Source organism: Podarcis filfolensis (genome assembly GCF_964270895.1).
Source record: "Podarcis filfolensis genome assembly, chromosome: 2".
Lineage (NCBI taxonomy): Eukaryota > Metazoa > Chordata > Lepidosauria > Squamata > Lacertidae > Podarcis > Podarcis filfolensis.
In genome coordinates this window covers 46,739,170-47,738,292 of record NC_139605.1, presented here as the reverse complement: position 1 = coordinate 47,738,292, position 999,123 = coordinate 46,739,170, and the positions used below count along the sequence as shown (strand labels likewise).

General features: G+C 41.5%; 14 protein-coding genes and 6 long non-coding RNA genes across 97 annotated transcripts; 13 read left to right on the top strand and 7 right to left on the bottom strand.

Moving 5' to 3' along the window:
* Window positions 1-115,204: 115,204 nt before the first annotated feature.
* Window positions 115,205-116,888, top strand: LOC310758211. Its single transcript, XR_014545643.1, has 2 exons — window positions 115,205-115,835; window positions 116,681-116,888. It is a non-coding gene; the product is annotated as an uncharacterized lncRNA (long non-coding RNA).
* Window positions 116,889-123,738: 6,850 nt separating this feature from the next.
* On the top strand, window positions 123,739-147,742 carry HRH1 (histamine receptor H1). Of its 6 annotated transcripts, none has more exons than XM_083603449.1 (4): window positions 124,322-124,542; window positions 129,695-129,727; window positions 141,121-141,170; window positions 142,372-147,742. In XM_083603449.1, the coding sequence occupies exon 4, from the start codon at window positions 144,528-144,530 to the stop codon at window positions 145,974-145,976; it is 1,449 nt and encodes a 482-aa protein (XP_083459575.1). In that variant the 5' UTR covers window positions 124,322-124,542; window positions 129,695-129,727; window positions 141,121-141,170; window positions 142,372-144,527; the 3' UTR covers window positions 145,977-147,742. The 6 variants fall into 6 exon arrangements, with proteins under 6 accessions (XP_083459577.1, XP_083459578.1, XP_083459580.1 ...); XM_083603453.1 differs by lacking the exon at window positions 141,121-141,170 and adding an exon at window positions 132,035-132,155 and having other exon boundaries at window positions 144,474-147,742; XM_083603451.1 differs by lacking the exon at window positions 129,695-129,727 and having other exon boundaries at window positions 123,739-124,542; window positions 141,108-141,170; window positions 144,464-147,742.
* A 3,488-nt stretch (window positions 147,743-151,230) lies between these two features.
* On the top strand, window positions 151,231-304,074 carry ATG7 (autophagy related 7). Of its 2 annotated transcripts, none has more exons than XM_083603356.1 (19): window positions 151,231-151,743; window positions 153,487-153,541; window positions 156,249-156,366; window positions 157,511-157,588; window positions 158,225-158,341; window positions 159,073-159,222; window positions 160,451-160,539; window positions 161,260-161,381; window positions 163,028-163,118; window positions 166,472-166,616; window positions 167,560-167,718; window positions 170,822-171,016; window positions 172,648-172,851; window positions 173,128-173,243; window positions 173,383-173,458; window positions 177,463-177,543; window positions 193,897-194,019; window positions 242,331-242,401; window positions 303,915-304,074. In XM_083603356.1, the coding sequence occupies exons 1-18, from the start codon at window positions 151,566-151,568 to the stop codon at window positions 242,361-242,363; spliced, it is 2,130 nt and encodes a 709-aa protein (XP_083459482.1). In that variant the 5' UTR covers window positions 151,231-151,565; the 3' UTR covers window positions 242,364-242,401; window positions 303,915-304,074. The 2 variants fall into 2 exon arrangements, with proteins under 2 accessions (XP_083459482.1, XP_083459481.1); XM_083603355.1 differs by lacking the exon at window positions 303,915-304,074 and adding an exon at window positions 243,118-244,153.
* Window positions 195,505-239,990, bottom strand: LOC310757866. 3 transcript variants are annotated; one of them, XR_014545513.1, is made up of 4 exons: window positions 239,853-239,990; window positions 239,380-239,508; window positions 208,702-208,758; window positions 195,505-196,111 (listed from the first exon to the last, which is right to left on the bottom strand). It is a non-coding gene; the product is annotated as an uncharacterized lncRNA (long non-coding RNA). The 3 variants fall into 3 exon arrangements; XR_014545514.1 differs by lacking the exons at window positions 195,505-196,111; window positions 208,702-208,758 and adding an exon at window positions 238,918-239,229; XR_014545515.1 differs by lacking the exons at window positions 195,505-196,111; window positions 208,702-208,758 and having other exon boundaries at window positions 239,278-239,508.
* Window positions 256,684-353,447, bottom strand: VGLL4 (vestigial like family member 4). 3 transcript variants are annotated; one of them, XM_083603566.1, is made up of 6 exons: window positions 353,109-353,447; window positions 347,308-347,384; window positions 292,441-292,630; window positions 268,803-269,025; window positions 261,187-261,310; window positions 256,684-259,694 (listed from the first exon to the last, which is right to left on the bottom strand). In XM_083603566.1, the coding sequence occupies exons 2-6, from the start codon at window positions 347,369-347,371 to the stop codon at window positions 259,420-259,422; spliced, it is 876 nt and encodes a 291-aa protein (XP_083459692.1). In that variant the 5' UTR covers window positions 347,372-347,384; window positions 353,109-353,447; the 3' UTR covers window positions 256,684-259,419. The 3 variants fall into 3 exon arrangements, with proteins under 3 accessions (XP_083459692.1, XP_083459691.1, XP_083459693.1); XM_083603565.1 differs by lacking the exons at window positions 347,308-347,384; window positions 353,109-353,447 and adding an exon at window positions 319,710-320,330; XM_083603567.1 differs by lacking the exons at window positions 292,441-292,630; window positions 347,308-347,384; window positions 353,109-353,447 and adding an exon at window positions 280,680-280,786.
* A 6,500-nt stretch (window positions 353,448-359,947) lies between these two features.
* Window positions 359,948-367,313, top strand: LOC310757894. Its single transcript, XR_014545548.1, has 2 exons — window positions 359,948-360,520; window positions 360,901-367,313. It is a non-coding gene; the product is annotated as an uncharacterized lncRNA (long non-coding RNA).
* On the bottom strand, window positions 364,362-510,487 carry TAMM41 (TAM41 mitochondrial translocator assembly and maintenance homolog). 10 transcript variants are annotated; one of them, XR_014545484.1, is made up of 11 exons: window positions 509,920-510,487; window positions 496,919-496,980; window positions 427,706-427,903; window positions 400,897-401,076; window positions 400,172-400,264; window positions 388,291-388,441; window positions 381,504-381,649; window positions 379,007-379,172; window positions 377,505-377,567; window positions 369,460-369,861; window positions 364,362-369,406 (listed from the first exon to the last, which is right to left on the bottom strand). XR_014545484.1 is itself a non-coding variant. In XM_083603544.1 (11 exons), exons 5-11 carry the CDS (start codon window positions 401,068-401,070, stop codon window positions 369,788-369,790), a joined length of 867 nt encoding a protein of 288 aa, XP_083459670.1. In that variant the 5' UTR covers window positions 401,071-401,076; window positions 427,706-427,903; window positions 481,209-481,358; window positions 496,919-496,980; window positions 509,314-509,347; the 3' UTR covers window positions 364,362-369,787. The 10 variants fall into 10 exon arrangements, 7 of the variants coding, with proteins under 7 accessions (XP_083459670.1, XP_083459668.1, XP_083459669.1 ...); XM_083603544.1 differs by lacking the exon at window positions 509,920-510,487 and adding exons at window positions 481,209-481,358; window positions 509,314-509,347 and having other exon boundaries at window positions 364,362-369,861; XM_083603542.1 differs by having other exon boundaries at window positions 364,362-369,861; window positions 509,993-510,119.
* Window positions 404,072-479,796, top strand: LOC310757881. The gene is made up of 3 exons (XR_014545536.1): window positions 404,072-404,140; window positions 405,848-405,976; window positions 479,684-479,796. It is a non-coding gene; the product is annotated as an uncharacterized lncRNA (long non-coding RNA).
* An 86-nt stretch (window positions 510,488-510,573) lies between the features above and the next one.
* On the top strand, window positions 510,574-659,143 carry SYN2 (synapsin II; the record flags this gene model as incomplete). Its single annotated transcript, XM_083603412.1, has 13 exons — window positions 510,574-510,962; window positions 580,586-580,643; window positions 582,490-582,581; window positions 585,455-585,611; window positions 591,341-591,430; window positions 624,260-624,322; window positions 626,547-626,689; window positions 632,026-632,100; window positions 634,649-634,751; window positions 639,048-639,197; window positions 649,908-649,968; window positions 654,441-654,681; window positions 658,225-659,143. The coding sequence occupies 13 exons, from the start codon at window positions 510,574-510,576 to the stop codon at window positions 658,358-658,360; spliced, it is 1,758 nt and encodes a 585-aa protein (XP_083459538.1). The 3' UTR covers window positions 658,361-659,143.
* TIMP4 (TIMP metallopeptidase inhibitor 4) lies at window positions 596,409-613,303 on the bottom strand. Its single transcript, XM_083603578.1, has 5 exons — window positions 612,937-613,303; window positions 603,699-603,796; window positions 600,567-600,681; window positions 599,123-599,247; window positions 596,409-597,265 (listed from the first exon to the last, which is right to left on the bottom strand). The coding sequence occupies exons 1-5, from the start codon at window positions 613,064-613,066 to the stop codon at window positions 597,068-597,070; spliced, it is 666 nt and encodes a 221-aa protein (XP_083459704.1). The 5' UTR covers window positions 613,067-613,303; the 3' UTR covers window positions 596,409-597,067.
* Window positions 659,144-707,838: 48,695 nt separating the features above from the next.
* On the top strand, window positions 707,839-770,303 carry PPARG (peroxisome proliferator activated receptor gamma). Of its 4 annotated transcripts, XM_083603463.1 has the most exons (8): window positions 708,097-708,113; window positions 709,270-709,376; window positions 745,305-745,535; window positions 746,219-746,388; window positions 747,413-747,551; window positions 753,406-753,605; window positions 760,163-760,613; window positions 769,721-770,303. In XM_083603463.1, exons 3-8 carry the CDS (start codon window positions 745,313-745,315, stop codon window positions 769,966-769,968), a joined length of 1,431 nt encoding a protein of 476 aa, XP_083459589.1. In that variant the 5' UTR covers window positions 708,097-708,113; window positions 709,270-709,376; window positions 745,305-745,312; the 3' UTR covers window positions 769,969-770,303. The 4 variants fall into 4 exon arrangements, with proteins under 4 accessions (XP_083459586.1, XP_083459588.1, XP_083459589.1 ...); XM_083603460.1 differs by lacking the exons at window positions 708,097-708,113; window positions 709,270-709,376 and adding an exon at window positions 707,839-707,942; XM_083603462.1 differs by lacking the exon at window positions 709,270-709,376 and having other exon boundaries at window positions 707,970-708,113.
* Window positions 755,504-761,405, bottom strand: LOC310757890. The gene is made up of 3 exons (XR_014545544.1): window positions 761,270-761,405; window positions 760,726-760,776; window positions 755,504-755,584 (listed from the first exon to the last, which is right to left on the bottom strand). It is a non-coding gene; the product is annotated as an uncharacterized lncRNA (long non-coding RNA).
* Window positions 770,304-806,964: 36,661 nt separating the features above from the next.
* Window positions 806,965-820,435, top strand: TSEN2 (tRNA splicing endonuclease subunit 2). 8 transcript variants are annotated; one of them, XM_083603482.1, is made up of 13 exons: window positions 806,990-807,111; window positions 808,551-808,663; window positions 808,944-809,165; window positions 809,866-809,947; window positions 810,653-810,689; window positions 811,643-812,090; window positions 812,553-812,630; window positions 813,641-813,691; window positions 815,052-815,190; window positions 817,019-817,055; window positions 817,540-817,651; window positions 819,068-819,157; window positions 820,325-820,435. In XM_083603482.1, exons 3-13 carry the CDS (start codon window positions 808,977-808,979, stop codon window positions 820,382-820,384), a joined length of 1,323 nt encoding a protein of 440 aa, XP_083459608.1. In that variant the 5' UTR covers window positions 806,990-807,111; window positions 808,551-808,663; window positions 808,944-808,976; the 3' UTR covers window positions 820,385-820,435. The 8 variants fall into 8 exon arrangements, 7 of the variants coding, with proteins under 7 accessions (XP_083459611.1, XP_083459607.1, XP_083459612.1 ...); XR_014545474.1 differs by lacking the exon at window positions 808,551-808,663 and having other exon boundaries at window positions 806,965-807,111; window positions 815,052-816,215; XM_083603485.1 differs by lacking the exon at window positions 808,551-808,663 and having other exon boundaries at window positions 806,965-807,111; window positions 808,944-809,120.
* A 774-nt stretch (window positions 820,436-821,209) lies between these two features.
* Window positions 821,210-828,139, bottom strand: MKRN2OS (MKRN2 opposite strand). Its single transcript, XM_083603571.1, has 4 exons — window positions 826,655-828,139; window positions 824,857-824,906; window positions 824,031-824,193; window positions 821,210-821,709 (listed from the first exon to the last, which is right to left on the bottom strand). Exons 1-4 carry the CDS (start codon window positions 826,963-826,965, stop codon window positions 821,487-821,489), a joined length of 747 nt encoding a protein of 248 aa, XP_083459697.1. The 5' UTR covers window positions 826,966-828,139; the 3' UTR covers window positions 821,210-821,486.
* Window positions 828,140-828,513: 374 nt separating this feature from the next.
* On the top strand, window positions 828,514-842,687 carry MKRN2 (makorin ring finger protein 2). Of its 2 annotated transcripts, none has more exons than XM_083603498.1 (8): window positions 828,514-828,845; window positions 830,735-830,863; window positions 831,961-832,139; window positions 832,927-833,237; window positions 835,951-836,165; window positions 837,383-837,493; window positions 840,655-840,799; window positions 842,356-842,687. In XM_083603498.1, the coding sequence occupies exons 1-8, from the start codon at window positions 828,817-828,819 to the stop codon at window positions 842,497-842,499; spliced, it is 1,263 nt and encodes a 420-aa protein (XP_083459624.1). In that variant the 5' UTR covers window positions 828,514-828,816; the 3' UTR covers window positions 842,500-842,687. The 2 variants fall into 2 exon arrangements, with proteins under 2 accessions (XP_083459624.1, XP_083459625.1); XM_083603499.1 differs by lacking the exon at window positions 828,514-828,845 and adding an exon at window positions 828,954-829,124.
* A 4,820-nt stretch (window positions 842,688-847,507) lies between these two features.
* On the bottom strand, window positions 847,508-915,836 carry RAF1 (Raf-1 proto-oncogene, serine/threonine kinase). 41 transcript variants are annotated; one of them, XM_083603394.1, is made up of 22 exons: window positions 891,959-892,060; window positions 885,051-885,087; window positions 879,000-879,090; window positions 876,054-876,180; window positions 870,756-870,985; window positions 868,844-868,956; window positions 867,420-867,522; window positions 865,875-866,032; window positions 865,625-865,723; window positions 864,128-864,281; window positions 861,657-861,716; window positions 859,829-859,856; window positions 859,273-859,397; window positions 858,248-858,365; window positions 856,874-856,958; window positions 855,490-855,666; window positions 855,065-855,111; window positions 854,231-854,349; window positions 852,782-852,913; window positions 851,377-851,424; window positions 850,912-851,046; window positions 847,508-848,650 (listed from the first exon to the last, which is right to left on the bottom strand). In XM_083603394.1, the coding sequence occupies exons 5-22, from the start codon at window positions 870,960-870,962 to the stop codon at window positions 848,510-848,512; spliced, it is 2,049 nt and encodes a 682-aa protein (XP_083459520.1). In that variant the 5' UTR covers window positions 870,963-870,985; window positions 876,054-876,180; window positions 879,000-879,090; window positions 885,051-885,087; window positions 891,959-892,060; the 3' UTR covers window positions 847,508-848,509. The 41 variants fall into 41 exon arrangements, with proteins under 41 accessions (XP_083459520.1, XP_083459498.1, XP_083459509.1 ...); XM_083603372.1 differs by lacking the exon at window positions 885,051-885,087 and adding an exon at window positions 887,614-887,787 and having other exon boundaries at window positions 891,959-891,975; XM_083603383.1 differs by lacking the exons at window positions 885,051-885,087; window positions 891,959-892,060 and adding an exon at window positions 915,664-915,822.
* A 16,597-nt stretch (window positions 915,837-932,433) lies between these two features.
* On the top strand, window positions 932,434-941,070 carry LOC310757892. Its single transcript, XR_014545546.1, has 4 exons — window positions 932,434-933,553; window positions 934,177-935,415; window positions 940,569-940,650; window positions 940,945-941,070. It is a non-coding gene; the product is annotated as an uncharacterized lncRNA (long non-coding RNA).
* Window positions 941,071-947,682: 6,612 nt separating this feature from the next.
* CNBP (CCHC-type zinc finger nucleic acid binding protein) lies at window positions 947,683-954,805 on the top strand. 8 transcript variants are annotated; one of them, XM_083603590.1, is made up of 5 exons: window positions 947,683-947,996; window positions 952,192-952,311; window positions 952,789-952,881; window positions 953,017-953,215; window positions 953,663-954,805. In XM_083603590.1, exons 2-5 carry the CDS (start codon window positions 952,209-952,211, stop codon window positions 953,778-953,780), a joined length of 513 nt encoding a protein of 170 aa, XP_083459716.1. In that variant the 5' UTR covers window positions 947,683-947,996; window positions 952,192-952,208; the 3' UTR covers window positions 953,781-954,805. The 8 variants fall into 8 exon arrangements, with proteins under 8 accessions (XP_083459716.1, XP_083459715.1, XP_083459719.1 ...); XM_083603589.1 differs by having other exon boundaries at window positions 947,729-948,011; XM_083603593.1 differs by having other exon boundaries at window positions 947,775-947,996; window positions 952,976-953,215.
* Window positions 954,806-961,026: 6,221 nt separating this feature from the next.
* ISY1 (ISY1 splicing factor homolog) lies at window positions 961,027-975,085 on the top strand. Its single transcript, XM_083603178.1, has 11 exons — window positions 961,027-961,127; window positions 962,657-962,679; window positions 963,030-963,081; window positions 965,150-965,215; window positions 965,984-966,026; window positions 966,417-966,529; window positions 967,272-967,389; window positions 968,878-969,000; window positions 972,279-972,391; window positions 973,430-973,516; window positions 974,334-975,085. Exons 1-11 carry the CDS (start codon window positions 961,125-961,127, stop codon window positions 974,439-974,441), a joined length of 849 nt encoding a protein of 282 aa, XP_083459304.1. The 5' UTR covers window positions 961,027-961,124; the 3' UTR covers window positions 974,442-975,085.
* Window positions 975,086-977,266: 2,181 nt separating this feature from the next.
* On the top strand, window positions 977,267-994,123 carry LOC310757636 (haloacid dehalogenase-like hydrolase domain-containing 5). The gene is made up of 8 exons (XM_083603090.1): window positions 977,267-977,589; window positions 985,569-985,778; window positions 986,349-986,461; window positions 987,078-987,171; window positions 988,519-988,552; window positions 989,675-989,849; window positions 991,016-991,204; window positions 992,567-994,123. Exons 1-8 carry the CDS (start codon window positions 977,452-977,454, stop codon window positions 992,985-992,987), a joined length of 1,374 nt encoding a protein of 457 aa, XP_083459216.1. The 5' UTR covers window positions 977,267-977,451; the 3' UTR covers window positions 992,988-994,123.
* Window positions 994,124-999,123: the final 5,000 nt, after the last annotated feature.

Here is a 999,123-nt window from a genome sequence, read left to right as displayed (position 1 = left end):
TGAATATTACTGCAGATGCCATTCCCCCACATTAGAGTTCACTAGTGAGTTGTTCTCCTTTGAGGAAACTCAGTCCTGTGTCAATAGCAATATTGCCACAATGTGCACGAGGCACTGCCGTACCTAGCAAAGCAGAGAAGTCCCCCTCAAACCACAAAATATTATCAATAGAAAAAGGAAGCAATACATTTTAGAGTAGAGCCTGCACATGGAAATCTAATAAATCATCATCATTGTCTCTTTCTGTGTGCTTTGCTGAAGATGTCGACTGCGCAAGAAACAGGTGATAAATCCATGGAACTGACTGACATGGGTTATCATTCTCATCACCGCCTTTTCACTTTATTCAGGAACAACTAGAAAAGTTAAAGTGAAACCTCTGCTCTGATGCAATGGCACGGTACTTTATGTTCTGGTCTGTTGGTTGAGTTTATATTCTTTGTCCATTTTCTACTCTTTGTACTATCTCCATTGGCGGAGGCAGTAAGCCTCTGAATACCAGTTGCCGTGAATCACAAGGTTTTGCTTGCAGGCTTCCCAGAGGCATCTGGATAGCCACTATGAAAACAGGACTTTGGTCTGATCCAGCAGGGCTGTTCTTCTATTTTATTTTGGTAAGGCACTTAAGAAACACTGAAATATTTAGAAAACATCTTAACTACCTTAAATCAGATCCAGACTTCTCTTCTGGGCTCACTTCCTTCTAGCTTTAAAATATATTGCCATCTCTTAAACCGAGCTGTAATTATTTTTCTTCTCCAAGAAGCCTTTTTGTAAATTACCAGGAAAGGTCATCAGAAGATGAATACATTAACAGAACTGTCTTTTATTGTCAAAAAGTAAGGATATTTAAATAAATGGATCTTGCTTTGTTGATTTTACATTAATGGTATTGTAATGTGAAGCATTGATTATTATAGCATTACTAGATCATGTATATGTATCTTCCCCCTTTCCTCCCTTTTTTTACCTGCTATAAAAAAGGTAAAGGGACCGCTGACCATTAGATCCAGTCGTGACCGACTCTGGGGTTGTGGTGCTCATCTCGCTTTATTGGCCGAGGGAGCCGGCGTACAGCTTCCAGGTCATGTGGCCAGCATGACTAAGCCGCTTCTGGTGAACCAGAGCAGCACACGGAAACGGCATTTACCTTCCCGCTGGAGTGGTACCTATATATCTACTTGCACTTTGACGTGCTTTTGAACTGCTAGGTTGGCAGGAGCAGGGACCGAGCAACAGGAGCTCAACCCGTCATGGGGATTCAAACCGCTGACCTTCTGATCGGCAAGCCCTAGACTCTGTGGTTTAACCCACAGCACCACCCGTGTCCCCCCCCTTTTTTTAACCTGCTATAGATAACGTTGAATCTCGAAGATAGCTGTGAATGCATTACAAATTGCACAGTGTTTGCAGTGCAAGCAACTATAATAATCTTGCAATGTGTGATTCACATGTTTATTATAATTGGTCTATATCCTGGAAGCAAATTGAATTTGGCCTTTGGTGTTTCACAACTATGATAGGAGCCTGAAAATAGAAGGCTTGTTGCTTTCATTAAATGTAATTTAAATCATGGGCAGGGGAAATGCTCTATTGCTCTGCCTTCAAGAGTTTCAAACCTGGTGTGTGTCAATAATGCAGAAGCAGCCTAGGAGAAAGTGCCATGAGAAAATACAGATCTGTGTATTGTTGAACATCCCAGTCTACTTCTGTACAAATAGCATCCGCCAATGCATGACATTATCAAGATATGAAGCAGCAAGGGAAACATTGTGAAAGCATAATTAAATCAAGGATAATTATCTTAACCTCACTGTGGATAATTATCAACCCTTTGTCAACATATGAGTGGAGAGAAGGTAAATATCATATAGTGCCCGTTTTTCCTTATAGAAGCACCAAAAATGTCACTCTTTTAATTCTATGGTCACTGTTTGGGTGGCCTGTTTGGGTTTCACTGCATGCCTATATTAGAAAGTGTCGTGTAAAATACAGCCATTGTAACAAAATGAATGACAGGGTATGGGATTCAAATGAAAAGTCCTGTTACAAAGGTATGGCCGTTCAGTCAAATTGCATTCTTGGATCATTTATTTTATTGATTTTATTTATTCAATTTATATACCATCCTTTAGTCAAAGATCCCAGGGTGGTGTACAAAATTAAGAATAATAATTTATGCAGCGTAATAATAAAAACATAATTCACAGCATACAGAGCATAATAATAAAATCACTGGCGGAAGAGGAGTGTGGGGGGAGTGCACCAACCCCGGCAGCGCGATCCCGGTGGGGTGCCATCACGCCACACCCCCAGGACGCACCCCAGGGCCCCTCGGTGCCAGAGGATGAAGCTCTGCCACTGAATAAAATAACATAATAAGAGTCCCCACATATACAATAAGAGTCCCCACATAGGCCATAGATTATTTAATTGCCATAGGCCTAGGTAAAGAGAAATGTTTTCACCTGGCACCTAAAGACATGCAACGATGGTGCCAGGTGAGCTTTTCTGGGGAGAGCATTCCACAGATGGGGAGCCACCACAAAAAAGGCCTGTTCCCTTGTTGCCAACTTCCGAACCTCTCAGGGTCCTGAGTCACCCCAGAGCCAATCACCTTGGCATAGATGTTGAAGTCCCCCAGAACCAGCAGTCTGGGGAAATACTGAGACATAAAACCGAGAAAAAAATAAGAAAGGGGGGAAATCAGAGTACATAGTTGAAAAGAAGGTAACAAAACGAACCAAGGTAGGGGTGGAAGTGGAGACAATATCAACTGTGTGTTTTGTATTTGAAGTATTATTGTTTCAAGTGGAAAAATGAAAATGATTTTTTTATTAAAAAATTTTTTTAAAGAACTAGCAGTCTGGAAACCCTGAACACCATCACTGGGGAGGGAGACTGCTGGGTATCAAGACAGGTAATAAGTGACTGGGCATGCAAAACCTGGTTGGTCTGAGAAAGGAAGGAGAGAACAACAAAGGCCTTGTGACACACATATTGCTTGTAAATCTGATGACTGAGAGCAGTTAATTAGGAAAAATGTGTTTCGAATAAATTATACTGGATGACAGGCATTCCTTTTAATGTGTTAATGACTTAAACCGTACATGCTTTTCTTGAAGAAATGGATTAAATAATGTTTTAATCCACATAAATTAAGTTGGGAAGTTAAAAGCAACTTCGCTTACAAACAAACCTCTTTCATTGTTGAACTTATTATAATGTCTAGTGGCCTGTGACATTGCTTTGCCATCAATTTTCCTGCTTTGCTGCTAGAATGGGTGCTAACAGTTAACTGCTTTTCCTTTTAATTAAATGAAAATCTTAGGATTGAACTGCCTATTACAGAAGTCCCATTGTAAATGTAACTTGGCAACCGTCTGGTACCCTTAGAATAAACTATAGCTGCATAGCATACCTGGTCACACATAACACTAAGCCAAGGATTTTAAATAAAAACAAACCATAGCTTATGGCTGTGGTTTGTTTTTAATAAACCATTGCTAAGCTGGCTGAGTTTGGATGATCAAATTAAACCGTGGTTGATGAATTGAGGCTTCGTGTCATGTTTGAACCAGGTCTATGTGTCCAACTGGCCCAGTATATGCTGCCAAGAGACATCGGGAATTGGACCTGAGATCTTCTACGCACAAACTCCCTTCCAGTTATCCTATCAGGTTGTATACCTAAAATGCATTGGCAGTTCAAGATCAATCATCAGACTGGGACTGAACAGGATCAGTGAAATATGGGTTTCTGAAAAGGTGAATCAGAGTCTGCAGGGACCCTACCACTCAACTGAGCAGCAGGATGCAGGAGTTCTCCATTCAAACTTCCATGTCATGTCACTCATCTTCCTTCTCCCATCTGTCTGCTCAGTTTTTTCAGTAGATGCAACCCTGCTCACCAGTTGTGTTTACGTCATCACTTTCATATATGGAGAGTATGATGAACATGCAAAGGACGGCACAATTGCCTAGCCTCCGATCTGCATTTAGGGGAAGGAGAATTTACATTGAGGAAAGGCCACAGGAGAAAATGGATTAAACATCCGCTCCTGCAGTCCTTGATCTGAGTTAGCCCTGCAGAAGTGCTAATTTATAGGCATACACACACGCAGGGTATCACCTTCATCTCTCCCTCTACTGGGGTGCTATTTTGATGAAGGGTGGTATATTAGAGGGGGTGGTCCTGGTGAAACATGTTTCCCAAATCATCTTGCACCTGAGATATTGCTGTTGAAGCTTTCATCTAGTCTATGACAATCTTCAATGCATCTCCCATCAAACCTATTTAGTTCTTCATGTCCTGCTCATTAAATAATGCTTCAGCTTTTGATTGCACCAGCTTTTTCAGACTTGATGCCCTCCATATGTTGTTGGACTACAACATCCATCATCTCGGGTAATTGGCGACACTGGAGTTCAACAACATCTGGAGGGCACCAAGATGGGGGAGATGAGGATACACCTTCTATATGCTGAGTTCTTCCCACTTACAGAGACAATGGAATTTTCCAGTTCCTTTTACGCATCTTTTTGAATAAATAAAAAAACAGTTTCTTGAGTGTAACAATCTCAGCAACCAGAAACTAACAGGAACTATGGCTAAGTACATTCTGGAAACCAATCTGGAAAGGAGGTTATTTATCATAGTGGCCCTTTTCAGAGCTCCATAAACATTTGTTTCGCTCAAAAGTATTTTTAAACTCAGCCGGTAACACAATAATTTATCGCATTAAACTGTCCTTAAAACATCTCACTTTGCCTACCAATCAAGCTAATAGCCATGTCACATGAGCACTGCAGCTGGAACAAATTTGAGAGCTTAGGCACCAGCTGCATATTGAAAAACAAAACACCAGAGATGTGTTTGCTGGAAAAGTGGTTGCTTCACTGCCTAAAGCGTGCTCAGAGTGAGAGACAAAACTCCCATAGATGGTTGCACCAGCATTAGTCCAGTGTTACTGAATAACAGTTGCAAAAATTAACCTTTTCTATGGAAGGACAAGATATTCTCTGACGTTTCTGCCCTGTCTTCCACTTGTTTTGCAGGTGACGAAGGAACTGCCACATGAAATACTGCCAACTCTAATTGCTGGAAATAAAATAACCCACCATTCATCTTTCTCTAATCCTTCTCCAACCACACACACACACAAAATCCGAAGTAAATAATCACATATTTTGGAGGCAGGGAGTGGAACCATGGTCTCGCACTTATCAGGAGTCACACATAGAGGATGTGAATAACCTGGATATTTAGTTTATATGTATTTTAATTTATAATAGATATTTTTTCAGAGTCCAGAAAACCCAAGTGTATTAGAATGCAGTTACTGTAACTGTCATGCAGAGAAACAGATACTAAATAGAGAGCAATTGCAAGAGAGGAGCAATCACACTCACCAATATTAAATGCTCCACACACTCTCTGCATATTCATATCCTTCCTATGGATCACTGCCAAGCATACAAGAACAGCAGACTGTACACATCTCTGTAGTACTAATGGGCTCATGCCCCACACCCAGGACACTATCAATAATTCCCTGTGAGGGAGAGTGGGAGGAGACAGGCATTCAAGCAGCAAACTCTCTCACCCTCTTCAGAGGATAAGCACCAGCAATGAGTTTTATATGCAGGATTATCTAATACTAGATCCAGTTATTTTTGCACACTAAAGCTGAACCAAAGTTGAAATATCACATTTCCCTCTCTCCCATTAGCAAAAAAGGTGTCCTGAACACAGTCAAGGATGACAGGGTGGGGTGGTGGAGCTTACCTGACCTCCTGGCAGCAATCGGGGCAAGAGGCAAGGGAGCAGGGAGTCGGTGCTGTGCAAGTGCACCAGCAGGAACACTTTGCTTTGCAAGTGCATTTGCACAGCACAAGCTCCCTGCAACCTTATTCCCCATAAGCAGCAGCAGCAGCAGCAGCAGCAGCAGCAACTCTGCTACTGGGAGGTTGGATAAGCTCCACTGTCCTACCCTGCTGCCTCCTATTGAGATTCTGGAGATCAAAACTCACCTTTGTCAGTTACTCTTGGGCAAATCACTTTGCTTCAGACCTATGTAACTGACCTCACAGAGTTTAAAGGAATTGAACAAGATTTAAATATGTGTTTAATGAATATGTCCCGCTCTAGAAATGAGCCACAAATGCAAAATGAGTTTTCTGAAGCTAGTTAGGCTGTTTCTTCTCTCACAGCATTACATGAACAGGAACTGAATTTTTTTAAAAAAAATTCAGCATTAGCTTTTAGCTTTAATGCTTGGTTTTCCTGGCAACCCTGTTCCTCAAGCAAGAGAAAAACTAACCAAATGTTTATATTTAAATACTACCCAGTGCCACCCACCTTCTTAGCATAATGAGACCCCAAAAGCTCATAATCAGAAGCTCTGCTGGTTGACTTTCCAGAGGTAAGGACTCTCTACTTAGGCATTTTCTATCAATCATCTACAAGGAAACCTGAAACAACTACAATACAGTGGCACCTCGGGTTAAGTACTTAATTCGTTCCGGAGGTCTGTTCTTAACCTGAAACTGTTCTTAACCTGAAGCACCACTTTAGCTAATGGGGCCTCCTGCTGCTGCTGCGCCGCCGGAGCACTATTTCTGTTCTCATCCTGAAGCAAAGTTCTTAACCTGAGGTAATATTTCTGGGTTAGCGGAGTCTGTAACCTGAAGCGTATGTAACCTGAAGTATATATAACCCGAGGTACCACTGTACCTTCGACACCATAACTGTGAAGCAGGTGAAAATGAACACAAAGGAAGCAGGAAATGAGAGAACAGGATAGGGATTAAAAACATGTGGACATTCAGGTGATGTTGGATTCCCATCATCCCCAGTCAGTGTGGCCAACGGTCATGGATGATGGGACTTGTAGTCCAGTAACATCTGGAGGGTATGCAAACAATGGATAATATCACTGGAGGAAGTGGGTAGGAAATTAATGCTGTTTTAAATAGTTGTTTTTAACTGTTTTTAACTGATAATTTCATTGCCTTGTTCTTTGAAGTTTTATTACAATTTTGTTAAATAAAAAATAAATAAAACATACAGGCAGGAAATATGGGGAAAAGGGGCAGGAAGCCAAACAGAAAGAATAGGAGACATAAAGGAAAGTAAGAGAGCAAAGTATAAAAGAGAAAATGGAGAGAGGGAAGGCTGTTTTGGCCATGGGGGATAATAAAGGAGAACAAAAGCAGAATCATGTAGTGCAGGGACTACAAATTCCCAACACACCTGTTCAGCCTACGGACTCCATTTTGACTCAAAACTAATCTGCCCAGTAGTCCATTTTCTCCCTCCTGCTTAATTTTGCCTATATTTTTTTCTGTATGAAAATTAGAGCAGCTTGAGAGAGGGTAGGTTAGCTCTGCAGAAATGCTAATACTACAGCAATGATTAGCTGTAGCTGACAGAATGCTGACCCAGTCAAAGGTGTCTGCATCCAACAAAATCCGCTGAAGAAACGTCAAAACAGATTAATGCAGCAATGCATTCATCTGCTTTTCCCTACTTCTTTGCCATCATCATAAAATGGAGGTAGAGAAGGTTCAGTCAGCGTTAGAATCTGAATAATGAAGGGCTAAGCTACACATTAATAGTAGTAGTAAGTAGTATCGGGGAAGCTTCAAGAGGGGGAGATTTCCAGCCAAGGCACTCCATGGGACATGTATGATTTTCATTTTCTCCCACCTGCTGCTTCTCACTAAACCCCCACAGCTCTACTTTTTTCCACTGAAAGGTTCAAAACATGAAGCAGGCCCAGGGCTGGAATCTTGTTAGAACTCAAACAAAAGAGCAGCCGGTCCCTTGCTCCAGACCTTAGCCATCCAAAGCCTGGAGTTAAGTGTAGCCGGCTGCCCTCCACTCAGCACAGGCCTGCCATGAGGTATGTGTGATTTTGAGCAGAAAAGCAGCAGGTAGACAAAAGGCGAAGCACTTTTATCAAGATTTTCTGTTCCAAGTTGGCTCCTTCTAAAGTGGCTTTTCCTAGGAAAACAGGCCCAGTGCAAGATGTTTTGCTGCCTGAGGAGAAAGACAGTGTTCCCCCTTCCCTGGTACAGAAGTTGACCAGCTTGGCAGTTGAATTTTACTCAACGCTGGGAATGGGATAATGTCCTCCGTTGCACTAGCGAGCTTAGGGGGTTCAGGGTTGGCCAAGTGGTGCACACAGCAGTTCCCACCAATCCCTCACAGCTTCTCCCACCTCAGGCTTCTGCCTCACTTTGCCTCATGGAAGGGCAGGCCCTGTTGGATAACCAGGTATTTGGTCTTTGTTCCATGTGTACTTAGGTCCTTAATCTGATGGCATATGCAGTAGGAATTGCAACTGTACTGGGGCAACTTTTTTCTTGTTTCTTATCGCTTCCCATTTAATATCAGATGTTATTAGCTTGCCGGTGCCATTTCGGAACTCTGCTTTATGATCCAGAAATCAAGATCCTTTGCTATAAATGAAAACATGGAAAAATGCAAGACTTGGGACTTCTTAGAAAAATCATACTTGATTTGACATTAAGTGACCTGAGAGATGTAGTTCACAGTATTTCAGGTATTAGACAATTACAGGTTTTGATGGCTTTTACTGGAGCCTTTGAAATTACAATTGCCATCACAAGCTCTCCCTAAAACTGGGTTGTACTACTGCCAATAGCAGATTCATTTCCAGTATTTTTTAAATTGAAATATACTGTGAATTTTGATTCATAAGGTCCATATATATCAATATATTGTAATGCAATAGCCATATACTAATATACATATTAAATTTATTGAAGCAGGATTTAAAAAACCTATCTCACATTTTCTGAATATACTTAGATCATGGGTTTCCCAGGAAAAAATGAATGGGAAAGTCAGTTTGGAGTGATTATAAAATGGGGACAAGAGGAAACCTGGCTGAAGTGGTGTTGGGTGGTTAGCAAGCCCTCCCATACATGATGGGATTGGGCAAAAATTATTCCCCCATCTTCTAGCCTTTAATTAGGCCACTGCAGCAAGTTCAATCTGGACTGTGCATTTGCAGATTTAAGCATCCTGATGTACACTGAATTCTAGGGGCAGAATCTAGCCAAAATGAAGCACTTTCAAATTCTCCCTCAATCTCTCCTGCTGAAATCAATTGTAAGTGAAATCCTTAACTTTGGGTGGATCATGCCTTGGGTATTTGTGGCCAAAATTCTGAAATCAACTCCAACACCTAAACTGGTATAGTTTTAAAATGCAGGCAATTCCCACACTAATAATTAAATTAATATGAAGCAACTGTGTGTTGATAATAACTTGCAGTGCATTTATACATGGATTTTGAAGGGGAATGAGTGAGCATCATTGCACATCCAAACCCTGTTTTTTAATCGTTCACTCCTTGTTAATTTCCTCCCTGTTTCTATCTGCTTGTTTGTGTGTGTGATAGTATTCTGCAGGCATTTCTGTTTGGGACTATAAAGCTTCCGTCTGCCATCCCCACCCCCCACCCCAGTTAACATGCTTTTATATTTCTGCATAAGTGCAAAACTCTAAAGGGTAAGAAGTTGTCAGCCCTGCCAGCGGAACTTCCTGCTTAATCCCTAAGAACTGGCAATATGTCTGACTACTGTTGACTCTTGCCCTTTGCCTCCATTTTGTCACCAAGAAGAAAAGGTTGGGGTGGCATGTTCATTGCTCTCCCACCTTTTTCTTAAATAATGGCACAGATACAACTGAGAGCATTTGCAGATCAAAGGCAATTATATTTATTGACTAGCTTGAGGTTCTTAAGCCTCTTTTGAGCTGAGGCCTTTAAAGCGTTCACAGAATAATCACTGATATTTTGCACAGCAGTTCTCAGTTATTATACATAGTCAAAGCTGGTGGGAAATGCTGAGAACAGGCTCGTGTAGGTTAAAAATGTCTAATGGAAGCAGGTTTCCAGAAAAAGAATTTGCTATAATAATTTCCAGTAGGACTCCGCCGACTTTTGTGTGAAAAGAATAGCTGTTCTAATCTTTGGACTAATTTCCATCCCCTTGTGTTCAGCCTTTAGCAGGCTAATAGCCCTGATGCCATCAACTTCTTTTCAAAGCTTTCAGAACTCTTCAGCCAGATCGCCAGCTGTCATTCATATTTGTTCAAATGTTAAGCGCTAGTTTTGCAGCTTCAAGCAGGTAGATTGATCTGCTGAAGATGATGGCCCATTGTGTTGGCCTTTGTCAAGGAATCAACTCCTCCGTTTGCTTCCATGTGCACATCCAGCTGGGTTTTTTAAGTCCCTGTATGCCCCACTAAGAAAACCCTCTTATAAGCTTGGCTTTAGCCCATAAGAAGGTAACAGGGAGGATTTTGCTCATTGGTGGAAGAAACCAAGACCCCCAAATTGGCGTTACACTGAATAGTCAGACAAACTGGGTCAACTCAAGCTAATCAGCATAAGGTTTCAATTCTTTAATCTCCTACCTTCTTGAGGACAGAACAAAAAGCATTTTGCTAGGAAGATGGAAAGGCTGGGGGTTGATTTTCTCTCTCTCTCTCTCTGAGAGAAGCCAAACAGGATGGAATGTTTCACAGAGACTTTGCATATTGATTAATTAATTAACTACCTTACGTATGTCTCGTTGCATTTACAATCAAAACATAACATAACACAATTGTCAGTGGGGCAGCACAGGTCAGGCAAGTTTGTTCACCTGCCTTGAACACCGAGTATCTATGCTGGTTCCTGATTATTATCCATAATATGTTTCATTCAACAAGGTAATGGTTTGCAACATTGAGGTTGACATAATTAAATTGCATGCAGCAGAGTTCTAAGCATGTTTACTTAGAATTCAGTTCAATGGCTTCTTCCACAGTAACTATATTAACAGCACAGTCCTGTGCACAATTATTTAGAAATGAGCTTCAATGAGTTGATTGAATCTGTGACCTGGTCAAAGCATTTGGCTGATTGGGTGGTTTATTAATGTCAAAAATCCTATGTCCTTTTAAAATGTGATGGGGTGTGTTTTTGGGGGGGTGTTATTGGGTGGTTGTTTTTATTTTGATTATGTATTTTGTGGTTTTATCTTTTGATTTTATTCTGTTAACCGCCCTGAGACCTCTGAGTATAGGGCGGTATATAAATTCAATGAATAAAATGAAAATAAATAAGTAAATGAAAATGAAAACAAACTAATAAAATGTGCATGTTTGGTCAGATGTAAGTCTCCTTGTGTTCAGTGGAGCTTACTCCTAAATAAGTGCACAGGATTTCAGCCTTAGATTAATAATATGGCACCGTACTTAAATTTCAGTTTAAGAGGGTCTGATCTGTGAAATGTGCCTGTGTTTAAGCCTTTATGAATAAAATCTTCCGTTGCTCCTGTGTTGTGGATGACCTTGCTGTGTTCTTGAGCTTTGCTGCAGACCCTTTTTTGAATGGCCTGGATGCAAATTGACCAAGAAAATGAAAGGTGTGTTATCTATGATGTCGCCTATATGCCACTGGGCTTGCTAGGTAGCTAGTACATAGGAGAGAAATGTAGATTTTGCAGCATTTGGTTGTGAGCGTTGGATAGTGGCAAGAGCAGCACATTTTAGCTATGCTGTTTGAGGGATGCCTGTGGAGAAGGAAGGCAAAGCAAGCAGGAAGGGAAGAGTCGCGAAAGAAGGATCGAGTTTACATCTGTAGCATTTCTGTTCTGCGTTCAGACAATGAATGATGGAGAGATGCACAAACAGATTGGGTTTGTCATAAAAGACTGACCTGGAGGTGACATGGAAACACATGGTGGACTTTGCTAGCGAACAACACCACTCCCCCTCAAGTCCTCTAGTAAAGACGGTTGGTTAAATCCAGTCAAAGGCGACTATGGGGTTGCGGCGCTCATCTCGCTTTCAGGCAGAGCACCTAGGGGAGGGGAAAGATCTTCCCCACACTTTACAGTGGGCTTTGAAGAAGGAAAGAAACTGGCATTAGTCTCTCTTGATGACTCAACATCTGGAGCAAAGTGAGCTAATCCCAGAGGATCTGGGGGGAAGTAGGGATCTTATGCTCACTACGAAGAGTTTCTTTGAGTTCTCATGGTGAACTTGGTGAGGCAACCTGCATGCTAGGCCTGCAAGTCTGGGGCTTTTGCCAGGCCAGAGTGGGTGGGTTGCCAGCAGTGACCCAGCAATAGGATTTATGGGCTGCTGCCATTCAAACTGTATACCGTATATAACAAAAGTGCAGCACATGTGAAAATGTATTTCAGGCGCATATTATATATGCCAAACTGCTAGTGTTATACACATTATTTACTCATTATTAAATCAAGCAAAAATCCATCCACTTTCCCTGCTCTTCTAAATTCATTGTATGGTAAGGCAACTTTCCTCTGAGAACTTAAATAGCCACCCGCCCAGGAACTTTAGGCTGCACACCTGCACATATTTTTTCCTGAGATTAAGCCCCATTGAACTCAGTGGAACTACTTCAGAGTAGACCCAAAGAGAATTATGGCTAGTTTGACAGCTATAGCCATTCCTGGACCGGGACAGCTTGGCCACAGCAGTTCATGCATTGGTTACTTCCAGTGCTTTTTTCCCCTAGCAAAATATGTGCCGGTACTCACCATGAAGTTGTTACAGTAAGCGCCACACTTTTCAATAATGAAAAAAGGAGTGCTGGTACTGCGTACCCTTGAGGACCCTCTGGGGCGCTGTTTACTTCAAGGCTAGATTATTGCAATGCGCTCTGTGTGGGGCTTTGCTTGCGCTTGATCTGGAAGCTGCAGTTAGTGCAAGAAGGCTGCAGCTCAGTTGCTCAAAGGCGTGAGGCCTTGTCAGCATATAACAACTGCGCTCAGAGATCTGCACTGGTAGCTGACCTGCCAGGCAGAGTTCAAGGTGTTACTAGTATATAAAGCCCTTAAGAACTTGGGACCTGTTTACCTATGAGATTGTACCTCACATATGCCCACCTGACCGCTTCAATCAGCGGAATTGGCACCACTACAGGTGCCACATAATACCCACTCCCCATCTGTAAGAACTCAATTGTGGCAGCAACGAGACTTTGGAACTCCCTGCCTATTGATATCAGGCAGACATGTTCACTGTATTCCTTTCAGCACCTGCTAAAGGCATTCTTATTAAGACATGCCTAATCAGATATTTAGAAAGTTTGCAGGAGTTCTAATTTGTTTTACCCTAATTTATTGTGGTTTTAACCTTCTGCGTGTTTTAAATTACAGTTGTAATTTTGTTATGTACTAAGTTGAATAGGATCCAAAATGCAGCAGTCTGATTGGTCCTAGAACAATAGGATCCAAAATGCAGCCATCTGATTGGTCCTAGAACAATAGGATTCAGAATGCAGCAGTCTGATTGGTCCTAGAACAATGCAGCAGTATGATTGGTCCACAGCAGCCACCCAATCCAGCTCCAGGTGGAAGTGAATCCACAACCTGATTGGCCTACAGGAGAATCCCGGAATTAGCCAATCACATGCAGCCCATTGTGTAAATAATGTATATAAAGCAGATATTGTGGGGGAATGTCCATTCCTCCTCACCACTATGAGCTGAATAAAGAGCATGAAATCCACTCTCGACTCCGAGTATATTTCAAATTTGTTGTGATTTTGTTGTTGTTGTAAACTGGTTTAAGGTTTGTTTTTGTTTTGTTTTTTACAATCAAACAGAATACAAGTTTTATGAAATAAATAAAGAAATAATTTGCGCTGACAGTTTCTGTGTCCATTTGTATGACTTCTTCACTCTGTGTGAGGGTAATTGTCTCCTAGACTTTTCCAGGCCAAAAAAAGGTCACCTGTCTTGCAAAACAACCACAAGTATCATGCATTTTAGATATGCTGTTTAGCAAGGCACTTCCTTGTTTTAATGAAGAAAGCATAACATTGAGGAAATTTTGGCTCAAAGCATCTTAATTCCTCCTTTGCCAGCCTTCGCTTCTCTAAACAGGTCCGTTCACTTCCAGTTGCTAGGAAACATATTTGCTTCACATGATCTGTGTTCTTCTGGAGCACAGACTCCAAGGGCAAAATTATGCTGACAAGAATAGAGCGCATTTTTTCTTTGTGGTGCCCAGTGTCTTTCATACCACATTAAATCTGAGTCCTCTGTACTGAAGCAAGCAGCACTTCTTCAGCTCAACCAGGACATGCTTCTGGCCAGGATCTTAGAAAGAGCATTTTTAAAAGGGGAAATCAACAAACGAACTGAAAAGACTAAATTTTTCTTATGATAGTTTCTTACCCTCCCCCCTTCCGCCACCACCACAAAAAGAGGGTATTGCTGCATTTAAATTGTTCACATGCTGCTGTTATTTGAATTGGTCCATTGAGAGAGATTTGTGTGTTTTGTGCTGGGAATTCATTTACTCAAAGTCACTAAAGTTCCGGATTTTTACTTAACCATTTAGGAAGCAATTTTACCTCAGAATAGCTGAGACCACTCTCCCACAACAGACTTATGAGGAAGAGGCAGTGATAGTGCCCACTACAGTTTATTGGCTTCTCACAGAAGGCTAGAGACCCCTGCTCTAACTTCTACAGCACATAGGCTCTCAAGATTTTCACTGCAAGATGTTCTCTTGCTTCCAGTCTGTGTTCCAGGCACAGTCCTTACATTTCAAGCTCTACATGGCTTGAGACCCAGGTTTCTGAAGAAATGCCTATTCCTTTATCAACCTGTTCAGGTATTGAAATGATCTTTAGCAGTTCCCTTTCAGGTGCCCCTGTCATCTGAGCCATCCATAGACCAGGTGAGCATTGGCAGGTTTGTTGTTGTTGTTGTTTAGTCGTTTAGTCGTGTCCGACTCTTCGTGACCCCATGGACCAGAGCACGCCAGGCACTTCTGTCTTCCACTGCCTCCCGCAGTTTAGTCAGACTCATGTTTGTAGCTTCGAAGACACTATCCAACCATCTCGTCCTCTGTCGTCCCCTTCTCCTTGTGCCCTCCATCTTTCCCAACATCAGGGTCTTTTCCAGGGAGTCTTCTCTTCTCATGAGGTGGCCAAAGTATTGGAGCCTCAGCTTCATGATCTGTCCTTCCAGTGAGCACTCAGGGCTGATTTCCTGAACAATGGATAGGTTTGATCTTCTTGCAGTCCATGGGACTCTTAAGAGTCTCCTCCAGCACCATAATTCAAAAGCATCAATTCTTCGACGATCAGCCTTCTTTATGGTCCAGCTCTCACTTCCATACATCACTACTGGGAAAACCATAGCTTTTACTATACGGACCTTTGTTGGCAAGGTGATGTCTCAGGCTCAAGCAGTATGTGGACCGAGAACTCCCAGAAGTGCAAGCTGGATTTAGAAGAGGCAGAGGAACCAGAGACCAAATTGCAAACATGCGCTGGATTATGGAGAAAGCCAGAGAGTTCCAGAAAGACATCTACTTCTGCTTCATTGACTATGCAAAAGCCTTTGACTGTGTCGACCACAGCAAACTATGGCAAGTTCTTAAAGAAATGGGAGTGCCTGATCACCTCATCTGTCTCCTGAGAAATCTCTATGTGGGACAAGAAGCTACAGTTAGAACTGGATATGGAACAACTGATTGGTTCAAAATTGGGAAAGGAGTACGACAAGGCTGTATATTGTCTCCCTGGTTATTTAACTTATATGCAGAATTCATCATGCGAAAGGCTGGGCTGGATGAATCCCTAGCCGGAATTAAGATTGCTGGAAGAAATATCAACAACCTCAGATACGCAGATGACACAACCTTGATGGCAGAAAGTGAGGAGGAATTAAAGAACCTTTTATTGAGGGTAAAAGAGGAGAGCGCAAAATATGGTCTGAAGCTCAACATCAAAAAAACGAAGATCATGGCCACTGGTCCCATCACCTCCTGGCAAATAGAAGGAGAAGAAATGGAGGCAGTAAGAGATTTTACTTTCTTGGGCTCCATGATCACTGCAGATGGTGACAGCAGCCACGAAATTAAGAGACGCCTGCTTCTTGGGAGGAAAGCAATGACCAACCTAGACAGCATCTTAAAAAGTAGAGCATTGGCAGGTAACAACTACAAAAAATGATTCTCAGTAGTGCCAGCCTTCCCAGCAAATGACAACATCATGCTGAGATTCCTTCATCGCAGGGGGTTGGACTAGATGACCCTTGGAGTCCTTTCCAACTCTTAAGATTCTATCTATGATTGTCTGCCAGTAACAATGTTTTTTCAAGTTCCTGGCTTTTGACATTCTAGCTGTTTTTTGCTGCTACTTTTCGTTAAATATCTGGTTCTGTGGTTTTAATTTGTTTGCATCTTATTATTGTTACTGTTCTCATGTAAACTGCCCTGGTAGCACAGCTGAAGAGAAGCATGTAGAATTTAACAAACAAACAAACAATCTAGAACCTTGTACTGTTATGGACGGGACTGAGATACCACCCTTAGGACTATACCACCCTCCTATCTTCTATTTTCTGCCCAGCAATAAAGCAGGCATGTTTGTTGGCCTGCAATGAAAGTTGAGCAACAGTTCGATTTGTGCTACAAAAGGGAACCTACACAAAAACAGCATGGAAAACCTGACTGTGGCATGTTGAGGGGGGAATGGCATTTGAGTCAGAAAAAGAGGGTGACAGAAGTATACTGGAAATATTAGGCCACTATTTTCTAGCAAATGAAATCACAAATCAGAACAAACAGAAGGCAATTTTCTTCGGCGTTTGTTGGCAATAAAACTATTGGAAGTGAGTCAATTACGTCCAGGGGTCCGGCACACTTCCCTGCGCCTCCTCTGACCCTTCCGAAGACCTTTGACTCAGCAGAGCGTAAAACACAGCGGAAGTAGAAGCTTGAAACGTTCTGTCGTGTGGTGGCAATAACTCAGGCTGACACGCAGCTCTCCTTATCTTAAAGTCTTTATTCTCGCACAGATCAACACATCGTAAATCTTCCCGGTGAGTCGCAACTCATGTTGCTCCTTCCTCCATAGAGCAAACACGCAGACTGAAAGAACACAGAGAAACCACTCCCTTTCCGTGTTCTATGCCCGCCCTCTCAGAATGTGAGGCGTCATCACTCAGAACTCTTAACCCTGTAAGTTCTGACTCTCTCAACACCCCCTCTCGAATCACGTTCTGAGAGGACCTCTGAGTGTTCAACACCTTTCCCATTGCCTTCCGCCCCTTCCTGGCATCGTTGTTAGGCACCTGTTGAACCTCACAAACCTCAGGTTCGCACTGTGCGAAACCAACCCACGCATTTGTGACCTGAAACCTCTCAGGTGGAATTCCCTTTGTTGCCCTTGAAGACCGCCTGGGCACAAACTGGGATTCTTCTCCTGACCCACTGGGGCCAGCATGTGTGTCTTCCTCATCAGACTCCCCCTCTGACTTGACACGTCTGTGAGCTTTCTCCATTATGCGCACAGGAGATGAGGGCTCACTCTTGGACACTCCCTTAACAACCCGTGGAGACGCCCTACTCTGTTCAGGGACCTGGTCTCCACCAGCAGGTTCGGGCTCTGGCTCTCTTTCCTCCTCAGAGTCAGACAGACAATCTGAGTGAACATTAGAGCGCGCTTTGCGCCTTGCCCAACCATCCTGCTCAAAGAACTCAGCCTGTTTACTGACCAGAAGCTTGGTCTGATCACCTTCTGGGTATGCGAACCTCCACCCTTTTGTCGCGGGTTCATACCCACAGAAGATCATTTCCTGGTACCTTGGACCACCTTCTTGCTGCAAACACTTTGGTACAGGCACCATGGCTCTGCAACCAAACGAACGGAAGAAATGCACCAGCGGCTTCTGTCCGTTGAGCAAGAAATATGGGGTGTCACCTACCACTGCATTGTAGCACCTGTTCATCGAGAAATTGGCCGTTTTTACTGCCTCCCCCCAAAAACTGTGAGGCAACCCAGAGTCATCCAGTAGAATCTCGGATGCTCGGACCAGAGCCTTACTCCTCAGCTCTGCCACGCCACTCTTCTGAGGCGAAGTCACCTTGTGACGTATCCCCCTCTGGCGAAAGAAACCCTTTAGAGCAGACCCAGTGACCTCAGAACCACGGTCAAACTGGAAACCTTGCACCTTGGTGGAGAACCTCTGTTCCACCTCCGCAACCCAATCTTTGATCAGTTGCGCTGCCTCCTCCTTAGCTTTCAGCGTGAAAGCCCAGGAGTTCCTAGTAAAATCATCTGTCAGCACCATCAGCCACTTGGCCTTGCCCAGACTTGGCTGTGGCATACCTATAAGGTCTGCGTGCACAAGCTCAAAAGGCCTTGTGGTCACCCTCTCCACTCTGGGATCATCAAATCCCTTGTTTCTGGCTTTCCTGCAAGCCTTGCAATTCAAAGGTTTACCACACTCTTTTACCTTGCAACCTTTGGTGCACTCTGATAACATCTGGACGTCCTCACAGGACCCATGTGACATCCTCTTGTGCCACACGCAAGCACACGACACATGAGTGTGCCCCCCTCCCTCTAGAGGTGATTCCAGAACAAAGAGATTGTTCTGATTTCTCCCAACACGTACGAGCTCCTTCCCATCTCTGGAAATGGTACAAACATTTTTTTCAAAACTCACAGAATATCCCTCCTGTAACAGGCACGGTACAGATAGCAGGCAATGTTTTAACTCAGGGAGAACATAAACCTTCAATTCAGCCTGTAAAAAAGAGACAAACATATTAGAAATATGGGTTACACGGCCCTGTGAACCTGTAGCAAATCTAACTGTTTTCTCAGTTGAAACAGCCTTGCAGTTCCACATTTGTCCATCAGGTGGCGCTGTGACCAGATGGGCATTCGCAGCTGAGTCAACAATCCAACGTAGGACTCTCTCCCCTCTGGAGTTGTCCTTCTTTGTTGCCTTAGCAACTGACTTCCTGCTGCCCCCGACCTTGGAGCTCTCGTTGCAGGTGGTGTTTTCCAGAACCGCCATCGAAGCAGTCAGTTGATAAACTTTCTCACGCCTGCTCCCTCTGCAGGCCCAGTTGCCATGGAAACCCGGCTGGTTCCCATGGGAAATGTCCTTGGGACTTTCCTGCCCTTTGTCTCGCTGTGGACGGCTTCGGCGCAGGTGCTCCGGAGAACCGCAAGCAAAACATCTCCGAGTGGAAAACTTTGCAACTTTGCCTTTGGTCTTTTCTGCCCCCCCAACCTTTCCAGCAGCCCTCCTCCTTGAGGCTTTCCTGCCGTTGGGAAAATGGCTTTTGGCTTCTGCTGTGGTTTCTCTGCAAACCCCTTCCAGCTCCTGCCAAACAGCCTGGGCACTCTCAAGACCCTTGGAATGGCCTTTCTGGCCTGCACCCCCAAACTTAGGTGCACAGCCTGCAGAGGAACAGCTTGCCACTGCTTTCCTCTTTCCAGCTTTCTGCAGCTTCCCAACACACGGCTGCTCATCTCTCTGGCGTGTCAAAGCATCGCAGCAGCTTTCAGACACGGCTTCAGCCCACTTTGGGCTTTCTGGGCATTCCTCAGCCCCTCCTGGACGTCCCTCAGGCTGGTGTCTGGCCCCCTCTGATGTGGCTCCCACTCTTCTCAGTGCCTGCCACTCTCCCCAGGGCTCCTTCCCGTCTGCCTCTTCAAAAGGGACTGAACGCGATTCATGGCTGTCTGCCATCTCTCCCCGGGGCCCAGCTTACTCACGAGTACCTCCGGTCCGGCAGATCTCAGCTCCTCCCAGCACACTCCTGGCTGGCTTCTGGCTGCAGTTTCCCTTTCCCAGCGTCTCATCAGCTGGCCTTTGGCTGCTCCTCAGCCGATTCTCCCTGCAGTTTCACTTCCCAGCGAGCTCCCTTCGCTTCTGCTGGCACCAGCTTCTCCTTAGCTGGCCTTTGGGTGCAGCCCTCTCACACGCACGAACGTTGCTTATCTTTATTGCTGATCTCCATAACCTATTGGAAGTGAGTCAATTACGTCCAGGGGTCCGGCACACTTCCCTGCGCCTCCTCTGACCCTTCCGAAGACCTTTGACTCAGCAGAGCGTAAAACACAGCGGAAGTAGAAGCTTGAAACGTTCTGTCGTGTGGTGGCAATAACTCAGGCTGACACGCAGCTCTCCTTATCTTAAAGTCTTTATTCTCGCACAGATCAACACATCGTAAATCTTCCCGGTGAGTCGCAACTCATGTTGCTCCTTCCTCCATAGAGCAAACACGCAGACTGAAAGAACACAGAGAAACCACTCCCTTTCCGTGTTCTATGCCCGCCCTCTCAGAATGTGAGGCGTCATCACTCAGAACTCTTAACCCTGTAAGTTCTGACTCTCTCAACAAAAACATACCCCCTCTTAAAGGTGCTTGTTGCGACCTCAGAAGCCTGGAGGCAAAAGCTTATCAGACCTGCAAAAGATCTAAATGAAACATCATATATTAAAGTCAAAAATTGTTATAGATTTATTTATTTCTAAAATGTGTACCCTGCCCTTCAATGCTAATAAGCATTCCCATTCTAAATTCTGTAATAGAATGAGGGGATAAAAAGAAGTCTGTATCAGAATATTTTGTTAAGCTAAAAATAAAATAAAATACAACTCATTCAGCAATTGCTGGTGCAAAGAAACCTGACCTGGTCTAAAACTGTAGAATTGGAGTGACCTGTTGTAACAGAAGAACTAGCTCCAGCCCCTCCCACTACCCCACAACACAGTTTCTCATCAGTAACTCTCCTCCAGCAGATAGAAATGAATGACCCATGTACAGTCTCCACCTGGGCTAATTCACAAAGCAAAGCTATGGTACTAAACTTGTCTAGCCCCAGGCAAGGGGCATCACACCTCAATTCTTGCATCGTTTCCAATACACAAAGTGCTGTATGCAACCTTTCTGACAAGAAGCGCAGGCAACTGTTCTTCAGTTACACCTCTCATTTTTAATCTTAAGCACCTATCTCTGTCTAACGGGCAAACACCCCATGCACCTCTTGACTGCTTTCGATCTGATAACTACTCTCCTCCTGCTGCTGCCATTGCCATGTTTGTCAATCTGGAAAATGAAATGAGGTAGATTTAGATGTTACTTGCCTGCCTAAGGATTTCCTGCCTGTGACTGATCCATACACCCCGTTGCACAGAGAAAGATGCTGCCCATCAAGTTAAGTGCCAAAAATCAACTTAGAAATGTGCAACTTAGAAATGTAGAAATCAGTGGGGTATTGTGGTTCATTTTATTTTTAATGCAATATCGCCCACTCTGATCTTTAAATTATTCTTATTATTTAATTTATATACTGCTCATATGCCAAAATGGTCTCTGACTGGGAACTCTGGAGCTGATGAGCATTAACCCTGGCAGAAGATCTGGCTTCCCCCATTCTGGTTTTGCCACTCACCCATGCTTTAAGTTAAGGAGACCTACTGGGGGGTATACCTCCTTGGACTCTGGCTGCCTGTAAAATGTCACGAGTTCACATAGAGGGCTTTTGCAGCTCTCAGACAACTGTAAACGCTGTACATTTTGAATATCTTCTTTGCCCAGTCTTAGGTAGTTTTAAAGCAGGAAGAAGATGTGGAACTACCCAGACGTGACTAGCATAAGTTGGATTCTCCACTGGGCCTCCCTTTAAGGGAGATGGCAGCACGTGGGCCATTGACTACTCAGAAGTAAGTCCCACTGTGTTCAGGGAGGCTTGCTCCCAGCTTCATAGGTCTAACATTGCAGTCTGGGAAGGATTTGCATCTAGAAAACAAGGAATCTGGTATGGACTTCCACCATTGATTTATTTAGCTGTCATCTTAAAATATTCAAGGCTAGTGTAGAAAAATGCAATGGGTTTATAATAAAACCAGCTTCTTTAATACAACAGTAAAACTGAGGCAACAAATGCTGAAACTAAAAAGCAAACTGGGCCAAACAGTTCAAAATGCATGAGGAAATAAAATTGTCTTGACCTAGCACCTAAAGAGGGTTGTGTCGGTACCAGTCAAACTCCCTTACAGAAGATATTCCAAAGGTACGGCCCTCTCATTCTCTCTTCAGGCCTTGGGAGGGTTGTCTTATACATGGGTAGTGCAGAGGGGGGATGGGCGATTGGTTGCATCCACAAGCAGGGTCTAGCGATTGGGTGGGTGAATGGTGTCTGCAGAAAGGGCTGCTTTGGATTGGCTGCTGCTTTGTCAATCGGGTGGATTATTTGTGGATGCATAAAGGGTTTCTTTGGACTGGCTGCTGCTTTGTCAAATGGGCAGGTTATCAGTGGATGCAGCAAGGGCTGCTTTGGATTGGCTGCCGCTTTGGCAATTTTGCTTGTGTCCCCCCATTTTCTTAAATTTGAGCCCCCCAAAATAGGGGGTGTCTTATACATGGGGGTGTCTTATAGATGGAAAAGTATGGTAATTTATAAGCATAAACCATCACCATAACTTAGATGAAGTAAAACACTTACAGTGCAGACCAATGCCAAAAACCTTCCTTGGAGGTTTTTAGACAGAGGTTGGATGGCCATCTGTCATGGATGCTTTAGCTGAGATTTCTTCATTGCAGGGGGTTGGCTGGATGACCCTCAGGGTCCCTTCCACCTCTAAGATTCTATGATTCTATGATTCCCTCTCCAGCAATGGTAAACCTCCTGGAATGAGAAGGGAGTAGGGCTGCCTTTGCCCTGGTGCCAGCTGGAAATGCTTCCTTTTTTGCTTTCATGCCAGCAAAAGCTGTCATATAAATGGTATGTGTCAATTTAGCAGAAGAACTGGGATTCAGCAAGAGGGGCTTTAAGAAAATCAAGCAGGAAATAGCTGGGTTGCATTTATGAAGCTGAATCCACCCAGAAGCAGAGTACTATTGTCTACTCTGACTGACACCAGGATATCTGCAGGATATTGGGGAGAGGGGCTTTTTCCAACTGTACTATGTGAGATCCTTTTAACTATATTTGTATCATACAAGTAGTAAAGAACACGTTCAAACAAAAAACATATCCAGCCTTCAAATCATTTGAGCTGAACAGATACACCAAGGGCATTAATCATAAGTGAAGCTGAAGTTTTCCGAACACTTTAAAGCTGTAATTTAATTTGGCATAAAATTGCTTTCTGGTCACATGGTATATGTGATCAAACAACTGTGTCAGGATTGTTTTCTAGTGTCTTTGTGTGCCTGCAGATAGGATTATTTTAATCTCTTCATTGTTATGCCTGGCAGAGTTAATTTCCAGCACAGCAAGTATCGATTAACACTGACCATATTCCCTTCCTTGCCCCCATGGTATTCCACGGGGTTTGTGCCTGCTTGATTTCCATCCCCACTCAGGTTCAGGACTGATATCCAAATTAGTTCCTGAGAGCATGTTTTCGCCACACACAAAATTCAATCCCAAGAATTATGTGGTGATGTTGCTGAACACCCCCTTGCTGCGCCAAGCAGAATGCCTCCCTTTCATCTTCCCATGGATGTTGCAATGGCTGTGTGAGTTCCTGTGATGTAAACAGATGCCCAAAGGCTGCTTACAAATCTCAGTCTGAATGTTCAAATGCCAGCTCCAAGTATAGCACAGAGTCTTATGAAATGGAAAGAGGGCAAATGGCTTCATTTACTTCGTGAAATAGCATTTGTGGTGATTCTACAGTGCTGTGTGTACTAAAATTGCCCTCTTCTAATGGTTATAACCTCTCTCTTTCTGGTTATAACCTCACTCTGGACATTTCTGTCCTGACAGTGCCATGACAATGTCTCTAAAGAAAAGAAATACAGTGGTACCTCGGGTTACAGACGCTTCAGGTTACAGACGCTTCAGGTTACAGACTCTGCTAATCCAGAAATAGTACCTCGGGTTAAGAACTTTGCTTCAGGATGAAATCATGTGGCGGCGGCGCAGCAGCAGCGGGAAGCCCCATTAGCTAAAGTGGAGGGTCCGGGTAAGAACAGTTTCAGGTTAAGAGCGGACCTCCAGAATGAATTAAGTTCTTAACCCGAGGTACCACTGTAACAGAGTGCAGTTTTGAGTGAAGCAAAGACTGAGAACAACACACAGCTGCAAATAAAATGTTTAAAGTGTGTTTTAAGTGCACTATACAATGTGACACTAGATGGCGAAGGTGAGCCTTATGGAAAATTCAAAGCATTTTCAGAAAGTCATTTATATGTGCGTAGATTCCACCACAGAGAGAGCAGAGTTGAGCTCTGTAAATTCTGTATCTTAGGGTCCTGCCTCCCTTTCTAGAGATCTGATGCAGGAACATTGGTCAGTGTTTCCTCTGATGGAGTTTTGAAACGGTGCCTCTATCTACACTAAACTTGTATGTACGCAAATAAGCTCAAGTATTACAAAATGTTAATTAGTCTCCAGTAACCTTCTTCCATAGGAAGCCAAGCCTCGGTAACCTCTGGGCCTTGGGAGTTCTCAGCCCTCAGAGATGTGGGGTACGTAACAACAAACTGGGCAGTGTATTTACAGTTGCATTATTTATTTCATTTAAGGTGGTTTTTTTAATGTGCCAGTTGCCCTCTGGCTTCTTTTTCTACTGTTCTGTATGTTGCATTGTGTGGTGCTACACGATGGCCTTTCTCTCTAATAAGAACCCAGGAAGCTGATTTCTACTGAGTCAGACACTGGTCCAGGTAGCACATAGTACACACTGAGTGGCAGCAGCTCTCCAGGGCTTCAGACAATGAGTCTCTCCTAGTCCAACTTGGAGATGCCAGGAACTAAACCTCTTACCTTCTGCATGCAAAGTGGTTGCTCCATCGATAAGCTTCCTCCTAAAAAAACACAAACCTCTATACAAGGTAGAATTCAAGACAGTGTTCAATCTATGTATACTGCATAAGTCCTAACCCTTTGCCTCCACTGTGCCGATCTGAAACCCCGGCTGAGTAGCCCTAGAGCAAGCAGGTTTGTGTGATGGATCAGAACCCTTTAGCAAGTGCCTGCTGGGCCTCATCCTGAGAAGAACATGAACATAAGAAGAGCCATGTTAGATCAGACCAGAGGCTAACCAGGAGCCAAACAGGACATGAGGGGCACAGCAAGGGGTGGGGGCATCTATCCATTTTTCTCAGTACAGTGGTACCTCGGGTTACGAACTTAATTCATTCCGGAGGTCCGTTCTTAACCTGAGATATCACTTTAGCTAATGGGGCCGGCACGTGATTTCCGTTCTCATCCTGGGGCAAAGTTCTTAACCCGAGGTACTACTTCCGGGTTAGTGGAGTCTGTAACCTGAAGTGTTTGTAACCCAAAGCATTTGTGTGTTTTTTTTTGAAATGATTTTTATTAGTTTGCATCAAAACAATAAACAAATTAGTTCACATCATTTGTTTCACAGTTTACTCTTTTTCTAGACTTCCTTCAGTTTTTCTGTAAATCATTCGTAGCCATCATTTAAGTTACGCATTTCTTAGTTTTATATTGACATTCTTTATATCTATCAATTTGTTCCCTTTAGACAATATTTCTTAATTTTTCACAGTGCTTCTTTAAATCCCCTTAACGTTATCTGACCATTACTTATACTTTCCAGATATTCCACGAATTTCCCCCAGTCCTCGATGAGATTTTGGTCTCTTAAATATCTGATCTTTCCTGTCAATTTGTCTAACTCAGCATAATCTAACAATTTTGTTCTCCATTCTTCTACAGTCGGTGTTTCCTGTTGTTTCCACTTCTGAGCCATTAACACTCTTTTGTAACCCAAAGCATTTGTAACCCGAGGTACCACTGTATCTCATTTTTCCATTCTCTCTCCCCCCCCCCATTCTTAAGTGCAACTATCTACATTTTCACATTAGTTAGTTAGTTAGTTAGTTAGTTATAAAGAGTAAGTACGAACATTCATCCATGAATTTAACCTTAACAGACACATGTTGGCAAAGCATTTTTGCCTAATATACATATTTGTGTGCAATATATCACACCAGAGAGGACGCTCAGGGGCAACTGTGGGTTTGGGTTTTATATCCCGCCTTTCACTCCCTTTAAGGAGTCTCAAAGCGGCTAACATTCTCCTTTCCCTTCCTCCCCCGCACCAAACACTCTGTGAGGTGAGTGGGGCTGAGAGACTTCAAAGAAGTGTGACTGGCCCAAGGTCACCCAGCAGCTGCATGTGGAGGAGCGGAGACACAAACCCGGTTCCCCAGATTATGAGACTACCGCTCTTAACCACTACACCACACTGGCTGTGTGGATATCCCTCCCTCATCTCACCATCTCAGTCAGAAGTCATCTCTCCAATCTCTCCATCTCTCCAATGGCTTCATGAATTATTTCCTTGTTACAATATTCATGTCAAAATGCACAAAATTGTCCTTTTATGTTCATAACAATGCTTCCCTTGTTTTAAAGTCACCTTTGTGCATGGGGTGGGGTGGGGGTGGCGACGGCTGAACAGGATGGCTGTGTCTCAGCACAGCTCCAATGAGCCCATTGTAAATAAAATGGATAGGTCGTCTTCTCTGCAGTCAACCATTCTTTTTTATTATCTTGACAGAACACATGTAGCTCTAATGATCTAAACTGGGTATATCTGAATAGACGGCAAAATGTTTTGCTGCTTACAATTTATTCATATAAGAGTGCCCCCAGAATGCTACTCAACCAGCCTATAAAAGGAGAGCCTTATGTTTCTGAGGCATGGGAGGATAAAGTCCAAACCAGTCCAAGCATGCATTCATATGACCCTGGTGTGCTCATAGTCCGTTTTGTCTTCTTGAGAAAGCTCAATGAAAGTTTTCCTTTACGAAACTGAAAATCTTATGCAACCAACTTTACACAAAACAGGTTTAAGTGTCTTCCCAAAAGGGTAAGACCACTAGAAAGTGCTTGGCTTCAAATATTGTTGCATGGCAGGTACGCTTCTCAGATTTAAATAATTTCAGCACTTGTACTTTATATGCCAAGACTGTTTCTGCAGAATTTTGTTGCTCCCGGAGTTTTCTCCAGTAACAAAACTCTACTTTGGAAAGTGGGTTCTCCTTTAAATGTAAACCAAATCCAGTAGCTGCTCCACCGCAGTCTGTGCCTGTTGTTTACATTCTTGCTCTGGTGTGGGCTTGTTGTGGGCTTCTGCTGGTGATTGGCTGGGCATGTGCACCTGGTGAGCAGGGTCAGGGGTCGCCGGCAGTGGTGGCGTTGATATGAATGCCATGGAGGTATGTTTGTGGCTTTTGCTGACCTTGGGTCCTTTCTGCCAGCAAGTGCTCTTCCCAGACACCGACAGGGATTTGGTCGAAGCATCTTTAGTTCTGGTGGATTGCAAAAGTGCAGGTTCCTATTTATTTATTATTTATTGAATTTAGATACCGCCCTATACCCAGAGGTCTCAGGGTGGTTCACAGAAAATATCACAATTTATAAAATGAAAATAAAAACAATAACCCAATAACAGCCCCCCCCCAAGAGCCACATTTTCAAAGGGTATAGGTATAGGATGTCAATCAGGTCAATCAAAGGCCTGGTTAAAAAGGAACGTTTTTGCCTGGCGCCTAAAGGCATATAATGAAGGTGCCAGGCGAACTTCCCTGGGGAGAGCATTCCATAGATGGGGAGCCACTGCAGAGAAGGCCCGTTCTCGTGTTGCCACCCTCTGGACCTCTCGAGGAGGAGGTGCATGAAGGAGGGCCTCAGAAGGTGACCTCAGGGTCCAGGTAGGTTCATATGGAAACCTACTCGGGTTCAAATAGATTCATATCCTATAGTCTGGATTGCTCTGATCCCACCACATCCCAGATCATTTTTACTTTCAATATACAAACATGTGAATGATTACATATGTTCTTTCTAAATCAGCAGTCATTATGATGTACAGTGGTACCTCGGGTTAAGAACTTAATTCGTTCTGGAGGTCTGTTCTTAACCTGAAACTGTTCTTAACCTGAGGTACCACTTTAGCTAATGGGGCCTCCTGCTGCCGCCGCGCCACCACCGCGCGATTTCTGTTCTCATCCTGAAGCAAAGTTCTTAACCCGAGGTACTATTTCTGGGTTAGTGAAGTCTGTAACCTGAAGCATCTGTAACCCGAGGTACCACTATAATAAGGAAATGGGGGGGGGAGAAACCCTCTTGAACATGAAGCATCATTTCTCTGGCAATAAATTCCAACATGTTTGCACATGAACTCAGGACCATTGCTAGTTCCAACCCAGCCCTTGTATCACGACAGGATGGGTCATCCTGTCAGCTAAGGCAGATGCTGAGGAGAGCAAAAGGGATTGAAATGAATAAGAGAATGTCTTGCTCAATGTAGATAGAAGTGTTCCAAAGTTATTTATAAGTATGCTCCATTAGAATTGCAGGCAAGTAAATTTAGGAACGAAGCCTCTTTTAATAGACCAAACTTCGCCTTTTTATACCCAAGCCAATCTTTCAAGTGTGTATAGTTGTGAAAGCAAGTTGAGGTAATTATGGAGGAGCTCCTGCTTGAGGCTGAAATCCTACTGCTGAATCTTTCAGGGAAGCTGATTTTCATGCGCTGTGCACTCTTTGCTTTTCCTTTAATGCCTGCCCTCTCGTTCAGATTAGAGCCATCAAACCTGGAATCACCAGTGCATTGCTTAATTACTCTAATGAATCGATTTGTGTCTAAAGTGTCTTGGAAAAAAATATGAAGACAGCTCAAAAACAAAACAAAAATATAGCATCTCAGCTCTCATTTATCACGGCTGGTGGTCAGCGTGCTGATAGGACGAGAATCTGGAATTCTGATATTGCAGATGTAGTTGAGAGGGCTTGATAGATAAATAAGAAATTGACTGTGAAATTGTTCTATGCAAATGTTCTTCCTTGAAAGGAGGTGAATGGCATGTCATCCTGTGGAATGATTTACATGAGCAACAGTGGCAGAGAGCCTCGTGAAACAAGAAAATATAGGCTCAGTTTGTTGGAATGACAATTTTGGTTCTTTGCTATTCTGATGTTTTGCTTTTTTATATTTCTTTTACATTGTTGGTTTTATGATTTTGTATGGATTTGTATATTTTTGATATAGTTACGTAATAGCAGATTTGTAGAAGGCTGGCATGTGTTCTAACCTGGTTTTCAGTTTATTGTTGATTTTAATTATTTCTGAATGTTTTAAACTTTTTTTTGCTGATAATGTCATTGTTTTACATTGTTTACCTTGTTCTCAAACTTAATCCGTTTCGGAAGTCCGTTCCAAAACCAGAGCGTTCCAAAACCAAGGCGCGCTTTCCCATAGAAAGTAATGCAAAATGTATTAATCTGTTCCAGACTTTTAAAAACAACCCCTAAAACAGCAATTTAACATGAATTTTCCTATCTACCAAGACCATTTCTGGGTTAGGGTTAGGCCTAATTTTAGGATTGGGTTAGGGTTAGTGTTAGTGTTAGTGTAAGGATTAGAATTAGAATTAGGGTTAGGGTCAGGGTTGTTTTATGCTTTTTGTGATTTTGATTCATTCGCGGATGGTTTGCTTTTTCCAATTTGTTGTATTGCTGCTTTTTCATGAGTTGCAAGTTTGTTGGCTTTGTGGTTTTCTGGATAGTTTCAGTTTTAATTTGGAATGCTCAGCTGGAGAGTGCTAAGCCTCCACTTCCCAGCTGAGCTGCCCCACCCAGCTCCTACTCCCATGCAAGCAGGAACGGGGGCACTCAAAACGGAAGTGTGGCACTGAAAAAGGAAGTGTAACACTCAAAATGGACACATTCAGATTCCCAAAAAAGTTCACAAACCGGAACGCCTACTTCCGGGTTTGCGTTGTTCAAATTCCAAGTTGTTCGTGAACTAAGCTGTTCAAAAACTGAGGTACCACTGTATTCTTTTTTAAAAAACCACTTTGAAGTTTCTTTTACAATCAAGTGGCATATAAATTTTATGAAATAAAATAATATGAGAAATATGCTGTAGAATGGTCTAATTAATAATAATAATAATCCAAATTTTAAAATAGCACTACTAACTAGGAAGCATATTTTTTTAAATAATTTTTTATTGATTTTCCAACATATATTAAAACACAATACAACTGACAACACATAAACAAACAAACATATAAACACGTATAATTTCATAACCTCTTTTTCTTAAACCTTATTTCAACGACTTCCCCATACCTCCCTTTTCTGCATCCCTGTTTTAAACTTTTCCAGCAACCCCTAATTTCAATTACTTATAATTCACTTTCTTTAATCCTTTTTCTCTTACCCAATTATTTGTCACTGCAATTCTGTTTTACATTACCCATGACATTTTAGCACTCATTAATTTTACAACAGTTCTTAAGATAAACTTTAAATTTCTTCCAATCTTCTTCCACCGTCTCTTTCCCTTGGTCGCGGATTCTGCCAGTCATCTCAGCCAGTCCCATATAGTCTATCACCTTCGTCTGCCACTCTTCCAGCGTGGGTAGTTCTTGTGTCTTCCAATACTTTGCTAAAAGAACTCTTGCTGCTGTTGTAGCATACATAAAAAACGTCCTATCTTTCCTTGGCACCAATTGGCCCACCATGCCCAGGAGAAAGGCCTCTGGTTTCTTATGAAAGGTACACTTAAGTACCTTCTTAATTTCATTATAGATCATTTCCCAGAAGACCTTGATCCTTGGGCACGTCCACCAAAGGTACCTTCAGTTTCATTACATTTCCAGCATTTATTATTGGGCGTATGATAGATTTTTGCAAGCTTGACTGGGGTCATGTACCACCTATAAATCATTTTCATAATGTTCTCTCTTAAGGCATTACATGCCGTAAACTTTATACCGGTGGTCCATAACTGTTCCCAGTCAGCAAACATAATGTCATGACCAATGTCTTGTGTCCATTTAATCATAGCTGATTTAACCATCTCATCCTGTGTATTCCATTTCAACAGCAAGTTATACATTCTTGACAAATTCTTAGTATTGGGTTCCAACAATTCTGTTTCTAATTTTGATCTCTCCACCTGGAAGCCAATTTTCCTGTCCTAACTAGGAAGCATATTGAGACATACACCATTTAGAAATCAAGGAAATATATTTGGTTGCTTCTTTCAAACCTAGAAATTCTCATGAAACTCATCACCCCTTGACTCGGAAATCTTCATTTGATTGTGTTAAATGTTCAGGATATATATATATATATATATATATATATATATGTATATATATATATATAGTGTGTGTGTGTGTGTGTACACACACACACACACACACACACACATTCATTTTAATTCCCCAAATTGTGTTACATATCCTTTATCATAGTTGTATTTGCATCTGCCTAGGAGATTTGACCAGCAGCTTTAACCTTCTCTCCCTCTGGGACACCAAGGCAAATTTTGGAAGAAAATCATTTTGGAAATTAGCTTGGAGATTTGCCCACTGTGTCTATGGGTAATATAAAATGGCAGGTGCAAGAAACGTAATATGGCACCTGGAACTGATATTCCTAATGTAAACTGCTGGGAACCCTAAATGTCACTGGAGCAGCATACATTTTTTAGTACATTTGTGAGGAGAAGTACCTTGTATATGGGGTGGAAGCTTTCGTGTGAAGAAACTCTGTAGGAGAGAGAAACAGACACTTCTCTGAAAGTGATAGCTTTCCTGTTCTGACTGAGCACTGGATAGATAGATCCACAGGACACGGAATGCAAGCCTGGGAATCTGCCTGGCGGTAATATCACAGCAAGTATTTGGGCCCTGGTTTTATGAAAAGGTAGCAGGTTGCCAAGGGAATACATTTCAGAGTCGGAGGCATCAAGACACATTTGGTTCTGACAGCAAAGTGGTAACCAACTTGCACTAAAAACTCTTTAAAATGTGAGCAGTCAGTGTCATGCTGAAGCCATGAACGCAGTCAAGATAATGGTTCTTCTTTCTCTGAAAAGAAAAGTAATTGGGAAGTTTCAAGGAAGAGCAGCTGAGATTCTCTTTTATGAGTGGCACCTTCGGAGAGGATTCTTGGAGAAGGAGGCAGCCTTGAGAAGTTCTGCACAGCAGAACATTCTCAGATTGTCATTCCCCCTGTGCGCCCCCTGAATCAGTTCTAGGGATTCCCTCAGCTTGCTGGAGAAGACCCAGGGAAGGGAAGGGATGTGTGCAGAGGAAGGAAAGGAGGGAAAGGTCCCATGGACCAGGAGAAATCCTTGCAATGATTGAGTACAGTAGCTGAATACTGCCCAATGGGCTTAAGTTATATGGTGATTGATTTTGTTTAAAAGTTAGAAGAAACTTCTTAATAGTAAAAGCAACTTGATAGTGGAACCAGCTATCCAGCGGGGTCATGGGCTCTCCCTCACTACTTCAAGAACAGTCATCTGTTGGGTGGATGTCATGGATGGGCTGGATGCAGAGGAGGGGTGGGAGACACCAATTGGGAAGCCCCCAGAGCTCAGAGCCAGGAGATTGGTGGTGGTCAGATGGAGAAGAGGTAGCAGACCGGGGGGAGGAGCTGTCGGAAGCTGAAGGAGCAACAGGGTTTAGCCTGGGGCAGAATGAGAGGAAGAAGTGGAGGCTGGAGGCAGCAGGCAGAGTTGAGAGTCAGGCTGGTGAAGAAGCCAGGAGGTTTCTCTCTCTCCTGCAGTGATCAGCTGTCCTCCCCCGTGGTCTCCCAGAACCCACAGAAGTAAGAAGAGGGCTGAGCAGAGACAGACAAGGTGTTGGAGTCTTAGATTGCTTAGGAAGGACCTAGAGGAGCCTTAGAGAGAGATGGGAAGGCAGGGCCCTTCAGTCCTCTCAACTGCCTCATTGGGGCAGGATCTACAGGGAAGAGTTGCTGTGCTCACTGAGCTGTTTTGTTTCTTTGAAGAAAGAGTTGGCTTCACAGACACCTTGTGAGTAGTTGCTGACCTGCTCCCAGCAGCCGCCCTGACAATTACTTGCACTGAGCAGGATCTTGGGCCAGATGGTCTACAACGTGCCCTCCAACCCTATGCTTCGGATGTGTATCCCATCGCATTTGGTCTGCTTGCTGATAAATCAAGTCCCTAGAATTAATGCCATGAGTAATTACTTCAGTCAAAACCTACTGCTTTGGGCTTATGAAATTTATGCAGCTGACCTGGCAACCTTGTAACCTTGTAAAAACTCTATTCCTCTGGCCTCTCATCTTTCCTCTCTCCCCCCCCGCCCCGTTCTTAGGTTGAAACAGCGTTGATTGCAAAATTATACTCCTTGACATAAAGAAAGGACTTGATGAGCGAGGCTTTTAGCATTTTTGTTAAAAAGATATTTTCTGACTGGACAGTAATGATGGCAGCATCATCTGTGCCATCAGCAGCTGCATACACTTCCAGTTTGCTAGTGGAAGGAAACTAGAAATGTATGCAAAAAGAATGGTTTGGATTGTCACACACAAAGCTTATTGGATGTCACTTAGGGTCATCTCCCTTCGCAGTCTGTAAAGCAGGGGTAGCAATTGGACTCCATAGCCAATCATTCCTGATGGCTAGGACTGATGGGAGTTGGAGTCCAGCAATATCTAGAGGGCACTGAGCTATAAAGGGCCAAAGTGGCTGACACATGAGTTCAGCCAAGGGCAGTTGTTTTGAAGGCAATAAGGACATTTATGAGTGAAGATTATGGATTTTATTGATTATACAGTAAGTCTTGAGCATAAAAATGTGGGATGTGTTACATCAGTACAGTCAATTACAACATGCTTTACTTCCTAGAGTGGACAGAGATAGGGGGGTATGTAACTTCCTGTTCCTCTTGTAAATTACTCAGCAGATTAGTTTGACTCTATAAAAACCAGAGTCACACAGCCATTTTGTCTTCTGTTCAATTTCAGCTCTGTTCAATTCAGTTAAGTCAAGTCTCTGGCTCTCAGCCAGCAGCATTTAGGCCCATCCTCACATAGGATGTGAGCCACTTTATATGTTTGTAACCTGAAGCTTAAAGCCTGCCTTCTAGGATGTGTACTGTGAACAACTCGTGAATAAACTTACTGTTGTACTTTTAAAGACAGACTCGTGAGTCTTAATTGTATTTTAAGAGGGAGAAAAGGGGACACCAGGATTAATCCATCTGGGCAAGCAGGATTGGATTAGTCATCTTGTAAAGATTCAAACGAATCTAATCAACTAGCTTCCGTGAATATAGAGGGGATTTGCTCTGCTATATCTCCCACTAGAGTGAGTGAAGGAAGGATAATACTTAACAAACATTTTCTTGCCTATTATCCTAAACAACCCCCCAAAAACACATGCATAATCTACACAAAGTATAAAGCAACAAAACCCTTCCTACTCTGGCTCATGCTTCTTCAGCTGTCGGAGAACCCCATAGAAATGACAGCAGACTAAAGCCTCTGGCCTTGAGCTGTTGCAAAGCACCACTCTGGATCTCTGGTCTTATCCTGAGTTTTTGAACAAGGCTCCTGTGGCATATATTTATACTGCTGTGTCTGGGAATATGGGAGACAACCACTGGCATAATCTCAGGTACATCAAAGGCTTGGCCAGCTACCCTCTTCTATTATTAGCAGGGGGATACAAATCACTGTACTTTCCATAGCTTTCATCCTGCAAACCCATGAATCAATCATACATCTTGGCAGTCAGCCCTGATGAACCTCATGTACGGATAATCATCACTGCCTTATCTCCATAGTCTAAAAATAAGATCGCATTCCCTATGACACGTTGAATCTTCATCTACCACATAAAATTACCCCTTAAAGGATGCAGTCTAAAAGGTCAAAATATCACAATGGCTGATTCAAGCTTCCATACAGGCCATAAATAAGGCATCAAGTATATACATTTGGATGCCACTTGCATCCCCCAATACAATACTTTTCCACGTGTTTCCAGTACAACATGTCACCAAAATCAAAATGTCAGCTGTCATGACCTAATTTAGGAAACACTATCTTTCTAAATTCTAGTACAGTTCTGCCTTTCAGCAATTCTCAAAGACAGAAAATGAAAATTGAAAACGTTAACAATACAACAAGCCATAGAAACAGGTAAGGGTTCAGCATTCTCTCTAGTGACATTCTACTAACACATAAAACGACTTCACAGATGGTGAAACAGCAAGTACAGGGGATGCGCACTTCCTGTTTTCACTTTTTTCTTTAACGTTCAAGAAGGGAGATCACACCTCACATCCAGATTAGTTGCACTTGCTTCCAAAACTGGGACAGCACATGCATCTCCTTGGAGGGATGTAAAACACACATTGTGTTCTTTGACATTCCAGAAGAAACATGAGAACAGGAAGGGCCACTCACACTTCAAGTTTCAATGGTACTCATGAAAATGTGTGAAAAATTCATTTGTGCCACTCAGTACTAATGAGGAGGTAATGGCTCTTCTGCTCTATTGTTAGCTCCCAACCTGCTTCAGTAGAATGTGGATCTAGCACTAGGTCCATCTTTTAAAAATAAATAAGAAATTTTATTTTATTTCATGACACTAGGCACATGGTGCATTGGATGACAACTTTAGCTTCCTTGTCATAAATCAGGAGAAATAAACATAATAAGAAGTGTCAGATTTTTTTGGCATTCTTGCTGAACACGAAAATGCCCAGAGAGGAAGTTAACACATCTTATCTTACAAGATGAACTGGAGCTTTTAATACAGGATGGTAAATATGAGCTGGTAGGCATTACTGAAACCTGGAGGGATGAGACTCATGTCTGGAATGTAGGAATTGAGGGGTATAACCTGTTCAAAAGGAATAGACCAAAGAGGGGGTGGGAGGAGCATTATATATAAAGGATGTGTACACTCATGAAGAAATTCATGAAAACTGTAGCTCCATTTGTGTGCTGGTCCTTTAAGAGTTGTAAAGCTGTAAGATTTGGGGGCAGAGATTACGTTCTTTAGCCACTGCACTGAAACAAGAACATTAATGGAATGTGCCTTACTCTGCTATTCTGTACTTCTTGGATTTCAGTTTAAAACATAAAGGATTATGGGTTGCAGGTATCTGACATTAAGACTAAGAAAAAATATAGTCAGGGGTCAGGTTTAGATGAAAGCTAATGCAAATGAATGACCCACACCTTTTCTAATGGCATTGTTTGAAGAATGTGGCATATAATGACTAGGTGGGCATGCTCCGTTCTGTTTTCTGGTCTTTCATGCAGTACTGCCACCCTTTGAAAATTTGCATGCAAACTTGTTTCTTATCTGTCATTATTTAACACATAGTGGAATTTGCTCATCTCAGGCACTTGACCTTAAATGGAAACAACATCCTCAGCCTTATTGAGAATTCAAGAGCAGAGAACAGCATCCCTCTTATCAGTACCCTTGACAGATAAATTGTCTTGTTCATATTGTTCAGAGAGAGAAGGCAATGCTATATTTAGGCCTTGATTGTATTATTCTGTTTCCTTCATTTTTCTTCCTTGCTTGCAAGGTCTCAAAGATTACTGCTTTCTGAGGCCTCTAGATATTTCTTTATGCCTTTTTATGGTATCTATTCCCCTTCCTTCTGTGTTTTCCTTTCATTGCTCCTGATTTGTGGCTTTATTGTGTTGCCTGCTGCTGCTTATACTGTGTTCATTATGCCATCCAATTGTTTTATCTTTTTCATAGCAGTCTTGGAACATTTGTAAAAAGGTGGGACATAAATCCAAAAATAAATAAAGGCGAGCTCAGAGGTAACCACGCTGCGAGCAAAGAGGCAGGAGTGTGGAAAAGAGCCTTGTGAAACAAAAACAGTAAACTGCCCTGTAATTATTGCTGCCCATTTATTATAATCTGTTCATTAGGAATGCCAGTCTTTGGCTCATCCCTGAGATCTGTAAAACACTACAGTAAAACAAGCGGGGCCTCAGCAAGTGGACAGGTTCTTGGGAAGAATTCTAAGTAATCTAAAACCTTATAGCCAGTGCTATTCTTGTTTTGCACATCGTCCCAAGGAGAAGTATATAGAGGTTGGCAGCAGAACCAGCAGTCTTTGTGTTGGCTCTTTAAGGTAAGTGGATTAGAGAGCACACAGAGACAGGAAACCTGCTAGTTTGCATCTCCTTCAGCTGCCCTAAGCCAAGAGTACCTAATTAGCATGAACATCCTTTCATGCCTTCTCTCGCAGCTCCCAACAAATAATCAGCATGAAGGAAAAAGCAAAAGACTAAAATGCTTTCAGCGGAAGGACAGAAAACAATTCCTTCTTTGAGTACTGCTGCAATATGGTCCTCTTTGCACGCCATCTGCGTGCAGAGAGGACCCCCAAGCACCCACCCTTTGGTGGGTCCACAACGGCCTCAAAGTAGACAAGGGGCCAGGAAACTGATAATCACTCTACACGGACATCTATTTCTTTCTTTCTTTCTTTCTTTCTTTCTTTTTCTTTCTTTGAAATGCAGCTCTGGGGAACTGTAAAAGCTGATTGGAGCAGTGGTGGGGAAAAGAGTACTTAATCTCCCCCTCTCCCGAGCATTTTCCCATTCAAAATTGCACCCTACCCCACTGCTTTCTCCCTTCAGGGAAATATTACCTTACATCGTTCCTTCTGTGGGTGGAAAACTCAGCTGCAGAGGCCATTTTGAGTGGAAAATATTAAGACTGAAAGCGTTAGAACCCCCACCCCCACCCCCACCCCACTTACCGCTGCCATAAGCTTTTACTACATTTTTTTTAGTACAGCGAAACAAAATAAACAAGCTGTTGAGAAATTGTTCGTACAGAGCATCTCAGCTAGTCTGGACCCTGGTAGCTTTGGAAGTCTCCTGGTAGATTTTCAAAGTATGGCATCTGCCAGGGAATGCTTCAAATGTCATGTTATGTACTGTCTTGTAGAGAAAGGACATTCTTGACCACATGGTCTGTTAGGGCCTTTCCAACTAGGGTCCCCCACCATTTTCCCTATTAGAAAAGGCTCTGTGCTTTTCAACAAGCGACGCTTTCACCATTGCTGAGGATTGCAAAGGGAAGGGTGGCAGCTTTCATCTTAACAGGGCTAAAGTCCACACGAACTATAGTGAGCGAAATAGCTCTCACTAGAAGCATAAATGTGGACTTCTTCATTAAAATAAAGGTCAGAAAGCTTGCTACTCCCATGCTAAGTTTTATTCCATTGGGGTTTAGCATCTTCATAAGTTAAACAAATAGGGAAAGTGCAGATTGGTTAGACTCTTCATCTGTGTGGTTACTTAAGGATAGGGTTGTCATACGTCTGGGATTTCCCAGACATGTGCATTTGGGGGGGCAGCACTGCCATGCAGGCAGATTTTTGCATTTTGGATTAAATGTGTGTGGTATGGAGGGGTATTTTATATTTTTATGTTTTGGGGTTTTTTTGTGGGGCATGCACAATGCTCGGAAGGCACTGTGCCCTGGAACAGGAACCAGGCATCAAGTGGCCTGGAGCAACCTGTTGGGAGGTCACACTAGGCCTGGTGTAGTTCCTGGCCACCCCCAGGCCTTCCACAGCTTTCCTGGGGGCATGCTAGGCTCCGTGCCAGTCCCGGTGGCTGCCTGGCCTTGCATGACCTTCCCGGGGCTGCTCAGACTCCCATTGTGACCAGGAGGCCAAAGACAGAAAAGGTAAGAGAGGGGAGGGAAGAAGGGGGGAGCAGGAGGGCAAGGAAGGGGTTAGCATCAGGGAGGGGGCGAGCAAGGGAGATGTGGCATGGGGGGTGTCCCAGTGGTGGTGGAGTGTCTGGGTTTTTGATCCCTGGAATGTGGCTAGAAAAGCAGATGTCCTGTGCAGTAAGTCAAACCATCTTCTGATGTCATCTTAGCCTTGGACAGGATGGTGAATTTGAAGCTCATCTATGCTGGCCCTGAAGCAGCATAGACTTCCAATAGATTGTGGGTAGGGGAGTGGGGAGCATATATTTGTCATTTGTTCAGATATTAAAATGTCCAAAGCCACAGCTATGCGATGTGACATATTCTATTTAGCATGACTTTATATATGCAAACTCATGCAAAGCCAGCCATGAAAGCAAGGCATTTGAGAAAATTCAAATTGACAATTCAGAGGGCAGAAGAAATCCACCACTACTCTCCATACATTTCCGTGCCTCTTTCTTTTGTTGTCTTGCAGGAAGGCACAAACTTGATGTTATATGACCTAGTCAGAGCTGAGCAGGAAACATGTTTGTTAACCCTTTCCGCTCTGCATACTTTCAGCTCAAAGTTAGACACCACTTTTTCATTCGCTGTGATAAAGACATGGGACACCTGGCAATAGGCTGGGTGTTTGCAGGCTGCTGCTCTTAGGTGAGGAGCCCAGATGCCTGCATGGCAAGTGTTATTTGCTTCCCTCCTAGCTACTGAACTATGGCATTAGCCATGCTGTTGGTGCTTTTTGGGCAGTGTGCCTCTACAGGGGAGATGAGGCAGAATGAAATTTGTGTCTTCTATTCATGTTGGGGCATTATCAAAACCAACAATGAAATAGGTTGGTGGACACAGAGGCACTTTGTGAATGTTTGTTATTTTGTACTATGTTTACCACATTGATATCATTGTGCTTTTGACACAAAGGTAATAAGAGAGCATAGGATGCCAAATAGGTACATCAATAAAAGCTCTGGGAAATGGTCATTGGTTCTAGGGCACAAGGTTGTTCTGCCTGTGTCTAGTTTAGAAGAGGATCCATTACTAGGTCAAAGCCAAGCAGTCACAGGGGTGTAAAATTTGTTAATTGGCAGGAGAATCCCTGCTGGCAGCTCACAGATCAGTCTATGGATCTATAGTAAGGGTGCCACACTGCAATAGGGATTTAGGTGTCAATTCTATCAGCGAGCAAGGCTTGCTTTGCAAACAAGCTACTCAATGTTGACTCATTGAATCTGCTGAGAATTGCCAAAATAAAATCTTGTTCCCATGAAGGCAAGACACAGTTTTTCAGTCACAGCCTTCTTCTATGCAAAGTGATGGTAACTATTTGTTTAATACCAACCAAATTTACAAGATTTCCATAAGAATTAGTTATTGGGGGGGCAACCCAAGAAAAAATGGACCCCCCTAGTTTTGGAGCATGTGCCTTCACTCCAGTTGCCAGACATTAAATTTTGGTTGGGGGTTTGTATTTGGTTGTGAGGATTGTTTGCATATGCATGCATTGTACATATGTATACTGGACATAGGGGGTATGCTGGGAAGCCGGGAAGCAACGGTGCAGCTATAGGGTTGGCTTGTGCATTCAAAGATCAAATGCCTGCCAATGTCCAGCTCTTGTCTCCCATGTGACCAGCAAGAGGTGCTTTGAAGTTGATCTCTCTCTCTCTTTCTCAGACCAAGGAAAGTCAGCCAGACCCACCTCCATGTGAATGCAGCTTAGGGCTAGTTTGATTCTCAATGGCTGGCACCACTAGTATCAGATAGCAGGATTATCCCCCCACCCCAATGACATTCCCACATGCATTTTCCCATATCAGTGAACAGTTGCCATTTGTTTCAAGCAAAGCTGCCTGCTTATTTCGATATACCTTTGACATAATGGCAAGGCCTGCCATCCACTTTTGACAATGAGATAACAAGCAGTATTTTTGCTGCAGAGCATATGGAGGAATTATTTCGGTAGCTGAGCTGTGGATTAGGAAGGGCACTCCATGTGACAATTTATTGTGGACCGGGTGCTGCTCGGGCATGCAAGTTGTTGTGCAAAGCATCTGCATGGCATTGTCCTTATCAAACTGCTATCTCATGTTTCCCATTTAATCTGAATTCACAATTCCTTCAGAAAATCCAACTTTAAAACAAAACACTGAAATGGTAAATCTGGGTTAAATGCTCAGGCATGTGGGTAGGAACATGAGGACCAGACAACGCTTCAAATAGAGAACTGCATTGATAAAGTGGGGAACATGCCTCCCCGTCCCAGTTTGCATCTTGCCTCAGCTATGAACAAAGTGGGCGTCCTTGGGCAAGTCACTCTTTCTCACCCTCAGCTCCCCCCCCCCAACAAAGAGGCAATGTGAAGAACAATAATACTGAAGTTACACTTAAACCCAGGTGGCCTTGCAATATTCAACCCCTCCTATCCCACAGATTTCATCCACCAAAATGATAGCCATTTTGCTAATATTCAACAATTGCCTCAAAACACGTTTTTTGTTGTTGTTGTTGTTTAGTCGTTTAGTCGTGTCCAACTCTTCGTGACCCCATGGACCAGAGCACGCCAGGCACTTCTGTCTTCCACTGCCTCCCGCAGTTTGGTCAAACTCATGCTGGTAGCTTCAAGAACACTATCCAACCATCTCATCCTCTGTCGTCCCCTTCTCCTTGTGCCCTCCATCTTTCCCAACATCAGGTTCTTTTCCAGGGAGTACTTCAAAACACATACCAAGCAATAAAAAGGTATGTTCTACTTGCATAGAATGTTCTCAAAATGACACTTGGCAAAATGAATTACTGTGTGATTCCCCTATAACTTGTGTTGGTAAACCAGACTTTTTCAGGGCTTAACTGCATTGATGGTTCAGAACCACAAATGCATTGCATTATGTCCTTTTTGAATTCTGGATTGCACCTACCTATTCATACATGTTGCACGGTAATTAGGGTCTGAGTCTTCTTTAAAGGAAGGCTAGTCAGGTAGAGTGAGAGCCTCCACTGCCTAATAATAATAATAATAATAATAATAATAATAATAATAATAATTTTTATTATTTATATCCCACCCGTCCGGCTGTGTTGCCCTAGCCACCCTGGGTGGCTTCCAACACACACAAAAACAAAATAAAACATCAAACATTAAACAGTTTCTGATACAGGGCTGCCTTCAGATGTCTTCTAAAAGTTGTATGGGAGGGTGTTCCACAGGGAGGGTGCCACTACCAAGAAGGCCCTCTGTCTGGTTCCTTGTAACTCCCAAGATGGGAGGATGTAAACACCGACTTGCTTCTGTTTCTTCAGTTTTCAAAGTAAAGTTTTAATGACTATACAAATGAGGAACAGTTGTTGTTCTTAAAAAAGAGAATCATATTCATTTCAAATGAACTAAAAATTATAATTCATTTTTAAAATTTATGTTTTTACTGCACACTACATTAACCATATTTCTATAAAATTTACAGCACTATATTTTTAAAAGAAAAAAGAGCTTAATGAAAATGTAATCAAAAAGCCATTTACAGGGCACTTTGCTGTGCATGAGCATTTGTGTCTGTTTTCCGTCACATTTGTATTGTTTTTACTGGGATGTTGTTTGTTTTTCTACCTTGCTCCTTGGCGGGGGGTGTAACCAGAACAGCATACAAAATCATCATAATCAGCATAGAAAACAGCAGTAAGGAGGAAATACGGTATGTCAATATGTGGAACTATCTATAATATAACAGGGTGTTACACATGAAAAGTCAATCAAAATAAAAGCCTGCCTTCAGTTTTCTACAAAAGAAAGCGTGACAGATTTTGAATGAGAGAGCAGATTTTAATTATTTGTAGCCATGGATGGACCTGCCAATTTCAGTTTCTCATTTGTCCCAGTCTTAAATTCAGTTCTCCACACTTCCATATCAGGTTGCGAATTTCTGTTTTAAATGTCCTCCTGAAATTTCATTAGCATTTTAGTGTGAATTTCTCCTAATACACATTTTTGTAGGCAATTGTGCCTCACAGACATCTATTTGCAAAGCAATTTTCCTTAATACAATGCATTTTTAAATTTTATATGCATTTTTCTGCTGCTGCATACTTTTTACCCTAGTATATGGATCTTTATACACATTGTTGTTTAGTCGTTTAGTTGTGTCTAACTCTTCATGACCCCATGGACCAGACCACGCCAGGCACTCCTGTCTTCCACTATTACCTGACAGAATAATTGCATTGCAGAATTCAGATCAGTGCCCCTTAGGAAGGATGCCTATGTTCCATTTTATGTATCATTGCAGAAAGCGTGTATTAGGTAGGCTCACCTTTAAATGTGGACTGAAGCTAATCTCCCCGGCCCCTCCCTAATTCTTCGTAAAACACACTGAGAACTTGTTAAAGGACTGGCCTATTACTCCCTACAATAAAAATATTTGGCTCTGGAAAGAGGAAGGATAAGAGCAAGAGGTCATAGGGAAGAAATCAGAAAGAACAGACGGCTAATCACTTTGTTCTTCCTTCTCTCTGTGTGTGTGGCCTTGGCTCCTTTTTTATAATGACACCATGGGGACATGAAAGTGTGTGCGAAAGAGGGTCTGTGAAGGGTGACTGAACTACACCATTTAGTAGAAGATGCTACTTTTTATCCTAGCAGCTACTGGAGCCACATTTAACCTACATCAAATGAGGAAACTACTCACTAAGGAATAAATACCATTGAACCAAATGGGACTGACTTCAGCACCACTTTAGGCTGCAGCTAGGGAGATTCCCACAATTGATTTTTTCATAAAAATAAAGATTGGACAAAGAGGTTCTTGCCTCTCTTGCGTCCCACCCTGTGAACCCTCATTTTATCCTGATACATGTTTACCACTCAGTGAGAACTTAGGCATCAAACCACAGACTTTTTGACCACACTATTTATTTATGGGGTGGTGCACAACAACTGCTGTAAGCATCTCTATCTTTCACATGGGTAATAGATTAATGCTGTACAACTTTATAAATGAAGAAAAAAAGGCTTGTGGGATAATCAGATCATTAAACTCTTAATATTTAGCAGCAGGGAGCCTGTTACTGGAAAAACATTTCCTGCTGGTTATTCAGCTTGCAAAAATCTATAATTAGAAATGCTGCAAATTGAATTTATTATAATAATATTGCAGAAATACTTGCATTAATATAGTGGATTAAAACCTAAGTGAAAACATTTGTAATGGTCTTCTTCCCAAAGGGGTGTGTGCGTGTGGGTACGTGTTCAACTCCAGGTTGACAGATTGAAAACCTTGAAAAGTCTCCAGAACGGACACAAGATGACAGAATTTTGCCTGGCAAAATTCTCCCTATCACTACATGACTACTCCTGCTACTGTCACCGTTTTTAAGGACTTTCCAGCCTGCCTTTAATAAGGCATGTATACCTCCCCCAAAGTATGTTACAACAAACCAATAAAGTACAACATTGAAATTTCATGTTTTAAAACAGCAGCAAAGAACAGTTAGCATTCAAATAACAGGGACAGATAAAACAAATGTAAAAAATCATTTAGGGTTTTCCTAAGTAACAACAGAGAAGAAGCCATGTGAATTTTTTTTTGGGGGGGGAAGGGCAGAAGAAGTCTTGTCGCTCTTGCTTCTCAACCTAACTTCTTTCATGTCTGGACCAGAGAGCAGAGCTTCAGATGCTCATCTTACAGATGAGGATAATGTGGGAGGTCTCAGTAGGTAGGACACACCTAAAAAAAAAAATGCTACTAATATCAATATAAAGATAGGTTTGTTAGATGGGAAATCTCCATCAGTTGATGACTGGTCAACCATGAGACCTCTGGGTATAGGGTGGTATATAAATTAAGTAAATAAAATAAATAAATCTGAATCACAGTTTATTCAGACGACACTCTAAAATGAACATTGATTGGCTGGCCTCTGTTCTATGAAGAAACATGTTTGAGAGACTAGATTGCATCCCAGGTGGGTATAAAATCCAAGGTAATTAAGCAGAACCCTCTAGCAATTCATTCCTGCAAATAAGTGGCTATTAAAATATAAAAGTCTATTAAAATATAATAAATGGAACTGTGGACAGTTTCTGAAGGCACTGGTTACCCTGGTGTTTGACACTTGAGGTGTATATTTTTAGGGCCCACCTTATTTCTGAGTTTGTAAGCTATTTAAAACTATTTTTAAAATTGTGTTTTAATAGCTGTAACCCATGCTGGGACCATTGGATGAAAGGTGGAATTACTACTACTACTACTACCAAAAAGAAATGCTCAGCATCGATGCAGTTGGGTTAAAGGTGGACTTGGTGAGTCTGTGCCACATACCTCTTCCGTCTTTTGATTAAAGCAATGCACATCCCTTGTTTTGCATTTGAATCCACAATCCAATGAATTCTGAGGCAAGGTCAACTCTTTCTTAAGCCAATGTAGCCCTGTTCCCTGGTTCGCATAGATGCAATCAGCAATGCTGATTTGGGTTGCACTTCACCTACACAGCAATTTAACTGGTGAGGGTGGGTGGAAAGGAAATTAAAGCTTGTTAGTACAATAGGGCAGCAGAAGGGTATAAAAGGGAGGTGAAGGGTGAAAGTAAAATAAACCATTTAACTGAAAGCAAGTGAGATTTTTTAAAAAAGAAACCAACAGGGTTGTGTTGCTCTTGTAATCTGTATTTAAGAATCTTACTGAGCAAGCCTAAACATGCTTATTCAGAAGTAGGGCCTATTGAGGAGGGTGGTCACAGAGAGGAGTATGTTGGGTTTGAAGGGCTGCCCAGTCCTAGTCCAGTTTAAAGGTGAAGAACCGTAAGGAAGAAGAACAGGAACTTTGAACTTGCGCATCAACATTTAGTACCTGAACAGCTCAACTGGTCAGTCTTCCCCACTATGGTGAAAAGCATTTTTCTTTCTAAATTTTACAGGTGGCATTTAGCTAATTTTTACTCAGAGTAGACCTGTAGATATTAAGGGGCCCAACTCATATTCATTTCAGTGGGTCTTTTCTGAATAAAACTTAGTTGAATACCACTCTACAACTATACATATAAATTAACATATGCAAATAATGTCCTCTCTTTTTGGCAATGGCCAGTCTACCAAAGAGTAACCCCTTTGACCCCAATGGGCTTTTCTCTAAATAAAGTAACTCCTTTGTAGCTTCCTCTGAAAAAAGGGAAATGGTTTAGGATTGCAGCTTTATTACCACAGCTGTCCAACTCCGTGCCCCAAACCCCATCATTTCTATTCATTGGGATTTTTAAAAAAAAAAGTTCAGGAAGTAAATTTTGTACATAAAATGCATCGCAGTTGACAGAATGCAAGGATATTGTGCTTTTTATAGTCTTAAGACTAGATTTGTAAAAACTGGATGATCTCATTCATTATAATGAATCCAGTACATTTTGTTTACAGGCATTTAATGTCAGAGGGGGGAAACAGACTCAAAAGGTTTTGACATGTAATTACATGACGTCTCATGAAGCATCATGTTCAGCATTTCAGATCATTTGAGAAAACAGATATGATGCAGCACAGCATTTTATATAAACTCTAAACCAGCCTAAAATAATCACTGTTTGCACTAAGACATGCCGTGGGAGAATAATGTCCTTGTCCACAGTACAAACAAAGGGGAAAGGGGAAACGGGGAGGCATGGCTGCAACCCTGAGCAGAATACTGCAACCACGTGGCAATATTTTGTTCCAGGGTCTCACTTGTTCTCCTTTCTTCTGATACTCAGGGGTAAATGCCCTTGCTTATGTAACCAAAATAGCACTGCTCTCAACAAGAGGGAACCCCATGGTTTAGCACCATTCATGCAGGCTTTGGGGGGGGACCCTGTGGGTTGCAGAAGTACAAAAAAATCATTAGGAAAAAGCCCTAAGGGGGAAACCCCAAAACAGCTCAAGAAGGACGAGTTCAGTGACCACTGAACTCCGCTGAAGAGCTAAACCGCTGAAAAGCTAAACAGAAAACTGGGTGGGAGAGAGAAGGAAAAGAAGAATGCTGGCTGACTTGAACACTAAACAAAAGTATTCCGTGCTGCAAAACTTAGCTGCAAGGTGTATTCTATTCTACAATACAAGGTGTATTGTATTCTACAATACAAATACAATAAAACAAGGACAAAAGATACCACAAAACATGAGCATGAGGTGAGCAGTAACATGATCAAGTTTTCTGTCAATACTAAACTGTTCAGGGTCATTAAAACAAAAAGAGACGGTGAAGAACTCCAAAAGGACCTCTCCGGACGGAGAGAATGGGTGGTAAAATGGCAAATGCAATTCCTGCTTGTAGGCTTCCCTTAGGCATCTGGCTGGTGACTGTGAGAACAGGATGGTGGACTAGAAAGGCCATTGGCCTGATCCAGCAGGCTATTATGTTCTTTTCTGTGCTCAAGGGCCCCCAGAAACCTGAAGCTGGCCTTTTACTGATTGCCTACTGGCTCTGTTCATCAATAAGAAACTAGCAGAAGAAAATGGCATTGGTGTACTGTAAAGCAACAGAGGAATGTTTGAATGGGAATTATTGGCTAAAGTAACTTTGCTGATAAATGTGGTCTAGCTTTTCACTTTAAAACCACAAAACATTTTTATAAAAATGTTAATGACTTACAACGTTACTAGCACTACCCTAGAGACATACAGTGTGTTAGCATAAAGTCAAATTTTGCTATCACATTTAATTACGGTGTGCTGGATCTCCAGTTAAAAAGGAGGTCTTTACAGAAGCACAGAACTTCCAAATAAAAATGTTCTTTAACCTTGACAGACAAGGCGATTAGAACAAGGATTTGTTACTTGCAAGTATTGTTTTTATATAAAGCTTTCGTTTTCATATACACATTGCAAAATCATGCAAGTACCAGAAGTAAAATACTGAAATTTAGAAGTGTCATTTGTGATGCAAAAATAGCTGTCTGGTTAGGTAACCACTGCTTTTTAACAGCAAATGCAGCATAACTAAGACTTTTATGTTTTGTCACCTATTTCACAATTGCTGTAAGATCCATAAAGTGCTGCAAAACATGAAGGCATTGTGAAAAAGTCCCGAGGGAGAAGCTAAAGAACTGTGACAGCGTTCATCGTTAGAACTTCATTTAAATATTTCCTCTTTAACGTGCAACATCAAGGGTATGATGTGGCTTTGTTTGGTACATGTAGGTTATTACAGCACACATAATCCTGCATTACAGTTCCAGCACAAGGGCAGCACCAGCTAGTGTGCTACATAAAAATAGTGGCAGCCCAGCATGGGGGTAGACAACTTTCAGCATCAGGGGGAAGCAAGAGAGGTGGGAGTGCTGCAACCAACACAGCTGTACATCCACTCAGGGTTCAAATCTGCCCTCAGCCATGAAGTGTCGGGAGCTTGTCCTACACTTGAGTAGGACCCTCGTAGAGACACATGCCTAACTGGCATGTTCTCTCCCTCCTGGTTGGTCGTTCGGGAGCTTCAAAAGCTTTCTTCAGCCCGAAAATCACAGCGACCGATGTCAACAGACATCGACACAGGGATCCGCAGAGTCTTCACAGCTTGCGTAACAGACCTCAGCAACTCAGCATTTTGGCTAATCTACTTTATTTACATATAAACACACACGGAACACTGCAACATGGCTCCCTCTTTCTCTAGCATCAGAGAGCAAAGAGGAAAAAAAGAACAAAGGACAATAGTCCCACTTCACGGAACACAGTAACACAAGCATCCTGTCTCTGTCACTTCCCACACTGTGGCGTCAAAACATACACTGTCATGTGATAGACAAAAACCCCATGACTGCAATCATGGAGCAGGAATTCTAACATAAAGCTTACTGCGTGACCTTGGGCCAGTCCCTGCCTCTCAGGCTAACCTGCAGGCATGCCGCCATTCCGCAGTTCAAACCATGCTCAAGGCAGCTTACAGCATGAAAAAATACATTAACTACAACGTAAGAAAAGTAGTCATAAACAAAAATTTAAACATTTAAAAATACAAAACCAAACTGAACAATTTCCACATAAATCACAACAAAATAAGATACCAAAAAACCCAACAGCAACACCCCGCCCCCAACAAAGCCCCAGCCCAACAGTCTATTCAACACCCTCAGCTCTTGTAGCTGGAGTCAGTCAGGGCCTTGCCGTCCCAGGACAAGTTGAAAATGAAGGGAGCAAGTCTTCCAGAAATCACAGCCAAGATGGTCTCTGGCCTCTCCAGCTACCTCAGCTTTTGTAGCGAGAATCAGCCAGGGCTCCCAGGCCAGATGGAAAAGGGCAGCCAAGATGGTTTATGGCCTCTTCAGTAGCCTCAGCCTAACTTACCCCCTACCATGGCTAGTGACTGTGGGGATTAAATGAGAAGGGGGAGAACCATGTATGCCAGTTTCAGTTCCTTGGAGAAAAAGGTGGGATATAAATGCAGTAAATAAATGATTATGCTTGCATAGTACTGTGACACACATGCCTCCAACACTGCCTCCTGATGCCTAAACAATAAGGATATACAGTCCCATCCTTCTAGCTCCACGTTTTGACTACTGTCAATTTCATGGAGCTGATCATCTCACTGGCTGCCACTCCAGAAGGACACAACCGTTACCCTTGGGGTGGAATTCAGGATGAACTCTTTAGCTGGGGCTTCCCACATCTCAAGCCAACTGTCTTTCTTCAGTCTCCCAGCCCTACATGATTCCTGGTACAAGATCTGTTGCCTCTAATTCCTGACCACCAACAATTATCCCACTGCTTTCCATTTACTGTCAAGAGGCTTAAGGGGTGATAGCCAACAAATAAACAAATTATTGCAACTACAAAAAGTGAACATCTGCTTAGTTTGGGTTCAATGGAAGTGCAGGCACCCAGGGTAAACTAGTGGCCTTTCTCAACCCAAAACCTTGAGGTTTGAGAACAATAGATGTGAGTAAAAAGCCTTTTGTTGTCTTTCTAAGCTTGCCAGCCAATCCTTCCCTGTGTTTAGGATCTCCTGATGGGGATCTTAGCTACATTCTGCTCACCTCTTGCCCACATAAACAAAATGCAAGGAGAAGTATTTGGAAGCAACAAAAGGATGCAGGATACAAGGAGTAATTAGATACATCTGTTGAGAGCTTTCCTCTCTTTTGTGAGTGATAAATAGGAAAACTCCACTTGCCATTTGCAAAGCTGTAGTGCTCTTTCCGTTTTTAATTTTGCCAAGTGAACTTAGAAATTAGAGATTATTGTAGGAACCGATACTTAATGAGTGAGCATCATTTAGAATATTCAGCGTTCCCTTACCCCATCCAGTTTCCAAGCCCTAAAAAATATATATTAAAATGCCACTAATAGGTTCCAGAAATATGTAGGATGCAAAAACAATAGACCTAGGTTACAGCTGTTCCTGCAGCTGCCATAAGCCTCAAATACCCCAGCCATGACAGTGATTGATAGCCAAATTACAGTGCCACTACATTTTTGTGTCAGACTAATTATTACACAATGCATCAGTTGCTCCAGGGAATTTCTCTCATTTAGCTGTACCCGAGATGAATTCCCACTCTCCTCTAGAATAATGTTGAATAAATTAGTGTGTGCAACTCTTTGCCTACGTATGTGTGTGCATGTTCATATACATGCCTGTGGAATACTTTCTGGATGAGCCACAAACTATTAGAAAACAGAATTTTTAAAGACTGTAAGATGAGTCTGCTGAATCAGGCCAATGGCCCGTCTAGGCCAGCATCCTGTTCTCATAGTGGTCAACCAGATGCCTGTGGGAAGCCCAAAAGCAGGTCCTGAACACAACAGCACTCTCCTCTCCTAGGACTCCCAGCAACTGGTATTCAGAGACATACTGCCTTTGACAGTGGAGGTAGAACACAGCCATCATGGCTTGTAGCCTAAAAAATAAATAAATCCAGAGGCATACCATTTTGGGAGTGTACGTGAACAATCGTGGAGCAATGGTTATGTATTGTAAGTTCCAAATATGTCCAACTTTTAAGAAGGATTTTGTTAACAAAGTACCCCAAATATCCCTTGGGCACAAAATTGTTCTGCGTCATACCCTTACGTTTCTCTTCACACAGCAAATTACCATGCTTAATGCTTCTTATTAATTACATAAGAAGGCAAATTCTGCTCTCATGCATGCTGAAGTAAGATTGCTAACTTTGCCAGCGTTTCTGTGAATTCATAAGCTCGGAAGAATCTGTCCCAGGAAGGGGAAGGCTTCTGCTATAATCTCTTCATTCATTGTGTGCCTGAGGGTCTAATGATAACACTTGAAACGTAGTGCATAATAGCTTCAAAATACAGTCTGAAATGAGCCACTAATCCTTAGCAAAGCTTTGTGAGTAAACAGGTTCTATGGACAGAGCGAATAATAACGCCTATATAGTTAAACGGCTCCATTTTCTTGCTTCGCTGTCTGACACTTTTCCTAAATTGTGTGCTTGGGAATAGCTTTTTCCTTTGTTTGTTTGGTAGTGGTGAGTAAAACCTACAATGAAGAGTGGGTATTTTTAGTGTAAACCACTATGTTCCTGAAAATAAAGAAAGCTAAAGCACAAAAATGTCAGGGTAGGGCCAAAAACTAGAAATCTGAAACATGGCCTTGCTATGTTACCATTTCTACCTGTTCACTCTGTGAAGAGTATGCAAATATTGTGCAGAAAGTGCACCGGTGGAAGTTACAAAAGTGTAAGACTGGGACAATAGCTAATTACAACATTGCTATTAAATGATGGGCTTAAAACAGGATTAAATTAAACCCCCTGTAAACGAGACACATCAACTCATGCTGGTACATGAACCAAGGGTTCTTAGAGATATGAGCTTCCTTTTGCTATAAGGGGGTCTTCCAGAGAAATCGTATCCTAGATGGTGATGGTCATAGGAGCAAACTCCTAGGGCCTGAGGGGGCTTCACCTCCTCCCTCAATAATATATTTGAGAGGGCTAGTGTCCCCCAAAGTTGATGGGCCAATGCCCATTCAAATGGTGTGTGTGTACCGCATCATGTGATCAATTATGCGGGGTGGGGCTTACCTGAGCACCCCCAATATTTTATTAAGTTGGCACCCCTGATGATGGTACCTCTTCAAGGTCCTCAACCTGTGGGGTGTCTGGTTCATCCTTAGAGGTGTCTGGTCAGGGCTAAGCATGGCGACAGCAGAGGGTGGTGGGAAAACCAGGTTTGACACATCAGATTTAAATTAAAGGGAATGATAAGTGTGCTGTTTTGTTTTGTTGTTTTGTTTAAGATTGCTGGACATCTGATTCTAAATATTTATTATTTTTTATAAAGATAGAACACTGCTATACACTTTGGAGCATTTTCCTTCTTCTCAGTCACCAAGATCTGCTAACCAGTTTCAGCCATTTCTTCTGACTAACAACATTTGCTCTCCGGTACTTAAGGATATGGTGAACTATTCCCACAAGCAGCTGTCCCATACTCACTGTGGACGAGACCCTTTGTCCTGTGGTACAGCAGCTCCAAGATGGTGGAGGAGGAGGAACTCCTGTCCTTCCTGCTTCTCACAACCCATCAAAAGGAACCTTGGCTGCCAGGCAAACAAACATCCATGTATGACCATTGCCTGGTTGTTGCAGCTGCAGTGCCATCACTGGAGGGGTGCTTGGGCAAGGTAGATGTAATCTGACGACAAGTTAGCAAAGCTGTGGCACACTTTGTGGTTTTCTGGGTTGGCCTAGTGATCTGTCACTCCCTAATCAGGCATGGCCCTGCAGACCTTTTCCCTCAGGTAGTGTCCACCTGTGTAAAATGGGCAACAAAGCCTGGGTGGCAGCCTGTGCTGTGGCCTCTTAGTTTGCTTGCAGTTGTCCTTGGGGTTGATGGGATTTAGGCTGCTTCACTTCTCTCTCTTGTGACAGAAATTACACTGGACAGAATCAAAACAGGAGGGTCCATAGGGGCCTAGCCTTGTCTAGACCCTCACCCCTGACTTGCCCAGTGGGACGATGAGGATTAAAATTTGTATACCACCCTATACCCATAGATCTCAAGGCAGCTCACAACATAAAATGGGATCCTGGATGCCTGGCTTGCCCCACACCAGGGTCCAGACTGGCCAACTCCCCAGGGCACTGGGTGCCTCCCAACCATTCCAACCGCAAGGGCTGATCAGAATAATGAGCCAATCCTTATCCTGCTGCCATGCCAACCCCAGTTACCTGCTGTCCAATCAATAAAGCTGTGGTCCTGTTACACCCAGCACTGTTGCCTATGGTGACTTATTTCCACCGCTCCCACGAACTGCATATCTGTGACTGCCGGACAACAGGGCTACTCTGTAAGCTGCTTGAATAATATGGAAGTGCTAAAAAATTAAGATGCAAGGCAGGAATCTAAGCCCTTGCCTCCCACCCCCACCCCGTTTTGTCATTTAAAGGATGCTCTTTTCTCAGTAAGGAATGGTGCAATAAATTGCAAGAGAAAAACCAGGATCAATGAGTGGCCAAAATAAAAATAAAAAATCATTGCTAACTGGAATTTGAAACAACTGCACTTCAGCTTAGCTTTGCATGCAAAACAGTTAACGATTTACTGCAAAGCATTGTCATGTCAATTCATGTACAATAACTGGGCTGATTTCACGGCAACAGATTTCTACCAGGGCTATACTTATTTTCATTCTTCTCTGAAATGTTCTGCACATGAGCAGATATGAGTGAACCAGTTTCTTTAAAGGGTGGTATTAGCTGCTCAGCCAGAGAACACTTTCCCTTTGCTCTTCATTTCTCTCCCTCTTCTTTTCTGTTTTGCTAGGCCTAGTAGTACCCACTAATATGCCTGAAGCCACATCAGTCCGGTCAAATGAAATGTTCCATTTCAGCATGACACGTGCTCTTGAAGCTTCAAGAGTCACCGCTTCCTTTATTCTAGAGATATTGTTGAAACATGTATATGCCTGCAAGTTATTTGCAGGAGGGCACCAGCAAACCCTCCTCACTACCAAAAAGATCCTCTGTTGGGAATCGGGTATGGAAAATGTCTCCCTCCTCACCGTATGCCCTAGCCGGGCCAAGGGAAGTAGCCCTTCCAGCCCCACCAGCCAGCTGAGAATTTGTGTTTGCACTCTACGGGGATAATTCTTGCCAGTAAGATAGCAGAACCCATGTCCAGATTCTTCTAGTACCACAATATACTTCTGCAAGAGTTGGGGTTCTTTACCGTAAGTAGAGAAAATCCCTTGCCCCGTTCTGCTGTCCCCCTCCCCACCCCACCCACAGTTAAGCACAATGGATGGACAAACCACTTTGCTAATATATAGAAGGGAAGAATTGTGAACTCCCTGTGAAATTTGTAAGGCAGGGACAGGAGGACAAACTGTGGACAGGAAGGAAGATGCTTACACAGATAGAACAGTTACCTTAGGGCAGGCTTCCTCAACCTCAACCCTCCAGATGTTTTTGGCCTACAACTCCCATGATCCCTAGCTAGCAGGACCAGTGGTCAGGGATGATGGGAATTGTAGTCTCAAAACATCTGGAGGTCCGAAGTTGAGGAAGCCTGCCTTAGTGCTACATTGAAAACAGCTCACTGAAAGCACACCATTTTGACTGGCCTAATGAAGGTGTTGCTCTACTATGGATTTTGTAAAATAAACAAATAAATATGGGTCAGCTACCTGCAATTTTTATATTACATCTGGCCCGCTCTGGACAACTGGAAACAACAGGACATGCCTTTTTTCACTGCCAGTACTATACAGATATACGAGCTAGGTTCATCTTGCCTATACTGTACTACATAAATTTCCAGGTTGCACAGAACAACTTTCTACCTCCCTGCTACTTCAAGATGAAAACCTAGATGTTACATACTCAGTTGCTAGATTTTGTGCTACCGTGATGGATATTTGTCGAAGGATAGTTTGCCCCACAAACTAGGCCCAAAATGCAAGGCCTGTGCTCCTTCACGCTCCCTCCCTTATAGTCGCTTTTAACCGTTTGTCCTTGATTCTAACTTTTAAAGTTATGTATGCTATAATTACCTTTTAACTACTAGTTTTTATCCCTTACCTGTTTTAAGTCTTATGTGTTCAGTTTATCTGTATGTTTTATCTTATGCTGGTCTGTGACTGAAATAAAGTTTGATACTGATACTGATACTATATTACAGTGGTACCTCGGGTTAAGAACTTAATTCGTTCTGGAGATCCATTCTTAACCTGAAACTGTTCTTAACCTGAGGTACCACATTAGCTAATGGGGCCTCCCACTGCTGCCGCACCGCCACCACACAATATCTGTTCTCATCCTGAAGCAAAGTTCTTAACCCAAGGTACTATTTCTGGGTTAGAGGAGTCTGTAACCTGAAGCGTCTGTAACTCAAGGTACCACTGTACAGTACATCTATGTATCTCTGTTACCTCTTAGGCAGGCCACTTCCTCTCTATGTTAGAAAAACACTGGGGCCTAATTTGAATAGTAGACTGTCTGACATCTGGTGGGCTCTGGAATTGTGTTGTGCTCTGGAATTGGCTCCTCCCTTCGGTTGTTCAATTAAGTTCAGTTGGAGAGGCCAACTGTCATTCTAGCTTCATTCTTGCCTCAAGATGTTGTTTTAGTTTCTCTCAGACAGGATGTTATTGTATTACAATTTTATTATTATTAAAGCTTTGTTTAACATGCTTGAGCCGCTTACTTTGCTGAAAGAAAAGAAACTCTGCTGAAGAATGGTGGAATATCCTAAACTGGGTGAGTGAGGGGATATTCCCAGTCTGACAGGGGGGTTGATTTTTATTTTTATTTTAATCACCCGGCCCTCCACAACACTCTGGAGTCCATTTTACTCAACCGTGTGTGCCTTCATTCCAAAAGAGAACTTATTTTGTTCACTTGCAAAGTTTTATCAACAACAGTGGTTCGCGACTTTAAAATGATTTGGGTCATTCTATTCACTGTGTGTGTGTGTGTGTGTGTGTGTGTCTGTGTGTGTGTGTGTGTATGTACACGTTCATTTCCTTATAACCACATTTGTTGAAGAGGGCCACCTCCCATGTGCACTTCTTGCACTGTTTTTGCTCTTGACAAGCTGTGTCAGGTTACACCATAACGCCACATCATTTTACTTATTGCATTGTGCCTAGTGCAGCCTAATGCTATTTGACACAGTACACAGGATAGCTGCAAACAAACACATTTTTCTGTCAGCTGTCTTCTGTTTTGAAGAGGAAGAGGCCAAATCAAAGCTATTTTAACACTATAGTGGATAACGGTTAGAAGGAAGTGTGGCAGAAGAAGTAGGGTTTCATATGAAAAGTTTTCAAGGGGAAAGGAAATAGGTCAGGGGGCAGGATCGTTGGGCACCTGCCAAAGCAGAGGGTTCCCCTGGGTCGGTTCCTCCTTCTACTTGTGGTCACTTCCTGTTCATCTATCACCTCTAAGCAAGAGAGCCATGAAGAAAGGAGGAGGCAGAGCACTCACTCACCTTGATCCCTCGCTTTGGCCAGATGTAAAGAGGGGGGCTGATAACATTTTGCTCAATGGCCCCTTAAAATCAGTACTAAAGCAGATTAGTGTTCTGGGGTGAGCAACTTATATCTGAAGGACATTGAACCCTGTAAACTCTAGCCTCCTGTGGAGCACTGTCCTTTTTTAGCTCTTAGAAGCTACCACAGAAGACAGAGAGGTGCTCTCTGAGGAGACTCTGGGAGAGTTGTTCCATAGTTCTGTTTCTCTCTCAGCTCATTGATTGTTGGTAGGGAAGGTAATGTGTACACACACACACACACACACACACACACTCTTTTGAAAATTGAAAGAACCTCAGCCAAAGGTTTTTGGACCTCATAACCTGACTGTGCTCTTAATTTTACTTTTCTGTTCAGTATTCTTTGCTGTGCACTAGTGTTCCCTGATCTTCATGCAGTGCCCATCTGAAAACAACACTGGTCTTGGTGCCTTGTGTTATAGTTGATTCCCTGATTACACCCATCTCCTTTTCCACTCCACCCAAGAAATAGCAGCTGATAGGCTCCTGAGTTCATTTGAAACACTATTCAAAAACTATATCGTTCAAGCAAGACTGATTATAACATGTCCGGAAAGGCAAAACTGTCCGTTCGGATCAAATCAGCACTCAGGGGATTTGTTGCTAAGATTTATTTGAAGAATGTGCCAAGAATTAAGAAAGTGTATAGGCAGAACTTCCTCCTTCATCCTGGAACTATAAACCCCCATTTATGTGTGACCTAATTTATAGTCGTCTATAGTTCACACAGGCCGTGTTTCCTGTATTTCTGCTTTGGAGATCAACTGAGGCAACACTGTTAGGTGACTGGAAATATCAAGACAACAACCCTGTGTGCCTATTGGCTGTATCCAAAATAAACAAGGAACAAAAAAGGCAGAAAATAAACACCAGACAAAAAAGAACCCCCATGGGGATAAAAACAAGTTCTATCCAGCTGATCACGTTCACTAACCACAAAGGTTCAAGGTCTACTATGTGCATATTGCTATTTGGCCTAGATTCTACTACATTTTAAACAACAATTTCAAAAAACTACAAGAAACCTGGCAAACTATTCAAATATTACTTTTGCCAAGAGCAATAGGTAATAACACAAAATCTGAAGTTTGTGATAATCAGTGACATTCAGTTCAAATGAAAGCTGCTCTGCAGATTGGCTCTGGTATCTTTACAGATTCCCATTTTCACAGGGATTAATGTACCCTTGCAGGCCTTACTTATATTTAGAACTGAAAACTGAGACTCTCACAATGCAGCACTGTCAGTGTCAGCTCAGAAGTCCTACTGAGTTCAGTGGGATTTACTCCTAGGTAAGTGTACATCCAGTTGCAATCTCAGGCTCCAAAGAAGTGCCTATGAATCCAATTTAGGACATTTTTGAGCAGACACCAGTGATATCTTCTCTCTCTCTTTATTACTTCCCCTTGTATTTATATTATGCCTTTCTTCGATCATAGAACTCAAAACAGTATACATATGCTTCCCAGGTGGTCACCCATCCAGGCACTAACCAGTGTTTCAGCAAGTAATGGCCTCATTTGTTTTAGACCAGAACCAGGAATCAGGCCCAACACCCAACCTGCTTTTTAACTTTTGGCAAGTAAATGCTTTTAGGTTTCCATGGGGCCACAGTCATCTCTGGATACAAACCGTCTAAGGAGGATAGGAAAGGGTTTAATGGAGGCGGTGTTACTCCGTACACCAAAGAGGACATAAAGTCCAGCCAACTAGAAATCCCCAAAGGGGCAGACTCCTCCATGGAACAGGTGTGAAGTGCAATACTGGGCTGAAATAATAATTTAGTACTGGAGATGTACTATTGTCCACTGACCAAAATACCCAGGGTGATCTTGAGATGGAAAATTAAATCAAGAAGACATCCAAAGGAAGAAATGTAGTTGTAGTGGGTGACATCAATTTCTCTTACAAAGATTGGGTAAATAGATGTTCTGCTTATGACAAAGGGTTCATTACTTTCAAGATACCATAAATGACTGTGGCCCTGGACTCACTCTTCCGCGGTCGCCAAGGCATGGTGCGAGATGTGTTGTTGAGCCAATTGGAAACAGTGACCATGGTACTATCAAAAGTAAGCATACATGTAAGTAGAAGAGGAACTAGGGTTGTGGAAATCTTTCAGTTTCAGTTACTTTCCGTTTCTCTCTGTTTCTCATGTTTATGCACACTTTACCGTAAGTATATGCATTTTTGTACACATTACTTAACTAGAGAACTACACTGCAAAATTTGGAGAAGTGTGCACTTTGAAAGATGGCTGTCTTTCAGTGCTCATGCTATTTTTCAAAAGTGTAAATTTAAGTAAATTTTGCCTTTAAATGTGAACCAAATCAAGTTTCTCCCTCATCCCTAAAAGGAACGAAGACATTCTACGCAGAAGTATAGAAAGGTTTCTTTGGTGGTAGTGGTTGCGGGTGGATGGGGTGGGCTGGCAGGACATACTAGAAAATGTATTAAATCAGATTTATATACTGAGCTTATCACAAGTAGAAGAGGGGGAAAGAAAAGGAAGGACTATGGGCGCAGGTATTGGACAGGATGTGTTGGTGTGTCCCAATGTCAAACAGGTGAGCCTTTTACTTATCGCTCTCAATGTCTTCCCCTTCTTTCTCAGCTTGTGATTTTTACGTGTGAAGCATGAGAGACAGGATTCTAAATGAAGCTCTTACACAATCCTGCAGATAAACACATTTCATGCTGAGCGCAGGCTGGAAAATAAAGGGAGGATTATAGCTCAGGTCCTTTGCTGTTTTGAAGCGTATCACCCCAGGGCAGCAATAGAAAAGAATATAAAACAAAAGTTCATAGTGATTCAGAACAAAATCTTCTGACCCTTCAGAAATGGCAGTACTATTTTCCAGTACTTTGGTCTCTATAATGCAGAAGATTAAATATCTTCACTAAATATGTAAACTAATTTGTTCAAGTGTATCTTGGAAAAGTGAAAACTTACCATTCCTCTATAATCGGGGCACCGATCTCTTCTTCGCTCAGCCACTTGATAGCTACCGGTACTTCTATTTAAATAGACTCTGTACTTCTGAATGTAAACAGTTCCTGTCAATGTGAGCATTCAGCAGCAGATCCTGCCGTTGGGTGGAGCACATTGTGTGGGAAGACAAGCAAGGATCTTCTTGTGATGCCCCATTTCTGCGACTCCCTTCCCTTGGAGGTATGACAGACCCCATGGTTCTTTGACTTCTTCTAGTTATTTCTCTTCATCCAAGCTTTTTAATGAGGCCAAATGTAAATTGATGAGTGTCTGCTTGCTGTATTGTTTAGGCTGCACTCATATCCTGCTTATTATGTGCTTCCCATATGTATCTGGTTGGCCACTGTGAGAATAGGATGCTAAGCTAGATGGACCACTTGCCTGATCCAGCAAGGTTCTTCCTATGTTCTTAACCCAAAAAGTACTGACCACTAACTGATGAACAAACAAAAAAAGTAACTTTATGACCTAGAACAATAACGTCAGCATTCCCCATACTTCAGGCAAACCTTTAACCTCAAACATTAAGAGTTTTATTATCCAGCATTCTTCTTACATTTATGAAAACAAACCATTCCACCTTGAGAATGAAGCTGATCTCAGTTGTTTCATTATGAGCTTGCTTTGAGCCGCTTTTAATATAGTTATGCTTCTTCTTAATTACCTTTTCTCATTCTTCACTATTATTCACAAGTAATTCAAATTTGGCTCTAGTTTGCTTTTGTTAAAATGAAATATATTGTGTTCCTTAGTTGGGGATGTATTCATACAATTACCTATAGCCATTCTTAGCAATTCCAGAAGAATTAAAGCTGGTATAATATCTGTCACAAGGCCATTGGACCATGTAGCTCAGTGTTGTATGCACTAACTGGCAGTGGGTGACACAGAGCATTCCCAACCCAATCTGGAGGTGCCAAAGGTGGAACCTGGGACCTGCATGCAAAAGCAAATACTCTACCACTGCGCTACATCCCCTCCAAGCTTGACTGAATATGGTGTGTACATCCATTCAAGGGGTGTGTTCAAGCTGGCACATCTCCATGCCAGGACAAAAGTGTGGTGGGTCCTTACCTGAGAGATGCTGTTTGCAGATAACAGTGCACTCTGAGGAAGTTCCTCAGAGACTCGTCAACCATTTTGCCCAAGCCGGCAATAAGTTTGGCCTTACCACCAGCCTGATGAAGACCACCTTTCTAGGTCAGGATTTCACCATGCATCAGCATGGTGATCACATGCTTGATGTGGTAGAAAATTTTGTCCACCTGGGTTCCAACATAACCAGTATCTTCTCCATCAATACTGAGCTGGACAAGTGAATTGGCAAGGCAGGTATGATAATGGCTCGTCTCTCCAAAATGGTATGAGAGAATGTGATGCTAACATCCAATACCAAGATAGAGGTCTACCAGGCTTGCATTTTGAGCACACTGCTTTATGAACGTGAGTCATGGGCAACTTATAGCCAGTGCCAGATTAAACCCTGTGGAGGCCCCTAGGCAGTCGAAAACTCGGGGGGGGGGCCTCATGTGTGTGCTCTAGTGGAATAGCATTGCGCTAAGAAAGCTTGACTGTAATTGTTTTCAAGATCAAATCAATATTATTTTGATCTGTTGTTGCAGGGCCCCTAAAAAGCACGGAGCCCATAGGCCTACTCTGCCTATTTGGTAATCCAGCACTACTACTACTACTACTACTACTAATAATAATAATAATAATAACAACTTATTATTTGTACCCCTCCCCCCATCTGGCTGGGTTTCCCCAGCCACTCTGGGCGGCTTCCAACAAAGATGAAAAATACACTAAAATTTCACATATTAAAAACTTCCCTGAACAGGGCTGCCTTCAGATGTCTTCTGAATGTCAGGTAGTTGTTTATCGCTTTGACATCTGATGGGAGGGCGTTCCACAGGGCGGGCGCCACTACCGAGAAGGCCCTCTGCCTGGTTCCCTGTAACTTGGCCTCTCGCAGTGAGGGAACCGCCAGAAGGCCCTCAGAGCTGGACCTCAGTGTCCGGGCAGAACGATGGGGGAGGAGACACTCCTTCAGATATACTGGACCGAGGCTGTTTAGGGCTTTAAAGCTCAGCACTAACACTTTGAATTGTGCTCGGAAACGTGCTGGGAGCCAATGTAGGTCTTTCAAGACCGGTGTTATATGGTCTCGGCGGCCGCTCCCAGTCACCAGTCTAGCTGCCGCATTCTGGATTAGTTGTAGTTTCCGGGTCACCTTCAAAGGTAGTCCCACGTAGAGCACATTGCAGTAGTCCAAGCGGGAGATAACCAGAGCATGTACCACTCTGGCGAGACAGTCTGCAGGCAGATAGGGTCTCAGCCTACGTACCAGATGGAGCTGGTAAACAGCTGCCCTGGACACAGATTTGACCTGTGCCTCCATGGACAGCTGTGAGTCCAAAATGACTCCCAGGCTGCGCACCTGGTCCTTCAGGGGCCAGGGAATCCTCCACACCTGCCCGCCTCCTGTCCCCCAAAAACAGTACTTCTGTCTTTTCAGGATTCAACCTCAATCTGTTAGCCGCCATCCATCCAACCGCCTCCAGACACTCACACAGGACCTTCACCGCCTTCACTGGTTCTGATTTAAAAGAGAGGTAGAGCTGGGTATCATCCGCATACTGATGAACACCCAGCCCAAACCTCCTGATAATCTCTCCCAGTGGCTGCATGTAAATGTTGAAAAGCATGGGGGAGAGGACAGAACCCTGAGGCACCCCACAAGTGAGAGCCCAGGGGTCTGAACACTCATCCCCCACCACCACTTTCTGAACACGGCCCAGGAGGAAGGAGCGGAACCACTGTATGACAGTGCCCCTAGCTCCCAGCCCCTCAAGACGGTCCAGAAGGATGTTATGGTTGATGGTATCAAATGCCGCTGAGAGATCCAGCAGAACTAGGAAACAGCTCTCACCTTTGTCCCTAGCCCGCCAGAAATCCTCAACCAGTGCGACCAAGGCAGTTTCAGTCCCATGATGAGGCCTGAATCCCGACTGGAAGGGATCCAAATGGTCCGCTTCTTCCAGACGTGCCTGGAGTTGTTCAGCAACCACTCTCTCAATCACCTTGCCCAAGAATGGAAGATTTGAGACTGGGTGATAATTGGCCATTGTGGCCGCATCTAAAGATTTTTTTTAAGAAGCAGTTTAATAACCGCCTCTTTCAGCGGGTCTGGGAAGGCTCCCTCACGGAGGGAAGCATTCATCACCCCACGAAGCCCATCGCCCAGTCCTTCCCGACTAGCTTTTATAAGCCAGGATGGGCAAGGATCCAGGAGACAGGTGGTTGGCTTCACTCGTCCAAGCAGCCTGTCCACATCCTCGGAGGTAACAGATTGGAATTGATCCCACACAACTTGACTAGACAGGACTCTAGCACTCTCCCGCCCTGGCCCTGCTCCCACGGTGGAGTCTACTTCTTCCCGAATCTGAGCGATTTTATCTGCAAAAAACTTTGCAAAATCATTGCAGGAGATCATGTGGCCCATACTGGGCCCCGATGTCGCAGGTGGTTCCGCTAAATTGTGAACCACCTGAAAAAGTCTCCTGCTGCTGTTTTCTGCAGATGCAATAGAGGCGGCGAAGAAAGTCTTCTTCACCGTCGCTATCGCCACTTGGTAGGCTCGACGTTGAGCTCTAACCTGTGTCCGGTCAGATTCGGAATGAGTTATCCGCCACCGGCGCTCTAGCCGTCTCAACGATTGTTTCATTGCCCTCAGATCCGTGGAAAACCACGGGGCTGTCCGGGCTCCATGCAATCGGAGAGGGCGCTTCGGAGCCAAACAGTCAATAGCCCTGGTTAACTCCATATTCCAGCGGGCCACCAGGGAATCGGCTGAAAGGCCATCAACATGGGATAAAGCATCCCCTACCACTCTCTGGAAACCATTTGGATCCATTAAGTGGCGGGAGCGGACCATCCAAATCAGTCCCACCTCCCTGCAGAGGGGATGGGTCGCAGAGAAGTCCAGTTGCACCAGGAAGTGATCTGACCATGGCACTTCTTTCGTTTCGCTTTTACTTAGTGTCAGATCACCAACATCCATAGAGGTAAACACAGGTCCAAGGCATGTCTGCGGCTATGGGTTGGGCCAGACTTATTCAGGGACAGCCCCATGGAGGCCATGCTTTCCACGAAGTCCCGAGTGGCCCCTTGTAAGGTTGTGTCGGCATGGATGTTAAAATCCCCTAGGACAACCAAGCTAGGTGTCTCCAGGAGAACATCCGCCACAACCTGAAGCAGCTCGGGCAGGGAATCCTTGGTGCAGCGGGGAGGTCGGTACACCAAAAGGAATCCTGTACTGCCCCTATTGCCCAACTTCCAGAACATGCACTGGGAAAACTGGGTCTTCCCAATAGGACGCCTGGTGCAAACTAATGACTTCCTAAAAATCACTGCAACCCCCCCCTCCCCGCCCACATGACCTGGGTTGCTGTGCGTAAGAGAAACCTGGTGGACAAGCGGCGGCAAGGACAGGCCCATCTGCTTCATCCAACCAAGTCTCTGTTACACATGCCAGGTCAAGTCCTCCATCCATGATCAAGTCATGGATGGCAGTGGTCTTATGAATCATTGACCTGGCATTGCACAGCAGCACCTTCAGGTCATATGGGTATCCCTTGCTGATTCTAGTATCCATCCGGTCAGGACCAGACCCGGGGGCAGGGATAGTCCTCAGACAATGACTAAACCTGCCTCCTTATAACCATCAGGACCAATGCCTCAACACCTTCCACATGCACTGTGTCTGGCAGATTTTGGGTATCACATGGCAGGACATAGTTTCAAATAAAGATGTTCTCTCCCAAGCCCACATTCTTAGCATGTTCACACTCCTGTCTCAGTGACGTCTACACTGGCTTGGTCATGACCACAAAATGGAAGATGGCAGGATCCCCAAGAACTGTTAGAATTCCTACTCCATGATTGCAGTCATGGGGTTTTTGTCTATCACATGACAGTGTATGTTTTGACTCCACAGAGTCAGTGACAGAGTGACAGAGACAGGATGTTTGTGTTACTGTGTTCCGTGAAGTGAGACTATTGTCCTTTGTTCTTTTTATCTTTGCTGTCTGATGCTAGAGAGAGAGGGAGCCATGTTGCAGTGCTCTGTGTGTGTTTATGTGTAAATAAAGTAGATTAGCCAAAATGCTGAGTTGCCATAGCTGTCAACCTTCCCTTTTTTTGCGGGAAATTCCCTTATTACAGCGCCGTTTCCCGCTGCTATCCCTGATTGTTAGATATCCCGTAGACTGTCCCCAGGACAGGTGAGGCTGCTGATCCCTTATTTTTGAGGCTGCTGATTCCTTATTTTCAAATCTGAAAGATGTCAGCTATGTGAGTTGCTGAGATCTGTTACATAAGCTGCGAAGACTCTGAGGATCCCTAAGTGTGCCGATGTCTGTTGACATCAGTCGCTGTGATGTTCGGGCTGAAGAAAACTTTTTAAGCTCCCTAACGATCGACCAGGAGGGAGAGAACATGCCAGTTGGGCATGTGTCTCTGCCAGGGTCCTACTCGAGTTTAGGACAAGCTCCTGACAAGAGCGTGCTCCACAGGGAGCTGGCTTCCAGTACCAGACCTGTTGGCAGACCAGCTCTGTGTTACAATGATGTCGGCAAACGTGATGTGAAGGCTGGCAACGTTAACCCCACCATGTGGGAATCACTTGCACACAACCGCATTGCCTGGAGACAGGCAGTCAAGTCATATATCAGTGACCAGAGGAAAAAATGACCACTGGGAGGAGTGCAGATAGAAGAAATTCCATAGTGCACTTGCAGCAGCACAACCAGATGCCTTCATCTTCCCCAGCTGCAACAAAACATGTCTCACCCATATTGGTCTCTACTGCCGCAGCAGGTGCTGCAACCTTCCAACAGTTTGACTTCACCCCCAAAGGTGCACTCCTCCATTTGTCTCCTGAGACAGACAGATGGGAACAACAACTAACCAAACAAGCTATAGGCGTCAACGTAATTCAAGGAACAGGCATAAAACAATTCATATGCAGGCATGGAAATATTGTTCAGATCCATGTTTATGCACTTAGTCAGCTGCTTGGCTCATACTATTAAGCACCTAGGGAAAATGTTTTGGTCCAAATGTGTCTGTGCTCTTCCTAAACAGGGAAATTCACACGGCATTTTTCACCTCTCATCGCATGAAGGTCACGGTTCCACAACACTTAATCGTTATTAATGCAATCTTTTAATACCGTTTGTGCTGCAGATATTTGCTGCAGGGTTAAACATGGGCTAAATGAATTGTTTGCTGTAGAGATGACTGTGGTGCAGTGAGAGAGTGGGATATTGTTTGTACAGATTGCTGAAGCCAAAAAGAAAACCAGAATGTTCTGCATATATTGTGGGCAGCTTAAAAACCAAACACAATTCGGCTAGATTAAAATAGGAACGCATTGCCCCCATATAATGAGGGACATTATGTAAAGCCCAGAATATGTTTCTGGAATCGCTGCAGATTGCATTTAAGAACATCCTCTCTCCTTGATTTCCTTCTGGTGGCTGAATTGCCACCTAGAGAGCAAGGGGCTGCAACGCCCTGGCAGCCATCATAAAGAAAAAACTATGCATGGAGAAAGGGATCTCAGTTTATTTTCAAAATGTATGTAAACCTGCTATGTTATGGATGTTACTGATTATATAATAGCAGCACTTTGGGAACATAAAGAAACACAGCCTGAGTTGACAGCCCCTGCCTCTTTATTACGTTATGTCATTGTTTAAAGACCCAAATATAGTTCACCTTTTCCAGCAAAGGGTTTCAGTGCGCAACAGAGGGTGCCTGTGCAGTTAAATAGAGAAGAAAGCACTTGTCAAAACGGGTTGCAACTATTGTTAGCAATTGTGAACTCAGCACGGCATGGTTGCCTTTTTTAGATGTGTGTATGTATGTAAATCACCAAGCTCCAAAGGCCTCATTGCCTGCTATGCATATTACATCTCAAGATAACCGGGAGATGGATGTTTATAAATCAGAGTTATCAGTGAAATAAACATAGTAAAGCTATTTTTATTGTGATCACTGAAACATCAAATGCTCAGAGGAAAGGTCATACCTCTTCAAAGAACATAATGTGTATTCATCATAATCTTTCAAAATAAATTAACAATTGGGCTTGTCGTTTTTGAGTAAACAGTGCCATCACATGGCAAGTAAACAAAAATGAATGCAGAGAATGGATCGTTGGGTTTGCTTCCATTTATAGAGGAACAATGTCAAGATGCATCCTTCCTCTAATGTGCTTTTTTATAGCTTTTTCAGCACCCTGTGAATACTTTTTCATTCACCCACATTTTTAACTCAGGCTGCAAATAGTTTTATACTATCTCTGTTGCAAACTTTTTTCCTATCTTTCATTGTTTATTGTTGATTTTAATTATCTTATATTGTATTTTTTAAATTATAATTGGTATAAGCCGTGAGGAAATATTTATTGATGGGTGGCTATAGAAATTTTGGGTCATGTCCCAATCTCTTCCCCCATCCCACACCCCACCTGAGAATAGAGGAACAGAAAAGCATGTTATTTCTTCCTTTCCTTTTACCTAAAGCATCCCTGTACAGGGCAGGGCAGGGCAGGGAGGTTTTCTTTAACCTTGCAGCATGCACCCCCCAATTCTAATCTCCCAGGCATAGTTAGAGACTTGAGCAGGCACATTCTGTCTCCTCCTCCTACCAGTTGCCTTTCCTCCCCACCCCATCAGCATTTTTGTATTCCATACATCCTATAAGCAAACAGGTTTATGTCAGAACATTTGATCCTGCCCCTTTTCTTTTAATTTATAAATGTGTTTCTAAATATATACTCCTGCATACCTAAGGAGTTCACTGTCTTGTTCTGGGGTAGCTCCATTTCACTTCCAAAATGACATCTTCCCAAGTTTGCTATTATTATTTGGGTAGATGGGAAGATGCAATGACATTATGCCAGCGTGATTAATGTGGCAGCAATTAAATTACACTGTCCTAATGTCATTGCATCTTGTACCTCTTACATTCTTGTACCAACAATGTTACCTAACAAGTTCCATTAAAAGGAATACTAAGAAAACGACACAAGCCACTTTTATTTTTAATTGGCTACCACAGTTTTAAAATATCAGGAAAATTGTTAAGTTGTGGGTGAACATATCAAATGACACAGCGATTCTTCAAACAGCTCTTGTTTATTCACAGGCCAGAACAGAACTGAACTGAAGGGTTCAGCCAGCCTGCTTATATAGAGCTCCACTACAACGCAACTGTAACTATTTTCTGTAACTATCCAATCACTGAACGTCACTTTCAATCCCTTATTTGCATATGTGGACCTGAGTGAAAACTATCTACAGTATCCCCCTGCTGGCCCAGGGTGAGAGCTTCAGTACATAACAAAAATGATGCCCCCTAATAATCAGAATGGAAGGAAGTTTACTGGGCCTAATGCAATATTGTGGTTTCTCAGCATTTCTTTCTTCTGTAACAGTCAGAAAGGCTGCCTTTTCATCCTTATAAAGAGGTATCTAATACCTTTCTATTAATTAGAGAAAAGGTGGAAACTGAGAGCAGATACTGACAAGAGATTATCTCCAGCTGTCACTGATCTGTAACAAAGTGCTTTCATTTCAGTGAGTCTCTTTCAAACTTACCATATTTTTCACTCCATAAGACGCACTTTTTTCCTCCTAAAAGGTATGGGGAAATGTCTGTGCATTTTATGGAGCAAATACGTGGTCTGGAGCCGAATTGCCCAGGGGCAAAAAGCAGATCGTGCTTTTTTTTTTTTTAGGAAGAGGGAAGGGGGTGTTGAAACAAAGCCGCTGAGCAGCTGATCAGCAAGCGATCGGGAGGGGAGATAAGGGACTTTAGCAATAAAGGAGGCTGCCGGGGGGGGGGAGTAAAGACATCAAACTTGCAAGGAGAGGAGACAGGAAGATTAAAGCAATGAGGAGAGAAATTAGAAGAAAAGGAGGAGCAAAAAACTGCTCCAGCTAAGGAAAAGACACTAAGGCAAACAACAGGGAAGCGGGTGTTGAAACAAAGCCGCTGAACAGCTGCTCGGCAAGGGATCAGGAGGGAGATAAGGGACTCTAGTGATAAAGGAGGCTGCCTGGGAGGGGAGAGATAAAAGCACATGGATCCTCAGGATTTTTGCATTGGGTCACCCCAAATTCTCCATCAGATCACATAGCATACCCATGGCTACAGCCTGCACCAAAAAAAAAAACACACATCCACTGTTTTGTGGGGCCACAATGGCGCAAAAACATGGTTACAAAGCACGGATCCACATCGATTCTCAGGATTTTTGCATTGAGCTACCCCAAACTCACCATCAAATCACATAACATGTCTGTGGCCATAGCATGAACCACAAAAATCATACATCCACTGTTTCATTCAGAATATTTTTTTCTTGTTTTCCTCCTGTAAAATCTAGGCGCGTCTTATGGTCAGGTACGTCTTATGGACCAAAAAATACGGTGTTTCCCTGAAATAACCGTAAGAGTAAACTCCTTTTCACACTGAGGTGCTAATCTTCCCTCTTAATTTAATCTGAGTGGATAGGAAGTCTTGCTGATATTGCAGTACTGAGAACTTCCTTGCCATTGAGCAGAAAAATCTTATACAGTGGTACCTAGGGTTACAGACGCTTCAGTTACAAGCTCTGCTACCCCAGAAATAGTATCTCGAGTTAAGAACTTTGCTTCAGGATGAGAACAGAAATCGTGTGGTGGTGGCGCGGCAGGAGCGAGAGGCCCCATTAGCTAAAGTGGTGTCTCAGGTTAAGAACAGTTTCAGGTTAAGGACGGACTTCCGGAACAAATTAAGTTCTTAACCTGAGGTACCACTGTACTCGCATTGTGTCAGGACTAGAAATCCAACAACATCCAGCAGACCAGCAACCTCCCTTGGGAGGTTGTAGACCATGGGTAGGCAAACTAAGGCCCGGGGGCCGCATGCGGCCCAATCTGGCCTGTGGACGGTCTGGGAATCAGCGTGTTTTTACATGACTAGAATGTGTCCTTTTACTTAAAATGCATCTCTGGGTTATTTGTAGGGCATAAGAATTCATTCATTATTATTTTTTCAAAATATAGTCCGCCCCTCCCCCCAAGGTCTGAGGGACAGTGGACCGGCCCCCTGCTGAAAAAGTTTGCTGACCCTTGTTGTAGACTCTCATTGTAGGTTTTTAAGCAGAGGTTCAGTGGGCATCCATCATGGATGCTTTAGTTGAGATTCCTGCATTTCAGGGGTTGGACTAGATGACCCTCGGGGTTCCTCCTTCCAACTCTACAATTCTATGAAAATGGCATGGTTCTGTGAAAATGGCATGGTCAGGACAGACACAGTGTTGAACATAGAACATAGTCATTGTGGCTAGCAGGTATGTTTAGGACTTCATGGTCAGGGGCAAGGCTCTTTTTAGATGAGGCAATTCTTCTTTAGATGGTGTAATTCTTCAACTACTTCAAAATGTGGTCGGTCAGCCCTGCCCCATTTGAGAATCCAGGTGCTCATTCTGCCGAGTGGAGTTCTCTGCGTTCTCTGCTCTGATCATGACACCACAGGCAAAGTCTCGCTCACCCTCTCCCCGCAATATTGAGTTAACTCATTATTTTCATTCATGGGGAGTTCCTTGAACGGACACCTGCCTTGATCTATCTCTCTCTCTCTCTCTCTCTCTCTCTCTCTCTCTCTCTCTCTCACTCCCTCCCTCCCTCCCTCCCCACATAGACACACACTGCCATTCCCACACTGCCTCCCCCTCCCCCTGAAGTTTTCTGCTGCTACACCAGGGTAATTCTGCAAGTTATCAGCCCAGACAGCTGGTGTGCAGAAATTTCTTCTCAAGCCTATGGTTTTCTGTGTAGTATCATAGCAAAATTTCAAAATTAAGTATGTTGTTGACAGAAGAAATAAAATTACCATAGCCATTATAGTTTACATTTACATGTACTTTAAAGAAGTCTAAAAACTGCAATCCTAATTTTGGCAGAGGTATTAACAGCAATTTATTTAATAACCAAACTTAATTATCTGGATTATTGGTATTCTAAAGTTTGGCTAATCACCCTTCTGGAAAAGATTTCACACCAACTGACGCTACTGGGGGCTATAGTACTAACCATTGTTCCTTTGCTTTGTGGTATTATTTTATTTCAGATACAAATAGAAGCACATTGCCATTTGCTCCCACCCAATGCATGCAAATGTTTGGATTCTATTATTTCACCCCTTCCATTTAACAGTGTCTTTATTTATTTTTTTCAATCTAAATGGACAATAATGGATGGACACACAAGTTGTGGCATTTCTTTTCTTTTTTGTGTTTATTTAATAGGCTTTGATTAAAGTCTTTGAAGTGGATGAAAGCTTGCTATTCCTGCTGGACTGTATTGTAGTCTTCTTTTCTTTTCACACTGTGGCAATTTTAATTTTATTTCTTTGTGCTTTCCTCACTTCCTGTATTTATGTATGATTGAAAATTCAGTAAAAATATTCAGAGGGGAGGAAAAGAAATAAAATGAAAACGGCAATTCTGGAGAGAGACTTAAAACTCCCTCTCGTGGTTGTTTGAGTTAGGACATCACCATTCCAATTCTTCCATCGTCTGCTTAAAAAGCCTACAGTGGCTGTAGTGAAGGGCCTATGCATTTGTCTCATCCTCCTGCAAGTCTTTGCATATATGTACATATAGAAACACTTGCAGAAGGATGAGACACAAAGGCTGTATTCACACAACATTTTATTCTAGAATGGAGACTGAGTACTTGTGTTTTTTTCTACACTATACGCGCAAAATCTAAATCTACTTCATATCTTTTTGTCCCTGAAAAGTGCTTCTGCATTCTGAAAATAAAAGCTCATTGCAGATTGATTCTGCCTTACCCTGCAGTGTATTCATCTGAAAACAGATATAGGTGGCCTCAGCAAAGCGGAGTGTATCTACACCTGCCCAGTGATGTTTCGGGTGGGTGTGTACCAAAATCACAATGACCACATCCTTCTTCATTCACCAGTGCAGGGGGGAAGGGCACAGGTAACCTAATCAATGAAAGGGTTTTCAAATGTGTTTCAAGTAGCCTCTTTCACTAGGGCCACTATCAAAACTCCAAACATTCACATCAGAATCCACACAATCCATGGTCTCTCTCTACACACAGCTGCAGCAATTTCTCCCCTGGATGCTGTCATCTCATCATCATCATCATCATCATCATCATTATTTTATTTGTATGCCACCTTTCCATAGTTAAAACAATGCTCAAGCCAGCTTACAACATGACAAGATTTACATAATTACCAACATAACAAAAGTAATAAACAATAAACAATAAACAAAACACTCCCATTACCTCTGACCATCAGCCATGCTGACTAGGGCTGATAGGAGCTGGTGTCCAACAACACCATCTCAAGGGCACCATGTTGGCACTCCCTGTTCTTCTATTATTATTATTATTATTATTATTATTATTATTATTATTATTATTATTATATTCTAATTTACCCACCCTCCACCCCAAGGTCCCAGGGTGGGTTGCAACATTAAAACACAATATTAAAAGCAGTTTGAAACAATTTACACGACTTATGGCAAGGAATAGGGAGAATGCCTCTGAGGAAACTATAATCAGTGTTTGTATTCAGTTAGTTTTGAATGTTTTCCCAAGGAAATCTCTACAGTTTCAAATATTTATTTCTTCCCTTAAGCTCATAAACTACTAGAAATTATAACTGCAAATGTTGAGAGTTATAGCAAAATGAAAATTATACTCACAGATGATAGTATCACTAGAAACTGCAATATCCATACTATATCATGTGTGTGGCGACATTAAAAGGAATAACAGCGATGAGGGATGCCCACTGTATTCCATTAATATGTTCTAGTATCAGTTTCTAAGACTGAGTCCATACCAATGCTTTCTAACTGTATTTATATCAGTGCAGTGTTTCATGAACTCGTGTGTTATTCAAAGTTTTGGATTTGGCTCATTCCACATTCTGTATTCTCTTGTGCCATTTGAAGAATTGGTAACTCATCAGGAGGTGGTTCACTACTGGATTTTTCCTGTTGAACTCAGTTTTGACTCTCTGTGTTAGGAAGGACACATCTGGTCTCTGGTTAGGATCAACTCATTGTTCCTGTTGTTAAGTCTCCTGGGTTGCATATTACTTGGCTGGAGAATTGTAGAATATTTTGATTCCATGCAAGAATTTTGTCCTGAAATGCATAGTATAACATCAATGGAAGATGCCTTTGAGCACATGCAAATTTCCTTTCTTTTATTTTATTGAGGACCTGGCCAAGACCCCGCCATGTCTAGAGCAATAGCACGGAAATACCTTTGAAAACAAGGGGTTTCCTTTCCGCTCTAAAGGAGCGGACAGGCTTCATTTTGAAAACTGCACAAAGCATTGCTGAAGGAAATATTGAGAGAATGCCACACACACACACACACACACACACACCCCACACCCCTGCCCTATTTCTCCATTACATCATAGCACCTAGCCAAATGGTAGTCCCCACAGACCCTTTTGCTTATAAACTTTCAGTTTGCACCAACTAACTTGTAGATGTAGACAATGTCACATGGTGATACCATTTTAAATAATTTCTGCTCTGCCACCACACGGTGTCACTGGTGCTTTGCAGCATGAGGAACGCATGAGTTTTAGGAACATAAAATGATCATTCCAAGCAGTACACAGAGGAAGAACATTAATACACAAATCAATGGTTCTCAGGACAGTAACCAAGAGTAGGGAACCTAACCATTTTAACAATAAATAATAAATACATTTTTCGGGTTGGGAAATAGATCCCATTCTACTAAACTGCATGTTCAGAACATACACTAACAATTTCATACACAATAAAATGCCGTTGGTGGCTGTGCTCTCAGTGCATGCAGACCCAGGCTGTGCCTTTCGGCCTTCCTTTCTGCCATTTTGTTTGTAGGGAGCTGAAGAAATATTTGTGAGGCCAGACTGACATGGGTTACAACAGCTATGGTGGAGAAAGAGAGGGAAATACTTCAGATTGTAACCTCCCCAAATTTCCAGTGGTCCCAAGATGATGGACACCCTTTGAATACTGTCATTTAGTATAATGATTAGTGGACATTTCTTTATAGATAAAGATCAGGCAAGTGTCTTCTTTATGTATAGCAATAAAAATTGGGCCACTCTCATGGGCTCTATGGAAAATATTAATCCTGTGAGGAAGAGTTAACTGCAACAGCTGGTCCAGGCAAAGTGAAATGACTGCTTCAGGGGGCAAATGATTAGCATAGTGGTGACAGCCCCCTTGCTGTTTGTTCTAGGGCAGGAGTCGGCAAACTTTTCTGCTGGAGGGCCGGATCACCCGCATGCACGAGTCACTCTTTCCCCGCTGGCTTTCAGAGCCATAACGGGGATGGAGGAGGTGCCTATGGCTTCCTATTGGCTGAAGGAGCTTCCTGCAGCCAATAGGAAGTTGTGGCTGTGTCCCAGAAGTCAGTCCCCGTGTGGTTTAGCTTCGCATGGGGACTGACCGAGTGGGCGGCAAGGACTGGGGGCTGGTTTAACAACCCCTGCAGGCCGTATCCGGCCATCGGACCATAGTTTGCTGACCCCTGTTCTAGGGCCCCTGACCATACATTCAATTGGAGCTATATAGGGTACATCACAGGTGTACAGTAAAAAATAAATTGCCAGTTAATTTCTGTATGTGGAAGAGGAACATCATCTTGTCCTTCATCCCAGACAGCAAAGTGTATTGGGCCAGCCCTGAGGGCATGGCAGGAACTTGCTGGTTCTCTCACCTTGGAAGGTGGTCAACTCTCCTTCATTGGAGGCTTTTAAACAGAGGCTGGATGCCCATCTTTCAGGGATTATTTAGCTGTGGTTTCATCCTTGCAGGGGGTTGGATTATAACAGGCATCCCCAAACTTGGCCCTCCAGATGTTTTGGGACTACAGCTCCCATCATCACTAGCTAACAGGACCAGTGGTCAGGGATGATGGGAATTGTAGTCCTAAAACATCTGGAGGGCCGAGTTTGGGGATGCCTGGATTAGAATAACCTTTGAATCCTCTTCCAGCTATACAGTTTTATGATTCTTCTAGCCACAGAGTGAACGGCTCTTTCAGCATGCCTCTGTATTATGGGCAATGTATTATTTGGGGTAGTGGGTTGACTCCATTTCAGCTCTAATCCTCTCTCCCTCGTCTCCTGCTGTAGCATTTGTTAGCATTAGGCATGGTTCTTCTTGATTACTTTTACATAGGAATTTGTTTTAAAATCCACCCCCTAAACAAATTTTGGATAATTATTTCCTACTCAACATCACGATCAAAATTTAGAGGGACAGCGGCAGACTTTCACATGCACATTGCAGAATGTAAAAATATAGCATGCACAGCCCACATGTAATGGCTCCCAGTCATTACGCATGAAGGCATGCATGGAACTTTACAAAATGCAGGAGGACAGTTCCCTGCTCAGGAAGCTTAAAATCTGACACAGGGGAGAAACAGAGGAGGAGATGGGGGGGAAACAAGCCCTTCACAGGCTTTATTTTCCATGCTCTGATAAGGACACATGAAGGGGAGAGAGGAGCTGTGTAAGTTACCATAGCTATGATCCCAACATGTTCATGACACTCATAGCACTCGGATGTTTCAAGTGTTCTAGAGAGCATGCAGACACTGGAAGTGACCAGAGCGGCAAGGTAATATTGGAAAGATGCCGGGATGCTGTGACCCCCCCCCACTCCCCATGTGCACCCTAAATACAAGGAGGACAGTGTCTGAATAGGACAACCCATTTGCCGTACAGTATGGGAACTAAGAGATTGTTCCCTTTTTTGGAATGGACTAGTCCACAAAACTTAAAATTCTTAAAATTCTACAAGGAAGGCTCAAGCAGTATGTGGACCGAGAACTCCCAGAAGTGCAAGCTGGATTTAGAAGAGGCAGAGGAACCAGAGACCAAATTGCAAACATGCGCTGGATTATGGAGAAAGCCAGAGAGTTCCAGAAAGACATCTACTTCTGCTTCATTGACTATGCAAAAGCCTTTGACTGTGTTGACCACAGCAAACTATGGCAAGTTCTTAAAGAAATGGGAGTGCCTGATCACCTCATCTGTCTCCTGAGAAATCTCTATGTGGGACAAGAAGCTACAGTTAGAACTGGATATGGAACAACTGATTGGTTCAAAATTGGGAAAGGAGTACGACAAGGCTGTATATTGTCTCCCTGGTTATTTAACTTATATGCAGAATTCATCATGCGAAAGGCTGGGCTGGATGAATCCCTAGCCGGAATTAAGATTGCTGGAAGAAATATCAACAACCTCAGATATGCAGATGACACAACCTTGATGGCAGAAAGTGAGGAGGAATTAAAGAACCTTTTATTGAGGGTAAAAGAGGAGAGCGCAAAATATGGTCTGAAGCTCAACATCAAAAAAACGAAGATCATGGCCACTGGTCCCATCACCTCCTGGCAAATAGAAGGAGAAGAAATGGAGGCAGTGAGAGATTTTACTTTATTGGGTTCCATGATCACTGCAGATGGTGACAGCAGCCACGAAATTAAGAGACGCCTGCTTCTTGGGAGGAAAGCAATGACCAACCTAGACAGCATCTTAAAAAGTAGAGACATCACCTTGCCAACAAAGGTCCGTATAGTTAAAGCCATGGTTTTCCCAGTAGTGATGTATGGAAGTGAGAGCTGGACCATAAAGAAGGCTGATCGTCGAAGAATTGATGCTTTTGAATTATGGTGCTGGAGGAGACTCTTGAGAGTCCCATGGACTGCAAGAAGATCAAACCTATCCATTCTTAAGGAAATCAGCCCTGAGTGCTCACTGGAAGGACAGATCGTGAAGCTGAGGCTCCAATACTTTGGCCACCTCATGAGAAGAGAAGACTCCCTGGAAAAGACCCTGATGTTGGGAAAGATGGAGGGCACAAGGAGAAGGGGACGACAGAGGACGAGATGGTTGGATAGTGTCTTCGAAGCTACAAACATGAGTCTGACTAAACTGCGGGAGGCAGTGGAAGACAGAAGTGCCTGGAGTGCTCTGGTCCATGGGGTCACGAAGAGTCGGACACGACTAAACGACTAAACAACAACAGTCCACAAAACCTTATGCCATTATAAGGTATCACCAAGATAATATGGCTATCTTGCCCTTCCCTGTGGAACCAACTACCATCATTAACAGTCATCAACAGTTATAAGGTTGTAGTGACCTCTGCTTCACAGTATCTGAAGAAGTGTGTATACACACAAAAGCTGATACCTAGAAAGCTTAGTTGGTCTTTAAGGTGCTACTGGAACATAAATAAATTTTTTTTTATCTTTCATCATTGTTATTTATGGCTACCTATGAAATTTATTTGGAATTAAGTCTCTCTTTTCTTTTTGTCAACAAGCCTTCTAAGTTCAGATCTTTCCCAGTCTGTATCTGTATTGGAATTGTGTTAAGATATCTTAATTTTTTTATTGTTTTATCACTTGTTTGGGAAGCAGGAAGGGATATAAATGTAATAAATAAAATATTAAGTCCATTGACTTCAGAGCACCCCAATAATCGGACCAACTCTTTTCAAACACTAGCTCTGAGGAATCAGTGACAATAACACTGAACTTGTGAGCCAAGGCAATTTTCTCTCCTGTAGCCCTCTTCAGTAGAAAGTAGTCCTCACCACCAACTGAAAGGTTAAGCAATAACAAACTGAGAGAACTTTCTCTTCACACACTCCTTTTTGTCAAGGAGATAATGTGCCACACTGAACCTGCTGTGATTCAGCACATTATATACTTCAACTCAGAAGCATCTACTGCAGGAACGCATTGTTCCTGGGGAAAGATAATAAAGCAACAACACCCTCAGTGACACCAATCTTCAGAGTCAAATATTGGATTTCCTTAATCAAACATCACTAAAACAGCACAAGTCACTCATGTACACTTTCCTGTTTATGGAAGGAAACCTGAAGCTTTCTATGTTTAATGGAATAGGAACGTGTAGCTGAGTAAGGCATTCTGTTCTGCAGCAAATCGACTATCAGAATGCATAAGGTGATATGCAATGTTCTCCATACTTGGAACAGACCCACCCAGTGAAATCAATGGATTTAAATCTATTAATTTCAAGGAATCTACATTGAGTACAGCCTAGTTGGATATCATCCATAGTTCCCAGAACTGGAGATAGGAACGAAAGGAGTAGACGGTCGCCAGAAATTGTACATGTGGTACAGTTCTTCTTTCCCCAACCTGTCTTTTTAAGACTGCTCAGTCTCCCTAGTACACCATCAACTGTAAATGGAGAAGTGAAAATAAAACAAATTTCCATTTGCAAACATATTTTAAGACGTTCTGGACTTTGACCATCTCTAGACTATTTTCACCAGGGCATTCTCTTGGCTATTTGCCTGCTTTATGACTGGCTGGCCAATGCCAATTACCATTCAAGGCCTAACAGGATCAGGAACACTTTATTTTATTTTTTTCAGATAAATTTTTATTATTTTCTTTATATATTCTTTTTCCAACAATCCTTATCATCACAATATAATCCCTTTGACTCTGCCGAGTCTTGACTTCCCTCCCTCCCTGCCGTTGGTATATACATCACATTCTTATCGCGTGTATTATTCTTATATCTCTACTATTTTACATTGAAGGTATTATTCCAGTCCTGCTAGTGTCTTTAAGTTTTTACAGTTCTCCTTTAGATAGTCAATAAATTTACTCCAGTTGTTGTATCTCTGGTCCTCTTGGTCCCGAATCCTCCCTGTCAATTTGGCAAGTTCCGCAAAATCTGTCATCTTCACCTGCCACTCCTGGATGGTTGGTATGTCTTGTGTTTTCCATTTTTGGGCCAGTAGAGTTCTTGCAGCGACTGTGGCATACATAAACAAATTCTGATCTTTTATCTTAATCTCTCTTCCCACTAGACCTAACAGAAATGCTTCTGGTCTTTTGGGGAAAGTGTACTTGAATATCTTTTTAAGTTCGTTATAGATTAATTCCCAGAATCTTTTAACCTTGTCACAGGTCCACCTGTCCCCATCTACTTCTTTACATTTCCAACATCTTCTTTCTATACATTTTAGCCAGTTTTGTTGGCGTTAAATGCCATCTATACATCATTTTTAATACATTCTCCTTCAAAGCCATACAGGATCAGGAACACTTTAAAGCAGACTGTTGCCATGCGGTCTTTTGTCGATTGCCCGGTGCTGCCTCAATACAGCTGTGCGCTTCCATTGCTGGAAATTGGTTTCCCCATGCAAACCAGGAAGTGACCTCTCCAGGCCACAGAACACCTCTTCTCTTCTTATCTCTGTGGCTGCAATCCTCTGAGTGACTTGGCCACCATTAGGTAGTTGAATGCACATGTGGACTCCATCTGTTTCCCTCCCATCTTGCCTCTGCACAGCTCCAGGCACTAGCAATCCACTCTATGCCACTGTTTAAACCTACCAGTTTTAAGATCAAAGTAAAGGCTATCTCATGTTTGTTCAAACTCTGCGAATCTGTGAAACTGGGAGCTAAGGCAGATGCTTTAACGATGGGAACATGAGAAGAGTAAAACCAGAGAAACTAAATTCTGCTTGACTTCCAGAAGCAGGTTGTACAATGTGTGAAAGGCCATGTAAAACATGAACATTAACAGAGAAGGAAAAGTCCAGAAAAGAGAATAAAGTGCTGTCTGAAGGCAGGCTGGCAATAGCACCTTGTTTCCTGTACTGTGATTATAATTGCTCCTCAGTGGAAGGCAAGCTTGATAACTGCCACTTCTACTGGTCAAGTGAATTGGCCCTAAAAGCAGTAACGTTAATATTTAATGCATACCAATGGCCATTCAACCACCACTTCTATTTCATCACTGTAGCACTATTTTCTTGGGGCCAGGAAAAAAAGATGGAAAATAAAACAAAGTTTCATTTGCAAACATATTTTAAAAACTGTGCAGATGTAAAAACAACAACAACAACAACCACACTACCCTGTTCATTGCACTGAAGAAGTGCAAACTGCAATGGATAATTCTATTTTTATCAGTCTTTTTGCTATTTCCCCCATACATACATTCTTTTTTAGAAACAAAGGTAGCATTTTGATATAATAAATAAATATAATACTCAGAAGTCTGCAAATAGGGTCAGGTGAGAATAATAGTTGAGTGCTGAACACATACTTTGCATGCAAATGGTTCCGGGTTCAATTGCTGACTTCTCTAGTGTAAAGGAGGCAATCTGGAGCTCTGGATGAGATTGTGAAGAGCTGCTGTTGGTCAGAATAATGGGCTAATCAAGGTTGTGGAACCTGTGGCCCTCCAATTCCCATCAGCCCCTATGGTCAGGGGCAATGGGAACCACAGCACAACATTTGGAGAGACACAGGTTCCCCAGCCCTTGGGCTAGATGGACAGATTGTCTAAATTGGCATAAGGCAGTTTTCTATCTTCTCTGATATCGGATGCTGGAGAATATACCACTTTAGCAACCATCAACTTAAATCCGCTATCTGTTGCATCAGATCAATAGTTGCCTCTTCACGCATTTCAGAATGCAATTTCACAGGGACATCTACTACAAAAAGGAGACAAGTGTCACTTTCTGGTGCCCAAACCTGAAAGATGATGCAAGTCACTCTTGGATACTGCAAAGGCTTGAGAGTAACCACCACTCAAACCAGAAGAATAACTGCAATCCATTGGGTTTATACATTGGTATTCGAGGTGAGGGCATTGTTTTTAGAGGGAGTGTGTCCATATATTAGACTAGAGGGCATTCACACTCCACATCAGACAGCAGAATCAATAACAGACCTTGTATTAATAGCTCAGCAGTCTGCCTTTTATATGTTTTATTTCACTTATAAGCTGAAATCCTTCTCTCAGTCAAAATTGCCTAAAACCAAAAACGCCAGACTTGGAAACCCAGTAGGCAAAAGGCTCTTGACATTACTTTTGGATTTCTGGGGAAGAGGGCTGAAGAATTGGTACTTTAGCAAATAATACCCTTCCTGGAAACATGCACTTTTTTAAAGAGCATATTTCACTTACCATAATTTGTGTCACAGGCATCTCACAGATGACATGAGTTTGTTTGTTTTTTAAAGAGTGGGAAATGTGGGTAAGTGATGGCCTACATATTTGACATTATTTTCTTCTTTTAGACTGCAATAATATATATTGTTCTTGTGCAGAGCTGAACTGAGACAACCTAAAGCCCTTATATCACAGCTTGCCATGGAGGAGGTGGAGGAGGAGTTTGGATTTGATATCCCGCTTTATCACTACCCGAAGGAGTCTCAAAGCGGCTAGCATTCTCCTTTCCCTTCCTCCCCCACAACAAACACTCTGTGAGGTGAGGCTGAGAGACTTCAGAGAAGTGCGACTAGCCCAAGATCACCCAGCAGCTGCATGTGGAGGAGCGGAGACGCGAACCCAGTTCCCCAGATTACGAGTCTACCACTCTTAACCACTACACCACACTGGCTGGGGAGGGCAGAGAAAGAAAAACAAAGGGTTCCCCCAGTCTGTGTAACCTAATCACTGGTGGAGGAAGGTGTGTGTGGTGGATGTGGTCTGCCCCAGGTGCCTTCCCCGAGGGGGGGTGACATTACCGTGCCACCCCCTGGGATGCTCGACGCTTGCCCCGCCCCCGGGTGCACAGCATGTACCGGATCAGCTAGCTCCACCTCTGTGTGCTGTGTGCTTTATCTGAAAGAGGCTTTGGGATATAATACAAGTATGCATTGAATGCATAGAATCATACCCTCCAACATTTATCCAATGAAAATAGGGATGTCCCATTCCATAATGAAAATTTTACTATTTATACCCCACACATTTTACTGGCCTACCCCAGCCACTCTGGGCAGCTTCCAACATATTTAAAAACATAATAAAACATTAAACATTAGTGGGGAAAACCTTCCCTATACAGGATTGCCTTCAGATGACTCAGGGGCCAGATAAATCCATACCCTCCAACGTTTTTCCAATGAAAATAGGGACATCCTAAGGAAAAGTGGGACATTCTGGGATCAAATTGGAAACCAGGACAGCTTCTCTAAATCAGGGACATCCCTGGAAAATAGGGACACTTGGAGGGTCTATAGAATTTGCTCATTTCAAGATGCTCTTATCTAGAACACTGTCACAATATTTCTGCCAGGACACACCTAGCAAAGCATTTGTGGGACTCATTGGTAAAGGAAGTCTTATGAGATGACAAAGAAGGACCTCAGATGATACCACAGGAAATGTATGACAAGGCTGATTTTGGGAACACCAGAAGTATTTTTCCAGGAAGCAAGATGTTCACACATACTCCCAGAAGTGTGCAGAAGCAATCTGACAATTTGGCACCTGGTGTTTACAAGATGTGCTAATTATTTCCCCATCACAGATCGCTTTAATTGTATACAAAAGCAAGTCTGTTCTGTACCTGCCTGGCAATCCAAGAGTACTTATTTAAAATGCTCTTCATAATCTGTTTCAGAGCTTCCTCTAATTAATCTGAAAGCATGGAGCATATTCAGCAGACTTAAAGAGCTGGGTGGAGGAAATGCCCCAACAGAAATTAAGAGACAGGTTGAGTTCACATTGTACTGGTCTCCCAAATAGTACATATTTTGTCTCCTTTCTAGTAGAGAGTCCATGTATAAGGTCTTTGCTAGATGTGATGGCACAGGTGGTGAGCTGTGCTATTTATCCAAGAGGAGAAGATGGAAAGATAGAAAAGTGTGTTTGCATGTTACCACAAAATAATATCAGCACGATCCATTCCTCCTTCTGCATGAACTCTGGATAGGGGAGGTGTTCTGCCAAAAGTTTGTTTGCCGAGGCAGTAGTTCTTTTGGATTCTGCTCCTGGAGAACCCTTAGACACAGCAGTGAATGATTCCACCCAGAGCTGGCTGATGCCCAGCAACCTCTCAAGATATTCTGATCTATGCTGGATTCTCCCTGACAGCATCCCCAGCTGTCATATTTATAGTCTGTATCCTGCTGAGTTAGCTAACTGGTCATTACTTAGGCCAATGTGAGAGGCCTCTGGGATTCTCCCATAAGGATCAAAGGGATGGATCATGAGGCTGTAGCTGTAGTCTCATGACCCTGCCTCTCAAGGTCACAGCATGTGACTTCACCCAAGTGGTATCTAAGAAAGAACAATCTATTAATCAGGGGCTGTTTTGTCTACTGTGCATTCACATAATAACTGCTGAGTCTAGTGGAATATAATTAATGTTCTCACGACTCAAGCCCACACTGTTTAACTTCAGGCAAATGCTAAGTCCAGGCCTATGTCAGGCACCTTTGAGGGCATCAAAGGGGGTAATTGCTGCACATCTTTCCTAATTCCTCATAATACAAAGGTCTTCTGGATATGACCCAAAGCAGGATGAGAACCTCACAATGGATCCTTCATTTGAAATCCGTGTTGTCTCTGAGAACTAAATTTAACATACATGTCAGAGAAAAGCATTATGAACAACTTTGTATCCAACTAAATCATTGTGCAAACAGAATGACTTCAACTCACACAACACAACTTCCCCTCCCTCTCCTTCCCTTGGACAACCCTCAAATCTCCTGGGAACTTGTAAGCAGGATTGTAAACAGGGTCGTTTGCAAGAGCGTTTTGAGGGGGAGGCCTGGAATGCTGTCTCCACAAGAGACGGACAGCAAGGGAGCTGCTGCAGTGACTTGCAAGTCCTGTGCCATGCTTGTTTTCTTGCCTAAGAATGTCCAAAGCTACACCTGCAGGAAGTGCAAGCTGGTTGCATTGTTGGAAGAGAACTGGATGCTACTGGGAATGTCTCAATAGAGCCAAGTGGACTGTCCTGGTACAGCAGCACAGGTGGCATGCCCCTGGGGAGGAGGAAGCTCGCCCATTGCAGATGACGAATGCTCGGAGGAACATGACACACATAAGCAGGATTGTCAAGAGCCATGCCATGTCACTGGAGCTGCAAAATTGATTCCATTACCACTTCTTTTATCATGCACCGCTCAGCAGCTGATGCATCTCTCATTAGTCCTACACAAAGGCAGACCTAGCTTTCAAGTGACAAGCAAAGAAGGTAGTTCCAATTACATTTATACCAATCAATGTATCTAATGGCCATTAGGCTGTATTGTAAGCTACTGTAAATGTTTCAGCCGTATATCCCATGGAAGCTGAACATTTTACTTTGCTTTCCTTTAAGCACCCATAAGAAAAAGATAAGAGAGCATTTTAGTGCTGAAAGCCTGATTCATAGCATATTCAATAAGACCATTTCTTACCTCTACAAATTGGTACAAATTGAGTAGAATCAAAGCTGAAAGACTTTTTTAAAATGGAGGGTGTTGTCTTTTCCCCAGTGATCAATCAATAATATTTTTTAAATTCTTAGTAGTCTCAGTAAACACCCATTTGGTGCTGTAAAAAGCTCAAGCCCATTTTTCAGCTCTGGGTGTATTGAGCTGATATCTGCTGCTTTGTTCTATTAAGATTCTCATCATATATTAGCTGTGAGGGAGGCACTTTTCTTCCCCATGTGACTGAGGTACTAGTTAAATTAATAATAAGGCATAGATTACCACAGAGAGGACATAGTAAAGGCACAAAAGCAATTGCTTTAGGATAGATTCAGACGGCTACTAGCTATAAGATGACTTCCTGTGGGGAGTTCTATCATGTAGCTGAACCCTGCAGAAAGGGTTCAGCTACATCACTACCCATCGCTTATGGGTGGTTAATTACAAGCTTACTGGACGAGCAATGTGACCAAGTTCCCCACAGGGAACTAGATTGAGCAGTCAATTCCTGCAAAAACCAGCTGGCTGTCAGGGACTTGGGAAATGCTATGCAAGGGACTTTGACAGGTGGGTGGGATAACCCACCTGTCAATCATCTGATCTCATAATGACACCAGGTGACTGACAGTGGCATGTCCCATCCCATGTTGGATTACTTGGGTAGAGGCTGATAAGGATCTAGCCCAGGCTTCCTCAACCTTGGCCCTCCAGATGTTTTGAGACTACAGTTCCCATCATCCCTGACCACTGGTCCTGCTAGCTAGGGATCATGGGAGTTGTAGGCCAAAAACATCTGGAGTGCCAAGGTTGAGGAAGCCTGATCTAGCCTGTCTGGCCTGAAATGTTCCCCACCCCTGGCCTAGAAGGATGTTATAGTTGATAGTATTGACAGCCATTGAGAGATCATGTGGAATCCAACAAAGGCAGAATCTCCTCTCCCAGCACAGATTTTCCTTCAGACCAGCTGAGTCAGTTTTAGTTCAAAATCCAAGGCAGAATAATGATTGGGATGGAGCTAAATAATTGGTTTCATCCATGACCCTCTGGATCTGTGAGGAGACTGTACATACAGATAGAAAGCATTGCCCAAATACAGAAGATTTGATGCAGCAATTGTTGTTGAGGTCAGCCAGGTCTATGATTGATTTATTCATCAGCGGTTTCACCATAGCTTCTCTAAAAGCTGTGGAAGCCAACTTCTCTGTCAGTGAAACATTGTTTGTCTCCAAAAGCCCTTTGGCCAGTCTGTTTCAGAATCTTTGATTAATCACAGTGAACAATGACTGAGCATAAATGAAGCCAATCTCACTTCTGTAGGGATTCTATACAAAAATATCAACAAACCAAGGAACAACAGAATTTGAGAGACAACTGAATCTTCTTCCGAGTAGATTTCTATATTTCCACTACTAACATTTTTAACTGTTCTCTGTATTCTGAAGAAAAAAGTTTTAAAGAATGAAAACCCTTTCATTATTTAAAGAATGAAAAATAGCAGAAGCTTGAACTTAGCAAAAATGCAGCCAGAAGTACTGATGGTGCACACCAAATACAAATGCTCCCCTCCCACCTTTTTGAACTTCCCCCTTTTGAACTGAAACTGACTAAACCAACGAGCTCATGTAAATGACGCAAAATGTTGCAGAGGAAAAGGGCAACTTGTCCTTTTCCATTACTTCTGCTCAACTGACAAGCGCATCTATGAATTTTGTTCTATTGTGCCATTGAACTATTGACAGGAGAGTTCTGTCATCTCCTTTGGAAGCAGGTGCCACTTGTTCTATACACTTCCGCCTTTTCATATAGTGTTTCTTCGTCATTGTGAAGTTCAGTCTCTCACATGTGTCGCCCCCCCCCGGCCCCGTCGGAGTTGAGAGCTCTGAGAGGGTTGAGAGACACTTAGCCACGAAACCAAAAGCTGTACTGAACAAGAGAGCTCCATAGGTGGAAGCAAAAAGCAGGAAATCTTTTCTATAGGCAAAATTAGTGTGGAGTCAAGGTATCCCTTTTCCTTTTATCTCATTTGCAGGGTATGTTGAGTCATTGGCAGTGTGCATGCCATACATTTAAAGCACATTCTCTCCCCCCCACACACACACACCCTCCCCACTACTTCATGGAGCTAAAATTCCCAGCACCCCTAACAAACTACAGGGTATGAGGTTGGAAGAAGAAAGAGAAGCTCCCAGGTGGGAGGTGGGAGGGTTCACCTTTCTCTGTGTTGGTCAAGTTAAGATTTACCTGTGAAAGAGGACTTTGTATGCTTCTTCTGCTTCTTCGTTTTTCTTTCTGTTTAGATTAGAGCGGTTTTTTATTGTAATTATCAATAACATCTTATAAATAAAAACAGGGGGAAACAGAAACAGCCATCATTAAGAAAGCAATTAAACACCGATAGAATTAAAACTATATATATTCTTAAAAAATAAAATAAAAAATAATACAGTACGGCCTCACCTCAAAAAGGATATTGTAGAGTTCAGAAAAACTGAGAAAAGGGCAACCAAGGGAAGACATGATAGAGCTCTAGAAAATGATGGCTCTCTTATAATACTAAAACTAGGGTACATCCAGCGAAGTTGAATGTCAGAAGATTCTAGACGAACAAAAAATGACTTCCTCACTCAGAACATAGGGAAACTATGTGATTTGCTCCTATAAGAGGTAGTGGTGGGTCTACCTCCACGGTTGGAGGCAGTATGCCTCTGAATACAATTTGCTGAGGATTACAAGTAGGGAGAGTTGCTCTTGCACTCATGCCTGGCTTGCAGGCTCCCCACAGGAATCTATTTGGCCACTGTGAGAACAAGAAGCTAGAATAGTTGAGTATTTGGTATTCCAGCAGGGCTCTTCTTATGCTCTGATATTAACCGCATCTTTTGGTGATTCTTTACTATCTTATCAGATCTTCTGGGTGGTTGAATTATTTTTCTTGAGTGTATTCCCATAAGAGGGGAGAGAGCCATGAAGCGTACAGACACAATACATTCAGCAATTACTTTTTCTTTCCAAATATAGACACTGGAATATTCAGAAGCTCGCTTCTCTTTTTTTGTCTCCTTTTAGGCTCATTCCAAACTGTAAACTAACACGTAGTGATGTGAAATGTTTATCAATCCATCACAAAATAAGATTATAAATGTTTGGATTAAAGAAAACGATAAAACATAATTTCCTTCTCAGCACTTGTTTCAGACATTCCTTCCTTTCAGAAAATGATCTTGAGTTACCAGAAATACTGTGCGTTCATAAATTCAGTTAGAAAATGCTGCCAGACTCATTTCACAATAAGCTAGTGTTGGAATACCAGCTGAATTTCTTTTACTCGCCACTACCTGCAGTGAATTTCAGTGGCTGCTTTATGTGTGTGTGTTTTAATGCAACATGCTGCAACTATTTATTTTACTGGTGAATTTTAAACAAATTATTTTCATTCAACGAATGACGCTAATAAGGCTCAGAGTGCCTCTGAAGAGAGCAGAATGCTTATCAAGAAAAGCTCGTGGTGATTGACATTTGGAGAACTAAGAACCCCCTGGAGAGAGAGGGAACTTTTTTCTCTGAAGCCAAGATGACATGGACTAGAATTGACCAAATTTGGATTACTAGAGGAATGGCACCAAAGATAAAAAAAGTGGAAATCTGCCCTAAAACTTGCTCTGACCATAATGCCGTAAAGATGGAGATGAAGCAAACAACAACCGGCACCTTTAGATGGAGGGTGAATGACGCCCTATTTAGAGATGAAGAAGTATACAGGAAGGCCCAAAAAACTTTGAAAGACTATTTTGAAATAAATATGTCAACAAATGTTGAAAAAAGAGTAATCTGGGATGCAAGTAAAGCTGTGATGAGAGGGTTCTTGATACAACAGAATGCAATAAAGAAGAGAAGTCGAAATGAGAAAAAAGATAAAATTCTGGAGAAAATAAAAGAAGGGGAGAAAAAATTGAGAGTAAAGCCAAAGTCGCAGGAGATTTTGAGAGAAATAAAACTTTATCAAGTACAATATATGGAATTGATGAATCAGGAAATAGAATGGAAAATTAAACAAATGAGACAGAAGACATTTGAATCAGCGAACAAATGTGGGAAATTACTGGCTTGGCAACTGAAAAAAAGACAAAAATTAAATACCATCACAAATTTGGAAGTAGAAGGAAAAGATATACATAATCCAAATGAGATTAGAAATTGCTTCCAGAAGTACTTCAAACAACTATATGCACAAGGGCCACAGAATGAAATGGACATTGACTGCTTTTTGAAAACAAATGGATTACAAAAAATCTCACAAGAAAGTAAACTAATGCTGAATTGTAAAATATCAGACGAGGAGATAGAAGGTGCCATTCAAAATATGCAATTAGGCAAGTCTCTAGGACCGGATGGGCTGACTTCCAGATATTATAGATCCTTGAAAGAGTGGCTACTACAACCTTTGAAGGAAGTCTGCAATGAGATTTTGGAAGGAAAAGGGGTACCAGAATCGTGGAAAGAGGCTTATATTACACTAATACCGAAAACGGAAACTGAAAAGACTCAACTTAAGAACTACCGTCCGATATCCTTATTAAATGTGGATTACAAAATTTTTGCTGACATTTTGGCCAAGAGATTGAAAAAAGTATTGATGGAAGAGATTCATAAGGACCAAACGGGCTTTCTCCCGGGAAGACATTTGTCTGATAATTTGAGGAACGTAATTGATATCTTGGAAAAACTAGAAGTGAATATAAACACTAAAGCAGTTCTGATATTTGTGGACGCGGAGAAAGCTTTTGACAATATTTCTTGGAGTTTTATGAAAAAGAACTTACAGGGTATGGGGGTAGGCCAAGGTTTTGAGAATGGTATAGGTGCAATATATTCTGAACAAAAGGCGAAATTAATTGTAAATAATGTGGTTACGGAACAATTTAAGATAGAGAAAGGGACACGACAGGGATGCCCAATTTCCCCATTGCTCTTTATTTCGGTCCTGGAGGTCCTGCTGAACATGATTAGAAGGGACCGGTTGGTTAAAGGTATACAGGTTGGAGCTAAACAGTATAAACTGAGAGCATTTGCAGATGATCTAGTTTTGACGTTACAGGAGCCAGAATCTAGTACCAAAAGAGTTTTAGAACTAATTCAAGAATTTGGCCAAGTGGCAGAATTTAAATTGAATAAGTCAAAAACTAAGGTTTTAGAGAAAAACTTAACACCGATTGAAAGAGGGAAGTTTCAGAATGAAACAGGTCTAACTGTTGTGAAGAAAGTGAAATACCTGGGGATTAATATGACAGCAAAAAAATGGGAATTTGTTTAAAGATAAGTATGAAAAATTTTGGGCGGAAGTGAAAAAAGATTTAGAAATTTGGACAAATTTGAGGCTTTCCTTGTTGGGTCGAATTGCAGCTATAAAGATGAATGTATAGCCTAGAATGTTGTTTTTGTTTCAAACATTGCAAATTGTGGACAAGATGGACTGTTTCAAGAAGTGGCAGAAAGACATTTCTAAATTCGTCTGGCAGGGCAAGAAGCCAAGAATAAAACTTAAGATATTAACTGATGCAAAAGAAAGGGGTGGATTTGCCCTGCCAGACTTTAAACTTTATTATGAATCAGCAGCGTTCTGCTGGTTGAAAGATTGGCTACTTCTTGAGAATACAGACATTTTGGACTTAGAAGGTTGTAACAATGTTTTTGGGTGGCATGCATATTTGTGGTATGACAAGGTTAAAGCACATAAAGCATTTAAAAACCATATTGTCAGGAAAGCATTGTTTAATGTCTGGATAAGATACAAAGACATTGGAAAATAAAACTCCAAGGTGGTTGTCACCAATGGAAGCAAAAGCTCAGAAAAAGCTTAATATGGAGGCCAAATGGCTGAAATATTGGGAGATTTTGGAACAAGAAGGAGACAGATGGAAACTTCAGAGTTTTGAGAAATTAAAAAACAAAGTGCGAGACTGGCTTCATTATTTTCAGATAATGGAGGCTTATAATTTGGACAAGAAAATTGGCTTCCAGGTGGAAAAATCCAAACTAGAAACAGAACTGTTAGAACCCAAAACTAAGATACTGTCAATAATGTATAACTTGCTGTTGAAATGGAACACTCAGGATGAGTCAGTTAAATCTGCTATGATTAAATGGGCACAAGATGTTGAACAAAACATTATGTTTGCTGACTGGGAACAGTTGTGGACCACAGGTATGAAATTTACAGCATGCAATGCCTTAAAAGAAAATATTATGAAAATGATATACAGGTGGTACATGACCCCAGTCAAGCTTGCAAAAATGTACTATTTGCCCGATAATAAATGTTGGAAATGTAAAGAAAATGAAGGTACATTTTTTCATCTTTGGTGGACGTGCCCTAGGATTAAGGCTTTCTGGGAAATGATTTATAATGAATTGAAAAAGGTATTTAAATATACCTTTGTGAAGAAACCAGAGGCCTTTCTCTTGGGCATGGTCGGCCAATTGGTGTTAAAAAAGGATAGAACTTTCTTTATGTATGCTACAACAGCAGCAAGAATACTCATCGCAAAGTATTGGAAGACGCAAGATCTACCCACTCTGGAAGAATGGCAGACGAAGTTGATTGACTTTATGGGATTGGCAGAAATGACTGGCAGAATCCGTGACCAGGGAGAAGAGTCGGCAGAAGAAGAATGGAAGAAATTCAAGGATTACTTACAAAAACACTGCAATATTAATGAATGTTGAGTGATGTTGGATTGAAATTAAGTGGTTTCTAGCTGTATGGTACAAAAGAATATGAAAAAATGGTTCTTTTTTCTTTGTATATAAGTAAAAGTTTAAGCTACAATAATTTAAGAAGATGGATAGAAAATAAGGGGTTTTTTAGCTGTAATGCTATGAGATAAGGATTTGCTGGATAAACAATTTGAACTGGAATACAAGAAGGGGAGGCATGAGGAGGTCAGGGAAATATGTTATTGAAAAATAAGTTATGAACTTTATGTGTTTTTATTATTTTTTCTTTTTAATTTTTTCTTTGTTTGTATAAAATGGAAAATTCTAATAAATATCTTATAAAAAAAAAAAGCTTGTGGTGAGAATAAGCATCGTTAGTCCACACAGTTCTGTAATGGTGCATCATAGTGATGACCAGATAACTGCATCTGACTCAATATTCTTGTTACATTGTTTTTAGTATTTTGCAGTGTCATTGGCATGTTGCTTTGTTATTGGTGTGTGTTCACAATATTGTCCTGGATGCTGCATCCAGCAATCAGCCATGCTAGACACTAACTGAGGGCCCCAGTGGTTCGGCTGTGCCACCTTACAAGCCTTCTTGTCCGGCCTCCGGATAGCCCTTTTAATGCTGGGCTGGTGGTGGTACCACCTTTGAATGAATGGGAGACAAGCTCAGCTCCCATTCAGTTAATTTGTTTCCAGTAGACCAATATATCTGGGTTCCTGTTTCTACGAATTCTGCAAATTGTCACCTTTATAACAAAAACTAGAAACAAACCTAGTCAACAGACTGAGAAAGTAGTTTAACTTTTGTTAGATCATGCTCATTCTAATAACTTTTGCCAAATCATAGTACAGTGGTACCTCGGGTTACATACGCTTCAGGTTACATACGCTTCAGGTTACAGACTCCGCTAACCCAGAAATAGTACCTTGGGTTAAGAACTTTGCTTCAGGATGAGAACAGAAATCGTGCTCTGGCGGCACGGTGGCAGCAGGAGGCCCCATTAGCTAAAGTGGTGCTTCAGGTTAAGAGCAGTTTCAGTTTAAGAACAGACATCCAGAACGAATTAAGTACTTGACCCGAAGTACCACTGTATCTTCAATACAGACTTCCCCTAATGAGTATCCATTGGTCTTTGTGGATTATTAGCCCAATAACTGGTTCAATAATTCCAACTGAGAAAAAGTAGCCTTCTGTAGTGAGCAATGAGCAACATGAGTCAATTTCCCCACTGCTAATATTTGAATCAGCAGAAGGATTTATCTCAGGACTGCAGCAAGGGAGAAAAGAGTTAAATTCCCTCTCCGTGCCTTCCCAAATCCTGTTGATTATCAGCCTGCCTTCTGGCCCCAAGCTGGTGTAATTTGAATTTTCAAAAAGTCTTCACTAAATGCAAAAAGGTGTCCAGCAGTCCACCTTTACACTTGAGAGACAATTTATCACAGAGGGGTGAATGCTGGCAGAGGAAATGTTATATGTCATGCTATTCATAATTATCCTGATGAGGTATTTGAGAAGGGGAAATCAAAGTGAGCATCCCTGATGAGTCTCCATTTCCTAGACTAGCCTTGCAGCTCAAGAGGAGGAAGCAATTTACAAAAGAGAGTGAGTAAGAAAGCCCTCCCCATTTATAAGACTATGATATAGCCCAAGGATAAAACTTGTTAGCCTGAAAAATCAAAACTAGATTCAAATTTGATGGATGAGAAAAATCAGAGCTGCAAAAAGTAAGCAACAAAATGCTTCAAACCTAAATTCTGAGATCTCATATAAATTTCGTTCTTTGGCTGCATCGATAGATTTTCTGCATATACTGTAGTAATTGTACATCACAGCTATTTTACCCATGCAAACTGCATTATATCTATAGCAGTGGGCTGGGATGGGTGGGTGGATCAATGGACACAGCTGGAGGAAATACAATCAGTGGGCCAACAAGCCAGTGGATTAATGAAAATCTAATGGACTGGGGACTTTTTGGTTTCATTCATAGTTTTATGGAAAGACAGTATGATACAGTTTAATCTCAAACTAAATGGCCCCAGTAACTAGGACCCCCCCCCATGAAAACACACATCCCCATCCCCAGCACCCAGTCATCTTAATAACCAATGGCATCTTCTATTTTACTCTTTGCAATTATTTCTGCTCAGAGGAAAGGACATCTTAATAATTCAGAGCACATACAAAGAAAGACACAAGAACTAGTGTTAATAATTTATTATGACAGAATATTAATACAGAGCTTAATAATAATCATAATAAAGAGGAAGTACAAAATTTGTCAGAGATGTTAGTGTGGTCATCAGAGATCATTTCAAGTTATATTATTCCAAGTGAAAGTCCATACCTATGCATATATACGGACTGGGATTTATAATGATTACTTTTTAGCTTCTTTGGGGGGGTATTCTTATTTATTATCATTTCAAAAGTCAATAAGTAGCAATTCCTCTTCCCTGTTGCCCCTAAGAACCCTCCTTTTAAAATAGTTTCAACCAAGAGCCTCTAGTGTGTGTGTGATTTATAGCTACCATTAATAACATGAGTCTATAACTCTATGACACAATCCTGGATTCCAGCTGCCCACCCTCAGCCTCTTCCAACTGTTGTAGTTCTACTTCTGTGTGGTTCAGCCAAGACTCCTCCCATCCCTTTTCCTTCTAAGTTATAAGAAGTTCTGTAGCCTCAATGCCAACACCTGTGACTCATCCCAGCTGTTTCTTATCTGCCTTATCCAGTCAGTCCTGGGAGGGGGGGGAGCTGCTCATTTGGTCTGTTGGCAAGCCCTGTTGACTGGGGCTCTGGTTCGTCTCTAAGCAGGTGGGAAACACAGGGTGCAGAAGGGCAGACCCTAGAAGTCCTTCACATGTCCTTGCAGATGCCTAGCTTGTACCTGGATTACTGATAATCAGATCTCTATAATCAGATACTATAAGAGATCCCAGGGCATTGCCTGAGAGGACATGGTGCAGCCATCTTTTGAAGCTAAGCGGGAGATGGCCTGGGAACGCAACATTTTTGTGATGCAAAATAGATGAGATGTCATAAATGTACTAAAAAAAATTATTATCAGTTTCATAACTAGGTCTGTATAGAAAATGAGGTGTAAATCAGGGGTGGCCAGCTTGCTGGAGTACCATTTCCATCCTTTCTTATCATTCACTAAGCTGGCTGGGAGTCCAACAGCAACTGAAGGGACACAGGCTCCCCATCCCTGACATAAGTAACTAGCAGGTCCAGCTCAAGATGTGTTTTTAATAACATTTTAAATTAATTTTTCATTTTATACATCTTAAAACAAACATTTTACATAATACCATGTAACAATTGACTTCCCTCCTTCTCCTTTCATGGTTCATTTTACTTATCTATCATTTCTGCATATTTTACTATGGCCAATCTAATCGTTTCTCCATTTTACATCCTTCAAATATTTACCATACTGTTGAATTTATCTAAATGCTACGGGCGTTTTCAATTGTACACAATTATTTTCTAAATATTCAGCCAAAAAATGCCACTCCTCTTTGAATAAAGATTCTTCTTGCTCTCTTATTCTATAAGTTAAACCTGCTGCTTCCACAAATTCTGTCATCTTAAGTTGCCAGTCTTCATTATTAGGGATCTTGCTCACTTTCCATCATGGCGAAGTAGTTGCCTTTGAGAAGCTCACTAGGAAGACATGGTGGCAATAGCTTGCTTCCACTGTTCTTCACCAGCAACTCGTATGTAGTGAGTAAATTGTGTAAAAGAATAAGTGACTTACCCACCTCTTCTTTCTAGGGATGCTTTAATAATTGCCAGCAATATATTGTTATAGGATCTCTATCAGAGTAACGTGAATAGAGCAATCATTGTGGGTGTGCCTTGAAGCAATGTCGGGTCTCAGTTTGGGTTTGAACAAATGAATATTGTGGGCCAAAATGGTTGGCTGATGTCCCTGAACAATCTGTGGGTGTCCATTTATGGGAAATAACGCACTGAGACATATTCACTTGCATTTCATCCTACCATGCAAGGCACACACACACATATCAACATCATTAAAAGCTGAAACACAATCTCGCATACAGATGTTTGTCATCCCCAATTCATGACTTTGGGGCAGAATGTGTTTGTCAGTATCTGCAAAATGTGTAGCCTTTGTTGGCTCCAGAGCTGCAGCTAAACTGGCAAATAGTTACTGATATGATAATATATGACTACATTTGTATATCTTAATGACAAGATTCCAGAAATGATGGGCAGACAAGTTGAGTTCCTTGTTGGGGGTGGGAGTGACTCTCTGTGATGCTATCTATTAAGCCTGTACTGAGCCATATCTGAAAATGTTGCAAGGTATTGTCATTTAGGCTGATGCTAGTGATAAAGAGTTTACCTCTGTCCAGCATAATTTATATACATTATTGATCTCTGTATATTTTTGTTTTACATCTTGGAATACGAGGTTATAAAAATGAAAACAAATTTTTATTATCTGCAACGTTTTCCACTATTAAGTATGGAATTCCTCTCATATTCAGTGCAGTTTGCCTTCCCCCGACCATGGCATCTAATGTGACATTTCTCTGGAAATCTATTGAAATACTATTTCCTGAAATGTGGTGGGGAAATGTCAAGAGCTTTATATCATGGAATTTCGATTACTTGACAGGATGTAGCAATATTTAGCCAACAGATGTGTGCCCGGAATTCTGAAAGACAAAGGACATTCATATTGTAGCTGTGCAGCTAAAACTGACCACCAGGAGATAATATGAAATTTTGGACTGGACCCAGAATGGTACAAAGAGCTAATGAATGGTGTCATTTGAAACTTCCCATTGCTATATTAAACCTAGGATGAGAAGAAAACCAATGAACCAGAAATTAATTGCAATAGGTTAAATGTCAATACGTCAAATAGATTGACTCCCATATATTAGTATTACATATTTACTAGAAGTTACCAAAGCATATCATCAGCTGCCACAGGAAGACTGTATACTAAAAGTTACTTAAGAAAATATAATGTATTACTTGCCTCAGAAATGTGTTTTGGAAAAAGAAATGTATTACCCTTGATACTACATGAGCCTGTTTTCTGAGATCTTCTGGGTAAACCTTTCTCTGTGTCTCATGACTTTGACATACATGGTGAGGACAGAAGTGAAGGCCCTCATGGCTGCTGCTCCCAGATTGTGGAACTCTCTTCCACAGAAGGCTAGGTTTTCCCCTCCTCTGTTTTCATTTTGCCAGCAGGGAAACACTTTTTTGCTCAAGCAGACTTTTGGCCACTAACTTGCACAGGACCAATGCCTAAGCCAATACCTCTCATTCCTGAAATCAATAAAGTTGTGGCCTAATTCGCCTATTAACCTTAACACTTTGTGTCCAGTGTCTTTATTTATCCCTGGTGGGGGGCGGGAACTCACCACGCAACTGGCAATTGTGACAGAGACTTCTGAAGGTAGGTGTTGCTCCAACACTTCTTTTTTTTAGAAAAATAGCACTGGGTTCAGGAACAGAAAAACTTAGCTCTTTTTAAAGTTTCCTGATGGAGCTGTGCTTCAAAATTTTGTGCAAATAAGGAGCTGGTAACTATTAACCAACTTCAGCATCATCAAACTTAAAATATTCTAGGGAATCAGGTTGTTCCCATGGCTCCCCGGAGACAAGCTGCAATTATGCTGATAACCAATCTACATACCATCCAACATTCCTCCGATAAAAATAGGGACATTCTATTCTGCATCAGTGCCCCCCCTCAGCACCCTTATATATGCATGCTGCCAATGGAATATGGGGAAAGCGCGGAGCTGGCCGAGCTGGCCCAGTAGAACTTACTTTTTTAGCAAATATGCATCATTCAAATTCTGCATGGTTCAAACTGTAAGCTCCAGTGTAAGTTCAAATACAACTGTGCTCAAGACTGAAATCTTATACACATGTTGTCCCATTCAAGTCAGTGAGAGAACAGAAAGGGAACTGGGGCCCTCCTGGGGCTGCCCAGGAGGACTCCCCTGCTGTGAGTGCCCTGTTCCTGCCACTCACCACCTGGCCAAGGCGGGGCCTGACAGGCCTCATAAGCACGGTTGCTGCTGTTGCTGCCCAGGAGAACTCAGAACAGTGCAGGGTTCTTTTTAAAATGTTTTTAAATTTTCTTTTTTACCTTTTTAAATTCTTTTTGGTGTGGGGGGTGGGATGGATGTTTAGTCGGGTTTGGGAATTTGTTTAATTTTGGTATGTTTGTAATTTTTACTGTTTTGGGTTTTATTGTGTTGTTGTTGTTTTGTTTGTTTTTATATAGGTTTTATTTTGTTTTTAAGGGGAGGGGTCAGGGCTGCCTGGGAGTGCATAGAGGAGCACTTCATAGTTTGTATAGGAGAGCAAGGTAGAGATTTGGTATCCAAGATACTCTTAAAGGGGTTTCAAGCTAGTGGTAATTTTGCCTATGGCCCCAGCTTAAACTGAGATCTCCTGTGACACAGGAACAAAGTGGGATTGCTTATTCTTTTCCACAGCTAAAAGGGGGCACTTGGAGACTATGTATCTATCCTCCCATCCATTTCTGTATAAGAAGCAGGTATTTACAGTTGAGTTGAGCTGATTTAAAGCGGTTAGCAAGTTACCTTAGAGTTCTGAGTTACTGGCAAGCTTCATTCTTTGCAGTTCCAATTATTAGCTAAAAAAATTACCAAGGCTGGATGATAAGAATAGAATACATCACTTCCACTTTTTTTGTATATCAGCAATAAAGGTAGAAAATATATCACTCTCTGGATAATCAAATGTAATCTGTTCTTCCAAAGGTCAGACATTTGTCAGGGATTTAAATCATCTTCTAGATAACACTGGACAGCATATAATCAAACCAGTGCAATAAGGATGGGGAACTATGGCCCTCCATATGTTGTTGGGTTCCAGTTCCCATCAATCCCCACCAGCATGACCAGTGGGATGGGAGTTGATGATGGGAGTTGGAGTCTGACAACATCAGGAAAGGCCCAGGTTGACCACCCCTGCTCTACAATCTGGGCCTCAGAATAATTTTAACAGAGATGGTGTTCTATAACAATTGTCCACCAAGTTCAATAAATAGGCTACATCTTCAACAAGCACGAATGTTCTTAAGCACACAAAAAGCAATGGAATTTAAGAACAGCATTACAGTGTAAACTTGAGCAGGGCCGGCCTATCCATGAGGTGAACTGAGGCAGCCGCTTGAGCGTCAGTAACTAAGAATTGCCAATGTGGGCACCACTAGTGGAAAAGTAAGGAGAAGCAGCTGCGATGGCAGCTTCTGGATTCCTGCAAGATGTTGCGAGAGCCCCATGGAATCTCACAAGATCTTGTGAGGCGCTCGTGAGATATCAGCAGAAGCCACTGCCACATGACCCAATAAATGAGGCTTTGGCAGCAAGTGGGGCAGCCATGCAGTGCAGTGCTTTCCTGTTTTGTCTCAGGTGGTGAAACAGGATGGGCCACCTCTGAATTTGAGTATTATTTTCCTTGTCCTATAAAAGCTGGTACTGTTTCTTTCTAGTTCCTTTCTGATTCAAAGTGTATGAGAAGCATTCTGCCTTTATGAAGTCTGGCTCTCATCTGTATAGAGCTGACAGAAAATTTATCAGAAGACATTTCCCCCTGCTCCAAATATTCTCTGTGATGCTAGGAATGACACTAGACCTGCAGCACTGTGCCACATGTAAAATGGTGGTCAGGGTGCTAATTTAGTTGCTATTGTTGCCCATGGCAGCAGTAGAAGCAGCAGAAAGGGAAATGATTTAAGGGAGGGAAAAGCTATGCTTCTGCTGTCATGGCAAAAAAGAAACTGCTGATATGTGCTGAGGGCTATGGTTTATTTACTTTCTAAAACACACCAAAAACCTATTCTTTCACTCCCACCCCCCATTTAGTCTGTAAGGATTCACACACACACACACACACACACACACACACACACACACCCCTTAACTCTAGATTCACATGTGCTAATTTCCCCTGATATTTTTCAAAAGCACTTTCCATCTGTTTGTTTATTCAATATCATTTTGTGTGAATTTTACAGACAAAAAGGCAGTTAAGTTACTAATATTAATGCCAACTCGCATAGAGATCATGTTGTTTTAATTAAGAAAATTCTATAAGAGTTAATCTGAAAATAATAATCTAAAACATGCCTTTGGACAGTAAATGAATTTGTGGGCCCACACACAGTGAAGCAGGGATAGTAAATAACAGAGAGGAGCCAGATGTTGAAATAAAAAGGGCTATAACTTTATTGGTTACAGAAGGAACAGGTTAGGTGCTGGCATGGAGCATGTATTCAATAATCGAGAAGCCTATGCGCTGTTCAGCCATGTTGGGGTCTACCACAGTATGAACCACTTCCAGTGGGCTCCCGGGGGCAACCTGGTAGGGGGCATTATGTCCCATCAGCCCCTTAGCAGGACTCCTGGACAGAAAGTGCCATCCTCAAAGATCCTGTGGGAATCACCTCATGGGATGCCCTTCTACTGTCCATCCCTTCTAATGACCCAGCCCAATGCCTCTCCCGCCATAACAAGATGTAGTGGGGAAAACCGAACAGAAGAAAACCATTGCTATGAGGTAGACAAAAGCCCCCTCTCCCAAACCAAATCCTGTAGGTAAAGAAAATCCTCCTTGGACCCAAGAACCAATGACAGACTGGTGTCCATAGCAATGAAATAGGTCGAGATCACCTTCAACACAGAATGCCTCGCCTTTCAAAACCATAGGACAGGTGGGTGGGAAAGCAAGAAGGACTGAGGCGATGAGGGCAGGAGGGATGGCCCCTTTATGCCCTGAGAGCAGACTGGACAGGGTGGATTTTTCAGTCTGCCCCACTCTCAGGTCCCACAGAGAGGAGCCCAGGCACCACAGTAGATTGAGTGCTCCATATAAGGTCCTGCTCCCACACCAAAGCGCTGCAAATTTGGCTCCCTGGTGAGGCAGGGAACCAGAGACATGTCATAAGAACATATTATAGACTTGACAACACAAGGGGATTTTTTTATTTTGTTTAAATCACATGCCTCACATATCTGATAACTGGCAGATCCCTCCTCTTTCTTCTCTTCCATAATTATCAGATACTACCTAGTCATCAGGCCTTTACAACATAAATACAAAATGACAGATATGGGAGAGGAGAAATTATACTTAATTTAAGATCCAAACTACTAATTAAATAATAGGAGGAGGCTGAGATTACTAATTAAACAAATGTTATTTAAAGTTGAATGTGCTACAGTTGTGAGATGCTTCCTTTTAGCTGCAAATGCTTGGATATGTTTCAAGTGTTACAGTCTGAGGGTGTTGACGGGGTGTCTAGACAGATGTGACCAACCACTTGCAGATTTAACCCTTACCCATCCTATCTAATAATATTAGGCTGGGTTGGGTGACTACTGTGCTTGGAAAGTGACAAATCTCTGATTGAGGAAGTGGTGACTGCCGCTTTAAAACAGACAGCTATGAGACTGTTCTTGAAGAAACCGGCTCTGGACTCAAACAGTTTTCCTATAATTGACAAGTCACTAACATCTCCTTTTGATCCAAGGTGCTTAAGCAGGTGGTGGCAGCTCAACTCTAGGCTAGGGGTTCCCAGACTGTGGTCTTGCAAGCTGTATTCAAGTGGTCTGCAGTGTGTCTGCGTACAACAGCAGGAGCAAAAGCTGGCACAGAGCTTTCAATATTCATATTGATTTTTAACTGTGTTTTCACTGCTGTTTTCATTTCTTATATTCTTGGATCAACAATTTTAAAAGAAATATCCTTCATACAGTGATTATTAGCTTTAATTCAAAATAAATAATTCAGCTTAGAGTCCCATAATTATCACGGTTTCCATAACTAATTTTCCTAGCTGCTTTTACCCCACCCTTACATTTCATTCTGCCTCACCACTTTCTTCAGCTCCCTGGAGAAAGCTGTTTACACCCTGGAAATTTAAAAGAAAAATACTGGTGGCTAATTGATTTCAGATTTCATCTTAAGTTGTTCTTGTTTGTATCAGGACAAGGTGGTATTTTTAACATGATTGAACTAGTGAGTCCAGAATGTTTACCTTAGTGTGGCACTGAATTCTTCCCAGAGATTTGATGTTAAACTTTAAGTGACTAACAGCATAAACCTAACCTTGTTGCTGGCATCTATCTGTTTTCATGCCCAAGCCATGTTTTCAAGAGAGCCTTAGTCATCGGTTCTGGATGTCAATGCTCTCATTACTTTTCAAGTGGAGACTTTCATCATGAAAGTAGCTGAAAGCCAGTGTGGTGTAGTGGTTAAGAGCGGTGGACTCGTAATCTGGTGAACCGGGTTCGCTTCCCCACTCCTCCACATGCAGCTGCTGGGTGACCTTGGGCTGGTCAAACTTCTTTGAGGTCTCTCAGCCCCACTCACCTCACAGAGTGTTTGTTGTGGGGGAGGAAGAGAAAAAGAGAATGTTAGCCTCTTTGAGACTCCTTCAGGTAGCGATAAAGCAGGATATCAAAATCCAAAGGATGGGTAAGTAAGCAGAAAGGCTTGAGTACTGTTTGATTATGTGATCATGTTTTCCCCACAACTGACAATGAGGGGAAGTTTGTGTGTGGAGGGGATGCTGGAGGAAAGGGCAATCAGCACCAGAAGAATTTAGAATTGACAAGGGTGTAGCTAAACTTTTCTTGTTAGCATTCATGGACTAAAGAGGGGCTGTTGGCTGGGATGGGCCTGGCAAGGCACCATGATAGGGGGCTTCTGTGAAAACAACAGTATTGAAGATTCAAAATGTCAGGCTCGTCCATTTCAGTAAATCACGAACTGAGGCTCTCTTAACAAACAGCCTGTTTACAAAGCACCTTTGCATTCTTAGGACTCAGCTACATTAGTAAAGAAAAAGCATTTTAAATTCACTATAACACTGTGACCCAAGATGGCACTGTGGAGTTCTGTCTTTCGCCAACCTGATTTCCCATTATGAGGTTTACAACACATTTTCCTGAAACGCTTTTTTCATGTATCTGGATCCAGCCTCAGTCCCTCAAATCTCCACTAGGCCCCGGAACTTCCGGTCAGCGCCGGCGCTTAATGGCGGATCTCAACCGGAGCTCCGGGAGAGATCTGCTTCGTGGGTTCGGGTCCTGTCAGCTACGGCGAAGCGGGGACCCTTAAAAATCACAGGCGCGTTGCCTGTGAACTGGAGACTCGGCGGGCACCTTTGCGCCCCCCCGATGCTGCGAAATAGCCTTTTTAAAGGCTCCGGAGGAGCGGAGGGGTCTTGGAGCGGTGCTGAGAGTCGTCTTCACCCAGCCTGCGAAGCGAAGCCGCGTCGCCATTAGCGGAGAGCGCTGACTTCTTCCCGGGAAATTGGATTAAAAGAACAACTATCCGTGAGTAGGATTGACTGCTAAAATATAACTGGACACTAAAAGTAAAGAAATTGGGCACCGAGACGGACAAGCATTAAAAAGGAAGTCTGCTTTCCGTGCTGTAGCAAGATCAAAGCGAAAGGCACTCTAGCTGTAACTGCTTGAGAGGAAATTTGCGGGATTTAAGAAATCCACCACCAAAGCAAAGAACTCCCCCCCCGAAGGCAGGAGGAGGGGGAAGAAGATTTTAAAAGTGTTTCCCTGCCAATTTAAAAGAATTGGATTAAGTATCGCTGCTCTTTAACCTGGGATCGGACTGCCGGAGAAAAGGAACCGGCTAAGGACTGCTGCCATAAGAGGCTAAAAAATATCTTAAATTGACTTTGGTTACTTTCAATTTGAAACACTGTTTCTGTGGCATTACAAAGTTACTTACAGGACACTATTGACTGGGATCCCCTTGAAAAAGGAAAGAAAAATTGAAAGGGACTATGAAACTTTTATTCCTTCTTTGTTGAAGAGTGTGGGATTACTTTGAGAAGTATAGAACTGACTCTACGCCCCCTAGAGGATCTACAAATTGTTTCAGCAACAAGTGGAGTTTAAAATTTGAGAACTGTGTTTGTGAGTTTCAAAGTCTGGGAATGACCTTGACTAAAAGACTTTGTTATGGCAGATGGTAAAGAGAAAGGGGAGTTACAAGAAACAACCTTGAGATCTGGCAGACAATACAAAATTGACACTTACATGCAAAGAAGGGCTTCTGTAACAGGAGCCTCTGGAACTATAGTGGCTGCAAAGCCAAAAGCGAAAGCAATGTCTACAGAAGAATCATTTGCCAAGGTATTGGAGAAGATAAATGACTCTTTGGAGGAACTAAAAAAGCAAGGTGCGGAGACTAAATTGCAAGTTGCTGAAACTAAAGTACAAGTTGCTGAAACAAATAAAAAAATTGAAGAAATCTCTGGGAAAATTGACCTAAATACTAAAAGTATAACTGACCTAGGGAATAAAGTGAACTCAAATGCAGAAGCAATTGGGAAATTATTGGAAGATTCATCTACAACACGAAAGATAGCCGAGGAAGCTAAAGAAATTGCAACTGCTGCGGAGGAAAAATTTCCACCAGTTTACAAGAAATTGGATGAATATGAACTGGCACTCTCTATGCAGGATATGCAACGCAAGGAGAGGAACCTGAGGATCAGACTTGTGCCCGAAAAGGAAGGAGAGAACTTGGTGGATGATTTGACAAAAGAATTTTCTGACTTTTGGAAGCAGGAGCTGAAGAAAGAAGATTTTAAGATAGAAAGTGCATTTAGATTGGGAATAAGACAGAAGAGAAATCGACCCAGAGATTGTCTTATTACCTTAAGATCAAAGGAGGAGCGAGATAAAATATTGAACCTGCACTACCAAACAGCCCTTCGAATTGAAGACTTTTTTATTGAGATCTTTAAAGACATTCCTAAGAGTATCTTGGACGCAAGAGGACATTATAAAGACCTGGTGACACTGCTGAAGAAGAACTACATACCATTCAGGTGGGAATTTCCCCAAGGCTTGTCTTTTAAATATAAGGGAAAGAAGAGAAGAATAAAGACTGTAAGTGATAAAGACAAGTTCTTGGGAGAACACGAAGAAGACCTACAGAAAGAGACATTTCCAGGACAAGGGCATCCATCACTGGACATGAACACGGTACCACCGACAGACGAGGAACAAAAACAGGGAGCTGTAGGAGGAAGGAGTAAATAATCCCATCATGGCTCTGCAACTTCTAACCTGGAATTGTAATGGCTTAAATATTCCCAGGAAGAGAAAAAATATATTTCATGCCTTAAAGAAAGACCAATTGGACTTGATTTGCCTACAAGAGACCCACGTGACAAGAGCACACAGAAAAATATTAATAAATAAAAGACTGGGACAGGAATTTATATCTTCAGACAGAGTAAAAAAGAGAGGAGTGGTGATCTATGCAAAAGAAAAATTGCAACCGAAACAAATTTTTAAAGATGATCAAGGAAGATATTTGGCAATTGAAATTCAATCTCAAGGAGAGAAGTATTTGATAGTGGGAATCTATGCACCAAACGAAGGGAAAGCTGAATTTTTTAAGAAGTTGCATGAAATTTTGATGGATCATATGGATTACAACTTAATTTTGATGGGAGATATGAATGGAGTGGTTTCAACAAATATGGACAAGGCACAAAGACAGGTAATAACAAAAGATGGAAGACTACCAAAGACTTTTTTTGAAATGACTGACAATATGGACTTGATTGATATTTGGAGAACAAAACACCCATTAGAAAGAGAGGGAACCTTCTTTTCTGAAGCCAAAATGACATGGACAAGGATTGACCAAATCTGGGTGACTAGCAGTATGGCTCCGAATATAAAAAAAGTAGAAATCTGCCCAAAAACTTTCTCCGACCATAATGCTGTAAAGATGGTGATGAGGCAAACAACAACTGGTTCCTTCAGATGGAGAATGAATGACACCTTATTTAGAGACGAGGAGATCTGTAAGAAGGCCCAAAAAACCTTGAAAGACTATTTTGAAATCAACTTAAGGTCTGAAGTAGAAAAAAGAATAGTATGGGACGCAAGCAAAGCCGTGATGAGAGGGTTTTTGATTCAGCAAAATACTTTAAAGAAGAGAAAGCAAAATGAGAAAAAGGAGAGAATTTTGGAAAAGATAAAAGAAGGGGAAAAACAATTAAGATCGAAGCCAAAATCCCAAGAGATTCTAAGAGAAATCAAATTTCATCAAACACAATATATGGAACTGATGAATCAAGAATTAGAGTGGAGAATTAAACAAATGAGACAAAAGACTTTTGAATCTGCTGATAAATGTGGCAAGTTACTGGCTTGGCAAATAAAGAAGAGACAAAAACTCAACACGGTAACAAATATAGAAGTGGAAGGAAAAAACATAAGCAACCCAGCGGAAATTAGGAATTGTTTCCAGAACTACTTTAGACAACTTTACACACAAGGGCCGCAAAAAGAAATGGACATACAACAGTTCCTCGAGGAAAATGGGCTGAAAAAGGTTTCGCATGAAAGTAAGATAATATTGAACCAGGAGATATCAGCACAAGAAATAGAAGATGCCATTCAAGGCATGACGCTGGGCAAATCCCCTGGACCGGATGGACTGACTTCCAAATACTACAAAGTTTTGAAGGAAGGGTTGATACAACCTTTGAAGGAAGTCTGCAATGAGATTATGGAAGGGAAAAGGGCACCCGATACGTGGAGAGAGGCCTACATTACACTTATACCAAAGACAGAGACTGAAAAGACCCAACTTAAAAACTACCGACCCATCTCGTTATTGAATGTGGATTACAAAATCTTTGCTGATATTTTGGCAAAAAGACTGAAGAGAGTTTTGATGGAGGAGATTCACGGGGACCAAGCGGGCTTTCTCCCAAAAAGGCACTTGTCGAACAATGTAAGGAATATAATTGACATTTTGGAAAAGCTGGAAGTGAACATAAACACTAAAGCTGTTTTGATATTTGTGGATGCCAAGAAAGCCTTTGACAACATTTCTTGGAGTTTTATGTTGAAGAACCTCCGGGGGATGGGGGTAGGCCAAGGGTTTGAAAATGGTATAGGTGCAATATACTCTGAACAGAAAGCCAAACTAATTGTAAATAATGTGGTTACAGAAGAGTTCAAGATTGAAAAAGGGACACGTCAGGGGTGCCCTATCTCCCCATTACTTTTTATATCGGTTCTGGAGGTTTTGCTTAATATGATTAGGAGGGACCAGTTGGTTAAAGGGATTCAGGTCGGAGCTAAACAATATAAACTGAGAGCATTTGCAGATGACTTAGTACTTACATTGCAAGAGCCAGAAGCTAGCACGAAAAGAGTTTTGGAAATAATCCAAGAGTTTGGTCAAATGGCAGGATTTAAATTGAATAAGTCTAAGACAAAGGTTTTGGAGAAAAATTTGACACAGATAGAAAAGGAAAGGTTTCAGAACGAGACAGGGTTAACTGTGGTTAAAAAAGTGAAATATTTGGGTATAAATATGACAGCTAAAAATGTGAATTTGTTTAAAGATAATTATGAAAAAACTTGGAGAGAAGTGAAAAAAGATTTGGAGATTTGGTCCAACTTAAAGCTTTCCTTGTTAGGCCGTATTGCAGCTATAAAAATGAATGTATTGCCAAGAATGTTGTTTTTGTTCCAAGCATTGCAAATAATTGATAAAATGGATTGTTTCAAGAGGTGGCAAAAAGACATATCTAAATTTATCTGGCAGGGCAAAAAGCCCAGAATTAAATTTAAGATATTAACGGATTCAAAGGAAAGAGGGGGGTTTGCCCTGCCAGACTTTAAACTTTACTATGAAGCGGCAGCTTTCTGCTGGCTGAAAGAATGGCTACTTCTTGAAAACACAGACATTTTGGATTTGGAAGGTTTTAATAACATTTTTGGGTGGCATGCATATTTGTGGTATGACAAGGTTAAAGCACATAAAAGTTTTAAAAATCATATTGTCAGAAAAGCACTACTAAATGTCTGGGACAGATATAAAGACTTGCTGGAAAATAAAACTCCAAGGTGGCTGTCGCCAATGGAAGCCAAGGCAGTTAAAAAGTTAAATATGGAGTCCAAGTGGCCAAGATACTGGGAAATTTTGGAAAAGGAAGGGGACAAATTGAGATTGCAGAGTTTTGAGAAATTAAAAGGGAAGGTGAGAGACTGGTTCCACTACCATCAAATTAATGAAGCGTTTAAACTGGACAGTAAAATTGGCTTCCAGGTGGAAAAATCAAAATTGGAGACAGAACTGTTAGAACCCAGTACTAAGAATTTGTCTAAAATGTACAATTTGCTGCTGAAATGGAATACACAAGATGAAACGGTTAAATCGGCTATGATTAAATGGGCTCAGGACATTGGTCATAATATTTTGTTTGCTGATTGGGAAAAGTTGTGGACCACCGGGATAAAATTTACGGCATGTAATGCCTTAAGAGAAAACATTATGAAAATGATATATAGGTGGTACATAACCCCAGTCAAGCTTGCAAAGATTTACCATGTGCCTGACAACAAATGTTGGAAATGTAAAGAAACTGAAGGTACATTTTTTCATCTTTGGTGGACCTGCCCGAAGATTAAGGCATTCTGGGAAATGATCTATAATGAACTTAAAAAGGTATTTAAATATACTTTCTCCAAGAAACCAGAGGCCTTTCTCTTGGGTATTGTCGGCCAAGGGGTGTTAAAGACGGATATAACTTTCTTTATGTATGCTACAACAGCAGCTAGAATACTCATTGCGAAGTACTGGAAGACGCAAGAACTACCCACACTGGAAGAATGGCAGATGAAGGTGATAGACTATATGGGCTTGGCAGAAATGACGAGCAGAATCCGAAACCAGGGAAGAGAAGCAGCGCAAGAAGAATGGAAAAAATTCAAGGACTATTTAAAGAAATATCACAAAGTTAATGAAAGTTAGAATGATGTTGGACTGGAAAGTAAATGGTTACTATTAGCAATGGTTAAGACAAGGAAAACAAGGAAGAATAGTCTAAATTTAAATTAAAATAAGGGAAGATTTGCTGAACAATCGATAAGAATTTGGAATACAGAAAGGGGAGGCATGAGGAAGTCGGGGAAGATAGGATATGAAATTAGGATATGAAACGATACATGTTTTTTGTTTTGTTTTTGTTTTTGTATGTTTATGTTTGTTGTATTGTGTTTATATGGAAAAATAAAAATATTTAAAAAAAAAAAAAAAATCTCCACTAGGCCCCTTGTATTGATTTATGCTGCTGTTTCCTCATGGCGCTCCAGGCTAAAAGGAACATTTACCTTCTGTGAAAAAATGGCTTGTATCCTTTTTCAAAAGCTTTATAGATAGTACTGAAATAATATCAGGTTGTTCCAGCGAAATGGGTAGGCATAAAGACTTTTAGGACATTAGATTTCTGTTTGACACTATTATGAGCAAGAGTTGAATAATCTCTACCGCTATCTATATCTTTAATAAAAGCTTGAAAAAATACAGAAAATTGTCCATAATTATTTGAAAGCTGGAAAATACATTATGGATTTACAGTGAGGCGATATTAAGCTGTTCCGTATTCATTGCAACAATATTTGGGCCAGCCACTATAATTAATGACCCATCAATGGGCTTTAGCCATAATATCTAAGAATTAAGTTTCCATAGTCAGAGGCAGTTCGCCCAGGAACAAACAATTGTTCTCTCCATTATGCCCTGCTTCTGAGATTCTAATCCTTCACTAGTATAACATAAGAAGAGTCTGCTAGATGAGACCACCGGCCCTTGTAATCCAACATCCTGTTCTCACAGCTGGAAACCAGATGCCTTTGGGTCACCTAAAAGTAGGACTTCAGTGCAACAACAGTCTCCCTGCTTCTGATTCCTGAAAACTGGTATTCAGAAGCACACTGGCTTTGACAGTGAAGGTGGAACCTTATCCATTGATAGGCTTGTCCTCCATGAATTTGGTTAACTCTTTTGAAGTCATCCAAGTTGATGGCCATCCTTACGTCCTGTGGGAGTGACCACCATAGTTCAACTGTGTGTTGGCTGGAGTATGTTATTTTGCCTGTCATGAATCTTCCAAAATTCAGCTTCTTTGGATATTCCCGAGTTCTAGTGTTATCAAAGATGGAGTAAAAAAACAACAACCTGTCCATTTTCTCCACACCATGCATAATTTTGTACACCTCTATCATGTCTCCTCTATCTTGCCTTTTTTCTAAACTGTTGGAAAAGAGTACTAGACTAGATGGATCTTTGATCTAGATGGCGCCAGGGGTGCCCCATCAGGCCTACCTGAGATGTTAGAGATGTTGACTAGTTCAAAGAAATTCAGTGAACTTCATGACTGACAAGGGATTTGAACCATTCAGTTTATCAACAATCTATCAACTACATCACTTCTCTCAATTTCAGATGTTAGTCAAGGAGATACAGTGGTACCTCAGGTTACATACGCTTCAGGTTACATACACTTCAGGTTACAGACTCCGCTAAGCCAGAAATATTACCTCAGGTTAAGAACTTTGCTTCAGGATGAGAACAGAAATCGTGCAGCGGCAGCGCAGCAGCAGCAGGAGGCCCCATTAGCTAAAGTGGTGCTTCAGGTTAAGAACAGTTTCAGGTTAAGAACAGACCTCTGGAATGAATTAAGTACGTAACCAGAGGTACCACTGTATACCATAAGGACAAGTTGTTACATTTCTGGTAATAATATTGGGACTATATGACAAGATACACATTAAAAATAATAATAAATCTGTAGCCAGAGATTTTAAAAAGTAAGTTTAGAGTCTGTGAGCTGTAATCACCACTTGAGATCTACAGCTAATCTAGAGGTAAGGGGAAAATATAATTCAGTGGGAATTGCAGAATATTATATCATATATGTGCTATATTTCCTTGGCAAGTAAATTAAGCATTAAAACTCTCCTCTATGAAGTTACACAGTGTCCTACACCACCCTTTTGTCTAAGGGCTTTTTTGCACAAGGCTTAAAGTGGCTGCTGCCTCAGTTGTGCTTGCAATGTGATTGAAACATCTACATTGGCTAGAATACCAATTTCCATTAGAAATGCTTCACCTCACCTTCCTCTTTGGAATTAATGGCAATCTGAGTAGCCAGTGCAAAATACAGTAGGAAGGCGCCAAGATAATTAATGCTTACAACAGCCTAGTGCTTTCCTGGCATTGCACTTGCACAGCACAGAACACAGGCCTGGCCCACTGTTATGTACTGAGTTGAATAGGATCCAAACTGCAGCAGTCTGATTGGTCCTAGAACAATAGGATCCAAAAGGCAGCAGTCTGATTGGTCCTAGAACAATAGGATTCAGAATGCAGCAGTCTGATTGGTCCTAGAACAATGCAGCAGTATGATTGGTTGGCAGGAACCACCCAATCATGCTCCAGATAGAAGTGAATCCACAACCTGATTGGCTTACAGTAGAATTCCGGAATTAGCCAATCATGTGCAGCCCATTGTGTAAATAATGTATATAAAGCAGATACTTTGAGGGGACTTTCATTCATTCCTCCTCACCACTATGAGCTGAATAAAGAGCATGAAATCACTTTGCGACTCTGAGTATATTTCACCCACCCAGGTGAGATGACTGCCTCAGGTGAGGTGACCGCAGGATCCACAGGGGCAGTATATCCCAATGTATAGTTTTATTCCCTACTTGTTCCTGTTCTTCACTTTAAAACCTAAGCACTGAGCACATAAAAAAGCTACCCTTGCTCTTAAAACCCCACACTTCCCTCTTTAGCATTGGACCAATGTCCCCCATTGTTGCTACAACCCTTCGTTTACAAAGAGACAATTTAACTCCAATATAATATGATGTGATACAATATAATATAATTTTTGCTGATTCTACCTTCACCTTGAACCAGTACTTAGTTCTGATCGACATTTTCACCTCTGTAAATTTGAGTCAGTCAACAATGAAGCCAAGGAAGTAATACTAACAGAGCAGCAGAGTTACTTGATTAAAAAAAATGTGCCAGATGGAGCTAGGGTGTCACACCTGAACAGATGTGTTGAGGATGCTGACACAGCTTGCTAAACTGCTTGAAAAACATTGGTCACTTAGAACTGTAAAAAGCAAATATATTTAGCATACAATCACAGGCTGCGAAAACAAAACCCTTAGTCAAGGATTAAAAGCAACCTAGGCTCTCCCCAAAAGCAAAACCAACAACAATGCTTTTACAGATGCAGTTGGCATTTGTATCTTGTACACATATCTCTCCCTATTGTGGTACGTGCATATGAAATGCAAATTGTGGCTTCAGTGGGACAATTCAGATCAGAAAAGTGTCAGGGGCCCCAGACTTTGCTTCCATCAGTGGAAAAATCAAAAGCAGACTTCTGCCCAGGAGAGACTCTTCCAGGCAGATGGAGGGGATACAGCTTTTGCTGGGACAGCCCACCCCTAACTGCAGTCCCCCAAATCCAACTCCCAGATTGTTCCACATGGCTGAAGTACCCCTAGAACAGTGTGGGAGATGTTGCTGGAGGCTGCAGTGGAAGGGGGATCAGCAGAGTCCCCTTTCAACAGAATCCTTCCACTGGATCCCTCCATTTTGATCCTGATCAAAACCTTTCCATGAACAGAAGGAACCTTTTCATCTGTGGAAGGTGAAATATTGATCAACTTCTGAGGAATAAAAAATATAAGACACAACAATTGTAGTAATACCAAACAATTTATTTTGAAGAAAAAACAATTTATTCCTGATGTATCACATACTTGGTACTTTCAAATGTAGATTGGGCATTATGCAGACCATTGCATAATAGATGGTGAATATTTATTTTTGCAGGCTCAAAATATAAGCCTCTTAGCAATTAAAAGCATTTGTAAAATCCATTATTGTGCATCCAGAAATTCTACTAAACTTATCAATTAATCTGATTAATTCCAATAGGAATGTTTTAGGTCTACTAGAAAACATCAGCAAATCATCTGCATACAAAGCCAATTTAAATTCCAGTTGCTCATGCACAAAACCATAAATCTTCCTATTCTGTTCCAAACATAGATCAAATATCAATGGAGAAAGAGGGCAGCCCTGTCTTTCTAAATCAAACAAATATGAAAGGATTCTAATCTAAGATGCAATTTAGGGATGAGGTACAAAATTCTAATCCACTTCATAAAATCCTGAGGAAATCAAAAAAATTCCCAAAGTAGCAATAATAAATTGCAAAGAAATATCAAATGCTTTTTCAACAGCAAGAGATATGATTGCAGCTGCATCCATTCTTTACTATGTGAAGCAATCAATTTAGTTACTGGTCTTAAATGACCAGTGAGGTAACAGAAGAAAAAGAAGTTCTTCCGCATTTCACTCTATTGCCACCTCAGCCAGTGCTTGCTTCATGCTATGAAGAATTCTCTGCCTCAGCTGGATTTTGGAATGAATAGAATTGTTCTTCATGTTGAATACAGAATATAGCTGGGAATTTCACACACACAAAATATGATCATGTTCTCCCTCGCCAAATGACAAAGGCTTGTCTCTGCTCAGAAATCTCTCATGTACAATCTGGAGACATCAACACATGATGCTGTCCTACACCCCACCGAGGCTTCCAACTATCTCTGGCATGCTGTAGCAGGAATTCATTAACTGTAAATCACAAAAATCTCATAATGTAAACAGGAGGTCTGCCAGCAGTACATGTAGGAGCTGCAACATGGTGAGCTTGCTCTATATCTAGCTTATAATCTTCCAACAGCCCCAATATTTCATGTAATATGTCATCTATAAATTTAAAAGTTTGTTTTCCTTCAGATCCTTCCAGGGAAACCAGTAATACATAAATAATTTCTATGACTGGTTTTCATATTGATTTATTCTGGCCACTGACACCGCTGTTAAAATTTCTTGTAATGCCACCACTGCGTCATAAACTGCAGACTTCTTTTCCAACTTAGAAATTTTAGATTCTGCCTCTGTGCCAGGAGAAGCAATCATCTCCAAGAGCACTGAAGTTGAATGACAGAATATTGAATCAGCTTTATCAGCTTTAGTTACCTGCCCACCTCTGTAATGATCAACAGAGCATTAGGCTCTTCAGAAACCCTCAATGTATTAGCAGCTGAGGGAAAGGACTGGCTCAGTGACCTAGTGGCAGAAGCACTACGAGTTATCAGAAAGCCATTCTACTTGGATGCTGTTAAAACTCTGAAAAAATACACCCTTCATAATTAATGGGAAGGGGGGGGGGAGATAATCACCTGTTTATCTGGTTTGGTTTGAACAGTTATTAAGAGAAAAAATCAGTGAGCAGTTGAGGCTGAAAGAGCATCCTACTAAGCCACCATATAGAACCAAAAATCCAGCATAGATTTCTTAAGGAGTGGCCTTGCCTTAGGTGGCCTATCATGTAAAGTGTCTTAGGTGGCCTATCATGTAAAGTGGTACTGATCATCTCCCTGGGCCAACTGGCTGCCTCCTCTGTGCCAGTTTTTAGAAGCCAAGCGAAACAAGGATCTGGAGTTCTGAGCTGCACCAGACAAGGCAGCCTCAGCATGAATGCTGACATCTCCCCAAAACATTTCTTTCTTTTTCTTTCTTTCTTTCTTTTTATATGCTGCCCATCTGCCTGGGTTGCCCCAGCCATTCTGGGCAGCTTCCAACAAAATGACAGCAAAACATCAAATAAAAACTTCCCTATACAGGGCTGCCTTCAGATGTCTTCTAGGAGTCAGATAGTTGTTTATTTAATGTTGCTGGGTTAAGTACCAGTGTTGTAACCCTTCATAATTATTTCCATTAACAGTATAACAGAAAGACAAAGCTGCTCCTTTTAAAAGTATATTGGTTCAGCAATCAAAATTCCAACCACATTTTCCCATTTTTTCTGAATTTATCTTTCATCATTCCATCAATATTCAAAGTAATATTGTAAATTTTAATTCATAATCCTTTCCTTTCCTCATGTTCTTGTGATAATTTTTCAAATTGTGTTAAGTTCTATGTCATATTTTTTCCTCATTTGGCGTGATATAACTATGAAACTGCAGCTATTGAAACCATTGTGGTGTGTTATTTCCCAACCTGTAGCTATCCTGAGGGAGCTTTCCTTGGTATTGCAAGAAAGGTTGTGTTCCACCCCCATTCACCGCCAAGTGGTGGCAAAGTTCCAGGAGGTTCCAGGCACTCGCCCAGGGTTGTATTTTTGTTGGGAAACAGAGGCATAGTATAGACTAGTGTATTTAAGAAGGATGTTTATTTTACACATGTTTACACCTAAAGCCTTCATTGGAGGGGGCACAGAACATTACGCCCCAAAAGTGTCTCTCGTTGCTCCCCTCATAGCTTCAGTGACCTTGGGTCCAAAGCAGATGCCAGTCACAGCCCCCAGAGTCTTGGCGCAGCCTCCTGCAGCCAGTCCCACATGGAGTTCCCCCTACTTCCTCCTTGTTGACTTCCAGCACACCTTGCAAATCGCAACACCTCCTCGTGTGTCTGCTCACACACGCACCCCTTCTCCAGACCTCTGTTTTTTAAAAGAACGTTTTTTCCTGTGTGACATCGTGTTCACATTACCCTGGCAACCTGTGTTTCACAGACCCAATAATCTTCCTTTGGTGGGCCGCCAGCATCTTTGTCTTGCTTAACGAATCCGCCCCCCCACTCCACCCACAACGTAGGACATGTATTTTTTACACTGAAAAGCTATCTCTCACCCAGATGAAGTCTCCAAGCATCTAGTAATTCCTTTTCTTCTTCTTCTTTTTTGAGATTTATTTATTTATTAACGTTCTTATGTTACATCGGTAAACATTATCATATTACATCACAAGGCTTATTATAATATAATTTTCAGCATGTATGCAAAGTTTATATACAAAGTTTATATACCTAAAGGAAAAAAACAAGGACAAAAAACTATCCCTAATATTTACTAACCCTAATGATGAGTGCCTTTACACCCATAAACTCTGGTACCCCAAATCTGTAACAGTATGTTTGGTGGAATGTCTTTTTGCTATATACAAGGCCTGAACTGAGATAATCATTCTCAAATTATACTCTGATTTTGTTCAGTTTCCTCACTAAACTCTTATCAGGACTTTTCTGTCTGAACTTTGCACTATCTAAGTAACTTTGCAAACATCCCCCCCCCCCCCGCGCCTCACAACAGTTTCCCCCTTCAACAATAGGGTTTTGACACATCAGGAAATATAACCTATTAAGCCGCTTCTTTCTGAAACACAGACTGGAGATTCATGCCAAGCAAGCCAACACTGATTATGAATCATCATTTCATATGAAAAGCAACAGAACATTTAACAGCATCCAAACGAAGCAGAAGGGAAGACACATGTCTTTGTGTTGCCAGTAAAAGAAATAAAATACAGCCAAGCTATCAGGCAAAGATAATCCAGATCCCAGTTGGGTAGCATGATGATGTGCAGCTGGGACATAAGGTGGGGAACAGGCAAATTGTGGTGCCAGCCTGGAACTGGCACAGTGATGCCATCAAGTGACAGCCGTGGCTTCAGGATCCATATACTTACATGAGGCAACACTCTGTGTTCCTGCAGCACTGCAAACCTCAGTCTAACCAGTGCAGATGATGTATTTTGATAGTGTTTATTTATAAAATTACAGAGAAGAATTTCACCTGCCAGTTGTTTAGCAATCTATTTTGTTTTTGTATCCAACAGTGAAGGTCCCCTATTGGTTCTGCTGCCAAATGTTCCAGTGATTCAGAAATTAAGTCTTCAGACAATGGTTGTGCTCACATATAATAGATTGGTCATTGGCTTTCCCGTATCTCGGGTGGGCCATTCTGGGCATCTCTGATTTAATGTGTTGCTGTGCACGTACCTCTTCTATCCTCTTGATATTTGTTCTACATGCCCGCTAGCTTCAGAAATAGTTTCAAGGCTGCAAAAGGCATGGAGGCTGCTCATGGTAAAAACAGTTTTGTGAGGAAACATATTTTCTATTTTCTCAGTTCAGACAAATCCTCTGAGAGGTATCGGTCCATACTGGGTTTTCTGCAGCTGAATTATTTTGAGGTACAAGAGATTGAATGAACCTTTAATTTTATTGGTTTGGGGAAAAATATTTATATGTAATAAAAGCCCTTGACATTTTAATTCTTTAGCCAACTGTAGAACCAGGAAAAGTACGATCACTATAGTGATGAACTAGCACATTAAATGAGAAGCAATAGATTTTGGTTCATCTTATACTTTTTAAATGCCACAAGGCTCAGGACCAGGAGGCCTCCTTTTATAATGTATTGAGGGGAAATAGCTGTGTTTGGAGTTGTTGGGAAATTTAAGTAAACATTGTCTGCTAAATAAGAGGTAGACAAGGCCTGTTCTTGTCCCAACCTGTCCCAAAGCCTGTACTTTAAGTTAGAGTTATATCTGCTGCCAGTAGAACCATCCATTTGGATATCTAGTTTATGTATGATGGTTCCCTATCCTCCTGCAGGTCAAAGGGTGCTCAATTATTCAAGACATGCCTTTCAGCCATTGATTGATTGGTAATATTTCTGTAACTCCTATCATACATAACAAGGTGGCATAAGAAACAACAACAATAAGATGACATTTAGAATAAACCCGCTGTTATTTTAAAAGAAAAGTTTTATAGAGTAGCTAGTCAGTATGACATGCCTGGCATCAGAGTGCCTATCTATCAGGGCAGTAATGCGGGGGTGGAGGGAATATACATATGCTAGTGTAAAGTGTACATAAAAATGCATAAATTAGAGAAAATAATTTTGTTTTCCCCAAATGTATTTATTAGACAAAACTGTGTATATTAGAATAAATTTGCTGATGAAAATTCATGTGGACTTTTTTTGGAAGAAATGTGGACAAGATGTGGAAATGTGGGGAACTGAACATAAGACTGGGAAAAGAAGAAACGGAGAAACTGAAATTGACAGATTTGTCCATCCCTAGTTCATATGAGCATCTATGAATTGGCTCCACGAGAGCAATTGCACCACAGTGACCTCCTCATCACCTCGTCCCGCCCCTTTCCAGTAAGTAGAAGTGGCTCAGATGTGAACAGGTCAGATGGACTAAACTCACACCATCACTGAATATTGGCCATGTTGGGTGGCGCTAATGGGAGTTGGAATTCAGCAACATTTAAAAGATGTTCCCCACCCATGTGTTAGATGTTACCCAATTTGGCAAGGAAAGAGAGTGCAGATGACTCCTACTCTTGTCGCGTCTTACTAGAATTTCAGCCAGATCTGCAAGTTTTTAGAACAGAGAAGATGGGGGGAATGCCAAATAAGAGAATGCATGAACATTAGGGCCTTCTTCTTTCCTAAAACCATTCAGACAATCAAGTTCCAAAACAACACTGTCATAAGGTCACAGAACAGAATTAGCCCTCATCAAGCCCACAATTGCATCCATCTAACAGTCTAGGGCCTTCACAGCCATTCCCAGTTCAGATATTACAAAGAAATAGAGTTGGGTATCATTAGTGTACTGATGACACCTTCCTCAGAAACTCCTAATGATTGCTCCCGATGGCTTCAAAGTGTGGGTACTAACTTATAAACTCAGTGCTAGATTACTTAAAAGACCACCTTGTCCATTCTGCACCCAATAGATCACGGCAGACGGCAGGCTGGTTTCTCCTGCACGTTTCAAAGGTCTCATAAGCCTCCTCTGTAGCAATTTGAAGCAGGGCTTTTAGTGTGGCCAGCCTGCTATCTGCACTTTCCAGAAATAATTGAGGACATTTTTTGTTCAAACAGGCTTTCCCAGCTGGATAAATGGACTTTTACCACAAGTATCTACTTTACTAGAAGTTTAGCCTTATTTTTAAATGTACTTGCTGTTTTTAATGTTTTTAATTATTTTTAATTAGATCGCCTTGAGACAGTTGTTTAGGTGATTAATAAATGGTGATGGCAATGAAAACAACAACAAAACTATGGGGAAACCAGAAGAAGCATGATGGGAGGAGTGGAGCTAACAGAAGAACAGACACAACCCAAAAACACTTCTTTACTCATGCTGCGCCTTTATGATTACCATGCCTGAATAAGGGGAAACTGATGGTAATTCATGCAAAATCATGTCGACCATCTGTTGGAAAAAGGATTGCTAGAATTTTAGTGAGGATTTTAGCAGTCTTTATTTGGTCAAAAATATGTTTAGAATGGACTACTTGCACATCTGTTTCCAGAACAATGTGCATTTTTTGAATTGTTTTGGAACTGTAATTTATTTACCATGTTTGTATAAAGATTTATAATTTATAAAGCAGTTCACAACATTAAAAGCGGGTACAATCAGTTCAAGGAAATAAATCTTAGCGAAGCTGGAAACAATTCAACAATAACAGCTGCTAGTTTGATCCTCAGTGGCTATCAGTAAGCAGGAGACTTTTGCGTGTCTGTTTTTAAAAGCCTGCAGGATAAACATATTTTTACCTGTCTCCAAAAGTAAGGTATGGCCAAATGAACCTGGATGAGGGCATTCTACAATACAGAAGGCAACAACTGAAAAGGCCCTGCTCCTAGTGAATGGGTTGGAATCTTACAGCCACAAAAGATGGAACCCTGAACAGTGCTTCTCCAATAGATTTAAAAACACTAGGGAGAAATGTTCACAATCGTTTTGCTAGCATTATGTACTACTGAAGGAGCGTCTCCACCCCCATCGCTCAGCCCGGACACTGAGATCCAGCGCCGAGGGCCTTCTGGTGGTTCCCTCATTGCGAGAAGTAAGGTTACAGGGAACCAGACAGAGGGCCTTCTCGGTAGTGGCACCCACCCTGTGGAACACCCTCCCTTCAGATGTGAAGGAAATAAGTAGCTATTCTATCTTTAAAAGACATCTGAAGGCAGCCCTGTTCAGGGAAGTTTTTAATATTTAACGCTGTATCGTTTTTAATACTTGATTGGGAGCCGCCCAGAGTGGCTGGGGAAACTCAGCCAGATGGGTGGGGTATAAATAATAAATAATAAATAATTATTATTATTATAATTATTATTAAAATTCTAAACATCAGGAAGAACGTTCTGACAGTAAGAGCTGCTCAACAGTGAAACAGACTCCCTCAGGAGGAGGTGCACTCTCCTTCTTTTGAGGTTTTTAAGCAGAGGTTGGATGATCATGGGTGCTTTAGCTGAGATTCCTGCATTGCAGGGGGTTGGACTAGATGGCCCTCGGGGTCCCTTCCAAATCTACAATTCTGTGGTTCTATGATTAATACTTCTGTTGTTAAAAGGGAAAGCAGTTGGTCAAATATCTGTTATGTATGAAATACTATTGCAAAACCTTATTAGCCACAGTTTTCATTATAGGAAGGTCAGCACTCCTTAGAAATCAGAAATGTGGTTATAATTCAAATGCAAAATTGGCATATATATAATTCAACATCTTGCATTTCTAAAAGAGAACCAGCTGGATAAACTTTTATAATCATGTTGGTGATCTGTTTCCACTTTAAGCTCACATTGGTATTTAGCGTGAATCTTATAATACAATGTACTAGCTTGCATATACAGTGGTACCTCAGGTTACAGACGCTTCAGGTTACAGACGCTTCAGGTTACAGACTCTGCTAACCCAGAAATAGTACCTCAGGTTAAGAACTTTGCTTCAGGATGAGAACAGAAATTGTGCGGCAGCAGGAGGCCCCATTAGCTAAAGTGGTACCTCAGGTTAAGAACAATTTCAGGTTAAGAATGGACCTCCAAAACGAATTAAGTTCTTAACTCGAGGTACCACTGTAAGTATCTTTCATGTTTAAAGTAAAGTATAAGGAAAATATTGACTGTTTCAAATATAGTTTGGGCATACTAAAGAAAACACACTGAAAGGGACACTAGTTGCTTACATATATTAAGCTACAGTGTATCTCAATTATATATTTTCACACTTGCCAGATCTGAAATCTAGCATCTTCTTTCAATTTCAGTTTTCCAGAAGCAGCTTTATTCTACATCATGAGTTAACTTTGCATTTTCCTCAGCCACAAATCCATGGGCACAAAAAGTCATGCCCCCTCATCTGCATTTTATTAAACATTATTATTAAGATTCCCACAGAACTTCTTTATAGCTTTCGACCCTGTAATTCACAATTATCCCAATCACTCTGGCTCTTCTATAAGTCAAGCATTTCACACCTCCTTGATTGATTGATTAATTAATTAATTAACTAACTAACTAGAGAGGTTCCAGCAATCTTCAACCCAATTATTTTAACTGTTCCATGCTGAGATCTATCAAGAATTCAAAAATCAAGCAGATGGGGGCTAAAAGTGTGTTTGGCTATTTTAAACAAATCTCATGATTTCAAGAGACTTTGAATGTGAGCTAAATGAATGGTCCAATAAATATGGGGTGAAGATATTATTTAGGTTTCATGAATACTTAAACATGTGTACATCAAAGCTATAGAGGCCACTCTCAGTTCCTCAGACATGCCTTTATCTTCATGCATTGAGAATACAGTGGAACCTCGGGTTACATACGCATCAGGTTAGATATGCTTCAGGTTACAGACTCGGCTAACCCAGAAATAGTGCTTCAGGTTAAGAACTTTGCTTCAGGATAAGAACAGAAATCGTGCTCCAGCAGTGCAGCGGCAGCAGGAGGCCCCATTAGCTAAAGTGGTGCTTCAGGTTAAGAACAGTTTCAGGTTATGAACGGACCTCCAGAACGAATTAAGTACTTAGCCCGAGGTACCACTGTATTAGAATGGCAGTTGTCTGCTTACATACACACAACATGGGTTGGAATAGAATTCCTATAGCTGTTAGAAGAAGAGAAACTGTACAGGAACATAGAAAACTACCATAATACCAAGTCAGATCACTTGCCCGTCTATACTGTTGCACACCACCAGTGGTGGCCTTGGGGTCTCAAATTTCAGCGGTACCCTCCATTCTAAATCATACCTGTGGCATCCCCAACAGTGCCCCTGAGGTTCTGCGCCCAGTGCAACTGAATTGGCTGCACTCCCCTAAATCTGCCTCTGATACAACCCCATGGGCATAGCCAAGCGGAGGCAAGGGGGCAGCTGCCCCCCCAATCAAGTAAATCCATAAAAATGCTTACCGAACTGAGGTTCTGCACCCCACAACATGAAGCCTGCCCCCACAACATGAAGCCTGGACATGATAGTGTTGCTACCCCTACAACTTCCAATGGGAAGAGAGAAGATGAGCTGTCTTACCGACAAATCAGAAGACAGAAAGGTTTCAAAACAATTTTAACTCCAGGATGATAGATATGCAGCAGACATCTAACTTGTTAAAGGTTGGTGACTCAAGCTGGCTGTGGGCATAGTTGGACTAGATTAAGGTTCCCAGACGTCCCTGTTTCCCGGGGACAGTCCCTGGATTTACAAATCAGTTCCCATACAAAATCCATTGGAGTTGAAAAGTGTCCCCGGATTCATTGAAAAAAAAAATCTGGTAACCTTAGACTAGATGACCCTCAGTATCCCTTCCAGCTATACAGTTCTATGATTCTATGATCTTTCAGATCAGTCATGACAGGATTATTTCATCCCAAACCATAACAAAATTTAATTCTTTTTGTTGTTGTTGCCTTTATTTAAATTTAAAAAGCTTTGCAAGTTTCAGCCTTCACCATGAAAGACAAGATAGCTCAGGCATGAAGGAATGTATTTCTTAATCAGAGGATAAATCACTCTCATTGCATTGCACAGGTTGCATGCAATTTGAGCCAGCTTATCATTTCCGGGAGCAATGTAATTTGAATTTGTTTTTATTGCATTAACCTTTGTTTCCTTATATGAGATGGCTCCTTACACTAACAAGTTTTGGGGCACAGCAGTAAAGACGAGCATTAATATTGGCTGTGGATGCCCACCCAACCCAATTTATGGCCCTGATTTACTGATCCAGATCATGCCCAATCCAGATCGTGCCCCAGAAAATACAGATCTCCAAAATTCCCATCGATTTCCAGTGGAAAGCCAAAGCAGTCCCAGCTTTCTCATTTTATCACAAATGGAATCTGCAGATATGGTAGCCCCTACAGAGTGGATTAACCGTTCCAAATTTCAGACAGGTAGTTCCAGGTGTTCTCATGTTAATCACCTTTTTTTTTTTGTTTTCAAAGTAAAATGGCCATTTTTATTTTTTATTTCCCCCCACGTAGGGGCATGAGATTTTACAGGCCTGCTAGCCCCTACAACAGGAGATTAAGACTGCCAAATTTCAGAGTTGTAGCTTCAGGGGGTTTTATGCTATCCATCTTCAAAAAAAGGTTCTTTCTTTTTAAAAAAGACTGTTGAGTACTTAATTCTTCTGTGTTTGGCCTTTCACTTCTATGACGGTTTTGAAAAACAGTTCCCTGGAGGCACAACTGTCTCCAGGCAGAAAAAAAACAGATGACACCCTTGCCTGGCAGGCACTGAGATGCGTCTCCTGAGTGATGCAGGGCTGATTTGCAAAGCAGCAAAGTGGGCAGGCATGTAGACAGGCAGAGCAGCAGCAAGCTGAGAGGCATGGCATGGGCAGGCGGCATAGGCAGGCAGATCCTGGTAGGCAGCAGGGGGGAAATAACATGCACACAAAACAACCCGGGACTCTTTTGAGGGGCAGATTGTCACAGCCATGAGAAAAAATAAACCATGGAACCACAAGAAGATGCTGTCACATAGGAGGCAGATTGCCAGCAGCAGGAGCAGTGAGTGAGAAGGGAAATAAAGTATTTTATTTAGTCATTGCCTAAGTGTTCTCCTAAGTTAACTGTTGGGATATAAAACAACAGAGTATTAAGGATTGATTAGGAAAGGATTGGCATAAGCAGTGCTTTTTTCCTATAAAAATACTGTATTGGCCTGAATATATTATATAAGCCGTACACGAATATAAGCCGCACCTTTAAAATTGGAGGGCGGTGGGAAGAAAAAATACCTGAATATAAGCCGCTCCATTCCTTGCTGCTCCTGGCTGAATCCTGGGGTGGGGTGGGGGTGGAGCTGCGCTGCGTTTGCCAGTAGCCTTTCCCCTTCCTCAATCTCTCCCTTCCCGGCCTTGGGGGAAAAGGACAGGGGACTACGTGCAGGGCGGGCACCGCTTTGCCCTGTGCTTATGGCTACATATCGTAAGGTCACGAATATAAGCTGCACTTTAAATTTGGAGAAAAAGTGAGGTTGTTACAGTAAGTGCCATACTTTTTAAGAACAACAAAAGAGGTGCCGGTACTGTGTACCCTTGAGTACCCCCTTGAAAAAAACAGCATTGGGCATAAGGGGGTATAAACCAGGGTGGCCTGCAAGGTGCTTTTTCGGTGGTCCTTGCGAAGTACCAAAGGAGCATCATTATCAGCAATGGGAACTGGAATAACAACATCTGAGATCCATCCCTGCAGTTAATGCCTGGTGGCAGCAGCAATAAATTCCCTGTGCACGCACAAGATGGCACTTTAGGGCAGGCATAGGCAAACTCGGCCCTCCAGATGTTTTGGGACTACAACTCCCATCACCCCTAGCTAACAAGACCAGTGGTCAGGGATGATGGGAGTTGTAGTCCCAAAACATCTGGAGGACCGAGTTTGCCTATGCCTGCTTTAGGGGTTCGGCACTGAGCAAGAGCTACGTTTTCAGAAGTGAAAGAGGAAGGTGAGGTAGGACCGTAGGGAAGTGAGCGGGCCAGCGACAAGATGCCAGAGGCCACATGCATCTTCTTTCTCAAACCACTTTCCAGCTGGGAGCTTCACACTCCTGGAAAAAGGGAACCAAAGGACCTGGACATCCTTGGGCAGCTGCAGCTCTCCCTGTGAAAGGCACCCAGTGAGAGAGGTGGTCATCCAGCAAACTTCATTGCCAAGTGAGGATTTGAACCCTGGTATCATAGGCCTTGAGGGACACAGGTGGCACTGTGGGCTAAACCACTGGGCCTCTTGGGCTTGCCGATCAAAAAGTTGGCGGTTCGAATCCCTGTGACGGGGTAAGCTCTCGTTGCTTGGTCCCTGCTCCTGCCAACCTAGCAGTTCGAAAGCATGAAGTGCAAGTAGATAAATAGGCACCACTCTGGCGGGAAGGTAAATGGCGTTTCCGTGCGCTGCTCTGGTTCACCAGAAGCGGCTTAGTCATGCTGGCCACATGACCTGGAAGCTGTACACCGGCTCCCTTGGCCAATAAAGCGAGATGAGTGCCACAACCCCAGTTGTCCGCAACTGGACCTAACGGTCAGAGGTTCCTTTACCTTTATCCTAGGCCTTAGCCCAACTCCTAATTATTAGAGCAGGGGTAGGCAACCTAAGGCCCGGGGACCGGATGCGGCCCAATCGCCTTCTCAATCCGGCCCACGGACGGTCTGGGAATCAGCATGTTTTTACATGAGTAGAATGTGTCCTTTTATTTAAAATGCATCTCTGGGTTATTTGTGGGGCACAGGTATTCATTCATTATTATTATTTTTTCAAAATATAGTCTGGCCCACCACATGGTCTGAGGGATGGTGGACCGGCCGACGGCTGAAAAAGGATGCTGACCCCTGTATTAAGAGTCTAATTTCTACACTTGAACTGCGACACCCCAATGGCTACACTGGTATTTTCCACAGCAAAATGTGTCAAGTAGAGAAGGAAAACGTCCATGTACAGGAGTCTTATCTGTGCCTATGTTGTATTTTTGCCCAGTTTTCCCTGAGGAATTACATGGTCTTTCGTTGCCCCAATCCCCCGACGACCCACAGGAAGCTTGGCGTGCGCTTCCTGCTCCTTCGCCAAGGGAGCCCCTGTGTTTATGCCACAGATTCCCCAACGGTAAAAATGCAGCAAGTCCTCGTGCTCGACAACGGGAGGAAGCCTTCAACAGGTGCCGTGAGGGAAACTTGGTCTCAGAGCCTGGCCATGGAAACTCTTCCTTTCTCATCAAACACCGAGCCCAGGCAGGCTGTCTTGCAGTCAGAGCGGGCGCGCAAAACACACGCGTGAATCCTCTGGAAAGGCGCCATCGAGCTCCCAAAAGGTTGCTCAAAAGGAAATCACCTCAGAAAAAGACGCGGGGCCTGCATGGTCCTTTGGGGCGGGGATGTTTGGCGTAGGCATGAAAATATATCTGCATGCTAGGGATCCCCCTGAAGCCCCAAAGAGCGCGCATGGCTTCAATCCTTTAACCCTGCGCGCGAGAGAGGTGAGAAAAGTGCGGCGCGGGCGGCAGGCGCGAGAAGGAAGGAGGCGCTGTGAAGCTCGAGCCAGTCAGCTCAGGCGGCGAGGAAGGATCCCCCCGGAGAGTGGGAGTGAGTTGGCCAGCCGCCGGCGGCGATATAGGCGCCCCCTCCTCTGCTCCAGGCAGCCACTTACGAGCGGCTCACTTGAGCGGCGCTTCGAGCTCGCGCGGGGCGGGAAAGAAGCCGGACTTCTTTCCGAAGAGCATAGAGCTGGCCCGGTCCCAAGCCTTTGAGGTCCAGCCAAAGGCTCTTTTGCATTTCTGGGGAAACGGCTCCCCGCCCACCCGCTCGGCGCAAAATTGAAGCGCGAGGCGAGCAGCCTCCGCGGGAGTGACTGAGTTCAGACGTAACCAACAGAGGAGGGTGAGGTTGCTCGCGCTTGGAGCGGTGGGACTTTCTCCCTCTGCTCTCCGAGCCCGCCGGAATAGGACCAGCAGCGACAAGAAGCTGTGGCGCCTTCTCCGGCTTGCAGACCGGCTGAAGCCTCGGGAAGTTCTCGGCGCCCATTTGTCAAGAGAAGGGCAACTTTCGCGTCAGTTCTTCTCTGCCTCAGTTCCACGTCGGTGAGTAAGTGAAACGCGGGAGGATGGCGGAGCGTTGAGATGACATCCACGGGGGACGTCTGGCTTTCCTCGGGGGTTGTTACCATCTTTTTCTACCCTACTGAGGGAATAGTCTGGAAAGCATTTGGTAGTGAGGGAGAAAAGAAACTGATGTTTGGGACAACAAAGCCTCTGACTTGTAGACTGCAGTCCAAAAGAGTTGCAGAAAGGGGCAGCGGGGTTGGGAGCGAGGGGGCAGAAGGAGCAGGATAAACATTTATTTGGTTCATAAAAACAGTGAGGGCTGGTCCCATAAGGGCCCATGGGGCACTACTGCCCCACCGGCTTCAGTCTGCCCTCAGGCAGCCCAGAAGGTGCCACTGCCTGTCACGTTTCCCTGCAGGGAATTAGATTCATTAGTTCTGCCTGTCTGTCTTAGCCTCTGCCTGATGTTTGCTTCCCTGCCTCCTGCTCTACCACTCTCACTGGGCAGAAGCTGTAAGGAACAAAATGGTCCAGGCTGCAATTATAAAAAGATTTATCATGGAATACCATCATCATTATATTTTTTTAATTTGTATACCGTCTTTCTATCTTACAATACTCAAGGCGGTTTACAAGCTGAAGAAACAAAAAATGTACATCTTATAACAATCTAATGCAATACAAAAATGTGATAATAAAACATAACTTTAAAATAGGCAACCTACATCAAAAAGTAACATTCAACAATAAAATAATAATACCAACATATAAAAGTTAAACAGAAATCCACTCAACAGTTACAATAAATATCTAAAATATAATCAATAAAACAACGGCAATATGCCCCATTAAGCTCGGTGAGACTTCTGAGTAAACCTACCAAGGCTTGCGCTTTTGGTTTGTCTTCTATGGGGCTTTTTGAGAATCAATAGTGATCTCTTGCATTGGCTTTCAATGACTCCTGCCCCAGTTAGGACCCAACTAAATTATATGGGAAATGTATGGTTATGTTTTCCCTGTCTGTGGTGTGTGGGATCTTAAAAAATCAAATCAATAACAGCAGCAGGCACCCTCAGATCAGGAACTGAGAGAGAAAGGGAGAAAGGTGGCTGAAACCCACTCCATTATTGCCCAAATTAACACACACCCCAGTTGGCATTTATCCCCAGAGTGAAGTTCCTTTTGTGCCAACCCTAACCATAGAGCCTTCTTTCCAACCACACAAATCTTTAAAATGATGCCATGCTTTCAACATGCTTCCCACATAACAGCTTTTTAGAGAGTGGTGATAGATTACTTCGATTTGGAAGACACCAGCTTACGTTATTGGATGCTGGAAATCCTTACATTTCAATAACCTGGGTGGTCTCAAATTTTCCTGTGGGCTGTGATGGCGACTAAAAGCAATGACACCAGAATTTTATCCCCCACCCCAAAAGTGAGGGGCAAGGCCCTTCCTTGTTTGCCTCCTCCGAGAGAGGTCTGGAGAGTAGCAACACAAGAACCATTTTTGCAGAGCCTCTCTTGTTTATGGAATGCTCTCCCCAGGGAGGTTCAGCTGGTGCCTTCATTATACACCCGACCTTTGCCTGATCAACATCCTATATACCATATTTATGCAAATCTAATGTGCCACCGAATCTGATGCACACCTCAGTTTTCAAAACCTTGAAATCAAAAAGTATTTGCTGGGGAATTTAAATGTGCCATAAAACTAATGTGCATCCTAATTTTTGTGACAAAATTTGGCCAAAAAAGTGTGCATGACATTCATGTAAATATGGTACATTTTGTTTGTGGGCTTTTTTGTTTGTTTTTGTTTTTATTATGTACAGTGGTACCTCAGATTACAGACGCTTCAGGTTACAGACGCTTCAGGTTACACGGCGGCAGCAGTGGGAGGCCCCATTAGCTAAAGTAGTACCTCAGGTTAAGAACAGTTTCAGGTTAAGAACAGACCTCCAGAACGAATTAAGTTCTTAACCCGAGGTACCACTGTATTTTCTGTTTTTAGCTTGTATTTTTATGCTGGGAACTGCCCTAAGATTTGCAGATAGAGCAGTATATAAATTTAATAAATAAATATTTTTTAAAACAAACAAACTATATTCTCATAGCTTGCCCTAATTCAGGCAGCATCATAGCAAGGCAGTTCTGCAAATATTTCTTCACAGGTATAAGGAAGTGCAGTTTAGAATACTGCTGCTCCGTCTATTTGGTGTTGTAATGAATTATTTTCTGCATTTGATGAAGTAGTCAAATAGCTTCTTGCCTTCAGGCACGCTAGAATCAAAGATTATATAGAGCAGGGCTGGAGAACAGAGTCACCCATCCACCCATGTTGTTAAATTCTAATGCACATCATCCCCAACCAGTGAGGTAGTAGTCAAGGGAAACAGATATTAAGAACATAAGAACACCTTGCTGGATCAAGCTAACTGCCCATCTAGCTCAGTATCCTGTTCTCACAGTGGCCAACCAGATGCCTGTGGGAAACCAGGGATTAAACATGAGCACAAGAGCACTCTCCTCTCCTGTGGCTTCCAGCAACTAACAATCAGAAGAATTGCTGCATCCAATTGTGGAGGTAGAATGTAGATCATAGCCATCATGGCTAGTAGCCATTGATAGTCCTGTTCTCCATGAATTTGTCTAATCGTTTTTTAAAGCTATCCAAATTGGTGCCCATGCTGGGGGAGCGAGTTCCATAGTTTGACTATGTGATGCATTAAGAAGTACTTTCTTTTCTCTGTTCTAACAACATCAGGAGGCCCACTCTGATGTACAGCATCATCCCAAAAGTGTTGGGCCTCATGGAAAAGTTTTAGGTGAAATCAGCTCTAAGAAGGTTACTGGAAATATGTCCTCTCTCTGGTTTTTGAGCAAGTGTCCAAAATCATAGGCAACATAAGAGTTGACAAAAGTTGAAGCTTACTCAGTACTAATTTTTCAGCTAGTGTGCATTGTGAGTATACACAATATACATCAGGGATGGTGAATTCCTGGCCTGCAGGCAGAGTCAGTGAAATAAAGCTTAGTTTCGCCCCTGCCTGCAGGCCTTATACAGCCTGCCAAGCCTTTTAAATAGGCTTGCCCAACCCTCAACTGGATATGCCAGTGGCAACAGCATCAGTCGTATCACCAGCGGCACTGAAGAGTGCTGAGGAACCGGCTGGAGTTAGGAAATGAGAATGTGTCTTCTAGTCTGTGCCAATATTTCATGAATGCTGTTGATGGCCAAATACTCAGGAAACATTTAACAATTTTTATTTAACAAAAAAATTATATTGTTTGATTGTAAGAAACCCTCTAAGCGGAGCAGTTCCAAGCACTCTTTCCTTTCCCCCCGAGTGTTCTGATCTGCTCCGCAGTGACTCTTAATGACCAGGGGAAGGCAACCTAAGGCCCGGGGGCCGAATGCGGCCCAATCGCCTTCTAAATCCGGCCCGCAGACAGTCCAGGAATCAGCGTGTTTTTACATGAGTAGAATGTGTTCTTTTATTTAAACTGCATCTCTGGATTATTTGTGGGGCATAAGAATTCATTCATTTCTCCCTCCAAAATATAGTCCGGCCCACCACATGGTCTGAGGGATGGTGGACTGGCCCACAGCTGAAAAAGGTTGCTGACCCCTGCTTAATGACAGTGGTATGGCACCAGAGCAGAGAGAACGAAAATCATGTCATCCCTGGCACAGTTGAAAGGACAACATCAAAGTGCAAATTCCAAATCGCTATGGGCCAAGAACGGGGAAAGGCCCTGAGACACAGAGAATGTAAAATCAGATGGTGGAATTGAGCAGATCTTCACAACTTGCATTTGCAGGGGAGCTTAGCCAAAAGTTTCCCTCATCCCACCTATCAATGAGCCTGAAATAAAATACTCGGTTGTAGTAAACTAATATTTATTCAGAGTAGTCCCATTGAAATGAATGGATCTAATATCATTAATATCAATGGGTCTACTCTGAGTAAACATTAGTTGGCTTCAATCTATTGTGTGCATGTGCTCTCGTGTGGGTGCCCACATTCTTGGAGAGCGGCATACAGCCCAAGAAGTAGGTTTCCAGAAGGCAGTGTGTCCCTTTGGCTGAAATTCACTAACCCCGAAAAACATTAATATATACTGTAGATTTGTTGCAGATTTGCAATCCTAGAAGAGTTAAACTCCTAGTGCTAATCTTGATGTTCTTTCACAGTCCAACCTGTCTGGTAATAACAGGAAGTAGAGAAAATTAGTTCCGAATTAGTTGATGTATTTATTCCATGCAAAATTTAACTTTGCAATGATAATTCACTACAGAGGAAATAATGGTAATAACTCTGTGAGCAAGCATAATTACTCTCTGCATTTTTTAAATCACGCAAATCCCTAATTGTGTTTGTTCAGAAAATAATCCACAGTTGAATTGCATCATTGGTTCCCACTCACTTCTGCTGCCACTAAAAAAGAAAATATAAGTACTTCCTTGCTGTCTACCACATCTCCCCTACAGATTGAGTCACCATTTTTCCTGCCATGGCTTTGACTCAGAAAAGCAGTAATTGGGCATCGTAGACACAATGGCTGCAAAAATGTAGACTGAAAAAAAGTGTCATCTTCCATATGCAATTGTAATTTGCTATGAAATCTCATATGTGTACACACGCTCCACATGTATATTAAAAATGTAGAAGAAGCAGGACTCCACCCTGATATTCCCAGCCCTGACGTAACCCCAAATATCTGTGCATTGAATAGAATGTGTATAAAAGAGTGGTTATGTATGCACAGTTGTATACATACAGTTCCACATGATTCAGACCCCTGTGCAAATGAGGTTCCTAGTCTTATAAAATGCCTATACAGGTAGCTCCTTTTTACTTGTTCCTCTAAACAGGCAAATGTTTGCGATGCAAGATGCATGGCAGCATCAAGTTTGGGGGCAGCCAGTGGTGAATGATCCAAATCCCATCCACATATTTAGTGACTATGTCAAGCACATGTGAGTAGAGCAGGGGTAGTCAATGAGGCACCTTCTAGAAGTTGTTAAACTGCAACTCCTATTATCCCTTCCCACTGGCCATGTTGGCTGGGGCTGGCAGGAGTTTGTGTCCAGCAACATCTGAAGGGCACAATGTTTGTCTATCCCTAAAACAATTCCAAAACTCATCATAAAGTTTTAGGAAGTTGCCACTATTTTGGACAGGATTACTATGAAACCACAGCAGTTGAATTTAAGGTGATGTTTTTGTTGTACTGCACACTACTTAATTTCTCGAGTTTTCAAAAGAGCTTTGCATGCCACCTCCTTTCTGCTATTTATCTCCATGGCTATTGCTTCTGCTATTTCTTGGACCCACTGGTCCTCCCACACTGGAAGTTCACGTTGGCGGAAAGACAGAGGTTTTACTGGCTCTCGCCCAACACATGCAAAAAGGGCTCTTACTTGGAAGTTCAAAAGAGATTTCAGGCAAGTAACAATACAAGCCCAGCAGAAGATAAAGGGCTCAGGAGTCATGGTTCAGGAGTAGGGCAAGAAGCTCAGAACTGGATGGAAGCAATTGAGATGTCCAACAAGCTATCCATTGTTCTGCAGCCTCTGACCTGCTTCTCTGTGGGGTCTGGCTTTGGATCAGGCCACAACATGAAAGTTACACCATGGTTTGACTAACTGTTATGTGTGAAACTGGGCTCATAAGTTTATTTCCCTCAAGCAAACAATGAGTTGTAAGCCAAGAACGAACCTTATGATTTGCTTGGAGAGAGAAAAAGCATGAGCCTGGGCTCAGACATAATGCTAAGCCACACCAGGGCTTGACTCCTGGTACTCTACCAGTAGCAGAAGCTTGAGAAAGGTGAAGCAGTCATGGTCTCCTCTCTGTACATCATCATGCCTGTTCATTTGCACTTAGCCATGGCTTGGCTTAACATTATGTCTGAACCAGACCAGTGTCTAGCTGAATGACTGCCATGATGGGTGGTATATGTGGATGGGGCTTGTATGTTGGAAGGATTCAGGACGGGTATGTTGCACTTTCTTGTGAGATCTCTGTTGACAGGAGATGGGACATCCAATATCAGGGATCCCTAGGTTTTGGATTACTTTTCCACATAGAACTGAAGTGCAGTTATTCCAAATTACACTTCGAAGGTAGTACACTTGTTTCATATTTTGTCTAAGTGTGTCTATGTTTAAACTCAGATTAGATCATTAATAATTATTCAGACATTGCCCTGTTAAAAAAGTATCACTCTTTCAACTCCAGTCCTGTATTCTTCTAGTTACTACTTATTTTGTTTGTGACTAGGGGCAACACATTCCAGCTAAAGTGCTTACTAATTTAGACAATGAACAATTTGTGAGCTGGAAGAGCCGGATCTAATAAACTAGTTGTTTATGTTCTGTGGACAATCTGAGACCTTTTTGGTATTTGAATAATGCATTAAAAACAACAACCCAACCATGTCCTTCAAACCATGTCCTGCTGCAGAAAAGTGGAGACAAATCACAATTAAAATGAACTTCATTTTCTGTGGAAACTGTATTGGTAAAGTACAATAATCACATGAAGCCCCATGGATATGGATGAAGGACTAGAAAATAAAGTATCAGAAATGTACAAGATTTGGCATTTGTGTGTTTACCGTGCTGAAGACAGATGGAAAACATTTTTGTTGAATTGCATCTTTGTTGTTGATAATATTTTATACAACTTTTCTTGATACTAAGTCTTTTTCTTGCACTAATGGTGTATCTGAAGCCACTGGTCCCTTCTACTATATAATAGCTTGTTTTTTGTGATTTAGATACAGTATCTTCAACCTTTTCAGACCCACTTTTAACCCAAACATGCATTTGGGGACCCATTTCTTAATCTTTTATCATATATTTGCATGGTGGTAGTGCTCCTGTTGAGACCCACCAGTGGTCCCGATCCACCAGTGATCTAGATGATTATGGTGAGTGTGGAATATCCTGTTTGAAGAGCCTGTAACTGTGGCATGCAGCATTTGGGGAAGACCCATAGCCCCTCAGTAATAGAGCACATGTTGCTGGAATCTCAGGTAGAGCTGGGAAGGATTCCGGTCTCAAACAGTATACAGTACTGAGCTAGATGCACCAATGATTTGACTCAGTTGAAGGCAGCTTCCTGTGTTTCTAACGTTCCCAGCATGCCACGTAGGCATGGATCCAGAGTTGTCCTTCTTTGAACAGAAGGTTCTTTCCATTCATGGAAGGACATCCATCCTTCCACTGGCACAAGGAAGGGAGGCAATTTTTGTTGATTCTCCCATCCCCTTGCCAGTGCCATCCCCCATGTTGTTTTGAACCACCCCCACACAAGCCTTCCATAGATGATTTGTGGGGAGGGGAGCAAAGTGGGGTGCAGGTAGAAGGGTGAATCTGCAGAAATAATATCCTCCCTTCTGCCAATGGGAGCATGCTACAGGCATTTTTTTTTAAATGATCCATTTTTCTTTCAACATTCTTCCAAAAAGTATAATGTTGTACAATAATTAGATCAACTTACTTCTACTCTCCTAGCCTGAGCTAATGATACCATGTGGAATTCAGACTGGATGATTTAGTGAAAGAAAACACACATGGAGAAAGACATCTGCAGATGGAAGATATTAAAAACAAAGATGGAAAGCACAAAAAAGGTGTTGTCTTCCAAAAGCTGGATGGATGGAAAATGAAAAATAGCATTATCCTTATCAAATAAAAACAGTAAAGGAATAGTTCTCAGCAGTGCATTTTCAGTGCGCTCTCTCTCTCTCTCTCTCTCTCTCTCTCTCTCTCTCTCACTCTCTCTCACACACACACACACACACACACACACACTCACAGACACTCACACATTCACACTCACTCACTTGTACATATAACCAGCAGCTCCCAAACTTCTCCCCACAGACAACTTGGAAATTGCTGGTGGTCTTGGCAGACTGCATAATGATTTTTCTGCTGGTTGTAGCTATTTTAATTTTACATTGCTGGCAATTTATGTATTTTAAAACTAGCTTTCTCTAAGACATTGTGAAATCCATTGTGGAGCTTCATAGTGCTAGTGATAAAGATAAGAAATAAGCAATGTCAGATTGCCCTTCAAGAAACTGGTTACTTGTGTGTTGTAGTCATAACATGCTTCTTTTATATACCAATTTTTTTTATTGCAGCCATTAAATCTTCATGAGTTCAAGTAAGGTATTTAAGCTTTTGTAGTATATTGAGGGTTCAGAGAAAACAATCATAAATTCTTCGAATTCATTTCTGTCCTGCTGAATGTCTCTGTCAAAGGGAGCTGATAATTAAGTGATTTGAAATAGGGAGCAGGCTTTCCATGGTTGCAAAAGAAGTGGAACATTTCAAAAGTTAACAAGGAAAATATGAATGTTTTCAAAACAGTAGCTGGGAAATATTTGGGGATTTTGTGTACCGACTAAATAAACTTATATATTCTCATAAATCTAAATAAATTACAGTCTTGTGTGCTCTGTTTTTAGACACAAATACAAATTCTGAGGCTGATTATCCTCTGGCCACATGAATAATTTCCAAGCTCTATTCTTTTTCTATACAGTTTTTGTTATTTGTGCTGTCTTAAGATAAAATAATTTTGCTTTGATGTAGCATTTTGCATTTAGCAAGAGTCTTTCTCTGTTGATTTCTGTTCCTATTGATGTTTTTACACCAGAGCCACTTGGACAATAAGTACCATGTAAAATGAAACCAAAAAGGTTTACCATAATTCTAATAATAAGCACTAATTAATTTGGGGGAAATACTAATTAATGGAGAGAAGGGCCATAGTTCAGTGGTAGACAGAATATCTGCTTTGGTTGCAGAAGAGCCCAGGTAGGGCTGGGAGAGTTCTCTGCCTAAAACCCTATACAGCACTGCTAATTAGTTTAGACAATACTGAGTGAGATGGACTGAATATAAGGCAGCTTCCTAAGTTCTGCTAATTATCTTTTGGAAGAGGGGTCAGCAAACTTTTTCAGCAGGGGGCCGGTCCACTGTCCCTCAGACCTTGGGGGTGGTGGTGGACTATATTTTGAGGGAAAAATGTGAACGAATTCCTATGCCCCACAAATAACTCAGAGATGCATTTTAAATAAAAGCACGCATTCTACTCATGTAAAAACACCAGGCAGGCCCCACAAATAACCGAGAGATACATTTTAAATAAAAGGACACATTCTACTCATGTAAAAATATGCTGCTTCCTGGACCATCTGTGGGCCGGATTTAGAAGGCAATTGGGCCACATCAGGCCCCTGGGCCTTAGTTTGCCTACCCATGTTTTGGAACCTATAACCATGAGTACTATTTTGCCACTCTTCCCGTTCAGGGACTGAAAGACTCAAAGGGACTGAATGTTGTCAGGTCTAGCTGAATGTCCCCCAACTTCCTACTTGGCGACTTCTTTATGGACAAATGCATTCAGAAGCAACAATATACTGATATGTAAAAACACATATATGCCACCAAAGGGCTATCCACATTTCCATTTGCCCCGTGCTTTCTAGCCGTGGTTCTGAGGGGCTTTTCGTTTGCCCCACCGCTGTCCCCAAGAAAACCCAATGTTTACCACTGAATTGTAGCAAAGCTCAATCGAGTTTTCTGCAGGTTAGCGTTTGTTCCAATTCATGTCCTCTCATCAGGACATGTGGAAGTGTGGAACAAGTCCATAGTGGATCCAGTCCTTCTCAGTAGTTTTCAATCATGGACTTAGGAAACCTGCCTGAACATTTATTACAAGTTGTCTACTGAAGTGGTGTGGTGCATGGTAAACTGGGGCTAACCATGGTCATATATTTGGCCATTCTGAAACTTCTGCAAGATTTTTAATAGCCTGCTCCAGGCTTAGTCTGGTCCCTCTCAGACTCTCCCTTAATGGTCTTTGAAATTGCTGTAGCTCCTAAATTCAATGCAAGTGTTAGGCTTACAGCTCTTACATTAGTGACCGGCAAATTCCCCCAGGCTTCATTTGCATGCGTACATAAAGTATAATGCTTGAAACGGGGTGTTTTGTTTGACTACAACTACTTCTGACTTGGTAAGATTCTCAACTGCTGATTGGCCTGATCAATTAGTAGGACTGATACCTTGTTGGGGTAACATACCATCTATTTGCTTAGATTATTAGAACAGGCTGTATGTATTGAAGGGAAATAATGCTTATAAGTATTTGATTAATCAATATAGGAGTGAATAAAGCATTAAAAATGAACTTTTTGTTCCTTTCTGTTGGGTCTATGAAAAGGGCATCCTTGTGGTGACTGGCAGCTGGACAGCATCCCCTTTCAGTGCAATCAGTTACTCCAGTAATAACATTACAAAAACTAGAAAAATCAATAACTGGTGCCCAATAGCCTGACTAGCTAACAGTGCCATCAGTAGTGCTGGTGGTCCTGTTCCTATTTGTGGGCTGTACTTGTAGCTTGTCCAACAGTTTATAAACAGAAGATGATAATCCCCTTAAAAACAACAACAAAAATAATAATAATATAATAATACTACAGGCCCACACATTTCTAATTCAAGCTACATAGCTTTATTCTAAATTATTTTGATAGTTGCACATTGTGATGAAAGCATTTTAAAAATGGTGCCAGCAATGCAAATGTATGCATGCAATATCACATTGTTATGTAAATTGGCAGCAATGTAAAAAGGCAACAACAACTTGCCTAGTTTCATCCGGCCCCTTTGCTGCCTTCAAGGAAGACATTTTTATTCCTCTGTGTGCACTCACAATGTAGCCTTTTTTGTGTTTTATTATTTCTTCCTGTGTTATTTTTATTGTTTCAATGTCTTTGTAATGCACTGAATGCACTTGTTACAGAATGACAGAGTAGAAATCCTTGTCATAAATATAAATAAATCCCCAAATAGATGTGGGCTGTGTTGATACACAGAACTGTCTTTTCATAACTAGCAACTGAGACATCAAGCCACAGGTGTTATACATTAAGACTATCTGGTGACCTGACAAATGGGCCGAGGTGTTCCTAGTAAAATTACTTCTAGTTTATCTTCGCCTTACAAATCTTTATGGAGAACCTAGCAGAAGGTTTCCACTAACAGTTTCACACTTGATATAAAACATATCAGGACCATTTAATCTTATTTAGAAACAGAAGCAAGAGGGGGGTAAAATGCCAGTATATATTTAGGTGATGAAGCACTATATCACTTTTCAATACATGTGGCATTCTCACACATTTTGAGTGTAGAACCTGTAAGAAAATTCTCAGTCTGAAATATTGTTTAGTGAAAGATGTGGTTATTACAGAAAGTTCTGTAATAACATTACTAATATAAAATGTCTCCCTTCCGCCTTCAAATTTAATAAACTGGTGGGCAAAACTTCCACTTCTGAATACTTATGCAAGTTAATCACAGTGTCTCAGTGCTTAATTGGATCTAAATTTGCGTGTTTTTGTGCCTATAGAGGGATGTTTCATCTGATCAAAATGTCGTATCCCAACTCTTGTATTGTAGCAGTAATTAATTTCATAGAGCCCAAATAGAGGTACAGTAGTTAGTCCACTGGGATTTCTCTAAAGGATAGCCTCAGTATACTGTCATTGTTTCAGAGTTACCATAATGTGAACTGAGAAATTTCTAGAGCAATTAGACCCATTATTTGGAGTGCTAAAGAACTAATAATTGTTTGAAGCCTTTTACTGTGTGCATGATTTGAATATAAATGAAATTGCTGATAGCAAAATGCTCAGTCTGAAGCAATTGATACCTATCTATTTTTACATCTTGCACTTTGATTAAGATAGGGTTGCCATACGTCCAGAATTTCCCAGACAAAACTGGAATATGGCAGTAGGAAACAGTGTCCGGGAGGAAATCACTGAAATGTTTGGGGAAATCCGGAAGTATGGCTACCCATGTCAGAAATCTGCATTTTAGCAGATTCCCTTAAAATTAGCTCAAAACCTTTTCTCTTTCTTTTTTGGAAATTTTTCAAAAACTTGACAACTTTGGCCAAAACAGAAAATAAAAGAAAATCTCAACAACTTTTGTATCCGGATTTTCACTTTTTGTAAAATGGCAGTCCTAGTTAAGAGCTGCCCTAAATAAAGCTACTGGCCATCTTGGACAATATCTCTCCTCTGGTTAAAAAGTTGGAACCTATACCTATTTGTCCCCTCTAGGTGGCCTATGATTTATCCAAAGAGCTATGTGGCTGATGCAATTTGACCCATTTTTCATAGTCTTTAGATATGGTTTGAAGTTGCTTAATATTTAATCGGCCAATAATGTGTATCAGTAGTTCAGACTCTGAATTTAATGGTCTTGCATACCCCTAAACTTAATGGTCTTATATAACTTAATGCAGTTTTGGATAAATTTTCTCAGTCCTTCGTCTTATTTAAATATGCATGGGTCTGTGTGACAGGCGCCTTCATTACTTATCTTTGGGCGCCAGGCGAAAACATTCCTCTTCTCGCACACCTTTGGCTAATGAAACAATCTATTGCCTTTTAAACTTTGTATGAGGGGGGAGGGTTATTGTTTCTGTTTGTTGCTGTGTTATGTATGTTTGTGTTTTTATGCTGTAAACCACCCAGTGATCTGATGAAGGGCAGTATAGAAATTTAATTAATAATAGTAATAATATAGGGGCCCTTTTCAGAAGGTGATATGCATTACTTCATTTATTCCACATCATGGGAAGTAGTCTGCTGTGTTTGAAAGCCTTCCTGATTATTCTGCTGAGTCCTGCTCTGCTGAGTCCTCCGAGTTTAGCACCTGTAAACAGCATATAAATCAAATCAACCTCCCCTGCTCAGACTTCAGTTTTGTTAAGACTTTGCTTATGTTTTTCAGAACAGGTTTTGTTTTCTTTTGAACTTTTACATTCAAAGTGAAACCTCATGCAACAATTGAAATGTTGCTGTATCCAAAATATGATATTGCCCTATAGTGTGTCATGACTATTCTTTTCTGTCCCAACTATTTTCCTTGTTATGTTCAGCTCCATCAAAGCTTGATAATCTGACTGAACTATTAAATGTATTGGCAGTGAAGATCTAATGCAATCTCTTCAAACATCAACTACTTAAGACACTTCTAAATTGTACTTTTTGTGCCATTTAGGAAAAGGGCATTGCATGTGAAAGATTCAAGCATATGTAGTCAGAGACCTCTAAAAATAATATCAACACTGAACCAGCAATTCCTTTTCTTGTCCATATAAGTACAGCAACACCACAAAAGAAATCCTTATCTCTTTGTTAAACTCAGCAATACTTACTATCTATTTTGCATATGTTGTGTTCATTTCTGGGGTTTTTAGGCAAAGCTAACATTGTGATTAGAGGAGTCCACTTATCTTTACAATATTATGCTTTATAATGGTTGGTAAACATAACCAATCTTCATTTGTGTTTTTCACACATTAAAGAAATATCTTCAAAGCCTTGTAAATTAAAGGATACAAATTACTTGGAGAATACATTAATGTATAATTAAACACAATGAAGTAATATTAACAATATTATATTAAAAGCATGCACACAGCAAAATGACATTGCTTACCAATTAACAGAAAGTTCTATGTTTCCTTTTCTCAAATAGCGCTAACAAATTCTGTCTAGCATCTTCCTTTGGACCCAGTGGACCACAAATAGAACTCTGCTTGTGTAGCGGGGCTTGTTTTGCATCTCCTTCCCATCCCGCCCTTTTGCATCCACTTAAAACACCACTTTTGAGGAGGCTGCAGCAGCGCAGGGAAGTGGCCAGGGCTCACATAGGCTGTGTTCCATGAGCAGAAGTGCCTTTCTGTTGGCAGAAGACATGTTTGAATTAAAGTCACTTACTTCCAAACTATCTTTAAAAGCACCTGCTCTCCTAAACTGGACTCCAACTACAATTGTTGGAGTAACAATTCATTATCAGATTTCGAAGAACCAAATTGCTATCCATTTTTTAAAATAAGCAGTTATACCTCTTTGTCTTATCCAAAACTGCTTCTTACTGATCATGTAGATAGAAGATACATGGTTTTCGATATGTTGCTTTTTATTTTACTAGACTCCCTTCTAGGTGACCAAGGCTTCTATCAGAGTACTACTCTGAGGACAAGAAGAGTGTAGTAAATAAGATAGTACTGATTCAGACTGCCCGCCCATTTTTATAATATCTGAGAACTTTCCTCCACAGAGCCCAATGAAAACCTTAATAACTTTAATGCTATATATTTGTGTTGATAGACTGACTTCAGGGAACAAAATGTACTTATTGGTTTGTATGTCATTACTTTTTCTTCAGCATTGTCACACTGATTGATGCAGGACTGCACAAGCTGGTTGCTCTTCTGGATCATTCTTTAATATGTGACTCAATCACTGCCATTGCTTAATCTGTCAAAGCCTGCTGGTGTAATATGTGTCCTTTCATTACCCCCCCCCCCCATACCTGTAGTCATACAAATGAAAACATCACAGTGAATCAATATTCTCATTTGATTGTCAGCCACAGCAGTTGTTTGTAGGTGTTAATTCACAAACCAACTTTTGCACCTGCTGTTTTTTTCCTGTGGATATCCTAAGAATGATTCATTCGATCTCTACCAGTAGTATAATATATATTGTTGTGATTTTACTGTGTGCACGCTATGAATGAACTTGTTTTATTGGGCCACAGGCACAGCCCTATCTTAAGGATGGGGCGGGGAGTAGATTCTACAGTTTATAGTTAGAAAACTGCCGACCTTCTGATCAGCAAGCCCTAAGCTCTGTGGTTTAACCCACAACGCCACCCGTGTCCCAAGTTTCAGGATAATTTGTGGCAAATTTGGGGTAGAAAACATAAGAAATGGCACACGTTCAGGGTGAACCTTATGTGAGAGAAGGTTAAGTGGAGGGGAGTTGCATGAAAAACTGTAAATCAGTTTTCCATCATCTGGCCAGTTTGGGCCAGTAATTATAACATCAGTACTTCTGATTTCAACGGGGAAACAGTCGTGGGCATAGCCAAGGGGGGCAGGGGGCAGCTGTTTCTCTCCCCCCCCCCCCGGTAGCTCAAGTAAAACAATAGAAATACTTAACTAACTGACCAATCACATAGGTTTTACGCCCCCTAATAAAAGTCCTGCCCCCCCCAAACAAAAATCCTGGCTACGCCCATGAAAACAGTTAGATCTGGTTTCCAAGTTCAGTCTTTTCCCTCACCTTACATTGTCAAGACAGAGAGATCACAGGAGTATGTAGATTACGGTTGGAGGATGGATGGTGGCTAACGAATTGAGGTTGAATCCTGACAAGACAGAAGTACTGTTCTTAGGGGACAGGGGGCAGGCTGGTGTGGAGGACTCCCTGATCCTGAATGGGGTAACTGTGCCCCTGAAGGACCAGGTGCGCAGTCTGGGAGTCATTTTGGACTCACAGCTGTCCATGGAGGCGCAGGTTAATTCTTTGTCCAGGGCAGATGTCCACCAGCTCCATCTGGTACGCAGGCTGAGACCCTACCTGCCCACAGACTGTCTTGCCAGAGTGGTGCATGCTCTAGTTATCTCCCACTTGGACTACTGCAATGCGCTCTATGTGGGGCTACCTTTGAAGGGGACTCGGAAATTGCAATTAATCCAGAATTCATCCCCTTTGAAAATCTCTCAGATAGTTCCTTAAGTAATATGATAAATCACCTTACCTATATGATGAAACGAGAGGTATGAATCTTAACTGTCATTTACTGTGATACTACTGCAACTAGGATGTGGGAATAATTTATAAGGATAATTGTTCTTTGAATATGCTCATATTTTTCTTGCTTGATAGTGCTTCCCCCTTTTTTCTGACATCACAAAGTACAGTGAAGTTATATATTCAGTTTTTATGTTGGACTTTCTGTATTCAGAGTTTTTGTCTGCAGTAAAATGGCTAATTTGCCTGTATCTTTTAAAAATTCTGTAGGTTACTGAGACCTAGCTATATTAATGCCTGGGGTATGGATCATTTCCCTTCTTTTTAATGGAACAGAGCACCAAAGCCTATACAGTATTTTAGGGGGGGCTTCATGTACTTACAATTTTTGCTCTGTTATATTGTGTCTTTATCTTTCCTTTTCCCACTGCAGTAGTTTGGACATTATTTTTTAAATCATAGCAATTTTTCTATTCATACCTACCTTCTGATTGAGATACCACTTGCCACATGCTGTTTTGAATCTAAATCTGTTGTCATGAGATTCCATTTCCCTATTCTTTCAAACATGTAGCTACATGAATAAAGGAATAAAGCAGAAATTCTTATTCTAGATATCAAATTCTCTCAAGCTTATGGTCATAGAGTTGTATCCAGATTTACAACTCAGTCCTAACCAAGTCTGTTCAGAATTAAATTCAGTGGGGCTTGCTCCCAGGTTAGTGTGGTTAGGATTGTCTGAACAAAACCTTTATTACTTGTTCACTCTCTGCTCCAAATAAAAACATTTCTGTTCATTTGTTTTGCTGCTACCCACCACCCCCTCATTCTGTCACCATATATCTGTAGCACTTTAATATTCCGCTAACATTCTATTAGCTAACTATTTTTGCCATGTAAACTCTGCTGTGCTGAAAGTTTGGTTTCCACCCCACCCTAAACTTTAGGTTTCATCTGCAGTGGCTAGAAAACTGAATGGAAGTCAGATAGACATGCTGGGTTGAAACCAGGTAAGCAGATGAAGGGAAATGAAAGGGCTAGGAAGGAGAGGGTTTAAACAAATTGGTTTACCTATATTTAGTATGTCACAGACATAAAAGTAATTATAGTATGTATAGAAAATCTGGGATAGTGCATGAAAGCTTCAGTGATCCCAGTGAACTAGAATATTCTATGAGAAAGCTTGGGTCTCGCCATGCAGTTCTCACCATTTTCACCATGATGCTGCCATCCCTCTTTTTGTGTTTTTAATTTTAAATTTGCATTGTTCATTGTAAGATTTTGCATTGTAAAAATCCTATGGGGAACTGTTCATACTAAGAGCTTTCTATGCATAGCAGCCTACACATCGCCAACCACACTGCCTTAATACAGATTATTTGAACATACACAGGATAGAGAAGTTCCCCTGTTGCCGTGTTGATTGAAATTATTTTTTGACTATCCTAAAGTTATATATTAGAGTGCATAATAAAGCAAAAACATCACATTTGCTCAGAAAATTCTTAGTTTGCAGCCTTTTAAAAACACAACAGTATTTCAGGTCAGTAGAAAAACGGGCTGTTATCTATTACATAGTTTCAGCGAGTTGGAAGGTTGGCATTGCTGCCTTTCAGCTGGATAGTGCTGGGGTGGGGGCAGGACTTCAGTAAGTTCAGAGCTGTGTCATGCACCTACAGAGCTAATCCAGTACTCCCACCAGCAGGTTTGCATAGCTGTGACCTCACCACTGTCATGCACTAGTAGGTGCTGCAGCGATGCTAGTGTTGGGGCTGCGAGGGCACCCTTATTCCTCCTACCCTTGTTCCCAATGTAGATGATTATTTTCCCCTCCCCTTGTTTCTTACTCACCTTTTCCCCCTGGTGTGAGGAACCACTTTTTTGTGGTTTGCCTCAGGTGCCAAGATGACTTGGGCCATTCCTGGTATCTACACATGAGGCTAAACAGTGCCTCTTGCTGAGGCTAAACAGTGAACAGGTGTGAGACTGAGAACCTCAAGGATGCTGCCTTGAGTTCTTGTATTGTCTTTTACGTGATTGAGCTCTCTGAAACTAGCATTCCAATTTTGAAACCAGTATTTCATTTTTGATAGCAACACAGCACATTCAAATGCATAATCTGAGCATAACATGTGTTTTCCCCCACATGCAATTGTTATATGATCCTCTATATACTATCCATCCATGTGCTCTTCACATTTTTTTCTACAGTGTTTTTGAAACTGTTGATATTAACCCCGATACAGTGACGAGGATTCAATGAATGAATGACAAGCCCCTCTCCATCTCTGACAGATGCCAAATAAGTGGTTGCCAACAAGCCCAAACTACTACAAGGCATGCACCTGGTAGTATGGTATCCATTCAAGTACTGATTAATCCGCATAATCAAATAACTATTGTTACCATTTTAAATGCATTGAGGCTGATGAAAGCAGGATAGATTCTGTCACTGGTGTTCATCAATTTAAGGAGTTTTACTTCTGCTGACATTAATTTTGGCTGCTCTTATTCCAGTTAAGTTTATGAACAAATGTGCTTAAAGAAGAAAGGATCTCCAAACAAGTCCATCAACTACAAGAGTTTGCCTACTTGTTTAATGGAAATCTTTTTTTTCTAAAGAGGACAATAGCCTTTTCTTTCACCTGAATTCTGAATCATGGTTCTGAATCATGGTTCTGAATCATGGTTCTGAATCATGGTTAATGAAGTTGCAGAAAAACATGGTTATGCTGATAATTATTCAGAAGTCATACATTCATTTATTTTAGTTTTATAAGAAACTTAAAACACCTGGTCCCAACATCAACAAAATGTTTTGCAATGCATAAAAAGTAAACATAGAACTTTGCACCCTTTTTTTGCAGGTTATCATCTTTCTCAAGAGTGAGTGGCATGTGAAGGTCTGGTTAAAACAGTTTCCTCAGTTGTCCCTTGGTTCATATGAGGAATTGTTGATGAATGAATATGTAATTCTTTGGCAAAGACAAACTGCCAGCAAAAAATCAGAGGCCAATCAAAATGCACTTTCAGATTTTTTCCAGTTTTCAGAACTTTTATTTGCTGTTTTACACTACTATTGAATGGAAACCTGACCGAGATTAAAAGCTGAAATATGCTGACTGCTAACTGTTCAAAAATCAGCTCCCCATTCTTTGCTTTCTAATAAAAAAGGACAGAGGAGGAAGTCAAGAGGCACCCTCCATATCATTCAATGATCATTTCCACTAACAGCAAACCAGAATGACTTGGTTGGGAGAGTTACTAAGTTAGAGAATGTGATTAAATATATGAGTGGATGATGAAGGGGTGCATCACTGATTTCACTCCTTTAGGAGAATCACACTGCAGGATATCAAAAGGCTGCCCTTGGGAAGAACGGTGGGGTATACATTTACCATATTAGTATTTGCCACAAATCAAAAATCTCTCAGCCTCTAAGAGTTCAGCAAGGAATTTTGGTTCAGCTTCCTGCTATTAGTTGCTGACCATTTTATGTATTTTTGACAGCCATTCTTTCCAGTGACTGTACTGTAATGAGAACCTTGCAGAAGCAGCAATGTTGGACTGTTATTAATTTATTTGCTGACAAGTTATATATCTGAAAGTGCGTTTATACTACTTCTCATATAACTAATAGGAAGCAATGGATCAGGCACTTTCCCTAAACAGTCCAAAGCACATATAAAGTGTGCAGTATTTGGATTACAATTTATGGTTTTGTAGTGCAGGGGTAGCCATTGCAGTGCCTTCCAGATGTTTTAGACTAAAGCACCTATTCTTCCCAGCCAGCATAGCTGATGGTCAGGGATGATGGGAGCTGTAGTTCAGCAATGTTTGCAGGAGACTACATTGCCTGTCCTTGTAGAGCAGACTGGTGGGCAACAAGGGGTGTGAGGAGAGGGAAGAAAAGTCCTATTGCACATGCAGAAGTCCTTGCACTAATGGGACTTCATTGGATGCAACCCCATCTGCCCTGTAGTTCATATAACTGCCATAATTGAATTTTGTGCCATTACTCCTTTTAACTTTTTCTGAGAGAAGATAATTGGCACATAAAGATACACATAAAGATATATACAGATAAATATGTATAATATGAATTGTAATTGTTTAAAAGGCCTTTAATGATACAGCACAAGAGATGTGGACCGGAAATCCAGGCGCTTTTGCAAATTTTTGCAGTATAGTTTCTTTGTAATCTTTTTTACCTCAGTCAACTCATCCCTTGCTTCTTATATCTGTCAATATTGTTGGAAAATTTAGCCTGTTGTTGGAACATTATTTTTTTTTTCATTTACAGATTCACGAAGGCAGGGAGAAAACAACTGACCAACTGATTATTTTCTTCTAACTTTAGTGAAGAGATGTGTGTGATTGACAGAACCACAAACAAGAATTCTACAGAGGCCCAACCTGTTCTAGGACTGGTCTTGGGTAGCATCTCCCTGACCACAGTTGTCATGAATATTTTGGTCCTGTACGCAGTGAGAACAGAAAAGAAACTGCAGACTGTTGGCAATCTTTATATTGTCAGTCTTTCATGTGCTGATGTTATAGTTGGTGCAGCTGTCATGCCACTAAACATTGTGTACTTGCTGAAGGATAAATGGATCTGGAATAGAAATGCTTGCCTGTTTTGGCTGTCAATGGATTATGTTGCTAGCACAGCCTCCATATTCAGTCTCTTCATACTTTGCATAGATCGTTACCGTTCTGTCCAGCAGCCACTAAAATATCTCAGGTACCGGACCAAAACTAGAGCCTCTGTTATGATATCAGTAGCTTGGCTGCTCTCTTGTATGTGGGTAATCCCAATCCTTGGCTGGCGTAATTTTTATAAGGACAGCAACACAACTGTTAACGATGGGGCTGATAATGGAAATATATGTGAAACAGATTTTTGCAATATCGTGTGGTTTAAAGTTTTGACAGCCATGATAAACTTTTATGTGCCGTCACTGCTGATGCTTTGGTTCTATGCAAAAATATACAAGGCTGTCCAGAGGCATTATCAGCACCGGGAGCACATAAATGGGTCTTTTATATCATCCTCGGAAAAATCAGGTATGTACAGTGGAAGGCTGCAAGAAGTGCATAAGATTTGTTTTGGAAGCGCAAGTAAAGATATTGGACACATCTCAAACGAGAACAGCTGTGACCAGAACAAAAGAACGGCAGCCAAATACCCAGCAAGCAGTTTTGTTGACGTCCCAAAGGATTTTCGTTGCAGTAACCATGAAGTAGTGAAGCTTAGCTGTTTTCCTCTAGCCCTTGCACAGAGTGACATGAAAGCAGGCATGAGGTATGACTGTGTCAATAAAAGCACTCAGAATACAGAGAGCCTTTGCCTCCAAGACTTTGAGTTAAACAAGACTTTGGATGAGAAGATTTACGCAGAGCAGCCTCCCTGCAGAAATTACTCTGATTTCACTCTAGAGGATCATCCTTATATCGAAGGGTGTTTCCCTCAGTATACCAACAAAAAAGACAGCACAAGTCTCCGTCAGTTGAAAAAGACATGGGAGAAGCTCCGCAGCCATTCCATGAGTGTTAATCAAGGGTTGCGTATGAACAGAGACAGAAAGGCAGCCAAACAATTGGGATTCATAATGGCGGCATTTATGCTGTGCTGGAGTCCATATTTTGTTTTCTTCATGGTCATGGCCTATTGTGAAAGCTGCTACAATCGGCCAGTTCATATGTTTACTATTTGGCTTGGCTATATAAATTCTACTTTAAATCCATTTATATATCCACTCTGTAATGAGAACTTCAAAAAGGCTTTCAAGAAGATATTTCATATGAAACCCTAACTTCTTTTTTGGAATATTCTGGGGTGGACTGAGGCAGGGGATCCTCAGTATCATGGTGGAAGGAAAAATTGACTTTCTGGTACTATAAAGAATAATTGCAAACGCAGCAAATTCTTTTAGAACATCCTTGGGAACTGAAGAAATTGAAAAGAGTGAAAAATGAAAAGGAGAGATTTGGACAATTTAAGTAAAATATTGTGCTTTTATTAATTAAACACTCCCAAGTTTCAGCGTCAGGATTGTTTTTGTTTTGAAAATATTTTCACTGTATTTTTATTTTCCAGTTCTATTCTTTGTAAAACTGAGACAAAATTAAGTATGTTAGCACTTAACCTAGTTTCTAAAGCTGAAACAGATGTTTCTTCACTTCAGTGGTCAGTTTGCTATTGTCACTTGTCTCTTGATATTATTATATGCTCCCTGATTCCCAGAGCAATGAGAATGATTTGATGGATATAGCAATCAGTTTTACCGCACACAATATTGGTTGTAACATGTGTCAGATACTTAGTGGTTGGTATACCTGCCTCTGTTGAACTGCAGATTGTAAACTCCTTGGGGCTGAGACTTGTCCTTCTACACTTGATAAAGCACCGTGCACACTGCTGGTGTGTGTGTGAGAGAGGGAGGGAGGGAGGGAGGGAGGGAGATACATACGCACACACTCACACTCACATACAGGTCAGTGTTAAGGCAATGCTTACATTCACAATGTAGTTCTCGCAGTAAATCAGTGTCACTTGCCCAGAAACTACAAGTGACTACAATTGATACATTGCTGCCTTCTCTCTTCAGCTCTCTGTAAACATCACTTTTTATAAATATCAGAGCAGCATTCCATAAAACACCAGTTGCAAAAGAAAATCATTGGAGTCTTATTAAATAAATTAGACAGCAATGCTTCTGAATGCCAGTTTCTGGAAACCACAGGAAGAAAGAGTGTTCTTGTGCTTGGTTTCTGCTTGCAAGTTTCCCACATTCATCTGTTTGGCCACGAGAACAGGACAGTGGCAGACTTGGGTATTATGGCACCCTGTGTTAGGCCAGCATCCCCCCACCCCGGCCTCACACTGCCAGGAAATTACTAATTAGGGAAGAAGTACTGGGTAGATTTACAGACTCTTGCATGATGGAAATATATGGAAGCATTCCATGAAATTTGCTGCAGTGGTACTGCTAAAAGAATTTTTAAAATGTCTAGTTCCACCTCAAGCAGTTGTTTGAGATGTAAAGGCAAATATACTGACTTTTTAATATATTAAAAATTGTGTAAAGGTATTTCAAGTATTGCAACTTCTTGAATGTTATTGAAGAAATTATGAGAGATGTGCCTGTTTACATTATATTATTAAATGATTTGAAAAACAGTGTGAAAAGGAAACATAGGACTCAAGTGGACAGTTAGTTAGCAGGTGCAAATCATCCTTGTGAAGAACTGGAAAAGTAATAGGAAACAATAAACTGCCAAATGGTTTAGGAAAGTATGAATGAATTGATCATGTGCAAGCAGCTCTTACCAAGGTCCTTCTGAGTAGTAATAGAACTGTGACTAACTTTTTTGAAGGGTAGGAAAAAGTTAGTAAGACTGGACTGAAAATTAGAGAAAAGACAAGTGAAACCATGTAAAGAACTATGTTTGTGTTATAGACCACAGGAATAAATGGTTTGTCTTCTGTATATTTTAATATATTAATGTGAGATTGTAAATGGTTTTAATGTTGAACTCCTAAAAAAATTAAAAGTAGCTAGCAAATGTTCTTGAACAATATTTTACTGTGCATCCAAACACCCAGCAAGAGCAACTCCCCCTCAACTTGCGTCTAATGTGGTGAAACACTTAATTCCTGATATGCAAACCTCTCAGCTCCCTAATTATTATTTAAATATAGGGTCACAGAACTAGAGGGTGCTTTTGTCTCAAAGGGTTATTTCTCAATTTTATGAATTAGCATCAGTTCTTTTTCAATAAGACTCTTACTTTGCCTATGGTGACATCTGGCTAAATATTTTTGATGAAGCCTATTCTTATTCTTCATATTCTGAATGCTTTCCGCAATCCTGTAATATGGCAAGATTCCAGAAATCAAAAATCTTTTCACCCGTGCTGCTTCGCTCATACAAAATGTTGTATATTGCCTCCTAACTCTCATTTCTGAGGTTACAATGATATATTTAATTAGGAAAACACATCAAATAACATTTCAGAGACTGTGATCATCATATTCATAAAGTAATTGGCAGGACCCACTACTGCAAGCCTAGGAGCAAATTCATTCTACGTTTCCACTAAATGCCCTAAAACACTGTTTGCTGTCACTTTTCCTGGGAAATGCAAGTTCCTAAATTGTACAAGTTCACACAGGTAAAGTATTTTGAAAAATAAGTTTAAATGCACGGATAATTTATTTGAATCCAGGTACGCAGTATGCTGTGCCATTGGCAGCTGTGTGCCCCAGGACTGCAGGGAAACAGGAAGAGCATGTTTCCCCTTCTTCAACTCTGCTATGCACTTTTAAAATATCTGGCCTTAGGAAGAATTCTGTGTAAAATGAAAGCTCACTTATGCCATACATATTGTAAACACTGGTTGATTCTAATGAAGGTATTGGGTTACTGTCCCTGTGATTTCCCTGACCCTAGTCCCCAGCTAGACCATAACTTCTGTTATATTTCCAAAATAAGCAATCGAAACATGGCATCTAGTGAACTTTTTTGAGATAAATGACTAAAGGGAATTTTTTCCGCTCCCCAAAGCCTGGGGATTAATGTTTTTGTAAGATAAGGATGTAGCAAGTACATCTGTCTTCTGAGTGCTTTCCATTTTCAAAGCTGGATAGCATGCTGACTGCTATTTTTAAAATGTTGCTTTTCAGTGTGAAGTAATCTGATAAAGTGTCAAGGAAAAGTTAAGCCGTAAATGCAAAGGGGCTTCAATCTGTATTTGAATTACTGTATTTGAACTGTGACTCCAAAAGCTCCACCAACATACAGAAGTCCCTGACAGTTTGCTAAAACCGTAGAACCAAAACATTGAATAAAGCTGACATTATTAAACAGGCTACCTAGTATTTATGTACATCTAAATCCCATCTTTCCTTGCAGTACCTCAGGTATGAGATGCTACTAGCATCTTTGTGGGCTTAGCTAGTCTCACAATACTTGCCCCAACCCACCACCCTGCACAATTTATTCCTTCTGGTATGACACACAGTCCCTTGAGGGACAGGTAGGAAAAATGCTATATGGTAGAACTTTGTTTTTGTTAAACCAAGAGCTAAAACAGATAGTCTTATTTGGCATTTAGGTGGGCACAGAGATATACTACGGGTTTCATGACATGGCACTAGCTAGGCCATATTGTGCGAAGCACACTAACCAGGGGTGGGCAGAAGGTGGATCAGGGTCTACTACCAAATGCTGATCATCAAGAGTTTGTGACTCTCAGTGGTTTAACAATAAAAACAAAATGATTCCCCCCCACCTCCTAATTAGGCTGCTGAAATTTAGAAAGTGTGGGAAAACAGGAATAGAAAGGATTTATGTCTGAGTGCTTGTTTTGGTACTGAACACACCTTTCTGGGCTCAGCATGTGCTTAGAGGCAAACTTGTCCTGCAATTGTGTCTGCCTTCCTGAGCCACTATTTTACACCTGGCTTCAGCTGGTGGACCTGGGGTTGTAGATCTTACAGGGAAGTCTGTTTACCTCTGCACTAGAGTATGTTCCAAGCAAATGCCTCTACAGCTTCATTCACTTTGAACGTAACATTTTCCTTTGTCAGTAGCCACAGTCTCATTAATTCCAAAGGTCTTAAAAGCCAATTGTTTTAAAAATAAAATAGGAAGAAAGCAAACAGATGAATGCTTTCACCCAGACACTAAGCTACGGCCATATGGTAGAGATCAAATGTCTGGATTCTTAGAGAAAGGCTGGAGTGTATTTTTAAAATGTGGACACTCAAGCAACACATGTATGTGACGCACTCAGAGTTGGAATGACATTCAGGAGTGAAACCACCTGCACCATCTGTTTCAAAGAGAAGAAGAGATCTGTGGTCCATTATGCCACGGGAGCAAAGAGAGTAGCACTGCTTGCATTTGCAACTGTTTATTGAAAGGGCTACATGAATGCTACTAACGCATGGGTAGTACAAAAGTAGGGGCGGTAACATTCAGCTTCTAAACAATCCAACATTTAAACGGTACAGAACTTAGAAGAGGTACTGATGAGAAGCTGTGTCACTTATTGTTGCAGGTGTCACAGCAGGCACAACCTGGCAGGCACCTGTGACCCATGAGTGACATAGTTATGGAATGCGAAGTAGCACAGGGGTCCATCACAATCCCAGCAAACAGAGCTCCATGAAACAAGGTGAAGCGCAGCTTTTGTTAAGTAAATAGCAGCTGCAAGGAAGGGCGGGGGCAATTACCAACTTTCCCTCCCTGTCAACATCCTGACAAAAGTCTCCTCAAAAGTTCCTTACACTTCAAGGGGAGTCTCCCCTGATCCCAATGAGAGATTTCCTTCCAGTGCAGCTTCTCAGAAAATATTTGGGGGGGGGGAGGGGGAGACATCTATCACAGTCCTACGGTCAAATTCATCGTACTGGGATCCCACGGGTGATTTACTTGTATGGTCAAATACAAGTGCGTCGTGCCTTCTCCTTCTTTTGGTCTGGAGGGTGCCTATTCCAAGTTCCCACGGCGTCGTTTCTGCCGGAGCTGGTGTGTGTCTGCTTATGAAAACCCTGAGTGGAAGAAAGCGGGTGGTTTGCTGAGTTTCGGGGTTGCGTTACTACGAATTTGTCTTTGGGTCACTTAGAAACCCGCAATGTGGTTGTTGTGGTAAATGGAGGCACAGACTACAATCACACGAAGAAATAAGGAAAAAACACTTTCGGAGGAACCGCCCGACAGGTTCCTCCAGAATTTCCCAGCGCACTACTGGCTGCGGCGCCAGCAAAAACCTTCCCGCAGGTGGAAGGCAGCCTCCCTGCGGAGGTAACTGGTGGCTATGCAAGCTGCAGCCACTGCTCGACAAACCTTGCGAAGGGGAGGCTAACGTGAAGCCGAGCTCGACTATACACAGCAGAGAGAGGCGCCTCGGCTTGAAAATGCCGCGCAGCGCCCTCCCCCGCCTCCTTACGGGGAAGCTCCCCTTCCCTCTCTATATCAGCCGCCCTCAAGCGGCGGCTTCCAAACGGAACCGGAAGTGGGGGAAGGAGCGTAACTAGCATTCGGTTGCCCTATCTCTATGTTGTTCTGCGCTGGCGGGCGCCCCGCGTTCATAGAGATAAAGAAAGCTCCCTCACGGCCTTTCCGCTTCAAAGGTTCTAAACTTCCGTGGCCCTGCGCGCATGTCACGAGGCGGGACGAAGATGGCGGCGCTCTGCGGCGACGGCGGCGGCTTCCGGTGTCCGGCGATCCGTTGAATGGGCGAAGCGAGGAAGTTAGTTCCGGAGGAAGGCTGCTCCCGCGGGTGAGAAGTTAGCCCTGTTTCTTGGCTTGCGCAGCTCTCGAACCCTGTGCTGTTCACTCTTGCGCGGTGAGTTCCAGAGACGTCGCTGAAGCAGAAGCAGCAGCAGCAGCAGAATGACGAGCGAGGGTAACGAAACGCGGAACCCGGCGGAAGGTGGACCCCCCAAACTGCAGTTTGTCCCCTTCAGCAGCGCCTTGGATGCTGGCTTTTGGCATGAGCTGACCCAGAAGAAGCTCAATGAGTACAAGCTCGACGAGACCCCCAAGGCGATCAGAGGCTATTACTATAATGGCAAGTACACCGTGGGCCGTTTCTCTTCTCCGGGGGTGGGTGGGAGGGATTGTTGACCCCAGTAATAGTGGTTCATGCTGCTGGATCACGCCCTGCGCAGGTTAAAGGCAGATTCTCACGATGCCGAGGACGTGTATGCTGGCAAAATGAAGCAATTATAGCATTGCTTCACCACGCGAAGTGTAACCTGCTCCTCCTGCGCATGTTTACTCTCGAATTCCGCGGCATAGGATATTATAGCCAACCCCACACATTTCATTCGGAGTAAGACCCACTGAACTGAGCGGCTTTTAACTTTTGAGCCAAACGTGCATAGGATCTCGGGGATTTCAGTTGATGCGGGTGCTTTGTGGCCCCCCCTGCAGAGGCTTCAACTTCAATGTCCATGTCACTGAAAAAAATGTACTCATTTATATTTGTATACCGTTTAATCATCAATACTTCTAAGCAGTTTATATAAAGCAGTATAAAATATACATCAAAATACTGGTAACATCAAATGTTAAAAACAAGCTCCCCTATGTTTTCCCCAAAATACAGTGGTATCTCGGTTTAAGAACAGCCCTGTTTATGAACTATTCGGTTTATGAACTCCACAGAACCGGAAGTAGTGTCCTAGTTTGTGAATTTTACCTCGGTCTAAGAATGGAAGCTGAATTGTGGAAGGGCACTGGCAGCGGGAGGCCTCATTAGGGAAAGTGCACCTCGGTTTAAGAACGGTTTCGGTTTAAGAACGGACTTCGGGAACGGATTAAGTTCGTAAACTGAGGTACCACTGTATAAGTAAAACTGGCGGTATGAAAATATACAAAATAAAATGGTATGTTGAAATTCATGCAGTAATTAACAAAGCTTTTAGAAGGCACCAGAAGCAACAAACGTGTTTGACTAATATCAATGGGCAGGGAGTTCCAGACTGTAGCGGTTGCCACATTGTTCCTTGGAAGCATGGAGCAAACATGACGTGGCCCTTGTAAAACTGTCTGTTCTGCAGATTGAAGCAGTCTGTTGGGCATATAGGGAGAGTAAAGCGATCCTTCAAATAAACTGACCCTAAACACTTGAGAACTTATCCTACATAGCAGTGCCATGTCCCTGCACTGCAACAACACAGTCCCAAGTCAAGTCTGTGGAAGTCTTTTTGCACTCAAACTTAAGCCCCTTATGTTTTATCTAAGCTTAGGAGCCTAGCTTGCTCTGGATGACAGGAGTCTGTGGGTACTGATAGACAAATTTATTTCTGTTTCTCCTATCTGGAACAGAGAAATAGGAAGTACTTCATAGTTATTCTCTGTTAACTCCTTTCCTCTTTTTTGAACAGCTGGTGTTTCACTCTTCCTCCATTAATATGTGTGAAGGAGCCCACTGACTGTGTACCACTGCCTCTTCAAATTGACCAAGGAAAAATTACAACCCCTAATTATTTATCTAGGCTATCTACTTTACCTTATAGTGGTGGGTGGGTGGAGGATGGGGGAAGGAAGCAGAAATACGTCCTTTTCAATCACATTGTCCTTCATACAATACTTCTGTAAAATGGGGAACCAGTTATGAAACCACCATATGAGGAAAGAGTATCTTGTGAGGAAAGCACATATATACTCAGTCATTAAGCAATCTTATGAGGGCGTATATTAAGATTGTTCCTTGTCTAGCACACAATGTTGCTTCCCTTATGGGAAAAATGTACCATCAAACCCATAGATACAGCCATTCTAAAAAACTTTTTTTTTGTTCTTCTAGGAGATCCTGCTGGTATGCCAGCTCGTTTAACCCTGGAATTTAGTGCTTTTGATATGTAAGTAACTTAAATGGTTCCTATGTTATCTTTATTTCTCTACTTTATTTCTCCACTTGCAAGCAGCCACTATGGCTTGACATATGTTTTCATATGTAACAATATCTGTGCTGTACTTTTTAGATTTTTTCCATTCTGGATCCTCACAATGCTGACATTGCATTAGAGCTATTCCATTTCTCCCACACCATCCTACTTTGCCTCCTAGTACCCAAAAAATCAAGACTTCTTTTTTTTAAAAAAAAAACTAGAATGGCCCTGCAAAACGTTTATGTAAGAATGCTTTTTTGCACACCATTCCTCATTAACTGGTTTTAATGACGCTTAGGTGTTGTCCTTTTCACTTTTACTACACCCCATCCTATCATTTGGTAGCATGGTGGGAAAATGTTTCTCAGCACTGGAATTCTGAATGAAATTTTAATATATAAACATAAAACAAAGGACTGTCAGTACCTTTTCACATGCACATGAAGGTAGAATGAATTTGTGGAGAGGAGAGGAAGTGTGACATGACAAGTGTTCCATAAAACTGGGGTCCCTGAATTACCGTATTTTTCCCTCTATAACACGCAGATTTTTTCTCCTAAAAAGGAAGGGGAAATGTCTGTGCGTGTTATTGAGCGAATGTGTGGTCCCTGGAGCCAAATGGCAAAAAAAATCAGGCAAAAATCAAATCGCGCGTCTCGGAGAAGGGAAACCTGAAAAGAGGAAGTGGCTGCTTTCCTGCATTCTGCCTCAGGGTCTTACTGCCCACCCTCCTCTGTTTCCTTGCTGTGTTTGCTCAAACGGAACAAAGAGCAGGGAAAGCCCCTCCCCTCCAGGCAAGCAGAGGGGAAAGCAGAGTGTCTCTGTGCTCCGGTGCTGCTGAAAACATGCAGGAGGGAGAGAGAGAGAGAGAGAGAGAGAGAGAGAGAGAGAGAGCGCTGGCTGGCTTGGGTGGGTAGGTGAGGGAAAACTTTTGCCTTCCTTTCCTCCCTCCCGTTATACCCCTCTCCTGCATTCTTAGCCAGCTGCTTCTCTGCACACCCCTCTCGTGCTCCTTGTCCATTCTGTATTTTTCCTTCCTTCCCCACTTAAAATGTGGTTAAAAAGCATGGATCCACATGGATCCTCAGGATCTTTGCATTGGGTCACCCCAAATTCACCATCAGATCACATAGCATGTCCATGGCTACAGCCTGCCCCCCAAAAACCACACACGCACTGTTGCCTGGGGCTGCAATGGTGCAAAAATGTGGTTAAAAAGCATGGATCCACATGGATCCTCAGGATCTTTGCATTGGGTCACCCCAAATTCACCATCAGATCACATAGCATGTCCATGGCTACAGCCTGCCCCCCCCCCAAATCACGCACCCACTGTTGCCTGGGGCTGCAATGGTGCAAAAACGTGGTTACAAAACATGGATCCTCAGGATCTTTGCATTGGGTCACCCCAAATTCACCATCAGAGCACATAGCATGTCCATGGCTACAGCCTGCCCCCCCCCAAAATCACACACCCACTGTTGCCTGGGGCTGCAATGGTGCAAAAACGTGGTTACAAAGCATGGATCCACAGGGATTCTCAGGATTTTTGCATTGGGTCACCCCAAATTCACCATCAGATCACATGTCTGTGGCCACAGCATGAAGCACAAAAATGATACATCCACTGTTTCATTCAGAATGTTTTTTCCCTTGTTTTCCTCCTCTAAAAACGATGTGCGTGTTATGGTCAGGTGCGTGTTATCGAGCGAAAAATACGGTAAATGCATGGTTCCTGCTAGATACAAGCTGTGCATCCAAGTGATGGGGGACTTCAGTGATCAGACAGGGATATAAAGGAACAGGTGTCCTTGAGGTATCATGGACCCAGATTGTTAAGAGCCCTGTAAACTCAAGCAAGATCCTTGAACACTGTCAGAGGAGCAGGGGAAATCACTTCAAATGGTCAGTAGGAAAACAGAAATGTTTGATGAGCAATACTATGTAAAGAGTGTGGCATTCTAGAGATAAAATGATCTATGGATTTTGTGACTTCCAGTAGATTAGCATGAACTTTGAATGCATGCCTTTTAATATGTCAGATGTGGTTTTTAAAGCCCCATCCCAGCTGTAAAAAGAGGACATGCATCTCTATTTGTGAAAGATGATCCATGGTCCTATTCCTCTTTTCGACAACCAGGTGGAGATTCTGTAAAACTGAAGAACAGTGGCCTTAGGCATAACTGTTTGCATTCTGTTTCTGGTTGGAAATGTGCCTCACTCAGTTTCTGGTTCTTCTCCCATAGCTATATTTTTATGAGACATCTAATCCAACTTCTGTTCCTTTTCCCTCTGCGGCTGAGATCCATGCAAATAAATGTTAGATGAGTTTGAAATTGTTCTGGTTTGGATATGCAATGTATATTGATCGGTGTGGGGGAACCTGTGGTCCTCCAGATATTGTGGAACACACAGTTGCCATCAGCTTCTGCCAGTATGGCCAGTGATCAGGGATGATGGGAGTTGTAGTTCAACAGCATCTGAGTGGTCCATGGGTTTTCCACCACCCACCCCTACGTAGCAGCCTTGCAAAACTGAATAAAATATCCAGTTTTTCATAGTTTATTTCCAGATGTTTGGGGGGGGGAAATGTGCAGAGTACCAATAGCTCTGGTTTGTGTTAACACCATAACAAATACTGGAATATAGTTGGAAGAGTTTTTGTCTTTTTCCTTAGGAATGCCCCAACACCAGCACATTGCTGTCCTGCTATTGGAACATTGTATAACACCAATACTTTGGAAGCATTCAAGTCCTGTGATAAGAAGCTTCTTCTTGAGCAAGCCGCAAATAAGGCAAGATAAAAGTGTTACTACTGGAAGCCGCTTTTAAAAACAGCATCGAAACTGTGGCAGTGGTGAAAAGGACCTATGAAGTTGTGATCCTGTTTTGGGAAGCAATTTACAATGTGATCCTGTACATGCTTATTTTGAGGAGAGCTCCACTGAGTTCCAGAATACTTACTCTCAAGTTGAGTGTGTGCAGGATTTCATTATTTGTTTCTCAGGCTCACTTCAGGAATGAGATTAAGCAACTTCAATGCCATATATTGCCAGAAAATTGTATGTCGTGTGGTATTGGCTTTGGTGACCTGTTTTGATGCTATCCAAGGAGTAGGAAAATAAAGGTTAAGATGACAAATCTCAACACAGATTGCTTTATTGAGTTTATTGCCCTCTGTCATCCTATATGGCAGATGTTATACCATTGGGAACCAAATACATTAACCAATATACCCACTATTTCAAGGAACTCCTTTTATTTAAGCATTTAGTGCCTTCCCACTTTCATTGGGCTCAATCAAGGATTGTGGCCTAATTGATGCAAATGTTATGCCTGTACTGTACTCATAAGTTGGTTTAATTCTGAAGTTTTTTTTCTGAAATAACTTTATCATTTGTAGCTTTGTGAGAATGCTGAGAATTCTAATGGCAATATTGGAATGAAACCTTGACTGTTAATGTTGTTTAAAGTTGCAGTGTAGGAATGCCCTTCATGTATTTGACCTTGTAAAGAATGTAGATTACTGTTACACGGTTTTCGAAATACCTTTTATATTTCTAGCATATGCTGTTGGGAGAGATCAGGGGTCTCTCTAGGCCTTTGCATTTGAAATAAATTTCAGATACAGCATGAAAGTGAAAGCTCTCCAATGGAAAAAATTCAGATACCCAAAGAAGAAAAGAGAGCAGTCCACAGAATTACATGTGTTCTCCCCATCCGAATTGAATTCTTCTTTCCCTGTTCAGCATTATGTATGATTATCGTTCACCTGCATGCTCTGACTAAGCTAACATTAGTCCATTTATTTAAGTAAGTCTATTCTGACTTGGTGGCATAAAACATATAAGAACAGTATATATTAATATTGTTGCAATGATGAGACAAATTCTAATACTTTCCTTTACTGATGATTTTCTTCTTCTTTTCTACTGTTAGATATGGGACGCAATAACATCAGGGACTGCTGTTGAGAATCCTGTCTTACTGAACAGATTTATCCTCTTAACATTTGCTGTGAGTAAATGGTGTTTTTTATTTTTGAGAAATTCTAGATGATTCACAGCTAAAAACAAAGCATTTGCCTAATAGTCAACAAAGACTAGCTGATGGGTCATGAATCTAATGCGCCCAGGCTGAAATGTCAGGTTTACACTGCAATCTTCTGTGATTCCTGAAAAGGAATCTTCTGTGTCTGGAAATATCCCTTGCTATCCCTGACATATAGAAAAATGAGAGCAAGTGGTACTTTCTAATTTATTAAGGACCTAGTTTTGTACTGTATAAGAAAATGTTGTGCGTCACTGTAAAAGCGATGCCACAGTGAAAGTGATGGCTCCTAATTTTACAGAATTTGGTTCCTAGAATTCTATTCCTAATTGGCATTTTGTAGCCTATGATGGCCTAAAAGTTTTATATGCTTCCCCTCTGCTATTCTCTCTGTGCATGTCAGTGAAGTGTAGTTTATGGCAGTACCCAGTTGTCTGACATTGCATGGGTACATTGGGAATGCTGCATTATGCAATCGCTAAATGGCCAATTTGAATAGTAATCATTGGATCAAACAACTCTTTCCAAGCTATTACATTTTGCAGTTATTTCATTATTGTAGTTTTAAAATGTTCTAACGTGTTTATACAATTTCCTCCTTAGGATTTGAAGAGATATCGTTTCTATTACTGGTTTTGTTACCCTGCACTTTGTCTCCCAGAAGGTATCCCTTTGATTCAGCAGCCTGTGTGCCTAGGTACAAAGTTCTCAGCTACTCAGGTATTTTTTAAAAAACAACAACAACAACACTACTAACCTAAAACTTTTAGGACTTTATCGTTGTCAGAATGGTTTATTCATTGTAGCACTAAGTGGGGTATGCATGCGTGGAACAAGGTATATTCATTCAATGGGATTTACCCCCATTCTCCTCCCATGTACCTCCTAAACCTGTTTTGGGTTTCCCTCCAATCCTCCAGAACTGATTTAGAGGCAGGGAAGGGGCATGCAGAGGGAAGTCGGGAAGTCCCACTGCGTGATCAAACCTTGTTCCCTGCACGCGATGGCTTAGTAGAATCCCACTCTTTACTTCTTTATTTATGGAACTCCATTCCTGTATATGGTACTTAAAATGGGTTTCCTAAGGCCACATTCCTTTGCCCCAGGTGATAACCCTCACCAACAATGCCTCATGTCCTTCAGTCCTACTGTTGGGCTGTAACGTATCCTTAAACTGTGAAAATGCCTCTTGTTTTCCTGGATGGAAAGTGGAGAGGGGGATGTCCTCTGCCTTCTGTGTGGTTGCGATGTGTAGAACAGGTGACAATTTTGTTCCTGAGTGCCTTTGTCATTGCTGTTGAGCACATAGGTGGCCTTGGTACACTAGTGACCTGCGTGTGATGAAATGGGTTGGTGGCTAGACCTCAGGCGGTGTGAATCTCAGTCTGAACTAAGTAGCATTTAAGAAACAACACTGAATTGAGTAAGCCTGTGTTCTGTCTTTGTTTTAGATTGAAGCTCTCCAGAATGCATATGATGAACTTTGTCAGAAAGAAGGCCTTACAGCTCTGCCTTTTTTTCTAATCAAGTACCACGATGATTCTGTTCTTGTCTCCTTGCTCAGAAACTGGGACGACTTCTTTTCTGATCACAAGGAGAAGGTAAAACCCATCCTGAACACAAGATTCTCTATTGCAATTCTCATTTACACCTTTGACTCCATTTACTGGCTTCACAGGACATGAAAATAATTCCTAGATCCATAAGCTTTTTCTTGATGAGGGTGGGAGTGGAGAGCAGGTTAGTTGGATATCTGAAAGATGATTTTACGTAGGTTAGTTGGATATCTGAAAGAGGATTTTACATAGGTTAGTTGGATATCTGAAAGAGGATTTTACGTAGGTTAGTTGGATATCTGAAAGAGGATTTTACATAGGGTAGTTTGGTGTCAGACTTTTCTAAGTGCTGGAGGTCACTTACTTTACCTTGCTGTGGTCAGATACTTTATGGCTTTTCTTCAGTCTAGCTCTGATGCCATAAGTCAGGCATGGCCAAACTTGGCCCTCCAGATGTTTTGGGACTACAACTCCCATCATCCCTAGCTACCAGGACCAGTGGTCAGAGATGATGGGAATTGTAGTCCCAAACATCTGGAGGGCCAAGTTTGGCCATGCCTGCCATAGGTGAACCAGCTTCTGGGGTAAAATGGCTCAGAACTGAATGTTGCAAGATAAGAGAAGAGGCTGGATTTTGCTCCTTTCTCTCTTGCACGCTAGGAAGCAGACCTCACTCCCTGCCTTTTAAATAAAAGGGAAGGCATGTTTAATAACACAGACTCCTCTAGTCATTAGCCAACTCCGTTAATTTAGCCTTTTGACTGGGGCAGCTACTCAAGCACCTGCTGCTGGGTAGGGGCTTCACCACACATCAGGCTTCTTCCCTCTCCTGCCAGCAGATCTGCTTTCTTTATCCAAGATGCTACATGTAGAGCTTGTGCGTTCCTTGATGGTACTTGTCTCGCAAGCTGATGAATGTTAAAATGTACCGTATTTTTCGCTCTATAACACGCACTCGACCATAACACGCACATAGTTTTTAGAGGAGGAAAATCCGCAGGCATGCCACCCGTAGGCATTCCCTCCATAACACGCACAGACATTTCCCCTTACTTTTTAGGAGGAAAAAGTGAGTGTTATGGTGCAAAAAATGTGGTAAATGGAAAACCGATGTGCTGCAAGGTTATAATTGTATATGTTCAGCTCTGTGTCTCTTGCATATTTACAGTTGTACTGTGTTCAAATAAAATTAGCATACAGTACATATTATTAGTATTTAGTAAGTGCTAATCCTCTTGTATTAACTGTTAATGGTATCTTTTTTTCTTTGCAGGTGACAATTGGTGTTTACGATCCCTGTAATTTTGCCCAGTATCCTGGTTGGCCACTGAGAAACATCTTGGTCCTGGCAGCACACAGATGGTATTTATTACGATTCCTTAAATGTGGCTTTCCCCATCGCTGCAAACCTAAACCCATTTACTTTGAAGCAAGTCCCATAGCTCCCCTTGCCTCCTTCATTTCCAGAAGGTTATCCAGCCCTCTGGATTGGATTTAGTGAGGGGGGCAGGGAATCACCAAAAACTGCATTCCTACTCTAGTACGCTGATGGAATCCTTTCATCAGAAGATGAACTGCACTTCATAGTACCCTTGGTTATGGTTAGGATTGGTAGCATTCTCTGGAAAGATCATCAAAACATGGTATTAATTTATGAGCTTTGGGATTTTCTACAGTATTGTCAGGGCAAGAGTCTCCTTCAAATTTCAGTTTTGTGTGATAACCCTGAACTGACCTTTGGCTGAGCCAATTGTACAATGCATACCAAGAATTTACAAATGAAGATTGCAGTTCTTAAGAGCCCTCCCATAGGTTCTGTCTATTGAAACAGCGGTGATTCTTCTGCTATGTGGTTTAGCAGAGCACATTGCTCTCGCAGATTGCTTCTGGTGCACTTGTTCATCTTGCTGTTCCTTATTACAGTGAATTGGTTTGTCTCTCGAAAATGTATATGGCCTGTTGGACTGTATCCAAATCAAATCCTGTTGGGAAATTTTCTTGGCATCACATTCGGATAATTACCTGTTGTTAATCCTGGCTTTCTGGCTCTGCTGCTGTTACAGAGTTCTTTATTTCTGACAGGGGCAGCCACCTTCATTCTGTTCAAGTGCTCTGCTTCCGAGACAGGACCATGCAGGGAGCAAGAGACATTTCGCACAGCACCCTTTTTGAAATAAAGCTTCCACAAGTGACACAGAATTCAGGTAATCCATTTTGGACTGGTGGGGCTCTGTGTCTAGTGTAATGTGGTCAATATTCCTCCTTAGAATATTATTTTTTTCTCTCTCCATATTGCTGTGATGATGAAAACAATGTGGTACTTGTCCCTGACTTTGTATGTTAAAAGCTTCTATCAGTAAAGGCCTCTTCAGTGAAAAGTCCTTGGAAGGTGCCCACCCTCTCTAAATCATATGCCAGTTTTGAAAGTGTTTCCTGTACTTGCAAACCATTTATGCCTCTGTTGTTTCCATTATGGTGTACTCATCAATGTAGCTTTTCACAAAAAGCTGTTCAAGAGGAAGGTGAAGGTAGCCTTGTTTCTATCTATGGCATTAATTGCCAGAGATCATGCTAGAGGCAACCAGCTAATAGGATTCTTAATTTGTTTTGGACCATTCATTTGACTTCATAGTTACCTTCTTTCTTGTGCTTTATTGTCTGAAAAAGGCACACTTGCGATTCATCCACAACCTTCTGAACCCATCACTTCGTTAAGAGGCCTTTTTATTCGCTTCAGGAACATCAGCAAGTCCTGTTCTCCAATTATATATTGGCTGCCAGGCCAGTTCCAAGGATAATTCAGGTTCTTAGTTCTTTAAGCCAGGCAAACCCTCCTGTTGGGCAGCGTCAGGCAGCCGATACTGGGAGTAGGCAACAGTGGTGCAGTGCTGAAGAACAAAGATGTAGACTGAGTTTCAATCTTCTCCCATATGATTCTGCCCAGTCTCTGATCATCTGGGGCCATTTTGTGTTCCCTGCAGTCTTCAGAGGTGTATTTAGTTAGTGGCAACAGGCAAGAGTTCCTTTTCTCTCTTATGTCATTCTGTTTTCATTTGAATGCTTTCTGTTTTAGTGATCATTTGATTTCTCTGCTAGTTACGCTTTTTTCAGTTGGCTCCCGGTTTTAATAACTGTGAGCTGCTTTGGCCTTTTCTAGTTGTCTGGAGTAACTGGGTTGTACATTTTATTTCTAATATACACCGTATGTTTAGATGTTCATCTCCACAGATTGGGATAAAATGTGATTTGGGGCCACTCGAGGAGTTTAGTAGCTCAGTGAGGGTTTGAATGTAGGTCAGATCCATCATTCCTTTGATTTGTATTACTTGATTCCCATTTAAGAACCTCAAGAAACTGAGCTTTTAAAATAAGGCAGTGCTAAAAAAAGAAAGAAATAGCTGCCACTAGCAACAATGCCAATCAATTGCTGCATTATGAAACTGATTACAGAGCTTAATCTGCACTCATGTGTTGGCTTCAGAATGTAAAGTATGCTAGAATTTATTTTATAGGTTGCTACTCTATAAAGTCCTCAGCTGCACAATAAAATATTCTATCATCCAAAGTCTCACTTTTCTGGCAAGTTCTAGTGAAATCTGGATTTTTGTAATCATGATTGACTGGCAGTACTTTTCAATATATTCTAGAACAGCCAATATCTTTTTTCTTTTTTGCAACGTTGTCACTAGACTGACATGGGACACCTTTGAAATTACAGTAGTGACTTCATATAACTGTAGTTCTCCACTACTCAAACTTTTAACAATTTGCCAGTTATGATGAGTGGGATTTTCCTGTCTCAAACAACATTTGTATTCTTCAACACAATTATTTTTCTCTGGTGAGGCAGGTTGTCCAAAAGCTGTTGGATGGGAGAAAAACCAAAAAGGAGGTATGGGCCCAAGAATGGTCAATCTGAGCGAGTGCATGGACCCGAAAAGGTACGTACCTTTACAAGGCTTCACACTCTGAAAAGCAGCTTTGCAAGATAAGAAATACAAGTTGGGAATACCACTTAAGTCCCTGAGGAAGCCAGCTCTTAGCATTACGGACTCATTCACTATTTACTCACTGTCTACAGAATTGTTTTTATTTTTTCCTTAAGAATCTCTTGGCCGTTAGGTCACTCTGTGTACTTACTTATCGATACCCATTTCTTTAACAGTTTGAGGACTCTCGGTTCTTGATTATCTTGTAGATTGCAGTTTTCCTAACTATGGAAGCCTCTGGATATGAAAAAGGAATACAGTGGTACCTCTGGTTACGTACTTAATTCGTTCTGGAGGTCCGTTCTTAACCTGAAACTGTTCTTAACCTGAAGCACCACTTTAGCTAATGGGGCCTCCCGCTGCTGCTGCGCCTCTGCTGTGCGATTTCTGTTCTCATCCTGAAGCAAAGTTCTTAACCCGAGGTACTATTTCTGGGTTAGCGGAGTCTGTAACCTGAAGTGTATGTAACCTGAAGTGTATGTAACCCGAGTAGAACCTCTACTCACGTCCATGATCTGTTCTGAAGGCCCATCCTTATGGCGAAACGGGTCAATAGTAGAAGTGCCGTTGTGCGCAGGCGCATTCGGCGGCGGCCCGTTTCTGCATACGTGCAGACAGTGGCAGCCGCTTCTGTGCGTGCGCAAATGGCAGAAGTCGCTTCTGCTTGTGCGCGAATCACGGCAAACCTGGTGTTTACGTCCGGGTTTGCTGTGGTCACGACTTGGAACTGGTCTAAGTAGAGCGGGACGTAAGCAGAGGTTCTAGTGTATATTAGCAAGGGAGCTATGTGCAACAGCTGTGCTGGTGGCTTTCAAATTTCAATGAATCCTTTCCACAATTGTTTTTTGAGGCCTACCTGTTACAGAGGATTCTGGGTACATTCAACTCACATTGGGCACTGGCGAGGCATTTTTTTTACTTAATCAGTGTCTTCCATGAGCTGAAAGGGCACCTTAGAGCACACTCAGCACAATCCTTGGGCCACATCCTGCCTGCGAGCACACGGTGGACGTGCTGTGTTTCAGCGAGGCTTGTTTGCCATTACTGATTGAAGGATGCCAGGTTGAGCTGAGTTCCCATAACAACATCTATTGCATTCTGCTGATTAAGTTTTATGAGTCTTGTGCAAAGAACCATGTAGGAAATGCAATCTGGCTTTAGGAACAGCAAATCTCTCATCATTTGTTACCTTCCTCCCTTGTATTTGGGCCTCTGAAGCATCAATTGCAGCTTCCCTTGAGAGTCAGATTGGAAATTTAACCCAGAGCCAGAAGACCACAGTTAACTACTTGTTTATTACATTGACTTAAAGGAACATAATTTGCATAACATAACAGACGCCAAGCTGCAGGTCATGAAAAGGTTGGTCGTTTTACAGCATTTAAATTTTGAAATTGTTTCCTGCTAGTAAAGAGAAACTCCCTTCAGCCTCCGGAAACTGTGCACAGAGAGAATTATAGAAATGCCAAAAGATGAAAGGCTTTCCCCTCATGGTTCATTGTTTCTGATCTTTCAGCAATTTTACCAATGCATTTTCAAGTTTTTCTTCCTCCCTTCCTAGATGGTGAGATTTAAAGCCTTCTTTTTAAATTAAAGTTGTGGGATCTTGGGAGACTTGGGGTTTTGTAGACTAGAAAAGTATCATAAGGACTTGTATGTTATAACAAGCAGGAAATCTGCAGCTGAAAAATGGTCTGTTCTGTTTCCCTGCTACATTTTCACCCTAATTGTGAGGAGAGCTTAAACATAGCCATTTGGGGCTTCTCTTCCAATTATTCTGATACTTTCATAAATTTTGATGCCAAATTCTGCTTTCATATTTAGATGAAAAGCTAAATTAAGTTTTAAATAAATACACGAAATCTGAATAAATGGCCTGCAGAAGTTTGCTGCAGTACGTAGCAAAATATTTTTCCAGACACCTGAAGAATTCAAGTTAGCTGGGTAGTAGTTTTATTTCAAGTTTCGTTTTACAAAATTGTTTATCAATATTTTAGATTAGCATTCTTTTCTCTAGATTGTGTCAGATAGTGTTACAACAGGGTTATATTTGGATATTGCATGGATACATTTTATATTTTTGATTTAATATTGGCATAATTTACAATCCTTCCAGTACAGTGGTACCTCGGGTTACATACGCTTCAGGTTACATCGCTTCAGGTTACAGAGTCCGCTAACCCATAAATAGTGCTTCAGGTTAAGAACTTTGCTTCAGGATGAGAACAGAAATTGTGCTCCAGCAGCGCGGCAACAGCAGGAGGCCCCATTAGCTAAAGTGGTGCTTCAGGTTAAGAACAGTTTCAGGTTAAGTACGGACCTCCGGAACGAATTAAGTACTTAACCCGAGGTACCACTGTATTTACTCTGTCAATAGTATGTTCGTGAGGAAAATATTCCAGCCACTGGCTCAAATAATATTAATTAATTTTATAATAATTAAAAATTCTAATTTGACCTTAATTTTTAATTAATTCCTGCAGAAGAGCTTAAACAATTTTACAATAACTATTTTTAAATAAGAAGAATAGACGAGCAAATTGGGGGGGGGACACAATTTAAATTCTGATAGGGTTTTAATGAATAGCAAATAGTGCTATATAAATGCAATTGCTGTCTGAGGATTAATATTTTTTTTAATAATTTGAGTTCTGTTTATTTGCTGTTTAGGAGTAAGATTCAATGTAGAGTCACTTGTGCAGCAATGTCCCTTAAACCATTTTGGGGGGTAGGTTCTGAATGGGGAGAAGAAAATCAGAAGTTCCATTGTTTAAACCAACTTCCAGTTGAATTTAAATTCCATGAACAGGCAGACATTGCTCAGTGTCGCCCTATTAATTTTTTTACTATCTGATTTCCCATTGTAAATCATATCTAGGAACACAAACAGGAGATATTTTGTTCTTGTTCCTGTATTACTGGGATGGGAATAGTTCTGACAGGTTCTTCTAAGTGACAGAGCAGTACAAGAGTGATCTCTTTGGCTGACGATGTTATAGTTTGATGTGATGCTGCCTCTGTTACATGTATAAAAAGCTGATAAGGCTTTAACCAAGACAGCTAATTTTATTGCAGAACCTAAGTGTTAGGTTTTCTTTTTTGTCCTATAGCTTTTAGACTGTGGTGATATTAGTTGTCTTAATACTGGGTACTTGGAGATGGCGATAAGAAGAAAATGTAATGTACTATTGTAAGCTCTAATTAAAATACAGAGGAGATGAAGGACATCAGTGGTGTACTGATGTTTCAACCGAAGGGGGCGAACATAACCAGTCTTTAACTTCCTGTTCTATTTTAATTTATAGGTTAGCTGAATCATCAGTGGATCTTAACCTTAAATTGATGTGTTGGCGGTTAGTGCCTACTCTTGACCTGGAGAAAGTTGTGTCTGTGAAGTGTCTTCTCCTAGGAGCTGGTACGCTGGGTTGTAGTGTAGCCAGAACTTTGATGGCAAGTACTGAAGCTACTCCACATATTCAAACGCTGTCCCATTATTTTGTATCAGTATCTATGAAGCAAAATAGGTGTCCAGTAAGAGTCCTCCTTTCTTCCTCCTGTTCATGGGATTCTCTCTTTGACAGCCCCTACCCTGGAGGCTCCGAAGTGTGCTCACACAAGAGTTGTTAACATGCAGGAAGCAGGCTGAGCCATCGTATCCTTCGCAATGAGATGTACAAAATTGGCCAAACTATACCTTAAAAAATGAACACTATCTAATTAAGGTGCATATAACCCTTCTCAAGGGGTTTTGAAGGGAAGTGCTTTCTGTCAATTGGCTGCATCATATTTTTTTAGTGGTGTAGTGCAGCTTGTGAAATATCAACCTGAGTCCTGAGTAAAAGCCTGGGATTAACAGAAATAAAACATAAACTGTGATTAGTGCATATATTCCATTCCGCTCTTCTATTTTACTTTTGCTATTAGTTGAAATAGCATAATTGTTCTCGAAGTGTGAGAGGGATTTCTCTGAGGAGTCATTGAATATGGAATGAGCACACTACTGACCACATTTAGTGTGTGTCCGGAGGATGGCAACACAAGAACGGGCCTTTTCTGTGGTGGCTCCCTGTTTGTGGTACGCTCTCTCCAGGGAGGCTTGCCTGGGCCCTTCATTACATATCTTTAGGCACGAGGCAAAAACGTTTATAACTAGGCCTTTGGCCAATTAACATTGTATGGCCTTTTAAATCTGTTTGTGGGAGAAGGGTTATTGGTTTGTTTTTGTATATCATGTATTTTGTGTTCTCATTTTGTAATTTTTTTGTTGTGAATCACCCTGTGTCTTTGGATAAAGGGCAGTATACAAATTTAACAAAAAAAGGGGGGGGAAAGATTAGTGGTAATTCTTGCCTTACTCAAGGAACTATTTCATTGCTTGTGGTTTTCCACTCAGGGATGGGGAGTCAGGAAGATCACATTTGTGGACAACGCAAAGATTTCTTATTCCAACCCTGTGCGGCAACCACTCTATGAATTTGAAGACTGCCTCGGGGGTGGGAAGTCCAAAGCACTTGCAGCAGCAGACAGGCTCCAAAAAATATTCCCAGGAGTGGTGAGTAAAATGCATTGAGATGTGATTTGATGATCAAAACACTTTATTAGTTTCAATAACGGCCTAGGATTTCTTCTCATGCCCATTCTTCAAAAGTGAACTAAGCCACAAGGAAATAATTCTGATGTCATGGTGACTGACTAGCTTTGACAGCTAGTCATTTACACGGAAAAAAGAACTGAAATTAAACCTGCTTGAAGCAATCAAAATAAAAACGAGGCACAAAGGAAGAGTTTAGGAAAAGTAAACTGAGCACTATTTAGCTGTGCTTAATTCTTCTTCAAAGTGAAGTGACAGAGGAAAAGTGTCATTTAGCACAGAGTGTTATTCACACAGCCATAAAAAAATCTCTACCACCATACCATTTATAGCAAATACAGGGTATATCTGCCTTATTAGAGACCCTTACTTGGAAGGCATGCAATTGCTGACTGATAATTCTAATTATATTTGCGTGAGAGTGGACAGCAATTGTTTCAGACAGCAATTATAGGAAAAAAATATTACATGTTTGCGGAATCCAGTTGATCTTTCTAGTACGACTGCTGCGACGAAGGCATCTGCTAATTGCTTCTTCAAGCGCACCCCCCCCAAAAAAAGATAGGTTGGGGAGTCAGGAACTGTCTAGGACAGATTTTGGGGTACAGGGCTGCAGCTGAGAGGGGAATTGGCAAGAATAGCATGCCTCCCCATTAACTGGTGCCTCTCCTTGGACCGAAAGCCTTTTAACCGAAGCATCAGCTTTCCTCAGAGAAAATCTGGAACTGGAATTTTAAACCAGGATGCCATGCAGCATGAAGTACAAAATTCAGCACCTTCCTAAATTATATTTATTTGCATATTTACATTTCTAACTCGCCCTTTATCAGAACATTATATTAGGATGAGGTCCAACCACATAAACAGTAGGCAGCCATGGAAAGATGGAAGAAAACTAGCCCTACAGGTGTTGTCTGAAAGACTGCGCTGTGTATTTTGGGTTGTATTCAACACTGTGTGCACTAAGTTCTGCCCTTCCTCTGCTCTCCCTGTCTGCTGCCAAAATCTACTCTAGAGGATCTCCAACCCTTTGGAGTAGATTTTGGGGGTGCACACAGGGCTGGAGAGGAGAGGGAAGCTCCATTATGCAAGTGGAAGCCAGTTGCACAAGCTGAACTGTTGGACACAAAGCTTTATATAAACATTTCTGCCCCATCAGTTCACTCCTCTGGGCGGCAAGAACAATAAAATGAATAATAAAACCAGTCATAATTAGGCTCTGTCTACACTAGACATATGGAAACTGCTTCGATTTAACAGTTTCATTATTGGTCTTTATTGCAGTTGGAGCTTTTTAATTAGTCTCACAACCATCTCACTTATACAAAATATTTCTCCATTCGTAATTATTGACAGCTTTTACTAAACGGAACTAAATTTCTCAGCCTTGTGAATCCTCCAACTAACTCCCTGTGTATAGGTTTTGGTGTGTAATCAACAGCCTTCATATTTGGGCTCTGATTTTGGGATCTGACTGCTCCATTTTTGAGGGACTACATATTGTAACTTCCCTAAATCTCCTAATCATGGTTGGAGTATTAGGAGTATCCTGTGGGCTTAGGTGTTCCCCTTTCATGCTCTGAATTCTGGTAATGGCCTTTGACTGGCCTTGACCGTCCAGGGGTCCTTTACCTTTTTTTTTTAACCTTACTCAAACATCTCAACCACACTAAACGCCCCCCACCCCCCACTTGTGTGGGCAACAATCCTTCATAGATCCACTTTGCCCATCTTTCAGAAGCACTGTGTTGGATACAACCACCTGTGGTTTTTTAAAGGTACTATTCCATGCTACTGAAAGATTCTCTACGATTTGAAACAATATGTTTTTCTTATGCCATCTGCTGGTCAATAAGCTCAACTACACAACAAATCTGAGCTTTGTATTAACAGTACAGTATCTTATATGCAGTCTTAGGTCACCCTGTGTTTTTAAAAGTGTTATTTTAAAATGAAACCCATTTGCCTGTTTGTACACACAAATAACAAGGTTATTTTTGAAATACTATCATCTTTCAACTAGCAAATCAGAATGTGCTTCGTGTACTGAAATACTGTTTTGACATGTGCCACATGTAATTCACTGAACCTGAGTATGGATGCTGCTGGTGTACCTCCCAGCCCATTGCTCAGCAGCTTCCCTGGCCAAGCTGACAGAGGTGCTCGTGGAGGTGGTTTTGGAGAATATCTTCACCGTGGTGCTATGGTGGCCTCAAGTGTGCTGTGACAGCAGGGCTGGTCTCTGCCTCCAGAGACATACAGAATCCAACAGTTCTTGAATGCTGTGGGGGATTTTCTTGTTGACATTGTTGATGCTTCTGCTAAGGCCCTACTCTGGTTTTTGCTGGCTGTCCCCCCCCACCCCAAGGGCATGTGTTTGTGTCCTGGGTAGAGTTAGGTATGTGGTGGGTGGTGGGAGACACACAGAACACAATGAATAATTGGCAGGCCACTCAAAATTGCGGAGGTACATAGCTAGTAATGTCGCAGGCACCATCCTATTAATGCCCTTGATAGTGATGCTGTAGTATAGCATACAAAAGAGCCAGGCTTGCTGGTGTGAGAATGACTTGTTTTCTGCTGGAAGGAAAATGAGGATTTCCTGACAGTGAGGAGTGCATACAGCAGATCACATCATCTGGGTAGATTAGTGACAGCAGAGAATTCCATCAGGAAAACTATAGTCTCTAGGAAGGCTCTTAATGTTTCCACAAATGTATGGCTTGCTTTTTGTTTTTGTTTTGTGAAGGCACAATCAACTCTGCGTTAATTATTCTTAAAACAGCTGTCCAGTAATAGGGAACCTTTATGAAATGGCCCTCTCTCTCTTTGAAGCAGCCACAAGTGCAACCCAGCTGTGATTCTAAATGCAGATGTAATAATCCATGTTATGATGATTAAAATGGTTCTATCCTCCTCAGTATTGCAATTTTGCTGGAGACTGCTGGCTTAATTACATGAAATAACCAAACATATTAACAAGTGGGTTTACCTAATTATGGTTAAAGTTGTATTCTGTGTGAAAATATGTGTGTTACTCTTTTCTTTCTGCTTCATTTTTTAGAATGCTGAAGGTTTTAATATGAGTATCCCAATGCCAGGTCACCCAGTAAATTTTTCTGACGTCACCTTGGAGCAGGCCCGCAAGGATGTAACACAACTGGAGGAGCTCATTGATGCCCATGATGTCATATTTTTGTTAATGGACACCAGGGAAAGCCGGTGGCTTCCGGCTGTTATTGCAGCCAGCAAGAGAAAGGTATCCTACTTCATTAGTATCCCAGAGGCCATGATGTAAGTGGCGCATTGTAGTCTGTGGTGGCCATTCAAAAGCTTTTGCAGTTGCTGTTTTAACACAAATCAAACCCTTCAACTGCAAACATTTCCCAGTGACTTAATGCTCGTAGCTATCTTCTGCTTGGAATCTCCCTCAGACTGAAACAGCTTAGTTGTTAGTGTTAGTGTAACATGCTCAGTTCCATTTGTGCATTATTATAATCACATTTCTGGCTGGCCTTTATGGCAAGACCCTGTGTATATATCCTAATATTTTGAAGGGGAGTGGTATCCAGGAACATATCTCTGCATACTTACCTGGCAAAGGATAATGTGGATTGTATTGTATTAAAATATATAGCTTAGAGTTTTGATCTGGTCTTCTGTTGCTTCCAGTTTGTTTCTCTTTTAATTTTGTTTTCATAACTTTAATTTGGCTTGTAAAAATTGAATAAATATTAATAATTTTCTAAGTTACTTACGTACTTCTGCTTATAGCCTAAGGATGCTGGCAACTGTATTTGATCTGTCAGGTTGTGGCTATTAGTTTCTGTCTTCAGCAGTTTTTACCACTTACTTAGAAAAGAAAAGAAGCTTACATGTGTTTGTGGGAATAGCTACTGATGACCTGAAGAATTATCTGCTTGTTTTTTCAGTCTGTAGAAGTACTAGAGGTGGAAATCATCAAGCTGAAATAAAAAGGGTTTACAGGCTATGTATATGATAATTTTGAAGTGAGACTTGTGTAGTGTCAGATGAAATGATGTAATGAAATTATCAGAGTATATAACTACTGTACTTTTTGTTCTTGTTCTAAGCTTTGTTGAAATAGCAAGATATGGGAAAGATCCCAAAGTAGATAACAGGATGGGTCTCTAAACCTCTCTCTCTCTCTCTCTCTCTCTCTCTCTCTCTCTCTCTCTCTCGCCTTGGGTTTGTAAACTCATCTTAAGTCAAGGTATAGAAGCGAAGTAGGAAAACAGGGATCTAGCCATGGACATGTATCCAACTATCCCACAACAGTTGCAACCAGTGATGCCAGTCAGTGGAATGGGGAGAGAAGCAAGCCATTTTGGGTGGTTTCCCTGTCTCCCTGCAGTAGCTGCTTTTCTCCCATCTGATCTAGAACGTCCCCCAGCCCTCTGTAGTATATTTGGGGCAGGCATGAAGGTTGCAGGGAGGGAAGGGGAGTTGCTGAGAATGACGTCACTCCCTTTTCTACTTACGGAAGCCTTCAGTCAGCTGAACGATACCATTGGACACAACTCAATAGTTTCCAATCTGGGTTTGTACATAGTTTTCTGTTTGAATTTACACAGAATAACTATAGCTTCCAGCAAGCCAGGGTGGAAGGAAAGGAATCTCAGTGCATGAAGGTGGTGAGGGAATATGTGCATCCAAGGCTCCTTCATGTAGCACAGGGACAGCCAATGTGTTCTCCAGATGTTGTTGGCCTCCAGCATTATCAATAACTTATTTCGTCTATCAGTAACATATTTTGTAAACAATATTTACAATATATTGCCATATTTCTGTAATTTTACCCCATGATAAATAGGTTCACCTGCATTTGATTTGATTATCACTTTCTATACTTTTCATTGTTTTGTACAGCTGGTAATCAATGCTGCCCTGGGATTTGACACCTTTGTTGTGATGAGGCATGGACTGAAGAAGCCAAAGCATCAAGAGGTGGGCGATTCTCCCTGCAATAATCCTTCAGCTTCAGCCGATCTTCTGGGATCATCGCTCTTTTCAAATATCCCTGGTTACAAACTTGGTTGCTACTTCTGCAATGACGTTGTGGCACCAGGAGATGTAAGTGTAATTGATGTGAATTGCAACTTATTGTGTTATTGTATTTTATAGTTCTTGATTTTTAATACAATCTGTCTCTGCCACCTTTCAGTGTGTTTTTATTATTATTATTAAGAATATCACTTTAAAATCATTATATATATATTTTCCCCTGAGAGCACAGTGGTCCATTTGTTAGCATTCGTTTTAAAAGATAGCCTTTAAAACGTTTTGCGCAATTATGCAGATAAAAAGAACTTGAAAGTATAACATTGTGAGAACTGCCTTCCTTTGTAGTCCACCAGGGATCGGACATTAGATCAGCAGTGCACAGTCAGTCGACCAGGATTAGCCATGATAGCAGGAGCCCTTGCTGTGGAATTAATGGTATCCATTTTGCAGCACCCAGAAGGGTAAGTCATGTGGGTGGAGTCATGTTTTCACAAAACATTAACAAAATTAATTAATCAAAATAATAATTCTAGATGATTAATAAATGGAATTAAATAACTGAATACATCTCCTTTCTCTCCTCCCCCTTTTTTTTGTTAGTGGCTATGCCATTGCCAGCAGTAGTGATGACAGAATGAATGAACCTCCCACCTCTCTTGGGCTTGTGCCACATCAGGTTAGTAAACCAAAAATAAATGCCGTTGGCTTGCTATGTCCTGATATAGAAATGTGTCAAATAGACCCACTTGGCATATAACACTGAACCCATGGCTAAGCATGAGTATGCGACCGTGATGATACTCACAATAAAAGTTCTGGTTTCTTTGCACCTCCCTTGATCTGGCTGCTGCTGTGCCACCTGCAGCTAGGCCATGAGTTGCCTTAAGAGTACGAATCCAGGTTGGGATGTGGTATGTCTCCCCTGGAAGTAGTGAGAGGAGAGGGGATGTGGTCTGTGGAGGGTTCTGAGGGCTAGAGCTGACCTTGAGCCTGAGGTTCACCCCACCCCCTTACAGTGCCTGGAGGCGGTTGGAGGATGGATGGCGGCTAATGGATTGAGGTTGAATCCTGACAAGACAGAAGTACTGTTTTGGGGGGACAGGGGGCGGGTGGGTGTGGGGGACTCCCTGGTCCTGAATGGGGTAACTGTGCCCCTGAAGGACCAGGTGCGCAGCCTGGGAGTCATTTTGGACTCACAGCTGTCCTTGGAGGCATAGGTCAATTCTGTATCCAGGGCAGCTGTCTACCAGCTCCATCTGGTACGCAGGCTGAGAACCTACCTGCCCACGGACTGTCTCGCCAGAGTGGTGCATGCTCTGGTTATCTCCCGCTTGGACTACTGCAATGCATTTTACGTGGGGCTACCTTTGAAGGTGACTTAGAAACTGCAATTAATGCAGAATGCAGCAGCTAGACTGATGACTGGGAGTGGCTGCAAAGACCATATAACACTGGTCCTGAGAGACCTGCATTGGCTCCCAGTACGTTTCCGAGCACAATTCAAAGTGTTGGTGTTGACCTTTAAAGCCCTAAATGGCCTCGGTCCTGTATACCTGAAGGAGCGTCTCCACCCCCATCATTCTGCCCAGACACTGAGGTCCAGCGCCAAGGGCCTTCTGGCAGTTCCCTCATTGCGAGAAGCAAAGCTACAGGGAACCAGGCAGAGGGCCTTCTCGGTAGTGGCGCCCGCCCTGTGGAACGCCCTCCCATCAGATGTCAAAGAGATAAACAACTACCTGACATTCAGAAGACATCTTAAGGCATGACATATATATGACATATTAGTGTATTTTTGGTCTTTGTGGAAGCCGCCCAGAGTGGCTGGGGAAACCCAGCCAGATGGGCGGGGTACAAATGATATATTATTATTATTATTATTATTATTATTATTATTATTATTATTATTATTTCCAGCTAAATTATTGCACAAGGAGAATAAATGTTGCCTCTGCAATATAACTTCTTCCTCTTCCTTTGCCTTATTTTAGCTCCCTCAGCTGTCCCTAAATCTGCTTTAGAGGGTTGGAAGACACGCCCCACAAAGCAGATTTCAAGAGTGTAGAGGTGGAGGGTAAAGTTCTGCGGCAATTTCAGGAGACGTTCTGGGCATGCAGTGGTTTAGTTGGATGTAACCCAATATTGTTAACTAGTTGAATCCACTTCCTATGACATCCAGTGACCTGTTTATGCAAGAACTTTCCTTTTTAATTCTTGGTAATTTAGCTGATTATTATACTAGACTAGTTTTTGGGGTTTTTAAAAGTGCAATTACTATTGGGTTTTTTAAGTCACCAGTGGATGCTGCCTCTTAAGTGACCCCGACAATTCTCCTGTTACTTGTTAGTGCTGTTAACGTTTTCAAAACTACCCTTTTGCTCTTTTCAGCAAGGAAATAGATTGAGATAAGACTAGCTTGTAAAAGCTAAGTTGTACAGAGTGCTAAGAAATCATCAGGGTTTGTGTGTGTGTGTGTGTGTGTGTGTGCTTTCAAGAGTTGATTGTACAATGATGCATAGCTGCACTGCAACATGTTATCCTTTATGGTCAGTTTTTTCTTTTTTTCCTCATTGTTTTCACAAATGCTTTCCTGCTGGCTAAGAAGATGTAATACTATCCCACTTCTGTTTGCTGATACCATATCCATTTAGAATTAGGAGGGAGAGCTTTCTTTGGGTCAGAGCTCTCTCTTCTTATGCTTATCTGAATCAGGGCAGATATAGGTGGTGGACCAGAAGCTAATTAATTTGATATTTTCCTCTCATCGTAGTATTTTTCTTCTTGTCCTTTAAGGTCTTCTTGCTGTGAAGCAATCATCTTCTCTGAATGTTTCACAAACTGGACACAAATGCACATATCACAAAAATTATTAGTAAAATTATTTCCTTTTTAGCAGAGAATTTCTTCAGGGTTGTAACTCTGAACCTTCTGTGGCAGAGATTTGATTTTATTATTTGTTTGTTTGTTTGTTTGTTTGTTTCATTTGTTTATATTCTTTATTCATTTATTTCATTTATATCCCACTTTTTCCTCCAAAGAACTCAAGGTGGCATACATGGTTCTCCACCCCCCCTTCATTTAATGCCCAGTACAACCCTGTGGTGTAGGTTAGGTGGAGAAGCACTGAGCAGCCCAGAGTCACCCAGCTTCAAAGCTTCATGGCCGAACAAGGATTTGAACCCTTATCCCCCAGGCTGTTGTCCCACACTCTAACCATGACACCGCAATGGCCTGGGTGGGTTTTAATTTAGTCTTTAATTTTTCTTTTTCTTACTACATGCCCTCTTTAATATCAGCTCAGTTTATTCTTTGCCCACAGTTTTTGCTTCAGAATAAAATACCCACTGTTGTTTTGATAATTATTTTTTTTTTAAGATTACAAAGCAAGGTAGATAATAGTCTATTTAAAGAACCAGTTCAATAATTTTGTTTCCTTTAAAGACACTTCAGAATTAAAAGGGGTCATCCCTCTTGCACTGGCCATATTGGTGCAGGGTAAGATTTAGGTAACGTAAACAATAGCAATATATCAAATACTGTGATTGAAGTAAGAAGGCGTATGTCAAATTCATATAGGCTGATTTTCTGAATGTATACTTTAACGCAGTCATGTTCAGTCTGTTACTATTTATATAAGTATTTATATTTATTTATATTTATATAAGTATATTCTTAAAATAAGCTGGTTTATATAATAGTATATTATTTGCAATTCCAGTTGCAAAAGAATCTGAGCAAGGATACCATAATTTAAACAACAATGAACATGTAACTAGTGAGTTTGGGAAGATACTACAGTTTGCATCATGCAGTTAAAAGATTCAAAGATCGTTATCCTCCCCCCCCCCCCCCAAAAAAAAGACTTTTAGAATTGAAGTGTTTGATCCTTTACTCTTATAGGATTGGAAAAGATTAAAAGGGTTTGATAGATCTGTGGATGCTGTATTCACAATCAGAGTAGCAATTGAACTACTGTAAACAAATACCTGTAAGAACTGGTCCCGTGCTCCATTCTGGATTAATGATTCTGCTCAATCGTGGTTTGGTTTTTTTTAAAGAAAATGAAACCATGCTTTTAAGAACACACAGATGTCAGCCACAGAACTCTTGCTTCAGTGCGATTACTGCTTTAGCCACTGAGGAGGAAAGAGATAAAACTAAGAAAGGTGATCCCTTTTATTGGTCTACAGGATCACATTACCTTCTTTGTTTCTCCTGAAGGGCTTATTAAAGCTGGCTGGCTGACTGGAAATTTCAGTTGCACACAAAACTTCTGTAATACACAGAATTGGTTAGTATCAAGCAGCAGGAAACAGAAGTGTCTGCACCTTTTCCATTTCAGAATGGCTGCAGAGCAAGAACCTGAACAATACATTCAGTAGCAACAGTCGTCATGCTTTCTTCTTTTCTCTCAGTTGTTGCTTGCTGCAGTCAAGAAGTTTCAACTCCAGGTGGTGCTGTTTCTGTATACAGTGAGATAAATGTGCATGCTAGTCCTCCTACCTGCACAACCAAAACATATCATGTGCCAAGTCAGTTTCAGTAGAAAGGCCTCCTGAAGTCTGTGTACTTGTGCCACAAATAATGGGCATCTTGGCTATACTTTCTTCAAAAGATGGTGCTTGCAAAACTCAGCCAGCACAATATTAATATCATATTGCTGCCTATCTCTTTGACTTGCAGATTCGAGGGTTTTTATCAAGATTTGATAACGTCCTTCCCGTCAGCCTGGCTTTTGACAAATGCACTGCCTGTTCTCCCAGAGTAAGTTTGGTTTTTAATTTAAACTGTTTTTTCCTCAAAACAATGCTTCCGCTTTGTCACTGTTTCGTTTTTTTACATGCAACCCTTTCCCTTGTTTATTTTGAGATGTGTACTTTATGTCACTGTTGAGCATTGTGCTACTAACCAAACCTTTCTTAGCCAATATAATCTTAAATAATTTTCTACCCTCCTTTAAATATGGAATTTCCAAGTCAATTGTCTTAAATAAAACACCTCTCTTTTACCTGTACAAGGCGGTGAATAATATCTTCATTTTTTAGCTCTGCGTTGAATGAAAATAACCCTGCTGTAGTTACCATTGTTACAGGCAGTCATTTAAATTTTTTATAAAAAAATGTTATACACACACACACACACACACACACACACACACACAGTGGTACCTTGGGTTAAGTACTTAATTCATTCTGGAGGTCCGTTCTTAACCTGAAACTGTTCTTAACCTGAAGTACCACTTTAGCTAATGGGGCCTCCCGCTCCTGCCGCCACGCCACCAGAGCATGATTTCTGTTCTCATCCTGAAGCAAAGTTCTTAACCCGAGGTAATATTTCTGGGTTAGCGGAGTCTGTAACCTGAAGCGTATGTAACCCAAGGTACCACTGTATATGTATCCTTCACAAAGTCTTTCTAATGGAGGTGAGTCCAGCTGTCAGTGGAGGTGACCTGCCTCATTACCATCATCTTTCCTCCTTCCAAAGCCAGAATTTGTGGTGGCAAGTGGGAGTGCAGAAGGCAGGAAGACCAAAAGTAGCCAGAGTCAAAGCCAGTGCTAGCCAGAACCAACTAATTCTAGTTTTGAAGCCACCTTCCTCCCCGCTGAGGCAACACTTGTAGGAGAAAGAAGCTGACAGGCCGTGCAACCCCCCTGGATTGTTTGCAAGCAAGAAGGCAGACAGGTGGGGCCTGGCTGAGAGCAGGATGAGATTGTTGGTGCTCCCTTCACCCTAATACACTCAGATCCATGGTGCATCACTCTTTTTACTTTATAGAAGTGTGTGTCTTCACTGGCCCTTCTCCCACTTCCATGTCTCAGTTGATGTAACATGTACCTTTTTCCACTCCGTTCCAGTGATTGATAGTGCTTGAAGCTAAGTAATAATTGTCAAGTTTGTTGTTAAGCCACTTTGGATAAGCTTAGGAATGTGGAAACCTCTGTAGCATGGATCCTTTCCTTATCACTCTGGAAATGGCAGACATTGAATGTTGGTTGGAAAGAGCCCATCCCATAGATTCTTTCCCTGCTCGTTTTGTTCTAATTCCCAGGAGAGCAAATGTTAGTGTGGAAGGGAGCTCTAATGGACTCCCCTTGGTCCTATTCTTCTGTTGTTTCTAGAAAAGCATGGGGGAGATCATGTAGTATGGCAATTTCTGCACTTCTAAGATATTCTCCAAAGATGCCCGGAATCTGTTTGCTGAACTCCGCCACTTTCCCCTGTTGGCCTAGCCTCAAGCTCAGGGTGAAAATGAAAATCAGTACTAGCCAAAAGTACTACCCACTTGCTAGGGCTAATACAGTGGTACCTCGGGTTAAGTACTTAATTCGTTTCGGAGGTCTGTTCTTAACCTGAAACTGTTCTTAACCTGAAGCACTACTTTAGCTAATGGGGCCTCCCACTGCTGCCGCGCCACTGCTGGGCAATTTCTGTTCTCATCCTGAAGCAAAGTTCTTAACCTGAGGTACTATTTCTGGGTTACAGCGGAGTCTGTAACCTGAAGTGCATGTAACCTGAAGCGTATGTAACCTGAGATACCACTGTACTTTTATTATTTATACCCTGCCCATCTGGGTGGGTTTCCTCAGCCACCCTGGGCAGCTTCCAACAAAGATTAAAAATACATTAAAACACCAGTCATTAAAAACTTCCCTAAACAGGGCTGCCTTCAGATGTTTTCTAAATGTCAGAAAGTTGTTTATCTCTTTGACGTCTGATGGGAGGGCATTCCAGGGGCGGGCACCACTACCGAGAAGGCCCTCTGCCTAGTTCCCTATAACCTTACTTCTCTCAGGGAGGGAACCGCCAGAAGGCCCTCAGTGCTGGATCTCAGTGTCTGGGCAGGACGATGGGGGTGGAGACACTCCTTCAGGTATGCTGGGCCGATGCTGTTTTTTAAAATCTTATTGCAACTTTCAGGTATCAATTTCTGCCTTTATCTATCACTCGCTCCTGATTGTGCCCCCAAAAGAGGCTGATTGACCCTTACAGCTGGCTGGCCCCAAATGAACTCTTTAGCTGCCCCGTATTCATTTTCTCCTCTCACGCCCGGAAGCTCATTCCTTTTCTTCTTCCTTAATCCTTCTCTATCATACTTTGGCAATATAAACGACACATACATGCTAACCAGAGTACACTATGCAAACATGCACCAGTGTAATGAATTATTCTCATTATTTGGCTTCTTCTTACTCAGAAGTTTGACGTTTAGTGTAGACTAAATCAAACATACGTTCACAATCAGCCTTTGAGGCCTTCTCAGTTCTACAGCAGTTTTCTGGGGTAAGTCCATGTTTAAGCAATCACCTTGACTGGGATATACTGCTGTGAATGCTGAGTAGGTCTGACTCATAATCTGGCTCGCGCATTAAGTGCTATTATTTCAGTCATGCCAGATTCATTGCCGGCATTTCTCTTTAATTCCAGAAAACAACAGCACATCCTTCATATACCAATTTTAAATATCTAAGGCCTTCCAAGGTGGTTTTGGGGATTGGGTTGGGGTCAGGGACATAGTATAAGAAAGGCCTTATAAAAACGTGGAACCTTTCCTGCTATAAATTTGCCTGTTGCAATGGAATGCCTGTCAGTCTTGCTAATATAACTGCTGTACTTTGTCAAGACTACAATAACCTTCCTGACATTTGCTGTTCAAATTCCTCATAACGTATGACAGCATGAGCTGTGAGCCAGGAAGCCTCTGGTTCAAATATTACTTCATCTGTGAACATATTAAGAGGCCTCAGGCAAGCCGCCATTGCCTCCGTCCCAGTCCCTCCCCCTTCTGCTATGTGAGAATTAGCTTACATGACTGATACAACTGAAACGATAGAAATGCTTTGATTTTCTTTTCCATGCCCCTGCCCGAAGTGTGGAAGTAAAATGCAGATGGAACCTTTTCCCTGTTTCAGGTTTCTGGAAAAAAATTGGGAGGGATGGGAGAGATGTGTTAGGAAATGATTTCCTCATTGTGGTCATTTTAAGAGCCCTGCTTTACATAAACAGGTTTGATGATTTAATAAAATCTGACTTGAGTTTTAACAGCTGTGCTATTCCCATAGTGATCACTTTTCATGTGGTGAGAATATTAAATTACTTTTTCTGCTGAAAAGGTTGCTTCAAGGGTACATGTATTTCCTTACAGTATAAAAGTAACATTTATTTACATGTTCAGCTTGAATTTTTAGAATCAAAATATGCTTTGTTGCCTCATAGGATCAAGATTTCTGATGCCAATGACAAATGTAACTACGGCAGTTCAGTTCTGTACACTTTCCCCTCTCCATAATGCATTAAATTGTCGTTTCATTAAATTGTCATTTAATGCATAAAATTCATTGCATTAAATTGTCATTTCAATACTGACACTCCCCATGTTTCTGGCTGAAAGTTTCTTGGTGCTTGAAACTACGAATAATTTCTTAAAACTTTTTTTTTTTAATCATGCGATTTCTTTTAAAATCTTGCATCCATTTTTTCAGTATAGATATACAGCTGATAAGATATGAAAGGACCTGTATAGGCATCTTAAGAGATTCCATTTCATACTTATTCAGTTCCAGAAATTGCCCTGTTTTGGGGGGTATTCATGTTGCAACTGTGTCAGAAAGAGAACTGAACAATCAAGGTCCAAGTTACACTTCTGTCAGATAGATTTTCAGCTCCATAAGGTAACCAATGAGGAATTTTGATGTCCGCTGTGAAACCAGTACCTTAATTTGGGCCTGAATTTGTCTTCCATAATCACTGCCCTTATTAGCAGTACAACTGTTATGACTGGCATGACAAACCTCTAAGATTAGTGATCATGTGCAGCCACTTGGGTGATTGTTGCAAAACAGCGTAGTAAGTACCGTATTTTTCCCTCTATAACACGCAGATTTTTTCTCCTAAAAAGGAAGGGGAAATGTGTGTGCGTGTTATTGAGCGAATGTGTGGTCCCTGGAGCCGAAAAATCAGGCAAAAATCAAATCGCGCTTCACGGAGAAGGGAAATCTGAAAAGAGGAAGTGGCTGCTTTCCTGCATTCTGCCTCAGGGTCTTACTGCCCACCCTCCTCTGTTTCCTTGCTGTGTTTGCTGAAACGGAACAAAGAGCAGGGAAAGCCCCTCCCCTCCAGGCAAGCAGAGAGGAAAGCAGACTGTGTTCCTTCTATTTCCTCTCTGTGCTCCGGTGCTGCTGGGGGAGAGGGAGAGAGAGAGAGGGTGGGAGGGAGGGAGGGAGGGAGGGAGAGAGAGAGAGAAAAAGAAATAAATGGCTGGGGTGGGGGGAAACGTTTGCCTTTCTTTTCTCCCTCCCGTTAAATCCCTCTCCTGCATTCTTAGCCAGCTGCTTCTCTGCACACCACCTCATGTCCCTTCTTTGTTTTTCCTTCGCTCTCCATTTAAAATGTGGTTACAAAGCATGGATCCTCAGGATCTTTGCATTGGGTCACCCCAAATTCACCATCAGATCACATAGCATGTCCATGGCTACAGCCTGCACCAAAAAAACCACGCACCCACTGTTGCCTGGGGCTGCAATGGTGCAAAAATGTGGTTACAAAGCATGGATCCACAGGGATCCTCAGGATCTTTGCATTCGGTCACCCCAAATTCACCATCAGATCACATAGCATGTCCATGGCTACAGCCTGCACCAGAAAAATCACGCACCCACTGTTGCCTGGGGCTGCAATGGTGCAAAAACGTGGTTACAAAGCATGGATCCACAGGAATTCTCAGGATTTTTGCATTGGGTCACCCCAAATTCACCATCAGATCACATGTCTGTGGCCACAGCATGAAGCACAAAAATGATACATCCACTGTTTCATTCAGAATGTTTTTTCCCTTGTTTTCCTCCTCTAAAAACGATGTGCGTGTTATGGTCAGGTGCGTGTTATAGAGCGAAAAATACGGTATACCCAAGCTTCATTTGTGCCAGTGCTGAAGAGTGTTTCTGGACTGTTCATCAGGAATAACTGTAGCTTAATCTCAGCTGCTTAACCAACCGTATATACATCACCACCATAGAGTAACTAAAGCTAATTGAAGGTATCCTTTCCTCTCTTTTTTAAAAAGGTACATCCTGAATTTAGTACTAGTTTCTTTTTAAAAAGAAAATATGATTTAAAAAGAGCGGTTTAACACATGAGGCAAAAGAATCAACATGTATCTATACTGATACAATACATCTCTACTGATGTCTTGTGAGTCTTTTGAAAAGTCAGTAGGCAGAGATACAACGCAAATGGAATCACTGCAGTGTGGTTTGGTTATTTAAAGTAGTTATTAAAAAAAACTACACTAAAGAGATACGGAGATTACAACCGTCAAGCTTAAAAGAAACTGCGATATCACATTTCTGAAAATGTGAATAGTAAAAAGTAGAGCACCATTTCACAGTGCTTCAAAAATTTTAGTGCTTTGAAATTTATTTGGCTCCTTATGAAATATCAGTAATGGTACAAGGCACTGTAGGGTTTATTTGAGGGAATTCTTCATTCTTAAGCTATGATTCTAAACATAGCTGTTGACATGCAAGTTCAGTTGAAATTAGGGGTGCATACTTCCAAGTAAATGCATTCAGAACTGAGGTGTGATGTCTTCTATAGCATGCTTGATTTATTGTGCATAAAACATTGTGAATTACCAATTAATACTACGCTTATAAGTTGAAGGGATCCCTGACCGTTAGGTCCAGTCGCGGACGACTCTGGGACGCTCATCTCGCTTTATTGGCCGAGGGAGCTGGCATACAGCTTCCGGGTCATGTGGCCAGCATGACTAAGCCGCTTCTGGCGAACCAGAGCAGCACAAGGAAACGCCATTTACTTTCCCACCGGAGCAGTACCTATTTATCTACTTGCACTTTGACGTGCTTTCAAACTGCTAGGTTGGCAGGAGCTGGGACCGAGCAACAGGAGCTCGCCCCGTCACAGGGATTTGAACTGCTGACCTTCTGATCAGCAAGCCCTAGGTTCTGTGGTTTAGACCACAGAGCCACCTGCATCCCACACACATATATTTTTTACTGCAAAGGTTGCTTGAAAATTTTCCACAGCTTAGGACATGGAGGCTGTTCGGGTAAATGGAACAGTATTGGTAATGTTCCTAGTTGCAGGGGACTTGGAAATATTGGCAGTCAGTATGTGAGGCACAATTTTTGTGGTGCTCAAGATGCATTTATCCAGCATTTAGTGGGACAAAAGAAGAGTTAATGCTTCTTTGTGCCTACATGAGTGAAGATGGAAGAAAAAGTGGCATGTACGTCAAAACGATTTTGCCTTCCAATTTAAGGCCATCCAAGTTTGTTGTTAGGCAGAAAAAGGCTAGCCAAGTTTAAAATACTGGAAGGTCACTTTTCACCTTCCACAGACTAATACTGATGTTTTTCGTAGCTCTTATAACCAAAATAAAGATCTAGCAAATACATGAAGTTACTTCCTCCATGGATTTCAAATGTAACATAAGAACTGAATTACTCATACAAAGCCACTTAAGAGAACAAAGGCTTTGCAGCCTGAAAGAAAAGGAACTGTTATCCCATACTCTCATTCTAGTCAGTTGTGGGGAGGGGGAATTGCCTGTGCTTTTTTGAAAAGAAACACAGATGTATTTTAAAAGCCTTGGTTTAAAATGAATTCTCTGTAAAATGGTCCTTGACAACTCTCGATCATGTGTCATTTTGCACAGCTGAACTATCTAACAAATAGATTTGGTTCTTTACTCTGGGCATCTAGCCACTTATCCACACAATGCAAGCCTAGCTTTGTTTCACAGTGAAGACATTAATTTGAGTGCTTTCATCGTGTTTAAAAAAATTGGCTGTCCTTTTTAAGACCTTGCAGGAACTACTGGGACCTGGTTGTTGATAGCCATCTTACTCTGCAGTTTATATATACATATATAAGGTCTATTTGCAGTGTATGGCACAATATGGCCTGGTCCCCAGTCTGGGACATGAAAGCTGGTCACATAATTTTAAAGTGGTAATCTCATCCTAAGCAAGAAGAACATCTTGGCTCGTACGATTATGAGTTTTACTTGTAAATAAGAACAATAGTCCTGGTTTGGCTGAATTGCTAAACTGTAGTTTAGCACTACGTGAAAAAAAATTACCTTTTTCTCCAGTGAGGCCATGAGGAAAAAATCGGAAGAATCTGCTTTCTTGTTTAAGCTTAACCACACTTTGACATTACATCTGAATTGGGATCTTTGGTAAGTTTAAATTGTGCTTTATTGAAACAAGCCCAGATCAGTAACCACATTTGATCGCGTTCAGACATAATGACAAACTGCAGTTAATTTAAACTAGTAAATATATGTTTCTCATCTGCCTGTAAGTGGGAGGGAGGGGAGCATGCAATCCAGGGGCTCACTCAGGTTTGTTCACAGAGTTAATAAACTATGGTTTAGCATTACAACCAAACTATATAAAGCAAGGAATATAGTAAGGAGCTCCTGTGCTTAAGAAAATGCCATATTATGAAGGACACTGTAGCCTATGAAAGGGAATAGGGAATTAATTTATTGAACTTTGACGTCTTACATTATAGTGTTGTCTTTGTTTCTATTTAGCCTTTGAGCAGGGGTAGGCAACCTAAGGCCCGTGTGCCAGATGCGGCCCAATCGCCTTCTCAGTCCGGACCACGGACAGTCCAGGAATCAGTGTGTTTTACATGACTAGAATGTGTGCTTTTATTTAAAATGCATCTCTGGGTTATTTGTGGGGCATAGGAATTCATTCATATATTTTTTTCAAAATATAGTCCGGCCCACCACATGGTCTGAAGGATGGTGGACTGGCCCATGGCTGAAAAAGGTTGCTGACCCCTGCCTTTGAGTGTTCGTGTTGTTGGAAGATACCTTGAGACCAATTGATAGTAAAAGGCAGGGTAAAGGTAAAGGGACCCTTGACCATTAGGTCCAGTCGTGACCGACTCTGGGGTTGCGGCGCTCATCTCGCTTTATTGGCCGAGGGAGCCGGCGTACAGCCTCCGGGTCATGTGGCCAGCATGACTAAGCCGCTTCTGGTGAACCAGAGCACCGCACGGAAACGCGGTTTACCTTCCTGCCAGAGCAGTACCTATTTATCTACTTGCACTTTGATGTGCTTTCGAACTGCTAGGTTGGCAGGGTAGAAATGTTATAAATAAATACATGCAAAAGTGCACAGGAGAAGCACAATGACCAACATTGGTTTACTGCAAAGCAGCATTGGGAGAAGACAGTTTGGCACAGAAAAGAAGTAGGTGGAGATTTCTTAACCCCTTTCTAATTCAACATCTGATTATTATTATTGTCATCATCAAGAAATCTGAAAAATACGGAAATTAGGCTGCCTAGAATTGGAGAACTGGAAATATGGCAGCTGTACTAGAAGGACTGAGATGATTCTAGAACTGAAACCAAGTGAGCTATTCTGACATTGAATGAACTGACACTCACAAGGAGGCTCGGAAGGAATTGGGACACGTATGTTTGGCAAAAGAGAGCCTTACAGTTTAAGGACTAGTGAGAGTTCTGCCAGGGATGATTCCTTCAGCATTTGCTGGGTGCCTGGAAGCTGAAATGTGAAATCCCTTCTTTTCAACTGTGCCAAGTTTAAATGGGATTTCCAAGCCTAAGAACTCTTTTATGGCAGATGTGGTCTTCCCCGTGGCAGCCCCTAAGCTGTGGAATTCCCTCTCCTCAGAGGTGTGACTGGCTGGCAACTTCATTATGTACAGTAGCTCTTGTCGTATGCTGATGGTGCACCTCTTTACCATGGCCTTGGAAATCTAAGAGATTCAGGGTCCATCTTATTCTCTTGACTGTATTTTTAAAAAAACTGTAAAATTCTCAAGGGTCTTCCAGCCAAGAAGAACAGCTTTTCAAGGGCTGCAGACAGAACGGCGTTGCGGGGAAGCCCTGTTCCATTCATGGAAAGAAAGTTAGGATCCAAGCCATTGTTGAGTGTGACACTGCAAGGAGCGGAACAGCTAAACAAAGAATTCAGTTTTAGCAGATGAGTAACACACTTCTGCTCCACAGAACTTAAAAGCAATTTATTTATTTATTTATTTATTTAGTTCTGAGACTTTAAAAAGCTTTCAGATACGTAAATTAGATAAGTCATTTATGTTGTTGGCAAACGTACAGAGATAGAGATTATGAAAGTTAAACCTGGGATTGAGAATTTGGCTGCTTTAGTTTCTTCTCTCTCTCTATATATATATATTTCTACATTTCTAATTTGGAAGGTATTTGTCACTTAGGGCTTTCTTTTAAGAACTTTGAAAGGGGAAGATCACAGTTCTTTCCTCTCTGTTCTCCTCTGTTCTTTTTTTTTTTTAAAGAGCAAATCCTTTGATAAATCTTTTTCTGGCACAATATTACATTAACATCCTTACGTTGTTAGGAACGTGTAATCTAATTCTCTTTAATTAAAGCCGGAAAAGGTTTCATTTCAGGCTTTGGAAAGTGGTGTTCCATTAGGGGGGAAAGGAACTGGTATTGCCTTAGAGGTGTTGGGTAAAAATCACTACCATTGTTCTTCCTATAGATAAAGGGGGGGGAGCCCTCCAAAGTATTGCATATACTATTATGATACAATAAAAAGAAAATAAACCTCTCCTGAGGCATTTTTGTGATAACACTTTGGTCAACTTATAGTAAAAGAAGAGGAACTGTGATGGGAGTGGAATACAGTGGTACCTCGGGTTACAGACGCTTCAGGTTACAGACTCCGCTAACCCAGAAAAAGTACCTCAGGTTAAGAACTTTGCTTCAGGATGAGAACTGAAATCGTGCAGTGGCAGCAGGAGGCCCCATTAGCTAAAGTGGTGCTTCAGGTTAAGAACAGTTTCATGTTAAGAACGGACCTCCAGAACGAATTAAGTTATTAACCCGAGGTACCACTGTATTTTGGGCTGAAGGGGGGGGTATCACTTTGTACAGTGGTACCTCTGGTTACGAATTTAATTCATTCTGGAGGTCCATTCTTAACCTGAAACTGTTCTTAACCTGAGACACCACTTTAGCTAATGGGGCCTCCTGCTGCTGCCGCGCCACGGCGGCAAGATTTCTGTTCTCATCCTAAAGCAAAGTTCTTATCCCGAGGTACTATTTCTGGGTTAGCGGAGTCTGTAACCTGCAGCGTATGTAACCCGAGGTACCACTGTACTCATTTATATTTACTTTGTATACTGTTTGTAACCCGAGGTGTTTGTAGCCCGAGGTACCACTGTACTTGTTTACATTGAATGACATCCTTTTGAAGCTCTTCACAGTTGCTTTTTGTTTTAATCACCAGGAAGAGTGAACATTAATAAAAATTAAAGTGGACCCAGGGCTGTAGAAATCCTGAGGAAAAGTTGAGAGCATTGCTTGCGAGAACCTCAAACTTTTGGGGGCTTGTACAGGCAGAGCTGCTAAAGTTAGATGAGTGCTGCATGTTTTTAATCCACCCAGCATGGATGGCATGAAACTCTTTTTCCATAAGAATAATGAACAGAATAGCCCTGCCAGGAAATAGGGCCAGCATATGGCTCTCTTGAGAGTGTTGCAAGCCAGAATGACACAAATGAGTGATACTTGAAACTTATAACGAGCCTTTCAATCCAAAAGTGGAAACTGAAATGAAACAAGATGGAGGAGAGAAGCCTCAGTGCCTTGGCCAGATACCTTTCTGAGCACGCCATACAGTAGGCAGATATTTCTGCTTGCCATCAATCACACTGCAAAAATAATCCGCCATGCACTTCAGTATTGACATTTATGAGCACTTTTACTGTCACTCGGGAATAGACCAAACACTTTCATATCACTGCAGATCTTCTTACTGATACCAAAACAACAGTCTTTCATATAGATGGATTAATAACAGGAAGCTTTTATAGTTGCCACATCCAAGGGTATTTTCTTCCACACACTGATTGTTTTTTATTTAAAATAGTTATTGCAGGAAAGTGAGGAGACAGTTCTACATCCACAGGTTTGGGTAGTGCAGCCAAAAATGATGCCATAGCTGACTTGTGGTTGGTAACTCTCCAAGTATTTCAACATAGACCTCCCCATCCTCTTTCCCTCCTGCTCCCCTATTTCCTGTTTGCACCTGGCTTGCAGTCGGTTTCACAAGCTTTATTTTTATTATTGTGGCCATAAAGCTATGTAGTACATTTATAACTACAATAAATATAAAGGCAGTTTCATTTCTGCACTTGCGTATTCTCGTAATTATTAACGGTGAATCCAACAAGTCAGTTGCCAGATTTAAATTTTTCAAATTGTTTCTGAGGCAGAGGGTGTGGTCTGTTGAGATTTGGCCTAGCCATCAGGCAACGGAGCTTTTGCTGGCTGTCTCACGCATTCCACCTGTGATGCTTCCTGTGCCTTTCACTGGTCCAGTCTCTTCCTAGCATATATACTCTTTTCCCCATGGCAGCTGGGTCTGTCATAATTCCAAATGCTTAATAATTGCTCAAAAAACAACATTCTTTTGTATTCGCCCACATACATTGGGCGGAATAATTGCCTTGTCAACAAATATCTTAGTACACCGTGTGGTGTGTGGCATAAACAAGTAGAACTGATCAGATTTTAACAAGCAGATTGAGCACAAATCTAGCACAAAAGTGTACAGGCGTGTGGAAATTACCACAGCTGGCTTTGATTCTGATGCTGTCTTCTACATAATAAGAGTAATTTTTAAGAACACATGGTCTAAGAGAACTAGGTTCTGGATTACATACCTTGCAAGCTAGATCCTATTAGTCATAGAACTGTGGAGTTGGAAGGGACCATGAGGGCCATCTAGACCAGCCCCATGCAGTGCATGAATATTTTGCCCAATATTTTGTGACTCGAACCCATGACCCTGAGATTAAGAGTCTCATGCTTTACCAGCTTCGTTTATCCAAGGATAGGGATAATGTCTGGATTCTTTATTGACCTGAAAAATTGTGGAAGTATTTTGAAAAAAATATATGTAAACCCTTTATTTTTGTGTTGAAGTAATATTCAGCTAGGAAGAGTCTCATCTCCTCATTAGCCTTGAAATTGTGAAATATCACTATCCCATATTTTCCAGCAGGAAGTATTGACATGTGTTTTGATTAAATACAGTGTTTCATTTTCATAGCTTCTTCATTCAGCTGCTAGACTGAATCATCTCACTTGTTCTCACACAGCTCCTCAATTACTTTGATATACTGGGCATATATGGTAAAGCATTCTGGGTAGTATTTGGTGCACTCCTTCCGTCGGTGCAATGTCTTTTGGCTGTGTAACAGAATTTCTTTTCCCCTTCCCCCTAATTCTGTTCTGTGGGTTGCCCCAACCCTGTGGAGCAGCTTTGGGGAAGCTGCATGGTGCACAGGGAGGCAGGGTTGTATTTGAGGGAAGCAGTTCCATGTGGTCAGAGAGATAACCTTCTCTGCTATCTAATGAAAATTTCCCCCCTCTGAAGCAAGTGACCTCTTAACTTCCATAATCACCAGCCAGCATGACCAGTGCTCAGGGATGCTGAGAGTTGCAGTGTCCAACAACATCCAGAACTGTAGTTTTCCCATCCCTGCTTTAGGAGTAATTCCCAATTCACCCTGGTAGGTATTTCCTTCAAATTTTCAACAGGGGAGGAATAGTTTAAATCGGTTATCAGCACCACCATTGCAGCAGATACAGTTTGAATGTTCTAAAACATGCCCATTAAAAATGCAAAGATGCATTTAACCTCAATTGTAATTTGGTCCAGATACTCAGTAATGAGGAGCCTCTGAGTCTTGAGACTGCACTCCTAAGGGGAGCTAGAAGTTCCAAAGTTGCATTTTTATGTTGTGGTTAAACTAAAAAAAATGCCCAGGAGGCAAAAATTAGCTGAGTTGTCGAAATGAATTCTTCCACTTCCAGATGCAGTAAATGTCCAAAACAAATATACCATGCTATGAACATCAACTCAGGTGTATGGATGCCTCTGAGAAAATGAACCATATCAACGTATATAAGCAAGGCATAGCTAAGGTGTCAGAGAGAGAAAGCGAAGGCAGCAGGGTGAGGGGAGATGTAGAAATGCATATGTGAAATAAAGCAGGGCGGCTTATGTGCACAATTCAGCCAATGAAGGCTGAATACTAGGCCCAGAGGGCAAGAAAGAGCTGGAAAGGTTAAAACCATGTTCAAGACTGCAGTTTGAAACTTAGGGAATAGATGTATGGCTAGATGCCAGTGTTCCCTGGCTCTGACAGGAACACCATCCAAGGAATGGAAATTCAGTTCTCCAGGGGTAAACCCAGAAGCATAACAGGGCAAGAGTAAAACCAGAGATCTCCTGAGCATAATCATTTAAGCTTTTAAGGGATTACTTCAACATAAGGGGGGAAATAACAAACTCAAAGTTTGTCGTTATTCCTCCCTGCCCTTGCTTTTCCTTGGGTTGGAATATGTGAAACATCTTTATATCCAAGCTGTTGTTCCCTGCACTTGGCTGATACGCTAAAAATCCTCTCTGCAAGAAGAATGTGCTTCCATATGCAAGGGGGCGGAGAGAGGCGTTTTTTTACCAGTTTCCGCCCACATGCTATAGTCCAGTGTCTTGCATCACATTCTGTTCTGGAGGGTTCCTTGCCCTATGGAGCAGCATTTCAATGGGTTTGGAGGACTATAATGTGGGAGGAACTAGTTAGCCCTCCCGCCTACAATGCTATATGGAAGTCCCTTCTGCTCACACATTGGATCTCTGCGTCCGATCTGTTAAAAATTGTGTTCCTGTGCTTTGTGCTTTCTTTATCCGTGTGTATTTTTGTTTCAGAGTGATGCTAGTGTTTTGAAAGCAGGCTTGTCTTTTGATTCTTGCATATCGATAACCAAAATCTGGCCTGAATTTTTATGTGTTCTGTGTTGTTCTTCCAACGAAATAGATTAACATCAACATCTTTGAGAGGATGATAACTGGCAGCTCTGGAGTTTGTAGACTGACTTCTGTGTAGGGCATGCTCTATATAGATACATCTGGTTAGGTTGTTAAATAACTTCTTAGAATACTGGAAGGTAGTTTTAAAATCTACCGACCTCTCTAAGATAGTAGAATTAATTTGCTTTGTGTACATTATACCATCATAACATTAAGACAATCCAGTGGGTGGGAGCCTGTTACCTTTTCTCTTCCAACGTTTGCACCTTTGGGTTCTGCTTTATCCTCATCACCATTCTTTGAATTCAAGCAACAATTAAGATGTCTCGAGGCACTGCAGTTGTGTGGAGAGGTTGCAGCTCCTGTAAGCCATCCAGGAAGGCTGAGCATTGCTATTCATCTCCACAAAACTTTTATGCATATATATTTCCTAATCCTTCTGTATATTTCAAAGTCCCTGCTTTAGCAGTGTCTTAGCATTATACCTCCTGTGGGCCTTAACTCTCTGTTCCATTCATCTGTGTTTTCCTCATACCTAGCTCTTTCACTCAGTTTATAGAGCCAATTTTCCTTCAAGCCTTTTTTCAACACCCAATGAAGTTTTATTGATGCCTTTCCTGAGCTTTTCTGGCCTCATACTATCCTTCTTTCCACCTGATATTGCCCTCACCCCCCCAAAAAAAAAATCCAGCCTGAGCTTGTTATTTATTCCTGTTTTATCCATTTCTAACTAATCAAGACAAGGGCAGTCTTATTTCTGTGTTTTGAATAACATGTATCAAGCTGTTGGCGCTGCTCTGGGTGACCACAAAGGATAGGGCCTTCTCTGTGGTGGCACTGCATTTAAGGAATTTGCTCCCAGATCAAATCCACTTGTGCCCATCTGATTACTTTTGTAAGTCACCTTGGAGGCCCTGGGCCAGATTTAACCAACCCTGTGCGCTAGCAGAAGCCAGCACAATGGGGCTTTCCCCACCCCCACCCCCATATCTGCTCTGGAGGTTCAAGAGAAACTTCACAGCAGTGCACAGAGGGGAAACAAGGGAGATCACTCCATCTGGCAATCAGAAACGCTTGTACTGATGGAATGATCAAATCAACTCCACCTTCTATGACCAAAGGTAGGATAAATTATATTTTAAATTAACGTTAGGTTATAGTGGTGGTACTTGAACTGTTCACAATTTATTCAAATTTTGGGCCATTTATTTATGATGCTGAGAGCAGCTTACATTTGGTTCCCAAGCGTGTCCCCTCCCCCCCCCCCAGGCACCTTAGAAAGGCAGACCTGCTTAGCTTCAGCGCTGGACAGGATAACAGCAACACTTCCTTAAGTCAATACTGATTTGTCTCCCTCTCCCTTTCAAAGAAAACCTCTGATAATAGTGTCTGCTTTTATATGCAGCACAAAAACTTGTTGCTATTTCTTTGGAAATTATACTGCATTTTTCTGCCTCCCCATTCTTACCATGCACATTACCTGGAATACAATTTGACTAGGTAGCTGTGCTACAAGATGGAAACCTGGCATTAGGTTTGATTCAGGATCCTGGACTCCTTGTGTAATTAGCTGTATAATGCTGTCAGCTAAAAACAATCAACACTGGCTGCAGATTTGCAAATGAATGGTTGCAGCTGAGAGAGATTCCTCTGAGTTTCCTCCTTTAGCAATGCAAGGCCTAGCTGGATACTTCTGAAGAGATGAGCAAGCAACAGGAGGTATATGACTGTTTGAAGACTCATACTTAAATAGGATTGAATTTCATGTATTGAAGGCTAAATTTCGGGGGGGGGGGTTAAGTAAAATATCCTGTATGTAAGCTGTTCTCTGGGCTTCTTTCATTCATAAATTAACTGAGATAATGTTTGCATTGCAGCTGTATATAAATTGCACTGGTTGCAAGGGAGACTGCTGAGTTTCACAAGTGGCTGTGAATATCGTCATTATTCATTTGCAATGTGTCTCTTCTTGAAATGCCGAGTATTGCAGTATGTATTTAGGTAGTGTTAAATTAATTTTATTGTTCATTTTTGGCATAGGCAAAAGTAAATCTATATTGTACAATATAGAAGATTAAACTAGGAGGATGTGATTTATATGTTTATTTTATTATTTTGTCCATCTTTTATTAACAGCCAGGTGTTTTGTTTTGTTTTGGTCTGTTTTGTTTAAGTTTGTTTTGGGATTTGATTCTTGTACAACAACAAAAAGGAGTAACACCCTTCCCTCTTGTCTTTTGTTTTGCAGGTCCTTGAGCAGTATGAAAGAGAAGGCTTTAATTTCTTAGCAAAGGTTTTTAATTCTTCACATTCCTTCTTGGAAGATCTCACAGGTCTGACTCTGTTGCATCAGGAGACCCAAGCTGCTGAGGTAAGGTTCTTCAAAGTGAATCAGTTGTTATAGGAGCAGCATTTTTGAATAAAATGCACACACACACACACACACACGATCACATACATACACCTATTACTCAAAAACTCTTATGCTGCTCTGTTTGTGTCCGTACGCCAACCGTGAGAATTAAGTAACAGTTGCTGTTCCACAACAAGAGTTCCTTTACAATTGTAAGGAAAATACAATGGAGGAAAGTTGTTTCTTTCATCACCTGGATGCAAGCTTCCCAGAAACATGTAGTTGGCCCAGTATTGGAAATGGGATAATGAAGCTGACAGATCCTCACTCTGGCGTTGCTTGGAATATCAAGCCAGGTAAAAAGTGAAGAAGGGAGTCAGGGCAAATATCAGCATTGAGTCCTACCTGGGTGCTAGGCCCATGGCAGCCGCTTAAGAATGCCAGGTGGCAACACTGGCCTGGTGTAGTTGCCTCAGTTTTATTATTAGATGTCGCAGTTGACTTTGCTGTTGACCATTATAAACTTCAATTTTTTGGTATGATTTTATAAAGCTCTCTTCAACTGCGGATTAATGTTGAAGTCTGACATTTTTTGTAACAGGAAATTGGTTTGAAGTTATGACCAGAGAACAGTTATTAGAGTGCAATTTATCTCCTCAAAATATGGATAACCACAACTTTTTCCACTGTTGCATGACTCAAGAACTACTTTGTCTATTTAGCTTCAAAATGTGCTGTGGAAGAAGTATTATTTCCCCTGAGAAAAGAGGAGGGTCAAATATCAGCCGGTTAGTTTCTCTAGATGTGTCTGGAGGCATTGCTACTACAATCAGCCAGTGTGACGTAGTGGTTAGAGTGTTGGACTAGGGCCTGGGAGACCTAGGTTTATACCGCACTTGACCACAAAGCTCACTGGTTGACCTGAGGCTGAGAGAATGTGACAGGAGAAACATACCCCACAGGGTTGTTGTGAGGATTAAATGGGGAGGGGGGAACCATGTACCCCACCTTAGAGAAAGCTAGGTTGGAAATTTAAGAATAATTAAAATTGATAAACAGTAAAAGGACAAGGATAGCACTCTGCTAGAAACAGCTGTTCTCTCAGCAGAGCCAATGAAATAGCCCCGCTTCCATCTCTCTCTATTCTAGCCTAATGGAATGGCTGCTGTTAGGTGAAAAATCAGTGGAGGGACCAGCCTGATGGAGCTGGTCTTCCTAGCAGAGCCAGTGAAATGGCCCTCCAGCCTGCCTTCTTTGGGAATGGCTAGTAAAAAAGGGAGGGAAAGGAAACGACAAAGGAAATAGACGAAGAGTTATCTGAATCACAGGTGTAGAATTCATTGTGTAGATTCAACATTACAGACACACCATGATCAAGCAACTTATTGTAAACTAGGCATGCCTCTAATTTACAAAGTTGCTGCCTGCTCAAATTTTTTAGCCCACTCTGCAAGGCATTCCCCTTATTCATGCTGAGCTACTCCAGCAATTAAAGTGAAAAACAATAGCCTGCCTACTTACAGAGGAGCTCTGGGTCACCATTACATATTTGCATAACTTTTGATTAGGCTGCATGCAAAAACTTGAAATGGCAGTTTATTCATCGAGTGAAACAAGCAAGGGTTGTTGCTGACATAGCCATTCATGCAAGGACTTCTGCTCGTTCAATGGAAGCTCTCCACCTGCTCCCCCCTGCCCCCCACATCATCTTTCAGAGGATTGAGGGGACAGTTTTGGAGAGCGTGCAAAGAAAGAAGAGGGAGGGGAAGTTCTGCTGTGCAAGCAGAACTTGTACAAATGGAAGGCCACAACCCCCAAAGTTTATATTAGGGGTTTAGAAATGACAAGGTATCCTAAAAATGCCAGTAAATATGTCTTACTCTCACATCTGGTTTTAATCCGGCAGGAAGTCATTACCAAAAAAAGCTAGAGAATTTCATTGTATCTTCATCCTGGCTTTATAATGCAATAGCTGTTGAGGTCAACTCCCACTTCATCCCAAGTGGCCTTGTTTGCATTGAAGGCTGTTCACTTGGGGAACTTCTTCTGCTTGCTCTCAATACTTAGCTGATGTGGCTGGTCTGTCTCCATATATACCTAGGGTTTATAGCTAGTTCAGAGAGAAAGCATATTAATAGTCTCTAGTCAGGATGCTGAGATGGGATAAGACAATCTAGATTCACATTGTGCGAATCATACCGTCTGACTTTTGAAACAGACTCTTAAAATTCTTTACATATTAAAAGTGTTGGAGGGAGTGTGTGTGTGTAATAATAAATATCATATATAAATCAGTACTCATTGATGTATAAGCCTTTTGCTTTATTCTGTCCTCCTTTCTACTTCTGCATCCCGCCATTTCTTCCTCCAAAATGACTTTATTTCCTCTGTGCTAAAACCCTCATCTTTCTTCTAAAGGTATCTTATTTAGATTATTATAGTATCCTCTTCCTTGGCCTTCCCTCCAACCGCCTGTTCTTAGTAAACTAAAGAACAAAACAAGAAAACTTGCAAACTCTCTGAAATGAATTAATTAATTTAAACTGTTGGAAACAGTAATTGAGAGTAAGCTGCTTGGAATCTGTTTCTGGAAAAGTGATTAGAAAGTTTCTTGTATTTTCCTTCTAGTAAAACGTCTATTCTGCAAGGTGTGGTGTGTGCAGCAGAGAATGTGTTTCAGTGCCCATATAGTCTATATGTGGTATATTGCATCTCTTTGCCATCGAGTTTCATTTTGAATTTTCATTGCACTTTCCTATAAGATAATCCTGCTAATGTAGTCACCTACCACCCTCACCTGAATTCTTTTGAAATTCGATCATGATACATTCAGTAGAGCTGCAGTTCATTTTCATCGAATTTAATAGGCTTGTCGTTTCCTCAGAAGTGATAATCAGATCAGAATGTCTGTGGCAAAGGTGCCATATATAATTTTAATAGCAAGAGGGGGCAATTGCCCTCATCTCCTGCCTGTGGGCATTCTGTAGACATCTGGTTGGCCTTTGGGGGAACAGAATGCTGGGCTGGATAGGCCTTTGGTCTGATTCTTCAAGGTGGTTCTTAACATCTTTCTTTATGCTTGTCTTACAATTGGTATGATAAATCTTCTGGTACCAGCCTTTGTATTTCTTATCAAATTACACGAATGTAAGTGAAATTCTGAGTTGGGGGGGAAATTGGTTGTACTGAAGGACTGCACAGACAGAAGGTATGTAATGCTCTGAAATCTGCTGCACATGGCATTAACTTGGTGAATTTACTTAACGACTCTGCTCTTCTAGAGTGTTTGGTTCACTTTAGAGCAGCACCCTGTCTCCTTGTTCCTTGTCCACTCTGTTCACATAGAATATTGTTTTCATTTTAGATGAAGCGCAGAGCTCTTGCCATCACGAATAATGATATTTGTAGCTTCTACCCTGTTAAATGAACAATTGTGCCAGTTTCTTGACTGTGATTATTTTGCCCAAGAGATTTTTAGTCACCAGTAAGAGATGGTTCTAGACACTGGAAATAATTGGCAGTAATAGCAAAGATAGATAAGCTTACTTGATCCGTTGAAGCTTTTAACAGATCAGTTTTTGTAGCAGAGCAATTACTGAAGGATGGAAAGAAAAGACAACACCAATAGCTAATGTGTTCTGAGTCTCAGCTTTTTGTCACAGGGAAAAATGAAGGCGGATTCTTCCCCTTCCCTCAATTAAAAGTCTTCATGTAATTTTGGAACTTTAGTAGCTTATTTAATCTTTAGAACGTACACCGCACCCAAAGATTAAGGGTCATAACCAATTCCTAGTCATACTGACCCATTGTAATCAATCGATTAAGTCTACTCTGAGCATGACTTAATTGGATACCACTGTATAAGTAATTCCTTGCACTGGGTTTTGAACATAAATATATTTGAGAGGTCTTTGCATCCCACACTCTGTTCCTGGTTTTCATATCTTTTCACCTCTTCATTCAGAACTTTTAATTTGTTTTCAGTGGCAGAGGGTGTTGAAAATATTAATTGACTCACTGCCTTCTGAAATATTACAATAAATGCCGCTGGCCTTTTTGCCAAGGTAAAGCTTAGAAACATGTTCTTTCCCTCCAGTATACTTGTAATAGTTCTGAGTTGTCTCTGCCTCCAGTATTGTTTCACTTGTCAGTAAATGAAATGAAATGATCTGTTGCAGGCTATGGAATGGATTCAAAGACTCCTGTACATGAGTGGAAGGCATTTTTGTGCTCAGATTTTCTTCCCAAGTTGCTGTCCTGTTGTGTACTGTTATACAGAGTCTCCCAATCATCTGAAATGCTTTTGGGGTGGGAAGGTAGCATAGGAGGAAACTGGCACCTCCTTTCCCCATGCATGGTGTCTGTCATTTTATGCTTGAAAATGTTTTGTATTCAATCTGTAGTAGAGAGCTTCATATATTATACAATATTAAGAGAGAAAACTTTGAAGTGTCTTGGAAGGAATTAAATTGTTTGTAGGCTTCAACTTGGCGGAAAGGTTAGCAGCATTTATTGCAATATTTCAGAACACAGTGAATTAGTTAACATTTTCAACAATGTCCATATCTCTCCACTTGCCCAGAGGGATCTTTGGACCCAACCCTTTGTGATCAAATTCTTACTAAAAACTTGACTAGAACTATAGTTTAGAAAGGTAAAGTATTCTAGTACTTAGGCTGTAGAGTCAGAGACAAAATGCCATACATCTGTTTAGTAGTAATACCTCAAAGCCAATGTTGTATGTACTATAATACTAGTTATACTGTAACATTTTATGTAACAGTAATATTATATAACAGTGTAATAGTATAACAACTAGTACAGTGGTACCTCGGGTTACATACACTTCAGGTTACATACACTTCAGGTTATATACGCTTCAGGTTACATATGCTTCAGGTTACAGACTCCGCTAACCCAGAAATAGTACCTCGGGTTAAGAACTTTGCTTCAGGATGAGAACAGAAATTGTGCTCCAGCGGCGCGGCGGCAGCTGGAGGCCCCATTAGCTAAAGTGGTGCTGCAGGTTAAGAACGGACCTCCGGAACAAATTAAGTACTTAACCCGAGGTACCACTGTATAACAAATACTATAACAAATGTAATAGTAATACTATAACATTGTATTACTACTACTACTATTCATTAAATTTATATACCACCCTTCATCTGAAGATTGCAGGGCAATTTACAGTATAAAAACACAAAATACATAATACCTAACATAACAAAAAATATATGCCCCCATTTCATTGGTGAGATTCTGGTCTACCATCTTGCTGTCTCATCATTGCATTGATCATATATGGAGCAAAGTGCATTTTTCTATTTTTGCACTTAGACCATATGTTGCATTTGTAACAGAGTGGCTAGGGAAACCCAGCCAGATGGGCAGGGTATAAATAATAAATTATTGTTGTTATTGTATTGCTAATAAATCACAGAGACAACTTGCTCTAGGGCCAAAATTATTGAGAGATGCTTTTTTGTGCCCTTCCTTATTTCTGTCACTTTGGTATGTTGTTTATTCTTTTGAATAATATTTCTTCCCTCTACAACACTGTTATTTAAACAGTTGGCTTTGCCTGCCCCCCCCCCCCGTCCTCTATTGCCTCGTCAGTGTGTGATTAAAATGTATTTGGTCCACATGTTCAGGTGTCTCTACTTTTTTAAGAGGCCTTCGTATACATGGAAAATTAGCATGTCAGTGGGGGAAAAGTGTTCTAGCTTAGTGTGTCTTCTTATGTGCATTTTCAGTGCAGAGAAACCTCTAATGTGCAATCTGCGCTAAGACTTTTTAAAGCAAGTAAGGAATGTTAATTGAAAGTATGTGAAAAATAAATATCACATCTGCAATTTGTCAATCATTGTCATATTTTTAAAAGAACCACAACAAATCCCTACCCGCCCATCTTTCAGCTATATCAGACATGGCCTCCTCTCTGAAATTTATGTTTGCATTTTTAAAGGTTATGTTGTTTTTGCAGTAGTAGCAATAGTTTAGTTTAGTTAATTTGGTCTAGAGACCATAAATGTCAGATACCGAGCTGGGTTATCAAGATAACCACAACATGCCTGCACACAGATTGTGCATTTTAAAATAAATAAATAAAATGATAACAAAAAAAATAAAATCCACTATCAACAATAATTTAAATACTGACAGTTTTGATTCAGAACTCTGATGTTCCCTTTAACAATTGTATTTTAGGTTTGATTGCTACTGGAAGTAATGTGGCTGGTTTTTTGGAATCTTAGGGTTGGAATCAGCCATTAAAACGGAAACATAAAATTCAGCTGAGTTCCCAAAATGTAAAGAAAGTACTGGGGAGGGAAATTGTGATATACCCTTATAAAAAGTACAGTATAGGAGAACATACACTAGCATTTTAACTGAGCCATTTTTCCAGGACAAACTCTCAAATACCAATACAGTCTCGACCTTTCATAACTGTAACAACAGCAACAAGAATAAAATATTTATATGCTGCCCATCTGATTGGGTTCCCCCAGCAACTTTTTTATTATTTTCAATGAAAAAGATCTGGTCACTTGATGACATGTGATTTGCTTTGGGTGATGCTCGAGGGTTGGTAATAATAATAATAATAATAATAATAATAATAATAATAATAATAATAATATATAATATATAATAAATATAATATAAAGTAGGCTTTAAAAATTAAACATGTTAAGAGAAGGAATCATAGGAAATCTGCATTTAAAAATGCCCTTGAAGAATTCAGGCTCTTCATACTAGCAAAGTTCTGAGTTTTCATGCACCTTTCAGAACACAAAACTATTACGTCTGTGGACAGCTCACCTCATATATATTGTGTAATTATTATACCTGCTATATGTTGCGAGCAGTTGCCAGTTGTGGCATACTGCTTTCCAGTCTTGCATATAAAAAGTGAAGGAGTAATAAATGGCGCTTTTAAAGAGCTGTAAATTCCTTCCAATTTTGTTCCTTTGTTGTGAAGCACCCTACAGGGATGTGGTTTTAACCTCTTTCTGTGTCTTGGCTCTATGAAAGTGGATTGCAGTTATGAAAAAGTGACTAATCTGTATGCCAGGGCCTGCCCACATTTCTAAACCCCAGAGCTGCGTACCCAAATCCCGGTTCAACAGTTTCAAAATGTGTAGCCCCTTAGCCTGCCATTCTTTCCTTCGGGACAGACCTCTACATAATGCCCCCCTACTACACTTTACTCTGCAACAGAAGCCAGACTTTTGCCTCGCTGAGCCCAGTATCTTGTCTCTTGGGGCTCACATTTTGCACTGTTGATTCTTTCCTCTGGAAAATCTCTGTTTGAAATGGAGGCAGCCAGTAGTTTTTATGAAAGCTGAAATAATCTAGAGGGAGGCATCCGTTCTCATGGGGCACATTCTCTTTTTGTCCCACTATCACCTCTCTCCAGATAAGAGTTTCAGGTTTTTGAATCTATTTTGAAACCAGCAAAACAGAGATGTGAACAGACCACGAGTACTGATCCAAACCACCTTCAACTCTCCAACCATACTTTCCTATCCTACAAAGCGCTTGTTTAATGCTGTTTCTATTTACTTTGTTGACCAGCTCAACCCACTCATGGTTTTAAAAGCAGAGTGACTCAATCATAGCCTTGCCAGGTTGGGCTACATACTGTGAGTGCTGTCATTTTGAGACATGGGTATCTGTATTTATCTCGTTCTTAAGTTTTACCCGTATACTAAATATTTGTACCAATCACTGCCACCTCTTATTGACTCTGAATAAAGACTGTTTTAATCTCTTATTATCTTACATTTTCTTGACTCTGCAATCAATTCAGAAAACACACTAAACAATTCCTTATCAAGCAAGGTACAAAAGTTTCCTATTGTCCTCCTATTGTACTTGAAACAAAGATAATTCTGGGGCTTTGGCTTTAATTTTTATACACAAGAAGCCTGTAAGTCCAAAGAATGCTAGTTTCATATGGTGTGTAGTTCAAAAGTTATTTTAAAACCCCTGCAGGCATTATGTATGTTGTGGGTTCATTCCCAGGAAATTAGCCCTTCTGGAATAAACAAACAATGGATATGGAGAATCTAAAACCCTTTGTACAGTCTCAAACCACCATGCAGTGCTGTTAATTGTATTTCCTCCCTTCCTCCTAGGTCACTTGTATCCTAGACATATAACCCCACGTCTAAGATATAAAACAGCTAACTAATCACAAGGGGGTAATTGGTCAGAAAAAAATTCTCTTGCAAGCGTAATGAAACATAAGCTTTAACAATCAAATTTCGGATAATGTAACTACGGCTTGTGATGGTAGAACTGAATTGGAAAATTATAGAGATGATGCTGCAAGAAGCATGAAGCAATAGCGTTCCTATCCCTTCATGTTTTATAACGGTAAAAATAAAACGTCTTTTAAAGATGGAATGTAGTTTTACCGGGAGTATTTTATTATGTTGCAGGAAACAGTACCTGCTTCTTACATTATGATTCTATGCAAGCTTCCATATACATTGAAAAGAGTAATAAAGTACTATAAAATTATAAAAGCTGATCAATAATGGGTGGTTTCTAGCTTTTGCAAATGGTTTGAGTGCCTGTTTGAACTGAACTTTTACACTGCCAGCTCCATGTTCCACTGTCCTGGCCCACCCCAGCTAAGGCAGACACACATCTGAGAGTCATGTCTATCGACAAAAGAAGCACTTACAGCAAATCCCAAGGTGCTTCAGATGCTCACGAACACACACTTCTAGCCACTAGGCAGCTGTCCCTCAGATCTGCACCCTGTGGAGCAGTTGCAGCAACAGTGAGCCCCTGCCCTCTGCCAGCTTTTATGTCCTCTCGGGACAGGTTGTTGCTGTTCTTCCCGCTTCAAGCCCCTCCTGGTTCTAGGAGACAGCGGGGCAGAGGAAGGTGGGGAGTCTAGTGGTCCATCTGCTGCCAGAACAGCCCCTTCTTCTTCCTGTGCCCTCCTCTTTCTCGAACTGCCCCGGCTCTTCTCCCTGCCTCTGCCCCACACTCTTCAGAGCCCTGCCAGTCACCATACAAAAGTACATGAGCTCGTCGAACCAGTATCAGCTTGTCTATAAGAATCAACATGACGGAGCCCAGCTTCATACTCCACCTCCATAACTTCCCACTCTCATGGGAGACAACTGCTAGCTGCAGGTACTTTTCTGTCCTGTTTTAAAGAAGACAGAGAGAGACTCGTTCTAGAATAAAATGTGAAGCACTACATGCATGTGCCTAGTGGTTCCTGGCATTCAAGCATATGCCCAGTATTTTCAGAACTAGTTTTACTCTTGTTGGCATAGCCTGACACAACTTGAAGAATCCCTACTTCCTTGGTCATCTACTTTGGATCACTGATTTTAAAGCTATGTAAATTAGACCTTTTATTTGCCTACAAGCAAAATTTATAAATCTTTTGAGTAGTTTTGTGTTTCAGGATATCCACCAATTTTTAGCCTTTGGGATAGACTGCAGCTATTGCTTAGGTAGCAAGATAGTTTAAATTTTATTCTTCTTTAAATTTTTATTACGTCTTATACACGCACTATTACAGCTGGGCTTTTAAAATTCCTTTCAGATTGGTTGCCAAATAGATAGTTTACTTAAAATATTTTTCCTGATGAAGAGTTTGAGCTTTTCCATGCAAATTGTATTCTACTTCTTTCAGTATGTTCCAGGGCAATGAAGAATAAATAGGCCATTTGAGACACTTTCTGCCATTCTTAGTGTTCTAAACTCCTATTGTTCTAGGCACATTTTGCGACAGGGAATTTCATTAATGTAAGCAGTTTCTGAGCGCTGGAAGCAGCACTGCGCCTAAGATTTCAGATTACAATTGCCACTGCTTGAATGAAAGGACCTTTTTCTGCCTTTCCCACTTCTAGCCACTCTCTGAGGACTGCAGAAGGGACCCTCATAAGAATATTAGGGGGGCAGGCAGGGGAAGCATGGCTTTGTTTTTTGCAGTCTTCAAATGAGGACTAGACCATGTGAAAAATGAATATAAGATTTTAGCTGCAGTTCATTCATTTTCTGCTTTTGTATTCTTATAAAAAGTGTGCCTAGACATTCCATTGCAGCACCCATAACCTAGGTTTAATGTGCCATTTAGCTCCTCGCTTTCATATCTCAGTTTCTAACACTGGTCATTCTCATGTGATGAATAAGACAAAACTACATGCAGATAAACCTTTTGCTATATTTAAGAACATAAATAATAGCATGCTGCGTCCACATACAGACAAACACTTGCCTGGTATATAGGCCCCTGTAGGTCTTTGGAGTTGGAAGAGAAAAATTTGGTTGCAGTTGTACAAATTACTTCCAGATGTAGATTTCAATAAACACATAGTGTTGTTGCTTTACCCGAAGGTGCTATAAATTTCTTGAGACAAGTCTGCATCTAGTAAACTGTTGAGTATTTGAATACTAATGAAGTTACTTATTCTGTGTGAATGCAATCTCTTAATGCTGGATGTTTCAGGACTTTCCCACTAAGATGACTTTTTAAGAGTATTGTATTTTAATAGTCAGAGCCATCTTTTAGCACATGCGGCGCTGGGGTGCATATATCCACCCAGTGAACCCAAATTTAGTTTAGCTGCCCCCAAATTAACTTGAATCGAGCAGCCGTGTGGGCGCAGACAGGGACACAAAGGGAGGGAGAGTGGAGGGGGAGGCCACCGCATCCTTTTTTGCCACGGGTACCTGCTGGGTGCTGAAGTCCCATCCCAATTAGTTGGGCTTGGCAGGCGCAGCCATGGCAGCCTGAGGCGGATGGGCCTCACCCCCGCCATCCTCGCACGGAGGGAACAGGGCAGGGAGTAGGCAGCCCGGGCGACAGCTTTTGCCTCAGCACCACCTCACAGAAACGGCTTGGCTGGTCCCTCTCCTGTGCCCAAGCTCCACCGGGTCCTGGTAGTTATTAACCCACCCGCCCTGCGGCCCCTTCGGGGGCGGTGAAATAGGACCCGCCTCTCACTCGCCCAGGCCCAGGAATCGAAACGGCGTTGATGGCCTCGTTACTCAGTGTGAGTGGTCCTCCTCTCAGTGGCTCTTTTCCTCAGGTTTCTGGGCACTTCAGTCTCCCCACTTTTTAATACAGTACGGTGGTACCTCGAGTTACAAATGCTTTGGGTTACAAACGCTTCAGGTTACAGACTCCGCTAGTACCTCGGGTTAAGAACTTTATTTCAGGATGAGAACAGAAATTGTGTGGCGGCGGCAGCAGGGAGGCCCCATTAGCTAAAGTGGTACCTTAGGTTAAGAACAGTTTCAGGAACGAATTAAGTTCTTAAGAAGAGGTACCACTGCATACAAATCACACAGCACAAAGCCGCCTGCAAATACATAGTGTCAGTCAATGAGATTAAATTACAGTCTCGTTCAGATTAGCAATGAGGAAAGGAAAAGGAAAGGAAAAAATGCAAGGTTAAAAACCTGCAACAATGATGCAGTGGAAAAAAACTGCTTTTGTTTCCTGACTCGTCAGGAATATTTGACGCTACGGTGTAACAAAGCGACGGAGGAGGGGAACGGGGACTTTCACTCCATTGCTTTTCACTGCTGCTGATAGAGAGGGAACGGTATACAGTATGTATACATTTGGCACCCCCCAGAATTCAGCACCCAGATGCCCCTCACCCCTTGCACCCCCGGGTAAAGACGGCCCTGTTAATAGTTGAAATCAATGTTTGTATACTTACGACGCCAATCTGTACAGAAGTTCCTTTAGGAGTTCATGTTAGAGTAAACAGTGGGAGGGTGGTTATGTTTTGATGGTGATGTGGATGCACTTTGGGCCATACCTCACAATTGCCATCTGCAAATTTTGTACACATGGGACTGGGTCTAAACATGTCCTTCCATTAATTCAAAGGCTCCTTCCATTCATTTGTGCAAGAGAGTTTGATCCAGGAGACATTCTTGCTGGAGGAAAGGGGGAGAGGTAATTTTCACACATTTCTGCACGTGCACACCCGGTGCCATGAGGTTCAGAAGGTTTCCCAGCCCTCCAGAGCATCCTTCATCAAAGTCCTTCATAAAGATGTTGAACAACAACGGGCCCAATGACAGAACCCTGATGCACCCCCCTTGTCCATTTTTACCAGGATAATAAGGAACCATTAGTGAACATTGTTTGGTTTCGGTCAGTCAACCAGTTATAAATCCACCTAACAGTTAGCTCGTCAAGCCCACATTTACCAGCCTTTCTGCAAGAAGCTCATGGGGTACTTTTTCAAAAGCTTTCAGCATTCCCCTGATCCACCAAGCTTATAACTCTATTAAAAAAAAAACCCAATGAAAATAATAAAAATGCAAAGATTATTGTAAATTGTATAATGTGGAGGAAATCAAGTGGGGGCAGAAGGAAGTGGGAGGAAGGACAAAAGAATAATATGATGGATTGAGGAAATATAAATGTAAATGTATGGGGGGATGGGGAGGAAATAGTGTTGGTTTTGGTACATCTGTATTGTAATGTAATGTGTGAAAACCAAAAAGAAGAGAAAGAAAATAAAATAATAAAAATCCCTGTTTGGCCACTATGAAACAAATTCTCAAAGTGACTACAGGTTACACAAGGAACATGTGCCTGCCTTTAATAAAATAAAAGGCACCACACAGCACCATCGGGCTTAGAGTTTCCCTGCCCCTTGCAAGCTATAACCAATAAAGTGGGCAGAAGCAAGGAAACTCTGAGCTGCTGATAGAAGCCACAGGTTTCTCATAATATGTAGTTTGGTCTGAAGCTGCATTGGGCATCTAAAGTAGAATATATAAATATTCTCATTTCGGTTTCAGCAGGAAAAACCTGTCCTGAGAGCTAAACAGCTTTCAATAGGTTCCAGTATTTCAGAGAGACGACACTTTTATTCCTGGTTCTAAAATTATTGGGTTGGGAGAAGTTAGCCTATTCAGTCTATGCTGAGCCTTTGGGGACAGCCCATGTAGTTTGTTTGTGGTTAGCAAAGCTAAGTTGAGCAATTCTTCTGGAAGACTATTGAACTTGAAATAAAATGAGACTGTAGAAACCACTGTTGGGAACTGAAAAGACAGGGAGAGAGTGCCAGCCCAGAACCATGGCAGACAGTGTTTAGTTTGGAAGCCAAATGGAGCAGAGCCAAGCAGCAGTGCAAAACGCACAAGTCACATGAGAAATTAAATGAGTCTCAGTCGGTGGAGAATGTTTAAATGTGGCCTGTGTTTTAATAGAGAGACATGAAGGGACAGAAGCATGATAACAGCATGGAATGATTTTCCTGCATTGAGTTATCTCTCCTGGCTTGTAATACTTGTAAAGGGTCGCTGCTGTTTTGCTCATTTCATGCCTCGGCTCACCCCCCCCCATTGCGTCTCCACCCCCATCGTTCAGCCCAGACACTGAGGTCCTACTCTGAGGGCCTTATGGAAGTTCCCTCACTGCAAGAAGTGAGGTTACGGGGAATGAGGCAGAGGACCTTCTTGGCAGTGGCGACCTCCCTGTGGAACGTCCTCCCATCAGATGTCAAGGAGATAAAGAACTACACATCTTCTAGAAGACACCTGAAGGCAGTCCTGTATCAGGAAGTTTTAAATGTTTGACATTTTACTATGTTTTTATATGTATAGTGGTACCTTGGGTTAAGAACTTAATTCATTCTGGAAGTCCGTTCTTAACCTGAAACTGTTCTTAACCTGAGGTACCACTTTAGCTAATGGGGCCTCCTGCTGCCGCCATGCAATTTCTATTCTCATCCTGAAGGAAAGTTCTTAACCCGAGGTACTATTTCTGGGTTAGCGGAGTCTGTAACCTGAAGCATCTGTAACCTGAAGTGTCTGTAACCCGAGGTACCACTGTACTGTAAGCCACTCAGAGTGTCTGGGGAAACCCAGCCAGATGGGTGGGGTATAAATAATACAATTATCATTATTGCTATTAGTGTTCATGCGTACCTCTGTTTCTCTCCCAATAGCAGCCACTCTGTTTAACCCCCAATAGCAGCCACTGTAGTTTAGCTCTCACATTTATGCAGTATCTTATTGGACAGAGCTGTGATGTATGTTAGGTTTCTGTTTTGCCTTGCCTTGCTTTATTGAAAGAATCAAACAAACAATACAAATACAGATACTGAATCTGAGGGAAATCAAGTCACTCCCGCCTTCTCTTGGCAGGGAATTCAGACATCCAGTGACAGCTGTGTGTGTGTGTAGGACTGCATTGTTGCCACAACAACCTGTTGCAAAGGGAGAAAGCCCCCTGCGTTTACTTTCTGCACAGCCATTGGAGAGAACTCAGTTTCATCTCCTCTCTAGTGTGGGCCAATGCTCTGAATAGTTTCAAATTGTTAGCACTGGGAGCAGATGGAAGGGGACCCCTTGGCTATAGGTGGTACCAAGGGGCCAAGAGTGAGCAAATGCCCACCCTAAAAATAGCCTGACAGTCTGTTAGCCCAGCATGTCTGAATGTGGATATAAACTTGTTTCTGTTTGTATCATATCATACACCATATTAAAGATTAAATGTGAGATGGAGCTTCCCTTCCTCTCCTCTCCACACCCCACCCCCAGCAGTCTACTTCACATTTTCTGGAGCCTCTGCTGCTCCTGGCCATTCAGGCTTCTGCAGCTGTCCTTACAAGTTTTTGGATTGGGACCATAGTTTAGACGGTACTCTAAAATATATTTTTTGCATTAAATTCTTTCATCAACACTCACTGAAGTTTACTATGGAAAAGTTGTTTTAGATCTGCCATCCATCTGCCTCTCTCCTTCCTCCAAAAAGAGAAGCACAAAAACTTGTGAGAGCATGCATAAGAAGACTATTTTGAAATGTCATTGTGTAAGACTTAGAGCAAGCCTATAAAGATTTTTATTTGCATTGACTTATTCCGTAACTAACTGGCAGCATTATGGATTCAAAAAAAGCTGTAGAAATCGTATTATTACGTCTTCCGGAGTTCCTTATATAATTGCCTTCTTTTTTTTTCTTCTTTTTTTTGCCAGTGGCTTTAAAACAGGGGTGGGAAACCACTTCCAGCCTGAGGAATTAAACCTTGCCAACTTTCCAGGGGCATGGCAAGAGGCATTTTTTTTGGGGGGGGGGGTAGTTGTACATATTTTACATTAACATTAAATACTTACAGATGTAAATATTATGCATTATATTTACAAAATCAACATATTTTATATTTCTATTTTATGTTTAGTTTTAGGGAAAATTATGTATAAAATATATCTATTCCTAGGAAAAGTGTGGAAAGTGGCGAGGCAGAACAAAATGCTTAACAAATGATTCAGAAGATGTCATGTGGCTGGTGGCTGGATGAAGTTTGCTAGAAATGGCTTCATGGAGGGGCTTGGTGGGTTGAATTAGACCCAGATATCACAGATTTCCCACCACTGCTTTCTAGTGACTGGAGATGGCAAAGTTGTCTTTCAGCTCCTTTTTTTTTTTTTAAGCCTTCTTTTTCTTATTTTGATGATGTTTGATTTTAGGTCTCAATATTTTGCTTCGAAAATTGATAAAGCATTGCAATAGTTCATTTACTGTGCTCATTTACTGTGTTTTTTTATTTACGAATACCTCAGCTATTCTGATTTTACTGATTTCGCTGAACCTTGTTTGTGGATCTTTAAGAACTCACTGGATGCTTCCTAACACTGAGCCAGGAGATGGAAGAAAAACATCTTTAAGATACTGTTTTTACTTCTAAAATAAATCTGGTAAAATTTGGTGCCCTCTAGAGAGGGGAAGGAGAAGGGGAGAGAGCACCCTTTAGGCACCTGGGATACGTTTATGTCAACTTCACTTTTTACTTTCTGACCCACCTCTCTCCTGGCCCCTATCTCTTGACAGTTGGGAAGAGAACTGCATTGCAATGACAGCTACCTTTCCAAGGTTTTAGGAGCCGAAATAGTCCTGTGGAGCTATTTCTGGCTGTGGAAAGCCAGAAAGAAAGGCGAGGTATAAAATTATGCAAGGGGTGTGGAGAAAGATCGGCCTCTCTCATACTTAGCACTTGAACTTTTGGCCATCCCCTGAAGCTGGATGCTGGAGGATTCACAACAGATAAAATAAAGTACCGTACTTTTCTGTGTATAAGACTTGGTTTATTTCTTTAAAAATCATGCTAAACAATGGGGGTTGTCTTTTACATGGGTAGTGCATTTGATTGGGTGCTGTTAGCAGCTATTGTGCGTGTTACTGGTTGCTGCATCAATGGGTGGTGTTGATTTGCTGATGCTGCGGCAATTGGGCGGGTGATTGGCAGCTTCTGCTGGTGAGGGGACAGACGACGCAGATTTCGCTACGCATGTGGGAGAGTGATTATCGGCAACTCCCCCTAAAAAAAGCACAACAACCCTGGGTAATCCCGCCCCCCAAAAAAGCTCCACAACTCTGGGCAATCCTCCGCCAAAAATGCTCAACAATTCTGTGCCATCTCCCCCCCCCCCCATTTCCTGAAATTTTAGAATGGGGGCTTCTTATACATGGGGGCGCCTTTTGCACAGAAAAGTATGGTATTCCCCTCACAAAGTACATAGCTAAACCATGGAATTCACTCCCAAAAGATAAAGGGATGGCCACTTTAAAAAGGGAAAATTGGGCTATGTTCTCCTTCCTCTCAGAGGTAGCATGCTCCTCTTTGGCAGATGCTGGGAAACACAGGTGGGGAGTGTTGTTACACTCCAGTCCTGCTTTCAGGCTCTCATATGCAGCTGGCTGGCCACTGTGAGAACAGGATGATGAACTAAATAGGCCAGAGGCCTGATCCAGCAGCCTTTTCTTACGTTCCAGTTTCTTGATCATTTTTGTTGTTGTTTTCTACACATTTGGTGGCTAAAAAAAACGTTGAAAGGCACTCATCGTGTTTCCTGATCCTGTGAAATGTAATAATTTGTCAGCTATTCTTTTCCAAGGTAAGCCCAAAGGCTTACCGGCTTTGCCTCATGCTGTATACTAATGTTAATATCCCTGACCTTTTAGAAAACATGCTAATTGCAGCAATTTACTGTGTTGCAGTAATCCTGCCCCATCTCCCTTCCCTCATTCACTGTGATGCTCTGATGTCATGTTCATGAAAGCTCTTGCTTCTGGGTGAAGGAATGTTGGCAATTCAGATTGTGAAAGAAACAAAAAAGCCTCTTACAAAAAAAATGCTTTAATATGTCAAAAGTGTTACTACACTATTCGTCTTCAAGATAACCCAGTGAATTCTGCTCTAATTATCTCATTTGACATCTTCAGTCTCAAATTAGCTGCTCTAATTCTTATTAAACTTGTATATGACCAGAGGGCAATTTTAAGTTTTGGTCAGTATAAGTTCCTTTGAACACTTACTTAAACAGAAGGTTGAATCCATATTAATGTATTACATAGCAAGTATATTTCTGGATATTCCCGCCAACCTAGCAGTTCGAAAGCATGTCAAAGTGCAAGTAGATAAATAGGTACCACTCTGGTGGGAAGGTAAATGGCATTTCCTTGCTCTGCTCTGGTTTTGCCAGAAGCGGCTTAGCCATGCTGGCCACATGACCCGGAAAAACTGCGGACAAATGCCGGCTCCCTTGGCCAGTAAAGCGAGATGAGTGCCACAACCCCAGAGTCGTCCGCGACTGGACTTAACCGTCAGGGCACCTTTACCTTTTTCTGCTCATAGAAAAATACAAAAAAGTGGAAATTTAAGGGTATTAACTTGTTGGTAAAACTTTATTTGGCCGAATAGTAACAGTAGCTGCCAGTTCATCTGTTCTTTTATATGGTGTTTCTCTCAGGAATTATTGTATCCTCTAAGCTGTGATCATCAAAATCTTCTCAAGTACAGTTTATGATTTGACTTTATTTGGTATTTCCAGAGAGACGTCACAGGTTTATGACTTTAAATCATGGTAAATGAAATGGAAGCATGTAAATATGGTCCTAGCAAAATTTCTTTTTATTGTTAGAGAAGAGGGAGTGTAAGATTAACAACTCGCTTTACAGTGAAGATAAGATCTTACTGCACTAGATTAATTATTGTGTCAAACAATTCTAGTGTCTAATGAAAATCATATGCTGTACAAATCAGGTGCAAATTCTGGGTTCAAACATGCCAGAGTCAGTGGTGGTCATCTGCATGTTAATGCACACCAAAGTGCTTTACACAGAAGTAGTGCTTCTGACACCAAATGTCTCTGCAACAGTGTCATCCCTTTGCGTGGGGGTTGCATTCCAGGTCATTGTGCATTTGCGTGAAATCAGAAACCCATTGAAAACGCCTGCAAACACCCTGTTCCTCTCCTACCCCCATTCTTTGATGTTTCTAGGTCACTTCCATGTTCGGGGCTGTGCGCATGTGTACGATTGTGCACATATTGGTTGCTCCTAAAACAGGAGTTGCCTGTAGTTCAACATTTGGGTATTTTATTTGTTGGAAATGCATGTATAAAACAGTGTTCTAAAATTCTTGTAAAAGTGAGGTGCAAGACAGCTTTTCTGAAATCCTAATATGGGGAGAGCTTTGGAACTGCTATGGAATAAGGTTCGTAACTGGCATCGTTTTCACTTTATGGGGATGTGGTAAGGACCTTTCTTTGTATCAAGCTGAAGTAAATTTAGAGAGTGCAGTTCAGGGATTTATTTAAGTGGGAACTTCATACAGTGCTGCTTTAGCTTTTAATGGACGAAGAGGGACTGTGGGAAGCAAACAGTGTAACATCAAATTTTAAAAAGTGGATTGGTGGGGAAAAGAATCCAGGAGATTACAATCTATTCTGTGGTAAATTGGTGGAAAGCATTATTATTTATCAAGCATATAGAAGGTCACACAATTGGTCATCTTAATATGCCAATAGAGTAAAAAATAAAAAATTAACAGAGTTGCTGCTCCACTGAGAGATCTAATATTTGGTGTTGACAGAATTTACACAAACATCAACACCAAGCTTTTTAATTAGCAAAGGAAGTAAAGTCAGCTACCTTTGGGAAGTTTTGCACAGATTACAATAGATCACAGGTTGTAGGAATAGAGCACTAATTTGCATCATTAAAAAAAATCAGAAAAATAGACATCAGCATCCTCTCCCAAGGGTTCGAAATTAGCAGGGCACCAGGCGCATTTTGCACCTAAAGATTCTCCATTTGCGAGCACCTCAAAAAGTCTGGGTGCTATTTTTTGTGCATGGCTGACATGCAAGGATTACTGAAATGTATGTGCTTTGAAGCCTCAAAGTATATGTTAAGGATAGGCAATATGTTAAGGAGCTTAACAGTAAAGAGTAGTGTTTTGAAAACTGAAGTTTGGTACCCGTATTTTTATTGTAAACACCAAATTAAACATGTATTATCAATTTCTGCTAAAAATGTGATATTAACAATGTGTCACGTGAATTGCGTATTAATTCATGCTTATCAAAATAATAAAAAGTGTTACTGACACCCCCCCCACCCCCCACATGGCAACTAGACATTCTGTTTGGCACCCACAACCCAGGTCCAGTAAGCCATTTGGCTCCCAGCTTTTCTATCCCAGTTTGTAACACTGCCTCCCCCTGCCCCCCAAAACCCCAGAACCTAGTTCTTGCCTGTCTTGCCTACCTTTCAGGCATCTTGCTGCTGCTTCAAACTTCAATGTAGTTTAGGAAATTCAAGCAAAATAGCAAAGGCACTAGGCAAAGTGCAGTTCGGCATTGCTCACTTATCTTCCAGTCCAAATAGTCCCTCCGCCATGCCTGCCTCTCTCCTATCCAAATCTGCAGCTGCTCAGGTGCGGAGGAGTAGATTCTGTTTTGCTCTTGACTTGAGAAATTAGTGAGGGAGCATGAGGAGACCCCGCTGTGGTGCTGCCCCTCCCTCTGCCCCAGAAATCTTCCTGAGCTGTGAGCAGGCTTGTAAAGCAATTAGAGACAGACAAACAAGACTACCTCCCACTGGCCCCTTTCAATACTAGCAAAAGAGAACACCAGGACAGGACATACTGTATGTAGCAGGCTTTCTGGTGTCATAGGGGGACACCTGACCACCCTAATCAATGGCTACTAATTCTGATGGCTATATGCTACTTCCAGGTTCAGGGAGTTGCTGGAGAGCAACAGTAGGAAAGGGCTTTTGCCTTCATGTCCTGCTCCGGAGATGTTCAGAGGCAAAATGCGGTTTTGACTATGCTACCACTCAGTGGATTTGTAACTGGCTGACTGACCGAACCCAAAGGGTGCTCATCAATGGTTCCTCTTCATCCTGGAGAAGAGTGACTAGTGGGGTGCCACAGGGTTCTGTCTTGGGCCCGGTCTTATTCAACATCTTTATCAACGACTTGGATGATGGACTCAAGGGCATCCTGATCAAATTTGCAGATGACACCAAACTGGGAGGGGTGGCTAACACCCCAGAGGACAGGATCACACTTCAAAACGACCTTGACAGATTAGAGAACTGGGCCAAAACAAACAAGATGAATTTTAACAGGGAGAAATGTAAAGTATTGCACTTGGGCAAAAAAAATGAGAGGCACAAATACAAGATGGGTGACACCTGGCTTGAGAGCACTACATGTGAAAAGGATCTAGGAGTCTTGGTTGACCACAAACTTGACATGAGCCAACAGTGTGACGCGGCAGCTAAAAAAGCCAATGCAATTCTGGGCTGCATCAATAGGAGTATAGCATCTAGATCAAGGGAAGTAATAGTGCCACTGTATTCTGCTCTGGTCAGACCTCACCTGGAGTACTGTGTCCAGTTCTGGGCACCACAGTTCAAGAAGGACATTGACAAACTGGAACGTGTCCAGAGGAGGGCAACCAAAATGGTCAAAGGCCTGGAAACGATGCCTTATGAGGAACGGCTAAGGGAGCTGGGCATGTTTAGCCTGGAGAAGAGGAGGTTAAGGGGTGATATGATAGCCATGTTCAAATATATAAAAGGATGTCACATAGAGGAGGGAGAAAGGTTGTTTTCTGCTGCTCCAGAGAAGCGGACACGGAGCAATGGTTCCAAACTACAAGAAAGAAGATTCCACCTAAACATTAGGAAGAATTTCCTGACAGTAAGAGCTGTTCGACAGTGGAACTTGCTGCCAAGGAGTGTGGTGGAGTCTCCTTCTTTGGAGGTCTTTAAGCAGAGGCTTGACAACCATATGTCAGGAGTGCTCTGATGGTGTTTCCTGCTTGGCAGGGGGTTGGACTCGATGGCCCTTGTGGTCTCTTCCAACTCTATGATTCTATGATTCTATGATTCTATGATCTGGTTGGCTACTGTAAAAGGCAGACTGCTGGACAGGTTTGGTCTGATTCAGTAAAGCTCTTAGGTTCTTAAGTTTTGGAAGCTCTATTCCCCCTTGTTGGCTTCCCCTTCCGCTGCAGTCTCCCATGCAGGATTAGGAGACCTTTCTGGGCAGATTTAGTGGGAGGACACGCGTTTCACCCCATGCCTTGGTATTTTCCACTGAAGACTGCCACCATGTATTTTATGTTGTGTATGCAACCCATGAAAGGAATTTATAAGCTACCTCTAGGTAAGAATGTGACAACCAAATTCTGGTGTGTATTGTTGAAAGACACTCATACACAATTCAAAGTGCTGGTTTTGTCGTATATATGACCTTGTTACGCGAAGAACAATCTTCTTAATGTGTAGGCAAGTATATATGGGATCAGCAACAAAATCTTTATTCAAGAAACCCCAACTTCAGAAGTTAAGGGGATCCAGTGTGGTACCTTGAGTTTGGAATGCCTCCTTAAATATTTTCTTGTCACTGACCAAGTTTTCTGTTTCTTGATGGAATTTATCTCTTGACATCTTCTGGTTAAATTCTATATACAGTGGTACCTCAAGTTAAGAACTTAATTCATTCTGGAGGTCTGTTCTTAACCTGAAGCACCACTTTAGCTAATGGGGCCTCTGCTGCCGCCACACAATTTCTGTTCTCATCCTGAAGCAAAGTTCTTAACCCGAGGTACTATTTCTGGGTTAGCGGAGTCTGTAACCTGAAGCGTCTGTAACCCGAGGTACCACTGTACATTCTTATCTTTGTAGTAAGTGTGTTGTAAATGGGTTTATGTTTATGTTTAGTTTGGCTTTTGTACTGTGCAAGTTTTTTTCTTCTTTCTCTGTAACATACTTTTAAACATAATTTTCAGATGGCAAGTTTGTTTTTTTTAAAAAAGAAGAAGTAAAATTAGCACCCATGTTCAATAAATACTTCACCTAAAACATTTTTGTTTCATCCTCATAAAACAGGAGAGGAGTGTCAGTAGTCCTTGAGTTGTTGTTGGACTCTAATTCCCATCAGTGCCAGCCAGCATCACTAGTTCTGAGGGGGGTTGGAAATTGTGGCCCTCCAGATGTTGTTGGATTACAAGTTGGCCATCCTTGCATTAAATACAGCATCTATTCGAAGGAGTGTCTCTTCTTAAATTGGGGTGGCTAATTTGGACATCCCCTAGTAGGGTGTGTCATTTTAGGGGGTGAAACTTAATTTTAGTAAATTTCTTCTTCACTCCTTATTTTTGGAATTTGAAAGTTGGAAAATTCTACATGCCCTAATTCCTGCAGCCTCCTCTCTCTCTCTCTCTCTCTCTCTCTCTCTCTCTCTCTCTCTCTCTCTCTCTCTCCCTCTCCCCCCCCCCCCCCAGAGAGAGACAGAGAGACGATTTCTCCCCTTTTGCTTGTGGCATAGTCCTTTTTTGTTCCATTGGCACACACTTGTTGATGTAAAAAGATGCTGGCACAATCTGCTATTTCTATTGCCAGGGTCACTCTTAAGGCATTGGAATTACTATGAACATTTCAGCAGTGTATATTTCAGTGTATATATGTAGCAACAACTGCTAGTTCACACATCAAATTTCTCTATTGGAAATGGTCAGGAGGGATTTTGTGCAGAGGAGCAAAAGGATTCAGGGTTTCTCCTGGCATTCTGCCACTTGAACGCTTTGCTGGAAAGTGAGCATTAAGGGATGCAGTTCTTCTTTTTAAGCTTTTACAAGCATGCTTTGTTTTTAATGTGTGTTGCAACTGAAAAGCAAGTTGCAGTAAAAGTCAATGAATGCAAATCAGAATGAAAGTTTAGTAGACAATTCCTATAATCCAACTAGCCATCATTAGCTGCTGTCATGCCCTTGTTCTTACCTGCCCTAAACAATTTACCTTGGAAGATGCAGAAAATCAGATGCAAGGTAGTTTTCATAAAAATTGTAGTCAAACTGTTCTGGATTGCGTGGTTGGTGCTGAAATAGCAATGCAAAGTGAAAACATCTGCCTGACAATCTGCCAGGACCTTTAAAAGTTAATGAAAACAGCAAGGAAAAGGAAAAGTGAGATATACAGGTTTATGCACAGAATTTTGCTTTGGCTCTAGGTTACCATGGCAAAAGGTAACTGCTGAACTGCTTGCCTCTAAAGATGCACAGTTATATACTCTCCCTCTGTTACGTGTGCTGTTAGAGCTTTTCTTCTACTTTTAGTTTACTTCTGACTGAGATTGGCCGATTGTCAGAAGTTGTTGGAAAAAAGAACCATTTGCTGTTTTGAGTAATTTTTTAAAAGGTACTTTCTTCTCCTGGTATATACGCCTAATATATACTCACATGAACTCCTTACAAAGGAAACAAAACCCAGACAAAGGAACCCCCTTAAACTCCCCACTGCTTGGAATTGGGGAAGGCATGACAATATAATTGGCTGTTGGGATGTTGTGAATCATTGTTTTTACTGACAAATGGGAAGGGCAACCCTCAATTTGCAAATGCTCCATCAATGAGAGCGATGTTTCATGATTTCCTCTCTTTGTATTTAAGCTGGCATAGAATCTTCACAGTAAGCTGATGATTGGAGTAAAGTTAAGTAAATGAGGCCTTCAGGATGATACAACTTTGCTACAGAGCATTACCTGAAAAGTCACTTCCGTTTTTCTTCTGCTAAGTTTCCTGATTTGAGAAAAAATAAAAGGCATTTCTCCTGAATCCAATCTTCTAAATGGCAAGCAGTTGTACTTTGCCTGCCAAGAGTTTATTTCACATGTGGTTGATGCCAATTTTCTTCTCACATATGTGAAATTCATTTGGCCCATAGTAAACAAAATACATATAGTAGGTTTTTAAAAATATATTTTTGGAAAAGTGTTGGCATTTAAAGGAAAACAGCTTATTTAATAATCTCTCTCCTTCAGTAAACAATTAAGATTTTAAATCTCATTAGAGACTGCCAAATAACTAACTTTTAAGACGCAAAAGTTCATGGTTATGAAGTATTTTCATTTTATTAGGTTATTCTTGGAAAAGTAAAGTATCATGTGATAATGCATCACAGTACATGCATGTGTGTGTAATTCAAGCATTGCGCAGTCATTTCCAGTGACTAGAGGTTTATCAGTTCCCTCTCATAGAAGAGAACAGAAAAGTCTTTATTCAGAGTTTGTTTAGTGGAACTCCTTTAGTGCCCCTTCACAGTAGGGTATCTTACAGAATGACTCTCATGGTAATGCCCTGTAACAAATAACTGGCTTGCTGTATGTAATTTAAAAAAAAAACAAAAACTTGCCACTTGCATAACCTCTTCAAACCGTTTAGCCACATCAAACAAATATACAGAGAAGATGCAATCTACAGCAAAGTTTTCAGTTAAATTTAGTAGTTTAGGTTAGTAAGGTTTCTGCTTAAACATCGTTTATCAAAATTATTCCCTTAATAACAGAAAAGAAAACAACACTAAAAGAATAAGATTGCATTGAAGATCCCCAAAGCTCTTATGACCTCTTCTGCTGCCCACCCAAGGATTTATTTGCAGCCAGTTCCAAACAGCTGTGCTGTTTTTATTGCTTCAGTATATTTACAAGATTTTGAATTGTAACTAGTGGTGTCCGTGTGCAAGCAGAACCGACTTCAGCCTGCTCAACATACCTTCCCCCTCCCCCTGCACCCATTCAGATATGCTGCAGAGCATTGAGGGTCCCTCCAGAGCAAAGTAGGGAGCAAGAAGGGGAAGTTCTGTTGCACAGGTGGAAGTCTTGTGCGATGTTGAATGCTGTCCTTTTATTCTGGTCTTACACAGCTCTGCAACAGGGGTTGAAGAGGGGATACAAATTTTAAAATATCCATTCAATTTTGGCTTCTTTGTTTGAAGAAATGAATGGTGGCAAACAACTTGGATGACAATGGCCCTGGCCATCAAGCGATACCTTGGGAATGTTCTGATAACTGCTTCATCCTTAGTTACAAATACAGTGGTACCTCGGGTTAAGAACTTAATTCGTTCTGGAGGTCCGTTCTTAACCTGAAACTGTTCTTAACCTGAGGTACCACTTTAGCTAATGGGGCCTCCAGCGCCGCCAGACCACAATTTCTGTTCTCATCCTGTAGTACCTTAACCCAAGGTACTATTTCTGGGTTAGCGGAGTCTGTAACCTGAAGCTTCTGTAACCTGAAGCATCTGTAACCCGAAGTACCACTGTAGGGAATAGTTCTATAGTTGGTGGGGAAACCACTGAAAGTGCCTTTCTACATGCCTTTGCTATTTTAACTTGGATCATGGAAATAATATTCCAGGGTGTATTTTTAGTTCACATTTCAAACTGGAATGGGATATAAGAAAGAAGGTCGCCCCTCTTAAAGGCCACCATTTAGTGCGTACTGTAGTCCCTTCAGATGGGATTCTACTATTATTTTCTCTAATGCTTTTAATTTTTATCTTCTTTATAAAATCCTTTTGGTACAATCTGACTATGCTTTAGAATCCTACCGTCCAATCCACTTTTAAATATTTGAATATGGCAATCTTATTGGATGTTCGCTAGACTGAAGGCACCCAACTCCTTCAACCTTTCTCCCATAGGACTTGGTCTCCAGGTTCCTCACCGTCTTCACTGTCCTTCTCTCGACACATTCTAGTTTTAACAATACCCTTTTTCTGAAACTGGTGCTCAGAACTGGCCATAGGCTTGTGAATTCTTTGAAGGCACTTTATTGTTTCATTCTTGGATAAGCCGTCTCCTTTTCTCTTTTGTGTATAAGATGATCCTTTAAAGCAAACCACCGTGAACTCAGTACCCCTAGAAAACGGGACTTAGGAAATACTTCTCTTCATAAGTATCAGTGTGCAGGCATTGTCTTAACAAGTGGAAGCAGGAGTACATGTTTCTCAAATCAACATGCAGTCCATGGCCATTCAGACCTAGCACCAAGGTAACACTGGAGTGATACTACTATGTATTGTATCTTGTATGGTACCTAGAACAAAGTACCCAAGCAAAATCAACCCACAAGCATGATGGGTTCTAGTTTATCGTTGAGTAACTTCCTACCGCTATAGTAGCTATAGACTGCTTTCATTGGAAGAATCTATAAGAGCATGGAGAAGGAAAATCTGTTTTTTAAAAAGTTTATCATAGTAATCCTTCTTAGATTGGATGGGAGGTATGCATTTATGACTCCAGATAGTCTATATTGCTAGAAGGACTAATAGATTGAAAACCTTTTTATACAGCAAATTGTTTATACATTTTCTCCATTATGTCTAGCCAGAATATCTATCCCTTACTGCATACACACGTCTATTTGCAAGCTAGAAGTTTTACTGGATTCCTCTACTCTAGTTTAAGCTTCACTTACGTACCTTTCCATTCAGGCTCTTTGCCGTTATTGTTTGTTGATGAGTTTTTCAGCTGTACTGTCAGGTCAGAGGAAATGGAAATATATAGCGGGATGTTTTCCATATGCTGAGATGTAGTAACTGATATTACTTCAAAATTACAGTACAGTTAACTGTACTGAACCATTGCCTACTTCTACTCATATATAATATTTTCATTATTTTAGTGTTCACGTTTAATTTTAGTTATGGAGTAATTGCTATGATTGTTTTTTATCCCCCAGTTTCTATTAATTGTGACACATATTTATCATGAACCCCAAGTTCCAAACAAATCAGTGGGGAGTAGCATAACTAGGCACAGAATCACAATTTCTACCATTTGTGATATTTGCCATTCCTTTAAATTGTTCTGCATAAACAATTTATTAATACTTGTGATGGTACAATAATGATGGTTCACTTCAACATGCTTCTTTAGGAGTTGTTCCTCCCCACGTGTCAAAATTCCAAATGTGCTCACTAGCCCAGAAAATTTTGCAACCACTGCAGGTAATATTTTCTCTGTGTGGGACAGCCTTCATTGCAAGTTGCGACCCATCTTCTGAGGCCAAGTAAGATCTAACCTGAAACTACTGCAAGTGCTAGTCTTAACCTTCAAGTCCTGTGTTAAGTACAATGCAGATACTTCCACAAGGAAGTCAGTAAATATCATCTTCAAAAGGTTTAGGAATGAGTCATTTTTATTTAGGCCAGTGCTTGCAGAATCTATTGTAGTTTAAGCTATATTTCTAATGTTTTTAGGCTTTTGTATTGTGATACATTTATTGAATATAGCCATTTGTTTCACTGTGCTATAAGCATCCTTTCCTCCCAAAAGAAATGGAAGATAAACACATTTAAAGTACATAAATAATACTGAAAGCTGAAGAGACTGCTGTTGACAGTGGGTGCAGGGAACATAGCAGTCTGCCAAGAGCTTGGTCTATTCAGTCTTATTTTGTGCTGCTTAAGATATGGGCATTTATTAAGCCTTAATGTTATGATTTTCCTTCACTTAATTTTTTTTTCCCTTTGGAAAATTTGAATCATATCAAATGGCTGGGGAAAATAATATACGCCAAATGAGCAGATACAAGAAATCATAATGCAAGGCTGCTTTTGATTTGAAACTACAAAGTAGACAGCAATGTGAAGAAAACTGAGGTCACTGTGGAAGCATGAACCCAAACTTTCAGAAAGACTTTGAAGCAAATATAGTGGTAGGATGTCATCAAAAACTAAATAAATAGCCAGTGATCCAAGAAGAATGAAATCTCATATCCCAGACATTACTTATTATTTATGCCTGCTTTCAAAGACAACTATGGGCTAATTGAGGGCTGCTTCCACCCAGCAGGTGCTGCAGTTTTTCTGTGATATAGACATTTATATATATTTACGTGTCCTCAACATGGTATTTGTTCAGTTCCATGGTTTTCCAGTTTGAACAACTAGATTAGACAAATCTTATGTTGACGTTGATCTAGGTCAGGGGTCAGCGAACTTTTTCAGGAGGGGGCTGGTCCACTGTCCCTCATTGGGGACTGGACTAAATATTTTTTTATAAAAAATGAACGAATTCCTATGCCCCACAAATAACCCAGAGATGCATTTTAAATAAAAGGACACATTCTACTCATGTAAAAACACACTGATTCCCACAGCATCTGCAGGCCGGATGGAGAAGGCGACTGGGCCACATCCGGCCCCCAGGCGATCTAGGTGTTGCAAGCCTTGAACAGAAAATAATAGAAGAACCTGCTTGATCAGACCAAAAGCCCATTGAGTTGAGCGGTCTCACAATGGCCAACTAGATGCTGATGTAAAACAAGACATGAGGGGAATAGCACTCTCCTGCTCATGAACCCAAGCAACTATTATTCAGAGGCATACAGTTTTAAGTCTTGCTTTGGAAAAGCATAAATGGAAAAGCAGAGCAACTGGCAATGTTGCTGAGTTCTTTTGTAAATTACAAATCAAGTAGTAAACTGGATCTTATTTCCTTCCTAAAACAGTGCAGGGAGGGGGGGTATAGCCTAAGAGAAAGAAATAGACAAAGGAGGGTATGGAAGCTGTGTACAACATATCTTTGCAATTTAAAACCAGTAACTACATAGATTGAAGTGTTGCAGCATTCTGGCACAGCTTCTGTCACTTTGGTTGGTATGATACTCCTCCACTTCCTTGGAGTGTAGGACTCCTTGTGAGATGGGACACTGTTTCCCGCAAAGCTTCCAGTGTAGGGAAGTCTAGTAAAATATGGGATGTCTGCCATCCCTCATTAAGATGCAGTTTGGATAATGTAACTTCGTGAGGATATTTATTGTTCACAAATGCTCCCCCCCAAAAAATAAACCATCAAGAAAGAGCCCATATCTAAACTTGAAGAGAAATGCTAGAAGAATATAGAATTTCTGTGTGTTTATAATATTTCTGAAGTGCATTGAGTTTCAGCCTTTTGCATTAACAGAGTCTGTAATGATATTTTATGACAGGAGAACTAAACATGAGTTCAAAACCAATCTCCTTTTCAGGCTCTGAGCAAGGCACGTACTAGGCTGAATTTCGAAGACTTTTATTCCAGTTGCCTTAAGTAGAAGGAAAGCTAAGAATCTGCGGGTAGTTGTTTTTCTAACTTGCAACCTTCCTTTATATAGAATTTCCTAATTAAATATCTTGGATGTCATTGACATTTGGATCAGAAAATTCCCATTTCCTTTGGCTTTGAAACAGTTTTATTTTTCCCTGCTTAAAGGAAAAATTTAATGTTGCATTTTATGAGTTTATATTAAGAATGTTTGGCCTTCAGTTTAATTAAATTAAATAACCTTCCAGGCAGTGGTCTTGATTTCATTTTGCAGTGCAAACAGAAACAATTTATTTATACCTGCTAATTATTCTTCTCTTTATTACCGTCTATTGTTGTTTCTTCCAATTTGTAGATTAATCAAATCTTGGAACAGCTGCACTGCAGTTCAAGTTCTAATTAGGATCAAGATTTAAAAAGAATAATACTTTAAAGGCAAACTCTTTAAAGGACTCTTATTGAGGAAGGTTTAATCTGTTTGCAATCAATACCCAACTCAGATAATTCTGCAGTTAAATTCTAGAAATTGGTATATCATGAAAACAATGATATACTTGTTACAGAAGAATGGAGGTCTGCCAGAAGAATGGAAGTCTGCCACTAAATAAGTGTATAAGAGGACAACTTGGAAATCTAATGCAGAACCATCTCCTTGTAAAAATAGTCTTGGCCAAGGATACCAATCAAATCTACCCCAGTGGAGCAGGATGTCTGTGTCTTTCAGATTCAAAGAGCAAGATAAAATTTTCAAGATGAGAGAAGTCTCTTAGGGATGGCAAAGTGGTGACCTCCATAGGTTGCTGGACTGTACCTCCCATCTTCCCAGCTGACAGGATCAGTAGACAGGGAAGATGGGAGTTGTAACCCAACAACATCTGAAGCCACACTGGCTATGTCTGCTCTAAGGTTCTCTATGATGCACAGCCTCTCAGATCCTAGTCAGCAATTAATATTAATAAGGAACCCTATTTTTCTTTGAAAGTAAATTCCAGGGATGCATGGTCTCAACATCTTCAATCTCATGTTGATTTAAGAAATGTTATTGAGGCCTACCAGATATTGTGGAAACCACTCCCATGAGGAATTGCAGCCCCATTCCCCACAGGCACTAGTGACCTCTTGCAGTCTTCCAAGATATTTGCAGAGCTTCCACTTGTCATTTCAGAACATTAAAAGACTGGCAAACCTTCCTCTGCCTCAGCAGCCTTTGGTAGGAAGGAGTGTTTGCAGAAAGTAGTGTCCTTGTAGGATGCAGATCTATGAAAGCCCACCCTTCGGATAGCACTGCACTGATATATCCCTAGGTGGAAATTTCCTTAACATATATTTCTGGTCTGTGTGGATTACGGTAGCTTAGGCCATTTCTCTGCTGAGATATAATATTGTCTATGCTAGTATTGCATTTGAGCAGGAGGTGTCTGCCTTTTCTAGGGAAGTCCCTAAAGGGTGGAGGCAGTGACTTCTCTGGAACTGGAAATAAGAGAAAACTAATTGCTGAAGATGAGGGAGGGGAGTTGCTGTAAAACGGTTAAAAGCAAGAGCTAATATTACTTAACCGCACCACAGGAAGTCTATGCTCCTTTCCAGAACACAGTCTTGTGAACATCATTTGGAAGGCGATGCTTGATATGGCAAGCTTTGTATTAATATATTACTTGTAGCTTTGAAGTGAAATTGGAAATTGGCAAGACAAAAAAAGTTAAATAGTGTAACAGTGCTGTGTTATTATCTGCCAGTCCTCCTTTCTGAAAACTTCTTGAGGACACAATTAAAAACAATTAAAAATTAAAGACTTATGCCAAAGGACGGCTATAAGGTGCCCAGGGCACCTCTTTTCCCGCCCCCCCCCCCCAATGTCCAACTCTCATCCCATGATCAATTGATATCAGAAGTCATGAGCCAACAGAAATTGCACCACCTGTTCAGTTCTTAGCATAGGGTTGCTGACAGAGCTGCCTCCATTCTATTGCTAGATCTGGATTGAAATTGGACTAACATGATATTTCTCATCTGAGAAAACCTGGGGAGTGACTCAGGGGATGCAGAGTGTGAAAACTGTCTCTCCCGCTTTTGTCAGCAGGGGCTTCAAAGGATCCCTTTTTGTCTTCAGAAGAACAACTCAGGATCTAATACATTTATAAATACAACACATAAAAAGGTTTATGTCTTCATTTGTCAAGATATTGGCTTGTATTCATATGGCATTCTGAAAAACATCAGCAACTCCTAATTATGTAACCATCTGAACAATTCTGTAGCTAATTTAGTGTAGTTTAACATACAAAAGTTTGAAACAATTGAAATTGGCTATATTAAACTATATTATTTGGGCTCCAAAATGAACTTTCCATTCCGTATGACCCAGTTCTAGCAATAACATAATTGTGTCTGCTCCTAGTTCTTCTCTGAAGGCTGAGCTGGGTGATTTAACACAGCAATGAGGGGGAGAGTGTACATGGGCTTGGTGCTTCCAACTGTGTCATGCAACACCCTATTCCAGGAAACGCCACCCTCTATTGTTTCCAAGCCCTTGTGCACATTACCTAATTTAATTGAAAAATTGTGGTGTCGACCGGAATAACGTCTTCACGAAGGAAGGGAGCAATTTAAATTTGTAGATTCAAAAATGTGTACTTGGGGAAAATATACATATATTTATAATATGGGATTTACAAAATGGGGATTACCGTTATTAACCACAATATGCTGATGACATCAAGCTCTGTATTTCATATCTGATTAGCCTGGAGCAGCTGTCTTGGCCCTGAATCAGTGCCTGGAGGCTGTGGTCAGATGGATGAGCCCTGTTCAGCTGTGTACGTTTGCCACTTTTTGAACAGGTACATAGTGACTCAGAACTCCCACCAAGTCCATTCCTTTTTGTAGGATAATCAGGTGGCAGTGCTAACCTGCAGTGCTTTCCTTCAATTGAACTGGCATGCCTTTGTTCCAAGTCAATACACAATCCTTGCATAGTTCCCTGTGTCTCTGCAACCTGAAGGGATGGCTACTCCAATTCACTCTACATGGGATTGCCTTGGAAGACTTTCAGAAGCTGCAGTTAATACAGCCTGACATAGACAGGCACAAGTCCTGTGCCAACTTCCCCATGAGGGGAACTCAATTCAAGGCACACAGGTATTGATCCTTACAGCTCTTCATGACTCAGACGTGAATATAGCTCAGAATGACATTTCTCCCACCATGTGACTAACTGCCGGCTGAGATTATCACCATCAAGGGCTCTGCTCCACGTTCCTTTCCTTGAGCAAATTTGGAAAAATGTGGTACAAATGTTTTTTTTTAAAAAAAGCTAAATAGGTTTGAAAACTCATGTAGCTAAGAAAATGAAATGTGAGCCTGGAAGTTCCTAGCTCAAATCTCACCTCAGCCATAAGCTTGCCAGGTAACCTTATAGCAAGTCACTATGCATCCCTCTCTTCCATTTTGCCATACACTATGGAAGGTAATACAATACCTGACCTACTTTACAGAGCTTTTATAAGGATTATTCATGTAACTAAGCCAGTTCTGAGCATTTGAGATGCAATCTAGAATGCTAAATAGTGTATAAGACAAGGTTTTTTGCTTTTAAAAAATTGGGGGTCGTCTTGTACACAGAACATGGGCATCTGGGGGAATTTTTAAAATATTTAAACATATGTCTGGGATTTTGGCTTGGACAATCTGAGGCAGTCCCTCCTGCTGCCGCCCCCCCCCCCCGGGCTGCATGCTGGCGACTGGCCCGCCTCCTGAAGCCCCCGCTGGCTCAACCACCGGATCGAGAGCAGCTGCCTCAGCTACCTCTCCTTTGCCCTTCTTTCCTTTTTTCCCTCTTCCCCTCTCAAACTCCCACCCTGCCCCCAGCCTGCTCACCACCTTCCTCAGCTCAGTTTGCTCGGTGGCATGGCCCGATTCTGAGCAGCCACTGCCTTCCCCCAGCTCTTCCTTGGCATCCTGCTCAGGAGGCTGCTTCTCCGCAGCAGCAGCTGCCAACGAGGGGGAGCATGTGGTGCCCCTGTCGCTGCCTTTGCTTCTGCACCACAGTGCACTGCATGCACCTCATGCTGGAAACTTTGAGGGTGATTGCCCCAAAAAAGATCAACAGCTTGCCGCCGCCAATCATCCAGATTTTCACTTCTATTTTAGGATTTCATTTTCTTATTTTGGGGTTCAAAAAAATAGGGGGAGTCTTATACATAGTTTGTTTTTTTAAAAAAAGCATACAGGCACCTCCTGATTTGCGTGGGGGCTGTATTCTGGATCATTGCGTAAATAAACCTGTTACATCATCTTCCAGGTCTGAAAACAACCTGTGCATGCATGGTTGCACGGTCGCAAAACAGTGGTTTCCTGTAATCTGATTCCCATGCACCATTTTAATTGCTTGTACTGGAATTCAATGATATTGAACAGGAAGTAGGCAGACTGCATTGCAATCACTGGTACTCAAAATGGGTGCAGTTTTTTTCAGTGCAGAAAATATTGCAGGGGGTTGACCTTCCAATTGTACAATTCTGAGTCTATGAGATGCCATAAGTAACTTGCATTATCAAATCCTATTCACATTGTTTCCTTTTCTGACATGCTGCCTTCTAGACTGTTCAGCGTTGTAGCCACCTAGTGTAGTTTTATAGAAAGCTAGAGCATAAAGTCATCATCTTCATAACTTTTTACTTTTTTAAAATGTCCATAATGAAGTTGTAGAACTAACTGCATTCTGGGGGATATATCAGTATGTAATTTGAGGTGAAACAATTTGTAAAGGAAAATGAATTTCAAAAGGTAGGATTTTATCACATATGAGAATATTTCAATACTGGCTGGTAGTTTCTTCACCTGTAAACTTGGAAATAAATGTTATGATCAGAAAGCTATGATCTCATCCAAGATGATGGAAATCAAAAGCTTGGCAAATTAAGTCACACATCATTCATTCATTGAGATCACAGAGAGAGAGAGATTATAAGGAAAGTACAGCTTTAATTCTCCATAAACATGTTGAAACAAGACTTTAAAGAATATTAAAAACTGCAGGGTGACCCACACCCAACAAAACATCTGCCAGAGCAAAGGAATATATGAAAACTAGAATAAATGGCATGGTCTTGTCACTAACAAACCTCTTTTATGAGGTCTGTTTTTATAAATCAGTTGCTGTTAAGTAGTGTTGTTGGGATAAAATTGTACATGGTGGTGGTATTCAACTATGTAAAATAGAATTATTTAAATTGAAGATTGTAATAATGGTAGTTTGTGGTTTTGTGGGGGTTTTTTCATCCTTTTCATTACATTGATGGGCTAAATTTTAAAATGTTTAGTTTGAGATGAAACTTCTCAACTCTGAATTTCCTAACAAAGGATTCCCCCCCCCCTTTTTTTTGGTATGAAAAAATTCTCAAATAGGGGTTGGAAATTGGATTGGTAGAGCAGAGTTAATCCTTCCCCATCCTTCCCCCTCAAAAAAAAAGCTTCTATTTTTATATAATATACATGTAGTACACCAGGCTGACTTCCATCAATTGAAATCACAATGTAAAATTCTATTGGTTAGATAAACATCACACAATAACAACCCCAAATTAAAACTTTAACAACAGTATTATCAAACTTAAAAGAGCAGGCACATCAGATAAAACACTGTTCTCCACAAACTTAGCCTGACAAATTAAAAGCCTTGAGGAATTGAAAAAGTCTGAGAGTTGAAGATGGAGCTATCTGAAACTCAGGGGGCAAGATGTTCCATAAAACTGGTGCAGCTGCTAAGGAAGGCCTTACTTCTTGTCCCAATCAACCTTACTGGGCAAGCAGGCTGGTATGGGAGGAGGAAGTACTTCAGCAAATTAACTACCCCGATTTACAAAAAGGTTTATTGCAATAACCCAGGATTACACCATGGCTGGGGAATTTGTGTGGGATCAATTCCAATCTGTTACCTCTGAGGATGTGGACAGGCTGCTTTGGATAAGTGAAACTGACCACCTGTCTCCTTGATCCTTGCCCATCCTGCCTAATAAAAGCAAGCCGGGAAGGGCTGAGCGATGGGCTTCGCGGGGTGGTGAATGCTTCTCTCTGTGAGGGAGCCTTCCCAGACCCGCTGAAAGAGGCGGTTATTAAACCGCTTCTTTTAAAAAAATAAAAATCTTTAGACCCGGCCAATATGGCCAACTATCGCCCAGTCTCAAATCTTCCATTCTTGGGCAAGGTGATTGAGCAGGTGGTTGCTGAACAACTCCAAGCACGCCTGGAGGATGTGAACCATTTGGAACCATTCAGACTGAAACTGCCTTGGTCACACTGGTTGTTGATCTCCAGCAAACTAGGGACAAAGGTGAAAGCTGGTTCCTAGTTCTGCTGGATCTCTCAGCGGCCTATGATACCATTGACCATAAGATCCTTCTGGACCGTCTAGAGGAGCTGGGAGCTGACGGCACTGTTATACAGTGGTTCCGCTCCTTCCTCCTGGGCCGTGTTCAGAAAGTGGGGGGGGGATGAGTGACCCCTGGGCTCTCATTGTGGGATGCCTCAGGGTTCCATCCTCTGCCCCATGCTTTTTAACATATACATGAAACCACTGGGAGAGATCATCACGGGGTTTGGGCTGGGTGTTCATCAGTATGCGGATGATACCCAGCTCTACCTCTCTTTTAAATCAGAACCAGTGAAGGCAGTGAATGTCCTGTGTGCCTGGAGGTGATTGGAGGATGGATGGCGGCTAACAGATTGAGGCTGAATCCTGACAAGACAGAAGTACTGTTTTGGGGGGACAGGGGGCGGGCAGGTGTGGAGGACTCCCTGGTCCTGAATGGGGCAACTGTACCCATGAAGGAGCAGATGCGCAGCCTGGGAGTCATTTTGGACTGACAGCTGTCCATGGAGGCACAGGTCAATTCTGTATCCAGGGCAGCTGTCTACCAGCTTCATCTGGTACGCAGGCTGAAACCCTACCTGCCCGTGGACTGTCTTGCCAGAGTGGTGCATGCTCTGGTTATCTTCCACTTTGACTACTTCAATGGGCTCTGCGTGGGGCTACCTTTGAAGGTGACCCGGAAACCACAGCTAATCCAGAATGCGGCAGCTAGACTGGTGACTGGGAGTGGCCACCGAGACCACATAACACCGGTCCTGAAAGACCTACATTGGCTCCCAGTACGTTTCCGAGCACAATTCATAGTGTTGGTGCTGACCTTTAAAGCCCTAAATGGCCTTGGCCCAGTATACCTGAAGGAGCGTCTCCACCCCCATCGTTCAGCCCAGACACTGAGATCCAGTGCCGAGGGTCTTTTGGCGGTTCCCTCACTGTGAGAAGCCAAGTTACAGGGAACCAGGCAGAGGGCCTTCTCGGTAGTGGTGCCCACCCTGTGGAACACCCTCCCATCAGATGTCAAAGAAATAAACAACTATCTGTTGGACTTTTAGAAGACATCTGAAGGCAGCCCTGTTTAGGAAGGCTTTTAATACTGGATGTATCATTGTATTTTAATATTCTGCTGGATGCCACCTAGAGTGGCTGGGAAAACCCAGCCTGATGGGCGGGGCATAAATAATAAATTATTATTATTATTATTTTATTTTACATTGTGGCAATGGGAAAGAGGAGTTGATTAACCTGAATGAGTGCAGATATAAAAATTGAAAACTAAGCATTAAAAAATTGCCTGAAGGGTGGGAAACAGTGGGACTAATAAGTGTGTGTGTGTGTGTGTGTGTGTGTGTGTAATTCTTCATAATTATAATGATTCTGATTCAGTTGTGTGCACTAATTTCATAATAAGAATATTGTACAATAAATGCAGTATGCATACCAGTTGTGGGCTGCAATCTTCATAGAAGTAGCAGAGCTGCAACTAATCTTTGCAAATACTGTATTTGGATTTATTGCTTGAACAACTTGCTCACCCTGATCCTATCCAACTTCTTTTACCTGAGAAAACAAATAGTGCAACCAGAATGTTCAGAGAGGTCCCAGTATAGCCGATGCAGCTCATTGTCTACCTGTTTGTTACAGCAAAAAATTGTTACCCCTAATACTCAGCCCTTATTTTCAAGTTTCAACAGGAAAATGGAGAGCGATGTTTTTTATCCACAGTACAGCAAAAAGTTACCTTTTCCCATCTGAAGGAAACATTATTTACGGAGTTCCCTTGCTGCGTAACTTCCTTTCGTAGACTACACAGCAAGTGCCCTGGTTACATTGGCACAGAACTGACCAAAGAAAAGGCCCTGAAAACAAAACTCCCATCTTCTGACGATAGAATAATTGTGCTGAACTTGTTCTGTAATTACTGCCAAAGCAACAGTTACTAAATCCGTCTGAAATATAAAAAGGTAGAAAACCTTGAGAGATGAGATAAGGCTTGTGCTTTGATTGGCTAGGAAAGTTTCTGTTCACACTTGTCTGGTACTACTTACAGAGCTTTCTCTCTTTGTAGCCAAAAGCATTTTGTCATGTTGATACTGGCAGTGCAACCGCTCTGATTTTAAAACTGTATGAAAGAACTTCTTTTATCATTTCTAATATGTAGCTCCAGGCCAAAACAGACACAGCAATATTAAAGCACCATGTTCAGAAGTAAATTCCCCCCTACACAGCCTTTGGGAATATGACTTCAATAACGAACTCTGAAGCCGTCCTTTATCATAATGACAACTGTTGATTTTCCTGTAATTGTTCAGCTGAGCTCCCACTGCTTGTCACCTAATTAGCCATCTGGCCATCCGTCCTTCCAGGATTTTTGTTTAAAATTGTTCGCTGGTTAACACCCAAAATATCAGGAAGATGTTCCCTAATATCTCTTGATGTTCTTGGACAAGCCAAGGACAAGCCTTTATAACTGCACCTGCAAGCTGTTAGGAAGTCTTAGTGGGGGGAAATTAAAATAAACCAAACAACAGCTTCAAATTATTGAGGTTTTAAAACCATACACCTAACATTGACTTTGTTGCTCATAAAGGAATAAATGCAGTCATAGTAAACAGATCTTACAGATGCAGATGTTAGTGCATAGGGCTTCTCATTGCAAAACTGATTATTTTGCTTTTCTTCCAAAGACTTAAATTTTTAAAAATACTTTATTGTTATGTTTTGTGAAGATAGATGCCTCTTGCAAGAATATTTATATTTGTATCAAAATATTCTTGAGATTTGCTAATTTGGAACAACCATTAATTTCTGTGAGATGGATTCAAAATCCATGTTGAAATAAATGGAGGTTGTACAGCTTCAGCAGTTGATGACTGTGTCCTAAAAATATCTTTCAACTAGTTACGATGCCAAAGACAAAATTAAATGTCTCTTTAAATCTCTGGTTAAAAGTAAAATGTTGCCACTGTGGAATCTCAGGAGACCAGTTTGTGTACTCTGTAACGGCTGGCAAGTACAGTTAAACTTTCTTCATCCTCATGCTATTAATACTATGTATTCTTTTTTACCTCTAAACTTCAATTGCTCGCACCAAATACAGCTTCCGTTTCTTAGCAATTTCAGTAGTTTGTAGGAGTCTCTAATTGTTAGGGGTTTCCTTCTGAGGAAGGCAGCCCATGGGATTGTAGGATGGATGAATTTTAGGGAGGTGCCTCTCGTACTTAGGTTGTGGGATGCGGGTGGCTCTGTGGTCTAAACCACCTAGCCTAGGGCTTGCCGATCAGAAGGTTGGTGGTTCGAATCCCTGTGACGGGGTGAGCTCCCGTTGTTTGGTCCCAGTTCCTGCCCACCTAGCAGTTCGAAAGCACATCAAGTGCAAGTAGATAAATAGGTACCGCTCTGGCGGGAAGGTAAACGGCTTTTCCGTGTGCTGCTCTAGTTCGCCAGAAACAGCTTAGTCATGCTGGCCACATGACCCGGAAGCTGTCTGAGGACAAATGCCGGCTCCCTCGGCCTATAGAGCGAGATGAGCACGCAACCCGAGAGTCGTCTGTGACTGGACCTAATGGTCAGGGGTACTTTTACCTTTACCTTTAACCTCTTAGGATTGCTTTCCTTTCAGAGATGGAGAGGAATTTGCTAAAAAAAATATTGGATGAACTCTAATTGTTTTGTGTTTGGGGCATATACGGAGCCAATTGTCAGTTTAGTTTGGCCATCTAGTACCCCTTTAGGAAAAAATGAATCTGCCTTTTTTGTCTTTTAGCACTGTTGTGGCTTCAAAATTTAGGTTTCTACTGAGAAGGTCCACCTTTGTAAAAAGATTACAACACCAGGTTTCCAAGCCCATACCAATTAAAATGGGACTAATCATACACAACAACATACTCCAGAGTTAAGTAACTTCATCTGTGCCCAATAACAAAGCAAATTAACATTTAAACAGGGAATCCCAAGAGGGCAGGTATCCCAGACAGAGTGGCCCAGACAGGTTTCAGAATCAGGAAACTGAAAATAAGCAATCTCCGTTAAAGCTGCCTGCTTTGCAAGCTTGGCTGTTTCTAAACAGTTTAGGTGATGTAAAATTGAAGCCAGAAATGTCAACTAGCCAAAATGGTAGTGAATGATTATGTTGACATTTGGGGGGGAAATGGAAAGGAGGGTTATTGGGTAGAAGTGAAGACCAGATCTTAATTTGAACAAGGCAGAACTTGCTATAAAAACCTTTACAAAGCAAGCGCAACAAAATTGTTTATGGATCTCACAGCACAATATCTGGGTTTACTCAGTGGGATTTAATACCAAGAGAAACGCTGCAAGTACATTCTGTATAGGTTTGCCTGTCACAAAATCTGATGTTTTCTTGTCCCCAGGCAAAAATATTTTGATTTGTCTAGCATTGCCAATGGTCAAGGATGATGGAAGTTGTAGTTTAAAAATTAACGGGGGGGCACTGAGTTGGCTACCCCTGGTCTAAGTCTTTACAGCAGGCCTTTGCCTAAGCTGGAGTTGACTGATGACTTAGATTAATTCTGTTGGTTAACTAAAACAGAATATACACATTTTGAATTTATTTCTGTGTTTCTTGTTATTATAGTTGTGTGTGTGTGTGTGTTTAAATCCACTTTTTAAAGGGGTGTTTTCCATTTCCTAAAATTCCTAAAAACAGTGTCTTTAAAAATTGGTTAATTTTAAAACTGTTTCCTTGGCTTGTTTTGTAAATGGTTAGCTGGCCTGGATAAATGAATTCTGCACTTTTAGTTCTTCCTAAGCAAGAGATGAAAATGATAAAAAACCATTTAACTAAATAGTTGTGTGTAGCTGAGATGGGGTTAGAATCAGATGCGCATATATGGAGTTGAACAGCAGAGTATATCTTTTTAATGGACAGTGTAGCAAGAACTGGCCAATTTACACAAAACAAGATCTATATTTAGGGAAGTGAGTTAAATGGTGCCAAAGTAAAGAAAGAGATGATCAGAGCTGTTCTTGTAGCCTGTTTACTTTGGACTGAGGAATTTGCCAGCCCAAGGCCTTGCATTATAGCTGTACAGTACAATCTTGTCTCCCTGTATTTAAATCCAACACATTCACAATTTCTTCCTGAAAAAGCTCATGACATGGAGCAAAACAAAACAAAACAAAATAATAATGATGATAATTTACACTTCTCCTACAGACATGCATTAGAGGGGGGAAACAGAAGATAAGCACCTTCTCCCCCCAACATACACCCCTATCTTCCCCTTCCCCCCAGCTGGGCATCTTTGGACCACTTCACTGCCTCATTCACTTCTTAGTTGTTGGGCTTAGAAATCCCCCTCTAGCAACCCCAGTTAGGGTAAAGGGCTTAGGAGTTATTGGCCCTGGTAGCCTTCATGATGAGCAGGAATTTACTCCTTATTAACCCAGTCCAGAACATTTTCAACTCCTAATTCGACTGACACTAATAATGCATGCTTGCCCATTCTACTAGGCAGTTATAGAGGTTTTTCCAGTTGAGAAGGAACAGCTAATAAATCCTGCCCTTAAGATCTATGTGTCAAAGAATATTGCACAAATGCTTTACGGTGCTGAAATTTGGGAAAGTGGTGTCAAATCTGAACTAGAAGTTCTACAGAATTAATTTATGGGGGGCTTCCTCCTGGGACTCAGCTCATCTTAGTGCTCAGTTGGATATCCCCTCAATAGCAGCCAGAATTGATCCAGCTTATCTTGGATACTGGCATAGACTAAATGCCTTTGAGGGACCATATTCTCACCTAGCTCTGCTATTTGGAGCAACTAAGGATAGGAGATTGGGCACAAAAGTGTCAACATAAACCTAGGGCTTATAATTCCAAATATCAATATTTATCCTTTAATAGGTATGAATTTAGAAATTGGGTCTTGAATCATGGTGCCATCCAAGACAGAGCATCCATTATTGCTGCCTGTTATTCCATTTGGTACCCTCAAATTAAGGACAACCACTCAAGGCCTCACTACTTTGAAAGACAGACTTAGGAAGTGAGCAATTATTCACCATCATCATCAATAATAATTCACAGGTTTCTGCACACTGGGTTGATATTTGCATTGAGTCACCTACCACTACTCCCAATATCCTTCCCGCTCACTTACTTTCACTTCAGACCCCATTAGTGGATTGAATTGGTTGGTAGAAGCAGCAGTGTCTCCTTGGCTCCAAGCTTCCGAGGACGGCAGGAGGTTTTTCTTCCAGGTGGCACAGCTCTTTAGACAGCAGCTTCAAATTGCAGCACAACAGACAGGTTTCCCTTGTCCGTCTTCTTTGCTTGGAGCTGAAGAGTGGGCTGGAGATGATCCCTGACTGCTTTAGAGTTCTGGTCTTCAGCTGGTCTTCAGCAGTGGCTCAAACCCTGATCAAAGGTGGGTTGCAAAAGGAGCGCTACCACCATGCAAATACTGTATATGGTAAATATATGATCTCCAAACACATGTTTGGATGAAAAGAGGGTTCTGGGTCTGAAGAGGCTGATGATATCTGCTTTAAGAGTGGCAGTGAGGAGGAACCTGCCGGCCTCCAGCCATTGTTGGCCTTCAGAGTTGTGCAACAGGGTGCCATGTCCTTAAGCATTAAATGGTAGTATGTAAAAAATATATAGAAAGTTGTTTTCAAAACCTTAGTTATTCAAAATGGCAATTATGCAGCATTATTAAAAGGTGAATGTTGTGCTGTTAGCCTTCCAATGAGTAGCACTATGCATAAACCACAGCCATGCCTTCTAATGTGCACTCATATAAATCACATTGTCTTCATTATCTTCTGTTGCCTGACTTTTGGGGGGTTGTGTTCAGATAAATAAACTAATAATTTCAACTCTTAGTCAAGAGATATATTTAACAGTCATAAGAGCACATTATTCTGAACATTAGGTTCCATATTTTTGTAACAGTTTGGAGTAAATTTAAGAAAGAATTGAGGGCATTTATGAAAGAAGGGGCCAGGAATCTTACTTGTACTATATATCTGCTGGCTGTATTAAGATGCTTTATGGAGAGAATTCATTTTGCAGCTTTGCGGCACAGTCTCATTTTGGGAATGCGCTAAAGATATTTGCAGCCCTCGATTCATATTACAAAAAGTAGCTTCTCACACCATCACTCACACTGGGATTAGTGTGCTCTTTCTCTAGTCCCTGTTGATCCCATAAAATGAATGTAATTGCATTTGTATAATAGCTTAAAAAGATCAAAGTAGGTCCCATAAGGGGAGACAGTGTTGAGAGCCAAAACAAGCTGTTTGGCTTGTAAGCAATTGGAAGCCTTTAAGGTACTGACTCACATCTGCAGCATACTCTGCAGTTCTGACTGCTCTATAGCATATGTTATAGCACATGTTGCTGAATTCTGCTTCGGTGAGCTGAAGAGAGGAAACGTCAAATTCTTTAGATACCAACGCCTTTATCTCCTCCTCTCAGGTCTTTAGAATTGTACTGTGCATGAGTTCCTCTTGAAATCACAATAACCAGCACTGGACACCTCCCTTGTTTTAGGATGAGTTTTCTTTTGTGGGAAAATAGTTTGCAACATTTACAGTTTTCTCATAAATACATCTAAATATTACTTGACACTCAAGGAAATCTTTAAGCTTTGTTCACTTCTCTCTAAAGGAAAACATTTCAGGTTTAATTCAATTTTAAAATGGTGGATAGATTAGAATTATGCAGATATTGCTTATGGAGAGCACAATATAGTTCATCATCAACAGACATGTAGCATTTCATATACAAAAGGAAGGTATGAAACCTTTAATATGTCATTCATTCTTTTCTTTTTAAAAAAAAAAAATATAATGTTCAGGAGTGGACTTCTATCTAGCAGGAATGTTTTCTGCTTGAATAAGCATCAGTTGAATCATCTTGCTAGCAAATGTGTCTTGAACATAGAATTAGCATTGATACTGTTAAGTGAACAGTGGAGAGCCGTAAAGGCAGCCTTTATTACATAAATAAGAGTGTCATGACTGAGTATACAGTGGTACCTCGGGTTAAGAACTTAACTCGTTCTGGAGGTCTGTTCTTAACCTGAAACTGTTCTTAACCTGAAGCACCACTTTAGCTAATGGGGCCTCCTGCTGCTGCTGCGCCGCCGGAGCACGATTTCTGTTCTCATCCTGAAGCAAAGTTCTTAACCCGAGGTACTATTTTTGGGTTAGCGGAGTCTGTAACCTGCAGCGTATGTAACCTGAAGCGTATGTAACCCGAGGTACCACTGTATATGTATAAATGAGACAAATCATTTATACTCCTGAGGGATAGCTCAGTCGGTAGAACATGAGACTCTTAATTTCAGGGTTGTGGGTTCGAGCTCGGCATTGAGTGAAAGATTCCAGTATTGCAAGTGGTTGAACTAGATGATCCTCATGGTCCCTTCCGTTCTATGATTTTATGTGCAAAGTGCACATAGCAACATGCTGTAAGTGACAGATGCACTTCAATAAAAGAAAAGTTGATTTTGTGTTGTAGTTGTTAAATTAAAAAGATTGTAATCAAGAGAGAAAGTGGTGGGAGAATAAAGATACAATTGGATATATGTAATTGGCATCCAGGTAATAATTAAAACCCAGCAGATGATGGCCTGGTTTGCACATAACACTAAGCCAAACCAAGGCTAAATATGAATGCACAAGCAATCACAGTAAAGTGGGATTAACACTAAGCCACACCACGACTTCACTCAGAGTAGCATAGCAGCAGCAGGAGGACTGGTGAGCAGAGAAGCACCTGCTGCTTTTACTGCGAGCATGGGTGTCAACTCCTAGGGGCTGAGGCACTTTGGGACCCCCAATGTTTTTTGAGGTGGCTGCCCCCCATTGTTCCCAGGGCAGAAGAGGGCATGGCCCTGCTTCGGTGACTGACATCTCACCACCACTGGCTGGGGCAACTTCCTCGTCCTTTCCTTGCATGGCAGTGGGGGGGGGGGACGATGGAGGCCGCCACGTTGGATTCCTCCCCCTGGCTCCTTGTGATGTTGCGCACATGGGGTCAGGATGTCATGTTGGGGCCCCACAATCTTTTTCAGTAGTTAGCGCCTCTGACTGTGAGTATTCACATACTTATGCGTTCACACTTTCCCATGGTTTGGCTTAACATTCTATATTCACCAAAGTATTGCTGGCATCCTTCTGCCTCGAGAGGCAGTGGAGTATGGCTCGGTCGGGAAGGTGAAGTCAAACTGCTCCGCCAGCTCCCCACAGGGTATTTTGAATGTGGAGAAACAAGGTCTGCATATTTAGCTGCAAAAATTCCAAATGAAAGAATCTTTTAAAATAAGGGGAAAGAAGGGAAGATACGAAATAAAGGGAACAAATGTTGAATTTGGAGTGAGGACATTTGTAAACTTGGGAGTAAACTTACCAAGTTGAGGAAAGGCACAATCATCTTGTTAGCTGCTGTGCTGTTAAAAACCTGCAGAATTTTCATGAAGTCTGTTCTGACATTGCCTTTAATATGAATGCTACTCTAGGCAATTAGTTCACCTGGTAACAACCTAACACACCCTTTCTCTTATCATTTCATTCCTTATTTATATATTCAGTGTAGTCATTTTTACCCCTACAGCCTGGACAGTGAGCGGCCTTGAGCCGGCTGTGGTTGGAGATGCAGAATTCTGTGGACCTTCATCAGACCCTGCAGTGCACTCCTTATCATCTTACTTCAGAAGTTCCTATACACAATGTTTTAGGAACATGTAATGCATGAAGAGAAGAAAATCCTTATTATAGATTTATTCTATATTAATAAATAATTTTGTAATATACACTTGCCCTCAACCTTACATTTAATTCTTTGTACTGAATTGCTAAAGTTTTCTTACTCTTGATATATGTTTTTCCACTTCTGCTTTAGTTAGTAATTGTTTTCAGGCAGCTTTGTTGCAGGAAGCAGGTGAAAAGCCTTCATTGTTCCACAGAAAAACATTTGCTTCACCTAGAATTGTTTTTAGCTGTGAATGAATAGGAAAAGAAATCGTAAAGCCCTGTTTTTATCTCCTTCCTGTTGTACAAGATAATTTCACACATACGGGGGTAGTAGATACATAGTCCTGCATGGGCTTAATATGAACCTGAAACTTAAACTCCCAAGTTAATATTTAAAAGCCAATACCTAACTGGAACATTCATGTATTCTGCTCGGGTGTGTACTTTTCTTACAGACTAGCCTTAATTTGACATTGAGCTTATGATTTTCCTGTTCATGATCTCTCCTGAAATTATGTCTAGCTTTGCCTCAGTTCTTTCTCTGATCAGGTTTTCTTCACTACCTTACAAGCTTTACTGAAGTCTTTACCAGAGGTCAGCTGCCAACCACTGACACACTGACTTCTGGTCTTCAAAATGACAGCTGCTGGACTCTTTTCCCCCACTTGGAATCCTTCTTAGCTTCTGCCTTCTGTTATTTCAGCTTTAAGGTGTTTGCTGCGTCATCTGTTGCCTATAGCAACAGTGATTTCTCAGTTCCTATCCCCTCTCTGGAATCTTGCTGCTGCTTAAGTTGTTTGGGAGACGGTGAAGAGATATATCAAAGGCTAACCCTTTTACAGCGCTTAGCCTGCCCTTTTATTCTCTCCAAACAGTTGCCACATTCTCACTAATATGATGAACCCCATTGGCCTAGAACTATGGACCAATAAATTTGAATAGAATGTCCCACAAAATGATCTGCTATATTTTGACCTTTTCGTATTCTACTGAATCATATAAAAGCCAAATGTGACAGCAAATTGTTGTAACTGAAACCTCGCAAGTTACATAGTCTTGAGCAACAGCATCAGTTTAACTGCCTCTTGCAAACTACCAACTGAACCCCAATATGGCACCTATAATCCAGCAAAATCTGGGGAGCACCATGTTGGCTATGTCCACATTAGAGAACGGCAGAGTTGGCAGATTGCAAGGTCAGCCTTGAGTATTTGTTCTATTTGCAAAGTCTCTTCATACCTAGTTTAAATTCTTTGGTTACTGTAGGGCAAGCCTTCCCCAACCTAGTGCCTTCCAAATAGTCATTCTGGCTGGAGCTGATGGGAATTCCAGTTCCAAACATTTTGAAGGCACTAGATTGATGCTGCAGAATCTTGTAACTGAAAAGGCAACAGTCTATTAAATCGAGAGGTTTGTCTAGGTTCAACCTCTCAAAATACAGCTTTTTAAAACCAATTCTTCAAAACTGAATTACATTCCCATCCAGGGAATTTCATTCAAATTCCAAGAGAGCCCAGTTTTTGCACCAAATCTGAAGCACACGTAATCCTGAGTACTCCCTCTACAATAGATACATGCATGTAGTTTAATAGTAAAGTAGCACTGTGGTTTAGTAAGCACAAGCTCCCTTTTGAGCACATCTTTTGCTTTTGAAGAATGGTTTGTATGCGTTATGTTGATTTCTTTGTACTTCCTTTCTTAACCGTATTTTTTTAAAAATATATATATCATATTTATACTGTATAAAGTGTAGCTTGGGGGTGTACAGCTAACAAAAACCCCGCCTGCAAACAATCAAAGCATGGAACTAAAATATTAAGCACAAGAAAAATACAATCTTTCTTTTCCATTCCTTTTTGGCTTCCACACAGTATTTCCAGCTGGGTATGTGTTGCCATGAGATGAAGTGGAATCAAGTATATTGTAAGAGAGCACATTGTTCATCCGGATCAGTTCCATTCTAGAAGGGAAAGTTAGCAACTCGTACTTTCAACAAGACTGGAGGGAGGATTCCTAATGGATTATGAGCCTCGCTGCCTCCCACCCCCATAATATCCACGGCAGCAGGCATAACTGGCAAATAAATGTGCAGGCAAAGTGAACGTGAAATATCTACTTGCATTTCATCAGTTATATTAATTCATACAGTATGAACAGTTTGGGAAGCTCTTTCTTTTTCGGATATGTATGTGCTGTAGATAAAAAAACTAATTTGAAGGATTTTCAATATAACACCTTTAATTACCAAGCAACTTGTTTGAACTAACATTACAGATCTAATAAGTTTCCATATGAAGAGAAGAATACATGTTTCAGATTCTGTCAAGTTTTTAAAAGTTTTTACACTAACTTCTTTCATATTCTTATCATATTGTTTGTGATAATTGGCATATTTATCTTACGTGTTGGACAGGATGATTCTCCACCTGTCTCTTTTCTAATAAATCTTCAGACTGGTTTACCTTGAATTTAGAAAAATATTGTTTTGTGTTTCAGCTTGGTTTATGTATCATTCTCATAGCATGCCCAAGCATATTGGATAGCCTGCAAGTAGCTTCACCAGTCTTTTTTAAAAATAGTGCCTCTTGGTAGTTTCGCTTCCCTCAGAAGTTTAGGGGCAAACGTTCTCTGTGGCAGGCCTAAAATTGTGGAATTCTCCCACCTAAGAGGTACTTCTGGCTTCTTCCCTATATAACCTACAACAAATGCTGAAAAGACACTTTACCGTGGCCTTTTACACCTGAGATGTGTGTTTTTAGGGCCCACTCTATTCCTGTGACTGTACTGTATTTTAATTCCTGTTTAAAGTTTTAATTGTAAATTGTTGTAACTCCCTGGCGATGGTTGGGTAAAAAAGTTAATAGTAGTAGTAGTAGTAATAATAATAATAATAATAATAATAATAATAATAATAATAATGTAAAAGTTCTGGTGTTTGCTGCCTCATAATTTAATGTAAGAAAGAGGCTGTCTATGTTATGCCATACCTGAAATTACCAATTGTATAAATGATATGAAAGAGCACTGAAGATACTGAATAGCATTTTTCTTCCTTTTTCTATTTCAGATCTGGGACATGAGCGATGATGAAACACTCTGAAAGCTCAGTGAATGAAGAGAAAGATGACCCACTTCAGGGTGTGTTGGTCTGGTTTTTTGGTCAGTCATATGACAAATTAATGATTGCTTACTTAACTGTGGCTGTTGTAAATAGAAACACTTATGGTGCACAACTTTTATTGGGATGGGACAGTATTGCAATTCAAGGCACTTGTACTATGAGTGTAATTTCTCTTTCTATTGTGTGTGAAATATATATATAAGAGAGTTACAATTAAAATCTCTCTATTTTTTTCAGCTTCTAAATATAGCTTATATTTAAAATACCTCTGAAGAAAACTTCCTTCTTTATTTTTCTCCCAGTTTGACTTTTTCTTTTAAGTAAACATTCTGAACAAATTATGCCTTTTGAAACACTTCAGGGATTTATGGCCAATGTATCCTTGTCTCTGAGGTAGACAATAAGAAATTAGTCACATTGAGAATAAATAGAATGAGAGGGTCCACATGTTTAGTCTCTCAGAAAGACATTTCCTCTGGGTGTTTCTGTATATGGCAACACTCTATATATTCTCAACTTTTAGTGCCTTTTTAAAAAATGGTAGTTGACAACTCATGATTTTCTTCCTTCCAATACTAATAGTTCATCTCTGCTGCCTCCATAGCGAGGTGATTGCCCACCAACACCAAAACTATGCCATGAGCCTCTAAAGTATGATGAATTTAAATAATAATAAGGAAACCTATGTTATTTATTGTTTTTAATACAAGTATTATTTTATCTTCTTTGTCAGCACATAAACAATGAAACAGCTATGCAGAATCTTCATGCTAGCATTTTGTTCCCTTTGCCATTGGACTACTTTCCCAAATCGTATCTGGTTGCAGTCACAAATCTGGAGAGGCTCAAAGTAGCCAGATTATGGCATATCATGTTAACAGCATACTTTTAATCTGTATATTGCTCACTGAATCTTGTCTCTACTTGATTTCTTATTTCTACTAATTACGAAACTCCTGTTTATTTCGTCTTACGTTTTCTATCTAGTAAGTTAATCTAGCTCTTGGGAAGGGGTGTGCATTTTAAAAAAATCTCAACACTTAGAAGCTGTACGTTAGCAATAGCAGAAATAGGAAGTACAGTTCTCATGTGTATGCAAGTGCAATCTTTTAATTTAAAATAATGAAATTGCATAATAGCCTTCAGGCACCACTTGCTGAGGAAATTCAACATCTCTGATGACAGACTAGAACTCTACACTGGGAAAATTTAGTGCTCTGCAGCTTGCACTGAGTCACCAGCACAGACGTCATTTGTAGATAGTGAAACAGGAAACTCTGTTTTGAAATTCTACAGTCTTGATTAGCTGAGAGTCCAAAACAGCTCGGGGTCCCAGGAATACTCTCCAATGAACGTCTGTCTTGACGCTTGGATTATCAAGATTGAATTTGTCAACTCTTTTTCCCCTCCGAGAGTTTTAGCTATATATGACATTTTAAGCACAGGGTAATACGATGTTTCCTTGCTTAGTAATTCCAGTAACTTAGAGTTGTATAAGACTGAGCTTGCTTCCTGTACATATGCTTCCCAGATGTCTGTGCTGTGCAGAAGTACTCCACTGTGACTTAGAAAACCTTCTGTTGTTTAACTTTATTGTGTTTTCCTCTCCCCTTACAAACCAGAATGGCGCTCTTGCTTGCTTGCTTGTACGCTTGCTTCTAGGTGTTTTTTCCCCCCTTTGTAAAATGTTTTAAGCACTTAATTGAGGAAAACATGATGAAAGATTTTATTCTAATGAATGAAATGTACATTAAAAGAACTTCCAAGTACTTTTACTCACTGCCTTGTTTGCATAGATAGACTTCTGGCACCACCATCTACTGTTGTAGTTTGATAATGGAGGAAGTTGAAATTTGAGCTCTGGGGAATGAATGGGTGTGTGTTTTGCTGGCATGACTGTCCAAAAGTAAAAGTCTTGATTATTATTATTATTTTGTCATAACAATGGAACCAGGAGTCATACAATTAAGCTGAAAGGTAGAAGATTCAGGACAAACAAAAGGAGGAGTCTTTTTTAATCATCCCTGCTCCCACATTATTAAGTTATTTGCCCTAGACCAAAGGCCTTCATACTCTCTGCCTCAGTCTGCACTAATGTTGCCAAGTTAATTGTGTCTTCATTTAATTATCATTTTACTTCTAAAAAGTATTACTTAACCTGTTCTTTCCTGCCTCAGCAGGTCACAATAAAATTTCAAGTTCACAATACACAATAACATTTTCATACACATCCTGAAATACAAAATCAGCTAAAACCAGCAAGATAAGAAAGGCCTGGGCACACAAATGCATTCTTGGCTGACATAAAAAATTCAGGAAGGGAGGGAGCTCCATAATGGTGGGGCCACTGTTGTGAAGGCCCTGTCTTGTGTTGCTGCATATCAAAAACTGGCCAACTGCTGCATACTCAAGAAGGCCTCTCCCCCCCAAAGGTCTTAATAGTTGGCAGTCATTTATGTAAGTTTCATAAAATATGTTAAAATAACAATGGGTACAAGAAAGAATTATGGGCAACCCTACAGCAGAACGTCAGTGGTGTTAAGGAGCAGCCATCCAACTCTGCTTTCTGGAGACAGCCCTGTAGGTAGAAGCAGAATGACTGTCTCACCATGCCTTAGACTCCAAGCCCACTGAGCCACTCCAGAAGGATATCATGGTCCTGAATGCTGTTGAGAGAATTAGCAGAGTTGCTCTCCCCCATCCCTCTCTCAATAAAGATCATCCATCAAGGTGACCAGGGCTGCTTCAGTTCTGTAATCAGGCATGAATTCAGGTGGGTAAAGGGGCATTGTTGTTCCTGCAAGAGCAGCGGGTGAGATATAAGCAACCAGTTTTGCATTAAACTGCCCCCTGCATCTCAGGGAAGCAAGTGAGAAGAAGCTGGCATTGGTGTGATTGCTGATAGTACTGTTGATGTGGGAGCAAGGCAGGGAACCTTAAAACTGCATTTGCCTGACCCAAGAAACATAATGCTTCTCTAGGTTGATGCTGTCCCAACCCAAACTTTTGGGGGGAAGTTCAGACAACTTTTGTTGTTGTTTCAAGCACTCCTATACAGGAGTGGATTGAATTCAGTTGCTAAGAGTGTTATCTCATAGCTCTCTATTTTTGTTTGGTTTGGTTTTTTGCCTTTCCAGAGTTATATGTCTTTTCCAAGACAAGGTGGTTATTTTTCATACACCACGAGTGCTGTGCATACAGGAAAGGATTTAGGCTGTAATGTGAGTCATTTCTGACATCCTCAATATTTATCTTAGGTAGACCTTACTGCTACACATGTGCGCACAGACTGTTGGGCAAGCCCAAAGGCAATATCTTCATAGGGTACCTGTAGAACAAAGGCTAAACTACTACACAGTGATATTACTCAGACTGTAATACTACTGCAGTTGCACAAGTGTCACAGAGGGCAAAGGCTGATCTTCAGAATATTGCCTAATACTTTAAGTCCTTTGTCTAGGTCAGCCAAGTTGATAAACAGTGTGTCGTGCAACAACAAAATAATTGTGTGAAATGACTGGAGTTTTAGCATCCTTGGTATTGGCACTTTTGAGTGTCGTTCCTAACCATTACCTCAGTCATTCTTAAAATAGGCCTGTAAGGTGGTCATGCTGGCCACATGACCCGGAAAGTGTCTGCGGACAAATGCTGGCTCCCTCAGCCAATAAAGCGAGATGAGCCCCGCAACCCCAGAGTCGTCCACGACTGGACCTAACGGTCAGGGGTCCTTTACTTTTTAAAGTAGATTAGTACAGTGGTACCTTAGGTTAAGTACTTAATTCGTTCCATAGGTCCGTTCTTAACCTGAAACTGTTCTTAACCTGAAGCACCACTTTAGCTAATGGGGCCTCCTGCTGCTGCCGCGCCGCAAGAGCACGATTTCTGTTCTCATCCTGAAGCAAAGTTCTTAACCTGAGGTACTATTTCTGGGTTAGCGGAGTCTGTAACCTGAAGCGTTTGTAACCTGAAGCATCTGTAACCCAAGGTACCAGTGTAGTGTTATCCTTATCTTGCAGACACTGGCCTGAGGCCAGGTAGCAAAGTTTGTCTGTGGCTCAGGTGAGTCTCGATGTGGGACTTACTAGCATATGCATTCAGCTGCTGCTTTGCATCCCTGCTAACATGAATGTACAGTGGTACCTCAGGTTACATATGCTTCAGGTTACATATGCTTCAGGTTACAGACTCTGCTAACCCAGAAATAGTACCTCGGGTTAAGAACTTTGCTTCAGGATAAGAACAGAAATCGTGCAGCAGTGGCAGCAGCAGGAGGCCCATTAGCTAAAGTGGTGCTTCAGGTAAAGAACAATTTCGCGTTAAGAACAGACCTCCGGAATGAATTAAGTACTTAACCTGAGGTACCACTGTATATTATATACACTGACTATGACTATTCCCTCAGTGTGTGAATTGGTCCTTAGGTATGTTTGGGGTAGACGCTAATGTGGAGCCATTTTCTATAGATATGGATTCCCAAAAAAATACAGCGCCCACCCCCCATGCACACAATAAATAGGCACATTCAGCATATCTTAGTGAACTCTCACTTAATACATTATACAAATCAAGGTTACTTCTCTTACTGATAGTATTTTCAGAACACTTTCACTGAGAGGGGAGGTTGTTGTCCTCCCCAGTTTGGCTGCTGTGTGGATGCAGATTGCTTGGCACGTATGCGTAGTTCTTCTTCATTGGTTGAATCAAGGTTGCCGTAACTTTTACCAAGTGGTTTCTTATGTAACAAGGGGCCTCTAAAAACAAACAAGTTGGGATTTTCTGGCAGCCATTCAATACACAATCCATTTACAACTGTTATAGCTCTCTCTCGGTGTTTACTTTCTTTGTTTCAAAATAGGGACTCTGCTGGATTATATATTGAGCACTTTTAACTAGGCTAAAGATGCAGGATTTCTCTCTCCTACCCTCTTCCTCTCCTCTTCCAAAATAAACAGTTTGGCCATAAAATGTGTGGTAGGGTAGAAGGCAGATATCCAATTTGCTTTTAGGATCTCACTACATTCAAGTACATGCACGCATGCACACACCCCTCCTTTCCAATATCATTTTTTACCATTGTTTCTGAAGGTAGTAGATGCTGAGGACTCTTTCTGCATAACTTACAGTATACAATTTCTCCAAAATAAATATGGCATGGTGGCCTCTAGCTCTCATTAGTTGAAGCAGTGGGAAGGAGGGCATCCATAAATATAATTTCAGGGACAAACTAAAACCTAACTTGAAAGGAGAGTAGAGCAGCTGAACTACAGCTCAAATCTCTTGTCATCAAATTTGATTCAGTTTGTACCAGGGCACAAGAATGGTATAACACAGTAGTCCAGCAACACCTGCCCCCCTCTGTTGCTGAAAGAGGCTGATGGGAGCTATCTGTTATTGCTATCTGGAGGACTGCATGTTAGCCACCCCAATCTCAAAATATATGCAGCAGTAGTTCTCCTGATAAATGGCTCAGGCTTAAGAACTGCCTAGCTTTGAATTGTATGTAAGCCACTCTGAACTCCTTGGAAGGAGGTCCAGGCAGAGCAAACAAAGACATATAATAATATTTAAGAGTTAACATTGGACTGTGGCACCACATGGCTGAATCTTGACCAGTGCAGTTTCTTGCTCCATTGTTATGGAGCATCACTGTAAAGGAGCCTGAGGGGGTGCTGCATGTCCAGGTGGCCAGCTCAGGCCTGGTGGGTCCGTGATCATTGGGGTTGTGTAGATATGATGTACATCGTAGGGTGACCCTTAACCTTGGTCAATGCCTACCAATCACCAGTCAGCAATTGGGTTGGTTGATTTCTCAGCACATGCCAAAACCTTCTGTAGTCGATAAAGGTGAAGCCTGATTTAATCTCAGAATTGTTGTCCTACATCTTAATGTATCATTGTGTGGGCACCCCCACATTGCCTAGGTCCACAACTAACCTTTGTGCCGTTGTACCATTCTGACCATGGTGCTGCAATGCCACTATATCCTTCAAATGCGAACTGAAGTCAGGAGTGATCCACACCTCTGCCCAGATTTGGTTCATGTATCTTGTACTTTAAGGTCCATAGAAAGTTAATGGTCATTTATCTTTCAGCTTTCACCATTAGATGAGTCATGTTTTGATTGCATGCTTCCCCATAAAACGTCAACCATAGCTGTCAATACTGCAAAACTGTATTTTCGAAAGACGACTCATGCCTACTGTACAAATGTAAACTACTTTGAAAGTAGGTCAACTCCTGTAACTTGCCACAAAGATTATCCTCATTTTGCAAGGGTGCTAAGAATTCTTCATTGGAGAAGTGTACCCAGGCACAGAACATGTACTTTCCTGGCACCAGCAGACAGGGCCACAAGATTCTAGTTGGCATAACCTGAGGACAGGGAGGGCATCTCACTGCTAGAATGACTCTAGTTTTGAAATCAAACCAGTATGGTCTAGCTATGGGTGTGGAGCAGCAAATTAAGAACTGCTAGTGGAAACATGCTTAATATATGGCAAATGTAGTTTTAAAGCCAGCTCACTCTCTGTGGGCTCATCGTTTGCCAACTTGCACTTCGGTGCCCAAGTTATATTTCTAATGCAATTATTTTATTAATTTGTGAAATAAATATGTGACTATTGTGTATGTGTGTGTGCGCGCGCGCGTGCATTTGCATGTGTGATACTGAGATATAAGGAGAGGCAGAGGCCCATTCATTGGCAGGTAAGTATTTTTCAAATGCCCTTCCCTTGCCAAAGTTGGGAAAGGACTTGGTGAGGAAAGCAACTCAAATTGCAAGGTATTTGAGATAATGGCTAAGAAGGGGTTGGGGAATTTTGGATGTGCAGAGGAGCAGAAAAGAATAGTTGTGACAGACTAGAGCAGCTCACCCTCAGAATTTCTGTGGCCAACCAGTCCGATGAAGCACCTGAATTCTTGCCATAGGGAAGCTGTGCTTGGGCCTGCTTCGCTTGCTCAAAGCCATATCTGATTATCAAAGGCTGCAGTGGGGTGTGAGAAGAGCAGCAACTCCTTGTGCTATCAGATAGTAGATACTATTAAACAAGGCCATCAGGTAATGACTTCAAGCCCTGGTGAATGAGGAGCTGAAAAGCAATGTGGTGCCGTTATGTACGAATGAGGACACAAGGGCAGGAAGCTGGTTGCCCCTCAAAAGTACTTCACACAGTGCATAAACTGTATACACACACACACACACACAAACAAACAAACAAACACACACACACACACTTTAAAACTTTAAAACTATTTTGAAATGGTAACATACCCTCAATGCTAATATTTTAAAGATTGTGGGAACAGTACCTTAACCATCTGCACAAATAAATGTTTTTAGATTCCTCCTGAATGTTATTGAGAGGGAGACGCACCTCAGTAGGAAGGCTTTTCCATAAAAGGAGGCACCAGCATCCAGAAGCCCCTGTCATTGGGTCAGTGCCAACCCGGCAAAGGGGATTTAAAAGAAAACTAGACTATTTCCCCTTACATTTTTGAGCCATCGGGTAAACTGTGTGCAGGCCTGGGTTTCTTACCAGTGCTTGACTTAAGAGTGGCATATAGAGGCAAGAATGCCTCTTCTTCACAGTCACACAACAGTATGTTGTAGACACAGTGCAGAAAAGTACAAATGTTTTAAGAGACCTCGTGTTTGTGGCGAAGAGGAAGACACTCGCACCGCTTTCCTTGTCCAACTGCAACACGACAGCCCTGCAGTGTTGCCAGTGAGTCTTACTATCTGGTGGTTACTGCCACCACCACACTTTTTGTGACTCACAACCCCATAAACAAGGGGAGTGGGGAATGGGCAGGCATGATTAATTGTTAAATCCTGGTATCCCAGACTTAACACCCCTTGTGGCTTCAGCCTTGCAATTTATGCCATGTATAGGCCTCTGATTCTCCCTATAGAGCATATTCCTGGCTTTACTGACTCTGGTTTTGGGCTTCCAATAACATGGAACCCATAGCTATTTAGGTACATGGGGATTCCCAAATCCTGAGACTGGCAAACACACTGTAGCTCCACTAAGCCAATGATGAGACTGTATTAAGACTATATTAGGAAGTGGGCAAGAAGGTCCAACAGAAATACTGAAACAAAACACAGCCCGATGACTCCAAAACCTAGCCCTTCCCCTCTCTTTTGCAGGAGTGACCTCTGACCAATGTGGTCAGGTTCTTCATGTGGGCATCTCAAGTACTCTTTTTGAAAAGAACAGGAGTAAGATACCTGACAGCTTGTCTTAGAGAAATGGTGGGACCAAGAGACCAAGGTCCTGTGTGACAAGGTTTCAGTAGGCTCCGTTCCCTTTGATAATTGCAAACATTTAGCATAAGATGATAGCACCGTGGGTGAAATAGTTTGGCTTAAAAATTCAGGGGAAGATCATGTCTGTGACTTCGTTTTGGAGAGAAAGGCCATTAACAGCTTCAGACTTTACTGTTATTTGCTGACTGGGAATACATTTGCAACAATAAATTCCAATTGCGATTGTGCTCAAGAGACTTTAACCACTGGCTTGCTGGCAATGGGGGTGGGCTGGGGGTGGGAGCGAGAGAGAGGAGTGGAACAAACAGCATCATGCGATAAAATACTGTGTACAAGGGCAGATTGTCTTTGTTGCCGCTGAAGTTCCAGCACCGGTGCCAAGAATTGATAGCTGTGGCTTAATTTAGCTGCCTCACGGAATGACAGCAGTTGGCTCTCTTATGATTAAGACTACCATGAAAAATAGCATCAAATGGCTAGATTAAAAATGTCAGTAATTATGCCTGGACTTCAAAGCAAGTGATATGCTGCTGTTCAAGCGCAATAAATAAAAATACCTGCCACTTAGGACAGGCAGGACAAGAGTGAGGATGCAACAAGAGATGTACTTTCCTCCCACCTCAAGTAAGAGCGACCCATTTATTCTCCCCAGTCAACCAGTTTTTAATAAGAAAGTAAAGTTGGGCACTTAGGGAACATTAGTTGGATGCAAACGAAGGGCGCTGTCTGCCCCAACAGCCTGAGCGTGGTTCTTTGCACTTTGGCCAATTCACCATCATTCCAGGTTCTGTTTGTTGGTACTCATGGTGATTTGTTAGAGCAGAGGTTTTTCAACCTTTTGGGGTCCACGGCTCCCTTGAACAACTACATTCTTTCTGCGGCTTCCCTGTGGGGCTCAGGAGCCCAGTTATATCATCCCTTGCCTGCAGAGCTGGCAGCCCCTCACCCCTTTTCAAACACCCTCCCTTATGGAGTCTTCCCTCGGCCTCCTCTCCCCGCCTCCTTGGGAGTCCTCTAGGCAGCTGAAGCTGCTGCCCCTGGTCACTGAGCTGCCTCCTTTGCCCCAAAGAGAGGTGCCTCCTCACACTTCCCTACAGGGGCCTGGGAAGCACCCTCTGGCCAGCCCCAGAGGAACCCTTCAGCAGGAGAGCTTGTAGCCAGGGCAGCTGCAACAAACAGCTGTGCGAGCCTTTGGGAGGCAGAAATGCAAGAGGGCATCAGAGGAGGAAGGGAAGGAAAGAGGGACAGAGGCCAGTGCTCCCGTGGCACCCCGACTATCATTCAAGATACCCTAAGGTGCCGTGGAAGAAATATCAACAACCTCAGATATGCAGATGACACAACCTTGATGGCAAAAGTGAGGAGGAATTAAAGAACCTTTTAATGAGGATGAAAGAGGAGAGCACAAAATATGGTCTGAAGCTCAACATCAAAAAAACGAGTATCATGGCCACTAGTCCCATCACCTCCTGGCAAATATAAGGGGAAGAATTGGAGGCAGTGAGAGATTTTACTTTCTTGGGCTCCATGATCACTGCAGATGGTGACAGCAGTCACGAAATTAAATGACGCCTGCTTCTTGGGAGAAAAGCAATGACAAACCTAGACAGCATCTTAAAAAGCAGAGATATCACCTTGCCAACAAAGGTCCGTATAGTTAAAGCTATGGTTTTCCCAGTAGTGATGTATGGAAGTGAGACCTGGACCATAAAGAAGGCTGACCATAAAGTAGAATTGATGCTTTTCAATTATGGTGCTGGAGGAGACTCTTGAGTCTCATGGACTGCAAGATCAAACCTCTCCATTCTGAAGGAAATCTGCCTGTGTTAGGCAACTAGGTGAGGTTCAGAGGGCTGCTATGCTGCAGACACAGTGAAGTGTTAAAATAATCTAGGGCTATCTTTGACCAGCATGGTAGCGTATCACACAGTTTTGGAACATGACCTAGTAAGATGGTCAAATAAATGTTCAGCTGTTGAGCCAGAGCTGTTGATATATTCATGTATTGATTGAAATATTAAGATATGCAGGTATACTTCCTGGTGACTCACACCTGAATGTGAGCTGCTTCCATTCATTTTGATGGTTGCTTCATTCACACCAGTCAGCACTGGGTGGTGTTTTCTGTTTATGTTACTTTTATCTTGCTTCTTTTTCTTTACTTTTTTTTTGTACAACTTTGGCTTGTGTGTGTTCCATTACTATTGTGATCATTCATACACAGCTGTTGCTTACCTTCTTTTTAAGAATAAAGGTCCAGAGTCCTGAAGCAAAACTTCAGGGGGTTGTGTGTGTGTGTGAGAGAGAGAGAGAGAGAGAGGAGGAGGAGGAGGAGAAAGAAGAAGAGGAGGAGGAGTTTGGATTTGATCTCCCACTTTATCACTACCCAAAGGAGTCTCAAAGCGGCTAACAAACTCCTTTCCCTTCCTCCCCCACAACAAACACTCTGTGAGGTGAGTGAGGCCGAGAGACTTCAGAGAAGTGTGACTAGACCAAGGTCACCCAGCAGCTGCATGTGGAGGAGTGGAGACGCGAACCCGGTTCCCCAGATTACGAGGTTTCAGTCTTAGTTGTTTTGGGTTGCTAAGTTTTGGGTTTTTTGTTTGCTTTGGAAGGATCATTGAAACGAGGACACATTTTTGGCATTCTTGTATTCCATTATAACAGCAGTCACCACTGCAAACATAGAGTATCAAGAATGCATATTTACATGTGTCTGGTGAGTGTTTGGCCACTACCACTGTGAGCATGAATAGAGAGCAGGAGTACGGATCTGCTGGTCCTCCTGATGTTACTGGAATACAACTTGGTAAAAAAAAAAAAAACCTCAGACAAGTGATATAGAGTATAAAATAAATAAAAATGAAACTTCCAACAGGCTTGACCATGGGCCATGCAGGGCAGGGCTGATGGGAGCTGTAGTTCAGTATCTTGAGGGCCAAAGGTTCCCTATGTCTGGAGTGGAGCTCTGTTCAAGTATGTTGTTCCCATGGCAACCTTACCTCTTAATAACATCAGTCTGCTTCGAGTCCTCCGCGGTCTTCCTTGTATATTGGGTATGCGAGATAGTTGCTTTTGTATCAAAATTACGATCACGAGAGGAAAGGTCAGTAGCTACATTCTGCATCACATGTCTGTAGAATCAGAGTAAGGGAATGTAAAAAGAACAGGGCGTGCAGATGCAAGGGCTTTTTAAAATAAGAAATGTAGGAAGCATGAAAATGAGATGACAAATGTTCCTTATGAAGGGTGCTTTATATCAAAATCAATGCGACAGTTTTAGTAACAGACCAACAATGTACAGTGAGTGTAGCCCATCATCCATCACGAGAAGGGCTGAAATGATCTTGTGTTAATCGGATGCAGTGTGCTCTTTCTTGAACTGAGTAACAGCTTTGTCATAAATTAAAAGTAGCCTATTGTAGGAGAAATGCTATTTTTCCACCTCAGTTCTATGTGAGCATCCAGAATCTCTGTTTAGAATTCCTCCCACGCCTGTGCAGCTAACAGAGAAATCTGTTAGCTGGATATGAATACTCAATCAAAGCGATACAACGGTCAGCGAATTATGAAATTCTAGAAGAGTGTTATGTTATGAAGTGGCCTCCTGATTGTGTTGGTGAAAAGTCGGAAGATCATGTTCTGCGAGAAATGGATCCTTGATAGCTTGCAACAGGTCTAAGGAGTCTCAAAACAAAATGATTCTGTACTGATTTGTACTCTCATCTTCATGTTCTTTGGGTCATCTGCAATACTGTTGTTTATGCTTTTGAGTCTGCGGTGTAGAGGTGCTGTTATCCCATATGCTTCATCTTTTTTATAGTATGCATTCAAAGCAGACAGTTAACCAAATGTTCAGGACAGAATTACGGAAGGTCAAGGCATCAAGGCCCTGACTGGCAACCAATCGTACAAGTCGGCCAATTTGAGTCAGGGGAAGAAAGGGGCATGTTTTGCCAGATGGATAAAAGCAAAAATAATTCTTTGCCAGATATATGGCATTCTGAGTAGAAAAGGAGTGTTTGAGGAAATGGATCCTTCATGTTCCCCTTTTGTTCCTTATATTTGCACCAAAAAAGGTGGAAGGGGGTAGGAAAAGATAGACAGAAGAATGCAGTTTTGCCATTTTCTCTTGCAAAACCCTCTCCCTCAGTCCCTAGTTCTCACAAATGGTAGATGAAGTTGTGCACCTGGATTGGAGGTGAGGGAATGAGACAGACAAACGGTTTCCTGTGCATAGAAAACGTGACACTCTCCCTTGCACCTGATCTTTCTCCTAACATGTTGTTTATTCTACCCTACGGCAGATCATTCTATCTGGTAAGTTTGTACCTATAATGGAAGCAGTGGAATCCAGCCACATGCTTAACCTACCTGAGAAACTAGGCCTCTGAAGAAATGCAGCAGGGAGACGTGGACTAGCAAGATACGCTTAAGCCTGTTCCCTGAAAGGTCCTATGTGGTATTTCGTTAGGCCATTTCCCCAGTACTTCTGTGCCAGTTTATATACTGGTAAAATACATGTGCATGCATGCATGTATGGTTCTTCACTTCAACAAGCCTCAGCTCATTGCGTATCTTTCTAAATAATTAGAATCTGAAAAGAAAATTATATTCTAATTACCTTCTGCAGGAAAGTTCCTAAATTTTAAGGGAAACAAACTCTTGTGTCACAAGGTATTTCAACAAGAACATTAAAGGTAAAGGGACCCCTGACCATTAGGTCCAGTCGTGACCGACTCTGGGGTTGCGGCGCTCATCTCGCTTTATTGGCCGAGGGAGCCAGCGTACAGCTTCCAGGTCATGTGGCCAGCATGACTAAGCCGCTTCTGGTGAAACCAGAGCAGCGCACGGAAACACTGTTTACCTTCCCGCCGGAGCGGTACCTATTTATCTACTTGCACTTTGACGTGCTTTCGAACTGCTAGGTTGGCAGGAGCAGGGACCGAGCAATGGGAGCTCACCCCGTTGCGGGGATTCGAAACGCCGACCTTCTGATCGGTAAGTCCTAGGCTCTGTGGTTTAACCCACAGTGCCACCCACGTCCCAACAAGAACATTAGTTTGAAAATAAATAAACTAGTTTCCAACAGGTAGACTGGCTTCCTTTTGCGGGTTTCACGCAATAGCTTGAACCCTTGTGGCCTACGGCTTTGTGGTTTAGATTTAAGGATTGGGGTAAGGTTGTTGTGAAGAGGAAAAAGTGTAGCAGGAAACCTTTTGTCACCTGGATCCCTGAAGCTTTCCATTTAGGAGAAGCAGCAAGAGCAAAGAAAGTATAGTCTGTGGATGAGGGTTGAGGGGAAGAATTGGCTATGGAGTGATTAAGAGAAAGCCATTTCAGTATTTGAAACGGTCCTGTTACATGGGACATTGTCTGTCTGGAGAATGTGTTTTGTGAAGCGCATATACAAAGCCACAGCTATCACAGCAGTTTCAAAAAGTGTTCAAATAAAAATAGATGGGGGTCACAGGCAGCTATCACTAGCAATTGTGCATCTTTTGCTAATATGAGAAAGCATAAGATAAAATGATCTTTTTTGTTGCTTACATTGAACAAACACCTGATGAAGCTTCTCATTGCTAACACAATACAGTATTGTAATAGTAACTGTAAATCTCTGTTGCAAGCACAACAGCTGGATACGATTAAGAAGCTAGATCAGGCCTCCTCAGCCTGGTGGGCTCCAGATATGGGGGACCACAATTCCCATCATCCCTGTCCATTGGCCATGCTAGCTGAGGCTGGTGGGAGTTGTAATCCAAAACATCTGGGGAAAGCTTATCTGCACCATTGTTAAGAAAGGGTTCTCCCCACATTGTGTCCAGTATCCTGTGGAATGTTTAAATGAAGGCCCAATAAATATTCACAACCAGTGAACCAACACAAACCAGTACTGTGCCAGCAGAGGCACACTGTGTCCATCTTTGCTTGCTTAGGGATTATGACTTTTTAGCACAGAGTGGTGGTGGACGTGTGAAATCTCTTTATCAGTTTTTTCATTTAAAAAAACACCACATGCTTACATGAGATTTAAGAGCACTTTATTGTTCATTAAGGCTACTTTTAAGTACAAAAAAGATGGCCTGCCAAACCTTTTTTTAAAATCTCCAGGTGAAACAAGGCCACAAAAGAATGATATATTACAGATTTACAAACACGGAGAGCATTGTTCAAGCTGAACTGTAGATAATGTGGCTCTGTGAAAAAAAACTTCATGTAACAGTGAGGTTACTCTCCCTCTGCCTCTTTCCACCCCAACCCCTTTGGCTTTCTCAGAGTAATTATGTTTCCCATAGAGTCTTTATTTTCAAATGATTATACAGGAGACAACACATCTCACTGAGCCTATAATCCTAAACACAGTTACTTGGAAGTATGCTCCACCAAAATCAGCAGAGTTTACTTCCAAGTATTGTGTATTTAAGATGAGGCGCCAATCTTTGCCCCACCACAAATCCATTCACCTATCACAGATAGGTAAACTTGATACTGTAACATTGTGCTTAAACGAAATGTCAAAGGAGTTACATATCTCAGAGTCCCATCTACAGTCATTAGTACTTTCCTGTTAGACCGCTCAGTAGCCTGTAGCAATAACACACTAGTGGCTATTAATTGCTAATGCAGTGTTCTCATAGAATAACTGTGTTCCTGCACTTTTACTGTATTACAGACATCTACAAACAAAAAAAGATCAACTTTTTTCTCCAAACAGACAAAAAAAGAGAGAATGATTACAGTAAAGGAAAGGGAAAAATTAAATAGCTACATATCATTAACAAATTAATTGTTCCTCAAAAAATACCTACAAATTTCTCTGTACATTCTTTACGCACAGCGTAATGATGGTCTTAAAGTTACCTATATAAAAAAGTGTGTTCTTTTTTCTCCAATTTCCTTACGGGGAGTAGGGTACCAAATGCCAAAGCAGACAGAGCACTGAATACCCAGTATGAAGATAGTGAAATGGGTGGCAAGGGTCCTTTTCCTGCTTTTTCAAAAATAAAAAATAAAAATAGGCAGTCACACTTAATATGGAACAACAGAAACAAAACAAGTTATCTTATGCGTCTTGACCACCTATGCCTTTTTCATATTGAATAGCTTTACTATTTTAAACAAATGTAAAAGCCAGTATGGACCCAATACTGTAACACAGCCCAGAATACATCACATGCAGTTCTGTCTTTCACCTATTCATAAACTCTCAATATAACCAGTCTTGTCAGATAACCCAATATAAAAAGCCCTCGTTGTGACTGTACTGGGGATTGGTGGAATGTGTGGGTGTGGCTAAGGAGTGGGTGGGCCGCTGCATTTAACAAAAAGCTGAGAAGCTCATTACTACTAACACAAGTCTGTTCTTTATGCCTGCCTCTATTACCTAGTTAGTGGCTATTAATATAGCAAATGAAATAAATGCAAGTAACACATTTATAACCGTGTTTTCATTTTCTTTTTAAATCGAGGAATGTACTGGTGCCTTGGCCTAGGTTTATAAGCAGCCTCAAAAATAAGATTGTGAAAGGCAATCTTGTCCTGGTAAAAATATTTAGCAAGATAGCAGTTTTCTCCAACTGGTAGCTTTCATAGATATTCTTTAGATTTTCATAACTAACTGTGTATGAAGCAGATGATGATGCAGATTTTAAATCGTTCAGCAATGAAAGAAACTATAGAATCATGTACCCCACAGCATTGTATATATACTATAAACTGCTTAATTTGAGGCCTGACCTGAGGCTGTCCATGGTTGCTGGCTGCTACTAAAGTGAATATCAAATACAAATATCAGAGTACAACTGTACCAGCAGTAAGTCTATCTAGGACTGTTACTGAAAAATAAAAATAAAACTAGTTCTCAACGAAGGCTAATAAGTATTATATTTCTTACTGTCTATACATTAATAGATACCAGCTATTTTTTTCATAAAACATGCATCTTTAAGCACTATTGAACCCTCTGACCTCAGCTCTATTCTTACAAACTGCAGTGTTAAGAAACATTTAAAATGCCCATGAATCGGTCAATTATGCAGTCCAGTTGCAAGCATTAAGCATCTGAAATCTAATAGAGAGAAAGACCTATAACCTGTATGAGACTTCCCCTTCCTAAGCAAATTTTGCTTTCTTGCTTTAAAGAGAGACAGAAACATCATCTTTAGACTTTTTTTTCAAAGCAGTTTGCCCTCAGAATATAAGCATCGTGCACGAAGTTGCTATGCAACTCTAGACCTCCTCCAATAGTGCAAATCATACATGACAGTTCTTTTCAAGTATATACATACAAAGTTACTTCACAAGGGAAACGAAAGCAATGGAAGCAAAACCCAGACAAAATTCTACTCTCAAGAAGCTAACCAAAAGCACACAGCATTTGGGTCAACCAACTGTACAGAATGGCTTTTTAAAAAGTTATTACTTTATTTTACTTTTGCCCATTAACTTCCTTCTGTGGTTTGTTTGTTTGTTTGTTTTTAAGGGGGCAGCAGATTTGCATCAGAGGTTTCTTTGGTAACTGAGGCAGGGGGAAAAAAAGAGTGCTACATCATAAAATTTATTTCTTAGTCAAATAGTTCCTGCTATCATCTTATAAGGGCACACGTATAAAAAAAAACCCCAAGCAAATAAACACAAAATGTGTTTGAAACTAATCTCTCATATCCTCCCTCCCAAACACTATTTCAATTTGAGCACTGCTCCAAGCTCAGTCAAACCATGCAAACTGATGTTTCAGATGAAGAAACTGTGGTCCTCTCTTCATGAGACTACAGAAGGGGAATGATTATGATTGACCATGTGGGAGGAAGGAGGAGAAGACGACTGCCCCCTTCTAGAGGCAGACTCGGGACTACTGGACACGCCATCCTTTGCAGCTTTGATCTGAAGCCACGTTTCTCCAAGTGCTTTGGTAAAGTGGTCATCGACTGATCCAGTGATGGATACAGAGTTTGTCACTGGCTCTGGCTCCTTGTAATTTTTGCCAAGGCTCCTGCGGAAGTGCTCTTCCACCACTGGATCACAGGCAGTGGTAGCTAAAGGGGGAAATGAAGGGGGTGGGGGAGAAAGACGAGTAAGAAGCCCATGCTTACCCATGCGAGCAAAAACACTTGCAGTTTTTTCATGCATAAAATGACATCCCTTGCAAATAAAGGTCCTAACCTACCATTTCAAATTAATATATTTGTAATACTTAAAGCATCTGTTCTTTACAGGTAAGTAGCAAAAAGAATAAGAAACGGTATGTCACACAGAAAAGAGGCTTCTAAAATATATTTGAAAAGGAAAAAGGTTCATCCCATAGAGTTGTATATAGCCTAGCACAAAGTGAACATTCCATCAGCACAAGGGTTTCTGCTTATGCAATGGAACATCTTCCCCCAACTGAATACTGCCCATCATTTCTTTTGTACCAGTTGGAAGTGGATCCCCAATACAATAAGCTTTCTAATAGGTTTGCTTCCTTTAAAACTTATTTGGATATATCCAATGGAGATATAAATTTTCATTCCCAAGGAAGAGCAAAACAAAAGAGATGCATTCATATTTGAAGGGATTTTTGAAAAGGTGTACATGAAAACGGTTCCATTTCAATACGCAAGTTACAGTGCAACATGGCCAGCTACATTTTGCAGCTATGTGATACCTTTGTTTGCACACTTGCTGAAATGCGCTCCTGTAAAATTGTCGTATGAACACAATGTTGCTAATGTCAGAGAAAATAAATAAAAAAAATTGAAACCAGAAAGTTATGTGGGTTTAAAAAATAGGAGAATGACATTTACTACACCCAGTCCTTGTCTTCAGGTTTCTGTTCCCTCTTGTTCACTTTCTTCTAGAAAAAGTCATAATTTGCATGTTGTCTCTAATATATAATTTGTGTCTGACCCCTATTTAACTGATACTGTCATATAATCTCAAAGTCAAGGGTACCAGAGCAAATGAGTCACGTTTAGGTCCAGTTGAAATCAGTTGGAAAACTTAGGCCTCTCATTTCAGCGGTACTGTGCATGACTAACCTGCTCTGGATGCAACCCAAGAGGAGATAAGGATGCTCCCCAACTTGTGTGTTTTATGCAAGAATACACTCTTAGTTAGTTGAGTTAGCACTACAGTTCCATATGTAATGCTACAGAAAATAGCAACAGTAAGACTCACAATTGGACTTAAGAAAATATGCTCAAAACTATGTTGAAACAACACCAGGTCTACATTTTCCAAGCACAGAAAGTACAAAAAATGTTTGGGGGTGGGCCTTGATTTTCTCCATCCGTTACATTTGCTCGTAAATTCTGGCATGAATCAAGCTTTCTGCTGCCAAAAGACAGGGAGGAAGATCCCAATAAAAATTCTATTCCAGCACACAATTACAGATTTAATTTGACCCTAGTATACCCTCTCCCTTGAAATAAAATAAATATCCCGCTCTACTCTTAATTTGTTGCACATGTTAAAGAGTTATTTGATGGCCACATGAAGCTTTCAAGTCCTCAGAAGGAAAACTAGAAATGCAGCAGTATTACTTACTGCTAGATGGTCTCCGGTAACTCGCTGGCATGGCAGTTCCACATCCACTGTGCGCGATTGGACAATGAGATAGATTACAGTTACGATTGATTGCAGAGGCACATGTGATTACAGATGGACGGTTCTGAGGGGCAAAGAAAAACACAATCAATAAGCACAGTTATGCCTCTAAGTAAAATGAAGAGTTGTTCGTTTTTCCAGCAGAAGAAGGCACACACAACAAATAAAATGGTAGCTGCTAGTGAGCATAAGCAGCAAAATGAGAAAGCCAAAAATATCTGGTATCAATAAACAGCTTTCTATTTAGTACAACACACAAAGTTCAAGCACACTAAATTTGGAAAGCACTCAAGTGTTGAAGAAGATCTGCGAATTCAAAATACTCCTGTAGTATGGGGATTAATGGCAGGACAACAGAAATGGATTTTGCAAGCCTTTACGGTCACCAAGGGATTTAGGATGGAATTCAGTGTAGTGCCAAGGGTATGCACACAGCAACAGGGTGCATTCACGCAACAGGAATTGCCCCTGACCTGGTCTTCCATTTCCCCCAGCCCTCCAGAGCAGATTTAGGGGATAGGGAAAACCCTGTAGCACAAGTGGACCTCATTCCCTGCATGCAACAACTTAGTTGAATCTATACAAGATCTATACAAGATCTATACAAGATCTCAAAGTAGCTGTATTACTACAAAGGAATTTCAGAAATAGACTGGAAAGAGAAGCTGCTGAATTGCAACTCATTACCAAACTTAAAACCACGGAGAGACCTGGTCTGAACAAAGACATTGGATTCTTATCTCATTATACATGACAAAGCCATTTTTCACCTTCTCACCCCTTGCTTTTTCCTGTAAGACCTATTGCAGTCGTTAAGAGTCGTCAACAGGCTCATCACAGCTATCTGCCAATCACCCATTCCCACCACCCTTCTGAGTAATACCCCTCCCCACCTTCTCACTATATAGAAGGATCTGGCAACTTCTGTTTCAGTGTATCTGAAGAAGTGTGCATGCACACGAAAGCTCATACCAAGAACTAACTTAGTTGGTCTTTAAGGTGCTACTGGAAGGAAAAAATTTTTTTTGTTTTAGTTGAATCTCGTCTTTCTATTACAAGCCCTGAAAGATAAGCGCCCACTATCTATTACACAATGCTCTAAAGACCTTAACACTCTTGCCACATTTGAACACTTTATAAGCATCAGCTTATTTTGGCTACCTGTTTGGACATTGGGAGGGCATATACCAAGCCTTATGTGTAGACTAAGGTGGATGTATTGATGGTTATTGTATTGTGAGCTAAGCCGGGAAGGTTTCCTGCTTTTCCTGCTTCTTTTTTCTGTTTTCTTTTCTTTGATAAATTTGCAATAACAACAATTTAAAAGTTCTATATATCCACCAGGGAGGTGAAAGAAAGAGGATGGGAAAAAAATGTGGCCATGTTCGGATGAACATGTTTTGGGGCTGTAGATAGTGCATGTCACTAAGTGTGAAATGGGCTTATCCCAAAGATGGCTGGCAGCAATTGCTGTGACTTCAGCTGCTGCTGCTGCTAATGCAGAACTGGTACTGGGCACAACCATGATCAGCCAGTTCACACAATACACCTATGCACAACATCTGTATACCCCAAAGAAGGTTGAAAGACTACTCACTGAAAAAGGGGAAATTCAATTTATGAACTGGTCCTACATGAGACAAAGAGAGAAGAAGGGGGGTCTTCTCAAAGACCTTCCCCTAGGTCCACCCCTCCCTTTCTCTTGCCTGCCATCTTCACCACAAGCTGAGAAGAATGCTCAAACCAGACAACTGCCATAGTGGCACAAACTGTAGCTAGTCCAAAGCCATAACTTAAGAACTATGCTGCCTAAGGACAAAACAGAAGGAGAGAAAAGAACTTGGCTGCTGCCAATGCTAGCAACCCTGTGCCTGTCTATTTCCCCTTCTTGGGACCTAGTTCTACTTACGTATTGCTGGGCCACTTTATCCTACAACTCTTTCCACCCAAACATTTGGCTGGCCAGTACAAGCAAGCACAGTATAAGGATGTCTAGACACCTGTAAGTAGGAACATGCATTGGTGTTTTTGGTGACAGCCTCGTATTCTCCATATGGTGTACTTCCTTCCCTGATCATAAGCAGGGGTGGCCTTGCCATCTACCATTGCGGAATGATCTGCTTTACCTGGCACCACTAAGTGAGGATCTAGGGGATGGCACAAATTAGTATTAGCGGGTTCAGCAAGGCTGGCAATGTTCTTCAAATACAAAGATCATCTCTATGGCCAGAGAATGCCAAAATGCAAACTTTACTTGCAAAAAATATCAATTTCATTTAGTATTTTTTGTTCTGTAAAATTTTATTCATTCTTTCTAGTTTGGCCAGGTTTACAAAAGAAAATTAACTAACAATCAAATAACTGATGTTATACATTCAACTGAGACTGATATTTGAATATCTAAAAGTGTGACACTGAATTTGCTTTTTTCTTGTTTAGTAATGTAATCAATTTTTAGGGAACCTTAGATATCTATGCTACTAGTTACTTCTACAAGTTTAATTTTAGAGAAAATGTGCTAATTTAAAAATCATTGGTACAGTAGTACTATAACATAACAGTTGCCTTATGTCTGATATTGTGATATATTGAAATATCGCAATGTTTAACTGATTATATATCATGATGTCGAAAACCAGATTATCGCCCAGCCCTACACGCTTGCACATAGTAGGTTTGGGAACTGACACTTGGAACCTGCAAGGGATGGTCAGTAGAAAAGCTCTTATTAGTTGCTACATGTGTTGACCCAGACCTGTCAACTCAACCAGCAACGCAGGAAAAGTAGAACGCTTCGGTAGACAGAATGCTTAGGTGGATTAAGAACATTAATCCATCATCAACGAAAGTTAACCACACCTTTTCAAAGCAGACCGTATGTATTTTGTGGGTTTATTTTACAAGCCTGTGGCAAACAGAGCTCGAGACACTCCAAAGAGCAATGAGCTGACATGGAACTTGAACCCAGGACCAAATTCAAGACTATCACCTGGAGTGTCCTGGTTCGCTGAGATTAGTTTAGAAGCCTGCTCAAAAGGTGGGCATTCACAAAGGGGCCAAGCCTTTCATCCTTTATGTGCTTTAGCCGCAAAAACCTCACATGACATAGGAACCAGCAGAGAGATTTCATTGTTTAACACAAGTTCAGTCAAAGCACCCTAAGAAGAGATTATATTTGACTGCAAGATCAAAGATAGTCAGGCTTCAGCAATCTAAAAACAAAAGCGACAGGTTGCTGCTGTTTGTTCTGCTTCTATGGAGAACAAAGCCATTTGCATCTTCCTATAGCAAATTCAAACATGCCTAGGATACTTATTACCAAAGGAAAGAGAGGAACAGTGAGGAATATTTAGTCCCACTGATTTAATCCTTTGTATTCTTCACAATGACTAGGTACAGTGTACCCTATATATAGACGAATCAATAGAAAACAGCCCAATTACATTTGTAATAGGAACTATGTGGATCAAGATGACCTGGCTGCTTCCTCTGTAGGGTTGTGGATCTTGCTGGTATGAAAAGCACTTCCCCATGACTCCAGTAAAGAGGAGAGTGTGTTGGTATGGTAGCTGATTTCCATACAGCTTTGGTAACATGATTACAGTTGTGGACACCCTCCTTTCACCATGTACAGGCAACACCATTGAAATGAATGGAAGCAATGCAAAAGAGCTGCTTGCTAACCTTTTTCTCTCTCTTAAAAAAAAGCATGATTAGCATAATATCAGCAAGCAGCATCCAATTTCAGACAAGAGTTCAATCATGTTCCAAATACAACAAAACGTCTAACCATCTGGCCATAACCTCCCAAGTATAATCCAGTAAAAACAGTTCCCAATGTACTTTTAGAGTGGCAGAGTTGGCTGCCAAGCTGAGAAACAATAGTAAGACTTATCAAAGAGCCCTAATGTCGTCAATGGGAGCCTCTCCCTTCCTTGTCTGTCATCAGAACCGGCTACAGAGAGGCAGTGGTGTATGCAGAACAGCAAGAGCTGGTCTCGTACAATGGATTATACAAAATAATACACCAAATGATAACGCAACCACTTGCAGGGCAGAGTACAGATCACATCCCAGATATATACGTACAGTATATAAGGATTTCAGAGCAACTACGAAGTGCCAAATAAAAAAAAAAAGTGTTAACGAAACACTTAAGAACTCTGAGTGAGAAGTTCTCCAAACTTTTTTTAAAAATTTTTTTTCCAAATTTCCAAGAGGAATGCTTGTGTGGTTATGCTTGTAGTAAATCAACAAGGAGACCATCTCAATACATTAGCAACCATATCTGTGCTATCATCCTAGTTCACATAGGTTGCAATTTCCAATACGCCACTTGCTTTATAAACTATTGTGCTTCTTCCCATGTATCTAAGAGTAAAACAGGAGGGGAGCATTGTGGGAAGAACAGCTTGGCACAAAACTAACTTGACGGAAAGGAAGTATAAACAAGCCTGTTTTATCTTTATTCGGTAGGAATTTTCCTAAAGAATTAAAAAATGTCCCTCTCTCTATATTTTTTAAAGCACAAACAGCCATCCAGGCCTTCAGAGAAAAATGCTGGTGCTTGCGCCAAATATCCTGCTTACTTGACACTAACATAGGAAGTCCAAGAGGGGAAGTTATAATAACCTCCAGGTAGAGGCTGGGAAAGCCGAGTTCTCAGTCAGCAGAAGGAAGGAAAAATGGTGTCTGGGGCTCTCTACACATCTGCCTCATAGCCTAGAGACTGATCACTGTTCAAAAAACAATGTTCAAAAAAAGAAAACAATGCCCGACCTGAAGAATTTGGAGCAAATGATTCAGCAGAGGAAACACAGCCCAGAATAACTAAGGAGATAGTACAAGAATACTTGGCTAGTCTAAATGTATTCAAGTCTCCAGTCTAAATGTATTCAAGTCTCCAGGGCCAGATGAACTGCATCCAAGAGTATTAAAAGAACTGGCAGGTGTGATTTCAGAACCACTGGCAGTCATCTTTGAGAATTCCTGGAGAACAGGCGAAGTCCCGGCAGACTGGAGGAGGGCAAATGTTGTCCCTATTTTCAAAAAGGGGAAAAGAGAGGACCCAAATAATTACCGCCCAGTCAGTCTGACATCAATACCAGGGAAGATTCTGGAGCAGATCATTAAGCAAACAGTCTGTGAGCACCTAGAAAGGAATGCTGTGATCACCAATAGTCAGCATGGATTTCTGAAAAATAAGTCATGTCAGACGAACCTGATGTCGTTTTTTGACAGAATTACAAGCCTGGTAGATGAAGGGAACGCAGTGGATGTAGCCTACCTTGATTTCAGCAAGGCATTTGACAAGGTGCCCCATGATATTCTTGTAAAGAAGCTGGTAAAATGCGGTCTTGACTATGCTACCACTCAGTGGATTTGTAACTGGCTGACTGACCGAACCCAAAGGGTGCTCATCAATGGTTCCTCTTCATCCTGGAGAAGAGTGACTAGTGGGGTGCCACAGGGTTCTGTCTTGGGCCCGGTCTTATTCAACATCTTTATCAACGACTTGGATGATGGACTCAAGGGCATCCTGATCAAATTTGCAGATGACACCAAACTGGGAGGGGTGGCTAACACCCCAGAGGACAGGATCACACTTCAAAACGACCTTGACAGATTAGAGAACTGGGCCAAAACAAACAAGATGAATTTTAACAGGGAGAAATGTAAAGTATTGCACTTGGGCAAAAAAAATGAGAGGCACAAATACAAGATGGGTGACACCTGGCTTGAGAGCAGTACATGTGAAAAGGATCTAGGAGTCTTGGTTGACCACAAACTTGACATGAGCCAACAGTGTGACGCGGCAGCTAAAAAAGCCAATGCAATTCTGGGCTGCATCAATAGGAGTATAGCATCTAGATCAAGGGAAGTAATAGTGCCACTGTATTCTGCTCTGGTCAGACCTCACCTGGAGTACTGTGTCCAGTTCTGGGCACCACAGTTCAAGAAGGACACTGACAAACTGGAACGTGTCCAGAGGAGGGCAACCAAAATGGTCAAAGGCCTGGAAACGATGCCTTATGAGGAACAGCTAAGGGAGCTGGGCATGTTTAGCCTGGAGAAGAGGAGGTTAAGGGGTGATATGATAGCCATGTTCAAATATATAAAAGGATGTCACATAGAGGAGGGAGAAAGGTTGTTTTCTGCTGCTCCAGAGAAGCGGACACGGAGCAATGGATCCAAACTACAAGAAAGAAGATTCCACCTAAACATTAGGAAGAACTTCCTGACAGTAAGAGCTGTTCGACAGTGGAATTTGCTGCCAAGGAGTGTGGTGGAGTCTCCTTCTTTGGAGGTCTTTAAGCAGAGGCTTGACAACCATATGTCAGGAGTGCTCTGATGGTGTTTCCTGCTTGGCAGGGGGTTGGACTCGATGGCCCTTGTGGTCTCTTCCAACTCTATGATTCTATGATTCTATGAAAAGCTTTTTGCATTCTGGGTCAAGGTCAGGCTTCCAGTTATCTCTGTCTCCCCATGTTAAAGAGCAGCAAGTCATACCAGACCCTTTTCTCCAAAAGGTCATATCACATCCCTCTCACAGTTTCTTCCCAGAGAACAATGGATATTTTCCAAGGCTCATGTTATAGCCAGATCTTTAAAACTTGCTATAGAAGATAAGTATCTAAGAGCCTTTGAAGATTTTTTTCCTAATAATCCATAAGAAACTAATACTGGCAAACTTTAATTCAAATACTGTACGTAGATGGGAGCTCTTAAGTTGTTTGAAATTATGTGGGGAAAGGGTTCCTTCCAATAAACACAGCTTCCAACTCATTGAAGTAAAATATGCAGGGACCTTTCTATGAGCTCAAAGGCAATGCAAGCTGCAATAGAGCAGAGAATGCTAGCACACTCTGTCTCCACGTCCACCACCACACGTGTGTGAGGTTTGAAGGTCGCTGTTTCTTACTTTTTTGAATGTGAGATCTTTCTATGGTGGAATTTCCACACCTTAAACTTGCAGTGGTGCAATCCAGAATCTGTATTTATCTCCTTATCACTTTTGAAAGATACAAATCACCTGCAAACGAGGATCTGTTGCTTTCAGCCAGCCACCTGTCTGATCAGAGTTAGCAAGGGCAACAACTTTGCCTGCTCCTTTTTTGATCTCCAAGACTGAAGGGAATGCAACAGGGAGCCTCTTTTGCTGTCCGAAGGCTGTCTGAAGACAGCCCTCTAACTTCAACAGAGTTGGACAGGAGGAAATACGTATGAATGATTTTCTACTTGCTATCAAGCTATATTACTTATTGGAACATGCTGAATCAGATTGCTCAGAAATTTATTGATATGTTGCTGTTGTTTCAATTGCCCCTGAATCTCCTTATGGTCAGGGTGACTTACAATCATCAAAACATTTGTGACATTTTAATCTGCATTTATGTGCTCACAGGAAGAGGAACAAGGCAATGATGTAGGCAAAGACAAAGAAACACAACCAAGTTGAGAAAAAAGTAGTTGTTAAATAGATAGACACACACACACAGAGAGAGAGAGAGAGGGAGAGAGAGAGAGAGAGAAATCATGGAGAACAGCTTAAGTACCTGCTGCCGTTCCACTGACGTCATTGTAGGAGTGATGCTAACAGACCGGGTAGCATCCATGCTGTTTTTGGTCAGTGCTAGAGGTTGATCCATGGGTAAGCTTGGGATTGAGGCATATATGTGGTTGGTGTGAAGGCTCATTGTTGGTGCAGCAGCCCGTTCTATTGGACTGCGACTTCTGTCTCTGTGCTCTTTTCGATAATCCCCATTGGCAGCCTTCATTCTAAGAGAAAAACAGACAAGGCCATTATTCAAGCCTGACACATTTAATTCACTCATGAAGAAGAAGAAAGATTTCAGCATGCTATCGTTTATCCATTGTCTTTACTCAAGCACGTGAGCAAGCGCACACACAAAATTCAACAGCTGAACTGACACTTGGCATGAACAATAGTTTTGGGGGTTTGGGGGTTTTTTAAAAAGGGGGGTGATTACTTGTTAACCACAGTTAGCTGTTTGGACAAGCTGCAGAGAAAAATAATAATCAATTGACCTTGCTCAGTCAACGTCCTCATCAAAACGCACACTTTACACCCCATTTTATGAACAGACGTTCTGTTTTACTATTGACAAATAGTGATCAAAATGCATTAAATGTCAAGCTTCACTTGATTCTAGTCACTCACGTTTTTGTTAATAACAAAGAACATTTTGTTAAAATCTACTGTTTTCCATCGCCCCTTAAAAGCAGTGGCATTTTTCACTGAGTATGGGAATCCTTGGCAGCGTGATCCAGCATGCACACTGGCAAGCAAAGCAAGTGAGAAAGTATGGGTGTGCACACACAGAGAGAAAGCGCAGTAGATAGGGCTGGAAATGAAGACAAGGAATTGCTACACAATAGAGCTGTGGGGGCTTCCTTCTCCAACATTTTCCAGCTACCAGCAAAAGGAGATCCATTTTTCCCAGACCCCATCCCTGGTGTCCCAGTGTCTGTGTCCAAACAGAGCACAGGGTGATCTGGGTGCATTTCTTGGGAGTAACAGTGTTATAGTCCTGTTGTTGCTTAAAGACTAACAAATTAATTCTAGCATAAGCTTGCATGGACCACAGTCTACTTCCTCAGATGCAAGAAGTGTAATCCTAAACTGGAAGGTAAAGGTGTTTTTTTTGGGGGGGGTGTTAAATGTATGGAAGTGAGGTCAAGGAAATGAAATGCCAAAGGAATGATTAGCAACAGTTACTTAAAAGCAAAATTAATAATAATAATAATAATAATAATAATAATAATAATAATAATAATACAGTGACCAATTAACAAGCCAACAGTGGTGACAACAAAGACATCTGGGCAGTGGTAAACTAGTTAATGTATGGTGTGATAAAAATATGTCATCTGGATTCAAGCAACAGGGGAATCCAGAACTGAATGGCCTGATAAACTGAAATTTAGTAGGGTCATATAAGGAGTTTCTCTTTGAAGTTCATTTGTTCAACATCCACCTTAAGATCAGTTACAGAGTACCTTGTTAAATTGAAATGTTTTACTACTGCTTTCTGGATACTGCCATTTCTGATGTTATATTTGTTGTTTTGCATAGAGGTTGCCCTGTTTGTCCTACAGAATGCCGAAGAGTAGTTGTTTGGCAGCTGATGTCCTATATCACATAGAAAGGTGAGCAGGTGAATGAACCACTGATGCTGTAGAGGTCCTATAATATGGGGACAAAGTTAGCATCTCTTTTTTTTTTTTTTGCAGGATCTGGTCCCTATGTTTGTGTCTTTGTTATGTAGTCTGTTATTGCTGGCAAAGCCTTTTTGTGACGGTACTCATTGGCCCGGGGCAGCCATTTTGTGCTGACACCCACAGCACTGTTATCAAAATATGAATACTGGTGATAACTCATTTTATCAACCCCCACAAAAAGCGTGTTGCTGGTGTTTTAGGTTGGGAAACTATCGGCAAGCAAGTAGAGACCTACAACTGAAGTCCTATGGAGTAGAAACATTATTGTCCAAGATGGGCTGTTGATCACTGATAATATATTTGAGTAGTTTGGCTGGGAACTACAGGGGACAATGGATGGTGTTCTGTCATTTTCTCTTCTAAATCTGTCATCCAGTAGATTATTCCTAGTTACCAATCTGGGGCCCAAATTATGCTGCACAAAATGGGGTGCTTGTGGAAAAAGCAATCAGCACAGGACTACTTCCCACAGCAACATATGCAGGTAGAGAGAACAGACACATTTTCAAATGCCTGCTTGTTATACTTTTAGGTGTACACTTGCAAAATACTGAACGTGCAACTGAAGAACACGGCATGGGGCTGTGAACAGTGGATTTCACTCCCCAGTCACAAAACAATACACTGTGTTTATTTCTCCAGTCTTACAAAGTCATTTTGCAGTTAATTTATTTCAGCAGTTCTGCTCAAACTAAAAAAAAAATATAGCTTTTCAGTGAGATACTAATTGCATGTTGTAACTGCTCTTAAATAAAAAAAAAGTTTTGTTTACAAAATATTAGTGCATTTGGCACACAATCTTTGTAAGCACAGGCAATTCCTTGAAATAAATGCTAGCTATACAAAAAAGGGTCCCTTATAATTTGCTGACTTCAACAGGGTAAAACAGACCGATAATTAACAGTTATCAAAATTACTGTGTGTTGTTGTTGTTAAGGATTTAAAATGTCAAATCATGCTTTCATTCCTGCTCTTCTCTGAAACATACAAAGGAGACCAAGGTCTCCATGACATTGTGAGTGTGCATCATGTGGAGGGGTTGGGAGCAGCCTTCACCACTTGAGATCTTCCCTTTATAAATGGCAGCTTTGTCCTTTGTGAGGGCATTTGGGGCTAACTTTACTGGTGCCTTGCATTTTGCTTGGGTACTTACATGCAGGCCTGCACAATCAGCTCACTGGCTGCCACCTCCAGAGCTGTTCCCAACTGCAAGGGGTTCTTTACCTGTGATTCCTATACTGAAGTGGGTTGGATTAAATGACCCTTGGAGTCTCTTCCAACTCTAAATTTCATGATACATTAGAGGTAAAAACAAAAACCCAACCTACAGGATGTTGCAATGAATGCAGTTAGAGGCAAAGGCAAGTATGCCAACAGAGGTAAGTTGTTTAAGGAAAGGAAGACATATCTTGCAACCTTCCTTAAGCCTAGGGATGTATGTGATTTTATAATGAGCTGCATCCATCCTATTGGAAAATGTGAACATGTACAGCAGCCCAAGCAGAAACATTTTGCTGCCATGCACTGCTAGTTGGCAACAGCACCATTCTGCATAATCTGAGATCTTTACACAATATTATAGTTTGTGCTGAATTAAAGTATAAAAAAACTTCCTCCATTACCACCAAGAATGAGATAAAACTGCTGGCAACTTAAAACCGTTCTTCCCTATCTATCTATCTATCTATCTATCTATCTAAAAAAACATTTAGCTATAGGAGAGTTCCTGTGTAACTTAAAAGTGCACAGTGAATTGTGACCATTAGTTGATCAAATAAAGGTAGCATATATTGAACTTTATTTTGTTGCTGTTGGCTTTTGATACATGCATTTATTTACCTTTTTGGCTCATCTACTACTAATAAAATGTGCAACTTTACTGACCGCATGAATTCCGTAACGAGGTATGAACATAGTACCTGATTTGAGTCTTTCTATAGCAATTATACCTTTAAGTTTGTTTTCACGTATGGACAGATCATGTTGATGTGCTTGGTTACTATACAACACCCCCCTCTCCCCCTTTATCTTCCCTTTTATCTTTAAAGCAGACATTGTTTTCCATGATTTCCCCCAGTGAATCATAACCCAGGCTCCTAGCACTTACCCAAGCATCATGTGCTCAGATGGACGACATACCAAAACCACACACATCCTGACTGCTAGAACCAAACTGCTGCGCATATTTTTTTATCTTGCTAATTCAAAGCAATGTTTGGAGCCCATGCATTAAAAAATGGTTCTAGGAGTAGTTACGACACATATTGTCCTTAAACGATTTTTGTGTTGTAGAACTGTTAATGCTGCCCACTCAGTTTACTGGAACAGAGCAAATGGGTAATTCACACCCATTCTGGAGAAATGACTAACTTTGCCAACTGTTTAAGGAAAAAGGGAGAAAGATAGAGCAAGAGAGAGGCCCAGAAAGGGGGGACTGTTCTCTTACGCTCACTTCCAGTGCACAGCTCTTAACAGAGGAGAAGTCAAAAGCATTGCTGACAAAAAGCTAAAATCGTACAGAGTCTTTTTAGCAGAAAGTGTCCGTTCTTGTTGGCCTGATTTTAAGATATGCACCATGAAAGTTAACTGATGCCATTTTACACTTGGCAATACTGGCTGCCAAATATTGAGGGGGACGACAACAACGACAAAATAATTCCTCATTCTTCCAGTGGTACCTCGGGTTAAGAACTTAATTCATTTGGGAGGTTCGTTCTTAACCTGAAACTGTTCTTAACCTGAGGTACTACTTTAGCTAATGGGGCTCCCACTGCCATGCTGCTGCCGTGCAACTTCTGTTCTCATCCTGAAGCAAAGTTCTTAACCCGAGGTACTATTTCTGAGTTAGCGGAGTCTGTAACCTGAAGCGTCTATAACCTGCGGTGCCACTGTACTAGAGACAGCCTAACTGAACACAGCAGGGTTTACTTCTGACGAAACATGCATATGGTATATGCTGAATAGCCGAAATTTCGTCCAATAGCTGAAATCAAAAAGAAAAACACAACTTTTTGGGGGAAGTCTGACTGTCTGGTGGTCTCCCGACTTCGTAACCATCCACCCACCCAATGAGGTCCACTGCAGAATCTCTTCTCCAAGGGTCCTCACTACCTTTGTAATGATGAGGGTGACAAGTGGAGACATCTTTGGAATTATTTCCCAGGAAAATCACCTGGCACCTGCATTACCCCTTCAGTGCCAGGCAGAGATGTTTTTATTCTCCCGGACCTTTTAAAGTAGATCTCAACTATTCCATACTGCTTGAATTTGATGGTTTATTATGCATTATTTCTGATACATGAGAACGAATAAAAAAAAAATACTTCTTCAGACATGCCTAGGTGAGCAGCTATCAGCAAATCTGCACTAGTTTCTGATGCTTTCTGATAAAAGTCTGTTAAACTGCAAGCACACCGTGGCCCAATCCAGCGTAAGTTACATGTGACTATGTATGAAATGTTGCTACTCAAAGTGGTGCAGTCCATTCTGCCAACCCTCAGGAGTATATCATGTCACTGACACTGCATGTCAAGACTTAATTTCAAAATGCGGATGTGGCCTACACTTCGAATACTCTCTAAACATATCTATTACCCTTTCTTTAAAATTTCCAACAACTATTTCCTTATTCTTCAGACCCTGTGCCTCAGATCCCAACTTCACTGTTTCCTCATATTCAGTAGCTAATAATTCTATCTCTATCTCTGCAGGATACATTGTCAATTCACTTTGTACACTTCATTTAGTCTTCTGGAAACTAATAAATTGGGGGGGGGGTTAGTAAGGAAAGTGACCTTTATTCTGTTCCAACCAGGCCCAGCTGTTCCACATACAGTATTAAAAACAATACAACCTATTTGTTCTTTCTTGCCCAACTTTGCACACAAAGATGTGCCATTTCAAGAGTGTACTATGTGTCTAAAGCATTGCCAAAAAGAACTTTTGGCAAGTACTTTGGCTGGGAAAAGGTCTACTTTTTTGCCCATTTAGTCATGTTTATGAAGAGAGAAGCAGGTGGATAGCTTTCATATTTGGCCTCAGGGTAAGTATACTGCTCAATAAAGGCACCCAGAATTTTCACATGCCAGCCAGAAACCTGAATTCAACAGTCAATTAAATGATAGTTTCCCTGGGTCAAGTGTTGAACATCCCAGCCTGCCAGACAAAATGAGCTTTCCTGGCTTGAGTTTCAGTCCAGTGCAAGTTTAATGGTAAAAATTCTTGAAGAGTCAGGAGTGAAGCCAACTAGCATCAATATGTAAAATACAGAAAAGGAGCCAGAAATAGTTGCATTTGTCCACTTAAAGCCAACTGGAAGACCTCCTAGCTGACCTTGTCCAGAACCCTAAACAGCTTTCAAAAGCAGCCATTTTATACTACTGCTCCTTTCTAACATATTATTAAAACACTGGATGAGGAAATGAATAATCCTGTTACCAATTAATGCAGTGATAATTTAACTCGATATGTAACCACTATATAATATGTCTTAAACTATTTTTACAATGGTAATCCAGGCTTAGCATATCCCACTTGCAAAACTATTTTATTTGTTTAATTTAAAAGCATTTATAAACTGCTTACTATTTTACTACTACTACTACTACTACTACTACTACTCATCATCATCATCATCATCATCATCATCATCATCATCATATATTATTTATACCCTGCCCATCTGGCTGGGTTTCCCCAGTCACTCTGGGCGGCTTCCAACAAAATATTAAAAATACAATAGAACATCAAACATTAAAAACTTCCCTAAACAGGGCTGCCCTCAGATGTCTTCTAAAAGTCAGATAGTTGTTTATTTCCTTGATATCTGATGGGAGGGCGTTCACCAGGGTGGGCGCCACCACCAAGAAGGCCCTCTGCCTGGTTTACTGTAACTTCGCTTCTCGCAGTGAAGGAATTGCCAGAAGGCTCTCAGCGCTGGAGGTACTAAATAGCCTGTTTAAAAATCTCTACGTTATTTTGTTCCCTTTTTAATTTGTCATACTTATGTAATAGAAAAATAGGGTTGCATCTAATGAAGACATTAGTGGAAGAATTTCCACCTGTGCAACCAAGTTTGAATCTCTTTGATCCCTCTGCTAAATCTGTTCTGGGTGTTCCCCAACCCTTCAGAGCAGATTTAGAGGGCAAAGAGTCCCATTGCACAGATGGAAGTATTTATACTAACAGGTAACCTTTGCTAGATACCACCCAAAGATAAATAAAATAGAATTAAAAGTAACTACTGTGACAAAGAAAATAGCACATAGGAATTTACATCTTTTGCACACACACACACCAACTTGGTAAGCAAAAGCCCATTTTTTGCTGAAATCAGTCATATCTGTGTCTCATACACACATTTATTAGTTCAGACTAATAAGCAATGCCCAGTATCGGGGGGGGGCATTCCCATGTAGATGGAGATTTGTTTATTTATTTTGTAATCCCAAAAGCAACTGGCAGCTTTTTTGCTGCCCTGCTTAAGCTCAAATATTAATTTTAACTTTTTCTGTGTATTCTTAATGCAGTTCAAACCAACAACAAAAAAGAAATAAATTATTTATGTACAAGCATAATTAACCTGAAAGAGGCCACCCAGTTAGCAGTTTGAAACATAACTTTATGTGTGAATTGACTGATGAAAGTCCAAAAATCTCCAGAAATAAGGAACCATATTATGCGTACAGTGGTACCTCGGGTTACATACACTTCAGGTTACATACGCTTCAGGTTACAGACTCCGCTAACCCAGAAATATTACCTCGGGTTAAGAACTTTGCTTCAGGATGAGAACAGAAATTGTGCTCTGGCGGAGCAGCAGCAACATGAGGCCCCATTAGCTAAAGTGGTGCTTCAGGTTAAGAACAGACCTCCAGAATGAATTAATTTCTTAACCGGAGGTACCACCGTATTTGCTTTTTACTTTCTTTAACTTCACATCCTGACAGCTGATGTAAAATGAAAATATACCCTGTTGAGAAACATATTCTGTAAGGCTTAAAATTCAGCTTGTAAATAGCCACTCTTGTGGTATCCTATCCTGAAAAAGAATTGTAAATTAAGAGACTTGGCTGGGTCCCCCTTCCCTTTCAGGACACTCATGCAGGCTACGCACTTTTGTGGCGTTATTTGCACAGGTTAAAGGGCATCTTTAATTGCTTAGAATAATCGGGGAACTCAAATATTGAAAGCTTTGGGAGTTTTCTTCATGCCTACGGCACAACTCTGCATGCCATACAGTGACGCTTTGCACTGAATGTGGGATTACATTGAACACAAACAACCTTTTTTTGCAAACTATATAAAGGTAAAGGTAAAGGACCTATATATGCTAGGCTGGAGAAACAGTAGATCTCCAGATGTTGTTCTGGAAAGTTGCATCCAAATGCCAAGCACCGGTTTCAGTTAGTATTTTCTGCTTCATTCTTCCAGCACATGTAAAATTATTTGCTATCATAGTGACTGAAAATATTATTTTTTAAATAGTCAATATTAACAGAACACCGAAGAATTAACACTCTGATAATGAACACATCCAGGTAATAGAAAATTGCTATGTGTAAGTTAGCAAATATACACATATCACTGTTTTGCCTCAATATCAGAAGGTAAGTCCATAATGGGTGATCTGTATCAGTATACACGTAACATAAGAAGAGAACAACAAACAAGAGATAGCAAGCCCTTCCCTTTTGCAAAAATGAGTGAATGAAAATTAGGAAGCTCCACCCCTTCACCATTCCAATTTCTTCCTTACAATATAAACATGGAGCTGGCTGGAGATATTTCTTTTCTTTCTTTCTCTATATCTTTTTTAAAATATACAGATCCAAAACAAAACAGTTGCCACTTTCCCCTCCCCAGAGAAATGTACAACAAAGTGACATTAAGAAATATTAACTCCATTCTAATGCCATTTTCCATTCAGGTTGTAAGTCCTCATCATAATGTCAAATATGTATTCAGCAGAAAATACAATAAATATTAATGTATGTAGTAAAACAAAACCAGTTTTCTCTAAAAGTGCCTTTCCTTAGAGATCTTCGTCTCCTGATGAAATGGACTGTGGTCCACAAAAGATTATGCCACAATTGTTAGTCTTTAAGGTAGCACAAGACACATTCCTCAACAACACTGCATCTTTATCAGAGGAAGCTAAAAGTTGTGAAAAATCAATATAAATTAGTAAAGAACAGAGCGCCAGGTCAGTGGTGTTCAACCAGTGTGCCATGGCACCCTGAGGTGCATTGAATGGTGGTTAGGGGTGCCACAGACAACACTGGCCGCTGTCCCTCTTTCCTTCCCTCCCTCCTCTGATGCCCTCTCATGTCTCTGCCTCCCAAAGGCTTGCACAGATGTTTGTTGCAGCAGCCCTGGCTACAAGCTCCCCAGGCAAATGGTTCTTCTGGGGCTGGCCACGAGGTGCTGGTTGTCAGGAGCTGAGGCAGTGCAGAAACCAGGGGTAGCTGCAACAGCTACCTGGAGAACTCCCAAGGAGAGGGGAGAGCCGAGAGGAGAGGAGGCTGAGGGAACACTCCACAAGGGAGGGTGTTCAAAAAAGGGTGAGAGGCTGCCAGCTCTGCAGGCAAGGGGTGACATAACTGGGCTCCTGAGCCCCACAGGGGTGCCCATGCAGAAAGAATGCAGTTGGTAAAGGGAGCCGTGGACACAAAAAGGTTGAAAACCTCTGCCCTAGGTAATTGGAAGGGAATGATATCAGCAAACGGGACCTTTTATTAGCAAAGGGCAGAAAAGCTCTTGCTGTTTGCATATATTCAAATTTAGGGTGAAATTGTGATTTGGTCACTTACACACCTACATGCAACCTATAGCCAAATCTGTCTATCTATCTACCCATCTATCTATCTATCTATCTATCTATCTATCTATCTATCTATCTATCTATCATCTATCTCATAGCAGTTGCCAAAGACATACTTGGAAATTCAGGGCTAAATTATTCGAGTCAAGGTTAAGCCCCAGAACACATGCAGGATATCCATGGATTTCCATTGTTTTATTACGTACCGTCTTCCAGAAAATGCTACTACTAATCCACATAGATATACGCAAACAGAGATGTAAATTTCCATATGCAGTAAGGCAGCTCTCTCTCAGAACAGTATAATGTTCCCACACCAGGCTTAATGAGATTATAGCATAAAAGTAATCACCTGATTGAGACAGGGCTGCAGCTCAGTGGAAGAGCCTATGTGTTGCATTGCAGAAGGGTCCCAGGTTCAAACCTCAGCACATCTGGGTAGGGCTGGGAGGGGACCCAGCTCAATACTCTGGAGAGCTGCTGCCAGTCAGCAAAATCAATGCTGCACAATATAGTAATATTGCCAAGCACATTTATAAACAAACAACTGAACTCCAGGTGATCTGGAACCAAAAGCCACAGACAGGACTAAGACACTTCTGTTGGGTTCCAATAGTTGGGTAGCTGTTTCACAGTATTTGCTTCCCTTAAAAAAATAAAGGAAAAGTGTCAACTTTGAATTCAGAAGGCTACAAAATGGAAGATCTTCTAGATGCTATGATGTTCTGTGAAGTGTTCGCAGGAGCCAGCTTGGTGGGGTCAAGGTCCCTTTGCCCCCACTAAAATATTTGGGGGCTGCCCCCCAAAAATTGATTAGTATTGCCATTCAAATGGTGTGTGTGTGTGTGATGTCTTGTGATCAATTATGTGGGGTAGGGCTTAACTGTCCCCCCCCCCCAATATTTTATTCAAGTGGTAGCCTTGGAAGTGTTGGCAACCTGGGTTAGTGGTTCTCCATTCCCAACCCAAATACAGAGACGAACAAGCACTGGTGAACCATCCACAATAATCACTTGTGATTTAGGGGTCTCTAGCCCAATCTGAATCTGTATATTTTTTTTTTATAGAAAAAAATGTTTGGAGTTCTCAGGAGTTTGAGCAAGAGCTCACAAGCTACATAAAAGTCAAACTCAGGTCACATGTTGCCTACCTCCTGAGGTTATAATTAATCACATATAACTCCCTGCATCGGTCAGCTGCCTGCTGAACTGATGAAAAAAAATGGTAAATAGAATTCAGCTCTGTATATAATTTGGTGCGCAGCCACACAGGCAAAGTAACTGTAGGCATGCAATGCTTGAATATATATAGCCTAACTAACCATGTAAAGTTTAAAGCATACATTCATTTTTTGTTTACAAAACAGCTTATACTTTAATTCTTTTACATTCTGCTACATAAAACTCATATTGTGTGAAAGCAAAGCAGAAAATCTAAAAAGACAGCTCCGTTTCTGCTGTCCCTTATATATATGTTTTGTGGTATTTTTTATGCACTTAAGTGACTAATAATAGAATTGTCCTGCAAAAATCTAAAGGAAGAGGTTGAATAAATGAAATCAGAAACTTCACCCACTTACTTTTTTTAATTTCTTGCAATTTTCTTTAATGAAAAACATTAAACTAAAACATGCTTGCACCTACCTTTGCACCAACCCACCCGCCACAGGATGAAATCCTCTCAATCTATCTCATGCACTGAAGGAACTGACTCCAGTCTCTCCTCTCCAAATGTAGGAAACCATGTGCACATTGATATTTGATGTGTGGTTTGGGAGCAGGGATGGGGTAAAGAGAGAAATGTTGCATTGGACAACCACGTGCAATAGGTGCTTAATCCATATTCACAACTGAGGATAGGAAAACATTTGCAAGCACATTTAAAACATAATAAAGATTAACCTGTGTGTAGGAAAAGGTGAATGGCTCAAGAGAAGACCACACAACTCCTCGTACCCTGACTTCAAAAATGCACAATTACATTTTGCAGGCTGTCACATGACAATAACATTTCATTGTCAGCTGAGCCTGCCTTGTCCCAATTAGAAAAATAACACCTTTGCGTACACTGAAGTCTAACAGCATGAGATTCACTGTTTAGCAATAGTTACAGTCACTGAGCTCCTCTTTTCTTCACAAGCTAAGGAGGGTGACTAAAGGTGTTAGCAACATGAATCTGATGTATAATTGGGAAGAAAATCACTGCTCCCTCTCCAAAAGAGAGCTACTGATCCACTCTTCTACTTCTCTGTTCAGCACTTAGTTTAAATTAATTACAGCTGAAAATATGGCACTGCCATCTGGTATGAAAAAGCAAGGATCAGGGAATAAAATGAAAGCTCTCCCTCCCCCCCTTTTTTTGTACTAACCTCACTTTAATCATTGCCAAAGAGCATGAAGACAGCCCTGCGTCCTCCCACAAGAAAGCCTTGGGCCTCACAAACTTGGCAGGCCCTTCCCTGCACAAAAAGCTCAGCAGGCAGAAGTCATTTCAAAATAAGAGCTTTTCCCTCCAGGATAAGCTGTACTCAAAAGCAACAAGGATGGATTTCTGCTGCACTTGTTGAACACCATCTCTGGGGAAACCTCCCTTCTCTTCCAGAGCAAGGTTTTCATGCTTGCGGAAGTGAGTTTCTCCCCCTTGTCTCCACCAAAAAGGGGAGGGGGAACTGTGCTTTGGGTCTCCCCCATGGAGACAGGTTAGCTGGTGGCTAAAAGATCAAAAGAAAAGGGGGGGGGTGGAAGAGGAGAGAAGAAAGCAAAACCATAGGGGAACCAAAGTAGGCTTAAAGTTCCCTAAGCACCAACACCTGGGAAGAATAAGCCTTATTTATTTATTTATTTATTTATTTATTTATTTATTTATTTATTTATTTATTTTGCTGCCCTTCATCCGAGGATCACAAGGCAGTTCACAACATAAAAATACAAAAGAAAGACACAAAATATGTAATAAAGCTAGTACTTCCCCACTGCACCAGTCATCAGTGCAACTAGAGGACTGCACCGTACTTTACATGGTGTCTCCGGAGAATTTTACATATCACTTGGGAAGGGGCAGGCAAACAAATGTCGGTGTACTGGAAGAAGCAAAGATCACCAGTGTCAAAGCAATGATTCTTCAACATCAACTTGGTCATGTCTGATTATAGTCTTCCAAAGCAACCACTCTATTCCCAACTTAAGAATGGTAAGCATAATGCTGGTGGACAAAAAAAGAGGTTTAAAGATGCCCTCAAGACTAATCTTAAAAAATGAGGGATAAACACCGACAACTGGGATTCATTGGCCTGAGAGTGCTCCAACTGGAGAACATCCTTTACCGAAGGCGTCATGGACTTTGAGGAAGCACAGACTTAGGATGAAAGGGAGAAACAAACTGAGAGGAAGGCACGTTTGGCAAATCCTCACCGTGATCAACTCCTGCCCCGAAACCTATGTCCTCATTGTAGGAGGTGCGGATCCATCATTGGCCTCCACAGTCATTTACGGACACACTGTTAAAACCGTGTTCATGGAAGACAATCTTACTCGGCTACAAGTGATCGCCAAAGAAGGAAGACGACGTGGCACAGTAACGAAAGCAGCAAGCTGGCACTCTGCCTACAACAACCTCCATGTGGCCCTTTTGGGGGTCAACCCAGGCAGGTTTGGCTTTGTAAATGTTCACTTCCGTTGCTTGCCAAGACAGTTTAAGCATCCCAAATGCAGCCCTTGATCAAACCATTGGCCTATTCAGCGCTCCATATCTACATTTGGCTGCCTTCATCCAATGAAGAAGGTGAATGTTGGAAGATTCTGGACAGATAAAAGAAAGTACTTCTTCAAGCCACAGGAGGCAGTGATGGCCACCAACCTGGATGGCTTTAAAGGGCCATGATGGATGTGCTCTGCCTCTACAGTTGGCAGCAGTAACTCTTCTGAATACAAGTTGCTAGGAGTCACAGGAGGGGAGAGTGTTATTGTGCTCAAATCCTGCTCGCCTGCAGGAAACCTGCATCTGGTTGGCCAGTGTAAGAACAGGATGCTGGACTAAATGGACCATTGGCCTGACCCAATAGGCTTTTCTTATGTTCTTATGCAATGCAATTAGTCTATTTGAGCATTTGTGCAGTGGAATGAATTTTGGTATGCATGTTAAAAGGCACATTTCGTGGATTATTATATCAAGTTCAAATACTAGCTTGACCACCACATTTTCAAAGGAAAACTGCAAAAGGCAAGGCAGTAAACTATCTCCATTGAAGGATGGAAGTTAGTGTGCACCTTGAGATTCCTTTCAAGAAAAAACCTAACTCAGTCTCCACACTCATTTTCAAGATGGCTAAGAGCCAGAGAGGGCTCTCACACAGTCCAGGGGTAGTCAATGTGGTTGTCAGTTCCCATCAGCCCCTGCGATCACAGCCAATGGGTCAGAGTGGATTGGAACTCGAGTCCAAAGGCACCACTTTGGCTACCCCTGAAGCAGTCAAATCTCAAAAGTTGAGATAAGAACCTGGACCACGGCAATATATTTCTATTCACAATACTAAAAACAACATGAAAAGAGAGCTAACCTAATCAAACTAATTAACCAGTAAATCAATCCATAAATCAGACATGCAGATTTGTCCATCAGGCTGCCCTGAGTGAAAGAGTGCTCAGTGTTGACTGATTTAAGTCCTTAAATCAGAACAAGGATCAGTGCTGATCACTCCTGCTTCCCTTCTTTCCTCCTTCCACCGAATGAGAATGCTGGTTTGTATTAAGCTTGAGTCTTCTATCCATTCTGAAGGAAATCAGCCCCGAGTGCTCACTGATGGACAGATCGTGAAGCTGAGGCTCCAATACTTTGGCTACCTCATGAGAAGAGAAGACTCCCTGGAAAAGACCCGATGTTGGGAAAGATTGAGGGCACAAGGAGAAGGGGACGACAGAGGATGAGATGGTTGGATAGTGTTCTTGAAGCTACCAGCATGAGTTTGACCAGGCTGTGGGAGGCGGTGGAGGACAGGGGTGCCTGGCATGCTCTGGTCCATGGAGTCACAAAGAGTCGGACACGACTAAACGACTAAACAACAAGAGTCTTCTAATGCATCACAAACAGGGAAATAATGTTGATAGAGCCTATAGTGATTTCTGATCTGGGCAATGTCAAATAATAAAACTAAATCACAAAGGAGGGGGAAATATCCAGATAGTGTAGTCCTAACCTGCAGATCCATTAGCTGGAGGAAATCAGGAAGAAATGGAGATGCCTTTCTGTGGAGTTGCCTGCTCGGTTCCAGGGGCACAGAACTACCACTTGCGGTCAGGCGTGGTAACCTTGTTTCCATTCAATTCAAGCTCATTTCGTTTTTTGCCCGTGTGAAACTGGCATAATTAATGCCTCATTAGAATAAAAAAATGGAAATTAAGGAAAACAGGATCCTACACCCATCCCACAACTCCCACCCTAACCAGTAATGAGTTTTGGAAGGGTCACTTCACACACACTCAGCTCATTTAGGATTGCACTCTTAAATATGCACATTAAACAACAGAATAGAGGAAAATCTTCTAACGCTGCCCAGTGTGAAATAAATCATGAAGGTACATTAAATGGGAGGCCCTTATATTTGACCGGTCAATGGTATGTTAAAGAAATTATCTTTATAGACTGTGGGGAGGGGGAAATCCACTTTGATATCCCACAAATTGCCGTTCTCTTAATGTTTCAGCACATCTGCAGGCTTCCGGTATTCAAATATATTTATTTATTTATTTATTAAACACTTATATACTGATTTATATACAAAAAAAACCAAAATACAGCAATGCAAAACAATACAAAGTCTAATGTAGTTCAATAACCACTGTAGAACATTATCCAGCTGCAGGCTTTCCGCAACAGTTCAGTATTAATGGCCCAGAAATGCTTGAGGGAAACAAGTGAGTTTTAAACATACATTAAAAGCAGAACAAAGTTGGCACTTGCCATTATTTCCGGGGTGGGGGGGGAGTGTTATTCCACATGGTTGGCGCCACCAACAGCAAGGCCCTCATGCAGGTAGCCACAAGGTTGGATTTCTGATGGCTGCATCACTATCAAGAGGGCCTCAACTATGATCTCAGTGAACAAACAGTATGTGAAACTCTCCCCCCCCCCCAAGTTACCCTAAAATTTCAAATGGGGTAATAAAGAGGTAGTAATGATAAAATGTTTAATCATTGTCAAATATTGAATTGAAGTATCTTAATTGGCTTAAAGATTCAAGATTAGAGCCAAAACAACTTGTGTAACCTTTTAGCACTCCAGAATCCTGCTCCTGAGTGAGTGTTAACACTTGGCAGTTTTAGGCAGAATTAATGCCAGTTTGGAGATGGGGATATTGTAGCAGATTGCAGTATAAGACCAAACAAAAGAATATTCTCAAGTCCATCATTTTTTGTCTAGGGAAAAAAATTCTTATTCAACTAAAAGAAAACATAAGGTTTTATTCCAAATCCTGACTTTACAGTCATTGTCTATAGCAACAGTGTCCATAACATTCAAACTCTCAGGAGTGCAACTTTCTAGTAAACGGTACATCTGTCAAACTGCAGGAAACATCTGGGAAAATGATTGAACGAAAAGGAGCAAGTTTAAAACTTGTGCTCCATAAGCTTACAGCACACAATCTAGAGCAACCCTGTGAAGTTAGCATGCATATAGACTCAGTTGAAATGAATGGGACCAGCATGTGTACAGAACGGTAACCAGTGGTGTTCTGTTAGATCTGGTGTATAATGTCCCCCTTTATTTGTTTGCATTGATTATTTGTTTGCTTAGTATCACAATACCACCATTGTGGTATGAAACGCAATAATAAAACCAAAGCAAGTAAAAAATATTTAAAAAATCAATACTGCCTACAAGTAACTTTATCCTTTTGCGAAAGCTTGTAAAAATAGTAAGTTTACAGCACCCAATGAAATTTATAAAATTTCAGAGCCTGCATAACTACAATGGGTAGAATATTCCACAAGGCAAGAGCTACTGTGCTGAAGGACCTAGTCCAAGCTGCCACGGAATGAACCTCCATGTAGCTCCAGAAGGGTCCCCTGTAGATGACAGTGAGCAGACAGGTATAAGGCAATCCTTCAAATATCGTTGTCCCAAGTTGTTTAGGTAACCCCAGCCACCAAGTCATGTTGTCCCATTCTGCTGCCCCAGTTGCAGCTTCCTAATCTATTTTAAGAGTAACCCCACATACAACATATTGCAATAATCCTACACAAGGTGACCAATGCATGACGCAGTGTAATCAGCTGTCCCTGTTAAGGAATGGCCATAGCTGGTGCATCATCCAAAACTGGTAGAAAGCAATGCAAACTACCATGCGAACTAAGCCCCCAGTCACAATGATGGGTCAAGGAAGACTCCTAGACTCTTCCTTCAAAGGGAGTGCAACCCCATCCACAACAGTAAACTGACCTATATCTCAGACAGTTTTATCGTGTTTCAATTTATTGGCTCTCATCTATCCCACCACCGTACCCAGGTATCACAGAGAAACAGAGCTGGGTCTAATTAGCATACTCCTTATGATGCTCCCAATGACTTCCTGTAGATGTTAAACAGCATGGGCTCCAAGTGCAGTTGCCACAGGGGGGACAGGCAAATACCCTAATGCTATTCTATGAAACTAACCTCCAATTCTCCCAATTATTATCTCGCAGAGCAAGTCCAGGAAGATACCATGGTCAATTACTTCCAAGGCCGCTAAACTTTTCTTACGCTGCTCTCTCCCATCAGGGCAACCAAGGTTGGTTCAATCCCAAAGCCAAGTGAAAACCAGAATGGGAGCATTCTATATAAACCAGGACCCTCCAAGAATGTGCGCCATTGTGCAACCACAACGCTCGGCCACCTTGCTCAAAAAGGGAATGTTAACAACTAGACGTTAGCTATCTAAAACAATAGGGTTGCACTACTGCCTCCTTAAGGACGGCAGGCACCGCTGTCCCATGTAAAGACACATTCACACTGTTTTAGCAATATTTTCTCTACAGTGGTAGTGGTGGAGAACTGTTCACACCTATATACAACATGGTATGTAGAAGGTACTTATAAGGTTATTGTATGCCTACTTTGGTTCTTGCTTGTAAGTTTAAATTTAATAAGAGAGAGATGTGCACTACATTTTCATACAATGGTGTATATTATAGCAAGGGGCGCAGGTGGCACTGTGGTCTAAACCACAGAGCCTAGGGCTTGCTGATCAGAAGGTCGGTGGTTCGAATCCCCGCGACAGGGTGAGCTCCCGTTGTTTGGTCCCTACTCCTGTAAACCTAGCAGTTTGAAAGCACGTCAAAGTGCAAGTAGATAAATAGGTACCGCTCCGGTGGGAAGGTAAACGGCATTTCTGTGCACTGCTCTAGTTTTGCCAGAAGCGGCTTAGTCATGCTGGCCACATGACCCGGAATCTTTCTGCGGACAAACGCCAGCTCCCTTGGCCAGTAAAGCGAGATGAGCGCTGCAACCCCATGGTCGTCCACGACTGGACTTAATTGTCAGGGGTACCGTTACCTTTACTATATTATAGTAGCATAGGTTCAATAATCATACTGTGGCCATCTTTATTATTTTTTAAAAATATCACATTTCACACAGCATATGCCTTTTCTACTTAACCATCACATATCTTGTGGTAAACACTGTAGAACCATTTAATACATTTATATTGCTTCTCCTAGGAGGTCAGGAGGGGTGAGGCAGCCGGCATCAATGACATCACTGCAATACAAGCATCACTGGTTGCCAGGGTGTTTCCACGCCCAATTTAAAGTCCTGGTTTTAAGTGTTAAATAGTTTGGGCTCAAGCTCTTTGCTGCCCACACACTGAGATCAGCATCAGAGACTCTACTTCAGTGTCCATTTTCTCTCCTAGGTCAGTGAGGTGGGCAGTGCCACTATGGTGGCAGGGTTATCTCCCGTCAAATCTGTGTCATGTTAATACACTGCAGGAGGCTCTAAAAACGTGTATTATAAAAATATTACATCTTTGAGGCAGGTTTTGTTTATGCATTGTCCAGATGCTCTTTTGTTTTGTTTTTAACAGGCCTGTCTATTAATAGTTCATAGATGGTTTAAATACCATGAGTTGCTTTGGGCAAGCTTGCCCAGAAAACAAAGTTTTAAAATATCACAACAAAGAAATAAATAAAATACACCACCTACCTCCAAATACAAACAACAAAGCAATAGTAGCAAAATGCTGAAACAACGCCTGGATCAACAGGTAAAAACTATTGCCTTCATTTTAAAGCAACAAAACAAGTCAGCATCTAGGACTGAAGCAACAACCAAACCACTGTCTGTACTGCACAACTTAGCACATGTTTAAGAAACAAGAAAACACCTTCATGTGGTGAGCTGGTAGATTATGTTCACTCTTGGAACCATTCCAGCGAAGACAGTAATTGTCAGCTTGAGCAAATCATTTACAATTGGTTTATAGTAAGAGTAAGGATGACAGAAACTTACTTAACTGCCACAGTCTCTGTGTCATCCCACCTGCATTTCCCCAGCTGGTCCTTTATTTTGAAGCCATGGGCTATGGAAAAGATTGGGAGATTCACGAAGTAGAATACATATGCTGTCCAAAGGTGTGTACGGGCAAAACTCCTGCGCTACAGTTCATTCATGAGATGTGCATGCATCTGTGTGAAGATAGTCTCTGCATAAGAACAATGTCACACATGGAGGTGAACTTGGTCTTTATAATTATAGTACATGCCAATTTCCCAAAAAAATTGTCTGCAACCAAAAGACCAGACATGTAATAATAATTTGTTATTATTTAACAACAAATAATTTACCTGAAATCCTCATGAGAACAAGTTCTTAACAAAATATATGCAGTCCAGTATATCAATTATTAAAAATTGCAACCCTAAGAGCAGCAACTTAGATATAACCTCAACAGAAACAAGAATAATATGGCTTTCAATATGCAGAGAGAAGACACTATTTGCAATAAGAAGGCAAAGGAGGAATAAAAATTGCCTTATGCCAACAAGCATACACTCTTAGGTTGCCCATGAGAACAGAATAACTGATTCATTCGTTCCATCATCACCCAAGCTATTCAACCAAGTGCTGTTTCTGAAGGTTTGCATTTCACTCACAGGGTAACATTGGTAAAAATGCTCACTAAACCGAAATGACAAGTCACAGAACAGCCGTAAACACATAAAAAAACCCAAATTTTTAATAGCAGCTGCTCATGAAGTGAGCAGGAGAAGAACAACAAAGAACAGGATTTTGGAACCTTATTAAAAACAATGGCTTGGTGCTTATCATGCCAACAGTGCATTGCATGGCCCATGTAGAGCACACCCACCTCCAAGCTTGCATTAGTTCCTTGCAGAACAACATAAAGCTAAAGGCTACATCAATCATATACACCACACAGACAGAGGCACAGCACAAGAGTCCAATTAAAGTTGGACCACTAGAAATCCTCTCCCTAATGAACCACCAATGGAATTCCGGGAAATTCTGCAGCTCACCACTTAATTTTTAATACAGTGGTACCTCGGGTTACATATGCTTCAGGCTGCATACACTTCAGGTTACAGACTCCGCTAACCCAGAAATAGTACCTTTGCTTCAGGATGAGAACAGAAATCGTGCTCCAGCGGCGCAGCAGCAGTGGGAGGCCCCATTAGCTAAAGTGGTGCTTCAGGTTAAGAACAGTTTCAGGTTAAGAACAGACCTCCGGAACGAATTAAGTAGTTAACCCGAGGTACCACTGTACACTAAACTCTACCTACAATATTACCAATAAAGAGATGCTGAAACCACTTAAGGTTGAATCCAAACCATAAGCATATTCTACAGTTGTGTTGTGTAATTACGAGGTCTTAGCAACAACAAGAAAAAAAGTGTAATGTTAATTAACAATATTCCATCAAGGCTTGCTATACAACCCTCTTCTTGCTGCAAAGACAGGTTAAAGCCTCCTATTTGCAGGCTCTAAGAATAAGTTTTAAAAGCACACACAGCTGTGGCTTCCCCCGCTCCTTTCTTAACTCTTTGATACTTTCAGAGTTTGCTCATTTTATTTGTTACATAGCAAAGAAAATGACCTAAGGAGAGATTATCAAGCTTTCTGCCTCTGTGCAAGGACTCTTAAGGCAGAAATGATGCCTGCTGGGAAAAGGCTGATGTCAGCTCTTAAGAGCTCCCTGCAAGGATAAGGAGGCCTTTGTTTTCAGCTGAACTGTGAAAATGAGAAAATACCTCCAGCCTGACAAACAAGAAACCCACACAACATAGGTCAGGCCTGAGACCTTTGTTTAAAGGGACAACACTGCATTAGTGTTACACTTGCACTGCAACATCCAGACACTTTCAACATTAAACAGAAGCTGCTCCAAAATAAACCAGGTGCATCTTTAAAGGTTATGAAAGGTCCCACAGGTTAAAGGTGACCGTTGGTATGAGTTCTCCTCCACTCCTCACCAAAAGATCTCTTTGCATCTTCACTGAAACCACATACACAGGAACTTACACCAAGAAATCTAAATGATTTTTTTAGTGGAAATCAGAAGTCAAGATATAATCTTATTTTTGGGCTGATGTTATTATTCCTCCTTAGTTGAATAGCTGTGATACGTTAGTGAAGCTGTATAAGTTTTCCAACTTGCCTTTTTCTGAGGCAGAAAGTCTTTTGGAATAGATGGCACCCTGGGTGGGGCTGATGGGGTTACAGTCTTAAACACATAGATGGTTTCCATGCTGAGGAAGCCTGCTCTACAGCTTTGGGCTGAATGACATACTACCAGTTTTCTGGGTCCCTATCTTGACGTGGGACATGGCACCAAGGCAAGGCTTGCACCTTTGTCAGGTAATTTCCATTTTCCTTACTAAGACACAACTCTGTACATAGTTAAACGTGCATCTGAAACTGATGGAAGAGTGCTTTTTGTGGAAATAAGTAATATTCTATCAGACATTCTGTTTGTCAGAACTTTGTATGCAATACACACACACATTTAAAGTTTCAACATGTTTTTCATTCCATTTGCTTTTTCAGGAGTTGCAAACTGGCTTTATTATCGTGTAATGTTCAATGACAGAAGTCCTACAGTAGACTAGACTATCTGGAAGATGAGTAAACATAGCTCATTAAAAGCTACATTCAACAACTTAGAAGGTGTATCACACCACTTAAGTATATAATTGTGGCTGTATGCACGATTTAACACAATGCAGGTCTGCAATGCACATATGCAATATGAATTTAGCTTAAAGTGAAGACATACACACAGGAAGTAGAGGACCGTAACCAAAAACAAAGGGTCTCTTTTGTGAACTAACAAAAAATGAATTCAAGTGAAAATGCTGATAGCCAAAAACTCTTTATCCAATGTATTTATGATTTATCACCTATTATACCAGACAGGATGCAAATTCCTACTTCCTGCTGTAAACAAACTGATACATACATACAAAAGGGTAGTTCAGCTTTCTGATGACTACATATTCATTTAATCCTACAGTGACTTTTGTAATTGCCAACAAGTGGGGCACCAATGAAGAAAAAAGAACAACCCTTAATATGTAGTTTATTAAAATAGAGGAGTAATTTATTTTTTACTTTATGGCCAAAATATTTTACATTGGGGTTTTTTCTAGTAGGGCCCAATATAATTTAAATTTTCCAACTTATTTGTAACACCATTAAATGTTGCCAGCAAGTCGGCAGCTTTTCCTGATTACATAAGAAAGTAAAAGCCAAACTCTATATTTGCACAATATTTTGTTTCTCACATTTACAGTACCGCTAATAAAAGCCCTTTCTGGATCTGATGGTTGTCCAAGTGTTAAAAAGTGAATTTCTGTAAAATCTAAATGATTATAGTTTTGAATGAAAACTCCATGAAAATTTTGCTTTATAGCGTTGAAAAAAGTGATTCTAAAGGTGTTGCATGACTCTGCAGATAGACAGGAGTTTGAAATGCTGAAGTGGAACCATCTACCCAACTGCTAGTTGTATTTCGTTTCCTTTATTTTTGTGAATTTGGAAGTCACATAGTTCCCCTCCCTTCCTCTCCTAAATTATGTAATAATTCAAACATAGCCTCGTTTTTTCCTATCTAAAGTTGTGTGGCAGTTGAAACAGAGTAACTCATTTCTCGTTTTTTCTCCCAGTCATTACAAATTTCACTCCTAAGGAGTCATTTTAAGTAGTTTAACTGGGAGTAATCACCACACGTAAAAAAGAAAGAAAGAAAGAAAGAAAGAAAGAAAGAAAGAAAGAAAGAAAGAAAGAGTGGGAGAACTGTTTCTGAGAGTTTTTATTGCTTTGGTACTCAAGCTCTTATTTGTAAGAAATTCCAAGCCTGCAATCTGCAGGCCTCTGAATAACACTGCTGTGATTTATTTGAGGATAAAATGCCTCAGTCCACATCTTATGACTGAATGCAACAATCCAAAGCTGAGTGGAATGTGTGGAATGCAGAGGGCTTCTTGAGCTGAGGCAGCAGGGAACAGTACACAGTTATCAAGTTGGCTCTGGCTGGAATACTGCAATCACTTCCTCTAGTCAGGAATGAAAGGAATTCTCTCAGCGCCTACACTTCATGCCAGCTACAGCTGCTTCTCTAGGAATGAGAAAACTAAATGGATGGAAAAACCGTTTTCTTTCTTTCTAGTAACCCACATTTTACCTGCACAGTGAAATACTCTGCTGGCATGTGAAAATGGAAGCACGTTAACTAGTGTTTAGCAACAACTGCAGCTTGAGCAGCTGTTGCTGTGTGCAGTCTGCTGAGCAGCTGTTCTAAAAGTTCCTGGCCTTTAGGAGGAGGAGGGGGGAAAACACAAAAAATGCAAAGCATCTATTCTCACATTAGGGTAGAGAGTCTTAAAGCATAGGATATATAAAATATAAAGCAGGATGGAAATGAAATGAATGATGACGATATCCCATGGGGGGGTGGGGAACGGTAGCTAGACTTTCAACTGTGGCAATTGTAACCTAGGTTTAAGGTGCCATTTGGCAATTAGGTTTTATATCTGAGTTTCTAACAGTGCATGTGGATTGTCATTTTTCAAAACAAAATAAAAATCTGGGTGAAAACACATTGGAAGCCATATAAATAGTAAAGCAAACTTACAGATGGGGACTGAACATTCGACTCATTTTAGAGACGTGTTCGTTTTCACAGTCTAGGTCATCATCTCCTTGGTCCATACTGAACCTCCTCTTGCAAGGACTGATCGGGGGTGGCCCTGTCCTATGGTTGGTTACAGCCGCTGATACTGGGAGGGACTGCATTCTGGGTTCTCCTCTTAGAGCAGCTTCACCTACAGGGGAAAAAACAGAGGAAACCATGGGTTTAAAAAAAATGTCATAAAAAGAAACAAAAAACATTAGGTATGGTATCCTTTAAAGTCTGTACCTCCTTAAAGCAAAGTGTTTGATAAATCAATAGGATGCTTGCCTTGTCAGGCTTGTTTAAGATTTTAAACTGTGGTCAGAAGCTAAATATTCATTTTCTTAAAATAAAACATGACTTCTACAAACAAAATACTTGTTAAAATTTAGTTTCTGAAACATAAACATTGGAATAAAACAGCAGAGGAAGAAAGGTCGGGAAATACAGTTGACTCATCTCAGGTGCACTTAAGGTCTAAACTGACGCATAATATTTATAGCGTTTTTATTGGCAGACATACCTTTTTTGTAAGACGGAACAATCCAAAACTGAATTTCATGCACTTGAGATTACAACTTAAGCAATCAACTTTAAACAATTTAATTCCTAACTGTTTTGAGAGGAGGTCCTAAGCTCAATTCCTAGCATCTCCAGCTAAAACAGACAGACATTGCCAATCAGTGTAGCCAGTACTGAGCTAGACAGGTCAATGGTATATTTCAGTAAAAGGTATAAGGCAGCTTACTATGAAGATGCAGCAACTAGAAATAGTCTTCTTGTGGCCACACTACAGATTCATGGTGTTACAACACAACTTCTAGCTCATACATGAGGAAAGTAACACTACTGGGCTAGGGCTTGCCAATCAGAAGGTTGGCGGTTGGAATCCCCGTGACGGGGTGAGCTCCCGTTGCTCTGTCCCTGCTCCTGCCAACCTAGCAGTTCGAAAGCACATCAAAGTGCAAGTAGATAAATAGGGACCGCTCCGGCGGGAAGGTAAATGGCGTTTCCATGTGCTGCTCTGGTTCGCCAGAAGCGGCTTAGTCATGCTGGCCACGTGACCTGGAAGCTGTACGCCGGCTCCCTCGGCCAATAAAGCGAGATGAGTGCCACAATCCCAGAGTCGGCCACGACTGGACCTAATGGTCAGGGGTCCCTTTACCTTTACAACAAACCGAGAGGGAGGGGAAACTGCATAGTTGTTATTCCTGCATTGCAGGAGCTTGGACGAAATGACCCTCGGGTTTCCTTCCAGCTCTATGATTCTGTGAACACGATATGCTTTCCCGCTCTGCTCAGTGATGCTCCTTCTTTGCATGTCATATAGGCTTTCGCATAGCACACAGAAACTACATTATCACATTTCACACAGTTGGCCATCTTTTAGGATACACTGATATTTTTATTCAAGGTTTCTGGAACTTGTAAATATTTTTCTCTACAGATGCTCGTTCCATTTTTCTCAAGCGCATAATTACAAGAAAACAACGTCAGTAACACATCACATCTGAAAAAGGAAATGTGTTTGCTACTACTACACATTTTCATACCCCATGCAAGGCACAGGTGACATATAAAAAGAGCCCTGTTTTATATATTCAACAAATACTATTTTGGTGTGAAAGGAACCACTAGGGAGTAATCTCCACTATGTTCACCAGGGAAAATAAACATTTTGCCAATTTAGTAGGCAAGATGTAAACTAGCAAATATACTGCGGCTTATAAACACACCTCAAGTCATGGCTTCTATTCAAGACTCTGGCAACAAAATTAAACTGTAACTTTCCACCTGAATGTTAAAAGCAAGAAGTGTATGCTCCACAGCAGGCCAGGCACTGGAGTTAACCATGCAGACATTCTGCTGTGTTAATACACAAATCATCACTTTGCTGCTTCTACCCCACCTTCATCTTTTCCCTTGGGGAGGGAGCTATTTAAAAGCCTTAAATCTTCTAATATGTGGAATCTGCAGCTGTATATTTTTTCTTTTCAGTCTTTAAAGTTTTCCATTTGAAGCTATGTTAGCCTCCAATGAAAATATTTTTTTAAATGGAAAATATAACTTTTGTTAGATCAAACTTGTGTAAAAGCACATAGGCCAAACAGTCATACAGAACAACTGCATCAGTAACTCAACTAAAAAACCAACATGGAAGTCAGAGTTTAATAAAATGGTATCTTCATTTGTAGGACATGCAGCATAAAATTTATCACATGCAGTATGTTGACATCCCGACAGGAATCATTTCACTTTGGCCATCAAGTCAGGAACTTAAAACTGCAAAAGAGAATATTCCTTGCATTTTATAATCTTAGATAGACAAGCTGGCACCAACTTCAAAAGCTGAAATCTCCAAACACTGTTTGATGCATCCTAAATTTATTTCATGCCTTTTCTGTGCTCAAGGTCTTCCAGTATTTGAAGAAAACAAAATCCAGTAGGAATGCCCATTATTGAACCTACCGTTTCAGTTTTCAAAAACAGAGATGAAATAGGGTTTAGTGTCATAGAAAACACAATTCCTTTACACCAAGTATCAGTAGATTACATGTTTGTTAACCACTACCTATTACGCAGAGAATAAAATAACTAACTGCATAATTATTATTTTTACCAACTACCACCATATATACCCCAAAACACCTGATTCTGAATTTTAAGAGCTTGCATGCTAAGCCTCTCAAGAACTGCTTTGGGTATTTATATTGAACTGCTGAATAAAACAATACAATTGCAGTGTATAATAAATCCAAAACAGTTAAGTTCATTGTTCATTTCTCTTAGAACAGCCAAGTTCAAAATAAATTACAAAACTTATACATAAAAGTTCGAACATACTTTACTATTTTAGAAAGGAGAGTATGTCAATCAAATCTCACTGTATAGCAGTAACAGGGATTGTCCATGCACTTCAACATTAGGAAATATAAAACCAGATCCCACCACAGTAAATTTTCAACTCCAGCTTGGCTACAGCTATGATGTGGGGGACAAGGTGAGTTGGGGGGGGGGGTCTTATTAGCAGGCAGACAGGTGAGTTAGCAGGATCTGAGAACAGCTTAGTTTTAAAGCTGCTCTTACCTAGTGTGCCTGATGCTTCGCTGGGCAATTTGGGCAACGCAATGAAACATGCCACACCTAAGCCATAGGATAAGTGCCCACATTCCAATATAAAATTCAGTCATGGTTAATAGTAAGCAAAGAACAAACCATGATTTATTTTTGTGAACAAACCATAGTTAATGCACTGGGTTTGGAAGTAACACTATTCCCCCCCCCCAAAAAAAACCCAACAACACTTAATGGTTATTTAAGCTATGGCTTAAAGTAGTGGGCATGTAGCTAGCATGCATGTTTTGACAAAATATGTGGATATCAGGTACAGTGGTACCTCTGGATGCGAACGGGATCCGTTCCGGAGCCCCGTTCGCATCCAGAAGTGAACGCAACCCGCGTCCGCACAGGTCGCGATTTGCCGCTTCTGCGTGTGACGTCATTTTGAGCGTCTGCGCATGCGGCAAAACCTGGAAGTAACGCACTCCGTTACTTCTGGGTCGCAGCAGCGCGCAACCCAAAACTACTTATCCCGAAGCTACTTCAACCTGAGGTATGACTGCATGTGTTATTTGCCCATCAGTCTAGGTGTTGGTACCCTTTACATACTGGATTAAGAAAAAGAAGGAGCCCTTCAATATGCATGCTTGTTTGTTTGTTTGTTTGTTTGTTTGTTTGTTTGTTTGTTTGTAAAATGGCACACAAGCTCCCAAAGTTCATTTTCTCACACACTCACAAATACATTTTCAAATCTTTTCTTCTCTGCAGTATTAAAGTTTCCAAATGGGAAAGAAAAACCGCAGCTCAGTCTATCAAAACAAAATACTGCCACACACTGCATATGTCTTCCTCTGTCTGACCACATTCTATGGTAACCAGACTGACATCATCCCATTGGCAAGGTAACATACTGATAAAACAAATGTGTTTTAAAAAAAAAAAATCCCCAGGGCCTGCGCAGATTCATTACTGTATAGGCCTGTGTCTGGCCTGCAACAGAATCACACACACAGCCAATGCATATTCATTGCACCAATGCTAGTCTTTGTTTCAGCAAGCAGCTGGGCTGGGGCACAGCGTATCTGCATCTCTCAAATAGCTCAGTTTATAGCTCCATTCATTAGCTTCCCTTCCCCTTCCCCCTCCCCTGGCCCCGATGATCTGGAATGTTAGGCAACATGATGAAATTTAAACAATATAATCAGAGATGACAATGCACGTATTGTCTGTGTGCCATAACAGTACAACATCCACAAAACAAAAACTCTTGTAGTCTAGGTATAACGATTTCCAACTAGTACATTTAAGGATCCACTCCCCAAAAATCTGGCAAGCCTATCTTATGACCATGAAATGAGATCATACAAGTATATTTATCCTGCTAGGAGTTAACAATACACTGAGTCGGGATTTTTTTCCCCTTCACACACTAAATAACTTCCAGTTATCTGTAGGTATTTTCCCACCCCGCCTTATGGTCAATCCAGCCAGCACTCTCATGGCCTAAGAAGATAGCTGAAAATGATTTAGATATTGTCATAACTGAGTCAGGCTTTTTAAAAGTTTAGTTAAATATGCGAGAGATGGGTACTAGACCCCAGATAAACCAGGCATGATGTGGACAGCCACATTCATTCATACATATGCCTGCCTCCTACGTATTATTTTTTTTAATGGAACTTGGGAGACTTTTGCAACTAAATGTGCATGTTGGCGAGGAAAGCAGAGCCTTCAAAACTTTCTCCCCTATGACATCACTTGATACAGTCGCATCTCACCTCTCTTCCACATCCCAGTTCTAAAGTAGGTAGACGGGGCAGGACAGGAAAGTGATTCAGCTGACAGAACACAGGAAGGTCCATCTCCATACACCTGCAAACACTTGTTGATGCAAAAGGTAGACCACACCAATTCCCCCTTTTTAGTTGTGAATGAGGGAGGTATAGATGAAAACAAGTATGGCTGTTCCCAACATGCCTGGTTTACCCCCTAAGAAGCAAATTGTCACCCGCCTAAACACATATACTCTTCACTGAGGTAGTAAACTTGAATAACCTTGTGGTGTGTGTGTGTGTTTTTAATCCCTTTATTATAGAATAGCAGATGCAATGAAAAAGAGTTCTTGCTTACCCTGCTCCCTAACATGCTACTTTTCTGCATGCACAGACAGAACAGCATTCAGTCTTGCAAACTCCTATCTAGGATCTAAGGATTTTTCAGATGATTAATTCCACATAGTACCTCATGTTGACATGGGATTGCAAAAGTTTGCACCTTACATGATTCAGAAGTTCCTCTGTTTTCCACTGCTTTTATTTTTCACATAGGTACTATTTCTCAAGATGTTCCTATATTTAAATGCAGGCGGACCAAAATCTAGCCTGGCCTGTACCTGTCCCTTTAACAGAGGTTTATTACACAGAATTCAGTGGCTGAAGCTCAACATTATCAGCTGCTAACTGCTGTAGATCAAGCTGCTTGCTAAAGGATCAGCTAGCTCAGGCATAGGCAAACCCAGGCCCTCCAGATGTTTTGGGACCACAACTCCCATCATCCCTAGCTAACAGGACCAGTGGTCAGGGATGATGGGAGTTGTAGTCCCAAAACATCTGGCAGGCAGAGTTTCCCTATGCCCGAGCTAGCTGCTAGAGAGGCCACTTCTGAAGTTGGCAGCCGTATTCATAGGTGAACCCGAACAAGGCTTCTAATACTTAGCACCAATTACTGTACTGGGATACTGGAGAACTTAAAGAAACAATACTTCTGGTAACATTTTATTTCTCTATTAAGCAATGGTCATTGTACATCCACATGCTATAGGATACTTCAAAAGTGGTCAAAAGGATTAAAGCATAGACCAAGTTTCTTGAAGAAGTTGCCAGACTAATACAAGTTACAGAGAAACAATTTTAAAAACTCAACTACGTCTCTAAGCACCCCACGCTAACCCCCAGGGACAATTGATTATTTTTCATACTTCACAAGTCAAGACTTCCAGTGTATGCTATTCCAGGGTCTATTTTTACCATGCTACATAAATATGTACCTAAATTTAAAGTGCTGGTGTAATCTTAGTAAACTGTTCTTCATTGGCTCTATGGTATTCACTGAGAGACTGACCACACTGTCATTCAGACCCTGGACTCTTTCATGCATCACCAATAATGCTACTCACTCCAACAGCAACAAACCCTGTTTTGCATTCCAATCTCCAGACTTTTCTGCTACAAAGGGCATTTATATTAGACAAACATATATGCAGCTATTGAACATTTTGCAGAGTTGCATTTTAATTAACAGGGAAAGAACCGCTGCCTTTGACTATAATTTATAGTATTTCTTCCCAAAGGAAACAAGGTTCACAGGACTGCTGCTCTCCCTCTCCGATGTGGAAAATGACTATCTCAAATTTGAACTTCTCTGCTTATTTGTTTTTTAAAATAATTTAGTCCCCAACTTACATTTTTGTGAAGTTTGATATAAACACCATAAAGAAATGGGAATGTACACCTATCAAAAGAAGAAGCAAGTATTTGGAGAATCCTGATTTATCCATTTAGAAACATAAAGCAATGGTCCAGATGCTTTATGAGGCTGAGGTTTGGGGTATTTTAATGATGGAAGATTTAGAACCATCCCAAAATTACTCTTTGAGTATTGCTGTTCTTACCTAAATATATGCTGTCTACCCTATTCAGGTTAGAGTCTGAAATACTGAAAGTAAAGCTTATGAACAATTACTATTTCATTGGTTGAAATTATGGTGGCTGTATTTTATCAGTTTACCGAATAAATGTTTGATTGAACTCAACACTGTATTGCCCATTAATAACAGAGTGCATTGTGAGCCCACCTTAGGACTTAGCAAGGCTTTTCATGAACTAAGCTGAATTGTTTGCCAGTGGATATGCAGAAAAATATTATTTGAAATCATATGGATGAGACTACTTTGAAAAAGGATTTAAACTTAGTTTATTTGTCTACGTATGTATCATATACTCTGAACATGTAGATTATTTCACGGATTTTAACCTTTAATTCATAGAGCACATTCAAACACACTGAATACTGAAGAGTAGGGTGGAAAGCAGGCTGCAATCCAAAACACACTTACTAGGGAATAAGTCCCACTAAAGAAGTGTGCATGCACACAAAAGCTTATACCCAGAACAAACTTAGTTGGTCTCCAAAGGTGCTACTGGACAATTTGTTGGTTTGTTTGTTTGTTTGAATAAACATAGTGTGCTTTACTTCTGAGTAAACATGCATAGGATTGCATATATGAAGGTATTCCAGCATTTTTGCATTGGAGGTTGACCAGAACCTTGGGATATTATAAAACTGAAAAAAATACCTAGCCAACATATGGATACTGATACACAAAAACCTATGATTGAGCTATATGCAGTGGTACCTCGGGTTAAGAACTTAATTCATTCTGGAGGTCCGTTCTTAACCTGAAACTGTTCTTATCCTGAGGTACCACTTTAGCTAATAGGGCCTCCCGCTGCCGCTGCACCGCCACACGATTTCTGTTCTCATCCTGAAGCAAAGGTCTTAACCCAAGGTACTATTTCTGGGTTAGCGGAGTCTGTAACCTGAAGCATCTGTAACCTGAAGTGTCTGTAACCCGAGGTACCACTGTATATCAGAAAAGGTCTGTCAACAGAGTCTTAAGAAAGGATCTGAAACAAAGTACCAATAGTACTCACATAATAATATTAATAATAATAATATGCAAAGTATTCCACAACAGAGGCTTAAGACACACGAAATACCCTCTGTCTTGCAGAAGCAAGGTGAAATTCTTAATAGTGCTTCTCTGGTTTAATGCAATGATTGAACAGAATATATGGGACAAAGTAGTCCCTCAAGTAAGCTGGTCCCAGGCTGTTGTATACTAACAGCAAAGCTAGCTAGCATATAGGTTAGCCAATGCAGATCCTCAAGCAGAGATTTTATGCTCTGTTGATAGGAAGCCTCTATCAATAGCTGGTACAAGGGAAGCCACATATGGAGCACATTGAGTTAGTCAAATGTTGAGATCACAAACTCCTGAAGCACACTGGCAAAGCTATCCCGATCCAAGAACACCTCCAGCTATCTTAACATACAGGGTTTATATAAAGCACTCCTAGCCACAAGGGCCATTTGACCCTTTCGTGAAAAAGTTGGATCTAGGGGCATCCCCAGGCTTTGAATTTGCTCCCTGTGTGCAATCCCATGCAGATCAGGCAATCTGCCTAGCTCCTGGACACTAAACCAGCACATCATATGCAGCACATCCGTCTTACCAGGATTCAGCTTGTTTACTGGCCCTCATCCAGCCCAGCACTTCATTCAACCTTCGATAAAAGTCACCAAGGCTGATTGAATCCCATAACCAGGCCTGGCTGGAAAGGGTCTAGATAACTGGTATCCTGCAGGAATGCCTACACCTGCTCCACCACAACTTTCTCTAGTACACTGCTTTAAAACAGGGCATGTGTGACTAGTCAGTAGTTGCTTTGTACAGTGGATATATAATAGACTTCCTGAAGATTGACAACATCACTGCCTCTTTGAGGACAGTGGAGAGCACTGTCTCGCCCAATGATGTGTTAACCACATGCTGAACACAACCAGTCACACCATCTCTGCTAGTTTTATTAGCCAAGAAGACGAAGGCTCAAATATGGTCAGACACATTGTTGCAAGCACGCTGTCCACGTCATCAGGCCTTATCTGCTGAAACTGATCCCACCACATCACATTAGATGTGGCACTGGACACCTCAACAGAGACTGCAGAAACTCAGGTCCTTTCTGAGTACAGCAAGCTTCTCTTCAAAGTTCAAAGCAAAATGGTCATAGAGGGTCTCCAAGGGCACTTTGTACAGTGGAACCTTGGGTTGCGGACGTCATCCAAGATGGAGGCACGTCCGCAACTTGCAGTGTTCATAACCTGCAGCGCTGTGTCTGCGCACGCACATGACACAATTTGGCACTTCTGCACATGCTCAAGCGGCAAAACCCGGAAGTAACCCTTTCCCGTACTTCTGGTTTCCTGCGGCACACAACCTGAAAACGCGTAACCCGAAGCATCTGTAACCCGAGGTACCACTGTACATCCAACAAAGCAGGAGTATTCAACCTTCAGACCACAAAACGCTGCTGAACAATTACAATAGACATAATACAGCTAGCAAAGTCAGTCTTAGGCATGATTTTGTCCTCTAGCTAGTGTGCAATCTGCTTCAGAACAAGGCTCATACCATTTATAATCTGGTCCTTGCCTGGCCTGCTTCATCATCTACAGCTCTCTACAGTATGAAGGGGCTGACTGGGTTCTACAATCATCTCATGTGGGAGCAGCTGCCAGAAGTCCATACTTTACTTTCTCATCCATAATTAAATCACAAACAAGTGCTGTCATTATCCATTATGTTTTACAATGCCCCTTATATCCTTAAGAATGTAATTTATATGATTTTTTTTATTTGCTAATTGACATAGATAAACATGTGACCTAGAATGCAGCCCTCTGTCATTGCTGCCATGAAAGTTATGAAAAAGTCTTTAGCAGGAATCACGGCTAACTGTGCAGACTTCAGTTGATAAGATTGTTTGTTCTATCCAGCAGGGTGATAATGAAGGGTGGTGACATATTTTTTAAAAATATGTATTTTAAGTTTGTTTGTTTTTTAATCACAGATATATTAGCTTGGCCCAGAAGATAAGTTAATTTGAGAAAGTTCAAGGAAAAAGTTCTCTGTCCCCTCTTCTCACCAGCAGTCCCTGTGCCCCATCCCACATACGGTAATTCAGACACTTTTCAGGAGTTTTCAGGGAGTGAAACATCTTTCCAAGAACTTCCATAGGGTCCAATACAGCGCTTGTATCTTACTTTTTGTAAAGGTCTTTGGCTACATATGATCATGCATAGAAATTAATGGGAATTTTTTTTTTTATCTTAACCTTCCCCCTTGGTTTCCCTAATTAACTATATTTCTATTTATTCTCTTTCAAACGTATGCTACTAGAGAACGTAAGTGATAGTTATTTCAGCACAAGTTTGTGGTAACCAACACTTTGCTATGTGGAATTGCTATGTGATTCTAATCATGGATCCTCATCTTGAGCAGCCCATTTTAACAATTTGTTGGCAGAGGTACTGGAGGTCCTAGGTGACTGCAAATTACACTTCATTTCTGCCAGACAGGATGATGTCAACAAATTATAGGCTCCAAGAATGTGCACCCCATAAACTTATAAACATACACATAGGAGTCACTAAGTTTCTGTTAGAAACAGCCATATGACTGTATTTTCTTTTACTTATAAAGAGCAGCATGTTGACATCCAACAATTTAAATATTCAATTCCTTAAACTACTTCAAATGCAAGCAATACTCAAGGCAGCTGACACATCCCACATCAACATTCTCAGCCATTCCCAGGTATGTACTCTTACACACAAGCACACTTCAGTTTTGATTAGCAGCAATTCCCACAATCACAGTGGCTGGAGAAAGTACTACAACAATCACAAGAATTTGCTTCAGAGTATATCCAAGATTTCAAATCTGAAATGTAGAAAAAGGTGGACGTTCAAAAAAAGTTGGCTTGAAAAATATATTTTGATATACTTAAACATGTTTCATAATAAGCTCTTTCTATGTTTGTTTTTCCTACTTTGTGGCTCAAATGGAAAGCCTTTGTGCACATCAATGTGAAGAACTACACAAGGACAAGAGTATGCATTTTTCTGTAGGACAAAGAAAATTCATACAACCCCCTCAGATAACTAGTAGAGTACAACTGGTTGCCCCAGATGGAGATGAACATCAAAAGATTTCTTCAGCCAGTTCAATGGAACCCAGATAAGCCATCACAATCCAGATGGGGATATATATCCAAATGTGCATCTAATTAGCTCTATCAGGCTTTACCAACCTGGTGCCCAGCTGTGCTCCCTGCTGATAGTAGCTATTATCTAAAAGGTCTGGAGATGCCAAGCTGGTGAAGGTTGTGAGCTAGGTGAAGAATGTCCATGGATTTCCCTTGCATGGTTTGGGTCACATATGCTTAATTAAACATTCCATTGAAATGTTGTATTTTGGATGCATAGGAAAGCTATTTTAGTTTCCACAGATGAGTGCATTCAGAAAATTACATGTACTGAATATGATATTTCTCCATTTTGTCTTCAACACTGATCCAAACATCAATTAAGAAAAATCCTGAAATTTTAAGAAATCAAAAAATAAAAATCTGTGAACACACAAAACTGTTCATCTAAGTATGCAATACATTAGATATGGAGTTCAAATTACTACTGCTTTCCCAGAGTCACAGCATCACTGAATCCTTGTCTTCTTTTTCTCTGTTATCCAGGAAAGCAACTTGTTTGAAACACAAGACACAGGAAAGCGAAAATGATCAAAGGCCTGTCTGTCACTGGGTGAAAATGATCAAAGCTTAATGACTGCCCTTCCACTTCAAAAGTAAATTTGTGCAAGATTATGGTTACAACATTAAAATGAGTTAGAACTTGTGCTTATAGCAACATCTTAATGTGGAATCCTGACATGTTTTTTAGTGCCAAACATGAATTCCAGTTTTACAACAAGATGAAAAAGAGGTTGAAATATTGCTTAAATTAAACCTTGGTTTTACTTATGGACAGTGATGCATGCATTTAAGTGTCAGGAGCCAGAGTCAGGAGTAGGTCAGCAATAAAACACCCAGTGTCAGTGAAGTTAATTCTTTATTCAAAGGAACCAGAACAGTGCAGGCCTAGTGATCACAGCAACTCTTCCCAGTAGTCTTGCCCCAATGAGGCAGCTGCAAGGGCTGGAGGTCCCTGCCTTCCCACCACTCTCTAAGGCTCCTCCCCTGGGTTCCTTCCCCAACAGCCTATGGCTCCTTCCTCTTGCTTCCATTTGCTCCACCCTCTTCATTTCTCCACATATTCTGGGAGACCAGCTGGGAGGAGAGCTGGTCACAGTAGGAGGGGAAACTTCCCTGGTTTCTTCAGCAGCCTGCCTCATAGCTGCCTCTTGGGTCCCCTCCTCTTCTCCTTCTGAGCCTGCACTGCTCTCTGCCCCAGCCTCTTCCTGCTCACTAAGCCCTGTTGCCTCTTCAGCTTCTGGAACCTCCTCCTGAGTCTGCTCCCTTCTCTCTATGGGGGTTCCCCAGCTGGTGCCTCCCACCACTCCTTGGCATCTAGCAAGTCCATGACATTAGGCATGCCGCAGTAAAATGTTAAGTCACCACAACTGGCTACCCCACTCCCTCTATTCTGAAGAAGTTGTTTGTGCAAACCTTTATGTCTGCCCAGCAGATGCAAAGCCATCTCCCTTTACTACTCTTAGCAACCAATTTAGTGATGCCCTCCTGCGATTTGAACTCTAATCATTAAGGGGCCACAAGATCATCAGAGCAATCCTAACCTTGGCAGGGAGCACTGGGGTGGAGCAGCAGATGGACCACTACATCCAAACTCTGGTTGATTGTACTGGACATGATGGAAGCTGGGGTATTTCTCTCCCCCCCCCACCCCGCTGTGCTAGCTTCCCACTGCCACAGCAGAGGGGCCCAAAACAGGAGTGGGAGAGCAGCTTTGTATCCAACAGGTCTATGGCTCGGCTCTGCCCTGCCACAGCCCATTTCCAGATCCTAAGCTTGCTACTACTGCACCACACTGAGCAGGTGCAGGGGGAAATAGGTTCTACAGCAGCCCCGTTACCCCACTGGCACAAGCCCAGCAGACAGACACGCTGCCATATCCTCACCCCCTCCAGCAGCACAGAGAAGGAAGTTACGTTTGTTATTCATGCTTTCCTACAAGTCACCCTACACTAGAACTTTTAGCCTCATTATCAGAATTATGACTCTGGCAAGAGTCTTGACATTCCTGTCTTCAAAATTTGGAATCAAGACAGCCTGCATATTTAAGCCAAACTTGTAAAAAAAAAATTAAGGGCTTCATCAGGCTAGCTGCCAACTGTAGTGACTAAAATCTCCTTTAACATTTGGTATCCCTCGCAAAGCAAATAATCATATCAGCTTTTCACTGTCTATTAAAAACTTCGGGTTATTCTTTGAAAGGTAACCTGGTACTGTATTGTACAGCAGGCTACTTTCCCCATGTATCTGTCTCCTCCATTTAATAGTTAACAATAGGGAAATAAAAAGATGAGAAGTTTCATCATCCTCTGGAAAGATTTCTTCTAACTCTTAGAGCCCAACTCAACTAGTTCAGTCCCACTGCAGATTTTATACAAATACCACCGCCACTGTTCAGACTAACACTTTGGATTAAGACACAGAGTATCTGAGAAAAGCCCAAACTATGACTAGACCCTTGAAACCAGGAATGGATTGTGGTCTAAACAGAACATACTGTTGCATTATGGGAAGGGGCCAGGATGAATTTACTTTCTTCTGTGCTATTATGATAATGTCTCTCAGGGGAAGAAAGTACAAACCCACTCCTTTCCAGGAATAGTCCAGTCATAAGAAATTGCCATGAGAGTGGAAATGAAATGCTAAAACCTGGGTTTCATAATTAACCATTTCATTTATTGCTGACTGCTTTTTTAAAAAGAAGAAGCTGATTGGGAGGAATGGAGAATAAATTCTAAAGCAAATTATCACTCAGGCCATCCAGAGGAAGAGGCAAACTGTGGTGTTACATCTCAACATGCTTCTGAACAAGACAGCAAACTGCTGTGTGTGAGAGACATTTTCTAAAAAGTATATTTGGATTCCATGTTGCATCTGTTCCCACAGGACATGATGTCTCAGTTACAGAACTCCATTATGAGGGAAAGAAGCACTTGAAATGAGGGAAACCTCGAAAACCCCTTGCAGAGGAAGTGAAATATATACTACCATTTTAAGGGAGAAGTGTGTGCTTGTGAAAGTTTTCATTTACACTTGGAATCAAAAACATGACAGTTGAAATGCAGCTACATAGAGAAGGCATCCCCAAACTCGGCCCTCCAGCTGTTTTGGGACTACAACTACCATCATCCCTAGCGAACAGGACCAGCGGTCAGGGATGATGGGAATTGTAGTCCCAAAACAGCTGGAGGGCCAAGTTTGAGGGTGCCTGGCATAGAGAAACATTTGTTGATATCAATGGCTTATCACATGTTGCAGTAAAGAGTTGCAAAGAGAAGAAAAGGATTTAGACAGTAGGGTTGGTTGCTAGAATGGAATAGGGAGTTCTTCATCCATATAGTTGCAGTTTCAAGTAGCTCTTATAGCTGTGGCTGGATGTGTGAAACTGGGTGAAAGGCTCCTCTGAGTTTATAGAGTTGGCCACATCCAGCATTATTGACCATAAAGTTAGTTTTTGTGACAACAATGCAAATCTAGAGCCAAATAAATAAAAAAAAATGTTAGCTTTCGTCTGCAAGGGAGTCCTTTTGAAAGTTGAGGGAAAATAACACTGCTAGAAGCAGTCGCTGGTTATAGCATAAACAACCAAGGTACTGTATTGAGGACCTCAATTCAAACCAAGTTACTGTTTCTCCTTTCTGTGCTGACTTTCCTTTAACAAAAATTATTGTTAAAAATTTCTTCACGCTGTTTTACGGGAAGCTATACAAAAATGAAATAAATAAACTAATACGAAAAATGAAGAGAGGTGGATCATAGCAAATGTTCACTTCATTGTTAATGCGGAGGGCAGGAACACACAATTATACTGACAAATGCATGTGCAAGAAAATAAATTGATAAATTTGTAAGGATAAGTGGAAAATCAGTTTCGGAACTGAAGACACAAGAAGACATGCTATTGGATTCTCCTGCAGGGTAGACCTACTCAGAATGTCACATGACAAAAAGCAAAATACTATGGATAATATGAATGGTAAAAATATACGACAATGGTGGGGATTTTTTTAAAGCATTACATAAAACTCAAAAAGGCACAGCTCCCTATGTGACTCAGAGCAGAGGAAAAACTACAGAAACCACTCTGAAAGTCCCTAAAAGTTTCATGCATGATACTAGAAAAATTCAGAGGCTGACTGATGGCCAATTACTTGGTCCTATCTGCAGTGCAACACAAAGGCAGCGCTTGAAAATGCTCCTTACACAGCATGCCCTTCTGTCATGCGCCTGAATTTATCTGGCACCAGGTTACTTACTAAATGGAATGATCAGTATCCTATCACATGCTTCGGTCATCAAATGCGACAACTTTCATCCTTGTTCTTCACCAGATAATCCCCCAAAATATGATCCATATGAACAAGGAACAGGAAGCAGTTTCTTGGAACAGAGAACCACTGCAAAGTATGGAGCAGACAGAGGGCGAGTATAGCTGAAGCAGTTCACAGAAAGGAAAGGGTAAGCTTCCTTAAGCAAACAAACCCTTCCCTGCCCCCAGCCTCACAGTACAAACTAGGCAAAGTCTCCTCTAATGTTCCAGATGATGCTGTTTTCCTGTGGCTATTGAAAACTGATTTAGCATAACTACCCCAGTGAAGCAGATGGGATTGAATGATAAAGCTCAAGGTGCAGTGGGGGGATGCAGCTGCGAGCTAAAACAATCCCTGATGAAATTGTGTTGCTGTAGTTGCACAGGAGTGTGGGGAGAAGAGAAACAGAAAAGATGTAAGATACAGCCTCTCCCTTCTTACTATATAAAGATGCATGTAAATAAAATCAGGGATAAAAAAATAAACTTTTAAATAGTTTATGCTTTGGCTAAAGTTCATTAAACCAGCTAATGATTTTGTGCCAACTATTTTGGCTAACTTTTCTCCTTTTTTAAGCCTACTCCAGGGTGGCCAGCATGCCCTACAGAATTTGCTGGATTCACACTCCAATCACCTCTGGCCACTGGTCAATTGGCTGAGTCCAATTGGAGTAGAAATTCAACAACATCCAGTGGACATCACTTGATTACCCCTGAACAATGCAGCAAATGAGTATGAACAAGCTACAGGAAAGTGGCCCAACCAAATGTTGAACTCTTTGGAGAAATAAATGGTCCTCATATGCAATTAGAATGGTTACTGGGAAAAAGTAAAGCCCAACAGGAAATCTGAAGGAATCTTGTTCTCTTACCAGGATTTTACATCAACCAATACTGGGCAAATCTGTCAAGAGGCATCAGACAATATGGCCAGGATTCAAACATTCACTTCCCATGATCACTAAGAGAGAGAACATCCCTTCCCACCCTGGTGGAATGTGAATCTGGGAGTGACATGATTAGGACAAGGATGAGGGCTCGTGTCTCACTGGAGTAGTGGTGGAGGGAAATATTTCTCTTCACTCCTGCAATTGTGCTGAGATAAGAGTGGCCGCAAATCTCAGCATGATTTCAAGGATTAAAATATTCCCTCTCTAAAGGACAGGAGTGGCAGAAGCAGTCACACAAGCAAAGGAAGAATAGGGTTGGAAAGAGAAGCATCTTTTAGCCATTGGTTGGTATTGGTGCCCCAACCAGCTAGCTGGTGAAAGGTCCTATTTTTAGATAGATGTGCAAATGTTTGGTATAATTTCAGTGTAAGTTTGCATCTAGGATCAGGATTCTTGATGTACTAATGTTTTACTTGTGGGAACTAGTGACTGGCTGGCCACGAGTAACCTTGCACAGTGTCTTCTAAACCAGTTCTATCTTTCTACATATCATCACTGACACCACACTGGCACAGCAGCCTTTTCACTGTGGTGCTATACATATTGACTACCATTTGTGCAAGAAGAATCAATGATCAAATTACCAGGGCCATATCCAGTGCTACAGCTCCGCAATGCCGCAAAAGGCTTGTATAAGAGCATCAGAGCTTCGACTTCCTCTCCTGTCCCCCATGTGGCCTCAAAATCAGCTCTAGGGCTGGGAGACCCTCCCAAGTGGATTTTGGTGCTACAGAGGGGAGGAGCGGGAAATGGAAGTCCTGTTGCACCAGCAAAACTATGCACCTGGAGCATGAAAAACAAACTCCTATTCTCAGACGAAGCACTAAAAAACCCAATCATTCTGAAAAGCAAAATGTCAGGAGATTTCTAATAAAAATGAAAAATGAAAGTGGACTAGAGTACCAGTGGTCAACATGCAAAGGTGCAAATTGCTGTTGTCCACATTTAACTTTTCATATTTTGAGACTGACCCACTTCCATTCAAATGATTTTTTAGAGAACTATGAATGTCCCACCACCCAGCAGTTCTCAACCTGTGGGTCCCCAGATGTTGTTGGACTACAACTCCCATCATCCCTGGGCTCTGGCATTGCTAGCTAGGGGTGATGGGAGTTGTAGTTCAACAACATCTGGGGACCCACAGGTTGAGAAAGGCTGCACCACCCATTATAAGCATTTGGCAATAGGCAGGAAACAGGTGTGGGGTGAAAACCTACCTAAAATGCATTTGGTTATAGCTACTTTCAGGAGTCCTAAGTGTTTGTAGGTTTCAACAAAAAGTTTCAGATTTTTCTTTCTTTTATTTTCTTTTCTTTTTTAGTTTTCAGATTTTTCAAAAACAGGGTTGCCGTGGTTAGAACTTTGCCTGATGGCACTTTTGTTCTCTCTTTTTTATGTTGCAGCCTAGTGTCTAGACTCAAAACAGTGAGAAGTTCTCTCTAACTCCAGCCTGTGGTTTCAGTGTGCTCAGCATGAAAACTGTGCATGTCAGCATTCTTCTAGCTGGCTCCATGTGATTTAATTTAAGCCAACCACAGAATGACTGTGCTAGCTTTCTAAGATGCCACAGCATGCAAGCTGGGGGTGGGGTGGGGGACTGAACAGAAGCAATGCACACCAGATGTTAGAACAGAACATCTAAAATTATTTATCCAGATTTAGCATACAAGAAAGAATCTTCCTTCCATGCTAAAAATATTTGCATTTAATCCAAGAAACAAGCATGCCGAAACTCAGTTTGTAGAAACCATACTGCACCTCTTTCTCCTCATCCCTTTGTTACAATATGCTGTATTCTAGATGGGAATTCCTGCTTTTCAATGGGACTTTTTTTCCTGCACAACTAGAAATTATTTGCTTCTTCCTACGTTATATTATTATACCCACTTGACTGAACTCAATTTCCAGGCCAGGGACAAGCAAAGAAATTTCAAAGGTCCAAAGAAATCACAATATTTATTTCCTGTGAATGCATGTGCTCTCTTTGGTATAGTGCAGCAGTAGGAAAATTCTGGGCCATGGGCCTAATCATAGAATTGTAGAGTTGGAAGGAACCTACAAGGGTCATCTAGCCCAACCCCTAGCCAGGCCGTTTGGGGCAAACCACAGTTACCTCTCCTGCTCATGACATCATCTATGGTGTCAGGCATGGTCAAGTTCAAGCCACAGCTGCAAAGGAAAAATCTCCTTTGCAACCAAGCCATATCTACAAAGGAAGAAAGGCACTGGCAATCTAATTTAAATGCCCAAAGTTTCTTTTTTCAAAAACCTACCATTTACCTAGGAAAATATAATAGTGGCTTATTAATCACGCTTAGCCAGCCACTGTAGTCCTCATGATAAAGCGGTATTTGTTCACCATTTCAGAAGCCCACTGCACTTCCTCCTACCCTAACTCTAGCATTGCTTCCAACCAGGGGGGTTGGAAGAGTCTCCTTCCTGCTTCCATCTTACCAACAATCCACTTCCATGGTAGCTGCTACCCAGTGAAGAAATCAACTGACTGAAACACTTGATAAAAGCATGAACTTGATCAGAGTCACACAGTGCTGAGCCAACCACTCCCAATTCATTCCAATGATACCTATAACGGTGAAGTATCTGCTCAGCTACAACAAAGGTCTCGCTCAAAGAATGGTTTAACTCCACACCCCAAATGTGGCCAATAAGCAGATAGGTGGCACCTGCCAAACCCCCTTTGGCCCAGCCGCATCTTTATCTGTCCCGCACCCTATGTTGTAGATGGACCAATTGGGGAGGTCCGGTAGGCCTAATTATGCCCACAGGCTGGAGCTTCTTCAATAAGGCGCCGGTATCACAGATCTGTTTATCAGGGCAGCAGACTGCATTGCTCTCTTCCCAAGTGAATTGCTTAACAACAACAACAACAACAATTTATTATATATACCCCGTCCATCTGGCTGGGTTTCCTCAGCCACTCTGGGAGGCATCCAACAGAATATTAAAATACAATAGTCTATTAAACATTAAAAGCTTCCCTAAACTATGGCCGCTTCTGCTATTTGCATACGATCAAGTTCACGTTTCCTAATTAAAATGGATGTGTGCAACAAAATAAGACTTTTGTAGTAAGGAAAAGGTGTTTGCCACAGCAACTTTTGCAGTAAGGAAAAGCTGTTTGCCACAGCATCATATAACTTCCCTGCAAACAAACTGGAATGAGTAAGCAGTGGGTGTCATATAATGTCCCCTCAAACTGTGCAAACCAATCAAGATGAATACTCAATAAAACAAGTTGTCAGAAAGCAGACTTCATTTCAAGGCAACACAGTTAACTAGTTACACTCTTTCACTTGCATTAACAAATCTGAGTTCTGTACAATGGTACCTCGGGTTACATACACTTCAGGTTACATACGCTTCAGGTTACAGGCTCCGCTAACCCAGAAATAGTACCTCAGGTTAAGAACTTTGCTTCAAGATGAGAACAGAAATTGTGCTCCGGTGGCACGGCAGCAGCAGGAGGCCCCATTAGCTAAAGTGGTGCTTCAGGTTAAGAACAGTTTCAGCTTAAGAACAGACCTCCAGAACGAATTAAGTTCTTAACCCGAGGTACCACGGTACTGGACTTATAGAATGCACAATGGCTTTCACCTGCATAAATCAAATCTGTAATACAAGCATCAATGAAGGAGTAAAATGAAATTGCATTCTGTGAAATTGAATTTTGTGTACATTTGACTGCAACCATGGTCTTGATGTTCTAAATACAGCACCCAAACATGTCCATGTACCACTAACAATTACCTTCTGGGCTTTTACTGAAAGAGGAAAGAAAACAAAGGGTCTCTTATCAACCAGTAACAACATTCAGGATGACAATACACAAAGGGGCAAAGGCTAGCAGGTGTTAAAAATTAAATAGACAGAACTTCCCTTAATTCTCAATGTATGTGATGCAATTACAGTAAACTTATTTTCACAAAATAAGCTCATTACCATTATCTGTAAATATTTATGCATGGGCTGTAGGTGACAGTTTGGGCTAAGAGTTTGCTCGTTTTGCTTGTGACATTCTCTAAATGAAGCATATTCCCTTCTGACACCCACTCAGTCAGGAGCAAGAAGCTCTATCTATTTTGATCTTTCAAAACAGAATCAGCATAAGACCATTGTCATGCAAAGGAGGCTTAAAACTAAATAAAGCAATACTGCTTTTGTATTCATAGTGTAGTTGTCACACTAGATATGATGTAGTTACAGATAGGTAGCCGTGTTGGTCTGCCATAGTCAAAACAAAAAATTTTTTTTCCTTCCAGTAGCACCTTAAAGACCAACTAAGTTAGTTCTTGGTATGAGCTTTCGTGTGCATGCACACTTCTTCAGATACACTGTCAGTGTATCTGAAGAAGTGTGCATGCACACGAAAGCTCATACCAAGAACTAACTTAGTTGGTCTTTAAGTTGCTACTGGAAAGAAAAAAATTTTTTTGTTTAGATATGATGTAGTAAGCTTACAGGTGCTATGCAAAGTAGGTTCTGCAGGATACAGCACATCCTTTGAACTTGTGAGGAATTTAAGCGCTGTCAAAGGTCTCCAAAGTTCCTGGATTTGCATACAAAGAAGCTAAGCACTGTTAAAAAATTTGACTTGCAACTTAGCAGGACACAAGCAAATTGTGTCTGAAAGCAAATTGTACATTAATGCAAAACTGAAGTTTGCAGTGTTAACTCTCAGGTTCAGCTTTTGATATTGCATATCTATACACTGGGCAGTTTGAGAAGAGAGAGACAAAATCGGTTTGCCTTCTGCCACACTGCTAAACATTACTTGCAGGCAATTCATGCTTTGTTGTTACAGGAAGTAAGCAAAGTAATTATGTAATATGCAACTAAGTAATGTACGCTGTCATGTAGAAATGGGAGGGGGGGAAATGGTCCTAGTCCTCACATATGGGTCTAATTTCCTTTGTTTTAACATTCAGTCTTCACTACTGTCCCTATAAGATGTAAAAGAAAGACTATTCTCTGCAACTGATGGCATTTTGTTATTTCTTACCCAAGAATACCACAATACCAACAAAAAGCAATAATATTACAGAATAAGAGGAAGAGGATCCACCATCACCACAGAGGCATCTGTACGCTTCATAAGGGCAGCCCAATAGCACATTCTCACATTTTGAGAATTTTGCCTCACCTACAGGCTACAGAAGAGGCTTCAACCACATTCATTCTTCTTCCACAGGTTCACATAAAATAAGTTTTAGGCTATGGCACAAAATCCAGGCAACATGCCAAGATCACCTCCAGGCTAAAGCTGAGGTACTGTCTGAAGAAGTGGGAGGAAGAACCTGATTGTTCATGAAGCCATATTTTTCAGGTCACAACAACCACACAAATTGCAGCAATGGTGTGGCCAGCGTTCACACAGAAAATCGGGTTCTCACAATAATCATTCACTATGCACTCCACACGTTCCCAAACGCCCACATGGGGCCTATATTTGTTTGAACGGGGCCCTAGTATTGATGCAAAATGTCAAGGCTCCCAAAACTTGCTATCTCATCTCATAGTAGGCCTTCTTACTCAGGATGTAAAATTTGTAAGCATCCCTATTGTATGCAACAGGCTCATCGGAATTTACACACCGACACTAGACATTCTTGGCAGACACCAGCAAAAAGCATGGCCATGCAGAAGTAGTTCTAGTAGCTTCCCTATTGGGACTGTAACATAGAAGTGGCAGCCTTAAGAAATTAAAAGGAAGTTTCCAGTGCAGCATAAATCCAGAGTCAAACTACAAACACATCACTTAGTGCCTGTTATTCCATATGCAATCTAGGAAATGCCACAGCAATATTTGCATCTTTACCCTAGTGAGTAGACAAATTCTGCACAAGTTTGCTGGTTCTTAAATATATGTGACTATCAGGCATAAAATTTATAGATGCCCAGATGAATAGAAAAAAATACTATTTTCTGTTCATAAACAGATTGCACCACTTTTGTCTCCACAGCTTGCCTTACATTTCCATATCCACACCTACCATTATCATCATCAGTTCAATTACCTACCAATTCCAACACTATCCTGGTATACTCTAACACTGACCTACAAAAAGCAGAAGATGAACTAGGCAAAACTGACTGATCCACACCAATTCAAGATCAGATAGTTGACCTCCAAGCCCAAACTGAGTAAATTTGTTCTACTTCCTGTAGGGCAGAGATTTCCAACATGTAGATCGGGATCTACTGTTAGATCCCTGGGAGGTATGGTAAATCATGGTCAATCACTGGGCATAGGTAATCCTTAGCATAGGTAAAATAGAATCCAGCCCTGCCCCGTCGCTTCACCCTCCGTTGTTGCCCAATCTGCAGAATGGAAGATGGAGTTTACTCAGTGATGCTGTTTGTTCCCCCAGTGATCTGTTGGTGAGTGGCTGATTCCCCTTTCTTCCTTGAAAAAAAGCTCAACAACTTTGACCTGAACCCACCCCCCAAAAGGAGGTAGATCACTGTCTCTTGGGAGCTGGCCACCCCTGCTGTAGGGCAATCCCATGGCTCATTGGTTACCCCAGTGAAGTTACCATAGTTCATTCTTATTATCTTAATCTGAACTATGTCAAATAAATTAAGATGCGCTGTACTTTACCCCTCTGCAGCTTCAATATTTTTTTTAATGGCACACATTAACCAAAATAGTGATTTATTCTCCTCTTGCCTCTGCCCCAATATCTTGTGCACTGTTGGCAAATTATTCTACCTTCTACCTCCTCTGTCCATCTTGTCTATTCAGACTGCACATTTTTGAGGTAGTGACTACGTTGTATTCCTTTTTCCACATATTATCTGGGTCAGATCTCAGTTGAAACTTGTGGACTCCATTATAACAATAATGCAATGAAACAAAACGGTGCCTTGTATATTTTCCTTAACTTGAAAATGCATCTGCATACTTCCTTCACTCCAACCTTCTTCAGAAAGGAAGGCCTAATTAGATGGGAAAGCAGTTTCTAAATTGCCAGTTGTTTTTGTTTGTGTAACTTCATACTTCCTCGCCACACTGGGCCACAAGAGCGTGACACAATGGGCAAAGAGACTAAGAGTGACCCTGTCTGTCTGTCAACACCACTGTACACTTCTGAATGAACTTTCTAATCCAGTTCCAACTTCTGCTTCACACAAACCTGCCAACATTCACCCAACTCAAATCACAGCTATGCAGAAGCGGTGTCTTCCTGTTAAGTAAAAAACATCCCCCCACAGGAAGCACACATTCCCATCAACAAGACCACCAAGTTATCAGCATTATTTTGTCACCAGTGTTGTTGAAGCCAGATTCTCACACAAGCCGCAGACAGAGGAATCCAGGTTATGATTAAGCAGAAAATCTGTGCAGTAAAATGCCTCTGTAGATAAGCCAAAAGGGACATCAAAGTCATATACATGGAAGAAAATGCACTGCATTTTATAGAATATAATTTGCATTTGGGGCCAATTCATAAACAGCATAAATGAATTATACTTGTTTGAGTCATCTGAATATTTTAGATGCAAATGATGCAAATTCAGTGTGGAGAAAGTAAAAGCAAAATGCCAGAGCCCACTACTGAAGATGGCCTCTTTAAAAATGTTTCTAATGACCATAATTTCAAGAGATGCACTGAGCAACATGGCTGCAAATGCCACATCAATTTTAAAGAATGCCTCTGGACCCCAATGTAGGATCCAGTGGCATTTTGGGAGCTATAGCAACCTCACCAGGTGCTTCCTACCAGAGCGCTGGGTTGTGTCTCCACTGCTGCTGGATGTGTACTGCCACCCATCCTCCTACCATGTGTTAAGCTCATGGGGCCCACCAGGGTGGCAGCCACAAGTGCAGCACTGTTGTGGCGCCACTCAAACAAGGCGCTGATCCTGCAACTATGCGCATTATAACCACATGCTCTGAAGTACTCCAAGAAGATTAATCCACTGATTGCATTTTATTATGTACGGTAATAGCCATGGCATCAAATGTGGTCCATTCATTCATCTTGCAACAGCCTTGCAGCAAGGAGGCAACCAGGCTGCAGTTTGCTCTCCATTTTCAAAGTCTAACAATATGTCTGTGTACTGAGAAAGGGAAGGGATTTTCACCCAGTTAACTAGCAGAAGTTGAAGGGAAGACCTAATACAAGCAGTTCATAGTAAAGGCAAAGGCATGGATGTGCAAACCAGCACCTGAGATGGAAAACACAGGGGCAGTCATACAGCAAACAATTCCAAAAAGAGAATAATAAAAGGACAAGGATGACAGAGATTCATATGACTGATCATCACCATTCACCTCTTAACCACTATCCAGTGGTGCACAACTACCTTCCATTTGGCGATCATTATTAGACAGGAGTGCCTGGCATGCTCTGGTCCATGGGGTCACGAAGAGTCGTACACAACTAAACAACAACAACAATAACATTAGCAATTTAATGGTAGATGAAGAGGATGGGTGGGAACAGAATCACATTTCCCCGACAATCTATTCTTCCTTAAGTGCTGGGAAACTGCAATATCCCTTACAAGGAAGTACTACCTCAGGAGAGACCACTTCAAATGAACAAATGCGCGTCTGTGGCATAAAAAACAGAGATGTGGAAAGCGCCTTCTAATTTTATAGATCATGGTCATATAATTGGGTTGTGCAGATGGATATGATTCACTTCCATAACACTTTCATGCACTTTATGTACAGAAGTTTATTTCCTGAAAGGAAGACTATGTTCAGTGAAGCCATGTGGTGATATTCTGAGATCTCCATCACTCCCCTTTCTAGATACAGCAAGCCTCTCTTGGGGAAGGAACCATCCTAGAAAGATGCAGAGAAGGCCCTATTCTGAAGCTGTTTATGTTTTCATAGTAACAATAATTCAAGAGAGAGGGTTTATATTCCTCCTCAGAGAAAATTCTACTCTTTGTTTACACTTCACTAACCTCTCTCAAAATGGACAGCAAAAGTATTACATAGCATGGGGGGGTTGTTGTTTGCATGCAAATATCCATGAGAACATCACCAAAGTTAACACATTTGCTTCAGGAATTTCCCCAATTCTATTGTCATGTAAAACTTGCAGATGCAAAGTGCTTTCCTCAAGGAATGTTTAAGTTCTGTTAGAATTCTAAAAAATCCAAAATGGAGATAACAACACAATATGTATCTCCAACAAAATTTATCTCCAATGCATGCTCTGTAAGCAGAATTGAGCTTGTTATAATTGAATACACTCAGTCCAAACCAATAATCCCCTCTACCCCAAAGGGACAAATTTACTCACACATTTACTAAAATCAGTGGGATTTAAAAGCGCCTAGATTATGCCCAAGACAATCATCACTGCTTATACCGATCTACAATAGCAAGATTATGGTAGTTACATGGAAGATTTTTAAATATTCACCATACATTTGACATGAAATCATGTTCATAAATTTTAAAACACAAGAATATGAATGCCCAGTTATAAAATCTTTCCAAGTCCATTTTATTTTGTCCATACACATTTTAACTTTAGTGTTAAAGATAATGAAAAAGAGGAAAGCAGCAAATATTAAACATAACAGCATATTAGACTCATGTCAACAAAGGGCCTCTTTAAAACAGTTCAACTACTACCAGCAAAAAAAGTCTGGAGGAAGTTCAGAAACACGTGAGAAAGTAAGGGAGCTCTGAAAACACTGAAGATAAGGGACTGAGCCATCACACTAATCTCTTCTTCCAAATGTATAATAAACATTGAAATTTAATATTTTCACATTTAAAATCATGAGGTAGCAGACACACCCCTTGTAGTAATCATTGCCCTCCTCAGTAACTCAGTTTCAGCTGACCTGCTTCCAACAAGAACAGACTGACAAGGCCTTGTTTGTTCCCCCTCCCCCCTCCCAAACCCCAAACTTAACAGGTTTGCATTTAGGTATCATTTACTGGCCAGCATAATAAAAGCCACTCTCTTTAACAAGCATGGAAATTTTTCCAACTGGAAATCTGGAAGGAGTAGGGGGGGGAGCGATTTGTGCAATGTTTGTGTGTGTGGCAACAGAAAAACAGCCCTCCTGCCAAGTACAATTAGCTCAGTGGTGCCTTTCTTTCCTCGCTTAAAAACTAAGCCATTGCAGCCTGTTCAAACTGCACGTAGGTTAAAAACTCAGCTAGTTAAAAAAAAAAACAGCGAAATTCTACCAGTCCTGTGGTCAGGATCCATATAGTGGGGCGACGGGACATTACTGCAAAACTTGGTAACAAACAATTCTCTGTCAGGAAACAAGCAAACACGAGGGTGGGGAGCAGGGAGGGGGGGGGAGAGAGAGAATCCACCCAGAAGATGACGGCCATGAAGTTGTGTTTCCTAGCGGCTGTGTGCATTTCTTTCTGCTACAGGCAGGCTTGCTTGAGGTGGTTCTTGAGGGAGGAGATGTGGGATTGTGGAGGGGAAGGGAAGGGGAGGCAGCCCTCTGTGTCAGAGCTTTCTCAGAGCTGTACAGGAAATGAGAAGTCAAACAAAGGGGCACTCTGTATTCTGTACTACAGGCACCCTTCCATCCCCGGAGCAGAGTAGTAAAAACTCTCCCATTGTGCCCTAAAGACAGGAGGCGACCAGACAGAGAGAGAGAGAAAGAGAGAGAAAACACGCATACAACATGCCAACTTGCCATCCAGTCATTGTCACGCTACTACCCCCTTATACTCCCGTGTGGAAGGAAAAGAGAGCACGAACAACATTTATTTTCGGGCGGAGGGGGGGGGGGGAGAGACATCTGCACACAGGAAAGCTTTCAAAACGGCGAGACAGGCGTTAAACAATAGTTCCCTCAAGCAAACTACTTCTAAGCGATCAATGTCTCCCGGACAAAACACAAAACGCCTGGCTTTAAAATGGGGGGGGGGGGGGAGAGAGAGATAGAAATCAGCATTTCCATGCAGAAAAGGCAGGCCACTGCCCAAATCAAGCAAGCAAAAGATATCAGCACAAACTCACAAAGACATAACGCCGGAGCGTGGCGTGAATCTTAAGTTACCTTCATATTGGCGGAGAATGCCAATATTGTTGTTCATCTTGTCCAAGTACTGGTAGTTCAACAGGTCCATCTTCATAAATAGCATTGAGTGGGCTAGCAAAGAAGACCAGCTTGCTTGCTTCCGCCCTGAACACCCCCCAAAAAAATCAGCGACAAAAACACGGGGGAAATGCTGTTGCGAGTAGCTCCTGGCTCTTTCCCGAGTTCCACAAGCTCAAGGCCCAGCCTCCGACTAATCAAAACAAAGTATATTAAAAAAAAACACAACAGAGTTTTTTTAAAAAAGGAAGGCAAAGGGGGGGAAATCCCCCTCAAAGGCTTCAGAAACGAAGACACGAGTTTGAAATGTATTGTGTCCAATTGCAATTAAAAATTGCTTACAGATCTGACGCCAAATTTCGGGCGGGGGAGGGGGAAACTGGAATGGCAAAGACTTCCTAGGACAAAGACATGCTAATTCTCCTCACAGCCCGCTGCAAGTTAACTGCACTGACATGCAGGCTATGCTTGGTATGACTCCTATGTAAACTAGCTTCCTCTTTCTAGCAGACGGAGATGACTGAGCATGCTCAGTGAATCCCTGGAGCTCTTCAAATGTCAGGGATATTTTCTGCACAAGATCAGTCTCTAAATGTATTGAGTGTTTGAAGGCAAGACAGGGAAGGAGGAGGAGCTGAAGACTGCACAGAAGTGGCCATGTCAGATTCTGCCCTTACTGGAAGCAGAGTTGCCGCTGCACAATTGAAAAAGAAATAAGCAGCAGCTCTTGCTTAGAGCGCTAGCTAGATACAAACGCAACTTTTTTTTTCCGCCTGAAAGGAGTTTTGAAATGGCTGGAGCAGAAGCCAAACGCCTCTTTTAATTTTCTCACTGTTTCAGTTTAATTGTGCTTATAAGCTTTTTGCAACTCCAAATTAATCTCCCTTCAACTATGACAACACGCTGTTTGTTTTTAAAAAAAATGTTATGTCTTTGTTACCATTAGATAAGCTGCCACCTGCACTTGAACCAGAAACACATCAAGAGTCATAGAAACTTGTAAAAAAAATTTTGTTTAGTTATAAAGGGTATATTTTAGTATCTAAGGGTTTTACTATTTGATCATTCTCCGCCTTGAAAGAAACAAAAGGGATTTCTCTCTCCACTGCTCTTATTTCAGGATGTGGTTTGTTTTGCTACACTCCAAACCTTGAACCTAAACTTTCCTAGTTGTTTATACAGATGCAAGTGCATCATCCCACGAGGTAGAGCATCCATAACCAGTCATTATATAAATCCTGAGCCAATAAAATTCTATCCGTTGCTTCCTCCATAGCAGATCAATGCCTTAAAACTAAAATTGGGGTCAGAGGGCAGGGTGGAGCCAGGCAGTGAGATATCCAATACTTTGACAATAATCTCCTCTGTATTTTATGTACTTCTTCATCAGGTACAATTTAAAATTATTTTAAGGAGCTGAAGGTTGCAATCCGAAGCATATTTGCCAGGATTTAATGGGACATTTCAAAGCAAGTATCGCTTAGGAAAAGAGAATTAAATACCAAGCTTCTACTGAGGCTGCCACTTATCACGCTTACGCCTACATTTTACAAGTCAAATTTCTTCATTTGATACACGTTCAAAGAGAATGTCACTGTAACCCAAAAGCAGTTTAAATGACTCTCCCAAGGGTAAACTTCTTAAAACACAATGTTTCGACCAAACAATAGGAAGAGCTTCTTGGGGTGGGGGTGAGGGGGAACACAAGTGTTCACCAGTGGAACAGAATGCCGCAGAAGGTGCTGAATTCTTCTTCATCAGAGCTTGATGCCACATTGTGATGTTTATTTTATAAAGAAGATTGTCTAAATATGGTCTATTTTTCATGTTGCAGAAAGCATGGAAATCTTCAGTTATGGGACTCCAGCCAGAAAGGATGCAGGAAGTCTATTCTGGGAGAGTGCTTCCCTGGCCCACATTTTGTGTGGTCCCTTTGATTGGCTTAGGAAAAGGGGCATTGCTGTTTACTTCCTTGCTCAGTTCCCAGTTTCTAAATGTGGTCTCTGACCATGTCTGCTTGCACTGGAGACGGAAATTCACTTCAAGAACCTGGCAGCTTTGCTCCAGCTACATCGAGGGCACTGCATAGTTCTGGATGTGCTGTGTAGCAAACTTTAGGGTAGCGGTGCAAACCATGCCTTTATTTGAGAACCAGAGACTTAGAAAAGAGATTAAGGCGCTTTTCAAAAGGCTGCTAAAAAGCAGTGGAAGGGGTAGAAACAGCCAGTTATCAGAGTCCTTGAAGGAAAAACAAGTAGTAATGTTAAAGTTGAAACAAGACAAATTTAGTCTGGATATCAAGGAATGCTTTCTAATTGCATGAAACAATTCAGCAATAAAACAAGTTTCTAGATAAATGGGATCTTCTGGCCTTGAAACTTTCTTAAAGGACATGGCATGAGAAGCTATTGGAGGCAGTACTGTGTCTAGGAGTGCAAACTAAAATTCATTGTAATGCTTTGATCCTAGATTTAAAAGACTTAAACCAGAATCAACCAATATTTATAGTCTTCCAAAGGAGGTGTGCAGAAATTTAGAGGAATATGACCAGCACATGGATTTTTTTTTTGCTTCCTACCAGAAGGTATTCCAAGAATCCCCTTCCCCCAGTAGCTTTTAAAATTCTCAAAGCTTATTTTTTTAAAAGATGGCAATATAAGGATTTAAGATAAAAATCTTTCAAAGGGGAAATGCTTCTGGTGAACAAACTCAGTTTTGCACTTCTTAAAATACAAGACTGCAATTAAGGTATCAAAAAAGAAATAATCTAAAAAAAATGAAACTTGCAGACTACTGTTTATTTCCTAGTTTTCAAATAACATGTCTATCCAACCTTTCAATGCTATCTTCTGTTCCCAGTGCACTCATTTTACTTATGATTGTGTCTGTAGAAAAGTATCAAAAAGCCTTGTTCAATCCATTTTCCATCCAAACTCCCTTACCAACCAATCTAAAGAAATTAGATTTGTCTTGTCTGACTTTTTATTATTATTTTATTAGTATACTGTAAGTAGCTCTGGCAGCATATGAGGGTATAGTAAATATAAACATGGGTTCACACTAGAAGGTTGACTTCTTCATAAAGGCAACTAACTTTTTCATAAAGGTCATTTATTTTGAGGGTCTCTTGATCGTTTGGTTATTCAGTCATAGTTCTCTTATTGGGTTGTCTGAATTTGCATTTTCGGTTTAAAATTTACCTTCATAAAATCAACAATCCTAAGTTTCTTTCATACTGCTTTTATTTCTAAAATTGTAGAGCATCTTGCAGACTAGTATCTTTATAAATTTTAGCTAACCTTTTTTTTATGCACTCATGCTATTTCTTTGTGGACTTTGATAATAGCCTGTTTTCATTCGGTCTCCTAATAAGTTTTCATTTACTTTGGGACTACACCAGTGCCCCACCAGCATAATCCTCTGCACTCTCAGCAATGAAGTAGAAAGCAAAACTCAATCAGTAGAAACAAACAATTGCAGCAACACTGATGGCTACTTCTACAACATGCCTGGCAACTGGGACCCAAGAATCATCACACCAAGCGCGGAACACATCTCTACAGTACCCAGGTTGGGAAGGCACCAAAGACCAGCAATGTTAGACACACCGTGATAATAACATGAATGAAATCAACAACCCCACCCCACCCCTCAGTATCTCTCCTTATTATGATGACTCCATGCTCCAATGACTCGAGGAACAGCAAACTGACACCTGTCGCCCCAAGCTTCATTAGGGTCCTCAGTTAATCCCCTGACGACAAAAACATAGAAAGCCACAGCACTCAGACAAGCATTTTGCCAGGAACAATCCTATGGGTGAGAAAAGAAAGGCGTGTTCTGTTCCAGACACAGCAACCAGCCCTGTCCGTAGGCCAGTATATAGGACATTTGTCCAAAAAGCAAAAGCTACGCCCACCCCAGAGAAAGGCTCAAGGCTTGCTGTGCTATCAGGCATTCCACACAGACAATGCTGTAATTGGTGTCTGCACAAGAGGAAAAAGCAATTTGCAAGCGAGAGGGAAGAGAGCCAATTGGACAAGGAAGAATGCACACTGTGAAAGCAGGTCTAGTGACAGCATGGCAAGCTGGATGCTGGCACACAACCACTTAAATCCTTGACAGATTTAAATATGACCCCCACAAGGGCAAAGCCTACCATACACTCCAATAGGGAGGGGGAAGAGACAGCAAGATTAGAACTGTGGCTCCCCACTCCACAAAGCAAGCAAGGCATTGCAATGTGCACAGGACCCACAAGGTAGCAAACAACAAGATCAGCAGAAGCAGATTAAAACTAAAGCTACGGACAACAACAATACAAATGCTGTTTGGGGGGGGGGGATAGGCACAATTTTCAAAGTGTATCCAAAGTGAAGCAACATGCAAGAGTAAGAGCCTTTTCACAGGAGGGAGCATTACTACCAAAAAAAGAATAATCATTGTAAGTATAATCGTTGTTGTTCTCCAGGCTGCTTCTGAGCCCAATTCAAAGTGCTGTGTTGACACTATCAATTCCTAAATGGTCTGAAGCACTGCACCTTTTCAGGATTCCACTCAGCCACCTGAATGTATTGCTCACTCTGGTTATTCTCTTTGTGTCAGCCTGCCACCTAAGGAGGGGAATTATAGACTGGATCCAGTGGTGGCTTTGAACAGACATGGTACCTGATTTTCACTAATCTACACTACCCACTGCAAACTGAGGGCTGGAGTACAGGGGGGTTACAAGCAGAAGCATTTTCCACTAGTGCAGAGCTACCACTGGACAACCCCTTGATGTATTCCAAGGGTCAGTGACTAGTATAGCAGCTGCATTTCTGAACACCCTTGAACAGCAGTGCCATACAGCATGTACCAGTATGGCTATTACTAAGGCAAATGGGACAGAAACAGGACACAATCATTCTGTGAAAGGGCAAAGGTGGCATAATAATCTTAGGGGGGGCTGGGGAGCACATTCCTGGACACTGCCACCACTCAGACATCCAGAAGCAGCACTAGATACAGGGACACTGCAAGCGGACAATGTCTAGTCTCACAGGCAAGAGGCAAGAGATACATTCACAAAAACGATGCACTGGCAGTTTCTCACCTTGGAGGCATAGCTCAGTGTAACAGGCTATGAGCTTCCAGAATAGGCTGCGGGGTGGGGAGAGCTGTACATCTATTTATCTGAGACAGGGCAGTGAGATATTGAATCACAGTGATTGACACATAGACCAACAGCCTTATCCAGGTAACTGATGTCACACACCAAGATGCTGCTAATTCTCTCAGTCTGTCAACGTTCTGGAGCAAATTTGGCATAAGGTTGCTAGGGACCATAAATGGAAATATCTCCCCCTACTTTGGGCAGCAATTGTCAGTGATATATTGCAGGGGGCAGGGGCAAGGCTGCAAGCGGCAGGAAAATTGCTTCCCTCACTACCTAGCCTTAAGCCCCACTATATGAAATCCAGTGTACCCAAAGTACTCATCCCCATACACACGCTAATAAACGTTATTGCAAAGAAGTTGTAAATTCCCTCTAAAAAGCACCTTTAACATTTAAAAAATGTGCTTTGTCTGTTATTCCAAGGAAATGATTCCCACAGGCCTTATAAAATAATTCAGTAAGAATGTAACCAGTATGCATGAAGCACAGACTGAAATACAATCAGGACTAAGCATGTGTCATTGTGCAATGCGTTCTGGACATGAGAAATACAAATACCAGCGTCTTTCATAATCTACATTTATTGATAATACTTATTCACATTAGCCAGAAACCACCAAGTCTTTCATTTCAGGATGTTGGTTGTTGCTTTGCACTACTCTAGCATTTAGAAATACAGTGGTACCTCAGGTTACATACGCTTCAGGTTACAGACTCCGCTAACCCAGAAATAGTACCTCAGGTTAAGAACTTTGCTTCAGGATGAGAACAGAAATTGTGCTCCGGTGGCACGGCAGCAGCAGGAGGCCCCATTAGCTAAAGTGGTGGTTCAGGTTAAGAACAGTTTCAGGTTAAGAACGGACCTCCGGAACGAATTAAGTACGTAACCAGAGGTACCACTGTACTATAAATATTTTCAACAGCAAACACAAAAAAAGCCTCGTGGCACCTTAAAAGCTATGATATGTTAGATTCAGTGGACTTGCATTCTTTTGTGTAGGAAAAAAAAATACCGTTGGCCAACTGTGTGTGACACATGGGGGGGGATGAATACAAATGGCTATGTATGTATGTATTTATGTATCTCTCTCTCTCTCTCTCTCTCTCTCTCACACACACACACACACACACGTTCCATTCAAATCAGACTTAAAAGAATGTGAGTTTCTTTTCCACTACAGGCATTACACAAGGCCAGCATAGCAAAATAGATAGTTAGCAGTAACTGCTGCTGTGAATGGGCTCTTCTGTTCTTATCTTGCATACATTTCAGCTCAGATTAGTAATACTACAGACCTACTACTATCTCTTGCATTTTATGGCCTTTTGGGTCCTTTGTTTACAATCTCTCTCTCTCTCTCTGTAACCACTATGTAACTGCCATCTGAACATTACACATTATCAGATACATAAAGTGGCGCCTAGTTCAGAAGAAAATTACGCCACAAGTCTTTGAGGTTCCAGAAAACTCTTCAGCCGCCCCTCTCGCCACTGTAACAAAGGAATTGTTATGGGAATTCTAGGACACATACAGACATCAATTTCCAGATATATATTTAATACAACACTGTCCCCTACAGGCAACTGGAAAAAACTGCAATTGCTTCCTTGGTTTTTGAGAACTAGTCTTTGTCCAGGAGCACTCTGCTAGATGTGTGGGTTTTGTGGGGAATGTGTGGAACAGGATTAGGTCATGACTTTTCCCTCTGTGGAGGGAATGCACAACCCCACAACATCTGTGAGGATCCATGGAAACAGGCTTCAGTAGCATCAAGCCTCCGACAAGTCCCAGCTGCAGTCAGCCTCCGACAGGCGATTTTCCATGGGGTAGGACATCCACATGTTGCCATGGCCACATGTACTGCAGTGGAAGCATTCAAGCTGGCCACCACGCTGTCCAGAAAACTGGCATCCAATAGTGCTGCACCCAATCTAAGCTGGGAAGGCAACAAGAGAGATTCCCTTGACAAGCAAAACCAGTAATATCACAACCTATGAAGACATGAAAGCCAGGTAGTATGTCTATCCTGCCTGATCCAAAAGCAGGGGTCACAAACCCGACACCCACTAGTCCTGGGCAAGATATCGATACATCACCCAGGACCAGTTTGAGGACCAGAGTGTGATGGCGCCTTCACCCAGCAGTATATCGCAGGGGGCATTTACCTGTGTGTTATCTTCTCCGGCTTCCTCCCTCTCTGCACTGGGTGGTGGCGGTGGTGGAAGCGGCAGTGGTTTCAGCCTGCCACCTCACAGGGCCGGGGCAGATGCTGCTTGTTCCTCCCTCCGCTTTTTAACATCATGATGTATCACTATATTGAGATGTTTGGCTGGAGATATATCACCATGCTGAGAAGCTGATATCGTCCAGCCCTAGCACCCACAGGTATCATGACACCTGTAAAAGCTTCACTGGCACCTTCAGGCACAGGCCTCAGACTCTGTACCTTCCTATTTTTATTTAAAAAGTTCATCTATAAGCCCATCTAGATGAGTCTTCTCTGTGTCCTAAATATATTTGAATATTCAGATTTGTATTGTTCTCTTTTTAAAATAGAAAAACTATCTTGTTTTTAAACGCACACATACAAAAGCTCACTGAGATTAAAAAAGAAAACGAGTCACATTTTGGGAACTTAAGCATGCTGACTAAGAGTCAGGAATGCTTGATGTGTGTGTCCACATGCAAATACGTATTTTGTTATACAGATATAGAGAAAAACACACTGATAAGGTCTTGGCTGTTAACAGATTTATGGCTAAGGTGACATTTGAAACAGGGACATCCTGACTCTTAGCCAATGCACTTCATGTCAACAGAACATGTAACTGAACTATTACCTATAAAAGTGTATATTTAAGAAATTGTAGTTATCTGAAGCAGAAAGGCAATGCCTATTACAGTAATTAGGTGTATTTTCATTAACTTTTTTCCTACTCTTATTAAGAAGTTTTGTTAAACACATTATGGGAGCAAGGAATTAGATCTTGCTCACAAACATTTAGATTAAGAAGATTAAGATAATACTTTTAAAAATAAGCTAACCCTCACAGAAGAGTAATTCTGCCTGCAATGGCAAGTGCAAGCAAAACTAAAAACCCTTTATCCTATAATATTCAAAAATTCAGCATAATAAGAGTGATGCTGACATCTACTAAATATAGCAAGCTTTGTTACATGCCTCTTAGTTGTTGTTTTTTGCAAGTACACTTTTCCCAAACCCAGTGGTATATTTCAAGATTGCCTCCTCTAGCCATGTATTTTTCTCCATTCAACTTCATTAGGAGACACTGCTTTTGCAAAATGAAGCCAGGGGATTGGTGCTGGTCCAAGGCATTTTGATGCCTGAAGCAGAGCCCAAACCCTTCCCCACGCTAGGGTCAGCAATTCAAAACAAAATATTGCAGCATTGCTTGGACACTGATTTCTATCTTCACCTGTAATAGCACCCCCCCACACACACACATATATTTTAAAACGGCATAGCATGTCAATCAAATTAACCAAAGGCCTGGTTAAAAAGGAATGTTTTTGCCTAAAGGTGTATAAAGAAGGCGTCAGGCAAACTTCCCTGAGGAGAGCATTCCACAAGTTATATCCAATGTGAGCCCTACTCACACTAGACCAAGTGAAATTAATGGGCCCAAGTTATTCCTGTCCATTAATTTCAATTGCTCTGTTCTGAGCAGGACTTGTATTACATACAACTCAAACACTCTGGCTAATGCTTCTACTCAGTTTGCCAGGATCAGCTTAGGCCAGGAAGGGGAGTTCCTAGCCAAGTGGCAACCAAAAGCATTAGAAAGGAGCACTGTGTGTTGGATTTATAGTCCATGCACTAGAAAGGAATTCAGGAATACCATGGATTCTTACCCCTCAGAAGTCTCACCAAAGAAAACCTGTATACAGAAGACTTATCTTGTACAGTAGTGATAGATTACTCCTCTCAAGGAACCAACATTGTTACGCAAGAATAGAATCCTACTTAGAAAATGGGTTAAAATTCATCCAGCATACCAGTATCACCTGCAACACCACCTATTTTGCAAAGGGCAAAGTAAGGAAATATAATTAATGAAATACATAAATGATGAGAATTGCCTGAGGAATCAATTTCCTGGCTCACTACTATCTTTTGCTCAATACCACACCCTCTCCATTTAAAACAGTTTAGTAATTCATGAGTCTTTTCATGCAGAACTTGTCTGACCTGCTGGAACTACAGTGCACTGGAAAGCCAGGAGACACTGAACAGTGTACCTCCTCTTTACAGTGATGTTCGTACATGCCTGTCTGTGCAGTCATAGGGAAAGCTATAGGGGTGAGCAGTCCCTCTCCTTTCCCTAGTATCATACAGATTCTATGAGTTCACGAAATGAAAGACAGCTCGCACCTTTTCAAAACCTACATTGCCCTTCTTTGTTCTTCTCGTTCCAATGTTGTTGCATAGTGCCTCCACTATCTGCAGCTTTTGGTGCCACCCCTATCTAAAGCGTCCACCTGGAAAGCAAAGCAAAGATGGACTAACTCCATAAACTTTCAGAGAAAGTGTAGCATCTGAAATATGTCAGAATTTGAAAACAGGAAACATGGGGTAGAATTCAGGTAACAAACACGACTTTCCTGCTCCTCCCTATGCCCCCTGAAATATGGTTGGATTATATCATCAACTGATATGCTTGCGCAGATGGAACGCTGGTAATAACAGCACACTTTTTAATTCCACCCATGGCTTTTAAAAATGCAGCTTGCCAAAGTCAAGGGAGGAGGGGGGGAAATACCAAGAAAAGCAGTAATGAAAGATTGGAGGTGAATTACTGATTTTGCGGCCTAAGGCACTTTGGCGGATATAGGTAGAGGCTGTACTGCAGCAACAGCACCCGTAAGGAAGCTGAGTCAGAATTCCTCCTGGGGCTAACTAGAAGACAGAGACAGAAAGAAAACTGCTCTGACAAGTTTGTAGCAAATGTTAAACGAACGCACTGCCTTCACAAGTCAGCAGAGCAGAGACATTCTTGACTTCAATCTATGACCAGTCTATGCATACTCTAACAAGGAGCTCAGAACACAATGGTTCCACAATACCACACACCCTACTCAGTGTCGCCTAAGGAACTACAACTCTCTCCTTTAGAAGACTTTATGGGGATTGATTCTGTTGAAATCATGTTTTTACCGGAGTAATGGGTCATCTGCAAGCTTTTGAATTTAGGATTAAGACACCTTCATATCCTCCCTTCTTCTCCTTCCTGTGTAAGTTCCACTGGCATGCAAACAAATAGGATTAGGAACCCTAACTAAATCAGAGCACAAATGAAAGTCCTACTTAACTGAAGAGCCCTGCTGGATCAGATCAAAGGCTCATCTAGTCCGGCATCCTTTTCTCACAATGGCCAACCAGGTGCCCATGGGAAGCCCACAAGCAGGATATGAGAAGAACAGTACTCTTCCCATGTGTGATTCCCAGGAGCTGGTATTTAGAGGCATACCAGTGAGAGATTTAGGCAGCCATCAAATACGAATAAACCCACTGGGATTTATTCCTGAGCAGACATGTAGAGGATTAAACTATTAAGCCTCAACTGAAGCATCTATTTTGTATGTTGTGTGTATTTATCCGCATCATATAAAACCAGGGCCAGACTTCTGGAGGCCCCTGGTATGGTGCTGCCAATTCCCCTACCCCTACCCCCTCCCAAAATACACTCTCTCCCCCTTCCCCCGCAATGCAGTTGTGGAGTATTTTGTCCTCTCTTCTGCCACAGCAGCAGCACTGACCATCTTCCCTTCCCCATAGGTGGACAGTAGTGCCAGTTTTGAATGGAGCCAAGCTTGGCTCATGTCCATGGTAGTCGCCTGCCGCCTTAACTTATCCAAAATGCAGTGCCCCAAGCCTACAGATCTATGGCCCTGCTAGTTCTTTCCCTAGGAACAGAGCCAAAGTCTCAATTGGTCACCCAGGGCAGATCTCTGGGTCATGCATTATGCTAGGCAACACAGTCAGATCAGAATGGGGGAAGGCCCTTCTGAGCCCCTCTGCCACTGCTAGCATTAGGACTGTATAAAACTATGAACAGCAAGGCAATGACACTACTTTGGTTACAGTCCTTCTCCTGGTGTAGCAAAAGGACTATGATGCCTTTACACAAGTTGTAAATGCGGCTATCTTCCATGCTGATCGTTACCATAAGGCAAGAACACTCGGCTGATAAAGGCCAGCCCCTTAACCTTTGCTTCATAATTGCCTCTCTGTTGTCCATATGCCAACTGAAGTAATTCAAAAAGGGAAGAGTAATTGCTACACAAATCTTTGTAAGCCTCTGTACTTTTGTCACGTTCAGATGTGTGTTCATGAGTAGTAGTAGCAGCTCCTACTGCTTACTTTTTGCATAGTTTCCTCATGAGTAATCAAGGTGACTTCAGCATAGCGGGATACATGAATTACACTTCATATTACAGGGGTAATTGTTAGAAAAGCCATCTGCGGCACACATGACTCCTACCATTAAAAGTTCAGAGTAGAAACTTTTGAGTCATGGAGAACAGAACAGAATCTCTGTATTTCAGCAAAGAGACCTTCTTTGTGATGTTATGTTTTTACATTTTACTTCTCACCCTATTATTAAAATTCAAGTATGCTTTGAAAAAGAAAGCATTCAGACACCTCCCACATTTTATGTTATCATATTATTATTTTTTACTATTTCCATTTCAAAACAAATGAGCCCAAACGTGTGCGTGCCTGCAGTGTTGAAGGGCAATTCTCCTGTCTTGCTTATTGATCTCAGTTCTCAACAAGTGTGGTCCTCTTGGATGGATGGAATTAGACTTATGTGTTGAACTAAAAATGGTAGTTTACAAAGCTACATGTATTTATTCATAAGAACGTCACTTACAAACTGCAACATGAACAGTGAAACAGCAAGAAAAGTCACCTAGCTATTTGTTCAAACCCCACAGTTATGCAATACTTTAATTAGGATGAACCAAAATGTTGAACTAGTGGCAAACTTGTAAATACCTATTTGTTGCTTATTGCCATACCACTTTCACTAGTGATGTGTATGAACAGGAAGATGGCGTTTCAAGCAGAGGTGCCTAAACATGGTCACAATGCCTCTCCTTGGTGGAAGGGTCACAGTGTTGCATGTGAACATGGCCACTAAGTCAAACTATGACTTACCATGAACAAGTATGCATGGTGGCACCCAGGAAGAAAACCACAGCTGCTTGAGACAAATCATGATTCTGCGATTGGACATCATGTTGAGTCAAGCTAAGGCTTATCTCTAGGTAGTGTAGGAGGAGAAGAGTGAAGTGGCAACAGTTTTCATCCTGGACAACAGTATGCTTGCATGTTGACAGTGAGCTATAATATAGCTTAGTATTACATGTGAATCAGACCAATGCTTTATGCAGCCCAACAGTGTAAACAATAGGTTATGTGCCTGCCCATTAGGACATGTCATTGTGCATTTTTCACTACGAAAATTAACTTTAGGAGACTGCAATTTTGAGCACAAAGTGGCAGGGGAGGGGGATCCAAACCCTCTCACTGCCCTCGGTTTCTCCATTTCAAATACCTCCTTCCAAATCCCACATCTCTATACCCCAAAACTTTGGGCCACTCATACTCACACATCCATCTAATTAGCAGGCCATGCCCTAAAAGAATCCAGTTCCTTATCTGTGTTCTATGCCTTCTGTTGGATAGTGCATGTTCAAAAACAAAAATATATGCCGCTGTAGCATATAGGGCATATGAAACCTTAGAGGGCATTGGTGATATGTATCATTAAGAATAGACCAGAACATATTTGAGGGTGCAGAGATATTCAAATCCCAGTTCCTTATTTAAACTATATCTGTACCTTCGGATCAAATAAGGAACTACAATCTTAAAATAAAGAACTGGGAAGCAACTTCAGCTTAATGCTCTAGCACGGGCAGAGTGGCACAGATGAGTGCCAAAGGTTCTTCTATTTATTGCATCACACATTTTGTGAAGAATTTTTAAAGCATTTTGTAGAAATAACAGGCAGTTATAACACACAGTTAATAATCGGCATTATGTGGAAATAATTAGGAGTTAACAGATACACGTCTTCCTGGTGGCTTGAATTGCACCGATGCATCTTTCTTAAAAACCAGTTGGGTTGTAAATTAGTATTTCTCTTTTTACCCTAGAGTCACAGTGATGGGTTAAAGTCCACCCCTCAGTACCAAATTCTGACATGACATCACAATGCAAAGCAGAAGGCACAGCTACTTTAACATTAAAATGAACACATATACTATCTTCTTTTAGTCAGCTGTTCTCGGCACTTGTCTTCTTTCATTGCTCTAATACCCAGAAGTGAGCAGGAAAGTGCCTGAACCAAATGAATGAGGATAGGTAAGCTGCAGGAGGAAGATAGGGAAGATTCAGCACTCATCACTTCCCATACTCCATTTGATGATAAAGAGAATGAGTCAAGACACGCATGAGGGGAAAATATGTTGCTATCATCAACGCATCTATTTGCTATCTATTTGGCCTCAAGTTGAGGGAGGTTCAAAACCAGTATGTTGCAATAGGAAGGGAACTGCGGAGGAACCACCAAAAAAGAGACTGACGCAGATTCATTTTGAGGTCACGGATTGAGGTGCATTCTGTGCACTTGTGGCTGGAGAAGAGGGAGATGGAGAGGTCTCCATTAAGAAATCATAACTGTAACTCAGGATTTATTTATTTTTTAAATACTTTTCACTTCTGCACAAGGGAAGAAAACCAGCACCTCTCTTCCATTTGAAGATGGGCAGAGAAAGGTATTGAAGTGTGAATATATTTGTGAACGTTTGCTCGAATGTTATGCAAACATGAATGGTCTTGGTTGCTATTAGGTTACTGGATAACAAATCCCCATTTGCTATATTGGCATTTATTCTTAAATAAACATAGGTGTGTGACTATTTTCACTTACACTTGTTGATTTTTAAACAGTGATTCATGATGGAAAACAACAAAGCAAAGGGACTAATATGAGAGCATCGTATTTATATAAAATGAAAGGTGGTTCCAGACTTACTGGTTAAAGCTTATTTAAAATGACAAAAAGCACACTGCTTATTCCAAAGGAGTGGGGAACTGGATCAGGCTGATGAGGTAGATCCAGATCTGGCCTATCCTCTGCTTTGCAGCCACAGCTCAAATTTAAATTCAGTGCTGACTACAATCCCCACTTTAAGCAGCAGCTGGCTCCACTCTAGAGCTCTCAGGTAAGGCTGCTCCCAGTGGGGCTCCCAAATGCAAGTGTTTCCTCCTGTATCCCTTTGGTGTTTGCTGCCCTGGGCTCCTTTGGGAGGAAGGGTAGGATAGAAATATATTGTACCATATTCCACTAGTGGAAGCCAGCACAATGATTCCCAGTAGATCAGTGGGACGTCCCCCTCATTTGCTCCCCAAATCTGCAGGAGGGTCGGGAGAATTCCCCAGAACAACACACAAGGGAAGGAGAGGTAAGACTGTTCTACTGGGCAAGCAGAAAAGACAGAACAATCTCCTTAGCAAGATTGCTTATAAGCACAGAACTGGAAAGGAATATCACATAATGGAGACGGAATGTATGGCTAATTTCCCTAACCGAAAAAACTAACAAAGAGGGTACATGCCTTAAACAACACATCTGATTTTAAAAAAAAAAAAAGTTTGGTACCCCTTCACATATTGCTGAAATGAACATCCTGATGAGTAGAACCACCGACCATGCCTATGGAATTATGACAAAATCTTATACATTATATTCTTTGTTTCATGAGGGAGGAGGATGGGAATGGGAAAAACTTCTTGTTTTGTTTATACAATGTTGAAAGCTAATAAAAATTGTTGTTGTTATTATTAAAAATAATCTCCTTAGCGTTTTGCTGAATACAGTTCTTTAAGAAACAAACAAATAACTTTTGTCCATTTATTTCAGTGAGTCTACTGAAAGTAAAACTTAGTAGGTTTTAACCAAAGGAAAATAAAGCCAGTACGTTTTTGCAATCATTTCCACTATAATGTACATGAAGTGCATCAAACATTCAGAAGCTGTATATAACTTTTCTATTTTTATTGCTCCTAAAATCAAAGCAGAATGGACGTGAATTTTTAGCGGTGCAAACAGGCATATGTATACATTTAGAAGCTAGGAAAGGCTTCTTTATGATGCTGAGATCACATTGTTCCTTTTTGTTTGGAATAGTGCAAGCAACTATGCAATTTAATAAATAACATAAAATTCTGATCCAAACATCTTTTAATTGCAGTACATGACAAGAGGCAAGCAGGTCACTACAAATAAGCAACTGAGAAGAGATAGTGCTTAGTCTCAGTTCTCTGTTGCAACAACCCATTAAAATCTAAATAGAGATCTGTAGGATGCACATATATGACATTCATTCTTGTTCAGGCCTACAGAAATGGCTGGTTTAAAGACTGATTCTTTTGAAGCTGTTTACTGATTTTATTATTTTTATGTCACCTGTTGTATACTACATTTTAATGCTTTGCATTACATTTGATGAAATGTTGCATACTACCCTGGGAACCTTCGGGTTCAGGGGTGAATTACACCTATAGTTACTATTATTAAAATAATGATACTGATATTCATTTCTATTACCTAGTTTATTATTTGGAAAGAGTATATGCTTGTAATTTAGATACAATTTCACTTAAGTATTACACAAAACCATTAAAAAAATTGTCATCTGCATTTGATTTTCATCTTGAAGCAACATGCTGACCATGCTTGGACCATCATACCTCAGTTTAATAAGCAGAGATATGAACAAACCCCCTGCACACAGCTGCTTTTGCTCCCACATTTTTACACACAGGGAAGGAAGCCACATTTATCCACAGCTCCCCATTTCATCCGCACTAGGAAATTATGGTTAACAGCTTTCAAACAAACCGGGATATCAAGCTATGGTTTAAAGTTGGCTTCCTGTCAGATCCTGGCTTGCTTGGAAGCCATTAACCATAGGTTCCTTCTACATCCACACTGGAAATTAAGGTCAACTCCAGCTTTCTGGGTCATTTCCCCACCTACATGAAAGAAGGAGCAAAGTTGCCTCTTCTGAGTATAGAGGGCTCATTTTCAGTTCAGGTCATGAAGCTAAAATATGATCAGTCTGAATGCCGTCATTACGTCAGACTGAATCAACCAATAGGTTTATAGTGAAACAAGCTCAGGTCCATTTAAACATGACAAACCCAAGGTCAGAGGGCAAGTTTCCATGGAGAATGCTTTCCTTAAAAATAATTTAACAATGGGAATTGTAGTCTGTAAAACAATGAACACGCACTCTTCTCATTTAAAACCCCAACAGATGCTACCCAAAAGTATCTAGAAGCTTAACATTACACCACTTTGCCTGAACCATTTATACACTATACTTGTATAATATCCTTTTAATTACTTGGCCAGGATCCAAAGGATTTTGTTAGACATGGCCAAGGAGTTAGGCTTCCCCAAGGGCATCTTGATTTCCTTTGAACGTGGCATTACAAAGTGTGTTTGAAATCCCCTTGTTTTCAAAAAGGCAATATGCCATGTAGCAAGAGGGGAGGGGCAATGTTTGACGAACACAAACCCAAATATCTTTTGGGCAGATGAAAATAGTACAGTTCACTGGAACCTTCTCTTTCACTCTGTAAGGTAAACAGAAAGCACCTTTCAGTTTGGATAGTTCAACATATCTGGATAAAACTCCCCCCCCCCAAAAAAAAACTACATGGCCACCCTCATTTTTTGAAGTTCCAAGTAAACACAGGGATTTTTACAGCCCTTGATGGGTCTTTTGGACTACACTTGGTGAGTAACAACTTGCAAGGAATGGTCAGGCCCTTCCCAACAGAAAGCAACAATAAGCAGTGTACCCAACACCTTGAAGTCCTTTCCCCTTTCTGGGATGTGAAGAGCTGCCACATTTACAGACGCACTGATCCAAGCAAGATCACTGGATTTAAATTTTCTTTAAAATGCTTGGGATGACCTAATGTTGAAAATTATATCAATTCAAACAGTATCTAGATACGACACAGCTTTCCCTGAAATGGGGCCAAAATGTTTAATGCCTACCATTTTGAAATACACACATCGGGTTTGACTGCATTTTAGGTTGTTCTATAAGGGGAATGATATATGCAGTCTTCTGCCTTTGGCTAAAAAGTTCAATTTGACCTGGGTGGCGCTGTGGGTTAAACCACAGAGCCTAGGACTTGCCGATCAGAAGGTCGGCAGTTCGAATCCCCGCGACGGGGTGAGCTCCCGTTGCTCGGTCCCTGCTCCTGCCAACCTAGCAGTTCGAAAGCCCGTCAAAGTGCAAGTAGATAAATAGGTACTGCCCCGGCAGGAAGGTAAACGGTGTTTCCGTGCACTGCTCTGGTTCGCCAGAAGCAGCTTAGTCATGCTGGCCACATGACCCGGAAGCTGCACGCCGGCTCCCTCGGCCAATAAATCGAGATGAGCGCCACAACCCCAGAGTTGGTCACAACTGGACCTAATGGTCAGAGGTCCCTTTACCTTTACAAGGTGACTGATATATGCAGTCTTATGTCTTTGGCTAAAAGGTTCAATTTGACAATCTTATGGTTTCTTCTAAAGCATTCTTGGTTCTAAGTAGTACAACTACTATTAACAACACATATCACTTTGATGGTTTCATTGTTGCTATATGTCAGGGGACTGCCATCAGAACCAGGGAGGAAGGCAGGGGGGGCTGTTGAAATACAGAGAACCTCCGAAACTCCTGAGGAGCAGTTCCTCTTCCAGCGGTGAGAAAAGTCACACCTCCAGTGGGTAAGAGAGGGAAGGGGCCAGCCAAGCAGAGAGAGGACTCGAGGATGCTGCTAAGAGCCCCAGCACCTCACCTCGCCAGGCTGGCCAGGAGGAACGCACAGAGGGGTGAAACGCAAGGAGGGGAGGAGCAGACTTGGGGTGCTGAAGTTCTTATGTTGGGGGAGAAGCTGGAAGGGGCCACTTCTGGATTCTGCAAGTGACTGAGATGGACATGAACTTGGTAGATCTGTACTGTAAATAGTTTGCACAATAAAACCTGTAAAAGACAGGTCAGGTGGTTACTCACGAGCAACCACCACCAGCACCTGACACTATAGAACAGGGATCTCCAGGAGGGTACACAATATTGTCCCCAGGCTGCTGGGATTAGGCTGAAAGAAACATTCTAATATAGTTCAAAAAGTGGGAGGTGCCATATCTTTAAAAGTGGTCACAAGACCAAAAATGTTGCCTATGGAACATGGTAGTTGCCCAGCTCAACAACAACAACAACAACAACCAAATCAAATAGAGAAGTGGGCCACAAAGGCTAAAATCTGGCCTGTGAGAAAGCAACAGATGTGATCAAATGTCAACCTGTTTGCATTTAGGTCAGTAGAGCAGCTCATGATAATATGATATGGGGGGGGGGAGGTCTGTTGTCAAGTAATCCTACCAGATTAACATATTTTAGTCTGATCTTCTGTTTGTGTGTAAATATCGCTTGATCAGTATTATTCTACAAAACCATAGCGCCGGCAGTGTTTATTTACTCATAAACAGTACGAATCTGGGCTGCATCCAATGCTAGTCCTACTCAAGAATTGAGCTGAAGAACAGGAATAACTAAAATTCTTTCATTTCAATGGGTCTACTTTGAGTACTGAATATAACCCACAGTTTACTAACAAAGTATTTATTTTTTTTAAATCAGAACATAGACCTACAGAGTGATATTCTTAAAGCAGTTTGGGGGTGACTTGTTTGAAAGACTGCCTTCCCCAGTGCTTTTTTCAGAGGTACTCAAGGGTACGTAGTACCAGCACCTCTTTTCGTTCTTGTTAAAAAGTGTGGCACTCACTGTAACAACTTCATGGGTACGCAGTGCCAGCACCTATTTTTCTAGGGGGGAAAGCACTGGCCTTCACCCTAATAATAATAATAATTAATATTATTTATTATTTATACCCTGGCTGGGTTTCCCCAGCAACTCTGTGCGGCTTCCACGGAATAGTAAAAACAATACAGCATCAGACATTAAAAACTTCCTTAAACAGGGCTGCCTTCAGATGTCTTCTAAATGTAAGATAGTTGTTTATTTCCTTGACATCTGCTGGGAGGGTGTTCCACAGGGCGGGCGCCACTACCGAGAAGGCCCTCTGCCTGGTTCCCCATAACCTCACTTCTCGCAGCGAGGGAACCACCAGATGGCCCTTGGAGCTGGACCCTTGGGCACATAAGAAAGGACTATTTCCAATGTTTCTATTTTGTTGGGGCGGGGGGGGGGTACTGCAAGTCACTTTGGGAAGATTTATGGTCCTAAAGTGGCACAGAAGTCATTTACACAAGCAAACAGCTTAATTGCGCCCCCTCTCCAAGCAGGCAGTAACCATGACATTATTTCTGATTGGGGGCCTTTACTCTTTCAAACTTTTTAAAGACCCAAGTTAAAAAAATTAGGAACAGAAATGTTACTAATGTGCATACCGAATGAAAAAATATGTAAGATCTGCCAATAAAAATGGACTGTCTAAGCTCAATTGTTATTCTGACTTTCCAAACTTGGTGTCTTTCAAGTGTTTTGGACTACAACTCCCATCAGACCAGCTGATGACGTAGCGAATGGTAGGTGATGGAAGTTGTTGTCCAAAACCTCTGGAGGGCCCATGCTGGGGAACCCTGCATCCCAGGGACAATCAAGTCACTGCCACATCCTCCCATCCACCATCGTCAGTGTGGTGTAGTGGTTAAGAGCGGTGGACTCGTAATCTGGTGAACTGGGTTCGCTTCCCCACTCCTCCAGATGTAGCTGCTGGGTGACCTTGGGCTAGTCACACTTCTCTGAAGTCTCTTGGCCTCACTCACCTCACAGAGTGTTTGTTGTGGGGAAGGACGGGGAAGGAGAATGTTAGCCACTTTGAGACTCCTTAGGGTAGTGATAAAGCGGGATATCAAATCCAAACTCACTCTCTCTCTCTTTCTGTGAATGAAGAGCTCTGTTGCCAGAAGGTACATGCTAGAACAAGCCTCAAGTTTGCAAGATGGTTTGCTTAATGTCAGAATATGAACACTATTGGGAAATATTGGGGGCATTTCCTAGTTGCCACACATCAACTTGAAGATGGTTGTTTTTTAAAGGTTGTTGTACACATGTGAAAACTCTTGTATCAGATTTCCGGATCCCATCCATATAAGTGCAACAGCAGCTATACCTTATTTTTCTTATGGTCACATGCCTTCCTTGTTTTTGCACAGATGCTACATTTCCAGCTGACAAGAGGAAGCAGGGCTAGAGAAGGGTTAGTGGAGGAAAATGGTAAATACAGTGCAGAGAAATTCCATTCCACTTGCAACTTGAGCAGGATGCAGACTAATGCACAAACAAATAAAGGGAATTACGGAGGCTTATCTGAGGTTAAAATCTCATTGTTGCTGTCAGACAACTCAGCTCATGCAAGCTCAAAATAGTACTGTACTACTTTCTAGAACAAGGCAGCTCACAATTCCAAGAGCATAAAACTTCAAAAACAGCCTTGGAAAAGGCAAGCAGGTTCACACTTCTACCTAGTGATGCATCTAGAGTCTGAGCACTGCTCCAGCACCAAAACAACAGCAGACACCACTGCCACAAGCATATCTCCATGTAATGCAGCATGTAAGTGAAGGGCTATACAGCCTACAATGGATTCTCCTTAATGGGATGTGGCTTTCTCATTTATAGAGACCTGATTAAGAATCTACCTGCTGCTGACAAATTAAGTGTTGCTCCATGTACTTGGCTTTTATGTTGAATGGATTTTTAAGATTAGTGTGGATTTTTTATCGTAGCATTGTATTATTTTTTCGTGCAATGCCTAGATAATTTATTTTATGAAGCTTCTTAATGAGGATGGTAATAATGTAGCAGTCATGGGATCCTGAAATTACGTTCAAATGAATTTAGCAATTGTTGGTGGCCACAGTTTCCTCCTAGACAGAGGAACACAGAAGTACTATACCCAAACCAAATATACATAAAAATATCTATTCGCAATTTCTAAAAACCCTTTTTCATTAATGCATACTTATCTCATGACTATACAAATTCATTTGGTATACTTTCTTTGAGATGGGAATAAGGTTAAGGCTAGGGTATAAACAATGTATATAACCCTTGCAAAACAGACTACAAGCCAAGGTCTATTTCAGGGTTTCCCAAACTTGAGTCTCCAGCTGCTGTTAGACTACAACTCTCATCATCCGTAGCTAGCAGGAGCAGTGGTCAGGGATGATAGGAATTGTAGTCCAAAAACAGCTAGAGACCCAAGTTTGGGAAACCCTGGTCTATATATTTAAACCAGGGATAGCTGGCTAACCTTCAACCTTCCAGGTCAGGAACAGCACTGATCTGGCTGCCCATCAGCTGCCAGGTCACGTCCAAGGTGCTGGTACAGACATACACTGTCCTAGGCACCTTGGGACCAAGATACCTAAAATCCCTCATCTACCTAAACAAAGTTGTTTTCCATTTGCCTGCACAAACACTACATCTAAGATGAAGCTTTGTTAATCAACTTGAACTTTGCAGTGACATGTTTGCATTATGCTTTGTTTGTATTCCTGTTACAAAGGAACACCCTTTCATGATTACATCAGATACTGTATGATGGCAGTTGGTTTAACAGCTCCTAGTTTAAACTATGATAAGGAAAACACTAAATGAATCTTGGGCTGGGGTGTTTTTTAAGGGGGGGGCAGTTGTTGCTGTTAATTTTTTTCTATCAAATTACTGGATCTTATGATTTATGTGGAAATTATTCAATTTGCTTGTGTGCTTTTTGATATTTTGTTTCTGACTACTTTTGTTATGTTTGTGGTTATATAATTTTTTAGATGTTGTAAGCCGCCTTGACCATGGTTTTTAACTTTGTAAAGGCAGCATAAAAATAAAACGAACGAGCCTACCATGCAAATTTACTTAACAGACAGGTCAAGACAATAATGAAGTAAGAAAATGAACTGAACAGGACCTCTGCATTTGATCGTGCTGAAGCTGTGCTAAGCAAGTGTTAACAATTTGGATCTATTTTAAGGTAGATACTGCTTCTGAGGAATAAAATAAGATACTGGTTGCTAAATCAAATGACGGTTCTATTCTAAGCAGAGCTCTCTTCTAAATGTAGCAGCAACTATGTGGAAAGGGGGTCAACACTCATCTATTAATAAGGTTTTTTATTGTGCACTGGTATTATTGCCTTTGTTCTCAATCACAGATTTCAGATTTTTCGCTACTGGAATAGGAAACACAAAATTAAAGATCGAATTTAAACACTACATTGCAGCAAAATCATTTCTACTACATTTTAGATGTTTAACTTTTTTTAAAAAAAAACTCACTGGAGCTCAACATACAAATTCAACATTTACTAGAAGTCAAATATAACGGCTTTGTTAAGTAATTCCACCATAACAGGTTTTACAATTTGCATCTTGTGCAATGCAACGCCAACTGCTATGTGCTATGCAGATGAAGCTACTTCAGCAACTATCAAGTGTTACAACAGAACTCATGTTTTGTTTTTGATTTCAGTATGTGGAATAGGTTCAGTATTTGTATTTTTAATCCACTATATCCTAGAAGTTTGGAGTGAACAGCTATACCCCAAAAGCATTTTAGGGGACGGGGGAAACCCTACTGGACCAGGTCAATGGTCCAGCTAGTCCAGCATCCTGATCTCATAGTGGTTAACCAAATGCCTGTGGAAAACTCACAAGCAAAAACCCTCTCCCTTCCTGCGGTTTACTGCAACTGGAAATACCGTAGCTGGAACAGAAACAACAGAGTTGCGGGGGGGGGGGGGATGAGAATTCAACCGTAAGAGAATCTACCCAATATTCCTAGCTACTCCTTGCAGCACTCTACTTTCAACACATAAAGAAAATAAATAGTTTTGGTTAGATTTTCAATAGTCAAGAAACATTTCGATTCCTAATGACTTGCAAAAGTACAAAAAAAATATTTAAGAACACGCTTCCACATACACCTACCCCAAAAAAGAAGCCTAATGATGACTGAGCATGCTCAGCGGAGACTGAATGCTGACTGGCTATTGGGAGGAAAACAGAAAACAACTAGGGAAGGAAGAATAGAACGTGTATCCTCAGAGAGCACTCATTACTGCAACATTTTGTTGCAGGTTTTACGAGTATTTAGTATAGTGGTACCTCCGGCTGCAGATGGGATCTGTTCCAGGCAACGGTCAGATCCCGAGGTTTCCGCAACCAGAGGGACTGCTTCTGCGCACACACATGCGGCGGTAGAGCGCTTCTGTGCATGCGCACGCGGCAGAAACCCAGAAATATACTTCCAGGTTTGCCGCTTATGTATCCCGAAGTTTACGTAAGCGGAGGGATACTTAAGCGGAGGTACGACTGTATTATTATTATTGTGACCACTTCTTTATAGATACATACTCCCAAGAACTATTTTTTGTTGATTAGACAAAAGAATTATTTCCACTATCCTAATTTACGTCAAAAACAGTAAGCCAAAAAATTAACACTGTTGCCCAGAAGTTTCATTAAATTTGGTGAGTTACCTAAACTCTTATTCAGCTGTTAGTCTTTTACCAGAAACTGAGGGAAGTTGGCTTGCTGAGAGTATGGCTTAATTTGGCTGAGACACACATTACAGAAACAGTTACATTTTCAAGTTGTTAAATAGACTGGAAAATGGGGCAATTGTCTGTTTTGCTGCCTTGCGCTTCTTTTTTTTAAGACATATAATCTAGCTTGGTGCTCATTAGCATAATCACCGAGTATAATTCCCCACTAAGGGAGAGAAATGGCTAAATATTTTTCACATTCGTTTTGAAATACAGTTGTAAAAGGTTCAACTGATTCTATAGATATTGTACTTTTCAAATAGTGAATGCTTATGTTATATCCTATCCACAGAAATTCAGCAACCTTTTCCAGTGTAATTCATGGGAAACAATGGCTTTATTTCCTTTTCTTTGCATTACACTGTTGGAATTCTGGTTAACAACACAATGTACTACTACTGGTGTGAAAATGCAACAATAAATAATAATCCATGTACAAATTTGGGTATAACAAACCTCAACTCTATTCATCAAGGCAATCCTAGTATCCGCTAACTGGAAGTAAAGCCCATTGAATTCAACAGGACATATTTCTGAGCAAATATGTTTAGGACCGTGCTGTAAAACTGGAGCTTGAAGAACAGTCCTAGAAATTAATCTGCTTTGATGTGGCACAATTGCACTCTAAACTGTGAACTGTTTTGTGATAAAACATACACAACTGGACACAAAACAAGACTACAAATGAGCATTTTTGCAGTTTGTAAAGAAGGTTTTTTTAAAAAAAAAACCACTGGTCTCAACTTTCAGTCAGTCCAGCAATCTGGATTTCTTGTTATTAGCTCATACCTTCCCTCCTAGACTCCCTTTATTATCTTAACAATAGCAACAGACTATTGTTGCTTTTTAATACATCTATATGAATTCATGGGAAACAGAAGTTATTATATTAGGATGGCTTATGTGCTCTCTCCCATCAAGCTACAGCAGTAATCGTTCAGCATCTACAAGCCAGATGTTCTGGTTCTATACACTAATATCTGTTTTCCTGATGTGAGGGTGTTCCTTTTACATTGGGCTTCCTCAACCTCAGCCCTCCAGATGTTCTGAGACTACAATTCCCATCATCCCTGACCACTGGTCCTGCTAGCTAGGGATCATGGGTGTTGTAGGCCAAAAACATCTGGAGGGCCGAGGTTGAGGAAGCCTGTTTTACACAGTAATTCTACATTTGTTTCATATGGGGTACAAAGTATGAATATATGTTCCCCCCCACACACACACTAAGGTCTCTACTGTTATGTTCTTGCCCTGAAGAAAAATGGCTGCAGCCACAATGTCACATATAATGAGGAATCAGACAGATGCTAGCAAGTTGGGCAGGGATTTAAATGAGGCATCACACACCATTAAACCCTTCCCAAACATTCCCAGATCAGTATTGATTGTTTTTAAAGGAAAAAAGACATACACACTTTGGGGAGGGATTAAGAAATGTCCACATCTTTAAAGGAATGGAGAACAACACACAACAGAGCAGGAGACATGCAAGCTAACAAATTAAGATTCTGTCATTAACCAAAAGAAATGTTGGTATGAACCTGCACACAATGCATGCTAGCATTAAATAAATCAGGGCCTCACAGTTTTTAAATCTGTGCTTTGACTTTGGTGATTTAATGGGGGGGTTGTGGGGGGGTGGAATTTATGTTGTCCTTCTTATTCATTGTTTTATGTATTATCTGTATCCAAATTGTTTTCTTACTTATTCACTGCAAGTTGCCCAGAGAGCCTTATGTTATGAGGCAGGAGTATAAATAATAATAATAATAAAGAAATAATAAATATATAAATAGCCCAAACGGGTAGGGAGGGGCATGAAATGAAAGAGAGAAAACACAGTACTGGCAAACTACACATATGGTTTCTGAAATTAATACTAGAGACTAACCATGTTAAAAAAAAAGGTTGAATACAAGGCAAAGCCAAGCATGGAACAATTTCCAGATAGGTTTGGAGAAATCAATAAACCGCTGTGTATATTCACAGATTTATTCAGTACTAATCCAAGCAGATGTAACAGGCAAACTGCCACCCTTCATTGTTTGATAACTATTTGTACAATACTCAGAACACAGTAGAAGCAAACGGACACAGGCCAACGTCAACAGCAATGTTTGCAATAATTTAAATGTGGAATTTTACACCTTCAGTACTTTCTTTCTCACCAACCCTTAAGGAAGCCTGTAATGATACAGTTTTTCAGAGTGAATGCCTCCTAGAACAAATGAGGATCTCCACACTAAGCAACTCGCTGCCCACCAGTGGGAAATGAGCCATTTTCCTGCTTGCTTTCAGTGACTCAACGCTTCACTCAAATTATGTAATACAGTGGTACCTCAGGTTAAGAACTTAATTCGTTCTAGAGGTCCGTTCTTAACCTGAAACTGTTCTTAACCTGAGGTACCACTTTAACTAATGGGGCCTCCTGCTGCTGCTGCACGATTTCTGTTCTCATCCTGAAGCAAAGTTCTTAACCCGAGGTACTATTTCTGGGTTAGCAGAGTCTGTAACCTGAAGCGTCTGTAACCCAAGGTACCACTGTACCATTTGCCTCAATGTAAGATCACATAACATATTTCAAGAATTTCCTTAGTAAACAAATTGGTTTAACACAAACTTACTCTGACTGATAGCTCATTAGGTAGAGCACAAAACTCTTAGTCTCAGGGTTGTGGATTTAAGCCCCACGTTGGGGGAAATATACCTGCATTGCAGAGGGTTGGACTAGATGACCCTCAAGGTCCCTTCCAACTCTATGATTCTATTAAACTTAATCTTAACCAATTATGGGCAGGCCAAGCAAGTCTTAATGTGGGATTGCAAGAGTAGGCCAACACCTGCTGCTTCATCCAGGCAATATAACCCATGTACTCTATTTCATTTGCACTGTATCTCCCCAACCTACATTCAGCAAAAGGAAATTTTCCCCTCTAGCTTTCAAATCTTTTTTTAATCATTGAAATGTCCACAAAGGTTTCTGTCTTACACACAAGAAAGGCAACACAATGAGCAAAGTGAGAATCTATTTAGAAACCAACTAGAATATTTTGGTTCATTCACACCAAAATAATTTAACATCTTTCGATCTGTGCATTTTATACATGAACTATACATGTAGAGGGATGCGGGTGGTGCTGTGGGTTAAACCACAGAGCCTAGGACTTGCCGATCAGAAGGTCAGCGGTTCAAATCCCCGCAACGGGGTGAGCTCCTGTTGCTTGTTCCCTGCTTCTGCCAACCTAGCAGTTAAAAAGCACGAAGTGCAAGTAGATACATAGGTACCGCTCCGGTGGGAAGGTAAACGGCATTTCCGTGTGCTGCTCTGGTTCACCAGAAGCGGCTTAGTCATGCTAGCCACATGACCCGGAAGCTGTACGCCGGCTCCCTTGGCCAGTAAAGCGAGGTGAGCGCCGCAACCCCAGAGTCGTCCGCAACTAGACCTAATGGTCAGGGTTCCCTTTATCTTTACCTTTACCATCATGTATTCCATGCGCTGCTCTGGTTTCGCCAGAAGCGGCTTTGTCATGCTGGCCACGTGACCCGGAAAAACTGTCTGCGGACGTCGCCAGTAAAGCGAGATGAGCGCCGCAACCCCAGAGTCGTTCGCGACTGGACTTAACTGTCAGGGGTCCTTTACCTTTACAGTCATGTAAGTCAACAGAATGGATGCACAATGACTACCATACCAAACCTTAAGACAAAGACAAAAGTTCAACTTTAGGCTTACGTTTTTCATCATCAGCATGCACGAGGGATGCTGCTCTTGACAAAACATCCAGTGGAGTCTCCATTCCTGGCAGGATCCTGAATAAAAAGAGAAATATTTCGTAACTTTCTGAAACATGAAAAATAAAGTGAGAAAAACATCTCATTGCTACAGAAAATAGTAAAGCAGGGACTTCTTTGACAAGCGGAGAGCAAGAATTCATTAAGATGAAATATCTGCATGTATTTCAAATCTCTGTTTTTAATTAGTTCCTCTGCAACCAAATCATAGTGCAATGTGTAACAGTTTCTTCTGGGTGATCACAATGCCATTTATCATGGGTTGGGTTTGAATGACTGACCCTCCTCACCAAGTAACTGAAGAGATACCTGTGCAATCTAGAGTCATTCTCATCTACAAGCTAGGAGCAATGCAATTCTTCAACTTCCACTAGAAAGTTCTGATCTAGAACCGAGCCAGCAACCATAGGCCCCTAAGACCTAAACATGCCCAAACAAGACTGTAAAAAAAGAGATGTAACTGTGGAAATATGACTTCCTGGCAACTACCTTCAAGGGTGGAAACTGAACCACTGACCCACCACATGCCTTGCTGGTTGCCGAAAATGGCTCTGTTGGAAAATTCATTTTGGAGTCACAGCTTCCAAACTGCATTGCAGGTGTCTTTACACTCCTCCCTAAAACAGGCAAGGGGAGGGGACGCTTCAGTGCTCAGGTTGTAGGAACTACTGTGAACACCTAATGACTGTTTTCATTAAATGGAATGGATAAGAAGATCATGGGAACCCTTTGTTTGATCTTTTAATAAGCCAACTCAGTTCCAGGAGCACTGCATGCGTAGCCAAACAAATCACTGTTGGTATGCAGCACACAAATGAAGCACATTTAACAATCCAAACAATAGCTCTGGACGTCCCAGGTAACCCAATTTTCTAGGCTGGTGCTAGGAATTTGAAGTCAATTCCCAGCGCTGCCGGGAGCACACAAAAATCCCTGTCTCAAAAGTTTCAAAAATTATAAAGACAACTATTGCAACAAAGATGGCAGAAACAACAAATATGATACACAGCAGTATAGTTCCATGGAGCAAACAAATTTGGCCCTATTCTAGCAACTTAACCTCACCTAGGCAAATGTAACCAAATGCAACACACTGGCTCTCATTCATGGTCTTGTTAGCCCTGCTACAGACCTTCAGACCTATAAATCTGGCAACCTGCAGAGATGGACGATGAGCTGACTCATTTGTGGTCAGCGACAGCTTTCTAATATAGACCATGAGTACCTAGACTACTGCTGCTTCTACCGGTCTGTACATGGCTTTAGGGTCAATCTCCACATGTGGATCAGCTCAGCAGGCTCAAAGCACAGGTGTGCAATGCACACAACATGCTGATGTATTGATCGGCTCTGCACAAGACAGTCAGTCACTGGGTTGAGGTCAAGGGTGAGGACTCCCTTTGTGAAACCAATCCCTCCTCCAAATATTGATTCTACACAGTTTAAAATGCCTGAAAGAGCATTTTAGGAGGCTCTTTTTTTGCCACATCAACTTGACATGTATCTCGTGGAATTTCCAATAAGGCATTAAGGGAATACCCCTTCTGTTTTTAAAAGAATAACCCCACATCATTCTACTCTTTCATCCCAAAAGAAATGTCACAAGTCTACACATGCTCAAAAGCTATAAAAATTAGCATTGCTCATGTATCATGTGTCATGACTGCTTACAGATAATTTTACATGAGGCCAGTGTGCTGCAGTGATTAAGCAGACTTCCAGACCTAGCATCCTTCAGATGTTCTGGACTACAATTCTCAACCTTGTCAAATGATCAGAGATGGCGGGAATTGTAATTCAAAACATCTGGAGGGGACATGATTAGGGAAGCCTGAGTTAAAGTATCCACCTAGAAGTAAAAGGTAAAGGTAAAGGGACCCCTGACCATTAGGTCCAGTCATAACCGACTCTGGGGTTGCACGCTCATCTCGCTCTATAGGCCAAGGGAGCCGGCGTACAGCTTCCGGGTCATGTGGCCAGCATGACTAAGCCGCTTCTGGCGAACCAGAGCAGCACACAGAAACGCCGTTTACCTTCCCGTCGGAGCAGTACCTATTTATCTACTTGCACTTTGACATGCTTTCGAACTGCTAGGTTGGCAGGAGCAGGGACCGAGCAACGGGAGCTCACCCCGTCGCAGGGATTTGAACCGCCGACCTTCTGATTGGCAAGCCCTAGGCTCTGTGGTTTAACCCACAGTAAGGAGACTCAACCAGAGACCAAATTGCAAACATGCGCTGGATTATGGAGAAAGCCAGAGAGTTCCAGAAAGACATCTACTTCTGCTTCATTGACTATGCAAAAGCCTTTGACTGTGTCGACCACAGCAAACTATGGCAAGTTCTTAAAGAAATGGGAGTGCCTGATCACCTCATCTGTCTCCTGAGAAATCTCTATGTGGGACAAGAAGCTACAGTTAGAACTGGATATGGAACAACTGATTGGTTCAAAATTGGGAAAGGAGTACGACAAGGCTGTATATTGTCTCCCTGGTTATTTAACTTATATGCAGAATTCATCATGCGAAAGGCTGGGCTGGATGAATCCCTAGCCGGAATTAAGATTGCTGGAAGAAATATCAACAACCTCAGATATGCAGATGACACAACCTTGATGGCAGAAAGTGAGGAGGAATTAAAGAACCTTTTATTGAGGGTAAAAGAGGAGAGCGCAAAATATGGTCTGAAGCTCAACATCAAAAAAACGAAGATCATGGCCACTGGTCCCATCACCTCCTGGCAAATAGAAGGAGAAGAAATGGAGGCAGTGAGAGATTTTACTTTCTTGGGCTCCATGATCACTGCAGATGGTGACAGCAGCCACGAAATTAAGAGACGCCTGCTTCTTGGGAGGAAAGCAATGACCAACCTAGACAGCATCTTAAAAAGTAGAGACATCACCTTGCCAACAAAGGTCCGTATAGTAAAAGCTATGGTTTTCCCAGTAGTGATGTATGGAAGTGAGAGCTGGACCATAAAGAAGGCTGATCGTCGAAGAATTGATGCTTTTGAATTATGGTGCTGGAGGAGACTCTTGAGAGTCCCATGGACTGCAAGAAGATCAAACCTATCCATTCTTAAGGAAATCAGCCCTGAGTGCTCACTGGAAGGACAGATCGTGAAGCTGAGGCTCCAATACTTTGGCCACCTCATGAGAAGAGAAGACTCCCTGGAAAAGACCCTGATGTTGGGAAAGATGGAGGGCACAAGAAGAAGGGGACGACAGAGGACGAGATGGTTGGATAGTGTCTTCGAAGCTACAAACATGAGTCTGACCAAACTGCGGGAGGCAGTGGTAGACAGAAGTGCCTGGCGTGCTCTGGTCCATGGGGTCACGAAGAGTCGGACACGACTAAACGACTAAACAACAACAACAACAAGGAGACTCAAATTCAAATCAGCTATGAGGAGAGGTGGCCTTGGGCTGGTTACTAACTCTCAGGGTTGTTGTGAGACTGGAAGCAGGAGAACCATATCTGCTGCCTTGAGCTCCTTGAAATTGCAATTATTTAGAAACTAGAAACAGGATATGTTTCAGCCACTTCAACAAATACTTTACACATAATAATGCCATAGTCTAAGAATAAAAGAAATTCAGGTAAGAGCATGAATTTAATATTGTGGAAGATGTTCCACAAAATGCATACAGAAACCTCCACAAAGTAAGGCGCATCTCGCAAGAGCTTCTTGGTCTCACCTACTCTCCAACTGTCTCCAAATTATAGTCTAATTTGGATATAAATGAATGATGTTTGACCATGAAAGATTCTACCCTCAGGGCAGCAAAGTGGATTCTAAGGCTTTATGGTTCTTTCAACATGAAAAGCGTGCTTTTGGACCAGAATTGTCATTCTTCATTACTACCACAGGAAAAAGGAATTGTATTTGTGGTGGGAGCCATTGCTCTGCTTCCATTCTTCTGTTAAAATGGGCTCACCTGCCAGAAATATTGGTTACAGCATAATGTGTGTCAGTACAAAGAGCTGGAAGGCAGAATCTTGCGGCCCTTCCACTCCTACCTCATAATTGTAAACTAAACTGCAATTCTAAACTGCCCTGGAAAAAAATAAATCCTACACTGATTCAGTTTCGAAACCAGGCCAGTTAGTTCGGTTTTCTTTCCTTAGGACATAGCATACCATCATAGTGCCAGTTCACCCTGTTGGAGGAGTACTGCTTTGTGTGAGAAAACACAGAGAGAAAGTTTTTGATATGACACTAGAATCACCTCATGCTCCTCCCATCAAACTGTAAGATTTCTAGAAGGTAAGACAAATTAGATAACATTTCCTTGCTTGTCTTTTTAAACTGCTCCATGAGTTGTTTTTTTACCATCCTTACATTCCTTCACATGCACCGTTGGACGCTGTCTCTCACAGACTCTGAACTCAGGTGATCTTTTGCTTTAAGAAGATTGCATCACAACTGTCAGAGAAGAAGGCGTGTTCATCAACAATGCAGGTGGCAGGTGGCACTCACTGGGGTGGAGGTAGAACCAACAGTCCTATTCTCATGGAACGAGAACCTGACACCTTTTCCTTCATGCATTGCAAAGAGGACATAAAACTTCTAGGATACTACTGCAATGCAATTTGGCTGATTCTCCTCAGCGTAAGGCCATATACATGGAACAAATAAGAAAAGGAAGCAGCCAAACTGCACCTCAAAGAGCCCATGAAGCAACAGAAGCCAGAATGGAGCTGGGTAGTCCAAACAGGCCCACAAAGTAAGAGCAACCCGGTGGATGTGCCATCAGGTAACAGCCTACAAAACAACTCAAGGACAAAATCACAGCCACTGCAATATTTAGAAGATCAGACTTTTCTTGCCCTCCTTGCTTCGTCTCCTTCCTGGGACTCTTTGACCAACCCCTCAGTCAGTTGACTGGGGATCACCTACTTCTGTGATCCACCCAGCAAGTCGCAGGTCCTAAAACATCTGTTGGGTTAAACGTGCTCACGCGAAACAAATACTGGGAGACAGCAAGAAGCTGGGTGAGGCATCTTGCAAGAGCCTTGGCGAGGAAGAGCTCACCGCACGCGGCAGGATCTCCTCTCCACAAACACAGCAAGGAGCGCTGCCTCGATCAGGCAAAAGGAAGAGTCGCCTGCAGGGTTTGTTCTGTGGAGCAAAGAATTCGGCTGCATTTGGACTAGTGTTAAGTTAGGGGCAAGTTAGCGCCGGCTTAAAAAGAGAAAGAAAAAAGAAACCAGGGTCTGTTTGCTTTTTAATGCAGCGTGCAAATCTGGATAGCGCCACTCGACCTCCCCCACTCCACCCCCCGCGCTCTTTTGCACATGCATTTTTAACATTGCAAACATTCTGGGCGCATTCTGAGAGGAAAACACGAGAGCTAAAGAAAGCCTCTTCGCACCTCCTCCTCGGGGTTTGAGTTCAGCTCTAGCGCGTTATCCCACTAAACAGACAAACAAACAAAAAAGCAGCCAGTCACGCGCGAAGACAGAGTGTGCAGGGCATGTGGCAAGTCTAGACACAACTCTCTGCAAAAGCACCCGGCCTGCTTTGAGGGAGGCATGGAGCGGCTCCGGCCACCAGCTCCATGCCGGCGCCGCCTCCTCCTCCAGGGGGCCGTGCGCCTCGCCTGCTTGCCTGCCTGCCCGCGCATCTCCCTCCAGCAAAGCTAGCCCCCCCCCCGCCGAGCCCCGCGCCGCCCCACCAAGCGTGCCGGGCGAAGCGGGCTAGGCGAGCTGCAGCAAGCGCAGAGTTCCGTCGCCTCACTCACCAGTTTGCACGAGCTCCGCGCTGCTGGGTCGCTTCCCCCCTGCAGTGCAGAGCCGAGCTGAGCCGGGCCAGGAGGGGGGCGGAGACCAGCGTGCTCCCGGCGGCGGCGGCTGCTCCAAGCGCCGCTTGCGACTCCCGGCAGCCAAGCTGGGCTGCGCGGGCTCCGGCCGGAGAGAGCTCCCTGCTTGCTGATTGGGCGAGCGGGCAGGCGAGCGAGCGAGCGGCTGCTCCCCAAACAATGCGCGCCTTTGCCGAGTCAGCAGCCGCGCGAGGAAGCCCGCGCCGCCGTGCGCTGCTGGCCCAGGGAAGAATTCCAAGAATGATGGAATTCTCTTCCTAGCAGGTGGGGAGAGCCGCGCGGCCCCATTGGCTGCGGAGCCCATGAGATCAGCATACATTAGGATAATGAGGCCCTGACATCACATCCTCAGCAGGTAGAAAAGGGGAGGGCGAGGCGGGAGAGGCAGGAGGCACCTCAGCTGAAGGAGAGAGCCGGGTTGGGGAAGGGAGCCTTGAGCTGCCGTGACCCCTCCGGGGAGGAGGATCGGCGCCGGCATTTATAAACCCCCCCCACACACACACACTTCTTCCTCTTTCCTCTGACTCCACCTCATTTGCTGCAGAGTTTTCAGCTTAACGTGCTCCGGGCGGGAGGAGAGGAATAAGCGTCCCCCCCCCATCAATTAGATGGGACGTTCCTCTATCCTGTCTCCTTTTCTGCATTTAGGATGTGCTCTGTGTCTCCCTTGAAGTCAACATACAGACATTTCAAAAATAATCCGAGAAATAAAGCATCAGAAATAGGTGCATATGAAAACACACGTTTTTGGGTTGCATGTGAAAGAGCACTGAATATACTAAGTTGAACAAGCTTCATTCAGCCTTTCATTTGGTAGTAGTATTGCTTGCTTACTACGGATGACATTACTGTTTCCATGGCAACATTTCTGCGCCCAGCAACTTGGGAAGTCAGAGTACAGTACACCCTGGCAAAAAAACAAAATCGGACCCTAGAAGTAGCAAAATGAATTTCAGTAGGACAAATGTAAGGATGTACAGCAGGAAGAACCAGCTGCACCAATATAAGATGGGGAGGCACCTGGCTTGCCAGTAATACATGTGAAAAGAAACTAAGGGTCTTAGTAGACCACAAGCTTAGCATGAGTCAACAGTGTGATGCAGCAGCAAAAAAAGCTAGTGCTATCCTAGGCAGCATCAACAGAAGTATTGGAGGAAGCAATAGTCCTGCTCTATTCTGCCTTGGTGAAACCACACCTGGAATACTGTGTTCAGTTCTGGGCGCCACAATTTAAGGACAATATTGAGAAGCTGGGATGTGTGCAGGGGAGGGTGACCAAGATGATCAAGGGTCTGGAAACCACGCCTGATGAAGAACAGTTGAGGGACTTGGGTATGTTTAGCCTCAAGGTCTGCCACATGGGGACTGTAGCAAGCTTGTTTTCTCCTGCTCTGGAGGATAGCACCCAAACCAATGGATTCAAGTTACATGAAAGGAGATTCCAACTAAACGCCAGGAATAACTTTCCTAATAGTATGCAATCTGTGAATTTTATATCAACTTTCCATAATTTTTCCCAACTTTCGAGTTGGATGTTATGTCCCACATCCTGAGCCCATGAGAGAATTACATGAAAATGATGTATAGATGGTATATCACACCAGTGAAAATGGCAAAGATGTTTAGGAAAGAAAATAACAGATGTTGGAGGTGTAAGGAAAAGGAAGGAACATTTTATCATATGTGGTGGGAATGCAAATGCATTAAAAAATATTGGGAAATGATATACAATGAATTGGAAAAAATGTTTAAAATGAATTTCATCAAACACCCTGAAGCCTTTTTGTTAGGTATCTCAAATCAAGAGCTACCAAAAGAAAAATGGACATTATTTATGTATGCTACAACAGCAGCAAGAATCTTGATTGTACAACATTGGAAGACGGAAGAAATACCATCAGAGGATCAATGGCAGGAAAAGCTGATGAACTATGCAGAATTGGCTAAGCTAACAAACTACAAGAGAAGAGCAAAAAGGACTTCAAAAGAGTCTGGGAACCATTTACAATTTATTTGCAGAAACAACAGAATAGACTGGATTCACTGGCAGGATTTGAATAAACTTTCACAACTTCCTTTGAGTAACAGATATTTTAGAGATATAATAAGGGATTTTATTTTTGTGTAGAAAAAGCAGGCTACAATAAATAAAACTAAATAACTCAGCAGAGGGGGAGTTGAGGGAAGTCTAGAGGAGGGGAGGGAGAAAAATTGTAAATAACACGATGAATTAGATTTGTATCATTAATTGTTATAAAATTTAATTTAAATTTTTTTTAAGGAATAACTTTCTGATGGTAAGAGCTGTTTGACAGTGGGATAGACTGCCCTGGGAGGTTGTGGGCTCTCCTTCCTTGGAGGTTCATAAGCCATCTGACATGGATGCCTTAGCTGAGATTCCTGAATTGCAGGGGGTTCAAATAGATTGCCCTGGGGGTTCCTTTCAACTCCACAATTCTGTGATTCTTTGATCCTATGCTAAAGTGGGGGTTTCCTTGGGGCCATGGTGATGTACCACTGCAGCTTCTGTGTGTCATTTCTCAGCAAGGATTGCCATGGTGACCTGGTAACTTCCCAGTAGACAGGATTATTTCTATCCAATTACAAATGTAGGGGTCTTCTAGAGAACCTGGACAACAGCCTTCATCCTGACTTGCTTGCATAAAGCTTAGGCTGTGGTTAGACTATGCCCAGTCTTTATTGAACTTTCAGTCTGATTTGTTTGCAAGGTGGTTATGTCATAATGAGCATTCATCCTGGTTTGCTTGTGGAGTGTGTACATGTCTACCTGTTATACCACTCATTAAATCTTTCAAAGGTATCACCAAATCTTAGTACACCTGGAATTTTATCTTCTTCTTTTTTGTGCCGGTCTGGTTGATTCTCTGTGACTTAACTCTATCCACATCTTGCCTTAATAAAATTATTGGTCATAGTTTACAACTGACATCAGCTTTATAAAATGTACTTCAAGGAAACTTTAATCTGAAACAAGTCACTAAGCTCCATATGCAAATAATTTGAGAAAGTATTTCAGCATTGCTCAACTGCAAAGCTGCCGCTTCATACAGCCTGACATCTAGCCATACTCAGATGACAGCAAAATGTCAAACTCTATCAGAAACACGCCACAGTCATGGCAACATTGTTCATGTGAGAAGACTTAAGGATACTCTTCAAAAGTTACTTGGAAGAGAAAAATAAGAGACAAGCTGTGTCGTCAAACTGAACTAATTCCAGATATGCTGCGAACATTGTTATACTTGGGAAATATAGTAATTATTGCATGCAACAAGAAGTTTGCTGCAGTATGCTGGCATTAAATAGTTTCTTCTTTCTGGTGACATTATAAGACAATTGCCTTCTCATACTTGCAAGTGGGGACATAACAAAGCACTCATTTTTCAAGAATGGACAAGTATTTTAGTCTACTGGTTAATTTCTCTTGCTTTTTAGTATCAGTGCCTTGACTGCATGATTTGTTCTTAGTTGCAGAGAGACTTCATCTTCTAGTGCTGCAAGACTGTAGAGATGTAAGACATGAATCTGTGAAACTAGTTTCATGCACGGCCAATGGGAGTTGTGTTTCTTGAGTAGCACCTCTGCAGGCTACGTTTAAAAGACTGAAAATGAAGGGAGTGGTACATGCAGTTTGCCACATGGCAGGGATCAATTGTTCAAAGGAACCAAAATAAAAAACCCTGTTGGATCAGCACATGCTCTTGGCCTAGCCTCACTCGTTGGGTCCAGGCCATTATAAACAGGGAGGTGGGGAAGTCCCAAAGCGTGTGTTTTTTTAATTAAAAAAAAAAGTCAACATGTTTCCTTTGAAAACACGTTTAGTCCCCCCTACACACACAAACACACCCACCCTTCAAATGTTGTCTAAGAATGCTGTATATGGCATTCAAACTGTAAGAGAAACACTGTAAATGGGATGGGATGGTCCAGACATGCCATAATTATTATAACTCAAGATCCCATAACAAAGTAGCCTTTGATGTAGCAGAAAATAAAAATCAGCCAGACTACAAAGGCTGCATTTAGTATGTTTGTTCCCAAAATATAGCACACTGAATACTAATTTTTACATGCAAAACCCATTTTTGCTCCCTATTAATTAGTTTTCTAGTTGAAATATTAATAGAACTGGTGCATTTATCTTTTATTGGAAATGTTTGCACAATGCTTCAGCAGCAGATCTATAAAATAAGGTGCATTAGGACTGAGTATGGAATTTATCACTTATATATCTCAAAGGGAAGGAAGGTACATGGAAATGGAGATTTGCATCCAAGGAATGGTTAGATCTAAGTGTTTATTGTCATTGTTTTTCTCTCACACCCACACTTCTCTCTACTACCCTTTAGTACAAAATAATACCGCAAGTCTTTATCCATTGTGTTACACTGCCTCTCATATCAATTTCATTACTGAAGTGCTGTTTTTGAAAGACGTGACCTGCTGTGACCTGGTGCTCTCATAGCATTATAATGAGTATATCATAAATGTCTAGACAGGCATATTTAAGAGTCTGGATCAGACATTGCTCGTCCCCCACTCCCCCTTAGCGTATGAGGTGTTCCAAAAGATAGATGAATCAAGGAACTAATGGCTCATGCCTCTGCATTCTGTACAAAGGGAGAATCAGACAGCCAGACAATCAACAGATGGGAATGGGTACCTAAGGGACATTGGGACCAACAATCTTGCTACACTTATACGCTGATAGATTCTAAATTTCCTGTTTACTTAAAGTGTCAGATCAGTGTGCTGAGGCAGCAAAAAGAGCAGACAGTGGCAAGACTTAGAAAGAAAGCAATCTAAATAGCAAGTATAATGGCAAACTAACATGAATTGACCTGAAGCATCATACCAATGGTTCATGTAAGCCGATGATGGGCAGATTTCAGGCCAACTTCATTTTTTTACTAAATTCCCAAGACCAGCCAGCCAGAGCCAAATGCAAACAACATACAGGCAGAGTATGAACACGTTGTAAACCTAAGAACTTGTTTTCAGTACCAGCACCGAACAGAGTTTGCAGTCCTTTTACACACAAAAACACCACTCTGGGTTAGCTCTCTTCATTTCAGAAGCCTAATTTTGTAATTCCTATCAAGTATCTGGAAATCAGAAACCCTGGCCAATTCACTAGACATCACCCAGAAATGTGCCAGTAGATCTCCACCTATTTTCTACTCACCCAGCATTCTACTTTCTACTGTGGAAACACTGAGACCCTCTGAGATGGTCAAAGCATCTTGCAGCAGATATACCCAGATATATGTTCCTCCTCCTCTTCCTCTGGTATTCGGAGGGTATATACTGCCTTCAAATAAACAGTTCTGCATAGACTTCACAGGTTATAGCTCCAAATAAAGCCATTTATCCAGGACTCTGACAAATCCTTTTTCAGGTCCCACCAAAGCTCGCGACAGTCACTACATATTGTAACGGTAAACAGCATACATATAAACTGTGCACTGTGTGCAGATGTAATTCCATTTGTCTGCCAAGGAATTTCACTAAACGACCAGACATGGTTTTGAGAAAATTCCATCCACTCTCTTTATAGTTTTAACTTGATAAACGTTCATTTCCCCACCACCCACACAGAATCAGAATTGTATGTAACACTATTTGGCCAGAATCCAACACAGAATGAAGTATGTTTGAGTCTGTTTTGGAATGTGGCCTATATCGGCCATTCATAATTGCTGTTTTAGTTTTATCCCTTTCCTAAAAGATAATAATAATAATAATAATAATAATATTAAATAAATTTTATTTGTACCCCGCCCTCCCTGGCCAGAGCCGGGCTCAGAGAGGCTAACATCATATAAATAATACAATGTGCATAAAAACAAGCAATTGATCGATTAAAATGCATCCCAAAATTAATTCAAATAAATTAAGATTAAAACTGGACAAATTATAATCCTCAGGTTAAAATTGAAAGTGGTTAATACTTGCCAGGACCAACTGTTTCCACTGATATTATAAGGACCTGTGAGCGGGCTGGGAAACTTCCTTCATGCTTGTTCTTCTACAAAGAGAAAATGAGTCAGACTGAACCCTGACCAAAGGCCTGGCAGAACTGCTCCGTCTTGCAGGCCCTGAGGAAGGATGTCAAATCTTGCAGGGCCCTGGTCTCTTGTGAGAGAGCATTCCACCAGGCCAGGGCTATGGCCGAAAACGCCCTGGCTCTACTCAAGGCCAGTCTAATCTCCCTGGGGCTGTTTATTGGTCACTTTCCACAGAACAAAGCAGTTAATATCTGTATGGATTTTGTTGCTAAGTTTTAAAATCAAGAACAGCACATTAAAAGTGACCACGCATTAAAAATTAAGGAACAAGAATACTTCATCCCTGCACAACATAAACATGTTATCCTAGCATTTAACCTGTACTTCAAACTGTAGTTTGTTTTCTGTACAGCTGTTCTACCACTGAAGTTCAGAGGGGGGAAATGTTGGCATTGTCTGTCTCGAGAGACAATGGAGTGTGCCTCGGGGGGGGGGGGTGAAGTCAAAGTGCTGCGCCAGCAGCACTGAAGTGACATCCCTGAGGTGCAAGCCTGGGCAGTGTGTAGGGTGGTCCCAGGCTGCCCAGACAACAAGACCCCCTCTTGGCCTCACTTACGTGGACCAAAGGAAAGGAGAGCAACATGTTTGGTGGCAGCTTGGCTGCAGGAGTTGCCAGAAGGAGCCATACGATAATCACAATATTATAACAAAATCTTTATTTAAATGTGCATATCACTTGATTGCAGTAAAACCTCCAAGCAGTTCACCATAAATATGAAAATTATCAACAAAAAATAGTTTTAAACAATTTAAATAAAATGGGGAAATGGTTTAAAATGTGCCAACATGTTTATCTATTTATCAACATTATTTTACCACATCAACAACAACAAAAATCAACAAGATTTTAAAAATGATGTTAAGTCCTTAAGCAATGTCAGCATAAACAATAATCTTCAATCAATAGTAAATCAGGCAGGTTTTGCCCAGTGCCCACAGTATGGAAGGAGGGGTTCCTATGGGAATCCATTCCAAATAGTGGGCCCTATCACAGGGAAGGCCTTCCAGCTCTGTGGTTCCATAGATGTCATTGTTGTAAAACAGATCTCAGTCTAAAGAAAGATGGAGGGACATATGGGCTGCCCAATGTAGCACAGATGGGGGCCAGTGTTTCTTCTGTGAAATTGGTATTTTTTGGTGGCCAGCAGAATTCCTTAGCTTTCAAAATGTACCCCCTGGCCCCCAAAGACTGAGCACCCCAACTATATTTTGTCAACCTTCAAGCATGAAATATTATAGGTTAAGGTAAAGGTAAAGGGACCCCTGACCATTAGGTCCAGTCGTGATCGACTCTGGGGTTGTGGCGCTCATCTCGCTTTACTGGCTGAGGGAGCTGACGTACAGCTTCCAGGTCATGTGGCCAGCATGACTAAGCCGCTTCTGGCGAACCAGAGCAGCACACAGAAACGCGGTTTACCTTCCCGCTGGAGCGGTACCTATTTATCTACTTGCACTTTGACATGCTTTCAAACTGCTAGGTTGGCAGAAGCAGGGGCTGAGCAACGGGAGCTCACCCCATCACGGGGATTTGAACCGCTGACCTTCTGATCGGCAAGTCCTAGGCTCTGTGGTTTAACCCACAGCGCCACCCGCGTCCCTTTTATAGTAGTATGAAATATTATTAGGTTACGCAAGTATACTGAGAGAGCCGCTGATTCAACGCCTGATAATATTGACTACCGTGTGTGCAAACTGACCCAACTGAAAAACACCCATACATGGAGGGTCCCAGCAGGGCTTACTAAATCCCTGCTTGCTCCCTTCTTGCGTATGTGCAGGCATGGACATTTGCACAGGCAGTGTAGTAGGACATTAGGGTGAATGGGAGATCTGGGTGCCCCTCCCCAACCCCTCCCATTCAGACCTCCCTCTCTGCCCAATTACCAGTTACTAAGACTCCAGATAACATTGTATTCTAACTGATGGCACATTCACACATCAAATGAGGAAAATGCACTACAGGCATGAGTATCCCTCCTGCCCAGGTCAAATGATACGGCACAGCAGCTAGCTGATTATCACTTGCAGTTATTCTGTTATCCTGCAGGACCAGCTGGCATTCCGTATACTGGACTAATTCGTAAAGCAGAGGAGCACTAAACAGGCATATGCAACAAGGTTCAAAAATGGAGCCCGCAGCTGGGTTTCAGCTTCAGGATAGTCTAAATATAACACTGGATACTTGAGGAGTCAGATATCTAACATCCTGGAACAACATGCCATGCAATTATGCTCCATATATTGCTTTGGGGATAAATTAGATGGGGGGAGGGGACTGAGCAAGTGGAGAACAATAAATCTGTCCAAAGTTTGTTGTTCTATTTCTCAAGCTTGCATTGTCTCCAAAGGAGCTCACCAATTCTGTACAAAGCACCGTAGAACAGAATTCATCCGACTGCAGTCTGTGTTATAATTCTAGCACAACGCTGAACTGCTAGGGTTGGTCAGCTTGAAAACTGGGTGAAGGGTGGTTTCAAAAGGCTGTGGAGAAAAAATGCAAGCAGTAGAGTTCATCTTTAAGACAGAATCAGTGGGTGAATTCAAACAACCAGGTTATTCATAGACACTTTCAGCCATCGCCCAATATCCTGACTGGTCATTTGACACTTTCAACATTTGGTGACTCATTCACAATGGTCTTTTAATAGTAGCTGCCAAAGTGAAGTCCCATCTGATGAGATTCTCGGGTGTCTGCTTGCCAACAAATGGCCTGGATCCAGAATATTTTCTCTATTCCTATGGCATCTTAGAGTTAACTCACAGCAATCTCTCCGTCTTGCTCACTGCTGAAGAATCCCAATGTTCTCCTGCCTTCTTATAAAGTGGCTGGATTTGCCCTTCTTATATAATATCCCTTATTAAGTGTGGAGAGGTGAGCCAGAATTTGAGTGCTGTTGCTCATTTGACTCTGGTTCATCTTTAGGTAAGATGGATGAAATTACACCATATACTAAGCCATGGGGATATGAGGATCTTCACATGAAGCTGGGGAAGCAAGGACCAAAGGCCTTCACTTCAGGCTGCAAGTTCCCAAAGGCAGAAGCCTGTGCTTGCTTGCTTAGGTTGCTTTATTTGAATGGATACAAACACTTTGATAGTGCTAAGGAGGAAGGAAAGAGCAGCTACAAAGCACCAGGATCAGTTAAAGCTATTGACTGAAGCAGGGCTAGCTAATGTGGTACCTTCCAGATGTGTTAAGTGTACAACTCCCATCATCTTGGCCCATTGACTGGAGCTGATGGAAGTTGGCTCAGCTGGTAGAGCATGAGACTCTTAATCCCAGGGGTGTGGATTTGAGTCTCAAGATTCCTTCACTGCAGGGTGTCAGACTAGATGATCCTTGTTGTCCCTTCCAACTCTATGATTCTATGAACAATATCTGGAGGGCAGCATGTTGGCCCGACCATGAGCTATAGAGGACAAAGTGCAAGACACACAAGATTGCTAGGGAGCAGCAATTTGGGTACTAAATCTAAAAAAGTGAACACAGAAGAGCACAAAAGGAATGAACAGAATACAAAAGTGGTCAGCATGATGTAAGTTTTTGGAAGTGCACAAAATTAAATATGTGCTTATCTAACATTAAAGGTCTGTGGTAAATGTTCATTTCCATATTTTAGAGGGACTCCTAATGCAACAAACCACACTTTTCTCCATATCCTTCAGTCACACTGTATAATCTCTCCCATGTCTGCACACTTGTAAGAAAGACTTTTCTGAATGGGGTTTTCTTTGGCATTACAACTGAACAGGGTGTTTTCTATTAACAAAAATAGAAGGCACTCACAACATCGACTACTATAGCCCATGATTCACTTTGGCTCTGTGCCAAAACCTAAATAGATCGAAGGTCTGTAGGCTCCAGAGGAAAGGTAGGTTACTTCTTTTTTATTTATTTCTCTTCTTCTTAAAAAAAAAAATTCCACAAGAGACGTGAATGATTTACAGAGAACTGAAAGAAAAGGCTTTCAAGACTGTCCCTGCTATAAGGGGAAACTTTCTTATGTCCTGACTCATACAAGATTTACTGTACAGTCTCCAATATTTGCAGGGAACGCACAACTGGAATAAGCTAGCCCACCCCCCATTCAACTGACTTTTAAAAAACCACCTCTCTCAACTGTATGTAATGGCCTGTTTGTTTTTGTACACAAATAAATTCTCCACAAACCTTGCCCAAAGATGCATTATATACTTTAGCCACGTCAGACAAATAAAACCGACTCAGGTTACAGTCAAGCTCCATAATAAAGCACCTGTAATGTGTAAGAGACTCTGCTATTGGCTTGCTGGGCTTTGGCTTTACACAGAACATCTGCTGCATATAAAATGCTCAATTAGCTGTTGAACTGTGTCGGTAACTTTTTGTTTTGGTCTCTGGAACGTAGCATTTGCTTTTTCTCAGCTAGCAAGTTTCAAGTTGAAGGCAACAAAGCTCTTTGCCGAGGCAGAGGGGTTAACCTCCAGCCTCCTTCTAATCTGATCAAGTTACTTCTAATGCGCTGGCCCATATTTTTCATGAGGGTGATGTCTCCCAAAGTGGCAACTTAAGTAAACTTCTTAAACTGGTCTTTAGTTTGATCGGTCCATCTCAAATGTACACTTTCCCCCCAACTGTCTTGTTTTGCCTACCTTATGAAAAAGGGTATGTGAAATCAAAGTATACTTGTATATAAAAAATATACGAAAGAAAACCTATTTATAAACTATTGAAAAATATCTCCAGCATAACAACGTAGTTGTCTTTCCAATTGCAATAGTCAGAGTACTTATGCTTTGATACTCCAGCAAAGTAAATTTAGTGTATCCAAGAATCTTTCCCTTGTTAGCTTCGCTTACCCTTCACTATACCACCTGCCATCTTGGATGATGAAGTAAGCTGATGCTCACAGAGGCTCTTGTCACAATAAACAGCTTAAGAGTGGCATGCTTGGGTACTTTTCAGGAACACTCAAATAAGACTGTGTATTGCTTATATATTAACATTTGGTTTAGTGGGGATGGGAGAAACTCTTATGGGCAATTGAAAAAGGAGAATGGTTGTAGCACAAGTAAGTTTCGCTTCCATGAGAGACATTGCACACACTTTTGTAAATGAAGAAAATCTTTAATAATAATAAAAAAGTAAGTTTCGCTTCCAGTTATACAGAATAGGCCAATGCTCCCAGAAAGTACACAGCACCCATTTGCTTTAAAAGGTTCTTGCATCAATTCCCCAAATCTGCATGTTAATATTGAGAATTTAAAGAAATTTGGAGCAGGGGTGGTGGTGGTAGTGATGTAGGGACACCCTGTAAAAGATGAAATCCGTGGAAATTTGTGATAAATACTTACACCTCTAAAATGCATTTATAGAATTGTGTGAATGTTCCCATAAATACATACTGAAAGATTTGGTGTGTGTATGTGTGCTGCCCTACCACCCACTAGCCACCCCACCAGTGTATTTGCAAGTACCAACTTAAAAAGGAAGGAGGAAGTGTTGCTTTTAAAAAAATCATTTCTCAAAATGCAGATATAAAATACAGAAATAAATGTCCACAAAGAAGGTACACTTCATCAAGAAAGGAAGAGAGAACACACCAATGTTAGAGGGGGAAAGGGAGATAGGGAGTTTCAGTGGTGCATGACAATTTAATTCACCAAGAACACAGTTATTCGAGAATAGCCATCTTTCCTTCATAAAATCGTTTGGGGGAAGGTACTCCACTTGTGGTGGTAGCGGCTCAGATTCAGAAACTTTGGGATGATACTGCTTGATATCTTAAATACATTTCTGTGTGGTTTCTGAGCTAGATATGGCGCTGAAATTTCCTTGGTCACCCTCCCAGGGCAGCTATAAGGACAGAAAGACGGATGAAGTTCATCCTCATTAGTTCTACTGAGTCTCTCAGTGGCCTTTGATACTTTGTTACCTTCAGTTCACTTGCCTTCAAGGCACTGCAGGTATGTTAGGCATCCTATTCCTTCCTAATGCACATACGCCTGAACGTGGTGCTGGCACTATAGCTTGACAACCGTGTGCTATGGTGTCCTACAGAGTTCCAGCTGAGGCCCATTCAGATTAAAAAAAACATGCCATGAGTAACAAACAGGTGGGTTCATTTTTGTCGTCTCAAAAATGACAAAGCGGCTCAATGTGGATGGGAAGTAGTACCCTGCTCACTATTGATGTGAATTTGTACTTCCCCTTGAAGAGGTTTACAGCTTGGGGAACTGTTAGATCCCGGCCTTTCAATGGCTGTTTTGCGTGTTGCTTTTCATCAACTTATGCTACCTCTGGGCTCTCTTAGAAAATGAAAGGCATGTTGTGGTACTATCCAGGTTAGACTTTAAAAATGCATTGTGCGTGGGACTACCACTGGAGACTGGTTGGAACACAGCAGCTAATTTTTTTATGTGGAACACACTAGCCTGAAGATCTTCTACCTGTTTTAAAGTGCTTTCCCTGGCTTCCACACACAATTCACATATTGGTTTCGATCATATATATTTATTACTAATATTTCTATACCACCATTTAAGGTTTGGGACCAAGGTATCTGAAGAACCTCCTTCTCCCACATAAACCTACCTGATCCTTTGGAAACTTTCCTCCTGATGCCCCTCCCTTCCTGTGTTCAGTATCATCAGAGGATAGACAGATGTTAATGAAACAGGGCCCTATCAGCGGTGGCACCATATCTTTAGAGCAACCTCCCCAGGCAGCTCTGTAAGGCTCCAATGTTACCATCTCTTGGCTTTGGATGTTTACACCAGTTTTTTAAATATTGTAGGTCACTATGTTGCGAGGGCAGGGCCAGAAAAATTGGTGCCCAGTATCCTCTGGATCTCGGCTATCTGCGGATCAGTCTGCATAAACTTTCTTTCCCATTTCACTGCCAAATCCCCAAGCAACTGACTTGAACTGCTATCAGGGAAGCTGCCAAGTTCCTGGAAGAGGTCAAGCAGAAATTCTCTCCTTCCTGATCATTAACCACTTAAGACTGAAATAACCCTTCGTTAGCACAGGGCACGGGAAACCTTTCAATAGCATGCAATTGCCCTTTCTTCTGAAATAAGTAAATGAATACAAAAATATATAGCTGACTCGCACAAGAGGACACAGGAAATTGCCTTATACCACTGGTGCAAGTCAGACCACGATGCATCAGTATTATCTACTCTGTATTTTGTGTAGTGTTTTATGACACTGCAACTTTAAATTGTTGCTAAGCCACCCTTAAGTACACACAGGCATTAGAAGCCTGAAGCAGAAATTTCTATATGAATAAATGCATACTCTGACTGGCAGTGGCTCTCCACATTTTGTAACTTTCATGCAAGTATCCTACCACTGAGCTGTCCCTCAAGCACAGCATTGGAACTAGGAGTGTGCACTGACCACAACATTTATTTTGGACCCCAATTCAGGGTTTCAGGAAACCGCCTACCTTGATTCAAGGCACTTTTTAGACTTTCTGATTCATCTAGAGAGTTTGCGTGAGTCCATTTTGTTTCTCCCACCTCCAAAACAGTATCAGCTATAACTTATTTTCCTTTAGGCAGATGTGAATGAAAGCTGCAAAGCAGTGGAGTGGAGGAAGCCTGCCAATTTACATGCAGTTAGATCCAGGGGCTTTTCTACAGGACAGTTTTAAAGTTTGGTTTTTTAAAAAAGGAAATGTCTGAACTTTTAAATTCTGGGGTAGAATATATATCAGGCAATCTTGCCAATTCTGAGGTCACAAATCCTGCCAAATTTCAGAAGCAAAGCTGCAAAGGTTTCTCCTCAAGGGCAGCTGTTAACAGTTTTAGTATTTTGTGAGCAGCTGGCCTGAAAATTGCAGGCATGGGGGAGGCACCCCTGCATCTAAGAAACCAGTCAAATTTCAAACCAAAATTTCCAAGGGCTTTTGAAGCTGATTTTGGGGTGGGAAGAACTAAATGGACCTGCTTTTCTAATAAGATCATTCCCATTGATTACAAGCTAGATCCTTCAGTCGCAATGGACCTCCTTCTCCTGACCCTGACATTTTCTTCAAGCTAGAGACATACATTTCAGTTCTGCAAAGTTGCTTCCTGTCCCTATTAGCCCCACACAAAGTTTTCTCTATGGTAAAATCAGAGATATTTTTTTCACTTTTCACAGGTACTTGTCTGCAGAGTTTGATGTCTGGATCACCAAGGTGCCACAAAACGCTTCAGAGCTTTCCCCTTTTTGACTTGTGCAGAGTCAGAGGGATCCCATTTTGCTTTGGACAAGCCCCAAAGCCGCCCCCCACCCCCAGGCACCCTGCTTCACTTTGGGATTTGACACACAAAGCCTTTCTCAAAAGACTGAAAACGGGATGAATAACTTCTAAATTATATCTCTCACCTCACTTCAAACATGGATCTGCCCCCTACATGTGGCATGATGCATCTGCTGCTATCCCACGGCAGAATTCATGCTATGTAGGCTTCATTAAAATCAACGGCACTGGCATGAAAAGCATACACAGGATTGCAATCTTTGGCTTTCAGATTACTTAGTAAAATGATCTAGAAAGCTCAAATATTTAAGAGTCTGCAAGAGCTCCTGAATTCTGAATTAAAGGCCACAGCTACTTTCTAGAGCTGCTCAGTACTACTCCGTATAAGATACTTATCCATGCAGAGAGTGAGACTGGCCCCCAAATTGCTTCTTAGATGCCTTCAAGCGCAAAAAGTAATCAGGATTTTGCAAAAGAGCTTGTTGTGAGAAAAAGTGTCAACAGTGCATTTCCAGCATTAGAAACTCTCCCATGTAGTTTCATACTATGTTAGCAATCTGTTCTACTTCAATCGTTTGGGAACACAATAATCCTGGAAGCTGGAAATGTAAAGCTCTCCATCATAAGACCTCACTATATTTCAACAGGACTAAAATATGAGAAAGTTTTTCTAGAATTGATCAAGAATGCAGTAAACCTCTGCCATTTCTCAGAGACAAAATATGCACATCAATAAGCTCATTTGACTATTTTTAAATGAAATATGGCTTATTTTTGTACAGCTTTTCATTGTTTTTAATGTCAGAATTTAAAGCCTTTGTGTGTCTTTTCTACAATCAGTCATCAAGCTCTTGTGCCACCTGGGCTGCAAAACACATCTGTATACATTAACCTGCCTTGAGCCCATGAGAAAGAGTGGAAAATAATCAAATAAAATTACGTTTTAACCTGAGCTCTTGTAAGCTTTCAAATCAAACATGAACTAATGCATAACCATTTATCATGTATAATCTTTAACAGAACTGTCCTTTTTATTTCCTTAGTTCCTCCTGACTGTGCCTTTAAATGCAACTACCATGTGAACTGCAGCCCAAACACACCTTTTTGCATGGTAGCCATCTGTGAAAAGTTGTTTGGATAAGAAAGCAACTTTAAGCAAATGGAGGGGTGGGTGGGTAGGAAGGGAAACAAATTTATATAGCCCCCAACAAAAAAAACCAATACGTATTTTCACTTTGCCCTAAGAGAAATGAGTGGTAAGGTCAATGCTTTTATCTAAACCCCCTTTCTTTGGTTGCCTTCATTTGTGCCCCAGTAATTAAAATTCACAAGTGGTGGGGGTGGAGAAACAGTCTATTACCAGTAAGAAAACTGTTCCCTGATTTTAACCACAGGCAGACATTAAAAGCACTAGCAGTGCAGCAGGACTCTTAAATTATATACCTAAACACCCACACATTATTGGACCCAGAAGCTCAACTATAACCCGACCTTGTTTTGAAATATGACCTGCTCACCGATATTTGGCTGTGAATTATACTGCTGTCAACTATGCCTTAAAAACAAATGGCTGACCTTTTGCAAAGTTACTTGGCATGTAACTCTACACAGAAAGAGGGCCAAGAGGAAAATAATTCAGTACCATTCAATGGTTCTTAAGCTGTGTGATTAGACCTTTAAGAGTTCTTGGTGAAGTTAAAGATGCAAGAGTACGAGCCGCTCTTGCAGAAGAGTGGTTAGCACAAACTGCATGCTCAAAGGACATACACACACACTCTCTCTATATTTGTAAAAGAATAAAACTTTTGTAGGAGTCCTATTTAGAAGTTCATTAACAGGATCCATGAAGGGGCCACAGGGCAATGTGCACTGCCCTCTCTACCCTGAGCATCAAGATCTGATGAGGGAGATTGAAAGCACATTCAGCTGAGAAGGCTTATAGTCCTCCACACGACTGGGAACCCTGATCACACAGGGCTCCTGTTTTTAAGGATTGTAACATAACACAGCACATATGGAAACAGTCACTCTGGAAAAGTAAAAAAAAAAAAGTTCTAACAGACACAAGGAAGGAAGGAAACCCACTTCTTGAAGAAACCAAAACTGGTGATCTCCTGTGTTTATCGTCTGCGCAACACTGTTGGTGTATAAATAGCACAAACGTGTTTCTGCATATTCTTAATTTTCCAAGGCAAGGTGATGCAACAGGTCAAATGGGAATAACCTTCAGCCACAAAGAGGATCAGCTGATTTTTCAAAAAGTCCAGCCCTCTGGGCATCATGTCTTCCTCAGCCATCCTTTTGACATTTTGTACATCTTCCTCATGCTGTAAGTCACAGATTTTTTTATTCCTTTAAAAGAAAGAAAAGAAAAAATGAATTACAGTGGGCCCCTTACATGGGGAGACATTGCTTCTCTCTGGCTATGACAAAGTGCAAGGGTTCTCAAGGGCCGAGGAGGTATGCTGACATGGCTCAAGTTATTGGAGGGCTCATCTGCTCTTACATTCTGGCTGCTGTTTTAAATCACAATTTATTGGCTTTATAATTTTCTTGCATTATTTATGTTAGTAAATATGTCAGTGTATTTTTGTCAGCTACCTTAAACTGAAAGGCACAGCAGAATAACTTCACAATGCTTATTCCCCACCTTAAATACTCTTCATTATTGCTCCCCATTGTTTTAAGAATGCGTTGGCTGTTTTATAATGCTTTACTTGTTTGTAAATTTTGGGCCTGTTTCCTGCTCTGGACTCCTTCGGGAAGAAGGTCAGGGTATAGATTAAATAAATAAATAAATAGCAATAACTAATAGACTGTTGAACAACAGATAAACCACTGATTAAATAAATAGCAATAACTAACAAATTAACTAATTTTAAAAGTAGGAAAAGGAAGCCAGACATTTAGAACAGCTCCAGTAACTAGTGTTTTATACTTCGTTACCTGGTGAAGCATCCCACAACTTTATGGCCAGTTCTTAAATCAAGAGAATTTGACAATACAGTATACCTCAGCTAATTAATCTATTTTAACTAGTCCCCAATGCATTTTTGAAGACTCTCCTTACTAAATCCTCCTCTTTAAATGTCTCATGACTTGAGACTCCACAGAGGTAGGTGTGTTTGCTGTAATCTTTCTGCAAAGATGACCATCTTCAAGATTTCAGTCAGCAGCCTGCTGGTGCTGTGTAACTAAATACCACACATGCAAGTGCTTCCTTCTAGCGCTGCCATTTGTCACTTTGAAAACTTCCTGGTATTTTCACTCAGAGAAAATGGAACCACCTCCCAGGCTTTTTCAGGCTAGATCTGTTGCCTGATATAGCACCCTTTGCTTTCTATTTCTCACTCCCATACAGCCTGGAAAAACAGCTGCCACGTTTCATGGTTGACATCTGCACCTTGCAATATATGCTACATGCAAGCACTGCAGGATGTTTCGTTCACTCAGAATGAAGCAGACCAATATCTATCAAAATCTGTCACTCAGACAAGAAACAGCCATAAGCAATCAACATGGCAGGCAAACACGACTGCCTACATGGGAAACATCCCTATGTAACTATGAGAATAAGGGGAGGACAACCACAGGTTATTTGCAATGAGCATTGCTCATGCTTCCTTTGAAAAAATCTGAGCTCAGAACTTGACCACCTCACTCATTTTAGATTTGCATGCCCCAGAGGGCCACGACACTTCATATGCTTCACCATCAAGGAGATACACAATGATATGCTTGGAGGTTTTTCACCAGAAGCAGAAAGGGAGGAAGACAACTCTGAGTTTCTTAATTTTAGGACGACATTGTGTTCCTGAGAATTCATGAGCAATTTTTCATTAATAAGGATGGATCAAGACAGGCAGCTGAATCTGTCTCCAGCTAAGCTACGCAATTTTTACAATATGTTTTAAGAACCTTAAGACCAAATTCTCATTAATTTTTCTTCTACCTAGTCAATAGTATTTTCTGATCGCACCTTTGAAAAAGGGTATAATGAAAAGGGGTAGGAAGTAGTATTCCTGTTGTTGTATAACACAACAGTCATTAGAGTTCACATTAGCAGATAATGAGTAGTATCTAATGGGCATCACCCCAACAATTGGAGGGATCCAGCGGCAGAATGGGGAGGGAGACCATTTTTGTCTACCCCTCCTACTCGCACCTTCTCCCATGTGCTCTGGAGAAGCAAAGAGACACCCATTGGTTAACACCCAATATGACAAGCTTTGTAGAATAAATATTTGGCTATATAGTTAGTAACAATACTGTACTGTTGTTCTGCTGTAATTGAAAAGATGGTGCCGCTGGAGTCCATGCTTAAATCCTACTGTTCTAATAGTGAATTCATTCTCTGTGGATCTTTATAGAGACAAGATGCTAACACCCACAAATAATAAGCAAGCTTAGGAGAACCAGAAATATTTAAGGCACAAAAACTCAGAGGAACCCTAAAACTACCCAATGAGGACTTGGGCATACTGAGTAGGCATGGGAGACTGATAGACAGAAAAGGAGGGGGAAGTAAAGGCACATCCTAGAAGAGAGCAGTTGCCACTTAAGCCAGCTGGTAGTCTTAGACTCAGTGGTGAAGCAAGCCGATTGGGCGCCTGGGGCAGCACCCAGGGGCGGGGCCGGCCAGGGCAGGATGCTCCGCAGGGCCTCCGGAGTCTGCCTGCCTCCTCCCACCCAGCTGTCCTACAGCTGGGGGAGGGGGAGGCAGTGGGCAGACCGTTTGGGCAGCGCGGAGCCTGTGTGCGCCAAAGCCACCGCGTCTCTCCCAGGAGAGAGGCGTGGCTCGGGCATGCTGCAGGCCCCACGGTGAGTGCCACCCGGCATTTTGACAACCCCCTCGGTGGTGGCACCCTGGGTGGCCAGGGTGCGGTGGAGGCGGGCTACCCCAAGCTACTGGAATTTTCTGGTCTTTAACTATAAGTCTACATGGGGAGGGCTAATATCAGTGTTTTTCCTATGCAGCAGTCTGAATGTAGCCTAGCATTGTTCAAAGCTTCAAAATCTGAATACTCAGGAATACCTAGAAGAGATATCAGTTGGAATTAAATAGCAATGCATGCCTTGGCAGAAAACTAAGCATTGCTAGATCCTTACTGCAAATGGCTTTATTTTACACAAGGTTGCCAAATGCAATAACTGTGTATGTGTAACACACACACACACTCTCCTTAGAAGCAACTAAATATAAAACATTTTCAAAGCTTCTAAAAGATCATAAGGCCAAGAGGAAAAATAAATCAATGGATGGTGCCACTTCTAATAGAAACCAGACCAAAAGTCTTGCCACAGATTTTAGAAAACACACAGGCCCCTTTTCTTGAAAAGCTAAATAGGGCATCTGACAGTAAACAAAAATATAAGGCTCAAACTAGTTTAAAACCACGCTGGCAGAAAAAGATGAAGGGAAACATTACCAGTTGTTTAAAAAGTCCTTGTTGTGCTCCCTGCCAAATAATGTTTGCAAGCAGAGCACGGCAGCTACATAATGAGCGCCATCGAGGACCCAACTGCCTACCATATGGCCTGTAGATATTTCAGGGCTTAACAAGGGCTATGTTACCTGTGTTTCAGCAAGTGATAAACTGTTTATAAAAATGCAGGCATCATATTGAAACAAGTAACTGTTGAGATTGCTGAATGTGAGTTGAGCAACAGCAAATGTTGACAACATATAGCAAGTCCTCCCTAGATAACAACCATATAACTGCCAGGGAAGCAGAGAGAAGGAAAAGGGGGACATAAAAGGAAAATGCATGTTGCTAATGCAACAACGTCTGGCTTTTGAATTCTGCCTCAGGCCTGCCATTAAAATTTGAATAAAGTCTGCGTGGGAAAGAGGAAAAAGGGCGTAGGAGATGGGTGGATAATACACCATTGATAAATAATACTCATACAAGTCTGTGCTAGTTCAAAGATTCATTAGGAGAATTACAGTTGTAACAGGAGAAGGATGGTTAAGTGGTTAAACCGGTATCTTTGTATACTGCTGAATATATGAAAAACACCCACACACAGCAACCCAACTTAATTGTGCTTATGTTCTTAAGACATCTGCTGCACTGCGATCATCCATGCATTTCTGTGGGGAAGCCACAAACTTATCTATTAGTAAATTAGTGTGTGTTAAGAGCTGAAAGTCAAGGCGCCCAGGAATTCCCACCAATTAAACAGTTCTAAAACAGATGGTTAATGTGCCAGGATGCAGGTGTTAGCAACTGGCCTCTAGTGGCACACATCTCATGTATTTATGAACCGTCAACTGTGCTGGTGTGAGGCCCTCACAGAGTACACTTTAACTCTTCAGAAGCCTGAAACAAAAGTTTCATGATCTGCAGATTATGCAAAGGAGAAGAGAAGGAAGCCCAGTAGCTCCTTTGTTGCTTCACAGCTAAGTCAACAGGAGTAACAAAGTTAACTTCCCCGGGTGAGCTTCCTACACAATTCATGAACAGCACTAGCATGTGGGATAATTGGATGGGGTGTGGGTGGGCAGACAAATAAAAATCCAGAACTGAACATACTGCAAGCCCATGACAAGGAGCCCATCACTGCAGGTATAATGTGTAATTTGGCCTTGAGATTTCTTTTCTTTTCTTTTCCTTTTTGCAATATCTCAAATGACAGATAGGGTAGAATTTATTTTTTTTCTTAGATTTATATACCACTCTTCATCAAAAGATCTCAGGGTGCTTTACAAGATAAAAGATTGTAGAATGCATGTGAAAAGAATTAGTATCAACTGGGTGGTTTGAATCATTGAGAAGTGCCCTGTAAGTGTGAACTGACTAAAGAGAGTTTGTGGTTAGGTGGCTGCAGCAGACTGAGCACTTGTGATTGTAGGCAGAATCTGCATAGGGGCAAGTCAGGGGCGGAGGAAGGGGGGGCGGGCCGTCCCGGGTGTCACCACTGATGGGGGTGACAAAATGCCAGGCGGCAATCACCACGGGGCCTGCAGCACACCCGAGCCACGCATTTCTCCTGGGAGTGATGCAGTGGCTTGGGCGCCCACAGGCTCTGCGCTGCCCAAATGGTTCATGCGCCGCCTCCCCCTCAGCTGTAGGGCGGCTGAGTGGGAGGAGGCAGGCAGACTCCTTGGAGGCCCCATGGACTGTCCTGCCCTGGCTCACCCCAGGCGCCCGATTGGCTTGCTCCACCGCCGGGGGCAGTAAATCTTGATGGAGCCACAGCAGGACGGCCTATCCTAGGGATTGAGGGGAGGGGCAGGGATGGGCAGAAAAGGGAGGATCAAATGTAATATACAACGATATATATATATAAACTCTGATGGATTTTCTAGTTGAGGAAGTGATCCTGTTTGGGTTCACTTCTCTATAGAACAGTGAGATGCATACAGCCATCGACAGAATCACTTCAAAGGGTCTTCTGCAACATTTGGGAGGTTGCACTGCTTCCTGCTATTCCATAGAGTTATGACTGATGTAGCGGACTGGACAAAATCTGGAGTGTAAGTCTTCTTCTTTGGCGATCACTTGTAGCCAAGTAAGATGGTTATGTATCAAAAATCAGGTCCGTGAATTGTAATATTGTCATAATACTGTCAGCTCATTTACCGTATTTTCCGCTCTATAAGACGCACCAGACCATAAGACACACCTACCGTATTTTTCGCTCTATAGGACGCACTTTTTCCCCTCCAATGAAGGGGAAATGTGTGTGCGTCCTATGGAGTGAATGCAGGCTCCCTGGCTTCAGTGATAGCAACACGAAGCCTCAGAAGCCTGCGCTCCGGAGGCTTCACGTTGCTTCCGCTGAAGCCAGGAGAGTCTGCTCTTTGAGGCTGGTGGTGGGGAAAGCAGCGCTTCCCCCATCGCCTGCCCCAGAGATTGGGGGGCAGCAGGAAGGCGCGCGACGCCTTCCCGCTACTCTCCAACCCGGCTTCGAGGCTGGCGGTGGGGAAAGCAGCGCTTCCCCCATCGCCAGCCCCAGAGATTGGGGGGCAGCAGGAAGGCGCGCGGCGCCTTCCCGCTACTCTCCAACCCGGGTTGGAGGCTGGCGGTGGGGAAAGCAGCGCTTCCCCCATCGCCAGCCCCAGAGGATGGGGGGCAGCAGGAAGGGGCGCGGCGCCTTCCTGCTACTCTCCAACCCGGGTTGGAGGCTGGCGGTGGGGAAAGCAGCGCTTCCCCCATCGCCAGCCCCAGAGATTGGGGGGCAGCAGGAAGGCGCGCAACGCCTTCCCGCTACTCTCCAACCCGGGTTGGAGGCTGGCGGTGGGGAAAGCAGCGCTTCCCCCATCGCCTGCCCCAGAGATTGGGGGGCAGCAGGAAGGTGCGCGACGCCTTCCCGCTACTCTCCAACCCGGCTTCGAGGCTGGCGGTGGGGAAAGCAGCGCTTCCCCCATCGCCAGCCCCAGAGGATGGGGGGCAGCAGGAAGGCGCACGACGCCTTCCCGCTACTCTCCAACCCGGGTTGGAGGCTGGCGGTGGGGAAAGCAGCGCTTCCCCCATCGCCTGCCCCAGAGATTGGGGGGCAGCAGGAAGGCGCGCGACGCCTTCCCGCTACTCTCCAACCCGGCTTCGAGGCTGGCGGTGGGGAAAGCAGCGCTTCCCCCATCGCCAGCCCCAGAGGATGGGGGGCAGCGGGGAGGCGTGCGACGCCTTCCCGCTACTCTCCAACCCTCCTGTGGGCTTTTGCGGGAGATGGGGGAATTCCCCCACCTCCCGCAAAAGCAGGCAAAAGCCGCACGCTCTTTAAAGGGGCTCCGTGGCTTCTGCTGGCTTTTCTAGGAGGTGGGGGAATTCCCCCACCTCGCAGAAAAGCCTGCAAGAGCCGCACAGCCTTTAAAGAGCGCGCAGCTCTTGGTGGCTTTTCCCCAAGGAGGGAGAAGGGACTGACTGGCCGAGTCAGTCCCTTCTCCCTCCTGCGGGCTTTTGCGGGAGATGGGGGAATTCCCCCACCTCCCGCAAAAGCAGGCAAAAGCCGTGCGCTCTTTAAAGGCTGCGCGGCTCTTGCAGGCTTTTCTGCGAGGTGGGGGAATTCCCCCACCTCCAGAAAAGCCTGCAAGAGCTGCGCGGCCTTTAAAGAGCGTGCCGCTCTTGGGGGCTTTTCCCCAAGGAGGGAGAAGGGACTGACTGGCCGTTTCAGTCCCTTCTCCCTCCTGGTCGAAAAGCCCGCAGGAGTCACGCGGGGCTCCTGTGGGCTTTTGCGGGAGGTGGGGGAATTCCGCCACCTCCCGCAAAAGCAGGGAGAAGGTCTTGGAGTAGCGCGCAGGCTGCGTGCAGCCTGTCCACTGCTCCCAGAGCTGCGGGGGGGGGATTATATTTTTCCCTTGATTTCCCCCCCTGAAAACTAGGTGCGTCCTATGGTCCGGTGCGTCCAATCGTGCGAAAAATACGGTAGTTTTTGGAGGAGGAAAACAAGAAAAGAAATATTTTGAATCTCAGAAGCCAGAACAGCAAGAGGAATCACTGCGCAGTGAAAGCAGCAATCCCTCTTGCTGTTCTGGCTTCTGGGATAGCTGCGCAGCCTGCATTCGCTCCATAAGACGCACACACATTTCCCCTTACTTTTTAGGAGGGAAAAAGTGAGTCTTATAGAGCAAAAAATACGGTAGACAGTTTGTTTTAACTATGCAATGCCCAGTTTAGTGAGTCAGTAACTCAGACAGCTTACATTTCAACAAGTAACTGCAGAAATATTTCTCAGAAGCCCAAGAGTACATAGCACAGATCTGTTAGCAGAGACAGCAATATGATGCTCACCAAAGTGATTAGAATGGCTGCTCTCAATGGCAGACAAGTACTTCCCATGCGGAGTGTTCTGCATACAGCAGATGCTGAGCATCTCCTGAACTCAACTGAAGTGCTGGTTCTTAAGGTACTTGAACCAACAGGCTCTCTCATTTCCAACCCTTAGATATGCAAGATCATTTTTTATTAATTTCTGGAATAGAATTAGCCTTGCATGTGTATCTTCCTCAAGGATATGGTCCATCAGGAAAACCCAGCACCACATGCTCTTACCAGCTGTTAGGGTGGTTTTAGCACTCTGAATTAGGCTGGACGATCTCACAATTCCTGAAATGCCTGGAGAGAGAGGGAGCGAAAGAAAGAAAGAGGATAAACAAAAACAGATGTTATCCATGATACTCCTTTTTTTTTTTAAGGTGGTGGTGGGGTTACAAGTCAAATATTTTTCCAGTAACACAGTAAACCCAGCATGACAGTATTACTTGCCAATTACCCTAACAAAAGCTGTTTATTTTGCTTTTATCAAGTAGATTCAAAAGCTCATTAAAATTATTTCATGCTATTTAAGACATACATTTACATTAAAAAAAAACTTTTGAAGGCCGTTTCACTACACAGAGAAAAACTTGGATTTTGCAATCAAATATATACCCAATAAGAAGTCGCAGCCAATCACAGTTCTTTGATTATTTCTCATGCAGCTACTGGGTAATTGCCATCAATGAGTATTGCTGGTATGAGGCACATCTTCACAAACACACATTTGCTGGATTCGCCATCAAGTATGAAGAGGCCTCAAGTGCTGTTCATTAGCATTAAAATATTTTCCAGAAAACTGGCTGCCACACCTTTGGGAATGAGCTACTTTCTACAAGTAGAGAACAATATAGTGCCCAAGACATTCATGGAAGTACTTTTGCAAGCAGCAACACATACTTTCCCCCCACTGTGAATATTTATGCATGCTACTGAGACCTGTGGGCATAGGGCGGTATATAAATTCAATAAATAAACAACAACAACAACAACAACAACAACAACAACAATAATACTTTGCCATATTTCAAGAATGGACCTCTTTAAAAGATCCAAGTCACAAAGGACACTGGGTGTACTCTAGCCAAAGTTTAGCCCTTTTACCTTCGTTTCATTGCCTCCAAACTGGGGGTTCATATGCTTGAATTTTAATTGGATTGTGCCCCTTATTTTAAGAAACTGCACCTTATACAACACTGTTATGAAGCACTTGACATTTTTTTAACCTTATGCATATACTCTCAATAATGATCAAGGTAGTGACTTTTGGGGGGCATTTTACAGATGAGGAAAACTGGGTTGTTTTTTTTACTTCGTCAACCTCAAAGTCATTTAGGATGTCTATGATTCAGAAGGTACTCAAGGACAGATCCTGGGATAAAAGTACAACCCATCGTCTATTGGGCATAACTACTTCTTTGGCTCAGCTCTCAGGAACTGCAGTTGGCTCAGAAGGGCACCAATTATTGGCTAAGACTCGAGGAACTGTGAAACTTAACACTGCACCCCCAAAGGAGTTTGGAGCTGTTTTTTCCTGAGTAGTATCACATGACAAACTGTTTTTAAAACCAAGCAATGTGATTTTAAGCAGAATGGGGAGGGAAAAATCTCATGAGGAATGCCCAAACATTAGATCTCAAGCAGTAATTAGAATTTGTTCTACCTACCTACCTAAAAGATTGATTGTTAAGCACTGACTCCTATAAAAAGCTACTACTATTATTCATCAGTAAGCTTACCCTGGTGTACCACTAATCCACAGTCAGGGTCATGGGCAACTTGCAATAAAATTTCTTCCACATCTCTGTTCTTTCCCGGAGGATCCATGAGAAAAGTTATTTGCTGCTGTAGGGTCCTTGGCAGAGCCATTAGCTGCGCAAATTGACCTTCTGGACTCTTATCTATCTAAAGAGAGAGAGAAATGAACGGACACGGGTTGTTGTTTTCAGCAACACTGCAAAATATTTTAATACCATGCTCTGTAGGCACATCCAAAAATTGCAACACATATTGCTGTTATAAGAGTGCAACCCTCCACACAGTATGAACAAGAAGAACCCTGATAGATCAGCCCAAAGGTCCAGCATCCTTTTCTCAGAGGGGCCAACCAGATGTCTGTGGGAAACCCACAAGCAAAGTTAAAGCACAAGAGCAGGTTTCCAGCAACTGGTATTCAAAAACATACAGCCTCCCAAACGTGGAGGCAGAGCATAGCCATCATGGTGAGTAGCCATTTTGTGTTTGGTTTTTGGTTGCAAAATTAGGGTTGTAAAATGGTAGCTTTCTGCATCCAAGGCTCTCCTGCATAAGAGGGTGAAAAGTTCAAAGGAAGGTTAGAAGTTTAAGGGGATGTTTTGTTAAGGAAGGTCTGCACAGGAGGGTCAAAGGATCAGCATACAAACCTGACAATTAAGGGGAAATAGAATCTTAACTAGAAGGTTACTCTTCTGATTGGCTGCGAGGAGAATATGTCAAGCTAGAAAGTTAGGTAAGGCAGTTTATTGTGGAGTCAGAAACTTGGAGGGAAGAGCTGAAGAGAAAAATGGGCTGAAACACTTTAAGAGAGCTGGAATGCTGGAAAGTTGGATACTGCAGGAGTAAGGAACCAGGAAAAGACCATGAAGGGACTTTATAAGCTGAAGAGAGAGGTGCAATTCTCTAAGTATTTACCCCACCATCTGGCTGGGTTTCCCCAGCCACTCTGGGCGGCTTACAGTACATATACAAAACACAGTCAAAAGTCGAACATTGAAAACTTCCTGATACAGGGCTGTCTTGTGTGGTTCTTTATTTCCTTGACATCTGATGGGAGGGTGTCCCACAGGGAGGGCGCCACTGCCAAGAAGGCCCTCTGCCTGGTTCCCTGCAACTTCACTTCTTGCAGTGAGGGTTTATTTAATGTGCTCTTATGGGCTTCTTCCTAAATTTATTTTCAAAGAAGTTGACTATTCTTGAACAAGAGCTACATCCCTCCAGCAAATCACTTTTGCAACTATGCAGAATTTTGAAAGCAGAATGAGACCTGGTGGGTGAAAAGCATAAAGCAATGAACTTCCACAATAAGGGTTATTTGGGAAACATAAGAACAGAAATAATTTAATCTTTAGCTATCTGTTTAAAGACTGAAAAGACATATAGCTTGAATTTCTATTAGGAACATAGGATTCCTGCTTATACTGAAACAGACCACTCGTCCATCTAACTCAGTACTGTCTAAAGTTCCAGAAGATCCCTGGCTGATCCTGGTAGATCACAGGATCCTTACTAGCAAAAAAAAACCCTCTGTGCAATCCTCCCCCCCAAAAGCTCAACAACTCTGGGCAATCCACCCACCCACCCCACGCACGCTCCTCCTCCCTCCAATGACAATGGGTAGATCACTGCCATTTTTTTTAATACTGGGAGTAGATCACAGTCTCTTGGGAGTTGGATATGCCTGGAACTCTGGCAGTAGCTCACCAGAGTTTCAGGCAGGGTTATTTCCCAACCCTTCCCAGAGACGTCAGAGGTTAAACCAGGACTTTCTACATGCAATAATGAGCTGGGCCCCTGATCTACAGCCCCTCCATCTATTTCACCTTTTGAGTACAATGCTAGCACCTGGCTCTCAAGGCATCAAGTTCCAAACTGTCCTGTTTCTTGTACCTTCTGTGCTGAAAGGTAACAGCCTCCTGGCAGCCCTGTGTTAATTTACAGTGCAGACACCCAACCCCACCTTCACTTTAGCTACAGTTGAACAATCGCAGTGCAATGCAGTTTATTGGAGGAGTATTCCTGGCAAAACAGGCTACAAACTTTTCACCTTAACCAAGTTCTTCAAGCATAAATGAAAAGCATATACAACAACGAGCAACACAGCAACCAGATGAATAGCAGAAACACATTTTTATCACTTCAGGTCCATGGCTTACAGAAATTACATGACGGACACCTGAAGGGCTGTTAATAATGGTATGCTTGCACAAAAGAATCCAGAACATATTGAATATGCAATTCTCAGAATCTAGAAAAGTTGCGTGAAGCTGCTGCTGTCTGTTTCACTACTATTTATCACATTAAAAAATGGGAGTCGAACTGGTGTGGGATATTCCTTTGGCACATTTGCTACTTATGCTGAACATGAGCTCATTCATGCAGTCCAACCAGGGAAAGGGAGAGGGAAGAACACATAGACACGCCATCATTAGCAGTTTTTGTTGTTTTTGTTTAAAAAGCTTTTCATCATTAATGGCTTACCTCCAGCTTCCCCTGCTGGTGCTTGTACACCACTTGTGGGCAATCCTCTAATATGTTACTGTAGAGCTTCTGAAAATGCAACATATTAGGCTTCACTATGTTCATAACCTTCGACTTATCTTCTCCAATTATCATTCTGAAGTCACCTAAACCAAACCAAGACGGTCAGCATACATACTATCAATGAAAACGCACACAATCTGAGGAAGGGATGGTGTGACTTCTAACCATGTCTGCAAACTATGGGGTGAATACTTATTGTTAGGGAAACCACTCCTGCAGATGTAATGCTAACCAAGTTTTTATCCAGAAGAGAAAAGTGTGTAGGGAGAAGGGCATGAGACCTCAGGCAGCTGCCAATCGCCTAACCACAGGGAGGAAACCTGACAATATTAAGAGGCTGATTTCTACATTATTTGTTACCCACGAGTATGTGTAGTCTGGAAGAAAAATAGATTATGCTTGATGAACAGGAGTCAGTTACAAGACAACAGATATGTAAAGACGCTAAGCATAAAGGGTACAAAGCATTATCATATTCTGACAATAAAAGATAGCCCATTTTTTTCTTTGTAGGATAAAGCACTGTTACCTATATAGCAAGTGCAATCAAAATATCCCAATGTAAGTGTAAACAGGCATGTTGGCACCCCATTAAAGAAAGAAAGAAAGAATGTTTTGGTAACCAAAAAGGAAAAATGGAGTGCAAGATATTCACCATTTAGTTAGCAATTTGTGACCCATAGTGAGGAATGCACTTGACTGGTGTGTTAATGGACAGAATGTCAGAGTTGGATTAGGGAGAGTCCAACTTGGGACACTTGTTAGCAATGTTATCACAGGATTGTTGTAGGGAGAAAATGGGGTCATTCCTTGGAGGAACAACGTGATAAACATGAGATAAGCTTAAGTGAAGAAAGTAATATGAAGCACCTGCTAGGCAACACACTTGTTTGCATCTGTCCACATTCAGGGGACCACCCCCATTTGTAGTTTTTGTAGCTTGTCACACAAGGGACTCCCACTTAGGTGTTACTAAGCACAGGATCATACAGATTCACTTTGACCAGTTCCTATTTCTCTTGAAATAGAGAAGCTGACAGACACAACTATTTCTACTACACTTCAAAACTGGGCCTCCATTTGACTTCTGAGAATACTGCCCTTCCAGTTGCTGCAATGCCCCAACCCAGTTCTCTCAAAAAAGGGACTGTGCAACTGCCTCTGCATGGAGCACTCATGTAGCGCATTATGTGCCCGGTGGAGGCCAGAGGATCAGGCACTCACTCCTCTGCCTCAGGAGGAGGATAATTGCCCAGGTAAATTTTTGCTTTTCTTTCCCGTGATAAGAACTGCTCTTCTCTCTCCATTATGCAATCTGTAGAGGTGGAAGTGTCAGAAATGGTACCTGCCAACAGGCACAGCAAGGAAAGTACAGCCTCAAACACATTCTTGTTGCACACTAGTTTAACGTCCCACTAAAAATTTTAAGTAAGGTCCAAATCTTAACCAATGTCTGATTTTTTCCCCAATCAGAAATATATTTTAGAAAGAATTATGCAGTGGCAGTCCTTTATAATTACCGTATTTTTCGCCCTATAGGACGCACCGTCCCATAAGGCACACCTAGTTTTTTGGGGGGGAAATAAAGGGGAAGAGTGGAGAAAGCTTTTGACAATATTTCTTGGAGTTTTATGAAGAAAAACCTTCAGGGGATGGGGGTTGGTCAAGGTTTTGGAAATGGTATAGGTGCAATTTATTCAGAACAAAAGGCTAAACTAATTGTTAACAATGTGGTGACGGAGGAATTTAAGATAGAGAAAGGGACACGACAAGGCTGCCCAACTTCCCCACTGCTCTTTATTTCAGTCCTGGAGGTTCTCCTAAATATGATCAGAAGGGACCAACTGGTCAAAGGTATACAAGTCGGAGCTAAACAGTAAAAATTGAAAGCATTTGCAGACGATCTAGTATTGACATTACAGGAGCCAGAATCTAGTACCAAAAGAGTACTTGAACTGATTCAAGAATTTGGTCAGGTTGCAGGATTTAAGTTGAACAAATTTAAAACCAAGGTTTTAGAGAAAAATCTAACTGCGATTGAGAAAGAGAGGTTTCAGAAGGAGACAGGTTTAACGCTGGTTAAGAAAGTAAAATACCTGGGGGTTAATATGACTGCTAAGAATGTGAATTTATTTAAAGATAACTATGAAAAATGTTGGTCAGAAGTGAAAAAGGATTTAGAAATATGGTCAAACTTGAAGCTTTCCTTGCTAGGCCGTATTGCCGCTATAAAAATGAATGTATTGCCAAGAATGTTGTTTCTGTTTCAATCATTGCAAATTCTGGATAAAATGGACTGTTTCAAGAAGTGGCAGAGAGATATTTCTAGATTTGTCTGGCAGGGCAAGAAGCCCAGAATAAAATTTAAAATACTAACTGATGCAAAGGAAAGAGGTGGATTTGCCCTGCCAGACCTTAAACTTTACTATGAATCAGCCGCATTTTGCTGGCTGAAAGAATGGCTGCTTCTTGAGAACACAGACATTTTGGATCTAGAAGGTTTTAATAATGTATTTGGGTGGCATGCATATTTGTGGTACGATAAGGTCAATGCACATAAAGCATTTAAAAACCATATTGTCAGGAAAACATTCTTTAATGTCTGGATAAGTTATAAAGATCTACTTGAAAGTAAAACCCCAAGGTGGTTGTCACCGATGGAAGTGAAGGCTCAGAAAAAGCTCAATATGGAGGCCAAATGGCCGAAATATTGGGAGATTTTGGAAAGAGAAGGAGATAAATTGAAATTGCAGAGCTTTGAGAAACTAAAAGATAAAGTGCGAGACTGGCTTCATTATTATCAAATAAGGGAGGCTTACAATCTGGACAAGAAAGTTGGCTTCCAGATGGAAAAATCAAAATTGGAAACAGAACTGTTAGATCCCAAAACTAAGATATTATCAAGAATGTATAACTTGCTGTTGAAATGGAATACTCAGGATGAAATAGTGAAATCTGTTATGATAAAATGGGCACAAGATGTTGGACATAACATAATGTTTGCTGACTGGGAACAGTTGTGGACCACAGGTATGAAATTTACGGCATGTAATGCCTTAAGAGAGAATATTATGAAAGTGATATACAGGTGGTACATGACACCAGTCAAGCTTGCAAAAAATATACCATTTGCCCAATAATAAGTGTTGGAAATGTAAAGAAAATGAAGGTACATTCTTTCACCTTTGGTGGACGTGCCCAAGGATTAAGGCTTTCTGGGAGATGATCTATAATGAAATGAAAAAGGCACTTAAATATACCTTCCTGAAGAAACCAGAGGCCTTTCTCCTGGGCATGGTCGGCCAATTGGTGCCAAAGAAGGATGAACTTTCTTTATGTATGCAACAACAGCAGCAAGAATACTCATCGCAAAGTATTGGAAGACACAAGATCTACCCACCCGGGAAGAATGGCAGATGAAGTTGATGGACTATATGGAACTGGCGGAAATGACTGGCAGAATCCGAGACCAGGGAGAAGAGTCAGTAGAAGAAGATTGGAAGAAATTTAAAGACTATTTACAGAAACACTGTAAAATCAAGGAATGTTAGAGGGATGCTGGAATGAAGTTATGTGGTTTTAGCAATAATGTTATAAAGGGGTATGTAAAAATGGATTGTTAACAGGTGAAAATGTAAAGTTACAATATATTAAGATAAAATATTAAGATAAAAGCAAAAAGGGTAAGGACTTGCTGAAACAACTACTGAACTAGAATACAAAAAAGGGAGGTGTGAGGAGGTCAGGGAAACAAGCAAATGAAAGATAAGACATGGAAAGACTGATTTGTTTTTAATTGTTTTTTATTTTTCTGTATTTTGTATTTTCTGTTTTTTTATCTTTTCTTTCTTTTTTCTATTTTTGTAACTTCTTTGAAACTTTAATAAAGATTATTAAAAAAATAAATAAAGGGAAAAAATTATTTCCCCCCCAGGCGCGGGGCTGGGGCGGGGGAGGCCCGCCCGAGCTTCCCCTGACCCTAGCCCCCAAACAGGCAGCTCTCTGCAAGCCGTGGGAGACCAGCGCTGGCTCCCGCTGCTTGCTGAGAGGTCCGCGAAGCCTGGACGCGCTGAGCTCAGCACGCGCAGGCTTCAGCATGCAGGCAACTCTCCGCAAGCAGCGGGAGTGCTCCCGCTGCTTGCAGAGAGGTCCGCGAAGCCTGGACGTGCTGAGCTCAGTGCGCGCAGGCTTCAGCATGCAGACAACTCTCCGCAAGCAGCAGGAGCGCTCCCGCTGCTTGCGGAGAGGTCCGCGAAGCCTGGACGCGCTGAGCTCAGCGCGCGCAGGCTTCAGCATGCAGGCAACTCTCCGCAAGCAGCGGGAGCGCTCCCGCTGCTTGCGGAGAGGTCCGCGAAGCCTGGACGCGCTGAGCTCAGCGCGCGCAGGCTTCAGCATGCAGGCAACTCTGCGCAAGCAGCGGAAGCGCTCCCGCTGCTTGCGGAGAGGTCCGCGAAGCCTGGACGTGCTGAGCTCAGTGCGCGCAGGCTTCAGCATGCAGGCAACTCTCCGCAAGCAGCGGGAGCGCTCCCGCTGCTTGCGGAGAGGTCCACGAAGCCTGGAGAGCGAGAGGGGTCGGTGTGCACCGACCCCTCTCGCTCTCCAGGCTTCACCGAAAGCCTGCATTCGCCCCATAGGACGCACACACATTTCCCCTTCATTTTTGGAGGGGAAAAAGTGCGTCCTATAGGGCGAAAAATACGGTATTTTACACTTTTGACACCAAACAATTGTTCTTCATTTCAGACCAAGCAATTATCCATCACTTATTCCTTACATGGGCAAAACGTGGGAAACAAGGAAGGCTTTATCCATCCCAAAACAGTTTGATGTGCTTTGACTCATTTCTAGCTCCGTTAGCAAACATTACATGCCAGGATCGCTTTTTTAGAAGGCTGCTCTATGCTCAGAGAAACAGGAAATGTGGCAACTCACACATGTGTGTAAAGGGGAAAGTGGAACTGAGTGCTTTAAACACAGGAGGAACTAATGTAAGGGAAGAACACAATTTTTAAAACACCAGTCAGAATATTGACCGCATTAAGCTTTCCACAGTAGGGAAGCCTTCGCTAACATGAAAACAAAAGGGCTGAGGCAGCCTATAACAACAAAGAGAGGAGGCTTTTTCTCATGATCTAGGGATTATAACTAGGGATATAATCAAAATTTCCAATGTCTAGTTTCTAAGTGAGGGACACCAACACAAAGGCATAAGAGTTACATGTTATAACATTTGTTATACTCTGCAGAATGTGCCTTAAGCTTTCCTGAAACAAAGCACCTGGGCCATTATTCAGCCTCGTCTGACAGAAGGCTACCCCAGGGAAGGTCAGAGGTAGTTTGTCAAAGGATTTCCCTTACCACATAAAAGCATAATATACTCACTCAGCTTCGAACCATGCTGTGCCAACAAGGTTTCTCTGCAATTCCAAGACCACTTAGTCAAGCCTTTGCCATAATGCACTATGTAAGCCTGGGCTTTCCCCTCCAAGATTAAAAGGTTATACATCAAGCCAAAGCCTGTCAGTTCAACTATATTGTGTTGAAACACAGAAAAGCCCGAGAAATAAAGCATAAGTTGCAATATACAGTGTATGTAGCTGCTCTTCCTTGCCGAGCTTTTGTTTCATTGAAACCAAGGAGTAGCCAGATGTTGAACCTCAACTCCCATCAGCCCTCTCTCAGCTAGCATGACTAATGGTCAGAGATGATGGAAACTGTAGTCCAGCAACATCTGGATGGCAACACACTGGCTACCCACAATTTAAGAGTTGACCTGTACATATTTCATTTCAAGCTTCAAGTTTTATTGAGATGTTGCTGAAGGGTACTGGTGTCTGGTTTTTGTCTGGAAGGGTTTTTTTTTCATATGGCAAGGATGGGCTCTCTGTATTTTATTTGTGAAAACATTTTTACCCTGCCATTTGCATCTTACAATATAATTTTAAAGTTAAACAATACAGAGCAATATAGGACATTATGAGACAGGGACTGAAGTCCACGAGCCTTCCGAAACAATAAAAAGCCAAAACGTTTTCTGAAAGAACCACATAAACCAGCTGCCTAAAAACTAGGAGTGAGGGGACTGGAATGGACCTCCCTCAAGAGAGATGCCCACAACATTTGGGGGAACAGTCCAAAAATCATTGCCAGAGCCCAGGTCACCCTAAACCAGCCTACACCAATCAGGTACCCAGGTTGGAAAGACAACTCCCATCGTGCCCAGACAGCATAGGACTTTATTAGTTATTTCTTACATTCATATCCTATCTTTCCTCCAAGGAGCTCAATTTGGCATACGTGGTTCTCTTCCTCCTCATTTTATCCTCACAACATTGTATCCTGTGAGGCAGGTCTGGCTGAGAGACTGTGACGGGCCCAAGGTCATCCGGTGAGTTTCATGGCTAAGCAGGGATTTGAACTCTTGTCCCTTAGGTCCTAGTCCAACACTCTGAACCACACTGGCTTTAAATACAGGTAGTTTCATACGGGAGAAAGCAATATATGAGTCAATGGCAAGCTTCGTGTAGGACCAAATTAAACACTCTTTTTTTCTTTTCTGGAGAGTGAATCAGCATATGCTCAACTAATGCTTTTATGGGAACCCTTGGCAAGCAAGACAGGAAGCACAGAGCAGGATGTAGCGACACATACTTCATCCAGGTTTAGGGTCCTTTTCGAACCCTGGCAACAACAACAACAAAAATACACTGAAAGTCATACTAACCACAATAAGAGAGCCCAGCAATCTGCATATAAAGATCCTCTTCAGAGAAACTTTCAGGTAACATAAGAAAGGCTGCTGTGACTGCGCTCTTCAAGTTACTAGTAAGGGCAGCTTGCAGCTTAACGTTCTCATTCTGAGTAAGGATTTTCACCTGAAAAGTAGTCAAGAGAATGGGTAGGGCATCAGAAATTACAAGCATTAAACATACACACACCAAAGCATTTCTATTTATTTTACTGATTTACAAACTGCTTCACAGCCATAGCTAAAGTATTATACGATAAGATAAAATCTGATAAAATACAGATTCTAAAAACAATAAAACCATCATTACAATTGCACAATTAATATTCCATAAAATGACCAGGAGAGCTTTCTTAAACAAAAATGTCTAAGGCAGGCACCTAAACATCAAAGCACTAAATGTCAGTCTAACTCCAGCTCATTCCAGAGGGCAGAAGCTGCAATGCCAAAAACATGGTTTCTGGTACAAAACCTTGAACTGCACCTGATAGTGGCAGCCAGTGCCCTGCAGCTCCCTCAGCAGAGGTATTATAATCTATGATGGGATTTATGTGCTTCATAACTGACTGCAAATCCCAGAACTATGTCACAATTAATGAATGAAGGTACAATGATTTAGAGATTTTCCAATTTTGTCAAGCTCCACTTTCAACAAAGCATTCAACATTATAAATAAAACATTTACAGAAAAGCAGGTGGCAATAAACACCTATACAGTGGTACCTTGGGTTACATACGCTTCAAGTTACATATGCTTCAGGTTAGACTCCGCTAACCCAGAAATAGTATCTCGGGTTAAGAACTTTGCTTCAGGATGAGAACAGAAATTGTGTGGCGGCGCAGCGGCAGCAGCGAGAGGCCCTATTAGCTAAAGTGGTACCTCAGGATAAGAACAGTTTCAGGTTAAGAACGGACCTCCAGAATAAATTAAATACTTAACCCGAGGTACCACTGTAATCAATGCAACACATGAATGCAAAGTCTTTGCATCTCTGTAACATATTGTTCTTGGAGGTAGAAACAATAGCAGACAGTGGTGCTCACCTGACCTCCTGCTGCCTGCATCACTGAATACAAAGACAGAGATTGGCAAGGTTAGTATGGAGCAAATGCTAGGGTTGCCATATTTCAAACAGTGAAAATCCGGACAGAAAAGTTGCTGAGCTTTCTTTTTTTATTTTTTCCCAAGGTTGTTGAGCTTCTTTTGGCAGGATCACAACAAAAATTGCCGTTTTTGAGCTATTTTAAGGGAAAATCAGAAAAATCAGCACTGTTGACATGGGCTGCCATACATCCGGATTTTCCAGGATATTTGGCCGATTTCTGCCCAGACGCTGCTGATAAATGTGTGACTGGGGGCGGCCGCCGAGACCATATAACACCGGTCTTGAAAGACCTACATTGGTTCCCAGTACGTTTCCGAGCACAATTCAAAGTGTTGGTGCTGACCTTTAAAGCCCTAAACGGCCTCGGTCCAGTATACCTGAAGGAGCGTCTCCACCCCCATCATTCTGCCCGGACGCTGAGGTCCAGCGCCGAGGGCCTTCTGGCGGTTCCCTCATTGCGAGAAGCAAAGCTACAGGGAACCAGGCAGAGGGCCTTCTCGGTAGTGGCGCCCGCCCTGTGGAACGCCCTTCCAGCAGATGTCAAAGCGATAAACAACTACCTGACATTCAGAAGACATCTTAAGGCAGCCCTGTTCAGGGAAGTTTTAAACGTGTGATATTTTATTGTATTTTTGGTTTTTATGGAAGCCGCCCAGAGTGGCTGGCGAGGCCCAGCCAGATGGGCGGGGTATAAATAATAAATTATTATTATTATTATTATTATTATTATTATTATTATTATTATTCTGGATATGTCCAGGAAATTCCAGGCGTATGGCAACCCTAGCGAACGCACAGCGGGAGATGGACCTATGTGTTTGCACCACGCTGACTTTCCTCTCTCCATCCCAGTTTTCAGGAGCAATGCTGACAACTGGAGTCAGGTGAATGCCAGTGCCCCATGCCAACACCCACTATTGGGTATAAATACTTTGATTTAAATAACTTATTTCTAGGCCACTTAGACCTAGTTTCATGATTCCCCAGCTTCTGCAAGACTGAGTATCAGAAATGACACTGAGGATAAAATTCAATTTAATAATAATAATTTATTATTTATACCCCGCCCATCTGGCTGAGTTTCCCCAACCACTCTGGGTAGCTCCCAATCGAGAGTTAAAAACAATACAGCATTCAATATTAAAAACTTCCATAAACAGGGCTGCCTTCAGATGTCCCAGTGGCCACTCCCAGTCACCAGTCTAGCTGCCGCATTCTGTTTTTTTTTTAAATGATATTTTATTGAAGTTTCAAAAAAAAAAAAAAGTTACAAAGGTGATAAGAAAATAGAAAAAAGAAAACAAAAAATACAAAATACAGAATCGAAAAAAAGAAAAAAGAAACGATTAAAAATAAGTCCATCTTTCGATGTCTTGCCTTTCATTTACTTGTTTCCCTGACCTCCTCTCACCTCCCTTTTTTGTATTCCATTTCGAATGATTAATTCAGCAAATCCTTTCCCTCTTTGTTTTTATCTTAGTTCTTTATCTTAACATATTATAGCCTTATATTTTCATCTATTAACAAGCCATTTTTACATACTCCTTTTTAACATTGTTGCTAAAACCGCTTCATTTCATTCCGACATCATTTTAACATTCATTAATTTTGCAGTGTTTCTGTAAATAGTCCTTAAATTTCTTCCAGTCTTCTTCCACCGACTCTTCTCCCTGGTCTCGGATTCGGCCAGTCATTTCCGCCAATTCCATATAGTCTATCACTTTCATCTGCCATTCTTCCAGGGTGGGTAGATCTTGTATCTTCCAATACTTTGCAATAAGTATTCTTGCTGCTGTTGTAGCGTACATAAAAAAAGTTCTATCCTTCTTTAACACCAATTGGCCGACCATGCCCAGGAGAATTAATTGCAGAACTTAGCTCTAAAGAGGTTGTTCTGTTGGCACAAGCATTTCTGCTTATCCAATGGAACAAATCTTCCTTCCCCTTCCCCCATGTACTGTTCTGAGGATGCTCCCAACCTTCCAGAGCAGATCCGGAGAAGATACAGGGGTGAGGGAGAAAGCCACATTGCACAAAGTCCTTCCACTGGCTTCCACAAGCAGAACGGGTTAGTTGAATCCAGCCCTATAACAACACCCATACACTTCTGCAACTTATATTCCATTTTAGAAAATGCCCGAATATTTGAGTTTGATGAAGTTAAAAAAAACACATACTCCATAGATCCCATGTACACATGGCTTTTGTTTTGCTTTATCACATAATAATAAAGTAAAAAAACAGGATGCTACCTTATAACAGGTCAGATTATTTGTCCATATAGCTAACCCTGACTGGCAGCCACTCTCCAGAGTCTCTGACAGGAGCCTTTCACACCGCTTTCTACCTGATCTTTCCAAATGGAGGTGAAAGGGAATGTATTGGCACATGTGGCGCTTCCACCTACATAGACATGAATAGGAAGGCATGCCATGGGTGAAAGGTTATCACTCATGGCACTAACATACTATTAGTCTGGCCTGAACGTTTGTACTGCAATGTTTGGCTGCAATACTGATGAAACGTCATCATTTGTAACCAGTTCTGACATATGCTGGAAAAGCTCCAATTGAAGCCCATTCTTCTACCGCTTGAGTCATCAACTAGAACAGACAAGGTGACAAACTTACTTCCGTTGTCTGTGATCGAGATCCAAAGAACTGTGAAACTAGAACAAGGGAGCCCACGGGAGGAGAGCTGGACCTGTTCTTGAACATTAAAAGCCCACACCCACCATGGAAATGGCTTTTGAAAGCAAGGAGAATTTCTGAAGTTTGATATGGGATAGTGGTCAGCAGTTCACAGTCAGAAGTTCCACTGAAGTAGCACAAGTCGCCTTCCTAAGCAGCTCTTTGGATCCCAGCATGTATCTCTTCTGCTGTAGCAACAAGAGACAATCTCGGAGGCCTTTGCAATTTACTTGGATAAAAATAACACATGAACCCTCACACATTTGTAGGTGGCTTTGATTTGAAAAGACAAAAAAGGAAAACCAGTCTCAAAGATGCTGAAGAGTAATACATTGATGCCCACCTCATTTTGCTACACAGAGGTCTTTCTCAGTAGCTTTTATCTTCCTTCGCAATTTCAAAACTGATGTTTTTGTAAATGGAAACATGGAAACCCCTGAAGGAGGTCTGTTTAGGTGGAAAAAGTGATGGTCATTTGAACATTACTCTTGGGCATCTTTGAGATTCTTTCTCCTGTTTTGTCTTTTTCCTTGGATGCTTCCTGTTTCTCATTTGCGTGTGTGATTTAATTTGAGGCAATCTGTACACCACTGTGCTGCATTTGTCCATAGAATAATCAATGTTGTAAACATATTTACACAGTTATGCAATTTCCCTCCAGATTTTGCCCTGCACGATGAAGGAATAAGTATTGCCTCTAACCAAATTACCCTTTTCTTCTGTTTTTTATTTTTTTTAAAGTTTCCACAAGATGATTTTAGAGTGAAGGAGACAGCTGGAGCTAGACTGCAATGAAACAAATAGACTGATATTATTACAGTGTGCAGTTTTCGCAAACATTTAGAAGGTATATGGGTAAAAGCAAGTCCATGACAAAGAGATGATTGTATCCAGAACCTCACAAGCTTAAACCAGAGCCGATGATATATGTTTCTGAACACAACCCTCGAGACCCAAAACGAATCTGTGGGGCATACAATATCATTATTCTTCCATTATCTCCCCCCTGCATTTGAAGTGTGGTTTTTGTTAGCGACACAAAATCTGAACCATCTGAATAGTTAAAGGTAAACTGGTCCTGGGAGAGGCTATTTGAACACATGCTTTCAATTTGCTTTCCTACATGTTTTTAAAAGCCTAATTTTACAAACAAGCATTTTTCTTCCTCCTTGAGGGGGGAAAAAGTCAATACAATCTTCTAGAGCTGAAAATGGCAGCTGAGAAGACAATAGGGGAATACAGTGAAAGACCAGCTGCTTTTGCTGTCTGTCTAACGGCCAAATTACACAGCCAGTTGAATAGTCAAGTGACCAAACAGCCAGTTCACCTCTATTGAGAACAACTGTGTTTATATGCTAGGAAAAAGCCTGATATATAATAGCTTATCTGCTTGACTGAGAGGGGGAAAATGAAGAAATGTGGTCTTCTGACTCAGTTCTTTCACTTGATTTACACTACCTGCCATCTCATATTGAAGAGTCAAAACTAACAGAGTTTGCTGGTTTTTTTTAATATGTTCATTTTAACGTCTGATTCAGCAAGACTCATTGTAACCATGTCCTGCGGATGTGAGTTAGAGAGAGAATCCAGTATAAATGTATTATAAGGGGTCTTCGCCATAACCCACTCCTAAACATTTTACTCCACTGAACACAGTGGGCCTTGGTCTAAATTAAGCATGTAGAGGTTTCATCTCTTTGATGGTTCCTTATGTAACATTTTCTTATAAAGACCCTATTTATTCTTAAATTGCATGCACCCACCCCAGGGGCTTTGGGATGTTCATTCTCCTCAAAAGTCCAGTCCCAAGGTGTGGCATGTTATATCATTTCTGCTGGGAAGCGGGGGGGGGGGGTCTATTAAAAATACTGTATTTTCAGGGCCTATTATCCTTTCATCACAAATGATTTGGCTTGCCAAAATTTATGAAGAGATGTTGCAAACAAGGATCCAGTTAAAGGAGGGAAGAACACACTTTGCACACAGTGTTCATCTGTTAAGTATCTGAGACTGCCCCATAGTGGAGGGGGAAACACAGAGAAGCACAGGTCTGGGACTTCCTTTCTCAGAGCAGGAGCAATGACATCATCGGCCAAAGTGACAGGTTAACTGATGGATTGTCCTTGCTCTGGCAAGTGAATTAATATGGTAATCAGAAATGTGAGTTTGTTTGTGACAAATCTGCAGAGGTAATCAGAGACCAGATGCTTTCTTCCTTTTTTGTGTGTGTGGATAGGATTCTGATTTCAGGCTAGCAATTTAAAGGGCAAGAATTCTTTGCAAGAAGCAAGCAGTTAAATTTCAGCTGGCCAAATGTGCTCTATGAGATGAACCTACACAGTCGGAAGCAAGCGTCACTGAGTTTGATGGAGCTGACTCTCAAGAAACTATCGTATTTACTTGAGTATAATGCGTTATCAAATCTAATGAGCACCTTAATTTTCGCAACGCAAAAAAAGTGTGCATTAGATTTGGGTAAATAAGGTATACATAAAATTGCAGTCATACAGATCCTAATATATGGTGGTGGTGTTGCAGTCAGGATAAGTACTACATACTTAGAATAGATCTGTGGAAATTAATAAACATAGCTTTCTTAGGGCCATTCATTTCAATGGGTCCACTGTGAGTAGAACTTAATGGAATACAGCCCTGGGTATTGTGCTATGTATTGCGCGCTCTCTCTGTGTTGAAATATATAAAAAAATTGTCCAGTAGCACCTTAGAGACCAACTACGTTTGTTCTTGGTATAAGCTTTCCTGTGCATGCACACTTCTTCAGATACACTGAAACAGAAGTCACCAGACCCTTATACAGTGTTACCTCGGGTTGAAGTAGCTTCGGGTTGAGCGTTTTCGGGATGCACTCTGCGGCGACCCGGAAGTAACGGAACATTTTACTTCCAGGTTTCGCCGCTCCCTCGCTGTGAGAAGCCAAGTTACAGGGAACCAGGCAGAGGGCCTCCTTGGTAGTGGCACCCACCCTGTGGAACGCCCTCCCACCAGATGTCAAAGAGAAAGACAACTTTTAGACGACATCTGAAGGCAGCCCCGTTTAGGGAAGCTTTCAATGTTTAACAGACTATTGTATTTTAATATTTTGTTGGAAGTCTCCCAAAGTGGCTGGGGAAACCCAGCCAGATGGGTGGGGTATAAATAAAAAATTATTATTATTATTATTATTATTATTATTATTATCATTATTATTATTCGTCTTGTGATTCCTGATGTCAAATTTATGTCCATTTATCCTTTGGCATAGGGTTTGGCCTGTTTGTCCAATACAGAGAGCTGAAGGGCACTGCTGGCATTTGATGGCATATACAATGTTAGAAGATGAGCAATTAAATAGGCCTGAGATGGTATGTTTGATGTTGTTGGGTCAGTGACAGTGTTGTCTGGGTGTATATGGCAGCAAAGTTAGCATCTGGGTTTATTGCAGGCTCTGGTACCAGTGTCCATGTTAAGTCTGCTTGCTGTATTTTTGTGGGTGAGGGGTGTGTGTGTGTGTGTGTGTGTGTGTGTGTGTAATAATGGATGAACACCAGATGCCTGCATTTTTGTATTCTCTTTGGGGGGGTGGGGTTGTCATGATGGGCTCCCGCACTTCGAAGTTTATCACCGCACAACTAGATAGCATAGTTTAAGAAGACCTCCTACTGTGAACCTTGAGAGCTCTGCTGGGCAAATGCAGACCATGATCTTATTCTGAATAATGATCTTACTCTGCGTAAGACAGCTTCATCCATAGAGGTATAGTGCCTCTGAAGCTATCATGGACATGTAAGTGGACTTTCATAAGTGTAGCTGAGGTGGAACAGGTAGGAGGAGCTATAAGTAGGAGGAGCTTGGGACTATGTGACAGGAGTGGCTTGGATAGTGCCTCCCACTTTCATGAAGCACCAGAAGTATCTGCCATTCCTCAGTAGCCAGGAAATTTACATAGTCTGAAGACGGGACAGCAGATCATAAAGTTTTAACAGGATGGATGTTTTCTACAAGCCTCAATTGGGCTGCAAAAAAAACCCTGTATTTACCCAGTTCTTCAACATGAAGTTAGATGAGAACTTGGCTAATCAATCTTATGTGGTGTCCAAAGCAAAAGCCAGCAAACTCTTGAGACACAGCCAGAGAGGCCTGGGAAGAAGAAAAGAGCTCACAATTCTCAATAGCCATTTGTGTCCTACTAGAGATGTCCTCATCTGAACTATGTGGCTCATATTAGCACTGCTGCAAGAGTATACCAAACTAAGGGAAATTAACACATCGGAGAGCGGGACTTGGCTTATATTGCCCACTCCATAGAGACAGAAAAACACAGAAACATTAACTAGCTGGGACACAATCTTGTAGCGGAACACTAGGAATTATTCTGCTTGAATCCCTGCTAAAACAGGAGGAAACCCATATGAGCTGTTCAGTCATGTTTAATATATCACTGTCAGATTTGTGCAAAGGGTTTGTTTTTCAACATTCAGGTTTGTATTGACTGTAAATCACACAGTGGAAACAGTCGATAAAAAGGTATTGCCTCACAAACCTGAAACATCAGATGGGAATGCTTTCATGTTCAGATGGGTGGCATATTTCAAAGGCTTCAAAGATCAGCCCTAAAGCTGTTGTCACCAAGGTTTGAAAAACCAACAACCAACTAAAATAACAATATCTACGAGTGACATTAGTTAAAATTTCCAGCAGCAACTACAAATTACAGGTTAATTTTGCAAGTTTAGATCTGGATGCAAATTCCAAGAAGAAAAAGAAGATCATGTTGACCCAGAATGGAACAACCGAAAGAAAACCTAGAACCAGAGAAGGCATTTATATTTATTGGATTTGCATTCTGTTTTTATTTATACTTCTAGGGCAAGATTGAATGTAGCATGAGTAGACTTCTGCTCACTTCTCCTTCCTGTCCTCCACCCTGCAGTTTCCACCAGCAAAATCTGCTCTGAACTTTAGAGACACTGAGGACTGGAGGGGAAAATGAGAAAGCCAATGTTCTGTTGCACAAGCAGGCTAACATCACCGAACACTGCCTTTCGTTTTACTGATTCCCAGAAGTTCAAAGCAGGCTTAAGATAGGTAAAGTGTGAAAAATGCTATCTACCTTCCTACACACTTAAGCCAAGTCACAAAATACCTCTTCAGACAGAATGATCTTACAAAAGTTTCAAAGTGACAATGGGTACGAATTTAGACATGCTATGTCCGATGCGGTACAGTCCTCCCAGAGATCATTCCACTGGAAAATACTCACTAGGTTAGACTGAATGGAAGCACTACTCATCAAGATCTCCCTGCATATGGAAAGTTGATATTTTTTTATAAGGGGACTTTGAAACAAGTGATTCCCATGCACATTCCAAAATGGTGGAATCCTGGGAAAAGTGAATAGGGGAAATAGAACAAACACCCAAATATGTAACTATGATTTTACTAAAAATTGTACACTGCTTGAGGAACTTCAGTTGAAGCATTTTTTAAAAATAAATAAATATTTGATGAAATCACAAACTTAAGTTTTACTTAGTTCCCAGAAGAACAGCAACATGAATGCTCATTTGTTTTCTGAACTTGTAACACAGACAAACTAAGAAGAGTGGACTTGTTTTGTTCTCAGTATCAAAGGCAAGAAAAAGTATCTTCCATTAATTTTACTGGAAAGGACCAATGAATAATTTCCACCAACTCCCACTAATGGTTTCATATGTTGTAGCAGAAGAATATTAAATATATATTAAATACATAAAAATACAAAAAAGAAGTCAGCTGGGAATTCATAGGCAACTAAAAAGTATCACTTAAGACTATACCCAAAGCAGATTCACAACCCCACCTGCCCACCCCTTCCTGTCATCAGAATTCCAAGTTGAATTTAGAGTCTCTCTCTCTCCTTTTGACTTAACTCTGCTTCCATCTAGTGGTCAATTGGAACACTTGATATGAACTTTGTGTAGTTGTCACTGGCATTTCACCAGGCACTTTTAAAGCTCAGTACTCTTTATCCTATGGGACGCGGGTGGTGCTGTGGTCCAAACCACAGAGCCTAGGGCTTGCCGATCAGAAGGTCGGTGGTTCGAATCTAGCAGTTTGAAAGCATGTCAAAGTGCAAGTAGATAAATAGGTACCGCTCTGGTGGGAAGGTAAACGGCATTTCCGTGCGCTGCTCTGGTTCGCCAGAAGCGGCTTAGTCATGCTGGCCACATGACCAGGAAGCTGTACGCCAGCTCCCTTGGCCAGTAAAGCGAGATGTGCGCTGCAACCCCAGAGTCGGTCACGACTGGACCTAATGGTCAGGGGTCCCTTTACCTTTACTCTTTATCCTTAAAGCACCGGATTCGGAGTATGGGAGTGTGGCACTCTATATATTGTTGCAGCTGAGCTCCAATTAGCCCCAGACAACATGGTCAGAGATAGGATTGGAGTCCAACAACATCTAGAGAGCCACAGGTACCCACCTGTGACTTAAAGACACCAATAAACTGGTGTGACCAACTGTTAAGGAGAAATGGGTTAAGATCTTCCATCAGGTATGAAACTCACACAATACTTTTGGGAAATTATTATCTTTCAGCTTAACTCTGCATCCACTACCATGAACTCCTGGCAGCATACAAACATGATCAATAATATGTTTAAATATAGACCGGGCATTTCCAAATTCTTCCCCAAGAGTGCAAAAAGGTCACAGGAAGAGATGTGGGAATGGAGGAACTGAGAGCCAAGTGATAGTGGCATTCCCGTTGGATACCAATGTACCTGTTGCAGGGTAACTCACATGTGCTTACAATGGCTTGGCAAAGGACAGTACAATCTGGTTCCAAAACTCTGAAGTTACTTGACAAACTACATACATTAGTTCCACACACACATCATATTAAACCATAATTCAAATCAAGCTATGGTTTGATGCAAATAAGCAGTGTGGTGGCGCATGCTGCTGAAGTGTTCCCAAGGCACTTCTCTTCCACTGCTACAATTCCACAGATACAACAAGCCAAAGTCTAGCTTGCTGTGCTATCCAAACCCAGGTTTACGGTGCACTTCCTCCCAAGGTTTGTTCTTGCCTGTCACTCATGGTGGCAGATTCAGTTGCACACCAAGGGAGGAGAGCCAAGGGAACTTTTGACCAGCAGTCACCACCGTACTGCTCATTCACATCGAACTATGGTTTAATGCTACATTCAAACCAGGCCACTACATGATGCATGGTTTTGTTTTAAAAAGGTGTACTTCATTAAAAGGTAAAGGTAAAGGACCCCTGACAGTTAAGTCCAGTCGCAGATGGCTCTGGGGTTGCGGCGCTCATCTTGCGTTACTGGCCGAGGGAGCCGGCGTTTGTCCGCAGACAGTTTTTCCAGGTCATGTGGCTTGCATGACTGAGCCACTTCTGGCGAAACCAGAGCAGCGCACGGAAACACCGTTTACCTTCCCGCCGGAGCGGTACCTATTTATCTACTTGCATTTTTGGCGTGCTTTCGAACTGCTAGGTTGGCAGGAACTGGGACCGAGCAACGGGAGCTCACCCCATCACGGGATTCGAACCACGAACCTTCTGATCGGCAAGTCCAAGAGGCTCAGTGGTTTAGACTCTTATTTTAAAGAAAAAGTAGTGGTGAGCTCCCTGATTAGGAATGTGTTCCTGTGTTGGCCCCTGCGGTAGCTCCCTGCTGAAAATTCACCTACCCAACACTGCTATTTGCCTTCAATTGTGCTGTTCACTGAAATTAAACAGCACCTTGAGCAAACTGCCACATAGAGGAAGGAATTTGTGGAGGCCCAATTCAGACTGTAGTCCCACAGCTGCTTTTTCTCCAAAACAGAAGTGGCCATTTGAACACTAACATGAACAATGTAACATGTAGCTCAACCCTCAGATGGAACGCAATAACAACTTTATCAGCATTTCACTTTACTTATGCCACAAATTTACATTCCAAACACCACAGTACGAGTACAGCCTATGGCCACTTATCCCTCCACCATGTTTTTGAAATAGTTTCCCTGTAGTTATGGTTTGTGGTCATTTTAAATGAGAAAACGAGTCTTAAGCAGTACCGGCTTTTGCAGTCGTCCAGCTACATAGAGTGTCTTCCAGCGAAGCAAATCTTCAATCAGAACATCAGTACTAATAACACCATATTTTATAACCTGGAACATGCAAAAATGAGAGCTGGATCACATTAGGTGTAAATAAAAGACTTAAAATAAATAAGACTAAAATAAAATACATCTGCCAAAAGCAAATTAGGTTTGCACAAAGGCTGAATCTTTTGAAAATTCTTTTGGGGAAATTATTCTCAAAGCACGAGAGAGGTAGGTTTTTTTTTGTCTCTTTTGTTAAGAACCATCCTAAGAAGCAGCAGAGGGGCACACACTGTGAAGTCTTTTTCATCAGAAACTTTCCATGGGAAAATCACTTATCTCCCCTGTTCTCCTCATAAGCCTTTCTGCAGAGTCTCTTATCTAACCTTCAAGGTGCCTCTTGATATTTAAACAGTTACCTTCCTTGGAGTCCCAAAACTAACTTAGTTTTGAACCTATCTTTCATGATGGAAAGAGTCATAAAAGTTGTTTTATTGTAATAAAATCTAAAACAAAGATTAAAATAACCACAATTTAAATCAATTCATCCTGTTTTCATAGAACATATTGCCTTTCAAAAGAATTTTCGTCTCGGTAATAAAGCTCTCACAGAGCAAAAGCCTGAATGAGTCAATCACTAAAGTTGTGCACTGGGGACAAACCCAAATAACAGCAAAGATGCCACCTATATTACTTACCCTGCCATTACAAGGCACTAGTGTATTGTAGTAAATCCCTGCTCCATAGTTCTGGACATTACTGATTGGCTTGGGCCCAAAATATTTTAGAAAGGAATAATGATTACGATTCTTTAACAGGTTCATCATATGCCATGTCACAGAATCATCAACAGCAAACACAAAGTCCAGCATATTGTTCTGTAAAATAAAAAAGACGACAGAATGCATAGGTTTTTTTGCTTACAATCACAAATCACTCCTGAACCATGTTAAACACCAGAAGGCAACATAAAGATCTGAAACAAAAAAATGAAGAAACACATAAGAAAACACACACACACACCTGCAAGTAAAAGCTAACAAAGCACGTTTGAGGTCCAGCGACGAGGGCCTTCTGGGGGTTCCCTCATTGAGAGAAGCAAAGCTACAGGGAACCAGGCAGAGGGCCTTCTCGGTAGTGGCGCCCGCCCTGTGGAACGCCCTTCCAGCAGATGTCAAAATGATAAACAACTACCTGACATTCAGAAGACATCTTAAGGCAGCCCTGTTCAGGGAAGTTTTTAACGTGTGATATTTTACTGTAGTTTTGGTTTCTATGGAAGCCGCCCAGAGTGGCTGGGGAGGCCCAGCCAGATGGGCGGGTATAAATAATAAATTATTATTATTATTATTATTATTATTATTATTATTATTATTATCCACTCCGTGTTGCATCCAGATTAAATTAGGTCCCATTCAAATCCAGACTAAGGTTTCCATTAAAATCAGTGTGAAGAATTACCGTATTTTTCGCTCTATAGGATGCACCGGACCATAGGACACACCTTGTTTTAGAGGGGGAGAACAAGAAAAAAAAATCTCCCCCTCTCTGCCCAGCGCCCCTTCAGCGAAGCGGCAGGAGGCGCTGCGCAGAGAGGGGGAGATTTTCCCCACCCCCGTTCTCCCCCTTTAAAACAAGGTGCTGTTCAAGGTGCGTTCAGTCGCCTTCAGGCGGCTACCTTGAAAGCCTGGAGAGAGAGAGGGATCGGTTCCTTTCAACCTGCTCCGCGAGCTTCTCGAGGCTGCCGGGGAAGCCAGGAGCTATGGCTTCTTTAGCCCCGCGCACCCTCTCCCAGCTGGAGAGGTGGCGCGCGGCAAAAGAGGCTGCTGCCATAGCTGCGCGCCACCTCTCCGGCAGGGAGAGGCTGCGCGCGGCTATGGCAATACCCCCACCTCCTGCAAAAGCCCACAGTAGCCGCACACCCTTTAAGGAGCGCGCGGCTCCTGTGGGCTTTTATACGAGGAGGGAGAAGGGACTGACCAGCCGCGTCAGTCCCTTCTCCCTCCTAAGGAAAAGCCCCCAAGAGCCGCATGGAGCTTGTGTGCGGCTTTTGGGGGCTTTTCCTGCCTGCCTCCCCCCTGCATTCGCTCCATAGGACGCACACACATTTCCCCTTCATTTTTGGAGGAGGAAAAGTACGTCCTATAGAGCGAAAAATATGGTAGTCATTAATTTAGTCCCCACTTTAATTCAATGGGATTTAAGTGCAGGCTTTGGATTGGACACAGGCTAACTATAGAGAACAGTGGTACCTCGGGTTAAGAATTTTATTCGTTCTGGAGGTCTGTTCTTAACCTGAAACTGTTCTTAACCTGAGGTACCACTTTAGCTAATGGGGCCTCCCACTGCCGCCCTTGCACAATTTCTGTTCTCAACCTTAAGCAAAGTTCTTAACCTGAGGTACTATATCTGGGTTAGCAGAGTCTGTGACCTGAAGTGTCTGTAACCTGAAGCGCCTGTAACCCGAGGTACCACTGTACATGATGCATCAGCATCTGATGGCACTTAATAAAATTCAAGCCTCAGTGGTGTTTTGATACTTAATGGAAAACCTGAATCTGATACTATGCCCAAGACGTTCACTTACAACAGTGATTTTCAACCAGTGTGCGGTGGCACCCTGGGGTGCCTTAAATGATGGTCAGGGGCGCCACAGGCAACACTGGCCCCTGCCCCTCTCTCTTTCTCTCCCTCCTCTGATGCCCTCTTGCATCCTCTCCCCCAAGGGGAGGATTCCCAAGGAGAGGAGAGGAGGCTGACACTCTACAAGGGAGGGTGTTCAAAAAAGGGTGAGAGGCTGCCAGCTCTGCAGGCAAGGGGTGACCTAACTGGGCTCCTGAGCCCCACAGGGATGCTGCATAAAGAATGTAGTTGGTTAAGGGAGCCATGGACTCAAAAAGGTTGAAAACCTCTGACTTAGAACAATTCCACTGATAACCCAATCAGTACAACACCACAGGCCACTATTAACACATTATTCACTATGGTTGTATTAGGAACCATCTAAGAAACAAATGGTTAAAAACAGTTGAAGCTAAGAGGGATAGGACTGCAACCTTAGAATGAGCCTTAAAACTTAAAGGCTGACAGACTCTAACCTCAATTAAGAGACTGTGGCTGCACAGTTTATTGGAAGCAAATCCCATTATAGACAGTGATAGCTATTTTCAAATAAACATGCATTGATAGACGCTGCTAGGTGCTGGTTTTACTGGCAATTAAAGATTGTGTTGCATGGATGGTGCTATGAAGCATATGGCAAAAAACCGAGAGGAGCTCTATTATGTTTTCCTGGGCTCATGAGGGTAGAATTGGGGAAGGGTGGGTTATTTTTAAAGCACACACACATCCCAGCTCCTTGCTCAGGAAGGCTGCAGAAAGAACAACTTCAAAAACGGCCGCCGCCGCTTGATCGCTTGCAGGTTTTACAGCTAAATAATAGGCATAGGACTTGCCCCTTCCCGTCCTAGGAGTCTATTCCAGCCCCACTTACCCCCGTTTCCACGGCAGAGGCCCCCGCTTGCTGAAAGACCCCGGACCCATAAGCAAAAGCTAGGCTGAGCTCTTGAGGGAAATGAGCCAGGATCCTGCGGAATTTCACCGCCGAGCTCTGCAAAGCCATGCGGCCAAAGTAAACAACGTGCGCCTTAAGCGCGCGCGGAGTCTTCGCAGGGCAGACTCAGCAGCTGGGAAGGCCGGGCGGAAGCAGCACGTCGTCCAACGTCCACGCCAGTAGCTGAGGAAATAGAGTTTGAACCAAGAGGAAACCAAGTAGGCGTTCTGAAACCACAGCGCCCTCCCTGGTAGAGAGCTGCCTTGGGAGGCACCGCTTTCTGGTGCGCAATCCAGTCTACGCAGAAAATACCGGTGATGAATTCCCTGGGGCTTGAGACCAGATAAACAGGGATAGGAGTGTAGCCTGGCAGGAACCAAATTATATAGGCAGGCAGCAGTGCGAGCAGAACTTTTCTCAAGGTTCTTTCTGGAGTAGAGTTACTGTTTTGGGGTGAAAAGTATACTCAGAGTTGAGAGTGGATTTCATGCTCTTTATTCAGTTCATAGTGGTGAGGAGGAATGAAAATTCCCCCAAAATATCTGCTTTATATACATTATTTACACAATGGGCTGCACCTGATTGGCTAATTCCGGGATACTCCTGTAGGCCAATCAGGTTGTGGATTCACTTCCACCTGGAGCTGGATTGGGTGGCTCCTGCGGACCAATCATACTGCTGCATTGTTCTAGGACCAATCAGACTGCTGCATTCTGAATCCTATTGTTCTAGGACCAACCAGACTCCTGCATTTTGGATCCTATTCAACTCAGTACATAACATGGGGAGTAAAGAAACCTGATTAAGTTTTTAATCTTTTTTTTATCCCACCACTCACAGGTTCCGAAGATGAGGAAAGGCTTGTTCCCCTGGTTCACTTCATGCAGCCAATGCAATTGTTTATTGTTTATTGTTTAAAAAAATATATGTATAACTGTGTTAGGGTTGCATATCCCATGAGGCAGATCCACTAGCACAAGGACTTTCTATTGCACAAGGGAACTTTCCCTCCCTCTCCTTTCCCCACATACCCCCCAAATCTGTTCTTGGGTTCTCAACCCTCTGGAGCAGACTTGGAGGGCGCACAGGGCCAGGAGGCGGGAGAGGTTCCATTGCATAAGTGGAAATCCTGCAGTACTATTTCATTGCATAATGCCTTATGTATAGGTATAGGTAAGCAAATATTGAGGGAACTGTAATTATTGCCTATATACCTTCTTACTGGACAAAACAAATTTGACTGAATTGCCCAAATTACTCCTGTACTTTTTACACCACCGTTTGATCTAGAGGGATTCCAGCGACAGTTTACTTAACAATCATACTGCCGAAGCATGCATACTGAATATATTGAAAATTTTTAAAAGAATACACACATCATTTGAGGGTGTGTGTTTGGATTTAATGCAGCCTGATCCTGTTACTGCAGTCCCAGGCATCTAGGAGCAAATGCCACTGAACATTTCTGCTTAACTTAATTGTGGTTCAAGCTGTCAGAAATCTTCTATGACCTGCCAAGCAGTAATAATATATGTAGATACAGATGGTCCTACTTGCTCTGAACTACCAAGCAATCTCATCTGATTATTCTGAATGTCAGATTGGCTATGAACCTCGGGGAACGCAGGGAGCTGATAATTACTCAACCAGCTACTGTATGCTGCTGTCGGCAAAGTGTGATACGAAAGTTATTAAAAGCGTACAGCAAAGCTTAAAGGGGCGGCTGCTCTTTTGCATACATTTTCATCTAGAGAGCCAAAGGACCTGCAGTACCTTCTGAGGAAATTTAGTCAAATTCTTTGAGAAAGGATCCAGCAGTGGCTGTCATTACAACTGGATCAGAGGCATTATGACACTGATTACTAGCTGCCAGCATGCAGAAGCTGGTGGGCTTCCCAGAGGTGTCTGCCTGGCCACTGTAGGCTAGAGGCAGAATCCTGAAAGAAACTACAGCTGGGGCATCATTATTTTTAAAGCTTCCCTTGTGCATTAAAAAAAGATTAAAAACAACAACTTCATCAGAATAGCAAACTAGCACCATGTGGAACAGATTAAGCTATAAGCTTTCTCCCCAATGCACTGGTTTTCATTTACAGGTATTTCTTCTATGCCCAAGAGTGATGGAGAGTGGGAGTGCCTATGATTCTACAGAAACATGCACCAAAGAGTCCAGACATTACAGCAACTTAGAGAAGATGCTCTCTTAGTAGATGCCATTCAAAACTGTAAGAGACCGTCTGATTATTATATCTTTGAACAGGCAGAATGGTATGGTTGGCGGTGGTCTAGCATAGGGGTAAGCTAATGGTGTGCCCTCCAACTCCAAGCAGCATTTAGCATGGCCAATGGTCAGGGATGATGGGAACTGTAGTCCAGCAACATCTGAAGGGTGCCATGTTGGCTACCCTTGGTCTAATGGATACCTGGGTCCTGAGCCTTGTGAGATTTTAGAGATAAGCGTCATGTTCCTTCATCCAAGCTGCTGCTGACAACAGTAGTGCTTTGAAGGAAAGGGTGAAGCAGTCCCTGTTGGCCCCCTTTGTTCAGATGCAGGGACAAGTGCAAACAGCTCAGAGTTTTATGCATCTCTAGGTGAGGTTTCGACGTGGGTGGTGCTGTGGGTTAAACCACAGAGCCTAGGACTTGCCGATCAGGAGGTCAGCGGTTCGAATCCCCGTGACGGGGTGAGCTCCCATTGCTTGGTCCCAGCTCCTGCCAACCTAGCAGTTCGAAAGCACATCAAAGTGCAAGTAGATAAATAGGTACCACTCTGGCGGGAAGGTAAACGGCATTTCCGTGTGCTGCTCTGGTTCGCCAGAAGCGGCTTAGTCATGCTGGCCACATGACCCGGAAGCTGTACGCCGGCTCCCTCGGCCAATAAAGCGAGATGAGCGCCGCAACCCCAGAGTCGGTCATGACTGGACCTAATGGTCAGGGGTCCCTTTACCTTTACCCTTTAGGTGAGGTTTAGGCAGCCCCACATAAATCAATAATGTGTCCAGAACCTCCATGATGTTGCAGAGGATTCTGGGATATATTGTTGTTTTCATTCAGTCAGTAATTTCTGGAAAAAAATATGGCCTTTCAATTTTTGGTCCATCTGGGTGAATATGAATGAGAGTTTCCAGCAAACTAGCAATGTTACTTTAGCTGCTGGACCCCCTTCCTCTTTATTCAATCAGCAGTTAACACCACTGGGCTGAATCCTTTGTGCTTTCTGTGTCTATAGCAACAGATTAATTCTTTTCTTCACGACCATCTTGTTTGCTTTCATCACCCTGTAATTGTCATTATCTGCTGTTTTCATAGTTGTTACATCACACCGGCTCTTGTAATTATGTAACAGTAGCCCAAAGCCCCCACATGAGGGCTTTGCAATTATGAATATATAATTTCTGTTTTCATCTCAGATTTTTGAAACATTTAAATGAGCAAACCCTTTGAGGATTCAAAGCCTTTGGCTTCCCAGACCCAGAGTATTCAGTAGCTGTTTCAGGCAGATATTTAATTCCCCAGCATATCAGCTCAGACTGGTAATTCATGGCCCATAATCAGGTTCGTCAAGTTTATATTGAGGAATGAGTTTGTAGCTTTTCTACCTTTGTGGCCTGTGTTTTCATTCTGTTATTAAGGTACAGTGTGGTACTAATTAATCATAAATTTAGTTGATTAAAAAAACTTCAGGGCAGCACCATGGGAATAGCCAGGATTTTTGTTAGGGGGGAACAGGATTTGGCTGAGGGGCAGGACTTTTGTTAGAGGGAGCAGAACCAATGTGATTGGTCAGTTAAGTATCTGTTCTTTTACTTGATGGGGGGGGTGGCAGCTGCCCCCCCCTTGGCTATGCCCATGGGCAGCACCCAGGTTCTACTTGGAAATCTGAAGCAAAGTGCATCAGGCAAAACATAACACAGGATGCAACAGGGGGGTTGGCAACTTCGTGGGCATAAGAGGAAGTTCTCAAGAGTGTCATTGCACCTACAGATATCACTCTGGAGACCATAGGTTTCGTTAGTTCCTGGATCCCAAGCTGTGTGGGGCCATAAAGATAAGCAGCAGCACTTGTATCTGTAAATGGTGCATGCTGAAGCTGAAAATGCATCACGGACATTATTTAGCTGAACAGCATATAGAATGCAGGCTTGTGTGAATCAAGATTCAAGTATTATGACCAGCACATAAAATCCAAACCTATGTGGATCGAGTCTGGTTTCTGAAATCAGAGGCTTTCCAATAGCACATTCCATAATGTGATTTCCATTCACTCATATGCAGACTGTGATGGTGAATTGCTCTGAGGGCTGCATAGCATGTAGTTTAAACAACGTAATGCAGAGTTCTATATTAATCTCTTACACTTCTACCTCAATAGGTATGTGACTAAATGTGAATCTCAAAACTGGCAAGAATACTTTCCTGATATAATACCCATTTCCCACTCCTTAGCATAGAGAACAAAAATGGTGTGTGTGTGTGTGTGTGTAATAACAGAGTTTTATCCTTGGGCGAAATCCACAGAGGTAGGGAACTATTCCAATAATAAATAAAGGTAAAGGTACCTCTGCCCGTACGGGCCAGTCTTGCCAGACTCTAGGGTTGTGCGCTCATCTCACTCTATAGGCCAGCCAGCGCTGTCCGCAGACATTTCCGGGTCATGTGGCCAGCGTGACAAGCTGCATCTGGCGAGCCAGCGCAGCACACAGAACGCTGTTTACCTTCCCGCTGGTAAGCGGTCCCTATTTATCTACTTGCGCCCGAAGGTGCTTTCGAACTGCTAGGTTGGCAGGCACTGGGACCGAACGATGGGAGCGCACCCCACCGCGGGGATTCGAACTGCCGACCATGCGATCGGCAAGTCCTAGGCACTGAGGTTTTACCGACAGCGCCACCCGCGTCCCATCCAATAATAAATACTGTATGCTATATGCATCCAGCTGCAATTACAAACAACTACCACTTGATGTCCTCTTTTCTCAAAACTATCATAAATTTTTCAAAACCCTGCTGTTGCTTTTAAGGTTATTTGTGATTCCATTGAAAACACCCTTTTTCTGCTGGATTGGTGTTGCTAGTTTTTGTTGTCATGGTAACATATATGCACTGTATTATATATACACCGTTTAGAGTACATTAGTCCCACTTTACAGCTAATGAATACTGAGGCTAGAAATACATGGCCAGGCCAGGTCAGTCAGTAAATCTACGGCACTAGAAGAACAGCCGAGTAATAAAATAATTTCTCAGAGTACAGCTAGCTGCAACTTACACACAATTGACTCGTGCTCATTCAGCTTTGAGCGCTTGGCAAAAGTATATACATAAATATATAAAGGGGGCAGAAAATGAGCAGGCAACCAGGCAAAAAAGACTTTGGTAATCCTACCCACCACTGCACCCAATTGGTTCTGACTATATGAGATTTTGGCTTTAGGCATGAACCCTGAAATATTACCCCTACGTAATTTGAGGGCTTGCTGTATATGCTTTCCTCTCACCACTGAACAAGTGATATTTCTTTCTTTTCCGTCTCCTGCTTCCCCAAACACATAGGTTTCAGTAGCAGTTTGACTATGAACAGCTTCTCCTTCTCCCTCCCCATATTTTAATGGCATAGTAGGAGAGCCTCTGTTACAAAAGACACATTTTCATAATCACAGGTGGGCTCACAATCCTTCTCCACCAAAGAAAGCCCCCATTCCTAGTCTTGTTCTACTTCCAGCACCCCAATGCATGATCTACTTGCATTTAAGGCTCCAGCACAGTGGAAGAAAGCACTTTTCATTCTGTAGTGTTCATGCTAATGCTTTCTCAAGAAATTGCTGTGGTGGGAAAAACCGGGGGAGGAAGCAATTATCTTGCCCAAATTCCTCCTGCCCTCCAGGGGGCTGTGAGAAACAGAGAGAGATAGTTGTACAAAAAGCATCTAACAGCACAAACGTTTACACATCTTCTTAGAAGTAAATAAACGAGGCCAGATGGCACCACCTGCTTGCATGTACTTTTTAGGCCTAGGACCTGCTGGACTGGTTACAGGCGGGTTACAGATTTAATGAGAAGAGGATAAAATGTAGGTCAGCGTGATTTTAATGGAGCTTCCTCCCAAGTAAGTGAGCCCAGGAGTGGAACTTACTAACGAAGAGAAGACCTTTCAGAGGAGCATGATCATCAGCAAATGCTTCAGCTTCAATTGCTCCAAAATGCAGCAGACAGAATTGCTGGATGGGGTTCATTTCAGAGCACGTATAACCCCTGTTTTGCCAGTTCGTTTCCAGGCCCATTCAAGGTGATCATATTAGTGTTTAAAGCCCTAAATGATTCAAAGCCCAAATACCCGAAAGAGTGTCTGCTTCCCTACAGACCCTTTTGGGTGCTAAGATCTGCAGAGGATGCCCTCTTCTTGCCCTCAGAAGCTCAGGGTAGCAGCCCAGGAGAGGCTATTTGTGGCCTCCCCTAAGTTGTGGAAGTCCCCACAGGCATGGGTCTGGTACTTTCATTATACAGCTTTCAGCGAGCTGATATGTGTATTTTTAGGACCCACCATTTATTTATTTTTGTAATTTTAAGCTTTAAACTGTTTTTAATATGGAAGCTGGCCACTGGTAATATTTATTTACAACCCGCCCCTACTTGTTCTGTCCTGTCCTGTCCCCGTTCTGCCCTCTTCCAGGTCCAAAATGACGCACACGTTGGACACACGTCAGTTGAATGCGTGCAAAATGGTCACCGCTTGTATAATATCTAAACATTCCTATATTGATTTCTATATTCTTCAGTAGAAATTCATTGAGTGATTTACATTATAGGCTATTGGTGTAATTAGAAATGGTCCTTGTCCTAAAGAGCCATATTTTTTAAAAATAAATATATAAATTGGCTAGTTCAGTAGGCCTTTACCTAAGAGGAAGCACCATTAATCCAATGTGGTTTACTTCTGAGTAGACTGGGCTTTGGCTTGCACAGCAAGAAACTGTTTTAAGAATGTGGCATATGGTGTATGCTGGAACAGGAAAGCTGTTTAGAATGTATGACCTTCAGGTGCCTTTGCAGCCAGTAAGGTGATTCCTTATTTGCAATATAGTTGATTCTGCTAACCTGCAGATTCCATTTAATTAGCCTTTAAATCTGAAACACATCTGCAAAAAGACTGTTCTTTACCTGCATTTGGCAACTGCTTTTATTTCTTAGCGAAGCATTGCCCGAAGCCTTACTACTTTTATTAAAGCAGGAGTCTGAGAATTAATGTGTGCTGAGCAAATGGAGCTGTACTGTTGCTTGGTCTGGGAAGAATTACCCTTGCACTTGGAATGGTTGAGCACATTTTGATGTGCCTCCAAATGACCGTAGCAAAGGTATGACCACCTCAGTAGATCTATTATGCCTTGCTCTCAGACTTCATAGAGGCTGCTCAATGAGTGGGGAGAGCGAATGTCCCTTCACCTTGTCACCTATGCAAACACTGTTCCTAGGACTGTATACTATGATTTACAGTTAGTAGTGGAAGTCAGTTAGCCAAACACAAAATCCTTCAGGAAATCTGAACCCTGTCAAAATAAAGCATGTGTTCTGGTGTGTAGAAACATCAGAAGGGCTATAATTTAAACTGGGTGTTCATTTTAGATGATGGCTGCTTCATTTATGGATTCTTTGGGTTATAAAGATCTACTGTGACTGAAATATTTTAGTGTGAACCTTAGAAAGAATAAGATCAGAAATTATCACTGACTCTCCTAGTCATGGAGAGAGCAGGAAATAAGGGCACATTTCCCTGCCACAACCCAGTGGCAGATGTCTTATTCGGATGACATATTTACAGTGAGCTCTTTTTTCTTGATTGGCTCACTACTCTGCATAATTCCTATTAAATGTCCTCAGGCTGCCATTTGCTTTGGCCTAAACAACAACACAATAGCCGGTAGCAAATCTACGACCTCGATGCCGTCTCCCAGCTGTCTTGCCTTGATTCATGGATGTACTCGTAGACATTTCTGGATAGCTTTTTGGGCAAAACCACTGGTTTACCGTACGTTTAAAAGCTTTTTACACTCACAGCTGGACCAAGATAGTTTGTTCCTTGGGGTGAAGAGCGGTATGCCACACACACACCCTTTCCACATACCTAGAGTGACAAATTATATCTTATTTCAGTATTGGCAAACAACCAGGGGGCTACCGTGACTGCCCCGTCCTCCAACATTTGCCACCTGAGACAGTTACCTCACTCTGCCTAATGGTAAGGCCATCGATGTGGCTGGGGAAACCTAACCAGATGGGTGGGTGGGGTATAAATACAGTGGTACCTTGGGTTACATACACTTCAGGTTACATACGCTTCAGGTTACACACTCTGCTAACCCAGAAATAGTGCTTCAGGTTAAGAACTTTGCTTCAGATTGAGAACAGAAATCGGGCTCCGGCGGCGCAGCGGCAGCAGGAGGCCCCATTAGCTAAAGTGGTGCTTCAGGTTAAGAACAGTTTCAGGTTAAGAACGGACCTCCGGAATGAATTAAGTACTTAACCTGAGGTACCACTGTAGTAATAATAATAATAATAATAATAATAATAATAATAATAATTATTATTATTATTACACAATCCTATCACTTTAGTTTTGCAGTTTCTTTTAATGCTCAGACTAATATTGAAAATCCACTATCCAACAAGGTTTGTCAATCTTTGGATGTTATTAGATTTGGATGTTATTGCTTTCATGATCCTACAAAACAAAAGCTAGGGTTAATTACTATATACCCTTTACTGAATCAATGTATCTGTTGGAAAGTAAAAGAAAATGAATTTTCAAGTTCTACATTGTTTTGTTTCTGCTTTAGGCAAAGGGGGAGGTCTGGAGTATGTGTGCACAGACCCTGAAAATAACCATGCTTTGTAAATCTGGAACATGACAAAGAGTACATGTCTAACATTTTAATGATAAGAAGCCTAGGAGACATTGCTCCTAATTATTTTTTCTTCTAACCCGAATCAAATTGTCTCTCCAATAGAAGATTTTGTTTTGTCTCACAACACTTGTTGAGCTATTAATCCATTGAAACTTTGACTATAAGTACATGCTTCACTTTTTGTATCTCATTTTAATGAAGCAGAGCTGTCGGAAACTCATTGTGTTACTAACGCTATACTAATCTGAGAAATGCACTCCAAGTTGTTGTTGCTGCTTTAAATCATTTATGAAATCAGGAGCAAACATAATACATACCTTATTTAAGAGCCTGGTGCTCCAAATTTCCAAATCACTGTTGTGCATAGCTAAACCAGAAAGTAACACAGAAGGAGGAGCACAATATAAAGTCCATCATTGCAAAGTGAGGGGAAAAGGAAAAATACATTTGTGGAATATTTTGCAATTCTGCACTTCAGACCAATGTACTTAAGCAAACTACAGAAAGTCATGGGGCATAACAACCCAATTTATAGCTTGGCTACAGCAGTAATGCATCTGCTTCCTCGATTTCTCTTGCAAGGTAGTTGCAGATTGATTACATTTTTTATAATGTCATGGCTCCAGAAAAAAAAATGTTTAAAGAAGAACCATTTAAAATGGTAAGTAAAAATTATTCTGATACCACATAACTCATCAGATGGATGTGATTACGGTCTGTGACCTATTTATCTCTATGACTCACCTAAGTCAGCTCATTCCTCTCCCTATACTTGCTGCCTTTGGTATCGTCTGTGATGAAGACTGGACACAAAGTTTGATCCTTTTGCATTTCTAACTTCTACTTTTGCATTTCTAACTGATACTATCTGACAGGCCACATAGTTGATAGTTAACACTGGTATTACCAATTCCAGTTACCTCACTCTCTACTGATAGTAATGTTCTTTTAAATGAACATACAATCCTTACTTCAAGGTGTGCAAAAAATGGTTGTCTCTTGGTCACTTTTTAAGAATTGTGACTAGGATGAAATTTGTTATATATTATTAGACAATTGAAAGTTACCGTAATTATATACAATATTGCAACTCATGTGCCCAACATACAGCCCAGAAAACCAGACAAAACCTTTCCACGATAAAATATGGCACCATGCTCTGGAAACCTTATTTCAGGACGTTTTCTCAGGTTTTTTTTGGTTTTGTTGTTGTAAATTAAGCATTGTGCTGCCCCTATAGCCTTTATCGTCCCTTAACTTCTTACTCCCACTGCTTCTTCACAGATTAATTTCCCTTTGTCTCTCTCTCTCTCCAGTGCTTATATTTTTTGTTATTACTGTTCGCCATGAAAAGCTCCCTATTCTTTCTTAAGCAGCTTATCTACGCCTGCTTCAAATTGATTCTCTCTACACAAAATGGTAAAATCCTGCCCATTCACTTCTGTCCCATCCCTAAAATTCTAGTTCATGCTCTGCCTTTTTCCCTCCATAACCTCTATAATGTTATCCTCTCTGACCTTGCTTTGCTCAGCCTACTCACCTTTATCCAAAATTCCACTATGAAAATTATTAACCTGCTTCATAATTCGGTTCCCAAAACTGGCTCACCATCTCATTGATGTCCAACACAAGCTCCCTATTCTTATTTTTAAAGCTGCCCACAGCCTTTTCTACCCAGCCTTCTGGTTTCCTGTTAAAGATCCTTATCTGAAATTTTACTGGAATTGTAACTCCATGAGGGGTAAACTACAGTTCAAGGATGCACCCATGTGATCAAGAGATCTCAAGCATATGGAGATGTCATCTTTTGACCTCATGGATTTAGGATGCTGGAAGGCAGTTGTAGTTTCTGCTTTCAATGCTTTCAATATTTATGGGGCTCACAGGCTTAGGCTGCAATTCTGTACCAAGTTTCTTGGGAGTGATACCACCAAATGCTATGTGATTTACATTTGAGAAGACACATAGAGAGTTGCACAGTTACAGAAAATGATGTGTACAATCACTATAACTTTGGCAAGACAAAAATGTATTTAAGTCTTGATGGGAATTTTGTTTTTTGTGTTTTTTTAAGGAAAGATGCTAATTACATTGGCCTAAATCTCTGAGTATTGTAGGCAATTTGCGTAATTGCACAGGCCTTCCACTCATCACTGTGGTAGGTCTATTCTGGTTGGCAGCATATTTGTTCTTTTAACACAGCACTTAGTAAATCTCTCTTTAAAAAGAAGATACAAACCTAATGATTTCAGCAGTATATCATATAGGTTGTTGTTTTGCTTTTGAGAGCCTTATTATGTAACCATCCAATGAAGACCCTAATAGTCTTTAATGCTAGGAAGCTTCAGTATTGAAGTGCATGATAAATGTATCAGCCAACTTGAGCATCTTTCAGGACTGTAATGGATAACTGTCTTTCTAGCATCTAGTTAAGAGTGAAAAACTGCAGCTGAAAACCAGCTAATGAGCTCATTTTGCATTTTTATGGCAAGCCTCCTTCTTGATTTGATACTGCATGGTGAACCTAGGTCAGGAGAATAAGAAAATGGAATTGTCTGAGACTTCTGAAGGGACAGCTTGTTGGTGGTCAATTATTAGGACACATGGACTTCAGGCTTCCCATTCTTCCTTGTTACTGCTATATATTCAATATATTTGAATTTCTACGGAATACCATTTGTAATGCAATAGAATACAATATGTAAGAAATAAAAGCAGGAATAATAACAATATTTATAAATCACAGAGTATCTAGCACAGCACAATACAATTTCTCCAGCAGGCAGAAAAATTATGGAGTGATTCACCAAGGCCCTTGGCAATTTCTGGGCAGTAGCGGGGGGGGGGGGGAGGAGGCATTTGGGAATCACTGCCTTCGAATAAATGTGGGCACACAACCCTCCCAACACAATGAGATATGAAAATGTAACCCGAAGTGGACAGCTTGATGGCACTCCCCTGGCCTTCTGAAAGCTGAGTCACTGCTGCTTCCCAGGAAAGAAACTGAGAGGGGCTCCGGATTAGCTTCGCCGGTCCATTTTCATCACACCAACCTCCCTATTGCCTCCCCCCCTCCTTGCCAGTAAGCAGCAGCAACTCTTAAACTCAGGGTCATGGGTTTGAGCCCCATGTTGGGCAAAAGATTCTTGCGTTGCAGGGGATTTGTCAAGATGGCTCTTGTGGTCCCTTCCAACTCTACAATTCAACCAAGAGAGCACCTCCCCCATCATGCCATTTGCTTCTGATCTCTAGGGCCACAAGAGCTTTATTTGTGCTTTATTTTGTTTTTCCAGTTAACTATGATTGCCTCACAAATGAACATGTAGTGATCTGGTAGTGCCATCTGGCGCTGCAGTGATCTTGAACTGAAGTTGTTTTTAGCAGGCATTATTTTATTTGCAATATTGATTATTTGGATTAGAAGCATAATTTTCTAGCCAGTTTGAAACGCTCCCCTGCGGCTCTTTATATGTACAACAGCCTCTAAACTCATTTCAAACTTTGATTTGTTTACTATTCACTGGGTTAATTGGCTGCATCTTAGGAACCAAAGGAGGAATTAAAGCTGAATCTCCTTCTATTAGACCCCTATTTTATGGAAAACTCAGATTGGGTTAGTTTCTTCCTGTTACTGCTAGGATCATATTCTGAGTTTCACATAGTTTAGGATTGGGTTACAAATTGTTCAGTAATTTAGGGCTAATTGATTTATAGAAAATGGATGACAGTTTTACAGAAAATTTAGACTATTTAAAGGAATAAGATCTAAAGAATGGTGTTAGGCAGTGTCCTGCCAGTGACCAGGGAATGCTCAGTTAATTCTATCTTGGTCTTTGAATAACAGACCCCCATGCTATATTACAAAACTGGTTATGAAACTCCCTCAGTTTCAAAAGAGATCTGTCATGCTGCTTTAATTTCATACCACTCTTGGGCACAGGGACACACAGTGCTTTGGATCTAGGACAAGGAAAATAAATACGAAGATTGTAAAGCAAATTTTGTAGGAGGGGGGAATGACATCTTAGACTACTAGGGCTGTATCCGGTGAAGTCATTCTGTTTGTGCAATGACTTCTACCTGTGCAATGAGAGTTCTGCTTCTGCACTCCTTTCTCCATGTACTTCTCTCCCACAATTTGTTCTGGGCATTCTCCAACCCTCCAGGGCACATTGGGGGGGATGCACAGGGCATGTAGAAACCCTTGTCCCTATATTTAGAATAGCAATAAACCCACTGGAAAGTTAAGTCTGATTTGCAGCACAAAAGCAGTAATGTAACATCACAAGACAGAATCTTAAAAAGCAGAGACATCGCCTTGCCAACAAAGGTCCGTATAGTTAAAGCTATGGTTTTCCCTATAGTGATGTATGGAAGTGAAAGCTGGACCATAAAGAAGGCTGATCGCCTAATAATTGATGCTTTTGAATTATGGTGCTGGAGGAGACTCTTGAGAGTCCCATGGACTGCAAGAAGATCAAACGCATCCATTCTTAAGGAAATTAGCCCTGAGTGCTCACTGGAAGGACAGATCGTGAAGCTGAGGCTCCAATACTTTGGCCACCTCATGAGAAGAGAAGACTCCCTGGAAAAGACCCTGATGTTGGGAAAGATGGAGGTCACAAGGGGAAGGGGATGACAGAGGACGAGATGGTTGGATAGTGTTCTCGAAGCTACCAGCATGAGTTTGACCAAACTGCGGGAGGCAGTGGAAGACAGGAGTGCCTGGCGTGCTCTGGTCCAGGGGGTCACGAAGAGTCGGACACAGCCAAATGACTAAACAACAACAACAACAACAACGTCACAAGACCATACAGCTTGAGGACTACCTGCCGCAATGTTAACAATATTGTTGTCTACCACCATTCCAAAGCTCATGATTCTAACTCATGTCTTTCAGCAACAATAATTACGCTTAAATTGAAAAGGAAGAGGCAGCAGGGCTAGAATTCCACAGAAAAATACCTGAAACATGCAGATACAGGAGCACATGGGACAGCTCACTGCCTCAAACCCAAGAGTTCTGATTTAGCTGGCTTACTTATTTGGGCTGATAATGCTCAGCAGTGTTAACAGTGCATCATCTGACTTTCCTGAGATTAAGTTTGGAGTTCTTTCCCAGTTGTGTATTTGAAAAATAAGCATAGGAGTTCTAGCCTTTCAAGACATTTTGTCTATCATTTTAGCGAAACATCCATTAATATAGGGACTCCATTACCAGACATCTGTAGAGTCAAGTCAATGGTAAGAGAGGTTCTTCTGACCTTGCTACAATTATAAACAATTTATGAACTCACTAGAATTTGGAGAGGCTATGTCAATGAGAGATTTGTGTGAGCAATTACAGTACCTGTGGCATCAGCAAGACTGACTCCTCATTCTGCTTATCTTTTTCACTCTTATTTTCATTATCTTATTTGCTTTGCCCATGATTTAAAACTCCATTAATTCCAAATGCAGCTCAGGTTACAGGGCCAGTAGTTTCCATCATCTTGTAAAGAATGAGGAAGATAAATCCAGTAAACATGACATCGGAGTACAAATATGATTATATAACCTCACATTCCCAAATGGCTAAATAATTTCCAGTGCAGTCCTACCAACATTAACTCAGAAATAGGTTCAATGAGTGCCTACATGTATAAAATACTATCCCAGTCTCCGAAGCACTATTGAGCTCATGTCTCACACCCACTAGACCATGGGTAGGCAAACTAAGGCCTGGGGGCCTGATCCGGCCCAATTGCCTTCTAAATCTGGCCGCAGACGGTCTGGGAATCAGTGTGTTTTTACATGAGTAGAATGTGTGCTTTTATTTAAAATGCATCTCTGGGTTATTTGTGGAGCATAGGAATTCGTTCATTCCCCCCCCCCAAATATAGTCCAGCCCCCCACAAGGTCTGAGAGACAGTGGACTGGCCCCCTGCTGAAAAAGTTTGCTCACCCCTGCACTAGACTGTCTAATAATACTACTCTCACCTGAGAGGGGTCCAGTTTTATATCAGAGCAGACTCTCACCAGCAAATATAAAACTACTTCCATCCACAATAAGAGTGCTTTGATGAACCGTGAATCTTGATACATTGATCAAACTTGTTGTCAATTCTACTTCTGAGTCTGAGAGCAAAACTAAACAGTGATGGCAACAGATCCATTTGTTTAAGCATGGAACTCCCAGTCACGTAGAAAACAGTGTGGTGGGGGATGTTTGGCTTGAGAACTTGTAAGAATAATTTCTTTTTCTTTTTTTCTTGAGCAAAGATGACTGAAGAAGTGTTCTTTTTCAAAAGCAAAGAGATTTGTGTAGGTGGCTGTAGAAGCTTTTGTTTTGTCAGTATTTCTGCTTGGAAAAGTTTAACAAGCCTCACAATAAAATTCCATTAGATGGAGCTGAGGTCATGCGGCTGGTTCCCTCCACCCCCACCCCTTTTTGTTGTTCTTATGGGTATCCAAGATCTTTTATTTCCTGGCAAAACTTATTTTATGCTTTGTGACAGAAAGGAAAATAAAATAAACTAGCACCGCGGTGACTGGCTTATGGCTTTTGCCAGGGGCTATAAATGGTTTTACTGTCAATTCATTACCACAATTAGTGTGAAAAACAAATTATCTCAAGTTTGTGCTAGTTAGGAGTAATAGGCCACTTGTGAACTCTAGATTACTAGATCTCAGCCAGAGTGGGATTATATCAGCGGCCAATGAATTCTCCTTAGCTTGCTTCAGAAATAATGAGTTCAATCACTGTTTATGAGTTTTCTCAGCAAACATTTAGAAAAAGTTGGTGTGCTTTTTGAAAGTTCTCCCCCAGGTCTTCCATCTGCTAGTAATGATTGGACTGTTGGTGTTCCCCTTGTCCATTGCTATGGGGGGGGGGGGATTAGCCAGGTTTTTTTTGCCCCAGGTGAAGCCTCCAGGGGGCGCCATTGAGGCTCCCAGCGCGTGTGTGTGTGCGCACACACACACAGACGCGCACACACACAAACGCAAAAGTGCATGGGATGTGTGCCAAACTGGGTCTTTGACCTGGGTGAAATAAAGCCTAGTTTCATCCCTGCCTTGAATATTCAATAAGAAAATATAATCATAGACTAAGGTGATATAGGGAAATGGTTTCTTAGCCCCAGTTCTTATAAACATGAGTTTAGATCTTTGAACTTCATTAATTCCTATACCTAGAATCCCAGCCAGAGTAACTCAAGAGTTTCATCATGTGACCCTTTTCCTGCAGCCGCCCATTTCCTGACAATGTTCTAGAAACTTCCTAGTAGCTTGGTATGATAGTTAGGCACTAGATGGGCACTGACAGCAAGCATAATGAATTATGAACTAAGGTTGTTTATTAAAGGAATATTTTATACATTAAGATGGGAATACTGATATTCATATTAAGATTTTAGACATGCTTGATAGCAGTTTCTAAGGTCTTGTCGTCTAAGAGGCTTATACTTCAGGCCAAATTCAATAAACCTCAACTCAAGCCAAATTCCCCCACAACCCAGTCCAGCTACTAGGTACCACCTTCCTTTGAGACCAAAGCTCCTCCTGTTGTAATTTTGGCTGCTTAGAGTGTATATAGCTGATTTTAACAATCTATTTGTGTAACCTTCCCATGATGCTTTGGGGAAAGCCATTTAAATGCATGGTGTGAATCTGCCCTTAGAGTACAAAAATGCAAATATTTCACAACAAATAGCAAAAATTAAAAGCACCATTATCACCTCATTCACTTTCCAGAGTAAGGAAAGTCCATCAGTTAGTTGCTCTATCAGTGGCAGATGGCTTCACCACTTCTGCTCCCAGATCTGCACTCCTCCCTATTTCTGTTCTACTGCACCTCTGGAATCTCAGCAGAACAAGTGACTGAGGATGAGAACAATCTATTCCTTAATTTCCCTGGAGGAAGTTTCTCCAAGTCACTGTTGCAGCACTTTGGCAGAATAGTGTGAAGAAGCCTGGACTACACTGTGCACATTCGGTTCCTTTTCAGAAGCATCTGTTCTCAGTTGCATTAAGATGTCACATTAGAATGAAATACAAAAGGTCTTCAGTTTCCTTTTCACTATTTTATAGAAGGAATATGTCACTCGCCATAGAACAAGTTGGAAAAGGATTCAGACCAATTGAATTAGCTCCAGTTCCACCTTACATAGACTCCCTTCCAGTCATCTTTGACACTGCCCATGGCCTAGGCAAGCTTAACCGATGCTAGGCAGTGTTTCTTTTAAACAGCTGCTAAGTCCTGTGTTTTTTGCCCTTGGCATTGCACATACAGTTGAAAGCTTGGATAGGAATACATATCCAAGACCCATGTTTATTTTGCATTAACTACTTCTGACAAGCAGGTCATCCAACCTTTATCATTTCTCTGGCATAACCTGGGTTTTACAAATTCATAGCACAATGTTATTCATGTTTACTCAAACGCAACTCCCATTGATTCAAATGGGACTTATTCCTGTAAATAAACAAACATAGGTTTATTTATACCATTACCATCGTTATATAATGTCTGTGTCTAGTTTAAAAGCCATGCTTTCCTCTCTGTCTGAAGGCAGTGAGGCCTAGCAATAAAGGGTATTGTAAAAATAAAATGTGATTTACTTAGACAAGATGTTTGTAAGGCAGGTTATAGCTCTGTTTACAACTGAAAGCGATGTGACAAGCCATTGTTGCTCATGGTGCATATATTCATTGATTTATCCCACCATCATTCCTCTGATCAGAGTTCTTAGGATTTCATCATGCTTTAAAACCCCACAAAACCTGTTTGAGCAGAGACAGTGGTGGGGCCAAAAAATTAGAGTGTGTTCCTTCAGCAATGCTGGCTTCTGCTGCCTGTGTCACTGCCTTAGTTTCTTAAATTTTAGAGTCTAAATGCTTGCTGTATTATGTCCCTGCTTTGTTGAGAGATAAAAAAGCTTCACTTTGATTTGTTCACTCCTAATTAACTTCCCCCCTGCAACAGTCTAAATTAATAAGATTTGAACATTTAATTTGAAAATACTAAAAAAAAAAAAAAGCTGTCAGCTATTACAAAGAGGAAAAATAAATAGGTACATTATGAAAACACACAGTAGAGACTTTTGTCCTGCTCCCAAATGATGCCAATTAAGCTTTTATGGGAGAAGGAAATCATGGTGAACAGCACCAGACCTTATATTGGCTTTTAATATGTGCTCTCTAATTACAATAACAGGCTTGGGTGGTGGTGGTGGTTTGTTGGTTTGTTTTGTAATGACCACAACTCTGTCACAGTATTTTGTGCCCAATATTTTTTTCAACACAAAAGCAACAGAATAATTTATTTCCAGAAATTGATAAAAAAACAAAACCCAGAACATCCCACAATGCCTGCAGCAATGTTTGTTCCCTTCATGATTTACCTCTATCATTGTTCTATGACTTTACCTCATCCTTGTAATATTTTGACAGCACAGTCCAAACCTGTTTTAGTCAGAACTTCAGAGGAAGTCCCAGAATGCACAACAGGACTTGCTCCTGTGTAAATGTGAACAGGATTGCACCCAGAATCATATCTAAACCTCCAGTATGTGGATTGTGCTTATAGATTTAGAGGTGGGGGGCTTCTTAATTGTTTACTAGTTTCCTGAAAATAAAGAACTAACAATAGCCAAGTTATTAGAAAGCAAATCCAAGCAACAATCTGGGCAATAACAAATGGAAATTTACCACAGCACTCTCTATGTGCTGAAGAACAAAGCTCAGTTGTCAGGTAATGTCTAATTTATGTATTTAGGGTGAGTCTTTCATTTAAAAAATAAATCCTCCAGCATAAATGATTTTCTAGCTTTGTAGCATGTAATTATGTTGAGGTTTTTCCTCTGGGCTGGAGGAATAAGAGAAGCTGGAGGAAAGTGAGGCAGTCTGCAATCCAAAATGCTTGTGATAAAACTTGGATGTAGAGCAGAATACAAAACAGGCGTGGCAGCTGAACTGTACTTTCTTGCTTAAATTGATGTTTCTAAAAGGTTCTGCAAATATAAAACTGAACTTCCACCAGCACACCATTTTGGATGCAAAGCTGAATCACGAAGCTCACTGTAAACGGAAACATTCAGATTCTTCTTTTGTACTACAGAAAAAAGGTGGTTGTTTATATGCAACCCCAATCTTCAAGAGAGCTCCATCCATTTTGAAAATGTCAATACTATATTTCAGAAAGGGCTACTGCTGCCTTAATTTGGATCCCTTAAAAGATTTGCATCAGTGTGTTTGCAGTTGTGGCTTTATTGATTTCAAAAGGTCCCCTTTCATCCATCTGCACTTCTTTTCCCAACTGAATTTTATATATAGAAGTGCTATTCATATGCTGGTTCTGTTTTCCCTTCCTTCAGGCAGTGGAGAGATGCCTGAGCAGACTTAGCCACAGAGCTGTCAAACGCTATATGGGCCTATCGGTCTTAAACGCACTATCCTCAGAGTGAGATTGAAGCATAGCTATCTGTTCAATAATGCTATTCTGGTTGGGTTTTTTTTTTAACAGTTTACTCAACTTGGCTGTTTAAGTGATACTTCTGTTCCTATAGCAACTCTTAAAATTTCAGGAAATGTCTACAGTAAGTAGATCTAAATTGAAACTATTAATCCAAGGCAACGGGGGTGGGGGGTGGACTTAGCTTTTTTTTAAAAAAGAGAAACCTGTAGTACATAAAGAGCAAGTGTAGTAGTCTAAGACTTAAGCAGAGAGTTAGTTTAGCTATCACAAAACATCACAGCATTGTCATCTCTAAGGCTTGGAACAAAAGGTCACTGAAGTTCTTCTACGTGTTGCGTTATCATGTCCTCTTGGGACAATCTAGAAGCAAAGAGTTGCTCATTTGGGGCCTATTAGGATGGATTCCTGATGGCTCTATGGGGATTATCATGGCTAATGGTTCCGTTGAATTTCTGGCTGACTTCCCTCTGGAATGGGGAAATGGCCCAGGAAGCTGGCACACCATCATTCCTCAGAGCTTTTCAAGAGTCCAATTAACTTCCTGGATTTATGGGGAGATGGGAATGGCTGCAGCAACAGGAGAAGAAAACTTGTGGTTAATCACACCCCAAGACTTCACAAATCATCACCTAAATTTGTCCAGTGCTGTATGTATCTGTGAGTATGCAAATTTGAGTCATGGACTTGAGAATGGATCTTTAAAATATATAACCCTTGGACAATTATTAATTTTTACAGGGCATGGTGCTCAAGCATATACTGGCAACTCAGCTTAGCTGCCCCATGTGCTTATTTCTTTATTTTGGAAAAAAACCATGGTTCAATTCCAACATCATTTCAACAACTAGAAATGTTCATGTTGTTTCTCTTCCCCATGTTCCATGCAGTTTGACAATTAGAATTGCTTCTGACAGAAAAGATCTACTATAAAGACAAACCATAAAATATTTTTTGCTAATACAGTGGTACCTGGGGTTACATATGCTTCAGGTTACATATGCTTCAGGTTACAGACTCCACTAACCCTTGGGTTAAGAACTTTGCTTCAGGATGAGAACAGAAATTGTGCTCCGGTGGCACGGCAGCAGCAGGAGGCCCCATTAGCTAAAGGTTAAGAACAGTTTCAGGTTAAGAACGGACCTCCGAAACGAATTAAGTACTTAACCCCAGGTACCACTGTAGTGTTATATCTAATTTTGTATTTAAGGACATACTCAAAATGCTTTAAAAAACCCCCCATCCTACTTCTTCAAAGGATAAATGTCTCTAAAACAGATAAAGAGCAAAAGGAATTTACCTCTTATAGTGATTGCTCCTGTTTATTTATATTTAATCTTTTGGCCTCCAAAGCAGCTCACAAAAAATAACATACAGATACAAAATTAAAGTACAAAAGAAAAAAATCAAGCTCAAAAAAAATTCAAGCAAACCAAAGCTTAAGACAGGTTGTTGTTGTTTTTTAAAAAAATCTTTTTCTAGCCAAATGCAGTAATATTCCTGCCAGAATGGCAAAAGGCAGCTCCCACAAAGATTCCAGCGGGGAAAAGAGAAAATAATTTGGCAGCTCCTCCTGATAAGGATGCCAGGCAGTCGGGTGGGTCAAGGAAGGTGGAAAAGTTTATCCGTTGGTGGTTCCAGCACAGTCTCCTGCAGCAGTCCCCTGAGATATTACTACCCTAGTCCCCTCCTGCTTGTTATGCATTGCAAAAGTAACTTTTCTATTTTTGTATGGAGCATTTGAGGACTCTTTAATAGCTTGTGTTGCACTGACATCTGATGCATTTATTTGCTTACTCTTGTTATTTACCTACTTACTGTATTTATATTTTATACTTTTGGTCTGGAAGAACCCCGAAGGCACCTTGCAAGGAAATTAAAAAATACAACAGTAAAACAATATACAATAAAGCAACAAAAAGCAATAAAAATACATAAAAGCAAAGCAAAACAGCAGCATTACAATAAAAACCATATCCAGCAGCCCAAAGCATCAGAAGCTAGAAGCTGTTACAGCACTAAATGGATCATAAAGAGTGTTCTTAAAAAAAAAAAGAAAGAGTTTAAGCAGGTTGTGTAACTGAAGATTTTAATCTCACGAGGATTATATTTATAGAAAAACTGCAATATGCAGTACAATCCTAAATGTATATTTGTTACAAGTTCCATTGGATCCAGCACCGCTTACTCCCAAATGAATACACAGGATCACACACTCAAACATGCTGAGAAAAAGATAGGGAAGAGTAGAGGTGTGGGATGTAAGCATTATTTGGTAAATGAGATAGGGGTCTTTAATTCAGAACTACAACTGATGTGTTTTGGGGTCCAGTTTTGTAGGGTTGCATTGCCTTGATCCATGCTGAAAGTAAATGTGTGGAGTTAAGCGGAAGCTTCTAAGTGAATAGTGAAGATGGTGAGGGAACAGATCCCTTTGTCTAACTGTGCAAGACTTTGGGATCTTCAGCAGGGACAGATGAAGCAATTTGGTGTGTTTAGGATTTTGACAGGGGGCTATCCTCTGCAGAGCAATTTATTCAATGTCAAAAGTGTTGACTCCACCTTTTAAAGTCTGATTAAGAAAAACAATACATCATGTATTATGGGATGCAACAATGAAAAGAAGAACTCTTCTCTGCAACCTGATTTACATAGACACCGACAATTTATCTTTGGGAACAAATGTTATGAAGATGTTATATAGATGGTATATAACACCAGTAAAACTGGGTAAAATGTATAAAATGTGTAATAAATGTTGGAAGTGTAAGGAGACAGAAGGAACATTTTACCATATGTGGTGGGAATGTAAGAAGGTAAAAAGCTTCTGGGAGATGATCTATAATGAGTTAAAGAAAATGCTGAAATACACTTTTGTTAAAAAACCAGAAGCTCTCTTGTTGGGAATACTGGATAATGAAATTAGTAAAAAAGATGTGAAATTAGTTTTGTATGCAGTAACAGCAGCCAGAATTTTGCTGGCACAGAAATAGAAACAGGAAGAGATGCCCACGAAAGAAGAATGGAGGATGAAACTGATGGAATACGCAGAAATGGACAGATTGATGGGGAGAATTAGGAACCAACGTGACCAGAGATTCTCCAAGGACTGGAAGAAATTTACAGAGTATATCAAAAATTTCTGTGATGAGCAAATAACGTTCGTTGGCTTTCAAGAAGCACTGTGAAATTACTGTTAGAAATATTGTTTAAAAAATATGATGTGATTAAGAGTATTTGAGTGCAATATAATATTGGGAAATGTGAGACGAGGATAAAAAATAAACGGAAAATTATCAGACAAGCTGAGGGAAGTTCTGGAAAAAAGGGTTTAAGTTAAAAATGGATGTATAATTTTGTAAAAATGTTTTTTTTAATGGAAAATCTAATAAAAATATTTATTAAAAAAATTATCTTTGGGAACTCACTTTGGAACAGAAACCTTTGGGGTCTACTGTTGACAATTTTGTGGAAGTTCTTACAAGATATGATTAGTTGTGACTGAAAAGTTGTAGCATTATAGTCAGTATGTACATGGTGGTGGTAATAAGGCCTCTTCCCTTGGCCTTGCAGTGACATTAACCCCTGATAAGAAGTTAGGGTAGGGATAGGAAATCTACTGCCCCCGTATGTGCACCGGAGTCAAGAAGCATATACACACACACTTGATCAAAAATGTACTTTTTAGAGACCCAGGGAAGGAGGCTGAAATTAGAAGATATGTGTACAAGCATCATCATCATCATCATCATCATCATCATCATCATTATTATTATATTTTATTTATTTGTATACCGTTCTATATCTGCAGGTCCCAGGGCAGTTACAATATAAAATCACAAAATACGGTACAAAATAAAAATTAAAACCTCCCAATAACAACCCAATAGTAAGAAAGAAAAACAATAATTCTTATGCTTATAAGAATATCCTTCACAGTTTGCTAAAGAACAAAACACAGAACTGACTTTGACCAGGGATAGATACCAAATAATAGTTGATAAATAGCAGCAGTTGGAGTATACAAATTAGTTACACATATTAAAAGGGGAAAGGGGGTGGTGGAGAGAGATGCAGAAGCGAGTACAGTAGTACCTTGGTTTATGAACTTAATCCGTTCCGGAAGTCCGTTCTTAAATCAAAGTGTTCTTAAACCAAGGTGTGCTTTCCCATAGCAGGGGGGACTCAATTTACAAATGGAACACACTCAATAGGAAACGAAACATGTTCTGCTTCCAAGGCAAAGTTCACAAACCAAAACACCTACTTCTGGGTTTGCAGCGTTCTTAATCCAAGTTGTTCATAAACTAAGCTGTTCTTAAACCAAGGTACCACTGTATTGCAAAGATACTTGTATACACTGTATTGCAAAGAGAAAGAGAGAGGGCACAAATATGCTGAAATATTGTACAAAAGCAATCCAAATTTTTCATATTTTTTTCAGCTCCTGATTGTAGCATTGCATCTTAACCAACATGCCTGGGGTTGGTTTGATGTGTTTTGCTTATAATCCAGCATGTATCAGCCAGGTGGCAGCGTACAATATATACTAGGATGTCATAGCCCTGCTTTTGTAGTTCTTGAACATGACTACTCCTACTTACTTCATCAAAGTGATGAAGAGGTTTTCCCTCTTGGTTCTAGCTGCTGGCAGCTCTTCAGAACTTCTTCCCACTGATTAGGTCTTGCACTTGTTCTTCCATGGCCTTAATAGCTCTCTTCAATATTTAAAGCCAGCAAACCTGTGCTGATATCAATATTTCAAAGCAAGGCAGCAGCCGCATTGCCACTAGGCAAGAAGCCTGGAAAAAACAAAACAATTTGATTTCTTGCACTGGAAACCTGGGATTTTAATAAGATTTCAGAGTTTAGGCGTAATATATAATTATAGATTATATGTCGAATATTGCTTCAATAAAAATTGATTCAAGAAAATAGGATTATTATTATTGTAGCAGGGGGGGAAACCTGATTTAATTTGATGTGAATATGCTTATGCCTAGAGGGTGTTTGATGTATCCTGATCTCCACGGTTCACAATGCTTTTGTGCCCATGTAATGAAAATGTATAGTCATAAATCATTTTAGTGTGCCATGTGCACACTTTCCTGTTTTGATCTTTATGTGCCTTGTTCGGTTGATACTCAATGGGCATTTAAATGTTCCTACTTGATGTCTGCTGCACTAAAAAGTGGTTTTCACAATGCATTCCCAGAGTAATCAGTTTTACTTTGGATATTGTTTTCTTGAGAGCACCGCAGCCGGAGAATGCTCCAGGGCAAAGTAAATAGGGAAAATGGACATTTAGAATCATTTAGGGACTTTCCAGTAAACAGAATGAGATAAAAGATATACAATCACAAGTATATTTTTATATAAAAGTGACATTATTGGGGATTTTTTAGCACTGTTCAATGCACAAAGTAAGTAAGTAAAGCGGATGTGCAATATTTCTGTATATATTTCATAAGCTTAGACTACAAATGGAGAGTAGTACTTTTGGTGGGTGACACAGTGTTCCTTCTAGGGTAGTTTGTCCAGCTTTTATCTCAGCTGCACTCAGCTGTCATCTGTGGCTCCTAGAAGCGTCAGCATGCTACAGCAGCCACATCCCAGGAACAGTTTTGACTGACTAGCTAAACCAGCTAAACCAGCCAGCAGGTCTCAAACCCTGAGTGAATTAGGAACTCACCCCTGCATGTGAAGACAGGATCTGGCAGATTAAGCAGATGAAACCAATAGTGGGTCTGATGGACAAGAAGGTGTTTTCTGCACATGCTGTAGACTGTGAGGGGCAGATGGAACGCATCAACCTGGGAAGGTAGCCTGTCTAGGAGAAGGAAAACTCTGATCCTAAACCTCAGCTGCCTTGCAGGATATCTTGGGAGAAAGAAAAGGCTATGCAGTAAGCCCAAAACAAATCCGGAGTGAAGTCCCTTAGACGGTAGGATGGCGCCTTGTACACCTTCTTCCAGCAATTCCTGCAGCCAAGCTGGTGTCAAACGTCTTGCTCTGCTTTCCTTTGGACCACATCAGTGAGGTGGAGAGGGGGCGGTCTTGTTGTCAGGGAAACCAAGGACCTTCATACACACTGCCCAGGCTTACACTCCAGGGAAGTCACTTCGGTGCTGCTAACACAGTGGTTTGACTTCACCCCTGGAGTAACACTCCATTGTCTCTTGAGACGGACTGATGCCAACAACAAGACCACAAATATTTCTTCTCAGAAATTCAGTTTCATAAGCTATAAAGTTAATGACAGAGCTGCTGTTCAGGAGAAATAATGATTACTGTAGCTAAGCGCCTGAAGATTTTAAATTCTGAATGAGCATCTGAAGCTTCAAAGGGAAATATGTGAACGGGAAAACATTTGCAAAGAAATAGGAATGACAATTAAATGGAGTTTCTGAGAAAATGGAAGAAGATGTATAACCTGCTACCTGCTCTCTGTCATGGCCTCCCAATTTACTAGAAAAGGGTGGGAGATGCAAAGAATAGAGTAATCCAAGCCAACACCATCCCATCCAGGGAGCCAAATATATGCTGACTGGCTTGAATGATTACTTGGGAGGGTTTTTCACTTTCTGCCATGTTAAGTGTGATGGGATGATGAGCTGCTTGTGCGTAAAATCCTGATCCCTCAGAGTTTGGCTAAGTTCCCAAACCTCTGTCTGTGATGGAGCTCCTTAAGCGTGGCTCCATCAATCGCTCGTTGAATCGGACAGTGGGCGTTTACGGAACTTCTTCCAGCATAAAAGCTCCTTAACGGAAACACGTCTTCTGGACTCTCGGCGTGACAGTTTCCGCCGAGGAGTGGGTGTTCCTAGGGGAGGTCCTGAAACCCCCCCACTGTTCTCGCTAGAAGTATCTCTGAGCTCTCCCTCCGACTCACTTTCCCTTGGAACTCCACTTCTCCCCCTGCTGGTCCCCTCCTCCGCTGAGTGGTCTCTCTCACCCTCCATGAGCCCTTTCACCTCCTTCGTCTCAGATGACAGTTCCCTGACATCCACCTCCCCTCCAGGGCCCCCTTCACCCCCTTCCCTCCCCTCCTCTGCGGGAGGCGAGGGAGCAAAACCCCTGAAGGAACCTCCCTCATCTTCCGAAGTTTCGAACACTTCCCTCCACCTTTTGCTGTTCCCGGTTTCCAAGTACTCCTCCTCCTCGGAGTCGGTACCTCCTTCCAACTCCGATTCCCTGAATCCCTCCAGTTCCTCCTCATCGTCGGTGGTGCCAAAGTACTCCCTTCGGAACCTCGCTACTGGCTGAGGTTTCCTGGGGAACCTTTGGTGGAACGTTTCGATCAAGACCTCGTCATGGACCTCCTCTGCCTTCACCCAGGTGTTTTCTGACTCTGGTTCCCCTTCCCACGCGACCAAATACTCCACCTGATTCCCCTTCCACCTGGAGTCGATGATTTCCGCCACATAGTTGCGGCTTTCCCTTTCTTCTATGGCTGGCCCCCGTGTGGATACCCCTTCACCTTCCCCCCGGTATGGTGACAGTAATGACCTGTGGAATACTGGGTGCAGTTTCATGTGGTTCGGTAACCGGAGTCTGAAAGCCACTGGGTTGATCTGTTGGATGACCTCAAATGGTCCCAATCTTTTGGGTCTCAATTTCTTGCAACCCCCCTTGTACGGCAACCCTTGGGTTGATAGCCAGACCCGACTCCCCACCCTAATTGTTTCACCTTCCCTTCTGCTCTTGTCTGCCTGCCTCTTATATTCTTCTTTGGCCCTTTCTAAGTGGTGTTGGAGTTGACGATGGATCGCTTCCATTTCTTCTACAAAAAGTTCAGCGGCCGGAACACTCCATCTCTCTCCTCCTTCCCCTGGAAACGCCCTGGGGTGGCACCCATAATTAGCCAAAAATGGGCTCATCCCGGTGGACACATTCTCTGCATTATTGTAAGCAAATTCCGCTAGTGCCAACTTTTCGACCCAATCGTTTTCTCTGTCATTGACATAGCACCTCAGGTATTGTTGAAGGATACCGTTTGCCCTCTCCGCCTGCCCATTGGTCTCAGGGTGCCTGGCAGTCGAAAAGTTGACCTCTACGTGCAACAAGCTCATAAGCTTCCTCCAGAATCTGGACGTGAACTGTTTCCCTCTGTCGGACACCAGCCTCAAGGGGGCGCCATGCAGCCTAAAAATATGTTCTACAAACAATTTCGCTGTCTCTTCCGCCGTGACTGCATGTGAGCAAGCTACAAAGTGACCCATCTTAGTTAACTGGTCTACTACGACTAGTATGGCGGTTTTCCCCTGGGATTTGGGCAGATCAGTCATAAAATCTATTGACACCGCCTCCCACGGTCTTTCTGGTGTGGGTAACGGTTCTAATAAACCCGCTGGTGCCCGCCTTTCTCCTTTGGCTCTCTGGCATTGGTCACACCTTCTCACATACTCCCGTACATCCTCCCTCACCTTGGGCCACCAAAACTCCCTGGTCACCAACCACATGGTCTTGTGTTGCCCAAAATGCCCCGCTGTGGGATTGTCGTGCAACTGTTTGAGTACTCTCCCCCTCAATTCCCCTTCGGGTATATATAGTGCCCCTTTGTAATACAATGCCCCGTTTCTTTCTTCAAAACCTCCTGGGTCTTCTCCCTCTCTCCTTAAACCTCTGAGCTTATCCTGGGCGTACTCATCATTGACCGTCCCCTCTACCAGTTCTCTTTGCCCCACCCAGGCCGCACCACACACCCAGTGGTCCTCTGGGATAATATGTCTCTCTTCTGGCGCTCCCTCCCCCTCCAAATATTCAGGTTTGCGAGAGAGAGCGTCCGCTCTGATGTTTTCTGGACCTGGCACGTAGCAGATTTCAAAATGGAATTTGGAGAACTCCTGGGCCCATCTCACTTGTCGTTGGTTGAGCACTCGTGCTGTTCTCCAATACTCCAAATTCTTGTGGTCCGTACACACTTGCACCTTATGCTGTGCGCCAATTAGTAAGTGTCTCCATCTCCGGAACGCTTCGTGAATGGCGAGTAGTTCTCGGTCATATACCGTGTAGTTCCTCTCGGATTTGTTCAGCTTACGCGAAAAGAAGGCACACGGTCTCCATTCCGACTTATTGCTCCCTGGCTGAAGCAGCACTGCCCCCACCGCCCGGTCTGAGGCATCAGTTTCCACTCTCATGGGTTTTTGTAAATCCACATGCAGGAGCTGTTCTTCCGAAGCGAATGCCTTTTTCAATTCCTCAAAAGCGTGCTCCGCCTCTGCCGTCCAAACGAATTTCTTCTTGCTGCTTAGACAGTCCGTGATGGGAGCCGTTAAGTGGGCAAAGTTCTTGATGAATTTACGGTAAAAGTTCCCAAACCCTAAGAACCTTTGCACATCTTTTTTGGTTTTCGGTGTCTTCCATTCCAGCACCGCCTGGACCTTGCCTGGATCCATGGCTAATCCCTTGTCTGATAAGCGGTACCCCAGGAATTCCACCTCCTTGGTGTGGAACTGACACTTCTCCAATTTCACCCACAACTGGTTTGCTTGCAGCTGGCTCAGCACTTCCCTGACATCCTTCACATGCTGCTCCTCATTCTCCGAATATATCAGCACGTCATCGAGGAATGCCACGCAATTCTTGTAGAGCAAAGGTCCCAGTACATGGTTCATGAGCGATTGAAAACAGGCGGAGCCTGATTGCAATCCGAATGGCATAATGCGATATTCGAAAGCCCCTAGGGGGGTGAACATCGTTGTCTTCCATTCATCCCCCTTCTTTATTCGTATCAGGTTGTACGCTCCTCTCAAGTCCAGTTTCGTGAATATCTTTCCCTTCCTCACCCTGGTCAAAATGTCATCAATCCTGGGCATGGGGAAAGTCACTGGTTCTGACACGGCATTCAGGGCCCGGTAGTCCACGACCAATCTCGGTTTATCCGTGTTTTTTTTGTCCACAAAAAACACTGGACTGCCCCCCACCGCTCTGGACTCTCTGATGAAACCTCTCTTCAGGTTTTTGTCAATAAACTCCCTCAACTCCTGCATTTCCCTGACTGACATGGCGTACAGCTTGCCCACGGGTAGCTGGGCCCCAGGGACCAGGTTAATCTGGCAGTCAAAGTCTCTATGCGGTGGTAGTTTATCTGCTTCCCTTTCGCTGAAGACCTTGCTCAGGTCAGCGTATTGTTTGGGCACCTTCCCTTTGTTCGCCACTTCCGTCCCTGCTATGGAGGCTTTTGCCCCTTCTGGCACCTTTCCCTCTTTGCAGTGTTCCAGGCAATGTCCTGACCCAAAGGACACCACTCTCTGATGCCAGCCCACTAGCGGGTCATGCAACGCTAGCCAGCTCATTCCCAAAATGACTGGCGCCCCTCCCAGGGTGGCTACATTGAACGCTATCCTTTCGGTGTGCCTTGCCACCCTCATAACCATTGGGACGGTCTGTAGGCTAACTTCTCCCCCCAACAGCTCCCTCCCATCGATCGTGGTGACCTGCAGGGGGTTGCTTAAAGGGAGTGTCTGTATCTGGTGTTCCGCTGCAAACTCCTTGCTCATAAAATTACAGGAGCTGCCTGAGTCTAACAGCGCCTTGGTCTTTAGTGGGTATCCGTTTGCCAGCTCTAGCAACACCTCTATTACTAGGGCTGGTCTTGGAGGTTCCGGAGTGGGCACTTTTACTGCTCCTTGGCCTGTCTGCAGTGCCCTGACAGAGGCAGACAGGCGTTGGCTTTTACTGGCTCCTGGACTTCCTCCTCCTTCCCCCCAACAGCCCCTGCCATCCCTTGCCATTCCTTTCTTTGCGGGCAGACTCTGGCAAAGTGACCTGGCTGCTGGCAGAGGTAACATTTCTTGGCGCTCTTTCCCTCCTTCTTCCTCCCTTCACTGGGATTTGAAACTGCGCGCGCGCGCGCTGTTCCAACTTCCATCGGCTCTCCGGGCGGGAAACTTGGCTCTGGAATCTCTGGAATGCGGAAATCCCTCCAACGCTCTCCTTTCCCCTCCCGCTTCTCCAAGGCTCTTGCCTCCTGGCGCGCTCCAATGGTCAGCGCTGATTTGGTCAGCTGGTCCATAGACTCCGCCCTGGGCGCCCGGGAAAGTTCGTCTTTCACCGCCGAAGAAAGCCCCTCTTCAAATAGCATTTGAATGGGTTCCGCCGATAGGTCCCACCCCAATCTATGTATCAACATTGTAAACTCAGTCCAGTACTCACGAACCGATCGGCTCCCCTGTTTGCAAGCCATCAATTGTCTGCGTACCAGTCCCTGTTCAATCTCGCTGGAAAACATCAAATCCATGGCGCGAAAAAACTTCCTCGCGTCCTTCAGCATGTCACTATTCCCTGCCATCAGGGGCCTGACCCAGTCTCTCGCCCCTCCTTCGAGATGGCCAATCACAAACGCCACTCGCGACGCCTCATCGGGAAAGTCATTAAACTGCAGTTCAAGAGCATACTGCATCTCTGTCCTAAAGGCTTGGTAGTTCCTGGGGTCCCCCCCAAACTTCTGCACCATTCCTGGCATCTTTCTTGCTAGTGTAGCGCCTTTTGCCTTTTCTGCATCCTGCGCCCTCCTTTCTTCTAGCCTCGCCGTTTGCATTGCTAGCTGGAGTTCCAACATTCTGTACCTTTCTTCCAGAGTTGGACCTCCTCCAGCTCCTCCTGCTCCTCCGGCTCCGGCTGGGTCACTCATGATGCCTCTCTGCACAAGCTGCTTTCAGGGACTGTCCGATTGCTGTGATGGGATGATGAGCTGCTTGTGCGTAAAATCCTGATCCCTCAGAGTTTGGCTAAGTTCCCAAACCTCTGTCTGTGATGGAGCTCCTTAAGCGTGGCTCCATCAATCGCTCGTTGAATCGGACAGTGGGCGTTTACGGAACTTCTTCCAGCATAAAAGCTCCTTAACGGAAACACGTCTTCTGGACTCTCGGCGTGACAGTTTCCGCTGAGGAGTGGGTGTTCCTAGGGGAGGTCCTGAAACCCCCCCACTGTTCTCGCTAGAAGTATCTCTGAGCTCTCCCTCCGACTCACTTTCCCTTGGAACTCCACTTCTCCCCCTGCTGGTCCCCTCCTCCGCTGAGTGGTCTCTCTCACCCTCCATGAGCCCTTTCACCTCCTTCGTCTCAGATGACAGTTCCCTGACATTAAGGTATAGAGAGGAGTGACCCATATTAATCCTGAAAGTTGTTGCAAATTGTGAAGCCTTGAGGAAAGGCTCAGTAGCTCTGCTTTCCATGCAAGAGGTCCCAGATTTAATCACTTGGCATCTCCAGGTAGGGCTATGGAGAACGACCCTGCCAAAGATCCAGTGCCAATCAGCACAGGAAGCACTGAACCAGATGGGTCAGTGGCCTGGCTCAATATAATGCAGCTTCATATGCACCTATATTAACACTTTCATATAAGCAAAGCTCATTTTCCAGGTGGGTTTGATGATAACCTAGAAAATCTTACATTTGTGGATTTCTTACTTTGGAATTACATTGACTATGATTTTTCTTTACTTGCTTTGCTTTGAAAGACTAACCTGCCTGCAATCCTATACACACTGGACATGCATTCTTAATTTTGGAGCCCCTGAAGTCACACAACTGAGCTGTGTATCTTGGAAGTTGAATGACTTATGCAAAGTAAGAAGATACATGCACAGTTACATATTTTACTTGTACAAATTGGTTTGGGAAGATAATAGCTTTCACAATGTTACTAGAAAAACAAATTGCACTGCTTTTGTTTCCACGTTGTCCTCCTGGATGACAGCAAGCTTGTCTGGATCTCATAACAGTGATTAGTTAAATAAAGAAAACTGCAACATAAAATGAATTATAATCCTAAACACACCACCTAAAGAAGCTGAATATGGGAACATTCAGGACAGACAGGAAAAAAAGAGCACTTCTTCATATAGGTAAACTATGGCGTTCACTCCCATAAGAAGCAGCAACGGACACCAATCTAGGGCTCACCCACATTTACCTTTTGCCCCACACTTTCTAGGCACTGGTCCGCAATTTAAAGCACCATGTCCGAGCCCCTCCCTCTTTTTTGCCCCAGCACTTTCTCCCCGAAAACCCACTAAACAAAGCTGAATCAGAACAAATGGCAATTAAGGTTTGCCACAGATTGCTGTTGGCTCTGATTCAGCAGTGAAGAGTATAAGTGTGTTTTTGCAGGGAAAGTGCAGGAACAGAAAAAAGTGTGGTCCCAGAGGAAGTCTGGATGAGCCCTTAGATGGCTTCAGAAGAGTACTGGACAAATTAAGGGACAGTAAGTATCAGTGGCTACTAGTCATTATGAACATGTGCTATCTCCAGTATTGGAGGCAATCTGGGCTCTGAATCTGAGTTACTGGAGAACATGAAGGGGTGAGCAAGTGCTATTGGGCTCATATACTTGGCTTCCCATAAGCATCAGGGAAAAGAGGGCAGAAATGTTTGAGCTGGAGGAGCAATCTGCTTAGAACTATTTTTAATTCTTCCCCTTGCGTTGTTAAATTCCAGATTTTAAGATGGAAAAAACTGGAGGGGGGGATACATAAAGTTCTATGTAATAAAATGTCACCAGTGTAAACTCAATAACCAATAATGCCTGACTATATATTTTGCTCTGTAGTTTGATTTGAAATCAAGGTCTTGGTCCGTGGTGTTTCACCTACCTAGTTTCAAGGTATGCAGAAGCAGCCACTTGCATCTGTTACGAACAGCTGAACTGCAAGAATTATACCCTTAGGGATTTTTAGATCATTCCACTGGGCATGTAAAAGTGCCCTCTCTCTCGCCCTATAAAATATTTTATTGTTGGAAATGCTATTGAACTCCTGGGGAAAATGAAGTAATTACATATTTCATGAAGGATAGCTTGCCCACTTTCCCAGGTATGAAAGTTATATTACAAACCATTTTTCATTTGCCTGTGAAAGCAGATATGACATTATTAGATGCTTGCATCTCTTTCTTATTGAGCCACTGCTTTTATTTCCATACAGCTATATTATTATTATTCTTACTTCTACTGCTATTTGTCCACAGAATGTTAATCCATTCCCAGGAAAGTCCTGCAATTATTTGTGGTTTTGCAGCAATCATCATGGATAAGCAATACAGAGCTATGGAGAGTAGCTGAGCCAAAATTTTCCACAAACAACTTACATCCACAGCAGAAATCTGAACAATCTGATGTATCTTGCCCAGACATGTTTAAAAGAACAATCCTTTACCCGGGATCCACTGAAGAGCCATAAAATATGACAATACAAGATGGTGACCAGTGCAGCCATTCTGCTGGTGAAGGCAAGTCAACAGAATGGTTTAAACGGGGGTGGGAGGGATCATGGGCAGGATGGAAGTGGCACAGTAGAGAAGACATCCTCCTGAGCTAGGACAGACTTCCATTACATGTGACTTGAAGAGGGTGTGGTCTGTTGTACTAGCATGGAGGAGCACATGGCCTCCATGTTCTGATCAGTGTGTGTGTTCTCCATTTTGTATGCTGCTGTGTATTTGGACAAGTGACTGCTTAGTCACAGTCACTTGGGACTAACTTCTTTATGGAATAGTTCTAGTTGTTATGTAACCTAAGCCTGCCTTCAGGGATATGTCTGTGAACCTGAATAATCTGTGAGCAAACTACTTTTATATTAACGTTAATCAGATTATTGTGTTTATTCTTTTTAAGAGGGGTTAGAAGGGAGCCAGCGTACAGCGTACAGAAGTGACTAAGCCACTTCTGGCGAACCAGAGCAGCGCACAGAAACGCCGTTTACCTTTCCGTTGGAACAGTACCTGTTTATCTACTTGCACTTTGACCTGCTTTTGAACTGCTAGGTTGGAGGAGCTGGGACTGAGCAACGGGAGCTCACCCCGTCACTGGGATTGGAAACGCTGACCTTTTGATCGGCAAGTCCTAGGCTCTGTAGACCACAGTGCCACCCGCATCCCTGTAAGAAGCAATCTTATGCAGCTGATAAACGACTTAGTTATTTATAAAGAAACATCTTGGAGGCCTCCAGTTACTATTTTATGCCACTTAATTAGCTGACGATGAACTGTAGTCCTAAAATGTTTGAACAAATAGTAGAACATGAAAGCCATGAGTTTAGGGTCTACAGAAGGTACTGAAATCTTTTTAAACAAAGTAGCATTTACACTGCACAATCCTTTGTACGTGCTGTTGCGTATGTTATGCCCTGAACTTGAACCTTAGGAGATTGAGCAGAATAAAATGTATTGTTTTGAAAATATTTGTTGATAAAAATTAAAAATTCCAACCAATGGCTGCATAAGACAACCTATAAGGAAGGGGTGTCATCTCACCCCTGAATTTATGCATACTATGAGACAACCTTGACCATAAGCATCACCAGGAAGTTAGCATGGCTATTCCAGGAATTGAATCTGTGCTGGATCCAGGAATTAAAGGGTGCTGAAGCATACAGTCAACCGGCTCCACCCACAACTTGTAATAATATTATGATATGTGGCCACAATAGATAGAACATTGGATCTTTTGAGGAAATAGTAATATAATATAATATAATATAATATAATATAATATAATATAATATAATATAATATAATATAATATAATATACCGGTAATATAATATAATATAATATAATATAATATAATATAATATACATAGCATACTTGCATATTCTATTCTATTCTATTCTATTCTATTGGTGGCAAACATGTCAGTACTAAGGAGGGCATTTTGTAGGTTGCATGCATTGTTTTTTGTAAATAATGTATATATATTAAAGTATGTGTTTCTGCTCTTTGTACATGGAATTTTGGGACAAGACAATTTAAGAACGATTAAAGTGCATCTTGCAAGTCTATTTTTAAATATTTGAGGTGGCATTGATTCTGATTTGGAACAAAAACCAACCATGTAATAACACCCACATTTAACTTGGTTAATGGCCACATTTCTAGCATGCAGGGAGACTGGAAAGTGGGAAAGTTGCCTATTCTCTTGGGTGATCCTTCTGCAACGAAGAACCCTAGTTGATATGTGTGCTAATTATCTACCTGTGTTATGGCTGTCTCTACTTGCAGCCAAACAGAAAGTTATGTAGCTTCTCATAATTATTTCTCTGTAGTTTTGCCACACTAACTTTACAGCAAATGCTGCATCGTTTCTGTTCAGAAGTCTAAGAACCCAGTAAAACATGGGACACTTGTCTATCTCCAGTTATGCAGTGTAAGAGCAAGGGTGAATCATGGCATAAAGAATATGCTAAGATTTGCCCTAGAATAAATGATTATGCAATGTATACTTGGGGAAACAGACACATAAATACATCTAAGAGCCTGTGAGTCATACAGGATGCTAATAGGATCCCCAGACAATTGCACCCTAAAGAAAGATAAGGGGGGGGCTAAAATTATGAAAAATGAATAATTTAATAAACTGATGGGTACAGCAAGAGCACTCTGACAAGAAGTTAAGACACACACCATTTCTAATATAAGTATTTTGACAGAAGAAATCACTCAAAATAATCTGATCTCATTAAACATGTATTTTCTGTACTTCACTGGCATACTTAAAATTTAAGAATGTTTGAAAAACACTTTTTCTTTTCTTTTTGCACTTTGTGTTCTGTGCCATATGGGATGCAAACTGCCACCTCCAGAATGTTCATCCCTTTATTTACTAATTAAAAAGCAACACCCACCTAGTTCATATGCTTATTCCACAGAAAGGAAGTACTGTACTTGTATTTTTTTTATATATATATAAAATCCTCCTTGCGAAGATAATCTCAGAAAGTAGAGGCTCAGGTGTTGTTTTTTAAATGGGAAAAGATTTAATAATTTATTTACTTCTGCAGCATACAATGGACTCTTCTTGGAAACATACATTAATTAATTTCGGCCAACCGTGCAAGTCAAAAGAGGGGAGATGTCATTCAGAGAGTGGCAGCTTTTGTGCTCCATCCGTTTCCACTCTGTTATTTGTTGCAGATGATTACAGCTATAAACGCATGACTATAAAACTGGATATTGGGTTTACAAGGATGCACATCCAATGCTGCAGTTTGCACTCTCAACCTATCCTAGATGCAAGCTAGGATGCAGGCTTGCCAACTCCTAGGGGTGGAGGTGTCTTCAGCCCCCTCAGTATTGGCTGACAGGGGGCCGAGCCCCCTCAATGTTAAGGGGGCAAAGGAGGCCAAGTGCAGGGCTGAGCATACTGTGTTTCAGTGGCTGGCTGCTTCTGAGCATAAGAGAGGAAGCCAAGCCACACTGGGCTCTGCACCTGGCCTCCTCCCAATGATGCAACATTGCCCCCCCCCCCCAATCTTAGACCAAGACTGAGGTTACAATGAAATAATCTTTGCAATGGAATAATCTTGGACTCTAAAACTGAAATAATAGTTTTAGGTGAATAGTCTCATTTTACATTGTCTTTCCAGAAATAATTGTTGTGTGACTTAAGGAGAGTATTCCGGTTCCTTGATACCAACAACTTCTGAAAAACAGTAAGAATAATCTCTCATCTGCAAGCAACATTCCCTGCTAGTGTAAACTTTAATGAAACATGCCATAGCATCTTGTGTATTTGACCTGACAGCAACCTGTCAGCCTTTCTGACAAGCTAATGACTTGGGTCATCCAATAATTGAGGCCACATCTTATATGGCTACGGCAAACAGATATTAATTGAGAAACAGACTATAGCAAACCGTACCACTTCTAACAAGATTCTCTATACAAAATAAACAAACAAACCCTGGTCTGAATTAATTCCAAGTCTAAATAGAAAGTTAGCATGTGTGTGGGAGGGAGTAATTCAGGGAGTTTTCTAGTGAAAACTGAGAGGACTCTATGTTAGCTGTCATGGACATTAGCAACCCAGAAAGGCTAGGATGAAGTGGGCATGGTAAACACATGTGGGATTTAAGGGGGCAGGGCTGCTGTAGATGTCTCCATACCCCTAGTCTGCATCCTTGTTTTGCTCTTCTTCATCAGCATCCACTAATTAGTATCATCCCACTTTCTTCTCCAAAATGGTTCCTGGGGAACTTGGAGCTTCAATAAAAGGATACCAGTTTCTGTTAAAGAACAGACAGCAGTTAAAATGGGATTATGCCTTATCAAAAGTTGTTTTATCTGAAAATAACTATTCAGCCAGCCAACTGGTTAACAAGCACTGATTGCCTTGCAAATGCAAAATTCCCCAGCGGGTTTCTTGTAGTTTTCAGAATGAGGACTGGACTGACCTGAGAGTGATTAACATTTTTGGGGTTGATAGGGCTTCTAATTGGATCTCTCTTTTGCTACAGTTTAGGTCTTACATTGTCCTTTTTTACTTTTCCTATTATACATTATGCTGGAAAAGGAGAAGGCAGGAAGTCACAATATCCTTTGTTCAGCCAGGCCACTGCAGAATCTTTATTGAATATTGTCTGTTGAATCTAAACAGAGGCTGAGCAACCACAAACAGAGAAGATTCATTCATTAAACAAAAGCAAATGTCCATCTAATTAAAGTAGGTACTATTAGGAGTTATTGTTACTTTCAGTGGTCATTGTTCTAGATGGAGGATTATAGTGAAAATAGACTGCACTGCATGGCAGGCTTGAGACATACTTTAATGATTTTGGTTAGGGGCATTTCAGGAAATGGGAAAGTTTTAATAGGGCCACTTTCTTATATATATTAGATTTGAAGAGGCCCTATTGAGAACTTGAGTCTGAATGACTGGCAATGCCCTGGGGGTGAAGAGTTTTATATATACTTGAGAACACACAAAGAACGGATGTGAAGGAAGGAGGATGAGCAAGGCTTGCACAAAGGCTGGTTTCCAATTCCGAGTCAAACCTTTATTTTCTGAATGAAGGTAAGTGGAAAGTAAACTAATTTCTCAGGTGCAGTGGAAAGGCTCTAAAACATGCCGGGTCTTCATTTCTAAAAAGCTGGGAATAAATGCACACCATCTGATACACACGGCAGCTTAAGCAGACGTTAAGTAACATGAATAATGCATCCTCACCTCTCAGTCATTATTCTGCCTAACTCTGGAAGAGAGGAGGAGATTCTGTGCAGAAAGATTATTTTTTAAAAACCAATTTATTTGTGTGAAAAGAGAGTTATGGGATGCTATTACTACTCTATTCCCTTGGCTGAAACTCATATGTAACAGTGGGTGGCGAGTGTTGCTGAAAGGCTGGTTTCCTCTCTTACACTTACACTTGCATTTTGCTGTGCGAGACTACTGAAGGTGTCCGTAGGGACACTAGGACTCATTTCTGAGTTCTGAAGTCCAGAAAACAAATGCGAGTGGAAAGCACACTTCAACCATTCTGGGACAGGCTTCATGTTCACATTCTCAAGGGAGAGACCTAGAAGTGTCCTAGCTGTTTTGTTTTTATAGTTCAAGGGATTTTTTCTAGTTCAAGGGCATCTTGAGCTACACATGTATCAGACTTCAGGTTTCTAGCCTGCGAAGAACAACAAATCTGAAAGCACAGGGATTCAGTCAGTTTCAAGCATCTTTATAGAAATGTAGCATCAGCCTTCCCCAAGGTGGTATTCTCCAGATGTTTTAGACTACAGTTCCAGCTAGAGCGACCAGGACTGATGGGACTTGTAGTCCAAAACATCTGGAAGGTATCAGGATGGGGAAGGCTGTGTGGTGTGTGACAGTGAGAGTGACTGATTTATTGTAGGTTTTTGAAATGAATTTTTCCATGGAAATTGCTTCTGACTCTTAGTCTGAAGAATATATGCAGAACAAGTGCAGTGATGGGGCAATTGACTGACATCTTGCTTACCAATCCTATTATCATCTCTTCATGGGTGAGGTGAGTCATTCTGTGCAAGGAAGAACCAGGAAAAGCATGTAGCTTCCCTCTCATTTTCCCCGCCTAGAAAAACCCTCATGCAAGCTAAGAGAAGGTGATATTTAGGCAATGCACTTCCAGAGCAGATTTGCTCCATTTTCCTATTGTCCCAACCAAGTCCCATAGGCACAATTAGTCGCCCACATGACCGAAATACAAACTCCATTCAACTGTTATTTACAGTGACCTTCTAAATACTTTCAGATGTTTGGGAGCAGTGCATACCAAGAGCTTTACTGATATTTGCAAGTCAAGTCTTGGACTTGTTCCATATCTGTCTAAATAAACGATCCAAATGCAAGCATCTGTTAAAACATATTCATCAGCTTAACTGTCTTATATGTACATCTGAAGCAACACATCATTGCATTCTCTATCACAAAAGGGCATTAGTTTACAAATGCAGAATATGTTTTATAAATTGTAGAAGAATATGTTTATACAAATATTTAAGAGAGGAAATAAAAGTGACAAATGTGCTCATTTGTTTTCAGTAGTATGCAAATACTTTTGAATAAACATTAAAGAGAAGAGTAATTAAAAGTGAAGGGTAAAATGGTGAATGTGGTGGGTATTGTATAAACAGCAGTTCATGACAAATTTAATAGCAAAGCTGATGTTGTTGGCCTACAGCTCCCATTGTCTCTAACTATTAGCAGTTCTGGCTGGGCTGATGAGAGCTGGTCTTGAACAACACCTGGAAAGGCCACAGATTCCCCATGCTTACAGGACTGGGCTTTCAGGACAATAAAAAATGACAGTCCCTACAGGAAAGGGCTTTCTGCACAATTAAATTCATTTATTTATTATTATTATTTTTATTAAGTTAGTATAGCAGGGCAGTTCACAAAATACAGTATAGAAAAAAACACAAAATACGTAATAAAAATAAAAAACAGAACAAAACCAATAATTCCCCCTCCCACAACAGATATAAAAGGGTATCAGATGTTAACCAGCTAAAGGCCTGGTTGAAGAGGAAAGTTTTTGCCTGACACCTAAAGGGTGCATAATGAAGGCGCCAGTCGAACCTCCCTGCTATTAAGATTTCAGCAAAATATTTGACACAACATTATGTGCAAAGTTTATACACGTCTTAGAAAGGTAGGAAAGTAAACCATCAATAGATATAGAACTGTGACAGCCACCGATGAAGTTTGTGGATGGCACCAGGTGCAGAGGATCTAAAAAGCCATTCCCTTTATTGGCATCAATAGTAATAGAAGAATTATACAGCATTAACTGTATAAGCAAAGGACTAGTGTAAGAGAAATGTGATAAAATACAACGGCAGGAGTGGGAAGGCATGCCTTTTGGAACTCAGAACAGTGATTCATGGGCTTGAGATTCAGACAAAATTACCATGAATCAATATGCTGTTGCCATAGGGAAAGCAACTGCAATTCTATGATGCATTAAATGTTTGGTACTGGCAAGTCCTCACTTAGAATGCCAGAAACCTGTAAAGAATGCTTGAAGCCCAGCTGTAACAGCTTATAGAAAACAGCTACTTGTATGATCACAGAAATACCGGTATATATGACAATGCTCAGGGCTGACCCAAGACATTTTGGCACCCCCCACCCAACCCCGGGAAAAAGGAGTGAGTGAAGTTCTACATCAGGAATAAGAGTGGGGAGGAATCAAATCAACCTTCCCCAATGGTTGAAGTGGAAATTGTTGCAAGTGGGAGAAGGGACCCACACTGAATCATGCCAGGTAGGTGCAGAGCCCAGAGGGCAGCCCACGCCATTTCCTTCCTAGGGGTGGGAGGAGACCAGCATAACTTCCTCTTCACCGAGAGGCCACTATAGAGGCTGAATTTGGGGGGCTTCCAAAGAGGCAGCAGATCCAGCCTCCAAGGAGTGTGTGGCAGAGGTGGTGGCAGCAAGCAAAGCATTTCTTGGAGGATGGGTCTTGCTGCCTCAGTGGATCCTGCCACCCGAGGCAGTTGCCTCAGCTTGCCTCATGGGTGGGCTGGCCCTGACAATGCTACAAGTTATGGGCCCAACTCCAGGTTTTTATGGACTCTGGGCAACATACCTCTGTTCCCTCTGTTCCCCCTCCCTACCCTCAAGTTACATACTGATACAAAGCTGGGGTAGCTACGCTGAGCTTTAATCTGTTTGTCTATTCTCCTGCACCAACATGTACTACTTTCTCTTTTGCAGACGGTATGGTATGAATCTCTTTTGAAAAGCAAGGTATTGAACTTGAGAGAAGGGAGAAGTAGGAAGGCAATGGGCAGTGGTAGCTGCTGTGCCTTCTCTCCCCTCCAGGCTCGGCCCAGAAGGAGGAATTTTGTGGTGATAGTGACAGGAAGCGGAAGAGAGGACAAAGCTCCACCAGGATCTGCAACCACCCAAATGTTTGACCTGGAGTGAATGCAATTAGGCACCAATGCCAGCCTGCTTCTACAATCTGGGCACAGCATGAGAAGGTAGGAGCGGGTGGCGCTGTGGTCTAAACCACTGAGCCTCTGGGACATGCTGTTCAGAAGGTCGGCAGTTCGAATCCGTGCGATGGGGTGAGCTCCCATTGGTCTGTGCCAGCTTCTGCCAACCTAGCAATTTGAAAGCATACCAGTGCAAGTAGATAAACAGGTACTGCTGCGTCAAGAAGATAAACAGCATTTCCGTGTTCTCTGGCTTCTCTCACGGTTTAGTAATGCTGGCCACATGACCCAGAAATCTTTCTGTTGACAAACACCAGCTCCCTTGGCCTGAAGTGAAATGAGCACCGCACCCCATAGTCATCTTTGACTATACTTAACCATCCAGCAGTCCTTTACCTCATCTTTATGTGTGGTCTGGCTTGGCGTGGGCATGAGACTTGCTCCTAGGCACTCAACGAAATGCTGAAGTGGACTGGTGACCAACCCCAAATAGATGAGGCATAGGTTGCTGTAAGGAAGAACACCCCACTCAAAAAACAAAACAAAAAACACACCTTTGATTGGAATAGGCTAATAAATAATAAGGACTTCTACAGTGGTCTCAATAGCCAGCTCACCACTAAGCAATTATTTTATTATGCAGTTTAATGATTCCATGTAAATGCTAATAAGATATATAGCCACTACAAACCATTACTGAAGATGGCACTATAAGATGATTAATGAATCACTTATATTATAAGGTTGCATTTCAAATGACCTTGATTTGCTTACCCAACAATGCCACTGAAGGAGAAATTGGGCAAAACAGCAAAATAACAACTATTCAAGGACAGACTGATAGCAGAAATAAAGTATAGACAATCAAGTATACCCAAATGGTACATGTTTGTTACTGGAAACAATTTCCCTATGTAGTGGACAGGGACAAGTCAGCATGGCATGAGATGTTGGCATTTTGAAGAAAATCTTGAAGCTGCAAAGCTGCAAAGCTGCAGCCCTGCTGTGTTGTCTCCTCTCTCGTTCTTTTGCTTCCTTTTTGGAGTTTGCATTATTTGAAGCCTTTTTATCTGGACAACATGACCATCAAATGTAAGGCATAGATGGAGTGTATAAAACTTCAGATACAGGCTCAGGAGAAGAAACCATCTGGAATTGTTTCCAGCTGTGTTGACATCTCTCATGGAAAGTATTTTGGGAAATGTCCCCATCAGAGGTTAGAATGCTACTTCCAAATCTTGCCATTTACTTCATGAAACTCTCTAAACGGTGTGATCTGGTTTATTTAGAACATTCAGTATTAATATGACAAAACACCACTGTGTGGTGGGTAGCGACAGACTAACATCCTGTTCAGCTGAAGAGGGGTTGCAACTCTGTGAGCATTTAGATTGCTTCTTTGCAAGCATTCATGTCAGGCGCTTGCAAAAAATTCAGAACTGCCCCTTTCCTTTGCCACATCCCATTTTCCCTTCCCCAGAGACCCAGTTGCTTACCTTGGGCAGTGGAGAGCCTATCCCAAAGAGTTTGCTTGCTTTCTGGATATACCAATGTACGTACCAATTTCAAAATCCCCAGCAGGACCGATACCATTTCCCATTGCTTTCTGCCTCCTTCCTCTCTTGCAAGGTAAGTTTCTAGTCCCTTTGGAAAAGGAAAGTGGAAGGCACTGGCAGGCTTGAGGTGAGCTGCACCATAGGAGCATTCCACCAGTGGCTTTTTCTTTTGCAAGCACCCTGTTCAAAGGTTCACTACATTCTGGGTAGTGGAGAACTAGGTGAAAGAACAGATGAGATAGGCAACGCTTTTCTTTCTTCACTATTTAGAATGGACTTGTGAGTTCCCACGACCCCATCTTCAAAACTTAACTTTCAAGATGCAGCACCCATGGGCTGGGGGTGGGGGGAGAAGGAAGTGAAATTCTATGGACCTAGAAGCTTGGCCGATTATAACCCCCAGGCATCTTTGTACTGGAAAATTCACGTGATAGGCCAAATGAAGGTCTGAAGAACAATCTTACCCTTTGCATCACTTCTACCTCACTGCTGATGCTGGAAGGTAGGGAAGTTTTGAAAGGGGGGACAACTTGGGACTTAATTACAAAATAAAAACCTGAATTTCAAAGGGATTTTGACATCATTATTAAAAAGAAAATCTGTGCTCTTTCTGACATTTAGCAACTTCAGTACAGCTCAGTTGCCCGCCTGTTCATTATTTCTCACAATTCAGTCCCTGTTTTGCCCCTTTGTGGAGCTGTCTGCGTGATGTCTCTATTGTCTTTCCAGTGTGTGTTGAAGACCTTCCTTCTCCAACAAGCCTTTTAAATGGAGATTTTTTTAAAAAAATCCCAGTCTATATTTGTAATTGGATTTGAATTATATATATTTAAGTTTTTACTGTTAAATAGCTTCTGGCTGTTTCATGGAAAGGAAGGAAGGTAAGAGAGAGAGAGAGAATCATTTATTCAAAGGCAACCCATTCTGAGCTTGATATAATATTGATCCTGCTTGTTTCAGTGAAACCTGCCCTCCCACTTTCAGTTCCCCTCCTTGTTTCTCGAGCTAGGTAGAATTGAAAGAGACAGGAAATATATTCACTTTAGCACCACTTCTTTCCCTGGTACTCTTCTTTCAATGACCTTCCATATAAAGACAATGCTGCAGAAAGATCAATGTTTTTATATTAACCACTTAAGAGAATGTACTACGCTTTAAAATTACAGTTTATTTCTATTCTGGGATCATAAGTGAAAAAAGACATCAGAAGTAAAAAGAAAAAGAAAATAGGCAACAGTTTAATTTCCTTCCAACTGCTGCAGAGGAACCATAGACTTGTAGACTTAAAAGAAAAATATTAAGCTATTGGCAAAGGGAGAACAAGACATCTGTATCATATCTCAACAAAACACCAATGATGTCAAGACTACGAAGGTTGCAAGAAAAGCAGGGAGTACCATGAAAAAGGTTTCTGAAAGATTAAGCTGACCACCTCAGTGGAGGGAATGCCACAAGCCATGTAAACCATTGCTCAGGGAATGTGATCCAATGAGGTCATGAGAAGTGTTGAAAACAGAACAGCTGTGCTTGTGCATGTTATGATAACATATCACTGGTAAATGCTCCTCCAATTTATATTTAAAGTTAGACTAGGCTGCATATATTGGTTATATGGAGATTTGTGCGAGCTTTGTATATATAATTATTTTAAATAAAATTTCAAGTTATTTACTTCCCTCATTCTATAAGCAGATGTACCGGTATCCTACTGGTCTGCATTGGAAATTAATATCCCAGGCATGTTCCCAGTTTGATGTAGTTTAGATCTTTAGAATATAAAAGAAATGGAACCTTTGAAAAAAATCTTCTGAAGCCTAAACACTTTAGGATAAAGAAGTCAAGGCCTTGCTTTATTAGTGTAGCTTTTATCCTGTTCAAAAAGTATTGGCTTTTATTCATTGATTCTTTCATTTTCCTGGACTCCCCCCCTCCCCGAATCGAAAGATTATGACACTGCAATTTAAAAAATGTATTCTATATGAAATAGCTGGTTCCAGTTTGGATTTAAAATCCATAGTTCTGCAATGCCATCTTTGGTTATGTATAATTTAGAAGGGGCAACTGCAGCTCATGTGATTTCTCTCTCTCTTTAGTAACAAGAGATTCACTGGACGAGGTAAAATTCTTGTTCTGTGTAACACTGTGAAGCTTGGAGAACAGCTACACATTTACACCAATGCAGGTTTAAGAGTACAAATCCTCTCTAAATTTTCATTAATCTGCTTACTTATCTCTGAATGCATTTAAGTCCACTTTAAGATGCTCAGTGGTTTAATGCATAATGGCTAAATCTCATGGTTTTGAATATCCTAGCAGCTGCTGGGACTTTCTGTTACAGTGGTACCTCGGGTTACATATGCTTCAGGTTACATACACTTCAGGTTACAGACTCCGCTAACCCAGAAATAGTACCTTGGGTTAAGAACTTTGCTTCAGGATAAGAACAGAAATCGTGCAGCAGCGGTGTAACAGCAGCAGGAGGCCCCATTAGCTAAAGTGGTGCTTCAGGTTAAGAACAGTTTCTGGTTAAGAATGGACCTCCAGAACAAATTAAGTTCTTAACCTGAGGTACCACTGTATACAGTACAAAATTTTGCTTTGGAAAGTACCTACACCATAAGGTTCATTCAGAAATTGAACTTCCTATCCACCTTTCCCTCAATAACACATACCCTGGATCCAAAGAATACAGTGCTTCTAGAGGGCAAGTTCAGCTCAATCACAAGAATGTACCTCACTGAATTCAGTGGAATTTACTCCAAGGAAGTGTGCAGAAGTTTGCAGCCTTGTCTAATTAGTATGCAGAGATATATGCCTTCCACCATCCTTCATCTAGGCTTGGCACATATGGTAAAGCAGGAATGATGAGCACTACAGATATATTACCCTTTCTTTTTTAGTATTATCCATCTGTTAACAAGACTAAACAAAAAGAGAAGTGTGTGTTGCCAGATTTATCAACTTCTAAATCATCTTTTTGAAATGTAGATGAAATAAAACAGAAATTCCTGATATAATTGACCGCAGGAACTAGCAACGTTTTATGCAGTGCTATTTTTCTAGAAAAAGCGGTGCTGGAACTCATCATAAACACTTCCATTGTTCTCTTATAATAGCAATGAGGTGCAAGAACTGATTTCCGGTGACTTCTGGCTGAAAAAAAAGCCCTGGGCTTCTTGTTCTATGGGTGTTTCTGATATCTTCAGCAAAACACTGATACAGCAGCCATAAATGACATAAATGGATCACAATCTAGTATTTCTTAGTCAGCTAGTGGACCCATTGAAAATAATGACCCTAGCTTAGTCATGTTAATTAATTTTACAGTGGTACCTCAGGTTACATACGCTTCAGGTTACATACGCTTCAGGTTACAGACTCCGCTAACCCAGAAATAGTGCTTTAGGTTAAGAACTTTGCTTCAGGATGAGAACAGAAATCGTGCTCTGGCTGCGCGGCGGCAGCAGGAGGCCCCATTAGCTAAAGTGGTGTTTCAGGTTAAGAACAGTTTCAGGTTAAGTACGGACCTCCAGAACAAATTAAGTACTTAACCTGAGGTACCACTGTAGTTTGGTCTGAATCAAACTTAGTTGAATACCACCCATAGATTTCAGTGGGAGAGTTCTGCATGAATGGGACATTAATAGTGCAAACCCATATATATCTGCTCAGAAGCAAGCCCTGTTTAGTTCAAGCATTTGTATGAAATTGAAGACTTAAGCAGTGAACAAACTTTGGCTGGATTTTGCCCAGAGAATATCAAAGCAATTTTAATAAAGAGGAATTGACAATGATGAGATACCAGAAATGACTGGCCAATGAACTTGGGAGGGACAGGGTTTTATTTTTTTCAAAGAGTAATTAACAGATCTGAGAAAAAGGACTGCAAATGCATCTTCCACAAATACCCAGCAATTTTCAGCACTTGTTTCTGCTCAATTAAATAACGTGACAGTGGAGAAGACAATTGCTACAGTAGTAGCAGGAGGAAGGCAGCTGTTCCTTGGTGTTAGCACTCTGTTTTTGACTCATTACACTGGAAGTTCTGGTACAAAAGCATTATATTCTACGGTGCTCTCGACCAGCTCAGATACTGGCCTTAGGCTTTTTGTGCCAAGTCCTATTTATAGCAGAAAAGCAGTAATACTTATGAACTCACATTTAAGGCAACAATGCTAAAAACAGTGATAAAATCTGACAGTAATATTGAAGGCTCCCATAAGTATGATATACGGAATTCTGTGATCAGAAATCCTGTACTCTGTCTAAAAAGCATGTAAAGTAGGCCATTTGAATTAGCAACTTTTATTTTGGCTGCCTAATTTGAAGTTAGTTCCTGCATCATTTTGAACTTCTACTGTATACCTGATGGGTTAGATTAGCGGAGCACAACTGGGATGAGCTAAATATTGAGTATGTCACATGCTTTTTTATTATTTAAAAATAGTCTTGTGTTTTGGGCAATAATGATTTGGAAGGGCTTTGAGGACAGGTAGAAGGAACAAACTAGGTTCCCTCTCTCTACTGTCAGCAGATGAAAGAAGGGGAAACTGGTTCTGCAGGAACCTAGCATCTTCACATAGCACTGCCCTGATCATTTTGCTCTAATATTTGGATTTAAAAGTCTATATTAGTTTATTTAAACAAGCTAAAATAAAAGTAAGCATTCGTAACTCACCTTTGGGTAGTTTTCTTTTGATACACAGACTAAAATAATAACGCCCTCCCACCAGATGTCAAAGAGAACAACAACTACCAGACTTTTAGAAGACATCTGAAGGCAGCCCTGTTTAGGGAAGCTTTTAATGTTTGATGTATCACAGTATTTTAATATTCTTTTGGAAGCCGCCCAGAGTGGCTGGGGAAGCCCAGCCAGATGGGCGGGGTATAAATAAATAAATGAATAAATAATAATAATAATAATAATAATAATAATAATAATAATTATCAATGGTTCTAAATGGGAAATAGTTTTATTACCAAATTAATGCATTAAACTGCATGAAAATAATCATCGGTGGAATGGGGGATGGTAAATAAAGAGGATCTGTGGATTGTTGTACATTTTAAACAACTGATTTCAAGTTTCAGATGACAAGGGTCAGGTGTACATATTTTACAATTTTGTTTGAAAGATTTCATGACGTCCCCACTAAATCCCTTTTGAAAACTGCTTAATGCAATTTTATTTACAATACAAAATGAAACGGAACTGTGCACCTGCACTTTATTCTATTGTGGTGACAAACAGATTCTTGAACTCATGAGGTGGGTGCAGAACTCCCAAAATCTGAATTGTTAGGAGACTGTTTTGTTTGCTTTCTGAGTCTTTCATCATATTCTGCTCAGCAGCTGTGAGGTCAAGGAAGGATGCAATTCCCATCAGTTAAAACCCAGTTGCAGTTGTGACATTGATTTCACATGCAGAGATGTTGATTATACCTTTAATCATATTTAAAATATAGATCAAGCTGTTCACGAATTGACTAGAACTGTGTCAACCATACAAAAATACGCTCCTTGCATTCTTAAGACCATATGTTGCTCACACCTCTTTCATTGATTTCAAAAATCAAACTTTAAAGGAGGGCATAATGGTTGATGCAGGTCCTCTTCACTTTGAGGGGAGTATTACCTTTTTTTGCATGGTACTGCCAATATTTATTTACAGGAAAATGTTAAAATCCTGCCCTTTAGTTTGGCTTACAATTAAACAAATTAAAACAATCTGTAGTATGCTGTGCTCCAGGTGTGGTGAACCTTTGACCCTCCAGACATTGCTGAATTACAACTCCCATCATAGGTGATGTTTGCTGGGTCATTCTAGACAACCACAAGCAACACACGGCTAATAACGTTCTAACAAAATACTTGTAACCTTATATTATTTCACAGATCATAAGCAGAAACTATGTACTTTTTGCATCAAGTCATAAATAATAGGAGTTGAGTAAATATACCATGAATGGAGTTAGAGAGCGTAGTCAGTCAGTATCAGAGAGCGCTGAAATGAAGGCAAATTGCCTTTCAACAGTCCAAACCCTGTAGATGTGCGGTGATAGGTGCTCCGAATGTAGAACAGTTTTTCCGGATAATGAACTGTTTCAAAATTGATTCTTCATCAGCAATTGGGTTGTCCCTATAGGTACTTTAAATAGCCATGACTCAGCAATCACTTAACAGTGTAGAAGCTGTCATTCAGCAGCATTTGGGGGAACAAACATTCCCCACACTTCTGTAGCCCATAGCTAGAGGTAAATTAAACAATCAGGAAGCTGCCTCAAGCAACTTTGTCAATGTCTGGGAGAGAGATCCCCTGACGGCACTTTTGGAGAGGACACACAGAGAAGTAGCTTAGCATCTTATCCATTGGTTGATGTAGCCCCTATATAACTATGGGAAAGATCAAAGGGGGCCCAAAGTCAAACTGCTGTTTTGCAGCACCAAAATGACCTCCCTGGGGCACAAACCTGGGCAGTTCATATGGAGGTCATGGGCTGCCCAGACAACAAGACCCCCCTCAGCCAAAGGAAAGCAGAGCAATATGTATGACACCAGCTTGGCTGCAGGAATTGCCACAAGGAGGCATACAAGGCACCATACAACCACCTTAAGGACTCCACTCTGGATTTATGTAGTGTTTACTCCTTAGCATTTTCTTCTGAAGATATCCTACAAGGCAGTGGAGGCTTAGGATCAGAGTATTCCTTCTCCTAGATGGACTACCTTCCCAGGTTGATAAGCCCCATCTGCCCCTCACTTCCCTCTACAGCATATGCAGAAACCACCTTCTTGACTTTTGGACCTGCTATTGGTCTCGCCCGCTCAATCCGCCAGAGCCTGCCTTTGCATGCTGGAAAAGTCCCTAACTCACCAAGGATTTGAGACCCATTGGCTACCCTCCCCTGGTTTAGCTGGCTAGTTGAAGCCATTTCTCAGGGTTTATGGGGTGTTGGGAGAGGAGTAATACCTCATGAGTATTACTCATCTTGCTTATGCACTTCTCTGTTTAACACAATGGTGTATGGGGTATATAGGGTGCTTAGGGGAGGAGGAGTACCTCTGGTGGAATATACATTGTGCTCTTTCTGGGGTATTTTGTCCACCTTTGGGTCCCCACCCTGCACTCAGCTCCCACCTGTTACTCCTAGAAGCTGTCAGCATGCAATAGCAGCCACAACTCGGGAAACAGCTTCAGGAAGCACAGATGCTGCGGTAAAAGGAGAAAAGTAAAGAAGTCACAGACACTGAAAATGAGAATGAGAAATGAATGCTTAATTCATTTCATTGTTTAATATGCAACTGTTGGGCTATAACCTATGATAAGACACAAGAGAGTTGTGGGGGCAACATTTCATTTTTCCTAAGGGAGCAAGAATCCTTGGGCCAGCCGTATAATGCACTCATGTGTGTTAGCCATCTGGCTGAGCTTTGCTAAATATATTCCTTGTCCTACAGGCATCTCTAGTGTGTTGAATATCATTTGCCTGTACTCTCAGTCTCTAATCTGACTTGGATACATAATCGCTTGAGAGTGTTGGCTTTAAGGGAAGGAGTTGGACTCAGTAATGATTGGATCCATTCCTGAGCCATATTTCTATGTCCCTCATAATCCAGAGCTCTCAGATTCAGAGGATTCTTCATTTACAATAGAAGAGAAAAATACTTCAGTTATAACCTAAGAAAGCCTTTGAACACTAGAATTGGCTAAAATAGCTTTTCTCTCTTTTCCCCCCTTTGCGAATCCCTCAAAGAAGTATTCTGTGTGAGCAAAACCTTCCCTCTAACAACCCCCCTCATCATTTTAAACCGCTAGGCATGGAAGATTTTCTTGCTTCAGGAAGTAGTATTTGAATCTTTTGTATCTAAAGCTGCAAAATAGGATCAGAACTATCATTTATTTATATGGTGTGTGCCCCCAGCCCCAGATGCTCAGTTTTCTCTTTTCACGCTGGCAGTCTAATTTTATAATAGATTTTCTCACTGCATGTTGTAGCTGGGAACAAGTGATAGACACACTGATACAGGAGAATGTATGTTCACATGCTTCTGAGCAGGATATATTTTTAACAGGCAAGTTATTAAGAGAACAGTCCTCTGCTCTCTGGGAGGGTGGCTGAGAGGCCATAGGGTTTTGTGGGTCTCCCTCTCCCACTGCTGGAGGCCTCTTGATATGGTGGCTCAAAGCTCTGCTGCCACCACAGCTCCCCTGTTTGGCAGTGGACCCAGAAAAAGCATGTTGGGGGAATCCATGGATCCATAGGCCCCCTCATTCCCCTTATACACATATGACCCAGAGCTACACTAGGGCTGAAGATAACATTGTAAATTCTGTTCCATTGAGGAGGAAAGGTTAAAAGGCAGGAGAATAACCTCACCACCCTACTTTCTGCCTTGGCAGAGGGCACTGGCTGTGGCAGTTACTCTGCCACATATTCTGCCCCCTTCCAAGAATCCCCACACCATAGAGCTGCTCTGCCAGTGAGTTTCCCATCTGCCACTTAATAGCTTTGGAGGAATCTGCTACAAGGATGCAGCAGGTGGAAAATTGATGAAACATGGATGAGAAGAAGGAAGAAGAAGAAGAAGAAGAAGAAGAAGGAGGAGGAGGAGGAGGAGGAGGAGAAGTAGTAGTAGTAGTCTGGATTTGATATCCCGCTTTATTACTACCCTAAGGAGTCTCAAAGCAGCTAACATTCTCCTTTCCCTTCCTCCCCCACAACAAACACTCTGTGAGGTGAGTGAGGCTGAGAGACTTCAGAGAAGTGTGACTAGCCCAAGGTCACCCAGCAGCTGCATGTGGAGGAGTGGGGAAGTGAACCCGGTTCACCAGATTACAAGACTATCACTCTTAACCACTACACCACACTGGCTCTCTACGACAGTGCATTTCAACTAACTGAGTCAGAAATCTCAAAACCTGTTGCACTGGTTGTTGTCAGAGTTGCTGAGAACAATGTGGATTTATTCAGGGAATCTTTTGCCACTTCAGGGTGACAAAGACGCCCGAGGTAGTAAAACTGACAGCTTTTTCTGTGGCCTACTGCAGCCCCTCATGAAATACTAAGCTCCTGAATTTGAAAACTGAGGTAGTAATATATAACATGCTCTAGAAAACAGCAGATGTCTCTACACAAAGCACTTTTCTATGGAGCTATTTCTGACTCTTGCAGCAGCTAACCATAAATAATATAAACAGTATCTCCCTTCAAGAAATGATGCGCAAGTGTCAAGGATTTGGGTTTCAGGAATATGCTGAATATGTTCTTGATCCTATCTGTGCTTCCCTAGAAGGAAGCCACATTGAAACCAGTAGAAATGTATAAACAGGGTTAAGATTGCTGTAGAAGTTGGGTTTACATTTCAATTATTGACCCATCAGTTGATGGTCAATGTATTATTTATAGTTGGGCATATTCTTAACTGCTACATTAAATTATAGTGTTCTTTCCCCATTATCTCTTGTTAGGACACCAACAATGAAAAATGAATGTCAATACAACTAAACACTATCATGATATTATATACTCAATTTTAGCAAAGGTATTTCTAGAAGTAGCTGAAATAGGAGACTGGGTTTCTCTGAGCCTATTAGTTAGTAAACACCGTTTTTCTCAATCTTAATAACCTGAATAAGTTCAATATCGAAAGAAAAACCTCCCAGATGTTTCTCCCAGCATTGGTCCTAACAGGAAGAAGAAGAAGGTTGTTGTCTGTTGGTGATCAGAGATTTTTAGAAAACTGGGAAGGTGCACCCAATTTGTTGTTTCATGAACCAAGCACAGTGAAGAAACATTGCTAATACTGTAATAAAAACAATGCTGTCAGTGTGAAGGGCTGATCCTAGAAGTCATGTTAACCAATGCTTTCTAATTTATTGTGGTATAGGAATAACTGATTGGTTCAAAATTGGGGAAGGAGTACGACAAGGCAGTATATTGTCTCCCTGCTTATTTAACTTATATGCAGAATTCATCATGCGAAAGGCTGGGCTGGATGAATCCCAAGCCGGAATTAAGATTGCTGGAAGAAATATCAACAACCTCAGATATGCAGGTGACACAACTTTAATGGCAGAAAGTGAGGAGGAATTAAAGAACCTTTTCATGAAGGTGAAAGAGGAGAGCGCAAAATATGGTCTGAAGCTCAACATCAAAAAACGAAGATAATGGCCACTGGGGCCATCACCTCCTGGCAAATAGAAGGGGAAGAAATGGAGGCAGTGAGAGATTTTACTTTCTTGGGCTCCATGATCACTGCAGATGGTGACAGCAGTACCGAAATTAAAAGATGCCTGCTTCTTGGGAGAAAAGCAATGACAAGCCTAGACAGCATCTTAAAAAGCAGAGACATCACCTTGCCAACAAAGGTCCGTATAGTTAAAGCTATGGTTTTCCCAGTAGTGATGTATGGAAGTGAGAGCTGGACCATAAAGAAGGCTGAAGAATTGATGCTTTTGAATTATGGTGCTGGAGGAGATTCTTGAGAGTCCCATGGACTGCAAGAAGATCAAACCTATCCATTCTGAGGGAAATCAGCCCTCAGTGCTCACTGGAAGGACAGATCGTGAGGCTGAGGCTCCAATACTTTGGCCACCTCATGAGAAGAGAAGACTCCCTGGAAAAGACCCTGATGTTGGGAAAGATTGAGGGCACAAGGAGAAGGGGATGACAGAGGATGAGATGGTTGGACAGTGTTCTCAAAGCTACCAGCATGAGTTTGACCAAACTGTGGGAGGCAGTGGAAGACAGGAGTGCCTGGCGTGCTCTGGTCCATGGGGTCACGAAGAGTCAGACACGACTAAACAACTAAACAACAACATTGACTGAAATGAAAGGGAACCTTGCTTTTGTACACAGAAAAATGTCTGCTCTATAGGATATTTCTCATAGAAGCTCTGGTGCAAGATGCAGAGAGATGACAGAGGTGAAATTGGCAATAAATCAGTGAACCGTCCAGTTGGCTAATTTAAATGCAAATCATTTGACTCAGATTCTTGGTCCTTTAACACTGTGCACTGCTAATGCTTAGTTCCTTACAACTCTTTCTCAAAGTAGGGAATTTAACTCTCTATAGGTCTTGGTAACCAGGGCCAAACTAGATTTTTGGCAAGCAGCTGTTACGGGAGAGGGGCAATTGTCAGTGGGGCCAGAGTGCATGGGAATGAGAGCCTTAGACCTTCCTTCCCCAGTTATGACCCATGGAAGATTGCTACCTCTGCATAGTGATAAGGCTTAGAAAGAAAGCTCCTATTGGTTTCTAAGCATTTTCTAATTGGATAGAAAATGGCATTTTGCAGGTGCAGCTTGAAAAAAACGGCACATGTAAAAAAGGCCTCTCCTAAATAATAATTAGAGTTGCTTGGAAGAGGGATGGCGGGTGATGGTCCAGACCATTTTCACCCCATAATGAACTGCTACAAGACCCCCTTTCCACAGGTAGCAGTCTTTCCGCATACTTCTTTCACCTCCCCCACAAAAAGCTCATAACAATGAACACCAATGTAGATTGCAATTCTAACTCCACTTATCTGACTGTAAGCCTCATTGAATTAAGTTGCACTTACTTCTGAATATATGTGGTTAGACTTGCAGCCTTATAAGTTTAGCTCATGTATTTGACAAAGTGGGCTCTAGCTAATAATAAGATTATGACAGAATATAGTTGTAAGGTTTTTTAAGGTACCACACAGATAATCCATGAAAAACTATTTGCTGGTGAGGAGATATATGGGCGTTATATAAACAGTGAGCTTTGCTTAGTGGCAAATCACTCTGGAGAGCTGCTAACAGTTAGTGTGGAACATTGAGCTAGTTAAGGTGAACTTCATATTCAGAGGCCCAAAGGCCAAGTAATGCAAGAGATAACAATATGTTAATCTTTTAAAAAATGTATGCACACTGTGTCCCCCCCTTTCCATCTGATCACCTATATCAGCTCTGTAAACAGCACATTCTGATCAGCTGACAACACTTTCTGAAGGCTGCAATTGTACTGAGGAAAAGTGATATACTGGTTGTGGGAGTGTTTATTTTTTATTCCTACCATTATATAAAGCTAGAATTTGGGGTGGGGGAGGTAGAACAGATTGAGAGATTTTAGACACACACACATATATATGATGTTCTTTGTGCCCATCAAAGGATGATAGATGATAGATAGATAGATAGATAGATAGATAGATAGATAGATATAATCCTTTGATGGGCACAAGGAACATCATAAAATCAACAAAAGTTTGTAGACCTCTATCATTACAGTGGTACTTCGGGTTACATATGCTTCAGGTTACAGACTCCGCTAACCCAGAAATAGTATCTCGGGTTAAGAACTTTGCTTCAGGATGAGAACAGAAATTGTGCGGTGGTGGCGCAGCAGCAGCAGTGGGAGGCCCCATAAGCTAAAGTGGTACCTCAGGTTAAGAACAGTTTCAGGTTAAGAACGGACCTCCGGAAGGAATTAAGTTCTTAACCTGAGGTACCACTGTACTGTTAACAATAATAAGTCAATAACAGTACAGTGGGCAATTAAAAAAGGAAACTAACAGGAAAATGAAGGGATAATTATAGTAATCTTGCTTCAAAACCACAGCTCAGCAATTTTAACCACAAATTTGTTGTTGTTTAGTCGTTTAGTTGTGTCTGACTCTTTGTGACCCCACGGAACAGAGCACACCAGGCACTCCTGCCTTCCACTGCCTCCCGCAGTTTGGTCAAACTCATGCTGGTAGCTTCAAGAACACAGTCCAACCATCTCATCCTCTCATCCTTCTCCTTGCACCCTGAATCAGGGTCTTTTCCAGGGAGTCTTCTCTTCTCATGAGGTTGCCAAAGTATTGATTTCAGTGTAGTATTACTAAGCTTCTATAGCACGGCTCTATCACACACACACACACACACACACACACACACACACACACACACACACACAAAGTATTATTAAGTGGGGTCTTATGAGAGCATTCATAATATTTCATTAAGAAAGACAGTCGTCTCCCCCCGCCCCATGGGATTAATAGCAAGTTGACTGGGTGGGAGGGGAGGATTTTGATGATGGGAATAATGGGGGCAGGACTGATTCCAGTGTTAATAATTACTGGACCCATATACAGCTATCCTGTGCGGGAGCTTCCCATTGAAATGCTTTTAGGCCCTGGACTGAGTCATTCCACTGAGACTGCCCAGTGGATTGGATCCTCCTGGGCAGTATGTAATATAAAAGAGTTTCTGGTTGAGCATCGAAAACTTCTTGAGCAATGGTGTCTTCATACATGCTTGGTCATTCTTCATTCTGGCTTGCTCTTGCCTCTTAGTTTGTCCTTTGGTCCTCCTGACTAATTCTTCCGTCTTGACTACTAGCTACGTTGTCTTCATGGCTCCTTACCATGTTCCTTACCTCAATTCCTCCTATTTTGATATGATTTGAAATTAAAAAGGTGAGTAACAATGGAAAGAAAATCCATTTTTCTGTCTCCTGGTGAAAAATCTGATTCTGCAGCCAGTAACAATACAACAACTGTTCTGTAGCTGGAAATATATAGTAAAATTTGTAGGTCTCCATATCACCTTTCACTGCATGAAGAATTGAATGTAAATGCTTTAATCTGCTTTGGAGCACAGTAACTGATGAAGCCTTTATATCTGTGCAAAGAATTATGTATCAGTACTTTCTATTAACCTTTTAATCACCTCAAGGAGAAAACAGTGAATTTCCAGTAGCAGATTTTATTTCTAGGCTGAACTCCTCTAGTGGCAGTCACCAACATATTTCAGCAATGTGCCCCAGTAGGGATTTTTGCATATGTTATGTCTGAGCTAGAAGGGATATTGTTATTTTCAGGCTATCCATAGCACACTCTCAACTGCACCATTCAGTGGCCAGTACAGTGGTTCACTATACTGGACTGTTAGCAGCTGGATTTCTGAAAGTTGTATTATTAACTCCCAGACTTTAAATTGATCCCCTCCAGCATACACATCAGCAGCCTATTCATTCAAATATCATGTTCTAATGCAATTTTAAAGCAACAGAAATTGAATGTGAAATTAAGGATGAATGAGTATATTGAAGCAAATCATTGATGATTCAGGATATGCTCAGCATTCAGTTATCTGTTCTCTGTGAATTTTAGTTTGGAGAGATCTCAGGCAAGTCATGTAATCTATTTGCCTCCTACTCTCCTCTATCTAGAGCTGTGGCTCTTGGGAGAAGCTGCTGCTTCATTATATTTTCACAAGTGCCTGCAGGAAAGATGCGGACAATCCCAGCAAGTAAAATGATATAAAAATGCTTATTTGAATTGGTAGATCCTTAGAGAACAAGAATAAGCAAAGGGGGCTAGAAGGAGAGATGAGCCGCTTTAATATGGTCTTGAATATTGAAGCATGTAGTTAGAAAGAGCTGAAATACTAACACATTTAGTAGGAAGCAATCCTGTTTTCTTTAATGCAGGAGACAAACCAAACCTGTGACAGAGTCCCTTACCACACTTGATGAGTAGGTTGTCTGTATTTGGCCATTCAAGAACAAGATGGTGCAATGCTTGTTCTTTTCTTCTTAGACTTTTGATATTAACAAATATAGCCTTCAGCAAGTACAGATTTTAAGTGCTAGGGTAATATAATATTTCCTTTTGTTTCATAAAATGGCTCTTTATTTAAAACGTTTGAGAAATTGGCAAGTAATTTTTTTTCTCCTGGAAATATTTGTCATAATAATAATAATAATAATAATAATAATAATTTATTATTTGTACCCCACCCATCTGGCTGGGTTTCCCCAGCCACTCTGGGCGGCTTCCATAGAAAACCAAAAATACACTAAAATATCACAGATTAAAAATTTCCCTGAACAGGGCTGCCTTAAGATGTCTTCTGAATGTCAGGTAGTTATTTATCGCTTTGACATCCGATGGGAGGGCGTTCCACAGGGCAGGCGCCACTACCGAGAAGGCCCTCTGCCTGGTTCCCTGTAGCTTTGCTTCTTGCAATGAGGGAACCGCCAGAAGGCCCTCGGCGCTGGACCTCAGCATCCGGGCAGAACGATGGGGGTGGAGACGCTCCTTCAGGTATACTGGGCCGAGGCCGTTTAGGGCTTTAAAGGTCAACACCAGCACTTTGAATTGTGCTCGGAAACGTACTGGGAGCCAATGTAGGTCTTTCAAGACCGGTGTTATGTGGTCTCGGCGGCCGCCCCCAGTCACCAGTCTAGCTGCTGCATTCTGGATTAGTTGTAGTTTCCGAGTCACCTTCAAAGGTAGCCCCACGTAGAGCGCATTGCAGTAGTCCAAGCGGGAGATAACCAGAGCATGCACCACTCTGGCGAGACAGTCCGCGGGCAGGTAGGGTCTCAGCCTGCGTACCAGGTGCAGTTGGTAGACAGCTGCCCTGGACACAGAATTGACCTGCGCCTCCATGGACAGCTGTGAGTCCAAAATGACTCCCAGGCTGCGCACCTGGTCCTTCAGGGGCACAGTTACCCTATTCAGGACCAGGGAGTCCTCCACACCAGCCCGCCCCCTGTCCCCCAAAAACAGTACTTCTGTCTTGTCAGGATTCAACCTCAATCCATTAGCCGCCATCCATCCTCCAACTGCCTCCAGGCACTCACACAGGACCTTCACCGCCTTCACTGGTTCTGATTTGAAAGAGAGGTAGAGCTGGGTATCATCTGCATATTGATGGACACCCAGTCCAAACCCCCTGATGATCTCTCCCAGTAGGTTCATATAGATGTTAAAAAGCATGGGGGAGAGGACGGAACCCTGAGGCACCCCACAAGTGAGGGCCCAGGGGTCTGAGCACTCATCCCCCACCACCACTTTTTGAACACGGCCCAGGAGGAAGGAGCGAAACCACTGCATAACAGTGCCTCCAGCTCCCAGCCCCTCTAGACGGTCCAGAAGGATGTTATGGTCGATTGTATCAAAGGCCGCTGAGAGATCCAGCAGAACTAGGAAACAACTCTCACCTTTGTCCCTAGCTCGCCGGAGATCATCAACCAGCGCGACCAAGGCAGTTTCAGTCCCATGATGAGGCCTGAATCCTGATTGGAAGGGATCCAAATGGTCCGCATCCTCCAGGCGTGCCTGGAGTTGTTCAGCAACCACACGCTCAATCACCTTGCCCAAGAATGGAAGATTTGAGACTGGGCAATAGTTGGCCATACTGGCCGGGTCTAAAGATGGTTTTTTAAGAAGCGGTTTAATGACCGCCTCTTTCAGCGGATCTGGGAATGTTCCCTCACAGAGGGAAGCATTCACCACCCCGCAGAGCCCATCGCCCAGCCCTTCCCGGCTTGCTTTTATTAGCCAGGATGGGCAAGGATCAAGGAGACAGGTGGTTGGTTTCACGCGTCCAAGCAGCCTGTCCACATCCTCGGGGGTAACGGATTGAAATTGATTCCATGCAACTTGACCAGACAGAGCTCTAGCACTCTCCCGCCCCAGCCCTGCTCCCACGGTGGTGTCTAGCTCCCTCCGAATATGAGTGATTTTATCTGCAAAAAACTTTGCAAAATCGTTGCAGGAGATCTTGGGGTCTTTACAAGGCCCCGGTGGTAAAGGTGGTTCCGTTAAATTGCGTTAAATTGCATTAAAGGCAGAAACAGCAGAATTATAACCCAAAGGCTTGTTTGGTTCCTCTGCTGCATTTGATTTGTGACTGGAATAATAACACTTACAAGCTTACAATCATTTGGAAAGGATACAGCAGGAGAATCATGCAGGAGTCAGTGTGACCGAGCCACAAAATCTACAGGTGTGCAACGTTGCTGTGAACATTGCAAATGTCTTAAGAGACATCTGTTGTTGCCTAGCTCACATCATTTCATTCTCCCATGTATCTGTGTTCATTTATATCTTATTTCCCTTTTTGTGAAATTGTTTTTAATAAGAAGTTTATAGAAACTAAGTTATGCTTTTTACAGATGTGTTTTTTCTAGGCTTCATCTCTTCTAAGTACAGTTCTTGGGGCCATAGTGTTTCTGTAAACAGCAGCTGGTTTCCTGTACTCTATAGTGAGTGAATGAAAGCCTTAGGCTGCCACAAAATAAATACAGTAAATAAACAATCATTTAAACATATTTAGGAATAGATGATAGATAGCTAGATGATAGATAGATAGATAGATAGATAGATAGATAGATGATAGATAGATAGATAGATAGATAGATGATAGATAGATATAGATAGATAGATGGTAGATGATAGATAGTATACACACACACACACACACACACACACACACACACACACACAGAAACAGAAAAATAATAGCCCCCATATTAATAATGCATTGTCCCTCTACAGTGAACTTTATAGGTGCTAAAAATAAAATAGAATAATAGCAGAACCCACCTACAAACCCACCCCTTCGGTTGTATGGAGCCTGGTTCATAGGAACATAAAAAGACTCTGCTGGATCACGCCAATGGGCAATCTAGTCCAGCACCCTGTTTTCACTGTGGCCATCTAGATCCCTGGGGGAAACCCACAAGCAGAACCTGAGGAAGAGCACTCTCCCCTACCTCAGTAAGGGCCTGCACATTCCAGGTGCAGTGGGGGTGGGCAACTTGAAGGCTCATTTCTTCTCTTCTTAGGGCTCTTTATTTTTAACCTGGAGCTGAATCAGGCAACCCTTCAGACAGAAGACTCCTTTAAATGGGGGACTATCTTTTGACAGCCCTGCATATGGAGGACTGTAGCAACATGGCCACTATGGTAACTATGAATCACTTGCAAGGGGGTAGGGATCTATAGTTGGGCTGAATACTAATTTTAGTCTATCTATTCCAGGCTATACTTTAGAGGTTATATTTTAGCACTGAGATCAAGGACTCTCAGCGAACGCAGTAACAAAAAGGACTGCTTTACTTTCTGTTAGTGCTGTTAGTCATGATGACTCATGACACATACGTCCTGTTATCACTAACCCTGTCCCTCTCAGGCTCTTTCTGGTTCATTCGTGCAATAAATATTAATGACAAATTGAAATTATTTCCTGGACTTGAAAGGGGAAAAAAAAGTTTAAAAGGAGGATCTCCCCACACTTCTCTTTCTTGGGTCTAATGTTTCATAAACTAATCTTTAATTAGTATCTTTAAAAAAGAGAAAACATTACTGAGTCTTAGCAGTTTATGCTGCTATAGGCTCTTCTTAAATTCATATTTCCTTCAGATTTCCTATGGGGAGTCTTAATGGTACATTAATCAGCATATTTTATGTATCAAAAAGCATCCTTGGTTTTTCAATTACTAGACATTTAAATTGTATGAGAGAATTAAAAAAAAGATAGAATCCAGAGCTTTGTTTTGTTTACCAGTTTGATTTTATTGCATTGAAACATCTACTCCCTTCTATTATGCCTTGAGATATACCAGGGGTTTTTTTTTGTTTTGTTTTTTGTTTTAAATGCCACTTACAAATTATGAAGCTAATATTCCAATTTCGATGGAGATTGTAAGATGGCACTTATATGGTACGCAGAAATTTAATGTAGGCTAGCTTGACATTTCATATTTATTCTTGGCACATCCTGTTTTACTTCCCCTTTGCAATCTCTTTGTTATGTACTAAACTTGGATCCTAGAACAATAGGCAGGTAGGATCCTAGAATGCAACAATTGATTGGCTTGCAGGAGAAGACCATTCAGGCTCCAGGAGGAAGTTAATCAGCCTATTAGGCTGGTAGGATTGTAGAATGCAACAACTGATTGGCCTGCAGGAGAAGACCAATTAGGCTCCAGGAGGGAAGCAGAATCAGCCAGTCAGAAGGGACTCATTGTGTAAATAATGTATATAAAGGGCTGAGGTTTGGGGGAAATCCAATCACTGTTTTACAAGCTGCAATAAAGAGCATGAAATCACTGCAGGACTCCGAGTATATTTCACTCTTACAGATTATTTCCTGTAGGGTTAAGTCTGTAGGGTTAATCTTGGCATACTATTGTTGTTGTTGGCATCTGTCTGTCTTGAAAGACAATGGAGTGGGCATCCAGGGGTGAAGTCAACCCTGCAGCTGTGGCTGCAGAGGCTGCTAACTCATAACTGCTGCTTCCCATGTTGTTTTTGCTGTGTTAGGGACACCAAAGTAACTTCTCTAGGGAGCAAGCCTGGGCAGTGTATATGGAGGTCCTGGGCTGCCCAGATTACATGACCCCCCCTTTGGCTTGGTGGTGTGATCCAAAGGAAAGCAGAGCAATACATCTGGCACCAGCTTGGCTGCAGGAGTTGCTGGAAGGAGGTGTACAAGATGTCATCCAACCACCTTAGGGACTCAACTCCAGATTTGTGTAGTGTTTACTCCTGAACCTTTTCTTCTCCTGAAGGTGTCCCACAAGGCAGTGGGTATGGATTTTTCATCGGAGTTTACTCCTGAAGCCTTTCTAATGAATGAATATAACCGCAAGGCAACAGAGGCTTAGGATCAGAGTTTCCTTCTCCTAGATGAGCTACCTTCCTAGGTTGATGAACCCCATCTGCCCTTCACTTTCCACTACAGTAGGTGCAAAAAGTGCCTTCTTGACCGTTGAACTCACTCTTGGTCTCATCCGCTCAATCCACCAGAGCCTGTCCTCACATGCAGAGGAAGCTCCTAACTCACCAAGAGTTTGAGACTCATTGGCTACCCACACCATGTTTAGCTGGCCAGTCCAAGCCATTTCCAGGGTGTGGCCACTGCTGCATGCTGACAGCTTCTAGGAGCCACAAGTGAGAGCTGAGTGCATGGTGGGGGCCAAAGGTGGACAAAGTACCCCTGAAAGAGCACAATGTATACTCCACCAGAGGTACTTCCCTAGCACCGTATACACCCCATACACCATTGTGTTAAATGGGGAAGTGTATTGGCCACATTGGAGTGATTCTGCTCCATATGTAGGGGTTTCAGTGGTCATATACTGAACATCACATGTGCAGAATGGAGCTTTTTAAGCAGAGGTTGGATGCCATCTGTCATGGATGTTTCAGTTGTGATTCCTGCATTGCATGGGGTTGGACTAGATGACCCTTGGAGTCTCTTCCAACTCTACAATTCTGTGATTCTATTATTTTATGAAATGTACAAAGGTAAATTTATAGTATGAATGTAAATTCTCTCACATAATCCTGACATTCTGGAGATAACTTGTTACCTTCACTGGGTCCTGGATTCGGTTGGACCTGAGCTTTCTGGTGCCATCAGACTGCCAAGGTTGGGGACAGTCAGATTTCTTTGCTCATTCAGTTGGTGCTGGAACTAGAAGCTTATATTGCAGGCTTCTGCAAAGTCAGCAGAAATCCCCCCTTTTCGGCCTCACGGTGTACTCTGTTATTCCTGGGCTCAGTGCCTTGAGGTGTGCTTGCTCTCCACTGAAAATTAGTATTTTGACTGAACTCATTTCCAAATAAGTTTGTGTAGGATTGTCGCCAAAGTGGACTTAAATCAAAATACTTTGGCTTGACATACATTCTCATCTCCTGGGGGAACACTGGGGTTTTATTTTTATTGATTTACACCATTTTCAAGGTTTTTCATTATAAAAATAGCCTGTTGAAGGTCATTTAAAAGCGAACCTCGATAAGGTCTCAATGATAGCTGAAGCTGGACATTATTAAATTTCCAAGCTATTCTGTTTGTCCATGTATTAAACCAAGTTAACTGGAGTGTTTTCAAGGATGCAGGGATTGCGTGGCTGGTTGTTAAATGGATTATAGCACTGAAATGTACTCTGCTGCCCTGACTTTTAATAAGCCAGGGAGGTCTGGTAGCACCTAATTTGATTAATTTCCTGCAGGAAACTCTGGAGTAAAAACGCATTAGCAAAAAGAGAGCATGCTGGGAGACAAATACAATTATGTATGGTTTTACAAAGAGACATTTGAAGTTTTAGAATGATACAATCAAAGGCAGACTGGCACCATTTTTAGACATGCTTACTTGGAAAATGGAGGCAGTGTTTTTAGAATGAGTCTCTGAGGGAACCAATATAGAAAACAGCATATTAGAGTGTGGGGTTTATTTTCCCAGGGGAAGACTAAGATCATTTCCTTAAGATGCATGCTCATTTATATGCACTGGAAAATCCACACGGGTCCTGAATGCTGTCAAAACATTTTCATGACTTGGAATTGTTCCAAAAAACAGTCCATGGAGGATGCGCCACCTTTCCCTGTCCCCACTGGAACAGGTTTCTGTAGGAGATGTGCTTGGGAAGACAGCCTGGAGAAAGCATCTTCCGTCAATCTCAGCTTTAAAAACAGATGTGGGAAATGATTCAGAAAAAGTGCTAATGCATGTGGGCTTAAAGTGGGTAGTGGGATGCACACACATAGACCCTGCCCATAACATTCCGACTTTTTGCGTTTTGAGGTCTGAAGGGAATTCTGATGGCATTCAGCAGAAGCCAATCAGGATTGACAAGGAGGCTCCTAAACATGTTTGACATGCAAAGGTTGAAGTGGATCCCTCTTGTACCTGTCAAAGGCGTTGGAACATGATTCTTGTTTGCATCAACCCACTTGAATTCAGTGGGATTTTAATCCACTGTAAAGCTCTTAGAAGAAAGCCAATCTGGAGAACCTATTTATTGTTATTTGCTATTTAATTTATAGCCTGCCAAAGGAATGTTGCACAATTCCTCAAATACAAACAACTATGCGAAGAGCAGAAAACCAACAATATTACTGAAACAGAAATTTAAAATAAAATAACAAAATAAAAAGGGAAACCCGGCAGCAACTTGTTTCTAGGTTATTTCTATAGTGCTTTTCTTGCCAGAGATCAATAAAGCAAATTTGCTTGCTCAAGGGAGCTGGAAAAAATGAAAAAATGATCTCTTTTTAATATTTCTTTCTGTGATATTTAGGGTACAGAGGGAGGCTGAGAAAACAGAATAAAATTAAAGAATTGGTTGGTTCCAAGATTTACCTCTACCAGCAAATAATCATTTAGCTTGGGTTGCATCATGGCAAGTATTCAAAACATGAGATAATGATGGCAAAACATGTAGATGTACCAGTGCAAATAGCTTAGAATCCAGTTACGTGCCCTATTTGTGCTGTATTTGCACATCGCTAGTCTGGATACCACACTGTCTCCATATACCCTGCCCAGGCTTACGCCCTGGAGAGGTCACGTTCCAGGATACAGGGTTGTTTTTATCCAGTGTCATGGACTGGCTCGATGCCGAGGAGTGGTGGGAGGCACCAGCTGGGGAGCCCCCAGGGGAAGAAGGCTCGGAGCTAGGGGACTGGTGGTGGGTTGACGATGAGTAGTTAGAGGGAGAAGAAGCAGCAGACTGGGAGGAGCAGGTGTCGGAAGCTGAAGAAGCAACAGGGTTTAGTGAGCAGGAAGACGCTGTGGCAGACAGCAATTCTGATTCAGAGGCTGGAGAGGAGTGAGATCAAGAGATAGAGATCAGACAGGCTGCCAAAGAAGCCAGGGTGTCTTCCCCTCCTCCTACAGTCAGCTCCCCTCTCCCCCTGGTCTCCCAGGACTAGAATAGGCATGAAGGGGGAGGAATAGAGATAGATGCATCGATGGAGTCTCAGATTGCTGGGGAAGGAACTGAGGAGGAGGAGACTTAGAGAGCTGTGGGAAGGTAGGGACTTTCAGTCCTCACAACTGCCTCATTGGGGCAAGATCTACTGAGAAGAGTTGCTATGCTCACTAGGCCTGGCCTCTGGAACTGTTTGTTTCTTTGAAAAAAGGGTCAACTTCACTGAGATTGTATGAGTTATTACTAACCTGCTCCTGGTACCAGCCCTTGACATCCATTGGATCTCATCTTTTTAGAAATTAACCATTGATTTGCCCTCAAGTAATTCCTAAGCACTTTCTGGATTTGGTACATCATTAAAATTTTACTCACACTATTGCATAAGCAACTCTTCATACATGCAGCACCCGGCAACTTAAAATTAGTGTCACTCTTCATTTTCAATGAAACCCTACCGAGTCATTAAAGGATTATGATGCTGTTTTGCTGGCTTCGAACAGGACAGTCTTATCAAAATTCTATGACAGCAGGCTCAGCAATGCTACATTTGTTCCCTATCAGACTAGCTACTTGGTTTAATCCTCTTTTATAGGAACATACCTTAACTGCAGCTGGACACCCCCACACAGTCACACAGTAAAAACTCAGAGAAGAATGGTGGCAAAATTGCTTCCTTTGCATCAGAAATGGTTTATTGCTGCTTTCTGCAGCCATGGTCTCCTAAAGCAAAGGCTAAATGTACCCAACCACATGTGGCAGCTACACAGCCACTTTTGATTTCACCCTGAATAACTTTAGCTGATGAATCTCCAGTTGGTTTTTCAAAGGAGTTTTGCATTACAAGGATTTCACGACTATAATTTTATGCACTGGTGAAACCCTTGCTGTGACTTACCAATTGCTTTTCAAAAATCTGAACTAAATCCATAGACATTACACTGAAAATGGCCCTAAGTATTTACTTCTTATTTCACCTGCTTCTTTAAAAAAAAAAAATGCAAGCAAGTTCAGAACATCTGAAAGATTGAAAGATTTGTATCTGTTAAGGAAGGTAAACACCGGCATTTCTCCCTGCAGACTTTTCCCAGATGTAATGAAATACTTTTGCTTATCTCCGGAGGGCAAGCAAGCGTGACAGCTCTGTTACAATTAATCCAATCTTGTAAAATGAGTTTAGTTACAGGTAGCATTTATTGACTGTAAGAACATGGCTCCCAGGGGCCTTTTTTGCCACAATGGAATCTTGGTACTTTAGGAAAATAGAGAGATGGAAATCCCCTACTTGTCAGGGCTCCTTGAGTAATTGTGTGAAAAGAGTGACCCTAATACACTATTGCAAAGCTTTAAGAACACCCCCCCCAACATTTCAACGATTTTTAAACAGGCCTCTTGGTATACAGTCAGGGCCAGTTCAAAACATTTTGCTGCTTGAGGCAAAACAGAAAATGCATCTGACACCACAGCCTCTTCCTCCACCTGAGGCAACGGGAGGCAGCCTGGAAAAGCCCTGGAGCTCTGAAGGCATAGGGGGAGAAAAAGGAGGCTTGAGATGAGCAGGTAGTGAAAAGCCGAACACTCCTTGGGGGCTTTCAGAGTGGTACCAAGCTCCAGTTCCAAGGCTGCAGCAGTGGAAGCACCTTCTGCTCAAGGGGAGACTGGAATAGTGGTGGTAGTGGCAGCTCCAATTCTCAGCTGAAGGAGCAGCAGCAAAGGCATGCAAGGAATGCCTCTGGCCTTCCTCTTCAGATCTGCCACCTCTCCCAGCTGCCCCCAGCCTGCTACCTAAGACAACTGCCTCAACAAGGCTTCTGAGCCCTGCATTCAGTTTTGTTAAGCAGCAGGTGGACAGAGCAGCCCTAAGACTACATGATGAGCTTGCTGCAGGCAGAGGGCCCAGATTGAGACTCTCACCAGGCACCCTCATAGGTTTAGGATCCAGAAAATCTACGGCCAGCTCAGTTTTGCACCCACTCTGCCCCATAATCTCATGCTTCGGGTCCCTTCCCTTGGCTCCTGCTGGTAGGAACACTGCTAATGTCAGTGTTGCTTCTGCCACTCTCTCCATAGCTGCACCAGGGGCCTCAACAATAGCAGAGCTGCTCTCCGCCAGCAAACAGGCTGGTGGGCAGAGACATCCACTCAGTCCTAGCCCCCTCCAGCAGCATGGATTGTGTGTTAGGACTGTAAATCGATGTTAAGAATGTTGGACTTGAGAGAAATTGACAGCTCATTGGGAGAAAAGAAACTACCCCCCCCAAAGAAAAAGTTTGATTCTCCTCAGCCCGGGACACTTTAGTATGAATCCTAAAGATACCAGATGAACCTCTCTGCATGAACAATGAATTGGGTTAGCCAATCCATGGACACTGCTAAGTCAGATTTTTACCAGCTTTACTATGTGAATGGCAGCCATCAGCGTGGTTGTGTCAGATGAGGGCCCATGGGGGTAGCCATGGGGAAAATTTAACCACATCAGAGCCGAACCACAGGATCCTGTCCAGCTGTGCAAAGAGCTTCCATGTGAGAGGCTACATGTTATTTATTAAATATCATTTCTGAAAGCATAAGATCTCTTAGGAATACAGAGAAGCAAAAGTGTTTTATTGGTGTTACAACCTGAAGCAGTTAATGCTGTGTACATCCTCCTCATGTATGTGTTTAATAGAAAATGAGTGTTTTTGATTAAGGTAACAGACCTCATCTTTTTTTTTTAAAAAAAGGAAGGTGAAATATACTCGGAGTCGAGTGTGAATTTCATGCTCTTTATTGAGCTCATAGTAGCAATGAATGAAACTTTCCCCAAAACATCTAGCTATATATACATTATTTACACAATGGGCCCCACGTGATTGGCTAATTCCGGGCTGCTCCTGTAGGCCACTCAGGTTGTGGATTCACCTCCTCCAGAAGCCTGATTGGCTGCTCCTGCAGGCCAATCAGGTTGCTGATTCACTTCCACCTGGAGCTGGATTGGGTGCCTCCTGCGGACCAATCAGACCGCTGAATTCTGGATCCTATTGTTCTAGGATTCAGCTCAGTACATAACAGAAGGTGATCTGCATATCTACTTAATAGTCCCCTACTTCCTTGAGCATTAAGCTCCTTGCCTTTGATTTGACTCTTGCAGTTCTAAAGAAGCAAATCAAGTGTGCCAAGACGGTAGCAGTTTAAACTTGGTGCCGCTTAAGGATTATACTACTAAGATCATCACTGTCTGTTATCTGTGATACACGAAAGTGCAAGCAACATCTATTCTCAAGCAGCATATCTCTCTACTACCAGATACTGGGCACTAACCACAGGATGTAGCTATCCCCATCATCTTTAGCTTGTGAATTTCTCTAGCGCTGTGCTAGCCCTAGAATGCTGAGCTTACAGTCCCCTGTTCTGTCCCGCCATGCAATATTTAAGTTCTTATATAAAAGTATAAACGTTTCATTTGTGACAGATATGTGGCCATTCTCGTCGACTTCTTCTACAACTATCTGGTCCAATGGCTTTCCACAAACACAACACTGAAATCAAAAGACTGTTCTCTAACTTCCTTTGCAGAAGTGTTTTAATAAAGCATGTCATTTGCTGCTCCCACCTGCCTCCTTCTATTGAACAAGTAAGCATGTACCCCTTTCCCCTGTTCTTCGGCTATTCACAGATTTCAAATTCATCCCAGAGCAGTTAAACAATAGTTTCCCCCTCTAGAGAGTTCTCTTGTGAGAGGAGCATGAGTCTGAGGCAAATGGCAGCGTGGGCGAACTCATTAGATGACAGTAACAATGCAATATGATGTTACTGACAGGTATTTCAAAACATCTTTCCTACATTGTCTGCAGTCCCCATCCCATTTACTCCATAGCAACCTCACTAAAGCCAGCAGGACTGGTTTGGGATAAGTGAGCTGTCATTATCCCCAATCTCTCTGAGATCAGTGCAACAGAAGAAGAGTTTGGATTTGATATCCCGCTTTATCACTACCTGAAGGAGTCTCAAAGTGGCTAACATTCTCCTTTCCCTCCCTCCCCCACAAGAAACACTCTGTGAGGTGAGTGGGGCTGAGAGACTTCAGAGAAGTGTGACTGGCCCAAGGTCACCCAGCAGTTGCATGTGGAGGAGCGGAGATGCGAACCCGGTTCCCCAGATTACGAGTCTATCGCTCTTAACCACTACACCACACCGGCCTTTATGTATTTATTTATACTCTACTTTTCTTCCACAGGATTCCTGAAAGGTCCCCATACAGGTACCAGCTCTGCTAACCTTCAACAAGGTGGCTGGATCATATTTCTTCAGACTATGCTATGGAAGTTTAAATGCACTGTGTGCTGTACACAAAGGGTTGTTTTCACTTTTCAAGGATAGTGTGCCACTTCAAACAAAGACTGAATATTCTTTAACTATACTACTTTACACGATTTTCTCTGAAGCACCCCACATTTTAAACCAAGGGCCCCACACAAACAGCTAATTGTGAGGGCCACGCCATTTTTGAGAAGGGATAAGATGAACTGATTTCATTGCCTCCCTACTTCTATAACAAGCAAAATCTTTTGTTCAAGCTTATCTGCAAAACCCAGAAACGGCTGTCTGTTTCATATGCACAACCAGATACTTGCTATGTGGTACTCAATAGCAATCCTTTTGTTTCTCTTGTTGCTTGTTTTGTGGGTGAGATATGTAAGGGTGCTGTTTGTGTCGTAGGTTTCCATGTGTTCTAGAAACCAGAAAGGAAATTAATGCTGTTCTCTCTCTCAGCATGCTGTGTCCTTTTGTGCAACAGTCTGTAGTTGTGTGTTTGGCATCAACACCTAATTTCATAAGGCTTTCAATAATACTAGTTAGTCAGAGTAAATTGCATTTAACAGATTTCATTGCATATTATCATCACACAGAAAAGGCAGTGTCTGGAAATATTAAATTACTGTTCTTTCGAAAAAGAAGAAGAGCTGGGCTAATGGAATATACATATTCAAAGGCAGATGCAGTGAGATAGCTGTCTAATGTGTGCTTTGTTTATTCATGGACCTTACTATTGACTTCCTAGATTGTAATATGCACGTAAATGTCAGATCTCAATAAAAATTTGCTGTTCAAAAAAAGCTATACATTTCCAAGCATGATAGAGAATTCTGAATAGATTTATTTACAGGTGAAAAGAGATCAATTTGACCAAATATTGAACTACTGAATGCATATAGAATCAGACTAAGCCACTAATGTACAAATTCTGGCTCATTGAATACATGAAATGTTTCTGACTTGAAGGTCAGTGTAATGGCTTTAGGGGTTGCTTGTGCGTAAGTTGCCGCCGCTCTGGGCTAGGTTGGCTGGTTAAACCATTTCTCGTTGGACAGCCATCCACTCCGTGGCTGTTCAATCGCTGGCAGAATCCGTCAGTGGGCGTTTCTTAAACCTTTTCCAACATAAAAGTTGTTTGACGCCCAGTCTCCTCCTACTCTCCCTGCGCGGAAGTCTTCTGCGCAGGGAGGGCGTGGGTAGCGGAGGACCTGTGCTCTCCCCGCTGGTGTCCAGTGAAGAGTCCCGGAGCCTGCTCTCTGCTTCCCCCATTGGCCCCCCTCTATCCCTGGTGTTGCGCTGATTTTCTTCCCCAACCGGAGACCTGCCTCTCTCCCTGCTTGGCCTCTCTCCAGCATCGCTGTGGAGCCTCGCCTCCTCCTCTAGTTCCGATGGCAGTTCCCTGACAGTCAGATAAAAAGCAATATGCTGCTTGCATCTTGAGCACACTGGAAGACAGCTTCCTTACAAAGGCAAGTGTATGATAATTCCAAGCAGGTCCAGATCCAGGTTTGAGGAAGCCCTTAGCAAGGCAAGCTGCCCTCTGGCAGGACCACTCTTCCCTTGGTGGACCCTAGCAGTGACAAGATTAGGCAGCAACACCAACAGCACCTTAAACAGATGGTGGCACCATTTTAATTTTCCACAATGTTCCCAATGGAGCATCATCCTGGGACATTGTGGGAAATCAAATGGCAATGTAAGGAGCTGAGTCAGACTCCTGGATACCAGTAAAAATATAAAGGGATCCCTGGTGTCAGTGAGGAGCACAGCTGCATGATCCGCTCCCATGAATGCCAAGGACTCCAATATCATACTCAAATTCTTTCACATGATCTTTCAGGTGGTCCCCTGCGTGTTGCACAAGCAATGTCTTGTAAGCTCATTTGTGCAATAAATTTATTCTTATGCTCTACAACTTGCATTATTTGATTTAAATTGTTTATTTTCTTCTCTAGCACAATCTATTTTATGTATAATTTTCTCCTTGGATCTTTCAAAGTATTCCTGTAAGAGTATATGTAAATCTTCAGTTCTCAGTGGCATGTTTCCTTTACTACCTTTCTTCCTCATTCTACTGGACATACTCTGACTTCCTCCCTCCCCCACTTTTTGTGCTTTTCGCTTTCTAATTATTTCCTGTTATAGTTCTCATATGGTGACCCCCATTTTACATGCTAAGTTGGTCCTTGGTTAGATTCTACTTCTGTCATTGATTCTTATTTTTTATTTTTTTTTACTTAATAGGCTTCCTTGGTGAAGCTAATTTACCACCTCAAAGGCCTCAGTACATCTGCATTGTGATCCAGGAGGCACCATAACTGCAGCGAAGACTCCTTTATGATCAAAAGATTGCATTGTATCAGTAAAAGGTGGTCCAATATGTATGCACACATTCATTGCACAACACGGTGCTCCTATCAATATTCACCGAACAGCAGCTGCTATAAATTATGCATTTCTTTTTTTAATTCCCCCTCCATGAAAAAAGATAAATCCTTTTCAGCCCACCTTTTGTATTCACATTCAAATGGAATGTATTATTCCAGAGAAATAAAACAGAATGATGCTTTTTCTAAATAACAGCACTGAGATCCTTTCACAAAGTCTTTGGGCTAAACCAGATCAGGGGTTTAGAGTACAAAAGGTGGGGTTTTTTTTTATTATTGTGAGCCAGCTTCTGCTGACAGAAATGAAGGTGAGAACTTTCGAGCCAAAATGTGCCGAGCGAAGTGCTATAGGTATTGAGCTGAGATAAATTAAAAGGTAATCTGCAAAAGGCAAAGCTTGTGGAAAGCAGCTTTTTAGTAAGACTGCAATGGATATTTTCAATTTTTCTAGTTAAGAAAGGCATGACAGAACAATAAAGATAAATACAGGCAATGAGAGATAAGGGAGACATGATAAGAGCCCCAGGGACCAGGTCAGAGGGCTACACATTTTAAGGTACTATCTTTTTCAGAAAGGAGGCAGGATAGCAAGGAGGAATTGAAAGACCCTGCAGGGGTGTGGACCTCAGCAGGTGCCCAGTAAAGTCAACTGAGAGTGAAGGCAAGTCAGAGCAATGTAAATGGATATATTGTGAAGTGTGTTGTGAAAAGTCAAAGAGGGATATGTTCTTTGACAATGCTGAGAATGTTCTGAGAAACTGAGAATTGGTTTGATTATTTTTCAAACGCTGGTGTTTTAGAATCCACTGTCCCTCCACACCAAACCACATCCTGTACATCTTTAAATATTTAATAGTGTGTGTGAACTGGGATTATTCAAAAATAGCATGCTACTTTACTCAAGATAGGGTACTTTGTTGTGTTCATTATATAATAATACTTCAGATTTATTTATATGGCATTTCTCCTAAGTGCGCAGCATACTTTATATTGTTTCATATTGTAACAGCCTATAAGAAAGGCAAGTATTAGGGTCAAACCCAACATATCTTGGAGCTCCATGCCATTTTTCTCTGCAGTTATTTTTTTAGGACCAAAAATAGCATCTGCAGGTTGCCAGTTTGAGCTGGATACTATTTTTAATATCGTATGGTGATGTCATCAAACTTTTCTACTCTCAGGACTGGTTAGTGGACAAGGGAGATATCTCATCTATCCTGGGGCTTTGCATCTGTCCCATGCCTTATCTTAATGGCCTGTAAGGGACGTCCACCACCCTGATCACTATACTTTCTCACACTGCAATCTTATCAGAAACCCACAGTCCCTCCTCATGACATAACACACTCCTAAACACAATGAACTCATTAAAGGTCACAACCAAGGATTGATATTAACTATGCAGGTCCAGGCTTTGATACAGATCCTGCATAAAGCATTGCAGAGTTAACCTGTTGAATGCCTCTCTCTCCTTGTAATATACCTTCCATATTTCCATTTTAGGTGTTTATTCCTAAAGGGATTTTCTTGGATTCATGTTTTTTTACAAAAACAAAGAACTTGTGCCTCTTAATTCTAAGCAAACATTATTTAATGTCTCAATGGAATGCTACTTATAGTCAGGTTAAAAAATTTCTTGCAAGCAATGTATTTGCTAATTGTGTCTCCTTGAAAAGGATGACTCATTGTTTGGAATGGCTGCTTGCCCACCACCTCTCGTTACAGGACCTCTTAAGGGAGTTTATCATCCATTTAAATTATTATAAACTTCAGCTTCTCAAATCCTTTCCAGCTTTAGATTCCAAATATGGGTTTTACTGTTATTGCATCTCCTTACTTCTCTGAATTATTAAAGATTATTTAAGATTGCAGCAGTGGTTCTTAATCCCTTAGCAATATGGAACATGCAGCTTATCAGATTGTTCTTTGGCTTTATTTTTATAGAGAAGTTGCCAAAGATTCCATAGTTAAGGCAGATTTTGAAATAAGAATGACAAATGGTTAACAACTTTAATACAGCTTTGCTGTACAAATCTATTGTAGGATTTTCCTTGTCAAATTTCATACTAATCATCATCATCATTATCATTAATTCATACATTCTTGAGTTGTTATGATTCTGTGATGGGCCATTGGATTTCAAAAAGTAATTTATGAAGTATATTGAGAAAGGAAAAAGAATTAAACCTTTTACGAGTTCTGTGAACACAATTTTAAAGAGATTACTAGGATATTCAAATTCCAGTAGATGGGTTCCCCCAGTAAAGGCAGGTAAAATAGATCTTTGTTATCTCCATTTTCTTTGGATGATTACTTGTAGTCTATTTAAACGGACCTGCACAACATGGAACTATATTACTGAATTTACTGGAAATATCCTTATAAGTTGAGTGACACATTACTGGAGCTGAAAGGGATATTGGACATTGAAACGGTAGTTCTTATCCCCATGAAGTTAAAAGAGGACAGGCAAGGAAAGGATGAGAGTTGGGAAAGGAGTGGTATTGAGACTATGATGAGTGAAATGGAAGATACTGGAATATTTTGGATCTGATTGATTGCAAAAGCACTTCTTATTTCTGTACAAAAGTACTGTATTGCCAGCCTAACAAAAACAAATATATTTGCTTACGTCATGAAATTCTTGATAGTATCTCATGGTATTTCTCACTTGCATTAGCTTTTGGCAGCAGTGGGAGATGATTTTGGCACCACTGGAAAATAATTGGCTGGAAGTCTGCTGGTTTGTAGATTACTGTATCTTGGCCTAATCCACTTCATAAGACTGTTGGGTAGTTAAAACCAGGTAATTCAAGCCAGAAATGGCATCACTTGCATTTTAATCAGAAATCAAACTAACTGCATAGCCAAATATTAGTCTATGTTCCGGCAAGGAACCTCTTTAATGTACAGGGATATGATATGTAGTGAGTCTCTGAGCAATAAGAAAGGCTATTTCATTGTGAATGGTTGATTCATTGTGTATGTGGGGGGTTAAAGTAGACTATGAACATAAACTATATCTTATAGGCAATATGTTAAATTTTTAAGTTTGGGAAGGTCTGCACAAATGTTGAAAATGGTGCTGGCCCATACTGAGTACAAATGCTCCAAATGCAAGATCAAAATGTAACCCGTGTATAGAGTCCTAACAGTCCTAACAAAGAGGTTTTTCCACTGGAAGCCAAGGACAGCACGATCCCATTCCCCATTCCATGTAGAAAAGCTGACTGGGCTTGCTGTTGGGTGATAACGCCAAGGCTGGTGCCTCCCTCCCAACACAGTGTTGTCCAGGATTCATCACTCCGGTCTCCTCTCACGCTGATGTGGCCCATATCCAAGTACATGAGCACACAACAAGCAGAGTTCAAACAGAAGCTTACTCTTGAGGAGTAACATCTAAGCCTAATTTATTGCAAATTAAATCAAACGTAACAGAACATAGAGAAACATGGCTTCTCTCTCCGTCTTTCTTCCTTGGAGAGAGAGAACTGCAAAAACAACAGCAATACAGAGCGGAAACAGCGTATATCAATTTCCTCTCACAAGACTCCATAATCAGTGCTGGAATGTAAACGGACATGTGACATGTAACAATCCCACACAGATCTGCAGCACAGGAGGAATGGAATTCTCAACACTTGCAGCGGAACCTTACTTCAACACTTTAAATATTGCAGGGTCCTGTCTGCACCAGAAGACAGCAGGTGAAGTATGAGGAGTGGCAACATGGTACACATACCAGTGCCCTCCAGTCCCACCCAGATGCTGCTCCTTGGCCCTCAGCACCTACTCCCTGGACCAGCTGGTTGGGTCAGCCCCGAGTTCAGAGGGTAAGTTTTCTGCAGCAGCATTAACTGCATTCGTTTTTCAGTCCTTCTGTTGTGATTCAGTTTGCCAAAACATTCACAGTGGTTTTGTAAACACATTCAAAAAGCTATTTCCATTCTTCTTCATTCACAGCTTCCCAAGCCTATTTCATCTCAGCAGGGTTTTCCTCTCCCCTGGCTTTATCTTTTAGGCCTGCCCAGTTCCCACTTTGGCAATCTCTCTCTCTCTCTCTCTCTCTCTCTCTCTCACACACACACACACACACACACACACACAGAGCAGCCAGTATCTGAGGCAAAAAAATGTTCATGTCATAAGGAGAACTTGATTGTTTTGCTACATGCACAGAACTATAACCTACGGTTTACTTAATAAGCATCCACACTGCTTTGAATTCTGTATGACTGAGTCAAGGGCCAGGAATGACAGAATGAAAAAGCAATTGTTTATCATTTTGTACCAGAATCTTCTTTTATAGCATTTATCAAATCCATCTTTAGTTTTCTGTTTAAGTGCTTCATCTCATATGCTCCAATTGTCCTGTTTATCAGGGACAGACACTATTTTATGGTCCCTAGTAAACCAAAGCTCCTATTGCCTCCCATTTCCCCCCCACATTTTTGAAATACCTTGTTATATAGCTGGTCCTAAGTGGCTCACAAAGAAAAAAAGCACATCAAAACCACACCAAACCATGCCCAGATCATCCCATGTTCTGCTATGCTAATGAAGTTAATAAAGATGGACCAGACCAATTCAAAAGAATCTTTCTTCTTCTACCCATGGGCAACTCTTAACAATTGCAAAGTCATCTGCCATTCCCTTTGGTACCAGTGATCGAAATTCACTTTCTGAAAGTTCTCCAAGTTACATGCTATCACTGACTTTGCTGCTGTGGTTAGATGTCTTAATGGCTCACTATGCTTCAAATCTAATATATATATATCAATTTAATATATATATATCAATTTAAAAGTGCCAGCTGTGGAGAGGGGTGGTCCTAGGACCCATGATGGAGGTGCCTTTCTGAAACACCTGCATTCAACAAGCCCATACTTGGGGGGATGCCCCCCATATCACTACATATGTCCAAATTGATTGGCATCCCTGCCAACCTGAAGTAGACATTCTAGCACACATTAGGGACATTTCCCTCAGGGTAAGATACATCATTTATGTATCAATATTAGGAATTGCTCTTTCAATTTAGTAGATACAGTAAGCCCACAACTTGCACTCACTTTGCTTATGCAATCGTGATTGCAACCTTACACAGGTGACAGGAGGGGAAATAAATAAAACAAATGTCAAGCCAATGAAACCCACTTTTCTCTGTTCTCCATTTATTTATTTATTCATTTCTGTCTCACTTACTTGGCTTTGGGAAGACAGCACGAGAGCTCTGGGCTGCTTCTGGAGCCCTTGTGCCTCCTTCTGAAAGCCTGGTACCTTGGATACCCAGTAAGCATGGTGACGCCCTCCTTACAGCCTCTGGGAAGGAGGTATGAGGGCTCTTTATGTCACCTTGCAAAAGAGAGACAGTATCATAGAATTATAGAGTTTGAAGGGACCCTGAGAGTCAACTAGTCCAACCCCCTGCAATGAAGCAATCTCAACATGTGGTCCCCACCATACTGGTTTGTGCTAGCAGTTTTATTGCTGCACCATCTTTTCTTTCCCCCCTTTTCCTGCAGGGATGAAAGAGCAAACAAGGTTCTTTGCATCTCCACTGTGTTAGCTAGAACTAGGATCTTTTCTGTCTCATGGGTATGTCCTTTTTATTTTCTGTACTCAAAGTCTTGGTGTGGTTGTATTAAGGGTAAAGTGAGCTCCTCCTAGCAGGGATTTTAGTGCACAGTTCCAGCTTCTGCTGAAGCATATAAACTTCAAATGCTATCAACTGGCACCACAGCAAGTTCCAGTCCTGTATATCAACTGTTAGATCCAATTCCCTTCCCCATTACTCTCTTAAGAATTCTTTAGAGCCTGTTACTGATTTTAAGACCTGCCTATAAAAGCTAGAAACCATAAACTTAGCTACCCCAGAGTAGCCCAAGGTGTCTCTTTCAAACTGTGTTGTTTGATAAAAAATTAAGCCATGACAACCCAAGTTGGAGAAGCTGGTTCCAATTGTATGCACACTCAGCGCAGGCTCTGCCCCAAATTTAAGCCCCTGGGCGGACTGGAGTGAAGCCTGCTCACCTGCGGCCCACCCTCTTGGTGCTGCCCCACCCCCAACGGCGCCACAGATAGGCAAGTTTTGAACAGGGGGTTTGGCAGGAACCCCTAACGCTCCACAGTGTCAGGAAGGAAGGCCACATCCAGGAAGTCTCACAGAGGATTGGAGGTGCTGATGCCGGGGCCATAAATGGTGCCCACCTTTGCAAAAGGGTAGGTGAGCGCTTATTTCAATACCTCGACAGTGGGCAATCTATCATGCTTGCAAAAATCCCAGTGTGTAAAAAAAATGGGAATTTGTAATACTAAAAACAAGATCTCATTCGTACTGTCTTCAGTACTGTAGGATAATCTGACCTGGTTATTCTGGATTCATATCTCAACCAGATGCCCAGCCTGGGAGTGATGTAGAGCTGTGTGTACAACCTCCACAGAGCTGGCTGGTGTTTAATTGGGCAGTATTGTGGAAGCTACCTATGCAGAGCTACCATGTAACATTCTAGCAAAGTGTCAGTCAAAATGTCTGATCTATGGTGCATATCTCCATCATTTGCTCTTTATAATTAGGCAAAAGCAAAGCAGATAATCAGACGAGTCTTTCTGGTTTTGTCCTATAAATAGCATTATGTTTACTATCTTTCAATGCCAAAAGCCATGTTTCACTGACATGCATGCTCCAGCACTCTCCCTGATCAATAACTAGACCAGGAGCATTACGTCAGTTCACATGTCATCTGACTGAGATGTCTCTCTGCATGGTACAGATGCAAGCTGGTAGGCAGGTCCAACTAGAGTAAATGGTTTCCCAGGCATCCTCCTCTATATGTTAAATCTCAGTGTTTTCAGTACCACATTTTTAAAGCATTTGTAGTACATTTCACAACTTTGATGTATGGTTTGAATGCATGGTTTATCCCAGTCATATAATAAATTTGCATGCATGGATCTGGACCACAATCACTCATGTGCACATCATTTGCTGAATCTACATTTTCCTGTAAGTAAATTCAAAACGACAAATATTTGCATCGTAGTAGCTATGTAAGGTCAGTATTAACAGTTTTACAAATAAAGCTGAATTATTTGCTGCAGCAGTTATGTGGATAATTGTGTAGAGACCAAGGGTAGAGAACGCTGTTGTCAGGGCCAGCGTCTCCTCCAGCGGGGAGAGAGAGTGAGTCAGGGCTGACCACGCCTCCAACGGAGGGGAGGTCAGTTGCAGCTAGCCCCCCCAGAGGGGGAAGCAGTGACAGCACCAGCAGTGAAACGGTCAGGAGGAAAGTTACCGGCTGGGCGCGCGCGCCAAGTTCAAATGTACAGGCGCGGGGAACAGCAGGAGACCCGGATGGGGAACCAGCTCCTAAAGCCCGCCGGAGGGAGGGGGAAGGCTCAGGGGACTCAGCGTCAGAAGAGGCTAGAAAGGGCGAGACCCCAACGGCCAGGCGCAACCAGAGGCGGAAGGAACTGAGGAAGAGGTGGAGTAAGGCTAGAATCTTAAATTGGTGTCAGGGGGGAGGAGACTCAGACGGAGCATCAGCGGTCTAACAGTTGAGACGTAGAGCTGCGCGCTGCGGCTCTGGAAGTGAAACTGAACTTCAATAAAGACTTTTGTACTTAACAAAGAAGCAGCGTTGGTCCTTTGTGAGCTGGGACCTTGGGCAGCCCTGACAGCTGTGCTTGCATAAGACTCTGAAACAACTGGAGGTTTCCATGAATGGAATGGGGAGCGAGGCAATCCTCACTCATTCCTGTGATCAGCCATTACAAGTTACAAACAAAAGTAAGCAAGGAAAGAGAAAACTGAAACTAAACTCTAGAAAGCCTCTGCCCTGCTCCCAGATACATTTGTTAATCCCTAGTGGTTTGTGCTTCTCAGTACAGTGGGTGTTAACTGAATACTGTTGCTTATTCCAACAATTCCCCCAACAAGGGAGTTGTAGAAAAAAGGGAAAATCTGTTCTTGGACCCTCTTCTGTTCATGGAAGCCCCTGATGGTTCAAGAAAACTTTTTGTAAATAGGACACCATCACCTACAAAGGTGAAGAATCCTTATACATTGCATCACTAACTGGAACAAATCTTACAGGATGCCCTAAAGAAGAATGCCCTAAAGAGCATTGATTAAGAATTTACAGCAAGAAAAGTCAGTTCACTAGGGAGAAAAAACCATTAGCAGAAAATTGGGCTGTTATAGAAATTTATCTTGTGGTGATCCAGAATATTAAGGACATTTATTTCATGGTGACTTAAGAGTATGGCTTGCTCTAGGGATAGGTTATACCTGTGTTTAAAAGGCCCCAAATGGTTATAACTGATTTTGAATCACAGCCTTCAATAATAGCCCCTGAAATATATCTCACAGCAGAAATGCATCCCAGGAGAGAAATGCAACCAGAATATATCGTATTACAGTATGAAGTTAGATCTCCTTTCTGTCACCAAGTTCTGCTTTCTATGGCTGCTGACTCATAAAAAAAACCTACAGATATGCTTACTTTGAAATCCAACTGGATTCAATTTAATTTTCACTTAAAGAAGCAAACTTAGGTTGCACAAGTAATTGTTTCCACCAATCTTCAGTTGTGATTCCTGCACTTCAGGGGGTTGGAGGACATGATGACCCTTGGGGTCCTTTCCAACTCAACAGTTCCGTGATTTTATACTCATGTGAAAGATGACCACTTTCTTTTCTTTTCTTTTTTAGCAAAGCCATCACAGATAAACGTATCTGCCCTAAAGACAAGAAAGAGCCCCGCTGGATGGGGCCAAAGATCCATCTAGTCCAGCATTCCATTCCCACAGCAACTGGTATTCAGAGGCATACTGTCTCCAACACTGGATGCAGACCAGAGCCATCATGGCTGGTCGTCACTGATAGCTTTATCTTCCATGATTCTATCTGATACTCTTTTGAAGCCATCCCAGTTTACAGCTACAGTATCACTACGTTTAGTGGGGGTGAATTTCCTAGTTTAACTGTGTGCTGTATGAAGAAGTATTTTCTTTTGTCTATGTTGAACTTTCACTGGATGGCTTCAGGCTCTAAGGCATACTCTGCCATTTCAGGTACCTTGTCTTGACCCAGAAACTAGCTCTATGCACATACAGTACAACAATTAAAAGCTCAGTAACACCATAAAACTGTTACGAAAAAGGAGCAATGCTGGCTGAGTGCTCCAGATGGCTGGAAAGCCAAACAGGATGTTGATGTTTTGGGACTGTACTGTGGGAGCAAAGGAACAGTCTATTCACACCACTGAGCACCGGATGTTAGCTCAGAGTGTCATCTGACCTGTACTGGAAGTACATGGGAGGAGTTTTTTTCTCTCTGCTGTTGGTGTTAAGAGAGTGCAGACACGTTTTCTCTGTACTGCTGGAAAGACAGAAATAAAGGCATGTAAATACATTTCTGTCTGTCTCTCTCCCCTCCCTGGGGGATGGAAGGGGAGGAGTGGTGTGTTCTTCTCACGTTGAGAAGGATCGCTGATAGAGATCTCGCCTTGTCTTGCCGGGAGCCGCTGACGGGGGAGATCAACAAGGAACTCAAGCCGGGCACCTGGAGAGTGGCCAATTCCTCTGACTAAGGCTTGAATTCTGACAAAAACCACAATCTGTAGCAACATGGAAATACCCCTGAGCAAGTAGGGCTGTATCAGGAAGTTGTAATAATCTTCTTATTTATAAATGGGTAGGTTGAGCAGTAAGCATGCAGCAGGTCTGTCTCTGCAGCATTACTGTACTCCTAAACCCAAGCTGAGCATAGCACATTTCATAGTGTTACCACATTGGACTGAATGGGGCTTGCATAGGATTGTTAGAGAATCATAAAATTAAGAGGAAACAGAGGAAACATCACAAAAGCCCTGCTGGATTAGGCCAAAGGCCCATCTCTAGTCCAGTGTCCTGTTCTCGCAGTGGCCAGCCAGATTTATTTGGGAAGTCCAAAATCAGGTTTCAAATTCCAACAGTTGGTATTCACAGGCATACCACCTCCAATGATGGAGGTAGAACATAGCCATTGTAGCTAGTAGCCCCAAGTACCCCTGGTCTGTCATGAAGTCTGGTACCTAAATCCCCAGAAAGATTCCCAACTAACTCTTTTGGCTTCTAGGCAGCACATTCCATTGCCATCTTTTTCTTTTAACTAAGATTTCTACTCCTAATATTCAAAGCAAATCTGTTCTTCTGCAGTACACCAGCATTTCCTATTTCCCCCGCTCCAAGATCCCGAAGCTCCGGATATTGTTTGTTTTGTTAAACGTGCCACTTAATTGCATTTCCTCACAAATCAAAAATTGACCGCAGGCAATGGGCCAACAGCTGAACTGAACCAATTATTTTTACATGCAAAAACCTGTCATTATATCATCCCCACCAGGCATGAAGGTTGTTGCTCTCCAATGTATAAGAAAATATTTAGTATTTCAGTACCAAAATATTGAAGAGGAGCTATGATGTTTGTGATCAGGAATATCCTCTGTAAGCCTTAACCTCCCATGTACTTCCATATCTATATCTATATCTCACAGATATCCTTCTAGGTGTAAAGGAGATACATGCTCATGAACTAATGACTTATTTATGCACATCAGCCCTTCAGCTGAATAGGACATATGTAGGAAAACAATAGCTAAAAAAAAGCAAAAAGCTGCAGCTTTACACTTCCTAACTTAGAGGTCAATTACATTGAAATCAATGGGACATCCTTGTAATAAATTGACTTAGCATATGAAGGAGGTAGATGCTGGGGCTGGGGCAGGAGATGTGTGTGTGTGTGTGTGTGTGTGTGTGTGTGTGTGTGTGTATCATACAGAGAGACATCTTTGAACAAAGCAACATCATTGCTAACATGGGTCCAAATCCTAACACACATACTCTTGAGTGCTGCTGATTTCAGTGCTGCCTGAGCAAATGTGTTCAGGTTTGAAACAATGGTTAAACAATGGACACTTACCACATTCTGGGTAGATGCCTTTTGTGGCCTCTCACACTCAGCCACCATCCCCGGGCAGTGAGAACAGAGTGCACATGGTGGGGCAGCTGTTAGGGGAATTCCCCCTGGCCATCTGGGCAGCTGGCTCGAGTTCCCACCGGCTGCTGCAACTCAAATTGGCCAAGAAAACCTGCTCTTTAACAATAAATCAGAACAAGCTTTAATCTGTGGAAAACCTCCTTGCCATATGTTGCAATGTAGTGCTAAAGATCACCCCCAGGGGTGCACTCCATTGTCCCTCAAGATAGATAGATACAATTTTATTTATTACATTTATATACCATCTTTATCTTCCAAGGAGCTCAAGGTAGTGGACATAGATCTCCTCCCCCCCATTTCATCCTCACAACAACTCTGTGAGGTAGGGTAAGCTAAGAGATGGTGAGTGGCCCAAGGTCACCCAGTGAGCTTCACAGTGAGTGGAGATTTGAACCCTGACTCCTAGGTCATAGTCCAACACTAACCATTATGCAAAAAGGAAAGGAAAGGTGACATGATAGAGGTGTATAAAATTAAGCATAATGTGAATAAAGTAGAGGGAGAGAAAAGTCTCCCCCTGGAAAAGTCAGAACAGTGAAAAGGAAGTACTTATTCACACGGTACATTGTCAAACTGGAATTCACTATCCCAAGATTTAATTATGGACACCAACCTGGATTGCTTTAAAAAGGGGATTAGACAATATTCATGGAGGATAAGGCTATCAGAGGTGATATGGCTCTGAATACCAGTTACTGGGAAATGTGAGTAGGGAGTGTTGTGTCCATGTCCTGCTTGAGGACTTCTTAAGGGCATCTACATAATTGGCCGTAATGGGAGCAGAATGCTGGGCTTGATGGGCCTTTGGTCTTATCCAAAGGGGCTCTTCTTCTGTTCCTACCATATCAATCATCAAATAGAAATTGTAGGTATGTATCCAAGGTATGAGGGACGCGGGTGACGCTGTGGGTTAAACCACAGAGCCTAGGACTTGCTGATCAGAAGGTCAGTGGTTCGAATCCCCGCCACGGAGTGAGCTCCTGTTGCTTAGTCCCTGCTCCTGCCAACCTAGCAGTTCGAAAGCACGTCAAAGTGAAAGTAGATAAATAGGTACCGCTCCGGCGGGAAGGTAAACAGCGTTTCCATGCGCTGCTCTGGTTCGCCAGAAGCGGCTTAGTCATGCTGGCCACATGACCCGGAAGCTGTACGCCGGCTCCCTCGGCCAATAAAACAAGATGAGCGCCGCAACCCCAGAGTCGGTCACGACTGGACTTAATGGTCAGGTGTCCCTTTGCCTTTATCCAAGGTATGTGAGTCATGCATAAGCACACACACACATGTGCGCGCACACGAACACACTGTTTGATGTTTCTTGGATTTGCACATTGTGCCTCTCTAATAGAGAACAGTGACACAATTTTCTGTGTTTTTCTGTGACATTGGGCAAGTTGTTGAACTTCCCAATCTGGCTATTGCTCTAATTGAAAAACAGGGAGATCTGAGTGTCAAAATATATTAAAAAAACCAAGAAGTGCTATATATGTGACAGTTATATTAAAGGTCTCTGAAAGGTATCACTGAAGACTCTGAGGACATTTTACACAACTCAGCAACCAAAGATTAGTGCTGCCCTTGCGATCGCAAGAATGATTAGCTGCTAGAACATGGTCATGCTTTGGGATTGAAAAAGCAAGTGCTAATTGTGCTACATTCTTCCCTATTTTTTATTCACATACATTTATACAACAGTTAATCTTAATGAATATCTTTAATTAACAAGTTTGCCATTTCATTGTGTTCCATTGTAACTTTCTGATGTGCTACTTAGTGACTGAAGTTAAAATTCCAGTGTTTGTTTAGGTTTAAATGTATCTGCATGAGCAGCAATCTACAAAAAGTCTTAACTATGCCACCCGTCTGGTGCCAGCAGCTAGCTGTGCAAGCCAAACAGGTCATTGCTCCACCTGGAAATTCTGCAGCTGAGGAAATGTAGAGCTGAATTTTAATGTGTTTGATCAACAGCATTATGTTATTTCAGGAAAACAAAAGGAACCTAAGAAATTACTGTGCGTAGAGGGACAGGGCATAGTTATGGGAGCAAGGATTCTGCATGAGATCAAGCTGTGGGAGGGCCAAAGAGGATGTTCAGGGGGGAAAGCCATAGCTCAGTGGCAGAGCATATGCTTGGAATGCAAAACATCTCAACAAAGTGTCTGGTATTTCTATACTCTCCAAGTTTCCTGATTTTTCATGGACAGTCCTGGAATTACAGAAGCTGTCCCAGTTTCTGATTTGATCCCAAGAATGTCCTGGTTTTCCTTTATCTTACATGCAAAAGGTGCTTAATAAAATTCTGTGTCATAATAATTCTTTTGCTGCTAAGTGTGGAAGCTGAAAGGTACATCAAGCAGTTATCACATCGCTATTAAGCAATTCAAAAGATAAGAAAGGGCTTGCCAGGGTGACAGTTCAACTGGCAATAAGTAGATTTTTGTAAGGCGCTTACTGTAGAAAGATAGAAGTCATCAGATAACTGCAATCATGGTTAAAGTGTGTTGCCATAACCTGCTTTCTTTTTAGAGAACAATAACACTGAGCAAGCTGCTGAATTATAAAATGGAATTATACTTACATGTACTGTGAATTTGAAATATTACAATGATGCTTAAATGTATTAACATAAATTTGTAAGTCCATTTGTAGGCATTTATTCCAGCATCTATAATAGCAATGGAAAAGAGAGTCGCCTAGAGAGTATTTTTTTATTCACTGGTTAAGTAAATAAATAGCCATATGCTGTGAATTTGAATAATTGCAATACAGAACAATTCTATTCTTGCAATCACACAGATGCCCTGGACTGTTTTTTTTTTTGTAGGGAGATGCACTCTTGTTAAAAGGGATCTTCCTAGAGCTTTGTTAGTATACTCAATTCTCCTGCACAGCAAAAAGTTGGTACAAATGAAAATCGAAAGAGAAGCCACGTGCACACCATATACTTAAAAACATTGCTTCCTGCCCTGAATAATCTTGGAAACTGTAGTTTCTCAAGGATGCTGGGAAATGTAGCTCTATGAGGCTTAAACCAAAGTTCTGAGAACTGTTTAGGGGAGAGTCGTGTGCTTTAAATGTATGGTACATATGCAGCTAGAGACTAATGGATTATAGGAAAGTTTTAAAAAAGTAAAGATATAAGAGCCAATCGGAAGGAATGACTGTAAGTCTAGGACTGAATATGGTGTGAGTGAATGAACAATAGCAACCAGTTTTGCACACATGGCAATAGAGTTCAAGACAATTTGAACTTTATTTTGAACTCACAATTTGATGATGGCATTGCATCTATGTCTGTTGTACAGTGCTGATGCGAGAAAAGTGAGCTGATAGTAATACCTTAAAAACCGGCTGTAAAAATCAATTTCCTGACAGAAATATTTTCAAACTCAACAGTGGGGAATGAAAAAGCATATTGAAGAGATTATTCAGGAAGATCAAACTGGATATTGATCAGTGAGGGGAAGAAATAGAAACACATTTCAAAAAATTATATGAACTGCAATCCAGAATATGTCTTCCATAATAGTAGTGGTGCTGTATATCCATAATAGCTCAGTTTCCTTCCTTTCCCCTGTTTACACATTCTCTTTTCAGGAGCTAAAACACCCTCATCTTCATCCTCTTCTGGCTTCAAAAGACTAGGTTTTAAAACTCAATCAGCCAGCAACAACAAATATATGCTACCCAAATCTAATATTCTTCTGCATTTAAAGTTGATTTAAATGTGCAGTGATGTGGCAAATAGCCTGACAACAAAGTGAGGAGTAAAGAACAATGATCTGATCCAGAATACACCAAAAGAGCATAAGTAGGATGTCCTCTTCATGGCTGAAACCGAAAATGTACTTTTTGGCATTTTTTATTTATTCATGCTTTACATTAAATAGGCTTGAGGTATTTTTTGGCATGTTTTCCCAAGTCATGCCATTCAATTACATAAACTCAGAAAGACTGAAGGGTTGCCAGGTCCTTAGTTCCTTAATAACAGACAAGCAACACTTGTATATTTTCTATACCTTTTCAACTGCCCTGATGGAGCACAAAAGTAATTCTTCTTCTTTCTTCTGTAATGGTACATTCTAATGCTCAATATTCTGTCTAGGCCGAGGCCACTGAGAAGGCAATTCTGTACTCCTGATATGTTGGCTGTAGGTGTTGCTTTGGAATAGTGTGGAAGCCCTACTGCACTGTTATCTCTTGAGAGACACTGGAGTTCACTAATGCTATCATATGTGAGTTATGCAATATTGCAGATGGAAGCTTTGCAATCACTGTGGACTAATAATATATCTCTTGTTTTCACATATAAATAATAAAATTACTACTACTACTACTACTGAATCACCACAGTTCTAGCTCTGTGTGATACATGTATGATGTTGCCCTTTCATGTAGGATCTGTTGGTGAATTTTCATTGCAGTATTCATGTTTTGGTTTCTTCCAAATTAGCTGTTAATTTAGTAAGAGTATAATTCCTCATAGGGCATAGTTGTATTGCTGTACTGGCTTTTGTCACTGTACACCTAAGGGAGGTCCAAGGGTGACCTCCTGTGCAAAATACTATAAAATCAAGGAATTAATTCTTGGAGGATATCTGCCAGCTAAACCTTTCAACATGATGATAACCTTTTTTTCTTTTTTCTTTTTTGTATTCCTGTTCTTTGCATAGCAGTACTCCTGAATCTCATGTATGGCAGTGCTGTGTTGCACCAAATGCATGGGCTAAGGTGTTATAATACTTTCAGTTTTATAACAGCATTATGCTCTCAGTCTGCCTCTTCAATCCTATCATGGCCTGCTGAAAAACAATTAATGTGCTTATAGACTGCCACTACATTTTCTTTCTCTTCTTACATATTTTCTGACAAATATTTTAATTCACTGGCATCACATCATGTACACAATGAGAAGAGGAAGGCAAGTAATAGTTTAGATTTGTTGCTCCAGGCTCTCTGCAAACTCAGCAAAAATGTGTCTATATTCTCCATAGTTTAATTCTTATGTCCTGTAATGTTTATTTTAAGCACATCTGGAGACTGCTTTTGGGATTTTTCAAAAGTAGAACAGTGAAGAATACTTTGGAAACACTTGTCTTACAATGCTATATGCCTGGCAAAATATTTAATTAATGAAGTATATCTTGTCCCAGTAGACAGCTCATTATGCATGCAGATACCTGTCTACTGGATTCGACTTCTAGGTGCTGCAGCTTTAAATCCTCAACAGCATATCAGGTTTCTTTTCAAGCTGTCATAATCTATTGTACATACACCATGTCAACAAGTTTTAATAAGCACTGGGAAGAAGTGTCTTTCCAGTGTGTTTTTTCCCTCACCAAATGAGAAAAGACCTGAAAGACCTGTTGTCTTCCTTGGCAACTCAGGCTTGAAAACTAAGCTGCTTCAGTGAACTTCTTGACTGCTTTTCACCTGAGTGCTCAAGATTTGATACATTTTTTAAGAAACTGAAGCTGTCACAAAATCATTGTTGCAATAAAACAAAACAGGCCACATTGTATACCAGATGCATCCTAAACTCGATATTTGTAAAACTAGGTGGAGGGGCTTGACTTAGTGCTGAAAACTATAAAGGGATGTTGGCTTAGAAGTCTCCTTGCTGAAAACACTGCATAGCTGTGATGCTGACACTGGAAACTAATTTCTCTTGAGCTCCAAGAGATTCATGTTCAAGAAGTAAATGCATTTAACCAGGGTTTGATGGATGATACAGACTCACCTAATGGTTCAGCTGAGGTATAGCCTAGTGACTCTAGATTGTATAGGCTTGACCCAGCGAGTAATCTTCAGGTCCAGAGCAGGGCCAGTCCCCCATTAGGAAGAGTGAGGTGACTCACTGCTTTGGGCTGGGCAACTAATTTTGGGTGTTGTGAAAGTTGCTTCATTTTTTACAGTTGTTGCTGTTACTGCCAGAGAGGTGAAGAGGTGCTTGTGGGATGTTCTGTCTCACATAGCAAAATACCTAGACTGAAATTGAGAACTATATATTTTGATTAAGGAAGGGTATGCAACATTGGTCACTCTGTCTCATGTAGCAAAATGTTTTGGGCCAGTCCTTTTGCAGAGAGAAAATGGTACCAGACAGTAAGGACTAGCTATGATGACTATGTCCTACCTCAACTGTTAGAGGCAGAATATCTCTGAATGCCAGTTGTTGGGACTCACAAGTGGAGGAGAGTGTTTTCCCCCCACTCAAGCCTGCTTGTGGGCATCCAATCTGGTTGGCCTCTGTGTGAACAGGATGCTGGGCTAGATGGCTCATTGGTCTGACCCAGTGGGGTTCTTCTTACATTCTTAATGTGATGCTACGATGTCTTTGGATTGGCTACGACTGTCATAATTACTGGAAGCCTGGCCTTCTGCCTTGGCCTTCTGTCTGCTGCACTTCACATTCCACCCCAGTCTTGGCTTCAGGGGCTCAGGGCTAGAGAGCACATCCTCCAGATCTAGATTTTTACATTGTCAACTATTGTCTTAATCTGGCCCTGGTGTTGGGGAACTTATGCTGGGCTAGAGATGTTGCAAATATTCAATCAAGGGTGCTTGCAAAATCAAGAACCACTTGTTGAAACACTCACGAGTTGGATTGAGGAGAGTGGGGCCCTCCTCACCTTGATCATGCAAGGTGCCTACACTTGTGTCCCAAAGACCCAGACAGAAATATTTATTGTTCAATAATAAGGAAATTATTGCTTTAGCCTTTCCTCACTCAACATATCTGTACCTATCTTCAAAAACAGCTTTCAAGGCCTATGGCTTTTATGACATATGTAGCATATAGCAGACGGTTAGAACTAAAATAAGCAATAAATAATAATAGAGGTCTTTAGTATTATAGCACTTAGGAATGTTTGAATGTTCAGTAATACTAAGTGTGGTGTACCCATAGGTGAAGCTGTTGCCCTTTATGAGCATTCAGAGGGCAGCACGACACACTTTGCATTATTTTTAATAGGTTTGTACAGTAGAATGACGCTTGACAACTGAGGAAATCCTGATGTGGTACATATTATGCATAGGCTCTTGTGAGGAATGTGACAGATTTTGCAATCGACATACTGTATTCCGAGCACACACGATGCTGCTTCTTATAGCCATGCTTCTATTTACAGGATTTACCGTAAATTGCCTGGAGTTGTGGAAACAGGGAACCATCTGTCAGAACATGCTTTTGTGAATTTATTGTGTTCATGCTATAACAGAAAGTGACTTAGGAAGCACATATCTCATATAATGCAAGCTACAATTCACTTCCTGTGTATTGAAACTGACACTTAAAAGCTCAATGTGGCTTAAGAATGATGTGTAATTCAAAAGCAGATTATACTTCTTGTATATGATGGATTATATTTACTGGTTATAGCTTCTAAAGCTCTAAATCTGGTCTTCACCCAGAGTGTGAATGGTTTTCCCCATCCTGTTCTTTAAGGCCAGCCTGGGAAGATGGAAATCATCAGCTCATGGTTATTGGGATTAAAAGATTTGTGGGTCGTTAAAGATGGGGAAACAGTACAGAGGGAAATGGTTAACCTCCCCTCCATAAGCACCTCTGCTTTGATCAAATTTGTAGTCCCCTACAATTGATTTAATGCAGAAAAAAAAAAGATTGCATGCTTTAATGCTTGATTTCTCATGAATGGCCTGTACATGTGGCATATAGTTTGACCATCAAAGCAGACTTTAAATTGATGGTGCAACTATAGAATAGCCTTCTCAGAGAAGCCTATCAGGAAGCATTACTACCATGCCAAATCAAGAAATTTTCATACTCCAAGGTTTTTGGGTGTGCAATATTCTTTTACTGAACAGTATGCCAGGTGTTTATTGGTGTGCTAGGATTGAGTTGTCAGATGGTTTTCTTATTTAGAATAGGAAATGTACAGTCTTCAGAACTGGATGCTCAGTGATCAATCCAGACAAAATGAATTATATATCAGTGCTGCTGAAATCAATGGGATTTATGTTAGTCCTTGCTAATGAAGGCCCATTGATTTCAACAGAACTTACTTGTGACTAAAATGATTTGAATTGGGATAATTGTGTGTTGCATTTATAAACAACTAGCAAGGAGTGCCTAGTGCTGCCTGGGTAGTTTTAGAAACCAAAAAAATAGTGTGATTTTTTTAAATGGATAGTTCAGTTTGTGAATTTGGACCCACCACATCAAATATAAAGTGAAGTTAACCCAAAGTCACATTTTGGTCTAGCATTTTGATTCAAAATGATTTCCAATGTCCAAACATCAGTAAAGATTGCTGCCCCCCCCCCCCGAAAACCCTTGTCCCAGGTTTGGTGATGGTATTTTGAAAGGTGGCTGAATCTATGTCAAAAATGGGCCAAGTCACACCCAAGTGATGTTTTGGTCCATCTTGATTCAAAATGGTGCCTGGCACCCAAACATCAATGTAGACCCCAACCTTCACATCAGGAACACTCGTACTGAGTTTGGCAACAATATTTTGAGAGGTGTCCAAATGTGTTGTAAGGATCACTGAAATAACATATGCCATAAAAGTATTAAGCATAAGTATTACGGTTTTGAAAATAATAAATATTAACATGATATGCCTAGTCTTCCTATTCATGCTGCGGATGTTAAGATTTGCAACCAGAGTGTACATTTGAAGTGTAGGAATCATCTGTGTTAATTCCCCCTTGAGATATTGTAAGAGTGTAAGGCATTTGCCTGCATCAGATCTGTCTGGCTATATTTGCAGTAATGTTCCAGTATGTCTTAATTGACTTCAGTGTTACTACTCCAGAGTCCTTGCTAGAAGAAATTAAGAGGAACTGCCTTGCTGGATTAGAGAAGGGGCACATTTAGTTTAGAATTATGCCTCCAATAGTGGGGTCTAGAATTGCCTCCTACAGTGGCCAGACAAATGGTATAATATGGTTTGGCAAAATATTCTTCTTAAGATGTTGTAGTCTTTCTAGTACATATAGTTACAGGAATCAATAATCACTTGTGTTAAGCTAATGCATAATTGACAGTGCCAGACCTTAGCAGCAGTATTTAGAGTGTTTATGATTTGTAAACTCTAAGTCAAATTTTACTCATTTTCTCTAGGTGACCTTTAATATTATTACTGATTGGAAGCTATTTATGTTATCTAAAAATTCATCTAATGTTCAAGAAATGGGATTATTATTTCCCCTTTTATAAATATTACTCTCTCCATTCATGGTCGCCTGGAACACAAGGGTTAATATAATCTGCAGTTATAGTAGTCACTGAAACAAGTATACCATGAGTAATGGTTGTGGTGATCTATTTTTATGAATGCAGATATACCCTTGGCCATCTGTTAATCAGCTCCTCATTATGCCTTTTAAACATTCATTTTTTGCTTACAATGACATAACTAAGTATCCTTGAAGTTAATCATGTGCAATTCTGTTTAGCTATTCAGTTTCAACTGATTATCTCTTTCATGCGTTCTTTTCTGTGATCTATGGAACTAGAGCAGCAGTAAATTGATTTCTCTGCTCCTCTTCCAAAAGAAGATTATTGCTACAGCCAGAGTGGCTCCATGGCAAATCCAGACAGATAGCCATGCAAAATGGTGAAGGTATAATTGTGAAAGGTTCTTTCACATGTACTAAATACTGCATGACTACAGTTCTTTGTTCAGCTGTTAATAACATATGTCACAAATCAAAAGGAAAGTTGAAGGTAGCAAAGTTGTAAGGAGCATTGATTGAAATATGATGTCACACTTACATTGTTGCTTCTCCGAGTACAAATCGTTAACCCAATCTAGCTAGAGAGCATGCATGTACTAAAGCAGGCATTTTATCCCGAGCTGGATGAGGAAAACTGTGTGCTGTAGAAAGAGTTAACTTATTTCCGACTCACCCAATCCAGTAGCTGGGAGTGTGCAAAGATATTCCAGAAAATTAGTGGTAGCATCAGTCGGTCTGTCAGGATGGAAAGAAAAGAGCTGGATTTAGTCCATTTAATCAGACCCCTGATTAGCATGGTTGTGCATAGCCCTAACTACTGTAATCACTTCAGGAAAATTCCAAAGCATTTTGAAATCTGTCTTAATGATTTGCACCTGGGTGACAATAGTATTCCAGACTCTTTTTAACGTAGGTCAATTTTATATCAGAACTTTGGAAGAAGGCTTCTGAATAAGTGGATTTTTAAAGATAATTAGGATATGTTCATTACACATTCTCCTTGTTCAAATTAGTGCAAGAAACAAAACAACACAATAATATTAGCATTAATTCTGAAATAAGTGATAAAGAGCCTATCTGTCCATATGTTAAAAGTCATAAACAGAAGCATTTGTTAGGAAGAAAAAGAATATTTTGTCAGGCAACTATATCTTACACCAATAGTGTACTTTTGAACCAACATAACATTGCCAGTCATCAGAAGCTGTTGCCACCATCTAGTTCCATTTTACATAGCATTTGTGGAATTGAAAACATGGTAGCTAGGAGAAAAAGTACCTGCAGAAATTAATCCAAGGCCTAGAATCTGAATGTTAACTTGACGAAGTAGAACACTCATTGTGGAACAGAATACAGACACCAGTCAGTAACTAACCTGACTCCTTTCTCTATTCCTCTATGCAGGGATATTGATTTGGCTGGATAGAAGGTGGGTGATGCAATTACATATACTTGATATAGGAAATATACCATCACAATTGAGCCAAAGTTAAGCACTTTGAAATTCAGTTGAGTTTAGTGAGTTATAAAGTTAAGAAGGTGCTCAGTTCCCATTCAAATCAGTGGAAATTGTGTTTAATTTGTGCTAGATTGTGCCAGTGATGTTACATACCGTAATTGGGATGTTGTTGTAGGGGAGTTGTTGTTGCTGCTGGGTTTTTGTATCTTTAGTATAGATCTTGTTGTGATTTATCTGGAAATCGTTCAGTCCGGTTGTGTATTTTTTAACATTTAATTTATTGTTTATGGCTACTTTTGTTATGTTATAGTTATGCATTTTTTCATGTTGTAAGCCACCCTGAGCATGGCTTGAACTGCAGAAAGGCAGCATACAAATAAAATTATGTATGTATGTACAGTGGTTCAACACCCAAAACCGTTTGAAAACCAAGGCATGGCTTCCAATTGGCTGCAGGAGCTTCCTGCACTCAAGCAGAAGCTGCATGGACACTCGGCTTACTTCTGGGTTTGAGGCATTCGGGAGCCAATTTGTTCAACAACTAAGCCGTTCGAGAACCAAGGTACCACTGTATGTATGTACAGTGGTACCTCGAGTTACATATGCTTCAGGTTACATACGCTTCAGGTTACAGACTCCGCTAACCCAGAAATAGTACCTTGGGTTAAGAACTTTGCTTCAGGATGAGAACAGAAATCGTGCTCCGGCGGCAGCGGGAGGCCCCATTAGCTAAAGTGGTGCTTCAGGTTAAGAACAGTTTCAGGTTAAGAACGGACCTCCGGAACAAATTAAGTACTTAACCCGAGGTACCACTTTATGTATTTAAACTTCCACTGGTAAAAACTACAGTTCAGAAATTGGAGCCTTAACACCTGCTGTCTACTTCTGGAAGTATAATAAGCATATATAGCCATACCTAAAATTGGGTGAATTAAGTAGCTAAGAATCTAATTGGTACTTAGCCAATGGAAATTACATAATAGGTAGCTACCTAATAGGAAACAGCATTTAAATACAGTTCCCAATTATGTATCACTTTGCCTTTATTTTTTTGCTTTGATAAGTAATAGTGTTTAAAGTAAAGATCTGATAATATTCTTCATATTTATGGTTCAGAAAAAATACATTTTCTTTCCAGAAAGACCCACAAGCAATTCAAATTAATTTTTAGAATTGAAAGAAAATTATTAAGTAATGCAGAAGCAAAGTGTCAGAGGAAATGACCCAGGAGAAAATAAAAGGCTTATTGAAAAAAGTAATCTGGCATTTGAATAAACTTAATGTGCTTCTATTCACTTTAGAGCTTTTGTGGAGTATAATGCATGAGGGGGAAATTGTGATGAAAAAAAATAATGTATGAAATACAAAACAGACTATAATGAATTGAGCATTTTATCTTAACATATAAGGACATTGCTTCAGAGGCAGGTGCTGTAGCACAGTGTTGCTCACATATGGAGAATAACCTCATACTGTTGTCCAGATAATTGTTGGGCTTTTAAGAATATAAGATGAGCCCTTTGGGTCAGGCCAGTGGCCCACCTGGTCCAGCATCCTGTTCTGAGAGTGGCTGACCAGATGCCCATGGAAAACCTGCAAGCCAGACATGAGGAAAATAGCACTCTGTCCACCTTTGATTTCCAGCAACTGGTATTCAGAGGCACAATGCGTCTTACAGTGGAAGTAGAACACAGCCATCGTGGCTTGTAGCTGTTGATAGCCTTGTCTTCCATCTGCATGACAAGACAGATGTGAAGACACATCTCCATTCACACTATGAACCTTTTAAGAGGTCCTGGTTCTCCACATGGAAGCAAAGGATAGGAGAGTTGGGTGGAAGGCAGAGGCTAAAAAGACGTCAGCTCACTTCCAGTCATTGCCAGAGAAGGAGCTGTCCTTGGTGCTGTAACAACTGACTTAACCATGGTGCCACAGATTTCCTTGCATCTTTCCAACATAAGTATACCATCAGTGCTATGTGGAAAAACTATTATAGAACTCTTAGTAACATCAACCATAATTATAGAACTCTTATTAACATCAACCATAATTCAAGAGATTAACATAGCTACACCTCTGAAAATTGCTACAGTGGAAGGCACCAGAGTTAGCCATATGGAGTGGGTATCCATCACTGAATAATCTCTAAGTTTTTAAGGTGCCAGTAGACTAATACAGTTACCCTTCTGGAAATAATAAGCCTACACCTTCATTTGGTGATTTTGCACTCACTGCCTACTGACATTGATGTGTATCTCAGTCATGTGAAAGGATCTAAGGCATGTTTAGCTTTGAGACACTAGAGGACCTCCTGTCTTTAGACTTATGTGTGACCTAAGACCAGTTGAGGTTTATATAAAAGATGCTGCATGAATCTTATTCTGAATCTTTCAAGACCTACTACTAATGAATGAGATGAACTATTGAGATAATTCTTTTAGTTTTCCTGGGGCATGCAGAAAAGAACATTCCACTAGCTCTTGCCTGGGAGATTACAGTAGTTGAAAAGATAATGACACATGCTGTAAGTAAGGAATTTGGCGGTTGGGATAGTCAAAGAAAATACAAATGTTTAGTTTTCTATGAAGAAGAAATTACAGAAGTGGGGGAATTCTTATGGGTGAACTGGAAAAGGAAATGGCAAATAATAGGAAGAGTATTATTCCCCCATTTCTCAGAGCACAAAGGGAGAATGCCTTGTATCTCTTGCAGTTTTAACTTAAACTATGTTGTTATAATTGAAACTCAGCCAGGCCTCTGTTGGGAAGCCGTCAACAATAGGTATTGATGAGCTCCTAATTCCTCGCTGTTTTGCATTTGAGAAACTAATTATTGTAATATCTCTTTGCAGTCAGTCTTATAAGCAGCTTCCTCATTCAGCTATTCAATTTTCCAAGCCTCTAATGCGACAGAGAAGAAAAATACATAGGGAATATCTTCATCTTCTTGAATCTTAAATATTTTTGAGACTTTGAGAGATGTGGCTGCCTTAAGGGTTTTCTTTCCTCCTCAAATAATCTCCATAATTTTTAAAAGAACAGTGCATCTGCTAACATTGATATGGAAATAAATATTTTTCCTGTTTAAAATGGCATTAGTTCAGCTTCTAGAACCATAGGAATAAATAAAACTCACAAATCCCATCATTATCATCAATAATATTAATAATATTAATATATACAGCAAGTGAGATTTGTTAGCAACCCCAAAGAGCAAAAGGACCTCTTTGTTTAGCCAATGTCTAGCTTCCCATTTCATGGCTTTTGACTGATACAGTACATCATCTGGCACTGTGGAAAGTTCAGCGTTTAGGATATCAATACATATCCATTGTGAACCAATAGAACAGAACTTTCCAAACTGTGTGTTATGACACTTTAGTGTGTCAACTGCATTGTGTAGGTATGTCATGCAAGCGTTCTCCACACTCCTCCCAGGGCTGAAAAGGGGTTAGTTTAACCTCCAGTTTACTAGTGAAACTGAATTACCATGTTGCAAAATGATGCAAAACTGAATTACTGCATTGTCAATTTATGTATGTCTAAAAAGTGTGGCACCGACAAGAAAGGTTTGGAAAGCTCTGCAATAGTATATTTTGGTGTAATCTATGAGGCAGAAACAGAGCTCTGTGCACCACTGCCAGAATAGAAAGCAAAGTATAAAAGATGCAGCACACAGGATTGTGTCTGTGTCTGTCTGTCTCTCTCTCTCACACACAGAGAGATTCCAACCCTGGATTTGCATTTGTAGTGCTGAATGGTTGTCTCAGCCTGCTTTGACAATGCTCCCAACTGTGTGGGTGCATGGATTAAATGCAGGCCCCTAATTTTTTTTCTCCCTGTTTGTTGGGAAGGAAAGTAGTTGGTTTTGGTATAAGTAACTATATTGATAACAGAAGTGCACCCATAGAGGCGCAAACATTCTATGCCAATTAAGAGGTCCAATTAACTCACTAAGACAACTTACCTGGGAGCAGGGCCCATTGAATTAAAGAGAACTTATTTCTGAGCATTGGTTAGGATGCACCTGTAATTTATTTCTAAAATGTATAACCCACACGTTCAGTGTCAATTGGCATTTCCTGAGTGGTTTACAAACAAAATAAAAAAGTGCTACAAAACATCCACACAACTATAACAACACCAACAATAATAGTAGAGAAACCAAAATACAACAAATCTGCCAGTGAAAACAGAAGCTGACAACAGCATAAAAGGGCTTAACAACATTAAAGTTATGTTAAAAGACGAGGAAAATGTGAACCTATTTATCTTGCACTGGGAATGACAATAAAGTAGGTACAGTTAAGCCTCCCTTAGAACTTCTTGCATGGCACCACCATCAGAAAAGCTTTTTACAGCTGCCACCTATTTTATTTCCAGTGGTGAAAGTACCCAAAGAAGATCTTCAGATGAAAAAAAAAATCTGCTTGGCTGGATTGGTATCTGATAAGATGGTCCAACAGATACCAGCCTCCCAAAACTTGACAACTTTATTTATTTATGTAAAATATGTATATTTCTTTAAAGAATTTATACATCATTTAACTAATCTTCTCTAAGCAGCTTACAAGGATACAATACAAAAAATAAAAATCAGTTAAAATTGTATGATTAAACCTCAATTAAAATGCCTGCTAGAATAAAACATTATTCAGTAGGTGCTGGAGATTCAGTAGGGTGGGGCCTATCTGACCTCAATTGGAGGGTATTTGCATAAAATTGGACCCACATTACTAAACACATAGCTTTGGGTAGATCTGAGCCCTGCATCTGATCCATGGCTGAGTGTTAACAGTGACTCCACTAAAGACCTGAGTGATTGGAGAGGGATATAAGGAATCAGATGGTCCCTGGGGTATCCTTGACCCAAACTGTCATAGGCCTGGTAAATTAATACAAGAACCTTGTAGCACATACACAACCAGTGCTAACTTTTGAACACCTGTTATGTGCTAGCAATAGTCTGTCCCCATAATCAGTCTAGCTACAGCATTTTACACCAGTTGGAGCCTCTGAACCAGGCCCAATGATCGCCTCACACAGAGCGCATATGCCATCCTATAACCATTTTAGCTTGCAACGAAGATAAAGCAAAACTAAGATACATACAATAAATCAATTAAATATTTCAGAACAGTATAAAAAATGCGACACAGGTTAATACCTAAACATAAAATTTATTTATGAAATGCATCCCCCCCACCCTATATCACATGTGTTATAATGGTTAAGGTCTGGTTCATTCTAATATTGTGTGACAAGTTCCGGCTCAGACTAACATTTCAGACTATGTGTGAAATGTTTTATACTGTACAAGCTTGTTCCATAGCTCTCTTGTGAAATGGAATGGTTTGGAAGAACAAGAGTTCTAAGGCTCTTAACCAAGAAAATATTAATTCATGCTGTTACTCCTCCAAGATGTGGGGTTGACCCTAAGTTCAAATTGATTATCAGGTTGAAGGATTAATTGTGAAATCTGAAATTGACTTTGGAATATGGGTGAAACCTGAACTTATAATAGCATTAATTAAGAATTTCCCAAGACTTCTAACATGCCTCTATCAGCAAAGTCTCCTATATCAACATTTTCCTTATTTCTCCTTAAATAAGACCTTTATGCTGTGTCAGGGATAGCAGTTTTGTGGTATGATCAGATCCTGGCTCAAGGGAAATTGTTCTGGCATTGCATTGAAGTCAGACCCATTTAACCCCAGTTCTCTAAACTCCAGTAATGAAGGATTACATTATACACTATCAACTCTGGGTTTCATTTGACAATTCTCATCTGGTGCTCATTTTCATCAGAAGGGTGGGATATTAATGTTTTAATTATACGTTTTCCCCAACATGCATTATGGGTAGTTAAGTTTTTTAAAAAACATTAACATAATATACGCTTTTCACTTGTTTAAATGTCTTGGGAAATTAAAACTAAACCTGTATCAATAAATAATTCAGGTTTACGGTTCAGCTACTGCTCTCCTTTCAAATTCTTTGTTGACTTGCAACCATATTGTAACTTATCTAAATTTTACAGTCCGCTATTATTTTGTGCAAACTAAAGCAACAATTAATTAGAACAACTTGTGTGCACATAATTTTGTTGTCAGATCATTATTATGAATCCATTAATTCAGATAACAAGTTAATGCACAAAACAAGCTTGAATGAATTTTAATTCCACATGATTAGCTCTCATTTGGTACATTGCTATGAACTCTACAGTTTTTTTGTGAGCAGAGAGTTACCTCTTGCTGTGTGCAATTGAAATCCAAACCTTTGGGGATTATCATACAATGTATGGAATCTATAACAAAATGTTGCAGTGTAGAGTGCTCCTTTTCATTGTATCTGACAAAATGCTTAATATTCTTACCCTCTCCTCAGGAGTCCCCCCCCCCCAAGATTTTTTTTACATCTGTAATCCTTTGGCTCTCCCATACCTTGTAATACCCTTGTGTGGATGGTGCTAATTGAGTAAAGGTACTAATTTGGCTATGTAATGATTGTCACCAACCCCAAACTTAAGAAATTGCTGGAATAATTTACTTTAACAGAAAATGTAATTAGTTGTACATTTTCCATACACTTGTGGTGTGTTATCACTGAACATTTTTTAATGTAGCCCAAAAGGAGTATTTACATTGCAATCTTATTTACTACCACTTGGAGATGCTTGATTAAAACTTAAGAGACTCATCAAAATAGGATTTACTAGGTGAAAGAGAGATCCCTAAATGTGATGTTACATACACATGAAAAATTACAAGACAAGCTACTTTGACTAGGAAAGACAATAAATTTTTGAAGAAAGATACATGGGAGTATAACTGTCTTAGTTTGGCCAGCATATAGGTTACAACACTGCAGCTAGTAGCCTCATAAGCTTTCAGGATGTGGTTAAAAACATCATAAAACACCACAGTGTTGGCTTTTATCCTATTAAGCCAGGCATAGGCAAACTCGGCCCTCCAGATGTTTTGGGACTACAATTCCCATCATCCCTAGCTAACAGGACCAGTGGTCAGAGATGATGGGACTTGTAGTCCCAAAACATCTGGAGGGCCGAGTTTGCCTATGCCTGTATTAAGCCAAAATCGGCACTGTAGCTTCAGAACAAATGAAAAAGAAACATTATGTTCCACTGTGTAGCACCATGGACAGCACCCAATCACATCAAAATGTATGCTTATATTTCTTTAGTTGTGCCTATTCTTTTCTAAAATAGAATAATTATTAATATGATTTATTTATTAAATTTCTATCCTGCCATTTCTCCCAAAAGAGTCCAGGGTGGCAAATGACAAAACAGCAGAACAAAAAAATAAATCAAGCAATATAAAAAGGTTAAAAATATTTAAATAATAATTTAAAATAGGATATTTATTAATAATATCATTATATTTTCTATTACTCCTATATTAAATTAAAAATCAGAAAACAAATTACTAGAATATGTGGATTGTGTCCAATTCAGGTCTATACAAAGTAGAGCCACTGAAATTAGTGAGCTTCAGTCACATCCATTTAATTAAATGAGTCTATTTTCATTCAGTTCTGTAGATCTAAATATATATGACCTTCTTAATGGCTTATTATGTACACACTGGTATGATCCTGCAAAGTATTTCCTGTGTTCTTATTGTGAAGGAAATGCTTGTTCTTTGAAGTAGGCTAGCATTTACCTATTTAGAAAGCCCTTCTTCAGAACTAACAGCAACAATAACCCAAATTGTTATCCTCCATAGATGGAATTAATGTTTGGTAATATTGTTGTAATATTGAGTCATACTACTGGTCCATCTAGCTCAGTATTGCCCTACACTGATTTGCAGTGGCTCCCCAGGCTGCAAATGATAGTACTTCTCTTTTCTACCTGGAGATACTGGGGTTGAACCTGGTTTTTGCTGTTACATGCACAGAATGTATTTAGTCCTTCCCATATATGGGAATGTATACCTAAGTACAGTGGTACCTCAGGATACATACGCTTCAGGATACAGATGCTTCAGGTTACAGACTCCACTAACCTAGAAATAGTACCTCGGGTTAAGAACTTTGCTTCAGGATGAGAACAGAAATTGCGCAGCAGCGGGAGGCCCCATTAGCTAAAGTGGTGCTTCAGGTTAAGAACAGTTTCAGTTTAAGAACGCACCTCCAGAACTAATTAAATTCTTAACCCGAGGTACCACTGTACCGCAATAATTAGGTTGAGGAAATATATTGAGTCAGTGTATAGGAGTGGTTAGACTGTCAGAATATAAATGAGGAGTTCAATCTATACTCAGCTGGGTGACTTTGGATCAGTCATTGTCTTTCAGCCTATCATATCACAAAGAATTGTTATGACAAAAGGGAGAGTCATATACACTGCCCTAAGCATGGGGTAAAAATAATAATTGTCAAACAGCAGAATTGAGAAACTTCTGTGAGCAGACATTTTCTCCATCACACATCTTCTATTGCACAGTGGTCTTGCACAAAACCCCCTGGAACACCTCCCAAGAGGATCGGCTCTTTCTTTGCTTTATGATTGAATCAGTTCTCAGGTCTTTGGATTGCTATTCTTTCACTCCCCTGCAGGTGGTTGCCAGCACTCTGTAACTGCACTGAAGGCCTTCTTCTCCATTAACTATGAGACTGGGGCAGACTTACAACTCTGATGAGGCTAGCTGATTCCCCGAATCACCTCCAAACTTAGCTAATTTCCACTTCCAAATACACTTAACAGTTTTGTTGGGTGGAAGGTGGTACAGCTGATTCAAATAACAGAATCAAATATGATCCCTAAAGGATTACAATTGTAACTATACATTCTGCCACACATCTGCACCTGATGTGTGGTAAACTCAGATCCTCCTTTTGACTTGATCAGATGATTCAGATATGCAAGTTACACCAGTTTAGTCATTTGAACAGAACTATTTCACTCTAAGGAAAGAAGACAACAAAGCAGGCTTGCACCAGCAAAAATGTTAGCATACTAGCAGTGATCGCTGGAGTAAAACGTCAGCTGGAGACCAGCTCTCTACCCTCAGAAATACTAATAGAGTTGTTGATGGCGACTGATCAAGTGAATTGCAAGGAATATACACTGCCATAAAGAATCCAAGACTAATTGATTCTGATTGGCTCTTTGGGTGGATTCACATTTACCATATGGTTATTGCTTTAAAATTCTTCCTTGTAGTCGTTTTAATTACATGCAGAGCTAGTTGTTTATAGAGTCTGGCTGGTGCTGCATCATGATCAAATGGATCAATAGACATTGATAGCTGACATGCTGTTTTAAGAAAAGCATATTTACTTCACACTGTGTAGCATCAACAAATGTCCAGTAAACGCTATGTGGCCTGTAAAGTATTTTTGGGCCAAAAAGTTATTTTCATTGTGATAACCATAGTTTTTGCTTCTTCTTCTTTTCTTGAACATTTTCTTGATATCCAGGTGCATCCATCTTGGCTGCCAGTCCTGGAAGACCTGCTCCCAGTTATTATATGGCTACCCTTATGGATCAGTTAAGCAAGGTTTTCCAGAAGGAAAAATAAGAATAGTGGACTGGAAAATTGTGAAAACATCGTTATAAATTATGGCTTAAAATGCATTTAAGTAACCCCACATTTTCTGTTTATCCAGCCTTTTTAAATAGGTTTGTCTCCTTGGATTTGATATTGTGTGCTTGCAGTAACAAAGTGCTTGGTCATCTTGGCTCGCTGTGTTACAATGTCCATTCACTATGTCATTTATAACCAGCAACCCCCCAACTCCCCCAGCACAGTACTTGGTTGCAGATGTCTTCAGACTGCAGTCTCACAGTCATTCTTTTGCCAAGCTCTCAATTCTGATCAGGAATTTATAGCTAAGTATGAGATTCTGGTACCCTCAGCTAGGAATCTAACAATAGAAACATAGTGATAGATGGGATTTACCAGTTTTCACTATATAAACCTGTGTCATATTGCTATTTGTATTTTTTCCTTACAGATATCTGAAGGGAACATTTGAAATGTAATTCTTGAGTGAAAACAAACAAACAAACAAACAAACAAAAAACCATTCATTTGGCATCTGGTGGAGCTAAATATTTCATACAAAGAACTGTGTTATTGTGCAGCCTAAATAATAAATGGTTGCTATGTTTGCTTTAATGGCTCACATATTACTCTGGCATAAAATTATCTTTCAAAATGTTGCATATTATGCAGGCGATTTTACTATGTCCATTTTTATGCTATACTCAGGCACCTTAACTGTGTATGAACTGTTTTATTCCCACATTTGCAATGGCCACCAATTTTATAGCAAACAAAACTTGATGATTTATCATATTGTTGTTTGCATCCCAATTTCTGAGTGGCAAAAGACTCCAGGGGTTCCAGCATTTACCCAGTTTCAGTGGAATGAAGGTCAATGCTGTCTTTAGGATATACAATTTAATTTACAGATCTATCTATCTCCCCTGAGCAGGGGGAAAGGGGGCACAGCATCAACACTCCAACAAACCTTGTCTCCTTATTAGGCTTCTGGGGTGAAAAAACTGTGTCTTGTCAGCTCCCATTGTCGCTCAGTCTCTCACACAAACCAGCTCTCCTATTGTTCTGCTTACAAAATGATGTTGTATCTAGTCAGGTAAATAAGTGGGGGAAATGCCCACCCCCTGCTGGAGAGTACCAACACTTGGCTGCTGCTATGGCAACATGACCAACCCTTCAGTTATGGAGATAGGTTGTTGAACTGGCCATCAGCTTGAGGAAAATGCACTTTGCCCCTTCCATGTTCTCCTGTTCTCTCTCATTCTCTTTCTGTTATTCCTTAGTGAGTCTATCATTTAAAAGTGATTGCCCATGCACATACAGAAAAGCACTATTTCAAGTCTCACTCATGAGGCACACTGAAGCAGACAGCTGCCTCAGGCAGCAGAACCCCACTGGGGTGGTAGCCCCCATGGGCGCCCCACTGGCCGCTGGAAAACTGGTGGCAGCGGTGATCTGGTGAGCTCTTGTGAGAACATGCTGCTGCCACTGCCACTTCTCAGTTTTCCGGCAATGGGGTGGGCCGATAAGCGTCATCCTCGCTTCTCCTGTGGTTGTGGCGGGCCACCACTGGAACTGGTGTGTGAGAGGGAAGCCATGCAACCCCCGATTTGGGAGGTTCTTTTGTGGAGTGGCAGCAACCAGGTGAGACATCACCTTCTTGTTTTGCCGGGCCACCCCTGCACTAGCTGTACTATTTAAAAATGACACCATTAAATAACATTGAGGTCTCTTTTTCTTCATGAAAGGGCACAGTTACGAAAGTAGAGTTACATGACAGAACTGTATGAATGACAAGGCCAGTCAAAGACGTTTTAGCACCTGAGGCAAACCGCAAAATGGTGAGTGAAGATGTACACTAGGAACAAGGAGGGAATAAAGATCTATAGTGGGATCTGCTGCCCCTGTGGATCCTGCTGCCTGAGGCGGTTGCCTCACCTTGCCTTGTGGATGGGCCAGCCCTGCCTCATGCTGATGGTGCCACACGTCAAAAAAGTGTACCTGAGAACGTCCCGTTCCCATGACAGTAAATGATCTGCAGTGAAGCGTGGCTGGTGTAAATGGCTTTCCTTACCAAATGGCTGGAGGGAGGTTGCAGCAGTCTGGTGAGAAGTGGGGATGCTCCCTGTTTTTTCTCGCAGGGAGGTTTTGTTTTTTTTCAGTTGTAAATGAAGCCTTCCCTAGGAATTTCTCCCTTGGCAAGGCGTGCACGGCAGAACTGGCCTGGCTAGCCGCCTCAGCAGCAACAGAGAAGCCCAAGGCAGCGTCTTAGCAAGGCCGAGTGCCTCGTTGGCTGGGCAGTGTGTTCTGGGCAGGCCGGCGAGGGGCGCACGGCAGAACTGGCCTGGCTGGCCGCCTCAGAGCAAGGCTGGGCCGGGCACCTTGGGGGTGGGGTGGGCAGCCGCTGGGCACCTCGTTTGAGCATTGTGCACTGGGTGGGCCTCTCCACGGCCTGCCAATCCCAGGAGCGCACAAGGGCGGAGCCCGGCCGGCTGCCTCAGCTACTGGTGCCCTTAGCACCTATAGATAAGATGGCCCTGAAGGAGGGAATAAATATCTATACAGAAGTGTGATCTGCTGCCCCTGTGGATCCTGCCGCCTGAGGCGGTTGCCTCACCTTGCCTTGTGGGTGGGCTGGCCATGCCTCATGCTGATGGTGCCACACATCAAAAAAATGTACCTGAGAAAATCCCGTTCCCGTGACAGTAAATGCTCTGCAGTGAAGCGTGGCTGGTGTAAAGGGCTTTCCTTACCAGCAGTCTGGTGAGAAGCGCCCCGTGGTTTTTCTTGAGGGGAGTTTTTTTTCCCCAGTTGTAAAGGAAACTTTCCCTAGGAAACTGGCAGCATCTCTCCCTGAGGTAAAGCACAGATGATGGGAGGGGTTGTTTTGAAGAGGATTTTCCCGTGCTCCGGAGGGGAGGCAGGCGAGGCGGGGCGGGGGAGACCGGGACGGCGAAGGGCTTTCCCGCCGAAATGAGCGCTAGTGGGCGCTGAGCCCTCGAGCGCCGCCGCCCTGTCGGAGGGTCCCCCTTTCATCTCGCCAGTGAAGCGGCTGGGCGTCCTCCGCTGCTCTGCCTGCTCATATTCACAGCAGAAGAAGCGGGCTTGGGCGGCTGCCACCTAGAGACCGGAGGGCGGGAGGAGCGCGGAAGAAGCGGCAGCGGCGGCAAGCAGCGGCAGCAGCAGCCGACGGCTCCAGCGCTGTGCAAGCGAGAGGCAGGCAGCCCTTTCCCTCCTCTGCGCGACCCAGCGAGGAGGCGGCGGCGTGCCGAGCGCCCAGCCAGCCAGGCTTTGTTCCTCCAGCCAGTCTCCTTTCCCCCTTCGTGGCGGCCAAATGATGAACTTTCTGCGGCGCAGGCTTTCGGACAGCAGCTTCATCGCCAACCTGCCCAATGGCTACATGACCGACCTGCAGCGGCCGGAGCCCCAGCAGCCTCCCCCGCCGGCAGCAGCAGCGGCGGCGGCGGCGGCGGCGCCTGCTTCCTCGTCGTCCTCGGCCTCGGCTTCCCCGGCCTCGGAGCGCAGGCAGCCTCAGCCGGCGGCAGCGCCGCCGCCCCAGCAGCCGCCGCAGCAGTCGGTGGGCAGCAGCTTCTTCAGCTCGCTCTCCAATGCTGTGAAGCAGACGGCAGCCTCGGCGGGCTTGGTGGACGCCGGCTCGTCCTCCTCGGCGGCTGCCAAAAAGTTCAAGCTGCTCCTGGTCATCGATGAGCCTCACACGGACTGGTAAGGTGCTCTTTCCTTCCCTCAACCACCCCGCCACCCCCAGCTGCAAAGTGTCCGGATTGGTGCCTCTCCTCACCCCACCCGGTTCGGATTGGCAGAAGGCGGGAAAACAGGGCAAGCCCTAGTAGGCGCTACAGCCGTGCCTTAGTGCGCTGGAGAAAAGCCCGTAGGCTTTGAAGGAGCGCGGAGAAAATGCTTGTCATGGGCGCCCACTGGGCTGCAGGGAGGACGAGGGGGGGGGCCCGAATGCCGCTGGGTTGAGGCAGCAACAGGGCATAGAAAAGGGGGGCTGTCTGTGTGCTGAAACGGCAGAGAAAGGGTCACCTCCCAGCTTTACTCTCTATGCAAAAGAAACAAAAAACAAAACCCAACCTTCAACGTGGGGGGAAAAGCCAACGGACCTGCCTGTAGATTGTCACGTGCCGCTATTATGCATGTGCATATTTGGCTGGGAGTACATGTGCTGGGAGCTTCCAGCTGACTGCAGCTTCCCAGCGCGCAACACACTCGGTGAATTTACACCAGTACCATCACCCATGGCGGCCTTTGTGTACAGATTCCGAGCAAGGTTTTTGCAGGGGCTGAGGGAAGTGTTCATTAAACCCTGCAAATGTATCTCTGGTGTTTAGTTACACCAGAGATGGAACCTATGAGACAAGGCGTGTGAGACTGGTGTGTTCCCAGATACAGTATAAGTTTTAAAACCACTATGTACAATTTGCCTAAATATTGTGAACATGCTCTCTATTTGAACAGAGACAAGCTTTTATCAGATTCATTCCAAATAGATGAGGGTAACTTCATCACATCTGGAGTGTTTGGATTTTAGTCCTATTTATCATAGTTGTTTCCACAAAATATGAATAGCGACTGCTAGATCACTGGCATGTATCCCGTGTGAAAGCAATTTTATTGTACATTGTTTTGATAAGATATTAAACCTCAGTTTACAAAAGGGATGTGAAAAGGTGAGGTCTTACAACAGCAAAAAAATAACCAACCTGGATGTAAAATATCAAGAGAAGTTTTCAGTTATCTGATTTTGGAGCTAGAGTGTTTTCCTTGAGGCTCTGGAAAATATTTACATAGTCAACTTGGGGAATGATCTGTGAGTACCTGATGCGGCACTATTACTGAAGCTGACAGGTGTTGATCTGATCAGCTATCTAAATGAAAGATGATTGGAAGCTCTGTGGAATATAAGGATTTGTAATAAGTATTTTTAAAAAGAAAGAATGTTTATACAGTGTTGGCCATGAGGTCAAATGTGGTGCAGATTATAACACAAACGATTGCTTTGTGCAACACTTTAAATAGCATGCCTTTCCTGTGTACCTGACAGCCATGTTTATGTGTCCACTCTAGTCATGAAAGCATATGTTTCAATAAATGTCTTAGTCTTTACAGTACCATGATAATCCAGTGCTATGCATGCCCACTTGGAAATAATCTCCACTGTGGATGGTGGTCCTTGCTTCCTAGTAAGCGTGAATAGGATTATACACAATTACCTGGTAGTAAGGCTACAATTCTAATCCTACTTACCTGGGAGTATGCTCCATTGAATTCAATAGGACTTACTTCTGAGTAGATTGTTAGGATTATGCCTTTAGTCTCTTTAAACTCAGTGGGGTATACATCGGATTAAACATGCATGGGATCACAGCGCTGTTTTGCTGCAATACACTAACATTCCTACTACTTTGGATGCTTGTGGTGTGCATGGAAATTAATAGAGGTTTTAAAACAATGATAAGCACTGAACATAGAACTGTTCCCATCTTTCATTATCTATCTGCCTGCACTGTGTAATATGGTTATTGTGGAAATTAAAGCAAAAACAGTTAATGGTTTAGTATTTGATTTAGATTATCTTGCCTTGGTTTCCCCCCTCTGGTATTATGTGCAAATGATAGTTCTAGACAATGAACTAATACAGCTCATAGCAAGAAATCTTACTTTTTAACTCAAAATGATTGTGTGAATTTAAAGGAAAATGTGCTGCCACAAGATGTGGTGATAGCAACTGGCTTATAAGCATGAATAAATTCAAAAACAGGACTATTTATGGCTATTAGCCATGATAGTTAAATGGAGCTTTCATGACAGTAGCATTTGGAGTACTAAATGCTAGGGACAAATAAAAGGAGATCCTTCATGCCTTGCTTAAGATATTCCAAAGATGTTTGAATGGCTGCCTGTTGAAAATGAGATGCTAGGCTAGAGGGGCCTTGGTCTGATAGTCTAACTCGTAAACCAAATCCTGGGTACTTTTGCTTCAGTTACAGCAACTGTCAGACATTTCCCAAGGTGGCATATCCCTTTGGTTTCTGCGCAGCAACACAGTATGTGCATTTCCGCACCAGACTAGTGATGCTTATGTACCTTTGAGTATTGCCTCCTGCTATTCATGTTTTCTATTTTCAAAATCTCTTAAAATTCATATCTCTATTACAATAGATTCCAAGGTACACTGGATTTTATTTTTATGGCAATCATAGTATAATTCACCAACATTTGGTTAAAGGAACACTCTGTTCCGGATCTAGATAATAAACTGTGGTTTAGGAAATGTCAGCTGTGGTGTCCCTCTGTTAAATATGTCTGTTTTATGTACCTGACTTGTTCTATTTAAGCTCTTTATTTGGAAGGCTTTTTTTAAGGCAGAGGTTCTGTTTGCAGAAAAACTGATGAAGATTTGCTAGATTTGTAATGGAGAAATGAAATTGCATATTACATGGAATGCATTTGTCTCATTAGGAAATATATTTTCATAGTAAACATAAATGAGTATCAGTTTGTTTGACCATATGGATCAAATTAGAAGAAACTATATTTTAATTTACTACAATCTTTTCTCTTTGAGTTAGAATAAGACAGCAGCTACAAATGGTTTGTTTAACAACATTAGCCCCTGGTGAAGCCTCTTTGTGTGCATATCTAGATAACGCAGTAGGAACATTTATGTTACAAGGTCAGAACTATTTTATCTTGCATTCAAAATTAGTTCCTTAGAATTGTGCATCTTGGTCTGTGAATCTACTGTTCTTATCCCATCAATGTGATAAGAGGTCTGCTAATTCTAAAGCACCTACGGTACATCTAGGTTTGCCAGGTAAAAACCCTTAGACAATTTCTGTCCTCCTAAGTGTTGCATAAAAGAGAGAATCCCCACCAGGTATGGTTATCTGCCAGTATAAGTAGTGTGGAGTACATCTACAGGCAGTGGCGTAGCGTGGGGGGTGCAGGGGGGGCGGGCCGCACCGGGCGCAACATTTGGGGTTAGGGCAAATCCATGGGTTAGGGGGCGCAAATCCACGGGTTAGGGGGCGCAAATCCACGGGTTAGGGGGCGCAAATTACTTGCCTTGCCCCGGGTGCTGACAACCCACGCTACACCACTGTCTACAGGAGTGGTATCACTCAAGCACTGGGTTTGACTACTTGCTCTGGAGCAAGTCTGTCAGCATAATACTCCATAGGTAAAGAGGCAGATGTGTGTGTGGGTATCTAGAGCTTTTCTACTCCAGCTGAGGCTGGTTCCCTTCAGAGAATACCTCTATCCTTAGATCTGCTGTTCCTGAGAACTACAGAGGATAACTACACAAGAAGATTCACTGTTCATTCGCTTTGAGAGTACTTGTGGTATCAGCAGCCCATATTCCAATTCTACCTCAGCTTATTACATAATTATAGTCAATGTACCATAATTGTTTGTGCTTCTTCACACTTTGTGTTTCTGCTTCCTCCCATGAAGAGTCTGGAAAGAACAGTTTGGTAATGCAGTTTGGTTTTTCTCCATTTCCATCCTACTTTATTCTAGTCAGTATTTTGGAACAAGTTTCCTTTTCCCCTTTTTAAATAAGTGCCTAACTATACACATACTTTATGTTGACAAATAGCTGGGAGTACTTGCTATGTTATAAAAGTAAGAATTTTGCTGCTCATACTTTATCAATCTGAGTATAGGTGCAGGAAGAAACAGGATAATTATGATATGTGGTCACCAGAATTATTTAAACTGTGAAAACGGAAATTTGCTTCATCTTGCTACCATGTGAAAATTGGTTGTGGTATTCTAAAGTACAGTCATACCTCGGGTTACAGACGCTTCAGGTTGCATTTTTTTGGGTTATGGACTGCCGAAACTCGGAAGTACTGGAATGGGTTACTTCTGGGTTTCTGCGGTCACGCATGCGCAGAAGCACCGAATCGCAACCTACACGTGCGCAGACGTGGGTTGCAAATGCTGCAGGTTGCGAACGTGCATCCCACACGGATCACGTTTGCAACACGAGCGTCCACTGTAATGTTGTCAATGGTCGCCAAAAGGATGCAGTAATGGTATGAGAGCTTAAGGAAATAAAAATTGGACTGTTTTTATCTTGAATGGTCACTGTTGTATATAAACATGTGTTTCTTTCTTCAGTAATAAACTAATTTAGAATAGATTTCAGCATGCTGGCACGGCACCATGATAATTATTATTCAAAATTGTCTTTCCAATCAATACATCATGCCCATATTGATATTCTACAAACATTAATGTCTTGCTTATTTATATATACATACAATCATAACTGTAGAGTTGGAAGGTAGTACGAGGGTCATCTGGTCCAACCCCTGCATTGCAGGAATCTTTTGCTCAGTAATAATAATAATAATAATAATAATAATAATAATAATAATTATTATTATTATTATTATTATTATTATTATTTATTTATACCCCGCCCTGTTAGAATTCAGGCCCACAATCCTGAGATTAAGAGTCTCATGCTCTACTGACTGAGCTAATGTACTAGATGGATTGTACATTGCAGCTGCTTTCTTTGGATTAGATACTTAGGCTCAGCAAAGACAATTTTTGAATATCGCAATGCTGAAAACCATTGATTTTGTCCCCTGCCTATTCTATTGTGCAAAATGAGTTCACGCCAGTTCATATAGTATAGGAGAAATCATAGTAATTCAAAAGCTTATTATTACCATGATTGTCAAGCAGTTTGTTCTATAGCTCTCAAAATGAGTTTGCTATGAAACTTCCAAGATCACAACTTTATATTTAAGAGAGCAGATAATTGATGAAAAAGGGAGAAGTTCTATATCTAAAACTCAGAAACAAAACATAGGATTTTGCATATCAATGAGAAGTTAGATGGGGAGAGTATTCAACCGCACAGCTGTCTTTTTAAGATTCATATTCAGAAGCGAAAGCAAATAAAAAAACGAAGAAAATGTTAGCATCAACTTTGGCATTGGGGGTAACTCATTTGTCTCAAGTTTTATAGGCCTAAATTTGGGCAGTACAGTTGAGAGGTTTGTTGTCTTGAAGCTAAACTCCTACCCCTGCAATTATTTATTCTAGGATGAGCCAGAGCAAAGCTCTTCCTAGCACCTAGAACTAGGTATAGCCAGTCTTGGGCAAACCCCTATCCCTGGGGTTTCCTTGTTTGTGTTCCAGAAGCTGCAGCACACTGGCCCATCTGCAGGGCAGGCCTTACTGTTAGTAGGCCAAACTTGCAGACAGTTGCCTGGGTGACTTTTCTTTCTCAGTACTTCCTTAGTCTATGTGTTTCTCCATAATAGCCGTAGTGGGCAACTGAAGGCCCAAGGTTATAATGGTAAATGAGGTGATGAAAATGTTGAGTAATAAGGAATTGCAATAGCAGCAGAGGAATCCAATTAGGCTTCATAGTAAGCTAGAACACTGTTCTTAACTGGTCGCAGCCCAATCCAAGGTAGATTACAGCAGGAGCACTACTGCCATGCAGGTATATTCAAAAAAGAAATGGGTGCCCAAATGCTTGTTTTGGTTAGAAGTGGGTTCTGGGTCTGAAAAGGTTAGAGGACAAACCATTGGGTTGAAAGGTTCAGGCTTCAGCTTCTAATGTAGTTTGCTTGTTTAGCCAAAATGTTACCCATTTAATTTAAATAATAATAATAATAATAATAATAATAATAATAATAATAATAAAAAAAAAATATATAATAATTTATACCCCGCCCATCTGGCTGGGTTTCCCCAGCCACTCTGGGCAGCTTCCAACAAAATATTAAAATGCAATAGTCTGTCAAACATTAAAAGCTTCCCTAAACAGGGCTGCCTTCAGATGTCTTCTAAAAGTCTGATAGTTGTTTTTCTCTTTGACATCTGGTGGAAGGGCGTTCCACAGGGCGGGTGCCACTACCAAGAAGTCCCTCTAACTGGTTCTCTGTAGCTTGGCTTCTCGCGAGGGAACCGCCAGAAGGCCCTCGGCGCCAAGCCAGGTTTTTTTTTAAAAGATCAATATAGCCACTTTCTTATTTAGCAACAAAAACGGTTACAGAAAACTTTCTGTTGTTATTATCAACATTCAAATGTCATTATTAGCACTCTTATTTTGCTACATAAAACGTGATTTTATTTATATTATATTGTATTAAAATATATTCAGGCTTCCAACCACTGTGCAACAATATTTGGAAAACAACATTAACATTACAATTGTAGAAGCTTAATCCAAAAAAAATTATGCTCCATTTTGTTAAAGACAAGATGTTCTATAACAAAGGTTGCATTTCCTCCCAAAGTTTAAATATCAAATAAAGCACATGTACAGCATCTGAAACCATAATTTGCTGAAGTATTGTGAGTAGAGCAAATAAACAGAAAAAGAAATAACAAAAATAAATTTGAATGAGAAACCTGTATACAGAGCTTGATTATATCTTATAAGCAGTTTTGCTTTTTTGGTACAAGATAGTAATTCTGGTGTATAGTGAGAACTTCCTAATTTTTTGTTGGTGCTTTCATAGCTGGAAGTTGTAGAACATGGATATTATTTCTGGAAGCAGCAAGATGGATTAGGTGCAAATGGATAATTGCCTTATAATTTAAACATACCTTTTTGGAGTATTAAATCGCTTCTTTAACATTTAATTCCTTGGAGGTATGAATCCATCAACCTTTTGATGGATGTGCATATATGTAATTTTACAGAGCATTATGATTGACAGGATTTTATGCTAGAAGTACTACAAATGTAAACTGCTATTTTACGTAATGGTTGTGTAGAAAACATTGCAGAATTGATGCAGTGTAGATAGCCGCTGTCATTGGCTTGAAATAATCTGAGTTCTTCACATTTGGTCTTTTAAAAAATATTCTGCAGTTTTGAAGCATTGTAAAATCAAGCACTCTAGAAGACATGTGTTGTATAGTAACGTCATAGTCATTCTGGCCTTCTGGCACACGCAGCTTCCTGTGAGGCTGCACAGATATTGCAAGCCCAGTGTGAAAGAGCTCCTTGTAGTGTGCACAGGAGAAATGCATGGAAACCATGTCCCTGGCTGTCTATTGGGCTCCTAAATGGCTGCAATCAGGTGTACTATTATTGGGGGATCTAACTCTATTGCAGCTCCTGGTGATACCAATGTCATGGCAGGAAGGTCAGGTGTTACTATGTTATCTATGTGGGGCTGCCCTCAGGCCTGATCTGGAAGCTCCAGCTGGTGCAGATTGCAGCAGCAGGTAGATTGCTGATTGGGGCAGACGGCTAGCAGCAGGTAACAGCTCTGTTAAAACTTCTACACTGGCTGCTCCTGTGCTGCTGGGCCAGGTTCAAAACCTGAGCTGTTATACAAGGCCCAGAGCAATTTTAGTCCATGAAACCTGAGCCCTTCTCCCAGCAGAGATCCAGCAGGAATCCTTGGTTTTGACTTTCAGACGTCGCTTGAAGATTAAAAAAAAAAATGTCCACAGACCTATGCAGTTGTTTAAAGCAGATACAGTTATACCTTGGGTTACAGCCACTTCAGGTTGCATTTTTTTGGGTTACTGGTTTTTCGGGTTTCTTAATCTTTTAGCATATATTTGCATGGTGGTAGTACGCCTGTTATGACCCACCTTGGATCAGGCCACAAGCCCCTAGCCTACAAACCCAGCAGCTGAAGACCAGGGGTTTAAAGTATCTCTTTAGTAGCCAGTCACTTAAATGACTGTTCTGTATTTTTAAACATATTTATGTTGCAGACAGGTGGTACATAAATTCTGTGAACAAGGAAATTAAAAAACAAACAAACCCTGACTTGTGTTCCCAGTTGTAGGTTTTTAGTCTCTCCCATACAAATAGGTACCTTCTATTGATTCATTTTGTTACATAGATTTCTGGTTTGTAATCTTTATCAGTTTCTTATGCATAGATCTTTCTGGGCATTTGCAATGGGAAAGCCAACAAGTTTGGGGAAGGTAACACGTCCCAACCTCTCAATTTAAAGGCAGGTTGTGTGTGTGTGTGAACAGGAACAACATTTGGGACAGAGGCCGAGACAGAGGAAGAGAGAGAACTCTGAGTGAAAGTATGAAAGCATCCTGTGGTCGATGTGGGGTGGCAGTTCAGCTATCTGATATTTCTATACCTCCACTTATGCTATGCTTGTCGTTGGTATCCGTTTGTCTCGGGAGACAATGGAAGTAAAGTTGGGGTAAAGTTAAACCATGGGAGAGTTACAGTGCCAGCTTCGTAACACAGAGTTGGTCTGCCAAGAGGCCTAGTGCCTGACGCCAGCTCCCCCGTAGAGTATGTTCTTGGGGATCCTGCCATCTTCCATTTGGTTTGTATATTTGTAATTAAAGCAAGTGCCATAAATTTCCAATGCTTTTTTCTAGAACACCTTACCTCTTGGAAGAAAATAAATACAGACCTCTACAACGATGAGTCCCCCCCTCCACTAGTGTATATGTGATTTAAGTGATTATTGTTAATATCTGCAAGGTGTTTAAAATTTGGGGATTGTGATTTTGACTGACTGCAATAGCATTACGACGTGTGATATTCCTGTAATACTGCAGGCAATTGCTTCCCAAAGTTAAATAAATTCTGGCAAATATCCTTAGATTAGGGTCTTAAAAGGACTGCAGCTCAACTTGACTCCTGTGTTTGCAAATAGAACATTACTTTAAATATATATTTAAATGTATTTGGGTCATTTCGCCCTCAACAAAGCAACAGTTAAGAAACTATGACAAATGCATTTGACATTGATTTTTGTTTAATGTAAAGTACAGTGTGTGTGCGCATGCCCCCGTGCGTGCACATATTAAAGGCTATTTTTGGAACATAAAACTAAGCATGGTGAGGTGGAAGCAGGAGTCTGTAGCCTTTGATGGTGTAATTAAGCCTAGACCTGTGGTGGGGCATTAACACTGGGATTATCCACATGATTGAAGGCTGCAGGCTGCTGTCACCATGATCAGGCCTACTGTCAACCATGTAGCACACTTAGTCAGATGCCATGGCCCAAGTGCCCTGGAAGGGCATGTTAAAGACAACTGTCTCTTAGTCCTGGTAGAATAATTTAAGTCGTAGAAAGGGGTAAAGAACAGGCAGAAAACTTGAGGCAGCTGGCTGTGGGAAGAAGAAAAGAAGTAGCTCTGACTGGGGAACTGCATATTGCTGATTATGGCATCCATAATTGGCTTACTATGAGAGCAAGTAAAAAGTATTTTAAAAACCATACCTTGTTTTACTCATTGACTGAGGTCCTGTATTGGCCTTGCTCATTTTACTGCTGTTAAATGATCTCTTTATAAGTACCTTAATTGATCTGAGACAGAGCAACTTGCTTTAATCTTTGCTATCTATTTTCATGGGGCATGTACACTTGCTCTCACTTCATTCGTTATGGAAATTATAAAATGATTTCATTACAATCAACTTTAAACAGATAAAATATAGTCCCATATTAGAGCATAGAGAAACAACATTGTACAGTCAATTAAATTCCCAACTGCAACAGAACAACCTGGGCAAGTCCAATTTGCAGTAGTTAATGAGAGCCAGTATGATGTCATTATAAATGAATATTGATTTTGAACAAGATCCATCAAGCTTCATTGAGAATCTCCAGAAATACAGGGTACTTCGACTGTTAAGCATCTGAGTACTATTGAGTTTTTGCTTCTTCTTTTTAAAAGGCCTTGATAATATCCCCCTCAGCTGCTTTATCAGAATATGGCTAGTCATAAACAATAGCTATATCCATGTATACATTTTTAATATAACATTCACACACCTTTATATATTTACTCCTTCACTTTTACCCCATTCAGCCATCTGAAGGTCTTTGCTTCCTTTGATGACTCGGCCCTTTCTCCTTAATTGTTTCTTTGCCCTCCAGCCCTACTAGAAAATTCTGAAGCAAACTGTGTGTGTACCCTTCTAAGTGATTTCATTTTAAATTATTACCCCTGCAAGCTATTTTGGGGTGGTGTACTCACCATCTTCTTATGGTATGCAACAGTCTGGACTCTCTGACCTTGTCTTGGGAAAGGGGAGTTGCATATAGAGAGTGAGTTTCTTTAGTTATTTTATTGTTTCCTGTTTAAATAGGTACTTGATTAATAGTATTATCTCTAAAGCACAAGGTTGATTTCTGACAGTCTACAAATAATTGTAAAACGTTAGTGCTTCATTTCAAACTTTGTAACTGGAAAGTGGAGGTGAATAAATAAATCAGTGCATGTTGTTTTCAGATAAAATTTCAAATTAAGTGAATAGTTCATATCCTCCAAGTGTCCTGATTTTCCAGGGGCAGTCCCAGAATTATGAAAGCCGTCGCGGCTTCTGATTTGATCCCAGAATGTCCCTATTTCCTACACCAGTGTTGCTGCCACCAAGCTTGGGGAAGAGGATGAGCCAGCACTTTCCCCAAGTGGTGGCAGGGGTGGCTGCTGCGTGGGAACATCCTGTGGCCTCTCCTCCCTTGGGCAGCTCATAGCAGCTGCAGGGATCCAGCCCTGTGTGATACACCAGCTCTGAGGGGCAGGTGGCAGGGCCACGCGGGACGGGAAGAAGGAGGGAATGGACCACAAGGTGTATTGACTGGGTGGGTGGGTGGGGAATGCTTTGCGCGTCCACATCTAACCTTGCACCTTTCTAAAATTTATTTATTGGTGTGTGTGTTTATCAAAAAATAAAATAAAACGGAATAAAACAGGGAATAAGGGTTTTTCTCAGTATGGCGGATGGTGTGTGCTGTGTTCCCATTGGTGTAGTGATGGTGGCACTCGCTCTTCTTCTGATAGGAAATGCTTTGGAGGCAGGAATACAAAAAATGTGGGATTGACGAAGGTTGGGGGGGGGGAGTGAGGAATGGCCCCTATTTTCATGTGAGGAATATTGGAGGGTATGATAGTTCTGATTCTACTATAGAATGCTGTGGGTGTTTCTCCTACCTGTCCAGGTTTGCTGTAGCATGGGTGACCACTTCAATTCAGCTTGCCTAGAGTAGCAGTTACCCAGCAGGTGGTGCACTTGGTAACAGGTGTCTTAGATGTGATAGCAAACAGTCATTCAAGTGAAGAGGATTGATGGATTCATATTTTGTGGTTTGCACTGTTTTGGCTCATTTATTGTAATTTTATTGTTTTGATTCATTTATTGTACTTACTGTGTATTTCCCCCCTCAATTAGGAAGTGTTATCTTTGTTAATGCTTTATTGTTGTTGTGAGCTGCTTTGAGCTCACCTTGGTTGTTGGAAAACAGCATAAAAATATTCAGACCAAACCAACTGTCTTGCCAAATAAGGGTTCCTAGTTTTGGGTACTGGTCCCCGCTTCTGTGCAATTTAACAGCAGCCTGTTCTGCAGACACTAATTGGTGATAATGCGTTATCTCCGTGCTGTCATGTATACTCACAACATTTTTCACTGCAAATGCATGTCCACTGTATTAAAAATGCAACCCTCATGTGACGTCTTTGAGAGCAACCCTAACAAACAGCTGGCAAGCCCAGAGTAGTGGATTCATGTCTGTGTCTGTATTACTGCTGACTCCTGCCAACCATGGTGGAACTGACATTCTTATTATGCAAGTACTGTTGTGGTGAAATAATGTATTATTTAATTCAGATAAAGTGATACATGTCAGGGCAAAAAAACCACATAAATGCTCATGGTTTCTGAAGCCGTAGTGACTGACCAGAAAGAAGACCTGGGGTTGTAGTAGATTGCTAAATGAAGTTGTGGACCCAGTGTGTGACAGCTATGAAAAAGGTGAATTTCTTGCTAGGGATCATTAGGAAAGGTAGTGAAAATAATACTGCCACTCTCATAATGCTGTTAAACAAATACAGTGGTACCTCGGGTTAAGAACTTAATTCATTCTGGAGGTCCATTCTTAACCTGAAACTGTTCTTAACCTGAGGTGCCACATTAGCTAATGGGGCCTCCTGCTGCCGCTGCACCGTCGTTGTGCGATTTCTGTTCTCATCCTGAAGCTAAGTTCTTAACCCGAGGTACTATTTCTGGGTTAGCGGAGTCTGTAACCTGAAGTGTCTGTAACCTGAAGCTCCTGTAACCCGAGGTACCACTGTACACGGTGTGACCGCATTTGGAGCACTGTGTACAGTTCTCACCCCTTCACTTCAGAACGGGTATTATGGATTTGAATAAGGTTCAAAAAGGTCAACCAAAATAATAAAGGGATGGAACAACTTCCCTATGAGGAAAGATGGGAATATTCATGGTTATTTAGTTCAGAGAAAAGGCAAGAAAGAGGTGACATGATGGAAGTATATAAAATTTTGCACGGTATGGAGAAAGTAGATAGAGTCTACTTTCTCTCTCTCTCTCCCCATAACACTAGAGCATATGGTAAGGCAATGAAGCTGAATGTTGGTGGATTCGGGACAGACAGTACTACTTTATCAGTTCATAATTAAACTATGGAACTAGCTTTTACAGGAGACAGTGATGGCCACCAACTTGGATGGCTTTAAAATAGGATTGTACAGATTCATGGACTTAAAGGCTATCAGTGAATACAGTCATACCTCAGGTTGAAGTCGCTTCAGGTTAAGCCTTTTCGGGTTGTGCTCTGCGGCGACCTGGAAGTAACGGAGCGCATTACTCCCGAGTTTCGGTGCATGCGCAGACACTCAAAATGATGTCACACCCATGCATGGAAGCGTCAAATCATGACCCGTGCACACATGGACGCGGGTTGTGTTCGCTTCAGGATGCAAACAGGGCTCCGGAACGGATCCCGTTCTCATCCAGAGGTACTACTGTACTGCTCGTGATGGTTGCATCCATGGTTGGAGGCTGTATGTTTCTGAATGTAAATTGCTGGAAACTGCAGGGAGGAGAGTGCTCTTGCACTTGGGTCCTGCTTGTGGGCTTCCTGAAAGGATCTGGTTGGCCACTGTGGAAACAGGATGCTGAACTAGATGGACTATTGTGCAGATCAAGCAGGTTCTTATGCTATTGTGAGCTCATGGTTTGTCTCCCTCGAAACAAGCTGTCTAAACAAGCTGCACAATTTCTGTTCTAATCCTGAAGCAAAGTTCTTAACCCGAGGTTCTATTTCTGGGTTAGCGGAGTATGTAACCTGAAGTGTCTGTAACCCGAGGTACCGCTGTAGTTGTTGGACATAATGTGATATTAAGATTTGTTAAGCTTTTCTTTATCAAGAAGGTATTGGAAATTCATTTTTGTCTCTTGGGAAGTTTGAAAGTTGCTCCTTGGTAAAACAATTCAAGTTGTGGAGGTTTCCTGTGGAAGTTTTAATGATGTCTCCTCCACCTTTTGACTTTGTAGTACAGAGTTAGATTTGCTATGGATCTTTCTTGTCTCTGTAGTTTCACTCCTGCTGCAAGAAATCAATCATCCACAGAAAGTTGAGTCTAAAAAACACACACGATTTTATCATTTTTGAGAGCTGCTTGCAGTAAATCTCTTGAGGTATTACCCAGACAGAAAAATAAACAAGGCCTTACGTCCTCAGGTTTTCTAAAACTGTTAATAGTATATTGAAGTGCTAACATACAACTTCTAAAAGTTGAATGTTTAACAGCTTACTTCATTTGAATCATTGACAAGGAAAACAGTAAATTGAAGGTAGTTTGAGTGGAGTGTGGCAATGTGGGAAGTATTAGTCATAGTCATGCTTTGGCTCCTTCTAGCACTCTTTTTGACTGTTGTCTAATTAAGTCCTCCTACCAGTCGCTTGAAGCATTTGCCTTCAAAACATTTGTAATAACCCTGAAAGTACAGCATTGATAGAGCAGAAAAATGGCTTCATTAGGAATGAGTTGTGTGATGCTTACATGATGCAGTCACTTCACCTGTAGAGGAATGTCTCATGTTTCTTAAGTTAAAGCAGAATCGTAGTGAAGAAAGCAGTTGGACTGAGAATCCAGCTATCCTTAGTACAGGTCCAACATTCTGTGCACCATACCACATTGGCTCTCATTAACCAACATAAAATATTGTTGCTTTTATTAGATACGTTTGGATACATGTTATTATATTTCAGCCTAATTTATATAACAGTGTTGATGTGATTATATAATGTACCTAATCTGTGGACAAAATAAGTGGAATAAAAATTGCAGTCTTGGGAAAGGACACGGCACAAGTACCCACTTAACATTATTTGTCCCAGTTGGTATTAAAAACAATACATTTAAAGTTTAACAGTTAAGAAACAGATGGACATTTTGAGGCCAGCAAGTAGTTTTACAATTGATCCGTGCCATCTTGTGTCGCTCTAATGGTGTGTTGGACATAATGGTCCTGTGCGCCCGGTCTTCCCATGTATAATAAAAGCAAACCCAATCCTCTCTATCCACATTTTTGTTTTTATAAGGTCATCTATCATCTTTTCTGCAAACATAATACACAGAAATAAGCCTGTCAAATGTAATGGAAGCTGAAGGCTGACACAATCCAATATGTCAGTGTGAACTTTCTAAGCTGGCGAAAATTGTAAAAAGAAAGAGGTTGCTATTTCAATTATTGGACGTTGGGTTTTCTAAGAGAAGTACATTCAGGGTAGGAAATGCTCATGTATATAACAAAACCAGCATTGTGACAATATTTTTGCTTCCCGTTTAAAAGCAATCTGACATTGTACAAAAACGGTATTGTTTACTTATTACCTTCAGTTATGCAAGACGGCTTGAAACTGCTTCTGTGTGCCGGCTTGCTGCCACAGTCATGATGAGGCCAGGCACTGCATGGCTGCTACGAGTGTCTCGCCACCCCCACTCACTCACCCTCTTTGGCTTTCTTCTTCTGGGCCAGCAGAACTGTCACATGGGGAGTGCTCATCACCACCTGCCTGTCCCTCACTCACTCACGTCCGTTTTATTCCTTGGGCAGGATCTGAGAGTCTCTACACCCTCCGACTGCCGTCGCCCTCTTCTTCACTGCCCCACAAGCAGGCAGCAACTTTATTTCTTGTGGGAAAGGGTGGAGGGGCACATGCCTGTGGTGACTGTAGCTGAAGTGGAAATGACCAGAGCGCAAATACATAACTGAGTGCATGAAAAGTGTGCATATGCATGAACCCTGATCTGCACCATTTCAGGGGGAAGGAGAGATTGCTTGGAGAGGGGCTGCTGCCTCACTCCAGGATTTTCTTTTTTCTCCTTGGTTGTGCAAGAGATACGAAACTGCCAAATTTATCACAGTAGTGATAATCTATGCTGGAAATGTAGAGAAAAAGAAGGTACCTTTCATCATATGTGGTGGACTTGTCCCAAGGTGAAAGACTTCTGGGAGAAGATTTATAATGAATTGAACAAAATGTTGAAATAAACATTCAGTAAGAAACCAGAGGCCTTTCCTCTTGGAATGACAGGTTTGGATTTGCCCAAGAAAGATGTGAAATTATTTTTGTATGCCACAACTGCAGCAATAATTTTGTTAGCGAAGAATTGAAAAACACAAGAAGTACCAACAGTGGAAGGTTGGCAGATGAAGATGATGGATTTTTCAGAGCTGGCCAACCTGACAGGAAGAGTCCGCAACCAGAAGGAGGAGGAGTACCAGGAAGAATGGAAGAAATTTAAAGATTATTTAGCTAAATATGTCAAGATAATTTAATTGGAAAAACTTGCAAATATTAGATAGACTTAGGATTGAAATATGTAAGGATAAGATTTAAGATGTTTAAAGCTAAATTAGAAAGAACAAAAGATGTTAAGTGATTAAGTGAATTTTCTTGAGAAAATTGATTTTGGAAAACTGTTAAAATGATATATAATTCAATCAACGGGATTTGAGGAAGTCACTCAATAATGTTACTAAGATTTAAACAGGATGTATGTATGTTTGTATGTCTGTTTAATTTTTTTTGGAAAATTAATAAAAAAAATTGAAGAAATAAAAAGAGATACGGAACTGCTCCTGGCTTGAGAACTGGCTATGTGCTTCGTAAGTTACTTGGTGGCACAGAACAATGAGGAGTGTTCCAATCTGCTCCGTTTATTGCTGGGTAGTGGATTGGAACATGCTTTCCTATTTCCAGAACACTTGGCCAAAAGGAGAAGTGCAGAAGGAGGGAGGAAGCAGAAATCCCTTCAAAGCAAATGTTACCACATTCACCCTCCTTTCCACACAGGCATGTTTGACCCGTAGGGAGAAAGAGTGAGAAGGATGGTTTGCTTCCCCATCACAATGCTGCACAGGGCAGACAGTCTCTTCTCTGTTGAGTCTGGTACGGCAGTGGTACCCACTGCTTTGCCTACTTTCCCTAAACGATAGATGTGGCTCCTGGATTTATTTCAGATACCACTGCCACTGCTGAAGCTTCTCGAAAATTTGAGGGATGCCAGGTGGGCCAAATAATGAAAGGGAGAGGGATGAAGCCTATGGGCTGCTGGTTCACCACTGCAATTGAAAAGCATATTAAATATTTTATGGTGAGGAAAATTAAGAATTCCCTCTTGTCTACTGAGTGACATTTTTAAAAAACAAATCTTCACTTTTGGCCAGCACAGGTTAATAGCCTTGATTTAGAGCATTATAAATCCTTGATATGTGCAGCAGCAGACAAAGTTTTGGCTTGGCATTTAGGAAGACAATATGAAATTAATGTTCTTACACTGCACATTTTAAGGACTTCAGAGGCAGAAGAGTTTTATACAGCACATACACAGAAAAAGAGGTCCCATTTCTACTGCACCTCTAATGTCAGAAAGGCGTTGTTAATTTTCTGTGTGAAAAGCTAGAGAGCATGTGTGGGTGTAAGAAAAATGACTGGAAGCATTTACCAGAAGGGAGGGCTAGAGACACTGCTGTAGTATAACCACCCACGCACATTTTATCAGGAGTGAGCAGTAGGAGATTTATTCTGCTGGATTCAGCCCAGAAGAGGGCTTCTCAGGGAGCTGAGATGCATTTTAACTGTCATACAATTCTTCATTTTCTGAGCACTAAATCCTATGCATCAGAACTTATCACTTAGAATTCTGACTACAGTATTAAAATTCTAAATAGATTTTTTTAAAAATCCATTGATTTGTAGCTAGGATAAGCCATGTCTAGGCTCATCATGAACTAAGATGTTGACATAGATGGTTATTCAGTGACGGTTTAACATTTGTAGTAATTCCATTGACTTCCTTGTGCTTGTTCAAGTCTTTTGTATTTGTCCCTATGGTAACACAAATGTCTGCTCCATTAATTTCCCTTATGCTTTGTCTTTATTGGGTGCATAAAATCCACTTATTCTCAGCTTCAGTTCATCTATCTTATAAAAAGGAAAGTATATTTTATATAGACTACTTTGAAGTAAATCACAAAAGCTTTTCCAGCAGACAACTAGATTAACAACGTTATTCTTTGATTTCCTCAAAAGTGTATTTTTACTTTCCTTAGTCTTTCTCATGGCAAAGGAGTAGGAAATGTGCTTGAATGCACTGAAATGTTAACTAATCTAATGTAATACCCACGTCTAAGGAATGCACCTCTGCAGTCAAGGGTCATATAGTCATGTCATGGTGTCTCACTGTGAGGAAGTTACGGTACTTTCCTTTTCTGGAATATTAGGACTGAATATTAGAATATTCTAATAGAATATTAGGAAGTAGGATTGCAACTTCCATGATTACAGCTTAATGTGGATCACAAAAAATAAAGGGGGTGGGATATCAATGCTGGCTGGATTCTGGATGCTCTTGTGAGATCACACTGGATCTTGGACAGCCGTGCAAAATCTTGTGGGAGCTCCAGAGCCCTCATGCAACCACCTGAGAGCCCAGTAAGCCAGGCTAGGGGCACAAAAGCTCTTTCCAGCACTTTTTAGCTCTTCTGTTTGCTTACTGGGCTCTGGGAGAATCCTGTGAAATCTTGGGTAGTGGGGCTGGTTCTGGGGGTTGTTCTGACTTTGCATGATTGTCCCTTTATGCACAGTCCTCAAGAACACAACCCTCCCGTAAGCTGCAATTGCACTGTATTAAAGAATAAAATTATTACCGTATTTGTATGTGCCCATATCCCAGCAATTAAGCGTAGCAGCAGTATTACACTTTCAGAGAACATTCCTCTGTGTTACCAAAAACATAGAATTTTAAATCCCTTCTCTGACATTTTAAGTGCATGTATAGATTACCAGGTTTTTCACACTTCGGTACCTAAAAACATTATTTGACGGTAAGGGTGTGAGTATTTCATGTGGAAAATAGAAATATCAGACTTATGTGTGGCAGTCACAAATTCTGAGGTTTGATGTAACCCTAGGCATTGTATTCAGTATTGCTAAGCTTATAAATAAGGGATTGCTTGGAGTGTGAAAGGGATTTTTTTAAATAAAATCTGCTAGCCTGCAAGCTTCTGTTAAAGTCAATAACCTCCACCCCTTCCCACTATAAAAAAACATTTCTCTTAGTAATTCTGTTTACATAGCAGGCCCCTTTGTAGAGGTTTAACTATGTTTTAATCTGTTTAATTTGTTTGCCAGTCAGTGCATGGGCTGCAAACTGTTGCATAGATGCTTCATTTTCACCTATATGTGCATTCTGTCTTTTTGCATGGGTTGGTTCTGGACTGGTAGTAGGCTGATATTCTATTTCTTGTCATATGAGTAAGTAGTAGTTTAAATGAGTACTTAATGAGTTTAGTAGCCAGGCTAAGAGCAGCCAGAAAGAGTGAGCTCCCGTTGCTTGGTCCCTGCCCTGCCAACCTAGCAGTTCGAAAGCACGTCAAAGTGCAAGTAGATAAATAGGTACCACTCCAGCGGGAAGGTAAACAGCGTTTCCGTGTGCTGCTCTGGTTCGCCAGAAGCGGCTTAGTCATGCTAGCCACATAACCCAGAAGCTGTCTGCAGATAAACACTGGCTCCCTCGGCCATTAAAGTGAGATGAGCGCCGCAACCCCAGAGTCATCCGCGACTGGACCTAACGGTCAGGGGTCCCTTTACCTTTACCTTTTTAGGATAGGTTAAGCAGATTGTGGTGGTTAGTGCCAGAACAAAAACTCTCATGATTTTTAGGTCTCAGTAGTGAAGAAACCTTTGCTCACTGGCCCTCTGTTTTACCTGAGCGAGGCAGTCACATATCTCCTGCCAGTTAAATAATAATTTACAGTGCAGAAGGAGCCATCATTTCCCAGGAAGCATTTATCTCTTCATACGAAAGCCTGAGTGTGACATAGTTTGAAACACACAGAATAGCAGCCTACTTAACCGTGTCTGAAGCAGTGTTTTGTCTGCTTGCAAAAATACAAATGTCAAGGGATGCCAGGGGAAGAGCTCTACTTAGGGACTGTACTCTTCTCTGCCTTGTCTGCTGTTTGTAATGTGCGGTCCGACATACTTTTATTTCTGACTTTGATAATAATCTCTTCCTTCGGATATTTTTGCCCGTTTCACTTCTGTGGGGAGCTCATGCTCCCAAAGACATTGCCTAGAATAAGAAAGCTTTGTAGACTGACCTTTGCAATATGTGTGTATGACTCTTCAGGCAACTTGAGAGCCGTCAGTCCTCGAGGCTATCTCATACTCCACAAAGACAGGGAAATTGGAAGCTGGACTAATGCCTTAACCAGTAGATGCAGTTTCCCTTGGTACTTCTTGAAACATGCTTTGACAGTTTGCACGACTGGCACCATCATCTGTCACAATGGTGCTAGGAACATACAGCTACATGTGTTACCAGCAGCACCCCTCCACCCCAAACGCTTGAACCTATCCTGCCTGCTACTGATACAAGCAACAGACTGGCATGGGTCAGTTCACAGGATGATTGCTCTAGCAATGCATGAACGCTCATATGCTTCAAAACAGGAGCAGGGCAGCATGTACCATTTTTTGCAGTCCCAGTTTTGCAGGCCCATCTGGATTTGGGCCTGAAAAACCTTGGTCATAGTATGGGTGCTTGGGGGTTAAGTTGTCTGCTAGCATATTCTCAGTTGGGGTGAAACCAGACAGAGTAGGTTATGTTGTCCCCCTTGTCCCAGAAGATTTAAAACAGGGAATATATTCTAGCTGCTCCCCCAGCCCCAAACTCAAGTTCGTTTCCTATCTTCATCCTCAGCAGGCAGTCTTTTTCAAGCCTCTTCCATTGTTTTTGCAGTACTGCCTTGTTTTGAGAAATGCCCAGTTTTGATGCCATTCTAGGAACGTAACATTTGTCATGTGGTTCAGGCTTGCATTGCTGGTACGAGAGGCCCAAGGTGGATTGGGACTGTGGCTTAGGTTAGGGGTTTTAACCCTCCCTCCAAGACTGCGATCTTGGACCTTCCCTCTCTGAACTTCCCGCCGTAGCGCTTGCTATTCCTAGGGGAGGAAAGTTTCCCCCTTAATGGTGGCTTGTGTATTCATTACAGCATAATTAAATAATAATAAATGTGAGGAATAGAAATCTAAAATTACCTAGATAATGGGTGGGGAACCTCTGGACCTCCAGATATTGTTGGACTCCAACTCCCACCAGCCCCTGATAGCACAAAAAATGGTCAGGAATGATGGGAGTTGTGGCCTTTCATATGTTGTTGGATTACAAGTTCCCCATCCTTGATCAGTAGCTTTTGGGACTATGTTCATAGGGTACCGATTCATAGGGTACCAGTTTTAGAAACTGAGTTAATAGTATTAATTCAGTGTGGAAAACTAAAATTTGAATTAGTAGCATTGTCTGAACCATTTTGTTTCTTGCCTGTCTGCTGGTCTTTGGGACTAATTTGGCAATCGTTCTTGGGTTTAGGTAAAATAGTTGAGGTTCTATCCAATTCCTGTCTTTCTGTTGACAGGAGGCTCTTTTTATTTCCCAGTGAGCTGTCTTCCCTTGTTATATAGGCAACCTATTCCATAATAATTTTTATGGAGCTATAGAAATTGGTATGAAAAGATAATAATAGAAACATATTCTCAGGGATTATTTTTCCCTTCTATGCTCTAGCTTTTCCAGCTGTAAGGTTTAAATTACGTTAATTATCCTCTTTAGAAAACACTTGGTGTGACAGATAAACTTAGTACAGATGCCAGAAGGCAGTTCTTGTCTTTGTCTCTATCCATTCCCCTAATTAGGTCTGAGTGTAGTTTGATAGTATGGCCGATAATTGCCAGTGATGTTCAGAGAGAGTTTCTTGGATTATACGGATGCGCATGTTTCCAAAACTGCCAAGTTAATTATTGCTAAGGTGAAATTTGATTGCACGTAATTGCAACATTTATTTTTGCCCTCAAGTAATTACAAAAAGAAGGCACTACTTCACTAATGAAAAAAATGATGTCGTTAGAGGCCCAGAGTTGGCAGATGTTTAGATTCATACTAAAGTAACACCCACAGTTTGCTGTAAATTATTTACCAAAGCCTCATAACTGTGTCTACTGAGGATGAGGAAATGATGTAACAAATACAATGCTTTAGATCAGGTGTGGGAAAACTTTGGCTCTCCTGATGTTGCTGAACTACAGCTACTATCATGCCCAGCAAGCATGGCCCTTGGCTAGAGATTATGGCAATTGTACTGTACAAACCTAAGAACTAAATAGTGCACATCAATAATGCTCAGACATAATGCAGAGTTTCAGCCTCAAATGAGGGGGGGACAATAATTCCCTATATATAAAAATATAAATATAAATATAAATTTGGCAGAAACAGAGGAAGATTATGTTGATAGGCAATTGGAGAACACGATAGAACTTTATATGGTACTATGCTAAACTTCTGGTTGGGTTAAAAAAAGCATTTTATCAAACTTTCAAGCTTTGATGTTTTAATCTATAATTATTTCTAATTACCTATTGCTCTGATAAAAACCATGACTCTCAAAAGTTTCATACTAATATTCAATATGCTCCCAAGTTATAAAGTACCCGTTTTGTATTATAGCATAGTTTGTGGCTTAATAGAATCCTTAGTCATCTTCCTGAAATTTACCTAATTATTGAAGATTGAAGGTGGGTGGTAATAATTAATGTGCAGCTTCATTTTAATATAATGAATATTTTTGGTAATGATTATTTGTCCCTCACATTTATCATCTCTTCACTGAACAAACTGGAATGCATTTTTAAAGTTGAAGAATATTAAAGGAATAAAAACAGTAAGTCAAACTTTATTCGTATTCAAAAACCATATAGATAAATCCAGCAAAAAACCCAGTATCCCTAAAATGCAGTGTTTTGTCTTTTGCATTTAATCCCATCAATGTTGCACATCTGTGTTTCATATACACAGTGCTATAATTCCAAAGTGATGCCTAATCTGTGAGATGAATGAGAATCATTACACAACTTTAGTAACTTCCACACCTTTGGGAGTTTATGGAACCACTGGTGGATTTGCATGGCAGTGGCATTCAAATGGTGTCTCTGTGTGGAGTTGGAACCTTTTTTGAGCTCCCCCTGCCCACCTATACTGTGCCTGGACTAGAGATTGCCTTGCTGTGCACCAAGCAAACTGCCAGTGAGGCAGCATTCTCCTGGGCAACAAACATGGCTTCAGGAATGAGCTCCCTAGAAAGCCAGTGATTGGAGCGGCTGCCACCACTTCCGCTCAGTGATGAAGAGGAAAGTCTAATCCTGAATCATGTTCCTTATGCTTATGGCATGTCAGAGAGAGATGGGAAAGAAAAAGTGTTTAACATTTCCATGTCTGTGGTTCTCCTACAAACGAATCCTCTAGTAGGCATCTGCATCTCACGACTAAGGCTGGTGTCTGATGTTTCATCTTTTCCCTTCTCCATTCTGCCAGTCCAGTGTAGATCCTTTCGAATAGGATGTAATTATAAGACAGACTGTTAAAAGGATTAATTTCAAAGTGCCAAATCCTTCTTGGGTGTGCTGCTGTGCCGTTTGTTCAATGTGAGCCCCTTCCTTGTTTAATGTAATTCAAAGCATACTTTTATTCTCTCTACCAGATACAAGAGGGGAGGAAAAGAATGTGCTATATTGCCAACAGACTCTGGCAGAAACACCGTGGGTTGCATCCTGTTGTGTCCCTTCGCTCATAGAAGACTCTTTGCTGTAGGAGAAGCTGTGAATGGAAGGGGGAGGAAGGTGATTTTTGCAAATTCACCCTTTTCCCTGTAGCCCAAGTAGAGTACCTCCCGTGCTGTTCCAAAGGATCTCCTAATTCTCTGTCAAATTTTGCAGTGGACTGCCTTTTGTGAGTGGAGGAACACAACTGTATGCCATCTTTTCTCTGTGTGTGGTGTGTTTGTGTGTTTGTATACTCTCTCTCTGAGCCATAGAAAAAGTTAAGGTGGTGGTTGTCATTTGTGTGTGGGATGAGTGAGATAGGTAATGTGTAGGCGGGTGGAAGAGTACATATATGCTTGTACAAGATTCTGCCTTATCTAATGTAAAAATAATCTAGTGTTCATAGTTTCCTTCCCCTGCTAGCTAATACATCTCTCTCAAGTTTAGCTTGGTAGATCTGTCATTCATTTGTCACTGACTTCATGCCCTGTGAGCAGTAGAGAACATCACTCATGATTTAAAATATGGTGCTTGCCTTTGAGAAAGGGCTTAATTGTAGACAGGGGCACCACGCAGTCACTCCCATAATTAGCTAAAATGAAATAATGAGCGAGCAAGTAACAGTTCTGCTGTAGCAAAACAAAGTAGGATCCCCATCCCACAAGCAGATAAAAAGCAAGCAAATAAAAAACTGCCATGCTGCCTAAGCCAGTTTTAGATGGATATGAACTTATATTGTGTTGAATAAGACTGGAACAAAATTTTATGGTATGCATGAGGTCTGCCACAAAAAATGGCAGTCACATCTCCTTCCAAACCATTATTCTAAAACAAATTTAGAGTTTTCTGGTGTTTAATACATGTGCGTTTCTCTTTTCCTTGCTGGTGGCAGCTGAATATATACTGCAAAATACTACTTTTGTGTTTCTTCAAGATTGGCTAATATAGGTACATCCTGTTGTGCATGCCTAAAGTGGCAGTGATCTCCAATGAAGGAGTACTCCTCTTTAGATAATATGAAGTATGTTTCCTAAAGGAGGAACACTCTTCATTAGAAACCACTTTCTTAACTGGTCCTTCAAGAGATTCTAGGTAAGTGCTAAGTAGTGTGAACAAAAACTAACATGCAGCAGTCAAATACAATTAAAAAACTGACAGGACGAAACAAGCAACCTCCTATAAATAACAAATTTTATGCACAATATATGATTGCGTGTGTGTTTTCACCTACATCATATTTCCAGTGTCTGTACTGTGAACATGATTTCTGCAAGTTTCCTCCCCCCCATAAAGTCCTTAAGATTGAGTGAAATTTGTCATGAAGGTTTTATTAAAATATGTCCTACAAGTCTCCTTCTGAATTGGTTATGAAAGGGGAAATCCAATTCCTCAAAATTGTAGTGGGAAATATTTCACAAACTTCTTCCAACTCCGGCATATTTTTGAGTCCAAGCAAAGCCACTGGCTCCCAAATGCTTGCATAATAACAATTTGGGGGGGGATCCTATTAGCATAAAATATAACATTAAAATTGCATAAATTTTCTACTCTGATTCATTATACTGAATTTATATATACCGAATTTAATTTATCTACAGTATTGTAACTAGGAAGCCCTTGGCCATCAGTCAAAGTGACATTAATGTATTTTGTACAAGTTTGTGTGTTATTTTCAAGATTAATTTGTATCACTGTTAATAAATTCTCCCCAGTTTATCATAAAAGATAATAAATGCATTGTCATCCAGGTATTTTATTAGTCTTGTTGATGTTGTAGACAATATAAATGAGAAAATGTTTTTACACCTCCAACAATTAGCACATCCCAAAGGAAATGAGCTACATGTTTAGTTTAATGTGGTAGAGTTGTTGGTCTGTAGTACTTTTGATTGCAGGTTGGAATACGTTTTTGAGTATGTCTGTTTCATTTGAAAACAGAAAAAGGTATATTTCAGACTGTAGGTTATATACATTCTACGTATTTCATCATCTGAAACCATCCTGTGGTGGTGGTGATAGCACATCAAAAACTATTGAGTGCCGCATAAGATTTAAGTTGGGCCATGGGTAAAGGTAAAGGGACCCCTGACCATTAGGTCCAGTCATAGATGACTCTGGGGTTGCGGCGTTCATCTCACTTTACTGGCTGAGGGAGCCGGTGTTTGTCTGCAGACAGCTTCCGGGTCATGTGGCCAGCATGACTAAGCCGCTTCTGGTGAACCAGAGCAGCGCACGGAAACACTGTTTACCGGAGCGATACCTGTTTATCTACTTGCACTTTGACGTGCTTTCAAACTGCTAGGTTGGCAGGAGCAGGGACCGAGCAATGGGAGCTCACCCCGTCGCGGGGATTCGAACTGCCGACCTTCTGATCGGCAAGCCCTAGGCTCAGTGATTTAGACCACAGCGCCACCCTCGTCCCTCTTAGGCCATGGGTAGCCAAACCTAATTAAAGTCCTAGATCTCCACCCAACTGAACCTCAAAGTGCAATAAATTAAGGCAGAAATCCAGGCTCCTGGGATTTACTGTTTTGGCCCGAATATAAGCTGCACCTTTAAAATTGGAAGAGGGAAAGGAAAAAATACCCGAATAGAAGCCGCTCCCTTCCTCGCTGCTCCTAGCTGCATACACTTGCTGTGCTGCGTTGTGGGTGACCTTTCCCCTTTCTCGCTCTCTCCCTTCCCGGCCTTGAGGGAGAGGGCGGGCGATTATGCCCAGGGCGCTGGTGCTGTTTGTCCTGCACTCCTGGCTACATACTGTAAGGTAGCAGATATAAGCCACACTTTAACTTTTCATGGTTGGAATTTGAGGGAAAAGTGTGGCTTATATTCAGGCCAATAAGATATACCAAGGCTGGTAGATCCAGAGGCTCCTTACTCCCTGCAAAATGCAAATACCTTTCTCCACCTGAAGTAGGTTCTGAGGTCTTAACCAAGAATTTAGTGTTGCACCTCCACCTGTCTGGAATTAATTACCAGCTGAAAATAGACAGGTACCTAATATTGTTGAACTGCTAGGTGCAGTGGCAACGCTTTTAACATGTATGTTGCCCAGAAGCTCCAAAATTATTGCATTTGATTTAAAAAGAGGAAACTTCCAAAAACAAGATTAAGTTGAAGGCAAATTTGGAGTATTGGGGGTTATTTAAAAGTACTCTACTGTAATAGAAGTTCATAGAAAAAAAATCCCACAGATTAGGAAAGGTACAAACAAATCCATGAGGGCATCTGTGTAGTTAATAAGCAGAGATAAGACTCTAAACCAGAGATACTGTTATGTACTGAGTTGAATAGGATCCAAACTGCAGCAGTCCGATTGGTCCTAGAACAATAGGATTCAGAATGCAGCAGTCAGATTGGTCCTAGAACAATGCAGCAATATGATTGGTTGGCAGGAACCACCCAATCATGCTCCAGATAGAAGTGAATCCACAACCTGATTGGCTTACAGTAGAATTCCGGAATTAGCCAATCATGTGCAGCCCATTGTGTAAATAATGTATATAAAGCAGATACCTTGAGGGGACTTTCATTCATTCCTCCTCACCACTATGAGCTGAATAAAGAGCAAGAAATCACTTTGCGACTCTGAGTATATTTCACTGGCGACGAAGGTGGGATCCCGCTGAGCTGACTGCCACACACAGCACCGCAGCACCGCCACCTGCCGCACCGCTGCCTCGCACCGTGTATCCAGGCTTCAGCTCCGGGACACAAGGAACTCAGAATGGCAACCGACAGCAGCTTCTCGCCGTTCAACCCAGCATCTGGAGACTGGGAAGCGTATGCCTCCCGTTTCACCTTCCTCCTAGAAGCCAAAGGGGTCACCGATGAAGAAGACGCCAAGAAGAGGGCGATATTCTTCAGCGTCTGCGGAGAGGAGACGTTTGAAATCGCCCGGGCTCTCCTTGCACCCGAAGACGTCGCTACTGTTCCATACAAAACAATAATGGAACAGCTGAAGGGGCACTTTTCGCCACAGCCCTCTGTGGTGGCTCGTCGAAATGCCTTCTATGCAAAGCGGCAAGCCCCTGGGGAAACCATAACTGGGTTTGTGACCTCTCTCCGCCAAGCTGCCCGGTTCTGCAACTTCTCAGAGCTGGAGAACATGCTTCGTGACCGCCTCGTCGGTGGCCTGAAGGATGAGAAGCTGCAACGACGCCTCTACGCTAAGAAGGACCTAACGTTCCAGGTCGCTCTGGAGGAGGCCCTGGCAACGGAAGCTGCCGAGAGGTCGACGCAAGAGGCACGGCCGAGCCAGCCGTCCCAACCGAGGGTCCACCACGAAGACCTCACCGACGACTCAGGATCCAACAGGGAGGAGGTGCACCGAGTACAGCAGCGCACTCAAGCAGCCCACATACCACAGCTGCCTCGACGAGAAGCAGGGAACTGCGCAAGCTGTGGAGACAGTCACGAGAGGAGGACCTGCCGTTTCCGCAACGCAGAGTGCAGGCAGTGCAGAAAATTGGGACACATCGCCCGGGTGTGTCGAGCTCGGCCCACCCGACGCCAGGCATCAGATGACCAATCCAAGAGCCCCAGGTCCCGGGGCCCAACACACCAAGGCAACTCGACGGAGCTCACGGACTTCCAGGTATACCAGTTGCCCCACCCCAACGTAGAGAAAATTTATGTAGAAGTACAGATAGAGGGGGCCCCATGCCGCATGGAGCTTGACACGGGTTCAACTCTATCCATAATCTCGGCAAGGACCTTAAGGAAACTGTGTCCTACTGGGGGTCCCAAACTCAGGCCGGCCCCATTCACCCTCCGGGACTTCCAGAAACGTAAGGTCCCCACAATGGGGGTGGGGACCTTCAGGGTGCAATACCGAGGGCGGACGCGGCAACTGGACTTGCTTGTGGTCAAGGGCCCCTACATTAGCTTACTGGGATTGGCATGGTTTGGACCACTGGGGCTAGCCGTCACCGGGGTGAACCACACGAGCTTACAAGTGGACGTGGACGCCATATGCAAGGAATTTCCGGGGGTTTTTGATGGGAAATTGGGACAGTATACGGGGCCCCCCATTGCTCTACAGCTTGACCCCGCAGTACGACCAGTCAGGCTCAAGGCCCGCCGGGTCCCGTTCGCCCTGAAACCCCGTATAGACGAGGAATTGGACCGACTCGTGGAGCAAGGCGTGCTGGAGCCGGTGCCTAATGCCCCCTGGGAAACCCCAATCGTCACACCCGTCAAGCCAAATGGTTCGGTCCGCATCTGCGCAGACTACAAATGTACCATAAACAAGGCCCTCACGGCCCATGCATACCCAGTGCCAGTGGTCAGCCATGTCCTTGCCACCCTGGCTGGGTCGAAAATTTTTGGCAAGCTGGACTTGGCCCAAGCATATCAACAACTGCCAGTAGATGAGGCCACAGCAGAGGCACAGACGATTGTGACGCACAGAGGAGCGTTCAGGGTAAAGCGGCTGCAATTCGGTGTCAGCGTGGCACCAGGCATATTCCAGAATCTAATGGACTCTCTCCTTAAAGGGATTCCTGGCGTCACCCCCTTCTTCGATGATGTGTTGATTGCCGGGCCCACACCAGAGGAGTTTGAGGACCGCCTCCGCACCGTTCTGCACCGTTTCCAGACGGCGGGTCTCAAGGTGAAGCGGGAAAAATGTCTACTAGGAGTGCCTCAGGTGGACTTTCTGGGATTTATGGTGGACGCAGAAGGGGTCCACCCGACTGGGGACAAGGTACGGGCCATTTGTGATGCCCCAGCGCCCAAGAACAAGACTGAACTTCAGGCCTTCTTGGGACTATTGAACTTTTACCATTCCTTCCTTCCCCACAAGGCGGCGGTAGCGGAGCCCCTACACAGACTCCTGGACAAGCGGGCCCCTTGGGTGTGGGGCCAGCGCCAGGAGGCCGCATTCCAGGCAGTCAAGGACTTGCTTGTCTCAAACTCGGTCTTGGCACACTTCGACGAGAGGCTGCCGGTGGTGCTAGCATGCGACGCCTCACCCTATGGCATTGGCGCTGTCCTGGGACACCAACTCCCGGATGGAAGAGAGGTACCGGTGGCATACTTTTCCCAGACACTCAACGCAACCGAGCGGAACTACTCGCAAATCGACAAGGAGGGTCTGGCAATCGTGAAGGGAGTAAAAAAATTCCATGATTTCTTGTACGGGCGGCCCTTCACCGTGGTGACTGACCACAAGCCCTTGCTTGGCTTGTTTGCCTCCGAAAAGCAGACCCCCCAAGTGCTGTCTCCTCGTGTCCTCAGGTGGTCAATTTTCCTTGCCAGCTACCAGTATGCACTGATTCACCGCCCTGGGAAGGCGATGGGCCATGCGGACGCCCTCAGCAGGCTACCACTACCGGAAACAGGCCCCGACCCAGCACCTGCACAAGAGGTTATGAGCCTGGAGCTGCTTCCCGACCGCCCCATTCAGGCACAAGAAGTTGCACACCATTCCAAGAAAGATAGGGTCATCTCCCGCGTCCTGGACTGGGTGTGGAGGGGATGGCCCAGCAGCAGCCCCGGGCCAGAATTCGCCGGCTACACAACCCGCAAACATGAACTGTCAGCCCACAAGGGGTGCCTGTTATGGGGAAGCAGGGTCGTTGTTCCCCAGCCCCTCCGCAAAAGGGTCCTCACAGCCCTACACGAGACACACCCAGGGGTAGTAAGAATGAAGGCCCTTGCCAGGAGTTATGTGTGGTGGCCGGGGATCGACGGAGAGATAGAGGCCTGGGTCAAACACTGCCAGGCCTGCCAAGAATCCCGCCCAGATCCCCCAAGGGCCCCAGTCCAGTCCTGGGAGTCCGCCCGAGCACCATGGTCACGCCTGCATGTGGACTTCGCTGGCCCCTTTCAGGGGAAAACATTCTTCATAGTGGTGGACTCCTACACCAAATGGCTGGAAGTCGCACTGGTACCGTCCACTTCTACGTCCGCAGCCATCCGGGTACTACGCAGGCTGTTTGCAACCCACGGGCTCCCTGACACTCTCGTCTCAGACAACGGGACTGCATTTACGTCAGGAGAATTCCAAACCTTCACAGCGCAGAACGCCATCCGCCACATCCGTTCGGCGCCATTCCACCCTGCCACCAATGGCCAAGCAGAACGCATGGTGCGGACCACCAAGGACACCCTTCGCCGCATGACGCAAGGGGATTGGGAGTACCGCCTTGCCACATTCCTCCTAGCACAACACAGCACCCCCAGCTCAACGACTGGCCGGAGCCCCGCTGAACTACTAATGGGTCGGCGCCTTGCAATCAGATTGGACCGCCTTCACCCCGATAGAGCTCAGGATGAGGTAGTGGTGGGGGAAGGCAGGAACCCCCGGACCTTCGAGGCCCAGGACCCAGTGTACGCAAAGAATTTTGGGGCAGGCCCAGCATGGGTACCCGCCACAGTCACCAGGGTCACTGGTCCCGTGTCGTACGAGGTGCTAACGGATGGGGGGCAATGCTGGCGCCGCCACTGCGACCAGATACGGCGACGATTCCCGGGAGAAAACCAGGAGGAGGAAAGGTCAGAGGAGTCCCAAGGGAACAGAGGGGCAGTGAGGCCCATAGAGCAGGAGGGGCCAGCAGGAGAGGCAGAATCAGTAAATACAGAGAGGACCCGCGAAGCCAAAAGGACACCGGAACCAGAACCACGACTGAGCGAGCCGGTTGCACCAGACCAGACAGGCCCATCACAGCCAGCATCCTTGGAACATGAGCCAGAACCTGAACCCCGGACCAGGGAACACCCCAGGCCGCAACGCACACGTAGGCCACCGGCGTACCTCGAGGACTATGAATGCGACCTCCCGGGCAGGACTGGAACTTAGAGGGGAGGGGTGTTATGTACTGAGTTGAATAGGATCCAAACTGCAGCAGTCCGATTGGTCCTAGAACAATAGGATTCAGAATGCAGCAGTCAGATTGGTCCTAGAACAATGCAGCAATATGATTGGTTGGCAGGAACCACCCAATCATGCTCCAGATAGAAGTGAATCCACAACCTGATTGGCTTACAGTAGAATTCCGGAATTAGCCAATCATGTGCAGCCCATTGTGTAAATAATGTATATAAAGCAGATACCTTGAGGGGACTTTCATTCATTCCTCCTCACCACTATGAGCTGAATAAAGAGCAAGAAATCACTTTGCGACTCTGAGTATATTTCAGATACTCTGTGGAAAAAATGGTGGCAAGTTATTTAGGTTGATGATACTTCGCAGCAGATTGTGAAGGGTTCCGAAAGGAACTCTCCAAACTGGGTGAATGAGCAACAAAATGGCAAATGAATTGTAAGAAACTCCTACTACATATATACATTGAGTTTGAATCCTGGCAAGATGGAGGCGCTGTGGGTGAGTTTTACTCCCTCTGGACAGGGTTGCATTCCCTCTGAAGGAGTAGGTGTCAGAGTCCAGGCTGAGGAGAGCTACTCTGATGAGGAATGGTGGGGGAGAAACTAAAATTGATTTACCAATCCCTATTCTTAAAACCATTATGTACATCTATGGTGTGGATATATGCCTTTGGAATACTGTATCAAGTTTTGGATGCACCATATCAAAAGATCTGGAGAAGGGGCAGAAAAGGGAAGTAAAAACGTTTTAGTGACTGTATCTTCTTCCTTACAAGCAAAGGCTAAAGCGTTCATTGCTGTAGTTTACAGGAAAAGGTCATTGTGGAGGGACATGTTAAATATGTTGATAAAACTATGAGTGGTGTGGAGAAGAACCCTCCCCTTTTGATGCTAGGATTCATACATTGAAATTGATTGATATTACTTGCAGAACAGTGTGTGTGTGTGTGTGTGTGTGTGTGTGTGTGTGTGTGTGTGACAATGCGTAATTAATCTGTGGATATCATTGTCAGAGGATGAGGGGCACTGGTTTATATAGCTTCAAAGGGGGATTACACATTACATGGAGAAAAGGTCTATGAATGGCTATAGGCAACAGTAGCTAAATAGAACATCCATGTTCAGAAGCAGTAAACCTCTGGCTATGCTAATGATAAACATCTGTGATAGGGATAACTCTGTTGCTTCTGAACGTATGCTGGTCTTATTCAGCTCCTTGTATGTCCTTATTTTCCTTTTCTAACTTAAGTTTCCAGTACAAACCATGAAATTTTTTTAAACAAAATTTTTGACATAGCCTTCAGAAATGTTTTGAAGGCTTGTCTTTCACTGTAAAAAGAAAAACACAGCAAGTGCAGGGTGACAAAAAGATTAATTTTAGAGACATTATAATTGTTATGAATCATCTAAATATATAAAAGGCAAACTATATGCTACCTGCAAATGTATGTAATCCAGCCGTCAGTTTGTTTTTTTAATAACAAAGAAACAGCATTTGAAGGGATGTGATTTCAACTGGAGGAGTGTCAAGAGGTGGGTTTTTTGGGGGGGGGGGAGTCAAACTCCCATTGCAACTTTTCATTTCTTTTTAAAAGAAGAAAAAGAAGCAATGCAACCCAACAAACTGCTGGAGTTTCATGTCTCACATTTGTGTGTAACATGTAGTTTGCCCCTCTAGGTTTCACGGACCTGTCTCAGTTACAACTTGCTACGGGAAATGTGTGTTTCAGTTGCAATGTGTTCCAATTGCACTGACTGCTTTGAGTTTGAATCACCGCTTGAAGCAATATTTATTCTGTTAATACCCATTAATCCTCTAAACCACTATTTCTTTTCATCAAATTGGAGCGTTTAATTATTTCATTCCTAGTTTCCAAGGAGTTTGTGCTCAAGGGAATGTTCAAGCAGCTTTGCTATGCCCAATCAACAGCAGGAATGCTAGCATGGGAAAGGTATTATTTAGGCCAGTTGGTCTTGCTGCCTCTAGCTGACACACACCTGTGCCCAGCATGGGTTTCCAATCAGCGTCTGGCTTGACTTTCAAGGGCAAAAAAGCCTTTTGCTGAAACGGACGAGATATAGCAGCAGTATGCTAAAGTCACGCTGAGTAACTTCTTCATAATCTACTTGTCACTAATAATTAACTGCAAAATCTTTCCCTATTAAAAATATTTAGTGGCGCGCTTGTGTCCTCAGTATGCTGGTGTTTAACATAGCACATCATATATTTCTTCATTTTATAAGCATATGGCACTTAAATAAGAACATAAAAAATGTTATTATCTCTATATTACCTCTTGACCAACACATTTATGGTTATGTCGTTTTATACAATTCTGGATAAGAAAACTTTGCTGTAAAATATTTTGGAACCCTAATTAGATGTTTCTGATTCTAGCAGAAGCTTCTACAAGGGCCTCATGGAAGTGATGCCCTGGAGAAAGACAGGAAGCTGTGCTGTCTTGGTCCTTCCCTGGGGGGAAAAACCCCAGTGCACTTTCCATTCCATTCCATCCACCCCACCTGGCTTGTTCCCAAACACCCACCTCATTAAGAAAACAACAAAGTATTTGCTTTTAGAGCATGCCAGTGTTTCTGATAAATTTGTTTTGTTACAGTATGTGGCTTTGCTGAAGAGGACACTCACTATCACTTACATATTTTCGATGTTGACGGTATTTTTGAATGAGTAGTTTGAGATATTGTCAGATTGCACGTAACTTTGAAACTACAGTTTCCCAATGCCAAACCAGCTGGCTTAAATATCAAGCTATGTATCTTGCATTAAAAACTTCATATAACCAGAAAGCCCTCTTCATGACAACTTCATAGCTGGAAGTTCTCTCAACCCAAGAGGCAAGAGTGAGCAGAGCAACAGTAACCCTTTGTACAGTTGACTGATTTCTGCATGCACTTCCACATCCCCTATATCCACCACTCAGGCAAGTATAAAGCATTGTCAGGGCTCAATAACACATTCCGTCTAAACAAGAACTCTCTTCTGCGAAGGAGGGCTGGTAAGGGATGTGGCTGATGAGAGGTATGGCATGAGTTCCAAGGATCAGATGGAGAGTCCCAGAGTGCTGCATTTGGCCCCTGGGCCTGAGGTTCTCCATCCCTTCCCATTAACAACCCCTGCTTGACTCATATGCCATCTAGGTTTTGTAAGCATTCCTTGCAAATACTTGAATTCTTGTGAGGAATTCTTGCAAAATCTAAATGTCACCTTTTTGTCCCTTTGTATTTGAATCACTTTGAGATTTTTTCCACACAAGCAAATATGTACTAATTTCTAAATAAAATATCCAAGGAGAAGAACTAACAAGTTGATTCTAAGATAATGTATAAGCCTTGTAAAAAGTTGCCCTAAAAGTTGTCCAAAAATGTTGGATAAGTATATAAAATAAATAATAAATATATAGGAATTTAAAAAAATTATAGAGATAATAGCCACTGTATGAATACCCATGGTAGCCCAATAAACGCATTGAGACAGAATCCAGTTCTTCTTGGAATCCTTTAAGGATGCTATCCCAAAATTGGCTTGGACATCTATGCATTGATAGATGGTCTCCACCACACCTCAACCTTCCAGATTAAGATAATCCCTTCCTATGATTTAGCCATGCATACTTTGAAATCAACAACTGACACTGAAATTATTTTGTCCATAAACCCAGCTTTGTCTGCAGATAGCATGTCTCGTTGTGCAAAGCTATATTAGTCCTTTTAGAACTTCTTATCAGATTCCCCTGCTATCATGCCTGATGCTTCAGATAATTTGTTAGATTCTGTCTCAGAATAGCTCTCAGCAACATAAAAGGCAACCCTCTGTCGCCTTATCAGTGGCAGATGCTAAGAAAAAGGTTCTGTTAAAAGCTTCTGTAACAAAAGAGTGTGTCTTAGAAGAAAAATGTAACTGGTGAAAGGATCTGAAAGGTTTGTTGGACCTTTATTCAGTGTTGCTGTCTCTTTGATAACTAGCCTGTTAGGTAGATAATAATGGAATATTTATTTGGTCACATGCTAGAGTAATTCAGCTGTTCCTTATCTGAGGTTTTCACACACAATCAACACCATTTCAGAATTAGCCAAACATGTTGAGGTGTTTCTCTAGTTTCTTGCTTTTCTCCAGCTACATATCAAGTCTGCCTATCTTTTCCCCTGTGATTGTGAAAGCAGCTGGGTGGTATGGTGGCTGCAACTCTGTCAGGAGAAACGGTCCATGCAGTTAAGCACCTTATCCCCTTGTGTCACAGCTTGAACCAAACGGGTCTTTAGGGAAGGAAGCAGTATTTCAGACATTTGGGGCCTGAATCATTAGGGTTTTAAACACTAATTGGACCCAGTTACAAAAATGCATACAAACTGGTTGCATATTAGTATTCATGGCATATTCTGTTTTGGTCATAAAAACCAAAGAAATTAATGTCTTGTTTCTAATTCGATGATTTCTCAATATGAGTAAAGTGTGAGTATAATACATGTTACTTATGACTGCATTCATATCAATGGAATATATAGTCATGGGATGAAGTGTGAAAGCTTGCAGAAACGTAGATAAGATTTGTTTTAATTGCATCAGTCACTAGAATCATGCCACTTAAAAAATTCACAGTGAAGATCTTGAAAACTGCATACTGTGCTATGGTATTCAGTTTAGATCTAAATATAGTGCATGAGTCAGCTAAGTACATGTCTCTAGCAAGATGCTGCTCACGAAGGCAAGCTGTGCTAACGCGTAGAGTACCCAGGTGCTGTGGATGATGTCAGCAAGCTATAACATGAACACGGAGTGCATTAGGGTCTTGGTTTTCCTCTCCCTGAGGAAAGAGACTCTTGTAGTCCTTATTGAACTGGCACGTTTTTAGACAATGAAGTTGCTAAATACTTGAAGTGGAACAACACAGGAGAGCAGGGGATTGTGTTAAGGTTGCCACAGAATTTTATGTAATGTAGCTCCTTGCTCCAACCATATGTGATTTGCCAGTTACTACTTAGGATAGATATTTAGTAGTCGCAAGCAGGCTATGTCTCATGGCAACCTCCACTATACTTATGCTGAATGCTGTGTCTAGGGCTGTTTCACAGATCACACTGTAACAAAACAAGTTTTCTTGCTACCAACTGTATATTCAAACCACAAAGAAATCTAATGTGTTTCTGCATGATCCTATTCAAAAGCACTTTTGTGAATTCATATTTTACTTTTTAAAGAAATGTACACTTAAAATGCATGAAATGACCTTGGAACCATCTTCATGACTTCCTCAATAACCTTCTAGTTTATCTGCTATAAATTAGCTCAGTGATCATTCTATCATCACTGCCCAATACATTCATCAAGCCCCTCCCATCACTTGGAGTTATTTTTACAGAATTTGTATAATGCTTCCTAACTGGTGTGGCTTTGTAAAACAGAAGGAATGCTGAAATAAATGAGGTTTTTTTTATGCCATACACTGACAAAAAGCCAACAAAATAAATATTGCATGAATGATTTATGTTTGAGATGTAACAAATAAATCCCTCTGCAAAGCATATTTAAACAATGTTGAAAAGAGAAAGTGGAGTGGTTCAAAGCCTAGTACGCAATGAAGGTAAAAGTTGTAAACTGAGGGGAGTTATGATTGCAAGTGTTAGATTTTCATTGGCAAATAAAAATAGTTGAGAATATACCAAAGCAATGTGTACATCAGTTTGAACAGTGCATTGGTGCAAAAACTACATATAATTCTGAATGGAGATTTGATTACTTGAGAATGAAAGAAAAACGTTTGCTGCAGAGGATTATCATCATCATCTTCTTCATCATCATTATTGGTCTTAGAAGAAGTTGTTGGTTTTAATGAAAAGTCAACTCAAAGCAACTTACAATATGATACAAAAACCCATACAAAGCTATAACAAAATAAATGCTAATGGCATTGATATAGCTTAAAGAGTCAAATACATCCTACCTGCTTAAAAGAGGCCATCATATCTAAAACTCTCCAAGTTAAAGGCCAAAAGGCTGGCTGAAAAAAATGTTTTTGCCTGGTGCTTAAAAGTAGCTAGTATTTGCATGTTTAGTCCTTAACCTAATTCTCACGATAATTTTCTTGATTCATGTTATAAAATGTGTATGGTAGCAGAGGTTATACCTTTAGCAGAGGTTTCATACTTTGTAGATGCAGACTACCATTGTGGACAATTTACCAGCACCCAATCACTGCTGTTCTGCTTTAAGATGGAAGTAGAATACTAATTTTGCTTCTGTAATTCTAACTTGTCTGAAAACAAGTAGTCCCATTTCCCTAGTCTCAAAAGTTGGAGGGAGATTTTCTTTGGGAAGATATCCCATTGTGTGTGGGAGGAAATAGTTAATCCTCCCTCTCCCTTCATTGCACTTCCAGTTGCAATTGCCCCCAGCTACAATATGGGGGTGGGGGATATAAATACAATCCTATTTGGAAAGAGGAAGGTTAAAATCGTAGTGTGGATTTCCAGAGAGGGGAGACTGACCATACTGAAGGAAATGGATGGACCAATCAATACAGCTGAGAATCGGCTAGAATTTGTACTGGTTACAGTTGGAAAAATAGGAAGTCACCAAGAATTCATCAATGGAAAATTTGGGATATTCTAAGTATGATAGAACTTACTAATAATGTAAAAATAAGGAAGACTGAATGTTCATTTTATTAAGCTAAATTGCTCACATGTTCCTATGGCTCTGACCCATGTCACACCTCAAATCTGAGGAGGGGATAGTCAGAATGGCAGGGGTCTTAATTTGGTCTGCAAGACTGTCTTCCTGTATTATCTGAACCATGTTAACAATGAAACTTGGATTTAGGATATACTGTAGGTTTTAAGTCATTTGTGTTACTATATAAACAAATTAAAAGTTGTGTTCTTAATTCATTTATAAGACTTTATTATTAAATACTCAGACCTACAAACAAATATTAAAGCCTGTTATAGCTTTACAGATTGTCACATGTTGGAATAAAACCTTCCGATTCTTCCCCAGACTATTTAGAATCCAGGCCTTCAGATTTTGTTCCATACCTGCATTATCCCTGAGACTATAGTGTCAAGAAGAAAGATCTTTTGAATTCCTGGAACATTTTTTATAAGGTCACTCTTTGTTATAAGAATAACTTGAATTTTCTTGTAAGTAGGACATGTGCCAGATTGACCCAGAAAGCTTTGTGAACTTTATGGTTCTTTAACAGGCCTTTATTAGGTTTTTGAAAGATTATTTGGTTCAGTCGCAAAGCTTTTGCTACTAACTTTGTTTCTTTAATATAATGTATTTAGTGCTGCATATATATAAAAACACAATTTAAACATTTTAATGGAAATAAAAAGAATTGTGAAATTAGTTACAAAATTTAAAATGTAAGCAATTTTACCAAAAACAAAAAAAACCAAACCAAACCACCACAACACGTTTTATTTGAAAAAATCATGTGGCTGTATCTTAAGTATTAGTCCAGGGGTGTCTAACTTAAATTCATCGGGGGCCGCATCAGCAGTTTGGTCACCCTCAAAGGGCCGGTTGTATCTGTAGGACTTACAGTACAGGAGAGAAGGGTTCAGGCAGCCGTTGGATCTGTCACATCACAGGATGGCATTCGCTCAATATAAAAACAAGTGGAGGTTTCCTGAATGCATGTAAAGTGGAGGTTTCCTGTGTAGAACGGCTGGCGCTGCTAGAGGGCAGACGTTCTCTGGCTTGTAGGCTGCCGCGCATGCGCTGAAGAGGCGGCTTTCTTGTGTCAAAAAAAAAAAGCGAGAATAAAAGGTGAAGGCTGGCGGCCGGCGGCGGCTACACGGGCCACATGACGAGGTCCCGCGGGCCTTGTGTTTGACACCCGTGTATTAGTCAGTTAGCAATAGTTGTTTAAATATATGCATAGGAGAACTGTACTTATGTTATTGCAGTTGATCAAAATTGCAGTGGCCAGGTTGCTGTAAGGAGCACAACATTTGAAGCATGTTATTCTGGGATAGTTTCCTGTTTCTCAAATCATCCATGCAAACAATGGCTTAGTATCAGGGCCAGTCCAATACATTTTGGCATCTGAGGTGAACCACAAAATGGTGCCTCCCTACTGGGGAAGAAGAAGGGAGATCTACATCAGGATCAAGAGGGAAAAATAAAGATCAACATTGGAAATAGGGTGGGTGGAGACCAGCAGTGCTGCGTATTCACCACTGTGGAGGCAGCATTGGTGGGGGGCTAAGAAGGTAGCAGATGTGGCCTCCAGCAAGTGTGCTTAAGCTGCTGTTGACACTGTAGCAGCAGTGGTGGATGATGTGTTATTTGGAGGCTGGATCTGCTGCCTCTATGGATCCTGCTGCCTGAGGCAGTTGCCTCATTCTGCCTCATGGGCAGGCCAGCCCTGCTTAGAATGAATGAGTGGGATGTGGGAGAGGAGATCACAATTGCTTTGCTTCTTCCTGGTTTGTTTTTTTTTGTTTTTTTGTTTTTTTTTGCTGCTGCACCACATTGAGCTGAGCCATTTCTGATTTATGTTTTACTTGCACTTGGGAAAAATACTTCATCCCTCCCCCACATGTTAAAACGCCGAGGTTCATGTTATAAAAACAAGAATTGAAAGGAAAACCATGAGCTGAAATTCCATTCTTCTTAGTTGTTTCACACATTATCATATCAAATTGGGTTTGGGCTAACACCAGAGACTGCTTGGGCTGCAGTTGCTGACAGCTTGTTGAAGAATGGAAGCAACCAGACTGTGTTTTTGTTTACACATAGGAAGGAATGTGTGTGCAGAATATGGCATGCAGTAGAGACACTTCACCCACACATGCTACTGTGGGTCAGGGGTTGGAATCTCACTACCTTGCTAAGTTTCTTATATTCAAACTTCTTCTGGCAGTATCTTTGGTGCTACCACTGGTGTTATTGCTCTTCTATATAATACCCCCCCAAATAATACCTAAATCCCAGCATTATTGATCCTATGGACAACATAAATTTGTTCATATTAAGCCTTTATGCTCTTTTAGAACTGAGAAGCATCCATCAATTAATCGTGCAGTTTATTAGGGAGAGGTGTGACGATTGCAGATTCCAGCTAGGAGAATGGTAAGAATTCTTTAAGCAAGTTGAAAATGGAAAGGAAGTTGTACTTTCTAAGAAGGATCCACTCACCCCTTTGAAGTTTTCAGCCTATGATCAGTACATGTTTCCAGAAAGATGGGATCCTGAAATCCAAATTAGTTGTTTCTGACTGTTAAGGACATTAAAATACTCCTGCTGTATAAAACCAAAAGCCCATGTAGTCCAACATCCTGCTCTGACAGCGGCCAGCCAGATGCCTATGGAAAGTCTGTAAGCAAGAACTGAGTATAATAGCGCTCTTCTGTGTGATTCCCAGTAAGTGGTATTCAGAGGCATATTTCCTCTGGCACTAAAGGTTCTAGAACTGTTCTTCATGCTATTCAGTGTTGCATGCAGCTTGTTGCTCTGTCCATGGTAAGAATCACCCTTAAATAAAGTTACCTATTTATATAGGTATTTCTATTTTACCCTTCACCATATGGTTACAGGTTGATGTACAGTGTATTAAAACACAACAAAACCAATCAAAACATCACTACAAAATAAATATAGTGTAAACTAAAATATTAAGAATTACATAAAATGAAGGGGGTGGAATTTTGTTTTTATCTTGTATTTTTATGCTATGAACCTCTGTGAGATGAAGGGTGAAATACAAGTATGATAAAGAAATTATAAATAAATAAATAAATAAATATAGACTAACCCCAGACAGACTACCCGCCATTGCCTAAAGATAGAAATTTCCACTTTTCTGCTAAAAGATGGTAACACTGAGGCAAGATTCACCTTAGTGGTGAGGTTGATCTAAAGTTTGGGAGCTGCTAGTGAAAACATACAGGTCCCTGCACTGCTGATCTTTTTGTTTTTTTTTGTCAGGACCACCAAGAGCGTCTCACTGGCTGATATTACAAACCAGACAGATGGATATTCTCTCAGATCCTTGCTTTGATGAGGCAGTCTCATAGTTCAATAGTTCTGTGCACCTTTCTGTAGCAGTCCAACATGATGCTGGTTTGGCTTGTTCTTAGACTTAGTTCACCCAAAGCCTTTCAGTAAAGGCGTCCATCCCACCCACTTACGTGTGAGTGACTTGCACACAACTACATATATGTGCAGTACAAATACATAGATGGATAGATAAATAAATGCCAGGAAATGGCAAGAGAGAGCTGGAGACTCCTTGTAGCTCACAAAGGGACTTTCCCCAGAGCCCGAAGAGGACTTCAGTGAGGGCAGAGGAAGCCCCAAAGAGACTGAAGGCACAACAAGGCTTTGTTTAGGCTGCTCAGCCTCCCTGCCTAGCAGCTGAAGCGTGCGGTAGTACAGCAGCACCTGGCTCTTGTCTAAGTAGCCTCCAGCCAGCCCCAGAACTTCAACTCTAGTTGAAGATAGAGTTGTGTGGAGAGAGAGTGGGAGAGAGAACTGGACAGTAGGAAAGAGAGAGTGTTTAGCGACTTTTTAATGGGTGCTCCCCACTTACATGATTTTCACTTATGTGTGCAGCGGTCTGGAACGTAGCCCCCACGTAAGTGGGGAGACGCCTGTACTCCCCTCTACCTGTACTTGCATGCCAAAGAGGGGAGATGTTTACACATGGTCCCAGTTTCTAGCTTGTTTGGTTAAAGCCCTTTTCTTCCTAAGCTCTTAAGTAAAGCACACATTGGTAGTGATGCTGTTGTGGCTGGGACTGCTCAAGCCTGAAAATTTACCGAGAGGCAATGGATGAAGAAAACAGTGCAAGGTACTAAGAAGCATCGCTTGATAAATGGGAGGCTATCAATAAAATCAGAGCACTGCTCCAGGCTTTTTATCATCCTGACTCTAATTGATGTCAAGGCAAGGCTGAGCTGTTTATTGAACATTACAAGCAAGCCAAGCCAATAGTTCTTTAACAGTAAAATTTACTCTGATTTTTTGCTGAGAAACATTTAAAAAGGACACTCAAGTAATTATATCTAATTTGTAAGTGCTGTTAGGGAAAATAACAGCTAACAAGCACCAACATTGATTAGCAAAATTATGATTGGTCTGAGATTTTGTAATTTTTAGTGTTGAAAGTTTTTATCTAGCAGAGTCCTGTTTACTTCTGAAGCTAGTATTTTGTTTTAATTGTAACCTGTCCTGGGACCTTAGGGTGAAGGGTAGGCAATAAATTCTAATAATAATCATTCTGACACATTATTCTAGCCTAAGTCCTGCATGTTGTTTTTTTAAAAAAAGAGTTACTTCTAAACAGATGAAGGTGCCTTAAACTTATTCAGGACATTGATCGGTCTTGTCAGGTCCCTGTCTACTGTGATTAGAAGATTTCCAAAGCCCCTCAACCCAGATATCTGCAGTCTGTTAACAAGGTGCTAAGGATTAAACACAAGACCTCCCATATGTGCTAATCCACTGAGTTGAAGGGTCTAATTGTGCTCCTGCTAGTTCATTTTTGCAGCTCTAACTTGACTGCTCGCCTGCCCTGTCCCACTCCAGAAAGCAGCAGTGATAGCGTTTGCGGAGGGGGGCAGCAGCAGGGCAGCGCTATGTCAGTTGCTCCAGATTATGGCCAATCTGTTCATGCCAATACTAGTAGAGTAAATTGCACAACAATTAATCAAAGCATTTAGCAAATGCTAGGTTTCATGAAATAGTTTCCCTTTAGATGATTGTATGTTTCCTTAGTTAATAGCTTGATTTTTGCTGTAGATAATAGCACCAAAGGGCTGCTTGACATCTAAATACCAATGTTGTTTGAAATTTTAACCTACAGTAGAAATCAGTTGGCTGCCGTACCAGCAAGAAAGATGACACAAGCATTTTAAAGCTATCTGCAGCCTGAGTAAAATCCACCCCCACCCCCACCCCCCAGTGACATGGGCCCAGTTCTTTGATTGCTTCCAACACATCCCTGTGACAAACCTTACAGCTTCATTAGGTCCATGATGTCTGTTGTAGGGCTGGACTTACAAAAATAGTTTGCAAGCCATTATTATTATATTATATTGTTGTTGTTGTTGTTGTTGTTGTTGTTGTTGTTGTTGTTGTTGTTGTTATTTTATTTGTATCCCGCTCTCCCTGGCCAAAGCCGGGCTCAGAGCGGCTAACAACAACAAGTAAATATAGCGCAGTGTACATAAAATCACACAGTCAATTAGTTAGAATACACTCTAAAATCAATTCAGAATCAAATTAATGGCAACCATTGGGTTAGAGTTCTATGAGGATTACAAAAGGAGAGAGGGGGTCAGACTGTGCCTTGGCCAAAGGCCTGGTGGAACAGCTCCGTCTTGCAGGCCCTGCGGAAAGATGTCAAGTCCCGCAGGGCCCTAGTCTCTTGTGATAGAGCATTCCACCAGATCGGGGCCACGGCTGAAAAAGCCCTGGCTCTGGTCGAGGCCAGCCTAACCTCCCTGTGGCCCGCAATCTCCAATATGTTTTTATTTGAAGACCGAGGAGGTACCGTAGGTACAAGCCTCCATTAACTAGCACAAATTCATGTGATGCAAATAAATAGAGACTAACAGTGCTCACGTTTTAGCAGTGAGCTAATGTTATAGAAAGAACAGGTGACCACTCTATTAAAACAGGCAGACTAAAGCAAAGAAGGCAGGGCACAGCAGCAAAGCAGCCAACTAGAGTGAGAATCCCTCTGTGTGCCACTTGTTCTTTGCACAGTTTCATGCATTCTAAATGGAAATGGGTGACCTAGCATCCAGCAGCCAACAAAATATTTGCAGATGGATTTGTATTAAGTCTTCTCACTTTCCATAATATCAGTTAGCTATTTAAAACGTCCAAGTATATTATTAGTACTCTGCTTCTCCCCAAGTATCTGGAGATCCATCTACACGGTACACATTTGTATACACATTTGTTAGCATGTATAAGTTTTATTTGCTGAACTTGATTGGTTTGATACATCTACATCAGCTAATCGATCTGTAAGTCTATGAGTGGTATTCAATGCTAGTCCTACTCAGAATGGGCACACTGAAGTTAATGGGCATTACTAACTTAGCTTCATTAATTTCAATGGGTCTATCTCAATAGGACTCAGTTGGATACAACCCTATATGTGCCCTTCATATTCGGGTTCGTAGGAGCTGGTCATCTAGTCTGACTCAATCCTTCTGAGCCCAGGTAATTTTATCTGCCAACATTTATACATTCTCAGTGCTAAGAAATGTGAAATTTGTATCTGTCTATCCAGCTATGCATGAAAAAGAACCATAACCCAAAGTCATGCCATTCCTCTACAGACATGTCAGCATGCTGTTTCAGCTAGGGTTACTTCTTCATTATTGCTAATGATGATTGACACAATTGGGGTAGTTATTTCAAAAGCTGACCTTGCTTGTAATGACATGGTGGTTAGACAGTTCACATCAAATTAGGGAAAGGTTTGAGGATAATTAGAAAACAGTCTGATATGATATGTTTTGTTTTTAACAGCACTTAGATATATGGAGGATGAGGCTATCGGGTTATTTGCCATGATAGCTATACTCAGCTTACATGGTTGGAGGCAGCATTCTTCTGAATACTAACTGTTGTAAACTGCAGGAGGAGAAAGAGGGCCCAGGTTCTACTGGTAGGTTTCCCACAAGCATCTCGTTGGCCACTGTGAGAACAGGATGCTAGACTAGATGGTCCATTGGTCTGATCCTTTGGGCTCTTCTTATGTTTTTATGAAACAACTCCATGGGCTTCCTAACCAAAATTAAAAGCCCCTGTAGAAAGAGCCTTTCAGTAGTGGCTCCACACTTTTGGAATGCTCTCATCAGGAAACCGCATCATCGTTAGTATAATTTAGGTACAAGGCAAAATGATTTCTGTTTTTTCCTGCTTTTAAGAACTGCCTGTTGGAGCACTCTTAAAGCAGCATTTAATTTTTATTGTCTTTTTGAATAGTCCTTTTGCTGTTTCATTTTGTGGTGTTACTTCTCTTGTTTACTTTCCTGTTATTTATGATTGTACTTACGTTGTATCTTACTACTTTGTTAGCCACTCTGGGAACATATGTTGAAGTAATGTCTTCTGCCCTGCTGTGGGCTCATTCATGATTTAGAAACAGTATAGATTTGTATTGATTTGACTGTCCTTCGTGTTGGGCAGAACCACAGTAAAAGATCATAACAGCTTTTTCAAGGCCACCCATGAATCTTGAGATGAGCCAACATTTAAACAGTTCTCCAGGCCTTTCTTCAATACTTTATCCAATAAAATGCATTCATGATGTTTTTCACAAACATCAGCATATTTACTCTATATACTTTCAATATACACACAGGTCTTGCTATTTGAATGCAGTGTTTTCTCAGGAAATTGTTGGTGAGTGTTTGGATAACAAGTTGCTGATTTCCATCGGTTCCTATTGGGATAGTTCTAATGTGTTCTTGGCTGTGGACCTTTGACCCCAAAATGATTTTTTAAGACCCAGGAAAATCCTCTGATATCTTGCAAAAGGAAAACAAGGAAGGAAAAAAATGCTCTCTTATTTATCCTATCTCTTCCTTTCTCTCTCTATTCCCCCCGTGCCTCTCACTCTGGTTTATAATGAACTGCTGCTGTTGACCAGTAAAGCACAAAAAGTAAGGCTTGTTTAAGGCTGCTTATTTGTTTACTATACTATAGGCAGGTCTGGCTGTTTGGATATCTGAATCTGCAGCGTGTATAGTGAGGTTTGGATAAGTGAGTTTTTGGATAACAAGTGTTTGGATAGTGGGACCTTCATGTAATGCCTTTCGTAGTCCAGAAAGCAGGCTGTTTCTCTTTAACCCGAGTAATTGTCTTTTACCCCTCACAGCTTGGGTTCCATTTGGATCTCATTGCTTCGCTGAAATATAACTCTTGGTTTTGCTGATTCACTCTCTTTGGATACTGGCATGCTGAGATTGCCAAGTGATAACTGCTGCTACCATGCAAATTGTGCTATGCAGGAACTCACACATATACATTTCTTAGTACCGTGAGTTCTTACAGCATTTTTAAAGAGACAAAAAGGGACTTTTTGAAGCCATGACGGCAGAGCAGGAAAGTGCTGCAATAAATGTCTAGAAGCAGGACTAAATTGGCTGTTTGATAAAGCACATGGTAGGATACTTTATCAGACCCCTTGATAGGCTGGCATATCTCCTGAGGCTTGGTTTCTATTCAGGAAAATTCAGCTGATTGTGTGCTGCTGAACAAAGCTAGAATTTATGCTGCTGAGACTGGCAAATGTATTGCTCATTCCAGTGACAATGTTGCTTCTTGCATAGGAGGGAAACCAAGGACAGATTTACTTTAATAAATTATAAATTAGGTAATTGTTTTTCAATGTGCTTCCTTCTGCTTCTGTATACACAGCCTCTGGGTGGAATATTTCTGGGAGTGAACTCCCCCTAGTGAGAGGACAGAAGCTGTCATTTAAATTTAAAGAGATGTAGATTATAAAAAGGAAAGTACTTAACTTTGAGGGGTGTATTCCATCTTTTTAACGCTTCTATATGAAGAAAAAGCACTTTACTAATACTGTGGCCAGATAAGGCCAGTTCAGCCACACATTAGCTGACAACTACATTGTAATGTGAAAAGATGAAAAGGTGTTAAGGATAACTTCTATAATGCCAAGATACAACAATGGAGATACAATATTTGTGGTTTGAGGTGACCACAATGTTATTTTCTATTTATTAAAATGATTTTTTTGAAACCCTTTTATGAGGAAGGCAAAAAAGCCCAGATGGTCCCAATTAGCCAGAGGGCAAAATTCCTACCTAGTCCCAAATGGGGCAACCAAAGCGATTCCTAGCCAGGTAAAGTAAATAACATGACAAAGCAGGAAGAAATGATAAGGGAGGGAGGAAAATCCTGAGGCAACTGTGTTGTTGGGTGAGGAGGTGAGCCAGTTTAAATGGGGAGCAGACCTGAGTAAGAACTCCACCGAGTCCCAGTCAACTCCCCCCCCTCCTGAAGCGCCACCTACAGGCCTGTCCGTGATTGACTTATTTGAGACGGACCAATTTGAAATTTCCCATCTGATGGGAGAGACAGCTGTGTCTCCCAATGGCCGTGGGAGCACTGCACGTGGAAGCCAGAAGACGGTGGTGTGTGATGCCACGCTGCAACTGTCGCCCTAGTCACAGGGAAGTAAATGAAGATTTGTTGCTGTTGTAAAACAGCTCAACTATTCTGCTAAAACACTGTTGCAGATAAATCCTGAAGGTTATGATGCTGAGTTGCTGAAGCTGCTTTGCAGGCGAAATGCTTGTTTGCTGGTGCAGTAGCTCGTAAGATTTTGCCGCAAATCAATTTTAATCTATTCCTATCTATATGTGTATTTGTTAGCATTGCAAGTGTAGAATTTTCTTTGCTTTTGCACCTGTCATATAAGGAGCTAAATAGTATAAATGAATGCAAATAGTATAAATGAATGTAATATGGGATTAGATTGTATTGTAATTGTTTTTTGTTATGCTAAGTGGTGGGATTGCCTTCCCTTGGGCATAGTGGAATATGTTGGTTGATGGGGGAAATCAGAGGTGATTAATGGGCAGATACAGTAAGAAGCCCTTAATTTTGTCCCTAGCCACCAGGAATGCATAGTGATAATGGCTTGCTGTGCGGAGAGAAAGCTATAGTGCTGTCTCCATGGAGCTACAAAGAAGAACTTTCCCCTTCACTGTCAGCAAGGGAGTGATGAGTGGCAGCCCTAGGAGAGAAGAGAGCTAGAGGACTCCAGAGTTCCTAGGTCAGGGGTCAGCAACCTTTTTCAACCTTTCCACCATCCCTCAGACCTTGTGGGGGGCCAGACTATTTTTTTTGGGGGGGGGAATGAAGAAATTCCTATGCCCACGAATAACCCAGAGATGCATTTTAAATAAAAGGACACATTCTACTCATGTAAAAACATGCTGATTCCTAGACCGTCCGTGGGCCGGATTGAGAAGGTGATTGGGCTGCATCTGGCCCACAGACCTTAGGTTGCCTACCCATGTCCTATGTGATACTGAAACAGCTAAAGCAGGATTTTAAAAAACCCACAGATTTTCCAACTGCACCAATTCCCCACCAGACACCCCACACTAAAAACAGAAGATGCCAAATGAACACAAAGTTGTTTCTCCACAGTGGCTCTTATCTACTTTACAGTAACTAACATGACAATTCAAAACCCTTGCATCAAGGAAAAACCTAACTCAGTGACTCTAATGTAAGGACTGTGTTAAGTTCTATAACAAGGGTGTCCTTGGACCTCAAATTAAGACTCGTACAACAACAAAAATAATATTTAGGACTGTTGGATCATTCTGAAAATTATCTATCCCTGCTGCCTCATCAAATCTGGGCTTCTAGAATTCGTACCTCTCTTAAGGTGGCTTAAACCGGTGCATTTTATGCTGCAGTCAGTAGGACCTGCAGTGATGACTGTTGTTAGCACCCATATGTTGAGTTGTGATATCTCAGGTGAGGAGCATACATAGGAGCAAACTTTTTCAGCAGGGGGCTGGTCCACTGTCCCTCAGACCTTGTGGGGGGCTGGACTATATTCTGAAGGAAAAATATGAATGAATTCCTATGCCCCACAAATAACATAGAGATGCATTTTAAATAAAAGCACACATTCTACTCATGTAAAAACATGCTGATTCCCGGACCATCCACGGGCCGGATTTCGAAGGCGATTGGGCCGAATCCGGCCCCCAGGCCTTAGGTTTCCTACCCATGATATAAACTGAATAAAAGGTAAATCTATCAAATTTTCGGTTTCCAAAGCAATACAGGAACTGAAATACAGGCATTATTTGCAAATCACACTCCTTCAGATTTTGCCAAGCAGTTCTCCAACCAACCACTGTTTACAATAATGCGTATTTCAGGGGAAGCTGTACTTAAATATTAATATATTAGTGAAAATAGCATACAAAAATGCTTTATATTAGGGACAGGTGTACATTAGTCAAAAGTTACTTACAAAATAGGTTTATTAGGATAAATTCACACTGAAATGTGAATGTTCACTCACTTTGTGAGGATTTTTAAAAAAATGAAACTGCAAATTGCTTCAGAAATGTGAAGTGAATTTAAGATTGGAAAAATGAAAAACTGGGGGTGCCAAATCGATAGATACTTCTATCCCTACCTAGAAGTGAGCCCTATTGGAAACAATGAGACTTGCTGTTGAATAGCCATGTATAGGGGACTTCCGGGTTAGCGCGATCGGCTAATGGCGGATTCCCTCCGAGCTCCGGAGGGAATTGGCTCCGCAGGATCTGGGTCTTGCCGCTGCGGCGACGCGGGGACCCTCAGAAATCACAGGCACTGAAGCCTGTGAACCTGGTGACTCGGCGGGCACCATTTGTGCCCCCGACCTGTGAAGGAGCCTTTTTAAAGGCTTCGGAACGGGGGACGGGGTGAGCGGCGCGGTGCTGAGAGTCGACTGCTCCTCCTGCGGAGTGAAGCCGCATGCCATGGTCGGAGAGCGCTGACTTCTTCTTGTGAACAATTGGATTCTAAAAGTAACAACCCGTGAGTAGTATGGAAATTGGACTTGTAAAGGAAATTTTTTGTTGAATTTGGTACGATCGGGGAAGGCGCAAACAGGAAGTCCGCCTCCCTGTCTTGTAAATAATTTAAAGCAAGGACTAGTTAACTAAGGTCGAGAGAATTTCTTTTTCTTCATTGGGTAAAAGACATTAATTTCACGATTTGGCAGTATAAGTATAAGTAATTTTATTGGAAGATAAGAGCTAATTTTGAGAGCTGAAGTGCCACCCCCCCGGACCCGGGAGTGATCCGCGAGAGAGCCAGTTGAGGAGATATAGAAGAGTTTGACAGCTGTCAAAATTAGCTGTCAAGAAGGAAAAAGAGAACTTTGTTTCTGCTGTTTCTGCTGGATATATTTGTTGCAATTTGGTTATATTTTGTTGAAAACAAGGAAGAACTGATACAAACTAACTTGATTTTTGGATTTGAACTGGAAAGAATACTAAGTTACCAAAATCCCTCTAGAAGGGGATTTGGGACATTACAAGAATGGCTGGAGGAGGGAAAATTCAGGCTGGGTTGGACAGAGTTTTTGTTCTCTTGGGAAAGCTACAAGGCCAAATGGATGTTTGGGCTACAAATGTTGCAACTCTGAACTTAACAGTAAATAATATCACTGAATTTGATAAGGATTTGACTCAGGAAGCCCATGCAGCTGGACAAAAAGAGAAACTTGAGAGTTTTGAGAGTGTGGAGAAGGAGACATGTGTTGTTCCTGAGGAAAAGGAAGGAGGAGCTGTAATTTTGCAGATGACAAAGGAGAGCCAGAGGCCTGACATGATGGTTACAAAGGAAAATAAGAAATCGAGCCAGTGGCCTGACATGATGGTTACAAAGGAAAATAAGCACTGGATGATGAAAATCTGGTTTGAATTGGAGATTGAAGAATGGAGAGATCTCCTTATGTGGAGATCTGAAGACCTATGGATTACAAATTTGATTAAGGTGGAAGTTGGAGCTTTCGGGACAATTGGACTTAAAAGGAGTAAGAAACAAGATTCGGGCTCCACTTTTAAGTATGGAGGTCTGGCTGGAAGAAACATGGACCTTATTGGGACAGAGCTTCTCCGAGATCTGGTGTTTAATACTAAGGACTATCAAAAAAACCGGCAGAGAGGAATTGAGAGAGAATCAAGAGCCTCGGACGTGAGGTCTCCAGGCTGATAGTAGATTAAGACTGATGGACATCTGTTGGGGATCGAAACCGGGAAAGGGGGTGGTGGGGTTTGGGAATCCAAAGGGTGTACAATTATAATCTGTTTTTTATTTTGTTTTGTTATTAGTATGAAAATTGGGGAATTCGTGGAAGGGAATTTGGGTCGACTTTAGAAAAAGGTTTTAAGAATGAGCACTGATGTACAAATATTGATGTTTATAAGTTAAAATTGGTTTTTCTAAAATGAATTAAATATAAAAAGGTTAAAAATTGGGGATAAGAACTTGTTGAACTAACAATTTGAATTGGAATATAAGAAGGGGAGGTGTGGGGAAGTCAGGGAAATACGTTATTGAAAACACGGATTGTAAACTTTATGTGTTTTTAATTTTTTTTGTTTTTTCTTTTTTGATTTTTTTTTATTAAGGTGGAAAATTTTAATAAATATTTAATAAAAAAAAATGAATAGCCATGTATAGGATTGCACTATTCCTGGTCCCGCTGATTATTTTCATACTGGTACAGATACTTACTCTAGAGAAGGCTTCCTTGGCCAGCCGATAGAGGCAAGGACAGATGTTCCAGTTGTGCTTTTATTGGAAGACATGACTTGTTTTGTTAAATAGCTAAACTGCTTACAGAGATAATTCTCTCTCTCTCTCTCTCTCTCTCCTGCTTGTCCAGAACAATCTTGGATTCCACATATAAATGAATAAGACATTTCTGCTCAGGATCTTTAGCCTTAGCCCCTTTTCCAGTATAAGCAACAACATTTTCAAAGAGAATGACACCAGAGGAGCCATGAAGGTGTTAGAAGAAGCCAGAGAGTGTGAGGACAGGAGACTAGCCACTTCTTTCCATTCTTTCCAGAACAGCTGTTTACATCAGGACAAAGCCAGTCTTGAGATTTAGAATATCTCTCACTCTCTTAGGGATTCAACGCATGTACCAGTGATTTTTTTAGTGATATCTCAAAATCTAAAGAGTACCTTTAAATTGATTATAAATCACATGCTCCAATTTTAAATTGATTATCATTCTGTGCAGTAAATGTTGCAATAACTCTATTCAATAAAAAAGTGCTAATAGTTCCTACCCATGGTATTTGACCTTAACTGCGTTGTAGACAGCCTACCTGTTTACTATCCTCTCACAAACACAAACCTATCTCCAGAAGGTTGTTTATCACAGGAAAGACTTATTCCAGTGAGATTATTTATTCCAAACTTGACATTCCTGTATTAATTCCCCATGAATCTATTTGAATTTATTCATTTCTTGGAGCTGCTAAATTGCTATCCCCAAATAGATTATTTTGGGTTGACCAGAATGGTACAACTCCACATTAAGTGATGTAATGGTTTTAATCATTAATGCAATTGTTCTCACACTTCTTCAGCATAACTGGGAAAGGGATATGATCTTTATTTCTTAAACAGATTTACAAAATACTTGTATGCATACCAGTTTTTGGAAAATGTGATAGATGTATTACAGACCTTAGAACTTCAAAAGCATTCATGTTTGTTCCAAATCCATTGTTACAAAAATAAAACGCCAATACATTGATAAAGAGGAAGATACATTAAGTGGTTTGGGAGTTTTTAACTTCAGACTATCCATGAACGAAGTGGATTTTTCAATATTTCTTTAGGAGTTCATCTTCAAAAACAGTTTTCACAAAAACCTAAAATAGAGGTTTGTAATTTTCTGAATACTTAAAGAACACTCAGTTGACACCAGCATATCTGACCTAACATATGCTTTTTTTATAAAGGAAATTACCCTCATAGGCTGCTGCAACCCATTTCCCCTTTAAACATAGACATTAGACACAGATGAAAGGCATTAATCAATAAGACTACAGATGCTTTGTGATTTACACGTGACCTGTCATTTGCTGGCAATGAACAACAATTTTCTGTGACTCAGAACACCGACTTCCCAGCCTCCTGTTGGGAAGACATAAAATGCTGCTTTAGATTTTGTGTGTTCCTTTCCCCCTCCTCTGGTGGTGCATTTTATATGATCCATATTTATGGTAAAATAAAGCTTGTTCTGGTCACCACTTCTCTTTAGTTTGCCAGCATCAGTGTAATGCAGTGTTCTCTCTCATTGAATTCTGGAAGAGAGAAAGAAACAGCCATAAATGACAGAGCTAATAATACAGTTTTAGAGTTTGCATGACATGGACACGTGAAAGAGAATTTTGCTATCATCATTATTATTATACTGCTTAATGCAAAAACTATGTGTTAAGTATAAAAACCAATTACAGTAGCATTAAAATTTAAACATCTATCATCAAAATATTTGATAAAGCAAATGAAACATTAAAATACAAAGATTCGTAATATGCAATTAAAATACGGCTCTGTGAATAATTATTCTAATAAATTGGGCAGTGTGTTACAGCTAACAAAAAGGCACTACTGATTAATTAACACTCAACAGTGCTGTAAATATGATAAAGCAGTAGAGCCTTTGGTGGCGGCAGCAACATAGGGAATGCCTGGGGTTGGGGCTATGAGGGGATAGGGGATGGGGGCAAACTGTGGGGGGAGAGGGGCCTTCTTAGTTATGAACTGAACAGACAAATGGTGGACTAAAAAGACAAGTTGTTCCAAAGTGCTTTTTTCCATGTTAGCTATATTAGCAGTGAATCCTTGAGGCTTGTATTTATATCTCATAAATCAAAATGTAGTCTTTTATTTTTATTCTTTTAAAAACTTCCTAAGGAACCTACTGAATGTGTGTTATAGAAAGGTCATGACCATCAAAGCAGCTTAGTTTAAATATGACACAGAGAGTTGTATGACTCTGGCTAGCGCTGGGGTGTTTCCAGAAAACACCGTTATCTTTATGCTCCAGCAGAGGAGTTAGAGCTTGACCTTTGCAGCACTTTGTATCTTGTCTTTTCATAAAAGAATTTGACTTACAGTCTTGGTTTGGTTAGGGTTTATGCTGGGCTGGATTGGTCTGGAAACAATTTCTAAGTTGTTGGGTTTTTCTTTTACAGTTTAATTTGAACCTATACTGATAAAGTTGAGTTTTTTAAAAAAAATAAAACTATAGCTAGGCAAAGTTTAAAAACAAAACCTGAATAATTGTGATTGATACTAGGCTCCCTGCAATCACCCAGTTCATGACCTGTCCTGTTGCTTTGTCTCAGTTCTGTTTCTTGAGGCACTCAATATCTCAATTTCATCCTGGATTCTGGGCAGTAAAATTTTTATCACCTAAGAATAGCAGCATAAGTGATATAAATATTACATGCTAGTATGTTTATGTCTTTATGAGCATAAATTATTGCCCTTTGTTTGGTACTTTGACAGAATTATTGATCGTATAAACATCAAAACCAGAAGTGAATGTTGCTGTTTTCATACTACTTCAATTCCTTTGGAATGCTGATATTTACATTGCTGGAAATAAATATTTGTGGTGTCTAACCTTTCTCTAACTTTTCTTGGTTGTGCTTTTGGTTACCCCCTTGACTGTCTACAGAGCCCCATAGAAGGCTATCAGTGAGCTTGTACAGTATGTGCCTTGTGTGAACAGACACCACCATAGTCATTGCTTCTGTAATTGATTCCCCCCCCCCCCCTTCATGGTTGAGTTCTGTTAACAAATCAAAATATTCTGGCTCTGAGGGTTATTACTGTGTAGTGTTGTATGATTAAGGGACAAGGGAGCCACCCAGAGCTTCTACAGCCTCAGCTAAAATGGTTGGATCATCAAATACATTTTTGAAGACGTAAGGCAAACATCCAGGTGGGTTTGAACTGTGCAAGTTTGACATCTGTAGTAGGATTTAAAAATAGCCTCTTTCAAAAGGAGACTCAGAAATCACAGTAGGCTGTATTTTTAAGTTTTTTGTTTAGGTGATGTATCTATATCAGTTTAGAAATGCTTTTCTGCAACAATGTGCTTATGAAATCAATTAAACAGATACAAATAAAGCTCGATGATTATTACTTCTCTAACCATGCATTTCATCAAGACTGACACCCTTGTTCATAATGCCTGTTTTTTCACTAAGCAACAGTATGGTTGCTTGAGAGCATGTTAAACTAGCCTACCTTCTAAGGTTTAGATATTAGGACTGCAATCCTGGCTACTTATGTACCTGGGAGTCAGGCCTATTGAATTAAATAGGACTTACTTATGTGTAGACATGGCTATAATTTTATTGTAAAGCACTTTTCTGCATTTCATTTGGGGAAGTATATGCTGGATAAAATGTTCTTGTTTCTGCCACTGTATGTCAGCTTGTCTCTTAAATAACTTGCCCTTTATTCAGTTTGAATGTGAAAGCTAGACAGAGACCCAGACAGTAAGAATACTGAGAAATAGGATAGATATCACTTATGAAGTGTGTTAATGTGGCTTTCAGACAGAGCAGCTCTTTTATGTCGTATCTATTGAACTTAATTGGGAGTATTTTAAATCCTTTTTATCTGCTGCCATTTAAATTTCGCTCACCTTTCACAATACCTGTCCTTGATGTTCAGCCTGTTATATATTTTTTAAAGAAAAAAGTCGCACTGTGGGTTCCTAGATAGCCTCCTATCATGAGTTCTTTCTAATTAAGAATATGGTTGCTATTGAATGAAAGATAGAACCATTAAATTGCATAAAGGTCATTTTCACTATGGTGACAAGAAAATTCAGTGGCTGTTTTCAAAGCCCTAAATAGTTCACAACATGGGTTGGAAGGTAGGGTCTCTCTCTCAATATTGTGAGATTTGAATTGAGTCATATAAATCATTGGCTTCAGCTTTTTATATTGAATGAGCTTCAGTTCCTGAACTTGCAGTGTGTGTTTTTACAATATTTCTAAAATCTTATGATCAAACATGACCCCCACTTTTAGAAAATACAAAAACTAAAAAGCTGGACATGATATCATATGCCTGGGTTTCTAGAGGACTTCCGGGGTGGCGCCATCGGCAATGGCGGACTCCCTCTGAACTGGAGGGACCAGCTCCGCGCGAAACGGGTCGTTTCCGCTACGGCGAAGCGGGGACCCTTTAAAAAATCACAGGCGGATGAAGCCTGTGACCATGGGACTCGGTGGGCACCTTTAGCGCCCCCCCCACCCGCAAAGGAACCCATTAACGGGCTCCGAAGCGAAGAGGGGGAAGTGGCGCGGTGCTGTGAGTCTACTGCTTTTTCCGTGGAGCAAAGCCGCATAGCTGTTGCCGGAGAGCGCTGCCTTTTTCCTGGGACAATTTGGCATCTAAAGAATCACCCGTGAGTACTTAAAACTTGAACAATTGGACTTTAAATAAGGACTGGCCAGTAGAGAGGAATTGGACTTAAAATTTACTTCAATTTGGTACTGAAGCGGGAAGGTCTAAACAGGAAGTCAGCCTTCTGTTTCTTTGTAGTCAGAATAAAGCAAAGACAACGTAAACTAGAGCTTAGAAAATTACTTTTAAAGGATTGGCTTTCATCATTTAAAATCGTGGAACCCCCCTTTGGTAGCAGGAGAAGAAGGGGGATCTCTTTTTGGACTGTTTAAACCTGCAGAAGTGAGTTTAAAGTAAAGTAACTTTCCACCGTCCTGATCCTGGAGCGGAGTGTCAGGACTGACGTTTGAAGCTCATTGACCAGAGACAAATGTTTATGACAGACAGCTAAAAGAAAAGTAACATAGTGACTCCATTGTTTCCTTTCGCATTTCAAAGGAACAAATATTGACTGAATATCTTAAAAAAGAAACTTTGTTGCTATTGTTCTTAAAAGAAAGAATAAACAGAAGTTTTCCCCCTAGAGGGAGACTGTGAAATTGTAACCAACTTCAGGAGCTTGCAGCTGTTACAGATTACAATCGCGGGAAAGGACTTGTGACCTTGTAGGACAATGTTTTCAGAAGCTCTGTTGGGTGCTTTCTGTAAAATAAATGCCCCATTGGATCAGTTAAGCCAGAAGACGGATTTGATGACTAATGCGGCCAGAAATTTAGAACAGGCAGTAGGAAACTACATGGAGCCTACCCAGGAACTAAAACAGGAGTGTGCTATGACAGCACAGATGAGAGAAGAGGATACTGCTGAATCCTGGGTGCCAGAAATGGAGGGAGTTGCGGCCCTGCAGGATCATGAGCCTTTGGATTTGATAAATGAATTTGGAAAAAACCAGATTTGGAAAGATAAAGTTTGGTTTGGTTTGGAAATGGGGGGTTGGACTGACCCTCCCATGCAGGGATGTTTGGACTTTCTGAGTCTGGTAATGGGCCGTCAGATGTTTGGAGCTGTGGGGGCTCTTAATTTTGGAGGGAATCTGAAACAGGTGTTTAAATATCACATGGAGTTTAGTCTGGACTATGGAAATGGGGCAGACCTGCTGAAAAGGGTCAAAAACATTACTAAGCTGGAGTTCCCACGAGTGAAAGGAAAATATGAAGAAGAGTCGCGGAAGGGACATGGAAGAGACTTGAGGGCCTCGGATATAAGGATACCAGGTTAATGCACTAGATTAATGGGACAAAAAGGACTGACAAAATCCGGGACCAGGAGGAAGGGACGCTGGATGAAGATTGGATTGTTTTACTTTTTTTTCTTTTATCATTAGGACTGTTTTAAAATAATTGATGAATGTTAGAAAAATGTTGAAATGGAACTACTTGGTTCTAGTAAAAATGTTTAAAGAATTAGGTTAATGATATGGTTATGAGAAGTTGGTAAAAATAAGATTTAAGTTTTAAGTTTTAAGGTTTGCTATATGACAAGATGAAAATTGATTAAGATAATGTAAGGACAAAATATTATGAACTATGGAAAGGATTTGCTGTGATAATTATTAACCAGGATACAAGAAAGGGGAGGAGGAGGAGGTCAAAGAAAGAAGGTAATGAAAGTTAAAAATTTGAGAATGATGGATGTATTTTTTCTTTCTATTTTTCTGTTTTGTCTTTTTTTGTTGTTTTTTCTTTTTTATAATTTTTAAAAATCTTTAATAAATATTATTTAAAAAAATAAATAAATGCATCTTTAAAAAAATAAAACATTCTTCTTCAACCAGGCCTTTGGCTGATCAATATTCCACAGCCTTTTAAATGCAGCTGTGGAAAGGGGAGGGGGTTATTGTTTTGTTGTTTGGGTTTAATTATTTACTGTGTTTCATCTTGTGTCTTATTCTGTGAACTGCCCCGAGATCTCTTGAAGAAGGGCGGTACATAAATTTAACAAATAATAAAATAGTAGTCAATAAAAATAAATGATATGCCAGAAGACTGGGAAGTTCCTGGAGCAGACAGGCACAGAGGAATAGCCTGGAGGCAGTGGGGCAACTGGGAAACTTTAGATCCTGGACAAAAAAGGATCTTATGGGATGGCCTCTCTTTAGGCCACAGGTTGCCAACATGCGCCCTGTGATTGTACATGTGTCCACAGAGGCCGTCCCTGGTGCCCACAAGGCCTCCTGCCCTCCTCCCATTGAAATTAGACTTGAAAGAATGCTGTTGCAGTATTCGAGGAACTTCAGTAATAGTTGCAAAAAGTGTGTATTGGCAATAAGTAATATGAAATCGAAATATGGAATAGACGGGAGGTTGGGTCTTTAGTGTCAAGACCAATATATGTTTTATTGTTTGTTAAGAAAATTATGTGTCTATGGTTATTCCTGTGTGTAATTTGGTATTTGTGTTTTTTCTTTTTTCTTGCTGTATCAATAAATTTTTTTAAAAAAACATATGCCTGGGTTTCTAAAGAAATAGCAAAAATTTCTCCACCTCTTTGGTAATCCTCTCCATAACTTCCTTCGCTGCTCTACTACAGTGGTACCTCTGGATGCGAATGGGATCCATTCCAGAGCCCCGTTCGCATCCTGAGTAGAACATAATACACGACTGCGCATGCACGGTTCACGTTTCACCGCTTCCATGCATGCACGTGACGTCAGTTTGAGCATCTGCACATGCGCGAGCTGCAAAACCTGGAAGTAACGCTCTCCATTACTTCTGGGTCGCCGCGGAGCTTAACTTGAAAATGCTCAACCTGAAGCATATTTAAACAGAGGCATGACTGTACATGAATTCAATCCCCTGCCCCATTCTTGCAAAGTTAAGGCTGTTAATATCTATGTCAATACTTCTAAATGTGCTTGAAACATTGATTATATCAGAAGACCATACTGGCACACATTCTTCTTCTTCTTTGGCGATTACTCGTAGTTGAGTAAGATTGTCTTCCATAAACACGGTTTAACAATGAGTCCGTAAGTGACTGTGGAGGCCAATTCTGGATCCACACATCCTTCCACAGTGGGGACATTGGTTTCTGGGTGAGAGTTGATCACAGTGTGGATTTGCCAAGAGTGCCTTCCTCTTAGCACGTTTCTCCCTTGCGTCCTGAGTTCGAGTGTCTTCAAAGCCCATGACACCTTTGGTAAAAGCTGTTCTACAACTGGAGCGCTCGCAGGCCAGTGTTTCCCAGTTGTCAGTGTTTATACTACATTTTTTTAGATTTGCCTTGAGACCGTCTTTAAACATGTTTTGTTGACCACCAGCATTACGCTTTTCATTTTTAAGTTGGGAATAGAGTAGTTGCTTTGGAAGACGATTATCAGGCATCCGCACAACATGACCACATGAAACAAGCTTCAGCCTAAATAAGAACATTTTCATTTTATTGTTTTATCCTATTAGGCTTCTTTCTTAACTTACAATTATTATGCCTCTCCAAACGGTGAAATACTGTCAAGAATCTAAAGTAGGCTAGCACACAATTCATTCTGTGTGCCCACTGCAACCCCATTTTGAAACTAATGGTAAGTTATGAAACTTTAAGAGGGTGGGGTATGGGTTGACTTTTGCCAATTCCCCCACCCCCTGAAGTTCTGTTTTTTGTTTTTTTCTAATGAACCTAAGCTGCTTCGTTCATACTACAGAAGTACAGTGGTACCTCAGGTTAAGAACTTAATTCATTCTGGAGGTCTGTTCTTAACCTGAAACTGTTCTTAACCTGAAACACCACTTTAGCTAATGGGGCCTTCTGCTGCTGCCGCGCCGCCCGAGCACGATTTCTGTTCTCAACCTGAAGCAAAGTTCTTAACACGAGGTACTATTTCTGAGTTAGCGGAGTCTGTAACCTGAAGCGTATGCAACCTGAAGTGTCTGTAACTCGAGGTACCACTGTATAGGAGAAAAGCAGGCTGCTCTGGGAGAGACAAGGAGCTCGGTGTGGCTCTGCTCCCCTTATAAACTGAGAGGGATATTGGCAGAAAAAAATAAAGTTCCTTTGACCCTGGGGAGGGTGAAGCTCAGAGTCAAACTGTGACTGTGACTATTTGCTTGAGAGCCCCAGAATTCTGTCCTGCCTTGGGATGTAGGTAGTAAGAGGAGGTGGTAGTAGTGATTACTGAATAGTTTGGAATGTGACTGGCCTACTTTGCAAGGCTGTTGTGCAATGAAAGGTGTAAGCAGTCTCCCCTGGCCTTCCGCTGCCCTTCCCTTGCAAATGGGACTGTTTTTACACCAAATGTATTTAGGATCAGAGGGAATTATACTAGAGGTAGTAGAATAATCAGGACTGTTCTGACAATTCTTTAAGATTTAGGGGGGGGGGGTGTTAATAAAATTGCAGAGTGGCAGCACATGTGTTACCCAACATGTATTAATTGTTTTCTCTGAAAGGTATTTGGTGATGATTTTGAGAATCAAATTTTGCAGTGAAGACTACACACAGTACTTGTAAAAAATAAATAACCAGCAGGTGGCAGTGGTTAATCACAATCTGCTGTATTTTAACTTTACTATTACAGACTTCAATAAATACGACTGTTGTTGCTTTTGAATTTTATATTAGGTCAGTGGATTATCTGAATTGTTAGCATGGGCCTTAGCATGGGCTACTTGTGGGTGGGGATTAGCAGCATTTTCAAAATAATTGTTGGCATATATGTATAGACATAAATGGCAGAATTGCACACACATATGAAAAGATTTTTGTACCTGAAAAGTTGGATTGGGAGGCATAGGGACATTATCATTATTTTAATGCTTTTACAATAAATCGTGTAGATATGCACAGAATAATTCATTGTGCATTTTAGTATCAGAAGTTGTCTTCAAAGCAACGCAGTATGCGTTGCATGGTTCTGCTCGACTTCTTCGCTCATTTTTATCCCATTGATAAAATGTCATGCCACCAACATTTCTCCGATGAAAATAGGGACGTCCTATATCAATATGTAAATTCTGTAGCCCAGTTCAGTCCCTGCTTTTTCTTCACATATAAGTAAACATGCACAGGCACTCTGCTCTGCCTCACCTCCTCCAGTACATAAGTTTTACCCAGTCTACAACTTCCCCAGTTTAAGGGCAAAGTTCTGAAGCAGACAGCCTCCTCTGCTTAGGAAGACTCCCTTTCCCCTATGATTAAGAACCGTGTAAATTGCACAGGAAGCCCCCACAAGTAGACATTGCTCTTAATGGAGGATTCTTCCCTTGACCTCACAAAGACCCATAAGCTCCACTTGCAATTTTGCTTTCATGTGAGTAAAAATAATGCCCCTTTGTGGCTTATCTCTCCTCTTCTTCTGATCCAGATAATGCAGCAGAAGTTTCAAACCAGTGCCTAGGAGCAGAATGGACTGGATTGGATAGCCCTCATAAATGGGGCTTGGGAAAGCTGGACCAGGATTCTGTTCCTAAAGGCAGCCCTGTATCACAAAGTTTTTAATGTTTGATATTTTGCTATGCTTTATATATGCAGTAAGCCACCCAGAGTGGCTGGGGAAACCCAGCCAGATGGGTGGGGTATAAATATTATTATTATTATTATTATTATTATTATTATTATTATTATTAGTGCCTCTTGAAAAATCAGGGCTTGCTCCCAAGTGCTTTGCTGACCAGACACTATGAAGCTAGAGACATAGTCTGTAGAACATTTGTTACTTAGGAAAAATATTTAATAATATTCAATATTTTTATTTTTAAAAAAACCTTAAGTAACATATATAACATTTACATGGATATTTCATCCCAAAATATTATGACACCACTGATGCAAATTACTATTAACAGCTGTAGAAAACCCAAATTGACGTTTCCTCTGATTCAGCTTTTAAGAGCGGGTTTTTGCTCAGGGCAAAAAACAGACAGACATACAAAAACCTACAATGCTTGGATATGGAGTGTTAAAGTGCATACTTGTGCCTGGAAAGAGCAGGGCAAAAGGTAAATGTGGCTAAGTCCTTACTTAAGTTTTACTGAAAAAAAGCATTTAACTTTACATTTGATCTATTCTGTAATGTCTCCAGGGTTGAAGTCCTATACATATTGACCCACCCTATTCCTGTGACTAATCTGTTTTAACTGTTTTTAATATTGAACTATAAGTTGGTGTAAGTTGTAACCCACCCTGGGACCTCCTGGCAGAGGACGAGCAATATATTTAACAACCACGGTTATGAGTGGACATGCATAGGATTGCACTTGTGAAGCTGTGCTGGAATCGTTAACAATAGTTTGGGTTTCTTGAACTCCAGTGAACATTACATTGCTAAATGATTATTGCTGTCCACCATAAATTGTTTCTTTCACCAGTAGTATCAGAATATTTTGGAATACACTTTTTTCTACACAAGAGGGCAGCAGAAATGGGTAGCCAGGTGCTTCTAATTTGGGTGTTTTTTGAAAATGCCACAGAGAACAATTTTGAAGACAGTAGTGAAATACCGAGAGCTGAGAAGAGCATAGTGTGCCTTTAAATTTTTTAAAAAAATTACAATGTGAAACACAGCTAAGTATCAATTTTTAAAAGTTTGAATCTATACTAAAAGTTTTAGTGCATTGCACAAAATCTTGAACATCCTGCAGGAGGCAGTAAGAAATTTGAAATGTATGCACTTCTTGAAAACATTTAACATGTGATCCATGTCATTCAATACTCTGAGCTGGGAAATATGAATTATTTCCAGTTATGGTACTTAGAAAACTCAGAAATATTATGGTAACAGAATGATGACATGTTCTTATTCTGTGAGCAGAAGAATGGAATGTTCTCATAGATAATTTGATTTGTGTTAATTCCATGGAAGTCCCACTGAAATGATGTGGGCATTGGAGCTGTGCTTTGTCAATTGCCATTTTAAAAAAGAAATATTTGTTTATAGCGTTTGTATCCTGTATTTTCTCTTACAAGAGAGACCCAACAAATCTGTCTAGGGTCAACAGCCAGTAGCTACTAATCATTACAATTGGTTGGGTGCTACAACCCACTAGCTTATTGTAAATGATCCTCTAGATCTCATTAGAATCAGATTTGCCACTTGCTTTAATTTATTTTCAAGAATCAGTCTGACAAGCACTTAGATCTGGTTCATTAACAAGGCAATGCTTTGTGGTTCTGACTAGCTGCCAATATTCAAAGAGAAATAGCAATAAATTAATCCTATTCCATAAAAGTTCAATATAATGCCTTAACATGTATAACTTTACTGTGCCTGAAGACTTTGTTATGCTGCGTCCCCCAAATTATTTATTGCTGACATAGATTTACATTAATTGTGGTGGCGTTTTTGTTTTTTTTTAAATTAGCCATTAAGTGATATCATTGCAGCAGTAGTATTCACAAGGCTAGATGTGTTGGAAAATAGCAGTAGATGCAGTTAAATATGTACATTCCTGTTGAGAAAATCTTTTGATTCCACGAAGGCTACCTCTGCCTTTTCTCCACCCACAAACATGAACACTACTTAAATGAGGTGCTAGTATGAGTTTCAACTCTGCTTAGTTTATACCAAGGAATAAGTAATGTTAATGAGTTTATATCTGGCATCTGGACAAACCTTTCTTGGGACTTTTAGGTACATCTGAATGTAGCAGTAACCTGATCTCAGACTTTAACTGTGTAACATACTGCATCTGTGCCATAGAAGAATTGTTCTACGCCTCGTTTAGGGAAAGTATAACTATAAACAGTGTGCAGTATTAATGTGCTGGTAGTAAATATAATTGAGAAGAACGGATTTGAGACATTAGCAGGAAAGAAGCAATGCTATGATCTAACACACTTAAGCCTCGTTTATTTTAACAAGATTATTAAGTACATGCTTAAATATATCCCAATGAAATAGTATTTTAAAGTGACTAACTAGAACGTACGCTATGTTACGTTGCAAAAATAGCACTTTCTTCAGTGAACTAAAATATCCTTGGGCGAAATATTGTGACATGCACTATCCCGTATAGCAAAAAACAAGTGGCTCAGAGTCAGAAAAAGTACCATTTGTACTTTTACAAATTATAGGTTATAATTCCAAAATAGTTTCTGCAGCCAGACTCATCTAAAAGAGGCACTAAATTGATCCTCTTTCTGCTTTGCATTCACTAGCAAATAAAGGTATTTTGAAGTGAAATACACCCTGAACTGGGTGTGGAGAGTGCAGCTGAATGGGACACAGCTGTGGGCGGCCGGAGGAAGTACCATCCACCTTGGCCCTGCCCATAAAAAGCATGTCTAGAGTGAGAGGCAAATGTGATGTCCCCTGTTTCCAGGAGCTCTTCTCTTTGTGAGACTTTTGTGGGTGAGCTGAGAGTTTGTTTGGACCCTGAGTGAGAACTCAGAGGCGGAAAGGAAGGTGTGCCTGAAGGAAAATGAATTGATACTGATTTTTGTATATTAGTACCTTTATATTAAGGGACACGGGTGGCGCTGTGGGTTAAACCACAAAGCCTACGACTTGCCGATCAGAAGGTCGGCGGTTCGAAGCCCCACAACGGGGTGAGTTCCCGTTGTTTGGTCCCAGCTCCTGCCAACCTAGCAATTCGAAAGCACATCAAAGTGCAAGTGGATAAATAGGTACCGCTCCGGCAGGAAGGTAAACGGCATTTCCGTGCGCTGCTCTGGTTCACTAGAAGCGGCTTAGTCATGCTGGCCACATGACCCGGAAGCTGTATGCCGGCTCCCTCGGCCAGTAAAGTGAGATGAGCACCGCAACCCCAGAATTGGCCACAACTGGACCTAATGGTCAGGGGTCCCTTTACTTTTATATTAATAGTGCATTTTTATTTGTAACTGTGTATTTTTCTAATATTTTGTTTTTCAGTTTTCTGTACACCATTTAGATATATTTTTAATATATTAAGCAGTATATAAATAAAATAATCAATAATCAAATAATGTTGATGCTGCTGCTGTTAGGTCCTCCTATATATTTTTGACAACTGTAAAAATGCAGTCCTGTGCTTTTCTACTCAGCAGTAAGTCCTGTTTAGTTAAGTGGAATTTACTCCCAGGTAAAGTGAGTGCAGGATTCCAGGATGACAGAGCAATCCTATAAACTACTTTAACTCCAACCAAGGGATGGAGATACATCACTTCTATGCTGGTGAAACAGCTACCATGCCCTTGACCTACATTCTCAGAAGTACCATAGTGTAGAATTATTATCAAGTCAACGACCAGCTTTAATCTAAAAGACACAAGCTCACTCTTTTCAGTCTTGTCCATCAATCCAAGGTTTGGGGCAAACTAAAGCATTTACTCTTAGTGGAAAGATTCACCCATTCCAATATCATGTTTCCATGTGTATTCCTTCATTTCAGCAGGTATCTAGCTAACTTGTCACAGAGGTACGCCACAGTTAAATGAGGCAGAAAGAAAGCCTGGGTGCAGGTGGCAAAGGGCAACAGAAAGGTTTGGGCAAATGTAGTTGTTGCCACACACTCATCTAGAGCCCATTTTCATGACCACACTTCTGCATCTGTCCCCTCAGCAATTGGGGGAAGCATTTCTGTAGTTCAAAATAGGTGCTGAAAGTAATCTGAAAATGTGGGGGTAAGTTGAAGTTTACTACCCTGTGAAAGAATGACTGACTTTCAAGTCAGAATGAGGAAATATTGGTTAAGGAAACAGACAAAATAATGTGGTGTTACCCTGAGGATTTACTGTGGGGTTCCATGATGAATCAAACCACAAAGTTGAATCATTTGGAAGACTAACCTCAATGTTCTCAGTGGTGACATGTCTTCCCTTAAGCGAGCTGTTTTTATACTGTGCAACTAATTTGCCTTGACTGAACGCTTCACTACCGGGCCTCTTAAAACAATTGTGTTTCCTGGTAGAGAATTGATGACAAAAGGTGTTTCCAGTAGTTACAGAAAGAGTACTAGGATGGTCCTGCTTTGCAAACTGAAAAGAAAAACATGGGGGGGGGGAGAATAAAAAAGAAAAAAACTGAAAAGAATAGCAGAATGTGCCACATTTATTTACATTCAAAAATGGATAACTTTCCACATTTTATCAATATTCACCTTTAATTGTTCAGAAGTGACATCTAGAATGGTTTACTTAAGTTTATAATTAGGAAAATAGTTCAGCATAGCAACTCCACTTTTTCATATATATCAGAGATGGGGAATCTGTGGTCCTCCAGATATTGTTGTATTCTCAACTCCCATCAACTCCAGTCAGCAGGAATGATGGGAGTTTTAGTCCAGCAACACCTGCGGGACCACAGATTCCTCAAACTTGCTCTGTGTAATAAATCCTTTGATGCTTTAGCTACTTTTACCTATAAACTTTGCCTTTTCCTTAGTTAGTTACACTTCCTCACATTTTTGTACCTCCTCAGTCAGCAGTGACTTAAAAATAGCCACCATCACCACCACCACAAAATGTGTATACTGCTTGATTGTAAAAGCTTCATAGAAGTTGGAGTTGGAAGGAACCCCAAGGGTCATCTAGTCCAACCCACCTCTTGTGAGAGTCAGTTCCACTGTCAAATAGCTCTCACTGTCAGAAAGTTTTTCCTGAGTTCTGTTGAAATTTCCTTTCTTGTAACTTGAATCCATTGGTTCAGGTCTTAGCCTCTGGAGCAGGAGAAAACAAGCTTGCTCCTTCTTCCATGGGACAGCCATTCAAGACAAGACAGAAGTACTGTTTTGGGGGGACAGGAGGCGGGCGGGTGTGGAGGACACTCTGGTCCGGAATGGGGTAACTGTGCCCCTGACGGACCAGGTGCGCAGCCTGGGAGTCATTTTGGACTCGCAGCTGTCCATGGAGGTGCAGGCCAATTCTGTGTCCAGGGCAGCTGTCTACCAGCTTCATCTGGTGCGCAGGCTGAGACCCTACCTGCCCACGGACTGCCTCGCCAGAGTGGTGCATGCTCTGGTTATCTCTTGCTTAGACTACTGCAATGCACTCTATGTGGTATATCTGAGTCAGTATAACTCAGTCTAGTATATCTGAAGGAGCGTCTCCACCTCCATCGCTCTACCTGGACACTGAGGTCCAGCTGAGGTCCAGCGCTGAGGGCCTTCTGGCGGTTCCCTCACTGCAAGAAGTGAATTTACAGGGAACCAGTTAGAGGGCCTTCTCAGTAGTGGCACCTGCCCTGTGGAACGCCCTCTCACCAGATGTCAAAGAGAACAACAGTTACCAGACTTTTAGAAGACATCTGAAGGCAGCCCTGTTTAGGGAAGCTTTTAATGTTTGATGGATTACTGTATTTTAATATTTTGTTGGAAGCCGCCCAGAGTGGCTGGGGAAGCCCAGCCAGATGGGCGGGGTATAAATAATAAATTGTTGTTGTTGTTGTTGTTGTTGTTGTTGTTGTTCAGATATTTGAAGATGGCTATCATATCTCCTTTCAGTCTCCCCTTTTCCAAGCTAAATATACCCAGTTCCCTCAACGATTCCTCTTAAGGCTTGGTTTCCAGACCCATTTTTATCTTGGTTGCTCTCCTCTGCACACGTTCCAGCTTGTCAATGTCCTTCTTAAACTGTGGTGCCCAGAACTGGACACAGTACTCCAGGTGTGGTACTATTATTTCCCTTGGATGAGATACTATATTTCTGTTGATACAGCCTAGATTAGCTTTTTTTGCTGCTGTATCATACTGTTGACCCACTTTAATCTTGTAGTCTACAAAGACCCCTAGATCCTTTTCACATGTACCACTGGCAATCCAGTTGTCCCCATCTGTCTTCTGTGTAAAAATCATGAAGATCTATATGAATTTTTGTCTCTGACCCATATTTGTGCACCATTTTTGCTGGAAACCTCCAGATCCATGGTCTTTATGGTTTAGTCAATGGAGTAAGATTTGCCCTGTGATATGATGGTTGGGAGTTGGGGACCAGTGGAAAAAATGTGCAATTTCAAGAGCATCTGGTTTACTGGATTTGATGTGTATGAGAGCACCCTTCTTTTCATCTTCTGATGAAGGGGGCACTGAGTGTGCTGAGGCCACAATAACTTTGCAGCATTGAAGGAAGTCCTCAAGAGTACCATGTTGATCAAGAGCACCATGCTGGTGACCTGTGAAACATATTTTATAGTTTTAAAAGACATAATGATGCCTGTCCTGCTTTCTAACTTGCATGGAGTGTGGTGAGATGGATATTGTGGAGAAAGTATATGACGTGACTCTCTGCATCTCTTGGTCCAGTGGAGGCTTACGGTATTGACTTGTGTATGCTCGCCCTCCTGCTGAAGCAAGAACATTTGAAAGCCATATCATGCAAAAAAAAGAAGCGCCACCAGAACGTCTACTATTCCTCTCTCACATGTATCATTTCACAAGCAACGTTTGATTTGGAAAGTTGAAATTTTCCCAAGGATTTTAAATTCAAAATCATGTTGCATTTACTCAGTGACAAGCCGATGCTGACATTTCCTTCTTAACTTTGTCAGCGTCAAAGAAAACTGTATACCTTGATCTCCAAATTGCAGACCTAGGCCAGAGCCTTCCTTCCTAAAATGCATGCACAAATTATTTACAGATATTAATGTACATTGCATTCTGGTAGGAAAGTGAATTCTACATAAAGAGAGAAAAGGCATTCTTCGTTTTTATTTCCAACAAACATAAAACTATATTTACTTGAATCAGGAGCACTTTGTTTTGTTAACCTTTCTCAAGCTGGCAAGCAGCTGCTCTCTTTTAAAAGTGCATGGCTTGGCCACTGCTGATTTACCTTGCATAGTAGCTGTAAACTAAGCAGGGGATCACAGTCATTACCAAACGAGTTTTTATAGGAGCTTCCAAATGTTTAATATTCCCTTTTTTCATGAATGGATGTAATTTAGACATTACATGACCCTATTTCAATATTGCTGCAATTCTCCCAAGTTAGTATGCTGGGAATAATTAAGGCTTGTTGATGTTTTTTCTAAGCACTGAAGGCGCCACTTAACTTTGGAATTGGCCCAAGTTCTCAGTAAAGGAACACTTCAAAAGTTAGTCAGAGTTTAGTCCTCTGAATCAGCAAATCCAAGAATACGCCTTTCAAAGTTATGCTGGAGCGGGGAGAAAACATATTTAAAAAATAAAACATTCAGAAAGGTTTTAATGCTTTTCTACTTCTACTTTTAATGCTTATGTGGAATTAAATCACTGGATGTATTCGTGGCCTCGTTTTGTTTAACGTTTTGTTAGACTCCAGATGGCATAATTTAGTGTTCGGTATTGGTGTTTATTTTCAAAACTGAAGTCATTTGTTGAAACATGAATCATGCCAGAGATCAGTTGTTTAATAATTGCCTCATCGAGCGGATGTTTACAAAGAAAAGGTGAATCTGAGGGGGAGTGTTTCACCCTAATTGGAATACAGTCCATATGCCAATATATAAAGTAGATTCTAATTGTTTTTAAGTGTCAATCTTTCACTGTGTGCATATATGAAATATACACCAAATTTTATTTTTTAAACATCAGCTATAAATATAATCTTTCCAATAAGGTAAGTTTAAATGAGATGTTAAAATCCATCCAATAACTTTAATAATGTTAAAAGTGTATTGCCCAGCTTGCCAAAGAGTAATGCCTTAACTCTACGCATACCATTATATTTACACCAGATTTATTGTAGTTATTTTCTTTTTCAGGGCCAAATCTTTTCGTGGGAAAAAGGTCCATGGGGAATATGATATTAAAGTTGAACAGGTATCAATTTAAGAATTTCATTTCATTTTTACATACACTATTTTTTCCATATTTCTGTTTGTTATTATTTATTTATTTATACATCTATTTATCTATTTACATGATTTGTATACCATCCTTAGCATGATCACAGGGTGGTTAACAAAATCAAATAAGAATTTTTAAAAATCCATAAAATCGCACAATCCTTAAAATATACAACTCAATTCATAACAGTTCCTTGGACAGCAATTGACTAATAGCAACAGCAGCAACTAATCCATTCATATGCTCAGGTCTCTCCTTCAAACACCTGCTGAAAAAGGCGCTTCTAACCAACTGCTTAAACTGCAAAGTGTTGAAGCTGGACATCTCAGTGGGGAATTCCACATGTGAAGAGACTCCACTAAAAAGGCCCTTTTCTGGGTCACCACACCATGTACATCATTCTGCGATGGGACTACCAAGAGGGCCTCATCTACTAATCTTAGAGCATGAGCAGGCTAACATGGAAGAAGTTGGAAGTTGGGCTTGCAGAGGTTTGGGTGCCAGACCATTAAGGGCTTTAAATGTCAAAGTAAGCACATTGAGTTGGGCCCAGAAAACAAGTGGCAATCATTTTCACTGTTTTAATATGGGAGTAATATGCTCACAGCCTGCTGCTCCCACCACCATGCTTGCTACAGCTTTTTGCACTAGTTGCAGTTTTGTTGCTGCCTTCAGGGACAGCTCCACATAAAGTGCATAACTAGTTCAGTTTGGAGGTTGTCATACCATAAATAACTATGGCCAGGTTATACCTATCTAAATGGGGCCATAGTTTGCTCACTGTGCCAGGGGTAGATGCTCCTAGGCATCAAGGTCACCTGGCTGGCCTCAAGTGACAATGATGGTTCCCAAATTATGCACCTGCTCCTCCAAGGGGAGAGTAAGAAATTCTACTAACTCCAAACACAGCTCCTGCCCACCTATGGCGCTTACGTCTTGTCTGGATTCAGCTTCAGTTTTGACCCCTAGTCAGCCCATTGCTACCTCCACTCTGCCTCTTTTGGTACCGATGAAACAGAGAGACAGAGCTTACTGCAAAACGCCTGATGATTGCTCCCAGTGGTTTCCTAAATAACAACTTGTCTCATATGTTGTTAAAATACAGTACTTGGTTTGTTGAAGAAAGAGCACATGAATATCACTTGGAAATCTGTCAGGACTATAGTGAAATTACACATATACTCTTATATAAAACCAGAAGGCTATAGAAATTCTGCACAGCTGGTAGATCCATGACTTTCTTCTGAAGTTGTACAGTGACTTGTATCAGCCTGAAAGTTAGTTCTTATATCAAAATATTATAAAAGGTGCTCAAGAGGAGCCAACACTGATCTCCTATTAATCCAGAATTGTTTGTATGGAGTTTTTTCCCCAAGTGCATGATAACCATTTCACCTTATTTTTAAACCACACATTTGTACTTGATATGTGGTAAAAATTCTTCTTATTGTTTGGCAGAATAACAGGATACCCTGGAAACAGAATGATTTGATCTACTGTATAGATTTAAAGATAGCGTTTTTTTCTGGAAAACATACTGTTTCTGGCTTTCACCTGAAAAATATTTCCAGGAGTGGGAGAGGATTCTAAACAGGATTGCTAACTTGTGCCTAAGAAAAGAACTCTTGTAGCAACGTCTAGTAACTTCTTCTGGCATACTCCTCAATGAAGGGAGAAGTTTCACATGTCCAAAGTCTTCCTTCAGATGACAGAGATAGGAGCATTAACCCTAAGTAGAGTAACAGCTTAATTAAATACACAAAGAAGAATTTAATCTGACGCAAATGATTATGGAGGTTCTTTTTTTCTTTTCTTACAGGCACAGTTTTCAGAGGTCAATTTGATAGCTCATGCTGATGGCAATTATGCTGTTGACATGCAGGCGTTCCGAAATGGCACTAAAGTTGTTAGGTAAGTTGTTTTCTTTCCCCTCCTCATAAAAACTTAAATTAACTTAAAGCAGTCGAAAACTACCATATTGCTAAAACCAACAATGTTCTTTGGAATTATTAAATTAGATCAGCATTTAGCCAGAGGCGAAACTAGGCTTTATTCCACCTTGGTCAAATGACCCTGTTTGCCCTCACCCACCCACATGCATTTGCTTACACACACACATAGGCTGGCAGCCTCAATAGCACCCCAGTGGAGGCTTCACCTGGGGCAGGCAATCAATCAATAAAGCAAGCAAGCAAGCTCCCCCCCCCCCCAACCCAGTAGCTATGACTGATTTAGCAAACTCTGTTTTGATCACTTTGTAACTTGTAAAGCAAAAGAACAACTCTTAATAGCAGTGAGACATAGCAATGAAATTAGCTTTGGACAAATTTATTTTTCAAATTATAAAAATATTTTCTGAAACTGTTTATTCTTTTGGTTAGGGTATTTGACTCATGTTGCTTGTTTCTTTAAAGGTGATTTAGTATTTGTGGAAGCTTACCTCCAATACTATTCAAAACTTCCTGTCTTTGCAGAACTGATGATTCATTATAATTAAAAAAAAATCCTTCCAGTAGCACCTTAGAGACCAACTAAGTTTGTTATTGGTATGAGCTTTCGTGTGCATGCACACTTCTTCAGATACACCGAAAGAGAAGTCACCAGATCCTTATATATACTATGGCAGACCAACACAGCTACCTACCTGTAACTGTCATTATAATAAAGTCATCTACTATGCTGTACTAAGAAAGGTTTATTAGGTGTTGCCCCTGTTCCTTTGAAATAAATAGGAGAGGGAAGGAACCCCACAAATAACAAATGGTGCTGTGATGCACCAGTGATTAATACATACAAAGGGCTCATTGCAGGGAGTTGGACTAGAAGACTCTCGGGAACCCTTCCAACCCTACAGTTTTATGATTCTATGATTCACTGCTCCTGGAGGGGATCCCCATACCAGAATCTTATTCTTCCCATTATTCTTCCCTTTCCTGCTTGGAGCATACATATCATGATGCCAAGGTATTATTGGAAGCAGTTAGTTCAGCTGGTTAAAGCGTGGTGCTGATAATGCCAAGGTTGTGGGTTCAGTTCCCATGTGGGCCAGCTGCATATTCCTGCATTGCAGGGAGATGGTCCTCAGGGTCCCTTCCAGCTCTACAATTCTATGACATGTGAGCTTCTTTGAACAACGCTCTGAATAGTGCTTTCATTTCTGCTGCAATGGGACATGGGGAAGCTAGGGCTCTGGCATGACCTGTGTGACTCTTTCCTTGCATCAGGGTTATTTATGCCTGCAGTACAGCTAAACCAAGCCCATAGTAATTCAGAAGGCTAGCAAATATTTCTGCTGATTAAATTACCAAACTGTGCATGAGCTGTAAATATAATCAGGGGGAACAATGTATTGATTTATAAAGATATTGCAGAACATATCTAAAAAGTGATGGGTGAAAAAGGTTTTATTTTTATTTTTTAAAAAAGCTTATTTGAAATTCAGTTGCACTCCCAAGGATTTCTGCTTCAGAATTGATCCATATGTACTTCTGTGGCATAGCTGATGATTCCATGTGATTGGGATCCCATACCATAATTGCAATGTCTGAAATTAGGAAACAAATAGTGGTCATAGAGGGTGCGGTTAACTGCCATTTTCTGGCATTGTCTTTTTCTAGGGGGCAGCAGTAGTGCAGTATTTATGGCAGCTGCCCAACTCACCTGGTTTCTCATTCCAGATGTAACTACTCTGATGTGAATTTTTTGAGATCTAGGAAATAGAGTACAATAGAGTCGCTTTGCCCATGAATAACAAGAGGAGGGATCAGAGCCATAAGTTTCTTCCTGCACACTGAGAAGTCTAATTGGGAAGCCCATTGCAAAGGATTGAAATGAAAGCAAGGCATGTCTATCAACATCACAAATGTTAGAGAATCACTCTATATCATAATTCACTGATTCTCAGCCCACTTGTGCTGGGACCAGTAACCTGGCAGGAATGTTTGCTGACCTAATAAGAGGGGAAATGACTATATTGCTTGTAAGAGGAGAAATGGCTCAGTAGCACTCAGATGCTCCAAAAAGCTACCATATTATAGGGTAGCCTGCCATCTTGTATCTCTATCTCCTTGCTCTATCATTCAACCTCCTTTTATCTATTTGTTGTCTCCTAACATCCTATATTTTGTGCTCCTAATTCTCATACCTTATCACCTCAGTCCTGGCACTTATTTCCAACAACCCAAGATGTTTTCTGCTTCTTTCTTAATAATTGTAGTTTATAGGTACAGAGTGCTTTACTAAATGCTGCCCTACAGGTGATTGCCCCAGTGTCCCAGGCAATAAAAATTATTCTGATTGTTCTTTTCTTTTCATACAGGTGTTGGCTTTTCCCTTTAGTTATCTAAGTAATATGGTGTATTAGGAACAAATATCAAAGATACGGTTTTCAGTGAGCATGCAGTTGCTAGATCAGAGCTGCATCACTATAGATTATAAGAGATGTCACTTGGGTAGACCAGGTAAAGCTGGGGAATCTGGAGCTTCTTCACTTGGATGTGCACCCTAGTCTTAAGCATACTTAGTCAGAAGAAACTCCCATTGATTTCAGTGGGCTTACTTCCAAGTGAGCATGAATAGGACCACAGCTTTAATAACACAAATCATTGAAAGAAGAACACTGGGTTTATGGGGAGGGGGGAATCCCCTGACTTTCAGTGCAAAACGGTTCATATGAAAAAATATAGTAACCTTTGTTCTCTTACATTTTCTTATGTTTGTATTACTTTCATTTATAAGAAAAATAGCTTGTGGAAGAAATGTTTAAATTCTCTTATTCTCCTTAGATCATTCAGGCCCGACTTCGTTCTTGTTCGACAGCACTCGTTCGGCATGGCAGAAAATGAAGACTTCCGTAACTTAATCATCGGGATGCATTATGCTGGCATCCCTAGCGTTAACTCCCTAGAGTCAATCTACAACTTCTGTGACAAGCCCTGGGTGGTAAGTTGACAGAAATTCCCGAGTTCGAAGACAACCGTCGCTTTGAATTGGAAGGTTGGGGAAAAGGAAGGAGCTGTTTTGTGTGATGCATGAGAAATCTGACCATCTAGATTTTTTAAAACATTAGTTAACGCTATATTAGTCCAATGGTGGGCTCATTAATTGCCCTAAGAGCTATAATTTTAATTTCTCATGTGAAAATACAAAACACTTTTACTGTATGCTGTTTCGTTCCTTTATTATGTTTTTATTGTCTTTACTCTAAAGAGCTCAAGGTGGTGTACATGTTCACATCTCCCTGCCCCCTGGCAGTATATATATATACTGTATATATACAAAAAAATTGTATATATACAAAATGTTGTATATATACAAAATGTTGTATATATACAAAAAAAATTTTTTTTGATGTGCGTTGGACTGGTGGAGGTTTGAACTTGTGCCTGTCTAGTCTGAGTCCAACACTCAAATGACTACACCACATTTGCTCCAAGTGGCAGTCCATTTGTAGCCAAAATAGTGCCATCAGCGCAGAAAGAGCGATCAGAAGGTTTTGGGGGCACCCCAAGGTTTGCAGAAATACAAACATTTTAAGGAGGTACAAAAGCTTAAAAGGGACCCTCCTCCTCCTCCACCCCCCCATAAAACGCCATCCCATTAAGGGCTACACATTCTCAGTGGCCATATAATGCTCAGTGGGTGATGTGACTGGAGGTGGGGAGTTGGGAGAACAGTAAACAGGAGAGAAGGAGAATAGAATTGAATAGAACTGAGCATCTTGGAATGGGACATGTCTGTCTAAACCCTGAATGGGAACACTCCACACTACATGTGTGCAGATCCCACTGGTATATATTATCAACATAAATTGCACCTGCTGTGTGTAGAGCCCTCATCTTTCTCAATTTTGTTACATCTTCCTGCTGCTCTTCCTTGAGGTCTCTGTGTGTGCATGCTGTAGTGCCCATAGAATCACTTCTGCAATCAGAAAGTTAATGTGAGGTGATAAGCTTTTTAGGATGCCTTTGCCTTAGAGCAAGCTCTTTAAAAATGCTGCCATTAAGGACAAAACCAGTTATACTTGAATTCAGCATTTTTCTTCCTTAGGCTTCTCAGTCTTGACATTCCTGCTATTGTTTTAAAAGGTTGCTAGCATTTGGGACTAGCCATGCATGCCCTTATCATTTAAAACCAGGATGCTTTTATCTTTCTTCACCCAGCCCTTTGCATAAGAAACTGGCTTTATAGATTTACAACATAAAATTGAAGAGCTGGAACATGCCAGTCTGAATGAAAGCATAAATGTCTGACTGTTGAGCTGGTAGGATGGGTTTATGCTATAAAAATTTACTACCAGCTTGTCATTTATGAATAAATTTATCATTTATCACATTTTATGAAATCATGTTTTACTGAATGGCTGGGTAGGTCCTTTTTAGAGATACGGCATGCGGAAGTTCTAATATTTTTTGTCACGTTTTAGCAACAGATTTTGGCTCTTTAAAATGCATTTATTTATTTATACCCCACCTTTTCTCATAGGAGCTCCAAGTGGTCTCCATCCCCAACCACCATCCTATCCTTGCAATAACCCTTTGAGGTCTGTTAAGCTTAGAGATCACTGGGACGCAGGTGGCACTGTGGTCTAAACCACTGAGCCTAGGGCTTGCTGATCAGAAGGTTGGCGGTTCGAATCCCCGTGACAGGGTGAGCTCCTGTTGCTTGGTTCCCGCTCTTGCCAACCTAGCAGTTCGAAAGCACGTCAAAGTGCAAGTAGATAAATAGGTACCGCTCCGGCGGGAAGGTCAACGGTGTTTCCGAGTCCTGCTCTGGTTTTGCCAGAAGTGGCTTAGTCATGCTTGCCACATGACCCGGAAAAACTGTCCGCAGACAAACGTCGGCTCCCTCAGCCAGTAAAGCGAGATGAGCACCGCAACCCCAGAGTCATTCATGACAGGACTTAACTGTCAGGGGTCCTTTACCTTTAAGCTTACAGATAGTGATTAGCACATTATGAGCTTCATACATGAGTGAAGATTTCAACCTGGGTCTCCTTTTTGATAGGGATCTTTGCTTTCTGTCTGGGGTTTTTTTTGGGGGGTGCGTTCCAAGCATCAACAATTTTTCTTCTGTGAAATAGATATTTTCTGGTACCCACAGCAACATTGAATGTAAAAATGACAAGTGATCTGTCAACTCCAAAATACCCTAGAGCAGTTATGGGGAATATGTGGTCCTACAGATGCTATCCTCTAACTTCTATCACCCCTGAGCATTAGCTATACCCGCTGAGGCCTATGGGAGATGGAGTCCAATATCTGGAGGGCCACATGTTCCCACCCTGGCCCTTGACAATAAATAATGCGTATTCTTAATCCATGGATACCACTCTCACCAGACCCTGGAATAAGGAATAGAACATACCAAGCTGCATTAACAGAACTGAGAGAACATATGCAATAATTCCAGTAATCTCCATACAATCTATATTTTTTAAAAAAGGAAAGCAGCACCTTTCAGATCAATAGAACTTCAGTCAACACAAAACTTACGGAATGCAAAAAAGGGGGGGGGGATTAGTATGGCAGTAAGCTCATTTTATTCAAAAGCCGTAAGAGCTGGCTGAGTATCCCACCAAGATAATGACTGAGAAGGGGTTCACATATAACCTTTCCTCCCATAGAGCATCAAAGTATGTAAAAGAGTAACCAAAATGATCAGGGAGCTGGAGCAACACCTCTACATGAAAAGGTTAAAATGTTGGCAACTGTTTTATTGGGAGCCAGGGGGAAGCAACTCAGGAGGCACATGGTAAACATATATAATGATATTATTCATGGTACGGAGAAGGTGGAGAGAGAGAAATTATATGATTGTTGTCTGCTGCTTCCAGGACCAGAGGCAGTCAATCCATAAGGGATTCCGAAGTTCATTCTGCACTCTCCTTTTGTACTTGGAAGGAGTTTCCCACTAGTGCAGTTTCCCACTCAGATTGAAGCTGCAACTGCAGTTCTGCTATTTGCTCTCGCTTCCTCCCTCCTGCAGTCTGAGAGAGACTCCATTGGAAAGTTCTGTGCTCATTTTTGTGTGTGGAAGCAAGACATGAGGCCATTTCCCATTTAGGTGTAATTACTTAAATGCTGTATATTAGGGAGAGAAATGTCCTATTCTGTTTCATGGCACATGCTTATATTTAAATGCACGTGAATAAAACTAAAATAGTAAGACTGTTATTATCTAAGTCTCTAATTATAGCATTAGCATTCACTGTACCCTATACCTAGGGATTTCACTCAAAGCTACAATGTTCCACTCTTAGGATAACAAAATATATCTTGCACATTCTTTTATTATCAAATGAAAGAGCTCTCTTGCCAAGTGCTTACTATCATCTGTACAAAGCATTGGTGGTACACATAAAGATTTCAGCTGACAATCCCTTCCTCTCACTCGAGAAAAGCTCTTTAATAGATGAAAAGACAGCTTTTATATGAGAAAGGTAAGAATACAAAGTGCTAGCAATACAAAGAAAATGCACTAAGAACAAGAATTCTCACAGTAAAATCTATGAAGACATTGAACTATCAAGCACAGTCATCCTCATACATCATAGAATCACAGACAGTGATCCATTTCCCCAAAGAAAAAGTAGATAGATGGTTGCAAACAGAACCAAAGATGTTTAATCCCCCCCCCGCTGCCCCATTTTTCTTCCCTGTTATTTTTATACTTAAAAACAAATCACATAGATAACATCACTCGAACTGAATAATATTCAAATGAATCATATTCATTTTCTTTTTTGATCAAAGAACAGATGTTGTAAAATCTCTTGTGCTAGAAATTTTCTGAAGTATAAGCATAGATGTTGCTGGTATATGTTATTGTTGTTTCTTATAAACATCAGATGTTTAGTTACCAGGCAAAACACAATTACCATAACATTCTCCCATATTGATTTGTTTTATTTTTTCTTTATTACCACACATACAGTTGAAATGAAAATAGCTCTAGAGGGGACTTGAAACACTAGTTATTAGCTTAAAGAGATCTTCTCATTCTGGTTTCCCACCATTTCGTGGACTATGCCATATTTAACATTGATTCAGAGTCCTAAGTTGCTAGTGCTGTTTCTTCCTGCTAATATGTTGAAGTGACAAATCTTTAACTTATGCTTATCATTCATGTTTTGTGTCATTGTGCATCCAGCTGAACTATGTGGGCTGGCGGCAGAAAATTCTCTGTTGGAGGCTCAACATTTTTGTTAATGGAGAATTCAGTGTGTGATTAGAGCATAGCACGATCCTCAACTCCAATGTTGCTGTGGCTCTGGAGGGCTGTTGATTCTGCTGAGAGAAGTCCCACAAAGATAGCTGCTGTGATTATAAGGATGTTGTTGTTGCAACTGAGATTTTATAGTTTGAAGACTGGAAATGAGGGCATATGGAATTAAGTTCTCCTTCATAGGTGTATGAGAATTGCCTTAAAAATCTGTTGAATGGCTGGTGGTTTTGCAATCTTATAAAATAATCCCATAGGAAAAATGCACTGAAATTCTCCTATTTGGAACACTGATTCTAAATTCTTCTACATTGGGGTGAGAAATTAGGTCCAACATGGGTCCTGGTTTGGCCTATGACGCCACTCTCAACCAAGCATTCCCAGCTGCCCCACACCTGAACATTGGTACTTAAAGCTGTCAATTGTTCCACGGTAAGCAGGACTGTGACAGGGTGCCCCACTGGGATGAGCTGCACTGTATAAGATCTGTGCAGAAGTGTGTCAGATGAGCAATGCTAAATACCCAGTGCTGATATCCAATGCACATTTCTAAATTTAAGTGCCATTAATTTAATGTGGGATAATCGGTGCTGGAGAAATTTGAAAGGGCTTCCTAGATCGGAGGTATCCCTCACAGAAACCCCAAAGGAAATGATGCAGGCTCCAAGTAAAAAGAATAGGCCTTTATTGAATACAAATATACTTAGGTCAGGCTCCTTCAAAATCATAGAGAGGCCATGAAGAGCTGTATCCAAAGCAATGATTCTTATACACTCCCAGGTTACACATGTGATTTACATTCACCATTCAAAGAATCACAGCAGTCTACCCATAGCAGTTGCAACCCAGTGTCATCATCCTGAACCAATCAAAATCATTTAGCTCCTCATTGTAATATCAGTCAATTACATATAATCATTTTTCGGTGTCTTTCTTTATTAAGACTTTGGCTAATTTCCCTGTTCATTAAATGTCTCCCAATATCCTTTTTTATCTATCTACAAAACAATTCAAGATTAAGCATAACTGGCATGACTAGTTGATTCTCTTTTCATGCGTATGTTGGTCACCATGGATTCTATCAGTTTATTCTTTTCTGTGTTCCAAAACGAACATTCACTAAATACAATACTTAAAAGCAGCTTGTTGTATACTGTAAAAAGTAGGCACAGGCCTTTTTAGTTTAGCTAGGCCATAGGCTCAAAAGAAAATGGAATTCCCAAAACAATACAGGTGTATGAAATTATTATTTTCTCCATCATTTGCAATTGTATATTTTACTTTTTATGCATTCTTTTTCTGTAGGTGGGTATTCAGAATATGGTAAACTAGAAGGGATCTTTTAACAGGCTCTTGGATTTTTGATAAATAGTAATTATGGTGCTGAATAACAGTGCTGAAGTAATTTTGAGCTTTGAGCTTAGAATTCTGTTTATTTTCTTTTGCAGTTTGCTCAGTTGGTGTCCATCTACAGAACCTTGGGACCAGAGAAGTTCCCTTTAATTGAGCAAACCTTTTATCCCAATCACAAGGAAATGGTAGGTGTGAATAACAAACATAAATACCAGTTGATTCTATGTAGTAGGGAAAGGAGCTATAATAATGCATGATTCACATTATAGCTCTGCCCACCAGCTATTACTTGATATCAAATGCTACTTAAAAGTTGGTTTCATCCAACAGACTTTAACTTGGTTAACTACCCAGCTGAAATATCTAAAGTTCTGAAAATGGGGAAAACATTATTTAACAGACTTTAAAAATAAACCATTAAAAACATTGAAATGAAAGATGTACTTTCTGGAGAAGAATTCAACGTAGCTGTCACTGACTCATCCTCAAATGCTGTTGTGGTTTTTGAGTGCATTTGATTCATGGATTGCTGTTAACAATTGGTTTCTGTGATTATACACATGTTGAGCTTTATACTAACAAGCATTTCTCCTCTCACTTTCGAATACGCCATCAAGTATGTGATAAAATAATGGACTACTGGAAAGGAAGCCTGGAGTGGCTTCCCACATCCTCTTATTTCTCCAGACCAATGAATGTAGTGGTTTGAATGTGAGTAGGAAGAATATTTTAGGATGAGAGTGTCATTCTGGGAGAAATCTTTCCCCATCCCATCTTAGTTGAGATAACAAAAGAAAACCACTACTGGGCAGGAAACAAACAAGCAAACAAAAAAAAATGGGTGGACCTAAGCAACCAAAAATTAGTAGCCACCAAGAGAATGTTCAGACTTGCATCTGAAACTCAGTGCAACACGAGGAAAATCACCCACTCTCTTCCATACCTCCAAGTTTGGACCTGGGAAAAGGAAATTTGTTCCTGATTGTGCTGCAGAGGAAGCCCAAGCCCCGTTCCCCAGACTGAAGAGGGGTGGGATGATCCTGCACAGCTAGGAAGCCTTGGGAACCTTGTGCAGTTGCAGGGACAATTGCTGCCACCACCACCGCAGCTCTGAACTTGTTTTGTTGAGCTGTGAGTGTCTCAGAAGTGCACCAGCAAAAACAACAAACACCCACTGTCCTTTTTCAGTTCTGGAATGAAAAGCTGGGGCTTCTTTGGCACTGTATTTCTGTAAGCAAGTCCCAACTTTCCACCCAACCTAGAAGCTGGAGACAAGCAAAGAAGTCTGTGGACCTCTGAATCGCAACACAACTGTGAGGATGATCCTTGCCCAGTTCCATTGATGGAAGGAAGTCTGTGGTTTGTCATGCTTGCCAGAGAGTTGTGGTAGACAAACCACAGTAGGACTACTGAGATGAATTGTAGTTTGAGGAAGTCATTGTTGACTTTAGACAGATAGAGAACAGTCTGTGTTGGTATCAATGGTGGTACTATTTTGAAAAGCCTGCTATAGAATATATGATATGCACTGGAAGAGTAGCATTGTTAAATGTTAAATTGTTAAATGTACAGTACAGGAATCACAAATTGGAAAATACAAAATTTGCTGTGTGGGTGGTTGAAACACCATTTCATACTGCAAGTGCTTGTTTTTTTTCCTCCTCCAGCTCTGGCAGATTCAGTGATGGTGTTTTTTTTCTTCAAAGAGTACAAGAGAAGCAGAATGAGGAGCACTTTACAGATACACTCTGTTACTGTGGTGTTTGCTCTGAAATATAAATGACAAATACATAATCCTGAGTGTTTAGGAACACGTGTCTTGCCCTTTATATGTCATATATTTAATCTGAATCTCCTTGGAATTTGGGCTGTGTTGGAAAGATTGCTAGCTTCTCTGATTTGTATTCTTAGCATGTCTCTCACTTGCCTTACGAGCAAATGAGGTAGGCTTTGGAAAATCCTCTGCTATAGCCAGAAATTTCTAGTTAACAATAGGTAATACAAGTTCTGTATTCATGAAGCTCCTAAGGCTGCAAGCCTAATCTCATTTACCTGGGAGTAAGGCCTATTGAATTTAATAGGACTTACTTCTGGATAGTATTACACTGTAGATTACATACCTGGGTGTTTCCCAACAGCATATGGGCTAGAAACTTGCATTCAAATGAATGAATTTCTAAATTAGATTCTCTGCTAAAAAAGTACATGACAGAATATGCCTAGCCCTTTCTATTGATTCAAAATATTTTATTATTAAACAACTAGGGCCTTAAAAAAAATTCTACACCATAAAAAGTGATTTGTAGCATAGTCCTAGATATGTTTACTTGGAAGTATGGCTCCTTAAATTCAGTGCAACTTCCCAGTAAAAATGCATTCTAATACATATTTACCTATGAGTAAGTCCCTCTGAGCATAGTGTGGCTAACTTCTGCATAAACATACATAGGATTGCACTATGTGTTCAGGATTGCAATGCTAGTTGAATTTGGTTTTCTGATGTTTACCTGACATTCCTGAGTCTGAAATATTCACTTACAAGATAGTAAAAGAATGTGTGTCCTCTTTTCTATGCCAACACCACAAAGTCATGATATCTCAATAAAATTATTTTGCTGGCTGATAAAATGTCAGATTAATATTCTGTATGATATATGAATATAAACATGACCATGGTTCTTCATCTGCACATGTATTCTTTTATTATGGACATTTCACATAAGCAATGATGACTGTAAATTTGAAGATTCTTCCTGTTGTGATTCTTTTTCTCTGAGGGAGACTTTGTAAAGGCAGTGACTTGGAAAACAGTTGATGCAGAATGACAGATAGATTTTGCAGTTTCTGTGAAAAGCTTAGCTGCTGTTGTGGGATGATCCAGAGAGAGGGAGAGGGGATTGTCACTAGTAATGTTGGAGCCAAACCACAGTACTTAAAGACGTTGTCTAGGCAGATTTTTTTTGTGATGTTTCAGGAGTTTCTCACAGTTCCCTTCCCCTCAACAACTTGCTGTTCAGAATTTTATACCAGAGTATTCTGAGGCTCTAAGTTTGAAGCTGATCAATCAGATATACTTGTATTCCTTTAGAAAAGTCTTGTGTTCTGTTTTCCCTCTAAAAAGCAGTAAACTGCAATTGCACAAAGATAGCACTCTTCTTAACTGCTTCAGTAGATGGCTTTTAAAAATTAGCATTTTTTAGTTTTAAATGCTTATTGCTGCTAGGATAAAAGCTTGGCAATTTCCTTGATGTATTTTCACATTTACCTAAGGAAATCAGCAGTTACAAATTGACCCATGCTGCAGATTGAAATAATAGATGAGGAAATGTTGGGATTTATTTTTCAAGGAAATTACATGACTTGCTTTGTAGGTACTTGCTTTGAAGTACCTGCTATCTACTATGTAATTTATGGGATTAAAAAGTCACATGCATGATACAGTAGAATAGGCTTGCTATATTTAGTCTTACACTGAATAACTTGTTTCACACAAAAAACCATATATAAATGTTGATCAAAAATCCATTTTGGAAAATGAAAGATATTTTTTTCAGAAAAAATAATGTGAGTTATATGCTTGTTGAAGCCAATGTTTCAGTGCCAAAGGGCTTAGAATAAAAACTTGTGCTACTATATATATATATATATATACATATATATATATATATATATATATTCATTTTCTATGGAGTCACATTTCTGGGAATTGTTGTGGTACAACAAACAAGTTGACTTCTACATTCTGCAAAATCTATAGCATATTCAGCTGTTTAAACATTGTTTTAGGAAGTAGATATCCTTCATAGCATGTTTCTACATAACAGTATGGTCCTAAGCATGCTTACTGAGTAGCAAGTCCCATTGTATCCTAAAAGGTGCCTGGGGCTGCAACATATGGATCTGTCCCACTGCCTCATAATGCAGTTTGCAAAACAGGTGGAGAACAGTGGCATCTCCACTGGATTATGAAATAGTCAGATATGCTCATGGTCAAGGCAGAACATTGTTCCTGCTTCCTCTTTTATGGTGTATCTATAGAAACAAATTTATGAGCTGGGGTGAATGCACAGGTCATAGGAAGTTGTTTTATACTGAATCAGACCATTGGTCCATCTAGCTCAGCGTTGTGTACTCTGGCTGGTAACATCTCTGTACCTTATCATGCAGGAGCCTTTGCTTAGCTGCCTCTGGACCTGGGACCTTTTGCATGCAGGGCAGATGTTGTATTACTGAGCTGCAGTCTGTGCAAATTCTGCTGTAAAACGGTGGTGGACAGAGAATAGGTATCAATAATTAGGAACTACAAGCAGGTCAGTGGCCAGATCACCATCAAGGGATGTCATTAGAAGGTTAGCACCTCTTTAATCGCCTGCTCCAGAAGTTAGGACCCAAACCAGTCGCTTCAAGTTACAAGAAAAGAAATTCTGGCTAAACACCAGGAAGAACTTTCTGACAGTAAGGGCTGTTCTACAGTGAAACAGACTCCCTCAGGAGGCTGTGGATACTCTTTCATTGGAGGTTTTTAGCAGAGGTTGTATGGCCACCTGTCATGGATGCTTTAGTTGGGTTTCCTGCATTGGAAGGGGCTGGGCTAGATGACTCTCAAGATTCCTTACAGTTCTAAGATTCTATGAATGTAGAACTATTTTGCATGAAGAAACCAGGAAATTGCATACTCAGAGGCCGTTATACCTGAGCTGTCCTTGATTTGTCCCATTATATTGCAAAATATTTAAGTTCCAGGCACTGCATCTGGACATCTATAATTATTGAAGTAGTGATGATCATGATACTTTCACCCCATGTGTGAGGCCACAGCATATCATCCTAGCTTTGTGTTTCAGTCTAAGCTAAAGGTTCTCAAACTCTATCCAGCCTCCTCTGGAAATGCCCTACAATACTTCAAGAGGCACTTGCATTTCATGCCCTAGGATCAATTCATCCATCTTTTGTCCATGTTTTGCTCCCTTCATTTTGCTTGTTTGTGCATAAGTTAGCAAGACTTGAGAACCGCATACATTCTCAAACTACTAGAAGGAAAAAAATGTCTTTTTCTAAGTTGTATGAAGTTGGGTTTACTTGGCCTGATAATGTCATGGTGTTCATTCAGGGGATGCGGATGTCATAATACTTGTGTAATACAATAATCAGCCTTAGTTTCTGTTTTAGAGTATATTCCAGTTGATTGGACTGCTACACTGGATCTGTTTTGATTATCAAATATGTGTTATGAACAAATCCTTCAAGACAAAGATAAGGCTAGATGAGACATAGTAAGTAGCATACAGAAGAGTGAAGTAGAACATTTTAAATGGCACTCACAAAACATTTAACTTGAATAATCTGAAATGGGAAAAATAATCTTTCATCAGACTTTTTACAGCAGACTGTAATAATATACATACTGTCAAAGCTCTTATGTCTCATGCTACTCCATTTTTTTCAGAAGTGCTATTTTGGAATAAAACAGAGCAAATTCATCCTATTAACAGGAGTCCAAATTTTGATGAATCTTGTTTTATATGGTTACATTCATTTTGATTTCAAAAGCAGAATTATTGTTATTGTTATTGTTATTATTAAAGAACAAAGAAGTGCTTCCACATAGTTGCTCTCTAAAGTTTTATCAAGGAGTGCTACCTCCAGGAGATTCATTTCTCTTCTTGACTGGATGCCAATTCTACAACCTCTGTACTTTATTTGCACAGCACAATTTGCTTTTGTTTCTAAGCAAGAGACAGTTGTCGGAAGTTCAAAGCAGCAGTGAGCGCACAGCGTCGGATGGACTTAACCCCCTGGGGCTTTGAAAGAAATTACATGATTCATGGTTCACTGATGTCAACAAAGTCTTTTTCTGGAGGAGGGCCACCACGATACCAACTGCATGTTCCATCACTGCGTTTGATACAGGCGTAATGCTTTGCTTGGTGACCATACAGCTTCCTCTCTATCAGCCAATCTGTCCACAGGCATTCATTTGGTGTAGAGATGGAGCAGGGTACCATGTAGCAAGTAGAAATCTAAACATGGAAAAGTACATTAATATCCCATTTTTAAAAATACTTTGCCAGTGCGTACAATTCCATCTACCCATATCTGCAAAGGAATTGGTACCCACTGAAGTGAAATACTGTAAACCTTATGGAAAGTTCAGGGATGAGTTTAGTCTCAGCGGGCATGGCCAATAATCAGGGATGGTGGAAGTTGTAGTCTGGAGGGCCACAGGTTCCTCAATCTTCTTCTAGTTGCTTTGGGACAAGGGAAGGGTTTCTTCAACATAGAACAGTTTAGATCTTTTGGCCAACCATATATATTATATATGTACAAAATGAATGTATTCCTTAAACATAGAACATAAGACAATATTGACCAACTTAATATATATTTGACTGCACATTTTGTTTCCTGTGAGATGTTACCTTCTTTTAAATATTATTAGTATGAAGAAGAGGAGGGAGGAGGGAGGAGGAGGAGGAGGAGGAGGAGGAGGAGAAGAAGAAGAAGAAGAAGAAGAAGAAGAAGAAGAAGAAGAAGAAGAAGAAGAAGAAGAATTAATGGGAATTGGTTAAACACAGTGAAAAGTAAAATAAAAACTTTTCAAAACATCATAAAAACATTATTTCCGCAAATTGTTCTTATGGTCAGACTACAGATTATGCTCTGTTAATGATATGCTGCTATGACCTTATCCACACTTATTTATTGCTCAGCTCTTTCCAGGCAAAAGCTGCACTTTAAAGCTCCTTGTCCAAGTGTGTGTGGGTTAGTTTGTTTTTTACTTGGAGCTTTCCCTGTGAAAACCCGCTCTTTAGCACTCAATCGGAGCAAACATCAATTCAGATGTTCCGCAAATTGCCATTTGCTCCAGTTGAGCTTTAAAGAGTGGATTTTTTCAGGGAAAGCTCCAGAGGGGGAACAAAAGGGTGCTCGGACATAGACCTTCAAAGTGTGGACAGTGCCTGGAAAGAGTGAAGGAAAAGTAAATGTGAATAAGCCCTATGTCTCTTGCTTTCCCTTCTTTCCTAGCCACAGACACCCTCCCAAAATTGATGTGTGGCTACACAAAAGGTCCCATTAGTGACAACAGGTACTTAAAAACAATAACAGCAACTAGCCCTTTACAGGAGGTGGGGTGAGTTGTAACTGGGGAGGGAAGGGATAAACTTCCCAGTGTGTTGCAGTGAGGCCTTCTAAGATTGTAAAAAAACAAGAAATTTAGCTGCACGTTTCACCTTAAGCTAAACATGTAGTCTGACCCTTAGAGTCATGCTGTTGGTATTGATGTTGCACATGTATCTTTAGGACAAATTTCTACATTATGCACATGAAATATGGGAACCAGCCTTGAGTGCATGCACCATTTTTATGATAAACATATATTTTCATGTGAAACATGGCCTATTCATCTAATTCTCTCCAGCAGTATCTAGCACTGGTGAGAAAATTGTCCATGAGATCAGATGGAATTACAAAGAAAAGTTGTGCTAGATATGGCAGGTTAACAAGAATCACCCAAGCCAAGGCAGCTTGATGTGGGAAAGTGTAACACACAAGTGTGTATACTTTCCTTCAAGTCAGAATGAATCCCATATTAGTCTTAATGAGAAAAGGCAGGCCAAAGAAGGCTAATTCCAGAGTAGCCAACATAGGATTTTCACATGTTGTTTGATGACAACCTCCATCCCTCCAGATCACTGGCCAAGCTGGTTGGGGCTGATGGGAATTGTAGTCCCAACAACTGCTGGCGGGCACCTTGTTGGCTGCCTGGGCTTATGAGTTCAAACAAATACTCAAATGAAAGAGATTGCCTTGCTCAACCTTTCTTGTGCTATAGGTCTGAAAGAGGAATGATACTCCAATGGGTAAGGTATACTTACTTTACAACCACAGCCCATTTGATATCTCTGATTTAGGCTTTTCTTTTGAGAGAAGGTAAGGTCATCCCATGGTTCAATGTAATTGCACAAATGGATAAGAACTTTACCATCATCTAAAATCTGTCCTGCATTGGGGTAAACATCAAAACACAGCATTCAGAATTGCATTCCCAGCACTAAAGATACAATCCACATCAATGAAAGGTTTACTTTTTGACTTCAGTTACTTGTGAATGTCACCCTAAGATTTGCTGAAGCAATTTTTTTTTTAACATAATGAATAAATACATGGAGCTTGCAATGAAATGTTGCTGTGTAACCCCACCATTAAATATAATAACACTGACCCATCCTGAGTCTCCTCCAGGATACTGTTTTTATTGTTGTTATTTATTTAAATTTCTATCCTCTCTTAGATGCCATGGGCAGCAAATAACTAAGTACAGTGGTACCTCAGGTTAAGTACTTAATTCATTCCGGAGGTCCGTTCTTAACCTGAAACTGTTCTTAACCTGAAGCATCACTTTAGCTAATGGGGCCTCCTGCTGCTGTGCCGCCGCCGCCTGATTTCTTTTCTCATTCTGAAGTAAAGTTCTTAACCCGAGATACTATTTCTGGGTTAGCAGAGTCTGTAACCTGAAGCGTATGTAACCCGAGGTACCACTGTACTAAATACATTACAATAAAAGCAATACAGCACAACTTGTTTGGGGCTGAATCAAGCCAATTCTGCCCCCCGCCCCATTTGTTTCTCTTTTCCAAATGTGGCTTTTGGAGGCCACTGTGCATAGGCAGAGGGAAGTTTCTTACATTTTATTTTAATTTACAAACTACTGTTCTTCTGTATACCTTGCCTGCTAGAAACTAGAAATGGCAAGAAGGACAACTTTTTGAATTAAAACAAGGGGTACAATTGTAACAGAAATTTCTCTGGGTTGTATCCAACTAAATCACTGCATGTGCAGACAAGTGCAACAGAACTTCTCATCCTAAGCCCGCCGCTATCTACTCTGGGAGGTTGCCCCAATTTGCCCAATCGGCTGGTTGGGTGGTGGCGCAGGGGCCTCTTGGCCCAGATTCCACTAATTCTGCATGCTATTGGATGCCAGCGCAAGGGGGCCTTTCCTACCCTCTCATCCCGCTATGGCTCTCCCAGATCCATGCTGGAGAGTCAGGAGAATTCCCATAAAAGCAGGTAGAGGGGAAGAGGGGTTCATGCTGTCTGCCAAGCAAAAATGCTTGCACTGCTGGAACAACCACAAGAGCGCAATGTTTTAATTCCTTCCTTTGGTATCATGTTACGTACGCGAGCACAGCCCAAACTTTGGCTTTATATGGGCTCCAGTATTTATATTGTTAAATAGCATAATAAGCTCTTGATTCCCACTGGCCATGGTACTGTAATATACATTTTGTGTACTGCCTTGGCTTCTGTGTACCGTACCTGTAAGGAGATATTGCTTCTTGTTGTTAGCTTCTAATTTCACTCCACAGAGAGAGGAATCGAAAGGTGTGAAGACATATTGAACATCTTTCAACTTTTCAAATCCTTTGAACATCTGTATTAGGAAAAAGGAAGAAAAAAGTGTTGTGACTAAGATTTTTTGTGAGGTTACAACTGATACCTTGCTAGTCTGGTGGGTGGCAATGATGTGTATGGAGTGGGTGGGTGGCAGTACAGCTAGATAAGATTGTCCAGCTTTGTGGCTTGACTAGCCAGTATGTGCAAGCTCCTGTCCACAGGGTAGTCCTCTGGGACATAGGAGCCAACTCCTAGGGGCTGTGCGGGCTTTGGCCCCCACAATAAAATATTTGAGGCGACCATGCTTCCCCAAAGTTGATGGGCATTCCCATTCAAATTGTGTGCGTGTGCCACATCATGTGATCAATTATCCAGAGAAGGGCTTACCTGGGCCCCCACAATATTTTATTCACGTTGGCACTCCTGCTCTGGGAGGGCTAGGGGAGGGCTTACAGAATAGAGCAGAGTGGGAACTTCTCCCCTCTAGCTTGCTCAGTTATAAATTGGAGGCTAATCAAGCCATTAGCCAAGGCTGCAGTTAAATGTTTAGTCATACAGTTTAGAAATTCTACTTTGCATAGCAACAGAACCGTGAATAAACCACAACAATGTCTAACATAAATTATTTTCACACAAATATTTGCTTGATGAGCCTGACAGTTGTGTAAGGCTGAGTTCTAGTGTTGTATTAAACCCTGTTTTTAGTATGAATTTCAGAAAAGTGACATATTCAGTTTTGACCTTCGTATATGCTGAGCCTCTGTTCTTGATAGTATTATTTTAGTTTCCTGTTATCTAGTACTCACATGGAAAGCATTCAGGCAAGTTGCTAGAACTACAAATTCCATCTTTTCCAGCAATTGAGCCTACTGGCTGGGAATGATCAAATTATAGTCCAAAGACATGTGGAAGGCACCATGTTGCCTACCCCTGAATGACATAATTCTTTCTTAAACAATGCGCACAAAAAGACTATGTATATTATTTTTGAAAGGAAATCATGAAATGCACCTTCTAAATGACTTCCATCAGTAATTGTTAATGAAATGCAACTGTAAGTGAGTTTCCATTATTATATTATGTTAAGTGTTGACAACTGTAAACAGCTATAAATTCAAAATATTGCTGAAAAATATGTGTCTAAAGTTTAAATGCTGAACAGAAAGGTTTCTTTAAAAAACATAGCAACAGATCTAAATTTAGGCCAACCATCGCAACATAGCACAAGTGAATTTTATCTACCCAAATGAAGTTTACTTAAAAAAAATTATCTAGTCTTATCTTTGCACATTTATATTTTATTACCATTTGCAAGGGATGGAAACTATAAAGAAATGTCTCAGGTCTATAAATATTCTAACATGTAAGACAGCTATGTCTTTACAGTACCATTTAAGTCAAAGCACAAATTTTGATCTTCCACTCAAAAGTTTATGTTTCTTGATTTTTCCCCTAATAAAATGCGTTCATCAGCAGCAGTGCTCTCTGCTGAACTCATCCAAGCAAATGTGATAGGTGGGTGCTTAAGTGTTTGCCAGTACACACTGTCATGAAGCACGTGTTGAAGTCAGTGCAGATATGGGAGGAATTGGTCTTGCAAATATCATAACCACAAGGCTCCTCCAGCCTCATAACTGCCCTAAATGGAATTCCCCAGATGCAATGCAGGTGGAAAAGACTTCTCTACTGCCAGCTACACCGTGAAATATGTTCTATTCTGTGTTCAGTGGGATTTCTTTCTGCCACTTGCAAAAGAGAAAGAAAGGATGCAGCTGGAGAAGCTGCTGAAGCTGATGAAAGGTTCCTCTGGATGTGGACCCAACCTGAGTATCAAGGAACAATGCTGGATCTAAGAGCATCCTCAGACTTGCAGCCCTGACCTTTCAGGTGAACCAGAATATTGGCTATACAGAACTACTCATTATCAAAATCAAATGACACCTTTACACTTATTGCTGACTTTGAAATTAGAGACAAATGTAGATTAGACAGATTCTCTTTCCATCATACATATTTTCAGAAAGCTTTGTCTGCCAGGAGTATGCATAAGAACCATCTAAACCCATGCAGTGTCCACTCTTAATGTATAATCCCATAAAGTCTGAATCGACCATTGTAACCCTAAGATTCCTAAACCAAACAGTTGGGGAATATCTCATCCTAGGCTTCTCAAGCACCTACCAATGGTGGTATAAAATGAATCTGATACCATAAATCTATATATATAACTACTGTTGTCAATGTTCTGGTAACATCTTGTAATGTGTTATATGTTGGGCTGCCTTTGAAGACTGTTCAAAAGCAGCTGGTGCAGAATTTGGCAGCTAGCTTGTTGACTGGAGCAGGACGGGCTGAACATATAACCCCGATTCTGGCGTAGCTGCACTGGCTACCAATTAGTTTCCAAGAATCTGCAAAGCAAAGTGTTTGAATCTGTCCGGAATCTTGTTTCTAACACAAGTACTTACAATTATGATTTTGCATTAGTTGTTTTCTAATACAAGTTCCAATACAGTGGTGCCTCGCAAGACGAAATTAATCCGTTCTGCGAGTCTCTTCGTCTTGCGGTTTTTTCGTCTTGCGAAGCACGGCTATTAGCGGCTTAGTGGCTATTAGTGGCTTAGTGGCTTAGCGGCTATTAACGGCTTAGCGGCTTTAAGAAAAAGGAAACAAACTCGCAAGAACTCGCAAGACGTTTCGTCTTGCGAAGCAAGCCCATAGGGAAATTCGTCTTGCGGAACGACTCAAAAAACGGAAAACTCTTTCGTCTTGCACGTTTTTCGTCTTGCGAGGCATTCGTCTTGCGAGGTACCACTGTACAAAAAAATATTTCTCCTAAACATGGATCAGACATGATTACTTCAGAAGCTATAAAATCATGTTACAGCACAATCTTATATATGTCTGATCAGAAGTTCAACAGAATTTATGCCCAGATAAGTAGTATGTGTTGCACCCTTATGTGCACATTGGAAATTGAGTATAAAACTGACCAGGAGTAGTAGTAGTATTCAATGGCATTTAAGCATCATAATAAACAATTTTTTCATGTACCTTTATTTGTTTGATTTCATATTGAATCATTTTGTGAGTATGAAGAGGGTCTTCACTTGATGCAATCACTTTTTCACTGGAAATTTTTGCTCGAATCACTGCGAGTAAATGAAAGCAAAACATACATTTTAGAATTTATTCACCTGTTGTTTCTGTAGTGTGACATATGATTTGTACTATAAAGCACAGCTGCTGTTGTATTTAGTACAGTCTATTTCTCCCCCCCCCCCCCAGCTAATATGAAGATGAATGTGATTAAGACTAGAGTTCTCCTATGGTAATAATTTCACATAGCAAGTCCTTACATCTAGAATTCAACCAAATTCTGTTAATGCAGTATTGATGCTATATCAGGCTGGTTCACATGACTTCACAATGGGAATATGTGGACTCCTAAGGGGAATTCATAGCTACATCACTCCTTCTCAGTCCTTTGTACTGCTGTCCCAAGATGAGCCAAGGTTTGGTATATTATTTAGTTCAAATTGGGAGTTCTCATGGTTAAGTTCTCTATTCACTAACCACAAGCTGTAACCCAGGTTTGCTCTTGCATTAGTTCAATATGAGTTGGTAGCAATAAGCAAACTTCTCTCCAAGTACCCTCATATTTCCACACTCTCAGTAAACATATATTTCAGCTTGCTGTGCAGTCCAAGCTTATGTGGGCTACCTTCCACCAGTAACCAGATGAAAATGGATGTTCTTGCCCCACCCTAATAATAATAATAATAATAATAATTATAATTATAATTATAATTATAATTATAATTATAATTATAATTATAATAATTTATTTATATCCCGCCCTCCCCAGCCAAAGCCAGGCTCAGAGCGGCTAACAACAGTAAAATGATACAACATTCTAAAATCATTTCATTATAAAATTAATTCAAATCAGATTAATGGCAACCATTGGGCTAGAGTTCAATGAGAATTGCCAAAGGAGGGAGTCAGGCTATGCCCTGGCCAAAGGCCTGGTGGAACAGCTCTGTCTTGCAGGCCCTGCGGAAAGATGTCAAGTCCCGCAGGGCCCTACTCTCTTGTGACAGAGCGTTCCACCAGATCGGAGCCACAGCCGAAAAAGCCCTGGCTCTGGTTGAGGCCAGCCTAACCTCTCTGTGGCCTGGGACCTCCAAGATGTTTTTGTTTGAAGACCGTAAGTTCTTCTGTGGGACATACCAGGAGAGGCGGTCCCGTAGGTACGAAGGTCCTAGGCCGTATAGGGCTTTAAAGGTTAAAACCAGCACCTTAATCCTGATCCTGTACACCGCCAGGAGCCAGTGCAGCTGGTATAGCACCGGGTGAATGTGATCTCGCAGTGAGGACCCCGTAAGGAGTCTCGCCGCGGCATTCTGCACCCGCTGGAGTGCAAAGAAACTGTTCCCAAGGTAAACAATGTATAAAATTATTCAAATAGCATAGCAGTGCTGCTGCTCTGAAGGATGTTCGTATATGGTTGCTCTTCTTCCTAGACATGTTATCCTCTTTGCCCATACAAGTTGCTGGAACTCTTTACTAGGAAGAGATAATTCAGTCTTCCTTCCCATGCAAGGTCTTAACACCTTAATCCTCCCTCGAACATCACTTGCATACAGCAAAGGAGTGAAGGAAAAAGGAAAATTGTAGTCATGTGATGTATTTAACATTAGGGGGAGTAACAGGTAGAAGATTAAGATCTCTTTCTCTCTCGCTAATTTTTCTGCAGTTTCTCTTATTTTTCATCTACCTCTCCTGTGAGGATAGCATAGGTGCCATCATGTCCAACAACTTTTGTGCCCAATGAATTGGATTCTAAGGCCTCTTGAAAGAAATTTTGGGCTACTAATAAGAAAATATTCACAGCCATTCCTACCCAAGTCTCAAGCCTCAGGTAGATGGTTGGTCATCTTCTGTTTGATGTGGACATCACCAAAAAGAGATAGATAAATGAGGGAATTCTGTAGCTATTCCTGCCTGCCTGTTCCCTGGGCCCTGAGCCAACAGTCTGAAAACTATTTTGCGCCTCCCTCTACTCTGCCAAACTCAACAAAGGAGAGGTGGACCATGTCAATTCTCCCTGGTCCCGTCCCCCCGCCCTTTCTCTGAGGATAATTTTATATAACTGAAATATGTGCATAGCTGCAGTTTTACTGATGGGTGATGCATTTTCAAAGAAACCAAACTGGATGGGAAAATCCCACCTATGGGCCACAGTATTTTAAATTTTATTTTGACAGCTTTACAGTGGTACTTCTAGTTACAAACTTAATTCGTTCCAGAGGTCCATTCTTAGCCTGAAACTGTTCTTAACTTGAGGTGTGCTTTCGCTAATGGGGCCTCTTGCTGCTGCTGAGCCGCCAGCACACCATTTCCGTTCTCATCCTGAGGCAAAGTTCTCAACTCGAGGTAACTCTTCCAGGTTAGTGGAGTTTGTAACCTGAAGCGTTTGTAACCTGAGGCGTTTGTAACTCGAGGTACCACTGTATAAGAAAAGAATGTTGTTTTGCATCCTGTAGTATTGTAAAAAGCCTGCTCTAGATATTTCTGTCTTGCAGTCATGAAGAAAATACAGACCCCTAAAGATTTGGTTAACCAAAATTGTAATGATGAAGTCGCTCTCCTGTGTATCAGTATGGGTTGTCTCTTCCAATTTGTGTTCAGCTGTATGCTGTTCTCTTATTTCAGCTGGAGTCAGCCATCATTAGTGTGATGAATGGTAGCCAATTTGGAAATATCAACTGTGATAATTACACAAATTAGCTACTTCGTATTCTTTCAGTGGTAAAATACTGGATCACCCAAGTTTGCTGATTAATACATCAGTAGGGTTTTTTTTTAATGAGTTCCAGAGCTTCAGAACTCATAACAAAATTGCTGGCAAGGACGCTGGGATCTTATTCATTGAGGTTCATGAGTTTGTCTATAAAAGAAATTTAAAAATGCTTCCAACATGCTTCCATAGTCCCCAAACCACACTTCCTTTGAGCAAACAGAATACATTTTGCTGTGTGGCAAATGAGGACATTTGCAAAAGCCTGTTAGTTAGCATTATGCAGCAGAAAAGGTATGTGTTAGCTCCTTCTAGCTTTATAAATCACTGCACTTAACAATGATGTAGATGTCCTGTAGGAAGGAGCCTCAAGGCTAGCCCTACCATAAGGGAGAGTGAGGTGACCACCTCAGGCAGGAGATTTTTTTTGAAAGGGCAACATATTGTTAGTTTTTAAATGTATTATTGCTGTATTTATACTGCCAGAGTGTAGGGTAGACTGTTGTGGGATACTCTGCTTCAGCTGCAAAACAACAACAACAACTTTGCTGGCAGTATTGAGTATTATACAAATTGGCATGACCAGGCAAGGGAGTTCTGCCACTTGCTCTCTGTCTCAGGTGGCAAAATGTCTTGGGCTAGCCCTGGATGACCTAAAGCAGGAATGGCCACATCTTAAGTCCAGGAGGTAGAATTTATGTATTAATACATTTCTGTTAGTGTATATATATATTATATGGATGCTTCTTTGTATATATTTTAATTTTTTTGTATATGGATGTTTTAAGATGGTCTATATCTGTAATGCCTAATAAAGGTTTCGAGAAAGAAAAAGAAAAAGTATTAACTCCTAGCTACTTGGTGGCTATGAATTATAGAAGGGAGAACTATACTGCCACTTGTGAAAGCTGGATAATTATTCTTTAAGGGCTTTGAATTCAGTTGTGTGGCCAGCTATCCAAGCTTATGGCATAGGTTGTTGCTGCAAAGGAACTTGCTTCTCCAGTATGGGGTCATGGGGTCAAGCTGCTCCTGTTCTAAACAACAGCTCAGAACTCCCAGTTCCTCACAGGCTGAGCAAAAATGTCTTGAAAATATCGATTATTCCACAGGTGTCAGCTACAGCAGCTGCTTATTATCACCATCACACTATTATTAATATTATCATCATCATTACCTCATTTTTTAGTCTAGAAATCCTCTAGGTAGTTTGCAAAACCCCCACAATATTTCAGTACAAAGCTATGTTTAGCTAAGGGTGGAGTGGGGGATGGTATATTACTTCCATTTGCCCTCTTGATCATAAGAACATCAGGAATCAGAGAATCATAGAGTTGGAAGAGACCACAAGGGCCATTGAGTCCAACCCCCTGCCAAGCAGGAAACACTATCAGAGCACTCCTGACATATGGTTGTCAAGCCTCTGCTTAAAGACCTCCAAAGAAGGAGACTCCACCACACTCCTTGGCAGCAAATTCCACTGTCGAACAGCTCTTACTGTCAGGAAGTTCTTCCTAATGTTTAGGTGGAATCTTCTTTCTTGTAGTTTGGATCCATTGCTCCGTGTCCGCTTCTCTGGAGCAGCAGAAAACAACCTTTCTCCCTCCTCCATGTGACATCCTTTTATATATTTGAACATGGCTATCATATCACCCCTTAACCTCCTCTTCTCCAAGCTAAACATGCCCAGCTCCCTTAGCCGTTCCTCATAAGGCATTGTTTCCAGGCCTTTGACCATTTTGGTTGCCCTCCTCTGGACACGTTCCAGTTTGTCAATGTCCTTCTTGAACTGTGGTGCCCAGAACTGGACACAGTACTCCAGGTGAGGACACTACTCCAGGTGAGAGCCAACATAATGTACACAAAGAGCATCGATGTTGCAATTCTATTCACACTTACATGTGAGTAAGCATCACTGAACAGTGAAGTAAGCGTGCAAAGGATTGAGCTTTGAGAGACTTTATATTATTTTTATACAAAATTTAATTCATCAGCATGGAAGAGGGCCAGATAAAACATGAAATTCTATGAGAGCCTGTGAGGAGTATCTCCAGCAGGTAGAAAGCATCCATCATCACTAACTAAGACATAGATTCCAGAAATATTAAGTATTTTATATAAATGGATACTTGGAAGATGCATATAATTTCTCTCTCCTTACTGTCCATTAAAAAGCATCCAGTTAGGCCTTGATAGTGGGGTGGAGGAGGTAGGGCAGTTTCTATCTGTATGGCTGCTTCTCATGGTCAGGAAGAGTTTATATTATATTGTTTGGCTGGGGCTGCCACAGTTTTCTCTTATATTGCCAACTGAAGGAGTTTCTCTTCGTAACTGGGATCACCAGGCTCTAGGCCTGTCTGTTGCTACAGCTGCTCCGCCGCTTTCAAGAATTCCCTTGTGCTGGCGATATGAATATATATTACTAATTGTTATATTGTATTTGTTGTGATAAGTCTGAAGTACCGCTTGTATGCACTGTATGCCTTGGAATAGTGGGTATACTGTGATGAACACATTTGTTGTACTTTGTTTGCTAGCTTTGTATGTTGACCTGAACCCCTGGTTTTTCCCCATTTAGGTTCTCACACAGTGGGTTCCTTATTTTTTGTGCTTACTGATTTCTTTTACGCATTTACCTGAATTCTGGAATCTCTCCTAAAATATACTTTGAGCAAAGATGGTTCTTGCCACAAATACAGTGCTCAATATCTGTAATTTTCAATAGGTAGGCTCCATTTCTTTCAATAACTCTTAAAAGTCTAATTTACTTCCGAGTAGAATCAAGTGTGAGGTAAGATGTAGGAGGTAAAAAATAATGCTCATGTTCTGAAAAGTAATTATTACTTTGAAGCTAGTTTGTCAAGTTTGTCAAGTAAGGTCACATATAAAGGTATATAAACAGTGCGTAGTAGATAACATAATTGTCTACCGTGTGCCCAGTATAGAATTTTTGCTGCCATATACTGAAACAAACGTACGTTTAAGAATCATGCACTTGTTTTCTGCCACCATCCCACATGATACAGGTATTTCTCAATTCCAGCACACCAGTTTATTTCTTCCAAGTTACTTGGGCCTACTTAGTAGCTATGAATGTTTCGAAACTAGGCATAGCTTGAAGCAACAAAAGCAGCAAAACCACTAATCACACAGACAAATGCAACAATGAAAGTGCTTCTTGTTTCATCTTGGGAATGGTAAGGGTTCTGAATTAGCCAAAGGTCACCCATGTACGGTCTGTTGATTTAACCAGTGCCTGGGATACCCTCCTTCATTCACATATAATTTTCAAAGGAGCAAAATTAATAAAAAGGAACAGAAATGGAACGGCAATAAAAGATAGGAACAGCTGAAGCATTAATACAATTTTCATATACCTTTAGTATAACATTTTTTTTTCTTTTCTTCTTTTTATATTGATTTACTATGTGCTGTGAGATTCCCTGAACATCCCAATGGATAAAGAAACTGCAAACTGAACATTAAAATACCACATAATAGAGTAGTATAAACTAGTATATAAAGCAGCTTTATATTATAAATATAAACAAATTAAACTGACATAACCAATGAATACTCATTTGAAAAGATCAAATCAAACTGCGTATAACTAAGCCTAACACATTTTGACCATTCTTCAGTGGTCTGTATGTACAATAGGTAATGTATACAAATATGTATATGTTTCTGACCTCTGAGATGGCTGACGTAAGCAAAGCAAATGCATTGGAAGGGCAAGATAAAAGTTTTATAAAGTAGTCAATAAAGAAGTTAACAATTATTAATAACTTAACTAGAACTAAAAATAGTAAAGAACTTTCAAAGAAGTGAAAGTCTGGTGCTAAGAATTTATCATATTTAGATGCTATTCTGCATTCACAGACATACTACTATTTTTCATGTTTTCGTAATCATTCTCTAATTTTTCATGCTCTGTAAAAAAGATGTTCAGACTATGGAAGTGATATTTCTGAATTTTTACAACCCACAACTCTTGCAAAGTAGAGCTACACAAGAGCAGTCATACGATCACTTCCATCCCTCACAGTATATCAACCGGAGCTCCTTCAGTAGTTATAATGTCCTAAGAGAATTCTACAAATATCAACCTCTATCATGCTTCCTTCTCAAGTTTGAATTGGAAAAGGGGGCAGCAGGTATAGACAGTGGTAGAACTACATTTGGGGGCCCCTGAAGTTTGAGCTGTTGTGGGGACCCCTTTGCAACCAGTAGCGAGATCTGGGTAACCACTGTTATCTTCTTCAATGGGGTTGTTCCATGATAGATCACCACAATTTTAAAAAATCAACTACTATACCTCAGATTTTGATTAAAATTGCTATACTGGATTATCCACAAGTCACTGGTGTGGATAAATATTTCCTGTTCCTTATAGTTTTCAAGTTATTGGTGGGGGCGGGGCGGGTAAAAATTAGGGAGCTGTTATATACATGCATGAATATAGTCACTCCCTCCAGGATTAGGGGCCCTGAAGTTGAAACTTCATTTGTTTCATAGTAGATTAGTCCCTGGGTATAAGAAACATTCACAATTCTGTGACCATACTTCACAAGCACGCACCTTATTCATAGGTGGCATTCTTCCATATGCTTCCAGAGCGTTGGCCTCAAGTATAAATGACAATGGCTGCGAAGTATACTTCAGAATAGGGAAATATGGGTTTACAAGAAGGACCTACAACAAAATGCTGCAGCGCTTAGGGCTTCTGTTCAGCATTCCACCCCCTCCTCCTCATTTTCCTACTACCACCTCAGTCAGCATTATGTGACTACTGAGCATGCTCAATTCTCACTGGTCTGTTTTGAGTGGGTGTGCTTTGGCCCCCTTCAATTCTTTTTGCTAAATATTTTTTGAGCTTCTGAGGTTTCTTCGAGAATGTTGATACATCCCTCTTGTTTCTTAGTGGCCCCATTTTGGCTAGAATCCTGCCAGTATTCACCAGCTGAGTTTATTATTAGTAGGTATAATAGCAAGCATAAGATCTTTCTCTGTAGTTCACATTAGTCAGTAGTTATATATGCTGTTTAGAAAAACTGGATGGTCTTTGCTTTCCTCAGCCACCTGTCACATTAACACTCCAAAGACCGGAGTAAGTAAAGGTTCAGTAGTCCAGATTAAATATGCACCCAGTTATGTTTTTAATTGCCCATATAAAGCACTTTGAGAATTAAATCTGTTAAGTAACTAAACATTCCATTTTGCTCCATTGTAGCAACTGAGATATTTGTTTACTTTTAAGTAATGCACGGACTTGGATCAAGTTAGTGTTTTGCATGCTTGGTTTTCAAACCCTAGAAAAAGGTATTTGAAGAATTGTGTAGAGGGATCCTCCCCCTTATATTGACGCTTAATGTACTACTAAACACTGTCGGGTGTCAGAGTCTTCTTTCCTAGTTTCAAACTGGTCATCAGCACAATATCTCTGTGAATATGTTTCACATTTCAGAGCAGTGTCATGCACCAGAATTGTATCAGATGCATTTTGAATACTGCTTTCTTTTACGCATTTAACAGCTGTTTAACTCAAGTAACACTAGCTGGTACTTTTTCCTATACTTCACATTATTCTAGGTTGTCATGTCTGGTGTACGTAATTTAATGAAAACATTACTTAACACAGCCAGATTAAGAAACAATTTAATTGATGGTTTTAAACAGAGTTTGTCATGGCTACAAAGATTTTCTGTCAGCACATGAAAGCAATTAATCAGTATGCAGAAGGTATTGCCTATCCCATAGAGATGCTAATTTTGTGACATTTTAGAAACTCATGTTCTACATTTACTGTTCACTCTGGATGGAAGCTAACTAGCCACAGCTCAAGCTGAAAATGAAAAGACTACAAAAGTCACATTTTCCTATCCTATTCTCTAATTGTAAAACTTTAGTTTTTTTAAATTTATAGATCGAATACTTAGTAATAAAACTAGGCATTTTATACTTAGCCTCTATAGAGTATTTTGCAGAAATGTTCAGCCATACACAATTTTAAATAGCATGTTTTGAACATGATACATTCTCGATTTAAAATGATAAAAAGCAGATTATCTTAAAAAATAAGTGAATGTTAATATCTATTTAGAAAGCAGTGTAACAAACAGAATGCCTGCAAGCCCTCCACAGAACACATATAACCCACATCCTTATTATTCTACATACTAAATGTCAGAATCTAATGCTCAGAAAATCATCATGAAGAAAACCCATAAAGGATTTCAGCCACCAATTACAACAAATCATTGCAGAGAAAACTGAAAAGCAAAAATAAACGGGAGCAACTGCTTCCAGATGCTTTTGTAATATTATTCTTGAAATCTTTTTTGTGTGTAACCACTTCTTCAGAGTCCCAAACAAGCATTATTGGATATGAGCCCCTAAAGGGTTTGCAGAGAAGTATGCCCACAGTTAATCTAGCGTCAGTTGATTTCTTTCAGGCAGCATAAAAAGTGTATAGTGTTTATGACTCACCTAAAGCCGAATCGCAGATTTGCTGCTGTGGATGTGCAGGGGCACAGCTGCAAGCCTCTATAAGCTCCTGAATTCTGAGGGTTAGAAGAAGTAGCAGTGAAAATAACAAGGTACTGAGTAGAGGATTCATGCTGCTTGAAACTCGGCTTGCTGGCCAGCTTGAAGAAAATGTTCTTTCGCTCTTGAGTTTATATCTAAACTTCCTAATGACTGTCTGCTTTCTTCTTTGTGCAACCAGCAGTTCAATTTCAGCAGACTTAAAATGCTTTGCGGGGGGAGAGCCCTCTCAGCTCAGCCTGAACATATACTTTTGTTAACTGACTTCTAATGTCCCTGACATAAGACCCCCTTTTTTATTGCCCTGATACTTAGTTGTAACCCCGCCTTCCTTTAAGGAAAAAGCACATCATTGGTGAAAATACTGTATGACAGGTTTGCTCTACCAAAGGAAAGGTTACCTTTTTTGATTGCATCACAGTGTTGTTGTTGTGAGTCATTGTCAGCAATAATCACGAAGGCCTTCCAGAAAACACATTCTTCTTGATTTTAGGCTATTTAGAAGACTTTTTAAAAAGAAGAAGATATAAATTAGCCTGCAATATGGTATGTCATTGTCTGTTTCTCTCGTCAAAGTAAAAATGTATGTCAAAGCCATTGCTTCCTTTCACTTTAAGGCTCAGCTTTAGTTTCATCCCCTAATCTCTCCCTGTCCCTTTTAACATTTTCTTGGAATAATGCCTCTATGCCGGTTGCACAGATGATCATTCATGAAGAGGAAATGTTACAAGCATTGCCTGAGAGGCATACACAGTTGGAACATACAAACGTTACCAGGACAGGATTGCAGTAGAGCAGTTTAGCTGCTATCTGGTAATGGATTTGTTTGAAGTATTGATTAACTTTTTTTTTTAAGTGCCCTAAGTCTGAATTTGTAAGAGGAGCTTCTAATTTAACACCATATTAGCAGTGACCTGAAACAGGGGCATGCAATTTGCAATTATTTTATGCCCCTGCTAAGTGTGCTCCTTCTTAGCTGTATGGGTGAGAGGGGCAGGGTTTGGGCTTTTTTCTTTTCTTTTTTTGGAAAGCTACAGAGCAGTTCGACATATTGGGGTGGGAAAGCATTTAGCATATTGCATGAACTCCGTAAGAACCACTGACTGGTGAGTCATAGGAGATTGAGGTGTATTATCACTGCTTTGGTTGTTCTATAAAAATTCTGTTTTTTCCACATAACATTAAGAAACTGGAATCTTAATTTACACAGTTCAAGCAGCTTGTGACAATTAAAAAATATAACAATCAGCAGGTTGAAAACAATGAATTCTCAAGACAGTAGGAAGGATAGATAACTAATTTCCTAAAACAGCATGAACCTGGCGGTGAGCTTCAACTTCAGCAGTAGAGCACCAGAGTTAAAGGGCCAGTTTACTAAAGAAGCATAAAGAAGTTTTAAGTTCTCTGCTGCTGCAATATGGCAAAACACACTGTTCCTTTGAAATGTGCACCCCCACTTTGTGTTGGTCAGGGAATAAACTAGGGAAACAGAGTTTTGGGTTTTTTTGGCTTCTTATAGAGCCAAGGGCTTGAAAGAACCAAGCAATGTATGTTTGAGATATGTTTTGGAACAAATGTAACTAGCAACTGACTTGACTAATGGCATGATTATATCCTTCAGCTGAACTCAGCAGAATTATATGTCCACCAGCCGCTGTGGCTACTGGGCAGTTTACCTAAGATCACAGTGATCTTAGGCTAGATTGACTAGATAGAGCACTGCATGCCATCTACAAGTGTTATATAGAAGGGTAATTACTCCTGAGTAATTAGCAGCTACCTTTCTTTACTGTGTAAAGTTTACCCTGTAGCAATTGGCATTACAATAATTACCTGCGGATTAACAAGGGGATCAGTTACTGCCAAACAGCTGCCTGACAAGCTGCGAATCTTGGTGCAAAACATACTTCTAAGCAGAAGGGGGGGGTTGCATTGTTATTTAACTGTATAAGCAGTGGTCAGGCTGTCAAACTGGGCCACAATGTCAAAAGTATGAGAAAGTGCAGCTCTAGTACGCTGCATATATCATGCACTTTCCTGTGGTTCCTTGGCATGGTTTTGCCTCCATTTTATGGACTCAAGAACCAGGAAACAGAACAGCATAGGAGACACAGGCAGGAGTGTATATAAGATGCCATGACTGTCCTGTTCCCACAATATCAGAGCTGCTGGGCTTAGAGTAATAGGCTTTCAAAGGGAAATTAAGGAAATTTCTAGCCAGGAGGGAAGATTATATTATTATTGTTATTTTTCCACCATGAAAGAAATAAGGTTCCTCTCATTTTTGTAACACAGCTGAATTTACAGTTTTGTCCTCTCCCCTTACTTTGTCTCCCCTTCCTGTGCTCAGTCATACTCGCGTCTGGTGCTCAAGTAGTCAGTCAACCAGTTCCATCACCCACAGCTCTCTGGAAAACCAGGGAGCTGAACCACAATGCTGGATATCGCATTTGAGAGGGATTGTGCATACCCTCCAACATTTATCCAATGAAAATAGGGACGTCCTGTTCCATATTGATAATTTTGCTATTTATATCCCACACACATCTTATTGGGTTGCCCCAGCCACTCTGGGCAGCTTCCAGCATATATGGAAACATCATAAAACGTTAAATATTAGAAGAAGAAAAACTTCCTATACAGGATTGCCTTCAGACGGCTTGGGGGTTGAATAACTCCATACCCTCCAACATTCTCCAGTGAAAATAGGGACATCCTAAGGAAAAGTGGGACATTCCAGGATCAAATAAGAAACTGGGATGGCTTCTTCTCAGTGATGTCCCTGGAAAATAGGGACACTTGGAGGGTCTGATTGTGTTGATTGCCAATATCCATCTTACCATTCCATAGTGAGGCAAGGAAGACAACAGGAGCATCAGTGAGGTCAGCTATTAATGCCCTCAGAGCATTCAGGAATCCCTCAGATTCTATCAGTTTCAGGGCGCAGACTATCCTGCAAAGTCGCCTGTTTTTGCAGAGGGGAACTCCCACCACCATTCCAAAGCTAACCTTTTAACAAGCCATCCATGACAGAGTAATTGTAACTCCTCCCACTACCAGATCATTCCCAATCTATTATATAGTAAGACCAGATCAAGGGCGTGATCCGCCACGAGTGTAAGGCCCTGATATGTTGAGACATCTCCATGGTTGTCATGGAACCAATTAAATCCTGAGCCAGTCTATATAAGATGGCCGTGGTGTGGATATTGAAGTTCCAGGAATAACAGAGAAACGTTCAAGAAGAAACTTGCCTGGAGAGCCAGTGTGGTGTAGTGGTTAAGAGTGGTAGTCTCGTAATCTGGGGAACCGGGTTCGCGTCTCCGCTCCTCCACATGCAGCTGCTGGGTGACCTTGGGCCAGTCACACTTCTTTGAAGTCTCTCAGCCCCACTCACCTCACAGAGTGTTTGTTGTGGGGGAGGAAGGGAAAGGAGATTGTTAGCCTCTTTGAGACTCCTGAAGGGGAGTGAAATGCGGGATATCAAATCCAAACTCTTCTTCATGTTATTGTTGGGGCATTTTCTAGTTTCCATTTCATCTAAAAACAAAGGGCATTCCCTAATATTGACGAGGGGAGCCCTTTCTCATGAATAAGTACAGTTTCCCTATGACATTGCAGTTTCTGTAAAATATTTATAACATCTTGCCCGTGGAAGTCGACATGCCCTAGTAAAGTGGTGTCACAACAAGCTCAGTATCTCTTTCCATAAAATGTACTATGCAAATGTTATGCAGCATGTTTTGTTGCAAAAATCCAATTAACTGTTAAATCTAACTGGCCACAACCTGCTATGAAAAGAGCAATAAAACTACTCCATAATAAAAATTTCCCACAGCAGCAAAGTTTAAACTTAAATAAACATTAAGTTAAACTAATAATTCAGTAGTATATAAGGTGAAAAAGAAACCTTATAAACTAAACAAAAATATTATTGTATAATTATTGCCATATCGAACCAAAGTATAGGTTTGTTTTCTTATTTAGTAAAAACAGAATGAACTACAAAGTACCATGTGCCATGTTCTCATGTGTATACAGGAGTAAGGAAACCCAGGGTCAAATTCCTACTAAGCCATGAGGCTCACTGGTAGCCCTTTAGTTTTTCGCTATCTATCAGCCTAGCCTACCTCTTTGCTTGCATAGGCCTGGCAGAATAAAAATAAAGTTTTCAGCAGACGTTTAAAAGTTGGCACAGAAGGTGTGAGTGTGCAGGTGGAGTGTAATGGCATTTTAGGTAAGACCCAGTGGATTCCAGCATGATGTGACTGCTTGTTAATTTAAAATTTGTCAAGGCCTTAGTGGTTCATCAGTTGTCATCTCAATTCTTGAAATATATGCATTCTCCAGTTTGTGGTTTCTGATGTCGAATCATCTAAATGATTTCAAAAACAAAACAAAACAAAACAAAATATTTTCTGCTAAGCCATCTTCATTGTCGCAAGCAAAATACAGATGGCTGAGAACCAGACTATCTATTGCTATCTTTTTAGTGCTTATAAACTTTTTATGGAACCTCAAGACTGCAAAATACATAATGATGCACAACTCTGAGAAAAATACGCCTGTGTTTCAGATGGAAAATCATTTGGAGCCTTGCTTAAAGCCTTGCTTAATTAACAAATAAATGGAACTAATATTTGTATAGATACATTTTTTAGGTTTTTATTAGTTTGTTTGTTGACATTGGTCTTACTGTTTATATTGTGTTGTAAGTCACTTTGGATCATTTTTGTGACTATAGTGACTAATAAATACTACTACTACTACTACTACTACTACTACTAATAATAATAATAATAATAATAACCACGTATTTAAAATTCACAGCTAGATTTTCTCATGATATGCTGTAAATTGAATTTATATCCATTTTAACCACGGATATAAACCCTAACTATAATCCATGTGTATGACACAATGTGAAACTAGTGTGAAATTGTTTTCCAATCATCGGCTCTCCCCACTATTGTTTAGTTTTCTTTGAATGGAAAAACCAAATAAGGAAGCTACAATAGAAGAATAGTGCATATGGACTTTATGTTGCATTTGGATAACCATAATGTTTCTGACCTTCAAAAAAGACTGATTATATCATTATCTCGGTATTTAAAACTTTCCCTTCAAGCCACAAATCCTCCAGAGAAAAATGTATTTCATTTTAAAAACTGGAGGAGTAAAGTTTCATAGCCATTGTTGTTGTAAAAATAGTCCCAGAAGCATGACAGCTGCTTGTTCTAAACCACTCTCATAACTCATAACTTCTAGGGTACCAACTCATAGTTAGACACATGAGTTGGGCACCTGCAAAAGTAACACTAGCACTGACTTATGTAACTGTCTGTGGTTAAGACCTGGATAATAAAAATGATGCTAAAACCAGGAAATTCTAAAGTGGAAAATATCAATGTATAAAATTTAGATGCTGCAGTAACATGATACATCTCTTATTATTTACTTTTCCGATAAACTTCTTATTCAGTTTGGGTTACTGTTTATTTTTGTGATTCCCAGGATTCTCTGGGTGAGTTGCAATAGATCTGCAAGGGTTTTTGACTCCCAATTATTTTACAGTAATAGCTACAAAATGACTTTTCTAACTAAATTATACTATTGGAATGAAAATAGCTAACCCGGAGTGAACATTTGTGAAAGGACTGTGATCTTCCTTCAGTTCTGGGACTGAAAACAATTTCCCAGTCTTGGAAATTTCCTAGGCATTCTGTTCCATGTTCTTCAGTTCTAACTATGTCTTTTGCACATAGAACCTGGTTTTATAGTAAAGCACAAGCCATAAGTCTGACCACTCCTGTGGTAGGGGCATCCCTTAGCAACTGATTCACATCTACACAAGGCCTTCTGAGTTAAAGTTTTTAACATCAAGATTGCCTTTGCAATGACCTTTTCCCTTTGTATGCTGTTCGGTAATATATCTAAAGATTAAGGAATGTAGTTTTTGCTTTGAAACACAAGAGCTGGTCTGTGACTTCCTTAGATGGATATATCAAGCAGAGCATATTAGAGTTGATATACGAGGGACCCAGATATATCATGATTATGTTCACATGTCTTGCTTTTCAGACTAGCGAGTAAAGCTCACTTAACCAAAGTCTTACCTGATTTTAAAAATCACACAGATGTTAAGTCTTCAAGAGCAGATTATGAGCTATAAAAGCCATTGGGGGTAGTGTGGAAATATCTGTATTCTTTGGTTGCTGTTATTAGACAGCGATGGGAAATAGTTCCCACTGGGAAGACTATTTTAATGAAAAGGACCATGTTGATTTTTGAAGTAAAACCATGAAGACTAATAACCATTTGCCTTTGCATCACCATACGCCATCCCCCCGCCCCCCAATTATATCCCTTTCTGTTCTTACTTGTTCTACACTAATTAAAAGTACAAGCAAACTGCAGTTTAATTCTATAAACTAATTAGGGGAGAAAGGAAGAGTAATTATGGGTAGGGACAAAAAAACTCCAGCACCTTATATATTTTCTGCCAGGCTCTGCTCGTTGATGTAGACAGTAAGCAGTAGAATAGCAATGAATATAGTGACTGAGGAAACGAGTGTGCTGACCTTCATGTGCCAATCACACACAGATAAAACTGGATATAATTGACCTGTTTACAAGATAATGTCCCTGTCCGGACACAAGCTAATACATTTTTTTTTAAAAAATAAAAAATTTAAAAAGGCTAGAGGCTTTTTGTAACAGGATATCAGTCGTAGTTTAACTCTTATGTATGCTGCAATAGTTGCGTTGCAGAGTTTAGCAATTTCAAGATAAACAACCTGATCCCATCCATTTCTGTTAGGAAGTAAGCCCCAGCGAGTTCACTGGGACATACTCCCAGGAAAGTGTGAGTAGCATCTCAGCCTAAGTCCCTCAAATACTTTGCCCTTGAAAATTGTAGCTGCGCACTGAAGAAGACTTGTTAGACTTCGAATATGTGGGATAGGTAAACAGTCTGCCAAAGTATTTTTAGAAGGTATTCCGCTCATTTAATTCCATACCAAACATGAGCAAACTCCCACTGTGAAAGTGTCCTAAGGTGTAGCTCATCGTAATTTTACTTCTTGACAGGAGTGCTTCACAATAATCAATAAAGCCTTTCATTTGTAAGAAATCCAGCTTTCAGACAAAACACTTTTCAGTCTGGTATTTAGGAATCTTTAGGTGTTCTCTCATGTTAACAATCACCCTTCATTTTGCACAGTGTAATACATGTTTACAATATCTTTCACCCACCACATCTCCAAGATCACAGCAACCATGAGCCACAGAAGTCAATGCAAAATTCTAACTTCATTGCACTCTCTCCATATATTCCTACTCTCTGCTTCTTGTTGCTTAACCAGTTCCTGGTCTACAAGAGCATCTCGCCTGTTATTTCATGACGGCTTAACTTACTGAGAAGTCTTCATTGAGTTACTTTGTTAGACTAACCACTGAATGTCATGTGGATGCTCCTTGGTTATTATTCCATAGTGATACACTTTCCACCTAATGCTAATGCTAATGTGATCCTCTTGGTGAGTAATGGGAGCCCCAGGAACAAATTTTCAATTTGGACAGTGGGGGCGGGGAAGCAGTTTGCAAAATTTGCAGTTGCAGTTTTTCAATAACAGTAGAATTAAAAGCTGCAATATGGGAATATTTACAGAGGATACAACCCAGTCTCCCACAGGTGATCTTCCCATATGCAGTGAATTCCCATAGTCCAACAGAACCCTGTTATAATTCACCAACCCACCCACTATGCATAAGTGAATGCCACCCATTGAGCCATTGGAAGGAACTGAGGCCTGTGTGCGCCTCTCATATCTCTGTCTACAGATCCCTCTCACCTCAGTAAAAGCTGTTCATGTGCTAGAACCTGGCATTTGTGTATAGATCTCCCATTACTCCTAATGGCATGTGTTTGGCCATGTGTGGGAAGAGGGAGAAAATCTATGCTCTATTGAGTCTGTGGGAGGTTGCAGTTCCTCAATTTATTTAGTTGTGATAGGGGGGCGATTTCCATAAAGACATGCCTCTGCAAGTAAATTCACTGTTATTTTATATTTCTCAGCTTTGTTCAGCTATGTGAACCTCACAGATAAAGGACAAAAGTAATTTACACTAACTCAGTACGTATTAATGATGATAACCTTGTAATGTGAATTATAGGTTGGGAAGCACACTTTATCTAGAGAGGCATAAAATGAGAGTTTACAACCATTAAAATGATGAAAATGCAATTAAGTCAAAAATAAGGACATTCGGAAGTCTTATAGTACACATGAGACATAAATCTGCTGAGGATATCTGGTTATTTAGAAAAAAATAATTTGAAGAAACAAACTTATTTAGTGCTAAATACAATATTTAAAGGTGCAGTCCAACAAATCAAAAACTTGACAGAATCAAGTATCAGAAAAGGTTGTTTTCAGGTTGCTGCTTGGCAGTTTTAAGCAAGTTTCTTGCAGCATTGCTTTGCAAGTAGGAGATAACATTGCTTACTTTGTGAAGAGTCTGAAATATGGATCTAAGTGCCAGGTTGTGGTAGATCATGCAGTAGACATTGTTGGCGGTCATGGATATATTTCATGACTGTTTCCTATTGAAATGAACAAATTTGTTTAAAACTTAGCATTGCCAGGATATGCCAAAACACAGCTAGTGAATTTGTTTAATTCATTCTGTACTGTTCAAGAATGATTAGCCCAAATGGAGTTGGAAATCAAACTATTTCACAAGTTTAATCATTGGAGGGTTTTTTGTTTTTTTTACTGTTTTATTGTTTGTGGACTCTTAGACCTATATTGGCTTCATGGGCTTCCAAGCATATTCCTTCCCTGTCATCATTCTGTAATATATACAGATGCAAAACCATGTAGTCTATGAGAAATTTCTTTTGCTGGTGTATTAATATTTATATTAACAAGTTAGAAAACTATAAAATTTGGCCAGTGTTGTAATGTAGGAATTGCCAACTCCGAGCATCTGCAAAGGCCTTATTGGTGTTCCTGGGCAGGTACCCTGGAGTTTGAATTTTCATTTACAAAAAAGTAAGTCTCTAGCCCTTCTAGTTATCAAGCAAAATATGTGGCACCTTCCTGTGAAGTAAACCAGCTTGGCTGCTCCTACCTGTCTGTGTTTTTAGCCAATGTGTGAAATTAGAGCTACTACTGATAAAGTGAGTTGTTTGGACACTAGTCAAGAGGAATCCCTGGGGTCCTAAAGAGCTGTTGCTTTACCCTACCCTTTAGTACACCTTTCCTGTTTCTGTTTTATTTTCTAGTAGTCCTTGGAATCTCCGTATTTTGCACTTCCATTTTTCCTAGCAACCAGGATGCATCTTTCCTGTGGGGGATTCTTCTGAGATTAGGTACTCCCTAGAGGTCATTGTCTGCAAAGGCTACTACAGAATAAGGGTGGGTGGGTGTTAAAAAAAAACCCCATCCCAATTGGCAAATGCAAATGTGAAAAGTTTGCAAAGGAGGTATGCCTCCTGCTGTGCAAAGCTGGTGTCTAGGTACTCATGAAAAATATAATTAGTATATTTAGCACAGTATAATTAGCTGACAGTACATTGCTATATAGGGACACGGGTGGCGCTGTGGTCTAAACAACTGAGCCTAGGGCTTGCCGATCGGAAGCTCAGCGGTTTGAATCCCTGCGACGTGGTGAGCTCCCGTTGCTCGGTCCCAGCTCCTGCCAACCTAGCAGTTCGAAAGCACATCAAAGTGCAAGTAGATAAATAGGTACCACTCTGGCAGGAAGGTAAACGGTGTTTCCGTGCACTGCTCTGGTTTCGCCAGAAGCAGTTTAGTCATGCTGGCCACATCACCTGGAAAAATTGTCTGGTGACAAATGTCGGCTCCCTTGGCCAGTAAAGCGAGATGAGCGGTGCAACCCCAGAGTCATTTGTGACTGGACTTAACTACCAGGGGTCCTTTACTTTACCTTTACATTGCTATATATGTCTTATTTCAGAAGTTTATTTGTGTTTAATGGGGTTTATTCCGAGCTAGGAAGGTACAGGATGGCAGCCTATGCTTTGGTTTAGCATTAGCAGTGGGGAAAGCAGGGCTCTTGCACCTTTTAACAGCTGTATCTACACAATCAGGACCAGCAGGACATAGGTGAATTCCTATGGTAAGATGAGGGCACCTGCAGGCAGGAAGCCAAAAAATAAACAATGACTGTACAGGGACCATTTTGTGTGTATTCAAAGCACATGTGGACCATTTTTTAATTGCCCCAGAAGAGGGCTGAATGAGGCATAATGCAGTGGGGTGGGCTTATGTGTGTTCCGCCAACGCACACAATCAGGGGGTGCCTGCGCTGTTGCTAATTTTTTGTTTTGCCCTGTCTTCCACAGCAGCCATGTTGTGTTATGCTATGGCAGCCATTTTGATTGCATTTTGTGGAACCTAATAAATAAAATTGTTTAATTGTATCTCCTGCTTGTGGATAAGTATGCAGTTCATACCTGAATGCAAGTAAATTGTTGATTGAAAATATAAACAAGTAAGTCTTTCGAAAACAGAAATAGCATACAGGCTGTGTGACAGCAAGCAACAATATTGGGAACTGGCCAGGGGCCACCAATCCAAGAACCCCCAGCTAACCACAGGCACTAGAAAATGCCGTCATCACAATGGAAGGAAGGAGCTCCAGTCTTCTGCCCTCTCTCAGGGTCTCAGGAGGCTGCTGCAAGTGGGAATTGATTGATGGCTTTGTTTTATAATTGCTACCCACTTAAGAATTTACTAATTGAAGAACAAGTTAAAAATATATTAAGTAAATAAATATGTCACCCCTTTTATTATCAGGGAATGGCTTGGCCCTTCTTGTACTTTCTGCTAGAGACGGCCATGTACATGTTGGGGAAATGTACTGTACATTTATGGATAAATTATTATTCTGCAGCAAGAACCTGTTTTTTAAAAAAAGATAATTGTCTGAGACAAAGTTTTAAGAAATATCTGAACTTGGTGCTTTTATGTTAAGGAGAGAGAAATTATGGCCTGGAAGACAATATATTCCTTGCATTATATAAAACAAAAGGCAAGTGTGAGAGCCCCGCACCATAGTAATGAGGACAGCCTGCCTGTACCAATTTACCATATACAGACATTCAAGACAGGCTGAATCCCATCTGCCAAGCCTTCTAATGAATCCTTTATAACAGAGAAATATGACCTTGATAATGAAATGTTCATTGATTAAGCAACCGTTTTTAAACTTGTGTTTCTTTCTTTCTTGCCCTCAGCTGACATTGCCAACATTTCCTGTTGTTGTGAAGATTGGACACGCTCATTCGGGCATGGGAAAGGTGCAGGTGCTATTTATCTATCTTGAGGGGAAATGGTGGAACTACTTTTTTTAAAAGAAAATGCTATGTAAACACTGCAGGCACCAAATTCTATAATGGAAGCATCTAAAACTTCAGGGCAGTAATTATGCAAATCCATTTTGAGACCCATGCTTAGAAGTCCATCCGTATGTATTTGCTTAATTTTATGCATATGCATAAATCCCCTGAGCATATAATCCTCTTGTAAAAGTCGGTGCTTTTCAAATTGAAAGATGCTTCAAAGAGTAAGAACTATTCTTAACTAAAAGTTGACAAATTACCTATGCCAGAAATACTGTGCACCCGTGATATTTGTCCTCTGCTTTATATTATTTAACCTTTTAATAGTTTTATAATGAACTGGACTTACACCCTCCCATCCATTCAGTCACTACATCTTCCATCCTGTTTACCTAGTCCTTCACCTCCTGTGTCCTTCCATTTAAACCCCACTTACCTGGCTGGAAGTCTAGCCAGCACCAAACAGCTTCAGGAAGAGGAAAAGGGGGGCGTGCTCCATCCCTTCTCTGGCAAGAGGACACAAGGCCCCTAAATATGCCCTAAAACTAGTACATGAGCTACTTTCTTCATTTTATTAGTCACACACTCCCACACAGCCTACAGATATTGTAGCCTTTGAAAAAAACTAAATTCCCAGGGGATGGGGCCACTCAAGCAACATGCCAGATGCCAAAGACAGGAGGGAGGGACAGATTTTCTAACTTCCTCTCCCCACCCCTGGCCCCAGCCGTTTGCTGCTGCTAGACATACTATTCAGGTGGTTTAAATGAAAAGAAAGGCAGGTATTTGGGATTGAAGTGGGTGGGTGATAAAGGACTTGGACAATAATTCTTCTTTGGCTCAGGTTTTAATCAAAGATGGAGAAGTTTCTGATTTTGTAAAATCTATTATTTGAGTATTATAAGCCCTAAAAATAGTACATGAGCTACTCTCTTCGTTTTATTAGTCACCCACTCCCACACAGCCTGACTTTTCAGTATCATATTTTTACATCTGGCGTTCACTATCTACTCAGCATTTTCCATTCTAAAGGCCAACTTCTTCAATCAAATATGTACACATCCCTCAGAGTGAAGTATTTACTATGGGAGGTGGCGTCACAAGTGACAAAAGATCTTGGCACTAGTCTGTTGAACCTTTTAAAGAGAAGCTAACTGATTCAGTGAAATCCAAGCTCTCTCACTTAATTGGATTAGAATATACTCTGATGAACTAAGATAGTGTACTATACTGATTAAACATCCTTCTAAACCTAACCTTTTAACATTTAGAGAAGAACAAGCATTTTACATTTGCTTTTGTTCCGTTTTCAAGTCTATATCCAAACATCTTCCAGAAAAGAATTTGAAATCTCATCTCTTCTATGCTGAGATCTACTAAAGTGCATAGTGAAAGACTTCATTGTATTCTATTGTTGAAGGGAAAGTAGGCTGGAGAAGTCAATATTTTATATGTAAAATTGTATATGTAAATTTTAGATGTAAGAAGATAATATAATTCTTTGAATCAATCTACTTTCATACCATTCTTCTGTTTTTAAAATATTTTATTCTTGAATTTGAAACATTGCCAACTGTCCTAAATGCCACCATTTGTTTCCTTACAGAGAGGTCCTAATTTTTTATTGTATTTTCAGATTGTAAACATGTGCTTCTGTACCCTTCATTGATACTGCTGGGTCAGTTTTACAATAAAGCATTGCTAGAAATTAATTGTCTGCATAAAGACATATTAGAGGGAAAATGTGTTGTAGATATTTATATAAATCAATAAATCAATAATAAGTAGGGATGTTCAGTGATGTCATTCTCTGTCTCAACTTATTTCCTTGTTGTATAAAAGTGCGGTTGTCCCTCATATAAAGATGCTTGCTTTGCAGGGACACCATTTAAGGTTGGGGTTGAGCGGGTGACAATGAACAGCAATATACAGAACTGATTTCAAGGAATCCAAACATCATTTTCTGTCCTGGGAATAAATATGGCGGGTGGGGACTGAATTTTGATATGTTTTGTACATTTGCATGTTAGATTTCACTAAGTTTAAGGGAAAATGTTTAACAAAAAATAATATAAACTTGTTAAGTAAGTTCAAGAAGTAGAGTTTTCTGTATAAGTAAACCTAACAGTTCTAATCTTATTCTTTTTGTCTCCCCATGCTATAAATCTATGGCTAATAACAGGTCAAGGTAGACAACCACTATGATTTTCAGGATATAGCCAGTGTCGTAGCACTCACTCAGACCTATGCCACTACTGAACCCTACATAGACTCCAAATATGACATCAGGATCCAAAAGATAGGCAACAACTACAAAGCATACATGTGAGCAAACATTCTGTTGTTTTTTCATTTTCAGTTCCATCAGCTGTAAAGCAGGTAACAACCAGACTTTATGGCCTTGCATGAAAGTTCACCATTATCCCAGTGTGGAATCTACAGTGCATCAGTAATACTGTGAATCAGTGAGTAAAAAAATGGGGATTCTTAAAAAAAGGATATTAAGAAATTGAGAAATTCAGATTAGAATAATTTATCTTTTAAAGTGATGTGCAGTAGAATGCAAACAAAACTTTATATAATTCCTGAACATAAAAACAAAACAGAGGGATTCTGCACAATAAATTAAAAAGACAGGGATAGCTTGAAGAAACATCCACTGGAAATTGCCCTAGAGTTATTTTCCATATTTCAAAATAACCACAAAATCCTAAGGGGGGGGGGACAACTCTCTTTTCAAGATTTTTTCCTTGCGAACAGACAAGCAAATTATTATCTATGATTCACATTGAAAGATTACTCAGAACAGTTATCTGTTCTGAAAATTATAATGTATAATTCTCAAATTACTTGCCATAAGGCAAACCAAATATGTAAGAAGTTAGATTGACACTGAACCAGGCTGTTGATGAAAAACTCTGCAAGACTATGCAGAACTCCTTGTTAATCCAAAGGCAATGTGTCTAATTCTCTACTTTGTGTAAGGTGATGTTACATAATATATTTTTACAAAATGACCCACTGCCAAGTGATTTAGGAAACATAACTCATAAATTCAGTCCATTGTCTTTAGCCAGCATAGAAGCAATTTCCAAGCACATGGTTTGTAGGCGTTTTATAAGTTTCTCTGCTGAATACCTATCAATAAGTGCCTAGTTGTTATTGGCTTGTGATGACACAAAAGTGGGTTTTCCCACTGATGGTACTGGTGTTATAGAATGCACTCCCTGCTGTAATAGGAGAAGGGCTGTCCCCATTGGCATTCCGCTGGCTTTTGAAGACACACCTGTTTACACAGGCATTCCCTTGATCTCCCGGCCCAAGTCTCCAGCTTTCATTACTGTGTGTTTTAATGGGATTGTTTTATTGAGTATTTTAATTATGGCTGCTTGTAACCAGTTTATATACTTGTAGAACGTTTAGAAACCTATTTTGGCACTAGATGGTATATGCGTTATTAAATAATCATAAAAATAATACTCAGGATGAAAGGAAACAGATTTTATTAGGACATGATGAAAGCCCATTTCATCAGAGGCATGATAAGTGATTCTCAGTTGTCATATATATATATATATATACGCATGTTTAAAAAGGGTAATGTGAGGGTTGCAGGTTATGTGACAACACCATAACAAATATCATTAGCCTTTTAGGTGTCACAATATAGGTACCCCACCCCCACTTACAAACAACCCATTTTTGTGCAACCACATTTGCACAGGCTACCGTGAAATATAAATAAATAAATGGACTGGTCTTCCCTCGCTCGTGGATGCTGCCTGAGCAAGGAAAGGCGGCTTTCAGTTAACCAGCCGGGCGGGAGGTGCCTTCCCCCGCCTCCACTGTGCATCCACACACCCCATCTGGCAGCGGTTCCGCTGGGCATCCTTCTCAGCCCTCACCCTCCATGGGCAGCTGCTACTGTCAGACGCACCAGCTCCCTTCAGGGAAGCAGGCAAGCTCAGGACAGGCGGGACACAATCTCACCTATGTGTGGAGGTTCTGGAACGTAGCCTGTATGTAAGTGGGGGGATGCCTGTACTTTTGTTGGTCAGGGTCTGCATAAGAGTAGAGCAGGCAGCAAAAGGTTAGGTCCTCTTCAGGAAGTAGCCAGGGCCAATTGGGGGGGGGCACACCTTTATTTCATCTTTAACCTTTAGTTAAATTTAGGTAGCTACTGAATCATTTAGAATATTATGTCCCTTTTCCCAGCCCCAAGAAGCTATCAGAACGGCTTGCAAAAGAGTCTCACAATACTATATACGGTTTCTGGACTACAGCTGCCCTGATCGTTGACCATTGACCATGGAACTGAGGCTAATGGAGTTTTAAGTCCAATAACATCCGGAGGGGCCACAGTCAAACCCGGAAGATGTCCCATTTAGATTTGTTGCTGAATTTTGCCCAAATTGGCTTTTCTGAGAGAGTTATGATGGGATCCAGCAGGTTATCCTCCATGCCGGTGGCTGGGATCAGGGTAATTTCCTTTTCTGCAAAACTCCTGTAGACGCAGTGAACTGCATAAATTGGAACCTCCCTGCTGCCCCTGAGAATTTATATGGCAAGGCAGAGGTTACAAGGCTAATGTGTATGTTTAGATGGGCCTGTTTCCTGTAGCAGTATAATTGAAAATGAAGCAGCGTCATAAAAATTATATTTCCTGTGAACTTGGGAACAAGGACTTTATTGTATATAGACCTTGAGAGAGTTGTTAAAGGATACTGAAGGAGTAACTAATCTACATTAAATGATCTTGAGTGTGTACCCATTACTGTCATCCCATTTGGACCCCACCGTTTCATTTCATTCCACACTTTACAGTCTGTTTCTATTATTATAGTAACACGTTGTGGAATAAATCACATGCTCTATTTCCACGGTCTGTTTAGTGCAGGCATTCAATTCAGTTCTCAATGCTTTTATTGCATTCGTTGTCTTAGCTGCAATGACTACATAATTCAGTTTGTTTCCCATTTCTGCTTTATTGCTTGTTTTCATTTCAGCAAGTTCCTAAGTGCATTGAATAGTTCTGTCATGTCTGTTAGCCCAGCTGAACTTGACTCGCCTCATCCTTCTTCTGTAGCGCAGCTTTGATGCATATTTGTAAACGCCGTTCGTCTGACTTTTCGATTCCACTACCATTCATAGTGATCATTTTAGACATCCATGTTATTTTTGCAACATGTTTTCGAATGTTTGGTTGAAATAGGGAGGAAGAAGCTCACTCACCCTGTCCAAACACAAAGAGGAGCAAGTAGGAAGCCGTGGGAAGAGAAGAATTTCCTAGCTATGGATCCTTGTAAGAGTAGCTGGATACAAAAGCATTAAGAACATTGATAAGAATTTCTCCTCCACTAATAAGTGCCCTGAAAATCTACAGCCCTGCTGCTAAATTTTAATTATATGTGTTTCCATGCCTTATCCTTATAATATTATGCAGCAGATGTGGAACACAGTTGTCCAGTTCTCATGTCACAGTAAGCCAGACCATGGCTTGATGTGGACATGCAGGGTCCTGTAAAGGAGATCATGGCTACTTTGTCACTCTCTGGTCAATCATCTGCTGCACTGCACTAAGACATGCTTTGACTTAGCATGACATCTGAACCTGGAGCCATGGTTTACATCTCCTGAACAAACCACAATACATAAACGAGAGCACAAACCTTTGTTAGAGCTCGAGATTACTGGAGAGTTAAACCATAAGCCTGGTCTCGGATGTCGCACTTAAGCCAAAATCTGGCATACCTTAGCACAGCAGCAGAGAAGCAAAATGGCTGTGATTCGCTTGCACAGAGCCTGGGCTTATGGCATACGGCCATCATTTGGTTTATCATGTTACACAAATCAGGCCAGTATGGCTTGTGTAAATGTAGCTTTGGGATCTTGTGTGAGTTGCAAGTGAAGCAGGGAGATTCAGTCCAGGTTAATAACAAGAATAGCAACAAAAGACATAATAGTCATTGCCATTTTATTGGAAACGTTCCAGGGATTGGGTGCAACTGACCTCTCCTTAAAACGCAAGGGTACGTATAGAAGGACCTCTGAAGATGCTCTCAGAAGTTCAGAAGAACTCACGTGGGAATAGGTTGCCCTTTAGCTGCCTAAATGTCTAAGCTGTGTGGGATTTTTAAGGTTAATACCAGCACTTTCAACTGTGCTCAGAAATGGATCAAGAGCCAATAATACCATATAGTAATTAAAAAATGATGGTTCTTAGGACCATATAATGTTTTTTTTTTCTAAACAATATACCCACAGTTAAAATTGTTCAAGTTCTACATCAATATTGTCACTGTTCACAAACCATGGCCTCCAATACAATGGTAGATTTAAACATATTTTTGTGAGAAGTTGTTGTGTAGTTAGTTTTTCCATGTCATACCTGTACATTATTTTCAGTTATAATTTATCAAGGGAAGGGGGGTGTCTAGCAGAATATTACAAACTGAGGGTTCGTCCAAACTTCCACTTCCCCCCAGGGAAACCCAGTCTTTATTGCTGAATCAGAAATGCCTCAGAAGTATGGGACAAGTGGAAAATCTCTTGGACCTGTGCTTTCTAAGCATGGGGCAAGCAGCAGTGAGGATGAGCCCTTAGAGACAATTTCCTTTGACTTTCACAGTTTAATCAGGGTTAAAAATGAACTTGGTCCATTGACTCTAAATCAACATGAAACTTTTATTACGCTTCACAAGTTCAGATATATTTAGTCAATAGCTTGATATTCCACAGCTGGTTTTCATTCATGAGTGTGCTTTTAACACAACCACAGAATATCGAAGAGCCTCCACGGGAAATATAAGCTATTTTAGAGTTTTAAATCTACTATCTAAATATCTACTGTTGTAATCTTCTGTGGTGTTATGTTGTAGCAGGTAGAGAACTCACATTATAGGTGACTTATTATATGCCAGCTATCAGATAACTAGGATATAGTATGGAGTCAATCCAAATACCACAACTCCTGCAAATGTTTAGAGATTCCTACATATGGATATGAATATAAATGCATCGCTGTTTCAAGGAAACACCATGGGGTGAAAAGGAAACAAACACAGTAGGAACAAAATTGCACTCATGTTGGATTTTCTCAGATTACCTTGTCTTTCTCCAAAACCAATATACTAAAGGCATAAATTTATGTATCAATACGGAAAAAACACACTGTTCTAAATTATAATCTGTTCTATAGATTCAGACCTCACAGTGTGATGATGAATAGTAAACCTCTGTATAAAGTCACATAATTATTGTTACAGAACACAAATTAAGGGTCAAGCCCATGTTACTATTCTGCATACAGCAGAGAAGTTCTCACTTTTAGCACAGCTGCACTAAGTTCAAATTCATAATTTTATTCTTTTTTTAAAAATATAACTTATCTGAGTCAGGAAAGATAGCTATGGGTTGGTTCAGTACACAAATAACATTTATTTTCATGAGTGTCTTCTTTCCTGTACACATCAGATTTAAATGCATTTATTTATTTGGGGAGGTAGTTGAATATAATGTTTGTTTCATTTTAATCTTTTTGGAATTTCCTTGACATGCTATTTCTTTTTTTAAAAAAAACCCAAAGTTAGCAATTAATAAGGTAATGATAAGAACAAAGAGGATGGTGTGCTGCTTGCTAAAACTTTTATATTTCTCCACAGGAGGACTTCAATATCTGGAAACTGGAAGACAAACACTGGATCTGCAATGTTGGAACAAATTGCCATGTCAGATAGGTAGATGAGTCTTGATGCAATAAGAAATCATGGATGTGCCTAATTGGAATAATAATAATAATAATAATAATAATAATAATAATAATAATGGGAATACAACTGAATTTTTTAGAAGTGTTGTGGTTGTTGTATGTGCAGCACCAGCATACTTTTGCTAACGTTGCGTCTGCTCAAAGTTTGAGTGGATAGAGAGCAGACATTTAAGGGAGAAACTAGCCCTTTAATAGATTCTCTGATAATTCATTATCCAAGAGCCTCTATCTTTCTCTCTCAACTTTTGCTTTCCATTGCCATTTATATTCTTACTTGCATGGAAAACACTGAAAAATTCTTTTTTAAAACACTGATAAACTGTTTAAAATCAACATCAACTTGATACCAATAATGTTAATGTGTTCCCCCACTCCATTCACCTTGGCCCTCTTCAGTCATTTTCTACACATACAATGCATGAGTTTGAGAAAGAGGGTAATGGAACGAGTCTCAACTTCATGTGTCCTGCTTGCCTTCCTGACATTCATGTGTATAAGCTATGTGCACATAAGTGTGCCTTTTGAGATCTTCTGCAGAGAGGGTTGAAAATTCTGCTGTCCGTGCACCCCATTGTTAAGCTCTTGGGGGGGGATCTTATTCAGGTCACAATGTTTCAGGACTTCAAGATACTAGATTATCAGCTTTGAAAAAAGAAACCCAAACATTTAGAACAGCTAGTTCATGTTAACAGCTTATAACAGTAGGAGTTCTATGCTCCAAGGCCAAAAACAAGAGTTTTCATGCATGACTTTATTAAAGCAAGCTTTAAAATTTCATATCTGAGCTTGTAAGCTATAACCCAGTCAATTGCAATTATTGAGATGACAGACATAAGTGAGATGCACATCATATCCTGAAAGGTGGAAAAAGGCAATAAGACATAGCTTCCAGAAAACAGTAAAGTGAGATTATAATTCCACATCTTGAAGGTTTATTATGGGAAATGTTGACCAATTTATTCCTACCCCTTTCAGAGGGCCAAACTAGATGTTACAAAGAAGATGTATGGAATAGTTTCCCAATATATATATGTTTAACTGAAATGCAGGAGAAGAGGCTGTTGAATCCCGTTCTCCCCAGCCGTTTCTTCTCTCAACTTCATTCCCGCTGCCTACCAGCTGCTTTCCACCACAACCAGGACAATTATAAACTGTAGTTTGGCCCTAGAGTGTGAGAACAAAGAAGAAGTACCCTTTTGCCAAAGTGGCAAAAATTGGAAGTGGCCCCTTTGGTGTATGTTAGAAATTGTATGCTTTGGATCTGCATTAGATTGCATCTGTCACATGCCTGACTCCTAAAAAGAACAACACTATGCATACATGTTTTTACTGAGCAGCCTTTAGGCTCAAGGCAAGCCTTCCGTTCTTAATATTTGTTTCCATATGTGGCTGTTTTTTCAGCTTTATGCATTGTATATGAAAACTGACTTCAATAAGATCTTCTGAGTGTTTCTTTGGTTTCATAGGAATAGCCTTTCAAAATAAGGTTCCTTTGTTTGGTTTGGTTTTTCTCCAGATTTACCATTAAAAGAAACAACACTTCTCCTAGATTCAAGAGACTATAGCACTTTACAGCAAGAATGGCTTATAAACAAATAAAGCCAATTATGACGGTCAGCACTTCTACAGATGTTGAATTTGACATGCATCCAAGAAACAACTTCAGAAATGAAGTCATACGAGAAATAAGCCACTCCTTTCATTCCACAAGATTTCATCAATAATAGTTCAGACCATTTTTGCAAATGTCTGTGCCTAGCTTTTTTTATTTAAAGAGAAACCATTCTACTGGAGCAGATTTCAATTAGTAACAATGATAGATAGCAGGATAACCAGTGTGGTGCTCTGCAGATGTTGTTGAACAACCGTTCCCATAATCCTTGACCATTGGCCATGTTGACTGAGTCTGATGAAAGCAATTGTCCAACAACATCTGGAGGACACTTCTTTGTCTGTCCTTTAAGGGTATTCAATTCAAAGCACATCGCGTTGGTTTGGGTAAGTCTGACTTCCAATCAAGCAGGTTTAGCATCACAGCCAATTTTCAGGCTGCTTACCATGTTACACAGTGGCAAAGGCCTGTTTGACCACATGTACATGCACCAGGGACCTTTAGTCAGTGCTAATTACGGCTTCATGTGCTGATATGTTAGAAATGACCGTGCTTTGCTGTTTGCACATGTTGTACTTTTATGGTTCGGAATATAATGCTTTATGTTACAGTCCCATTAATGCTGAACTGAGGGCATTAGGATAAGTGAAGTTGCCAGGGTGAGGGCAACTCAGAAGCACAAAATATCAGATGTCTCAGATCTGGTTCACTTATGCAACAATCTCCCTTAATGAGCAATTTGATCATCAGAAATATTTGGAGAAGGTTATATAAGAGCTAATGTGGTGATGATTTGTATTAGCACCAAGGCACGGTTACAATCTAAATTCAAACTAATATAGCTAGAACACTATTGTGACAAGATCATGCTTTTGGCTAAAGTGAGCTTCTTTTCACATTCCAGGTACAAGCTCTGGATTGACAGCTGTTCAGAGATGTTTGGAGGTTTGGACATATGTGCTGTCAAAGCAGTTCATGGCAAGGATGGGAAGGATTATATTTTTGAGGTGTGGTATATGCTTTTCCTCTGCCAACACTTTTGTTGTTGTTGCTGTAAGATATTAAGGAAAACCTCTGCTCCTAAAGATTACACTTGCCTTTTTTGCATATTGCAGTAAATGGCACTGCTTGTGGGAAAGCACAACTGTTTCATGATGTGGTGTAAGCTTGCTTCTGAATAGGATCAAATGAATAGGATCAAAATACTTGCATTGTATTTCCCTAATCCTTCTGCTTTCCATTTAAGTGAACACACCTCTACTGCTTTAGTGCAAGATTTATAGTCCACCTTTTCCCAAGAGAAATCTCCCCAAAATACATCTTTATATAAAAAGAGAAAATAAGGATACAGTAATATTCTTCCTCCCGCCCCCCTTTAAAAAAGTATCCTGCATTATAATTAGATAAAACATACTATTGTATGCTACTGAACAGTCGAATGTCTGTCCCTGATAGTTTGTGGGATAAACAAATGTTCTTTAATTCATGTAAACCACACACCACTTTGGATTACTTAGCAAACAGGATGATTTTGAAGTTTGGTAAGTCCATCTGCCCAAGGATACAGACTTTGGCTTGGGTCCAAAGGTTTCTAGTGGAAGCAGAAGGACACTTTACTCACATGAGTAGATTTTCACAGGTCTCCTCCCGATGCTGCACGCCATTCCCAAGGCTCTCCCAACTCTTAGGACCAGTTTTTTCAATGCGGCACTTGGGCTGTAGCAGGAACAAGAGGTCAGGAAAGCCATATTCCATCAGCAGAATGTTGCTAGCTTTTATTTTATTAATGTGATTTACATAAACTTAAGGCTCATCACAGTCAGGGTTCAGGCTTTGTTATGGGTTGGACTGAATGAACCTTGGTCACCCTGATCAAGACCGTATTATTATTACCGTACTTGATCTCTCAACAGCTTTTAATGTCATTGACCATGATATCTTCCTTTACCAGCTCTGTGAAATGGGAAACAGGGGCACTGTTCTCCCTCCAGTTCTCTCTCCAGGATTGGTTTCATTGGATAGCATTGGACTATTGTCTCAGATCCCCTGGGTGTCATGGAGTGGGGTGTCTCAGGATACAATCCTGTCCCTAGTGCTATTTAACATCTACATGAAGCCACTGGAAGTGGTTTTGGGAGTTTTTGGTGAGGTATCATCAGCAAACTTAGTTTGCTGATGATACCCAGCTTTATTTCTCTATAATGCATGAATTAAGAGAAGCTGTGCAAGGGCCAGTATCCTGACTCACTCCTGACTGGTTGGTGGGTTCCTTAATCTGCATAATTGGTCAATGACCTACTTTGCATGGGGTTGTTCATTCCCATAAACAGTAGGCTCCATCTTAAAATCACTTTTTCTCTGCAACAACATTGTTGAGTAGGTTTTTAAATTTCACCATGAAAACTCAGGTTAAGAAAGAGACCAGTGTAGATCAGGGATAAGGAATCTGCGGTGCTCTAGATGTTACTGGACACCAGTTCCCATCATCTCAGGCCAGCATGGAAATTGGACATGGATGGTGGCAGTTGAGATCCAGCAATAATAATAATATAATAATAATTTATTATTTATACCCCGCCCATCTGGCTGAGTTTCCCCAGCCACTCTAGGCGGCTCCCAATCAAGTGTTAAAAACAATACAGCGTTAAATATTAAAAACTTCCCTAAACAGGGCTGCCTTCAGATGTCTTTTAAATATAGGATAGCTGCTTATTTCCTTCACATCTGAAGGGAGGGTGTTCCACAGGGTGGGCACCACTACACTCTCTGTCTGGTTCCCTGTAACCTCACTTCTCGCAATGAAGGAACCGCCAGAAGGCCCTCGGCACTGGATCTTAGTGTCCGGGCTGAATGATGGGGTGGAGACGCTCCTTCAGGTATACAGGACCAAGGCTGTTTAGGGCTTTAAAGGTCAACACCAACTCTTTGAATTGTGCTCGGAAATGTACTGGGAGCCAATGCAGATCTCTCAGAACCGGTGTTATGTGGTCCCGGCGGCCACTCCCAAATTCTAGAGAGCCACAGATTCACCTCAGTCTGATTTAGATGATTAATATATATTGTCACTTCTGGTCTGTTTTCTGTAATAACCATGCACAATTGTTTTCTCTAGCTCATAAGTGCCATGTGAATTGTTTGCTGTAGGGGGATTCAGCATGTTTTCCATTTGCAGGCCAACAGCATGTGCTGTTGTCCCCTTCATTTCTTTTTCTGGTTCTGGTCTCCTAATCTTATGACATGTTACTTAACCCTTTCTGTCTGCCCAGATATTTTTTTTTGTACTTTTACAGTGCATTTCTTTATTTGTCTACCTAAAAGTGAGCTCACTGAGGTTCAGTCATACTTTCTTCCAAGTAGACTTACCCTCAAGTATTTGTGTACAAGATTACAGCTTCAGGCTTATTATTATTATTTTGCAAATTATCTTTTACCCAAGTCTCAAGGCAATTTACAAGCATGCAATAAAAACTACCATAAGTAGATTTAAAAGCAGTACAAAAACAACTTAATATGGTTTCAAAAACAACACAAATTAGCAGCTAAGACTATTTCTTTAAAAGAAAATACACACCAACATTTCAGGTTGATATTTTGTTATATATCATTTATGGGGGGGTGGTGATTGTGTAACATATTACTACACTAGACCAAGATGATTCCATCCAATTGTCCAGTGGCCATAATCTCTTGCCAAATTAGGTTCACCTAAACCCATGCTTAACTCTCCCTTGTATTATGATTTATGGCTCTTTTAAAAAGTGAGAGAAAAATAATAATAATCTGAATCTATTCTAATAATTTCATAAAGGTAGGTATGCGGGGCCCCAAGCTATAAAGATAAAAACAAACCAGTTCAAGTGTCATTCTTTCAGATGAACTTTAATAATAAACTTCTAATGAAAACTACAACAAAAATAAACTTTTTCTTCCGGGGAATGTTTTATAGAAACCTTGAAGCTGCAATTATATCCAAATGAGGTATAGAAGATAATACTTGACTGTTCAAATGATAATTTTAGAAACCATTAAACTTGCTAGCAGACTAGTTACATAATCCTAGCTGTATTGTTTGGCATCAAAGCTTTTGTTGGCATGGATAACTCAAGAGTAGTTGTGGGGCAGCAATAGCAAAAATAATAATGGTGATCAGAACGGCTGATACTTCTTGCCCATTTGTTCACCATTAAAAAAATCAATTATAAACACAAGTACCGGTAAGTAGTTTGTTACGGTTATTATTAGGGATTTATTAAGTTGAAGGAATTATTATCTTACTATCCTCAGAAGTAGATGTGGAAATTTTAGCCTGTAAAAGCCAGGCAGGATCATTATAGATAATTGCTCGTCTGCTGAAATTTATTACAGTGTCTTGATCTTTTCTTTAAATACATAGGGTAGTTCTGCTGTGGTCAGAAGAATATTAGGATGGTGGAGAAATGTCATAATTCTGAACTTTAGCTCTAACCACACATTTCTGTACATACTCCTTTACGTAACACTATCAACTGTGCTGTAACTGTTCCTGGGACATTGTGCTTGATGCACACCAAGCTGGACTGTAACAGCCTGGGCTGTTACTGATGAGATCTGGAACTGTTCTTCTGATCCAGTTTCTCTATGACATCTTCAACCCCCAGGGCCATAGGTCTTGAAACCAATACGTATTCCAGTAAGCATTCTGTGTCCAGTCCCCTACCCAGTACTTTTGCTTTATTAAATAAATAATGTTCCCTTTGGCTGGGGAGCAGAAGTTGTGAGCATGTGGCTGCTTCTAATGCCCCATATAGCCGCACATAAAAAGAGCAGGTGCTGTTGCTGGAGATTTCTCAGTGTTCAGTGTGTCCACATAGTCAAGGGCAGACTTACATTGTCTGATGCCACATCATATCACAACCATACCACATCAAGGAGCCATGCCGCATATTCTCCCAAGGACCAGTTGAAATCACCCATCCAGTTTTTCTTGCAAGATACTTTTTAAAATTATACTTTGGCTTAGTTTCCTTCCCATGTTACAAAAGAAAAATTGAGTGACTTCCACAAATCTCCCCAACTTTGGACATAGAAAATTTTAAAATTTAATAATGATGATAATGATGATGATGATGATGATGATAATAATACCCTACCCATCTGGCTGGGTTTCCCCAGCCACTCTGGGTGGCTCACAGCATATATCGAAATACTCGATTTATTTACAATCACCCACAGCACAATATGGATAACAATAATGGTCTGTAACACAGCATAAACAAATTACTAAAATGATATTTCACTGCCTAATCAGCTTTTGTTTCTTCTAGGTTATGGATTGTGCAATGCCTTTGATTGGTGAGCATCAGGTTGAAGACAAACAGCTTATTACTGAGCTGGTTGTAAGCAGAATGAACCAAATGTTGTCTAAAACACCTGTACCATCTCCTCAGAAACCAACTGCCACTCAGCAGCCTCAAGTAAGGAATGCAGACACTCTTCATAAACACATGCAGGATTTCAGTAGATAAATGTCATGAGGATTCAGGACGTGTTGAGCTGTTGTTATTAGAAGGAAGTGGATAGTAAAAATGGAGTGTGATTTTTGTGCTTCCTTAGAACAGAATTTCAAGCATCATATATTTAAAATATCCAAGCAAGAGCTCATCAATAAAGTTGCGACATTACTTTGGGCATATAAATGACATTAAAGGTTTCTGAATATGTTACAGTGGGATAAGCTGAATCAACAGTCTTGACTCCAGTTTGCTCCAATGTGCTTTGTTTTCACTCAGTTCTCATCAAGGCTGGTACAAAGGGCTCTGTGCATCCATGGTTTTGTGGCCATGTTGGTTTTACTTTTATTTTATTTATTTAAAATGTTTATATGCTGTCTTTCCCAAGCTCAAGGCTGTCAAAATGCTATGAAATATTGTGAAACTGTAAATAAAGATATAACAACAATGTAACTCGGCAACTAATAATATTCTCAAGACAACTGTGCAATCAAATCAGCCTCCAGAAGCCACTCAAGTAGTTTGCAAACTTTATGGAAAGCAATAGGCTCAGTCATTCTAGAGCCAAAGCAAACTGCAGTAAAGGGTAAAAGCAGCAGAGTCTGATCACATGAGTGTATAACCAGCATAAGTATTCATAGTTGGTGGTCATTTACTCCAAGGTCAAAAGTGAAAGAAAGAGCTCCTAGTTGTCCACAGTTTCTTTTTTGCACCTCTAACATGCGCCAACTGAGATCTGTTCTTAGATTGTGGAAGCCAATCTAGTATGCTAATAGTCAAATATTTTTACTTGGGAAAAAGCCCAATAGATGAGTTTTGTTTCCTGCTCAGACTTTAAGGTCCTTTCCTCATGTTATGCTTGTCATGTGAAAACTACTGGAAGAATTTCAGTATAGAAAGTGATTCGCTGCATGGATTGCCTCCGTCATCTAGAAAGTTCCCATGCCATTGTTAGCCATTCCATGGTTGCCCACTGGTATAGAAACTCTACATGATGGAAGTGTTCCATATAGCTAGTCTTCTGTGGCCACCATGCAGAGGCTGTTTCCTGTGGCCTCCATATTTTGTAAATGTGTCATGGAGACTGGACCTGACAGAACCTCCCATCAGGTTTAGTTTACTACTGAACCAAAAGAAAGAAAAAGGTTAGTTACTGACTTTGGTTTGATGTTCTTGCTGTTGTCCATCTGAATCTACCTGTTTTGCATGCATTTCATTTCAGCAAGCACATCTAATATGAAGGGACTCGCTCCTGGTTTGTGATTCAGAACTTCAGTTGAGACAATGAGCAATAGTCTGTGTTTTTGTGTCTTATTTTGCTTTGATTTCAGCCATTGACTGTTTTGGGGTATCACAGAAACATCTGGGATCACAGTTTATTGATTCCTAAGCCTAGCTTAGGTTGAGCCAGAAAATGTAGAGCTATCATCTTGCCACATCATTGCTGTGACGTTTCAGAATATGCAAGCAACTGATGACCACATACCATCTATCCATCCATCCATCCATCCATCCCCTTTTCATTACTTCCTCATGTTAGTCATCACCTCTCATGGTGATCAAGTCTGAAGGATGGGGATAAATTTGAAAGAGAATTAACTCCTGGAAGATACCACCCTAGTGCAGAGTGATTCAACTGTAGACCATAGTTCTGTGAATATAAGCCTGTGTGCCACTTTTCGGGTGGGGTGGGGAGCTTCAAAGAAGCAATGGAAAAATAAATTGTGCTTATGGTAGTTGCTAAATGGCAGTAATTGGACTGAAGTGATATGATGCAGGTTTCAAAGATAAACAAGCAAGCAAAAAAGCTATTTATATTCTCAAAAGGGACCCACAGCAGTTAAACAATTGAAAAACTAAGTTTGTGGTGCACCTCAAATCAGCTTGTTCTTGGAGGATAGTGACTAATTTTTGTTTTAAATTTTGTCATGTTCTCCGAGTAAAAAATAATGCAATTCCACAGAACCAAGTGGTAATGCTTCTATTTTGTACTGTACCACTTGAAAGGCAACACAAAATTATTTCAGTCTCATCTAACCACATACAGTGACTAAACTTCATTGTAAAGCGGTTTTAAAAGAATAGCCACATAAACCAAAATAGAGAAATTACTTTCTTCTATAAAAACATTTTTCACATTTAGATCAAACTATGCTATCCTGTGTAAATAGTTACTTGTTGCTGTTGTTGAAGATGAGATCATTTTCCAGAAAAGATCAGCAGACAAAAAGATCAGCACATTTATATTTCCTCTGCAGGTAGAAAATGAGGATGGGTGGGAATTAAATCTATTTTTAATTCTTAAGGAGGCAAATTCCTGCCATGTTGTGCAATGCTGATATTCATCTACAGAATTTCATTTTCTGATTTTCAGTACACGAAAGTGAATGGAGGTCAACAGCAGATTCTGAATTTCTCTAGGGGCTCTAAAATTATATAGATACTCTTAAGTGATTGTGAGGGTTAACTATTTGTTTTCTTAAGAACATAATACAAGCTAATAGATTTTGGTGCATTCTTTTAGTACTTTATGATGCAACTGAGGATACAGTAGCCCTTAAACATACTATGATACATCAGTCTGTCACTATTGGCACACTGGGTCACTGCATCTGGCTGTTAACCAGAAGGCTGCTGGTTCAAGCCCACCCAGGAATGGTTGCAGGCAGGATTCCCTGCATTGCTGGGGGTTAGACTAGATGATCACCAGTGTCCCTTCCAACTCTGCATTTCTATGATTCTACAATCATACTCTTTAGTACTTTAAGCATGAATTCTGTTTTGTGGGATTTCAAGTTACACAATCTGAAAGCCAAAGCCCACAGGGGCTCAAGTTCTCATTCAAAAGCATCTCTTTTATTTTTAACCTGTGTATCTATGTAGCTCTTTCATTGTATCAATCAGCTCTCAGCACTAACAAGAACACAGTTTAGCGGCAATCTCTGTTGCCTACAATCCTGTAGCTTCCTAAAATCCTAGTCATCATCTGTGGTTCAGGCAGGTGGCGTATCAGCCCCAGCACCATTCTGAGAAGAAAACCTGTCCTCTTGTACTGGTAGGAGAAGCCTCCAGGCTAAAAACTATTCTGAGTCTCATTTCTAAAAACACCTTTTGTTTTAAGAACCTTCAGATTTTAGCGCCATCTCGTGGAAATCCTGTTTTGAACAAGAGTCCTTACATTCTGTTTTTAGGGGCAAGTTTTAGCAAATAGAACTAGTTTATTGAGGGCTATAGAATACATTTCCAAATTGAATGAGCCAGAAAGAAATTTTTGTTTCTGCTTATTCTGCTAGCTTTGATGGAGTGCTTATGGGCCATTATCCAGTGTCTGTGGAGTTGTTAAACTGATCTAAGCTGAATCAATGAAATCATAAACAGTGACTGAGTAATAATAATAATAATAATAATAATAATAATAATAATAATTTATTATTTAAACTGAGCTGTTTGTGTCAGTCTGGGATCCTGACCTTAAACATTTGCATAAGCCAACCTATGCACTGGGTTTTATTAACTGTGCTTAGAATTTGTTAGGAAACAGATCATGTCCTAATTTTCTACAGAACAATTTTGCTCTTGTATTTGTCATTTGTCTGGGCTCCTCTGCCAAGGTCTCAGACCCTGTCATTAGGATGCTGGAACTAGAACAAGAAATAATAATGCCTCCATGCAAGCAGGAAGCCTCTCTGGGTTTTTTGTGCTGTTTCAAGCCTAGCAGTGAGATTTCCCCCTGACCAAACACCTGCATCTGAGAGTTTTGTAGTCCAAGGATCATTGCTCTTCCGTGGCATCCCAAAGGAGTCACAGCGGCTGACCCAAAAGTTCCCTTCCCATTTTCATAGTGAGGAAAGGGATAGTGACAGCTGCATTGAAAATATTGCAAAAGGTTTGCAATAAAAGACAGAGCTAACCACATTAGAAGAAATGGTGTGTTCCAGAGATTCCCAATTACTTCCAATCTGGGTTTTATTTTTCCTGGCTTCTCCATACTTCCACATCAGAATAGGTTTGTAAAGTGCCACTTTATACATGCCAGGTGCCCTTTGCATAGTGCTGGGAAAAGATGTGCAAGGGTGATGTCTTCTATTTCCAGTGTAGGAGGTACTGGGTTGTTTTAGCTTAGGGCCACCTGCTTGTGGAGAGTGAATGACGACAGTCTCAAAACAACTAGATTGAAGGAATCCAGCACACACACACACACACACACACACACACACACACACAAACACACACTGCAGGTGCTGACAGTGCGATACAGGAGATTTACAGACATGGTTATTGCAAGCACACCTGCTGACTCAGTGCACCAGCAGATGGAGCTGTTGTTACATGACAGCAAGATATATAGCTTAGTTCTTGGGGCGCTGTTTTTTCATTTTGCTTGTTTGCAGCTGAACTTTATGAATAATGAAAAGCAGTTCTCAAGAACTAGGAGATCTGTTTCTTTACTGTTTAAAAGAAACCATATAACAATAATCTTGTAAATGAACATTTATCCTCTGCAACATGCATGCAGACCATGAGACCCTTTTAAAGACATGATCTCTGTAGTATAACCTCTATGTTGCCAATTCCAAAAACATCCCAAGGAAAGGCACAGAAAAATTCTAACATGGCTCTTCTGCTTCGAAAAGAACTGCTGAGCAGAAAGATAGAAGACTGGAAGATGCTAATAATAACCAATGATTCCCCATTACACATAATACTGTTATCATATGCAGTGGTACCTTGGTTCCTAAACGGATTGTGAACGTTTTTCTGAATCTGAACATCTGGTGTGACTTCCGCTTGAGTGCAGGAAGCTCCTGCAGCCAATCGGTAGCCGCGCCTTGGTTTCGGGAGTCGAACGGACTCCCGGAATGGATTACGTTTGAGAACCAAGGTGCCACTGTACACATGATACTAGTATTCAGGTGGCCGGGTGCTCACTGGAGCAAGACGGTTTGAGCATTTAGTGCCAGTTCTGGCCCAGCTGCACAGGCTGCCAGTTAGTTTCCAAGCGCAATTCAAAATGCTAGTTTTGACCTATAAATCCTTAAGCAGCTCAGGACCGCAATACCTCAAGGACTGCCTTTCCCCATATGAATGGACCCTGACCCTGCAATCATTCTTCATGTGCCTCCTCTTCAGGAGGGCAGCAAAATGACAATGGGTCTTTTCTGTGGTGGCTCCCCACTTGTGGAGTGCTCTCCCCAGGGAGGCCCGCTTGGCGCCTTCATTACCTATCTTCTAAGTGCGAGGCGAAAACAGTCTTCTTTCCCAGACCTGTGGCTAATTAAACAACCTCTGGCCTTTTAAAATGTGGCGGAGTTGTTGTTTCTGTTTGTTACTATGGTGTGTATTTTGGTGTTTTTATTATTGTAAACTGTCCTGTGATCCTCGGATGAAGGACGGTATAGAAATTTAATAAATAGATAAATAACATACAGATGAACAAATAAAAAAAATTGTCCAGTAGACCTTAGAGACCAACTAAGTTTGTTCTTGGTATAAGCTTTCGTGTGCATGCACACTTCACATGAAAGCTTATACCAAGAACAAACTTAGTTGGTCTCTAAGGTGCTACTGGACAGTTTTTTTATATATTTTGACTGCGTCAGACCAACACGGCTACCTACCTGAATACAGATGAACAGTCAGTTGTTCGGAAAAGAAGCAATGCATCTTAATGGTATTCAGAGATATCAATTAAACAGGCTGTTTGGCAATTTCCTTGGAATGTTGAAAGCTAAGAATGGAAGAGAAGGCATGAAATAGTCCCATTTGCTGTTTAAGCCTTATGATCCTTAAGCCTCAGGAACGTAAGAGTGGATGCCATGCTAACTGAAGCACAATCCTAGGTTCATCTAGAAGGCTGAAGATTGTTGGCATTGCCTTCATTCCCGGGCAAACCTTGTTGTTTCTTCTTTCTAGTATTTATGGTTCAGGCAGCTTCTTGCACTGGCCTCTGTGACTCCCATGCAGAATGGGATTCTGCTTGTTCTGTGGACTCTTCCTACTTCGGCACCAGCATAGGTACCTTAAACTAAATCCTTTGAACAGTGCCTTAGCACTCGTAACAGCACAGGCTTTTAGGCAAACCTCACAGCAGAGAATATGGGCAGCTTCAGTCGCTGTACTTATTCTGAAAGTGCTTGGCTTCACCCAAAGTATTGCAGCTATTGATATTCAAGGGCTAGGTTGGGCAGACTTTCTGCAAATGTCAAGCGTACGTACAGAATGCATAATTAAGAAGCTGATGGCATTTAAATGTAATGATGAACAACTTCACTCAGGTCAGATCAGTGAGCCAATTTTTTTTTAAGGATTATCTTGCTCATGTTAGTCTGGGCATGCAAACACATTTAGAATATATTTTGTCTTGTTTCTTCTTCATAATGTGCTGAACAAGCATACATTTCAGAAGGCATAATATAGAACCTGTATTGCCCCTGTTACGCATGTTCCCTTTTAGGGCATACAGGACTCCTGTTGGATCTCAGCTAAGTGCTGGATCTCTTGAGGGTTTTTTATCCACCAGGCGTTTTTTAGTTCTCTGGTTCCTCTTTGAACCTCAGCCTTAGAGCTGGCATAGGTTTTTCTCTTAGTGGCACAGTTTCTATCTCTTTACCAGATCTGAAAGGCCTTCCTTTTCTTGTCAATCATGCATTCAATCTCACTGTCATTCTCATCAAACCAGTCCTGGTGTTTCTTGGTTTGGTATCCAATAGTTTGTTCACAGGCCGCAATAATGGATGTTTTTAGCTTGGTCCAGTGTTCCTCGATGTTATCAGGGAATTCTGAACGCAGATGGTCCTTAAGAGTCATTTGAAAGCAATCCCGCTTAATGGGATCTTGAAGGGCTTGAGTGTTCATTTTGCACCTTGGTTTCCTTCCTTGAAGCCTGTGCCGAGGTATAATCTTGATAGCCATCGTGGAGCATATTAGTCGGTGATCTGTCCGGCACTCGTCGGCACTCATCATAGTACCACACTTCTAAAAGATAAAGAAGCTATCACACTGCGCTGGAAAGAACATTACCAACATCTCCTTAACCGCAACTCCCCCGTAGCTGCTGAGGCCCTCTCACAAATTCTGCAAAAACAAGTTAGAGATTAGTTTGCAGTATCTCCAAATCTGGGAGAGTTGTGTACAGCTATTAACCAATTGAAAAACAACAAAGCCAGAGGACCTGATGGGATATCTGCCCAAGTCTTCAGAGTGCGTGGAATATAACTTACACAACAACTTCACAAGCTCATCAAAAAAATCTGGGAGAAAGAAGAGATCCCAGCAGACTTTAGGGCTGCCAAAATTATCAATCTCTTTTAAAAAGGTGATAGAACTGATTGCAGAAACTATCGAGGCATCTCTCTATTAGCTGTGGCTGGCAAAATTATTGCAAGGATGTTAGCAAACCGTCTCTTAACAATATCCGAGGTGACCCTTCCTGAATCCCAAAATGGTTTTTGGCCCTCTAGGGGGACAGTGGACATGCTTTTCACTACTCAACAGCTTCAAGAAAAATGCAGAGAACAAAACCAACCCCTGTATATGGCATTTATTGACCCGGCTAAGGCTTTCAACACTGTAAATTGTAATGCCCTGTGGACTGTCCTTCTGAAAAAAGGCTGTCCAGACAAATTTGTGAACATCATTCGGCTCCTCCATGATAATATGACAGCAACAATCGCAGATAACAATGGCTCTCAAAGTGAACTATTCACAGTAGGATATGGTGTTAAACACAGTTGTGTTATTACCCCAACTCTATTCATTATTTTCATTGCCATGATCCTAAACTTTGTCAAAGGGAAACTCCCCACTTGAGTAGAAATCATATATCAAACAGATGGAAAGCTCTTCAATCTGAGCAGGCTGAAAGCAAAGAGTAAGGTTACCGTAACTTCCGTCATAGAGCTTCAGTATGCTGATGACAAGGTAGTGTGCGCACACTCAGAGTATGACCTCCAAACCATCCTAAATATCTTCGCAGAACCTTATGAAAAGCTTGGCCTGTCGCTCAACATCCAAAAAACCAAAGTGCTGCACCAACAAGTACAAAATAAACCCTCAGCAGTGCCACAAATCCAACTCAATGGAGTAACGTTGGAAAATGTCGATCACTTCTCCTACCTGGGCAGTTATCTTTCCACAAGGGCCAACATTGATGCCGAAATCCAGCATCGCCTGAGCTCTGTGAGTGCGGCTTTCTCCCAATTGAAGTGCAGAGTGCTTGAGGACCAGGACATTTGCAGGGAAACTAAAATGCTTGTTTACAAAGCTATTGTACTACCAACCCTACTATATGCTTGTGAAACATGGACCACTTATAAACACCATCTCCAACTCCTGAAAGATTCCATCAATGTTGTCTCCGAAAATTTTTACACATCACTTGGGAAGACAGGCAAACTAATACCAGTGTATTGGAAGAAGCAAAGATCACCAGTGTTGAAGCAATGATTCTTCAGCATCAACTCCGTTGGACTGGTCATGTTGTGCAGATGTCTCATTCTTGCCTTCCAAAGCAACTACTCTATTCCAAACTTAAAAATGGAAAGTGTAATGCTGGTGGTCAACAAAAGAGGTTTAAAGACTGTCTCAAGGCAAATCTTAAAAAATGTAGTATAAACACCAACAATTGGGAAACACTGGCCTGTGAGCGCTCCAATTGGAGAACAGCCTTTACCAAAGGTGTCATGGGCTTTGAAGGCACCCAAACTCAGGACGCAAGGGAGAAACGTGCTAAGAGGAAGGCATACTTGGCAAATCCACACCGTGATCAACTCCCGCCCGGGAACCAATGTCCCCACTGTGGAAGGGTGTGTGGATCCAGAATTGGCCTCCACAGTCACTTACAGACTCATTGTTAAAACTGTGTTTATGGAAGACAATCTTACTCAGCTACTAGTGATCACCAAAGAAGAAGACTTTCATTTGTAAAACAAGCATGCTATTTTCAGCACGAGAATTTTTTTGAGTTGCATGAATTTCCATGACTATGACATCCATCTAATTGATCATCGTGAATCAGAACTAATGGGTTCCCACTATCCCTCAGGCATGGCAGGCACTTGGCTGCAGAACCATTAACTTGGAAGCCTTTTGGCCACTGCTGATGCAACCTAACTGACTGGCTGCAAAGCACATGTGTTTCTTTTGGTTTGGCCTTCCATCAGCAAGTGTGCTGTGGCTGTGCGATTGGCCTAAGGTGTCTGCAACTTCTGATGGCTATTTGATAAATAAGGGCTCTATGCCTGATACAAGTAGGGAACTGGAGTTACTAATTAGCGGGCAGCAAGTGCATCCGTAGGAAAGTGTGCAAGGGCTATTAAGGTTTCAAAATGCTTAAACAAAGCATGTATTTGAGGAAATCCAGTGACCAGGAAGTATGAGCTCGCATGCTGGGAAGCCTAATTTAAGGCAAAGGCATTTCCTTTTAGCTGGACTATATTAAACTTCGATTGTAAATCTGTTGGTTTGGTAAATATTTTAAACTTGAGATATTAATTACAGTTGGGAACGTTTGAGAAATTTAAACAGCCCCTTCATTTTCCCTTTCTGGCAACTTCAAATGCCTCAATATCATTTTCTTCAGCTCCATGGAAACATTGTGTTCAGGAAGTCTACCCACATAAGTGGACATCGTCTGGCAGAGGAGATTGTGACAAACCCTGAACCAGAATAGGTTTAAGTCCCTGTGTGCAGCAGCAAAAAATTGTTAATCTAGGCTGCATCGACAGCAGTATAGTGTGCCAATCAAGGGAAGTAATAGTACCACACCTGGAATCTGTGTCCAGTTCTGGGCGCCACAGTTTAAGAAAGATATTGACAAACTGGAACATGTTCAGAGGAGGGCAACCAAGATGATCAAGAATCTGGAAACCTTAGGAGGAACAGTTGAAGAAGCTGGGTCTGTTTGTCCTGGAAAAGAGGAAACTGGGAGGAGATATGATAGCTTTCTTCAAATATCTAAAGGGCTGTCACATGGAAGAAGGAGCAATTTTCTCCTGCTCTGAAGGGCAAGACCTGATGGTTTTGATTCCGCATTTAGCATCGTTGTCTAGTTTGGTCCTGTGACAAAGTTCATTTGGGAATTACTCAGGGTTGCACAACTTGTGTTCCACCAAAACAAATTTAGTTTAGCAGTTAGGCCAGCCACAAAAATTGGGGAGATTTTTGAGCCATTAGTAGGCTATCATACATTGTAGGGGGGCCGTGTTCAGCTTGATGGCAGCTAAAACAATAATTTCAAGGTGTTAATGAACATGAACCAAGGCTTCAAAGTTAAATGCTTTTTGGCCTGGCTAGTCATTCTGAATGTAATGTCTATCATAAAAGACACACCATGAAATGTTCTTTAAAATACAGCAAAGAAGTAATTAGGCAGTATTCCTTTCAAGGTGTGTATAATCTAAATTTATTTTTGTTTTAAATTTTGCAAGTTAATTTAATTCTCCACACTATTTAGGGGGTTCTTGGGAGATTGAGATGCAATACTTCTCCAGAGAAAACTGGCATGTGCCTGAAGAGATGACTTTTACTTGTTAGGAGATTCTTAACATGCAGGAAGAGGCTTCCTTGAATGACAAAAGCTTTCTCCTAGGTGTGATTCCTTATTGTAGCGCTGCTCATTTGACCTCTCTTCTGTTTTGCTTTCCTCCCCGCCCCCTTTTTTCTTTTGTCTTGCAGAGTGGATCACTTAAGGAGCCAGAACCAAACAAAGTCCCACCCCAGCGACCACCTCCTCAAGGTTGTTTACAGTACATTCTCGATTGTAATGGCGTTGCAGTAGGACCAAAACAAGTCCAGGCTACTTAAATTACTGAGACCAAAAGCAAGGGTTAAAGCCAAAAAAAAAAAAAAAAAAAAAAAAGAGGAATCAAACAATACCAGTTTTTGTGCAGTTTTTGCATTGTTTAAGTGCTGACCTGGACTGTGTTTTTTCTATGCAGTGTCAACTATACTGTCTGGTTGTTTATCTGTTCATGTTTGTGTTGTAATGCTTACTTATGTTTCTCTGTATAACTTGTGATTCAGGGCTGTTGTCAACAGTGTACAAGAATTGTGCCTCTACCAAGTCAGTGAGACTGTTTATTATGGATGGTTAGACAGGTTTTTCTTTCTTTCAAGTATTCTATATTGTGGGGTAAAAAAAGACTAACCAGCCCAGGTTGAAATTTATATACTTTTGCTTAACTCTGTGAGTATGTGCATTATATTTGTTTGTTTTTTAAAAAAAAAATGTGCATGATTAATGTAGAAAGGTGATTATAATATTTTTAAAGTCTCATCATTGAATGAGGCATCATTAACTTTTGAGTTCATACTTATAGGTAGTGCTTTTTGTGGTAAAAGAAAATGAACTCCTGGAATTCTTCTCTTGATAAAAGTGCAGGGGGTACCAGCACAAAATGGCTGCCAAGGGCGGCAAAAAAGAAGTGACAGAATTCTGTACTGGTTTGTACTGTCGCAAAAAAATGCTGCTTATAGGTAACATGAAAGACAAGTGCTTTATTTCATTTATTTCCTATGAAATATGAAAGAATTATTTCCAGGAATACATAAATATCCTTTATTTTCAATGCAGATTTTTTTATTTTAAAATCTGCATTAAATTATTAGCCTCAGTGCTATAAAAACGGGCCACTTACGTGCAATATTGATGCAAATGTGAGGGTACTGAATGTATTTAAGTTCAGTGACAAAGGTTCTCTAGTGGTTATGAAGTAGCCATCTGGTCTTGTACAAAGCTAAATCAAGTGTGTTTACTAGATATTCCTTATCTACAAAATTCAGGTAAGCTACAGCTGTTTGTTAGAGGAAGTCAACAAGGCCATTAAAAGCCTTGCTAGATTAATCATCACCTTTTCCAAATATTGGGCTAGCCACATGTTTTTTTTAAGGATTTAAAAAGTGTGTGGTACAGGGACTCAATGTGTGGTTGTGCTGTTGTATATTAGCTGAGGCTATAGCCAAGTAATTAAGATGCAGCTGTCATCTGATCTATCATTCTGAGCGTAAGCAACAGCATATATGAAAGTATATTTAACATATGGCTCAGAACAAGTAAAAAGGTTTAGGCTTAGAAGTTCACATTTATGACTCAAGTGTGTGTAAATAATAAATCAAAGTGACCCGACGGGTTTTACTTTTCCAAACTTTCTTATAGCCATAATTGCTTATGACTGTCACATAACCAATGGCTATGTGCATAATCTTAAAAGCAATATCTAGGCAGGGCAGTTAAACTGTTATGGAAAATCTAGCCTGTAAACGTTAAAAGGTGCACTATTATACTAGCTGTGAGCAAGGCAAAGGATTGTGTTTTGTCAATTAGAATCCCATACTAAGGTAAATAGCAGTCCCTAGGTTAATACAAACAAGCCTGTTTTCTTGTGAAACAATGCCAAGGTCTGAATTTATTTTCCTTGCAAACACTGCCAACAAAATTATAGCTCAGTTACCAAGTGGTTTTATTTGTTCTGTTTTGTTTTTAAATTCAGGCTAGTGAGCTGCAAATTTCACGCTGCTTTTGATGGGAATTTCAGTGCTTGTTGGGCATGCCACTGCGTCCTGCCCGTTTTTAGTCTATTATAGTATCATTCCGCTTTTGTGGTCATTGTTTCTGGTTAGTGATCTCTTGATAACTACACTGATGATTTCGATTGTGTAGAATGAGTGCATCCCCTTCAGCCTCAGGTTCACACATGCCCCTCCTCACCTCCAAATCTCAACCCAAGTGAACAAAACAGCTTCCTGCCCTGAGGTGAAGAAATGAACCTACTGACTGAATGCCATTTAATATCAAGCCATGAGTGTTCTTTTGCATGTAGTAGTCTGAGTATTTACAAATGCTTTTGTGCATTGTTTACGAGCTCTGTGTGTGTGTGTGTGTGTGTGTGTGTGTGTGCGTGTGTGTGTGCACACGTGTGCCTGCAGACCTCAGAGAAAAAGAGCTGCATCCCAGCAGGACTTCAGTGCATTTATTGCAAAAGGTCTTCAGAGGGCACACACTGGTTACTTCCTGCCACAGATATTAAGCAAGCCAAAATGTCTCTGCATGCTAGCATGCTTAGGTGCAATATTGTGGGATATAGGGAACTGATATTTTGCAGTATAGGATTAATGTTCCAGGGGGTTGGTGTGTGTTTGGTTTATTTTATTTTCCCCTTTCCTTTTCTTTTTGTAAAAGCTTTTTTATTATTGTTGCTGCCTTTTTGTACCAAACCAGCTGCAAGAAAGTGAGCAAATGCTGAAGTGTGACTGCAGTATATATTTTGTGAAATATCTTGTACAGCTTAATGTGCAATAAAAAAAAGTTACATCTGTCTTCAGTGTATAGTTTCTGGCATATAAGCCTCAATATCTAAATGGAGAGGGGGAAAGGTATTTTCTACTCAGCAAAGAAAAGCTAAACGAGAATGTTTGTTTTAGGGTGCAGCACTGATCTGCCTCAGTAAAGCCACCCAGATTCAAAATTCCACCAGTCTCCTGAAAATAGAACTGGTTGGTCTTGAACTTACTTCCGAAAAAGACATAAGCCCTATACATGCTGCACGGCATGTTCAGGAAATGTGTGAGTGGTGAGGTTGGAATCATGCCTGCTTGCTCCAGCTGTGTCCTGCGCATACCCAGTATGGCTTTTGAACAGACCTACATGCATCGAAAAGCCAGTCTGCATATACAGCTTGTTTACATAGAAAGTCAGCTCACAAACTCTCTGTTGAAATCGGTAGGCCGTGGGGCGGAGCCAGCAAGCATGATCTCAACTCCTCATCTACCTATGAACAGGCGTAGTTTCATTTGAGTGGAAGTGTCTTACTCCTTGAGCCTATAAGTCTGCCCTGTTTGCAGTGCACTGAGGCACACATGGAATTCCTCCTTAAGAGAGTTTCCCCATCGCTTTGCTGAAGAGGTCATTTCTGTGCTTGCACGTGAATGGGAAAGCCCTTGGAAACAAATAGCTGATAAGTGGGACTTCTCCTAAGTCAGGCCATGGGTGCATCTAGCTCAGTGTTTGTCTACACTGACCAACAGTGGCTGTCTAGTGTTTCAATCAGGTGTTGTTCCCTGGAGATACCAGGAACTGAGTGTGGGACCTTTGGCATACAACGCATATGCCCTGCCACCGAACCACAATCCCTCCCTAGCCCAGTGGAAAATTTATTCCTCCCCCTCCCCCCGCCATATTACCAACATGGGGCATGGCTGATTTTGACGGGAAATGTCTCAGTTCCCCTTGGGCTCATGGAACTAATTTCATGATCCTTTGGTTCCAGGCCAAGGAATTTCATAATGCCATTGTTGGTGCAATGCTATGCTGTGATATAGTGGAGTACTTATCATAAGCATTCATATGTTGGCGTAATAAGTCAAGCTATAAACCCATTTAAACGCACCTCAGAACAATGGACCCTTTAAGATCACTGTGACTAAATTGGTTCCCCTTCAGGTAGTCTAGCTTAACTGGTAGCCTTACAAAGGTGAAGCAGATGGCATCTGGTGAGATATACTCAATATACTTTCAAGCACCTGCAGTTCTGTCTCAGCTGCATACTTAATAAACATGGAGCTACACCGGATTGATATTCTCTGATAATTAAACAGTGGCTACTGCTGTAAGGGCACATACTTTGTCTTTTTCAGAAAGGCTCTTTAGGGCCCACTGAGTAGCCACTGCAAGTCTGTGTGCTTCTATATGGCATTTAAATAAGCAAGAACAGCAACAAAAATCCTAACACCCGCCCCCCGCCCCACACCTTTAGCAAGAAATTGTGTTGTTGGTTTACATTACCATATGCAGAACCATAAAATACAGCTTCCTTCTAGGCATAGCTCCCATTGCAATGGAGCAGTAAAGAAATATTTCTTACCATGGAAGTTCAGAAATAAAATAGAGAAATGTTGCAATTAATGTAGCTTGTTGTGGGTAGTTATTGCCCTATAACAATCTCAGAAATATAATTTTTTTAAAAAAAAGTTACCATTGCTAAATTAATACATTTTTTAGGGCACCTTGGTATCAGTGTGGAGGTTTGCAAATGTGGCGCTTCTGCAAGTTACACGGAATTATGGCTAATGGTATCAACAGCAAAGATGTGGCTCGCCTACCCTAGACACGCTGAACTTTATTGGTTCCAAGTTTATATTTGTAAGTGTTAGATATAAGAGCTAGTACAAAATTACTGATGCATTATGAAGTTTTTCTTGTACTGAACCTAGGGGGCCCAGTGCAACCCCAAGGAATGCAATCACAAAGCCAGGAGCCATTGCAACCACAGCGTGCGTTCCCTCCGGGGCAGTCAGCAAAGCCCTCGAGTTCCCTGCCTCCACGTCCACCGGGCCCTGCAATTCAACCATGTGCTCAGGCCCCAGGTCCTTCAAGCGCTGGGCCACCTGCGGACACAGAGACGAAACCCTCCACAGCTCCACCACAGAAACCTCCAGCACATCCGCAACTGAAGTAAGGCTTTTTGTTTATTTTCTCCACTCTTGTTTCATATGCTTTCCTTTGCCAGTGAGGTTTGAATACAATCTGTACAGATCCCCTGTGGTGGTGGTGGTGGTGGTGGTGTTGTGAGCATGTAACATCTTTGCACCAGGTTGACCTGAAGCAGGGAAATTTCCAACAAAGGCAATAACAGATGTTGAAAAAGCTCTCCGGTAATTTGCAATACATGCAGATTTCTGCTGCCACGAGGCCAAATTTGATAATGGGTCATCCTCTGTTTCTGCCCACCAACCAAAAAGGCACTGACTCATTTTTGAATGTGCTGTCTGTAAGTCAGCTGCTGAGGAAAAGAAGGAAGCCTTATCTACTTAAACTTTTAACCTTTCAGCCACTCAAACAACAACAGATTTTCAGTTTAAAAAGGCTGCTCCGAAAGTCCATGATACATTTTTCATCCAATTTTTCCCCAAAAGTTCCAAAGCTATATGTAGGCATGTGTAGGGCTGTACCCAGTCAATCCAAATGCAGAAAGAGAAAGACATACTGTGTAAGGCCAGTAATACAGAAAGAGAGGAAATTGGCCCTAGTCAGTCATTTGGTACCTTGAACATTTAAACCAATGCCAGTCACGTATTCCGTGCCAGTCTGAAAGAGACTCTTCTACTCAAGTAGGGGTTTTTCCTTGGCAGAACCCTGAATGATGGGCACCAACCTCCTGAAATGGGCTATTGTTTGTACCAAATGCCTGGATATATAACTGTTGGTGGAGCAAGAAAACCAAGTAATCTGCAGTTACAGTACATCCCACAGCTCTGGCCATATTGGAATCTTACATAATGGCAAAGAATCTTTGCCTACACTATGTACAGCAGCAGCAAGGAAACAATAGTATTAACAGCACATACGGTCTTGCCAAATAATGTGCAGACAGATTGCAAACTCAGTATATATTTATCTATTATAAAATGCATATCCTGCCTGACGCTATTCAGCTTTCAACAAGAATTAACAACTAACAATAAGCAAATTATGAAATACAATAAATAGCAAATAATTAAAACAATACCAATGCAGTATCCTTAATGCACATGCAATACAAATTCTAAAATGCCTTCGGTTATGCTTGTAAATATTAAATTCGCGATTATTGAACTCTATACTACTGTATATTTTCCCTATAGGGCAAATAGCAGCTGGCAGGACAGGAACTTAAAACATGAAGCAAACACAATCTAAAAACCCCGACTACAGTTATTAACTTTAAAAATGCAAGAGATCCTACTCATGGATCTCCTACCTTAATCTCCCCATTAATGAGACTAAGTACAACAGCTTGGATACTAAGAAATGTTAACTCAAGAGGATTCTTGGAAGGAGCATGATCAGCTGCATATTGTTTTCAAAAAAACAACTGAATTTTTGCCTTCTGAAACAAAAGTGGAAGGAACGTGGAGGAAATAAAGGATGACAGACATGATTAGCCCATCATGTAGAGCTGTTCCATAAAAAAGTATATGAACAAAAAATGTGGCTATTCTGCAGTAAACACCTTCTGTGGAATCATGGAAATGCAAAACAGGGGCAGGTGTGAAGGTGGCAGTGGAATCCACATGAATTGTGCCCCTCCCCCAAAAAACCATTCCTTTCATTATTTTCTGAGACCAGCTTATCTCATTAGAATATACATAGCTAAAGTCTTCGCTATATCAACGACTGTAATAGCATAAGGAAAATAAACTTGAATGAAATATTGGCCTGGAACCTTTCTAAGGGAAATAGTAAAATGTTTTATTTCCCTGTTTCATTTTACCTTTATTCTCAAATGAGAGTTTTAAAAAAAAATCCATTATCCAGAGAAAGAGATTTTGAAAGTCTTCGCTTGTATCCCAGTCCTAAGTAAATGGGCTAGTGCCATCTGCCTGCCATGCCAGAGTAATACCCCTGGAATTGCCAACATAAACCACAGCTTGGGAAGTTGTCCTCCTAACTGAGATCAGCATGTCCCATCCTAATCCTTTATTTCCTTTGATGGGAACGTGTTAGGGTCTTTCCTGAACACTTGAAAACTGTATGCATGTGGTGTGCCATTGAGCCTTCCTTGACGGGCTCACAGCCTGAGTCACAGGCTTATTCCCATTCATATTTTAATGTTCAAAATGAAAAAAACAAACATACACAAACTCAAATTGCCAATGGGATTAACTGTACTCTGTGCATTTGGCATGTATGTGCCTTGCATTCTCACCCACATGCTCTTGCTTAACATGTGCGTGCAGGTTATTAGCCCATGAACAAATATTTAATTAGGCCGTTCATTTTTGAGTTGCTAATCAAGTGAAGCCTTGCTTTGCCTTTCCACCGCCTCCTTTCCGTGAACACTAAACCCAAGTACAATGCAAACGAGAGACAGAACACCACATGCAGCACCGCTTGCTCTGGTTTTCAACAAAGATTGGGGTTGAAAGCACACTGGCTATGAATTGTTGCCTTGTGCTGAGACAGAGTACAGAAAGCACAAGCAGCCTCACAACCTTTTCCTTCTACTAGCATTAGATTTTATAGCATAACTAAAGCCCAACAGTTTTGCCACTGTCCACACTCTGCATACCTGCATTCAGTCAAGTCCTATCAAATTAAGAAATATTGTTCCAGGGAAAGTCGCTTTAGGAATACAGAGCTAAACTGAATATATTTGTTCCAAGGTGCCGTTCAGCAGCCATTTTCTGTTGAGCTGGATTACAGAATCATAAAACTGTAGAGTTGGAAAGGGACCATGAGGGTCATCTAGTCCAACTCCCTGCAATCCAGGAATATTTTGCCTAATGTGGGGCTCAAACCCACGACCCTCAGCTTAAGAGTCGTATGCTCTACCGGCTGAGATATCCTTACATTGGATGCAATCTATAAAAAGTAAAGCGTGTTTAAGGTTGTAATCCTAAACACATTTACTAGGAAGTAAATCCCATTGACAACAATGGGTCTGACTTCTGAGGAAACATGCTTAGGATTGTCCCACACATCCCACTGAAATTAATGTAAACTAAAATTAAGTCCTCAGAACTGCACTCCTAAGCCTCTGAGAACTAAATGCCACTGAAATGAGTAGAGCAGGTTTCCAAATAAACATGGTTAGGATTAAGCAACAATTCCATTCACTTGAATGGGACTCAAGCACTCATGTCTCCTAGAATGTATGGAGATAATTTTTGGTCCAGAATTTTCTTGTATGCCCTGATGGACAAAATGATTCATGTGGATTTCTGTGACGCCTTCCCCTGCAATGTGTTGCGTTCTGTGTGAAATAGCCCAGCACAATGCATATACATTGCCAAACAGCTGGTCATGGTGGTCAGGTCTGAGTCTGCATCCATATCTCTGCCCAAAAGACATGATCATCTGTGACAAAGCTAACAATGGTGACCAGAGAAGGAGATATGGCGGGCAGAAGTCTATATGTCCTGCTTCCATTGTATGACATGGTAAACAGAATTCTGAGGTATGGCTGTAACAGACAACATGCAATGATGTGCATTTTGCTTTGTTTTTATCTTGCAGCAAATCACAGTCTCTGACCAACGCCTTCAACTTCACTGAGTCATCCTTCTTTCGGTCATCTGTGAACGAGGACGAAGCAAAAGCTGAAACCATCCGAAACTTGAGAAAATCCTTTGCCAGCCTCTTTTCCGATTAGCCATATAATGTTTGGTTTTGTGCGTCTGTAACACATTTCAAGGTTTACCGTGAACATAATTTTGCAAACATAATTTCCTTGTGAATGACCCTCCTTTGCTGTTCCAAGTGTTGTATTAAGCAATATGCTAAACTATTTTTAATAAGGGACTATAATGAGATAGACTTCAGGTATAGGGGGGGCGACACCCCGCTTTTTTAAAAAGCCAGAGAGGAAAAGCTATACAGCAGATTGCTTAAAGTCCTCATCAACTGTGATAATGTGGCCTTACCGTGAAATGCACTAGGTCATCACATTGGACTCCCCTGTGTGAAATCATTAGAGCAACATGCCATTACATAGTGAGTTTTCTCCAGCATTCAACTCACTGCATGTTTGTTTGTTTGTTTGTTTTGTTTGTTTGTTTCAGGTGTTTTGTTCTGCAAGGGTACAGTCTTTAAACCTGCTTTCTTGCCCCCAGATCTTTAGGGTACAGCTTCACAGGGCTGTTTCCTATTAATCTCCTTCACCTTGTGAGTAACTAAAGCAGTTTTCTACCCCAGCAAGCTTTCCATCAGATGAATGTATCGTTCTGATATGCTGCTAGGAGCAAACCTTGGAATGAACCATTGTTCTAGAGCTTTGTGTCTATATTATTGTATCCCCATATGTCTGTTAGACAATTTTTTGCAAACTGTTAATGGTAGCTTTTGATTTGTAAAAGACCATGCATGACCTCATGTTCTCCATAGTTCCATGTTACCTTCCAATAAATGCAAAACCCTTTGCCTGGCAGCAAACACACTTCTGCAGGACTGGTCTGCACTGTAGTGTTGATTTCTCTAACAAACAGCCCAAATTAGATGGCAAAGCGTTATTTTTCTCATTGTCAGCCGTACTTATTCATCAGCCAAAAAAAATCTATCTCTGTTTCGCAATACTTGACAGAAACCACACACTTCTGGACTGTACAGTTGCATTGCTGAATACTTGTCGGTACACATGCACTTCCTGCTCTACGAACCATGGATTATGTTCTACTCAGCACCAGATTATAGGACCACACTATATCGTGATGCATTGTACTCACACATCCTCTACCACTTTCCTTTCATGCTAATCCCACTGAATTATAGCATGCCTGATTCTTATGCTAGCCATGCTTTGCAGGAAGTAAATGTTTTAAGTTTGCTTGCTCTTGAGAGCATAGGTGCTACTGCCCTGTTCTGTGGTACAGCAGACTTATTCAAATGTACGCCACACCAAGCCAAATGCAGCCCACCAGCCATCTCTAGTGGCCTAGAATGGGCTTGCTGCCTGAGTGTGCTAAAGGGAGGAGAGAGCAGTTGTCAAGTACCCAGTAGACTGTAAAGCTAGTAGGCTGCATGTGGCTCTGTAGGCTCAGATCTGAGGGGCTATGATAAAAGGAAGAGTCCTTGGGTATCAGCTACCAAATTGTTTTTCCTTCCGGTGCAAACTCTCCCTGAGTACATAATTGCATGGAAAAAGTGATGTGTGGAGCAGAGGCTGTATTTCTGTGATCATAAAGGTGGCAGAAATGACATCCACAGTTGCATTTTATTTATTTTTTTACAAACATATCTAGTTTCATGCTATAGATGTACAGTGGTACCTCGGGTTAAGTACTTAATTCGTTCCAGAGGTCCGTTCTTAACCTGAAACTGTTCTTAACCTGAAGCACCACTTTAGCTAATGGGGCCTCCTGCTGCTGCTGCGCAATTTCTGTTCTCATCCTGAAGCAAAGTTCTTAACCCGAGGTACTATTTCTGGGTTAGCAGAGTCTGTAACCTGAAGCGTATGTAACCCGAGGTACCACTGTACTGTACATATCCAAGGACAATACTATGAAGCAAAATCTTCTGAGAAAAGGACTATGCTGACCTATCCCAAGGCCGAGGGTAAGTCTGCCACAGGAAGCAGGACAGGCCTATTTACACAGAAGTCTTGTCACACTAGAAAAGGGAATCTGTAGCATACTTTTATCCTGAGGGTTAAGCCAGCTCTAGCTGTTCCCCAGTGCCACATTGACATTATTGTTTGTTTGTCTAACTTGGGGTTCTGTTATTTCTAGTGAAAAGTTATTGCTTTGATTCCCCCTCCCTTTTTTTTTAAAGGAGGCATCCAGAGATAATAAGATGCAGTGCTTAGTCACTCAATTTCTCTCTGCTTAATGAATCCAATAGGAGATAGCTTTAGTACACCAGCTACATAACTGGAGCTTAAATAGCATTTAGAGTTTTCATAAGAAGCTTGTGAAAAGCATTGCTCTGTGCAGTGCTGCAAGTTGCATTGCAGCTGTACTTTCCGATCTAGCTCTAAGAAGATAGCACAAAGCAGTTGCAAGGGCCAAAGGGAGGGGGGAATTCTGAATTCCAAATATAAGATTTGCTATCAAAGTCCAAGAAACCAGAAGCTTCCAGCGGCGAATTCAAAAGGCCTGGCTGAATATTTGTTTTTAGAAGCCCATTTCAGTTTGTACATGGCCCAATAGAGAATGAAACTTTCATCTGAAATTGATGAACAAAAGGTTTTTGAGCCTCTGGGCCAGGATGGGGAACCTGTGGCCTTCCAGATGTTACTGGACTGCAACCCCCATCATCCCTAACCACTGGCCATGCTGGCTGGGGCTGATGGGAATTGGAGTCCAACCACTTCCTCGGTAGTAGTGCAGGTCTTTGTACCAGTCCCTGTAGGGCAGAGCATTTTTGTGCTTGCCCTCAAACTGGCTTTCAGGGGTAGCTTTTTCTGCCTAGCCTGTACTGCAGGCTGTGTGAGGTGTGTGCACAAGCAATTGGTGTGGCCATATAGATTAATTTGGTCACATTTTGGCAGGTGTGCAAGCTGGAAGGGCTGTATGATAACCAGATGAGCACTTTTAGGCATATTCAACTGCTGAATAAGGAAAACATTTGGACCTGCCCTGTCTCAGTCACAGGCAGTGCATGCCATTTTGCCCCCTGAGGTGAAAGGGCCGGAGCCTCCCTTACTTGGGTTGTGTGACAGGTTCCAGAAATATCTTGCAGATTTCCAGTAGGGCAGGCAGGGGTGCTGCCTCATGACATTCCACCGCCTGAGGCAGCTGCCTAAGCCCACCTCATAGGCAGGCCAGCCCTGCTCAGTTACCAGGAGTTTTGTGGCCCTGAGCAGGGGTTGGGATCAAAATATCTCCCTACTCAGAACTCAGGACTCAGATAAGGGGCTATGATCAGGTCATGCCTTTCCCCCTGGGCCCTGTGGCTCGCCTAAATTAGGTGGGGTTAGTGCTGATCCTGCATAACATCTACAGTCTCTATTTAGATCTGATTTGAATCAAATGTGGGCCTAGTTCATCCCCACATACTTCAGTCTAGCCTGAGGTTCCGCACCCTGAGGCCACTTATAAATGACAACAAAGGAGCAATTAGATCTCCCATAGAAGTTCCAAAAGGACCCAATTGTTGACCAGTTTGCTTATTTTGTTAACAACTTTTACACACCTCCTAATAGCAACATTTAAAATAAAATATTCAAATACAGACCAAAGCCAAAATGGAAAACAAAGCACGCAAACTCAGCAAAAATTCATTACAGCTATCTGTCAAGAGCATTAAAGACTTTTTAAATGGATCATTTAGCATTTTTTTAAAAAACACCCCCTCAAGCATTTAAATTACTAAACAGTTTTTTTAAGTGCAGGAAGATAAAAGCTCTGGCACTGAAAATATCGCAAAGTAGGTGCCAGTAAGGCTTTCTAGAGAGGACAACCACAGCCAGGGTGTCTCCACTGAAAAGTCCCTCTCCCCAAACCAACCTGCTACATCTCACTCAGCAAGGGAGCCCTGGGGAACACTTCAAAAGATGCCCCAAAGGTCCATCTAGGAACATGAAGGAGGAGATAATCCTTTAAGTAACCTGTACTCAAATCAAGGTTAAAAGCAGCACTTTGAATTTGATCTGGAAACAGCCTGTAAATGAAAGCACTTGCATGGAATCATTGAGTTGGAAACAGTGCTGTTTTTCTAGAACAAGAGGTGCCAGAACGCACCATTAACACCTCCGTTGTTTTCTTACAATGGCAATGGGGGCCCACCTGAGAGGTGCCGAAACTGAGTTCCAGCAAGTTCTGGCTGGAAAAAAAGCCCTGGTTGGAAGGGATCTCAGGAGACATCTAGTCCTACCCCCTTCCATGCAGGAATCTCTACTTGGTCCCCTATCCAATTTGAAACCATAATGGATCCTGTGCTAGCAGTTTTATTGCCGCAGCCCTAGTCTACAACTAATCCAGAACGCGGCAGCTAGACTGGTGACTGGGAGCGGCCGCCGAGACCACATAACACCGGTCTTAAAAGACCTACATTGGCTCCCAGTACGTTTCCGAGCACAATTCAAAGTGTTGGTGCTGACCTTTAAAGCCCTAAATGGCCTCGGCCCAGTATACCTAAAGGAGCGTCTCCACCCCCATCGTTCTGCCCGGACACTGAGATCCAGCGCCGAGGGCCTTCTGGCGGTTCCCTCACTGCGAGAAACCAAGTTACAGGGAACCAGGCAGAGGGCCTTCTCGGTAGTGGCGCCCACCCTGTGGAACGCCCTCCCACCAGATGTCAAAGAGAACAACAACTATCAGACTTTTAGAAGACATCTGAAGGCAGCCCTATTTAGGGAAGCTTTTAATGTTTGATGTATTAGAGGATTTTAATATTTTTTGGGAAGCCGCCCAGAGTGGCTGGGGAAGCCCAGCCAGATGGGCGGGGTACAAATAATAAATTATTATTATTATTATTATTATTATTATTATTATTATTATTATTATTATTATTATATTACTAGTCCAATAGTCCCAGTCCCAGTTAAAACACTTGCGGCTGTATCTGGACTACGTGAAGTTCCTAGATCATATTCAAAGGCAGACCTATGTACAGAACACTACAGTAATCCAAGTAAAGTGAGTGCAAAATCCATCTGCCAGAATGCTTATGGGGGCTTCACAGCTTGACAGCACCACACCAATTTTGCATCAGTTGCATCAGTTACCCATTTAGGGTGACTAAAGCAGCAGTGACAACACCATTGCATTTGCCAAGGTAGGGAGAGGGTGAGGTTGGAGGAAGCTGTTGGTTGGTGGTGTTGACATCCCACAGCTGTGTGCACATACACCTGGGAGGTTCCAACCCCAGCACCCCAAAGATGCTTCTGCACAACCGCCCCCTCGCTGTATCTCCAGCCCAGACTATGCAGCTCCACCACTGCTAGGAGAGCTTCACTACCACACACCGCTGCTTAGTACTAACTTTTAAACCTGGAATGGTCTGAGATTGAAGGAGCGCCTGCACCCATACAGACCTAGATGGGCCCTGAGATTAGCCTCAAAGGCACTGCTCTCTGGGTCATCACTGAAGTCCATCCGGTTTAATTCCCTCTGTTGTGGCCTTTATGTGGCTCACAAATACCATATTTTTTGCTCTATAAGACTCACTTTTTCCCTTCTAAAAAGTAAGGGGAAATGTGTGTGCGTCTTATGGAGCGAATGCAGGCTGCACAGCTATCCCAGAAGCCAGAACAGCAAGAGGGATTGCTGCTTTCACTGCGCAGTGATCCCTCTTGCTGTTCTGGCTTCTGAGATTCAGAATATTTTTTTTCTTGTTTTCCTCCTCCAAAAACTAGGTGCGTCTTGTGGTCTGGTGCGTCTTATAGAGAGAAAAATATGTACTTTCTATTCTGACAAGCATTTTTTTGAGCCACAAATGTTTTTAATCTGACTTACAAAAAGAGAGAGAGAGGTTCAGTTAGTTTGGGGGTTTTTTAATTGTAATGTTATTACCAAAAGTCACCTTGTGAGGGATTTCTCTAAAAGGCAGGACAGGTAAATAAATTCCCCGCACAAGTTCCCCCATGAAAGTGAAGCAAATTTATCAAGGGGGAAACAGACCAGAGTGTAGGACAGTCGCCTTTAGCCTCCAGCATGCAGAAATTCGGCAGTGCACATTTCCCCCGTCATTGTTTCTCTATGCCAATGAAAAGGTTGAATTTCTGCCTTCACCTGCTGTTGAAAGTATTGATACAGGGCCAGTACAAAAGCAAAAAAATAGTATGCAATTGAGTAACCACAGGTGGTGCTCTCATCTCCAGGAATAGGAAGCAAGGAAGCTATCAGAAGGTGTGGCCTCCTTGTAAGAATAAATCCCACATCTCTCTATGAACAATCATGTTGTGTTGCAAGCCTGAAATATACAAGGTTACTTAATACAGGCAAATTATCTGGTGATTATCTTCTCCCACATCTGGGCTTGAAGTAGCAACGGGATTAAAGAGAACAGGCTGCCTCTCACAAGCTTCTGCCTGCATGACACACAATCTGGGTCTATTGGACCATAGCTGGGGCAGCAACTATCAGGCTCCCTCAATATGGGAATGGCTGCAGTCGCAGGAAAGACTTCCCACCTCACTTTAAGCAAAGGTTGCCATGGTGATCTGATTCTGATGGCAACCATTCTGGTTAGCTAACATGGAACAGAAGCCATTGATTTACAGAGCACTGAACACATTACAGTGGTACCTATGGTTACGTACTTAATTTGTTCTGGAGGTCCATTCTTAACCTGAAACTGTTCTTAACCTGAAGCACCACTTCAGCTAATGGGGCCTCCCACCACCACCATGCGATTTCTGTTCTCATTCTGAAGCAAAGTTCTTAACCTGAGGTACTATTTCTGGGTTAACGGAGTCTGTAACCTGAAGTGTCTGTAACCTGAAGCGTATGTAACCCGAAGTACCACTGTATTGAACAAATAAAGTATGAAATGCCCATATTTTATTGTACCTTAACCATCCTGATTTTGAGAACTAACTAGAAGGCGCATAAAACACATTTATAGTTAAACAAAGTATATTCAATGGTTTGAGAAAACATCTTGCAGTCAGAGGGTGGAGTTCAACATAGAACTAAGAAGATGGGTATCTCCTGACCCTCCAGTTCAGATTGGGGGGGGGGTGCAGGGGTGCATGGGGGGAACAAGGAAAGGGGGAAGCCTCACTGCACTAACAGGAGTCCTTGTGCAGAATGGGGTCACTGATTCCACCCTAGAATGAAGGATCTAACTCTTGTTGATTCAAAAATCCACTTTGGCATCTTTTTGTCAATCTGTTTAATTGTATTTATGTTTTTTGTATGCGTCAATGGGGTAAAACTGCAGCCCAGGTGCTCTGACCATGTGGTACGATTCTGGCTTCTCTCGCCACTCCACACTTGTCTTTAATTGCATACAAAACTGGGATCTGGTTGCACCATGTATGTGCTCTCATACACATCTCTGCCAAACTCTCACTCAGTTTAATCAACATGGATTGTTGTGGCCCTACAACCAATTATGGGAATAGGATCTTTCACCAATTGCAGAAGTAACTATTACAAGCATTTATACTGAACTTTGATGGTGTCCAGAGTGCTTCACATACATTGTCTTGGTATGCATTACAATAACTCCTGTAAGATAATATTATTCCAGTACTGCAGGTGAAGAAAAAGGAAACTGGGGAAGAGCTGTAGGCTCAGTGGTCGCACATCCGCAGAATGTCCCGGGTTCAATCCTTGTTCGACTCCAGGTACAGCTGTGAGAGAACCCTGTCTGAAACGCTGAAAAGCCACTGTCAGTCAGTGTGTAGACAATACAGAGTTAGATGGATTCAGTATAAGGCAACTTCCCATGTTTCTGTGGGGGACTGAAACTGAAAGAACAGTGGCTTGTCTAAAAGGCCACATACAGAGTTCAGGTGGTGGCAAGTTTTGAATCAGTGACTTCATGAATCCCAAACCAATCTTTTTTTTTAGTCTCACTCATAAAATATAATCCAGAAAGTAGAATTAGATCGTGTATAAGTAGGGCCTGCTGAGATTAAAACAGTAGTTCAAAACCAGTCAAAAAATTGTAAATTTGCCAGCAGTACCCAGCTTCAGTGAATGATAAACATATGTCCCAGGATACTAGATCAGGCCCGTGCAGAGGCAGGCCTCAGAGGGTTAAGCAGGCTGGGAAGCCCAGCCAGGGACCGGACTCTTTTTTGTTTGAGTTTATAGTTTTATTCTAACAAGACTCCTGCCCCAGGCCTCAAACAAGCTCTACACATGCCTGTACAAAGTAAGACCGAAATGTTCAAAGTCTTTTTTATTTACCATCACATTACAGCATCTATAGGTAGGTGCAGAGTTGTGCCTCAACACAGTAACCAATAGGATGAAGACGCAAGAGGGTAGAAAACTGCCATCTATTGGTCAATGTGGATTTTGTATACAGAGGTAAAGGTAAAGGGACCCCTGACCATTAGGTCCAGTCATGGCCGACTCTGGGGTTGTGGCACTCATCTTGCTTTATTGGCCGAGGGAGCCGGCATACAGCTTCCGGGTCATGTGGCCAGCATGACTAAGCCACTTCTGGCGAACCAGAGCAGCGCACGGAAACACCGTTTACCTTCCCGCCAGAGCTGTACCTATTTATCTACTTGCACTTTGACGTGCTTTCGAACTGCTAGGTTGGCAGGAGCAGGTACCGAACAACGGGAGCTCACCCTGTTGCGGGGATTCGAACCGCCAACCTTCTAATCAGCAAGCTCTAGGCTCTGTGGTTTAACCCACAGCGCCACCTACATCCCTTATACAGAGGTAGGGCAAGTCAAATAAGCAGTAAGTCACACTTGTGAGAAGCTTTGAGAAATCTCATCTGCTCAGAAAACATGCTAGTTCAAATTAAGAAGCCTGTTTAGAAAACCTTATACTCACTTCACAGTCCTATGTTACATTTTGTGTAGGCTCCCCTGTAAAAGAAGGACCACAGAGTATAATCTTTACAAAACTACAGTTACCTCACTTACAAGCTTCTGTAATAAAAAAGTTCACTTATTTTGGAAGTCCGTAACATTTAGTATCTTCAGCTTTATTAGCCTCCTAAGGTATATTTTATTTAAAAATTGCAACAAAATCCTGATTTATGAGCTGCAGCCATAGTTAGTTGTTACCATATCCCATAACAGATGTTATTAGACTGAGGTTCTTCTGCAATGTTTTAACAGGCGCTAAGGAAACAGCTACTGGGCATGAGAAAGAGAAATGGCTGGCTGCCATGCAGCCTCTTACTATGCCTTAAGTTTATTGGTTTTGACACACAAGTTGAGCAAACCTATCAAGAGCAGTTTGGCAACTGAGTCAAATTAATTGGTTTCCCTCAGGTCTGTTTCATAATGTTGTGGTGCCTGTGAGAGCCAAGGCACCCTTGAGGTTTTCTCCTGGCACCCACAAAGCCTCTGAGCCCAAGCCCATCCACTGCTCCTTTGCTCATGACATGGTGAAGATAGTTACCTTTTCCCCACGATAAGTACACAGAACTTAAGGGAGAAGTTGAAATATGTGCCCTTTAAAGTGCGTTCCAAAATATCCTCTTAAAAGGTTTCTTTCCAAAGCTTCCTGCTTCCCCTAGTATAGAAAAATACTACACATTTGGTAAGGTAAAAATGGTTTACTTACAAACTCCGCAAAGGTCAGATTCATGTGCTTCAGAAAGCTGTGCAAACAGTAAAACTTTGGCTTAGTCACAAAGCAGTGAAAGTTCCTAAATTACTGGTATAGGAACACATGAAGAGCTTGTGAGAGCCATCTGGCTAAACTAAAGCAACCAGCTGAAACCTCTTCACATGCTGAGTTCACTGAAAGTGAACAAAGACGTGGGATTCAGCTACATTAGTAAAGAAAAGGCATTTTAAAAAGCATTTATAACACTGACACCAGATGGCGTTGTGGAGTTCTGTCTTTCAGCAACATGATTCCCCATTATATGAGGTTTCAACGCGTTTTCCTGAAACTTTTTTTGATGTGTCTAGATCCAGCCCCAATTCCCTAGTCCCTCCCAAGGTGAGAGGAAGTGGACATAGCTTAGCCTGGCAGAACAGCTTGTTGTATGATATTAACCCCTCCATGTATTAATTAAGCTTAAACATGTTCATTGTATGAGGCTGGTTATCCAACATCCAACCCAGTCCCAAATTTGGTATATTCTAGGTTTGTATCCTGCCCTAAAACCTCTTTTTAAAACCAAACCCTAGTGAGAGTTTCCTTCCTAACAGAAATAGCAACGCAGTGGGGGAGGAAAATTTTTTCATCTGGATCAGGGCAGTTCCTACACTCCTGGCCATGATCAGCTCCTCCACTGCTGCTATTTGCATTTTTAGAAAGATTAATTCAGCTGAAAGTGAAAAATGTAACAGCAGCCTTAGTTTGAGCCTAGTTTTCACTACTAAATATTGAGGTATCAAAACAAAGAGCCTCTGACTGTTTTCCCCCTTCAGTATCAAGCTGATTTAAGAATATATTGTCCTTCTGCAAGATTTAAATCATGGGGTTGGCCAAAATAAACCATCTGTAACCTATAACCAGTTCTAAGACTGAAGGCAATAGGCTTAATCTGCCTTCTCTTATAAGCTTCTGAGGAGAAATATCACCAGATAGTAACTGAAAAGAAGCACAAATGTCATTTGATGTGGCTTCTCCCAGAACATGCTAATCCCACCTTGCCTCTCCAAAATCAAATCCACACCCCACACCTGAAGCATTTTTATAATATTTTAACAGCCCTGGTTTTCCCCAATGTATCATGGGAATTGTAATTAGTTAAGGGATCTTCCAACAACTCTCAGCTTTCTACACTTCTCAGTGAGTGCTGATCCTATGCTACTTGATGTATCTGTTAGGACCATTTATCTGCTGATGAAGAGTTACTATCGAAACACTTTGTCATCCGGAAAAACTGCACTACATTCTGGAGCATCCATTATCGCACGGTTACAGGATCGTGACTGTTGAAAGGCTTGTTTGCCTCTTTGATACAGATGGACTATATTGTCTAATTTTGCTCATGCAACAGTGATAAGACTCTAATTTTCTGTGATTCTATTACATACAGTGGTACCTTGGTTTGCAACCGTTTTGGATTACAACTGTTTTGGATTACAACCACGTCAAACCTGGAAGTGCGTGTCCCTTTTTTTGGATTACAACACATTTTGGGGGGAGGCCCATAGCTGTCAAGTGTCCCTTATTTGAAGGGACAGTCCCTTATTACAGCGCCATGTCCCGCTGCTGTCTCTTATTGATGGATGTCCCTTAAATGTCCCTTAAATGACGTCCCTTAAATTTCAAAGGAAGCAGCTCCTCTCCCTCCCTCCCTGCTGGCCAGGGAGGAGGGAGGCTCCAGCTGTGTTGCTTGGCTGTGTTGCTCACCCAATAAGAAGTCTAAGAACGACTGGGGGATGGAGCTTGCATGCCTTGTGTGTGGCTAGTTAATGCAAGCTGAGGGTGTTTTTTTTAATAATATTTATTACTTTTAAAGATTACAGAAAAGGAAAAGAAAAGAAGACAAGAGAAAAAAGAAACAAAAGAGAAAAAAGTAAAACAATACAATATATAAACAATACAAAACACAACCTAAACACATTAAACTAAACACATTAAACTAAACTAAACAAAATCCTAACCCTAACCCTAACCCTAAATAAAACAAAACAAAAACAATTTAAAAACATACATCACACCTTTTCCATACTCTATCTTTCATTCCCTTGTTTCCTCGCCCACCTCTCACCTCCCTTTTTGTATTCCACTTCTATTAATTGTTTCAGCAAATCCTTTCCATCTTTCTCTATTTTCTATCATATTATAAATATCTCAACATATTTTTAACCTTATTTTCCATTAAAACTAAAATACTTATATATGCTTAACTCATTATAACATTTCTGCTAAGGCCATAAAATTTCATTCCACCATTTTTCTATCACTCATTAATTTTACAGTATTTCTATATATAAACTTTAAACTTTCCAATCTTCTTCCACCATCTCCTCTCCCTGGTTTCGGATTCTGCCAGTCCTTTCAGTCAATTCCATATAGTCCATCAACCTGGAGATCTTATGTCCGAGGCTCTTAACTCTTTTCCAGGTCCCTTCTGCAGGTCTTCTTCATATTCTTTAATTCTAAAGAGCAGATCTCTGGAAGACTCCAACCTAACAATACTTTTATTCCTTCTGGACAGGTCAGCCAAATTTCCATAGTTGAAGCTAAGATCCATAAAGTGTTTCAGGACATGTTTCAAGATTCCTCCAAATCCAAAGGCCCCCAGAACTTCAATCTCCTCCAGACCCAAGTCCATGTTCCAGAAGTCAGTTAATCCCTGCATAGAGGGATCTTTCCAACTTTCCTTCTTTAGTCCAGGCCGGGATCCGATCCTCAGAATCTGACTTTTTCTAGATTCGATCATAAAAGGCCTCAACTTGTAGTCCTCAATTTTCTTCTGTAAGACTGAGGATCCCGCTTGTATTACTTTAGGCTCAACAACCACAGCTTTCTCCTTCTCCTCCACAATTTGTCCTGCCAAAGTAGATTCCTGTACCAAGTCCTGAATTATTTCTGTGTTGGTGCTCACTTTTTGTCCCATATTAATCGCTTTTTGTCCCAAGTTGTCAATTTTAAAAGCCATGTCATCCGTCTTCTTATGAAGCTGTTCCAGCGAATAGCTTATCTTGCATAATACAGTCACTATGGCTTCTCCTGTCAACATTTTTAAATGGTCCAAGGTCAATCTCTGGTTCTCACAATTTCTTATCTTGCAGCTGGAGATTCCCCAGTTACACTCCTGTAACAGTTTCAAAAGCTCCCTCTAGAGGGAAACAATCTCCACTTGTATCAATCCTTTCAAACACAACTCAAGCCATAAAGATAGTTTCAATTTTCAGTTACTTTTCCTCCTTTTTAAACGCAGAAGAGGACAATGGAAACAGTATCTTTCTCTTATTTAGCTAGCTGTCAAATACGTTCTGTTCGCAGTCAATGAACTCTCCCAAAACGTCACTCTTTCTGGCAGCCCTTTTCCAGGTTCAGAGCAGTGGTAATTTGATTTTTCACTCTCTCCTGCAGGCTCGCTAGGTCCAAAATTTGCCCCCTCTTCTCCTGCTTCCAAGGGGGGTTTTGTAATTTTAACCGATGGAAATTTAATCCTTTGCCAAAGGCTTTCCAAGACTTTAGCTTGTAACGTCTTTGCTTCAATCTATTTTTTTTTAAATACATATTTATTAAAGTTTTAGAAAACAAAGAATTCATCATTTCAAAGTGTATCATTTCCATACATAAAGCTCAAGAAAAACAACAATATGTGACAGAAAAAAGAAAAAAATGAAAGAAGAAAAATAAAAAAACAGAAAAAAGAAAAACACTCTTTCTTAAATTTGTAAAGTTCCATGCCCCTCTGTCTTGACCTCCTCACATCCCCCTTTTTTGTGTTCCACTTTACTCCAATCAGATTCAGCAAATTCAAAACCTTGTTTCAACCATACTTAATGTTATATTCTAGTTATTATGTCCCCATTTTCCATTTTTTTAATCCGTACCTCATCTTATAAAATATGACATAATATTGTTCTGTTCATAACCCCTTATCCTTTTTTTTTTCTTAGATTCTTCTTTTCACACACCTTTGGCCAAGGTCACACAAACCCTGTTACTTTTACTTCCCACATCCTATTGACACTCAAAGATTTTACAGTATTTTTGTAGATAGTCCTTAAACTTTTTCCAGTCCTGTTCCATCGATTCTTCTCCCTGGTCACGGATTCTGCCAGTCATTTCAGCCATCTCCATGTAGTCTATCACTTGCGTCTGCCATTCCTCCACGGTGGGTAGATCCTGTGTCTTCCAATATTTAGCTAAAAGTATTCTTGCTGCTGTTGTTGCATACATAAAGAATGTTCTGTCTTTCTTTGGCACCCATTGGCCAACTATGCCCAAGAGAAAGGCCTCTGGTTTCTTGGGGAAGGTACTTTTAAGTACTTTCTTAAGTTCATTATATATCATTTCCCAGTAAGCCTTAACTCTTGGGCAAGTCCACCAGAGGTGAAAGAATGTTCCCTCAGCTTCTTTACATTTCCAACATTTATTGTCAGGCAGGTGATAGATTTTAGCAAGCTTGACTGGGGTCATGTACCACCTGTAAATCATTTTCATAATGTTCTCCTTTAAGGCAATAGATGCCGTAAATTTCATACCGGTGGTCCACAACTGCTCCCAATCAGCAAACATAATATTATGACCTAGATCCTGCGCCCATTTGATCATTGCTGATTTGACCGTTTCATCCTGCGTGTTCCATTTCAGCAGCAAGTTATACATCTTTGACAAAATCTTAGTTTTTGGTTCTAACAGTTCTGTTTCCAATTTCGATTTATCCACCTGGAAGCCAATTTTTCTATCCAAATTATAGGCCTCTCTTATTTGATAGTAATGAAGCCAATCTCGCACTTTGTCTTTTAATTTTTCAAAACTCTGCAGTTTCAATCTGTCACCTTCTTGTTCCAAAATTTCCCAATATTTTGGCCATTTAGCCTCCATATTGAGCTTTTTCTGAGCCTTAGCTTCCATAGGTGACAACCACCTTGGGGTTTTACTTTCTGCTTCAATCTATTTACAAAAGAGGAAGCCGGACTTCCTGTTTAAGACCTTCCCGTTTCGGTGCCAAATTAAGGTATTTAAGGATCCAATTTTCTGTTCTACTCACGGGTAGTTGTTTAAAGTCCAATTGTCCACAGGAAAAAGTCAGCGCTCTCCAGCAACAGCAATGCGGCTTCACTCCATGAAAGAAGCAGTCAATTCAAAGCACCGCGCCACTCACCCCACGTCGCTCCGGATCCCCAAAACAGGGTTTCCCCGCGAGTAGGGGAGGCGCAAAAGGTGCCAGCCGAATCCCAGGTTCACAAGCTTCTCCCGCTTGTGATTTCAATGGGTCTCCGCCTTCGCCGTGGCGGTCAGACCCTGCTTTTCACGGAGCAAGTTCCTCCCGATCGGAGGAGCTCCGCCATTGCCGGAGGCGCCAACCCGGAAGTCCCTCAAGCTGAGGGGTTTTTTGAATGCTGGACACCATTTTGTTGCACGTGCTGCTGCAAACTTTGCAGTGCAAAGCCAGGCCGGGGAGCCATCTTAAGTTGAGGCTGCATAGGCCTTGTGGTGCATGTGATTCAGATTCTAGTCAGTTGAACCTCTGGTTACAAAGTTGGTTGGACAGTGTTCTCGAAGCTACCAGCATGAGTTTGACCAGACTGCAGGCGGACAGGAAGACTGGAGTGCCTGGAACAGGTGAGGCTGCAGGTCCCTTATTTTGGCTGCTGGTCCCTTATTTTCAAGGCTGCTGGTCCCTTATTTTCAAATCTGTAAGTTGACAGCTATGGGGAGGCCCCATTGGCTAAAGCGCGCCTTGGGCTACAACCTGTTTTGGTGGTTGTAAACCAAGGTACCACTGTACTTTCTGTTTAAGAATTTCTAAGTTTGGAGCTTCTTTTATCGCACGGTTACAGGATTGTAACTGTTGAAAGGCTTGTTTGCCTCTGTGATATTGTTTGACTACTTGTTCTAATTTGGTTCGTGCAATATTGATTGAATTGTATTATTTGTGACTCCATCATATATTTTCTGTTTAAGAATTGTGAAATAATACATGTTACTAATATTTTGTTATTACATTATTAGCTGCATGTTGCCTGTGATTGCTTAGAGTGCGTACCAGATGGAGCTGGTAGACAGCTGCCCTGGACACAGAATTGACCTGCGCCTCCAAGGACAGCTGTGAGTCCAAAATGACTCTCAAGCTGCACGCCTGGGTCCTTCAGGGGCACACTTACTCCATTCAACATTTACCCCATTCAGCATATAACGCATCTGTGATAGTGATAAGAAAATAGAAGCTGCTCTAAACTGAGTCAAATCAGTGGTACATCTAGCTCAGGGTTGTCTACACTGACTGGCAGCAGCTCTCTGGAGTTTCAGCCTTACTTGGAGATGCTGAGGATTAAACCTTGGGACCTTCAGCATATAAAGCAGATATTCTACCCTGAGACGTGAGCCTTCTCCATAGTCACTGCACATTAGTAGCAGGCAAGAGAAGTATCTAGTACTCTCTTTAGATTCATACCGCCTCTACTTGTATGATGCAGTGGTACCTCAGGTTACAGACGCTTCAGGTTACAGACTCCACTAACCCAGAAATAGTACCTTAGGTTAAGAATTTTGCTTCAGGGTGAGAACAGAAATTGTGCTCTGGCGGCACGGTGGCAGCAGGAGGCCCCATTAGCTAAAGTGGTACCTCAGGTTAGGAACAGTTTCAGGTTAAGAACGGACCTCCGGAACGAATTAAGTTTTTAACGTGAGGTACCACTGTATTGGCCTGAAACTCAGCAAACTAGCTTGGTAATCTCATTTTCTCAATCCATAATCAGTAGGTTGATGGAAATAGGCATCAGAAATTTGGCTGCTACAAAGAAAGAAAGCTTGGAGTCTGGTCCAGGTCAGAGTTGTTTGACAAATCACCCATTGTCTGTTACCATAACTTACTACAGTACAACACAAATGACTAAATGTAAATGAAGGAGGTGAGTGGGTTCATAGCAGTTTCTCCATAATTTGCCTCAGAAGCTCCAATGAATGAGAAGCTTTTGGGCTTTAGGGAATAGAAGTTCTGTCAAATAACAGTTTGGCCTTCTCAGTGGAGCAGCAGAAGGTAGGTAGAGCTCAGGAATCCCTCAGGCTAAGAGCGACCCGAGAGACACCCAAGACTGAATAAGCATGTGTGGCTGAAAGATCCACATGCCGTGTAAACAAGGGAAGTTGAGTCAAGAAAACACAGTCAACCTCCTTGTTCTGTTGAGCAGCCAAATTCATGAATCTGCAGGTCACACTTTCACCAACCATATTTAGACCACTGGAAATTAGATGGATCCAGTTCTGTCTCCTTTATTAGCTTAGAGTTCCCCACTGGCCCTTTCTGTGGGCTCCCTGAGCTCCACTTGCCAAAGACCGATTAAACTAATAACAAACAAAAAAACACCCGAGGAGCAAATCAATTCTTGCTACCAAGAAAAATGGAATAATTGTGCAGGTTTTGGCAGCGCACATAATTGGTGCCTTTCTAATTTCAACAGCATGCAGTACAGACTGTGTTACATTAGTTCTAGTCCCACCCTCATGACCCGGGGCAAAATTTTACACTTTATTAATATTAAATTCCCTCCCACCTCTTCCTCGGGGTTTAGGGGTGGGAAAGTCTTCACTGAAGTCTTTGTCTTCTTTCTATGGAAAGAAAGGAAGAGAGTGATGCAACACCTGCATGACAAAGCCTCCCACGCCACAGGGGGAGTGCCAAGAAGGATCTCTGAACCTTTTTGCAGCATGCGAATAAGCATGGCACGCAAGCTGGCGCACGTTGGCTCCAAACATCAACACTGGGGTTTGGAGGGTGTCTCGTTGCCATACCAAAGTTATCACATGCCCAGAGACTATCCAGCTTCCATCTGTGGGTTCAAAGGGGGCATATTGCTTCATCCTGAAAAGCTCCATGCTCCTGGCCCTTTTCCACTATGGGGCAGGGTTCTCACGTTCAACGTCACTGAATCATCCCTCGGCTATTATAAAACTTCTGTGCTGAAGTGGCAAGATCTCATTTATTCGTGCTTGTTTTTTACAGATCTAATATGCATCCACACCATGGTTTGCAGCCAATGCTAGTGCTACTTAGAGAAGACCCACTGAAATTCATATACATGACTACCTCAGGCCCATTAATTTCAGTGGGTCTACTCTGAGTAAGGACTAGCATTGGATACAGCCTTATACGTGGCTTCCCCCAAAGAATCCTGAGAACTGCACTACATCACTCACAGAGCTACAATTCCCAGCACCCTTAACATGCTACAGTTTCCAGTATTTGGGGGGTGGCAAAGCAGCATGCATTGAATGTTATCACAGAGACTGAGAAAGTGACAATGGCTTTTTGCAGAGTGGCACAGACTCTCAGTAGTATTGGGTGCTGGGCCAATGAAATAGTGGTGTCCTTGGTCAAGGGAGTGGTCACTATCAAACATTGCATTGTACATTCCCATTGATGGATGCAAGCTACACTCCAAGAAGAACCCTCTTCTGTCTCTACCAGTGCTTTGCTAGCCATGTTGCAACCAAACCAAAGTATTACATCTATTATTCTGCCATGATAAACATGGCCCTGCCACTTTGTTCTCTTAGAATATGACAGAACAGATAAGAAAGTTCATTGTTGCTACAGTCAGCCCACTGTCCATGTTATTACCACTGGGGGGGGGGGTAGGATGGGGAGAATACTGCATTTTGCATAATTTTGCAAATACCCAGCTCAAGACAAAAATTGTTGTTGTTGTTTTTGTTGTTTCAATTTATATAGTGCCTTTTATCAAAAGATCACAGAGCAGTGTACAACATTAGAAACACATTGCAAAACATCAATGATAAAAACATAATAAAAAGCATACCAACAGACAACCTAATACAGTGGTACCTTGGTTCTCAAACACCTTAGTTCTCAAACGCCGAAAACCCGGAAGTAAGTGTTCCAGTTTTCAAACATTTTTTGGAAGCCAAACGTCCAATGGGGTTGTCAGCTATTGTTTCTGTGCCTTGGTTTTTGAATATTTCGGAAGTCAAACGGACTTCCGGAATGACTTAAGTTTGGTGCTTTTGTTTTTACTATTTATTTTGCGTTTTTGTTTTTGAGGCTTTTTGGGTTAATTTGTTTTTGTGGCTGTGTGGAACCCAGTTCTGCTACTGATTGATGGATTGTGTGACTGTGGAAATGGGTAAAAGCCCCCCCATCCAAACAAAGACTATCATCAGTGCAAGTAAGATTTTTTTTTTATTTAATTTTTATCATCTACAATACGTACTTATTTTATAGCACAGTACATTGATTATTGCTTTCATTTTATGGATCAATGGTCTCGTTAGATAGTAAAATTCATGTTAAATTGCTGTTTTAGGGGTTGTTTTTATAAGTGTGGAACGGATAAATCCATTTTGCATTACTTTCTATGGGAAAGCGTGCCTTGGTTTTGGAACACTTTGGTTTTGGAATGGACGTCCAGAATGGATTAAGTTTGAGAACCAAGGTACCACTGTAGTAAAATAACCATGATAATAACAGTCCTCTCCCCTACACTCTCAGAGGCCATAGATTATTTAATAGCCTAGGCCTGGGTGAAGAGGAATGTTTTTGCCTGGTGTCTAAAGACATGTAATGATGGTGCCAGGCAAGCCTCTATGGTGAAAGCATTCCACAATCAAGGAGCCACCACAGAAAAGGCCCATCCTCTTGAGTAATTAGTTACTAAGCCAATTGCAAAGGGCACCTACTTCCAGACATAGAGGCAGTTTGTTGTAGCTCACAAATACCAGAGTCCTGAACCCTGATGGAACAAGGGAGATCCTGATCTGGCACTGCAATGTTGATGATGGATCCATTCCTTCAGGATTCCAAAAGACTCTCATCAGTTGCAAACCAATCCATTCCAGGTGTTCCTGCATGTGTTATTGACATTAATGGTGTCATCAGCAACCTCACTGTGGCTTTGAGAAGACTTAAACGGCAGGTGCAGGCAGGGTGGGATGGTGGATGTCTTTCCTTAGAAATGCAGTGCATGAGCAGCGTTAAGCACTCTTTCCCCAACCGCAATCTCAGGGAAAGTTCCCCTGCCCAGCTTCCACATGGCAATCAGCATTAGGGAAACAAAGATCACGTTGCTCCCCTGCGAGAGAACCCCTCATGGATTTCCTGCATCCTGAGAACAGGAGGTCTACCTCTGCGTGCGATCGTAAATTGGCCGGCAAACATGCCTGAGCTCTGACATTGCAGCAAGGCCTCGCAGAGATGGTGCTGTCTGAATGTTTAATGCTATCTGTTGTTATTTATATAGTGTACTGAAATTATGTGCTTGGGTTTTAATTGTGTCATTTTATAATATTGTTATTAATTCATTTTTGTGAGCGGCCTTGTAAGGAACATCTTCCTAAAATTAAATTACTTGAATACACTAGTTTTTATGAATGCTGGCCCTGCAGTGCATCTCTAGCATCGTCAGTAGAGATGGGCTGGGGAACATCCACCCTTGAGGAGGCCCAGCAGGGACCCCTCTTTAAAGCTCTGCTCCCATTCTTCTTCTTCAGATGACACTCTGATGAAATGCAACTAAGGGAGTTGGAGAGGCAGGCTGCAGTAGTCCTTGTCCACTGAATTAAGGAAACAGTGTGGTGATCCGTACTCAGCTGTGAAGCTCATTGGGTGCCCTTCGGCCAGTCACTGTCTCTCAGTTTAACTTACCTCACAGGGTTGTTGTGAGAATATAACAAGGAGTAGAGGACCACGTATGCCATCTTCAGCTCCTTGGAGGAATGGCGGCACAGTGGTACCTCGGGTTACATACGCTTCAGGTTACATACGCTTCAGGTTACAGACTCTGCTAACCCAGAAATAGTGCTTCAGGTTAAGAACTTTGCTTCAGGATGAGAACAGAAATCGTGCTCCGGTGGTGTGGCAGCAGCGGGAGGCCGCATTAGCTAAAGTGGTGCTTCAGGTTAAGAACAGTTTCAGGTTAAGAACAGACCTCCGGAACGAATTAAGTACTTAACCTGAGGTACCACTGTATAGAAATGTAATCATAAATTTATTTATTGTTTGCACTTTTAAATTTAAAGTGCAGGATGCTGAAACTGGGTGGGAAAAGAAGAAGGCTGAGCCAGAGTTAAAAGGAGCCTTCCCAGCCCTACTCAGCATCCCTGGTTGCATTGTGCTTTTACTTTTGGATTTTCCCTGAACTGGAGCAGGAACAAGGGAAAAACAAAACTTTTATGTGAGTGTTGACAGCCTTACCCCTGAGCTGACAAATTATTTGCCAAGTTATCGTTTGGTTCCTTGCATGGAGGTTTTACCACCTAGGTTTCCCCAAACTGATCATTATGTAAATACTGAAACAGGGACTTTTCAAAGTGTAGCTGGTTGACCTATTTTAACTCAAGGTTCACACGGCATTTCCTGGATCTCACTCGCTGAAGCCAAGCTTGTGCTAACTTGGTGCACAAATGCCTTCTCTTCAGTAAACCAGAGTAGCATGAACAATCTGAATGAACGAAGGGACCTTTCTGCTCGGGGCACCCACTCACCCAACCACATCTCAGAGAGAGGACTCTCTCTCTCTTCCTCTTCCTTGCGTGTCAAGGAACAGGAGTTAGGAAGGCCGCCTCCAGCTTCTATGCAAATGATAAACCTCCTCTTTGGCCCTCTGCCATTATCAGCTTACAATTCAGTACACGCAAGAGGCACCTTAGTCAAAAAAGAAAATAAAAAAGTGATGGGTGGGTGCACAGCACAAACAGAGAGAACCGTGAAAAGCAAAACGCAAAAAGTAGGTATAGAAGGAGCCTGCCTGAAAGAGCAGACACACGTTTTTCTATTGGGGCAATGAAAGGTTTGCTTTCCCATTGAAGCTGACAAGCTGAAATTCAAGTCCTCAGATCAAAAATGGCATTTGTGACATTACAAACTAAACCTTGTGCTTGCCAAGGTAGGAGGGTGTTGAGGAGCAAGTTGGGTGTTGAATCGTGTGTGTGTGTGTGTGTGTGTGTGTGTGTGTGTGTGTGGTTTAGATGCCCTATCTACTATCTAGAAACAGCACTTGTAGGAGTGGGTAATGAGCCAAGTCCTTAAAAAAAGACTTTAGTCCTATAGGAGAAGGAGGCTCAAAACATGTTTGATGCGTGCTGGGTCTTGAGTCTTCGGGGAAGGGCTGCAGCTCAGTGGTAGAACATCTACTTTACATGCGCAAGGATCCCCGTCCAATTCCTGACATCTCCAGCTAGAGCTGGGAAAGAGACCTGTCTGAGACACTGCTTGTCAGTGTAGACAATACTGAGGTTGATGAGTTATTGGTCTGACTTGGTACAACAGCTTCCTGTATTCCTACAGAGGTTTCCACTGAAGGAAAAGGGGGAGTTGCCCTACAGCACCCTGGTTCACCTACTATACTGTTCCAAAGTGCCTCCCAGTCTTTTAATACAGGGTGTGGGGCAAAGGATGAATCGACAAAAGTCACCCACCTTCAGCAACAGTGTGGAGTTCATGGAAATCCTGGCTCCAAGTCAGGGTCAAGGTGTTCCCCCTTGCTTGCTTGCTTGCTTGGTTGGTTGCTGTTGTTGTAATAGGAGGTATTAGAATCACAGAAGTGCTCACTGGAAGGACAGATTGTGAAGCTGAGGCTCCAATACTTTGGTCACCTCATGAGAAGAGAAGACTCCCTGGAAAAGACCCTGGTGTTGGGAAAGATAGAGGGCACAAGGAGAAGGGGACAGAGGAAGAGATGCTTGGACAGTGTTCTCGAAGCTACCAGCATGAGTTTGACCAAACTGCGGGAGGCAGTGGAAGACAGGAGTGCCTGGTGTGCTCTGGTCCACGGGGTCATGAAGAGTCGGACACGACTAAATGACTAAACAACAACAACAACAAGAATCACAGAATTGTAGAGCTGGTCATCTAGTCCAACTCCCTGCAATACAGTAATCTTTTGCCCAATGTGGGGCTCAAACCTGAGATTAAGTCTCATGCTCTACTGACTGAGCTACCAAGGCTCACCTGATTTCTACTCAAAGTAGACCTGTTGAAATTAACAGACCTCTCTTAGTCATGCGAATTAATTTCAATGGGTCTACTCTGAGTAAAGATTTAGTCAAATAACTCCCTATGCCTCTTCTGTAAGTATATAGGGGCATTTTACGCACATGTGAAAAACTGAAACAGTCAAGAAGTAAAAGTATACATGGAAGAAGTCAGCTTACAGGGAAATGCTTTCTGAATTTTTCCTTGAAGGACAAAAGCACAAGCCTATTTGCTTCCTTCAACTTATATTTTAAAAATGGATTATTTCTTAAACGCTCGTAACTGGAAGGCAGTGAAGTGTGCACACAGGGTTGTGGTGCCAGTAGCCCACTATTGAAGTTAAAGGCGTGTCTGTGATTGCCACAAACCTTTCTGAGATAGCAGCCAGGTTGCATAAGCTCTTGGCTGACAGCATCAGCATGATTCAGCATTTCTGAACCTATTTCAGTCCGTTTGCTTTCCGGTTAAAGGATGATTAAAGACATTTCTTTCTTTCTTTCTTTCTCACATGCTATGAAACAGTTATTACTGGCAGAATCAAGTTTCTGAATACTGATTATTACATGTTGGTACATATACTGCTCTACGGCTAGGAAAAAAAATGATTTTCCCCCTTTAAAAAGATTTACAGTGGGCGGTGTTCAACTAAGGGTTACTCAGAGTAGACCCATTGAAATTAATGGACCTTGTGAATCATGTTCATGAATGTCAGTGGGTCTGCTCTGAGTAAAACTTACTTAAATACCACCCAGTATCTAGTTTTCCCGTTGAGATAGAGAGGGCTCTTTCTAAATTGAGGTTAGGGGAAATTCCGTGTAGGACTTAAACACTCTGAGCACATTTACCTGAAAGTCAATTCCATGGCAGTCAACAGCGAAACCAATACTTTGCCTTGGGAATACTTCTACCATCCATCCTGTTCCCTATTTGAAACATGTAAATAATGGCATGGTTTTCTGTGGTTGTTTGTAAGAAGGTGTTGTTGCACAGGGGAAGAATTATGCTGATACTTGAAAAAGGCACCCCTTTGAGGAAGTGACTCACAGTGGCATTGAGATCTGCCTCAGAGGCCCAGCTTTGGGTGTCTCTCCTGTTAGGCAGGTGGCACCTAGGGTGCAGGGCCTTTTCACTGGTGGGGCCCCAGTTGCAGAACGTTATCTCCAGGGCTGTTCACCTGATAAGTAGTATGTAGTTATGCGCTGTATCAGAACTTGCACATATCCCACAAACTGATATGTGTGAGTTCCAGGTGTGTTGTATGAGCATTGAAACTGCCTTCATCATGGGGTGAGTACCTCTTAACACTTTCTGTAACATCTGTATGGCAATATGTCAGTTCAACACTAGTGACATAAGAAATTGATTCAAGGAAGGCTAATCACTTGGCTTTCTAATATACCTCTCTGCAGGTGTCCTATATTTGATTTAATTCCAGTGATACCTGACAGATTGATGGATAGTTAGATGTGTGTGTGTGTGTGTGTGTGTGTGTGTGTGTGTGTGTGTGTATATATATATATATATACACACACATCATATATATATATATATATATATGATTAAAGCATGTCCCTCAAAACCCCTCTTATTACGCTGTATGCTTACTTAATTTTCCTCTGAAAATATTCTTGCTCAGGTCTGTGTATAATTTAACACTCCTCAAGTAGGAGAACTTGCTCTAAATCCACATATATGTAGCTTGGTTGTTCCTTTTTGATGGCGATGAAAAGTATCCTGTGTCTTCTCTCAGGACATTGTTCATACTTTGTGTGTTGCAGGATGAATCCTAGCACCAAGAGCAGGTTTCAGAGGAATGTCCTAATGGAATCCCAGCTCAGATAAATCCCTGGTAAAACTGAATCTGTGCTGTAAAAAACCCGAGTGTGGAGTAATAAATTACTTGTACTGGGAGGGGGAATAATGTGAAAAGAATAAGATAAAGGTAGGGAAGAGGCTTAGGAGAAGCAAGGCGTAATATGTGCAGGAAGTGGTTATTCTAAATCCACGTGCTTCAGTACCTCTGAGCCGGTTTATACAATGAATGTAATTCAGTCACAAAACTTTTCTTCAGAATATCCTGCAGTGCACTGAGAAAACTAGCACATCATGAAGAAGGGTTCAGCTGACCTTTCTCCTTGACATGCTTGTCTTCTGTGTGCAGGGAGTTTGGATGGGTTAGACTAAGGAACCCTTCTTTCTGCACTTTAAAACAACGCAGCCCGGGATAAGCTGCTGGTTGGTATAAACTAAAGAATGAGGTAGTTTGTAATTCTTTTTCTTTTGTCTTGAGCATAACTCTCTAAGAATATTTCCAGAAGCCTCTCAAGTCTAAATTCTGTATGCGTCTGCACTGTTGTTAAAAAAAAATAATGACAGTAGATTTTTAAAGGGTCCGCAATACCTTGTGCTGTTCATATTTAGAAAGACATTGGGAGAATTGCTTGCTTCTCTGCGTCCAAGATTTTCTTCCCCTTTTGAATGCATTTAAATTCCTCATGGGAAGGTTCTTTGGGAATGTGTGTATAAAATATCCAGCATGTTAATTGTAACAATGCGTAATTTTTTTTTTCCTGTTTGCCCATCAGGAAATCAAATATAATTTTATGGCACTGCCACCATAACCAGTCTAAACCGGCATGTGTGCAGAATGATGCAATGTGCAGCACTCCCTGAAGGATAAAGCCAGGCCATGCTATCTCATCCTGTATCCCTCATATGATGTGAGGGGGTGGTGAGTTTTTTTAAAACTCACTTCCTCCCTTCTGTCAACAGAAGAACACCAGAGAACAAGAAAATCACTGAGCTTATCAATATTATAAAACAATTGGAACTGAATCACTGGGCATGGCCACCTTCCGGGGGAGTCCATTCCGCGGTCAAACAGCTCTCACTGCCAGAATGTTCTTCCTGATGTTTAATCGATAGGTTTTACTGAGTGTATACCGATTGAAATGAATCGGCCTAGTTTAGTCATGTTCAGTAATTTCAATGGGCCTACTCAGTAAAATTTAGTTGAGCAGCACCCTTAGTGTTCTCTACTTTCTTTCTTTCTTTCTTTCTTTCTTTCTTTCTTTCTTTCTTTCTTTCTTTCTTATTTATTTAATATCCTACCTTTTCTCCAGGGAGCTCTAGGTGGCATACACACTATCTATCCCCACCACCACCTTTTACATTTTATTCTCACAACAACTCTGTGAGGTAGGTTGGCTCTTAAGTCCACCCGCTGTGGGCTTCATGGCTGTGTGGGGCAGCAGTGTAGCTAGCCGCTCAGGCACCTGGGGGTGGGGCTAGCTGCCCATGCGGGTGGGGCAAGCCTCCCACTGGGCAAGGGGAGCCAGGGCAGGGGCCAGCTTCCTCCCCCTCAGCTAGAGGGGGGCCGCAGCCAGGAGGAAGGCAGCAGTTGGGGCACCCTGCAGGCCACGTGCCACACGCAGCCCACTGGAGGGCATCCTGCAGCCCCTGTGCCCCCCCTCACCTCCCTTCCTCCACTACTGGTGTGGGCATTTGAACCCTGGTCTCCTGGTTCCTAGAAAGCAGGGAAGAGCAACTTGATGTATCAAATACATTCACATATGCACAAACAATGCTTGTCACGTGGGGGCCCAGGAGTTCATTTATGTCACACAAAAACCAGCAAACATGGAACAAGGTGGAAGTCATTTGTGCTTGTCTGACTGCATTTCTCCAAAAAGTCACAGGCAAGACACAGTTACAACCTACTCACAAGTTTTACCGATTTAGCGTACCAAAAGCTCATTGTGATCCCTTATTTGAAGCAACAGAGGAATGGAAAGTTGGCGGTGATTTCAATGCAACTTAAACCCCAAATGCTCTTCGGATGACATCTCAAGGGATGGGAAAACTTGCACTTACCATCCCCAGTCAGGATGATGGCCAAGCATTCAGCCAAAGAGCCTACATGCATAGATGTTACAGGTGTTTACAGGCCATTGTCATGCATCATCCACATGGCTGAAAGGTGGACTTTAGCAGGGTGGACTTTTTTTCTTTTCTTTGCTAAATCTCAGTTTGTTGTGTCAATTGGAGCAGGCATCCTAGTTTGTAACAAAGTCTACTCCATTTCAAAACAGGCCAACTTCAAACCATGGTTTGAAGCTTGTTAAACCAAGGGGAGTTTGTCATAAACCACAACCCCTGGTTTGGACAACACAAGATTCAGGGGAAGGGGGGGGGGGAATGTTCTTCCTGTCTTCCTCCCTAGGAGGATGAGAGGGTAGTGCACAAACCCAAGGCTCACTAGACTTCATTACAGCTTGTGCTTGCCATGCTAAGTCATGGTTTAGTGCAGCCTTTCTCAACCTGTGGGTCCCCAGATGTTGTTGGACTACAACTCCCATCACCCCTAGCTAGCAAGGCCAGAGCTCAGGGATGATGGGAGTTGTAGCCCAACAACATCTGGGGACCCACAGGTTGAGAACCACTGGTTTAGTGTGAAAGTGGACACTTGGACCAAGCATACAAGCACATCCATGCGTACATTTGTACAAGTGTAATCTCTGCACAGCAGGGCTAGGGTTAGCTAGAGTGATACCCCTCTGCACTAGGACTTTCCCCCGCTTTCTGTCTGCTTACCAAGTCTCCCCATCTTCACACCCTAGAGATGTTATCATTGCCGTTGGCCAGGTGAGACACCGCAGGAAACTTTCAGCATATAAACAGAAGAAGAAACATGAAAAACAAGAGCTTTTACCAGAACTTCTGTTTCCCCAGCTATTGGTCAACATCACTTGACCTGCTGATGCCGGTAAAGGTTACATTCTCCAAGGTAGTTTACTGAAAAATCCAGCAAGACAAGTACGGGTAGCTATTATCAATTATGTGGCTTTGCAAGAAAGGCAAACCGGATATCCGCATCACACATACCAGAAGGTTGGGGAAGATTTCTTACTGAAGCAGTTGGCCAATAAGGCTAAACGCAAGTCACGTTTTGTTTTGTTTTGTTTTGTTTTTTTGTAGAAAGTCCTGGGAAATATACCAAGTACAGAATGTGGTAAAGTCAGTAATCTGCCTAACAGGGTTTTATTTTTCCTCTTCACTTGAGCAAGGCCGACCATCTCCAGCTACTCATTCATATGGACAAATGCAATACATGAACTCGATGATTTCCAGCAATTCCCACATTCAGGTGTATCCAGAAGGGCTGTATTGTGCAAATGAATAACTGTATAACCCTTAGTTGTTGTGGACGCAGAATAAAAATAATTGTTGCACAAAATTCAGTGATATACTACTTTTATTCAGATCAAAATCATAGGTCCTGTTACGATCATAACTGGTAAGTTCAGATAGAAGTAGAACATTGGGAAAAGCTCTGGTCCAAGGCCCACAAAGATCTCTTTCAGCTCAAACACCACAATTAATTTCTTTCATACATGAGGGTGCTTTCCCCTTATGCTGGAGTGGGTGCCAGGATACTGGGACCTACCAGCATATGTGGTGGGACTGTCCCATGGTAAAAGGATTCTGGAGAAAAGTAGTTTTCATTGTTTTCATTGATAACAAGACAAACTATTTCATTGATAACAAGACAAACGATTCTTCCCTCTTCTCCCCTGGTTCTTCTGAATTTGTTTTGGATCAGAGCCCCAAACAACAAGGAATGGATTTTTCATCTTTTGACAGCAGCCCGGGCCATAGTTGCTCATTTTGGGAAGACTTTTAATCTCAATAATCTGGACTATTGTTAGTCCAAGATTTTACAAACTGCTATTCTTGAGAAAATCTCCCACAAACTACAAGTGTCCAGGCACCAAAGCCCTCAAGATCACTTCTTTGCCATTTGGTCTAATTTTATTTTATATACAAACGCAGAGGCTCAGGAGCATCAGGTACTGTAGGACCAGGCAAGTGTTTGGATTTCATGCAGTTCAAAGTTACTTTTTATCTTATTATTTGAAATAAAAAAATTGTAGTGGTTTTGATTTAGACCATGGAAGCCTTTGTAATTACAGACCATGCATCCTTTCCCTCTGGGTATGTTTTATTATTGACTCAATAAATTGCATAAATGTATCCTATATTTCCTTATTGGCAATTGTGACAACTTTCTTTTCCTTCCTTCCTTCCTTCCTTCCTTCCTTCCTTCCTTCCTCCCTAAACTTTTTTCCCATTCCTTTTTTTCTGTCACCTGTTTGTCATTATTCAAATTCAAAAAATAATATATTTTTTTCATAAAAAAGAAAGAGTCCTGTGGCTGGAGACTGCAGAAAGACAAATGTCCCAGGAGCATACAAGAAACGAAGTGGTTAGGGAAACTGCATTGTGGAGTTTGCAGTGTAGATTCGTCCTGGAACCTCTGTCTCTTTTGCCTCAGATATAACATGTGTTTTTCAGACATTTCTTTCTGGTGGGGCTCAGATTCCCATCTCCTGCTTCCTTCCCAAACAAGAGTCCTATGGTGTGAGTCACCAGAGGCTGCTACTGTCAGTATTTGTCTTGGGCTGCCCTTATAGCAGTGGCATATCTCTTCTCCCCACTCCCACCCCACATCTAAGTTTGCTTTTCTCAAGACTAATACCAATGGGGATTGTCTACACCTCTCATTTTGAATCCCCAGCAACTAGTTAGAGCAACCTAACATCCTGGCTCTGCAATCTAATGTCTCAAACTTCAAGATGAAACAGTCAAGCTGCATGAAATTATGAATGTCCCAATGTCTGCCCCATTCACTTCAGGGAGGTCCATCCTGGGGCAAAACGCCTTTGAGAATTAAGCTGCTGATCACAGGGGGATCCACAAAAGTAGGAATATGTGCAATGGTTCCATCTATAAGTCAATGTCACTATTTGTACTAGCAAACTTTACTGGATTAAGAAATCACTGTTTTTCTTAAAACACAGCAATCGAGAAGCAAGTCAGCATATTTTTGCTGAGAGCTGAACCGTCAGCCAACCAAAGTGAATTCCACTGCACCACCCACACTCGTTCTCTCATCCTCCCCCTCCCTAGAGAAACCACCGCTTCTGGCTAATATAGCAATAATAATAATGGGAGGGGGAACTCCGACCCATTCTATGAATCTGTGGTATACCAGCCCTTCATCTGAACTGTCCATGTCACCTATATATTCCCTCCCCTCCCCCATTATTTAAAGTCTAGATTTATGTCCCTCTCACAGTTACTACAGTAAAATGCAGGCTAAACAACATACTATTTTTCAAAGTTAAATGCCAAGACCAGATAAAGCTTGCAATTGGTCAAAAGCAAGCAAGCCGTATTGTTCCAATTTTTCTCAAGAAAATGACAATCCATCATTTTGGTCAGAACTAGATATGATACCTAGCACAGGCCTGCCCCTGAATATTATATTTATAGAAAAGTTACTTTACAATCCTGCCTTTCCTTCAAGGGTGGTTATTTTCCTGACTTTTTTCTTCACAACAGCCGTGTGAGGTAGATCAGGTTGGAAGAGAAGGACTGTCCCAATGGCGCTCAGCGAATTGTGGCATTACCCACCGTGAGCTTTTCTAGCTTGAGCTTCACTTTATTCACCTTAATCCCTTCCATTATGTCAGAGCACCATTAAACATCAAAACTAATCCTTGGTTCAGATGGGTTATCACCAGAATATTGACCATAACCCATTCCAAAACTCTGGGCAACCACCCCAAGTGGGTTCATATAGGCATTGAAAAGCACTGGAGGGCAGAATAGATTACTGTGAGACCCCTTAAGTGACCACTCAGGACCCCTTTCTGAAAAGTGCCTAAGAGACAGGACTGAAGTACTAAAACACCATGCCCCAGACCCCAGTCCTACAAAGCTATCCAGAAGAATAGCATGGCCAAGTGTATCAAGAGCCCCTAAGAAGTCCAAGAGAACCAACAGCCACATTTCCAGGGGGTGCCCCACATAACTGATCACAAGACTCAGTGTATGCATACCATTTGAATGGTAATGCACATCAACTTTGGGGCAGTTGGTTCCTATCCACATTTCCCTTGTTTATCCCTTGTCAAAGGTTTAGGAAGTCTTACCTATGCTGTTTCTGCATGCTTTTCCATTCAATGGCACACAGGCAGGTTTCCCTAAACATTCAGCAGCCGATGAAGTGGAGGGCGGGTGATGAAATGGCTTGATGTGGCCATTTCATAAAACAGATAAGTCTAAGTGTTACAAGGAATGGGGACTTGACCTGAGGCAGGAATATTGAATATCAAATTCCATACTTAATATTAAGGAAGACAAAGAAAGGCCTTGTTTGAGATTTTGCAGAAATTTGGATTTTACTAAACATTTTTGTATTTAACAAAGCTCTTTTCTCCCTTCTAATTGTGATACTCCAAGCAAAATGTAATCTCAAAAAAAGCCCGGAACGATTTCTGTTCAAGATACACAAACCAGAAAAATAAATCTGCACCAGAGTTGCAAAATGCAGCGTATCTCCAAGAGTTTTCATCAAAATCGTGCCAACATTGCACACTGTATTGGCACATTGTGCAGTCTAAAATGAGGCTCCCAAGAGCCAGGGTCAACATTGCAAAAATGTGTGATTGCACAGACAAAACAAGCAGCAGCTCTATAGAGATATGATTAAGCAGGCACCAATTTTATTTTTCATAAACAATAAAATTATACATGAAAATTATTGTTCGTGTAATGGATGTTGAAAGCTTTGCATGTTTGCCAATCCCTTCACTGAGGCTAGTATGCAAAAAGGACCTGTTGGTCTTTGGTTTTCAGTGTCCTAACTTAAGTTCCATCCTAGGCATGTTTACTCAGAAGTCAGCCCCATGTTGATAGGGCTTTCCCCTAGGAAAGTAAGTACAGCCTGACCAGCTGCAGCTTTGACAGTTCCTGGGCCAGGAAAGCTTGGACACAGTAGTTCATGCATTGGTTACTTCAAGGGGTGAGACCTTGGGGACCATAGTAGATAGCTCAATGAAGATGTTGACCCAGTGTGGCATTGGTCAGTAAAAAGGCAAATTCCATGCTAAGGATCAATAGGAAAGGAACTGAAAATAAAACTGCCAATATCATAATGCCGTTATACAAATCTATGATGTGACCATATCTGGAGTACTGTGTACTGTTCTGGTTGCCTCACCTCGGAAAGGATGTTGTCGAGTTGGAAAAGGTTCAGAAAAAGGCTGCCAAAATGATCAAGGGGATGGAGCAAGTTCCACATGAAGAATGAAGCTGAAATGTAGGAATCACGTGATTCCAAAGGCAGAACTGAGGTCGGCGGGGGGGGAATTCCGAAAGGTGGCACTTTGTCCTGGATCTTAGGCACGTCCAAAGAAAAATTCCGGGGTTTTTTGGTGTTTCCGTAAAAACTTTCGGGGTGTCCTGGTTTTTACTTTTTGAACTATGGTAACCCTACTCCCATCAGATGCTGAAGAGATAAGCAATTATATGACGTTTTGCATAGACCACCCTTTATTGGGAAGCTTTTAATGTCTGATGTATCATATGTTCTTTTATATTCTGTTGGAAGCCTCCCAGAGTGGCTAGGGCAACCCAATCAGATGGGCAGGGTACAAATAATAAATTGTTGTTGTCTGGTTTTTCACATTTTGATGTTTTCTTGGAAGCTGCCAAGAGAACTCTGGATAGTAGGCAGCATATTAAATTATCATTTCATTTCATTTAAAATGCTTACAAACTGCTTTCGTATTTTAAAATCCCAAAGCAGCGTAAAAGAAAAAAGGAATAAAAAGCACACATGACATAATCAAACAGAATAAAATAAAATGTCACACCACCATGAAGGTGACACACACACACACACACACACACACATACTGTATAATTACACACACACACACACACACACACACACACACACACATTTATATATGGTGATATACAGTAGCTACAGAGATAGATATACAACCATTTGTTAAGCATCTTAGCAGTTCAGGCACTGTACAAGGCGGACTTAGAATCAACAAACTTTGCCTATAGGCCTGCAGTCTAAAAATACCCACAAACAATAAGTCAAGAGGAACAAGTGGAGAATAATAGCTTACACGGGAGTAACAGTGAGCTCATCCCACTTCTCCCTTCCTCCCTTACAATTCCTAGAATTGTTTCTCCAGGTTCCTGTGATATCAGCACTTCAGTTTCTTTTAATCCCTTTATGTCTAAATCAACATGGACATAAAGATGCTACCAAATATTTATGGGTAGGGTGGAATATTTTTCTTCTGCCAGGTACTGCCTTCATTATACTCTAAGTAAATTCATTTACTAAGTTGTCCTAACTGTAATCAAACTTAAGAAATGACTATTGCATTATTTCTTGGCACAGCAAATAAAATACCTGAGTTCCTGCCCCCCCCCCCCCCGTCACACTTTTTCAGTCAAGGGAGAGAAATCCCGCTTCCCCTTATCCCTCACTAAGAACTGAGGGTGGCCTACAATCGCTTGCTGAAGCCTGCTTGGCAAAGGACCTTTGCTCAGGCTCACCTATATTTGAGTGGTGCCAAGAGAGGAAGTCCAGTTCTGCAATCTTGGCAACTTTTGTGGGGGTACACTATTGTGTTCTCAGAGCAGGCAGTCTCCAAAGGCTATTGTGAAAACAGCAATAAATAGAATTCTTAGCATCAGGATGCAAGGAACGGGGTCCAAGAATTTAAAGTTGCATGCCAAGTATGGATGTGACCACTGACCCCGTTCAGCCACCGATGGTACAACCGTGTTGTTCTTAGTCACTAGATACAGCACACTCTGTAAAGAGGAAATAAAGGGTTTAGTAGGGCTTGGGTAATAACTTTATTCCGGGGGTGGGTGGGGAATCTTGAGAAAGTTAAGTTCCTACATTGATTTTTCCGCTCAGTTTATATAAGTTAGTCAAGCTCAGTCAATATCGGAGGAAGCAGTTTCAGATGACAACATCTGTGACCTTGCATACGGTCTCTGAATAAGGGAACTACTATAAGAGATTTTATACGTCACTCGTATACAGAAAGAGAGGAAGTACAAGTGAGTCAAGCTTCCGGGATTCACACATACTGGTGAAATTTTAAGTAAATGCTTGTCAACGTCCACACTGCTAAATGTGCTTCAAATGTTTAATATTGCACTTGTGTTTCTATTGATGTATTACGTCTTTAACCTTTGTACCTGGAGAAGGAGGTCAGAGGTGGTATAAAAAGGTATTAATAGACAAGAAAGAAAGAAATGTTAATGGTATATGTAAATAAGGACACGCAGGTCCCCTTGAAGTTAACATATTCATCAACATCCAACTGAACTACAGAAAGATGCTGTAGGAGGTTTCAAAGCAACATAAATATCATCACCATAGTTGAGCTAGTTGACATTTTCATCACAGTCTTCATTTCTCCCTTCAAAGAATCAGGAATTTTCTACAAACCAACAGATGCATATGTTAACCAAGTCTCTAGCTGCCTTTTAGCATCTGTTAATGCTAAATCGTTAGACATCTAATTGCTTTCAATGGAGCTATGTTCCAGGTAAGTATGTAGGATTGCAGCCTAAGAACGTGTTGCATCAGAAACATTTGAGCTGAACAATAACAGTTATTTTGCAAGTTGAGAAGCATTTATCTACTTATAATGAACTCCTGCCTTAAATAAATTCTATTTCCTTAAGTTGTTCCTTGCCCTCATCCATAACTCAGTCATACATGCAGTCATGAGATTGCATTCAATGCTAGTCCTACTCTGAGTTGGCCCATGGATGTTAATGGACATGACTAACTTAAGTTCATTAATTTCATGGGTCCACTCAGAGTATAATTTTGTTGAATACAACCCATAATAGCTAATGGGTTATTTCTCTCTCTCCGGGATCTCTTATTTATGATCATGGTGATAGTAATTTTGAAAAAAATCCACCCTCAGGACCATAAGCTTTGGAGGCACCAATCACCACTATTCTAAATCACCTGTTCATTCTATTCATGGAATCTGCCTTTCACAAATTAAAAAGTCTTTTGAAAATGTATATTTCAATGGACTGAATCAATGCTGAACAGATCCCCTACTTGCTGATGTTGGTTCTAGGATACATTAAATAAAAATCTCCCATTAAGAAATGAAATCAGACTTGAGTAAACTCTTCTGCATCTTTACTAAATGGGTTTCTAACCATTCTGAACTAGACTAGTGTTTTCGTGCTTTCCTTCCAAAAGAGTCTTGCAAAAAGAAAGTAAACAAAGAGAATATATATTGATTTGGAATCATAGAGATTGCAGTTTCTTTGGGTATCACAGAAGGTAGAGATGGTGCATTTACAATGACAGAATGGAAAAACATGGGGAAATTTTCCTACTTGTTAAATCAAGGATAAGTGATGCTAAATACTGTTGACCACGTGGTTTATGCTGGAATAGTTTGTGGTTGCTGTTGCTCCACACATAGTCCTGTTGCTACAGCATGAAGCTCTTATTCTACCTACCTTTCACGCCTTGCAGCCACTGTTTCCTGAGTGAACAACGTTGTTTATTCTGTGCTTGTTATCTTAAGAGTTTTCTCATACTACTAATGATTATTTAGTTAGTTAGTTATTCAATTCATATACTGCCCTTTATCAAAAGATCCCAGGGCTGCGCACAACATTATGAACACATTTTATGGAGCATAATAATAAAAACATAATTTTGCATTGGTTTTCAAATATTATATGCTTATATATATTCATTGAATTAGATTTTGCTCTTGTTTCATTTTGGTAGCACCAGTATTGTTCTCACATGTAAACTACCCTTGCAAGATGAAAAATATAAGTTCACTTTGCACTTTAAAAATAATATCATTGATATACATTGTCTTAGATATACTCTGCATGCTCCCTTTACACAACATGTGAACCAAAAAAAACTGTCATGAACTTGAGATATCGCATGATTATGCCCAGGCATTGGAGGGCTAAGCCAGCTGGTGTGTGACAGGAGGGCACTAGGGGCCTGCTGGACTTACACTGTCATGCCAAGAATGCCCCATGCCTCCCAGCCAACCACAGACTCAATGGGCAAAACAGCCATGCCTATCCATATTCACTGGAAGGCTTCAACAGTAAAATTTGGACCTGTGTTACTGCGTACCAGCATGTAGTATCAGATCAGATTAGGCAGTGGCGCCACAGTGATGTGTCTCATGGACAAGATTCCCGCCCCGAGCTTCAGACAAGCTCTGCATAGGCCCGTACACACCTCAGCTTAACTGCGACTTTCATTTTCAAATTGGATGAAAGCTAATTTGAGGGGAGATGCACAAAACAGCAGTTTTCTCAAGAAATGACAGCATATATATGAATTGTGGCTAACGTCACACATACTCAGCTTCAAACACCGGCGTTGGTAGCTCACTGGAGCTGAATATTCCAGAAAAGTACCTCTTTAGGCCATGAACTGACAGGTTTCTAATTTCCCCTCTAGGACTTCTGTGTAAAAACTTAATTGCAAAGAAAGGAAAAGTCCCTCAGTTGATGAACACAGTGGCCAAGTTCCTAAACTCATTCACCTGCAGAAAAATGTTCATTTCACAATACTCCTTTGCATCTCATTGTAATCACTCTTATTTTCTACTATGGGATACTCAAAGTTTATATATATATATATATATATATATATATACACACACACACACACACACACATTATATATATATATATATATATATATATATATATATATATATATATATATATATATGAATGATGACCACTGTAGCAATGTTTGGCATTAATTTCAAGCATGCCAAAGAAATTCATGCTGAGAGTGCAGATAGACAGTGGTTTGGCCTAAACTGTGTTCTTCAACCTTGGGTCTCCAGCTGTTGGTAGATTATGCCATAACTCTCATCTTCCTTGACCACCAGCTAAACTGGGATCCATATTCCAACAACATCTGGGGACCCAAGTTTGAAGAACCCTGGTCTAGATTGTTCTCACATAATGCAGACTATTGTGGAGGAGTGTGAGGTAGCCCATTTATTTATTTGTAACCATTTTTTTTTGTCCTGCTTTTCAAGGCATATGTCAGCTCAAGCTAGCCATTAACATAAGGAAATGTTACAAGTCTCACATTCCTGAACAGGAAAAGCCTGACTACTGTAGTCCATGTATTGCTAACCTCAAGGCTGGATTACTGTAATGTGGGACTGCCCTTGGGTCTGGTTCGAAAGCTTCAGATGGTGCAGAATGCAGCTGCCAGATTACCATTGCTTTTAAAAGTTGCATTGGCTGCCCATCCAAGTTCAAGGTCCTTGTTCTGATTTACAAAGTCCTGAACAATTTAGGTCCAAGATATCTCAGGGTTCGCTTGAACCCTAAAATACCATCTTGATTATTGAGATCATCTACAGGAGCATCATTGGCCATTGCCCAAATTGGTGAGGCTCGTTTGATGTAAACAAGAAGCCAAGCTTTAAGTGTCATTGGCCCAGTTCTCTGGAATATTCTGCCAACAGAGATTCAGCAGGTGCCTTCTGTGCCAACTTTTAAATGCTCACTGAAAATTGCACTAGCCCTATGCAGGTAATTAAGAATACATCTTCCCGCAATGGTTAGTTGATGTCTGTTTTATATATATATATTTGGTTTTTACTCTATGTATTTTTGTTGTAAAACGCTTTGATATTTTTAATGAAATTGTGGCTGATATTTTTTATAAATAAATCGATGTCTGCAGGTGTAGCTTGTCACTATGTACTTCTTTAGTTCCTCCAGAAGTATATTTAAGAGGGTTGCAATGCTGGGGTTAAGCAATTTCCCCTCAGGAAATCTTGTCTGAGGTTTCATGAAAGAGTACCATGATTTGTCCCTCTCAGTTTCCCCATCTTCCTACTGAAATGCATCTGATAGTCAATACATATACCTAACATCTTACCAGTAACCAGTACCTCTTTTCTCCTTCCTGAGAAAGTTGGTGATGTCCTCTTGCTTCGACAAGAACAGCACAGGGAAAGCCATTCTCACAAAAATTACCACAAGACTAGATCCTAAACACCATTATTTTGCAGAACCAGGTTAAGTGCAAACATGTCCTGAGTGGAAAACATACATAGCTTAGCTTTCCCAGAATTGCATCAAATTACTGACAATAACCTGCCACTTGCTGAGAGAGCCAGCTTGCTGTAGCATTTGGGTCACATTGTATTTCCTGCACAGCCTCAAGGCTTCCTTGGTGACCTTGGGCCAAGCACTATCTCTCCGGCTAATCTAACTCAGAAGGCTTGTTGTGTGAGCCTTGAAAGAAGAGCGGGAACCAGGAAAGACTTGCATTCGAATCCATACACAGTCTCAAAGCTTGACAGGATGACCCTGGGCCAACTGCTCTTCCTTGGCATAATGTACCTCAGTAGCTTGTGAGGGTAAAAGGAGGACTCCTTGGAAGGAGGCCTGGATAGAAACATCATTTGTCTTCATTCTATATTCTAATTACCATTCAGTTCTCTGAGTGCCAGCCACCATGATAGCCCAATGAGAACTAACTGTTGAAATGAAAAGAGGGTGGAGGAATAATGGAATGGAACAGCTAGAAAAGGAGGGTGGAGGAAAAGGCATGTCAAAGTAAAGGTCTCTGGCTGTTCATTTGCTCTCTTTTCACACAGTTGTTTGTCAGCTGGTGCCTACTCATTCACTTGCTCTAAGCAGGGTCCTGACCAAGATTAAGACGGGAGACCTTAGAAGGTTATTCCCCCCCCAACACACATATCACAACATTTTGTTGCATCCAACTCCCCATATTAACTATTAGAAATACAGTCGTACCTTGGTTATCAAACTTAATCCATTCTGAGAGTCCGTTTGACTCACGAAACCATTCAAAAACCAAAGCATGGATTCCGATTGGCTGCAGGAGCTTCCTAAACTCAAGCGGAAGCCGCGTCGGAAGTTCGGCTTCCGAAAAACGTTTGCAAACCGGAACACTTCCAGGTTTTTGGCATTCAGGAACCGATTTGTTTGGCAACTAATCCATTCAAGAACCAAGGTACGACTGTATCAGTTCTCCAGCTACCAATATGTATACAGTTGAACCTTGGTTATCGAACAGCTTTGTTACTGAACAAATCGGGTCCTGAATGCCGCAAACCCAGAAGCAAGTGTTCCGGTTTGCGAACGTTTTTCTGACGCGGCTTCCGCTTGAGTGTCTGGAATTCTGAAGAGCAAACACTCTGTGCTTGAGTTTTGGCTGCAGGTCTCCCTTGCGATGAGGGTAGAAGTTTGAAGTAATCTTAGGTTCAGTGATGGCTGGAAGAACCTTAGCGATGAAGCACACACACGTTTCCAAAATGGCACAACTGAAGCAACAGCGCTAGCACAGTAAAGGGTTTTGTTTCACTTTTGAAAAAATTCCTGAGGACTGGAAGCTATCCAGTGTAACTCTGCTTTAAATATGGGCCGAGGGACATATTTCATTGGGAAATTAATTATGGGAAAAGTGTTCTGCTTGGCCTTTTTTTAGTACTCTGTAAAGGGACACATGGGACAGCTTCCATGCTAGTTCAGTAGTTATTGTAACATGGTTATAGAATTACAAGATAGGAGAGAAAATGTCATATGGAAACTGCTAAGATTCCCCCACCCCACCCCCTGGTAAGTCAATCCTGATCAGGCTGTTTGTTAGAATTGTAGCCGCACTAGCAAGCATTTTGTGTTGTTCTGGCAAACTCTTGTGCAGCTCATTTTCTTCCTCCCACAGAACTTTGTGAAAAGCAGAGTTGCATGGCATAGGAAGAAGTGGGGAGTGCTGGCTAACTGTAAGCAAAGAGAAATCTAGAGTAGCAGGAGGTTTGTGGGGCAGATGCCAAACATTTGAATGGATGAAGTGGACTCTGATCCATGGAAGCTTATGCTACAGTAACTTTGTTCACCTTTAAAGTGCCACAGCACTCTTTGTTGCTTCGGTCAATGTCTGTCATTCCAAACCTGCATCTGAGGCATCTAAGCCAATACAGACCACCAGTAGACTCAGTGTACCTTTTGGCTTTGCTGACTGCCCAAGACTGCAAAATTGGGGGTTGTCAAGCACTTGGCAGGCCACAATGTATTGTTGATGGGCTTTGTTTAGCACGGTCAGTCACATATTTTGCAGATCTGGTATAAAACGGAGGGGGCACGAAAGGCATCAGCTGCTACCTATGTATATATTTTACTCTAGTAAAATATTTGTGCCACAGCACAAATAAGAAACTAGAGTAAAATATATACATAGGTACACATATATACATAGGTACATACATACACAGAATTCTTCTCCAGTATTCTGATGGTAGTGTGTACAATAGGCTTTCAGTCTACAATTTTCAACCTCTGTTGGTTAGTTCTGTTCCCAAACCTTTAACCTGATCCATGGCTGATTTGACAAGCCAGTTCATTCTCACTGCTTTTCAGCATTGTTTAAAAGTATCAAATGTCCTTGAAGCACCAGATTTTCTGAGATGACACTGTGATTCAATTTATTTTCCAGTTTTTAGAGCTGTAGTGCCATAATACCTCATTTGCAAGCCCTAACATCTAAATATATTTAGAATAATTGGTATTGGCTTATCATTTTCTTTTCTTTTTTCTTCAGATTTAAACGGGACTATTCTATCTTTTTTAAAAAAAGAGTATCCAATTCATTATGACCAAACAGACAATCCTCTCTCTTCTCTGCTTTGCAAACTCCCTCTCCTTCTCATCTGGTCATTCCCACAATGCCCCCCCACACACACACAAAGGAAAGCAACACAATATAAGGAAGCCAGACCAAATTTCCCAAAAGGATACTGATTTCTGGTGTGTAATGAAAACTAGTCCTTATTTTGCAACTGATTCTAGAAGACCCCCAGTCCTATTACATTAGGGCTTCATAGAGATAGCAGAGAATTCTGACAAAAACAGAAGTGGAAATTGCTGCAGTTGATTTGTTTGTCTTTGACCAGGAATGAAAATCAGTTAACGAATATGATCAGTAGTTGTTCACACTGTTGTTGTGCTTAAGCATGCAAATGATACATAATTAATGACATGGTTTTCACATTGCTTTGATGTTTCCTGTAAATTGAAAAGAATGCAAATTGTATAACTTGAACGGTTAATTCTTCTTATTGATAATATATTGTTTTATCCTTTTTGTAAACTGCTTTGAGGGTGGTTTTTTACAATCAAGTGGTGTATAAATTTTATGAAATCAATACATAACAATAAATAAATTTATTTAGTGTTAGACTGTGAAACAAATAGCTTAGTATTCGATGGAAACTGAACTGTGACAGAACGGAAACACGGCTGATTGTGACAAACTCAAGACAGAAGGGAAATCATTGCCTTCTTACATCCCTGGGGCTGTGTGTTGTTTTTGTCTTGCCTCAGTATTATTTTAAACACACCCACCCTGATCCATTGAATATTAACATGCATCAGTATATCTGCACACATTTCCTAGTACAGTGCAGAAGTGCACAATGGTTCTGTGATTTTGATATTCACAAAAACATGTTCAGGCAAAGCCAAATCTGTGAATTGTTTTATTAGTAATTCATAGGTTGCTTCTAATACACTTTTTAAAAAAGACCTGGTACATTAACTACTGCAGAATTTGTAATGTCACAAAGCTGAGTGCCAAGGTCAAAGGTGGGGTTGCAAGCACTTCGTGGGCAAATGTCCTAGTGCACTTAAAAAGCCGTTAAAATGAACAATAATGGAGTGATGCCAAATACTGAAAGTTACCAAAGATAATTAGAATTGTTGTAGATATAATGGTGTTCAGTGACAACAGCTGTTTTGGAACTTCCTGCAAATTACTGCAATATTTTTCTCAGAGAAAATAGCTCTCCGTTTGCTAATAATATTGCCTCACATGTTATAAACCCAAACAACAACCTATGCAATCCCTTTATCTTGAAGAAGAGGAGAACCTGTCAAAATCAACTGCTCAAGAAAGGTAGACCAGCCACGTGAAGTGTCAGTGTGACTTATGGTTCTACCTGAAACTTTAGCAGGAAATACGGTTGCCTAATTTCTGTCCTTTTACATGTAACCCTGTGAGCCCTTATCTTGCACCTATTTTGTGATGTGTGAAAAGTACACAAACAAATCTACTACTCCCAGGAACAGAAAGAGGTAAGGCAGATATTCTAGCACTGCCAATATAGAGAGTAAAACCAGCAACGATTTGTTCAATGTTCTTTAAAGTAAACCTTTTCACTTTAAGAACAGCACGTATTCCACAGCCGGAATGATTTTATTTGATTTACTGTTAGCCTTCTAGAGTGTAAGATTGTCCTCTAGATGCTTGAAGTTTGGCGAGATAATTTCCTATTCCTTCCAGAACACAGAGGTCGATATGCTCAGTGATTTATGCCTATTAAAACTGGGGAATGTATGAAGAACATTTATAGGAAGACACAATGGGAAATATCAAAATGATTAAAAATGAACTGGAGGCAGGTTAGGTAAGATAGAGAGAGCTATATCAGTCTTTTAACACCCATTTCCTACATGTATCCGATCCAATTTTAGGAGTAATTATCATCAGCGACAGAGGGTGGTAATGAGGTTCTGTTGTTCTTATAAATCTGCAATGTGGCTTCTTACCTAACCTGGCATCTGGGAGTGGGGAAATGCCGCTTGAGCAGTTTGGGATGAACTTGGCATGATATGATTACAAATATTGCTTCTGTCCACTAAGTGTGACCCTTCTGCAATCACTGGCATCTTTCACTGTTGTAAGAGCAATGGGGAACCTGTGTTCTTCCAAATGTTGTTTGACTGCCAGCTGCCAGCTGCTCCAGCCGGCATGATAAATGGTCAGGGATTATGGGCATGGTGGTCCAGCAATATCTAAAGAGCCACAGGTTCCCCATCACTGGGTTACAACCTGTCAAGACAGGCTGTCACCAAACCATGGGTGGCAATTGGGAGTGTTCCACAGGCTTGTATGCTCTGCCTGTCTGCCTTTTGGGTGTCAGGGCAGGTGCGGGGAGCAGGTCAGCAATAACTCACAAGGTGTCAGTGAACTATTTATTCAAATAAAACAGCACAGCAACTCTCCCCAGTAGATCTTGCCCTAATGAGGCAATTGCGAGAACTCCCAGTCCCCACCTTCCCCCAGTTATCTAAGTCTCCTCCTGTCCCAGGGTCCTTCATCTTGCCTGTCTTTTCTCTGCCCTCTTCATACCTCTGTGGGTTCTGGGAGACCAATGGGGAGGAGAGCTGGTCTCAGCAGGAGGGGAAGAGCCCCTGGATTCTTCAGCACCCTGCCTCTATCTCTTGGTCCACCTCCTCTCCAGCCTCTGATTCTGGACTACTCTCTGCCACTACCTCTTCTTGCTCACTGAACACTGTTACTTCTTCAGCTTCCGACAGCTGCTCCTCCCAGTCTGCTTCTTCTTCTCCCTCTGACCACTCATCGTCATCCCAGCACCAGTCCCCTGGCTTTGAGCCTTCTTCTCTTGGGGGATTCCCTTGCTGGTGCCTCCCACCACTCATCTGCATCCAGCTAATCCATGACAGCAGGACAGAAACTGGGGAAAGAAGGCAGCTTTCTCCCCAGCCATTCCTCTTTACTCCCAATGAGACCTGTTCCTGCTCCTTCCTAGGAGCTGCTCTAATGGAGGGAAGTCCTCCACGTGAACACCGTCTAGACAGATCATCAAAGCCTTGCAGGGGCGGATTTCTTCATCCATTTTTCAAATTGCTCCACTCAACCACAACCATCCTTCAAAATCTGCATTTATCTTAATTTTGCAATGTTTACAAAAATACACATACTAAGGGGAAATGTCTATAAAAAAGAATATATTTAAGAAGATGACATACAAGATTGCATATTAGGATAAATTGCCTGCAAAAATGTGTATACTAGGCAAAATCACAAATGTGTTTAATTAGGAAAAATTTGCACCAAAATGCTGAATAAATTTCATGTTGTTGTTTTTTTTTTAAAAAAAATGCAAATGGATGGATTTAAGATTGGAAAAATTAGAAACCAAAATTTGACATATCCTCCCAGCCCTACTTGCAGCTAAGTGTGTGTAAGATTGCAGCCTCTGCACATTTACTTGGAAGTCAGTTGTAAAGGGGAAAATATGGTTTACTTCTAATAATAATTTTATAATAATAATTTATTTATACCCCGCCCATCTGGCTGGGTTTGCCCAGCCACTCGAAGTAAATGTGCGCAAAACTCAGCTGTACTTTGCTGAAATAATCAACATTCGATATCTTCCCCAATGCATATTAAATGCAAATTTTGGTTAGCAAGCAATACACCAAAAAGACCGAGGAATGGAGAGCAGAAGGCATGAGAAAGAGGGCTGCAAATCCAGGGTCAAATCCCCACTCATGTATGAAACTCACCGGGGGACTCTGAGCCAACCACCATATCTCCTCCCAACCTCCCTCATAGGACTGCTGTGAGGATGAAGGGGCAAAGGAACTATGAATGCCACTCTGAACTTGGTTGGAGGTTAGGATGGAAGTATCAACAAACCTAATAGAAATTAAATAGTGGCTATCTGAACACACACCCCACCAATACATATATGCTTCTGTCCAGGGTCATATATTTCTGGATTTTCTTTTCTCTAAACTTTGAGCATTAGAAAACTCCTTGTACAAAAACAGAAACCCTCTGATTGTGAAGACATATTGAAAGCTGATTTCTGTAAAGATTCTGCATGCTTTTACAGTATCTCTATGGTCCTATCTGAGTGTGGAGCTGTTCTTGAACAACACCAAGCTGCTACCGAAGACTTTCACAGAGGAATTGAGCCCATTAACCTGTTCTTTGCTTGGGGTCCTGCAGTTTTACATGATATGACGATGCAATTCTACCCAACAAATATGTTTGTGCCTTTTAGCTCCCTTTCCAGACAGATGTCTTCCGTTAATTGTTACATGCCATTTTATACGAAAAAAGAATGTTTAATTAGTCGGTCTTATTATTTCTGAAATGTCTGTACAAGAAATAACTCTTTCCACCCAAAATGCCTAAGCCTTTTTATTTATTAATTTCTTTGTGGTATTTATATACTATTTAATATGTGAAATCCCTAATCGGTTTACATAGAAAAATCTATAAGTTATTTTTAAAATTCCAGTAACACAGAACATTATAACAAAAATTACTAAGCAATAACATCAACAGAAGCAGACAATTGCTTTTTGAAATGATTTTTAAAAGAAGCAGAAGATCCTAGTAGCTCCAAGATGGCAGCGCTGTGCCTTCAGGACACAACAAAGCAGTGAAAACCAGCCCACGTAGAAGAGTTTAGATTTTTAAAGTGGAGTTTCAGCGATAAGAGCTTGCTCAAATGATGTCATGCTTGTAAAATGGATAGTCTGCAGAGCTTGGATGAGATACCTTTTTGCAACATGTCTGAACTGGATTTGGTTATAGGTTGCGTGTCTCCCCCCCCCCCTTGTTTATTTGTTTCTTTATTAAAAAACATAAATCATAGCTTAGCATACTATAAATATCTCGTTAGCAACTCCATTTTCTGCTGTGTACCCTGGTTCCTGAGAGCGCGTTTTAAACTTGCAGTGCAAGTGCTTGATACCATTCTTGATAATGAGCTTTGTGTAAAGAAAGGAGGGGCTGTGCTGTGGCTACAAGCCTGCTGAGGAACCATAAACTCTGATCATGCAAAACCAGCTGTCTTTACTGTTATCTTACTGGCTAGTACTGCTTGGATTGCCAGCTTGTTGTTCCATAGTATCCTGTCCGACTGTGTGCTGATGGAGAAGGGAATGTTGATTGTTTCCACATTGTCTAAGATAAAATATCTGCAGTTGGACACTGATAAACTACAACAATTTTATTAAAATGCAATCATGTATCGTTGCACTGCAGATTTCAAAAGTACAGGGCTGGAGAGAGAGAGTCCTGGAGAGATTAAGTATGTGGACATTCTAGCAGCCTCTGCAATCCTCCATAGACCTTAATTCAAGCTTTTGGATTGAACTGATTTTCTGGCTCCATTTCAGTTTGCTTTCTGGCCTGCCTTTGAGACTGAGACTACTTTGGTTGATGACCTTCACTGAGCAAAAGGGAGGGGAAGAGCCTGCTGATTCTTCTCAACTGCTCAGTGAATATTCCATACCATGGGCCCTGACATTCTTGTGGGGCTGGAGGCATCACTTTGCAATGGTTCTGTTATTTCCCAGGTGGCAGAAGATGCCTCTCCCATGAATGCAATTTCCCATCAGCTCCTCAAGTTCAATATTGTCTTCCATGCTGTCTAACATCAACCTGTAAGGAATCTGGTGTCATCAGTAATTTATGCTGGTTTTCAAGATATATATATATATATCCTCCATGCCCTTTTAGCTTTTATACGGCTGCTTTCTAAAATCACAGCGCAGACCCTTATTTAACCCAGTTATCATATATTCACTTCATGCAGAGAAGTACCTGAGAAATTGGACGGATATAAACTTACAGAGCATTGAGTTCTAGGTCACCTAAGGAGGCAACCCTATGCACACTTAAATGGAAGGAAGTCCAATTGAACTAAGTGGGGTTTTGTGTGACATAAATACAATTGTGATGTAAATAACCTAAGATGAAAGTAACAAAGAAACATGCATATCTATAAATAGGACAAACAACACAACCCATATGGGTTTGGGAAGAAAGTAGTCACAAGTTATGCTATGATGAGTTTTCACCCCAAAATACTAAGGCTGATTATGAAGCCAACATAAGCAATCACCAATGAAATGTGTTTCACAAATAAGATGAGATTAAGTATTTGATCCAAGTAAATTATTTATTTATTGAACTAAATCTGTATATCAGTTAATTGTAAATAAAAGACCTAAGATATTTACAAAGAATATAAACTATGCATTAAAATTGTCAATAAAAATCAATGCTTAAACACTAAGTTTTAAAAATTTGCTAATGTGCCAGTCTTGTTTACCAAAATTAACCAAAAACTTACAAAGAAAAATTATGTTTGGTTCAATGATTTATTAGTTAAAGCATTCCCATGGTTTTGTGTCAGCAATTTTCATGTAATAAGAAAAAATAAGAAAAATTGTCTCATAAGAATTTATTTTCTCTTTGGGCTAGATGTTACATGTGTCTGCGTGCACGTGCACATATTTGGAATCCGGAATTTTTTACTAATAAAAGCATTAATATCTTCTCTGGGATGCACTTTACTCAGTTATGAGAATTACAACCATTAAATGGATATTTTCTTTTTAGCAGTTAAATGAAAAACAGTATTATTCCTGTAAATCTTTTTGTAGCCAGAATAGGTAAAAGTATTTAAAAAGAATATCACTTCAAACAATTCACAAATGTGTGCAGATATGGCCCAAGTTGGTGGGGCTGAACTAGGTCCACATTTGATTCAATACCGATCTAAGCAGAAGGTAAATGCTATGCTCACTCAGCCCAACATAGGCAAGCCACTGGGCCGTGACCATGGCCGGGGGGGGGGGGGGAGGACTTTTGTTGGTGGGGGGGGGGGCAGAACCGACCTGATTGGTCAGTTAGTTTAGTATTTCTATTGTTTTACTTGAAATGGGCTCAGGGCAAGGGGCACACTTTGTTAATATGGCAACATCTGGAGGGCCAAGTCTTTCTCACACCTGCTTTCAAGCTACATATTTGAGTTATACAATGTGGGAGCATTAGAGTCTAACAAAGCTTTTTGTTTAATTAAAAAGAGTATCACTTCAAGCAATTCACAAACATGTATAGACATGGACTGAATCAGCTCTTAATTAAATTTGCAAAAATTAGGTAAAACCAATAGTAACGGAACAAGAAACATTCTTTGTTTTTCAAATGATGCAGTTGTTTCCTAGCAAGCATCATCTTCAGAGAGGCATATGCCTTACCTGAGCGAAAAGATGGGATGATTCCCTTTAAAGATGGGGCTAGTTATCTGCAATTTTTATATGTGCTTATAGAACTGCAAAGTTTTCCCTACCACAAAATATTGCCCCTTAGTACACATCAAGGCCTGCAGTTGGATCAGATCCATGGCGCCTTGCACATTGAGGAATTGAGTGCCCCTTGCAGCAGAAGTGCTTCTCTAGGGAATACACCTGGATCCCTGACAAGAAATTTGCAACAATTCTGCAACAACATCATGCAAAACCCGTAAACCTTGGAAGGGGGGAAAACCACTTTGTTTCCTGTTGGCATCTTATCCAATGACAGTCACTTGAGCTTTTGCTACTACCTTACCAACTTTCCCATAATAGCACCTCCCCACCCCCATAATCATATTGGAAAGACTCTGCTATGTAGGGAGAATTTGTCACCTTCCTGACTCTGCCAATGGCAGCACTCGCTTCCTGTTCACAGGTTCATATGGACAGAGCTTAATGGGAGAGAGAACTCATCAGAAAGAATTCAACCCCGAGAACGCACCCAGCCTTTGCCAACCTAGGGCCCCCTCCCAATATGTTTTGGGGCACAACAGTAACAGCATAGCTGTGCTGATGGCAGCTGTAATTCACAACATCTGGTGGGCACCAGGTTGGCAAAGGCTTTGCAACATCACTTTTGAATGCATACAGACTATTGTTTCTTCACCACCACACAGATTTTGTTAAAATAATTAGATTGCAGAATTTCCAGGCCGGCATTGTGCCTTACCATTCCATTTCTTTTTCCAAAGAACGAAATTACCCTTCCTTAGCAATGCCTCCTGGTTCAAGTCAGGGCTGGCATCAGAGGCGGCCACTACCGGCCAACTACCAAGGCCTCTTCAGGATCTCATTGGTGCCAGCCCCTGACTAGCTGCCACTGAAGAGCAGGTGATGTCACTGCCAGTGGAGCACACCCTGGGTCTTTTTGGCCTCCTCTGGGATGCGCTGCTGTTACCTACACACCATCACCTGCTCTCCTCCTCCTCTTCATCCAAAAAAACCAGACAAGCGAGTGCCACTACAAAGTAGCTGCCCCCTCCACTCACTTGTCTGTCCTTCTCTTGTCTGGGCAGCAATAAGGCAGGGCCCAGCACTGCCACCCAGGCAGGGAGTGGGCAAGTGAGCAAATGTGGGCTCCTCTGTCAGGCGAGTGAGCAACACTGGTAGGAAGTACCTCTGCGCAGTCCCTCTGGGTGTTGCAGTGGAATGTTGGACCTGCTGGGACCTGCTGGGTCCAGTCCCAATTGACATGCCACTGGTGGGTGGGTGGGCAGATAGCAACCACAGCCATTCTCTCTGGTTTGGCACATCCAGTCCCAACTGTTGCACCATCCAGGGACAGGTAACACAGCTGTGCCTTCTTTTGTGCATGGGTGCTTCCATTTGGTTCAATTTTCGGCATTTCCAGGTGTGTCAGGGAGAAGTGCCTATCTGAAACCCTGGGGAGCTGCTGCCAGTGCAGAGCTTCCTGCGAAAGACGAACCAATGGACCTGCACTTTGGCCCCCACTCACTGTCCCCCTAATTCTGGCCACAGCTAGTTGGGGAGCCCACATCCTGAGGAGCAATAGTCACCATTTCTCTTGGTCCAGCAAGCAAGCGAAGGTTCCCTGCCCCTGGTGGAGAACTGAGGGAGTCAGGACAGAAGCGGGCAGATTAGGGATGGATGCAAAAAAGTCCCCGGTTCGATCTCCAGGTAGGGCTGGGAGAACCTTCCGCAGGAACCATTGCAGAGCCGCTGCCAGCCAGTGCAGGTAGCACAGCGCAAGGTAGCCCAATGGCCTGACCATGCGGCAGCACCTCGGCCACGCGCATTATTCCCTTGGGCCACGCTGCGCCCACTCCTCTCGGGCTTGGCCACAGAAGACCCATGGGACAGCCTCGACGGCTCCTCACTTCCCCCAGCCCCAGTCCATTTGCAGAGCAGATGCCCGCGCCACCTCGCCCCTCAGCGCCCTGCACGGCACACGGCGCGCCAAACACGCGCGCGCGCCCTCCCTCCCACACAAGGGCCTCGCGTGGCCCCGTGGGCATTCCGCCCCCCGCGCCGCCGCCTCCTCCTGGCCCGACAGGCGCAAACTGCCTCGCTCCGGCCAGCTCCACACGGGCGCCGCCGAGGATGGGTGGGACGCGGGGCTGGCCGGCGGGCGGGGCAGCGGCGCCGTGAGCCCTGGGAGGCGGCGCCTGTCCCTAGACGGGCCGGGCGGGGGAGTTCATGCCACTAGACGGGAAGAGTTTCTCCTGCTGCCGAGTTGACAGCGCCAGGTCAGTGTGTGAGCCGGAGAGGCAGCCAGAGCCTCTGACGGCGCGGCGGGAAGCGGGTGGATGGACGGGAGGGCGGCGTTGCCCGCCTGCCTGCCTGCCGAGGGGCTGCGTCTGGCGGCGGCGTGACGCTGCAGGGAATTCCCGTCCGGTCCGTGGGGGCGCGTGCCTGGGGTCTGTAGAGGGACGGAGGGAGGCTGCGCGTCGGGAAGGGCTTGTGGGGCTGAGACGGGCACGAGGGGACAGCGGCATCCCTGTGGGGCGCCAGGACACCTGGCTTGTGGGTTGAGAGAGCGGGGAATGGGAAGGCTGTCTGTATACTGAATGGTCGTCTGGGAGAGCAAAACTCACTTGCTCTCAGAAGGTTTTGTAGGGAATGAGATAGAGACTGAGGTTTCCGAGGGGTGGGCTGGGGGGTTGAAAGGAGCAGGTATGGTTGGGGTCGGGGGCCACTAGGGCTTGGGGAATCACTTACATGACGTCCAGAAGTAGACCCTGAACTCATTTAGTGCGAAGAAGTCTGTATGTTTCCAGGCAGAGTGTTGAGTGTGTTTTTGCCTGTGCCATGCGCACATCTACCACCTATGGGCATAGCCAAGGGGAGGCAGGGGGAAGCTGTCCCCCCCCAAAAAAATCAAGTAAATTAATAAAAATGCTTATCGAACTGAGGTTCTGACACCCCCTAACATGAAGCCTGTCCCCCAACATATCCTGGCTACGCCTATGCTACCACCTATTAAATAATGGTTAATTACAGGTTAAAGAAATCCAATGGGATAGAATCTAGATACAGATAAAAAAGGGAGAGGTGATGGCAAAAGATTTACTGGCAGGTACTGCCCTCGGGAAATGGGGGGAATAAAATCTCCCAGACCTCTATTGGTGATGGGCACATGTGGCCTGCCTTTGCATCAGGTCTGAACCATGTATCTTCCTCACGCTGTAATGGGAATGAGAACGCATTCTTGATAGGAATTCTGTCTGTGATCCTTACAGAACTCTGTGGTCTACGTTCATCATGTGGAAGAAAGGGCTATATATATACATATATGTGCTCTTTGGAGGTGATGCATTAAGTGGGCTTTCGTTTGTCTATGCCGCAGGTGGATATGCCCATAATGCAGGACAGTTTGTTTGCAGAAACTTGTCCACCGTTGCTACATCTGGGATGCTAAAAACTCAGAGGGCACCTCTTCTACCTGTGGTACTAATGAATGTGTTTAGTCAAGATGATGAGAAAGGGAGAAAGTTTGTTTCCTCATTTAGCTGAAACTTCTGGTGGATTTTTTTTTTTAAATTATAATTTTTCTCTTTGCTTTCCAAACCACAGCAAGGAGCATGAGCGAGGTTCCAAGTATAATCCTGCCACAACAGAGATTATACATTGTGAAATAGATGATGCCTTGGTGTCATATCCCAAATCTGCAGGCGTGTTTTGTAAGTTTCCCACTGTCATTTCTCCCTAGGGCAGTATACACTATAGACTGCAAGTTCCTGTTAGTGTTGTAACTTTGAGGCAATATGTGTGAGTTATGATCCACCGTGGTAACAAGAGGACCAGTTTCTTCTCCTTGCATTATTGTGATATGGTGAGGAAACTGTTCTTTTCCTGGAGCCTGGAGCCTGGAGCCCCTCATGTAAAAACTGTAATTGCTCTTGATGGCAGCTTCTGAAAAATCAGATAGCTTCACATATAGGGTTGTTAATGAAAAATTATACTCTTGAAATTTCCTGTCCTTATCCCTACAAGAGTTGTGACAATGGATGACATAACAACTGCTGTTCAGAAACATATGGCTTGCAACTGGTGTTAGAGAACACCTACTTAAATTAACAAACATGACTTAAGTTGGGGCTATACGTTTCTGTTGGTAATTTCTACTCTGAAATTACCTAGGTTGGATACCATCTGAACACCTTTTCAAATAATAAATTTGGAATTTAACAAAGTCTTTAAAAAAAAGAAGATATGTGCAACGCAGCATTCTGGGGAAGGAAGAGTTTAGGGTGCAGTGATATCAACAGAGCTATGCTCACGTTGATTTGTGAATCACCTATTTAATGTGAGCTGTCAAAGTGATCATTACACCACAGACTGGCTGTCTTGGGCTGAGACTGTTTCCCCTTGTGAAGCTAAAAAAACACAGTTGAAAACCTCTCCCACCAGTTGTGTCATGTGTGAAAGTTCTTGATGTGAGCGAGAGCATGAAAAAGGAAATTGAACATAAAATTGCAGCCAATGTTATCGCCATGTTATTGACAAGTGAGTGAAAATGGGTTTATTGTTGATAGCCAGTATATCCTACTGTTTGTTCCCACGCTGGAACATTATTCTTAAGGTATGTCTCATGTTGGCTTTTCAAGACTTTTCAAAAAGTTCCATAGCAGCTCTGTTGCATAGATAGGGTATAGATACTCTACACAAATGTATGTTCCATTATATCCACAAAGTTGTTTGTGAAAAATGGGAGCATGTGTCCACACTGAAATCAATTTAATTACAAAGTTAAGGCAATCACTTGGTTCCTATGTAAGCTGTGGCATAATAAACATTTGTACCCTTTTTTATACATGAAAGCAGAGGGGTGGGGTTTTTTTGCATTTTTTCTATACTTAGGCTGCAATCCTATACTTACATGGAAGCAAGTCCCATCTCAGTTAATGGCACTTATTTCTGAGTAGACATGTATAAGATTATCTGTTCACATGAAAAATGCTGTGTGCAAACTGAGCCACAGAAATACATATCTTGCAGTAAATTTGATTCAAACACTCTAATCCAAAATTCACTTATAGCTCAGTTTGGTTCATGTTTAGTCAGAAGTATCCTGAGCTAAGTATGCATAGGATGGCAGTTCTGGGATAAGTATATTGACTTTCAAATTGAATTTCTCAGTAAGTTTGCTGAAGATCACCGTTCTAGATAACTAACTCAGAATTATCCAATTTTTATACCTACAACAGTTAAGCTTAGCTGCAGAGGGCTAAGTCATGGTTTGGTTTGGCATTACACTGGAGCCCAGGCTTACAGTTTGTTTCCTCCAAACAAACCATAAGCAGTAAGCAAAGAACAAAGTTTAGCAGCCTGTTTAGTTTGGAAAGAAACAAACTGTACACACATAAAACTAAATCAAACCATGGCTTTAACTCTCAGCAGTGTGGCAGCAGGAGTAGGAGAGGAAAGAAGCACTCACAATTTTTTGCTCCATGTACCAGTACATTGTACATTCACCATTAAACCATAATTTAACTGTGGTTTAAAGTGACCTGTGGACCAGCATTCATTCCGTTGATTTCAGAGGCTCAATCTGTGAGACTACACTTTTTGACTTGCAAAAATTGATCAGTCCCGTTGACTGATATGTAGGTGTGCCCTGGCCAAATGATAACATTTGCTTCTCTGCTGAGGCATGCCTGCTTTCCTTCCATGATTCTATGATTTGACAAGCTTACTCCCACAAGCATCTACACTTTTTGCACTAATTCAGCAAAGTACACACGACTGAACACACATACACTCTGAAAGTACAATAATTGGTTTTGCTGTTGTTTCAATAGCAGTTTTCATTGTACAAACTGTTTTAAGATGGTAACTGAAGTAGTTTATCAGAATGAACTGAGTGGACTCTGCAGTAGTACCCATTACCTAAGCTACTCGTGTCAAGGGCTAGTATTGCTTCCTTGAAACTTCTTTGCACTTTCTCAAGTCACAAAGTTTCCATCACAGATTGAGTTAAAGAGATGTTACGGCAACTTTTACTTCTGCACCTTGAGATATGTAGACAAGGTTTGAAAAATGAATCATCATTGGAATTAATTGCTACTGCAGGAATTAGGAAGTAATCAACTAATATAGTCTCACAAAGAGTACCCCAAAATATGGCACACTACATCCTCCCAATATTATTATTATTATTATTATTATTATTATTATTATTATTATTATTATTATAAAAAGTGGCCGCAGCCCAGAAATGCACAGGGGAAGATATATGTTTTGTGTTGAAACAGAGACTTCCATCCCACCACCATCATCAAAAGCCTTTTTTGTTTCTTTTTTTTTCTGTGTGGCATTAAAAAGCAGTTTCTGGTATGATCCTGAAGGCTTTCTCTTAGGAGAAAGGAAATAAAATCTGCAGCGCATGCATGTAATCCTTTGGACACATGCAAAGGGACTGACAGGAGTGAAGTATTTATCTCCTCCACATACATAAAAAAAACCTTTGGAATAGAAGATAATAGTTTCACAACAATCAGAAATCTAGGGGAGATTTGCACAGTCATTTAATGTGCCAAAGTCAATGTTATTAGGGGCTTTCCCTCAACAGACATATGGGTCAGTGGCCACAAACATTTATTTCCTATAATATACATAGAAATCATCTGCTGCAAAAAAAGGCTGATATTTGTAAATGACAATTGTGCCCTTATGCACACTCAGTAATAAGGGCAAATAGCAAATTTGGTATGGGCAATTTCACATTGATGCGAAGGAATAATGGCTTCCAATATTGTGAACCTATGTTTCTAAGGTTAGAATACTATGCTTATTTACTGCCCCACACATACTTGAACCATTTGCAGTACCATGAAGACACAGGAAATAGGAAATAGTTGTTGTTGTTGTTATTATTATTATTATTATTATTATTATTATTATTATTAATGAAGATGTCTGTGACGGAACAATTTTATAGCCTTACAGGAACTGCTATGTGTAGATGCTATTAGAGAATGTACAGTGTGAAGCTGCACCACAGCATGCTACTTTGCCAGCAAGCCTGCATTGTTTTGTGAGACGCAATAGTGTGTGGCAGTGTGTAAGAGTCTTTTGAAGGGTTAACACCCCATCAGTCTTTTTCACCAAATAAAACATCTGGCTCATAGAATCACAGAGTTGGAAAGGACCCCGAGATTTCATTCTAGTCCAATGCAGGAATCTTTTTCCCAACGTGGGGGCTTGAACTCACAACCCAGTGATTAAGAGTCTAAGGCTCTACCAGCTGAGCTACCTGACTCATTAGACTCATGAACTCCTAAAATCAATCGATGGACTGGTGATGGTCCACAGACATGCCGAAGCCACCTCTTTTCCTCATGACTAAGCAGATCATCTGCATACCAGGCAGTCTTTACAGAGCCAGGACAAAGTCTATGAATTCAATACTACGAATCCCAAAGTCCCATCTTACTGAACAACAGGTCATTTACTTGCTACATTGCTGGTTGATAATTAGCAATGTTTTTTTTTAAAAAAAAAGGAGAAGAAAGCTTTGGTCCATCTATTCATTATTGTAACAGTATTGGGGTTTGGTTTTTTTGGCGTAGCAAAACTACCACAGATAGAACGATAAATCTGAGTCGAAACTAAGGAATGATTCACACTGGTGTGCCTATCACACCAACACAGACTGCTGCAGGCCAGCATATGAGCAGTTTCCATTGAAAGGACTTGTGTCTGAGGTGATGTGAATATTCTGACTGTGATGTTTAAATCTGCGATAAGCTGTCTCGCATCAGGTTTTGTTTTTCTGCCGAAATAAATATATTTTGAATAAATACATTTGTACTCTACTTTGGCATCCATGGTGACAGTGCTATGTGAGTTATGTTAATTTCAGGGGGGGAAAGAAATTCAGATTAGCCATGGCCTGCGGCTTATTGTATCTTCTGATCTAGCCCTCAGAGATGAACCGGGTTGTCCATTGCTGTAATAGGGGTTTCAAGAATAGGACTGGATGCAGGCTCGCCCCCCCCCCCGCCACACCTCACAGCACACGCACTCCCTGATGCGGCGTGTCCAAGTTTCATAGGGCCGCTGATATGACCAGCCCTGAGATTCTTCCTCCAAACCAAATGCAGTTTTCTAGCCACAGAGTAACTACTGGAAGCTGCGCTGAGGAACAAATGAGGTGGGGAGGGGTGGCTTAACCCTTTCACTCTATGCAGTTTGACCGCTTCACATGCCCCTTCAACCACTTTTCCACTCATGGGGAAAAGGTTTCTGAGGACCCTGCCCACCCCCTCCTTCCAGGTGGTGAGCAAAGCAGCTAGTGGGTAGGGGTTGTAGAATTTGGAGAAGTGGAGAAGTGAAGGGTCCCCCCCCCACTCCCTGTTCCAACCTCCTATGACTGTGTTTTGTTTCGTTGTTGTTTCGTTGTTGTTGTTTATTTGTTTTTATTTGTTTTTAAATGGGGATATCATAGAAGTTGCTGTCTTATGTAGTTCGATGCATAGTTGGAGACAGAAGTCTGTGTGCATTCTGGTTCTGCGAAAGTTCAAAAATCACAGGAAAGTAATGCTTTTCCATTTTAATGTGCATCCATCAAAGGTGCCAGTCTCTTATCATGGCCCCGTCCTGCTGCTTTATACAGTGGTACCTCGGGTTAAGTACTTAATTCGTTCCGGAGGTCCGTACTTAACCCGAATCTGTTCTTAACCTGAAGCACCACTTTAGCTAATGGGGCCTCCTGCTGCTGCCGCGCTGCCGGAGCACGATTTCTGTTCTCATCCTGAAGCAAAGTTCTTAACCCGAGGAACTATTTCTGGGTTAGCAGAGTCTGTAACCTGAAGCGTATGTAACCTGAAGCGTATGTAACCTGAAGCGCCACTGTATATCTGTTGCTGTTCCCGAGTATTCTATGCACCCCTTCTGTCCTTCCTTCCTTACTATGACCCAAACCAAAAGTTCTTTTTGTTTTGTTTTGTTTTAAATCCCTCCAGTGTATCTATTTAAATTATTCTGATTGAATTGAGCAATATTTTTAATATTTAGATACTCTGAAATATTTTCATTGAGGAATCTATGTTTTCATGTTGTATTATTTGGCGTTTGGCGGGGGTGGTGGCGGTTCTAGACAGGAATACAGCTTTGGAGAGTGAGTAATATTTAGATTAATGTATGTAACACGTTTGCAGGTTAGAATAGTTTCTGCTATCTGTTGGTCATCAAACCACTGTCTTGTTGTAGCAGAGTGGTCAAATATATTCATAGGCGTGGAGGATTGTAAAATAAGTTTTCTCATGCTGTTTTACAGCTCAGCAGTGATGATAACAAATTGCCTGAGGATCTGGGATTCCTTTATTCTTTCTCATGTCTGAGTGGGATAACTGTAGGTTTCTCTTGATCTTCATTCCTGTTGAACAGGAAAATATTCAGCCATGGTTCTTCCAGCTATATTTCTCTGAATGCATCTTTTAAAACCCATTAGAAACTGTTGAGAATAAAAACCTGTTCCTAGATAACTGGAGAGTCAAGTAATGAAGCTTTTCCTAAACTATGTCACTTCAGCTTATAGGTCAGTTCACATACAAGTTGAATGCTACTGTGTTTGTTTGTTTGTTTGTCTGTCTGTTTGTTTGTTACCTCACTGCACATACAATAGGAACCTCTCAGGGCTTCATCCAGATACGGCATTTTTCTATATGCCAGGGAGGTGGGGTGATTTTAAAAATAATAATAGATGGTCCAGTGAGAGCTGGACCATAAAGAAGGCTGATCGCCAAAGAATTGATGCTTTTGATTGATTGATTGATTGGTGCTGGAGGAGACTCTTGAGAGTCCCATGGACTGCAAGAAAATCAAACCTATCCATTCTGAAGGAAATCAGCCCTGAGTGCTCACTGGAAGGCCACATCATAAGAAGAGAAGACTTCCGTGGAAAAGACCCTGATGCTGGGAAAGATTGAGGGCACTAAGAGTCAGTGTGGTGTAGTGGTTAAGAGCAGTGGACTCGTAATCTGGGGACCTGGGTTCGATTCCCTGCTCCTCCACATGCAGCTGCTGGGTAACCTTGGGCTAGTCACACTTCTCTGAAGTCTCTCAGCCTCATTCACCTCACAGAGTGTTTGTTGTGGGGGAGGAAGGGAAAGGAGAAAGTTAGCCGCTTTGAGACTCCTTAGGGTAGTGATAAAGCGGGATATCAAATCCAAACTCTGCTTCTTCCAAAGTGGTAGCACTTCTCTTCTAGCTGTATATACTAGAAAGCAGATACAGTAGAGAAATACTGAACTACTGAACAAAATTGTAGGATTTTGGAGTGAATGCACTTCCTGCTTGGCTTTGAAGTGAGCACCACACCAATGCTATCAGGAGCTGACTTACATACTGAATCAGAGTATTTATTGGTTGACCTCAGTATTCTGACAGGTGCTCTTCAGGGACTCTGGCAGAGATCATTCCCAGCTCTGGTCCTTGAAACGCGTGCGTTGGAGCCTTATGCATGCAAAATATGTGCTTTTGTCAATGCACTGTACTTCATCCCCCCCCCCCCAGGGAAAGGCTTTCTTATGTCACAATGCTCCAGTGGGACAGTTACTCTCCCAAAATGTAGATTACCCCCGCTATAAGGTATATAAATGTTGGGAAGGGTAGGACTTCTTTAAGCACCTTGGCAGTGAGATGTGGGTTTATTTCTTTTTCTTTTTGAACATATGATATTCTGTAGCTTCTTGAATATTCCATATATATGCTAAATTATCATTTCAAATAATGCTTTTGGGGTCCTTTTTGCATCAAAATTGTGAAAGAGATTTGGATCTTCATAGCACAAGGCTGTTTGTTACTTCAAGCCAGGTGATATGAAAAGAAAAATGTTAATTACAGGCTTTTGTAACTGGCTGATAATTGAAGCAGTGATGGTCAGAAGAACAGGTTTTACAGCACAAGCACTTTGATTATCTGTATTAGGAGCTTAAGGAAAAGGTGACACACATTTTCTAATATTTATTTGCACAAGACCCTCCCTCCCCATGGCAGTTATTTCTTTTTGGAAGTCTACAGTGAGAGGGAGCTAGCTAAGCTCAAACCTTATTGAAATGACCCCCAGGGTTCCTTCCAACTTTATATACTATGATTCTATGAACAGAACTTAAGTTTTTGATTGATTGCCAGGCTTGCTACTCCAGCAAAATAAGGACTTAGTACTTAACTGCTACAGTTGTTGGATGACACAAACCAGCAGTGCGGCCAGATACTGTGGACCTTATTTGTAGGACTAGGTTGTTAAAAGTTAACACTTGGGTCACTCTACCAACTATGAGGTCCTGGGTTTTGTGTTTGATTGTTAGTTTCTCTTAGTGTGAGTACAACCAGTGAAGGGTTTCTAAGGCTGTATCTTATGAAACATCAAACACATGCATGTAGATTCTGAACCCATCAACGGTAAAAGTTGATACCCTTTTTCCAATAACAACCAGTGAGTCCCAGAACAATTAGTGAGCCTTGCTCATGAGTATAATAAGCATAAGACCGGAAGTTCATACTGTGTTTTTAAAAGCAGAGTTCCGTCCTTCCAAGAATCTCTTAAGATAAAACTTTATTATTCATTCTTCAGTATGATCCTGCTGTTCCTGCATGGATTGAGGATGAAAACTGAGACAAGACCTGACATATTTTGAAATAATTATTCTGGCCAGAACACCAGTCTTTCATAACTCAGAAATCCACACCGATAACAACATTTATTTATTTATTGTTATGAATCATGTTCCGCATTTTAAAGTACATGAGAAAATATGCAGTAAAAACACCAAGAACAAAAAACACTCAAGTTCCAAAATATAGGAACAGCTGCCTTCCATGCTGGCCATGGGCTAATTATTATCTGTCAGTCTTGAGTGAGCCCAGAGATTTCAGCTGCTAATGGCTATATGATGCTGAGTGGGTTGTGTACTACTTAATGTGATAACTGACTGCTTGATAGTGCTGGTAGTCAATATATCAACCACATATTTCATGAAATTACCTCTGGTTGCTAATCTTTCTCCCCACCTTAACCTTTTGTGAGGCATCTGGGAAAACCTGAGTACATTCAAACCTTTATAACTAAAATGCATACACCTTCATCACTTTGATTTGCTGTGCAATACTATGCATGTCTTCTTGGATATAAATCTCACTGAGTTCAGTGGGGTTTACTTCCAAGTAAGTGTATTAGAGCTGGGCTATCTTCCATTATCGTTTACTTTTTTGGGTTAGGTTAGGCACCATGTTCCTCTACTATTTTATATCACCAGATTGGAAAGAAAGAAAGCTAGCGATCCTCACAATGAATTTAAAATATTCCCCCAATATTCAGTTTTTTCTGTTAGTTCAGTCCAACCTGGTTGTTGAATTCCTGTCTGGCAGTAACTCTTTTTGTTGGTGATGATGTTCTGGTTTAATATAATCATAACTACTTTGAAATATTGATTACACCTGAAAAACATTATATAAGTGAAATAAAACACATGGAAGATATACTCATAAATGTATAATGATCTATGTATTTGTGTTCTATAATTCACATCCATTTTATTATGCTGTGCTGCCAATACTTTCTCTTTGAAACCTGTCATCCTGATCTTTTTTAAAACTCTTTTTGATCACTATTATTATTATTAATTTCATTTCTATACCACTTTATATTTTAAAGAAAAAAATCTTAAGGTGGTTTACAACACACGAAAACATCAAATAAAACAATCCAGAATAAAAGAAATTCACTCTTCAAGGAATATATTTCAGATCCTTCTCCAAGTAACATTTTGCTTTCCCCATATTTATTTATCTACTTAGTTTAGCTCATGGCATAACAGAAATAATCTAGGAAGCCAATGTGGTGCATAGCTGTCAATGTTTCCCTTTTTAAAAGGGAAATTCCCTTATTCCGAATAGGATTCCTCGCAAGAAAAGGGAAAAGTTGACAGCTAAGATGTGGTGTAGTGGTTAGAGTATCAGACTAGGACCTGGAAGATCAGGGTTCAAATCCTCACTCAAATCATGAAGCTCACTGGGCGACCTTGGACCAGCCACAGCCTCTTATCGTACCTCAATGGGTTGTTGTATGGATTAACTGAGAAGAGGAGTGAACCATGTACAAAAAAGTGGGACATGAATGCAATAAACACTATGTTCAGTGTTCTGTGTGTCATCACCTAAAAGTGCTAATTCCTGAATTAGCTTCTGCAGAAGCATTATTCCTACATTTATTTCTGTCTCATTTTATTCACGAATACAGTTTTTCTATAGTGGCAGAGAGTTGCAGACGCCGCATTAAACAGCTGATCCCACGCATCATTTACTGTTGCACCCACCGTATGATGTGATGTAATGTTGTGGTTGTGAAAGTCATGTGCACATCTTTCCATTCATTTCTGACTGACAGGATGCTGGTTCTATGTGGGCGAAAGTTCAAGTGATGATTTAGAAAGTCTTTCCAAGTGCCTTATCTTTGTTTAATGTTTTTTTTAAAAACGTTGTTTTCCAACCAAGAAGCGCTTCTCCATGCAGAAAAATGCATGGGATGGCTGGCAGGAATTTGCAAAGCCTATAATATGTTCTGTGTTCACAGTATTTTGGAATATTTGCGATATCTTTGCTCTGAGACATAGGAGGCATATTGTTTTCGCCATATTTTGTATACATTATTTTTCAGAAAGCAAAATAAGATGGGATTAACTGTGTTAAGACAGGAGTTCTGGGATGCTGGCCGATTTTTCTGGAAGAAGCAGAAACTGAAAGTGTTTCTAGATGACTATAGGGAGAAGGGTTCACACAGGAGCTGAGGGGAAGAATTTGGAAGTGTGTGGTGGTGAGGTTTTAAAAGTTAATTGTGTTAGTATTTTTAGAGTATATATTAATATGAAAGAGGGGGGAAATCTCAGAGGTTGCCTTGAAACCGTTCCCCCAAACCAGTCTGCTCTTGAAATATGCCCACATCTGGCAATGTCTGGAATTTTTAGTACATGTTGTGAAAGCAACAGAATATTAGTTTTTTGGGAAGGCTGTTGCTCTTCCTGCAATATGTATAACTTCCATTATTTTCCAGTGATACTGGGCAGAAGATAATATAACAGGGGTCAAGATGGGATATGGAGTAATAGATTACATGCTCCATCCCTGCTAGCAGCTGGATATTATAGCTCATTTATCAGTGAGGGGTGTGTGGGTGTGTGGGTGTCTGTTTCATGTGTGCCAGTTTACTCAGTGGCATCCAAGGGTGCCTAATCAGCTACATAATTTTATACCATTTGCTAGTCTTATAGCAGCTGAGGGTGAAGACTTGCAGAGAGACAGAGGCTGTGTTTGGATGGTCATATCATGACTTAATAAACTGAGGTGTTAGGAAGCTTTGTGCTCATGTCTGCAGTTTCTTTTCTTCTCCCTTCCTGAGGGTTTGAAGTAGGTTGAAAATGCTGGTTTGTTACAAACCTTGTGTCTGTTGTTTCCCAGTTTTCACATAACCACAGGTTTTTTTAAATAAAGATTTCCTGGTTTAATTTTAGCAAGCTGGGAAGAGAGGAGGAAAGGGATTGCATGCAAAGGCAGTGGGTTTGTGCAGACATAATGCCTAGTTATGGTTTATATCATTTAACCATGGCCTTAATGAAAAAATGTATTTGTGCATGATATTGGACTTTTTGAAAAAAAAGTAAAACACAAGGTCCTGAGTATAATGCGATTTGGAGAGTGGGGAAGGGAAAATGTGTCCCTTGTGCTTTCCTCCCAGCTTAAACATCCCCACATTATTAGGCCAATGATAGTTCAGTTATTAGAGCATGGGACTCTTAATCTCAGGGTTGTGAGTTTGAGCTCCTGCATTTCAGGGGGTTGGAGTAGATGGTCCTCATGGTTCCTTCCAACTCTATGATTCTATATAGTAAAGGGAGAGTAACTCCCTCCCCCAACCTAGCTGACTCTATGAACGATTTGTGGCCCAACAGTTCTATTTTCTGGATTCTTAAAGAAAATGTACAATAGGTATTTGCATTCTGAGCGAGCCTCTCTGTGTACAGTGGTACCTCAGGTTACATACGCTTCAGGTTACATACGCTTCAGGTTACAGACTCCGCTAACCCAAAAATAGTGCTTCAGGTTAAGAACTTTGCTTCAGGATGAGAACAGAAATCGTGCTCCGGCAGCGCGGCAGCAGCAGGAGGCCCCATTAGCTAAAGTGGTGCTTCAGGTTAAGAACAGTTTCAGGTTAAGTACGGACCTCCGGAACGAATTAAGTACTTAACCCGAGGTACCACTGTATTTAGAAATCTGCACCTTATATTTATACCTTATCTTGTAGTAGTTCCGAACTGGTAAGAGATAGGATCAGCAAAGTTTGGCATTAAAGGCAATAAGAATTCAAGATGACAAACTAATAACTTAAATTTAAAATCTTAGGCCTGTTGCTAATGTAAGTAATATGTTGCCTTAGTGAAGAAATCCTGCAGCTTCTGCTCAAGTTCATAATGATGGCTTGCTTTGACGGCTGAAGCCTCTTTCCCTTTGCTTATCCTGCTAAAATACCATTATTTTGCAAAGACAAAACAAAGAAGGCTGGGTGGCCTCATATAGAAGATAATAGTGCAGATAGAAACAACAAGCTACTTATCAAGTATAAGATTCTCCAAAAACTGTAAGAACAGATTGATAAACCAGTAGCACAATGTCAAACAATAAGCAGCTTCAGTTGGGAGCTATAAATTAGGGTGAGGGAACAAGCCTGGATTTTGCAAACGGTTGGGAAAGAGCAGAGAGAGGAAGACTGAGAGATGTCATGGGACATACTGAGCAAGGTAATAGTTTTCAATAAGACTGATATAGTTTGGATATATTTCTGCATCGTTACCTTGGGAGAAATTGTATTTGTTCAGATATCTTGGGTCCAAACTATTTGTTGTGTGGGGGTCTTGACGCTTCGCTGTTGTTTCAAAAGTAAGGCTGAATGAGACCTGGCTGCAACCCAGAGCTGTTTTTAGTTGCGGAGTAGAACATGTGTAGGCTTAGAATTTTAACCCCACAAATATCGTTTACGATTAATAGCAGCTTTTAGAAGAGGGGACCGTCAGCATAAGGGCTGCAGCAGTGTGTTGGTGGTCGGGAAGCTCCCCAAATGCAGTGACCTCACCTTTAGTTTGGACCTAATGTCCAGCAAATCAAAGTCTGCTTTGGACTGATATATAAGGCAAGAAGCTTAAAAGAAAAGGTTTAGAAAAGGAACAAATCCCCACCCCCAAATTAAAATACAAAATATAACAATATAGCAAAGAGCACATATATAGCAAATATAGCAAATAAGCATATTGTACAGCTTTAATATTTGTCCAACTTCTTGCTTATCTGAAAATCAATACGATTTTTAAAAAAGAAAATTAGAGAAAGTGTCTCTGATTTTGAATACCTGTGCATCTCCTGAAACTTTCCCATGCATGGAGGCATTAGGACCCAGCTGTGAATTGGGCTTTGGCTTTACTTGGGCAGATGTTTACCTGCACTATGCAAGAGCAACAAGGGCAGAGCAGGGGTGGTGGAAGGAGCAGAGATGCCCTCATATATTTTGGGAGGGTATATTGGCCTTATTGAGAAGGAGGATTTCTCTTGTCCAGATGTGTTCCTAGGCTTATGTATTTGAGCAGAACTAGAATATCATTTAAATCAATAAAGATTTTGCATTTAGTGAATTTCAGACTTGGGCAAGGGCTGCAGTCCAATTTCATAATTTTATGAAAAAGAGCACTTTTTATTTCACCATTTTCAGCTTCTAACCTCGACAACACCTCTAAAAGCGTCTAATCCTGTATGTAGATAAGTGTAGAGTTCTCCGTTTCCTTGAAATTTATACGTCGGTGTCCTAAAGTTTGGGTTCTTTTATGTAGTATTCAAAAAGATGATTGTAGTATTTAGTCTATGGGAGAGTCCGTTCCAGAGTTAATTTGTAACTAAAGCAAATGAATCTATAAAAAGAAGAACGGTTACATAAGAAATATGTCAAGAAAAAGGAGGCCCTGATAAGGGCTATCTGAACCAGTTTGATCCCAGTGATTTTATGGCTTTGGAATTCAATTATAGGTGTGCTGGGAGTAGCAAATCACAATTCTGTAAATTAATGGGACACAAATATCTTTATCAAATTCTGTGTGTGTTCACATGCTGCAAAGTTCAATCCTGCCTTCCGTAAATAAACTCTTCGGAGCTACGCTGTATGCCTCTGCTGAAACTGAATGCCAGAGCAACAGAAGTGCAGATACAGCACTGACTGAATCATTTTCCAAACATGCACACTGATATGAAATACTATGTTAAATAAGATTAGCAAAATCAATTGGTTTTTCCTTCTGGGAAGCGTTTTACTTTACGCTAGCAGCATTTTTTTTCTTCTGCAGATGTCACAATCCTTGGTATTAAATAAGCCAGAGGATTCAAAGTATGGTAGCGATGTGTTCAGATAAATTGCACCTACTCAAATGTGTGTGGTGCCTATGGTCTGTCTTCTCTCCAGGTGGCTTTATCTAATGTGGGTAATGCCTTTCTTCTTACTTAAAGTAAAGAGATTAGCTTCAGATTAATTGCAAATTAAATTCCGTGATGTAATCTATACAGATTTTTGTTCTTAAAAATGCCTACGCCTGTCTTCTCATAAGAATTAATCAGCACCACTTTCCAGTCATTTACAGCATTATCCTATGCATGTCTCCTCAGAAGCAAACTCCACTGAGTTCATTGGGTCTTATTCCCAGATATCAGATTGCAGCCTTAAAAGAGGAAGAGCTTTTCCCTTGAAATTTAGTGGGCATGTAATGTAATGTAATTAAGGAGATGTTGGGCACGGTGCTCTCATTAAGGAGATGTCAGGCATGGCGCTCTCATTACTCTGGATTGCTTTATTACACATCTAAACTTGAATAACTCCATGTGTGGTGACTGCTGTTAATGCAGGAGAGAAAGTGAAAGATTGCCATTCTAGTTGAGGTTGATCTTGTGTTACAGACACTTCAAATGCATAAATGAATTTAAGTTTCACATTTGAAAATTGGGGAGAGGATATACAGGTCACAGTTCCCTGAAATGGGGCAATTATACTCATATTTTGCATGTAGTGAAAGAAACAGACCACATTTCTTTCACCACATTTGCACATTGTGCTAAGCCTTACTTTAGTATGATGTGTGCAAGCAGGAATGAACTGCCCTTCTCATGCACAGCCCAGAGGAAGTTTGGAAGTGTTGCCTCCTTTCCCCCTTAAGCAGGGTTGCTTGTGTTACCAGGTGTGGCAAATGCTATTAACACTAACTGTGGTTAATATCAAAGAAACCAACTTCCAACCAAGGTTTATGAAGTGGGCTTATTGAAGTGAACCATAGTTAGTGCTAACTATCTGGATCCAGACAGCATGGCAAACTGCGGTTAACTAAAAAGTAGAAGTGAAAGCTTCTAAGAAGGGAGAGTATAAGCCCAAAATTATTTCTACAAGATCATTTAGTATAGAAAAGGTGCATGGTGTATTTGGAGAGCCATATTCCCAACTGCACGCAGTCATTTTGTTGCTCACCATGCACCGAACCTGTGCCTAACATGGCCTGCAAAGCGCAGTGTCTGTCTTGGGAAATGGGTCTTACAACCTGGCTAGCATATCTGATGTGGTCAACTTCCTTTCCTTTTCCTTTTTGCAATCGGCAACTTTTAGTAGGTGTGTAGAGGGTCAAGATCACGGATCATCTATGTTAGGAGTGCTGTTGTAGTTTGAAATTATGATGAAAGGTTTGGTTGGTTAAGTGTGTGTTTCCCTTCTGTTTGAGGTGGTTTCAGATTATTAGGGAAGTACTGTAGTGGGGAATCTTATGCAGCTGAACCGAAGAGAGTTAGGGGTAGGAGACAGCATGTATAGAACAGTTGTTATAAAAGTTAAAGGGCTTATCTGAAATTCCAGACACAGGTCCCAATCCAAAGAAAAATAATGCCTGTGGTATTTTGAAATTAATGGAACTTAAATGAGCCATAGATTAACATGTCTCATTGCTTTCATTGGAAAGTGAGCTTAATTATATTCACTGAATTGAAGCCCTTCAGTTAAATAACAAAACTATATCCAAAGGAATGTAGTGGTACCTCAGGTTAAGTACTTAATTCGTTCCGGAGGTCCGTTCTTAACCTGAAACTGTTCTTAACCTGAGGCACCACTTTAGTTAATGGGGCCTCCTGTTGCTGCCGCGCCGCCGGAGCCCAATTTCTGTTCTCATCCTGAAGCAAAGTTCTTAACCTGAAGCACTATTTCTGGGTTAGCGGAGTCTGTAACCTGAAGTGTATGTAACCTGAGGTACCACTGTATTGTTTTAGGAGTAAAAGTTAAAAAATCCCAAACACTTAGAGGCGCCTTCCTAAGCCTGGGACTGCTAGAAGAAGAGACTTGGAGAAATACTTTTTGGTTATGTATCTGTTTTCCTTAGCACACTTCTTTCTTTCCTTTTGATTGCTAGGCATATTGCTTTAGGCATCTATCAAGACCTCAGTGCCATGTACTGTCAAAATAGATGGAACTCCTTGCTCCAGAATCTTGCCACCGTTGTTTTCCTTATCTGTGAAGGAAGCACAACTACTCCCAATGGAGAAATTTCATGCTGGCTTGGTCTTAAAATAAAGTTTAAAAAAAAATCTGAGGGAAAGGTCACTTCCTAATAACTGTGACAATCTAAATTCCCAGGGAGCTTCAGGAATGATGCTACATGACTACTGCACTGACAACTTTCCAGTAATAAGTTGCTGAAATGCTGCCAGGGAAAGTTCTTTGCATTCAGGCAAAATTAGTGGAATAAGGACATGAACGTCAGCACATAATGGTTCAGTTTGTTCTTGGGTTGACATACATGCCTCCCATTTGTCTTTAGAGCACCTTTCTTCTTCTGGCAATGATTTTTCCCAGCACTCCTGGTGACTTGCCTCAAGAGTTGGGTGTAAAACTAGTGGGAAATGAAATTGGGCAAGGGTAACCTAGCACCAGTAGTGGAATGGTCTCCTTTTCCTCCATTCTAGGAAATGATCTCCTCATAATAAAGTTATTAATTAACTAAACCAGGAACTGTCAAAGCTGTCACTCCTTCAAGCAGACTACAGATTCAGAAAAATTATGTAATGGTTGCCCATGGCTTGAAATAACTTTTTTTTTAAAACTGTAGATACAGAGTAGTCCGAGTTCAAGTAAATTTAGTAGTCACAAATAGGTCCTGCTAAAACAACTTGATCCATTGACGTCAGCAGTACTTAAACATGAAAGAATCACACTCTGTTTCCTTAGAACCTGCATTAGATTTGTGAGCAGTGGCCATCAATTTGACTGCATAAAACTTGCAGGTGTCAAGGTAACTAGGTAACTACAACTTATCCAATCCTGCAGAACACTTCCATTAAACTTCATTGCCATTGACTACAATGTCAATAGCTGGGTTGCAGTGTATGATGAGAAAGACCCTTGTGTTGTTTGTTGCTTTAAAATTACCTTGCTTTTAATTGATTTTATCTGTCTGCAATTTATCTTGTTAAGTTGGCTTGAGACTTTTTTTTGTATCAAGTGACTAACAAATTTAACAAGTAACAGTAAGAATTATGTGCGAATCTTCACCCAGTCATGCAGCTCCTGGGTGGCACTGGGGAAATTGCTGCTTCTCAGCCTAATCTACCGCATAGGGTTGTGCTGATGCTAAATTAGGATGCTAAGCTCCTAGGAGAAAGGTTGGGTACAAATATAAAAAATAGCACTCAGCTGTAGTATTGAGAAAAAATGTTCTGTTTCAATTTAAAGATAGCTATGATATGAAATAAGTACTATTATTATTATTATTATTATTATTATTATTATTAGTCAACAGCCTCATGCAGAAGCCTTTAGGTTGCAAAGTCATTAATGGTGGAGTCATTAGCTTCCTAGATAGACACTTTGAATAATCATATTGATGATATGATAATAGATGCACATTCAAATTATAAGTTGCCCACTTTTAATATTTAAGTCATGCTCTGGCTATATTATTGATTTACATCTGTACTCCATAATTTATTCTTGTGATTTACATTCTTATGATTTATGTTTTGGAGTAATAATAATAATTATAATAATGCTTGGCTTGTTCAAAGTATGTGAGTATTTTAAGAGCATCACATTTGTAATCCTTAACAGCCCTGTAAGCTAGGTCAGCATTATCCCCATGAGGCAATTGAAGGGAAAGTGACTTGCCTCAAGTCACCTAGTGGCTTGATAGAAAAGGAGAGATTTGAACTGTAGGCTCCCATTTCATGGCTTTGTCTCAGTGCTACTATGCTACACTAGTTCTCTGAGCTACTTATTAAACCATAATCAGCCATGCTTGAAGGTACTTGTTAAACCATAAGCTCAAGTCTGCTCAAGTCTCTCATAGTCGTCTCGTTGTCCAGGTCTCAATTCATGCTTTGTCGTGTGTCATGTCTTGACACCCACCGCAGACAGTTTTGTAACATTCTTCCAATACATAACCATACTGTCTTCATGTGCTCATGACATAATCTATTCCCTTGCCCATGCTGTGCTTTGCTTTTTGGATGTGGTAATGAAATGCATGTCTTTTTCCACTTGCACGCCTACCTACTTTGCTTGAGCATGATCAAAAGGAATGCATGTCGCTGTCTAGTGGAGTGGTACATTTCCTTTTAGCTATGTTTAAAAAGTTAATTTTAACATAATTAAATCCTTTCATGGGCTTGTATGTATCATAAGAGCAGGAAGATTTCTTGCCATTTATCTTCCTTGGTCTATTGTTTCAATATTATTACAGACACCATCTGATCAGCCAGTGAATTTTTTATGCTCTTTGTTCGTGAGCAATTTTAATTTTAAAATTTTGTTAGTAATCTGACTCCCCCCCCCCCCGCCAGCTCTTCCAAGTAATGAGGCAGTTCCTATCCTATGGATTAACTTCAAGAATAATTCCTCCTAAATATGAACAGATATACTAACAACATTTGAAGGCAGTGAATGCTACAGGTGTAGCAATCCTGGAGAAATATCATATTATACATAGTGTTCTGACTTCATTACTGGTGTAGCTTGAATCAATTTTTTTAACATCCGATAGCCAGTCACTTATGATTCATTAGTTTATTGATTCATATGAACATCTTCCTTTCTGGTGTTATCTCAATAAATAAATTTGCATTGTACAAGAGCATTCACGTATTTAAAACAGTGGGTTATATCCAGGAGCTGGTTCATTGATGTACATTCATTACAAAATATAAAATGGTAAGCTTTTAGCCTGGTGCTGTCCAGAAAGGCATAATTTTTTTTCTTAATTATATTGGAAGTGTTAGCTAGCTAGATTCCAGGATTTGTGTGTTTATTTTACTGATCCCTTCTTCCCTTGGCCTCAAGTTCCTTGTATCTCTATATCTGTCCCTCATCTCTCACACATTCTGGTTCTCCAAGGCTCAATACTTTAGCTGGGCTAAACTATACTAAATTATACATATTTGCATACTTTGTAAAATGTTCAGAATTGCAAGCTTCAGTTTCCTTTTCTGAAAGCGTCTCATACCAAGGGCACTCTGAAAACTTAATTAAGATTGCAGTCCTATACACGCTTACCTGAGGGTAAGTCACACTGGACACATTGCACAGTCCACCTTATCATTTAAAAGTTGGACTTCGCTGTGTGAAGGGCCAAGACAGAGTGACTGTCTGAATTTCCTATTTCAAGGTCAACTGAAAAGTTCCAAAAAAGGACTGTCCTTGCTGAAAACCATATGCTTCATGGAAATCATGTGAGAGCTCTTACATTTGCCTTATTTCACAAAGGACAGGAACGACAGGATGTGGGATGCTGCTGCCTCTAAGGACCCATCTTGGATATAAAATGGTTCCAGTTGGAGAGTTGTATATGGAAGGAATGCAGGAAGTGTACTATTCCTGGTCTTCTGCTTTTACTTTCCAGTTGCAGTGGGGATCACTCATGGATCCATCCAGAGTTTATTTTAGGGCATCATCTCAAGTGTAGATAGCATATCCTACAAGCTTTTCAAACAAAGAGTTTTGAGTGGGGCTTTCAATAACTGCCTAAGCTATTCCCCTGCTTCCTATGCTCTTTGTCATTGCTCTTTAGGATATCAGATGCTGATTCAGGGGTTGTAATTTTTTTGGTCTGTTGAGGAGCCAAACGGCACAGTCACTCAGTTACGTAATACGCCCCCACTAGAACCACATGACAATTAGCAGCAGTACCAGGCATGCTTCAGGGGTAACAAAAAGTCAGAGTGAGAGTTTCATAGTTCCTCATGTAGTTCTCTCTTCAGGGGAAAAAACGATGGCAGTGTATTTTTAGAAATCCTGCCCCATAAGTGAAAATAGATTTTACATCTTCCAGATCTTCTGCCTATATGGTATAGGGCACACAATGTTCTGGTAAAATGATAGCCAAGCAAATACTACATCACCACCTCCCTTCCATGAGCAGCTTACTTTGTATGCTTCCCAAAGCAGGCTGAGGTGAACAATTTTGAGTTTCACACAGAAGCAGTGCACCTGTCCCAGTGTAAAAGTTCATATGGAATAAATGCCTTACAAGAAGTGTGCCTTGTGGCATTCTCAAAATACTCTGTGTCTGTGCTGCGTAAAATATATACTACAAAACTCATTAAACAAAACTGACACGTGTCAAAATGAGATGTTTCAGCTTTAAGTGGAAAACCACAAAATAATATGTACATGGAACTAAATTCTACCCTTTTTCTTCCTTCCTTCCTTCCTTATACTAAGCAGGTGTTACAGTATAATTTATGTTAAAAAACCAAGGTCCATTCAAATTACTGATCCCACTCCTTGACTTTTGGCATGTTAGACAAAAAGGGCACAGAAACAGAGACTTCCTCCTTTTGTGCTTTTCAAAGAAAATACATGGACTTTTGCCCTTTACATATTTTGTAAGATTTCTGGGCAAGGAGATGACTCAGTGTCTTGGTAGCAGAACATATAACCTTTAAGTTCAAAAGCCATGCGTTTACATCCTGACATATCCATAGGTTGAAATCTTCAAGTCTCTTTATTATATCATCCTTTAAGAAGATTTTCCCTGTACATGACAATAATTTGAAATCCCATTCCCCAATGTTAAATTTCCAGTGTATAGATTTCATTAAATAATTCCTAACAGAAATATCTACCTCACTGTTATATTTTTTTAGCATGGCTGAAGAACAAGCTCACATGGCCAATCAACTTGGATTTTCATCCAAGGCTATGCAGTTGTGCTACAATTACAAATACAGAATTACCATTAAGGAAGAACAGGATTTGCAGCCAAAACGACACCATAGGAACCGTTAGAAAGCAAAGGATGTTTAGGTACAACCAGCTCTGCCTGTTGAGAAGTCAGTGACGCTGTTGATCAAAACCTAAATCTTTCAGCTGTTAATCATGAATTTAATATTATTGATAATGAATTAAGAATAAATAAATAATATGCGCCACTTTTTCCACAGTAGGCTGTGCGCAAAACAGTTCACAAGAAACATCATCTAGCTATTAAAATACACCACATTGGGGAGGGGGCCACAATTTGTTATAAAACTTATTAACACATTAAGAGCATAAGAAGATCCCTATTGGCTGGATCATGCCATAGCTCCATCTAGTCTGGTTTCCTGTTTACCACAGTGACCAACCAGGTGTCTATAGTCCACAAGCAGAAAACCTGCATGATTGTGAGCAGGGCAGTACACTATAGACTGCATAGTGGCTTGCACTATAGCCTTTCTACATTTTTGCAAACTACAAGTAAGTGTCTCAGGAACAGCTTCCTAATCAGTTACAGGCTTCACTTACTAAATTTATACAGGACCACCCCAATAACATGGCTTTGGGAGTGGCTCACAAACATAAGATGATAAAATGCAGTTAAAGCACAGTCATAAAACAACAAGATATATAACACAGTAACAACTTCAAGCCTATAATTTCCGAAAGAGAAAATAAACCAAATGACTAAAAAGAATTCATAACATGTAAACCAAATTGGGGGTGGGTGGGTGCTGATTTACTCAGTAGAGTGTCGAATTCAGAGAAGCCTGGGTTTAAATCTACAGTGAGACATGAAATTCACCTGTGACCTTGGGCTAGTCATCATCTCTCAGCCTGACCAGCTTCACAAGGATGCTGTGAGGGTGGAAGGTTCTGTGTGCCATTCTGAGATCTTTGGAGGAAGGGTAAGATAAAAATGTAAGAATGATGGAGTGGCAGGTGGTGACAAAGTTATTGCAGGCAGAGTGATCTGTGTCACAAGTAGTTAGTTCTTCTACAAGTGGGAAACATTGATCTCCCCCTGATTTAATCGTGATTTTAAAACCTGCATATATAATGCAAAACTGAGCTTAATTGCATGCCCTGAAGTGAAGAAAGAGGAAAATATTGTAATACTTCTATTTAGAAAAGGAGCTAAATTACACCTGGTTTGACATTAGTATAGAATTTGCAAAGCTTCGAGAGTTCCCATTTTAAGCTGAGACGGTAGAACAAAGAGACTCTTAATCTCAGGGTTGTGAGTTCAAATCCCACATTTGGGGGGGAAAGATTCTTGCATTGCAGGGATTCAGCTAGATGATCTTTGTGGTCCCTTCCAACAATTCTATGATTCAGTGATCCTCAGTGCTTATGCATTAACAGTTAGTGGAGTGCTTTATCTACACCCATTTGTGCATATAGCTACCAACTGAGGTTAAAACTATTCATTTGATGAAGTTTGTCCATGGAAGTTTGTGCTGTACTGAATGTCTTGGAACTCTTTCTCGTTTTCACTCTGTTACACAAGTGCAGTATCATTTTAGTTTAGACTCACCGCAGTGGAAGTAGATGAAACTCTCTCCCTCTCCCACATATGCAAACAAAGTACAATAAACACAAGGTGATTTCTGCCCATGTGCATGTTAATACAAGTTGGCATTTGTTACAAGGGATTTGTTTGGTTCAAAAGTGCAGTTGCATGAGATGGCTTTGGTTTATCAACAAAAAGTGGCTAGTTTGTTTTTCTTGAGATTGTGCAGGTGAGAAAATAAAAGCTTGTTAAGGGGAAGACTTATCCTTCTATGCACTCTGCTAGCACAAGCTTTCATGTCAGTTGTACAGGTTTCTCATGGACTTCTGGGTGAAAGCTGACAGGTGTTGGGGAGAAGCCAGTTCAGAATGATACATTCAGGGATGGTTTCACAAAAGGGGAGAAGCTGGAATTAGACACACAGAAATTAAGAAGAGTCAATCAAAAAGATGAAGGTGACATAGGAAATATTGCTCATATTATCAGAAACCCAGCTCCCCAGTGAAAATTAATGCCCTTTTTTGCTCTTTCTCAGTTGCTTTGCAGTACTGTGGCTTTAGTTTTAGCAGACATTAAACTAATGTATACAAGTTAACCACATAAACTTAGTATCATAGATATTTCTGAAACAGTGTTAGGAACCCTGAAGTACTGTTCCATGGTGCAGCAATATTTTCAGTTTGGACATCTCTAATATGCAATTGGCATATTTAAATAATAGAAATGAAAAGTTATTAATTCTGCTTTAGCACTCTTACCTGTGAAATAAACCCATTTATCTGAGTTCTTCTAAGGTAAAGGTATACTCATTAGAAAAGTAGATCTTCAGTTTATGGAAAAATGAATAAAGAAAAATAGATGACTTCCCAAAAGTATACTTCAGGTGAAATCCTAATGTACTTACTAGAGAATAAATCTTATGAAACATAGTAGGATGAACTTCTGAGTAAACATACACAGAACAGCATCATACATAGTTTTGTTCCACAAAGAATACTTATCCAGAATTTCCTTCATGTTCAATCAGATGAGCTTGAAATGACAAGTGAAATTGATTAAAATAATAGGTACTGCTCTCTGTTTCATCTCATTAAATACTGGGAGGCAACTAATGTAAAGGTAAAGGGACCCCTGACCATTAGGTCCAGTCGTGGCCAACTTTGGGGTTGCAGCGCTCATCTCGCTTTATTGGCCAAGGCAGCCGGCTTATGGCTTACGGGTCATGTGGCCAGTGTGACTAAGCTGCTTCTGGCGAACCGGAGCAGCGTACGGAAACACCGTTTACCTTCCCACCAGAGTGGTACCTATTTATCTACTTGCACTTTGATGTGCTTTCGAACTGCTAGGTTGGCAGGAGCAGGGACCAAGCAACGGGAGCTCACCCCGTCACGGGGATTCAAACCGCCGACCTTCTGATCGGCAAGTCCTAGGCTCTGTGGTTTAACCCACAGCGCCACCCACGTCCCTTCAGGCAACTAATGTATTTGCATGTAATGCTAAGCCAAACCATTGTTTAGTACAAACGAGAACACCTGCAGGCTCCCAGAGAGGAAGTTGAGGCAGCATTGCTCCTTCCTGGTTGTTCTGCTGCTGTGCTGTGTTAAGCCATGGTTTGGTTTAGCATGCAATCCAAGCCTGTGTTTGTGGTTTAGCTCTCTCCAGACAACCCACAAGATGCAACTAAGGCATGTCATATGGCTTCCAGCTTGTGGTTTATCTAGGAGAGCTAAACCATGAGCCCAGGTTTGAAAGTCATGCTAAGCCAAAGCATGACTTAGGTCAGCAGAAGAGCAAAGTGGTTGTGATCGCTTCTGTGCGAGCCCACACATTTGATCCTTCCCATTCTGCCATGATTCGGCTAGCTGGTATGAGTTTTGTAATCATAAAAACTGACCTCTTAGCGAAAACCTTTGGTCCAGCTGGCAAAGATCAGGAACTAATTGTGTCAAGCTACTAAATATGGAACTAGGTCTCCTTCTGGCACATTAATGACACATTAATGGCACAATTTCAAGGGAAATACTTTTTAAAAAAAAATAAGTAAGACATACTGTTAAACTCCACTCGAGTCTGTTGTAAAAACTCTTCCCCTTCCCCTTTGACACTGGCACTAAGCCAAGCTGAGTGAGAGATGCTTGAGATGCAAGATCACCTCTCCCCACCTGTGCAGCCTCACTGATGTTAGAATTAGGCACTCCACGTGTGTGGGCAGCACACAGACAACAAATATGGCTGCCACAAGTTTGGGCCTACATTAAAATTTAGCTGATCATAGTATGGCTTTGCTCCAAAGAGTACATATTAGGACTTGAAATTTGACTTTTGCTTCTTTACACATTACGTTTTTAGACATACACAAAAATGTTTTCCGTGTATCTAATATGTCAAATGGTGAATGTGACAAAACAGGCGTTGTGAAAATATGTGCATTATACTTCTACAATCGTCAGGGAGCTAGGGTTAGCCGGAGCTGCCTTGGAAGCGTACGTTCAGTGTCAGACGAATGTTTGCTGATATGTAATGTGTGAAACAACTATTTCTTGGGGATTAAAAAAAATTCTGTATGTCTGGAGATGCAGGCACCTGGAACTATAACACTAGCATAGCCATAGCATTTTTGCAGATCTAACTTGCACACCTGCTATTAGCCAAAATTTAATAGACCTGGGAGATCTGGTCATAGATCTGTATTACCTCATTTAGTTCGGCCCTAAGTAGGCATGGTGGGTAACTTGTGATCTTCCTGAGTAGCCACAAGCCAATTATAGCCTAAAGTAAAGTCATAAAGGCTGCTGTTGTGCCATCATAAACAAATAAAATCTTTAAGCTTGTTAATTATTGAGTTGAGTTTACCACACCAAATTCCTGAGCTACTTATGTGGAAGCCAGTTCTCTTAAAACTGAATGGGGCCAATCTTCAAATAAAGATAAGGATATTGAAATGATTTGCAGCGCAACCCTAAGCGTGCTTCATCAGGAGTTCAGCTGGTGTATTTAGAACTGGTGGAGTAGTACTTAGTATTAATTATGTCAAATTATTTCCCTCGCATGTAGACTGAGTAACTAACAAAAGTATTACAATGACTGTAGGATACTTTGACATCTGTGCTGTACTTATAAGAGACCTGCAGGCCAAAACATGTCCATTGTAAAAAAAATCCATAAAGTTTAAGACAGAATTACAAAATCAGTAAAACAAACATTTTTACTTGTCTACCTGCCCACACATACTGTCCAATACAATCCTGTTTGCATGGAAATAAGCCCTGTTGAGTTCAATAGTACTTGTTGTTGTTTAGTCGTTTAGTCGTGTCCGACTCTTCGTGACCCCATGGACCAGAGCACGCCAGGCACTTCTGTCTTCCACTGCCTCCCACAGTTTCCTCAAACTCATGCTGGTAGCTTCGAGAACACTGTCCAACCATCTCGTCCTCTGTCGTCCCCTTCTCCTTGTGCCCTCCATCTTTCCCAACATCAGGGTCTTTTCCAGGGAGTCTTCTCTTCTCATGAGGTGGCCAAAGTATTGGAGCCTCAGCTTCACGATCTGTCCTTCCAGTGAGCACTCAGGGCTGATTTCCTTCAGAATGGAGAGGTTTGATCAATAGTACTTACTCCTGTGTAAATGAGTATAGGGCTGCAATCTAAGTTAGTCCTGTGTTTGTTTGTTTGTTTGTTTGTTTACATCTCTTCATCATTCATGTTCCCAAAGTGGGTAATGATCATTTAAATGCTATAACAAAATCAAAATAAGCAAATTTGGTGTAAAACACAATATAAATAGTCAGCCAGCCTAAAAGGCAATAAAAGAGCTTCCCTTTCTTGAGGTTTACAAAAATTGCCGCGCTAGTTACCTCAAGGCAATTCTTGTTTGCTTGAGGCAACTAAGTGGTGACTATTTGCAAGCATGGTTTAACAACATTTATACCGTAACGTGGTGATCGTGTGATTGAACACAGATACTTGAGTGCTATGGAAATCTTGTATTTAGTAACACATGCTTGGAATTAACTATGTTTTTAAAAAGTGTAGGCCAGTTTTAAGATTTACTAATTAGCAGTTGTATTTAAACAAAACATTCAAATGGAACATATCTTTAAGGCTGTAATCCTATGCATACTAATGGGAAAATGGAATAAGGATTGCAGAGTCACTTGGGAGAAGGACTTATTGAATTCTGTGGGACTTACTTCTGAGTAGATAAGGATAGGATTGCACTGTAAGTAGCTTTTGGCAGTGTTTTCCTTTTATCACCTTGTTATTCCAGATGCTGAACTGTAAGTAATAGCATTTTATTTCTTGAAAACAAACTGATCTTAGGTGAGTGATAAGCAGATTTTTACATCTCTGACCACCCATCCAGTACATGCTCAAAGCATCCAAATTCCACATATTTTAAAGCAGCATAATAGTGCAATCCCATACATGTCTGCTCAGAAGTAAGTTCCATTGAGCTTAAGGTAAGTGTTATAGGAGTTCAGTTTTAGCAAAATACATAGGATTTCAAGCTGCCTACCTCTGAGCTGAAGTATGTATTTTCTCTTAACCTCCTCTCTCCAAAATACAGAATTTGGACCATTGTGCATTATTTGAACTTTTTGAGCCCCTGTAAACTTGTAGAAAATGCAAGAATTGTTTTGATATCAAAGAATTCTAAAGTAAGGAGCAGAATGCCAAATCACTGTATAATGTACACCCATAGCAGAGTTCAGTGAGACTTGCCTACCCAAGCAATAATGACTAGGATAACATCACGAGTTACTATAAAATTTACACCAGTGAAGTCCATTGGGTAGATTTGAGCCTAATTTGCTTCAAAGGTGCTTATGGGGATATAAACTGGGATTCCCCTGTATATGCTGCCCCTGAACTTCTTGAAAGAAGAGCAGGATACCAATAAAGTAAATAAACAGATGAAGTTAATGTGTTTCTTTTTAAAAAAAATGTTTTCAGCTGCATGTAATGTTTGGAATTGCTTTATAAAATTAATAAGTGAGCATTTTGTCTCCCTTCAAATGTGTGCTTGTTTCTCTGACAAAGAAGCTTCTTTTACTGATTCAGTTCTGTCTCACACGTGATTAACTTTCGTGATAATGCAGCTGGTCAGATCAAAATGATATGTTCTTACGCATGTTTCCTTTTAAAGCATATATATATATATATAACATACCTTGGCTGAAAAGAGATTTCCATGTTGACTGCAAAGAAAAGAAAGACCTCCATCTATTTCAAAAGTAAACGAATGTGTTGGCTGTGTGTAGGGAGTACTAGTTAGGACTTGAATGACCTGACTGGCAGATCTTGCGCTTATCTGGCAAATCTTGCGCTTATCTTTGCAATATGTAAATTCTGGGACAAATTTTCCTCTTAAACTGTCTGTGAGGTTGCTGAAGAGCTGAAAAACAGGACGTTATCATTTGGATGGTATGCAGTCAGTTTAGGGTCGATTGCTGCAATATTCCCATAGTTGGTCATCTGATCTGGTCCAGCCTGGGGCCTGATCAAAACTTCAAAAGTAAGGAATTCTAATCCTAGGCTGTCCCAAAACAAATTAGACTTTAAAGGAGCATCAGTAGTCTCTGATTTGTTTCTCCACTTTGCTGGGCAAAATAGCTTTTCATGGCTTCAACCTGTATCTTCCGGTGGTGAAAGGAGGCTATTGTGAGGCCTCTTCTTAAAGGGGCTTTCCAGGACCCAGCATCTTTCCAGTTTCTGCTCAGTGGCAAATCTCTATCTTGTGGACAATGCGATCAAACTGGTGGAGACTGTTCTCCAAATGTTTTCGGACAATTGGTAGACACATTTCAACCTCCCTTCTGTTTGGTTCCTGTGGTAAATGATCTATGCCAAGTAATGGACAGGATGAGCTGGATATTTTGATCTGTAAAAGATGCCCTCTCCCTCTCTTCTTTCTACTGGGGGGCACATGTAACTTTCAAAGTGCTGAAAAGGTGCTTGGAGTTGGTCGTGGGCTGAATTATGGCTAATAAACTGAAGTTGTGGTCAGACAAGATAAAGGTCAGTAGGTTATCAACCCAAGAAAGTGGTGTTTCTTTTTTTTACATATGCTGCGAGCAACCGAGAGGGAGGGGAGGGGAAAGGGAGAGGTGGCAGGGAGGTTGGCTCAGTGTAGCCACATTGGATTGGCTCCGCCACTGTGCCCACACCACACCAACCTCCCTGCCACTTCACCCCTCTTGGTTATCAGCAGCGACCTCCACATTACGAAGCCGTACTCTGCTGGCCACTACTATATGCAGTTAAACTATTAACTAAACTATGCTCTTCTACTGCACGATGGTCCTTCCCATGCTGCTAGTGAGCTATTAATGAAACTGGCAGATTAAAAATCCATGTGCTGTTTCTTCCCCAAAAAATATTTTTAGTAAATAGTGTTTTGCCAGTCCTTTAGGTCAAGCATCCTTAATTTGTGTGAGTGATCCATCAAGCCAAACACAACCCACCAGTCCTGTACAGGCCTAGGGCTGTTGGACAAACAGAACAATTATTTAGTCCAAAATAGATAAACATGCACTCACTAACACCCAGTTCCAGGACAAGGTTTTCAGAAGGCAATGTCAAGTTGACAGAGGGGGCGGGGGGAATATGTAGCCAACTAACGCAGAAAAGGCACTGTGCTACATATGTCTCATCGCTACTTGTACTTCAAAAGTACAACAGGTAAGAGGATGGGTGAAGATTGCAGTCGGGGACTTGCAGTGGAATGCTAAGCCTACTGATTAATACAGGCTATGAGTTTAATGTCAAGGTGTCAGAGTGAAGCATAAGTCAATCAATGGGACTTTCTTCCAGGTAAACATGGTGGGGATCTGCAGAACTATAAACACACACATGAGTTGTGTCATATGAATCTATTATAATTAAGATGAAGGAAGCACTGCAAAAAAAACCATTAAAACTCACTTGTCACCTTTACACTGTTAATTTTGATTACTACCTGCAATTTGATCTTCAGTGAACTTTGACGGTGAACTCCTTTTCCTGTTTAAGGGCATAACTGAATAGGGTCAGATGTGTTCTGAGTTCACTGGTTATGCTCCCTCTGCTGACTCCGCAGCAGTACAGCAAAACAGCAATGGATAGGAAGAAAGTCAGGAAGAAACAGTGCAAAACAGGAGCATAGCGGTTGACCAGACTTAAACAACAACACGGCACAAGGCAGACTATGCATACATAATGGTCCATGCTAGCTGGGTGGAACTGAAATGCCCTGTTTTCCAATTTTAAATACATACATACATACATACATACATACATACATACATACATTCTACATTCTGACCAAATGACAATTACATGATATTTACATTACATTACATTACATTACATGACATTTACATTACTATAACATGGTATTAACTTTACTATATGAATTTTGAGTCTATGAAGATAGTAAATATATTTGCAGCATGCTATTGGCCTGCTGTGTGTAAGGGTAGATATGTGCATAGGCTGTCTGCTACTAGCACTGCAAAATGGAAACTAGCACAGTACTGGCCTGCAGCTAGCACAGATGTGAAGCGGAAAGCCAGACTCAACCTCTCTCCCGATTCACCATCCCCAGGGCTATCCCTTATGTCACCATGGCCTTCCTGCTGCTGACCAAATGGTTAAAAAAAAACAACAGTTTGTATGTCATTGTCATAATAAAAATCAACATAAAATCCATATATCCTTCCTTATTATTTTCTCTCTCTTTTTGCCTAGTTGTATCTCTAGGAATTTCCTTTTTTGTAACTTTTCCTTTACTGGTTTTGTAAAAACAAGTATTAAATCAGGATGTTGTGTCTGCTTCTTTGTATCAGGTCCAGGGACAACATTCTGTATAGTATTTTCATCTGTTTGTAGGGAGGAAATGTCTAGAATGCAGTGCAGCAAGCCACTCAGGTTAACAGAGAGTAAGCATGGTTTATAGGGTACCGGTAATTTGTGAACAGGGATGGGGGGGGGGAGAGAGGTTGGTACCATGGTGATCTCTTAGGCATGATTCTTTTATTTATTTAAAATATTTATAAATCACCCTTTTCCCCAGGCTAATTCACAACAAATGAATTAGATCAGGCTAATTCACAACAAATAAATAGACATCACAATGTGAAGGGTAAAGTGTGTCTTTTCTCCCTCCTAAAGCTCCTTGTGAGAGAACTTTAAAAGTTCATGGTCAATATGCTCTGATCCTAATCCTACTATTCAGGACACTAGAAATTCTATGTAAACTATAATATTAGAAACAACACTGGGGATGAAAGCTGACAACTCATCCAAGCAAATGTCAAATATCTTCATTAGGTTTCTGTGTATGTGTGCAAATATTAGTTGTTCCTATAGAACACTTTTAACTGCTTCTCTGTTACAATGCTATGTATCTGTTTTTCTTCATTCTTCACTTATTTAACAACATTTACATACCGCCTGAATGTAGGAAAATTGATTATAAGCTGTTTATAAAACCTCTAAGTGGTTTATGGCAATTTTAGGGTGTGTGCTCATCTTAAACTGTCTCTGTACATTCAATGACTGAATACTTTTTCAAGACAATTTCTATTACCCTTTGGCAGTTGGAGGGGGAAAAGACCCTTCCGATTATTAGAAACCAGGACTGCAATTTCAGGAGCCAGTATTATTATTATTATTATTATTATTTATTTAGTTCTAAACCTGCATGGAGCCAAATAATTGTTTAAAAATATTGGGTGGCATCTAATTTTTAGAGAACCAGGTGCCTGAAACATTTCCAGAGAAATTAGTTTTTCACACCCATTATCTATATCTCCAGTTAAGTCTCCATTTCTACATTGTCTTAATCATTTGTTACATTTTATCTAGCCAGCTACTAGTTTTGATGTCCCTTCATCTATTTCCATATAAGCTTTTGGATGATTAGCGAGCATAATAACTGTTGCTTTAGTGCATTGCTGAATAAAGCCTGCAGTGTTTTCAAAGAACAAGGTGTTCCTTTTTATTTTGATATAATGCTGTGCTCAATAAATTACTTGCAGTAATTTCTAGTCATATAATTGCTGCAGGCACCTAGATGATCCCATTATGATGCAGTCCATGTTCCAAGTATATTATGCATTTTAAATAAATACACATTCTAATTTTATTTTTAGATAATTTCCAGATTTTTTTCTGATATGCGTCTGTATTATTGACACCCTAGTTCGTTTGCACCATTGCAGCTACCTGCTGCACCATAATGCCGTCATGTTTAATGACACCGGACTGCTTGACTAGCTGTACTCATTTCTAGTTCATTGCATTTTCTGGCACAAGGAGGCTGCAAACCTTTGGCCATAATTTTGGTATCGGACTGAATTTTCTCACTGAATACTTGAAACTTGGCCAAAAGGATGTGGTGGTCCAGATTGCTTTCCATCCATCATCACAGATAATTGTTTGTTTCTCAGATTGTGGTCTGAGAATGTTAAACCTATAGCTTAAAGTCCCAGGCAACAATTAATTTTAGACAGTAGCTATATTTTGAACTGATTGAGGTCTGGGGGGCCAGCAGCAATGGTTCCACCCACCAACGTGCTCCCAGTGAAGTAGAGTTACAGGCAAAGAAGGGCTCTTGAACTGATTCCTCCTTTGTGTGATTAAGCAGTTTAGAAATGCTTGTGAGTGAGTGAGTGAATGTCTTACCTTAAGATTCCATAAATGTCCTACTTCAAGCAAACAGCTGACCACAATGGCAAATCTCTGTGACATTTGGACAAGCTTTGTTGCATCAATATGGGACTCCTGCAGTGGCTGAGAAGAAAAATGTGGTTGTGATGGAGCAGCAGATGATGGATCCCAACATGGATGGCTTCTGGGATGCAGTAAATCAAACAGTAGTGCTTTGATGTTTGTGGATAAGGTGGCAGCGCAGCTCACAGGCTTCCATCCCCATCTTCCCACCAAGTTAAACTGACTTTATTTCATGGCTTTTCCTCAAAGAGTTTTGTGAAGATATTGAAAATTCTCAGCTAAAGAAGTCTGCTTCACAGAACTACATAATTTTTAGGCTCTAAAGAGATGGGGAGTGGCTGTAAAATCGCTTGAAGTTACTACTTTGCAATGAATCCTTTCACCCCTCCTGCTTCTTTGAGCTCCTACTCCAGTTTTGTTTTAGAATGTTCTAGAATTAGTCAAGCTATCTTTGCTGAACAAGAGTACTACCAGTCAAAACTTTCGACTCAAAAACATAACCTATACCAGGCATAGGCAAACTCGGCCCTCCAGATGTTTTGAGACTACAGTTCCCATCATCCCTGACCACTGGTCCAGTTAGCTAGGGATGATGGGAGTTGTAGTCCCAAAACATCTGGAGGGCCAAGTTTGCCTGACCTATACTTTCAGTACTTTTACCCAAATAAAGTGTGTTGTAATCACTTTTTAAAAGCAAAACAACAGTATTTTTCCAACTTTCTCCTAGACATGTTTACTCAGAAGAAAATCCCATTGGTTTCAGGGGAGTTTATTTCCAAAGTCGTATGCTTAGGATTGCAAACTTAAAGGCATGCCCAGACTCACCCAGGTCACAGAGGACATCTGCTGCCTTAGCAGTGGCACCAGCTACTGTGAAATGTTTGCATATGTCACAGAGGAAGTTAAAAGTTGACACAAGCCTCTCCTCCTCACTCTTATAACGTTATACATGATAAAATATTGCTGTCTTTCTCGCCAAAAGCTGCTTAGAAAAAGACATAGTGGTGTTAGCTGGTTCAAAGTAAACAGAGTCAGACAGGTTTTTATTACATAAAGGTGTAAAGTCCACACATGCCAACAGGTCCCAAGTTCAAATGAAATACCCAAGCTAAGTAAGCCTCTCTTTTTTTACTTCTTTTACTCTTTTTTACAAGATTAGTTCTAATCTTGGGTATTTTGTGGTTCTAATTCAGCTTTCCCCAAGCTGGTGCCCTCCAGATGGGCTCCAGCTCGCCTCATCCCTAGACATTATCCATGATAGCTGTGACTGACAGCAACATCTGGAAGGCACCAGGTATGGATAGGTTGTTCGATTTAAGCAGTAGCCTATATGGGAGGGGGAAACTACCACCACAACCCCAGAAAGCATAGGACCCAACTTCTAGGGGTTGAGGTCCCTTTGCCCCCCCCCCATAAAATATTTGAGGGGGCGGGGCCCCGATGTTGATGGGCATTGCCATTCAATTGGTATGTGTGATCGATTATGTGAGGTGGGGCTTGCCTGGGTCCCCTGATATTTTATTCAAGTTCGCACCCCTGCCAGGGAGGTTTGCCTGGGGTCTTCATATTTTTAGGCGCCAGGCAAAAACGTTCCTCTTCAACTAGGCTGATTAATATTCTGCAGCCTTTTAAATGTGTCTGTGGGGAGTGGGGTGTTATTGTTTTGTTGTTTTGGTTTAATTATTTGCTTGTGTTTTATCTTGCATTTTATTCTGTAAACCGCCCGGAGATCTTTTGATGAAGGGAAGTACCGTATTTTTTGCTCTATAAGACTCACTTTTTCCCTCCTAAAAAGTAAGGGGAAATGTGTGTGCGTCTTATGGGGCGAATGCAGGCTGCGCAGCTATCCCAGAAGCCAGAACAGCAAGAGGGATCACTGCTTTCGCTGCGCAGCGATCCCTCTTGTTCTGGCTTCTGATATTCAGAATTTTTTTTTTTCTTGTTTTCCTCCTCCAAAAACTAGGTACGTCTTATGGTCTGGTGCGTCTTATAGTGCGAAAAATGCGGTATATACATTTAATAATGGTAATGGTGTTACAGTGGTAAAGTGTGCATGTTCAGAAAACCATCTAGGTGGTCTCAGCCTGTACCCTTTTCAATGTTATATATTTATTCTGGACTACATTACAGACTTCTTGTAAGCGTTCCTAAGAAGAAGTACTTAGGCTGCCATTCTAACCCCAATGATGTGGAAGTAAGCCCCAATGAATTCAGTAGGACTTATGTCTAAGTAGAGATGGTAAGGATTGTGTGGTAAATGTGCTTGAAATGCACTATAGCAGGTGTGGGGAACTGTTGAGCCTCCTGATGTATCTGAATTGCAATACAGTCATACCTCGGGTTGTGAACGCTGTAGGTTGCGCATTTTCGGGTTGCGGACTGCACCAAACCCGGAAGTACCGGAACGGGTTACTTCCGGGTTTCAGCGCTTGCACATGGGCAGAAGCGCAAAATGACGTCATGCACAGAAGTGCCAAATCACATCACGCATGTGCGCAGACGCGACGCTGCAGGTTGAGAACATGCCTCCCGCATGGATCATGTTCGCAACCCGTGGTATGACTGTAGTTCAGAAGCTTCCGGAGGACCAAAGTTTCTCCACACCTTCACTATATAAATGCTTGCTTTTATTATTAAGTAGGACGCAGTGTAACCATTTCCTTTTGCAATGCCCTGATTATTTTATTTTATTTTTCATCAAGGTTTGGTATTGTTCCAGATTTACTGTGTCAATTTGGAGATTCTTTTGCTAGGTGGCTAGAAAAAATATGTGTCTTTTCTCATGCCAGTAGTGAAACATATGAGGCAGCCTTATACTGAGTCAGAGTATTTGCTCATCTAGCCCAGCATGGTATTCTGTGATGAGGTGCCTCATCACTGTCTCAGGGAGGCAGGGGAAGGGGGATTTCCAGCCCTGCTACCAGAGGGAAAAAAGAGATTATACAGCAGATAAATTAAAACCATCCAAGTCAGAATAAAAACCAGAGATAATAAAAATAAGTTCTCCTAACCAGTCCTATTTTGAGGCATGGACTTTTTGCAAAAGTACATTTTGTTTTTAAAGAACAGCTATATATCACTCAGATACTCACATTTATTCAATGGAATGATGCAGCAAGTTTCCCTCAGGGTTTCTATGCCTCTTACTTCTTGAGCTTGCGAAAACCGAAGTTGTGTTTTGGCCTTGCTATGTTCTCTGTTTTTGGTTAGCTGTGGATTGGCAATTTTAAGGGCACAAATGTTGGCTGGGATCCAAAGAACAACTGCTTATTATGTCCTATATATGCTTTTGACTCGTTTCTTAAACAGTGCTCTCTTACCCAAGCTGTGTGGTAAACTTGCCTTTACACATCTGGCATGGTCATCTGTTGTTTGTTTGTGTGTGTGCGCGCACGCACGCGTGCCAAAGTATCTCTCTTTGGAACATGGACTTTCTATTTTGATTTCATCTATTTATCTGTTAGGGGTGGGGAAGAAATTTAATTATGTTTGCATTTAAAAGGGAACCTAATTAATCCACACTTTCTGAAGCAATATGCAAACTGAAAAACAGCCATCCTTTGAAATTTGCATGTCTTCAAATTTTGCAGTGCAGATTGCCTACCAAGTAACGTCAACAAAAATGCATATGCTAGAGTAAAGTATGCATCAAGATCTATATATTACTGAAAATAATATCAAGCGGGTTGGACTAGATGATCCTCAGGATCCCTTCCAACTCTATGATTCAGTTATTCTAACGTACTATATTAGAGGAAATTGCTTTGCAGAAATGTGTATGTTAGGCAAACCTGTATACCAATATGTGTATATTAGTAGAAATTCACTGATGAATTTTCATGAGTACTTCTGATATGCAAATGCAGAGACCTGGACTTTAAAACTGAAAACATTAGAAACTGAAATTGATATATCCGTCCATCTCTACTTTCTGTGCATCCATTTTGCTCATCTTCTTTTTACTACTACTGTTTTCCCACTACATTGATTTTATGTTGGCCATGTTTAATTAAGGAACTATATTTATGTAGTCCCACCCCAAAAAATCTCTCATTCATCTCTCTTTTGTTTCAGGGTTTACAATGGTTGATACAGAAATGCCGTTTTGGCCCATGAACTTTGGAATTAGCCCAGTGGACTTCTCTGGGATGGATGAACACTCGCATTCCTTTGATATAAAGCCTTTCACTACAGTTGATTTTTCAAGCCTTTCTTCACAACATTATGAGGACCTTCCTCCTCTCACAAGAACTGATCAGATGGCTGTTGACTATAAATATGACGTGAAGTTTCAAGAATGCCAGAGTATGTCAGATTTCAAATGTTTGGTTGTTTTTAGCCATTGGGGAGGGTTTATGAAAGCTCTCCCCTTTTGTTTAAACTAAACATTGTATATAGTCTATTTACATTTTTATATAAATGTATATAACTAGGATGTCTTTATTCTGATCAGGCCTACAACCCTGTATGTTTACCTCAGTTGAAACCACTGTTTGAATGAGATATCCAGTTCTGGTTTAGAGGCCAACTATGATTTGTGGCAATTAAAAATTTTCCAGGTTGCATGTCACAGCAAACTATGATTACTGCAGCTATACTTTGCTGTAACATCTAGGCTGTACAAATTGTCAGCCAAGATGTTTACGATCAGAGTGGAGAGGAGAAGATAGAGGAAGAAATGGATGTGTGAGTCTGAGGGCGAAACCATGATTTGGTTATGACACCTGACCTGGCCAGTAGTTTGTCCAAGGCACGCTACTGAGTTAATGACTGAAATGATATTTGCCCCACATGTCCCCAGCTCATAGTTCAGGCTGTTGACCTAATACCTTCTCAATAGCCCTTTGCTAGATGTGGCTGGTTCATAGGTACATTTAATTTATTGCTTGCTAATTGTAACTAGATAGATCTGTTACCAGTTTTGCCTATGTTAACAAGCATTTCAAGATTACAGTTAATTCTCCTTTAAAACTCTTTCTCTTGTTCAGATGAAATCAAGATGGAGCCTCCTTCTCCACCATACTACTCAGAAAAAGTGCAGATGTACAATAAACCTCATGAAGAGACCTCCAATTCTCTAATGGCTATTGAATGCAGGGTTTGCGGAGACAAAGCGTCTGGATTCCATTATGGCGTGCATGCATGTGAAGGCTGCAAGGTAGGCAGTCTTCAGTAAAATTCGTCCCTTTTAAAAAGTTTTCTATCATTTCAAAACATTTATTCCTTTGCTATGATCTGAGATGTGAGATCACACAGCTTCTGATGAGTGAACAGGACATGGAACTTTCACATGTTTTATCTGTTCTAAGCTGATTTCTAAGCTGATTTCAACTAGAAATGCCTTCCATTTCTAGTTGAAATGGAAGCTGAATCGCAATATTCTAAGGAGACAAAATGCATCTTCAGGTAGGAGTTCAACAGAAATAGGAGAGTGTCTCTCATACAGTCAAGGGCCACCAAATAAATAGAAATCACACTTCTCACAAGATGTCCAAAACTGTTCAAGCTATAACATATTTTTTTTTTGTCATACATAGTCTTTCAAATTACAAAAATGCATTTCTTTAAAACAGCGCTGTAAATATTTTTTTTTTAAAAAGGTATAATTTAACCCAACTTGTTTCTCCAAATTACTATTTAGGATATTATTTTTGCAAAGTTACAATCAATAAAATAAACAATTGTTACACATAAAGTCAATATTTTTCCACTATCCTACATGTAACAAGTTAATAACTTGTAGTTGTGTTAATCATAGCTACCTCCAAGCCTGCATGCTTGTAATGGTAATCAGTTCTTTAAAAAAAATGTTTAGGGGTACTCTCATTTTCCTACTCATATTGAAATACTGCCCCTCAATGAGGCCAAACTTAGATTCACAAAATGTTTAGGGGTATGCATCCCCCTGCATCCCCCCAGAAAAAAAACACTGATGGAAACATCCATTGAAACCAAGACAACCTTATTTTAAGTAAATATATTTTATAAAATACTGCACTCTTCTGTTTGAACTTCTGAGCAATGGGTTGTTGTTTGTAATGTGAATAATTTCCCCTTACATATTGTGGCACAGGTATCTCCGGAATAAATGGATAGATGTTCATTTTTACAGATAAGGCAGGAAGCAATGGAAGACTCCTTATAACTAATATTTTCTCCCCATTCCTTCATGCCCATTGAAGGGTTTCTTTCGCAGAACAATCCGGCTAAAGTTAATCTATGATCGGTGTGATCTCAACTGTCGCATTCATAAGAAAAGCAGAAATAAATGTCAGTACTGCAGATTCCAGAAATGCCTTGCAGTTGGAATGTCACATAATGGTGAGAATATTGCTTTCGTCGTCGTCTTCTTCTTCTTCTTCTTCTTCTTCTTCTTCTTCTTCTTCTTCTTCTTGTAGTTTGGCATTATGACATATTTTGATGTATAAACAAGTTGTGTCACCTGCAGTTTCCAAACCATCTTCAGAGGCAGCCCCATGTAAAACACATTGCAGTAATCTAACCTTGAGGCTGCTAGAACATAGACAGCAGAAGTTAGGTTATCCCTGTCCAGATAGGGGTGTAGCTGGGCCCACAGCTGAAGCTGATGGAAAGCACTTCACACACCATTGAAGACATTTGAGCCTCAAGCAACAGTAATGAATCCCGAAGTACCCACAAGCTACGTGTACAAACTTAGGTGTATGGCTGAAAATAAAGAGAGCCCAAGGGCCAGCTCACACAGGCGAATAGTTTCTATGTGACCCCACAGATAGAGCTTTGAGTAGAGAAGAGTATGATGTGAAGTGTTGCTCCTAGGAAACAGTCCCACTGTGGTTACTGGAGCTCTGTTTGAAACCCGGCAATCACAAAAAGTGAAGCAGGACCATTAAGTGCTACTTCACACAGCAGCCCAAGCACAAAGTTCCTTCCAGAAAGAAGAAGAAACATGCTCACCAAGCCAAACAGCTGGTTGAGATCTGCATTTGTCAGCGATATGCTGTTATTTATGTGCCGTGCCTGTTGTACACAAGCAATATTTATCATTCTTTAAGTTCCCATCACTACTGCTGTTTTCTGTTGTTATTGCAACATGGTATCTCAGGCATACATTTAGAAAGAAGCTGTATCCTTCTGTTTCCAATCTAATACATGGAATATAGAGGTTACTAAAAAAAATGGACAGCACAGGTACCACACATTTGGATAAAAAATATATATACTACATGAGCAGTGGACTATATGTCATCGGTGCCTCAAATTCTATCACATATAGCTGTAAATTTGAGTATGGAAGTCTGTGGGGGGAAATTGATTTAGGGAGTTGTAGAAAAGTGGTGGGTAGGAAAGGACTTGAGCATCTTCTCTGCCTCCACCCCCACTATTATGTGTTGAATATCTTCCGTGGGCAACATGTGGTCTTCGAGATGCTGCTGAACTACAACTCTCATCATCCCTGACCATTGGCCTAATTAGCTAAAGTTGATGAGCGTTGGAGACCGACAACATCTGGAAAGATGGTGGTCTTCTACTCCCACCCTTAATGACCACAGTTTTTAGATAGCTTAGTCCTTATTGTTGTGTGAGGTCCAAGCCAAGACGTAGTGTGCTGACGCAGGACAGTTTAAAATACATCCTCTCTGTCCTTTAAGGTTATCTTTATAAATTCATGTGAAAATACCTAACATCAGAATCCTTGAGAGAAGAAATTATAATGAAGATTCTGGAGACTTTCCTTGGCAAAGCCAGATGAAAACAGGAATAGAATGTCATAACATAAAGACTTATGTAATTCAAAGAGAAAAGAATTGCAGGCATGACTGGGAAAATATAGTCAGTGTGGTTTTTGTTATTCTCATAATAAAATGCAGTTTGCTGACGCCAAAAGGAAATCTTAATTTGGTATGCTAATACCAACAAACAAATTGTTATGATAAATATTATCTCAAATATGATTTTGTGTTTTGTTTTTTTAAGGACAAAAACCTTCACAAATATTTTTGTAGAACTTCTTAGACTTCCACTCTTGTTAAGAAAAGCTTTTAAAAGATAAAATCAAATTACACTGACTCCCGTTGAAACCTATGCTTCATACTAGGAATCAGAATGAAAAATGTAGCAATTCTTTAAAAGATTTGGCAGCAGTTTTATATCTCCGTCTCCTTGGTATGATCCAGCAATTCTTGCAGCTGTCTTATAGCTCCCTGTCTTTCAGTGTGGACTGGAGATCTAGGCTGTTTCTTCATCATTGTGAGTGGGAACTAGGTGCTGATGTTTCCCTTGAATATAGGATAAGCTTTCCGCATCATCCAGAGTATTGTCATTGTCATTGTTCTACCATCTGGTGAAGTTTAGTCTAATGCCTGCCCTCCTTCTGCTGTCTACACCCATGTATCATTGATCTAAAGGAGACAGACATGTAGCTGCTGAATTCACAGCTCACCACAACTGTCAACACAAGCCCATCCTGATCAGTATATTGACTGTCAGGATAGACTAGAGCTTAAGGGTGGTAGTCAGCAGTTCAAAAGCATACCAGCATGAGTAGATAAACAGGTACCACTGTGGCGGGAAGGTAAACAGAGTTTCCATGTGCTCTGGTTTCCGTCATGGTGTCCTGTTCCGCCAGAAGTGGTTTTGTCATGCTGGCCACATGACCTGGAAAAGCTGTCTGTGGACAAATGCCAGGTCCTTCAGCCTGAAAGCGGAGATGAGCACCGCATCCCATAGTCGAATTCAACTGGACCTAACTGCCCAGGGGTCCTTTACCTTTAACTAGTCAGCTAACTATTAATCAGGGGCCATTTCTAACTTAGGTCAATTATTTTTAATGAGTCTACTCTTAATAAACATTAGTTGACTACAACCCATGGCATATAATATTACTCCAGACAAAGCTAGCTGTTAAGCAAGTCATGTGGCTGCTGTGAGGATCTGCAACCCTGTTTCAAGTTACCCCATCTCCACTCCCCTGTAGCGGCCCACTTTGCATGGAGAGATCACTCCAATGTTCCTCCTCCTACTCCTCCTCTCTAGCCGGCAAAGAAAACAAACCACAATCCCTGGTTTAGTGTTATGTCCGAGCCAGGGATTGTGGTTTGTTTCACTCCAAGCAGGCTGTGGCCGGAAAGCCAAGAGCAAACCTTGGCTCAGCATGGTAGTTTATTATCAGTACAAGAAACTGTGATCTCTTGTTTGTATATAACAGGGATTATGATGTGTTTCCCTTGTTTGCTAGAGGGCAAGAACAAAGCGGGAGCCTTCTGTGCATTCATAGTAAACTTTTAAGTACTATTACTGTGACATGCAAACACTGTCGTACAACTTACTTATCCTTGTCCCTAAACCAGAACTTTAGCTGCTGCTGTCAAAGGACAAGAAGAAACACAGTATAATAATACTGGAGTAAGTTTTATGTTACATGAAAAGGGAAAGTACAGTACTTGACAATGGATTGCCATTTTCAGCTACAGGCCAGTGCCTTTTGTAATACCAAATGCCACCCTCACTGATAAATACGTCTCCCATTTCATGCTAGCTAGTTATCCAACAGGTTAACTTTCTCCTCACATGCTTCCTATTTATTGTATGTTTTTGCTAGGAAGAGCGAACACTGTGTAAATTGTTTGTGACTTCACTATTCGGAGTTACAAGGATACTGATAAATGTGCTACCTCAGATTTTCAGTGCAAAAATCTCACCACAACATCACACATAGTTAGCAAAATGATAAAATCATAAAAGATCAGACTTTCCTACATTTGTATGGATTAACGCAGGCTTCCTCAACCTCGGCCCTCCAGTTGCTTTTGGCCTACAACTCCCATGATCCCTAGCTAGTAGGACCAGTGGTCAGGGATGATGGGAATTGTAGTCTCAAAACTTCTGGAGGGCCGAGGTTGAGGAAGCCTGGATTAATGTATCAATTCCACTGGGTGTTCAGAAATAGTGTAGCATTGAAACTACTAGTTATTGACTAAAATAAATGATATTCATGACTATTTATAAACAACGGGAAAGTTCTAACAAATTTTCAACTCAACTGTGCCAAAACTCTTATTCATATACCTAACGAACCTGAATATATTGTTGAATACAACAACATAATTTTTACCTGACCATATTTTTCCATACGAGAACTTGCCATTTTAGGGTGATAGCCTGATTGTCTGGATTTTCCATTAGCTATCACATCCTGTCCATCATCTACAGTTGCTTTCTATGACTTGAGAAGGGAAGCCACATGACACAATGCAACTTAAGCTGACCTCCAGCACTTGAGGTTTATAGCACTTACCTAGGAAATTCTCAGATTGTTAAAGGTGTAATGTGCTTTACTGTGAGTTTATTGCAGGCAAACACAGCAGGGCAGCTTAGGAACACAGGGATTGTCAGTTGCCTGCTCTATTAAGGGCTATAAAGCCTAACTACTTGGAAATGTGTGGTAGAAATGAAGACTGTAAATAATACCGTCGCCACTTTTAAGAAGGGAAGCGCACAGCTCTTCAAGATACGTAGAATACAGACAGCTGCAAAACATTCCAAAGTAGCCACACATTGACAATTCCTCACTGTTTTTGGAGCACTAAGACCTCCTTGCAATGGTGGTGCTTCAATGGGAGAAGAGCCGACTTTGCAGGATAAATTGAGGCAGAGGTGCTCAGTGTTTGAAGTGCTGGTGAATGACCCACAACACCACTGTGGCACTCTGCAGCACTACATTGAGAGACATTTCAGCCAGAATATTATAGGTCTTGGTGACCACAAAAACCCTATTGGGTCCAGACATAGCCAACAGACCATGGGTTAGCCACCCCTAGTCTATAGGCTAAGGGCTACATTTTGGTTTCCTATGTCTTTTAATCCAACACTTCAATCACAGACATAATACATGTACAAATTCACCCAGCAAGAACAAAATCAACCTATTTGGATGCTGAGATTTTCCACATGCAGGCTTTGGGGTAATGTATGAGGTTTGAGGATACGCAAGAAACCATTTCTCCCAGCGGCAAAGCGTCAGGCAGCTTGACAATGATTTCTCACTGGCAACTGTTGTTGGCAACTGATGAAATGTATAGGCTGTCTGTGCAGGAGAAAAAGGATACTGCATGCTGGAGTCCAAAGCAAATATCAGTAGGCCATTTATTCAAAGGTTTCTATTGGAAGAAATCGTAGGAGGGGATATTTTCAGAAAGATGTCTAAATTTACACTATACTGAGAGAGCCTCTGCTCCCTGTGGATCTGCTAGGCCCCATTCAGTTCTGATGGTGGTGTGAAGAATTGATCCCCAAAGTACCCAGACTGAAATGGCTGGAGATCCAGGAGGTGCTCCTTCTTAGGAACAGGGTTCACTGAAAACCAACTATGATGGAAATAAATCAGTGTCCATCCCCAGTGACAAGCACTGAAGCGAGCTGCTGATCAAAGTTTTCCTTGTGTTTGGGGACATCAGAGGCTCTTTCCAGGTGTGAGGAAAATGCTGCTTCTGACCCAGCAACATGATGTAACCAAGGGTGTGTTGAGTGCTCACATACTAAAAATAAATATATACATAAAAATGGCCCTTGGAAACTGTGCAAAGTTGCTGTGCAGTGTATAGGGAGATAATGGTGGACACCTCATTTATCAAATGTCTAATCTAGCATACTCCCACAGCCTGACCACAATTCGTCCTCCCACTTTCCTCTCCTTTATTTCAAGAGACTTATTTTCAGAGACGCTTAAGATTCAGAGAGGCTTAAATTTGTTTATTGGTACTGATGTATTGATGTTTGACAGCTCTGATGAAGGCCAGCCTAATCATGAGGCGCTGGCAACACGAGTCACCTGGCCACCCAACTGCCGAATGCATATGCCCTTGAAATGAATTGGAGCCTCTCTATTCAGGCTTCTAGTCGAATGAACAAAATACCTCTAAATTTTCCTTATAACCACAATACTTGTTGCAAGCTTGTGATCTCAGGTTGCCAAGCCCAGGAACTGGTCTATGAAGCCTATCACGGCCTGCACATTTTATGGGTTTATCAATATGTTTCCATTCTTTTTAATGCACTTTCCCCATTTTTTATTTGAAAAGCTGTAGAAGGAGACTTTGCCTATACAAATAGCATTTGCAAAGAGTTTTACAATTGCATGTTAGCTGCGCTTCATTCCTGTTGTAACATTTTCCTTTCCCTGCTCTCCTTTCTTCAGCTATCCGGTTTGGGCGAATGCCACAGGCTGAGAAGGAGAAGCTCTTGGCGGAGATTTCAAGTGATATCGACCAGCTAAATCCCGAGTCTGCTGACCTGCGGGCCCTTGCCAAGCTCCTGTATGATTCATACATAAAGTCCTTCCCGCTAACCAAAGCCAAGGCGAGGGCGATCTTGACAGGAAAGGCAACAGACAAATCGGTTAGTTCTCTCTGCTTCCTATTCTCTTTTTCGGGCAAATGATTTACCATACTAACGGATCAGTATTTTATGTTAGTTTGTTTTTAAAGCCTCCTGCATTTGGCAATTACATCTTTCAAGCTAGGAAACACAGGAAATGTTTTTAGATAGGATAAGTAAACATTATTTGAATAACCTAATAAAATATTTGAATGCAGTACAAGAATGCGAAGGTCAGCATAACCTTTTTGGACTTGCTGAGCCCCACTTCTTCCTGTTCCGTCACCCTGTTTTCCATAGGTTATCTCCCACATTAATCCAGCAGGGCTGTCCAGTAGAGAAGATGCTGTAATACTTATTTCAAACATCCTGAGCATCGTATGCTGCCTATGCAGACCAGGTCCCTAAAGATCCATTCCTAGGCAGATGTCGCTTCTGGCCTTCCTTCCTTGTGATTCATGCTGGTACTGCCCCCAGACTTTTGCAGAGTGTAACACTTTATACTAAAATCTAACATTTATTCTTTCTTCGAATTGTGCACCTTGAGTCAGCTCATGTATTTCTTTTTCCTCACAAGAGAGGTTTTATTTTACTGAGAAAAATCTCTAAAAGGACTGCTCCATTTGTGATCTGAGGCACTGTGTTTGTTCCAGTGGGGTACTCAAGGCTCTGGCCTGCAACAGGCTTCACTCTTGTCTCGACTTAAAAGAAGAGCACAGGCATTTCTACCTCTGGAGCTTCACCCATCATTAAAATTATCCTCTCACGGAGCTCTGGTTATTTCTCACTGCAAGTGCTTTGTAAAACTGCAGGTGCCAAGCACTATGTTAAAACTAGATGCATCTTCCCCCTTCTCTCTCTCACACACACCTTTTCTAAGATAATACTCATTGCTCTGCATAGGTGCATCATCTAAAACAGGCATAGGCAAACTCGGCCCTCCAGATGTTTTGGGACTACAACTCCCATCATCCCTGACCACTGATCCTGCTAGCTAGGGATGATGGGAGTTGTAGTCCCAAAACATCTGGAGGGCCGAGTTTGCCTATGCCTGGTCTAAAATCAAAGGAAGTATATTGCTTAAGGAACATTCACCCCAACCGAGCTTTGGATTTATGCAAGTATAACCAATACAATCAATGACGCAATTAAAACTCGTGATTAATTGATTTAAGATGTACTTAATTGGCTTGCAGCTCGGTATAGGAAAGCCCTTGCTGGCAAGAAAACTCTTCTTGAGCAATACTCAAAGTACTTTTACCACAAAAAACTGCAGTGTTAAGACAAATGGCTTGGGTTTCATCAGGTTTCAAAAACTATTTTGTTTGGGCAGTCATAGTTGTATCTTTAGGAATTATGATTGAGGCTTGGGTTTGTGAAAATATAAATCGGGAGGCTTAGTTTGGTCAGAATCGAGTACAGTCGTGCCTTGGTTTTTGAACAGAATGTGTTCCGGATGTCCGTTCGACCTCCGAAACGCTTGGAAACCAAGGCATGGCTTCCGATTGGCTGCAGGAGTGTCCTGCAGCCAATTGGAAGCCGCACCGGACGTTCGGCTTCCGAGGCAAAGTTCACAAACAGGAACACCTACTTCCAGGTATGCGACGTTCGAGTTTGATTTGTTCGTGAACTAAGCTGTTCAAAAACCAAGGTATGACTGTACAGTGGTACCTCAGGTTACATAAGCTTCAGGTTACATACGCTTCAGGTTACAGACTCCACTAACCCAGAAATAGTGCTTCAGGTTAAGAACTTTGCTTCAGGATGAGAACAGAAATCGTGTTCCGGCAGCACGGCGGCAGCAGGAGGCCCCATTAGCTAAAGTGGTGCTTCAGGTTAAGAACAGTTTCAGGTTAAGTACGGACCTCCGGAATGAATTAAATACTTAACCTGAGGTACCACTGTATACACTTCCAGAGTAAACACTAAATACGTTACCACCATAGCTGCTAGAAGGCTGTGAAAATTTGTGTCCTGGGCTTTTTAGACCCACATACTATCTGAAACGAAAGAGATGCATTGGTTGCCGCGTGTTTATATTTTTCAGCTTTCCTACCCCACTATACAGAGTGTGAGTTAAACTACAGACCCCTTTATTTAAGCACAAACCACCTGCAGAGGGAAAAACCATTAAAGAAAGAATGAATTTTAGCAGGCCAATCCAAGCCTGCAGCCAACAGGTTGACAACCTGCCAACAGAAAATAGTTGGCCTACTCCCTTGCCCTGGCCACACCCAAAATGCGAGTAAGGAGGCCTTCCTGCATTGCCACCACCCAGGACCCTGTAACTCCAGGTAGATGATACTGATTCACCTCGAAAGCAATCCCAATTTTGTCCCTGCATCCCATAGTCTGAAGCAGCAAAGCTCTGTGCCCACCAATGAACCTAAAAGCTGCTGAATGGGGACACTGCACTGAACCTGACTGTTTCCCTTTTGAACATTCCTGCCACAAAAAGGTGAGGAAACTTGTTTTCATCACCCTTTTACTCATTACCAAAAACAAGCAATACAGATTTTTTTTTGTAGTGCCTTGTGATACCTCCCTGTTCTGCATGGGTGTTGCTGTTTGGCTATACAAGCAGCGGTACTAACAAACTGACCACCAGAAATATGATTCTGAAGCCAATGTAAAGTATTAAATGATTCTAAGTAGGCAATGGGAAGGATTAAGGAAATCAGAATCAAAGCACATAACGAAACATTTTTTGTATATAACATCTATTGCTGTGTGTGACTTTACTATATTATAAAACATGGCAGCATTACAATCCACATTATGACACCATAAAACTATTTTAGGCTTATATAGAATATTGTGGATTTCATTGCCCTCTTCCTTTGTTTTACAGAGTCAGTTATGTTAATTTATGCACAGAATTGGCCCTAAACATGTTTGATCATGCCATTACATTTTATTGTGCTGTTGTGTATTGGACAACAGCAGACATTGCAGACTCCTTTGCAACTTTGGAGTATTCAGATGTAAGGGATTGTAAATCAGTATGAGTGGTAGGTGTTTCTTATCTAGATTGCATCTGAATTGCATCTGATTCTTTAGATAGGGTTGGCACAATCCAAACAAAGTTAAGCACTTTCTATGTACCATGGAATAGGGACGGGGGAGAAATTCTGTTTGGTTCACATTTTAATATACCCATAATTTACATACATTTAATTTGCGCACTTTCAGCTTTACATGCTTGGTAAAACAACAACCACCCCAGGCATCCAGGAAAAATACCACCCAAAATTTTGGGTTTAGGCTTGATCCCTGGAACATAATACCTTTGTAAGTTGATGGCTTAGAGTACCTAATTCACACTTCCAGAAGGCATGTTGTACACAAATGATTTGTACAAAAAAGTGGGCATTGGTGGAAATTGTACATCAAAATGTATGCATTAGTGAAAATAACATAAGAAAGTGAAATTCATTGCAAAAGCATATAGGGCAAAAATATGTATATTGTGAGAAATGCACACTAAAATGCTAAAGATTTTTTTGTTGGGCCTTTTTTTAACAAAATAATAATAAACTGATACATATATGTAGCACACCGAATTTAAGACTGGGAAAATGACAAACGTGAGAGAACCCCAAACTCGGCTTATTTGTACCTCCGAATCAATGGGAGAATTAGCATGAGATTAAATCTTCCTGGTTGAAATCATTGGGATTTATTGATGCCTAACAGTGACTGCATTCTGCCCTTGCATAGCAATTCAATCTATGCCCCATATAATCTGATTGTGGCAGACACCAGACCAGGAGCAATAGTACCTGGGGGCAAAGTCCTTTTGGAGCTTGTTACTGCGCCCCCCCCCCCAACATCAATACTGGCTACTCCCATGGGTACTCGGCATTACATCAAAGGAGCATCACAGTTAGTGATGCATACCTCGAATATTAGTTGATACTCTCCTTTCTTCCCCATCTTAAAAATTATTTATTTTCAGCTCAGAAAACCTTTCCACACTGTTCCTAAGGAAATAGTTTGACAACTGAAGCCCAAGTACAATAGTCAATTTTGAAGAACTGTTGTTACATCCCTAATAGCCCTACGGTAGTTATTTTTGCAAGATTTGCAAAAGCTTTCAGGGTTTAGTTTGCCCAAGTGATCTTGTGTTTGGTGAGCCAAGGTGAGCTAGTTAATTTGGACCATGTAAGTGACATTGTGGTGTTTGAACATCATGCTAATGCACTGCTCATGCAATTTATATGGGGTGTGCTCATGTGATCTTGTTTGTCTCTGAACATTGAAGAACCTGCCACCAGGGTAGAATTTACCAGCATAAAACTATAAATGAAAAGACAACCCCCTGTAAAATGGTCTTTCTCAAGCACACTTTAAAAGCACTATAGTAAGAATAAATGCGCTCATTCAGTAAATAATGAGTAAAACTTTTATTATTATTTGTACTGTAATGGACTTTGTGTTCTGAAAACGTCAAAATGTTTACTATGGACACAATTTAAAGTTATGTTCCTCGTTTTAATTGTGCCCACATCTGCGTCACATGTAAATGATTGGTAATGCTCTAGTAGTTTGTGCAGTCTAAAATTACTAAGTAACCAGCCTTTCTCTGGAATGTACTGCTCTCACTGGCTATGGCAAAATAAACTTGCAAGTTACAGAGTCCATTTCAGCCTCTCCAATTTGCACCAGTTTGCATCTTCCTGCTACACCAGCACTGCATGTTTCCTTACTGAATTGAAACATTTATTTAACATTTTCTTGGCTATTGTGAAATATATTTCTTCCATGCTGCTTAGAACAGAGCATCTTATTTAAAAGGTTGCTAACATTTATATCTATATCTTCATCCAAATAACAGAGCAGTGAATAGGAACAGATGTCATTAATGATACGTTGCTTGAGTTTGCTGGAATAGCAACTCAACTTGCTGTCTATAAATGAGAATAATTGTGAATAAGAAAGCCTTGGTTTTTAAATAGTTACTTGGCAGTCCAGTTTAATTAATGTGCTGTGGGTATTGCAGCTGTGCCTTCTCTTTACCATTTGTAACTGTAAGCCCAGTATATTATAGTGGAACAAATGAGTTCTACATATCCATGTTCTTTATTTGATTATCACAAACATAATGTAAAATAGCCATATTTGATCAGATACCACAGAATGTACCTGGTTTAACCTCAGGGACAATAATTTTTCAGTGGTGGCTGAAAAACTACAATTATTCTTAAAGAATATATTCAGAATACTGTAATTACATTGTACCGCAGTGTTCAGTAAGTCTATGGAAACCCAGATTAAATGTTCCCCATGCCTAATGTTTCAAACATATCAATACTTCAGAATACTAAATTCCTCTGTGCATTTAGGATCAGTGGTTTAGGGTGCAACCCTGTACAGAAGATCCACAAGCTATAGGGGCTGTATGAATTTGTGAAAGACCCCCAACATCAGCAGAATATTCAATATACTGCTGGCATGATGGATAAGAATAAGTCTTGAAGTGCTTTAGAGAGCCGAAGGGGATATTTAGAAAATCAATGAGATGTCTCTGCTTGCAGAATCTTCATACTTCCCAAGGTATAGGGAAAATTTATTTATTTAAAAAATGTCCCGTAACCAAGGAAATGAGGTATAGTATTTCTCAGATCCAAAAATGAAATATATAAATATCAGTGTAACTGTCCTACAAAAAGTCCCTGGCCATTGGGACTGTTGAGAGTTGTCATCCAACAACATCTGAGGAGCAATATGTTGGCTATACGTGATGCACATTTTAAGTACATTTAGGACAGTTATGTACTGCGTAACTGATCACATTTATCCTCAGTTATCTAAAATGAAATTATTTCTGTAACCTTGCAATTGTTGCATTTGGGCTGAAATGAACTATTTTGAGGTAGCTGTCATACATTTTCAACTGAGATAATTCGGTCCAGTCTCATCTGTAGTAGTTTCCTAGCTGTTGTTGCTAGACTATGACACTACTGTGAATTTGCAGTTTCTATGCTTTGTAATGTCTGTTTCTAGGGAAAGCCTTTGTACTGCAATTTAAATCCTGGCTTTAAAGAGTGTTAGTTTCTTAATTATCATTCTGGATTCTTGTAAAAAGATTATTTTTTCAGGCTAAAGTAAAAAAAATAAAAATCAACGACAATAATGTGTTTCAAAAATGATTAAAAAAAACAATGTTCTTAGTCTGTTTACTTCTTTTTTTCAAATTGAAGTTTACCTTAAAGGAAACTATGACTTTGTTTAGGTGAACAAAAATCAATTTGTTTTCATGGAGCAGTTTGTAAAGCAGCCTACCTCCAAAAACCTAGTTTCTTTGCAAGCATGGGAAAATGTCATGGCCTGATTTGCTCACTTGCAGATGGTTTAAGCATCCTAACCCCCTTTGCTTTCATTGCTCTCTGAGGCTTTTGACTCCTAAAATTACTCCCCTAAGTATGCCAGTGGAATACATACTCATTCCCTGTCAACTTCTTTCTGTTCTTGAACCATGATTCATCCTTCCTAATTTCCGTGTATCTAGTTTCAGTAGCACAGTGTGTTTTATGTAGGAATGGAGCCTGACAGTCAGCTGTGTTTTCTTTTTTCAGCCATTTGTCATTTATGACATGAATTCCTTAAAGATGGGAGAAGACCAGATCAAGTGCAAACATCTGACCCCCATGCAAGAGCAGAATAAAGAGGTTGCCATCCGCATCTTCCAGCGCTGCCAGTTCCGTTCCGTCGAGGCTGTTCAAGAGATCACAGAATTTGCCAAAAACATTCCAGGTTTTGTAAATCTAGACCTGAACGACCAAGTAACTCTCCTGAAATATGGGGTTCATGAGATCATCTACACACTCCTTGCCTCCATGATGAATAAAGATGGTGTTCTCATTTCCAATGGTCAAGGGTTCATGACTCGGGAGTTCCTGAAGAGCCTCCGGAAACCCTTTTGTGACTTTATGGAGCCCAAGTTTGAATTCGCTGTCAAATTCAACGCACTGGAATTAGACGACAGTGACCTGGCAATATTTATAGCTGTCATCATTCTTAGTGGAGGTAAGTGTGACACAACCATAGTTATCCTTGGGCTGGAGTGAACCTTGAGCCACCATGCATATCTCAGCACACTAGCCGTATAGTTTGCCCTGCAAAGGGCTTGATGCCTTACCTGTTTCTGCAGGAAAGGAAATGGCAGCTGGGTTTACTGAGTCCTGGTAAGCTGCCTTGAGATCCTCATGGTTAACTCTGAAACTATTTGATAAGTAGGCTCTTGCCTTCGAAGGTCCACTTCACACTATGGTCACTTCCACACCATACGTTGAAAGCACATGGCTGCCCCCAAAGTGTCCTGGGAACTTGAGTCTGTTAAGGATGCTGGGAGCAGTAGTTCTCTGAGGGTTCAACTACAGTTCTCAGGATTCTTTGTGGGTAGCTGTGTACTTCAAATGTGCTTTGAATGTATGCGGTTAAATTGACCTGCATATTCCTTTGATTTCATACAGAGGCCACTGGAATCAAAACAGCCCTTTAAACCCTATGGCACACATGATGCAACTGCTGGCATGATAAGTGTTGATGTGGGTAATGGGAAGGAGTGATCCACTAGGCACTGCAGTATCACTTGGAGCAATCTCCCATCACCACACCTGCTTTGGTCACTGTGCTTAATATAAAAGGGTAGGGAAATAAATGAAGGCCAATAAAGCATCTGCCTTTATGAAAGATGAAATTGTCCTTCCTGAGAGGTTAAAAGTATCTTCCAAGATTTCTAGGGATTTCTGTCAGCAGCTGCTCTGGTCTGTATGCAGCTACTGCCCCATGTGGTGAGCTTCTGAACTGTATGTTGCCCATATGCCTAAGCATCTTGGTATCCTCAGGCCTTGTACTGACTGCCTAGCCAAGCTGGCCGTTGGACAGGAAGTAGTATAAGAGGTCTTCCTGTCCAAGTTAACCCTTGCTTGAGCAACAGGTATTCCTGAACTCTGTCATGTTTCTGTGTCCTTTGGCTGCCCTTCAGCCCTGACACCAAGCTGGTTCCTCAATCCTGCCTCCTGGTTCGTTCTAACTACTGTACTGGTTTCATTCCATTGCACCTGGTTTACCTCACTGTTGTGCATGGCCCTCACCTTGACAGCCTCATCACAAAATATAGCATAGGAAGCTACCATATACACCAGGCAATACTATATGCTCGTTTGTTGCCTCCTCAGGCAATAATTCTGCAGGGCCTCTGGCAGAAGCCATTTCATATCACCTGTTACTGATCCTTTGAGCTGCAAATGCCAGAGATTGAACCTGGGATTTTCTACAACTGAATGGCAGTCCCTTGCCACAAGGAGCACCAGCATCCCCAGAGTGAGGGCACTCGTCCCACATCCTCCAAGTGCCGCTGTTGTCCCCCTGAGTTGCATTAGCATTGCTAAGCACAGCCCATCCAGCAAATCCTATGTGCATTCTTCTGTCTCCTTTCCTGCTTCCCAGCTGCATTCGCTATTTTCATGGTTTGACATGCGCCAGGTTTTAAAGGGCTTAATCACTCGTTGGCACTTCTCTCATGTTCACTGTGACGTGTTTTCATTAGACAAACTAAAATCACATTTATTAAGTACATATGCCGTCAGAATATCTTTACTTGAGAAAGGTTTTGGAATAAATTGGTCCCCAAGATCTTTGAATTAACTGACTAAAGGCAAGTGGGATCCCTGCTATATTTCTTGGATAGCTACAATGAAATTTTGAAGCCCAAAGGGGCCTTTTATAATATGAGCCAATGGTCTTGGGAGTGTTTTCCCCATATTAATGAAAAGTCTACAAATGAGAAACATACTGTTAACTCCCTTATTTGCTTTAATAGAATTCAGTATTTGACTGCAAACTGGGATTTGTACAACTTCAGAAATGTTTTGTTTTCTATTAGATAAAGTTATTTTAAATGTTGGCTCCTAGCAGTATAATATAACGCTAAAGTCTTTTGATTAATGTGAGCCTCATTCCCCAACTACAAGTAATATTAATTTGACAAATATAGATAATTATAAATATTAGTACTGAATTACAAAACAGTTCATACTTCAGTCATCGGTGCCTCTGAAGCTGATCTAGTAGCTACAAGTATAAAGTATGTCCAGTTGTACAAATTTCTGATTTGTATATCCCAATACATATCCTTCCTTTGCCTACAAAGGTTTATTTAACTGTCAGAGGTATTTAGCACTTATTAACAGTCTGCACCTTCCTCAAAATACCAAATATTCTATGTGGTATCTCATTTGGCAATTTTTATTTTCAGTGAGCTAGATCTACCTGAGTCAGAGTAGACCCACTGAAGTCAATAGACTACCAGTTTAAGTAATGTTGTTTATCATCCATTCTAATGATATCAAGGGTACACTGGGTGGAATTCTACATAGTGCCCTGCATGTGTGCCTTGTTCCATGCACACAACAACTTAGTTGAATTCTGCCCTTTGTCAGCAGATAACGAAGTCCGTAGGCTTATACTCACCTGCTTAAACATCAACAAGCTTACTGGAAAAAATAAATAAGGTCTGTAACAGAATGAAAAGGTGAGGGAAGAGGTTGAAGGCAACACTTTCTGCTAGAGTATAAAACGTTTTGAAATCCCCTCTTTTTGAAATGAGATTATGTGGAATCCCATCTATTTCATTTGAAGCTTCTAAGGTTTTATGGATGGAGATAGTGGCATTCGGAGTGCGGGGGAATGAGATTACATCTTTCCTCCCACACAAGCCACCCAATGTGCCTGCCCCACCTCTAAGGTCACCAGAAAGCCTGTCACTTCCCAAATGCCATGAATCATTATGGCTGACTATGTAATTTTTTAAAATCTGCAATATTTCTGTCCCAAGTTTCAAAAAGTTCACCAAGTGGTTTGCAGAGTGGAGTTAACACCAATTAATAAAAACTTTTTGAAAACCAAATAATAACATTGGAAAAGCAAGCATCACATTTCTGAGGTCACAATTAAAAATGTGTGTGTTTACCTACCTTTGGTAAGAAAACGTAAGAAGAAGATAGATTAAACTTCCAAGGAAATGCATTCCACTATTTAAATGCCTCCACAAAAAAGGTTGTATTCCTGGAGGGTGACAATTTTGCCTTCTGTGAAGAAGGAATTGATAGCAAATTCTCAGTGACTGCCCTTAAGATTCCTAGGAGTTCATATGGGGAAAGGATTCTCCCTGCATTTAGTCTTGCAGTTATGAAAAATAGCACCTTGATTTATCTTGTAAGCAAAGTTGTAAACAGTGTAGGTATAATATGCCAGTTTCAAAGCTTTTTTTTTGCCAGTCCACACCCAGTAACAGATAGAAATCTTCTCTACAGTACTAACTGTATTCCAGACTGTCTTTCAGATATAATTCACATTACAGTACTCTAGTCTGGACATCACTAGGACATGAATAGCAGTGGCGGTTTCTGGTGAAGTAGCACACGTTCAAGTTTGCAAGTGAAAATTGCAGTAATCACTTGAATAATGTAACACATTAACAAACCACTTTAAAATCCGAGAGAACAAATGGCTTGAAGACTGCAGTTTTAAAACAGAGGTTTTATGCAGAATCTATGTGTGTGTTGTACACACACATGTGTAAAGTATTTATATGCTTAACCTATTTTAAACTGTAGTTTCTTAATCCCTATTTTGTCATTCTGCCAGTACATGAAATGGTTAAAGATTGCTCACAAGCTGGAGGGGAGGAGATGAGAACCTAACGACCAGCAACCACCATCCCTACCTACCTTTTCAAAATTTGTTCTTTTGATCTCATAGAAAAATGAAAGACATTTAATCATATGTACATCTGAGGATAATTTCTTTAAGCCCGAAACCTGATTTGTGCTGTACTCATTATGGTTAAGCACGCAACTGCTGAGTCATGCCTGATTCATACCAGCACTATGATAAGGGTTCTCAGCCAAATACCTATTGACTTTCAGTAGCAATTTCTCTTAGAGATAAGAAATGCACAGTAATTTTGCATGTGTACATGGAACATAAAATCATTCTTATGAACATTTCAGAAGTCAATGATTAACAGAAAGTACAATTAACTCTGAGAAAATGCTGAGGAACAAAAGAGGCTTCCACATTTAGAAAAGACATTCTTCTAACCATTTTCATCCTTTTCAGCCCCACCATTTTGAGCTGTATAGTTAAAACTTGTAGATAATTTGTAGTGGTTCAGATGTCACTTTAATTTTGAAAGCGTTAGCACTGTCGGTAGTTTTAGCCCTCGGTCTTCATGCTTTGTTACCACTGTTCAATTTGCCCTAAAATATTTTGATAACTGTATTGATAAATATATAGGAAGACCCCCGATTGGAGCCCTGGAGAGCCACAACCACCACCAGTCAGTGACAACAATGATCTGGCTTAGTAGAAGGCAGTTTCCTATTTTCCTTTCATAATACTCCAACGTCACTATTCAAATTCCAACTATGTTTCATTAGGGAGGATGGGATCTAAATGGCACTACCCTGCTGACAGACGGCATCCATCATCAGAACAGAAAAGGAACCAATTTTTGGCAACATCTCCTCCTTGAAGGTTCCCATAACTCTTTGAAGCAATGGGAGCAGGCATTGCTCAGGGTTCTGCAGTGGGGAGGAGAAATTGCCCCCATCCCCGTTCTGCTGACAGATGCCTCCTTTCACCAGATTGACACTAACTGGATTCCACCCAATGGGCTGAAAATCATCAAGATTCCCTTCATTCAGTCTTATTTTAGAAAGAACTTGCCTCATTAAAATACTAATTCTTAAGTGAGGCAAACAAATGAGCAATTCTCTAGCTTTTCAGAAACACTGGAAATAGGCTATAGACTTCATGCTTGTTTGAGTTTTATATTGCTGCCTCATCCAGAATCCAGATGTTTCAGGGTAATACTGTAGATTGGCAACCAGATGTTTAAAGCTACACTATCCCCGAAAAGCCAAAATAGTAACATCTGTAAATATTAAGAACTGCCACATCATTTAACTATGAAGAAATACATACTTTGTGACCTTTCATACATAAAGATATATCTAGAAAGGATTGAATAAATTATTATTGATAGTTAATTTTGGAAATGCTGAGATCCCTTCACTCTAAACCTTGATGTAAGGGCAACTAACTGGTGTGGTTACTTGTGGTGATGGCATAGCATTTGCTGTGAACCCTGGAAAGCCACAGATCCTATTAAGCCATATCAGTACAGCCGGTTCAGACAAAGCTGTTCAGACAAAGCTGTGCATACTCCCCTGTTTGTGCCCAATGCATAGGTTGATTAAAGAGCCCTAAAAAGGCTACGCCCCTCTTCTCCATTTAGCTGGATGGTTCAGTAATTGATTTACTTATTAACTTTTGCTTTGCAGTGTGCACACCATAGGTTTGGGTTATCAAGTTGTCATTTCCTGTGGCTAAGTGAGTTTAACAGGTTATACATTAGCAAAAGAGGCAGCAGTAAGTTATTGGCAATTGGTCTCGAACACAAATATTTCCCACAATTATTCATCAGCGTTTGACCATCTTTTCAGCTCACAAGCTTCTAAAATTATAGTTTGCGTGTGTCCCTTAAAATGAAGCGCAACACAAGGCCAGAAATTATGTTGAACAACAGCTTGAAGTTCCCTCCCCTAAGAACGTAAGGCGGATGGGGGGCAAATGAGATATTATTTTAAGGACTGCTGTTTTTGTCAAAAGCTTTATACCAATTTAGAAGTAAATTGCTGGTGACAAAAGATAGTGAAATAATCACACGAGAAGTGAAAAATGTGAGCAAAGGAATGTCAACATGTTTTCATTGCTCCACAATGGAAGGAAATAGGCAGTGACCATATTTCCTAAAGTGAGTCAGCTAAACCACTGGCAGTGTGTAGAACTTTCTATGAAATTTTCTATGAACGTTTGACAGAGATTTTTATTTTGTACAAAATGTTTGAGATAGATAGATAGAGATATATGACAGATGACAGATAGATTGATAGATGATAGACAGACAGATGATAGATAGATAGATAGATAGATGATAGATAGATAGATAGATGATAGATAACTGACATGAGAATATTAAAAAAGAAAATGGCAAGTGCCACCTGTTGAAAAATGTAATTGGGAGGGACCAAAAAGTTGGGGCACAGAATGTGGTGATGGTGCTAAGAGCAAAGGCAGGTTAAATCCCTTCCTAAAAGCTGTTTGGCAGGTAGCTGGAGATGCCCATCTTTCAAACAGCTGACCTGTGTGAAGGCAGCCCTGTATTGGGAAATTTTTAATGTCTGGTGTTTTACCATTTTTTTATGTGTGCTGTAAGCCACCCAGAGTGGCTGGGGAAACCCAGCTAGATGGACAGGGTATAAATAATAAAATTATTATTATTATTATTATTTTGAAAGGTCTCCATGAGCGCAGTCAGGCAAGTCAGTGCAAGAAGTGTGCCAACCATGTTGCCAAGTGCGTCATAAATGATTCCTGCAACCAGCTGCCTTAATAGGACATTGCCAAGCCACACATGCAAGCCTAGTATTGCAATTGTACTGAAAGCCACCACAAGCCTAAGTCTTGGGAAAGACAGGGAAAATGCCAGAAGGCAATAGAATCATAGAATCATAGAGTTGGAAGAGACCACAAGGGCCATCGAGTCCAACCCCCTGCCAAGCAGGAAACACCATCAGAACACTCCTGACATATGGTTGTCAAGCCTCTGCTTAAAGACCTCCAAAGAAGGAGACTCCACCACACTCCTTGGCAGCAAATTCCACTGTCGAACAGCTCTTACTGTCAGGAAGTTCTTCCTAATGTTTAGGTGGAATCTTCTTTCTTGTAGTTTGGAACCATTGCTCCGTGTCCGCTTCTCTGGAGCAGCAGAAAACAACCTTTCTCCCTCCTCTATGTGACATCCTTTTATATATTTGAACATGGCTATCATATCACCCCTTAACCTCCTCTTCTCCAGGCTAAACATGCCCAGCTCCCTTAGCCGTTCCTCATAAGGCATTGTTTCCAGGCCTTTGACCATTTTGGTTGCCCTCCTCTGGACACGTTCCAGTTTGTCAGTGTCCTTCTTGAACTGTGGTGCCCAGAATTGGACACAGTACTCCAGGTGAGGTCTGACCAGAGCAGAATACAGTGGCACTATTACTTCCCTTGATCTAGATGCTATACTCCCATTGATGCAGCCCAGAATTGCATTGGCTTTTTTAGCTGCCGCGTCACACTGTTGGCTCATGTCAAGTTTGTGGTCAACCAAGACTCCTAGATCCTTTTCACATGTACTGCTCTCAAGCCAGGTGTCACCCATCTTGTATTTGTGCCTCTCATTTTTTATGCCCAAGTGCAATACTTTACATTTCTCCCTGTTAAAATTCATCTTGTTTGTTTTGGCCCAGTTCTCTAATCTGTCAAGGTCGTTTTGAAGTGTGATCCTGTCCTCTGGGGTGTTAGCCACCCCTCCCAGTTTGGTGTCAACTGCAAATTTGATCAGGATGCCCTTGAGTCCATCATCCAAGTCGTTGATAAAGATGTTCAATAAGACCGGGCCCAAGACAGAACCCTGTGGCACCCCACTAGTCACTCTTCTCCAGGATGAAGAGGAACCATTGATGAGCACCCTTTGGGTTCAGTCAGTCAGCCAGTTACAAATCCACTGAGTGGTAGCTTAGTCAAGACCGCATTTTACCAGCTTCTTTACAAGAATATCATGGGGCACCTTGTCAAATGCCTTGCTGAAATCAAGGTAGGCTACATCCACTGCGTTCCCTTCATCTACCAGGCTTGTAATTCTGTCAAAAAACGAGATCAGGTTAGTCTGACATGACTTATTTTTCAGAAATCCATGCTGACTATTGGTGATCACAGCATTCCTTTCTAGGTGCTCACAGACTGTTTGCTTAATGATCTGCTCCAGAATCTTCCCTGGTATTGATGTCAGACTGACTGGGCGGTAATTATTTGGGTCCTCTCTTTTCCCCTTTTTGAAAATAGGGACAACATTTGCCCTCATCCAGTCTGCCGGGACTTCGCCTGTTCTCCAGGAATTCTCAAAGATGACTGCCAGTGGTTCTGAGATCACATCTGCCAGTTCTTTTAATACTCTTGGATGCAGTTCATCTGGCCCTGGAGACTTGAATACATCTAAACTAGCCAAGTATTCTTGTACTATCTCCTTAGTTATTCTGGGCTGTGTTTCCTCTGCTGAATCATTTGCTCCAAATTCTTCAGGTCGGGCATTGTTTTCTTTATCGGAGAAGACTGAGGCAAAGAAGGCATTGAGGAGTTCAGCCCTTTCTGTGTCCCCTGTTTGCATTTCACCATCTTCTCCTCTGAGTGACCCCACTGTTTCTTTGTTCTTCCTTTTGCTACGAACATACCCATAAAAGCCTTTTTTGTTGCTTTTAACCTCTCTAGCAAGCCTGAGTTCATTCTGTGCTTTAGCTTTTCTGACTTTGTTTGAATTCCTCTTTGGTGGTTTCCCCCCTTTTCCATTTTTTGTACACATCCTTTTTTTATCTTAACTCGGTTAAAAGTTCTTTAGATAGCCACCCTGGCTTCTTTAGGCACCTTCCATGTTTCCGTCTCATTGGTATTGCCTGAAGTTGTGCTTTTACTATCTCCCTCTTAACAAACTCCCAGCCATCATGAACTCCCTTTCCTTTTAGTATTACTGTCCATGGGATCTCACCCAGCACTTCCCTAAGTTTTATGAAGTCGGCTTTCTTAAAGTCAAGAAATTGAGTCCTAGTATGCTTGGCTGCTCCTTTCCGCTGTATAGTAAACTTCAGAAGAGCATGATCTTCAGAAGAGCATGATCTTCAGAAGAAGAGAATAGTTTGGCAGCAACATCACCTGAGTATATGAACTATGTCACTTCCAGAGAAAATAGCAGGGTTAGCGTCCTCAGGACTCTTCATCTCAGTGCTAGGAGATTCTTTTAACCACCGACCTTCAGAGCAGATTTCAGTAACATTTCTCAGGTGGAGGATATCTCCACGTTCAGCCTCATGCTATTTCCTGTGAAAATCAAAACCTACAAAAATCCCAGCTGAGATGTAATAGAAATCTGAATATTTCAGTGATAATGTGCTTGAAATGCTGTACAAATATGTGGGGTTTTGTCTGTTTTTCTGATTAACGCCCCCCCTGCTGTTTTGTTCCCCTCTTAGATCGCCCTGGATTAATAAATGTGAAGCCCATTGAAGATATCCAAGACAATTTGCTGCAAGCTTTAGAACTCCAGTTGAAGCTGAATCACCCAGAGTCATCACAGCTGTTTGCAAAATTGCTGCAGAAAATGACAGACCTCAGACAGATTGTAACAGAACATGTGCAGCTGTTGCAAATTATAAAGAAAACGGAGACAGATATGAGCCTTCATCCACTCCTACAAGAGATTTACAAAGACTTGTATTAAGGGATGTAGAATTTCTAATCCATTGACATGATGTACGTTGTTCAAATTGCACTACTTCTTTGAGAGGGAAAAATATTACATACTTAAGAAATTACTGTGAAGAAAAAGCATTTTAAAAAGAGAGGGAGAGCTTTTACTATTATAGATCTATTTTATGCCTATTGTTTATAAAGACACATTTACAATTTACTTTTAATATTAAAATGTATATATATATATATATATATATTATATCATTAAATTGTTGACAGTATTTTCCAGATTAAATTTTTTTATCTGTCTTATTTTATAAACCATAATTGCTTGTTCAATCTGATTAAAAAAATATCACTGAAGTTGGTTAACTGTGCAGTGCAATTTTCAGCTTCACATTTCATTCATTCATATATATATATATATATATATATATATATATATATATATAATTTTGCTAGGGAAAGCTCTCTGCATATTTTATGAAGTGATATGCAAACAACAGTTATGGGTTACAGCATTGTCCCAGAAGCCTCAAATTTGATTTCTCAGGCCTGGTTTCTTTTTTTTATCAGTTTTTAAATTCACTGAAGGGAGGTGCAAGGGACCCAGATATATTTTTGTCAAACATGCCTTTGACATTAGCAGGTTTTAAAGGAAGCCCAAAGCCAATCTTGTTTCACTGCAATTATACTAGGCATTACTATATCTGCATATAATAATACATGAAGATCAAGGAACTGAGGACTCACAGTACATCCATGGGTGTTACATCCCTTTATCCTCAGATGAATGTTGTTGATTATTGTATGCAGATTCCAGCCATTGACTTTGCAGGCAAGGCAATCAGCCCACTCCTGAACCCTGCAGAAGTTTGCACAGGACCAGCAGACTGCATTATTATATTTGCTCCCCAAATTGCTCCTGAGATTCCAAAACACTGTGTGGGATGGTAGCATCAGCATACAAAGTCCTTTTGATCTTGGCAAAACTGGCAGTGGGATTACATCATGTGCTTGCCCTCAAGTGAACTGATTTTTACAAGAGCAGATTATATACATTCCCAGCTACACAATTCAGGCCAGGCACACACAGTATTTACCGAGCAGCAAGTTGGGACAGGAGAATGCTCAGTACTTTCTGACTGCTAAAGCAGAGGGGTAGTTCTGCAGTGGAAATAGGTTGTGACATTTCCAATTCCAAATGCTCTTTATTCTGCTTTGTAAGAGAGAACACGCAACTAGGAGTTTAGAGAGCCAAACTAACCCTGAAATATTGGAAGTAACAGTGTCCCCTCTCTTCCTGTTCACCTGCCCTTCTCCCAATTAGAAATGATTTGGTTTGGAAGATATCCCTACCAGCCTTGCATTTTGCAGGACTGCAGGCTGTACCGTCTCTATCTCCCAGTAGATCCCAGGTACAATGCAGGGAGGTAGATGGAAGTGGGGGGAGGAAGGAGATCAAGGTTCCTGAAGAAAGGCTTTTCTGTGGGGGGAGCAACATGTTTTGGAATAATCCTTCAGGGGTATGTTTTGTATAGCTGTTTCCATCAAACGCATGAGCCACTATAGCAACTCCTATAGCTGAACACTATGGCTCCAAACTGAAAATGATGTTGATTGATCATGTAGCATGCCCTTGAATACAAGCTTTTCCCAGTAGCATACAGGGGCTGGTCTGGACTGGGAATCCTTTGACTAATTAAAACACGCACACACCACTGCAATCCCAATCCAGATTGAGGAAGATGTGCACTGGAAATGTGCAGCCCATGTCAGGAAACTGATCTAGCTATATATGTGAACGAACCAGAATGCCTCACCATATCCCTATGATATTGATTTAACCAAGATGCAATGCTTGAAATCTTAAGAAATGTTTTTGGCTCCTGTCTCTTGGACATCTGCAAGCACGGGGATGATCCTGTTTACACTAGCAATGAGTTGGGTTTGGCAGCATGATTCTTGTGGTTACAAATTATGTATGGCAAAAAGTGGTGGAATTGCCTATTATTATTTTTATTATTTATTGAATTTATATACTGCCCTATACCTGGAGGACTCAGGGCGGTTCACACAACTTGCCTAGTATTCCATGGTCGTCGTCATCATCATCAGATCGCGTTGATTTTTATCTATTTCTTGTCCCTGCTTGTTATGGCTGATGAAAAGAGTCGGAGGTAGTGCTGTGCTAAAACCTGTCTTCCAATTTTTGAAAAGTTTTCTTCCCTTGCAAAAGAGGCTTCTTTTTTCTGCTGCATTCACAGAACACCTTACAATTTTTGTACAATTTCAGTGAGTGCTGAGTTTTGAGCTCACCTTATTGTGACAAGGTTGCTGAGGGTGGTGTGTCTGCTTTCCTTTCCAGTAAAGTTTCCCAGTTTTCTTTCCTGGTTGCCTGGTCTTCAAAGAGGCCCTGTGGGTTTTTACTGAAGCACAGACAGTCAGGAAGGCTGCAGAATGCAGACCACTGGTGAGATGATTTGTAGAATGAAAGGAAGGACACTCCTTCTCATAAACACTCCTTGGCCGCCTCAAAATAAGGTGAGTACAACAAATACCCTGCACACGACTCCTGAGATTCTTCTCACAAAAAAAGGATTATCTCCCTCTGATAATTATTGAGTGCAATTACCTTTCTCATTAATTGATGAACAATCCTGGGAGGGGAGATGCAGGAGAAAGTTCAATGTAACACAAGTGAGAGGATCAGTTAAGGGTCACCCTCCAATGTGAAAGCATAATACCATTATTAGGTTTGCTGGGGAATATCCTTATCTCAACAGGTGGCCACAGTTTGAGGATGATACAGGCTTTGTATAAATTAGAAAAGTTCTAATACATAGATGCAAAGTATATGGTGGGAAAGGGTATGTTGGATTTGAGACAGCTTCATGCATTAAAAACACACCAATTTGCCATATTAAGGATGCAATGCAAACCGGGGGTTGTGGTGGTGAAATCAAGAGCTGTTTAACCACCCATATCATGCCCTGCTGAGAAGCGGGGTCCAAGGGTTACCTTTGTGGTTTTCTGTCCGTTTTGCAGGGAGGTTAGATTTTTAGAAAAGAAGACGTTTTCCCCATCCCCACTGGGAACTGCACATTTCAGAACACCTAGATGGCTTTCAGTCCTTTGGGTCCAAGCCATTTTGGGGTTCATTTTTGACATGCCCTTGAACTACCTCAGCATGTCGTCTTTTTCGCCCTACCACATACAACCTCTGATGTGAGAGGGAAGAGGGATCCTGCACCAGAGCTGCTCCTCCAAGGTCTGAGAGTGAGCTCCACTGTATCCTATGACTCTGACAGACACACACACACACGCAGAGAGAGAGAGAGAGAGAGAGAGAGAGAGAGAGAGAGAGAGAGAGATCCCACAAAGCATTACAGCCTAAAGAAGCTTCCCAACTCTAACTGGAAATGCTCAAGAAAGCAGGTGTGAAAGCTTTGAGCTGCAAAATCTGTGGACTAATGACTATAAAACAATATGAGGTTTTAAGAGATCTATCAATGTTTGAATGGGAAAAACAGAAGAGTTTGACAGTCGACCATTGCTACGTACTTCATTGGACCCAATAACCACAGCAGGGAACCGAAAGCATTTTTCTGAAGCTCTTAATGTTTTCCATGTGAATTATTATCATAATTTTGGTTTGAGTATAAATATATGGGAAATCTTGCTCATGTCAATTTATAAGCGGGTTGTGTTATTTTCATAACCTCTCGGGCTTTGGTGAAAATGTTCCAAGTCATAAATCACAGGCTGCTTTTTGATCATGAGCACAACCAAAAACATTTTATAACTTGCAATTAATTGGCGTATGTGTGTGTGTGTGTGTTTAAAAAGAACCTTAGCATGTGCCCACCATGTTGCAGTAGTAAACCCAGAACATACATTGAGGGAAAGTACACTTTTTATTTTCCACTAAAATTATTTCACATGGTGTTATTTATTGCCTTGTGTGTGTGTTTTCTGGAGAAATTGATTTTCACATGAATGACATTATGGGGTAATGCCCCTTCCCTCAGCCTGTTGCGGAAGGAAGGCTTGGCAATCTATCTGTGCATGACAATCACCCTTTTTGGCAAATCTGCCATAAACCAAGTTAGCACAATGTATTTATTTTACTCCCTAGTCGTCGTCCCCCCACACAAAGAGTGTGAATATTAGGAACCCCAAAAGCCTCTAACTTTGGTTTTGCCTCTAATTTTCTGAGCTGGGTGGTATGAAGCACAGCACACCATACTAAGACCCATATCAGAAGTAGGCCCATAGGCTCCCTTCAGAGAGATACAAATCAGTGTCGCCTCTTCCCCATGTTGGCAACCCATGTTTAAAAGAACCATCTAGTCTGCTAAAAAGATGGTGACCGATAGCATGTCTCAAAACATCTAAACCAAAGATGTATTTTATCTTGGCGATTCCAGAATTTTTGAACTTATCCCATGATTTTGAGTTGGTATAGGAACTTATACTTAGACCATCCGCTCTCCATGGTTTCAGGCAAGGGAAACCCAAAGCTTTCCCCTAGAGATGTTGGCGATTGAACCAGGGTTCTTGTGCAAGCAAATCATTTGCTCTGCCACGGAGTTACAGCCCTTTCCCTAATGTTCGAGTCAGTTCATCACTGTGAGTTTTGTCTAAACCACCGTTCAGTTCACATTAGCACTGATTCTGACAGGCAGCAGCTGATAGGGAAGGAGAAGAAATTCAATTCAGTTCACATTTAAAGGCAAACCCACGAGGTAAGTAATGTGTAAAAAAAAAATGCAGGGTAAAGTGTGCATGAAAAGGGTGAAAATGTCATACAAAAATGCATTGTGTTAAGCAAAATTGCATGGCAACATTTATATACTGGGAAATGCACAATAAAATGCTGGTGCATTTTCATGACTTTTTTTTTAAAAAAAATGCAAGCTGATGTGAAAATGTGAAGAACTGAGCAACTAAGAGCAAAAGAGATGGAATGATTTTCCTATCCCTATTAGCAAGTTCACTTCACTAGTGATATAAACAGAATTTAACTGAAATGTATTTGTTTGACGTAAGTCATAACATTGGAACAAGACAAGATGTTAAAAGGATCAGATTAAATTGAGCAAAGTCATAATAGCACAACCCAAAGTTAACAGTGACCTCATTAACATGGAAATCCATCACATTTTGTTTTGGCTTCCTCGAGGGTCATGCACATGTGTCTCTTTTTGCTGCTCTATATAACCTCTTGCTTGTTATTACATATCAATTATCTGTAAATTAGACCAAAACAACCATTCAGCGTGGAATTTTTCTTCACACTCTGACTTGCAGCACAGCAAAATATAATATATATATATATACTGTATTTTTTGCTCTATAAGACTCACCTTTTCCCTCCTAAAAAGTAAGGGGAAATGTGTGTGCGTCTTATGGAGCGAATGCAGGCTGCGTAGCTATCACAGAAGCCAGAACAGCAAGCGGGATTGCTGCTTTCACTGTGCAGCAATCCCTTTTGCTGTTCTGGCTTCTGAGATTCAGAATATATTTTTTCTTGTTTTCCTCCTCCAAAAACTAGGTGTGTCTTGTGGTCTGGTGAGTCTTATAGAGCGAAAAATACGGTATGTCCTTGATTTCCCTGGTTCTATATAAAAACAGTAATCAGAGAGAGTACTTCTGATAGGCAGCTGAACAACAAGAAAGCTTTTCTGAAAATGAAATGCCTTGCAAGACAGAGCCAAATACATGTGGTGCATATGTTGTCCTAAGATGCATGAAATCAAGATGTGGCAATGGATTCAGACCACGCACATGGAAATTTTATAGCTTTACATTATACTGTGCAAATGCTAGGTGTTCCAAAACACTGTTGCAAAATCATGGCTGCTTTCCATGTTAATAACTACTTAGGTGAGCGTTTGTAAGTAGCTGCTTGTCTGGGTCCAACATTTTTCAGCAGAACTTGTCTTACATGTGAACAGAAAATCATGGAGCCAATTCTTCGTGAGCAGGACTTCTCTATGCCCACAGGATAGCATGCCTCCCATTTTGTAAGTGGTTTTCTGGACATATGACAGGTGTGGCACGATGAGATAGGATTATATGAGGTATGGCTGAAATATGGACTGGAGAGTGCCGTAGCTACCATAGCAGAGACACCATTGTCATCACCCCTGGAGGGAAATCGTCTGTAGCCTTTTCCCCTCAACTGGAAGAGCCGCCAGCATGTTGGGTATAAGCCCCTGGGGTATTGTGCAGCTCCCTGGCATAACAGTTTGTGCTTTAAGACGTTTGGCACCTACCCTGCACACAATTAACAACAGATGTTTAAAGGGGTAAACAACACAAAGGAGGGGGAATGAGGTAGCAAAGGGAAGTTGGAAGAAGAAGAAAGATAAATAACATAGGAACAGAGAAAACTGCCATACACTGAGTCAGACCAGTGGTCCATCTCCTGCAGTACTGACTACATTGATTTCAGGCAGGGATCCCTCCTGGTCCTACCTGAAGATTCTGGAGAGAGAATCTGCGGCCTTCTGCATGCAAAGCAGATGATCAGTCATTTCGTTAAGGCCCCTCTCCTTACTCCTTAAAGTAAGAGCACTCTGAAACGTCACCATTTGCATTTGATTTTTAAGGGCAGAAGGAAGGAACTGGCAGCTGTCTGGAGCTTTAATAATAATAATAATTAATATTTATTTATTCCCCAGCCACTCTGGGCGGCTCCCAACAGAATATTAAAAACACAATAAAAAATCAAACATTAAAAACTTCCCTAAACAGGACTGCCTTCAGATGTCTTCTAAAAGTCAGATAGTTGTTTATTTCCTTGACATCTGATGGGAGGGTGTTCCACAGGGCGGCCACCACTACCAAGAAGGCCCTCTGCCTTGTTCCCTGTAACCTCAGTTCTCACTGGAGCTCAGTGTTTGGGTTGAACGATGGGGGTGGAGATGCTCCTTCAGGTATACTGGGACGAGGCCATTTAGGGCTTTAAAGGTCAGCACCAACACTTTGAATTGTGCTCAGAAACCTACTGGGAGCCAATGTAGGTCTTTCAAGACCGGTGTTATATGGTCTCGGCAGCCACTGCCAGTCACCAGTCTAGCTGCCCATGATGACTGCTGTTGCGTGGCCATCCTGGCTGTCCAAGGCCAGTGCCATGGTTGCCATTCCCCTCTGCAACCCAGCCCTAGTGAAAGTTTGATTCTAGGAAGGAGTATTATCAAAGCAGATGAATATAAATATACTTATATATAAGTAATTATAACATAAAGCACTGGGAATTCCCTGGCACAAGAGCCAGCTTTTGCAAGAGGAGACAGAGAACATCCAGTCCCGATAGTAACAAGTCAATGCATATTCATATGTCAACATAGATTAGATGCAACTTCTGAAGTGAAGTCACAGTGGAAAGAGTTTAAAAGAAAAGCCTTGCTGAAGAGGGAGCACAGGGAATGTGCAGGGAGAGCATCCAAGCACCATTCAGAGAGTGCAGGGAGACCTCATGCAATTAATCATCATGAGTGTAAAGTATCTATTCATTCACAAGTCAATATCTAGCACGGGGTCCCTTAAAGAGAAACAGCTTTGACCCAGGAGGCCAGCTCTTGGAGAACCATCTCAAAGATGTGGCCTGGCTGGAGAAGTTAGCTTCTACTCTATGTATGCTCCCCCCAAAAAAGAAAAAGGAGGGCAGAACAAAGCTTCATTTGCCATTAACTCAGCTCATACCTAAACAACAGAAAACAAGACCTGTGAGAAGACAAGACAATTTGCTTGTTACAAGGCATGAGAACATAACTGTAACAAATGTGCTTTTGCTTAAAATGTGCACATGCTAATTTATGTGAATAGATCCACATTTAGAAATAATTACCATAATTTGAATGGCACTATAATATAATAGATAGGGACGCGGGTGGCGCTGTGGGTAAAACCTCAGTGCCTAGGGCTTGCCGATCGCATGGTTGGCAGTTCGAATCCCTGCGGCGGGGTGAGCTCCCGTCTACGGTCCCAGCTCCTGCCCACCTAGCTGTTCGAAAGCACCTTTAAGTGCAAGTAGATAAATAGGGACCGCTTTATAGCGGGAAGGTAAACGGCGTTTCCCTGTGCTGCGCTGGCTTGCCAGATGCAGCTTGTCACGCTGGCCACGTGACCCGGAAGTGTCTCCGGACAGCGCTGGCCCCCGGCCTCTTAAGTGAGATGGGCGCACAACCCTAGAGTCTGGCAAGACTGGCCTGTACGGGCAGGGGTACCTTTACCTTACCTTTATAATATAATAGAAATAGAGTTCTTCTCGCTGTGGTGGGGAAGTCTGAAAGCCTGCTCAGTCTGTTGTCCAGCTTCAAGGCCCCCTCGCACTCTCCCTCCTTGTGACTCATTAATCTGACAGAGCACTTGGAAGAGATGGACAGCCTTTCAAATAGAGGCATGTCCTCTGTAGAGTAGGCCAAGTGTTCCCCTCCCCAACTGATAAGGGAAGTTAAGAGAGGCAGGAAGGTTGAGTGAGGAAACCATGAAGCTATAGGCAAAATGGTGGGAGGCCATTGGTTTAAAACAATGGAAAATTGAACTAAAAAGGACTCTTGTCATAAGACCAAAGGGGGTGCCTGAAGTAATTCATTTCAGTGTGAAATTATATAAAGGAAGTCTATTCCTCTGAGGAACTTCCAAACAATTATTATTTTAATTAAAAAGTTTGGATAATGATTTGTGTAATTTACATTGATTGGGTAGGGTTTGTGTGGGGTTGTGGAGAGGGCAGGATCAGTGACATGGACACTTATTCATTGCTTTATTTGATGCTTGAGGGTTTTAAAGAATGGTTACCAGAATTTTTTCAGTGAATCCGGGGACACTTTTCTTTTCTTTTCTTTTCTTTTCTTTTCTTTTCTTTTCTTTTCTTTTCTTTTCTTCTTTTTTCTTTTCTTTTCTTTTCTTCTTTTTTTTTTTGGAAGCTGGGTAGCAACAGGGAGTCCGTAGTGGGGATGGTGAGGCAAGAGACCCTGGGCCCAAGCACTAATGCATATTGTATAAAGGTGCAAAGCCCTTCTTTCGCACCCAGTGAAACATAAATACGCAGAGTTTTTTTAAAAAACTGGGCAACGGCGCACCACGCACCCATGATTCCTGAGCCTTCCCCAATCTCCTTCCCCCTTCCCGCTTTGTTTTGACAGATCAGGGGAGGCTCGGGAGTCATGGGCAAGCGCTCATTGCCCAGGAGGGGCCAGCCTGGTAGTGAAGTTGCCTCTGGCTGGCTTCAGGAGCTGCTCGCTGCCATGGTGCAGGAAAAATGGCGGGCGCCACGGCAGCGAGCAGCTCCTGAAGCCAGCCAGAGCAAACTGCGGCTGGCTCTGGGCTGCTGAGGCTGCCACTGCCATGTTTCCCGGAGACAGATTTGCAAAACTGGGGACATTCCAGGGACAGAATTTGTCTGGGGACAGATTTGCAAATCTGGGGACTGTCCCTGGGAACCGGGGACACCTGGTAACCCTATTTTAAAGTCAAAAATAACACAAGTTAAGATGTGTAATAAAGGTATAGTCTGAAATGAAAGCCAGGTTAAAATGAATGTTTTACCTCATTCTCTTACGTAGTGCTTAACCAGCAACAATGGTAGGATCAGGCATGGGGTCTGTTCTGCTGGCACAATGTCACACCTGTGACAAAGGATTGCAGAGTGCTGCCCTAACCCAGACCTGGTTCCTCGTTTAGTTTTCTTGCAGCCTCATTGCTAGATACCCCTTTTCTGGAAATCCCGTAGTATGCAGTCTTCATGGCTAGTCGTCATTGATAGCAATACCCTTTGTGGATTTGTCTAAACCTCTTTTACAGTCATTCACGTTGGTGGCCGTCACTACATCTTGTAGGAGTGTATAAATAAATCCTTTCTTTTGCTTCCAACATTCAGCTGGTCCCCATTGTGCAAGCAGAATTCCTTGCTCTGACAGGACATGGTAACTGAAGACTGAATGTTGAGGGTCTTTTAGCCTTGTTGGTCCAAGACAACATAAGGAGTCTTAAATCATTCATGCCATAAATTTAAAACATCATTATGCTACTTTAACAGTCAAGAATTGTGAGGACTGTAGTTTGTTAAAGGTGCTGGGAATTATAGCTCTATGAGGCGTCGCTCAGCATTCTACTGTTCCCAGAATTCCTTGGGGGAAGTTGTGGCTGTTAAAGTACCAAAAAGATGCTTTAAATGTATGGTGTAGATTATATTAGTTTACATTGTCAGCCGATGCCTTCAGTGTCAACATTTAAGAAAGGCATGTGGAACATTTCCAGCCCAGTTATATATAATGAGAGAGCGAGAGCTGTAAGGATAAAGAGCACAGTCTTTGGCTGCATACACATCATACATTTATAACACAACTCTTCCCCCAGACAGTGCTGGGAACTGTAGTCCACCCCTCACAGAGCAAATCTACAGTTCCCAGGATTCTTGGGTGAGCAGAAGAAACATGATTTAAATGTATGTTGTGTACTGTGGATCCATATTTTATAGAACTTTCTTTGGAGTTCCGTTTACATCGACGCTGTCTTCCTTGAATGGCGTTGGGCACTTTTTCCTACCATGCTTGGCCATGATGAACATCTCTAGCTCATTGCATTAAACCCAGCTACCCAAGAGAGCTCTCTGGTCAGTGGAAACTTCAAGAGAGCGAGAGAGCGGCATTCTCCAGAGGCAGGGGAGGGAAAGGGGAAGCCGCAGCCCCATTGGCTCTTGCGATGGGAAGAGCTGGCAGCACTTCGGAGTATCTTGTCCCGCTCGCTGCAGAGATTATTAAAGCCATTCTGTTGTGTCAGCAGATCCTCCATTTGTTAGTGCTAAATCTCAGCTGGCCATTGCCTGCCAGAAAGCGCAAAGGAAGCCTGCCAAACAGGCCGAACAAAAATGCAGCCTTAACTATAACAAATGAATCTGCATTTTGCTGGGGAAATGTTTTGAGAAGGGGTGGGTCGGAAATCACATATATGCAGGCCAAAAACGCCATGCACTTGGGGGGTGGGGAGCAAGAGATGGTGGGAAGATTACAGAAAGTCCCTGCAAGCAAATTGACAGTGTAGCTTCATTCATCCAACGGCCAGTTCAAAAAATATGGCATTCCACCCATCCCAGATTGTACCACAGGGAGTTTGGAATTGGGTCTCCCAGGCTTCTGCCTGTCCTCCTTGATCTGTCCCCTGCTTCTCCCCAATTCTCCTCTAGAATGTGGCATTGAATTTACAAGATCAAGAGGATCCTGTGAAGAAACAGAAAGAGATGGATGTAATCCAACCTCAAAAGCCAAAACAACAGCAAACAAGTTGGGAAATAAAATATGGATAGAGAAAAGACATCTCAAATACTGTACAACTAAATAAATTTTTACAACCATGTAAAACTCAAAACAAATACCTAGAGGCATGAAAATGAAAGAAAGTCACTAACAAACAAATGCTTATATATGATAAACACCAGTGTATAATAGAAAAGAGCCAAACAATTTTCTTCTTTGGTGATTTAAGAGAATTGAACACAAGTCCAAACAGATATGTATGGATGAAGTAAACCTAGTCTCTTAGCTTCATGTGCCAAATATAACCATGTAACAGTGCTGTTACCACTTTAAAATGTCACATCCATATAATGGGCAAGTTTGAACACCACTGGGAATCCTTACATAATCCAATAATTTACACCTACACTCTCTAAGACACCACCAAAAATTCAGATATAGACATGGACAGGCAGGGATCTCTTCAGTTCACTTTTATTCATGGTTGGAGAAGAAGTTCAGGAGAGAAGGTGCCACTACACCAGCATGGTGTAGTGGTTAAGAGCGGTGGACTCGTAATCTGGTGAACCGAGTTTGCTTCCCCGCTCCTCCACATGCAGTTGCTGGGTGACCTTGGTCTAGTCACACTTCTCTGAAGTCTCTCAGCCTCACTCACCTCACAGAGTGTTTGTTGTGGGGGAGGAAGGGAAAGGAGATTGTTAGCCGCTTTGAGACTCCTTCGGGTAGTGATAAAGCGGGATATCAAATCCAAACTCTTCTTCTCTTCTACTCCTCCAGGTACAATTTTTGCATTCCGCATGATTCAGATAAAGGATAAGATAAACAGAAATGCTGTTTATGCAGGAATTACACTGGAGTGGGCCTTCAGAAAAAGCCATAGGTGAAATCTAGCCAAGCCAGAAGGCCAGGTCTAGCCCACCGGAAGTGCATCTCATGAACATTAATTCCATGCATTTGCAGAGAGTTTGCAAGAATATGTACACTTGCACTCATCCAGCCTGAGAAGAAGGACTACTGCGATTGCTTCAGTCCACTTTCTAACATGTTGCAAGGGTGAGGTGAATCGATCCTTAGATTTATGAGGCTTGGATAATATGAGTTCCACAGGATTTCCAATCATTTTACCATGGAGGACACTAAACGCACTGTATTTTATCTTACTTCAGTGACTATGAAACAGTTTGGTTGGCTTTTAGACCAATGTTTTAAGAAATGCGGATTCATTATTCTTTTTTAGAATGCTATATTTATTTCTCAGCAAGTAGTACTTGGGAATAGTTCTGCTATCAGTCTTTAATATACATCTGCTGGCTGGCAGCCAACTCTCTGCTCGGTTTTCTGCTATACAGCAAGAGAGAAACCAGAACTGCTGAGCCAAGAGAAGCAGACCAGGCAAAGATCTGAATACCAATCCCTCAGGCTTTCTCTAACCTTCTTGTCCCTGTTGTGTTATATGGAGCAGGAATGGGCTCTTGCACTGTGTGTGTATTTTAAGGGTTAATTCTGCTCCCAGTGTTAACTACCCAAGAGCAGAGGGGTTTTAGGGAAGCACAACCGGTTCACCTGTACTGGGTGCCATGCTGCAGGGGGCACCACAACAACGCTGTAGGACGGAGCACGAGAAGCAGGAGGGGCACTGAATTTTAGTGTTGTACAGGGCGGCACTGTAATTTGAGAGCCCAAAGTCTGCCACTGCCAAGGAGTGTGTGGAGGTGTTGCTTACCAACCAGGCAGAGTGGTATGATGCTCACATGCTCTGGTTGCCTGTTTAGTTCTGAGGGTAAGTATGCTTGTTCATATGTCTCTCCCGGCTATGTAGAAGACCATTCTCCTCAAATTATACGCTGAGTCTTGTTGAGTTTTTCTCAGTAAAGTGTTATCAGGATTTGTCTCTGGACTCCATCTGCTTGACTCTGCTAACATGAACTAGGGAGTTCGATCCAGTCCCGAACAGCAAGAGTGCCATGTATTTTCAGTGTGGGACCGCAACCATATAAAATCTGGTCTGCAGAAATTGAACTGGAAAATGTCTGCTTTGCTGTTTTGAATCTGTCTCTGATTTGGCGGGGGGAGGGGGCATTCAAGAACTAATGTTCCAAATGTTATTTCTTCCCCTAAAACATCTACTTAGCAAAGATGCTAACAGCTCAGGCTCCAGTTCTGGCCCGTCACAATGGGAAAGCCCCCGCCATGAAAGTCCCTTTACTTTAACAGTTTCCTTCTGCTCAGTTTTAAACAGCTACATTAGCAAAATGTCATCTGCTTAGGGCAGCCCCGGCCTACTTTTATGCCCGGGGAGTGGACCTGAGGGAAGACTGCGTCCCTCAGGTCTGCTCCTCAAGCCCCTCCCCTCCGGCCGCTGCAGATTGGCCAATTCAAACTGCGGGCCTGGTGATGCCTGTGATGCTCTGCAGTGGTCAGGAGGGAGCAACCATGGTTGCAGAAAAATGGTGAGGCTCCACAGGGCTGAGGAGGAGCTGTGGCGGGCCACAAATGCTGCTCACTGTGGAAGGGTTAAGCAGCCATTAGCAAAATGTCTGTTACCTTTTGCGGGCAAAGCATTTGCTCCAGCACTCACCTACCACCCTTTGCCTATGCACACCCATTTTATCCACTGGATTAGGCATGTGGCTGATCGTACATATATTTAGAGTTTAAGGTGGGGGAAATTCAGGAAAAGTCCTCTAAATTAGGACCCCGCTTGGATTTAACACTGTGTATCAAGGCGGCAAATTATCTGCTATTTTAAAAAATCTGACTAATTGTAGCCTTTCATTTTATTCTAGCATAACTTGACTCATTTTTAAAAATTGTTTTTGACTCCAGGGCAGTACGGCAGGAGAAGAAGGGGATGTTGCAGGCCAGGTTGGGAGGTCCCATACTCTGAATACAGGCCTCTGGTTTGCCCACTCCTGGGATGGATCTACACACAGGGGAGAAAACGCTATAAAAAAGTCAGAAATAGGATCGTTATAACAAAAGAAAAAAGAACCCTATGGAAAATCGTGTATAATTTTTTTTCTGCTCTCTGGCGCCATCTGGTGCTGCATGTTTATAGTGCATTCAAAGCGTTGTTTCTTTCCTAATGTAGCTGAATCTGAGCATCAAGTATGTTGTGTTTGCTTTCCTTGTACAACAACAAAGAATGGAACTCCCATATGTTTGTGCTCAGTTTTCAGAACTGAAGCATTAAACATGTTTTAAATACTCTAGATAATCTACTGTTCCTGGTTTTTCCTATTAGAAAAAGCCCCATCTCCCCACAGCATCTTTGTAGTATGGTGGAGGGTTAGAATTTTGTGTTGAAAACAATGGTACGTGTGTGTGTGTGATGCAAGTCCTAATTCTCTAAAATTCCCTCCCCAAAGCATCAGTATTAAATGTAAATTATATGCTTCTTTTACAGTTGTAACAGCATGTCTTACTTGCATTTAACACTGGGGTTTTGGGGAAGAAGGATTTTTGGCCTTGTCGTAAGCTAAAAAGGCCCTTTAGAGACTTTATTGATTTGGGAAGCTTCCCTGTGCTTTGTCATGGAAAGTACAAGGGCTGTAGAATTCCTTTTCCCTCAAGGCTTCAGATCCACCCAGGCTTGCCTACAGTTCCCCTACTACAACCTTACAAATCACCCTTATGGCATTTGCTAAGTTTTGTCTGAGCTGTGATTGGTGTCCATGACTCTCCTCCTTCCAAGAATGTTTAAACTAATTGGGCTCCTTGTAATTATGAACTTTAAGAGGACTGCTAATAGCAAGGTATTTTTTCCACACAGTAACAACATACTCACCCAAATGAACTTTCTGCATGTCACCCGGCGGGCATGCTAAAGTGAGCTTTTAAAGAAATGAAACCGTTCACATCACAAGATGTCTGAGATCAGAACAGCAAAGTTCCAAAGTGCCCTGCATATTTTCTGGGGAAATTATCTCATAGCCATTTGTTTCCCTCTTCAATAAAACACCAACAGAAAAAAATATAATCGGTCCCAGGTTACAAATGAGTCAAATGGTCAGTGCTTGTTGCTAAACAGATGCAATCCGTGTGCGGATTCTTTGCATTTAGGACATATGGCTATCATTGTCTTAAATCATGATAACAACATGCCCTGTTCAATATTAGTTGCCATCCAGATTTCGGGTAAACACTGTATTTTACACACCCAGTCTGAGAAAAGTATATTGTGTTGCTGGAGTCCTCTTTTTCCCACACTTCACCAGCTGGAACGCTATAATTTAAACCAGCAAACCTCAAAACAGCTTAACATTCCATTGTGTTTTAAGGGATGTGTTAACATGCTTTCTGCTGTGGTTTCTGCAAGAGAAAGAGAACAGGTTTTAATTACACATTTATCAAAGGAGGTACCACGGTCAGCTACCTGAATTATTTGGAACGCTACTATCCATACTGCTACCACATTGGCTTGTATCCAAAAATGCTTTTGCAAAAGTGAGGAGTACTTCTGTTCACGCAAAGTGGGGACCCTCAACATTACCAAACCACCACCTAGGCACAAACAGTAGCAACTCAGTCAGGATTCCTATTGGTTGGGGCTTAGTGGGTAGCGGGGATCAGTAAAAATCAGCAGCCTGCATTTCACAAATGCAAGAAGGTGCTCCACTTCAGCAAAACCTCATTTGGATACAAGCCAGTTCCCCACCACCCACACAAAAAGATTACCGTATTTTTTGCTCTATGACTCACTTTTCCCCCCTAAAAAGTAAGGGGAAATGTGTGTGCGTCTTATGGAGCGAATGCAGGCTGCGCAGCTATCCCAGAAGCCAGAACAGGAAGAGGGATCGCTGCTTTTGCTGCGTAGCAATCCCGCTTGCTGTTCTGGCTTCTGAGATTCAGAATATTTTGTTTTGTTTTGTTTTCCTCCTCCAAAAACTAGGTGCGTCTTATGGTCTGGTGTATTTGATGTGTGTTAATTCATTGCTGCTTAATAATCAATGAAGGGCAGTAGTGTTCAGGCATCAGCCAAATCGATGCTAGATTGCAGATTTAGAAGAGGAAGCGACTTCACTTTTAGGTGCTCTACTTCTTCCCCGCCCCCAGCCCCCCCCCCCATAGCAGTGGCAGCTGGTGCCAGCTGGGACTGGTAGGGCAGGAAGCAGGAAGGCCAACAGTAGGGGGAGACAGAGGCAATGATGAGTTTTACAAGGGCTTGGTTCTTAGCAAGAAGGTGGGTAGGTAGAAGCTGGCCAAGGACAGACTGTGGTTGTTGGTGCACGGCTCCATTTGCCCTAACAGATCAGCCTCTACTGCCTCAAGGTCTGATTTAAATATTTCCCTTGCTGCACTCACAGAAAGTATTTTGATTTTTTCCTCTTAAATTGTTGCATCCCTGTGATGAGCAAAGCAGCTCAACAGTGGCTGGTATAGTCTGAATCCACTGAATACCACAGAAATATCTGCAGTGTTTCGAAAGCATTTTTGAAACCAGACGATTGTATAACTTTGTCTCTTTCTTGCTAGGCTGAAACACAAATACAACTCCAGTGCAGAGGGTCCTCTGTTCCCAAGAATTACTGAGGACATGGTGTCCTTCTGTTGTTGTACAGCAGGAGAAATTGGGGTGGGGGAAAGAGAGAAAATGATTTTTTAAAAAATATGTATTAGTAACATTCCCCACAATGTATATTCCATACAACACATCCTTTAGGTATTTCGGGAATTAATGTCAGAATTAAAGCAGTCCAGATACAATGGGTGAATGTACAGCACAGAGGAAAAATAGAAGTATAACAGGAAAGAAAACTTACTTATGGAGTGGTTCAGCTTTACTATAACAAAGAGGTTTAATTTCTGCATCCTGTTTTCAGGGCTGTTATTAATGATCTCAGTCTCGCAAAATGGCTGAAAAGGAATGAATGTCTGCACAGAAAAAACCGCTTGCTTCTTCATTCTTTCATTTACTCCAGTTAGAACCTGCCTTTCTTCCTATATGCGTACAAACGTGAGGTGACTAATGGTCGCTGCTTGGTGAGGAATGACTGGCTGGATCAGGCAAGCTATTTTTATTTATTATTATTTACATCTTATATTTATATCCCATCGTTCTTCCAAGGTGCTCAAGGTTCCGAAAGCACACACACCCTCGCCACCTACCCATGGACCACTTGAAAATTGCTCAGGGTCTTGGTGGGCCACTTAATAACTTACCTGCCCATTGTAGCAATTGGCATGTGCTATACTAGTTGCTGCATGAATGCTAAATGTATTTTTACAAACAGGCCACGTACCATTTGAATGAAGCTCACGGGCAACTGATGGACCCCGGACCTCAGTTTGGGAACCCTTGCACTTCATGCACATTTTCTGGTTGAAGTGTGCATTTTGAGGGATAACTGTCTTTTTGTTCATGTTGCACCCATAAGTGTGTATTCAGTTTGTTTGTATTAAAATGTGAACCAAACTGAATTTATCCACCGTACCTAGTTGTTAGTTTGTATAATTCAACCTGATAGGTTTCTCTCTGTGTGTTTCTGCTGCTCCAGAATCAAGAAGGTTATTGAAGTTACCTTGGTCCTGCTGCTTCTTAGTCTTAGGGCAAGCAAACTGAAAGGTCACCTCAAACAGAAAGGTCTCCTCCATACTCACATTAGTAGAGGATACACTACAGTCCCCTCTGTAGTGAAAGGAACATTCTCAAGCAAAATAGTCGTTCTTAATATTCTGAACCTTCTTCAAAAGCCCCAACCAAATCAGAAATGTTTTTACTTTGGGATTTCTTGTGTTCTTTGTCTGCTTTTGTGTGTGACAATATGTACTTTTAACGTGATACGAGGCAGGAATTACAGGGATCTTACAGGGGGGAAATGGATCTTGTTCAGAGTATGAAGCCAAGGAATTTCAGCTGCTTATCTAATAAGACAACACGTCTGAATGGTGTACAAGACTCAGAATCCAAACATGTGACTGTCTCTTCTCTTTTATCTTTCTGTCTTTCTATTTACCAAGTAGTAGTTGTGGTAGTCTGCAGCAACAAAAACAAGTAACCTTGTGGCACCTTCAGAACTAACCAATTTAGTCTTGCGGACCAGAGACTTCATCGGACTCTACTCTACAAAAGCTAATGTCATCATGTTAGTTAGTCTTCAAGGTGCCACAAAGATATTTGTTGGTTTTGCTATTTTTCTTTGAGACTAAAGTTGTTTGAATCCATCCCTTTTGTCTCTTCATCTCTATCTAAAAGCTTGAGTCAAACATTGAATCTTGTTGATTACTTCGCAATTCTGCCATAGATTTTGTACCCAGCAATTGATGTTATTCCATGACTTGAATGATGAGGTGTTGTAAGTAGCTCTTGCTAAATTGTTAAAACACATTTCCTCACTTGCCCCAAGCAGCTCTCAGATGTTCTGCAGGAACTCATTTTTAGGAGATGGCAAAACTTAAGAGCAGCAGCTGAATTAGCAACATTCTTTGGCTTCCTTCCTTGTGCAGGATTGGTCATCTGGACAAAACACCAGAGGGACTAACAGTAAGCAGAATGAGGACACTTCAGACCCTGCCAGAGTGGTGAAAATACCACTTCGCCACAAGACCATAACAAAATGGAAGTCATGTCAGCAAAAGAACTTCATATGTACAGTACAGCAATATCTGATTAGTACTCCAGTTCAGACAAAAGAAAGGGGAATTCAGAAGATGTAAACTCTGAAGTCAGCTCTTAGGAGGCTGTTTAGCGCTGGATTGGAAATGTTAGTGAGCACAGTATTTAAATTATAGTGAATGGTCTGGTGTCCTCTGAAGGCTGCTTCACACATGACACTTTTCCTATGCAAAGTCCATCTCCATATAGGAAAAGAAAACATGTACACCATCATGTCTGAATTGACGGATGCAAATGTCAGTTTGGGCATTAATATATAGATCAGGAAGTCACACCTACTTAACTGGTATAAATTTGTACATACTGCATTAGTTGCAGCTTCATTTAAAATACTGATACCTCACAGCCCAGCAAGAGATGAATCCATTTTAGGGCAAAATAGAAACTGGTACAAGGGATAGGTCTGTATTATACTGAAGCCAGTGGGATCTGTGCCTGTTTTATACCATTGCTAAATTAGCTCCCTTGTGGTTTCACAAAGGAGACATAAGTAGAAGCAATAGTTTGCAATCATGTTGTGCGTGATTTATTGCATCGTTATACTGAGGAGGTCGTTTTTGGCACCTTTCAAAAAACCTTTCACAATAGGGGAAAATGAATAATCTGCTGTTTGAGCAAACAATGCCCATCTGAGTGCAACTGTCTGAAGAACAATGTTGCAGCCAAATAATTTAATATAACTCCAGTTCTAGCTGTGCGGCAGTCAGAGTGAATGGAAGACGCGTAAAGAAGTGAGAAAGACTGGATACTTGATGCCCTCTGTATATCAAATCAAAAGCAGAAATAAATTAATAGAATGCGCCTGTCAGAGACAAACACACAGTACGCAGAAGATCAGCTTTCCCCAACCCGGTGCCCTCCAGACTGGGGCTGATGAGAGTTATAGTCCAAAACACTTGGAGGGCATCAGGCTGGGGGAGGATGCAATAGATAGTCACTTCTCTCATCTCACTCATCTACTGGATTAAATATGTATCACGAAGCTCTTGTTTCAATAGCTATGCAATGAGATTTAATGCCTGTCAGGCACCATCAGTTTAGGATACTGTAGAGCAGGAAAAGAAGTGCAACCACTAGAGAAAACTGTTTTCATCAGAAGTTCACAACCTAGTCTAGCCAACCTGGTGCAACACAGGGTGTCTCTAAAAAGGCAAGTCCGGGTGAATAATCCTTTTCCACTTTGTTTGGTGTTGCCTCATCAGCTTGTCGTAGGTCTGGGAAATTTTAAAACACCAGTCTAGAAATGGGGAAGTGTATGTGCTGGCAGGAAATCTGATTGCCCCCATGTGTGCCTACTTTTCGCACACAATGGATAGAGAAAGTACCCTCAGGTATTTAGCTCTTACTCCAGGCATGGCCAAACTTGGCCCTCCAGATGTTTAGGGACTACAGCTCTTATCACCCCTAGCTAACAGAACCAGTGGTCAGGGATGATGGGAATTGTAGTCCCAAAACATCTGGAGGGCAAGTTTGGCCATGCCTGTCTTACTCCATCTGGGGTATGATAGCCTCCCATTTCACAACCAAACAGATGTAACTTCACATATACAATACAGGAGACTTCTGAGCTACAACCAAAAGGATTGTTCCCTTTGTGCCAATCCCAATTAAACAAGATTATGGCAGATGTTTTGGACTCTTTTGCAGACAAACAACCTCGCCGTCTTAAATGCAGTCAGCAACAGAGCTTCGTCCAAGTGCCAAGTCAGTATCCCTATGTTTTGAAATCGGGTGTTGTGGCAACATCACGCTTCATAATTTATCACATGTCTGGGTGCTTTTCAGATTTTAAGGAAATAAATAAGCACATGACTGAGGCTGCCTCTTTTCTTGTGATAGGAATGCCTACATGTCCCCCTTGGGAGCTTACTGTTGGGGAAGATTGATTCCGCTATGAATGCTCTTGTTTTTTTAGTTTAGTACAGAATCTTAGGAGCAAAGGTCCTGTGCCAGCTCAGTTAAACTCAATGGAAGAGCAATGCCTACAGCAGTACACACACAGAAACGTTCAACAAGAAAAGCTGCTACCACCCGTGAATCGCTTGAAGAATTTCATTTCCCCACACAAAATTGCTGAAAATTGTTCCTCTGCAAAAAAAAAACAACCACCCCAGTTTCCTGGGTAGGTGGGGGGCCATTTTCACTCAATTTGTTACAGTATTTCCATTTGTTCAAAGTGGGCAATGCATCACCTTGGCTTTGTTGAGATATGTGTCAGGGGTGCAAGTGTTGTCCAACAGCTGCAACAAAAAAATCTCATAAAGTAGGCAAAGTGTTTTAAAATTATAGCAAATAAAGATAAACAATAGCATAGAGTTACATGCGTGTTTTTAGTAGCGTGAGATTAGTAGCTCCTCTTGTTTTGGCATTTGGAGTGATACAACACGGCCACAGACTTGGTTTGTTATGCCTTCATCAACTACCTTCCCTTGAGCTACTTCTGCAAATACTATTTCATGCGTACATTGCTGAAGTGATAAATGATGGATTCCCTTATATCATATTCAGTTGTCCAAGTTATTTTCCATCCTTGGTTAGTGGAGTACTGTTAGGGAAGTTATTATACATTGGTGTGAGATAGCAAAGAAAAGACTAAACAACTGCCCTTTCCTTGAATTTTTGTGGTTCAGAATAAACACTTGTGGCATTATCTAGAAGGAAATTTTGGGCTGGAGTCTAAATTGCCTTGACTAGTTCTGGGTTCTGGTTGGTACTGACATTCACCTTGAAACAGTGACAGAGCTGTAAGCAATATGAACAGTAGTCTTTTCCACTTGGTCTGTCAACTTGTGGACCAGTGAGTATACTGGCCTTGGCCCACGAGTGACAGATTATACAGGTATCTCTTTAAAGCCAGTGTGCAGAAGATATGGAGTCCCAACTCCCTGAGAATTTTCATCCACTTGTTTTAATAGGCTTAAGAAAAATTAACTGTGTTGGATTCTCTTATTCATGAGAAAACTTGGTATACTTATTTGTATAACATTATTCCTGTTTATAAAACCCGATAGTAATAAAAACAACTAAAACTGTGTTGGATTGTGTATGTCCTTATACGACTGTATCTTCAGCAAGTAACAGTGGGGAAACAGAGCTGGTAGAGTTTGCTTACCTGGGAGTAAGTCCCACTGGGAGTAAGTAAATGGGGCTTACTTCTGAGCAGATACATATAGGATCACACTGTTAAATATATTACATTTGAATTAATACCATGGATGTATTAATTTTGTTCTGTACATGCCTGCCACCCAAAGTCATGGGGTGTTAAATGGCGTCTGTGTGGCATTTTCTTCAATGAGCATCTGCCAAGTTTTCATTGCCACGATGTTTAGCCAAGACATGTAGAGGTCAGTAGCCATCTATGGCTAATATTAGCAGATGCATTTATTTTTGAACAAATAAAGCCATCTGCCTTAACTGCCAGTCACAACGTGACTTTTTCATGTCCTCTATATGCGGTGTCTCTCATTGTTGTTAGCATATGATTCATGAAGACTGGTTCGCTGCTTAATTCCCTCTCCTGTTATTTCCAAAGGCTTCGTTCCAAATTGTTGCACCCTGTGCATTCCAATGTATGGGCTAATGATCATTTTGTTTCCCTGTGGGTGGGTATTTAAAGTAAAAAAACACGGACGTTGGGGGTGGGTGGGGAGGAATTTTCCAAGAACATTCCGATAATGCTCATCACGTACCAAGAAGCATGTTGTTTTTCCAAGAGACCACATGATTATGACATTTTTCCAAATGCCAATGAAATCCAAAGATTGCCCAAAAGAAGGTTGTAAAATCCATAAAAATATTTGTACTTTCAATGCCGTGATGTGACCACAATGTATGAGCAAATTAATTCTAATGAGAAGATACCTTGGGGACGCCATATACAATGAAACAGGAGGGCAAAAGGTGCATTGGGATCTACTCGGCAAGAGATTGCCTGCATATGGCTGCTTAGCTTCAAAAATATAGCTGCATCATATGTCCTTCTGTCCCCCAACCAAGGATGGGTCTATCCGTCAATTTCAGTTTCTCTTAGTTTCTCATTTTATCCAATCTTAAATTTAGTACACCAGATTTCCACATCAGTTTGTGGATTTCCCCCCGAAAACATCCTCATTCAGCATTTTACTGTGAATGTCTCCTAAAATACACATTTCTGCAAAGCAATTTGCTTAATATAATGCATTTTTATGTTATTTTCAATCATTTTTATGCATAGCTTAACTAAGCATATGGATTTTTGTAAGCATGACTTGGTTGGAGAACTACATTGCAAAATTCTGAAAAGTGCAAAAAGATGGCTGTTTCAGCCTGCATATTGTTTCAGAAAGTATGAATTCAGTAGGTTTGCCTTTTAAAAGGAAATGAATAGAAATTTTCCCCATCCATATTCCCAATAGTTTAACATTAACTACATTTTAAAAAAATTGTAGACTGGCCTTGTGCAAATTGCTTCTTTCTCAGCCCCCGTGTTTCTCCCTATAAAATGCACGCTTTTGGCATAGAAACTATTTTAGTCACCCTATATGATGGCCTCTGTTGGAAGAGAGAGAGGCAAAATGTGTCCCTGTTAATTTACCTTGACCTCTCAGTGGCTTTTGATACTACCGACCATGGTATCCTTCTAGAGCGGCTGGCTGAGTTGTGGGTGGGTGGCACTGCTTTGTGACTATTCCAGCCCTACTTGCAAGGCCATTTCCAAAGGGGGATGCTCTGTGGAGCAGAGGGTGAAGGCTCTGTGGAGCCTTCAATGCAAGATTCCTCAAGGTTCAATTGTACTCCCCCATGAAACCATTAAGTGGGATGATGGAGTGTCTTGTCAGCAGTATACTGATGGCACACCGCTCTACGTCTCCTTTACATCTGCAAATGAGGCAGTGGATGTGCTGAACTAGTGTCTTGCCTCAGTAAGGGTCTGGGTGAGAGCCAACAAACCGAAGCTCCATCCAGATAAGACTGAGGCACTGTTAGCGGATGGTTCCCTAGACTGGATGGATGGGAGGTTGCCTGCTTTTGATGGGGTTACACTCCATCTGAAGGAGCAGGTACACAGCTTGAGGGTACTTCTGGATCCAGTGCTGTCACTCTAGGATCAGGTGGCCTGGGGCAAGAAGTGTCTTCTATTGAGTGCCTCTCACTTTTCTTGACATCCTCTTTTTCCTCTGTGTGTTTTCCACAAATATCTCCAATTTGTGAAACTTCTGTCTTACACTTTATATCATCTATAGTAGGAGCAACAGGTTCAGCATCCTCAGTGCTTTCTGAGTACAAAGGTATTTCAAGAACCCCTCTTTAGGGCTGCCATATTTTGAAGAGCAAAACAGAGGACACATTTGCCAAGTTCTACTTTTAACTTTTTAAGGGACGCGGGTGGGGCTGTGGGTTAAACCACAGAGCCTAGGACTTGCCGATCAGAAGGTCGGCAGTTCGAATCCCCGCAACGGGGTGAGCTCCCGTTGCTCGGTCCCTGCTCCTGCCAACCTAGCAGTTCGAAAGCACGTCAAAGTGCAAGTAGATAAATAGGTACCGCTCCGGTGGGAAGGTAAACGGTGTTTCCGTGCGCTGCTCTGGTTCGCCAGAAGCGGCTTAGTCATGCTGGCCACATGACCCGGAAGCTGTACGCTGGCTCCCTCGGCCAGTAAAGCGAGATGAGCACCACAACCCCAGAGTTGGCCATGACTGGACCTAATGGTCAGGGGTCCCTTTACCTTTACCTTACTTTTAACTTTGGGTTGCTATGACGAGACTCATTTTACATACCCATGAAAAAGAAGACGTGTCCTGAAAAAAGAGGACATATGGCAAGCCTACGCTTGCTCCTTAGCCTTTTCTACTCCAGTTGGTCGTTTTTTAAATCAACCATAGCTCACTAGAAAATTGAATACATTCCCTAAGCAAAGTTAAGATGTTACTGTAAGATTTAAAATAAGTGCATTTTTGCTTGTATGCATGTGTGTGTGTGTGTGTGTGTGTGTGTGTGTGTGTGTGTGTAACATAATAAACTTTATTCTCTATTTCATATATACATTAGAAAAACATACAAAAATGCATTGTTGTAGGGAAACATGCCTGCCTACACATATATATTAGGTGAAACTGCATATAAAATGTGTATTTTAGGAGAAATGCACACTATGAAAAGGCTGATGGGTTTTCATGAGGACTTTTTAAAACAGCAAACTGATGAGGGAATCTGATGAACTTAAAATGGGGGAAAGGAGAAACTGAAACAGATACTGATCAATGTGTTCATCCACACACAACACACACACACAGACACACACACACACAGAGAGAGAGAGAGAGAGAGAGAGAGAGAGAGAGAGAGAGAGAGAGAAACCTGGTGGGACAGGAGCGACCAAGGGGTGAACTGCACTAGATAAACAGATGTCTGGGAAAGAAAACACACATACACAGAGCTGCTTTAACCTTGGAAGCAGCTTTTTTCTCCTTCCACAAAAGGTGTACTTTTGTGGAGTTGTGGAGTTACTCTAGAGAGAGAAAACTATTGGCCTTCTATCCTGGTTGTGGGCTTCCTATGGGCATTTGGTTAGCCACAATGGTATACTGTACCAGATGGCTCTTCCTGTCTTCTTACCCACACATTCACATTCACGGGTGGCGTGTTCCATTTCACCACTCAAAGTGAAATGGCAGCATGCCGCTCCCCACCCCACTGCTGCCCCCTAGCTGCTGCCCTGACAGTAGCATTGTACCTCTCTTACCTGCGTTGCGTGTTACTGCCCGCAAAGCACCGGCAGCAGTGCTGACTTCCAGTGAGATCTTGCAAGAACTCACCGGAAACCAACGCCACTGCTGGCACTGCTTCTCTGCTGGTGGGGAAGGAAGCAGGATGGGCAGCAGAAGCGAGGCAGGCACTGCCCAAGGCAGGCGCCTCACCCTGCCTCATAAGTCGGCCAGGCCTATTTGCATCTGTTATGTGCAGTTCAGCCCCTAAGATGCTGAAGTGTAGTGACTTTGGCCAAAGTCACACAGTGAATCAGTGGCAGACTACAGGAAAGTATCCAAGCAGAGAATCCACTGTAAGAGCTTCCCCTGAAGCAGCCCCATTGAGATGGATGGCAGCTAAGCCAAAAAATGAGGACATCTGAGTGGCTTGTGTTCCAGGTGCCATTAAACTTGCCCCAGTCTCTGTCTGCTGCTCTGCCAGGCTGCCTATAAATAGCAAACTGAGAGGGTGTCAGACATGTAGTGGCCTTATGAAAAGATATCAGCGGGAGGCTAGTGACCTTACATAACACCCCAAAGCTGTTTGGTATTCTGAGAAATCCAACCAGAACTCAGACGGAGGGCAGTAATTGATTCACTATATAATGTTGACTCAAGGGAATCACGCGCCTAATTGCAAAAGCTGATTCAATCTGTCTCAAAACTTACAGCGAGAAGTTTTATTAGCTGCCAGTCCTTCTTTTGCCTACTAATATGCATTGTTGCACACATTGTTGCATCACATGACATCAGGTTTTCATGTGATAGCCATGCCATTCGCACGTGTTGCAACAGTGCATTTGACAAACATCACAGTCAGATGGTTAGGTAAGGGGCTATTTAAGGTTGCCCTCCGTAACCAAATATTAACAGACATGAACTTTGCAATCTTCTGTATAATGGGATTCCACCCCCCATCCTTACTTGGTCAGTTATCGGATTATTCCCAAAGTATTGCTGGCTAAAGAGCTGGACGATAACTTCACCAAAACCTGAGATTTCAGAGTGATACTTTCAGGTCAAGCTATTTGGGCAAAGAAAATCCTATCTCCTCCACCTCACTTCTTAATGCTGTTGTTACCTGCTTTATTACCTGCTTTCAGCAGCACTCTAAAGCAGGGGTGTGGAGCCTTTTTCAGCACAACGACCTGATACCCTTCTGTGTACTTCATGCCCATGGCAGGCAGGGGGAGAAGTATAAGTGAGGCACAGCAATGGATGTGACTCATACTGAGATCCAGCGCCAAGGGCCTTCTGGCGGTTCCCTCATTGCGAGAAGTGAGGTTACAGGGAACCAGACAGAGGGCCTTCTCGGTAGTGGCGCCCACCCTGTGGAACACCCTCCCTTCAGATGTGAAGGAAATAAGCAGCTATCCTATCTTTAAAAGACATCTGAAAGCAGCCCTGTTCAGGGAAGTTTTTAATATCTAACGCTGTATTGTTTTTAACACTTGATTGGGAGCCGCCCAGAGAGGCTGGGGAAACTCAGCCAGATGGGCGGGGTATAAATAATAATAATAATAATAATAATAATAATAATAATAATAATAATATATTATTATTATTATTATTATTATTATTATTATTATTATTATTATTATATTACCATTGTATAATAGGCAATATTCCTGCTAGGCAAAAGCCAGAGATTTCTACACATCCACCTCCGCTTAGGCAAGCAAGAAACTATCACCATTCAGAAACACATTCCAGCCAGGCAAAAGGCCAGAGAAAGCCAGCAAGCAAGGCCAACAAGGGATGAAGTTGCATACAAAACTCAAGAAGGGTGTTTACACAATACATACAATACATACATGATATAGCCACTGACCCTTCATGGCTTCTTTTTTTTTAATGCTTTAATATATGCTGTAAGCCGCCCAGAGTGGGTGGGGAAACCCAGCCAGATGTATAAATAATAACGTTGTTATTGTTGTTGTTGTTGTTAGGACCAAGTACTTGAAGGAGTGCCTTCCCTGGCACCACCCAATCCATGTTTTGCCATCTGCAGAGGAGACCCAGTTTGTGGTAGCCCAAATAATATGGGCTTACATGACCTTACATAATAGACAGGGCCTCCTCAGTGGCTACCCCCAGGTTTGAAACTCCCTCTCTGCAGATATCAGATTGTCCCCACCACACAATATTGTTAAAGAGTTTTTTCTGGGGGGCAGACTTCCATAAATGCATGAATTAGCTAACTTCCTCGTGGGGCCAGCCCTGGCGATGACTCGCTGGGGGTGGATTGTTGAAGTAGCAATGGCATTGATGGCCAGCCATTAGCCCCTCAGTGAAAGTCATCAACCAGAAAGAAGGCTCTGCCAGGCACAGAGGGAGAAGTTGCCAGGGTAATAGGAAAAGGGGGTGCAGGAGGCTTTTGAAATGGAGGTTACAGGGTGGTGGGGAAGCAGAAAGGAAGGGGTTGTTTTTCCGCAAAGGCTGCTGGGAAGGAAGAGGAGAAGGAGGTAGGCAAAAGTCCATGCGGGGATTGGAAGGCAGCAGACATACTGACTGGCTGGAGCAGGCTGCAACAGAGAGACATGGAAGATGCCTCTGAATCCATTACTGCACATCTTGAGATGCAAATGCTGTGAACTCTCCCTTCATAAAACTCAGGTGTAAATATGTGCAGACGGACTGTATTTCTTGAAGGTACTCGTGTCTGCTGGGCCTTATTTTTCCCAAAGAAACACAAACCCTGGTTAAGTGCCAGGACCCCTGGTAAATATTGCTACCGCTTGGCAGTGACTGGGGTGGACTGTAACAACATTCATTCAGACAGCGTCTTAAGACCTATTTGTTTCTGCTTGTCTGTGGAGAACAGCAGGAGTAACACGGTTTATACAATGTCATATTGATTATCCTTGTATGTTGTATGTTCTACTTTTGTTTTTAATCCTGTATTTTTATTGTCAGCCATCCTTGGCACTCATGAGATGAAGGGTGGGGTTTAAATAATGGTGATTATGGTGTTGATGTTGAACTCCCTCCCCACAGAGGTATCATTATGCAGTTTATGTCATACATTGAAAACAAACCTATTCACCCTGGCCTTTGGCACCTGAAATATATATGCTTAGGATCCACCCTGTTCTCTTGGTTGTCATTTGCTTTAAACTAATTTTAAGACTGTATTTAAAAAATATATACTTTTTTTATTAGTTTTATATACCGCTCTTCCTCAGAAGATCTCAGGGTGGTTCAGTCAGGTGGAAATAGGGATGGAGTATCTAAAACAGAAATAGGTTCCACCTCTTCTACATGTATTCCCTGTTTGTCAAACTGTATTTGTACCAATACAAAAAGGAACACCCACAGGAACAATGTGGCTAATTCAGATTAGAGATCTTAACGATACCTCATGACTAATCAGGCAGTTAATCAATTCAGTAGCACAATATGTGTCTTAATATAATGAACTGCTCTGGCAAGAGTGGCAGCATTCAGTTTCTGCCACCTACACTCCCCGTCTCCCTTCATTTTGCTTTCCTGCATTTGTAGAAGGAATTTCTTTGCCAGCCATCAATCTGAAGAGGGGTAAAAATAAGCTTAATGCTTTCTTTTATAATGAGACTTTGGCCTGAAAGAAGTTTCTTTTTATTTCTATAGGTCCTATTCAGTGCTTTTTTATATATAGAAAAAAAGGTGCCCATACCACAAAGTTGTTACAGTAAGTGCCACACTATTAACAGGGGGGAGGTGCCAGAACTGGTACCCTTGAGTACCCCCAGAAAAATAGCATTGGTATCACATCTTCCCATAGACTCCAGAGAGTCCCTTCTGCTGGTTTTCCTTTATACATAGTCATTATACTGCTAACTTAATTCCAACGTTTGTGAGTTCTCCAGAATCAGACCTTCCTTCCCAGGAATAAAGGCACAAAGTTCCTGTGTTTGTATCATTCCCACAGAACATGTGGTAGCCATCGAAGGGATTGCATTGGAAATAATGTAGCAGGAGTTTCCCAGTTTTAAGGCTTCTCCATCCACAGGAAAAACATCTAGCCCTACAAGTAATGATGAGAAACCAGACACTCACTGCTCTTGGAATTAACTGAATAAAATTCACTGAACTAGTTCAAAATATCTGAACTACACCTGAAAGCAATTATTAATTGCCAGATGAACTAAAGCTGAATTGAGTTCATTTGGGTGGGTAGAATACTGAATGAGTTCATCTTCACATTTATTCCCTTCTCCTTCCACTTCCCCACCCCTAAGCAGGAGGCCCAGGTTCTTAGCTTTCATTTAAAAAAAATGTTAGTCAATCTTACATTTATAAAGAAAGTTAGAAAGCAAAACATGGAGGCAATGTTCTCTGGCTTACTAGGAAAATAAGGAAGTACTGCTATTGTAAAGGACACTTAGTCACTTAAATCTGAATATATTTTTCGCCACCACAAAATGATTCTTGTGAAGAACTACTTGCTTTTGTGTCTTAGGAATGACTTTGATGCTTATTTAAATGGCAAGTTATGCGAACTTTCAAAGAAGTGTTAGCTTAAAATCTGAGTAGATGTTGAACCTTCTTGACGTGAATGAGGTGTATTTGAATTTGCATTTTAGGGAGGCTTTAAAAAGGCTATTGGAAATTAAGAGATTACAGTTTGGAAATGAAGAGGAAGCAGACTAGAGAATAATAATTGATAAACCAAGAAATGAAAATTGTCAGGGAAGAATGTGAAACCAGAGTGCTCAGGAATAAGGGACGAGTGGCTTACTAGTTTATGAGAAACAGTTGTTTGCATTTGCTTGCTCATAAATGTATTTTAAATAAACAGATCACTTCCTAGTATAGGCCTTGGCGTGCAGAATTTTACGGTTAAAATAATAAAAAAGGGAATATTAAGCTGCTGGTATGTCAAATTTAACAAAGGAACAGCAAACCTTTTCCTGTTATGAAAAAAACCGGAAAGAAAATATTAAAGTTTCTCAAGAGGATGTTTTTTAGTTTATTTTTGTTTGAAGAAAAGACAACATGTGTTTGGCAGAAAATTAGGGGTTTTTTTGCTTTCGTTCCATTTAAGAATGTGATGATTTAGGGCATTATCCCATCTTTGGTAGAGTGAAGGATCATAATTTGGGAAGCCTCTTAATTTTTTGTACATTTCAGACAATAAACAGGCACCAGGTCAACATGAATCTTAAGCATGTGCCAGATTCATAACACTGTAGACAATGGATCTATTAAAAGAAAGGCCCATTAAAACATTTATTTGATTGCTGTACCTTGCTGAATCAGGTCCATGCATTGTTTTTAAAATTCCTGCAAAAAAGAAAAGACCAGAGGCCAATTTTATTCTGAGGTAAAAGGAATGCAACTTGAAGAGCTTTTCTGCCAATGCTGAACTGACGCCAGAAATTTATATTGCCATTTCTTAAATCAACTTTTTATTCTATTCTGATCCTTTATTGCCTCTCAAGTATGTCTCAATCCTTACTGCTAAATGTTTCAGTTCTAGCCCATTCACCAGGTTTGGTTCAGAGCTAAGGTAACAGGAATCTCATTGTCTTACTGAAAATGTTTCTGTGAAGTTTTGGGCTTATTCTGAAGCAACTGAACCATTCTTCTAGTTTCATAGATTTTATAGAATTGTAGAGTTGGTGAAAAATCTGCTCAAGGACTATTTATCAAATACAACTGTCAGGGCTCCTCCAGACTTGCTTACTGAGAATTCATCCTGATTTTCTTGCACAAACATTGCATGGAGGTTAGGCAATGTCTAGTCTTTATTGAACATTCATTCTCATTTGTTTATGGGGAGATACATATGCTATCCTGATTTGCTTGTTTGGTGGTTGTAGGTCTTCAGTCATTTAAGCCACACTTTTTAGTGCATTTCCCCATCACTTTCCTACACTTTAATCCACGTTAATTGCATAAACCTACATTTTTCACTATGTAATTGAATCCCTTCCACAAAATAATGGCTGTCTGGAGGCAACCTTCTGCAAATGGGTGAGCTCCAAGGGCAGATTTAGATCACATGCAGCCTATAAGAAAACCCAGTGCTATGTATTTCAGGTTTCTCAGTCTTGCCAAATTTGCAACCTCCAGCCCATGCAGCTAACAGTAATGCAGTCGGAGATCCTGGCATGCATCAATCACACAGCGGGGACTGCATTACCATCCATTTGTCTAAAATTGCGGCAAATAATGGCTTTCTTGCACCTTTTTTTAATGAAATGAGTGGAGATGGTTAGGCACACAAGTTTTGGGGGCTACTAATCACATATCGATTGGTCCTAAATTCTGAACGCCTGTCCTTTTGAAGAGGTTGGAGGGAAGAAAAGGATCAAGGGCAAAAGTGACAATGTCAGATTCCCATATTTCTGCAATGAGAAAGGGCAAAGGAGGACCTTTCCCCCTCCTCACTCTGCTGCAATTTGTAGCATCATAACAATGGGCTACGCTGCTTCCATATGTTCCAAATGAGGATTATACCAGGCGGCAGAAGGGTGTCACAACTGAGACACAGCAGGTTGGGTACATGACTTCAAAATGACACTGGCCTGCAAAGTCTAGTGCGGACCTGTCCCAAGAATCAAACATTCCTTTGATGTTGCTGGTTTTACAAGTGTAATCAGATTGAGGCTATTCCTGGAGTTTTGTGTGATATTTAATGCCATTCATTAATAAATAACTTGGCGTGCCTCACCTTGTGTTGACATTTTCAACAGGCTATAAAACATTGGAACGGTTCTGCAGGAAAATGCAGTCTTAATTCAGAGCCTTCTAACAAAATTTGCTAAAATGTGGACATCTAGTGGCTCCACCTATTATTGCAGTCTTCTTTCAACATGCAACGTATTGACAATATTGAGAATTGATTTGCTGCTGGGAGTCTTTGCTTGTTTTTTCCTCATTGGCTCAGTGGATAAGCACGGTGTGGTGGTTATTATAGCATTGCTTGAAGGACAGAAAGTACTGTACCATTTAAGAACCGCCCTGCAAAACAGATCAATGCTGCAGAATTATTATTTTTAATACTCATCTCAGAGATATGCAAAGAGAGATTCAATGCCAAATGCAGACACCCATTTATTAGCAGCAGCTAACCAATCACAGGACAAGGCTGTGCTGAAATAACAGCAGCAACTCCCAGTTCAGTTGTAGGCATAATTCAAAGTGCTGGTTTTAACCATTAAAGCCCTTGACAACTTTGCTCCAGGTGATCGTAGGAACTCTGTTCCAGGGATGCCTGGTAGACCAGCTCCAACACTGCTTTTAGGAAACTGATAAAACTTTTTTATTCCATCAGAAATTTTGGGGGAGGAGACAGTGAACCAGATTAAATTTCAATAATTGAGGCCATTTTATATGCTGCTCAAATTATGATTCTATTTTTTTAGAGTTTGTTTTTGTGACTGTTGAAATTATTGTGCAATGTTATAAGCCTTCCTGAAGACTCTGTAGAGTTATGGGGTGAGATATTTTGGCATATAAACTATACATAAGGTATAGAATCTACACATTAGCTATGCTCCTTTGCTGTACTGTTTTTGGCACCTGTTTAAAACATTTTCGTTCCCATAAGCTTTTTAGACACGTAGTTGTTGACATGTTTTGTCCACTGTTTCAGTTAAAAACAACCTATTCTCATTCTCAGTCCAATTCAGTGCACATATTTCTATAGCCCACTGCAATAAAACTATGGGGAAGTTAAACTATTGTCAAATCTGACCTGGATAAGTAAATTCATATTTTATGCCTTCTGCCATTGACAGTTCTGCAGGGGAATGTAATTGCCCTTGACAATGGCTTTTATTACTTTGGAAGGAAGCAAACTCATGGCATAGAGGTCAGTGAACTGCTGTCAGCCTAAACTGAATTTGTTGACACATGTCTATTTCCAGCAACAAATGGGCACTTAACATTTTAGCACTTACAAAATCAGATTAAATTGCTAAACTTACTGTATCTAAAACAACTCCAGCTTATCATTTTCCAAGGCATTTCAACAATAGGGAGAAGGGTAGCTCTGACCTGTAGGACAGCAATCCTGACACCTATTCAGAATGATTATCCCATTCTCTGAAAATAGCTGGTTGTTATTAGTACGGCTGAAAAAAAATACTTCAGGGTTAGAGAGAGAAAAACCATGTCCTCGTTTCTTTTCCCCTCCCCTCCCCCACCTGTGAGGAAGGGGTAAAAAAAATGTGCTGAAAATGTCCCATTTTAAAAGCCTTTGCTTTTTTCAGTTTCACAGATTCATGAATTGCCAAAGTGGTAAGTATAACTGTTATTTTTCAGGGTTTTGGAGCAATGCAGGTCATATTCACATCACACATTTAAAGCACGTGGCTTACCTCCCAAATAATCCTGGGAGCTGTAGTTTATTAAAGATGCTAGGAACTGAAGCTCTGTGAGAGGTACCAGTAAATTACAGTGGTACCTCGGGTTAAGTACTTAATTCATTCCGGAGGTCCGTTCTTAACCTGAAACTGTTCTTAACCTGAAGCACCACTTTAGCTAATGGGGCTTCCTGCTGCCGCCGCGCCGCCAGAGCACGATTTCTGTTCTCAACCTGAAGCAAAGTTCTTAACCTGAAGCACTATTTCTGGGTTAGCGGAGTGTGTAACCTGAAGTGTATGTAACCTGAAGCATATGTAACCCGAGGTACCACTGTACTGTTGCATGTCATCCCAATCTCCAAGCAGTGCGAGATTCTAGGAGTTCCAGTCAATGACCCAGGGTTCTGTTTCCTTTGAATGAGGGACAGTGGAAACTGTGATCTTTAGGATATATGGTTTATTTACACCTATATACAACCTGAGCCTATGGTGGAGGGGCTCACAACATTAACATTCCAAGAAGGTTGTGTTTCTCCTATACCCAAATCTTGGATTACAGCAGAAATCCAGCAGGCATGGTTGTGGCTCTCAGCTGCCCAGCCTGCTTCTAGCTCTCACACACAACTCTGGCTTTTGTATTTCTAACTAACAAACAGTTAAGGGAGCGGGATCCAACCATTTGCTTTCTGGCACATAGCCACTTCCTTTGCTATCTTAATGACCTACACATGAGCCATTACTAAGAAGTCTGTCAGACTATTTGAGCGATTGAATCCTTGTTGGATCCATGAATTAGAAGGGCCTCGGGCATGCAGCCTTATTCCATCCCCCAAAAAATACAGTTCCCATGATTATTTTGGGGAAGCTGGGTGCTTTAAATATGTGGTGTGGATGTGACCAGATATGCTATTTAAAAAATAAAACATAAAGCTCCCCTCAAAAATTAGCTTTAAAATGGTAGGGATAGTGGAATTACATATCATCAACAATATCTAGATCTCTATGGTCAGAGAAGGGGGATGAGAAAGTTTATCAAGTTTATCATTGACTATGAAACTAAGAGGAAGAGACGACAACTAATTTAAGGAAGAATGGAAGATGTTTATTGCATATTTACAGAAGCAATGTACACATTAGCAGGGTTTTAAGATTACTTGTAATTTTGTTATGAATGGATAATAGGGATTTTAATAGGTTAAAATTTAACAACAGACATGCAGTATGTTGATAAATAATAGTGCCAAGGAAGGGATTAGAGGGAAGTCAATTTGTTTTGCTTTTGTATTGTTGTTGTTTTTACTTTTGTTATTTTTGGAAAATCAATAAAATGTTACTTTAAATATATATATAAGATTAAGTTTATCAAGCAGTAATGCTACATACAATAGGAAAGTCCTATCTTATCATAGAATCTTGAGAGTTGGAAGGGACCTCAATGGTCATCTAGTCCAACGCCCTGCAATGCAGGAATCTCAGCTAAAGCATCCATGACAGATGGCCATCAACCTCCGCTTTAAAATCTCCAAGGAAGGAGAGTCCACTATGTGTTGTGGGAGTCTGTTCCACTGCTCAACAGCTCTTAGTTTCAGAAAGTTTTTCCAGATGTTTAGTTGGATTCTCCTTTCTTGTAACTTGAAGCCATTGGTTCAAGGCCTACCCTCCAGAGCAGGAGAAAACAAGCATGCTCCCTCTTCTGTCTGACAGCCCTTAAGATATTTGAAGATGGCTATCATATCTCCTCTCACTCTCCTCTTCTCCAGGCTAAACATATCTAGCTCCTTCAAGCGCTCCTCATAAGGCTTGTCAGTTGCCCAAGAATCTACAGATCAGCCTATGCCGAAAAGCAGACTCCTCCAATAAGCAAATGTAAGAAGTGCTGGTTTTGTTTTTCAAATACCTTTCAACCAGCACTCATTTTGCCCTACAGTGCACATTGTTCCTTAACCGACATGGTTGAACAGGTTGATGTGGAGAAAGAAGAGGGAACTCCCTTGGGAAATGGAGGATTCTTAAACTTAGCTGCCACCTTTCAAAAACAAGGTCTGCCACGGAACAAGAGGAAGCGGGGAGAGAAGAGGAGCATGAACACTGATGCTGCCATTCTTATACACCCCGTACTTAAGAGCAGACACACTATCCCATGGGTAGGCAACCTAAGGCCCAGGGGCTCGATCTGGCCCAATCACCTTTAAAATCTGGCCCACGGACAGTCCAGGAATCAGCGTGTTTTTACATGTGTAGAATGTGTGCTTTTATTTAAAATGCATCTCTGGGTTATTTGTGGGGCAAAAGAATTTGTTCATTTTTTTCCAAAATGCAGTCCGGCCCCCCCACAAAGTCTGAGGGACAGTGGACCGGCCCCCTGCTGAAAAAGTTTGCTGACCCCTGCGCTATCCTATCTACATTCATGCAGGAGCAAAGCACACATAGCAGGCGTGTCCAGGATTGGCATAGTCTGGGGCACTTTGGAAAAATCTACAACAGAATCCCACACTTCTCAGGCGCAAACCCCACTTTCTTCAACGGGGGCTTATTCTCAGGTGAATAGGCGCTGGGGTTGCAGCCTACAGTCTCCAGCCACCAAGTGAGTGGCCCTTTCCAGGGTGCCCCCCGCCCAAGCGCTTGGGAATCAACTTCCGACTGGGGCAGGGGGAGGAGTTCCGACTTCTTAACATTATTTCCAGCACCAAGGTAGAAAGATTTACACAGCGCATGCGTTTTATTTCCCCCCTCCCCGCGCCCCCCTTACGCGTTGCCGATTGGTTGCGTAGTTTTCGATTCGCCCTATTGCCACAGCGCAACGAGCCAACGTTACGACGTTCCTTTATATAGACCTCCGGTTCCCAATCGCAGCGTGAAGAGTCTGCCATATGCGGGGAAACGATAGCTGGGATTAGTGCAAGAACCGAAGAACGACACCCTGAACGTTAGAGGCTTCCTTGCTAGGGTAGGACTTTGGGAGAAACGGCTAAAGAGAGAGACTCACTCAGTGAGCAGCACTGCCTAGATAAGCATGATGATGGCCATTTTACTTTAAAGTCTGAATTTAAGGCTGCTCCTCTTCTACTCTAGCTTCACACATGGAGGACGCGAGTAAGAACCGGAAGTGATGGTTCCGTGGCACGCTTCGTTTTATTTTTGCCTCTTTGGAAGCAAGAGGCCTTTCCTCCTTCCGAGGCGGAGGATCCCTTTCTGCATGTGCGGCGGGGGAAGAGCCGCTTGCATCCTTTCCGCTGCTCGGGTTCAGTTCGCTGCTAGTGGCCAGAGAGGTGCTTTGGTTAACCTTCTTTGCAAGAGGGAAGAAGAGCCAGCCAGCCAGTTAACTACGAGCTTTGTGCCGGGAGCTGACAAGAGCTTTTTCTCCCTCCCATTTATTTGTCTCTTAGTCGCGTGGCAGACCTGGGGCTTGGCTGTGCATCCATCCGCTTCACACCCACTGTGTTTGAAAAGGCTGTAAAAAGTGGCGGGGGGGGGGGGAGACCCTCAAGCCTTCATGGTGGAAAGCCTCCCACCCCAGTGCAGCAAGGGGGCTAGGCAGCACTGCCCCTCTTTTTGGGTGGCGGGGGGGGGGATGCCGCAGTCAAGGGAAAGGAGCTGTGAATGTGCAGAGAGTCATTATGATATGGTTGAAATTCCTGCATTGCAGGGGCTTGGACTAGATGACCCACGGGGTCCCTTCTACACAAACTACACAAACCCTCCCGCTTCCAGAGCCCTCTCGTTGGGTGTGCTTGTACCAGGAGGGTGTCCCTAGTGTACAGTGTCCCACTTGCCTTTTGTCCTCAGGAATTGGGGAGAGGGACTCAAAACATCCTGGGATCCTTCTATGTCCTCTCTTTTTCTCTCTCTCTCCCCAAGTCGAAAGGGGCCACTGCTTTCTTTTGCTGGTAATTTTTATTGTATACTTTAGAGGAGACATTATTTTGCTGAGCAGGTGCTCAGCATGCATGCCACTTTCCCACTTTAAAAAAGCCTCTCTGGGTGATTTACAAGGTAACTGAAACCATCAAGAGAACAAATAACGTATTTTAAATTTCTGCACAGTTTTTGAACTAAATTAGCACAAGAAAAACCCAGAGTTGGCCAATCTCAGAAATATGGCAGAGCCAGATAAGTCTTCAACATCTCTAAAAATTTCAGTGGAGTGGGTCTCTCTTGGGAGAGAATTATATAATTTTATTATTATTATTATTATTATTAATAATAATTATGATATAATATAAAGGCACCACCACAAAAAGGCAGGTCAGTCATGCCCCAATTGGTGATGGTGGAGGCACTGGCACCCAAAGAAGTGTGTCTCCTGCTAATTATTCAGGGAGGGGAAAATAATGGAAGACAGTAATTCTTTATGCAGCATGCCAAAATGTACTTTACCCAAAAGCTCTCTTTGTGTGATAACATCTTTTTGTGGGTTTGGGTAAAGGCAAGGCAGGAGATGGAGCTTAAACTACCATCACTTTTGGGGACTGCCAGTCCCTGTTGAGAAGAACTATCAAGGTACCCCGTGCCGGAAAATATTTTTCAGTGTTTTAAAACAACTAAATGAATACACAAAGAAAGCTCAAGAAAATGAGTTAAGAAACTTGGTACAGAAGAGAGTGCAAACACTCCCAGAGTCTTTCCCGAATACGTGTGTTATAATTTTGTTTGGTTTTAGCACTTTGAGTTCCTGATAAAATACTACTGTCATATTCTACCCTTTCAGTATTCCTTCTCTTAAAGTCTTCCAATGTGTTAAGCCTTTTTGGCCTGTGTAACCCAAGGTGAATAGTTTACAAGGCCAGGTACTATCTCACTGCTCACCAAGAAGTAACCCCAGTAAGTTGTCTTGCGTTAATCTGGAATAACAGATGGGAAGAGGCTGTTTCTGCAGGAATATTAAAACCATGAATCCCATGAGTTACTGTGTATGTTTGAGAATCAAGGCATGAGTATATATATTTCCAGAAAGAGTTTGAGTTGGTGTCCTGAAATCAATTGTTCTGACCAATTCAAGGGAAAGAATGTTACTTTAATGGTTCATCAAGCATACCTAATAAGTGTCTGACTTTAAAAAATATTTCACAAGTTTTTCTTCCCTTTCTGTTCTTTGTCCTAGATGACTGTTGTTAAAGTAGAAGGATAATACAAAATGGCAGAAGCAATTTTCCATCCCCCAAGAAGGAAGAGAAGAGTATATGAATCATATAATTCTCCATTTCCTATTTCTTCCACCGGAGAAGGGATTTACGGAAGAGATTTCCAAATATGCCAAGCTGAAATTATAAATAACAATGTAATTGTGAAGAATCCTGAAGATATAGAACACCTATATAGTATGGTATTCTTGACTTTTGTTTATCTGTCTAATGCATGACACTTCTGACATTGAAAAGATTCACCTTAGTTGCCAACACAATGGATTTTTTAAAATGTAATTAATATTCTGAGCCAAATAATTGTCAGTCTTGTTAAAATACTGCGTATGTGTGAAAGTGTGAGGTGGGGAGGGGCAAATCAGTCAAATAATCACATGGGTCCTGTATTTCTATCAGGAATGGTTGAGAAGGCATCAACAGCAAAATAAGGTTTATCTTCATGAGCACTATACTGTACTGGATTGTGTGTTTCATAGAAACTCGCTAGTGTGTCCTTCTCTTTTAAAGTCATCCCTGCTGGTGGCCCTCAATACATTTTGTGGGAATGAATTCAATAGCTTTTAAGCACTATATGCATATTTACGGTATTTTGCCTGTCCTGAATCTTCCAACACTCAGCTTCATTGGAAGTCCACAAGTTCCTGTTATGAGAGGCGGAGAAAACCTTTTCCTAATCCACTTTCTCCACACTACATAGAAGATAACTTGTCTTCAGCATCCGAGTAACTGCGCTCAGAGAGCTTGTGTTTATTGACTGACTTTCATACATGCTGGAAGCTTTCTGGTTTAAAAAGATACGACAGTGTGTGTGATCAATAACGCAAAGAATATCAAATGCACAACTGTGGAACTGTTGGTAACACAGACGTCTCATTTTTCTAGGGATTTTTTGGGAAAGGCATTCTTTCCAGAAGTCGGCCAGAATACAACATTTCAGATCCTATGTTGGTTGCTAAGTGGCAAGGTAAGCTAGTCTGAAATTGAATTAAAGGCATAAAGTGTGCATAATGAACTCTTTTGATTGGCTCAATTTTTGGTCCTTAAACCCTTAAGGGCCTGGAAAACAGGATTTGCAGACACAATATTGCAGCAAATGTTGTTTGGATTCCTCTTATGCAGAGAGGGTGGCCAGGAAGACAGATATATTTTTCTGCAGGTATCTTAGTATGAACGCATTATTTGAAGCAAAATCCAAACTCTCAGTACAATGCTATTCCTCCTTTCCACGTAGATAGCTTGGGGAGGTGGGGGGAACAGGGGAGAAAAAATGGCCCATAGATGTCACTCCATCACTTCCACTAGTGGAGATAAGCGCTGCTGATGGGGCAGGGAGCGAGGCTGTGCCACAACGGCTACCCAAGTTCCACCCTAGTGAATGGAAAGCTACCAGGGCTAACAGCTTTAGATCCAAAGTTGCATGGATTCCCTAAGGAGTCCCATTCTTAGTTACCTTGTCTATGCCAGCCTGGAGCTGCCGCACAAAAAAAGGGGAAATCTCCTTTCAGCCTTCTGCCCAGAAAGCAGCAGGACTTTGAATGTGGAGGTAGATCTGCTGATCCACTCCACTTTGCTGCTCCCAGCCGGGGTTTGGGTTGCCCTGTGTGTTAACTTTCCAATACTTTGAATATTTGTGCGGAATCAATAGCTAACAATTCTGCTTTTATTGCAGATGTCGGGTTAAACATGCCGATAATCTCATCGAAAAAGTAAGTGCAGCTCCCCCCCCCCTTTTTTTTTCTGTGTCTGAAGCTTGAAGTGCAGTTCCTTGGTACCAGGGAGGTTCGACTGGCACCTTCATTATACACCTTTGGGTGCCAAGCGAAGATGTTCCTCTTTAACCAGGCCTTTGGCTGATTGACATCCGATGCCCTTTTAAATCTGTTGTGGAAGGGAGGGGGTGTTATTGGTTTGTTTTTGTTTCTATTTTTGTTATGTACTTTGTGTTTTCTATATTGGATTTGATATCCCGCTTTATCACTACCCAAAGGAGTCTCAAAGTGGCCAGCAATCTCCTTTCCCTTCCTCGCCCACAACAAACACTCTGTGAGGTGAGTGGGGCTGAGAGACTTCAGAGAAGTGTGACTGGCCCAAGGTCACCCAGCAGCTGCATGTGGAGGAGCGGAGACGCGAACCCGGTTCCCCAGATTATGAGACTACCGCTCTTAACCACTACACCACACTGGCTCTGTGCTGTGAACTACCCTGAGATCTATGGGGCATAGGGCAGTATACAAACTTAATAATTATAATAATAATCAATAGTGAAATGGAAGTTTATTAGGGGTGGCTAATGTGGTGCTTGAGGGTGCACATGGGCCTGCAGGGGGCTTTCCTGGCACATGTAGGGGCCCCTCCCCCTGCTGAAATTAAGCGCAAAAGAATCATTATTGTGTAGCCAACAGAAAAGGTCCTGGTGTGTGCTTTGTTGCAGGATGTCTTATGTGGTGCTAAAAGCAGTTTCTCCCATTTGCAAGTGTGTCCGCAGGCCTCGGAAAGATTGGCAACCCCTGATTTAAGTACTAGCATTCCAGAAGCGAGAAATGGGAGGCAAAGTTAAAAATAAATAAATAATCTTGCCTGCAAAACAAACAAATAAATTTGAGATATAATTAATAAGCTGGCTACTTCAAATCTTCTGTGTTTCCTTTTTTTATTCCAGATACCAGTGTCATGTAGAATGGGCTAAAAGCCTCATGCGGGAGCAAGGACTGGATGACTTCACAGTTGATGCAACCATTCTGAATTATACGCAGCCCGTTAATCTGAGAGAAGTTGAGCAAAATAGTGAGGCTGAGGAGACCATCAAGATGGAGACAGCTGAGGATGAGTCAAAGCGTGTAGTGACTTCTTCTGAAACAAATGGGGATAAAGTAGCTGGCCTGGAAGGTGATCCATTTTTTGACCGACTAGCCGAGAATGATTCTAATGAATCAGATGTAACAGGATCTAAAGCTTTAGCTGAAAGACACTTGGCAAAACTGTGTTCAGTCAGTGTGCATCACATCTGCAAGCCAGAAGATTGTATTAATCAAGACAATAATAATGAGTTTGTGTTAGTTGTTGAAGAAGAAGAAGAAGAAGAATCAAATTTATGTCTGAAAAAAGAGGTAAGAAACCACACGTAAGGTCACAAATTAGCCCATTGCTGTTAACTTTTGTTAACAAATTATTAAAATAACGTTTTGCCTTTTCAGCGACATATTTGAAAAAGGCATTAGGTGTCATCTGCTGAAAGAAATCATTCAGCTGATCTGCATCAGCAAAGCCATTATGGCATTCATGCAGTAATGGCAGGTCAGTTTAAAAAGCAACTTGTGAATCTTGGAATTTCAGTTCTAAGGTTCTCCTGCCCACGGCACATTGGGACATGGGAGAAGATAAGCCAATGCCATCAAATGAGGTGTGCTAAGCAGAGAGAGAAAATTTTTCAGGAATGAAGAGGCATGTCAGAAGGAGATTTTATGGGAGAAAAGGAATATGAAGTATCTTGCTGGCAGGCTCTCAGCTAGGTAAATAGCTTAGAGTTGTGACTGCGTCTTTGTAACTTTGGTTTGCTACTTTTCTTGCAGTTAGTCAAAAAAGAAAGGTTAGTGTGCAGAAGGAATCCATTTAGGATCTTAGAATATTTGCAACTCAGTCTAGAAGAGGTAAGTTTGGAAGACTGTCATACTTAGTAATTTGCCAATGTAAATATATAACTTTGGTATTTGCATGGTTTTTGTTTTTAAGAAAGTGTGGATAAATTTTGGAAGAGGAAAAATTATAAATTCAGTCTTGCAGAATTCTGATATGATTGGCCTTTCCAGGTGCATTTGTACTACTGGTCACTAGAGCAGCCACATGATATTGCCCACCACTTGTTTCCAGTTGGATTTATATTTAATATGGCTCATAATTCTGATAAACTGTGATAGCTGCTATGGCTGTTGCAGGTCCTTTTTGACTCCTCCAGAGTCCCAGGCATTCCTTGATGGTCCTTAGGACGTCACTGCCCAAGTCCCTCCTCACTGCACAAATGATCATTTGTACCTCTCCTTTCATTTAGGGAAACTTGTTGCCTGCCATATCCCCCCCCCCCTTTCTTCAGCAGTCCGCTCCTCTTATCTAGCACTAATGTACACACTTCCTGGTGGTGATTTTTCTTTCTTTTAAGGACTGCTTCCATCCCAAGGCTAAGCTCTTTTCCCTTCTGTTGCTAGAATTGACAACACGAAGAATGAAAGTCATATTCTAGTGAAGGGTTTTCCCTCTCTCAAAAGATCCTGAATAATCTTGTTGCTCTTGCTCAGTTCCTGGAATTTACTTAGAATAAACTCTTGAAGGATTGTGCTCATTGGGTAGATGGATTGCAGCAAAATCTTTTGTTTGACTGCTTAGAAGCAATCATGTAAATGACTGCAACCTTGGATGTAAATGGGAGGGCTTTTATTATTATTATTTGAGGATTCAGCAATCCTGTTTGTACTGCTGAGAACTTAGCTCCTATTATTTGACGAAAAGTATGATTGCGTGAGCAAATGCATTGTTTGACTTTTCCCACTTCCCTTCCCACCACCCTACCCTTGATATGCAAAACATGTTGGTGCCACTACTCTGTAATAATGTATATAACATAACATACACAAAATAATTCTAATTACTGTTGTTGTTTTTTTAGGCCTTTTTCTTGGTCTATGCTCTGGGATGTTTAAGTATTTATTACAATGAGGTAAGATGGTGCCTTTAGTCAGTACAATACAAATCTTTATTACGGTAATAGACCAGCATAAAAGGGTGGGATACAGTCATTTGAAATCTGAAAAGCATTTTGGAAAGCTAAAAGGTATTAAAACAGAAGGTGAATATAAAAGAAGCTAAAAGAAGGGATAGGAGGATTGGACAGGTGTGGAAGAGCTTAAAAGGCTGATTTATAAAAGACTTTAACTATTAATTCATGGAGCACTCTGATATGTTCCTTAAATCTGGTTTGTGGCACAGGTCATCCTCCGATGAATTTTGAGCACTGCTGTGCAGAATCTAGCAACATTGTATGTTGAAGCAGGATTGGTATCTGAGAGCAGCAGGGAGGTATAGAATTGCCCTGTGCGCCCTGGGTACTTATGAAGTAGTGGAGAAATCAGGCTAATACGAATGTCTCTGTAATACAGGCACTGGAGAAGGACATGCTCTACCATTTCTATTTGTCCCGAGTCACAGGGACATTGTCTCCCGGGTAGTTAATCTTCCTGTATCGACCTTCAATGACAGCTGAGGGGAAGGCATGACATCGAGCCAGGGTAAAAGCCCTTCAGTGTTTAGTGACTTCAAGTTTACTTAGATATTCCATAGGGGAGACAAAGTACCTGGTGGATTCCTTGGCAGTAAAAGTTAAGAGTCCTGGCTAGATCCAATTGGTGGCCAGATCCAATTGGGTGCCTTTAGTCTGTCGTAGTAAGCTGTGTGTGAGTTAACCTGTTGCGTGTGTTGCTTGTTAGCATAAAACAACAAACACTTTGTAATAGTTTCCAAGGCAACTTGCACCATGGGTAATTTTTCCTTCTCGTATAATCTTATGTTCTCTGCATAAGTGTAGACAGTCTTTGGTTACAATTCTGCATTAGTTGCGTATGCCCTTTGAACTCTGCGGGTTTTAATTCCCTGTGAACATGCATAGCATTGGCTTGTAAGTTCCATTCATTTTAGGGGGCTTAAATGGGTATAACAGAGATCAGGATTTTGTATAATGAGATGAGAATAAAGCTTTATCCTAAACTTTTTCTGCATTGTGTAGTTGAGTATACCGTTTGGTGTTCCATTTCTGACTGCTGAGTTCCCTAGACTAGATGCCCTGCAACCTATTTTTAATAGCTTTAGCTACACCGCAGTTCAAAAGCTAGATGGCATTTATGCTTAGACTTGCATGACAAACTTCACATTTGGCTTCTGTCCTCTTTGTGCCTTCTCCCAACTTGAATAAAAGATAAAATACGCTGCTCTAGAAGTGGCTAAGATTGTTGACTTAGCTGCCAATAATGGTAGGTTGCTTTTGTACACTGTAATTATAGAAAAGCATCTGGTTGTGTTTTTAGGCACCTTTATCTATTCTGAAGCTATGGGAAGTTTTTAGCGAAGCACAACCCAAATTTAAGGCTACATACATGGCATATCACTACTTCCGTAGTAAAGGATGGGTCCCTAAAGTTGGCCTGAAATATGGGACTGACCTCTGTGAGTATTTTCCTTTCATTGATTATAGTTTGCAGTAGAGGCTGGTGCACACAATGCGGATCCAGTGGTGATGCACTGTCCCCTCCCATTTCCACAAGGAGAGGTTTTCCAACTCATGGCCTGCAAGCACAGGCCATAAGTCGGGGATGGTGCAGTCAATTCCCAGGTAAGACCTGGGACCAATTTTGACCTGCATGCGTTTGATGTTAGACATGCAGGCTATAATTCATCTGTGCCATCCTCATAGTGATGTGCAGAAGCAAGAAAGTGTGCTAGAAAGAGGGGTGGGCAGGTACTTTCACATTCCCCCTCCACATGATTACTAGATTGCTATCACCCAGACCGACCCATAGATAGCCCTTATGATATTGTTTCCCCTGTTACTTGATAACAAAGACCACTGGACCAAATATGGTTAGTGCAGATTGCAGAACGTAAGAGAGGCTACACACTGGAACTGTGTGATGAAATGGATATTGCAATGATGAAAGCTGGTGGAGTTTTGTGGAGTGGGGGATTGGCTCAGCTAATCGTCTCACAGTGCAGAAAGTTATTTTTTGTCAGCCTGCTCCCCAGCTTAAATAGGCTATTGCTCATTGTCTGGTTCATTTGTGCAAATGTGCTGCCCATTCATTTGACTGTAGCTTCCTTGAATCTTGAGCGCTAATGTCTTGCTGTTCCCATTCTTTGTTGCCTCGTTTGAATAATAGATGTGCACACAGCAGTATTTTTTTTAAAGAAATGTTTAATTGATGGCCTGCTGTCATCTGTAGGAGGGAAAAGCTTTTTACCATAGGCAAGAAAGAGTCTCGTAATCTCCTGGGGGTGTTTATTGTCTTGTGGAGCACATTTAATACACAGAGCTCTTTACAGTCTTTCCTCAGTTCATCTCTTCCAGTTGCCATTCAGGCCTATGCGCATGGGGAGTGAGACCCCAGCCATTTCCCTGGGCAAGTCCTGGTGGGGATTTACCTCCCATAACCTACCCTCACCACCTCCTTTCTAAGAGGAACAGACCCAGCAAGGTATTGGCTTGCCTGAGCATGCAAGAAGATTATAATTACATCACCGTCCCTCTCTGAACGCAAACGATGATAAAATAATGCAACATTTTAAGCAATTAGTTTTCCCAATAAAAGAATGTTTCACTTCTCTTTTAGTCTGGGGGACCAACTTGCTGTTAATTACTATGGTAATCCCTTGGCAGCATCAACTGTGGTGCATTAGTTACTGCTCCAGATTCCTCTTGGTCCACATTCAGTCTTTTGAGTGGAGCCAGTATGCTTTGGTTCCCAGGACCATTGGCAGCTTTCTTGAGTAAATAGCTCTGCACATTTCGTCCCCAAATGCTGTGCATGCACTTGTGACCTCCTCTGCATATGTTTTCCTAGACTGAGAACCTCATCTAGGAGCAGGTGCAACCTTGGTAAGATTGTTGGCAAGCAAGGGAGCAGCCGGAGGCTGGATTTAACCCATCTCTCTTGGAATAGATCACACTGTGGCTGTTTTTAGATCCTTATGTGTTATGTTAGCTAGTTGACTTGGAGTGACGTGTGGGGGTTTTTCCCCTGAAGGTGGCACTGTACAAGTAGTTAAAATATCTTTATTCCCAGTTACCTGATTAGGATTTTTATTTATTGTGATCAGCTTCAGCTCCCAACTGCGGTTAGAATAAAAACAAACAACCCTGATCCTATTATATTATGGTTTAGATTTTCAAAGCTGAGTAATGGGAAAGCCACGTGTCCTACATTAATATGATTCAAAATGAAGAAAGCATGATTATTTCTAGTAAGCGTTTGTTTTGTTTCTTTTCTTCCCATTGCAGTGTTGTATCGAAAAGGTCCTCCTTTTTACCATGCCAGGTATAGCATTCAGATTTGGATATTATAGACAGACAGACAGACAGATATGCTTAAGTGTTATGCTTAATTCTTGCATCATTAGCACTGAAGGAAACATGATTGCATTGGGAAGGGACAGGAGATTGACATTTTTAATAAGCACTCTGGGGTACAAAGCAAGTCTGAGTACAAGTTTTCCTTAGTGGACTCATAAGATATCTAACAGAGTGACTCTGTAAAGGTGCTTTGAGTTTGCGTAACTTGATGGAGGGCTAGACAAAATAGCCTGCAAGGTGGCTGTATCTTATAATAACAGAAACTTTTGCTAAATGGTACACTTTAAAAGTATGAAAAATGCACTTGTTGCTCTTTTTGTTCACTCTGCTAAAGTAAAGCTTCAGCTCTTAAGTAAATTTTAGCTGAGTACTAGTGGACTCTACGTAGTTTTTAAATGCCAGTTTCACCCCAACACCCTAAAAAAGTTTCACTTTGCTTTGTCTTCCAGTTACTCTGTCATTGTGGAATTAGTTAACAGCGACTTTGAAGGGTCACCACACAGACCTTTCAGCTGGAAGTCTTTGTCTGGGTTGAACAGGACTACAGCAAATGTTTCCAAGGTAACACATAGACTCAACTAAGCATTTCAAAGCTACAAGGAAAAGCATTGTGGAGCAAAGGAAAGGTGCTACAGTGGGGGCACAAAAAGAGATAATGTGAAGTTGTCAATTATAGCCATAAATAAGATAAATGAGATACTGATCAATTGATTTGATTGATCCTCCATGTGTGTGACCTATGCTGGGTTCAGCTGTGTTTCTTAGTGTCACTGAAGCCGCTTCAAGTATAGTCGTACCTTGGAAGTCGAACAGAATTGGTCCTGGAAGTCTGTTCAACTACCGAAACGTTTGGAAACCAAACGTTTGGAAGCACCTGCAGCCAATCAGAAGCCGCGGAAGCCCCGTCAGACGTTCAGTTTCCAAAAATAGTTCACAAACCGGAACAGTCACTTCCAGGTTTGCAGCGCTTGGGAGCTGTTCGAGAACTAAGCTGTTCGAAAATCAGGGTACGACCGTATTTGCATGGGGAACTCTTACATTCTGGGCCATCTGCACCCTTTCTTATTCAGTGCTAGCCACTGATAAGAGACAGTTCAGGGAACTTCCCAAGTTTCAGGGAAGAGAGAAGAAACGCCCAGTTCCAGTAATCAGGGTGTCTTAAGCCCTATGTGCACTTATCTCAAAGTAAGGCCCAAAAAACATAATGGGACATTTCCAAGTAGAGAGTGGAAGTAAGATTGCAGGATTAGTGTACATACATACTGAATTTCAAATTTCTAGCTTACAGGGAAGTACTTTAAATACTTCAAGTCAAGCACATTCAAATTTCCATTTTAACACTAATCTAGTAGCTGGGATGTGTTGGAATTCTTGCTTATCAGTTCTCAACTTTTTATCTGAAACCTTACACATTTTAGTAACCTATCTAGAACACACTTATTTTATTTTGTCCTACACAGCATTCTTTAAATGGGTATAACCCCCATTATACACACTGGGAAGGGTACTTCTCTGGAAACATGCAACAGAGTAATAAGAACTGGAGATAAAGTACTTATGCCTAGTACTTCTGATTAGAGTTGCACATATATACAGAGTCAGGTCTCTCATCGCTGCAATTTCTTGTGAAATTTCACTTCACAAACTCGAGTTTGAGGCTCTTTGGAGCTTCCCCCAATACAGCAAAAAGAATTGCCGTAGGTAGGAATACAAATTGTGTCCACTGAAGCTTTCCACAAATGAACCCTGGTCTTAGAATCGGGGAGCAAGCGAGTGACCTATACATAGCCATCCAATTGCAGACCACACCCAATGTGATTGTGGTTGGATGACAATTTGAACCCAGATCTCCTTGATCCACATTCAGCGTTATATTCATTGAAGCACATTTTGCCTTACTACCACTACAGATGTAAAGAGCAAATCTTACACTACATGAATTTCGTACATTTTAATGGATTTTTTTTAAACCACCAGGAACTCATGTTCTGCTATTTGATTCGGCCACCTGATATGACTGCAAAAGAAATGTTGTCACCAGAATGTCTCAAAAGAATTAAAGTTCAGGTATGCAAGTCCTGCTCTGATTTTTTTCTCTGAAGTCACCGACTGCCTTAAGGTATCCAGTTCTCTGGATAGAATGTAGACAATATTTTAATAATTTATTTTGTAATATTTGAACCTTTCCTAATTCAGTATATATATGTAGTAACTTGAGCTGGGTATACCACACATGGCAATCTGATTTGAGAACCTAAGCTTAATATCTGGGAATGCAGTAAAAATATTTTTGCTTGTGCCTGAATTGTTAGAGTAATTGTTGAGCAATTGATTATTCAGGCTAATTTATATATTTCAAAAGAGCCGAATGAGATGCATCATTTGCCTAACTTATGAGGCTCCTTCCTATAGATGTTACAGGAGCGATGAGGCATCTAGTTACATTGATATGCTTTCTATGCCATTTCAGTAGCAGGCGAATCACTCTTGAAAAAGTAGTAATAAGAAGTAATGCTCTAGTGTGGTCAGAATCCTAGAAAACAGTACAACATAATGCCTAAGATTTGAAGTTTCTAATCCGACACTCTCAAGGGAACTTTGGGCTCCTGGATCTTGAACATCAGCCCGCTATGCCACATAATACACCTCTTTCACTGATATGGGAAAGACAGGTGAAACACCAAAATCATATTGTACATGGCTCAGGTCTTGGCATACTGAAAACAGGTGTGCTGACGTAGAATCATAGAGTTGCAGAGTTAGGAGAGATCCCGAGTGTTCTCTAGTCCAAACACCTGCAATGCAGGAATCTCCATGACGGATAGCCACCCTGCTTAACAACCACCCGTGAGGCCACCACCTTCCGAGGGAGTCAGTTCCACTATGGAACAGCTCTTACCACCATAAGGTCTTCCTGGAATTTAGTCAGAATCTCCTTTCTTGAGTTAGGGTTAGAAATGTGTCAGAACAATAGAGACCAAAGTTATTTGTTTTTCCATTGGTTGTGTGTGAGTGATTGAGGGATAAGGACAAACAAGGTGAATGGGACTGGGGGTGCTACTGTGGTGGACATGCATGTACGTTGATGAGCTGCTGCCTTATCCCAGTGGGAAGCCAAAAGGGCACTTCTGCTACAGTTAAATCATACTGGCTTAACTAGTGACAAGATCAGTGAACATACTTCTTTTCCATTTATACCTTTTTAGTCATCAATAATCAATGACTTTTTTTTAGGAATTGATTCTAAACCGTTGGGTCTCATCCCATGAGCGCAGTGAACAAGAAGAGCTGTGATAAAATGGATTGCGGAAACATGACAACTAACTAAATAAAATATCAAATGTTTACTCTTGTAGAGCTGTCTGTGCATGTTGCATTACACACACACACACACACACACACAGTTTTTGTTTTTAATTTAAAACCTAGATGGATACTGACAGATATTCTCTGAACCTCCAAATGTATTTTCTGTAGTTAAGTTTTTAACCTCTATCTTCAGTACATTTTATTTTATTGCTATGGCTAGTGGCTGGTGCAAATAAGATTATTCTTCTTCTGAATCTATTTTGTCCATGGAGAACATTAAATTTGTGTTCTTGGTCCACCTTGTCTTGATATTTCTGTGAACTTTAGCCATTCTGCTACAGGTAATTAACCAAACTTTAGCTCAGGGATGGTCAAGTTATAGCTCTCCAGAGGTTGCTGGACTACAGCTGCCTATTGGCCATGGTGTTGGGGACCAGCAATATCTGTAGAGCTACAGCTGCTCCACCCCTGCCTTAACTCCTGGTACATCAAGTTTCACAAACTACAGAACATCAAATTGCTTCTTCCTACTTTGGAAGCAAGAGGTGTTTGGAGAATGCAGATCAATAATGTTCAGAATGGCTTAGAGGAATGCCTGTTTACTCAGAGGTAAATCCCAGTGAGTTTGTTTTGAATCAGAAACACACCTAGGATGGAATGTTTTCAGTTTTCTACCTACCATCCTTTGTAAACTAACATTGCTATAGAGTAAACGTGCAAATGAAAAGAAGCTTTTTCTGTCAAGTTAATGATTTTGAAGGTTACTTGCAATATGCAAAATAAAAATAAAAATCAGAACATGCAAGAATACAGATAATGTCTTTATTTTATTTCATTCTTCCAAATGTCATTGTTTAGAAAAGCAGAAGTTTATTGGAACAGCCTCAAGGTTCCATAGTCTTATGGATACTTGAGATTAATCCTCAGTCTCTGTGGGACCGCCTTCTGAGTAAACGTGCAGCATGATTTAATACATGTGTTGCAGTCCCAGCTTCATGTTTTCTTGTGAGATGAAAGGAACAAGAAATATAAGTGCCTTAACATAAGGATTTTACTTCCATTGCTATACAGTTCCCTCATTATAAATTCAAATGGCAGTGCCCTCCTGAGCAGGAAGGTCAACTGCATAGAAGCCATTTTTGCATATTTCCTTGTAGATGGTGATATACTTGGAAGCTTTCCTTGTTCGTGGAATCACAAATCTCTCTGTAAATTCACTTTTATTCATTTGCTGCTTCTTTTGGGCGCTAAGCACACAGTTAATAAATGTTAGTGCATAGGTGTAACAGTTATGGAGATGTTCTTCATACCTATTAAAGAGAGAACCAGAAAGCAGCATAAGAAACCAATGTGATACATGACTATTAAACATTTTATTAGCTTATGATGATGGTTCAGGCAGGCCATTATGCCAGAGCAATCCTTGACCAATGGAAACATGCACCAGCAGAACATCATTTATGGAAGGATTTTTTAAATGGTGGAACTTGGGGATGTGGTGGAGCAAAGCCACCATTGGTTAGTGTCTTATGTTTGCTGAGGTTAGTCACATTCATTCTGTCTATACAAAGTTACACATGGAAATGATGGAAAGATGCAGATGCTTATATCACCTCCCCCCCCAGACAAAACTTTCATGTCATATGTGCCATGTGAGTTACATCACATTGCCCTCATATTTTTTTAAAAAAACAACAACTACACAAGTGGAAACTTCTGCCTTCTATTTAAAGTTCTAACTTTCAGTATGAGGCTTAATTTTCCTTCAGTTATATTTGGTTCGCCCATAAATTTATCTTGGATGCAGTTCTTACCACCTTTACATTTTTCTCTTCTTGGAAAGCTGAATTTAGCAATAGCATTTAATCTCTTTTTGCATATTGCCATGTGCCCGAGATTCTACTTGTCCTGTGATTCTCCAGTGGGTAACAAAACAAGCATATATGGCATATGGAGCTGTAAGGATGTGGTTTGCATATGCTAACTGAAGTGTAACCGAGGAACTCTGTAGTCAAGCTAACTTTGCAATGTGTTCCTCATTATTATTAGAACAGTGCTGATTCATTAAAATTGGTCAAAATAAATAAAAAAAAGCCAGGGAATGTCATCCTTGTATGATTTTTTTTTGGGGGGGGTAAGTTTCTCACTTTGAAAACCCATTTCTCTAAAATTCAAAGTATGTATTGGGTTCATTTTTATGAGATACAAGTGTAGGTTTCTTAAAAGGACAGAGTGGCTTTGAGTGCTTTTGCAGCCTATTCTTGGGCGACACACTACTGGGTGGGCTTTGCTTAAAACAAAAACAGATGATGGGCTCAACCACAAATTTTATGACTGCCTGTTTAGGATCCAGAACAAAATGGTTTTTTAAAAAATAAAAAAATAAGATTTATGTCTTACTTTCCTTACTGAACTGCAGTAAAATTACAAATCTCATGGTAGACACATGCTCTCACCACCAGCATTTCTTATGTCACACACTCTTAGCAAAAAGAGTGCTGTAATTTTCAGAGTAGTGTCTTTGCCTGTGACTTTTCCATAGCTTGGGGATGCCAATGAGTCCCTTCTTGGATTACTTGAAACCTGCACAAAGCTCTTGTTCAATTAAAGTATGAGAGAATATATTCTACGTTTATATTAATTTTTTTCAAAATTCCAGAACTTTTAAGTAATCATCAGGTCTTTAACATCTGTTGGTCCTTTTTGGTACTTGTAATCATCACTGTATATATTATGCTGGGTCGCAGAAAAATAGCTTGACTAAAGCCTTTATAGGAATGATGTTCCTGTTGCTAGAAGTACTTGAAAAGCAAACATAATATGTTTTGTTTTCCACACTGAAACCATTGGCTGTACTCAAGGGACTATTTGGAATGTACTTCAAGAGAAATCAGTCCTAATAATCATTGGATCAGTGAATATGGACACTGAAATGTTGCTAAGGCCTAGATTAGCCTTCTGGTACTCTCTGGAAATTTTGGACTACAACTCCTATCATTTCTGACAATTGCTTATGCTGATGGGAGTGGTGGTTTAATGCAGCTGGAGAGCACCTGATTGAGAGAGGCTGACATAAATAATGAAAGCAAAACCTGCCTGTATTCAATTTTGGTTTTGTTTGTTCATCTTCCAACAGAAGTACAATTCTGTACATGCTTACATCCCGTTCCCTCTTGATCAGTGTATCAAACGGTCATGTACATACCAATCAATTCCTGTTCCTTATGAAACACATCTGACAACTTTGAACAGAAGTTAAAGCCAGCAACAATATATTTGATTGCACAGATGAGCGTTAACTGAGAATAGGATGGAGTCCAGTGATAATTTATTCTGCAAAACCATAACAAAACCAAGTTACATGGAACTGCTTGCGATGTCTCGAGTCACCTCTCCCTTCTAGTATTGTTCATACAATACATACTATCAGAATCTCTCAATTAAACCCAAAATATACAGAAATGGTTAAAGAAGGTTAATGAAGAAAGAGGCCTCAGAGTAATTTTGTCTAAAACCATTTCTCCAAATGACTATATCAGATCCTTCTCTGAGTTACCACCTAGGCAGAGTTCCAAAACAAAGGATTTGTAGTTTAGCTGCCATAGTCACATTTGTCTATTGAGCTTCTTACCTGTGTGGAAGCCAGATTTCTGCTGCAGAGAATTGTTCTAGGTATGTATCCCATTGGTTAAGCAGGCCATACATGTCAGGCTGGACTAGATGAACACTTACACATTGTTCCCATCCATGCTCAGCTATGTTAACTCCAGTTTCGTTGTAATTATACACTAAACCTAAATACACAGCAACAGGACAAATCAGAAATGCAAGGATTAGTTATGACATGTGGACCAATAGTATAATTCATTCCATTCTGTTAATTGCTGTCACTTGCAACATCATTCCCATTTCTTTTACAGGCTCATCTGAACAGTAGTTCTAAAAATGTTGTTTATATGAACCCTGAGTATGTAATCCTATGAATGTCAATGTAATGGTATAATTAATTACCTAAATTGTGTAATTTTGCCACAGCAGAAAGCAAGACAAGTAACATTTTTGGCAGAAGACAAACGGTGGTGTAATGGAAGCAGTGCTGCATAAAACCAATACAAGTGGAACAAAAAATTATGCCTTCTTGCATCCGTAGGCACAACTGAAAAGAGCTCTAGCTACAGGCAATCACATATGCGAACTTTCCCCAGCAAAAATGGTTATGTAGACTTAGCAGAAAGGGGATTGGTGGTAGAAGGATTGCAGTTCACATACTGTAAGGAGCCTGAAATCTCGGAAAAGGAAGAGAAATCAAGGGCCAGAATGCCAGGAGGTTGAAGGGGGAGACATTGTAGGCAATAGGCAAAGGATGAGCAACCTGAGAGAAGGAAAAGAGTCCAATAGACATTTATGTTTCACATAGAGAATCTTAATTTAGAAAGTGAATTACAAGTGTCTCTTACCATTAGTATTGGTTATTCCAACATGGAGATCAGAACTTCCATCATACCCTCTGAAAGAAGACATTTAATATCTTTTCATGTTAGAAAACAATCCAGTTATTGGGGAGGGAAATGCTATATTTTTGCAATATAGAGAAGTGTCCTGTTCCCTCTCTCTGCCCTGAAAAGACTGACTACAATCTTATCAAATGTAATTACTGTTCCATTTAATTAATTAAACTTCTAAATAAGTAAAAGGCTGCCTCAATCTGGCAGCAAATTATACATAATATACATACAAAAAAGCACTTATAAAAACTGCAGGTGGTTAGCACCATATTAGAAGACAACAATAACAAGTTTATTTTGGAAATTATTTTCATCCTAATGCAAATGTTATTGATAGATTACTTAACTAAAACTCATGCAAGTAATTGATCAATACTTTTCATCAGGTTGCACCCCACGTTCTGTAGGTTTTATAACTCCGCTAAACCAGGCATGGGGAACCTTTAAGCTCCCTATTGTTCCTTTGCAGCTATGTGGGTACCTGTTCCATGGCACCAAATACGACCACAGACGTGGGATAGTTGGGTGTGGTTTGCAAGGAATGGCCTCATATATTGAAGCAGGACTCCCGTTGGCCCAAATCTGGCTTGAAGCACAAGAGGTTCCCTACCCTTGCTCTAAATCAGTGTTTCCCAAACTCTGGTCTCTAGCTGTTTTGGGACTACAGTTCTCATCATCCCAGACCACTGGTCCTGCTAGCTAGAGATGATGGGAGTTGTAGTTCAAAAACAGATGGAGACCTAAGATTGAGAAATGCTGCTCTAAACTGATCGTGGGATTTGTAACTCTATAAAGGTGTTGTTGTTGTTGTTTGTTTGTTTGTTTTCATTTCTATATCGCTTTACAAGAAAAAATATCAAAGCGGTTTACAGTTGATCACTAAATTAGACCTCCTGACCTGTCAATTTGGTTTCAAAACAAATTTTGACTCACTTTAGTAAATTATGCAGAATTTACTCATTTCTACACCAGCGCTTAGAATAAGACCACATGGTTTGTCTGCAGAAGGTGCCATATTTATTTCATTTTTAAAGTTTTACAAACCATTTAATCCAAGAACTCTCTAAGCAGTGTACATAATAAAATTGTACCGAAATCCACTATTAAAAGAAACATACATGAAATAATAATTATTAAGACACAGATGAAAACCATAGAACTTCTAAAACAAATATTGTAACTAAATCATAGGTCCGGGTAGGCTTGCTAAAATAAAAACTTTTTCAGTGCATGTCTGAAATATAGTGAGGGTGCTGCCAAACTAAATGATCAACTCCTCACAAAGGCAAAGCAGACATTATATGGCACTTGAAAAAGTGCAAGTTCCCCAGATCAAAGCAGTCAAATTGGCACATGTAGGGCAAGACAATCCCTTAACTAAACTGGTCCCAAGCTCTTAAGGCCTTGAATGGCAGAACCTTGAATGTGGTCCAGTGACAAACTGACAACCAATACAGTATAGATCTTTGAGCAATGGTACCATCATGCTGGCAAAATCTCACTCCTATCAGTTATCATTCTGCACTGCACACTGCTCATTCCTTGGCACCTGTAATCCTGCTGCCACATTGCAAGGATAAGAGAGAATTTAGCCCCCGATCTTGGGAAAACATTGCTACCCATCAGTGGACTGCGGCAGATGGACTGATTAATCCATTGTAAGGTAGCTTTCATATTTCTTCTTTCTGAGCACACAATCAAGCAAAATGAACATAAATACTAAACAGCATTGTTGAGCAGAAAATCCTACCTCAGAAAGGTTCCTGTAGTAGGTTTAAGTAAAAAAGAACATCTTTCTCTGTGCCCATTAACAAATGGGCTGGGGATAGTGACAGGCGCTTCTTCCAGTTTCCTGTAGAACAGGCTCTGCCCACACAGGGGACAGTGCTTGGGCACAAAGGAACCAAAGATGTCTCTCTTACAGTGGCTGATTTTGATTAAGCCTCTCTCCGAGTCCAAAGGCTGCATGATTTCTGCCTCCTCCTTGTGCAAGTGCAGCTGGTCTTCTACCTGGCACAGCCTTATGGGTGAAAGGCAGAGCTTAATCACTGAAATGGGCATGGGAAAGTGGGTGGGATTTGTTAGCTGTGCAGGTGAGAATGACAGATCAGAGAGCCAATTACTCCTCTAAGAGAAGGAAGCCGAGAAGGGGGCAGGGAGGGAGGGTTTGCAGGTGGACATTTCCTTAAAGAGCCAGTATTTGTTTTTTCACATCATGATGAGGTTATTCTGCTGTAGATTCACACAGTATGGCAGCTGTAATTTGCCCACTCCCGTGGTCAATATTGGCTCAGTTCCTGCTAGCGGCTAGCCTTTTGTTTCTCTGCATATAAAACCGAAACCCCAAAGCTATGTTAACTGATGTTGAACAGAAAGGCCCCTGTATTTTCTCTTTTGCACAGAAAGAAAACTGTGACTTGGAAGTTTGGGGCTTGCACCTGCTTCTCCGCTAGCATAGCAGTCAGGCAAACCTAGCAGCATAATACAGTGGTACCTTGGGTTACAGACGCTTCAGGTTACAGACTCCGCTAACCCTGAAATAGTACCTCGGGTTAAGAACTTTGCTTCAGGGTGAGAACAGAAATTGCGCAGCAGACGCGCAGTGGCAGCGGGAGCCCCATTAGCTAAAGTGGTGTCTCAGGTTAAGAACAGTTTCAGGTTAAGAACGGACCTCCAGAATGAATTAAGTTCTTAACCTGAGGTACCACTGTAAAGCTGTTCTTACTGACCACATTCTAATATAACTGAAAGCAGCTCCAAACAAGAAGCCAAGGCAGTAATCAGAGCTAAAGGACCACCCAGGAATCCATCTTCCTAGCTGCAGGAAGCAAGGTTTCTCTCTCCATGTGATCTGCCTGCCTGCTGTGTAAAGTTCTTATGAGGAATTGGACTCTGATCTACGAAACCCTGGAGCAGATTACTATGAAACTAATGAAGCTTAAATTTTAGGGGCCCTAATCCCAGACAGGCACCATAAGTGACTTCAGTCCACGTTGCTTAAAATTTGGGGGTCTAGTAGACTCAAATTGAGTCACACGACTCAAACTGATTAATTTTTTGTTGTATATATTTCAACAGCAACATTTGAACGTCTGTAGTGCAGATGCTGCAAAGGTGGTGTGTCGTGGCAAGTTGGCTGTTCTGCTGAAGAGCGCTCAAATTCTTTCTGCATATTGCCTCTAGAAAATTACTTCCAAGAAGGACTGCAACCCTAAGCACACTAAGTAGAGAATAGACTTACTTCTGATTTAATCTATTTAGCCTTGCACATTGCATCTATATTTGGGGAGACAAGAAAGCAAAAGAAGGAAATATATTGTCTCTCGGTTGGCAGAGCATAAGACTCTTAATCTAAGCGTCATGGGTTTGAGCCCTACGTTGGCAAAAGATTTCTGCATTGCAGGGGGTTGGACTAGATGACCCTCGTGACCCCTGCGAACTCTAGGATTCTAGGATTCCTGGTGTTTGTGACGCCTCCCGCCCTCCTTGCTAGATAGGGCGATGTGCAGCTCCCAAACGATTCGGCATCACCGTAGATTGAGAACGACTGTCTTGTTCAGAGGCGCCGCTAGAGGGCGCGCCGCCTCGCTCTCGCTTCAGGCGCGCGGCCGCTCTAGCCCCACAGGCTGGCAAGGCGCTTCGGCAAGTCTCCATGGCCGCCGCCGGCCTCCATTTCCGCCACAGCCAAAAGCATCCGGCTTCTAATTACGGCCGTGCGTGCTCTCCTAATGCCTTCCGACCGGAAACCAGTTCCTGCAAGAAGAGGCCGGGTAGCTTTGGCAGGGCTCCCAAACAGCTCCTCCTCCTCCTCCCTTCGCCCGCCGCCTTAAGCTCTTCAGGGCTCAGCGGAACCAAAATGCGAAGAGCTGCGCCGGGAGGGGACGCCGAAGCGGGAGCGGAGCCGGAGGAGACATGAGCAGCACTAAGGACGTGACCTGCAGGTCAGAGCCACCGAGCACTGCGACCTCTCCCCTCCCCCACCCATCGCCCTACGGCGCGCGGGCACGCCCCGCCCCTCGCCGGGGAGGGGTCGAGAGGCGGCCGGGCTCCCTCCCTCCTCCCTGTGGCCCGTTAAACTCCCGAGAGCCCCCTCCCCCACCCAACGGAAGGGGAAGGAGAGGCGGGCGCCGCTGCGTCTGCTTCCTACCTTTGTTCCATTTCCCTGGTGACAGGCGGACGCACCCCGCTCCCGCCTGCAGCCCCGTTGGTCCCAAAGCCCTGCAAGGGGACCCTCGTGGGCCTAGAAGCCACTAGGTGTATAGGATCTCCCTTTGGGGAGACGACGAGGCAACCTCTGTGATCCTGGCCCCCCATCCCTACCTAGCTCGCCTCCGCACGCGCCTGCGTGTGTCTACTTATTTAGCTTGCTTTTGAGCAGCTGAAGTGCGCCCCAGTAGGGAAGAGAAACAGAAACTTAGTTGTGCAAGAGGAGGAACCCAAGAGCAGCCCTGTTGGATCAGAACTGTGGCCCTTTCTGGTCCAGCATCTCGTTCTCAACAGTGCGCAAGCAGACACGGAGCCATAATATGAGCACAACAGCGCTCTCCTCACCTGTGAATTCCGGCAATTGATATTCAGAGGCATATGCTGCCTGGGATGCTGACCTTCAAGACCCTGATTGCTGGTCCTCACCGTGCTATGTGGCAGGACATTTCATAGTTTAGCTATGCTCTGAAAAGAAGCATTTCCAGATATTTTATGTTCTGAATCTCCTATGATTCAGCTTCATGGGATGTGCCAGTTTCTAGTATTACCCAAATAGAGAGAGAGAATTGTTGGTGATTTTTTAAAAAAGTAAACCTTTTAAAAGAACATATTCTGTCAAGTGCATTTTCTGCTATTTATTTAGTCAGTTGCTTTATATCGCTCAGGGCAATCCAAAGATACATTAAAACCAAGAGGAAAAAGAAATGGTTTAAAAACATCCCACCCGACTTCTAAAAGAACACAGATAATTAAAGGTCAAAGGCCTTGTTACAGAAGAAAGGTTTTGCCTGGTGCCTAAAGCTATATAATGATAGTGGAGAGAGCACTCCACAAACGATGCCTGTTCTCCTGTTGCGATTTTCCAGACCTCTTGTGAAGGAGGCACACAAAGAAGGGTCTTAGCGGGGTCTGGGTTGGTTCATATGGGGAGAGGCAGTCCTTAAAGTATTGTAGTCCTGAGTCATTTAAGGCTTTATAGGTCAAAAGCAGCACTTTGAATTGGGCCTGGAAACTAATTGGCAGCCAGTATAGTTATGCCAGGATTGGTGTTGTATGCTCTTGTCCTGTGTTTCCCAAACGTTTTCCAACCATGGCCACCTTCCCGACCTTCTTTCCTTCCTGTGGCCCACATGGGTGTAGCCAAGGGGGAGGCAGGGGAGCAGCTGCTCCCCAAATCAGTAAAAATCAATACACATCTGAGGTTCTGCCTCCTTGCCTTTTTTCTAACAAAAAAAGCCCTAAATTAGGCATAGGCAACCTCGGTCCTCCAGATGTTTTTGGGACTACAATTCCCATCACACCTGACCACTGGTCCTGTTAGCTAGGGATCATGGGAATTGTAGTCCCAAAACATCTGGAGGGCCGAGGTTGCCTACGCCTGCCCTAAATATTTTTCCTTATAGAAGAGTTGCTCCAACTTCTTGATCACTTATGCTTTTACTAAGTTCATTTCATTTTTGAAATTGTGCCCTAATTTCTGTCTCACTTTTCCTGGTTTCACATTATGGTGCATGTTATAGTTGATGCATAATGCTTGATGGTTGATTTTTGGTCATGTCTGAACAACATCAAGAAATAGTTTAAATGCCTGTCATCTGTTGGTATTTTCTCTTTGTCACTGCAGGTATTTTATGCAAGGGGTATGCCGTGAAGGAAGTAGGTGCCTGTTTTCACATGATTTGTCTACAAGTAAACCATCTACTATCTGCAAATTCTACCAGAAAGGCCAATGCGCCTATGGAACTCGCTGCAGGTATGGGCTGCTTGTTTTAAAAATAAAACATACAGGTTTTTTGCAGGGGGGTGGAGTGTCATGCCAATGATATTTCCTAAGCTCTAGACTTGAAGAACAGCTTGTGGCTTGGCTTCTATTTGGTTTGTAATATCTAGATTTTTATTAAAATCAGAGGAAGAGCTTAATGTCCCAATAACCTGGTTGCAGCTGGACAGTTAGTTCTTAGAATCTGTGCTGCTGCTTGTTTTATAAAAAAGCTTGCAAGATTAAAGCTTGCATTGTGTGAAGCCCAGCTGGTTGATCTAAAGTTACAATCCCATATACACTTTCTTAGGTGTATATACCATTGAACTCAGTGCATAGAACTGGGATGTTTATGCTGCAATCCTAAATATTAAGTAGAAGTAAGTTTCTTTTGAAATCGGCAGAGCTCTAAGATTAGGATCCTATGTACTCTTAAGAGTACTTTCTGGGCTTAACTAGATGAGGGATGTAGTCTCTCCTAAGGGGATTTTAGTTATGTTATAGAAAGATTAAAAAGTCAATTTAGACTGCAGTCCTTACCCCACTAAGGCCCATTGAATTCAATAAGACTTCCTTCTGAGTAATAATAATAATAATAATAATTTATTATTTATACCCCGCCCATCTGGCTGGGCCTCCCCAGCCACTCTGGGCGGCTTCCATAGAAACCAAAAATACAGTAAAATATCACACGTTAAAAACTTCCCTGAACAGGGCTGCCTTAAGATGTCTTCTGAATGTCAGGAGTAGAATTCTGCTGGAAGACTGCAACCCTGTCCCTCACTTAATTGAAATCAGTGGGACTTACTCTTGCATAGGAAGGTACTGTGAATACGTTAAAAGTGCAGTAACTCATACTCATTGTATGTTTAGTGTAGATTTTGCTGAATTCGTCCAAGCAGTAAGTGACACTCATTCTTAAGAACCCACTTGCTTTAAACAGCCTGCCTATTGAAACAAGTCCCTTTTTGCAAGGGTGGCTATCCCCCCAAACCTGAGAATTACACAGTAGGGTAATTGTACTAGCACAAATGCATTGAAATAAATGTCTTACGCAGTTAATATTTGTGGTTTTTTTATTTGTTCTTAAGATATGATCATGTTAGACCTTCTGCATCAGGTGCCATAGTGAGTACTAGGACACTTTGCGCTTCTGCACCACCATTCTACAGCCTTAACACTCAGCCGGAGCAAAATACACCTATAACAAAAAGTAAAGTACATGAGCCTGGAAAACGTGAAAAGAAAACATTAGTGCTCAGAGACAGAGGTAAGAGTGGGGTTTTTTTTCCGATTTTTCTAATGCTGTTGACACTTGGTTGTTTTGCTTATTTGCTGCTTTTTATTTGGTCCTAAATGATTCCAAGCATTTGTCCTTACATAAACAGACTCACACACTGCAGCTGACACACTAACATGTCACCATGTACAGTTTGGAAAGCTCTGGCCTACAGTGACCAAGAAACAGGCCCCAACCTTGGCAGATAGGAGCAGACTTGATTCTTAATGGCTGAGGTTTAAAAAGTTGGTTTCGTGTGCACACACCCACACACCATAATGTTCCTGAGTGCACCCTTTTGCATTCTCCAATGTCAGTGCATGGCTGCCATTCACTCGTATGGAGAAAGATACAGCACTGCACTTGGGGAGACTGTTGCTGTGAAGGGAGGGCAAGAGCTACTCAATCTTCACCTCTAGGATCCTGGAAACTTACAGGCTCTCCCTTCATGCACACTGTGCCTGCTGCCATGACTGGCATTTTGTAAATTTGCAATTATTTTTCACCCATTCTTTAATTTTGGATGCATGTTTTTCTGATGCTTGTTCCAGAAAGAATTGGGTGTGAGTCATTAATGTGCATGACTGGAGATGATAAAGCTTTCTACGATCTGAAGATGAAAGTAGGTTCCCTGTGTTTAGTGGAGGCAAGTTGAATTAAATTGCAATTTAGAAATGCCTGCCAGCTGCTTTATTACCTTATGATGGGATATTTCATGAGCAGCTAACCGTAGCTCTTCTGTTTCACATGATCATATGCTATTTTCTCCTCTCCCAAGATTTATGTGGCTCAAATGAGGAAAGGACGAGATGCAGCGCTCAGAGTGATTCAGCATGTTGCAGTGTTCCAACAGATGCTCTAGAAGCAAAGCCCCATTCATATTTGGAAGCTATCCGCAGTGGGCTTGAAGATGATGATGCTGAACCTGGAAGTTCATACGCAGATGGTGAACAGTTATGTCCCTATGCAGCAGCTGGCATGTGCCAGTTTGGTGACAGATGTCTCTACCTCCATGGGCAAGTGTGTGAAATCTGTGGCTTGCAAGTACTTCATCCCTTTGACCCAGAACAGAGAAAGATGCATGAAAAGGTAAACATGACTAAAAAGAAAACTAATTTCAACCTGAAACTATATTTCTTGAAACGTCTTGTAGATCTATGTTATTTTTTGGTTTTTAGTGTCCTCCTACAGATCTAGCTAGAATCTATGGTTTCCTGCCATGAGAGTGAGCTGTAGTGAGCCTAGGTCTCAAGTTCCCTCTTCTGCTCTTTCGTGCCTTCATCAAGTAGACTGGAATCTCTGGCTTCTGGTTTTAAACTAACCACTGCTCCCTATGTCATCTGAACTTGGTGGACTGTGGTTTTGTTTATGCTGCAGCTGACTTTTTCCCCCAGATCCTGGCTTGGTCTCGCTAGGCATAGTTTGAACAAGCCACAGATCCCCAAGTTCAGACATTGTGGGGGACTGTGGTTAGTTGGAAAGCTTCCTCTTTAAATTTACTCCATGTAGATTAATAATGTGATTCACTATTGTAGTAGGAAACCATGATAATGCTGTTGTGTCAGTGTAGTCTTACATTTTTGCTAGCATATTTTCCTCTGGTTTATTGGTAAGCTTCATTTTAAGGTATCTACAAGTATGTTTTTGTCACCTTCCATGAGTAATCAAGTGGCTTAAAAAATACTAATAACTTGAGTCAATTACTGGAGAAAGTAGTATGTAAAATTGCATTGGAAAATAATACTTAAAATACAGTATAATCAGTGTGTGAAGCCATGAAATATAATTTTCACAGCTATATTAAAATATGTCTATTGTAGCATTATCAGAATCTAAAACCAAAGTAGGTGTTGAATGCACCAGTCTCATGAAACTAGCCTTAGAATTCAACCTGCTGCTAAATTCTTAAGTGTAACTGATTAGAAGTAATGAAATTCCATTGAGCTTCTTATAGGTGTGCTAATGTTGTACTGTTATTTTTAGATTTGATTGATGCTTTTAAATGGATTGTCTTGTATTTCGTTTGAATAATATAGTTGGTTTCAGTAACTCAAATATTTAACGCAGAATGTATCTATAAATGTTCTTGCATACTGTATTCTATACATTGCATTTCTGGGAATGTTTCCTATACTGCTTCCATTCTTCTTAAAAATGATTGATAATACAAAACCATAGCCTTCACACTCTGCCCTTACTTACCAGGTTGTATCCAACATAATGCTAAGTGGATATTCCATCAGCCCAATAATTTCTGCTTTTTCAGTGGAATGTTCTTCTCTCTCTCCCTCCCCACATTCCCTTAAACATTTCTAGGAGTTCCCCCAACCCTGTGGAACAGATTTGGGGAGAATGTGGTGCATGCATGGAGGGAGAAAATGCCCTGTAGCACAAGCACTAATTCTTGCACTGATGGGATGCAGTAGTTGAATACTACGGTAGTTCCATTCTTCTTTTCCTGACCCTTCCTGCCTGATGGCTCTCCTGCAATATGCTGTGCTAAGGCAATGGACAATCTTTATGTTAGCCCAGTGCTCAAATGGCGCGGAATCCTATGTCACTTCTTTCCAGGCAGAGATCATTGGGCCTGGCCCAACATACCCCACTTTCTCTTTTGTCCCATGTTAAAACCAAAGCTACTTCCTCTCCCACCCCTCACCCTCTTCAGACAGATTACTCATCAGTATTAAATTAAATCCTGTTAACTTCTCATATATCAGGACTGTTCAACTTGTGACCCATCATGCCAAATTCAGCTCACCAGCTGTACACTGTGATGTGATCACCAGGTGCTTGACAGTCCCCCCCCCCCACCTCCTGCTCTGTGAAAATAGGGCATTTACATAGTTGCTGGTAGGCTTCATTAAGCTTAATGGGTCTGAAATTGTGTGGGCCTCATCTGTAAAATTCTACTGTCACATAATTGTATCCAGTTGCCATTTTAAATCCAAGGTCAGCTGCATGCTTAATTATAGCTTAATGTCAGTCCCTTGGCTGTCCAAGGTCTTTACGCTGGTGGGTTTGGTTTGGTTTAGTATTTATATTCTTCTTTTTAAAACAACAACAACAAAGCAGCTACTGTGTTTTTGGTGAGGGGGTTCTTAATTAATGTTTGTTTTATTACCAAGGAAAACTTGTATCAATCTAGCAAGGGAACTTTTGTTCCTCTACTCTCCCTCCACAAATCTGCTTTGGATGGTCAGTGGAACCCCTAGAAAAAGCTTGATTTAATGGCACTTAGGCTGCAATCCCACGTTCCTGGCAGGTGGCAGTGGGACTTGATGGAGCAGCAATGCCAGCACAGACTGGTGCTTGAGGCAGGAGGGGGAAGCAGAGAAAATATCCCTCTGCTGTGCCAGCTCCCAGGCTGCTGTGAACAGGCCCAGATCTGACTCATTTGCCATCACAATGACAACAGCAAGGTCTGCACAGAATCTAGTAGATCCAGGGCCAGCCCAGTCCTGCTCCCTCCCACTAGCTGTAGCCATCTGGGATGCTGTTGGCAGTAACTTGCACCTGCTGTGTAAGTGGGCATATTCAAGTGCTTCTCATTGGTGGAGCTCCTCCACCATCTGAGGCTGACAGAGCCAGGCAGGACTGGATGGAAGGAACCTCCCCCCCCCCAGCACAACCCCCAGCAAGGCATATGAGGGGTTTGAATTGCTCTGCCAGTTCTAAATTGACAGGTTTAGGACTGTACTGTCAGAACATTGTAGTGGCTCCATGACAGAAACATATAGTAGCATCCCTTCCCTCTGCTTCCTTTAAAAATATATATTTTGGGCTTTTCTTACATATATAGATGTGCATGGCTACGTTTGAACACGAGATGGAGAAGGCCTTTGCCTTTCAGGCAAGTCAGGACAAGGTGTGCAGTATCTGCATGGAAGTGGTATATGACAAACCATCAGCATCCGAAAGAAGATTTGGAATCCTTTCCAACTGCAATCACACATACTGCTTGTCCTGTATCCGGCAGTGGAGGGGTGTCAAGCAGTTTGAGAATCCAATCATAAAGTAAGTTCCTAACAACCTTCGTTTTCAGAATACAGTGCGGAATACTTTTCTTATTTCTTTCCTTTGTACCTTCAAACGAGGTGTAGTGTAGCTGAGGATTGACTAAGGAAAGTTTTGCTTACGGTTTTTTGTTATTGCAGTGTTACAGGAATTTTTTCGATTGATGGGGAAACCCCCATTTGTAACAACAACCAAAAGATATTATGGAATATGTAAGGGGGGTTATTGATGAGAACAGAATATCTTGTTGGCTTCAGTATGAGCCTCAGAAAATGAAGATTTGTTTGTGTTTGTACAGAAAATGCTGAAACCTAGCATTTTAAAAATTTGGTTCCTTGGATAAGACTGAATTTTTTTGTTATGGCCGTCCCAACATTCAGCATACTGTAGCCACTGAGCATGTCATTGAATGCAGATAAAAATTAAATGGTGGGAAAGAATCTTGCCTGGATCAGCTCTGGAAGTGGGGGTGAAGGCAAAAGAGTAGAGTATGTGTGGTGTAGTGGTTAAGAGTCACGTAGTCACGTAATCTGGGGAACCGGGTTCGCGTCTCCGCTCCTCCACATGCAGCTGCTGGGTGACCTTGGGCCAGTCACACTTCTTTGAAGTCTCTCAGCCCCACTCACCTCACAGAGTGTTTGTTGTGGGGGAGGAAGGGAAAGGAGAATGTTAGCCGCTTTGAGACTCCTTAAAGGGAGTGAAAGGCGGGATATCAAATCCAAACTCTTCTTTTTCTTCTTCTTCTTCTTCTATGAGGCCATCTCCTTTTAATACTGTGCTTTGAATTGCTGTGACGTGCATCAGCTTTGAGAAACAGAAATTTGCATCCCAATTACCACACTGATCTGAGCAGAGAATCTGAAATCTCTGCTCATATCAGCTCTCATGATGGAGCCCATCATCACACTGATAAGGGGAGAGGTTGAAACATCTTTTCACCCCAGTGTGAGATTGGAGCTCAACACTGCCCCCTCCTGCCCTGCTCGCTTTTCTTTTTGTAAGCTCCCCCACCCTCAGAAAAAACTTTGTTTTTAAGTTAGTTTTTTAAAGGTTGGGGGAGCTTTGGGAGCTGCCAGAAATCACTTTGGGCCCCAGATATGGCTTCCAGGCTGCAGGCTACTGAGTTGTACTTCAGAAGTGCTTGGTGTTGCTCTTGAATTGGATGAAACTGCTTCTTCTCAGCAAACTACACATATACTTTTAAAATTTCATCCAAGGTCCTGTCCAGAATGTCGTGTGATATCAGAGTTTGTAATTCCCAGTGTGTATTGGGTGGAAGATCAGACTAAAAAGAACGAGCTGATTGAAGCATTTAAGCAGGGAGTGGGGTAAGTATTATGATTATTATAATGTGAGACCAGAGTTGTTTGATGAGAAGGAGTTCAATTACATAATATTAATTGTGTTATTGTCTCAGTCTAGAGCAGTATGCAGTATACAGAATACTTCTGTAGTTAAAATGGTTTCTGTGAATCTATCAGGCTATTAAACATAATAAAGGTGGCAACCAGTGGGATGAAATACCTTCTCCCCCCCCCCCCCCCAAAAAAAATAACTCCAGGATGTGTTGGTTAAGAGTTTGGTAACATGTTTATACTGCTCCAAATAGTACTATTTTTTTCACCCTTTAGCACGCTAGTACTTTGATTCAGATGAAAGGCCAAGTCCTGCTTTGCATGAAGACGACCCAGGCTAATACACTCCATCCTCCCATTATGGCCTTCTGTTCTTCATCTGTCCTTCAGTTCTGGTTTGTAGGCAAACTGGTTTCTGCAATTTGCAATTCTGTCTTCTAGGCAAAGTTGGTTTGCCAACAGAGCAGATGTAGATGGGGGTATGGAAATAAAGGCCATGTGAGCCCACTACATTCCCAATTCTTTTGGTTTGGGATTATCGAGCAACATTTATGCCCAAATTGACCCATGGCCTTTGCACAAGAATTTTATTTATTTATTTAGTTCTGTTTATATATCATCCTTCACCAAAAGATAAAAATGCAAGAAGCTGAGTGTCCCATAATACAAGTTTTGCGAGTTACAAGTGATCACTAGTGATCCACCTACCCCTGTTTAGTTTTTTGTTTTACTAGCATTCTTCCACTTGGCTAGGCTCACACTTTTTTATCCCTTGAAATGAAAGTGAGTATTGGCATCCGGAAAAGGCCGTCTTTTCTCTTTTTTAAAATGTGTGTCATATTGAATTCAAGTGGGGACTCTTGATGATTAGTTCCATCGAGCCGCACTTCAGGCCTCAGATAGCTTGGCCAGGGACTTCGCTACTGTGTCTTTTTGGAGAATGCAGTCCTTGGGTTGAATTAATCTTCAATCTCATATATAGAAATTTATGGCCTCATTTCTGAGGTTAATGAAGTAGAATATCTGAAAAGACTTGTTTACTATTTGCATTTAGGCTGTAACTTGGTAATAAGGTCAGACCACAAATCATTTCAATATCCATTTTCTCTAAAATTGCTAAAGATCCTGATTTTTTTACCCATGGTGGGGTGGGGAATACATCAGGAAATTTAAGAAGTCTTTTTCTAATCATTACTTTGCCAGGACAACATTTTTAAGTGCAGTGTTTAACTGAATGAAATCTAGAATGAAAGTATGTTTTCAACCTTCTCACACTATTTTGATCAAACTGTCCCCTTAAAATTTGTCAAAACAAAGCAAAAACCCACATGTGGCGAATAGTTCATTTTATGGGAGCCAACAGTGAATTGTGTACATATCTTACTAATCTATCTAGCATTTGGTTAAATGCTTGTTGTAATTAACCAAATGCCAGCTGTGTCATTCTGTGACCTTCACTGTTGGTCTCTGAGATGTGTGTGCCTCAAAAGGCAAAGCTTTTGTTGTTTACATTGTGTTACTCTTTATTTATGCAGTGTTTATGCTTATCAGTCACATCAGGGGCTGTGCTATTAATACATCTAGAGCTGAAATCTGCAGCTGGTGATCAGAACAAGCAGCTTGAGCCTATGATTCGGTGTTTTGTGTCTAAAGGCTATAAATTATATACTTCTGTGGGAAATCTAAGCGTGACAGCTCCAAAAATGGACCTATATGCAGGAAGGGAAAGCACCTGGCAGTAAACCTCCTGACTTTGCAGCTCTTTTATGGAACAAATCCACCCAAAAAAATCATTTTGGATTTGTCTTGATAGAGGAATTGAGAGGAATGGTAAAAATACATAATAGCAAAGTTACTAGCATTTTTGACATGGTCTCAAGCTGAAATCTTTTCTGCCTTTGACCATCTTTTATAGAATCAGAATCATGGAATTGTAGAGTTGGAAGGGAACCCAAGGGTCATCTAGTCCAGCCCCCTGCATTGCACAAATCTCAACTAAAGCACCCAAATAGAACTTTCAAATTGCAGTAAGATCTGCCCTATTAAATATAATTTGAAGCAAGTCGCAAGCTGCCTTTCTCAGTTAGGACAATGTGCTTCCTTAATGCAGATTAATGGGAAGTACAGTTAATATGCTTTTGTGGTATCACAGGCTTGGATGGTTGACCTATCTAAGTGACTCAGAATGTAAAATGATGTCTGAACAGAATTTTTTGTCCTAAATAAAACCGATTCTGTGAGTGGGTTTTTCTCTCAGAAAGAATCTATCCCCTTCTTGCTTCGGATTTTAACAGTTGAACTTAATAGCTGGTTAAAGTTACTGTGTTACGCTCAAATGTACATACTGATATTGGCAGTATGGCTTCAGATTGTCAAATTTTACTTACAATTTTTACTTAAAGATTTTATAATAAGAAAAGAAGTCTCCTATAATACAATAAGTTATGGCTGAAGCTATGTGTCTGACATTTTTGCCTGCTTCCGTTTTGTTCTAGTAAGAAACTAAAGTGTGCCGTTGGGTCAAAAGAGATCACAATTCCTTAACGTTGTCCTAAGCCTCTTTTACCACAACACTCCGTACACTTCCCAGTGAAGTCTCACATTGGTATACTACAGTCAGAACAGGACCAGAAATAAATGCACACATCCACTGCCATATCATACCCAGCTTCATTTCTCTGAAGATACATGGGAGAAAGAGTGGCTGCAAAAGGGCTGACGATCTGATCTGCCCAGGGACTGTCATAGCCAGGGACTGTACATCACTGCTCTGCTCCAGTAGAGATTGATGGAGAAGCATTCTATTCACCTAAAGCTTTGTTGAGCAGAGTCACCAATGCAAATCTAATCGGAGGGAGAGTCAGTGATGGGTCCTGAAGGAAATTAGTCAAGCTCTTTCAGCTTAATTGCTTTCCTCTTACCTTACAGTAAAGCAAGCAATACTTGATGCCTGCAATAATGCCACTGACAATCTCCCCACCCCTTGCATTGAAGTGCCTCAGGTGCCTTTACTTTGGGTTTTCACTCCTGTGTTTACTTTTATTTTTTCTTGTTTTTAGCAACATGAGCCACCTTGAGATTTAGGGTATAAGTGAATGCCCTTGTGTTTTGTGTTTTCTCTCTCCTATGCTCAGGAGGAAGGCCTGCAAGTATTTTGACCAGGGTAAGGGGACCTGCCCATTTGGGGGGAAGTGTCTGTACCTGCATGCCTATCCAGATGGGAGACGGGCTGAACCAGAGAAACCACGAAAGCAGCTTAGCTCAGAGGGCACTGTCCGGGTAAGATTTCCAGCCATGTGTCTTCTCTCAACTAAACAGCAGCACTGGGCTTCAGTGATCCGACACATTCTTCCACTGAAGACTTTGACACTTTTATACATTCATAAAAGGCTTCAGAGTATCAGCTGTAGCATAGCTGGCCCCTTTGGGGAACAGGGTGCTCTTTTCCTAAGATCCCAAGTACTGAATCTCACTTTGACAATGGAGTTCTTTCAATTTCAGAATCTAGTTTACTTGGCATTTAAAACACAAACGCTTGAGCGTACTTGTTCATTTTTGCCTAGCTAGCAAGTGTGGTTTTAAATAGCCCTGAAAATTGCACATTTATATGTTTGGATCATCTAAGTAGGCTTCTTTTCAGTAAAGACTATTGTATTTCTAATAATAGTGCACTTGTTGCTTATAACCTTTACTGTAAGCTTAATGCTGTTTTGTCAGATCAGTACAAATACCTACACAGCTAGTGCTGTAGCCCTTGCTGGCAGCGCAGGCGCAGCGGCATGCTTTGAAGTCCTGGACTTCAGAGCTCATTTTTTGTGTCTACTTTTGCTATACGATTGGAGCCTCTGAAGAGGGAAAGTTTGCATTTTGTGTTTACATGCAGTAGTTACCTGGTTTGAGCATGGTACAGAATTCATGCTCCAGGACGGCCTCACCCCTCTTGCCGTGCAGCACTGCAAGAGCCTTTTTGAACCTTATTTTCTCAGTCTACATGACAGAACATAGGCTCAGGCCACAGTGTGCATGAAAATTTAATTGTAATTGCTATTTTAACTAGGAGATCAGAATTTTAACACTAGCTGAAATCTGCACAGCTAAATGCTATATACTCTGTTCTGACTACTGATCACAATATTCAGTAGGCATTTATGGCCTTGTATTTCTGAGGTGATTTGTTGACTGTTGGTCATGGATGAACTGAACTGCGTGACTCAGGTTGGCTTCAGTAGTTTGGAACTAGCACTTTACCATATTAAACCTATGCCAGCCGTGCTATTACTATGACACATGCTGGAGCAGCAAAAATCCCCAAGATTACAAGTTGCAGTGCTGATGTAAGAGGCCTTAGGGTCCAATGGGAATTTAGAGGAGTAGTAGCTACAACACACACTCCCATCAGCTGGACCCAAGAGCTGTTAAGGTCTTGGAAATACAAAGGCCAGGATCACAAGCTTGCATTTACAGAAAGGCCCTTCCTAGGGCAAGGACTGATAGCTCACTGGTCAAGCACATGCTTGCATAGAGAAAGGTGTCAGTTTCAAGTGCTGTGCAAAATCTTTGCCTGAGACTAGTGGGTTAGATGGGCAAATAGGGGACTTAGCCTCCAAGAAAAGGAAACTTTTCACACATCAGTGACCCATGTGCCTCTCTGCAGCTGGCATATTTTTGGTACCAAGGGAAGTAGGCCTTGTCATACTTGTGCTGCGCTGTGGAGGAAGCTGTTTTAGCTGTAGCAGTACCCTGCTTTTCAGTTCAGGTGTATGCAGTATTTAAGCAGATATCTTCTTAGGTATGAGTCATTAGTGAGCACTGTATTTTGTTGTTTTTTATTCTAGTTCCTTAATTCTGTTCGCCTCTGGGATTTTATTGAAGATCGAGAAAACAGAACACTGCCAGCTGCTGACAATGATGTAACAGAGATGGGAGAGCTTTTTATGCATCTTTCCGGAGCAGATGCTGAACCTGCTGCTCCTCCCTAAACCACCGCAAGATCTCTACCATGTACTCTTCTGTATCAGTCTTTCTGTTCCTTAAATAACTTTGTACTGTTTACCACTTTAGAATTACTGTGCCATGGAGACTGAAGTCCTGGTGAAATTCTAGTATAAGCCTGACACTGTAGAGCAGAACAATTGAAGCTTAATAAAATGATTGCTTTAAATAAAAATGTCAGTGTATAGTCATAAGTAGAACTACTTCTGTTTTTCTGAAATCAGAACACCAGTGTGTTCCCCAAAGAAAACTTCCAGATTTTGAGAGGTGATTTTTCAGGAAACAAATCGTAAGTAAAGCTAGGGGCAGGCAGATGTGAACATCAAGCATCATCATGTAACATTCTGCCTGACTCAAACCAGCATACCCCAGTATAGCTTAATGTTGTTAAAGGTTGTTGGGGTTTTTTACAAGAAAAAAGTTAGGAAAATTATTTAGGACTAGTCAAGTCTTAAAGCAGTACAGTTGATCAAATTTTAAACACTAAATGCATCTTGTTTTTTAATGCATTAATGTTCTTTAAAATTTGGTTATGAGCAATAGTACAAGGCTCCATTTCATAAGCAATATAGATATTTTAACAAAGTAACACACCCATCTATGCTACCGTTGTTTTGACTGTACTCCTTTTATTCCTAATAATGGAAGTCCAATCAGAATAAGCCAGCAGTTACATGCAGATGGAGCAGGCAACATCTCTTTGGTACAGAAATATCACTTATGGGATTTCTATACTACTCAAGCCACTGTACGTCTCTTAGACTATATTCTATTGAAATCCATACCCAGTCTCTGCTGGAAAACTCAGTAATGTAGCCCACCTTTTTCCATATGAAGGTGATCCCTTTAGGTGCCCAATGCGTCCACCAGGACTTTGGAAGATGAGCACTAATACTTTGAATAGTGCCTGGAAATAAACCAATGCACCTGGAAGACATGTTTCTATTACCAAAACAGTCGGAACCCACATTTTTAACTATCTGCCATTTCCAAGTGATCTTCGAAAGGGTATAACTAGGTCAATACTGTGCAGAAGAGTTCACAGCTCACTCAAGAGGCATCATGAAGATACTGAAAGGATACAGGGGGGCCCTGCAGGACCACATAGGATAAATGGCATGATGGGCCAAGCAGTAAAAGCCCTTGCCCTGTCTTCTGAGAGCAGCTGTCCAAGACAAGCACAACTACTGAAACACCGCCTTCAAGCTAGAGAGCTTGTCTTGAAGGATATCACAGTTGATTTTTATTTTTATTATTTATTAAATCTGTATACTGCTCTATACCCATAGATCTCGGGGTGGTTCATTACATGCCATCAGAGGCCACTGCAAGGTCCAGAATGAGCAGGGGCACCTCCTCCTTGCACAGATCATCCATCAAGGTAATACGATAAAACAGGTCTGCAAACGAAATTGGCAACCACATAATTGAGCACCTTTCCAGGAAGGGACTATTAAGCAGTGCTTGGTCAGCATCTACAGAAGTGACATTTTGGGGGGAGGGAGAAAAAAATGTTAACAGCAGTTTACCTCTTGGAGAGTGGCAAGAACTGCAGCAATTTGTGGCTGTGTGGTCCCCCCCCCAAAAAAATTGCTTCTTGGGAGGCCAGATCCATCTACTCTAGTTATAATTTATTACACAGCTAATTGTTAAGTACCACTATATTAAAACTGAATAAATGCATGAATTTAATGTTACTAAATGTCAGCTGCACCTAGACTAGCCTTATTTTATTGGACAAGGAGTAGGAGATAACAGGAGAGGAGATTTCGATAAGGCCACCCAGAGCTACACCAGGACTCCCACCATCCACATGCAGCAGTGGGTCAACAAGACTAATCTGGCTTGTTACTATGGAAAATGTTATTCCTACAGTGTAAAATGTATTGGCATTGCTCCCTAACAAGGTTGGGAACAGCTTTAAAGAAAGTTACTTTACCAGCAAACGAGGCAAAATGAATCCCATAATTGCTATAAAAATAGCATTCATTTCTAGCTAAACCAGACCACGCTGCAGTGTTTTAAGGTGCAGTGCATTTGCAGAATGAATTACTCTTCCACTTACATTTATGTAGAACATGGGTGGGTTTAAATTTCAGGTCGCATTTCTAAAACTGGAAACATGCCAGACTGTTGCTTTAAGTATCTTTTTTTGAGTGGCATGCCTATGACTTGCACTGGAGAGGAGAAACTAAAAGCTTAAAGCAGGCAGTAATTTTAGCTTGGACAGGAGCCAGTAGGGTTTCAGAGAAGATGAAGGAGGCTTTGCCCAGTCTGCTTCTGCTAACTCTTCAAATTCTCAAATTACACCTCCCAACTTCCAGAACCTGAAGGAACTGCATTTTCAGTTTTTGCTTCTACATTATATATTTAAATGAAGATAACTCAGTATTTGCTAAGGGGCACAAACCAATGCTTTCCTTATCTCCCCATCCTTAGAGAAAGGATCTAAATCCAATACACCATCTTATGGGTAGAGAACGTGTTTCCTCCTTAAAGGATGCCGAAGTTAAGGCACTCATGTAATCATGTGGAAGCACACTAACTCTTTGCTTAAACTGTGTACTTTTATACTAGTGTTGAAAGCAGTTTTACACAGTATCTCAGTACACTTTACATCAAATGTGTAATGGAAGTTTCATGGGTCAACTATTGCACCTGGCATACCATGCTGTGCTCACATTGCATGCTAACTGCACTTCAGCTTTAGCCCATTATTGTTTAGCCACTAAAGAATGGGGCTAAAGTTAAAGCAGTTGTGCCCAGAATGTAGTCCAGACTGTAAATCAAACGAATCCATGTGGAGATCTCCAAAGAAACCCAGAAGAAGTCATTCCAGAATGCCACAACTCAACCCACAATATGGACTGTACAGTTCAAAAGCTGGGTTGGATCCAGACAGTCATGATGCATCTACTCTAAGAATGACTAAGGCTGCAACTCTAAACCCACTTACCTGGGAGTAAGTTCCACTGAGGTCAACAGGATATACTAATGAGTAGACATGGTTATGATTGCCCCATAAATAAGGATCGAGCCCAAGGTACCAGGAGAAGGCAGAAAATACATACTGACAAAAGCTTGCTTTTCATGCACTATACTTCAGTCATTGTTCACTTAACGTATGAAGTTTGATCAGAAAATGCACTTTACCGGGTACACTTTTCTGATGCTGTAATGCTAATGTAAAACACCAACAAATCCAGACTTCAAACTGTGTAAGTCTTATAACTGTATAATGCATGTTCGTTACAATACTGGGCAAGAACAAGTGCCAGCAGCAAGGAATAAAAGAATTTGAAAATCAACAGGCTTAAGTACATCTAACCCTGTTTAGGATTTGGACACTGTGCACACACTTATCCTCTCCATTGTTTACTCCTGAAACCCTAAAAGCACACAAAATGCATTAGCTTAACTCCAGAAATAAATGTAACTCACCCAATATTTGCATTATGATAGTGAATACAAAAGTGCCAAGCATTCAAAGCCACTGCAGTACAGCTATTGTGGCACCTGAATACATTCATTGTAGGGGACATTTTTGAATATGCAGCAGAAAATATGAATTACAGAAAGGGTGGGAGTTCCTTGGAAAGCAGGGGTGCTTTTCAGTTCCTGGGTGTCATTTCAGCTGCAGCTGATCAGAAGAACTGAACAGCTCAGCAGGCACTACAAACGGCAGAGGCTTGTAAGCAGCACATGGAAAGTGACAGCAAGTGTTTATGAACAGCAAAGGAACACTGGAACAAGGACAGCTACAAAATGGAAGCCAGTCTTTGCATACCGAACTTAATACTATTAAGGAGAGTGCAAGCTGAAAGTCACAACTGAAATTATGTTAGCGGTGATGCAACGCAACCCAGGGAAATGACGTTCCTTACCTTTGCGTGGATTATCAATCAGAAAGTTACCTCTCACTCTTAATCCCTGAGCAGTTTTCATTCGTCACTACTTCCTGAGTAACTGACATCCTTTATGCCTTAAAAAGAAATAAAGCCTACTGCATACAACTTGTATACAACTTCCTCATGAGTTGCCTAACATGATACTGTGTAAGATCAGTCAACCAGAGATCTAACACCCTCACTTATTACACACAGGATTGTCAATTCACCTTTAAAAAATATTAAATCCTGTTCCAAAGAATCTGCAGATTTGACTATGCCACCTCAACGAACGACCTCTAAGAGTCACCTGAGGGCCAAACTACATGTCTATAGATTTTATAGTAACACAGCCAGTATAGATTCCCGCCCCGCCCCGCCCCGCCCCCCCGGAAATGCTAGCTTCAGGGGAAGGGTCAAATTCCCCTTCACAATCCCAATAATTATCAAGTGTTCACCCAGCTGATGCTACAAGCATTTAATATCATATCTAGCCTGGCTCTTTAGTGAACTCTGTAACTTCAATTCCAGGCCTGTGGACAAGAGGCAGAGGATGAATTTGCATGATTTCTTCTTTCTGTGTAAAGTGAGTCTTTCCATCACTATGTAGCAAAATCCATGTGGAACTAGATAGTAAGGATTTGCTGGATGTGTGGTGAACTAAATGTATTTATCTGAGAGCAACCCACAACTGAAGATGCACACCTACACTTACAGTGATGATGGTTCAATATGGGAAATATGGGTCTGTGAGTCAAAAAACAGCTTACCTACATCTCTAAGGGACACTTTGCTGTGCCTGAAAGTGATAAACTTGTTCTTGAAAACTGCATCACATCTAAAGATCCCTCAAAAGGCTGCTGGAGCTACAAAGCACATTCTTCAGAGAATATAACGGTGCGAGGAAATACACAGTTAATAGCTCTACAGTTCTTTCCAAAATGGTATTTTAGAGGGGAATCACGACAGTATTTTCTTTGCTTTTATGCACACAGTGTACTAGATATTGCAGACAGGGCATCACGGCTACATAATACACACATTTAAGAACATGGTGCACACACATCAAATGTGGAACATCGGTTAAAAAACCGACTGAATGACAAACTTAAATTTAATTTATTTTATTAAAATAAGATAATCAGAAGAACCTGTGTTTACAATAAATGCTTTTCTCTGAGGGGCAATGAAAACAAAGTTAAAACCCAAATCAGCAAGGGAAAACCTGTATATGCCAAGTTTCTTTATAGTGCATCTCAGGAAAAAAAGTTTCAAAACAGACTTTATTTTGCAGAAATTTACTAACAGAATTACTTATTTTGCCTCTGCTCCTCCCAAAAAACTATAGTTTCTCACAGGACCCTCAGAGTGCCGCAAGAAACAAGTCCGAAGTACCCAACAAGCTTCTTATGTTACTGTTAGATGATTGTAGGAAGATTGTGCTAGCTTCCTTCTCTGGACAGTACTAGTTATAATATATTCCTTGCCTCAAAATTAGTATTTTCCACATGTGCAAAACTGTTTTGTGTTGACTTAATATTGGTGTTTAACGTTTCATGATCTTGAGAAATGCTTAGAAGTGGAAACTTTCCAGAGCTTGAATTCCCCTCTTCCCTTAAGTCTTCTTTGTGGATGATCATTTTAGTTAAAACTCCTCCAGCCTGAATGGCACAAAGTCTTAGAATATCAGAAGAACAGCACCATCTGCATTGACTTTCCTCAAATGCTAAGCTATTATTTTGCTATAGAAAAATACCAGTCTATTCAGCATAATGCAATTTCAAAGAAACCTGTTTTCACTTTTTTTTTCCTTTTTCCTTTTTTTTGCATATGGGATAAAGTAAGGCTCAAGTGCATCTATAAAAAATAGTAATAGGACCTCTTGTATACTGTCTCTTAACTATTTCAATATGATAACCTATAGAAAAAGGCAACGTGGAGTTTTTTGTCCCTGTAGGATTAGAACGGTAGAAATTCATAGCAGCTCATTCTCAAAACTGGCATCCAGCTGAATCCCATTGCTGGCTCTGCAATCCTGTAGACTGAGGCATTCAAAAGCACAACTGCTAGAACTGTTACTGGAGAGCAGTGGGCAGCGCGCAACAATCTCCTAAAACACAGGTAGCTTTGTCGAAGTCAACGTGCACGAATTGATGTCCTGGGTGTGAGTTGCACGATGCAGAGAAGGTTCTGAAGCACTTCGGTTGATTTTGGGTAAAGAATGCTGCAGCAGTTCAATGGAAGACAATATCTAAAGTAAAGAGGGAAAGGGGGGGGGGAGAGGAAATTATAACGGCCTGTCCAATTTCTGTGCAGTACCCCTGCCCCGGGCCAATCTTGCCAGACTCTAGGGTTGTGCGCTCATCTCACTCTATAGGCTGGGAGCCAGCGCTGTCCGCAGACACTTCTGGGTCACGTGGCCAGCGTGACGAAGCTGCTCTGGCGAGCCAGCACCAGCGCAGCACACAGAAACGCCGTTTACCTTCCCGCTAGTAAGCGGTCCCTATTTATCTACTTGCACTTTGAGGTGCTTTCGAACTGCTAGGTTGGCAGGCGCTGGGACCGAACGACGGGAGTGCACCCCGCCGCGGGGATTCGAACCGCTGACCATGCGATCGGCAAATCCTAGGCGCTGAGGTTTTACCCACAGCGCCACCCGCGTCCAATTTCTGTGCAAGACTATCTTAATTACAGTACTGACAACTTCCTAGGTCTAGACAAGGCTACAAGTGCAAATTTCGTGAAAGCTCTTGCCAGCCCCACCCACTTCCCTGTGACCATTTCCTGTTTATAAAATAGAGAGCAGACAGGACAGCGTTTATTTTCTGCCTTGTGAAAAGCGTGAGTGGCTCACATTACACACCCAAAGCACAAACCTATGTGCAGGGATACCCACAGGTTCCTGGCAATAGTTTGGGAGTGACAACGCTACAACACAAATACCCAGTTTTAAAATACATTCTTAAAAAAATCAAATTATAGTATCTCAGCATTACTGAAAAACAGTAAAGAAAAGTGAACATGGTTATCTGGAAAACTGCTTCATTATCTCCCACTAATGAAACATTTTGGTCTTATCAGAAGCAGGAAATACCAAGAAACATAAAATTGAGAATTTTAGTGTCTCTCAGGAAACAGATAAACAGAGATATAAATCTGTCTTTCTTTCTATAATTTATATATATATATATTTATGTATGTGTGTGAGAACGATTAAACATAATACGCCTCTCTCCCCGCCACCCTCCAAGTCTGCCTCTCTCTCATAAATGCAGATATATACATAAGAGAAGGGTAAAATTTGTATCTGTCTTGTTGTTTATGTATTTTATTACCCTTCTCTTGTATATATTAAATCATATATAATGTTATATAGACACAGCTGTATAATGTGTCCATCTTGCCCCGAGGGGAGGAGAGAAAGCAGCAGAAACGGGTTAGGAAGCTGCCAGCCTCTAGCTCCCCATGGAGACCTCTCTCCCCACTCCCCACTTGAGGGACGTCTGAAGAATCAAGAGGAATGGAGAAGAAAAAGAGGCAGCCTCTGCAATGACAGTTGTTTGTCCTTCCTCTTTCATCATATAATTTCTATCGACACTTATTTTAAAAAATAATTTTATGTAAACTACTTTGTGAAGTCCATCCAATAAGCAGGACATATATTCAATAAATACATACCTATAGGTTTTTGTTTTTAATTATTAAAGATTTTCCTCGTTTACAAAAGCACATGCTTTGTATTTTTCTTCAGGTTGTTACTTTTGTTCAGTTACTTTTGTCGTGAAACATTGGTGTTATATGCAGTATAGGGTTGAGAAGAAAAGAAGAGGGGCGGGAGAGAGGGGTGGGGTGGTAAAGCCTATATTCTTTTACTTAGTGTATGCGTAGGGTTTTTGTGTCAGTGTCACTTGAGGAGGTTCTCTTTCTATTCGCTTGTTATGTTTCCTTGATGGTGGGAGAGGTTGGGGTGGCCTAGGGTGCGGTTGTTCGCCTTTGGTTGGCTGCAGTGGGATCTGTTTCTGTGTGTGAGGAGGGTGTTGTTGGGTTAAGTTAATACATACCTATAGTTATACCTGTCTTTGTGCATGCATAGGCACATGTAGGCATGTCTGCAAGCCTATGTGTGTGTCTCTTTCTCTAGAATATTCTCTTCTCTCTCTCTCTCTCTCTCTCTCTCTCTCTCTCTCTCTCTTGTCGTAATTCAGTCATGGAACTCACTGAGTTCACTTGGACCAGTCACTCTCTTTTAGCCTAGCCTACTTCACAGGGTTGTTTGCAAGGATAAATTATGAGGTGTGAAGTGAACCATGTGCTCTAATCTTGACTTCTATGGAATAAAAAGGTAATAAAATAAAGTAATAAAAATATTCTCTTGCCTGCAGTTTAAGAGATTAGTTTCCCCATTATTTTTCACTATTTGAACCAACATGTTCTCTCTGTCTCTTGCTTTATTCAAACACACACACAAGTTTATTCGTTTTGTAAAGCTCTAAAATCAAACTTAATTCTTACCTGGGGGAAGAGAGGCCTTTCATCCCTGACTTTCTTCACACAATCTGCTACGAGTCTCTTCATAGCTTTGGGGCAGTTTTTGTAGAGTTTGCTGAGGTCTGGTGATGCATAGCCACGACCAACCATGAAAATGATCTAAGAATAGGCAAACAAGCAAATCTTAGAAGTTTAGAGAGGCAGTATCTATGCTGAAAATAGTTTTAATGTAAACTATTCACTGTTCTCATGGAAATATGGAGGGCAGCTGCATGTGGTTTCAAGGGGGAAGGGGACATCACTCATAAGTGATACCATGGAGGGCTGGGAAAGACTTCTGTCCGACAATCGGAAGGGCTATGGTTAGATGGCCCACTGGCCTGGCTTGGTTTAAGGAAGCTTCCCATATTCTCAAGACCCCCCTCACTCACTGCCAACTACCAAAATTAATTGCCAAATACATTCTGGCCCAAGAAAGAATATACGCACATGGAAGCTGCTTGCCAGGTGGGAACCTCCTGCAGACTGGTGAGGGATCTGCATTGTGATAAACAGGCCATTTTATCTAATTTAGTACAAATTATAGCACATGTCATTGTATCTTCTTCCCCAGTGCTTCCAAAGCAGTTGACTTACAAGAAACAAACATGTGTAACCTTCTAATGGCTCTATTTATCTCTTAAATTGAGAAGCCAGCCCCAGAAGCCTTTCCAAGCACCCCCCACCACTATAATCCTGTGAGGGAGAGAGTGGAGATACACTTGTTGGCCTCAGCCCTTCTACCATGTTCCCGTTGCACTTTCAGAAGGGTCATTTATGCAGTAAGCAGCTTCTCCTTGTGGAAGGAGGCTCACCGCACAACCAAAGCTTTCTGCAGGCTTCTAAATCAACCATGAAGCCTCCAACCTTTTCTGTGAGAAAAACAGGTGTTACAACTTCACCCAATGCTTGGCATTGCCAAACAGTAGTCCCCCTTTGCTGCCCCATAATAAAAAAGGGGGTGGGCTTGCCGATTTGGCTGCCTAACCACTCCCAGCATCCTTACCAACTTCAGTGCTGGGAGAGGGCTGGGACCACCATACAACTGCTGAGACACGTCTGCAGCTTCAAAGTTTGGCAGAAGGCTAATTGCCCACCATGCTCACTAGAGGGTGGTGCCACACTTGCCACAGTGAGTGGTAACTGCCTCTAAGGTAGCACTGAGCATGCACTACAGCTACTAGACCAGTTAGGAACCTTGCGCTTGCCACTTTAGCATGTCATATTACTTTAAAGTTCAAGGCACTTCTTTCATCTAGCATATTAAAATTATTTCCATCTGGGCAGACAGGCTTAAGAAACAATGAAGGCAGAGTTCACAAGCAGTGTTAGCCTATCCTGCCTTCAATCCTCAGGTTACGGCTTTCCTAACGCTCAGCCCAACCCTTGAGAAGACACAGATCCTTGGAGACCAGTGGGAACTCCAAGAACACACAACCCAGATTTCACAAGGGAATTAGTTGACAAATTGACCCCTGTATCAAGTGTTAACAATGTAGATTTTTTTTCAGTCCTCTAGAACTCTGACTCAACATTCCGACCAGCCTAGCGCTAACAAACACTGCATAGCAAACAAGCAGTTTGGGCAAAGTATACATGATGTTATACTGACATTTCAATGTTACTGCAAACATATACCATCTGCAAAAGCTTTTATATGGGATGCCCTGCTGCTTAGATACACACAAGCCAAGATCTACTTTTATAATTTGCCATCTTCGCAGCAGACTGGATGAGGTGGAATATAAATTACATGGTTCTTTGCTCCGTAGCCTTCTAAATAAAATCCAGAAACCCTGAAAATAATAAATTTGGAAATACAATGCATTGCATTTAAAAAATGATCGTTTCTCACCTGGTCTCTGTTGTTAATATGGGAATAAGGTAGCTCTCCCGTCATCAGTTCATAGAGTACAATTCCATAAGAATACACATCTGATTGGAAACTGAATGGATTGCTATCCTGCATTCGGATCACTTCTGGTGCCTTTATTTTTTTTTATTAAAAAAAACCAGATTAAGAATTCATACATGGAGGGAAAAAGAAAACAGAGTCTGACGGCATTAAGGCCACAATAAAAAACAGAATTAAGCCACTGCATTAAATTTATTTCCTCAAACATTCAAATTGGCATTGGAAAGAATGGAATGAAAAATGTGGGGGGTTTTTAAATCAGGGAAAATACAATGGAACACATGATCGTTCCTCTGCCCTCATTTCTACACTGTCAGCTTGAGGCCAGCAGGGCCCTGGGTGAGGTGGCAGAATTGCAGTCATATCTCACCACCACCAGGCTGCAGCCTCAGCTTCTTAAAAACTTAATACAGACATTGGCCTATTACAGAAACAAGAAGTAACTATGGTTTGTCATTACAAGAATGAGCCTGCACACATCTGACTTCCTTGCTCCCGCTGCGCGCCCCACCCACCCACTTTCCTACATACAAAGGAGATCAAAAGCTTCCATGCTCAGTTTGATATCCTGGCTTCTTTTAACTACCTAAAGTTCCCGAACTTTGGGTGTATAGTGGTACCTCGGGTTAAGTACTTAATTCGTTCCGGAGGTCCGTTATTAACCTGAAACTGTTCTTAACCTGAAGCACCACTTTAGCTAATGAGGCCTCCCGCTGCCGGAGCATGATTTCTGTTCTCATCCTGAAGCAAAGTTCTTAACCCGAGGTACTATTTCTGGGTTAGCGGAGTCTGTAACCTGAAGCGTATGTAACCCGAGGTACCACTGTAATGGGAATCCGTGGTTAGTTCAAAAGCATATGCGTTTGGCTTGCCACCTCTGGTTAAGACCTTGGGTGGGGGAGGAACCCTGAGGTTCACACAGGCTCATTCTCATAACAAACCCGAATTTGTTTTGAAAGGCCAGGTATCCTGAAGCCTAGTCAAAAAGCCTATCTGCAGCACCTACCCACTCAAAGTTTGCCCCTCCCACGTTAAAAAGAAAACTGCAGCTTGAAAAGCACACACAGATATGCACCTTCTTTTGCAACACAGGAAGCAGCCATGCCAATTGTAGAATAGCAGTACTGTATGCTAGTTCTCTGGTATTTAAGCAAGGATGAGGAACTTTTGGCTCTCTAGATATTGCTGCATTCCACTGTCCTCATCCCTGGCCAGCAGTCAGGGTTAATGGAAACTGTAGCCCAAAAGCAATCCAAAGGTTCCCCACCCCTGGATTAAAGGATAAGAAACATGTTTTTGTCATATACTGCACATTAAAAACAAAAGTTAAAAGGAATAACTTTAATGACAGACCAACTACAAGCAACAGCTCCGTTGTAAGTCACTTACCATCCAGAGAACGGATCCAGTAGGTTGTTCTACCTGTTGGGAACCACTCCACCTAGATTTGACTGTTGCCAGCCCAAAGTCTCCAATCTTTACTGTGCGGTCTTCATGAAGAAATATATCTACATAACTCTTAAGGAACACACATGGACAGTCACTTCAGTTACCAAACACAGTCATCCTTGCATCCAGGCCTGTTTCCAGAAGATATTCTACACTAGCTTTTAATGAATGTGTTTTAAGAACACAAGATGGATCAGACCAATGGCTTATCTAGTCCATCACCTTGTTCTCACAGTGACCTACCAAGTTTTTAAATATATTGTAAAATATTCGGTATTAAAAGGAAGTGGTAAGGTGCCAGACCCTACCTAAGTACATCCTTTCTTCTCCCACACCTTCCCCACTCCCCAGATTTTTATTACTCTCAGAACTGAACTTCCATCTATAGCTAAAAGGGTTTCTTTTAATTAAGTTTCCATGTATCAGCTGCACTTTATAGGGTACTATCCACTGAAAGCTCCAAAGGACATTGAGTTTTCCAGAGACAGGACCTGTAAAGAATGCAGACCATACATTGTAAGGTTTGTTTTTTAAACAGTAAAATAAAATTATGTGTTATGAATTTAGAGATCTTGAAAACAGCCCCAGTTTTCAACTCAGATCTGCAAATGAAAGAGAGCTGACGAATGCAGAAATAACCTTCAATATTGCCATTAACTAACAGGTCTTCATATCACTTAATCACCAGAACAAACTATAAATACTATGCCCCGTGTTCCATATTGATCTACTGATGGCAGGCCATCAGAATTCCACCCAGTAAGAAAAGGATACTATTTGATTTCATATCTCTGTGTATTATATTCTTCGCATGTAAGTAGCTGTAAACAAAATTTGAGACATGAAAATGTCAACATATTTACATGTCAAAAGTAAAGTTACAAAGAAACAAACTACATCCTTAATCAAACACAAAGAAGATTATCATTTCCTCAGTAGTTATCTACTGTAGCTAGAAAGCTTTCATTTTATCAATTTAGAATCAGACAGTGCTATTTTTGTATATCAAGAAAACATCTTTGTAATCTCTATTTTCTCTGGAAGACTGCCCGGTGTTTTTATATTTCAAGTTTTACAGGCACTATCAAGATCTGCCTGGACCCAAGACAGCACTACCGTGATTTTCTCTAGCACTATTTCGTCTTTGGAGCAGTCAACACCACTTCCATAGCTACAATGATTCAGTCCAGATTACTCACTCCATTCCTTGTGCCGTCTGTCTTGCAATATCAATACGTTGTAACATCTGGAACTTGGTCTCCTGGACATGCAGGTGTTTATACAGACTGCTTCCTTCACACCACTGTGTGACGATGGCCAGGTTATCTTTAGTCATGTAGCCCATGAATAGCAAAATATTAACATGCCGGGTTTTCCTAAGAGAAACAAATAGGAATCAACACATGAACATGGAGTGTATGTTTAGCTTTGTAAATTAAGTAAACATGTGAAATTTAGAACTCCATTGATTTAGGGGAGTGGATTTTTCTTCTGATCCAAAGCTTTCCGAAAAACTAGTACCTCTGAACCCAAGCTGAAAGCTCAACTGCTTTTCTCCATAGCAAAGGTTTTACAGGGAGATGTAAATTTAACAGAGAAAGAGAAACGTCTATTCATAGAAATAAACGTCTTTTACTAATGACAGAATAATGAATGAACCTGAATTTCCCTGTGCATATGTGGCTCTTTGAATTTTGGTGATGCAGTCTTTCCTGCTTGGATCTGAAGGTGAATATAAACAGTGTATGTGCTTGTTGGGGGGGGGTTGCTGTCCCTCTTCAGCTAGTCAGGCAGAACCCCCTGGAACACTGTTCTGAAGGCTGGCATATCCTCTAGTGTGGCATGAGACACAAGAAGCTGCTGCCAGAAAGGGGATCGGGGCGGGGATGTAAATCAGCAAATCCTTCCCTTTGCATGCAAAGGAGTGCTTTGTGCACACTTCTACCCCAGTCTGTTGCCCAGTGAATAGCTTTGAGGACTAACAAGCAGGACTGACCCAAAACAGTTTGCTGTCTGAGGTAAAGGACAAGATGGCACTCCCTTCACATTCCATACACAGAAGCTGACTGGGCTGACAACGGGCTCTTTCTCCAAACTGGTAAAATGATAGCATCCTCCACTGCACTTGAGTCAGAAGGCTACTTTTTAGAGTGGTCAGGACATGCCATGAAGAATACATAGACTTGCCCTCCAAAAGATTGGAATGATTGGGGGGTGGGGAGCATAGGAGGAATAGCCAAGAGGCGGCGGCTGCCCCTCAACATCTGCTACCTGAGGCAGTTGGCTTATGTTGCGTAATGGTAGGGGCGGCCTTGACAACTATTGATCACAGTTCCAGCCAACAAGCAATTGTAAGCTAACAAACTGAATATCCCTGCCTCAGGACAGTCTACAATTTGGAGGCAGCAGCATGAGAGTCTGGTAAATCTTCCAGTTCTGTTTAGTTTACTATCCTTGCGATAACCTCACACAATAAAGAGTTCTACTGAAAACACAATGAGCCTGTGCATCCAACCACTTTAGACAACAGTCAACTTAATAAAAGTACTAGACAAGCATTTTAAAGTCACCATGTTGGCTTACCTTAGCACAGCCACTTCATTTCTGAAGGCCTGAAACTGCTCTGGGGTTGGATCTACCACCTTTAATATCTTTACTGCTACGTCTCCTGCAAACATAACGCAACAATTGTCTCTCAAGCACCATGCCAACATTCTTACAACAGTGACAAGCAGTCCACTGGTGTCTGTACACAAATTACATGCGGGGAGGAACCAGAGCTTCAGCAGTATGGTCTGCATGCGGAAAAACCCAAGGGCAGACCCTGCCAGAAGCAGGAACTCTGGGCCACTAATTCCACAAGCCCAAAGGACTTTGGGATATGACTGAGTTCACCGTAGTACTATTACGAACATTCTGTCAGCACCAGCATTTCTGCTTGCCACACAAACAATCTGCCTTTCTCCTTCCCCCGCACATTATTCTGGAGTTCTTCCTAAACCCCAGAGCCAATGCCCCAATAGGGGCATTTAGGGGGAGGAGGATGGAAAAGACCCATTGTGGTAGCAGGACTCATTGCGCAAGTTCTCACTAGGTGCAACTGTTCGGCTGAATCTGGGTCACAGTGTTTAATAAACAGTAGGCACCCACACCCATCCTGATTATCACATGGTAAACCAGGGAACTCTCTAAAGGGTTACACTGAGGCACAGAGGTCTGGCTCAAAGGGAAAATATACAATACCCCACAAGGCAGGACCAAGCATTTGAGTACACTAAGTAGTTCTTTGAATCTTGGCCACTATTTCCAAATACCCACTTCCCTTCCACCGATGCAAACGCACCTTATAAGAATAATGGAAGAGCTGTTTATAATTTGTTGTAAACATGATAATGGAAAAGATGATGAAATGTGGCTGCTAAAGTTTGCTCAGCATGGCGTGTGCAATGCCACCTCCTGATGAGCAGGACATATGGCCAGCCTTTCTCCAAATTTTGAAACTGAATGAGCATCATTGTAATTTGGTGTACTGGGTTGCTGTTATTTCATTCTGCAACTCTATAAAGTATCTTTTTTTTCTTTACATTTGTTTTACCTACCTGCTTTTTTTTTGGTGTCTACATGTTTTTGTACGTAACAAAAATCAATAAACACTTGAAAAAAATAAATAAAATGACAGAGACAATATTTCAAAAAATAAAAATGGAAAAACGAAACCGTAGAGGAGAGAGGGGATTGTTCCTGCAGCTGAGCAGCAATTCCCATCACCTCCCCAGTTCCAAAGTTGGAATGAAGGGTTCTCTGCCCCATACATAATTATGGGATCAGTTCTTATCAGATATCTATGAATCAAAAATATTAAACCTGTACACATGGCCAAATGTATATATTTTTTACTATGTTAAGCAATTTTAATATTGACATTTTCCAAGAGTGGTAGGAATACTTGATACTTACCATGCCATTTGCCTTTGTAAACAGTCCCAAAAGAGCCTGACCCTACTCTGGTAGAGAGCATAACTTCACTTGCTTCTATTTCCCAATAATAATTTGAATCTCTCTGTCCACGAGATCTCTGGAAAGCAAGTAAATATTTACAATACAGACAGCATGGCCTGGAAACCAAGTTTCACAGGTTCAGATTAAAGCTTGCCGCAAGTATGATTAATGATATTTGGAAATAATCTAGATCTGACTACGCAGTACATACACAGTTATAATGTAGACTTAACAAAATGTCAACAGGAAATATGTTTAAGCAAACTAAGGACTGAATGGGCATCTGTATATTTCTAAATCTGTTGTACAGCTGGAAAATAATCTATGCCGTAACATCACTCCCAATAACTTTTTTTTCTATTTAATGACAATCAGATTTCCCTCTTATACAAATGTGGTCTATTCTCATCTCCATGCTAACAGGCTGTTTCTAATACTTCCTGTGCCAGTAGATAAGAGCTTATCAGCTGTAACAACACAAAGTCAGAAATTGTAATTTTTTACTGGTTCAAGGGCCTGATGTAAAGATCTAGGTGCTGTATTATGATACTGAGCAGAGTAATATGGAGGCAGGTGCTATTGCAAATTGGAGACTAAGGATGGCGAACCCATGGCCCTCCATGTTGCTAGACCACAACTCCCATCAGCCTTAGCTGGCACGCCCAATGGTCACAGATGAAGGAAATTGTAGTCTAGCAACATCTGAGAAGGCCCACTGGTTAGGCCACCCCTGCCGGAGAGTTGCACTGTGTTTGTTTTTAGAATCAGGGTGAAAGCATTAGTGAAGAATGTAAAATAACATTGACAAACACTTGGACTTATTTTAGAAGCTCACACACTATTCAGCTATGGCAGCAACATAAAGAGTATGACACAGAATACATGCAAATCATAGCGACACATCCAGCTGCAAGCTTTAATAAATTTGAAAATCACATTGTATACTCTGAGTATCTTCCGGCTGTAAATACTCTGATACATACGATTTTTTTTTCTTGTGAATTACATCCTGCAGCTCTCTCTCTTGGGGCTGGAACTGGTGTTTTAGGCTGGGACCATCCTGTTGGACTTGTATTGTTGGGGCTTCCGGATACAGCTGAGGGTGATGCTTCACATGTTTGAAGAAAGATGAAAGAGACGCTTACTAACATTAGACAACCCCCATATCAGAAGCAAGAAAAACACGGCGGAACTGGTACGACACCACATTGTGCAAAGCCTAAGTGTGTTTTACTGCACAAATGATGTTCTGTGCTCCAGCAGCATGCTAATTCTAACTTGGAAGCACTTTTTAATGTAGAAACGTTCATAATATGAATCATCATAATTCAGTGGCCGAGCATAAGCTTTCCCTGCAGAAGGTTCCAAGTTCAACCCCTGGCATCTCCAGGTAGGACTGGGAAAGACCTCTTGATGGAACTCTGGAAAGCAGCTGCCAGTCAGAGAAGACAACATTAAGCTAGATGGTCTGAATCAACATAAAGCAGCTTCCCAAGTGGCCCTCCCAGTATCCCACATATTATTAAGTGAAACACTCACCAGATTCACTGTGACTACGTATTGCATCCTGAAACAAAAAGAACAGGTATCAACACTTCAGCATAATTGCTCTGGAAGGCAGAATAGAGCAGAAAATTTCTCACTAATGAGAAACTGACTCAGCAGCTTTAATTGTAGACACCAAACCACCACAACATTTGGAGATGTTGGCCATTTAAAATGCAAGGAAACTTAAGTATGCTTAGCTTTTAAAATGAAGTTGTCGAATTAATTGTTGAAGTATTCATAGGAGCATTCAAGTTAACGTTTCATGAAAGGCCACCATTAACCAATCAAGTTAGTGGTGTAACATGTATTTTGCATAACCTACTACATATAGACCAAGTCCAGTTCCATCTGGTCATATTTAAACATAACGATGAATTGAATCTGTAAAAGTGGAAATCCACACGGCCTCCACTGTACCACTGCTGCAGCTGAGCTTGTTTCTCCTTCTCTCAGTTCATGCCACACATGCTACCCTGTGTAAACATGCACAGCTCTGATATAAGGCAATTTTAGAATGGTTCCCATTTGTCCAGCATTATCCAATGCACAGTTTGTATAGTGGATAGAAAGACACAAAGCAAAATGCAAGGTCAAAAGAAAGGTGAGAAAATAGCCAGAATGCAGTTTTTCTGCCAAAACTAAACTGGTCTCACCCTGTGAACTGTCTAGAAGTCAAACTGAGCTACTCAGAGCTCTTTGAAGGAAAAGTAGTGTGTAAGCACGTTCAACAAAATAAAAATAATGAGGATTCAGACAGATTTCTAGTCAAGACAGAAAACACGCTGGGCAAGATGAAACACTGAATAAAACCAACTGTAGAAGTATAGCTCAGTGAGAATTGCTCATCACCTTTCATTCTAAGGAGGTTCATTTGGAAATGGGCAATTGGGAACAGTTCCTGGAATCCCAAGAATTGTGTGTGCTCATGCAAGAGAAGTGGGGTGGTGCGTTCTGCTTGCATTTCCTTTTGCCACATAAAATCCTGCTCCAACGGGTCTCCCGACCTTCAGAAGCAGCTCTACAGAGACACAAGTGGCTTCAGCAGGAAGGGAGAAGGATGGGGAAATCCCCACACAGGGGTATTCGGCACATAGGCCTTTGGATCCCTGCCAGTTAAGCTAAAATGTGGACTTTACAGGAACTTTCATTCACTTGCTGTGGCTTGGATGTGGCCACAAAGGCACAGGCTGTCCTCTGTTTAAAAAACACACACTCCAAATCCTGAATTTCTAAGAAGAAGAAAATATTCACTGCATTTCAAGGCCGGGTGTTCCCTCATCCCCCAATTTCAACTTAAATAAAGTACTCATCTCCACCAGGCAAAGTATTTTTGAAGTACTGCTTCTGTGCCTTCTTCTATAATCACAAGCCTTCATTTATTGAATGCCTGCTTTATATAAAGCTAAATTATTCAGATGTCTGTGTAGCTTCTTGTTGAGAGCACACTATAATCCACCAACCCTAAAAAGCAGTTTAAAGAATGACATTTCTGGGGTTTTTTATAATAAAAATATTCAACCAGCATGCCCACTTACCATTTTAACATACAACCACATCCATGAGGGCAATGCTAAAAGGAACAGGTTTACTCCAGAAGCTATGGATTTTGCTCTGTACCACTGAAAGCTTCATCTGTGTAGTGCAAATTCTACTTTGTATTACAAACTCTGGGTTTTAGTACTAGAACTAAACAAACATGCCACACTGGTCTTTCCAAATGCAACTGTTAAGCTACAGTTATTTAACTCACACTAATTTGGCCAACTCTCTTAGCAATCCTGTTAACTGAAGAAAACAAAGGCATCCAGATAATACCTACTCTTCCCCTTAAACAGAATCGTCTGCACCAGGACCTGGGAGAAGCATTCAGGCTGTTATTCTAATTCAAAGCAATGAGAAATAAGAAAAGAACAGAGGAAGTAGTAAAAAAATAGTTTTCAGCTGCTAAAAAGGAAAGTAGTAACAACAAGGAAAGAAGACAACTTGAAAGAAAAGAGAGTTAACACATTAGCTATGTGAATGTTATTTTATATAAGAACTGCAGATTAAAACTGATGCAAGAGTACTCTTAAGGTTAGGCAGGCAGACATTCCACCAACCATGAAATATGCTCCAGGGAAAGTTTTCTAAATCATCTCTCCGCATTTTCAAAACTTGATAGTATTCCAGTTCTGCCATAAGTAGACTCACAAGAAAAGAACAGTTCAAGAGGGGCTATGAGATTTTAATCTCTACAAGGCAGATGTATAGAGAATCTGATTATACCCGATACTGATCCAAGCAGAGATAATCTAATCAAACAGATCTGCAATTCAACAAGACGCTAGATGCCATTTTATACAAAGGGTTCACTATTCTAGGGTAAAATCCAAAGAGAGAACTCTAGGACTCAGGAGCCTGAGATGCAACAACAACAACAACCATGGTTTTCTCCTCTCCAACTCAAAACACAATTCCAGGGAAGATTTCCTAGCCTGGCTTGAGATACTAAAGGTATTGCTACTTTCAAAAACCTAAACCATCCTAAAAGGTAAGCATTTACATAAGAATAATTGGGAACCCAAAATAAAGTTCATCCCACTCATCCTATCAAAACATCCAATAAATTAAAGTGGGAGAACAGAAAACTAGGGGCTACAGATTTCATGATTCTTATAGATGAGGCAATGAACACCAGAATTCTGCAGCTAGGTAACAAATTTTATACAAATAAAACTATATTTGCATATATAAATCAAAGTTGCATATACCCGTCTTACTTTGCACAATTTCTTCTACTATCAATGAGAAAGGTCAAAAGCTATCATAAGCACTCAAATCCTTCCCTTGCTCAGCTTCTCACCATTCCGACTCACTCAGTCAGTATCTGTAGTCTTAAACTCAGCACTTGCTGAATTTCATGTCCTAAACCAGCCTTGCCCTCTAAACGGTCACAGTAGCTGGGGATTATGAGAGCTGTAGTCAAACAACATCTGGAGGACCATACACCGGTGAAGGGTACTCTGAGCCACATTCTGAGATATCACACAACTGTGCAATCATGGGATACACATCCCTGATAAAAAGAGTGTTACCACATTACAAAACTTCAGCTGCAAAATGGTGTTTGCTTTCTGGCACACTGAAAGCCAGCTGGACCAATAAGGGAATTCCAATACTGTAGGGTGGCTCTCTAAAAATTCCTGGAAAAGAACTTTACCATCAAAGCTTTAATGGCTCTACCAAGTGATTTTTGTCTTTAAACTAGTGATAAGCTCCAAAGTTCAAAAACAGGGGTAGGGGACGTTCAGTAATGGTGTTTCCCAGCTCAGGAACCCCCAAGCCCATTACAAGTTTGGGTCCAGATCTTAAAGGGCTTAGCCTAACACCATCCCTTGTAAGAAACTGCCACTTTCTTTTCTATTCTGATTTACCAGCAAGCTGGGGCAGGAAAGTCTCACTTTAGTGCCCCCATTAGAATTTTAGCGCTGCCATGGAAGCATCCCCGGCACAAGGATTCATGGAACTTACTAGGATGACGAAATAAATTTTGAGGAAGGAGGTAAGAGGCAGAGGAGGTGCCTCAGGATTGTCACACTGGAAGAGGGATGGAGCCTTAAACTGAGGATAAAGCATAGCTTGATTTGGGGTTAAGTTTGACTCTGACCCAAACTAAATTGTTTGATATCATTCCAAACAGAATTTGAGTGAGTTTATCCATCACTACTTACAACACCTAATCTGTGCTAAAAGCTATCAAGAACATATTCGTCACGCTGTCACCTACTATCTTGCTATGCTGTCTCTGTAGTAGGAGAAGAAAAGCAATATAAAAAGCCAAATGAAAATTACTGTTATAAGGGGGGGGGGCTGCACACAACTGAACCCTCAAGATCTTGATATTAAAAAGAAATCTGTTTAAGGAGATGTGAGTGGATCTTTTGTTCTATTCAGTGAGATACTGTAAATTGTTATATTTCGTAGCACAGAAACTCTTTGTTTTAACTAGATTAAGTTTGCACAGGCCATACTTCTATGGAAATATTAACTGATTAGTAAAGGTGATAGCAACAGAAATAATGAAATGTCACTAAGTTGGTCACATATTGGCTATAAGCATCCTGTTCTCTGATCCTTCAAATCATAGTAAAGAATTGGTAACAAACTATGGGGAGTTAGAAAATCAGCTGAGAACTGCGGTTTGGCAAACTGTTCTATGAAAACAGGAATGCGGCCATTATAACCTGCAGTAAGTATTAAACCAATATGCAATTCAGAAACAACTGGCTAAATACTCAGAAATAGGAATACCTCAATTATTCGGTTATCCACGGGCATAGTTGTGCTGACCATGTGGACATTTGGTGTTGATGTAGATCTCTGTCTTTGAGAAAGGGACCCCTCGGGAGATGGATTTGATGTGCTGAATGTGAAGGCATGAGGTGTAGAATATCTGTGTTGAGAACTAAAGGATGGAAACAAACATTTTTCATTTCTGCTACTAGGAAATGGTGATTCATTGTTGAGCATCAGAAAAGTTGTTCTCTAGTAGATATCACTGCTGTAGAGTCTACTTCTCTTGAAATAAAATTAATATATGATCAGATTAGTCTGGTTCAGATGTAACTATCTCAGTTGAACAAACCAGAGTTAAAAGGACTGGGAACCAGGCATGTATGTGCCCACACTCTCCCATCTCATCCCTCCAGTCATTTGCTCCCACTTCTGCGCCTGACTTTGGCAAAGCTTTCCTGGCTTCTTAAAACAATGATTTCCCATGCATCCAAACTGAGAAACTGCGGTTTAAGAGCTATCTCTAAACCAAAATATCAAACCAGATCATTTTGTTAAATTTTGTCCAATTTGCCATCATTAAGTGCCATTCCAAATTACTACTAAGAATGCAGTTGCAAAGTGAGGAGGCTTCGCAAAGTCTCCGCATAATGTTGTCCATCCCATAAGCAGGCACTTAGCTTGCCTTCAGATGTGAGGATGATTATAGGAAAGAATTAGCTATCATTGAATAAACCTATTGGATGAATGTTTCCCAACTATGGAATGGTTTTGGTTGTTAAGTCCAAGCACACCCTGTCCTGCCTTCACACTATCCAGCTCCCTGTCTGAATCCTGGGTTCAAGAAAACTTTGGTTTGGTTTGCCCTGGCTCTCCAAACCCAGATTTAAGACCTTTGCTTGAAATGGTCTTCCAGTTCTCCTTTAGAGGAGGACCACATGAAACACAGTTTGCTAATCTGCTTGCTACAGCCAACTATGCCATGCAGAGACCAGGAAGTAAGGGAGGGGTCTAACTACACGACACACAGGACAGCCAAACCATAAATGTATGTGGATAGGCCCTATTTAAAAAATAGATAACTAAATATTAATATACTAATAGCATTTTAACTTGTAAAACACTAACCCTTGGTGCTTAGCATGCAATAAGGAGAGTTTTGTCTAAGATATTCACACCAAGCTGCTTTTACACATTACTACCCAGGCTATTACAGCACTACCATTCTGAATTACAGTCGTACCTTGGACGCTGAACAGAATCCGTTCCGGAATTCCGTTTGACTTCCAAAATGTCCGAAAACCAAATCACATATTCTGATTGGCTGCAGGAAGCTCCTGCAGCCAATCAGAAGCCGCGGAAGCCCCGTCGGACATTCGGGTTCCAAAAGAACTTTCGCAAACTGGAACATTCACTTTGCAGCATTCAGGAGCCAAAACGTCTAAGTTCCAGGGTGTTCGGGATCCAAGATACAACTGTATAGCAAAACACAACAAAAACCAAAGTTCAACTCACTTAACAGGTATCCTGGACACGGACTCCCGCATTCGCCGAGTCGTTAAGGGAGGTAGCGCAGGGACACCAGTATCACCAACATTTGGGTGTGGAAACAATCTGAAATCAAAAGCATGCAGCTGAGCAAAAAAGAAAAAAATAAGCAGATTTTTACTAAATTCAATAGGCCTTTATGTTTGAACCAGTGCATTTATTCTAATTTTAAAATAGCTGCATTTTTATTTTTTTTAAGGTTAAAAATAACTCTTACAAGAGTTGCCGGATGTTGCTCCAGTCCACACACATGGTAGGAACTTTTGTGCTGCAGTGTTCATGGAATTTATAACCGCAGGTTTGACACCGGAATCCATTTAGTAAAAACTTCTGGCAGATGTCACAGTATGCAAGCTTTAGAAAGGTCTTCCGTGCCTGGAAAATAAATTTCGTATATAAGTTTGTATGAGGTAGCCAATTTATGAAGCTTCTTACATATTTGTTCCAAATTGCTTGTTACCACATTATCATTAAATATTTCACATTTTACTACTGGAATTAACTTTTATGAATAAAGCTATAGCTTTAAACATGCTTTGCTCAAAATATACTGTCTCAGAAACAGCCAGTATTAATATATTTTAGTTTTCAAAAGACAGGTGATTTCAGCAGAAACGTTTTTTTTTGGGGGGGGGGAATTCAGATTATTCACATTTTCAAAAATTGCTTTATTTTACATTAGATTAGACTAGAAAGAAACCAAAACCTTTGCGTAAGTTTAAAGGAGCAGCTTTTGTAGCTACAGTGTTATTTGATCGGAGAACTACATTTATAGTTCATGTCTATAGGAGCAGAAAGCGAACTCAATCTCCTAATCAAAACTCACCTTCTCCATGAAAACTGTTCCTTAACCCTTTAGTTCTCCCTCCCAATTTAGACAGTATAGGCAAGTGCATTCGCTCACAGTGTTACTCTTGCTCTCCTCCCCTCTCATTATATTCCATAGTGGACCAGTTCATATGTCATGGGCAAACCAAACTATATCTTGCTGTAAACAAGCAAATATGCTGGTGTATGCTGCTCAAATCTACTCACCCATCCTGCAGGAAACAGCCCCCGGCACTAGTTTAGTGTTACATATGAACCAGCACTTATGCTTTATTTATCCCTCTTGTGGTTTGTTTAGAGAGAGGCAAAACACACAGCACTAAAAAAGCGCTGCGCTTTGTTTCCTTCTGACTTGGGGAAGGGAGGAGCAGGACAGGCATGCTTTGAACAGCATGCACTAGCGTGTTTGCTCATTCACAGTACAGTCACAGTTAGGTTTACCATGATGTGTGAACCAGGCCAAGAAAGAAGATGCTTTTAGTCTTGACCTCCAAGCATGTGGATTCCTGATCTCAGAAGAATACCTCAGTGTCTACTGCCACAGGGGCAACAAAAGAATAAAAAGCTAAAGGGTGTTAACTGAGGCAGTCTTTGCCAACCCAATGCCCTCTGTATGTTTTGGACTACCATTTCCATCATCAATGGCCATGCTGGCTAATGGGATTTTGTCAAAAAAACATTTGGAGGGGACTAGGTTGGGGAAGACAATGCCCTACGGGTCTGGACTGCTTTTAAAAACATCGTTGATTTTCTGCCAAGATTGGAAAGGTAAGAACACTTAGATATATTGCAACACTTGCTTTGTGTGCTGTTTTGAGGTCAAAGTATTATGAAACCTTTTGACTACTGTTGTATAATTTCTTATAAAGTCTTGTCAGCTGTACTCCCATGAGGTATTTCCAAATATTTTGTACATACAAAAGAATCAACATACAAAGTTGTGTGTCGTAAGCGGAACATGATCCAGGAAATCCACTTGCAATTCCTCTCCAATCAAGGATGCAGCATCTGTACCCCAATCCAGCCGTGCTTTTTTACTGAAAAGGTGGGGAGAGAATATGCTGAATGAATTCCATTTTCAAGTGTATGAGAACAAAAAAGTTTTAACTTTTAACCAATAGTCTTAAACCAAATCGCTTAAAAGTTCAGAGCTACCTGAAATGTGTGTGAACATACACTAGTTTAATAAGTGGCAACATTCAAAATAAAATAAAGATGTAGATACCAAAATCTTAATGGCGGCCTTAATGATATGGAAGTTGTATAATGGATTTGAGCCCTAAAGTTGTCTGAAATTAACAGATTCAAGTGCAAAAATAAAATCTCACAAATAATTGATCCAGGACTGTGGCTTAACACAGCATTCTATACCAGCCATCAGTAGTGTGAAGTCAATTAAGTTACCTTCACTCCCTCAACTTGTTAAAGAATCATTTGGTACTTAAAAACAGTAGATCCCTGGCCCTATAAAAAGCGCATTAAGTCTTATACCGCCCTTTGTCCATAAATCTCAGGGCGGTTCACAGGATAAAATGAGATTATCCAAACTGAAATTTATATTCGAGCAGATAAAACTTTCCAACATTTTAAAAGGTAAAGGTACCCCTGCCCGTACGGGCCAGTCTTGACAGACTCTAGGGTTGTGCGCCCATCTCACTTAAGAGGCCGGGGGCCAGCGCTGTCCGAAGACACTTCCAGGTCACGTGGCCAGCGTGACAAAGCTGCATCTGGCGAGCCAGCGCAGCACTCGGAAACGCCGTTTACCTTTCCGCCAGTAAGCGGTCCCTATTTATCTACTTGCACCCGGGGGTGCTTTCGAACTGCTAGGTTGGCAGGCACTGGGACCGAGCAACGGGAGCGCACCCTGCCGCAGGGATTCGAACCGCCGACCTTTCGATCGGCAAGCCCTAGGCGCTGAGGCTTTTACCCACAGCGCCACCCGCGTTCCAACATTTTAGCTAAACCTAAAAAGATAACACTCTACAAGTATCATATAAAAATGAACTGAAGAAAATTCTATGAACTGAAGAAAATTCTAGCTTTATTTCCTTCAAAGTTCAGAATAAGCAAAACAATTGATTTCACTTAGAATAAGCAAAACAATAATTGATTTCACTTAGGACAATGCAGCCACTTTAAATTCTTTGCATTCCCGCTGACTTCAATAGAACAGTTAAGCTTATATTGAATTCTCTCCATTTGAATCTATGCAACACCAACTTTGGTTGGTGTGCCCTTTGTGATTTTGTACTGTTTGAATCACTGAACATTATAAATGTGAAGCAAACAAAATACAGGGAACACTATGGGAAGGAACTGCTTGAATGGTTTCATAAAACGTAATATTTCAATTCTTACCCTTTGTGTTCATTAAGTAATCTAAAAACAGCACAGCATTCCGGCTGCAGGCCTCTAACTTTGAGTGCTTTCATGAGACAATCATGAAGGGTCATTCCATTACGCACATTCACCTGTTAAAAAAGTAGTAGTTTTAATTCTGAAACATTTTCATTCTTCAGTCATGGAGTACGAATTACAGTGTGGTTATCAAACACTGGATGACTACAATTACACAATACTATCATAAATGAAAATTGCCATTACGGAGTTTTACACTTGTAATGCTGCTAATTCTGTGATCAAAAACTGAAGCGAAGGGATATCAGCTCTGCCCATGGCATGATGGTTAACAGCAACAATCGGGGGGAGAGAAAGACATAACATCTTACAAGGACAGGAAGAAACATCACGGACTGAATAATTGCCACACACAGGAAAGAACAATGATATAGTTTTAGTTCCTCACATGAAGTTTTAGAAATCATTTAATGTGTCAACACGAATAGAAGTTATTAATATTGCAGTTGTTGTGTAAGGGGTGACTATTATGACCAGAATATAACTGAAACTAGTAAGATTTTAGAACACAGAAATAAATAAAATTAGAAAGTCAAAAAATCTAGAACACGGGGGCCCACCTTAATTAAATAAGGTAATTTAGTATTTGAATTATTGGTAATAATAATTGTATTATAAATTGGCATTGTTATAATGAGGCTATTATTGGAATGTAATTGAAAACTAATAAACGTTTATTATAAAAAAACTGAACGAAGGGAATCGAGTCTCCAACACTTCTTCATTGCAGATTCAATCCACATTTTCCTTGTTTGCCTAAGGCTGCTGTCTTAAAACCTAACACCTGGAAGTAAACCCCACTGACATCCACAGGACTTCATTCAGAGCAGATGTAAATAGCATTGCACTGTAGACATGAATGGCATTGCCTAAAACAATTAGTCAGGTTTTTTAGTGTCACAGCTGCACTGGCACTAGCCATGGTTAGTTACTGCTAACAAGTGTTCCCATCGGTTGAAACACTGAATAAGTGGGAACCATGGTAAGCCAACAAGGAAGAATGTTAGGGGCGGGGATTGGGAGTGAATCTGCTCCTACTAGTTTAATCTTGATAAAGAAATCAGCAGCACTGTATCTGCACTGTAAACACTCACCTGGTAGACATTTGCAACGTTCAGGAGGAAAGTGAGCAGAAAGGCTGAATTCTCCCACTCTATATCTAGCTAAGAAATGAGGCAGACTGCCAAAAGGGGAGCTCCCCTCTTATGCACTCAGCATAGAAATGCAGGAGGCTGCTGGGGAGCGGGGAGGGGAGTCAGAGCTCTCCATCCATCCTCTGCTAGTAGGCCAGTAAATATTTTCAGACTAATAATTTTTGTGGGCTTATTTACAAGGCCGGTGAAAGCAGTACCTTTAAGCAAGGACAGAAAGTCATATGATAGGCTTATCGAAACGTCTGACAGAATCCAATCTAGGTCTGCTGCAATTAACCTGAGCTGATGTCACTTGTGTTGCTGACATTTAACAATCTGCATATTGATTTTACGATTTTAATACAACTTTGCAAGCCTCTAGGATATACTTATAAATCACTTTAAAGTCAGAAGCAAAAAGAAAACCAAGATGCTTTTTCTGGCTAACACTGCTTTAGTATCCAAAATAATCCATCAGCAGAGGGCCTATTCATAAGAGACAGGATCGCATATTCATTGAAGTGATACAAATCTCATTGCTCTTCCCAAAATTATGCATGTGTATATTGGGTCAACATGTTGAACAAAACATCACTGTATCCATCCTGAAGCATCTACATTTAAACATTATTAGCCCACTGGGGCACAGGAATGTTTATGCACTGGTGGGGGGAAAACAGCCAATCTTTCATCTTGCACAAAGCAAGAAACAGACTCACCACTGTGCGTTGCTTGTTAGGCAAGAAAACACGAATGGTATTGCTTGTCTTGGAAGAATCTGAAAGTTTCCCATCATCAGATGCTCTACGCTGATAGCTGTACTGCTGGACAATAGTAGGCGAAATACAGTTGGATCCATTGAAGACAGAATCCTTTAATCCAATTCCATCAGTTAGAGCCTTCCAAGCCCCATGAATGTGGTCCATTGAAGCAGTCGAAGCAGTAAAACCTTTTAAAAGAAGTACAAACACATTCTGAAAACAAGTCTCCTTAAGTGCAAAACCCAAAACAGTTAGATTGTTCAACTATAAATGAAACATTTGTGGTACTCGGGTATAGGCCAATGAATTATAATTTGCACAATCAAGGGCAAGAAAACCTTGTCAATAGCTATGCTTATTTTTCTTTTGTGAGTGTTCATATGCACAGATATACACCTAAATTTCTGCAACCGCATGCTGTGTCCATCAGTAAGGAAAATTGTGTGATGCATGTGTGACACAGTACAGATTCTTAGACTCTGCAAATTAGAAGCCTTCACTCACTGAACAGCTAAAGGGATGCCAATCCCGAGACAATGTAACTTTCTCTAACCCTCCATAGAATCAAACTGAGATGTTAAGATATGTATATGTGAGTTAAATATCAATTTAATATGTTTTATTTTAATTAATGTAAACTACTTTTCTCCCAGAAGTCTGCATTTAGCAGTACAGTGGTACCTCGCAAGACGAATGCCTCGGAAGACGAAAGAGTTTTTCATTTTTTGAGTTGCTTCGCAAGACGATTTTCCCTATGGGCTTGCTTCGCAAGACGAAAACGTCTTGCAAGTTTGTTTCCTTTTTTTTTTTAACCGCTTGAAGAGGTGCAGTTGCGACTGACCATGCTCCGCAAGACGAAAAACCTCGCGGAACGAATTAATTTCGTCTTGCGAGGCACCACTGTACCAAGAGACATTGATTCACGACTACATTGTTAGCGAATTTACATATTTGTTTAGAATCTCAATTACAGTGGACCCTCTGGATACAGATTTAATTCGTTCCAGGGGTCCATGTGAACCCCAAAAAATCCGTAACCAGAGGCGCCGCTTCTGTGCACACACAAGCGACAAAACCCAGAAAAATACTTCCGGGTTTGCCGCTTTTACAACCCAAAGATTACGTATCCAGAGAGGTACGTAACCCGAGAGTCCACTGTATAGCTCTATTCATGTGCTACTTGCATAAAGGGGTGGTCATGCAATCAAGGTGTAACAGGGCCACACTACTGGCCCACCCCAGAGGTCACATGGCTTCGTTCAGCCCCATCCCTGTTATCCTCACATTAGGTGTGGATGTCTGCAGGTGGAAAGCCTACATATGTAGATGTACAAACCTAATGAATAGACAACAGGGGAAGCCAACCAACTTCAGAAGAGGGGTGGCAGCCAACAATGTAACTGTGCTTTCACTTTAGTGTGTGAGCACACCTTCATATCAGTAGCATACATATGTAGAGTGTCTATGTACAATTTGATTGCAAATTTAGTAGGCCATCAAATATTTTTTAGACTGTGGGCCTACACGCTTACAAGTTTAATAAGCCCATTGAACATAATGGGAATTACTTCGGTGCAAACATGCATAGGATTGAGCTGCCAGTTGACTAATTACTGTATTTAAGTAAGCCTGGATATAAAAATTTCAGGATACTTATCCTTTTTCCGATACTGGTCTAATACAATTTACAACTTAACAGAAGTTCCCATTTACTGTCAGAAAATTATTGTATATTTTCTTTTTCAGTCCCTATTACAGTAACATAGTAGAATCAAACCAGGCTAAAAGGAAAAAGAGCCTTTATCCCTCAACTGCACCAATCAAAAATGGGTCCTGATGTTTAACTGGTTAAAGCTGAAATTGATTAATCAACTGATTAAAAATATTTAAGCTAGCAGTCGTAACATTTAGATTTCCTTCCCACTATTTAAAGGGTGAGAAATAAATCATTTAATTGTATTACTGCAACCTATAGGTTAAAATTGAGGCACAATTATTTCCCATGGTCACACAATGAATTACATGGTTGATCTGGGATTTGTCAAACATTTTGTATCAGATTCCAACCGACTTACATTGGAAAGTTTGGAGGAAATTTTCCATTCCAGAATGCACATACCTGTCCAGAATTACATAAATAAAACCATGAGGGATCCCTATCATGAGCAGAGAAAATGCAGAAGAAGAATGCAGGCAAAGGGATACAATTGGAAGGAAAAGAGGTAGTGATCTGTAGGAAATCTGAAGTGTAGTTCAGAGTTGTTGGTAAAGTTAGTATTTAGAACTCATATTGCACATTTCAAGGATTCCAAGCGCATCAGATATAATAAGCCATTAACTACCTGCATAAGAAACGTACAAAAAAAGGTAGAGACATCTCAAGGTAATAATAAACAGTTATTAGTTGGTTCAGGCTAGGATAAATCTTAATCAGCTTCTTGAGAAGTGGTGTCTCTCTTTCATTTGGTAGAGGCTTCCTTGTATTGTTTACTTCCATAGAGCGACCAAGTTCCTGTGAAATCAGAGCCAGCTAAGTGCAGTTCAAAAACTCCCTACAAACCAGAACTGAATCCAGGCACACAAGAAGAGGGCAAACTGGAGGGGAGGACATGCCTGGGCTCAAACATCTTTCATGCACTAAGAAACCAGTTGGCTGAAGCAGTCTATGGAGACAGTTTTCTTGTCCAATCAGATTTTAAAGCTACTAAACAGGCACTTAATTAGAAAAGATTCAAGACAAAAGCAGCTATGCAAAATTTCCCATTGCCATGTTGCCACTAATGTTCCTTACAATGCAATTCTCAGAAGTGTTTGCAGATCAAGGAACTTATAAACTTCATAAATTTGTGGTCCTCAAGATGCTGCTGAACTACATCTCCCATCATTCCTCACCACTGGGCATGCAGGCTGGGGCTGATGGAAATTGAGTCCAACATCATCTGGAGGGCCACAGGTTTCCCACTTCTAATCTAGATCCTGCACATATCTGCAAATTATGTTACTGGAATAGAAAACCAACTAGGTGTGTTTGTTGCCCTTGCCAGTGTCAACATTTCTACAGGTCAAAAAAGTGAACAACAAACAGTAGTGCTTTGAACTGCCAGCTCTGACCACTTTCCTTATCAGGGTCAGCAACAGAGGTAGAATATTATCAATGTTCAAATGTCAACTTATTACTACAACATGTGAAGGTATCAACTCTATTTGTCTCTTGCTTGCTTCCTTGCTTGTTTGGTAGATTCACATTCCATCTTTCTTTTAAGGCACTCACAGTGGCATACATGGCTCTCTCCTAATTTTATAGTTCTCAACAACTCTCTGAAGAAAGGTAGGCTTAGATTCAATGATCATCTCAAGGCCATCATCCAATGAAAGGGGATTTAAACCCAAATCTCTCTGGCCCTAGTCTTGAAACTCTAACCACTAAATCATATTGTACCATTAATATTCCAAACATAATTCCAGGGCTCCCTTCATATATGGGAATATTTCAATTCAATCTCAAAAGCCTAGCAGGCAGAGGGAGGAAGTTGCTGAAGGCCAACCATTTAGCTTTATGGCTGTGCTGGCTCATTCAAATGTAAGAATATCCAGTTCAAATCCTGACTTGATATAAAACCACTGGCCTGGGATTCAGAGTTGCCCTTCCTTCATGAAAGGGCCTTTGATGCAGCAGACGTTCCCGCTGACAGAAAGAGGGGGTGGCAATTTTCACCAATACCCTTCCCACGTACAACCCTCCCACACTAATCCAGAGGGTTCCAGAACAAATTGGGGGTGAGGGATCCATGCAAGACAAATCAGCAAAAAAATGCCTCACTTTTCTTAAATGATCTCTGAATTGAATCCACTGTGTGGCTTTTGGAGAAATAACTCATAGTCTAACCATCCTCAATGGGCTGTTGGGAGGTTAAAACGGTATTCTGAGTCCCTAAGCGGGAGCATAGGACACAAATGTAACAAAACACAGCTGAACAGGGATTTCACCTCCCTACTTGAAACACAACACACTCTGGATTAATTTAGCGATTACTCATCTATAACACAAGTTTAAAATGGATTCTGATATGCTATTTTTTAATACAACAGAATAATCAAGCAAACAGTTGGAATAACTTAAAGCAATGACAAGACAAAGAGTTAGCTGTAGTACTTTGTGAATCCTAAAATATTATTTTTGTTGTAACTGTGATCTTTAGCTTATTTTTTAGTAGTTTTGTTAACAAGTATTTCATAGATGCTAATTGTTTTGATGATTTGTAATGGTTTTACTGGTTTGTTATTTATTCTGTATGATTTCTGCTATATTTATGGTGTTCTATTATGTTACTGTTATTTATTGTTTGTAAGCCGCTTTGGAATTAATTTGAATGAAAAGTGGCAGAGAAATATAATCAAGTATAATCAATCAATCAAAAGTCTCAGACATAGTGACAGGAAAGCATTGACTGCTGGGCCAAATTCAATCAATTACAGACCGCAATCCACTGACAGAGGTTCTTTTCTTCATTTGCCCACCTAAGTTCTACTCAAGAGTAAACCCATTGAAATTTTGTCAACTAAATGAACATGCACCAGAGACACTGTATTTTCAAGTGGTGGTCCCTGATCTATGAAACTCCCACACAAGGGATATGAGTTGGCACCATCAGTTCTAGCCTTCAAAAAGGTTTTGAAGGCCTCTCTCTTAAATGGCCTTCAACCAAGATTATTTTATTTAGTTGGTGCTGCCTTTTAAACTATTGGGATTTTTTTTATTTATGGGTTTTGATTTTACATTGTGTAACCAGTTTCATACTGTGTCATATTGGAATTGGAATTTTCTTGTGTTTTATGTTCCGTAAGCCACCTTCAGTGGACTCTGTCCTGAAATGCAGCCGAAATATATCCAAAATAAATAAAGCAGACAGCAAGAACAGAAGGTCAAAAGAAGAGGGGCAGCTACTTTCTCACTCATGTAATCTTGACTCTTTTCCCCACAGTACTGCAAACAGAGGAAGGAAGTAGATTAGCACAGCGAGTTGTTGCTAGACAATTGGCATCTATAATTCCTTCCCCCATGCCAATTCTCAACCCTCCATGTCAGAAACTGTACCAAGGAAAGAAAAGTAAGATTAATCCATGCCAAGGGAGAAGGAGAAGCAGCAGCTGCAGCAGCTACTGTGTGAGGAGGGTGCTTGAGAACAAACTCACACTGAGAGTATGACATTTGGTTCTCCATCAACCCTACCCCTTTACCCTGAGAAGCCAACCTACCAAACTAGTTGTAGAGCAGGACTCCAATGTATTAAGAATCCAGAGTCTACTCCTTTCACTTATGAGTTTTCACCTCAAGCAGGCTCCTGTCAGTATGCACTTGGGAGACTGGTAGTTCTTTTCAACTCTGCATTTAAAAAAGTTAGATAAGGTCAATGTTGAGTCTTGCAAATACACATGAGTTAACTGAGCACAATGAACGGAGCCAGGCAACAGTCCCCATAAGAAGTCATGCAAGTTCTGAAAAAAAGTTATTGTAGCCAGTATGGAGGCAGGTCTTTGATCATTGCAATCTATAACACTATAGCCATCTACAAGCATCAAGGCTACAAGCATCAAATCTGCAATTTTCCTAAGACAAAAGCATGTCTTAAAATGTTCAATCCTGGCACATTGCCTTGTTTAAAACTTCCTGTAGACTACTAGTTTGGTTGCATTATGCAAAGAAACTATTTCTCTTTTACAGTTCTTTGTGTACACCAGAAGTTCCTTGCCACCTTTTCCTTTGCTACACTATTTCTGGTTGTCATTTTTGTAGGATGATATGCCATAATGCAATATATAGGAGATATTCCCTTTAAACTGCTACTGATATTACTAGCACTTCCAAGCAACCATGGGCAGGACTGGGATAAAAATTTAGCTATAAGTATAAGAATTGTTCCATGAGGGCAGCTACTGAGCAGAGTAAGAAACATTTTATTGAGGAAGAATTATCCAGATCATTAATTACTACATCACAAATAAATTCGCTCAGTAGCTAAATATAAAATAAACTAAATTCTGTAATATTTTTATAGGCAGAAACTGAAACTTGGCCAATTTAAACTAAAAAAATTTTGAAAAATTATTTTTGTCATGTGTATTTTATGTTTTCCGTTCGAAGCTTTAAAAATGTTTAAAAGAAAGAAGCAAAAATGACCCAAGAGAACCTGACATGCATTAACAAAAAGACACCTTTGATTAGGCAAGGGAGAAAACAAAGCATCCTGTCTTCCTCAGGTATATAAATATGTGATAACCACACATTCAAATATGAAATATTTTCAGCCCTCCTTTTTTCTCATGTGCCAAAAGAAAACTCACAGCACTTGCTCAACTCCATAATATGCCAATTAAACACTCCAAATTAAGACAAATGGTTGAGGAGTGCCCCATGGCCTGGACGGCAGGAGCAAGGATCACTGTGCTAAACCCAAAATTTTAAACCTAAACAAACTTGTAAACAGAGCCGAATAATGAACTAACATTTTGTTAAGCCTCAAAATTATGCACTTTACACATAAAATATACACCACACACAATACACCTAACTGTAATCCGATGGCTCTTTTAGAACAGAAAAACCTCCAATACACATATGGGGGGAAACCAAAGCAGGAAAAATATCAGGAAGGAGAGAAGTGGAACAAAGACAAAGTTAAACACTACTGCCACTTTTCTGCTCCTGATCATTCTTTGAAAAAGAAAAGGAGTTCTGTCATATTTGCATGTAGTTTGGGGAAACAGGCAGATCTTCACTGGTTTAACTCTAACTGCAACACCTACAAGCTAATTTAAAAGATTTGTGGGGAAACTTATGTGTGTATGTCACTGAGGTAACAGCTAGCAATTCTACAGTGGGGTCTACATTCTAAAAATACAACAAATATATTTCCCTAAAAGCTGTACAGAACTCTTATAGCAATCTTAGTCTCAGTGTGTGTGTGTGTGTGTACACACACACACACGCGCACACATATGTGTGTGAATTTTTGAAAGATGATAAACATTGCGGCTTGCAAACAAACTATAAACAGAAGTATAAATAATGACTAGTGGGAAGAAGTATACATTTTATCCTACACACTCACCCCCCCCCCCAATAAAACCATCCCACCTTTTCTTGAGAGGTAAAGGTAGCTAACAAACAAAATCACTAAAATGAACAGATTTAAATTTAGCAGGCAGTCTAATGAAATCCTATGATGATATTATTATTATTATTATTATTATTATTATTATTATTATTACCACTACTACTACTACTACTACTACAACTACAATTTGTATACAGAGGTACCATGGGTTACAAACTTAATTCATTCTGGAAGTCCGTTCTTAAAACAACCCAAAGCGTCCTTAACTCGAGGCACGCATTCCCTACATAGGCTTCCTGAGGCCCCGGAAGCAGATTGCATTCATATCCCGGGGCAAAGTTCGCAACCCGGGACACCTACTTCCATGTTTGTGGAGTTCGTAACCCAAAGTGTTCGTAAGCAGGACTGTTCGTAACCCGAGGTACCACTGTACCACCCTTCATCCATAGATCTCAGGGCAGTTCACAATATATAATTACAACATAAAAAGTACAAAAACATAATAGGATACGGTTTTAAAATTTGAAAGGTTTACTGTTACACAGTGGGGGAGGCACACTTACACAGAGAGAGAGCATTAAAGAAGGTGTGGAAAACAGGACATTATACAACAAGATAGTTAGCTGAGCAACAGAACTCCTCTCTCCATTCCCTACACCTTCCCAAATTTGCTCCAGAGGGTTGGGGAAACCCCTGAACAGATTTTGGAGTAATGTAGGAGAGAGAGGGGAAGTTCTGTGCTAACAGAACTACTTCATTGGATACTGGCTGTATAGCTCAAAGATCACATATAAACTAATATTGTATATTTTCTTGTAACCCCTGCATGTCAAAGCATAACAACCCAATAATTGTACTAAATTTTTAAACTCTCCTTCTTATGAAGATGGCAGCACATGATAACAGTTGAAAATCCAACACATGCAAAAAGCCTGAGTTCCTTTTCAACCCTCACTATATTCAACAGCTAACAAATGTTTCACAACTGAGGTATAATTCCAGATTAAGGGCTGGAGTACACATTACGCTTTGCCACTGGGATGCTGCCAAAACCATCATCCTGCTCATAACATAGAGAAGTACTTACTGTGTGGACCTCCGCGATCATGTTATGAATTTCCATGCTCCTGTTTTCAGCAGCATCACTGCCATGGCAAACGTAGTTATGTGCTCCAGCCCTAAGAACACCAAATGCAATATATCCATCATAACTAGGCTCACACCAGATACATTAAGTTCATATACTATAGATAATATTCTGAAAATATGCAAGTTGGCTATATTCTTTAGCACATAATTCTCAATTGCCCTTCTTGGTACATACAAAGCAGCCAACTTTTCTGTTATGGACTCAAGTTCAATGACAATATTTGCTAGTCATGAGCACATAATGAAACACAGCTTAATTTTGATGTATATGTATGACCTTAAGCTTCATTAAGAGTGAAACGGGGAGGTTACCTCTATATGCATTTTTTTAAAAGGTGGTAATACACATGTTTAGTTTCTAGATTCTAGGCAGCTCTATTTAACTGAGATCTTTGATATATGTTAAGATGTTATATCAAGAAGCTTGAAATAAATTTGCTCAGCTCTGGGGTTGAAATGTGCTACAAGGGTTCCAAAACCAAACACAGCTAGACTTACCATTTCCCACCTGAATCCTGATCAGACACACTTTTGGAAGATTCAAGGCCTGTATAGTGTAGTGGGGAACCAGATGTTTTGGACTCCACCCCACCCCCATTACATATCGTATTGTCTTTTCAGTGGCTACTGAAGACCCTCATTTTCTCTAACAAGTCCTTTTAAGAGGAGATTTGTATCCACAGACTGTATCTGCATTAGATTCGAATTGTTTTCATATATGATTTGTTGAGAAAATATTTTTATAGATGAAATTGGTTTGTTTGCTTTCATCACTGACGGGATTCCAGTCATAACGGTCAGTAATAGTCAATCAGAGCCAACGTACATAGCGATTAGGGTTGAACTAGGACCTGAGAGACCAGGGCTCAAATCCCCACTCATCTATGAAGCTCAATGAGTGACCTTGAGCCAGTTACAATCACTCAGCGTAACATACCTCGTATGAGGCTGCTGTGAGGATAAAATGGAGAAGGGAGAATCATGTAAAACACCTTGAGCTCCTTGAAAGAATGGTGGGATTGTAAAAGTAATTATATAAAAATATTCACAGTCTAAGTGGATAAAAGTTAGCATCACTCAAGCTGAGCCAAAGACCAAACATCCACACTGCCAAAGTGATGACAGATGCCTTAGTCACCTATTTGTAGGCTTTCAAAGCAGATTTTAATAGATGCATAAATTAGCATGTCCAGAAGAAGTCTGGAGAAATCCTTTAAAATCCTCACTGTATACACATACCAACTATTCAGAATTGAAGGCCTGTATTTTAAATGTGTTTTTTCTATAGAGAAAAGAATTGGTCTCAGTGGACAGATTTAAATATAATTCAGAGGTACTATACTGTAGAAGCCTTTCAGCATATCCACCACATTTAACATCCAATACTACACTGGAAAACTTGTATAACTGAATGTTTTAATTTCCAAATAATGTAGTCATGTAAATATTTTAATTAGATTACTATTTCTGCCATAAAATTCATATCAACTTTACAATGAAATTCTAAACATGCTAGACTGCAAGTTCCCCTCAGTTATACAGCCTTCATTATGTACATGTATAGATTTTGGATTAGTTACTAATGAGCTAGCTATAATATATTTAGAGTTCAGAGGCATTTATCTTTCCAAATCAGAATGAAAGATTCCACAGGTGCTCTAACCCTGTATAAATATTTTTTTCTATATCATGTTATTGTAATAGTAGCAATCATAATATTGCTAGAAACATATTGGGTTGCATCCTGTCAACAGAACTCTGTTCAACAGACACTTCCACTTAGGTGGGGAGAGGTAATTTTCACTGGTTCCTCCTTTCCGTAGGAGTGGAAGAATGAGGGACCAGAACAGCATGGGAGGTGGAATGGTGGGGAGATGGGGGGCTGCAGGAGAAATGAGATAAAATTGCCTTCCTTCACTTCACCCTGCATAACCCTCTGCTGAATCTTAGTCCCAAGTCTGGATCCCCCTCATGATATTTATAAGGTGTGAAAGGGCCCTTGTTAGCAATAGCAATAAGGAGATGAGTGGGTCAACTTTGTAAATGCTACATGGAATGGCCTTTGCTGATTTGGAAAAGATCTACTTTTCATTAAAGACTAAAGAAAGTTAAATATTACTGTTTAGCATGGGTAGCCAAAATGGTGCCCTCTGGATGTTGTGGACTACAACTCCCATCAGCACCAGCCAACATAACCAATGGTCAGGCATGGTGGGAGTTGTAGTCCACAACATCTGGAGAGGACCATGTTGGCTGCCCTGGATCTGGATCACTTCCACCATAACCTCTTTCTGATGCCAGTAACAGATGGAAATGAAAAGTTAAGACACCACAGGCATTACGTCACCGACACCAGTAACTGCTTACCGCGGCATTCCTGGTGAGAAACCAAATAAAGTATAAATCAATCTACTCTGTACTACCTCCAACTAATATGGTTCCAGAATGCCCCAGATTTCTCTTATATGTAAAACTGAGGAATAACCTAATCAGCAAAAACTCTTAAAAACAAGCACCACAAAATTCACTCTCTTCATTCTGGCAAATTTTAACACCGACTACATTGAACTTTTAGTTTATTAATCTACCAGTTCTATAGGCTATTCGTGCAAAACATATTCCTAGATTATTATATCTATTTGATTATTCCAGTTGATTACTGCCTAGTTGCCATTTGTGTTCCATTGCTTTAGTCTTGGCATAATTCACACATAACTGTTCCTTATTGCATACTTCCCCAAATGATTTCAACAATATCCTCGTGCCAGTTAGGGTCTGGGATAACAGAACCACATTGTCTGTGAATAGCAATACATTTAGTTTCCATGTGCCAACAACTGCTAAAAAGTTTGATTTATCAGCTAGTTGATCAATGATGCCATTCACATATATGCTGAGCAAAAAGGGGGCTAGTAAACTGTTTTGTCTTACCCCTCTGGTTGAACCAATTTCCTCTGACAACTGGCATTCTCTGTCTACTCTAATATGAACTTTGGTGCCTGTGTAAAAGTTCTTAATTAGAATCAACAGGTGTCTTGTACATCCTAACTCTACATAGTTTTCTCCATAAACTCTATTTATTTATCCTGTCAAAGACTGAGATCAGGTCAACAAAAGCAGCATGTAAATTTCCTAGGGCCACCTGCATCTCTCTCTCAAATGATTTAGAACAAAGTACTGATCTATGATTGACTTCCCATGCCAGAAGCCTGCTTATTCATCCCCAATATTATTATCTGCCCAATCTTCAGCCTTGTCCAATAGATAGTGTGTGTATAATTTGGAGGAAACATCCAAAAGGCTCACTGGATGGTAACTGACTGGGAGAAGTTTGCCCCCTTTCTTAAAACTTGGGACCACAATATTTTGTTTCCATTCCTTTGAGCAATCTACCAGTGCAGTTAACATATGTAAGGGGTTTTGCTAATACAAGGACCCACCAGTTTGAATTATCCAGAAACATCTATGGCAAGAGCATACCTTCCCCAGAGTTTTGTGTCTACACAGGTAAGATATTTATATTTTTTAAAATATATTTATAGAGCACTATTCTATAAAAAAAATCAGAACATAAAACCATACAGTAGAAACATATTAAAAAGTTAAAAATAGACTAGTCAGAGACACCACACTAAGTTATGTCTACCCTTGACTAATAAAACTTGATATTTGGTAAGTACAGTCATACCTCAGAATAAATACGCTTCAGGATAAGTATTTTCGGGTTGCGCTCCACGGCGACCCGGAAGTAACCGAGCACATTACTTCCGGGTTTCACCGTTCACGCATGTGCAGACGGTCAAAATGACATCACGCGCATGCGCAGAAGTGGCGAAAAGCGACCCACGCAGGTGCGTCTTACGTTCTGTTCAGGATGCGAACAGGGCTCCAGAACGGATCCCGTTCACATCCCGAGGTACCACTGTATACCACTTTTCAGCAACTAAATATTTAACATTTATTTTCAAGTAACGCTCTTGAAATCTTAACTATTTAAAACAACCAACACAGCCAGAAAGCTTTTGCTCTCTCATTCCTGACTCTTCTCCTTCTGCTTTGGTGATCACTTATAGCAGAGTAAAATTGTCTTCTATGAACACGGTCTTAACAGTGAGTCCATAAGAGACTGTGCAGGCCAATTCTGAATCCACACGTCCTTCCACAGTGGGGACATATTTTTCCAGGAGGGAGCTGATCACTGTGAGGGTTTGCCAAACATGCCTTCCTCTTAGCTCATTTCTTCCTGAGTTCGTGCTTCTTCAATGACACCTTTGGTAAAAGCTATTCTCCAACTGGAGTGCTCACAGGTCGGTGTTTCCCAGCTATCAGTGCTTATGTTACTTTTTTCAAGATTTGCCTTGAGAGTGTCTTTAAACCTCTTTTGTTGTCCACCGGTATTTTGCTTTCCATTCCTGACTAGAGCAATGCCTGCACCCATTGTGGAAATATGTATTCTTACATCATGTCTAAAATAATCATATCAGACAGACCTTGGACAATTTCCTTGCATAATGCTGAGCTCAATATGCCAATAGACAGCGAAAGTTTAACATTAATATGTGAAGATATGGTAACCTAATGACTAACCAACCTCTCTGAAAGAAACATCAATATATTATGACTAATCAACCTCTCTGTTTCAGCAAGAGTAATTTCAACTTGGTTTTATTTTTGACATGCTTAACATAACACACACATTCCATTCAGAATACCAAGTAGCAAAATTTACAAAAGGATAAAATCATATTCTGCCCAATCTGGTTACACTACTTAATTCTTTCTACTCGGTACACACCTAAAAAGTTTGCCTAAAATAGCCTTTCAAATTATGCCCAGCAGCAGAAGACAGAATAACTCCGTCTTTTGCCCAGATTTCAAGGGACCCATAGCAGTATCAAGAGATGTACAGGGTGTTTTAAAATCCACTTTCTTTGTTCTTGACTCAACTTCTCATCATTCACAATACAGTCATACCTTATTTTGCAACCAGGGTCCATTCCGGAGCCACGGCCGCTAGCCAAAAAGGACGCAGGGCAAAGCGCCGCGTCTGCTTATGCGCGAAGGGCGATTTAGCACTTCTGCGCATGCACGAGTGGCAAACCCAGAAGTAACCCGTTCCGGTACTTCCAGGTTTGCCACGGACATTCACCGGAATGGACGCTAGACAAGGCGGACATTCGCGGAGGTATTACTGTATCAGTAAAGAAAAATAATCCTTTTTTCATTTAGTTATTTACTGATTGATTGATTGATTGATTGATTGATTGTTAAAAGTATACCTACTTTGGGTCCACCCTGTATAATGCATTTCCATTTCTCAGCACACTGGTACACACCTAGCCAATGAAGACTGTTTTTGGTGAGGCTTCCCAGGATTCAACCTTCTCTCTGAACATGCAAACTTCAGAGCAAACAGGTCAGATTGGAAGCTTATTTAGTATGTGTACTATACACAAATACCATAAAAGTATTTTTAGAAAACCAGCAAATTATTAATAAACAACTGCCTTTTGTTAATTTGATACCACTAGGGAATTTAGGAAAGCGGGTATGGGCTTTTTTTTTCCAGAATGAGGGCTACATTCCCTTGAGAGCAACCTTCCAGGACATGCATGCCAGTAGTGGGTGGCCAGAGGTAAAAATGGATGGAACCAGAGGCAAAAGTGGGTGGGGCAACGGATGCACCTTGTGATTTTTACAGTAGGTTACACAAAAATCAAAGGTTCGAACACACCACCCCCTCCCCTTCTCCATCCAGGCAAGGAAGAGGCACCATCACAGTTCAATAGCACATTCCAGCCTGTTCAAGAAGGGTGTGACCTGGGGAAAGAGGTTGTTGCCAGGGGGAGTAGAGTCCCTAGGACCAGACAGAGGAACAGAGAGCCAAATTTGTGCCCCCAGGACTGAGGTCTCACACACAGGACTAAAAGCACCATAACACATCACAAGCCTAGCTCTATCTACTGTACTATCACATGTTGCTACATACCATGGGTGGAGCTTGCTGAAGAATGTGATTGTTGGTACTTGGAAATAAGAACATCAAAACAAGGTCAATAGGACAGGCAGAGCTACATGCAGTACAACCTCAAATATAAAGTCCCTAGTCCCTGCCCAGCCGTGCAACTAGTCTTCTTGCTACTTAGAAGAGGCACAATGTCTGGTGGTCATTTATTACTGCAGCAAAAGCTTCTTTAATAAATTCAGTGAAGCCTCGTAAGTGGAAAAATCCATTGAGGAACCTGTGACATAAGCCAGCCATCAACACTTAAAAGCTTTTACTTAGCTGTTGGAACATCATATTTCCCACAATCCTCAGTTAGAGCAGGTCTTAATGAGCAAAAACATTCAGCATATGCTTATACTTTGTAGTTTTCTGGCTACCCCAGTCATATGGCAAAAGCCTATATGAACATATGGGAGACAGCATAGTGTGCAAATGTGCTCGTTTGTCTTTGAAGCTAGCTTCAGACCATTAGAGCTTCTAGAAAGACTACAAAACAGGTGTGTCTAATTCAAACAAATAAATGGTTCAACACAGATTAAAATAAAATACAGGAAAGATCTAAAGATAATGCTGGTATGTTCATTCTGTTTTTAAAGTCATTCCTTCTATTTAGTGTAAACCATAAATCAGATAAGATATGGGATCTGCTATGGATCCCAAATGCACCTGAGTCAAGTCAAGTCCAGAAATCAATTAGGTGTTTTAGAAGATATTCTGTAGCACTTGACTGAACTAAACTACTCATTCCTGCAGCAGCACTCTGGACAATGAAATGTTAGGAGCTACAGTATGTACAACATACATACTATATGAGCACGTGATCACAGGGCATCCTACACAGAAGATCCATGCAGCTGTTCTGTTTAAACATCAAAAGATACCACACTCTAGTAAAACCCACTGGATAAAGTGATCATGCCTAAAGCTAGTATGAAATCAAAATAATCTTTCAGTACCTACCAAAAGCTAAACTGAACAGTTTTCCATAATAAATGAACCAGTTCATAAATGAACCAGTTCGTAATATCCCAAGCAGTGCCAGCAAATAAAAGTGTTCCTCCTTATTCCACAAAGTTTGTGCTAATTCACACAACACATTTCTCCAACAACACATTTCATCTTTGACACAAGTCCTAGGGATAAAAGTAACAAGTAAAACAGGAAATCAAACTGCTAAAATCTGCATGATGAATGCAGCATTTTTTCTAACAGCCGCAAATCACATGAATTGCTGCCATCCATAAATATAATCAACCAACTTGTGAGTTGTCATCCATATTAGCAAGCGGAATGACTGGGACCACACACATGTATGAACACTAATGTGCACTGCACACATTCTAGGATACTGCTAGAAGGTCAACTTCTAATTAGCAAATATACATTCCAAGACACTCTTGGAAGGCACCAATGTAGGTCCCATAGTTGATTGCATCTACAAGGAAACGAATTGCATGGGGATATTAGATAACCACACTGCACAGCTAAGAAAAAGAAAAGGAATTAAACTAATGACATATACAAGGAACTAGCTGGCACAAAAAGAAGCTAGCTAGTATTAAAGCGGCAAGAGACACGATTCAAGACAAGTCAATCCAGAAATAAATGCACATGCAAACACATTCCAAAATCAAGTCATACTTCAAAAGTCTATAATTAATTCAATATTTTCATCCAACAGAGCAGCCAATGTACACCTCCCTGCATGTCTATGCCATGTTTAGAGATATGAAAAGGTATTTGCTAGCCATATTCTTTTCCTCCTCAGTTTTTGTTGTTGTTGTTGTTGCAATGCAAATAAAACTTAGTTTCAGTTACTGTCCTTTAGCTCAAAATCACAAGGACAGATCTATTAGAATAGGTAAAAATAGCACTACTGAAGATGCCAAAGGAGAATCTTTCCACTATATGGCCACTGCTTAGACTGCAACATCAGCTGGCTTTCTTTTTATAACCCTTTGGCTACATATATATATGAACTGCAGCTAACACTGTAAATTTGTGAAGGTTGAGAAGGAAGACTCAACTCTGCATGGTCATTCAACTCTGCTCTTTATATTTTCCAAGATAAAATCCTATTTCAGGATGTTTGTATGATCTCAGGAAATAAACATACATGTAAAAATATAAGACCCTGGTCATCCATATCTCTTGTCTGATTCAGGCATACCATAGCTAAAATTCACTTCTACAGTGCCACAAGTCCTTCCAAATATTGATCAGTGTAACACCACTTGTGATCCTCCGAATAAAATGCAACTACACATGCACAATAAACTTGGTGTTTCTCCTAGGATTTCAGTAACAAGGAAGCTGTCAGTCACCACAACTGGTGGGACTCATATATAGTTTGGTCTATTATTATTATTAAAGATTTTCTTGATTTACAAGTGTGCGCGCGCAATGTTATCTCTCATATATGTTTTTCCATGTAACATTTTTAGAAATAAGTTTCATTTGTTGAGACATTGGGAAGAAAAGGGGGAATGAGGTGGAGGGGTGGGGAAGATGGGTGGGGGTGGGGTGGGGTTTCTATTTTACTTACTATATGTAGGGTTTGGTGTCAGCGTTGCTTGTGCACGTTCTTTGCTGTTCACTTGTGTTCCTTTGGTGATGAGAGAGGTTGGGGTTGGCCTAGGGTGTGGTTGTTCATTTGTGGTTGGCTATGGTCCAACCAACAGTTTGGTGGAGTGGGGAGAGGAAACTATAACTTATTCTACTGCAAGACATCAGTATGGAAGACAGAAGTAAAGTAAAGAGCAAAGTTTCTCCAGTTCATGAGTTGAGCATCCTCTTCCTCACCTACAGCAAGTTTCCCAACAGTGTTTCCTAAGAATATGACTTTGGGGAAACTTTGAACCATCCCAAATACTCATTGTATAACCACTAGAAATCGAAACAGTACCAAATCACACAGAATACAGTACTGTATGTAACAGATTTCTCATGAGCTACTAAGTATATTTGAGGGAAGGGATATATATTCCTCAGTAAAAAGGTAAAGGGACCCCTGACCATTAGGTCCAGTCATAGCCAACTCTGGGGTTGCGGCGCTCATCTCGCTTTATTGGCCGAGGGAGCTTCCGGGTCATGCGGCCAGCATGACTAAGCCGCTTCTGGCAAACCAGAGCAGCGCACAGAAACGCCGTTTACCTTCCCGCCGGAGCGGTACCTATTTATCTACTTGAACTGCTCCATAAATATGCCACGGCCATGTTTTCATAGTGGTGAAAACCAAAGCTATTGCAGCAGCTGAGAAATCAAATGCAGTATTTAGGATTGCTGGTACAAATGTATGTCCACTTACTTGTATCCACAATTACCTAGGATAGATACATCTTATAGCCATGAAAAAACTGCTTCTCTGTTTTAGCAAAAAGCCCTATGATTTACAGTATGCTGTGGTTAAGCCAACAATAGAAAGTACACTTTAAGATAAAGGCTTTGATACCATATCTATACCTCGTTAAGAAATTAGTTTGAGCATGTAAAGAGAACAATCTCCTTGCCCTTTCCAAGCCAACTAACATTAAGAAACAAAAAGATGCAATTCTCCCTCTCCCTTCTTCCGTTTAGTTCTCCCTTCACCACATTCTTAGCATAAATGTCTACTATTCAGCTAAGCAAAGTCAAGACTAATTTCAAGATTTTAGCTCACTCTCTTCCCTTTGAAAAATTACAAAGTAAAATGCCACATTGAAGCCCTTGGGTCTAAAACCCTAAACCAGATTTAATTACTGTTAGTACCACACCCATCTAGTAACTCAGTGAACCAACCTCACTCAGTTCACAATCTAAAAATATACAAGATGTCCCAAATGTTCTAAAGTGATACTATGTGCAATGAATAGAACACATTGCTTATTGATATAGTTTTATTAGGATTTGCCAGATCTCAAGCAATTTTGGTTATACCACAACTGCACTGGAACACCAAGTTGGGCACTAAACAACAGTACTGCCATACACTTAAAATAATTCATGCAGCACTGAAATGCTGCACACACACACACACACACACACACACACACAAAACAGCATCATCTAACAAACTGACTCTATGGAGTTACCTAAAATGGAATATACAGTAACTGAAATGCCAACTATCCACAACCTTCGCAAGTTAAACCAGTCATATTTTATTTGATTTTGATCAAATTTATATTTCCTGCTCCATCTAAGGAACAGTCAAGGCTTTGCCTAAAAAAACCCAAAAACCGCCGCTCCAAAAGTACAGCAGCAGAACACAGTGTTACTTATAGCTGCAAACAAATTTAGAGATCCATTTGTTATTGCACTTCTCAAAGAAGCAGTGAAATATATTTGCATTATAATCAAAAACTTCAAAGATAATTTTTGCAATAAACTTCCAGTGTTAGGTTGACAGCAACAATATTCTGCAATGAATACATCAGCTACTGTCAAAAGAGGTTATTAACCAATTCTCAATTCTGAAAGGCTATTCATCATATAACTTCTCATGCTTAAGGAGGTTTTGGAATAATGTAAAGTGGCTTTATTGCATTGTTCCAGTAAAATAATTTCGGCATGGTATACAAAGCATCTAGCAACATCATATGCCAGTTATTTAAACATTTTACATCTGTACAGCAGCAGCTTTGCAAACAAAATAGCAATGTACAAAAAATAAATTATTCAAGAAGCATAACCTACACCACTTGAAATTAAAATCTTAACTAAAAGTTAAATCTTAATTTTGGACCAGGATGACTAACCCATGGCCCTCCAGATGCTGCTGGATTACAACTCCAACCATCCCTGACCATTGGCCATGCTGGCTAGGTTGATAGGAGCTGAGTCAAACAACCTCTGGAGGATCACAGATTCCACACTCAATTTCAAAACAGAATAATACATGTAATTAATCCTAACTTTGTCTACTTAGCAGTCCTACTGAATTCAATGAAGCCTACCTCCAGGTAAGTGGAGACTAATTCAGGCAACATTGGACTGTGCTGCACAGTTAAGGACACTACAGCATGTATCAGCTTCAGGCAGGCAAACCAATGGCCTAGCCTAGGACTATCTACTTTGGCATCACATCTACCAAGGTTTCTAGAAGAGATTTTTTTAAAGCCCTTCTATCCAAGATACTCTGACCAGCAATTCCAGATATTAGACTTGGTACTTTATATGCTTGTAAACTGCCTAGAATTCTATTTTGGCTATGTACAAAATAAACAAACAAATACAGAAAACATTAGATAAGGTATCTTCTGAAAAGCTATGTTCTCTCTCAAAATAGATGCAACACATTACAAAATATTTGCTTACCTAGGATTGCACCCTTTGTGTGTTTTAAAACTGGAATTTTCCCAAGTCTACGCTATTCAAGTATTTAAAAGTCATTCTGACTTTTAGGTTACCATCCTATGGATATTTACATGAAAGTAAAGCCACTTAAATGAGTGGGACTTTCAAGTAAACATTGATGACTCAGCTAATACTCATTAGAAATAGTCTGTAATAGACTACAGAAATAGAAATCATGTACTTTCCCACTCCAAGCCAAAACAACCACCGCCAACAAAAGGAACTCAAGACAAGCCTGCTTATCACTGACTTAATTTGCATTACTTAACTATGTGAGATACACAAATCAATGCCAGTTCATGACAAAGAAAATCTAAGTAGGCTCGCAAAAAGACTCCTTGTCTCCTACCTCTACAAAGATAGCCAGAAGACTGATGAAAGAAGTTCTCCCCAGGTGTTTTTTATGTCTTCACCTTCACTTACCTGCACAGACTTAAGCAATTAAGCTGTGATACAGCTGCTAAACTACCTCCTCTTTTCCACCTTTCTTAAAGCAACCAAGAACATATCTGGATCACACACGGGGGAAATATGGGAATCCCCATTCAGCAACCTCTCCTCACTCCCCAGCGATGACCTCATTTCTGAAAGTTTCTAATCGCTCGTTTCAAATTATTTCCAATGCAATTCAGAGACTATCCAGGACGCAGAAGGCTCCGTCCAGACTCCAGAGGATGCTGCAGCTACGACGGAGGCAGGCAAACGCATTTCAAACCACACCGGCTCCGGATAACTAACCCACTGCATAACTTCAACTCATGGCAGAAAAAGACCAAGCGCTGGCTACTTTTGAATCGGCAGACGTTTTAGTCACAACAGGAGCCCGAAGACCCAGCCTGAAAGCATCAACCCGGCAAAAGAAAAGCGCTGACTTGCGCAGCGACGGCAGCTGCATCCATTCCTACCCTTGTCAACGTCGTGAAGGAGCCGCTGCTGCATCACATTATTGGACGCCAGCAAGAGAGAAGCCTGCGCTGCTTGCCTCATTCCCCACACCCGTTCCCTGAAGGGGCAGGACAGCACGCTTTCCTCACCCGAACCAAAATAAAAAAAATAAAAAATACAAATGAGGAAGCAAGCAAGAAACAAACAAACTCAAAGTGGGTAGGGCCCGACAGTCGGGTAGCGTCAAAAGCTGACTACGGAGGCAGTTTTAGCAGCTGCAAACTGAGCGCCCCGTCTAAATTGCCGGAGAAAAGCGACGCCACTGCGAGCAGCGAGGAATGGGGAGAAGAAGCCCAGCGCCAAACCCGGGGGAGCGCACAGCATCCCCGTCTCAGTCTCGGGGCAGGCGGGACTCGCGGGAGGACGCAGCCGTCCAACCTGGGCGGCTCCGTCCGCACAGACGCCGAGCACAATTGAGGCTGCTGAAGCAGCTCCTTCGCGGCCGCCCCCTTCCCAGTGTCTCCGGGCTTTCCTAGCCCCCCGCTACACACACACACACGCCTCGACACGACACGACGGCGCCTTCCCCATCTCTTTGGACAACCTCAGCCCTTTCCCGGGGCTCCGGCTGCGACACTCCCGCCCTCCCAGCCGCGAAACCAGCCCGGTACCTGTCCGCCTCTCTCGGGTGCCGCCGCTGCTTGTGCCGCCGCCGCCACCTCCTCCAGCTCCGACGGCTCTTCCCTCACTCCCAGCCGCCCGCTCCGCTCCCCATCTAAAATGGCCGCCTTACTAACACCGAGACATTTATTCCAAAGCCATCCAAGCTCTCGGAGCTCGAGTCCTCGCGCCTGGAGCGCCGAGTCCTCGATGGCTGGAGCAGCCCTCTCTCCCGGCCCGGCCCCTTTTCCTCCTCCCTGGGATCGTCCGCCTGTCTCGCCGCCGCCATTTGAAACGCCTGCTTGCCCGGGTGGGGGAGGAGGCGTCGCAAATGCCCTTGTGAGGCGGGGGGTAGGGGGCTTCCCAGGCTGGGATAAGCACGGCGAGTACACGGTGCTCTCCCCAGCCCCCGGAGTTGGCTCCGTGGCATCTCCCCGGGTCTTGTCTAGACTGGGATTAAGCTCTCCAGATGTCCCTTGTTTGCAGGGATTCCTCCTTCAGAGCATCCCATGGAGCATAAGAGAGCAGCGCTTGCTATCGCTCCTCTTTTCTAGTTGAATTCAGGGAACGTGCTGCCCGCTACCTCTGCATTATGTCTCCCCCTTAGTATTATATCTGCTTAAAACTGGAAGATGTAAGGGAGCAGCGCAACAAAAATTGGCAAAGATCTGGAGTGGGTATAGATACAGAACTACTTCTTAAGGTTTTTAATCAGCAAAGTGGCCCATGCTGCGTTTGTCCTCCTGCGAACCCAATTCAGTAGCAAGATTCTGCTGATTCTCACCTTGACTAAAGAGGATAAGTGTGATCAGCCAGAAGGAGCTCTGGTTACAAAGTGTTTCCAGTCATGTAGAAGAGGCTATGGCTAATAGAGCTCTATTCACATCTCTTAGTGAAGGAGGTTTGGGTGTAAGACCACCGGCCACGATCCTGGTTATCCCCTTATTTGTACAGTTAATCCAGAATTGGCCTCGACAGTCACTTACGGACTCATTGTTAAAACCGTGTTTATGGAAGACAATCTTACTTGGCTACAAGTAATCGCCAAAGAAGAGTTAATATACGTCCTATGTCCTTGCAGAAATACAGGAGGACATTTTCAGATGTCATGAACATGATGTTGGCTAGACTGCCAGCTCCCATCATCCCTAAGCATTGGTCATGCTGATGGGAGTTGTAATTCAGCATCAGGAGAACTACAGCTTAGACATCCCTGCAGGGTTGCTGGTTGTATTGAAACAAATGCATGTAGGTTGGGCAAAGAGCCTACCACCAGAATGTCATGTCTCTCCCCTATGTTCAGAACATTTGTAAGGAGCTGGTTTGAAGGCAGTGATGGGCTAAGGTGACTTCTTCAGTGTCATACAACAGACTGTGGGAGAAATAGGGTCTCAACCTGAACTTTCCAGAGACAAATTATACACTATTCCACTCTTCCTCCTGGACTACCCCTGCAACTGCAAAGCATACAAAAATAGCTTAACACAGGTTCATTACTCTATAATGGCTTTAGGCTTCAACCATCTTGTACTTGCCAGGCTGCACATAAACACAGTATCATATACTTGTAGTCTGCCTATTGTCTGGCTCCATGTGCACAATCAAGGATGTCAGTTTAGAACACCACATTCCATTGTTAAATGTGCATTAAGCCCTTTTCTTTAACGTATCCATCCTAATTGTTAACTTTGGAGGTAAATAATCCACATCAGATTAATTTGAATAAGCACATAGAATGTTTAAAAGTGTGATAAAATGTTATGGAGATTTTTCACCTTCTAAATGCAGGTTTATGAGAAAATATCTGAATAGCATGCTTTTTAAAAAGTATTTTTTAAAAGAAAAAACATTCAAATCAATCTTTTAGCAGGTACAACTTTTTACTGCAGCCATGGCAGTCCACAATAATACATAATTAAAGCAAGACTAAGGGTAGTAATCAACTAGGCTTTACTTAGAGTAGACCCACTGAAATTAATGAGCATGACTAAAATAGGTCCACTAATTTCAACAGATCTACTCTGAGTAAAACTTAGTTGACTACCACTGCAACAGAATAAAATAACACATCAAAAGCTAACAATAAAATATCTGTGTCCTAGCAACTAACAGCAATGATTTCTGCACACTAAATCATACTTTTCTAATTGCTAGACGCCTGGTAGAATAAGAAAATATTCACTCTCTGAATCAATACAAGAACAAAACTAGACAGTTACAGATAGGTAGCCGTGTTGGTCTGCCATAGTCAAAACAAAACAAAAAAAATTCTTTCCAGTAGCACCTTAAAGACCAACTAAGTTAGTTCTTGGTATGAGCTTTCGTGTGCATGCACACTTCGTCAGATACACTGAAACAGAAGTTGCCAGATCCTTCTATATAGTGAGAAGGTGGGGAGGGGTATTACTCAGAAGGGTGGTGGGAATGGGTGGTTGGCAGATAGCTGAGATGAGCCTGTTGACGGCTCTTAACGACTGCAATAGGTCTTACAGGAAAAAGCAAGGGGTGAGAAGGTGAAAAATGGCTTTGTCATGTATAATGAGATAAGAATCCAATGTCTTTGTTCAGACCAGGTATTCTAGACAGGTATTCCTGCAGAGCAGGCGTGGGGAACTTTTTTCAAGGGCAGGAGAGGAAAGTGCAGAGAATGAAAAAGCCTGAGGAAATGTAAGTTTCTTCACCTGGTGCCAAAATGATATCCAAGTAGGCTCTAGATGAACCTCCCTGGGAGAATGAATCATGCTCAAAAGTACCACTACCACACCATGTGGTCCCTTTTCCTTGTAGCCACTTAGCACACTTAGAAACCCTGATATTCTTCTGAATACAGAGTGATTAAGACATTTTCTAAATAGGTAAATACATTTGAACTTGTTTAGAAGCAGATGCTTGGACCAGAGCTATGCAATTTCCCCCCTTCATAGCTGGGGCAAGGCCTTTTCCAGATCTTCCCTGTGTTGTATATTTTATCAAGCAACTAGTTAACCCAAGTAAACCTACATCTTGGAAAAAGACAGAGAGCTCAAGCATGTCCAAAATCTTGTAGAACTACAGTTTTGCATGTAGGGTGCATTTTGCATCTTTAATTGGCCACTCAACATGACTGCTGTTGGAGCCAGGTTATTTGAAGGATTACAGTACTTACATCCATATGAACTAGGCCAGGTTGCAAGTTTGTTATCAGAGGCCTCATTTTTTGGACCATCAATAAAATCAGATAGATTGGTGGGTGCAAGAGACATGGCCTTTTCAGTGGTGGTCCTGGCTTTTAAACAGGCTTTGAAAGCCCATTTGTTTCAAATATGCTTTATCTAGTATGTGGGCTGGCCTTGAATTATTATTGGTTATTTTTAGTAGCCTTAAATTGTGTTCTTTAATTAATTTTAGGGATTACTAGGCTGGAATTCTTTGAAATTTTATCACTTGCTGATTTAAGTTCTAGTCTTTAAAATATTGTTGTAAATTTCTTTTTATGTTGTAAACTGCCACAGGTTGTGTGTATGATTTTAGATGATATAATAATGTCTCCAGTTATTTTATTCTCTGTCTTCCATTGTAAAGGGCTTTGGCTATATACAATGAAAATTGATATTAATTGGGGATAGGCAAAAATCAAACGTTGGACAATTTTAGAGTAGAAAGAGTATAATGAGTAGATCAGGAATATACTAGCCAGTTGGTAAGAAATAAAAACAAGATTCCAAAGATATGCTTGATAACTGTAAATTGTAAACTAGCCTCACTAAAATATATACACATTTGATAATAATATTGAATCATTCCTACTTTGATGCTTCAACAAATAGAATGTTTTATTAATGTTTAATTAACACACAGGGGATGAGATATTGCACAATCTTCCATTTTCACTAAGACAGGAATGAATAACTTGTGGTCCTCTGGATGTTGTTGGAATCTAGTTCCCATCAGTCCCAGCCAGCATAGTCAATGATGAGCGATAATGGAAGCTGTAGTCCAGTAACAATTGGAGGGTCACAATCCATCCCATCTCATTCTTAGGTTAAGTGTAGGCAATACAGTTTCTGGATTTACAATGATGTCATCTAGGATTGTTGATGGATGGTTACGTTTTGACTCTCACTGTACCTTATGTAACTTCAGAAGTTGATGGAAGGCAATGAAATATGTTGGGGACAGCATAAAATGTGGCTGGTAGCCTGTGCCATAAGTAAATATAGCTATGCTTTCTCCAATACTATTTATCCCTAGTAAAGTACAGGACTCTTAAGCTTCCCAATATACTAATTTGCAGATGGTGTGGAAACTCTTATTGCTGTGGAGTAAATAAATTATTGCTCTTCCTTCTTTTGTTCTCTGACAGCACATGCTTGCAAGGAGATGCAGGAAAGCCTTTTATTTTCTAGGCCCTGGATATGGCTTGGGAATGGACAAATCACTGTAACCTACCCTCCTGGAATAGATTCTGTGACTTTGGATGCCAACTGAGCAGAATAGAAGCCTACCTTGGCTCACTCTCTTCCCAAATTCAAAACTACTTCCATTTCACACACACAAAACTGCCCCTATACAACAGTAGTCTCAGAATTCACCTGTAGAAGTAAGTTGCTCACTCTAGCAAAACAACTAGCTCTTAGCTCCCACTGAGGAAATGGCCAATCATCCCGAACAATTAGCAATCAATCAATTTAACAAAGGATGGTTTCCCAGCAGCTGTAACTCCTTATTTAGAACTGGGAAATAAACCTGAGCTCTTTGAAAAAAATGGGGGGGGGGGAGGAGGAATCCCAAAAAATGCAAATGGATTGATAAACGTTAATAATCTATATCATAGGGTTATTTTGAGGATAGCTATAGCAAGAATTGCAAGCTACATTGTAAACAACATTACTGTATATATATATATATAGAGAGAGAGAGAGAGCTATTCTCTCAAAAAAGAATTATAACTGCACTGTTAAATATTTACTTATCTCATAACCACCAAGCTTAATGAACTATACATTTACAGCCCAATCATATCTGTGTTTGCATGGAAATAGGTCCCATTATGTTCAATGGGGCTTGTTCCCAAGGAAGTGGGTTCAGGATTGCAGGCTAGGGCTACAGTCCTATGCAAACTCCCATAGCAAATAGTTCCATTGAATCTACTTACTTCTGAGTAAACATCTTTAGGTTCAAGTTACACCTCAGTTAAAATATGTCATGTTTGCACTAGCACATGATATGTGCAGTATCTTCAATGCCTATTATATTAAACAAAACAAAGAATTCTAATGTACCAGCAAACCTTTGGGTCTTGAATCCGACTGCCTTTGTAGCATTTTGCCCACACCTCTCTAGAGGCATTACAATTAACTGCTCTGATATCAGGCAGCACAGTTTACATTTTGACAAATCTGAAGCAACTGTGGCAAACAATGCCGACCAAAGATCATGTGAATTCCATGCAAGTTTTTATCACTATCAAAACTGTTATTTCAGTCGTTGCCTGATGAAGGCCTCCCAAATTGTGCAACAGTTCTCATGGAGCTGAGCCAGACTGTTCCATGCAGCTCCAGCCTGCCACATCAGCTCATCTCTCCATCTGGCCCACAGCCATCTTCCTGCTTCGCTTGCAGCTCTCTCAGACCTTCAGTCCTCAGTATTGACTCTTCTGTTTAAATACAAAGTTTGCCTGCTCCACAGTCTAGTTTAGTTACTATGTCTCTTCTTTTGCCCTGGGCATATCTATCTAGAGCTAAGTTTGTTCTCCAGAACATTAAAAAAAAAACACCCAAAGGGTTAGTTTTGCATTATCCATACTGTATATGTCACGGCTCCTGTGGGACTGGAATGGTACCAGAGATTGCGGAAAAAGCATTATAATCCCCCCCCCCCCAAAAAATTTCCCTTGCTGGAAAAAAAAATCACCACTTTGTCTCATGCAATGTTTGTGTAACTGAATTCTTCCAGGAAGGCTGGGCCGTTTATAATCCTATTAACTGCTGCCATGTTCTGTTTCCCTTTGTTCTTAAAAGCATATAACACAAGATGGGTTACCATAAGCTAGAACGTTTTTCTTTGATATTTGATTAATATCACTAAGCTTTTACTTTCATTTCTCCTCTTAAGCCAACAATATCATGTGTTTTTAAAACCCACGTCCAGTGTTTGTTTACCTTACCCAATGTGATTGTCACATTCACTCCATGCTCATCTCAACAAAATGGTGGACTGTAGTTTTTCTTACATTGGTACACTGTATAAAAAAATGCTTTGTGTGACTACAAAGAAGAGTTTTGTAGCACCTTAGACTAATATATGATGTTTTATTGTTTCTTTTGCTGCCTGCAACAGGCTAACACGCAACTACCTTTTTGGATATCTTTCATGAAGCAGTCCTAAAAGAGACTGTGTGGTTGTAGATTTTGCTCAAAACTGGTTGGGATTTGAGGATATTATGTGACAACCTTATGTTGCTGAGGATCTCACAGTGTTTGTGTGTTCCAATGTTACATCCTGGCAATACATTATCTACTTGTATATTTCTACCCAACTGTTATAAGGCCATCAGTTTCCAATGTGTTTGCCAAAAAAGTTTTCCCTGAAATCCCTGCTTATCAGAGAATTAGTCTGCAAATTATGCTAAACTATGGCTTTTTAAACTACATAGTTTAAACCATAGTTTATTTGACTGTCCAAATCCCAGCAGTTTAACTATGGTTATCATACTGTGAAGAAACCATGCTCTCAAGCTATGGTTTGTTATTTGCTTATGAACCATGGTTTGTTTTAACAATGGCTTGGTGTTTTGTGAGAACCAAACACCTTTCTGTAACCATGGTTTGTTTGGCCATCCTACGTCACATGCTTGCCAAAGCAAGAAGCATGCAGCTAGGAGCAGAACAGACCAAGCTCTGGATAAATAAGCCATGGCTTGTTTTAAATTATTTCTATGGGACAATCCGTGGTTTGTTAAACAAACCAAAGCTTAGCATTTCATGCAAACCAGGCCAGAGAAGAGGTAGAGCCAAACCCACACAGGTGAAAACTGATTTGGTTAGTTAGTGATGAGAGGTAGTAACACAATATTCCATCAACATGGTATGCTGTTCTGCAGCACACACAGAAATAAGGCAATACCCCCACAGCAATACATTAATACTTCTTGTGACCTTTAGTATGTTTGTGTAATGTGGAACAGATGCATATTAACCTTCACCCAGAATCTGCATTCTAATTAGTTGTGGGAAAGTCATTGCACATGGTTGAGAGCTTATTTTTAAACACAAATGGTTGTGATTTATGTTCACCTAATTAAAGCAGACTAAACTGAAAATGTATATATAATCTATGGTAAATTGGTTCTCAGAATGACGACATCTTGGTGGTAGGCTTGTAATTACATAACACAGCAAAGTATATGGGGTTGGGCAGGGAGAAGGCGTGGTCTCACACCAGAGCTTGTTGAAGTTGAAGTCAATGCCAAACCTAAGATTCAACTTCAGATAAAGCAGCCTCACTACCTCATAAAGTTATATACTGTATCAATATCTGGTATCCAGCACAGATAGAAAGGGCCACAAGTCTGTCCTTCCTTGTATAACTAAGATTAGTAAATAGGAGAACTGTTTCTGCAAGTTCCTTGCAGGGGTGGCCTTTTATTGTTTCCTGTCCTTGTTATCACCATACCAACTCTTATCCTGCTACCAGTTTCTGTTTGGACCCCCACCACATTTTTCCAGTTCTCGTCACCTCGTCTGTGCCCTGCCCTGCATTCAGCTTGATCCCATACTTCCACAGCTTCTCCAATTCCTCTTCTGCCTATAGGTTACTACCCATGGTCTGTCCATTCACCCAAAGTCAGGAATTTGGACTTCAGATATCACTTTACCTATTTTATAAGCCATTTGGACACTGTCTGGTCCTACGATCTAGATTCTGGCATGAAAAGCCTGGCTTGATATCAGTACTTATTGACTTTGGATCCCAATCTAGATCAAACTTGCCTACTGCTAGTCCTGCTCCTGGCACAGCTGCCCATGCACTCTCATCCATAGGGAGAAAAGTGCAGATTCTGAGCAGAATTTGCCTGGCAGCATTGAGAGATTGTACCAGGCACCAAAGGGGAGAGTGGAAGGAAAAGCCAAGGAAGGAGATTTTCACTACGGTTATTCCCACCACAGCACACACTTCTGTTCTCCTGTTTGTCAATCACCCCAGAGCTCTCATGTGTGTATGGGAGGAAGAGGAATCACACTCAAGTTTCATGAAGAAAAACCAGTAGCGACAACCAGCCTCCTATTTGTATGCATGTGGTATATAAACGGAATGCACCAAATCAGAGGTGTGGAAACTGTGGCTTCCAGGTGTCAGTCCCAGCCAGCATGGCTAGTGGTCAGAGATGATGGGAGTTGTAGTCCAACATTATCTGAAGGGGCACAGGTTCCTCATCCCTGCAATAAACACTTCTGCAGAAAACAGCTTATGTATGCAAGTTCATTCCGCGATACATTTTTCTTCAAGTTACACCATAGAAACCAACAAAGGACAGCAATGTTGGTGTCATGCTTTTCTCCTGAACAATGCAATCAACTGCTTATCAAGGTTAAGATAAAAAACCAATCATTTATTTTCTTTATAAATGGAAAACATGTGGAAGCCATTTTTTAAAGCCCTGCTTTCTGTTTAGAATCTTGGTTACTTGTTTTTGTAGGAAGTGTATAGTTCATTAAGGAAAGTGCTAAGATGTTTGTTTTGCATTGTGAACTATGGGAAGAATTTGCAACAAAGCCAAACCTGGCTATTGCTGAAAAGTGGCATGGAACAGTAAATATGAAGGGTCAACAAGTCACTGATAACTGTAGATTGCTAATCTTGACACCTGCCAGTTGACAAAGTGCTACTGTAATGTGGGCTGCATCAAATACTAGCAACCCTGCTAGCCGAGAAGGGGAAGTGGTACAGTACAAGTAACTCACCACTGTTACCTAGCTCAAGCTGTTCAGTAATCGTAACTGTTTATCTACATTGTTTATCTACAGCATCATAAAACACAGTGCCCACATATTTCCTGTACTGGGAGCCATTCTATGGCATGAGGTGATAGACTGAAGTGCCACAACTTTAGATGCTGATTTCCAGGGATATCTCATCCAAATCACACAAGATCTCATGCAGCTTGAGAGATCTCACAAAATTTCAGTGAGATCTCGCCAGAAATCAGTGTCAATGCCAGCAGCGGAGCAGGTGCCACAGCAGAGTGGGGCAGCACTTCCTGTTTGGACCCAATGTAGCTTGACAGGTCCAGAAGTAACAGGCCCCAAAGAACTGACCCTCAATAACCCCGATGGCAGCATCAAGCACCACCTGTAGTTTTTCTAGCTGTCTTCCATAGTAGTGTCATGCAGATCATAGTCCAACCTGAATGTGTCCAAAACGTGTGGAAGTGGATGAATCTGCCTTTTCCAGGAAAGACCACAGTTGGTACACCAGCCAAAGCTGTGCAAAAGTGCTCCAGGCCGCAGCTGGCTTTTGAGAATCCAGACGTAAGGAGATGAGGAACCTCAAACCATCTTCCAGAGGGAGTGCTAACCCATCCAGAATAGGAGAAGTACCTATCCTCATGTGGACTTTCCTGCACCTGTCTAGTATGGATTAAGTCTTAGTTTCTTAGCCAGGCATAGGCAAACTCGGCCCTCCAGATGTTTTGGGACTACAACTCCCATCATCCCTAGCTAACAGGACCAGTGGTCAGGGATGATGGGAGTTGTAGTCCCAAAACATCTGGCGTGCCGAGTTTGCCTATGCCTGTTCTTAGCCCACATCCAGCCCATCACAGTCTCCACACACCAATTCAGGGTCTTCACTCCCTCCCTGAAAACTGGTAGAAAAGAAAAACAGAGCTTGGTGTCATCCACATATTAAAGACACGTGCACACACCAAACACATGGATGTCGCCTCCCAGCAGTTTCATGTAGATGCTGAAGAGCATGGAGGACAAGATGGAACTTTTCTGGATTTCATAGGCCAAAAGCCAAGGACTGCCGCCTTGTGGAACCTGCCCTCTGGGGAGGTCCCAAACCAGCATAAAACAGTGCCATCCAACCTCAGTACAACTTAGCTTTCCAGAAGGATTCCAGGATCAATTATACTGAAAGCTGCTGAGATGTCTAGCAGACCCAACAGGACTGAATACCCCCTGTCCAGTGATCAGCATAAATCATCTACTGTGGTAGCCAAGACAGTATCTATCCTGAACCTCAATCGCACAGAGAGCCTCCACAACGTGGCAATGCTCCCCAGTGCAGAAGTGTACTTTTAGTTATGTGAGGGGCCAGGAAGAGTCATGCAGCCCCAACAGAGAGGGGCTAAACTGCTCTTCTCTTCTGGCACTAGCACCCAAAGAGGGCTTCTGCTACCACACAACGAAAAATGTTCCATAGTATTTTGAAAAACGTAGCAGTAAGTGGATGCACAGAGGACATATGGTGATTCTGTGCAGATTTAAGCAGATGAATTGCAGAGTATGAAGGCAGTAACAATACACACATACATACTCTCTCAGAATTGTTTTCGGTCTGGACTGGTGGAAGAGAATGTTTGGCCTCATCAAGGTATGTATCAGTTTCAAACTGAAACTATGTTGGTGTTCTGTCATAGGCCATAGTAACACAACAAACACAGAAAATTTGTGAGTGCATGTGTTAGGTCACTGCCACAAATAAGAGACATTTGTTTTTTGCTGAGCCAGGTCACTCACTTTCCTACATTAAAACAAAAAAGTATGTGTATATTTTGAAAGAACTTCGAATTTTCTTATGATAAAAGAGAACAGTCTCATAGCACCTTAAAGACTAACAAGTTTATTCTCCTATACCCCTCACCCAAAATTAACTGTTCTCCTAGGTATCTTCAGACAGTCATAAAATGAATGGAATCACATAGGTGGTGTTTTGTCAGATCATAGCCTCACTTCCAATATAAGATTATAAACGTAACCTTACAAAACAACTTGCACTTATGTGTGGGCATCCATAAATCATAGTCCTTGCTCTTGGCAAAAGTTAATACCCAGAATATAGAATTCAGCAGCCAGGTTGCTCCCCAGGGCAAGACGGTTTGAGCATATGACACCAATCCTGGCCCAACTGCAAAAACGTTCCTCTCCAATCAGGCTTTTGGCTGATTGAACAATTTATGGCTTTTAAAATGTGTCCTGCCAGAGGGTGCTTTTAGTTTTTTGTTATTATGTTGTTTATTTTGTGTTTTTATGTTGCAAACTGCCCTGTGATCTTGAGGTGAGCAGCAGTATATACATTTAATAAATTTAATAATACGTATTTACAGAATTCAGCTGTAAGATTTGCTAGGTGAGCTTCAGCAGTCAACTGAAGAAAATAGTGGCTTCTTTGCATTTGGCTTACTATAATGATTTCTAAGTCACACAACCCAGTGTGGAAAGATCAGAGAAGCACATTTTTAATGCTGGGCAACGTGGAATATTTTCTGGTGATGCAAATCCTGTTGATGTAACTCTGGGGGCTGTGAAAAGCCACCATCACTCCTAAATACACTCAAATGGCATGGAAAGCAATGATGTCACATTCTGTGCATGGTATCATTTTCCACGGGAATAATGTTACAAAACCGGCCCACACCATGTGTCAACAGCATTGCAAAGGGTGAAAACCACAAATGCTGACAGAAAATCAGCTGTTCCAAAAGATGAACACACCAGTTCATTTCTCTTTCTTTTTTAATGGGGAAATCAACATTGCGTGTTCCTTCATCTGAACATTCTTAGGTGTCACCCAAAATCTAGTAGAGCTTATTGATTTAAACTTACAAAACATGGTGCAAAGCCTCGCATCATATGTCACATACACTAATGTCTTCTTACCTAAAATCTAGTCTCTAAGCAAGCAGTCTCAGCACCCTTGATAGTTAACGCACCCCTTTCCTCAATGTCCTCCTCACCACTGAAAGCAACAAAATAGTCACCAGTCTCCATATCAAACCTACTGATGCACACACCTACCTATACTGGCAATCCTGTCATCTTAAAACATATAAGGAAAAACACTGCCTACAGCCTGGCTCTCCAGATCAAACACATTTGCAACAACAAAAAATAAATCAGGATCAGTGAACTTAAATAACAATTTCTGCAAAGAGAAGCTAAGGGTGTTATCCACTTACGCACATTTCACTTATGTGCGGGACCCTGGAATGTAACCCCCCTTAAGTGGGGAGTTGCCTGTATATGTTCATGGAGTCTGAACTGGTGGTAACTGCCCAGGAACAAGACCTTGGGGGTCATAGTAATTATGTGATGCTGGACCAGATGAGCTATTAGCCTGATCTAGCAGGTTTTTTATTATGTGCCTAGATGCAAATCCCACTCTCTCCAATGAGGCTTATTCTCAGGTAATTCTGCACAGAGGCTGCAGGCCTGCAGTCAACTTCATAGCGAATAGCTCAGTGAAGATGTTGACCCAGTGTGAAAAAGACAAATTCCATGCAAGGGATAATTAGCAAAGGGATTTAATATAAAACTGCTGCTATCACAATAACATTACATAACTCTGTGATGCAAGAGAACCTGGGAGTTCTGTGTACAGTTTTAGTCACCTCACCTCAAAAAGGCTACTGCAGAGTTCAGGCAAGGGCAACGCAAGTGATCAAGGTGATGGAGCAACTTTAGTGTAAAGAAAACTGCTTCCCACAGCCACTGCGAGAACAGGATGATGTACTAGATAAGCCTTTGGCTTGATTCAGCAGGCTCTTGCATTCCTTCCCATCTCTAAGAAAGCAGGAGTGGCAAGGAGCTACAGTGGTACCTCGGGTTAAGAACCTAATTCGTTCTGGAGGTCTGTTCTTAACATGAAACCATTCTTAACCTGAGGTACCACTTTAGCTAATGGGGCCTCCCGCTGCCGCTGCACTGCCGCCGCACAATTTCTGTTCTCATCCTGAAGTAAAGTTCTTAACCTGAGGTACTATTTCTGGGTTAGCGGAGTCTGTAATCTGAAGCGTATGTAAGCTGAAGCGTATGTAACCTCAGGTACCACTGTATAACCAATGGACAATAATTCATTTCCAAGGGCTTTAGTGCAGGCTAAATATTTCTTTCTGAAAGCATATTGATTTGTTAAAAGCAAAAAAAAATGTTTACTGATCTGATTAGGCTTCTAATCCTGCGCACACTTATTTGAGTTCTGTGGGACTTAAAGGTAAAGGTACCCCTGCCTGTACGGGCCAGTCTTGACAGATTCTAGGGTTGTGCGCTCATCTCACTCTAGAGGCCGGGAGCCAGCGCTGTCCGCAGACACTTCCGGGTCACGTGGCCAGCGTGACAAGCTGCATCTGGCGAGCCAGCGCAGCACACGGAACGCTGTTTACCTTCCCGCTAGTAAGCGGTCCCTATTTATCTACATGCACCCGGGGGTGCTTTCGAACTGCTAGGTTGGCAGGCGCTGGGACCGAGCGACGGGAGCGCACCCCGCTGCGGGGATTCAAACAGCCGACCTTTCAATCGGCAAGTCCTAGGCACTGAGGCTTTTACCCACAGCACCACCCGCGTCCCTTTCTGTGGGACTTACTTGTGAGTAAATATGCATAAATAATATGCATGTGGAGGCAACAGGACAGTAATTGAAGGAAGGGTTCTCCCCAGATATAATGACCTCTAATTTTACATTAAAAGCATACATGCAACCAAATTTCCAAAATCCAGCTCAGAGTTTTATGTACTCTATTGGTTTAAAAATGTGGATACGGATAAGGGCAAGTCAGGCGGGGGGGGGGGGGAATAATATATGGGAGAGCGCCAAGCATCTGTGTTGAAGAGGATCAAAGGCTGAGGCTGTCTGAGACTTTAGTAGACACAGCTCACACTTTTGAAACCTTTTTTTTGCACAACCCTGAGGGCTAGAAACTCACTGATGTTGAAGAAATTAAAGCAAAGGTGCAATGCAATGATGGAACCCCTGGACAGCTGGCTTTATCAGCTACCTTGTTAATGTGGCTATGGCCATAATTATCTGCAACATACTTTATACAACAGGAAGAAAATGAATGGAATCTGATTGATCACAACCCAGCTTCATTTCAACTGTATGCATCATTCTCAGGCACCATCTTCCTCTGAAATGCCTAGTTGCAATTTATTTTACCAGGTTAAAAATGCAAAGATATTATTCTTACAACCTCTCATATTACCATATTGTGCAATTTATCTTTCCAACAACCCGCAATGTTATTCCCATTTTACAAATGGGAAGCTGTGGCTTGAGAATAATAACTTGCACCAGGAGGACTATCCAATGATCTTGGTAGAGAAGGGATTAGAACTGTTACTCTCAGATGCAATAATCTCTACCCTGAATGGCACTGGCAAAAAAGTCTTGTGATGTAATAATCTTGCCTCAGCCAATGAAATCCTAAGGCCATGGTTACAGCTGGCTTCACTTATAGTACATGCTTACCATGGGGAGATATTAACTCAGAGAAATACTAGTCATTTATCAAGCTATTCTGAAATATTCTTCTAATAATGACACTTGTCATAGGCAAAAATGAATAAATATCTCAGGTGTGTTGTTTTCAAAAATTGTAGGAGGGGGTATAACAAAAACTTAATGATTTTACTGAAAATACCTTCACATCTCCAGGTGTTTAAAATATGTTCTCCACCCAAAGCAGAGCATGTATTTTATTCATCCTCAGGTTGAAACCCAGCAGATCTTCACACAGTATTTTAGTTATGTGAAATATGCTTCAGAGTGAGTTATCTTGGTATTGCATCTGAAAGCAACAGCCACCGGTGAGCAATTCCAATAGCTCATAATGAAGTCAGTTTACATATGTAATCTCACCATTTCATCTGAAACATACATACAAAAGCTTCCTCTGTAACCCATCTGAAAATAATTGCACATAGCACAATGTTAGACTAATCAACTTTGTATCTGAAAACAAGTGTAAACAAATTTTGATACCTGCAGTCTGTATATGACTAATCACTATTTCTGAAGGAGATAAATGATAACAGAACTGCCATTCGCTCAGCTCATGAGCACATTTCTCACTGTGTCTAAAAATAATTGTCTTGTCTGCCATTACCCCCAAGCATTGCAAGTTTTATACTGGCAAAAACAAATAAAGAAGAGAAAAACCTCAAAGACAGTCATCTAGTCCAGGCATGTCCAACAGGTAGATCAACAACTTTGGCTTCCTAAAAAAAGCCAATAACTTTGGTCCATCCAACGACAATGGGTAGATCACTGCCAGTTTTTTTATACTGTTAGTAGATCACAGCCTACTGGGAGTTGGACATCCCTGATCTAGTCCAACTCCCTACACTGCTGGAATCTCAGCTACATCATACATGGCAGATGGCCATCCAACCACTGCTAGGAAGGAGAGTCCATCCCCTCTCTTGGGAGTCTGTTCCACTGTCAAATGGCTCTTACTATGACTGTTTAAAGTCGCAGCATAGTGTTTTAAATGTATGGTGTGAATGTTGCTTGGGTCTTTGATAAAAGTGCACCTGAGCACACAGGACAGCAGTAGGCCCTTGTACTCAAATATGGTTCTGCTCCATTCACACACAAAGCAGGAAAGAGTGAAGGGTTGATCTCATAGAATCATAGAACTGTAGAGATAGCAGGGACTGGAGGGACATCTAGTCCAACCCCTGCAATGCAGGAATCTCAACTAAAGCATCCATGACAGGTGGCCACACACCTGTCCATTTAAAGTGCATAAGGACTGCACAGGTTCTGGGAGGTACTAACCCTTCCTTGTTTTTCTTTCAACCAGGCTCACCTCCAGAGCCCAGCCTTGAGAAAGCTTACAGAAGGGGAACTGACTGCATGGACGGGGGGGGGGGGGAGGAGATGGTTCAGCAAAACACACACACACCTTTTCTGGTTTAAATCACACTCTACCACATCCTGCGTTACATGTGATAGGGGCAGGTCCACATCTGTCATCATCACTTGGTTTGACCTTAAAAGCTCTCCTCCTATTTTTCTATAGTTTGCTCCTACTCACCTCTCTGTATCAGCCCTTTTCTGATCTCTCCTCCACTGGCTCGCTTATTCACACCTTCTGCCATGCTTCTCCCTAGGCAGTTGCAGCAACTTAGCCACCAGGCTTCTTCTCCTTGTTTTAAAACCTACTTCTTCTGCAAAGACTTTTCTTTGACCATTATCATCTCATCTCTTTATGCAATGTTTGGAAGAAGGGTTAAAATCAGCAGCAGGGTCCAACAAGACCCTGTGATTGGATTTCCTGCATTGAAAAAACAAAGCCCAAACTGGGTCTTGGTTCTGGTGCCATGTGAAGGCCTTTCCATCACTGGTCCCTGAAGGTGCTACCTGCTCTACAGGGGAAACAGCATCTTCAGGATAGGAAAGAAATGGATTTAGATTGGTGAAAGGGACCAGAGCTCAATACCCAATATTCCACCCACCCCCAGCTATTTGTGATGTGCAGAAGACCACATAACAGACCACATCTAGTTTGACCCTCACCCTTTCTTGACCCAACTTTGACCCGGTGGAAACAGCACACTAAACCATTGGTAGATTAACGGAAGACAAATGTAAACATGTTTGTAGGCAACACATAACCTGGACCTGAGAAAGCAGAGGAAAGTGAGTGGAATAAGCAAAGGCCTTGTTCACATGGCACATTAAACCACAGGTACAAACATGGTTTTGTGTGAACATGCAGCCTGCTTCTTCATGCTGCTGAAAAGTTCTCACTCTGCTCCCTCCCCTACTTCCGCCCAAGAAACAAGCGTGGCTTGACTTGATTTCCAAACCCAGGCCTGTGGTTTGTTTCTCCCCCCTCAAAAGACCTTGAGCAATAACCAAGGTTTGTTCTTAGCTTATTACTCAAGGTTTGTTTAGAGAGAAATAAACCACAAGCACAGGTTCGGTTGTTATCATGACAGGTCAGACTCTGGCTTGCTCCCTGGTGGTGTAGCAGCAGTAAAAGCTGGGGGGAGCACCAGCAGAACTTTTCAGGAACATGCATCAGAATGCTGCACATTCACACTAAACCATTGCTTGTTTTCAACTATAGTTTAATGTTCCATGCAAACAAGGCCTCTCCTTACTGCATTCCCTTTCCTCTTCTTTCTCAGGCCCAAATTATATGTTACATGAAAACATGTTTACATTTGCTACAAGGTGCTACAAGACTCTTTTTGTTGTTTTTGCTGCAACACTAACACAGTTGTCCTTCTAGAAATTGAGACACGTTTAAAGAGTGGTTTAGCCCTTACTGGGTCTGTCCCCAAAAACGAGATATTTCCCTTGACAATCACCATCAAGGATGCTTTATTTTGGAGATCCAGCAACTGACTTCATGAATCTTTTCAAAAGCAAAGGTTTGTGCTACTACATGCTCCCTGCTCCTAGTACTGGAATGCAGTCACCTATTTATTTATAATCATGATTGCACTATCCTTACACCCACAGAGCAATGAGCAACTAACAAGATGCGATTGGAGGGAACATGAAATCACCAATATGGGGCAGGGTGAGGTGGGATGATGCAAAAACTGGGGTTGTGGTAGGGTTTCCAGTTGTGCAACTGCCATTGTGACTTGATCTACTACAGACATTAGCAGGTGATATAACACTTCTCCTCTTGATTGTGTGAAGTAGGAGGCTGTTGAGAATGTTAGTATATTTGATTTGAGGGAGGGTACTTATTTAACTTACTTACAAAAGTCTATACCTGTGCCTCAAAAGTTTACAAAGCGCAAAGAGTCTTGCCTTAAGAATAAGGCTTAGAACTTTAATGATGGTGGGATGCCTTCCAATTCTAAAATTAGATATGCTAATGATTGCACCTAATTTGCACAGTAAGTGATGGGCAGGGCTTTTAAATTTCATTTAAAGCATAATCCTGTGGTTGTTTACGTGTAAGTAAGTCCCATGGAGCTCAAGGAGGGCAGCATCCAGGTTCAGTGGCGATAGGATTGTATGCAGCCTTAAACCTTTAAAACAGGGTCACTGACTTCTTTTTGTCCCTTCTTGTACGGTTTTGTCAACAGCCTAAGACAGAGGCTGTGCACACATTACTAGCTTACAATGCAGCTTTTTTATATATATATCTAAAATTTTGAACAAAGCTGGTTTGGGAAAAATGCATGAAAACACAGTATTTCGTAAGAAACAACAGGACAGATAAAATACAGATATAGATTGTAGTAAAGTCATGTATATGCTGCTTCACAAGCCAGTGGTGGGACATGCATTGGATGCAGAGTAAACAGGAGTGCGTAAACAGCCACAGACATCCAACTAGTGAAGCTTTTCCCATCACTTTGTCTTCATGCCAGACCACACACATTTGGTATGCAAGCAAAATTGTCTCTGACTCTTTTTAAAAAATTATTTGTGCTTTGTTATACTGTTGGGCAGTGTTGTTGTTGTTTTAAAAGTGTTTATTGCAAGCCGCCTGGACAATACAAAATGTTAAAAAACCTGGAATATAGGTTAGCCATAATGTTTTCTTTGCACTGCAGTACTAATTAACTGCAAAGGAGACAATCTGCCACGTAAGGAGGAGACAAGACAGAGAGACAGACCTGCGCGTACCACAGCTCAGAAAAACCACACTCACATTCCATAAAACCTGTAGTGGCTGCAAATGCCTTGCCACTACAAGTACAGTACTCTAAATGTACCTCTACAGATCCACCTCTAAATGTACCATTCCTCTTAAACGTACCAACCATGTAGCTCTTTTTTTCCCAATGCAACTTGAGTTTATTATGCTGACTCAAGCGAGAAAAGGCTAAACTGTGTTTTGCTTTCCACAGATGCAGTAGCAACTAAACATCTGCTGCCTCAGTCGAATCTAAAAAAAATGTTTCTGTCATTTCAAAACCAAAGCTCTGCGCAGAACACGTTTACAGCTCTCACTGCCCCTCCTGTTTCTTCTCCTGGAATTTGCAACACAGCCCAACTTCCCAGAATGCCGTTCAGCTGGTTTCAGTGCGACTGATCATAATGACCTGATCCAATTATGCTGCATTTCTTTCCTTTTTGAATGCCTTAACTAACCTGTAATTTTTCCTCTCACATGCCCAAAGCTAGATGAAGCGGGCAATACACCCAAAGAATTCCTAACCTACCACTGTGGACTAGATTGGGGAGTTGACATCAGCTAAAATGACTACTGGAGGGCTGTAACTAGGCTTCAGATTTAGGTTAAACAAGGCTATTCAGGTCATAAGAGAATACGGACATACAAGGTTGCCTGCCCATTAATGTACTGACACTGTAAATCAGTATTTCTCTAACCACTTAAGGTCCTGGAATGTCTGCAAGAAAAGATCTCATCAATTTTAAAATGTAGCTGCAGAGGCTTAAGAGGTACTTAATGGATTTTAATGCAGTACAAATAATGACTTATTGGGCTCAATGAACAGTAAACATAAGATGAGAAATCACATACTGGGCAACTTAATGTAAATTAGTTTCCATGCAGAGCCTGAGCCCAATCACAGGTCTGAGCTTGAGTTATCTCCTCCACCAGGACTGGGGAACTGTTTTTTTTGGCTCAGTGGGCTGTATCTGTATCTGTTCCCACACCTGAGGGCCAACTTTGACAATCCACCTGTCAGTCACCTCACATCATTTTGACATCAGATGAAGGCTTGAAGTCACCTCTCACCAGCTCATATGCAGCCAATCCAGTTTCATCTCTATGATGTCAGGTGGGCATGGTTTGAGGAAAACTGCCTCACAGGCCTAAGTGGGACCTGTGCTGGGACAGACGTGGCTCATTAGCCTGCTGATGTCAGTGGACATTCAGTGAATATGGTTAGGATTATAGTCCAAGTATAGGGTAGCCAACTTGGTGCACTCCAGACACTGCTGGACTGCAGCTCCCATCAGCCCCAATCACTGGTTATGCTGGCTGGGGCTGATGGGAGCTGGCGTCTGACAACATCTGGAGGTCATCATGTTGGCTAGGCCTGCCCTACGGTGTGATTCAGATCCCTTGGCACCTACCTAAATGAACAGTTAATTTACTGACAATTAACCTTCACTGAAATTACTTTTCGTTTATCATCTTGAGACTATCAAAACCAAGATCCATGTAGTCCAGCATTGCATTTTCAACAGAATCCTACTTTACCTTTACCTTTTTTCTTTTTCTTTTACCTTTCAACAGAATCTAGCAGATGCTTTTGACAAATCCCTTGCATCTGGATCTTAGAGATAAACTATCTCTGAACATAGAGGTTTCATTTAACTATCATGGATAATACCCATTGATATATTGCTCTTTCATAAATTAGGGAAATCCCCTAAAGCAAGGTTGGGGAACATTTTCCAGCCTGAGAGCCACATTAATTTCTGGGCAACTTTCCAAGGGCCAGTAGTGGGTGGGGCCAAGGGCAAAAGTGGGAGGGGCAATTAATGCAATTTTTACCTTTGTAATTTCTATACACACCCTCTCTAACCTCCATCCAGACATGCAAGAGGTATTATTGGAGTTCAAGGGTTCATTTCACAGTGTGAATCAGGGCTGTGTTCTCGCCCCAACTCTTTTTAGCACGTTCTTTTCCCTGTTGTTCTCACATGGCTTCAGCTTGACTGGAGATGATGTTTACATCCATTCAAAGAGTGACAGGGGTCTGTTAAACCTAGCACGTCTCCATGCCAGGACGAAAGTGTGGCAGTTCCTTATCCATTAGATGTTTTTTGCAGATGACGCAGCCTTGACAGTACATTCCAAGATCTATAGAAGATCTACAGAAGATCTACAGAGACTCATCAACCATTTTGCCCAAGCTTGCAGGAAGTTCAGCTTTACCACCAGCCTGATGAAGACCAACGTCCTGGGTCAGGACCAACACACAATGCATCAGCATTAGTGGCCACACATTTGCGGTGGTAGACGATTTTGTCTACTTGGATTCCACCATAACTAGCAACCTTTCAATTGACCCTGAACTTGACAAGTGTATTGCTAAGGCAGCTACGGCAATGGCTCGCCTCTCCAAAAGGGTATGGAAGAATGTGATGCTAATGACCAATACCAAAATGAAGGACTACCAGGCTTGTGTGTTGAGCATACTGCTTTATGGAAGTGAGTTGTGGGCAATTTACACCCGCCAGGAGTGACATCTCAGCATCTTCCGTATGCCCTGCATCAGGAAAACTTTGGGCTTCATACAGCAAGATAGAGACTCAAACAAAGATGTGCTCTTCTGAAATATGCTCTGAGTCCTGTAGTGATTTCATGCTCTTTATTGCAGCTTGTAAAACAGTGATTGAATTGCCCCCCAAACCTCAGGCCTTTATATACATTATTGACACAATGAGTCCCATCTGATTGGCTGATTCTGCTTCCCTCCTGGAGCCTGATTGGTCTTTTCCTGCAGGCCAATCAGTTGTTGCATTCTACAATCCCACCAACCTAATAGGCTGATTAACTTCCTCCTGGAGCCTGACTGGTCTTTTCCTGCAAGCCAATCATTTGTTGCATTCTAGGATCCTACTTGCCTATTGTTCTAGGATCCAATCTTAGTACATAACATCTTCCAAGTCCACATTCCCAATATGTTCACACTCCTTTCTGTGACATCTACACTGGCTTCATCATGTCCACAGAATGGAAGATGGCAGGATGCCCAAGGATGTGCTTTATGGGGAGCTGGCTTCAGGCACGAGGCCCACCAGAAGACCAACCGGTACTCTGTGTTATAAAGATGTCTGTGAAGGCTTGCAACATTAACCCCACCATGTGGGAATCCCTTGCAAACAACTGCAGTGCCTGGAGACAGACAGTCAGGTCATGTATCCACAGGAATGACCAGAGGAGAAATGATCGTTGGGAGGAGCACAGAGAGAGAAGAAACACCATGGTGCATCTGTAACAGCAAAACTGGATGCCTTCATCCGCCATACCTGCCATAAAATCTGTTTCTCCTGTATTGGTCTCTACTGCCACAGCAAGAGCTGTAACTCTCCAATGGTTTGCCTTTACCACTGAAGGCACAAAGGTTTATTCTAGTCAGACAATAACAACTGGGGTACAAATCAGGGCCATTGAGGAGTATGGCCTAGGAAGGCGGGTAGTGGCTTGGGGATTGTTCCAAAGGCCAGATAGAGAAGCCTGGTGAGGTGCATTCAGCCCCCAGTCTTGAGATTCCCCACTCCTGCATCAAAGTGATATGAGCCATTGGCCAACAACACATCATAGTCTGTACAGGAATACTGCGTTAGATACAGACCCTGTTCCAACCAGTTGTAACTTGTGAAGTGGTTCTTAATTTAGGCTACCAAAGACTGCACATGTGCCTGGCTACAGTATAAACAGTGGAATGAATTGCCTATGATATGAGAGGTGCCCAGGGTGTTTCATACTAGCACAGACCTACTTACATTGGTATGCTGGCAATGCAATCAAGGTATGAAATGAATCTAACTCCACCACCCTGTTAACATGCCTGTGTCAATCCCATGCACAAGCTCTCTGCACTCAGGTGAGAAATCGATACCCTCGCTCCCATACTACACAAACCATAATGATGGAGGAATAAACTGGAGTACTGATTTCAGGATTACGATTTCCAGGCAATATAAAGCAACAACAATAACGAACGTGATGGTTTTTCGAGGAGGAGCCTTCTGCAATGAGAACTGAACATGTAAAGGTTGCTTTGCATGGAGGTCCACACTAAATGTGATGGTGGCAGATCCATGTGTTATCCACACACATGTTATTGCCACCTATGGCTTATTTATCACTCTGCAGAAAGGCTCCCCCAAGGAGATTTCAGATCTGATGCTAGACTAGTTGGGAGAAAATCACTCTGATGACAGATGGCTGTAAAGATTCCAGAGTATTCACCAGACTTTTTAATCTCTAAGTCAGGCCTCCACTATGAACTGCCTGCATTATGGGGAGGGCCATAGCTTAGTGGTAGAGCACACACTTTGCATGGAAAAGGTCTCTGCTGATGAAAAGAATGAACTCTGCACATGGTCAGACAAACTTCATAAATGCCAGGGCTAATCACATAAGTTCAAATTCAATTCTGTTGATAAGAGACAATTGGTTTGCATCAAGTGATCTCAAGTGACACTGGTGACCTGTAATGTTTGACATAGTAATTTGTAACAACAAAGCTATAAAAAGCTGAAGAAAGCTTTCCCCTCTTTCATCATGTACATTCCTGCAAGTGTAAATGTTATGCTCTAATTATTAGGGATGCATGAAATGTAAGAGCCAATCTAATTATCCTGCATGAAAAAGATTCCTCCTCCAGAGGAACAACTCAGCAGTTGAGCCTCTCAGAAGAAGTTGATAGAAGCCCTGGTTTAGGGGAGCAGGACAGTGACAAAAGAAATGGCTCCAATAAATAACACACCCAAATCCTGGTGGTTATGACAGCATAAGCGTCACACTGGGGGGAAATGTGCATTCCACCAATATTTAAGTATGACTGATTTCCCTCCACCCCCAAAAAGACTAAAACCTAATACATTGCACAATGGTCACATAATGTCTTACACAAACCTAGCTACATAGTCGTTTTCAGACTTGTTTAATTCAGAGCTAATTATCCACAGCAATAACCCCTGGCATGTAGTGTTGATAGATTCTAGACAAAATTTACCTTTTGCTTTTCACAACCCCAGAAAAGAAAATCCAAAACTATACAAATCTGGGAATGTTTATGAAAACAACTGCTCTACTGAGACTTACCAATGGTAGTCTTGAGAGCCTATTTTCTCTTGATGGTGAACTAATAGGAACAGCTTCTTAAGACGGCATTCCACTTGCTTTGAAATCTAACAAACTAGCTCAAGAGAATAGGCAGATTTGAAAACAAGGTGCAGCTGATGTTGTCTCTAAGCAGGAGGATGGGAGGAAGGGCCCAAGACTGACAGCTCAATTTGCCATTCTCAGCTCCCCATGCAGATTAGTTGGGAGACACTCAAGCAGATCACATGGCTGGTACAAACTAAAAAGGCAGTAAAGCCACAGCATCAATTTAAATACCATCCAAGGTATTCAGATTTTCTCTCTGGAGCTGCTGCATGTCTTTCACAATCCCTCCTGCAATTCCTTCCTCCTCCCTACTTGCCCCCCTCAATTTTAAAAGCTGGCTTTCTTTTAACTTTGTGCTTTTCCCACTCTTTTATTTTTAGATTGTCAATTTAATACAGTGGCTTGCAGAGGCTGCATGACACCAGCAAATGTAACTGGATCCCGAGTCCCCGAGTGCCAGGAATTGTGGCCTCGACAGCATGCTGCTGCTGAGGGCACCAACTTGAAAGCACGGGGAAAAACAAAAGCATTGACAACCTCCATTTTACATCTAGGCCTAGAGAGAAAGAGATCAGGATCAGAAGAGAGAAAATATCTCTAGATGAAAGAGTGACCTTAGGATTTGCTGGTGGAAGAGAGAAAAAGAGTTCCAGCAGGAGAGCAATCCATGTATGCTGAGTATTGGAACTTGCACACACTTTTATTTGTTGCTATAATTTTAATGTGGTTACTTTTCTTTACTTCTCTTTTAAATCTTGGAATTTTGATATGGTATTTCATTGATTTTATGTAAACCACCTTGGAATGTATACACCTTAAAAGGCAAGCTAGAAATGGGTTTATTTTACCAGACCAGCAGGAATGAAGTTGCAGACAAAGGATGCTGCAAGTCTCCTAATCATGGCATCTTTAGAAGATGGGGGTGACACAGAGGCTGTGAGGTTGCCGGAGCTTCACATCCATCAACTGCCCGAAAGGACAATGGAAGAAAGCAGTTTGGAGGATACATAGCAGGGTGGGGAGTCTATTTAACCCCAAGGGTCACATTTCCTTCTGGACAACCTTCCAAGGGCCACATGCAAATTTTATAACTGGAAATTTTACCTTGGTTCAGTAGGCTAGCTTCTAGGAATAGTCACATGCCCCTTTCTGTTCTCCATCCAGGCAAGCTCAGAGTTCAAGGGCACTTTCCAGCTAGTCAAAAACATCCAGAGTGCAAAGCAGGGGCAAGGATGGGTGTGGCCTGGAAAGAGTGTGTGTGGCCTACAGTTCTGAGGGCCAGACAGGCCTGGAAGAGGGCTGCATTTGGCCCCTGGAACCTGAGGTTCCTCATCCCTGGCAAGACAGTTAAAAGCAATTCAAGGTTGCTTTTTCATCATCACTAGTTCAGGGCAGCAATGATCAGATGAACAGAGAGATACCAGGATGTAGGACTTGCAGCAGACCAGAGCAAGTCTGGGTGCATCCATGTGGCATGCTGAGGTCAATTATGCAGATATAAGGCAACGTTGCTACCCAATCTGGCACAGAAAGAACTCCAAAATCAAACCAGAATAACTTGAAAAGCATTTTAACATTCATCTGGTAGCAAAACAAAACAGGTGTATATACATTTTAATAAGGATGGTGCCAGCTAGTAATTCATCTTAGACATAGTTCTCCTGGATAGGTATAGTGGGCAGTAGCTCACTGTTGCAGTTTCTCCTACCTGAGGAAATGTAGCTGATGCAAACATAGCTGGAGATGTGTCTTTCCACCTTATCAATGGCCATGAATGAAAGAAGTCTGCCAGGTAGTGCCAAATTTAGGGGCAAGGTCAAATTCTGTTCACCCAGCAACACTCATCAGGAGCTCATGGTAGAAAGAGTTCTACCAAATCTTAAAGCACCACTGACAGGAAAGGCTGTGGTCTTTGATTTCCTATGGATTCTGTGATCTTTGGATTCCTCCGGTCCTACTCCATCATTTCCTTTTCTTGTGGTGACCTATGCTCTTGGCAAACAGGTCCTCTGAACTGCTCACCAAAAGCAAAACCAGGCATTTTGCTCACCACCACAAACCTTCCAGATGTGAACAGGCCAAGCACACCAGTGGGTGACCCAACCTTGTGTATTCTGCTTGTGGTGAGTGATTCAGATGACCACAAGCAGAAGAAAAGAAGAAGCAGATGGTGTGAATTGGCCCTAATTCTTTGGGAGTTAAGCAAACCCTTCTTTAAATGTTTTGGCTGACATTATCTCTTTTCCGCCAAATGCAATCCCATTTAGAAGCCAAAGAAGAAAAACAGAAAGGCTGCTTGAGCTTCTGCTGTTACATGTCATCCCGAGCCAGAGACCTATGCACAGAGCTCCCTCATCCAGAATACCTCCTCATTAATTTCAACGAAAGGAGCCATGCAGAGGGATTAGTCCACATGGATTTCTGGATCAAAATGATAAAGGCTGTATACACACAGAAGACAGAATCATGATGACTGTAACAGATTGGAGAACTGGGCCCAAGCTAACAAAATGAATTTCAATATGGACAAATGGTTCTACGCTTGGGCAAGGAAGAACCAGCTGCACAAATATAAGAGGGGGAACACATGGCTTGCCAGTAGTACATGTGAAAAGGATCTAGGGATCTTAGTAGTGTGATGCAACAGCAAAAAAAAAAGCTAATGCTACTCTAGGCTGTATCAACAGAACCATAGTGTCCAGATCATGAGAAGTAATAGTACTACTCTATTCTGCCTTAGTCAGACCACACTTGGAATACTGTGCCCAATTCTGGGTGCCACAAAGGATATTGACATGCTGGAATGTGCTCAGAGGAGGGCAACCAAGATGACCAAGGGTCTGGAAAACAAGCCTTATGAGAAACAGTTGAGGGAGTCGGGTTTGTTTAGCCTCAAAAAGAGGAGACTGAGAGGAGATATGATAGCCATATTCCAATATCTAAAGGGCTTTCACATGGAGGATAGAACAAGCTTGTTTTCTCCTGCTCTGGAGGCTAGGGCCCGAACCAAGGCATACAAGTTACAAGAAAGGAGATTCCAACTAAACATCAGGAATAATTTTCTGACAGTAAAAGCTGTTTGACAGTGGGACAGAGGTTGGATGGCCATCTGTCATGTATGCTTTAGTTGAGATTCCTACATTGCAGGGGGTTGGACCAGATGACCCTTGGGGTCTCTTCGAACTATAATGCTATGATTCTATGTTCAAGGGAGACCATGCACTTGTTTTTTCTATGTAGTCCATACACAATCTAAATCTATTGCATATTTTTTGCACTTCTTGAGAAACTGGTTTCATTCTGAAAATAAAAGCTCATTGCAGATTGATTCTGCGTTACCCTTAGTTGTGATTCCTGTATTCCAAGGGGCTGGATTAGATGACCCTTGGTGTCCCTTCCAACTCGATGATTCTATGTGTGTGTCCATCTGAAAACAGATGTAGGTGGTCCCAGCAATGGGGGGTAGGGAGGAGTCCACACCTGCCCAATGACACTGTGGGTGGCCATAGACCAAGACTACAGTCACCACTTCCTTCTTAATTCACTTGTGACATGTGCCAGGAGGCAAAAGGCATGGATAACCTCATCAAGGGAAAGATTTTCAAATGTGTTATCAAGTAACTACACTCACCCTCGTGGATGAATCTAGATTGAAAGCAGCACGCTGAGGACAAGCACAAATAATTCCAGACGGAGAAAAATTACATTTTTTGCTACAAATGGGTTAGTGTGTACGCAGCCAAAATATGACTTCTAAAATGAACGATTCATTACACCTCTGCTCATAAATATCACAGTGTGGTAAATTGATGAGTGAAGCGGACACCCACAAAGCCTGTAAACACTGGATATGTAAATATTTATAATTATAGTGAATCTTGCTCACTGGTGTAAACACCAGCTCTACTGCTATATGGCAAAGTACAAGTGTGTTTTCTTTAAGGCCCCCATTTCTATGGGCTGTGTTATCTCTTCCAATAAACAGTGCCTTGCAACTAATCTCTGTGAAAGATTGTTTCCCACACTGTCAACTCTCCTACATTTGTAAACAGATGCAAAGTTTTTCCCATAATGACTGTGCTCCTCTGTGGGCAGTGCTAAAAGTAAGAAATGGGAATTAGATGTTTTTAGGTAAAAGTGAAATCATTCTTAGGATGACAAGAGTGTTGGCTGGATGGCCTCAGTGAAAAACACATAGGAAACGTGACCCAGGTTATACCTTTGATTAGGCTGGCTGTGTTGGTAGAAGAGGACAGGGCAGGGCAAGCTTTCACGTTGGAGAGATCTCTCCTATTTTAAAAGCTGTCATCCGAGATGCTTTATCCCTTCTCCGTTTAACGGCTAGACTCGCAGGCTCCGATCTAGATATAGTTTCACATAAATGCAGTCTGAGACAGTGGTTAAGAATGCATATTCTTATTTATTTATAATATTTGTATTCTGCCTTTTCAGGTTCAAGACAGTTTACATAAAAACACAGTAACATTTAGAGCTATCTTTAAAACAATAAGCAATTAGAACAAAATAATCCAGTTCAGTAACTGAAACATAGTAATGCAGAAAACCCCCACTACCAGTCTACAAAAGCCACCAAGAATAACTACAGCCCTTTTAAAAGGTCACAAAGGGCATCTGCACTATACACTGAAACAAGTATCATACCACTTTAAACAGACATGGCTTGCCTCTAAGAACCCTGAGAACTTATTATTCAGGATCAGACAGCTTTTTCCAGCAACCAGAGCCTCATGAGGTATATTATGAGCAAGAACTGCTAGGTAAGCTTGAGCATCTCTGCCTGCCTAAATCAGAATGGCTCTCAAGCCACAGCCAACAGGCCTGTTGCATTTTTTCTTGCAGTGTAGTCCAATCCAATGCATGCTTACACAGAAGTCCATTCCACAGAGCTTAGTCATGCAGGGGTCAGCAAACTTTTTCAGCAGGGGACCAGTCCACTGTCCCTCAGACCTTGTGGGGGGTGGACTATATTTTTTGGGGGAATGAACGAATTCCTATGCCCCACAAATACTTCCGGGTTGGCGCCTCCGGACAATGGCGGAATTCCTCTGATCGGGAGGAATTCGCTACGTGGAAATTAGGGTCTGGCCGCCACGGCGAAGGCGGGGACCCATAAAAATCACAGGCGGGAGAAGCCTGTGAACGTGGGATTCGGCTGGCACCTTTTGCGCCTCCCCTACTCGCGGGGAAACCCGATTTCGGGGATCCAGAGCAACGTGGGGTGAGTGGCGCGGTGCTTTGAATCAACTGCTTTTTTCACGGAGTGAAGCCGCACTGCTGTTGCCGGAGAGCGCTGACTTTTTCCTGTGGACAATTTGATCTTGAAACAACTACCCGTGAGTAGAACGGAAAATTGGATTTTTAAACGTCTTAATTTGGCACCGAAACGGGGAGGTTTTAAACAGGAAGTCCGCCTCCCCCTTTTGTAAATAGACTGAAGCAAAGAGGCTGCAAGCTAAAGTCTTGGAAAGTCTTCTGTAAAGAATTAAACCTCCATCGGCTAAAATCGTTAAACCCCCCTTGGAAGCAGGAGAAGAAGGGGGAAATTTTAGATCGCCTAAGCCTGCAGGAGAGACAGTGAAGAAAGATAAATCACCACCGTTTTGAACCTGGAAACGGGCTGCCAGTAAGATTGACATTTTGGGAAAGTTCATTGACTGTGAATAAAATGTATGTTGACAGATAGTTAAACAAGAGAAATATATTGTTTCCATTGCTTCCTTCTGCGCTTAAAAAGGAGCAAAAGTAACTGAAAATTGAAACTAATTTTGTTGCTGGATCTGCGTTTAAAAGGACTGATACAAATAGAAATTGTTTCCTCTAGAGGGAGCCTTTGAAATTGTTACAGGAGTGGAGCTGGGGAATTTTCCAGCTGCAGAGATAAAAGACCGTGAGAATCAGGGATTGACCTTGGACTGGTAAGAATGTCGACAGAAGAAGCCTTAGTGATTGCATTTTGCAAGATAAGTGCTTCATTGGAACAGCTTCATAAAAAGATGGATGTGATGACTATTAAAATTGATAATCTGAGACAAAAAGTGACTGATTTGGGACAAAAAGTGAACATCTATACAGAAACTACTCAGGAATCGATTCAGGAATCTACTTTGACATGGCAAGTTGTGGTGAAGGCGAGGGAGAAAGTTGTTGTTGAACCTCAAGCAATACAAGTGGAGAGAGCCCCAGCCTTACAGAGGCAATTTGATGAATATAAGTTGTTGCCTTCTATGACTGAATTTAGAGAAAGTCAGATTTTGAGGATTGGAGCCCCGCTTGGACTGGAGAAGGAAAGTTGGACAGATCCCCTTATGCAGGGATGTTCTGGCTTTTGGGACCTGGATTTGGGTCAGGAGGAGATTGGAGTTGTGGGGGCCTTCAGTTTTGGAGGGATTTTGAAACACGTCTTGAAATATCTTTTGGACTTTAGTTTTGACTACGGAGAATGGGCTGACCTGTCAAGAAGGAATAAAGACATTGTTAGGTTGGAACTTCCCTGAGATCTACTCCTCAGCGCCAAAGGAAGGAAATTAAGAACAAGATCAGCAGAAGATAAAGTAAAGTGTATGTATAAATATGAAGAAGATCTGCAGAAGGGACATGGAAAAGAGTTAAGAGCCTCGGACAGAAGATCACCAGGTTGATGGACCATATGGAATTGATAGAAAGGACTGGCAGAATCCGAGACCAGGGAGAAGAGACGGTGGAAGAAGATTGGAAAAAAGTTTAAAATTTATTTATAGAAATATTGTAAAATTAATGAGTGTTAGAAAAATGTTGGAATGAAATTACATGGCTTTAGTAGAAATGTTATAAGGAGTTAAGTACAAATAAGTTTTATGGTATTAATGGTAAGATAAGGTTAAAATAAATTAAGTTAATTATATGACAGAAAACAGAGAAAGATGGAAAGGATTTGCTGAAATAATTAATAACTAGAATACAAAAAAGGGAGGTGTGAGGAGGTCGATGAAACAAGTAAATGAAAGACAAAGATATGGAAATATTGGATGTGTTTTTAATTGTTTTTCCTTTGCTTTTGTCTTCATGTATTGTTTTTTGTTTTTTTATGTATTGTAATGTATTGATTTGTTTTGTTTAATCTTTCTTTTTTTTCTTCTTTCTGTAATCTTTAAACTTTTAATAAATATTATTTTTAAAAAAATAATAACCCAGAGATGTATTTTAAATAAAAGGACACATTCTACTCATATAAAAACACGCTGATTCCCAGACTGTCCATGGGCTGGATTTCGAAGGCGATTGGGCCAGATCCGGCCCCCGGGCCTTAGTTTGCCTACCCATGGCTTAGTGGGTCTGTACTACATGCAAAGGACTACAGCATAGGTCTTATTTTGGACCATGGGTGTGTAATTCAGTGTAGCCACTGTGAGCCGTAGGCTGAGAAGCCTTTGGTTCAAATTTTGTTCAGTAGCCTTAAGCAAGCCACACTTTCTCAGTCTGACCTGTCAGTTTGTGTTCTATAGAGATAATAATACCACCCTAAAGGGCTGTTGTAAGGATTTAGGGCAAAGAGCTTTCAGCACTGACAACGCACTAGCTAACTGCTTAGTATGGTCATTTTATTCCAAATGTGGACATCCTTCGGCAGACTATAAGCAGCAAGTAAGGCAGAGGTGCAGATGAGTGTCAAAGAGTAGGGAGACTCAGGGCATCTGCTTTCCCCAACCCTAGGGTTGCCAAAAGAACAAGCACAGAAGCAGCTTTGCTCACATTCCTGGTACTGGGGCAATTATGTGCAATCCTGCTTATATCTGTGCCTGCAAAAGTTTTGGGGCACGCGCACTGCTTTGTTTCCAATCTGTGTATGCACCATAACTTTCTGCTACAATTCTGTAACCTTTTATACCACAAAGGTTTCAGTTTATTTCTGATCCTGCTTTTGCTGGCCTAAAGGGCTAGAATGCCCCCGAGAAATAAATACTTAATGCAATTACTGTACATTGAGGAAGCGTTGCAGAAAAATAAAGCGGAATGATGTGTGGACAGCGGTATAAATTCACAACTAAGGCATCATTATTGCGTCAATGACATGTTGCAGAATACACACATACCTGAACAACAAAAGTGTGTCGGTTCCTCAAGTGTGTTTGCGGGTCATGATTAGATCTGCTGTTGGTCCCCATCAGAAACAAAGCCTAATTAAACCTATCCATGTAGGGCAGATCTACATTGGACATCTAAATCACTCCATGACTTCCCCCAAAGAGTCCTGGGAACTATAGTTTCTCCCCCAGATCTACAATTCCTAGTACCCTTAGCAAACTATAGTTCCCAAGACTCTTTGGGGGAAGTCATATGTGTGTGGAATGTACTTGAAACATATGGTGTGGATCTGTTGCTTCCATTTTATTTTACTTTGATTTTGATTTGATTTGATTCTGTGAACTGCCCTGAGACCTGCAGGTATAGGGCGGTATATAAATCCAATAAATAAATAAATAATAACAATAAATTCACCCATCTCTGTCTCACTCTAAATGTAAATTGCAGGATTCTTGGGGAGTGAACCTTTCCTTTGCTTACGTTACTTATAAAGTGCCATGTATTCAGGTGGCACTTACATAAATAATCCATTATAATAACAGGCTCCTTCACTAATCAAACCCAACAGATGAGTCAAAAGGTATTTCTTCAATGTTTTGACAGAATTTATTTCTATATTATTGCTTCTATATGGATTTTTATGCCAATAGTGGTCCCGAATAATTTTCCAGCCCAATTAAACAATACCAATACTACAATACATTTTTTTAATGTGCTTTTTAAGAATTAAGCACAATTTTAAAAACAGCTTAAACAAAACAGCAGCTGACAACAACACTAAGAACAGAGCTAATTTAACTGGCACCTCCAGTGACCTGGGAGAACAAGAATGTCTTAATTTGGTGAAGGAAGGCCGTCAAGGATGGGGTCATCATTGCCTCCAGGGGAAAGGAGTTGCACAGCCTGGGTGCAATTACCAAGAATTTAGTAGACATTACTGTTCCTGAAGTAAGTACTGTATGGTCTAAGTTGTTTAACATTTGATAGGTCAAAACAAGGACCATGAGTCATGCCCAGAAAACCAGTGCAAATGCTGGAGCATTGCTAGTATGACGTGTTCTTGGTAGCCCATCCTCATCAGGAGGCAGGTTGCTCCATTCTGTCCTCAGTGAAACTTCTGAGCAACCTGTGTAGAGTCCATTACACTTGTCTGTTTTGAGGTTATAAAAGCATGAATCATTTTGCCAGGTCTGTAATGTCAAAAGAGGCCACAACCTTCTTGCCAGATGAAGTTGATGAAAGATACTTCTAGACACCTACGTATCATCACTAAAATATGGGCCTGTGTTACTCCTGAAAGTGGATTTACTAGCTGTTTGCCTTTGGCTCAGCTGCTCTGACATCATAAAGGGCTCTGCAAGCCTGGAGCCATGCAGTTGCTCACATAGGGTTGATGTGGGAAAACTCAGGTCCATGAGCAATTTATGTAAAATTAGAATTATTGCTGACATACTATAAGCTTTCCGTAGTGGGTGTGTACATTAGTTGTGTTGTTCTGAGCCTTTTGAGGAATACCAAAACAGCACTTTTTGCCTAAGATGAGATGGTTTCTCCTTGGGAAATCTATCATCACAAGCGCCATTGATAATCTGGTGGGACATTTATTGCAGCTTTGTCACTTGCTGACAGATTTTTGTTTAAATGCCATAGGTACACTTTGTACTTCCTTATATGAAATAACACAACTGAAAGAAAATGAACAGCATCTGCTAAACAATTCCAACTGGTTTGGTGATCAGCAAGAGGATGATATATGCAAAGAGCTGTTTACTACAATAATACTGGGGTCTACATGCAGCATTCTCCTCTATTGACATTCATCTCTTTCATGATCGTTTCCTGACACTCTCCTTAACCTTTCCTTGTTATCTTCCTTGTTATCTTTCCTTGTTATCTTGTTATCTTGTTAACACTTTCCTTGTTATCTTCCACCCTCTTGGCACAGTGCAAATTGTCTTCATCCTTCTGCCTCATTGCACAAAGCTAGCATGAGGTAGTTTGCTCATTTCAAACAAGGGACGAGTAGGGGTTGGAGTACATCCAGGCACAAAACAGAATGTAAGTGGCAGCCCTGTGAACTCAGTGGAACTTATTTCTCAGTGGGCATGTTCTAGGATTGAGCTGTAAGGTCAATAGCACAATATTGTTAAGGGCACAATAAAAGATGCAGTGACTAGGAAAAGAGTAGGAATATAGTGCAGGGATGATATGCTCCTTCCCTCAATGTGGACAGTATCCCTTGTGCATGGCTTGTGAATCTTTATGTCACCAATATGGACAGATAACCCACTGATATTTTATCTACATGGATGCCATGCAACTTTCGATGTGTTGAGATGCTCTAAATCAGGTGGGGGGGGACCTGTGGTCCTCCACATGTTAGAATCTAAATCCCACTATCATTGACTATTAGCATTGCTGGCTGAGGCTGATAGAGTCCCACAACATCTGGGGAGCCCTGCTTCAAGTGAAAATGAAACAAGTCTGCCTTGTTTGTTCTTTCTGGGTTTATTGAAAATGAGCAAGCAGGAGAAATTGAATCTAATCTGATTTACAGATCATGGTACTAAGGGATAAGTGGATGTTTCGCCTTCTAAGTCCAAGTTTAGATTACACCATGAGAATGGTGTAACTGTCTTCCTGAGCTAGAACTAAAGCACTTCAGGATTGCTGTGTGCCTATCAATAGTAGGGCTGTTATTCAGTTAAAGAAACTGTACGTGACTTACAGAGTAATTCATGTATTAAACTGGCATTATATGCATAAAACCAATAATTCTAATGGGAGCATGCTTTCTTTATTTTCAGCTGATTAATCTGTACAGTTAAGTTGTATTGAAGTATTAAGTGAAACATCAACATGCGTGTTTTAAAACCAGGGAAGAGATTTTCACCGCCCCCTCTTTATGTGTATTTAATATGCGTAAAGGACAACAGACCTACTCAGTAAGAATCACACGCACAGCAAAAAGCCCTTGTCGTATGACCTTTCTTGTGGCAGCGCTTGGGACTCCTTGAGTCTTCCCTAGCCAGAACTCTCCATCTCAGCAAGGCAATATTAGGAAGTGAGTGGGGGTCCCACTGTCTGCGTCTGGGTTGAGAATGTATGCCAGCTGGGCACAGGGCAGAGAGCAAATGTGGCAAGTCAGTGGTGGTATTGGATTTCTCTGCCAAGGTGCATGCATGTCACTGCCAGGAAGAGATAAGAGGACTCTCTTGTCTTAACATGAGTTGAGACACATGCACAATAGCACTAGAAATATTAGGGGTGGGGGGCTATCTCAACATCCCAGTATTGACATTTGGGAGAGGCTGGGGGGGGGGTTGGACCTGAGCCTTAGCAAGAGTGATGATGAACAAGCACTAGCAATGAGAAGGGCAAGGGGGCAGGGAGCTGTCTAGGGGTGCTTTTGTCAACAAGCTCTAGGCTCTTGCTGTCAGCTTGAGATGAAGGGCACATGCAACAGCACCAAGAAGAAATGTGGGGGAGGGAGAAATACATATCCTGTTGCACAATAGGATGTATGTGCAATGGTAATAGTAACACTGCATCAAGTGCAGCCCAGCTGTGCTTACTTCCTGTCAGAATTTTTTACACTCTGGATATCAGAAATACAAGTACAGTAGGAAAATCTGTCACTAGAGATCCACAAGTTGTGCATCTCTCAACCAGATCTAATAAGGAGGCGGACCCTCATGATTTTTTACCTCCATGTTGGTGCAAAGCATTGAATCGCGGCATTTTAACAACACAAAGGTATTTAACTGATGAATTAGTCGGATTAATTGACTAACTGTTGTGGCCCTATTTCATTTTAGATGATTAAGAAAGGGGGAGGGCAGCATGGATAGCCCAATGGCACGGGGAGTCTGCCCTGATAAATTTCCTAGGACAACTCTTTAGGGCCACATCCATACCATACATTTTATACCATTTAAACAGTTACGACTTCCCCCAGATTTCTGGGAAATGTATCAATCCAAAAAGGTGCTAAAAGCCCCAATTAATGTCAAATGTTTACCAATACCTTCCACCTCTGCAAGAAAAAAAGCAGCTTAGTTTATCTGATGTGCATCTATGGTTTAGTTAAAGATAGGGAAACTACAATTCCAACTCATTAGCACCAAGCTGATAGAAGACCTTGAGCAATGACACCAAGCTTACATAATTTATGTTCCCCACTACTTCCTGGTTCCCTCAGTTCCATCCATCAACACATCACTTTTAATCTTTTGCTATTCCTCTCCCTGTGTGCTACATGATACCTCTCCTTCTGTTTGGAAGTGTAATATCTAGGGTCCACATCCTTCCAATTCCAATTCACTTTCAATTTCTGTTGAAGGTGTTGATTTATTTATTTTTTGCACTATATGGCCATTCATTTGGTGCATAAGGTCCCCCCAGCAGTGATCAATAATTTCAAAATAAGCACATGAAAAGTTTGCATTGAACTTTGATTTGTTAGCTGAATAAGTCTATCAGTGAAAATGACTTTTTTAAAGCTGTTCTGTAGATTAGCTGGCTGATTGGTTTGCTTCCTCGTCACTGCTTAGCTTGCCCATGAGATCCTGATTATACCACACATTCATATGTGGGCTAGACAAGGAGCTAATGCAGTGTGTTGTTTGAAGGCTAAAAAGAGCATCTAGATTGTGAATGGTTTTGCTCAACTCCAAAGATTTTAGGTTTCATTCTCTCATTATATATAGCTTAGAAGCATGTGGCTCTCAGATAATGATAGCAACATAAAGCCCATATTAATTATAGTATATTACATCTGAAACTCCAGGGGATTATGAGGACTGTAAATACCTCTTACACTTAAAAAAAACCACCTTCTACTTTTAACAGTCTTAATGATTTTCTGTAAGTGCCTATGGCTACAGTCTTGCTCACAGCTATGGCATGCAAGAACGCTTCATCCACTACAAGCATGTGCTGGCAAAATACTGCTATATGTTTGGTGGGGAGATCTTCCCTAAACCCAAGAAATTAACAAATGACAGAATCTAACTAATATTTGGGATATGAAGAGGAAATGCAAGCTACAGAATTGTGCCCAACAAGGAATCCCTGAGCTGGCTCATGCAAACCAGCTTCGCCAGGCTAGTTAAGTGCAGAGCCGTTAAGAAACATGTGTTGATGGCGACACACCCACTTTTGGCATGCAGCCCCTGGAGAGTTTTCGAAGGGTACATGCAGCCCTTGCAGGGGAAATGATCAGCTACCCTTGCTATATTGCAATCATACGTTTCAGGTGCATATAAGAACCTGCCATGTATCAAGCCAAGCCACTGGGCAATCTAACTTGTCTAGTTTAAACTGACTAGCGGAGTCTCCCCAGAGTTTCAGGAGGAAAGGGCCAGTCCTATCATTAAATAGAGTGGGGGAATCTCCTCAGACGTCAGATACTTTGAGGAAGTTTCTGTGGCCCCTGACTGTTCCTCCTGAACCTGCCGGCCTTTTGCATCTGGGCCTAAATATGGCAAAAAAAAATTTAAATGCTAAGCATGTATACATGCCTGAGATGTGGATTTGTCTACCAGTGTGATCAAGACTGATGACTTCCCAATGCACTGACATTGTTCTATGCCAGTGGTTCCCAAGTGGTGGTAGGCGGACTCCGTGGCACCCTTCATATAACAAAATCTATCAAAAATTTCAAAAGTCCATAGCTTGGCTTTGGAAAAGCAGGGCATCTGCAGTACTTAGCTAATTGGTAACCACTGCACTATTCAGTTCTTGGTTAAAGGTTTCCTAAAGACATACCCCTTATTGTCCCCTGCCTCTCAGCTTTTTGGCAGTATATGCACACCTATGCCAACAAAGTCTGTTTTTCACCGAAAAGAGTTTTTAAAATGTAAGACTTCCAGAAATGAATGAAGACCATGGTCTCATCCACACTTACCTTTGCTCCACACTTTCTAGGGCCAGGACTGGGCTTTCCGGGTCTGTGTCTGAGCAGTGGGTTTTTTTGGGGGGTGGTCCAGTGCTTTCCCTGTTGCCTTTCCTTGGACAGTGTTCTCGAAGCTACAAACATGAGTCTGACCAAACTGCGGGAGGCAATGGAAGACAGGAGTGCCTGGCGTGCTCTGGTCCATGGGGTCACGAAGAGTCGGACACGACTAAACGACTAAACAACAACAACAACCAGTGCTTTCCTCGGGAAAACTTGCATTTTACCACTGAGGAAAATCTGATTGCCATCAGTGGTAAAACATGGGTTTTCCTGGGAAAGTGCTTGGACAAAAAAAGAAGGCCGCTAAAACATGGACCTGGAAAGCCCAGACCCATGCCTACAAATGTGGGAGAAAAGGAAGTGTGGGTGGGCCCTATTTCTCAGTATATTTGTTGCCACCTTTTAAACATACATATTTGTACTTTGATTTCAGAACTGTATGGAGCATCCCATATTCAGATTCTACACTGGCTTTATTGTACTGCATAATATTCGTTCAATCTTTTCCCCTACCCTCTGAGATCACCCACCCTGGAACGTTTTGGTAAAGGCGTGGGGGGAAATAAATACATAAATAGTAATGCTGAATTTGTTCATGGAGAATAATACAACAACCAAAAAAAAAATCAGCTCAGGGCCTAATTTTGCCAAGGCCATGATAGCAACTGATGACCAGTATGATCATCAGTATGCATTATCAACCCACTCCTGCCTTCATAAAATATACTCATGTGACATCTTCAATCAGGATTCATTACACTAATTATAAGGCAATAAATGTGAACTTGTTATATTTGCTGTGGGTGACTCAAACTATCATTCCTCAAGGCACCATTTTGCTATGAGATAAATTATTTTCCTCAGTATTTGACCCTGTAGTATTTTGACCCTCAGAAAACACACACTTTCCTTCACGCTCATTGTGAAGGGAAGTACAGTGGCAGAAGTGGTTACAGAAGTAGTTATTCTCTGAAGAGTGTGGGCCTCCCTTCTCTGGCACCGCAATACAGCACACATTTCCTTTGATTATTATTTTAAGCAGTGAATAAGAGCCCTACTCCTTTACAGCCCTTGGCCTCTCCAGGTAGGGCGAAGAGAGAGAGGCCCCTGGCTGAAACCCTGCAGTCACTGCCGATCAACATGGACAATACTGAGCAAGATGGACCAATGTTTGGCCTCGGTGTGCTGGGCAGCTTCCTACATTCTTAACATTACCCACCCACTTCTCTGCAGGCATTGTCAGCCCAAACACAACCGTAGCACAAAAAACTGGCCTTTTGGGTCATCAGGAAAGTCCCTAGCTGCAGCTTTTTTTCTTTCTTTTTTTTTACCTAAAGGGCACTTGGGAAATCCCTCATTTAAATTTCAAGCGTTTGGCAGGTTTCTCGTTCCATTATCCATTGTTCAGCACAGTCTCAATTTATCTGACATGGCATTCCAGGGAGGTTAAGTGGATGTCAGTTTTCTTTAAGGGCACAGTCAGGTATTTTAAAAGACAGGGAATTAATTGAGTCAGTGGAGAAAGCTACATGAGGTGATTTGATGGCCCCTTTCCAGAACAAATATAAATGATTCATTGACGTTACCTTCATATTTTTTGCTATTTTCAGAAGGAATCTAAGTTCTTGACGGCAGGTCTCTCTCTCTCTCTCTCTCTCTCTCTCTCTCTCTCTCTTATGTAACTCAGTATCTGCATACAAAGTAAAACAAGCCAAGCTAGTTTGCATACTCTGCTGCTCCTTTGGCCTCCCTGTAACAGGGCCAAGCGTGCACTGCTGACTCAGTACTGGTGCAGCAGCAGCACTTAAGCTACAATTTACATTTGGTTCCATTTCATGTGAACCTCTCTCTTTCTTTCTGGCACCCTGTGCTAATCTGTGTATTTCTCAAACTAGGCAGGCACTGCAGAAGGAGGACTGAAGAACTCTTGGCTTGCAGCAGATTCAAATCTGTCTGTGGGGAAAATAAAATATGTGTCCACCATTTTCTTCTAGAGCTGCAGCGCTGGAGAGATTTGAAATGTACCTTTCTTTCCTAATAGCAATTAACAATAATGCACTGAGCTGTGCCTGCAAGGAAATGCATTCTACACCCAACCTATCTCTCATCTCTGATGTCTGGCAAGGGAGCAGCTCATCACCTCAGGGAAAGCCTTCAAAATGTGGTTTGGTTGTATAAAGTAATTTAAACTAGTTACAACCCCCCCTTCCTTTTGAAGTGGTACAGTCCTGTACCATGTCCCTGAGTGCTGGAATGAGCTCCTGCTCATTTTGGATGGAGTACGCCATTTTTAAGAAGCTAGATAGCATGCAGAGTAGTCTCTAGATTTAGCAGCAAAACAGGTTGGGGTCTCTAATCTTGCCTCAACCTCAGCTCAGCAAGCTAACTGTCTAGATTTGAAATTAGGGGAAAGACTTGCTGCAGATAGAACATACTATATGAAGATCAGTTATTACTGTCTGGAGCTTTCCAGATGTTAAAGTTATATTACTTTGGCTACATAACACTCAAAGTTACTTCAGTTTTTCATAGGCATTCACTATATCACTTTTTGTGTGTTAAATAAAGCAGTAGCCTTGGGAAATAAGAATTGGCGCTGGGCACCAATGTGGCCTTTCCTTGCAATTCCTTCCCCGGGAAAAAAAACAGTGGAATGTAAACTTATTAATTCCAATATGTGCATCTTCTATTCAAACCTGTTGAGAATATAATGCCTTCCTTCCTTAAAAAAAAAAAATTAAACCTATTTGGCCACAAGCTAAATTCCCTTCTCCAGAGAGTTTACCATGTATATTTTGCCAGAGGAAAAGGTGGAATGGTCAATTTCAAGACAGAGGGTAGATGTACATTCTTCTTTCTGCAGTAAATCATAGCTACATTGGGCACACACCCGACAAAATCAAGCCTTAGTGAAGTCCCACAGATTTTAAATACAGACACCTAAAGCAATGGTAGTCCCCACATTCCCCTTGCCTTTTGCCCATTATACATGGTAAACTCTCTGGAGCAGGGAATCTGATTTTTTCCCTTTTTGATATTCTGTGCCATTTTGATAATGATTGTTATGTGCTGTCTTAATTATCTTAATGCATATGGATGATAGATAATCAAATTGTTTTTGGAATACTCCTTTTGGGGGTTCCACAGCCATCAATTTTGCACCCCCTGAAAGGGATCATGCGAAGACCTTCAGGTGACTCCCCCGCCAATCCTGGGAATTGTAGTTTGTTAAGGGCATTGGGTCTGTGAGAGATAAGCTACACTGCCTGGGATTCTTTGGCAGAAACCATGTGCTTTAAACATTTGGTGCAGATGTGACTGGATTTCTGGAAGCACATTTTCCCCATTACTTCACAGCTTGCAGAAGGATTCCGGGCACAATTCAAGATGGAAATTCAAAAGATTGGTCACAATAAATATTTTGTATTTATCTATCTGTCTGAAAAGATAGGGTGTCAATTTATTTTTCGTCTGCTTTCTCTTCATTTCTTTGCACTGCCTTCTCTTATAAATCAAACCTTAGAGATGTCACAAAAACTTAGCACTAGCAAAAAGATTTAAGGTCTATTACTACAACATGTTGCTGGCTCCCTCTTGTGGCCAAAGCACACTCTCAGCTTTTAACAAAAAACTTGTCCAGAAGTTCATGACCTCTTCCTGGCGGGAGGCGGGGAGAATTCTATGCCAGAAAAATCCCTCAGGGCAGGCTGTTCTCCAGCACCTTTTACTTTGTGATATATATGGTTCAGCCACTGAAACAATTGTCTGCAAGCACTCTATGAGGTTGTTGTTGTTGTTTAGTCGTTTAGTCGTGTCCGACTCTTCGTGACCCCATGGACCAGAGCACGCCAGGCACTTCTGTCTTCCACTGTCTCCCGCAGTTTGGTCAGACTCATGATTGTAGCTTCGAGAACACTGTCCAACCATCTCATCCTCTGTCATCCCCTTCTTCTTGTGCCCTCAATCTTTCCCAACATCAGGGTCTTTTCCAGGGAATCATCTCTTCTCATGAGGTGGCCAAAGTACTGGAGCCTCAGCTTCACGATCTGTCCTTCCAGTGAGCACTCAGGGCTGATTTCCTCCAGAATGGATACGTTTGATCTTCTTGCAGTCCATGGGACTCTCAAGAGTCTCCTCCAGCACCATAGTTCAAAAGCATCAATTCTACGGCGATCAGCCTTCTTTATGGTCCAGCTCTCACTTCCATACATCACTACTGGGAAAACCATAGCTTTAACAGTACGGACCTTTGTTGGCAAGGTGATGTCTCTGCTTTTTAAGATGGTCTCTAGGTTTGCCATCGCCTTTCTCCCAAGGAGCAGGCGTCTTTTAATTTCGTGACTGCTGTCGCCATCTGCAGTGATCATGGAGCCCAAGAAAGTAAAATCTCTCACTGCCTCTGTGAGGTAGTTTAGGCTAAAAGATAAATGGCATTTGAAAAGCCACTTGGAGACATTAACGGGAGAACAGAAGTTTCAAAGGGGAGTCTCCCATGTTCATCCTCACTATTCCCTGCTCCGCAGTGACTCTTAGAATAGCACTCACTGAAAAACACATGTCCAAACCAAAGATAGCCTTATGCTTGATTCATCCTAACAAGTCATGAATAAGAGATGTAACACATCCATTCACACTAATAGCATGAGGTCTCTAATGTGTGTATGAGTACTGACTGCTCATTCTTTACCCAAAGAAGAGAACTGCATTGATGTAAATGTTTTGGTTTCTATTTCTTACTGTCATGGTGGCCAAACACGTGAGGAGAACATTTATAGTATAGCCCCATGCCTGTCATCTCAGAACTAAGTCCTACTGAGTTCAATGGGTCTTACTCCCAGGTAAACAGACACAGGATTGAAACCTTAATTTCACATGTTTTATCCAATTTTCTTTCCCAGTACTAAAGTGGAAAGCATCAAGACTGCCCATTATCAGCGGACATCTCAAGGGTGCTTTAGCACAGATTTTATTAATTCCAAGGCCAATTTTACCCACATAAGCCTCATTCTAAGGTACCAAGCAAAGAGGAAGTAAGCTTCTAAAACCAGTGATACTTCCCTGCATTTTCCCTGTGGTGCTTATTTTTGCACAGCCCTCCATCAACAATGAGCCTTTCTTCAGACAGTGTATCCAATATTCCTCCAATGCCACTGCTGGAAAGTAAATTCCTTTCCCATTTTCTCACCCTTGCAGCTGGAACATTCTGACATTTTGGAAACATAAAACTGCCCCAATCAGGAGCGTATTTGGGTTTACACACTTCTTCCCTGGCCCTTCCCTTTCAATTTTGGTGTGTCACACCTGCATCAAGGTGTCACTAGCCTAGGTTTGCAAAGCTGCTTGCACCCATGCCTGCAAACAGGTTTGGTGCCAACTACGTTTAACAAAAATGCTGGTACACTTCAAACAGAACTGTAATTAGCTGCAAAACCAAAAAGGGGAGGATGCTATCCTGAGAGGAGAGTGGAGGAAAACCTCAAGCTTTGCACTGTAGGGTGTTCCTGATTACCTAACCATGGTTTGGAGATCAGGCAACAGTATTTACATCTGCACCATGCCTAACCTGCCTCTTCACTTGGAATCTGGTGCAATGGCATCAGGCTTTCCCAGGAAAACTGTCCTATAAACCAAATTGTGATCAATAGGTAAGCTTCAAATATACATATAGAGAGAGAGCATAATACAGTGAGTAAAAAGAAAATAAATAAATGGTAGAACAGCAGAGAGAATGGTGAAATGCATAATCTCTTAGACATGGATGCAGAAAAGGTGGATATAGTAAATCCCTGCTCAGTTACAAAGCTCTGGCAAGTATTCTCTCTCACTGGATCACTCCATGTGATTACTCCATGTACACCACAAAGGGCTTCTTGGAACAAGGATAGGATTCCAGTTTAATAAATATTAATATACAAACTCATGGTCATTTCTAGGACAATCTCCAGAGTTACTGATACATACCTACAGGCCGCCTGCCACAACTGACTTAGCAGAGACCAATGGCAGTGCAACAGACATGAACGCCAGGAGCTGAAATAGTATTAACTTGTAATCAGATCTGCAGGAATGCCACCCATCCTATCCCACACGTCAGGGGAAACTTCTAAGGCGGACCTTGTGCATTCTGTATTTCATACTACACTGAGCCACAGTCCCGTCATTCCCATATGGCTCGGACTTGTAATTGTTCAAATATAGAACAGTGGCAGCTCTGTAAGTGACCGCCCGTGGAAGCACAATGTCCAAAATCATTGCTCATGCCAAAGCATTCAACATTTCTGAACATAATACAGAAAGCCTGATGCTGTTGAGCAACCAGAGTCTCAAAGTAAAGGTGACTATTTTACTTCATTTTTTAAAAAGAAATATATGTAAACATTGTACTAGATGCAGAGATTAGAAACTAGCCTAGCTAGACAGTGCTGTCTCTTTATCTTAGGGCTGCTTCTCACATTATTGTTTAATGTCAAGTTTTTAAAGCTCCCCTTTCTCTTGAAAGGATATGCAAGGTGTCCTGAAAGAATTAGCTGTGGTATCTGCAAGTGGACTACTGACCTCCAGTTCTGTTCAGTTCATGCATCCCATGGGAAGGCAGTCACCTTTGTCATTCTAAGTCATAGATATATATTTATATTTGCCTCAAATATACTACACACATACACATACACATACAAATACAAGAGTGACTCACTGGAGTCAGCTCCTGCTTTTTAAATTGTAACACAAGAAAGCTGCAGTCAGTAGCCTGAGTTAAAGGGCTCATCCACACTGCCATTTAATGTGGATGGCAAGCTTCCCGTACCACCATTAACTCTTAAATTTCCATATGACATTCTCTTCCAAATCATTGCCTTCCCACACTTTCCCCTTCCTCAGTCCAGATTTTCTCATACCAGGGATACCTCCAAAAGGAGGGGTATGAGGAAATATGGATTGAGGCAGAAGGAAGTGTGAGGAGGCAGTGATTTGGAGGAAACCTGCTTATGAACAACAGATAATTGAGATAGAGGTAATTTACCGTTCACATTAACTCAATGCCGTGCTTTTTTTCTAAAAAAAATGTTTAGGAGTACTCTCATTTTGACTCAAGAAAATCACCATTTTATAGTTTAAATCGGGGAAAATAAATACAGTAAATGGACAAAAGTACAAAGATTCACAAAATGTTTAGGGGTATGCGTACCACAGCATACCCCCCAGAAAAAAGGCACTGACTCAATGTATGGCTGAGCCCAAAGTTTAATCTTGATATTGCAGAGAAACACAACAGCAAAAGGGAATGGGGTATATAAAGCAGAAAATGATGAGTTTCTCTCGGGGCAAGGCATGAGGCAAGGTAAGGGGACCACCTCAGGTGGCATGATCCACTAGGAGCAGCAGATCCCAATGTTTCTTCCCCATTGTTCCTGATGTAGATAAACCCTCTTCCCTGGTGGGGAGGGGGCATGATTTGCAGATCTGCCTCAGGTGTATTGGGCTGGCCCTGGTTTCTCTCTTATAACCTTTGCAAAACAATGCAAAGAGAATGGGGAAATAGCCACTGAGAAGTAGCTGCATGTCTTTCTAAACCAAAGTGTTAATCAATGGTCCTATAGCTTTCTAGGCTTCCAAGCAGAGGGTGTGCATGAGGAATATGACCATGCATTTTAATCAAGAATATTACCATCCATGCTTTGATCTTGAAGTATAAGCGTCGCTTGAAGGAGCACCCTGAAAGCCTTTTGTGTAAGCATGCTATTGTGGTTCATTTGCTTGTATGGTAAATGCCTATTCTACTCTTCATCTCACAGAGGCCTGCTCCTTTATGAATTCACATGTACCACCAAACTACACACTAGAAAGGAGGAACTAGGCATTAAAAGTACAGCTATTGTTTTAAAGCCTTTCCCAGTTCCAGGTTATGGGCTGAACAAAATGCATCTCATAAGTCCTTATTTAGACACAGCATTGCTATACAAAGCCAAGTTTACAGCTCTATAGCCATGCTTACGCAAAGGTCAGTCAATTACTGTAATTTCAATGATTATTTCAGGTAAATGGGCTTAAGACTGCAACAGGGCTTGAGTCAACTCAAAGGGATTCTATCTTGCTTCCGGACTGCCTGTTTGATGAGCATTTGGACTGAGTTGTTTGTGGAGAGATTACACGACTGTCATCTATTTAATGAGCATTCATCCTATTTGTTTGTGGGGTGGTGAAGCAACCTTCTGCCAAGCGTTATCCCACACATTCCAGTGCATTTTCTCATCACTTTCCTTATTGCAGGAAGTCTGATCTTTTAGGGAAGCAGGTTTGTTTTGCAAGAGCTCAGAATCAGCTTCCACTGTGCAGGCTGACTTTGGTGGGATGTGACTGAATAGAGCTTCCCTGGTGGGGGGAGCACCATTCTGTGGTTTGGCACAGGGGCCCTGCCTGTTACTCTTCAGCAATTGTTGAATTCCAGCTTCATTGGCTCGAGGCAAATGTCCAACGATCAAGGATTATGGAATTGTAGTCCAACATTGGGAGCGTTATAGGTTCCCTAGGTACAGGGGTGTACCTAGGAGTTGGCTAGGTTGGCCTCTGCCAAGGGCACAGGCCAGTGGCAGGGATGACAAAATCATGCCTCTCCACTCTGGCTTGGAGTAGCTATGAGCCCACCAACTGGGCAAGGTGCACACACTCCTCTGGTGCCTCGGTGGAGGAATCCTGTCACTGGCATGGGGTGTCACAAGTAACAGGGGGCACCAATACACCTCCTTGCCAAGTGCACAAGGGAGCCTTGGTATTCCTCTGCTAATGTAAAGGCTGTATTTCTCATTGCAGTTTAAAGGTTACACCCATACCTGAAAGTATGTTCTGTTGCAGTGTGTGAAGAACAGTTTACACAGTTTATATACACTGCCTTCGCAGCAATGGCATCCTCCCTGTGGAACGCCCTCCCATCAGATGTCAAGGAGATAAAGAATTACACAACTTTTAGAAGACAACTGAAGGCAGTCCTGTATCGGGAAGTTTTTAATGTTTTACTATGTTGTTTATATGTGCTGTAAGGCACCCAGAGTGGCTGGGGAAGCCCAACCAGATGGGTGGGGTATAAATAATAAAATTATTAGTGATCTTGTTGTTATTAATTGTGACAAAAGTCATGCAAATGACAAAGCTCCAGAAAAGGAGGGGCATATGTGAGGCATGACTGAAAGGAGAAGTTTGCTGTTACCTGGGACACTGATTTGCTCTGCGTCACTACCCTTCATAAAAAATATGGCAAGTGAGCTACAACGTGCAACAACATGTCCTTTTGAAATGCTGACTACCCTCTGCATTCCACCTGAGATATGTGACATCTTAATTTTATAGCTGATGCTAGCAGATAAAGCATGATATTCCAAGTTGATAAGCTGTTGGGCAGTGTTCAGCTTCAAGGTGGGATGTGCACCCCTTTCCACTCCACTTGTTTCATCCACTGGGAACTTTGAGAGAAAATGCTGAGTAACGTCAATATGATTCAGAGTGGAAGTGCACGGAAACATTAGTTCTTAATTGGCCATCTTTCACATTAAAGTAACGGCAGCATTCTGTTTTCACTACAGACTGTTTACATGATTTACGCTACTTACTTCAAAAAATGCTGGTTCTAAAACTTAATTTATTGTTTGTTTGTAGGGGAGGGGTGAAAGGAAGGAGTCAACATATGTCCATGCTCAGAGGTTTACTAAACCCATTGGATTGGTTGTCTTTAAATGGCTTGCATTAAATATGCTTGGCAGGGTCCCATTTAAGCTGCTATAGAGACAGAACTCTGTACTCAAATAGCTTTACATCACACCTCACATTCCCTGTAAGACACCCCTTGTGATTCCCGTTGTGCTCTTTTCTATAAGATTTCCTGTGAGTGTATAGCACGGGAAGGGGGGCAAAGTACACATTGGAAGCTGCATCCATTTAAAGCCCCAACAGCAGCCACTTTTTGTAAAAAATAGCAGTTTGGGAAGTGGAACATTTGGGGTGGAGAAGTGCCAGTAGCGGAAAGTGCTTAATTCTTTCCTTCAAAATGTGTAAACATGCAAGGGTAAACATGCATCAGGAACCATGGTGGAGGAAGCAATTTTGAGTGAGAAAATGCTTGCAAGAGAAGAATTAAGCATCTCCTTCCTCGCCCCTTCTTTGCTCAGAATTGCTCCCTCCTAAAGATCCTATAATAAAAATAAAAGAGGCCATTGTTACTCACAGTTGTGTGATTTGATCCAGTAATGCCCCCAAAGCTCTAGTATAGGGGTGAGAACCTTTCTCAGCCTGAGAGCCACATTCTTACATAAGCAACATTCCAGGGGCCACATGCGAGTAGTGGGTGTAGCAAAAGTAACCAGACAGACACCACTGTCCATCTAGGCAAACAAACTTAACTATAATTACAGTTCAACGAGACATTCCAGCAAGGTAAAATATTGCAGAAGGGCAGAGAACAGGGGCATTGAGGGGTGTGGCCTGGGCCATTCTGAGGGCCTATGGATGGAGACCTACGGAGAGCTGCATTTGTCCCGAGCCTGAGGTTTCCCACCCATGCCATATGCTTATCAAGTTTCTACATTTCTACCTTTCATCAGAGCTGACTCAACAAAGCTGATGCCTCCTGCATTATTACTCATGGAGGGTGTGACCCCTAATTCCATAACCCCAACTCTGCATAGCTGGTGACCTACTTATGGAATTGATCTCATAATCCCTGGCTTCCTGACCTTCTATTGACAGCATTTCTTGCAATAATAATTGCTGAGGTCAGACAGTCTGATTCAAGTAGCATCTTTTCTGTTTTAAGAACAAGGCAGTGGCTCCTAGCAAGAGAAGTCCCCCTCCCAAGGAGCCCATTTGCCATCACCCACCAGAACAGAAGAGAACAGGTAAGATTTGCTACAGTTGTAGAGTCTTCAATACTTGCTGACTTTCTACCTCTTGGCTTCTGCTTTCTAATCTCATGAGACTTATGGCTAGTTGGTTCCCAAATTACTTTTCCTCACTTGCTCAGAAAGGGAATGCTGGGACCTGAAAAGAAACAGGTCAGGCGGTTCAGTGATAGCAGCTTCTGCAAAATCAGTTAAGTTGGAAGGACACATTTTTTCTTGTTCATCCTGACAATCCTGTTTAGACAAACACAAACCCTTTCCCTTTTTACTGTTTTGCTCTGTGTTGTACAGTGTCTGGCTAGCCCACACCTCTTTATTAACTGACAGTCTGGTGAATATGAGTGCCAGGTGGGGAGAAAGGAAATTGGAAGAACTTTTGGCAGAAGTGGATTTAAAAATACACACAATATTATTTGGACAAGCTGACAGGTACTTTGAACTTTCTGTACTTTCTGTAGTTTGTCACTTTGGGCAAATGTCCAGGTCAGGAATTCAGACATTAAGCAAGAAAGTCACTCAAGAGATCTGTGACAGGTTTATATATATTGTTTTATTTATCAAAATTTATATACCACTTGATTGTTTTAAAACCTCTAAGTAGTTTACAATAAATATTTAAAATATCAATAAAAATTGTTTAAAATAATTAAAAATAACTGAAATTAACAGTAAGAACATTTAAAACACATTGACATGTACATGTCTGGATAAACTTTCCTAAACAAAAATGTTTTAAGCAGCCACCAAAGAAATTAGTCCCCGTGAACAATGCTGGATCAGCACTGGTAGATCTGACCTTACATCTAAATTCTCATTTCTCTTACATCCCTTCCTGCAATTTCACCGCTTTGTCATAAAGAAGCACAGGGGAAAAGTGTCTGTTGCCAGCTTTGTCATAAGGAATGGCTTTAATTGTAGGGTGGAGAAGCTTAAGGTACCTTCCCAGGCTTGTGTAATTGGAACAGCTGTATCAGCAGCTGTGTGGCATATACAAAGACAGATGTGTACCTTCCCATTTTAGTTTCATTCGATATCTTGTCTTGGACAACTTAGTTGTGATTAATGTCATAAGAGATGAATGCTTAAAGTTTCCCACCCCAAATGTTATTGTTTTATTTTGATGGTTTTGATGTAAATCACTCCCAAGATTTTTAACATATTCCGTGGTACAATTTCATAGGCAGAAAGCATATAATCAAACTGCAGCAGCCTTATTCTCCTATTTTATTTTATTTTATTTTTTAAAAAACTACTTTGTGTGTAGGTGGTTTATAGAGCAGCATAGGAGAAAATGGTTGGGGTGTTTATGGCTTTATCCAGTTCTCTACTCTAAATGCCCCAAACTACTTTCCACCCTTTGTTTGCTCTCATAAATGTGCTTTTAAAATCCAACAGGGGTAAAAGCAGCAGACAGGGTTGGAATAGAGAAGCAGTAGTACCTCCTCCTACTTCTTGGCTCAAAATCCACCCCTTTAGAAGTGCTTTTACCTGGGAAAATAAAAGGACCATGGGATCCTGTGACCATGGGTCACAAGTGTGCATGCAGCTCCCAAGCTGTCTGTTGTTTCACCACTTGTCCTTTATTTCAGCCCTTTTATTTTGCACTTAATTTGTACCATCATATGTCGGCAGCCATGCATCTTAATCATTTTTCCAATTCCAGCACAAGCTATGTACCCAACCACACATGACATGTGCTAATTTTAAAAAATTATGACAGGCAAACTAGCCTAGTTTAATATTTCAGTGGGCTCCATTCAGTTTCCTCTCGGTAGTTTTTGTTTGTGTACGGATGTACAGGATTCAACATGTTTTCTTTTCTTTTCCTATGGAGCGAACCAGCTTTTCCTGCCTTCTCAACACATGTATTTATCATCTTATTGAATGCTGATCTTAGTCATCTATCTTCTGTCACCAAATCATCGGGCAGGCCCTTTAACTTGTTTATTTTGTAAAGTGTAGCATGAAGTATATTCATTAAACATTGGTCTGTGGCTTTAAAAAGAGGGGGGGGGAATACATTTTAAAGGGTTGCAAAACAACTCCAAAATTGGAGGGAGAGAATGGCTGGTTCTTGTGGCATCACAAACCTAATAAGTCTTGTGCACAGCTGACTTCTGCTGCAAACTGGCAGGACTGGTATTCCCTGAGTTCAGCCATGGGCTGGGGAACGTGAATGAACCAAATATGTTTCTTAAGTGGCTCCACTGCTAAAACAATGCATATTAGCATTAATCCTTTGCCTTATTTATTTAATATCAAAGTATTTAGGAACATAGGAAGCTGTCTTATACTAAGTCAACACTAGCTGGCAGGCCTCTCTGTTGTTTCCGGGTTTCAGGCAGGGCTCTCTCCCAGTCCTATCTGGATATGACAAGGACTGATCCTGGGACCTTCTACATACAAAGCAGATACTCTATCACTGAGCTACAGCCCTTCTGTATTATACCTTTCCTTTTTGACTGGGGGGGGGGAATCAATATCACTAATACAAGGGGCCTTGCTGCTTCTCTCTCTTGGTGTTGCCTTCAAAGTGGCTAGTCCCTGACAGAGTAAATAAACTTTTAGAGCATGCGCCCTTAAGAAACAGTGGACATGCAAACACTTCACACTGACTGAATGTGCCAATGCCATCTAGCATTATTTTTCTCCCTATAGTCATGCAAAATGTCTGAGAAACCTGAGAAACCACAACACATTGGACCTTCTCAGAGAACGCTATACTGACCATAAAGGGCAAAGTATGACTATTTTCCAAAGCACTAGATCCAGAAGCATAAAAACATTTCAACTGCAACTTGTCCCTCTCAGTTGCTTTCCCCCTCTCATTGGGGGGGGGAGTAGGGAATACAGGAAGGGAATTCTATCAGAAAAATGGAGGAAAGATACACACAACCCTTTCCCCACTGCTTCTCTGCTACATATCACCCCCTCCTAAAGTTGTCTGTTACACGCACTTATGTGCAATGCGTAGTTAAGCCTCCAAAAATAAATATAAACTTGGGTTTGTTAATGGTTTGTTGACAGTTTCTCATACAGCAAACAATGCATCTAACAGCAATACTCCAGCAAACTTCCTGCTCCTCCTCACCCATCAAAACATAACCCACCCTTCTTCCTTAAAGAAACAAAAATAGAAATGGAAAATTAAAAATACTATTAATAATAGCAACAATAGCAACAGAAATATTTCTCTGTGTCCCATGCATACAATTATATATATCTAGAATTATATAAATTGAAGTGGCCATCCTTCTGCATTTTACCAGATGGGACCCTTTTATGAGCAACCAGCTGCAGGAGATCATACTACAATACTTGGTGCCACTCTAAATTTTCAGTGCCTCAAGATTATTCTTTTAGCTAAATAATTCCCTCTGCCAGTCCTCATTTATTTGATACATAGACAGCTATTGCATTTACACCAGTAATTTCTAAAGACGCAGTCAAAACTAAACTTACTGCATTCTAGTTTGAACCACTTTCCAAAAACTGACAACATCTGGGCTTTGCCAAAGCAAATGAATTAAATCTGCTTGCTCCAACTCACACCTCCAGCACCTATCATTGGTTTGAATACCCACAAGCTTAGACCATGTCAACATCCAGTTAACGTTCTGCAAAACAATTTGCTCTATTAACTTTAGGCAAAGATCCTAAGGAAAACTTTATATTATGTAAAGCTGACCTCCAACATGCTAGCTGAAATTTATTTTTGAGCTCCATATTTCATTTAAATCTATCTGATCTAAATTAGAGATTAACCTGTTGTGCATCACAGAATACAAACTTTTGCTGGATCTCTTAAAGACCACCACTGCATGTGCTTAAACTGCATATGTAACCCACTGCTGTATACTGCATTAAGAAGGCTACACATGTGCAGTGGGAGAGGCCACCATTATGGACTAGTGCATTACCTCAGAACAGTTTGATGCTTGTTGTTTGCTTTTTGTTAAGCTGTGAATTCTTGAAAACAGGTTCCTTGTTTGTTGATGTTCTTTATGTTATGAAGGACTGATAGTTTTAGCTTCTGAGTGCGAACCCCTCCAGCCAGCATTAAGATCAAGCTCAGAAAAAGGGTTTTGTGGTGACACAACCGGAAAGACAGAATTTTGGGAGGGCAGTGCTGAGTTCTATTAATTTCATACCATTTATGTAAATTGTATCATTTATGTAAAATCCTTATTAATGTATTACAGTATTGTTTGATGTTTGAGAGCTTTATGACCAGCTGTCACCCTGTTGCAGACAGTGACCCAGCAGAGGACCTGGTAGAGGCAGTGACTATAAGTGTCCTTCAGGAACCTCTGTACCTTAGCTGCATAGTAACAGGTTCTTTCAGAGGTCATTAATGCCCAGCTTCCTTTGCTTCTGATCTGTTTTGTTGACTCTGGATCCCATCTCCATACTTATTCATCAAGTATGTGGGGTAAAATACTTTCACATGATTGAACATGTCATAGTTGTAATATGGAACGACATGTATGCCCCAGATTGATTATAATGCCAAAAGCCCTAGACTCAAGTGGTCCTGCTTTGGCTCCAATCTGGTTGGCACAGAGGCAAAAAAGTTGCTGAGGTTGAAGAGAGGGTGGTCACCTGGAAGGGGGACTAAGGGACTGTACAGTACTGCTCTACTGTTCTTGTGAGAAGAGGCTGTCCATGAGGCATTGGGGTCCTGAGCAGGCATAAGACGTTACAGGTCAACTTAACACTTTGAATTGAGCCAGGCGAAAAATTGGCAGCTCGTTCAGTTGTGCCAGAATTTGAATTCTATGTTCAGACTGTCCTGTCCCGGTCAACAATCTGGCTACCAAATTCAGCTCCTGTTGCAGTTTCTAAACCATCTTTGAAGGCAGCTAAGGTATAACAAAGTGCATTAATCCAACCTAGAGGTTACCAGAGTATAGACTGGACTTCTCCACGACCCTTCCCTCTGCAGGGAGGTGGGACTGATTCAGATGGTATGCCCCCGCTACTTAATGGACCCAAATGGTTTCCAGAGAGTGGTAGGAGATATTTTACCCCATGTTGATGGCCTTTCAGCTGATTCCCTGGTTATCCGCTGGAATGCGGAGTTAACCAGGGCTATCGACTGTCTGGCTCCGAAGCGCCCCCTCCAATTGCATGGAGCCTGGACTGCCCTGTGGTTTTTCCTGGAGCTGAGGGCAATGAAACAATAGTTGAAATGGCTAGAGCGCCGGTAGTTAATTTTATTGTTATTTTTAGATTTTAAAAAATTTATTGACTTTTCCCAGTATGTATTTGAAAAGTGGTACATTTTAAAATACAAAAACAAGGTTTGAAATAAAAATTATGTAATTAAAGTTCTTCTAACCCAAACTATAGATAATATTCACTTAACTTTTTAATCCACTACTCACTTCTAGAGACCTCTACTTTTTAAAACTCCCAGCTATGCACCCTTTTCTGATTCTGCTACTAACCCTCTGCTTGTGATTTCTCATGCTCCTAAAATGAGACCAGGACTATTTTTAGTATATAAAAGTATGCAAAGCACTACAGCTCCTCAGCTAAGCTGATGGAGCTAAATTGTCTTTATATTTTTATTCAAATGTATGTGGAAATTTAGTAACATGAGGTTTAACTAATTTATTTATTGATAATCTATTTGAGTAAATCTTTCTTATACTGGTATCATTTCTGTCTGCCCAAATGTCATCCACATGACTCACTCCCTAAAACTGCATACTATCCTTATATAGAATTCAACAGATAAGTATAATTGCACTGAAGAGGGCTTTTTAAAAAAACAACCAAAAAAACAACAACCAAACCCCACAACACCATCCTTTACAAAATGCTTTAAATCTTTCTGCACTTTCAGAGAATCACTAGGGCAATAAGGGAACCCTAAAGTGCTGATTAGCTGCTGCTCCTGAGCCACATTTTTGCTTTTCTAAGAATTTGCTGAAACATAGCCCATGTGTTGTCATCCCCCAAACTTGTGTCCTTTCTACACTTATCTGCACAGCAAAGCCAGAATTATTGGCAACCCTATTCACATGCAAGGGGTTGTAAAATACATGTACTGTACTTCTGGTTGTGTGCAAGTTTTTGCTGTAGCCAATAGAATTGACAAGCCCTCGCCTCTATTTGAAACTGCTCTCCAGTTCAGCTGGTTGATTGGCTGCTGCAAAAATATCCCAAACTCTGCTGGCTGCTCTTAAGATTCTCCCTTATCCATCCATATGATAGTCTAGGATTGCAGCCTAAAAGTGTTACAAATGTTACTCACTTGTTCCACTCAGTCCACATGCCTTTCCAAAAAAAGGAAATAGGAGATGATAAGCTGCAGTGGCAAAGCTAAGAAGACATTGCCTAACTGCTGTTTCATGTATTATCTGGCAGAAGATCTTGGCTTTGTCAACAAGTTTTCACTGGACGTGGGAGTCTCAGCCAGTTGCAGTTTCTCACTGGTGAAATTAATTTCAGGATGCTGTTTGCGAACTGGCGTGAGCTGGCGACATTCGCACGTTACACTGTGGAACCCAATCCTTTGCCTTTTCTATATTTTGGTATTAAAAATTGTATACCGCCCTTCACCTACAGATCTAGGGCGGTTCACTAGGGCCCACTAAGCTTCCCTGCCGATAAAATGTGTGCAGGAGTGCAGCCTTCAGGCATCCTGAGGGAAAATTTAAAAGTAACGCGGAAAACTATGGATGCCGCTCCTGGTGTATTTTTGTACGCTGCGACATTTTTCAACAACCCCGTGGAGCGCCTGCCGCAGCCCTCAGAAGTGCGACGCCGCACTAAGACGGCAAGGCGCCGCCTTTACCAATTCAGGTGCGACAACAGGGCTGCCGGCGAACGAGCGAGCGCCTCCCGCGGAAAAGCCGAGAGGCCGAGAAAGGCAGCGAGCGGGAAAAGCGCCTCTTCTCGCGCTCTCCCCTCCCGCCCACTCCCTTTCTTCGTCCCTCCCCTCGGCTCACGCTAGGAGAATGAACGTAGGAGATTCCGGTAGGCGGACTCCTCCCCCCTTTCCACGGTGCTGATTGGCCCCTTCCAGCCCTGCCGTCGATAGGCCACGCGGAAGAATCGGCGGGCGGCCATTGGCCGGGGTGATCGGAATTAGGGAGCCGTGCGCACATCAGCAGGGAGGGTGCGCGGGGTCGTGTGCAAACCGCGTGTGGCGCAGCCAGCAGGGACTCAACGGCAGCGGGTGGAAGAGAGAGAGAGAGAGAGAGAGGCCAAGTCAAGTCGCGCGCACGCGGAGCAGCGGAGAGGGGGGGCAGGAGAGCAGGAGCGGGGAGAGTCCATCGCCGCGCGGGGGAGGTCCAGCTTCAACTGACGACAGAACCGAAATCGAGAGAGAGGTAACCCTCGGTGAGGTAGGCCGACGGGGTTGGCGTAGTTTGAGGGGGGGATTGAGTGAGGAGAAAAGCTCTCTGGGCGGGGTGAGGGAAGGAGGGCGCTGGCTCGTTCCGGCCTACTGCGCGGGAAAAGGAAAAAAACACCGTACTCGGCCGCGGTTGTTTCTGAGGAAGACAGGAAGAAGGGCTCGCTGAGGGCGCTCTGTGGTCGACCCCCTCGCGGGAGGGCTGAGGCAGTTGCAGGTAGGTGGGCTCCTCGTTCCCGCCTTCTGGGCCGGGAAGGAGACGGGGGCCACCTCCCGCGCTCGGGAGGGAGACGGGACGGGCGGGTCCTGCCCGTCACGAGAAGCGCTCGTTTGGTCTGGGCCCTGTGCAGGCCCTGCGCGCCTGCGCGTGAGATTTCAAACGGGCCGCGAGGGTTGGAGTTGGACGCGGACACATCATGAGGCGGAGGGAGAAGAGGCCTTTGCTCAGCACGCGAGGCTGCTCTCTCTCTCTCCCCCCCCCCCCACGGCCGCTCCCCATAACAGTGTCGTCGTGGGAGTGTGTCCTCGTGGGGAGGCTCGGGACCTCAAAGCGAGGCGTTCCGCCTGGGGTCGCCCTCTAGCTAGTTCGGGAAAGGTGCTCGTCTCCGATGGCGTCGCCGCCGCTGCCTTCCCCGCGCGTCCTCCACGTGTTCGGCTGAGTAACTCGCAAGAGGAGCCAGCTATTTAGCCGATCCATTGTAATTCACGGCCGTGTCTGTGACGCTCGAAGATGGCGTGTGCTGCTGTCCGCCCATTGGTGAGTGTGGCGCGCTCCTCGGTCGGGGAAAGGCGGCGCGCCCGACCCTCCGTTGGAAAACAAGCCCCGCTGGCTCCAGTGGGACTTGATCTCAAGCAAGGCGGGTGTGCTTGCAGCCTTGAGACGTGGGTGAACCGCTGATCATTCTGCGAAAGGTGCTTTAAGTGACACGGGGGACAAGCACGGTGCTTGGAGGACTTGACAGTGTAAAATCCAGTGGAGACAGCCAAGGACTTTATTGTAGTATTCTGTATCACTTGAGTACTATTTAAAGGAATAGGCTGAGGAAGAGTTCAAATGAGCCAAGCAGCCTGTGTTCTGATGGAGAGGTCAGTTACTAAGGAACAATCTGAGAGGAGGAAGCCTGAAAAAGCAGGTGACTTAAAAAGTGGCACCAGAGCATTATTAACCAGAACTACTTCTAAAGTACATGTAAATCTTGCACGTTGTTGATTCTGTTGCTACTGCTAGGGCAGATCATAACTAAATACCAAATTCCCAGTTGAATCCCGGCTGAAGCACAATTGTGAATTTTGTGTAACAGATGCTCTTCACTACTTGGTAACTGCAGGTCCTCTGAAAGTAAGGCAGTGGTATACTTGTGTATGTCCTGATCTGGTCGATTTATAGTGCTCAAGGAAGTTTATATTGATGCAGGTCTCAGTTGCTTATGCTACTATAATTTCATTTGCATTTAAAATGTTCTAGGATTATTAAGTGTTTGTAGCAGGTTCATACTGTTGCCCTTTAGAAATTTAACATATGTTTACTTTGTCATTTAAAGCATTTTTATGCTGCCTCATAGAAAAGTTATCTGGGTGACTTAAATTGCTTAAATAAGATAAGAATTGAATACAAATAAGGCATAGAATCATGAAATCAAAGACAATGTAAATATAACAAGCACAAGTTATTGTACCCCCAAAACTAAAACAGATGCCCAAGCTACATAATTTATTTAAAAGCCTTGCCTAGTTGGAGTGTCCCTTTGGCTGAACTGTTAAAGCTAACTATTAAATAAATACACTTGTCTGAGCTCCTAAGCCAGTGGTGGCCAAACTTTTTCCAAAGAGGGCCAGATTTGATGAAGTGGAGGGCCAACCAAAGTTGTTGAGCTTTTTTAAGGATTTTACCCCAGGAAATAAACTGCCATAGGGGCCGGATTAAACCGACTGGCGGGCCATATTAGATACCCGAAACAGACTTTGGACATGCCTGTCCTAAGCTGTGCTGGGTCTTGACCTTTTCAATGGCAGCTATTAACTTACAGAACTGAAAAATCTGGGCAAAGTCTAATGTGATAAATGTGGGACAAAAGGTGGAAAATAATTGCTTCATAGTGACAATAAAGATTTCATCAAAAAGGTATCAAATTGTGTTTATAATCATTTTCTGGTAAATTTCTCTTCATTGCCTTCACACTGCATTTCAGAAACATTCTGAGTGCCTCTCACCATAGTGCGAGTTGGAAATCTGATCCTATCTATTTCCCATGTTATCCCTGAGTATTAGAGAACTTGAGCATATTCCTATAATGTAGGCGTAGTTCACCTAAGGGCCGCATGGGTGGTTGGTGAACAGTTAAGCCACTTGCCATTGGATATGGCCAAACGCAGTGTAGGGCTGGGCTATTATCATACACACTCACTATTTCTTGATTGTGATGGGGAGAAAGGCATCTTCCATCTCCTATGAGTGCTCTCTGCCATTTACAAGGAGTAGAAGGCACATGAAGATGATGCTTCCCATCACAATTGAGCTTACTCCAAGGCAGCAAAATTTGATGGTGGTCAGGAAATGTTGGGGGTGGGTGCCTTGGGCACCTGTGATCATTGTTAGAAACTCAGATGTGTAAGCTATGTGCCAAATGGCTCCTTAAATTATGGTTACAGTCGCCAAAACGGAATTCCTAGTTAGCATTTTGGGGCCAGACTGCTCTAAAGTCATATTTTTAAATACAGCATTTGGTTCCTGAAATTCATTCTGATTCTGCAGATAAAATATAACAGATAGAATTCTACAGCATGTGTTGCTGGTGTGTGAAAACAAAGATCCAAGGATCCCCAGGCGTGCAACTCCAAGATGGTGGAGGTGTCAGGCGTCATCCTAGTGCCTGGGCATCTTCACGTGGTCGCAAGTGGCTGATAACCAGGTGCAAAATGCGCCTGATGATTTCAAACATTGCCTCTGATGGATCACGTAGGTTTGTGAGGGCTGCATGTGGGACATGACTCATGAATTGCCCAAGTGCTATACTGTACTGAGTTATTTCTTATTTAGCAACAGGCAGTAGTTTTATAAGGCACAAAATTTACCTGCTATTAATAGTTCATGGATATAAGCTTTTTCTAACACAGAGATGGGTGTCTATATTATTATACTGTGCACCTGTTTGCCTTCTCTGGAGTCATTGAAATGGTGCAGGAAGGGGAGATTTATCTTGAAAGTAGAGAGAAGAAAAAGTAATAGGCTAAACTTGGAAGGATGTGACATAAGGCATCAGAGATTTTTACCTCATGTGGTTCCTGGGGGGGATTATGTGTTGGAAAAATAGTCATGGGGATGGACTATACCTAAATGGAGCAGAGGGAAGATGAATGAACTAGAATGAATGAAAGGATAAGAAGGTATAGGAAGAGGTTTATGCGAAAGGCCAAATGAGGCAGTATGTGGGAAGAATTGTGGCTTGAGAGAAGAACTGGTGGAAGAGGAACAAAGGAGACAAAAGATAAGTCAGAGCCAGTATAGAGTGGGGAAGAGACACTAGTTGGGTGCTGACAGCAGCCTATGTCATATTTCAATACACACTCACAGGATGGACATCTGTACCCCTGAGTTCCAGGAAGAATATGCCAAATAACTTAATAGGAAGGAGCTGACTCTTAAAATGTGACAGGAAGGGCTTAGGTGCTAGTTTTTGATTCATATGAATTGTATTGGGTATTCAACCCTGCTCACGTGCTGCTCACATTGGTAGCAGATAAAGATCTTATTGGGTGGAGAAGAACCAGCTACATCTCCTGAGCTCTTGGGAATAAAGGGAAGGGTGGGGAACTGTTACATTGCTTGGACTCCTTGTATGGAAGATGAAATAATGCCAAAATAATGATGGTATATAAATGTAAACAATGAAATTAGTACATTAGCAAAGTCAGATAAAGAAAAGTGAGGTTCACAACAGTAATTTGTAACAGGTAGAGTTGGATGTTATCCTCCATGTTAGGTTTAGAGTATAGCCATTGGACTTAATATGCTGTATTATTAGAAATTTTGGGTTGTGTCAATACTGTGAAAAATGAAAGCAGTTTACATTTGAACAGTATAGATAGTTTACAAGTTGGCATCAAGCACTTCAGCTCTTGTAAATATTATCATATAATTACATTATTCTAACAACATTTTCCCTCTTTTTTAGGAAACCTAATTGCAGCAATGAGCAGCAACGAGTGCTTCAAATGTGGGCGTACTGGCCATTGGGCTCGGGAGTGCCCTACTGGAATGGGTCGCGGGCGTGGAATGCGAAGCCGTGGCAGAGGTATTTTCCCATCCTCAAAGCAAATTGTACAAATTGAAAGTAAACATTAGTTAGTCTCTTTTAACAACTCATTTGGTAGCCTAACCACAGCTGCTAGGAATTCCATGTAGGTGAATAAGTAGGTATGTGGAGGGAGGGACTGATCACTAGTCCTTTAGGTTTTGAAAAGAGCCACAGAGGAAGAAAAGTTTTCCTCCAACACAATAGCGGAAATGCAATGGAAGGGGCGAGCAGAGTCATTCCTTCTCTGCCAGTATCTCTGGGAGATGTCATGATTGGTTTGGTTTGGTTTTTTTACTGACCGACTGGTTTTTTGTGGGCTTATTTACACAGCTGCTTTAATTTTGTTGCTATTTACAGTGCAATATAGTGAGCAAAAAGAAATTGGTATGCTCTTTTTTGTCCCATTATGTGATTTAACTATGGTACATGTAGTACCACCACTGAATTGTTAAATGGCTTTATCTTTCTAAATAGGCTTCCAGTTTATGTCATCATCACTCCCAGACATCTGTTATCGCTGTGGTGAATCTGGTCATCTTGCCAAGGATTGTGATCTTCAGGAGGATGGTAAGTATTTCTAAAGTTTGGATGGGGAGAAACATTGCCAGTTAATTATGGGACGTAACACAATGTTAAGCACATATTCTGCAACTCTCTCCAGGTTTTATAGTCTTGTTTGTCTCCTTTTTCTTATTGTGGAAGCCTGCTATAACTGCGGTAGAGGTGGCCATATTGCTAAGGACTGCAAAGAGCCCAAGAGAGAGAGAGAGCAGTGCTGCTACAACTGTGGCAAACCTGGCCACTTGGCTCGTGACTGTGACCATGCAGATGAGCAGAAGTGCTATTCTTGTGGGGAATTTGGACACATCCAAAAGGACTGCACCAAAGTGAAATGCTATAGGTAAATCAACAAATGTGAATATTAATCCCATTATGCTGACCTTTAGGTCTCTTATAAACAAATTGTGTATTTACAATAAAATATATGGGGTTAGTTAACATTTGGATTATTTTTTTTGCAACGGTTTCTACCGTAATAAAATTTGTTTATTGATTTTCTTTCTGTGTCCCATTAAATTATTTTGTGCTCTTATCATAGAACTCGTGATTTGTAACTTCTCAAGTTGCTAATACCTCATTGCTCACTTGGGTAAACTCCAAAATTTTTAGGGTCAACTAGGTTTCAGTAAGGGTATGACTGTACAAGCGTAGAATGAGTTTATTTTGTGAAGAAGCTGAAAACATGGGACATAGGAATCACGTCTGCAATGTCCCGAATACTATACAGTAGTGTTTCTATGGATGTACTTTGTGTGTGGGACTGAAGTTCTGTCCTGTCTGATTGCAGGTGTGGTGAAACTGGCCATGTAGCCATCAACTGCAGCAAGACTAGCGAAGTCAACTGCTATCGTTGTGGCGAGTCAGGACACCTTGCACGGGAATGCACAATTGAGGCTACAGCTTAACTGTTTTCCTTTGTCGCCCCTCCTTTTTCTGATTGATGGTTGTATTATTTTTCTCTGAATCCTCTTCACTGGCCAAAGGTTGGCAGATAGAGGCTATTCCCAGGCCAGTGAGCTTTACTTGCCGTGTAAAAGGAGGAAAGGGGTGGAAAAATCGACTTTCTGCATTTAACTACAAAAATGTTTATGTTTAGTTTGGTAGAGGTGTTATGTATAATGCTTTGTTAAAGAACCCCCTTTCCGTGCCACTGGTGAATAGGGATGGATGAGTGGAAAGAGTTAAGTCAGACCAGCAAAGCCTCCCTGGGTTCCATGGAAGTGATCATATGCAGGAGGAAAACAAACTGGAAGTGTCTGAACTTCCACACTAACTAATTACAATAATGGCCTTGGATTATCTGACCTCAATAACTGTTATAACACCGAGTATCTGTATCAGGCCTTACCTAGAGCGTATAGCTAAGTGGGATAAACAAAACAATGCACATGCCTGTTAATGGCCACGAGAGTGAGGGAGAAATCGAGAACTGAAGTAACAGTAATACAATAAGTGAATGTCTAATATGAGATAACAAGGTAATGGGAAACATTAAATATTTCAAATTAAATCAAACCCAGAACATCAGTGCTTTAGAGCATACACAATTTGGAGCTATTCAGGACTTGCAAAGAAATGCATTTTCACAGAAATCAAGATGTTATTTTTGTATACTATATCACTTAGACAACTGTTGAGTTTCATTTGCTTGTAATCAGTTTTTAAAGTCAGATGGTAAAAGCAATTGAAGTCCTAGAATATAGAAATGTAATTTTAAACTATCAATAAAGCTGGAGGAGGAAGGGGAGTTTGGCTGAAGTTTTTTGTTTGGGGTTTATTTTTCAGATACATAGTACAAATTAACATTACAGAGGCAAATGTGGAAGAATAAAAGCTGAACATTGACTATTGTACCACAACTGTATTATACAAAGTTAATTGCTGTATCATTTAAACTGTAGAATTGTCAAATACATCACTTCAGCAGCAATATTTGCATTCTTTTTTCTCTGCATAGATTGACAAACCGCAGAATGATCAGTCATTAGGAAAATGATTTTATATATAGTATTCCTAAAGATACTGTCCAAGAACACAATTATATATCTTGTGTTAAAATCCTGTAGTCTTTCAAATTGCACATTAGGAAAACTACATTATGGACAAAGTACATTTTGTAGTGGAGAAAGAAGTATGTGAAGAGTACATTTCATTCAAGTAATCACATGGAACTAGCAGTGAAGGGGCAAACTTGTAGGTGTGTGCCCCACCCTCGCATTTACCTGTGGTACCAAAGGTGGCTTATATCAAACCAATAAATGCTGTCAGCTGATAATGCAGTCAAACAGGCCTGCATGGAATTTCTAAATACTCCCAATGGCAGCAATTAGTGCTAGAAAGCATGTCTAATAATATGTATTGAGACAATGACATCTAAAATAAGAGGAATAAAATTTCTTCATGTGGAAATTTCATCATGTGGGATACTGCTCCTTGTGTGACCAGCTCTTCCTTGGGAGAAAAATGGAGCAAGCAGGAGCCTGCCTTTGGCCATTGTCAGTATGAACTAGGAGGAGTGGGAAGTAAGTATGTGCACCTTCACCCTCTGATTTTGCAAGTACTTGATGCTTTACTGCTGGAAAGTGACCTAGTAGGAAGTTGAAAGAGACCCATGCTCTGGTTAAATGATTTACCTAGCAACTGATGTTTATGTTAAGTCTTTATTCTATCCAATTACCCATCACATTAAAAGTTTCCACTAACTTGGGAGAAAAAAATTATGCAATTCTTCAGCCTTTATATAATAAAAATTCGCTTAACTGGCATGTTATTCGAAACCATGTTACTAGTAAGGGAGATGAGAATGTAGGCTGTAATTGAGGTTGACTAAAGATAGAAGTAGATTCTCTTTTTGCCTGCTGGGGAGAAGATGCATGGATATTCAAACAGCAAAATATCTGGTAACAAGACTGCTTGATCTATATCCCTTAAAGCTTATTGCTAGAACCAGGTCTCTGCCAATGACAACTTCTTTGCAGTCATTTCAGCTCTGAAACGTCAACTGGATTTCAGCTATGTGGAGGCTAATGAGACTTGGTAAAATTCGGTTAGTGTACCCTAAGAGCTGAACATATAGCACAGGGAAAAGGAAGATTCTGCATGGCCAATAGTATTCTATGACAAATACAAAAGATGGTCTGTTATAAACAAGCAAAGTACCATACGTGTGAGACCCCCTTAACCAACGTCCCATTCATTTTTTTCTTTGGTGGAATACAGTGGAAAGAGCCTAGCAAAGTATATTTTGTCAGTTCCAATATAACACAATCATTCGCTGAATGAGTAATGCAGGTCTGATGTGTTCTCTGAATACAGATTTCTTTTGCCGTAAAAATTGGTTGGTACACACATTTTGATACTGAATGCACACGTAGGGTAATGCTCAAATGACAAAACCTTCAAAAGAAGTTCATGATTTTAGTCTTATGTAGAATTAATATAGCATACTAATAACCTTAACTGGGTGATAGCCAGTGTTAGTCAGACTAGATACACGGAAAAAGTGAACTTGTCTGTTAATTTCAGTAGGTGTACTAAGGGCTGGATTTCATTTGATATGGCCCCTAGTTTTGAAATGCTGTTGAGCTAGGCCTAGGACATTATTACACATAAAAATAAAGATGTTTCACAAAAGCTGGAATTTCTGACAATCCAGTAAAAATATTCAAAAAACCTGGATAACAAAAAGGGATATAGAATGTGTCCCTTCTGTTCACTCACCCAACCTCCCTTCATGCTAAGAAGAGAGTTACAACCTTGGTTTTACAGCTCAAGATGCATAGAACTACATTCAGGTCAAAGTAATTCAGGAGCAAAGATTCACATCACTGTTGGACGAAGAAAGTTCACATTTACAACTTGCATGAAGAACTTTGTTATCGGCTTTGTATAGTTCTGTGTACATGCCTGTCATAGAGCTGACATGGGGAACCCTTTTCAGACATTACATCACATTACCATCTGGGGCCAAAAGCTCCAATGAAGGGTAGGGCTTGTGCGAGAGGGTATTGAAGGCTTCATTACGAGAAATTCTCAATACCATCTTCCACCTGGGTTTTCGGCCAGGCATTGCCTACATCATTAGTGAATGCAAAGTTTCTAAGGATACTCTTCTTTCTCAGTGTTGTGTTTTATTCCTGTGCAATCACAGAAAACACAGCTTTGTATACAACCTTGCTGAACTGCTCATGGTAGGTTAGTATTTCTGTACTACAAATATCCTAAGATTTCTAGTTGGGTGAACATTTGTATGCTTGCTGCAATTCCCTGACACTGAAGCTGCATATTTATGCCTGGAAATAAGTGCCTTACCCTTCAGCCTTAATTCCTTTGTTAGAAAACTTACTTTCCCAAGTAATACAGCTGCCAATTCATTATGCTTGCCGCTATACACTAGCAGCATACTGTTACAGCGGGTTATTCTCTGTTCTTGTGTAACATTTCCCACAGAAATGTATAGTACGCTAACATGTCTCAAAATGATTTCCCCTCATTTTCAATTACATATACCAGCTTGACTCTATAAATGTGAACCTAAGGATGAGTTCACATTGATATGCTCCTAGCACTGTATGCACTTGACCAATAGTATGGTCTTAATTTACTTACGGAAGTTCTCCTTGAGCAAGATGGTTCAGGAATTGGTGGGGCCAGGACCCATACCTCACCTAAGGTGGGTCACACATGTGCCACTAAAACCTCATACGTGGGTCCCAGAGGTTGAGGACTACTGCTGTAACACGTCATGTCCTCTTATATAACTTGCCTCCTTTCTGAATTCTCCATCCTTCTGCATGTATTGCATGGGCCTATGGGGAATCTACTGCTTCTCATTCTGCAGATAAAACAGGGAGGAATAATTATAGCTTATACCTCACCGTGTGGCAGTGCAAACAGTACATTACTGTTAAAAGCACCATGTAGAAAGTACTGTGATTGACTTAGTATGCCGTAAACAATGACTTATCTCATCCATCATGACACCCATTCAGTGCTTTGAGATACTGTGTTTATTGAATGGTATTTCACAGTGCTTGCAAGTTAAACACTGCTACAAAAGCTAGCATTGTTCTTACGTGGTTTTGCTTCTCATTTATGCGTATGGTTATCACTGATGTTAAACTTTTCCTATGATCCATCATAATTTACTTGAAAATTATAATGCATTGGTAGAAAGATTGAATTTGTATGAGGAATTAACTCCTTCAGAGTAATTCTTGATCAGGAAAAATGATAGAATTAGTAGAGATTTGTTGTTTCCTATGGTTTATTGAACTTGAGCCATCAGAACCTTTCTGTTTTCCATGAACCTTTAGCATGGAATATCTCCACATAGAACAGGTAGCAGCACTACATTGGCTGCCATTCACATTTATCATCCTTGGGTTTCAGTGTTTAAGAGGATGGAGAGGGTAATTTATAGGTAGGAAATCACATGTCCAGTCATAAGCTAGCCAGGATCTCAGCTCTAGATACAATGTATTAGACCATCAGAAGCAGTAAAGATTACTGATGCTTACATAGTTAGGGTGTATGGAGTGTTAGGGGAGAGGTAGTACTTCTGGTGGGGGACATGCTGTGCTTCTGGGGTAGTTGTCCACCTTTGGTCCCCACCCTGCACCCAGCTCTCACTTGTGACTCCTAAAAGCTGTTGGTGTGTGACAGCGGTCCAGGAATGGCTTTGACTGGCCGGCTAAACCAGGTGAGGGTAGCCAATGTGTCTTCCCTGCATGCAAAGAGACGAATAGTGGGGCCAACGATTAAGAAAATGGTTTCTGCACATGCTGTAGAGGGATGTGAGGGGCAGATGGAGCTTATCAACCTGGGAAAGTAGACCACCTGGGAGAAGGAAAACTGATCCAAAACCTCCGCTGCCTCGCATGATATCTTTGGGGGATTAGAAGACTTAAGGAGTAGACCCTACACATAACACCACAGGACCAGGCAGTATTGCTGCTAGAATGATAGATGTTTATTAACATCTTTAGGATCATGCTGTAAAAATGCCTCATTAAACAGAAGGATTTGTCCTCTCCTAGACCTGTAGTTATAGCATGCATCCATCAGATGGCAGAAGAAAGTAAATGCTTTTTGAGTTTGTGAATAGCAAAAAACCCTCTAGCACCACTGAAACTTAAAACAATAGTAAATAAGTTCTCTCTGGTTTTAGGGGAGGGAGGGAAGAAACACCAGCACCCCCACCCTATTGAGCTTATCATGGTTGGATTAACATTAAAATTCAGTTAACTATACAGCAGTTTGTTTTAGGTGTTCAAAGAACAAATATACTGGTAATTGTTACAATTGTATGATGTCACAGTCCACTATTCCTACCTCTGTATTGCAAAGGAAGGGGATGCTAATGACTGAATCTGGAAAATGAAGTTACTGTATCTCAAGGTCCTCCAGTGAATCCCTGGCTCAATATATGTTCTACTTTTGTTCTTTCCACGGCTCCAAGTGTACTGCTGGCACTTACGACTGGATTTTCTGGCCGCAACAACAATCTGAGACTCCTAATTTCAATTGTGGATTGAAACTATGTTCCTGTTGTTACTGGTGTCTAGGCAATTCAGTCTCAAGCTTAGTACTGGGCTTTATTCAGAGTAAAATATGTTTATAATTAGGCTGATAGCTGAATGTCATTGAAGATATTGCGTGTGAAGGTAAAGCTGCAATATTTTATCCAGAGCAGGAAAGGCAAAATTTTCACATTTGCCTTTTGTGGGGAGGCTGAAATCTTTAATATCCGCCCATACTTACTGTGTATTTGCATAACTTCTAGGGTGATCTCAGACAAATCTGCCATAGGAAAGATGCATCCTGATTGCTAATAAGAGAAGAAGGGCAAACTACATGGATTCCAAAGACTAGAACAAACGACAGAAGCAGACAAGAGGAAAACAACTCTTTAGGGCCGCAGGAATTCCCTGGTGTTCAAACAAATCACTTACCAATCATCTGACATCATTCATTGGCTAAAAACAGTGACGGGAGCAGTCAGGCTGGCTCATTTCATAGAAATCACTTAGGTGGGTACCTGCCAATTTTGCTTCATAACATTGTTTCTAGGGGGTCTTCAGACTGACTTTAAAGAAAGCTCAGAGATTGGGCCCTCTGCCTGGGGGCACTAACTTTGCAAGTGTCATTGTGCTCATAGGCGCCAGATTAGCAATGCTTGGGCTGGCACATACTGGGCCAGAGAAGGGCTGCTAACTAAGCAGTCTTTTAATATCAATAGAAGGAGGTGCACATTTGACACCTCCCTGTCAGAAGAACGGAATGTTTTCTATGTAGGTGCATGGGCTGGGCAGTAGGTGTGCCTGCTGAATACCTGCTTGTCACATAGGCTTTGGAAACACAGAACCTCTCCTCACCCCCGTTGTGCCAAATAATTATGCCTCAGCGGCTTGGTTTTGCAATTGTGGAGAGCAGCCACGGTGCTTTTCAAAGCACTGCAACTAGGACTTTACTCTCTGTGTGCTTAAAAAAGAAAAGCCGTCCAGGCTTCCTCAACCTCGGCCCCCAGCTGTTTTGAGACTACAATTCCCATCATCCCTGACCACTGGTCCTGATAGCTAGGGATCATGGGAAATGTAGGCCAAAAACATCTGGAGGGCCAAGGTTGAGGAAGCCTGACGTAGACGAAAGGTCGAAATTCAACAATGCGACGTTTCTCATCTCTGCATCTCCATCTGCTGAACTTCCTCTGATTACAAGGGGGGCACGTAACAAAAAGGAGCGCTCCTTTTCAGTGCTCTTCCATGATACACCGAGCAAGCTCGGTCTTCCCTGGACCGTGTTTTCCCAGCGAGGGCTGGCTCCGATCGGGGCTCAGGGTCTGCCTGGGTCCGCTGCTGCTAGGAGAGCAAACAGAAGTCAAAATCATGCAGCATTAAAAGCCCTGCTGCGGGGTGGGGAACCAAGCGCTTTTGTTGCAGAAACTGCAAAAGGCGGTATACAAATTCAATAAGCACTGTGAACTTTCTAGCCCCGTTCCCCGCTTAGCTGTTGCCTCATTAATTTCTTCTATGCAGTCCCACCGCTTCTCGCCCCGCCTGAACAGCACCCTGAGAACTAGAGCCGGAAGTCGCTGCGATTGCAGCAGCCCCCTCGCTCGCTTTAAGGCCAGCCTCTTCCGGGGCGGTGTCCCCTGCACGCGTGCGCCTGCACCGCGTAGCCGCCAAGGAGCCGTTTCCGCCTGGGACCCCGCTATCGGCGTAGCTTTACGTTTCTGCGGATCTTCCGCCATGGTGAGTGAATGGGCGGGCGCGCTCTCGTGTTTTTATTCGCGCGCGACCTGCCCCGGCGCCTCAGCCAAGTCGGTGCTTTTCTGGGCATCCTCCCGGGGCTTCATTCCCATTTCCTCTATTTCTCTTTACTTATTTCACAACAGTAGCTTCTTGCCATGTCCTTTTTTTGGCTGCATTATTTCGGTGTTGTTTAAAAAAAAAAAAAACTGCTGCAAGCTGGCCTGAGCGCTACAAATACAGTGCAAGGGTGGGATATAAACATTTTCAATAGACAAAAATTGCTGTAAGACCATTTCATAGCTTCTTGTCCCTGGAAATGATGCTGAACCTGTTGAATTTCTGCCTCTCCTGAGTATTTGCTGTACTGCTTGTTTTGGAATGTTAAAACGGCTAAACACGTTGCATACATAAATAAATGCACGCAGCAGTCTCTTTTATATTTCCCCATAGCTGTCATCTCTTGGCTCTGGGTAACTTCACACCATCAATTCTGCTTCATTCTTCTCTATAGTGGCATTCAAACCCATCATGATCAAACGAGTTCTTCAGAAGTAACAGACAGCAGGGTTGTACTGGTGTGGCTAAAAATTGAGGGTGGTATCTGTACAGTGGTATCTCGGGTTACAGATGCTTCAGGTTACAGACTCCGCTAACCCAGAAATAGTAGCTCGGGTTAAGAACTTTGCTTCAGGATGAGAACAGAAATTGTGCTCTGGTGGCACGGCAGTAACAGGAGGCCCCATTAGCTAAAGTGGCACCTCAGGTTAGGAACAGTTTCAGGTTAAGAACAGGCCTCCGGAACGAGTTAAGTATGTAACCAGAGGTACCACTATATTCAACTTGCAAGCAACATGTTTTATAGTGGGAAATGCATAAATGTCCATATTCTTCAACTGCTTAGTTAACTTTAATGATCGAACGATTTCTACCCTGTGTCTCAGCTTTATATATGGTGGAAACATTACTACCTCGTCATTTTTTTATATATTCCAAAACAGTTGACTGGCTCTTTTTTTTCTTTTTGAAGACCTTAACAGCTGCTGGGACTTGGTTACTGATGCAAAAAAAGTCCTTACTCTCAAGTGAATGGTAACATGGTCCCATTCACATGTCACAAGCAAATTCTGGCTATGAGTTGAGATTTGTTGAGAATGAAACCAACTGTGGTCCCTGGTTCAGATGTAATAAAGAGCCAGAGATGGTAGTTGTTTTCTCCCAGTGCAAGTGGAAAGGAGCAAATGATTCCTTTTAGAAACATTCACAGTGATCTATTAGCTATAGTTCATCACAATGTGTGGGCGGTAGTATTGAGAGGGTTGTCTAATTAGGTATAATATATATCAATGTGGCTTAGATGCTGCTGCACTATAAAGTTTATATGTAATAATAAGGTCTATGGGAAATGTGACCCTTTTACCATCTTAATTGGCTAGGTTTCTACAGTTATCTTTGCATAATATTCTCTAGACTTAGGTTTTACTGGTATTCAATTCTCAAATAAAGCCTATTCTCCCACTCTCTCATTTTAGGCTCGAAATGCAGAAAAGGCCATGTAAGTAGTCTGAATATTGATATTTTGTCACTGAGAATATTTTCAGCATATTCTAACAGTTAAGCTGCCTTCTGCCTTTGATCCATAACCGTTTAAGAAACATTACTTTGCACTTCTACAGCTTACAATATGTTAATCTTGGTATTTTCTGCCTGTGCTTATTAGTTACATTTTTGACATGGTGTTTCAGTCTGTGACAAAGTATTCCTAAAACACACAATTTTAATATTTTCTCCATGTCTTTATAAGGCTTATGTTTGGTTCTTCCCATGCTAAATCGTATAAATGTATGACACATGAGTATTATGATTGCATATTGTCTGTTTGACATGGAACTTTCTTCCTTTTAGGACGGCCTTGGCGAGATTTCGCCAAGCTCAGCTAGAAGAAGGAAAAGTTAAGGTAAGCCAGAAAACCAGTTTGGCTTCTGAGGAGGAAGATTTATGGAGCAGTTTCTAATAATGTAGGGGTAGATCAGAGTTTCTCAGACCACTGAAAGTCGTATGCAACCATAGCAGGCAAACTTTTCTAAAACATTGGAACGGATGCATTAATACATGACTGTTGACCTAGTCATATGTTTCTGCTTATCTTTCATTATTCTGCAAAGGAAACTGGAAGTGAGTCTCCAGACTTTTGCCTCCTTGATAATTGTCTTACTAGAGAATCAACTATTGAGCATTTTGTTCTTGGCGTGATTATGAACTCGAGTCTTCCACATGATACCATGCTGTACCAATGGACAGCCATGTGATGTCTCATTTTAACTTTTACAAATCAATGCCTTTTCTATCTTGTAAAACAATAGAGCTGTTACATTTTGTTTTATGCTTGTGTATTGTAGCACTCACAAGCTGATGACAGGTTGCGGCATAAAACGAATATAAAAAATAACAACCTGTCCTGCCAAAAGTGACAAAGGGAGTGATGGGGCAAAGGAAGGTTAACTTTAGGAAAGGCAGGAAAACAGGAGTGTAATCCTCTACCAAAATCTGTAAGGAAGATTCATTCATCTTCTGTAGCCCTGTTTTTCCCCCTTTAGATTTTAAAACAGTGATTCCCTTCCCTGTCCCATTCTCATTGAGGTGGATCCAGAGTGTCTATTCTATGAATGGAAAGGCTCCTCTCTTCTCCAATAGACATCAAACCAGTTAGAGGAAAGGGAAAGAGGTGATTATTGGTAATTTCCGCCTCTCCTTCACCCTGCAAGCTCCCTTTGCCATCTTCCCCCACTGTTCTGGGGAGTCCAACTGTCTGGAACATTTTGGGGGCAGGGAGGGGTATGGGGAGAAAGAAGAGCTGCCCAGAATTGCATCCTCCGCTTGTACTTGCAGAAGTGTCCAGTTAGCAGAGTTCCACTGCAGGCAAGACAGTCCAGCTCCACGTAAATATTAAATACTTGTTCAACTGTCCAATGTCCCCAGTGGCGTCTGTACTTTGGTTGTCCAGACAAAAACTACAGGGTAGCAGTGGTGGCACCTTTATCTATAAAGCAGCCTTTGGCATCTGTTCTGACAAGAGAAAGTATTAAGGTAATAGCAGCAGTGCAAAATTAATGGCTGCCTCTATTGTGACAGAAGGGCAGACATGATTATAGTGGGGAAAGGGGTAAATATTTTTGACCCAAGAACTCACTGTCTGATATTTTGTTAGCCTACATTAAACCTGTAAGCTTGGGATGATATAAAGTGTTAATCATACATGGAGTAGTTGGATATCACCTAGGAAAGGTTTTACTGCATGTTAAAGCTCATAAAATAACTTGTAAAAAATATAACTGCCGCTAATGCAAGCAATTTCAAGAATTATGATTTTAAAAAACAAACAAAAAACCCCATGCAAACTGCTTAGGGCACAGATTTTTGTGGGAAAGCAGTGTGAAACCGAAAACTTATGTATTTTTTTATTTTCAAAATAACAGCTAGAAAGTCAAGGTGGGTTCCAGAATCTGAGTGTGAGACACATGGAATTATCTGTGCCCCCCCTTGGGGTTGAAAGAGGAGGGAGAGAAGCTTCAATCCCAAGAGAGATATTTGGAATAAGTGCCCCCAAAATGTTGGTGGACCCTAAAGCAGTCTTATTTAAGACTTGCCCTGTATCTAAGAGATATTTGCTACCTTATATTTGGTCAACAGCAGCTTGACCAGAAAAGGGTTTCCAGTATTCCTGAAAGCTTTGACTCGCAAAAGGAAATTAATTTCAGAAATCCAGAGCAGCCACTGGTAGTGCTGCACTGTGTCCAGGTTGTTTGAATGTGGTGCGCAAAAGGAGGAACCAATATTCAAATGGCAGTGTGAGGCAAAGGAAATTAGACTCTTACTTGTGCATACTTGGAACTATTACAGAGATGTGGAAAGTATCGGGAGTGAAATGTTGAGTTGCATTGGCTGTATGTGCAGACAGTGAAAATACAGAAAGTACACAAATCTGAAGATACCATAATCAAATTATATTTCTTTGTTTCAAACAGGAGCGAAGGCCTTTTCTTGCTTCAGAATGTAATGAACTGCCAAAAGCTGAGAAATGGAGGCGGCAGGTATTTGCTGTTGTGGATTCTGAATAACAATCCTCTAAGTATATAAATGAACCCCTGATAACATAGTTCCAACTTCTGTCCATTTATTGAAAGACAGTCGTACCTTGGATCTCAAATGCCTTGGCTCCCAAACAAATCAGCTCCTGAGCGATCAAAACCCAGAAGTGAGCGTTCTGGTTTTTGAACGTTGTTTTGGAAGGCGAACGTCCGACGGGGCTTCCGATTGGCTGCAGGAGCTTCCTGTAGCCAATCAGAAGCTGTGCTTTGCTTTGCTTTCCGAACGTTTTAGAAGACTTCCGGAATGGATTCTGTTCAACTTTGAAGGTACGACAGTACTCATGTATTTCTCTGCTTTGTCACGGATGATGCTGTGGCAAGGAGGAGCATGCTCTGTTCCTCCTCCCAGTCTGCTACCTGAGGCAAGGGGCTCACTTTGGCTAGTGGCAGGGCTAGGCCTATGCACACCATGGCATCATTGTGTTAAACTACAAACCAGCTGTTGTAGTTTAGCAAAACAGTTCCAAAGTTTTAAATCTATGAATTGTCAAAATTGGTTGTCTGCGAAACCATTTCTAGGTCATGGGAGAGAAAATGTTGGAAATGCTCTTTTTGAATAATGATTGCATGACGCAGTACCTTAAACAAATAGCTTTAAAATTATTATTCATTAAACAAAAACTTTTTAAAGGTATTGCGTCATACAGCATACATAGATGCTGCTGATTTGAGGAAAAAAGTAATTGTCGTATAATGTCTCTTTTTAAACAGATTATTGGTGAAATTTCCAAGAAAGTGGCACAAATTCAAAATGGTAAGTTCCTAATGCAGGGGCAGTGTTAATATTCCTAATGGAGGGGCAGAAAGCAGAGGGATTGATGTCTTCATGTGACAGAGAGAAATAAAGCAATATGAATGAGCAGTATTCTACAGCAGTGCTACTCAAAGTGGTGGTCCATGGATCGCTGCTGGTTCATGAGCCATCAGCTGTTACTCTGGCGTAATTCCACCTCAATCCAGGTTGGGTAGGACACTTCAGGGATCAAATATGGCCCTGCTCCCTTTCTACATTGTGGGGTAGAAAGAAATCTACCACATCAGATAGTTTGAAAAACACTGTCCTACAGTACCTGGAAAAATTCAGAATAGAGAGTGTATATCAATGACTGAAATAGTTATTTCCCTCCCATTTCCTTTAAAAAAGCTGGCTTAGGTGAATTCAGAATTCGTGACTTGAATGATGAAATTAACAAACTCCTAAGAGAAAAGGGGCACTGGGAAGTCCGGATAAAGGAGCTAGGAGGACCCGATTATGCAGTAAGTATATAAAAATTATTAGATCCGTATGTAGGAAAGTGCAAACGCAATACAAATTTCTCTGTTCTAATTAATAACCACTGCCTGGTTCTTATCATTGGGAATCTCAGGTGAGATACCCACACAGTGGCTCTCAATACCATTCACCACACGGAAGCAGAGAAAGGTTCAGATAGTATACTGTTGCAGAAGATAAGGCTCAGTAAAACAGTTCTGGACATGGATAGATACAGCTTGTGGGCTTTTCCAGATACAGATACCTACAAGTACAAGGTATCTCTGTTGCTTTAAATAAGTTCAGCAATTCAAGACATAACACTGAACAAGTAACTTGGCTAACTGACTGACAGACAGACAGACAGATAAACTACAGAGTAACAGACTACTGAGCTGACATATTAATCACAGATATAGTCTGAGCACTGGGCCATTACCGTAGCAACCACGTTGGTTGACCTTGTGATTAGCTCATCATGGGGTGATTTACACTCATGAAGGAAATTTACCCAGTTATTCCAAGACTTGTGTAAGTGGATATCCACATAGGTAACTCAATAATTCAAATGTATTGTTGGGTCTTCCATGTTATAAATAGTTTGTGTGAAGTTCTCCAGATTTGACCATGCCAATCTCGGTCTGCCCAAACCACATGAAACTGCCTGTACTCACAAGTTCTGTCTAATCAGCCACACAAGAGGAAATACTAAGCACTGTGGCTTTTACCCCTTTCTTCCCCCTCAAGAGAATTGGTCCCAAAATGCTTGATCATGAAGGGAAAGAAGTTCCAGGAAACAGGGGTTACAAATATTTTGGAGCTGCTAAAGATTTGCCTGGGGTCAGAGAGCTTTTTGAAAAAGAACGTAAGTATTTTTGTGCATGTGGCATATGCATTCGAAAAATTAAATCTTTTTAAAAAGTTTTTATTTATACATTTCATTAATTTTACAATCATTTTAACATTTCAAAACAAAAAAAAATTTCCTTCCAGTAGCACCTTAAAGACCAACTAAGTTAGTTCTTGGTATGAGCTTTCGTGTGCATGCACACTTCTTCAGATACACTGAAACAGAAGTTGCCAGATCCTTCTATATAGTGAGAAGGTGGGGAGGGGTATTACTCAGAAGGGTGGTGGGAATGGGTGATTGGCAGATAGCTGTGATGAGCCTGTTGACGACTCTTAACGACTGCAATAGGTCTTACAGGAAAAAGCAAGGGGTGAGAAGGTGAAAAATGGCTTTGTCATGTATAATGAGATAAGAATCCAATGTCTTTGTTCAGACCAGGTCTCTCCATGGTTTTAAGTTTGGTAATGAGTTGCAATTCAGCAGCTTCTCTTTCCAGTCTATTTCTGAAATTCCTTTGTAGTAATACAGCTACTTTGAGATCTTGTATAGAATGTCCTGGGAGATTGAAGTGTTCTCCTATTTCAAAGTATGACTTTTTAACATTTCAAAGTTTGACTTCCTTCCCCCTCTTTCTGTGGTTCCTTAAATTTATTTTTTAATATCTCCTGCATATCCAAATTCATTTAATTTGCTCATTTAATTATCTACTTTAAATATATACTCTTATGAAACTGCAGGTTATTACAGTAATCCTGCCAATGTTTTTATCTGTTAATATTCAATAAACCATTTCCATTCTTTTATAAAAAGTTTGTTATCTTGATTTCTTACTTTTCTGGTAAGTTTAGCCATTTCTGCATGTTCCATAAGTTTTTGTATCCATTCTTCCTTTGCTGGGACTTCTGCTTCTTTCCATTTTGGGGCGAGTAGCATTCTTGCTGCTATAGTCACATACATAAATAAATTTCTATACAATTTAGGTAGTTCTGTCCCTATAATTCCCAAAAGAAAAGCTTCTGGGTTATTGTTTTTTTACAAAGGTTATTTTAAACATCATTTTCAATTCATTATGAATAGAGAAATTAAATCGAGTATAAAATTTTACAGAGTAGCACACGTTTTCCCATAAGACGTGTTGGGAGTTATTTTCCAGTAGTTTCCCCTCAGTTTAATGCAAATGGTAAGAGGGGGAGAAAATACATATGCAACTGATTGCCCTGCTCAATTATTGCAGTGCAATTGCTACTGTTTATTTTTTATTTAAAATTTACTGTATTAATTTAGAAACATTGATGGAATAGGCCCTGGCATCTCCAGGTAGGGCTGGAATTTCCTCTTTCTTACAGTCATTGCTGGCATGTTTTACCCAGTGGCTTGAATATACTGTAGGTGTCCTTGGCTATTTAGTTAAATCTTAATGACTAGCTAGTCATAGCAGGTAAAGCTATGTGCTTCCATTTTCTCTTACTTGGGTGAAGAGTGACTTTGCATTTGTTCCTTCAGCCCTTCCTCCTCCCAGGAAGACACGAGCTGAACTCATGAAGGCTATTGATGCAGAATACTATGGCTACAGAGATGAGGATGATGGTGTCCTGGAACCGTTGGAGCAGGAACATGAAAGGAAAGGTAGGCATGGTCAACCTCAGATCGGTTGTTGCTTTGCTTAGTGTCTTTTACAGGAGACCCTACTTCTAGTTACCTGTAAGACAAAGAAGTACAGTGGTACCTTGGTTCTCAAACGCCCAAAACCCGGAAGTGTTCTGGTTTTTTAACGTTTTCCGGAAGCTGAACACCCAATGCGGTTGTCAGCTATCATTTCCAGGGCACCTTCACCAATCAGAAGCTGCACCTTGGTTTTAGAACATTTCGGAAAGTCAGTCAGACTTGCAGAATGAATTAAGTTTGGCACTTTTGTTTTTGTGACTGTGTGGAACCCAGTCCAGCGACTGATTGATTGATTGATTGTGTGACTGTGGAAATAGATAAATGACTATCATCAGTGCAGGTAAGAATTTTTTTTTAAAAAAATATCATTTTCAATACTGTCTTATTTATTTTATAGTACAGTACATTGATTATTGCTTTCATTTTATGGATCAGTAGTCTTGTTAGATGGTAAAATTCACGTTAATTTGCTGTTTTAGTGGTTGTTTTTAAAAGTCTGTAACGGATTATTTTTATCTTTTGTAAACCGCTTTGAAGGTTTTTGTTTTTTTGCATAAAGTGGTATATACATTATTAAATAAAAAAATTGAGTTAATCAGTATTGGAGCTTTTCTGCTACAGAAGTGCAGGTTTTTTTTCCTCCTAAAAGGCAGTCAGATGTACGTACTAGTGATATTGGTCTTGTTTTATTCAGAAAATACATCTGAAATTTATCTGTTCCCTCATCTGGATCTGCTTCCTTGGCAATTCGCTCCAATAAATAGATCTTCGGTTATGCTGATGATAATCACATGGGGACAGAGGAAATTAATTCAAGTCTTTTGGAAAGAAATCAGCCTCAAGAAAATTAGATGAGCTACTAGAAGGAAATAACTAAGCTGCTGCTGTTGATTATGTCAAAGCATTATAAGTTGACATGAACTATCCCCCAACAGAGTTGCCTTCTTGCCACCATTTTGGTACTTTTAAGTAAGATAAATCTTCTGCTGTTTTGCTTATTGAGTTCAGAAGATTGGTTATTGCCTTTTGAAAAATGAATACACTAGTAATTTTACTTAGATTGTTTTATCAGAAGAATTTCATTGACATACTACATTACCTGGGGTTTGAGGTTTGAAGGCTGTACATTATGAGAATATGGCTTGCTAGGCTCTGTAGACCTTATTGTGGGGAAGAGTTGTACATCTCTACAGAAATTAGAACTTCTTGAATTACTCTTACATATCTAAGAGTATAAAATTCAACACCTGTTCAACTGATGACAAACTGGCATATAAGTAGCACATGGTTCTGAAAGTAGCATTCATCAGTTCTCCACAGTAAGTTCATGCCTTTCCCAAGTGTGCTTTGATCCTGCACCATGGCTGTATCAACCTTCCTTTCATTTCCTGAGACTAAACCCTAGTGTTCAGATAAGTATCATTCTCATTTCACAATTTTGAGTCTTGCTGTACTCTTCTCATTTCAGCCTGTTACTGTATCAAATGATGATACAAGCTGTCTGAACTTATGAATATTTACTCGGAAGTAAGTTCCATTGGTCCCAATGACACTTACCTCCAAGTTAATTTGCATATGTTTATGAACTACAATTTGGTATTAGTAAACCCATTGTGTTTTCCAGTAACTTCTTCACTTTTTTTCTAGATGCTTGCATTGTTTGTACAGAAGGCATATAAAACAACAGGTGTGGTTCAAGTGTGTTTTTTAATTACATACATAAATTTTAAGATACACATAATGTTCTTTTTCTCCTTTCTAACTATGGTCCCTGGTTTTGAAGTCTCTTTGTATAGTCTGCTTGAAATATTTATTTTGCCAAAGGCAGAAATGATGATCCAGAAAGTATGAACATTTTACTTCAGCTAAAGGAGAGAACAGTGAATTGTGACATGTTTGAACAGGTCTCTTTTAGACAGTTCTGAAAAGCTAGATTTGGCAGCAAGTTCTGGAACACCCAGTTCTGGAGCTATATCGCAAAGTTTGGCAAGCTGGAAAAGACTCTCTTAAATATGCAGGGGCTGGTTTTTGGTAGCTTGTTTTCCACAGCACTAATTTCTAGTTTTTCTCTGCCTTTTTCTCTGCCCTGGTGCTCCAACGATGGTATCAAGCTTGCTTGTTGCCTGATTCCTGGCCTATAGTAGATGGTGCTATAAATGCAGGAAGCAGGGAGGTTGAAACTTCCTGCAGCAAAGTATTTTCCATCTTGAACAAACACTCCCTGATAGAATCTCCACTGCTAGAAATGGATCCAGAGCTGCCCCAACCTACTGTGGTACTCTCACTCAACTGTAAATGTTACAGCAGCACAGAATTGCTTGTGGTTCTGAGCCATTTAAGGCTTTGTAGGTCAAAACCAGCACTGTGGGCTTGGGAACTCCTTGGTAGCCAGTGCAGGCGTGCCAGGATCAATGTAATATTCTTAGACCACCTTGCCCCAGTGAGCAACCTGGCTGCTGAATTCTGCACTAGCTGAAGTTTGCAAACCATCTTCAGAGGCAGTCCCATTGCCGTAATCTAACCTAGAGGTTACTTCATTCCTTAATGAGTTGTTAAAAATAGTATTAAAAACTGAACACATACAAATGTATGCTAGTGAAGTCAGCCTAGCTTTTGTGAACAGGAGTCACACTTCATAAACTTGAAAGAATTCCTTATGTATGCAGTACAGGAAAGGCAAACCATTTTAAAGTATAGTAAACCATTTTAAAGTATAATAAAGTTCAGGCTTTCTCAGAACTTATCATAGCACTGGGTAAAAGGTAAGCAAGGTTTAGAGGGAGACATGGTCAGTTTCTATCTGGATAAAGTTGAGTAATGTGTGCTGCAGACTTGAATCAAAATGGGGGACAGGTGCTGGGCAGGAGGGATGCTTCCCTTACTGTTCAGCTGACAGAAGGCTATCAACTGAGTGACACTCTTGGATACCCACCACCCCTATTTCTAGCCCAATCTGTTGTAAGTAGAACATGAGAAAACCCTGCCCATAACTCTTTGTAGGATTGCTGTAAGTTTCTGCTAATTGTACCCTTCTAAATGCCTTCTCCAATGCTACTGTTCCCTTCTCAAGGAAGCAAAGTTCAAACAGTGCAAGTAAAAACTGATAAATACGTTTGTGGATTCATCAAAAGTTGACTCTTATAATTGACTCTGAAATGAAAGAGCTGGTGCTTTTTGAATTGAATTCGGTCAACCTCTTAAAATCCAAACATAAAGTACTACTTTTTTTACTTGCCCAGTTATTGCAGAAGCAGTGGAAAAATGGAAAGCAGAAAGAGAAGCACGGCTTGCAAGAGGTGATAAAGAAGAAGAGGAGGAGGAAATAAACATCTATGCAGTAAATGATGATGAGGTATTGTGCTGGTTTCAGTTCTGCTAATAACAGCATGCCATGAATGTAGAAGAATTCATTAACAGTAAAAGGCAGAGTGGCATAAACATTAGCAAACTTGGATAGGCCTGCCCGTTTCAGTGTCTGTGCATTTCAGTGTCTTTATGTATGTGATAAGTGCAATTTCTTTTCTACGTGGATAAAATGTGACTGTCAGAAGCTGGGGTGTGTTTCTGAATTTGGAATGAAACATCAAGATGAATCAAGTCTTGATTTAGGCTGTGCTTCCTGCTGTGTACTGTTTACACACAGAGCATGCATGAAGCCTGCTGTGGACTTATGGCTGTGTGTTTGTGTGGTTTAAAGAAAACACTTTGGCTTTTTATAATGGAACTTGAAAGCTAGTCAGTTTGCATTTGACCAAGTTAGGAAATGTAGTTAACAAAAAACCTCACATATTTTCCAACTTTGGAGAAATCTGATTTTTAAAGCAGCTCAGCCCAATGCGTGTTGTCTGAATTTGTATAAAATGGGTGCAGCAGGAAGATGTAGACTCCCCCCACCCAGCGCTTCTCAAAGTGGGAGTGGGGAATGAAGGGGAGACTTTCTTTCCTTCGTTTACTTCTTCCATGCATGCACTTCACCTTATCACCTCCAGCATCAGGGCTGGAAAGGAGAAATGAGGGGAGGCTTTCAAAGCCCTCTGTGATGTATTCCGTTCTCCTTTGCACCTTGACATTGGAGGTGTAAAGGAGAGCATGGGGAAGATTGCAAAGGGCTTTGTGATCCCTGTGTTGGAGGTGACCTCAAAGAACAGCACAGGGAGCAAGAAGCAGTTCCCACCAAACTGAAACTGCTTCCCTTTCTCTGAGCAAGGTACACTCCTATCTACTGCCCAGCACCTGATATTCTTTCCTACAGGACAGTTGATGCTCATTGGCTTTGTGGCAGGAGTGTGGACAGTCCAGCTAGAACAAAATCAGGCGCCTGGTGTTGACTTTTTCTTCACTGGCATGATGCGTGTGGTTGCATAAACTGAATGTTCTAAATGTATTGCAGTCTGATGAAGAAAGCGGAAAGGAAAAAGAAGGAGAGGACAGTCAGCAGAAGTTTATTGCTCATGTCCCAGTGCCATCACAACAAGAGGTAAGGAACAAATAGAAAATAAAAGTTGTACAGGTACATTGAACTTCCAGAGGAATAGCTACGTTGGCCTACTCCAGGAAAAAACGTTTTGTGGCACCTTTTTGCGGCTACTGTGTTTTCTCTGTCATTCCTGACTTCATTAGTGCATTTTGCAAATTTATGTGAAATAACTGGAGCAAACATATACAGTTTAGCTGAAAAATAAAGCCAGACTAAGGTTCAGAAAGTGTTTGTATCTCAGAAGAGAATCATTTTGCACTTTGATAACTATAAAGGGGTTGTTCAGACATAACCATGTGAAACAACGCTTAAGTGTTACAAGAATGAGCCTTGGGATTCCATTGCTCCTCCCACTCAGTAAATTAGAACTTCTGTTTCTGGGCTGCAGCAAACCATAATGTGCCTGTTGCAATGAAACAGTAAACTGGTTTTCTGCAGCCCCAATTCAGAAGGTTCTGAGCATAATGTGCAATGAAAAGGAAAGTATTGTGCTGCTGCACTAGTGAGTTCTTGCCCTGGCTTCCACCAGCACATCCGGTTAGTTGAATGCACCCTGATACCTCAGCATCTTTGCAAGGAGAGTTTGTATCAGTTCTGGAAAAGTGGTGATACAGCATCCTAAAAGTCACTGGCAACTTAGGTCAAGGAACATCAGACTTTGGCCACAGCAATAATCTTTTGACACCTCTCTTCAAAGCTTTCATTAGGTAGTTCCTTTTCGTTGCCGGCATGTACGTATAAGCTATTTTTACTAAATCATTTGCAATCTGTGAAGTTTCAGTACTTTATTTTAAGGCTGAATGTTTTTAATCTGCAGATTGAAGAAGCTCTTGTCCGAAGAAAGAAGATGGAACTTCTTCAGAAGTATGCCAGTGAAGCTCTTATGGCTCAAAGTGAAGAGGCTAAGAGACTTCTAGGACTGTAGCGTGTGTTGAGACAGTTCTGTTTTATAATCCATCCTAAAGCATCCTGGGAGCAGTTGCTTAAAGCACATTGGTTCTGCAAAAATAATGTACACTTTACAAATGCTGGAAACAAAGGGTGATTTCTTTCCCTAAGCACATTTCACTGCAAGCATTTTACTCTGCCCTATTCTGTACAATTTTTTGTTTTCAGCTTCAGTAGTCAAAACTCAAAATAACTAGCCAGCTTGCCTTTGAGTTGTCCTTTTCTAGCTGCTTTCCTTTTTGCTTAATTTCTGGCATTTTCAGTTTCTCTTAAATTAGAGATTAGCATTCCAGTATGCTTCTCCAGTCTCAGTAAAATACAACAGCATTTAGATAAAGCCATATTTAGCTGCTCACCCTAACTGCCTACAAATTTGGAACAGAACTGAAGGCAGTTGTTGCAGTGTGTTGTTGTTGTTGTTTTTTAATGTTTGACTTCACAGCAGAACTGAAGCGCTCTGCACAACTAATACAGCTTTATGTAGCATGCTCAAAGCTCGATGTCAACACCCACTTGGTTGGATTTCTGAAATGCTGGATATTTCAGCAACTTATATTGTAAATACTGTTTCACCTTTGTAATATCACGCGGATCTTTTCAGTAAAACAATTTTTATGTAGACACATTTGTTCATAGTTTTCACTGTGGCTTGAAAATACGTCTATTTCTTTATGGGAAAGTCATGAGACTAAAGCCTCTTAGCTGCCAGAATCTGCTTTATCACATGAGTGAGGGAGGTTTCAATAAACAGAATCAAGAAATGTTAGGACTCCATAAATCAATACCAATAAGATCATTATCTGAAATGTATGTGCATGGAACCCATTTGAAAGATGTAATATTGCAGGTGAAGCCGGTACACATTTTTATGGGCCATTTCCCCAAAGGAATATTACAGTGCAGTCACTGTGTGTGTTTGTCTTGTATTAGTCCAGTTCACAGGTAAAGCATGGGATTTATCATGACCTACTTTCCTAAAATAGCTTTTACAAACCAAAAAATTATGTAAGCTTGTGTGGCCACTAGTACTCATGTGTCCTTTGTGTGCTTATTGTGGCTGTGAAAGGGAGTTGAACAAGATTTATATTAGGAAAAGTCAACCAAGGAAAAGCATGGGTTGGTTATCCCTGAATTCTAGTGATTTGGCAGCTACCAGCACCTAGAAGACCATTTGTATAAAATGAATCCCCAGTGTTATTTTCAGAACTCTTAATTCAAATGTCTTCAGTTTGCTCTATAGGCTTGTGATCTAGAAATCATCAAACTTGCTCAGGGGGTTGTTTAGTATAGCTTCATTCCAAAATACAAAGCATACAGTAAGAAAAGTAGCATTTGAAATGGAATGAATGGTGTCCCAAACATCTTAGTCACTGCTATAATGCACCATAACTTTTAGTAGTGAAGTCTCTCTGTTTTGAGGCACATAGTCAAATTTTCTACATGTATTTATCCTATTCTTGGTTGTAATGAATTTAACATTAGTCCTACACATTAATAGTTGCCTTATACTGCTTCAGTCCCTTGGGTCACAGTGTTTGATTTGTTACAAGTACAGTGGTACCTTGGGTTACATATGCTTCAGGTTACAGACGCTTCAGGTTACAGACTCCGCTAACCCACAAATAGTACCTTGGGTTAATAACTTCGCTTCAGGATGAGAAGAGAAATTGTGCTCCGGTGGTGCGGCGGCAGTGGGAGGCCCCATTAGCTAAAGTGGTGCTTCAGGTTAAGAACAGTTTCAGGTTTAGAACAGACCTCCGGAATGAATCAAGTACTTAACCCAAGGTACCAGTGTACCAGTTTGGTATGGAAGCTATGCCACCGGTCCCTTTTCATTCGGGCAACTTGTGCTTGCTCGCAACATTATAGTAAATAAAATTAAAAAATGATACTCTAAAAATACTTGAAGGAAATACCATAAGTTTAGAAAACAGTCGTGTGGGTGTAGAGGAGTAATGTATGCTGTAATCCTATAGGATTACTGTAAGGCTATAATCTTTATACACCTGCCTGGAAGCAAATTGTTATTGAACACTGGGTTTTTGTTTTTTTAAAAGAAATACATCGCTGGTCTTCAAGTGGTGGGGCCCAGATCCAAGGTTGGTTGCAACAGGAAGACTACCACCTTGCAAATATAAAGGAAAGGATTAAGAAAAGGGCCCCCAAATGCGTGTTTGGGTTAAATGTGGGCCCTAGGCCTGAATATACTGTACATACATAAGATCGGGCTTGAATGTAGATTTGCTTGGTCTTGGACCAGGGAGGTCCTTGCCTTGCTGCTGCATGTTGCCATTACTCCCATTTCTCCCTCTGCCTTCCTGCTCCTTTGTGTCAACAATGTGCATTAGTGTGGGGAGCTGCAGGCAGAGGATAAGGTAACCAGGCATAATCCATATAAGCCAGTAACCCGCTGCAGCAAACAAAAAAGGGGAAAAAGAGCCAGCATGACCTAATGGTTAGAGTGTTAGACTGACCTAGGGGGAGACCAGAGTTTGAATCCCCACTGAGTCATGAAGCTCACTGGGTGACCTTGGGCTGCTCACCATCTCTTAGCCTTGCCTCCATCACAGGGTTGTTGGGAGAAGCTATGGAACCCTGTCTAGCACCTTGGAAGAAAAAGGTATAGAAATGTGATAAATAAATAGGAAGAAACGCGGACTGGGGGGGGGGGGAGAAAACACTGCCTTACACTTGGAACTTTTGCCAAGCGAGGGCGGCGCTGAAGAAGACGCGGCCTGGCTGGCGAAACGCGGAGGCGGCGAGGAAGCTCCGCGGGGCAAGTCGGGTCCGTCGGGCAGGCTCCACCCCGCGGGGCTGCAGCGTAGGCAGGAGGAGGAGCCTGCGGGGAATGAGGCGAAGCCGGTGTCGGCTGTCGCTGCTGCCCGGCGCGGCGCCGGCGCCCAACTGGACACTGGCAGGAGTGAGACCCGACGGAGGGGCCGCCGCCGCCGCCGGGCTGGGAGCTCCGTCTCCGCGAAGGGTCCGCCATGAGGGGAATGCTGCTGCTGCCGCCGCTCCTCCTCCGCCGGCCTCTGCCACCTCCGGGGCTGAGAAGGCTTTGCAGCGCCGGCGCCGCCTCGGCTGCTCCTGCCGCCCCGGCCCCGGGGAGCGAGGCGGGCTCGCAGGTAGCTCGCTGCACTGAGCGGGGGTCGGGGGCGCAGGGCTGGGTCTGTTTCCCGCGGCTCCCCGGGCTGCTCCTGGGCTTCGGGCAGCGGGCATGGGATGGGGCGGCCTCCCTCTCTCTCCGAGCTTCTTTTCTGAGCGGTTGATGGAGGGGTTGAACTGTTTCAGTTTCTTAAACAAAAAGGAAAGAAAGAAAGACGAAAGAAGCTGGGGAGGGAGGGGGAGGGAAGCGAGAGGGGGAAGAGGAAAGGGGTCTTGTTTCCTTCCTTTGAGGCTTCATGGTCTTAGCTTAGTGCTGTATTAACTTTTAACTTGAGCTGTTGCTTTGTTTGTTTTGTGCTCATAGTCTGCTCCCTCTCCTCCTCCTCCTCCTCCTCCTCCTCCTCTTTCGTAAGTTCCTTGGAAATGCTGATTGGCCACTGATTCACCTTTTATGTGAATTAACGGGCTGGAAATTTTTGTTGTTGTGGGGCAGGACATTTTATTAACCGTTCATTCTTTTCAAGGTACCTGCCTCTTCTTTTTGCCTCTTTCCCCTTCCTGTCTCCATTTCTTCCTTCCTTCCTTCCTTCCTTCCTTCCTTCCTTTCATCATAGAATCACAGAGTTGGGAGGGACCCTGGGGTCATCTAGTCCAACCCCCTGCAATGCTGGAATCTCAAAACGCCCATTCGCCATCCAGTTTGAAACCATACTTAACCTTACTTAGCTTTGCAAATGTGATAACAGCTTTATTGCTGCACCACTAGGACCTCTCTTTTCAACTCCCCACCCCCATCACCAGCATCACTTCTGTTTCCTTTTTTTCATATAAGACAATGTCCATCCTTGAGGATGGGCTGCTGCTGCTGCTGGGGATGCAAATCTTCCTTCTAGGGGAGGCAGATTCAACAGAAGTCTTCTGTGCTTCTGTGTTTGGTCTCTCAAACAAGCATGGGCAGCAGCCAGAGGAGCAGATGGGGGAGCAGAAAGTGTGTGGTGGGGTCCTTGAACCCACCTCTGCTACTTGCTCACCTGGCTTAGCGTCAGGGACAAGTACAAAGCCAACTCTACACAATCTTTGGGCAGGCAGTGGCTGGGTTTGAATCCCCCTGTGCTGCTTAGATCTCAGTTGGTGAATGGAGGCTGTCCTGGTCATCTTCAACATTGCTTGCTTGCCTGCCTGCCTGCTGAGAAGCAATCACTGCCATTTGGTAATCGCTGCTGTGCAGTGGTGAGTTCTCACAATGTGCTAGGGCCTTCGTAGTTGCCTAATGGTGCATACCAGCCTGCTTTCCCCCCTTTTCTGGCTTTTTTAAAATTACTCTTCTCTTCACCTGTGGTGTCAAGACTGATCTTAACTATGTGAAGGAATGAGGAGTCACCCCCTGGAACATGTTCTTTTTCTTGTCAAAGGTAAAGGTAAAGGGACCCCTGACCATTAGGTCCAGTCATGACCGACTCTGGGGTTGCGGCGCTCATCTCGCTTTATTGGCCGAGGGAGCCAGCGTACAGCTTCCGGGTCATGTGGCCAGCATGACTAAGCCGCTTCTGGCAAACCAGAGCAGCGCACGGAAACGCCGTTTACCTTCCCGCCAGAGCGTTACCTATTTATCTATTTGCACTTTGACGTGCTTTCGAACTGCTAGGTTGGCAGGAGCAGGGACTGAGCAACGGGAGCTCACCCCGTCGCGGGGATTCAAACCGCTGACCTTCTGATCGGCAAGCCACAGTGCCACCCGCGTCCCTCCTTTTTCTTGTTAGTACTTCTCAATTCTGGAATGAGAAAGTGACATGGTAGAAAAAGGGCTGGTTCAAATTCCTGTCTTGTTGGTAGATTTTCTGTATGAGTATATATACTAATAGGTTGCCATAGCAATTAATATGTAACTCTTGGCAGTTAAAACACAGTCTTCTTGCTGCACAGAAGCATAATCCAGAATCTTTGGTCATGGAGCACTTTTGCTTTGCAGAACAAATGGGAAATTAAGAATTTGTGGTTGGTGCGGCCTGCCCTCTACTTAAGGACGCTGAGCATGACCACATACTTAAAAAATAAGTATGTAGAACACTTGCTTAGTAGCTACATAGTATTTAACTTCTGAATAAACAGGCACAGGGCTGTATGTTTCTCAGCCAATGTTATTGACCTTACTCTGGTATACCAAGAATCCATGTTCAGCTCAGTGCCAGTTTCCCAACATCTGACTATCTCCATACGGACAGCTGTCAATAGAATGGCTAAGAGATCACCCACCTAGTTTTGACTACCCACTGACCTGCAGGAGCTTTCCATATTTTCAGGCAGGAGTCTCTTCCAGTCCTATGTGGACATGCAACGGGGCTGAATGTGGGACCTCGGCATGCAAAGCACATGCTGTGCCACTAAGCTACAGTCATTTCCCAATGGAGTTTCCTTGTCAAATGCATGACAAGGAAATTAAGTGCCTATGCTACTTGGTTGACCGTCTAGATACAACATTAGAATACATGACCTAGATATGTCATTCTAATAATGCTTGACCTCAGTAGTCATACACTGTTTCCTTTAATTTGTTTATTTTACATAGAACAGCAGGCTTTTAACACCCAGTGGTTGCTGGAGGTTCCTGGTCTTGGATTTGAGAGGACACGAATGAAAGCTTTAATATGTTTGCATTACATTCAGGTGTTTTTTAAAAGGAACTTATCTCCTTTTTTATATAAAAAAAAGATGATAAATAAATGCTTAAAAAAATAAAGTGATTCCAGTGTAAATAAAACAAAATAATGGTATTTGAGTATGTGCTGCCTTTTCAATCACCAAGAACAGCTATTTTCCCTGTCATGCTGTTTCTCTAGAGTATAGCACAGAATCACAGACTAACATTAATGTCAAAGCAACCCCCAGCAGCTGAAGAGGCTTGCTTATGCAACAGGTTAATCTTTTAATAAACATTCCCTTAGCTTGTTTCAGTTTTATTTACATATGCATGGAGTAATCCTGAAGAGCAAATTTGGGATATGTTTGCACCTGCAGTGATTGCTTTAGTTTTGTTATGCAAGCTGGGCATTTGAACTGCAGACTCCTGGGATTTTCAAAGGCTCTGGAATAGCGCTGGTTTAAATGCCCAGCTTGAATGGGCTTGGTTGCCAACAATGTCTGGAGGACCATAGGTTCCCTGTCGCTTTTGTATACCTTGCAAGAACTGATGACCATATTATTTATATACTGCATTCCCTACAAATACCGGTAAATCTTTGCAGTTCACATAAAAACAGTGTACGGTAAATGCAGAAGTATGATAATGAAACATTATAAAAAGTATAATATCCCTGCAACATAACACTGAAAAAATCAACAATTAAAAAGTTTATTTAACATAAATCAACATCATAGCAAATGCACACAGTGCAGCAGCGGTTATTTTTTTATTCGTGACAATAGGAAGTTGAAGCATGATGACTGGCTATATGAGATTGAGATGTGTTGTGTGAGTAAATAAGTTTGAGAAATGATTCTTTATTTAGGTTAACTGCTTCTCACTCAGACTCTGACCCCAAATTAGCCTCACCATTCTACATGTATTGTGGGATGGTTCCTGAATACCTCTGCATGGCTGTATATGCAGGGTAAAAGGTAAGGAGGGAGCGGGTGGCACTGTGGTCTAAACCACTGAGCCTCTTGGGTTTGCTGATTGGAAGGTCGGCGGTTTGAATCCCCACGACAGGGTGAGCTCCTGTTTCTCTGTCCCAGTTTCTGCCAACCTAGCAGTTCGAAAACACACCAGTGCAAGTAGATAAATAGGTACAGCTATGGTGGGAAGGTAAATGGCGTTTCTGTGCGCTCTGGTTTCCATCACGGTGTTCCGTTGTGCCAAAAGCAGTTTAGTCCTGCTGGCCACATGACCTGGAAAGCTGTCTGTGGGCAAACACCACAGACATCTCGCCTGAAAAGCGAGATGAGCGCCGCATCCCATAGTCACCTTTAACTGGACTTAACCGTCCAGGGGTCCTTTACCTTTTACCTATAAGCAGGGTATGTGGTTGTGAATCAAACATTGCACACTGCACCGGCAACCATCTTCATGATCCCAGAAACGGAAAAAGTGTAACTGTAAACTGCCCTGGGATAAAAAAAAGTACAGTGTAGATCAATATGGAATAAATATTATGAAGGGTAACATATAAAGAGTTCAAATAAATAAGCAATCTGAATGCTAATTTGTGTGAAGTCTGAGTTCAGATCTAAAGAATTACAGGCAGCAACCATTTCATGCGAGGGCTCTGTTTCTGGCCCCTGCGTGTGTTAGCAGAGTGTTCCACCGCCCTGCCCCACACCTGTTTCTGCCCCCATTCTGCCTTCTTCTGGGTCCAAGAGGACCCACACACCGGTGATCATGCAGCAATTGGACGTGCCTAAAATGGTCGCCGCCTGTAAACAAGAAACTTAAGAAATATAAAGTGTGTAGATTGATGGTGTGTTGAGATGTTTCATTTGTGAAATTTGTGATAGATGTTGGGCAACAGGGTAGGGTCCTACCTTATTTCATATAAGCCTGTATCATGAATTGCAAAGTAGACACATCAGTGGGTCATAGACTCCCAACAGCAAAGTCATAATGTACTCACACTTCTTGGGATTCTTTCAACTCCTATTTTTATTGAAAGCAAAAAGGTATTTCAATCAAATGACAAATATTCATATCGGGCATTAGCTTTATTTGTTTACATTTGTAGTATTTACCTTCCTTGAGGGTGGTTGGGTAACCATTGAAACACTCTTATAATTTCAAATGTTACTAAAAAACCCCACAGCTACTTAAATTCAGCCACCCTTGTGAACTGAACCCTTGTCTCCTTTGTGCATCTGTGTGGCACAGCCACAAGCACTGCGGCATTAAACTTGAAAAGGGATGGAGCAGACAGATCCTGGAGGAGTTTCCTTTGTTGCTGTGAGTGGCAGGTTGCAGTAAGGACACAGCGGTGTTTACAACTGTGAATGCTTCCACCTTCCATAGCTTGATGTTGTAATGTCAGACAGGGACAAAATATTTTTGAGAATATTGTGAAAAACTCAGAGCTATTGATGAAGCATTGAAACCTTTGCATGAACAGATGGTAATTTACTGAATTATTCTAGCGGCAGATTCAAGTAGGTAGCCGTGTTGGTCTGACGCAGTCAAAATATATTTTACATTTTTTAAAAAATTGTCCCAGTAGCACCTTTGTTGTTTAGTCATGTCCGACTCTTCGTGACCCCATGGACCAGAGCATGCCAGGCACTTCTGTCTTCCACTGCCTCCCACAGTTTAGTCAAACTCATGCTGGTAGCTTCGAGAACACTATCCAACCATCTCATCCTCTGTCGTCCCCTTCTCCTTGTGCCCTCCATCTTTCCCAACATCAGGGTCTTTTCCAGGGAGTCTTCTCTTCTCATGAGGTGGCCGAAGTATTGGAGTCTCAGCTTCAGGATCTGTCCTTCCAGTGAGCACTCAGGGCTGATTTCCTTAAGAATGGATAGGTTTGATCTTCTTGCAGTCCATGGGACTCTCAAGAGTCTCCTCCAGCACCATAATTCAAAAGCATCAATTCTTCAGCGATCAGCCTTCTTTATGGTCCAACTCTCACTTCCATACATCACTACTGGGAAAACCATAGCTTTAACTATACGGACCTTAGTAGCACCTTAGAGACCAACTAAGTTCGTTCTTAGTATAAGCTTTCGTGTGCATGCACACTTCTTCAGATGCACACATGCATGCACATGAAAGCTTACACCAAGAACAAACTTAGTTGGTCTCTAAGGTGCTACTGGATAAAAAAATTTAAAATATATTTATTCTAGCGGCAGTTGGCTCTGCACAACTACAAGCTAATATCTGTTGGTATATTTGAAACATGTCCGTACCTTGTTGTCAGGGAAAGTATCACCTTTAAAAATAACCAGATTTTAATTTGAATACTTCCTTGATCAGATGTTTTAAATAAAGTTTTAATGTGTACACTGTGTTTGTACTAGTCTATTCTAGTTGAAATGTAGTGATTCTCCTTCTAAGCTTTTCGTGACAGGAAAATCGGCTTATGTTGCCAGAAAAGTTAAACTTAATTTTCTTTCCATTTTGATTACACTATTCTGAGGAAAGAGAGACTAAATCCGCAAGATCTGCAGATTGTGTTGCTTGCTGACTATATTCCCAGTAGAAGTTAATCCAGCCTAGAATCTCATTAAAAACTGTTCCAAGACTTTGTGCATTCACTCCCTTATTAGAAAATGGACAACAAGACATGAGAAGACATTTTCTAGAATCAGATTTGACCATATGGAAGAAATGGAGACTCCAAATTTTACCTTTTGACAGTGGCGGAGTATATGCCTGCACTGCCCAGGGCAGGCACGCTCCCAAGGGGGACGGGACATGGAGGGTGCCCTCCTGCAACTCCCACGCCTACCACGAGCCGCCGAGGGAAGGGGGGAGCTGCTTTGCCACTGGTGCAAAGGGGGAGTGTGACATTCAGTGTGCCGCCTGCCTGTGACTCTGACTCCCACACCTACCGCGAGCAAAGCGGCAAAACAATGCAACAGCTCCCCCTTCCCCTGACGGCTCGCACCGCTTTGCTCATGGTAGGCGTGGGAGTCTGAGTCATGGGTGGGCGGCGTGCCAAATGTCACCCCACCCCCAGGATGACACCTGGGGCGCTGCACCCCCACCACACCCACCTCCTTCCACCAGTGCCTTTTGTTTCTCCTTTAGTCCCAATAATATAACACTCTTCCTTTCGCACAGCAGCTGAATCATCTCCTCTCCCCGCCCCCCTTCTCCAATCTACTCACAAGCACACAGAATGAATTCTCCTGTGTTTTGGGCTTTCTAGCCCTTTTTTACTTTTTAAAAGAATCTCTATACCTGTGGAAATCTCAGGATTCCCCCCTCCCCCATATCTGCACCTCTTGTCGGTGGGTGATGCCGTTTTGGCTTTGTAAGCAACTGCACACTCACCCCCTTAACACTGGAAACAGGTTGATTTTTAAAGATGAGGCCAAGACATGTTTTTATAGAGGGAGAGCATTTCTCACTATCCTAGGAAAACAAAAGTATATTTTTGCAAGGAAACCCCAAAGAGGGGCAATGTAACTGAGCTGGTAATTTCCTTTATGCATGTGAGAATGTGCAAGCAGCACACGCAATTACCTATTATCCATTTCCAAGGAGCAGTCTTCCCAACACCGACTCTGGAGCTGCTTTTTAAACTTGTGCAAGTCCACATACTTCTTGGCCTTAGTAACATCTTAGTGTTTGTTTGGTGCTTCCTTCGTCCTGTAAGCCATTAGTGGAAGATTTGCTGACTGACCTAAATAAGTGTTTTGTTGTTGTTGTTAATTTCTTGCCAACTGTGCCCTTTCTAACATTACAAACTGGCTTAGAAGGAATAATATATTATTTGAGTGTAGGTTGAGATGAAGCAGATCACATAATTAATTTAACTAGAAATACTTATAGCTCATATAGCATTTGGCCTCTGGCGTTAACCCCAGCTTAATTGTTCTTTATCTGATATGCATCCGTTTCATTCTTCAAACATGTCTTAAAATGTTGTCTAACAAAATGGCTTTTCATGGCCAAAGGATGTTATTGCTAAACCTTAGAAGTTACACCAATGTGGGATTTACGGTGGTGGTGGTGGTAGGGAGAACCACACATGGAGGAAAGGCAGGAGATATATAACAAACAAATAAATAGTACAGTGGACGCTCGGGTTGCAAACGTGATCCGTGCAGGAGGCACGTCTGCAACCCGCAGCATCTGCAACCTGCAGCGCCGCGCATGCGCGGGTTGCAATCCGGCGCTTCTGCACATGTGCAAAGTGCGATTTAGTGTTTCTGCGTGAGCGCCGAAACCCGGAAGTAACCTGTTCTGGTACTTCCGGGTTTCGGCGCGTCCGTATCCTGAAAACGCACAACCTGAAGCATCTGTAACCTGAGGTATGACTGTATCATGAATGCAAGCTTTCATTTATTTCAGCTCAACATACAACCTACCTTTGGCTTTCTGATTGACATTGATGGAGTATTGGTACGAGGAAAGACACCAATTCCAGGCGCAAGAAAAGCCTTTCAAAAACTACTTAATTCTCAGGGAGAGTTTTCGGTTCCTGTAGTATTTGTCACAAATGCAGGAAACTGCCTTCGTCAGAAGAAAGCAGACCAGTTGTCTCATATTCTTGGAGTGCCAGTGAGTAATTTTAATGCCTTTTGTATGTGTGTGTGTGTGTGTGTGTGTGTGTGTGTTTTTAAATCACATGAATAATGAAGGAATATTTCTGTTTTATAAATAGTCTACTTAGTTCAGTAGTTCTTGTCTTGCCTTCATAAAGACAACAACTTTAAATCTCAGTTCCAAATCTTACAGGTGTCTTTTAAAATAGATGCAATATGTTCCAAATCATTTCAAGGGTTTCTCTTAGGGGATTAAAATGCTTATCAGCTTCATGTTTTACAGGGCAAATTGTGTGTACTTCTATCCAAGTAACATTAACCTCATGAATTGTAAGCTGTTTTCTCATTATTGTTTTGCTTCAGAATTTGTATATGGTTTAATTTAAACCTTACCTCTGAAACAAGAATCAGATGCTGGGTGTGGAGAGAGACTGAGGCAAGAACCATTTTAAGCACTGGTTGTGTGCTGTGAAAACAGAAATCTGATCTGAATTAATTTTTCAGTACTATTTTCATGAGCAAAGATGTCACAGGTAAAAGAGAGCATATTAATTAAGGAACTGATCTCCCATTCTTTCTCTCACAGATTTCCCAAGACCAAGTCATGATGTCCCACAGTCCTTTGCGAATGTTCAGACGTTACCATGACAAATGTGTTCTTGTGTCTGGACAAGGGCCTCTTCTTGATATTGCTAAGCAGTATCCTTTGGGAAATGTAGCTTATTACAGGTTATATGGAAAAAGCTTTTGCTTTTTGGTTTTTTCTTACAGTGATTAATAGGCACATCTTGTAGTTTATGCTGTCCATGAACTCTGATGAAATCAGTCAGCTCTTAAGTGTGGTCTTGAAATATATAACGCAGCAAGGGAAATGAGGGACAGGCAAAGAAGAGAAAACATTTCTTATTTTCTTTATTAACCTTTCCAGCTCCTGGTTGCTGCCTCGGTTTCTCGCTCTCTTTGAGCAGGCCATATCTGGCTTACACAGAGAGGCTGCCGCTAACAGCTTTCCAGTCACTGTTGTGGTTATGCTGTGTGTTTGTGTGAAAGGGAGACTGCAAGCTTGTTCTGAAGCCATTGTGGGTTCTTGTCTTGGCTGCAGGGAATGAATACAGCAGGAGTAGTTCAGTGGATCCTAAAATAGTAGTAGTAGTAGTAGTCGTCGTCGTCGTAGTAATTCTTGGTTGTGTGGCTTGGAAAAAAAGAAGTTACTGCCAAATCAAATTTATTGCTTGTTTCATAAAGCAGAAATGTGCATTCCAGGAAAATGTTGCAATAAAATTGTATTGTTATCCATAACCAAATACATTGCTAGTGTTGGATTTTGTCAGCCTATTACAATTGACAGGCTGCGAGAAAACTTTCCCTTATTGGACATGGTTGACCATGACAGAAGACCTAAAGTTTCAGTAAGTATATTGTTTACTACAGATCATTTCTCTTAATAATTGATTTGAGAGCTTTGTATTGTTCTTAACAAAAATGTCCTACCTAACAGCCTGGTTTGGCCCTTGAAGTCTCTCTGACCGCTCTTCATGTGCTCATAAATTTAGGATGTTCTACTAGCTTAAATCCACAAAATCTATTTCCAAGCAGTTGCTATATAGACAAATGAAAGACAGATTTAATTGCCTGTATATTGTCCACAGCATTTAAAAGGTGGTACAGTTTGTTCTGAAGGTTACCCAATATTTACTGATCTCACAATAGATTAGGCTGCAATGAAAAGAGCAGGAAATGTTTCCAAGAACTAATGAAAGCATTGCCCAAGTATCGTGTCAGGTTGAAGAGGACTGGAGAGTTGGACTGAACCAGACGAGTTCAGGAGGAAGGGGCTGGGACACTGACCAGCCCTTTAATTACCTGTACTTCCTCGTTTCCTTTGTAGAAAGTAGTCATGTGTAGCTGCATTACCTTGTGAAACTTTTTTTAGGTTACTCTTTCTTAGGTGTGTGTCCTTTCTTCCTTATGCTGGAGTGCGCATTCACAGACATCTAAGTTCATTTTGGAGGAAAGAAAGGAAATGGAAGAGGATGATCAAATTTCATGGGGTTTCTATAATAAGTTAATTTGTCTGGCCTGTTTTGAGGATGGTATCACAAGCCTGCAAGGAATAATCAGATGAAAAGTGTCTGTTGTATGCTTGAATCCCATCATGAAAATTGTGAATTTTAACTGTGAAGGGAGTGAAGGATTTTTGTTTCTCTTGACAACAAAATGAATTTGATTGTTATTAAAATATTTTTTTAAAAAATAGAGAAGAGAATGAAATGTACTACAGCATCTTCCCACACCCCAGTGCTATCTCATCCTTACACTTAGGATATTGTGTAGCTGAGTATTGTGCAAAACGTAAAATCCATTTGGGCACAATGGTAATATGCAAACATCCTGAGCATGCAAGGCAATGCTGCACTAGACCCAGAGGAGTGAAGTGTTCGTTGTGAGGCAATTTTGCCCCCCTAAAACAAATAGCAGGGGTTTGCATTAGTGGGTGAAGGGGCTCAAGCAATTGTTTCAGCTGCTATGGAAGCATGATACGAAGCCAAAGCAACAACCAGCAGCAAGTACTTTTCAACAACAGAGGTGCCGTTCCAGTTCCTTGTTGCTATAATAGGTATATATTTATTTCTTAGAAATGTAAGTGGGCATGCGAAGAATTACATCTGAACAGGACTTGTCTGCCTGTCAGAGTCAAAGAAAAACCCCAGGATGCTTTTCTTAGTAAAGATAGCTTGTTTTTTTTCGCTTTGCAGCATCCGCCTGAAGTGGAACTTCCCAAGATTGAGGGTCAGTATGTCCTGCAGCCCATGATTTCTAAGTGAAGTAGAATGCGTAGTGGCTTTCAAAAAACATACTACTTTGATGGCCTCAGGGGCCGGTTGTGATGAACCTGACTGGTAGGCACATAGCACTTGGCATGTAGAGTTTATATTCCCTTGCTCTTTAACACTAATTTACCTGTTTGTCTCCTTTCAGTAAGTTCTCTTGTAACACTGCCATTCTAGGGTAAGCCATGATGCTGTCAGTGCTATCCAAGTCTTAGCTTTACAATCACTATTCCAAATTAGAACTTGAAAGCAAGGACCTATGACCTGTGCTGGTTGTGTCACTAGTTGACTAGGCACTAGCTTACTAAACGCCCACCCACTCCCTGGCCAGAAAAAAAGATGGTTACGAAAAACTGTAACTGTATAAAACAATCTACATACGTAAACAAATCTTCTGAAACCATATTCCATACTACAGAAATTACCATTGCCATTATTAATTTCATTTATGAAGCACTTGCCATGTGGCATTCTGAAGCGATTGACAAAATCTTAGCTAGGGGTGTGTTTACTTTACTTCAAAGATGTAAATTCTTGCTGCACCTTTGAACAATAGTCTAGCCCTGTTCAGGCATTCGGTACGTGTGGGTACCAAACACATAGATGGGCCTGTGGGAATGCACAGTTCTAGCCCTGTCCCATTGATAATTGACACACCTGTCAGCCATATCTCCAGGAAATATGTGGTTGGTGTCAATCTGAAGGGGGCAGATTCCATGTTAATACAGGGTTGCTATCTTTGTGGAGAAAATCCTGTATGTTGAAACGTGTGTGTGTGTGTGTGTGTGTGTGTGTGTGTGTGTGTGTAGAAGCAGTCCACTTCAGACAGACACAGATCAAGCATCAGTGAAAGAATGGAATGAAGGTAACAATGGACCCTGGAGTTGTTTCATGAATTTCTGAAGACGAAAGTTGATTGAAGACAATATAGCTGCAAATAAGTTACTACTCAGTGGAATTCCACTCTATTTATTTCGGGCTTTGTACCATCTCATGGAGTGTAACAAGGACAGAATTGTTACACTGTGGTAGCTGTGTAGAATTGTGTACCTAATTTGTGTCCCTGTTGATTGCCTTGTAGCGATTGTTCTATTTGGTGAGCCAGTGAGATGGGAAACGAACCTGCAGTTGATCATAGATGTTCTTTTGACAAGTGGCTATCCTGGGAATCCATATGCTCAGGCAACTCACCCACATATCCCTGTACTGGCTTGCAACATGGATCTAATGTGGATGGCTGAAGCCCAGTCTCCAAGGTAGGGCAAGGGCAGTGAGTGCTGGCAGATTTTTCAAGATCTGTACAAACGGCAAGGGAGAACTCTTGGTATCTGAAGAGTTCACAGAGCTTATCAGCATACAACACCGGAAATGTATCATCAATGTCACCAACATTCATAATTCCTTGATTCGAAGAGTGGGCCTCACTGATCCATAATGCTCAACTTACTTTTGAGGCAAGCATTATGACTTCTGGGAATACCTCAGTTTGGATTAAAATCTGAGCCTGAGGAGAACTTATCCCATCCCATCTGTCTGTGCACTTACCTGGCTGTTTCTCTGTCAGTGGGAAGTCTAAGACTAATTAAGAACCAAAAACAATCCCTTTCACGCTCCTGATGATGCCCGTCAAACACCCAGTGCTTGGGTCCCTGTCATAGGAGCATTGCAGGTTGCAGGGGGTGGGGAGGATGAGATGGAGATTTCTCACTAGCCCAGCTACTGTTTCCAGGGAAGTGGGTTTGAGGAGGGTTGTGCTTTTCCATTCCCAGTAATGTTATAGGGAACAGGACCCATTTTGATTTGTAATTGTGCTTGGAATTAACTGAACTACTATTTTCTGCTTTAGGGGTATAGTTTAATTTGCCATGTTCATGGGTGAGGGGGGTTTCCCATCACTACAAAATATATGCAACTAGTGGATATTCCCAGTGCTGCCTGTGATTTTTAGAGCAGGGGTCAGCAACCTTTTTCAGCCGTGGGCCAGTCCACCGTCCCTCAGACCATGTGGTGGGCTGGACTATATTTTGAAAAAAAATTAAAAATGAATGAATTCCTATGCCCCACAAATAACCCAGAGATGCATTTTAAATAAAAGGACACATTCTACTCATGTAAAAACATGCTGATTCCAGGACAATCTGTGGGACAGATTGAGAAGGCAACTGGGCCGCATCCGGCCCCCGGGCCTTAGGTTGCCTACCCCTGTTTTAAAGACCAACAAATACTGCTTTTAAAAAATGGATAGCATAGTGTATGTGTGTTAGCTACTCTCCTGCCTATTTATGTAAAACTGAATGGAATTAATTCAGCCTTCACAATCTACCTCAATAGAAGTTGGACAAATATCCCTTTTTATGTGATATTTTGTTTTTATCCTGGCTAACCATTCATTCTTGCTGACTTTATTTTCTGTATATTTTAGGTTTGGGCATGGAACATTCATGGTTTGTTTGGAAAACATTTACAAAAAAATCACTGGCAAAGAGCTGAAATATGAGGCTTTGATGGGAAAGCCTAGTGAACTGACCTATCACTATGCAGAATACCTGATCAGGACACAAGCAACTGCAAAACAATGGAAGAAGCCTATTCAAACCCTCTACGCCATTGGGTAAGATGTTTCTCATCGTAAAATATTCCTGTTGCAAACAGCAACTCATAAAACTTGTTAAAATGAATGAGTCAAAACTCATGATTTGCCAGTCAGTTGAGAAGGGGAACGTTTTAGGTAGGCTATTATTATGAAGTTTAAAAGTGGTAAGCGACTGGAATAAATAAATGTGATTCTCCCCCTGAAAACCTGTTTAAAACTTATCCAGTGACATTGCAGATTGTCAAAACCACCCTTCCTCTTTCAATTTTAGCCAAGCAGTAAATAAGTGAAGGAATCTGCTATATAGTTGTACAATGTCTGGCTCCTGGTGAATCTGAAACCTCCTTTTTCAGATCTTTTCATCAGTGGTCAGTAGCAAATAAAGTCACCTGCTTCGGTCTGCTTAAGCATTTACAGCCTACTTCTCTGCATGTTTTCTCAGACGAAAGTCTCACTGAGTTCAGTGGGACTTGATCCTAATTATCTGCATAAGCTTGTCTTTTAGTTCACGTGGTGTTGAAAGATCATGGGCCAAATCATGCTGATTTCACCTTGGGAGGACTGCATCCCAATCACTTTCGGTTATGCCTTTTTGGTTAATCACGGATGCTGGGATACTTATTCAGATTTGAGATGGTTTTGAGCTTCATTTTGCTTTCTGTTAATGAAGTCTAATTGCATCCGCTCTGTGCTGAGAATATTTTGGCTTTCAGTGGAGTGAAAGAAGCCCATCAGAGGAGACCTCGGCTGCTGTAGAAAGCTCTGGAGGACACTGAAGCTCTGCTCTCAGTCACTGTCAGCCTCTCTTTTCCTCACATCCTGCTCATGCTTTTCAGTCTTCACTCCTGTGACAAGGTTCTTTTTGTGGGGGTGAACACCTTAAAAACGTTAAGATTCCGAGATGTCAGCTTCTTGACTTCTGTTGCCATCTGGTAAAATATATGCAGCCTTGGCTATACTGGTTCAGTGTGGGGATGTGTGCGAAAAGTATGAATGGCTTAAATGTGGTAAAATGTGTGAACCTATAACATGTGCATATTTCACTAATATTATAGTATTTGTTGGTTTTCACATCATTCCTCTTGACTTGTTTGGATGTACAAAAGATTCTATGAACCAGGGTGAAGTTTATTTTCCCAAAGGCAAGGAGAAACCCTCTGAGACACAGTTCATTGGGCTTTAGATCCACAGAGCTGCTAGACCAGGGGTGAGATGTCCAGAAAGGGAGCTTAGATGTGTGCACTCGTAAAGCCCATAGACTGCAGTATGCAGAGGAGAGTCTGTGCACTGTAATAATGGAAATAGCAAGCTCTATCAGCAGGTGCATTGCGCATATACCCGAAATATGTTTATGCTGATGTAACTTTCTTGACTCCCTAGGGATAACCTAATGACAGATATTTATGGTGCTAATCTTTACAACCGCTACCTTCAAGAAAAGAACTCGAGACGAGGTTCCAAGGCACGTATCCAGGCCAAAGCTGCCGGGGGCTCAAGATCTGCCACGGTCTCTCAGGAAGAAGAACTCGAAAACACTTGGGAAAGTGAATTAGCATCTGCGACTGCCACAAGCTGTAGGTCTGTCCTTGTTTGCACCGGAGTTTACAACCCTCACACAGAGGTGCCCTCTGACACGAGGGAGTGCATAACTGAGACTGTGTTTCATGGGCACAGGGATTTTAGGTTTGATCCTGCTTTAGTAGAACCAAACCACATTGTTCCAGATGTTGAAGCTGCTGTCGACTTAATCTTCCAGCTAGAGAACTTTGCACCAAATGAAAATTACAGGACTCCTTCATGACTTTCTTAACATTGTGTATTCTGTGTACTTTTTCTTCCTGAAAAACCAAACGGAAGCACTTAGTGGCATATCCTTCCTAACATGTTTATATTTTTATATGTAACACTTCTAATACACTCCTGCTTGTTCTAACAGCACCTTCCTTTGATATCTAACTTCGGTTTCTGTGCTCTGATATCCCTTTGCCTCCAACACTCACTGTGCTTTTTATATGAATTGTTTTCTGCATGCTGACTTCACTATTTAGCCACAGAGTTAAATCTAATGCTCTGAACAGTGAGGAAGAACATCAGCTGTGTTCAGCAGTCAAGGCAAGTCTGTTTTAGATAGTGTGTAATGAACTCTATGCAGTTCTGAGTTTAAAGCAGGGGTGGCTATCCTCCCAGATCCTGTACTCCAGTTCCCATGAACCCCTGCCAGCATGGCTTATGGTGAGAATTGGTGGGAGTTGTAGTCCAATAATGTTTGAAGGTTAGCCAACCCTGATTTATATGTTTATTCCTAAGGGATTATAGTGTTCCCCTCCATAACATCTTGCTTTCTTTTGCTACGAATTCCATCCAAAAAAAAAATCACTGACTCATTGTACTCTTTTCTCAGTTTCCTTTATGGAAAATAGAATCTGCACTTCAGGGGAAACATTGTGTTCAGTGCTTTTCTTTGGATTTCAGCTCAAGCTCAATTGACTAAAATTATGGCACAAGCCATAGGTTTGTGCAAACACCAATGGGCTGAATGGGATTTGAGCGGTATACTATTTTGCTCAAATCCCGTTCTAAAGAGCTAGAAGTTCCGGTAGGCTTTATCCCTTATCTGTCTGGATTTATCATTAAACTCTTAAGTACATTCAAGTTTTATTATTAATCACGGTGTTTCTCCTGCACTGAACTGCAGAATGCACAATAGCTGTTTGAGCTACTTTCTTAAACCTGAAACTCCAAACCACGGTGGCAATGTTGAACATGCTAGTGAGATTCCTTCCCTCTGCGAAGTATCATGTATCTGGTCTTTAATGGCCATGTATCTCATGGATGTAAAGTTTTAAATAATAACTTATTTCTTACATTACCAGTTTTATAAAGCATTGTGTTTAACTAAAAAAACCCCTTGCCCAGTAAAGTATTTTCTATTTAAAACTGCCTACGGATCTTTCTTTCTTTGTGCTTTCTGTATATGTCATACGTCTGACCCCTTACTTATTGAAGATGGCAGAGAGGGTGATTATGGAGCTACTGCAGGTATTCCTGGATGAGATTATCTAGATCCACCACAATCTGAGTTCAGATCTGGTATGGGAACTGAATCAGGCTTGATCAACCTTTATTGTGAGAAAGGGGCAGGAGTGTGACCCCATTACTTCTGCTTGATCTCTCCGTGGTTTTCAATACATTGACCATGGTATCCTCCTGGACCGATATAGTGAAATGAGTATTAGAGGCACTGTTTTACAGTGGTTCTGTTTGTATCCTCAGGGTTGTGGCTATAGAGTAGCACTGGGTAAGTTTTCCTCAGACCCCTGGCACTTGTCCTGTGGGGTTCTGCAGAGTATTATCCTCTGCCCAGTGCTATTGAACATTTATACAAACAGGGCCGTCTTTACCTGGGGGGGGGGGGAAAGGGGTGCAGGGCACCCAGGCCTCAAATTCTGGATGGTGGCAGGTGCCCGCCACTGAAGCTCTTAACTATCTACCTGTTATGAAATAATAAATAATTTTGATCATGCTAGAAAAACAAAATACATATATACCTAGGTATTACCGAAATGTATACCTTCTGTTTCACTAAAGGACTTTTGACTTTGTGCGCCCATTTACCAAAGACGTGCTGTGCCAGTGGTGGCGCTTGTCATTCACAACGGTGGCACTTGTCAGACTTGGGAGCGCTGGGCGGATCTTTGCACTCCGGCAGCACATATGCTAAAGACTCCCCTGTATATGAAGCTTTTGGGAGCAGTCAATAATAATAATAATAATAATAATAATAATAATAATAATACATAGTATTACTTGTACCCCGCCCATCTGGCTGGGTCTCCCCAGCCACTCTGGGCGGCTTCCAACAAAGATTTAAAATACATTAAAATGTCACACATTAAAAACTCCCCTAAACATTAGGTGTTTAGGTGGGCCAATAAACTGTGCTTGAATCCCAGGAAGAAGGCTCTTGGGTGGATGTTCCCCACCTTCGGGAGATAGGTTGGGGAATGGGGTTGCTCTCCCTTGGAAGGATGGTTGGGGTGAGCTTAGCCGTACAAAGAGCTGTTTGGCCAGAGAATGAGAGGTTGACAGAAATGTTTGCAGGAATGCTGCGGAATGTGGGGAGAATAGGGTTGTTTCCCCAAAATATATGTACATATATATATATATATTGCGGAAAACTCACTTTCCCCCCTTTAAACTTCACATGGTAGAGCGTAATGTAATGTAATGTAATGTAATGTAACGTAATGTAATGTAATGTAAGCCTGTATAGTGGTAGAGTTACAGGAACAGCTACCCCACCAAGATGGTGATGAAAGAAAGGAGACCATGAGAGCTGTGGTAGAGTTCAGCATCTAAACCACAAAGGTATTTCACTTTGGTCTTTCCAAATTTCCCAAATTTCCCCCCTATGGGTTGGAACCAGAAGGTGCTTTCTGTGGACTGAAGCATTCATTCTGCTGGCATCAGATCCAGTGGAGATTCTCACTGAAGAAACAGACTTTTTCCAATTCCCTTTCCTCACTGCAGCTTCCAGCTTTGCAGGAGGAATCGGCAGAAATCACATTGCCTCCTGTCCATTTTTCCTGTGGAAGCATCCCGTGAGCAAAGTTCTGCTGCCAGATTCTGAGTCCAAACCCATTCCATCACAAAGAGTGAATATTCCTTAACTACCACAGAGTTTGGAGCACTTAAAAAGCATTTAATTGAAAGCATTGGAGAATGTGGTGTTCAAAAAGCAAATTGCACAATATTGTTTCCTAATTGTTCCTAATATATTGGTTGAAAGTGGAGCAGGAAATTTTTGGTACATTGCTGTCAATTCCAAAATAGTCAGTTTTTCTTCCCCCACACCCATTGGCTTGGTTTGAACACAGGCCTAAGCCCCCCCCCCTTTTAAAAACAGCACAGGAATGGACCATGATCAGACAAACCATGCCTTGTTTCTGCAAAGTTTGTTTTATTTTTCTAGATGTTCTTGTCACATACCTTTGTAGCTCAATAAAATCTGCGTAGGTGTGGCCATGGTTAAAGACAGGTGCTGGGTTTGCTCATAACTCCATGTCATAGTTAAAATAAATCAAGATTTGTAAGCCAACAACAAACCGTGGCTTCAGATTTTTAAGGTACTGGGCAAGGTTAACACATGACCCAAAGGCACGGTCCAACCATGGATTCGTGTTAAGTGTGAACCAGCTGTGCCGCAACTGAAGAACATTTAAGAGCTTGTGAGCGAAGAGACAAATTTGCTAGTATTCCCTCCATTATCCATTAGAGGGCAGTAGAGCAAAACAGCTTGTCTAACAGCTGTTCAAACTACAAGCAAACAGAATTTTATGCAGTATTTAATTAACACTTACACTTTGGTTCTGCTAGTATAGAGCTGCACTGTATTGTATGTTGCATTTGGCTTTTAGTACCATGCTCCACCAAGGACATGACAAAATATGAACAACAGCACCGACAGAAGAACATCCAGAACTGATTTATTAACCAGTGTCATTCATATTCAGCTCAGTGAGTGGAAAGTTGAAGCAACAGAAGGGCAATATGGCCCCAGAAGGACTAGGAAGTTTCACAGTCGGCCCAGCAATTGCTGGCAGAAATCAGCCATGTTCTCCAAATCATTCTCCCTTCATTACACTCTGCCCTTCATAGGGTGACACCCAACTGATTCATGGCATCCACTCCTCACCAGATGTAAGCATCACACAGATTAGAGGTATATTGAATGAAAGATGCAGCTATTTCCTAATGCCCACATTCTGTTGCATTTATTCCAAATTGAAAGAGTCCAATGCCCGCAAGTTCATGAGAAGCTGATGGTGGGCTTTTTGTTTCAATGGGTTTTTTTGTTGAGTACTTGGGAGTATATATGATTGAATATAGTGGTTTGGAAAATCTTGGGAGCCTTAATCTGGGGTACTGCCACATGATGCCCCTAGCTTAGATGGCTTTAAAATGTGATGAAACACATCATAGAATCAGAGTTGGAAGGGAGCTGAGGGTCATCTAGTCCAACCCCCTGCAATACAGGAATCTCAACTAAAGCATCCATGACAGATGGCCATCTAACATCTGCTTAAAAACCTCCAAGGAGTCTACAACCTCCTGAGGGAGACCATTTCACTGTTGAACAGCTCTTACTGGCAGAAAGTTCTTTCTAATAGCACAATGAGTTGGGTGTCAACAGGACTCTACCCAAACCGAGAAACTAGGCAATATTGATATGGTCAAGGATCCCAAGATTTAGAATAGATGTCAGCAACATGGTGCCCATGGGCCTTCCCTAGAACCAGAAGGCTTCTGACTCCCCCAAGCTGAACTTTGGCCAATGGTTGCAAGGTGTGTTTTTGTGTTTGTGTGTTGCCTATGAGTTTCTCATTTGTAAATACAGTATAAGCAGATGTCCCCAAAGGGTAGCAACCTCCGGTTTAGAGAAATACAAATAGTTCAGTGCTGACAGAATGCCAAATCTGTTGAGGGAAATAAAAAAATGAAGGGGCAGGGAAGAGAATGTGTGTCCTGGAAAAGGGCATAGGTAGCTGGCACTCTGGACAAGGAAATTCCACACTGTAACATTCTATTTGTGATTAATCACTATTGACAAATGAAACCTGCAGAGACAAGACTGACCTTTCAGACTCAGATGTAGCAGGCCAGTAAATACCAGTTGCTGAAGGGTGAGAAAGTACTAATGCCATCAGGCTGTTTGGGGGAGCCTCTGTTGGAAGCAAAATGCTTGTCTAGATGGATTCTTTGTCTGAGGCAGCAGAACCTTCATTATGAGGTTACTAGCAGGGAGTGCCCAGCAATGTCTGGGAATTTTTGGAAATAAAAAAATATCATGATTTTAAAATGGATAGTGTGATTTGTGAGTCATGTCAAAAATAAGGCGAAGTCATATCTTGGTCCACCATCTTAAATCAAAATGAAATCGGCACCCAAACAATAATGAAGACCTTGAGAACCTTCATGCCATATTTGGTGATAATATCTCAGGAGATGGCCAATAAACAGGCATAGCTAACCCCATGTCACATTTCAGTCTGCCATCTTGATTCAAAATGGTGCCTGGCACCCAACCATTGACATAGATCCCCTTGTGCCAAGTTTGGCAACATTAGCTCATGAGGTAGCCAAACTCATGCTAAAAAATGGGCAAAGTCATACCAAAGTGATGTTTTGGTACACTGTCTTGATTCAAAATGGCATCCAGCATCTAAATTTTGACAAGGACTGCCATCCCCACCTTGGGAATCCTTGTGTCGAGTTTGGTTATAATATTTCAAGAGGTGTCCGGTTGTATAGAAAACAGACATACCACTTTCCAAAATATATAGTAGATATTGGAACAGTTCCTAGACCTTCTATTCTTTAGCATATTTTGGATGCTTAATTGCTGTTTTTTTGAACAATGAAATTGTGAGAGAATCTTGCTGTCGACCCATTCTGAATACACTGATAACCATCTGCTTAATCTACGCTTGGAGGTGGCAGCTGACTCTATGAACGTGACAAACAGCTGAGCCATAGTGAAGCCTGCTTCCACTGTAGCTATAGCAATCTAGCTTCAGATGCAGGGACATTTGGACTCTGGGAATCACATTGTTTCCAATAATAATTTCCTGCAGATCTACAAAAATGGGCCCTGCTTGCTCCAAAAAAACCCAGCACAAATCAAATGACAAGCCATGTGAATGTATATCCAACTGTAGGTACACACATTTAGCTATCAGCAGCTGTGGACAGGCCAACTTCTCAGATTTTAAAAGTTGCTTTAGCATCTCAGGATACTGGCTTCTCAATCTCAACAGTGTAACTGCCCCATTTGTTCAAAATTCTACTTGGTCCTTGCACGGTTGGTTGGTTGGTTGGTTGGTTGGTTGGTTGGTTGATTTATAAAAATACAAAACCCACATCTATGACTCTCCTGC

Excerpts from the sequence above, each read along its gene's own strand:
- HRH1 (XM_083603451.1), top strand. The coding sequence starts at position 144,528 with ATGTGTGTGATTGACAGAACCACAAACAAGAATTCTACAGAGGCCCAA.
- ATG7 (XM_083603356.1), top strand. The coding sequence starts at position 151,566 with ATGACGAGCGAGGGTAACGAAACGCGGAACCCGGCGGAAGGTGGACCC. Across the intron at positions 156,367-157,510 it reads TTGAGCAAGCCGCAAATAAG|ATATGGGACGCAATAACATC; the intron begins GCAAGATAAAAG and ends TTCTACTGTTAG. Across the intron at positions 159,223-160,450 it reads TTTCTGATCACAAGGAGAAG|GTGACAATTGGTGTTTACGA; the intron begins GTAAAACCCATC and ends TTTTCTTTGCAG.
- VGLL4 (XM_083603565.1), bottom strand. The coding sequence starts at position 319,794 with ATGCTATTTATGAAGATGGACCTGTTGAACTACCAGTACTTGGACAAG. Across the intron at positions 269,026-292,440 it reads CGAATGTTCAGTCCCCATCT|AATGAAGGCTGCCAATGGGG; the intron begins GTAAGTTTGCTT and ends TTTTTCTCTTAG. Across the intron at positions 261,311-268,802 it reads CGTCAGTGGAACGGCAGCAG|AACCGTCCATCTGTAATCAC; the intron begins GTACTTAAGCTG and ends TTTGCCCCTCAG.
- TAMM41 (XM_083603540.1), bottom strand. The coding sequence starts at position 403,820 with ATGGCTTTGCAGAGCTCGGCGGTGAAATTCCGCAGGATCCTGGCTCAT. Across the intron at positions 377,568-379,006 it reads TGGATTAGTGGTACACCAGG|GCATTTCAGGAATTGTGAGA; the intron begins GTAAGCTTACTG and ends CTCTCTCTCCAG. Across the intron at positions 369,862-377,504 it reads TAAAACCACCCTAACAGCTG|GAATAAAAAAATCTGTGACT; the intron begins GTAAGAGCATGT and ends TTTCTTTTAAAG.
- TIMP4 (XM_083603578.1), bottom strand. The coding sequence starts at position 613,066 with ATGAATCCTCTACTCAGTACCTTGTTATTTTCACTGCTACTTCTTCTA. Across the intron at positions 600,682-603,698 it reads ATGAAATCAAACAAATAAAG|ATGTTCAAAGGATTTGAAAA; the intron begins GTACATGAAAAA and ends TTCCTAATACAG. Across the intron at positions 599,248-600,566 it reads GAAGCAATATCTCCTTACAG|GACAGATTTTAGATGATGGT; the intron begins GTACGGTACACA and ends ACCCCAATGCAG.
- PPARG (XM_083603460.1), top strand. The coding sequence starts at position 745,313 with ATGGTTGATACAGAAATGCCGTTTTGGCCCATGAACTTTGGAATTAGC. Across the intron at positions 745,536-746,218 it reads GAAGTTTCAAGAATGCCAGA|ATGAAATCAAGATGGAGCCT; the intron begins GTATGTCAGATT and ends TCTCTTGTTCAG. Across the intron at positions 760,614-769,720 it reads TGTCATCATTCTTAGTGGAG|ATCGCCCTGGATTAATAAAT; the intron begins GTAAGTGTGACA and ends TTCCCCTCTTAG.
- TSEN2 (XM_083603481.1), top strand. The coding sequence starts at position 808,977 with ATGGCAGAAGCAATTTTCCATCCCCCAAGAAGGAAGAGAAGAGTATAT. Across the intron at positions 812,631-813,640 it reads TGCAACTCAGTCTAGAAGAG|GCCTTTTTCTTGGTCTATGC; the intron begins GTAAGTTTGGAA and ends TTGTTTTTTTAG. Across the intron at positions 815,191-817,018 it reads GAAATATGGGACTGACCTCT|TGTTGTATCGAAAAGGTCCT; the intron begins GTGAGTATTTTC and ends TTCCCATTGCAG.
- MKRN2OS (XM_083603571.1), bottom strand. The coding sequence starts at position 826,965 with ATGCCCATTTCAGTGATTAAGCTCTGCCTTTCACCCATAAGGCTGTGC. Across the intron at positions 824,194-824,856 it reads TGGAATAACCAATACTAATG|GTTTAGTGTATAATTACAAC; the intron begins GTAAGAGACACT and ends CTGTGTATTTAG. Across the intron at positions 821,710-824,030 it reads GAAATCTGGCTTCCACACAG|GTATGAAGAACATCTCCATA; the intron begins GTAAGAAGCTCA and ends TCTCTTTAATAG.
- MKRN2 (XM_083603498.1), top strand. The coding sequence starts at position 828,817 with ATGAGCAGCACTAAGGACGTGACCTGCAG. Across the intron at positions 832,140-832,926 it reads ATTAGTGCTCAGAGACAGAG|ATTTATGTGGCTCAAATGAG; the intron begins GTAAGAGTGGGG and ends TCCTCTCCCAAG. Across the intron at positions 836,166-837,382 it reads TTTGAGAATCCAATCATAAA|GTCCTGTCCAGAATGTCGTG; the intron begins GTAAGTTCCTAA and ends ATTTCATCCAAG.
- RAF1 (XM_083603383.1), bottom strand. The coding sequence starts at position 870,962 with ATGGACCACATTCATGGGGCTTGGAAGGCTCTAACTGATGGAATTGGA. Across the intron at positions 859,857-861,656 it reads GATTCTGTTTAAGGGGAAGA|GATGCAATACGTAGTCACAG; the intron begins GTAGGTATTATC and ends TTTTTGTTTCAG. Across the intron at positions 855,112-855,489 it reads CAGACGGCACAAGGAATGGA|CTACTTACATGCGAAGAATA; the intron begins GTGAGTAATCTG and ends TTTTGTTTACAG.
- CNBP (XM_083603587.1), top strand. The coding sequence starts at position 952,209 with ATGAGCAGCAACGAGTGCTTCAAATGTGGGCGTACTGGCCATTGGGCT. Across the intron at positions 952,312-952,788 it reads AATGCGAAGCCGTGGCAGAG|GCTTCCAGTTTATGTCATCA; the intron begins GTATTTTCCCAT and ends CTTTCTAAATAG. Across the intron at positions 953,216-953,662 it reads ACCAAAGTGAAATGCTATAG|GTGTGGTGAAACTGGCCATG; the intron begins GTAAATCAACAA and ends GTCTGATTGCAG.
- ISY1 (XM_083603178.1), top strand. Across the intron at positions 969,001-972,278 it reads GCAGGAACATGAAAGGAAAG|TTATTGCAGAAGCAGTGGAA; the intron begins GTAGGCATGGTC and ends TTACTTGCCCAG. Across the intron at positions 972,392-973,429 it reads ATGCAGTAAATGATGATGAG|TCTGATGAAGAAAGCGGAAA; the intron begins GTATTGTGCTGG and ends AATGTATTGCAG.
- LOC310757636 (XM_083603090.1), top strand. The coding sequence starts at position 977,452 with ATGAGGGGAATGCTGCTGCTGCCGCCGCTCCTCCTCCGCCGGCCTCTG. Across the intron at positions 986,462-987,077 it reads CTTCTTGATATTGCTAAGCA|TGTTGGATTTTGTCAGCCTA; the intron begins GTATCCTTTGGG and ends ATACATTGCTAG. Across the intron at positions 989,850-991,015 it reads GCTGAAGCCCAGTCTCCAAG|GTTTGGGCATGGAACATTCA; the intron begins GTAGGGCAAGGG and ends TGTATATTTTAG.